The sequence below is a fragment of the Paroedura picta genome, chromosome 3, assembly GCF_049243985.1.
Source record: "Paroedura picta isolate Pp20150507F chromosome 3, Ppicta_v3.0, whole genome shotgun sequence".
NCBI classification, from domain to species: Eukaryota; Metazoa; Chordata; class Lepidosauria; order Squamata; family Gekkonidae; genus Paroedura; species Paroedura picta.
In genome coordinates, this window is record NC_135371.1 from 103795960 (window position 1) to 104923248 (window position 1127289).

Below are 1127289 nucleotides of genomic sequence, written 5' to 3' on the forward strand. Positions count from 1 at the left end.
TTTTAGCAGACTGCATTTATTTGTTTGTTTGTTTGTTTATATACTGCCCTCCCCAGAGGCTGAGGGGGGTTTATATGGAACATATGAACATAAGAACAGTACATGAAACAATCTATAACATGTGAATAACCCTACAATAATAATAATTAATAGTTGTTACCATATAACAATATAACAGTATAAACAATATAAAGAATGCAACAGTGCAACAGTGCAAACAGGTCCAGAGTATACTGGTGGAGGTCTGAGGGAGAGTGGGGGGGGGGGGAGCAGGGGCCCTTCAGTCGCTATTGGTTATGTCTGGTCTCAACCAAATGCCTGGTGGAAGAGCTCCTTTTTGAAGGCCCCGCGGAACTGTTTAAGCTCCATCAGGGCCCTGATCTCCTCCAGGAGCTCGTTCCACCAGGCGTGGGCCAGAACAGAGAATGCTCTGGCCCTGGTCGAGACCAGGCGGACTTCTTTGGGGCCAGGGACCCTTAGCTGGTTGGTAGTGGTGGAGCCTCTTGTGGCGCAGAGTGGTAAGGCAGCAGACATGCAGTCTGAAAGCTCTGCACATGAGGTTGCGAGTTCAGTCCCACCAGCCAGCTCAAGGTTGACTCAGCCTTCCATCCTTCTAAGGTGGGTAAAATGAGTACCCAGCTTGCTGGGGGGTAAACGGCAATAACTGGGGAAGGCACTGGCAAACCACCCCGTATTGAGTCTGCCATGAAAACGCTAGCAGGCATCACCCCAAGGGTCAGACATGACCCGGTGCTTGTACAGAGGATACCTTAGCGGTGGAGCGCAGCGCTCTTTTGGGGGCATAGGCGGGGCATATCCCTCAGGTACACTGGGCCCTGACCGCGTATGGCCTTGAAGGTAATTACCAGAACCTTTCATCTGACCCGGAATTCAACTGGCAACCATTGCAGTTGGTGGAAAATGGGCCGGAAATGGAACTTCCACGGTGTTGCTGTGAGGATCCTGGCCGCTGCATTTTGAACCAGCTGTAGTTTCAAGGCTGGCAGGCCTGCATAGATTGAGTTACAAAAGTCCAGCCTAGTGGTGACCGTCGCATGGATCACTGTGGCTAGGTGTTCGGGGGCCAGGTAGGGCGTTAGTAGCTTGGCTTGGCGGAGATGGTAGAATGCCAGCCATGCTACCTTTGTGATCTGGGCTTCCATTGTGAGGGAAGCGTCCAGAATCATGACTAGATTCCTGGTGGAGTGAGCCGTAGAGAGCTGCACACCATCCAGGGCAGGCAGACGCGCTTTCTCACATGGGCTCTTCCTACCCAGCCACAGGACCTCCGTCTTTGAAGGATTGAGCTTCAGACGACTCTGCTTGAGCCATCTCGTCACTGCTTCCAGGCAGCTGGCTAATGCTTCTGGGGGAGAGTCAGGGCGGCCATCCATCAGGAGGAAAAGCTGGGTGTCAACTGCATATTGATGGCAACTCAGCCCAAACTTCCGTACCAGTCATGCGAGAGGGTGCATGAAGATGTTGAATAGGATAGGAGAGAGGACCGCTCCCTGTGGGACCCCACAAGTAAGTTGTCGGCAGTCTGATGTTCTCTCTCCTATTGCAACCCTCTATTTACGATCCTGGAGGAAGGAGATCAGCCATTGGAGGGCTGTCTCTCGTATTCCGGCATCGATGAGGCGACGAGCTAGAAGCTCATGATCGACTGTGTCGAACGCTGCTGAGAGGTCTAGTAAGATCAGCGGTACCAACCCGCCTCAGTCCAACTGGTGACGGAGGTCGTCCGTCAGGGCGACTAGCGCTGTCTCTGCACCATGGCCAGACCGGAAACCTGACTGGGATGGGACCAGGACCAAAGCTTCTTCCAGGTTTTCCATCAGTTGGTTTGCGACTGACCTTTCTACCATCTTCCCCAGAAACGCTAAATGCAAGATGGGTCGGTAGTTATTAGGCTCTCGCAGATCTAGAGATCTTTTTTTCAGCAGTGGGCATACCACTTTTGAAAGAGAATATTAAATACGCATGCTAGCTAATAGAATGCCATGGCTAAATTGTCTCTGCTATCAACCTAGTGTAATACTGACTTCTGTACAGGTAATTACTGGAAAGCAAAATTACTTCAGGTGGAAGATGAGCTGGGCTTATTTTGTAAGTGGCTGTTTATGCTTTGGCATGGCTTTGGTGCCACACAGTGAGGAAGAAGCAAGTCTTATCTGTGTTGATCCCAACAGGGAGATATTAAACACAGCTTTAAATATCTAGGTCCACCTTTCTCAACCAGGGAAAGCCAGACCTACATATTTATCAGGTGATATGACCATATTGTTGTTGTTAGGTGCAAAGTCATGTCCGACCCATCGCTATCCCATGGACAATGATCCTCCAGGCCTTCCTGTCCTCTACCATTCCCCGGAGTCCCTTTAAGTTTGCACCTACTGCTTCAGTGACTCCATCCAGCCACCTCATTCTCTGTCGCCCCCTTCTTCTTTTGCCCTCAATCGCTCCCAGCATTAGGCTCTTCTCCTGGGAGTCCTTCCTTCTCATGAGGTGGCCATATATGGTCATGTAAAAAAAAAACACCCTCCCAAATTGGCCAATGTTGGGCCTGGAGGGGGTGGGAAGGGGTGGGGCCCCAGGTGGGTATGTACACAGTCATGCTTCCCAATCATATTCTGCTCCATCACACCACTTCTGGGGTTCTTAAAACCTGAAAAATGTTTCAGGGGTTTCTCAACAGTAAGAAAGTTGAGAAAGGCTGATGTAGGTCATTATGAACTAAAGCAAATTACAGGTTGACAATTGTCATTGTTGACAATACTAGTAATTAAGCTAAATTTTGTCTGCTGCTTCACTGCAGGTCAAAACAGACATTAAGTACTTCTGACATACGTTGGCTGTGGGCATTGGTTTCTCTCACACAGACATGCTTGGGATATAATAGCTGTCTGGTGTGCTCATGGGATTTCCCCAATTACCTATCCTACCCTTAAGCTCCTACACATTTCCTGGAAAACTGAGAACTACAAAGTGATGGGCTTCTCCTCACAAGATGCTTCCGCAAAGAAAAAGAAATATGTGGGGGATGTGCACTTGTAGTTTTGGGTATTAACCAGCTCTTATGTGACTCTCATATTCTATACAGAGAGTGTTGTGAGAGAGTTTTTATTGCTGACTTCTTGGTTGAAGATAATGAAGAAGAGCTGGATTTTGTATTGTACTTTTTTACTACCCAAAGGAGTCTCAAAGCACTGACAATCATCTTTCCTTCTTCTCTCCACAACAATCACCCTGTGAGGTAGGTGAGGATAAGGATGAGAAAACTGAAAGAACTGTGACTGCCTAAAGTCACCACCTAGCTGCATGTGGAGGAGTGGGGAATCAAACCTGGTTCTCCAGATTAGAGGCCATCACTCTTAACCACTGTACCAACACTCTTAACCACTATACCAAGCTAGGAGCTGTGTTGACTAAAAGTATCTTAGACGAATCTTGGCCTAGGTACTCTGATTATGCCCTATGTATGGATGTGAAAAGATTCATGTCCACAGGAATATATCTACATGATGTGGAAACACCAATATACTTGTAGGATGAAGGGATTATGTTCATTGCTTACAGTAGAAGGGTAGGCAGACTAATTCCGGGACTCTTAGAAGTTTAATGGCCTAGGTAAAAGTATGGCAGAGCAAGGATATTTGAAGATCCAACACTCACAGGGTCAGATATCCTTATGTGATCACTTATCCATATGAAGTATTAAGAGGAAATATATGGACACATACAGAGGATTCCACAGAGTTATAAACTGAAAATCTCTAGTATATAAACATGATTCTCTGAGGTGTACAATTTGTGGCATGTGATCCTGATGGCTTCTTCTCAAGAACTCCTTGGGACAACAGCAGGTTCTGAAGACCTTCAAGCAATAATTTCTGCAGTACTGAAAAGGAACAAGGAAGACATGGGAGGTGGGAACAGATCCACATTGCTTTCTAGCTGCTTCTATTTTTTTCCAGGTACTAGTGGCCAAGTCAGCAAAGAAATAAGCCAAGCCTTCCCCTTTTCCACCTTTTGTATGTGCATGTCTCTGCCTAATATGTGTCCATGGAGATTAAAGCAGATGGTCTTTACAACTTCCTTTCATCCCACTGTTTATATCTTCTCTTTCAAACTCTAGAGAAGGTTGATGTCAGGGCTTTGTATCTGAGCTGGTATGAATTTATCCATTACAAATGCATTCTATAAGGTCTCAGAGTCTACAATGCAATGTGGTGTTTTTTTGTGGAGGGTGGTGAGATGACTCAGGAAGGGTGGTGAGGCTACGGGGAAAGAAAAATAGGTGGCTAAGTTGGCAATGTTACCTGTTTGTCCATGCACAGAGAGAACTTTGGTCATTTATGGTATTGTATATATGGAAGCTCTACTCATTGTGGTGGGGTGTGTGGACCATCCTTCTGTTACAGATATCAGAGCAGATGCAAGGCATTGGTTACACATCGCGCTATTTTAAGTTGGTCTGGGAAGTATCCCAATTGTAGTTTGCTCTATTTGTGATATTAGATTATATTAGAGGCTGTGGGAAAAAATTTTTCATGTGAAATGCACGGCTTTTCACTTCAAACAGGCAGGAGAAGAAAGAAATGGCTGAAGAAAAGGCACACAATGGCTACAAGGACTCTAATAAGTGTCTAGGGATTCAGCAGGTTGAAATGGCTCAGGGCCTGTCTTGTTGCTTCCATAATGTTCAAAGGAAGCATGTTCAAAGTTAAAGAGAAGTTTGCATATTCTGCTAACAATGTAGTTGGATCAGTCAGTCAGACATTGGCTTTATAAAATTTTGTACCCTAGGAAGCCTGAGTCATGCATTTTATTTTTTTGAGGTAGAAAAACTGCATACATTAGTGACTTTCCTATCTCATTTTAACATGGGGAGTCAATTGGCATAAGAGCCTTTCTCAACCTTTTTTCCATTAAGAAACCCTTGACACATTCTTCAGGATTTCAGAAACCCCAGAAGTGAGATGATCATGCAGGAGATGGTGGGGAAGCACATGCTCACTAAGGGCACCTTCCCTTTCCACCTCCTCCAGGCCCATCATTGGCCATTTTGGGATATATATAAACTCCCACACATTCAGGAAGCCCTTTCTGGGCTGTCAAGAAACCCCAGGGTTTCATGAAACCCTATTTGAGAAAGTCTGGCATAAGAGTTCCTAGATGAAAAACATTTGTATTACCATGCTGGAGAAAACTGCAACACTTAAAAAGTGGACTCTGCATGTGGACTTTCCCTCTGCAGAAATGTACCTCCTCTGGGAGACATTAAAATGATATGGATTGATCTTGTGTAGAGCATTGCAGGGAATTCTGTGTGCAGTTTCTATAGATTCCTCTCCATATATTATGGCTCTCATTTCTGCATGGAAGAATATATATTAAGAGTATGGCTGGCAGTGGTAGCGGTACAGTGGAGTGCCTGGCTGCAATTTACTACCTGTGGGGCCTTCAGTGGTGTATGCAGGAAGGTTATCTGCACCAGGGGCTACATGGCCAATGGAGGCATTCTTATTGCAAATAAAGGCTAATTCTGTGCTGAGGATATTCTCCATTTCAGTCACTTGATTCATGAGGTTTTTTTTAAAATCCTGTTGCCACATCACATCAACCTCCACTCATGTTCAAATCACAAACAATCCCATACCTTCCTCTGAAAACTCTGCTTTATTTTATACCAGAAAAAGCCCAGTTCCCACAGTATGTTATTTTCAGCATTGTCTCTTTCTTATGTTTAGAAAGGAAGCTACGCCTTGTGTTTGGCTGACAGGAAGCACCCCTCCCCTCCCTTCCTCTGCATGTTGAACTATTACACGTACTTGCCGGCAATTGAATGGACCTGGTTATATTTATTTTGATTCAGTTGAACAACAGGGTAGTTCTGTTTCAATACAGCAACAGGGTAATGTACTGTAGAGCAGTGGTCCCCAACCTTTTTATCACCGGGGACCACTCAACGCCTTTTACTGAGGCCCGGTGGGGGGGTTCTCCTCTACTCCTCTACTCTCAACCACTGCCCTAGCGCTCTCTGATCACTATGGTAATGTTTAAACATCCCTTCAAAATAAGATACAGACACGTCACAACAATGAAGTGTGTTGTAAAGGGCTGGGGGGGATGAAGTACAGGGCTAGGAGGGGGCGAAAGAAGGCGTCCTGCGGGGCCCACCTCCAATTAGTCGAAGGGCCACATGTGGTCCGCGGCCCACAGGTTGGGGATCGCTACTGTAGAGCATACTCTGTAGAGCAGTTCAACTAGTGGAGTGGGTGCAGGGATGCTAGCCTCCAGGTGGAGCCTGGGGATTCCCTTGAATTGCAGGTAATTGTTTTACTACAGAGAAAAGTCCTGTTAGAGAAAATAGATGATGTGGTTCCATAAACAGTTTTCAAAAGAACTAATAAAAAAGACTGATTTAGGAAATGGAAGGACCTTATAACCCAGGAGGAAAATAAACAAATAATCAATGCATGTAGGAGAGTGGTAGAAAAGCTAAAGCTCAGTTTGAGCTTAGGCAAGCAAAAAATGCCAAAAATAACAACAAGTCATATTCACAGTAAGAAAAAGAATAGTGACACGGTAGGACCATTGCAGGAGCAAGACAGTGACATTGCAACAGGTGATGAAGAGAGGGCTGAACTGCTCAATTTCTACTTCTCAGTCTTCTCTTCTGTGGGGAATCATGCTGAACATGGCAAAATCATTTCACATGATGAGGGATGGGAGTTGTGGCCTAGAATAATCAATCCATAAACACCTAGTTTCTTCAAATGAAACCAAATCTTCTGGGCCAGATGAATTGCACCCAAGGGTACTAAAAGAACTTGCAGATGTAATTTCTGAGCCTCTGTCCATTATTTTTGACAATTATTGAAGAACAGGTAAAGTTACAGAAGATTGGAGGCAGGCAAATGTTGTCATCATCTTCAAGAAGGGAAAAAGGAAGATCGAGGTAACTACCGACCTGTCAGCTTGATGTCTCTAGCTGGCAAAATTTTGAACAAATCATAAAACAGTTGGTCCTTGAGCAGCTCAACTGGATGGCTGTAATTACTAAGAGTCAGCATAGCTTTCTCAAGAACAAGTCATATCAGACTAACCTTATCTCCTTTTTAAAAGAAAGTTACTACCTTGCTAGATCGGGGAATGCCGTGGACATAGTTTACCTTGATTTCAGTAAAGCTTTTGGTAAGGTTCTACATGATATTCTTATTGGCAAGTAGGTAAAATGCAGTATGGTTCCTATACTGTTAGGTGGATTGAGAACTGGTTGACAGATCACACTCAAAGGGTGCTTGTAAGTGGTTCATCATCTTTTTGGAGAGGAGTGACAAATGAAGTGCCTCAGGGATCTGTCCTGGGCCCTGTGTTGTCCAACATATTTATAAAAGATTTGGATGAAGGAATAGAGGGGGAACTTATTAAATCTGCAGATGACACTAAACTGGGAGGGGTAGCAAACATGCCAAAAGTCAGAATCAGAATACAAGATAATCTTGACAGGCTAGAAAACTGGACTAAAATGAAAAAAATTAAATAAAGTTTAGTGTCCAGATCTCATGTGATGAATAGAACTGCTTTACTCCGCTCTGGTTCGGCCTCACTTGGAGTACTGTGTTCAGTTTTGGGCACCACAGTTGAAGAGGGATGTTGACAAACTGGAGCATGTCCAGAGGAGGGCAACAAAGATGGTTAAATGGTTTGGAGACCAAGTCATATGAGGAAAGGTTGAGGGAGCTTGGTCTATTTAGTCTGGGGAAAAGATGACTGAGAGGTGATATGATACCCATCTTCAAATACTTGAAGGATGTCATATGAAGGATAGAGCAGAGTTGTTCTCTGTTGCCCCAGAGGGTCAGACATCTGAAAGAAGTTCCTGACAGAGTGGTTCCTCAGTGGAACAGGCTTCCACAGGAGTTGATGGGTTCTCTGGTAGTTTTTAAGAAGAGGCTAGATAGTCATCTGACAGAAATGCTGATTTTATGAAGGTAGGCAGGAAAGGATATGGCACTGTTTGTCTTTTTTGGCCCTTCCTTGCATACCAAGGAAGGATGGTAGTTGAATTCCCTCCAGGCCATGCTGGATTCTAGTGATTTTTGGTTCGGTGGATCATTTGAAGATGAAATTGGGGTCACTGTGGATAGGCAGCTAGTTGTGAGTTCCTGCAATTGCAGGGGGTTGGAGGTCCCTTCCAGTTCTATGATTCTAAGGAGAGTTAGACTCTGCGGCTTTGTACCTCACAGAGGTCCCTATTCTCCCCAAGCTCCATCCTCAAATCTCCAGGAATTTTCCAACGTTGTTCTGGCAGCCCTACCTCCCTGCCCCTCACTAGTGACTAGTGGGAACCTGGCAACCTTAGCAGGTGCTCAGAAACTGGAGGGGAAACAGGATGAGAAGAAAAGCAGGAACCATACCCCATCCTCAGGGCTACTGCTGCTGCTACTGGATTGGACAAGGAGGTAAAGAAGGCAACAGCAGACACTGCTGAAGGATAATGTGCTGATGACACTTGAAAGAGAGATGAGAAGCTCAAGTAGATGACTCTCTCCCCCAGGCCAAAGAAGAGTACCAGACAGAAGCTGAGCCTCTTGATGTGCTTCTACTGAATTCCCAGCTAGCAAGGCCTGGTAGAAGCAGTGGAAAAGAAAGGGAAGGCATGACATGACAAGGGGAAGACACTTTCTGATTTCACTGCTCATATGGCGGCAACAGTCTTTTTGCAAGAAACTTCGCAAAAAGTCTGCTCCAAAAGTCATTTTTATTTCTGCACATGGGATCATTTTCACTGCGTGAAACCCATCATGGTATTTTTGATTATGCATGGCAGCCCCTCCTCATAGCATCAACTGTGTTTTTTTCAGTGCAGTATTTAAAACTAGCTTTGCAACAACTTTTCTTTGGTGATGGTACTGAGGACTCCCTTTTTTCATACATAAACAGCATATTTTGGTCTCCACCCTTGTGACAACCCCTTTTCTGCTCAGTCTCTTGTCCACCAATGGGAGCTTGAGGTGCCTGCTGCTCATTGTCAGTGATCATATGAAAAGCAATTTGGTACATCTCCCTGGCAACTGAGCCAACTAATTGCCATGTAAATGAGGAGGATTGCTTCTCCATATGTGTGGCATTTCCTGCTATAGTAAATGCTCTTGAGACTACAAAGCTCTACTCTGATCAATGACCATGGCGGGGGGGGGGGCATTGTTTGACAGTTTATCAAGCTGGCGAAGCAGAAGGGTCTTCCCTGTGCTGCCTTGCATTGGCTCAGCAACTCTCTGAAATGCTGGTTCCATCTTGCGGGAGAATGAGGAAGCAGAGCTGCTTCAGGCTATGGGTGGAGGCTCCCATTTTGGGCTTGCCAGTGATTTTAAAAAACCTTCATGGGGGAGCCTTTTACCCTGCAAGTAGATTCCAGCGATATGGCAATGGGGGCTGTGATCCTCCAAAAGGGGAAGGATGGGCATTTACACCCCTTGGCATATATTTTCAAAAGGTTTAACAAAACTGAACAGAACTGAGCCATTTGGGAGAAGAAAACTGCCACTATTAAGTTAGTGTTAACCACTTGGAGTCACTGATTGGAAGGGTCCCCCACCCTGTTTGAAGTGTGGTCAGATCATAAAAACTTGCAGGACCTGAGACAGCCGTGAAAACTGACGGCTAAACAGATTTGGTGGGCGGAATTCTTTTCCCGTTTCCCATTTGCATTGAAGTACTTGCCAGGGAAAATGAACTTTTTGGTGAACACCTATTTGCACCTTCTGCAGCATGAAAGCAAGGCGGAAGGTAGAATTAGTATTCAGCCCCACCCATATGGGATTGGTGGCTGTGATGCATAGCAAGGAGTCAGCTGCTAACCCCATCCTGGGAGGTTGGCTCACAAAGACTTGGGAGGAAGCTTTCTACAGAAGAAGGAGGGGGTGTTTTGCAAAGGGGGCATCAGCATGTGCCCGTGGCAGCACAAGTGAAAGTACTTGTGTCATGATTCTAAACCTGTGGGACATTTTGGATTTGTGAAAACTTTACACTTGGTGCAGCGGAACTATTGGTGTCCCACCCTACGAACGGATGTAGAAAATTATGTAAAAGGGTGCCCTACTTGCATAACCATCAAGAACCTTGGGGGCAAGCTAAAAGGCCTCCTACAACCTCTGAGCATGCCTGCAGTTCCTTAGCTGGAGATCACTATGTATTTTATCACAGATCTGCCCCCTAGCCAGGGAAAACAGTGGTATGGGTGGTAGTAGATGCGTTCTCTAAACAGGCTCACTTTATTCCGTGCACCATGATACCCAACAGCCCCAAGCTTGGCTTCTTCATTTGTCCAACACGTGTACAAGTTACATGGTTTGCCAGCACATTGTTTATTGGATTGGGATCCACAATTTGTTGCCAAGTTCTGGTGGGAGCTCCTCAAATTGTTGGGGGTAGAACAGGCTTTGACATCAGGGTACCAGCCTGAGTCCAATGGCCAAACAGAACTTGTCAATCAAGTGCTAGAACAGTATCCCTGTTGTTTTACAATTTTTCATCAAACAGACTGGGTATCCCTCCTCCCTCTGGTGGAGTTTGCATATAACAATGGGATTCACTCCACTATGGGGTCTCTCCATTTAAAGTGGTTTATGGTACAGACTTATAAGCTACCCCAAGATGGACTCCATCCCTTGAGAGCCCTCCAGAATTGAAGGCATGGGCTGACCGTATTGCAGAGGCTTGGCCAAGCATAGTTCAAGTGCTGGATGCGGCTAAGGCTGGGAACAGGCAGGTGGACAAAAAATGGAGCCCTGCTCCTGCTTGGAGGGTAGGATATGAGGCATATTTGTCAACAAAGAATCTTCGCTGTCAGCAGCCTTCCCGCAAACTGAGCCCGCATTTATAGGTCCATTCAGAGTGACCAAGGTGATAAATGATGTGAGTTGGATCTTCTTCAGGCTTACAAAAATGTTCATCCTGTATTTCATTCTAGCCTTCTACGAAGGGCGCCCACCCCGGACCAGTGGCACCCTGCCCTTGTGGCTCCTATCCCTGTCTTTGTGGATAAGCAGACACACTATGAAATCCACCGAATCTTGGAGGAAGAGGTACAAAAAACAGTTCTTATATTTCACCCTCCCTAAGTTACTGCCCCCAAATCTCCTGCAATTTCCTAAGTCCAAGTTGACAACTCTGTCATTGTGCTAGTTAGTAGAAGCCCTAACCAAAAAGAAAAAAAAGATATTTTATAACTTTTCATCAAATATTTTTAAGTTGTGATTCCTTATATGAATAGTTCTTGCTGTCCAATCTAAATAATTTTCCATTGTGAGGATAAAACTTGCCTTTATTTTCAGAAATTTCCAACCGTTTCTGGATTTGCCGGGTCCTAGTAGCAATTATTCTGTGTGAGGCTGAACAGGTCCTGTAGGCATGTCTCACATCTGGCAAACAGGAGAACACACTTCACTTCCATTTCTGAAGAGGTTTGTAGAAGACTCCTTCTGAATCATTCTGGTGCTGATGCGGAGCAATCTTCAAACATCATCTTTTATGGGATTTAATGTAAAGTTCTGGATTTGGGGGTGGGGTGGGTGCTTATTCCAAATAAGAAAACTCTCCTCACAGACAGTCAAAGCAGAACTGCCGTGGGTCTGTGGGGAAGGAACAGCAACCTGGGTGCCTGTCTTTTCTGCCTTCATAGAAGGGTTATAGCCAGTTATGCAGTCACTTGTCAGGAATGAGGAGGCCATAGTTTGTTTACAGCTGCGCTCTGTTGTTTGCCCCTGTTGCCTAGTGGAAACAGAAGTATTTTTTGTCCTCTTCCCATCATGTATGAGCCATACACAGTTCAAGCAAGGTCTGGGATATCGGAGCCTTTTGCTTTTCTCATGTCTGTGATGCACTCATTTGCTATAAAAAGACAGAGCTGTGCTTGCTGGCCAAAATGCCAACAGGGTTTGACACATGTTACAAAGGAGCACCTAGTGGAACACATCTACTAGAGGAAGTAACTGTAGGGGAGTTTGGGGGTAGTAGACTGAATCACATGAGGTAATATAGGATTACTACCATGTGGAAGGACAGTGTGTGTGTGTGTGTGTGTGTGGGGGGGGGGTCAGCAAGGAAGTACCACTGCCAGATTAAAGAGTAGCATTTCATTGGTTACTAAGGCCCAAGACAAGTAAGGGCATCATTGTGTGTAGGTGTGGGAACTATGTGCCTAATGCTGTGGGACTAGGAAGTTAAATCCCCTTAGTGAGCAATTGGCGTGTACTACCATTGTTCTATTCATTTCCCTTACCTCTTATATGTGAAAGGTGGGATTGTTTATGTCAGGTCCTAAACAAAAAAAATCTCCACAGTATCCAGTATAAAGGAGGGCGGGAACATGAAGGGCATCTCATTCCTTCCTGTCTGGCCTTCTTACTTAGAGATGGTGATGTTAATATTGCAGGAAGGAACACAGTGTTCCTGAAAGGAGTTAGAGACATTCCACTCATAACTGAATGAAAACCTGGCCCGTTGCCCTCCATTCCTCATCACACAAGCCATTCTCCAGGAAAGTTCCACAGGGAGTTCAGGCTATTATTGAAGCCCCTTTTAGTGGCAGAGCTCCAGATCTATATTTCTTTTCTCATGGGATGGCAAAAACAAACTGCTCTTGTATGAAGCAGTCTGATGATCTCATGTGCTCGCTGTATTTTTCCAGGGAGTTTAGGCGCCAGTAGGGTAGGAATAGTGCGTAAGGACCAAACAAAAAACTTGGCTAGGAGTAAGAATAATGAAAGAACTCTTTTTTTCCCTCTTCCTCCCAGTCTGAGGAAGGCAGAGTAAGGCAACCGCTTAGCTTGTGTTTGATTGTCCATAAATATAACTTGCCTGCAGACTAATATACACCTGTACCCCATTGCATTCCCCATTGAATTTCTCTTAGTGAACGTAATACTTTACAGACTGTGCCACTAAGTTATGTAATACTCTCATGCAAGTCACTTCACCTTTACAATCAAGGACCATACCTGCCCCTATTCAATTCATCCCACTTCACTTTTCAAGATCTTAAAAAGTAGCAGGAATGCCCTTGCGTGTGACTGTTACCTGATCACTCTGACCTGGATGGCCAAGGCTAATCCAGTCCCATTTGATCTTGGAATCTAAGCACGGTTGGCCCTGGTTTATTTTATTTTATTTTATTTTATTTTATTTTATTTTATTTTATTTTATTTTATTTTATTTTATTTTATTTTATTTTATTTTATTTTATTTTATTTTATTTTATTTTATTTTATTTTATTTTATTTTATTTTATTTTATTTTATTTTATATGTTTGTATGGCCATAAACCAGGATATAAATATAAGACTAGGGGTTGGCTCTGGTTAATACTTGGATGGGAGATGACCAAGGAAGTCCAGGGTTGCTATGTGGAGGATGATAATGGCAAACCAACTCTGAACTCACTCTTGCCTTGAAAACTCTACAGGATCACCATAGGTTGGCTGTGACTTTATGCACACACATTATCTGTTCTTTGAAGTGCCCTGATGAGCTACCTGAAGGCTCTTCCTCGTAGAATCAAACTTAGAGCCCTTGTAGAAATTCAACACTTATAGCAGAAACTGAAAGCTCAAATAAAATTACTCATCCTCTGTACTTTAGTAACATCAGCATAAATGTATTTCAGATGTGAGAAAAGTATGTGATTTCACAATCACTGTGAGGGTGGGATAGGAAGAGAGTTGTGTGGCAACTGCCTGCTACTTTCCTTATAAAGAAAGGGGGGGATGAAGAATAGCTTCCCATATATAGTCATTATGAAATAATTTCTCAAAAATCCTGAAGTTGCAACCCCCCATGACCTTTTTGTCTTCACAAAAAAAGAAGAGTTAGAGCCAGGGCCTATTATACATGTACCAGTTTTCACCGCATTCAGTTTGCCAATCCTTTAAAACCATCCTTTAAAAAATGTATTTAAAATGTTCCCATTTATTCACGTGCTCTGATACTGCACTAATTTTTTCGCAGCGATTATGTACTTGAAACCGTTACCACAGTAACTCTCCAAGTGGGAGGGGGAACTTCCTCCATTGTGCTAGATGCTCTTCAGAAGGCCATGGTCAGCTGCAATGTTACCTGACTGCCACTCTGGCCCATGCTGCTGGCAGGGCCTCATGGGAATTGTAGTTCATGGACATGGAGACTTCAACAAGAAAATTTTGTGGTTGTTTTTGAATGCCAAAACAACCACCTTTACCCCCCTGTGGTATACTGTTCCTCATAGACAGTGGGCAGGATAGACCACAGCAGACCATAGGTTCCGATGCAAACTTAAAGCCCCCCACACACACATCTTCCCCCACAAAGTTTTTAAAAAATCATTGGCGAGCCAGTACAAAATGGGAACCTCTACCTATAGCCTGAAGCAGCTCTGCTTCCTCATTCTCCTATAAGAGGGAACTGGCATTTCAGACAGCCAATGAGCTCACACAAGGTGACACAGAGAAGACCCCTCTGCTTCGCCAGCCTGATAAACTGTCAAACAACACCGCCCTGCCGCCCCCACTATGGTCTCTTTTCAGAGATAGATTACCACAGCACATAATTACTTGTGTGTGCTACAGTTCTACAGAGAAGCTACAGTTTTATAGTCCATGGGGTTCCCCACTTCCTTATAGCGAAGGCAGCCTGCCTCCGTTGTCAGAGAATCAGCAGCAGGCACCTTGAGCTCCCACTTGGTGGATGAGGGATTGTGAGCAGAAAAGAGGCTGTCACAGGGGAGGAGCTCAAAAACATGCTAACATTTATGCATGAGTAAAACGGCATCCTTAGGACTGTTGTAAAAGGAAAAATCCTTGTAAAGCTAGTTTAAAATACGGCTCTAAAAAGACACAGTCATAGAATCATAGAATCACAGAGATGGAATGGAAGTCCAGGGTCATCTAGTCCAACCCCCTGCACAATGCCTACCCACAATTTCATGCCCAAATGATCCCCCCCTCACCAAAACATCTACAGAATCCAGTCTGGCCTGGAGGAAATTCACCTACCATCCCACAGTAGTGATCAGCAATTCCCTAGGTATGCAAGGAAGGGCCACAAGAGACAAACACTGGCATATCCACTCACAATCTGCCTAAGTTCATAACATCAGTCACCACTGTGAGGGGGGAGTACCATGCCAAATGGGTTTGCACCTCATCTAGGGTGGGCAAACATGTTTCCTCTCTCGGCCCTTTCCTACCCAGCCACAGGACCTCCATCTTTGAGGGGTTGAGTTTGAGGCAACTCTGCCTGAGCCAAACCTTCATTGATTCCAGGCAACTGGCAAAAGTTTCAAGGGAATCCAGTTGGCCGTCCATTAGGAATGTAGAGTTGGGTGTCATCAGCATATTGGTGATACCCAAGTCCAAACTTGGTCAAGCTGGACAAGAGGGCACATAAAGATGTTGAATAATGCGGGGGACAAACCCATGCCCTATATAATTTAGCAGTTTAAAATTACTCACAGTATGGAAAAATAGAGTTTGGGACTCATATAGGAGGGCTGAGTTCAAATCCTCATTCAGTAATGAATCTGAGTCATCTTGGGACAAGCACTGCTTCACATCAGATCACAGTAAGACTAAACTAGAAGAACCATATATATGTTGATCCTTCCTTAAAGAATGGTAGGATAAAAATATACAGATAAAGATCAGAGGACATGAAAATCATGCATGTGGGTCCATTCTTATAATGCAACTTGCAGGTTTAGGCAACCACAATTTGCCTTAGGGAAGGGAAAGGAAAGAGAGTTAGACCTTTCACTATCTACTTGGTTTCATTATTCAAAATCAAACTCCATATTTTGTTATTGTCTTTATTCTAAGAATGACTGTTGGTCAGGACTGGGTGAGTTAGACTCTCTCAGGTGAGATGAAGCTCCTCATGCTAAATAAAATGTGTGGATTCAGCGAGAATCCAGGGGTAGGAGTTCTAAAGCTTGAACTCTGGTTCTTAGCAAGCCTGCTCTTAAAGTAGTGCTGGATTTAACTGCATGTCAAGATTAAAAACTCCATCCTCATTGTTTGCACTTTCCAGTGTCTGGCTTAGTAGGCAATTCTTAATTAATAGACTGTGGCACACACACAAGCTCATTGGGCCAAACAGGAAGGCTGGAATGCGGCTGCCTAATGTAACCACTTCCAGATTTACACAGTTCACGTCAGTGCCTGAAACAAGAAATGTGTCTTGCTTAGTCACTGCTAAACATAGCAACAGTGTCGGCACAGCAAGGCTTTGTGGGGCAGCAGAAGAACCCTTTTCTCTAAATGTCCCAGGCTCTGTGGTTCGGTAAACATCAGGGCTTTAGGAATGGGAAACTTGCATATGGTGGTGGCATTATAGCACTGACAAAGCGACATAAAGCCGGTGACAACTGTTTCTTGTGGAGGATCAGTGATACATGGCTATTCTATCCCCACTGTTTTGAATGGGTAGAACAAAGCAAGCCTAACAATGTTTGCACCACAGTAAGCACCCAGATCTAGTGTAGATGACGGATGGACAACTTTTGTCTTCTTGGGAAGCCATTTGTGTTTTCATATAGCACATTTTGCTGCACAACCTGACTGCTTCATAGGTTATATAATAAAATTTGGTGCCACCTATCAGTCGAAACTCCTAACCACAGCATATATGTGCAAGAAAGCTAGCTCTTGACATGAAAAATCCAGTAACATAACACTTGTGTATGCAATCTCCCTTCTCTCTCTTTATGTGCACAAGTTTTGAACAAAACTTCTGTGTTAAACTGGGGATTTCTGCATAGTAAACCTCTATTCAAGGAATAGACTATTTTACTCTCTGATTAGTTGTCAACTTAACTTGTATTGACTGAGAACACAGGTCTTAGCACTATCTACTCTCACTTACAAAAGCTCTCCAGAATCTCAGGCAGAAAAAAATAAACTAGAGATGTGATGGGTTAAAACAAGGGCCATTCCGCACAGTGCTAATGTTGCGGAAGTCTAACTGTTGTGTAACGCTATTTTTTTTAACATTATGCACGAGGTCGTACACAATCCGCAACACTCCAGCAAAAAGCGCTTTGATGTAGTGCTTTTCGGGGAATTGTAAAAAGTGGATTCCCCCTTAAAAAACTGCTTCACTTTTGAGAACAACCTGCAACACATCCGGAAAAGTCATGTGCGTTCTCAATATAGCAGTAGAATGACACAGAGAAGACCCCTCTGCTTCATTCAGAGACCTTCCATATTAACAATGGCTCAGTTCAGACGCTGCACAAAGGCATGATGGTTGGCGTGATTGCCTGAATTTAGTCCACTCCATTAGCTATACAGAGAAAACCTATCACAAGACAGGCTCAAAAGAGAAAATAACAGAATACCACTGGTGGTCACATACAGCTCTCAATACATTATCAGGGACTTACTACCTCTACTGGACAATGAAATTCTCTGGGGGACAAAACTTTTCTTGCACACAGAAAGCCCCCCAATCTCAAATAACTCCTCACCCACAATAATACAATGTCTAATTTGAACATGGATACTGGTACCAGAGCTTGCAACAAACCCAGATGTCAACTTTGCCACCATATACATCCGGACAACATAATCAATGGACCAAACAAGATGAATTACACCATCAAAAGCTTATTCACATGTCTATATACATTGTATATGCCATCAAATGAAAACAATGCCCTTCCCTTCTCTACATATGATAAACAGGACAAACTCTACACCAAAAAATGGACACAAACCTGACATCAGGAACCACAAGACTGATAAACTTGTGGGAGAACACTTCAGCCTTCCAAGATATTCAGTAGATGACCTGAAAGTAGCTGTTTTATTACAAAGGAATTTTAAGAACAGGATAGGTAGGGAGATTGCTGAAATTCAAGTTACTGCAACACTCAGAACAATGGAATTCCCAGGACTCAACAGGGACATTAGTTTCTTAACTCCTTTCCACACGCCATAAATATAGTGAAATGCTTACCTGGTGAAGATGCTAGATTTTTGGCGTTTCACATGACGTGACCAACATCCAGTGTCCAAGTACAAACAACTAGCTGTATCCTCCATTTTAAAGTGCTAGCTGGGGAATCGCATAAAGTGGATTCCCCAACCTAAAAAGCATGAGCTACAGGAGAGCAACCAGCAGGCCACACACTAAAGAAATATATAGAGGGGAAGAAACACTATATCAGCCTCCAATGTCCCACCCATGCACCCGCCTCCCTTCTCCCAGGGAAAGGTGTGTTTTATTTTTAAGCAAACTGCCTGGAGCAACAAATAGGTGTACAAGCGTGCAGGCAAAGCAAACATAAAATTTCCTCCTAAGTGGTCGCACAAAGCATGCCTCTCTAAAGTCCCCCCCCCAAAAAAAATCAGGAACAAGATTTTTTTTCCCCAATCTCAAGACTCGTGAGACCATAATGGGTGGCATTCAAAAAGCACTATGCATCTATGATTAGATGCATAGGCGTTTCAACTGAGAAGGGGTGAATAATTGTGGGCCGTTTTAAAAGTTGAGAAACGGGATTGGTTGCCTAGCTTGATTGATAGGCAGAAGAGAGTCATGTGTAAAGTGCATTGCTCTCTTCTACTATTTCAAGCAGGTATGCGGAGTGCAAGGAGCACAAAAAGGTGGCATACGGAAGCGAGACAGGCAGAAGGTGAAGAATGGCTTGAGGTGCGATTATTTTTAGTGCTACGCTATTACGCTGGCATAGCGTTATTTATTTAGATGTGCGGAGATGCCACTATATATGCTAACCTGTACTTTTAACAAGCCCCCAGGAAGGCCTAAAGTCCTCTGTATTTTAATTTATCTCTTACTTGGAATAACTGATTTGAACAACTAGATTGTACTGTAACTTAAGAAAGGTACTGGTTTCTTAACCTCACTAAATATGCTAACCTACATTCTAAACAATCCCTCAGAAAGGCCAAATGTCCTCTGTATTTCAATTTTTCTCTTAATTGGATAGATTCAAATGATTAGTCATGTTGGTCTGAAGTAGCACAATAAAATCAGAATCCAGTAGCACCTTTAAGACCAACAAGGATTTATTCAAGGCGTGAGCTTTCGAGTGCAAGCATCCTTTGTCAGACTATGATCTTCTTACATGACAGAGAATATATAGCAAAAATCAATTCTGTTACATCTGTGTCACAACCAAATACAGCCAATGATAATCCTTTATCAAAACAGCCAATCAATCCCCAAGCAATATATGGGAAGGTGATCGCCTTTGATCTCTAATAGCAGCATTTTGGTTTCTCTTTGTAAAGTACACTGAATTCTAGGGGATTGATTGGCTGTTTTGACAAAGGATTATCATTGGCTGTATTTGGTTGTGACACAGATGTAACAGAATTGATTTTTGCTAAATATTCCCTGTCATGTAAGAAGATCATAGTCTGACGAAGGGTGCTTGCACTCGAAAGCTCACGCCTTGAATAAATCTTTGTTGGTCTTAAAGGTGTCTCTTAATTGGAATAATTGATTGGAAGAAGTATATTGTAATGTTACTAAGACTGGTATAATGCTATTTAGTTTGAAATAGTATATATATGCTTTTTTTCTGATCTGTGAACCAAATGTTTTACATCAAAGAATATGAAACCCCTAGACTAGATGCTTCCATACTTTAGAGGTCAGGCAGGGGGCAAAAGGGCAATATCTCAGCTAACTACTGTCAGCAATTGATTATCTATTAGCCTATTTACATTTTTTATTGTTGCCAAATGTTTCCCGTGCAACTCAATATCAGGTGAATGCAAGCAAATCCTAATTGCTGTCTTTTCCTATGTATCTCTGGAATCCCAGCAATTTCATTATGCTGTATGTTAATTTGTTCTCTCACTCCATCTAAAAGTCTGAACTGATTATATTCATTCCATGATATTGTATCTGTGGAAGTAAGTGTGTGCACGAAAGCTCATCCTTATCCATGGTTCTTCTTTATATTTATGAAACTGGCCCCAGGGTAGAGCCAATCTGGCTGTCTGAGACGGAATAGGGCCAATCAGGGTGCGGCCAGCTGGCCACACCCTGATTGTCCCGGCCCGAACAGCTCCCACTCATGCTGCCCTGCATCTGCGACACAGCGAAATGCCTTCCTAGACCCAGGGGCAGTTTTCCACTGGCGCACCCAGCGGAGAGGAGCCTCTCCACTCCCCCTGTGTCCAGGAAGGCCTTTCGCCATGGCAAGAGGCCTTCCCGGACCCAGGGACAGTGCTGCACCCGGTGGGAAGGGGTCTCTCCGCTGCCCCTGGGTCCAGGAAGGCCTTTCGCCATGGCAAGAGGCCTTCCTGGACCCAGGGACAGCTCTCTGCTGGCGTGCCCAACAGAGAGGGACCTCTCTGCAGCCCTTGGGTCCGAGGCCTTTCGCCGTGGCGAGAGGCCTTCCCAGATCCAGGAGCAGCTCTCCGCCAGCATGCCCAGTGGGGAGGGACTTCTCCACAGCCCCTGAGTCTGGGAAGGCCTTTTGCCAAGGTTAGAAGCCTTCCCGGACCCAGGGGCAGTTCTCTGCTGGCATGGCCAGGGGCCTCTCCGCTGCCCCTGTCCCCAAGGGGCTGCTCTCTGCTGGGGCATCTGTCCCACTCCAGAAGCTGACGATGGGCCCGAGACGCCAGGAGAAAGTAGGCTGCAGGGGGGGCCTTCCCCCTTCTCCCCTTCCCCCTCCCCTTCTCTCTTTTCAAAGCCCATTTTTTAAAGATGGTATTTGAAGCTAGTACCTTAATAAAACTTTGTTGGTCTTAAATGTGCCCCTGCATTCTAAATTTATTCTACTGCTTCAAACAACATGGCTACCCACTTGAATGTATCTCCATTAGCTATAATTAGGAGCTATCAAACCAGGCTGAAACTAAGATCTGAAGTTCATGTATTTACTGCAGTTAGTCTTAATCATGTGATGTCAGAACACAGACATCTTGGCTGAATAGTAGCTTAATCCTGGCTTGATCTTTAGCCATGCCCTTGCATGCAACAGGGAGAGTAATCCTAAAAAGGTCTACTCAGAAGTGGTGTTTGAGAAAATTGTTCTTAGGACTGCAGCCAAGGTTCCTTTTAATTCCCCCCCTACTGAGCAGAGCAGTCCCCATTCTAAGTAGAATATAACTGTTGTAATCCTATAATGGGCATTGCAAGGCCCTGTGTGGTTACAGATGTCTCTTGAGCAAGGTTTCCTGTGTTAGAAGAGGATTTTATGCCCAACTTTTCACTACCGGAAGGAATCTCACAATCACCTTCCCTTTCTCTCCCCACAACAGACGGGGCTGAGAGAGTTCTGAGAGAAACTGCTTTGTGAGAAGAGCTCTAACAGGCCTATGACTAGCCTAAGGTCACCCAGCTGGCTGCCTGTGGAGGATCAGGACATCAAACTTGGCTTGCCAGTTGAGAAGCCGGTGTTCTTAACCACTACACAAAGCTGGCAGCGGCTCAGGTACACAGCTCAGGGACTACTCATCAAGTTTGCAGATGACACCAAATTGGGAGGACTGGCAAATACTTCGGAAGATAGAGACAGAGTTCAACGAGATCTGAACACAATGGAAAAATGGGCAAATGAGAACAAGATGCAATTTAATAAAGATAAGTGTAAAGTTCTGCATCTGGGTCCGAAAAATGAAAAGCATGCCTACTGGATGGGGGATACGCTTCTAGGTAACACTGTGTGTGAACGAGACCTTGGGGTACTTGTGGATTGTAAACTAAACATGAGCAGGCAGTGTGATGCAGCGGTAAAAAAGGCGAATGCCATTTTGGGCTGTATCAACAGAGGCATCACATCAAAATCACAAGATGTCATAGTCCCATTGTATACGGCACTGGTCAGACCACACCAGGAGCACTGTGTGCAGTTCTGGAGGCCTCACTTCAAGAAGGACGTAGATAAAATTGAAAGGGTACAGAGGAAAGCGACGAAGATGATCTGGGGCCAAGGGACCAAGCCCTATGAAGATAGGTTGAGGGACTTGGGAATGTTCAGCCTGGAGAAAAGGAGGTTGAGAGGGGACATGATAGCCCTCTTTAAGTATTTGAAAGGTTGTCACTTGGAGGAGGGCAGGATGCTGTTTCTGCTGGCTGCAGAGGAGAGGACACGCAGTAATGGGTTTAAACTACAAGTACAACGATATAGGCTAGATATCAGGAAATAAATTTTCATAGTAAGAGTAGTTCAGCAGTGGAATAGGCTGCCTAAGGAGGTGGTGAGCTCCCCCTCACTGGCAGTCTTGAAGCAAAGGTTGGATACACACTTTTCTTGGATGCTTTAGGATGCTTAGGGCTAATCCTGCGTTGAGTAGGGGGTTGGACGAGATGGCCTGTATGGCCCCTTCCAACTCTATGATTCTGTGATTCTTAGAGGGAACACTGATTGCAGCCAGAGAAAGGAATTGAAACATTGAAACAAAGCAGGAGCTGAGGGATCTGGAACTGAATCCTGGTTTCACAAACTACCTATAGTTAAAATAAACCATGGATTTGAGTGAAGTTGAAGCTGAGCCAATGCCTTCAGCTTGTTCTAAAAGGCTTGTTGAGACAGCACCAATCTCACCTCCTGTACTGCAGGATCCAGAGCTCTATTAATCATATTTGTACAGTATAGATGGTCAAGAGCATAAGAAGAGCCTGGTTAGCATACTGTTTCACGCAGCAGCAAACCAATGACTCTGGAGGGTCAAATAAACAATGCAAATGAACAGTGCATAACACCCCTCCCTGCTGCCACCTCCCACCACTGATATACGGAAAGTTACTGCCTCTATAGATGGTTCCCTTCAGTTACCATAGGTAGAAGCCCACTGATGTACCTCACTTTGATCACTGATAACAGGCAGTTTGGTCTCTCCTTTTGTTTTTGTAAACTACACTGAATTAGAAGATTGATTGGCTGTTTTGACAAAGGATTATCATTGGCTGTATTTGGTTGTGACACAGTCTACTGATGTAACAGAATTGATTTTTGCTATATATTCCCTGTCATGTAGGAAGATCATAGTCTGATGAAAAGTGCTTGCACTTGAAAGCTCATGCCCTGAATAAATCTTTGTTGGTCTTAAAGGTGTCACTGGACTCTGATTTTATTGTGCTCTCTTTCATCTGTCTGTCTAACCCTCTTTTAAAGCCGTCAGTACTAATGACTGGCACTACCTCTATGGGCAGTGAATTCCACACAGCTTAGTTACTTGTTATGTATTGAAGCGTTTCCTTTTTTCTTTCCTGAACCGATTGCCCAATGATTTCACTGGGTGCTCCCAAGTTCTGATATAATGGCAGAGGGAGAAAAAGCTCCATCTATCTATTCTACTATCTAATTTCATAAACTTGTATCATATCTCTCCTTAGCTGACTTTTTACTAGAATGAAAAGTCAGCCTCTCCAACCTTTCCTCATAGGAAAGGTGTTCCAACTCCAACATTTCCTCAAAACCTGGGGGCACCTTCTTTGGGGGTAAATCATTACAAGCAGTGCTCCTCCCTCCTCCACCAATTATGGAAATAATCCCAGTCCTGTACTTATGCATAGTTTTAAAGCCTCCAGTGTATAATGGTCCATTTGCTGTTACCTTTTGTATCCTGAGTTTCACACAGGAAGCATGGAGTTGAATTAAAGGGGACAGTATCCCATAGCCATTCGAGGCAGAAAGCTGCATGGACACAGGGACATATTCCAGTGGGGGAACTGAAGTTTTATATATTGCCTCATGGAATGTGCATCAGGGTTGGTTAATGAAATTCCTGTCATTTTTTTCAGATGGGTATCTGACATAATTTCTCTTTACAGCTATAATGGATCTATGAACACAGATGTTGCTTTTTACATAAATGGAGCTGTGTCTTGCAAAATGCAGACTGCAGTCTTGTGTGCCTTTGAAGAAAGCTGACTGGCCACTTGCAAGAGCATCAGTACCTCTTTCTGTGAAACAGCTCAGATAGAAGAATTAATAGCTGGGTGATCTATTCTGTGTACTTAACCCTCTCTCTGATGCTTCCAGATTAACAGATTCATCTGAGATTAACAGATTCATCTGGGATCACAAAAGACCAAGAGTTGCATTTAAGGTTTTGCAACATGAGAAAACAAAAAGGGGATTGGGAGTCCCAAATCTGAAATTATACTACCATGTGTCAGCACTCACCTGGGTAGTAAAATGGATCAACAATCCAATACAGAGAGATTTAGAGATCAGAAAAGTTGGTCTTACCCGGGGTCTACATAATTCACTCTGGCCTCAAGGTAAAGGAATACTAACAAAGGATATCCACTTTGTAAGGGGTCCATTGATCAAAATCTGGAGAAGTTACCAAGAAAGAATCAGCCTGGGAACTTAATCACCAGTAGAAGCAAAATTGGCTTGCTGAGATATCAAGACTTGGTAACCTCAAAAGGAGATCTCAAAGACTATAACCCACTAGCAAAGGAAAACAAAAACTTAAGACAGGTTAATGCATAGGCAACTTTTCTCAAGAATGGTAGAAGAAACAGATCAACAAGGCAAACAACTATGAGCTAACACGGATTTTGAAAATCAAATAAAAACAAGCAAGACACATCTTCTAAGCCAAATATATAAATGCCTTTTAAAGATGGACATGGAATATGAACGAGTCAAGAAATGCATGATTAACTTGATGCAGAATTTTGAGCACACAATTCAATATGAAGAGTGGGAACAGTTATGGTCCCAAACCTTAATACAAACCAAATCTCAGCAACTAAAAGAGGTATGGTATAAAGTATTCTACAGATGGTACATCACCCCCCAAAATATAAGGAAAATCTCCTCAAAAACTGATGGCAAATGTTGGAGATGCCAAAAAACTGTAGTATCTTTTTGCCACATGTGGTGGACCTGCGAAATCATACACAATTTCTGCATTCTGAGAGGCAGGACATAATGAAATATAAATTTCCACTGCATACCAAATTCATGCTATTGAGCTTCATGCCCACAACTATGCCAAAAGAGCTTAGAAAATTCTTCTTCTATGCATCAGCGGCGGCAGGATTGAGAGTGGTGCTGTTAAGTATCGCAGCACCCCTGCCTCACATACTGGCAGACTGTACTCCATAACCAGTAGTACACCACAACAGTCTAGGCTTGGGAGCAAGCCAGTCACAGGAACACCCTGAAACACCCTGACAAGAAACACTGATGGGGCAGAATCCATCTTGGAAACCAGGACATGCCTTGGATTGTCCTCTGCTGCAGGTTGGAATTTCAGGTGCCTCTGGACTCTGATTCCTCCCCCCATCCCATAGTTTTGCTGATAGCGTGGTCTTGCCAGAACTGGTATGGCCAGGGGCTCTTGGCCACGTTCTCTGTCTCCTACACTTGGCCTCTCTGCCAGGGGCTAAGCCCATCATCCAGTCAATAGATACCATCACATCTAGGATGGTTCCTTTTATCTAAGGCCATTAACAGCCATCTCTGGCTTGGGCCAGCAGTTGCCCAACACCTGGCTCAGTGGAAATTTCCACTTGCCTAATGCCTGGCTTGCACCATGTAGACCAGCCCCGCAACCAATGCCATTTTAAATAGTGGAATTCATCGTTATACATACCTGCCTTTGTAGTGGAATCCAGTTGCATTTCTGTCATTTCCCACAGGTTTCCAGTCTCAGCAAAAATCGCTAGCCAGGAAGCAATATTGCAGAGCTTTGTCCCGCCCCTGGCCGTCAATCAAACGAGCAGCCAATGGGCAGCCGTTATCATGCTCCCGAAAAGCCCCTTTCCCTTTAAGGAAGGTTTAAAAAAAACACACACACACGTTGCAACAAATCTGCGTTGATTCATTGCAACGGAAAGACCCATCTAGCTAGCAGGTGGTGTTTGAGCTGCCGTTTCATTGTTGCCATGCTCCCCCCGAGTGAACCCCCCCCCCCGGCACGGGCACGATTTTCGGCCGAAAATAGAGTGAAAAATAAAGGGAAAATAAACCAGCAAATGAGGCTGTGTGGTGCTTGGTGACTTAAAACAGCTCTGGGGAGGGAATGCAGCCGGGGAAGCCTCGGTGGGTAAACGAAGGCTCGCCGGTGCATTGATCTCCGCTCACTCCGAGAAAAAAAATGGCGATCGCTTCACTGGAAGATCAGAGGAGAGAGCCAGGGGGAGGGACTTTGCAGAAACCGCAACAATGGTAACGCACAGAACTTTCCTGCTAGTGTTGCAGATTAGTTGCAAGAGTGTAGCGCTTTCTGGAAGGTGAATCCACTTTTGGGGATTTCCCTGAAAGCGCTACAACGAAGCGCTTTTTGTGGATCGGTTTCAGGAGTGTGGCAGATTGTCAACGACTTTGTGCATAACAGCAAATTAGTAGCGATTTCAATTTGCAACCATTGTGCTATTTTGAACGAGTGCGGAATGGCCCCCTATATAAACAACGGCTTTAGCAAGCCCCAGTATGCATTTTGGATATGGGACTCTGCCTATCATCACTACAGGAAAGTTAATTATACTGGACCTTCTTTTTCCACCATATTCTTCTCTATATGACTGCTTGTTAGTGTGTTAGATATATTTATGCTTATTATTTTTTTTCTAATAAAGACTATTCTTATTATTTATACAATTTACCACCGTGTCTGCCTTGAGTTCTTAAGGGTGTAATTGGCCCCGTAAACACTGGCATTTTGGGCCTTAAACACTAAGTTACCCCCCCCCTCGCTGCTCAGCTAGTTCCCCAAGGCTTTATACACATGTTACAGGTCATGTCTAAGCGCAATTCAGGCAACAGATTAAAGATGGAAACAGCCTATTTTGCCTGAAACAGAAGTATGGATGAACAAACTAAAAGTTCTTGTCTCAATGGCGAAATTATCAAGCTTAAACTACAGGGAATCATCCAAAGGTTTTTAGCAGAGATGGGAATGCCTCAAGGTTTGCAAAGGAAAACAATTACATCAGGGAGCTACAGCAGCAGCAGCAGCAGCAGCAGCAGCAGCAGCAGCAGCAGCAGCAGCAGCAGCAGCAGCAGCAGCAGAAGAAGAAGAAGAAGAAGAAGAAGAAGAAGAAGAAGAAGAAGAAGAAGAAGAAGAAGAAGAAGAAGAAGAAGAGAGATCCGGAAACTACAGCTGGTCCAAAATGCAGCAGCCAGGGTCCTCACAGCAACACCGTGGAGGTCCCATATTCGGCCCATTCTCCACCAACTGCAGTGGTTGCCAGTTGAATTCCGGATCAGGCTAAAAAATTACCTTTAAGGTCATATGTAGTCATGGCCCAGTATACCTGAGGGACCGCCTCTCTGCTTATGCCCATTAAAGAGCTTTACGCTCCGCCACTACCAACCGGCTAATGATCCCTAGCCTTAGAGAAGCCCACCTAGTCTCAAACAGGGCCAGAGCTTTCTCTGTCCTGGCTTCCACCTGGTAGAATGGGCTCCTGGAGGAGATCAGGGCCCTGACAGAGCTAAAACAGTTCTGCAGGGCCTGCAAAAGGGAGCTCTTCCACCAGGCATTTGGTTGAGACTGAGCGAAACCAGCAACATCTGCAGGGCCCCTGCTCCCTCTCCCACAGAAATCCATCCATAGGTTCTGCCCTGGACCTGTTTGCACCAGTTTCCCCTGTTAAAGTTATTAATGTTATTAATGTTAATATTATTGTTGTTATAGAAAACTAAGTTCCATGTACTATTTTCTATGTTTTATGTAAACTGCCCTGAGCCTCAGAGGAGGGTGGCATATAAACAAATAAACAAACAATGCTTCCTCTGGCACTTAATCTTTTTCCAGACTAAAAGTTATTTTATAGGTTGGAACTCAAAAGTTGAGCTGAACAATAAAAATAATGTAAAACTTATTATTTATTATAGTGCACAATTAAAAACAGAATAAAAACTTCTTAAAAACTATACCGAACTAACAGCACATAGCTTTTTCTGACGCACATGAGATTACACTCTGAGTGCAGAACTTAATGGTAGCGAAGAGTGGTGACTTTAGGTACATAACAAAGGAATTGGTCTCCAAAAAGGATAACATTTACACATTACAGATCCCACTCAACCATTCAGCTACACATTATAGAGAGTTCTATATAGGTATAGATAGAGTGTATTATCATAATTTTGACCACTGAGGAAGACCTGGAAGGGTCGAAACGCGTTTGGTCCTTGGTTCTATGTGCTGTTAGTTCGGTATAGTTTTTAAGAAGTTTTTATTCTGTTTTTAATTGTGCACTATAATAAATAAGAGCCTCTTGTGGCACAGAGTGGTAAGGCAGCCGTCTGAAAGCTTTGCCCATGAGGCTGGGAGTTCGATCCCAGCAGCCGGCTCAAGGTTGACTCAGCCTTCCATCCTTCCGAGGTCGGTAAAATGAGTACCCAGCTTGCTGGGGGGTAAACGGTCATGACTGGGGAAGGCACTGGCAAACCACCCCGTATTGAGTCTGCCATGAAAACGCTGGAGGGCGTCACCCCAAGGGTCAGACATGACTCGGTGCTTGCACAGGGGATACCTTTACCTTTATAATCAATAATTAATTTTACATTATTTTTATTGTTCAGCTCAACTGTTAAGGTTGGGTTTTGTTCCTTTTTTGGTTTAGCATAAAAGTTATTTTATGTCATCCTAGTATTATTATTATATAATTTCATAGTATGTTTCCAGACATTTTTGTTGACTTCTCTGGATTGTGACAGGTCTATGGCATTGTTAAGGACACACCTCTCTGCAGCACCTTATGTAATTCTAATATGCAATGTAATTTCTAGGACAGGTTAGTTTCAGAGATGTTCGTTATGAGTCCCACCCACTAGCTGTACCTTACAAATCTCCAGAGAATGCCAGGAAACAAATGATCTTAGAAGATACAGGAGGTATCCAATAAGGATGTACACACATTAAAAATAATTTCACATTAATATATTATCATTTCTTTTACAAAACTTTATTATTTTTCCTATTAAAATTGTTTTCAATGTGTAGTTTGTTTTTAATCAGTTCTCCCCAGTCACACTGTATAGTCTGCCAGACTGGCACTGTTTGTCCAACTCAAACGAAACCAGGGCAGGAGATCAGCACAAATTACAAACCTCTCTCATCTCCCCTTCCTCCCCCATTGCCTGGGATACTGCATTTGCCAAGTCTGAGGTGCATCCTTAACTTGGTGCATCCTAAATCTGTAGTCCCAGAGTCGATATAGTGGTTAAGAGCAGCAGTTTCTAATCCGGAGAGCCAGGTTTGATTCTCCACTCCTCCACATGCAGCACTCCACCCCAACCTCAGTCTGCAAATATCTACCATCGTCTCTAGATTACTGCTCATCGCTAGATTATAATGAGCAGCTCTGCAAGCAAAAATGTCTGCTTTGGAGGGTGGACATTGTACCATTTTAAGGCCCTCCTCCAAACCTCCAGGAATATTTCCAACCCAGGGGTAGCCAACCTCCAGGTGGATTCTGGAATGCTTCTGGAATTACCGCTCATTTTCAGATTATAAAGATCAGTTTCCCAAGCAAAAATGGTTATTTTGGAGGCCGGACTCTGAGGCATTGTACGATTTTGAAGTCTCACCTCCGAACCTCCAGGAATATTTCCAACCCAGGGGTAGCCAACCTCCAGGTGGGGCCTGGAGAGCTCCTGGAATTACAGCTCATCTGCAGACTATGAAGATCAGCTCCCCAGGCAGAAAGGGCTGCTTTGGAGGTTTGACAGGGTTGCTGTGGAGAAGAAACATTCCCTTCCTCATCCCATAACAGACTCCCTGCGAAGGAGATGTGGCTGAGAGAGCTCTGAGAGATCTGGGACTGTCCCAAGTTCACCAAGCAGGTCTCAGGTGTCTCTAAGCAGTTTACAGTTGCTTTCCCTTCCCCTCAGAATTCCCACAGCACACAGGGCCTGGCCTTAGAGAGCTCTCCCTTAAATTGGCTGACTCTCCTTTCCCCACATTCCCAGTCACACTCCCCACATTCTCATTGGCTCTGGTCGCTGTCTGTTGCAGGGAGGCAGCGGCCTCTGGGAGTGCACTCACCAGGCACCTGCCTGCTCTGTGAGTGGTCTGAGGCAAAGTGAGCAAAGTCGTTGGACATGATATTTAGGGTTAGGCGACACAGCCTGAATGGGCGGCAAAGCCATAGGGCGGCCGCCCACTCAGGTGGCAGGACGAGGCAGGCAGGAGCATTCATTGGATGTTAAATTATGAAGGCTAAGGCAGGTCCAAGGCAGGAATATTCACTGGCCTTTAAATTGTAAGGCCCAAATAGTCATTGTGAAGTCCAAAGGTCATTAGGTGTTTTTATAATAGTTACAGATGTTGGAAGCTATCACAAGCCAGCAGGCCGGGAGTGGCAGGGTATAAATGAATAAATAAATAAAAATAAAAATTTAACCTCAGTGGAATTAAAGTCTACTACACCAGTGGTCCCCAACCTTTTTATCCCTGGGGACCAGTCAACGCTTGACAATTTTACTGAGGCCCGGGGGAGGGTAGTCTTTTGCCGAAGGACGTCAGTGCCGCCTGAGCCCCTGCTCCACTTGCTTTCCCAACGGCGCCCCTGACTTCCTGCCGGCCACTGAGGGGTACTGCAAGCAGCAGCTGCGCAGTGCCACGCTGAGGGGGAGCCCCAGCCATGGTGGCCACTGGAGAGCACCAAAGGTGAGCCGGCTGCAGAGTTGTAGGACAGCCCTCGAGGAAGCAGCCAGGAAGGAGAACAAGGAGGAGCTGTGGCCCGGTACCGACTGATTCACAGACTGGAACCGGTCCCCGAACCGGGGGTTGGAGACCACTGTACTACACATTGATTTAACTTATGTTGTCATATAACAGATGCAGAACACCATATGATAAGTACCACGCAAAAATCAGAGATTCTGAATATCTTCCATAGGGCACCGAAGCTATAGTGGCATTACGAATTATTTGGAAAGAATGCCCACAATGCAACTGTTTTAACATTTCACCTAGAAAAAACATTTTGTTCTTTACATAGAATAACAGGACTCTGAAGTACGTGCAGCAGGAAGTAGCAATGGTAATAGTATATCAAGTTCCAAAAAGGGACTGGAAATACTATTCAAAGGTACACATATGAGTAGCAGTTAATGGTATGTCTCCATGGAAGGTTCATAGAATTTCAATTTGACAGCTCATCATTAAACAGGAAGTGAGGGGAAATGTATTCCAAATATATATTTAGTCCTACTGTAGTACTGGCTTTATGCTCTGACCACTTTTCCCTAATCCCTGTCCACATGCTGGTAGTGGTGGGAGATTCACGCAGAGTGTGGATATCAAATGCACCAGATGAGAAGCTGGCAGCTATCAATGCTCCTGTATACTCCTCAGGAAGCAAGGCAAAGCATCAGGATGTCTCTTGTTGGCAGGAAGCTGGGAGCCAAGAAAGACATACATAACTACAATGGCCTTGTACTGTTGTGCACTTTAACCTGCCAATGCTGATGACAGGATACTGAGCAAGACTTACCACTGTTCTGACCCACTTTGCTGATCCTTATGTAATTTTTCCTACTTACGTAGTAGACAACATTCCTATGCTTCCTAATTCGACATCCATCATCCACAAGGAAGGCCCTAATTGTGTCACTGTGTTTACTTTGGAATTACTCCCAGTCCTTTGGTTCTAAGTAACAGCCATGTGGTGATCACCTAACTAACTTGTAAAAAGAAAAACTATTGAAGAAGAAGAAGAGTTGATTCTTATATGCTGCTTTTCTCTCCTCGAAGGAGGCTCAAAGTCGCTTAGTCGCCTTCACTTTCCTCTCCCCACAACAAAAAACCTGTGAGGTGGGTGAGGCTGAGAGAGCTCTGATATTGCTGCTCGGTCAGAACAGCTTTATCAGTGTTGTGGTGAGCTCAAAATCACCCAGCTGGCTGCATGTCGGGGAGCGCAGAATTGAACCCGGCATGCCAGATTAGAAGTCCGCACTCTTAACCACTACATTAAACTGAAGTCGCATATCCTCTTTAAATTATTCTAGAGCACTTTTCGTGACAATCCTCAGAAAGACTGTGGGAAACACCTGGAAATTTGGGGAGTGGAATCAGAGGAGGGTGGGATTTGGGGAGTGGAGAGAATTCAATGGGGTATAATGCCATAAACTCTAAATTCAAAAGTGGCCAGGTGGACTGATCTCTATAATCGAGATCAGTTGTAATATTGAGAGATTTATAGCCACCAGCTGGAGGTTGGCAATGGTATTCATATGATTATTTTGCAATTTATTGGATGAAGACTAATAAATAGCTCAGTAAGTCCAGAAAGGGGCTGAGTTAGGATCTGACTGCCAATAAATGGGAGTACTCATTCCAGTAGTCTGCCACTAAGTCTCAAGGAGAGGCATAATCCATAGCCTCAGATGTTTTTTTTCCCAATGCTATGGAATCCACTCCCTCCCCTAGTTGTCCAGACCTCTTCCCCCCAATTTCCAGTGCTAGCAGTCTATTTCTTTATTTTACAGAATGCATAAACTATTTGTCAAAGTTCGTGAACCATCAACAGAACCATTAAACCCAGGAACCCAGTCGGCTAGCCTACGAACCAAATGGGATTCATGAGTTTCATCATGCCCCAAGTAGCTGAGCTATGGAATCTAAATAACTGAGTTGCAGGAGCAGCTCATCTATTTAAATGGACTTTCCTGGGCGGGCAGCCCCATGCTTGGAACCTTTAAACCCCTGCTTTCTGCTCCCTGCAGCTTTTTGTGAAGTTGCTTAACCCCCTGCTTTCTGGCTTCATGAGCCACCACAAAGTGCTTCAAAATTTGTGAACGTTTGAGGCAGTCCTTCAGTTTCCAAACATTGCTTCATGAACTGGCCAAAATTTGTGATGCTCTTTAGTTTGTCAGCTGTTTTGAACCCATCCCTAGCTGTAATTAACTTCTGGTTGCGAATGCACGGACACTGTAGATGCTCAGGGCAAAATAAGCTGTTTCGGTATTCCTTTACTTATTTACTTCATTTATGCTCCTCTTTACTCACCAGGATGAATATGTGCACATCCCATGATACACAGATTCCCTGCACAGAAGTGATGTTTGTGAGGGAAATAATTGTGTATAAGGTAGCTACTGAAAGTCTCATGTGGTAGAATATGAAAGGAGCAATAAAACAAGACATAAAATCTATATAACATGTCTCACTCTGCCATCTTCTGGGCATAGGAAGAAACTGCTGATCAGGTTGCTTATATTAGATCAGGTTGCTGATCAGGTATATTAGTTGCTTATATCAAAATTCTATTTCATATGACTTTTTATGTATTGCCTGATATAATAATTGTGCATTTCCCATTGTATGTGGTCCTTGGCGCAGGAATGAAAACTCAGCATAAAACAAAGGCTTGGAAAATGAGAAGGAAGAATGGTGAGACGATGGTTCGGGGCAGGTACAAAGGGAGATCCGCCCAGCACAAATCATGCAAAACATGCTTGCATGTCATTACGAGAAGGATTATTTGGTGAGAGACTATTCTTATGAAACAGTACAGGCTGTGGCCTCAATGACATCTCTGTCCTCATGAAAATGTAAGAAGTAGATTGTGCGACAAACTGCCAATGTGACATATGGACTCGTCCTCACTTTACATTTAGCAATTGGGTATCAATTGTTGTTGTTGTTGTTATGTGCGAAGTCGTGTCCGACCCATCGCGACCCCATGGACAATGATCCTCCAGGCCTTCCTGTCCTCTACCATTCCCCGGAGTCCATTTAAGTTTGCACCTACTGCTTCAGTGACTCCATCCATCCACCTCATTCTCTGTCGTCCCCTTCTTCTTTTGCCCTCGATCTCTCCCAGCATTAGGCTCTTCTCCAGGGAGTCCTTCCTTCTCATGAGGTGGCCAAAATATTTGAGTTTCATCTTCAGGATCTGGCCTTCTAAAGAGCAGTCAGGGCTGATCTCCTCGAGGACTGACCGGTTTGTTCGCCTTGCAGTCCAAGGGACTCGCAAGAGTCTTCTCCAGCACCAGAGTTCAAAAGCCTCAATTCTTTGACGCTCGGCCTTCCTTATGGTCCAACTTTCACAGCCATACATTGCAACTGGGAAGACCATAGCCTTGACTAAACGCACTTTTGTTGGCAGGGTGATATCTCTGCTTTTTAGGATGCTGTCTAGATTTGCCATAGCTTTCCTCCCCAGGAGCAAGCGTCTTTTAATTTCTTTGCTGCAGTCCCCATCTGCAGTGATCTTGGAGCCCAGGAAAATAAAATCTGTCACTATCTCCATTTCTTCCCCTTCTATTTGCCAGGAATTGAGAGGGCCGGATGCCATGATCTTTGTTTTCTTGATGTTGAGTTTCAAGCCAACTTTTGCACTCTCCTCCTTCACCCGCATCAACAGGCTCTTTAGTTCCTCTTCACTTTCTGCCATTAGAGTGGTATCATCTGCATATCTGAGGTTGTTGATATTTCTCCCTGCAATCTTGATCCCAATTTGTGACTCCTCTAATCCCGCATTTCTCATGATGTGCTCTGCATACAAGTTAAATAGGCAAGGCGACAGTATACAGCCTTGCCGAACTCCTTTCTCAATTTTGAACCAGTCAGTGATTCCATGTTCAGTTCTCACTGTTGCTTCTTGACCTGCATATAAATTTCTCAAGAGACAAATAAGATGCTCTGGTATTCCCATCTCTTTAAGAACTTGCCACAATTTGTTGTGCTCCACACAATCAAAGGCTTTAGCATAGTCAATGAAGCAGAAGTAGACGTTCTTCTGGTACTCCCTAGCTTTCTCCATGATCCAGCGTATGTTGGCAATTTGATCTCTAGTTCCTCTGCCTCTTCGAAATCCTGCCTGTACTTCTGGAAGTTCTCGGTCCACATATTGCTGGAGCCTAGCTTGTAGGATTTTGAGCATAACTTTGCTAGCATGAGAAATTAGTGCAATGGTGCGGTAGTTTGAACATTCTTTGACATTGCCCTTCTTTGGGATTGGAATGTAAACTGACCTTTTCCAATCCTGTGGCCATTGTTGAGTTTTCCAAATTTGCTGGCATATTGAGTGTAGCACTTTTACTGCATCGTCCTTTAAGATTTTGAATAGTTCAACTGGAATGCTGTCACTACCACTAGCTTTATTGTTGCTCAGACTTCCTAAGGCCCATTTGACTTCACATTCCAGGATGTCTGGCTCCAGGTCAGTAACTACCCCATTGTGGTTATCAGGGATGTTAAGCTCGCTCTTGTATAGTTCTTCTGTATAATTTTGCCACCTTTGTTTGATCTCTTCTGCTTCTGTGAGGTCCCTACCATTTTGGTCCCTTATCATACCCATCTTTGCATGAAACGTTCTCTTCATATCTCCAATTTTCTTGAAAAGATCTCTGGTCCTCCCCATTCTATTGTTTTCTTCTATTTGCTTGCACTGTTCATTTAAGAAGGCATTCTTATCTCTTCTAGCTTTTCTCTGGAATTCTGCATTCAATTGGGTGTATCTTTCTCTTTCTCCCTTGCCTTTCACTTCCCTTCTCTCCTTAGCTATTTGTAAAGCTTCCTCAGACAGCCATTTTGATTTCTTGCATTTCTTTTTCTTTGGGATGGTTTTAGTTGCTACCTCTTGTACAATGTTACGAACCTCCGTCCATAGTTCTTCAGGCACTCTGTCTATCAGATCTAATTCCTTAAATCTATTTGTCACCTCCACTGTGTATTCGTCGGGGATATGATTTAGTTCATACCTGAGTGGCCTAGTGCTTTTCCCTACTTTCTTCAATTTAAGCCTAAATTTTGCAACAAGAAGCTCATGATCTGAACCACAATCAGCTCCTGGTCTTGTTTTTATTGACTGGATAGAACTTTTCCATCTTTGGCTGCAGAGCACATAGTCAATCTGATTTCTGTGTTGACCGTCTGGTGATGTCCATGTGTAGAGTCGTCTCTTGGGTTGCTGGAAAAGAGTGTTTGCTATGACCATTGTATTCTCTTGACAAAATTCTACCAGCCTGTGCCCTGCTTCATTTTGTACTCCAAGGCCAAACTTGCCTGTTATCCCGGTTATCTTTTGGCTTCCTACTTTAGCATTCCAATCCCCCATGATGATAAGCACATCAGTTTTGGGCGTTGCTTCTAGAAGGTGTTGTAGGGCTTCATAGAACTGATCAACTTCATCCTCTTCAGCAGCAGTGGTTGGGGCGTAGACCTGGATCACTGTGATGTTGAATGGTTTGCCTTGGATTCGAACTGAGATCATTCTGTCATTTTGGGGATTGTATCCCAAGACTGCTTTTCCTACTCTCTTATTGATTATGAAGGCTACTCCATTTCTTCTGCGAGATTCTTGTCCGCAGTAGTATACCTGATGGTCATCTGAATTAAATTCACCCATTCCTGTCCATTTTAGTTCACTGATTCCTAAAATGTCGATGTTCAGTCTTCTCATTTCTTGTTTAACCACGTCCAGCTTGCCTTGATTCATGGATCTGACGTTCCAGGTTCCTATGGAATAAAAATCTTTACAGCATCGGACTGTCTTTTCGCCACCAGTTACTTCCACAACTGAGCGTCCTTTCGGCTTTGGCCCAGCCGCTTCATTCATTCTGGCGCTACTCGTACTAGCCGTCTGCTCATCCCCAGTAGCATATTGGACACCTTCCGACCTGAGGGGCTCATCTTCCAGCGTGGGTATCAATAACCAAGTTAAAAATGTTATCTTAATCAAATATGAAATACATACACACATAAAATTTGGAATATGTCCCTGTAAAATGCTTAGAGATGGAGGAGGCTAATCTCTTACCTACATCTCAGTATGTTATATTATAGATAGCTTGGTTAGAAGCACATAGAGTTCCCTATGTGAGTGTGACATATAAAGTAGATCAGTTACCCTCTGAGGGCCTATTATCAGTTACCCTCTGAGGGCCAATATTTTTCTTAGAAAGGAAATGAGAATCCCTGAGGCACTGAAGAGATAAAAACCTATATGTGCAGTGTTCATAGATTGTTTGATGAACTGGCTTGGCATGAAATAGGACAGGAAAGACCCCATTAGATAGTTGCTACATTATCTAATATCTTAAAACTGCCTGTGCTCTTGGCAAGGGCTTGTCTCCAAGCCACCAGCAACATGTGGGATGGAGACCAGCCATATATTGGGAAAACCAACAGATATGGTGAACCAGTATACAATCTCAAGAGAAACTATAGTATGAAGCAGCATGCACAAACACCTTACTGTGTGGAATTGCTGCTTCGAGGTACTTCAGGCAGCAGGCACATTGTGAGGAGAAAATTTCCAGGAAGCAAAAATATTTAAATGGCTATTTAGATAAGTTCAGTTAAGATATGGAAAAATGAGTTTTCCAGTTGCAATTAAATAACCAAAATTTCTCCTCTAGGATCAATCAATGTCAAACAACATTTTATTCATTATTTTGATTAGCAGCTTCAGGTAGGGGAATGAAAACATTGATGACGTCTGCAGGTGATACTACACTACAAAGTATTACAAACACAGAGAAGAATCAGGAAATTATGCAGCATGAGTTAAATGACCTTATTAGCTGGAACAATGGAATGAAACACAGCAATATCAAGCCTAACGTCATGCATTTGAAGACAGACAACAAGCATTTTTGTTATTTTCTGGGGGCTCATCATCAGGGAACAAATGAGCAGGAAATACATTGCAGACTACTGGTTGGTTACAATACAGTGAGGTATGAGCGGCCAGTGTGCTGCAGCACACAAAGAAGACACCGTGATTCTAGGCCTTGAGTGTACTAGCTGAGTGACTGAGACTGGGTTCTCTGCTGCAAGTCACTGTTGAGGTCTCCTTCTGTACATTGTGGTCACTTTTGGTCTTCTGTTATCAGGAAGGATGGTTTCAAGGTATAATTGGTACAAAGAACAGCAACTTAAGTAACCCCCAAAACAGAGAACATGAGCAGTCTGTAGGGATTGGGAAATCCATGTAAAGGTTAAATTAATGAGATGGTGGATCATTTTTCTTCCAGTCATTCCCCAGCTGAAGGAAAACCCTTTGTTCTGGCAGCTTTCCTTGGAGCTAATTCTGGTGAATCCTGGATAACAGGGCTAATATGGCATTTAGTATCCTGGCCCAGATGTCCCAGGCAAGCCAGATCTCATTAGATCTGGGTTGCTAAATGCATCATCCCTGGTTAGTACTGGGGTAGGGTACCATCAAGTAAGTTTGTTATACAGAGGCAGGCAATGGCAAACATCTCTGTTTGTTATTTGCCTTGAAAGCCCCATGGGGTCACTGTAAATAAGCTGTGAATTGATGGCACTTTTCACCACCATGACATATTTTACTGAGATCTGTCTGGATGAGACAGGTGACCTTCTATTGCAGGCTTTTTCAACTACAGTTTCATGAAACCCCAGGGTTTCTTCATAGCCCTGAAAGTGTTTCCTGAATGGGTGGAATTTAATTTACACACACAGACACATTTAACTTGTTAAACATTTATCAGGTGATATGACCATATATGGTCATGTTGATCTCCCCTCCCCCAATGGCCAATGATGGGCCTGGAGGGAGTGGGAAGGGAAGGGGCCCCAGGTGGACATTATTATTATTATTATTATTATTATTATTATTATTATTATTATTATTATTATTGGATTTATTACCCGCCACTCCCTTGCGGCTCGTGGCGGGTTACAACAGTATAAAACCCCATAAAATACATTAAAAAACCAATTAACATATCAATAGTTAATAACTACCTGGCAAGAGCGGCTAATCAACTACCCATTCCCCCCCTAGCAAGTGGAGAGGGGATACTGGTGGTACCCGTCTCTAATCCCAATCCTCAGGTCCCGGGGGGGCATAGATGTTAAGCCTGGTCTCAACCGTAAACCTGGCGGAAGAGCTGCGTCTTGCAGGCCCTGCGGAACGATGGAAGGTCCTGCAGGGCCCGCAGCTCTCCCGGGAGCTCATTCCATCAGGCAGGGGCCAGGACCGAGAAGGCCCTGGCCCTGGTCGAGGCCAGGCGTGCTTCCCTAGGGCCGGGGACGACCAATAGATTTTCTCCCGCAGAACGTAAAGCTCTACGGGGGGCATAGGGCGATAAGCGGTTCCTCAGGTATGTGGGTCCCAACTCGCGTAAAGCCTTGAAGGTTAAAACCAAAACCTTGAACCGGATCCGGGCAGCAATTGGGAACCAGTGCAGCTGCCTCAGCACTGGCTGGATATGGGCCCTCCAAGGTGTACCAGTTAGGACCCTAGCAGCTGCATTCTGCACTAGCTGAAGTTTCCGGATCAAGGACAAGGGAAGGCCCGCGTAGAGCGAGTTACAGAAATCTATTCTGGAGGTGACCGTTGCATGGATCACCGTGGCCAGGTGTTCGGGGGACAGGTAGGGCGCTAGTAGTCGGGCCTGGCAAAGTTGGAAGAATTCCTGGCCTGCTACTCTTTTGATCTGTGCCTCCAAAGTTAGGGAGGCATCAATGATCACGCCCAAATTCCTGGCCTGGGACGCGATGGTAAGATGCGCCCCTCCCAGGGTGGGCAAGCGCGCTTCCTGATCCCGCCCCCTACGTCCCAGCCACAGGACCTCCGTCTTGGAGGGGTTGAGTTTCAGACGACTCTGCTCGAACCATTCTGTCACCGCTTCCAAACATCTGGCAAATGGTTCCGGGGGAGAGTCCGGGCGGCCGTCCATGAGGAGATAGAGCTGGGTGTCATCAGCGTACTGGTGGCAACCCAGTCCAAAACTCCGCACCAGCTGGCCAGAGGGCGCATAAAGACGTTGAATAATGTGGGGGAGAGGACCGCGCCCTGTGGGACTCCACATGGAAGTCTGTAGGAGCGCGAGAGCTCATCCCCCACTGCTACCCTCTGGGTCCGGTCCTGGAGAAAGGAGCGTATCCAGTGTAAAGCTGTGCCCCGTATCCCCGTTTCGGCGAGGCGGTGGACCAACAATTCGTGGTCCACGGTGTCAAAAGCGGCCGACAGGTCCAGAAGAACCAGCACTGCCGACCAGCCTCTATCCAGCTGGCGACGGAGATCATCCAGCAGGGCGACCAGCACCGTCTCCACCCCGTAGCCAGGTGGGAAGCCAGACTGATATGGATCGAGTGCCGAAGTTTCTTCCACAGCTATGCTTCTCAACCATATGCACAATCGCACCACTTCTGGAGTTTCTCAATGCAGTAAAAAAGGGGGTTCTCAGGAGTAAAAAAGTCGAGAAAGGCTACTCTATCGGCATACATGTCTCCATCTGAGTACATCACCTAAACTGGGGAAATTGTCAAGAAAGTGGAGCTGCTGTGAATGATAAGAATTCCTTTTCACATCAGAATCTCTCTCAAGAAAACTGTCTGTATCTAGTGGATGCCCCTGGTGTTGGGTACTAGGGACAGACTAAGGATTGCATTGATGGGACAGACTAAGGAACCATCCTGCTGCCTGTATGACTGAACTCATGGAGATAGTCTCAGATGTAGTGTTGGAGAACCCACAGACTTCTGGTTCTGGAGTACTTCAGCGATCACTAATGCCTCTGGCATAGATCATTGGGCAAGAAAGAGGCATCCAAACTCAGACCAGAAATCCAGTAGACAGAGGTTCAGCAAGAGGTAACATGTGTATAGGGAACAGCAGATTCAAAGTCATGATCAGGCTGGAATTCTGGATTCAGTTGAGGGAGACTTCAGCAGATGTATAGGCAAGCTTGGGCAGGAAAGTGGTGGGCATTCATACAAAATCCATGGATGTGAGCCAAAGGAATGATGTATAAACAACGTTTTGGAAATTTTGGAACTTCTGTAGGATGGAATGTCTTTTGACTAGGTTATCCAGTCTTGAAAGATGTAGTGAAATTTAGTTTACAGCTACCATGTTAAAGCATTTATTTTGTTACAAGGAAATTCTTTTTAGTGACTTACAGCATAGAATCATAGAGTTGGAAGGAACCTCCAGGATCATCTACTCCAACCCCCTGCACAATACAGGATCTCATAACTACCTGCCTACCCATGGTGACCCCAATTTCATGCCAAAGTGATCCCTCCACCAAAAATATCCATAATCCAGCCTGGCCTGGAGGAAATTCACCTACCATCCCACAGTGGCATTTATCAATTCCCTGGGTATGCAAGAAAGAGCCACAAGAGACAAACATTGACACATCCCTTCCTGCCTACCCACTCACAATCTTCCTATGTTCATAAAATCAGCATTTCTGTCAGATGACTATCTAGCCTCTGCTTAAAAACTTCCAAAGAAGGAGAACCCACCACTTTCTGAGGAAGCCTGTTCCACAGAGGAACTGTTCTATCCTTTTCACATTTCCTACTGCCAAGACAAGTCTCACCCATCCTATAGTGATGCATTTGATTTTTCATACCTAAATGAAGAACTTTATATTTATCACTATTGAAATTCATTTTAGTCCAGTTTTCCAGCCTGTCAAGATCATCCTGTATCCTGATTCTGTTTTCTGGTGTGTTTGCTACCCCTCCTAGTTTAGTGTCATCTGCAGATTTAATAAGTACCCCCTCTATTCCTTCATCTAAATCATTTATGAATATGTTGAACAACACAGGGCCAAGGACAGATCCCTGAGACACTCCACTCATCACTCCTCTCCAAGAAGATGACGAACCATTTACAAGCACCCTTTGGGTGTGATCTGTCAACCAGTTCTCGATCCACCTAACAGTAAGAGGATCTATACCACATTTTACCAACTTGCCAATAAGAATATCATGCGAAACCTTATCAAAAGCCTTACTGAAATCAAGATAATGGCCACAGCATTCCCCTGATCTAGCAAGGTAGTAACTTTCTTTTTAAAAAGATATAAGGTTAGTCTGACATGACTTGAAGCCATGCTGATTCTTAGCTCTAGCTACTCAAGGATTGACCGATTATTTGTTCTAAAATGTTGCCAGCTATAGATATCAAGCTGACGGGTCAGTAGTTACCTGGATCCTCCTTTTCTTCCTTGAAGATGGGGACAATATTTGACCACCTCCAATCTTCTGGCACTTCACCTGTTCTCCAAGAATTTGTATTTTCAGGTTTGTATTTGTAATTTGTATTTCCAGATTGTATTACATTTGTGCAGCCCACTACAATCTTTCCCTTTGTTTTCTCTCCAAACAATCAGATCCCTCTCAAGAAAGCATGGCCAGAATTGTCATCAAAGTATCAGTGACTATAGCTGTGTAAGCAGTCATATGAAGTTTCATTATTTATTCTTGTCCTTCTCTTGAGAGCAGTTCAAGTAGCTATGAGAGAACACTTTGATTGAGAGGTGCTGTTGTCTTCTACTTGGAATTCCTGGGTTGTGCTGTGGGGGGGGTCTGGCCTTGGATGGTGCAAATACATCATTACCATTAAATACCATGTGTGCCAAGCAGGTGCCTTTAAGATTTGCTGCCTTGTGTTTTTGCAAGGCAGGCTGAGAGAGGATGTAACACATGTTTTGCCTGTTTAAGTGAGCTTGATTTTCCTGTAAAGGCAAATGTTGGCTATTAGCTATTATTCGTTAATTGCAAAACAACACAACTGTTATGGTAATTCTGCATAGTTTTATTTTATCTTTACTTAGTATTTTGAATTAAGTCGCACAGAGCTTATTCTAAAGCAAGTTTTATTTTGAGGAAACCCTTGAACTGGATACACAAGTGCCAGCATAGATAGGACTGGTCAAAGTCAAATCTAAATGATCTTGGGTGTCTCAAGTTTCTCAGCTGCAAAAAGGTAAAGGTAAAGGTAACCCCTATGCAAGCACCGAGTCATGTCTGACCCTCGGGGTGACGCCCTCCAGCGTTTTCATGCCAGACTCAATATAGGGTGGCCATGCCAGTGCCTTCCCCAGTCATTACTGTTTACCCCCCAGCAAGCTGGGTATTCATTTTACCGACCTCGGAAGGATGGAAGGCTGAGTCAACCTTGAGCCGGCTGCTGGGATCGAACTCCCAACCTCATGGACAGACAGCTTCAGACTGCATTTCTGCCGCTTACTATTCTGTGCCACAATAGGCTCTTCTGCAAAAAGGAGACCACATTAAATACCACCAGACCAGAAGAATTTTTAACATTTGTTAGTATTGAACATTACTCTTAAAATGTTCCTTATTTATTTCTAGTTCCAACTACTAACAAGCCTTCTGGGCCCTAATACTGCCAATATGACTGTAATACAACACAAAGTTAGGTTGCATAAATCCCAGTTAAGTCAATGAGATATAAGTATCTTAACTGACCACAGAATTATATCCATTACTAGGGGCAAAGCCCATTGTATCGAGGAATCCAACAGGTGCTAGAGCTTGGGGGTGGGAAGAGTAAGGGGAGTGGTTATCCAGTTTGTAAGGGCATACTCATGGTTACAGATGAGCTTTCAAGAGCCATGTCTTCAGATACGTGAAGGGAAAATTCGACTGAAGACTCTTCTTTGGGGGAGATTACATGGCAGCCCATTCCTCCCCATTCTGCTTTCAATCTCATTTTCCTTCTTGTGTGAATTAGGCCACAGATACAGAAAAGTCCCCCTGCCCTAATCCATATGGGGTAATCTCAGTACAGAGTTGTCCATCCTGCTCCTTCTGTCTCCATTATTTTACTGTTGATAAAATGTCATGTGCCGACATGCTTCTTTCACTGTTGACCCTTAGAAGAAGAGTTTTATTTTTATACCTTGCTTTTTACTACCCAAAGGAGTCTCAAGCAGTTTACAAACATCTTTTCCCTTCCTCTCCCCACAATAACACTCTGTGAGGGATGTGGGGCTGAGAGAGCTCTGAGAAAACTGGGAGTGGCCTACAATCACCCAGCAGGTCTCAAAGTAGTTTAAAATCATCTTCCCTTCCTCTCCCCATAACAGACACCCTGTGAAGGAGGTGTGGTGGAGAGAGCTCTGAGAGTGGGCCACAGTCACCTAGCAGGTTTCAGGTGTCTCAATGCAGTTTAAAATTGCCTTCCCTTCCTCTTCCCATAACAGACACCCTGTTATGGAGGTGGAGATGAGAGAGCTCTGAGAAAACTGAGCGTGGGCTGCAGTCACCCAGAAGGCCTCAGGTATCTCAAAGCAATTTACAATCACCTTCCCTTCCTCTCCCCATAACAGACTCCCTGTGAGGGAGGTGGGGCTGAGAGAGCTCAGAGAAAACTGGGAATGTTCCAAGGTCACCCAGCTGGCTGGCTATGGGGAATCAAACCCGGCTCTTAAGGTTAGAAGCCACTATTTTTTAACTGTGACCCCATAATGGTTCTCAGAGACCAATGCTATAGAATTATGGCACATACGTGCGTGCATGCACACACACACACAAGAAGGAAAGCATGTATAGATTTATCAATAGAGCTTTCTACAAGGCCCACCTTTATTAATAAACTTGGAGGGATTAGTATAGTGTTGTTCAGTTATCTATAGGCCTCTGTAATGCAGACATCTCTTCCCCAAATTACAACTGCTCCACCCTTATCTGCTGGTTTGAAATTAATGTCCTTTCTTTGGCAGAGCTATTTTAATGTCTGATTTTCTAATTTATTTTAATTATGCCAAACTGGTATTTCCTTTTGTTCTATTTTTTCAGTTCTTCTAACACCAATTCCTGGAGTACTAGTCATGTCTTTCATGGATTAAATGAAGATTTAGCTTTCAAATTTAAGACCTTCACATCTATGTCACTAGTCTCCTCCTTACCTTTAGAAAAATCAAATTTTTCTATATAAATTATGGATTTCCACCATTAATTGAAAGGTGTTGCAAGGAGATGTAAGGATGAAAGACAAGGCCTTTCTTAGTACAAAAAGTTCCACTGTTGCCACTTGTATGTTAGAAAGGCTAAATGCCTTGGGTTCTCAAAGCTTCTTTCATGTAGCTTGGTCTGAACTCCTGGTGTCCGTACCTATTGCCTGATCTTAGTTCTCAGTTCTGACCTAAAAAATTATCCTCTCTCCTAAATATGAAACGACTAAGATTATCTTGGGGAGAGTAGGCAGATGTTGATCCTAAATCTTCCCAGACGTATAGAGTGATATCAAGAAACTGATTTCCTAGTATACAGGTTCTGTCTCTGTGATGACCACTCATAACTCTTCCATTTCCATAGCCTTTTAGGTCTCTCTTGAACTTTTTAAAATTTGGTCTGTTTAAGTATCCAAAAATGGTTTATGAATATCATTACCCAGAGACATCATGTGATCACACTGTTCCCTCTCATTCAAATCTGTTCTGACCTCCTTACGTTGTTCCATTTCCTTTTCTGTTTTTGCAATCTCTGTCTCAACTGTTTCTATCAGCAAAACCATTATGTCTATATTTAGGATGGGAACCCACCTTTCTTTTAAAATCTCATTTTGAGAGAACTTCCCTGAAGCTTTTCTTATGTCTACTCCTCTAGGGGTGATTTTGTATTTACAATAATCCCCCAATGCTCCTTTGTTTCCATTTTGATAAGTGGAGTTTAGATACTCCTGTTGGGGTGGGACCCCCTGCATAACAGTACTATGAGGGAGAAAAAACTTTCTCCATCCACTTTTGTCTACGCTATGCATAGTCTTCTATCATGTTCCCCCTTTGCCATGTTCTTTTTCCTACACTGAAAAGTCGCAGACTCTTCAGCATTTCCTCAGAGGAATGGTGCCCCAGCCCCTTAACTGCCTTCATCTGGAATAATGGCAGTATAACAATTCCAACATTTTCATTAAAGCAAGATCAACCTAGGAAGATCAGCTTGGCCCAATCCTATATTTAATAGCCAAGTGAGCCCCCCTGCCTCCAGAAAACACCCCAAAAAGGGGCACACTGGACTTAGCTTTTTTGTTTCTGTAGCCTGGGAATAATAATTTGGAGGTAAACACTACCAAACTGTTATGAGCAATGTTTGCACATGTGCAATTGATCCTTTAAAAATGCCAGAAAACTGAAAGTGGACAAAAGCAGCAAGTGAATTGTCTATTACCCCTTCACCTTTCCTCTTATTACACTGCCTCAGGGCAATTCCGCACAAAGGGCAATGTCGCTAAGTCTGAGCGCTATTGAAAAGCGCTGCAGGCAAAAGCGGCAGGTCGCGGTAATGCACACAGCCATTTCCATCAAAAAAAGGCTCTCCCACTAGCGCTGTTCTTCTAACGCACAAGTTTCTGGTCTCACCGAAATTGCAACAGAGGAGGCGATATTTTTCTGCGCTTCCTCCCGCCCCTGGCCGTCAATCAACCAGAACAGCCAATTAACTGTTGTGTTAGTGTTTACCTTTAAGAACTCTTTTTTAAAAACTCGAAAACACCGGTAGCAATGCATATTCGTTATTTCCATGTATCAGAGAGACCTTTTCCGCTGGCGTAGGAGCTGGCGCTTAATCGTTTGCATGCTCTTAAAGAAAAAAAATCCCCCCCTGCTATTCCTGGCTGAAATTATGGGCAGTGTCGAGGGGTGGGGTGGGGTGGGCTGTATTGTGCTTGGAAACTTTACAGAGACTTGCTTGTGGAGTGATTTCAGCCATTCAAGCAACGCTTATTAATAGCTTTTGCTGGTTTAAGGGGAAAAAATGGTGATCGCGACACCGGAAGCGCAGGTGCGAGAGATTAGGGAGGGACATTCTTTCTATCACTACATTGTGAACGCACATGTCTTTTCCGGATGTGTTGCAGGTTGTTCTCAAGAGACTAGCGTTCTTTTTTTTAAGGGGGAATCCACTTTTGTGGATTCTCTGAAATGTGCTACAACAAAGCGATTTTTGCGGGAGTGTTGCAGATTGTGTACGACGTCATGAATAACGAGAAATATATAGCATTACACAATGGCAACACTTCGGCTACATTAACGCTGTGGGGAATGGACCTCTGGATTGCCTAACCGACCCATCCACAACCACCTCCATGCTGCTATGGTGGGGTGAAGATGGATTTTCTCTCCTTTTGATTTCTTGCCAGTCCCATTCTGTGGTACATAATTGATGATAGTGAGCTCTCACCTCAATCTCTTACCATTGAATCTTGTTTGTTTGTTTTTATTGTTAAGCCTGAGGACAGGATCCTTTTCTTTACTGAAGTAAGCTGCAGCCTACAAATCTGGAGATACTTAAACTCTAGACCTACTTCTCACCAAAGTGGTAAATGTAGCCTCCCATCCTGCAAATTCCTTGCACTATTGGAAGTACAGTCCTATGTGGAGTTACTCTGGCTCTAAGCAAATTCCAGTCAATAGGCTCAAACTGGACAAGTTCTGCATAGGCTTGTATATGTCACGGAGAAAGACCGGCACGCAGTTTTTTTTGTGCGCGCCGGTTCCGTCGAAACAGAATTATACCCTTTCTGAGGTCCTGAGTGATCTCGGGAAATTGTCACTTTGCTTAGGCTTGCGATGTACTTCATGTGGTATAGCCCATTCGAGATACGGGTTATTCCCCTCACGGAACGGGAGAACGAGGCGCCCCCAGGGACGAAGGGAAACCGAGAGAAGGAGCCGAATCCCGTATTCCGCGGAAGGGGTGATCCTGCCACTTCCCCCTCCCCTTCACTGGAGTCGGAGGCGCTACTTTCTCCCGCCTCTAGAGGCCCACTCTTTTTTCGAGGACGAAATTAAGCCGGAAAGGGAGGGTGCGTGGGTGTGCGCGTGCGGGCGGATGAGGTGGGAGAGAGACGCTCCCTCCACCCCCGTGTCAACCCCGCATTCTCCCCCCCCCACCCTTACTTTCCCTGTGTATTTCTCATGTTCTATTGCTGGTAATAAAAGCTTGAAGCAGAAGCGGAGGCAGGCAGGGAGTGAACTTGCGACAAGGGAGCGGTGGCGTTTTAGTTGGAAGAAAAAGGCAAATTTCTATGTGGGGGAAAGGCAAGGCTGGACAGTATAAGAATCTTTATTTTTTTTGCATTCTGCTAAGATGATACCGCTGGCGCTTTCAGGCATTGGCGATGAGCTCGTTTATTTATAACTCCCCTTTTGCGTCTAGCGCTCCCCCACGCCCCCGGAGGCTTTCCGGCAATGGCAGAGCGCGGAAAACGTCTCCCGTCAGTTTCGCAGGTGCTCCTTGCCGCTGTCCATTGGCTGGCCTCTTCGCCCACGTGCCGCATTTGAACTCGCGATCCGGCGGGAGAACTTGCAGCTGCCAAAGGCCAAAGTCTTGCAAGCTGCCCTAGAAACTTTGCAAGCAGGCGATCCTGCGTCTTATTTTCTTCCCCCGTGAGGGTGCAGTCTGCGCTGCACAGCTATGGGCAACACGGAATCTGTCGCGTTGGCCGTACCGATTCGTATTAATTGTAGCAGCGGCAGCTGGGTTGCGGGTGCTCTTCGTATGGGTAAGTGCGGCAGAGATTAGCTGCGGCTTGTTTAAAGTGAATTTGCTCAGTTCCGGAGTAGGTAAACTAATAACAGAAGAACGTGCTGAATTGGGCATGCATAGATAGGGTTACCAGCAGCCAGGTATGGCCTGGAGTCCTTCCGGAATACAGCTGCTCTCCGGACCACACAGGTCACTTCCCCTGACAAAAAATGGATATTTTGAACGATGGAATATATTTTTGGCATATACGCCACTGTGGTCTCTCCCCTCCTCATATTCTGCCCTCTTCTCACAAAGCTCCAGGAATGTCCCAGTCCAGAGTTGCCAATCCTATGTATAGAATACTTTCCTTTCCTCCACATATGTAAGGGGGGGGGGTTACACTGCAGGACTTGCGGCTTCCAGGCAGAAATGAGCAGTGGGCTACCTTTCTCCTTTAGAAATAAAACCCTGCGCGTCAGAATCACAAGAGGAATTGCAGATTTCTCTTAAGGGGGCTGTAAGATGCTGGCTTGGAGGGCCTTACTGATATTACAGAAATAAGAATCCTCTTTTACTTTAAGGATAAGCAAATACAATGTGGCATAAGCTTTCATGAGCCATAATCCACTTTGTCAGATGTATGAAGTGGCCATTGAAATGTGTGTATTCTGAACAGACAGTGAAGAAGAAAATAATATTAATATTACAATTATTAATTATAAGAAAAATGATATAATAGTGGTTTTGTTAAGGGAGCTTAAATGATGGGGCAGACCTCTTGGATGCATGAGACTGGTTATAGACTTTTATGTAAATACAACGATGAGCAATATGATGTGTGAAGATTTGGGCTGTGAAGAGAGGGATGTTGTGCAAGACTTAGTAGGACATATGATAATTCATATCTGGGGCTTCTTTAATTTCTGGCCAACATAGAATGTATGTTGTAATAAACCACTTTGCCTGTTGGTCACTTTGTGTCTCCCATAACCACTGTATAAGCGAAGTATCCTGTGAACAAATCCATACTGTACATCAAATCCATACTAGTAATTTGTGCTCATAGAAGCTGATCTATGTAACCAGATTAGTGTACTGGCAACGTATTATCATTTATGTAAGATATTTATACTCTGTCCATCAACCAAAAGGTTCTTGGGAAAGCATACAAACATAATGAAATCCCGATCACAAAATCAGTAAAACATGTTTTATCAGTTAAACATATGTCAATGTGTAAAGGAAAATGGTATTGTGGTCCAGTAGCATCAAAATAATGAGGGTTACAATGGCTGCCTCATGGATTCAGGAATACAAGCTGGTTAAATTAATGACATTTCATTCCAAGTAAATGTCTTTAAAGTTCAAGTGAGACCATTGTGCTTGGGTACTGTTGCTGAGACTTTAAGGTTCATTGCAGCTGTCTGTTCATTGGTACGAACATTTAATTTTATCTCTGGGTATAAGTTATGGTGTGTCATATTTTCCATGCAGTATTTTTTAGTCTCTTGCTGTATAAAATAACAGCCAAAAAAAGAATGCTTACAAAAGCATAACATTTTGGACCTAAAGGCCATCTTTAGTCAGGCTTGTAGAAGTGTGTGAGATGTTTAAAAAGTTTTGGGTTTTCTAAAAAATAAAAAAGATCCTTTATTCATATTAATTGAAAAATTGAGTGCTGTTTTTTCCAGTTATTACAATATGACAATTATATTAAACCAATATATAAAATATATTTTCTTTTAAATTTAATTTAGATAAATGCCCCTCCGAAGTGTCATCTTGGGGTAGTTTACAACATAATAAATACAACAAAAACATTCACCATAAAAACTAAATCAGTAGCAATTAAAATTATAAGAATAGCTAGGATTTTTTACATTGTCATGTGTTCAAAGTTCTTTGCAAATATTGCATCTTTTTCTTTTAAAGAACAAAAACTAGACAGATGGTTCCTTCTATTTGCAGACTAAAAATACCTGATCTGATCTTATTTTTGTGACTAAAACTTCTAGAACCATGTTGAATAACTATGGTGACAGAGACCAGTAGCACCTTTAAGACCAACAAAGGTTTGGTCTACTTCAGACCAACACAGCTACTCATTTGAATCTATCCTAATGGTGACAGAGGGAAGCCTTGTCTTATACCCTTTGCTATAATCTACCTTTATTCGAGAGACCATCCCATTAACTAAAACTTCTGCTTCTTGTTTGGAGTAGATCCTTTGTACCCATCTTTAAAAAATTACTCCTGCAGTTGATCTGCTGCAAGACACTTTCAAGAAAAACCCAAATATTGTCAAACACTTTCTCAGTATTTAGAAGAAGAGTTTGTTTTTATATGCCTCTTTTCTCTACCCAAAAGAGTCTCAAAGTGGGTTACATTTGCCTTCCCTTTCCTCTCCCCACAACAGACACCCTGTGAGGTAGGTGAGGCTGAGAGAGCTCTGATATTACAGCTCTGTCGGAACAGCTTTATCACTGCTATGGCGAGCCCAAGGTCACCCAGCTGGTTGCATGTGGGGGAGCATGGAATCAAACCCAGCTCACCAGATTAGATGTCCGTTCTCCTAACCACTAGGCTCTCTAGGAAGCAGAAAGCTGCATCTTTTTTTTTTGGTTTTTTTTTTTAAAGTCCATCGCATTCAGCACCAATCTCATATTCTCCTTCATATACCTGTTTCGCATGAAACCAGTGTAAGGATCTTCAGCTGCCCAGAAAAGTTAAGAGTTTACTTGAAGCAAAAAAGACTTGAAGCAAAAGATTTCATTTATTGAGCAGGAAAGTACACTCATAAAAACATTGTCAAAACTGGGTCTCAAGATACAGGTTTTCACATATATTCCCTCTCCTGCCTACCCCTTCCGTGGGAGACCATCACATAGCCATAATACTCAGATAAGTGATTTGGCTCCAAGACATCAGGAGCCATAAATTAGGCATAGGAGACAGGCTGCCCCAATTCCTACAAGGAACAATGGCAGAAACAACTGGATTCTGATGTCCTGCCACCATCTTGAGCAGTCACAGTCATCGGCCAAGCTGCCTGAATGCGTGCAGCCCAAACTTTCAAATATGGAGGGCTGTCAGGGTGGGGAACCCACATAGGAGTGGCTAATAAGTTGCTTTTGTAAACCACTTCAAAGGGGGACATCCCTGGGCTTGAATGAATCTCATTATTATAGGCAAACTCAGCAAGCGGGATTAGATCAACCCAATCACTCTGCTGATAATTGACAAAACACCAAAGGTGTGAATGTGATTCACCCTCTCTGTCCATTAGTTTCCGGGTGGTAGCGTGAACTCAGACCTTGATCAACCCCCAGTGACCTCAGGAGCTCCCTCCAGAACATGGGAATGATCTGGGGGCCATGATCTGTCAGAAATCCATGGGCTATCCCATGCAATCTATATATGTGCTGGACAAACAGGGATGCCAACTTCTGGGCCTTAGGTAGAGAGTCACAGGGCACAAAATGGTCAGCACCCCAAGCTGTCTCCTCACCCTACCCCACCTTGGCTGCAATGCCCCATATGCAAATAAAAACAATTAAACATTAGAAAAACCCTACAAATAGGTTTAATTCCCCGCTCCTCCTCCACATGCAGCCAACTGGGTGACCTTGGGTTCACCACAGCACTGATAAAGCTGTTATGACTGAGCAGTAATATCAGGGCTTTCTCTGCCTCACCTACCTCACAGGTGAGAGGAAAGGGAAGGTGACTGTAAGCCTTTGGGTAGAGAACAGCTGTATATAAGATTCACTAACTCTTTTCTAGCAGTGGCTACATTTCTGTCTTTTTTGCTTTTGAGACTCCTTGTTAATGATTTTTCCCCTCCATCTAGCAGTATTAGATAGTCATCACTAGAGGGCAGCCTGCACACATGACGTTAACTCCTTTATTTAACAGTATGACAAAAATTGAGTCCAATAGCTCCTTTAAAACTAACAGGTTTATTCAAGGCATGAGCTTTCCTGTGTAGGCACACTTCCTCAGATTTTGTCTGAGGAAGTGTGCCTGCACACGAAAGCTCACACCTTTAATAACACTTTGTTGATCTTAAAGGTGCTATTGGACTCAATTTTTGTTGTGCCACTTCAGACCAACACAGCTACCCACCTGAATTTTATTTAATTGTATGAACTGATAATTTATTGAGAGCTAGGTTTGCTTTGCAGATTAGTTTTCAAATCTTTTTGATCCACAAAATGAGTTAAAGGTATCCCCTGTGCAAGCACCGAGTCATGTCTGACCCTTGGGGTGACGCCCTCTAGCGTTTTCATGGCAGACTCAATACGGGGTGGTTTGCCAGTGCCTTCCCCAGTCATTACCGTTTACCCCCCAGCAAGCTGGGTCCTCATTTTACCGACCTCGGAAGGATGGAAGGCTGAGTCAACCTTGAGCCGGCTGCTGGGATTGAACTCCCAGCCTCATGGGCAAAGTTTTCAGACGGCTGCCTTACCACTCTGCGCCACAAGAGGCTCATACAAAATGAGTTACAGTATAGCAAACCGGTCAGTCCTAGAGGAGATCAGCCCTGACTGCTCCTTAGAAGACCAGATCCTGAAGATGAAACTCAAATACTTTGGCCACCTCATGAGAAGGAAGGACTCCCTGGAGAAGAGCCTAATGCTGGGAGTGATCGAGGGCAGAAGAAGAAGGGGACGACAGAGAATGAGGTGGCTGGATGGAGTCACTGAAGCAGTAGGTGCAAACTTAAATGGACTCCGGGGAATGGTAGAGGACAGGAAGGCCTGGAGGATCATTGTCCATGGGGTCGCGATGGGTCGGACACGACTTTGCACCTAACAACAGCAAATATTATTCTTGTGATAATGCATTTCAAATATTTTGAATATTAAGTGTTTGCATGTACAGTGATGTTGCATTGCTGGCCTTCCGAAAATCTTTCTGTCTCACACATTTTTATCCCACCTTTCCCTTTAAGGATGTCATGGTGGCATATATGGTTTACCTTGGGTATGTGAGACTGAAAGAGTGTGACTGGTACAGTAGTGGACTTTCTGGCACAAACAGGGCATTCTAAGTAGAAAGATTTTCTCAGTTTTATAATTGGTGCATGCATTCTGATCGTATGCATATTTAGTCACTTTGAATTAATGTGTTGCTTGGAGTTACAGTGAAATTTATGTCCAAGTATGTATGCATAGGATTGCACCTTTAATCGGTGATCCTGTAGTCCAGGGGTTCCTAAAGTGGTGCCTGTGGGTGCTATTGCACCTCTGGTGCCCACCAAGTGATTTTAGAAAATGGGTTTTTACCCAGCAAAGCTTCTGATTCACTATTGGTGATTTGATTGGCTGTGAAGGTTTTAAATTTTTTTCTTGGCAGCAGCAGGATCTGTGGTGTGCCAGACTGAATTCTGGAGATTTCTGCTAGGGTGGGGTGGGGGGGATCATTTGGGCATGAAATTGGGGTTAGTGTGGGTGGGAAGGTAGTTCCTGCATTGTGCAGGGGGATGGTCTAGATGACCCTGGAAGTCCCTTCGAACTATATGATTCTATCTATAACAGCGTTTTTAAAGCTTTTGACCATGGAGGTACCCCTGAAATATTTTTCAGGATTCAAGATACCATGGAAGTGATGTCAGCTGCCTCTACCACACAATAAAAATATGCAAATTAAAATTAAAAGCAGCTCTCCTGTCTCCTCACCCCACCACACCTTGGCTGCAATGCCCCGTATGCAAATAAAAACAATTAAACATTAGAAAAACCCTACAAATAGGCCCATGTCCTTGCAGTGTTCTCACCTCAGTAATCCTTGGCTGAGCTGAGGCTGGTGTTGGTGGCCAGTGGTGCTGCTGCTGCTGCTGCTGCTGCTGGCTTTGGATGGGGAGGTCAAGCCGAGACTGCTAGCTTTGGGTAGGAAGGTCAAGCCAAGGATGCCAATTCTGTGCACTGTCCCTGTGCACTGCTACTGCTGTGACTGTGTATGGCCCTGTCTGCTGGCTCCGTGTGGCCACCATCTTGAAATCCTCCATGCCATGGTACATCTGAGGCCCTGTTGCAGTACAACTCAATACAAAGGTTGAAAAACATTGGAGAAGAAGAAGAAGAGTTGGTTCTTATATGCCACTTTTCTCCACCCGAAGGAGGCTCAAAGCGGCTTACAGTCGCCTTCCCATTCCTCTCCCCACAACAGACACCCTGTGGGGTGGGTGAGGCTGAGAGAGCCCTGATATCACTGGTCGGTCAGAACAGCTTTATCAGTGCCGTGGCGAGCCCAAGGTCACCCAGCTGGTTGCATGTGGGGGACTGCAGAATCGAACCTGGCATGCCAGATTAGAAGTCCGCACTCTTAACCACTACACCAAAACTGGCTCTTACTGAAGTAAAGGTGTGTCAGTCATTTTGTGGCTGGCTTCATTTTTTTGTGGCACTCATTTTGTTACTTACCCATCATGCCAGTTCAGAATTCAAAATGTTCCTAGTTTTAGCATAATGTAGCTGTGATTATATGCTCAACCAGCAACAAAAATCCACAGCAGTAGTAGCAGACCAGTGGGGCCATAATGTCCTTGCATGGCAGGCTTCTTCCTGCTGTTGAGTTAGGGGTGTCCAAGAAAAATGGGACCTGCTTTTCTGAAGAGGGTCTTCAGAGAATGTTTGGGGTCCTCCAGCACCCAGTCAAGAGCGTGGGTAGTTGCTGTGTGATGACAGAATCAATTTGTACTATTTCCTCTGAAGGCAAAATATGCTGTTTCTAGGGTGCTTATGCCTCTCTTGTGTGCCTAAGTAGCAGGCAGACCTCTGTTTGACTTATAGCATGTGGCAGTGTGGGAGTGCATTAATCCTGCCAGCACGTTGGCTGTTGGAACGTGTTCCCTTCCTCAGTTCAGCGCAGAAGTTCAGGAAGAGGAATGAGTGTTTGTGTCTACTGTCTATGGTGCTGTCTTACTTTGATGGGAGTCAGAGTGTTCTCTTCAGATTCCTGAGTGGAATGTGTAGGAGGCAGTGGAGTCTTTGTGAATCTTTATAACAGTTATTCATCTTTCTAGAACTTGAAATTTGGCTGGAATGAACAGAAAGACAGAGAAAAACTTTCACTGCCTCTTGTGCTGTGTAAACTCAAGGAGTTTACCTCTTGGTCTTTAAGTCATTTCTCTCCGTTACCAGTGAATCCAGTGTCTCACTTGCTTGTCAGTCGATGTAAACACAGCTCATACTGAATATGAAAAGCCTACCTGCATCGGGGAGGTGCTTACAGAATTCAGATGAAAACATCAGTAGGAATTTTATATGATGACAAATAGGATCTGGATGTTTTAATGTTGCTGGTCGGCCTGATCAAGGAAAAGTTGGCCTTGAAAAACTTGGCAGTATGTCTTTGCATAAGGGCCAAATTATGTATGTGGGAAGTCATATTTTTAATGTTATAAAACTAGTTGGGCTTATCCATTCCTGTTAGTTTTTCTGGACAATTGTTTCTACTCTGAGCTGCTGTTGACCCTGGTAAATACATTTTTAGCAATACGGGCATCTTGGCGGTCCCATGGCACAGATGTCATCACAATCTCCAATCCCACACCACCTCCCTCAGCCATGCAGTGTTCTAGCCAGTGTCTACCTTGATCGCGTCCAAGCACCGCACTCATTGTCGTCCCGGTTTCCTATGTCCACTGACCAATCCTAGCATAATTGCTTTCTCCATTGTGTTGGATCGCATGATATGGCCCAAGTAACTGAGCCGGAGTTTCATGATTTTGCCTACCAATGATATATTGCAGGAATGTTTCACCCAAGTGTGAAACATTCCTGCAGTTGAAAGGCTGTGCTGGCTTATCCTGAGACCAGAGAGTTAAATTCAAAATTACACTACATATTACTAACATCACCTTACAGTCACAGGCATACAGGGCTTTAAAAGGAAATTAGACAGATGCATCAGTGGCTATTGCCTGTTGTGACTAAAGGGAATCTCTACATTCAATGGCAGTAGACCTCTGAATATCAGTGCCAGGAGGCAACATCAGGGGAAGGCCTGTGCCTCTGTGTCTTGTTTTTGGCCATCCAGAGGAACTGGCTGGCTACTGAGTGAAACAGAGATCTGGACTAGATAGACCACTGGTATGATCCAGTAGAACTCTTATGTTCATGACAACACTGACTTATTTTGAGAAAATATTTAAATAATTTGGATAATTCTGTGCTGTCTCTTGCTGCCATTAGAAGTGCCAGGTGAGACTCAAGGATGAGGACATTTCAAAGGTAAGATGCCACCACAGAAACTGTCCTGTATCTAGTTGCCACCTGCCCCAGCCCTGCAAGTTGGGAACATGGAGAACAGGGCTTAAGAGACAGATCTTAACTGGCAGAGTACATAGCATTGTCTTCCAGAGTTTTCTCTCTGCCTTTTACTGCCCTTTGGTGTCATTTTTTTTATCAAATCATTGCTGCCCGTCAAATTATCTGTAGCATTGTAAACAGAAGCTCAAGGATCCTCGTGGACAACTTTTTTCTTACCATGCCATTAATTTTTTTTATTCAGGAAGGCAAGACAAGTGGTAAAACACTAATCAAGTATTATCACAAGTCTCAGATCACCAAATTTCAAAAAAAAATGAGAAAAATGTTTTAAAAGCACTGCTTGAGGTTTCATGCTCCTGCTGGTATTGACTTGAAAGGGGGATCAGAGACGAGGTAAATGGCAGTGTCCTCAGTGTCCCCCCCAAAAGATTTTAGTACAGCATGCAAACAAAATAGAGGGGGGTTTGTCATGTGGAATGAAACTGACATGAGATGCAAAGAGAGAGAGAGAGAGAGAGAGAGAGAGACTGGGATGGGAAATCTAAAGTGCTGAAAACATTTCACCCTTTAATGCTTTACTGAACAAAGTTGAGGGGGAGGCACACTGTTTTGTAAGTCTCTGGAAGCCTAAAATTAAAATAGTGGCTGAGCCACATGGACCTTCTGCAAACTGTTGAACTTAAGAATTGCTTGGAATTGATCAGACACTGCTTGGAATAGACAAGGCACTGATCATGACTTAGCTTTGGGACTCGGTAACTAAAAAGGTACGCAGGATTTTGTGCTGTTTTAAAAGAACTATAGTGTTGACATCACATGAGGTAATGTTACCACTTTACTCTGCTCTGGTAAGACCTCACTTGGAGTACTGTGTACTGTTTTGGGCACCACAACTGAAGAAAGATGTAGACAAACTGGTGTCCAGAGGAGGGCTACAAAGATGGTGAGGGGTTTGGAGACAAGTCGTATGAGGAAAAAGTGAGCTTGGTCTGTTTAGCCTGAAGAGAAGACAAATAAGAGGTGATATGATAACTAAGAGGTGATAGGATACTTTGTTCTTGGCTGCTGCATCACATGTTCCAATTGCATCACAATCCACGATTCACATGCTTAGTTGCTTGGTTTAAGAGCTAATGGATACACAATACAGCTGTCATTCTGGTATCTCTCTCAATTTTGAGGACCTGAGAGTACCATTTGAACTATATGGGAAACTATTATCATAGAATCATAGAGTTGGAAGGAACTTCCAGGGTCATCTAGTCCAACCCCCGGTAGAATGCAGGAAATTCACAACTACCTGCTCACCCAGAGTGACCCCAAATCCATGTCTAGATGGTGCTATCCTGCAAAATAACCAGAATCCCTGGTAAGTCTGGTCTGGAGGAAATCTGCCTTCTGACCGGTGGTATGGTGATCAGCATTTCCCTGGTCATGCAAGAAAGGGCCACAAGAGCCAAGCTCAGATGCTATACCTTCTGCCCACCCACTTACAATCTGCTTAAGCTTACAAAATCAGCATTTCTTTCAGATTGCTATCTAGCCTCTGCTTAAAAAAATCTAAAGAAGGAGAAACTACCACGTCCCAAAGAAGCCTGTTATACTGAGGATCCGCACTAACTGTCAGGAACTTCTTCCAGTTGAAAAGCTGAAAATTATTTTGGATTAATTTCATCTCATTGGTTCTGATCCAACCATGCGGGACAACAGAAAACAACTCTGCTCCATCCTCTGTGTGACAGCCCTTGAAGTACTTGAAGATGGCTATCATATCACCTCTTAGACATCTTCTCTCCAAGGTAAACAGACCAAGCTCCCTCAACCTTTCCTCATATGTCTTGGTCTCCAAACCCCTCACCATTTTTGTTGCCCTCCTCTGGACTTGCTCCAGTTTGTCTGCATCCTTCAATTGTGAGGGCCATTTCGCACGGCTTCAAAATAGCACAATGGTTGCTAATTGAAAACGCTACTAATTTGCCTTAACGCACGACGTCGCAGACAATCTGCAACACTCCTGAAACCAATCAGCAAAAAGCGCTTCGTTGTAGCGCTTTCAGGGGAATCCAGAAAAGTGGATTCACCCTCCGGATAGCGATACACTCCTGCAACCAATCTGCAACACTAGCGCTAAAGACCTGTGCGTTACCATTGTTGCGGGTTCTTCAAAGTCCCTCCTCCTGAGCCTGTCCTCCAAACTTCCGGCGAAGCGATCGCCATTTTTTTTTTCTCCGAGCGAGCGGGGATAAACGCACCAGCGAGCCTCTTTCTGTTTAGAGGCTTCCCTGGCTTCAGTCCTTCACCTTTAGTCAGTAAGCACAAACCACATAAAAGCCCGTTTGCTGAAATAAAGTCCCTTTATTTTTTACACATTAATTCAGCCGAAAATCGGGCCCGTGAGAGGGGGGGGGGATTTTTTTTTTATCACTCGAGGCAGCGTGCCAACGATCATACGATCAAACGACAGCTCACATTAGGCAGCTGGATGGGTCTCTCCGTTGCAACGAATCTACCTAGATTCGTTGCTATGGGTCTGTTTTTTTTTTTTTTTTTAAACCTTTCTTAAAGGGAAAGGGGCTGTTTGGGAGCATGCTAACGGCTGCCCATTGGCTGCTTGACGGCCAGGGGCGGGACGAGCTTGGCAATAGCGCTTCCTTTCTAGCGATTTCTGCCGAGACCGGAAGCCTGTGGGAAACGCTAAAAAACGCAACTGATTCCACTACAAAGGCAGGTATGCATAACGACGAATTCCACTATTTTAAATGGCGATTTTTCATTCCGCAAACAATTTGCAACAAAGATCCCCGTGCGAAAAGGCCCTGAGTTCCTGCATTGTGAATAGGTAGATAACCTTGGAGGTCCCCTCCAACACTATGATTCTATGTGGTGCCCAAAACTGAACACAGTACTTTGAGTGAGGCCTTAACTAGAACAGAGTAAATTGGTACCATCACATTGTACGACCTGGACACTATATTTCTTTTTGTTGTTGTTAGGTGCGAAGTCGTGTCCAACCCATTGTGACCCCATGGACAATGATTCTCCAGGTCTTCCTGTCTTCTACTATTCCTCGAAGTCCATTTAAGTTTGCACCAACTGCTTCAGTGACTCCATCCAGCCACCTCATTCTCTGGCATCCCCTTACTTCTCATGAGGTGGACAAAGAATTTCAGTTTCATCTTTAGGATCTGGCTTTCTAAGAAACAGTCAGGGCTGATCTCTAGGACTGACCGGTTTGTTCGCCGAGCAGTCCAATGGACTCGCAAGAGTCTCCTCCAGCACCAGAGTTCAAAAGCCTCAATTCTTTGACGCTCAGCCTTCCTTCGACTCTCCTCCTTCACCCACATCAAAAGGCTCATTAGTTCCTCTTTGCTTTCTGCCATTAGAGTGGTATCATCTGCATATCTGAGGCTGTTGATATTTCTCCCTGTAATCTTGATCCCAATTTGTGACTCATCTAACCCCGCCTTTCTCATGATGTGCTCCACATACAAGTTAAATAGGCAAGGCGACAGTATACAGCCTTGCCAAACTTTCTCAATTTTGAACCAATCAGTGATACCATGCCCGGTTCTCACTGTTGCTTCTTGACCTGCATATACGTTTCTCAAGAGACAGATAAGATGCTCTGGTATTCCCAACTCTTTAAGAACTTGCCACAATTTGTTGTGTTCCACACAAAGGCTTTTGCATAGTCAATGAAATAGAAGTAAATGTTCTTCTGGAACTCCCTAGCTTTTCCCATGATCCAGCGTATGTCAGCAATTTGATCTCTAGTTCCTCTACCTCTTTGAAATCCTGTCTGTACTTCTGGAAGTTCTCGGTCCACATATTGTTGGAGCCTAGCTTGTAGGATTTTGAGCATAACCTTGCTAGCATGAGAAATGAGTGCAATGATGCAGTAGTTTGAACATTCTTTGGCATTGCCCTTTTTTGGGATTGGAATGTAAACCAACCTTTTCCAATCCTGTGCTCAGTGTTGAGTTTTCCAAATTTGCTGGCATACTGAGTGTAGCACTTTTACTGCATTGTCCTTTAAGATTTTGAATAGTTCAACTGGAATCCTGTCACCTCCACTAGCTTTATTGTTGCTCAGACTTCCTAAGGCCCATTTGACTTCACATTCCAGGATGTCTGGCTCCTGGTCAGTGACTACCCCATCGTGGTTATCAGGGATGTTAAGCTCACTCTTGTATAGTTCTTCTGCATACTTTGCCACCTTTTTTAAATCTCTTCTGCTTCTGTTAGGTCCTTACCATTTTGGTCCTTTATCATACCGATCTTTGCATGAAATGTTCTCTTCGTATCTCCAATTTTTAAAGAGATCTCTGGTCCTCCCCATTCTATTGTTTTCTTCTATTTGTTTGCACTGTTCATTTAAGAAGGCATTCTTATCTCTTCTAGCTATTCTCTGAAATACAGCATTCAATTGTGTGTATGTTTCTCCCTTGCCTTTCACTTCCCTTCTCTCCTCGGCTATTTGTAAAGCTTGCTCAGACAGCCATTTTGCTTTCTTGCATTTCTTTTTCTTTGGGATGGTTTTATTTGCTACCTCTTGTACAATGTTGCGAACCTCCATCCATAGTTCTTCAGGCACTCTGTCTTTCAGATCTAATTCCTTCAATCTATTTGTCACCACTACTGTATATTCGTCAGGGATATGATGTAGTTCATACCTGAGTGGCCCAGTGCTTTTCCATACTTTCTTAAATTTAGCCTAAATTTTGCAACGAGAAGCTGATGATCTGAACCACAATCAGTCCCTGGTCTTGTTTTTACTGACTGTATAGAACTTCTCCATCTTTGGCTGCAGAGCACATAGTCAATCTGATTTCTGTGTTGACCGTCTGGTGTTGTCCATGTGTAGAGTCGTCTCTTGGGTTGTTGGAAAAGAGTGTTTGCTATGACTCGCCTGTACCCTGCTTCATTTTGTGCTCGAAGGCCAAACTTGCCTGTTATCCCGGTTATCTTTTGGCTTCCTACTTTAGCATTCCAATCCCCCATGATGATAAGCACATCATTTTTTTGGCGTTGCTTCTAGAAGGTGTTGTAGGGCTTCATAGAACTGGTCAACTTCATCCTCTTCAGCAGCAGTGGTTGGGGCATAGACCTGGATTACTGTGATGTTGAATGGTTTGCCTTGGATTCGAACTGCGATCATTCTGTCATTTCGGGGATTGTATCCCAGGACTGCTTTTCCTACTCTTTTATTAATTATGAAGGCTACTCCATTTCTTCTGAGAGATTGTTGCCCACAGTAGTATACCTGATGGTAATCTGAATTAAATTTACCCATTCCTCTCCATTTCAGTTCACTAATTCCTACAATGTCGATGTTCAGTCTTGTCATCTCTTTTTTGACCACGTTCAGCTTGCCTTGATTCATGGATCTGATGTTCCAGGTTCCTATGGAATAAAAGTCTATACAGCATCGGACTGTCTTTTCACCACCAGTTCCATCCTTTCGGCTGAGCGTCCTTTCGGCTTTGGTCCAGTCACTTCATTCAATCTGGTGCTACTCGTACTAGCCATCTGCTCATCCCCAGTAGCATATTGGACACCTTCTTACCTGAGGGGCTTATCTTCCGGTTTCATATCGTTTTTCCTTTTGAACCTGTCCATAGAATTTTCATGGCAAAGATACTGGAGTGGTTTGTCATTTCCTTCTCCAGTGGATCACCTTTTGTCAGAGTTCTCAGCTATGACCTGTCCGTCTTGGGTGGCCCTGCACGGCATAGCTCATAGTTTCACTGAGCTACGCAAGCCCCTTTGCCACTACAAGGCAGCGATCCTTGAAGGGGATATTTCTTTTAATATAGCCCAAAATTCCATTTGTCTTTTTAGCCACTGAGTCACATTGCTGACTCATGTTCTGTGTATATTCTACAAATTTGATCTAATACTGATCCTTTTTGCACATACTACTGCTAAGACAGGTCTCCCCTATTCTTTATTATTATTATTATTATTATTATTATTATTATTATTATTATTATTATTATTATTATTAGATTTATTTCCCGCCACTCCCAAGCGGCTCGTGGCGGGTAACAGTATCCCAGAATCCCCATTAAAACCCCATTAAAACAATAATAACGTTACCAATATTACCGGCATGGCAACAAGAATATCATATAGAACCTTATCAAAAGCTTTACTGAAATCAAGATAAACTATATCAGCAAGATAGTAACTTTCTCAAAAAAAGAGTTAATGTTTGTCTGACATGACTTGTTCTTGAGAAAGCCGTGCTGACTGTTATTAATCACAGGTGATCAAGGACAGACTATTTGATGACTTGTTCTAAAATTTTGCCAACTATAGATGTCAAGTGAAGAGGGGAAAAGGAGGATTCAGGTAACTAATGGCCCATCAACGACATCTGTAACTGGCAAAATTTTTGAACAAATCATCAAACAGTCGGTCCTTGAGCAGCTGGAACAGAGAGCTGTGATTTCTAAGACTTAGCATGGGTTTTGTAAGAATAAGTCATGTCAGACCAACCGTATCTCCTATTTCGAATAAGTGACTACCTTGCTGGATCAGGGGAATACTGTGGACATAGTTTATCTGGATTTCAGTAAAGCTTTTGATAAGCTTCCACATGGTATTCTTGTTCACAAGTTGGTAAAATGCGGTATGGTGTCTAATTCTGTCAGGTAGATCAATAACTGTTTAACAGAACATACCCAAAGGGTACTTGTTAGTGGTTCAGCATCCTCTTAGAGAAGAGTGACAAGTGGAGTGCCCCATGGATATATCCTGGGGCCTGTGTTGTTCAACATATTTATAATTGATCTGTATGTGGATGAGGGATTAGAGGGAGTACTTATAATATTTGCAGATGATACTAAACTCGGAGGGGTAGCAAACTCAACAGAAGACAGAATCAGAATACAGGATGATCTTGATAGGCTCAAGAAGTGGGCTAAATTGAATAAAATGAAATTCAATAGGTACAAATGTAAAGTTCTGCATTTAGGTAGGAAAAAACATATATACCAATATAGGATGGGGGAGACTAGTTCTGGCAGTATGTGCAAAAAGGATCTAGGAGTCTTAGCAGACAATACATTGAACATGAATCAGCAGTGTGACTCAGTAGCTAAAAAGGGAAATGGTATTTTGAGCTGTATCAAATGGAGTATCATGTCCAGATCACGGGAGGTGATGGTACTGCTTTACTCTGCTTTGTAGTACTTTGTTCAGTTTTGGGCACCACAGTTGAAGAGGGATGTAGACAAACTACAGTGTTTCCAGAGGAGGGCAGCAAAGATGGTGAGGGGTTTGGAGACCAAGACTTATAAGGAAAGGTTGGGGGATCTTGGTCTGTTTAGCTTGGAGAGGAGATGACTGAGAGAGGATCTGATAACCATCATCAAATATTTAAAAGGCTGCCATGTAGAGGATGCAGCAGAGTTGTTCTCTCTTGTCCCGGAGGGATGGACTAGAACCTATGGAATGAAATTAAGTAAAATGATAATCCATCTAAACATCCAGAAGAAGTTCCTGACAGAGCAGTTTCTCAGTGGAACAGGCTTCCTTGAGAGGTGGTGGGTTCTCCTTTGGAAATTTTTAAACAGAGGCTGGATAGGCATCTAATGGAGAGGCTGATTCTGTGAAGATTAAAGGGGGTGACATGTTACAGTTGATGAGTGATAGGGTTGTGAGTGTCCTGCATAGTGCAGGGGGTTGGACTAGATGACCCAGGAGTTCTCTTCCAACTCTATGATTCTATGTTTCTATGATCTATGATTCTATGAATCCGCATTGTACAGCAAAATATGGTGCATTGGTTCTGATCTTAGTAACCACTCATTCAGCAAAAGATGCCTTGAATACTCTTGGGCAAGTGAATCTTAAGCTCCATTCCCCTCACCACCTGTTGCTGTAGGAATAATGTTTCCAAGAGTTTCTAATGTTTCTAATAGCTACCACAACAGAGCAGATCATCCTTTGAGTAGAATGTGTGTTATGCAAATGATGTTTAGAATATCTGCAGTGCTTTGGATATCAGCAGAAGCACTGAGAATATGCCTTTTAACCCTTGAGTTCCATGAAGCATAAATACATCCCTCAGATGAAATACATCCCTCAGATGAAAACCAAACATAGCTGTACATGAAGCCATACAGCAGCCTATCAAGTACATCAGCAGCCCGGGATAAAAAAATTCAAAGCTGTGTAGTATAACTAATAGTCTTTCCTTTCAGATGTTAATTCATGAGTTCAAACCAAGAAGACTAGAACAAATTTGCAGCCATGTAAATCACATATTGAATACACAGAAATGAACACTGGCAGCAATGTTAAACCTGTTAGCATATGGTTGCTCCTGGACTTGATGCTTAAAACTCCTTATTTCTAAGTGAAAAACTAAAATCCCCCCATGGGTTAATGGGCCTTGCAGGTAGGGAATGGGATTTTAAAGAGTGGATAATGGAAATGATACAACACTAGAACCTAGGGTGATTTCCTCTGTGTGGGTTTTGAAACACTTGGAAGTCAATTTTAAAAGGTTAAACCTAATCAAGGGACTTTATATGTAAGAAAAGAGCAATTCTAGGGCCATTTCTGCACATCAGAAAAAATAGCATTATGCCAGCTGAATGGCATAGTGCTAAACATTATCGTGCCTCTAAGCCCCCCCCTCCCCTTTTTGCTGTGTCGCTTTCATCTGCCACCGTTTCACACTTCTCACCCTCTACAAGTGCTGCTGGAAACGGCGGAAGAGAGCAATGTGCTTTACACACGACTCTCTTCCACCTATCAATCAATCCAGGTATCCAATCCCCTTTCTCCATGTTTTAAAGGTCCCACGATGTCCGCTAATTTTTTTAAAATTCATATTTCTCCATTTAAACGCCTATATGCATATAACTTAATTAATCTTGTTTTTTTTTTTTGGGGGGTGGTTTTAGAGAGGCATGCTTTGTGTTACAATTTTGGGGAAGGGGAAATTATTTCTGGCATCGCCTGCATGCTTGTCCGCCTATTTGTTGCTCCAGGATATTAGACCTTTTAAAAAAGATATTCCTGTCCCCGGGAACAAAGGAGAAGGAGGTGGGTGTGAGGGCAGGATGAGGCAGGTGCCTTTAGCTCGTTTCAGCTATCATACCTTCTCTTTGCTGGTTGCTCTCCTGTAGGTCATGCTATAAATAGGTTGGGGAATCCACTTTATGTGATTCCCCGACTAGTGCTTTAAAATGGGAGGATGTAGCTGGCCAGGTACAGCCAGACACTGGATGTTGGTGACGTCATATGGAGTGGCCGGAATATGTCAACTACTTAAGGTAAGCATTTCACTACATTTAAAGAGCCTCTTGTGGCGCAGAGTGGTAAGGCAGCATCTGAAAGCTTTGCCCATGAGGCTGGGAGTTCAATCCCAGCAGCCGGCTCAAGGTTGACTCAGCCTTCCATCCTTCCGAGGTCCGTAAAATGAGTACCCAGCTTGCTGCTGGGGGGTAAACGGTCATGACTGGGGAAGGCACTGGCAAACCACCCCATATTGAGTCTGCCATGAAAACGCTAGAGGGCGTCACCCCAAGGGTCAGACATGACTCGGTGCTTGCACAGGGGATACCTTTACCTTTACCTTTACATTTAAAGGAAATGCCCTAGGTATATGAACAAAGGGCAACAACTATGGGTCACAGTGAGCCCTTATAGATTTGGTTCACAGACATGCAATCAGTGTTCCTACCAACAAACCAGAATGTCATGCACAACAATGTCACTCTGGTGGCTAGAATTACACCAGAAGACTTGTGCACCAATCTTAAGTGTACTTGCAGTAGGAAGTTGTATTTTAGGAATGAGGAATTAGACAACAATCCTGTGTTTGCACAGTTGCACATATTCACACATGTTCGAAGAACTACAGCCTCAAGATATTCACAATCTAAGCAGATTTACTTATTCGACCTCTTACCAGACAACAATAATAACTTGCCAAGCTTCATCAAGCAGAAACCCTTAGTTTGTCCAAACAACAGATCAACACTGGGAGCCACACAGCAGACTCATCAGCCTGGGTTGTGGTGCTCTACAGGCATCCTGCAGTTATTTCTCTTATGCCTCATTCTGTAGTCCTAAAAGCTGGAATGTTACTTGAATATTTGTATATTTTAATCTGAAACCAGGACAGTCTCTGATCTCAAAAGCAGCTGCACAGTTAAGAAAATGAGCTGGGATTGCAAGGAAATCCCAAGAACTGAAATTCTTTTTTTCCCCCTTAAAGGCAGAGAATAACACCCCAGCTTTTCCTTAACAAATCTGCCATCCAGACAGAGGGTACAATTCTACTCATTCTATGGTGCAGGCTTCTTTGCAGTGCATGTTACCAGTTTCCTATATCCTTGTTATACCTTGTGATGTCACTTTTTTATACTACCCTGTATGGTGAATTTGCAGAGAAGGAGGTATATTTTTGAAGGCATTCTTCTTGGGGGGTTGCATTGTTTGTGCCATTTATCAGTCTTCATTTTTTGTCTCCTTAAAATGGCCTCATTCATGACAGAGGTGAATAAACTAAATTGTCTGTGGACCTCAACTTTGTAGCTCCCACACCATAGCTAATAGCTGCTGATTGTGGAGAGCATGTGGATGAGAGAAAATTAAAACCTTTCCACAATGTTTTTTGCTTTTGCAGCCACCTGCATTCTAATCCAAAAAGAAATAGCTTTGGACTGAAATCATAATGGTAACTAGTAATCAAGCCCGCTGTATGAGCAATACAGCGGGTGCTAGGTACTTACAGTCTTGCGGGTCGGCGTTGTGAAGGCGGGGGCTCCCTCCAGCGGCGGGGCCTCCCCCGGGCGGCAGTCTGTCGGCGGTGGCTCTCTCTGTCGGCGGCGGCCGGGCTGGGAGCCCCCAGCAGCCGCGCTCTGCGTGACTGCCGGGGGCTCCCTCGGGCGGCGGCCTGACGCGGTGAGAGGCGCTTTGCGCCTCTTGCTGTGTCAGGCTGCCGGGCAGGGAGCCTCCGGCAGCTGCGCTCCGCGCGGCTGCCGGGGACTCCCTTGCAGGCGGCCTGACGCATTGGAGGCGCAAAGCGCCTCCGACGCATCAGGTCAGCGGCAAAGGAGCAAATGCGAGCCGCGCTGCGCGCGGCTCACAGTTGCTGGGGCTGGGAATCGGATGGACCAATCGGCAAGCGCTGCGCGCCTGCCGATTGGTCCCTCCGATTGTCCGGAGGAAGGGTCCAATCCGGACCCTTCCTCATCCCGGACACATCCCGCCCCAGGACCCCTTACCCTTTTATTTAGTCCGTGACGCCCGCGGCGCCACGGGCGGTGTTAAGATGGGTTGCCCTAGGCTGGACACAGACCAAGTATTATAATTAGCTAAATGATGAACAAATAATTATGGGAGGGGAATAGGACCTAATAGATATTGTAGTACTGTTGCAAAGAGATGTTAGTAATGTAAATCAAGTAGCAAACTAGGAATACTTCTATGTTTTTTAAATCAGCCAGATTCTGGGACAGCCTGTTGCCAATTTTATTTTTTGGAGCCCTTTGGAAAATATACTACAAGATTACAGTTGTGTAGTGAATAAGTGTGGGTTTGATTTTAGCCATATAAAAGTACACTTGCTGCCATTGGCAGCTGACATGCATGGTGCAGAGAGGTGTGCACAACACATATTTATATGACTGAGAGTTAAGTTGCCTCTTCCATCTGCTGCCAGTGCACTGTAGTCGATAGAATGCAGTCGCATGGCTCTTTGCTTGGCTTTTGTATGTGAGCATCTGTGAAGGCTTTCCATTCAGCTGCAGCCTTGTATCACACAAGGGGTGGAGGAGTTTAAGTTCTATTTTATTAAAGCCTTTTGGGCAATTCAGAGAAGACACAGTTACCCTCAGTTGTGATGTCAGCAGCTTTGTTCTGCCATTTGTATTCTGAGTAGCTGTTCTGAAGCTTCTGAATGCCATGGGAGTAACAAGGGCATCTTAGAGAGAGATCAAGATGTGCAGTTGTAGTTTTCTATCTGCAACAGTTGAACACAGAAATCCCAATAACAGCTTAAAGACTAACAAAATTTGTGGCAGCATATGAACTGAGTCACTGCTCACTTCTTCAGATAAAGAAGGCATTTATGTATCTCAGAAAGTGAGCAGTGACTCAGAAAAAACTCATATCCTGCCACACATTGTGTTAGTCTTTAAGGTCCTACTGGACTCTTTCTCTTTTCTAGAGGCGTCTTAGATTATAATATATACCATGAGGATGAGGATTTTCAGAAACACGTGAATTTGAGCTGGGGAGGAAAGTCAGCATTCTGAAGACTAGCATATAAAATAGGATATGATTAGCAGAAGCAGTTCTACAGTACCAAAATGGAAAAGCAGTGGTGGAACAAACAAGCATAACAGAACATGAAAGACTATCCATATCCATTGTGCTAAACAGTAGTAATGATACCATATTTTTATCTTGGCCTGTACAAACAAGCTGTTGCCCTCAAATACATTAGAAAATTATTAGAAGACCTTAGCCTGATAAAGGTTTGGGTCAGATTAATATAAGAAATTAACTCAATTTCAGTGATTTTTGGCTAAATCTGGCCCATTCTGTACAGCGGTGGCTCTCAGGACACAGGCAATGCGTTGTTGCAGAGCTGCATCCTCCGCAGTATTCTGTGTCCCCATGGGAGACACACTTTAGTGGGACACTCAGTGTGCCATTGAAATGAATCTCCAAGGGGACGCAGCCGTGTCAGGAAGGCTCCACAGTGGGGGGTTTATTTGCAGGAAGGTAGAATTGCCTGCGAATGCAATCCCACCTATCTGCATAATAAAAAAAAGCCTTGGTCTGCCCCACGGTGCCATGAAACTGTCCATGGCATTTGTTGCCACCTGCTGTCCTCTGTAGGCCAAGGAGGAGCCAGGAAGACCTGGCGATTCCTGTCCAGGCAGGCCTGCCGTGTCACCCCTGCAGCGCCTTAGCACAGGGCTTCTGGGGCCTGATCTGTGCCAGGCCCAGTAAGGCAGCGGTCTGGAGGCAATGTACCATGTAGGCATGGGGATTAGCCCTGCATCCATACTGATGCTGCCTAGACTTGTTTTCCATTTCGCTACCTAATCTGCTGCTGCAACCCTTCAACCACCCTGCCTCTGGGGCCCCTGCCATTTCGTTTCTAATTCTGTGCCAGTCTTCCTAATTTTTTCAGACCCTAGGCCTGTGTGAGCGTTTTCCCTCAAGAAACTGATCCTTTTTGCCTTTCACAGAAGCTGGACTAGATTGTTAAAAGTTTCACTGTCTAAACTGCTATATGTGTGTGAACATTCCATAACATCACAGCAGCTCAACCAAACCTGTTAAATGACTGAAGAGAGAGAAAAATATAAATGGATTGCTTCAAAGGTCTGTTCACATTTCTCTAGTAGTGTTTACAGCTCCCCTCCCCATTATGCCCGCTGGAGGACATAACCAACAAGTGTCCATTTTCATGTAGGGAGTTGTGATGAAATTGTGTCATGTTCCCTAAACCTTGTTTTAAAAGGCATTTAACTAACCAGGAAAAAAACGGAGTTGTTTTAGTGTCCCTGGTGGTGGTGGTGGTGGTGGTGGTGGTGGTGGGGAGTGCCGTGAGAAGAGAAACCAATTTCCCTCTATCCAATTTTTTTCTGTTTGGTTTTCTTTCTGTGTTTTTATGTCTCTAGTCATGAAGTGATCCAATACTGTTTCAGTGAAGTCCTGAATGGGTAGTGTGAGGAAAGAGGTATAGTTTTTGCAATACAGATATAAAAGGATGGTGGGAATAATGAAATACGACTCAAGACTGCTAGGTGCAGGAGACAAATCTCCAGTCCCTTTCCCTGCTCAGTGTGAAAAAGGGTCATCCTACACTTTGTGTGTGTGTGTGTGTGTGTGTGTGTGTGTTTTGCAATCTAAAGAACAGTAACATTTCATATCCCTCTTTGGAATCTTTTGGAACTTGGGAGTATTCTAAATACTCTTTTGTGCACAACTACATTCAGATGTTAAACATGCCATTTTTGCATTATCTATTTAGGAAGAAGATCACGTCAGTAGTAAATATAGATGTGACATGTTTAACTATGGCCATAGATTTACACAAAAGAGCACTGAGGATGTCCAAAGCTGCAAAGCCTCCCTGCATGCAAGGCTGGGAAATGTTTGTATTTTTTATTTTTTTCAGTGGCAGATGGCCCGTTCTGGCCAGAAGCAAACATAGTATGGGTTTCCTATGGGAAAGTAAGGCCTTGTTCCATTTTTAACCCTTGCTAATTGAGTCCAGGGTGAAATGTGACCCAGGGTTACATAGCTCTAATGCCTTTGCTCTGTGTTAGTTTGGGGAGTGGATGGAGAAAAGTACACTGAGGGAGGGGGAGAGAACAGTGTTTTGATGATTTGGCCTTGTTTAGTGGGAAAGTGAGTTTTATTAAATAACAGTTCTAAGTTGGGAAATTGGGAGACAGGAAATTGAGGTCATCATAACTGACACTAGAGATCCCACACTTTCCGCAGGCATACAAGAGTCTGGAAACTGCATCCATGGGACCCTGCCAGGCATAGATGGCTTCTTTTTTAGACAACTTGTTAAAAAAAAAAGGCAGCTATGAATATTTGCAAACTAGGGGCAAAATCCATTGTACCCAGGAATATACCAGGCACTAGGACTTCCAGAGAGCCTCTTGTGGTGCAGAGTGGTAAGGCAGCAACATGCTCTCTGAAGCTGTCTGCCCATGAGGTTGGGAGTTCGATCTCAGCAGCCGGCTCAAGGTTGACTCAGCCTTCCATCCTTCCGAGGTCGGTAAAATGATTGCTGGGGGGTAAAACGGTCATGACTGGGGAAGGCACTGGCAAACCACCCCATTTGAGTCTGCCATGAAAACACTAGAGGGCATCACCCCAAGGGTCAGACATGACCCGATGCTTACACAGGGGATACCTTTACCTTTAGGACTTTCAGATGGGGGAAAGAAGAAAGGAAGGAAAGGGGTGAATGAAGGGAAGGGGTGAAGTAGAGCGGAAGGAGAGCGGGGAAGGAAGAAAGGAAGGGAAGGGGTGAAGTAGGGCAGAAGGAGAGGGGGGAAGGAAGGCAGACAGACAGGAAAAAGGACAGATGGGGTAAAAGAAAGACAAGAACAAAACCCAGACAGATAGAAAAAGGGAAGGAAGGGAGAGAAAAAGTCAGGGGAAGGGAATGAGGGAGAAAAGAAGGAAGACTCTCATCTTCCCCCTAGATCTTAGGTTGCATGGAGAAGTGCCCCAAGGCTTCCCTGGGCTCCGGGGTCCTTCAGGCAGTCTTTCAGACCCTCCGAACTGGGAAGGAATGTGGAGAGGCTGGAATGGGGCTGCCTGGGCTCGCACACGGCATGTTAATAGCCTCTGGGGCCATAGGTCCTATGTTGCGGGGAGCCTTCCAGGCCCTGCATGATGCCCTCAGACCTGGAGACTCCACGCTGAAGCCTGACAAAGCTGTCCCCAGGGCCAGAGGTCCTAGGCAATGCCCCCAGACCTGGGGATGCCATGTGGAAGCCTGCCCAGGCCATCACCAGGAGCATAGGTCCCATGGGGGGGGGCTCTCTAGGCCCTGCATGATGCCCCCGGACACTGGGACACAATGATGAAGTCTGGTAAGCTGTCCCCAGGGCCATAGGTCCACATAGGGTGGCTTTCCAAGCCCCTGCGATGCCCCGAGACCCAGGGGTGCTGCACTGAAGCCTTGCCAGATCATCCTTGGAGCCATAGGTCTGGAGGGGGGCAACTTTCCAGGCCACATGTGATGCCCCTGGACTCGGGGATGCAGCGCTGAAGCCTGCCTAGGTGAGACCATGTCAGACTCCCTGGTCCCAGACTGCGCCCCAGCCTCTCCCTCCCTCCTAGCACCCACCCTCCCACTAGCTTACCTTTCAGGGTTGGCCAGCAGAGTGGCTGACTCTTCTTCTGGCTAGAAGGAGGAGAAGAGGAAGGCAGCCGGGGATGGGGGACACTTGCTATTGGCTGGCCGTTGAAGAGGGCAGCCAATCAGGTAGCGAGTGAATCGGGCACACGCAAACCAGTTTTTATTATGTGTTATGATGATATGTCCACCGTCCATCCAAGGAGAACATGCCAAAACACGAACACAATACAAGGCTAAAGGAATAGGCAGAAGGAGTGGACAGGAAAGATTTCATTAAAGGAAGTGCAGCTGAAAGTGCCTCCGTCCCAAAAATTGAGCAATTACTATTATTATTATTATTATTATTATTATTATTATTATTATTATTATTATTATTATTATTATTATTATTATCTTTCGATTTATTGCCCGCCACTCCCTTACGGCTCGTGGAGGGTTACAACATTTTAAAAACCCCAATAAAATCCATTAAAATCCCTCAACAACAATTACAATATAACATTATCGGTTAGCAAGCTAACCTGGCAAGATAGGCTAATCAAACTCCCGCTCCTACTACAAGCAGGTGGAGAGGGGATACTGATGGTACTAATCCCCAATCTCAATCCCGGGTCCCGGGTCTCCGGGGGGGCATAGATGTTAGCCTCGGCCTCAACCGTAAACCTGGCGGAAGAGCTCCGTCTTGCAGGCCCTGCGGAATGATGGAAGATCTTGCAATAAAAGGAAGATACCAGTTCATGAGAATGAATCCAGTGTTGCTGGTTTTAAAAAGGTTATGGTTAAAGGAAAAAAAGGTCAGAGTTTCATGCAGAAAGGGTGGCTGTGGATTTCAGAATAAGGAACATTTAAGACGTGGTCAAACAAGAGATGACAAGACTGAACATCGACATTTTAAGAATCAGTGAACTAAAATGGACAGGAATGGGTGAATTTAATTCAGATGACCATCAGGTATACCACTGTGGGCAAGAATCTCTCAGAAGAAATGGAATAGCCTTCATAATCAATAAGAGAGTAGGAAAAGCAGTCTTGGGATACAATCCCCGAAATGACAGAATGATCTCAGTTCGAATCCAAGAAAAACCATTCAACCTCACAGTAATCCAGGTCTATGCCCCAACCACTGCTGCTGAAGAGGATGAAGTTGACCAGTTCTATGAAGCCCTACAACACCTTCTAGAAGCAACGCCAAAAAATGATGTGCTTATCATCATGGGGGATTGGAATGCTAAAGTAGGAAGCCAAAAGATAACCGGGATAACAGGCAAGTTTGGCCTTGGAGTACAAAATGAAGCAGGGCACAGGATGGTAGAATTTTGTCAAGAGAATACAATGGTCATAGCAAACACTCTTTTCCAACAACCCAAGAGACGACTCTACACATGGACATCACCAGACGGTCAACCCAGAAATCAGATTGACTATGTGCTCTGCAGACAAAGATGGAGAAGTTCTATACAGTCAGTAAAAACAAGACCAGGAGCTGATTGTGGTTCAGATCATCAGCTTCTTGTTGCAAAATTTAGCCTCAAACTGAAGAAAGTAGAGAAAAGTACTAGGCCACAGGTATGACCTAAATCATTTCCCTAACGAATATACAGTAGAGGTGACAAATAGATTTAAGGAATTATATCTGATACACAGAGTGCCTGAAGAACTATGGGCAGAGGTTCGCAACACTGTACAAGAGGTACCAACCAAAACCATCCCAAAGAAAAAGAAATGCAAGAAAGCAAAATGGCTTTCTGAGGAAGCTTTACAAATAGCTGAGAAGAGAAGGGAAGTGAAATGCAAGGGAGAAAGAGAAAGATACACCCAACTGAACGTTGAATTCCAGAGAATAGCTAGAAGAGATAAGAATGCCTTCTTAAATGAACAGTGCTAACAAATAGAAGAAAACAATAGAATGGGGAGGACCAGAGATCTCTTCAAGAAAATTGGAGATGTGAAGAGAACGTTTCATGCAAAGATGGGTATGATAAGGGACCAAAATGGTAGGGACCTCACAGAAGCAGAAGAGATTTAAAAAAGGTGGCAGAATTATACAGAAGAACTATACAACAGCAAGCTTAACATCCCTGATAACCATGATGACCTGGAGCCAGACATCCTGGAATGTGAATTCAAATGCGCCTTAGGAAGTCTGAGCAACAATAAAGCTAGTGGTGGTGACAGCATTCCAGTTGAACTATTCAAAATCTTAAAAGATGATGCAGTAAAAGTGGTACACACTCAATATGCCAGGAAATTGGCAAAACTCAACAATGGAAAAAGTCCGTTTACATTCCAATCCCAAAGAAGGGCAATGCCAAAGAATGTTCAAACTACCACACCATTGCACTCATTTCTCATGCTAGGAAAGTTATGCTCAAAATCCTACAAGCTAGGCTCCAGCAATATGTGGACTGAGAACTTCCAGAAGTACAGGCTGGATTTTTAAGAGGCAGAGGAACTAGAGATCAAGTTGCCGACATACGCTGGATCGTGGAGAAAGCTAGGGAGTTCCAGAAAAACATCTACTTCTGCTTCATCGACTATGCTAAAGCCTTTGATTGTGTGGAGCACAACAAATTGTGGCAAGTTCTTAAAGAGATGGGAATACCAGAGCATCTTATTTGTATCTTGAGAAACCTATATGCAGGTCAAGAAACAACAGTGAGACCCGGGCATGGAATCACTGATTGGTTCTAAATTGAGAAAGGAGTTTGGCAAGGCTGTATACTGTCACCTTGCCTATTTAACTTGTATGCGGAATACATCATGAGAAAGGTGGGGTTAGATGAGTCACAAATTGGGATCAAGATCGCAGGAAGAAATATCAACAACCTCAGATATGCAGATGATACCACTCTAATGGCAGAAAGTGAAGAGGAACTAAAGATCCTATTGATGCGGGAGAGGAAGGAGCGTGCAAAAGTTGGCTTGAAATTCAACATCAAGAAAATAAAGATCATGGCATCCGGCCCTCTCAATTCCTGGCAAATAGATGGGGAAGAAATGGAGGTAGTGACAGATTTTATTTTTCTGGGCTTCAAGATCACTGCAGATGGAAACTGCAGCAAAGAAAGACGCTTGCTCCTGGGGAGGAAAGCTATGGCAAATCTAGACAGCATCCTAAAAAGCAGAGACATCACCCTGCCAACAAAAAGCGTCTAGTCAAGTCTATGGTGTTCCCAGTTGCAATGTATGGCTGTGAAAGTTGGACCATAAGGAAGGCAGTCAAAGAATTGAGGCTTTTGAACTCTGGTGCTGGAGAAGACTCCTGCGAGTCCCTTGGACTGCAAGGCAAACAAACTGGGCAGTCATAGAGGAGATTACCCATGACTGCTCCTTAGAAGGCCAGATCCTGAAGATGAAACTCAAATACTTTGGCCACCTCATGAGAAGGAAGGACTCCCTGGAGAAGAGCCTAATGCTGGGAGCGATCGAGGGCAGAAGAAGAAGGGGACGATAGAGAATGAGGTGGCTGGATGGAGTCACTGAGGCAGTAGGTGCAAATGGACTCGGGGGAATGGTAGAGGGCAGGAAGGCCTGGAGGATCATTGTCCATGGGGTCGCGATGGGTCAGACACGACTGCACCTAACAACAACAAGAGAAGCAGTTCTTATAAAATCCATGGATTTTTTTAAGCATAGTCTTAAAGAATGCTAATACCTCTCTTTGGAGATATGTCCTTTGTCTCATGTTGAAACGGGGAAAGTATGATACAGCCTGAGCTTAGCCTGTCCAGTATGGCTCAAGGGTTCTCCCCAGGGTGTATGCAAGTCATTGTTAGTCACTGGTGTCCTTAAGATTCTGCACCAATGGAAATGACTGTGATGGATCCCATCCAAACGAAAGTGCCAGTCAGCTAGGATTGCATCCCATTATTCACTTACTTTTCATGTGAGTGTCCGAAAGCTTTGCTGATGCAGTGCAGTTACGTTTGTTCATAACCTTGGTGGGACAGTTATTTACATAGAGCCAGTTTGGTGTAGTGGTTAGGAGTGTGGACTTCTAATCTGGCATGCCGGGTTCGATTCTGCACTCCCCCACATGCAGCCAGCTGGGTGACCTTGGGCTCACCACAGCACTGATAAAAACTGTTCTGACCGAGCAGTGATATCAGGGTTCTCTCAGCCTCACCCACCCCACTGGGTGTCTGTTGTGGGGAGAGGAAAGGGAAGGTGAATGTAAGCCGCTTTGAGCCTCCTTTGGGTAGGGAAAAACGGCATATAAGAACCAACTCTTCTTCTTCTTCTTCTTCTTCATTTTAGATTTTTATACCACCGTTCCATACGGCTCTGGGTGCTTTTGTTTGTGGATTTGTTTGTGACTTAACTGGTTGGTAGATGCATTTTTTAAAGCTACTAACTTTAAAATGATAAAGGCCAAGGAGAGGTTAAGTGGTGGAAGTGGCTGCCCGCTCAGATGTGAGCTGTCCAGTGACTGAGCTGGGAGGGGGGGGGGGCAGCCAGCCCTCTAACCATAGACTTGTAAAGAAGTTTTTGGTTTCCAAATGGGAGGATGTAGGTTGGTGGAGGGACTGCTATGATGTGAACAGTGAGAACACAATAGAGTCTTCTTCAAATTCTGGTAGCAGACCTGAGCAAGAGAACATTGTCTAAGAGCTTACAGAACAGCTGTCAGGGGGGTCAGAAGTTGAACCAGTAAAAGGCCGCTATTTGTATCCTTATATGACCTTTTCATTGTTAAGCAACCAAGAAAATACACTGAACATAGGTAATGAATCAAGTAGTGCTTTTTGTATGAACCCTATTTTGTTGGAAATCACAGACTGAATTCATTGGTTCTACTTTATAAGTTGGATCCAGACTAAATTTTCCAAGGACCAAGTGGAACTTTCCTGCCTCCTGCAACCATGCTGCTCCTGGAGGATAGGAGAAAAGATATTGGGGGAGGGGGAGCTCTACAGCAGAAAGGAAGAATCGGTGAAAATTGCCAGTTTAAACCATTTCTCCACAGGTACAAATCAAAGTTTGTGAAACTTTCTGCACTACTTTTTGCCTCCCCGGGAGTATATAGAAGTTTAATGCCCTATTTCCCTGTATTTTCCAAACTCACTTTTTCTGTTATTTTTCTCCACCTTCAGATGTAAACTTGCAGTTTTCCAGTGAGGCATTCCTCATTTTATTTCCTGCCAACCTTTTCTTCAGTCAGTGTGACATGTTCACCTGTCCTCCTGCCCTCCCTCAGGTTATTCCCTGAGCATTTTAAAAAAAACACGTTGATTGTATTATCACACCATTTTTTCATTATAATATAGCAATTTTATAATGTTGGGACAAAATAAGCTGAGAGGTTTCATGTAACCTTACTTGTCTATGAAGTTTCCTTCCCTTCCTTTGCTTTTGTGTGTGTGTGTGTGTGTGTGAATGTAGGTTATACACTTGTGTTGTTTCTTTATTCTCTTTCTTCCTATAGCTCCTGGTGTCTTTTTTTAAAATAATAATATGATGTCTTAACATTACTGCATATGCAAAAAAAAAAGGAGGTTCCATATATTAGCGATCCCCAACCTGTGGGCTGCGGACCACATGTGGTCCTTAGACTAATTGGAGGTGGGCCCCGAAGGACGTCTCCCCCCCCCCCCGGCCCTTTACAACACACTTCGGGTGTCATTGTCTCCCATCACTCCCAGATGGGACTATCTCGTTGCAGAGAAACAAGCTCAGGGTTCCCATTGATTTGTCATTGTCATGAGTTAAAACTTCCATGAAAATAAAATGTTCCTTATGTTCATTGTTGTGGCGTGTCTGTATCTTATTTTGAATGGATGTTTAAACATTACCATAGCAATCAGAGAGCGTTAGGGCAGTGCTTGAGAGTAGAGGAGTAAACTACCTCGCCCCCACCGGGCCTCAGTAAAAGGCGTTGAGTGGTCCCCGGTGATAAAAAGGTTGGGGACTACTGCCATACAAGATGACACACATTTAGCGTGCTTCGTAGATATTGAATATCGCCATTTTCTTAATTAATATGCTCACAGAAAGCTCTCCATTCTATCGTTAGACTGCTAAACTTTCTAGCTACCTTGCATTTCCTATTGTATGATGGATTTCTTTAGCAATAAAGGACATCCATTTCTTAAACCAAAAAATGGTGTGAGAATCAGATTCTTGCATATAATATCTATGTGAAACATCTTATGCCTTGGTTCATGGTGCTTCCTAGGGCAAGGACCGACACGGTGGCCAGCCGAGCTCCACATTCCCTCCTGCACCTCTGGGCTCCTTGTGCCCTGCCCAAAAGATGGGTCTGTGGATGTCACACAAGTAGGTGTGTGCAGGGAGAATAATATAAGAATAATATAAGCATATAAGAACCAATTCTTCTTCCTCTTCTTCTTCTTCTTCTTATTCCTCCTCTTCTTCCTCTTCTTCTTCTTCCTCTTCCTCTTCCTCCTCCTCCTCCCCCCGCCCCCGACATTACAACTTCTCTCAAGACAACCGAAATCAATTCCCCTGAAGAAAATGGATTGGGGGGGGGCTCTGTAGCACTGCACCAAGAGTTGTAAAGAGGGGGGGGAGGGGAAGTTGGGGGATGGTGTCACTCTATGCATGTGAATATGTGAAAGTGAGAGACGGGGGGGGGGCAGCTATCTGGTTGAGAGCCATGGCTAGTCTGAATGCCGGGAGTCTAACCTGCGTGTTAGAACCCCAGCTGTGCCAAAACTGCAGTGGACCAGAACAAACAAGGGCTTCAGTGCTTGGAGGCTGGGTTGAGGACCAAGAGTGGTCCCTCATCCATCAGAATTGCCAGGCACGTGCCCTGGCACTCCTCATCTCCTGGCTAGCTCATGGATGGGGCTGGTGGGGGAGAAGGCTGACAATGCCCTCTTGCTCTGGTGTAACACTTTTCCCTCCCCGTTTTGTTTGCCAAGGCCGACTCGCCTCCCTCTGCCATGCCGCCTAGGCAGAAGGGTGGGAGGGGAACAGAGGCGAGCAGCGTACTCTCGCTTTCCTCGCTGGCACAGTCAGGCCCACAGGCTAGCTGTTGACGCCTCCTCTGACAATGGCTGCCTGCTTTAACAGCAGCTCTGCTCTGTCCTCGTCAGCCCAGGAGAGGGAAAGAGGCCAGCACGTGTGCACCGATGCCTCCAACAATACTGACTGGCTGCTCCAGTGGCAGCTCTGCTGTTCCTCATCCTTCTGAGGGAAAGAAGCGTCACCTCGCTTGCCCCCTCCTCCCATACCCCGCAAGCCGCTTCTGCCAGCCAACTCTGAGGCTGTGAGGGTTTTGGCAGGTAGTGGCTTGCAAGGCTGCAGGTGGGAGAGAACAAAGCAAGTCCCCCCCCCAAGTGATACTTAGAGCTCGTGCAAGTCTCCCCCCCAGGAGAGAGAGTGTGCGAGAGCCCCGCCCCTTCCGTCTACATATGTTTTCTGCTCAACTGTCCGTGTCCCACATAAGATGTTTCACATCAACAAGTGTAGACTTTTATTTGAAAAACATCCCCTCCCCCCAAAAAATTCACTAGTGCACAGCCACCTCCTCCTAACAGAAACAACTAGTTGGCATGGCAGGAGCCCACCTTGAAGCCAATGGGTCATGGGAACGAGGCAGGAAGCGGCCAAAACTGGGGAGGGGCAAGCTCCAATGCTGGAGTGACTTAATTAGCTATCTTCCTCATCCTGTGTCGAAAATTATTGGCAGAAATCTGGGATCCTAATAAAGACCAGGGATAAAACGTCTTCCAAGATGGAAGACAAGATCCAGAGTGCAGTCCTTTCCATTCTCCCCTAGAGGACCCTTCCATGGTTTGAGGACTTTAAGACCATTTACGCACTGAGAACTTCACTGTCCCAGCTCCCATGCAGGAGCACACATCGGGGGCAGATGAGGTACGCTGGGCCAAATGCTCCCCTGTGTGGGTGCAGGAAGAGGTGGGGTAACCTGCCACGACTAAAACTCCAGCCTGCAGCATGGCATGAAACCTCCAGTGCATAATCAATCAACAAGACCCTTATGGAACTGGAACTTTGCCAAAGTTGAAATTCAAATGCAAATCTTGGCCTTACATGGTGAGAACAGAAGTGAAGGGGCTGCCAGTCCCCAAACCAATGTCAAGTTGCTGCCAGCACAAGTTTGTTCCAGGATTTTGCCCAATGTAAATTGTACAGATAGTCAGGTTATAGAGATAATTTATCATCTCCCAGAACAGGCCTGATACTGGAGCATTCAAATCTCTTTTTTCTTGCCCTGGAAATAATCAAGCTGCAAAATTTTGTATGAGCCTGCATTCTGTATGAGACTGTCTTCGTAAGTTGCTAACAATTGTCATGAGCCACTGGAAGCAGTCCAGCAGATAGCCATCAAAACCAAGGAAGCTGAGACCTCATCAAGCCTATAGCAAAAGTTAGCTTTATTGAAGGCATTTAGCAGGAACAAGCAGTAGGCACACAAAGAACAAAAGAATTGGCAAAGACAGGGAAACAATGGAGGAATGGTGTTTATAAGAGTTTAGCCCACCCCCCCCCCAAGAATATGCACCAAAGACCTGTTCCCAGAGGAAAGCTAGTTGATCAACCAAAAGTATGAGACAAACTGTCTACCCACGGCTGCAGATGGCCCCAGCCACTCGCAGCTATTCACATCTCAACCCAAGGACAAGATAGTGTTTTGCATTTCACAGGATTTGCCAGAAACAGGCCCAAGGCAACAGTGCCATGCCGACAGAGAGGGGAGGGGTGGATCAGAGGAACCCCCTCCCAACCCGGGAAAACACAGGGAAGATCAGCATACCCCATGACAACAATATTGCAAGGATAAGACTTGGGGTGTAAAGTACAGAAACAGTACAAAGAATGTGACATATGGCAGCACAGATTCCAGAATATTTTAAATTTTCGGTTGTTAGTTGTGTTATTTGGCTAGTGGAAAGTGAAATTTCCAAGTATACATGTTTCAGATTGCACGGTAATGTACCTGATCCCAGATGACCTAACGGTCCAAGTACTTCTCATCTGTGATTTAGTTTCTCATCTGGCATGTCACATCTTCAGTTCTAGGTCAAAGCCGTGCTTTGAATATGAATATGAGGGCTGGTCTATCATAACATTATCCATTCATTGGCTTTCTGCCTGGTTATTTTCTGCTCTCCACTCCAGCTGTAACATCTATTATCCCCTTTCTCCTTACCATGTGGAGATTATTTCCTCATTGTACCTGTTTGGGAAATGGCCCTGTAATGAGGAAATTGCATGGTAACCATCAGAAAATGGTATCATGATAGACAGTACAATCCTTCTAAGTCCCTTGAGGTCAATAGGTTTGCAACTATACTGGGAGGGTATGCATATGTAAAATCCTCATGTGGAAGTGGTAGAAAAATAAATAATTCTTTAATTACACTTTTTCCCATGCCAAACAAAAGCCTGCACGTTTCTGGATGAGATTCATAATGATAGACCAAGAAATGTGCGTGTGTTTGAATACTTAGTGGCATCCTAGAATAGTGATAAACAGGAGGTTCTGAATGAGCCATTCCGTCACCTTTTCCGCTTCTTGGAAATCTGGAAAACAAACATTTGCTGTTAAGCAAAACACTTAAGAAAAGGGGAAATGATTATTTCTTGCCACCAGTCATCTGATAATTAATCTTGCATGCAGGCATTAGTCATTAGCTTTGGTTTCTAGATGCACTGCAAGTCCCTGGAGATGAAATTTGTCCATCTTGTCACAAAAAAACTAGCTGAAACATCTGGGCAGGAAAAACAAGCATAGAGCTTCCCAGAGGTTGAGTGGGAGGCAAGACGGGCAGTTAGACAGGGAGGCAACTTGAAAAATTGTCCCACTAAACTTGTTGGATTTTGTAGCTGAAGCTGGGTAGATCTGTTTATTCACTGTAACATCATCAGGCACCAGAGGGATGGCATAACTCCATTAAATAACTTCAGTATGGGAAAAATTGTGTGTCATTGAGAGTCAATTTATCTCCCTGCAAAAAAGGACTGCAAAAAGCTGCTTTAAAAGGTGGTGTTTTTTTTTTTTGGCAGTCAGGTATCAACTATTGACAAGAGTATTACATCACTGAATTGCACCCATTTTGAATAACAAAATTTGAGTCTGGTGGCACCTTTAAGACCAACAAAGATTTGTTCAAGGGGTGAGTTTTTGAGTGCATGCATTCTTCCTCAGACTAAATGTAACAAGGATCATAAGCATACAGATACTAGAAAATAAGCCCGCTGTAATCGTAATACAGCGGGCGCTAGTGGGGCTGGCGAGGTTGGGGTCGCTGCGGGGTGAGAGAACGTACCGGAGGGTGGGTGGCGGGCATCCTGTGAGGCGACGGCGAGTCGTCGGGCCCCCCCCTTCCCAGCGGCCTACCGTATTTAGTGGGCGTGAGGCAGGAACTGTCGGCGGGTGGCCTATAGTCAGAAGACTGCTGTTGGCTGTAGGCGCTGCTGGGCGAGCTTTGGGCATCAGGTGTGCGGGGTGGGCGGTGGCAGCAGCGCAGCACAGAGGCTATGCTGATGCGGAAGCGTCTTGCGGCGGCGGGTGGAGCCGCGGGGCGCTCCCGGCTGTGGGTCCCGGCGGCGAGCTTCAGGCGTCGGGTGGGCGTGGTGCACAGGGCTCAGCCGGCCGCTCGTGGCAGCTTGGGCCAGCGGGCGAGCTCAGCTGTGTGCGGGCAGGGTGGGTGGCGGCCGCGGCGATGGGAGGGCGTCTGGCGGCACTAGTTTGCACTGCGGGCCGCTCCCGGCTGTGCGGGCCGGTGGCAAGCCATTCCATGTGGATCTGCGGCTGCAGGCGGAGCCGGCACCACGGGTGCTCCAGCTGAGCCCTCGTCGTGTGGCGGGGCGGGTGGTAGCCGCAGCGATAGTAGGGCATCTGGCGGTGGCGGTTCACGCTGCAGCCTGCTCCCGGCTGTGCAGGCCGGCGGCGAGCCATTCTGTGTGGAGACGCAGCCGCAGGTGGAGCCAGCGCCACAGCCGCAGGGGCTGGGCCCGCGTTGTGTGGCGGGCAGGCAGCGACCTGCCCTGGCAGCGGTGAAGCAGGTAATGGTGGCGGGCGGCCGCATTTGAGCAAAGTCGGAGGGGGGCATATTTGCGCCACCCAATTGGTCAGTCCGGCGGCAAGGGACCAATTGCGAGCCGCACTGTGCTCAGCTCGCAATTGGTCCCTTGCAGCTGGACTGACAATCGGAGGGAAGGGGCCTATCGGCACCCTTCCTCATCATGGACAGGGCCTGCCAATGGAGCCCTTACTGCTTTATTTTATGCGCTCCGCGAGGAGCGATTAAAGATAAGACAAAAGTAAACTGTGTCATAATATCCAAATTAAGCCATATGATGCCATATGATAATTCTTTGCTAAAACAGCTAATCAGTCCTTTTGAGTTCAGTTGTAGCTCACAAAAACATTGGAGAAATAAAACTGTCTGTGTTACTAATTAATGGCAGACACTTTCCCAGTTGTGAAAATAAATAATTAAAAGAGACTAGTTGCTTCCCACATCTATCTCTACCGAAGCGTGGAAGCATCACTGCAAGTGACAAGCTGTGTTGGCAAGTTATCTTGTCCTGAGTCCAGAGAATTAAATTTGAAATTATATAACATACTAGATTTAAAGCCCATTTTAACTTAAAATAAAATGGGTGCTAGATGGCTCCTATGTGAATGTGAATAAGCCTTCGATGGTGTAGGTGATATTAATTTCAGTGACTGTGTCGTTGGAGTGTATGTGGCAGTAAAGTTGGCATCTGGGTTTGTTGCAAGCTCCAATACCAGTGTCCATGTTCACATTAGATGTTGCATGGTTGTGAGTGAGGAGTTGTTTGAGACTGTGCAAGAAAAGGGTTGCCTCCCAGAACTTGGGAAAGAGAACTGGCATTTTCCATTAGAGGCTGTAAATTACTGATGAACTGTTTTGAGTTGAGAGCTTTATGGAACCACTAATGGTGTTCTGTTTTGGGCCTGTCTTCCAGTAGGTTTTCTCTGGGTATCCTTCTATCTTTGTCAATCTGTTTCTTGACCAAATTGGGTGGGTACTTTAGTTCCAATAAGGTTTGTTGTAGATCCTTCAGGTGAAAATCTTTGTCTGTGGGATTGATGCAGTTGTAACATAGGGCCTGGCTGTATACAATGGATCATTTGGTATGTTTAGGACAGTAGCTGGAGACATGCAGGTATGTTTGTCGCTCAGTAGGTTTTCAGTATAAGGTGGTCTCTAGGCATCCATTTTTTATTTTTACACTAGTGTCCTGAAAATGTATTTCTTGCATGGATTGTTTCAATGTCAGGTTGTTAGTGGGGTGAAAGTTATTGTATGGGTGGCAAGAAAAACTTCAAGAACAGACTAGAAATAGAGATTGCAGAAATGCAAGTTTTTACAATACTCAAAACAATGGAATTCCCAGAACTCAGCAAGGATATTGGTTTCCATTATCTGGGGAAGTGTGCATGCACACAAAAGCTCACGTCTTGTATAAATTTTTGTTGGTCTTAAAGGTGCCATTGGATTTAACGGTTGTTGTACTACTTCAGACCAACACAGTCATCCACTTGAACCCATTTGAAATGTATATGATAAGCAAGAGGAAGAGGAAATGCTATTCCCTTATGCTTCCAATATCCCATCATTGTCCATCTTGCCCCAAACTGATCTTGCACAGATCACCTTGGTAATGAGTTAGAAGCTCGGGTTGCAAGGTGTCCAGAAGACTTATGGCAACCAATAACAAAAGCATAAGTACAACTTTCTTTATAGCAATAAATCTTTCTCATATTTCTGGTAATGGCAAGGTGGTTAACCTAGACCAGGATTCCTCAACCAGGGTTTCATGGGAAGGGGAGTGGCCCTGGGTGTTTGTGTACACAGCCATATTTTGCATGGCCATTCCACTTTGGGTTTTTTTCAAAGCCTGAAGAATGTTTCAGGGATTTCTCAATGGTAAAAAAAAGCTGAGAAAGGCTGCCCTAGGCCTTTTTAGAAGATGTCCAATAGAATCAACAGTGATCTGATTGTGCAGTGATAGCTCTCGCTAAAACAAAAAACAAAGATGTTTTGCATTTCTATATAGTATATCGTGTGATCTCTTGTTCTGCTGGATATGCTGATGGCTGATAGCATAACTAGATTTTCAAAGTCCAGAATAAATAGACAAAGTAATTCCTAGAGCTGAGATACAAACTTCAAGATCATTTATAGGCTGTCAAATTGGGAATGAATAAAAGAGGGTTTGAAAATGCTATCAATTTATATTTAGAAGTGAAATGTGGTCATATGTGTAGCATGATCTTTCCTGGATTAAAAATATTTTAATTTTTTCATAATTTAAAATAATATACATAACTTGAAGGAAGCTTTAAAAGTAAAACCTATGCAAAGGGACACACTGAAGGAACCCTTCATAGGCTACATTGCCCTGGCTTTTTTCATCTCTGGGACACTGTGTTAGAGTATTTTCAGCATACTTGCAACGTTATTTGCTGCTCGTACAGTCTTTTCCTATATGGCAGAGAGTGTAAAAACAATTATTGATTGTCTAAAGTATACAAAAAATTACCTTAGAGAGTGGTATATTATATTCCTGAAGAAAGCAATTCTTTGAACACTTACTGATATTTAAAATATATTAACAGCAGTCCTTTTGCCCTTCCTTTACTGCACAGGAGTATATAAACCTTTGGTCCATCAAGCACCTAGGACAGAGAACTAGCTGCTTGGGGTGGTAAGACTAAAAAAGACAATTGATATTGCTGATGTTTGGCTACTCTCAAACTGAAAAGAAAGGGAACCTTTCTAAAGCAATATGTTTGTAATATATACAAATCTAGTAACACTTGACCTGGGGAAGACTGAATTATTGCTTTTCTGAATAAGGTTTTCCTGAGTACAGCTGTGATTTTAAAAACTACTGGATTAGACTGCTCTTGATGACTCCAGAAGATGTGCTGTACTAATGGGTGTCTCTGGATAGCAATCTAGTACAAAAAATTACATAATTTTAAAATGACTTTAGGTAGAGTGCAAGGGCAGCTTTCCAGCTGGTCTGCACAGGGACAGGAAACATGCTTCCTTTAACTTTCTGCTTGTTTTGTTTTCAGCCAAGTATCCTTTTTTGCAGGCTCCTTATGTATGTTTCCCCCCTCTGATATCTCCGCTGGTGCAGAACAAACAGCATGCTTCTTTCATTATAAGTGGGTGGGTGAGTCAGAAGAGCTATAATGGCAGCTCTTAAAGATAATCCAAAATGTTCTGATGAAATTGCTCCAGAGAGTTACATGTATTCTATATTCTCTGCATGAAATCAGAAAGAAGGGATGAGGAAGGAATAGCATGTATTAGAGAGACAAGGAGACAGATAGAAAGGCAAACTAATTTAAACATCTCATCATAAGTCTGTTTTTTTCTCCCAGGAACTCAGAACAGCTTACAGCTCTTCAGAATTTTATTGTCACAACAACTCTGTGAGGTAGGTCAGTGATGGGCCCAGGGTCACCAGTAAGCTTCATGGCTGAAAGTGCAATTTGAATCTGGGTTTCCCCAATTGCATTTTAACAGTCTTAACAGCTATTCTGTGCAGGCTGCAATTCTAGGTAATGTCTGACACAACAAAACTCACCATACAACTCTCCCAGATTTATTCTCCCACTTCCCCCCATTTTTTTGCTTTAGTTTATTCTTTTTTGCTTTTACTTATTCTCAACTATTTCTAAGAAAAATTACACAAAAATATTTGTCTTTCAATTTTTCAAAATTATTAAATATATTTGCCTCATTTTGAGTAAAGAAGGGAACTTTGCTTTATTAAATCAAACAGCCAAACAGACAATATGTCACTATATGAGGAGCACTTTGTGTAATAAACCTGTGATGGTTGAACTAGCTGGGCTTAAACCAAGAATGTGGGTTATACTGTTGTTACAGTTGTCTGTAACTGAGATTAACATAGGGATGTGTAGGAGGATCTGCCATTAGTACTGGCTTAGAAGTAGAAAGCATGTCATGTTCAAAGTTGTTACCTGAAACAGACTTGTCACCTGAATTTGTGGTGGTGAATTAGCAATTCTAGGAGACAAAGTTTTGCAAGAGGGGCAACAAATGAGATTCTCCACCTTTGTATACAGGGGAAGTATCTGGTCAGAAATCTCAGGCAGAGACAGTTTTTAGAACTTAATAAAAATGATTTTAGGTTCAGATAGTCTTAACCCCCTGCGCTATGCAGGACACTCATAATCCCATCACTCATCCACTGTAACCTGCCAACCTCTTGAACCTTTACAGAATCAGCCTCTCCGTCAGATAGCTATCCAGCCTCTGTTTAAAAATGTCCAAAGATGGAGAATGCACCACCTTCCAAGGAAACCTGTTCTACTGAGAAACCGCTCTGTCAGGAACTTTTCCTTGATGTTTAGATGTAATTTCTTTTGAATTAATTTCATCCTATTTGTTCTGGTCCGTCCGGGGCAAAAGAGAACGACTCTGCTGCATCCTCTACATCAGTGGACCCTAACCTTTTTATCACCGGGGACCGGTCAACGCTTGACAATTTTACTGAGGCCCGTGGGGGAGGGGTAGTCTTTTGCTGAGGGATGTCGCCGCTGCCTGAGTCTCTGCTCCACTTGCTTTCCTGCTGGCACCCTTGACTTCCTGCCGCCTGCTGGGGGGCGCTGCCAGGAGCAGCTGCGCAGTGCCACGTCGAGGGGGAGCCCCAGCCGTGGCGGCCGCTGGAGAGCACCAAAGGTGAGCTGGCGGCAGAGTGGAAGGGCAGCCCCCAAGGCAACAGCCATGGAAGAGGATGAGGAGCTGCAGCCCTGGACCGGTCTCCGGACCGGGGGTTGGGGACCAGTGCTCTACATGTGAGCCTTTTAAATCCTTGAAGATGGTTATCAGATCCCCTCTCAGTCAAATTTAAGCTGATGCACACACACAGAGGAAACAAAAGTGGTGATAGGGAATTAAGATTTGAATCAGCAAAAGCTATCATTACCATCCAACATGAAGGGGGTCCAGAAGTGGCAGCCTGTCTTGCAAGTTGGATTTTGTACAAGGAAAGTAAAACTTGAGAACAGGGAAGGCTAGTCTCTGTCCCGTTCTTATAACCAAATTTCTATATACAGGCTATGGTTAGGCATGGCAGCCCTATGACAATATCTTGATGAGATTAAATGGGCGATATTAAAGCAATGGAGACTTTGGTAATGGATTTTATTCATTCATTCATTCCCCGCCACTCCCGAAGCCGCCTCGTGGCGGATCACAGAAGCCAGGCTTCGACAGAGAAGTCTTAATTGGTATATTGGGAGACTTCTGGAGTTGATGTAATGCACAGGGAATGTCTCAGGTGTTGGCCACATTTGTATTTTTGGCCAGAATGGACGTCAAGATGGGGCTCAGCCAGGGAGTTCTATGTTCCAGCGATTAAAGATGAGAAAAAGCTGCCAGAAGGATGCATTGAGAAAAGACATTTGAAACAATCTGTCCAGGTGTGGAGGGTTGTTGAGTAATTAGCCACATTGTGCCGGGGCAGGATCTAGAACTAGTATTTTCTGACATCCAAATGCAACAATCTGTCCACAGTACTGTCCTTGAATACTTGGCTTTTGTGTGATCATTTTAATTTCTTTGTGGCCCTAGTTTTTAGGGGCTTGATAAATGTGTTTTACAATAAAAAACTTTGGTGTAGTTCTGAAATAGAGCTCTTATGTTAAAACAGAGCAAATTCTATAAACCTGTATCAACCCACTCCAGAAAAAATCCAACTGAAGTACTCCTCCTTTAAAACAGAAGGATTTTAAAACCTGCTTTTCTGACTGCTAAAATCAAGACTGGTATTGGAATGTACAAGATCTGTAGTATGCACGATTCAAGAGCATATGAGGAATATCCTACAGGGGCATCAAAGGAGATATGTCTTTAGCATAGTTAGAATAGGAGCTTCCTGATATTTTTCAAATAATCACCTCCAGCATCCTGATTTGCTCCTTTGGAGACTTTCTGCTTGTTTGAGCACACTTCCTCTCTTCTTGCCTTGACAACAGACTGAAAGAACAGAACAGTTAGGACTAATTTCTCTCTCTCTTTCTATAGAAAGTTGTTTCTCTTCTAAATAAAACTATTCTTTTAAGCAGCTTGGTGCTGTGCTTTCTCACATATTTAAACTCTGCCAATAACTGGTACCATCCTTTTGAATAATCATTGTTTTCCCTCTTTCCCAGCAACATGTGAAAAAAAATCTGTGGAAACTCAGAGATCATCTTTGCTTGCTAACTTGTTATCTTAGAGTAACACATTTTCATTACTCAAGGGTTTTTTAACCAGGCAAATCTTTTCCTTGGAAGGTAGTTTTTCCCCCTCTTCTGTCTCCTATAATAAAAAGCACACGCACAACAGCCATAGTACGTTCTTAAACAATGATCTGCATCTGCTGAAGAGGGAATATTGGACAGTGTCTTAGCACAGGGAGAGAAGACAGCTCACAAGGCAGTGAGATCGAGGGTTTAGGGGAACTATGAATTCCTTAGTAGTTTTCTTGCTAGCCCATGAAATGGGGCTGATTGATTGGTTTGCTATATATGACATATACATGATGTGTGGTCTGAAGGAGTAACCCTTGGGGCATATGAAAAGACATTTCCTAAGCATTCCTGGTGGTGGATCACTGAATTATATATGGTTTTGAAATGAAGTATATAATCATTTTTTAAAATGTACTTGAGGCTGTAGATCTAGCAAATCCCATGGGGCCAGAGTCTCTCAAGGATTTTTAAATCTCTTTCCTTGAATTTTTTCTTTGCTAAAAAATAAGGTAAGCTTTTATTGCTTTTATTTACAGATGATAATGGATAAGCATAGAAGCCCATGTATACCATTTGTGATTTCAGGTAACTAGAGAAACCAGACTTAAATATTGATAACCTCCACAAGGTATATATTCTGCACACTGATGCTCACTCCATGATGAAACTGTGAACAGCATCCTCCACTAATAGATGCAAGTACTGCCACAATCAGTTTATATGAATGAATTATAACAAATTTATATACTTAGCTTCATTTGTAGTCTCTTTCTTGCTGAGACTCACAGCATACAAAAAACTTATAAAGCTCCACAGGGCAGACCAGTTTGTGGAAAAACTGAGCTTTTAAAGCAACTTTCAATACAACCCCAAGAAGATTTGTCCCCTTCTAATCTTCAGTGTACTTAGAAGGGTGTAACTGTTTACAACTCTGACTTGGATAGCTCAGGCTAGCTGGATTGAGACCTCTTCCACAGTCAAGAAAAATGCCACTCCAGCATTCCTAAAATCCCATGGAATAAATGTTTTACACAAAAATCTGTCTTTTAAGGAGCTGATCCAAATGCACTCCCTGTTTCCCTTCCAGTTTGAGAATATTCAGAAACCGCAATTTCTCCCCCTCTCCTTGGAAGGCAATTCTCAGATATCCAATGAGCAAACTCGGGATTCCTCCTCTAGTCATGCCTCCTGTCATAGATATGTATCAACTCTGCCTACTATTCACCCTTTTTTCTAACTTGCTACCCTGTTACCTCTATTTTTTTTAAAAAAGAGCATTGTAATTCGCATTACAATGTGAATTTGCAATGAAAGTAGAGCATTTCAAGGAATGCTCTAGAAAGTTAACCTATATCATATTATTTTCTGCCTAATCCTTCTCCATTGAGAAGGTTCCTATGTCAGAAGTTGTTTGGAGTTGTAATGCTGTCAGCAACTAGGACTCTACATTTCCTCCCCTTGCTTCCCCCATCTCCCAATCCAGCATCTAAATATACTTTCATGATTTAAACAGTTCTGCAATGCTGCCCAACATTTATTTTATTTATTATATTTATATACCAGCCTCCCTTTTGGTTCAGAGCGGTTTACATTATAACTCTCATATGCACTACAATACAATGAACATCTTTAAACCTCCCGTGGCGCCGCAGGCGCCACGGACTAAATAAAGCAGTAAGGGCAGGTGGGGAGGAGTTAGGGCGGGCTCTGTCCGGGATAAAAACTCGGAGGAGCGAATCAGGAGCCGCGAAGCCCGCCGCTAACTCCACACTGCCCAAACAGCCATCCTTGCCGGATGGCTGCTGGCCAGGATCCTTGCCCCATGGCCCAGGACTTTGGGGAAAAACCTTCCCCTCCGCCCACTGCATGCCCTACCCTGCCTATGGCCTTCCAAACGACACCCCAGCGCTTCCAACCCCCACCCTGAACGTCCGTCCCCACCCGCCACATCCCCAGCCACCAACCGGCACACCCTTCCCACCCCCACTCCCCCACTTGCCGCTCCTCCGTTCGCCACCTTTCTCCGGCTCCCCGCTGCCGCCGACGTCCGCAAACTTCAGCCGCTGCCTCCCCGCTTCCGACGCCCTTCGCTGCCGCGCACACAACACCAATTGCAACGCAGACTCGGAGCGTGCCGCCGAGCCGCTCCGCCATCCACACCATGCCGCCGACAGCCCCGCGGCCCACAACATGGCCGCCCGCCTCAGCTCTGCCCAGACTCCGCTGCCGACAGCCCCGCGGCCCACAACATGGCCGCCCGCCTCAGCTCCGCCCGACGTCCACAAACCTGCCAGATCAGGAGCCGCCGCCGCCCAAAGATACGCCGCTTCCCCTCCATGCAGCCCCGGCCCTCCCAACACCTTCTGCGCTCCGCCGGGGGGACGGGGGGGCAAGCCTCCTGCAGCCCCATGCTGGCCTGTGCTACGCCAGCCAGGCCTACCCTTGCCCAGTGCCAATGCCATCTAGCGCCCATTTTATCTACAGTAAAATGGGCTTTAAATCTAGTTCAATATAAACTTGTATTGACAGTGAAATTTCTATCAACAGTAAAATCAGAGTCCAGTAGCACCTTTAAGACCAACAAAGATTTATTCAAGGCATGTATCAACAGTGTAATGTATGAATAGTATTTAATAACAGCAACAACAAACAGTGTAATATAACAACAGTACTCAACAACAACAGCAGTTTGGTCAGTCTGCACTGGTTTTCTATTAGTGCAGATCATAGGGCTTCTGGTTGGCGATTGGCGGCTTGTTCACTTGTCATAGCCGAACGCCTGGTGGGAGAGCTCCTTTTTGCAGGCCCTGCGGAATTGTTTTAGCCCTGGCAGGGCCCTGATGTCTCTAGGCTACTCATTCTCATCATGACCTATGCTATGAAAGTAAAATTTCATGAACTTATTTGGATAAAAACAGAGGAGTGGAAAACTGTATGTGACAATGAGCTCCAGGGGTAAAAATGTAAGGCTGCTTCCATACAAGGATTTCCCCCTCTCCATGGGTTGTGGGAAACCCCTGCAGTAATTTTTTTTTAAACTGAATATTCTGGGAAGAAGTTTAGAATATTTATGAGACAGTCTGGCCTTTACAGACCCTTTTGTGTCTCCGGGCCTGGGCACACTGGGAATTAACACTGAAATGAAGTGTACATTATGAAAAATGCTATTCATAATTTCGTATTCCTCAAAATCATATCACTAAACTTTATAAATGTGAACTTACGTACAGCCAACTCACTCCCTACCTGATTGGCCCTTCCTTGGGGTATGCTGCCAATAGGGAGAGAGCACTCTACCAAAGAGGACCAATCAGTTCAAATTGCACTCAGCCAATGAGGGCCAATGAGGTCAAATTGCGTGCAGATGGCCAGGAAAAGCCTCTACCCTGGGAATGTGTATTCATAAGTGAGTCATGGCCCCTTGCCATGGGAATGTTTACTCACGAGTAAGTCATGGCCCTCAGCAAAGATAGTTTAGCCCAAATCAGGAGGGCCCTCAGTCCTGTAAGCTTAGCTCCAATCAGGAGGTAGCTCTGAGCCAAGAAAAGCTAATAAACGCTCAGCTCTCCAACTCTCACTTCCTGCCAGTTTCAGAAGATTGCTGGGTGGAAGAGGAGCTGGCCTCAGAACATGCTCTGTTGCCAGTAAGTTGCCCTGGCCTCCTGGCTTCTTTCAATTTGGAGGATATTTGGGGGGGGGGGGTGAAGCGAGCCTCTTGGTGCAGCCTCTGCATGCCTTTTGGAGAGTAGGCTGTGGAAGGCCCAGAAACAGCCCCTTGCCAGCCATCTGAGGCACAGTGCAGCCGGGAAAAGCCTCTGCCCTGAGAACACTTACTCATGAGTGAGAGCCAATCAGTTCAAATCACACTCTGCCAATTAGGGCCAATCAGGTCAAATTGTGTACAGATAGCCAGGAAAAGCTACCCTGGGAATATTTACTCATGAGTTAATCATGGGCCTCAGCCAGGAAAAGCTAATAAAGGATCTGTCTCCAAATACCTGCCAGTGTCAGAAGTTCGCTGGGTGGAAAAGGAGCTGCTCTGCTGCCAATCAGTTGCCCTGGCCTCCTGGCCACTTTAATTTGGAGGACATGGGGGAGGGGGAGGGCGAGGGGGAGGGCGAGGGAGTGAGCTGTCTTCTGATGCAGCCTCTGTGCACCATCTGGAGGGGTTGCTGTGGGAAGCCCAGAAATACCCCCCTGCCAGCCCTCTGGGAGCCAGGACAGCCAGGAAAAGCCTCTGCCCTAGGAATGTATACTCATGAGTAAGTCATGTGAGGTAGGCAATTTATAATATGAAAAGGGAGGAATTCTTTGTGGGTAGCCATCACAGGCAATTGCAGCAGGGAAAATAATGCTGATTTGGGTGGGACTGGGAAGATATAGATTTTTCCTTTCCATTTGGATACCACTTTGGTCTTGCTGCTGTCTTTCCAAGACCATCACAGCAAATCAAATTTGAGACCAATGGCATGGAAGATGGGGAAACTGTAGAGGGGGCACAGAATCACCATGCGGACATGTGGAGTGTGGGGAAGAGTTGGTTTTTATACCCTGCTTTTCATTGCTGGTTGGGGGCGCAAATGCGCATGCGCGTTTGCACCTGCCAGCAACCGTGCCTCCCCCCCACAGAGCGGCGCTCATCAGGCTGTGAACGAATCGGCCGCCAAAGTGGCCAATTAATTCAAGGCCCGGTAAGCTTTTCGCTGCAGGGGCGGGGAGGCCCGGTGCCAAGGCTTTCACGGCTTGGTACTGGGCTGCGGCCTGGGGGTTGATGACCCCCAGCTTAATACACCTCTGGGTAGCATAATACGTATGACCACTGTCTTTAGATATCATGGGAGGCTAAGGAGCTGACACTCTTTAAACCTCTCCAGCAGTTTTACATCCCTGTCGATATAAGCAAGATAAATGGAAGGGAACTTAGTAGTTGCCATAATTCTCCACACCATGTAAGATTTGTGGCCGTAGCTGTAGCTATTCCATACTTTCTACTTCCAAGGATAAAGCATATATCAAAGAGGCTTTGAGAAGAATGATGGGAGAGGGACTGGATGATACATTTCCCTTTTGGATGCATTGTAGACTTTAACTGCTTGGCATGTTGGTTGCAGTTCCAGCATTGAATCCTCTGATTGTGGTCTCTGCAGAAAAGTAATCAATTGAGCTGTACTACAAACTTTAGATAATAGAACAGTCGTAACCAGCATTTCTCAAGTTACCTCAGGCATATTTAAAAATCCAGCTCTGTAAGTGTGCAGCAAACATGGGGTATGCTGCCTGAAGGCAGCATATCCCATTTGTGGTTTCCGTAGGGACGGTGTTGATGGTGATAGACTGAGACAGTAGTAGTGCTAAGTTTGCCAAAGGCCAGATTGATCTGGAGATGGTCCTTCAGATCTGGGAGCAGAAGATGTTAACTGTTTATTATTTCACAATATTGCCACTCTGCAAATAACAGTACGTTTTGTAAGGAGGACTTTGCAATTATTTGCCATTATTATCTTGCAAAGTCAAGCATTTGTGGAAAATCTTCCATGCAGTTTTGACTTCTATATAGATTCTGTATAAATTGGATATGCATTTAATTTTACTGGATTTACAGCAATAACTATGGGCCAATCTACATGTTACGTAACTATAGCCTGCAGTTTTTGAGTGATTGGAAACAGAGCAAGTGGGGACAAGTGCCTGATTCTTTCTCTGCATGTTTTTCTCTTAATGAGACTTCTGGTGTGGGTTTAAAATTTTTGTAACCATTTTGTTTATAATGGTGGCATGTGTTGCATTCCTTACAGAATAGAAAGAGATAGATTATTTGGACAGTACTAAGTTGAAGCCAGTTCTCCAAGTATCTAAAATCTCTATTAAATTGAATAGCAAGTGAAAAATATGTGAGGTCGTTATATTTGCATTACTCTAAGATTGTTTGCATTATTAACAACAATCTTTTGGAGCCATAATCTGTCTGCAGTCATCAGACCTGTTGCCAGTGGGTCTCTTGGTACAGCTGTAATTGAGCCTTTGAATCACATATGGTAGATGAGTCCCATTTCTCTTGCTTGGTAATAAGAAACGGCTCTTGAGCTTGGGTTTTGTTTCCCTAGGGGGATCTCCAATACCTTTCATGAGGAATTCTCTAGGAACATTGCTAGGCTGGGAAGTACACAGATAGAAGGCAATATTCTGGTGGGTTGGAGCTGAGGCAGTTCTACACTGCTGCATATCTGTCTATATGGAGAAAATTGGTGCTAAAATGGAAGGTCATATTGAACTAGTGAGTAGCCCACACGCATGTGCAGAAGTTTGTGAATCAATGTCATTGAGGGATGAAGTTAAGAATGGAAAATGCAACCGTTCTAAAGGTAAGAAGCGACTCAAGATCTCCCTGGAGTATTTCACATTTGATCCCTGCATACGTTTCTATGAGGCTATTCATCCCATCATCATTATAGGAGCCAGAACACCCCAACTTGGCAATAATAAGTAAACTTTATTCAAGTTAATACGTGCTTTACAGTCTTTTAGATGAGGACATGAACCTAGGTGGTCATATTGAAAGTGTATACCTTCTTAAATTACTGGTTGTGGATTCAGTGCCTTTTCCATTATTTGTCTATTACTTTATTTAAAACTGGTATTAAACACTGAGATTTCTTTGCTATGGGAAAAATATCTAGAGGTATTACAGTCTTTTGAAAAAGCATATATTTAAAATGAATGAGAGCTGAAAAGAAACTTTGTGGGTGAGTTTGTCTATATTATACAATATAAATATAAGTTAGGTGCTTATAATGAACTGATAAAAGCTGACATGATTTTTAAAAAATTCGCAGAACCGCTAACGTGTTAGCAGAGAATCTGGATAAAAGTTGATAGCAGTATTTCATTTTGAAATATTTCAACATATTTCTAAATGAAACAAAAATAAAACATTAGTATCTGTCTGTGCACAGGATGGGTTTGTTTGCAGTACTTTTTGTGTGTCCTTGCAAAATAGACTTATAGCTGTTATTATTCATTTTTAAAGGGGAAAGCATGACATGCAAAGTACATATTACCAAAATAGGCATACATCAATAAGTGGGGACATGTTTTTCTTTTGGAGACTACCTTTGGAAAGGAATGTAAGGAGCAGAGCAAGATAGAGGGAAGGGTTTGCTTATCCCTTTGTATACAGCTTTACTTTAAACTTTATTTAAACCCTGCAGGAGGAAAACATGTTTAAGATGGGGAGATCTGGAGTAGAAAAGTGCTAGGGAAAGAGAGGCTACATACCCATTCATACCCAATACTTTTTGCTGCCATTGGCTGGCAACAGCCATGATCTAAACAGTGAGCAGGATGCCAAGGAGTGGTTGAACTTGCCTTTCCATCCACGAGATAAAGCCATAAGAGCTTTGTAGCCCCTTAGAAGTTGTGTGCATTCTCCTCACCAAAATAGGATGAACCTCCTTTTCTATCAATACTAGCTTGTCAGCATTCAAATGTTAGAGTGTTGTCTGCTCCTTATGTGGGTCTGGATGTGGAAATGCTAAACAGATGTTGGCCTGGGTGCTGTTACACAATTGTGTGTAGTCTGCCTGACAGGGGTTTTGATGCAGACAGGACCTCTGAATAATTCAGCCTTAGCAGCAAGCCATTAAAATGTGGCTCAGGGTCTGTTAAGTTGCAGTCCTCTAGTTCTCATAATTTGAGACAGAACACATTTACCTGCTATGACATTAAATGGATATCTTTTGGCACTATTTTGCAGCCTCCTGAAAGGCTGCAGTAAAACAAAAGCCTTTTCAAATCCAGCAATGACAGGCTACATTAATTGTACTGTGTTTCTGATGAAACACAGCTGCCTTCATACTCTCTTAACAGCTGGAATTATGTCCCCAGTATTGGCATGGGGAACCTGGGGCCTTACTAGCCTCACTGCATTTGACTTGGAGGGAATTTGTTCATTGTACGGCAGAGTTATACACAGGAATATTATAATAATATAAAATATGTTACCAGGTTGATATAATGCATATACAGACCAATCAGACAATTCCTCCAAATACTAAAATCTAAATTTTCAATCCACTCAATTGTAGCTGGGGAGAGTTGAAAGAGCCTTGTCCTGTCACCCTGGAAAGTACAATGCTCACATCTCAGTGATATATGGAAAATTGTTTGGCAGTCTGCACCACAATCACATTTGGGTCCTGGTATTTTGCCCCATTTAAATAACAGGTCTGCACAACTCCCAAAGCCTGTTGCTATTTAATTTGCCTCTTGGTGTTTATCAGGTTATAGATACTGGGTGAAACTGATTGTATCAATGTTCATAACTTGGGGTAGTCAAACTGCAGCCTTCAAGATGTTCATGGACTACAATTCCATGGAGGGCCACAATTCCATCTGGAGGGCCGCAGGTTGAATACCTCTGTTCATAACCATTCATTTCCTAGCTCAAAATTTTGGTACTGCAGGATTTGTGCAGATGCTATTTCTGGGTGTTGGGATCTTAGTATAGATAGGCCTGTGTCACCCATGCCTTTGTAGATGAGCAGCTCTCAGTTTTGAGTGAGGGGGAGCAATGTGGCACAACATGGGTTGCCTAGAGGTCAGAGTTCTCATTGTTGTATTGAATTGGTGCTGGAAGGCAGGTGAAGCTGATGTAGCTAAACAGGGAGACAGACTTTAGCGTTTTACCACTAAGCCCAAAACATTATACCTTACTGGCTTTCTAGCTCGACCTTTTGAAACAAATAGAGCTTTCCTGAAAGACCTCTGAATCTGTGCTAAACAGTATTTAATCCACAGTCTGGGCCCTGCGTATCTGAGGAACAGCCTGTTTCATTATGCCCCTCCTCCCCCTCCCCCCGCAGGGCTCTTAACTCTGTTAAACTCAGTTTGAAACTGTTGGTGGTCCCCAGCCCTTGGAAGGTGCGCCTGGCCCCTCCCTAGTGGAATGAGCTCCCGGAAGAGCTGAGGGCCCTGACAGAGCTGTCACAGGCCTGCAAGATGGAACTCTTCCACCAGGCATTTAGTTGAGGCTGAGTTGTGAAAGATCAAGGGTACCTTTTCAGGACTCCCTGAACATCTAGGGCAGGTAGTCCCCTCTTCCTAGGCAGATTGGCATTGGATATGGAGGTATTGGACTGGGGAAGTGGGGAGGGAAATAGGTTTTGTAATACTATCAATGTTTTCTTGGGGTGGAGGTTATTGTGAACCACCACAAGCTGGCTTGGCCCGGGAGTGGCAGTTAATAAATATCTGGAACAGCTTCGCTGTATAAAATAAAAAGCTAAGGCCTAGGTGGGCAGAGAGTGGGCAGGGCCAGTCCAACGATCGGACTTAGAACCAATCAGCCTTGTTCCTCCCTCCAACACACACACACACTTCATTTGACTTCCCACCCCCACCTGCAGGCCAGATGCCTTTGCTCTAGCAAGGGAAGCAAGCAGTCTGGAGGTCTCCTCATAAGCAAGCAACTTCTTTCGAGTGTCACTGTCTCATCTTGCAAAAATAAAATGGAAGGGGTAGGACCCAGTGAAGGACCTAACACAGAGCAAATTATGAGGCACTGGGATACCAATATGGTGAATTAAATATACAGAGTAGACTTCTATGGAGTCTTCAAACTTCCATTGTTCTTTATTCTTTGATATTAAACAAGTCCCAACCCATTTCGCTCTTTAGCTTTTTCAAGGGACATCAATTCTTAAAAAATACAAAAGTACAATTAGTGATTGTTCAAAAATAATTAATTAATGTATACCAACAATATAAATGATGAATGGCATGAATACATATTTAATGTTTTCAAAATCAACTTCAATTTTGTGAAATTATCTCTTAACAGTGAGTCTGAAACAGAAACAAAACAATCCAATGATTATAATAACAAGAATCTCTCACTAGTATATAAATCAGTCATTGCAAAATTACACAAAAACTAAGTCCTATATTGCTATTATCATTTTAACTCTTTGAATCTAAGGTATAGCGGAGACTTACAAGGTCGTTTTAATAAATGCTAAACTACGAGTAGCATTTGTTAAAACAACCTTGTAAGCTCGAAAAAGCTAAAGAGCCAAACACGTTGAATACCAAAGAATAAAGAACAATGGAAGTTTGAAGACTACATAGAAGTCTGTATATTTAATTCTCTGTATTGGTATCCTAGTGTCTCATAACTTGCCCTGCTCTCTATTTCAGCAGTGTAAGTAATAATGATTACATTGCATCTAGAGACTGAAATGGTGTGTTTAAGTGATGGGTACTGAGGGCAGGCTAAATCTCCCCCACGGCATTTCTTTGGATAATCACTATTTGTATTGAAGAATTTTATTGAAATGTCCTTTTGTTACCCTCTAAATCAGCAAAACAAAGTGTAGCAAAATGTGGATAGTAAAGAGTTCTCTTGAACCTGACAAAAACTCCACCCCTGAATTTGTTCTTCCTTAGAGCCAGCTAGGTATAGTGGTTTTATTCAGGAGATATTTTGACGAGTGTTTCCAACATGGGTCCATGAGAGCTTTGTCAATGTATCAGCCTTGATATTCTGGAGAGCTGTTTCAGTGCCTAGAATTTCTGCTGCTAGGCTGGGTTAGGCATTCTTTCACCAGATGAATAATTATCACTTGTAGTAGAGCACCAAAATAATAGCATACATTTACTACCACTCTGTTCTAGTCATAAAAATAGTTTTAATCCTCTCTAAGTTCAGGTTTGATCTTATCTACAAGGTCAAGTGAACAACGAGCCAATGGTTTAGAAAGTATTCGTAAAGAGTATTGTAGTAGAATCTATTAGTATGATGAGCCTGGACTTCTTTCTATGCCTACCCATCTAAAAGCTGCTGCAAAATTATATGGATAAAGAATCCTGTATTTGCCCAGCACTGGGGTTTCTCTGCCAACCAGCATTTCTTCAACTTTGTGGTTGTGGCTTTCTTCCCAAGCTCCCATGGGCAGAAGCTTCACACTCTGCCACTCTCATCTATCATTATTTTCAATACATAATAGAGAGTTGTGCAACTATGCAAAGCCACCCAATACAAACATTGCATCTGAGAACAATAGGTCTGCTTGTTACATGATATTCTTTGGTAGGGGGAGGGGGCTTTCACACAGCAACAACTGCTGCATTTGGGGTTAACTTGGATGTTTCACTACACACACTTTAAAAAACCTTTTATGTTTACTGGCAATATTTGCCCCTAGTGAAAGTAATGTAATGTGACACGTACAAATATATTTCTGGACAGCTCTTCACTGATGTTTTCAGTAGAACAGCTGATTAAAACATTCAGCATAGACCCTCGTAAATTCATAATGCAGACAAAAGCTTTATTTGTATTGATCTCATTTTCCCACTAATTATTTGGCTTTTCAGTTTTGTAAAGATAAATGTGTGATTTTTTTAAAAAGGCAGGTGAATTGCAGAACTTGACCTTTATACCTCTACTCCCAGATGTCCTTGAATGTGACTTTTTGCTCCCAAGTTGCTAGGCAGTCTAGAGCAGTAGTCCCCAACCTTTTTATCACTGGGGACCGGTCAACACTTGACAATTTTACTGAGGCCCGGAGGGGGGGTAGTCTTTTGCTGAGGGACGTCGCTACCATTGCCTGAGGCCCTGCTCCACTTGTTTTCTCACTGGTGCCCCTGACTTCCCGCTGTCCGCCCCAGCCCCAGCCATGGTGGCCACCGGAGAGCACCAAAGGTGAGCCAGTGGCAGAGCGGCAGGGCAGTCCCCGAGGCAGCAACCAGGGATGAGGAGCCCCAGCCCGGTACCTGATCCATGGTCCAGTCCCGGTCGCCGGACCGGGGGTTGGGGACCACTGGTCTAGAGCAGGGGTAGTCAACCTGTGGTCCTCCAGATGTTCATGGACTACAGTTCCCATGAGCCCCTGCCAGCTGGAAACTAGTTGTCAGTTTCTGCGGACTAAATAAAAGAGGGCACCGCGGACTAAATAAAAGAGTAAGCCCTTGGAAGGCAGGATGTGTCCGGGATGAGGAAGGGTGCCGATTGGCCAATTGGTCCCTCCGATTCCCCACCAGAGCAACTGCGAGCCGCACGCAGCGTGGCTCGCAGTTGCTCCTTTGCCGGCGGCCTGACGCCGCGGGAGGTGTCAAGCCACGGGTGCTCCCTGCCCGGCGGTCTGACGCCGCGGGAGGCGCGAAGTGCCTCCCACAGCATCAGCCCGCCAGCAAGGGAGTCTCCCGATCGCCCCCCCCCCAACGACTTCGCCCCTCTGCGGCAAGACGCCACATTTCTCTCCCTTGGTCGGGAGGCGGTCCACGATACCACAGCGGCGGACGCCGCGGTGCCACTGCTCCCAGCAGCCGCCACCGCCAGAAGGACGTCTCGCCGCGTGGCCGCACACGCCGCAGCTGCCCGCGGAGCCACCTTGAGCCGCTGGACCCGCCGGACAACTCCCTCGCCGCCTCACAGGTCAGCCGCAGTCTGGGGGGGGCCAAGGACAAGCCGCCCAATGATCACGGCCCTCTCCATGCCCAGCCTCCCCTCCGGGGACTCGCCCTCCAACGCTCCTGAGCCACCCCACCAACCTCCAGAGCCCTGCTAGCGCCCGCTGTATTTGGGCTGCAGCGGGCTTATTTGCTAGTATATATATATTAGGATAAGGGAAAAACATGCTGATTTCTATTAAAACAACTTTAAAGATACCTTTGCTGAAATAAAGAGTAGCTTTATTCATTGGGGATCGTACAGACTCTTGTCACTCCGCCTTGCACTGAATATGGAAATAATCCCTAAAATCAATTGCTTATTATTCAATAAAATCAGAGTCCAGTAGCACCTTTAAGACCAACAAAGATTTATTCAAGGTGTGAGCTTTCAAGTGCAAGCACTCTTTCTCAGACTATGAATTGGCCATCATTACAGTAGGAATATATATAAAAAAGTTAATCCTGTAACATTAGTAAACTGTGTTTATTCAATGTCCCTAATTATGATCTCTGACAAAATTCTGAAAGACTGACAGAGTGAAATAAATAGATTTTAAAGCTAGAAAAAATCATAACGTGAGACCATTGTCACTTATAGGAGGGCAAGGGCCCATCACAACATGGAACTGGTGAATAGCTGTGTACAATTTTGGTTCGGCTCTATTGAACCTGAACATTTTGGGGGGACTTCTAAAAAATTGCAGCTCTGAATACCAGTATGAGAAGCCGAGTTGGCAGGAACAGTCTTCTTCCTGCCAACACAGATGATCCTCAAATTGTCTCCTGCAGTCCCTTTAAACTTTAAAAGCAAAGCAGTAGAAGTCCATCAAATAGCAGATAAAAATCTGTTCCTATCTCTTTGCTGTTTTCAGGTCTACCTGGTAATTTCTAAATATATCTTGGATTTTTTTCCAGTAAGTTCTGCCCTGGTTTCCCCAAGAAAACCTGGATACATTTTGGATGCCAAAATCCGCCTCAAAAATACCAGTAAGGTATTTTTTCAGGTAGATTTTCAGCTTGGGTAGATTTTTGTCTCAGTAGATCCAAATGCATGTCCCTACTGGTAAATAAATAAAAATTTCAAATAAAATGGGAAAGGGGTGTGGGTTGGACCGTCTGCAGTAAAATTTGGAGGTGCATATTGACATCAAGCTTTAAATTCGTAATCTCAGTGTAAGGAGTATGTTACATCAGTGGTATCTTATGCCAAATAGACTAGCTAAAATTTACAGCAATTTACCAGATAAAAGTTGGTATTCTTAAGCATTGAGAGCAGACTTTCACTACATGTAGTGGATTTCTTTGTGATCAAAAATCTATTGGCAACCTTCTTCAGATATAATGAAAGCTAGTTTTGGATTACATTTTTCTCTGTCAATTCAGGCCTTCTTGTACAGTTATGTACCAAACGTTCCTAAACCCCTGCACTCTCATTACAGCAGCCAGAATTGTGTTTGCAAGACACTGAAAGTGAGAAACAACTCTGTCAATTCAAGAATGGGAAGGATCTGCAGCAACCTGAATCTATTTGGAAATTTGTAATTAAAAAATCGATGTCAGTTTGTTAAGTGAGCTTTGGTTACTAAATCACACAGGCTTTCACCACATGATGGCTTACCTGTGGGGAAATAAAGGCTAGCTTGTGTATTGGCACTTCTGATATTTTAGGGTTTATTGTTCTCCAAATTGCAAAGAGCCTTTCAAAAGGGAGTGTCTGATTCTTGCCTGGAGGCTGAAAACATGCAGTGCTGTATGTTTATACATAAAGCTCATCTTTGCTAGTGAAGTTGAATTAAAACTATAGAGTAAATAGACCTCTCCTGTGAACTGTGGAATTTCTAGCACATAAATGTTGCCAAGTCCAAGCCAGACAAATGAGTAGCACTACATTGTTTTTCATTTTATAGACATGGAATCTTGGATCTTGCTGATAATACAGAACAGCACTCTTGGCAATGGGAATAATGGAGAGGGGGGAGAGAATCAGCTGTATATTCGACAGAGCGTTGGCCATTCTTTCCTTGAGTGTCACTGGTGATGGTCTTTGTTACAAAAAGTATGTCACTTTCTTTTGTTAACAGCTGTAATTCTGCTTTATGTTGAGGGGGGCCTGAGCCTAAATTCTCAAGTCTCTGTTATTTAGGGGCATCCTGAGTTGGCAACTGCTGTTTGTAATATACTTGGCAAATAGACATTACACCAGCCTGTATACTGAGCGTCAGCCCTCCTGTCTTACTGAAGCGAGTTATACTATTTGGTAGTTAACCTTCTTCTATGCCAGTAGTTCTCAACCTGGGGGTCGGGACCGCTTTGGGGGTCAAACGACCCTTTCTCAGGGGTCGCAGCAATGCTAGCAGCTTGGCTGGGGAGGCGCTGCCACTGTTGCTGCTCCTCCTGCAGGCGCCAGCACTCGTCTACCAGCCGCTCCAGCAGTGCCTCCAGTGCAGCGCAGTCTCCCACCAGGCACTCCAGGTGGCAGCGCAGCTCGGTGGGACAAGAGGCAGAACTGAACTGAGAAACTCTGGGGAAAAACCAATTTATATACAATCATGAACAATGGATCATGGTCAGTTGGTCAGTTTTGGTTTAATTTCTGTGAAAGAACACTTACATAATTTGATGGTTGGGGTCACCACAACATGAGGGACTGTATTAAAGGGTCGCAGGATTAGGAAGGTTGAGGACCACTGTTCTATGGCAGTGAACACTATAGACAACATTTACAGTATTCAATTGGTCTCCTTAGGTCCCTCTGAAAACTGCTTCTTAGAAACTGCAAGGCACATTTTTTAAAAAGTTTTCTGCAAAATTATTTACTGTTTCTTCATATCATGAGTGAATTTGGACTTCAGCTAGTTGTATTGTCCAGTAATCTCTCTTTTATGCCGACTTGTCTATCCTCTCAAATTCATTACTATTTTAATACCTCAAATAATCTCAATTTAATTTGAGATTACATTGATTAGATCGGAACGTCTTGAATTAATACATAGGATATCATACTTTGTGTAGGATGTATGTTTATATTCTGCATTTCTAAATTATGCTTCTTCAAAGGCATCCAGCAGCAACTGGGTGATACTCAAAACTTGTGTACTATATGAACTGTTTCTGATGGTTCACTTTAAAACAACAACAGATCTGAATGCAGGAAAACCTCAGTAGTGTCTTCACCTCTTCCCCATGATACCGAGAAACGACTCCCTCCTTAGAGCAACGTTGAAGGTGTCGATGGTGGCATGCACCAGAGTTGCAACAGTACAGATATATTTTACACAGCATTCAGAGTAGACTTGTAGAAAAAAATGGTATAATGTGTCGAACCCATTTGTTACAAGGGCCAGATCAGACAAATTTGCTTCGTCAAACTGGGCCACATGGGCCATAAAATATAAAGCTAGGTACCGGAGAGATAAACTTTATAATGGACACAAACAATTAATCCCCCCCCAATACAAAATGCTTTAAAACAGTGGTCCCCAACCTTTATTAGGCTGGGGACCGGCAGGGCATCGGGCCGCGCCCGCGGGGACCGCGCCCGCGCGGGCCACGCCCGCACTTCCGGCCGCGCCCGCGCATCGAGCCGCGCCCGCGGATCGGGCCGCGCCCGCGGATCGGGCCGCGCCCGCGGATCGGGCCGCGCGGGCGCGGCCTGCACGGGCGCAGCCTGGCCCTGATTCCCTCTCCCCGCCCTCCCGCAGTAAGTAGCTTCCCTGGCCGCAAGCTTGCGGCCTGGGAAGTTTTTTACTGCGAGGGGGGGCGGGGAGAGGGAGCTGCGGCCCGGCGCCATGGCCTTCGCGGCCCGGCGCCGGGCCGCGGCCCGCAGGTTGGGGACCACTGCTTTAAAAAATGGTGTGGTTGCTACCGCTTCCAGTTTGGTATCATCTGCAAATTTAATAAGTACCCCATCTATTCTATTCTTTCATCCAGATTATGTATCAATATATGTTGAACAACGCAGCACCAAGGACAGATCCCTGAGGCACGTCACTCCTCTCCAAGAACATGATGAACCATTTACAAGCACCCTTTGGGTGTGATCTGTTAGCCAGTTCTCGATCCACCGAACAGTAAAAGTATCTAATGCCGCATTTTATCAACTTGTCAATATGAATATAATGTAGAACCTAATCAAAAGCTTTACTGAAATCAAGGTAAACTATGTCCACAGCATTCCCCTGTTCTAGCAAGGTAGTAGCTGTCTCAAAAAAAAAAAAAAGGTTAGTTGACATGACTTGTGCTTGAGAAAGCCATGTTGACGCTTAATTACAGCTATCCGCTGTAGCTGCTCAAGGACCAACTGTTTGATGATTTGTTCTAAAATTTTGCCAGCTATAGATGTCAAGCTGACAGGTTGGTAGTTGCCTGGATCCTCCTCCTTCCCCTTCTTGAAGATGGGGACAACATTTGCATGCCTCCAATCTTCTGGTACTTGTTCTCCAAGAATTGTTAAAAATAATGGACAAAGGCTCAGAAATCACACCTGAAAGTTCTTTTAGTACACTTGGATGCAATTCAGAGGATATGATTTCATTTAAAGAAACTGTCTATGGACTATTCCTACAGTGCTCCTAGGCTACAACTCCCACCTCTCATCATGTGAAATGATTTTGCCACATTGAGTATGATTCCCCTCACGAGCGAAGTCTCAGAAGTAGGACTTGAGCAATTCAGCCCTTTCCTCATCACCTGTTACAATGTCACTTTCTTGTCCCTGCAATGATCCTACCATGTCCCTATTCTTTTCCTTACTTCAAATATAAAGAATATTTTTTATTTGTTTTTACCGTTTTTTGCTAGCCTATGCTCATACAGACCTTTAGTTTTATCTTTTCTAACACTCTCCCTACATGCATTGGTTATTTGTTTTATATTCCTCCTTGGTTATAAGGTCCTCCTTCTATTTCCTAAATAAGTATTTTTATTACTCAATTCTTTTGAAAGCTGTTTATGGAGCCACCCTGGCTTCTTTATGTTCCTTCTCAAGGGAATTGTTTGTGATTTTGCCTTCAGTATTTCACTTTTGAGAAACTCCCAACCTTCTTGGACTTCCAGTTTTTCTGATCTATGCCAAATAATGTTCAGGTCTATTCAATTAAAACTACTTTTGGGAAATTTTCTGAGGATTGTACTTAATGCATCTTCTGTACAGTGATTACTACTCTGTGGGCTGGATTTCCTTCCTCATTTATGACTGATGGAATAATTTGAATTGTATGAGTATGAGGGACTGTGAGTATATACCCATAAAAGCATGTGACCTCCGAAACTAGTTGGCCACCGAAATGTCACCTGGACATAATCTCTATCTCTGATGTACTCCTAGCATTCACATTTTTAAAAATGCTGATTATCTAAATACAGATACCACATATAAACACTGGTCCTTCATCACTGGATAGATTTCAGATTTCTTGCCCACAAATCTATTTGTGTTTCATCTTACTTGCCCTATATCTATGGCAATGCATATTAAGAATATGTATTTTTCCTTCAAATAATGTTTTAAGATGAAGTAGAATGGCAAATGGGACATGCTCTTTAATTAGCTGTTATTCTTTACACAATAAAAACAGTATAGTTTTGATATCGGAAACTTTTCATTCCCATGTTTTCATCATTGTCCACAGATCCTATTGAATAAGATCTGAACCACAATTCATGGAGGATTATGTGTTTTGTGTTTTCTTGGAGTTTGCTGCAGACTGCGTGGAAAAATTAAAATCCCAAGTTTCTGGGGCTTGAGGGAAAAAGTAGCAACAAGGATTTCTTAAAGGGTTTTGTTTTTGTTGTTGTTGGATCAGCCAAAGAACAGACAAAGTCCAGACGGAAAGACATTTCCTGGCTGCAAAGATAACTTGCTACAGAAAAGATTATATGTAGCTGCACTGGTGGGGAAAATATAGTTTTATAAAAACAAAAAATGAGGGTGAAGTTATATCATCCCTCTCTCAGAATTCTGCTTACAGCAAATGTCTGTAACTCTGTGTATATTTTAGTCAAGAATACTTGTCCCTGCCATGATTATGTTGTGTTTGACTAGATATTGGACCCCCTGGGTTATTCTTATGGTGGGTTAATGGTCAGCAATCCCTTTTTTCTGCCCCCATAACTGACAGTGGGCCAGGTTTAATTATGTAGTCTTCGCCGCTTCTGGACATCTTGTGTACTGATTTTGTGTATTTATTGAATAGTTTGGTGTTTTGGGGTTTTTATCTATGTTGTAACCTGCCACGGGCCATTTTGGGAATGGCGGGCTAGAAATCAAAATAATAATAATAATAAATAATAATAATTATTATTATTATTATAATTATATATTATATATTATATATTATATATTATATATTATTATATGAGGAAAGGTGTTAAAAGTTGGTCTTGGTGTTATTTATAGGAGATTTTATATGGTACATGAGAATGAGAAAGTGTGTACAATATGGTATCTCACAACTAAATCTACACAGACTGAATTCTACAGTCCATGTACCACCTGGTACATGGACTGTAGTTTTCAAAAGGGCACATAAACAGCAGTATTTTTAGCAGATCTCACAGGTATATGTAGGATATGATTCCTTAAATATCCAGGACCCAGGACATATAAGCACCGTTTTAACTTTTACATCCCTAGAATCAATGGATTTAGAAAGATATAACTCTACTTAGGATACCACTGTTAGAATTTAAAGGTTAAAACTAGTGAAGATATAAAAGAATTGATGTCTGCTATAGACCACCAGACTAGGCAGAGGGCTTGGATGCGATGCGCCTAGACCAGATTGCAAAGTTCGAAGAGAGACAGGACCTAGTGGCCATGGGAGATTTTAATTACCCACATATCTGTTGGAAGACCAGTTCTGCTAAAAATGAGAAGTTCAATGAATTTTTGACTTGCCTTACTGACAATTTCCCAGAAAGTAGAAGGGTCAACCAGGGGAGTCCCTATTTTAGCCTTGATTCTTACCAATAGGGAAAAACTGGTTGATGAGGCAAACGTTGTGGGCATGCTTGGTAGCAGTGACCATGTTATTTTGGATTTTATGATCTTGGAGAAAAGCTGAATGTAGTCACACATAAAGGTTGGACTTCGAGAGCAAATTTTAACAAACTTAAAGATATGTTGGATAGAATCCTAAAGGAGGTGGAATGCCAAAAAGGTTGGGAGTTTCTCAAAAGTGAAATATTGAAAGCACAATCACAGACAATTCAGTATGAGCTTAAGTTGGAAGAAATACTTTTTTAAAAAGGGAACTTTAGTTAGATTCAAAGTAAGAAAAAGAATAGGGACATGGTAGGAACATTGAAGGACCCATTGTAGGACTCAGCCATGCACAGCTGAGCATGCCGGTCCCAAGCCCAGGTAAATGGGGAGGGTTAAGGAAGGACTTGGCCACCTACCTTGTAAAAAAAAAATTCCAAGAAAGTACAGCTTTCAGATGATGTCAATACGGTGCCCAGTGGTGAGCCATTCAAGCCAGAAAGTACCCAATAAGTAACTGGGGAGAAGCAAGGATCTGTAGCAAGTAGCCCTGGATTTTGTGACATCCCTCGGGCAAATCCAGCAGGAACCCCAGGTGCTGATGCTGCCAATGGTGAAAGAAAAGGTTTGCGCTTTACAAAGATACACCAAATAGCAACTTGGAAGACTGACTCCAAGTTGTACCAACCCAATTAATATGACAGCTGTCCAAGTATACATTATTGAAGTATACAGATGCAGCAGAGGTGAAAATTGAAGACTTCTATGACACCATTCAAGACACTTTCAAACCACGTACCCAGGAAGGATGTAATTTACATAACAGGTGACTTTAATGCAAAAGTTGGCATACAAACAGAGAGAGACATTACTGGTAACATCAGACTTTGGGGAAAGGAATGATGCAGGTGAAAATCAGTTTTGCATCATGACCATTTGGTTCAGACAGCATAAACATTGCCTGTACACTTGGACATTACCAAATGGACAACATTGTAACAAAATTACAATGAGCCTCCGGGGAGGGCGGTATATAAGTATGATAAATAAATAAATAAATAAATAAAATTGACTATATCTTATGCAGCTGACAATGGTCCAGTTCAATCCTTGCTGTCAAAACATATTCAGGTGCTGATTGTAGTTCATATCATGAATTGTTACTGGCTAAAATCAAAACAAAATTCCACAACATCAAAAGAACATTAGCGTTAAGGAAGTTTGATGTACATAAACTTCCGCTCACATATTTAGTGGAGGTGAAAAATCGATTTCAACTATTGGACACAACAGAGAAGATGCCTGATGAACTTTGGCAGGAAATTCATTCAACTGTAGTTAAAACAGCAGTTAAACACATACCATACAAGAAATCAGAAAAAAGATCAATATGGCTCTGACATGAAACTATAAGAATAGCTAAATGTAGAAAAGCAGAAAAACCTGCAGGCAAAAAGGAAGAAGCAAGAAAATTAAATGCAGATTTTCAAAGGGCAGCAAGAATAGACAGTGAAGCTTACTGGAATCAGAAATGCAAGCAGAAGAAGATTACAAAAAGGGACACAGGAGAAATGCTTTCACACAGGTAAAGAGGTTCCAAATGCCATTTGCTGCTTGTATAAGTATTATCAAAGATAAAGAGGAAGGAACTGATTGACCAACAGAACATCAAGAACGGGTGGCAGGAATGTACAGAAGAACTGTATGCATGCAGAACGGACGTTCACCCTCTTCAAAATGAAAAAGAAATAGACATGGACATAAGCCTGACTACCAAATGTAAATTAGTTTGATCTATCATATTTCAAATAAGAAGAAGAGTTCTTATATGCCGCTTTTCTCTCCCACAAGAAGTCTCAAAGTAGATTACAATCACCTTTTGTTTCCTCTTCCCAGAACAGACGCCATGTGAGGTAGGTGAGGATGAGAAAGTCTTGGTATCACTGCTCGGTCAGAACAGCTTTATCACTGCTGTGGGGAGCCCAAGATCACCCAGCTGGCTGCATGTGGAGGAGGAGTGGGGAATCAAACCCTACTCGCCAGATTAGGAGTCGGCTTGCCTAGCCACTACACCAAGCTGACTCTTATGCAGTACACCAGTAGTCACTTATGGCTGTTAAAATTGGATGATGAAAATATCATACAAGAGAAGAATCTATTTATTTGAACGCTGGTGTTGGAGAAGGCTTCTGTGGGTTTCATGGACAGCAAAAGTCACAAACAAGGAAATACTACAGTGCATAAAGTCTGATATATCATTGGTAGGCAAAATCACAAAACTCCGCCCCACTTTGGCTATATCATGTGATCCAACTCAATATAGAAAGCAATTATGCTATGATTAGTCAGTGGAAAAAGGAAACCAGGCCGATAGATGTCGCGGTAGTTCGATGTGATCAGGATGGACACCAGGCAGAACATTGCATGGCTGAGGAAGGTGGTGCGATTGTGATGGTGGCTGTGCCATGGGATCTCCAAGAGTTGGAGTTGACTGAATGGTTGCCAACAACAACAAAAGGACATTGCAGGGACAAGAAATTGACATTGTAACAGGTGATGAAGAAAGGGCTTAACTGCTCAATTCCTACTTCTACTTATTCTTCTCTTGTGAGGGGAATTGCGCTCAGTATGGCAAAATTATTTCTTGTAATGAGGGTTGGGAGTTGTGGCCTAGGAGAAGTGTAGTGGTATCCGATAAATACCTAGTTTCTTTAAAGGAAACCAAATCATCTGGGCCACAAATCATTTGGTTGGCTGTTACTATACATGTATAATAAGAAAAGAATCTGTACACACATCCGTCTGTCCATTTGTGACAGGCAACTCATCAGAAAGCAAAACTAGCAATCTCAAAATTGGCCACCACTAAGGTAGATTAACATGGGGGTTGGATGAGATGACCCAGGAGGTCCCTTCCAAATATATGATTCAGAGGAGGCTAAACATATGAACACAGTTTATTATGCATGTGAAGGATGGTGGTGGAAAGCATCCTTTTGCAAGTTTAATAGATTCTGAATAAATATGAATTCCTTCTTTTGTTCAGGCTGCTATACATTTTAATTTGCCAGCCAGGATAAATAAAGAAGTTGAGACCAAGGCTGAAAAATAAGGGGGTGGGAGAAAGAAAACTTAAAAGTGAGAATAGAGGAATATTAGATCATGAATGGAAGAGAGCAAAATAAAGAGGAGAAAAGTGTGGGAAAGAGTTAGAGAAATTAAGGAAGAGACAACAAAGGGTTTTTTTTAAATTGCTACTACACACTAATAATGCTGTCCTTTGCGAGATCTGGTTGTGCAGATAAAACTATGGAGCTCGGTGGAGCTAAGGGAACATGGAAATATATCTATCTATCTATCTATATATATCTATATATATCTATATATATCTATATCTATATCTATATCTATATCTATCTATATCTATATCTATCTATCTATCTATCTATCTATCTATCTATCTATATTCATTATTATTAGCTCCTCCCTTTGCCTCTGTTTCATTTTTTGTGCGTATGCTTATGATGTGGACCTCAAAAGAACCCAAAGTGTCAAATGCAAATTATTTCCGGACTCACACAGACTTTTTACCTTCTCTGGGCTTGTTCCCAGTTCTCTGTAGCCTTAAAAAAATACAAATTGGAATTGTTTAACTACATTCAATCTATTAAAGACTTATGCAAAAAATATTAATTAGTATATTCTTACATTTATTTATTTATTTAGATTTCTATACCGCCCATTTCTTTGCAGCTCTGGGCAGTTTACACAGAACATTATAACTTACATGAAGCATTACGCAGACTATTACATCAAAACAACTTAAAAAAACATCAAAAGATTACAAAACCACAATTATAATATAATAACAATTAACAGTAACTTTGGGAGAGTCATGGGCAGGCGTCTGGGGGGACCAGCTGGTGTTCTGAGTCGGTCGGCCTCAAGCAAATGCCTGGTGGAAGAGCTCCCTCTTGCAGGCCCTGCGGAACTGTGGAAGTTCAGGCAGGGCTCTGATCTCAGGGAGCTCGTTCATGTAAAGAACCCTGATTTTTTTAAATGAAAAGTGATGAACCATGAGTAAAAATGAAATCATTAATTATTTTTATTTATTTATTCAATTTATAGTCCACCTTCCTCCTTTGACTCAAGATGGATTACATAATAGTACTCTATAAAAGACCCGTTAGTCTCCTGAACCTTTAAAAGCCACAGTCACAAGATGGTAGAGAACAAAAATCCTCCAGCCTCCCCACAATCATCCATGAAGTTTGTTGGATGGAACAATGCTCTACTTTACAGGCCCTGTGGAACTTTGACAGCTCTGTCAGGGCCCTCAACTCTCCCGAGAGTTCAATGTACCAGGTTGACGCCAAGCATATCTCTCTGGGCCCAGGGACCACTAATAGATTAGTACCGACAAGGCAAAGGGCCCATAGTGAGCATAAGCATATAAATGGTCTCTCTGATAGGCAGGACCCAAACTGCGGATGGTTTTGAAGGTCAAAACCTTGAATTTGATCCAGGCCATGACTGATAACCGATGCAGCTGCCTCAGCACATGCTGGATGTGGGTCCTTCAAGATCAAACACTGAGGACCCTAGCAGCTACATTATGCACCAGTTGGAATTTCCAGGTCAAGGACAAGGGAAGGTCAGCGTAGATCAAGTTACAGAAGTCCAGTCTAGAGGTGGATCACTATGGCTGAACAGTCCAGAGGCAGGTAGGGTGCTAATAGCCACGGCTAGCGAAGTTGGTAAAATGCTGTGCACGTTACCCCTGTAACCTGCGCCTCTATAGATAGGCATCCAGAATCACCCCCAAGTTCCTTGTCATGGGCGAGATGTTAAGCTACATCCCTGCAAAGGTGGGGAGATGCATTTCTTATCCTTCCCCTTTTCTGCTCAATCACAGGACCTCTGTCGTGGAGGGGTTGAGTTTCAGGCGGGTCTGCTCTAACCATCCAGATATGGCTTCCAAACATCCGGCAAACATCTGAGGGGGAGCCTCTGGGTGGCCATCCATGAGGAAATGTAGCAGGGTGTCACCTGCATATTGATAACAACCCAGCCCATAGCTCTGGATCAGCTGTCCTAAAGGGCTCATAGCATGGGGGGGAGGGGAGAGTATTGCACCCTATGGCAACTCACAAAGGAGTCTTCTCCCAGCACTTGGAGCTGGGAGAAAGAGGAAGTAGCATCTCAGGAGGTTACTCGGGAGCTGACTGCTAGCTTCATCCTCTGCTGAGTGGGCCTTTGTGTTATAAAAGTCTCTTGCTTGCCAAAGTCAGCAGTACCTGGAGCTGGGATAAGGGGGAAGTGGCATCTAAGGAGCTGACTGCTAGCTCCATCCTCTGCTATAAAAGGCTCTTGCTTGCTAGAGGTGCAGGGCTTTGGCACATACAAAAATCAAAGGACTCTTGTGTTGTGGATCAAGCCAGAAGACTCTGTAAGGACTCTTGGGTGATGGCTCTTCACCAGAGGATCAAGATGAAGGATTCAGTGAAGGGCAAGACTGTTTAAAAAGAATTTGGAATGGATCAAAGTGGTATAACATCTGAAAAAGCTGAGCATGTTTGTCTTCTTACCTCAGGAGCCAGGTAAGTTCAGTTGAGTGTATTAGGGTAAATATAAAAGGAGTAGGAAATGAGAATGGTATTGTGGGGGTCTGCTATAGATCCCCAAGCCAGTCAGAGGACTTGGATGAGATATTCCTTCTTGGAGAAGAGTGACAAGTGGCGTGCCCCAGGGGGGAAACAGTGGTCATGGGTGACTTCAGTCACCTGGATATCCGCTGGAAGACAAACTCTAAAAATACAAACTCCATTGTCTTTCTGAGAGCTTCATATCCGAGAAACTAGAAAGGGGAACATCCTTATGCCCCCCACAGAGGACTTTGCTCTGAAGGTATGAATCTGCTGAAAGTCCTGGGGCCTTGGGAAGCATGCCTGGCCTCGACCAGGGCCAGGGCCTTTTCAGTCCTGGCCCCTACCTTGTGGAATGAGCTCCTGGATGAACTGCAGGCCCTATAGAGATCTCTGAGTTCAACAGGGACTGCAAAACAGAGGTCTTCCGCCAGGTGTTTGGTTGAGGCTGGGTGGGAACCCTGGGGTATTAGATAGGGTTGGGCACTTTGGCACCCAAAGCAGCTGGTCTCTCCTGGCACAGCCAGAGCCATGGTGGGGGAGGGAAGGGTGTTTTTACTGTTTTGTGGGTGATATTGTTGTTACTGTTGTAAACCGCCACGAGCCAGTTTCTGGAAGTGGCAGTATAGAAATAAAATAATAAATAAATAACATCAATAAAAGTGAAGTTCCCCAGGGATCTGTCCTGGGGCCTGTGTTGTTCAACATATTTATAAATTATTTGGATGAGGGATTAGAGGGGGGCACTTATTAAATTACTAAACTGGGAGGGGTAGCAAGCACAACAGAAGACGGAATAAAAATACAGGATGATCTTGAAGAAGTTGGCTAATCTGAATAAAATGAAATTCAATACAGACAAATGTACAAGTTCTGCATTTAGATAGGAAAAACCATATACACCAATATAGGATGGGAGAGACTTGTCTTGGGAGTAGTATGTGCAAAAAGGATCTAGGAGTCTTAGTAGACCATACATTGAACATCAGTCAGCAGTGTGATTGGGTGGCTAAAAAGGCAATTGGGATTTTGGGCTGTATCAAACAGAGTATCGTGTCCAAATCACGGGAGGTGATGGTACCGCTTTACTCTGCTCTGGTTCAGCTTCACTTGGAGTACTGTGCTCAATTTTGAGCACCACAGTTGAAGAGGGATGTAGACAAACTGGAGCATGTCCAGAGGAGGGCAACAAAGATGGCGAGGAGTTTGGAGACCAAGGCTTATGAGGAAAGGTTGAGGGAACTTGGTCTGTTTAGCTTGGAGAGGAGGCCTGATAACCATCTTTAAGTATTTAAAAGGCTGCCATGTGGAGTATGGAGCAGAGTTCTCTCTTGCTTGGAGGGTCAGACCAGAACCAATGGGATGAAGTTAATTCAAAAGAAATTTTGTTTAAGTATCTGGAATAACTTCTTGACAGTTAGAGTGGTTGGTGGGTTCTCCATCTTTGGAAATGTTTAAACAGAGGCTGGATAGCCATCTGACGGAGAGGCTGATTTTGTGAAGATTCAAGGGAGTGGCAGGATACAGTGGATGAGTGATAGGGTTGTGCATGTCCTCCATACTGAAGGGGGTTGGACTAGATGACCCAGGAGGTCCCTTCCAACTCTATGATTCTATTTTTTTCTTAAATTCTGTATGGGCATTCCAGTGTTTCCCCCACTGCCACCCTTTATCTTAGGTTTTGGGAAAAGAAACACAGCCATTGGAGGGCTGCTCCCAGAATCCCAACCCCAGCAAGGTGTTGTGCCAGTAACTTGTGGTTGGCCCTGTCAAATGTGGCCACTAGGTCGAGTAATACGGCCGATCCACCCTGATCCAGCTGATTCTAGATCAGTGCTTCTCCACCTTGAGCTTGGGACCCCATTTGGGGTTACCTGGCCCCTTCCCCGGGCTCGCAAGGTTGCCTGCCACTGTAGCGGCAGGCAGCGCTGTGTGGTGGCGGGCAGAGGTGGCTGCCGGTGGAAGTGGAGGAACCATGGCAATGGCTGCCTCCACGCTGCCTTGATTGTTGTGAGCATGCGTGCACACGCCACCCACGCACATGCGTTTCCAGCGCCCCACTTGCTCCTTCTGTAGCTGCCCAGTGTGCCTGGAGGGTCGCGCCTGCGTCTGCCGAGGAATGCTCTGAAATGCTTCACTCGGCTCTTTTAGAGCTGGCAAGAAAGCGACCCCCCTCCCCCTGCCAGTCCAAAGTTGCCCCTTCCTGCCCAATTCCGTCTGGCAAGCCCCTCGTGCTCTGCAGCAGGGGTGCTGCGGAACCCCCCCTCCCACATGCACACATGGTTAAAGAAGGGAGAAAGGAGAGCAAACCAAGGGAGCAAGGCAGCCTCAAGCCCGGTCCAGAGCGGGACAGCGAGCAACGTGGATGTGGCGGCAGCAGCAGGGCCATTGCCCCACTCCAGTTACCTCCTGTGGGGGGTCACCCTGGCCACAGCTGGGGGGACTGGTGGAAGCACCTCTGCAGTGCTAGCTGGCAGCTCCTCTGGCTGGGTCCCTGCTGAGCTTTGGCACCCAAGTTGGGGTCGTGGCAAAGGAAAGGTTGAGAATCACTGTTCTAGACTGAGAAGTTTTTTGGATCCTACATTCCATGAGGGCATTTTATTTGCATTGTGAAATGGCCTCAAATTTGCCTTCTCCTCTACTTTTATTGCAGATACATTTTCTGGTGTTAGGCATCGAAAAGATGCAACACATTGTAGTACCCTGTTTTGTTTCTTTTTTATGTCAGTTCCGCTCTATCGGTTCTGAGGGAGTTCATCTATCTCTGTGGATTTCATTGGTGGAGTCGAGTTTGTGGCTTTCAGCACTTGGCATAAGCTGATGTCAGCTGGCACACCTCCATGCAGCTCTTATGATCTGATCCAGATGGTGCCTGTGAGCTGCACTAGCTGGCATCAGATGTTCTGACATTAGCTCAGGGCTTGTTGCTTTTGCTTGCTATGCTGCCATTCACAGACTCCTTTGCCACACCCTGCAATAAACAGTTTAAGGGTGGAAGCACTGATTGAATTATCAGGGGTTAGCCTTGCAAACAGTTTTTTTTTCTTTTCTCATACTTTTATGGCTCAGTATAGCACTAAAATATGGATCATGTACTTGGTAAGTATAATAAGACACAAGTCTGGGCTAGTGTAGTTGAACAAAGTATAGTTACAAGATTAGGATAATGAATTACCAGTGGCAAGGAAAAAACCTATGAAGCTGCTGTTTTATCAGATCAGAGGAAATTCTTTGTTGTTTCCCCTCCTGTTGACGGTTGTCAGGTCATTGTGATATCTATGTGCTGATTCTCTCTCTTTCCTTCTCCATATCTGGAAAAATAATTTGTGTTGTACATCTCTGTTTAATGGAGTGCTTTACTGCAAACACAAACAGAACAAGCCTATTTCTTCATAAAACTTAACGAACCTTCCATAACAGTAACCCATTTCAAATTTCCAGGCACAAATATCCACCAGAAACCTAAACTCCACATCTGCAACTGGGGCTACAAGGACAAAGCACCCCACAGAGGTGAACAAAAGGATGACTTTGCTCCAGAGCACCCTTCCTCCCTACCAACAAACATTCCTGAACATGTTCTTCCACCTATCCCCCCCCCCCTTGAAATATAGAAGAACTGTGTATTGGCTAAACTACTTTCATTTTCCTCATGGTTTGTTGCAGTGTCACTGACCCAATGGACACAGGGCAAGAATGCAGTGTGCAGGGAAATTGGCTCTGTTGTCCATGAATACTCCTGGCCAATCCAACTTCCCAGGCTATGGGAAGCGCAACCACCATATACTGAGCCCTATACACTGAGCATTCCATGTACTGGTAGTCCTGGCCATGAATCATTCTTCCTTCAGAAGTAGGATACATGAAGCAGAATCAACATTAAGCTTGTAAAAAACAAACATATCTATCTTGGATAAATGGGGGCTGTGGCTCAGCAATAGAGCATTTGCTTGGCATACAGAAGGTCCAAGGTTCATCCTCCTATTAAAGGGTTTAGCAGTAGGTGATGTTAGAGATATCTGCATAAGACCCCAGAGAGCCAGTCTGAAATATATGATAGTAACTTAGGAGGACCAAGGGCTTGATTCAGTATAAGGTAGATTCATGACTCTTGTATCAGTGACTGTTCTATCTGCACCAAAATGTTGATATAAGTGGAAATACTTTGGGGGCAGGGAGTGGAAGGACTGGTGCATAAGCAATGGAAGAATACCAACACAGCAATACTCTTTCTCAAATGTATACTTGACAAGATCAAATAAGTACCCCAGTCACAACAGCTGTTTGTTGCAACTCTGTTATTAGTTATTACCTGCACACTTCTCTTTTCTCTTGAAAGGCAATAAGGCAGCCACTGAAAAACTCACAGAGGCAAAAGATCCTCACCTTCTGGTAGGTGCACAGTTTGCTTTCACAAGATAATACCTGCCTTTTGGGATACTTGATGGAATTGCTGTTTCTAGCTGAAAAATACTAGAGGTAGATGAAGAAAGAGCCACATCAGTGGATATGAGGTTCATTATGAGGTTTTTATTATAGGCTCTCCTAACACATCCTACCCTGTTCCCAAGAATCCTAGTCATATATCTCTGTACTGAAGACAGAGCCTTCCAAGGAACCTCTGAGCCTCTGTCCATTATTTTTGACAATTCTTGGAGAACAGGTTAAGTATCAGAAGACTGGAGGCATGTAAATGTTGTCCCCATCTTCAAGAAGGGGAAGAAGGAGGATCCAGGTAACTACGAACCTGTCTACTTGACATCTATAGATCATCAAACAGTCGGTCCTTGAGCAGCTAGAGTGGATGGCTGCAATTACTCAAAGTCATCATGGCTTTCTCAAGAACATGTTAGACCGACATTATCTCTTATTTTGAGAAAGTTACTTGCTAGATCAGGGGAATGTTGTGGACATGATTTACCTTGATTTCAGTATAGCTTTTGATAGGGTTCCACATGATATCCTTGTTGACAAGCTGGTGAAATGCAGTATGGATCCTATTACTGTTAAGTGGATTGAGAACTGCTTGACAGATCGCACCAAAAGGGTAAACAGTTCATCTTCTTGGAGAGGAGTGACAAGTGGAGTACCCAAAGGCAACGGTCCGCAAGCTTACGCTCGCTGCGGACCGCTGCGGCGTAGTGGGGGGAGAGGGCAGCCTGGGCGTTTGCGCCTGGCAGTCCGCGCAGACGCGTTTGTGCCGCCGCCATGCCGGCGGCCGCAGCTCCCCCTCCCGGCCCCTCCGGGCCGCGAGCAAATCGGCCGCTAAAGCGGGAGGGGTAGCTAAAGCAGCCGATTAGCTTGTGGCTCGGCAAGCTTCTCTTCCCTCCCTTCCCGAAGCGAGAAGCTTGCCAGGCCGCGAGCTAATCAGCTGTTTTGGAGGCCGATTTGCTCGCGGCCTGGCGAGCATCTCACTTCGGGGGGGGGGGAGGGAAGAAGGAGCTGCGGCCCGGCACCAAGGCCTTCGTGGCCCAGCACCGGGCCGTGGCCTGCGGGTTGGGGACCACTGCCCTAAGGATCTGTTCTGGGGCCTGTGTTGTTCAACATATTTATAAATGATTTGGATGAGGGATTAGAGGGGATACTTATTAAATTTGCTAAACTGGGAGGGGTAGCAAACACAACAGAAGACGGAATCAGAATACAGGATGATCTTGATGGGCTCGAGAAGTGGGCTAAACTGAATAAAATGAAGTTCAATAGGGACAAATTTAGGTAGGAAAAACCAAATACACCAATATAAGATGGGGGAGACTTGTCTTGGCAGTAGCATGTGCGAACAGGATCTAGGAGTCTTAGTAGACCATACATTGAACATGAGTCAGCAGTGTGACTCAGTGGCTAAAAAGTCAAATGGGATTTTGGGCTGTATCAAACCGAGTATCGGGTCCAGATCACGGGAGGTGATGATATCGCTTTACTCTGCTCTGGTTCAGCCTCACTTGGAGTACTGTGTTCAGTTTTGGTCACCCCAATTGAAAGGGATGTTGACAAACTAGAACGTGTCCAGAGGAGGGCAACAAAGATGGTGAGGGGTTTGGAGACCAACATGTATAAAGAAAGGTCGAGGTAGCTTGGTCTGTTTAGCCTAGAGAGGAGATGACTGAGAGGGGATCTGATAACCATCTTTAAGTATTTAAAAGGGTGCCATATAGAGGATGGAGCAGAATTGTTCTCTCTTGCCCCGGAGGGAGAGACCAGAACGAATGGGATGAAATTAATTCAAAAGAAATTCCATCTTAACATCTGGAAGAAGTTCCTGACAGAGCGGTTTTTCAGTGGAACAGGCTTCCTCGGGAGGTGGTGAGTTCACCCTCTAGGTTAGGAGGACAGCTTGGTGGGTGATTTCCCATCTCTCTTTGAGGGAGGCAGGTCAAAGGAAAACTTCCTGTCTCCCTGTTGGGAAATGCCCTTCTCTTGCCAGTCTTCTTCCTGCCTCACATGAGGGAGCATGCAGACTAAGTCTCCTGCTTGGAAGAGAATTTTTCTTTACAACCCCTGTTCCAACATTTTTTTCCTGCTCCCCTGCTAGCCTTCCCTCCTGCTATTCCTTTTTTCTTTCCCGCCCTCCCCTTGGTCGGTTGAGAGAAAGAGCAGAGAGTGACTTTGAAGCAGGGAGCTGAGCACATGGCTGCTTGTTAGCAGTGGCCATTTTGGATTGCTTTCCTTTTTGCTTTTTTCCTTGCATTTATTTTTCCCACTGCTGGGAGATGGCCTCCAGCAGGCGGGAACACGTTTCATCTGGGGACGAGCAACACTCTCAGGAGTCCCAAGAGAGGCCAGTTGATTCCAGAGATGCTACAGCCACTGTGGCACAAGGAACCTTGGCGCAAACGGCCCCCCAGGAGCAAGGACAGCGCTCCATTTCGTACTGGGCCGCTTCGGAACTGCGCCACCCCCCCCAAAGCCGTCTGACTCAGCGGCTAGGAGAATGGGGCCTGATCCTGGCACTTCCTCAGTGCGGAAACGGCGGAGGACCGATCCTGAAGGTCCACAACGTGTGAGACAGAACCAGCCTGAGAAACTGGGTAACGTTGAGTCTATGGCAAAATGTTTTAAATTGCCTACTGAATTCTTTACCTTCAGGCAAAATTCTATGCAGGCAGAGATTGCTAAATTCTGTAAGTAAAGCCTTGCCTCTTCAGCCAGGATCTCCAGGTCCCGTTGCCATTCCTGCTTCCCTGACTCTCGATCCCACATCTAGATGGCCCACTAAGGCAGCACAAAAAAAAAAGGCCCTACTATGCCTCCAATTGTCAGTCTGAATCGTCTGAGGAGGAAATTGAGGCCAGGGAACGGGAAGAAGAATAGAAGGTATTATGGTCCCAAGGGCAGTGGGGAGTTTTTCCTAAGATACAAACCAACTTAAAGAACTTTCCCTTATCAGAATCCTTTGAAAGAAAGATCAGGGCTGAATGGGGAAAGCCTATTGTAACTAAACAGTTTCCTTCCTTTATCTAGTGTACGTATGACATGGCAGCATATGCTGAATCCATGTTACAGATTCCTGCAATAGATGGTCCAGCGGCAATTGCAGACTTCTGAGGATGGCGAGGGATATCTTCAAGATATCATGGACAGAAGGTCAGAGGCTGCGCTGAGAAAGCACAGAAGGCCATGGCAATGGCAATTAGAGCTGCTACCACTGCCTCAGTTGTTGCAAGAGCGTCCATGGCCAGGTGTAAGAAATTGCTCACATTGATTCCTGAATCAGAGGGGCGCCTCCAGGAAGGCACCAACCAGATCCTAAAGGCTTTGGTGTATAATGCAGACGCTTCCTTAGATATAGTGGTCTTTGCATCCCGTGCCATGGCTTCTACTACTGTGGCTAGACGACTGTTATGGCTCAAGGCCTGGTAGGCTGATCCACACTCTAAGACTCAAGTTAGGGTTGACCACACAGGTCATCATGGCACGGTCCTCTTCATTCCTACAACTGGCCAGTCTGATGGGGCTTCTGACATCAAACTCAAAAACCCTTCAGTGGGTTCGAGCTCACGCATGCCCCCTGCAACAGACCTTACGACATTTTCAACAGAATCTCCTGCAAGGTGGATGTTCCAGTAACTCTGAACCGACAGGTCAAGGCCAGCCTTTGTTGGTGGACTGCTCGCAAGAACCTCTTGAGTGGAAGAATTTTTTCTTATTCCAAATTATTTGTAAATATTCACGGATGCCAGCTTAACAGGTTGGGGGGCCACACACAACAACAGCCTCCTGGACAGCAGAGTAATAGAGACAACCCATCAACCTGCTCAAGTTACAAGAAATTTGCTTGGATCTGAAATCTTTCCAGTCAAGCATCATAGGAAGTCACGTGATGATCTGGACAGACAATGTGGCGGCAAAGGTGTAGGTCAACCACCAGGGCGGATTGAAATCCCAACGACTACAGAAGGTGGTCAGACTGCTAATGAGCTGGGTGGAGAAACATGTTGCATCACTAAGAGCAGAACACGTCCAAGGCATCCTAAACACTCAGGCAGATTGGCTCAGCCGACAGTAACTTCAAGAGGCAGAATGGAGCCTCAACAAGTCAGTATTCCAAATGATCATGAAGCAGTTTGGCCACCCCATCATGGACCTGTTCGCATCTCACCTAAACTTGCAGGTGGAGCCCTTCTGTATGAGGATCTTTCATCCCAGAGCTGCATTGACAAACACATTGATGTCCAACTGGCCAACAGGTTTTCGCTATGTCTTCCCGTCGGTTCCTGTCCTTCCCAAATTTCTACAGGGAGTCAAGTTGTTGCAAGCCAAGGTGATCTTGGTGGCTCCTTGGTGGCCCAAGCGCCTCTGGTTCTCCACCATAGTCCAGATGACAGACAGCCCACATCTGACTTTGCCAACCATTCTGGACCTGCAAGTTCAGGGTCCGGTCAGGCACCCTAGACCAGAGTGGTGGAGTTTGACTGCCTGGCTGTTGGAAGGTTGGATTTAAGTAGCAAGGGTTATAGCTCAGCAGTGACCAATACCATTCTGGCCTCTAGGAGAGCTTCCACTACGTGTTTGTATAACTGTACCTGGAAGGCCTTTGTATGATGGGCCACGTAGGAAGGTTATCATCAATCCCAGTGCCCCCAAAATCAAATATATCCTGGAGTTCCTACAGGAGGGCATACATTCAGGTCTCAGGTCTGGGACACTTTGTCGACACTTTGTCGACAGGTAGCAGCCCTGTCTATGGTGTTGGGGCAAGACCGGGGGGGGGGTCACCACTCTTCCATCATCCTCACATGTTACATTTTTCTTAGAGATGCAGCTCTTTCAGAGCCTCCCCCCAGCCATCATTTTCCCACATGGCAGTTGAAGGTTGTGCTTTGAGGCCTTGTCTAAGGTACCATTCAAACCCATTAAGTCCATTCTTCTTTCGAGATTGACTCTCAAAATTGTTTCTTAGCTGCCATCACCTCTGCTAGGAGGGTTTCAGAGCTGGGGGCATTGTCCATTGACAAGGAGGTTTGCATGTTTCACAGTTCCCGGATTGAGCTCAGGACAGAGCCGCTATTCAGACCAAAAGTGGATTCCAGGTTTCTCCTGTCTCAAAAGCTTGATTTGCCTTCATTTCTTCCAAAGACTTGTTCTGAGAACAAACGCAGATGACACAAGCTGGACATGAGAAGAGTTCTTAAAACTTACATCAAAAGGGATTGAGATCCTTAGAAAGACAAAAGGTTTGTTTGTGTCAGCGGCGCCTGCGCAGGCAGGCCTGGCCATGTCTAAGGCTGCTATTACCAAGTCCATCCAATCTTGCATTGTAGAAGCCCATAGAATGGAGGGCAAGATGGTGCCGGAGGACATCACAGCTTATTCCCTCAAAAGTGCAGCTGCCTCTGCTGCTTTTTACAACAGAACTCCGGTGAAACAGGTCTGTAGGGCCGCCACTTGGGCCACCCCTTCCACCTTTGTCAGGCACTATATGATAGATGCCTTGGAGGTTGCAGAGTCGGATTTTGGCCATAAGGTTCTACAGCGGGTAACTGACTCTGGCTACAGGGTTCCTTACCCCTCCCAGTTGGGGACTGCTCTTGTACGTCCCACCAAGCTGTCCTCCTGACCTAGAGGGAGAATGACCATTGGATACTCACTGAGAAGGGTCCTTCTCCTCGTAGGTCAGGAGGATAACTTGTCCCTCCCAGTTTCTTTCTAGCCAGAGCTCTTTTTACCTTGAGGAGGGTCTTCTCCTTGTAGGCGATCAGTTAAAACAGGGTTGTTACCTGTTTGGTTCTTCGCCTCCTGTGGCATTAAAAAAGAAGAAAAAGAAAGAAAAGGGGGTGTTTCATGTTGGAGACGATGACAAGTGTTTCGTATTAAACATTAGATGTGGAAGACTTCCTGTACGGTCTTCTTTTTGCCTTTTGTGTCCTCTCCTTATCTTAACCAAATTTAATTTCCAGATGGACAAGGTTTTTCAGGGAGAGATCTCAGGAAGAATCTGACTAGCAAGAGGAGGGTGTTTCCCAACAGGGAGACAGGAAGTTTTCCTTTGACCTGCCTCCCTCAAAGAGAGATGAGCACCCACCAAGCTGTCTCTGGCTTGGACCCTTCTTGGACCGAGAAGGACCCTTCTCGGTGAGTATCCAATGCTCATTCTCCATCTTTGGAAATTTTTAAACAGAGGCTAGATAGCCATCTGATGGCGAGGCTGATTCTGTGAAGGCAATGGGGTGACAGGTTACAGTAGATTGGGATGGGAGTGTCCTGCATAGTGCAGGGGGTTGGACTAGATGACCCATGAGGTCCCTTCCAACTCTATTATTATATGACTCAATTATTCTATGATTTGGAAAAAGAGACTAGGGGGCACAGGATAGAGGCATAACAATTATGCAAGGAGTGAAAAGATTTTATGAAGAGAAATTCATCCTCTGTCTTGTAGTGCAGCTCCACATTGAGACTGCACATGCTTAATGTTTGTCTACACATAAGACATTGATGAACAGGTAAGCAATTCCGTTTTTTCTTCTTCTTCTCCCAATATACTAGAATTTGAAGGCACCCTGTGAGGCTTATGGGCTGTAAGTTCAGTGAGTAATTAAAATGTTTAATTCCCTGCCAGAGGATATAGCCACAGGATTGTTGTTGTTGTTAGGTGCGAAGTTGTGTCCGACCCATTGTGACTTCACGGACAATGATCCTCCAGGCCCTCCTGTCCTCCACCACTCCCCAGAGTCCATCCAAGTCTGAACCCACTGCTTCAGTCACTCCATCCAGCCACCTCATTCTCTGTCGTCCCCTTCTTCTTTTGCTCTCGATTGCTCCCAGCATTAGGCTCTTCTCCAGGGAGTCCTTCCTTCTCATGAAGTGGCCAAAGTATTTGAGTTTCATCTTCAGGATCTGGTCTTCTAAGGATCAGGCAGGGCTGATCTCCTCTAGGACTGACCGGTTTGTTCGCCTTGCAGTCCAAGGGCCTCGCAAGAGTCTTCTCCAACACCAGAGTTCAAAAGCCTCAATTCTTTGACGCTTGGCCATACATTGCAACTGGGAATACCATAGCCTTGACTAAATGCACTTTTGTTAGCAGGGTGATGTCTCTGCTTTTTAGGATGTTGTCTAGATTTGCCATAGCTTTCCTCCCGAGGAGCAAGCGTCTTTTAATTTCTTTGCTGTAGTCCCCATCTGCAGTGATCTTGGAGACCAGGAAAATTAAATCTGTCACTATCTCCATTTCTTCCCCATCTATTTGCCAGGAATTGAGAGGACTGGATGCCATGATGTTTGTTTTCTTGATGTTGAGTTTCAAGCCAACTTTTGCACTCTCCTCCTTCACCCGTATCAACAGGCTCTTTAGTTCCTCTTCACTTTCTGCCATTAAGGTGGTATCATCTGCATATCTGAGATTATTGATCTTGATCAATCTTGATCCCAATTTGTGACTCCTCTAATCCCGCCATTCTCATGATGTGCTCCGCATACAAGTTAAATAGGCAAGGCGACAGTATACAGCCACAGGATAGAAATCTTTAAAGAGAGGATTTGATAGGTGCATGGAAGGTAGGTCAATCAGGGGCTACAATCCATAGTAACTAAAGAGAACCTCCACGTTCAGAGGCAATCAGCTTCTGAATCCCAGTGCTAGGAGGCAACATTGGGGCCTGGGTGAACCACTGGTCTGATCCAGCAGAGCTCTTTTTATGTTCTAACGTGCTAGAGGAGGTAGCCTGGATGCTACAGTTCCCTAGACTCTTAATTCTGGGATATTTTAATATCCATGCTAAGCTACCACCTTCTAGAAATGGGCTGGACCTAGTGTGAGCCATGGTGATGCTAGGGCTCTTGCTCTTTGTTGTTGGTCCTACCCATCAAGGCCACATCCTGGATCTCATTTTCAGTAGAGGGCAGAACGTGGATCTGGTCTCGGCTAATGCTGTGCCATGGTCAGACAATTATGCCCTGAAGGCCCAGGTAAGGCTGCCCTCCCCTCCTCAGTTGGGCGCCGAGGTAATTTTAGATCGCCCTTATTGGATTCCTGAATGCTTTAGGACCCAGTGCCTCCCGGCACTTCTCTAGATGGTCTGGTCAGCGACCAACATGACATAATGCTGGCTGCCATTGATGAGATTGCTGGAATTGTACAGGCCTTTTCCAGAACTCCCCAATCTGCTTTGTGCCAGTAGTAATCACAATGTAAACAGTAAGGGAAACCAGTCCAGTGTGGGATTTTTTTGTCCTTTTTACAGGCTGCCTTTCAAGGGAATGTATTGTATCACAACAGGTCTTTTACTGAGAGAGATACTGTGGGTCGTGTTTTAAAGACACTGAGTAAACTGGATAACATCTGTTGTCATGGATGCAGATGGCCTTGATTTTAAACGCACTATTTGGCTGGATGAGGCTCCTGCTCTGAAGAATCTGTACTCTTTGAATCTTTCACTCTTTTACAGTTGCCTTGTCAGGGATTATACGATTATTCTGAACTCTTCTCAGAATCATAACATTCCAGAATGTGTCATCCATTTTTGTTGTGGTAGATGCTTTGTTTGCACGACCTGTTTTTAATGTAACCTGCAGCTGATAACTTGTGCAAGAAGTTAAAATTTCATGTTGTCGTCTCTTATACATACACATCCCCTCTTTTCATATGAAAACCAATTTTCATATGAATGACACATCCTGAGACTTGTTTCCAAGTGAAAACTTGCCATTAATGTACATAGACTGCACAACTGCAAGGAAAAATAGAATAATAGAATCATGGAGTTGGAAGGGGCCTCATGGATCATCTAGTCCAACCCCCTGCACTATGCAGGACACTCACATCCTATCACTCATCTAGTCACTTGCCACCCCCTTGAGCCTTCACAGAATCAGTCTCTCCATCAGATGGCTATCTAGTCTCTGCTTAAAAATTTCCAAAAATGGAAAACCCTCCACTGAGAAACCGTTCTGACTGCCAGGAATTGTCATGGGGTATTGAGTATCATGTCATTCAGGGGGCTCAAGAGGCTTTCTATTTGCCTTGTATGTAGATCCCCTGGAAAGGATGTCTTCATTTAGAATCATAGAGTTGGAAGGAACCTCCAGAGTCATCTAGTCCAACCTCCTTCACAATGCAGGAACTCACAGCCACCTCCTCACCCACAGTGACCCCAATGTCATACCCGACTGATCTCTCCACCAAAAAATCTCCAGAATCCAGCCTGGCCTGGAGGAAATTCACCTACCATCCCACAGGCAATTCCCTAGGTATGCAAGGAAGGGCCACAAGAGACAAACACTGACACATCCCTTCCTGCCCACCCACTCACAATCTGCCTAAGTTCATAAAATCAACATTTCTGTGAGATGACTAGTCTCTGCTTTAAAGCTAAAACCTTAAATCTCCATCTCTATGTTGCTTATGATACTATTTCTGCTGTATGCCTTCTTTCTAATTAATTTTGCATTCCCACCTTCCTGGCAACAAATCTTAGAAAGCAGGGCACAAAGAATCATAGAATCATAGAGTGGGAAGGGGCCATACAGGACATCTAGTCCAACCCCCTGCTCAATGCAGGATCAGCCCAAAGCATCCTAAAGCATCCAAGAAAAGTGTATATCCAACCTTTGCTTGAAGACTGCCAGTGATAAAGATAAAGAGAGAGGTGCTATTTTGAATGAGAATATGTCTAAAAAGGCACACAGAGACTGTTAGAGATGCTTGTGGTAGAAGTGAAGTGGTTGTTGAGGAAAAAAAAGTTTGGGGAGAATAGTTAGCACCAATGAGTAACATGGTAATTTATTCACATGCTATGCATTCCAGAGGTGGCTGGAACAGAACCATGGGCTCTTCACCATAACCACCAGTATATATGCCTCTTATTGTTTTCAGAGATGATGCACTGAGGTTCAGCAGATCTTCCACCCTTCCAATACCACAGCATTCTTGTTGAAGCAGAGAGTAATTTCCCCAGACATACTTTCTGCCATGGATAAGAGAGAGCCAACTGAATCAGATTTACTTTTAAGAACAAGAGGCATAGAGACCTCAAGATGGCGCCATAGGGAAAGCTGGACTTCAGTTCAGCTCTTAAGCCATGCCGAGGGTCAGGTGCTTATGCACCTGGCTGACCTGAACAGATACGCAAATCTGTTCACCGGTCGCCCCAGGAACCGGGAACGGTGACCTGAGGGTCCTACAGATCCGTAGGGAGAAGCAAGACCTCCTTGGATTAATAGCGGCTTGAGCTCAAGGTCAAGATGGCGTCTTTGTCGCAAACAACTTTACAAGCTTGAAACGACCAGCCGACCTCACATTCTTCCCAGACCATCATTTACCAGATCGATAGGAGCAGAAGTTGACAGAAGCTGGAACCTACAACAGTAAGAATTGAAAGCTTTCTGGCTTTTCTCTCTCTCCTCTCACAAGCTCTTCCCTCCCCCTCCCTCAACCAATTTACAAGCGAATTCCTTCTTTCCCCGAGTGAGAGACTCCCAGCTAATTACACCCATTAACCAAACAAAGAGAGTGCTTTGAAGATTTATGGGTGAACGTTCAGTGGGAGAATTTGACTTGATACGGAGATCGACAAACTGATAATTTGGGATCGCTCGTGCTCCCGCGAGACCTCACGAGACTTTCTGTTTATAGTTTGTGACTGCCTAGAACTATGGAAGAATTATCAAAGGCACAGCTTTTCCATTTGTTATGCAAAGGAAACTCAGAGATACTGAAAGCAATCAATAAGCTGGAAAAGGAAATTCGTGGGACTAAGGGGGAGTTTTTGGATAGAGCCCAAGATCCGGAGAGACCAGCTGATGACGCAGCTCAGCCAACAGTAAATCAAGTGAAACTTCAGGAGGGAGAGAGTGCCAGAGATGTAAAAACCCAAAGTATTTTTAAAGAACCCGGGAAAACAGATTCATGGAAGGAAAGTACCAAAAACCTGGAAGTCTATTCAGAGCAGGAAATGACTTGGATCAGCAAAATAAAAAGAGTCTATTCAAAAGCGACAGCAACTAGGAAGCTATCAGGAGATATTTCTGTGCGACCAGAGGAAAAGATCCAGATTGACAAAGGTTTCAGAGCCCCCTCAAAGGCGATTACAAGCAAGAATCAAGCAAGAGATTTCTCTGGCCCTGACAGAAGGACAATCAGAAACACTCTACTATGGAAAAAAATACAATTTCATTTTCTGCGACCACCTGAAAGATGAGCTGAACAATGGAGTATTCTCCTGGCTTCTTGTGAGAAAAAAAAAAAAACTCAAAAGCGACAACAACTAGGAAGCTATCAGGAGATATTTCTGTGCGACCAGAGATCCAGATTGACAAAGGACTTAGAGCCCCCTCAAAGGCGACTACAAGCAAGAATCAAGCAAGAGATTTCTCTGGCCCTGACAGAAGGACAATCAGAAACACTCTACTATGGAAAAAAATACAATTTCATTTTCTGCGACCACCTGAAAGATGAGCTGAACAATGGAGTATTCTCCTGGCTTCTTGTGAGAAAAAAAAAAAGCAGTAGCAACCTTTAGGACAGGTCTAATATATGAAGGGAACTGACTTTATATCACTTAAGACAATAATAGAATATATCCTTATAACAGATTATACCTTCCTATGTAACAACAACTACTTTGTTAAGAAAGATGGTAATAACCCCTAGATCAGGATTAATATGCGCTGGGAATTGAATATGTATGTTAATATGTATGCCAAAAGAGGATGACAAACCATATTTTATAGGCATTAACAAGACAACAGAAGTAATTCTTGGGTTAGTGCCAACTTATGAAGGAGACTGACCTAATATCATTTAAGATAATAACAGAATGTACTCCTATAACAGATCTCATATGTATTAATAATCACTTGGCTAAGAAACGTGGTAAAAACTTCTAGACTAGGAATAATATGTGATGAGAACTAAATATCTATGTTAAAAGAGATGGCAAACCATATCAACTGGTCGCTTTCTCAATACAACTTCTCTGTAAATGCTTTATATAATAATAAACAATAAAATTATTATAAAAAAAAAAAAAAAAAAAAAGAACAAGAGGCATAGTACTGATATAGAGCTACAAATATTTTGTGGCTTTTGCCTTAGCAGTTTATAAAAACAAGTACTGAATAAGGTTCCAGATCATTCTACCAACCAATTAGGAAGTCCCCCTCGGAACTCTCCTGGAATTGCAAAATGGGCAGTAAATGACCAATAGAAAGTGATGCTAGTGCTTTGGATAAGATGGCACGGCTGAGACAGTCTTGAGGTAGTCGATCTCAGATAAAATATGCCAAAGCAGCCACCGCAATATATAGATATCACGTATATCCCTAAACAGCACATGATTCTCACAAGTATTATATCAACAAAATTTGCATCCAATGGCACCTTTAAGACCAACAAAGATTTATTTAAGGCATGAGCTTTTGTATGCTTGCACACTTCCTCAGATTTTGTCCGAGGAACTGTGTATGCATGCAAAAGCTCATGCCTTGAATAAATCTTTGTTGGTCTTAAAGGTGCCATTGGACGCAAATTTTGTTGTGCTACCCACTTGAATCTAACTATTATATCACTTATATATACAACTCATCTCCTCAAATTAATCTGTGGAATCTAAGAACAATATCAGATGAGTTAATATACACTAGTCTTCTATCACTGCACCAGTAGGGATACCTGCTGCTCTATATTTCTGCAATTCTGCTAATAAATATTGCACCAGCCATTTGTATAAGATTTCTTAACTGTTCAAAGTGCTTCACATATGCCTGTGTAGTCCTTCCAACAATCCTGGCAGCAAAGTCTGAAGCTGAGCAATAATGGCTTGCCGAAAGTGATCCAGTGTATTTCTTGTCTTAGTTGAGATTTGAGAACCATGCTCTTTGTAGAATCGTAGAGTTGGAAGGGACCTCCCGGGTCAGCTATTCCAACCCCCTGCACAATGCAGGATACTCACAACTACCTGGCTACCCACAGTGACCCCAATTTCATTCCCAAGTGATCCTCCCCCCAACCAAAAATCTCCAGAATCCAGCCTGGCCTGGAAGAAATTCGCTTACCATCCCACAGCGGTTATCAGCAATTTCCTGGGTATGCAAAGAAGGGCCACAAGAGACAAACACTGGCACATTCCTTCCTGCCCACCCACTCCCAATCTGCCTAAGTTCATAAAATCAGCATGTATGTGAGATGACTATCTAGCCTCTGCTTAAAAAATTCCAAAGAACGAGAACTCACCACCTTCTGAGGAAGCTTGTTCCACTGAGAATCCCTCTAACCGTGAAGAAGTTTTCCCATTTGTTTAGCCGAAAATCCTTTTGAATTAATTTCAACCCGTTGGTTCTGGTCTGACCCTCTGGGACAACAGAATACAACTCTCCTCCTTCTTCTGTACGATAGCCCTTCAAGTATTGGAAGATGGTTATCATATCACCTCTTAGTTGCTTTCTCTCCAGGCTATAACATCTCACTGAATCACTATGTTATATTTGCTTTGGATAATCTTTCCCTCTTAATAAAGCAGTAAGGGGGGTTGGGTGGGCCGAGTCCGTGATCAAAACTTATGCATTTGGCCCTTGCCCTCAGACTGTTGGGGGGTGCGAAGCGCCTCCCAATTGGCCTCTCTGCGGGTCAGTCCGCACTTGCCGTTGGTGCAGAGCACAGACTCCCCCAGCCATCGCCCTGAATGCACGGCCTCCCCCGCAGCCCCCCCCATGGCCTGGCTCCCTCAAGGCGCCTCCCCACACGCCAAGAGGACCCCACCTTCTTCCGGGGATTGCTCCGAGATCGCCGCCGCTGCTCCCGCCCTCCTTGCTGCTCCGCCCTCCTTCTACCGCCCTTGCACCCACCGTTGCCGCGGAGCCCTGATGCCCCCAGCCACCGGATCAAATGCACCACCGCCCATGGGCCCACCTCCCGCATGCCTCCCATGGTCCCATTCCCTCTAGCCGCCTCCCTGCCGCCAGCGAAGACCCCACCTTCGTCTGGGGATTGCCCCAGGATTGCCGCCATGCCACTCGCGGCTCCCTCCAGCCACGTCCCCGCCCTCCTCACTGCCCAGACATGCGGCCACGCCTGGCCCCAACTTCACCGCTGCTGCCTGCCGCCGCCAGGACTCCTTAGGTATGCGTCTGAGCCACATTGCCATCTCTGCCCTCCCCAACGGCTTCCCTCTCCCTTCCAGCAGGGAGCCTCTGGCGCCCATGGCCACTTGAGCCCCTTGCCCGCAGCCCCTTCCAACCCCCTGCTAGTGCCCATTGCATTTCAAAGTGCAATGGGTTATATTTCTAGTAAGTAAATAATAGAACTTGTCTGGACCTGTGAGCATCTCTACTGCAGCAGTAATAAACTGCTGAATTAGGGGAGCCTTTTGTTTGTTTGTTTCATTTAGAAACTAAGCACCTGGCAGCCTGGATGTTTCTGTCTCACAGTTTTTGATACTTATTAGATGAACAGCTGATTAGCTGAACATATGCAGCTGATTAGATGAACATCTGGATTATTCTCCTTACAAGCAAGAAAGCCCATGGCAACCAGGAATGCAATGGGCGCTAGGACCCAGGGGACATCGGCAGGCGCAGATCTCTTTCTCTTTCTCTCTCTCTCTCGTTTGCAGTTTGGGGCTTGTTAGCAGTTTGTCTATGTCTGTCTCTCTCTCTGCTTCGCAGCCGGAGCCATAGCAGGTAATCAGGGGTCGTTTGTGGTTTGCAGGCCTCTCTGTGCCTCTGTGTGTTTCTCTCAGGCATCTGAGAGCAAAGTGGCTTGCGTTCAGGGAAGGAGGGCGGGAGCTGTAGGGCCAGGCCAATCAGGGTGCAGCCAGCTTTGATGGCTGCACCCTGATGGACCTATTCCAACTCTGACACCCGGGACCGTTCCACCCCCCAGGCTGTTTCACAAATATTAAAAGGAACAACAACAGATAAGGATGGGGTTTATTCCTTCTAGTTATAACCTTTTGAATCTTATTACCAACTTAAATGAAAGGCACAATGTGTAGAATTTTTGGCAAACTGTCAAAGAAAGGAAGGCTATACCAAGACAAAACTGAAATGTTAACCATTGCATGTAATAAAGTTAATGAAACTGTTTTTCTTGTACTTATATATGATGTCAGTAGGTTTTGCATTACTAAGTGATGCCAGTGATCCTTGCACTTCCAGATGGTATACAGTATTCCAAGTCAGGGTGGACTTGCTAGGTTGGGAAAATATCAGACTGTCACAGTGAAATCTGCTTGAGTGGTGAGAAAATGTGATGTCATTGAAAAAGAATTTCCTTGTTGAGAAAAGATGCTTGAATTCCATCCCACGCAGTAAGTGGTCAGTAGTTGTAGATATTTCCTGCTTGTAAGAGGTGGAGTGGCATGCTGTTACAACGTATAATTTATATATGTGAGAGATACAGTTTGCTGTAATTTAGTAATTTGTTTTGAATTTTATAATACAATACTTAACAGAAGTATTCTGCATAGTCTTCTATGGAAGCTTATAAAGGGATTGTTCTCAGATGGCCATAGGTTAGCACAACACATGAGAGTATGTATTGCTTTTCATCATTTTCTGTGTGTAAACTAAACATATTCCTTTAACGGGGCTCAGTATGCTGTGATGGACCTGAAAAGAGGTCATGTTTGCTCTGTGTTAATGGCCCCAGTTGACCTATCAAATGAAGGTGACCAAAGATGAGAAGCATCGGATAAAGTCAGCCTAAGCCAAAGATATGAAATGGCTAAATGACAGACCAGTACTCCATCCTCCCACCAGAGTAAATGGGATGAGAATGCAAGGAAGGATGGGCTTTCTGGCTGCAGTACTCGCTGTCCTGTCAAAGCCTAAGGAAAGGTATAGCCTGTTCTCTTGGAACAAAAGCTTTTGCTCTGGGACCATTCTTCATGCTTTTTGGCTTGGTCTAGTGAACTATCTGCTTGTTCTTGACAGCTCAGGTGATATGCCTCAAAAGCATTTACCCTTCAATGGTCTGGCCACCCACAAATGACTTTCTTTGTCCCATGAGATGGGTCCTTATCTCTGATACCTCTGATTGTAATGAATCCAAATAACTTATGTAGTTTATACATAGAAATACATCCCATAAGTGCATTGAAAAATAGGGTTTTTTTAAATGCTTACCAACATTTACCGACTTACCAACAGGATGTGAGTGTCCTGCATAGTGCAGGGGGTTGGACTAGATGACCCATGAGGTCCCTTCCAACTCTATAATTCTATGATTTTTGCCCAGTTTATTGTCTCCCTGAACTTTGGAAATAAATACGATTTTATAGGTCCTTCTTCTGTATGCTGATGTTTATACATTTTAAGAAGGTTTTGTGTTTATCTGAGAAAATGGATTTAAAAAAGGCTTATAAACATTGAGGGACCTGTGTCTAAACATCTGACAACAAAATGTCTTCTCTAGCTTGCCTTCTGCAGTGTGCTGTCTATCAATTGCTATTCTAAAATCATTAGCTAGGCACTCTTTACTATATGCCTTTAAATGCTTTGAAATGTCTGCAACGGGAATCAGTAATTAGCCAACAAGTAAGGGGAAATATAACTCAAGGACTACAAAATTATGTTTTTTTTTGGGGGGGTGTCTGTGTTTTAATTATAGCACTGCACATTGCAGGCAAGTCCTTTAGGTTATGACCCAGGATATCAAGGGATTCAGCTAAGTAGAGCACCAAGTACCTGGAATAAGGAAGATCAGATTGCTTGCACAGCTGTCTGTACTCCTGTTTGTTTTAGAACTTGCCATCAAAAGATTATAAGGATGTCTTATCACGAGGACTGTAAACTGAGTTTTCCTTGAGAAGACTGTCTTTGGAACCAAGCTGAACATCTGACATTTCTAGTGCATATGTGCTTTGGAAAAGTGAACACGTTGCACAAACAGAACTATCAAAATTTAGCATGCAGACAGATATTGTAATTATTACCTGCCATCTTGATTTAAGACTGTGGAGGTGTCCTTCAGGTATAGTCAGTACCATTAAAAGACAAAGGAAGATGCGTGCAAGTACAATGTGCTGCTCCAACAATTAGGAACCAAAGAGCAACAGTACCTATGGGTCATTATGTCTGAAGCACAAAATCCCTAAGTTTAATGGATCTGAAGTGGGCTTCAAACCACTTCAAGGGTGCCTTGGTCCGCTCCGGAGCGGCCGTTTAAAGGAAAAAGACAGACACAGATTCAGATTCAAACTTTATTACAGTCGTTCAGACCAAGTTATATGAAGTTAATACATAAAAGACCAAAATAATATGGTCATTTAATATAATATAATTTAAAACAGATCATAAAATAGAACTTAAAATTATGCTACTTTAAAGCATCGGATGTTTATGGCAGCGGCACAAAACTTAGCCAGCTGAGTTGTCACCTGGGGGGACTCATCACTTAGCAGCCTCTGCTCGATCTACATCATGATGGTCTGGCAACTTTTAAAGGAGTGGTTCAATCAAGTTGCTACAAATGTCTATATAAGCAGGGCAGTGGAACAGTATATGCTCTCTTGTATCAATTTCACCACTCCCACAAAAACATTGTCTCAGTGTAAGGGGAATGTTCTTATAGTGACCCTCTAGAAGACGGAGCATCTTGCAAGGGTAAATGCCCTTCTTTGTTTACTAATTACCAGCTGAGATAGATAATTGGCAGAGGCCAGGACATATCTTGTTTTAAAGGTAAAGGCAAATGTATCCCCTGTGCAAGCATCGAGTCATGCCTGACCCTTGGGGTGACGCCCTCTAGCGTTTTCATGGCAGACTCAATGCAGGGTGGTTTGCCAGTGTCTTCCCCAGTCATTACCGTTTACCCCCCAGCAAGCTGGGTACTCATTTTACCGACCTCGGAAGGATGGAAGGCTGAGTCAACCTTGAGCCGGCTGCTGGGATTGAACTCCCAGCCTCATGGGCAGAGCTTTCAGACTGCATGACTGCTGCCTTACCACTCTGCACCACAAGAGGCTCTTCTGCGCTTGTTTTAATGGGGGCCAAAAAAGTTGGAGCTTTACTCAGGTCCAGTTGATGTCAATTGTCTTGTATTTATTTTATTTATTTATTTTATTTATCATACTTATATACCGCCCTCCCCGGAGGCTCAGGGCGGTTTACATAATAACAAGGAACAATACATAAAACGGTCTATAAAAACATGTAAATAACCTTATAATAATAACTAATAATTGTAACCAGATAACAGTGCAACAGCACAATATAACAATATAACAATGCAGCATCCACTGATTAACTAATGATGCAGCTTGATCATGAGCTAATTTGGATAATAAGTGTATGGAGAAACCCAGACTTTGGATTCCTCTGTGAACAGCCTTAGTCCAAGGTGACTGGTAGTTGTCATTCAGGGTTAAAGAAACTATACCCTGTGGGTTATGTATTAATTTTACCCATATTCCTATTGCTGATAGGCAGATTTTGTCTTGGACCATTAACATTCCTGTTTTGAGATGCACCATGGAGTTGGTTACACAGCAACTGTGCCCGAAGGAATTTAGACTGGACCTTTTCAAGCTTGATAGTATCTGATATTGGAGCACCCAAAAATGCACCATAAGTGAGTTGGGCTAGAGATTTAGCAGAGGATAGTTTCAGGGCTGCTGGTATAAAGAATCTGCTCTTTATTCAATGCTGATCTTTGCCCTAGTTCTGATGTATATGAATAATGGATGCTCTTTGCTCCAGAGGCTTGAATATATACACCTAAATATTTAAATTTGGTTACTTGTTCAATTTTGTGCCCATTTAGCATCCATGTTCCAGATTTTGGACATTTGCCAAATGCCATGGCCTTGGTCTTCTGGTAGTTAATTTCAAGGTGTTCTTTTTCGCAATGTTGGGCAAGTTTTTTAAGCATTCGCCTAATCCCTATGGGGGTTCTTGAAAGAAGAACTACATCATTGGCTTAAAGCAGTATAGAAGGTTTTTCCTTTTTGAAAATCTTCTGTGCCTGGCCAAGAAAGTATATAAGGCTAGGGGAGTTTTCTTACCTGCTTCTGTTGCTGGCTGTTGCCTCCTGACCTGTGCTGCTCTGGTAGAGTACACTCTTACAGTCTGACTCCCAGAGAGTGTGCTGGGCCTTGCTGTGTGGCTGCCTGGCTTGCTGCTGCGCTGAACATTGGAGGATCTTCATTGCTGGAAAAGACATTGAACAGTTTGCATGAGGGACTCCCCTTGCTTTCTCACTTTTCATCTTCCACTTTTTAATTACACATTACTTGAAGTTATTTTCAAACCAAACTATAATTTTGGTTTCAGTGGGCAGGATTGGTTTGGGGTGCGTTGGGGTTCAGTGATTCGTTCTCCTTTTTGTTTTTATCAGTTGCACTTTACAGTTGCTTTTTACAGTGTTGCTTTTGCAGTGGGGGCAGCCCACCTTGGGGTGGGTGGCTTGCTGCCCTGTGTTGTTGCTGGTGTTTTGTTCTGGAAAAGCTGAAATGTGAGGGAAAAGCCACTTGATGGAGATAGAGAGGAAGTGTTCCCTTCAATTAGCGGCAGCATGAGCAGAACAGGACAGGCGAGGGCAAGTTGGTTTCTGGCCATGGCCTCCCCAGTGAGTCTGGAAAGGAGGCAGGCTGCCTCCTCTGTTCTCCTCCCTCCCTGCAAATTCCCCACCGCAGTTACAGCATAGTAATGTTTACATTTCACTGACTGAGCATTGGTGGGATGTCCAGGAGGTCGTGGGTCGGGCGGCTCCTGACAGGTAGAGTGAGGGCTGCCGGCTTGGCTATCACCATGCCTTCCTACACATTGAGCCCTTTGATTTGCAGCACATGGCAGACAAGGGGCACCATCATTAGGATGTTAGAGGGCTGGGTAGGCAGTGGGAGTGGGGTCATCAGGGGATTCTTGGTGTCAGATGGTGCCCTAAACATGAAGAAGGTGGTCATGGACATGGGCTTGAGGCACATCTCCTGTGCGGCCTACCTTCTCCACCTGGTGGTTAAGGATGCTCTTGGGATTGGTTCCAAATCTGGAACCACATCATTCGCTGAGCTTTTCAACCTCCAGCTTCTCACCATGAAGTGCCAGAATATCGTGGCTCACTTCAACCACAGATTGATGGATCACATTCAACTGTGTGAGAAGCAGATCCTGATGGGCATGCCAGACCATTGCCTCATCAGAAACTTCAGCATGCTCTGAAACTCCACCTGTGCCATGTTTGTGCGCTTGGTGGAACAGAGCAGAGCCCTCAATGCCCTGGTCCAAGAGACAGGGGTTTTTGAGGTTGGGCGATGGCTCACCAACCAAGAGTGGGAGATCCTTGCCCAGATTGTGGAGGTTCTTGGGCCCTTCAAGACCTTCATGTCTGACATTGGGTCTGTCCTGCCTCATGTTCCATAAGGCCCGTGAGGTAATGGCCCCCCTTGTAGACCCAGGCTTAGGATGCACAGACGTTGTTCCAGCTGTGTGTGCACTAGCATGAAGGCTCCAAAGAGGTTTCGAGGAACGCTTTGGGCTCCTCTGCAAGTCAGGAACATACATGGTTGTGGCCATGTGTGATCTGCGCATCAAGGGCAGGATTGCAGAGAGGGAGAAGAATGGTAGGCGCTGCTCATTCAGAGACTTGTCTCATGGATGTTCCAGGAGGCTGGGTCGGCAGCCAAGGCAGCCATAATCTCCTACCTGGATGGTGGCATCTGCACACTAGACCAGAGAGTGAGAGAGAGTCCCTCCCTGCTTTTTGATTTTTCAGGATTCTGCTGTCTCTGTGCCCGGGGGGTGGTAGGTGGGGGGGTTTTAGTTAGAGCCTCCAAACTTTCAGGGTAGCTCAGGGAGCCTCTCCTCTGATTTCCTCCAAATTTTCAAGAAGATTGGATCAGGGGCTCCCCATCCTCTCTCCATTATGACACAGTTTACTAATTTGCCATAATTTATTCTGCCTTATATTTCTACACTTTTGATGTTTGTTCATTTAGTTTGAGGAAGAGTGCATGCACTCGAAAGCTTACATCTTGAATAAATCTTTGTTGGTCTTAATGCTAATGCTTTGTTGGTACTATTGGACTCAATTTTTGTTGTAGCATTGTAGAATTGGGTTACATTAGTTACACGGGCCAGGGTTAAATGAGTCATTAAACTGTTAAATGAGTCATTAAACTGTATAAGACTATAGAGCTCTATATCATATTGGAAATATCAAAATACTCTTGGAGTTTCTGTCAGACTTACTCTTTAAACCTGGACCTAGAAGGCATGTAGGAAAGATTTTCAGAAGTTGAACATCTAGCATTCCAGGGGGGAAATTCCAAACAGAAACAGAGTGTTCCACCTTCGAGCACTAACCACAGATATTTAAAATAGAATTATAAATTTAAAACAGAATTACATATTAACATTTAACATATTTATAAATGATTTGGATGAAGGATTAGAGGGGGTATTTATTAAATGTGCAGACAATACTAAACTGGGAGGGGTAGCAAACACAGCAGAAGACAGAATCAGAATACAGGATGATCTTGATAGGCTCGAGAAGTGGTCTAAACTGTTGAAGAGGGATGTAGACAAACTGGAGCTGTATCAAATGGAGTATCGTGTCAAGATCACGGGAGGTGATGGTACCGCTTTGCTCTGGTTCGGCCTCACTTCGTGTTCAGTTTTGGGCACCCCAGTTGAAGAGGGATGTAGACAAACTGGAGCTTGTCCAGAGGAGGGCAACAAAGATGGTGAGGGGTTTGGAGACCAAGACATATGAAGAAAGGTTGGGGGAGCTTGGAAAATGCTTTGAGACACGTGAGGCCTGCTGGGTCACTGTGGCCCATTCCCAGTTCTCTCAGATCTCTCACAACCCCACATACCTCACAGGTTGACTATTGTGGAGAGACGAATGGATAAGGTGTTTGTAAACTGCTTTGAGATTCCTTTGGGTAGTAAGCAATAGGGTACAAAAATCCGTTCTTCTAAGGAGCAACCATGAAAGAAGCATGTGGGCACATAACATTTTACCAACAGTGAAAACATTTGAGTCAGAAGGAACAGGGTGGACACCTGTGTACTGTGACTACCCCATGTGTATTAGGGCAGAGGGGCATTTTGGTGAATGTGGCCTACTTCACACAAGAAGTGATGCAGAACTGGGAGGAATTGGTTGCCATGTAATCTTCCCCTAAGAAGAGTCTCCAGTCTGATTTTCCCTTCACATATCTGAGGACATGGCTCTGGGAAGCTCATCTGTAACCACTATGCCAAAATTCCCAAAGGTCAGTCCTCTCCCACACTCAACGAACATTCCACACCACAGGTTCTTGACACCCATATCTCCACACCCATGCCCTCATTTGCCACCATGCCACCACAACCTCCCACAACACACACATTCAACCCCATGCCCTTACAGACTTGACAACTCCTCCCCTTCCTCTTCCCACTGCTAAGCTCTAGCGCCCGTTGTATTCTTGGATACAACGGGCTTTGCCCCTAGTTTACATTATATTATGGCATCACAAAGCTATGTCCATTCTAGATGGCCATCTGTGTTAATATGTAGCAGCAAAATAAAATGATAGGCCATCTCTTGAAAAGTTGAAGCCAATTAATGAGGGACACAACAATATGGAACACATGTCATCGGGAACACAATTTGTGAACTCAAAATGGAGCTGCCATTTCAATGGCAGTGTTATGTTTATGATAGTATGTTGTTCCACCTACAGGTTTATGACAAATATTAAATGATCATAAGCTACTTGTTTGGAGGAAAAATAGGAACTAATAAGATAGGATGTATTCTACCTCCATTCTCAATATTTCCCCTTTTAAATTGCCTGAAACTCCACTAAGCACTTGATTGAATGGATTTTATTTTCTGTTGAAAAAAATCTGATAATTAATGTAGTTTTATCTTTAATTTAAAAATATTTTGTTACTTTAGGAAGGAGTGTGATGCTCAGTCGCAGAAAACGTGCCAACCATTCATGCACTTCGAATGCTTTATAACATGCATCGTACAAACAGATTGAATGAATTACCCTGGCAAGCATCATAGATCAAACAGAAGGTGTCTTATTCCTGGATTCAGAGTCCACAAAATGGCTTTCCAAGTTTAGCACTCTTTTCCTTGCTGCTGATTTCAGGCTGAGCCATAGCCCAAGACTTCTGTCTGAAGACCTTACACTAGCTGCGATCCTTTTAATCGGTGATTCTCAATCTTTAACTAAAGATATCAGGACTGTGCAAAATCTACTACTCCCTTTTATTTCCTTACTTGCCTAGAGGGCTTTGTGGTTACTTTCTGGTTGGCATATGAAAGTGAATTGAACATCTGTGGACCTCACACACTGTTATGTCATAACTGGCAGGCACTCCCTAGGAGAGGCTTCCATGTTCTAAATATAATCGGTGATTCTCAATCTTTAACTAAAGATATCAGGACTGTGCAAAATCTACTACTGTCTTCTCCCTTTTTATTTCCTTACTTGCCTAGAGGGCTTTGTGGTTACTTCTAAATATAATGTTTTAAAAACTTTTATGTATTTTACAGGATCTGGGAGGTATCATAAGTTTAGTATTTTGTCCAGGACTGCAATACAAACCACAGGTTTGTATTGCATACTGCATGAGAATGCCAGGAGCCACTTCTTTAGCCTATGTTTTAGTTGGACCATTTCTGCATTAGGAGACATACCTTGTTTTAGCCTCACTTTGAATTTCCTTTGGATACTGTGAGTTGACTCTAGCCTTTCCACATTTGGTCCACCCTCTACTAAAGAAACCATCGTGGGACACGGCCAGCTAGTGCTTTGTCTCACACCTTGCATTTCTGGGGAAGGTGATTGAATGGGCTGCCGTGGACCAACTTCTAGTATCCCTGGATGAAGTGTTGGTCGTAGATCCATTCCAGTGTGTTTCTGACTTAGCCATGGGATTGAGATGACTTTGGACCCACTGAGACAGCTGGACCGAGGCAGGTCAGTGCTGCTCGTGTTGCTTGATCTCACGGCAGTGTTAGACATGGTAAACCATGAGCTCCTTGCTCACTGTCTCACCGACTTGGGGGTACAAGGGATCACCCTTTAGGGTCACTATTAAGGAGAATCAATCACAACAATACCTCTTTACTCCACTCTGGTAAGACCTCACTTAGAGTACTGTGTTCAGTTTTGGGTACCATAGTTGAAGAGGGATGTAGACAGACTGGAGTGTGTCCAGAGGAGGGCTACAAAGATGGTGAGTAGTTTGGAGACCAAGTCACACGAGGAAAGGTTGAGTATCTGTTTAGCCTAGATAAGACAGAGTACCCAGCTTGCTGGGGGTTAACGGTCATGACTGGGGAAGGCACTGGCAAACCACCCCGTATTGAATCTGCCATGAAAACGCTAGAGGGCGTCACCCCAAGGGTCAGACATGACTCGGTGCTTGCACAGGGGATACCTTTACCTTTACCTTTAGATAAGACAATGAAGAGGTGATATGATAACCAACTTCAAATATTTAAAAGGGTGCCATATAGAGGATGGAGCAGAGTTGTTTCCTGTTGCCCCAGAGGGTTGGACCAGAACCAATGGGTTGAAATTAATTCAAAAGAAATAATCCCCCTGATATTATTTAGCATCTTTATACACCCTCTCACCCAGCTAGTCCAGAGTTATGAGCTTAGGTGTCACTAATATGCTGGTGACATCCAGTTCTATCTTCTGATTGATGATCTGTCAAGCACTTCTCCAAGCTCATTGACCCAGGGACTGTAGGCTGTGGTGGGGTGGCTCAAAACAAGCCATCTGAAACTGAAACGGAACCCTTTGAAAATGGAGGTCCTGTGCCTGGGAAGGAAGGAGCTCAATCAGGAAGTGCGTGCAACTCGTAACTGTGCAGTCAGCCAAGAACCTGGACGTGATCTTGGATGATTCCTTGACTATGGAGGCACAGGTCACAAGAGTAGCACATCTGGTGTTTTTCCATCATCGCCAAGCTAAGGTACTAGAACCCTATTCTGCTAGAGATTCACACAAGCTTGCTAGAGATTCACACAATGGTTACCTCCAGGCTTAAGTACCATATAGGCCTTCCCTTGTCCCTGATCTGGAAATTGCATCTGATCCAGAAAGCAGCTGCCTGGGTTCTCACACCTTTGAGAGCCCATATTAGACCAGTCCTCATGTCACATACACTAATGACCCTGCCATCCTGTTCTACCTCATGGCCAGAATGAGGGGTATGAAACTGCCAACAGATCAGAATTGTATTTAATTGTTCTCGCATTCAGATTTATTTTGTCAAGAGGCTCAAGCAACAATAAATAATTGGCCTCCATATAGTACCCTTTTAAATATTTGATGGTTATCAGATCCCCTCTCAGTCGTCTCCTCTCCAGGCTAAATAGACCAAGCTCCCCCAACCTTTCTTCATAAGTCTTGGTCTCCAAACCCCTCACCATCTTTGTTGCCCACTAGACATGCTCTCAGTCGTTTCCTCTCTAGTCTTGGTCTCCAAACTGCTCACCATCTTTGTTGCCCTCCTCTGGACACGCTCCAGTTTGTCAACATCCCTCTTCAACTGGGGTGCCCAAAACTGAACACAGTACTCCAAGTGAGGCTGAACCAGAGCAGAATGAAGCTCTGAGTAAAAGCCTCCTCACACATCCATATGTGTGTGCATGTGTCTGTGTGTACGCATCTTTTTCTCTTGGCTGGGAGGGGCAGCTCCTCGATTTGCCAGGATTCCACTTCCCCACCACCATGGCAGAAGTTCTCCTCCTCTTCTTGCCCTTTCGCCAGCCTTCCTTCTTGCCAAAGCCATGCAGCAGTTTGCTGGAGCCTGTTGTATTATTTTGTATAACAGGCTTTCCTGCTACTTTGTTATATAGTGTGCACATATGGAAAATTAAAAATCTTAGGTGTCTGAATATCAGACTGTACAACTTACCAGCATTCCTAGTGGATAAATATGCCCTACGAACTACAGGAAACCAGATGCATCTTGTCCTCTACGGCCTTCCTCAGTTTAAATTATCATTATAATAGTAAAATTCTCCCTCCTGGGGAAAGGAGGATTGTACAATACAAGGGAGTTATTGCATCATCTATTTATTTGACCATATAGCTGACTGCAGCTTGACAAGTGTGCTCCTTAAATCTATCTACTGGTTGATCGTTACACATATTCAGAGCTATCAGAAATTCCATACCAGGTTTCTTTATGACTCCTAAGGTTTCCAGATGTTGATGTTAATTAACATCTTAAGAATAATTGGCTGATATACAATTTATTTTTTAGATTGAAGATGTTTGTGTGAGTACAGGCAACATCAACTTATGGTCTGTTACGAATAAAAATTATTTGCCTAACCACACAGCATAGGAAGTAAAATAATTCTTATAAAAGGTTAAACAGTTAAGAAAATTTTAGTATAATTATGTGATTATCAACTATAATAATTTGTTCCCCCTCATTTTAAATTTTAAGGAACAACCCTTAGTTGTGAAAAATATGTAACACTCTCTGAATGTGTGATCTGTATTTTTAATGGATTTTTTACCACTGGGGAAGGCTATAGACCGAGGCTGAAACACATCTTGTTTCATGTGGTTCACGAGGATATATCCATCAACAAGGAATGCTTGTATTGTACTGCCTGGTATGTATACCTCGGATGTTTTCAATTTTACATGTGTGCACACCACATAATAAATATTTTATGTTATTTGTTGTACCTGGACCCTCTTGAAAAACCTGGAATATTCTGGTTTCAGTTTGTTTGCTCACAATCAGACACCTGGTGATTTGTGCTGACTCAGATCAACAAGATCCAAGGGAGTGGAGATGTCAGTGAAATGTGCTTAAGTGCAGTTCTAAGCAGAGGTACACCCCTTTCTGAGCCTGTTGACTTCAACAGATATATCTCCTTTTAGGGTTGCAATGTTAGTATATCCATATCTCCATGATCAAATGAAGGAATGAAGCTATTCCCATATTGCACGAGGATTGGGAGTAACATAAAGGGGGTGAATTGGGGTGAGCTGGTATTTCCTAATCATCTTCAGAGCAACACACAATGGTTTAAAAAATATGTGTGATGCTATGATTTTGAATTTTAACAACTTGGGAAACTTTTAATTTTTCTTGGTTAGTGTGAGATATGTAATCACATTTAGAAAAGTAGATATGACTGGATTTTTTAAAAAATGTGCCAAAATAGAATTGTCAGGCGCAAAAGAATCCATATGGTGGTTATAGCAGTAGCACTTCCAGTGAACTATATTCAGTCAAGGCTGTTGCAGGTTGTCACAATTCTCATTTCTCTCAAGTCTGAAAATAGCTTCTAAATAAAGGATGTGTGTGCGTGTGTGGCCCTGTGTGTGCTTTGCCCTCCTGACTCACTCAACCCCCCCCCCCTAAAATTCAGAGCAGAGGGGCTGCAAGATGACTGAAACTCCAAGAGCTCCTCCCAGAGTCAAAGTGCTTGCTGCTGGAGTCTGCAAGACAAGCAACCAAGGACCTGAATAATTGAAGACCTGACAGGGAGTTGTTTTAACATAAGGCAGTATACATGTTGGATGGAGTGATGCTAGGAATTAGGATAGTTTTCTGGCTAAGCATATTGAACTGTCTATGCTGACTCTACTTTCAAAGGCCAGTTAATAGCCACTGACTTTAGAATAATATGCTGAAGAATAATTCTGAGACCTAGAAGTTTCTGTTTGTATGATTCATAAATTATACAAGATACCCAAATCATTTAAATTGGCTTGACTTAGGGGTGTCCGCTTTGGTCTGCTTCATAAGAAAAACCTCTGAATGAGGGCTACTTTGGAGACAGATTGGTCCGAAGCGGGCAATCTCGATTCTTAACAGATCCAAAGCGGGCTCTCTGAAGTACTTCAGAAGAGGCTGTTTAAAGGGAAAGGCAGACACTTTCCTTGGCTTATATTGCGCTTGGCCTTTCACGCCAATTACACAGGGTTCTCGGGTCCTGGACCAAAGGGGAGGGGGGAGAGCAATGGCTTGTAGGGCTGTGTGATTCAGCCGCTGAAGCAGCCATTCCTACCCATAGCAGCCAGCAATGTGGGGGGGGGGGGAGGTGCGGGCGCCGGTGGACACACACACACACACACAGGCGCACTACATGTGTGTGTCGACCGGTGTGCCCCCCCCCCCCGTGTGGCACAGCGCTGGCTGCTATGGGCGGGAACAGCTGCTTTGGTGGTGCCCAACCTTAAGCTGGGCTCCCTGCAGGAGGCCAGCCAATCATTGCAAAGCATTTTGCTTTTGCAAATGTGTTGCAATGTTTGCTCAGATCCTGCAGCTTGCTTAGCTAGGTTGCTGCAAAGAAAGCAGGTACCTAGGTGTGGGGAGGAGCCTGGAGGGAGGAAGTTAGCCTTTAGGGAGGAATGTTTTGGGGAAAAGGTTTCTTGGCCAATCATAGAAGCATTGCTCCCACTTGGCACCCAAAAGAGCCTAGCAGTTGGTCTTTCTCAGGGTCAACGCTGGCTTTTGGCTTCCCAGAGACAATATGAGGTAGAAAGAGGTTAACACAGAATGGCTGTGACTGCATCCCCCACCTGGAGATGTCTCACTGCAGACAGAGTACTAAAGGGCCCTAGAGATCAAATCTAGGCCCCTCAGTCACCAGGAGCCACCCACTAATTGGAAAACTTCTCCCAAATCGACCTTGAGCCTTAGAGCTCATGTGAAACAGAAGAAGCAACCATCAGTTCTTAGGGGGTGCCCAGGAGTTCACACATGCAACAGTTTAGGAGCCAGGGGTGAAGAAAACAGTGGTTGACTGATGAGCACTTGGTATATTGGTTAAAGGCAAGCCTGTGACTTGTAGAGCCAGATTAGGTTCTCCACCCCAGTGTTCAATGTGTGGACATCTGGGAGGCTTTGCCTAACTCCTGCCAGTGCTATTCTCTCAGAGCAGTTCTGACAGAGCTCTCTCAGGGTGTCTGGCATGAGGAGAGAATGGGAAGACAATTGTAAGCCACTTTAAGACTCCTTTAGGTAATGAAAAGCAGGGTACAAAAACAAACAGCTAATCTGCTGTTGACTGCTGTATTTGTTTTTTTGGGGGGAGGCTGGATGGGAGAGCCTGTGATGGATTAAGCACTTAGGCCACCCTGAGCTCCTCCACTGGAGGACAGTAGGGTTGGTGCACGTGATAATCTTGCTGAGGTCAATGGTATCATTGACTTTAATGGGCTCCGAAATGCTCACCAGATGTCCGAAGTGACTTCCTCCGTAGCTCAAGTGGTCCCAATTTTTTCATTAGCGCATATGCCCACCTTGACTTACATTTTTAAAACTTCTAATAAATTCCTCTTTTATCTGGAATTTTTAAAAAAATGGCAAGCTATATGCATAATATCAATGGAGGACTGGGGAGATGGGTTCTTGCACGAAAGGGAAGAGGTATCCAAACAAGAATTTTCATCCCCTTATTGAATGTTTTCTTTTTCTGTACGATTGTATTAAGGCAGTTCAGTCCACATTCTTAAACTGAAATGTTTAGATTTTTGAAGAATTCCATTAGATCCTATCTACCTAAAAGGCAGGGTGTTTGTATTTTCCATTTGTGGAGTGATTGCAGTCTTGGGAGATTTCTAAATAATCTAGGCATCATCTGCACATTTTATAGGTTTTTGTGTATATGGTCAGGGGAAGCAGATATGCTATTTTACATGCAGTAATTTGCAAGTGAACTTATTGGTGGTCACAACAGATGATGTGTTTGTAGCTTATACTGGTCATAGAAAACGTTTGTCTTAGTATACAAGAAGAAAAACACCATTTTATTCATATCCTAGGGCAAGAGCTCCCTTGATTCCTTTGAGATGCTAATCTTGATTACCACTAATGGCCCCCTTGGAATCACTCAAGGTATCGCTTCCCATAGATGACAACCATTTTCCATTCTTGCATTCTGTCCCATTAGATGCTCCAAGGTAGCGATCCCCAACCTGTGGGCTGCGGACCACATGTGGTCCTTCGACTAATTGGAGGTGGGCCCCAAAGGACGCCTTCCCCCCCCCCTGGCCGTTTACTTCATCCCCCCCGGCCCTTTACAACACACTTCGGGTGTCATTGTCTCTCATCACTCCCAGATGGGACTATCTCATTGCAGAGAAACAAGCTCAGGGTTCCCATTGATTTGTCATTATCGTGAGTTAAGATTTCCATGAAAATAAAATGTTCCTTATGTTCATTGTTGTGGCATGTCTCTTATTTTGAAGGGATGTTTAAACATTACCATAGTGATCAGAGAGCGTTAGGGCAGTGGTTGAGAGTAGAGGAGTAAACTACCCCCCCCCAACGGGCCTCAGTAAAAGGCGTTGAGTGATCCCCGATGAGTGGTCCCCTGCGTTGAGTGGTCCCCGGTGATAAAAAGGTTGGGGACCACTGCTCCAAGGCACTGAGAGAGTCTCAGAAGAGCTGGGTTTGTTCCTCCCTTTTTATTACCCAAAGGAATCTCAAAGCACCTTACAATCATCTAAGCTTCCTCTCCTCACAACAGCCACCCTGTGAGGTAGGTGGGGCTGAGAGAGCTTTGAGAGGAACTGTGACTGGCCCAGGGTCATCCAACTGGCTTTATATGGAAAAGTGGGGAATCAAACCTGGTTCTCCAGATTACAGGCTGCCACTCTTGACCACTACACCAAGCTGACAGAAAAAGAAAGTGGCAGAGGATGTGAGAAGTAAGAGAAGAGTTGGTCCTTATATGCCGCTTTTCTTTACCCAAAGGAGTCTCAAAGCGGCTCACAGTTGCCTTCCCTTTCCTCTCCCCACAGCAGATACCCTGTGAGGGAGGTGAGGCTGAGAGAGCCCTGGTTTCTCTGCTTGGTCAGAACAGCTTTATCAGTGCTGTGACCAGCCCAAGATCACCCAGCTGGCTGCATGTGGGGGAGCGCGGAATCAAACCCGGCTCGCCAGATTAGAAGTCTGCACTCCTAACCACTACACCAAACTGGCTGTACCAGAATAAAGGAAACTGCTGCAGGTATCTTAGTCCTATGCAATAAGCATTTGCTAATTAAATGTAGCAAATGCTTATTGCATAGGACTAAGATACCTGCAGCAGTTTCCTTTAGTACCAATGAAATGATTCAGCCTGACTGTGTGATCCACTTGGCCGAACCCTTGGTTATCATTTTGGACTTGGGCTGTTCCATTTCACTAATCATCATTTCATTGCAAAAAGAAAAGAAAAGAAAAGGCCATAAAAACTCTGCAAGTACATGGTGATTGACAAGGGATAATTTTGTTTGTATTGTAGGCAGAATCTTTCAGGTATATGAATATGCATATACAGACATGCAGTGTAGACACACAGTGTATCTTTGACATTCAAAACCGTAAAAAGAAATAGAGGGGAAGCAGCCCTCCTTTTCTGGACCCATGATGGGCTTGCTGATGTTAAAACATGATGAATTCTAAGAATAATTCTCAGGTTTCTATAGAAACCTTCCCTGTTGCTATGTGTGAATCTGGAGAGGATACGACCGTTTGATACCTGCTGTTCTGGTCCTTTCAGCTGTGGTGTTGTGTATACTCCCGGGAGGGCTTTGACATCAACAGGTCAGACTGCATCTTCTCTTTTAAATAGATTCTGCGTTTACTACCTTTTATTCTATTGTATTGGTCACAAAAAGAATCTGTAAGGCCCATCTCAGTTCTCAGAACAATCATTTCTGTGTTTTTTACCTTAGTGTAATTTGCTTCTCTCTGTTTTAGTGGCTGCTAATTTTGTGGCTGCATTTACTTTGGCTCCATGTTTTTTCTTGCTGGCATGAACATGGAGCGGTTTACAAGAGGAAGAATGGCCATGTCCTAGTTCAAGTGATCTTTTCCACTAAAAAGGGAGCAGCTAGATTTGAGTCTAGTAACACCTTGGAGATGAACAAGATTTTGGGAGTATAAGCTTTCAAGAGTCAAAGTTCCCCTCGTCAGGTATCTGAAGGGAGTTTTAACTCTCAAAAGCTTATATCTCCAAAATCTTATTGGTCCTTCAGGTGCTACTGGACGCAAATCTAGCTGTTCTACTGCGGCCCAATACAGCAACAGGAGGGAGTGGCTGAAGATCATGTAAATTAGGTGTACAGGTTATGCACATAACTATATATATTACATGTTCTGTCTTCCTTCCTGTTGCCTCACTGCAGGTATAGCATTTCTGTTTGGGATGGGTGTACATCAGCCCCTAGAGCAGTGGTCCCCAACCTTTTTATCACCGGGGACCGGTCAACGCTTGACAATTTTACTGAGGCCGGGAGGGGGGTAGTCTTTTGCCGAGGGACGTTACCGCCGCCTGAGCCCCTGCTCCACTTGCTTTCCTGCCAGTGCCCCTGACTTCCCACCGCCCGCTGGGGGGCGCTGCCAGCAGCTGCTGCGCAGTGCCATGCCGAGGGGGAGCCCCAGCCATGGCGGCCGCTGGAGAGCACCAAAGGTGAGCTGGCAACAGAGTAGCAGGGCAGCCCCCGAGGCAACAGCCAGGGAGGAGGACAAGGAGGAGCCATGGTCCGGTACTGACTGATCCACGGACCGGTACTGGTCACCGGACCAGGGGTTGGGGACCACTGCCCTAGAGAATTCAAATTTAAAGGGAAAATCCAAGAGCCAAAATAAACATTCAGAAATTCCCATGAGGTATAATCTCACTTCTGCTTTCTTAGTTTTTTAGCTACCTTTGGTAATCTTTCATAAGTTGTATAGATGTTTTCTGGAAATCAAGTGATGTAATTACAACCAACTTATCTGCGAAGTTTTGACAAAATTATTAGCCATGGCACATGGGTGTGTAGTGCCTGCCTGTATGCCTGCCTGCCTGCCTGCCTGCCTGCCTGCCTGCCTTCTTTCTTTCTTTCTTTCTTTCTTTCTTTCTTTCTTTCTTTCTTTCTTTCTTTCTTTCTTTCTTTCTTTCTTTCTTTCTTTCTTTCTTTCTTTCTTTCTTTCACCTTCCAGAAATAGTAGCACTGCTGTGAGAATTCTTCATGCTGGCTTCTAAATGATATGACTTTATAAAAGGTTATGTTCATGTTGGTGGTAAAACTATTCCTAGGCATTTTCAAGTAGCTTCTATGTATTTTAGATGTAATTTGTTCCAGCTCTTCTGTTGCCTGTATCTAAAGAGAAGGTACTTGCAGGAGCTAGGTCCTACCTTAACTATGAAGACTCATGAATGTGAAACCTATCCAAGTGTGGTTGTGGATGTAATAATAACACATTTTCTGGTCTTAGGATTTATACCTGCTTCTGATATATTCCTGCTGTCATCACGCTGGAAATAAGTAGATATGCCTCTCTTCCATTTTCCAGTGTGGATACATTGCAGTGTCTGAGAAACGGACTGTTCTGACCACCCAGCTCTGGTTGTCCTCCTGGGGCTCTCAACAGTCCCCACTCCCATCCCAACAAGGCAGGGGTGGGTGGAGAAGGCAGGGCAGCAGCTGGCAGAGGTGATGAGGTGGCAGCAGATAGAGGCGACAAGGCAGCTGGAGAGGCGGTTTTGTTAAGCCTTCCATTCAAATGTTGGGAGATCAGGAGAACCAAGACCTTCCCACTCCCTCCCAATGACACCCAGAGGGTACCAGGACCCACCTATTTCAGTGGCAGAGGAATCACTGCCATGAAAGTCCTCCGTGCAAGGAGACATCTCCTGGGATGTAGGAGGTGCTGGTTTGGGGGGAGGATGTTCTGTGAATTTAAAGTAGAGATTGTGGCCAGTAGTCCAGAAAGGTTCTCTGGGCTGCCAGCTGCACAGAGGTGGGGAGGGGAAGGGAAGATGAGGGGAACAGTCTCAAGCGACAACGAGCCTGGAGAAGGAAGTGCCCGGGACGGCCAAGGGCTTCTCCTTAAGACTGTCCCCTTTTAATCCATCAATGCAGTTGCACAAGTCCACAGGGAACCTGTCAAATGGTCCAGCCACCCCAATCCCGACCAGCGGCTCTCAGCTAACCTGAAGCGAGAGGCATAGAGCACCAACAGCCCTGGACTTCCTCCTGCTAGATTGGCACAAGGGTGAACTCGGCCTCTGGGTTCCTCTCCAAGGCTGCTGGGCTCTGAGGCGGCTCACAGAATACGGAAGGCTCCACATACCTGCTGGCTGCATTCATGCCCAGGGACTCCTCCGGCTGCTGCTGACTGGTCTCTTCCATCCAAGGCTTCCTCACCTTGAGTTTGAGGTTGCAAGCTGTGTACTTGGGGTGACTAGGGCCATCCCCCTCACTGTCGATCCCCTGCAGCTCCTTGTAGCAGGGGCAAGTCACTGGGGTGGCTCCAGAGACCTTGTTTTGGTTGACAAGTGAAAGTACTCCTGGTGCAGGCTCTTCATTTTTGTTTGGCACTTGAGCCCCAAACGGGTGTGGCTGAGAGCCCTCATCTGCTGGCCATGCCCTCAAATACCTCCCAGTTACAATGCAGGGTGTTTAGAGCCTCCTGGACCTTCTCATCCACGAAGATGGCCTGGAGGTCTGTCACCTAAGTGTCTCGCCATGTTGGTCCCCTAGTGCCAGTGGTAGAGGACATGGAGGAAGGCTGCAAGGTCGAGGGAAGGGAGGAAGCTTGAGAGCTGGACTACATTTCAACTAGGCAGCTGCTTGCAGAAAATGGCCAGCAAGCTCAGCTTGTAGGCTTTCTGTTCCTGACTTGCTTCGCCCAAGGGGATTCTGAAGTCCTGATTAGGTTGAGAGCCTCACTGGCCAAGCTGATTGAAGCCCAAGAATCATGCGTTGGCTTTCTTTGTCCCCAGCAATGTTTCTGTGGAGCACACGACCACCACCATTCCACGTGCCAGAGCAATGCATATGCGCAGCCATGGCCATCAAGGTTTTTAAAAAGCATTATGTGTTCAAAGCACAGAAGAAATACCCACAGCACTGATGCCTGGCTAATGGAGATAGGTCTCCCACATGAAATTACCTCCCCGCCCCTTCATTGCCTCCCAACAAAATAAAAATGAATAAATGTGTCTCACAGGTTGGTGCCGCCTACTCTCATAATAAACACGAGCCTTTTGACAAGAATATGCCAGTACATTCATTTTATTTACACCAGAATGTATAAATGTGCACTTTGTGTACCAGTGTAATACAATATTTTATTTAAATTGCTGGTTCATAGGTACATGGATGCGCATTTGCGTTGCTCCATGTATGGCACAATTTTTTAAAAATTTCCTCTGATCTGGAAACGGGGAGAGGGAGGTGGGTGTGAGGGCAGTACGACACTTCCCCCCTCCATTCGGGCTTCCTCCTGGATGCTCCCTCATGTGAAATGCAAGAGGGGGTGGCAAATCTTTGATATATTCTACTTTATGCTGTTACAAATAACTGCTCTGTATTTTGATGAAACATGACAAATATTCATATTACCTCAAGTTTAAACTAACCTACAGTGATAATGAGATAAAATTATAACTGTATCTGTGAGATGGCTTTGCTGTCATTTGTAACAAAAGGTTAATGATATCTAATCAGTCTAACATCCAAAATAGCTTGATGATGACCATCTTAGTAGTAACAGCAAACTGCCTGCAAAAATATCTGTAGTCAATAAAATGTTCCTCATCTATCTGGGATGGAGCTGTACAACATAGGTTATGGCAAAATAAATGTTTTGTAAGCTTGTTCTATGGAGGAACAAGACCCTTTCTGGAGGAGGGAAACATTTTAAGTAACAAAATACTACCAGGTGGAATAACTAGAAATAGACCTGAAAGAGTTTTAAGGACTCTTAAGTGGCAGTGTACTACTGGTTTCTAAATGTCAATAAACAAAAGGACTGTTCACCTCTAGCATGTCATACTTATCTGCTGCCCAAAGGCACTTAGCTGGCTACTCTTCAAAGCAGAATGGACCTGTGGCTTTATCTATTAAAGTAGGGGTTGCCAACGTGTGTGGTACAACCCTGGGGGTGGTGGAAGGGTTGAGGGGGGCCATAAGGAATTTGGGGTCAGTAGGCGGGCAGCTATCTGACTCTTCCTGCAGTGGCTGCATTTTCCTCATGAGAGACATTCCAAGGTGACTTGCCATTGCCTGCCTCTGGGGAGTAGCCTCCCTGGACTTCCTTGGTGGTCTCCCTACTTAGCTTCCTGAAGAAAATGACAGCTTCAGAAGGGCTGGATGGGATCATATTCCTGCTGAGCTCCACCACCTCCTCAAACTCTGTCCTTCCTAGGTACGACCTCTGCTCTCCAAAAATTTCTTAACCCAGGGTTGGTAACCCTTCCCTAAAAGTCACCATCTTTTGGAAGCTAGATAAGTTTTCTCCTGCTTGCCATGAGATTTTCCATTGCTTACCCCCCCCTCTCTCCCCAACGAGGACACAAAGTGGCATTTACAAATTACTTTTGCCTCTGCTTAAAACCTTCCAAAGAAGGTGAATCCTCTACCTCCCGAGGAAGCCAGTTCCACTGAGGAACCGCAGTCAGGAACTTCTTCCGGATGTTTAGCCAAAAATTATTTTGAATTATTATCAACCCACTAGTTCTGGTCCAACCCTCTGGGGCAATAGAAAACTACTCTGCTCCATCATCTGTATGATAGCCTGTCAGATATTTTAAGATGGTTATCATATCACCTCTTAGTAGTCTTCTCTCCAGGCTAAACAGATGAAGCTCCCTCAACCTTTCCTCATATGACTTGGTCTCCAAATCCCTCACCATTTTTGGAACCCATGAAAGAGGTTGTGCTCGTGTGTGTGTGTGTGTGTGTGCAAAGCACTAGGGATGTGGCCTAGGAGCCAAGGGGGTGGCAGCTCGAACAACTTTGGGAACCATTGCATTTCTGTGTTTGTGGTTTTCCCACTAAACCCATTGCTCTGGCTCCATCACTTGGTTATATGAGTCTGTTTCCATAGAAATAATGATCACAATCTAATTTTCTTTTCTTTTTTCTTTTTTTGTATTTTTCCAAGACTGTCTTGCCACAGTGTTTATCTCCCATTAATGAAATCTAGGTCTAACTGTGCATGACATCTGAAAACCCAACATGCAAGAAAGCACCAATGTTTACAGTTTACTAGCTGTTGTTTTAGTTCATCAGAATTTATTCTAAGAGGAAAAATATGAGTCATGCATGAAAAACAGGGCAGAAGTTTAAAAATGGGTTCATAGTTAAGGAGGCTCAGCCTCCCACAAAGGCAGATCACCTGCCAGAGATCCAGACATAATGAACTTTTGTATGTTGTTGGGTCATAGTTTAATACAGCTTTGCTATGGAACCATTAGACAGCTTAATATGCTCTTGAACTTTGACTCCAGAAATTCTCCCTTATCCCACACCCCAGCCCTGCCCTGCAACGTCCCTCTGTCTAGCACCCTCCCCACCAACATCTCCAGCCCCCCCCCAAAGTTCCTGCATACCTCCCACCTCCTTTAGCCCACCCATGACATACAATCTAACAAGCCTTCTTCCTGCCTGTCTGCCACAAAGCTCTCCAATCACACACCCTCATGCCCAGCCACACTACCACAACCCACATAACACACCCATGTAGCCACATCTCCATCCAGAATCAACAGCTCCTAATTTTCTTTTACTCCACCCGTACTCTAGTGCCCATTGTATTCCTGGATACAACGGGCTTTGCCCCTAGTCATACATAATTCACTTGATGTGCTGGGGGCAACTTACAACAGGAGGCAATTGATTCAGAGCCCTGAAGGGGATGCAGGACCTTAGGGAATGACTGCAGTGAGGTTTCTCCCTTTACCTCTTTCACTCCAAGGGAAGGACCAAGGCACAGGCTGCCCCTTTTGTGAGTTCCACATGATACTGAGAGCTGACAGTAATCACACAGAATCAAAGCACTTACAGAAAAAGGTTTATAAAAGATTTCTTTAACGCCGCAATACATACAAAAGCAGAATAGCCAAATTAAAACCGTGTGATGGTTCAAAAGGAAATACACACCCTATCTGGTTTAAACCTCTCCATAGAGCTAGGAGGTTTGGCAAAAGAAGTTCTAATCTCTCTATATCTTGCAACTTGTGCACAAATTAAGGGTCCATCCGGCAGAGTCATCGCAGTTGGAATTGAAGCTCAAAATCAGGCTCTCAAAAAACAGAACCCACGTCTCTTTGATTTAGAAGCAACAGGAAATTAAGATGAGCTGAAAGTGGCTGGGTTGTCACTAAGGAAGGATCTTTAACGACACATTACTAAGGGCTGCCATGTTCCTTTGACCCCTGGAGAACCTGCGTAGATGGAAGACAGCACACTGTCCTCACTGTTGCCACAAGAGTTCTAACGGTTGTGTCTTCTGGCAGACGGGATCATGCTGCTGCATTTTTTTCAGAATGGACAGCTGTAGCTTAGATAAGATACTACTTGTTTTGTTATGGTCTATGATGTAGATATGAGGGGCTACTATCAAGAGATGGATCTTTTTAAATAAACATTTTTGGTTTAAAATGGGGGAAGAGGAATAACCAATTGTTTAGCCTAAGAGAGAATAATTCTGAAATATATGCAGGAAGATAACGTTCATCCAAAAGTGAGAATGCAGATTGTAATAATTCTGACTGCTTCAGATAATCTCTGCTCTGTTTTATGTTAGTTCTTTCTTGAAAGACGTTGTTAAATTAAGTACAGTTCAATAGTTTATTCCTGCATTGCTCTCATAAATCTCTTGCTAGTTCTCTGCAATTTGTGATCCATACATTTTCAAAAAATTTATCTTATTAGTGAAGTAAGATGGTGCTGCCAGTCTGTCAACTTTCCCAAATTGGTTACTATTCCACAGTGGGTCTTTAAGAACTAGCCAGAAATTTACAGATTTTTAAGGGGGTCGGGAATAAGAGAAGAAATTGGGGGAGTTTCTGCCTTGACAGGAAGGCCCCCTTATTCTCTGCTGATTTTTATGTTATCAGAACCCATGTGAATCCTGAATAAATCAGCCCCCCCCTCCAGATTCATTTGTCAGTTGGTATGCCTGCACAGAGAGCTGCATGAATGTTTGTTTACTATTCAGTTCTTTAAAAAGTACATAATCTTGGTACATACTGCTACAGCCTTTTTATATATCCTTGTGTAGTTTCTGCCAATGGCAACAGTCCATACACTTGGGATGTAAGATTTGCCTTAGTAACATAGTAAAGATTTTAGTCTTAAAATCCCAAATTTGAAGTGTTAGCTTACATCTGCAGTACACAGACAGAACAACAGAGCAACAAGGTGCCCCTGTCAATAATTGAGATCATGACAAAATGCCTTTGATTTTGTGCTAGCAGGGGCAATGAAAAATATTTCATCAGGTATTCATGTATTATACTAAACTGTGTGTCATGTATTAATGAGGAATCTTTAGATTCTTTAAAATCATATGCTGTTGCTGTTTTTTTTTAAATAAGATACTGTGTTTTCCTGAAAATAAGACACTGTCTTATATTTATTTTTTCTCAAGAAGACACACTATGTCTTATTTTTAAGTATGGTACAACAATCTAGGCTCAGTAGCAGACTGCTTGCTGACGTTTTCCCTTGTCCCCTGGTGTTTGTGTGGGGTGAGAGAGCTCATAGTGGTCAGCACTGCGGCACAGGGGAGGAGTCCTGATGCTAGAGGCGTGCCAGCCGGCGCTCACAGGCAGGTGCACAGCTCTGTGCCTGCGTGCGTGTGCTGGCTGGTGCCCCGGTACTGACGCTGTCCCTTCCCTCTGTGCTGCGGGGCTGGTCACCTGAGTGCTGAAGTGCGGTGGAGCGCACAACCCTGCACATGGTTGCTGGTTGGTGCTGGGAGAGAGAGACCCACAGTGCTGAGTAAAATGGCAGCTACAGCTTTACTTCTTCCCCCTGAGGACATATTTTCAGGGTATCACTTGTATTGCGCAATTGCTTAGAAATCCTGCTATGGCTTAATTTATGGGTTTGTCTTATTTTTCGGGGAAACATGGTAGTATGTAAAAGGTTTCAGATGCTGCTTTAAAGCCCTGACCTGGATGTCCCAGGCTAGCACGATCTTGTCAGATCTTGTGAAACTCAGCAGGGTTGGTCCTGGTTAGTCTATGGATGGGAGGCTACTGAGGAGTACCAGGGGAGTACACAGGGGCAGATAATGGCATACCACCTCTGCTAGTCTCTTGCCTTGAGATCCCTACAGGGTTGCCATAAGTTGGTTGTGACTTGATGGCACTTTCTGCCGCCATGCTTTTGTGAATCCACTGTTGGTACAACTTCTGTGCCTCATTATATGAAGGAACCAGGAATATTTTATGGCTGCTTTAGTTCTGGAAAGTGACTCAAAATTTGTGGATTGTAATTGGAATCTAAGTTCTTTGACATTTTCTTCTAAGTGATGAGCATTTATGTCAATTTCAAACAAAGCCTTTAGGATGTTTAAATAACTAAAGAGGGCTAGCAGGAACCCAAAAGCAACATGAGGAATCAGTCCAGAAAAGGCAGACATGCATCATTCTGTAAGACAGTCACTGTAGCAAACACATTTGCTCAGGAGTTATTGGCAAAAATAGTGGAGGTGGGAGTGGAATAGAGCAAACAGGGTTTGACATATTCATTGTTCTGTCATCTAATAAAAACAGACACTGACAGTTGCACATTAGCGCCAGACAATGAGGATGCTAAATATAGAGGGGAAATGTCAGAGTCATCTTCTGGCTGTGGACTATGTGAACGAGACATTCTTCCCTTTTTCTTTTTCTTTTGTAGAGAGCCAATCCATATTTGAGTTTTTATGAGTTTTAGCTTGAAGCATTTAAAAAACACAGACATGTTCACTTGGTTCATTCTTTGTACTTGAAGTTCATGGCTCAGCTGTGCATCTAGTTACCTGAAACTCTTGTAGGACATCACTTTTTAATTCCTCTGCTGCTCTTTGATGACATAGTAGGATAGAAACTGTGTTGTCCCAAGAGCACCTTTGTTTCTTTCAAAGACATATCATTGTACTCTTTAAGAAAGGTAGTGGTGGAATGGGAGGTTTATATCTATGTGTAGCATTGTAGATGTTCCTCCATGTCTCCTCATGTAACATCATGAGGGCTTTGTAAAGTACTAAACCTGATTCTGTTAACAGACAGGCCTCTCCTCTCATTAAGGGGTAGTTTTTTATAGAAAAACATGAACACGCTTCCTCTAATATTTCAAATATCACAAGCAACACACTGCCTGGCCCAAAATGACACTAAAGTGGATGTCTGGAGATAGCGGTTAGAAATATGGGAAGGAATGGCTGACCCGCTAATGATCTCCTCCCCATCCCAAGGAGATTTATAATTAGGACAGTGGGCATCCCAAGAACCTATTGCCTCACCTTGATTTAACCTAATTAACATCAAGCCTCACTTCCCCTCATCCATTTACTTAATTAAACAATACTTTAAAAAATTATATCCTGCCACTTCTCTGAAGACTCGTAGCGGCTAACAATAAAATATATTCAATTTATTAAAACCCCAGTAAAACCCCCAATAAAACCTTCAGTTAACTCTACAACGAATGGCAGCCAAAAATATCCACTATCTCCTGAGCAGACCACCCAGGGGTAGGGTGCGATGATGGAAATACTCAGCCTGAGGAGCCACATTGACCTTAACACTGGCCTCTACTCAGAACCTGGTGGGTTTTACAGGCCCTGCAGAAGTGTGATAACCTTAAACCTGATCTGGGCCAGAACTCGCAACTAATGAAGCTGCGCCAGCTGAACAGGGGCGGGTTGGCTATCCTCATACTTTTAGATCTTTCGACAGCATTTGACATGGTTGACTACAAGTCGTTGGCCTACCACTTTGCCGGAGCCTGGATTAGAGGGACTGTGCTACAATGTCTGGCCTACTTTCTCCGGAACCAGTCACAGAGGGTTGCTGTTGGGGAGGAGTAATTGGACCCTGTGGGGCTCCCTTGTGGAGTTCCTTGTGGGGTAATTCTCACTCCCTCATTGTTTAACATCTACATGCGCCCTCTAGCCCAGCTGGTCCAGAGTTATGAGCTGGGCTGTCACCAATATGCGGATGACACCCAGCTCTATCTCCAAATGGGCAGACGGCAGGACTCCCCCCCTGGAAACATTTGCCAGATGTTTGGAAGCAGTGGCTAGATGGCTCAGGCAGAGCCGCCTGAACCCCTCCAAGACGGAGGTCCTGCGGCTGGGGAGATGGGAGCGGGATCAGGAATTGCGCCTCCCATGCCTGGATGGGGTGCAGTTGACACCTGCAGCAACCACCAGGAACTTTGGGGTGATCTTTGACACCTCCCTTTCCATGGAAGCACGGGTCACAAAGGTAGCCCGAACGGCATCTTTTCATCTGTGCCAAGCATGGATACTAGGACCCTACCTGTCCTCTGAACATCTGGCCACATTGATCCATGCCATGGTCACTTCCAGATTAGACTACTGTAACTTTCTCTACAGTGTCCTACCCTTAGCTCTGACCTGGAAATTACAGCTGGTACAAAGTGCGGCTGCGAGGAACCTCACTGGTACATCTTGGAGGGCTCATATCTAGTGTTATGTCATCTTCAGTAGTTACCAGTCTGTTTCCGGATCAAGTTTAAGGTATTGGTTTTAACCTTTAAGGCTATAAGCGGCTTGGGCCCTGCGTATCTGCAGGACTGCTTGTCTGCCTATGCCCCCTTCTGTTGGTATGAATCTGCTGGTTGTCCCGGGTCCCAGGGCCAGGGATTTTTCGGCCCTGGCTCCAGCCTGGTGGAATGAACTCCAGGAAGAGCTCAGGGCCCTGTCGCTGTTATCAGCTTCCTGCAGGGCCTGCAAGACAGAGCTCTTCTGCCAGGCATATGGTTGAGGCCGTGTTGAGGTCTTGGAGTTACTAGTGAGATCAGGGCCCTTGCTCCTAATGAAAGACCTCCTGACTGCAAGCTGGACAGGGGGGAGATGGGGAGTTAACTCTAATGTCATGTCTTTTAATGTGTTGGGAATTTTAAGGGTTGGTGTGATTTTATTATTTTATTGTAAATCGCTACATGTGTTTTGAGAGCGGCAGCATATAAGTTAAAGAATAAATAAATAGGCTGAACATGGGTCCTCCACAATGACCTGGTGAGGAGCCTAGCAGCTGTGTTTTGTAGCAGCTGGAGTTTCTGGGTCAAGGATAAGGGTAGGCCTGCGTAGAGAGAGTTAAAGAAGTCCAATCTAGAGGTGACTTTTGCATAGATCACTGTGGCCAAGCAGTCCCAAGATAGATAGGGTGCTAGTATCTTTGCCTGTCGCAGGTGATAAAATGCCATGCAAGCCACCCACATGACCTGGGCTTCCACAGATAAGGAGACATCCAGAATCATACCCAAATTCCTCGCTGAAGCCTAGATGTTAAGCTGAACCCCAGCTAGAAGAAGAAGAAAAAGAAGAAGAGTTGGTTCTCTCAGTATCTTTTAGACAATGCTATGCTCAGAGTAGAACCAGAATTGCCCTTGCACAATGCATCCATCACATGATGTTAGGATGCCAGTGATCTGCAGCAAGGGAGACGCATTATGCAGCATGCATTGGACCCATTTATCTTTAAGTGATAGGTTGGAAGTCTATAATTTTTCTAAGCAACAAAGAATGAAGCAACTTCTCATATTGGAATCTTGTGTGTTGCAAAACAGAGATGGATTTTGAAAGGAAGATATTACTTACTTTTGAAAAAGGAGAGCACAGAATTTCTGTCTGGCTTTGAAGAAGCATATGAGAGAATTCACGATGACTTGTTTAAGGGGCTTTCCTTGCACTTTGGAAATTTCTCTTTTTTGGCGGGGGAGGGGGAAGAAGGTGGGTTTTTTTTTTAGCTTACCTGAAGCATTCAAATTCATATGTGTTCGGAGACCTTGGATGCTAACAGTAACACATTTTTAACACTTAGCTGTATTAATATTCATGCGGAGGCCTCCTGGGCAGAGCCGGTCCGGCCTCTGCTTCTGGTCCCCTGGTTGTATTTTTAAATTCATAAATATGCCAAGTAGAACACATGAATATACTATGTTACAAATTATGCATTTGATGTTATTGTAACAGATGAATAGGCTCCACAAGGGAGGTCTGGGGATCCGAGGGATATAGTTCTAAGACTGAAAGGGGCAGGGATGGGGAGAGTAAACCCTTGTGTGCAGCTTCCAAAATTTAGCCAAGAGTTTTGCCCCTTAAGACCATGACGGAAAAGGTTTGGGGAGAAATCCTTATCATTAAAAACAAAACAGGTGAGTGGCTTTTTTTGCAAGCCTATTCTGCTTCCTATAAAACCCAATAATCTATGAGGTCATTCTTCTATTGAATGAAGAGATGTGTTGGTTCTGTAAATTGCTGTCTCCTATAAAGTTGAAAACAACAAAAAGAGGTGCCATTCACTAGTCTTGCCAGTGTCTCACTTGCCCCTGTGGCAGCCCACTCTCCAGTACAAGAAACACTGCTTAAATCAAAGCATGAAATATCACCATAGTAACTAGGCTGAAGATTGCAGCCAACTATAGCAGGTACCGCTAAATATATCAAATTGCTGCTACCCTCAGCGTGGCTGTTAATAGGCTAGGCTATCGTGTGTTGCTTGAAAAGCGTCTGAGCCTAAGAGATCATCAGTCTCCGGAAAATACCACTTTATATTACAGTCATGGCTTGTTGCAAGCTTTACAGCCTTGTTTTTCTTTAGGCCTCATGTTTAGCACACGAGATGCATTCTAAAACAGGCCTGAGGTTTAAGATTTCGTAACTAGAAAGGAAAAGGTATTCCTTCTAAATTAATAACATTAACCGCAGTTTCCTCAGTAACATGGGAACTGAGGGCAAGATGATCACATAGGCTGGCTCTGGGCTTTTCTGGCCAAAAAAGTGTATCCATATATATACATGAGATCACTTAGATTTTAAGGCCAAGGCAACTCCTTAAACAAGATGTTGGGTTCTTTCCAACTAGGGTAATTACTTTTTCTTTCCAGTTACTTCTTGCTTGATGTGACGAAGACTACTTCTGGGGAGTTCTGAAAGCACTGAGGGAAGGAGGCTGCTTAGATTCCATTTGCCTGGTGGCAATCTCTTTCTTTTGTTCCCTTACTAAGTCAGGGCAGTTGCATTGAACATTTCTGCCAACTCTTCCATCTGAGGTTACAGACCTAAAAAACAACCTAACTGCCTTTACTTGCTCCTACTGACTTGTTCAAACCAATAGGCATAAAATGCACATTTCTGAGTACATAAGAAAGAAAACCTGACCCTTTATATTCATCTTATTCACAGTGAGGCTTTAGATCATGCTTCTTTCCCTTAGCTGGAGTACTGTTGACCTTGAAAGACAGGAATTCTTTGTCACTTTATATTTAAAGCTCCACAGTAAAGCAAGGCTCCCCCCCCCCCCCCGCCACATGTCTTCTTTGTGCTGTTTATTTTTTTTACAGTGTGGATTATTTTGGACAAATTTTACTTTGCCTGAAATTGACATGGTATCATTAATATGAGAGGCAAAAATATGTGTGAGAATAATTTAAAGGCTGGTTCAGTCTTCCTTGATTTCATATATAAGTCATAGATGGCACAAGCAAATAATCAATGCCCATCTAGTAATTAATTACCGGGTTTATCTTTATGCAGGAGGACTGAGGGCAATGGGAGGTAATAGAGTTTTAGGCTTTGACTGAGGAGACCTGGGTTCAGATCCTTACGCTATTTCTATTGAGCCTCTGATAGCAAGAATTTGAAGCCAACTTGGTAGATGAGTGCTGAGTCCAATTAGCCATATGAATTGATTGAACCAGGAACTTTCAGGTTAGCCTAGAAGTTGTGTTCTCAGGAGCAAAAGACTCCAACTATTACCAAGCTGCATCTGGCTGAGGCTTGACAGAGCCCTGGTACTTCGGCAGCAATCTGGCTCAGTGACTGGGACACAGCCTGCCAGCCCGGTGCTTCTTTATTGCTGAGTTGCCTCCTCACAGGCCTGCCATCTTTGTTGCTCTCGCCAGCTATGAGAAACACTCCAGGAACTGGTAGTCTTGGATCTGGCCCTGCAAGGGAGAGGACCACTGCACTGGAGTCTGATATGTTGGCTACGCATTGAGGCACCGATCTTTCAATTGAGCCTGAGGGAGAAGTTGTGCCTCAGTGGTAAGTCATCTGCTTGGTACGTCGAAGGTCCCAGGTTCAATCCTCACCTCCTTGTCAACATTCTATCTATCTATCTATCTATCTATCTATCTATCTATCTATCTATCTATCTATCTATCTATCTATCTATCTATCTATCTATCTATCTATCTATCTATCTATCTATCTATCTATCTATCTATCTATCTATCTATCACATTTGTATACCACTCTTCCCTGAAACTCAGGGCGGTTCACATGGAATATAAAGAGCAATACATTTAACTCAGCTTTTGAGTCAAATAGAATACAACAATGGTAATAATAAATCCATGGATTTCTGGGAGGGAGATTCAGGGGCTCAGTGGGTGCTGCTGGTTCCAGTTGACCTCAACTAAATGCCTGGTGGAAGAGCTCCCTTTTGCAGCCCCTGCAGAACTGTTTTAGTTCATTAGGGCCGTGATCTTCTCCGGGAGCTCATTCCATGTGGGCGGGGGAGCCTGGTTGAGGTAAAGTGGGCTTCATTGATGCCAGGGACCACTAGCCAGTTGGAGGTGGCAGAGCGCAAAGCTCTTTGAGAGGCATAGGCAGAAAGGCCTCAGGTACACTGGGCCCGGACCATGGTATGGCCTTGAAGGTGATTAGCAGAACCTTTAGCCTGACCCGGAATTCGACTGGTAGCCACTGCAGTTGATGGAGGATGAGCCAGATGTGGGATCTCCATGATATTGCTGTGAGGACTGTGGCCTCTGCGTTTTGGACCAGCTGTAGTTTTCCGATCAAATTTAAGAACAGGCTGGCGTAGAGCAAGTTGCAGATAGACCAGTCTAGAGGGAACAAGTAATTGATTGTGACAATGTTGTAGACAATACTGACCTTGATGGACCAAGAGTTTGAGTCATGTGCTCACATGAGCCATGGATTTGGGCATGGAAGAGACTCTGGATATGGAGGGGTCCAGTGATGCCCGGTGTCTCCTGAGCTTTCCGGTCTCCCTCAGAGTGGTCCAGCTGGTCATTATACGAGGAATCTGTTCCCAAGTCTGTCAAGTGTGTGTATGTCATGATAAGCTCACTAGCTGACCTTGGGCCAGTCATTGTCTTTCAGCCTTTAACCTCATCAGATTATTGTGAGATAAACAGGAGGAGACCCTGTATGCACTGCTGTAATCTCCTTGGGGTAAGAATATAAAATATATATGCGATTGAGAAAAGGTAAATAAAGGGTTTGTGTGTCATCTAAGAAGGGAAGAATATGGTTATCGTGAATTCATTATGGTTATCCAGAGCAATAAAATGAAAGATTCTGAGAAGAATTACACTGAGTAGTTTTTCTATGTAGACAACAGGGCTACTGCTAAGTAAAAAAGAGAAATAGCAATGTCCCTTCTTTTAGGGGAAGATATGTAAAGGTATGCAAATATGCAATAGTTGTGCAGAATGAAATGCAATCATTACAGTCAAAAAGGCATATTATTGGTGCTTAAAAAAAAACCAGTATTCACCGGTAAGGCACATTCCTTATCCAGCAAACACATTTTAATATAGGTATATAAGATTTTTTTTTAAATTTAAAACACCAATATAGTGAGCTTTTAGTTAAAAACCATTGTTTTTAAGCTGCTCGATGGTCTGCTTTTATACTGTGGCTGGATTTGCAATGCCATAGTTTAATACTGAATTCTAATTAAGAACGTTTAATGCTCCTTTTTTATGTCTTATTTTGTAAAACACCTTGGAGGTTCCCTGGAGAGATAAATGTTCCCTGGAGAGATAAATGTTTGCTGTATAAACAGATGGTTACCTGACATGATAGATAGGCTCCAGCCTGGTGGGAGAAATAGTTGCCTGACATGACAGGAGTTTGAAGATTTGCCCCACTGAAGCCCAGGATTCCCTGTCTTAATCATAAGGATTAGAAAACTTTTGTTTGGTTAGAAATTAAATCTGAGTTTTTATTTAATATCAGTTTCCCTGTGTGATGTGATGGTAGAATTACAGAACTAGGGCAGCCAGCGTGGCAGACTATAATCTGGAGAACTGGTTTGATTCCCCACTCCTCCACATGCAGCCAGCTCGGGGATGGTGGACTAGTGACAGTTTTCCCCAACTCTGCCCCACCTACTTCGCAGGGTGACTGTTATGAAGAGAGGAAGGGAAATGTATTTGTAAGCCACTTAGGGACTTCTTTGGATAGTGAAAAGCAGAGTATAAAAAAATCAGCTCTTCTGTTTTTCAATACAAATACTTTCTGTGTACATCTACTAAGCTGTAACAATATGCTTAGAATTGCCATAATAGTGATGCACATGGATTTATTTCTAGGTGCAATCTGTACAAATGAACAGCAGCTGTACTGGTCAAATGCAGTAACTAGTCCCCCTCATATCTCCAAGAGATACCCTTTTCCTCTGTTTTGAGATGTGTACTTTATATCAGTGGTCCGCAACCTTTTTCAGGTTGCGGACCGCTGGGGGGAGGGCTATCCGGGCACCGCGCATGTGCGGCAGATCTGTGCATTGCGTTTGCACCATGCGTGGCCGCAAACGCACAAGTGCTGCAATTTCGCGAATGTGCGAAATCGCCACGCATGTGCGTTTGCGGCCGGCATGGCACAAATGCGCACACACAGCAGTTTCTTGCGGCTGCGCATGGCACAAATGCGCATGCACGGACCTGCCGAGCATACTCGTTTGTGCCGGTGGCCACATTTCCCTCCCCCCCCCCCCGCAGAAAGAAGGTTGCCGGGCTGCAAGCTAATCGGCCGCTTTGGCCTGGGAAGTTTCTCACTGCAGCGGGGGGGGGGGGGGAGCCATGGCCCGGTGCCGAGGCCTTAGTGGCCTGGCACCGGGACAGGGCCCGATGGTTGGGGACCACTGCTTTATATAACTCTTTAAGATTACTTAGGATGTTTTAAATTCCAACATTGTATTCTGGGATCCAGCTCTCACAATGAAAGAAAACAGTGAATGAAAGCCCTGACCCTATTAATGATCGAAGGATCTTCTAATGGAAACAGAAGTTGGTATTACGTTGGATTTGACGGCTGTCTCATGAAACTTGCTCTTGGACTTGTATTTACATTACCACTGCTTTCCACTAATGGGAGATATTTTTAAATGCGAGCCGGATTCTAAAGGTCTAGATCTGTTTAATGGTCTCGTCCATTTAAGTTTTGGCTCAGGAACTGAATAGGAACTTGAGGTGGACTATGACCGGAAGAAAATAGACGCAAATTCCTGCCATACTTTTATTGTAGAGCCAAATTATATCTCTTTCCCAATGTTCATATTAAATGCATTTATTGTAACACAGAGAAATACAGTTTGCGCTGTTGGATATGATACATCCCACTCTCAAATCTGCATTCCCTTACTCACTGTACTTTAAGAATTCAGTTCTCAAGTTAATGTACTGTCCTTGGCAAAATCTGGTTTGTCAGGGTGTCATATAGCTAGTGTCTTGGAGTGAAGAGACAATGAGAAGGGGAAAAAATCAAGCCACGTGAAAAGAATAGCTCAGAGCAAGGTCCTCAATCGGAATCCAATGGGACTTGCTTTCTTCATAGCTCCTGCCTACTGCTTCTCCAGCTCAGGCCTTTCAGAAATGAGGCAGTCACTTGGAGCAAAGACAGGGGTTTCTTAAAAAGCTTTCCCTTTGCTTTTTTCCTTTCCTGATCAAAAGTGACCAGATCTCATGCTCCACATCCTAGCAGGGTTACAGTGAGCAAGTTCTACACTAAGAATTTTCTGGGAATGCAGCAGGCAACTCCCAGGAGAAATTGATAGGGCAGAGTCTGGCATGCCAGTGTTACTATATTCTGGTTTAAATTGGAAGTAGCATAACATTTCTCAAAAAACCTGTGGACCATAGAATTCTTTTGCAAATGCTAGATCAAGGATGGCCGAACTGTGGCTCTGCAGATGTGCATGGACATGAGTCCCTGCAAGTCTGGCCACCCCCATGGTAGAATGTTTTTTTTAAATTTACTAGCAGCAAAGCCCGTTCTATATGACAATAAAATAGACACTACCCTCCTGCCCCAAGACAGGCCTTGGTGGACGTTTTGTATGTGGGGGGGACACCTGTGGAGACCTGTGCCCTCTGACCGCCACCCGCAAAATGCCCACCAAGGCCCGTAGAGGCCTCAGCAGGCGCTTAGTGGGGTGGGGTGGAGGGAGGAAGCACTAGCAGAGAGCCGGCCCCTGTTGCCGGCAGCCTCCAAAGGCTAACAGAAGCCCCCAGGGGGCTCAACAGACTTTGGCGGCATGGGCGGGAAGGGCTGGCAGGGGCCTGGCTGCTGGCCACAAAAGGCACGCCAAGCCCCATGGAGGCGGTGGTGGCCTTTTGGGGGGGGAGGCACTGGTGACCAGTGCAGCCCTCCTCCCGCCGCCCCAGTAGCCCCACCAAGGCCTGGCAAGACCTGGTTTTGAGCTGCTCAGGGCAGCAGGAGTGCTGGGGGGCCACCCTCCCCCTCTTGCCACCCCCACTGGCCCACACTCCCAGGGCCGTCGACATCCCTCCTAGCTCCACCTTGCCAGGCTGGTACTTCCTCCAAATGGAAGAAGTTGGAGGAGATGTAACCAGAGGTGGGACGTCCTTCCTTATTGGACATTCAGTCAGGAATGGGACAGCCAACTGGTGGGTAGTGAGACCTAACTCCTCCCACCACCCCTTACCAGCTTTATTTATGGTACAGATTTATTTATTTTTTATATTTATATGCCGCCTTCCCCTGAGGCTCAGGGCAGTTTACATGGAATTGGAGAAAAATAATACAAATAACATGATAAATTGAACAACAGCGATACAGTCATAAGAGAACAACAATATAATAATGGAACAAACATGATGAGAACAGCCATTTAACTGTAACATACTGACTGTCCCGTGGGATGGACATATCGCTGGTGGTTTTCATGGGAGGGTGCTCAGGGACCAATGGGAGGTGATTGAATTCAGGTCAATTTCAACCAAATGCCTGGCGGAAGAGCTGGAAGTGCAAACATCTGAAGCATCTGTGCATGCACAAAAAAACTTATACCTTGAGTAAAACTTGGTCTTAAAGGTGCCACTAGTCTCCAACTTTATTCTTCAGAAATGTGGAGACATGATAAAAACAAACTGATATGAATAGCACTGGTTGTACTGCATGTTCACTGAGTGTGTGATGATTTAAAATATCACTGGCCCAGCACAGATAGGTAAGGTATCCCCTGTGCAAGCACTGAGTCATGTCTGACCCTTGGGGTGACGCCCTCCAGCGTTTTCATGGCAGACTCAATACGGGGTGGTTTGCCAGTGCCTTCCCCAGTCATTACCGTTTACCCCCCAGCAAGCTGGGTACTCATTTTACCGACCTCGGAAGGATGGAAGGCTGAGTCGACCTTGAGCCGGCTGCTGGGATTGAACTCCCAGCCTCATGGGCAGACAGCCTCAGACAGCATTTCACTGCCTTACCACCCTGCGCCACAAGAGGCTCTGCACAGATAGGAAATTGCCCCAATACTAGGTTATAGTATGCACCTTCTCATTATTCTATGTACCTGTTACAGCCGATAAACGCAGACTATAAAAATGTAAGTAAATTAATCTCTCCTTAGTTTAACTCTTGTTAAAGGCTGGGCCCAGAAATTTATACATCTTCAGGTGAATTATGGGGAAACCAATAGAGAGGTCTCAGAAATTTGAAAATGCAGAGCTTTCTTGCAGGTTACATTTTGTACAATGCAGCAGTTGGGGTTCTTGCTATATTAAACAAGAAGCTCATTTTCAAAGTGACTGTTTGGAGTACAGAATATTAAAGATTTTCTCCATGCAGACGGCATTCTGATGTACGTTAACCTTTATTCCTTTCTATATATTGCTGCTTCAGGGTGCCAACTAATAGCCCGGTAGACCTGATAGATGTGCTGTACCATTAAGTGCATGCATAATGAATGGAGACTGTAATCTCCACGGGAATTCCCAGTTTGAATCTCATTGACCAGCTCTGCACCAAAATGCATTCCCCCCCCCCACGGGGAACGGCACTGCAGCGGAACAGTTCCGCTGTGGGAAGTGGTGGTGGTTTCATTTTACTGGAAGGCGGGAATGCATGAGACTGCAGTCCTACCTTCCTGCGTGCAACACTGCAGAGCTGAGTGGGGCATGTGTGGTCCCCACCCCCAGCCATCATAACATCGTAACACAGCTCTTCCTGTGTGCATGGGCCTTCCCCGGCCTAACCTCTAATGGCGGCTACAGCAAAAAAGGAAACACTGAAAAATCAGCATTTCCTTGCTGCGAGCCATCAGAGGCCCTACAGCAGGAGTAGTCAAACTGCGGCCCTCTAGATGTCCATGGACTATAATTCCCATGAGCCCCTGCCAGCATTCGCTGGCAGGGGCTCATGGGAATTGTAGTCCATGGACATCTGGAGGGCTGCAGTTTGACTACCCCTGCCCTACAGCAGGTTGGAGCCTGGATGGGGCTGGGATTGCAGCATCGTCATGCGTAAGCGGGGATTAGCCCCGCTGCCATGCTGCCACCAGCCCGGCCTCCCCCCCCCCTGCAGAATCAGTCTGAGTGTCTCTCTCTTCCTGTGGATTTTCATTGTTGCTTCTGCTGTACTGACACAAATCAAGGAGAGCATTTCAAAAGGAGCATTGCTAGAGAGAGTGAGAAGCTGATCCAGATTTTGTTGCGCCCCTTGCTGACCATCCTGAGTAGAAGCAGCTGGATCCTGATTGCAAAACCTTTCTTACACAGCAGGGAGACAGGGTGAAGCTGAACTTTTGCAACTCTGCCAATTCTAGCCCTTAATAGCCTGATTTATAAATGGAGGCAAAAAACTGTCTTGTGCCACTGAAAGAAACATAGAAACCATTCTATGTGTGTATGTGACCCTACAGTTTTTTCCTTCTGCTCTGGTTGAGCCAGCCAGCAGAGGGTGTCAAAGCCAATTAAGAAATCATGTTTCTAGAGCTGTGGAGAGCTAATTGGTTGTGGAAGAAAACAAATTGGGCAGTGTGTTTTGACAGGTTATCATAAAGACAAGAGAATCCTTCACGAAGAAAACATTTGAGAGGTATATTTCTATATGAGCATATAGTAAAATGGGTTTTATTCTATTGGAAAAGTAATATTTGCTCATGTAAAACTAAAGAGAAAAAATGATACATATTGCTAAAGGGTTCAAGAAAGCAAAGGCTTCCTTAGTCCTCAGACCTTCTTCCTGTCTGGCTGCTTAAACACAGTGTTTTAGTTTAGATGTATAATATCTACATTAAGATCCTTGCTCAGTCACTGAACGACCTTGGGCTAATAGTGATCTCAGCCTAATCTGCCTCATAGGTCAAATGCACATTGTGTGCTGGAAAGTGATCCATATATTTTGCTGATCACTGGATGGTCCTTTCATCTGTGCAGTGGATCTACTTGGAGATTGCATGAAAATGTTAGTTCCTTTGCAGCTATAGCTCTATTCCAGTTTCCTATATTTCTGTTACATATTTTCATATAGTGCACTCAGGGTATAGTAGGCAGCAAGGAAGCTATATTTTAATTCCATTTCCCAACTATCTTACCCTTTGAAGAGGATTAAACCTCTTATTTATCAACAGATCCAATTATGAACAGTCTGTTATAATTTTACTTCTTACAATAATGCTCATTCAATTAATGAAAAGACAAGAAATAAATCTGATGTAGTTCAGGCAGGGTGGTCCATGTAGAGCAATAATTTCCAGTACTTGGCAAAGTGAACTGATACAAAATAAAGGGAAAGACAAGCCTATGACTCTATGTTTCTGTGAGCATATTCGGTGTGACCCTTGGAGAAGTGAAGATTTCTGAAAAGGGATTTGAAATAGACGAAGAAGGAACCAGGCAAATAAAAAAAATACCTAGAATGAACAAGGAACCAAAGCCTGAAAATGAAAGAGGGAAAGAACAAGTTGCCCTACATTGTTAAGACTTCTAAGGAGTTGCCAGTACTGAACACCGACTGTGATGTGTTAAAATAGCAAATTCAGGCATAGGAAGCCAAAGACTCAAGGACAACTGACTCTGTTTCAGCATAGTTTGAAGTATCTAATTTGCCAATGATCTTCCTCCTGCATAAGACAAACAGTTGCCATTTCCTTAAGCACAAGTGGGTCATAAAAAAACACCAAGGATGTAAGTGGAAAGGAATTTTCCAACTCCATTTTGTTTGGCCGCACAGTGGAGGACCAGTCCCAATGCTATGATATGATGGTGTGCACTTCATCTTTCTTTCACTATGACAATGCAAGAACAGGTGTCCCTTTCATCAGTACTCAGTACTGCTTAACAAGTTTTAGTCCAGAGGACATATCTGCCGCATTCCAGGTGCACTCCCAAGCTGTATATATGTGAACTGAAATGGGTAGTTCAGCTGTATGATAAGGCATGTGTCTGGGTCGGGGTGTGGTTCATATTCTTTGTGCAACTTAAGCTATTTTCACCTCCTTGTAAGGAACAATTTCTATCCTTTGGAGCTGAAAAAGATATTGATCAGAAAGAGGACTATTAAGGTTTGGCATACCTGCTTTTACATATTCTGAAGTAAAACAAAGACAAGCGCTCTGCTTGTAGTCCTTCTATCCCATATAAAGTGCAGATTCATCACCACTGTTCCCAGTAGCATGTACTGGTGCTGAGAAGCTGTTCTCCCACAGTACCTCCAGCGGCCGGGAGAAATAGGAGGAGGAGGACCCTGGTCGGAGGATTCACTGCGCGGGCTGCCAGTCCAGTCTGTGCGGTGAGTCCCCAGCTGGGTGAAGCAGCCAATGTTGCGCGGCTCCCCATTGGCTGCTCGGCCCTGGATGGACATCCTGTTTTTATCCCGGACAGAGCCCACCCTAACTTCTCCCCAACAGCCCTTACCCTTTTATTTAATCTGCTCCTCAGGAGCGGTTTAAAGATTCTAGCGGGCCATTTTGTAGGACATTTGGACCCCCATCAGCTACCAAGGTTGGAAGACATGTGATATAGCAATCTTGCTAAAGCTAAGTAGATCTGGAGTATACTTGAATAGGAGATCTGTTGACAGTTCTATATAGACTGTCTTGAGTTCCTTGGTGAGAAGAATCTGGGAAGAATTGAAATTACTATATAAATATTTCTAAGTAAAAACAGCAGTGAGTTTGAGGATTTCAAATGATTTTTATTTCCAGGTAGTTCATAACATTTTGAGCCATGGAGCGAGGATTTGTGAATTGTGTCCAATGTTTTGTCGCCCTGCTTTCTGATAGGAGTCTTCCTCCAGCTTAAGGTGACTTCCTCCAACTTAATTGGCTCTTCTTCCAGCAGACGTTTCAGTGAATTTGAAGGCTTCAAACTTGAGCCAAAAGTGGAACATTAATATCTGTAAACCGCTCTGCGGGAGCGGTAGTAATAAAACACTATGGGCAATGTGAGAGGAGAAAGGGGTGGAGCGAGACCGGGATAAAAACTCGAAGGGGCCAATCAGGAGCCACGAAGGGGCTCCTGATTGGCCCCTCCGAGTGTCAGTACGAGAAGTGAGGGGGCTGGTGAAAGAGCACCGAAGCTGCTGAACCTGGTGGGAGGAAAGGCTTCCAGCCGCCAAAGGGAGGAAAGGCTTCCAGCTGCCAAAGGCTTCCAGCCGCCACAGGTGGGAATAAAGGCTTCCAGCCGCCGAAGCTGGTGAGAGTAAAGGCTTCGTCCCCGGGAAAGGAGCAGGCCCGCCAAGTCGGAGAAAGGCCTGCTCCTTTCCCTGGAACATAGCTGAGGCATCGAGGGAGAGGGGGGTGGGGAGAAAGGCTTCATCCCAGGGACAGGAGCTCCTTTCCCTGGGATGAAGTCGGGGGCTTAGGGGGGGGAAGGCTTCGGCCCTGAGAAAGGAGCAGGCCTGCCGCAGGCTTGCTTCTTTCCCCGGGATAAAGCCAGGGCATCGGGGGGGGGGAGGAAGGGGCCGGGGGGAGGAGGCGCCCAGCCCGAGGAGGGAGGGGGGCCAGGGGGGCCCTCTCGCAATCAGCCTGCTGCCCGCTAGCGCCCGCTGTATTTGGCTACAGCGGGCCTTAAATCTAGTTTTAATTAACAGAATTATAAAGGACGGCATTGGGATAAATAGCTGCCAGTTTCGTAATTAAATTAATTGTAAACTATTGCAGAAAATTAGGTCTGAAATCTCAAATAAAAATGTTGTTGTAGATGTACAACTTTGCTTCTGTCAGTGTCATCAGACACACAGCTTGTAAAAAGATTGCATATTAAAAGCAGTTCAGTTTTGAGAACCACAACTGAAGAAAGATGTAGAGAAACTGGAGTGTGTCTAGAGGAGGGCTACAAAGGTGGTGAGGGGTTTGGAGACCAATTAGTATGAGGGAATGTTGAGAGAGCTAGCTCTTTTTAGCCTAGAGAGAAGAGTACTAAGAAGTGATATGATAACCATCTTCAAATATATGAAGGGCTGTCATATATACAGAAGATGGACAAGACTTGTATTCTGTTGCCCCAGAGGGTCAGACCACAACCAATGGATTGAATTAATTCAAAATAATTTTCAGCTAAACATCCAGAATAAGTTCCTGATAGTTAGAGCAGTCCCTCAGTAGAACCAGCTTCCTCGGGAGGTGGTGAATTCTCCTTCTTTTGAAGTTTTTAAGCAGAGGCTAGATAGTCATGTGACAGAAATTCTGTTTTTATGAACTTAGGTAGATTGTGAGTGGATGGGTAGGAAGGGATGTGCCAGTGTTTGTCTCTTGTGGCCCTTCCTTGCATATTCAGGGAATTGCTAATCACCACTGTGGCCAGGCTGGATTCTGGACAATTTTGGTGGAGGGATCATCTGGGCATGAAATTGGGGCCACTGTGGGTGGGCAGGCAGTTGTGAAGTTCCTGCATCATGCATGAGGTTGGACGAGATAACCCTGGAGGTCCTCTCCAACGTTATGATTCTACTAGTGGCAAAGCCCATGGCATTCAGGAATACAACAGGCACTAGATTGGGGTGTGTGTGGAAAACTTTGTGGAAAGGCTGCAGGGAACTCACTGGCAGGGCAGCTCTCACGTGGCATGTATCTGCAGCCCCTGAGCCTTAGAGGGAAGTGGAAGGAGGAGGGGGTGGTCAGGGGTGGGGAACGGAAGGTAATTGACTGGCCACTGGATAGACAGGCAAGCCGGTTGGAGGAGGAGGCATTCAGGGGAGTGACAGCCACCCTGAATGGGTGTTAAGTGAGTAGCACTTAAGCCATAAGACCAGCTCCTCCTCTAAGCCCTTACCAGAAATATTAAGTGGAACAGATGATTGCTGGTCAGTGGACCATAAATAAACTGAACTGAGCTGATTAGGTCTTACTTAAAAGAACTGTTTTGCTCCATCATTTCATCTATCACAAATATAGCCCTGGCATCCTAAGACTCACAGCTGCTTTATACCCACCCTACCCTGCCTTACCCCTTATGCTAAAATTCCCCAGCTAAGAATGCTTAATTCTCCCCACTGCTTCTGAATTCTTTTGTGAATATTTCTTTCATCTTAGCTTGCAAACTAGTGTCAGCACACAAGGTTTGCCATGCATGGAACAGAGAGCAGTGAGAAGAACCATAAGCAGAAAACTCAGACACTGGTACTTTAATTAGCTAGCGTGGCAGATGCATGACGGATCAGAAATCCAAGAGCATAAGGTATCTTGCAGCCCAGGACACTGATAGCCACAGAATGAGATCATCCGCAATAATGCTTTTCCAGAGTTGAAGGTTAAGAAGTCCTCCACCCAGGTCCCAAAATAGATTTTCTGTTGAAATCCTAACTACTTACCCTGTTTTCAGTATCACACAGTCACTCCTTACCATTAGGTGATGAGGATTAGTGACCTCATTGGACCATTTTATCCAGGCACTCTGGTCCCTGTAGGTGATCTGATGTGACAAAGAAATGTGGAATCTTGCTGTGCAAATAGTACCCCCCCACACACACACACCCCTCTGTGCTAACAGCTTCCCCAATGCAGCGAAGGTGGTCCAACTTATTCTTCAGGCAAAGTACCTTGTTTTACATTAACTGAAGTACAATTAGCATCAAGTAAAAACCTCATAAGAAACGTCAGTCCCAGCTCTTTCAATCCCTCTGAACAGATATGATGAACTTGACTGACAGATGAGGAAGGATGAGTTCTCATGGTTATATACTGCTGACACAGCGATAGGCAGATTGGTTTGTGTGTATAAATCTGTAGCTAGCCTGTGATTTCCTGGAACAAGGAGTGAAAGGCAGAACTTAATTTGCAGCATACTTTCGGTAGATCAAGCAGACCAGATGGTGAGACTTGTGCTTCCTGACCAAATTGATGCTTCCCATACTGTGGAATCACTGGTGACATACATTTTCTAATTATTAATAGACTTGATAGCATTTATATACTTAAAAAGTCTGAGTAGTCAGTTACCTTAGTTAATTCTCTTTAGTTGGGGTTCCAAGGTCATGACAGTGATGGCATAAATGTTTATTTGAGAATCTATGGCATGCCTTTGAAGACAAATCCTTGAAACTAATTTACATGTGGTGGTGAAGACCTCTGACAGCTGAGGGCCATCATTCCCTGACAGGGAGAGCAAGTGTGTACATTCCTTCCCATTTCATGTATAAAAATACTGTGGACAGTTTTCATATCCCCCGCCCCCTTGTGCAGAGAACCAATTTTACACAATGCATCTCCACTAACACAGTAACTAACATATACTTTGTGGGAAGAAGTGCATGTCCTTTCTCAACAGAATGATGACCTTCAGTCATATGAATGTATAAACTGACCTTTTCATTTGAACCTGCATTCTGTACTTGTTGGCATTTGGGAACACAGCATTGTTAATATCTGAATGGCAGTACTTCCAGAGACCTACTGGGCTGGTTTAAAGGATGGTGTGTGCAATTGCAATGAGGCATTTTAAAGTAGAGAAAGGTTATTTGGCTGGTAGCCATTCCGATTAGATTTGTGCTACTACATAATAAGTTCTAGAAGTTCAGAGTTCAGTCTTCATTGTTCTTATAAGTTTATGTACGATTCTTGAGATTTGTTTCTAAATGGAGCCTCTTTTCCTGTATTATTTTTAGTCAGAAGCTATTATATATGTATGCATGTTCAGCAAATCTGCTTGTATTTTATATTGTGTATAAAAAACAGTAGCTGTATGTATATCAAAGGCACTGAGTTGGAAGAAGTGCTAGCTAGACAGGGAGGTATTTTAACTACCAAAGCTCTTCCTTATACTGGGAGGGAACAAGTGGAACAGAAGGACCCACCTCATAATTAGAGGCCTCAAGTAATGTGTGCTCATGTAACAAGGACATTGCTAATTATCACTTGGGTGCTGTTTAAGTGTCATCTCATTTTCTCTTCTGGTGGCAAAAGCAAGTGTATAAACAAGGCCATCAGATGGCAGGAACATTCAGCATGGAGTGGAATGAAATTCAAATACTTGTGTCATGCAAAAATGAAGTAAGAATAGATTTGTCATTAAGCCCAGTTTTGATATTTGAAAAAGTCTATTGAAGACATGCCTCAGGAGCAAAACAGGTGACCATTAATTGAACAATAGCTTTCTATGATGTGGCTCTAAGGTAGACACATTTCAGCTGAACCAGTAACATTGAGGTGAACTTTCTCATGGGTCCCTTGTGTCAGAATCCCCCAGTATTCTGCCATGATAATTGTGATTCATCCATTTATGGTTCTGCCTTGTCAGCCTATGATGTATCCCAGTTCTGGAGCTGCTTGGTACCCCAAAGACAAACATGCTTTTGGTTCCCATAGCCTAGCTCATCCTCCCCATCCTCCCTGTCTCCCACGCCCTGGTAGTTTTAGATTGCACCAAATGTTTAGGCTCCTTTGAAATGCAGGCCATCACCTTCCCAAAGGAAGGGGGGTAATGAGGTGTGCTTGGGTTTATCAGAGGAGTCTTTCCCAAGATTCACCATTCCTGTCTATGCCTTTGTAATGATGTCTACGTCTCTGAATAAAGGAACTTACTTTTAAAGAAGTTTTCCTGTTCATTTCAGTGAGCATTCTTAACCTTATTGTCTCTATATAACAGCTAGGTTGTGTTCATGGCTTTTCTATGGGTAAATTCCACAATGTAGCTTTCATATTTGAAAGGAGGGAAGTACATGGGTAGAGCCAATTGCATGAGCTGATTCAATGGGAAAGATCCACAAGATCAGCTCTTCCCATGTGGTTGCTTGCAAGTATTTAAATATTGCCACCATCTGTGTTGGATGAACATAGAGAAATGCAGCCACCAATGAGGGGCTGAGGCAAGTGAATGATTCAACTATCACCCTATCAAGTGCTAACCAGAATTCTACCATACATCCATTGCAGTTGAACGATAATACAGCCATCTGTATCCACTTTCTTTATATGAATGATTCTTTGCATTCTGCGATGCACCAAAGGTGCAATCAAACAAATTTTTCCTTTTCCCCCAAGCAATTACAATATTTATTGAATGTTCATAAGATAAAGCACCTTTTTTCCTCTGTTGCTCTTGATTTCTTTTTCTTTGCAACTTTGATCTTGGGAAGAGAAGTAGACTATTCTTGGATACCATGCTCATCTTAGAAATCACAAACCTGGCAGCATCTGTGATCCTCCCCTTTTGACCTCTGTTCTATCTGAAATACTTACCACATATCAAAGCAGACAGTGTGTGCTCCAGGGAGTCTGCTGTCTATAAAGGGTACAAGTATCCTGTCTTCACACACTGAATTTCATGCTACTGCATTCTGCGAACCAGCATCTGCTTCTATTACTGCTGGTTTTACTATGAACCCTTGAGCTCAGCACTTGCTGAAGAGAGCATATTTTAAAAGGCAGTATTTGATTAATAACACTAGGCTAGAATAGATTATAGATAACAATAAGATGACTAATATACCAAGAAAAGATAGACTTCTACGTCTTTGGTGACCTTTCTGAACTTTTTTGCTGCTTGAGGCTGTATTTTAAAAAAGGCTAAATAAATTTTAGAAGATCGTGTTTTAAAAATGATATTTGCAATCCAGCACAATGTGCCTAATGTGTTTATTATGTATTATCTTAACAGACCTTCTAATCTTTTAAAGCTATTTTTTAAAGTCAAAGAGCCTTGTATTTTTATGGACAGGAGTGAGCACATGTTTTGCCAATGGATTTTGGTGTATTGAACCAGTCTTGTGAGCACTTTGACAGGTGTGCAGATTGATATGATCCTTTAAAACAATACAGGACATTTTATTTATCACATTTGACATCCTACCTTTTTTCCATCATGGAACTCTAGACAGCATACCTGAGCTTCCCAGGAAGTCTACCATCCAGATGCTGACTAGATCCAAACCAGCAAGGTGCCTAGATCATATGCTCTCCAGCCTGGACATGCAATCTGAATGTGCCAAACTATGTACAAGTGAAGCAGCATGGATGTTATTTTCTGATGGTCTTGGATTGTAAAATAAATGACTTGACTAATATAAACTGTATCCACATGTTTCCAAAAGGAGGTTCCTGAAGAGGTGACAAATACATTTTCTAAATAAATAGGAAAAAGCAAGGATAACATAATGACTGGATGACAAAGGATATTAAAGATATTATACTGTTTTTATTTCATTCTTCTCTAATGGTGTAAACCAGTTTTATTGCATTGCTTAATACCTAACAGTTTAATCTATTTTTATTACATTGTTGACTGTATTTATAACAATTGTGTTTGTATACAATTGATGGTTGTATTTTAACTTTGTAATATTGTTATTGTGCTGTAATTCATCCTGTGTTTCAACAAGAAAGGCAGACAATAAATCAAGTAAATTAATGTGTTTCTAAAATGGGAGGGTTGGAGGAAGGAAACAGCAGTTCAGTTACACTGGAACTAAAACACCTTGCTGCTGAATCACAATGTGTGGTGCCTTCACTTATGCACTTAAGTGAGAGCCATATATTTGAACTGCTTTCAGTGAGGACGTTTTACAAATTGTGGAGAATGCATTGTATTTTGAAGTGTTGCAAAATGGCACGCTTAGTTTTAAATGAGTTTTGGTTAGCAAAAGACAGGCAGAAGGAGAGAAATCAATTGCTCCTAGCAATCACTCACTCTGCCAGTGGCTCTGACAGGTACCCACAAACTTCACTCTCTTTCTGCACCAATAAAGTTGACACAGTCTTCTAAACATATGTTGACCTTCAGAGTGTACAGGCATTAAGGTATAAAACCCCTAGCCACTGATAAGAAGCTTTGTAAATGCATCAAAGCTTTGTAAATGCAAATGGCCCTCAAGCTGCATACAATTAAAAAAACCCAATGGTGATAGAGATTTGGAAGGCTGAAAATGAGACAAGTACCGATTCCACACCAGCAGTGCCAACCCGGGCGGCCACCAGTGCGTTGTGGTGAAGCAGCATGCTCCACTTCTTCCTGTGTCCCCATGGGGACCTATTTCCATGGCACACACCATCCACCCTGGATTACTGTGTCCTCACAATGCAGCTGGGGTGGAAAGGTTCTGCCTCATGGGGGGAGGGAATGTTTCTTTTTATTTGCATGTAAGTGGGATTGCATACAAAGTAAAAAATGCCCCATTCAGCCCCACAGTGCTGTGAAGCATTATGGAGCCGACTGGGGCATTTTTTGTCCCTTCTGGGATGCTATAGGAGGGGCATCCACATGGGTCTGTTGCTGGATAGACCCCATTGTCTTCTGTGGCAGACCAGGTAACACAGAAACATCCATGTTCCCTCTCCATAGGGCAACAGAGAGTCTAATGGGTCTCAGGCCCAGAACAGGGCCAGTGTCAATGTCGTGTGGCTGTCAGGATTAGCCCCGTTACCATATGGGCGCCAGCCTGACCTTTTCCGCCCATGCAGAATCAGAATCTTCTTGGCAATCTCCAAAAGAAGAGTTTTAACCCACAAAGGAGGTGGAAAGAAAGAAGAGATAAAATTACTTGGCATAAACCAGGCTATCTCAACCAGGGTTTCGTGAAACCCAGGGGTTTCTTGACAACCCTGGAAGGGTTTCGCGAATGGGCGGGAGTTTGTTTGTTTGCTTGTTTATTTATTTTTGCATTTTTATTATATTTTTAAAATTTTGTTAAACGTTTATCGGATGATGTATGGTCATGTCGACCCCCCCCCCATAGCCAGTGACGGGTCTGGAGGGGGTGGGAAGGGAACGGGCCCCTGGTAGGTGTGTACACAGCTATGCTTCCCAACCATATTCTGCACAATTGCACCATTTCTGGGGTTTCTCGAAGCCTTAAGAATGTTTCAGGGGTTTCTCAATGATAAAAAGGTTGAGAAAAACTGGCATAGAGGGACAGAGGTCTTTTTTGTCTGATTTCATCTAGAAGAAGAATCTCTTACACGTGGGCTCTGTTTTGATAGCTGCTATTGTCCTGTGAAGCAGACAAAGTGCAGGAAACCCAGTCAAAGACTCCAGGGTAATGGGGAGCTTTTAGACTGCAGTAATTTCTAAGCTAAGGTATGTATGTGGTCAAGGGAAAGAATATTGCTTATTTGTACCCTTTTCATTCCTTGCTCAATCTGTTGCTGTGCAGAGTATCTATGTAGAATTTTTCCTTTTAATAAATTCTATACTATTTTAAATACTGGTAGTTGTCCTCTGTACTACCTAGACATGCACCATTCAAATGTGGTATTCATAACTGGCACCAAGTGAAGGGTGCCTGTTTGCTAGAGAAGCTAATTCCCTAGGAGTGTGCAAGTGTGATAAATTGCCTCTGTGGTAATCATTCTCTGGGTAGTAGAAGATGTGGACATTAGGCAGAGCCTTCAGTTGGCAACACATAAGGGAAGCTAGGAAGGCTGACCCTTGGTGGGCAATTCTGAAATTGACCAGCTGATGCCTTTAAGCTTAAGAAGTGATAACCTCGTGATAACCTCTTTGAGAGTTGGTGGAGCTGGGAGTGATGTGGTGCCAGGCAGAGACGTGGGATGACTATTGGTGCCAAGATGTCACAGAAGGCCAAAATGGATCAGGGTCTTTGAGCCAGCAGACACATTTTGCCAGATAAGTGCTTTGAATGATTAATAATATTGAAAGCTAAAATCAAAACATGAATTAACAGCAAACATTTAACATTTTTGGTAAGGATCATCTTGGCATGCATTATGCTCATTTTTGTTTGGTTATCTCTGGTAGTTTCTGTCTCACAGATCTTATAAGAAATGAATGGTAATGGTGGTTCTAACGAATCACCTGTATCCCCTCCTCAGTTGGCAGCATATTTATTATTATGAGTGGTAAGATGAACATCAAAGATGACTTAGGCTAGAGAGACTGGTTTCCCTTTTTGTTCCTTAAAGGTGGCCTATTAGTCATGACCAGTGTGAGGCCCTTGTTGGAAAATCCATGCAATGACTGTTATACAATGTGATTCCATAGAATGTGCATCAACCTCCGGGCTTGTCCGTTCTGAATTTTTTTGCCAATATGAACACCACAAATGGAGGCTTAAAATGTCTTTTATGAAAGACTTCTGCACACAGGATACATTGTATGCCAAAGATGTTTGACAGGTTTAGTGCACCAGGAAGCCACAGTACAATGAATGCGCAGTAGGCTGGTGAGTCATTCTAGATAGGAGTGCAAGCAAAATGCACTTTAATAGCCATCATCACAGTTGAGAGTATAATTATACTCCTGTGCGGTGCATACATTATCCATCTGTTAAAGGGGAATAAACATATGCTTGCTTGTAAGAAACCTTGGTACAATTGAATTTCTCTCACCAGCAAGATTGTTACAGGTTTACCCTCAAAGCTATATATTTGAGATTATGAGCTATGGACTTATTACAGAGTGAATAAAAGATATACGGGCATCACATAGAATCATAGAGTTGGAAGGAGCCACACAGGCTATGTAGTCCAACCCCCTGCTCAATGCAGGATCAGCCCTAAGCATCCTAAAGCATCCAAGAAAAGTGTGTATCCAACCTTTGCTTGAAGACTGCCAGTGAGGGGGAGCTCACCACCTCCTTAGGTAGCCTATTCCACTGCTGAACTACTCTGACTGTGAAAATTTTTCTCCCTGATATCTAGCCTATATCGTTTTACTTGTAGTTTAAACGCATTACTGCGCGTCCTTTCCTTTGCAGTCCACGGAAACAGCATCCTGCTCTCCTCCAAGTGACAACCTTTCAAATACTTAAAGAGGGCTATCATGTCCCCTCTCAACCTCCTTTTCTCCAGGCTGAACATTCCCAAGTCCCTCAACCTATCTTCATAGGACTTGGTCCCTTGGCTCCAGATCATCTTCGTCGCTCTCCTCTGTACCCTTTCAATTTTATTGACGTCCTTCTTGAAGTGAGGACACTCTAGACACACTGCTGCTATAAATTGAAGAATATATGTCCATCAGTCAGAAATTACATATATATTAACGAATATTTTAGTAATACGTTGCCCAGCTTTGATACAAACTATAAATAACGCAAAGCATTGAGTTGTCTACTCATGCTTGCTAGCTAAGACAGTTTCATTTTTTGTTATGCATACATGCTGGATTGCTCTAGGACAACTGAATCTAAGAGTGGGGGTTATTTGTCTGTGTTTTACACCAGTACTTTAAAACTACTTGCAATACTTGTTCATAGACAAGGGATACTCAAACAGCACGAATCATACCAAATGGGCCAGAGTGAAAGGAATGCCTACTACGTCTCGTTTGTAGTTCTGTACATTTGAAATGTATGGTTGAAGCTCTCTTTGATCTATAGTAGTTTAATTTCAAAAATATGCATGAAACATAAGTGGAGAGTGGTGTGTCACAAGATGATTGTGCAAGCAAGCCGATAGTCTCAAAGATGAAAGTGCTGGCCTGACGTTAGGAACCTTAGAATAATTTTCCTATTTAGACCTTAAATAAATACTAAAACATTGTTAAGTGCAGCAATTTGGATTTTATTCCTGCCTACTCAGTGTAAAAACCTAGAGGAGGACTATTATTAACTGCTCTCAATTAATTCCTCAAGATTGATTCTTTGCCAAAATTGTTTCTGTAGGTGCATGGGGTGCAAATGCATACATATACATGGCCGCACTGCCTTCAACAGTAAGAAAGCCTCTTGAACTATATTAAACCTGGGATTGGTACGCATTCTTAAGAGCCATGGGCCCTTTTATATTGTATTATCCTGCTGCAATGTCCAAGGGCATTTCTCAAAGTTCAAGTGGGGCGGGCTCCTGTTCACGTCCTATTTTGGGGTGAGATTTCACAATATGTGATTAAAGATTGTTGTATGTAACTTATGCATTAAGAAAACAGCCTTGGGTGGTTTTGCCACAGAGGCCATTTCCCTGTTTCCCCCTTATTGTGCTTGGCAATGCAAAGGCATTCACTGTGGCAATGGAGTCTGCCCAGAGATCGTCTTAATGTTTCCCCCTTCTGTTCATCATTTTCCAGATCCAGCTTCACGGCCTTTTTCACTGGGTCGTTTAAATCAGTGGTCCCCAACCTCAGGTCCGGGGACCGGGACTGGTCCGTGGATTACTTGGTGCCGGGCCGCAGCTCCTCCTCGTCCTCCTCCCCGGCTGCTGCCTCAGGGGCTGCCCTGCCAGTCTGCCACCAGCTCACCTTTGGTGCTCTCCAGCATCCGCCATGGCTGGGGCTCCCCCTCAGCGTAGCACTGCACAGCTGCTGCTGGCAGCGCCTTCCAATGGGTGGTGGGAAGTCAGGGGCGCCAGCGGGAAAGCAATCAGAGCAGGGGCTCAGGCAGCGGCGGCCCTCAGCAAAAGAGTACTCCACCCCCTCCAGGCCTCAGTAAAATTGTCAAGCGTTGATCGGTCCCCGGTGATAAAAAGGTTGGGGACCACTGGTTTAAATCATTAGTAGTAGGTATATTGCTACAGTATTTCAGTACACCAAATGCATTCTAAGTACCAATCATTTAAAAAGATAGCACAGCACTGATGGTGGGGGTGGTATCAGATATGACATTAGCCTCACTTCCACATGACGTCCGTGCTGGCTTGGACGTGTCCTGATTCAGGCTGTCTGTTGCCCCATGGCAATGGAGTGTGGATATTTCTGCGTTCCCTTTTTCTGTCCTTGGTGCCAATGGGGTCTACAAAGGGCCAGGCCCATGTGGCAGGGAAGAGCCAGGCCTGGAAGACCACAGGTACTATAGCTCTACCGATCTACTTGGGGCATTATTTTTGTTTTTGTTTAGGAACGCAGCATTGCTATCATGTTCCTAAACAGAAAAAAAGTTCCACCATGTGGTAGAACCTTTCTGCCCTGGCTGCCTCATGGGGAGGCAGAAATTTGGGGCAGAATGTGTGCGCTGACAAAAATGGTCCCCCATGAGGACACACTAAGTGGCGGAACTGACTGCCCCATTGCTAAGATCTGGTGGCAGCCTGCTGTGGCCACCATTATGTGGAATGGGTATACATGTGTAATGTATGGGGTATGGAAATCCATACCTTTCCATCCAAATTTTACCCAAACTAGGTTTTAGTACACTCCTTCAGGAAAAAGTACTAAAGCATGTTTGGCAGAAACATGATGGTGTTGTGCAGTGGTCCCCTACCTTTTTATCACCAGGGACCACTGAACGCCGGAGACCACTCACCGGGGACCACTCAACGCCTTTTACTGAGGCCCGGTGGGGGGGGGAAGTTTACTCCTCTACTCTCAACCACTGCCCTAACGCTCTCTGATCGCTATGGTAATGTTTAAACATCCCTTCAAAATAAGATACAGACATGCCACAACAATGCAGTGTGTTGTAAAGGGCTGGGGGGGGATGAAGTACAGGGCTGGAGGAAGGGGAGAAGGCGTCCTTCGGCGCCCACCTCCAATTAGTCGAAGGACCACGTGGTCCGCAGCCCACAGGTTGGGGATCGCTAGTGTTGTGTACAAGCTGAAATAAAACCTGTGGTGATGGGTCAGAATACAGGACAAGGAGTACCAAATGCTTATAAAAGCCTCATTATGGGTGAGAAGTTGAAATAAAGCAAAACCATGTAGTATTGAGATATGAGTATTCACAAACCCAGGATAGCATTACCACGTCCCCTTAACTATTCCACTAGCCAGAGACGAAGGGACTAAGCTTTTAGCCTTCTACGGCCTAGAATCAGGCCTGGCAAGGTAGGTAGGTAATATACCAGGTGAGTTCCTGAAACAGTTATTCTGGTAGCTGTAGCCACCTGTAGCCAGTATAGCAGGGGTGACCAGACTATGCCTCTCCAGATATTCATGAACTACAATTACTATGACCTCATGGTAATTGTTGTCCATGGAGATCTAGAGAACCACAATTTGGCCACCCTTGCAGTATAGGTTAAAGTACTGGATTCAGATTGAACCCAAGAGCACAAGATATAATGAAAGTGCTTATTAAAAAAATGTGCTGGAATATAAAATATCTGTAACAAATAAAACCCGACTGGGGTGGTGGGAGGACTTGGGACTCATTGCCTACCTGATTGGCCACCTTGAGCAGCGCCACCTGTGGCATCACCAGGCCTTGGCAGGGCTGCCTGGGGAGCCCTGCCAAGGCTCTTCCCCATTAGCACTTCCCCTGCCCCAAGCAGCCCCAATGCAGGCTTGACAGGCCTTGGCAGGCCTGCCTGGATTGTTGTGTTTTTCTGCTAGAATGATAATAAAGTTAAATATCTAACCTAAGCGTATTTGCATGAAGTTCTCTAAATTGAGATCTTTGAGTCCAATAAAGTTTCAAAGTCCAAAATAGGTGCTTTGGCTAGCAAGAATTCCTAGAATGAAGAAATGTGCCAAAGCTAGATCTAATACAAGCAAAGTGCAAAACTAGAATGAAAAATCTTTCATTTATGCTCAATGACTGGGGATCTTAGTAGACCAGACACTAAACATGAGTCAGCAATGTTAGCGATCCCCAACCTGTGGGCTGCAGACCACATGTGGTCCTTCAAGTAATTGGAGGTGGGCTCCGAAGGACGCCTTCTTCCCCCCCCCCCCCCGGCCCTTTACTTCATCCCCCCCGGCCCTTTACAACACACTTCGGGTGTCATTCTCTCCCATCACTCCCAGATGGGACTATCTCGTTGCAGAGAAACAAGCTCAGGGTTCCCATTGATTTGTCATTGTCATGAGTTAAAATTTTCATGAAAATAAAATGTTCCTTATGTTCATTGTTGTGGCGTGTCTGTATCTTATTTTGAAGGGATGTTTAAACATTACCATAGCCATCAGAGAGCATTAGGGGAGTGGTTGAGAGTAAACTACCCCCCCCACACCGGGCCTCAGTAAAAGGCATTGAGTGGTCCACGGGGAGTGGTCCCCGGCGTTCAGTGGTCCCCGGTGATAAAAAGGTTGGGGACCACTGAGCAGTGTGACTCAATAGCTAAAAAAGCAAATGGGATTTTAGGCTGTATTAAAAGAACTATAGTGCCCAGATCACGCGAGGTGATGTTACCACTTGACTCTGCTCTGGTAAGACCTCACTTGGAGTAAACTGTTCAGTTTTGGGTACCACAATTGAAGAAAAACATAGACAAACTGGAGCATGTCCAGAGGAGGCTACGAAGATGGTGAGGTGTTTGGAGACCAAGTTGTATGAGGAAAGGCTGAGGGAGCTTGGTCTTGTTTAGCTTGGAGAGAAGATGACTAAGGGGTGATAACTATCTTGAAATACTTGAAGGGCTGTCATCTAGAAGATTGAATAGAGTTGTTTTCTGTTAACTCAGAGCATCAGACCAGAGCCAATGGGTTGAAATTAATTCCAAAGAATTTTTGAAGAACTTCCTGACAGAGCAATTCCTCAGTGGAACAGGCTTTCTTGAGAGGTGGTGGGTTCTCCTTCTTTGGAAGTTTTAAGCAGAGGCTAGATAGTCATATGAAAGAAATGCTGATTTTATTAACGTTGGCAGATTGTGAGTGGGTGGGCAGGGAGGGATATGCCAGTGTTTGTCTCTTCTGACCCTTCTTGTATACCCAGGGAATTGCTAATTGTCTCTGTGGGATGATAGGTGAATTTCCTTCAGGCAAGGCTGGATTCTGCAGATTTTGGGGTGGGAGAATCACTTGGGCATGAAATTGGGGTCACTGTGGGTAGGCAGATAGTTGTGAGTTCCTGCATTGTGCAGGGAGTCGGACTAGATTACCCTGGAAGTCCCTTCCAACTCTGTGATTCTAGATGACCAATGTATGGCCAATGATGTAACTTGACCAGTCAGGTATGTTGCTACCCAGGTGACCCAATCAGGTGAGTTACCATAATAAGAATATATACTCTGCCACTGCATAGGGCCTATTCAATTTCAATTTCCCAGATGTGTGCTATGAAACAAACTCTGCAAAGCGTCCTCAGTCATGCAACTTTCTGACCTGCCTGGCTGACAATTTCATTGACCAAATGGTAGATGAACCCACAAGAGGTTCAGCCATACTGGACTTAATACTGACCAACAGGCAAGAGTTGGTGGATGAGGTGAAGGAGGTGGGGACCCTAGGGGGAAGTGACCATGTCCTCATAGAATTCCTTTTGAGATGGGGAGCCAAGGAAGCTTGTAGCCAGACGCGGATGTTGGATTTTCGTAGGGCAAACTTTAATAAACTCAGAGACATGATGAGTGTCATACCACGGACAAGAATGCTGGAAGGGAAGGGAGCATGTGAAGGGTGGGCGCTACTCAAACAAGAGCTATTGCATGCTCAATCAATGACTATCCCAGAAAGACGAAAACACTGCAGGAGCTCTAAGAAGCCTATTTGGATGAACAGAGAACTTCAAGAGGAACTAAGAAAGAAAAGGAAAATGTTCAGGAAATGGAGGGAAGGACAGAGCTCTAAAGAAGAGTACCTACAGGTTACTAGGCACTGTAGATCAATCATCAGAAAGGCCAAAGCTGAGAGTGAGCTAAGATTGGCCAGGGAAGCCCATTGTAACAAGAAAAGATTTTTCAGTAATGTGAGGAGCAAACGTAAAGTGAAGGAGGCAATAGGCCCACTGTTGGGTGCGGATGGACAAACTCTAACGGAGGATGCAGAGAAAGCAGAAAGGCTTAGTGCCTATTTTACATCTGTTTTTTCCCACAGGTCAAAGTGTTTAGGCACATCTAGAGATGGCCGTAGCCAAAGGATAGTGTCTGGGTGGCAGGTTAACATGGATAGAGAGGTTGTCGAGAGGCATTTAGCTGCACTGGATGAGTTCAAATCCCCTGGTCCGGATGAAATGCACCCGAGAGTACTCAAAGAACTTTCCAGAGAACTTGCACAGCCCTTGTCCATTATCTTCGGAACCTCTTTAAGGACTGGAGATGTCCCGGAGGACTGGAAGAGAGCAAACGTTATTCCGATCTTCAAAAAAGGGAGGAAGGATGACCCGGGAAACTACAGACCAGTGAGTTTGATCTCTGTTATGGGGAAAATAATGGAGCAGATATTAAAGGGAGCGATCTGCAAACATCTGGAGGACAATTTGGTGATCCAAGGAAGTCAGCATGGATTTGTCTCCAACAGGTCCTGCCAGACCAACCTGGTTTCCTTTTTTGACCAAGTAACAGGTTTGCTGGATCGGGGAAATTTGGTTGATGTCATTTACTTGGATTTTAGTAAAGCTTTTGATAAGGTTCCCCATGATGTTCTGATGGATAAGTTGAAGGACTGCAATCTGGATTTTCAGATAGTTAAGTGGATAGGAAATTGGTTAGAGAACTGCACTCAAAGAGTTGTTGTCAATGGTGTTTCATCAGTCTGGAGAGAGGTGAGTAGCGGGGTACCTCAGGGCTCGGTGCTCGGCCCGGTACTTTTTAACGTATTTATTAATGATTTAGATGAGGGGGTGGAGGGACTACTCATCAAGTTTGCAGATGACACCAAATTGGGAGGACTGGCAAATACTCCGGAAGATAGAGACAGAGTTCAACGAGATCTGAACACAATGGGAAAATGGGAAAATGAGAACAAGATGCAATTTAATAAAGATAAGTGTAAAGTTCTGCATCTGGGTCAGAAAAATGAAAAGCATGCCTACTGGATGGGGGATACGCTTCTAGGTAACACTGTGTGTGAATGAGACCTTGGGGTACTTGTGGATTGTAAGCTAAACATGAGCAGGCAGTGTGATGCAGCGGTAAAAAAGGTGAATGCCATTTTGGGCTGCATCAACAGGGGCATCACATCAAAATCACAAGATGTCATAGTCCCATTGTATACGGCACTGGTCAGACCACACCTGGAGTACTGTGTGCAGTTCTGGAGGCCTCACTTCAAGAAGGACGTAGATAAAATTGAAAGGGTACAGAGGAGAGCGACAAAGATAATCTGGGGCCAAGGGACCAAGCCTTATGAAGATAGGTTGAGGGACTTGGGAATGTTGAGCCTGGAGAAAAGGAGGTTGAGAGGGGACATGATAGCCCTCTTTAAGTATTTGAAAGGTTGTAACTTGGAGGAGGGCAGGATGCTGTTTCTGTTGGCTGCAGAGGAGAGGACACGCAGTAATGGGTTTAAACTTCAAGTACAATGATAGATATCAGGAAAAACATTTTCACAGTCAGAGTAGTTCAGCAGTGGAATAGGTTGCCTAAGGAGTTGGTGAACTCCCCCTCACTGGCAGACTTCAAGCAAAGGTTGGATACACACTTTTCTTAGATGCTTTAGGATGCTTAGGGCTGATCCTGCGTTGAGCAGGGGGTTGGACTAGATGGCCTGTATGTCCCCTTCCAACTTTATGATTCTACTAGGGGCAAAGCCCGTTGTCTCCAAGAATACAACGGGCACTAGAGCTTGGCAGTGGGAAGAGGAAGGGGAGGTGTTGTCCAGTCTGTAAGGGCATGAGGTTGTCATGTGTGTTGTGTGGGAGGTTGTGGTGGCATGGTGGCAAATGTGGAGATATGGGTGTCAAGAACCTGTGGTGTGGAATGTTCGTTGAGTGTGGGAGAGGACCGACCTTTGGGAATTGTTGCATAGAGGTTACAGATGAGCTTTCCAGAGCCATGTCCTCAGATATGAAGGGAAAATCAGACTGGAGACTCTTCTTAGGGAAAGATTACATGGCAACCAATTCCCCCCAGTTCTGCGTCATTTCCCTTCTTGTGTGAATTAGGCCACATTCACCGAAATGCCCCTCTGCCCTAATACACATAGGGTAGTCACAGTACACAGGTGTCCACCCTGTTCCTTCTGTCTCCCATATTTTCACTGTTTGTAAAATGTTATGTGCCCACATGCTTCTTTCATGGTTGCTCCTTAGAAGAACGGATTTTTGTACCCTATTGCTTACTACCCAAAGGAGTCTCAAAGCGGTTTACAAACACCTTTTCCATTTGTCTCTCCACAATAGTCAACCTGTGAGATATGTAGGGTTGTGAGAGATCTAAGAGAACTGGGAATGGGCTGCGGGTGACCCAGCAGGCCTCAGGTGTCTCAAAGCATTTTCCAATCGTCTTCTCCTTCTCTCCCCATAGCAGACTCCCCATGAGGGAGGTGGGGTAGCGAGCCTCACAGGGAAGCTGGCAACCCTAAGAGGAAGACTGTCTGTGCACAGCAGTCTTGACCTTAGTAAGGTTTTTAATACTGTTTTTTTATTTGCCAGGCGAAGGTTATTTGCCAGTTACTATTTCAGTTACGATGTGTCTCCAGACATTTACTTGTTCTCTATTTAGTTTCAGGCTGTAAATATTTATTTAGATCTTCTTGCACTTTCCAGACTCACAGGACTGATGCTGGTCTGCCTGTCTGCGCCCCAGAATACAAACAGTTGCTGATAAGGGCTGGCCATAACCCATAGGCCAGGAGGGACACTCCTGCACCACTCCCTCCCAACTGCAGGCAAAAATGGCTCATTTGAAGGCTGGACTCTGAGGCATTGTACGATTTTGAAGTCCCACCTCCAAACCTCCAGGAATATTTACAACTCAGGGGTAGCCAACCTACAGGTGTGGCCTGGAGAGCTCCTGGAATTACAGCTCACCTGCAGAGTATAAAGATCAGCTCCCCAGGCAGAAAGGGCTACTTTGGACAGGGTTGTGGTAGAGAAGAAACATTTAAGGCTTCCCACACAGGTTGTTGTTGTTCAATTGCAAGACTTGAGGCCTACTGCACAGGGTTGTTGTGCAGATGAAACAGGAGACAAAAGAGCCAGTTTCCTCTGCAGAATAACGCTGTGCAGTGGCCTCAGATCTGCAGAGAGTTGCAAAGAAGAAAGACACATGGCTTGGCTGTATCTAACCCCCGGCCAGAGCAGTATTTTAAGTGAAAAGGGGCTTTTCTGTGGCCTCCCTGTCAGGCAACTGTTTGGCAGAAGGGGAAAGTCCCCCCCCCCTCAAAAGGAAGGTCCTCAGGCTCCCCTGCGTTGCTCTTGGAAAGGCCTCCTTCCCTCAGTCGGGGCCTGTCAGAGGCTCCTTCGCAGGAGGCCTGAAGGGAGGGGGGAGGGGGAGCACTCTGCAGCCTCCGGCCAGCTCAGTGAGGGTTCTGAGGCCATTTGCAGTTGGACATGGCAGTTAGGACAGCCTTGGGGTGAAAAGGACTGGCGCAGCCTGTCCAAGCCTCCGTTCTCATCCCTCTTGGCAGCCCTTCTGACCTCCTCTCCCTGCAGTGGTCAGGAGCAGACTGGCAGCCAGACTGGGCTGGGTGAATAGAATTTTGGTCTGTCCTGGTGAGGGGCCAATAGGAAGGCACTTTGCGCGCCTCCCCATTGGCTGCTTGGCCCTGGATGGACACTCGGAGGGCCCAATCAGGAGCCGCTTCACGGCTCCTGATTGGGCCCTCTGAGTTTTTATCCTGGACAGGGCCCGCCCTAACTCCTCCCCAGGTGGCCTTACTCTTTTATTTAATAGGACCCTGTCCTATTTAAAGATAGGACCCTGTCCTATTTAAAGATGATTCTATGATTCTATTCAAGCAAGCCCCTTCACCCACCTAGCAAGATGGAATGCTAGGCCAAACTCCCTCTTAGATTATTTGTCCTTGAAACTGCTGGGCCTAATCATTGGCCCAGCACCTGTGTCACCTCGTATTTCTCTTCTTTCACTCTCTTCTTTCACAGTGAACATGAATTCGAGTTCTCAGAGAGACATTCCATGATTTCTTTTAGGCACAAGCCTGAACCAATGTTTCTAAACCAAGAGACTACTAGGCAAGCTAGTCTCTAGACAAGAACTCCATGTGTAAGGAATATTAGGCAGACCATGAGCCTTGCATCAATAATTACAACCTGTGGGACAGACAGATGAAATGGTCTTCATTTGGGTAATCAAAGATGAGTTTTATATAGAAGAAAACATTGTGGGAAGTTTATTGTAGGGCTTTTTCCTTATATTATGTATTCCTGTAAGGTGGTTAAGATAAATTCCTCCTGTTAAAGGAGCTCCCTTATTCTTTAGCACTTTGATCTGCATTACTTTTGTGTGCCACTTTCTATTCTTAGAACATTTCCTAAGGAGCAGGAGAAGAGGAAGCAGTTACAATGGAATGGCCAAGCCTTTTTGCAGGAATTGTCACCTCCCTTGATGGCAGCATTATTTTATGCTAGAAATTACTGGCCTTTCTTTTGTTCTTCTGTGCTCTACCAGCTTTCAGAAGCCCCCAGGGGATATTTCCTTTGCACAACTACTCAATTTTCATTTGTCATCAAATTGATCGTATTATACATTGCAATTCAGGACAGTGCCTTGATGGGGGTCATTCAATTTTTCACCTAACTATATAGCTAGAATCCATTAACGAAACAAGGGATATGCCAGTTGTGATGAGTTCATTGAAGTATATTAAATTCTGATAGACTTGTGAATTTTTAGTATCCTGAAAGTTAGCAGAGTACCTAGTATGGCTGATAAGTGCAACGTGCAGAGTCCATGTGGTCAGAAAACAACAAACAAAGAATAGCACATTCACCAAGGTTGTAACTAAATAATATAGTAACTACTAGAAAGAAAGCCCACTGCAGGCTAAATGCAGTGGGTGCTAACAAAGTTATGGGTGTGTGGGTGGGCGGGAGGTGACGGGGCGGAGAGAGGCAGCTATGGCTGGGCCAACTGGGATGAACTATGGAGCAGCCTCCCTTCCCCTCTCTCATCTTCCATGTACCAGGCAGTGGGGTGAGCACGTGGTGGCCTTGGGGCTGGCGGTCCTCAGTGTGGGTGCCACTGCCGCCATGTAGCCTACGCCGCTACCTTACAGCCTCCAATGCCACTGTTCAGCCTCCGGCAGCTCCTCACCACCTCTGTCGCCACCTCGGAGCCTCCGCCTGTGCCAGACAAACTCTGCCAGAGCCTGGCACCCTCCTCTGCTACTAGGCAGGCTCTGCCGCCACCTTGGAGCCCACGGTGCTGCCGCCACGAGTGCGCTTCACAGCTCGGTTTTGGGGGTGGATGCTCCAGGAGCTAGCCCAATCCAGGTGCGGACAGCTTTGCTGGCCCATGGATTGGAAACAGTATCTGGACCCGGACAGGGCCTGGGCACCACTCCACCCATAGTGGCTCGTCTCAATTATATAAGAGCCACTATGTGGTAAAGATTTATTAGTGAACTTAATTCTACACACTTAGAGGTAAATAGAAAATTCCTATTCTAATCTAAATAGCTGGATGGTGAGAGATGCTGGAGGCATCTCTGCATCCATCATGTTGCAGGCTTTTGAAGAATGGAAGAGAAGAGAAAGAGGAAACAGGAAATTACCGTCTAGGAACATGGTAGTGAGATGAAAAGGTGAATAGTCAGTGTTTCTATCTGTCTCACTAACTCTATGGTAAAAAGAATTCCTGTTGAGTCTCAAGTCAAGAGACATCACACAGAGTTACTTCCAATGTTCATCATCAGTATATTATGGATATTTAGGCCCTAACCCAGATGGCCCAGGCTAGCTTTATCTCATCAATTCTCAGAAGCTATAGTGGGTCACCCCAGGTTAGTACTAGAATGGAAGACTACCAATAAAGGTTGCTACACAGGCAGGCAATAGCAAACCACCTCTTTTCATTTCTTGCCTTGAAAACCCTATAAGGACACCATAAATAATCTGTTACTTGTTGGCACTATACACATACACAGGCTGGTTATAGATAAATGTGTAAAGAATGCACAAAGATCTGTCTCAGAGTAGATGAACATTTTACAAATGGATGTCAGTATGAATTAGGGTGTGAATATGATAGAATAGTGTTGGAATTGCAATCAGCAAGTAATTTGGTGGTCAGCCTTGAATGGCTGTTCTTAAGCTGTTTAGGCAGCTGAGCTGTGCTCACTAGTGGCATCTAATAGTCACTCTGGGATAGCAATGGGAAAATCCCAGCACATGCCTGGGAGAGCTGGGCTCCTATCCAGTTCCTGTTTCTCCAGGAAGAGAAAGAGCAGATCTATGTGTGCTTTGATGAATCAAGAAGCAGACTCCATTAAGGCTCTCTGCTTTCTCCATCTGCTGATGTGTGGGCATGTAGTCTGCTTGCAGTCCAGCCTTAGAGGCATGTTATGTTTTTCTTTTGCAACCACTATTTAAGCTTTTGTACTCTGCTTCAGTAAGGAGACTGAAGCAGATGAATATGATACTTCAGTAAGGAGACTGAAGCAGATGAATATGATATATATTTGTAAATAATCCTTCTCAGTAAAGATTCTCTTTTAAATCTCGTAGTGGTGTGTGTCTGGATCTGTGCCTCATCTACAAAGGTAACTAATAACTGCCTACTTTCTAAATGCTCTTATTCTGAAGCTCTATTTCTCTTGAGGGACTCAGGACCAATCTAAGTCCAAAAGTCCTAACAAATAGGCATGTACACTTATATTGCACCCTCTTCGTGTGGTGTAAATCTTTTTCCTATATGGAAACTTTATTTTCTTATGAGAGCCAGCTTGGTGTAGTGGTTAAGAGTGGTGGCTTCTAATTTGGCAAGCCAGGTTTGATTCCACATTCTTCCACGTGCAGCCAGCTGGGTGACCTTGGACTTGTCACAGCCTTGATAGTACTGTTCTCCATCAGTGAGGGAAGTCCTCCAGGAATGGTTAGGTCACGCCTCCAGTTGCTCCAGGCAGAGCTATGCAAATTAGCATGCCTTTACTGGACTGTAGTAGGTTGACCCTCTCCAGTCCAATTAGCCCTGCTAGGTCCAGGAGGACCTTTGTTGCGAAGCTCCATGACTCTGCACAGTGGTGGACTTTTAGGATTTGAAAATGGAAATTCTTCATTGGAGAAGAAGGCCGCCTTCTCTATCTACCTCCAAGATGAAGAAGAATCCAAAGGAGAAGTGCACTGAGGCAGGGTAGGAGTGTGCTTAGACACAGAGCCATACCATCGGACAGAGGTGTCTAATACAGGGCTCTCAGAGATCACAACCTCCTCCCTGCCGGGGCTGAATGCAGCAGTGTAAATGCCCTATTTCCTCACCCCTGTTCTACCAGAGCAGGAAGGGGGGAAATAGCCTGTCTTGTAGAAACTGTGCCTTCTCCACTGTGATGCACTTGGGCAGAACTTGGCACAATCAGAAGATGCCAGAGGAGAGCGAATTGGACCTTGTCTGCAGCAGTATAAATGGCCATTCCCTTACCCCTATTCAACTGGAGCTGGAAAATGGCCCAGCTTGTAGCAATTGTGCCTCCTTCACTGTGAGAGGCACAATGCTCCTGGACAGAACTCGACACAATCAGAAGGCAGCAGAGGAGAGCTAGCTCGCCTTTGTCTCCAGTGGTGCAAATTGGTAATGTACCTGTGTCGAGAGTGCAGAGTGGGTAAGGAAGCACGATGAGTAATCTTATAATTAAAGCACTTGTCCAGGCTAAACAACATGGCGACAACCAGTAATCCTAGTGTGCCAATTTTCCCCTGCCTTATTAGCATCCTCTGTGGTGGACTGGCAGTGGCAACTGGTTGGATCACACAGCCTGCAGCAGACAGGTCTCCAGTCCTAATGACTCCAAGAGCCCTGACTTGGATAGCCAGGGCTAGAATAAATTGCTCAGAGCTGGGAGGCTGAGCAGGGGTGGCCCTGGCTGGTATTACATGGGATACCTCCAAGGAATACAAGGACCATGATGTAGAGACAGGCAATAGCTAACATCTCTAAGCCCTTCTACTTACTTAGCCTTTATGGATTTACAGTTAATAACAGGAAAGGTATCTACTTTCTATTCCCAGTGAAGACTCAGGTTCAGTTTCACCAAGAGAAGAACGAAGTCATAAAGGAGGCGGGGATTTAGCTTCAGGGGAAAGAAACAGGGCTCCTATTTCATAACCCTTGGCTAGAAAGACAGATTTTGTACTGACATCCTACAGCGTCTGATGCTGATAGGGTAGCTTCTTCCTTGCCTGTGCTTCAGTGGTGAGGAAGGAGAGCAATCTGAGATGATATCTGGCACAAGGAAGTCTCTACCAGACTTCAGACAGGACAATTCCTGAGGCTGTTAATGGAGGTCACAGCAAGCCTGAATTTGTAGCCTAATTCTGTTGCTGAATTCATTATGGACAAGGGTAATGAGATCAGCATATTTAATCGATGCAGGATTTTTAAAGACTATCCAAGGTTTCTCGTTTCCCTCGCTGAACAACTTGAGAAGACTGTGAGGCACCCTGACCTAGACAGGCCAGGCTAACCCGATATCATCAAATTGCAAAAGCTAAACAGAGTGGCTAACCATCTTTAAACCTTTAATGCCTTCAAAATCTTACCAGGTTGCTAAAAATTCAGCCATAAATGTATGGCAAAAACAAAGAAATGTGATTCCCATTGACATCTGGGAAACAAAAGTTAAATGAAGACAAGGTTTTGAAAGATCTTATGAGAATATATAGTACTAGAATTAAAGCCCATTGTAGCTGTTAATACAACGGGCGCTAGCTTGAGGGAAAGGTGATCTGTAGTGGAAGCCCCACCGAGGGCTGTGCAAGCTACAGGACGGCTTTAGGAGCCGGGGGGAGGTGGCCACCTGTCCCCTCTCCCTCCCCACCACACCCAAGAGCCCTGCCAAAGTCAGTGGGGCTGCCCTCTCCCACCCTGCCACCCCCAAGAGCCTCGCTGAGAGCTATGGATGCCCCTCTCCCTCCCCACCACCTGCCAGAAGCCCCTCGTCCACCCTCTCCCCAGGTCGGCAAAGGACAGGCGCGGCCTGCCGAAGCCTTAGCAGCCATTTTAACAGAGTACTGTGTCTTGGGTAGTCCGCGCCAGGCCTTTGCGGTCAAGGGGGGAGGGTGGGAACACTTACCTCCTCTGCTGATGGTAGTCAGGGGCAGACTGGCTGTAATCAGGTTGTTGGGGGCGGGTACCAGTGGGGCTGGGCCAACTGGGATGCACTATGGCCACGGAGACCTCTTAAACCTTAGATTCCACATTAAAGTCAATGGCGCCATTGACTTTAATGGCCAAATCATTTCTGAAGGCAAAGCAGCTGCTTCAGATGGGCTTTTAACGGTCTAAAGCAGCTTCATCCAAAGCCAAAGTAGTGTTATCCACCCGAGATTAAGCAGTTCTACATAATAGTTCCTGGAGGACTTTCTCCACTGAAGGAGAATAGAAAACTGACTTACCTGAAGAATGCTTGTCTTCAGTGGGGTGAAGTCCTCCAGCATATTTTCCCGGCACTGTTAAAACTTGTATATTTGCATGTTACGTTGCAGAGTTGTATGAAGGAATAAAAGTTCTAATATTGTTGTGAATTTATCTTAAACAAGGTTTAACAATTACGTGAAGGTTCAAGAGGGTGACAGGTTACAGCCCTTCTAACGCATTATTCTATGACTAGGGGCAAAGCCCGTTGTCTCCAAGAATACAACGGGCGCTAGAGCTTGGCAGTGGGAAGAGGAAGGGGAGGAGTTGTCCAGTCTGTAAGGGCATGGGGTTGAATGTGTGTGTTGTGTGGGAGGTTGTGGTGGCATGGTGGCAAATGAGGGTATGGGTGTGGAGATATGGGTGTCAAGAACCTGTGGTGTGGAAAGTTCGTTGAGTGTGGGAGAGGACTAACCTTTGGGAATTGTGGCATAGTGGTTACAGGTGAGCTTTCCGGAGCCATGTCCTCAGATATGTGAAGGGAAAATCAGACTGGAGACTCTTCTTAGGGGAAGATTACATGGCAACCAATTCCCCCCAGTTCTGCGTCATTTCCCAGAATACAAACAGTTGCTGATAAGGGCTGGCCATAACCCATAGGCCAGGAGGGACACTCCTGCACCACTCCCTCCCAACTGCAGGCAAAAATGGCTCATTTGAAGGCTGGACTCTGAGGCATTGTACGATTTTGAAGTCCCACCTCCAAACCTCCAGGAATATTTCCAACCCAGGGGTAGCCAACCTACAGGTGTGGCCTGGAGAGCTCCTGGAATTACAGCAGAGTATAAAGATCAGCTCCCCAGGCAGAAAGGGCTACTTTGGACAGGGTTGTGGTAGAGAAGAAACATTTAAGGCTTCCCACACAGGTTGTTGTTGAATTGAAAGACTTGAGGCCTACTGCACAGGGTTGTTGTGCAGATGAAACAGGAGACAAAAGAGCCAGCTTCCTCTGCAGAATAACGCTGTGCAGTGGCCTCAAATCTGCAGAGAGTTGCAAAGAAGAAAGACACATGGCTTGGCTGTGTCTAACCCCCGGCCAGAGCAGTATTTTAAATGAGAAGGGGCTTTTCTGTGGCCTCCCTGTCAGCCAACTGTTTGGCAGAAGGGGAAAGTCCCCCCTCCTCAAAAGGAAGCCCCCTAAGGCTCCCCTGCGTTGCTCTTGGAAAGGCCTCCTTCCCTCAGTCAGGGCCTGTCAGAGGCTCCTTCTCAGCAGGCCTGAAGGGAGGGGGGAGGGAGAGCACTCTGCAGCCTCCTGCCAGCTCTGTCAGGGTTCTGAGGCCATTTGCAGTTGGACATGGCAGTTAGGACAGCCTTGGGGCAAAAAGGGCTGGCCCAGCCTCTGTTCTCATCCCCCTTGGCAGGCCTGCTGACCTCCTCTCCCTTTGGTGGTCAGGAGCAGACTGGCAGCCAGACTGGGCTGGGTGAATGGAAGTTTGGTCTGTCCTGGTGAGGGGCAATAGGAAGGCACTTTGCGCGCCTCCCCATTGGCTGCTTGGCCCTGGATGGACACTCGGAGGGCCCAATCAGGAGCCGCGAAGCGGCTCCTGATTGGGCCCTCTGAGTTTTTATCCTGGACAGGGCCCGCCCTAACTCCTCCCCAGGTGGCCTTACTCTTTTATTTAATAGGACCCTGTCCTATTTAAAGATTCTATGATTCTAAGATTTACATCTGACTACGTTTATTGTGGAGCTTTTGGGCTATTGTATGATTGGAGATGGTCAGTCCAGTAAAGGCATACTAAGTTGCATAGCTCTGCCTGGAGCAAGTGGAGGCATGACCCAACCATTCCTGGAGGACTTCACCCCACTGAAAAGAAGGATTCTTCAGAAAAGCCAATTATCTGTTTCTTCAATTCCCAGGTCTAGCCCTTCTCTTCAATAGGCATACAGGAGAGTCTAAAGCACTTGATTGTAGCTCTTCCCTCCCACCTAGTCTACTCCTCTAGGGCAGCTCAGCATGGAGGGTGGGGAGATGATGCAGGGAAATACACAGGAAAGTTCCATGAGAGCCCCCCCCCCCCCTTTCTGCACCATAACCAATACTTCTAAGAGCTTGTGCCAAAACTGATCTTGTTTTTGAACTTAGCATGCTAACAAACTATTTCTGATATTTATTAAAGACTATTAATGCTGAAGCCTTCACCTGACCCATGGGGGTGTTTGGATGTGTTTATGAGGACTTTCAAAGTCTGATGATGGCAGGTGAGAATCTGTTTCTTCAGCTACTCTTTGCCTATAAGTGAGTTGTCCTATTTTGCACATTTCTTCAATGATGCCAAGAACTTGAAACGAAGCAGATGTTATGGCTCAGAAGAGAAATCCTAACAGACTTTTATACAGGTCAAGAAAAGTATAAAGGTGCTGAAAATTGCATTTCACTGGGAGAGGGTGAAGCAGAAGAGATTATACTAATCTAAGAATTCTTTCAGTGACAGACTCACATGCAAATTTAAAAAATAGCATTTAGGTCAGACTTCATTTCTGACCAGACTATTCATAAAATTAATCGGTGATAGATAGTCATTAGAATGGAATATGGCTGAGTAAAGTTTCTTGATGTTATTCAAGGTCCATTTTGCTCATTTAGAGTTAAGAATGTCTGAATTTGCATGTACCAGCTTTGATATTTGCAATGTGTGTGTGGGTGTTCCTTCAAGATCTCTAGCGATCCATATAAATTATCCGCTTGTAGTTACTGGAAGTTCACTTCCAATCTGTCCATACTGTTGACAACCCTTGCCAAATCATTATTCATAGTTTTTAAAAACTTGGAATGCTGTGATGTAAGGAACGCAACAATTGATTTTAGAATATTCCTGAGAGTCTTGCTTGGCCTGTTTGCAAGACAGTACATACTGATGGTCCCCCAAAGGCCATCATCTCTCAAAAGGGGTGGCAGCAGCTATTCTACCAATGGCCTTGAGAGTCAGGCCTTCTGTGTAAACTAAAATTACATGAATAAATCAACTGGAGACTTTTCTTACGACAATTCAGTGGCTGCAAGATGAGAGAATGAATATTTTGTTTTCACCTGCATTAGAGAACAATCGTTAAAGTATACTGAGGAACAGAACTACATGTGCCAGAAGCCTTGAATGGGACAGCAAAGAGGTTTTGTTTTGATACTAGTTTTAGAAGTCAAAGCCCACTAATATGGGATGCTTGCTGGCTAAGGCACTTTCACGCTATACTTAAAATATATGAGTCCATTCAGGTACTAAACATAAAACTGGGAAAGTCACACCTCAGAGGAAGATTACATATAATGAAAAGCTGCCAAATGTCTCCAAAGATAATTCATTGTCATGACAAGATTGGTAAAGTTGATCCTAAATTCTAGAGAAGCTATTATAGTTTTAAAAGCAGAAAATTAACTGTGGCTCAGTTTATACTGCTCTGTGTGTGTGTGGGGGGGGGGAGAATCTTACCATATGGGAAAGATTATTACAAGTGATTTCCCCACTGCTTATCATTAGATCTATCGTGTTTTTGTTCCAAGTATTGTCATGATTGGAACATTGTTTACCATGGTGGGAAGGGTATAGATGCACTATGAGGGAGAGACCTTTAGAAGTTGGCTAGTCTTAAGTACTGCATGAGAATATTTGCAAAGACTTTGGTGTCTGAGCCATATAATTTCTACTTGCTCTTTTCCCATTTGTAAATGAGTTGCTCCAAATAAAGACCTCATTCCACAGCTGCAAGGCTTCATCCCTAAGCGCTGATTCTGAGGATTTGTTGTGGTTTCTTTTAATATTATGTCTTCATTTAACAGCTGAGATAGCAGGTTAGGCCTATGTGCCCTCGGGGAAGATTTTAACACTAGCAGCCATGAAAAACACCTGAGTTTTAGAGGGTTTTTTTTTAATGGCCCTCTGCAAGCTTTTGCCAATGTAGCAGGGATTGTCACCACACAACATTCAGACTTCTCTAAGAGGTCCCTTGCATGAAAGCATTGCTGCCCATTTTTTCTTATCTTGTCTACTGTCTGAATTTGATTGAAAAATTATTTTGACAAATGGGTGTAGGAATAGGCAAAATATAAATCACCTACCACCTCCCCACATTTGCCAGCCTTTTTAGTCTCAGAGGGTTTGCATAGAGCCACTTACCCAAAAGAGAGTAGCCTGCATGACTGCCCTTTGCTTATTTCCTTTGAAAGGCAATGTTTGGTTTTAAATAAAACAAAACATTTATCTCTGATGAAACACCAACAAAGCTAATATGAAATATGGTTTGATGGCAAGGATGAGCCAGTTTTCTGCAAAAAAAATCATGACTCTAAAACCAGTTGTGTATTGAAAAGTCAGCAGAAAAGCCGCTGTAATTCATAACTAAGAGCTGTTTATAAATCCTTTTAGGTCAACTAATATGTATCATCTGTGCTTCCAAATCTCATCCTTATACCATGCTTCTTGAAAGACAACAGAGGTTTTATTAATATGAATAGCAGACAAGGTGGTTAAAACTGTTGATATATCACTTCAGTTTGCAGATGGAGAAATCTCCAGACTGAATACTGTACTATATGCACATTGAAAATTAGGGAGGGAGGGGCTCCATCATAGACTTCTCACTGATGTGTTACTTTTCTCTGTTTAGTTTCAGAAGGTAGCCATGTTGGTCTGCTATAAAAGAGTGAGATATTGGTCTACTGGTACCTTAGAAACCAACAAGATTTTCAGGGTATAATTTTCCAAGTGTCAGAGGTATCTGACAAGGGGAACTTTGCTTCTTGAAAGCTAGACAAAAAGAAATCTTCAGGTGAAAACTGGAGACTTTAAAGCTCTTACAGTCCAATGCTTTAGAGTCCCTTCCATTCATGGCAAGCTTCTAAATGAGCTCTCCCAACAAGATTTACAACATGAAAGCAGTTCTCCGAGGAGGGCAATTAGCACAACAGTTAGTTACTCTTAAAAGACTCAAACTGGAAACAACAATTTTACAGAACCAAACTGGTTCTGACAGTGGAAAGGTTCATACATAGATCCACCATCTTACCTGTTATTTCTGTGTGTAAACCTAGGGTAACTTCCCTCTTGGAAATCCCGCAGTGACCTTTTAAATTTGCTCCAGTTTGCTGAAATCTTTTATGTTTCTTGGACAGTTGCAATAGCAGTCTGAAAGACCCTGGAATTGAGGAGTATCCTAATCTAAGATTTTAGCCAACTCACATTCTACACTGAAGTTAGGTTTGCTGCTTGCCCCTGATACAAAAGTGTGATATTTGAAAGAAAACATGTTTCTTTATACAAACAAATTAATTTCCATTCTGTATTTATAGACATATGTTTCTTTTCAAATGATGTGGGGGTTCATCAGGAGGCACACAGTAAATATGCAGCAAATTGCCTCTTCGATTCTATTATAACTCATAACATTTTCAATTCTCTACTGGTTCATGTTGTATCATTAATATTCAGCATTCACTAACTATTCAACTAATTTTTTCACCTTTGCCCCAAAATTACACTTGGTACAAAATGCAGCTGCTCAGGTCCTTACAAGGACCTCATGGAGGACGCATATTTGACCTGCATAGATTGCAGATAGAGTTCTGGATCAGGTTCAAGGTGTTGGTATTAACCTTCAAAGCCATATGCAGTCCAAGCCCTGCATATCTGGGGGACCACCTCTCCCAATATGTTCCCCAAAGAATATTACAGTCAGCAAATACCAATTTGCTGGTGATCCCTGGCCCCACAGACATCCAGCTGGCTTCAACCAGAGGGAAGGCCTTTTTGGCCTTTGCTCCTGTTTGGTGTAATGGAGATCGGGGCCCTGATGGAGCTATCAAATTCCACAAGGCCCATAAAACAGTGTTCTTACACTGGGCCTACGGTAGAGGCCAGGGTGGTCCAGAAACACATGGCTTTCCGCCTTTCCCCTCTCCTATTCTCACCACCTTAGACTCCTTCCTACCCACTACCACTGAAAAACTGCAAAATCGCCAACAAGATAATGGCAATTGATTAATAGGTAGCACAGCAGAGCATTTTATAAACGTTAGGATTTTCACTGTATTTTAAAATGTTTAATTAACTTATGATTTCAAATGTGCAGTCCATTGTTGTGAACCACCCCAAGTCCACTTGTAGGGAGAAACAGTCTAGAAATTTAATAACAACAACAATATTGTTTCAGGTTTTGTGAAAAAGGACATGTTGCTTTCAAGATGATATTCAACTGATAACTAGTTGGCCCTTTTCTACACCCATATGTAGAAATACATAGCATACCTGCTTCGGAGAGTTGTGGATGGGGGAGGAGAGAATGGAAAAAATGCAACAGGGATCATATTCCTTCCTTCTTTTTACTACTAAGGACTAAAACTGAGCTATTACAGAGCATTTCCCACCAAAACACCCACTGAGCACATTTTTGAAATCTGATTTCTTGGCCTTCAGGGAAAACAGAAGCAAGATCTCACTATGTTTTTCTTGCTTCTTGGAACTGGGCCTTCCTTCATGAAATTAAAAGGGGCAGGAAAGAAGAAAAACAAATCAACAAAGGAAGCAGTATTTGCAGCAGCTTCTGCAACATTCCTATAACATGATGTCTTTCTTTGTTGGCTCTCACTTAGGAGTGGATGATTGTCAGATCAGAGAACTGCATGGTGTAGAAGTTCTGCTGGAGTTAGGTTATCACTGGCTGTTTGCGACAAGAGATTACATCATGCCATACATGTGCCTATAAATCTCTTGCAAAATGTGCTCCTGAGAAGGACATTGCAGATTGGATCCTTTGTCACTTGTCTGAGGATAAGAGGGGCAGCATGTCAGACGCACCCAAGGATGCTGAATGCTGGCTGCTGAACTGCTAGAAGAACAGGCTTGGAAAGATACAGATTTAAGTTTAATTATATCGAGCACCAAAGTGGGTGCAAAGTGCTTGGCAAAGCATGCAACAATGTAATTTCATTCTTCAAATCACCTTACTACCCAAATGACTTCATTCTTAAAATCCTTACTCTCAAGAGGCCACAGTACTGAAGATACATTTGCAAGGATCAACAGAGGAACACGGAGACATCTGGTTCTTTTACATATACAGACTGCTTTGATTTAGAATTTGTGTTTTGAGAACATCAATGTGATATTTTTTAAGTGTTATTGTGATTGCACACGGTTAACCTCATTAAGTCAGTCAAGAAATGTTGATGGGGAAAGAGGAACAACACTTGAAATGCCGATTTGAAATTTGACTTCTAGTGTAGTGCGTTAACTAAAATTAAACTCCAGCTTTGTTAATAGAGCTACTACATTTCTTCCATTCATTGCCTTATAAGGTGCCTGATTAGTATTTGTGAGACATCTGATTAACTGCTGCCTTTTTCTCTCAAAAGGGAGAGTGTCTATCATTATTATTATTTGGTCATCTTGAAATCTGTTTTGTATTTAGCATGGTTTAATCCCAGCTTTCTTAACAGAGGTTCCATGAGTCCCTGGGGTTTCTTGATGGCCCTGGAAGGATTTGCTGATTGGATGGGAGTTAATTAAATTTGTATATATTTTTAAAATTTAAAAAATTATTGGGCGATATGACTTCCTCCCAAAATGGCCAATGATGGGCCTGGAAGGGTGAAACGGGGAGGGGCCCCGGTAACAAAAATCCTTGTTGGCCGAGGCTCATTGCACATGGTAGCAACTAGAGTCCAGAGTGGTAAGTAGTCTCACTAACTCAACTGTGTTGGAGGGGGGAGATGGTAGGGGGCAATGGAGCAGCAGATGCCTACCCCAACTTTCTTCCCAGCCCAGTGGAGTAAGCTACTGGGCTGTTTATGGAGTTGGACGGAGGGGGATAGAGCATGATGTCACATCTGGAGGGAGTGTCTAGGTGATGTCCCTTCTGATGATGTAACTTCTGAGTGTGTGGCAGGGAAGTGTGGCCTGCTGACATCACTTCCAGGGTTTCTCAAAGCCAGAAGAATGTTTCAGGGGTTTCTAAATGGTAAAAAGTTGAGAAAGGCTGTTTTAATCCAATTAAATTTGTAATAAATCATTGATATTCCATTTAAAACTCTACAAACTACATTTTAAAGAGATCGCTGACATACCCCAAAACATCCTTTTCTCTTTCTCTCCTGCAACCTTTTTTTTTTTTTTTTTTGAAGTGGAGGGGAAATATTTGTTGGATATGTAATTTGATAAAGAATTTAGAGAAGCCCAAACTTGTTCTCAATAATATGTGTGATGCAAGCTGCTGCTGCATTTGAAGTTTCTCAATGGAGCAACACAGCTACCTGAAATCTTAAAATGCACCCAGAATCAAAGGTATATGTGTGATTAGAAGTATTATCTGCTGGGCAAATAGAGCAAGACCAAACAACTAATTTCATATTATCAGTAAGCAGCCAGTAGTTGTTACTTACTGAAGTACTGCATGGACCAACTGCTACCACAGAGACACACTGAGTATCTCCCATCCAATCTCCTGCATAGGTCACTCCCTCACTTATATCTGCCAGTTCTGAATATTTAATCCAAGCAGGGAATAAATGCTTCCTATTTGATTTACAATGGAATCCAGCTTGTCTAAGGATCACATTCAGAATTTAGCATGGTGCTTGCTAAATTGGAAGAGGGGAACCAAATGTTAATGGCCTGCATGCAAACCCATCTTTAAACTGCTTAGGGAGTGGTATACATAACTGGTTAAGGGCTAAGTGGGCGGAGAGTGGGCGGGGCCAGTCCAGGTGAGGGCCCTCACCTGCACAGACCAGAGTTCTAGCCAGTCAGGTGAGGGCCCAATCGGAAGGCGCCTCACCATGACAGGCAAGAGCTCTCCCCAGTTGGGACGCACAAAGCCTCAGGCAGGTCACGCCCACTCAGGACTTTGGCCCAATCATTGGGCCAAAGTTCTGACAGGGTCCACTCACCCAGCCCAGCCAGGGGCAATCTGGAGACATCGCTACCAGTCTGCCCCTGACCACCGCAGGGAGAGGAGGTCAGGAAGCCTGCCAAGGGGGATGAGAACAGAGGCTTGGACAGCCCTTTTCGCCCCAAGGCTGCCCTAACTGTCACATCCTACTGTAACTTCCCCCCTTTTTTGTCTCAGAACCCTGACAGAGCTGGCATGAGGCCGGTGCGTGCTCTCCCTTCCCCTCCCTTCAGGCCTGCTGCAAAGGAGCCTCTGACAGCCCCTGACTGAGGGGAGGGAGGCATTTTTGAGCGCAATGCAGGGGAGTCTGAGGGCATGGGTGAGGGCCTTCCTTGGGGGGGGGGAGCTTTCCCCTTCTGCCAAACAGTTAGCTGACAGGGAGGCCACAGAAAAGCCTCTTCTCACTTAAAATACTGCTGTGGCCGGCGATGCTGGTGGAGGGAAAAACAGCCAAGCAACTCTCTGCAGATTTGAGACCTACTACACAGGGTTGTTGTGCAGGTGGGACTGGAAGCTGTTGCAGAGGTTCTTTTGCCTCCTGTTTCATCTGCACAACAACCCTGTACAGTAGGCCTCAACTGTTTCAACTCCACAACAACCTGCGTGGGAGGCCTTAAATGTTTCTTCTCCTCAACCCTGTCCAAACTCCATAGCAGACCTTTCTGCCTGGGGAGCTGAGCTTTATACTTTGCAGATTAGCTGTAATTCCAGGAGCTCTCCAGGTCCCACCTGGAGGTTGGCTACCTTTGGGTTGGAGATATTCCTGGAGATTTGGAGCAGGGCCTTAAAATCGTACAATACCTTAGAGTCTGGCCTCCAAAGTAGCCATTTTTGCCTGCAGAGTTGATCATTATAATCTAGAGATGAGCAGCAATCTAGAGAGGAAGGTAGAGGTTCACAGACTGTGGTTGGGCTGGAGTGGTTGCAGGAGTGTCCTTCCAGGGCTATGGGCTTTGGCCAGCCCTTACCAGCAACTGTTTGAATTTTGGGGTGCAGAGAGAGAGACAGACAAGACAGACAGACAGACCAATATCAGTCCTGGAAAGTTCAGGAAGATCTAAATAAAGAATATTTACAGACTGAAACTGTAAATAGTGAACAAGTTAATGGCTGGAGAGACATGGGAACTGAAGTGACTTTTTTCAAGCTTGGCCTGGTAAATAAAAACTCCTATGAAATCAAAGGCATAAGTAGCCCAGAAGTTCAAGTGTAGTTAGCTTTACTGGAAAGTAGACAGTGAGACTTTGGAAGGAACTAGGTGATCCACCTTTATTACGCAATGACTTGGCCTTGCAGACAACAACAGTAACTGCAGTTGCCAGCAGTAGGTCTGAGGCTTCAGAAGGGCATAGCAGCTAAGCAACCAAGTGGATTCTGGGGCCATGTGCATTCCTTTTGAAGGGATGCATGTGAGGGGAGAGAGCTTTCCCTTCAGCCTAACTGCTTAGAGATGAGCTGTACTTCCAGGGGATTCTCAGACCCCACCTGGAGGCTGGCATCCCTAAACCTCAGGGGGATACAATGCTACACAGTCACCCTTCCAAAGTAGCTATTTTTGCCTGCGGAGCTGGTCTGTATAGTCTGGAGATGAGCAGCAGTTCCAGGCCCCACCTGGAGGATGGCTGTCCCTGGTCTGAACATATTCCTTGAAGTCTGAAAGTGGGGCCTCAAAAGTGTGTAATGCCCCTGTAGCTACCTAGCACCCCCTGACCTATTTCAGGTCAAGAAAACATTGCAGAGAGGAGGTAAGGTTGCCAGATCGGTGTAGATTCATCTTCTGGAATTCCACACTACCTAGGTGTGCACAAACCTGACTAAGGTCAAGACTGCTGTGCACAGAGGGACCTCCTCTTAGGGTTGCCATCTTCCATGTGAGGCCCTCACGGAGAGTCTGCTATGGGGAGAGGAAGGGAAGGTGATTGGAAACTGCTTTGAGACACCTGGTGTCTGCTGGGTGACTGCGGCCCATTCCCAGTTCTCTCAGACCTCTCACAGCCCCACATCTCTCACAGATTGTCTGTTGTGGGGAAACAAAGGGAAAATGTGTTTGTAAACTACTTTGATACTCCTTTGGGTAGTAAACAGCAGGGTACAAAAATCCAGCTCTTCTTCTTCTAAGGAGCAACTGTGAAAGAAGCATTTGGGCACAGAATGCTGGAGACAGAAGAAGCAGGGTGGACACCTGTGTACTGGGACTACCCCATGTGTATTAGGGCAGGGGTACAAGAAGGGAAATTATGTTGAATGCAGAACTGGGAGGAATTAGTTGTCATGTAATCTCCCCCTAAGAAGAGTTTCCAGTCTCATTTTCCCTTCACATATCTGAAGACATGGCTCTGGAAAGCTCATCTGTAACCACTATGCCACAATTCCCAAAGGTCAGTCCTTTCCCATATTCAACGAACATTCCAAACCACAGGTTCCTGACACCCATATCTCCACACCCATGCCCTCATTTGTCTCCATGCCACCACAACCTCCCACACAACACACACATTCAACCCCATGCCTTTACAGACTGGACAACTCCTCCCCTTCCTCTTCCCACCACCAAGTTCTAGTGCCCATTGTATTCCTGGATACAGTGGGCTTTGCCTCTAGTCCTATTATATTGCTTTTACTTTAACAGCATGTTATACCTGGAAGCAGATCTTTTGAAATAAGAGGAAGAATCTCCCGACCTGCTATTTCGTTGTCTCACGCTCTAATTTTGTTCCAAGAACATAACGCAATAACCTGCTTCAACTTGTTGCCTGTATACATGCTACATGACCGCTCTCACTCTATCCTTGCTGGCAGTCAGGAGACAGCTGGTTATTAGTCAGGTCCAGGGGTGATCAATTAGGTATCTCAGTTCCAGCAGATTTTTCTTGAGAGGCAATCCTTGTCATTGAAAGAAGGTGGAAGAAACCCCTTGTGCCAGCACATAGAGCACTTGCTTTTTAATTTCCTCTGACCCTATTTTATGCTCAGTGGGGGTACCTTAAGCAACTAGAATTACTCACCTAGAGCCTGCCTCTTGCGTTTCTCTCCCTGTATGCCCATGTGGCTCCTGAGCGGTTGTAACAGCAGCACATTCATTGCAATCAAAACTGCAAGCAGAACCAAGTTGTAGAGCACGGAGTGGCCAAACTGGCTTTTCAGATGTCCATGGACTACAAATCTCATAAACTGCTGCCAGCATGTGCTGGTACATGCTGCCAGGGTCTTATGGGAATTGTAGTCCATGGACCTCTGGAGAGCCACAGTTTGGTCACCTCTGCTGTGGAGGCTGTAAGTGCTGACAGCAAACTATCAGATGGTAGCTTACAGCTTACAGGTGTGGAACTTTGCATTGGCTAAGGATACATTTTTAAAATTTTTATTTATGTGTTTATGCTATTTATAGTCCGCCTTTCTTGCCGGGACTCAAAGTGGATTACAGTCTAACCAACAGGGGCTGGTTCTGCACTTTTTTTTTTCTGTTGTCAGTCCTACTGAATTCAGATCCATCTGAACTCGGATCTTCCACCTATGTTTTTCCCGAATTGAAACAGACGTTCCATTCTACACATAATTGCCTGGCTGCTCTCTTCTTCCCACTTGATTGGGGAAGCTAAGAAGTGGGAGGGGAGCAGTGGCCGCAAAGCTCCAGCTGGCGTTGAAGGAGCACAAGGCTGGAGAGGGGTTTATTTGCCGTCATTTGTCTCTCCTATGGCCAAAGCAAGGGGGGGGGGGGTGAGCCCAAGGCTTATTTATTTTTCTTTTCCTGAACAAGTGAGGGGGGGAGGGAGGGGGGAGGGTAATCCAAAAGGCAAATCTCGACACATAGAAATGTGGGCTTGGAGCACAGTCACTTTAGAAATGTGGGCAAAAATAAATATTATGAGGGAATAGCAACCGGGAACCAGGCAGTCTCTGAACTAACACCCTGATCAATAAGCAACAGACTACTGCAGTACGTCACTGGAAGAGGGAGAACAAGTTAATCCAGCAAAATGCAGAGATCTACACTTATTACTGAGCCTTTTGGAGCGGCTGAATTTAATGTAGCGAGTTATATCCACTACTGGATATCGCGGGAGAAAGGTAGTGGCACTGTAGATCAATCATAGACATTGCAGAGGGAAAATTTAAAGCCCTAAATATCAGAATGGAAATTAAATAAGGTGTAGATGAGCTTTTTAAAATTTGGGGTCACTGGGGATAAGAAGCCAAGTGAAGATCCAGCAAGGGTGGGGCATCCTATTGGCAATACAATAGAATTAGACCAGAGGTGAAGCAAGGCATTAGCTTGATATGTTTAAATGAATGCCAAAATTACATAGTAGGAACGTACTTACAGCAACGGATAGTATGAACAGTGCACAGTAGGCTTGTGTGATTTGGCCGCTTCGGCGGCCATTCCCTCCGGGCGCAGCCAGAGCAGCGCCACAGGGGGGGAGGGCGGCGTGGGCGGCGGCACAACTGCGGGCACAACCACGCAGGCACAGAGTTCTGCGCCTGCGTGGTTGCACCCGCTGTCAAGCTGCCGCCCGCACTGCCCTCCCCCCTCCGCGGCGCAGCACTGGCTGCGCCCAGAGGGAACGGCCACCAAAACGGCTTGTATACAGTTTTGGGCAGCTCTGTCTGTCTCTCCCTCCATCGCAACAGGTGTGGCCTTATCTGTGTCTCTATAAGCAACTTGGGATAGCTCTCTCTGTATCTCTCTTTGCCTCCCTCGCAGCAAAAGCGATAGGAGGGAATGAGGGCTCATGTTTGGTCTGGCAGGGCTCTGTGTGTCTCTCTCTGTCTCTGGCATTGCTGAGAGGAACATGGCCAGTGACCAGTGAGGGAGGGAGGGAGCTGTAGAGGTAGGGCCAATTAGGGTACAGCCAGCGTTGCTGGCTGCACCCTGATTGGCCCTATTCCAACTTGGACAGCCGGACACGTTCCACCCCCCAGGCTGTTTCACAAATATATAAGGATAGTTCAATACTGTTGCTTTTAGTCCTAAACTAGTTTACAAAAGTCTTCCATCATAACAGCTGGTTTACAATAGATTCTTATGGTCTACTTTCCATTAGAGAAATCTGTGTGCAGTCATCTGGAGTTCGCTATGATAGATTTTGGCTCATTTAGCAAAGTAAACGTGGCTAATTTTTCATTTCTTTATTGGCCCTTGTCCTCTGCCTAGAGCAAGAAATGCTAGAAATGCTAAACATTAGCAAGAAATGCTAAACATAACAAAAAAGGTTTCTTTAGTTATATTTCAAGCAAGAAAAAGAATAGGGACACCATAAGACCACTGCGAAGACAAGAAAGTGAAATTATTACAGATGATGAGGAGAGGGCTTAACTGCTTAACTCCTATTTCTCCTCGGTCTTCTCTTGAGAGAGAAATAGCGATCAATGTGGCAAAAATGTAACACAACATGGGAGACGGGAATGGAGGCCTAGGATCACTGTTGGAACGGTCCACAAAAACCTAGTTTCTTTAAATGAAACAAAGTCTTCTGGGCCAGATGAACTGCATCCAAGGGTACTAAAACAACTTGCAGATGTCATCTCTGAACCTCTGTGCATTATTTTTGACACTTCTTGGAGAACAGGTGAGGTGGCAGACGATTGGAGGTGGGCAAATGTCCCCATCTTCAAGAAAGGGAAAAAGGAGGATCTGGGCAATTATCGACCTGTCAGCTTGACATCTGTAGCTGGCAAAATTTTGGAACAAATAATCAAACACTCGGTCCTTGAGCAGCTGGAACTGAGAGCTGTGATTTTGAAGACTCAGCATGGGTTTTGCAAGGACAAGTCATGTTAGACCAACCTTATCTCTTTTTTTGAGAAAGTGACTACCTTGCTGGATCAGGGAAATACCGTGGACATAGTTTATCTGGATTTCAGTAAAGCTTTTGATAAGGTTCAATATGATATTTTTGTTGATGAGTTGGTAAAATGCGTTATGGATCCTAATTCTGTCACGTGGATCAATAACTGGTTGACAAATCGTACCCAGAGGGTACTTGCTAATGGTTCAGCATCTTCTTCGAAAAAACTGACAAGTGGAGAACCCCAAGGATCTGTCCTGGGGCCTGTGTTGTTCAACATATTTATAAATTATTTGGATGAGGGATTAGAGGGGATACTTATTAAATTTGCAGACGATACTAAACTGGGAGGGATAGCAAACACAACTGAAGACAGCAACAGAATACAGGACGATCTTGATGGCTCGAGAAGTGGGCTAAACTGAATAAAATGAAGTTCAATAGGGACAAATGTAAAGTTCTGCATTTAGGTAGGAAAAACCAAATACACCAATATAAGATGGGGGAGACTTGTCTTTGCAGTAGCATGTGCAAAAAGGATCTAGGAGTCTTAGTAGACCGTACATTGAACATGAGTCAGCAGTGTGACTTGGTGGCTAAAAAGGCAAATGGGATTTTGAGCTGTATCAAATGGAGTATCATGTCCAGATCACGGGAGATGATGGTACCATTTTACCCTGCTCTGGTTTGCTTCACTTGGAAGTACTGTGTTCAGTTTTGGGCACCCGAATTGAAGATGGATGTTGACAAACTGGAACGTGTCCAGAGAAGGGCAACAAAGATGGTGAGGGGTTTGGAGACCAAGACATATGAAGAAAGGTTGGGGGAGCTTGGTCTGTTTATCCTAGAGAGGAGATGACTGAGAGGGTATATGATAACCATCTTCAAGTATTTAAAAGGGTGCCATATGGAGGATGGAGCAGAATTGTTCCCTCTTGATCCAAAGGGACAGACCAGAACCAATAGGATGGAATTAATTCAACAGAAATTCCATCTAAACATCTGGAAGAAGATCCTGACAGAGCGGTTTCTCAGTGGAACAAGCTTCCTCGGGAGGTGGTGGGTTCTCCATCTTTGGAAATTGTTAAACAGGCTAGATAGCCATCTGATGGAGAGGCTGATTCTGTGAAGGCAAAGGGGTGGCAGATTACAGTAGATGAGAGATTGGGATGTGAGTGTCCTGCATAGTGCAGGGGGCTGGGCTACATGACCAATGAGGTCCCTTCCAACTCTATCATTCTATGATTCTATGATCACACACATGATTTTATTATAGATGAACATTTTCTGCTTCTCTTAGAGGTGGAAGAGACCACCTGGGTCATCTTGCCCAATTCCCCATACCATGCAGGACACTCACACCCCTATCACACATCCACCCTAACCTGCCACCCCCTTGAACCTTTACAGAATCAGCCTCTCTTTCATATGGCTATCCAGCCTCTGCTAAAAATGTCCAAAGATGGAGAACCCACCACCTCCCAAGGAAGCCTGTTCCATTGAGAAACCACTCTGTCAGGAACTTCTTCCAGATGTTTAGATAGAAATTCTCTTGAATTAATTTCCTCCCATTGGTTCTGGTCCGTTGCTTAGGGGCAAGAGAGAACAACTCTGCTCTATTTTCTATATGGCAACGTTTTAAATACATGAAGATGTTTATCAGATCCCCTCTCAGTTATCTACTCTCCAGGATAAACATACCAAACGTACATTTCCCAACCTTTCCTCATATGCCTTGGTCTTTAAACCCCTCACCATCTTTGTCACCCTCCTCTGTAGGTGCTCCAGGTCGTCCAGATCCTTCTTCAAATGTGGTGCCTAAAATTGAACACAGTATTCCAAGTGAGGCTGAACCAGAGCAGAGTAAAGCAGTAACATCACCTCCGGTGATCTGGACACGATACTCTGCCAAATCCAATTTGCCTTCTGAGCCACCAAGTCACACTGCTGACTCATGTTCAATGTATGGTCTACTAAGACTCCTAGATCCTTTTTGCATATATTACTGCTAAGACAAGTCTCCCCCATCCTATATTGGTATATATGGTTTTTCCTACCTAAATGCAGAACTTTACATTTGACCCTATTGAATTTCATTTTATTCAGATTAGCCCAGTTCTTGAGCCTATCAAGATCATCCTGTATCCTGATTCTGTCTTCTGTTGTGTTTACTACCTCTCCCAGTTTGTTTGTAAATTTAATAAGTAACCCCTTTATTCCGTTATCCAAATCATTTATAAATATGTTGAATAACAAAGGCCCCAAGATAGATCTGTAGTGCACCCCACTTGTCACTTTTCTCCAAGAGGATGCTGAACAATTAAGCACCCTTTGGGTGCGATCTGTCAACCAGTTATTGATCCACCTGACAGAATCAGGATCCATACCGCATTTTACCAACTTGTCAACAAGAATATCTTGTGGTACCTTATCAAAAGCTTTACTGAAATCCAGATAAACTTTGTCCAGAGGATTCCCCTGATCCAGCAAGGTCGTCAGCATTTTACCAACTTGTCAACAAGAATATCTTGTGGTACCTTATCAAAAGCTTTACTGAAATCCAGATAAACTTTGTCCAGAGGATTCCCCTGATCCAGCAAGGTCGTCAGCATTTTACCAACTTGTCAACAAGAATATCTTGTGGTACCTTATCAAAAGCTTTACTGAAATCCAGATAAACTTTGTCCAAAGGATTCCCCTGATCCAGCAAGGTCGTCAGTTAAAAAAAAAAAAAACAGATGAGATTGGTCTGACATGACTTGTTCTTGTGTAACTTGTGCTGAGTCTTCGCCAGATTTGCATAGTGGTTAGGAGTGCAGACTTTTAATCTGGCATGCCGGGTTCGATTCTGCAGTCCCCCACATGCAGCCAGCTGGGTGACCTTGGGCTCACCACGGCACTGATAAAACTGTTCTGACCGAGCAGTGATATCAGGTCTCTCTCAGCCTCACCTACCTCACAGGATGTCTGTTGTGGGGAAAGGAAAGGGAAGGTGACTGTAATCTGCTTTGAGCCTCCTTCGGGTAGAGAAAAGCAGCATATAAGAACTTATTCTAGAAGAAGAAGTGCATACCAGTCTTCTTTTTCTTCTAGAAATCACAGCTCTCTGTTCCAGCTGCTCAAGGGCCGACTTTTTGATTTGTTCCAAAATTTTGTTATTTACAGATGTCAAGCTGATGGGCCAGTAGTTACCCGGCATTGAGCAGTTCAGCCCTATCTTCATCATATGTTATAATTTCATTTTCTTTTCCTCTTAGTGGTCCTACAGTGTCCCTACTCTTACTTGAAATATAACTAAAGAACCCTTTTTTTGCTGTATTTAGTACTTCTTGCTAGCCTAAGCTGTTATTGAGCGTCAGGTTTTCTAACACACACAGTGCAGTCATTGTTTCAGAGTGCTCTGTTTCCCAATAAGCCAAACTTTTGTGTAAGAAAGTTTCTTTAATCAGGAAAGAAGACATCTGGTTCCATACATTGACCGAACTGCAGGATGGAGTCAGATATATTCAACAGTACATTCCCCTCCCCTTGGGAATGCATTTCAAAGGCAGACGTAACACAGCAGCTATCTACTACAAAGGAAAACCAAAAGGCTAAGTGGAGGGGGCTTGAGATGGGGGGAGGGAAAGAGGGAGGCAGGAAACAGTGATGGGAAATTAGTGGCTATAAACCAAATAACTCAGAATAACCTTGAGGTGCCAGAAGCATGTAGCATCACATGGCAGGCAACAATTAATCATGGCAGAAGACCCAGAGGGAGATTCTGAGACATTGGTTGTTCGTTTATACTCAGCCTTGGTAATAAGGCCTTCCTTCCATTTCCTAAATTACTCTTTTTTAATCCTCAAATAATGTTGTAGTATGAGTTTGGGGGTAAAGAGCCTCTTCAGCTCATTAAAAGTATGTTGACATTCCCCTGTCCATTGTAACTGGGCACCCAGTTTTTTTATCTTTATCCCCCCCTTCCCTTTGGTTTTTAACAAGTCCGTGAGGAGAAGTGCCACTCTGGCAAAGTTATGAAGATTATGTAGCAGTTTGTGAATACTAGAAAACTTTGTATTTGCTTTCGAGTGTGGGGAGGCTCCCAGTTTAACAAATCTTTCACTTTACTGGGGTCCATACTTAATCCTTGGGGTGATATCCGGTACTCCAAAAAGTCCAGGCTCTCTTTATTGAATTCACACTTAGATAATTTGTTGTACAAATGATTCTCCTGTAGCCTCCTCAACAGCTCCCAAACCAGAGTCACATGCTCCTCCAGCATTTCAGAATATAATAAAATGTCATATAAATAAACCAAGACTCCTTTATACAGCAAATCATGGAGGATTACATTGATCAGGTTCATTAGCACGCCAGGCACACCTGATAAACCAAACAGCATCACAAAATATTCAAATTGTCCCACAGGGGTGTTAAAAGCTGTCAGGTGCTCATGTCCCTTCTTCATGTGCACCCGATAATAAGCCTCCCTTAGATCCAATTTCGGGAAAATTCTCCCCATGCCCAAGTGACTCAGTAAGCTCTTTATGAGGGGGAGGGGATAAGCATTAGATGTGGACCCTGGTAATTGGTGCTGAGTCTGCAAGCACAATCTTCAGCTGAGGAATATACTACTGCATGATATCTGTGGAGCTGCAACCTGGTTAAGGGAAAACACATTTATCAAGCACTATGTTGTGGACTTGTCAGCAAGATCTGAAGCTTGGTTCAGCTCTGCTGCATTCTCTGTTTCTGTGAGGTAATCACCCACCTCCTAGATATTTTAGCCCATTAAGGTCCGAATGTGGGACTGCACAAGATGGCTTGTGAAAACAAAGTTAGTTACCTGTAACTGTTGTTCGTCGTTGTCTTGTGGGCAGGCTTTGTTCATACTCTACCACTGAGTGGTTAGGAGTGCAGACTTCTAATCTGGCGAGCTGGGTTCAATTCTGCACTCCCGCACATGCAGGTGACCTTGGGCTCGCCACAGCACTGATAAAACTGTTATGACCAAGCAGTGATATCAGGGCTCTCTCAGCCTCACCCACCTCACAGGGTGTCTGTTGTGGGGAGAGGAAAGGGAAGGTGACTGTAAGCCACTTTGAGACTCCTTCGAATAGAGAAAAGAGGCATATAAGAACCAACTCTTCTTCTTCTGGGTATAACAAGAGATGCCAGGGAGTCAAGCTGAGACCGGGAAATGGTAAAGATCAAAGCTGACTACTTGGTCTGCTTTGCTGTCAGCCTGAGCAGAAATTATAGTTTAGATAAAGAGTATGGGCAATGATTTCACATCCCATTCCTGTGGTTGCACTCTATAGCAGTGGTCCCCAACCTTTTTATCACCGGGGACCAGTCAACGCTTGACAATTTTACTAAGGCCCGGGGGGGGGGGGTAGTCTTTTGCCGAGGGTCGATGTCGCCGCCTGAGCCCCTGCTCCAATTGCTTTCCCGCCAGCGCCCCTGACTTCCCGTCACCCAGTGGGGGGCGCTGCCAGCAGCAGCTGCGCAGTGCCACGCCGAGAAGGAGCCCCAGCCATTGCGGCCGCTGGAGAGCACCAAAGGTGAGCCGGCGGCAGAGTGTCAGGGCAGCCCCCAAGGCAGAAGCCGGGGAGGAGGATGAGGAGGAGCTGCGACCCGATACTGACTGATCCATGAACTGGTACTGGTCTTCGGACTGGGGATTGGGGACAGCTGCTCTATAGGACTGGTATGCACTGTCCTTAGCATTCTCAACAGGACAGGAGAAAAATACCCTGCCCCTTAAAGTCTAAAAGCAGCTGAAGTGTTTCATACATGCTAATATGGTAAATAACAGCCCATTAAGCATCTGTTAAAGGAACAGAACATTTTTCTCCAGGCCTGTTGACCACCCTCGTTGTTCTCCATGACTGATGTGTTGCCAGATTGATGACAGGGAAAAACAACTATAGAAATTATTCTGTAAGATTTACATGTGAAACTGTATTTTTAAGTGTAGGTCTCCCCTGGGGGACATGCAGCATTCAGATCTCATTTGCGATGTTGCCTGGACAACATAAAGCTTAATTGCTCCCCCGCCATGAAGCAGCAGAATCTTGATGGGAAAAATTCTAACATGCATTTTAATATTTGAGGCTTTTGTGGTTGAACAAAACCTGTGGTGCTGAATTCACTTGTCTTTAGGGAAAATTTCTCTCTCTCTCTCTTTCTCTCTCTCTCACACACACACACAGACAGACAGACACTCACTCACTCTGGAAATTAAGTGTTATAAACAGAGGATATCACAGAACATAGAACTGCTCCATGCCCACTAGTCACTGTCTAATAGCCACTCCATATCTTTAATATAGTGCATGTCCATAAATAGCCAAATGAAGTGCAACCCTCCAGTTCACAGTGGGAAAGACTTCATAAAATGACCATTGTTGCTTGTTGTCAATATTCAGTTTTGTAGGTCTAATTCATCAAGTTCATGATTTGCCTATGACCTATCACTTGCCTGAGATATAACAGCTATGAATATAGGATATAAGCTGCAAGCCTCAATTTTACAGCCTCCCTGAAGACATTTATCAAACACTTGGCTAACTACATCCCAAGACTGTGGGCATTTATGTACATCTAAAAAAATAGTGTTACACCAGTGTCGCTAAAAATAATTGCACCTCTGGCCATTCCTCACCTTTTTCCTTTCTCGCTTTCGTCTGCTGCCTTTTCGCACTTCTTACACTCCACATGCCTGTTTGAAATGGCAGAAGAGAGCAACATGCTTGACAACCAATCCCCTTTCTCATCGTTTTAAAGGGCCCGCGATGCCCGCTAATATTTTTTAAATTCAAACCTTCTTTGTTGAAACGCCTATGCATCTAATCATCTAATCATAGATGCATAGTGCTTTTTGAATGCCACCCATTATGGAATCACAAGTCTTGAGACTTAATAAAAATAATCTTGTTCCTGAGTTTGGGTGGAGGGGAATTTAGAGAGGCATGCTTTGTGTGACAACTTTGAGAAAAATTTATTTTTGGCTTTGCCTGAATGCTTGTACACCTATTCATTGCACCAGGCAGTTCACTTAAAAAAACCTCCCATCCCTGTGAGAAGGGAAAGGAAGGCGGATACGAGGGTAGGATATTGGAGGTGGAGATAGCACTTCTTCGCCTCCATACATTTCTTTGGCTGGTGGCCTGCTGCTTGTTCTCCTGAGACTCACACTACATAGGTTGGGGAATTCACTTGATGCAATTCCCCAACTACCGCTTTAAAATGGATGTAATGAGCAGTTTTCTGCTTGGATGCTGGATGTTGGCAACGTCATGTGGAGCATCCCGAATATAATGACTACCTAAGGTAAGCATTACACTATATTTATTGGGTGCAGAATTGCCCTGTGAATTTGGCAGTCTTATTCTTAGCTTTTTGTAATTAGATAGTTCTGGAAGAAATTATCTGTTGAGACAAGGGAAGTTATTGTGAGCCATCTTGTAGTCCTGAAACCATATGGAGCAGTTAGCTGGATTTTCAATGTTACATCTTATGCAGAATGCAGTTTGAATGTAGGACTGCAGTGGTAAAGAGGCTCTGGGCGAGACCAAACTAGCAGACAACAGATGTTTAGATATGTCTTAATTCTTCCAGAGAGTTATTTTAATGGGTGGACTGTGTTAACTAAATGAAAATGAAGAAGACAAAAGGAATACTGAAAACTGTACTCTTTAATTGCAAGACTTTGGAGCCTATGTGTGTGGGAGCCAACTATACTGGTGGTGGGAGACTGCTGGTTATTGAAACAACAGATGAGACACAGCTGAAGTGACTGAGCTGTAACTTGTAGCATGGGTCATGATTAGGACTCTCCTCTTCTGTAGGACTCTTAACTTATGCTACTTGTTAATTAACCATTTCAACATTTTTTAAAAATTCTGGAATGTTCTTCATATTGTTTAATTAAATTGCATTAGAATCTTTGAAACATTGGGCATGAATCTTAGCTTAGACAGGCCTTTTTCAACTTTTTGACCATGGAGGAGCCTCTGAAATAATTTTTCAGACATTTAGTCTTCACTAATTTTCAGTCTTCCAGAGCCCTGGAAGTTATGTCATCTGGCTACACCCGCAGAAGTGACATCAGAAGTGTCATCACCACCTGTGTTAACAGGCAGGGAAGAAGAGGAGGAGGAGTTGATTCTTATATGCCGCTTTTCTCTACCTGAAGGAGTCTCCAAGTGGCTTATAGTCACCTTTCCTTTCCTCTCCCCACAACAGACACCCTGTGAGGTAGGTGAGGCTGAGAGAGCCCTGATATTAGTGCTCGGTCAGAACAGCTTTATCAGTGCTGTGGCAAGCCCAAGGTCACCCAGCTGGTTGCGTGTGGGGGAGTGCGGAACCAAATCCGGCTCACCATGTTAAGAGTCTGCATTCCTAACCACTACACCAAGTTGGCTCTCTCTATACCAAGCTGAGACATGAGGTGTTTTAAGGTGGGAGTAGGCATGCATGCTCCATCCCATTCCAGTCACACAAACCAGAAGAGAGCTCACTTATGCTTGGGTAGGAAAGCAATGGATGTGGGTGGTTTCCCAGCTTGTGGCCAAGTCCTTTAAGACAGGAGGGGAAAAGCTGTGGACGCGTTACAGAATGGACCCCTGGTTGGGAAACTATGGAACCTAGCCATAAGGACAAGAAAATGTTATATTAGGATAACTACCTCCCATGATTTAGGATTGTGATGGCAGCCATGTTCTTGGCTTTAGTTCCAGAACAAATCCTGTTAAGACAAGGGAAGTCACTGGGTGCTATCTTCTAGTCTTGAAACCATTTGGAGCAGTTAACTGGGTTTTCAGTATTACTTATTTTGCAAAATGCAATTTGAGGATGGCAACTCCTGTGCCACACCCATTTGATAAACAAACATGGCCATAATGTAACTCTCCTGCAAGCTTTATAGAGACTCCAGACAGGAAACACCTTCTGTTGTTCTGCAGCCAAGTACAATTCAAGATGCTCTCTAAAGGAGGAAGGTTTTCCGTTGACTGCAAGGAAATTCCCTACTTCCCCTGACCTAAAGAAAAAAAATATTTAAAAAATTGTTTCTTTGAATGACCTACTAAGACCTTGAGCATCCTGTGCTTGTGCTGAGAGTAGGGGAAGGAAAACAATTGCTTAGACTGTGTGAGTGGCATGTTAGTTCTGTTTAGGCTAGATTTCTGTACATCATGTCCTCAGTTCTTGCTCAAACAGCTCCTGAATGTCCATTATGAGAATTGATCGATTTGCTCCACCATGACAGGCATAATTAGTAATGATGTTCACTGCTTTATTGGCTTTGAGGCAATGAGATCACAGGATAAGGGAACACCAATATATATCTGAGCAAGGAAGAATTTGCTCTTTGCTAGTCCTGTGATGCTTAAACCAATGTTTCTTTCAGAGGGTGTCAGTGAATGGGCAGAGGAAGGGCTAAGGACATTCTGTTTGGAAACAGCTATTACCAGCTAGAGAAGGCACAAAAGAAATAGCTTCATTCTTTGAGCATTCCAACTGAGAAGGAGTGTTTCCCATTATATTGTATGGAGTATCATCATTTCAATGTGTGTTTGTTCCTGTGCTTAATTGTGCTCCTCCTGGCATATTTCTCAGATACTATTCTTCTTTTCTATGCTTACTATAAATTAGTTGCCATCTCCCTCCCTGAATGTTTCCAACAGTGGAAACAGAGTACAGTGTAATCATTTACATTTGTATGGCATCTTTCATATCTAATAGCAAGAATAACATCAGAGAGATATGCTTTTCTGCAAATATGGAGAGGTTTCAGGTTCATTCATACAATCAAAACAGAGAAAGGGATGCAACTTAACCAGAGAATTCCAACTTGATGGGACCAAATTAACTGCTGCCTCTCTCTCACGTCTTTCATAAGCAAGAAAAGGACCGAAGGAAGAAGTGATATAAGGTCATAGAAAGGGAGCTTCAAAAGACCCTACTGAGACTTTTGTGAGAAAATCAGATTATAAATAAAACAAATGCGTGACATGGGAATAGATTTTGATCTGCTGTCTTGTGCAGGCCTGCCCTGGATAGGTTTTTTTTTTAAGCCAACACAACGGTCCTCTGCACCCAAACTGTCATGTGCTCCAATGGAGAGTGCCCCCTTGCCCCCAGTTTCTTTTCTGGTGCTGCACAGACAGTTTATTTTAGCAATCAGTCCATGCTTCCTGCTCATTTTTCTCCACGGAAGTCCAGCTCCCATCTAATCAGAACCCCCTTTAAAGAAGGCGAGAAAAAGTAAGCATAAGGAGAAGATCCTCTTCACCCAAGCATCATAGAAATCCATCATCTCCACATAGATCTCATTTGGGAACTGATGTCAGTTTGATCCTTTATCACTCCCCATTGCTGGATTTGTCTTTCCCAGACATGCAGATGTCAGAAAGTGAAGAGGAAAGAGCCAGTCTTTCACATGAGAATACACTATCTATCAGGTTGAAATGGGTGAGACCCACTCCGAAAATGGGGTCATGCCCTCCACAGCGGCATCCATACTATAAGTCTCTAGCCTATTTATGACATGGCCTGATTGTTATTCTCAGAATCTTCATCCCAGGTCCATCAAATTATGGTTGGCCCCAAAGAGAATTTTGGTTGAGAGTGTGTTTCAATGCCACATGATGCTCTCAGCATCTTCTGAGTCTGAACCTGAAGAAGAAAGGGCTGTTGTTTCATACTTTAGTTCAGTGAGTAAAGCAGAAACCTCACCAGACAATAAGGTGGGGGAACTCTGTCCTTTTTCTCCTAATGAGGATCTACGTCTGTAAGTTGAATAGTGCTAAGAATTGCCACGGTGTTGCCATGCCTGACAACTGGCTGAAAGATAGAATCTTGAGCCATCTCTATCCAGATTCTCTGGACATCATGGGCTTTCCTGTCTTAAAAGGTCTATTAGATTTTACACCTCAGGTATGGCAGAAGCCTGCATCCATCCTGGAGGCCTTGCAAAGGGTTGAAACACTCTACAAGATTAAGCATGACTCTTGTGAGTTTCTAGTCTTCCATTCTTCACCTTCCTCCTTCGTCACCATGGAGATGCAGACATGTCAGAGGCAGGGGCATCACTCATCTCCATAAGTCAAGGAGAGCAGATGTCTAGAAGCTATATTTATCAACATTCTTAAATTTTCAAATCTCAAGTTACCGATCATGGGGGGCTATAATTTATTATTGCAGTAGAACTTATCCCAACATCTCAACGAGCTTTTGGATGAGTCCCAGTCATTAATCAAGCTTATCCAGGCAAAAGTCATAAAGCTCTCCAAAAAGGAGATAAATGTAAACATGCCACAAGCTAATTAGCAAGCTTGATGGTGTCAGCCATTATGCTAAGACGACACTCTTAGATACCCTTTGAAGGTTCAAACCTGATCTCACAAGATGCTGATGAGTTCCTCTCTACTGTTTGTCTCTAGTGTTAACAAGAGCAAGCAGAAACTACTAGAGCTTGCTCTGTGTTGGGGGGGGGGGCTCCAATAGAAGAAGAAGAGTTGGTTCTTATATGCTGCTTTTCTCTACCCGAAGCAGGCTCAATCACCTTCCCTCTCCTCTCCCCACAACAGACACCCTGTGACGGAGGTGAGACTGAGAGAGCCCGGTTATTACTGCTCGGTCAGGACAGCTTTATCAGTGCCACGTTGAGCCCAATGTCACCCAGCTGGTTGCATGTGGGGAGCGTGGATTCAAACCTGTCTTGCCAGATTAGAACTCCGCACTCCTAACTACTACACCAAACTGGGTGTGAAGGGGCGTTGGATGGTGGCCCTTGTTGCAGCGTGGTGACCTGCAGCTGCTCTGTCTTGTGGCACCGCTGGCTGAGGGGAGTGGCGACCTGGCAGAGAAGCGTCGCCCTGGGCAGCCAGGCTCATCTGCGTGCTGGCTGTCGGGCAGGTGAGCATGTGGGCAGGGAGGGCGTGAGCTTCAGGAGCCGGCCCAATCAAGGTGCGGCCAGCTGGCTGCACCTTGATTGAGCCAGAATTGAATCCGGACAGTTTTCATAGGGCCAGACATGCTCCACCCACAGGCTCATTTCACAGATATTTCAGGGAACCATGGATAAGGATGCTTTTGTGTTTGTTGTATATATTAATACACTGTATTGTTTTCTCATTCTGTAATCTATCTTGAACCTCAATAAGAAAGGCAGATTTTAAATTAAATAAATATAAGGTACACAATTTGCAAATAATTCTAATAAATAACAACAATAATGGAATATAAATGAGTTAATAACAATTTATAGATGGCTTCCCCGGCCCGAGCGCACACTAACCTTGTGAGTTGCCGGTTTGCCGTCCCGTCCAGTTGTCGTCTGGGCTCAGGACGCTGCTCCAGGCTCCCCCCTCGCCCCAGACAGGGCCCTTGTGGGCATGATGCTGCCAGGCTCGGCCTCCGGCAAAGCTTCCCCCCCAGCCCCCTTCAACCCCTGACTCTATGGCCTCGGTGCGGCACAAGGAGCAGGCCTGCTCCTTGGGCCGCTCCGAAGTTCCCCCCGCCCGCCCTCCCCCCCGAGTCCCCGGCCTCGACGCGACCCAAGGAGTTTTTATCCCAGACTCGCCCCACCCCTTTCTCCTCCCACATAGTCACCCTTTTATTTTTACCGCTCCCGCGGAGCGGCTTACAGATTGACATAATATTTAAAAATGACAAAGCTAAACAGTATTAAGGGTGTAACTGAAGCAAAGCAAACAATTGTGAGAATAAAATCCTTAAATCATGAGAAACAGATTTCTTGAGGGGTACTAAAGACATAGCAATTGACAATTCATTATGGCCACATTTAGCAATTGGAGAAGGTTCCAGTCATTTTCCCCAAAGTGGCCGAGAAACTAGGTTGCTGGCATTATAATCTGATGTTAAATTAGTTTTGCATTGATGCTTCGTCTTGGCTACTGCTGCAAGTTACATCCATCCTCTCATTAAGAAATGCAAGAATGTTGTCTGGTAGCAGTGATTATTAAATTTGCATAGGAACTTATATTTGCATATGATCCTTCCTTCTATTGAACCTGAACTCCAAGGGAATATATAGACTCCATATAAGTCATTTTAAACATCCACAAGATCTCTTTCCTTAAGTGCCAATAAACACAGCTTTAAACATGATCCCAGTCTTTTGAGAAAATACCCTTATCTAGAAGCAAAACACTGTGGCTACTTGAGGCCCAACTAAGATGGTAGGAGTTATGTTTCTATAGCTCCCAGTGGTTTTCAAAATTTAATTTTCAGATATGTGCAGATTTGATTTGGATCAGGGCCACAGAATACAGGGTGAGGGTTGGCTCCTAAGCCTTCTCACCCATGCTGTTACCTGAAATGGTTGGAAGGAGCCACTATTTGCACCTTTGTACTAAATTTACAGGTAGCAAGAGGCTTAAACCCCTCTCCATGTAATCTTCACCCAAGTTAGTTTCCTGCTTTTGACCCCCAAACAAATGATCGTGTCTTGTTCTTTCCGTAAAACACAGATTTCAGGTTTGTGGAACCTCAGTTTACCTCAAGACCATGCAAGGAAGTGGGGGGTGGGGGATACTTAACCTTTCAATTTCACGTTTTGAAACTAAGCATCCTATTTATTTATCACTTGGCCTGTGCTTAATATAGCCACAAGGTCCTAAGATGTTCTCACTTCCAGGCAAGAGACATTTGGTGGTGGTTTGCCATTGCCTGTCCCCATATCATGACTTGGGTATTTTGGAGGTCACCCTTCCAAGCACTAGCCAGGGCTGCCCTTGCTTATCTTCTAGGATCAGGTTTGCAAAGAACACAGTTTTTAATACTGACAGTGAATGAAGGTTGAAGGGCAAAATGCCCTTTCCCTTCTCTGCACCAAGACAAACTGAGGCTGCACGACCCTACAAGGTTTATTTACAACACTGAAGTTACATGTCAGTTACATTGCTTTGGAACTCTGCCTAGCCTGCCCCTCCTGTTCTCCTTTTCTACCTCTTGTTCTTCCGGCTTTTAGATCTTGCAAATGTTATGCCCCATCAGAAAGTGTCCCCCAACCAGTTACTTATTGGCAATACTGTGTCTAAAAATACCACAGGATACTAGGTCATGGAATGCATGCAGAGGTTCTGTTCTAGTGCCGACTTTACAGTGTCCACGGGTATGACCCATGGCTGCAACCATTTCGGATGTTAATTTCGGCTATTTAAATATTCCAAAATGTGGTGGGAACATTTGGTCTTATCTCCCCCCCCTCCAAGTGCTTAAAAAGCCTCCCATAGCATTTGAAAAGCACCAGAGGGGGAGGGAGAAAGGGGATCAACTGATTTCAGTGTGCCGCAGACCTGATCAGAATCAGGTCCTCACAGCATTTTTAAATGGCCCAGATTCATGTTCAAAAAGGTAGTAGAATCCATGGGGCTGAACTTGAAAATGACATCTAGTTTGCCCCTTAAAATCAGTTTTGTTTGTCTGTTCCCATTGTAAAATGTTTGGGAAGCATTGTACTAGACATTTTATTCTTTCCCCCCATCCCTGATTTGTGGCTAGCAGGTTCTCTTGTAACTTTCAGTGATGTGTAGCCTGCAGCCTTTATGTAATACAACGGGCACTAGCTCATGGTTTGGTGTGGGTTTAGTGCCTTACTTGGAAGCTGGCAACCCTAAGAGGAGGTCTCTCTGTGCACAGCAGTCTTGACCGTAGTCAGGTTTATGCATACCTAGGTAGTGTGGAATTCCAGAACATAAACCTCCACCAATCTGGCAACCTTACCTCCTCTCTGCCATGTTTTCTTGGCCAGAAATAGGTCAGGGGGTGCTAGGTGTCTGGTTCAGCGGTTGTGGAAACTTTTGCTGCCCCACTTCTAAACCTCAAGGAATATTTCCAATCCAGGGGTAGCCATCCTCCAGATGCAGCCTGGAGAGCTCCTGGAATTACAGCTCATCTCCAGATTATAAAGATCAGCTTCCCAGGTGAAAATAGCTGCTGTGGACAGGGGTTGTCATGCAGAAGAAACATTTAAGGCCTCCCATGCAGGTTGTTGTAGAGATGAAACACTTGAGGACTACTACACAGAGTTGTTGTGCAAATGAAACAGGAGGCAAAAGAACCTCTGCAAGAGCATCCAGTTGGTCAGAGGGGGTGGTCAGGGGTGAGGGACAGAAGGTGATTGCTGGCCACTGGACAAGCAGGCAAGCTGGTTGGAAGAGGAGGCACTCAGGGGTGGGAAAGCCGCTCGGGGTGGGAGTTAAGCACTGAGTGGCACTTAAGCCATGAGACCAGCTCTTCCTTCTAGACTTTACCAGATATATTAAGTGGAACAGATATATTTTGGGATAGCAATTAATTTACATTTCTATTGACACCTATGGTACAAAGGGGATTCAAAATCACTTCCAGTCTCCTAGTTTGTTATCCTCTTCCCAGTAAGAAGCAAAATGTGGGTTCAAGAAACAGGAAATTATACCATGAGCATCACATGGTGTTGCGAGAGGAGATACACAAGATGATTTTCGGAACCAGAGCCCCAATACAGGATATCTGAGTGATAAGTGTGGGATGGGAAAGGGCTATGGTTTCCTAAAATGGATCCCTCAAAGGGAATGATGGGGAATTATGAATATATTGTGGGGTGAAAGATTTATGCAATCTGAAGAGAAACCAGATTCCTATCCCTGGAAGAAACCCTTCTTAAATAATGATGTCAATTTTGCTTACACGCTATTTAAGGAAAATATTGGGATACATTCAAAACACACACACAAGCAAAAGCATACAAATTCCTAAGAGATGGAATGGAGGAAGTGAAGGAGTTCAAAATATTTACCTGTTCCAGAATGGTTGCAGATAAGAGGGGGGAGGGACTAGCAGCATAACAGTGGAGGGTGGCATCTGGAGCCAATAAGCAGCCCAGGTGGGCTGTACTGAGTACCTAAACGGGGCAGAAAGCTAGGTTTATATGACTAAAATGTAGCATCTAGCCATGGGATTACTAAAGAAAGGTTAAAAGGTTGGTTAGCAAAATGTCACTAGAGGTTTCCCAATCTGTGACAATCGATAATGATTAGACAAATCCTGAGGATGAACTTCCCAAGAAGAGACAATAAATGTTTGTATATGCTGATAGATCCCAGGCATTTGGACAAAAGGGGATGAAAGATTATTAACAGGAAGGAAGGAGTAAGTCCTAATCTTGATGGCCAATTAATGTGGATGTGTTGGGGTCTACCAGGGATGCCTCTGGGAGCCAATCTAGGCCGTCCTTCAAGCCATTAAACAAGCCTTTCTCACCTTCTTACTGTTGGGAAACCCCTGAAACATACTTTGGGCTTCAAGAAACCCCAGAAATTGAGTGACTGTGCAGAATAGGGTTGGAAGCATGGCCTATCACCTTCCCACCCCCTCTAGGCCCATCACTGGCCATTTTGTGTGGGGTGGGTGGATTCACAAGACCATATATGGTCATATCACCTGAGATATATATATATTATAAATTAATTCTCACCCATTCAGGAAACCCTACCAGGGCTGTCAAGAAACCCCTGGGTTTCACGATACCCTGGGTGTAAACTGCACAGAGCTTTTATTCCAATCCCAGGTTGATTCAGTCCCTGCCTTCTACACAGAATGCGATTTCCGTTTTGATTTTGGGTGATTTAAATTTTTCTTCTGCAACAAGCAGGATTGATCCGGAGTGACCCTAACTTTATTGTGCGCTATCTTAGAGTGCTTTTAACTCTCAATATTTTAAGATTCGGATTGAGAAAGCAGGCTGTTTTGAATCTGGCTCTGCTTCGTGGTAGAGAACCCCTGATTGGCCAAAGCTGCTCATGTGACAAGCTTGCCTTAAAAGAGAAGCCTGATTTCTCTCAACTTCTGTCAGTCTTGGATTTTTTTCTCCCTCCTCTGCCTTCTTCGATCCTCTCCCCTCCCCACCTTCAAGAAAAGAAAGAGGCTGTGCTTGACTCCCCCCCCCCCCACCTTCTGAACTACCCTAACCACATGCAGAACACTTTTCTGTTTCAATGGGGGGGGGAAGACCCAAGTTCAAATCGATCTGAATTCAACAGGATTGACAATGGAATAAACAAAGTAAGTGCATACTCTGCCCTGGTTTAGAAATCTTGCATTAAACTGGAGGGTCTGTCACACTGGTATCACTATGAGTGCAAAACTCTCATTCAGCCCTCAGTCAAGGTGCAGCTGCCCCACTTACTCCATCTTCGTAAAAGAGAGGCAGAAGAGTAACTCTGTGTTTAACACAGGAAATCTGAAAGGAATGTAAGAAGCACTGGTTTACTTCTGCTTTACAAGGGAGAGTGAACTGGACAGAAGTATAATTTTTGAAAATAAGCACTGCTCTGGCAAAATAATGGAACTGTACAGTCTCAAGGAAAGATGTAGAGAAATGCACTGCATTTATTGCTTTTGTTTCATAAAGGTACGTTCTGTAATTTGTATTATCAGAAATTGGATTATTCTTTCACACAGTCTACTGACGCAGTACTAACACAATGTCATGCAATTCCTCCCGCCACCCAAATATGTAGATTACCCCTACCCTAACAAACAAGTCGTATATAGCAGTTGACTTCACTATGGATGCAAAACCACATGATTACATCCCTAGGGCCCTTCTGGCAGGGCAAGTAATATATACTTTTGCATCTATGGTAAGATGTATGATTGATGGATGAGAACAACATAAATTCTCTGATGATTTATTCCTCAAGATGAAAAATACTAAGTAGCAATGTGACATTTCCTTGCAAGCCTCATAGAAATAAATGGGACTTGTGTGGGAGCTGCTCATATAATTGTTCCTTTGGAAAGCAAAAGTGAACTGCTGTTTAGAGTATGGAAAACCAGCTGCAGCACAGTCCCCCTGCATTCTACCTTCTCAAGCCTTATAATTAAATGTGCTTCTCTTCCCCAGAAGTGTGAAGAAGATGATGGGAAATTTCTCTTCTGGAAAGCAACCCCCGCCTGTGCTCCCTAATGACCAGTGTTTTCCCATCCCTCTCCTCTACCCCAACTCCACATGCTTCCCTTCCTAAAAGGGAATGTACGTCAGTGCACCCAATCTTGGGTTTGGACAGGTTCAGTCTTTTAACTTACATCAATCAAATTAATGGCATATGTAGTGTCCTAATTAGATATTGCCTCTTTTTGACCAGTTTGCATCAAAGGTGTTCATAGTAGGCATTAGCCCTGTGAGTGTGTTCCTGCTGGTCACACTCAGCCAGATTCTTGGTGGCTTGGAGAACTGAAAAATACAAGCAGGGGACATCTTATTTCTCATTTGCATTAAGCAACAGTTGCATAACTTCTAGCATTATGGAGGCACAGTCACAGAGAAAAATAACCAGATGCTCTCTATAATAGTCTTTAAATGTTCAAAAGTGGCCAGTACTCACTTGGGGGTGAAAGCAAATACCAGGAGCAGTTTGGAAATCCCTCAGTTCCTCCCCCCAATTCCCTAAATTTTCTGGAACTTGGGAAGGCTAAGCCCTTCCCCTTTTTTTCTTTCTGTTCTCTATATGCTGTGCTGTCTGAGCATACTCATCAGGATGGCTTTTCAAGGTTTTTTTTCTGTCTTGGTTCACTTATAAAGTCCAATCTTTCAGCAAAGTCAGGAAACCACCTTGACAAAGCACACTCTTGCCAGAACTCAGAACCTAAGTAGTGTTGGTACTTGAATGGGAGGATACCAATGAAGACTCAACAGAGGAAGGCCATGGAAAACCACCTCTATATCTCACAAGGTTGCTGTAAATTGGTGGAGAATTTACAGTACTTTATGCACACACGTTTTTCAGGATACCAAAGGAAATCCCCAAATAAGTAAAGACCTTGACCTTATCAGTTGGGTGGCCAGGGTTGGCTGCTCTCATTTACCCACACAGGAAACAGTTTGCTAGTAAGATAGTGACACTTATATTGGAATGGCAGAAAAATAGTAGGTATGAAGAGCTGGGGGGGGGGGTGTACCTCACATTTAAAACTACCTGAAGGAGTCTCAAAGTGGCTTACAATCACCTACATTTCCTCTCCCCACAACAGACACTCTGTGAGGTAGGCAAGGCTGAGAGAACTCTGAGAGAACAGTGACTGACCCAAGGTCACCCAGCTGGCTGCATGTGGAACAGGAGTGGGGAATGCTGATTCTGAAAACTTAGGCAGATTGTAAGTGGGTGGGCAGAAGGGATTGTGTCTGAGCTTGGCTGCTGAGAGCCTTTCTTGCATGCCCAGGGAAATGCTGATCACCACTTTGGGGTCAGCAGGTGAATTTTCTTTAGACAAGACTGACAAGGGATTTTTGGAGGGCGAGGGCATCATCTAGAAATGGAATTGGGGTCACTGTGGGTGGGCAGGTAGTTGTGAATGTCTGACATTCTGCAGGGGGTTGGACTAGATGACACTCTATGATTCTATGAATCAAACCTGGTTCTCCAGATTAGAGGTCGGCACTCTTTACTACTCCAAGATGGTGCCTGAATGAGCTTCCTAACCATATGACTATCTCTGATTTCTCCAGAGAAAAAGGAAGCTGTACATGTCGACTATCTAGAGCAGGGGTAGTCAAACTGCGGCCCTCCAGATGTTCATGGACTACAATTCCCAGAAGCCCCTGCCAGCATTTGCTGGCAGGGGCTCCTGGGAATTGTAGTCTATGGACATCTGGAGGGCCGCAGTTTGATTACACCTGATCTAGAGCAATATTTTTGGCAGACTTTCACTTTATATCTTAAAAGTGTGCATGTGACAAGAGGAGCAGATTTTAGGAAGTTTTCAGAATGTATCCTACACAGGAGAATATGAATATGTTATGAGCCAAATGACTCACATTCAATGCGGTATAGTGATGCAAAAATCTCATGTGCAGCAGAGCTGGTAACCTGCAAAGTGGACAGGCAGCTCCAGTCAGTTGTATGATGCCTTGAAGACTGACACTTATCACAGTAGAACATTTCACAAGCCAGAGCCTAGTTTGTCTGATGTATGCTGTGTTCATTTAGTTAACAGATTTATAGCCAGGTTTTACATAGCAGGGAGTAAGCTTTAAACAAAACTATTATTGAGAGCCAGCTTAGTGTAGTGGTTAGGAGTGCAGACCTAATCTGGCGAGCTGTGTTTGATTCCGCACTCCCCCACATGCAACCGGCTGGCTGTTCCGACTGAGCAGTAATATCAGGGCTCTCTCAGCCTCACCCACCTCACAGGGCGTCTGTTGTGGGGAAGGGAAATGGAAGGCGAATATAAGTTGCTTTGAGACTCCTTCAGGTAGAGGAAAGCGGCATATAAGAACCAACTCTTCTTTTTGTGCTGGTATTTTTGCAAAAATCACCTCATTTTTAATTTAGGGAAAATTCTGAAGAAAACTCTCCTTGGGGACTGCTGGAACAGATTTTATAATCTCCTTTTGCATGTTAAATAGAGCGATCCATTTGCTATTCTGTTCAGAGTTTTTGGCAGCCCCTGTCAGAATTGTGGAGTTACCAGCCATCAAGATACATGTTTTTATCCACTGAAGCTCACCCGTCTTTTTCGCAATCTGGGTCTCCTGCATGCAGCCTTATTTTGATTACACCTGCTGTACAGACAAGGTATGGGCCCTAGTATAAATGGCTATCTGTGAAAGGTACCTGAATGAATACTCCTGTGAAAAAGTCCTATATGCAATTGCCCTAAAACATCTTCAGCATGCGTATTAGAAATATATGCAACATTTTAACCAATGCAAATTACTGCTGAATGAAATGGATAATAAAACAGAACTGTAATCATGCTCTGACTCTACAAAGGGCAAGAAAGAGACCTACGATTCCCGTTCTCAACAATCCTACAACAGTACAACCCCACTTTTTAAATCCACACCCATGCATTCATCATTGTGAGTTTACATTCTTCACAAGCTCATAATCAGCAAAAGTGTGCGGGTGCCTAAGGGAGGAAGTACCACAAGGTAGCTATGCTGCCTTAGGCAACCCTTCATTGTGTCTGCAGTATAGAACCTACTCTATAAAGTGGTTGTAAGGCTTACAGTAAGAAAAATCTACAGTGCTCTGAAAGATAAGAGTTTTTATAAATATTAGGAATTTTTAACATTATTATTAGGGAGCAGTAGGTACCAGAGAGCCAGCCAACTTCTCAGGTCGCCTTCACCGATTACTCAGTACCCCATCTAATAACATTCTGACTGCGTTTCTTTGATTATTCTGCTAGAGAAAAGCAAGTTCAGCCGCCCCCTTGAAGAGAAAGGTTTTTGTTACAGGCCGAGCCAGTGGCCATGACCGGCGGGCTGCCCCCCACCACGTTCATTGTGACGCCACGGCCTGCCTGCCTGCCTCCCTCCGGGGCTTGAACCCGCAGCTTCGCCGCTTCCCTCCCTTACGTATGCCGAGCAAGGCTGTTGCCAACTTTCAAACAATGCGTGCGCGGCGGACTCCGCCCCGGGTGGGCGGGGAGGAGGGTTGGACGCCGAGCCCTCGGCCAACCCCCCGAAGGCGGCTCCGGCCGCGGGGACCTCGGGACGCCGCTGCCTGCTTCAGTGCAGGGGAACTCCGAGCGAGGGCAAGAGCGGCCGCCCCCCTCCCCTCCCCTCCTGTCAATGGCCCTTCAGAGCGCCGGGCGGCGGCGGGCTCCGGGAGCGGCGGGCACGCAAACCTTTTGCGCGGCGTGAACAACGGCAAGAGGGATGGGCAACACGGTGCACAAGACCCTGCCAGGTAAGCGGGAGGCGAGGAGAGGCAGCGGCCAGTCCGCGTGCAAGGCTGGCTCCGCAACCAGGCGAAGAGACCCCGGCGCCTCAGGAGCGGGGAGGAGGGGTCGGAAGGATGCCTCGCGGCTTTGCTCGTCTCCTCCGCCTGAGCTCTCTGCTGCTCCCCGTGCGAGGGCTGGAGGGGGCGCTCGTCCCTCCTCCCCGCGCCTTCTCTGTGCAGGGGAGGCGCCCCACCTCGTCGTTGTCCCAGCGCGAGGAGGCTCTCTTGCCTTCATTTAAAATGGCAGGTTTCTAACCCAGCTCGCCCCCTTCTTCGTAGTCGCACGTGCCGTTAGCTGCCCCTCGCTGCTTGGGCTGTCGACTGCCATGGAGGGCGGGATGCCTCTGGCCGCCGTCTCTCGTCCTTGCGCCTGTGCTCGTGGGCAAGCTGTCAAATCCAAATAGCATGGCGAGGTTACTTGAGGGAGGAGAATTTAAATCCGTGCATGTATCTGTTCTATACACACACACACACCTCGTTTTGTGACTTGTTGAAAGGAGGAAGGCTCACTTTCCATTGAAAACGTGTTTCAAATCGCTACAGAATGGACAATTCTGACTGGAAACAGAATGATTTGTGTTAGCGGTATCCTAGTCCTTTCTGACTCACAAATGGACCCCACATTCTCCCCGGGTTTGCTTTACAGTTGTGTATAGAGGTAGTGACTATATGGATGTTGAGCGCTGGTCTGGTTGTGTCTTGGAATCAGGGCAAAGCCCTGTGCCGCCCAACCCGCATGATGCTTATTCAAAAGTAAACCCCATTAGGAGGAGGAGTGGCTATAGTTCAGCGGTGGATCACCTGCTTTTGCATTCATAAGGTCCCAGGTTCAGTCCCCAGGATCTCCAGTTGAAAAGGTTCTGAGACACCGAGCCTTTTCTTGCAACCACAAAGAGTTTTAAGAAATGCTGGAATTAAATGGACTGGGTAGCCTGATCCACTATGAAGCAATTTCCTGTGTTTGTAGAGAAGAATGATTTTTACAACGGTATTCTATGAATATATCCTACGTGAGACAGACTACTGCCTGAGAGATTGCTAATCGTGGCGTGTATTTGAAAGACTCTGATCTTAAGCATGCACACTTGGAAGACATCCATAGGATTTCCTTCCAAATCGATCAGCTTAGAATTTGGTTGTGCAGAGGATGAGGTCACAGGAACAGGGAGGTTGGGGCAGATTCAGGGAGAGAAAGCTTTTGCTTTGTGATGGGCATGCTTGGAGTATTAGGCATGTGTTGAGGAGGACAGATGCTGAAGTGGGTGGCCATTGTTTCATGCCAAGCTGAAGGCAGAGGCAGACAATGTAGAAGCAGGCGGGTTTTCTTGGGAAGAATTGTTTTGTTCATCTTGTTGAGCTGTTTCTGCATAGGAAGAAGAAGAGTTTTATGCCGCTTTTCTCTACCCGAAGGAGTCTCAAAGCGACTTACAGTCGCCTTCCCTTTCCTCTCCCCACAACAGATACCCTATGAGGGAGGTGAGGCTGAGAAAGCCCTGCTTGGTCAGAACAGCTTTATCAGTGCTATGGCGAGCCCAAGGTCACCCAGCTGGGAAAAATATGCTTTTAAAACTTTATGCCCTTTTATGGTACAATCCTTTCTCCCACCCCAGAATTTAAATAAAGACCTTTAGCAGCAGCTGGGGTATATCTTGTTCCCCCTGCTAACACAACAAAAGAATTTGAAATCGAGTTTCCAGATGAAGAGACACTTATGCAATTGAATAGAGAGAACTGTTGGCCTTCCTTGCGAAATGTGTGTGTGTGTGAGAGAAAGAAGCTTTATTTTTCATTTCAGCAACAAACAAAAAATATTCATTAGAAAGCACATCTGAAATTTGTTTGTACAGTCAATGGTTTTGTTTAAAATAAAAGCTGTATTGCCCTAATATAATTGAAAACAAATATTCCCTTCCAGTTTTCTAATTGACTCCCCTTCACCCTCTGCCAGTGTTCAGCAAGAGCAGTTGGCTGATGAAGAATTAACAGTAGTATTGAATTACTGCTTTGAGTCCTTGTGAGAATCTGTTTTCAGCTGTCTTCTTTGTTTTTCCTTTGGAACACTCTTGTGTGTTGTTTGTGGGAGACTGGATAACTTAATGAAGTCGCATGTATGCTTCCAAATTGTGGCTGTCTCATCTGTAATAAGTTTTCATTCTGCACAGAGACAAAACCCAAGCCCTGAACATTTTCTATAACACTACAAAATGTGCCACATTTTGATAGCTGCATCTTAGGAACAAGAGTTTTCAAGCCTTATGTGTTTAATTTGTTTTTTTTAACTGATTGATAAACATACTTTTCTCTTACATAATCTCCAAAATGCATAGAGATGTAGTCTGATTAAAAGTATGAATAAATTATCTATTTCATTGCATTTTGATTAGCAGAAAAGTTCTTACAATGGGTTGAAATTAATTCAAAAGAATTTTCAGCTAACATCCAGAAGAAGTTCCTGACAGAGCGATTCCTCAGAGAAACAGGCTTCCTCCAGAGGTGGTGGGGTCTCCTTCTTTGGAAGTTTTTTCAGGAGAGGCTAGATAGTCATCTGACAAATGCTGATTCTGTGAACATAGGCAGATTATGAGTGGGTGGTCAGGAAGGGATGTTCCAGTTTTTGTCTGTTGTGGCCCTTCCTTTTATATCCAGGGAATTGCTGATTGCCACTGTGGGATGGCTGGTGAATTTCCTCTAGGCCAGGCTGGATTCTGGAGATTTTTGGTGAGGGGAATTATTTGGGCATGAAATTGGGGTCAGTTTTGGTGGACAGGTAATTGTGAGTTCCTGCATAGGGCAGGGGCTTGGACTAGATGACCCTTTAGATTCCTTCCAACTTTATGATTCTATACTGTATTTCATCCATACAATAGCTATGCAGCGAGATTATGTTGTAGACTTGTAAATTGTGTAAAATCTGGGTCAAAGTCTAAAAACTTTCAGTTTGACAACTTTAGCCACAGCCACTCCGCCATCTTGTTTGCAATTTATGTATTAAATTATCTATTCCTGCAATTTAAGGGATTAGAATTGATTAGTTTTCACAGTCCTGTACAAATGGAGATTAATCAAAAGCCCATTCTAGAAATGAACGTGACAGTATTTTCAAATCCACCATCTGGAATCCAGTCCAGTGCAGACTGGGTTAGGCATGTATAAGCCTATTGAAGCTGTAGGAGCTAGAGACTAGATGAGATCAGGCTGAAAATTGTCCTGTTGTATAGTGGAATGATCACTAAATCACAGAGATGTGGGGGACAGGGAAAGTGGATGTGGAGGAGAAACGTTACATCATCTGACATAGAAGGAATTGGAAGGATTTTTAAAATATATACATACATGCACACAAGGCACAAGGATAAACAGGCTATAAAGGCTTTTCCTGTAATTTTGTTAGACTTTAACAAGTTATCTTTAAGGAGTTTAACATCCTTGACTAATTAAGGTCCTGTGTTGTTATCTCACGGTTTCACGCTTTATCTTAAACTTGCATGAAGCTACTTTTTCACTGATTAAAAAACATTGCTTATGCACGTGGGCATTGTTCGGATTCCATTCTGAACTTGACTGCCCAACTGCAACATTCATTCTAAAGAACAGATGATTGTCTTCCTTGCAAATATTGCCCTCTGCTTATTTGGTTCACACTTTTGTTATACAGTCTGTTAACAGGGAACAGGAAATAAGATCAGAACTGTTCTTATTTTGGTGTGAGCAGTACCATATGGTGAACATCCATTTTCCCATTTTGTTATGGGGGATTAGTCATATATATTTTATGAAATACATAATTTTGACCTGTTTGTCTTAAACCGTTTCATACCATTAAATTCTTATTCTGTTCCAAACTGCTGTGTACTGGGTTCATTGTTTACAAATGTAATAATTTCTAGATTAAATGCTGTTATTTTACCATAACTAAGTTAAAGTAAATTTTAATGCAATAATAAGATAGATTTGCATTCAGATGGCACATTCTTTAAAAGAGAGGATTTATCTTGTAATACATGCATATGAAATCTACAAATACATGAAATGTAATAGCAGTACTTATGTCTCACATTCTGTAGATATGCCAGATTGTGTACATATTTTAACACGTCATCCTTCTGATGAAATGGCCATTCCAGTTCATGGCATGTCTTGACATTTGTCCATTACTGTTGCTGGAGAAGTGGAGACTGCACATATTTTGATTCCTGGGTGAATTCCCATCTGAAAATAAAAAGAGTGCTTCGAATGATTTTGTGACTGATACTTTGGGGTTCTTTCTGTCCCTTTCTGTAGAAACCAGAGGAACTCCTTCTCTACATTACAACAGAATGTGCTCTTTCTTGTTTAAACAAAATAGTTTCTCTTTACGTAACGTAGAAACAACAATAATTTTTAGATATAGGACAACCCAAACTAATGTTATCCAAACATTTAAAACAAAATTTTATTATTTTATTAAAGATTACCAGGGATTCATTTTTGTTCATTTTCTTGCCTTTTGGCATTAGAGGTTTGAAGCTGGACAATTCTATGCAAGAAAATCCAGACAGGCTATTCTCATTTACAGCATGGGAGGAAGAAACCCAAATCGTAAATATTTCTGATATATTGTCACTTTTAGTGCGCAATATTGAGAAAAAAAACTCAAAATAGGTAATCCTTTCCCTTTCATATATTCTATATTTATTAAACTTTAGATATTTGGGCACTTACTTGAGCTTACTACTAACTGTTCTGCTCCTAGAAATTTGGAGAATGTTTTAAGGGAGAACCTTGTTTTCAACTTCTGCTTGTCCTGTATGTTGACAGAGGATAAAGGCAGTTGTCATACTAACAGCAGTGGCACAGTACTGTGCAGCAGGGCTAATAAAATGCTATTTCTATATTGGAGGTAGCGAAGAGATGTTTCAATGGAAAGCTCCCTTAAAACACTGGAGTGGTAAAAATGACTCTAATTTAGATGACAATTAGCAAATTCATGAAGCTCTCATCTTTTAGTATTGTTGTGGACACGCTTGTTAAATTGTGTACTAGGGAAGTGCAACACTGAGACTACACTGAGATGAATTACTCAAGGACCGTTGCTCAGCTTTGTCTCCTCCTTTGACCCGGAGGGACCGCCAACGTTCCTGAGCAAGCTGTGTGTGTTGATTTAGTTTTATACAAGATGGTATGCCAGTTTTGCAAAATGTAGTACATATCTAAGAGATTAAAACCCTTCTCCCTGGGGTCCCATTCCATTCCAATGGAAAACACGTGGGGCTATGGTGTTTGTTCTTATTTTAGAGAGCTGGGGAAAACAGAGTGGGAACACCCTATCTATACCCAGACTTAAAGTAGTTTATGATTGGTTTGTTGGGGGAGGGAGTGTCTAAAATAAAATTCTACAGTACTCAAGATTCTTTGGAGGCAGGGTTGTCAACAGTCTTGGAAATAAGTGCCCTTGTCAGTGAATAGAGGCTAAATGTTTGGAAACAGGCACCTGAAATTTTTCTTGGCTTGGAGGTAATTAACATCACTTGATAGTGTCCCATTAATCTTCTATAAAAGAGACTGGACATTTTCTCTCTCTCCAAGCCATTGGGAACCCTGTTTGGAGTTGGAAATACCGTTTGCCATCAAAGTAGAATCAGGCTGATGTATGGCATAGATATGTCATGTGTTCAGGCCCAGCTGTGCCACTGTGCACTGACTTCCAACGCCATTTCGGGAAGACAGGCTGCCAATTTCCTACCTCCTGCAGCTGATGAACTAGGTTTTCAACATTGCAGGGAAGGAGTAAGACTTGTTTAGACACGAAAAGCTGGCTGAGAGGCAAAGTTTATGTTCTTGGGCTGTGTGCATAAAGCCAGTCCATAATTTTGTGACACTTCAGTGGCTTTGGAGGCAATAATACTCATTTAATTCTTGAAGCTAATTTCCCCATATCTAGTTTAGCTGATTGCTTACTTTTAATTCACAGGCTTACTTAGTCTTCATACACAGGTGGAGCTTGTCTGGTTATATGCTCTGTGGCTCCCTTCTAACATTTCTTTCACTTGTCTTCCTTTTTAGATTCACTCTGTATATGTATAATTATTATCTTTTTCATTTACCCCTTTTATACATGCTACTTGAGAGCAAGCACGGTGCAGTAACTAAGAGTAGTGGCCTCCAATTTGGAGAGTCAGGTTTGATTCCCTGGTCCTCCACATGCAGCCAGTTGAGTGACCTTGGCCTGGTTACAGTTCTCTTAGAGCTGTTCTCACAGAGTTCCCATGGTCCCACCTACCTCATAGGGTGTCTGTTATGGGGAGGGGAAGGGTTGGCGAATGTAAGCTGCCAGTTTGCCCCCACTGTCTCTCTTCTCTCCTTTTTAGGAAGTCTTAAAGTTTGCTCTGTATTTCCACATGTGTTTGAAAGGTTTGCGAATTTGTCAGAGACAAGTTGTGAGAGACTTTTTTGAAATAATCCTAAACCAGACTATCTTGAACTGGGGAGCCTTTAATGTACAAACAAAGTACACACTTTTGAGATGAGGCTGGGGAAGAAGAGGTGGCAGTAAAAAATTCTGGACAATGAAAGGCAGGCAGGCAGGCAGCAGCATCTGAGCAGCTGGTCCAAGCACAAATTGAGAAACATACCAGTTGGCTGTCAATGGAGGCTTGGACTTAGTGCTTTGCTCTCTATTGACATGTTCCATGGCATGAATTCCAGCAATGAATATGGCAAGCTAGTGGATGAAAGTACATATTTGCTTTTCTTTGTTTGAAATGAAATATCATAATCTCTTCGAGGAAGGGAGGGGGAGAGACTTAAGTTCAGTTCACTTGTGGTCTTAATGATCAGTGGTTTGGGACTCAGGCATTCTCTTTAAAGTGAAAAGAAGCTATTTACAAATGCATGAAATGTAGCACGTATTTTGTCATATGGAAACCGGACTGTGGTCAACTGCAATGGCTTGACTGTAACTAGGAATAAATCATTTTGTTTATAGTACAGACTGTAGTTTCTAATCTCATGTTTTTAACAGATTAGTATCCAAAGCATATGCTCTGTTATATGTTTGATCTGCAAGAAACTGCAGTCATACTGTATGGATCCTTTCTTTTCCTCTAACTGGCATGGCAGATGTGATTCTGAATAACTTTTTATTAGGTTTTTTCACATACCGGTTGAGAAATATATGTAAATAGAATAGCAAGAACATTTAATCGTATCTGTGACCCTAAGGAATCCAGCTGTTACTATTATTTTGGAGTATTGAGGCTGCATTTATATCTGCATGGCTTGAGTCATGGAGCTGAAGTTCTAGTTCGTCGTAGTTGCCCAGTGCAGTCCCACATGGGAACTGTGCAGGTCAGCCACTGGAAGATTTTTTACTAGCTTAGAGACAGGCTGGGGCGTCTCCTCCAATCAGCATTGAGTATCTGTTCCCTCCTAACGGTCTCTAGCTGGGAGGAGTCAGCCCTCTTGTTCCCTCAGTTCTCTCTTTGCTGCCGCTTGAGAAGACGTCTTTAGACTAGCTTTTCCTAGAGTTTTGCTTTAAGGTTTTGACTTGAACTTAATGTGAAAGAGATGATGATAGTAATGATTCATCAGGAGGTTACATAACACCCCTGTTCATATGGTGAAAATCTTTCTGCAAATCAGTTCTACTCTTTTTCTATTCAAAGTTGGAAATAGGTATTTCTGCCACTTGATAGATTTCATGGATGAAATTAGTTTTGTTTTCACCTTGGTGTTTTGAGTAAGCGAGGCCAGTTGTTCTGTTGCGGAATTTCAAAGAGGAACCTCCATTGTCCAAAGGTCTCCTGTATTTGATTGAGAAATGAAGCTCAGTAACAATCATACGTGGGTGTGATAAGATGTAGAATCAGCATACAACATGTGAACAGACAGGAGTGTGTCCCAGGAAGAAAGAAATATTGAGACATACTAGACTGTGCTACCAGGTCCTTTGTGTCATTATGACCAATTATGCATGATGGCAGCCACATTGGGCTGCTGCCATTCTGATGCGGCATGGTGGGATGCCCCACTGTTCTCCGCATACACACAGGGGAGAGGGTCCCCCAGCGTATACTGTCTGCCCTGCTGTAATGGCTACACGCACACAACGCAGGGCTGAAAGCGCTGGGTGTGCTCCACTGCAGTGGGGGGGCGGGGGCACAGGGCCCCCCCAGCATGTCACTCTCCTACCACAGTGGAGGGGATGCTTCCTTCAGCTCTGCGACTCTGTGGAGCTGACAAGGACGAGAGGCGTCCCTGCAGGGACACCATAGGTTGGGGCCAAAGGCCTGGGTCCTCCGATTATGCATGAGGCCAACCTAACCTAGCCTTTGCTGACACCTGCAGCAGCTCCGGGAACGCGGAAGAATCTGCATTCCCTTACCACGGGCCTTTTGAGGGCCTGGGTCATGCCAGGGCTCGGCGGCGTCCGGGATGGCAATGACATTGGGCATAATCGGGGATTTGCCCCGAAGCTCTGTCGCCACCAGCTCGGGCAGTCCGCCCTGTGCATAATCAGTCTATGAGTATATTCCCCACTTTCCTTTATTTATCCTGAGAATCAGATTCACAGTGGGAGCAGAGCATTCTTGTGCTTTGATAGGAGAGGGAATTGCATCAGGTGCAATTTTTAGAAAAAACTTCTAATAGCACCTGCTGAACTTCATTATTTCACATAAACTTATAAAGGTCCATGAGGCCTATCTCCCATAGTGACTGGCTACCCAGTTATCTTTGTTTCTGTGAAATGAGGTAGAGAGAATTCTGCTTCATACAAGCATGCATATGAAATGACACTTGAAAATAAATTCATTCTTTTCTTGTGGCTTCTCTGAGAACCCTTTGTCATGCTTTGGGGCAAAATCCACCCCATTTGTGATATGTAACAGCAGAGCTTCTTGTCTTTGCCATGATTATGTCAAATTCTTTGAATTCAGGTTTCTGCCACCATAGGGAACTCCTACTCCTCTCCATGTTCTATAATGTAAGATAGCTGTTGTAGGAACAAGTAATGATTAGGTTCAGAAATCAGGTAAAATGTACTCTCTACCTCTCTCCATTCCTCCATTCCTTAGCATTGGTCAATCTCAATCTTTGCACTTTATTTGGATTTTACAAAGAAGGTTATACCTTGTTGACAAGACAAATAACAGCAGACATACATAGATGAATTTGCAATTAATACCATAAGTGCTCTGACAAATAAACTAAACACTCTGTAGCAATTCTCAATTCTCTCAGGCATTGTGTCAACAAAGACTATAAGTGTCTTATAATTAGCGTTGGTTTTGTCATTAGTTTTATTTAATTCATTTGTTCTTTCCTTCTGTTTATTACACTGCTGTGATCTTTATTTTATTTCTGCAAACGCCAACACCTTCTCAATTATCCTTAGCTTCGAGTGTCACAAACTGTGCCTGTTGGCCCTTTACTCAGCAGTTCAATTCCAGTTGCCCACAATGCTTCTGATGAAGGAATCACTTTACCAAAGCCCAAGTCACATTATAGTTATTAATGGGCACTCTTGATTTGCTACGAAAGAATATAGTCATCTTTTTGAAGGTTGTATATGGTAATTTTTGGATATTGTCCATTTTATTAACACTACCTCCCCCAGTCTTTGGGCTGTAGGAATTTGTCTGCGTATTACTTATGAGATCATACATTGTTTTGTTAGACTTTCAGATGATGTCATAGAGTAAAATAAGTGAAATTCTCACAAGGAACGCAAAGGCAGGGCTAGTGGAAATAATGCCACTACAATCTCCAGACAGCAAATTTTCCATTGCCTCTTTTCTTTTTTTCAAAGCAAAGTTGTTTTAATTCTTCTGTCTCTGAGTACCTGTTAAATGTTACAGCTGCTTACCATGCCTGACCAACTCAAGATTAATGAAAAGCTACCCAAGGTTTTAAAAGGTGGGAAGAAGGACACAATGAAGTAATTCTACCCATGTTTATCTCTTTTTTTCTTACATACACATTTAAACATTGTGGCTATGAGGCTGTTTTTTCAAGTGTATGTGATTTATATCTGCTTTGTAAGGGAGGCCCTTAATCATGATTCAACCTACAGGGAACAAATAGAAAGTTCTCCTTGACCTTCTATGATAACTTTAAAGGGCACTTTCACATGTTACAAAATTGGCTCCATAGTAGCACAAAGCGTGGGAGTCTTCGGGCTTGGTGATTTTGTGAGCACAATATTTGACATGAATGAAACCCATTTAAATATTCACCTTTGTTGGCATATGGGACCAAATAAATAGCAAAGGACATAGAATGTGCATCTCATATTGTGTCATGCTACTCTGTCAGACCAGTACACTACAGTTGAGGCCCATGGAACAGTTTTTCATGATACTAAGGGGTATTCTGATCGATTTGTTTGTTCATTTTACCCCTCACAACTCATCAGGCCCTTTCCTTCCTTGCCACAGGAGTCCCAATAAAACGGTTGTCTCAGAGGCCAAGTAAAAGAAGGCAGTCTGAGAGACAGACATTTTATGTGGTTTAAACATATCCGTATTAGTTTTCATAAACTTCTGTGAAGAGATCTGGCCATGTATAAATATCACAGCTGACAAAAATTAACTTTGTACTGAGTGAACATCCTGGTATTTTATGACAGTTAATGCATTATCACAAAACTTCTTGTGGTAATGATAGTCAGGACTGTAATCTATGTCCTTAGAAGAACTTATTTCCCTAGCCATTTGTGCTCAGACATAGATCTTAGGTATTTGTATTCTGACTTCATATGACATAGCCTCAGCAGTGATGGGTGGGAAAAAATTTCCTATGGATTATTTTTAGCAGAAATATTTACATTTCTAAAGATACATTGTTTCATAAAATTAATAAAAATGAATGGATGCCATTGTCAATACAGTATTAGGCAAGACTGGCAGTTTGAGAGTTGTAATTCATGTTTTTCAGGTGACCATCCCTAGGAATTGTGTGAGAGAGTATGTTTGACTGATTTGTAAACCAGGGATGGGTGTGGAAAGCCACAAATTAACAGCCAAATTAGAAACAAGTTATGAATGCACCTATTGACTTGTTAAGTCAAAACACACAAATGTCTCTTTTTATAGTGTGGGGGAAATTATGGTCACCTATCGGAATCTGTTACAGAACTAACAAATTATGAGGTGCTCCATGGGTGAGAATTAAATTCTGTTGAAACAGAGGAGTAAACAACCATGTCCATAGCATATCATGTACAGTTCTTTGTATTTCCCAAAATTACAGTGCAAACAAACTGGCAGTCTTCAAGCAAAGGTTGGATACACACTTTTCTTGGATGCTTTAAGATAGTGGTCCCCAACCTTTTTATCACCGGGGACCACTCAATGCCGGGGACCACTCAACGCCTTTTACTGAGGCCCTGTGGGGGGGGTAGTTTACTCCTCTACTCTCAACCACTGCCCTAGCGCTCTTTGATCGCTATGGTAATGTTTAAACATCCCTTCAAAATAAGATACAGACATGCCACAACAATGAAGTGTGTTGTAAAGGGCTGGGGGGGGGATGAAGTAAAGGGCCGGGGGGGGGAGAAGGCGTCCTTCGGGGCCCACCTCCAATTAGTCGAAGGACCACATGTGGTCCACGGCCCACAGGTTGGGGATCGCTACTTTAGGATGTTTTGGCCTGATCCTGCGTTGACCAGGGGGTTGCACTAGATGGCCTGTATGGCCCCTTCCAACTCTATGATTCTAAGTAAATCCTATTTGAATTCAGTGGAATTTGCTTCCTAGTATGTGTTCAGGGCTTTTGTATATCAACATCTTTTTATGTCTTTGGATTTTCCCACTGAAATTTAATACTGTCTAGATCAGTCTTAGAGCCTCTTGTGGCGCAGGTTGGTAAGGCAGCTGTCTGAAAGCTTTGCCCATGAGGCTGGGAGTTCAATCCCAGCAGCCGGCTCAAGGTTGACTCAGCCTTCCATCCTTCCGAGGTTGGTAAAATGAGTACCCAGCTTGCTGCTGGGGGGTAAACGGTAATGACTGGGGAAGGCACTAGTAAACCACCCCGTATTGAGTCTGCCATGAAAACACTAGAGGGCGTCACCCCAAGGGTCAGACATGACTCGGTGCTTGCACAGGGGATACCTTTACCTTTACCTTAGATCAGTCTTACTCAACTTATTTATACTTGAGAGACCCCTGAAATATTCTTCAGGCTTTGAGAAACCCCAGAAGTGGTGTAATCATGTAGAATATGGTTGGGGAAGCATAGCTGTGTCAATGCCAACCCAGTGTAGGCCCATTGTTGGCTATTTTAGGCGGGAGGGTGGGTCAACATTACCACTTGTTTATATCGCCTGGTAATGTTTTAACAAATTTAAAAAAATATGTTAAATATTAGCTCCCACTCATTTGGGAAACTTTTCCAGGAACATAAAGAAACCCCAGGGTTTAATGTAACCCTGGTTGATAAAGCCTGCTCTGAATGACATACTTACTATACTGTTAGAATTTTTTAAAATTCAAATAAATATAATTTCTACATAAACCATTATATATTTTAATGTAATATTCATACTACAGTATTTGCATGTGTGTTTTACCTAATCCTATCTTCAATTGATTTTGCATTTGTTTTTGTGTCGCTTACCGGGACATAAAATTACTTTAAAAATTTGTTTACCAAAGGATAGCAAAAATAAGCATTCTGAATTGGTTAATTTTCTATTTAGAGCATTATACAATTTTGGGGGGAAATTCCAAATACAATTTTTCTGGAAAAAACTAATCACCAGGGCCCCTCTTTGGGCTTCATGAGATAATTTTACACTAGATGTGCTGTGAGGCACGGGGGAATGATCTGGTTGAAAAGGCTGTGCAGGAATGAGTTATTGCCCCTCAACCAACGTAGCAAAGAAGGTAAATGAGAAAGAACCTCTTTTTTAAGGAAGGATGGGTCTCTCAATATTCAAACACAGAAATGTTTCTTCCCTTATATTATATGTACTAGTTGTCAGTGATCCAGACTGTGTTCAGAAGTCACAACAAACTCCCATTAAACAAAGGTTTATTGCTGCCATGCTCAAGCACAGCTTGTTCACGGTCCTTACACTCCTCCCTCACATGCATAGAGTAATCAAACTGTTTGACCAAGTTTCATAGCAGTCTGGCTTCTGCCTTGGCCATGGGGTGGAGATGGTGCAGGCCCATGAAGAGTGAGTAACAGAAATCTAATCTGGAGGTGACCGTTGCATGGTCACCTCCAGATTATTATAGCTGGGCAGTCTGAGGGCAGGTAGGGTGCTAGTAGCTTCAACTGGCTAAGATGGAAAAATGCTATGCTTGCTACATCTCCAACCTGGACCTCCATTGAAAGGAAGGCATCCAGGATCACCCCCAGGTTTCTGGCCAAGAGAGAAATGCACACCAACCAGAGTGCGTTGTTGAGCTTCCTGTCCAGCTGCCTTTCTACCCAGCCACTGGACCTTTGTCTTGGAGGGCTTGAGTTTCAGACGACTCTGCTCCAACTATCAAGCAACCTCTTCCAAACATCTGGCAAATGTATCCGGGGGGAGTCAGGGTGGCACCCATGAGGAGATAGAGCTGGGTGTCAGCCACATATTGGCAACAACCCAGCCCATAACATCAAACCAGTTGGGCTAGATGGTGCATAAAGATGTTGAATAATGTGGGATCTTATGGATCCGACTTCCAGATTAGATTTCTGTCCAAGTTCCTCAGGGCCTGCAAAACAGAGCTCTTCTGCAGGTCTTTGGTTGAGGCTGGGACTAGGAACAACTGGGGCCCCTCCTCCAACCAACATGATAGCACTCTATGAATCTCCATCCTGGGGCCTCGGGGGAGGAGGTAGTCTTTTGCCGGGGGACATCGTCGCTGCCTGAGCCCCGGCTCCACTTGCTTTCCCACTGGCACCACTGACTTCCCGCCGCCTGCTGGGCGGTGCTGCCAGCAGCAGCTGCACATTGCCACATCGAGGGGGAGCCCCAGCCATGGCAGCCGCTGGAGAGCACCAAAGTTGACCTGGCAGCAGAGTGACAGGGCAGCAGCCGGGGAGGAAGACGAGGAGGAGCCGTGGCCCGGTAATGACTGATCTACGGACCGGTACCGGTCTCTGGACCGGTACAGGTCTCTGGACCGGTGGTAGGAGACCACTGTTTTAGGATATTGGGAGTTGCGACAGTTTTATTGGGGGGGGGTTGGGGGGGCAAGGGTTTTATGTAACCTGCCATGAGTCCATGGAGAGTGGCAGGATATAAATTGAAATAAACAAACAAATAAATAAATAAATAATACTGTGTTGTCTGCACACTGCCACCCGAGCATATTGCCATTTGTTCCCTCGCTCCAAACTTGGATTCCAAACCTCAGATTAGAAGCCCTGCGTCCACAACCCCCAAATGTGGGCACAGAACGCAGCTGGCTTCTACTTACAGCCAGGGGGACCAGTTATTCCTTAGCGCGAGTATTTTAAGCCTTCCATACACTGACTATAAGCTGTACATTTTCTTCTTCAGAGTTTGCTGTTGAAGATACTTTCAGCATTTGGGGGACTGACGTAAGTGAAGTATGTTACTAGAACATTTCTTAGCCTCAGAAGTATATGCTGTTCCTCATTTCTTCCTGCGACTCTTTTGGAGCCTGCCAGGTTCTCCCACATACCATCTGTTCCTTGTATCATCTGTCCCCGTAAATGCTTATCAAAGCTGTTGATCTTTCAGGACACTTGGATTAGATTCTTGTGCAATAAAGATGACTCTGACCCTAACTTTCAGAATGCAGCATCTGAACTTCAGTCCTCACATTATATTTGAAGTGATTAGTCTACAGCAAGGGGTTGGAGGATTTCAGGACATCAAGACATTGTGTTCAAACTCACATAGTCTGCTGTTGATATTCATGCAAGGAGAGGGTATAATTTACATCATACTGTAATATATGCCTGCTTGTACTTAAATTCCTCCCCCACTTTCAAAAAAACTACATATTAATAAAAGGGGGAAACATTTTTTTCCTTTTCCTGCTTGTGTTAATCTAGTATCACAAAGGCTAGAGGCCCCTTTTGTGCTTGACTGACATGGGATCTACTTTTGCATGGCTCCTTCCCATACCACTAAAGTTATATTTGGAAGCCAGCACTATGTGGGCAGGGCTAGTTGCATAGATTTATGTCTATAAATAGTTCTCCTTCCTGTTCAGGCAAGTCTCAGATGGGGGAAATCTGCATAATTGGCCCTACCTATATGTTTCCATCTTCTAAGAGTCACCACAGTATTGTGGTAAGCAGCTACTGTCTCTGCAGCAACACACAGAGGAGCCCAGAGTCCAGCTATCTGGTAGCTTCTTTTCTCACTGGATTTTTTGTTTGTTTTTTAGCAATTTGATCAAATATACAGTTTGCAGAAATGCAGTTGTATAAAAACACTATTTTTAAAGGCAAATTGAACACAAAAAAGTACACGGTAGAAACATTTATGTGCAGGATTCATCTTGAGTCAATGCATTGAAACTCAAAGAGAGGTTGGTTTGGATGTCCCTAACAGCCCACACACTCTTTGGTTCTTTTCACCATTGTTAGTTACACGTTATGATATATTCCTACCTTTCTTTGTAATTAAAACTTACTGTTGGATTCATGACCTTCCTTTTTAACTGAACAGTCAGATATTCTATGTCATTATATAGGCAGCAGAACAAAAGGGAACAAATACTCAAATGATAGGGAACTGGTTTATTATCTTACAAAGCCCCTATGTGCAGGGGAGATTTATAAAAACATAATTTTGAATAAATACACGTAGTAGTGGGACCTCATGATAAAATTATAGTAACTATTTTTTAAAACCCATTTTGTATTTTGACAAGTATGCATCTATTTATGAAATTAATTCTAATATTGTATTTTTAATTTATATTATTTTATCATGGGGTCATTCTGTTATTTGTATTTAATGCAAAATTATGATTTTATAGATAGATTCCCTTGATGAAGCTTGCATGGTGAAGCATGTAGGGGTTATCATGTTAATAGAAACCAGTCATGTATCACCTGACTCCTCCCCCCCCCCACCTCTTCTGCTGGCGCAGTGCTGGGTATTACCCAGATTTTTGGTTTTTTTCATCAATTATACAGGTGTCTGTCTTGTGATTCTGAAAATCCTCTTCCTGTTTCAAATGGCAATTTGGATAAGCAGGTAATAAAGATAGGTATTATATCCGTAGCTGGCTGGATGAACTTCTTCCATTCAAATGAAGAATAGGCAAGATTTATAAAACTGAAGCCGTTGCTCCTGTTAATATGGCTTGGCTTAGACAAGGCTGTCTCCTGAAGACAGTCTGAATTTGTATTTCAGAGTCCCTCTGTAGGAAAGGCTATTGGGAGCTTTAGTGGCATTACCACCTTATCACTTTGTTGGCTCAAATTGTTCTGCTATTAAGCAAAAGAGAATAATTTTTACCACACAACCCTGTGAGCTCAGAGGCTATTCACATATGTATTTTAAATGTTCCATCTTATATTTGTATATGGGAAGCCATTTCTGGGACTTTATCTCTCTTTCACCCCAGTATTGATGTGCTGTACATAAATGGCTTACCGTATGAAAATGAGGTGGCAAGATCTTTGGCTCAGTTTGCCAAGCCATTGGAAGCATGATCAAAATGTCGTTTCCAGCTCTTTTTTCAGACAGCTGTGGTCTGTGGCATTGTAGTTTGTCCAGTTCAGATATAACAGCAAACTATAGTTTTCTGCAAAACAGGGAAAGAGGAAACTAAAGTACCCAAGGGCAGAAGGGAGTGCCCGTGATACTAAACTGTGCGTTTGGTGTGACATCTGAACCAAAGTACTGCATAGTTTTCATCTCAAAAATCTAAATTTGAATTGCTTTTCATTACATTTATATTAGAAGTAACAGGATCATAAGTCTGTCCAGATTTGTGAATTCATCTAAATCTTTAGAAAGCAACCTGCTTAATCCTGGCAGCTCTAATTTTTCATATTCATATATATGATGATGAGTTAGAGAATGCTTTTTCAATTTCTCACTGTTATTTCAGAAGCTGAGTATCTATAGTTTTTTGCTACGATGTTGTGCTTTCCTTGGAGGCCTGTACTCTGCAAATCGTTTTTCGTCAGTGGAAGTTTGCAACTAGAGTAAACTTCAAAACCCTAAACAGAAACCAAAGCTAAGTACAGTATATTATATACTAAAGAAGAGTCCAACATGGAAAAATGATAGCATCTTCTGATCTGTACCAATAGTGGTTTCCTCCCCTCCCCCCATTGATAATATAGAATGATTTTATGAGTCTGTATATTATCAGTGAAAGCTTTTTAAAAAATGGGGTCTGGAAACCACTGTTACAGGTTAGAAGATGCTATCTTTTCCCCAGCAGGACAGTTCCCTAAGCGTGGTAAACATTTGGACAGATGTACTCAGCTATATGTACATCCTTTGCATTCAGATATTTAGAATGCCTTCCTTTTAGTCCTTGATCACTAACCCGAGTTTTCCCCAAATCTCTATGTGATTCAAAATGGTCCATTGCCACTGACCAATGACCTGCAAATGCTTCAATTCTGTTGAGCTTCGTTTGATTTCTGCAGGTGAGTATGGAGAAGATGCTTGTTTACAAAAACAAAAAAACAAACCCTTCACTTTTTTAAGTGAAGAAATTTGTTACTTGCTACACATCTGTTGTGACTCAGGGTCTTTCTGCACACCATAAATTTAGCGTGATACTTACCCTCTGCAGACGCTATATTCTGTGCACTCCACATGACATCACCAACCTCCCATGTCCAGCTAGCAAACTTCATGCTAAATCCTCCATTTTAAAATGCAAGTTGGTGAATCCCAAAAAGTGGAGTCACAAACTTAAAAAGCACTTTCCCCCAGCGGACACCAGCACACTACACGCCAAATAAATGTATGGAGGCAAAGAAGTGCTATTTCTGCCTTCAATGATCCGTCCTCATACCCCTCTCTCTCCCATCTCCCAGGGATGGGATTTTTTTTAATGAACTGCCTGGAGCAATGAATAGGCGTACAAGCATGCAGGAAAAGCCAGAAATATTTTTTTCCAAAGTTGTCACACAAAGCATGCCTCTCTAAAGTCCCCCCCCCAAAAAAAAATCAGTAACGAGATTAATTTTTTAATGATTCAAAACTTGTGATTCCATAAGGGTTGGCATTATTAAAAGCACTGTGCATCTATGATTAGATGGATAGGCGTTTAAACAGAGAGCTATTAATTTTTTAAAAATTTGCGGGCATCGCAAGGAGAAAGGAGATTGGCTGCCTGTCTTGACTGACAGGAGGAAGAGAGTCGTGTATGAATCGCATTGCTCTCTTCCGCCATTTCCAGCAGCACTTATGGAGGGTAAGAAGCATCAAAAGGCGGCAGACTACAGTGAGACAGGAAGAAGGTGAGGAATGGCCAGAGGGGCAATATTTAGTGCTATGCCATTCAGCTGGTGTAATGCTATTTTTTGCGATGTTTGGAAATGCCCTTGTTATTCTTTGCTCATCTGTCTAACGGGCTTCTAAGAAGCATCTTTGCAGATGCGTAGAATAAGGAATGAAATTCTCTGTGGCTTTCATCTTAATTTGAAGAATGTTCAAATTAATTTGAATAATTCTCTGTTCATAATTGGTTTACAGTAATTTAAACATTAACTGTTTAGAGTGGCAATCTCAGTTTCCTTTGTAAAGCTTCTCACATAACAAACTTTTTAATTTATAAAAATAGCAAATCACTTTGCTTATAATTTAATAGCTTGATGTGGAGTTTGAACTGTGAGATGAATAGATGATTAAAAGGAACTAAAATCAGGCAAACGTGTGCAGTTTGCAAGTTGACTGTGTCAATTTTGATTACAAAACATATTTATAAAACATTTTATTGTCTTTGGTTCAGCCAGAAGAGCAAGAAGTCTGCTTACAGTAGAAAAACACTGTATGAAAAGGTATGGGATAAATGCCCTAATCAGGAAGAAAATCTTTGTACAAAGGCAGTGTGTCCTTTCTGTGTCTGAAGTTTAATTTAAACATCTGAAGGAGGCAAACATCACTCACTGTTCATGGGAATTGGAAAGCTATTTAGCCATCATGGGTCTTGTGGCCAATGAAGCTTCTCTCTCTCTTTCTTCATCCACTGCAGTTACTCTCTCTCATACCTTTTCCATATGGGGAATTTGGCCTGGGCAAGCAGTCGTCCAGTTGCAGTGCTAATGACTGCTTCCAGATGACACTGGCCCAGGGCTGGCCCCATTTAGGCCGCCCATTGCCCCGTGTCAAGGGAACGCAGATTCTTTTGCATTCCTTTCCTTGCCATGGGCGCCATTGGGGCCTATATCTGGCCAGGGTCGTTTGGCAGGGAAGATATCAGGCCCAACTCCTACCCACCGTCACCCAACCTAAGGTGTCCCAGAAGAAATAATAAATGCCCCAGGCAGCTCTGTGGTGCTGTGCGGCACTGCGGAGCTGTCTGGGGCATTTTTTTGTTATTTTTAAGAAGGTGGGATTGCATTGTAGCACAATCCTACCTTCTTAAAAATAAAAAGGAATGCCCCCATAGCAAAGCCATGTGGCAGAACCTCACCACTACGGCTGCCTCATCTGGAGGCACAAATCCAGGGCGGAACAGATCCAACAAGGAAAATGCTTTCCCATATGGACTCAGGAAGTGGCAGGGCAACCCGCCCTGGCCGAAACACCCAGTGGGGCGCCACCAGTGTAGAAAAGGACACAGTACTGCCAGCACTACATAAATGCTTGTATTAGGGCATGCTCTTTCTGAGGACTAGTATTAAGGAACCCTCTGTCACTAAATGCTAAAAGAGCAGCTCAGCTTTTTTGTCTCCTTTTGTCTCTGTTGCACTCACTATTGCGGACTAGCACTTTTACTCACTCTAAGGGAGCAGGGATCAACCATTGCCTCTCCTCTGCGCTTTCTGGATATACATTAAGAGAAGAAGTAGTGCTGGGGTTTTGTACTCTAATTTTTACTACTTGAAGGAGTATCAGAGTGGCCTAGATTTGTCTTCCTTTCCTCTCCCCACAACCGACACCCTGTGAGGTAGAGTGAGGCTGAGAGAGCTCTGAGAGGATTGTAACAGACCCAAGGTCAACCAAGTGGCTACATGGAGACGAGGAGTGGGGATTCACACCCTTTTATCCAGATTAGAAACCACTGCTCCTAACCAATGCACCACACTGGCTCTTGAAAGGACTTAGCATAAATTGCAAGGATCAGACAAACCACTTTCAAAATGTAAAGAATTTAATAGAAAGCATATGCATCATAAGTAAATGTGATAAAAGAAAAAGGTGATAAAACCAAAGTCCTCCAATCCTAATGGAAGACTAGGATAGGCTTCTTCAGGTTGCAAGCATATTTAGAAAACATCCACTACCTTGTTCCATTGCTTGGGACTTACCCCCTTGGTAATCTCAAAAATGTATTAAAGGCCAGTGTAACATAAGACTTGCTTAAAGGCACTTACAGTGAAATGGAGACTTGAGTTTAAGAGAGCCTCATGGTTAATGCCTGCTCAAGAAAATAAAATAAAAGGGGCAGTTTTCCATGAAAAGAGGAATGTTGTCTGTGTTTGCATAGGCCATGCTCCTGAGCTAACCTGGTGACATCTAACCTTACTGATGGGGGGACTTCAGAAGAGGGAGTTGTAGCCTGAGCCAGATAGGGCAGGAGTCATTGCCACTCTCCTCCTGTACTCCCCACACAGTGGGACACATTGGGAGGAATGCTGAGCAGCCAAGCAGAATGAAGAGAGGTGAGTGATCAGGATTCTCCCTCTCTGTGACTTTGTGAGCAGACAGGGAGGCAGTGAGAAAGTGAGTGAACAGTGTGGCTCCCACCTCACTCATGATCTCATGGGTGCCAATTTGTATTTTCTAAATTGAACAGTCCTGGACTTTCCAGACTACTCAGGATCTAAGCCCTTGGTCATTTTAATTGTCCCTTTCCTGCTCCACAATCCACCCTGAGTCTGCTGAGAAAGGGCGGAATAAAAACTTAAAATCATAAATATAAATAATAATAAATACAAGATCATATTTGAGGTGGCGCTACTGGACCCGTAATCAGCATTTTATGGCATGGCCACATTGGATCTGTCCAAGGGCATAACAGTACTAGCCATATTGTTCAGTCTTAATTCTAATCCCTGCTATAGAATTTGCCCTTTTCACAGCTGTCACCTGTTGAGTTGACATTTTCAGATATCTGCCATTTTGAGGCATGTTAAAAAAAAAGTATATATTTGTGAGAGATTATACAGACTTTCATTTAAGGAAGGAGTGACTTCATCTGCTGATCTTCACACTAGCACAGCAATCATAGGCTGTTGGTTGATTACCTACCAAGCATTCTGTGTAGCCCCACTTTAATGAATGGAGGTGGAATGTATGCATCCAAACTTTGGAAGCATCATTAAGGATTACCTTCTGCTCATGAGCTTGCATCCGTTTGTATCTTGTATAGTGATCCATCTTCTGGCCATTGGTTGAGTTCTGCCAACATACAGCAAGTGTCTAGGAGGCACAGTATAGGTTGTTGTGCTGTATATTCAGTATTTCTGAACAGGGGGAAACATGCAAAGTGTCTGGTAATATAGGTGCAAAAGTAGCATTCTCTGAGTTGGGAAAATTTCTTTTCCTAGTAAAATAATAAGATTTTTATGTATCATTTTAAATCCTGTTCCCCTTATACTTTCTCCTGTGCTTCTAAACAAGGCAGATGCTTGGCTTCAAATTCCTACCCTGGAGCAATGGTTGGTGGAAGATTTGTTTTTGTGAATGGCTGAAAAGAACTTTTGGTTTGAATACTTTGGTCTATGCCGTTATGACATATTCAACACAAATGCAGAGTATGGGGAAAATCTAGGTTTGTCAATTTCAAGAACTGGCTGCGATTCCCCCCCCCCTCTGAAGACACATTTAAATGTTAAATGTATTTGAGACCTTTTAGGTTCTCTGTGTGCAGGATATTGAGCCTGAAGGGAAAATGTAATAGATGTAAATACATGGAATGCAGTAATTGATGATATTACTCTGTGTTACCTTTTAAAGTCATGTCTGCGGAATTTCTTCTTGCTGTTCATTCTCCTCCCCATCACCAGTGAAACATTTTATTGGACTTGATGCTTTAAAATGATGCAACATGTTCTGTGTTTTGAGGAAATTCAAAATGTACTCTGGGTATTGTACACATACGAGTGTTAGCAGCAGAACCAAGTCAAAGAAAACTTTTTTTTTTACGGTGGAATGCTTGAGGGCAGATATTTGGGTGAAAGAAAGATTTCTTGATACAAGAAAAAGAAGTAATGCAGTATCTTAAATTAACTTCATCCTATGTTTTCATAGTAACTGAGGGGAATTTGAAATGTCTCATGAAGAAACCCTATTCCATGCAGTTCATATAGCATAGTCATAAGTATCCTGTACTGGCAGTTAAGTTTAAGTTCTGTTAATGGGACTTTGATGTATGCTATGATAGAATAGAAGGAAGGACCATGGCTTAATGGTGGAACTCCCTGGTCAATCCTTGACATCTCCTGGCAAATATTCTTGAGTGGCAGATGTCACATCTGAGGCTCTGAAGACCCACCTCTCTTCATAATAGATAGCACTGACCTGTGGCCAGTATGAAACACTTCCATATGCATATGTTGAGTTAGATCATATCAGGAACAAGAAGTTGGAATACAAGTACTGTCAATATTTGAATCATTGATATTGATTTTAAGCCAAACATTTTAGATCAACTTGATTGAGACATGCGTGTTGCTGCTTACTTAAGAATATGGTGTCAATTCTGCAGCCAGCCTACACAATTACAGAATTTGGTACTGGCTGCAAAATCTTGAGATTTTGGCTTTTAAACATAGATGTTTAGACTTATGATTGCAGTGATAGGCTTCAAAACACAAAGGCAATGTAAATCCAACCCCCAGGGAAGGACTATGCAGTTAGTGAAAGTCTTGTGTTTATTCTCCCCCTACCTCGCCCAATGGTATGCAGAATATGATTTGCCTCAAAAAGGATTCAGTGGTGTATGCTAATGCCTTTCATTTATACAGGTTGTACAATTTAGCAGGATTTCAACTATCTTGCTTCAGAATGCTTTGTTGTTGTGGTTAAATATCCTTTATATGCAGACTTAAGCCACCCCTAAATATGGTTTTGCAACCAGAAGCTTATTCCAGAGATCAACAGAAGTTCCTTGCTCATTTTGCTTAGTAGACTCTAAAGGCCTTGTCACATTTTTCTGAACAGCATAAATGCTTGTTAGGAAATTCATGGCTTGTTTTATTAATTCTGTGAGAAGGAACAGCTGAAATCTCATGTCCCAGAGGTAAAACAGCTGTGCACTATTGCCTAACAATCTTCATTTAGAAATTGGCAGTTTCCTCAAGAAACACCTTTCCTTTGGGCACTTATCTTTAGACTCTTGAGTGCACAGATCTATTTCAGAAGCAACCATTTTGATTGATTGAATGATTCTGGCTAAAACAACCAGCTACTATATCTGACAGTCAACCTGGCAAGAAAATCACATTCATTAACTGGAAAGTACCAGTATGTGAAACACAGCCATGCACACCTGAGCATGCCAGTCCCAAGCCAGGTAAATGGGGAAGGTTAATGAAAGACCTAGCAACCTACCTTGTAAAAAGAAATTGCCAAGAAAATCCTGTCGTACAGCTCACAAATGATTTTGATATAGTGCCCAATGATGAGCCCCTCAGGCCTGAAGGTACCCAATAAGTGACTGGGGAAGAGCAAGGACCTGCAGTAAGTAGCCCTGGATTCTCCCTCTGAGGCCAGGAGGACATCCTAGTGGGTGTTTCCCACCTCTCTTTGAGGGAGGCAGGACAATTTCAAACTTCCGTTCTCCTGGTGGGTATGCCCTCCTCTTTCAGTCTACTTCCTGCCTTCAGAGGGAGAGCAGTGATCAGCTTTTTCTCCTGGCCCTAGACATTTCCGCCCTATGATTGACTACCTTTGCTATGCCTTGAATTTTTCTACTTAGCTAATTATTCAAACTCTGTTCCCGGATTGGCTCTTCCTGGAGTGAGGGCAGCTACGGAGTGCATAGGTGTTCCTGCACTTTTCCAGGTGACCATTTTTTTCATCCTCAGGCTAGACACAGCCATCAGAGGCTTCACTGAGGAACTGGCCTAGCCAATCAAATCTATATTGGAGACCTTTTTGTTTTTTGTTCTTTTTTGCCAGTGGCATTGGCCATACAAAATCCTTCCGTCTAGCTGCTGTCGCAACCATGAGACTTGGGTTAATTGGAAGCGGCAGCAGCCGCATGATTCCTCCAGACACAGTGATAGTCGCAGGGACCATTTTTACTTAATTTCTCGCCTTTGTTGATTTGATTGAGTTGGATAGAAGCAGCCGCTGCAGAACTCGTATTACTTGGGCATGGCAGTAGCTGTGAAGCTCCCCTTTTCTAAATATAGCAGCAGCAGTGGCAGGAACTACGTCTCTGCCAGGGACTGAAAGTGGAAGTAGCTGCACCCCCCACTCTTTCCATGGAGGAGGAGCAATGAGGGGAGTGCTTTTCCTCAGATAAGAAGCAGCCGATGGTCCTGAGGGGCCAATAGAGCCCAGGGACATGCCCCTAACAGCAGCAGCTGGTGAAGGAGTGAATGGGGAGCGGCCAAGAAAATGGCAGCAGTCGCAGTCTGTGTCTGCTCCCCCTTCTAAAAAAGAAAAAGAAGCAGCAGCAGCAGGCACAATTCCCTTCCATGCTGGCTGGCTCAGCGGCAACCCGCAAGAAGGGAAGCTCCAGCACAGGTCATTCCAGCTCTGCAAGTGCTGGGAGCATGGAGAGGCTGCAGACATCAGGCAGCCAACCTTCAACTGCGTCCCCAGAGGGTGGCAACGTAGCAGCCGCCCTGGACCATTTTAATTTGTCTCTCAAGTTTCTTCTCTTTATGCAGAATTCAGTGAGGGCTGAGATAGCCAGGTTTTGTTCCCAATCCCCCCCCCCCCCAAACAGGTCTTGATTTCTTGATGTTTTCTTGCTGACTTGTGTTGCTGACAACTTCATTTCCCAGAAAGTGGAAAGGGAAACCAGGGGGTCTACTATTTTAGACTTGATTCTAGCCAACCAACTGGTTGATGAGGTAGAAGTTGTGGGTACACTTTGAACTAGTGACCATGTGATTTTGGACTTCATAATCTTAGCGAAGAGAAAAGCTGTACATAGTCACACATAGAGGCAGGACTTCAGGAAAGCAAATTTTAACAAATTTAAAGTTACGTTGGGTAGAATCCTGTGGTCTGAAAAAGTTAAGGAGATGGAAGTCCAAGAAGGTTTCTCAAAAGTGAAATACTGAAGGCACAATTACAGACAATTCCTTGGAGAAGGAAAACTAGAGAGGAACCTAAAGAAACCAGCTTGGTTCCACAAACAGAAGTCAAACGAACTGAATAATAAAAAAGACTCATTTAGGAAATGGAAGGAGGACCGTATAACCAGGGAGGAATATAAACAAATAACCAATGCTTGTAGGGAGAATGTTAGAAATGCTAAAGTTCAGTATGAACATAGGTTAGCAAGAAATGCTAAAAACAACAAAAAAAAGGTTATTTATTTATATTCAAAGTTAGAAAAAGAAAAGGGACATGGTAGAACCATTGTGGAGACCAGAAACTGACATTGTAACACGTGATGAAGAGAGGGCTGAATTGCTAAATTCCTACTTCTCCTCAGTCTTCTCTTACAAGGGAAATCGTGCTCAACATGGAAAAAATCATTTCATGTGATCATTTCATGTGATGAGGGATGGGAGTTGTGGCCTCATGTGATGAGGGATGGGAGCTGTAAGGGCTTGTGTGTGACGTGGCCTAGGATCACTGCGGTGGTAGTCCATAAACACCTAGTTTCTTTAAATGAAACCACATCTTCTGGGGCAGATGAATAGCATCCAAGGGTACAAAAAAAAACTTGCAGATGTAATTTCTGAGTGTCTATCCATTATTTTTGACAATTCTTGTGGAATAGGTGAAGTGCCAGATGACTAGAGGTAGGGAAATGTTGTCCCTATATTCAAGAAAGGGAAAAATGAGGGATCCGGGTAACTGCTGACCCATCAACTTGATGTCTATAGTTGGAAAGTTTTTAGAGCGAATCATACATTCTGTTTAAGATGTGGCCCTCTTTAGGCACTGGGCACACTAATGCAGCTTCCATGTGCCAAAACATTTGGGACCTCTGTCCTAGAATAATAGAATCCTAGAGTTGGAAGGAAAGTCCAGGATCATTCAGTCCAGCCCCCTGTACAATGCAGGAATTCACAACTACCTGCCTTGCCTACCCACATTGACCCGAATTTCATGCCCGAATGATTCTCTCACACTAAAAATTTCCAGAATCCAGCCTGGTCTGAAGGAAATTCACCTACCATCCCACAGTGGCAATCAACAATTCCTTGGGTATGCAAGGAAGGGCCACAAGAGACAAACACTGCTCACCCACTCACAATCTGTCTAAGTTAATAAAATCAGCATTCCTTCCTGCTGCTTGCCCAGTGGAAGATGTACTAGCCTCTCTGAAAGGCTCTGCTGCTAGTAAGTTTCCCCATCCTCAGTCTCTTTCCACCCTCCATCTCCCCCAGCCAAGGGAGGGAAGCCAGATGCTTCCTGTGTTGGTCTCAGGTTTCAGCTCTCTGCTGGAAGGAAATGCTAATGACCTGCCAGGAAGGTAGAGAGAACCAGTATTTCAAAAACAGAATGCCAAAGGACAAACAGAATGCAATGAATGTCTTAACTCAGTCCTGTGAATCAAGGGTTCACTCAATCAACAGAAATCAGCAAAAGGAACAAGTCCACAACCTAGGCCTCCCAGCTTCAAGTTAATATAGGCTGTCAGCAGCCTCATCACTCTATGATGACTTACAGCTGTCTGCAGTCAGCAGCTGTCCTGCTAATATGGTATGGTGCCTTTTAGACTTCCAGCACATAGCTGGCATTGCTTAATTGGCTCAGGTGAGCCAAGTGGGCTAACAAACCAGGGAGCTGCAGCTGGAGGCTGAGCAGAGAAATGAGGAGCTCCTGCAACAACTTTGGAATCTAAGCCCTGGTTTGTCTGCAACTCCATTCCTGCTGATCAGAGCTTTCTGCCTGTTGGATATCTGACTGGGCTTCTTAAAGGAAGCCCCTTAAATATGCCCTGGTTGACTCTGACTAACTTGGTTACCCATTTTGCTCACAAGAATGGAAACAACAGTATGAATTTCTTGTAAAAACAAAACTCCATCTGCTCCTGGCAGTGGTTTTAACACCAGTTGCTGTTGGAGAAAATGAACTATAAATCAAGGTGGCTAGGAAAGAGCCTTTCAAGAAGAGAAAGAAAGCAATAGGAGTGCTGCATGCTGTATGGAGATTCCTGTGGGAACATTGAAGACAGCAAATGGATTCTTTCTAACCTTTCTGTACATGGGTTATCAATTTGGGAGGACTTTGCTATTATTCTCCTTATCTTCTTTGTTGGGCATGCATTTTAAGTGCCCAATAATGCAATCCTAAGCACAGTTTCCCCCTTCTAAACACTTTCAAGCCAATGGATCAGAAAGACTTTAGTTTGCTTAGGGTTGCTCCATAAATAGATGTACTTAATTTGTTGGCATGTGGCAGCTTTAATCTTGAGTGCAAACAGAAAAGAAGTGGAGGAATTCCACACTGTCCCCATTAACATGCAATCAGCAGAATTGTTGTTAATAATTCATACTTTGTGTCCTGGTTGCTTTACAGGCCTTAGTTTAGCTCTTTGCAACAGTTTGATGAAGTAGATCTCTTTAAGAGATGAGAATTAAAATAGAGAGTGGAGGCACATTCACTCGCAACCCAAAACAAATCCCTGAACCCTTCGAATCAGTACGCTTTCCTGCCACTGCAAATCCTGAAAATTGTACCCTTGTAAGGTCTTAGAGTTTCCTGTTGGAATTTTAAGTTTTATATATGAAGTGAAGAAGAATTAGTTTTTACATGCCACTTTACCAGAAGAAGTCTCAAAGTGGCTTACAATCACCTTCCCTTTCCTCTCCCCACAACAGACACCCTGTGGGGTGGGTGAGGCTGAGAGAGCCCTGATACTACTTCTTGGTCAGAACAGCTCTATCAGTGCTGTGGCAAGCCGAAGGTCACCAAGCTGGTTGCATGTGGAGGAGTGCGGAATCATACCTGGCTTGCCAGATTAGAAACTGCCACTCTTAACCACAACACCAAGCTGGCTCTCCCAAATGTTCTACAGGGATAAGGATGTGCAGAAGAATTCATAGTGTTTGCATAATACCACTGTCATTAATCCCCAAAAATGTTTCTCAGTTATGTGTGTGTGTATATGGATAGGTAGGTAGCCATCAATATAAATGGCATTTTAAAACGTAGCAAGGCAAGAAGCACAAGATGTGTTAAGATGGTTTGATGTCTCCCCCCCCCCCATTTTTGCTGGATTCGCATGGGAGTGGGAGGGGGGCGGGCAGGGGTTGGACCATATGTGAAGACAGGTTTCCTCTACCCCAATGTCTTGATGAGAGTTTGCTTTTCTGAGTAATTGAAGATCCTCAAACAAGGTCAGTTTTGTGATCTAAGAAACTTACAGGGAAGTAGTTCTTCAGGCAACCCTGGTCTTTAAGTCAAGTAGGGCCTTAAAGGTAAGAACAGACTATTTGAAGTATGCTGAGAAACAGATAGCTAGTGTCCTGGCAGTCATATTTTGGACCAACAGAAGTATCTGGACAGTTTTCCAGGCAGTTACCTATCTGAAGTTTGGTATTAGTAATATTAAACGATGTTACTGGTGGTAGTTGATAGAAAGTACAATTAACATCCCTAAGAGTTATATAAATGCTAAATATTGAATGTTGCCATTTTATTGGTGAAAAACTAAGAAGAGTTGGTTCTTATTATGCCGCTTTTCTCTACCTGAAGGAGTCTCAAAGCGGCTTACAATCTCCTTCCCTTTCCTCTCCTCACAATAGACACCCTGTGAGGTCGGTGAGGCTGAGAGAGCCCTGATATTACCGCTTGGTCAAAACAGCTTTATTAGTGCTGTGGTGAGCCCAAGGTTACCCCACTGGCTATATGTGGGGAAGCGCAGAATCAAACCCAACTCGCCAGATTAGAAGTCCGCACTCCAAACCACTACACCAAGCTGGCTCTCCAATACTTAACTGAGTTACACCTTTGAAGTCCATTTATGCTTAGAAGAGTATAACTGTAAGGTTGGGAAATGAAGGCATGTTCAAAAGTGTAACAGGAGCATGATTTAAACCTGTTACTCCCATGTATGCTTCCTGGTCATGCCATATTTCAAACAAAATCATCAGCACCGCTGAACTGCAATCTTAAATTTAGATCTATCTTTTTAAAAAAACACTATTCTTTTGGTACTTATGTAACAATTTTGTAACATGACATAGTGACCATTTGTGTCTCTAGGGGCTGGGATGGATTTCCTGCCTCCTAGGGACAACAAAATTCTTTCCTTGTTCCTGTCTATGCAGAAAACAATGTATTAGTGCATGGAATAGTGTAGAGATGAACATACCTTTTCCATGGTCCACTTAGTTTGAATGATGGAAAAGAATGAAAGGTACTGTCACAATAGTTGTAAGTGGTTGGGAGAGAAGGCCTACTAGAAACCAGAATCTGTCAAGCTACATCAGAGTTCTGTAGTCTTCCTATGTTACTGCCCCATCGAAAATACAAAGCTAGTTTTTATAATATTAAACTGTAGCATAAAACATGACTAACACCATCAATGGTAATGAAACGTGAGCAACCTTGAATTAATAACCTTGGCAAGCTACTGTTCTGAAACAAAAGGAACGCACAAGGGCTTTCTTTAATGCAGCAAAAAAGTGAAGCATCAGCAGTTTGGCCAAGGTCCGTCATTTATTGTGTGTTGTGCTTTAACATATAGTACATTTGGTATGCTATTACAGCATCTGTGCTCAATGTTTCATTTGTTAAAAAAATATTTTGGACATACATTGCTGATATTATGCTTTATCCTTCATGCTGTAATTCCCCCACATAAAAAAGTCTGGATAGAAGAATTATTGGATTTAGCAGTGAAGGGGGAAAGTAGCAAGGTGCGAGAATTATATTCTGTGAAATTTGGACTGAAGATTTAGAGTTTTATGAAATGTGATATAGGATTTTTGTAGCTGCTTGAATACATTTTACCCTCATTTCCCTCTCCATTTTTCATGTTCAGTATTTGATTTGTTATTGTTGTTGTTTAATTTATTGCCTGCCACTCCTGGAACGGCTTGTGGTGGGTTACAAATATGTCCAATAAAAACCCAAATAAAACCCATTAAAAACGGACAATAAACCACAACAAAAGCAGCAACAACATGGCAAAATCACCTCCTCAACCTCCCCTCCCTACCTGAAAGGGGAAAGAAAGAGGCTCAAGATGACACTGACTGCTGCAAGGGAGGCCATGCTGATCTTCCTTACTGTTCCAGGCCTCAGCTGTAGACCTGGCAGAAGAACTCTGTTTTACAGGCCCTGTGGATCGTCGATAGCTGCCGCAGGGCCTGCAGCTCACCCAGGAGCTCATTCCACCAGGTCGGGGCCAAGACCGAAAAGGCCCTGGCCCTGTTAGAGGCCGGGTGTGCTTCCGTGGGGCTGGGAACAACCAATAAATTATTACCCACAGAGTGTAAGGGGTTCTGCTATTTTAGACTTGATTCTCATCAATAGGGAAGGGCTGGTGGATGAGGTGGAAGTAATGGGCACACTTGGTAGGAGTGACCATGTGATTTTGGAATTTTCAATTGTGGGAAAGAGAAAACTTTGACATAGTCAGATGTATAAACTGGACTTCAGGAAGGCCGATTTTAACAGACTTAAAGGTATGTTGCGTAGAGTCCTGTGATCAGAAAGACTTAAAGAGATGGGAGTCCATGAGGGCTGGGAGTTTCTTAAAAGTGAAATACTGAAGGCTCAATCACAAACAATTCCCTTGAGATGAAAAGATGGAAGGAGCCTAAGGAAGCCAAGGTGGCTCCATAAGAAGCTGTCAAATGATTTGAGGAATAAACAAGAGTCCACATAGGTGTGTTCTTTGGAAGTTAGAACTTTTCCACACAATTAATGAAAATGTCCACCACCTGTATTTTAAATTTCCATAAGCGACCCCCAAAGTGTACCTAGTGATACTTGCCATGGCCCCTTCCTGACTGCGTGCAAGTGTGTGGTGTGGTGTGGTGGAAAGTGCTGTCAAGTTGTAGCTGACATAGGGTTTTTTTCCAAACATGCTCCTCTACATAAATGGGCATGGGACATAGGCATGGTGTCTCATTAGGTCTGATGTAACAGGCACTATTCAAAGACCCATGGCATTTGCACAGCCGCTGAAGCAATAGTTTGTGTTAGCAAAGTAAAGAATGGTGTTTTCCAGGAACAAAACATTTCAGTTTGAGTGGTAGAAAAATGAGAGATCTCTGCAACCGAAATGTTGTCTTCTGAGCTAGGTATGAATAACATTATTGAGTGGAAAGACCTTTTAGGCAAGGAAACATCTTATGGTAGATTCACTTCACATAATTCTCTACATCTCATTTTATACATCAGTGTCTGTAAACTGCAGTCACAGCTGCAAGTTGTGGTAGGTTTCAGGCAGCATTACGATGACGATCTGTCGTTTGCCTCATGAGTTTATGAGCAAAGGAATCATTCCTTTAAATGAGACACTTTCTGGGCCTGGTAATTTACTGTAGGTATCTTGTGATAATCAGTAAGGGAAAAAGGAAATGTTGACCATGATATATTTATTTATTGATGTCAGTTTAGAGAGGATTTTAATACTATTTTTCATGGTTGAAATAAAGCTTCCCTTGTTCTGTATTTTTGCTGTCCAAGGCTGGCTGGGGGGAGGTGCATTTAATACCACTTTTAGTTGATCAGTTATTTTTTTTCTTTGCGCAGTTTGGCTTGTGATACTAGTATAGCTAAGGGATGCTCAGTTAACCAGAATACTACAGCCCTGAGGTTATTTTCCAATTCAAGGTAACAGTTCTATTGTGTGCAGCTTATTTAATGATGTCCCTTTGTATAAGCTCTCCTGCTGAAGAGAACATGGTTGTTTTATTTTTAGAGGAACTCCACGACAAGAGTTTAGTGCTTGAGGACATATCATGGGGTACAAGATTAAATGTGTATGGAAAAATATCAAGTCACAAGTGAAATTCAGTTTGCTCAGACAACAGCACCATTTTCAGTTCTCCAAGTAGCTGCAAGAGGAAACAGTGGAAAGAAAATGGGCTGCTTTCTTGTGATACTGGAGTGATGTGGAGGATGCAAGTCCTTAAGTTGTAAAGATCTGATTTCCTATTAAAAATAACTGAGTTGGTATGTCATGGAGACAGAGCAAATATTTTGTCTTATATCTGCTTTTTTTATACTTTCCTTTCCTTCCACCCAGAATACCCTTGATCTTTGGAATGTGCTGTTTTCTGGGATTCTGCCTTATGTCCAGCGTCATCCTAGTTTGGTAAAGCCTGCTTGGTGTAGTGGTTAAGATGATTTTTTTTTAAGTTTATTAGTATCTTCATTAATAATACATTTCTAAGTTAACATTAATCTTGTAGTTTTCCAATTCTACCTGTTTAAACTTCCAATATCACTTTAAACAATTTATTAAAAATTGCACAGTGAGACAGATACATATAAACAAATCTTGAACCTCCTGTTTAAATCTCAACGGAGAGTTCCCAGTCAAAATTAATATATGTTTTACCTATATAACTCCAAAATGATCTCCCTTGACTTTTATACCTTTCTAAATTTCTGTCCTTAAACAATGCTGTGAGTCTTGCCATTTTTGAAAAATCCAATAATTTTATTATCCGATCCTCCAGCGACGGAATCTTCTTTGTTTTCCAGGCTTTTGCTACCACCATTCTGGCCGCTGTTAAGGCACACAATAACAGTACATTCAGGTCTTTAGGTATTTCTTCACTCATCATACCTAATAAAATCTGCTGTTGTTTTTTTTAAGTTAACTTCCAACATTTTGCTTTCTTAATTAATGCTTTCTTTTGAATTAATTAAAATATGCCAATATCTAAACCACTGATCCCTCATAGTCTTTTCTGGTCTTTTAACTATCTCTTTAGGAGAAATCCTAAGTGGGTTATCCCGCTCTAACCTAGCTTTATATCTATTCCTCGTATGAAGGCTCTTCTTACAAAATTATTCTTAAATTCTTTATGTGCCCTCTCTTTATCATGCTACATGTAAGCATGCCATCCAAATCAAAATCTTCAAGGTCTAGTATCATTTAGACCCATTATGCATGGGGGGAATAACGCACATTCGGGGTGGAATGGCGGCGACTAAAATCATCGATAACGCACGGTGCCGGCTGCAACCGGCCGCAGCTTCGGTGCATACCGCCGAAAAAGCCGTGTTAGCGAAATGCGGAAGAAAGCGCAGCTTCTGGGTGACCGGCGTGCAACCAAAAGTGGTGCCGGGATCACCGTGTGCATAATCGGTTACTCTGGGTTTTGCCGCCGTCGCGCCCCGTCGCATGCATAACCGTAGTGCTTCGTGTCTTCCCCCTCCGCGTTTTCCATGTGACCTGAAATCGCTGTTTCGGCGGCTGTGCATAATGGGCCATAATGTCACCCAATCTTTAATCCATACTAATTTAACAGCCTCGTGATATAGATGCAGATTTGGAAGAGATAGCCCACCTCTTTCCTTTAAGTCTGATAAAATTCTAAAACTAATTCGTGGTCTTTTCTCAAACAAAATTCTGGATATCATTCTGCCATTTTAAAAAACAAATTTTCTTAATTATAATCGGGATTTATTGAAATAAATACATAATCCTTGGAAGCACATTCATTTTTATAATTGATATCCTTCCTAACAAATTTTATTCCATAAAATTAAATCTTTCTTAATACCCTCCCATACTATCTCATAATTATTATGAAATAATGTTATATTTTGATTAGTCAACCAAATACCCAAATATTTTACCTTTTTCACATCTCAAACCACATCTCCAGTAAATGTTCTGCTTCTTTATACTTCATATTTTAATCAGTTATTTTGTTTTACTTTTATTCATCTTAAATCCCGCTACCTGGACTCCCGGTGGAACTTGCAATCCAGCTGGATGGCTCTGAATCAATGGAGCTTCTTTGTGTTAGAGAATATAGGTGAAAACTCTTTTATCTGCATATTAGAGTTCTCCAGTCCAAAGGAGAAAGGCCGGGGGATCTCCAGTGCCTGAAAAATGTGAAAGCTGTGAAGGAGAAGCAGTTGCAGTGACTGTAACTCGAGAGCAGTGTCTCATCATGGCAGGAGAAAAAGAACTCCCTGTCAATACGTAAGACCCTGAGGGGACTGAGACTAGAGCGGCCTTTCATTTCCTTAAATTAGGTGATTAAACAATTGAAATGCAAAGTTGCTAAAGAAACTATGTAAGTCCTGTGAGCTAGTCTCTCCTCCTCTCCCCAGGCTGATTGAAACACCCAACTCTGTTTAAGATGCTGAAGGAGAAGCTGAAAGGGGGAAGGGAAAGCTGGTGTATAAAGTCACAGAAGTTACTGAAGATTCTGGTTCTTGTCTTATTAATTTTGGAACGGTGTTACCACTTATTAAAAAGAAATAATGACACCTAGAAAGAAAAAGGAGGTACAATCGCAGTTTGTTGTCTTCACCCTAGAGAAAGTGAATATGCAGAAGATGATGACAAAAATAATACAAATTATTAGCCTGGAAATTGAAAAAACATAAAGCAGATTAACAATATTAAATTAGGGAAAGAATGAATATTTGATCCAAATAATATTAATAGTGGATTTGTTAAATTTTTCTCCAATCGTTATAAACACAAAGAACCCAAAAAAGACTTAATTAGAAACTACATTGAACAACAAAAAATAAGAAGTTTATCTAAAGAACAGAGGAAAATGTTAAATAGTGAAATTGTTTTAGAAGAGTTGGAGATAGCCACTAGTAAGCAGAAATTAAATAAATTGCCAGAACCTAACGGTTTGGTTTTTCAGCCGTTTGTTATAAGATATATAAATAAGAATTGGTAAAACCTCTACTTGAAGTGATGAACCAGGTGCTAAAATCTGTTGAAATGCCAAACTCATGGATGGAGGCAAATATAATGCTCATACTCAAAGAGGATGTAGATCAAGAGGAAATATCAAATTTTAGGCTTCTATCTCTTTAAAATAATGGCTACAAAATGAGTATCCTGGCACAAAGAATGAAAGTGAGTATATTCACAAAGATCAGGTGGGCTTCCTACCAAACAGAAGTGTTAAAGACAATATGAGAGTGGTATTAGATATTATTGAATATTATGAGAAACGATGTGAAAAGAAGGTGGCTTTAACTTTTGTTGATACTGAAAAAGCATTTGACAATATTTCTTGGTACATTATGATGCAAGTTTGTGAAAAAAGGCAGATGGGTGAAATTTTTGAGGAGTATAAGATCAATTTATTTAGATCAAAAAGCAAGATGTCACAAACCCCAGCTGGTAAGTGCAGCCGCGGGATCCTCCTCGATATTCCAAATTCAGAGACTACTGACACTTGGCAATTCACCAGAAAGTTGGTTTTATTGAAGATGGGATGCATAGACAGTCACTAAAGCCAAGGCAATGCGTATACAGGAAAATTGACTGCAACACTGCTCTCAGATCAGACCCAGGTTTTATAGGCACAGGAGTAAACCTCTTCCTCTCCCCCTTAACAGGAGAGCCTGAAGTGACCTTTTCCGGAGAGTTTGAAGTCAGTGGGGTGTGATGCTGTTGGAGCCAGCAAGGCTGCTGCTTTTTACAAGTCAAAGGGGAGCACCGGATCCCACCGCCCAGAGAGGGGAAGGGGAAGGCAGTGATTTGAGCAACAATGTTTCTTCTAGGACCGTTTATGCACCTCTAGGACCGTTTATGCACTGGAGGTTTCATGCCAGGCTGCAGGCTGGAGTTTTAGTTGTGGCAGGTTGCCCCACCTCTTCCTGCACCCACATGGGGGAGCATTTGACCTGGTGCACCTCATCCGCCCTCAATTTGGGCTCCTGCACGGGAGCTGGGGTAGTAAAGTTCCCAGTGCATAAACGGTCTAGTAGAAGCAAGCGGAGGCCGCCCTGAGAAAGGAGAAAACAGGGAAAGAAAAGGGGGGAGGGGCATCTGACACATAAGTAGTAAATAGTGAATTATGAGAGGAATTTAGAATATATAGAGGGATAAGGCAAGGGTGTCCACTCTCACCCCTACTTTTTATAACAGTTCTTGAGGTATTATGGAATAAAATGAGATTTGAACAAGGGATTAAAGGCACTATAATTGGTCAGCATGAATATAAACAGAGTATTTGCTCAAAATGTGGTCTTTTTCTTATAGGATCCTCTTAGCAATATGAATGGGATGTTGGAATTTATCAAGGATTTTGGAACGGTAGCTTCCAATTCCTTTTTTATTATATTAATCTCTTTAACAATAGATCTAGATTTATGTACTTTTTCCTTATGCTGAATTAGTTCTAATAATTCTTTTTGTCTCTTTTCCCTCTTCTTGCTAATAATTGAACTTTGACAAAAAAACCCTTATAAATATATCCTATGCATTGCCTTCCAAAATCACTGCAGATGGGGACTGCAGCAAAGAAATTAAAAGACGCTTGCTCCTAGGGAGGAAAGCTATGGCAAATCTAGACAGCATCCTAAAAAGCAGAGACATCACCCTGCCAACAAAAGTGCGTTTAGTCAAGGCTATGGTCTTCCCAGTTGCAATGTATGGCTGCGAGAGTTGGACCATAAGGAAGGCCGAGCGTCAAAGAATTGAGGCTTTTGAACTCTGGTGCTGGAGAAGACTCTTGCGAGTCCCTTGGACTGCAAGGCGAACAAACCGGTCAGTCCTAGAGGAGATCAACCCTGACTGCTCTTTAGAAGGCCAGATCCTGAAGATGAAACTCAAATACTTTGGCCACCTCATGAGAAGGAAGGACTCCCTGGAGAAGAGCCTAATGCTGGGAGCGATGGAGGGCAAAAGAAGAAGGGGACGACAGAGAATGAGGTGGCTGGATGGAGTCACTGAAGCAGTAGGTGCAAACTTAAATGGACTCGGGGGAATGGTAGAGGACAGGAAGGCCTGGAGGATCATTGTCCATGGGGTCGCGATGGGTCGGACACGACTTCGCACATAACAACAACAACAACAATGCATTGCCTATACTTGTATCATTATTCCAGTTTATTTCCATATATTTAATTTTTTCTTTTCCCCTTTCTATCACCTCCATATTTTTAATAATCTCTCATTCAATTTCCATCTCCTTGTTTTTCTTCTATCGTCTTTATAGACCATTCTTATCGCATTATGATCAGAAAGGAACCTAGGATAAAATTCCATATCAACAACTTTATTCATAATTCTCTTTGTTACCCAAATCATATAAATTCTGGAATTGGAGTTAAATCTATTTGAGTAGTATGTATATTCTCTCTGTCCTGGATTTCACACTCTCTGTATATCCCTCAAACCTAATTGACTCACCATATTGTAAAGATTTTGATCCATCCCTTTTGTCTTTATCATTCACTTGTTGGTACTATATCTAATCCATTATTACTCCATTAAAATCATCCATCAAGATCATATCCTCATTAGATAATTCTAGTAATTTCTTTTCCAGTTTTTTAATAAAAGAAAGCTTTCTTGTCATTCGGTAAATCACCTTAACTCCATCTACCATTATCTCAATTACTAATAAGCAACCTTCTTTCTTATGTATATGTGTCTCCTGTATGTAAATTAAATCAACTTTCTTGATTTTCCAATTGAACCCATTAACATTCCATGAAAAAAAACTAAGTTCCATTTGTAGAAATTAAAAAAAATCAAAAACTTACTAAAATTACTAAACCACCTAGTTAGCTAAATCTGGATCTGAGTCAAGTCTTTTCTTATATTTTTGCCAAATAGCTTGTGTCGATCTGTTCTGTAAATTTATAATTTTTCCCTCTGTAACTGAAGTATATTCCTTCTGGTAACTCCCATCTATATTTTATTCCTTTGTTCTTTAAAGCTGTGGACAAGAAATTATAATCTTTTCCTCAGAAGCCTCGCTGGAATCTCCTTTTAAATTGTTTTGCATACACAGAGTTAACCCAGAATACTATGTCGATCTTCCATATCTTCCACATTCATGTCTAATAATTTGGCCGGTCCATCTATCACAAATCTCCAAATATCAATATCATCCTTATCTGGTAGATCCCTAAATCTTAGGATATGCTCTCTTTGTCTTTATTCCAGCATGGCCATTTGGTCCTCAAGTTTCTCCCATTCTTCTCTTATAGTTTCCACAGTTTGTTCATTATTATCCATTCTCCTTTTAATTTCTTTCAAATCTTCCACCATTTTTTGTTGTTTCTTCCAGTCCTACTTGTTTTTTTGGTTAACTCTTTCATAGTCAAACTCAGTTGGTTAATTGCCTCCATGTTTGTTTGCAATATCTGCTTTATTGTTGTTAACTATTCATTTAGTTCCACATTCATCTTGTCACTTCTGGGAGACTTGGGAGGCTGAGTCTCCTTTACCAGCAAACAAAAATCTTATCAGAGATACCTGGTAATTCTGTTGGTCTTTGCCTTTATTCATTTGTTTATTCAGTCTGCTTAATCTCCAAGTGACCTTGATACATATTCCTTCTAGCCACACTTCTCTATCAATAAGTTTTATTAGGAGAAACCAACACTGTATTCCCTCTTAAAGAGACCATGCATATTTAATTTGTCCAAAGATATTCCAAATCAAGAAACAAAACCAAAAATATTTACCATAAATATTCTTCCATTGCTTTTGGAGTTAGGCCATATTATTATGTCAGTTTTATAAAAAAAACATGTTGCTTGAATGTGCCCCAATTTGATGAAAGCTGTTGTTTCCCCATGTCCAGAACAAATGAATTACCCTTATCAAAGGATATGACAAATCTGCATATAGAGTGAAGATTCAGAGGAAGGAAAACTTTACAAGAACCAGTGGCTCTAAAATTGCCATTTAGGATAGAAATTAGAAGAAGGTTTCCTTGAGCAGTTTTGAAAATAATATAGAATACTGAGAGCAATGAAAAAATGACTTGAATATCTTCTTCCTGTGTAACAGCTGACAGGGGAACATTTATGTCATAATATTGGTATGGTGTGGGAGCCACACGTATCTGGGATTTATGCATCTCAACCAATATGCATGTATTCCAGAAGTACTGATTGGGGGGGGTGTACATACAAACTATATCTGAGTCAGAAAGTATACCTGGAAAATATCTTTTTTGGGAGTATACCAGTATTTTTGGAGTATCACTTTAGCTAAATACAGATCAGAGAATCAGACCAACTACTGGTACAACTGATACCAAATAAAAAGCACATTTTTTCTTGCATACCCCTAATACTAATGGAAGACGTCAAAGTGATGACTCTTCTGTAGCATCTAGAGCAGCAGTGACCAAATTTACTGAACCCAAGAGCCACAAAGGCCAGGCTTCAGATGTTTAAGTGCCGCAACTATTACATGTTTCCTTTTATCATTAAATGCACATTTGGTAACAAACATTTAATGTAAGTATTAAGAAAAACAAATATGGTTGAGATGAAAACAGAGGTGGCAAAGTTGGGGGTGTCTATTAAAAATTGTACAGACAGCTTCAGCATACCCAAATTTCAGTATTTTCTGGGGGTGATATTGGCTACAGTGATGGTACAAGTTGGCAGAAATGGAAGGCTGGGCAAGAATTGTGATGAAGAAATCTAAATTACAGATTTAGCAAATGATTTGAGCTTCATTAAACACTTGGAACATGAATCTAAAATCTTCAAGAAGTAGAACCTTTAACTTTGTTTCCCTCCTCACTACTGAATTAGGGGTTTTATCTTATCAGCTTTGTAATGGTCTGCAGTTAGTCTGTTTTTCTTAATTTCTGCAAGAGCCTGGTGGATGGCTGATTTCCTGCCCATCTTTTGCTGATTGTGCTCTAAGTCAAGAATCAAAAATGTGTGTAATAGGTTGAGTTGCCAAGTTCTTGGGTTGCCAACCTCCAGGTAGTCCCTAGTGCAACACTAACAAGCAAGTGAGCAGGAGTTGCAGGTGGCAGTGGAACCTCACAAAAAAAGCCCCCAAGACTCATCTAAAGGGGGCCATTGACGCTGTGGGGGAGGAACACCAACAGGGACCTGGCTGGTGGGAGAGAACTCCCAGCCCTGGCATTCTGGGGCAGGGTGTATGTTGGCATGGCAACAGGGGGCATGGCTGAGCTAGGCGTCAGTTAAACGGATGGCCTGACATTGCTCGGCCTCTTTTCCCCATCAGGGCACCCAAAGATGCGAAAAATTTTGGGGCGGCCAAGCTTGCGTGCTGGCCTCCCCTAGATTTGGGGGGCCTCTTAAGGGGCTGTGTGGATGCAGAGCCTGGTTGAAGGCTTGCATTTCCGGGAGGCAGGAGAACCCAACAGAGGCTGATGCCCGGAGGGGTCACTCCATGTTGCCTCCCCCCCTTTCTCAGCCTGCCATTATGTCCAGGATTCTGGGCTGGATAGCCAGTGCAACCTGTTGATGGGCTGCCTTGTGGTCAGCTGACCACAAGAGGGCAAATTTCTCTTCCCATGCTTGCCACGCTCAATGTTGTTGAATAAAGGCTGTGGCCAAATATTTTACACCAAATTATGGTTGTCAGTGTCCTCATTAGGCGGTCAATATCCCCCTGCAAGGCAAAAACCATGAGCCCTTGCAGCTGCCCCATGGTTACACCAACCTCTGCTCTGCACTGGATATGACCGCCCCATTCCCAAGGCTGTTCATTTAAAGAAAAGAGAGATTTGAGCAAATTAGAGGCAAATCTCACCATTGGGTGTATGCCTTTAAATGGTACCTAGTAAATTAGTGCATAAACACGTAGGCTGCTCTTTGCTTTGATTAAAAGTTTGATTAAAAGTGAGCAAGCAATTTGTAAAAGCATATATCCGATGATGTAGTTTGCCTTTAATTTGTTCAGATGGGGGGGGGGGGTAGATGCTAGCAAGTGCCAGCTCTCAAAAAAGAGGCCACATGTCCAAGAGGTAGTAGGGCTCAGCCAGATACTTACCTGCAGCCCTCAGGTTAAAAAAAAAAAGCTTCTTCCTTCACCTTCAACAGTCCCAATGACCCACCCAGCACCATCGTTCCAGCTCTTTTTCAATCTGCAACATTTCGTACCAGGGGATCCTCAGCAACAGGGAAGGCGGCAAAGGCGATGAGTCCTTTCCAGAGTAGATACTGGAGAAGTCAGGAGGGCTCTGGCCAGCCAAAGTGAGGCGGCTGCAATGTTTGAGTGAGCTGCTGCTTGCATCTGGCTGCCCTCTTTGCAGGCACACAGGTTCCCAATCTCATTTTATCCTACTCAAACATGGAGGCAGCGAGGAACATGTGCACACTCCCCCCCCTTCTTCCTCAGGGGCTTCAAATAGCTCACAGTGGCAGCAGGGTGGAAGCTGAAAACAAAATGAAAACAAAATTTAAAGCAAGTTAGAACCAAGTACAAAAAAGGAAAGCACATAGCACAGCCACATCAGGGCGCAAGCCAAAAAACCCCAAAAAACAAATTCAAAGGGAGAGGCAAGCTAAGATTGAGGAGGAAGAGAAGGCACAGAGGACAGCAATGATTTTAAAAGGGGGGGAGGGAAGGCACTGGGCACATTCGTGGAGCTCAAAAACTAAAAATGTAAAAGGACAGAACCTGCTCCTTCCCCACCCACTCTCGTGCTGGGTCAGGAGCTGCAAAGCAGGTATTAAACAGCCTCAGCCATCTCACGAGCCACAATTTGGCTGGCCATGAGGCAGGGGTAGTCAAACTGCGGTCCTCCAGATGTCCATGGACTACAATTCCCAGGAGCCCCCTGCCAGCATTGGCTGGCAGGGGGCTCCTGGGAATTGTAGTCCATGGACATCTGAAGGGCCGCAGTTTGACTATCCCTGATCTAGAGGCACTTTCAACATTGGGACTGAACATCCATTTTTCAAGACAGTTGGTTATTATATTGTGATATTTGATTTGCTGCTTCAGTTCTTGTGGCATATTATGGAGAGGAATGTTTTACTTTTTTCCATTTGGGGGGCTGGCAGTTTCTACAGTGTGGTCTAGGAAGTTGGATATAGCAGGTTTATTTAAAAATGGATTTCCTTTGGGAAACTCCAGTGAGTGGCTTTGTTGTTTGCTCAATGCCTAATGAATGATTTATGCCAATAAAGATACTTTGCCTTTTCCTCTTCCTAATGAATGCCACATTACATTAACTATTTGCCCATGCAGTGTAGATGGGAAAGATTAACCTTTTATTTATTCACTTATTTATTTATTTTTATACACATACATACACTGCCCTCCTTGCGGCTCACGTTGGTTTACAGAAAACTTGGAAAACATAATACAGGGAAAAAAACATGGCTCCGTAATAACAGCAGGATAACAACAGTAATATCAGTATCATTTGGTGATAAGGATTTTTTTCTTAATTAAAACTTGAACAGCAACATTAACAGTTACCTAGATCCCATAGGGTGGTCAATCCAGGACTGCTGTTTTGTTTGCTTCAAGGGCACATCTGAGTGAGGGGAGGGGTTCTGGGAGTCAGTAGATGTTGTTGCTTCTGTTGGACCTCAACCAAATGTTTGGTGGAAGAGCTCCATTTTGTATTCCCTGCGTAACAGTCGTAGCTCCAATAGGGCCTGGACCTCTGGAAGCTCGTTCCACCAGATGGGAGCCAGGATGGAGAAGGCTCTAGCCCTGGTTGAGGTCAAGCATGCTTCCTTGGAGCCAGGGATCACCAGCCAGTTGGAGGTGGCAAAGCATAAAGCTGTCTGTGAGGCATATACAGAGAGGCGGTCTCTCAGGTACGCTGGGCCCAGCCTGTATAAGGCCTTAAAGGTGAGTATCAGGACCTTAAACCTGATCCAGGATTCAACTGGCAACCAGTGTAGCTATCTGAGTATGGGCCAGATGTGGGATCTCCACAGTGTTCTTGAAAGGACCCTGGCTGCTACATTCTGGATCAGCTGTAGTTTCTCAGTCAGGGATAAGGGTAGGCCTGTGTAGAGTGAGTTGCAGTAATCCAGTCTGGAGGTGACCATCGCATGAATCACTGTGGCTAGGTGTTCTGGGGCCAAGGAGGGTGCTAGTATTTTGGCTTGGCACAAGTGGGAGAATGCCAGTCATGCTACTCCCATGATCTGTGCCTCCATGGAGAGGGAGGCATTCTGGATCACACCCAAGTTCCTAACAGAGAGGGTCGTTGATAGTTGCAGCTCATCCAGGATGGGCAGTCACATTTCCTCACTTGGACCTTTTCTATCCAGCCACAGGACCCCTCTGTCTTTGAAGGGTTCAGCTTCAGACGATTTTGCTTAAGCCATCCTGTCACTGCTTCCAGACATCTGGATTCTGGGGGTGAATCAGGGCAGCCATCAATCAAGAGGAAAAGCTGGGTGTCATCTGCATATTGATGGTACCCAAGCCCGAAACTCTACACCAGCTGGACAAAGGGGAACATAAGGTAAAGGTATCCCCTGTGCAAGCACTGGGTCATGTCTGACCCTTGGGGTGACACCCTCTAGCGTTTTCATGGCAGACTCAATACGGGGTGGTTTGCCAGTGCCTTCCCCAGTCATTACCGTTTACCCCCCAGCAAGCTGGGTACTCATTTTACTGACCTCGGAAGGATGGAAGGCTGAGTCAACCTTGAGCCGGCTGCTGGGATTGAACTCCCAGCCTCATGGGCAGAGCTTTCAGACTGCATGTCTGCTGCCTTACCACTCTGCGCCACAAGAGGCTCCTAAGGGGTACATAAAGATGTCAAATAAGACTGGAGAGAGTTCCTTGTGGAACTCCACATGTGAGTTCATAGTGGTTTGATTGTCTATCTCCAATTGCTACCTTCTGTCCATGACCTTGGAGGAAGGCGCTCAGCCACTGGAGGGCTGTCTCCCATATCTTGGCATTGGCAAGGTGGTGAGCTAGAAGCTCATGGTAACTATGCCAAACGCTGCTCTGAGGTCTAGTAGCCCAAGCAGTGCTGACCCGCCTCAGTCCAGCTGATGGCGGAGATTGTCAGGACTATGAGTGCTATTTCTACCCCATGGTCAGGCCAGAAGTCTGACTGGGATGGGTCTAGGACTGAAGTTTCATGCAGGAATGCTAATAATTATTCTGCCACAGCCCTTTCCCCAGAAATGCTAGATGCAAGAAGGGTCAATAGTTGGCGGGCTCCCGCAGGTCCAAATGTGCTTTTTTTTCACTATTGGGCATACCACTGTCTCTTTTAACCTCTCCAGGAATTCTCCCATTGAGAAGGAGAGATTGATTATCTTCTGGAGGGTGGGGGGCTATTCTTGCATCAGTTGTTTTAAGTAGCCACGATGGGCAGTCACAGGCTTCCCTCCAGAGTTAGCCAAGGGGCCTCTAGTTCACTTCCTGTGTCCAAGGTTAGAAAGTGGTCACAATGCAGTGTTGAGATTTTGTCCGTGAAGTAGCTCACAAATGCCTCACAGCTAAATTCTGATTCCCTGTTGTTTTGCTGCCCTTTCTTCAGGGCAATGATCGACTTGTTTATTTTGCATTGTTTGGGTTTCTCCTCCTCCAGGTTTCTGTTTCTGTTCAAATTCAATTCTGTTCCAGGTTTCTTTTATGGCTTGATTTATTGGTTTGGGTAGATAATTTTGGCTTTTGGCGGCTTCTGGGGATTTAGGCCATTTTAATTTGGGAGCAATCTGATTGTATGACTGCTCCTAGCTGCCATCTTGCTAATCTAAATTTGGTTCCTGTAATATAGTTCTTAGTTTGCCTGTTTCAGACTTTCAGCAAAGTACGCTCTGGAGGCATTTTAGTTCTGAGTGTTTTGCTCTCGGCTTCTGGCACACTGTATTCTGCGTTAGATGGGTAATATCCAGAGGGTTGAACCATGAATTTCCTACCTTCTGGGCTAGATGGTTAATATCCAGAGGGTTGAACCATGAATTTCATACCTTGGGCTGAGGTATTGGTCCCCTTCAAATGTAAGATTTTATGGTGCCAGATAGTCTTTCACTCTTTGCATGTACTTTTAATGAGAAGAGTATGCTTATAATTTATCTTTTTAATTTCAGCCTTTCCTCCAGTTTGTCTGGATTATTGCCATTATTCTCCAGAGACACTAAACAATTTAAACTGCCCGAGTGTTCAAGAGGCAACCATTGTGTGATTGTAATGTTGATAAGTTTGGCTGGGAACAAAGATACAAAATAGATTTATGCTGGAGAAGATGCATTTCAAGCATCTTGGGGAAACTGTTTTTACCCAAGTATTGTTTACAGTAAGAGTTTTGTGCTAAAATGGAATTTTGAGAAGTGCAGTTAGATACTATAGTTCACAAAGAAAAAATTAGGGCCAGATTCTCCTTCCTGTTTTTCCAGTTAACAAAGGCAACCCACCCCCCCTTGGAATGTACTAAGGATAGCTATTTTTCATTCTGCTTGTTTAGAAAACAAACATGAATTTTAGACATATCAATCATGGTGGGATATCAATCATGGTGGGATTGTTTTTTTCCTAGAACTCTTATGATTGACTGTGAAAAGTTCTGGACCCCATGTCCATACAGCTAGCCTCTTACAAATACTTCTGCACAGGCCAGGCTTTTTCAGCCAGGATTTTGTGAAACCATAGGGTTTCTTGATGGCCTTGGAAGGGTTTCCTGAATGGGTGGGAGATAATTAATTGTTAATATATTTTTAAAATTTGTCAAACGTTTACTGGGTGATATGACCATATATGTTCATGTCAATTTGCCAGTGCTGGGCCTGGAGAAGGTGGGAATGGGAGAGGCCTCAGGTAGGTGTGTACAGAGCTATACTTCTGGAGGAATGAAAAACATGATTACAGAAAAATCTTAAAACTTAAAAAAGTCGGTGTGTGTATAAAAAGAGCTCTTGAAACACCACAACAATATTACCAGTCTGAAAGTTTTGGTTTCTGTCACGAAGAGGCTGGAGGGTCTTTTCCATTTCAGTTTTCTGTCTGTTTCAGAAGTACTATTACATTTTTAAAGCCCTGTTAGATAGTGCGTGAGACCCCCCCCCAAAAAAAAATCATGAGATCTTTTGTTGTTAAACCCCACTCTCAATAGACCTACCACTAACTGTAGCTCCAAATTTTGTATTGATTCTCATCACATTTACATCAGAGCCGCATTAATGGCCCTAACTACACATTACGTTTTCCTCTGGGTCTGTACAATCAGAAGTGTGCTGCCAGTTCCATACTGGGAACTCAATTCCCAAATGTGTGGGTCCTGATTTGGATTGAGACTGCAGTGCATAGGGATGAAAGTGTATGCTTTCCTCCCAGGCCATTTTCCCAGCCTGAGATAGAGAAAGTGGAGTTCTGTTAGCGCCACTGGAATTGTAGATTCTCCCTCAACACAGCAAATAGTGCCCCCAGTGCCATTTCAGTTTGAAAACATGCCTTGGAGGCATTTTAAGCCCTTGTGTGCCATGATACCAAATCGAGTCAGGTACTGTGTATCTGAGAACTTACAACCCCCATCTGACTGCACAGACCCATGGATAAGTTTGGCTCTATGAAGCTTATTATTATTATTATTATTTAATTTTCAGACCGCCCTTCTCCCAATAGGTCTCAGGGCGGTTTACAACATAAATAGTTAAAACACAATAAAATCCCCATAAAAACCCCAATTAAAAGTTACATATAACATATCACATAACATATAGCGGCGGTGGTCACAATTCTGATCTTAGTTCAGCCTGGTGGAGAGAATAATGTTCAGAAGAGGGTGGTACCAATACAATACATCTAACCATGATCTCAGTGTTAGAGATCTCAATATTGGAGGGGATCCTCTGATGGATTAGTGGGAGAGCTGCCCTGGCCTCAACCATATGCCTGGCGGAAGAGCTCCGTCTTGCAGGCCCTGCGGAAAGCTGGTAGATCCTGCAGGGCCCTTAGCTCTTCTGGGAGCTCGTTCCACCAGGTTGGGGCCAGGACTGAAAAGGCCCTGGCCCGGGTCGAGGCCAGGCGAACATCCCGTGGGCCCGGGACAACCAGTAAATTCATACCCGCAGAGCGGGTAAGGTCTGTTGCTTGTTAGCTATCTCCTGTTACATTGCAGGATTTTTTTTTTTGCTTTCCTTTTATCAGTGGCTTAAAATACATCAGAATCCAAGAGATCTAGTCCCATTAATTGCTTAAGACTCCTATCAACCTAAATGGATCGATGCGGTTAGGAGTCACCTAAAAAATAGGTTTCTCACCCAACAACCTCTTGAAGTTAAATTACAAACAAGCCAAAAGCATGGTCTAACAGAGAGTGGCTGACATAGAAAGACAGCAAGACCTAAGTAAGTCGCCCTGTTTTAGAGCCCCACTGGAAAGAAGGCATATTATGTCAATGGACACTTACCTATCGTTTATTGAGCTCTAACCCAATAGAAGGGCTTTAACACAGGGTCGAGAGTCCATAAAACAGGAAGTTTAGGACTAAAGTAAAATTCAAATCTAATGATGAAAAACACAGGCTATACCATGGTATACCTTCTGTAAAACCTTCATAGTCTTTGGGGGGAGCAGGAAATAATGTAAAACCTCTTTAACAAATCCTGATTCAGCAATTTCACACTGGAGTTTCCTTTTGAACTCTTTTGTTGAAAAGTGATTTTAGATCAGAATCAATGTATGCAGAAAGGCTGAAATGTTCTCATTCTGGTTTCTGAATATTATGATTCTGAACATCAGAAATGCAACAGATTTGTAGCCTGTGAAACTGTTCATTTCTGTGGACCCAAGAAAGTGATTAATGAAACCAGTGGGCTATTGAATTCTTGTGTAAATTGTTTTATCACTTTCTTCTCTCCCCGTCCCTTATGGAGGGCATTTACTTGAAGCTAAATTGTCAAAAGAGAAATGGTCAGGTTGAACATTGACCTCCTTGACATCAGAGACTTACATTGGACAGATGATGATTTCTTTCAGTTGGAGGATTTTACCATCTACTATTCAGAACACAACTCCATAAGAAACAACGGCATGCCTTTCATTGTAAGCAAAAGTTTTCTCGAGCAGTGGAAAGTTTTTCGATGATCAATGATCAAATCATGACAATTCGAATTTGTGCCAAGCCAATAAATATCACAGATGTCTAAGTATATGGATGTCAAGATGTTATGCTCCTAACATGATTAATATTAGCTTATTTAGCTTGCTAGCTGTGTTGGAGTCTGTTAGTTTATTTAGCCTGTTTGCCATGTTTTAATACCCCAGTGTTCTGGTCAGCTCTTTGTGCATTTACACCCCCCCCCCAAAATCTTGTCCCTCTCATCATTCCCCCATCCATCTCCATTTCCCTCTGAAATGCAGCCTTGGGATCTTTCTGTCTGGTTGGTGTGACTGTTTGAAGTCTTCCCATGTTACACAAGTTCCCCCCAGGGGAGGGGCACGGGGCAAGGGGTTATATACTTTGTTTCTTTCCCATTGCCTCAGTTTTGCCAAATTATTGTTAAGAATGCTTTCTTGCTCTGAATAAATGAAATCTTCTGCATCAAGTCAAAGGTTTGCTTTTCTGAGTAAATTAAGATCCTCACAACGCTCCGACAACTAATGTAACAGAGGTAGAAATTGAAGACTTCTATACTGCCCATTCAGGACACTTTAAAACAAGTACCCAAGAAGGATGTAATTTACATAATGAGTGACTTTAATGCAAAAGTTGGCATGCAAGCACAAAGAAACGTTACTGGCAACTTCAAACTTGGAGAAAGGACTAAAGCAGTTGATCATCTGGCACAATTCTGTCATGAAAATTGGTTTCTTATGCAGCCAATGATGATCCAGTTCAATCCTTGCTGTCAAAACATATCCAGGTGCTGATTGCCTTGGAGAAAGGAATGATGCAGGTGATCATCTAGCACAACTCTGTCATGAAAATCAGTTTTGCATCATGAGCACTTGATTCAAACAGCATAAACGTTGCCTATACACTTGGACAAGAGCCTCTTGTGGCACAGAGTGGTAAGGCAGCAGATATGCAGTCTGAAAGCTCTGCCCATGAGGCTGGGAGTTTGATCCCAGCAGCCGGCTCAAGGTTGACTCAGCCTTCCATCCTTCCGAGGTCAGTAAAATGAGTACCCAGCTTGCTGGGGGGTAAATGGTAATGACTGGGGAAGGCACTGGCAAACCACCCCGTATTGAGTCTGCCATTAAAACGCTAGAGGGCGTCACCCCAAGGGTCAGACATGACCCAGTGCTTGCACAGAGGATACACTTGGACATCACCAAATGGATGGCACAGGAACCAAATCAACTATATCTTATGCAGCCGCTGATGGTCCAGTTCAGTCCTTGCTGCCAAGAAAATCAAAATAAATAATAATAAATAAAACATATCCAAGCAGTTTAGAGCATGAACTGTTACTGGCTAAAATTGAAACAAACCTCTGCAAAATCAAGAAAGAATCAGGGTTAAGGAAGTTTGATGTCAATAAAATTCTGCTTACGTATGTAGTGGAGGTGAGCAATTATTCTCAAGAACAAGTCATGTCAGACTTATCTCTTTTTTTAGAAAGTTACTACCTTCCTAGATCATGGGAATGCTGTGGAAGTTGTTTACCTTTATTTAAGTACAGCTTTTTTTTTTTTTTTTTTGGCACTGCTTCCCCTTTTTCATAAAAATAGCAATGTAGAATACAGTATGTGTTGTTAATACAGAGAATAATAAGATTTCCAGGTTTAGATTAAGTGCTTAACATTAAACATAAAACAATATAAGCTTTCAGTCTTCTATAGCTTCTCCTTAACCTTGGTTCTGATACATCTACAAAACAATTTATGCTTGACCCATTCTAAGAACCATCCTAACAGATATATTTTCAGATTTAAGTTGAAAGCTTTACATTAAACATTTTCTACAAGTCAGTGTAGGCTTTAGTCCTAGGACAATACACTAATAGAAGAAAGAAAAAATAAGGGGGGAGAACCCCATTTTACATTTTCAGCACTAATGATTATATTACCTATATGCCTACAAAAGAAAAGAGACAAAAAAAACAAGAGAGAAAGAGACACTGCTTCCCCTTTTTCATAAAAATGGAAATATAGAATACAGTATAACATTAAACATAAAACAATATGAGCTTTCGGTCTTCTTAAGGGGGTCTCATCTCGAGGCTTGCTACATCTTGTCGTTCCTGTAAAATTATATTCTGTCCCATTGGCCTTTGGCGTAGAAAGTGCAGTTGTACTCTTTCCCGCAGAGTATGCATCGATAAATCTTGAGGCCGTTGCACCTCCTGGACTCCAGTATCAATACAATTTTTTCCCCAGAGAAATCCTTTAAATCGGTTACTTTCACTGCGGATCCATATTTCTTTTGATTGATTTTTGTACACTGTTGCTTTGAGATGGCTGTATGTCTTTTTAAAAAGGGTGTCCTTATCTGGGCTGCAGAACTCCGGCATCCCATTTTCCGTCTCCAGAATTTCAGATTTCTCTTCTACTGTTGGTTTTCCACCTTGTTTAGAGCTGTCATCAGCCACTGTTATTGATCCATTATTCCTGTTAAAGACGTCTTCCTTGGCATCTTGGATCTCCTTGAAGATATGAATTTCAGATTTCTCTTCTGCTGTTGGTTTTCCACCTTGTTTAAAGCTGTCATCAGTCACTGTTATTAATCCATCATTCCTATTGAAGACTTCTTCCTTGCCATCTTGGATCTCCTTGGAGATATTTTTGATCAATCCATCTAAGAATACTTTGTAATCTTGGGTTTGTATCTCTATTAGATGAGCCAATCTTTTTAACATAGACATGATTTTGACTTTAAAAAAACCCGGCCTCAAACAATTTTACAAGTGGCCAGTAGAGGTCCTCTGTTTTATCCTCTAATGTTCTGGCACAGGCATATGACGTATTGAAGTTAGTTAAGGCAGAGATTCTTGTACTGGCACAGAGTTCTCGTGAGATTTTCCCATTCACAGCTCTTATCTTCTTATCTTCGAAAACAAAAACAATTACAATAAGAGCTTTTGCCAATTAATTTGAGTTGATTTGAGTCCTTCTTCTGCTTAGTTAGGAGAATTAGCCTGCCTCTTAACGAGGTGGCTTCAGGCAGAGCAGAGTAAGAGGAGGGGGGAAACAAAGGGCTTTGATGCAGGAAGAAAGACGAAGAAAAAAAAAACCGAGAGATACTTGCAGTAAATGATGTTTTGGAACTCAGCCGATGTCCTCCCCTCAGTTCAAAGCGTTCATTTGTGGTAAATCATCATGTAGGGTTGAAGCAGATACTTTAAGATTAAAGAAAGAAAAGAAAGTCCGAGGTAGAAAATGGCAGTCGTCCTCTGGACCTGGAACGCTGACAGCCTATAATCCAGGGAGATATACTCCCTAAAGGATTGGAGACGGCCCCAAGAACTTCCTGGGTAGAAAGGTGAGGTGGGGTTTGCGTACCCCTCCTCTTTTCTGCCAATTGCTTGCACAATTGACCCCTGTCAGGCTTCAGAGATAGCAGAGCAGATGCCCTGCCACCCTCTCAGGACGACATCTTTAGCCACCAGATTTAAGTACAGCTTTTGATAAGGTTCCACATGATATTCTTATTGGCAAGTTGGTAAAATGTGGTATGGATCCTATTACTGTTAGCTGGATCAAGAACTGCTTGACAGATCACACCCAAAGGGTGCTTGCAAATGGTTCATCATCTTCTTCTAGAAGAGTGATGAGTGGAGTGCCTCAGGGATGTTAACAGGAACTACAATAGTATGTTATTGTCCTTGAAAGATCTTTTTTTTAACATTTTATCTTTAGTTATAACTAGATTTATACTATAATGATGCAATAGCAATACCTGGAAGCAGGTTGTAGCCAATCGCAAAAGCAAATTTGATAACGGCTTTAATGCTTTCTTCAACAAAAGTCTTTGTTTCTTTCCTTGTGGAGTTTATCATGTCTTTGTTGAAGTTTATGATAAAGCTTCTGTTCTCCTGTGGGGGTAAACATTGCCTTGAATGCTCAGTAATATTTACAGTTGAACATATCTATAACTTGCTGTTCATGAGAGGTAGAACATTGAATATCTCTCCAGCCATTATTTTCCATATCTCTTTGCCCTTATAATAAGATAAATAAATGAAAGAAATATCTAAGGAGTTTAGCTGCTGTTTGAAGTTCTCATATAAAATGAGTACTGTATGTTTGTGGTATTCTCATTGGTGCTTAAAAAATCCTGAAATAGCAGCTGTTTTTCACCTTTTTGTGTCTGCCATAGCTAAATGGTAATATAAAGAGGATTTAATTCCCAGGGTGTTATGCCAGACACAGGACCAGTCTGCACCCAGAAAATATGGTGAAAGGGTTACTTCTTGCAGACACTTTTTTGTTTACATTTTACACAACGACATTGTCGTCGTCAACATCCAGTGTTCCAGCAGCAAACTGGCAGCTACATCCACCATTTTAAAGCGCTAGCTGGGGAATCCACAAAACTCGATTCCCCCAGCCTTGTAGCCCAAGCAGGAGGAGAGCAACCAGCAACCACTAGCGAAATGACTGTGTGTAACCAAAATGACTAGAATTAGGCTGCCTCTACAGAAAGGCCAAGAGAGACAGTTTTATCCCATGAAAAGACTGAGAACCTGTATCTGAGAATTATGTAATCCCTTGCCGAGGATGTTGGGGGATGTGATTGTATGTAAGCAAAAAAGGCCCTTCTTGGAAGCTGAGTAGTGTCAGGAATATGTTAAGATTGAAAATAGGTCTAAAATGATGGATGCAGGTTGATTCAAAAACTTTTAGAAATTTTTACCCCAGAAAAAAACTGGTTTTCTGATGGGATAGTTATTCTGAGTTATTTGGAGTATGGCTCTGTGTTCAACTAGTGTGAATTTTTATTAATATTTTTGACATGAGAAGGGAGTGCTTTTGATAGCGTGGATCCTCATTTGCAGTCCAAAATAGTATTTTCAAGGAAAGTCTAGATAAAGTGGCAACTACACAGCCCTTGTCTCTTTTGGCAACTCTGAAAATGTAGTTCTTGCTGCTTAGCTAACCTTAGTTTTTCCTAAGCTTTACTGAAGTTCATGTGTGTTTGTATATTATTAAAATTAAAGGAAATAATTACTGCATATGTCCTATTGCACTATTCCTGTCATAAGGGGAAGTCATAGATTAAATTTACCAAAACAGCTTCAGAACAGCCAGTTTCCTCTTGTCACATGTAGTGTATTGCTTCAGAATTTTGTAAGAAAGGGTTATTCTTTCAGCCTTCTGTCCATCCCCTCCCCTGGGCAATCTCTTTTTTTAATCTTGTAGTTCGGCACAAAACCAGAAATCAAGTTGGCCATCTTGGATTTTCAGATAATGTATTGTTATTGTGTCAAAACATCAGCATTTGAGAGTCATTATCAAAGCTGTGTTTCCTCTGCCCTGCCAGCATATTTCTCCTGATGTTCCCCACTGGCCAGCTGATTGGCAGTGGGGCCCTGAGGCCTGGCAGGGGAGACTCTCACCTCCTCTGGTGGGGCTGGCACCCCTATTCAAGAAGCAGTATTTCTAAGCAGCAAGAAGCACTTTGGAATAAGAATAGTCACTATTCTAACTTTGTTACTTAATTTGTATAGTGGTCCAGAATCTGTACATCTCAGTGTGTGATGTTGTATAGTAAAAGGAAAAAGCAGATGTGTCACATTCTAAATATGGGTGAATATTGTAGGAGAGAAGTTCCTAATGATAGCTTTTCTTTCTTTCTTGCAGACACCAGTCAACAGGCTCGCTCGGTATCCCACAGGCCTTATTACACACTGCCTAATGGTAGCCATGAGAGGCGGTCTGTCCTCACTATTACTGAGCCTCCACGATTCCACTTCCAGGCCAAGGGAAAAAACATACGTCTGGATGCCCATTCCCGCAAGGCCACCCGGAGAAACAGCTTCTGCAATGGCATCACTTTCACCAACCGCCCCATCCACCTGTATGAGAAAGTGCGGCTCAAGCTGATGTCTGTGCACCATGGGTGGAGTGGAGCATTGCGCTTTGGCTTCACCACTCACGATCCATCTCAGATGAGTGCAGATGATATACCAAAGTACGCTTGCCCAGATCTGGTAACACGGCCCGGCTACTGGGCCAAAGCTTTGCCAGAGAGGTTTGCACTAAGGGATAACATCCTGGCTTTCTGGGTAGATCGCCATGGGAGAGTTTTCTATAGCATTAATGATGAGGAGCCAATACTTTTCCATTGTGGCATCAAAGTCTCCGGGCCCCTCTGGGCACTGATAGACGTCTATGGAATCACCCATGAAGTGCAGATACTTGGTAAGATAAATGTTTAAAGTTACACAGAGAAAAATTAAATGAAATGTTTGGTCCTTGTGATAAAGAATCAAAAATAATCTGCTGTAAGCTTTGCTGTTTGTTCCTGTAATAGGATTTCTTAAATTACTTTGTAATGTAGGGTACCTACGGTTTATACAGCTTGGTTTATACTTCTTAACTGAGCTATGTGCTGCAGTGGTAGACATGTCTGGACACTCCCAGACTCTTGAGCACCCAGCCCTGGACTTACCCCAGTCCAGGCCAACGCCACGAAACCCTACATGGGCAATCTGAGCCCTCTGGGCAGCCCCACCACCAAGCTGCTCACCGCCACACCCACCACTGCTGAGGGAAGCCCGGCAGCGGAGGAGCAGTCCTGAAGAGGGCGGGGCTTTTGAGACCTTCAGGGTGGGCCTGGTTGGAGCTGGAGTGGCTAGAACTGGAGGGGGATAAAGGTGGCAGAGCAGAGCTGTGAGGAATCAGAGGCAAGGAGGAGGAGAGGAGGCTGACAACCAGTGAAGGAGAGCAAGAGCTGAAGAGTGCAGTGGATAAGAAGCAGAGTAGAAATGCCAGAGGAGGCAGAAACGGCAGGAGCCTGAGAAGAGGAGAGCGACTTAGATGACGCCCCTCACTTACCCCAATTTGGAACCCTCCGAAAGGGGAGCTTCCACTCCATGGGTTAGGGCAGGCAATAGGGGAAGCCCTAGATGCCAGGCGTTGTGGGGCCTCCCACATCTCAAAAGTGACTTGAAGAACTTGGGGGCCCATTGGAGCAAAGAGACAGCAGACTGTCAAAAGATTCTTCAATGAATGGAAGTACAGAAGAAGCACAGAATTAGGGTACTTTACACACCATTGCACTTTCTCTATAATGAGGATCCAAGCACCTTTCTCCTGTGTTCCATTTCATCTTCACAACGACTCTGTGAAGTTAGTTAGTCTGAGAATCTGTGACTGACTCAAAATCAGCCTGCGAGCCTCTACAACAGAGTCGCAATTTGAACCTGATCTCTATAACCTAGTCTGAAACTGTAACCACTGCACAACACTGGCTTCTGTGAAGCATCTGCTGTTGAATTCTAAGAAACAGCCAGTCCTAGATTGGTCATACAAGTTTCATGGGAGCAGGCCAAAACAGTCTGGAAAGGACCCCGTTTTCCCCCCACTGCCTTTTGCTGATAGATACGAAAACTTGCTGACAATATTATTGTACTTGCCTAGCAAAGGCTACTGAGGGCATTTGTTTCTTAACTCTCTGGTCTCAGGACAAGATAACTTGCCAGCACAGCTTGTCACTCGCAGGGATGCTTCCACGCTTGGGTGGAGACGGATGGGGCCAGCAAGTAATCTTTTAATTATTTCTTTTCACTACTGGGAAAGCGTCTGCCATTAATTACTAACACAGACCTTTTATTTCCCCAATGTTTTTGTGAACTACAATTGAACTCAAAAGGACTGATTAGCTGTTTTAGCAAAGAATTATCATATGGCATCATATGACTTAATTTGGATATTATGACACAGTTTACTAATTTGCCACAATTTGCATTTGCCTTATATCTCTAAAGTTATGATGGCTGTTCATTTAGTCTGAAGAAGAGTGCAAGTACTCGAAAGCTCATGCCTTGAGGTTCTACTTCTGTTACTTTGTGTTTTTTAAACCCCATTTTTAAATTATTTGTTTAGATTTCAGATTTTTCTGCAATTGGTTGTTTTTTAGGTTGGTAGAAAGATCTGTCTGGCCATGTTGAGAATAAAATAAATTGATGTACTTTGCACCCATTTGCACATATCAATGGGTTTGGCTGTCAAGACCAAAAAAAGTCATTGAGCCGCACTTTTAGGTAAAATGGCTGAAGCAAAGTTATCACACCCTGTTATTACAAGGTGATAAGGGGGCGGGGGGTTGGTGAAAGTTTGATTAAGGTTTCCTGGTGAGTTTATTGCACAGAGGTTGTTACACCATTCTGTATACTGGGTGGTCCAAGCTAGCCTGATCTTGTAATATATCAAAAGCTAAGCAGCATGGGCCCTGGTTAGTATCTGTATGGGAGATCACCAAGGAAATCCAGGGTTGTTGTGTAGAATCTGGCAATGGCAAACTACCCCTCTGTTCATTTTCTGTCGTGAAAACCCTATAGCTCACCATGTCAGCTGCAATTTGGTGCTGCTTCTCACCACCAAGCCTTTTGCTTTCAGTGAGAAGGGTGTAACTCTACTTAGCACAGCAGTGGTTAGCCACTCTACTACCAGCACATTGCAGTAGCACACCTGAAAAGTCTATCACAAATACCATATGTCACAAAGAACCACAAAATGGGTGTATATCTTAAGAAGCCATGTGGCAATCAGATTTGCACCTTCTTTAATGCTTCTGGTTTATTACAGCTCAACCATATCGTTGGTGCATGTTAACAGTCCGTACCCAAGTATGCCAGCACCGGACTTTTAAAAACACAGATGCCTCCAGAGGCAGCATGTTGTGCTACAGTGTATTCTGCTGCATGTATTCCCGCAGTCTAACAGGGTTACTGAACTAGCGTCCCTACTATGAAATAAGCTGTTTATGCTTGTGATGGAGGAGACAAAGCCAGTGAAATTGGGCCTCAGTCCACGCATGCATTGGTTCCACCCATTGCCAGCTGTGTCTGTGTGTGTCCTGGTCCAGAACACTGTGGTGACTCATCCTCCAGATGTGTTCCTTTTCTCCCTCCCAAGCACAGGCTTTAGATCCTCTGTCTCCTAGAAGGGCCACTTAGAACCTCTCACATTACATTCCTGTCCTATCAGGGTTTTTTAGAAAGCACAGCACCTAGATGCAAGAGAAATGCCAACTTCTCTGCTTATCAGAGGACTCCAGTGAGGATAGCAGTGTTTTAATTTTCTTTCCAAGAGCTCAGAAACTTTTCCAAAGCATTGGTAACACACCCCCCCCCCCCCCCACTGGCTTCTTTAAAATCCTGCTTAGACATGGGATTTGCTGCTCTTGGTTTTATCACCTTGTAATAACAGGGTGTGATAACTTTGCTTCAGCCATTTTACCTAAAAGTGCGGCTCAATGACTTTTTTTTGTCTTGACAGCCAAACCCATTTATATGTATTTACAAAGCACATGCTACCTGTGATGAAACTTGCTGCCTCAACTGTTCTCAGAACATGCACCAAACACGTTTCCTTGGGTTACTGTGGGGTTATCTGTGTAAAGCTACCATAAGCACCCTGCTTTTCTTCTTTTGGGGCATTAGATGTATATATCTGCTCTGGTAGTCCAGTGGGCCTGATTATAAAAGGCAACTGAGCTTCAGTCAGAATGTTGTGATGCTCTATAGAAGAATATAGTGAATACATGGGACTTTGTTCAAGTTACTTTGCAGAGGGCATAACTAGTTTAGTTTATTTATTATATGGTCAAAGACTAGCAAGTCATATAATTCGACATCAAAGATTTAGCTTACCATGTTAGAAAAATAAAGCACACTCTGTTTAGTATAAAAGCCATTAAATCATTTGGTAAGTTTAAAATTGTATGATTTTTATTCACTATCAAACGACGGGTTTCCTTTAAAAAAAGATACCTGTGAGATGTTGAGAAAAAAATAAGTTGTTTCCATTTCCTTTCTTTCTTTCTTTTTCATGTGACATTTTTTGTTTTTTGGCTGAAGACTGAGTAGGCAGCATACCATTAGTTGTGACCCTTGAGCAGAGTACCTAGAAAAAAGGAAAGAGTTGCTGAAATTTACCTTGCACTTTGCAGAAGATGCCTGGTTGAGCCCTGGAGTATTAAATGACAATCATGTGTCTTTAAAGATATCCTTGAATTCACATGCTCCACCTCTCTCGTACCTTCCCTTATGTATGACTCGTACCTTCCCTTATGTATGGCTTGGTTTACAACCACCGAGTTTGTTGTGCCATCTAAATTGGATGAAACCACAAACTGTGGTTACATAGGCATACTTGAAGCTGCTTTATACTGAGTCAGACCATTGGTTCCCCCAGCTTAGTACTGTGTAAACTGGAGAACCGAGGACTTTTCTGCGTGCAAAGTAGGTGTTGTGCAACTGAATATTCAGTTACTTGACAAAGCATGATTCCAAGTTATGATTTGACTAGTTTCAAAGCCCCTTTATAAAAAGGGGTTTTGAAAGGGGAGAAGGCGTCAGACCGGCAGGGAGGGAACCCCCAGCAGGCGCGTGAAGCGCGACTGCTGGGGGTTGCCTCGGGCGGCGGTCTGAGGCTGCGCGAGGCGCTTCGCGCCTCCCGCAGCGTCAGACCGGCAAGGAGGGAATCCCCAGCAGCCGCGCTTCGCGCGACTGCTGGGGGTTCCCTCGGGCGGCGGTCTGAGGCTGCGCGAGGCGCTTCGCGCCTCCCGCAGCGTCAGACCGGGAGCAACTGCGAGCCGCGCTGTGCGCGGCTCGCAGTTGCTCAGCCTGGGAATCGGAGGGACCAATCGGCAGGCGCAAAGCGCCTGCCGATTGGTCCCTCCGATTGTCTGTCGTGAGGAAGGGTCCAACCCGGACCCTTCCTCATCACGGACAAAGCCCACCTCTAGGGGGCTTAACGAATTATATAGTCCGTGGCGCCCGTGGCGCCACGGGCTGTTTAAAGATGTTGGTTTGGAATTCCAGTACATAGGTGAAAATCACTTGATTTTGCCCAGCTACCACAGCAAACCCTGGTTTGTGGAGAATGTGGAAATCTTCAGTTTCTGAGCTGTATTCTGGGAGGAAGGGAAAAGAGAGTGTGTGCGCTTGAAGTCTCCCAGGATTCATGCGCTGTTGTTACAGCTGAATGCAGAGAGTGACCTTTTCACATGATCATACCTAAGGTCCTTGGCAACTCCCCAGAGTTTTTCACAAAAGGACCAGAAATTAAGATCTTTTGAACAACCAATCATTGTTCCTCCTGAATTACTGATTTTGGTGGTGTGGGATTTGATTTGTTTTAAAAGGCAAATAACCCTAACCCTAAACCTGTTCAGAAAATAATGGGAACTTATTTGGGCTATCAGATCCTGCATTACTCTTCTGGGCAGCATTGAGGGGCACCATTTCCATGATGCCTGATTTATTAAAACTCTTAGCTCGCTAGTGAGAACAGCAGATGGAAAGAAGGTCATTAGAATATTTTAGTCCTGAAGTACACCAAATATTATTATTAGGCAAATAATGCTTTACTATATAAGTAGAAAAATCAGGCTCCTGCTCTGAAGGAACTGACCCCACACGTTTTTACACATTATTGCCAACCTACACGTAGTGAATTAAGAGTTAGTAACTCTCCCTGCCTATCTTGTGTAGCAGTTCTGTTCATCATCAGATGTCCTGTTTTGGAAGCAACAGTTAAACAAATCCCAGTGATCCATTGTTTAAATATAGAGTCGGTTCCCAGATTTTCTATGCTGGGAAAGTTTATGGGGTTGAACAATGTTGTAAACTGTTATTTTACATTGATTGTCATCGTTCAGAATTTCTTTGGAAAAGGAATCTTGTAAAAAAATTAAAATTTTGATAACCAAATGTCCTGTTCAAGATTTTGAATGCTATATTCCATCTTTCTTGTTAGCAGTACTCCACAAGAATACAGAAGAGAAATTCAGAATGAGTGCCATCTGCTGCTAGTTTTTATGCTCTTGGGCTAGAAAGCTCATCTGATGCTATCAAATGGGACATAGTTCTGGGAGAGTGTTTGTGGCATGCTCACATGGCCTGTCAATAACAAAGAGTCTAGTGTGCTTTGAAACATTTTCCAGAGATCACAACTGCTATTTTAGTATGCTTATTACACAATTTATTATTAATGGTCTATAAAGTGGTTAAATACATTCTCTCTCCAGTTTCTTTTACATGAATTAAATTGGCAGGGATTAAGGGAGGAGGGAGATGGGACATGGGAAGGAATACGTTTTCTCTATAATTGGTAGCTTGCAAAATCAACCCACCCAGATTTAGTGAGGCAGATCAGTGGTCAGAAACAGGTTTCTGTTGGAAGTCCCTTCCTGTGTGCACAGAAGGGGGCTGCAAAGAAAGGGAGTTCCCGTATATAACACTGGAAGTGTGGTTGTGGTTTCTAGATGTTGGCCTCATTTGACAGCAAATTTGCTTTGTGGGGTTTTTCCAACAAGAATGCACAGAAGCTAATGTACTTGCTATATCTGTTTAATGGATTTATTCTTAACTTCTTTGTAATTCTGTACTTCCAGAGAAGTTTCTCTTATGCAACATTACTACTTCTAAAGAAATGGAAAAAGCATAAAAAGACAGTGAAATATTAGAGTTAATATTCAGGTGTGGTGAAGGAGTGGTAAGAAATACCACTTTGCTAGCCTGGACTGACCACTGTTGCCAGCCTGTTTCTAACACTGCTTGTCTTTGTCCTTGCTCACAGACAGCATGTTTGCAGAGACAATGACTTCCACACGCCTCAGCAACGCACGACTCAGCACTTGCCTTCCACAGAGCAGCCATGATTCAGCCAACTTCAACAACAATGAACTAGAGAACAACCAAGTGGTGGCCAAAATCGCCAATCTCAATTTGAGTCGTGTGCCTGGGCTGCCAACAGATAACCACACGATTCCTTGCTGCCCAAGCAGACGGCAACTTGCCCAAGTGGTGCCTGCCTTTCTGGATACTGATTTGCGTTTCCACCCAACTCGGGGGCCTGACGTTAACTTTTCTCAGGACCGGATGTCTGCCTGCACCAATTGGCAAGAGAGCAATAGAACTTTGTTTTTTTCTGACCGACCTTTGCACATTGGTGAGAACCTCTTTGTGGAAGTGGGACACCTGGGGCTGCCATATTATGGAGCCCTTACATTTGGCATCACTTCTTGTGATCCAGGTACATTGCGGACAAATGAGCTCCCAGCAGATCCAGACTTTCTTCTGGATCGCAAAGAGTACTGGGTGGTTTATCGAGGATTCCCTGTCCTCAGCAATGGTGATGTCCTCAACTTTGTAGTTTTGCCAAATGGAGAAGTGCATCATGGAATAAATGGGATAAATCGTGGGATGCTGATGTTCGTGGACACCTCACAGTCTCTCTGGATATTTTTCACAATCCATGGCGTAATCAATCAGCTCAAAATATTAGGTAAGTGCATCTCAGAAATAATTTGAAAAAAGCAAAACAGTTCATGTAAAATACTGGAAACCCTTCAAACACACACATATATCTGCACTAAGTCTCAGCTGAATTATGACGACACCCAAGAGACATTCAAAAGGGGTTTGCCATTCCCTGCCTCTGTGTAAGGACCCTGATATTACTTGGAGTTCTCCCCTCCAAATACTACTAGCCAGAGCTGACCCTGCTTCGCTATCAAGATCTGACTAGATCAGGCCATCCTGGGCTATCCAGGTCAGGGCTCACAGACATCTTGTGAATCATCTAAACCCACACTGGCATGACTGAGTCATGATTTCTTCTTAGTTAGCTGGGGAAAGCCAACTGATTGGCTTGTTTCTCATGCAGTCCCCTTACTCAATTGAGGCCCCCCAAATATTCAGAATAATATGCAACAGGACAAAAAAGAGCAGAGGTGTATTTAGGGCAGGCTTTCTCAACCAGGGTTTCATGAAACATTGGGGTTTCTTGACAGCCCTGGAAAGGTTTCCTGACTTTGTGGGAGTTAATTATTTTTATCTTTTACATTTGTTAAAACATTTATTAGGTGATATTGACCATATATGGTCATGTTGACCTGCCTCGCTGTCCTAAAATGGCCAGTGATGAGCCTGGGAAGAGGTGGGAAGGGCCCCATGTGGACTTGTACATGGCTATGCTTCCCAACCATATTTTGCATGATTGTGCCACTTCTGGGGTCTCTTGGAGCCTGAAGAATGTTTCAGGGGTTTCTCAACAGTAAAAAGGTTGGAAAAGGCTGATTTAGGGGCACAGCCAGGGCACAGACCCTGGGTGCCATGATAGAGGTACAGGAGGGAACCACGAAACCTGCAACCTGTGCTCGCCATTGGCAGAGGCCTTCTACACAGTGGCAGGCTCACCAGTACCCCCTGATGCACCCTGCTCACACCCACCCCTGCAGATGGAGGATGGTAGTGGTCAGCAGCAGCTGCCCAGGCTAGCATAATCCCCCACAGCCTTCCCTCCAGTCTGCCAAGGGAACTCATTGCCTGAGATGACTGGCCCCTCTGCTGCTGCCCTCAAGGAAAGCAGTGGGACGACAGGCAACAGGACAGGCCTGGGGCCAGTGTGAACCACCAGGCCTTCCCTCCAGATTGATGGTGGGACTTGTGGCCCAAGGTCACTGGTCCCTCCACTGCTTCCCACAGGGAAGGCATTGAATGACGGGGCGGGCCTGGGACACAGGTGGCTAAGGAAGGTGTTTCTTATGGGTTCCACCCCACATCCCCATACCCTGCCCCCATGTCACCAATTTCTGCTAAACTGCCCCATGCACAAAATTGGCTAAGTGCACCAATGAAAAATGGACCTGCCTACTTCTGATGAGAGAAAGACAACACAGTAGAACTACTAGTAGGGCTTAGGATATGAAGGAATGTTGATACCAGCGGAACTTCTAGCATTGTTGCAACATGGTTGCAGTCCGTCATGAGACTGTTTAGTTTCACAGAACAGGATTGTGTGTCCATTCAGAAGAGTTTTGCCTTGGGTCCGGCAAAAGAACAGTCCCAGCGCATCCACAATGTGGCAGGGCTGTCCCTGTGGCCAGGCCGTGGGCTCCCCCCCCCCGCCTCCCTTGCAATGCTGGGGCCTTGGCCCAGCCAAAGGGGTAGTCCCGCCATGTCTGCAATGCGGTGAGGCTGTCCCTGTGGCCGGGGTGAGGGCTTCCCCCTGCCTGCCTCCTGCTGGACACCGGGGCCTACCTGGCGTGTCGGTGGGCAGTGGTGGAATGGGGGCCGTGGGCCAAAGGTGGCCCACGTGAGAGGGGGGGCGAATTGGGAGGCACTTTGCACCTCCCAACTGGTCAATCCTGGCCCAAGGGGCCAATCATTGGCCCAAGATAGGAATGGAATGTGTCTGGCTTCAACAGTGTAGGATACTTACCTGTAGCTAGACTGAAAGTAAGCGTCTTTAAATAAGTAACGGCCCAGGCTAGCCTAATCTGGTCAGATCTCAGAAGTTAAACAGGGTCTACACTTGGATCAACCATAATTTGACTGCAACTTAATGGCAAAAAAAGGTAGCAGTATGGACTTGGGAACTCAAAATCCTCTGAAAAAGAATTCTGAAGAGATTAAATGAATTATGTTGTCCCAAAGCAACTTAAACTTCCATACTTAAACCAACTGAACTCGTATTGCTTTTCCAGGCACTGGGCAGTCCAGCCCTGCAACCATCTCCCCCTCAGGATCCCCTGGAGGCTCTCAGTATGACAGCGATTCAGACATGGCTTTCAGCGTGAACAGGTCCTCCTCTGCTTCTGAGTCATCCCTAGGTAAGGCAACCCTTGGCTGACCCATGGCCACTGGAATCTATACAGTAAACTCTGCTGATACATAAACCAGATCTCACAGGCAGAGGTGCTTGCACAGTCTTTCCAGAGCCTCGACATAACTCTTACATGGAAAGAGGAGAGTCTGCGTTTCCTAAGGCTCCTGTGCTCCCTTCGATGCAAATAGGGTATAATCCAGAAAGTTCTACAGGAGAAGATTATAAACCTTTTCAGAAGAGACATCTGAAGCACGGAGCAGTAGGATTGGTTTGATGGTATATCAGTATATATAGAAGAAGAAGAAGAGTTAGTTCTTATATGCCACTTTTCCCTACCCGAAGGAGGCTCAAAGCAGCTTACAGTCGTCTTCCCATTCCTCTCCCCACAACAGACACCCTGTGGGGTGGGTGAGGCTGAGAGAGCCCTGATATAGACAAGGGCAGAAAATGCCTAGGCTGCGGAGACTCCCAGTGGGCGCAAAGAGCTTGCCCTCGCTTGGCCAGCAGCCTGCCCAGCTCGAGCATGCAGCCTGCAGCTGGGGTGCTGTCTCCCCTCTGCCTGCAATGCCGGCCCAGGGGAATGTCCTGCTGTCACCTGGGCTGTGGGGACTCCCGGCGGGTGCAAAGAGCTCTCCCTGGCTTACTCAGCAGGGCACAAGGCCCCCTCCGCCTACCCATGTCCGCCTGCCCCAAGTATGTAGCCTGCAGCCAGGCTGCCACCTCCCCTCTGCCAGCAGTGCCAACAGGATCTGCCAGCCCAGGGGAGCCTCCTGCTGCCACTGGCTGGACAGCTAGGACTCCCAGTGGGCGCAAAGAGCTCTCCCCGACTTGGCCGGCAGGGCACCCGGCCCCCTCTGCACACCCATAATGACTACATAAGATTAAGTATTGTGCTATATTTAAGGTGTGCGGAAATGCCCAAAATGTTAAGCAGTTAATCAGCTAAGACTACACAGCCCTTGTCTCTTTTGTCCCATTACCACCTTTGGTTAAACAAGACCCAAGATTTTGTCACATTATGAAAACCTGTTTACTGGAAGCAAACTGGGGGTCGGTTTGTATGCTGTGGGTCACCAACATATTCCCTATGGCCACCAGGGCCAACACCTGTTTTGGCCCCCGCCAAGTTTTTTTAGACAGTGAATGAGACCAGGGAGGGCTTTTGCCCAGCAAGGCTTCTGATTGGCCATGCATATTTTTTAAATGTTTATTTGGCAGCTGCACAAGGACCTACACTGTGCTGCCAAAGTTTAGCTGTGGCAATAATTTTGTGGCTGGCTCAACCTTTTGCGGCCACCATTTTGTTTCTGTGCCCACTGTGCTGTGTCAGGATCCCAAATGTGCCTGCAGGCTCAAAAAGATTGGGGGCACAGAATCAATGATACAAAGCAGCTTTAATTATTGTCTTTCCCCAGCCTGAAATGGGCAAGCCAAATGACAAGGCAGCCATTCTGACCGAGTCTTCTGTCTTCTCCGTTACTTGCAGTGACTGCTCCAAGTTCTCCCCTGAGCCCTCCAGTGTCGCCTGTGTTCCCACCTCCGGAGACCTCAAGCAGTAAGAACGGGGAATGCACCGTTTGCTTTGACAACGAGGTGGACGTGGTGATCTACACGTGTGGACACATGTGCCTCTGCAACACCTGTGGTCTTAAGCTGAAGAAGCAGCTCAATGCCTGTTGCCCCATCTGCCGACGGGCCATCAAAGATATCATTAAAATCTACCGCCCTTAGCCTTCAGCCCCACCCCTCGGGATGTGAATGGTGAGGGACAGGAAAAAGAATGTTGTTAGCAAATTGCCACACCTTTACTGTCCCTGCTTTCTGGGTTAGTGTGCTGGTCAGTGGTTAACTGAGTGGCTCTTTTGTCTATATTTCATGTTTTCTATCAGTAGGAACAAATCAGGGATAATTAAGTGAACTGGGAAACACTCTAGTCCTTGTAGAGGCAAAGGTACAGCTGCAGAGTGGGAAGAGCTTGAGAAAGATGCTGCTCCAGGGGGTTAAAACGGCATGCTGTACATACCTGTGCTGTGTCGTTCCAACAGGAAAGGAATGGTTCTCATTAAAATACACGGCTGTCCCCCTTCACGAAAGGTATTTAAGAAATCAGTTCTTTAATCAGGTTTTAAATTCAGTGCACCTTCTTGTGTTGTAATCAAGAAGCCTGTTAGGAAATTGAGTAGTTCCCTAGGCAGTTTCAAGTATGGGTTAGGGGAGGTGTTTACACTGAGATTATATTCATCAAATGTTTTCTGTGAAGATCAGGATGCAATATGTCCTCTGCCCCAAAAGTGTAGGGACATTGGATGGGATGCTTGCTCATTTCAAGGCGTTGTTTTTCCATTCTAAGAGGAATAAAGTAGGAATCAGAGTTTAATTTGCTAAACCTTCTAGGCAGTTAACTGAGGCTACAATTTGAAACTGCCTAAGGAAGAGAAGAAGTGAATGCTGTTGCATTGATGTTTCATTTCCTAATGTGGTCCATTCATTCATGGTTAGTACCCCAAGTCTTTTCAGGGGCGATTGAGTTTGTGCAGCCAGAAGCAAGACACTTGATTAGCCAGTGAAATAGAAGCTAGAAAAGGAACACAGAGTGGCGACAGTCTTGTGTAAGAAAAAATATGTAGTAACAGTCCAGTTTTCACAGGGCATGTAGAAGAAATACCTGCTCTGGGGCTCCTTGTTCCTGGCCCCCTCCCTCTCTGTTACAGAAGCACACACACACACAGACTCATTCCCCCTCCCACACCCACCTGGCCTCTCCCCCTTTACCTTGGGCTTCCCTGGCGGTCTCCCTGGTCCCTCCTCCCTCCCTCTCTCTCAGACATACACACAAACACAGACTCCTTTCCCCGCATCCCCCTGGCCTCTCCCCCTTACCTCTCACTTCCCTGGCATCCTTCCTGATCCCTACCGCTGCCTCCTCTCTCAGACACACAAACACACCCAGACACAGACTCCTTCCCCCCCCCTTTCCCTTCCCCCTACTTACCTCTTGTGGCAGGAAGGCTGCCGTGTTCGTGGTCCTCCGCCACCTCAGCTGGCCGCCCCGTGGCAGACTGCTACAGGGCTCCTGCGGCACCACAGCTGGGCTGGCCTGGCCTCCGCAGGTGGCAGCAGCATAGCTGCCATGGGCTCTGCCGCCACCACAGCTGCCCTGGACTCAGTGGGCTCTGCCTCCACAACTAGCATGGCCTGCACTGCCTCCACAGTGGCCTGGCCTTCTTGGCCACAACCACCACCACCACCACCACTGGCTGCCTCCATGCTGGCCGCCTTCCTGGGGCTTCTGGTGAACTCATGGTGGGCAGGACTCATGGACGTAACATCCATAAGGACTTCTGTTTTGCCGAGCACACCAGAATATGTGTTCCGCAACAAAAAGACAAAAATCTCTGACTTCAAAAAACTCAGAGATTCTTCCTCTGTAGGGCACAAGTTGAAACTTCTAGCAGTTATGCTGAACAGCGACTAGGCACATCTTGTGATGGAGAAAATTTGATTCATGCGAAGTAGTCGGCCTCCACAGAGGAGGAACTCTCAAACTTAAATCAGAGTAAACCAGGGTGGGTCTGATTTGTCTTACCAAAACATCTGTGAGCTGTGGCATTTGGAGGTTGACAAGACTGCCAAGAGAAAGCGTGATGGAGGATTCAACTTCCAGAGCCTCCTTATTTGTGCTTTGCTAACAATAGGTGATTAACAGAGGAACCTCTGTTCTTCCCCAAGGGTTTTGTCAGCAAAGTATGTAGCAGCATGGGATCTTTCATTTCTTCCTCTTTGGGAAGTTGTCTTTCACTCAACAGTAGAAGCATCTTGGTGAAATGAAAAGGCCTTGGAATTGTTTGCTATAAAAAAGAAAGGGGGGGGGAGAGTGCAAGCTTTTTTTAGATGCTGAGGTAAAGGAATGTTCGTTATGATGGCAGCCAGATCTGAACTGCTGTACTCTCAGTATGATGTGAAAATATGCGTTGCAACTTAGGGAAGGGATGCTGTGTGGAGGAGGGAAAAATGCTTTCCCCCAGTCAGTCTCTTCTTAATCGGGCGTGCTGTGGCAGAATCATGGCCATGCACAAGACTGTGACTATTCCTTTACTAATCCCTTTCTCCTCAGCAACAGTCTACCAAGAAGAAATTCTAATGACTGAGATTAAAACATGACAGCTGTTCCTACCTTGATAACACTGTTGCATTCCACTGTGAGGCAGATGCTGTCTGAAACTGAAATCCTTGGATTTAATCTGATTTATGGCCTTGGCCTATGATCTACATTACTGAAGCAGCAGCTCAGTTCAGAGGTTCCATCCTAACTTTTCCCACTGGGCACAAGGGGAAAGACTGTGGTTTCCCTTCAGGATAGTCCTGGGAACTTGGCCTTAGCCTGGCTCTAGGCTGCGTGGGTGATTCTCATCAATCTAGCACAGCACATATAATTCGAGCCATTGTGCCTTCTGTATCAGCAAGGCTGCAGGGATCCTTTTTTCCTCTTGTAATGGCATCCTGTATGGGTTTTTATGGTTTATCAACAAGACGAAAATTGATGAAAACGTGGTCAATCAAGGGTAGCCAATGAAGTTTCTGTTGTTCTGCAGGACTTCAAGAATGCTATATCAGTTCAGTAACTCTGTTGAGTGTTTTTTAGGCTTCCTGTGAGCATTTGATTAACATAGAGAAGTTATGCCCAACAAACAATATAGTGTTCTTGTTCACAGGGCAGCATTTGATTTTTTTAAAACTCCAATTCCTGACAAAACAGCTGTGCCAGAATGCTTATACTGTTCATGGGCTGCACCAGAAGTTGTCAGCTGGCAGTATGGTGATTGGTTACAGTTATGCATTCTCTAAGAAAGTAACATTATCAAGGACAAAAGATCCTTTTCCTCCCAAGTTTGAGATGCAGTTAAGATTCTGAGGCAAGAGGAAAAGTCTTTAACTTTTCAGCTTTCAGGTGGTGTCAGATAAAACATTGCTGCAAGATACACACCTGTAATTTCACAATGCTTACGAATACCCTCTGTTATGGAAAAGCAGAGGACAGTGAGAGTTTCCCAGCAAAGTTGGTCAATATAAATACTCAGCTGCCTGTACTGGATGCATCTGCCTTGTAGGAAGGTGGTTTCAGCAGACAGCGAAACATGGCCCCAGTCCAGACAAGCTTCACTTTTAACTTTAGAGCAAGACGGGCAACAGGACTTTTTGAGGGACAATTCTTTTAATAGATAAAGATGCCACTACTGTGTTGTAATAGTATGGAGAGGGGATTGAGCAGGCAGTGCTGTGAAGTAGCCCATCTTCAGAGCTTCCAGCATTACATGGACTGGGGAATCCCCCCTCCACACACACACACACACACACACCCTAGCTTATTTCTTCCTTTAGCTCCACAATAAACTTTTTTCTGCCTGCTGGGTGGCCATGGTCCATGTGCAAGCTGAGGTAATGGTAGAGAGAATCAAGGGGTATGGTGGATTGGATCTGACCACTCTGGGACCATCTTGGTCAGTCAGCTATGGAATCTTTGTTGAAAAGCCAGCCAGACAGAGCACCACAGAGTGAGGACTGTTGCTCAAAAGCTGGCCTGAGTCAATGATTTCAGAAAACCATGCTTTCACAATAACAGTAGCTAGCACTTTATAACAAGTTATAACCAAGGATTTTTACCCAATTATGAAACTTTCTAGGCCAAACCAGCAACAGTGACATAATGGCCATGGAAGCAGCTATGGGTTGGATAGTGTGGAGTTCGGTTCCTTTGCTCAGTGGTGCGCCAAACGGTTTCTAACAGTATAATCAGAGCCCCCTGACATGATTTCCCTAATATTCTAATTCCAGCCTGCATACCTAGCATGCCTGTTAGCCACAAGATAACTATAAATCATAGTAAATTTGAATGGAGTCTCTTTGCAACAGCTGACACTGGTTAATCTCAAAAGAAGTCCATAGCTGGAAAAGTGGTTGGAAAAGTCTGGCAGAAAGAAGTAGACAGGTTTACATTTTTGCTGAGCTGCCCTGGCATGGCAGTTTTATAAATGGTGCATTTTTTCCCTGGGTGTTGATTACTACCTCCATTCTGCTGCTATACCTTTGCTTTCCTTTGGGGTGGAAGTGCCGTGTTTTTCTTTAGAGCTGCCAATGTTGGTCTGTCCTTTCAAAATTTAACTGGGCATACATTCTGTACCTCTAGAACTCAGAACTGTATGTTTGTTTCAGTGGCTGCCATTATGATTGGACTGACTAAAAAACAAAAAAAATTCTAGGCATAAGATGATATAAATGGATCAAAGCAGAGCATACAGTGCATAATTCTTTCTGTTGGAAATTATATTGTAGCAGGAAAGGAGCAGCATCTAGAAGGGGCTCAGAGGGGCTCTCTTTGGCTAGGGTAGGAGTCAATACAGTTTGGGAGAGAAGCATTAGAGGACATGCAGCTCTACTTATTCTAATCTCACAAGGAATTTTCAAACTCTTTGACAATATTTAGGCAGTAGAGGCTACTTAGAAATTTGTTCTTGTTATTGCTTTTCTACAAAAAAAATTCTGTTCAGAAGATCTGTCTGTGCCTTATAAGGGTGTATGTGCACTTTTTATCCTTTTTAATGCGACTTTAAAAAATGGAGGGGGAAAAAGAACCTAACACCAATGGTTGGTAGTTTTATAGAATTGTATGTGTTCACCAAGAATTCTGCTTTTTGATATTGGAGTGAAAGTATGTTTCCATTGAATTTTTGCTGGCACTTGCTTCCCCGTTTACTATTTGTATAAAAGCTTTTTAAAATCCGCAGCTTTCTAAAGCCTTCTTGATATTTTTCTCTAGTTTATGACTGTGATCTGTATGTCACAATCAAAAGAAGACCAAATTTTAATCTCTCTGACATAGGCTGACACAGCAAGATTATTTGGAAAGGGAAGGTTGCACTTCTCTACTTGTTAAATATGCTCTAGCATTTGTGATCTGGATTGTGTTTGTGTATGTGTTTATGTGTGTGTGTTTTTTTTAATTGTCTGTTTTCAATTAATATAAAATTTTACCTGTTTACAAAACAAATAAAATGTTGGCTAGTAAATAATTGCCTAAAGTGGGTAAAGTCACAGGGGTTCTGTGCGGTTAGTCAAAGGTGAAGAAGCAGAGCAGATCACAATTCATAAATTACTCATGACTCTAGAGGGCCCTCTTCTCTCTCTTGGCCAGGAAATCAGCCCTCAGCAGTGCTGTGTACAGTCGGAACCCAACATGTGCAACAAGAGCTGTTTGTCCATGCTAAAGACAACTGAATAGAGTAGTGGTAAAAACAAAGATGGATCATAGTTGCTTCTTCAAATTTGACTTAAACAGAATATAACAACATCCTGCTTCAAGGCAGATCTCTAAATCTTTTCATCATGGATTAAGGCAGGCAAAGTTAAACTCATCTGAACTGAATAGCACCTAGGTCTACTAATTTGCCATGTGAATCTGATTTCTGCTCTGTTCAGAAGAACTGGTGTGCCCCTATCACAGCCCTTGCTTAAGATGATGTGACTTGGTAAGAGAGTCTAAGTGGGATACAATCCTTCTGGAGAGAATTTACTGTTCTCAGCACCCTGGAGTGTTACTAAGAGCATTTCCATACCCTTTAAATATAGTGTAACGCTTACCATTAGTAGTCGTTATATTCCTGCCCCTCCACATGACGTCTCCAACATGCAGCATCTGGGCAGCGTCTGGTCGATTATATCCTCCATTTTAAAGCGCTAGTTGCTGAATCCCAAAAAGTGGATTTACCAACATTTGTAGGGCTACCTAATGGAGAGCAGCTAGCAGCCCACCAGCCCAAGGTATGTTGGCTCAAATGTGCGAAAGGCACCTGCCTCATCCCGCCCTTGCTCCCACCCCCCTATTCCGGGGACGGGAATGTCTTTTTTAAAATGTCTGACATCATGGAGGAAAGAAAAGGTGGACAAGTGTACAGGCAATGGCAGATTTTTTTTTCCTGCAGGGAGGCAGAGTGAAGGGCTGCAAGCCCATGGCAAGAGACAGCCAGCTAGCGAGAAAAGCCCCTAGGCAGGTACCCCTGCCACTCACAGCAAGGGGACTTTGTGGAGTGTATGCATGTGTGTGTGCATGCATGCAGGGAAGGGGAGGCAGCGGCAACGAACCCTTACTGAGTAGCATGTGTGTGCATGTGTCCGTGCAAGGGGGGAGGCTGCAGCAAGAGAAGGGAGTTGTTTTTTTCCCCAAGTGAAATGCCTGGAACAACGACTAGGCATTCAATCATGCAGGCAAAGGCAAAAAAATAACATTTTCCCCAAAGTTGTAGTAGAAAGCATGCCACTCTAAGCTTCCCAATCAGGAATGAGATTTCTTTTTAAAAGAAGCAAGCATTGTGATTCAATAAGCGGTTGCAATAAAGACACACTATTTATGATTAGATGCATAGTTGTTTCAACGTAGAACTACTGATTAAAAAAATACATAGGCATTGCGGGTCCTTCAAAACACGGAGAAAGGGGATTGGTTGCCTGGCATGATTTACAAGTGGAAGAGAGTTTCTGTGTTCCACCATTTCTATCAGCACATGTGGAGGGGGAGAAGTGCAAAATGGCGGCAGAGAAGAATGAAACAGCAAAAAAAGTGAGGAGGGGCTGGGAGGCGTGTTAATATGTAGTTCAGTCCCCCTAATCCTGGTCCCAGCGAGGCGGTCAACCACATCAAATATGGCTGACAGGTCTAAAAGCATGAGAATGGCTGAACTACCCTGATCCAGCTGGTGCTGGATATCATCTATCAAGGCAACCAGCACGATCTCCACCCAGTGGTCAAGACGGAAGCCCGACTGGTATGGGTCAAGGGCCGAAGTTTCCTCCAAGAATGCTAGGAGCTGGCCTGCTGCGGCCCACTCCACCACCTTGCCCAGAAATGCACGATGCGAGACCAAGGGGTAGCTGGCGGGATCCTGCAGTTCCAGTGATTTTTTTCCCATAAAAGGCACACCACTGCCTCCATAAGTGCTTTAGGAAACTCCAGCTGTTAGGGAGAGATTGACAATATCCCTAAGGAGGCCTCCTATCCACTGGTTGCCCAACTTGAGCAACCAGGAAGAACTGGGGCCCAAGGGACAAGTGCTTACCATTACTGACCCTAGCAACATGTCCACTTTGGTTAATGAGAGCCGTCTAAATCCATCAAACATTAACCCCCACACCAGCCATGGAGTTTCCAGTTTGCAGACTGTATGAATTGTGGCAGGTAAGTTGTGGTGGAGCGACAGAACTTTGTCTGCAAAATAGCTTGATTAAGCCGCACAGCTCAAATCCAATCCCCTTATCATTTTGTGCCCTTCCTGGAGGGCAGTAAGAGTCCTGATTACTCTAGTGCTGGGGGAGAGCTTGCAGATGCGATTTCTGCAGCGTAGAAATCTTGTTTCACCGCTTTCACCGCATTCTCATATACGTTCATAAGCATGCAATGAGGTGTCTTTGCCACCTCAGCACGAGACTTCCTCCACACTCACTCTAGCTGTCTCCCTTCTTCCTCTCCCAAAGCTCCTGGGAGCCTGTTTGAGGCAAGGAACCTGTTTGAGGCGAAGGTGGAGAGGGCACCAAGGAGCAATCTTGTTGATGGCGGCCATCAGGCGGGACTTCCAGTCCTCCACCAAGTGTGTCAGCAAGATGCCGGTGGGCATTGGGTCCCACAGAGCAGTGGTCCCCAACCTTTTCATCACTGGGGACCGGTCAACGCTTAACAATTTTACTGAGGCCCCGGGGGGGGGGTAGACTTTTGCTGAGGGATGTCGTTGCTGCCGCCTGAGCCCCTGTTCCACTTACTTTCCCACCGGCGCCCCTGACTTCCCACCACCCGCTGTGGGGCGCTGCCAACAGCAGCTTCACAGTGCCACACCGAGGGGGAGCCCCAGCCATGGGGGCTGCTGGAGAGCACCAAAGGTGAGCTGGCGGCAGAGTGGCAGGGCAGCCCCTGAGGCAGCAGCTGGGGAGGAGGACGAGAAGGAGCCACGGCCCGGTACTGACTGATCTACGGACCGGTCCCGGTCCCCGGACCGGGGGTTGGGGACCACTGCCACAGAGCATTCAGGAATCTCTTGGAGTCCACAAGTCTCCGCAGGCAGACTAAAAAGCGTCCGTCATGCAAACGGGGAGGGGGTGGTATCCTAAGTTGAGCCTTCAGGGCATGATGGTCTGATCATGGAACGATGTTATTTGCCACCAGATCTATCGCTACACCTGTGCCAAAGATCAAATCGAGAGTGTAACCAGCCCGATGGGTGGAACCAGCAACAAATTGAGAGAACCCTAGTGTCTCCATGGCTGACACCAGGCCCAGGCCAAGTCCTGAAGACAGCACATCTGCATGGACGTATTGCCACAGAGTCCACCCCTCAGAGCAGCCATTTTCTCCAAGGAGACAGATCTCTGTTGTCTAGAATTCAGTTGTAACTCTGGGGGATCTCCAGATTTCACCTGGATGTTGGCAAACCTAGGCCTGGCAGCACCCTCTCTGTGCCTTCATACACCTGACTTGTATAGCACCTGGAGGGCTGGTTGCCCTGAGCCTCCCGGGAGGGCGGTATATAAATATAATAAAATAAATAAATAAATAAAATACAGCAGCCACCCTGTGAAAGCCAGTGTGGTGGATCAGCTGGAGCTTCAGAATATGGTCTGATCCCTGTCTTGCTATGGAAGCTGACTAATTTTGAACCAATCATATTCTCTCCTCTGAACCTACTTTTTATTTGTTCTGCAGATAAAATGAAGAGAGTATTGTAGGCTGCTTTGATCCCCATTATGGAGAAAAACTAGTTTGCCTAGATAGAAGCCATGGGGGAAGGGGGTGGATGCAGAAAGCTGGGGACAGAGTGCCAGATGAAGATAGGTTTGCTGTTGGCTAGGAAGGAGAGAGGGCGAGGTCCAAGGTGGGAAATTCCTGCACATATTGGGTGGAGCCTGGAGAAGGGGAGGTCTGAGGAGGGGAGGAACATCAGACCAGTATCAGCCAGACTCCACCCTCCAAATCAGCCATTTTCCCCACAAGAACTACCATTGCCAACCTCCAGGTAACCCAGAATTCCACTTGCTGTTCAGGTAACAGTTCAGTTCACCTGGATAAAATGGCAGCTTGGGAAGGTGGTGTCTATGGAATTATATCCCACTGTGGTTGCTTCCTTCCTCAAAACTCACTGTCCGGAGGTTCCACTCTCAAATTTCCTAACCTGGAGCTGGCAATCCTTTGGGATATCTGGTTTATTGGGATATCTGGGTCAGCAAACGGGCGAGTGGCTGTGGGAATGCTGGAGGTAAAAATAGTGATGGGGTATGAGTCAGAAAGAACTGACATGCATGGAGGAGAGAGAGAGAGTAAGAAAAGGGGAGGCAGAAGGGAGAACGGATGGGAGAGGTAGGGCAAGAAGCAAAGGTGAGGGGAACGGGATAGCCATCCTGCAAGTTTTTTGCAGGTCCCCACTTATAAGATGACTATTACTCAAGGGTTGTGAGTGTCTTCTCAGTGGAACAAAATCTTTCCCCAGTTGAGATTTGTGTAAACTTAAGGCTATGTTGCATTTCTGAGGTGGAAGATATCGGACACCTAAACATCAATCTGCCTTCTACTGAATTGGGCCCCTGCTTCATCTAATTCCCTGTTCTTTGACTGGCAACCACTGTCCAGGGAGTCAGGCACAACAGTGATCAAATCTGGGACCTTGAACAGGATGTGTGCGACTACTTTAGTACCACACACAGCAAGCTATATTTGACTCTCCTGTAGCATCTGTTTTACTTTGTGTTTCCATGCTCTAAACAAAAGGCTGTTTAGGGAATGCTGATATGAACATACTGGGCTAAAGCAAACACTTTGACAGAAAAGTAAAGCAGACCTCTCAAAGACACTGTGTGTGCTGGTATTCTTTGAGGACTCCCTGCTTCCTGCTAGTAACTGAAATTATCACAATGCTGCCCTGTGATTGCTCAGGCCTTCCTTCCCATTCCTGCTAATTCCCATAAAGCTTTAGGAGACCCTTATGTTACAAGTTACCCAGTGAGAGGTTTCATTCTGTTCTCCATGCATAGGAAAGAAGAGGGCAGGGGTAGCAGAGGATATAGAGACCCAAGTATACCAACCATATGCATTAGCAATTTCCTTCCTCACCTGAGTGCCCATAGGTAAACCTGGGTTCTAGAGCTATCTTGTGCACACACCCCACTTACTAGTATCCCGTTCATTGCAGGTAGCTTGATGTATACTTTTTGTAAGCTTGCCAGAAGCTCTCTTGCTGGTTCCGTGTTCCAGGCATTAAATTCCCAATGTCCTCAGTTGTTCCAGTAATAAAACACCAGCCTTTGAACCAGAATTCTCCTCTCCATTGAGCAATTCTAATCTCTACAATTTATATTACTACTCCATGAATTTTCTATAAGGGTTGAAAGGTTTCCACTAATGAGCATATCTTAAAAAAACAAAACCCATTCATTCTTTGTGGTGGACCCTCATAAGGCTGATATCTGTGAATGTTGCACAAAAGAACTGGCTGAGTATACAAAGCAGAGATAGGACCAGTCACCACACTTCAGATCATACCTCTTCTTGCAGAGATAGCAACCAATTTAAACTACCATATGTTGAACAAAGTATTGATAAATGGCTATGCTCTTCTTACTCCATACTTATTGATCCTGCATTCCATCTTCTGTCATTAATCTCAGGTGGATGGACATGGGGATACTTCAGGGGTCTTGCAAGGCACTGGCTAGATTATCACAGCAAGCTTGCTACACTACACTACACATGCAATGAGCTAATTATATGCTAGCCACTGTGTGAGTTTTCCTGCAATCATACCCTGCAAGGCACAACCACAAGGCAACTCCAGATCATACTTTACATCTTAGAGCAGCCTTTCTCAACTTTTTTTATCATTGAGAAACCCCGGAAACATTCTTCAGGCTTAGAGAAACCCTATAAGTGGAGCAAGTGTGCAGAATATGGCTGGGAATCATAGCTGTGTACACGCCCACCTCTGCCAGGCCATTTGCCAATATGGTCATATCATCCAATAATGTTAACAAATTTTAAAAATATATTTAAAAAATAACTCCCACCCATTTAGGAAACCCTTCTAGGGCCATCAAGAAACTCCAGGCTTTCATAAAGCCCTGGTTGAGAAAGTCTATCCTAGAGGAACACAATCAAGTGGTCTCTGTTATACATAATCAAAGGTTTAATCCAAAAGGAACTTAAGAGGCAGCCTGTTCAAGCAGGTCAAGCATCCAGATAGCAAGATAAAAAATTTGCAAATCTATTTTTGACAGTATATGGCTGGATATTCAGAAGCAGGGCATGAAACCAACAGCACTCCTGTACTGATGCTCCCCAGGAACAGTAGAATCATAGAAACATAGAATCATAGAGTTGGAAGGGACCTCATGGGTCATCTAGTCCAACCCACTGAACTATGCAGGACACTCACATCCCCATCGCTCATCTATTGTCACCTGCCACCCCATTTACCTTCACAGAATCTGCCACTCCATGAGATGGCTAACTAGCCTCTGTTTAAAAATTTCCAAAGATGGAGAACCCACCACCTCCTGAGGAAGCCTGTTCCACTGAGAAACCGCTCTAATGTCAGAAACTTCTTCCAGATGTTTAGATGGAATTTCTTTTGAATTAATTTCATCCCATTCATTCTGGCCTGTCCTCTGGGGCAAGAGAGAACAATTCTGCTCCAGCTTCCATATGGCACCCTTTTAAATACTTGAAAATGGTTATCAGATCCCCTCTCCGTCGTCTCCTCTCTAGGCTAAACATACCAAGCTCCCCCAACATTTCTTCATACGTCTTGGTCTCCAAACCCCTCACCATCTTTGTGCCCTCCTCTGGACACACTCCAGTTTGTCAACATCCCTTTTCAACTGGGGTGCCCAAAACTGAACACAGTACACCAAGCGAGGCCGAACCAGAGCAGAGTAAAGCGGTACCATCACCTCCTGTGATCTGGACACCATATTCTGTTTGATACAGACCAAAATCCCATCAGTGATATGATGTCTGTGAACACAGAAGTTCCAGTTAGGACTTAAGGCTAATAGCTATTTATTTGTCACTATTTGCCTAGTCACCTTTTAAAGTCTATACTAATGGTCCATTATCACATCATCTTATAGGATCAGCTGTCTGGCTGCACAGAGGCCTCACAAATGCTCATGAGACAGGCTGCAGCTGGCTCATGGGACAGGCTGCAGTGCCCACCCTGCCCTATCTGGGACTACAACCACTGCCAAAGGGCTAAGGAAGGCAGGGCATGTGGCTGACAGGTCAGCCATGTGCCCACCCCACCCAAACCCCAGCTTAGAATCATAGAATCATAGAATCATAGAGTTGGAAGGGGCCATACAGGCCATCTAGTCCAACCCCCTGCTCAACGCAGGATCAGCCCTAAGCATCCTAAAGCATCCAAGAAAAGTGTGTATCCAACCTTTGCTTGAAGACTTCCAGTGAGGGGGAGCTCACCACCTCCTTAGGCAGCCTATTCCACTGCTGAACTACTCTGACTGTGAAAAACTTTTTCCTGATATCTGGCCTATATCGTTGTACTTGAAGTTTAAACCCATTACTGCGTGTCCTCTCCTCTGCAGCCAACAGAAACAGCATCCTGCCCTCCTCCAAGTGACAACCTTTCAAATACTTAAAGAGGGCTATCATGTCCCCTCTCAACCTCCTTTTCTCCAGGCTGAACATTCCCAAGTCCCTCAACCTATCTTCATAGGGCTTGGTCCCTTGGCCCCAGATCATCCTCGTCGCTCTCCTCTGTACCCTTTCAATTTTATCTACGTCCTTCTTGAAGTGAGGCCTCCAGAACTGCACACAGTACTCCAAGTGTGGTCTGACCAGTGCCGTATACAATGGGACTATGACGTCTTGTGATTTTGATGTGATGCCTCTGTTGATACAGCCCAAAATGGCATTTGCCTTTTTTACCGCTGCATCACACTGCCTGCTCATGTTTAGTTTACAATCCACAAGTACCCCAAGGTCTCGTTCACACACAGTGTTACCTAGAAGCGTATCCCCCATCCAGTAGACATGCTTTTCATTTTTCTGACCCAGATGCAGAACTTTACACTTATCTTTATTAAATTGCATCTTGTTCTCATTTGCCCATTTTTCCATTGTGTTCAGATCTCGTTGAACTCTGTCTCTATCTTCCGGAGTATTTGCCAGTCCTCCCAATTTGGTGTCATCTGCAAACTTGATGCGTAGTCCCTCCACCCCCTCATCTAGATCATTAATAAATATGTTAAAAAGTACCGGGCCAAGCACCGAGCCCTGAGGTACCCCGCTACTCACCTCTCTCCAGTCTGATGAAACACCATTGACAACAACTCTTTGAGTGCGGTTCTCTAACCAATTCCCTATCCACCTGACTATCTGAAAATCCAGATTGCAGTCCTTCAATTTATCCATCAGAACATCATGGGGAACCTTGTCAAAGGCTTTACTAAAATCCAAGTAAATGACATCAACCAAATTTCCCTGATCCAGCAAACCTGTTACTTGGTCAAAAAAGGAAACCAGGTTGGTCTGGCAGGACCTGTTGGAGACAAATCCATGCTGACTTCCTTGAATCACCAAATTGTCCTCCAGATGTTTGCAGATCGCTCCCTTTAATATCTGCTCCATTATCTTCCCCACAACAGAGGTCAGACTCACTGGTCTGTAGTTTACCGGGTCATCCTTCCTCCCTTTTTTGAAGATCGGAATAACATTTGCTCTCTTCCAGTCCTCCGGGACATCTCCAGTCCTTAAAGAGGTTCCGAAGATGATGGACAAGGGCTGTGCAAGTTCCCTGGAAAGTTCTTTGCATTTCATCTGGACCAGGGGATTTGAACTCATCCAGTGCAGCTAAATGCCTCTCGACAACCTCTCTATCCATGTTAACCTGCCACCCAGACACTGTCCTTTGGCTATGGCCATCTCTAGATGTGCCTAAACACTTTGACCTATGGGAAAAAACAGATGTAAAATAGGCACTAAGCCTTTCTGCTTTCTCTGCATCTTCCATTAGAGTTTGTCCATCCGCACCCAACAGTGGGCCTATTGCCTCCTTTACTTTACGTTTGCTCCTCACATAACTGAAAAATCTTTTCTTGTTACAATGGGCTTCCCTGGCCAATCTTAGCTCACTCTCAGCTTTGGCCTTTCTGATGATTGATCTACAGTGCCTAGTAACCTGTAGGTACTCTTCTTTAGAGCTGTTTCCTTCCCTCCATTTCCTGAACATTTTCCTTTTCTTTCTTAGTTCCTCTTCAAGTTCTCTGTTCATCCAAATAGGCTTCTTAGAGCTCCTGCAGTGTTTTCGTCTTTCTGGGATAGTCATTGATTGAGCATGCAATAGCTCTTGTTTGAGTAGCGCCCACCCTTCACATGCTCCCTTCCCTTCCAGCATTCTCGTCCATGGTATGACACTCATCATGTCTCTGAGTTTATTGAAGTTTGCCCTACGAAAATCCAACATCCGCGTCTGGCTACAAGCTTCCTTGGCTCCCCATCTCAAAAGGAATTCTATGAGGACATGGTCACTTCCCCCTAGGGTCCCCACCTCCTTCACCTCATCCACCAACTCTTGCCTGTTGGTCAGTATTAAGTCCAGTATGGCTGAACCTCTTGTGGGTTCATCTTCCATTTGATAAATGAAATTGTCAGCCAGGCAGGTCAGAAAGTTGCATGACTTATTCAGGGACAAACTTATCTCCCTGGATCAGCTTGGCCCCTCCTTCACAGCCCAAGCCAATCCAGGGGGGAAAGATTTTCCCTGGGTCAACTAGCTATCAGGCTGTGGGGGAGTTGGTTTGCATCCCCCCCTCCCCATAGCCCAAGCCAATCCATGTTGTTGGAGTGTCCTCTGTGCAGGTATACATTGAGACTGCATTTGTGCAGGCCAGTCACTGGAGGCTCTCTTCCCGCAAGATCTGATATTTTTAAGATTCCAAGGGGAGCCCCTTCCCTTCAGAGTATATTGGAGGCTGTCTTTCCAGCCAAATGCTCACATGCTTTGCAGGGAACACCCCTTTCCCTCAGTCCTACTAAGCCACCCTGGCTTGAAAGAAAGAGCAAACCATAGACTTACAGGGGGTAGGAGGGAGGAAATGTGTCTCTGCACAGAAGACTCCTTGATGAACAACAATAACATGTAAATTCAACATCAGTCTTCTGCGCAGTCCCACATCGGAAGATTCTAGAGCTCCTTACCTTGGAGGTAGGGTGAGCATCAGTTAAATAGGAAGCGTAGAACAGTTCTACCAACTACCAAATCCCTTTTGTATTCCCATCCACAGGATAAGACTTGATGAAAGAGTCCAAAGATGACCACATAGCCATTCTACTGATGTCCTCCAATGGTGTGCCTCACTGGAATACTGCTAATGCTGATGTGTCGATGTGGAATATTTTCAGACTCACAGGTGACATGGCAGACTAGCTTGCATATAACCCACATTTATTGCCAAGACTATTTACCTCAAAGTGGTCTGTGCTGAGACTGGCTTTCCCTTTGAACTATCAGAATACCACAAAAATAAATGTGAGGATGGCTGGAAACACTTTATTCTGTCTACATAAAACAATAAAGATCTCTTAACATCAACAAATGCAATGTCTTTTCTGCTTCTAAAGTAGGGAAGAGAAAAACACTGAAAGAACAATGTCTTGTACAAGGTGAAAGCTACAAGCCATCCTGGGTAAAAAAATGTAAACTAGGTTTAAAGACTACAAGACCCTTAAGGCTACCAGTTCCCCTGCGGATATTGCTACCAAAACCATGAGTTTCATGAGCCAAGTAGTTTAAAGGGGACTAACATGAGTTGGGAGAGAACTGCTGAGAAGGACCATTACAGTGCTATAGGTGTCAGAGGTGGAAAAAAATTGAACAACTCCTTCAAAAAGTTATTTGTTAGGTGAGAAAAGAGTGTGTTCTCTTGCACCTTCACAAGATAAACAGATATAGCCACTAAATGCACTTTCAGGGATGAGGCTGCCAAGCCAAAATCTTTATGAGTCATTAGATCAGTGGTTCTCAATCTTCCTAATGCCACGACCCTTTAATAGTTCCTCATAAAATTATGCAAGTGTTCTTTCACAGAAATTAAACCGAAACTGACCAATGGTGTGAAGATCTATTGTTCATGATTGTATATAAAATGTTTTTTTCTGGGGGCGCTGCTGGAGTAGCTGGCGGCTGAGCACAGACATCTGCTGGAGGAGCAGCAACAGTGGTGGTGCCCCCCCAGCCAAGCTGCTCACCCTGCCGCGACCCCTGTGAAAGGATTGTTTGACTACCAAAAGGGTCCCGACCCCCAGGTTGAGAACCACTGCATTAGATAAGTCTACAAAGGCAATAGGACAAACTTCTGCAGGAACATCCAATGCCCTGGCCCAACTTGAAGATATCATCTATGCCTTCAAGGGCTGGGAAGACAATTGTATCCTGCTGACTCAGAGTAAAGTTTGCCTAAGATCCTATTCACATCATTTGCTTTGTGTAGAGGAGTGGCAAACACCCCAGAAGATAGAGTTCGATAAGATCTGAACATGCTGGAAAAGTGGGCAAATGAGAACAAGATGTAATTCAATAAGGAGAAGTACAGAGTTATACATCTGGGTCACAAAAATGAGAATAATAGAATCATAGAGTTGGAAGGGACCTCCTGGGTCATCCAGTGCATCCCCCTGCACTATGCAGGACATAGCTCATCCACTGTAATCTGCCATTCCCTTGAACCTCCACAGAATCAGCCTGTCCACCAGATGGCTATCCAGCCTGTTTAAAAATTTCCAAAGATGGAGAACCCACCACCTCCCGAGGAGGCCTGTTCCACTGAGAAACCACTGTCAGAAGCTACTTCTGGGTATTTAGACAGAATTTCTTTTGAATTAATTTGATCCCATTAGTTCTAGTCCGTCCTTCTGGGGCAAGAGAGAACAACTCTGCTCCATCCTCTACATGGTGGCTTTTTAAATACTTGAAGATGGTTATCAGATCCACTCTCAGTCATCTGCTCTCCAGACTAAAAACACCAAGCTCCCCCAAACTTTCCTCATACAAAACCCTCACTGTCTTTGTTGCCCTCCTCTGGTCACGCTCCAGTTTGTCTACATCCCTCTTCACGGTGGTGCGCAAAACTGAACACATTACTCCAAGTGAGGTCAAACCAGAATACAGTAAAGTGGTACCCTCAACTCCTGTGATGTAGACACGATACTCCGTTTGATACAGCCCCAAATCCCATTTGCCTTTTTAGCCACCGAGTCACACTGCTGACTCATGTTCAATGTATGGTCTACTAAGACTCCTAGATCCTTTTCCCACATAGTACTGCCATGACAAGTCTCCCCCATCCTATATTGGTGTAAATGGGTTTTTCCTACCTAAATGCAGAACTTTACATTTATCCCTATTGAATTTAATAGTATTTAGTTTAGCCCACTTCTCGAGCATATCAAGATCATCCTGTATTCTATTCAGTTGTGTTTGCTACCCCTCCCAATTTAGTATCGTCTGCAAATTTAATAAGTGTCCCCTCTAATCCCCCATCCAAATCATTTATAAATACACTGAACAACACAAGACCCAGTATAGATCCTTGGGAAACTCCACTTGTCACTCTTCTCCAAGAGGATGCTGAACCATTAACAAGCACCCTTTGGGCATGATCTGTCAACCAGTTATCGATCTGATAGAATTAGGATCCATACCGCATTTTCCAACCAGTCAACAAGAATATCGTGTGGAACCTTATCAAACACTTTACTGAAATCTAGATAAATTATATCCACAGCATTCTCCTAATCCAGCAAGGTAGTCACTTTCTTGAAAAAACAGAGAAGGTTGGTCTGACATGACTTGTTCCTGTGAAACCCGTGCTGAGTCTTAGAATTCACAAGTCTCTTTCCCAGCTGCTCAAGAACAGACTTGATTTGTTATAAAGTTTTACCAGCTACAGATGTCAAGCTGGTGGGTTGGTATTTTCCTGGATCATCCTTTTTCCCTTTCTTGAAGATGGGGACAACATTCGCCTGCCTCCAATCATCTGGCACCTCACCTGTACTCTAAGAAGTATCTCTGATAGAGGTTCTCTCTGCAAGTTCTTTTAGTACCCTTGGATGCAATTCGCCTGGCCCAGAAGACTTTGTTTCATTTAAAGAAACTGGGTGTTTATGGACTGCCTCTACAGTGATCCTAGGCCACAATTCCCATCCCCCCTGTTGTGATATGGGTTTACCACATTGAGCACTATTTCCCTCACAAGAGAAGACTGAGGAGAACCTATTTGACTGTTATCCTGTTAAACAGTTATTCTCTGTTATTGATATTATTATTACCATTGCTGTATTTGATGCAAAAAAACCCAGTTTGATGTATTGTTCCTTTACATTCCATGTGAACTACCCTGAGCCTCAGGGGAGGGCAGTGGACAAATGTTACAAATAAATAAGCTTGAAAATTATTTATTAGGCTTTTTGTTTATCGTGTTTGCTTTGAAGAATTATTACAGAACTCCTATTAAAAAAGACCCAAATAAGTCCAGCAAAAAATATCAGAAAAAGCAGTGCTACAACTTATTTATGTTTATGTCAGATTTTGAAAGTTAGCAGAAGAAAAGTCTTAAGCTGGCGATGGCGAAATAATTTATTCCAATGTTCAAAACAAATTCCCAATGTTCAAACCAATTTCAAAATGGATTCCCAGGTATAGTCCATTTTCAATATCTTCATCAGTGATGTTCTAACCATTCATATCCATGGTGGGTTGAGCTGTCCGGGGTGTCCGAGTGCCAATACGGGCCACCCTGATTGGGCCGGCCCCTACAGCTCCTGCCCTCCCTGACTAGCCACTCGCCTGCCCAGTGGCCACCCTACATACAAGCCTGGCTGCCGAGCACGATGCTTCTCCGCTGCCCCGCTGTTCCGCTCGAGCACCCTGAGGGCAGCAGGTGACACGCCTCGCCATGCCATTGATCCCCAACTACTGCCCAACATCCAACACCCCTTCACAGCCACCACAAGGGATGATGCCGCCACACACGCACCTCAGGTAGTCACGGCTCCAACCCAAAACAGCTGGACACCATCAGACACCCCTTCAAACATGGCGGCCCTGTCACCTCTCGCATCCACATGCTCATGCTGCTGTTGACACTACGCCCTTCGCCCCACCGCACTGCCCCACCATAAGCTCCACAAGAACATATGCTTCTTAATAAGATGGTTTGTGTATTTGACTTTTCTCCTTATTCACAGAAAATTAAGAATATTATTTCTAGACACTGGCACATGATTTCTCTTTTAAAAGGATGTGAGACAAAACTCATTTTTGCTTGGAAATGGGGGAGGAACATTAAAGAGTTCATTACTCTTTGGAGAAAATCAGCTACCAGCTGGTTGTTTTAAATGTGGAACTTGTCAACCCTGAAAATTTATGGAGGCCAGGAGCTCTACATTACAGGATGGAGTTTGTAATATTATCATAAATAAGTTCATAAATTGCAACACATCTGGAGTAATTTATTTAATTAGGTGTATTTGCCCGAAGATTTACATTGGAATGTCCACATATGCTATCAAGATATGCATATTAGAACATGTGTTCAGGTTAAAGCATGGTGTCATTGAGGCCCCCCTCACCTAACTTTTTCTGGATAAAAATCATTCTTGGAACCAGTTGAAATTCACAGGCATAGAACAGATACAACAACATGGTTTGGTAAAAGTAAACATTCAAAACGATTACTACAAGAGGAGGCTGAATGGATTTTTAAGTTAAAAGCCTTACAACGTAATGGGCTAAACATAACGGATTTAACATGTTTCCTATAAAAGAGAAGTATATTTCTTTAAATGGCTGCTGTATCATAACTGCTCTAAAGAACTGATTGAGTGGATTTAAGTATACATAGTAAGATTTCTTTAATTTCCTTGAATCACTGTTGTAATTACACATTGTGACATTAATATTGGTAGGTAATTATGACTGAGAATTGATATTGAAAGTGTGGTTTATACTTAACATTTAAATAACATTTAATAGGCATTATGGTATATGACATTAATATTGTTTTTGTTGAATTTCATTAGATCCCTACAAATTTGGATATTATGTGACCAATTTGAGACTGAACTACATAAACCAAGACATTATCAGAGACTAAGTAGGTAATATTCGCCATTCAAGTAGAATTAACCTTTAGTGACATTTTATAAAGATTTATACTATGTATGATTTATCTCTGTAGGTTATTTTCTATAATTCCAACTCCCATAAAACTCCCATAAAAATATAATTAGAGAAGACTGAGTTATTAACAATATTGAGGTATTTCCATCTATTTTTGATCCTTATACTGAATCCTTATATTGAATTATATTATATTATATTGAATTAACATATAGCATGGGGATATACTTACATGTTATGTATATTAATATATATTTATATTTAGAACATCACTGATTAAGATATTGAAAACGGACTATGCCTGGGAATCTGTTTTGAAATTGGTTTGAACATTGGGAAATTGTTTTGAACATTGGAATAAATAATTTTGCCATCGCCAGTTTGAGACTTTTTTGTTCTGCTTGATTACAGCTGATGGGTCTTCACCGGTTGTATTAAGACCTTGAAAGTTAAGCAGGGTTGACCCTGGTTAATATTTGCATGCAAGACCACCAACGAATAAAATATTCCCCATGCCCACAATTAAAAGCTAACATCAAGATGGCGATAAAACAAGAAAAAAACCCTTCCTCCATAACTTTGTTGCTCTTGACCTCAAGCCATTAGCATGGCTCGCGATGGTATCTCGAAGGCTGTGATCTTCCTGCCGTCACATCTAACACTTAGCATTTAGCATAGGGCAGGACCCCCAGATTGTCTCTTCTGAATTCTCTTGCTTGAAAACCCTACAGGATTAGTTGCTACTTAATGGGAGGGGGGGAAAAACAGGTAGTTGTATTCAAAGCAGGCAAGTACAACTTTTGTCCACAGCAGTGTTGCCCAGATTTTCAAAGGCCATTGATCCCTTAGCACATAATATACTGAATATGTGATGAGAGGTATTTAATAAAAATTAGAAGTGAACTGTGTAGATATGACATATCTTTGACATGTGGTGCAGTGGTGACAAGTGTCATAGTAGGATCTGAGATACCAGGGTTTGAAACCATCACTTTTATTAGGTGTCCTTGGACCAGTCATGCACAGCAATGGAAGTCGCATTGGATCCCCACTGAGGAGGAAGGTGAGGGTACTAAACAATAATTCTGAAAGATTAGACTTGGGTAGCCAATACCAAACTTTCTGATTCTACCAGATACACGTGAAGATTTTGTTATGTAAAAACTGTTGAGTTTCAGTCCTTTAGTTTAGATATTGCTTACTTACGGTCCACTGAATCGTAACAAATTTAAGGCTTTAATTTGATCCTGGTGGGATCAAATTTGCTGGATTATCTGCAAGAAACATTATCTTGAGAAAATGGCACTACACTTTAGCCATCTAAGCTGAGAACTCTTAGAGAAACAGACACTTCATAGTAATTCTGCTTGAAACCAGTCAAGCCTTTTTTAATTATTTATCTTAAAAAACCCTTTAAATGAGGGAAGTATACATGATTTTTACACAGGCTACATCTATACTCCTCACAAAAAACAAAACCCCAACCCACCCACTGAAATGTAAAGACTGATTACATAATATTAGGCATTACAACAGGATTCTAAAGACTGCAGATGCAAACATAAGGCCATTCGGTAAGCCTTCCTTGAGCCCACAACACCCCAGTCAAAGGACTGTAAATTTGGATTCAGTCATTAAGAGGCTCATCCTTTATTTTTTCAATAAACAACCATCAGGCTACTATATGGTAAAAAAGGAAAATAAATGTGTAACTAATTTTGTGCTGTGGTAATAGACTGTTGTTCAGGTTTTGCCTTTTAACACAGGATAATAAAGGATTAGGAGAGTGTTAGCTCATTAGGTCGTCTGAAAAACCCTAAAGTAGGCTATCTTATTGTCTGTATTTTATGTAATAATAAATGGAGTTCCAGAAATGTCATGGCCATGCTTTAGCAGCCAAGGGAACAAAGACCAGAACACCAAGTCTGTGACATTGCTCTCTCAACTGGGGGAGCTCTTTACAATCTAAAAAATGGGACTGGATGAGTCTTTGGAACTCAGTGCACTATGGGAAAGTGACAGCACCTTGAGTTGGTCATTTCTCTCTATTCAATTGACAGTTATGCTGCTGTAACATACAGATCAAATAGGATGGCAAAAGGGGAAGTGTTGAATGGTTGTTTATGGAATTAACACTGCTGGAAAGCAGATCATTCAATAATTGATCTTATAGTATCAATAAACAGCTGAGGATCAGGGAGGGTAGGAACAGCCATGAGAAGTATAGATCTCAGGCATGAAAACCACCAAAACAGATCCTATCCATTGACAATGTAAGGGACAAGATTAAACCTGAAGTATGAACAAATACCCCAGTACTTGGTAATGGTGGCCAAAACAGCAAGTCTTTAGGGAAAAAATGCAGACACAAAACATCAGGTACAGATTTTTAAAGGCAAAACTGGGAGCTGGAATCCCTATAATGATTGGTTTAAAAATAACATATATTTTAACAATCATATTCATAGATTCCAACCAGGGGAGGCCAGCTAGACAACAAATTACATCTTTGAACTACTGGAGGTAACTGGGATTCCATCTCTTGAATTCTAAGTCTTTTTTTCAAGACCTGCACCTGTTTTAGGACCAACATAAAATCCAGTTATTCTGAGCTCAGTTATAGAACCATTGAGATTTGGCCCTTTTCGTTTTTTTACTTCAAAACATTATCCATTCAACATCATCTAGACTGCAGTCTAGAACTATGGGAAAAAGATGAACACACCTCTCTGGTGCATTTTAAAACTTTTACGCACCAAACACACGGACACGTTTCTATGCCTGATGCCATATGCATGCACGTGAGTTCACATTGTAAACTATAGAAATGTCATGTGAAGGGAGTCTTAGCACAAAGTACCTATTCCCTAATAAATTCAGAACCAATGTTACAGTACCACAGGCATGTACCAAGAGCTATAGCTTGGCCACATATGTTGTCTGACTGGGGGTGGGGGTGGTTATAGAATAGTTTTCACCACTCTGAAAACGAATTTTTTTAAAAAGTGGGACACATCTTCTGGCACACCTCGTCAAATGGAAATGAATATGGACATGATATCCATAGTCCCACCCACAGAGCATGCCAGAAGATGTAGAGGGCCCAGTCAGCCACTGTGTGCCCAGGGGGGCCGAGGCAGTGGCTGCCCTATCCCTGAGGCCTTGGCAGTGGCCACGAAGATCCCAGGGACATAGCCAGCCACTGCATGTGCAGTGGGGGCCGAGCCAGCAGCTGCCCCACCCCCGAGGCCTTGGCATTAGCTATGCTGGCCCCAGGGGCCTAGCCAGCTGCTACACGCCCAGTGGGGGCCGAGGCAGTGGTGGAGGCCCGAGAACAAGGTGAGCAGAAAGAGGAAAGTGGAGGGGGGAAGGGAGTTTGTGTGTGTGTGTGTGTTGCTAGGGAGGGAAGGAGGGAGAAGGGAAGGTTGAGAAACCAACAGGTAAAAGGGGAAACGGGAGGGGAGAAGGGAGTGTCTCTGCGTGTGTGTTTGTAAGGGGGGAGGAACCAAGGAGGAGGTTGAGAAACCAACAGGTAAGTAGGGAAAGGGGGAGATGGAAGGGCATCTCTGCATGTCTCTGTGTTTGTGTATGTGTGTTTGCAAGGGAGGGATGGGGCCCTGACCAAGTAGCCCCAGAGCAGGTATGTGTCCCATGATTCTCAGACTGTCAGATTATTTTTTAGGCCGGCTGCATGTTTCACTAAACACTGCATCAGGTTCCCTCAACTCTGTTTTGTTTCTCTTTCTACCAACACACACACAGAAAATGGGACACATGCATTTTGGAAAAGACTCATACAAGAAAAAGGATATGGAAGAGATAAAATAGATAGATATGGCAACAAAACCTTCCTCCCCGCCAAGAGATCTGGCTGCTACTTCCAGCTTGAAAAGAAGTTATTAGCACCCACTGGAGAGCAACCATCTTGGTGGCTGTCACCTACAGGAAAGGAGGGGATCAGGACTGAACCGTGTAAGGGGCCAACTTGCAGGAGCACTAAAGAATGCAACCGTGCCACCTAAGCTTGAAGGAAAGGCACCACGTTCTGCCAAGCCACCCTCCTGCCACAGTGTCTGGAGTTGTTCAGATCCTTGGAATTAAGCAGTGCAGATAAATGCTCTGTCTACCAAAATGAGGACGCAGTACAGATAAATATAAGCCCACACTGTGACACGGGCAGCAGAGAGAGCCCATTCCCAAAAGGCATCATGTAGTACCAGCTGCCCCACAAAAACCAACAGTTCTGTCAGTGAGATTTTCCAAATAGGGGATAAAAGCAGAGACTTGAGGCTTGAAAGATCTTCTCTCCCTGCGTGGGTAAGCCTTTGCACCTGGTGTTCAATATAGTTTACAATCAATAGGTACAACTGTGTACCTACATAGCATACAACTGAACTGATTATTTCTTCTTATTGCTACAGGGTCCCTTAGCTCTTGCTAATAGTTAACTGAGTGATATGGTACTTGACATTTAACAAGGAAAGTCAGTCAAAGAATGGCCTTTCTATTTCCCTCTTTCCTTCCTTCACTAGTAAGATTAGCTCTAAGCAAGAAGACTACCTGAAAACAGAATCATGAGCACTTAATTATACATTTTGCCGTCTCTGGGTTTTTGGGGTTTTTTTTTTACATCATTTGCTTCAGAGCTGGCAGAGAAATAAAAAAGGACATTCTCATTAACCAGTCTTGTGAGGAACAAGATGTCTTAAGCCCTACAGAAGTGTAGACAGGGGCAAAAGGTATACAGGAAACGGTTTGCCAAAAGCTGATCTATATTAATCAAGTCCTGCTTCTCTCACTGGCCTGACTTGGAAAAGACATATGTTGGAATGCATGGTATCCCAGATACTTTTTTTTTAAAAGCCAACCTTATTAAGGGAAAACCCTATAAATTAATAAGCTAATTAAATATTTTTAGTAATAAATGGGGAATGTTGAACTGCATAAACTGAAGATGAAGGAGGAATGACTATGGCTTTTTAATGAGATAGTTGGAAGGAATCCAGCCTTCCCAACATGGTCCTCCAGTGAGGACTTTGCAAAACCACCAGCCACTGCTGTTCTTCTCTCGAACTTCAAATAATGTCCCTTCTTTAAAGCTGCTGGTTTCTTCATCTCCATCGAAATCTGCCACGGCCACATAGAGGGCTTCTTTGGAGACATCCGAACTGGTGATGGGAACAGACACTTTCTCCTTGGTCTCCCTCTCCATCGGCTTGGGGACCACCTTTTGGCCTAAGCCACTTTTTGCTTTGGCATCATCTTGGCCCACCGCTGGCAGGAAACCTTTGGCTTTTGGTGGGACCAGCATTGGCCTGCCAGGCACTGGGGCTGCTTGGATTTCAGGCACTTCCCTCTGGGGGGCTTTGTGCTCCGGAGAGGGGCCACATGGAGATGCAGAGGATACTTTCTTCGGAGGGGGTGGCCTCCGGGGTGGTACAATGGGCCGCTGAGGTGGTTCCCTGGGAACTGGAAAGCCACTCTTGGGCTCACTCTCGCCTGTCTTTGATGAGGCAACAGGAGCTTTGGGCAAAGGAGTTTCCTTAAAGATCTGGCTGTCTGGTCTGGAGGGAGGCCTAATCTCTGCATTTGGTCTTTCCTGAGGTCTGACAGAAAGTTCTGCTGACAACACACTGCTATTCAAGGCACCTTCCCCTGCCACAGAGTCCTGCTCAGACATTTTCTCTTGCATTTTTGCAGGCCTGAGCTTGCTCCTCAGATTGCAAATGTCTAGTTTATCATCTGCCTGAGCGCCTGGGGGGTCTGTTCGAGGGGCTGCTGCTGGCTTGGGTCTGATCTGAGGCTTTGATTTCAAGAAGGGGTTTGGGGCAACCAGCTCAGGCTTATCCTCCACGGGTTCAATTTTTGGTTTAGTTGGCTTGACTATGGGCCGGAGGTTTGGCTTCTTTATTTCTTTGGGTGACACTTTGTGCCCGCACTCTAAGCCCATTTCATTTTTCAGCTGGAACAATTTCCCTTTCTCTGTTTTGAGTTCTGGTTTCCGGTTGTCCCTGGGAGGCACAGCTTGCTTGGGTGGAATTGCTGGCAAGATGGTACCAGGAGGCTTTGGGGGCGGCCTCTGTTCCAGCCGCTGCCTTTCCATGAACTCCTCTTCTGATTTGATAATTGATTCCTTCCGAGGTGGAAGGCTAGGTTTCTCCTCCGCATCTTGACTGGAGATCTCCTCATAGCCTACAAACAGAGGCGCGTCACTGTTCTCAGACATGGCCACTTTGGGGGCCTCCTTCCCTTTCCACTTCCCTCCAAGGTCTGCACCAGGTGCATCAGGCAAAGGCCTGGATGGCCCTGGGGTGTCGCCATTAAAGGTGTTCTCTGCTGTACTATTGCCAAGGCGGAGCTGTGCAATCTCATTTGGTAGGGGTGCCAAGAAGTTTGGCCTAGATGCATTACTAGTCTTCTTGTATTTATCGATAAATGTAGCTGGTGCCCAGCCTTCTTTCTCCTCAATCTGAATGTACCACCAGCCACTCAGGTTCTTCTCAATCACCTGTAAAGCAAACAAAGCCATAATGTCCTTAGAACTTTTAGCACCAGCTCCTTCTCTCCATCACATACAATCAGGGTAATAATAATGAAGATGACATGCACCACATATCAGATGACTGGTAGTATATACCAGTAGCTTCCAGATTTTCTGATGAAGTTGAATTTAGACCTTGGTTCATATAACATGTCAGACCAAAGCATTGGTTAGCAGTCATAATCTGAGCACAGCAGAAACTGATTGCCTAAAAAGTAACACAGTAATCGACCACTAGAGGTCAGTATTGAGTTGTTTATAAGCATGCTGGCCTGGCAGGATCCCAAGAATCTCTGGGAAGGATCAAGCCTCTAACTTTTAAAATGTGCATGGTTAGATGGGGAGAAGGAAATCTTACACACAAAGAAAAATATGCAGAAAATTATTGCTAGGGTGTAGGGAGAAAAAAGAGATCAGGGCCTACACACCCACAACTAAATCGGCTTCCTTCCATAAATGAAAGAATATGCCTGTATCTTATGTAACAGACTCTTGCCTATACTACAGCTTGGGAGGACAGTCCTGTGCTACTCTAAAAGGGCACATAAAAGGACAAATCACTCTAGATCTGCCACAAGAGGTGTTTCTAGAAATGCCAGGCTCCAGGTGGGACCTGGAATTACAGTTTATCACCAGACTACAGAGATAAGTTCACCTGCAGAAAATGGATGCTAGGAGAGGGTTGACTCTATGGCATTGTACCCCACTGAGGGCCCTATCTCCCCCAGGCCCCACCCTCATATATCCAGAAGTTTCCCAACTTGGATCTAACAATCCTCCCCCTGATCCCCCACCAGCAGCCAGGGTGAACCCAGCAATCCTAGGCGGCCCTTTGGTCCCTGACTGCTTTACTTTGGACCAAAATGTGACCCTCCCTCTTGCTAACCATATCCAAGAGAGCCAGCTCCCATGCTCCCGGCCCACCAAGTGAACCTTGTACTCCCTGTCCTTTTAATCACTTGTCATCCCCATCTTCCCATCTCACCCCGACCTGGACAGATCAGGCTAGCCTCATCTAGTCATATCTTAGAAGCTAAGTGGGGTTGGCCCTGGCTAGTATTTGGATAGGAGACACACTGGGTTGCAGTGCAGAGGCAAAGCACCTCTGCCTGTGTCGTGCCTTGGAAACCTTGCAGGGATCACCGTAAGTCAGTTCTAACTTGATACTCCCCTCCCCAAGGGGGGCCCCCCAAGACTTCTCCAAGTAGTATCAGAAAGACAGAGAATACCTTGTCTCACTGGAGCAAATTCACAATGGAGCCCATCTGCAATGAATATGGACTCAATCGCCATGCAAAAATTAAGTTTATGACAGCAGCTCCTTTAAACAGGTCAAGTGTGTTGTTAGAACTGGTCTTCAGCCCTCTGACACCAAGAAAAGCCTTGCAGAAGAGAGCCTTCTTGGGAGCAAAGAGTCCTCACAAATATTGTGGAAGGTCATACGGCAGAGGTAATGAGATGGGGCAAGATGCAGCCTCACCTCTACTTTCAGTCCTGCTTGAAAGCTGATGCCATCAGGAATAGTGGTCTGGAAGTCAGCAATGGTGTAATACTCCTCTTCTACTTGCGGTGGCACAGGAGGCTTTGGCAGGTGGAGGCCACGTGGCTATGGTGGAAAAATGCAAAACAAATCACATCAATCTATGCCCATCGGAGGAAGAAGAGGAAGAAGAAGAGTTGAGCTTTACTACCCAAGGGAGTCTCAAAGCGACTTACAATTGCCTTTCCCTTCCTCTCCCCTCAAGGCTGAGAGAGCTCTGAGAGAACTGTGAATGGCCCAAGGTCAACCAACTGGTTCCATGTGAAGGAGTGAGGAAATCAAACCCAGTTCTCCAGATTAGAGGCCACCGCTCTTAACCACTACGCCATACTGGATCTCTGGCCCTGCAAGGACTGAGTGAGCACATGAGTTATATAGATTGCATAACTCCCATGCATTCTGTTCTGCTTACACGCTGATAGCAACTAGTTCTGTGTGCTCCAGAGCCCTACAGCACAGCAAGAGGGCTAGTATGTTTCCCTGTCAAGGAACACATGAATGAACCCATGGAGGAGGCTGAGAGGGGATATGACTGCTATCTTTAAGTATATGAAAGGTTGTCACTTGGAGGAGGGCAGGGAGCAGTTTCTCTTGGCAGCAGAGGATAGGACCTGCAGTAAACTACCTGTAGCTGGACTGACTTATCCTGGATGCTTTAGGCTGATCCTGCGTTGAGCAGGAGGCTGGACTAGATTACCTGAACAGCCCTTCCAACTCTATGATTCTATGCTTCTATTCTAGGTACCTGCTTTATACTACATCAGACCCGTGGTCCTTCAAAGCCAGTACTGTCTGTTTAGACAGCAACTCTTCAGGGTTTCAGGCAAAGGTCTCTCACGTCATCGACTGCCTTGACTTTATAAATGGAGATGCTGGGGCCTTTTGTATGCCAAGCAGATGTTCTACTGCTGAGCTGTAGCCCTTCCCCTAAATGAAGCTACCCAATTGTCACATTATTACTTAAGTGTTCAGGCAAATAGGCTTATTCCTTTCCACTGGTCATGGTTACTGCAAGATTTGGGGTGGGGTAATGTGGATAATTGCAGCTGCCTGATACATGCATATGTAGTGAAAGAGACACATGTGGATGTTTTGCATGTGCTGGCCTACAGCATGCTCAGTTGCTTCATTTATAGCCCACCATTATGTTCAGGCTGCAGCATGTGAAAGGTTGAGCTGACTTAGAGAAAAAATGAAGGTGATCCTAGAGTTTTAAGTCTGATTTCTATGTCTCAACCGCAAATGCCAAACCTACTACAAACAAGGGCCATGAATTCATGAGGATTCAAATCCATGAGGATTCAAATACTGGAGCACAAAATGTATATTTACAGGTCTTAACACACCTTTAGAAGCTGCTATTTTCCCCAGCATTAAGAGCAGTGGCCTCTAATATAGAGAACCGGGTTTGATTCCCCTTTCTTCCATGTGCAGCCAGCAGGGTGTCCTTGGGCCAGTCTCAGTTCTCTCAGAGCTCTCTGCCCCACCTACCTCACAGTGTGGCTGTTATGGGAAGAGGACTGTAAGCTGCTTTTGGTAGTGAAAAGTGGGGTACAAAAAAACAATTCTTCATATAATTATTTAAGTACATGAAAGCTAAAACACAGTCTTTTCTCAAGTATTACTTCCATGTATTTTAAAGGAAAAGTTGCAGATGCACATGGCCTTTATGATAACTGATACTTTACTGGTGGATCCCCGCACCGAGGCAAATCTTACTCATTGCCTCCCACTTTCACTAACAGTGGCCTAGTCTTGCATGTGGCTCTTTTAAACCTCATTGAGCCTCAAAAAAGTACCAACATTAATCAAACAACTGCAGCTATACATAAAACTTACTATTGTGAGATCTCGACGAGGAGGTGGTCTCTGCCTCATCTTTGGTGACTCTATCAAGAAAAAACGTTACACCGTGATTTAAAAAAAACCATCACCAATGTGTCGATGTTCCCAGTTCCCTCAAAAGGTGATAGACAAAATAAGCAAAGACACATCACAACTCTCTCCTAACCATTCCTCTTGGACCGCTTATACACTGGGAACTTCACTGCCCCAGCTTCCATGCAAGAACAGAAATCAGGGGCAGATGAGGTGCACTGGGCCAAATGTTCCCCCATGTGGGTGGAGGAAGAGGTGGGGCAACCTGCCATGACTAAACCTCCAGCCTCCAGCCCAGCATGAAACCTCCAGTGCGTAAACGGTCTTAGTGAGTTTAAACCAGCCAGCCCAAATGACTCTTCAAGTCTCTTGAAATATATTGATTCAACGGGTGCCTTTTCTATTTAGAATACGGGGATGGCCAGAATCTTTCCAAGATGCTAGTAGAACCCAGAAAGAAGGCAAAAAAAGAATTCCACCCATGAAAACATGGGAAAGGCAGGGGGGGGGGAAAGGCAGCTAGGTGGCAAAATGATCTCTGTCGCCAGCTCGATCAAGGCAGCTCTGCTGTGTTAGTTCTGTTAGATCTGTCGGCCGCATTTGATGTGGTCGACCATGAACTACTAGCATGCCGCCTTGCCGGGATGGGGATAAGGGGCACAGCATTATGCTAGATACGCTCCTTCCTCCTAAACCGGACCCAGAGGGTGGCGTTGGGGGATGAGCTATCAAGCTCGTTTGGGCTCCCCTATGGAGTACCACAGGGCTTGGTGCTTTCCCCCACACTTTTCAACATCTTCATGCGCCCTCTGGCCCAGCTGGTCAGGAGTTACAGCTTGGGTTGCCATCAGCATGCTGATGACACCCAGCTGTATCTCCTGATGGACGGCCGCCTTGATTCCCCCCCAGATCCATTTGCCAGATGTTTGGAAGCCGTAGCTGGATGGCTCGAGCAGAGTCGTCTAAAACTCAACCCTGCCAAGATGGAGGTCCTGTGGTTTGGGGGGAAGGGAGCAGATCAGGAAGCGTGATTACCCACCTTGGCCGGGACGCAACTGACCATCGCGCCCCAGGCAAGGAATTTGGGGGTGACCTTGGATGCCTTGTTAACACTGGAGGCCTAGGTCAAGAAGGTAGCGGGCCAGGCTTTTTTCCACCTTCGCCAGGCCCAGCTACTAGTGCCCTACCTGTCTCCTGACCACCTAGCCACTGAGATCCATGTGACAGTCACCTCCAGAATAGATTTCTGTAACTCGCTCTACACAGGCCTGCCCCTGTGCCTGATCCGGAAATCACAGCTGGTACAAAATGTGGCTGCTAGGGTCCTCATAGGAACAGCTTGGAGGGCCCATGTCCAGCCTGTGCTGAGGCAGCTGCATTGGCTACCGATTGCTAGCCAGATCAGGTTCAAGGTTTTGGTTTTAACCTTTAAGGCCCTCCGAAGTCTGGGACCCACATATTTGAGGGACCGCCTAGCGCCTTATGCCCCCCGCAGGGCGTTATGCTCGGCGGGGTCTAATTTACTGGTGGTTCCTGGGTCCCGGGAGGTGTGTCTGACCTTGACTAGAGCCAGAGCCTTTTCGGTCCTGGCTGCCTGGTGGAATGAGCCCCTGGAGAAGCTGCGGGCCCTGCAGGATTTGCCATCCTTCCGTAGGGCCTACAAAACTGAGCTCTTCTTCCAGGCTTATGGTTGAGGCCGGCTCCTCCCCTTTTTAGATCAGCCCATTCTCTACATCAGCAGTGACCCCTTGTTTCCCAGATACTTCTGCCACCATCAGGGGGGTGGGTTTGGAGGCTGTATTTAGGTGTTTTTATGTATTAGGGGTTTTATGCGGTTTTTACATGTTGTCACGAGGCTCGTGGCGGGTTGTTGTTGTTGTTGTTGTTATTATTATTATTATTATTATTATTATTATTATTATTATTATTAATTAGATTTATTTCCTGCCACTCCCTGTAGGCTCGTGGCGGGTCACAATAGTCCCATCCCCATTAAAATACCCATTAAAAGACTTTAAAAACAATCCCAACATGGCGGAAGCTCTCATTATTCCCACTCCTGCTATCAGAGCGGCAGGGAGGGTGGGGAGGAGATCTAACTTACTAGGTCCGGGAGGGGGGGAATGCTGGCACTCATTCGCTGACCCCAGCCTCAACCAAAAACCTGGCGGAAGAGCTCTGTCTTGCAGGCCCTGCAGAAAGCTGGTAAATCCTGCAGGGCCCGCAGCTCACCCGGGAGCTCATTCCACCAGGTAGGGGCCAGGACCGAAAAGGCCCTGGCCCTTGTCGAGGCCAGGCGCACTTCTCTAGGGCCAGGAAATTCTCTAGGGCCAGGTTAGAAATCCAATAATAACAATAACAATAACAACAACAACAACAATAATAAAAACATATCACAATAGGGGGTATGGGAATGGTGGCCTAGGATCACTGAGGGGGCAGTCTATAAACACCCAATTTCTTTAAATGAAACATCTGGGTCAGATGAATTGCATCCAAGGGTACTAAGAGAACTTGCACATGTCATCTCTGAACCTCTGTCCATTATTTTTGACACTTCTTGGAGAACAGGAGAGGTGCCAAGTGATTGGAGGCAGGCAAATGTTGTCCCCATCTTCAAGAAAGGGAAAAGGAGGATTCGGGTGACAAGTGGAGTGCCCCAGAGATCTGTCCTGGGGCCTGTGTTGTTCAACATATTTATAAATGATTTGGATGAGGGATTAGAGGGAGTACTTATTAAATTTTCAGACAATACTAAACTGGGAGGGGTAGCAAACACAACAGAAGACGGAATCAGAATACAGGGTGATCTTGATAGGCCCGAGAAGTGGGCTAAACTGAATAAAACGGAATGCAATAGGGACAAATGTAAAGTTCTGCATTTAGGTAGGAAAAATCATATACACCAATATAGGATGGGGGAAATTTATCTTGGCAGTACTATGCGTGAAAAGGATCTAGAAGTCTTAGTAGACCATACGTTGAACATGAGTCAGCAGTGTGACTCAGTGGCTAAAAAGGCAAATGGGATTTTGTGCTGTATCAAACAGAGTACCGTGTCCAGATCACGGCAGGTGATGGTACCACTTTATTCTGTTCTGGTTCGTCCTCACTTGGAGTACTGTGTTCAGTTTTGGGCACCACAGTTGAAGAGGGATGTACACAAACTGGAGCGTGTCCAGAGGAGGGTTGGTGAGGGGTTTGGAGACCAAGAGAAATGAGGAAAGGTTGGGGGAACTTGGTCTGTTTAGCCTGGAGACAACTGAGAGGGGATCTGATAACCTTCTTCCATGTAGAGGATGGAGCAGAGTGGTTCTCTCTTTCCCCAGAGGGACAGACCAGAATGAATGGGATGAAATTAATTCAAAAGAAATTCCGTCTAAACATCCAGAAGACGTTCCTGACAGTTAGAGCAGTTTCTCAGTGGAACAGGCTTCCTCTGGATGGGGTGGGCTCTCCATCTTTTGAAATTTTTAAACAGAGGCTGGATAGCCATCTCATGGAGAGGCTGATTCTATGAAGGTTCAAGGGGGTGGATGTGCGATAGGGATGTAAGTGTCCTGCATAGTGCAGGGGGTTGGACTAGATGATCCAGGAAGTCCCTTCCAACTCTATTATTCTATAGTTCTATGATTCTATTCTACAGTGAGCTGGTTAGGTTTTGCAGAGATGTTGGACAAGTCAAACACACACCCGCACCAGTGAGCTTGAGAAATGCTTCACTCAGGCAAATCCCCAACAGTAGCTGGCAGAGATGCCAATTTTGGGAGGGTTGAGACATTGTATGCTTCTTTACTCAGCAATCCATTAGATGGGGGAGGGCTGTAGGGTTAAAGGCAGGATACACATAAGCGAACCACAGAATTTACTGCCAGCCATCTTCAAGTATTCCAATCTCAGTCTTTCCCAGCTTATAAACTACAGAGCTCTGAACACCCTGAAAACTTGCCTGAATCCTGCCTGGCTAGCTTGACCCACAAACTTCCTAATACAAGCTTTCTCAACCAGAGTTTCAGGAAACCCTGGGTTTTCCTGACGGCCCTGGCAGCTTTTCCCAAATGGGTGGGAGTTAATTAATGTTTATATGTTTCAAAAAATTGTTAAACATTATTGAGTGATATATGGTCATGTTGACTACCCTTTTCTCCCAAAATGGCTAATGTTGGGCCAGGAGGGGGTGGGGAGAGGCCCCTGGTGGGCATGCATACAGCTATGCTTTCCACACATATTCCGCACAATCGCACCACCTCTGTGGTTTCTCAAAGCCTGAAGAATGTTTTAGGGGTTCCTCAATGGTAAAAAAAGTTAAGAAAAGGCTGGTCTAATATTTTAAAGTTCACAGTTTCTAACTTACTTCGCCTGAGTTCCACATTTGGCAATGGGCGACCATCGAACCTTCCATCTCTTTGGTGGTTGTACCCATCCTTGTCTCGACCTGCTGAATTCTGCTGCCGGGAAATCCCATCCAGATCCAGTGCATAAGAGTGGGCAGAAGCTGCAGATCCCAGCTTTGGTGTAAACATGTCCCCGCTCCCTTTTTTGAGGTATGATGCTGGGGCCCAGCCCTCTTGACCCTGATACCTGAAACAATAAGAAGCTGCTGTCAGCCATGTTACCAGACACTAGATATGATGGGCTGAAGATCATTAACGCTTTTCCAATAAGCCTCCGAAGAGCCTTGTTTGCAGCTGCTTTGAAAACAATAAATCTCTTCTGACCTTGCCTGCTGCCACAACAAACACCTGTTATTTGCGGCTATCTGCTGTTGCTGGTTAAATCACTGAACTGTTATAGCCTCATTGCTCTGTGGTCTAAAACAGTTGTCCGCAACCTTTCTAAGGCTGAGGACCGGTGTGGGGGGGAGGGCGATCCGGTGGCTGTGCATGCTGCGCATGTGCGGCTGGTCTGCGCATGCGCATTTGCGCCATGCACAGACGCAAATGCACAGCGCTTCTGTGGGGCTTCCGTGCATGCGCGAAACTGCCGCACATGCGCGTTTGCAGCTGTGCATGGCACAAACACGCATGCGCGGACCTGCTGCACATGCGTGTTTGTGCTGGCAGCCCTGCTTTCCTTTCCCACAAAAAGAAGCTTGCCGGGCCGCAAGCTAATCGGCCGCTTTGGTTTGATAAAGAATGCTTATTGGAAAAGAAGGCATTAATGCATTATTTTAATGTATTATCAAGATTTCTCGATGACCGAACCCACTATCTACGAGTTAAAGCTGACTATCAGTCTCTAGTTATGCAAAAAAATCCTCGTTTCACAACAGAAATTGTGAAACATTAAATAAAGTGCTAATTTTGTCTGATAACCAAATATTTTGAAGAACTGTGACTAAAACTGTAAGCCCCATTCCAGGGTCCAAATGGATGATTCACTTTTGCATGTTGCTTTCATCATCTTTATGTGACTCTCTCCATTACCCTGTTGGCCAAACATTGAACCTCACGAGGACACCTTGAAGGGCCCGTATTCAGCCAGTTCTTCGTCATCTGCATTGGTTACCAGTCTGTTTCCGGGTCAAGTTTAAGGTGTTGGTATTAACCTTTAAAGCCTGCTTACCTGCGGGACCACTTGGTTGCTTATGCCCCCCGCAGGCCTCTTTGCTCTGTGGGTATGAATCTACTGGTTATCCCAGACACCCGGGACGTTTGCCTGGCCTCGACCCCACCTGATGGAATGAGCTCCCAGAAGAACTGAGGACCCTGTCGGAATTACCAGCTTTCTGCAAGGCCTGCAAGACAGAGCTCTTCCGCCAGGCGTATGGTTGAGGCCAGGGCGGAGTCCCGGGTTCCATCTTCATCTTGGACCCCCAAGATCCATCAGCCCAGCTCCCTCTCTCATGGAATTGACGGCGACCTCCAACTGAACAATGGGAGAGGGGTTGGAAGTTTTAGATTGCCATCATTGTTGTTTTTGTAAAATGGGAATTATGGGGTTTTTATGGTGATTTTATTGTTTTAGTGTGAACCACCATGAGACCTTTGGGGGAACGGCAGTATACAAGTCTAAGAATAAAATAAAAAATAAAATAAACCTACTGAGATCTATGAATTGATAAAAACATTAAAACCCCACAAATCACCAGGCCCAGATTGGATTCCTCCTGACTTGCTTATTCACTATGCAGATTGGTGGGCTGTGCCCCTTGCACATTTGTTTACAAAAATCAATAAAATGGGACAAATCCCAGAGTCATGGTTAAAATCTTATCATAACCCCAATATATAAAAGAGGGAAAATTGATCTCCCAACTAACTACCATACCATCAGTTTATTGTCAACCATAGGTAAACTCTTTGCAAAATATCTCGCCTCCAAACTTATAAACTGGACTTCCAACAATTACATCTTAGGGCCAGAACAAATAGGGTTTAGGGAGGGATACACTACCTTAAATCATTGCATTGTATTGGCTTTTTAAAGCCAGAAATATACAAAACCTAAGACGGGCAAATTATTTGCTGCCTTTATTGACCTAAAAGCAGCCTTTGACTCAATCTCCAGAGAGAAACTCTGGATACAATTAGCTAATTGAAACATAAACCAGCGTCTACTATTTCTATTAAAACAGCTCCATCATAGTAACTACTGCCAAGTCGAATATTCTTCAGAGGGAAATCTAACACCAAACATCCAAATAAACATAGGAGTGAAACAAGGTTGTATCCTTGCACCTCAATTAATTAACCTCTTCTTAAATGATGTATCCTCCTATTTAGATCAAGTTAATGGCCATCTGCCCTTAGTTGGGAAAAGACCCACTCCGTTTCTTTTACATATAGATAACAGAGTAATCTTTTCTAGAACTCGAGTAGGCCTAATTCACTATCTATGATTATTGACAGATTACTGTAGAGATAATCAACTAAAAATACACTTTGAAAAAATTATGATCATGGTTTTCTCAAAGACCTGTTACAAGTTTCTTTAGAAAATAAACGGTAATCATATAGAACAGGTAAATCACTATAAGTACTTAGGCATAAATGTTACTTACAACAATGGATGGGCAACCATAAAGAGAAAACTATCAAAACTGGAAAAGGCCAGCTCTCTTTTAGCCACCAAAAAGGTAATAAAAATCTTCCAGCAGCCCTCAAAATCTATAACCTTTAACCGCTCCTGCGGAGCAGATTAAATAAAAGAGTAAGGGCCCTGAGGGTGGTCCCCTGTTCAGGATGAGGAAGGGTGCCAATTGGCCCCTTCCCCTGGACCGACAAGCGGAGGGCCCAATTGGGAGGCGCAAAGTGCCTCCCAATTGGGCCCTCCGCTTATCAGTCCAGCCCCAAACCGCCAATCAATAGCTGCGCACAGCGGGGGGGTGGGGAAGAAACAAGGTTCCCCAGGCCCCAGGGAGGAGGTCAGCTCATGGACAGTATTAACTGCCCCCTGGTGACAGGTGAGCTTCCTGAGCTGCTCAAGGAGGCAGCGGTGTGCCCTCTCCTTAAAAAACCATCGCTGAGCCTGCGGGACTCAGCCAACTACCGACCAGTCTCGCATCTAGAGTTTGTGGGCAAGGTAGTTGAAAGGACTGCAGAGGACCAGCTCCTGGCATTCCTGGAAGAAACTTTGGCACTCAATCCATATCAGTCTGGCTTCTGTCCTGGCCACGGGGTGGAGACAGCGCTGGTTGCCCTGACAGATGATCTCCGGCACCAGTTGGATAGGGGCAGTTCGGCCTTGCTGGTTCTATTAGATCTGTTGGCTGCGTTTGACGTGATTGGTCATGAGCTGCTGGCTTGCTGCCTCACCAGTACGGGGATAAGGGGCACCGCACTCAGCTGGTTATGCTCCTTCCTCCATAACCGGACCCAGAGGGTGGCAGTGGGAGAGGAGTTATCGAGTCTGTATTCTCCCTTGTGGGGTCCCTCAGGGCTCGGTTCCCTCTCCCACGTTATTCAACATCTTTATGCGCCCTCTGGCCCAGCTGGTACAGAGTTTTAGCTTAGGGTGTCATCAGTATGCGGATGACACCCAGTTGTATCTCCTTATGGACGGCCGCCCAGACTCCCCCCAGAACCACTTGCCAGATGTTTGGAAGCCATGGCTGAATGGTTACAGCAGAGTCACCTGAAACTCAACCCTTCCAAGATGGAGGTCCTGTGGCTGGGGAGGAAGGGGGCAACCCAGGAAACGCATCTCCCTACCTTGGCAGGAACGCAACTGACCATCGCGTTCCAGGCCAGGAATCTGGGGTTGATTCCTCCCTAACTATGAAGGCTCAGGTCAAAAAGGTAGCCGGCCAGGCATTTTTCCACCTTCGCCAGGCTCGGCTACTACCGCCTTACCTGTCCCCTGAACACCTAGCCACAGTGATCCATGCGACAGTCACTTCCAGAATAGATTTCTGTAACTCGCTCTACGCGGACCTGCCCTTGAACCTGACCCGGAAATTGCAGCTGGTACAAAATGGAGCAGCTAGGCCCTAGCTGCTAGGGTCTTCACAGGACTACCATGGAGGACCGATATCCAGCAAGTGCTGAGGCAGCTGCATTGGTTGCCGGTTGCGGCCTGGATCCAATTCAAGGTTTTGGTTTTAACCTTTAAGTCCTGGGAGAGCTATGGGCCCTGCGGGAGCTTTCAGCGTTCCACAGAGCCTGCAAGACCTGCTCGTCCGCCAGGTCTATGGTTGAGGCTGGCGCGCTAAGGAAGATCTGCTGACCCCTCCCCCCCAGGATAAAACACTATCAGCGTACGGCAGACTGGGAGTTATCGGCCCTTTTTTTTCCCCTCTAGGGAATAAATAAACTTGAACCGAGAATTTAATGGATCTAGCATCTCTTGGGATAGTTTTGAGAATTTATTGGCTGCCGCATCTTGTGCTTTTACTGTTGTATTGCTGTCTGTGGTTTTAACGGGTATTTTATTGGGGTTTTAAACAGACTCTTGTAACCCACCACGAGCCGTATGGGAGTGGCGGGTAAGAAATCTAATAAATATAAATGTAAATGACCAGGTTTTTTTTACATTCACAATAGAGGCTGTCATTTTCCTGGTCTCCTTTCCAGAAGGCCAAAGGCATCTAGTACCAACTCCGCACAGCATCCTACCACATCCTAAATTTCCAACAACAGCAAACAAAAGGTCTTTAACATGCAGTCTGAAGAGTTTTGGAGAACTTGAAAACTCAACATACTGATTTTAGTATTTTGGCTGGTCCTAAGAAAAGGTCACGATTTATAATGAGAACATTGAATGTATTGATGATTTCATCTTTCTTGGTTCTATGATCACTCAAAGCCGTGGATGCAGCCGTGAAATCAGACGGCAAATAATACTGGGCCAGAACGCAATGTTAGGCATGAACCAAATATGGAAGAGTAAGGATAGCTTTAATACAAAGTGCCGGCTAGTCAAGGCTATTTGTCTTCCCCATAACAAGCTATGGATGCGAAAGCTGGACCGTGAAGAAGGAAGACAGGAGGAGAATAGATGCTTTCGAATTATGGTGTTGGAGATGAATGCTGTGAATACCATGGAGAGCCAAAGTTATCAACAAGATAGTTTTAGAGAGGAGCGAACCAACTATGTCATTAGAAGGGAAGATATGATGGCTAAAGCTCACTTACTTTGGACATATCATGCGATGAGACTCGTTAGAAAAATCATTAATGCTCAGCATGGTCAGTGGCAAAAGGAAATGTGGTTGCCAAAGGATCTGCTGGCTCGACAGGCTCAAAGCCAATACAGGGATGACCATGAACCAACTGAAAGAAGCGGTCATTGACAGAGACAAATGGAGAAAATTTTCCTATAGAATCACCGAGGGTCAGACACGACTGAACGGATAATATCATCATCATCAAGAAAAGGTTTTACATGGATTTTGTTTTTGGATTTTCCTTTGTACTAACACATCTAACCTGAGCCTGCTTTCACAAATCAGGGGAAATACCACATTTACAGATCAGATATAAAAGTGTTCCCTTAACGAGCAAGCAGCAAAAACCTCTTTCACACTCAGACACTGCTCATATGTGCCGCAGGGATTCAAGGTCTATCATGCTTCTCCAATAGAATGTGGGTGGGTGAGTGGAATGGCACAGCTTGCCTCTCATGTTACACATAAATACTTCCACACGTGTACACACAGAAATACTTGAAAGCTTCACTCAGATGCAGCAGCCACAGCCACAAAGAACACCTGCTACAGAGTAGGGACTGATGCCAACTACAAGGCGCTGCCACCTCAGTGGCCATGGGCAAGGATGATGTGATCAGACAACTCCAGCTGTTGTACATTTAAGAGCCTTGGGCTTTTCCATGACACATTTTCTCATTTATATATCTATCAGTGCTCTTTTTTTCTGCTGCAGTGGCTGCCAATGTAGCAGGTTCACTGGAAGGTTAAGGAATCCAAGGGAGGAGGCCTACCTTACTCACTACACAGTTTACTAGGAACAACCCAGTTTCAGATTTTAAAGGAACTTAACTATGAGATACTTAGAGACCTCAGGCAGATTAGCTGCGGTATTACTGGAACAAGACTTGTAAAATCACACATTTCCATAGATGTCACACTCAGCAATCAGTTATGGAAATCTATGGGAACCAACAATCTAAGGCCAAACTTCTCATGATGCATCAGATAACAATCCTTTCCCTACCCCCCTCACAATAGCAGAGTTTTTTCCCCCCACCAAGCTGGTGAGAGCAAAATGGATCACTGAAATGGCAGCCATTATAGCAGAAACAGGAAGAATGAAACGGGCAGTTTAAATGGCCAACAGTCATTTAAATCTCACAGCTGTGGGGTAGACCACCATGCTAAGTTGCTAGGTTTAAATAGCCCAAACCTAACTGACAAAAAGGTCTTGGAAATGTTTTTTTTTTGGGGGGGGGGGATAGACGATGAACTAGTTCATCGTCCATCCCTACTAGCAGTATGCTTTCTGTGAAAAAACAATAATATTGATCTGATAACATAGCACAACTGAAATATGATTCACCTTTGCAGCAGAATGAAATGTATTTTAACAAAGCAAAGAGAATAGACTTCAATCCATTGATGGAAGAAGACTAAAATACTTCAGGGTCTAGTATATCTGGAACTCCAGATACGATGAGCAGACTAAGCACATGGGGGGGGGGGAGAAGCAGGCCATGGATAAATCTTATTTATTTTTATATGTATATTTCTTATATTTATAAAACCTCCCTCCCTTGTGGCTCACTTGTTATGTATCAATTGCAGTGCCATGTAATCTTTTTAGCTGCATGCTAAAATTCTGGTATTAACGTATACAATTTCACATAAAAGAGTCAATCTATCTATAACAATTATTTCTTAACTTGTGATGGAAAAAAAACAGGGGTAGATCAACCCGCAGTCCCGGTCTCAATCTAACACCAAGCCATTTAGGAAATGGTAGGAAGGCCTTATTACAAAGGATGAATATAAACAAATAACCAAAGATTGTAGGGAGAGTATTAGAAAAGCTAAAGCTCAATATGAGCTTAGGCTAGCAAGAAGTACTAAACATAGCAAAAAAGGCTTCTTTAGTTATATTTCAAGTAAGAAAAAGAGTAGGGACTCTGTAGGACCACTGCGAGGGTAAGAAGTTGAAATTATAACTGATGATGAAGAGTGGGCTGAACAGGTTGACTCCTATTTCTCCTCAGTCTTGACAGATTGTACCCTAAGGTTCCTTGTTAATGGTTCAACGTCCTCTTGGAGAAGAGTGACAAATGGAGGGCCCAGGGATCTGCCCTGGGGTCTGTGTTGTTCAACATATTTATAAAGGATTTGGATGAGGGATTAAGAGGGGATACTTATTAAATTTCCAGATTATGCTAAACTGGGAGAGGTAGTAAATACAACAGAAGACAGAATCAGAATACAGGATGATCTTGATAGGCTCGAGAAGTGAGCTAAACTAAATAAAATGAAATTCAATAGGGACAAATGTAAAGTTCTGCATTTAGGTAGGAAAAACCCATTTACGCCAATATAGGATGGGGGAGACTTGTCTTGGCAGTAGTATGTGCAAAAAGGATCTAGGAGTCTTAGTAGGCAACACATTGAACATGAGTCAGCAGTGTGACTTGGTCGCTAAAAGGCAAATGGGATTTTGGGCTGTATCAAAAGGGGTATCATGCCCAGATCACGGGAGGTGATGGTACCGCTTTACAGTGTTCTGGTTCGTCTTCACTTGGAGTACTGTGTTCAGTTTTGGGCACCCCAGTTGAAGAAGGATGTAGACTAACTGGAGCATGTCCAGAGGAGGGCAACAAAGATGGTGAGCAGTTTGGAGAACAAGACGTTTTAGGAATGGTAGACGACTTAGAGGGGATCAGATAACCATCTTCAAGTATTTAAAAGGAAGGAGCAGTGTTATTCTCTCTTGCCCCGGAGGGACGGACCAGAACCAATGGATGAAATTAATCCTAAAGAAGTTCTGTCTAAACGTCAGGAAGAAGTTCCTGACGGAGCAGTTTCTCAGTGGAACAGGCTTCCTTGGGAGGTGGTGGGTTCTCCATCTTTGGAAATTTTTAAACAGAGGCTGGATAGCCACCTGATGGAGAGGCTGATTCTGTGAAGGTTCAAGGAGGTGTCAGGTTACAGTGGATGAATGATATGGTTCTGAGTGTCCTACATAGTGCAGAGGGTTGTACTTGGTGACCCAGGAGGTCCATTCCAACTCTATTATTCCATGTTTCTATGATTCTATGAAAAGGGCCAATATTAGAATAAATTGTCTTTTTTAATGCCAAATAACCCTCTTTGGCCTGATTCTAGTTCACCAATCAAATACATAGCAATCTATGTAACTTGACCAATCAGGTATGTACCTAACTAGGTGAGAGAACTAATCAGATTTATTGCAATTATTAGACCATATATTTTGCAGCTATATGAGGACTAATCAAGAAAACTCCTTCTCTCACCCATGGGTCCTTGTACTAACAAGATACCATGCATAAGCCAAACTTCTTCCTGGATTCTTTGGCCTTAAAACTGCTAGACCTAATAGTCTAACCAGCACCTGTGTCAGCCTCCCATCTTCCTTATCTCACTCTTTAAAGCTGCTTGACCTTGGGTTCTCAGAGAGTGAAGCTTCCATGATTTTGAAGGCCACAACCCAAACCAATGTTTCTGAATGGACAACAGACTGATTGGCAAACCAATCTTCTTGGTAGCCTGCCCTGAGGAGTCTGTAGTCTGAAATTTGATATAAGGAACAGATAGCAATAGGTAGAGACAAGAATAATTATGGGGCAACATGTATGAATTCTTCAATAACATGTTCAGGGTATGTTTCAGCCAACAATGGGACAGTATCAAAGGCTTCAGAGGAAAGGTGAATTCTGAGAACTGATTTGAAGAAAATGTCAAAGCTGTTTGGGAAGGCAGCTTGAGGCAAAAGAGGTATGAGGCAAGAAAGGATGGAATCATTTGAGGATGCAGAAGGCCTTCAGACAGCAGAAGATGCTGAAGTGAATGAGTATAGTCCGCAGGCAAAGATGTACTGGGATAGATGGCATTTACCATATGTTACTAGAGAAGAGGGTAGACACTTTCCCAATTCATCTCCTTCCTACAAATACACAACAGTAGCTTCCCTTCAAAAAGCAGAAGGAAATAAAAGACATTTCTTCAAAATAATTCCTTAATAATATATATCGTACATTGATCAAGCATTATGGCTGTCTGCAAAGTTTAGATAAGAAGCTCACTTGATAGTAACCTGCTTCTCTCCTCAGGAGCTGCTGAGTCTAAATCTGTCAGTACATCCACTCTTCCCCAGCATGAATGTCTCTTAAGGAACAATAGATGCTGAAGGGCTTGTTTTTATTCAAATCTGGACTATGCTTATTCATGCACTAATGGCACATCAACTATAACTAGCTAGATAATTCCATCTCTTTCCACCTTTCAGTTAGCAACATTAAGGAACAAGGGGGATATAATTTCCATCATTGTTATGATTTCTTGAATGTTTTTCCAAAATCCTTAAAAGGACCACGTATGACAGGACCATTATACATGCAAACATGTTCCCCACCAACCTCTTTTTCAGCATTTTCCCCCTGACTCTGTTACAGATATATAGGACCCCATGAGTGACTTTTTCCACAAGTCATGCAAGGAGACATATATCCGTACAATCCTCTTCCTCAAGAAGCCTGTCCTCGGATCTAGTTTTTACCTGACACAGAAACAGTATGAAATGCCACAGAATGCATCCCTCTGCTTCCAAGATACTGTTGGAGAGTAGAGTGTCTTAAGCTGGATTTTTTCTCTCTTCTCACTCTACACCAATACAACTTCCCCCTCCTATGTCTGCTTTGCAAAAACGAAGAGCCCATCAAGCTTTTTTTACAGACAACTGCTTTTTAATATGTAGCTTGCCCCTTATACTTCCAACCAGTCCCTCCTTAGTCTTGATAAAAAAATACCTGATCTTCCACCATCCCTCCAGGTTTTTCTGGATCACTTCCACTACCGTCCCTTTGTCCAGGTTCATCTCATCTGGGTCTCGTGCAGTATAAGGGTAAATGACTATGTATTTCTCCTCTGTTCAAAACAAAAATACCAAAAATTAAGATAAGAGACAAGGAAAGTTATGACCATACAGCAACAGGCTTACTCAAAGGGCAGAGGTATTTTGTAAATCTTTCAAACCTTATTTTCTTCAGCATTCAGACGATTCAGAATTAAGCACTGCATGTCCCAGGATCAGGGAATTCTGGTTCTTCATTGTTTGGACATAGGGCTTACGCATAGGTTCCCTAAGGAGAAAGTGACCATTTTTTTCCCTAACCCAGTGTACATCTAGCATGACTTGGAAGAAGAACCTACACAGTGTTCAGTTATGCTCTTGACCCGCATAGCCAGAGTCTATTAATAAATTATGTTAATTGCACAAAAATTTAAGACCGGACAGCATAATCTTCCTGCCTTTCTTTTCCACTGTACACTGTGAATTGGTCTGGGTCCAGGGTACCTGAGGGACCATTTAACTTTCTATGCCCCTCGCAGAGCATTCTGCTCTGTGAATACTAACAAGTTGGTTATCCCCGGCCCATGTGAAATATGCCTGGCCTTGACCAGGGCCAGGGCCTTTTTGGTCCTGGCTCCTACCTGGTGGAATGAGCTCCTGGAAGGGCCCTGTTGGGAACTACCATGGTTTCACAGGGCCTGCAAGATGGAGCTCGTCTACCAGGTGTTTGGTTGAGGCTAGGGCACAGAAGATCTATTGGGCCCCTCGTCTATACTCTGTGCTCTTTAAACTTCAAGTGTCTGAATATCAAGCCATCATACCCAGAACATCTTGTGGCATGGAATGGGGTTATCTGGTTGGGCTGAATGTGGCCGTGGGGGTGGGTGGGTTGAGTTTTTATTGTATTTGGTGCTTTTATTGTGTTTTCATCTCCTTGTTGAAACCTGCTGCAAGCCAACAGGTCTGAAAGCTGTGGGTAATAAATCAAATAAATAAATCCTACAGTGCTCAAATCAAATACTTTGGCCACCTCATGAGAAGGAAGGAATCCCTGGAGAAGAGCCTAATGCTGGGAGCAATTGAGGGCAAAGAAGAAGGGGACGACAGAGAATGAGGTGGCTGGATGGAGTCACTGAAGCAGTAGGTGCAAGCTTAAATGGACTCCGGGGAATGGTAGAGGACAGGAAGGCCTGGAGGATCATTGTCTATGGGGTTGCGATGGGTTGGACACGACTTCGCAGCTAACAACAACAATAGTGCTCAAGAAGTCTAACTCTACCTTCAAATCCAGGCCAGAGGAGTATCATCACCAGTAAACCCTATACAACCCAAACTGACTGCTCACCCACTACCTGATTGGCCTTCATCCAGGAAGGCCGACCCTGGTAGTTTACACCCAATCAGGAGGCAGCCCTCAGCCAGGAAGGGCTTAATAAGGGATCAGCTCTCCACCTCCAACTTCCAGCCAGTTTCAGAAGTTTGCTGGGTGGAAGAGAAGCCAGCCTCAGAGCATGTTCTGCTGCCAGTAACTTGTCCTAGACTCCTGGTCTCTTTCAACTTGGAGGACATGAGGGAGGGGGAGCTGGAGCAGCCTCTGCACGCCTTTTGGGCGTGAGGGGCTGCAGAAGACCCAGAAATTGTCCTGTGCTGACCCTGTGGGATATGGGGTGCTGAAGAAATGCCTCTGTCTTGGAAATGTTTACTCATGAATAAGTGATGACCCTCATCCAGGAATGGCCCGCTCTGGTAACTTAGCCCCAATCAGGAGGCAGCCCTTAGCAAGGCAGGGCTTTAAAAGGGGTCAGCTCTCCACCTCCAACTTTCTGCTGGTTGCAGAAGTTTGCTGCGTGGAAGAGGAGCCAGCCTCAGTGCTGCGAGTAAGTTGCTCTGGCTTCCTTGCCTCTTTCAACTCAGAGGACATTGGGGGGGGGGGAGGTGGGCAGCCTCTACATGCCTTCTGGAGGTGGGGGGCTGCAGGAGGCCCAGAAACAGCTCCCCCTGCTGGCCCTCTGGGACCCAAGGTGCCTAGGAAAAGCCTCTGCCCTAAAAATGTTTACTCATGAGTAAGTCATGTAAGGTTTGCAATTTGCAATCTGAGAGGGAGGAATGCTTTGAGGGTGGTCATCACAGGCAATTGCAGCAGGGAAAATAATGCCAATGTGGTGGGACTGCGAAGATGTAGACTTCCCCTTTCCAAGGATACCACCTTGGTTTTGCTGCAGTCTTTCCAAGACCATCACAACAAATTTGAGATCAATGGCACAGAAGATGAGGACACTGTGGAGGGGGCACAGAAGTGCCATGGGGACATGTGGCTCTCCAGGAGAGAGTTTCCCAGTAGCAACTTCCCAGTAGCACCTTTCCAGTAGAAAAAGAGTTGTTTTTATACCCTGCTTTTCACTGCCCAAAGGAGTCTGAGTGGCTTATAATCACCTTCCCTTCCTCTGCCCACAATGGACACCCTGTGAGTTAGGTGAGGCTGAGAGAGCTCTGAGAGAAATAGTTCTGTGAGAACAATTTCTAACAGGACTGCGACTAGCCCAAGGTCACCCAGTACATGGAGGAACAGGGAATCAAATCCAGCTCACCACACTAGAAACCGCTGCTCTTAACCACTATACCAATCTGTAGAAATTGCCATTGCCCTAAAGAGATGTAACTAGAGCACAGACAGAAGAAGCTGTTGCAGGAGGGTTTGCTCTTTGGCTGTAATGGAATTCTTTTCCTTTAAATTTGGACTGTTTGACCAATGGCTTCTCAGAGAGACAGTTATTTCCTACTTGGAGAGGTGATTGTGAGGCTAATAAGATTTGCAAATTGAGAAGGGAGGAATGCTTTTGTCTTCTGCCACTCAGCATTTATCTTTTGTTTCCCACCTGAAGCCTGGCATCTTTGCACCTCCATGGGATCCAAGGCCAGAGAGTCCCACCTCCCAAGTAGTCATTTTGTCCAGGGTGACTAATCTCTGCAGCCTGAAAATGACCTGCAATTCCAGCAAATATCCAGGTTCTAACTAGAGATTCACATCCTACAATATCTCTCAGGCGCAGTGCCACAGAGTTCACCCCCTCCCAAGCAGCCCTTTTATCATCTCCCCTCCAAAACAGCAATTTTTCTGGGAGCTGATCTCTATAGTCTGCAGATGACCTCCAACTCCAGGAGATTTCCAGGCCACACCTTGAGGTATGTGACCCTTGGGTTTGGAATGTTCCTTGGGGCTTGGAGGTGGGGCCTCGGGGGGGGGGGGAAGGAGAAGGAGTAAAGGCTGCCCGCCAGCCCCATGGGACCCAGCTTGGCTTCTACGTTCTTTCTGTCAGTCTGTCCGTCCTTTCTCCTCCCTCCCATGATTTATGTTTTTCCATATAGCCAGGCCCCAGGAAATCCACAGTGCAGGTGTGCATCCTAGTGCCCATTCCCCCCCCTGGTGCAACGGGTTTTGCCTCTTGTATTACTCATAAAGCCCAGCACAGACCATCAGACTTCTATTATGGGCAGCCAAGTGCTTGATGGACTACGTTTTCCAATCTCAGGTAAGCAGCAAAAGGATTATGGAGCCTCTGACAGGTCACAGTATATGACTGGTACACTGCATTTGGCTCGAGGGACCACTGTCCAGCCCTCTTCTGAATATTCTATGTTGCTTTTGGACCAGCTGCCAGATTCCAGCACTATGTTTTAGTACAGACATAAGGGCATCTGGCTTACCTCTCCAAGTAATTGCTTGTGTAAGTAGTCTTGCCCACATGAATAGTGTAACTGAGGAGGAAGAGGACTCACAGAAGAAAAAAATCCTGCTTTCCCCACCAGTCTCCCTCCAGAGTTATATTGCTCATACAACCAAACTACACATATGAGCAGTTACATGAGCAGAAGCAAGTGTACTGATTCTGCTTTCCCATTCATTTTCTCATTTTCCTTGTACAGGGCTAAACCATCATAGGCAACCTTTCACTGACAATGTGTGTACTTCCTTCGACACCTCCCACAACCATGCAAACTTCCTCCTGATATCCTCCTGGTACTGGGCTAGTCTGGTGCTGAGTCACTGTATATTCCACATTTGGTTGTCCTTAGAGATGCAAGCACATTGCTAGCAATGCCACAAACATTGTTCTGCAAGGACATCTCTCACAAAAGAGGGGTAAACAAGCATCAGCTGTTTCTAACTGGAAGACCATGTTAACAGAAATGTGACAAAGAAGCAAGGCTATCTCACACAAACACATGTTCCGCCAACATAAAACAGGTGTTACTCTTTGTCTCTTTCCCCATGTTGACCCTACAAGGGTTGTCCAACTGGCTTGAAGAAAACTGTCCTGCTCCTTTAATAGAGGCTTAGTGGGATGTTATCTACCTGGTGAGGCTATTTACACCCATACTATGAAAAGCTTCAGCTGCCAATTTCCACATATTAAGCCACATATTAAAGGGGCAGGACATTTTCTTCAGGACAGGAGGCAATGCCATAACTCATCATGCTAACATCTCAGCTGCCCCCCACCTCCATGAAGGTCACAGAGCCAGTCACACTCTCAGCCAAATCACCTCACAGGGATGCTGGAATAAAATGAGAAGGGGAGAACTTTATAATGCCGCCTTTTGCTCCTTGAAGGAGTCATGAGATAAAAATGGATAAACAGCTTCCATCCAGTGCTAGAAACTGACAGTGGGCAAAAACATTCCGTATAGTTTCCCCATCATACATCTGCACCCCGTCATATTCTTATATTTTTATGCATGTCCAGCTCAGTGTTTGATCTCCATGCTACCTCTAAGCCACCACTTCCCAACTAGAGCTACTGGTATAGTCACTGCCCTTTGTAGCAATGTAACCTGTCAGGGCTACAAACTCTCACCATCACTTCATTATGAAGTGGCTTGATTGTATTTATATGGGTACCATGGGAAGTATGTTTACAAATGCTTTTAAGACGCCAAGCATACTTCCCAACATGCTCCTCATGGCACCTCTGAAATGCTAACCATCACAAGTTATGAGCTGATGCATTCAGACACACATCAAAAGGGGAGCCATCAGCAGAAATGAGCATTTGCATGGTATATTACAACAGGAGGATGCAACAGGAATGACCTGAGTAAGTACAGCAGAAGCACAAAAAGTCTCCCACTACGCCTTGTAGTTCTGTGCTGATTCTTCTTTATATTCTAACTTTAATAGAATGCAAGTTTTAAATCTAGCCAAACAAAACCAATCACTCAGTGAAATTACATACTCAGCAATTTGTTAAAGAGTAGTCATGAGACATTTACTCAGTAAGTCTAAATGGGATGGAGAAGAAGGGTCATTAGTATGAAGTTTGACATTTATAGCCAGTAAAATGCACAGGGGGAAATACACAGAGTGAATCCCAGTGAGTAATTATGTATTATCACATGCAACACATGCAAACACAACACAGTGGACAGCACATGCAGAAACAGACTGATGTCCAAAGCAGAAACCAGGATCAACAGGAGCAGTGTCCTGCACAACCACCTTGACCCCATCCACTGGCATATAAGTCCCCAAGAGTCCGACGGCGGCCCACATGTCTGGGAAGAGACCAGTATCTCCATGGGACTGGGAGGAGCATGTTGGGAAAAGCAGGAAAGGGACAAAACAGGACATGAGGAGGAAACTCTATACATCTTTGAATATCAGTTGCTATATTTGTAAAAGGGTAGATCATTCCACAATGACACGCCTTGCTCTTTCTCAATAGTGCATTGCAAAGTTATGGAAAGTTCTGCTATTTTCTTAAAGCAAAACAGCTGTTATGTTTTTCTCTATATATTCTTTCCATTGAAACACATGTAAAGAGACTAGCGTGTATACGGGGGCCACATAATTATATCACATTATTAAATCTATAGTCGGGGTCCTGATCAGTGTGAAAATGGGAGACTATGAACTCTGTATTTTCCAATGCCAACAATTAAGATTAATCTTACTCAGAAATAACCATCTGGGAGAACTACTGCTAGCTATTCTAGTTTCTTTCACCCTTTCCAAGGTCAACCAATAGGTCATTCACACAAGGGATCAAATAAAAAACCCTGTGTATATATAGTTAACAAGTATGCTATGCTCTTCATATTGAAGGGCCATGAAGCTGATTTCAATAAGATGGAGGATTCCCAAGATACAGAAGGCTAAGGAACAAAACTCAATGACATCATACTCTCTGCTAGCATTCCTCTTGACATCTAGCTAATGATCAGAGGAAACTCAAAAATCTCTTTAAAAACACATCTCTATTTCCAAGTGAGCTTGAAGGATTTCCTCTTTTATATGGTGTTGCAAAATTTAGCTAAAACAGGTCAAAGAACAAATCTGGGAATGATGGAGCTACTTTTGGGATATCTCAAGTTGTTTTCTCACCTTCTTCAGGCTGCATTGAAAATTCATCTTGGACTCCATCCTGAGCTTCAAGGCACGTAGCTGGGACCCAGCCTTGCTCATCCAATGTGCTCACAAACCACCATCCTCAAAATAAGGAACAGATGCTTTAGTCAGCGACCTTCATTTAGTTCTAGCTTTGAACAACCAAACATTGCCAGGGATGCTAGAAAAATTCCCTTAGAACAAATTCCACTCATAGTCATCATAACTGAAGCACTCCCCACCATCTCAGGCTGCCATATCCTAAAGACTTCCTAAGTTTTTCAATGTTTCTTATTAATTACGTTGTTGGAAGATTTCTGCAGTCAAGGTTCTTTCACTGTCTACTTCAGTTACAAGTCTCATACTAAGTAAAACACGACAACAAAAGAGAAGCTTCCAAATATTACAAACTATCCGTAGGGAAGGAACCCCCCTCCTATTAAAAAGACAACACTACAGCATCCTGGGATTGTTGACAGATTGTGGCCTTAAATAGTCAACAAACGTAAGGATTATTTTTTTAATTCAGAAGAAGCTCACTAGTTCCTGTCAGCTACTCTGTGTTTCCTCTAGCCCAGGCTTTCTCAACCAGGGTTTCTTGACAGCTCTGGAAGAGTTTCCCAAATGGGTGGGAGTTAATTAATTAATTGTATTTATTTATTTATTGCATTTGTATACCACCGTCCCCTGAGGCTCAGGGCAGTTTACATAAAAACACAGAAAATAGTACATGGAACTCCTCTTTTCACATACCAATAACATTAACATTAAACAGAGGTAGCAGAATATAACGCTGCAAACTGGTCCAGAGCAAAACGCATGGGTGGTATCTGTGATGGAGGGAGCAGGAGCCCTGTAGATGTTGCTAGTCACCTTGTCTCAACCAAATGCCTGGTGGAAGAAGCTCCCTTTTGCAGGCCCTGCAGAACTGTTTTAGTTCTGTCAGGGCCCTGATCTCTGCCGAGAACTCATTCCACTAGGTGGGGTCCAAGACAGAAAAGGCTCTGGCCCTGGTTGAAGCCAGGAGGGCTTCTTTAGGGCCAGGGATTATTAGCCGGTTGCTGTTGGTGGAGCGTAAAACTCTTTGAGGGGCATAGGCAGAGAGGTGGTCCCTCAAGTACACTGGGCCTTAACAGTTATTACCAGAACATTAAGCCTGATCCGGAATTCAGCTGGCAACCACTGTAGTTGATGGAGAATGAGCCGAATGTGGGTCCTCCATGGTGTTGCTGTGAGGATCCTGGCCGCTGCGTTTTGGACCAGCTGTAACTTCTGGATCAAGGCCAAGGGCATGCCTGCATAGAGCGAGTTCCAAAAGTCCAGTCTAGAGGTGACGGTCGCATGGATCACTGTGGCTAGGTGTTCCGGGCCAGGTAGGGCGCTAGTAGCTTGGCTTGGCAGAGATGGAAGAATGCCAGCTGTGCTACCTTCGTGATCTGGGCTTCCATTGTGATGTCAGCATCCAGGATCACACCCAGGTTCCTGGCAGAGTGAGCCGTTGAGAGCTGTATACTATCCAGGGCAGGCAGACGTGCTTCCTCACATGGGCTCTTTCTACCCAACCACAGGACCTCTGTCTTTGAAGGACTGAGCTTCAAACTGTTTGAGCCATCTCATCACTGCTTCCAGGCAGCTGGCTAATATTTCTGAGGGAGAGTCAAGGCGGACATCCATCAGGAGGAAGAGCTGGGTGTCATCTGCATATTGATGACAACTCAGCCCGAATGGCCAATGATGGGTCTGGAAGGGTGGGAAGGGGAGTGGCCCCAGGTGGGCATGTACACAGCTATGTTTACCAACCATATTCTGCACAATTGCACAACTTCTGGTTTTTTTTCAAAGCTTGAAGAATGTTTCAGGAGTTTCTCAATGGTAAAAAAAGTTGAGAAAGGCTGCTCTAGCACAATGTTCTTCTAGTACAGATAAATAACTTCCCTCATCAGAATAAATGGCAACCATTTACATATATGACCAAATGTCAAGTCATCATCAGTAGACTCTAAACTTCAAGATCCCCTTTTGATGCTTCAAGGAGGACCTGCGCTTTCTCAATATTTTTGGGAACCAATGGGAGTGGCAGATAGGAAAACCAGTCCGTGTTTCTGTAACCCTGTCTTAGAATGGCCTAAGAATAGAGCGTGACAGAAGGTTAAGGGACCGTTATTGGGCTTTCCACATTTGTAAATGACTATCTCTTTTAATCGTCTCTCTCCTGTACTTCCTTTAGCTTGAACAACACACCCAGCCCTGAGGATGAATTACAGACTAAGTATAGTTATACGATCATTCCTCCTTCTCATCCTGTATGTTATTTTATTTTACAAATTTCACTCTGAATTCAAGGAGGAACCCAGTATAATGGAAGGGGGATATTTAATCTTAATGAGTCCATGAAAAATCGGCAACTACAAATTGATTTTCCCATCACCAGAGAGAATTTTCAGGTTTTACTGCTGGTTTTTAACTCAAATTGTTTATTGTGAGACTGATCTTACTGTGATGTTATTGTGACTGTTCTGCATTAAATGTCACGTGAGCAATCTCAGGGTTCCACTGAACACAAGCATTACAAAAAAAATCTGTATTTCTTGGTGGAGGTAAAAGAAACTTGGGGGATGGCAATGCTTTGTGCTCAACACCCCTCTCTCCCCCTCTCTGTCCTCTGAGTTCCATTGAGTCCCATCATTTGCTTACATGATATGCGAAGAAATTACTTGTTTTTTTCTGACCTGAATCTATCAATATAATGGGGTGTCCTATAATATTTTGGGAGGAAGGGAACATTCTTTCCACCACTTTCTCATATATTCCTGCACTTTCTGCAATTGTATGCTTGCGTTTCTCCTGTAAACCACTAAGGGAAAATGATTGGATCTCAGTAAGTAACAAAAGTAAATCAATCTAGATAACTCACATGACATGCAATCTATTCAAGGGGGAACAATGAATGAAGTTTTAAATCCTCTATAAAAATTCAGCACAAAGTGCTTTGGAACAGCTTCACAGCAGTTTCTGAATAGAAAACTTAGCAGATAGCAAATTATTGCAGTCACATCAACAGAAGCAACTAATTCACTTCATTTTGTTGAAATATAAATTGCTTACTAGCCCAATCATGTAGTGGAAGTTTCCTCATTGTTAAATGCAAATCCAAAGCTATTTACAAAACCCATTTCTTATTTTAATCAAACAAGCAAGATGAACATAGTACACATTGTTTTCTCTGAAATAACAAAGTTTAATTGCATTCAAAATATACTTCTCACTTAGATCGGTCAAGCAGCTAAATGAATTATGATAATTGCAGGAATGTGAGTCAATTGCTTACTCATCAAAGCAGCTGGATATGCAACTAAGAGCAGCATTCTCCTTTTATTAAATTAACACAGAGACTCTGGATTGGTAGCCTTAGGCCTAGAAGACCTACTGCCAAGGAAATGGGCCAGAGGCTAGGATAAAAAGAAACTAAGGAACAAATGTACCCTTTACATGGGAGACCAGATCATACATATATATTTAATCTAAAAAACAGATGGAAGAAGACTGCTTCCCTAAAAGAAATCCTCCCCCTGCTCCCGCTTTTAACCATGGTAGGGAAAAAGGTGGGCATCCATTTTGGGCTTCCCCCCCGCCCGAAAACTGCAGCACCAATCCAAACTTTCCACAGCTTCAGGTGGGTAGCCATGTTGGTCTGAAGCAGCACAACAAAGTTGTCCAGTGGCATTTTTATGGCTAACAAAGTTTTAATCAAGGTATAAGCTTTAGTGTGCATGCACACTTTTTATATCCCAAGAAGTATGCATGCACACAAAATCTGATGCCACTGGACTCAGACTTTGTTCTTGTACTCACAGCTGCTTTTGAAAGTTAAAAAGGACATTATGAAAATCTATCATGGATCTCCCACATCACATATAGTTTGACTCTAGCCATCACAAATTTAGTTTGACCCTTATCAGTAGAAGTACTAGTCTGTTCCATGTCCTTCCACTTCACCAACTCTCTTCTCACCCAGAGACCCTTGCTAAAATTCTTTCATTAACAGTTTCATGTAGGCTCATGTTCCATTGGAGGACCCCTTACCAGATTCATTCTTCTCAATTATATCCACCACTTGGCCTGCACACAAGCTGATTTCAGAGCTCTCTTGCTTCTGGTAATCTGCCACCACCACATACTGCTCCAGTACCATGGGATCTGCTGATGCCGAATCTCCACCTTTGCCATGGGAAACAAGAGATAAAATTGATCACCAGGAAACCTGCATCCTACCACTTGCCTGTTCTTATGATCATAGTCACATAGGAAAAACAAGACAGATATAACTGGGAATCCAAAGTCAATGGTAAAAGGAAGATTAGAATGGTGATGAGTAGAAATCTGACAACTGAGATTTGGACAACAAAGTCCTTCTAACTTGATGCTCATATGCTGTCCATGTTTTGAGCTGCTGAAAAAACTCTTAACCAGAGAGAGGACAGCAGACATACTTCCCATCACTAGTCAGTTTAAGTACCAAGGAAAGACTCAAAAATGAGACACATAGCCAGGTGTTAGATGGAATAAGGGTTACCAGCCCCCTTTATTCCACACCCCAGATAAATAAAATTCAAAACAGGCTGATGAACAATGGCATAATATCATTACTGAGAAAGCATGGAAGTGATGACACCTCTCTAGAAATTGGCCAAAATGGCTTTCCCCAGAAGTGACGTCAGTCCTCCTAAAAATTGCCTCAAATTCTATGTCACATCATTGACTCCTCCTCATTTTTCACCGGTCGTCTGACCTGGCCTGACAACCCCTAATGAAATACCTTGAAAGGTATCAAAAAGCTTACTACACAATTTCAATACCACATGACATTCTTCAAGGTGCTTGAGACTGCCACTGCAAGCATGTTTCCTGCCACTCTGTCCCTGTGATTTCTAGTCTGACTTCATGCCTCCGCAGTGTAAAATTCCCTACTGTTACAATCAGCAGCTAATGGGAGCAGAAACTTCTCAATGTGATGGCATCACAAGTGTTTATTTATTTACATTATTACAAAGAAAAGAAGACAAACAGACACTCCATACTGTCTACTTTCCACCGTAAGAGATGGGGGGGGGGGAGGAAAATATATTAGATAATTAACTTAAGGTAGTTATTTGATGGCCTAGTCCTATGAACAGCTGTGCAAATGAAGGGCCTCAAAGCTGTATGAGGCTGGTATATAAATATGAAAAAAATTAAAAGAGTTTGCTTTTTAGCTAACAAGTCATACTGCTGACTCACATTCAGTGTATGGTCTTCTAACACCCCCAGATCATTTTCATACATGAAATAGTTCACACATACTACTGCCAAAACAAGTCTCACCTATTCTATAACAATGCATTTGATTTTTATTAACCTAAATGCAGAACATTACATCTTTCACTATTAAAATTAATTTTATTCATTTTAGTCCAGTTTTCCAGCCTGTCAAGATCATCCTGTATCCTAACTCTGTTTTCTGGTATGTTTGCTACCCCTCCCAGTTTAGTATCATCTGCAAATTTAATAAGCACCCCCACTATTCCTTCATCTAAATCATTCATGAATATGTTGAACAACACAGGGCTTCTCAGTGCAAGGTGGAAGGGAACCCCCCCCCCAGCTTCCCGTTGGGCTGAGAAGCCCACTCACTGTCTGTGTGAGGTGGTGAGTGGACCTCTCGGCCCAAGGTGGAAGGGAACTCCCCCGTCCCCCGCCGCTGGCTTCCCGTTGGCCTGAGGGCTTCTCTGGCCAATGGGAATGGAGCCCCCCCCCCGGCACTTACATGTGTCCTGGGGAGTATCCAGGTGCAAACTGCCGGCAATGCCGGCAGAGAGCCCCTGGCTGGCTGGGTGGGCAGGAGTGGGTGTGGCATGTGCGAGGCAGGGCCCCATTGATTGGGCCCTGCCTTGGACAGGCCACGCCCACTCTCTGCTCACTTAGCCCTTAGCGAGGTATTATAACAACGAGCCCGCTGTTAAAGATCTGTGAACGTGCCCACTCTCAAAGAACTCCAGAAGCTTGATGTGTTTGGAGCATCTTCTGTAGAAGCTGTGCAGTCTTCCTTAGCAAGGTATATTCTTCTATGCTGCTTTCTATCATTTTCCCTAACATGTCAGACAAGGGCTGGAACAGGAGAAATCTTGCCAAATAATTCACATCTTGTCCTAATAGATCATATCACATAGGAAAAGGTGCCTTCACACTTTTGTAGCTAGAAAAAGTCACCAACCAACGGGAACACTTTGAACAGAGCTTGGTGGCAGCTTGACTGCAGCAGTGATTTCCGAATGACTTTCAAAGAATAACCAAAGAGGCTGAGAAATTACATCTGCAAGTTCTTTTAGTACCCTTGGATGCAATTCATCTGTCTCAGAGGACTTGGTTTTATTTAAAGGGACTAGATTTTTATGGGCTACCTCTACAGTGATCCTAGGTCACAACTCTTATCCCTTATCATGTGAAATGATTTTGCCACATTAACCTTCACAAGAGAAGACTGAGAAGTAGGAATTGAGCAGTTCAGCTCTCTCTTCATCATCTGTTACAATGTCACTTTCTCATCCCAGCAATAGTCCTACCATGTCCCTATTCTTTTTCTTACTTTGACTATAACTAAAGAACCCTTTTTTGTTGTTTTTAGCATTTCTTGATAGCCTAAGCCCATGCTAAGCTTTAGCTTTTCTAACACTCTCCCTATATACATTGGTTATTTGTTTATATTCTTCCTTAGTTATAAGGTCCCCTTCTTGATTATGGGGGCAACATTTGCCTGCCTCCAATCTTCTGGCTCTTCACTTTTCTCCAAGAATTGTAAAAAAATAAGCTAAATGTTTATGGACTAACCCTACAGTGATTCTAATTGCTAAGTCCCAATTGGCATGACATCTGAGGAAAACAACTGGATAGACCTTAGATTAAATAGGCAAAAATAGACACATTTAACTTAAAGCAGGATACCAGCAAAGGTTTCTGCAACATTTACCAACTCAAGCCTTTGCAAGATTAAATACACCTGGTTGCCTGTGTAGAAATATTACCTTACAGATTATTTTACAGACCAGGATGGTGCAGAATAAGGCACTGGATTCAGAACTCTTTTTCGTACTATGTAGGAATATTTCCAATTAAGAATATACCGGACAAGTTAATTTCAAGTTAATTTCAGTGGGAAATGTATATTCATTGAAGGGAACACATTCTGCACCAATAATTTAGGGCAGGAATCCCCAACCAGGGATCTGTAGGAGCTCCACAGCTTTCTTCCCCTGCTTTAATGGACTCGGCCACTAACTAGGGAATTTCTCATGGTTTCTGTGCCTCAAAGGGAGCAGAGCCTACACATCTTCTCCCATCTTAAACTGTCTCCCATCCCCCTCAAGTTCTCCTTGAGCCTGTTAACATGGGTAGTGATGTCACTTCCAGTGACATGTCACTTCCGGGGTGTGTAGCAGGAAGGCATGGCCAGCCAGCATCACTTCCAGGGCACTTCAAAGCTAGAAGATTTCAAGGGTCATTCAAGGGTTTTAGGGTCTTGTGTGTCCTAGGGTAATTTCCTGTGTCACTGTACATGGCCCAGTTAGAACTGAGTTTGTATTTCTGGAGGAAGTGTATTCAAGCCTCAAGGATCACAGCCCCCAATGATTCAGCTGTTTGCTGTTCTTCTTTTACATTCCAAAACATCAGCCTGGATGCTATGTCTAGGGTAAATGTAGCTGTGATAAATAATATTAAGGTAAAAGAAACATGCAAGGACTACTTTAAAGATACCTAAAGGGAGAAACAACAGAAAATACACAGCAATTGGGAATTTGGTCAAAATATTTAGAGCCACTAAGGGGCAGCAGAGTTTATCCAGAAAGAGTATCTGACACTCCTATATCAAAAAGAAAGAGCAATTGAAGAAGCTGGGAGGGGGGACAGACTTTATTAAATCACTAGGCCCATCTTGGGTGCATCTGTCTAAAGCTGAACAGCAGATGAAAGCTCTACCTGTTGTTTTATGACTCATTACTCACAGTAATAAAACAACAGGTAGAACTTTCTTCTGCTGTTTCCCTGAATGGTTCCTTGGAAACATCTAAAGCAGTGGTCCCCAACCTTTTTATCACAGAGGACCGGTTGATGGTTGACAATTTTACTAAGGCCCGGGGAGGGGGTAGTCTTTTGCTGAGGGACATCGCTGTTGCTGCCTGAGCCCCTGCTCCACTTGCTTTCCTGCCGGCGCCCCTGAATTCCCACCGCCCGCTGGGGGATGCTGCCATCAGCAGCTGCATCGTGCCACGCTGAGGGGGAGCCTCAGCCATGGTGGCCGCTGGAGAGCACCAAAGGTGAGCTGGCGGCACAGTGGCAGGGCAGCCCCCGAGGCAGCAGCCAGGGAGGAGGTTGAGGGGGAGCCGCGGCCCGGTACTGACTGATCCACTGATCGGTACCGGTCCCCGAACCGGGGGTTGGGGACCACTGATCTAAAGTACCAGTCGGACTTGGAATCGAATTCAACTGAGCTCAATGGGACATACCCCCAAGTATCCATGCATAATACTATAAAGGACAAATCTAGCAGTATAGACCTTGAATTACTTTGCTTTTAAAGTATTTTGAATACATATCCACTCTCTTCTAGAATCATAGAGTTGGAACGGTCATCTAGTCCAACCCTCTGTACTATGCAGGACACTCACAACCCAATAGCTCATCTACTGTAACCTGCCACCCCTTTGCCTTCACTGAATCAGCCTCCCTGTCAGATGGCTATCTAGCCTCTGTTTAAAAATTTCCAAAGATGGAGAACCCACCACCTCCCAAGGAAGCCTGTTCCACTGAGAAACCGTTCTAACTGTCAGGAACTTCTTCCTGATGTTCAGACAGAATTTCTTTTGAATTAATTTCATCCCATTGGTTCTGGTCCACCCCTCCGGGACAAGAGAGAACAACTCTGCTCCATCCTCTATATCAGTGGTCCGCAACCTTCCTAAGGCTGCGGACCAGCAGTGGTGGGGAGAGCGATTGTGTGGCCGCAAACACGCATGTGCAAAACTGCCACGCATGCAGTCACGCATGGCGCAAACGCTCATGTGCAGACATGCCGTGCATGCGCGTTGTGCATGCACGGACCTGCTTCCCTCTCCTCCCTCCCACAAAATGAAGCTTACCGGGCCGCAAGCTAATCGGCCACTTTTGCGGCCGATTTGCTTGCGGCCTGGGAAGTTTCTTACTGCAGGGAGCAGGGGCGGGGAGAGGGAGGACCAACGCTCTATATGACAGCCTTTTAAATAATTGAAGAGGGTTATCAAATCCCCTAACAGTCATCTCCTCTCGAGGTTAAACAGACCAAGCTCCCCAACCTTTCTTCGTACATCTTGTTCTCCAAACCCCTCACCATCTTTGTTGCCCTCCACTTTACACATTCTAGTTTGTCTACATCCCTCTTCAACTGGGGTGCCCAAAACTAAACACAGTACTCCAAGCGAGGCCGAACCAGAGCAAAGTAAAGTGGTACCATCACCTCCTGTGATCTGGACATGATACTCCGTTTAATACCTCCCGAAATCCTATTTGCCTTTTTAGCCACCGAGTCACATTGTTGACTCATGTTCAACGTATGGTCTACTAAGACTCCTAGATTCTTTTTGCACATGCTATTGCCAAGACAAGTCTCCCCCCCATCTTATATCGGTGTATCTGTTTTTTCCTACCTAAATGCAGAACTTTACATTTGTCCCTATTGAACTTCATTTTATTCAGTTTAGCCCACTTCTCGAGCCTATCAAGATCATCCTGTATTCTGATTCTGTCTTTTGTTGTGTTTGCTACCCCCTCCCAGTTTAGTATTGTCTCCAAATTTAATAAGTATCCCCTCAAAACCGTCATCCAAATCATTCATAAATATGTTGAACAACACAGGGCCCAGGACAGATCTCTGGGGCACTCCACTTGTGAAATTTCCTTATGTGAAATTCTGGTTTGGAATAATGAAGATAAATTAACCACACATTGATTTTTGTTTATCCTTAACCATACTCTTGTTGTTAATTTACATATACCTGATGAAGTTATTTCGGTTTGCTTCCACGCAGAAAATCAAGGGAAATTTCTAGTTCTTCCATAGATTTAAGGGAAAATATTTTAAAGCAATTTAAGATTGAAAGTTTATTTAAAATAACTTAAGATTTAAAGTTACAAAAAATGGTTCAGAAAGTTAACAGGTACATTTTGGGTCTACATGCGTAACTTGTTCCAACAGAACAATGTCATGTTACTGAATGAATGTCTTGAAGGTATGCCCAAAAGCTGACTCCCCTTTTATACCCCAGGCTAGGAAGGGTATATCTGCAGTCTGTCTGATAATTTAAATGGTGACTTTTATGATGCAGCTGCCGTTATTACATCCCATGTATGTATTAATTAATTAACTAAGGCCTCAACTAGTTCTAGATCCCCAGAAGTGCCTGTGATAACCTGACAATTAAGCAACATCATCAAACTGGGCAAATAGGTTAAAGGGGACAAAATGAAGCAATGTTGTTGGCCAGTTCAAAATAATCTAGATGCTCTGTGAGGTTCCGAACATAAAAGATGGCAGGATAGACTAATTCAAATGAAGGAAGTTGATAGAGGAGCACCATGAAAATGGCACCTCAGAAAGAGGAGGAAGCTTTGCAGACTAGCCTGGCATGGTACACAACATGAACACTGGAACCAGATTTTGTTTTAATAGCTTTCATTTTAATGAATTCTAAAAGTGTCAAAAACTAAATGTCTGGAATAAGCACTTTTGAAAAAGACACAGGTGATTATTTTTTAGAACAGGTTCATGTGAAGGAATCAAACACACTTTCCCATATTATAATAGGAGAGAAAACATCAGACTGCCGGCAACTTACTTGGGGAATTCCACAAGGAGAGGTACTCTCTCCTATTCTATTCAACATCTTAATGCGCTTTCTCGCACAACTGGTATGGAGGTTTGGGCTGGGTTGTCATCAATATGCCAATGACACCCAGCTCTTCCTCCTGATGGATGGCCGCCCTGACTCCCCCCCCCCCAGAAGCATTAGCCAGCTGCCTGGAAGCAGTGACGAGATGGCTGAAGCAGAGTCGCCTGAAGCTCAATCCTTCAAAGATGGAGGTCCTGTGGCTGGGTAGGAAGGGCCCATGTGAGGAAGCGTGCCTGCCTGTCCTGGATGATGTACAGCTCTCTACGGCTCACTCCCCCAGGAACCTAGGTGTGATTCTGGATGCTTCCCTCACAATGGAAGCCCAGATCACAAAGGTAGCGCGGCTGGCATTTTACCATCTCCGCCAAGCCAAACTACTAGCGCCTTACCTGGCCCCGGAACACCTAGTCACAGTGATCCATGCGACGGTCACCTCTAGACTGGACTTCTGTAACTCGCTCTACGCAGGCCTGCCCTTAGCCTTGACCCGGAAATTAAAGCTGGTCCAAAACGCAGTGGCCAGGATGCTCACAGCAACACCGTGGAGGTCCCACATCCGGCCCATTCTCCATCAACTGCAGTGGCTGCCAGTTGAATTCCAGATCAGACTAAAGGTTCTGGTAATTACCTTCAAGGCCATTTTCGGTCAGGGCCCAGTGTACCTGAGGGACCGCCTCCCTGCCTATTCCCCCAAAAGAGCTCTGTGCTCCACCGCCACCAACCGGCTAATGTCCCTGGCCCTAAAGAAGTCCGCCTGGCCTCAACCACAGCCAGAGCATTCTCTGTCCTGGCCCCCACCTGGTGGAATGAGCTCCCAGAGGAGATCAGGGCCCTGACGCAACTTAAACAGTTCCACAGGGCCTGCAAAAAGGAGCTCTTCCACCAGGCATTTGGTTGAGATCAGGCCTAATCAACAGCGAATGAAGGGCCCCTGCTCCCCCCCCCCCAGAACTCCACCAGAGCGCTCTGGACCTGTTGTGCCATTGCACTGTTGCACTATTGTGCTGTTATATTGTATTGTGAGCTGTTACAACTTTATTTGTTGTATTATTTAATTGTTATAACCACTGTTGTTAATATTATTGTTTGATGACTAATGCACATTGTTTTATGTATGGTTCATAAGTTCAATGTAAACCGCCCTGAGCCTCCGGGGAGGGCGATAGATCAATCAATCAATCAACCAATCAATCAATAAAAGCACTATAAAAAAATCTTCATGATGTTCCTGGTTCACAGTGCAGAGACCTACTTACAGTGAATTAGGGCTTCCTCTACAGTAAAGGAAGAGGGAGCTAAGAAGACAAGACAAATAACACCTGAAAAATAATGCCTGTGCTTTAGAATTGCAGGCCCCAGCTCTTTCTGACTGCTATCCTGACTAAGCCAAAGAGTAGACTCACCCAGCCAACACAAGGTAAAATATAGGAAAAGAGATGAGAACCTTTTCCTGCCCCCAGCTCTCCATATAATTACTCAGAGTGCTCTGGGGCTATTTGTAACTTCAACACGCAGCTCTGGCATCTCCAAAGTACCTATTAAATCAGCAACACAACTCAGTAAACAGCACTAAGCGGAAAGAGTGGGAATTATTTTCAAACACGCCTCCTCTCTGGAAAGTTATCTCTGACTGCCAAGCTGCAATGTTGCATGACACAAAAACAACAGCTATCTCTGGGACATGTGTGAGACTTTTTAAGCACTACTGAATTTTTATGTCTCAATTTAAGTCAACAGGATTCTATGCTGAGAGGAAATCTAAACATTAGTTGATTCAAGCATGTTTGTTCCTTGTTAGATCCCGTGAGTTTGACTGTGTGAATCAGACATCACAGAAGGAATATTCATGTCACCTAAGGCTGATTCAAATCTACTCACAGAAAAGAATTCTGTTTGGAAATCATCAAGAGATTAGACCTCCTGAACTGATTATGCATGTTTGAAACAGTCCTTAAATGACCAAGAAATGTTAACAGATGAAATGAGGATACGCAGCATTCTGCCGAACATCACAGGCAGAGAGGGGGGAACTTTTACTGTATCAGCTGGTTTCCTTCTATCCAAAGTTAGGGTCACTGAACTTATTTGGGTTAACCCAGTAACTGGAAGAAGCACTGAAAGGAGTATGACCTTGAATGGATATCTGGTATTAGTTGAATGAAATTGTTCTGAAATCTCACATCCAAAACTCATTTGTAGCTGTTTATGTAATAAGAAATGGAGCATGGATTTGCATCAACTGAGGGCAGAACATAAGCTACACTCTCTGATTTATTAATTTTGAACATGTGCTCTATCAATTGTCAGGTCTGTGCTGCAAAAAGATACATGTCCTTTTGTTCAGCTTCTGGAGAAACTCTGGGTATTTCCCTCCAGCTTCCAATATAGAAGAGATGTCTATATTCAGACATAACACTTCATGTTCTCCCTTCACTGATGTACAACCTGATTATAATTGGATATTTATTTAGAAAAATTTTTATGCCACTTCTCCATGGAACTAGCCCAAGCTAGCGAATAAAATAAAACATAATCCGTTCCTCTTAAATAAAAGAGTAAGGCCACTGTAGGCCGTACCTGTCTGGGATGGGGGACACCGCTGACTGGCCCCTCACCCAGACTGACAGCCATTCCAGCCAGCCTGCTGATTAGCCCCTCCCCTGACTGGCTGGAGCTCCAGCCCGTTGGGAGGCGCACAGCGCCTCCCGAACTGCCCCCTCATTACCAGTCTTGTGTCTCCACCCGGCCACCAACAGCATGGTGCCCAACGTGCCACGGCAAGCCACACTGCTGCGAGCTCGCTGCTGGCCCCCAGGACGGACCTGCCATGAGGCCTGCCTGCCTCCACGCTGGCACCGCTAGCCCCAAGGTTCCGCGCTGCGGGACCTCACCCAAGGAGGAGGAGCCCGCACCAAGGAGCGCTGCCTGCCACCCAAGGGGAGCCCGGTGTGGGGGACCAGCGCTGCCTCACTCCCCCCGCCCACAAGCTGAGCCACGGATCTGCTTCATCCCTGCCAGCCGCACTGGAGCGCCCAGACGTATGGCTGCCCCACAACACAACAGACCTCTTGGCCCCCTTGGACTATACCAGAGTGCAATGGCTCTAGGGGCCGCCTGGACAGTTGACCTGGCACTCGCCCTGTCCTTAGTCCTGGCTGCCGCAGGAACTCCAGCAGCACCTGTGATAATGGCCCCAGTGGGGCCAGGAGCCCCCACCATACCCGTGTCACTCGAAAGATCAGTACTGCCTGCTATGTCAACCCCGACAGTCCTGGTCATGCTGATGGTCTCCACCTGTTCTCGTTGCACCAGCAGTGCCCGGAGCCCCAATAGCAGCAGCAGCTCCGGCACCCGTCCCCCAGTTTGGACACATCACGGGGTGGGTTTTCCATCCCGTTTTGAAGGCTCCGCCGAAAAACTGGACTATTTCCATTTGCAGGTGGACAGCTTCCTCTTGGACTGGGGTGTGGCTTTCACCTCCTAAGCAGACATTGTGTGCATGTTGGGAAACAACCTAGATGAGTAAGGTAGCAATACTTCTAGTACTCCAAATGTTATTCACATTATTATTTCAGCCCTCTACTTAATTTCTCCACAATCAAAATCACGAGGCCACTACCAGCAAAGGAGCAGGGTTGCAGACCGTTTTGTTGATTCATCCCAATGCTAGACAATTGATATTTTAAAAAAATGAACTGGTATGAATAATTATCTTGTCTTTCTTCTTGCCTCTACTAAGTGCATGGGAGGCAGATAGCAACCCCGCCAAGCAGAGATGCAATAGAAGGACTTCGACTTCCCAAGAACAGCACGTTACCCAAGAGAAAGGAAAAATGGAAGCAAGGCCCAAACAATGAGCATCTCTCACTACCTCTCTTTATTTATTTATTTATTTATTTATTTATTTATTTATTTATTTTCATGTTTATATACCACCGCACTCCATTCAGACTCGCGGCAGTTTACAATAAAACAATAAAAACCAGTCCAATCTCCTAAAACCTCTTAAAAGTATACAGTAAACATTGACATTAACATTAAAGATGGTGATACAGAGTTCTAACCCCCCCCCCCCCCCAAACCTCTACCATTGTCCAACTGGGGCCAAGAACTCTCTTTCATTGGGAGTGAGGGTCTTGATCTAACTGATGTTATCAATGGTAACCCTGGGATCCTATCATAGCCTCAACCATATGACTGGCAGAAGAGCTCCATCTTGTACGCCCTGCAGAATGCTGAAATCTCCTGCAGGACCCATAGATCTTCCAGGAGCTCATTCCACCAGGTTGGGCCAGAACGCCCCAGGTGCCTGGGACAGTCAGCAAATTCATACCCAAAGAGCAAAGTGCCCTACGGAGGGGTGGGGGGTGGGGCATAAAGAGACAGATGATCCCACAGATAAGCAGAGCACAAGCCATCTATAGTCTTAAAGGTTAAAACCAATACCTTGAACTTGAACCGGACACAGACTGGTAGCCAATGAAGATGATGAAGTACCAGCTGAATATGGGCCCTCCAAGATGTTCCACTGAGGACCCTTGCAGCTGCATTTTGTACCAGCTGTAATTTCCAGGTAAAAGCCAAGGGTAATCCTGTGTAGAGCGAGTTACAGAAGTCTAACCTGGAAGTGACCGTTGCATGGATAATTGTGGCCAAGTGTTCGGAGGACAGGTAGGGCGCTAGTAGTTGTGCTTGGCGTAGATGAAAAAACACTGCCTGGGCTACCTTTGTGACCTGAGCCTCCATTGAGAGGGAGGCATCGAAGGTCACATCCAAATTCCTGCAGATGTTAGTTGCACCACATCTAGTCATGGGAGGAATGTTTCCTGATCCTGTTCTTGTCTGCCCAGCCACAGGACCTCCGTCTTGGAGGAGCTGAGTTTCAGGTGGCTCTGCCTGTGACATCCAGCCACTGCTCCCAAACAACTGGCAAATGTTTCTGTGGAAGGGGGGGGGGGGAGTCCAGCTGGCCGGCTGTCAGGAGATACAGCTGGGTGTCATCCACATATTGATTACATCCCAGCCCATAATTCTGGACCAGCTGGGCTAGAGTGCGCATATAGATTTCAAACAATGTGGAGGAGAGAATTTCCCCCTGAAGCACTCCACATGGGAGCCCATGGGGGTCTGATAATGGAAAGAAGCCATTCTCTGGATGAAGGAACAAAATAATGTAGAGAAAGACAATGAGGAGTCACAAGCATATAAAATGCAGAGCTGAACGGTAAGGGGTTGACCAAAGAAAAATGCATCATTTTAGTTCTTCAAACTGATGTAAGGTAACCATGAAGGCAGCTGTGGCAGCTAAATAGAACCTGACTGTCCAGAAGCCACACCACTTCCAAGTACCATCATATTGCTGAAGGTTGCAAATAAAATGTATAGGTTTCATGGCATCCAATAAGATTATTCCTTCCAATTTTATCCCACCATTCCTCTGAGGAAGTCAAAGCAGCTTTCTTGGTTTTCCCTGCCACCATTTTATTCCCTAAACCAGTGGTCCCCAACCTTTTTATTACTGACTGAGGCCCAGTTGGGGGGGGGTAGTTTACTCCTCTACTCTCAACCACTGCCCTAACGCTCTCTGATCGCTGTGGTAATGTTTAAACAACCCTTCAAAATAAGATACAGACACGCCACAACAATGAACATAAGGAACATTTTATTTTCATGGAAATTTTAACTCATGACAATGACAAATCGATGGGAACCCTGAGCTTGTTTCTCTGCAACGAGATAGTCCCATCTGGGAGTGATGGGAGACAATGACACCCAAAGTATGTTGTAAAAGGCCGGGGGAGGGGTGAAGTAAAGGGCCGGGGGGGGGGAGAAGGCATCCTTTGCGGCCCACCTCCAGTTAGTCTACGGACCACATGTAGTCCGCTGCCCACAGGTTGGGGATCGCAACCCTAAACAACTCTGTGAAGAACATTAGGGTGAGTGCAGAGGATGTGCTAAATGACAGGGGAGGGTGGTATAGTGGTAAATGGGGGAAAGAGAATAACGCCTTTGGCTGCCCTGCTAGAAAGGGGAAGGATGGATTATTTTTTTATACTCTAGCATGAATTTCTTAAAATCAGTAGTGTACAACATAAAATGGAAACCAGACAAAAACAGGGGAAGGGAAGGAACACAGTGAAGCCTGCACCAATGCTCAAAACCATATTTTGTTCAGTGATCCTCTTGTGTATATTTCTCTTAGAGAAATGCCAAAGTAAATCAGTGAGCAGTATAACGTAACAATACTCCTTTTGCACTTTATTTCCTAGGGTTTTTTGTACCACCTATACTATGCACTGAGATATTTTCCATGCTTCTGTGCTCTTAGTCTGTAGATGTCAGACTGCTGTTACTCTTACCCATGTGCCTGGCCTCTTATTCACACACAGATACCAAATATTTGGCTGAGCTAGAGGGATTATCTAGGGCTGGGTGGATGGATAATAATTATTCCATATGCATGTCCATGCTCAAATCTCACTTTCACTGGGAGGGTGAAATAGGAGCAATCAGTCTGACTGGAGCCAGTTAGTATTCAGGGGATTGAAAGGTGGGCTTGCATTTCCCTACAAGAGTGTTTAGGCATCCCTGCATGCATCCTCAATACCCCATCTTTTTGGTTGCTCACAGCCTGTAAAGCAGGGAGGGGGAAGCCAAAGGGTTAAGGGACCAGGAAGGCTTAATGGACAGCTGGATGAGGACATTAAGACCCTTCATCACATCCATGTGTGCTGAATAGATGTGCACTAAGAGGGAGGTATTGTCAGCTATCGGAATATTATCTGCTGATGTAGTCGTGTTGTCATTCAAGACCTCAGTTGTTATTAGGTCTATTTCATTAAGTAGCTCATTCCCCTCATTTTCCTCTACTGTTTTTTTTTTTTTTTAACTCCCTCCTGGGAGTCTGGCAAGTCTGCCAAAGCTGCAAAGTGATTCACAATGGGGACTAAAGGATTTACAGTGAGCTACTCCAAAGTAATCGTCAATCTTTAATTGCTTGGAAGAGGGTAGTGGGGAGTTGTCAGTCTCTTTCCTTTTTTTCCTTTTGCAATGCCCCATATTAAACATGTGCAGGGTGTAATCCTAAATATTTCTCCTTTGCCAAAGCAAATACAAGGTCAGGAAACAGGTTTGAAGTTTAAGAATGAAACATTGGTCTTACTTTAAGGTTTCTTCTCTTCAGTGGGGCGAAGTCATTCAGAATGGTTAGGTCATGCTCTGCTCGCTCAGGTAGGGCTATTCAAATTTAAATGAATTGGATGGCCTTATCTGGGTGACCAAGGGCTGGCCTTCCAATTTTTTTAACAAGCTCCTCCATGGACATCCAGCCATCATGATGATCTGGACCATCTGAGTCCCACATCCCAGTAAATCGCCCATATCTGGTCTCTTTGCTGATAACCTGAGGATGCTCCCGTGAACCATGAGTTCTTTCTATGGTGTTGCGTGACAGGATGAACTATCACCTGACCTTCGCCTAGTGTGTGAATGATAATTTCTTTCTGTCGTCATCATCATCTTCTTCTTCTTCTTCTCCTTCTCATCTTTTTTGTGTGTTTCCCATGGGTGGGAAGTGGATTACTTCGTCCCATTGAAGAGAAGAAACCTTCAGGTAAGATCAATGTTTCATTCTACTTCAGTGGGGGAAGTCAACCAGGATGGTAAGCTATGCCCCAGCTACACTCCCCTGGGTGAGAAGAAAGAATCAGGGATACCATCATTTAGTTGAACACTTGTTGTAATACACACTTGTTGTAATACAAGTCTTCCGAAGGCTACCTCCTCCGAGTCCACCTCGTAAATCTTACAGTGTCTGACAAATGTGGAAAAAGAAGACCAAGTTGCAAATCTCTTCCACAGGTGCTCTAGTGGTAAAGGAAGGAAAGGGAAGGCGACTGTAAGCTGCTTTGAGCCTCCTTAGGGTAGAGAAAAGCGGCATATAAGAACCAACTCTTCTTCTTCTAAAGGATGCTGATGTGGCTGCCACCCTAGTGGAATGAGCTGTAACTTCTGTCGGCGGGTGCAGCCCCCATATCTCCTGGCCTTATGTATACATAGTTTCAACCAACACGCAATGGTGGATTTTGACACAGATCTTCCCAAACTTTGAACACCATAGGAGACAGGGTATCCGAGAGTCGAAAAAGTGCTGTCCTTTTTATGTAGGTCCATCCTTTTATGTAGGTCCATCCATCCAAGGACATCCAAGAAGTGCCACACCTTCTCTAACTTGTCCACACAGTTCTTTTCTGGCTGACAGCGTGGCTATTTCTGAAACCCAGTGTGCTGAGGTCACAGCCACAAGGAAGGCTACCTTCCAACTCAGGTACTTGAGGTCTGTTTAGTGGAGAGGCTCAAATGATGGTTGTGTCAGCGCTTTTAGCACAACAGAGTTTCCAAGATGGAAAATTGTGCTGCATAGGTGGGGCTAGTTGGGTCAGGCCCTAAAGAAAATGCTTGATGTACTTGCTAGGTGCAAAACTCCGATGCCGATGGCATGCCAAGGTTGCATTAATTGCTGCCAGCTGTCGTTTTAATGTGTTAGGTTGCAGCCCCTTCTTCCAGGCATTGAAGAACTGGACCACATCTGTGTCCTTAGGCTCCAGTGGGTTTATGCCATGAGCCACAGCCCACCTGCAGAATGCCTGCTTTTAGTTACTGGGCGACGAGACTGTAGCATAACTTCCACACACTCCTCGGAGAAACCCTGTCTTAAGTCGCACCTTTCAGGACAGAGTACACCCCCTTGAAGTGTTGGTCCTTTGGTATCAACTCCACAGCCCCGATGCTCAGTAAATGTTGAATGGCTTGAATCAGGGCTGCTTTCCTGTCTGTGTGCTTCGGAATTGGGGAGGGGACAAATTGGCTGGTTGGAAGGGAGGTAACTTCGATCCTGTATCCCTTGGTTATAATTGACAGGACCCATTTGTTAGAGGTGGCGACTGCCCAAGCTCCCTGGAAGTGCTGCAGCCGTCCTCCAATCTGCGAGTCAGGCAGCTGGCTTCTTAGGTTGAACTCTCCGCTCTTGGTGGAAGGGTTGTTGTTGATGTTGGGTGATTCTGGGTCTGAACTTGGCATGAGCCGAGGATCTGTAGTCTCTGGTTTGCCATGGAGGCCCTTATCAAGAGGAGCAAATGGAATGAAGCCGCTGTCATGAGTCTCCTCATTTTGTGGTGGAGGATGAAGGTGTGTCCTTCTTGTTGTTCTCCACTAAAACTTGCTTGAGGTTGGACTCACTGAAAAACAAGCAGCCCAAGAACTTTTCTGTATCCAGAGTAACTTTGGAGGAAATGTCTTCCTTCCAATGTTTCAGCCACATATTATGACCCTAAATTATGTTGGCAGCTTGTGCCCTGGCACCAAACTGGATCATGTCTTGGCCTGCATCAGCGATGAACTCTTCCACTCTCTTTATTTTGAGGTGCGCTGGTTTCAGTTGGCGACTTGTCTCCCCTGGCGACTTCATCAAATCATCTGCTCAAATGACAATGGTCTGAGCAAAGTTCGAAATCAGAGCCCCTGTGCGGATCACCAGATAAGCAGCTTCATGTAGGCATTTTAATGCTGTCTCATGACACTGGTCTGTGCTGTCCTTGAGAACATTCTCACCATACTTGGATAAGACCCCACCAGAGTGCAATGCCAGCACTGGTACATCAACCAGGGGGGTCTTGAGGTCCTCCATTGTCTTTGTAGGCAGCCGATAAATCTTAGCCAGGGATGCGAGGGAAGAGCCACTGCCAGGTGTAGCCCATTCAGCTCTCATAGTGGCAAGGGAAAGAAGAGATGTTATTCTGCTGCTGCGGGGGGGGGGGTGTCTCTGAAAATCCTCTCATCTAAGTCCTGTCACTGGCTCAGGTTCCTCCATCTGTTCAGTAGGTTCAGGAAGTACCAGGTATCTGATTGTAGTCAGGACCTTAGACCGAATTTGCTGAAAATGCTCCGCATTAAACAATCTAGAGGAGGCTTGCTCTGGTTGGTCCTCTGCCCCAGACAGCTCCTCCTCCTTCTCAGAGTAGAATTCCAGTGAGGTCCCCCCCTAGCTCTGAGAAACAAATCACTGAGGCTTCTTCCATTTCTTCCTCATCAGAATAGTCTTCCTGTTCCTCCCTCCCCTTCTGCCAATGTCGGGACTGGAGGCGGGGGAACAGTGAGTCTTGTGGTTCCCTCAGTACGCCTGGACACATTGGAAGGGGGTAGTGGGAGTCTCCCCCCCCCCCCGCTCTTTTCACTTTTGCTGGCCTTGAGTGCATTTCATGGCCTGGATATTGCCCTCCCCCAACCTGCAAGGTTAAGAGGGGTGCAGGCAGCTGGCAGATGGGCCCTGGAAATAACCCTGTGCCACTGGGCTCTGAGAGTCCACATATAAAGGGGGGGTAGGGTCCTCCCCATCCTTGGTGAAGAAGTCCCGTTTGTCCATGGCTGTCGATGTTAGAGTGGTCATGGGTGCTGCCATTTAAGGGTGAGGAGCAGAGGTGGGCGCCGCCATTGAGGTGGCTATGGGGGCTGCCATATTTGTTGGGGAGCTGAATGGCAGAGAAAATGTGGGCATTGTCATTAAGGTGGCTATGAGGGCTGCCATCTTGGCTGGGGAGCTGAGTGGCACAGAAAGTGCAGGTGCCGCCATTATAAGTCCGCCTGCACCAGCCGCCTTCCTGGAACAACTCCTGGCTTTAGATTTCAAAGGGGACTTGGCCGCAAGGTGCTTTTTCTTATCCTTATCCTTGTGGACTTTGAGGCTCCCCCACCTCCCGTGGGACACTCTGCCGAACTGGGCAAAGTGGCATTGATTTCTGTGGACTCCATCAAGTTCTCACAATCTGGGGGGATCTCACCCGTGGGGCCCGCTGGTCTTACTGCCGATTCTCGGTGATCGGATACTCTGCTGGACCGGAGAGCAGCAGAGGAGTCTACCCCCAATGCCTCGGGAAGTTCACTCAGCAGGGCAGCCGACTGCTTCCCCAGCCTGGAAGCTTCGGGCCGGCCTCCTGCGCAGTCAAGGGAGTCCGTCTGTTTCCGATTCCCCAGTCTGGGAGCCTCAGACTGAGTTTCACAACCTTCTTTCCTTTCCATCTCAGTGCAGAAGAACCTGGCGTGATATATCCCGTGATACATTGCAACCAATTCCACCCTTCACACTGGATGTAGCTTCTGTCCCTGTGGTGAAGTTTTGTTGTATTGTCCATTTTATGAAGTGATTCGAGTTAAATTTTTATTCTCCTTTTTAACTACGTGTGCCAGGTCTTCTGATCAGGCTATTGTTTTTAATGGATAGCCAAAACCCTGTATTGATTGAGAGGGTGATGTTTTTGTCAGCTGCCATTAGGATGCGTACAGTTAAACTTCAAGGTTGAGATTTGTCTACTTTTTTGATTTTTACATCTTAGCATAATGGTTCTATTAATTTTATTGCCATCTTATGACTTTTATATGTTTGTAACGTTTCTGCTAATTCTATTGTTCCTTTATTATGCCAAATAAAGGCTATTGCATACAGTACTAAGAGGAAAAACATGCCTACAGCAATCTCTGCATCATACATGGGCACTTTGCCCAAGCTAAAATAGATGGTGTCCTTGGTTTGTTCCAACTTTATGCACATTTATTTGGCTGTAATTATTAGTGAAATTAGAGGAAATTGCATGTCATGAACATTGATGGTGTATTCTTATTCATTTTAATATTAATGCAGCCAGTACTAAATGTGAATTGAGTCTTAAGGTTAGAATGTAAGAGTCTTGTTTCAGAAACTACCAGGCAACTGGCAGCATCTTTTGAATAATAAAAACAAGATGATGTTTTGCATTCACAAAGCAGCCAATAGTACACTTTCATATATTTTTAACTTAGTCCTTCAGTTGTATGGGAATATTAAAGTTCCCATATTACACTACCTATAAAAACTGAACCCAGAACAGCACTGACCAAAATAAACAAAACCATTTCTATGAGCCTAAATAAACTGTACTTCTCAGTTATGCAATGGGAAGGAGGTAACCCCATTGGAAGACAGAATACAACAGGAAAAATATGGGTCAGTGTATTTTTGCTACAACTTCTAAGAGTATCACTTAATTTGGTACTGTACTTCCCACAGCACAATCTGAAATCACCACAAGGTAGGAATAGTAAAGGAGGATGAAAATATAGCAAGCAAGCCAGTGTTCAAGTTCATGACTACTACTTATATCTGTATATGTCAACCCTTGAACATCGCCATACTGCTATTATCACATGTGTTTGGTGCATTCATGACCGGGAATGTGCTTGGCAGGCTTGATCCATTCTGGCTTTGCAGAAACAAAGTTGAATGATAGGTCTTTACTGAGACTAAACAAACTTCTCAGGTTTATTATGTCTTTGTGCAGGAGGCGCTCAGAATAGTATTGTTTGTTCCAATAAGGAAACTGAACAGAACAGGGAAGACTAGGTGAAGAATGAGATGCGTAACTACCCTGAGGACCGTGTTCCAGTTGTGCGTGTGTTTGGAAATGCCCTGCATTCCAGAATCAAATAGAAAAATTTCAAGATGGAGAAGAAAAATCATACATGTGCTTGCATTCTACAGCATTGCAAGGCCGCCAGATTCCTTTGACAAAAACCTAATGGATGAACTTGCTAGAAATATCTAGTTCTTCCTGCTTTGTTCTGATAATGTTATTATTATTTTATATTTATTAGATTTTTATACCACTCAGCCCAATAATGTAGCTCTCGGTGATGCACTACATAACATATGAATACACTTAAAATTTAAATTTGATTAAGACAAATAAAATATAATTAAAACAGCTAAAATGACAGTGACTTCAGGTTTAAAATCCAGCATTGGCTATTTTTAAACAGCCCCGCAGCGCGGTGCGCCGCGGACTGAATAAAAGAGTAAGGGCTGTGTGGAAGGAGTTAGGGCGGGCCCTGTCCGGGATAAAAACTTGGAGGGGCCAATCAGGAGCCGCGAAGCGGCCTTCTCTCGGCCCCGGGAGCGGCTTTGCCGCGCGAGGCCGCTCCCGGGGCCGAGAGAACGGCGTTTGTGTCTTCGGGGAGGGCGGGGGGGGCGGGAGCCGGCCTTCTCTCGGCCCCGCCAGCTGCCTCGCTGTGGTGAGGCTGCTCCCGGGACCGAGAGAAGACCGGCTCCTAGCGCCCATTTTATTAAATAATAAAATGGGCTTTATTTCTAGTCTCTTATCATATCTCAACTGGCAAAGGTAAGTGGTAACGTAGATTGATGGTAGGTGGTAACATAGGTTGGGTGGGGCCTGATAGTTATGTAATTAAAGTCACACATCGCTTGTGTGTTTGCATCACTTAGCAAGCATGGGTACCCTGTTTTTGTGTGTATGTCCACATGCAGTGTTTAACTGGTTCCATATGTTTACTTCACTAGGATCTTAAAACCTGAAGAACTACTAGTTTTGCCTAATACATACTTACTTTTCTAGGAATCTAGTTCTCTCTTCTTCAGAACCTCAACCCCTCTTTCTCTTTGGTCAATGTATCAAATGCCATTTATCATCCACCTGAAAAGAACCCTTTCTCTGAGTCCTGATTAAAAAGCTTAATTTCATTCTGCTTGCCTTCTGAAACATTAAATAGATAGAACTACAGTATTAACTCATTAGGAGTGAAAAATACATTGTGTGGATAGAGAAATACATTGGAGAACATTATGACTGAAAAGCATCTTTACACCACTCCGCAGATATTTATTTTTTATATTTTTTTAATTTATTTTTTATAATATTTTTATAAATAAAACGCTAAGATCTGTGGGGGAGGGCTCAGTCCGGGATGGAGGGGGGGGCAATGATTGGCCCCTTGCACCCGGACTGACAAGCGGAGGGCCCAATTCGCTGGCGCTTTGCACCAGCCAATTGCGTCCTCCGCTTGTCAGTCCGCCACCCAACCTGCCCACCCCCCAGCCTGCCCTGCCTTCGGCTGACAGCTACCATTTTGCGTCTGGCTGCCGACAAGGCAGCTAGGCGGTCTCCTGACCTACCCTGCCATGCGGTCCTTGGAGGACAAGGGACCTCAGCCCGCCATCCAAGGCCCTTTGCATCCGCCCCCCCAAACTCCTTTCCCCCTGGCCCACACCTCCCAAGGCTCTCACATCCCCACCAACGCTGCTTTCCCCCTCCCACTTCTCCCCAGCGCAATCTCCCAAGCCCCCCATCCCCACTCACCACCGATGCCGTTTTCCCCCTCCCACTTCTCCTCAGCGCGATCTCCCACTCATCACCCCACTCATCACCCACACTGCTTTCTCCCCAGCACGATCTCCCCCATCCCCACTCACTACCAACGCCGCTTTCCCCCTCCCCTTCTTCCCAGCGCTATCTCCCAAGACCCCCCCTCACCACCGACACTGCTTTCTCCCTCCCCGTTCTCCCCAGCATGATCTCCCAAGCCCCCCGCATCCCCACTCACCACTGATGCCTTCCTTCCTTCCTTCCTTCCTTCCTTCCTTCCTTCCTTCCTTCCTTCCTTCCTTCCTTCCTTCCTTCCTTCTCTCTCTGCCTCTTCCTTCCTTTCTTTCTTCCTTTCTTTCTCCCTTCCTTCTGCCCATCCATCCACCCACCCCACTAGCGCCCGCTTTATTTTGCCTACAGCGGGATTAATATCTAGTAATATAAATAAAATTGAGGTTAAAGCAGTCATTCAAGCCAAAAGAGAACATCAGAGGGGCATTTTTTTCTCTCATCCCACTTCCGTAATGTCTCTCTTCCTTATGTAACTCCTGTAGTTGGCTTCCCCTCCACACAGGAATACTTCTGACACCCACCTTCTCCCACACAGCTTCAAGAGCCACTTTCACTAGTCTTTATAGTCTACAGCAGGGGTGGCCAAATTGTGGCTCTCCAGATGTCCATGGACTACAATTTTCACAAGCCCCTGCCAGCATGTGCCTGCTCCAAGTCTGGATGAATGGGAATCTTAGATGCAAACAGACTGCTTCTGATAGAGATCTAGGACCAATGGAGGTATACAGAAGAGCCTAGAACAAAGACTAGAAAATTCAAAGAACCCAACACAGACATTATACAGATGCCAGAAAGATATATAAAAGTGTCTTTTTTGTGTATTCTGTCCTTCAACAGTCTGCATGTTGAAAAGGAAATGAAGTATGGGAGAAGAGCAGCATGCCAGTGATTTTTGAAAGACGTCTTCCCATGTGAAAATGCTACATTGCCTACAGAAGTACATGTTCCCTAAGACTTTGTATTAGTCACTGAGTCTGGACATTTAAATAATTGTATTATACATCAGAAGTGAAGCAGAACTGTGAAGAACAACTGTCTTACCAGATCTCTTCTTTCCAATGGGTTCCCTGAGAAGAAGAAAACAAAACAAATTAGCAAGACTTTGCAACAGAAGACAACATCTAGCTTTGAAGTGATAATGGTAAAGAATAAAGAACCAGGAGTCTAAGCTTTGGGTAGTTTCTGGATTTGTCACTCGTTTACTAAATGATCTTACACACCTGCCTTGCCAAAGGAGGCTTCCAGGTAAGACAACTGAATCCTAAAACTTTTCTGTTGCTTACTTGTAAAGCAGGCAATTGCTCCTCACAACCTTGTGTTTTGCTAGGAATTCTAGATCCCAAATAGGGAGAATAGTTTTCAAAAATACAAGCTGCATTTTAATTACGACAGAAAAACATGTGGCATATATGAAGGCAAAATACAAAACAGAATTATTATTAAAAAACAGCAGGGGGTTATTGCATTGTGCCAACAAGAATGCAGGACCAGTTAAAGCACATATACCCAGTTTCCCCATGTTTCCCTTTAATTCTGGTTTCCAGAAGAGTCAAGCTAAAAACAGAACACCTTCAAAAAGGCAAGCCTAAAAGTTTCAGTCATCCCCCGCTGAAACTTTTAGGCTTGCCTTTTGAAGGCATTGTCTATGATGTCCTATTCAGAAAGAGGGCAGATAAATCTAACATAGAATAAATAACTTTACAATACTTCCTTATCACAAAGAATACAGAGTACTTCATCCTTTGTCTGTGACGGGAATTCTCACTGGAAGGAAGTGTTTGTGGTTCTATCTATCAATCCAAATACATAAGGTACGTAGGTATGCAAAAGGTCTTCTAAAAGAACTGAGTCATCTCCTGCACTTAAACCCTTTTCCTTTTATCCTAACAGTATTCTAAGAAGATAAATTTTGAAAAGTTAAAGTCCAAGTCCCTAAGTCACTATTCCAAGTGGAGATCAACCTTTCATCAAATAAGTATTCATCATTTGACAGACAAATGCATCACTGGCTTGGGCACACATACAAGGGACTTAGTCCAGTATGTCTTAGTTTAATATGAACATACAAAGCTTCCTGATACTGAGACCACTGGTCTAGTGAAGTCAGTACTGTCTGAGGTTTTCCACATCACCTATTACTTGATCATTCAAACTGGAGATGCTGGGGATTGAATTTAGGACCCTCAGTATGTAAAGCATATGTTCTACTACTCCCTCCCCGTTCTCCCCAGCATCCTGAATGCTGCCTGAAGGCACATTCACAAAAACAGCTGAAGTGATAGTTATCATTGAAGCTTTCCTAACAAAACCCATGTCTCTCACCAAAGTGTACTTCATTTGTTTGATTAGATTCCTCTACTTCAGATAGCTGATCAAGTCAGTGTGAGAATCTTCAATTGCTCAGACACGCAAACACTTGACTTGCTGCAAAAGATTTTGTTTATTCAGAGCAAGCAAGTTAACTCAACAATACTTTATCGAAACTGAGGCACGGATAAACAGACATGCCGTATAACCCTTCAACCAGCCTCCCTCCCCTGAGGACCCATGCAAAGCGGAAAGACTTCAAACAGTCACAACAGCCAGACAGGCAGTGCCCAAGGCCACATTCTGGAAGTGACTGCAGATGGATGAGGAAAGGATGGGGGAAAGGTGTGAAAGTGAAAGGAATGCCCAGATCAAAACCAAGGCAATAAAACATAGCCAAACGGTGGTCAGCATACTAACAGATGAAAAAGCTAATATCAATCATAGCAGAAGCATAGCATTCCTGACAGTCAGCACAGCGGACATGTAATCACAATTGTATGCAAAAGATATCAGGCAATAGCAACAATTATTGAATCGTTTTTTGGCAAACATATCAAGTGATGAGACAATTTCATTTTTTAAAGCTCACAGGAATATTCATGCATATCACATTCACATCCATTTCCAGAAGTTACATTCCCTGTTTCTAAAATTACACTTTAATTTCCCACAATTATATCTACCTCCCTCTAGTCTATTTTATACCATTTTTGGGAGGGTCTGTATAGTAGCTCATTTCCAGAATGGCAAAGTCTTGGATCTAGAACTTTAAAGCTTTGGTAAAACAGAGTACCTGCTACTGTCTAGGTGCCTAAGGAAAATTGTGCTAATTCAACATTTTTAAAGGCAGTTTAGATAGTAAGGAGCAACAGTGGGAAAAGGTCAGAAATCGGAAATCAAATCAGCACCATTTCCAAAGAACTTTAAAAATGTGCCTGACTCTTCGCAAACTGCTGGGCAGAGAGAAGGTTAAAGAGCCAGCTCAGGAGCTACTGGTGAGTCTTGTGTTCTTTTTTATAGTGTGTAACAGCAATGTATGAGGGTATATAGATTGCAGGAGAGTGGGGTTTATTGAGTAGGACTTTTCTGTTTGAGTTTTTTGTCTGTTCCTTGCCTGGGATTAGCTGAATTTGCATTAGTTCGCAGTTTTGCCTGGGGCTGACTGCTAGTTCCACCCTCTGCTGGGTGGGACTTTGTGCCATAAAAGGCTCTTGCTTGCCAAAAGGGCAGGAGCTAAAGGGCTCTTGGCTTGTGAATCAAGCCAGAGGACTTTGTAAGTGTTCCAGAGTTTTCAGAAGGGGTCTGGTTCTTCCTGCAATGTATTGAAGCAGCCTAGTTTGCAATGGACCTGAAGCTGTGACATGCACTGCCTGTGGCATGTTTGTATTTTTACCTCAGAGTAACTTTAAATACACATGCACCAAGTGCAAGTTTGTAGTGCTCCTGGAGGAGAAGGTACAGAATCTTGAAGAACGCCTGTCCACACTTTATTCTAAAAAGGAGGGTGAAGAGTTCTTGGAACGGACTCATGGAGTGCTTTCTGGAGGGCAACTGGGTGAGGTGGGAAAGCCTTCTGACAGAGAGGCTGATTCTGTCTACGTTCAAGGGGGTGGCAGGTTACAGTGGATGAGCGATAGGGTTGTGGGTGTCCTGCGTTGAGCAGGGAGTTGGACTAGATGACCCAGGAGGTCCCTTCCAACTCTATGATTCTATGTATGTACAAGGTGTGGGGGGGGGCAGGAGCACCATTGTTGATGGATCACGGGGAAATGTTAACTCGCCCCTTCTGTTTATGATATATACAAATATTTCCTGCCGTATTACTATTAGAGAAATTCTAAGTTGCCAACCATGATGGATGTCAACGAATAGAGACCAAGACTGAAAAACTGGGGAGGGAGAATTAGAAGTGGGGAGAGATGCATGAAGGAAAGTGTAAAATGAGGGAGGAGAAGACTGGGAAAGAGGAAGATAAATCAAGGAAAAGACACACTTTTAAAGATTAATTTTAGTATAACCTGCTAACAGTGATAGACCTCTTTGTTTAAATGTGGCTCTGCCACAACTGCACATAAAACCCACGTGTAGTGCTAACAGCTTGTCTGTGTGCTGCCTGCAGTATATTTTCCCCACCGTTTGTCGTCTGAATGCTGGGAGTTCTTCTGCATGGACAGTGCTTCAGGGGAGGAGAGCTTTATGCACTCTCCTTTCTGTGTGCCCTTTGCTCAAACAAATTTGTTAGATGCGATAGTAACCAAACTGAGTTTAAATAACCAGAGATGCTGCTACTGAATGTCTTTGGGCCCTAAGGTATGAAGGTATAGTGGGTAAGGCTTGGAAACATGGCTGTTGGTAATCAGTGCGAGAATCCAGTTGTTTAAAGGAACAAGAAAAGCTGTTGGGTTTGGATTACTAAATCCATCCTGGTGCTGCTGCAGCAGCATTGTGTTTATAATCTTCCCTCTGCCAGCATGTAGTGGTTAAGAGTTGCAGCTTCTAATCTGGAGAACTGTGTTTGATTCCCCACTCTTACTCCACATGCAGCCAGCTGGATAGCCTTGGGCTAGTCACAGTTTTCTCAGAGCTCTCTCGGCCCCGACATCATCACAGGGTGCCTGTTGCGGGGAGAGGAAGGAAAGGCCATTATAAGCCGCTTTGAGATGCCTTCTGCTAATAATAAATAGCAGGGTACAAAAAACAGCTCTTCCCCTTCTTCATGTCAGTGTGTTTTTAACAGCAAGAAGGAGCTTCAGCAATGAATTTGAGAAGTCAGATGTCCAGGACAAAAAGCCATTGCTGAGTCAAAGGATTCAGCTGCTAACGTTCCTCACCACAGAGCTGTTAGCCTTCATCACACATGTTCTCTTAGGGGTTATTAAAGCAATATGCTGTGCTCTGCTCTAACAAAAGAGAAGCAATAGACAGAAAAGATTAGCCTCCTTGCTAGATTTATGTTAATTCCAGGAACAGGCTCATGGAGACATCCATATATCATAGTCAGCTGTGCTCCAGTAACATTAGAGAGACCAGAGCCATTCCTCCTGAAGGAATATTGCCCACATAATGTATTTTGAGCCTTATCATAGGAAAGAAAGGAGCTAGGAGGATTGCAGGTGTGCTGTGGGGGGGGGGGAGAAGAAAGGGAAGAGGCGGAGCTGCAGTGGGACACATTTAACAGGAACATTTCACCTACTCCTTGGTGCTTTATCTACAGATCTGCAGGATCACTGAACAGGCAGCCTTGGGAGCCATGCATGCAGACTGTGCATTCTGACTGCATAATGTCAGGCCTTGTCTTTGAAACCGACACTCTATATACAGAATTAATTAACTATTTGTTTCCCACATATGTATTAGTTTAGTCTTCCCCAACCCCCGGGCAGCGGACCGGTACCGGGCTGTGGTGCCCTTGGTACCAGGCCGCAGTGGGGGGAGGGAGGCGTGGGCACTGGCATGCCAACAGGCACACCTCTCCCCCCATGGTGCAGCACTCACTACGCCAGGAGCAATCACTCCCGGGCCCTGGTGCAGCAAGCGCCGCACAGTGTGTGTGGGGGAGGGAGGCGTGGGTGCAAACGCATAGGCGCAGAGCTGCTGCGCTTGCACATTTGCACCCACCAGCACACCGGTGCCCGCACCTTCCTCCCCCCCCCCCGGTCCCTGGCCTGAAAAAGGTTGGGGGCCACTGTGTTAATTGACCTTACCACATAAAATGTTCCCTACTCTAGCTATGAAATATTAAATGTTCCCTACTCCAGCTAGGCAGTATCCTTTCTGAGCTGGAGACTCAGGGGCTGTTACACTTAACCCAAGGGTCTTCCTCAGCAAGCACACACAGGATGGATAGGTAATTTCCTCCCAGCTCTATTTATTTTTTGGTTTGCCATTAAAGATCTTTCTTAGGAAATCTTCATTTTTTGTCTCTGTCTTAGAAGAACTGGATGCAGTAGTAGCTTTCCTTATCCATTAGTACTTCACCTGCCTATGCATCACCGATTGATGGGTTGGATAAATTTAAGGAAATATGGCAGAGCAACTATCTCCATGCAGTTTGCAAATGCTCAGAAGCCTTTGGCATAAAGTAGAGTGTGGTTTTATACACACACTATAAAGGCAATAAGAAGTCATACATTTCTTTACCTATTTAGAATCATAGTGTTGGAGGGGGCCATACAGGCCATCTATTCCAACCCCCTGCACAAAGCAAGATCTGCCTAAAGCATCCATGATAAGTACCTATCCAGCCGCTGCTTAAGGACCAGTAGTCTCTCCTACTTCTACTTTCATCTACTTAAAGTGGGCTGGCAGTTAGCTAATTCCCTACTGTCAAAGTGATGGCAGGGCCACTCTAGCATGGCTTTTTCTAAAAGGTCAACCTTATCTAAGTTCCCACTGACTCATTTGCTTGTTTAGGCACCTTCCACATTTTGCCACTTTTTGAGATGTGCTGCAAATTAAAAAATGCCCCCAAGCTTTATGAGAAAATGTCATCCCTGTTGCTTAGCTAAACTAGACAAAAAGCTTCAGGTTATCATTTTTCTTTTAGGATGTCCAAAGTTTTGAAATACTCTTTACATAAAGCCCTTTTGAATTAGTCTGTGACTGTAGGAGAGAGATGCTATAGAGGATGTGGTGGGGAACTAATGCTTTCTCCAGTATAATATGTCATGGATAAGGAAAAGGCTGTATAACAGATTACATGGACAGCCACTCTCAACCAATATCTTTAGTCCACTTCTCTACAGCAACTAACAACATGAAACAGAAACAGAAAGCAACATGAAACAGAAAGCCATGTTCCAACCTTATGTTCCTACGTGCGATTAATACATAACACTCCTCCCCCCTGATTCAACGTAGCCCCATAAATATCCAGGCTAAGCTCGCTACCTACCAGATGGTCTAATAACTACTTCAGGTGGTGATGCAGGGACAGCATCATCATCTCTGCCCCGATTGTCTCTGTGCTACTAGATTCTCCATTGCAGCTGTGCCATCCCACCCCCAAACATTTATATCTCAGTCTGCTGTAAGAGGCTCCTGTTGGCCCACAGGGCTGGGAGCAGTATCCAATATTTCCAGGGTTGGTGCTGTGTGCTTGCACAGTTGATCAATGTGCTTCTGGCAAGGTGAGAATCTTGTAAAAGACAGGACTAGTCACTGCAACAACAGTGGCTGGCATCTACCGGGCCCCGAACCATTGTTCCGCATGAACACATGCTCAGCTGGCTCAAACACCCTCTGAGTTCCGCCCTCCACATCTTGGCCCATGGGGGTTGCATCCATAAAATCAGGGTGCAGACAGTCAATTAATGTAATCGGCTGCTGTGCATCAGAAGTTCTGTGCGACTGCAGCCTGTTGTGATGCAAGGCGTGACATGTTGTGCCAATTAAAAATTTGCAAGTCTTTAGTCCCAGTCCCCATGCATGACACACTATAAAACATCTTTAGCAGTTCTAATTATTCATTCTGCCTGCCCATTAGATAATGGGTGGAATGGGTCCAATGTAGCCTGGTATATTAAACCATTAGCCAGGAATGTCTGGAATGCTGCAGATGTAAATTATGGGCCTTTGTCTGACATGACCACATCTAGCAATCCATATGTCATGAACAAATGACATTCTCTAATCAAAGATATTGGGAAGACTTCTAGCCATTTAGTTAGTATATCTACCACATTAAGAAATGTCTGTCCTTGGAATGGCTCAGCAGAGTCTACATACATTCTGGACCATGGGGCCCTAGCTGCCTCCCAAGGTTGGACAGGTGGCCACAGGGGTACACTACAGTTCAGTTGACATGGCTTGCACCCAGGCCTCCACTTTGGCATCCATATTAGCCTCCAAATGTAATTCCAACGCCTTCATGCATATCATTCCAGGGTGGCCAGTGTGAGGAACTTTTGTTATTCAGAAAAACAAACCCTTGACTTGATGCAAAAGATTTCTTTACTCAGAGCAGGCAAGCAGTCTCAGCAAAACTTTGTCAAAACTGAGGCACGCACAAAGGAGCATAGCATATAATCTCTCATCACCCCCTGTGAGAACCTGTGCAACATGGGAAGACTTCAAACAGTCACAGCAACCAGATAGGGAGATCCTCCCAAGGTTGCATTCTGGACGAGAATGGAGATGGATGGGGGAGAGGTGAGAGGATCAAGATTAAGAAGGGGTGTGAATGCAGGAAGAAGTGACCAAAGCATTGAGGCAATAAAACATAGCTAGGCTAGATAAACTAACCAAGATGGCTAAATAAAGCAATATAAATCATGGCAGGAGCATAGCATCCTGACATCCCGCCACTGCAAAACTAGCCCCCCACTCCAATGGAACCCGGGGAAGGCTAATACTGCCTGCACACTATGTCGAGGGTTTTCACAAATTCGAAATATCCCGTGGCCTACATGTCATGGCATGGTTTCAAAACCTCAGGCCAGGTGGCCACAGAAATATAGAACATCCCTACGAGTTGTGCTGGCAAGTATTTTGTCCTGAGACTTGAGAGTTAAATTCAGAATTACATTATATATTACTAACAGTCACATTATCCCCGATAATATAAATTAAAAAGAGAGGATTGGAAGGAATATGGATATAAGAGTTTAATGAAGTTAACATGCATAGTGAGATTTTTAAAAAGCCCTTGTTGATTACAGGGTATGCCATTGTTTTGAGTGTTGTAATAACTTGCATTTCTGCAATCTCCCTTTCTAATCTGTTCTTGAAATTCCTTTGCAATAAAACAGCTACTTTGAGGTCCCCTGTTGAATGTTTTATTGCTATATTGTAATTTTGAATTTAACTCTCTGGTCACAGGACAAGATAGTTGCCAGCTTGTCACTTGAAGGGATGTTTCCACACTTGGGTGGAGATGGATGGGACCAGCAACAACTGGGAAAATGTTTGCCATTAATCACTAACATGGACAGTTTTATTTCTCCAATGTTTTTGTGAACTACAACTGAACTCAAAAGGACTGATAAGCTGTTTTAGGAAAGAATGATCATATGGCATCATCTGGCTTAATTAGGATATTATGACACAGTTTATTAATTTGCCACAAGTCACTTTTGCCTTGTATCTCCATAGTCATGATGGTTGTTCAATTAGTCTGAGGAAGAGTGCATGCATTCAAAAGCTCACACCTTGAATAAATTTTTGTTGGTCTTAAAGGTACTATTGGACTCTTTTTTGTTTTGCTACTTCAGACCAACACAGCTACCCAGTTCAAACATGGATATGTTTAGCACTATACTAGCACCAAAGAGAGTTATCAAAATGATCACTGTATTTGGCTTTTTAACAAGATAATTTTAACAAGATAATTTCCCCTGCCCATGTATTTGCTACTTTATGAAAGGACATTTTCCTATTATTGTAAGACCTAGCTCCTTTTCAAGGCATTTATCTCCCCTAAGAATTATTACATTCAGCTAAACCCCAGATAGAGCATTGGCTGGCAGTGTATCAGGCCATACGATACTGGAAAAATTCTTCATAATACTGCCTTCAGAGGAGAGTCAAGGACTTTTATTAATTAACATTTTGAATTGTAGCTAATAAATATCCCTCGAACATTCCACCTTAGCCATGAAACACAACGGGGCCATCCTAGAGACATAGCAGTTTATTGCTGGCAGCAATACCGGGATCTATTAAAGAACTCTTAGAACTGCACGTTCCCTCCTTTCCACTTTTCTTTTAATGAAAGGGCAAAGCATGGTCAGAAAAGCTCCTTGCACTAATACCACCTTCAAGTCAAGATGCAGCTTCAGCCCTGTTCTAGCATAGTCATCAAGCACACAGCTCTGTTCTAGCATAGTCATCAAGCACACAACTCTATCTGGTTGCTCAAAATTTAATCAGCTTCAGCAAGATCTGCTATATTAGAATACTAAGACACTATAGTTAATTTTTTTTTAATTCCCAGCAATCTTTTTAAATACTGAAGTCAATATTTACTACTCCCTCTGGCATCAAGTACATAGATCTTCCCATTTGATCCTCAAACATACAGCTGATAACATCATGTATGAGACAGAGATTACACCATTTGGGGGCAGCCACTGAAGCAGACTAATATGCTTTGTGTTCAGCAGTCACAACAGATGTTAAAATCAGCTTAACATAACTAGAAAGATAGTGTTGCATGCAACTGCTGTTGTGAATGGGGCACTCTATCTTTACCAAGTATACATTGCCTAGAGATGTCACAGTTCTCTAACAAGTCATGGCGAATTAGCTCCCCTGTTTGCATTTTATTCTCTGTATTCATTCACAAATATGGATTATACATATTTGTGCCAGTGGTTAGGAGTGCGTTCTAATCTGGCGAACTGGGTTTGAATCTGCGCTCCCCCACATGCAGCCAGCTGGGTGACCTTGGGCTCGCCACAGCACTGAGAAAACTGCTCTTACCGGGCAGGAATATCAGCCTCACCCACCCCACAGGGTGTCTGTTGTGGGGAGAGGAAAGGGAAGGTGACTGTAAGCCGCTTTGAGCCTCCTTCGGGTAGGGAAAAGCGGCATATAAGAACCAACTCTTCTTCTTCTACATGCCAATTGAGATCAGTACTTCAAGGCATCTGACAGAACAGGCTCTAGTCTTGGGGGTTTTGGAAGCCTGAAGAATGTTTCAGGGGTTTCTCAATGGAAAAAGAGTTGAGAAAGACTGGAATAAATAATATAGTGGGCTGGAATAGACAAGCATTTCATCTCTATATGTGTTCTTTGGTAAGCCCCACATATAAACATAACTATAGAGCAGCTGTATTTAAATATTATATTCTACTGATGGTGACTGAGATGGAGTGGGATAGGAGCCACATCACAAAACCTGTCTGTTAGTGTAAGGTTAAGTTTTAAATTTTTTTTTTTAAATAAACTGATCAGGCTCTGAAATAATTCCCCCAAATCCCATCCATCCCTCCTGTAGACTACAGAAGTAAGATTCTATAGGAAGGCCTAACAATAGATGACTCCATCAGCCACTCATTCCATTCAAAAAGCTACGCATGCAGTCTCCTCTTCTCTCTATGCCTTCCATCCCTGAGCTGCTGCATTAAGCTTATGAATTACCAAAGGGCTGTAGGTTAATGGGCAAGCAATATTTTGGGCAGATGAATGGAACACAGGCTGACAGCATGTTATTAGTTAATGGACTGTAGGGCCCTTGCACAATCTAATCAAGTGACTGGCAGTCAGAGAAGCAACTATGACAAGTCAAGAAAATAAGAGGTCAAGGGACATTAGCAATGTTAGGAAAAGGAAAACAGGGGGGGGGAACTCTACATGCATTTAATGAAAACTTCTTGCAGACAGTTTAGATGTTGAAGGGGTCTGTGTTTAGACACAGAGTATAAACAATATAACCAATTCCGTTACAATATAAAAGATTTCTCAATTTCATCTTGCACAATAAATCTTTCCTTGCAAGGCCAACACACTCCAGCCACGTAGAGGCAACAGCCAGGACCGGTGTTTATATTTATGCTCAGAAATTCTACAAGAGGGTGTCTAACCACAAGCAACTCATCATCACAAGACAAGTCTTGCATCACTTTGGGAAGGAGGGATGATGCAGGCGTTCCTCCCTGAAGATACCTTGTTTGTTTGTTTTCCATTCCAACCACGAGGCGGTCATTTATGGGGCTGAATCACCCTAAAGTTTAGCAAAAGGAAAGTTGTCTTTTGCTGTAGGCTGCTTTCTGCAGTATACAATCATGGGCTGTTTAGAACTTTAAAATTATTAGTCTTGCTAGCGACTGTTAAAAGAGGCTATATACAAAAATCAATCAGGAACTCAGTTTAACAAAATAAATTACTTGAAACAGAACTGCCACTGCTTCAATATGTGGCTCCCCGAAAGGGAGGTGTAACTAAGTGATCAAACTTACAAAGGAGAAAAAAATCGCCACTTCACTGCTAGATATAGGGGCTGAGACATAGGTGGGTTGGTGGCAGAAATGAATCCTATTTCTAGTAGGAAAAGATGGAACAGGGATTGCATAGCAGGTGAGGCGAGCCCTCTTTGAACTGTTGCTGGCAGACCAAGAGAACTAACTTAATGTCTTTGTCTGTGTCCAGCTTCTTGTTTAAACAGAATTCTCAGGAACCCCACATCAGATCCATAATCCATACAAGTGCTGTGCTGGAGTGCAAACCACATGTGCTTAAACACTCTACAACAATATTAGATCAGTGCACCATGAGATGCTGGGCACATGCAAAGTCACACATGTCAGTTCATTCATCCAGCAGAATGCCACATTTATATCAGGCCAAGGTTCCTGCTGGGAGTGGCAATGGATTCACAATGGGAAAAGCCCGTTTACGTCGACTGCAGGGATTCTTCTGGAAAGCACAGACATACTTGACCAAAAAAAAAACCTCACAGCATGTTCTAGAACAGAGATACCCCTATCTCTACAGCTGATCCAACAAAGTATTCCACCCCATCTGCTGTTCCTCTTGTTGCCCCTCTGTTGCTGGCTCTAACTGGGGAAATTAATGAAGTACCCTGCCGCTTCTCACCTCTGGGAATTAGCTGTAGGCCATTTGGGTTGTTTCCAAAGGAGTTGCTACAGCAAGTCGTGCAGGACTGCAGTCTGTGTCCCATGATTGCACTGCCTTCTTTGCTGCCATTCCCACTTCTGTTCCCCACGGCTGTGTCTGCAGATTGCTCCCACAGCTCAGCTGCTCCTTTAAAGAGCCAGCATGGTGTAGTGATTAAGAGCAGTGGCCTCTGATCTGGAGAACTGGGTTTAATTCCCCAGTCCTCCTCCACTTGCAGTCAACTGGGTGACCTTGGGCCAGTCTTGGTTCTCTCAGACCTCCCTCAGCCGCACCTAACTCACAGGGTGTCTATTATCGGGAGATGAGGTAGGGGACTGTGAGCCGCTTTGAGACCCCTTCAGGTAGTAAAAAGTAGGGTTTACAAAACCTGCTCTTTCTCCCTAGCTTCAATGCAGCGTTACAGTGCTAACTGGTAAAGAAGTGGGGGTTAAATCCCTTTAAAGGAGGGAGGAGGAATGAGGAGCATAACTCAGCTTTTTTAAATTCAGAGCTTTCCCTATTTCCCCAAGATAACTATAAGGGAATAACCAGATGGTCGGTCCAAGAGCAGTCGCCCTGCAGGTTCTCCTTTCAAAAGAAAAGGAGTCTGTATATTTCTCCAGAGTAAAGGGGAAGGAAATAGAAGTCAGACGTGTTGTGCACAGACTGGGCACAAGGCCATTTGGATCCTCCTACTCACTGCGGGTGGAGGGGGAGGGTGCTGCTGTCAGTGTGTGTGTGTGTGTGTGTGTGTGTGTGACTTCCCTGTGTGGAAGCACTTATCCTCTTTCAGTCAGAGCAGAAGGCAGCCAGAGGGGAGCAAGGTCAACAGGCTGGTACATTCATGTTAGTTCAGTAGCCACAATTAAGTCACAGTCTCCCGTTATGTTTATGTATGCAGAAACAATGCAAGTATAACAGGTCCATCTTCTCCTCCCTGTAGAAGTTACAGTGCCTGGAGTATTCCTACTATGTCACATACTGCAGTCTTAATATTTTCAAGTGCAGCTGGGTAAGCTGCTTCTAGCCAACTTACTCTTTGGGGGGATTTAAGTCTTCTGGTCCTGTTTCAAAGAACCGAAGGACCTCATCACACTGAGAGATGTATGGAGGTAGCTGGATCAGAGCCTGCAAGAGAAAAAACACCACTTGGGAAACGAAAAAGCTGGTGTGCCAATCACACAGTGCAGGCATGTCTGTGCCTAGGCTGTACAAAGGGAGGGCCAAGGACATTTTCAGTTCAATGTGCTGCTCATCACCAAAGATTTGCCACAGTAGCACTGGACTGCTCCCTCCCTCCCTCCCTCTGATTCATGATTATGCCTATCCAATCATCATAGCACACTTTCAGAGATATAAAAAGTCACAGAAAGCACTGGTCTTCCTGCCTATTCTGTTCTTAGCATTAGAAAGTATTTTCATTTTTCACTTGTTGCTTACAGCTTCTCCATCGTCCTTCAGCACTGGACTTCTGCTCTGGGAATTTTGCATTTTTGCAAGCACAGCAGTTTTTGTATTTACTGCATAGAATTTCACAGTGAGACTTCCAGAGACTACTGGTAGGCATTTCCTAAGGGGTTTACTGACAACTGCCCTCTCCCCTGAACTGTAAAAATACAGTAAAACTAAAGACTGTCCATTCTGCTGTTGCATTAATGACCACAATAACTTAGCAAGGATATAGTGCTGTAGAGCAAATCCCTTATTCCCTGTGGTTAAAGGAGGAGGGAGAGCTTGGGAGGGGGTCATTTTATCACAATGACATTACTTGTTGGTGCCATGTTCCACTAGGTGCGGAACTACATTGTGTGGATGCTCCAGCAATTTCACCAGCACTTCCCAACAGCCTTCAGCAAGGACTCTCCGCATTCCCTTCCCCCTTTGGCAGGATACAGTGATGGGGGATGAAATACTCCCTGCAACACCCCATAAGCCATGACTGTTTCACTGGATTTGAGAGGACTTTCTGATTCTATATAAGCTCAGATTCCGGTTTCCTGAACTCTTCTGCTACCTGGAGCTGCACACGTACAAGACAGGTAAAAAAAGCTTCGCTTGCACATCCTGAAATGAAAGTGGAAAGATGTGTGCTTAGACAAGATCAGGCAGCACTGGCCAACCCCACAGAGACATGCTGCATATACTAGCTGGTGACCAGAGTGAGTTCTAGACAATCAGCAGTCCATTTACTATGCAGATGGACTGGGAGGGGGGATAAAAGAAGAAGTAGTTGAGATACAGGAAATGAGGGATGAGGTCTCTCCAAAAAAAAGAGAGATAATGAAGTACCTTGGCACACTTCACTCTCTATTTTCAACCAGTCAGTGTCACCAAATGGTATACGTACAATGGCTTCTTGGTTTGCGTAGAATGACTGCATCAGTTGGATCAAATGCACTGGCATTCCCAATTTTTGCAGGGCTTCCCACAATTTCCCATGATCCACACAATCAAAAGCTTTCTTGTAGTCAATAAAGCAGATTTAGAATTCCTTCTGATATTCCCAAGACTTTTCCAAAATCTAGCACAGGTTTGCCATGTGATCATGAATTTTATTTACATCAAACTTCCATAACCCTGATGTTTTCTTGATGCAGCATAGTTTTGTTTTGCTTTTATCCTGTAACAGTTCATTGTCTGAACTGCGGTCGGCACCAGGATATGTTTTCACAACAAGGATTCAACTGGACCATTGTCGGCTACATAAGATAGTCAATCTATTGGGAGATGGTTTGCATCTCATGACGATGGGGGAAAATGTCTTTGCAAAGAGTCTTGTAGACCTGGTGAGGGGGGCCTTAATCTACGTCTAGTGGGTAAGCAAGACTAGTTTGATGATGAGAACTTCAGATGGGAACAATGCAGATTTAAAGGGAATGACACTGTTAACCTACAGGAAGGTTCAAAACCTAAAAACATGAAGTACTCATATGAAGGATTACGATGTCCTTAAAATAGTGTGGACAGACCTTCAGTGAGAAAGGTGGCAGAAAGGACGGATGCCAGAGTATAGTGCTCCACCCTTCCTCAGAGGATTTTTTGAGGTGATGGGGGTACCTAAGCATGTACCACCTCATTTCCATCGGGGGGGGGGCACAGTACAGGACTGTTTTTTCCTCCTGTGGACTAGACTGGAGTTGTGGAGGACAGGATGGGGAATGGAGACGGAGGAGAATGAGACATAAGGCCCACTGCACAGAAAAGATCCTTGGGCTCGTGCACTGAAGCCTCCCCAGCTAGGAACATTAGAGAAGGTACTGACACAAACAATGAGGTAGTTAGAATCGCAACAGAGGCATGCTGCGTGGAAGATCAATATACAGCTAGATCCCCTTGCATACCCACCCCCTCCACTCCTCTCCTCTGGCTGAGCAGAAGGGCCCCCTTGGAAGCTTCTGCCTTGTATGGGTGAGAGTTAAAACCATTGTCTGTTTACCGGTTTCTGGTATGCTGGTACTGAGTGTGCTGAGTGAGGGGCCACTTCCTGGAATCGGGATTCGATCATAATGGGCCAGGGATGATATCGCAGGGGATGAGGGTTGGACAAAAGAAGAAATGGGAGCGCTGCCACCCCACATGAGGCCTGGTCATGCTCGCTCCTCTTCTAACCTCCATCCCATCCCCAGATGTGTGATGGTGGAGGCTATGGAGGATCTGGCTTTAGTGCTTTGCAATGCAAGGTCAATCAATAATAAAACCTCAGCACTGCAGCACTTCTTTGTGGAGTCAGGGGCAGACCTTGCTTGCTTGACTGAGACCTGGGTGTGGGAGGCGAAACAGTGGCCCTGAAAGAACTAGTCCCACCTGGGTACTTTGTCCTGCATAAATCTCAGATCCATGGTACGGTGGGTGGGGTGGCAATCATGCTGCGGGAGGCTTTCTCTTACAGGGCCCTCCTGGTGTCGGTGATCAATAAGCGAAGTGTGTCGGCATTGGTTGAGATTCAGTTGAAGGCCTGGCAATCTGACTAGTGTACCACCTGCCCTATGTCTCGCCAGATGCCCTGTAGAACCTGCTGGAGATGGTGGCTGCTTGGGTGTTGCAATTTCCCAGGGTGATAGTCCTGGGGGACTTAAACATCCATGCGGATGTGCCGTCATCAGGACTTGAATTGGACCTGGTGTCATCCATGGCGACACTGAGGCTCTCACAGTTTTTTGCTGGGCCCACCCATCAGATCAGACACACCCTTAACTTGATATTTGGTGCAGGGATAGAGGTGGTTCTGGATGCAACATTGGCCATACCATGTTGAGACCACTAAGCCCTGTGGGCTCGGCTCAGGATGTCATTCATTCCCTATTAGGGTGAGGGGAGTATTTTTGCCTGCTCACGGAGACTTTTGGATCCAATTGGTTTCCAGAATCCTTTGTGGGACCTCATGCCTCCTGGTAACTCGTTGACAGTGCTGGTGAAGGATGAGCAGTCCTGCCTAATGGCAGCCATAGATGAGATTGCCTCTGGATGTCCTCTCCACCCACACCTCAAGCGGGATCCTTGGTAAACCAGGGAGCTCCGCGAAAGGAAGAGGGAAGTGAGATGACTAGAGTGAGTATGGCGGAAAACTCATGATGAGGTGGCAAGAACATCTTATCGCATGCTTATGAGATGGCAGTGAAAGTGGCAAAATGAGCAATGAATAAAACAAATAATAAGAATAACAAAAACATAAAGCTTGGACAAAAGAACAAATTTTAACAAACTTAAAAGTTATGTTGAGTAGAATCCTGTGGTCAGAAAAACTTAAGGAGATGGAAGTCCAGGAACTTCGGGAGTTTCTAAAAAGTGAAATACCGAAGGCACAATTGCAGACAATTCCCTTGAGAAGGAAAAATGGGATGAACCTAAAGAGACCAGGGTGGCTCCATAAACAGCTTTCAAAATAACTGAGTAATCAAAAAGATTGATTTAGGAAATGGAAGGAGGACGTATAACTAAGGAGGAATATAAACAAACTAGGGCCAAAGCCTGTTGCTTTCAGGAATACAACAGGCGCTAGACAGGGTTTGTGTGTGTGGAAGAAGTCAGCCTTCTCCCCAGGACCTGGAAAGGCTGTAGGCTGGAAGCCCGCAGGGAGGAAACTCACCAGTGGGGGCAGCTCTCAGCCAACAGGGATCTGTAGCCTCAGAGGGCAGTGGAAGGAGGAGAGGGTGTTCAGGGATGCGGGACGGAAGACGATTGGCTGGATGATGGACAGACAGGCAAGCCGGTTGGAGGAGGAGGCACTCAGGGGCAAAACAGCCACCCTTAGTGGGTGTTAAGCGCTGAGTGGCACTTAACCCATGAGACCAGATCCTCCTCCAAGCCCTTACCAGAAATATTACATGGAACAGATAACCAATGCATGTAGGTAGAGTGTTAGAAAAGCTAAGACTCAGCATCAGCTTAGACTAGCAAGAAATGCCAAAAAACAAAACAAAAAAGGGGACTTTAGTTATAGTCAAAATAATAAACTAATAGGGACATGGAAGGACCATTGCAGAGACAAGAAAGTGACATTGTAACAGGTGATGAAGAGATGGCTAAACTGCTCAATTCCTACTTCTCTGTCTTCTCTTGCGATGGTAAAAGTGGCAAAATCATTTCACAAGGTAGGGGATGGGAATTGAAATGAAAACAAATCCTCTGGGCATCCAAGGGTACTAAAAGAACTTGCACATGTAATTTCTGAGTCTCTGTCCACTATTTTTGACAATTCTTGGAGAACAGGTGAAGTACCCAGAAGATTGAAAGTGGGCAAATGTTTTCCCCATCTTGAAGCAGGGGGAAAAGGAGGATCTGGGTAAATACTAACCAGTCAATGTGACTTTCTCAAGAACAAGTCATGTCAGAATAACCTTATCTTTTTTTTTTTTTAGAAAGTTACTAACATGCTAGATTAGGCCAATACCGTGGACATAGCTTACCTTGATTTCAGTGATGCTTCTGATAAGGTTCCACATTATATTCTTAGTGATAAGTTGGTAAAACACAGTATGGATCCTATTACTGTTAGGTGGATCAAGGTTGACAGATCGCACCCAAAATGTGCTTGTAAATGGTTCATCATCTTTTTGGACAGGAGTGATGAGTGGAGTGCCTTAGTGATCTGTCCTGGGCCCTATGTTGTTCAACATATTTATAAATGATTTGGATGAAGAAATAGAGGAGGAATTTATTAAGTTTGTTGATGACATTAAACTCGGAGGGGTAGCAAACTCACCAAAAGACAGAATCAGAATACAAGATCATCTTGACAGGCTAGAAAACTGGGCTACAAAGAATAAAATTATTTTCAATAGTGATAAATATAAAGTTCTTAATTTAGGTTGTTGTTGTTAGGTGCAAAGTTGTGTCCGACCCATTGCGACTCCATGAACAATGATCCTCCAGGCCTTCCTGTCCTCTACCATTCCCCGGAGTGCATTTAAGTTTGCACCTACTGCTTCAGTTACTCCATCCAGCCATCTCATTCTCTGTCGTCCCTTTCTTTTTTTGCCCTCAATCGCTCCCAGCATTAGGCTCTTCTCCAGGGAGTCCTTCCTTCTCATGAGGTGGCCAAAGTATTTGAGTTTCAACTTCAGGATCTGGCCTTCTAAGGAGCAGTCTGGGCTGATCTTCTCTAGGACTGACCGGTTTGTTCGCCTTGCAGTCCAAGGGACTTGCAAGAGTCTTCTCCAGCACCAGAGTTCAAAAGCCTCAATTCTTTGACGCTCAGCCTTCCTTATAGTCCAACTTTCGCAGCCATACATTGCAACTGGGAATACCATAGCCTTGATTAAACACACTTTTGTTGGCGGGGTGATGTCTCTGCTTTTCAGGATGCTGTCTAGATTTGCCATAGTTTTCCTCCCCAGGAGCAAGCGTCTTTTAATTTCTTTGCTGCAGTCCCCATCTGCAGTGATCTTGGAGCCCAGAAAAATAAAATCTGTCACTATCTCCATTTCTTCCCCATCTATTTGCCAGGAATTGAGAGGGCCGGATGCCATGATCTTTGTTTGCTTGATGTTGAGTTTCAAGCGAACTTTTGCACTCTCCTCCTTCACCCGCGTCAACAGGCTCTTTAGTTCCTCTTCACTTTCTGCCATTAGAGTGGTATCATCTGCATATCTGAGGTTGTTGATATTTCTCCCTGCAATCTTGATCCCAATTTGTGACTCCTCTAATCCCGCCTTTCTCATGATGTGCTCCGCATACAAGTTAAATAGGCAAGGCAACAGTATACAGCGTTGCTGAATTCCTTTCTCAATTTTGAACCAATCAGTGATTCCATGTTCAGTTCTCACTGTTGCTTCTTGACCTGCATATAAGTTTCTCAAGAGACAAATAAGATGCTCTGGTATTCCCATCTCTTTAAGAACTTTCCACAGTTTGTTGTGCTCCACACAATCAAAGGCTTTAGCATAGTCAATGAAGCAGAAGTAGATGTTCTTCTGGAACTCTCTAGCTTTCTCCATGATCCAGCGTATGTTGGCAATTTGATCTCTAGTTCCTCTGCCTCTTAGAAATCCTGCCTGTACGTCTGGAAATTCTCGGTCCACATATTGCTGGAGCCTAGCTTGTAAAATTTTGAGCATAACTTTGCTAGCATGAGAAATGAGTGCAATGGTGTGGTAGTTTGAACATTCTCTGGCATTGCCCTTCTTTGGGATTGGAATGTAAACTGACCTTTTCCAATCCTGTGGCCATTGCTGAGTTTTCCAAATTTGCTGGCATATTGAATGTAGCATTTTTACTGCATCGTCTTTTAAGATTTTGAATAGTTCAACTGGAATGCTGTCACCACCACTAGCTTTATTGTTGCTCAGACTTCCTAAGGCCCATTTGACTTCACATTCCAGGATGTCTGGCTCCAGGTCAGTAACTATCCCATTGTGGTTATCAGGCATGTTAAGCTCGCTCTTGTATAGTTCTTCTGTATACTTTTGCCACCTTTTTTAATCTCTTCTGCTTCTGTGAGGTCCCTACCATTTTGGTCCCTTATCATACCCATATTTGCATGAAACGTTTTCTTTATATCTCCAATTTTCTTGAAAAGATCTCTGGTCCTCCCCATTCTATTGTTTTATTCTGTTTGTTTGCACTTTTTATTTAAGAAGGCATTCTTATCTCTTCTAGCTTTTCTCTGGAATTCTGTATTCATTTGGGTATATCTTTCTCTTTCTCCCTTGCCTTTCACTTCCCTTCTCTCCTTAGCTATTTGTAAAGCTTCCTCAGACAGCTATTTTGATTTCTTGCATTTCTTTTTCTCTTTGGGATGGTTTTAGTTGCTACCTCTTGTACAATGTTGCGAACCTCCGTCCATAGTTCTTCAGGCACCCTGTCTATCAGATCTAATTCCTTAAATCTATTTGTCACCTCTACTGTATATTCGTTGGGGATATGATTTAGTTCATACCTGAGTGGCTTAGTGCTTTTCCCTACTTTCTTCAATTTAAGCCTAAATTTTGAAACAAGAAGCTGATGATCTGAACCACAATCAGCTCCTGGTCTTGTTTTTACTGACTGTATAGAACTTCTCCATCTTTGGCTGCAGAGCACATAGTCAATCTGATTTCTGTGTTGACCGCCTGGTGATGTCCATTTATAGAGTCGTCTCTTGGGTTGTTGGAAAGGAGTGTTTGCTATGACCATTGTATTCTCTTGACAAAATTCTACCAGCCTGTGCCCTGCTTCATTTTGTACTCCAAGGCCAAACTTGCCTGTTATCCCGGTTATCTTTTGGTTTCCTACTTTGGCATTCCAATCCCCCATGATGATAAGCACATCATTTTTTGGCGTTGCTTCTCGAAGGTGTTGTAGGGCTTCATAGAACTGGTCAACTTCATCCTTTTCAGCAGCAGTGGTTGGGGCATAGACCTGGATTACTGTGATGTTGAATGGTTTGCCTTGGATTCAAACTGAGATCATTCTGTCATTTTGGGGATTGTATCCCAAGACTGCTCTTCCTATTCTCTTTTTGATTATGAAGGCTACTCCATTTCTTCTGCGAGATTCTTGTCCACAGTAGTATACCTGATGGTCATCTGAATTAAATTCACCCATTCCTGTCCATTTTAGTTTACTGATTCCTAAAATGTCGATGTTCAGTCTTGTCATCTCTTGTTTAATCACGTCCAGCTTGCCTTGATTCATGGATCTGACGTTCCAATCATATGCATCACTATAGGATGGGTGAGACTTGTCCTGGCAGTAGTATGTGTGAAAAGGATCTGAGAGTCTTAGAAGACATACAGAACCTTATCAAAAGCCTAACTGAAATCAAGGAAAACAATGTCCACAGCTAGATACTCTCTGAAGCTACTTCCTGCAGGGTTGATGGTTATGCTTGAGGGGTTGGGGGAGCAGATATCCTGCAGATGATGATTTTACAGCTATGGGGTTTGGTTTGTTGTGGGCATTGCTTTTATGTGGGGTTTTTTTATGCTATGTTAACTGCCACGAGCCTGCTCAGTCCATGAGTGTTGGTTATTTATTTGTTGGTTTGTTTATTTATTTAGTATACCACCAGGTCAAGAGGGTAGCTTGCCAGGCATTTTTCCATTGTAAGTTGTGTTCCTGCTAGGATGGTAAACACGCTTCCTGGCCTGCCCCCCTACTTCCCAACCACAGGATCCCTGTCTTTGAAGGGTTGAGTTTTAGATGACTCTGCTCAAGCCATTCAGCCATTGCTTCCAAACATCTGGCAAATTGTTCTGGGGGAGAATCCGGGCAGCTGTCCATGAGGAGATAGAGCTGGGTGTCATAAGCAACAGAACTGAGAAGCAAAAAGTCAATTCTTACAAATATTTATGCAAAATAAATTACCAGCTCATTACTCTCACATGCACAACAAGTGCAAACCAGTTCTTGATCTTATGTTCTCTTTGAAATGCCGAGTATGTCTGTGTTAACTGATGAAGGGACCATGTTGCAAGACTTTTTAAAATGGTTGTGCAGCCCAGAAGAATGGAGCATTACTAGTCACATTACAGATTATCCTCTGATCACTGCAGTTAGGTGCCTCCTTCTAAGCTCAGTGATATCAGTGGTGGGAAGTGTTGTCAAACTGCAGCTAACTTATGGTGACCCTCTAGGTGTGTTCAAGGCAAGACATGTTCAGAGGCAGTTTGTCATTTTGCCTGCTTTTGCATCATGACCCAGGACATCCTTGGTGGTTTCTAATCCAAATACTAATCAGGATCGATCCTGCTTAGGTTCCAGGATTTTAGGGGAAAGGGCTAAGCTGGGCCAGCCCTTGACATTAGAGGACTTAATAGGATGCAACTCTGTTTAGGATTGCACTGATAATGACTGTGGATGTCTTCTTAGCTGGTAGATGTTTTTATGTGTGAAGCAAAAGCACAGTTCCAACTCTGAAAGAGACTCAGAGGAGAGTTGACTGCTGAGAAGCTGGCTGAAACACCTTGGGGGTACAACCTCTCTTTCTTTCTTTCTTTGGTCTTTGTGGATGTGATGAGTGGTGGTGGACCTGTTGCCTTATATAGGAATTCCTCTTTGCCTCCACCTATGCTCTGCCTGTATATTTGTAAATAAAGCCATATGTGTTTCCAGTCTTCTCTTTTTCAGAGGGAACCAGAACAGGTAAGCATTAGTTCTTGGAACTTACTCGAAGATCTGGAGCGCGTGTAATCCACCACTAACTTGACTGCTGCAGGTACACTACTAGTGCTTTACAGTCCACACAGGACAAGGCTGCACTGCAATTCTGCTCAGAGACAGAACTATTTAATCAAACCAGACCTGAAAAGAGACAGAACAACATGGGAGATGTTGGACATCAATGTTTAAGCAGTGATGTCATTTGGATTTTCTCCCAAAAAAGCCTCATGTACTAATGAAGTTTCCAAACAAAACTGCTATTGTGGAAGCAAAATATGTTTAAGTGGTTAACGTTTAAGCTTGCACAGCAACATGGCAATCTGCTGTTAACATGATTTTTTAGAAACATGATGCAACTCTCCCAAATTTGTAGGAGCCAAAACAGAGAGACTGCACAGGGGCTTGTGCCTATCTAAAACTAGGGAAGTTTGGATTCTACCCTGGGACCAATAAATTCTCCTCATCTAGCCTACCTCACAGATTTCTTGTGAGAATAAAACTGGATGGAGAACAATTTATGCTGTCTTGAGAGAAGTGATAATAGAACAACATATTCAATTATCCCCAGGACACTCATCACACAACAGTGTTGAAGTTTGAAACTTAGTTTCTCCAGGCTTTTTGTGATTTTAGATCTCTAAAGAAATCTTAGACAGATAAACAATCTTGTGAGGAAGGAAGGGCAGAAGAACAGTAGGACTGAATAGCTCCATTCAAGGAAGGCCTCTAATATGTCATAAGACTGTTCTCTACAAGCTTTGCAATATATCTGTTTCCCTCTGGCCTTCAAGCAGCCCTGAAACAGAGGTTCTAGGACTCTCTTGGGAAATGAAGCTTTCTCTTCTTTCCCGAAAAAGCAAACAAGAAACGACTGTTGTTTATACAGCTTTTTCAGAGGATGTGGTTACAATTAATTCCTGTAACACTCAGCATTTACTATACATCCACAAACCACAGAAATCTCCATCCTTTTCTATTTTTTTAATAGTTGGAGTACAATTTCTACATGTTCTACACAAGAGAGAAACCAGTGGTAGAAAACTGTTCTGTTTGGTAGTACCCATATCATGTCTATGGCTTGCTCATGCAAAGACATTTTTATGCTCTCCTTTCAGAAAATAACACAGTTAAGAAAAACTTGGAAACTTGGAACAATAACAAAGCAGACATCTTCTCATCCTGACATGTGTTCACATGACTAAAATGATTAAGATAGTAATTTCTTTTTTTTTAATCACAAAAACAGATATATGCTCATGTGAAACCGCAATTCTGTCCAACAACAGAGAGCCTCAAAGCTACCTATCCATTTCCACACAAGCGGAACACCTTTGCATCAGCATTCTTACATAATTGAAGTCGGTAAAATTTTCTGCACAACTTTTTGCCTCCCTGGGAGTAGATCTGAATTTAGTCCCTGGTTTCCCTGGGTTTTCCAAATTCAGTTTTCCCAAGATTTCCCCCCCTTCAGATCTGAACTTCAGTGAGGAATTCTCAATTCTGAATTTTGTTTCTTGCCGCCCTTTTGTGTTGTCAGTGTTGTAGGTTCACCCTCACCCACCCCTTCAGGTTGCCCCCTGGACAATCCACTAATCTTTTAAAGCATAATGTTGATTACATTAGGCCACTAATACCACTCCCCCATCATTATATAACAACATTATAAGATTGGAATCAAATGGGCAGAAAGGTTTTGTGTAGCCTTCTCTATGCAATTATCTGTCCATAAAGTTCCTATCCTTTCCTTATTTCTTTGGGTTATGTAGGTTTGATTGTGATTCAGATGATGAAAGAACCCTGCCTACCAGCAAACAACATTTGGAGATTCTGATACTTCAGTTTTGCACTGATGGTTTTACTTGTTTACTCAACAACAATTTAATAGCTTCCTGGGGACTGTATTGTCAAAAGGAAGGATATGATTTCCCTCAAATAAATTAACAAACAAAAAATCAAATAAACAACAAGGAATGTCTCTTAGGCCCATTATGCACAGAGTGGAAGGTCCACATTCGGGGTGGAATGGCGGCGGCTAAAATCACCAATTATGCATGCTGCAGGCGGCAACCGGGCGCAGAGTCAACATATGCCGCCGAAAAAGCTGCGTTAGCGAGATGCAGAAGAAAGTGGAGCTTCCCGGGACCAGGGTGCGGCTCCAGAGTAGCCGCGTGCATAATCGAATACTCTGGGTTTTTGCCGCCGTTGTGTTCCGTCCCGTGCGTAAGCGGTTTGCTTCGCTTCTTCCTCCTCCGCGTTCTCCATGCTGCCGTTTCAGCGGCCATGCATAATAGGCCATTTCAATGCTCAATACAACAACTATGTTCCTTAATGACCAACTCAAAAGTAGTAGAAAAATATTACTTACCTTACAGTACTCATCAATTGGAATAAGGCGCTTGATAGCAACATCACGGATGTGACTTCGACGAAACAGGATTTTACCTATTCAAACAACAAAAAGCACACATTGGTTCTTTGGGCAATACCATCTCAGTGCTATTAAGAATTAAGTGTATTTGTGAAACTAAAATAGCCATTAGTGTTTCTATGTCCCAGACAATTTCCATACCTTCTCCAGTTGTGAACTAGATTTAAAAAAAAATAAGCACCAAACTCAGCATCTTGAGGTACATAACCAGACATGCATACCCCTTCCTCATTTACCCCTTCCTCATTTGCCAGGGGCAAAGCAGGTACATGAAATTTGAAGTTCTTCTTGCAACAGGATTGGCCAGTTGGCTGCATGGGAGAGCAGGGCTTTGGCTCAGTAAACCCCAGTTGCCTCTGCAAAGTAAATTTGCAAGGGATATATCTGATGGCCGGGAGACTAAAACCTTTTGAGTTAAGGAAGCCAGGATGGCTACTACTGCACACCATAAACTTAGGAAACAGATGAATGCCAACAAAAAACAGAATCAAGCTGTAGAGAGAATAATATTGCTTTTACATCCTTGCACTTGTGCCAAGAACTGCTGATGCCACAGATGCCACAGATAAACAATCCTCTTGGAGAATGGTAATATTTAGCCCAGCAGATGTTATTAGCATATAATTATAGGGCACAGATAGACTAGAATAAAAAGATTAAGTGATTACAGAAACCCAATGCCCAAAGAAACAAGTACTGATCCTCCCATACTTTTGCTATCCAAACAGGAAGTTTACCTGGTAATAAAAAGCTGATTATATCAAAATTCCTAATTAGTAGAAGTTCATCATGTCTCCAGGCAGACAGGAATGGTGAGGGAGGTAGGGGACACGTGCCTAGCCAGCCATGTCAGTTGAATCAACCCTGGTGGGGTGACAGATGTCAGATTGCCCTCACATCCAGGCTCTCTCATGCTTCTCCAGGCAGTCAGGAACCATGATTAAACCAAACCACTAAAGCAAAGAATGTATACAAAAGACCTCCTATTGCCACACAGAGAGAAAAAGGAAACAATTCCAGCAGTTTCATAATTTCTCCTCTCTCTTCCCCTAAGGCAAGTACATTCTTCCCTCAACAGGCTGAGATACAGCAAAAAGATCCTGTGTGTTTTACCTTAAATAACAACAAAAGGCTCATTTGGCTCCTGTTAGTTTACAAAGATTAGATATAAAGGAAGTGGTCTAAATCAGTGGTCCCCAACCTTTTTATCACCGGGGACCACTCAACGCCGGGGACCACTCACTGGGGACCACTCAACGCCTTTTACTGAGGCCCGGTGGGGGAGGTAGTTTACTCCTCTACTCTCAACTACTGCCCTAGCACTCTCTGATCGCTATGGTGATGTTTAAACATCCCTTCAAAATAAGATACAGACATGCCACAACAATGAAGTGTGTTGTAAAGGGCTGGAGGGGATGAAGTAAAGGGCTGGGGGGGGGGGGAGAAGGCATCCTTCGGGGCCCACCTCCAATTAGTTGAAGGACCACATGTGGTCCGCAGCCCACAGGATATTCAATAGTACTAGCCCACAGTAGTATAGAAGGCACAAAATTCAGCACAGAGAATAGATTAACTAAATTATCTTTTCCTTAGCCATTGGTGGCCACAATTAGCACAATTTCCCTCTCAAGAAAACACTGAGGAAAAGTAGGAATTGAGCAGATCCGTCCTCTCTTCATCACCTGTTACAATTTCACTTTAGATGGAAAGAATCTATTATTGACAGATATTTATGCACCTAATAACATTAAAGATCAATTTTATGATGTTTTTTGCAAAATTATACATAAGTATTAGATATTAGATGCTGAGTTTATTTTGATCGGAGAATTGAACGCTGTTCCAAACCCATCTTTTGATAAGTCATATAAAAAAACAAGGCACCAAGTTATCAAAAATCACTGGTCCATGTCTGGAGAGAACTAAACCCACAAAAATGGAAGTACAGTTTTTATTTGCAACAACACGCCTCTTATTAAAGGATTGATCAGTGTTGGCTCTCTAATTCATTACTTTTGATAGTGGTAAATATGGACATATAAGAAATTCACAAAAAACAACCCGTTGGAATTAGAATTAAACTATCAAAGAATAGGGTTAAGAAGATGGAGGATGAATGATTACATTCTTGAAGATAACAGAGATTGCAGAAATGTGAAGCAGATTTACAAGAATTTTTCCAAATAGATATTAGCTTTGAGGCATTTGTGAGTAATTTTGCAGACAAAATCTCAACACTCCATTATGACATCCTTCTATCCTTAGACACAGAAGGTGAACTAGATGCACCTTGGCCATCTTTAGAGAGAATACTGAATACTTTCAGATGACTCACACTGACTTAAGTGGACTGGATGCTTGTAACAATGAGACCAACCACATGCCCACTAGAACATTGCCCATCATGGTTATACCAAATATAAGAATAGGGGGGGCCCTCCAGGAGATTATCAACCTCTCCCTTGAAACAGGAGAATTTCCGGAGGGGCTAAAAGAGGTAGTAGTTCCCCCATTGCTGGGGGAAAAAAGCTCTAGACCCCCGAGAGCCCAACAACTACCAGCCTATTTTGCACTTAGCGGTCCTGGCAAAAATGGTTGAAAGAGCAGTTGCAGACCAAATAACAGGATTCCTGGAAGAAGCTTCAGTCCTAGACCCATCCCAGTCAGATTTTGGACCTGGCCATGTGGTAGAAACAGAGCTAGTCACCCTAATGGATGACCTCCGTCGCCAGTTGGATCAAGGCAGGTCGGCACTGCATTCAGTTGAGGTCAACTGAAACTAAACGTCAACTGGGCCTCTGAACCTCCCCTCCCTTGAAGCCATGCGACTAAACTGACCAACCATGGGTCTGTTAGATTGTTTACTCTGTTAGAATGTTATTTTCTCTGTTTATTGTTATATTATTATTACATTTTATTTAATATAGTCACTGTTGGAGGTATTTTTCTTGTTTTTGTTCATGTGAATCACCCTAAGCCTTAGAGTAGGGCGGTATATAAATGTTTAAACTGGAGATGCTGGCAACTGAAACTAGGCCCTTGTGCATACGAAACATATGCTTTGCCACTGAGCCAATTAAATCTGCTCAACAAAAGCTTCAAGTCTCTCAGATCCCTAGCTAAGGAGAGAGGGTTAGGGGACTTACGCCACAGATAGCTGCTAGCAGACATCAGTCACAGCACATTCAGCAGTACCAGCATTGCAAAGCATTGCAAACCGCCCTGAGCCTCCGGGGAGGGCGGTATATAAGTGAAAGAAAGAAAGAAAGAAAGAAAGAAAGAAAGAAAGAAAGAAAGAAAGAAAGAAAGAAAGAAAGAAAGAAAGAAAGAAAGAAAGAAAGAAAGAAAGAAAGAAAGAAAGAAAGAAAGAAAGAAAGAAAGAAAACCAGTCTTTCCCCAAATATAATCAAACGAAGGAAGTCCAGTTTTACATAAGTATTCCTCAAGAAGATTTCTACATATTACTTTGGATATTCTTTTTGCTCCAATGTAAGGGTAAGATAAACTTGCCAATCAGAAGATTTCCCCCCCCCCCAAATGAAATGTTGTCAGATGATACACATTCCAGGCATCAAGCCGTTTCCCTGCTGAACCCCAAGGGGTAAAGCTTCAGGGGAAAGGATTGTGGATATAGCAACCTCGGGAAGAGTCCTTAGCCTGGCTGTTAACCCTCCAGAGCAACTTACTGGCGGCTGAGTGAAACAGAGTTCCACTGGTGTGATCTAGCTGAGCTCTTCTTATGCTTTTACAATATAGTACGGCTTTTAAATCAGGAATTTTGTCCTTATTGCAAGAGTGCTCTATACAGGTAGAGAGAGCTTTGACTGGGATTTTGTAGATTTCAGCATATTTCCTTCCTCATTTTTCTCTATTACTCCTTTGAGAGAAATTTGAATTTTTAAAATCACCTCTCAAATTGCATCCAGATTCTCTACAGCTTTGGCCTTCATGGTTCACTTTTAAATATATATGTGCATAATCCGTTTCCAGAATGAAAATGTAGCTGCCTGGAACTGACAGGTATTCATGATAGCTAGAGCTACAAACGGAGCTTGTGACACAAATGATGGAGCAAGCCCCAATGGCAATATCGAATTAAATGTACCACACTGTCCTGTAAGCAAGGGACAGGTCAGATCAAATGCAAAGAACAGAGACCAAGGGTATTCTCAGCCATCTGGTGGAAAAAATGAAATTCCTTCAGGAAACCCGGGTTCAGTGACAAAAGGTGAAATGGTAATCTCCTACAGAACAAATCAAAAGATGTTCTGAATACAGACAGATTTGAGCAGGGAAGATTAATGCCTCACCAACAAGCCCACTGAGCATTCCATATCCCCAAGAAAGCTAGTGCATTCCACTAGCAAAGGGCCAGCAAACCCCCAATGTCAATTTCACCTTTGCTCCCCAGATGGCAGGGCAGGTCATCACCTCAAGCCACCCAAGCAGTAACTTTGTACACCAGCGAAGTAAAGGCACCAGTGCAATGCTGGAGCCCACACAAGCCATGCCCATTGTCTCTTTCCAGCCAGTGACAAAATGGAAGGCCCACCCCCCCTTCCACCCCCCTCCCCTCCTTGTCGCAAAGCCCTCTCCCCTGCCCCCTCCCGCCCGAGGATCCCGGCTTTGGCGAGGGGAAAGGAACTGGGCTGCCATGTCTCTGATGCGATGGCCCAGCTCCTTTCCCCACTCCAAAGCCTCAACCGGTCAGTCCGCTCACCCTGTTGACCCGCTCACGTCTGGGACAGGCCAAGGGGCCAATCGGGAGCCATGTGCTGTGCGGCTCCCAACTGGCCCCTTGCCCCCAGACTGACACTTGGAGGGGCCAATCAGGACCTCCCGCCATTACCATGGATCTCCAGAGGACAGAGACCAGCTCCCCCTGGTGAGGGCAGCCCACGTCCGTGATCCCCTGCCAAAGCCCCTCCCCCTCCAGGCTCCACGCCCAAACCTTCAGGAGTCCCCCAACCCGTGTGCACACCCACCCGAGAACAGGCCGAGGCCTAGCGGGGGCGCTATGCTAGTTCCTGAAACTTCCCCGGGAGGTGAAGGTTGCCGACTACGAGTGAAGCCTGGCTGTCCAAAGATGGGGCCACTGGGGCTGGCCTGGGTCTTCTGCTCTGCACATTTGGGAAAACAGGCTGGAGCCACATAGGGAAGCCCTGTGACCACATGAGGGCAGCGTCCCCGCCGCACCGCTGTTCCTGCCGGCAGCCAACCAACCTGAGGGCCAGGGAACGAAGGGTGTAGCGGGTGCCATGGGGTACCCGGGGTGTGCTTCAATTGCCGCCTCACCCAGAGCTGGACGGACACCATGACCCACCGCATGCTCTTCTGCAGGACCTGGTTAGCTCAGCCCTGCTGGGCACAGCAGAACAGCTGCTGGCGCTGTGGGAGGCTGCTGGGCCTCCAGACACCGTGGGGGCTCCCACACGGTCTGAAACCCTGGCCCTATGTGGGCAATTTCACCCTCGCCATCCTGCCTCAATTCCTGGGGCGCCACGTGCTGAGAGCCAGCAGCCAGCCGCCTGGGTGGAATGGTGGAACATGGCAGACATGATGGCCGCAGCATGCAGGTGCATCTGTGGGCAGAGCAGTGAGTGGCTGGCCACAAGGGCGGCAGCTGTCAGAGCCAGCCCGGATTGGGCTAGATTTGAGCTCGGATACACGCTCCACCCCCTGGCCAGGATAGATTCAAGTTGTTTGCCTCATTGGTCTGAAGTAGCACAACAAAATTTGAGTCCAATAGAACCTTTAAGGCCAACAATGATATTTTCAAGGTGTGAGCTTTCGATAGCATGGATTTTTATTCAGACGACAGAACAAAGATCATAAGAGTACTGATATATGGAAACAGTAAATAAGTAGCGACTTAGCAAACTGTGTCATAACATCCAAATTATCCAGTACGATAATTCTTTGCTAAAAAAGCTAATCAGTCCTTTGGGTTCAGTTGTAGTTCACAAAAACATTGGAGGAATACAAATGTCAAGGTTAGTAATTAATGGAAGACACTTTCCCAGTTGTGCAAAGAAATAATCTGTACACCACTCGGGGAGCAGTATAAATAATTGGTTAAGGGGGGCGCAGTGTCCGGGATACAGAACCCCAAGGGGCCAATTGGAAGGCGCACAGCGCATGCCTTTCGATACACCCTTGGCCCCGGACTGACAACAGAGGGGCCAATTGGGATGCGTTTCGTGCCATCTGATTGGCCCTTCCAACGACTGCCTCCACTTCCAAACTGTCGGGAGGCTCCCACTCCCCCCCACTGATGAACAAGCGGAGTGGAGCCAGTCTGAGGGGAGGACAGTATATCCGCGGGGGGGGGGGGGGGTGAGGGAGGGCCGGAGAACGCTACCCAGGCCCCGCAGAGAGGGGCGGCAGCTGCGCTCCACGGAGCCTGCGGAGAGGCCTGAATCTGCGGGGTGGGGAGGGAGGGGGCCGGGGAAAGCTCCCCAGCCCCTGCGGATTCGGGCCCCTGCGGATTCGGGTTGTGCTCCGCAGGGCCTGGGGAGCGGGGCAGATCCACAGGGGGGAAAAAAAGGAGGGAGCCGGGGAACGCTTCCCCGCGCCCCCCCCCCCAAGCACTCCTGCGCCCTCCCTGGGCTGTGCTTGGTGCAGGGGGGGGGCCTTCAAAGCCCATCCTTAGGGACAGGCTTGGGATCTAGTTAAAAGATAATAGTTGCTTGCCCCATCCATCTCCACCCATCCATCTCCACAAGTGACTTGTGTATGTGATACAAATTCTTAACAAAAGCACAGAGATTCTACTAAAAAAAATACAAGCTTCAATAAAAATTCTCTTAAAGTTTTACAAATGTAATGGCCACCTACTTTCCTTCTGGTTACTTGACCTCCCCCTTAGTGCTGCAGACAATTTGGAATCTTGCATTAAAGCAATAGTCCAATACTAAACAGAGTTACATCCTTCTCAATCCATCAAAGTCAATGGGCTTTGAAGGCTGTAACTCTGCTTTGGATTGCAGTGAAAACCACATACACAATGACTGAATACCAAGAGTATTTGATTGACATCTGATTGGAGTAGATTAGTGGAACAGTTCTAGTGATTTTTCAACAGAAAGGGTCAAATGACACTTGGCTGCATATGCTTATTTATTTATTTATTTTATTTTATTTATCATACTTATATACCGCCCTCCCCGGAGGCTCAGGGCGGTTTACATCATAACAGAGAACAATACATAAAACAGTCTGTAACATGTATAACTGATAACTAATAATTGTAACCAAATAACAGCACAATATAACGGTATAACAATATAGTACTACAAACAAGTCCAGGGCTTATTGATGGAATTCTGAGGGGGGTGGCTTATTGATTGAATTCTGAGGGGGGGTGGGGGGGAGCAGGGGCCTTTTGGTTGCTGTTGATTACGTCTGGTCTCAGCCAAATGCCTGGTGGAGGAGCTCCTTTTTGCAGGCCCTGCGGAACTGTTTAAGCTCCCTCAGGGCCCTGATCTCCTCTGGGAGCTCGTTCCACCAGGTAGGGGCCAGAACAGAGAATGTTCTGGCCCTGGTCGAGGCCAGACGGAATTCTTTAGGGCCAGGGATCCTTAGCTGGTTGGTGGTAGTAGAGCGCAGAGCTCTTTTGGGGGCATAGGCGTGGAGGCGGTCCCTCAGGTACACTGGGCCCTGACCGCGTATGGCCTTGAAGGTAATAACCAGAACCTTTAGTCTGATCCGGAATTCAACTGATCCGGAATTTATGACATCTGCTTAGACACTTTCCCTACCTATTTAGGAGTGGGGACTTCTAATCTGGTGAGCTGGGTTTGATTCCGCACTCCCCCACTTGCAACCAGCTGGGTGACCTTGGGCTTATCACGGCCATGATAAAGCTGTTCTGACCAAGCAGTAATATTAGAGCTCTCTCAGCCTCACCTACCTCACAGGGTGTCTGTTTTGGCGAGAAGAAAGGGAAGGTGAACGTAAGCCGCTTTGAGACTCCTTTGGGTAGAGAAAAGCAGCATATAAGAACCAACTCTTCTACTGCTGCTGCTCCATATCCTACCAAATCACAATTTCCTGCACTAAGTGCTGGTAGGCTTGGGGAAGATGGGACTGTCAGTCTACTATTGTGTAACTTCCAGAAGAGGCAGGGGATTTTGACAGTTACTATAGTAGCTCACCATTTGGAAAGACTAACCATCTATTTCCATGACCCCTGCTTATTCATAAGCAGCGCTTGGGAGGGAGGGAAATTAGCAATGTAGGGGATTCAAGTAAACTACGGCAACTATTCATCCACTTCTCTCTTTTAAGAGAATAAAAGCGCAAGTCCCAAATATAAGAATATAGTCCCTTGTTATTTAAAGGCATTATCTTGACACACTGTATTATTTCTGTGATTAGTTTATGTGCCACAAAAACTGATAGATGCCAGGTTTATTTTGCTTTTTAAATTTCTTTTAAAGTAAATATTTACTTTAAATGTTTTGGCTTGAGATTCAGGGGGCTGTATAACCCTGTACGATACAGTCTTTCCTCTTTCTCCATGTTTTCAACAGAGCTCTCATCTTTGGAGTTTGGGTCTCTCAACAGCTCTGGGCTAGGAAAGACATTTGATTATTTACTGTCCCAAGTAAGCATTGCATGTTTTACTTTCCCAGGATATCAGACTCTTTAAAGAAAAACAATGGGGGCAGACAGCAAAGCCCACAACTGAAGAAGCAGAGATGTGATGATTCAAGCCATTTGCGTAATTTATGCGACCAATTCTCATGATTCAGAGAGACAACTTCCTGACCCATCCTAAAGAGTCCATTCTTGCCACATGCCAGATGCATCTTGCACAGTTCTAAGGAAAAATATTTGGCCCATATTTCCAAACTAATCACATGAGGCTGACATGGATCTACTGACTACTCTCGAAATTATCTGCAAGAAATGGACATTTTCAATCTCACCAACTTCAGATAGCATTTTAGACAGGCCCCGATCCTGAACTCCCACCCCCAGTATACAATATAAAAGATCCCACACAGGTAGACAAGAAAAGACGCATTTGCCCTTGCCTCTAAGAGTATTTATTTCTTAAATGTATAGTCTACTCTTGTGGCTAAGAGAGACAGGCCCATCTCTAAAGCAAAATTATATTTAAGATGGTGGGGGGGGGGAGAGAGAGAGAGAAAGAGAAGACACACATCTAAACCTCAGCTGCACAGACCCATTTGCTCCAATAGAAAAATACTCTGTGTGTTGAACTGAACATAGCCTTGATTTCTATCAAAAGCCCTCAAATCTGAAACGTGTTAGAGGTTTGTGAAGAATGCTAAAGGCAGCTGGATGGGCAGGATACATGGAAACATTTTTCAGACATCAGAAACCACAATGTATAATATTACCAGGGAGGGCTTCTCAGAAAGCAACATATGTGAAACAGAAAGCAGAAGCCATATCCTGATGCTGGTAAATGAGAGAGCTGCAGAAAAAGCAAACTATCAGATTAGATTGTTTGAAGAAGGTGGAGCACAGACAGTCCCTATTTTTCTGTAACACAGATTAGCAGCTGGGAACCTGCAAACTCAATTTATCTCCTTGAGAGGTGTCATCCAAGCCCCCAGGAAGGAGACATGTCAAGAAGAGGGAAAGTAAGAGGGATTGCACACACCCACCCTCAAAAAAAAGATTCTGTCACCTCTCTCTTTTCCTCCTCCTTGCTTGAATGCCCAAATTAGTCTTAAAGACAAAGAGAGGCACAAAAGCCAACTCTTCCTCCTATGCACTTCTGTCTATTTGCATGCTTTGCCAATAACCACCATCAAATCAAATCTCTTACAAAAGAAACCAGAAAGTAGTTTATAACTGGCAGTTTGAGCATTCTGGTTAAGCAGATATCATAAATTCATCTCCAGGCATTCCTGAATGATGTAGATTATTTAGACCAGCGGTCCGCAACCTTTCGGCTGCCACAGACCGTTGCTCTGGAGTGGGGGGAGAGGGTGGCCCGGGGGCCCGGGGGCCCGTGCACGCGCGGCAGCCCCAGCACAAACGCGCGTGTGCGGACTGCCACGCACGTGCGTTTGCAACGGGCAGGGATGCAAACGCACATGCGCAGCAGTCCACGCATGCGCGTTTGCGCCGCCGCCATGCCAGCAACCGCGGCTTCACCTCCCGGCCCCTCCGGGCCGCCAGCAAATCGGCAGCCAAAGCGGCCGATTAGCTTGCAGCTTGGCAAGCTTCTCTTCCCCCCCCCCCTCCCGAAACAAGAAGCTTGCCGGGCCGCAAGCTAATCGGCCGCTTCGACGGCTGATTTGCTCGCGGCCTGGCGAGCTTCTCGCTTCGGGCGGGGGAGGGAAGAAGAAGCCGCGGCCCGGCACCAAAGCTTTTGCGGCCCGGCACCGGGCTGCGGCCCGCAGGTTGGGGACCACTGATTTAGACCAAGGTTAATCTGGCTTTTGTCCTACAACAGTCTTGGGCAAACTCCTGGTAACACTGATGGATGGATGGATGTGTGACAGATTGTGTTGATTCCCCTGGACTTCTTTTAGCTTTTTTATTCAATTTGAACATGATGCCTATCTAGATTACCTGAGAATCAAGATAACAAAGTGGAAATACACATAGGAGAAAGTATGGAAACAAGAAGGAAACCCTGCATGGCTCAATAAATCTTGCAGGTAACAGAATAATTTGTTTGTTCCAACTAGAGGTCAACATTAAACACAAAGAAAGGTTCTTGACTTTGGAGTATTTAATAATCATCATCTAACAATGAAGAACTATGTAATATCTAGTTTAATTGTTAGACCATCAGCTTTGTAGTAATGACTGCAAGTAACCCAAAAATTTAAGCTAAGATCAAGGTCTTTTAGAAAGAGACTAGACCATCTGGCAAGTAGACTGCAATGTTATGGAAATTATGCCATTCACTCTGAAAAATGTATACCCAAAGAGGGTATTCTTGGACCCAACACTATATCTGATTCATATCTGTAATAATGTTCTCTTGTCCCTTCAGAAGCTTGAAATAGATGGAAAAGAATAGCAAACCTTCCATTCCATTTTTGCTCCATCTTGCTATCTGAACCAGAATCAAACTAATACAATGACAGCATACCAGAAACTAACCACTATTAAATGTCTCTTAATATTGGAATGGTTTGATCTCAGTGATCTGTGCCAGTCCATATCTGTGCTGCCCCATTTTAAATCTTTTAAATGGTTGCTAAGACCAGCCCCACACAGAACATATTATAGTGGCCTAGTATAGCGGTCCCCAACCTTTCTCAGGTCAGGGACCGCCTCCGGAGTGAGGGGAGAGCCGACGGCCCAGGTGCTGCGAAAACGCGCACGTGCAATTGCCGCACATGCGTGTTTTCGCCACTAGGGGCGCTAATGCGCATGCGCGGCAACAGCGCGCATGCGCATTTGCGTCACCGCCATGCCGGCGTGTGCGCCTGCCTCTTCCCTTCCTTCTTGCTGCCGGCGGGGGAAGACAGGCGTGGCTGGCGGCGGCCCGATACCGTGGCCTTTGCAGCCCGCCACCGGGCCGCAGACCGGGGGTTGATGACCCCTGGTCTAGTACATATATAATAAGAGCCTCTTGTGGTGCAGAGTGGTAAGGCAGCAGACATGCAGTCTGAAAGTTCTGCCCATGAGGCTGGGAGTTCAATCCCAGCACCCGGCTCAAGGTTGACTCAGCCTTCCATCCTTCCGAGGTCGGTAAAATGAGTACCCAGCTTGCTGGGGGGTAAACGGTCATGACTGGGGAAGGCACTGGCAAACCACCCCATATTGAGTCTGCCATGAAAACGCTAGAGGGTGTCACCCCAAGGGTCAGACATGACTCAGTGCTTGCACAGGGGATAGCTTTACCTTTACATATATAATAACTAGTTCATCTTTCCACAGGACATGGTCTAATGTTGCAAATCAACCGTGGCTGGTAAATGCTAGCTTTAATTTCCTCTTCTGTCTGCCCCATAACCCTTCACAGCTCAAAAGTTGCTGGGCAAATGGGGAATAGAGAAAGAGATTTGCCCATCATGCATCCATTGCCAAGCTTCTCCCTCTTTTCCCTTTCCCTCATTCTCCATACACTAGTGAAAGCTCTTTATGTGCTCTTATCTGTCCTCTATACTACCCCCCTTATTTTTCAGCTGTGTAAACCAAAGAGAGAGAGAAAGAAAGAGACACCCAATAGCAATGGGAGAGGAAGGAGGGCTGCACAGAGATTTAGAATCATAGAGTTGGAAGGGGCCATACAGGCCATCTCGTCCAACCCCCTGCTCAACGCAGGATCAGCCCTAAGCATCCTAAAGCATCCAAGAAAAGTGTGTATCCAACCTTTGCTTGAAGACTGCCAGTGAGGGGGAGCTCACGACCTCCTTAGGCAGCCTATTCCACTGCTGAACTACTCTGACTGTGAAAAACTTTTTCCTGATATCTAGCCTATATCATTGTACTTGAAGTTTAAACCCATTACTGCGTGTCCTCTCCTCTGCAGCCAACAGAAACAGCATCCTGCCCTCCTCCAAGTTACAACCTTTCAAATACTTAAAGAGGGCTATCATGTCCCCTCTCAACCTCCTTTTCTCCAGGCTGAACATTCCCAAGTCCCTCAACCTATCTTCATAGGGCTTGGTCCCTTGGCCCCAGATCATCTTCGTTGCTCTCCTCTGTACCCTTTCAATTTTATCTACATCCTTCTTGAAGTGAGGCCTCCAGAACTGCACACAGTACTCCAGGTGTGGTCTGACCAGTGCCGTATACAATGGGACTATGACATCTTGTGATTTTGATGTGATGCCCCTGTTGATACAGCCCAAAATGGCATTCGCCTTTTTTACCGCTGCATCACACTGCCTGCTCATGTTTCGTTTACAATCCACAAGTACCCCAAGGTCTCGTTCACACACAGTGTTACCTAGAAGCGTATCCCCCATCCAGTAGGCATGCTTTTCATTTTTTTGACCCAGATGCAGAACTTTACATTTATCTTTATTAAATTGCATCTTGTTCTCATTTGCCCATTTTTCTATTGTGTTCAGATCTCGTTGAACTCTGTCTCTATCTTCCGGAGTATTTGCCAGTCCTCCCAATTTGGTGTCATCTGCAAACTTGATGAGTAGTCCCTCCACCCCCTCATCTAGATCATTAATAAATATGTTAAAAAGTACCGGGCTGAGCACCGAGCCTTGAGGTAGCCCGCTACTTACCTCTCTCCAGTCTGATGAAACACCATTGACAACAACTCTTTGAGTGCGGTTCTCTAACCAATTCCCTATCCACTTAACTATCTGAAAATTCAGATTGCAGTCCTTCAACTTATCCATCAGAACATCATGGGGAACCTTGTCAAAAGCTTTACTAAAATCCAAGTAAACGACATCAACCGAATTTCCCCGATCCAGCAAACCTGTTACTTGGTCAAAAAAGGAAACCAGGTTGGTCTGGCAGGACCTGTTGGAGACAAATCCATGCTGACTTCCTTGGATCATCAAATTGTCCTCCAGATGTTTGCAGATTGCTCCCTTTAATATCTGCTCCATTATCTTCCCCACAACAGAGGTCAGACTCACTGGTCTGTAGTTTTCTGGGTCATCCTTCCTCCCTTTTTTGAAGATCCTTGCACTTTTCCATTTCTTCCTCCTCCCCATTCCCATTCCAAAAAATGTGTGCGGAACCAGATATCAGAGGCTGATCTTGTCAGCAGGCTTCTAGATAAACTTGGTTTCTTTCATCTCCACTGTTGTCCCCCCCCCCAACCCCCAGCATACTGGTAAGATCAGTTGCAGACTAGGGCATCATGACCGTATGGCTAGACTAAGTAAAAGTTCTAAGATATCACTGCTTTCTCTACTGGTGTCTCACTGCATGGGCAGTCCAAAATATTAGGAACCCATTAGGATGGGTATTGAAGCAAAGACAAAACATAAAACTCGGGTAAAAGAGCCTAGGAACAGGAGTGACTGAGCACACTTTGCATAAAGGAAGCAGATAAGCAAGGGCAATTTGGAGAGCTGGGGGCTGCTGGCAAAAGCTGGTTTCCAGGTCTAAATTCTAGACTGTAAGAAGAAAATGATGCTAGCTGATGCTTCTATTGACACCACAGCACTGTGACCAAGCCACTCTAAATACACAGCCTTGGCAAAGAAGCTGTACATGGTCTTCTTGGTGTCAGCTTGGTGTAGTAGTTAAGAGCAGTGGCTTCTAATCTGGATAACTGGGTTTGATCCCTAAATTCCTCCTCCACATGCAGCCAGTCACAGCTCTCTCATAGTTTTCTCAGCCTCATCTACCTCATACAGCGCCCGTTGTGGGGAGAGGAGGGGTAGGCAATTTTAAACCACTTTAAGACTTCTTTGGGTAGTAAAAAGTAGGGGACTAAAACCCAGTTCTTTTTCTTACAGGGGCTTAATATCAGACTGATTTGAACTAGCCAGCCAATTCTTCAGCTGTTGGCTTCAAATTTTGTAAATTGCTTCATTACTAAAATGTCTTTTTTGTGTTAAAAAACAAAACAAATAAACACTGCAAAAAAGAAAGTTTTTTGACAGTTGAATTTCTGGAAGCCAAGGGAAGAGTTTAAACAAGCAGACCAGTCAGGGCAACATTTCTGGAAGTGAACCTTCCTCTGCCTTCCAAAAGCAGGATGAGATGTGTTAGCCAAACTGTAATTCCTGTTTTCCCATCTTTTAGACACCGCCATCTATGCTGTTTGTTCTGCTCTTACCATTTCACTAGGTTCAGACAGCCCCCTTTGGGGGTTCCACAGGATGCTGAAAACCAAAGGAATCACTCTAGAGCCAAGTGTTCATAAAAAGTTAGTTAAGATATATTTCAAGGCTACATTATCAACAAGTAGCAAGTCAGAATAAAACAGTGTGGCAGAGTACAAAGGAGAGCCCCACTTTCCCCTACAGCTGGATAGTCTATACCGAAAAAGTCCTCTCTAGAATTACTTTACCCTTTGTGCATAAATTCAGAGTTCATTCCAGCAGAGCCCTTGCTGTTGGGAAAGGATCTCACAATGAGGCTCTAGAGCAAGGAAACTTCCTCCACAGTTATAGTTAATCAAACAAGTGATGTAACAGAGCTGGGCCAATTAAGATGGAACATATGAGCTAATGAGGGCCAGATGGCCACAATTTCAGTCAGGTGTGAAAAGTCAAAGCAATCTTGATGGTATCCCAAATTCTGCGGGTTATCACTAGGCAGATTGCTTAAAGATATAGTGTCATGATGAGTTGCCACATCTCTTGACCCTTTGTGTGCTTATGCAGATGCCAGATGTTGGCACAAAAAATGCGTACCAAACTTTACTATTTTTTTGCATTTAGGCCAAACTTAGTTTCGTTCTACTGATCCAACAACCAAGGGAAGAACTGAAACCAAAATTACTCTTCCTAAGAGTAACCAAAATAATTAGTAAACCAGAATAGTAGGGGAAAGCCCAACCAGATGTTACAGCAGCTAGGAGTTCAACCACAGCCACCAATCCCATTTTATTGTAAAAAGGCCATTGAAAAATGCCATGAAGGCCCAATACTGATCCTGCCTCCCCACTTCCCAGGCATTTGAACTGCAGAAGCAGCCTGTTTAGCACTTGAGAAGATATGTGTGTGGGGTGGGTGCATGGGTGAGCACCTTGTCCCATCACACTGTGGATCCAATCAGGAGTGTGACTTCACAGCACATTTAAATGTCCATTTCCCCCTCTAAAATACTGTTGGCTCAGCAATGGATCTGACCCACAGCTATTGTAGCATCTAGTTTGGCCTTCAAATAACAAAACCGAAACAATATTAAAAAGACAATTTCAGTTACTGCAATGAACACATCCAGAGAGTGTGTAGCGTTTAGATGCTATGGAGGATTTCCACCGATAGAAATTATTTTTCATCAGTTCTACCGTCCCCATTCCAGACTTCCAACTTCCACTCTGTACTGTTTTCTTGGAATCCCCTTTCTACCACTAAGCAGTGCTGAGGGAATGAGGTGTTTGGGGCTGTATCAGGAGGCACGTTAATTCTGTTCAAGGAATGGAAATCCCTTCCATCCAAGGAAATATTCAGTAGATTCAAGGCTGACATTCCAACCTAGTTTTATGAGGAATGGAGAATATTTAGACTAACAAGAAAAGCATCACTTGCACACGCATGCACGCACACCTACTCAATCCTTCCCTTTTGCCAAACCCCTGCTTTTCCTTTATTCCAGGGCCCGTATTATCTTCTTTTGAATTCAGAGCTTTACATTCAAGTTACCATTTCCCTGAAGTGTCTAAACAATGTGATAGCTGCTCCTGTTAAGGAAGAAGAAAAGCTGGTTTTTTGCACTCTGATTTGTATTATGCCAAGCGGCTTACAATAACCTTCCTTTCCTCTCTCCACAACAGGACACAGTTCCTCATACTTTCTCTGCATGTCTAACAATGCCACCCTTTTTGTATTACCCTCTCCCTGTTGTCTGCTGCTAGAGAGCTTAATGAATTGAGGGAAGACAAATGAGAGAGACAGAATAATAGTAAGATAAGATGTTTTATAGAAAACCTGGACTAAAAACGAGGATAGATTAGCAATATCAGTAACATCTTTAAAATAGTTTCAGGCCATTCAGTGAAAAGCACCCTGTTTTCTTTTGGGTCTAAGCCCATAATAGGTTTTGCTCAGATGGACATAATGCTTCAAGTACAAATTCTGCGTTTCCCCTGTTATTGTTTGACTTAACAGATAAGTTTTCAGAAACTCTGACCCTAGTGAGTGCTGCTGTGAATTCTGATCTATTCTTCAAAGACTGTTATAGAAACATTTGACAGGCACATACAGGCCTCCCAATGGTTTGCATGACTTGATTCAGCTACCACTTTTAAAATTCCCCATCTACATGCTAATTAAACCCTGCCCTTTTTCGGGCCTAGCAAAACTCTTAGTTAAACTTTTTTATTATATGAGAGACAGGATGAATATATGTACCCTTGTGCAAGAATTCTGTTTGTCAGCTCTGCTAATAACTGTGATATTGCTAATTTTGACTTTGCTGGTCTATGACTGTAATAAAAAATATGTATGTATGAATGTTGTTCACCTTACACACCTGGCAGAAAGGGGATGATCCTTTGCTTGGGGTCCTTCTGACCTCCTTCCATTGGAAATTTGTCCAACATTTGCATCTAAAAAAAGAAAGTTTTTTTAAAAGGACAGTCTCTGAAATAAACTCACTGAAATAAACTCAATGCATGCAAAAATTATTACATAAAGCGAGCAATGAGGATAAATGAAAACTTGTGTAGCAAATGCCATCTAATCTTATCTACTAGAGGTTTAAGAGATCAAACATGAGATGAGGGAAAAACCAGCAAGTCTTTTATTATAGCAAACCAGAACCAGTGTTTACTATACGGAAAACAAAGATAGCATCACTCTTATTTGATATCTTGTTCTGGTCATACATAGCAAGGAATAAAAATGTGTTAAATTCAGTCAGTTCCTTCCAGTGTCTGTACAATGGAATCTGGTCTCTAACTTTTTGGGATGAACTCTGCACATCAGGAGAATAGAGGATTTCAAACTAATATCAAATGGTACAATATCATAGTGATTCACCTAAACTGCAGCTGAGGATTAAAAAGGTAAAGGTATCCCCTGTGCAAGCACTGTGTCATGTCTGACCCTTGGGTGACGCCCTCTAGCTTTTTCATGGCAGACTCAATACAGGGTGGTTTGCCAGTGCCTTCCCCAGTCATTACCATTTTAGCCCCCAGCAAGCTGAGGATTAAGTATCTTCAAAAAGGCCAGAAGAAATATGGAAGTAGAGGAAATCACTATAAGTTTGTCAGAGATAAAAGCTACCTTGAGGAAGTTTTATACCAGTAGCCAACTCTGGTTCAATGAAAGAGCTTTAATCTCATTCCAGACTCTGTTATCCCACATTATCTCATATACACTTGGCAGGAGCCAACATAAATGATAAATTCTCAGGTTCTCTGTCCACATACACAATTGCCGAGTTATTATTACTATAGGTATTTTACAAGTAGAAGACAAGGGATTGTTTGTTTGTTTGTTTACTAGGTTCAAAGCCCATTTGTTAGAACGGCCCCCCCTCCCGCCACGGCTGCCCAGCACACCTGGCGGCCCAGCGAGGTGGCGGGTGTGCTGGGCAGGTGCGGGAAAGCCATCCCCGGCCCCCTCCCTGCCGGCGAGCCCGCGGGTGACTAACCAGACGTCCTTCACAGCGAGCCGGCAAGAACAAAGTGGGAGGGCGAGCCAGCAACGCTCCCTGGGGTGGGCGTTGGGAGGCACTTTGCTCCTCCCGAATGGCTAGAACTCTGGCCTGTCCTGGTGAGGGCCCAATCGGAAGGCGCTTCACACCTTCCAATTAGGCCTTCACCCAGACTGACCCTGCCCACTCTCTGCTCCCCAGGCCTTTAACCAAATATGATACCGCTCACCAAGCAGTTAAAGATTTTTAGACTTTTACCCTGCCACTCCCGACAAAGTCGTCTCGCATTGGCTTACAATACATATCAAAAACACAATATATCTATAAAACCCCATTAAAACATTAAAACAGTATCAACAATATAAAATAGTATCAAATATGGGGGTGTAACTTCCTATTACTCCCAACCCAACTCAGCAGTTCCAGCCTGAAGCCAATGCAGTGGCCCTAGATGATAAAAAACCTTGAGGCGCTCTGATCATCAACTCTTAATATTAAGCACTTAGCAGGTGATATTTCATTTCACCTCCCCCATTGCTTCCTCTTTCCATTCCCTGAAAGCCCTTTTCTCCTTCAGGTAAAGAAAAGCTGCATATAAGAACTCCTAATCCTCCTTCTTCCTGGCCACTTGCTTACTTACCTTTATGTGCCCATCTATTTTCACCTTTCCTTCTTTCCCTCTCCCTTACAGCCTCCAGGAAAATTATGGTCCAGTTTGTTCTCCCCTGCATGCTCTTCCCCAAACTATTTCTTCTTTCCCTCCTCCTGGCTTCCTTTTCTCCTTTCCACCCACCAGCTAACCTATTTTTAATCTGCTCCCCATCTTCAGCTATATTTATTATTTAGTCCCTTCAATTATACCTCACCTTTCTTCACAGTAGGGGTCAAAAGCATCTTATATCATTGTCCTACCCTCCATTTTATGCTCACAAGAGCTCTGTGAGGGAACTTAGGCTGAGAATGTATAACTGGCCCAAGGTCACCTAATGAGCTTCCACAGTACAGAGGAGAATCAAGCCTGGGAGTTCCCCATCATGGTCAGGATCAAAACAATGGAAGGCAGCATTTCCCCAGGGGCAACTGCATGTTGTAACAACAGGATACCCAACCAAAATTTAATGAGCTAAAGGTCCTAGGTGAATGGTTGGCCCAGTTGGTAAGGCCTGATGAACTGGTCAACGTGCTTTCAATTGAGTGGTCCACCACATCCTGTCTTGCCTCTTGTCGCTCATGGCTAATAGTAGTGTCAGTCTGGGCTGCTTGACTAGCCTCTCTGCGGAAGGATGTAGTTCCAACCCTCTAAAAGAGGCAGTTGTGAGTAACGTTCCTCACATGAAGAAGATATTGCTGGATCCAAATGACCAAAATAACCACCACTCAGTAGCTACTATTTTATTCTTGGGCAAAGTGTTTAAGTGGGTGGTGGCTACACAGCTTCAGGCAGTTTTGGAGAGACTGATTATCTAGACCCATTTTAATCTGGATTCATTGGGATACAATGGCCTTGTTTGCTCTAAGTGGTGACCTACACTGGGAGACTCCATCCCTGTGATTCTCCTGGATCTCTCAGTGTGGGGGTCTGCTAGCACATTAGGAATGAGCCTGCTGGCACATTAGGAATTTTGACACAGCATGGTGGGCCCAGCAACAAAATGCTTGCCAAAGGCAGTGGAGCCAGCCACAAAATTATTGCCGCACTTAGCTTCAGTAACATAGTGTAGATCCTTGTAGTATGGAGGCACCTGCTGCCAAAGCAACATTTTCAAAAATCTGCACAGCCAATCAAATTTTCCATAGCCAATCAGACACCTGGCAGGGCAAATGTCCTTGCTGCTCCCATCCACTTCCTAAAAACATTTGGGAGCCACCAGAAAAGATCTCTGTCCCAGTGGCTTACACATATACATAAACACATGAAGCTGCCTTATATTGAATCATACCATTGGTACATCAAGGTCGATATTGTCAACTTAGACTGGAAGCGACTCTCCTGGGTCTAGGAGGGAAGGTATTTTACATCACATACTACCAAATCCTTTTAACTGAAAATGACTGGAATTGAACTTGGGACATTCTGTGTGCCAAGGAAATGTTTTACTATTGAGCCAGTTACTCCTCATTGACTATGGTATTTTTCTATGGAGGTTGCCTGTGCTGAGAGTAGGGGGCACATGCTTCAGTGATTCACCTATCATCTGTCCAAGCAATTCCAGAAGATGGTGCTGGGGACTGCATCTTGTCTTCATAGCATTTATGTTATGAGGTTCCACAGGGTTCCATCTTGCCCCCTGTGCTATATCAACAAGAAAGCACTTGGAAAGATCATCTGGGAATTCAGAGTGAGATGCCACCAATACACAGATGATGTCCAGTTCTAATTCTCCTTAGCAATTTAACCAGGTAGGTTTGTGGGAGTCTTGAACAGGTGCCTGGAAAAGGTACTAAGGTGGTAAGGTAAAGGTATCCCCTGTGCAAGCACCGAGTCATGTCTGACCCTTGGGGTGACGCCCTCTAGCGTTTTCATGGCAGACTCAATACGGGGTGGTTTACCAGTACCTTCCCCAGTCATTACCGTTTACCCCCCAGCAGCAAGCTGGGTACTCATTTTACCGACCTCGGAAGGATGGAAGGCTGAGTCAACCTTGAGCTGGCTGCTGGGATCGAACTCCCAACCTCATGGGCAGACAGCTTCAGACAGCATTTCTGCTGCCTTACCACTCTGCACCACAAGAGGCTCTTAATAAAGTGGATGAGGGTCAATAAACTGAAGCTCATTCCTATCAAGACTAGGGAGCTGCTGATCAATAGAAAAGCTGCTCATGGACAAATCCTGGAGGGGTCTGAATGTGTCCTGAAGGAACAAGTCTATTGGGGGGGGGACTCACACATACTCCTGGATCCTGGATTACAAAGACCTTAGTCTCCTCTGTGGCACATAGCACTTTTTATCAGATCTGGCTGGTTCACCATCTTTGTTTGCCCCTTGGAAACTGTGATACAGCCACAGTGATCCATGCTCTGATTAGATCTAAGTTTATATGTTGAATTCCACATAGACTTCTTTTGAGAAAGGTTCAGAAACTTCAGTTGGTCCAAAATGTGGCAGCTAGGTTACTGTCAGGAGTTGGTTAGAGAGAGTGTATCATCCTTTCATTATAAGATCAATTCAAAGTACTGTTTTTTATCTTTAAGGCCCTAAGTATGAAGAAAGGTTGGGGGAGCTTGGTCTGTTTAGCCTAGAGAGGAGACGACTGAGAGGGGATCTGATAACCATCTTCAAGTATTTAAAAGGGTGCCATATAGAGCAGGGGTAGTCAACCTGTGGTCCTTCAGATGTTCATGGACTACAATTCCCATGAACCCGGGAGGAAGCCGGGCCCTCGGGAGGGGGAGGGGGCCCTCCCTCCCCCAGGCACCTGCCTGCTAGCGCCCGCTGTATTGGGTCTACAGCGGGCCTTAAATCTAGTCATAGAATAATAGAGGAAGGAACCTCATGGATCATCCAACCTCCTGCACTGTGCAGGACACTCACATCCCAATCGCTCATCTACTGTAACCTGCCACCCGCTTAAGCCTTCACTGAATCAGCCTCTCTGTCAGATGGCTATCTAGCCTCTGTTTAAAAATTTCCAAAGATGGAGAACCCACCACCTCCCAAGGAAGCCTGCTCCACTGAGAAACCGCTCTAACTGTCAGGAACTTCTTCCAGATATTTAGATGGAATTTCTTTTGAATTAATTTCTTCCCATTGGTTCTGGTCTGCCCCTCTGGGGCAAGAGAACAATTCTGCTCCATCCGCTATATCAGGTGTAGTCAACCTGTGGTCCTCCAGATGTTCATGGACTACAATTCCCATGAGCCCCTGCCAGCGTTTGCTCCGCCCCCTCCCACTGTCTTGCTGGGTCCTACTTCACTCACCCATGGAAAAACCCCCCACAACTCAGAAGCTTGCACCAGTTGTTGTTTAATCAGTCTCCCCAGCAGTACAGCACACTTCTCCACAACTCTAATTCCACCTTGCTTCAACTTCACCCCCATGCCTCCTGCCTCTCCCTTTTATCCCCCTCCTCTGCTCCACCGTTCACTTTTTAAACTAATGAACCCACTTCCTGTTCCCTTTCCTTCCCTCCCTGGGCATTGGCTACTTCTTCTGTCAGTCTCTGGTAAGTATGCCACTTTCCTCCCCCACAGGTTCCAGCCACGGACTGTTAGCTCACTGTCCCTTATTTGGGGCGATATGGGTGGGGTGCTGACCTCTCGGTCCCCCCTCCCTATTCCTCCTTTATGGGCTAGGTGAGGTCCTGCGGCTATCCCCTGTTCACTGCTCTTGGAGCTCCGTGGATACAGGTAAGTTTCTCTACTCAGGCTGCTCTTTGCCTCGTTCCTCCACTCCGTATCCAACCTTCCCTCTCCTCTTACTGCCCCAGTTCCTTTTCCTCTCCCTTCCTCCTGGCCTCCCTTTTCTCTCCCCCAGGTTTGAGTTGAGGTGATCCTGGAAAGGCAAGCATTGGCAACTGCAGCATTGGGCAGGTCTGCGGCCAGCGCAGCTTCACTCCCGGGCCACGAGCGTGTCAGAGCAGGGGAGCTTGGGCCCCTTCTGCGTCCCATGCTCCGTCTTACTGGTGCCTGCATCCCACTGGGTTCAATGGGGGCTGGGACCACATTCCACCCCTGTGAGCCATCCTGAATGCCCTGTACCGGTTGAGTGATGTCCAGGCCGCCTCCTCCCTCGTCCCAGCCCGGACAGAGGCTAGGGGTGAACCCTACACAAATATCAGCATTCCTACACTAATGCCTCACAGCCTTAGGCTGTGGTCTCTCATCTGAAAGGAAGAAAATATTGTACTATCCTCTTTCCCCACAAAAATAGTGGTTTAGTATGCTGTACATATGACCAGTTAGTGACAGGTTAAATTGCATGTTCTTGGCTTGCTTTTTATTAATTTTGTATGTATGAAAGCACTGTAAATTAATGTACATGAAGTACTGGATGAGACATTAGTTTTATGAAGCAATTAATCAGATTCTCGATGGCTCATAACATATACATTAATAGCTTTGTTAAATATAAGTGCAGTCTAGTTTCTTATGGGAGAACAAATTTAGAGTCCGGTGGCACCTTTAAGACCAACGAAGTTTTATTCAAGGTATATGAGCTTTCATGGGCACACACACTTCCTCAGATACAATACAAACTTTGTTGGTCTTAAAGGTGCCACTGGGTCCTAAATTTGTTCTATTGCTTCAGACCAACTTGATTCTAGTTTCTTATGGCTCTTTCTAGGAAAACATTAATAACACACAAGATGTGTCTGATGGATTGTCTAATGTAATTCACCACTTTGTTTGTTTGTTTATTTGATTTTTATGCCGTCCTTCCATATGGCTCAGGGTGGTTTACATACAACATGGGGGGGGGAATACATGGAACTAATTAATATATAACATAAACAAATACAACAACAATAATCTAAATAACACAATTTCAATGATCTTAAACAACAATTTAACAGGAACAGGAACTTAGCTAAGGCCCTTAGAGAGGATAGACTGGTTCAGGCCATGGAGGGGATGTCTAAGGGGGGACCTGTTCTCAGTCTCAGGCAAATGCCTGGTGGAGGAGCTCCCTTTTGCAGGCCCTGCAAAATTTTGGGAGTTTGGACAGGGCCCTGATCTCTTCAGGGAGCTCGTTCCACCAGGTGGGGGCCAGGACAGAAAAAGCTCTGGCCCTTGTTGAGGACACGATGTGCTTGTTTGGGGCCAGGGATCACCAGCTAGTTGGCAGTGGTGGAGCATAATGCTCTTTGGGGAGTACAGGCGGAGAGACAGTGTCTCAGGTACACTGGGCCCAGACTGCATATGGCCTTGTAGATAAGAACCAAAAGCTTAAGCCTGAATCGGAATTCAATTGGGAGCCAGTTGCTAAACTAAATAAATGGTAAGTGCTAAACAAACAAACAAACATACAAACAAACAAACAAACAGTATAAAACGTATTATCTCAAACACATACGCTCTCCTGATTAATTATGAAAGCTTGTATCCTTCCCAGACAGTTCATAACAGAAGACAACTATATTTAGCCAAGAACCAAAAGAGAATAATAAATTGTTTATCAGCAGGTAACAGCAGAGAAATCTAGTCTGATCACATTAATGTCCCACCACGGCAATCTTAACAGAGTTAGCAGCCTTGTAGCAAAGTCCTTTCACTCACTTCCCTGTACAATTAAAGACTTATGCAACCATGTGGCCAAATTAAAACCTTATTGGGTCATTTTTTAATGTATGAAGGATGTGAATAGCATTCTTCCTGCTTGGGAAGGCCATTAAAGTTTGTGGCAGGCGGTGGACAAGAGATGCAGTGTTAATCATCAGTATGGTCGTCATTTGCCTAGGGAAAAAATGTTTAATTAGCATGACTCAGACAGAGAATGTGTCTACATTTTGGGGACAGGACAGTAGACTCTACACACAGTTAGTCCATGATTGCACCACCATTGAAGGTTCCCGTAAGAAAATAAGTCATTCTGCACTAATCATACAGGTAGTGCTTCTTTCTTCAGTGAAATGCCTTTCTTAGAAATGAACCAGGATGGCAAATGTTAACTACAGCAGTGGTCCCCAACCTTTATGAGCCTGGGGACCGGCAGGGCATCGGGCCGCGCCCGCGGGGACCGCGGCCGCACGGTCCACGGCCACGCGGCGGGCTGCGCCCGCGGGGCCACGCCCGCGAGCCACGCCCGCTGATCGGGCCACGCCCGCGAGCCACGCCCGCTGATCGGGCCGTGCCCACGAGCCACGCCCGCGGATCGGACCTCATCCGCGGGCCGCGCCCGTGGATCGGGCCGCACCCGCGGGCGCGGCCCGCACGGGCGCGGCACGGCCCTGATTCCCTCTCCCCGCCCTCTCGCAGTAAGAAGCTTCCCGGGCCGCAAGCTTGCACGGGCGCGGCCCGGCCCTGATTCCCTCTCCCCGCCCTCTTGCAGTAAGAAGCTTCCCGGGCCGCAAGCTTGCACGGGCGCGGCCCGGCCCTGATTCCCTCTCCCCGCCCTCTCGCAGTAAGAAGCTTCCCGGGCCGCAAGCTTGCGGCCTGGGAAGTTTTTTACTGTGGGGGGGGCGGGGAGAGGGAGCCGCGGCCCGGCGCCATGGCCTTTGCGGCCCGGCACCGGGCCGCAGCCCGCAGGTTGGGGACCACTGAACTACAGAATCAACATCATCTTAAATGACAGGAGCCAACTTCTGACTTTTTAAAGTGAAGGTTGTTTGTTTGCTTGTTTGTTTTGGCCTCTCCTTTCATCTTGTTCCTTACAAGTGGAGAAATTTACTTGCACCATTTTGGATCACTGGCTCTCAGGACTTTGAACGGGGGAGGAGAAAGCACTTGAAAGCAAAGTGGATTAGGAATCATTTGCCTACCAGTTCCCTTTGCCAACATTTTCATTCCGGATAGGCTAGGCAATAGCTTTGTGTTCTAAAATCATCGAGGATTTTGATCTCCCAGCTACTCACAGCATTACAAAAGTGAAGGACCTAATTTGGCCTCCTTCTCCTTTCTGCAGTTTTAACTCGGAACACATTCATCAGCATCTAGACTACCAATGGTTCAGAGGCAATAAAACAGACTCCTGTACTGCCAAATATGCATTTTTATTTTATCTTAACACCGCCCGTGGCGCCGCGGGCGCCACGGACTAAATAAAAGGGTAAGGGGTTCTGGGGCGGGATGTGTCCGTGATGAGGAAGGGTCCGGATTGGACCCATCCTCCGGACAGACAATCGGAGGGACCAATTGGCAGGCGCACAGCGCCTGCCGATTGGTGCCTCCGATTCCCAGCCCCAGCAACTGCGAGCCGCGCGCAGCGCGGCTCGCAGTTGCTCCCTTTGCCGCCGGAGGGAAGCCGCACCGGAGGGAAGCAGGGAAGGAGGCATGGCGAGTCTCACCTGAAGGCTGGAGGCGGCCCCTTAGAGCAGTGGTCCCCAACCTGCAGCCCGCGGCCCGGTGCCAGGCCGCGAAGGCCATGGCGCCGGGCCGCAGCTCCCTCTCCCCGCCCCCCCCCCCCCGCAGTAAAAAACTTCCCAGGCCGCAAGCTTGCGGCCCGGGAAGCTACTTACTGCGGGAGGGCGGGGAGAAGGAATCGGGGCCGGCCTGCGCCCGTGCAGGCCACGCCCGCGCGGCCCGATCCACGGGCGTGGTTCGCGGGCGCGGCCTGACCCGCGGGCGTGGCTTCCGGGCGCGGCCCGATCCGCGGGTGCGGCTCGCGGACGCGGCCGGGCGCGGCCCGATCCGCGGGCGCGGCTCGCGGGCGCGGCCGGGCGCGGCTCGATGCGCGGGCGCGGCCCGCGGGCGCGGCCGGGCGCGGCTCGATGCCCTGCCGGTCCCCAAAAAAGCAAAGTGCTTCTGCAAGCCTCCGGGACTTTTGTGGGAGCTCGCCTCCTTCCCTCCAGGGCGGATGGGACGTCTCGAGACTGCTGCGGCCTCCCTGCCCGGTGCCCTGACCCGTCCGGCCCCGCTGCTGATTGCCTCGCTGCCAACGCCCACAGCCAGTTCGGGCGTCGCCAATGGAAAGGTAGGCCACGCCGCCAGACTCGCGGGCCCAGCCCGAGCCGGCCCTGCCTGGCCGCGCCCTGCCAGACTCCCCAGCCTCGCTAGCGCCCGCTGCATTAAGCCTGCAGCGGGCTTATTTACTAGTTTTTATATAATTCTGAATCCTCTTTCATTCCATTTTCAGAGCTGGCAAATTATATCATCAAGGACAATCAAACTATCTGTGACCAAAAGGCTGGAACCTGAAAAAGTTCACCTTGTGTCTGTATAACACAAAACATCTGCAGCAGCTAAAGCCAGCTGAAAGATAGTTTTATATGGGATGGATTTTTAGCTATTCTTCTGCGACAAGCTTATATTTTAAACTGCTGAACTGGGAGATAGAAATGGCTGTTTTTCTCCCAAATTGTGTGATGAGGTAGCTCACTGCTGTGAGATTTACTCTGCTGATTACACTGCTCCCCTAATAGTTCCTGAATTATTAAAACAAATGAGAGTTGTGGGGATCTTCTAAATGCCTCCAAGCTATATTTTTATACTTTTGGATAACACAGATAAATTAGCCCATGAGATGCCTCAAAACTCATAAGATATACTGGGCAGTACAAGAGCAACAGGGCAACACTGTTTTCAGTTATGTGAGGAGTTTTTTCAGTTATGTGAGGAGCAAACGTAAAGTAAAGGAGGCAATAGGCCCACTGTTGGGTGCGGATGGACAAACTCTAACGGAGGATGCAGAGCAAGCAGAAAGGCTCAGCGCCTATTTTACATCTGTTTTTTCCCACAGGTCAAAGGGTTTAGGCACATCTAGAGATGGCAGTAGCCAAGAGATAGTGTCTGGGTGGCAGGTTAACGTGGATAGAGAGGTTGTCGAGAGGCATTTAGCTGCACTGGATGAGTTCAAATCCCCTGGTCCGGATGAAATGGTAGTCCTCTATTTAAAATATCCAGCTGCATTGGATGAGTTCAAATCCCCTGGGCCAGATGAAATGCACCCAAGAGTGGTCAAAGAACTTTCCGGAGAACTTGCACAACCCTTGTCTATCATCTTCAGGACCTCTTTAAGGACTGGAGATGTACCCGAGGACTGGAAGAGAGCAAACGTTATTCCGATCTTCAAAAAAGGGAAGAAAAATGACCCGGGAAACTACAGACCAGTGAGTCTGACCTCTGTTGTGGGGAAGATAATGGAGCAGATATTAAAGGGAATGATCTGCAAACATCTGGAGGACAATTTGGTGATCCAAGCAAGTCAGCATGGATTTGTCTCCAACAGGTCCTGTCAGACCAACCTAGTTTCCTTTTTTGATCAAGTAATAGGTTTGCTGGATCGTGGAAATTTGGTTGATGTCGTTTACTTGGATTTTAGTAAAGCTTTTGATAAGGTTTCCCATGATGTTCTGATGGATAAATTGAAGGACTGCAATCTGGATTTTCAGATAGTTAGGTGGATAGGGAATTGGTTAGAGAACCGCACACAAAGAGTTGTTGTCAATGGTGTTTCATCAGACTGGAGGGAGGTGAGTAGCGGGGTATCTCAGGGCTTGGGGCTCGGTCCGGTACTTTTTAACATATTTATTAATGATCTAGATGAGGGGGTGGAGGGACTAGTCATCAAATTTGCAGATGACACCAAATTGGGAGGACTGGCAAATACTCCGGAAGATAGAGACAGAGTTCAACGAGATCTGAACACAATGGAAAAATGGGCAAATGAGAACAAGATGCAATTTAATAAAGATAAGTGTAAAGTTCTGCATCTGGGTCAGAAAAATGAAAAACATGCCTACTGGATGGGGGATACGCTTCTAGGTAACACTGTGTGTGAACGAGACCTTGGGGTACTTGTGGATTGTAAACGAAACATGAGCAGGCAGTGTGATGCAGCAGTAAAAAAGGCGAATGCCATTTTGGGCTGTATCAACAGGGGCATCACATCAAAACCAAAAGATGTCATAGTCCCATTGTATGCGGCACTGGTCAGACCACACCTGGAGTACTGTGTGCAGTTCTGGAGGCCTCACGTCAAGAAGGACGTAGATAAAATTGAAAGGGTACAGAGGAGAGCGACGAAGATGATCTGGGGCCAAGGGACCAAGCCCTATGAAGATAGGTTGAGGAACTTGGGAATGTTCAGCCTGGAGAAAAGGAGGTTGAGTGGGGACATGATAGCCCTCTTTAAGTATTTGAAAGGTTTTCACTTGGAGGAGGGCAGGATGCTGTTTCTGTTGGCTGCAGAGGAGAGGACACGCAGTAATGGGTTTAAACTTCAAGTACAACGATATAGGCTAGATATCAGGAAAAAGATTTTCACCGTCAGAGTAGTTCAGCAGTGGAATAGGCTGCCTAAGGAGGTGGGGAGCTCCCCCTCACTGGCAGTCTTCAAGCAAAGGTTGGATACACACTTTTCTTGGATGCTTTAGGATGCTTAGGGCTGATCCTGCGTTGAGCAGGGGGTTGGACTAGATGGTTGGACTAGATGGCCTGTATGGCCCCTTCCAACTCTATGATTCTATGATTCTATGATTCTAACACTGTGGTAGATCAGCATCTCAACATTTTATCATTGAGAAAACCCTTAAAAATTCTTCATTTTTCAAGAAACCCCAGAAGTAGTGCAATCGTGCAGAATAGGGTTGGGAAGCATAGCTGCATACATGCCCATTTGAGGCCCCTCCCCTTCCCACCCCCTCCAGGCCCATCACTGGCCACTTTGGGAGGGAAGGTAGGTCAACATGACCATATGCGATAAATGTTTAACAATTTTTTTAAAAAATTAAAAATTAATTAATTCCTACCCATTCATAAAACCCTTCCAGAGCGATCAAGAAACCCCAGAGTTTCTTGTGGCAGACATTCATGTTGCAGACTCCCCTCAATCAACCTCAGAGAACTGCTGTGCGTATACTCGAGTATAAGCTGACCCGAGTATAAACCAAGGCACCTAATTTTACCACAAAAACTGGGCAAACTTATTGACTCAAGTATAAACTGAGGGTGGGAAATGCAGCAGCTACTGTTAAATATACATTAACTGAGGCATCAGTAAGTTAAATGTTTTAAAATATTTATTTCAAACTAGCTCTTTAAGCACAAGACAGCAATATGGTATCAACAATAACTTTAAAAGTGCAAAAACCTTAGCTCAATCAGCAACCAAGCTAAAACACAAGAGTTAAAATCCTTCAAAACTGGATTCCTCATCATCATCTGTATGTCCAAACAGAACTTCAGCTGCAGCTGGCGTGAGGTTATCAGCATAGACTGAGTTTGCAGTCATCACCATCACTGCTGTCGTTCTCATACAAAGTGCTGTCTTCACTGCCATCCATAGCATCAGCAAGCAAGCAAGGGGGGAGTGTCACATACAGAAAAGTCAAGAGAATGAATAGCTGCTGGTGTTTGTATCCCACTTTTCACTAACCAAAGGAGTCTCCGATTGTCAGTCCAGTGCCAAGGGAGCAATCGCGAGCCACGCACAGCGCGGCTTGCGATTGGTCCCTTGGTGCTGGACTGACAAATCGGGAGGCCCAAAGCGCCTCCCACCCCCCACCCCCGCTGCCATTTCCAGCCTGCCCACGGACAAGACAGGTAGGCTGCGGGCCTCGGCAACAGGCGGTGGGGAGGGGAGGGCCGTCAGACGTCGCTCTTTGCCGGCCCCGAAGCCGCCTCCTTGGCTGGCAGCGGCCAGCAAAGAGGCTTCGGGTACAGGAACGAGGCAGGGCCGCCGCATGTCTGACGCGACGGCCCTGCCTCTGTCCCGGCCCCGAAGCCGCCTCCTGAGGGGGGAGGCTGCATCCAGGAGGCTTCGAGGCATGGAAAGAGCCAGGGCCGCCACGTCTCTGATGCGCCAGCCCTGCCTCTTTCCCAGCCTCAAAGCCCACGCCAACGAGCCCTGCATGCTCCGATGAGCGCGCCTGGTCGGGGGGCCCAAAGGCTTCGCGGGGGACAGCTGCCCACGCCGCCCGAAGCCTCCTGCTGCCCCACGAAGGCTTCCCCGGGGACCGGCCCTGCCAGCTACGCCCATGTGCCAACCCTGGACACTCGGCCCGCAGCCCAGCAGGCCCAGGAAGCCTTCGCCCTGCGTAGGCTTCCCTGGGGAGACAGCCCTAGCGCCCATTTTATTTTAGGCTTTAAATCTAGTCAGATACATTGAAGAAACATTTCTGCTTACGTCCAGCATAATACAATTTTGGAACTACTATGTATTTCTTTCACCAGGCTGTCTTGAGAGCTAAGTTCAAAGATAAAAGACAGACCTTCTCCATCATCAGAACACCACAGACACATTAATCAGAGTGATCACCATTTAAGAACTCACAGAGTCAGGCTTAGTAAGCAGAAGAGGAATCACAGGAAATCCTTTGTACAACAAACCAGTTTCCCCTCCAGAGAATAAAAAACAGCAATTCAGGGTAAAAGATGATAAGGAGGGCTACAAGCACAGTTCCCCTTTAACCTTCCCTGTCTGGGACAGACTAAGCTTGCATATTCTCCCCCACTCATAATCTAATGAGTTGCAAAAACAGTCGAGATGCCCACTTTAAAACTATGAAATACTGGACCCCTTCCCTCTTCAACACCATTTGCACAAACCTGCATGTCGGATTAGAAATAGTATTTCTCAGGGCAGATTTTCATCAGCTACTGAGATGCTTTGAAAGGCTCACAATGTTGTAAGAAGCAAAACAGGAGTGGACCAAGGGGAGAGGTATGGGGGCTTTCAGAGAAGAGAAAGAAGAAACAGTGGGGGACAGGATAATGAGATTTTCCTGACTGCATTTTTTTTCTCATGACCAACCTCTGTCTATTCATGATGGGCGTGAATATGGCTTCTTTGCCATGCTCATAAGCCCCCTCCCTCCCCCCTGCATGCAGAGTGAGACTGAAGGTTTCCTCATTCCAAGCCTTCAACCTCACTCCAATCTGCCACTGAATCCTGGTTTGTGGGTCCAGTTTGCTGAGACACATAATTTGAACATAGAGGGAAAATTGGCCTGAAGTGTTCAGTAAGCCTTCAATAATACTGAGTCATGAGGGAAGGAGCATGCAAGGATGGCTCCCAAGACGTGTCCATCTTTGTCATGAACAGACCCTTTTATGATGTCTGGATTTCATCAAAATGCTGTGGAGGGGCAAGTTGCATTCAAATCACACACAGTCAGAATGCCTGGCACTGGGACTCTCAAGAGAACAGGAGTAAAATTAACCAATAACGTGCATCTTTCCTTCCCAGCCATGCAGTTTATCTACATAAATTATAATCAGCAGATCCCTTTATTTAAAAAAATGGGGCACCAAGGAGCAACTAAACATTTCAGCCACAGATTTCATTAAAATGACTCCTTAAGGGCTCTTGATAGAAAAGTGCTTTAAGTATCACACAGAGATAGATGAAAAAGAAGGTAGCCGAGAACAGAAATAGGACCTATATAGGTTGGCAACAGCTTGCAAACTGTAAGGAATTTCTTATGAAGTCACGGGAAACTTTATACATACGGCTTATAAAATACTCTGTATAACCTTTTTAAGCATATGGAAAAAAATGCACAAGGTCCACAGCTGGAAGCAGCAGCAGCAGCAGCAAAAGAGGGGGAAAAAAGAACATAATGGCTGTCCCAGAAATTCACTGGCAACACATTAAAGCCAGCATGACCTTCTTTGCAGTGTTGACCTCAACTCTGACACCTTCCCAATTTAACCTAATAAAAAGAGAAGTAAAACAGCCGGAAGCTGCCACAGTCCCCACTGGGGGTGGTGGTGGTAGTAAATGAACAATCTCAATACAACGATGGGAAGATTGCATATTGCCACATGAACAAGTTATAAGATTGAAAAAATAAATTGGTGATAGCCTGACTCTCACTAGGTATGTGGAACACATACCTGCTCAGGGGCACCTTGGTCCTCTCACAGACACACACATACATACAAACTCCTTCCCTCCTGCCCTCGCCCCCTTACCTCTGGCTTGCCAGGCTTCCTTTCTGGTCCCTACCACTCCCCTTCTCTCAGACACGCATACAGTCACATATACAGAGACACAAACACAAACTCCCCCCCCCATTCCTCCCCCGCCCTCACCTCTTGCTTACCTGACCTCCTCCCTGGTCCCTCCCCCCTTCCTCAGACATCCAGATTCCTTCCACCCTCCCACCTCCCCCCCATCTCACCTTCACGGTGGTGCTGGCTTAGGCAGCCTCCACGCCACACCACACCATGATTGACCAGGCTTCCTCAAGCAGCACGGCAGTCTCCCACCTGGCCTCCATGCCACCCCATGACTGCCCAGGTTCCTTGGGCAGTGCGGTGGTGGCCTTCCTGGGCTCCACACCACCCAGCAACTGTCCAGGCCTTGAGCAGGGGTGGCACTGGCCCGCCCAGACTTTCTTGGGAAGCGTGGTGGTGGCCTGGCCTCCTCCCGCAATGGCCTGTGCTGCCCCAGCTGTGCCACCCCACAGCTGGCCCAGCCTCTTCTGGCGTGTTCCGTGGGACAGGACTACGGATGTCAGGTTGGTAGTCTTATCTCTTTCGGGGGGGCACACTAGAAGATGTGTTTCACATTTTTTTACCATTCTTTGTCCATCTGCAGTCATTTGCTGTTTCGCCGATCAAGTCCAGTTAGCATGATTAGGCACCTGCTGGAACCCAATATTGACTGAAAGATCCCAAACCAACCACAGACTCAAAGCTAACCCTGGATGGTGTGTAGCTCTTAGAAGCTCACCACCAGGAACCTGGGCATGATCCTGGATGTTTCCCTTACAATGGAAACCCAGGTCACAAAGGTAGCATGGCTGGCATTTTACCACTTCTGCCAAACCAAACTACTAGCACCATATTTGGCCTCAGAACACCTAGCCATAGTGATCCATGTGATGGTCACCTCTAGATGGGACTTCTGCAACTCTCTCTATGGAGGCCTGCCCTTAACCTTGATCCGGAAACTACAGCTGGTCCAAAATGCAGCAGCCAGGGTCTTCTGCCAAGCATCTGGTTGAGGTCAACCGGAATCAGCAACATCTGTAGGGCCCCTGAACCTCCCTCCCAGGAATCCATATACCTGACCAGACCCATGGGCCTGTTTAAACCATTATTCTGATTAGACTGTTGCCTTTGGTTACGGTTACTATTGTTACTGTTACTATTATAGCAGTCCATTTATATGTTATGTAGAAACAAAGTTCCATATACTGTTTGCACTTCATATGAACTGCACTGAGCCTCAGGGGAGGGTGGTATACATATACAGAAGGTTGTGCTGCCAGAAAATCTATACTGTTGGGATGGGGCCCATGCAAGTTAATCCCAACAACAAAAGTTGGGGAGCCACGTTGGTCCTTGTGCTCTCAAGTTGCTTGGGAGTTAACATTCTACAAAACTTTTGCAGGTCATGCAAAACTGATGCTTCTTATATTGAATCAGCCCATCTCAGGCTGAGTCTTACTCTTTTCCTGCTGCCTTCAACTTTTTCTAGTGTTATTGTCTTTTTCAGTGACTCTTGTCTTCTCATAATGTGACCAAAGTAGAATAGCCTCAGTTTAACCATTTTAGCTTCTAGGGAGAGTTCAGGCTGGACTTGGTCTAGGGCTGACATATTTGTCTTTGGCAGTCCACGGTACCTGTAAAACTCTCCACCACATTTCAGAGGAATCTTTCTTTTTCGTCAACTGTCTTCATTCTCCTATTCTCACACCCATGCATAGTAATAGTGAATACTGTGACATGAATTAACTTGATCTTGGTTGCCAGCAACACATTCTTACGCTTAAGGATCTTTTGTAGTTCCTCCATGATTGCTATCACCACTTTCAATCAGAGCCAAAGAATAGCTCCTTCATCATCAACCAAAAAGTTGTAGAATTCCCCAGTAGTCATTATTTTTGTTTTCCTGATATTCAGCTGTAATCTTTCTTTGCTACTTTCTCCCTTAACCTTCAGCAGTAGTTGTTTCAAGTCTTCACTGTTTTCTACCAATAATGTGTCGTATCATCAATCTATTGACGATGATCATTTCTGTGAAAGAACACCTGCACAAGCTTGCAGATGAAATTTCATCGTACTTTCCAAATCTACCTGAAACCCCATTTGCACTTGCCTGAAGCCCATTCACAGTCAAAGTGGAAGATGTTCCTGAGACAGCATGAGAGGAGTTCATTGAACTTATTAACAGCAATGCAGCGAGAAAGAAACAATCTCACCTTCGCACTGACATTAGCTTTTTAGGCGTACTGTCGCAAAATGTATTTATTTTATTTATTTATTATATTTATATACCACACTCCCCGGGGACTCAGGGCGGTAGCAATGTAGTTTACTGTTGTTATATTAAGACTGTTACCCAAGCTACACCATGCTTCAAGACTAAATTTCATAGAATCATAGAATCATAGAGTTGGAAGGGGCCATACAGGCCCTCTAGTCCAACCCCCTGCTCAACGCAGGATCAGCCCAAAGCATCCTAAAGCATCCAAGAAAAGTGTGTATCGTCGCTCTCCTCTGTACCCTCTCAATTTTATCTACGTCCTTCTTGAAGTGAGGCCTCCAGAACTTCACACAGTACTCCAGGTGTGGTCTGACCAGTGCCGTATACAATGGGACTATGACATCTTGTGATTTTGATGTGATGCCTCTGTTGATACAGCCCAAAATGGCATTTGCCTTTTTTTACCGCTGCATCACACTGCCTGCTCATGTTTAGTTTACAATCCACAAGTACCCCAAGCTCTTTATGTGCTCTTATCTGTCCTCTATACTACCCCCCTTATTTTTCAGCTGTGTAAACCAAAGAGAGAGAGAAAGAAAGAGACACCCAATAGCAATGGGAGAGGAAGGAGGGCTGCACAGAGATTTAGAATAATAGAATCACAGAATCATAGATTCATAGACTCCACTCATCACTCCTCTCCAAGAAGATGATGAACCATTTACAAGCACCCTTTGGATGCAATTTGTCAACCAGTTCTCGATCTACCTAACAGTAATGGGATCCATATTACATTTTACCAACACAATGAATTTTACATTTTTGGCTTCTCTTCTAGCAGCAGTGCTCCCAGGGCATGGGAATTTTAAAGTATGTTGCAGCAGCTTGAATCCACCAAAATCACCTCACAGATATTGTTTGTACTCAGGAGCACATAGCAATGACACTAAAAATACTTTCCTGCAGAACATAATGATGTGTCTTATTTTAGATCACAGCCAGGGAGCAATCATCTTTCTGGCAATTCCATCCCCAGATAAAATAAACGTCACTACTTGTTTATTTATTTATTTTATTTATTATATTTATATACTGCCCACCCTTGCAGCTCACGGCAGTTTACACAGAATGTACGGATACGTACAATTCAACAATTTCAACTAACACAACAGAACAAAGAGAAGACTTTTTACAAAGTTAAGGGACTCTCGTCTGTCTTTGGAACAGGCTCTGTGGGCAGGCATAACTGCCACAGACTGAACATTTGTTCCAGACTTCATAGGGAGTGCAGGATTTTTAAAACTGCTCAACTAGACATGCCAATAATTCAGCCACTAAACTGTATGCCAGCAGAAGAAAACATTTAGCTTTTAAAGCTAATGGCACTGCATATGCCACAAGAAGAGTTGGGTTTTATAGCCTGCTTTTCCCTACCAGAAGGAGTCTCAAAGCGACTTACAATCGCCCCTTTGTCTCCCCACAACAGATACCTTGTGAGGTGGGTGAGGCTGAGAGAGCCCTGATATTACTGCTCGGTAAGAACAGCTTTATCAGTGCTGTGATGAGTCCAAGGTCACCCAGCTGGCTGTAAAAACTCAGCCCTGTATCTGAAAAGGAATCTTGAAATTTAGTGGGCTGTCATATACCCAGTCAACAAAGCAAAGAAGTTGCCTGCCAGAAATCTAAATTAGGAATGCATCTAAACATATAAACAAAATGGTAAGAGGATGTTGGGAGGAGTTGGGACTCATCGCCTACCCATCCCTGATTGGTCGGCTGGCCCATTCCTTACAAACTGGATCACCCTCCCCTTCCTCTTTCCAAATCACTCTCTTCCTTTCTACCTCCCTCTCTCTTTGCTATTTCCCCCCCTCCCCCCTGCTAGCACCCATTGTATCAGCTACAACGGGCTTTAATTCTAGTTTTCTAATAATTAAATACATGTACATGCAGCATATATAATGAGTTTACAAGGCCAGCATGCTGTTCTAAACTACACAGAATTTGGCTTTGGCTGACCGAAGATTAGAGAGTCAACACAGTTCCAGAGATGGGAAGGGCAGTTTCTGGAGCCAGTTTGATGGAAACAAATCATTTTTTCCTCTCTGTTATGTTTGTTTAGTCCCCCCCACACCACTTTCCTCAATATTACCAGCTCAATGGAATGCATGAATCAGAAGCAATATATATATATATATGCACAGTTCCCACCTTTCCTAAAGATTCTCTCTGTCCAAGGCTGCCTCTCAGTTGCAGGCCATCAGCTGACAGCATGAAGCAAAAAGAAATAATTGATGGATTAAGAAAGCCTTGTTATAAGGCAGAACTGGCTCCAAAGGAGGCATCTGAGATGGCTGCAGTATTTACAGGATCTCACAAGGCAGGTTGTGGGGTACCAAAGCCATGAGGAAGATGCAAAAGGAAATCTACCAAACCAGACACTCTTACCCCCCCCCAGCCCTGTGGAAAGACAGAAAATTGGGGGCTAGTTTCAATATTAAATTTACTTCCTGATGTCACACAGGATGCAAAACATGTTCTTGCTATGCAAATGGTACAAGAGCTTGTTAAAGTGGTTTTATGGTTTGAGAAAAATTGTGATGTAACTACCAGTTTTTCAGCAAGAATGTGAAGTCTAGTATTCCATTTTATCACAGGTCTGCAGGTGCATCCAGAACAAGTGACATTTTGCCCTGCATATTCCTAAAACATTTCACAGTATTCCCTTCATATTTTGCTCCTCTCCCCAGTCAGCAAGTAGAAATTCAGGAACTTTAGTCAACATCCAAGCCAATAAATAGTATTAACAGTCATTGTAATAATAATGTTGCAAGACACCCCCCCCCAAAAAAAAATCAGCTTTCCAGGACAGAGGAAAGAAAGCCTCTGTTGACTCTTTCCCTCTGTTGACTCTCCCCCTAAAAGACTGTCTCATTCCTGGTTTTGCACCCCCTCAGTAGAACACTGTCGCAAGGAGTTTTGTGTGATTCTAGATACAAAACTTTGTTGAATTAATATATGTGTGTGACATGTAACCACTACCCCTTGTACCATGTATCATATTGAACACAGAGGTTTTGTTCCTCGTGTTAGCTGTGAAAACTTTTAAATGCCTAGATCTCTGTTTAATAAGAGACTCTATGGTATCATCTGCAGACTCAGCCCATAATGATTTGGCTGGATTTCTCTCTTGTAGGTTTTCGAATTGATTGTGGTGTGGTGAAACAGAGTTCAGACTTCAAGCTTCTCCTGCAACTTGCGCCTGGGTAAACAAGCATTTATAATAGCAGTGATATAATGTTTAACACATCTGTTTATATATACATACACACACACACACACACACACACACACAGAGTCATGCTATATGCCAAGGATGGCAAAACTGTGGCTTTCCAGATCTCCATGGACTACAATTCCCATGAGCCCCTGCCAGCATGACATCTGGAGAGCCACAGTGGGGCCACCTCTGCAGTATATGCCAATTTTTAGGGGAATGGAAGGGAAGAAAGGACACATTATCTGTGCCCACAGAGTTAAAAGCCTGGTGTAAAATTATCCTATCTTCTAGCACAAAGCTTAAACTGTGGGTCACAACCCCATATGCGGTTGCATAACTAAATGTGCAGGTTGAGAATCCTGGTGACTTCCAGGGGGAGGGGAGGGGAGCAACAGCGGCTACATTAAGAAAAAGCCCTAAGGTGCAATCTCCCCCCCCCTCCCCGCTCTTCGGCCTTTAAGTAAAGGTGCATAGAGAGAAGAGGAAAAGTGTGCCCCACAAACACCTCTTTCTTTATCTTTAAACCATTGCTTTAGGATGCTTAGGGCTAATCCTGCATTGAGCAGGGGGTTGGACTACATGCCCTGTATGGCCCCTTCCAACTCTATGATTCTATGATTCCACGGTATTAAATAAAAGGGTAAGAGTCGCCTGAAACTCAACCCCTCCAAGACAGAGGTCCTGTGGTTGGGCCGTAGGGGAGCAGACCAGGAAGCGCACTTGCCCTCTCTGGCCGGGACACAACTTAAGATCACGTCTCAGACCAGAAACCTGGGGGTGACCATGGATGCCTCACTAACACTTGAGGCACAGGTCAAACAGGTAGCTGGCCAGGCATTTATCCATCTCTGCCAGGCTCGGCTACTAGCGCCCTATCTGTCCTCTGAACACTTGGCCACAGTGATCCATGCAACGGTCACCTCCAGATTAGATTTCTGTAACTCGCTCAACACTGGCCTGCCTTTGGGCTTGATCCGGAAACTGCAACTGGTCCAAAATGCGGCTGCTAGGGTCCTCACGGCTACACCTTGGAGGGCACATATCCATCCAGTGCTGAGGCAGCTGCATTGGCTACCAGTTATCTTCCGGATCAGGTTCAAGGTTTTGGTTTTGACCTTCAAGCCCATCCATGGTCTGGGCCCAGTGTATATGAGGGACCACCTATCGCCATACGTCCCGCGCAGGGCCTTACGCTCTGCGGGGGCTAACCTATTGGTCATTCCCGGTCCCAAGGAAGCTCGCCTGGCCTCAACCAGGGCCAGGGCCTTTTTGGTCCTGGCCCCAACCTGGTGGAAAGAGCTCCCAGAAGAGCTGAGGGCCATGCAGGAATTGTCATCATTCTGCAGGGCCTGCAAGACGGAGCTCTTCCACCAGGCTTTCGGTTGAAGCCGGGCAGCAAGAAGATCTACCCCCCTCAGAAATGTGACGGCTGCGTCTGTCATCTGCCCCCTCCCTTTCCCTTCTTAGTGGGTGTGGAATTGGGTTAGCTATATTGAATCTTGCCGCCATTCTTGTCTTAAATTTTGTATTAATTGTGCTATGTTTTATTGTGCTTTTATTGTTTAGGGGGTTCGTTTTTATGTGTCCCGCCTTGAGCCTCCGGGGGGAGGCGAGATATAAATTTAATAATAATAATAATAATAACAATAATAATAATATGTACAACAAATAATTGTTTTAAAATAAATTTCATTATGATTTATTATCAGTAGATGTTTGATCTGTATACCTATTTTATATACCAACTAGGGGCAAAGCCCGTTTGATCCAAGAATACAACGGGCGCTAGAGCTTGGCAGTGGGAAGAGGAAGGGGAGGAGTTGTCCAGTCTTTAAGGGCATGGGGTTGAATGTGTGTGTTGTGTGGGAGGTTGTGGTGGTGTGGTGGCAAATAAGGGCATGGGTAAAGAGATATGAGTGTCAAGAACCTGTGGTTTGGAATGTTCGTTGAGTGTGTGAGAGGACTGACCTTTGGGAATTGTGGCATAGTGGTTACAGATGAGCTTTTCAGAGTCATGTCTTCAGATATGTGAAGGGAAAATCAGACTGGAGATTCTTCTTGGGGGAAGATTACATGGCAACCAATTCCCCCCAGTTCTGCGTCATTTCCCTTCTTGTGTGAATTAGGCCACAGACACTGAAATGCCCCTCTGCCCTAATACACATGGGGTAGTCACAGTACACAGGTGTCCAACCCGTTACTTCTTCTTCACTTTTTCATTGTTGATAAAATGTTATGTGCCCACATGCTTCTTTCATGGTTGCTCCTTAGAAGAAGAACGGATTTTTGTACCCTGTTGTTTACTACCCAAAGGAGTCTCAAAGCGGTTTACAAACACCTTTTCCATTCGTCTCCCCATAAAAGTCAACCTGTGAGGTATGTGGCGCTGTGAGAAGTCTGAGAGAACTGGGAATGGGCTGCAGTGACCCAGCAGGCCTCAGGTGTCTCAAAGCATTTTCCAATCGTCTTCCCTTTCTCTTCCCATAGCAGATTCCCCATGAGGGAGGTGGGTTAGAGAGCCTCACAGGGAAGCTGGCAACCCTAAAAGGAAGACTCTCTGAGCACAACAGTCTTGACCTTAGTAAGGTTTGTTATACTGTTTTTTTATTTGCCAGGCCAAGGTTGGAAAAAGTCATTGCAGTTCCCATGTGCCTCCAGCCATTTACTTGTTTACTATTTATAGGTATAGGCTGTAAATATTTATTTAGATCTTCCTGCACTTTCCAGACGCACAGGACTGATGCTGGTCTGCCTGTCTGCACCCCAGAATACAAACAGTTGCTGGTACAGGCTGGCCATAGCCCATAGCCCAGGAGGGACACACCTGCACCACTCCCTCCCAACAACAGGCAAAAATGGCTCCTTTAAAGGCTGGACTCTGAGGCATCATATGATTTTGCAGTCCCACCTCCAAACCTTCAGGAATATTTCCAACCCAGGCGCTGTAGCCAACCTCCAGGTGGGCCTGGAGACCTCCTGGAATTACAGCTCACTTGCAAAGTATAAAGATCAGCTCCCCAGACAGAAAGGGCTACTTTGGACAGAGTTGTGGTAGAGAAGAAACATTTAAGGCCTCCCACACAGGTTCTTGTTGAAGTTAAATACTTGAGGCCTACTGCACAGGGTTGCACAGGAGACAAAAGAACAAGTTTCATCTGCAGAATAACGCTGTGCAGTAGGTCTCAAACCTGCAGAGAGTTGCAAAGAAGAAAGACACATGGCTTGACTGTGTCTAATCCCCCGCCAGAGCAGTATTTGTGCCTTCCAATTGGCCCCTCTGCTTGTCAGTCTGGGGCCAAGGGGCCAATTATTGCCCCCCCCATCCCAGACTGAGACCACCCCTTTATTGTTTTATTAAGAAGGAACAGATATACTTAGGGTCACATTAAAAAATTCAGGGTGAGAAGGGATCCTGAGGTTTAAGAAGCCCTGTTCAAGCACATGTGTTTTAATACGGCCTTCTTTCTAATGTATCCCTAGTCCGAAGGGACAGTATAGAAATTGAACCATACCTGCCTGCCCTGCTGATTCTGAGCTTCCCTCACATTACTCACAAGGATGGGAAACAAATATATCCAGGAACCACCTTCTCCTGGCTACATGGACACTGAAATGCCTGGATAAAGAGAGGTAGTGGAGAGCTCTCTTCAGAATGGATAACTGAGAGCTAAGCCTACACTTTCAGTAATGCAAAAGTAAGACCTCCCAGCATCTGATTGACTGCCCTATGGCAGCATACACTCCATTGATACAAAGGACTTCCTGCCAAGAGAACTCCTGCATTTCTGCTAGCATGCCACATTTGTTGTTGTTGTTGTTATGTGCGAAGTCGTGTCCGACCCATCGCGACCCCATGGACAATGATCCTCCAGGCCTTCCTGTCCTCTACCATTCCCCGGAGTCCATTTAAGTTTGCACCTACTGCTTCAGTGACTCCATCCAGCCACCTCATTCTCTGTCGTCCCCTTCTTCTTTTGCCCTCGATCGCTCCCAGCATTAGGCTCTTCTCCAGGGAGTCCTTCCTTCTCATGAGGTGGCCAAAATATTTGAGTTTCATCTTCAGGATCTGGCCTTCTAAAGAGCAGTCAGGGCTGATCTCCTCTAGGACTGACCGGTTTGTTCGCCTTGCAGTCCAAGGGACTCGCAAGAGTCTTCTCCAGCACCAGAGTTCAAAAGCCTCAATTCTTTGACGCTCGGCCTTCCTTATGGTCCAACTTTCGCAGCCATACATTGCAACTGGGAAGACCATAGCCTTGACTAAACGCACTTTTGTTGGCAGGGTGATGTCTCTGCTTTTTAGGATGCTGTCTAGATTTGCCATAGCTTTCCTCCCCAGGAGCAAGCGTCTTTTAATTTCTTTGCTGCAGTCCCCATCTGCAGTGATCTTGGAGCCCAGGAAAATAAAATCTGTCACTATCTCCATTTCTTCCCCTTCTATTTGCCAGGAATTGAGAGGGCCGGATGCCATGATCTTTGTTTTCTTGATGTTGAGTTTCAAGCCAACTTTTGCACTCTCCTCCTTCACCCGCATCAACAGGCTCTTTAGTTCCTCTTCACTTTCTGCCATTAGAGTGGTATCATCTGCATATCTGAGGTTGTTGATATTTCTCCCTGCAATCTTGATCCCAATTTGTGACTCCTCTAATCCCGCATTTCTCATGATGTGCTCTGCATACAAGTTAAATAGGCAAGGCGACAGTATACAGCCTTGCCGAACTCCTTTCTAAATTTTGAACCAGTCAGTGATTCCATGTTCAGTTCTCACTGTTGCTTCTTGACCTGCATATAAATTTCTCAAGAGACAAATAAGATGCTCTGGTATTCCCATCTCTTTAAGAACTTGCCACAATTTGTTGTGCTCCACACAATCAAAGGCTTTAGCATAGTCAATGAAGCAGAAGTAGACGTTCTTCTGGTACTCCCTAGCTTTCTCCATGATCCAGCGTATGTTGGCAATTTGATCTCTAGTTCCTCTGCCTCTTCGAAATCCTGCCTGTACTTCTGGAAGTTCTCGGTCCCCATATTGCTGGAGCCTAGCTTGTAGGATTTTGAGCATAACTTTGCTAGCATGAGAAATTAGTGCAATGGTGCGGTAGTTTGAACATTCTTTGGCATTGCCCTTCTTTGGGATTGGAATGTAAACTGACCTTTTCCAATCCTGTGGCCATTGTTGAGTTTTCCAAATTTGCTGGCATATTGAGTGTAGCACTTTTACTGCATCGTCCTTTAAGATTTTGAATAGTTCAACTGGAATGCTGTCATTACCACTAGCTTTATTGTTGCTCAGACTTCCTAAGGCCGATTTGACTTCACATTCCAGGATGTCTGGCTCCAGGTCAGTAACTACCCCATTGTGGTCATCAGGGATGTTAAGCTCGCTCTTGTATAGTTCTTCTGTATAATTTTGCCACCTTTGTTTAATCTCTTCTGCTTCTGTGAGGTCCCTACCATTTTGGTCCCTTATCATACCCATCTTTGCATGAAACGTTCTCTTCATATCTCCAATTTTATTGAAAAGATCTCTGGTCCTCCCGATTCTATTGTTTTCTTCTATTTGTTTGCACTGTTCATTTAAGAAGGCATTCTTGTCTCTTCTAGCTTTTCTCTGGAATTCTGCATTCAATTGGGTGTATCTTTCTCTTTCTCCCTTGCCTTTCACTTCCCTTCTCTCCTTAGCTATTTGTAAAGCTTCCTCAGACAGCCATTTTGATTTCTTGCATTTCTTTTTCTTTGGGATGGTTTTAGTTGCTACCTCTTGTACAATGTTGCGAACCTCCGTCCATAGTTCTTCAGGCACTCTGTCTATCAGATCTAATTCCTTAAATCTATTTGTCACCTCCACTGTGTATTCGTCGGGGATATGATTTAGTTCATACCTGAGTGGCCTAGTGCTTTTCCCTACTTTCTTCAATTTAAGCCTAAATTTTGCAACAAGAAGCTCATGATCTGAACCACAATCAGCTCCTGGTCTTGTTTTTATTGACTGGATAGAACTTTTCCATCTTTGGCTGCAGAGCACATAGTCAATCTGATTTCTGTGTTGACCGTCTGGTGATGTCCATGTGTAGAGTCGTCTCTTGGGTTGCTGGAAAAGAGTGTTTGCTATGACCATTGTATTCTCTTGACAAAATTCTACCAGCCTGTGCCCTGCTTCATTTTGTACTCCAAGGCCAAACTTGCCTGTTATCCCGGTTATCTTTTGGCTTCCTACTTTAGCATTCCAATCCCCCATGATGATAAGCACATCATTTTTGGGCGTTGCTTCTAGAAGGTGTTGTAGGGCTTCATAGAACTGATCAACTTCATCCTCTTCAGCAGCAGTGGTTGGGGCGTAGACCTGGATCACTGTGATGTTGAATGGTTTGCCTTGGATTCGAACTGAGATCATTCTGTCATTTTGGGGATTGTATCCCAAGACTGCTTTTCCTACTCTCTTATTGATTATGAAGGCTACTCCATTTCTTCTGCGAGATTCTTGTCCACAGTAGTATACCTGATGGTCATCTGAATTAAATTCACCCATTCCTGTCCATTTTAGTTCACTGATTCCTAAAATGTCGATGTTCAGTCTTCTCATTTCTTGTTTAACCACGTCCAGCTTGCCTTGATTCATGGATCTGACGTTCCAGGTTCCTATGGAATAAAAATCTTTACAGCATCGGACTGTCTTTTCGCCACCAGTTACTTCCACAACTGAGCGTCCTTTCGGCTTTGGCCCAGCCGCTTCATTCATTCTGGCGCTACTCGTACTAGCCGTCTGCTCATCCCCAGTAGCATATTGGACACCTTCCGACCTGAGGGGCTCATCTTCCAGCGTCATATCGTTATGCCTATTGGAACTGTCCATAGAGTTTTCATGGCAAAGATACTGGAGTGGTTTGCCATTTCCTTCTCCAGTGGATCACCTTTTGTCAGAGTTCTCAACTATGACCTGTCCGTCTTGGGTGGCCCTGCACGGTATAGCTCATAGCTTCACTGAACTACGCAAGCCCCCTTGCCACAACAAGGCAGCGATCCTTTAAGGGGGAGCATGCCACATACAGGGAGTCTTTAACATGTAAATATATTCAAACTAGCAAGAAAGCCCATTGCAGCCATGAATGCAATGGGTGCTAGAACCCAGGGGACACCAGCAGACGCAAATCTCTCTCTAGCAGCAGGAGCCAGAGGAGGTAATCAGGGTTCCTTGTAGCAGGGAAGCAAGGGTCCTTTGCAGCTTGGGGCTCGTTTTCAGTTTGTCTCTGTGTCTCTCTATCCCTCACAGCAGGAGCCATAGCAGGTAATCAGGGGTCGTTTCTGGTTTGGCATGACTCTCTGTGTCTCTGTGTGTCTCTTTCAGGCGTCTGAGAGTAAAGTGTCTAGCCTCCAGGAAAGGAGGGCAGGAGCTTGAGAGGGAGGGCCAAACAGGGTGTGGCCAACTTTGCTTGCTGCACCCTGATTGCCCTATTCCATCTTGTACAGCCAGGACTCTCCCCACCCCCAGGCTGTTTCACAAATATTAAGAGGAACAATGGATATATATATATATATATCCAGGGACAATATACAGTCCCTCCCACCCCCACAGCTATATATAAAAATGAAAGTTCCTCTCAATCTTAACATTTTGTCACAGCTGCTCTTGAGAATAGAGCAGCCTGAAGTGCTGCTGTTACTTGCAGCATGGTACAGATTTCTTGTTTCTGAAGATTAGACAGTGAATTGCTCTCATTCTGCTCTCCAAATGTCAGCAAAACTGAAAGACGGTAGTATGTTCTAAATGGGCATTAGCTCCCATGTGAGTGAGATGTTTTTTAAGGTTAGACCAAAGTGAGTTCCTGGAGGTCTCTTCCAACTCTAGGAGTCTATGAAGGCCTAAAAACTGTGCCACTGCAAAGAATCCTAGTCCAGCAGTGTGCTGACAACTGGATCTATTAATGTTCTGTTAATAGTGACAAGATAGATCACTTACAATCTTGGAATAAAATTAGTACCATAAAGCCATTGACTTTATTGGGTTTTTATTATGTGTCCATTACCCATGATGTATTTGTTGTCTGACACATTTGCAAATGAAAGAATTTCTCAAATAATTTCCAAAAACTAACAATGTGAAAGCCAGTCATTCCCAAAAGTACAAAAAAAGCAACAGGTATTTAATGTGCTTGTCAAAGCCAGTTCCAAACCTGACTGGCCTAGAGAACTTGGGAGAATGAGCTCTCTGCTAGCTGCCAATGCAGCAAAGCAATTAATAAAAGCAAGGAGCCAGCTTTTAACTTCATTGTAACGTAGTTTTAGGGAGGGAGAATACTGGAAAAAGACTTTCAAAGCACTGCTGCTTTAAACTAACTGAAGTAAACACACAAAATAAAAGGTTGGTTTTTTGCTTGCAATGCAGAAGGCTTTACCAATCTATTACCTTTACTCTACTGGCTTCCAGACTGCCATTACTGGGTCAGATTCTGTTCACTACTGCCTTTGAGGCGTTATGCAATCCTCTTTAACTAAGATTAAGATCAATCACAAAAAGCATATGGAGAGCCAATTAGTAGTTAGGAGTGCAGACTTCTAATCTGGTGAGCCAGGTTTGATTCCGTGCTCCCCCACATGCAACCAGCTGGGTGACCTTGGGCTCAACACAGCAATGATAAAGCTACTTCCTCTGCCCCTGTTTTGTCTGGGGTACAAGTTGCCTCTTCTTTGCCCCCTTCAGAATTGTGACCATGACCCTCTGTGGTTGTCCTGGCGAAAAGGCTGGAGGGTACCTTGTGTACAAAAGGAGCCTGGAGGAAAAGGTCTATTGTCAGTATTGTGCGTCACATTCCTAGGCATCACTCTCTGAATAGGCGATTGCCTTCAAAGGGGTAAGCTGCCACAACTGTTTTGGATTTTACGCCTGCAGACCATGCTTTCAGCCATAGGAATCTCCTTGCTGCAGCTGTGGATGCCATGGCCCTGGAATTAAAGATTATGCTGTCCAATGTTGCATCTGCTGTAATAGAAGCAGTCTTTAAGAGTCTGTTAACTCCTTCCAGGACCCTGTCATCATCAGCAGGTAAGAACTGTATCAATTTTCTTGCCTATACAATAGCTGCCCTGTTCAGGATATACATTATTGTTACTGTTCTTACTGTCATAGCCATTGCTTTATGCATTCTGTTTTCTTATCTATTGGATCTCTATTATTTCCCTCTCCATCCTCAGATACTACACCTGGAGAGTGGATGGCTGCCACAGGAGTATCAACGGAAAAGGCCTGGAGTACTTCTTCACCATATTCATGTAGATTGTACAGGTTTTTTTTAATAAACAAAGGTAACTGTTTGTTAATTAAAGACCTTTCCCACTCTGCTCTCATTTTTCTTCCGAAAAAATGAGGGTAGGGTATAGCTTTGGGGCAGCCTCTGAGGTAGGGAAAAATTACTCTGCTCCCACTGCAGCCCCACTCTTTTTAGTTAGGCATTCTTGTGGCTCGGTTTGTTTTAGATTAACTGCTGCCATGGTTCTGGCTAACATGTACTAGTAGTCATCCTGTTTAAAGAACCTGCCAGATTGGTCTGATACAGAAACATCTTCAGTGATTTCTTTATCTGTCAGAAACTCTGAGTCACTATCAAAAGAGTACGGATGTGCAGGATCCTCATGTACGGATGTGCAGGATCTCCTCTTTTTAGCTGCTCTAGTGGGCCAATTATGGGAGCACTCAGGATCATAGCCTTTGCTGCAGTAATGTCCATAAGAACAGGTTGAATGATGTGGGGAACCTCCCCTGTCAGAAACAGAACCTTCATTTTGGCAGAATGGCACAATTTCTTTTTTCATAGCTATACGAAAAAATAATAGCATTTCATCACTGAAGGGTTTTTTCTTCCCTTGACTCACATGAACATCAACAGGGTTTTCCACGGTGTTTCTGGGAGCCTGAGCAGTCTTAGGCACTGGAGCGTGTCACTGCTCAGGCGACTTATCTCTCATGAACTGCTGCACTCTTTTTATGGCTGCCAGGTTATTTCGGCTGTTTATCTGGAGCCCAGGTAGAAGCTGAGGTGCCCTCGCCAGTAACAAAGGTAGGCTGCTCAGTTAATTTTTTATGGGCTTTTTTCACCTTGGGCAGAGTGACCCCACCTGGGGTGGCGCTCACCAAGCCCACTGCACCCCAAGGGGGCTGAGAGGAAACCTTCCAAGTCCCTGTAGGAGGCCAACTGGCCCAATTGTTCTCCACTGCATTCCGACTGCTCAAGATGGCTTAAAACACACCTTGTTTTGGAGCTTGCGCCTCCTCTGACCTTTGTTCTCCTTTCCTGCCCCTTGCAGCAGTCAGGCAGCACAACGGGAAGAAACAGGGTAGAAATAGGTAAGGAGAGAAACAGGGAGGGAAGGAATCAAAGGCTTTGAACAGAGAAAGGTAGCAGAAAGCACTGGCTACACTGCTCTCCCTTTCTAGGCAGAGGAAAGACTGGGGAACAAGACAGGAAGCAGAAGCTACAAAGAAATGGGCGGTATAGAAATAAAAATAAATAAATACATTTTAATCAAACCCTGCCTCCCTGAGTAGCTGAAGGGGAAGCGCATCCTTACAGATGTCCTCTGATCCAGGGGGAGAACAGGTTTGCTCCACCATCAGGACAGGAAGGCATGCATTTTTAAAATGTTCCCCCACATCTTTACTACCTTCACCCACTTTGGCTAAAATCCTCCCCCCCCAAAAAAAGGCTTTTTATGCTTTTTTGTTTATAGAAGTGCAGAATTGTTGATGGGCAGAGCTGGCTGGGAATCCAAGCAAGGCTGGGAAAAGAACTCCCATCCAGCTGTACTGGGATCACTTCTTGCCACACTTTTCTATGCCTTGATACTGAGTTCTAGTCCCAGACTCTCATGGCCTATCTGCCAGTTCCACCTTCTACAAGCAACATGCTGAGCAGAACTGAAGCTTAATGACCTATTCAACAGTCTATGTAACCCAGTGAGAATTGATTCAACAGGCATGCCGTCCCCCAAAATGGCATTGCAATCTGCAGTTTTGAATATGAGCAACTGGATTACTAACCCTTTTTTCGCTGCAGGTAAACAGAATGAAGTGTTACAATCTAAAGGCTTTTTCCTTCTGGTTCCCCTTTTCAAAACCATGCATCAGTTTAACTTGTAAGTGCATGACAATAGGAACACTTTGGTCTCATAATGCAAGACAGCCATTTGATGTATAAGTACCAGTTCTCATGCCAGTTAAAGTTTCCACAATATCAGCCAAACAGGAATCACCAGCCAAAATACCACTGCCACATTCCAGGCCTCCCCCCTCAAATTTTGATGGCAAAAACACTGCTTCCAAAAGTAGTAACACCTACAAATGTATCGCCTGGCACAGTAGATTATGAGCTAATAGAGGAAAGGTCTGTATGAAAACTATATCTCTCTCTATATATATTTATTTATATATTTAACCTAGGAAAGAGGTTGGAAAGCCCCCAAATTTATGATGACACCTTAATCCTTTTTTTTTTGCTTCTTAAGAGAATGTGTCATTTATTTATTAGATATCTTACCCACTGCTCTTAGATTTCTTACCCACTATTCATCATACAGATAGATCTTAAATCTGACGATTAATATAGTTCTTAAGTGTGGAGGGGCCCTTCAATCTTCTGCTCCCTGGCCTCAATCAAAGACCTGCTGGAAGAGTTCTGTTTTACAGGCCCTGTAGAACTGTGAGAGTTCCTGCACAGCCCTCAGCAATTCCAGGAGCTCATTCCATCAGGTTGAGGCAGAAATGGCCCTGGCCCTGGTTGAGGCCAGGCGAACATCCCGCGGGCAGGGAATACCTAACAAATTTGTACCCACAGAGCGCAAGGTCTGTGGAGAGCATAAGGCAATTGGTGGTTCCTCAGATATGTGGATCCCAGACTGCGAAGAGCCTTGAAAATTAGCGGCAGAACCTTGAACTTGATCTGAGCCGCAACTGGCAACCAATGCAGCTGCCTCAGCACCAGCTGTATATGGCCCTCCAAGAGGTTCCTGTGATGACCTTAGCTGCTGCATTTTGACCCAGCTGCAATTTATGGGTCAAGGAAAATGGAAGGCCAGTGTAGAGTGAGTTACAGAAAACAATCCTGGAAGTGACTGTCACATGACTTACTGTGGCCAGGTGTTCCAGAGACAGGTAGGGCACTAGAAGCTTTGTCTGGCAAAGGTGGAAAAATGCCAGACGCGCTACTCTTGTGACCTGCACTTCCATAGTAAGGGAGGAGAGTCTAGGATCACAACCAGATTCTTCACACAGGGTGAAATGTTAAGTTGCCCCCCAGCCAGGTCGGGCAAACACGCTTTCTGGTCTGTCCCCTTCCTTCACAGCCATCAGACCTCTGTCTTGGAGGAATTGAATTTCAGGTGACTCTGTTTGAGCCATCTAACTACAGCTTCCAAAAAAACTCACAAATGTTCTGGCGTACCATCTATATATTGATTACAAGCCAGCCAAAACCCCCAGACTTGCAGGGCCAGAGGGGGCGTAAAGATGGTTAAAAGCATGGTGGAGAGGACTGCACCCTGAGGAACCCCACATGGGAGTTGAAAGGGGTGTGACCCTCTGTGTCTGGTTCCGTAGGAAAGAGAGCAGCCACTGAAGGGCTGTCCCATGAATCCCAATCCCGGCAAGGCAGATGGCCAAGAGCTCATGGTCGACCACATCAAATGCAGCCAACAGATCTAGTATAATAAAGGAAATAAAATTAACCTCACACAGCAGAAGAGGGGTGGGTGCCAAAATGTTGTTTGGTATATACAGCAAGTATGCCACTAGAGTTATCATCACCTCAATCAGTCTCAAATATAGATCTATTTACAAGCAAATATTAGATAATTAAAATTCAACCAAATCCCTTCCTAGCAATGCTGTTGTGTTCCATCAGTATGAACTCTGCACACACGATTGCCAGTTTCCCTTATTAATAACTGCTACTTCAGAAAGTTCCACAAAAGGTGCGTTCTTCTATCGCATTTACAACACAGATCCAGCTGCTGGAAAACTATCTGCAAATGGAAGGACCTGTCTCCTTCCGTACTCTGCAAGTTATCTTTGAGATCTAGACATGTCTGGCTTTGAAAATCCAGGGTAGAGAGCAGCAGCAGTCTCTTAAGATGGTTGCTCTTCTCAAACACTTAGAAGCCTAAACCTACATTGCCCTGCAGGAGGACAAGGTAACCCAGCAGGTTTTTCCTTTGCAAGCTAGTGGCACTGAACAAGATCTATGTCAGTCAGGGTCTGAAAACCAAAGCGAAACCTAATTTAAAAAAACACCAGGGGTTTAATGTGTCAGTTTCCAAGAAAAGTACAGGGAGATCTCAGTCAAAAGGAAAATATCAGGGGATGTCAGTTGGAAGGAAAATACCAGGGGATCTCAGTCAGAAGGAAAATACCAGGGGATCTCAGTCAGAAGCCTCTTCCAACAGCAATGACCAAACAGCTGTGCCCAGCTTCCAGCATCGGGAACTACTTGGGCCCTGCTAAGGATTTGTGTATACCAGACAGAGGTCATGGTCAAGAGAATTCCCAGGCTGTTTAAACCAGTGTTTTTTCTGTATTCTGCTCCCTCAACAATACAGAGCTGAATCAAGGAGCCAAGTTTGTGTTTTGGCTCATAAAGTTCCCTTGGCTCACCTTCCTTTGGAAAATGTGTTCTCCGTCATGCAAAGACCTAGACAGCTGAAGCAGCAAAGAAGAAACTGTCAGGGCCAATTTCGATTTTAGCCAGCCATTCCTTTTTCCAAGCTGCTTTCAAGCACTCCCTTCATCCACACCGAATTGGACCAGCTGCAGAGGCTTTGTTCATCATGAAAGACATTTGCACTATCCGCTTCAAAATGACCACTGGTCTCATCTGCGAGGGGTCCTCCTCCCCAGAGGTAAAGGAAGACATCTTGGGTGTTATCATCCCTCAGTTCAGTTCCGTTTCTTCCCCTTTCTGCTTCCTCTGTGGGTGTGCCTCTCTGCCCCAGCTCAAGACTTTCAGCACCACGTGAGGTGTCCTGTTTCTTAGTATCCAGTTCATCTGAAACCATGTCTAATTAACACTTAACACCCACATTAAAAAACAGTGCAGGAAAAGGAACATGACTAAATAACACGCTAACAGGCATATGAATAGAATTAGGACAGAATAACAGAAAAGCAACTTCAAGGAAGGGATGAAGATCCCTGAGCAGTGTCCCTATGGGTGGAAAGTAGCTTATAAAGAAATCACCTCTTGCAGGACCACCCTGCCGAAGGTGGCACCTGCAGAGCTGAACAAGTGCACCTTACAGTATTTCATAAAGGTGGAAACTGAGGACCAAGGTGTGGCTTTGCATTTTTCATCAACCGATACTTGGTCGTGTAGGGCTGCTGTCGTAGCTGCACTATGGACCGAGTGTGCGAAGATTTCATCCGGAATCTGAGTGCCAGAAGCTTTGTATGCTTCAATAATGCAGTTTTTAAGGCACTTCCTGGGGCTGATTGCTAGCTCCACCGTCTGCTGGATGGGCCTTTGTGCTATAAGTCTTTGCTCACGAGAGGCACGTGCCAAAGGCCCACATCAACCTACAAAAGCTAAAAGATTTTTGGCTTGTGGATCAAACCGGAAGGTTCTTTGCAGAATGGGCTTCTTCTCACAACGCATCAAAGCAGAGGAGCTGGCGATAGACCTGAGACTGTGACTTGCACTGTCTGTGGCACGTTAGTATTTTGACCTCAGAGGGTCAGAACAGAACCAATGGGTTAAAATTAATTCAAAAGAATTTTTGGCTAAACATCTGAAAGAAATTCCTTACAGTTAGAGCATTTCCTCAGTGGAACAAGCTTTCTCGGGAGGTGGTGGGTTCTTATTCTTCAGAAGTTTTTAAGCAGAAACTAGATAGCCATCTGACAGAAGTGCTGATTATATTAATTTTGGCAGATTGTGATTAGGTGGGCAAGAAGGGATGTGCCAGTATTTGTCTCTTGTGGCCCTTCCTTGCATACTTAAGGAATTGTTGATCGCCAGGTAAATTTCCCCCAGGCCAGGTTGGATTCTAGAGATTTTTGGTGTGTGTGTGTGGGTGATCATTTGTGCATGGAACTGGGATCACTGTGGGTAGGCAGGTAGTTGTGAGTTCCTACATTGTGCAGGCAGCTGGATGACCTTGGAGGTCCTTTCAAACTCTATGATTCTATGAAAGTAGCCCAGGAGGCTGCAAGGCCACCACTGCAGCATCAACAACTGTGACCTGTAGAAACTGCTCAACATATTCAGGTGAATTCTACAACTTTTTTTGCATATGATGGAGACTGCTTATTGGCCATAGGTTACACCCATTCCTGAAGATTCTAAGAGAAGCTTCTTCAGGAGGGAAAAACTAAACTTTCCTTTGGGGCATTTTGACTTATTAGTCCTCCTCCTCCTCCGTTTCGGTGGGGGGGAGGCTTGAAATTGAAAGCAGCTAATGTTTTATCCAGCAAGGAATGGTAGTCCTCTATTTAAAATATCCAGCTGAATTGGATGAGTTCAAATCCCCTGGGCCAGATGAAATGCACCAGAGAGTGCTCAAAGAACTTTCCGGAGAACTTGCACAACCCTTGCCCATCATCTTCGGGACCTCTTTAAGGACTGGAGATGTCCTGGAGGACTGGAAGAGAGCAAACGTTATTCCGATCTTCAAAAAAGGGAGGAAAAATGACCCGGAAAACTACAGAGCAGTGAGTCTGACCTCTGTTGTGGGGAAGTTAATGGAGCAGATATTAAAGGGAATGATCTGCAAACATCTGGAGGACAATTTGGTGATCCAAGGAAGTCAGCATGGATTTGTCTCCAACAGGTCCTGTCAGACCAACCTAGTTTCCTTTTTTGACCAAGTAATAGGTTTGTTGGATCGTGGAAATTTGGTTGATGTCGTTTACTTGGATTTTAGTAAAGCTTTTGATAAGGTTCCCCATGATGTTCTGATGGATAAATTGAAGGACTGCAATCTGGATTTTCAGATAGTTAGGTGGATAGGGAATTGGTTAGAGAACCGCACACAAAGAGTTGTTGTCAATGGTGTTTCATCAGACTGGAGGGAGGTGAGTAGCGGGGTACCTCAGGGCTTGGGGCTCGGTCCGGTACTTTTTAACATATTTATTAATGATCTAGATGAGGGGGTGGAGGGACTACTCATCAAGTTTGCAGATGACACCAAATTGGGAGGACTGGCAAATACTCCGGAAGATAGAGACAGAGTTCAACGAGATCTGAACACAATGGAAAAATGGGCAAATGAGAACAAGATGCAATTTAATAAAGATAAGTGTAAAGTTCTGCATCTGGGTCAGAAAAATGAAAAGCATACCTACTGGATGGGGGATACGCTTCTAGGTAACACTGTATGTGAACGAGACCTTGGGGTACTTGTGGATTGTAAACTAAACATGAGCAGGCAGTGTGATGCAGTGGTAAAAAAGACAAATGCTGCAGAGGAAAGGTCGCGCAGCAATGGGTTTAAACTTCAAGTACAACGATATAGGCTAGATATCAGGAAAAAAAATTTCACAGTCCGAGTAGTTCAGCAGTGGAATAGGCTGCCTAAGGAGGTGGTGAGCTCCCCCTCACTGGCAGTTTTCAAGCAAAGGTTGGATACACACTTTTCTTGGATGCTTTAGGATGCTTAGGGCTAATCCTGCGTTGAGCAGGGGGTTGGACTAGATGGCCTGTATAGCCCCTTCCAACTCTATGATTCTATGATTCTAAAAAAAACACTTAGAAGGTTCTGGTAATTCTATATCTTCCTCTAATTCTTCATCAGTAAGAAACACAGTTTCAGACATTTGGTGTCTCTCGCTCTTGCCTGGGCCATGTGGTCTTTTCCTGGCTGCTTTTGTGGGCCAGGAGTGTCTGGGGTTCGAGTTATCTGAATCACGGTCTCTACAAGGTGAGGGAGAAGGGGAAGAATCCGACCTCCCCTTATGTCTACTTCCCCAGGGCCTGCCATATTTTTGCTGCAATGGATCAGTTATAATCACCTCTAAAAAATCATGAGAAAAAGAGTTTTTCCCATTCAGCCTTACTGTGTTTTGATTCAGTGCGATTTCCAACCTAGCCTGTGATTTCACCAATTCGGAGGCTCCAGCAGATGGGGCTCACTGATGCCGAGAACCAAAATGGCCACTGCCATCTCTAGTCTCATCAGTAAAATAGCACTCTTCCGCTTTTGCCGCAACCTGTGCACTGGTGCACTTGTGATCCTGACCACCATTTCCCACTCCAATCAGACGTGGGATGGCCCCAGAGAGTGCGCCTACCGGCCCAGGAAGCTGTTGGTTCCCTTGTACTGCAGCTGCAGAGACATCATCCTCTGAGAGGAATTCCTCCTCTGTTCTAAGGCATTCCCAGGGTTTCTTGCAAGCTACTGTCCCTTGTTGATATTGGGGAGGTCCAGAGTCTCAGTGGCAAGCCATGGACTCAGTCTCCCAAAAAACTAAGAGACTAAATTAGCTTCCCTAGAAGTGCAATGGGGATAGGAGAGGTTTAGAGGAGAAGGAAGAAGGATAGGGAATAGGAAGAAGGTAAAAAGAATAGAAGCCTGCTAACATAGTGAAAGAGCTGTCCTCCCTTGGCAGAGGCAGGAAAAAACTGAGGGAGAGAGGCACACCCACACAGGAAGCAGGAAGGGGAAGAAAAAATGTGAGCCTGCCTCCCTAAATTGAGGAATGAAAAAACCCAAGATTTCTTCCACCTCTGGAAAAGAATCACAAATTTCCTGATAATCCTATTGAATCTCATTCAGAATTATAAGAGATCATTACAGTAAAGACAAAACAACTTTCTGGAACATCATAATATATTGTTTTTCTATAAGTGCATGATATATTACAGAGTCCCCTTTCCCCAACTTCTCTGTGGCAACCCCATTTATGGGACAAAGACACCAGTTGTGCCTTTGCAGTAGTAGCTGGGAGTCTTATGTCTAATTACACGTATTGAATAGAGCAATTCAGCTCAATACAGGATTTGTATGATACTGCATGGAAACAAACTATTTTCCTCCATAATCAAATGCTCATGATTTACAAACCACATTCAGATACTGAGCATGAAATACTCATAAGCATCATAACATCCAAAATATGCAGAGAATTTTCTAGCAAAGAATTATCATACTGCATATTTTGGACATTATAATGCCATTTATTAATTTGCTACTAATTTATTTTCTACTTATATCTGTACTCATATGATCCTTGTTCCATTGTCTGTGCATTCACATGAAAGCTCACGCCTTGAATAAATCTTGGTTGTTTTAAAGGAGCTATTGATCTCAAATTTCATAAGCAAATAAGTTAAAGTTTAACTTGTCTCCTTACCTCTTCCAATGTATTTAATTTAATAGAAACAGCAAGTTGGATGCAACCTCAAGGGCCATCTAGTCCAACGTCGTACATAATGCAGGAAATTGACAGCTCCCTATACCTAGAGGAAGGGAGAAAATCTCCAGAAAACCTGGAGCAATCTGTCCTGGAGGGAAATTCCTTCCTAACCCCAAAGTGGCAACTGGCATTACCCTAGGCATAAAAAAGACCACAAGAGCCCAACACAGGCTCATCCCCTCCTGCCCTATCTCTCACAATATGCTGAAATTCACAATGAGTAATAAAATCAGCATTTCTGCATATCTATCTTAAATGGATTCCTAAAGCAGTTTACAGTATTACACTCAATTGTTAAGAACAAAGACTAAAATAGCCATAAGGTTACCTATAAAAACCATAAACTTACAAAAGGAAGAAAAACATAATCCAGAAAAAAATTGCTGTTAACATCAATAGCAAATCTTTGTTTAGAAATAAAAATATATTTAAAAGGAAACTTTGGCTTAACCTTATTGCACAATATCTCTCATGTGTCCAAAGAATGTCCTACATTCTATGGTATCTATGATATCCAGCTCCAATGTAACTGGAAACAGAAGATATCAGTCCTCCATTATACCTCAGAAAGAGCAGGATGGGCAAATGTTGCTCTGAGAAGGCTCCTGTAACCATGTGGCACAGGAAAGCAAACAAGCTATGTTGTTGTGCTTTTCTGATATTTAGAGCTTCTGGCTCAGTGATCTGAAGCTGATAATACTTGCAGCATTTGTACACAAGCAAAACACTGACAAAATCAGCCAATTACAAACTCAAAATTTAGACAAGACAATAAATTATAGCACTCCCAGCCAACATCCCAAATTACAAAGGGATTGTAACAACATCCTACCTGCAGGTCAAAGAACTTGCTGTACCGTCGATAAATGACCTCTGTAGTGCCATTGGACCAAATTACTTTGATAATATAAACCTGTGGAGAAAAGGAAGACAATTTTTAGAAATCACAGATAACATTAAATGACACCATACTGATGGCTCCAAGGTCCCAGTAATGAAAGAACTCAATTTCAACAATATCAAATTGGATCCTACTACTCTGCCCAAGTAAGTGGAACTGAGTGTCAGAACTAAAATTTGTTAAGTTTCATATACCAATTATATCAGCCAAAACAGCAAGCCACCATTAGACTTTTTCCATAGAGGCGGAAAAGACTGGGCCGGTGCTCATATGACAGCACGGCTAATCCGCACTTCCACATTATGGCGCTGGCCCATCCACGTACCAACCTGGCGCATGTTAGGCCCTCCGTTACTTAGCAGCAATAGAACATGGATATTTCTGCATTCCCCAATCTGCTGTGGTGGCCAACAGGGCCTATCCAGCTGCAGGCCTATGTGGACGGGGAAGAGCTAGACCTTCTAGGCCCAGCTTTTCCCTCTCCTACGGCATCCCGGAGGTGACAGATAATGACCCACTTGACTCTGCAGGGCTAACTGGGGCTTGTAATAAATTTTTCATGAAGGTGGGATTGTGTTGTCGTGCAATCTCTCCTTTGTGAAAATAAAAAAGCCCCCACAAAACACAGCAGAACCTTCCTGCCCCGGCTGCCTCCACATGCAGGCAGAAATCCAGGGTGGACTAGGTCCATCTGAGGAAATCTTTCCCCGTGAAGACCTGAGAAGCAGTGGGGCTAATTGCCCCATTGCATGGAACCGCCACCACGCAGAAAAGGTCTTAGTGAACCCCTTCAAAGAAGCAGTTTTTGTACTCATAGGTATTTATAAATAACGATGCTTCCTCTATATCACTACATCTACAAAACTGCTGAAACTGGCCATAAGGGAACATCTTTAACTGCTCCTGCGGAGTGGATAAAATAAAGCAGTAAGAGCCCTGAGGGCGGGACCTGTCTGGGATGACGAAAGGTGCCGATTGGCTCCTTCCCCTGGATTGACAACTGGAGGGCCCAATTGCGAGCCGCCGGACTAACGAATGGGGAGGCACAAAGCGCCTCCCAAACCGCCCCCCCCCCAATGTCGGCTGCCTTCAGCCAACCGCCGCCCTTACCAGCCTGCCCGCGGACAAGACAGGTAGGCTGTGGGCCTCGGCCAACAGGCGGTGGGGAGGGGAGGGCCGCCCGACCTCACTCTTTGCCGGTCACAAAGCTACCTCCTCGGCTGACAGCAGCCGGCAAAGGGGCTTCGGGGACAGGAACGAGGCACGACAGCCCTACCTCTTTCCCGGCCCTGAAGCCACCTCCTCGGGGGGGAGGCTGTGCCCAAGAGGCTTCGAGGCACGGGAAGAGCCAGGGCCGCCGTGTCTCTAACACCCCGGCCCTGCCTCTTTCCCGACTCCGAAGCCCGCGCTGATGAGCCCCGCATGTTCCGCCAAGCGTGCCTGGTTGGGGGACCCAAAGGCTTCACGGGGGACGGCCGCCCATGCCGCCCAAAGCCTCCCGCTGCCCCACCTAAGGCCCCGGGAAGCCTTCACCCCGCAAGGCTTCCCCGGGGACCGGCCCTGCTGCCCACGCCCACGCACCAACCCCGGAGCCTCCAGCAGTGGCGTGGCAGGCCCCAGGGAAATGGCCCTAGCGCCCATTTTATTCAAAAATATAATGGGCTTTAAATCTAGTAATATATAAGTAAAAATGTACACAAGACCAATAGTTTTGAAATGTGTACCTCTACTGTTCAAATAATATTTCTGGGTAAAAGAAATCAGAGTTATAAACAACTGACTGATTCCTGGCATATATGTTATTCTATATCAAGATCCCAGAGAATTAGTGCATTTGCTTTCTTCCTCAATATCTAGGAAAACCATGAAGAAAGGTACCTTAAAACCTCAGCCTTCATTTATTTTATTCACATTATTTATAGTTCATCTTTCTCACTGTGATTCAAGGCAGATTACATTGTTAATACAATCAACAGGCTTGTTAATACAATAATTACATTGTTAGTACAATCATTCTGTAAACAATGGAATAAGATTAGGATTGAAGCACAGTTTTCAGACTGCCTTTCTATTCCGTTTTAGTATCTGGTCACTATGGATTTTTTCCTGTAATTTCAGACAGATCCATTTTAGAAACCAGCTGCTAACGGGATTTATTTACTGTAAATACTCAAGTATAAACCGGGTTTTTCAGCACATTTTTAACACTGAAAAAAAAACCCTCAGCTTATACTCGAGTATATATGGTACCCTTTCAGACAAACCCACTTGCGCTGAGTTAGCAAAGCATGGCTGAACTGAAATTAACAAAAACTGCTTTCTTTCATTTTTTACTATTTCCTTGTGCTGGAGAGAAGGTTTGGGGTAATGGTTAGGAGTGCGGACTTCTAATCTGGCGAGCCGGGTTTGATTCCTCGCTCCCCCACATGAAGCCAGCTGAGTGACCTGAGGCTCACCAAGGTTCAGACCGAGCAGTGATATCAGGGCTCTCTCAGCCTCACCTACCTCACAAGATGTCTGTTGTGGGGAGAGGAAAGGGAAGGCGATTGTGAGCTGCTTTGAGACTCCTGGTAGAGAAAAGTGGCATATAAGAACCAACTCTTTCTCTTCGTCTGACTCACTGTGGTATGGAAAATATCTGTAGCACTTCCTGCAATGCCATTTTCCCCCACCCTATTTTGCCATGCAATTTTCTGAGTTTCCTCCCCCCCCCAATGTTCTAAGTTGAGCACAAGAGCAACACCATTGAGATCCACTGACCACTGAGATCAAAGTGAGATAGGCTGTTGTTACTTAGAAACAAGAGGAAAGAAGTAGCTCATTGGGCTGCAGGTGCTCAACATCTTGCCTTTACATATGGCCAATAACTGATACCCTGAGCACTCACAGCCGAATGAGCTACTTCTTTCCCCATGTTTGTAAGTAACAACAGCCAATCTCACTTTGACCTCATTGGTCAACTGATCTCAATGGTACTGTTAATAGTGCTCAGAACATTAAAAAAAACCCTCCAAAGACAAAAAAAAGTGTGGCAAAGAAGGGGAAAAAGTAGCACTGTTTGAAATGGCCATAATGCTTCAGAGACAACTCATTAATAGAAAGACTTTCACTGTGTGAAACTTCCTTCCCAGTAACACTTTACTTGAAATCAGGCAACAATGAATAACATCTGGTTAGAACTAGAATGTGAAAATCCACTAGAAGTCTGGAACCAATCAGAAATCTGAAAAATGGAACTGGAGCAAAGTGTAAGTATCAATACAGCAAAAATTGCATAGTGGGGCCCTATTTACAGTAAACGATGAACAGTAGCATAGCTTACAGTTCTTAATCATTTAGCCAAGTAATTTTGTAAACCCTTTTGCACAGCACAACCCTATTATGTATGGAGAAAAGCCCTCTTGAATAATTCAGTTTTGCATAGTTTGTGGGAAGTCAGGAGAGCTGGAGCTTTCCTGATCTCTTTAGGCAGACAATTCCAACAGAAAGACACATTTGCAGGCTGGCATCTCAGAAGTGTGAAGTTGCTATTGTAAAGCACAGGGGAGAGGTGGCCCCACAGATAACAAATATCAAGACCATGTAAGAGTGATAAACACTGGTACATCAAATTAAACTGTCCCTACAATGTGAGCCATGCCACTGAAGAAAACTGATTTTAAAGTTGTTGTTGTTATTATGTGCAAAGTCGTGTCCGACCCATCGCGACCCCATGGACAATGATCCTCCAGGCCTTCCTGTCCTCTACCATTCCCCAGAGTCCACTTAAGTTTGCACCTACTGCTTCAGTGACTCCATCCAGCCACCTCATTCTCTGTCTTCCCCTTCTTCTTTTGCCCTCGATCGCTCCCAGCATTAGGCTCCAGGGAGTCCTTCCTTCTCATGAGGTGGCCAAAGTATTTCAGTTTCATCTTCAGGATCTGGCCTTCTAAAGAGCAGTCAGGGCTGATCTCCTCTAGGACTGACCGGTTTGTTCGCCTTGCAGTCCAAGGACTCGCAAGAGTCTTCTCCAGCAGATTTTAAAGTACCAGTTACTAAATTGTCACTTTCACGCTAAATCAGCCCTTAGGACCAATATTCCAAAGTTCTTTACATTAATTGTTTCTGTGCCCAGTTTCCAAATTCCAAACTCCGATTCACTATTTTTGCCTCTTTTTCCTAAGCCTATTTGTAAAATTCATCCCCATTCAATGATCCAAGATGTCTGGTGCATGGTGATAAAGAGTAGAGCCTATGTAAATATAAAGTATCTGTTTCTTGGGGAAAAGAGGTCAAGTTCTCCTGAGTTAGCTAGTTTCCCCCCCACGCACAAACTCCACTGGCCTGAGAAAACAAGGAAATATTTAGAGATCATCAGCTGTTAGTCTTAGCTGTCAGTCACGCCACACAATGGCCATATCTCCCCCTAAAGATTTGCTGCCTTTTCTTTCTTGCTCTTTGCTTACTTCTTGGAAACAAGCAAGCTGCATAGAAGAGCTGTGGAATTAGTTTGCCAAGTTAGCCCCAAAAACAAGAAAAGGAGGGGAAATTAACCCTAAAAGTTGGAATCAAGAACCCAAATGTTAAAAAATACAAATACTAGAAGATGTATGCTTGCACATGGAAGTTTTTATCTTGGATAAAGCACTGACTTTAAAGGAGCTACTGGACTCAAACTATGTTCATCTTAATACATGCGTATTTCAGCAGGGCCTATCTGGACCACTGATTGCTAGCATGCTACCTTTAACATATTACCAGGTCAGCATATATAATTGCCTTTACATATGGCTAAGAATACACATTATACCACTATGGGATTTTGTATGGCCAGCATCTAAATTATCCACTGGAAATTTGCACTCAATCTACTGTTGAACACATTGAGGAGCTATGAGAAGAAAATGATTTCATTTGCAAATGGACCAGTGAATGAATGGAATGCTGTTACATATTTCTCATATTATTTTGTCGGACTATGAGGGACAGCCCCTCAAATGGCTGATCTCCTTCTCCGGGGTCGCAGAGAGTTGCAGTAGGAGAGAACATCAAACTGCCGACAGCTTACTTGCGGAGTCTCACAGGGAGTGGTCCTCTCTCCTATTCTATTCAACATCTTCATGTGTCCTCTTGCACAATTGGTATGGAAGTTCGGGCTGGGTTGTCATCAATATGCAGATGACAACCAGCCCTTCCTACTGATGGATGGCTGCCCTGACTCTCCCCCAGAAACATTAGTTAGCTGCCTAGAATCAGTGATGAGATGGCTCAAGCAGAGTTGTCTGAAGCTCAAACCTTCAAAGATGGAGGTCCTGTGGCTGGGTAAGAAAGGTCCATGTCAGGAAGTACGTTTGCACCACCTTTATCTCTCGCTTACCTGACCTCCTCCCTAGTCTCTCCCCTCTACACACACACAGATTACTTCCTCCCTCCCACCTCCCCCCTATCTCACCTTTGCGGTGGTACTGGCTCAGTTGGCCTCTATGTCACACCACAACATGATTGCCCAGGCTTCCTCAGGCAGCACGGTGGATACCCGCCTGTCCTCTATGACACCCCATGACTGCCCAGGCCTCCTTGGGCAGTGTGGCGGTGGCCTTCCTGGGCTCTGCACCACTCAGCAACTGTCCAGGCCTCGAACAGGGGTGGCACTGGCCCGCCCAGCCTCCACGCCACCCGGACTTTTTTGGGCAGCATGGTGGTGACCTGGCCTCCTCCTGCAATGGGCTGCACTGCCCCAGGCATGCCACCACCACACTCTCTCTCTCTGCTGCATAGAGATGCCTTAATTAAACTTACCCTCCCAAGGCAACTAGTGAATCTTTGCTACTGGACCACTACAACGATAGCAAAGAATAATATTTAGACAACCCCAAGTTAGTCATCAAAATTACCACATTTGCAAAGAAGATTTTGATTTTTCTTTTTTGACATTTTTTACTTGAAAAGAGACAGCTCTGAAAATAAGATGATCTCCTTAAAAAATACCACACACAGACAAGTCATAACTGTAAATTATGAGTATGCAAATCTAAAAGGAATCCCTATTTATGGCATATTTGTGAAAAATCTAACCTTGCCTTTGAGCAAATATTGTATGCCCTGTTCTTCCAGGTTGTAAGAAAAATCAATTTTGCATAAATAATTTCCATACATCCGATTGAAGTCCCAGGTATAACTGTACTCGAGCAGAATAAAAATGTGGATGAAAGATACACAGGCTCTTCTAACTCCAGTGGAAGTCTCTCTCCCTCCCTCTATTTCTAGGCAGGCTGCCAGCAGCAATACATTACGGAAATGCTACAGAATGCTTAGCAAGCCAGAACTTCTGAGGGCCAAAGACTTAAATGATGTCATACTGGCTGTTTTGCAGCAACCTCTTCTGGTGAAGCCAAATGCTTCTTGGGAGTCCTCTGAAGGAAATGGAAGACTTTATTAGCCAGAGATAGCCTGCATATTCCTAATCACGCCGTCAAAGACAACTATCAAATTCACATCCTGGAAAAATGTTAAGAAAAGGAAACCATTTTGGAGTGTTCTTCATTGATGACTCAGTCATGCATGCAACCTGAGTGTGCTAAAACTGTGGGTTGGTTCAAACACTCACCATTTTGATTATTCCGTCCAGACAGTGGGAAACCGGGACTGAACATGACTTCCAACATGAATTAAACATTATGTGTAACATGCATCAGCAGAACATCTCAGAAAAAGAGCCCTCTTTGGGATTACCTGACTGGAAAACATGTAAAGGCGCCCTTCTAGCTGGGTGGGGGGGGGGTGTCATTGGAATCACACTAACAAACAAAAACATGGAACTGAATAGTAATACTTAAATTATTTGCTCAGTAAGAATTAGAAATGTGGTGAAAAGCAACATTTTTCTGGGTCCATTGGCAGGGAATAGGGGTTGGGGCTGCCAGATCCAGATTTGAAAACTCCTGGAATTTTAGGCATGGAGCATGAGGAGGATAGAGACCTCAAGAGGATACAATGCCATCCACCCGCCAAAGCAGCTATTTTCTCCAGGGGAACTGATCTATATAGTCTGGAGATGAGCTACAATTCCAGTGGATCTCCCTGGGGACTGGCCTCCTTACTTGCAATGTATATATCTAGTTTTATGTGCAGATACAGAAAGTTTATTGCACCCAGCTTCCTTCTGATTCTTCTCACTTTCACACCTCCCCCCCCCCATCCATCTTCCCTGTCTCCAGAATGCAGCACCATGGCCTTGAGCACCTTGCTATATGCCTGATCAGTTCCTTTTGAAGAACTCCTGCGTTTCTTGAATTCTCATGGGTGGGAGTGGTGCGGAGCAAATGGTTATATGCTGTGCTTGTTCTATTGTACCCCAGTTCTGACAAGGTACTTGTAGGATTCATTTGCATGCTTCAAAATAAATGCAACCTTTTCACCTTTTTTCAAGGGCTCTGTTTTCTGAACAACTGAAGAAACTTGACAGATTGTCAGAACTCACGCAACTTAGACTCATGTTCTTCACTTGATTAACATGCCTGTGGAAGGTGATTCAAGTTCCAGCGTAAACTTTGATACCTGCTCCAACACCAGCCCTGAAGAGTGTATGGCAGAGGCCTCCCTCCAGGACACTGAAATGAGCATGAAGACTCCCTGCAAATCCTCCTGCATTGTCAGCACCATGAGCTGGAAGTGTGGGGGTACCATAGCTGAGGTAGGGAGGTATGTGACTGATTGTCAGCGACTCCAGATGTCCATGGTCTACGTTCGAGATCTCACTGGCTGGATGGAACTGCGAGATCACAGGTGTGCTGGTGGCACTTTTCCGAGACAATAATTTCGCCCAGGCATACACTGAACACCACCCAGATAATTCCACAGAAGTGGGGAGACCACTTCTGTGGCTGCATGGGGCACTGCGGGGACCTTGACTGCCACAACCTCAACAGTAGCTGCGATGGCAATCACCTCACCTCAGAAGGCTCTGGCCAGCCCTGTTCCGGTCCCTAGTGTTCTAGCGGAGACACAGAAATTGCAAACCTATTTCAACTGGTCATCCGGGAAGCTGTCAGCCACTTCTTTACTGAGTGCCCATCCATGAAGAGAGTGAAATCTACCACCAGGAGAAACCCAGCTCTGCCAAGCACCCAGGTCCCTTCTGGGGGTACAAAAACCCTACACAAGTTAAGTGCGCAGCCAGCTAGGGTGCTCTTAACCCTGTTGGTCGAGCACCTGACACCCAGCCCTCAGGTAATTCCGGGGATGAAACCTCCATTATGCCCAAGCTGGCAGGAAACGGGGCTGACCTGCTGTGAAACAGCCCCACCAGCATGCCCCTTCCAAGGGCATAAAATCAGTGGGTTCCATCCCCATCTTCCTACTGCCATTGACATTAACAAGTCCAGAGAAAGGAGTGGGATTGCAAATTCAAGGGGTTGCACTTGAATGCTAGTAAATCCTGAGGGGTAGGGGTAGGGCTGGAGGAGCTCCAGAACCCCATCTTTTTTGCCCAGATGGACAGGAGTTTTTCGAAAGGGAGGGCTAGCTACACACCGCACCCCCCTCCAGTTGGATACTGAGGACCACAGCAAGACCTACAACCTGTAGTGGCCCAGGGACTACCTTTCCCTTTGTCCAGGGCCTGGACTGGCGATGACACCACAACCCTGACATATGCTGGAGGGCACAAGTTATGACTTTCAAATACCCAGTGTGCTGGGGGCATCAGCACTAAGCCCCACAATCATACTTGGGTGGAGGGAGGCCATCAGCCACACTCATGGCTAGGGTTGAGGAAGCCAGGCTCAGTGCAGTGGAGTTGGATTCTCTGCCAGGGAAGATAGAAACATGGGGGGGGGGGGTTTGAAGAGAAGGAATGCAACAAGCTCCCCCCTCACTGTAAACTGCAGAAGTTTGTTGACAAAAATATTGCTAGGAATTTTATTCAGCTTACTTATTCAAGTATGGCTGCCCTGGTACTGTCTGCCAAAAAGAAAAACCTGAGTCTGGAATGACTATCGGGGTCGCAACATCATCTCTCCCTGCAGAGTGTACCCACTGTCACTCATTAAAGATCTCCTGGGCAGTTGGGCTCGAGAAAAATATTCACCAAATTGAACCTGAGGGATGAGTATTATAGAGTTAAATTGAAAGACATGCAGATGTAATATCTCAGCCTCTGTTCATTATTTTTCACAATTCTTGGAGAATAGGGGAAGTGCCAGAAGATTGGAGGCAGGCAAATGTTATTCCCATCTTGAAGAAGAGGAAAAAGGAGGATATGGATAACATCCAGCTCATCACCTTGATATCTATATCTGGCAAAATTTTAGAACAAATCATCCAACAGTTGGTCCTTGAGCAGCTAGAGCAGATGGCTATAATTACTAAGAGTCAGCACAGCTTTCTCAAGAATAAGTTATGTCAGACCAACCTTATCCCTTTTTTGAGAAAGTTACTACCTTGCTAGATCAGAAGAATGCTGTGGATATAGTTTACGTGGATTTCAGTAAGGCTTTTGATAAGATTCCACATCAAATAATTATTTAGTGTAGTAAAATGTGATATGGATCCTATTACTGTTAGATGGATCAAGGATGGGCTGACAGATCGCACCCAAAGGTAACTTGTAAATGTTTCATCATCTTCTTGGAGAGGAATGATGACTGGAGTGCCGCAGGGACCTGTCCTGGGCCGTGTATTAGTCAACATATTTATAAACTAGTTTCAAAGCCCCTTTATAAAAAGGGGTTTTGAAAGGCACGTGAGTCTGGCAGGGAGGGAAGCCCCAGCAGCCGCGCTTCGCGAGACTGCTGGCGGTTCCCTCGGGCGGCGGTCTGACGCTGCGAGAGGCGCAAAGCGCCTCCTGGGCCGTGTATTAGTCAACATATTTATAAACTAGTTTCAAAGCCCCTTTATAAAAAGGGGTTTTGAAAGGCACGTGAGTCCGGCAGGGAGGGAAGCCCCAGCAGCCGCGCTTCGCGCGACTGCTGGGGGTTCCCTCGGGCGGCGGTCTGACGCTTTTTTTATTTTGGTTTTATTTTGATGATGTTTTAATTTATTTGCAAACCTGCAAATATGTATGCCTGATGCGGGAGGTCCACAAGCAGCTGAAGGACAATCACCTCTATGCTAAGCTGTTTAAGTGTTAGTTTTACAAAGAGCACCTGGACTTTTGGGGTTACTGAGTATCACCACAGGGGTTAAGCATAGATCCCGCCAAAGTGTGTGACATTCTGGGTTGAGCCCCTCCCTTGCACCCGGGGGCAGTTGCAAAGTTTTCTTGGCTTTGCAAACTTTTACTGCGACTTTTTAGCGAACACTGCCCAGATATTCCTCCCCTCACAGACTTGTTGAAAATGAAAGGAGGAGGTATGGGTTCTATTGCACCCCAGTTCCAACAAGTAACTTGCTGGGTTCACTTGCTTGCTTCAAAATACATGCAACCTTTTGCATCAAGTCAAGGGCTGTGTTTTCTGAGCAACTGATGAAACTTGACAGGTATACCAAACAATGGCACAATCCAAAGAACAGAACAGTATAAGCAGTTCTGGACTTAAGTTTCTTGAACAGCAGCCCAAATGCTGCATGGCAAGAGATAAGCTGTGGAAGGGGAGAAAAGAGGAAAATAATTTCTCTGGGCACATGCTAGTCTTTGGATATGCATAAAGTAGCTTTTTGGATTTCTGCCATCACCAGTTATTATATAAATTGTTTTAACTTCATTTATGACTGCTATAATAATAATAATTCATTTCGTATAACTTCAGGAAATTGAGGAAAGCTTTTAGCCTCATTCCCCCTCCATATCCCTATAGCTAGAGCAATGAGACAGACCAATAAAAAGGGACCAATTACTAACATTATTTATTTAGTGACAGGCTAAGGGAGATGGAAATGTATTATGCCCTGAGAACAGACCTGTTGGCTTGGTCACTCCTGATTCAGATTTTAGTCACAGATGAAAAATATACATTATCAGAGAACACACACATAGCAGTCTGATTAAGAGTACTAATTTCCAAATATGAGTGACCACACACAACCCTCCCCCACCTGAATATTGCTGGATCAGATACCTGCTTTTGAGGAAAATGCATTAAGGGTCTCCCATAACATCTGAAAATATAGCATTTTTAATTTTTAAAAGTAATATCTGTCTTCTAAGCTATATAAATTGTAATAGTAGCTGGGGGGAAAATGGAAAATTATTTTGAGAGGCTGGCTTGCCAGAATTTGAAAGGGAAACCTCTCCACCAGGTCCAGGCCTCTGCCATGCAGGGCTCAAGACCAGTCCCACAGGCGGCAGAGGGACTGGGATGAAGTGGCACTAAGGAGAAGGGCCAAGTTCTTTGCACATACCACCAGGGTAGAAGAGTGTGCTGAGGAAAAGTCCTTGCAGGAGCTTGGCCATATCAGCACCACAGCTGGGCTCAATTTCATCCCTGCCTACTTAAGTTGCTGTGTTGAAAGTCTTGCTGGATCAACTAGTTTGCAAGGCCACAATCCTTATTTGTAAGCACCAGTGCAGGACTCTGGCTATTCCAGACCTTGCTCAGTGACCCTCTGAAAGGTAAGTCCTGCCTCTTGGGAAGACTAGTTGAAACCTGAGGTCAGAACAGATCCATTTCTCAATTTGTACCTGTACTGAGAGTATGTGTGTAGACATATTCTTTTTAACAGAAGTGAGGAAGTGCAGTAAGCTTGTTTGGGTGATGTCCCTTCTAGTGACATGTGACTTCTGAAGGTATGGCAGGAAGATTTGGTCCACTGACATCACTTCCGGGGTTTCTTGAAGCCTGAAGAATGTTTCAAAGATTTCTTAACAATAAAAAGATTTAGAAGGGCTGCTGTAAACAGTGTACCTCACACTTCTCATTTTCAGTATGCTTGCATCCATATATCCATAAGATAAAGGTTGGTTTGCAACTAACCATTCATCTGGTACTAGTAGGAACTGTGTTTAGGCAATGATTCCATAGTTTACATATTCTATTGTCCTGACCCTGAGAAAACCTTTGCACTGCCTGAAATGGCTACCATCATCATATATATCACTACCATAGTCATGCCTAAACAATCTTCTCACCCAGGTCTCTAGTAAGGGACTGAGCAATAGCCACTTTCATCTGCAGGGCTCTGCTTTTTTTTAAAGAGTGTAAATGAGTAATGTATTACTATTATGTCACTTTAAGTAAAGAGATTTTTTTTTGCCTTGTTTTGTTCTCCAGGTTTGAAGCCCTGCCCTGTGCATGTGAGAGACAACTACTCCTTCCTACAAGATGGGTTTTGAAGTTATATTTTGCAAGCTTTCTACAATTGAGTTTGGTGAAGTTCTCCACAGCTACCCCTTAAGATTAAATGAATTTGCATATATCATAAAAATTATGGGAGGGGTTTTCTCCTAAAAGAGCCTCTTGTGGCGCAGAGTGGTAAGGCAGCCATCTGCAAGCTTTGCCCATGAGGCTGGGAGTTCAATCCCAGCAGCCGGCTCAAGGTTGACTCAGCCTTCCATCCTTCCGAGGTCGGTAAAATGAGTACCCAGCTTGCTGGGGGGTAAACAGTCATGACTGGGGAAGGCACTGGCAAACCACCCCGTATTGAGTCTGCCATGAAAACGCTAGAGGGCATCACCCCAAGGGTCAGACATGACCCGGTGCTTGCACAGGGGATACCTTTACCTTTCTCCTAAAGTATTTTTTTTTAATTTACAATTATTTTTAAAACATACTGAAGTCAGTGCTTGCTGCTGCAATTATGTTATGCTATTTTGAAGGGGGGTGTATACAGAGAGTTTAACGTAGCTCTTAGAGAATCTTCAATTAAAAAACACAACAATGAAGCAGCATGAACATCTAACCAAATATTTTGTCTAATCAGAGACTATGCTTGACATGTCAAGATTTAATCCAAGGCCCAACTAGAAGGAGACTGTTCCCACAGAGGCCTTCGTGTATGAGTTTATCTATATAATAATCCAATTCCCTCCCTATCTTCCTTGCCCCCTTCAGAAGTGGTAATAAGCACATACTGAGGGTAAATATGACTGGAAAGAAGAAACCTGCCAAAAATGACAAGCTTCCAGAGAAATGCAAATGTTATCTCTCCAACTGTAACTGTGGTGTCAGGTAAACAAAAACTCTGCAATTCAGACAACTTAGCAAGGGAGAGAGGGAAAAACAGCTGGTAAAATCCCTCGTCATACACTTTTTCCACTTCTGAAACCAAAGGATTTTTCCTTCCCCCAAGGTAGCCATCCATAATAATAAGCCAATACAACTAGCTCGTGAACCAACCTCCCTGTTCATACGGGTTCGTGGTCTGGTTTGGCCACAAATGGAATTGCAAAAATGAAGTTTGTGCCCATTCCTACATGCTACCTTGATAGAGGTTCTAGAATGCCTCCAAGGTGATGTCTGCTATGACATCTATCTACTAAAAGTAAAGTTGTTTTCTTGAGATTGTTTTTAACTTGTAGGCAGATTTCCTCAGTTAATTTCCATATAACCAGTTCTCCTTTAATGGTATGACAGCCCCAATTTTACACCCTTTGTAACAAATATTTATTACACTGTACCACAAAAGATCTCCCTTCAAGGATCGCTGCCTTGCCGTGGCAAGGGGGCTTGCATAGCTCAGTGAAGCTATGAGCTATGCCGTGCAGGGCCACCCAAGACGGACAGGTCATAGCTGAGAGCTCTGACAAAAGGTGATCCACTGGAGAAGGAAATGGCAAACCACTCCAGTATCTTTGCCATGAAAACCCAATGGGCAAGTTCAAAAGGCAAAACGATATGAGGCCGGAAGATGCGCCCTTCAGGCCGGAAGGTGTCCAATATGCTACTGGGAATGAGCAGACGGCTAGTACGAGTAGCGCCAGAATGAATGAAGCGGCTGGGCCAAAGCCGAAAGGACGCTCAGTTGTGGAAGTAACTGGTGGCGAAAAGACAGTCCGATGCTGTAAAGATTTTTATTCCATAGGAACCTGGAACTTCAGATCCATGAATCAAGGTAAGCTAGACGTGGTCAAACAAGAGATGACAAGACTGAACATCGACATTTTAGGAATCAGTGAACTAAAATGGACAGGAATGGGTGAATTTAATTCAGATGACCATCAGGTATACTACTGCGGACAAGAATCTCGCAGAAGAAATGGAGTAGCCTTCGTAATCAATAAGAGAGTAGGAAAAGCAGTCTTGGGATACAATCCCCAAAATGACAGAATGATCTCAGTTCGAATCCAAGGCAAACCATTCAACATCACAGTAATCCAGGTCTATGCCCCAACCACTGCTGCTGAAGAGGATGAAGTCGACCAGTTCTATGAAGCCCTACAACACCTTCTAGAAGCAACGCCAAAAAATGATGTGCTTATCATCATGGGGGATTGGAATGCTAAAGTAGGAAGCCAAAAGATAACCGGGATAACAGGCAAGTTTGGGCTTGGAGTACAAAATGAAGCAGGGCACAGGTTGGTACAATTTTGTCAAGAGAATACAATGGTCATAGCAAACACTCTTTTCCAACAACCCAAGAGACGACTCTACACATGGACATCACCAGACGGTCAACACAGAAATCAGATTGACTATGTGCTCTGAAGCCAAAGATGGAGAAGTTATATACCAGGGATAGTCAAACTGCAGCCCTCCAGATGTCCATGGACTACAATTCCCATGAGCCCCTGCCAGCATTTGCTGGCAGGGGCTCATGGGAATTGTAGTCCATGGACATCTGGAGGGCCGCAGTTTGACTACCCCTGTTCTATACAGTCAGTAAAAACAAGACCAGGAGCTGATTGTGGTTCAGATCATCAGCTTCTTGTTACAAAATTTAGGCTTAAATTGAAGAAAGTAGGGAAAAGCACTAGGCCAATCAGGTATGAACTAAATCATATCCCCAACGAATATACAGTAGAGGTGACAAATAGATTTAAGGAATTAGATCTGATAGACAGAGTGCCTGAAGAACTATGGACGGAGGTTCGCAACATTGTACAAGAGGTAGCAACTAAATCCCAAAGAAAAAGAAATGCAAGAAATCAAAATGTCTGTCTGAGGAAGCTTTACAAATAGCTAAGGAGAGAAGGAAAGTGAAAGGCAAGGGAGAAAGAGAAAGATACACTCAACTGAATGCAGAATTCCAGAGAAAAGCTAGAAGAGATAAGAATGCCTTCTTAAATAAAAAGTGCAAACAAATAGAAGAAAACAATAGAATGGGGAGGAACAGAGATCTTTTCAAGAAAATTGGAGATATGAAGAGAACGTTTCACGCAATGGGTATGATAAGGGACCAAAACGGTAGGGACCTCACAGAAGCAGAAGAGATTTTAAAAAGGTGGCAAAATTATACAGAAGAACTATACAAGAGCGAGCTTAACATCCCTGATAACCACAATGAGGTAGTTCCTGACCTGGAGCCAGACATCCTGGAATGTGAAGTCAAATGGGCCTTAGGAAGTCTGATCAACAATAAAGCTAGTGGTGGTGACACCATTCCAGTTGAACTTTTCTAAATCTTAAAAGACGATGCAGTAAAAGTGCTACACTCAATATGCCAGCAAATTTGGAAAACTCAGCAATGGCCACAGGATTGGAAAAGGTCAGTTTACATTCCAATCCCAAAGAAGGGCAATGCCAAAGAAAGTTCAAACTACTGCACCATTGCACTCATTTCTCATGCTAGCAGTTATGCTCAAAATTTTACAAGCTAGGCTCCAGCAATATGTGGACCAAGAATTTCCAGAAGTGCAGGCAGGATTTCAAAGAGGCAGAGGCACTAGAGATCAAATTGCCAACATACGCTGGATCATGGAGAAAGCTAGGGAGTTCCAGAAGAACATCTACTTCTGCTTCATTGACTACGCTAAAGCCTTTGATTGTGTGGAGCACAACAAATTGTGGCAAGTTCTTAAAGAGATGGGAATACCAGAGCATCTTATTTGTCTCTTGAGAAACGTATATGCAGGTCAAGAAGCAACAGTGAGAACTGAACATGGAATCACTGATTGGTTCAAAATTGAGAAAGGAGTTGGGCAAGGCTGTATACTGTCGCCTTGCCTATTTAACTTGAATGTGGAGTCACAAATTGGGATCAAGATTGCAGGGAGAAATATCAACAACCTAAGATATGCAGATGATAACACTCTAATGGCAGAAAGTGAAGAGAAACTAAAGAGCCTGTTGACGCGGGTGAAGGAGGAGAGTGCAAAAGTTGGCTTGAAACTCAACATCAAGAAAACAAAGAACATGGCATCCGGCCCTCTCAATTCCTGGCAAATAGATGGGGAAGAAATGGAGATAGTGACAGATTTTATTTTCCTGGGCTCTAAGATCACTGCAGATGGAGACTGCAGCAAAGAAATTAAAAGACGCTTGCTCCTGGGGAGGAAAGCTATGACAAATCTAGACAGCATCCGAAAAAGCAGAGACATCACCCTGCCAACAGAAGTGCGTCTAGTCAAGGCTATGGTCTTCCCAGTTGCAATGTATGGCTGTGAAAGTTGGACCATAAGGAAGGCCGAGCATCAACGAATTGAGGCTTTTGAACTCTCGTGCTGGAGGAGACTCCTGCCAGTCCCTTGGACTGCAAGGCAAACAAACTGGTCAGTCCTAGAGATCAGCCCGGACTGCTCCTTAGAAGGCCAGATCCTGAAGATGAAACTCAAATATTTTGGCCACCTCACGAGAAGGAAGGACTCTCTGGAGAAGAGCCTAATGCTGGGAGCGATTGAGGGCAAAAGAAGAAGGGGGCGACAGAGAATGAGGTGGCTGGATGGAGTCACTGAAACAGTCGGTGCGAACTTAACTGGACTCCGGGGAATGGTAGAGGACAGGAAGGCCTGGAGGATCATTGTCCATGGGGTCGCGATGGGTCAGACACGACTTCACATCCAACAACAACAACAACAAAAGATACAATATTGCTTTAATCATACAGAACAACAAATCCAAAATTACAAAACATTTCAAAATTTCAGAAAAAGTGGTGGTAAATGAAGAGTGTGAGAAAACCTGGAACAAGCACTGGACTACTGAGTTGGCAGTACTTTCTATAGTGCAAGAAGAACAAAAAAGTTAGGACTATGTGAATTTAAGCAACCAGGAAAGAAACCAAAATTAGGGCTGGGTGCTCCTTTACAAAGAGATTTTAATCTCCTAGCATGCAAGTTAATACAAGAGCACGCTTCTTTGTTGATAAGGCACATAAAAGTGAACAGTAAAAGAATTCTGCAAACATCTAGGCTAGAAATGATAAAGAAAGCTCTTGCATGAATTAAAAAAACAGTGTTTCATGATGGGTAATAAGCACATGTTCCATTCTCTATCCTATTGAAAGTCAAGGAGACTTCAAATTCCTAACTTATTGAACATGTCTACCAGTTGCAGAAGAGTAAGAATTAGCTTCTGTGTCTCTTTTTGTTTCAAGCATTAAAGACTGGGAATAATGAGATGCACAGGCAAAAAAAAACAAAAAAAACATGAACCAAAGGGGCCCTTGGCTCTTAACCTGTGGCTTGCAACCTATGACCCTGAGTGAGTCAGCTCAGATGGATCTTGAAGCAGCCATGGCATTTCACATATTGGCCTCTATCCACAAAAAGAAAACTTAGCAGACATATGAAAGGAAGTTCAATCGTGTATGATCCCTAATTATAGAAACAAATTGTTGGTGCATATGTACGTATATTCTCTGGGTGGAAAGGGTAACTATCTTCCAATTCATGTAAAAGCATACTTAAAACACACAGCAGCCTCACTGAACTCTTTCAGATCCAAAGGCTAATTCTTCACAAAGGGCTTCACAAATATCTCCTTCAAACCAACAGATCTTACATCCTTTCTTTAGGAAGCATTCTACTACCTCATGCACCCACCATCAAGTCCACCACACCTGGGTTAATAAACCAGGATGGGCAAGGGTTGACTATGGATGAAGGCCTCAAACAGCTTGTCTCTTTCACTGGGCCTCAATAACTTCATTTTTTCCAAGTAACTTCAGTTAAGAGTGGGTTCAACAACATCCTGAGATTAAACTTGTAAACCAATGAAGTTTTGAATTTGTGATGGAAATAACTGACTTTGCCTACAAGATGTCTTGCCACAGCGATCATGCAAGTTGTGGGATGGCCCCAGCTGGCTTCAGGGTCAGCACCTCACCCTGCAACAATCATGCGATTTGCGGGAAGACCCCAGCCGGCTTCAAGGGAAGTTCCCTGACCTGCAATGATCAGGGACTTCAGGGATGACACCCCTTACTGCAGCAACCTTGACCTACCTTTCTTGACCTCCTCCCTGGTCCCTCCTCTCTTTCTCCAATGCACCTGGGACCAGGACACCTAAAAAACTGCATACTCCTGTACAAAGTCTTTGGCCAAAGTCTGCCTCCTTCTTCCATCAAAGGTGATGCCAGCAGTAACAAAAGCACCGTTTCAGTTGTGGCACCTCTATTAAGAATGATCTTTCTCTCATCAAGAACAGGAATAAGAGTTTTAAAAATGGTGTGAGAATCAAATTCTCGCATATAATATATATGTGAAGCATCTTATGCCTTGGTTCACATGGCACTTCCTGGGCAAGGACGGGCATGGTGGCCAGCTGAGCACCACATTCCCTCCTGCACCTCTGGGCTCCTTGTGCCCTGCCCAAAAGGTGGGCCTGTGGATGCAACACAAGTGTGTGTGTACAGGGAGAAGAATAATATGCAAGTTGACTGGAAAACCCCTGGAGAAAATGGATGCAGGGTGGAGGGACGTCTATGGCATGTAGCTCTGGTTGCCAGCCTCCAGGGGGGACTTGGGGATTCCTTGGAATTACAGCTCCTCTTCAGTCCACTAAAATCAATTCCCCTGGAAAAACAGGATGCTGGGGGGGGGGGGGGGCGACAACTCTGTGGCATGTAGCTACAGTTGCCAGCCTCCAGGGGGAGTTGGGGATCCCCTGGAATTCAAGTTCCTCTCCAGACTACTTAAAATCAGTTCCCCTGGAGAAAGTGGATGGGGGGGGGGGGCACTGTGGCATGTAGCTACAGTTGCCAGCCTCCAGATGGGACCGGAAGAAAATGGATTTGGGGGTGGGGGGGCTCTATAGCATTGCACCTAGGGTTGCAAAGAAAGGAGAAAGGGAGACGTTGGGGGAAGGTGTCACTCTGTGTGTCTGAATAAGTGAAAGTGAGAGAGAGCAGGGGTGGGAACCCCAGCTGTAACAATGCTATGGCGGACCAGAGCAAACAAGGGTTTCAGTGCTTGGAGGCTGGGTTGAGAACCAAGAGTGGTCCATCGTCCATCAGAATTGCCACGCATGTGCCCCAGCACTCCTCATCTCCTGGCTAGCTACTTGTTATAGCTGAATGAATATAAAACTTGATAAAGTAACAGAACTTTCTACGCATTTTGCAGATATGAAGTCTTCCAAGAAGCCACATCAGGGTCTGACAGCAGATCAGAAATAGGGTTTCCCTGTGCTTCAAAGAACAATGTGGACATGTAAATCACCCTGAGCCTCCGGGAACGGCAGTATATAAATAAATAAATAAATAAATTCCCAGATAGCTATTACCGCTGTGCTACAATCTGGACTGGAAAAGATCACTGCAACCAAGCACTTTTACAAATGACTGTTTACTAGGATTATTGTAGTCTCATGAACAGTTCATCAGCCTGCCTTCAGTTATACAGCCAATGGCCACAAGTCTTTAGCACAAATATGGAAGTCAACCATCTATAAGACCAGGATATATGTTAATACCCATTATGAAGTAAATGCAAAAATTTTATTCAGAGAGGAAAGCATCATGGCTCCACTATATTTGGCTATAGCAAAGCAAGAAAAAGCAACCACAAAGATCTTCTTTCATTTCCACTTTCATTTGAGAAGCACAAGTTGCTAAGTCCAGCCATCTTTGTGTCAGAATTTACCCTATGAATAACCCCTCAATGGATTTGTTTCTCATGAAGTCACTCTTTAAGCACTTATTTCTTCAGTCTAAACAGCCAATTCTTTAAGCCTTTTCTCCTCTGGCATTCCAGTCATGCAGCAAATACATACAGCGAATCTGTGGAAGGTCTCCAAGTCTTCCGTCATCCTTCAGAAGATAAGAAGCCAATATTCCATGACATCTTAAAGCCCAATCAATGGCAGCCACTCCGAGGCAGTGTGCACACACACCTCACTGACATCCCAGAAATGTAACATGACTCATTTCAAAATACATTTGCTCACTTCCAAACTGCAGTCTGTAGGGATGTGAGAATCATCTTCTGATCAGAATGCTTAAATTCATATTTAGATTTGAGTTCAGTCGCAGCTTAGAAATGAATAAGATTTTCATGGTATACGTTTTTGAGACAAAGAGAGGTTTGACCCTGAAAATCTTGTTGGTCTCCAGGTTGCAAATCCAGTTGTTCTAGTACAGATAAACAAAGCTACACTTGGAAACTATCTTTAAATTCATATTTAAATTTAAATTCACTGTCTCTGAGAATGGCACTTGCTTGTTAGAAACATGTAAGAAAATGCACGTCTGCTGCATGTCTCTCCTAGTGTGTACTGAGATGAAAGTTTAGCATGGCTTCTGACAAATGTATGCACAAATTAACTACATACTCAGCAAACCAATCCTAAATCAACTGATAGTAGTCAAGGTAATGAGCATGTTTCTCGTCACCAATAAGAGAAGACAAGTCCCATCAGAAGACACAACAGAACAAGTGCAATTTTAAAGCATCTTTTCCCCAAAGAAATTCCAACTAGCTGCATGAGGGAGGATTTAGTCACTTGCACTAGATGCTAGGCACAACCAAGAGCACTTACGTATTTTAATATGGTATGCCATAGGAGTATTTGGGGCAACTGGCCATGGCAAAAAATATTGTTTTCTGGCTCAAGCAAAACAGGACAGAGATACAGAGGACCAGATCAGCAAAGACAATCAGGTTGAGTCTGCACTTTGCTTTTATCCTCTCCCAGCTTGAATAAACTCTCCCCTCCGCACTGTATTTGATTTCCATTTTGATTTGGAGGGCTTTACATTTTTCCTCTGCAAAATTCATGATTGATCCGCGGTGACCCCACTTTTCTCCTGTGATATCCAGGAACAGATATAAGTCGCTATATCTGAACTGGCTCTGAAAGCCACCAGTATTAAGTGCCAGATTAACTTCCTGCCCCGTGCCTCCAATGCTGACAAAGCAAATCATTCTGTCCCTGATTGGTCAGAGCGTCAGTTCAAACACTGCCTGGTTCCCGGTTGCAAGACTTCCCTTGCAAGAGTTATTTTTGTCCTCATTTTGGGCTCTGTTTTGAAATGACTGCGTTCCAGAAGCCCACACTTCACTCAGCAGAGATGTGCCTCTTGGATTTATCATTCTCTATGAGGCTACTGCTCCCCCCCCCCCCCATTCAGGAAAAGAAACAAGCAGCCTCACGCTGCTCTTGGCTCCTCCCATGGCGTGCTCTGGCTGTAGACCAGGGGTAGTCCAACTGTGGCCCTCCAGACGTCCATGGACTAAAATTCTCATGAGCCCCTGCCAGCGAACACTACCAGGGGCTCATGGGAATTGTAGTCCACGGACATCTGGAGGGCCGCAGTTTGGCTACCCCTGCTGTAGACTCTCCGAGCCAACAGACCTCTCCACCGCTCCCCACCCCATTCTGAGCTTCCCCAATCTGTTTCAATTCAGGGGGACAGGAAGGAGGAAGACCAGGGTTCAAATCGATCTGAATTCAGCAGGATTGAAAATGGAAAAAACAAAGTAAGTGCAGAACCAGCCTCAGACTACCAACATTCACACTTGTTCAGATCACACTGGCCTTGGAGCCTGAAGAAAGAGAACCCGTTTTCTGCTCACTGGAGCAAAGCTGGAATAAGCGTCCAAAGGACGCTTGCACAATACTCCACAATACTGTTTACTTTGTACACGGAACAAGTAATTCGTCATTCTGAATACAATTCCATTCAGGTCCTGGGCTAGATCTATCGTTGATCTGGAGAGCCCTGCTTGAACAAAGTATGGCAGCCTCAAACAACAGGTACTGAAATTTCAACTGCTACACTGATCCAGTAGGACCATGAAGAAAGGAATGGTGAGAAATGTGGTTGGTCTCCAGAATGAATTTAAAGCCTCATTCCTTAGAAAGCTCTCGCATTAAGCTTCTGAGTAATACTCAGCTGAGCAGAAGAAAAGCCTGCTCCCAGATAAATCACAGGTGTTCAGTCTGAAAAGTGTTAACTACCACTTAGCTCCTAAAAACCAGGTAATGCAGGCTCACCTTCAAAAGGCTACTGAAGCACATTTCCTTCAAGGAGGGGGGAAGAGTCGAAATGTTAAGAATAAACTTTTCTTGTAGTTCTGTTGCATTTTCTACTATAGCCTATGTGCAGATAAATTAGCGCATTATTATAACATCGATCGATGAAGACGACCATTTTAGACCTCACTAAATGAGAAGCAAGACAGACTAAACGTTTAATCCTCACCTGGCCTTAAAGAATCGGAGGTTTTGCACAACTGCCTCCCAGATGAGAAGATAACTTGCCAAAGAAAGAAATTGAGGGCAAGTTTTGATTCAGTGAAAAAATAAAGCCCACAGATACAACCTACATTTTATAAGCTAATTTCAGATCAAACTTGGCTCATTTTTTATTTGTTTGTTATGTGCGAAGTCGTGTCCGACCCATCGCGACCCCATGGACAATGATCCTCCAGGCCTTCCTGTCCTCTACCATTCCCCGGAGTCCATTTAAGTTTGCACCTACTGCTTCAGTGACTCCATCCATCCACCTCATTCTCTGTCGTCCCCTTCTTCTTTTGCCCTCGATCTCTCCCAGCATTAGGCTCTTCTCCAGGGAGTCCTTCCTTCTCATGAGGTGGCCAAAATATTTGAGTTTCATCTTCAGGATCTGGCCTTCTAAAGAGCAGTCAGGGCTGATCTCCTCTAGGACTGACTGGTTTGTTCGCCTTGCAGTCCAAGGGACTCGCAAGAGTCTTCTCCAGCACCAGAGTTCAAAAGCCTCAATTCTTTGACGCTCGGCCTTCCTTATGGTCCAACTTTCGCAGCCATACATTGCAACTGGGAAGACCATAGCCTTGACTAAACGCACTTTTGTTGGCAGGGTGATGTCTCTGCTTTTTAGGATGCTGTCTAGATTTGCCATAGCTTTCCTCCCCAGGAGCAAGCGTCTTTTAATTTCTTTGCTGCAGTCCCCATCTGCAGTGATCTTGGAGCCCAGGAAAATAAAATCTGTCACTATCTCCATTTCTTCCCCTTCTATTTGCCAGGAATTGAGAGGGCCGGATGCCATGATCTTTGTTTTCTTGATGTTGAGTTTCAAGCCAACTTTGGCACTCTCCTCCTTCACATCAACAGGCTCTTTAGTTCGCATCAACAGGCTCTTTAGTTCCTCTTCACTTTCTGCCATTAGAGTGGTATCATCTGCATATCTGAGGTTGTTGATATTTCTCCCTGCAATCTTGATCCCAATTTGTGACTCCTCTAATCCCGCATTTCTCATGATGTGCTCTGCATACAAGTTAAATAGGCAAGGCGACAGTATACAGCCTTGCCGAACTCCTTTCTCAATTTTGAACCAGTCAGTGATTCCATGTTCAGTTCTCACTGTTGCTTCTTGACCTGCATATAAATTTCTCAAGAGACAAATAAGATGCTCTGGTATTCCCATCTCTTTAAGAACTTGCCACAATTTGTTGTGCTCCACACAATCAAAGGCTTTAGCATAGTCAATGAAGCAGAAGTAGACGTTCTTCTGGTACTCCCTAGCTTTCTCCATGATCCAGCGTATGTTGGCAATTTGATCTCTAGTTCCTCTGCCTCTTCGAAATCCTGCCTGTACTTCTGGAAGTTCTCGGTCCACATATTGCTGGATCCTAGCTTGTAGGATTTTGAGCATAACTTTGCTAGCATGAGAAATTAGTGCGATGGTGCGGTAGTTTGAACATTCTTTGGCATTGCCCTTCTTTGGGATTGGAATGTAAACTGACCTTTTCCAATCCTGTGGCCATTGTTGAGTTTTCCAAATTTGCTGGCATATTGAGTGTAGCACTTTTACTGCATCGTCCTTTAAGATTTTGAATAGTTCAACTGGAATGCTGTCACTACCACTAGCTTTATTGTTGCTCAGACTTCCTAAGGCCCATTTGACTTCACATTCCAGGATGTCTGGCTCCAGGTCAGTAACTACCCCATTGTGGTCATCAGGGATGTTAAGCTCGCTCTTGTATAGTTCTTCTGTATAATTTTGCCACCTTCGTTTGATCTCTTCTGCTTCTGTGAGGTCCCTACCATTTTGGTCCCTTATCATACCCATCTTTGCATGAAACGTTCTCTTCATATCTCCAATTTTCTTGAAAAGATCTCTGGTCCTCCCCATTCTATTGTTTTCTTCTATTTGTTTGCACTGTTCATTTAAGAAGGCATTCTTATCTCTTCTAGCTTTTCTCTGGAATTCTGCATTCAATTGGGTGTATCTTTCTCTTTCTCCCTTGCCTTTCACTTCCCTTCTCTCCTTAGCTATTTGTAAAGCTTCCTCAGACAGCCATTTTGATTTCTTGCATTTCTTTTTCTTTGGGATGGTTTTAGTTGCTACCTCTTGTACAATGTTGCGAACCTCCGTCCATAGTTCTTCAGGCACTCTGTCTATCAGATCTAATTCCTTAAATCTATTTGTCACCTCCACTGTGTATTCGTCAGGGATATGATTTAGTTCATACCTGAGTGGCCTAGTGCTTTTCCCTACTTTCTTCAATTTAAGCCTAAATTTTGCAACAAGAAGCTCATGATCTGAACCACAATCAGCTCCTGGTCTTGTTTTTATTGACTGGATAGAACTTTTCCATCTTTGGCTGCAGAGCACATAGTCAATCTGATTTCTGTGTTGACCGTCTGGTGATGTCCATGTGTAGAGTCGTCTCTTGGGTTGCTGGAAAAGAGTGTTTGCTATGACCATTGTATTCTCTTGACAAAATTCTACCAGCCTGTGCCCTGCTTCATTTTGTACTCCAAGGCCAAACTTGCCTGTTATCCCGGTTATCTTTTGGCTTCCTACTTTAGCATTCCAATCCCCCATGATGATAAGCACATCATTTTTGGGCGTTGCTTCTAGAAGGTGTTGTAGGGCTTCATAGAACTGATCAACTTCATCCTCTTCAGCAGCAGTGGTTGGGGCGTAGACCTGGATCACTGTGATGTTGAATGGTTTGCCTTGGATTCGAACTGAGATCATTCTGTCATTTTGGGGATTGTATCCCAAGACTGCTTTTCCTACTCTCTTATTGATTATGAATGCTACTCCATTTCTTCTGCGAGATTCTTGTCCACAGTAGTATACCTGATGGTCATCTGAATTAAATTCACCCATTCCTGTCCATTTTAGTTCACTGATTCCTAAAATGTCGATGTTCAGTCTTCTCATTTCTTGTTTAACCACGTCCAGCTTGCCTTGATTCATGGATCTGACGTTCCAGGTTCCTATGGAATAAAAATCTTTACAGCATCGAACTGTCTTTTCGCCACCAGTTACTTCCACAACTGAGCGTCCTTTCGGCTTTGGCCCAGCCGCTTCATTCATTCTGGCGCTACTCGTACTAGCCGTCTGCTCTTCCCCAGTAGCATATTGGACACCTTCCGACCTGAGGGGCTCATCTTCCGGCGTCATATCGTTATGCCTATTGGAACTGTCCATAGAGTTTTCATGGCAAAGATACTGGAGTGGTTTGCCATTGCCTTCTCCAGTGGATCACCTTTTGTCAGAGCTCTCAGCTATGACCTGTCCGTCTTGGGTGGCCCTGCACGGCATAGCTCATAGCTTCACTGAACTACGCAAGCCCCCTTGCCACAACAAGGCAGCGATCCTTGAAGGGGGAACTTGGCTCATAGCACAGTACTTTTCCAGGCTCATGCAACTACCTAGAGAATAGAAAAAGCTGATTTGTGCTCACAGTAATTTATTAGACTTAACAGCCGTATTTGTGATTCAAGTAGGTAACTGAGTCGGTCTGAAGCAGCAGAACAAATTTATAGTCCAATGGCACCTTTAAGACCAACTAAGTTTTATTCAAGGTATATGAGCTTTCATGAGCACGCACACTTCCTCAGATATAGTGTCAGAGAACATAAAAGAGATACAATAGTCTTCTGAGAATATGGTAGGGAACAAAATCCCAAGAAAAACAAAGGACCCAGGGATACACCCCTTCAAAGATTAGAGAAGCATGGTTTATCTTATTCTGACATAAAAATACAGAGTAAAAAGGAACATGATGACATGAAAAAGGACAGAGAGATTCCCAACTCAGACAGAAAAATAAAAGAGATGCAACAAGGATCTTGCACATAGGATTAGATTGAGAGACATCGTAAACTACATGAACTCATCTGCAAATGCTGCTGGAACTGAATAACAGAAATGATTAAAAGCCTGTTCTCTTCTCCAGAGCTAAAGCATCTTTCAAAATTACTCAAATAAGAGGAAATATTATCTGTGGCAGATTCCCCCCCCCCCAAATTATAATTATACTAGGAAGAAAGTTGCAAGGTGCCAACAGGAAAGACTAGTTTTGAGCCTCTGTCCACAGCAGAATTATGACATCACCAACCATGTCACAGCTTCCCCATAGGGGATAATTATTTGTAGGAAGGCAGGAAAATGTTTGCATACACAATACAACACAGCCTATCTCCATATCCCATGGTTGCAATCAAGTGAACAAAATATGCCATGCAGGCAATTGGGGTGTCAGGGACCTGACTCTGAGGGAAACCAGGGACCCATCCTGACTGCCCACATACCAAAGCAGCAGCACATGTAGCATCTGTAAAGTCCAGTCTGCTGCACAATAAGGACTTTCAATAGCCCACTGCCTGAGGAGCAGCTGGGATGTAGCCTTGGGCCAGTAGGGAGGAAACAAAGAGATGGGTCCCAGCTGGGAAGTGGGCAACAGCCTCCCACAGGCATTCCCATGGGAGATTGGGGGGGGGGGGTATCTCCAAAGGGATAGGCCCCAGGATGAGCCATGCTCTTCATAAAGCAGAGGGAAATGGGAGGCTGACAGGAGCAGGGAGAAAGGAGGAGCCAGGGTGATAGAAGCCACTTTCCCTCCCAGTCTGAAGTTGGTGGGTGGGTGGGTTGGTACACAAGTGTTTCTGGCTGGCGAGGATATGCTAGATTTCAGTAAGTTTCCTATTCACAGATATGGTCAGCAGACAACTACACACAATGAGGCGGGGGAATATGAGGGCTGTGTATGTGAAGTATGAGGGCTGAAAGGGTTTCCAAAGACACTTGTAACTTGTCTTGGAATAAAACACACAGAGAATGAACTGCAGGAAGGAGATGAGATGCCTGTCATCAGCCCCGCTGCAAATCACCCTCTCCATCAGATTTTGTTGTCCCCCCCTCCCCATTCTAAAGACTGGAAACATGAAGCACGTGGGACTGGGAGGGATAACCATCTTGGGGGAAAGTATTTGCAGGGAGTGTTGAGGGATATGGGGAGAACTTACACGTACTGATTCTGATCTGTAGATGTCACCAATTCCCATATTGTCAGAATTCCCCAGTATTCTGCCATGATGATTGTGATTGATCCTTTTATAGTCCTGCCTTGTCAGCCTGTGATGCATCCCAGTTTTGGAGCTGCTTGGTACCCCAAGGACAAACATGCTTTCGGTTCCGTAGCCTAGCCTATCCTCCCCAGCCTCCCTCTCGCCCAGGCCTTTGTAGTTTAGATTGTACCAAATGTTTGGGCTCCTTTGAAATGCAGGCCATCATTTTCTCAACACAATGCCAGATACAGCCACAGAATCCACCACCGAAACCAAATCCTCTACTTTGGCTACCCCGCAGAAAGGCACCGCGGACGGCACGAAGGGAGAGTCTAGCCAGGAGGACACCTGGGTGTGGCAGAGCCGCCTGGCGAGCTCAGCTTCCAGAAAGTCGGGGATAGCGAGGGTCCTGTTCATGCCAATGAGCACTCTTACACACATGTGCATTACTTCCACACATGTGAACTGGGGAAAATGTATAAAACGTGTAGTTCCAATCCAACTGTTCATTTGAAGTTTACACTTCTATCATCCCATGCCACAGCTAATGGCAGCAAGCTATCTGTCTGGAAACGAATGGAAGCCAAATTCTGGATTTTTGGTCTGATCTGGCAGGGCTGTTCTTTTGCAGATTGGTTCACAGAAAGCTCTACTGTGTAGGTTGCACATGAGGAATGTGCAAATGGTTCAAAGGCTCATAAATCTCATCCCAGCACTCACAGAACTCAGGCCTACATGAACAAGGGTTGATAAAGAACATGCCACACCCACCCAACCCCACTGTGAAAAAAGAGAAGACAGATTACAGAAGTAGGGCAACTTCTTTAGAAATTATCTGCATAGGCCTCAGATGCCATACTTGGTTTTGCACACAGTCAGGGATCATGCCTATGCATTCACCACACAAAACAACTTGGATTGCATTCGATTTGGCCTTTAAGACATCATGAAGGGAGTCAAAGGCAAACAGTCCTAAGAACTAGGACTACATTACTACATGTAATGTTCAGAGACTGCCCAGCCCTATAGTTTGTTAGAGAACAGGATTATCTCATTTCAAACACAGCAGGTCGTAACAATTTGCCAATTAAACCTTAGACTGTGAACTCAGTCTGAATAACCAAACCAATTCATGTCCAAGGGAAAAACCTTGTGGGCAGTGGCAGATACAATTTTACCCAAATTACTCATTCTTTCCCACACGTTAGAACTCTTTGTATGTGGTCTGCATTGGTGCCCTTGACTGTAATAATGGCACTGGATATCTTACATACACTATTTTATTTTCTGCTTATTACTATGCATCACACAGAACTGGGATATGTCAAACAGTCTCTCTATCAGGAATCATAAGTAGATTCTTCAGAAGGAAGTGATGCTTTGCCAGGAAAAAAAATCCCCATATGAATGTTTAAAATCAGGAACGTGTGCAGCATACCATATACAAAAAAAAGGAGGCCTGCCAGTCTCCATAAAGAAATGTCAGAAGGATTTTATGATATAGGTCCAATAACCAGCAGTAATCCAACTGCAACAAGAAGCAGCCCCTCCGCCTAAATAGACAACCCTAACTAATGTGTTTGACCCCATTCATTCTTTCCTCCATTCGGGTCCCTCCCACCCTCTATCATTCCTCCACCTCCCCCCCCCTCCGCTGTCAAAATTTAAACTGAAAATTCCATGGGAGCAGGGATCGTTTTCCTTTTTTGTTTAACTAAAGGACAAGGAATATGAATGATACTGTTCAATAGAACCATCATGGCTGAACTCTGACAGCTATCAGTCTCAAAAGGAAAAAATGCAATCCTGGCCATGAGGATTCTGTAATTAGACAGAAAAGTTTGCATGAGTCTATATCAACAAGCAGCTAGCCCATATTACCTTATCTTGTGTTTAATGCATAGTTAGTGGACTAGGTGCAGGCAGATGTTGGGTTAAACAATTTGTATTCTCTGTTCTACCATTCACTCCTTGTTCTCCTCCACATCCTAAATGCCTCCTACTCAATTCCCTTTTAAAGATACTCTCCAAAACAGGCCACTTCCCATGTTTCTGAACCATCCTTCCAAAGAGGTTACCCCTCGGGCTCCTGCTCTTTCTGCACATTACACATTGCCCTGGATTCTATAATGGGATGAGTTGCCAGCCAACAATTTCAGAGAATGATTTCATTCCCACAATCTGGAGACCATAATTTTTACTCTGTTCATTCTACTAATCTTGGGATTTATCCACACAGTATGCAAGTTCTGAGAAGTGGGAGAAGTGATCTTGCAAGAAGGGGCATTTGCAATTCAACAGATGTGCTCTGCTTTCATTGGCATGGCACACTGCAACATCCAGCCCACCAGTCGCAGCCCCTGGGCACAGGCTTCAGGCAGAATCAGACAGTTTTGACACACTGCAGCCAGGTTCACACACCCCTATCATACCTGCAGAGCAGGCAAAAGATCGGGGGATTGTGGCAGCTTCTTGCCTTGGGCATATTAAAATCTACACAAATGTCACCCGCATCACACTAAGGTGGCTAACCAGGCAAGCATATTCCCTTTTCTAAAGAGAAAGAAAGAAAGAAAGAAAGAAAGAAAGAAAGAAAGAAAGAAAGAAAGAAAGAAAGAAAGAAAGAAAGAAAGAAAGTCTGCTGAGTGTTTTGCTAGGGAGACATATCTGGCAGAAAAGCCACTACTTTCCTTTCTAAAAGCAGAACGGAGGAGCAGATTTTCTGCCAAGAAAGCGGCTGTTCTCCAGATCCACTCCAGCGGTTTCATTTTAAACCAACTTTTAAAACAAATACGAGGGAGATGTAATGTAACCCTTGCAGTCCCGCCACGGAACTCTCCGGGGCACTCATCCTGCCGCTGTCCAAGAGCCTGGGCAACGCGCACAGTCCCTCCTTTGTTAAACCAGCACTGGGGCAAGAACTTCCCGCCTGCCCGAGCGCTTGGGAAGTCACCCGACCCCGCACAAGCCGCATATTCCCATCACCAACATTCGTGCATGGTGGATCCAGCGGGAAAGGGAGGAGACCACACAGGAGGAGGAAGGGGGGCGGGAAGGGGGAGATCCCTTCGTCTCTTGGCCAGGTAGCTGCAGCCAGTTTTCTCTCCCCAGAGGTCGACGTCTGTGGGCAGAACCCGACGACGGCAACTCCAGCAAAGGCTCGCCCCCATGCGCAGGAGGAGGAACGGCGAGGGATTTTTCACAGGCTTCTCGGTGCTCTCAATCCCGCCCGCCCCGGTTTCTCTCTCTCTCACACACACACACAGAGGCACGCACTCACGTAGTGTTTGTTGGGAATGCGCCTCTTCTGCACGTCCAGCACCTTCACCTCCAAGATACTCTTCCGGGGCATAGTTTTGGTCCTCTGCAACCCGCACCCCAGAAAGAAAAGGCGCGCCGAGTGCGGGTGGGAATGTATCAATCTCCGCGTGGGAGGGGAGCGCAGAAGACCTCTTCCCTCCCTTCGGCCAGGCTTCGAACGCAGCCCGAGCTCCTGGCACAAGCGGGGAAACTTAAGAGCCGCGAGGTCGCGCTGCTGGGAAAGAATAGCCCGCTCCACGGCTCTCTTGGCGCCCGCTTCCTCTTCCTCCCCCCCTTCCCTCGTTCCCTGTCCAGAGTTTGCAGATGCTGGACTCCTCCCAGCCCATCCCTGCCAAAGCAGCCTATCCCACTGCAGCAGAGGCCGGGTGGTTAGGTGCTCAGCTCCAGCCCAGCTCTCCGGGTTCTTAAAGGGCCACGACCACCGCTTGGCTAACGGCGCTTGGGAGACATTTCCAAAAAATCGCAAGCCTCAAATGAGCCAGTTCCGTCGGCTCGCCCTCCCTGCGCAGCTCGGCATTCGGAGGGGAAAAGGCACGACTTGGCAGCTACGGGTGGAAGCCAAAGGCGCCCCGTAAATCCACACGTCCCTGCCTGCTGTGCTGGGCCGAGCCGCTCAAGCGGCGCGCCAAACAAATAAATCCCGCACGGCTCCTTTCTGCACGGAGCTGGGGCTGAGCAGACGAGGCAGGGCGCCCGGGGGAACGGAGCCTTCGAGGAGCTCGACGGGGTCGGGAGAGGAGGCTTCCTTACAGCTTCCCAGAGGATTTTAACCTCCTTTCCCAGGGAGGGCTGGAGTCGAGCGGCAAGCGAGGTCGCAACCAGAAGCTGCTTTGGGTCATCGGAAGAGGAAAGGGCTTCATTCGTCGCCCATTTAAAACTGCAAAGCGGGTGGGAACTGGAACCTTCGGCGTCTGCCGGCATGAGGCGATGGCTGCATTGGTTTCCGCGAGGGGAGGGGCGTTCCTCGGGCTGTCGTCGCAGAAATGAATACTCCCTTAGGGTTTGTTTAAGAGAGGACAGGGTAAAAGCCGGAATGGGGATTAACAAAAAAGAGTACCACAAGAAATAGCAGGATGCATTGCAGACACCGTAAAACAGTATTTTAAAAATGAAAAAGTGAAAACTAACCTTTTGTTAACCTGTTTTGGGCCCACATGCTTCCGGAATTTCCTCACCTTCTGGCATTTCCACCACATATGATAACAACCTACTTTTTCATGACATCTCCAACATTTACCATCATGCTGCTTAGACATTCTGCTTATCACTTTTGGTGTTATATATCACCTGTAAAACATTTATACCAATTTCTCTTAACAATTGACATTTTGTAAGTTTTATATTTCCCCCATTCATCAAAATAAACATTGATTTAAGTTCTGCATCCACTTCACCATACAATCTGTTCAGTTTCAGTTTCATCTCTTAAAAGAAGCTTATATTTGCCCTTGCATTATGGGGGTTTGACTTGGTAAAGAATAGGTTCAAATTCTGTAATTTCACCAACGGGGACTGTCATGTGCTTTATCTTGGCCATAAACTTTGCCTATATTTGTAAATATTCAAATCAGGAAATATTCTTCCCTTCTGTTTTAAGTGCATCCCGAGTTTTTATATGCCTCGTAGACCGATTATGCACGGTAGCAGCTATGCTGGGCTGCCGCCGTTCCAGTGCACCGGGGTAAAAAGCCCCGCCATCCCCCGAGTATGCATGGGGGTGGGGCATCCCAGGCGCATGCTGGCCCCAGCGGCGCACACAAAAGGCAGGGCTGGGAGCGCAGATAAGCTGCAGCAGGGGCCCCCAAAGCAAGATGGTGGGGAGCAGCATGCTGCTTTCCCACCATTGCGGAGGTGGGGGGATTGCCTCTGTCGGCTCCGCGGAGCCATGGAGCCGGCAGGGGCAAGAGACATCCCTGCAGGGACACTGTAGGTTGGGGGAAGAGCCGAGCCAAAAACTCGGCTCCTCCGATTGTGCATGGGGCTCAGTTGGCCTGGCCCTCGCCTGTGCCCTCAGGAGTCCCAGGACTCTGGAAGAACCTGCGTTCCATTAATGGGTAATGGAATTCTTAAATTATTTTTTTGGAGTCTATATGCCTCTCATTTCCCTGGTTTGTCTGCATTTTCAAAGTTCTTTTGTTTTAAAAAGTATTTTTTCCCATTTCTTCAGTTTCTAATTAGTCCTTTTTAAGCCTTAAAGCATTTCTATCTGTCCAAACTTGCTTCTTTTGGAATATTTGGTGTTTATCTTCGAGTTTCTGAAGTTGATTAGCAATCTCTTTTCGTTTCTTCTTTTTTATTTCTGATAGCGGAGTTATATCAAACTAGAAATTAAGCCCACTGTAAAAAGAATACAGCGGGCGCTAGCGGGCAGTGGGTGGGTGTGGAAGGGCCCCCCCCTGGGTGGGACGGAGGAGGGAAGGTAGACAGCCAGGAAGGCATAGAGAAAGGGAGAGGGAGAGAAAGTGAAAGAGAGAGAGAAGGGGAGAAAGGAGAGTAAGCAAGGGGAGAAAGAATGGGAGAAAGAAAGGCAGAATAGAAATGGATGGACGGGAGGGAGGGAGAAAGGAGATTGAGGGGTGAGTGGATGGATAGAAGGAAGGAAGTTAGAAAGAAAGCCAAAAAGACCGAAAGAAAGCAAGCGAGAGCAAGAGCAAGAGCCAGAGGGAGGCAGAAAGGAGAGAGAGTAATGAAGGAAGGAAGCGAGGAAGGAGGGAAGGATGGAAGGAAGAAAGGAAGGTGGGTGCCATGAAAGAGGACAGGGCGGGGAGGAAGCAGGGGGGAAGGGACCACGGTGCAGGTGTGGGGTGGGGGGAGCTGGGAGGGCTTCTCCCCGGGCTGCAGCTGTTCCCCGTCGCCCGGGCAGTGCGGTCGCCAGCTCTTTGAGCAGGCAGTCGGGCTGCCCAGGCGGCGGGGAACAGCTTTCTCCTCCCCTCCCGCCCCCGGGCTTCAGCCGTTCCCAGCCATCTGGGCAGCGCGGTTGCCGGCTCAAAACAGCTTCGCACCTCCCAACTCATCAGGTCTGGGGCCAGTGGCCAATCGCCAGCCACCTCCAACACATTATTTCATCCAGAATCTCGAATGGCCCCATGTTTCTTGTTGGGGTGGCAACTTCATGTGTTTATTGGAAATGAACACCATATCCCCAGCTTTGAATGCTAGACCCAGGGACCACTTATGATCCACCAATTTTTTGGTAAGTTTGCTTAGCCTTCTTCAGCACATCCACACCCTCTCCCGCCAGTTCCATACATTAGCAGCCCATTCATCCAACCCAGGAGGACCATTCCAGGGGAAGCCAGTAGGGGCTCCAAGGCAGGGAACAGGTGGGGGTGTATCCTTAGATAACCTCAAAGGGGGACTGACCAGTAGTCTCGCAGGGAGCATTATTGTAAACGTATTCCTCCAGGGGCAACGCTGGGTCCCAGTCATCCTGCTGATAGTAAATGAAGCAACAGAGGCACTGTTCGAGAATTTGGTTGACGCGTTCAGTTTGACCATTAGTTGCAGGGTGATAGGCAGAACTTGTCAGAATCCTGGGTATTTTGCCACGTGGTTCTAATTGATTTCTGTGATAGTTGGAGCTGCCTATTTTGCCTGATCTGTGATGTTTGCCAGTGCTGGTTCCCTTCATACCTCAAGGCCGCATTCCCTAGTTTGCGCTTTATGGCCTCTGCTTTCCACAACAATGCTGTGCTGAGATGCTACAGTCCTTGTGACGTAGTTTGCCCTCCTACACCTGGTACCCCGATTAGAGGAATGTTTGGTCTCCTTTGAAACCTGAGTCATCACCTTCCCATGGGAGGGAGGGAAGGGGATGTTCCTGTATTTTATATGTGTGAATCCCTGCATGTATCTTCAGTTCTGCCTACGTGCTTGTTAGATGCTTTTGCTTGAGAATAAAGAAACTTTCCAAAAAATAAGTTTTCTTGTTTACAAGTCTGGAATTCTGACAGTTAGACAGAACTCACGTTCCATGTGGATTGCACTGTCGGTCTCAACATGAAGCCAGAGGCAACTGCAGCAACTACCGGAACTACGGCCTCGACCTCTGCCACCCAGAGAGAGACTCCCAATGGAGGGAGCAATGGCCAAAGCCGCTGAGGAGTGCCGTGGTTGGTCGGCTGGCACCTCCACATGGATGTCAGGGATGGCGAGAGTGCTCAGTACCTCCTCTTGGAGTGAAAGCATGAGCTCGAGGCATGTGACTGAGCAAAGAGGGCAGCGTCCCTTGACATGGTATGACGAGGAGCCAGTGGGCTGGCCATAAGGGGGGTCCCAAGAACAACTGGATGTAGATACTGGGGCTGCCCGGGAAGTGATGGAAACCCCTGGCCAGCTCCACTGGATGACTGACTGGCTGTCGGCCATCATGTCTGGGGAAGACAACAGGGCTAGGAAAATTGCCCATTAACTCCTTGCAGAGATGGGGAAGCCAGTCCCAGAGGAAGAGAAGCATGACACTCAAACAGGCTGTCCCCAAGAGGAAGGAGCAGTGGAGGTGTCTGCAGCCCATGACTGAGACCCGAGGGGCCAAGTAACAGGTACTTGCCAAGTTGCCACGGGAGGCGGGCACAGGACCACTTGCCGTCCAGAGCGAGAAGGGGTAGTGCCATTTAATCCGTATCCCGAACCCCATTGGAGGGTGTGCAGATTCCAAATGAAATTTGATGGTTCTCCCAACAAGCTGGCACACTTCCTGATCCAGCTGCACAGATACATGATGGATTATAATTACTTTTTCCCAGATGGGGCCGAACAGTTCTGGTTTGTCAGAAATTTCCTGGAAGGAGTAGCCACTGAATGGTACATGGGCCTGTTCGATTACGATGCCCCCCAACTGTTGGACTATGATTTGTTCCTGCAAGCCTTCTGTGACTGCTTCGAAGATCCATTGGCGGGGGACGTAGCTAGAGAGGAACTTCATAGCCTCTGCCAGGGCTCCAAGATGGTGTCCCAGTATGCAGGAGACCCGTCGGGTTCATGCCTTCCAGAATGGTCTCCAGAGAGACCTGTTGTAACAGTGCCTGGGACAGACACACATGGCTACCTTGATGGGATGGATTCGGCTGGCGGAAGAAATTGAAGAAAGAATGAGAGTCCTGGAACTCGTGGATGCCAGAGATGTGAGAGAAAGAGCGGCCAAGTGTGCCAGCACCCAACACAATATCAGCACCCCAAAGGCAGCATCCTACAATGCAGCAGAGAGGGCTCATTGCCATGAAAAGGGTCTCTGCTTGGGCTGTGGAGGCCAGGTGTACTTTCTGGCTGAGTGTCCAACAAAGAAGCCAGCCCCAGCTGAAGTGGCAACTCTGAAGCACCGGTTTCAGGGGCCGGGAGAAAGTCAACAAAGAAAGCCGTGCGCGCCCTCCTCACTCCCCTGCTGGAGCCACTGGAAGTATCCTCCAACGAAGACTCGGAGGAGTCCGGACCCTGTAAGCCAGTGGGAAGCAGGGCCAACCTGTTGTGAGGCAGCCACACCACCAGGTCCATGGTAGGGGCGATCACTTGGTAAGCCCCATTCCCCTTTTACTGATCCCAGTGACTCTCTCAGACCCGCAGACTGCGATAGGGTTAGGGGGAAAGGGTTTCTGGACTGTGGGTGCACTAGGACTTTGTTGATGGAAATATCCCATTGCAGAGCACATATGAGAAGATGGAGAATGATTATATTTTGGAAGATCCAAAAAAATTGCAGAAATGTGAGACAGATTTCCAAGAATTTTTCCAAATTAATACAACACCTGATGTTTCATTACCTACCCTTTGGGATGCAAGTAAAACTTTTATGAGAGGTAATCCTCTATGTTTGAACACGGCTATCGGGAGGGGGAGAACTATTACAGTGGCTACAGAGATCAAAATGCTGAAGATCCATAGAGATAGTATTGAAACAGAAGAGATGAGGGGAAGAACTTGATTATTTAAAACAGAAAAATTTTGTATGGGCAGATAAGCCAGGAAGGTGGTTGGCTTATAAATTGTAGGAAAACTTTCAAAAATAAGCCATTTATAAACTTAAATATGATGGGAAAGATTTTGTTACTTATTGGAAAATCAGAACTGTTTTGCTAAATTTTTCCAAAACATTTATCAAGCTGATGAAAAGCGATTGTTAGAGGGTTCTTCCTTCTTTAAGAATATTCTTATAATCAGGTTTTCAGAAGAACATTGCAAAATTTTGAATCACCGGGTCTCAACCCAGGAAATAAATGATGCTATTGCAGCTCTCAAGGTGCAAAAGACACCAGGACCAGATGGGCTCTCTTTGGTATAAGAAATTAAGCCGCTGTAGAAGAAATACACCGGGCGCTAGAGAATGGGGAGGCAGACTGTAGGAAAGGAAGGAAGAAGAGGAAAGGAGGTATGGGAGGGAGAAAGAAGGGCAAGGGGTGGTTGAAAGGATGGGTAGAAGGGAGAAAGAAAGGAAGTAAAGGAGAAAGACAGGAAGCAAGGGAGAGGGAGAGACAGAGAGACAGGAAGGAGATGGAGAAATAGAGGAAGTCAGGAAGGAAGAAAGGAAGGCAGGCAGAGAGGTAGGTGACAGGGGAGGGAACAGGGTGTGTGTGAAGGGTGGGGGGAATCACGAGGGGGGGCGAATCCAGAGGAGGAGGGGGGAGGGGAGACGGGGGGTAGAGAGGAGTGTGTGCGTTGGTTTGTGGGGTGGGTGAAGGGGTGGGAGAGCACGGTGGGTGAGTGGCAGTGTGTGTGTGTGTGTGCGTTTCTGTGGGCGTGGGGAAGTGGCGGCCCGATTGGGGGGCGGCCAGGGGGGTTGTGTGTGTGTGTGTGCGGGAAAGTGGCGGTGGTGCAATAGCCATTGGGAAGGGACCCCAAGTGGGAAAGGAGCAGGGACACGGCGTGTGTGAGGGGAAGCCAGCGGGAGTACTCACCGTCGGGGAAGGCTGCTTTTCCTTGTGTGTGGTGAGTTCCTGCCGGCAAGGCAAGGCTGGGCCAAGCAGCCAATGGGGAGCTGCTTGGCTCTGGAGTGACACTCAGAGGGGCCAATCAGGAGCCGCTTCGCTCTGAGTTTTTATCCCGGACAGAACCCACCCTTTCTCCTCCCCCTTAGGGCTTACTCTTTTATTTATTCTGCTCCACAGGAGCGGTTAAAGATGGTGAAGCTTACAGCAATAGTCATCAAAGAACTAATTGAAGAATTTGAGGAGCAATGGCACTATTACTTGGATTAGCTTGCCGAATGAAGAGCTAAGAAGATAACAGGGACTGAGGGAGGACAAGGGAGGGGGTTATAATGTATTTAGATGCTATTTTTTCTTCTTTATGTATACTTCTATTTCTTAAAATAAAAAGATCGGAATAAAAAATAAATTAATATGATAGTCCCATGACGTATTCCAAACACTAATTTCCTTGGAGGCATGTATGAGGCTACTTGCATCAGCCTATTGGCTGAAATTCATTTTCAGACTGGTGAATCTAGCCTCCCCTTGTTTTTTTGACAATAGCCACCTCTCAATGTGGCTAAGAGCAGTTAAGAAGAAACTCCAGCAGCATGACCTCTCCCTTATAGTTTTGCTGTATTTTGGCTATCAAAAAGCAAAGAAACAAACAGCAGTTCTGGGACCATCTCTACAAAAAGGTAGGGCACAGATATAGAAATATCCAGTTATTCTGCAGCATCCCAAATGTTTTCAACCAACAGGTTATCTTAGGACCCTTGAGATCTCTAAGCACTGAAGACTCTGTCCTGGCATGCTTTAATGCTCTATCTTCAGCCTTTCAGAAAGACAGATGATACCATCATCATGTCCTATGATCTCTTAATGGCTTTGACTATACCTTGTGGGGAAAGGAGTCTCTGTTCAACATTTTCTACTGCACTGACCATTCTGTAACAACATTTATTTATTACTAGGCTTTGAAGGGGCTGGGGCACCTCCCGGCTGCCCCCCTACCTGTCAACTCCCCAGCCTGGGGCTTTGGCTCTACCTCTTTGGAGAGGGTTACTTCTCCCCTTGGGGGCTTTTGGAGAAGAACGAAGAGCTTTGAAAAAAAGAAATCAACACCCCCAGTACCATTTAATGCTAGCCCCATCTCTGGAAATGGGGGGGGGAGCAAGAGGCGGGGATCAGGAAGATCACAAAAATTAAAGAGGCAACATGATTAAGGAGTCTAAGTGAATTCCTTAATCATATACCCCCTGCATTTAAACACCACACCAATCACCCCCTTCCCAAATAGATTCCCAAGAAAAGGGGGCCTAAAGCAGAGCAGAGATCAGTACCTCTAGAAGAGTAAATATTGGTGAAACATAATCAGTTCCCCCACCCCAATTCCTACTCCCTCCACACTCCCTTTTGCCTCCTCCCTAAGGCAGGATTCAAGCAAGAAACGATCTGCACATCCAGGCACCCTCCTGCCAATGCTGTCCTCTCCCATCTTAGTTTGGAAGAAAGGGGTAGGGGGGGCCGTGAGAGCTGACAGCCCCAGACTGGAGCTCCCCATTTCCTTGTTTCTCTGCCTCTTCCCTCTTCCTCACCCCCATCTCTTTCGCTAACCCAGGCTCTCCCCATCTCTCGCCTTCCCGGGCCAGCCCCAAGGCCCCCCCTCCACCACCCTTCCCTGTCTGCCCTCAGCACCCTCCTGGGTCGAGGGGAAAAGGGGGTGCAGCGGCCGAGCCATGTGGCGACAATGGGGCGCACCTTCCCCATACCTCTCCCTTTGTGTCTGGCTGCTCCTCCTCGGTGCAGCGGGGCCAGTGGTGAGGTGAGGGTTGTCAGCCTGCGTAGGCCAGCTCAGGCAGCTGGGCCCGACGTTGGCAGCTCTCGACTGCAGCAAGCTGTAGCCAACGGTCCCAAGTGGATGGGTCGGGAAGCGCAAAGTGGAGGCAGTTGGTCTCAAAGTGGAGGCAGTCGGTCGATGGGCCATTTGGAAGGCGCTTTGCACTTTCCAATTGGCCCCCCTGTCATCATTCCGGGGCCAAGGGGCCAATGACCCCTGTTTCGTATCCCAGACTCGGCCCACCCCCTTTGTTGTTGTTAGAGCCAGTTTGGTGTAGTGGTTAGGAGTGCGGACTTGTAATCTGGCATGCCAGGTTCGATTCTGCGCTCTCCCACATGCAACCAGCTGGGTGACCTTGGGCTCGCCACGGCACTGATAAAACTGTTCTGACCGGGCAGTGATATCAGGGCTCTCTCAGCCTCACCCACCCCACAGGGTGTCTGTTGTGGGGGGAGGAATGGGAAGGCGACTGTAAGCCGCTTTGAGCCTCCTTCGGGTAGGGAAAAGCGGCATATAAGAACCAACTCTTCTTCTTCTTCTTCTTCTTCTTAGGTGCGAAGTAGTATCTGACCCATCGTGACCCCATGGACAATGATCCTCCAGGCCTTCCTGTCCTCTACCATTCCCTGGAGTCCATTTAAGTTTGCTCCTACTGCTTCAGTGACTCCATCCAGCCACCTCATTCTCTGTCGTCCCCTTCTTCTTTTGCCCTCGATCGCTCCCAGCATTAGGCTCTTCTCCAGGGAGTCCTTCCTTCTCATGAGGTGGCCAAAGTATTTGAGTTTCATCTTCAGGATCTGGCCTTCTAAGGAGCAGTCAGGACTGATCTCCTCTAGGACTGACCGGTTTGTTCACCTTGCAGTCCAAGGGACTCGCAAGAGTCTTCTCCAGCACCAGAGTTCAAAAGCCTCAATTCTTTGACGCTTGGCCTTCCTTATGGTCCAACTTTCACAGCCATACATTGCAACTGGGAATACCGTAGCCTTGACTAAACACACTTTTGTTGGCAGGGTGATGTCTCTGCTGTTAAGGATGCTGTCTAGATTTGCCATAGCTTTCCTCCCCAGGAGCAAGCGTCTTTTAATTTCTTTGCCGCAGTCCCCATCTGCAGTGATCTTGGAGCCCAGGAAAATAAAATCTGTCAGTACCTCCATTTCTTCCCCATCTATTTGCCAGGAACTGAGAAGGCCAGATGCCATGATCTTCGTTTTCTTGAAAAGCCAACTTTTGCACTCTCCTCCTTCACCCGCGTCAACAGGCTCTTTAGATCCTCTTCACTTTCTGCCATTAGAGTGGTATCATCTGCATATCTGAGGTTGTTGATATTTCTCCCTGCAATCTTGATCCCAATTTGTGACTCCTCTAACCCCGCCTTTCTGATGATGTGCTCTGCATACAAGTTAAATAGGCAAGGCGACAGTATACAGCCTTGCCGAACTCCTTTCTCAAACACCTCCCTTAACCTTAGCTAATTTTTTATGCCGCTCCCTGAACGGTTTACAGATATTTATTATATTTATATACTGCCCTCCACGGAGGTTTGTTAATAATATATTAGTACTGTACATCGGTATATTTCTCCAATTCTGTCAACTACACTAGGAAGATCTGAACAACTTTATGTCTCTTTACTCCTTGCAAACGCCTCTCAGATGCCTCCTTGCAGACCCACAATGTTGCCGGAATTTGCCTATGAACATATAGGATCTGCAAATGGCTGATCGCATCCCAGTAACTCATTATCTGTTGGAGACGGGTTTTACTTTTTTTGTTCCCTGTGATGGACCTATATAGCTAGGAACCCAAAGGGAATTATATAGAACCTAGGATTCCCTAATGAGAGGGGGCGCTCCTGAAGGAGAAGGGGGAGTGGCCTTGGAGGGTTCTAAGGGAGAGAATTCCTGGGGCATTAACTCACAGAGTGGGAATTGGAAGGCAGATATTTGTTATTGGCAAGAGGTTTGAGGTGGAGATTTGGTGGAAGAGAGAAGATATAGGAGATTCTCTGGGCCAAACAAGGTTGCATGTCTCAGAAAGACAGGGGAACTGTGGCAGCCTCAGTACATGCAGGCAATACAGGCTACTCATGGGCTTAAGGAGAGCCCAAGTCTCTGATAGAATGGACAGTTGAAGCTGAACACTCATATTTGGTTTTAAGTAACACAAGCCTACAGTGTGAATATATATCTTATATGAAGTAACAGCATGTAAAAGAGCTGTGAGCGGATTTCCAGACCTTTATGTTGAATAAGCCTTTTATTAACAAGCTAAAGTGGGGAGTCACAAAAGTTCCTTTCTTCCCTAGCGTCCAGTGACTGGAGTGAGAATCTCGCACATTGAAAAACGTATCTTTATTAAATAGGGAAAATGTCACATCCTCCTTAATGTGTGTTCATTGTTTTATGCTTGCTGCAGTGCATGTTATTATATGCTGATTCTTCAGAGCTGTTCTTGTTTCAAAATACAGTTTCAAATCAAATCAATACTTGGACCTTCAACATACCTCACCAAAGACTCCTGAGTAAATTTAGCAGTCATGAGATAAGAGGATAGGTTCTCTTAGGGATTAAAAGGTAGTTAAAGTACAGGCAGCAAAGTGAGAATCACCTAATAGCTTTCACAGTGGAGGGAAGTAAGCAGTGCAGTCCCACAAGGATCAGTCTTTGGGCTGTAGTATTTAATTCATAAATGATATGGAAATAGGGATGACCATGTTTGCAGATGACACAAAATTATTCAGGATGGTAAAAACCAAGGCTGACTGTGAAGAGCTCTACCACGATCTCCACAAACTGGGTAAGTGCCATATGGCAAATGAAATTCAATGTAAGATGTGATGTACATTTTGACAAAAAACAAAATCTCAATTTCAAGTATAGGCTAATAAGGTCTGAACTTGCTGAGGGTGAAAGGAAGAAGATTTTAGGGTAAATGGATGTGCAGCAGAAGTAAATAAGGCAAACTCTATGTTTTAGTTTATTAGGAAAGGGATTGAGCATAAAATGGCTGATATTGTAATGCCATGGTATAGATATATGGTGAAGCCACATTTAGGAGACTATGGAGACTAGAGTTCTGGTCACTGGATCTCAAAAAGGATGCAGAGGTGGAAAAAAGTACAGAGAAGGGCAACCATGATGATGAATGTGGTAGAGTGAGTTGACAAAAGATTTTTCTCCGTCTCGCAAAATACTAGAACTTGAGGGCATCCAATGAAGCTGATGGGCAGTAGATTCAGATGTGGAATTTGCTGCCAGAGAATATGTTGATAACTACAGGAATAAGCAGCTTTACAATAGATTCCTGGAGGATAAATCTATCAGTGGTTACTAGCCACGGTGACTATGGAAGAACCTCCAGATTCAGAGGCACTAATCCTCTGAATCCCAGAGGCAGGAGGCAACAACAAGGGAAGACTTCAGCCTCTATACCCTGTTGTTGGACCTCCAGAGGAATTTGGTTGGCCTCTGTGCAAGATAGAACACTGGACTGGTCTGATCCAGCAGGGCTCTTAAGTTCTAATGTATTCCTCAGAGGATTAACTATGAGCCTGTTCATTATCCTGCTGTTGCCTTTACTAAATTATTAAATCTAACATTTCTGCTTATCTTAGTGATTTGAAATCATTCCATTTTATATGTAATTTGAATTTGGCACCAGTTTAAGTTTTACTTTATTAGCTTTTTTCTACTTAGTCAACAGTTTCCTTCTGTTGCTTCAGACTTCTTATAGAAGCTAGAGAGGCTGTTACAATCAGAAGCAAATTTCAGCATTCTGAAAGCTTTAGGCCTATAAACCACAGTTCTTCTGAAGAATATGTATTAGCTTATGGGGAAAAAAATCGGAACCTAAATCACCCTCTTTTCATACACAGATATACCACTTGGTGACCAACGTGCAGCCATTGGCACTTCCATTTATTCTTGTATTCACTGAGATTAATCAGCAGCTTATAAAAATAAACTCCCCTGGCCTATCTCTGTGCTCCATCACAAAGCCACTCTAGGGCATCACTGAAAAGAAAGGCAGGAAGCCAAGGGAAAGAGTCCATCATCCCACAATGATGAAAGACACCAAGGGCTCATAGTATCTCATGTGTCTGCTGTATTTAAGTTTATAATCATTGCTAGCAACAAAGCCTGTTGTATCTAACAATACATCGGGGGCTAGACCCCCTCACCCCCACCCCAAGCAGGCCAACCAAGGTCTCCCCACCAGCCACTCCCAAAAGGCCCACTGAGGTGTCTGCAGGCCTCGGCTGGACTTTTTGGGGTGGGGGGAGGACTGGGGGGCAGTCCGCTCCCCCCCACCCCCAAAAGGCTGGCCAAGGCGTGTGGAGGCCTTAGCAGGCCTTTTCAGGGGAAGTGCTAGGGGGCAGTCCATTTCCCCCCACCATCTCAGAAGGCCTGCTGAGCCCTCCACAGGCCTCGGCGGGCCTTTTCAGGGTGGGGGGGGGGGATATGCTAGGGGCATATGCCCGGGGCAGCGCAGGGAGGAACAGAGAATCCCTCCGATTGCCTGTCCTGAGGAAGGGTCCAATCCGGACCCTTCCTCATCACGGACACATCCCACCCTAGAACTCCTTAACCATTTATTTAGTCCGTGGCGCCCGTGGTGGCACGGGCGGTTTAAAGATATTGTGGATATCAACTTTGAAGAGCATCAGATGGCTAGATTATTTGTAGTATCTGTATAACATGTAAACCCTACTGTTTCTTTTCAATTTTATAGCCGGCTACTGGAAGTTTCTCTCTCTGTTCTCAGATTTCGAGGAACAACTTGATACCAGTTAAACTAAGTACCACTTTCTTGTTATTCTCATGAGAACACACTTCCAGAGAACTCTGGCAATTGAAATGAAATGCAATGACTTCTGATCCTTATGGCTCAGCTTAGAAAATATTAATTATAAAATCACTTAGGAATATAGAAGAAATTTTGGCATTAGAAGTAAAGTACATAGCCCCTCCCGCCAAAATAAGCTGCCATTTCATTGATGCTGTTTACACACCTGTGCAATTTTTGTTCACTTTTTCTATGCCATTCAAATGTTGGCCCTGAAGACTACGTGGATATAACATGTATGCCACCAGAATTCTGAAGGTTTCTCACTGTAGTCCTGTAGTCTTCTGCTGAAATAAAAAGCCATAGTTTTCACATCGACTTTCCTACAACTCAGACCATAACATTTGAAGGGGGTGTTTGTGGGTTTTTTTTTAATGTACATACATTGTGTGTGTGAGTCTATATATAAATGTACCACCCCCATCTTCACAAAATACTGCTTCTGAGGGCTGGGGAACTCTGAGGAACCACATGAGAGGACTCTACAATGGGAATGGGGACTTGGTAGCGACTACCATTTTATTGTGTTTCTAACCCATAGATTCATTAAAGAGTATGCTGTGATTACAGTTACAGCCACATCCTCTACCTCCTCAAAAGTAAGTCCCAGGTTTGCAGCCTAAGTATATTCAGTAATTCCCTGAGTTTATGAAGAAACCTCAGTTTGTTTTATTTGCCCCCTACAGAGAGAGACATCAAATCACAAAGCACAAGCACATAATGTGAATATCTGAGGATGAAGAACACAAAGCCCATTTAATTTTGAAAACAATGAGTCAAAGTATAATCTCTGTCTAGAAAATGCCTTTGTACAAAGAGTAATCTTAAGATCCTTTACAGCTGAATTTCTCAGGGACCCAAGCAGCCCTTTATTCCCAGTCAAGATGCAGTCAACTTACAGCAACCCCATAGGGATTTTAAGGCAAGAGACATTCAGAGGTAGTTTACCGTTGCCTGCCTCTGCATAGTGCCCGTCACATTCTTTGGTCGTGTCCAAATATTGACCAGGGCTGATCCTACCTAGCATCCAAGATCTGATAAAACTGGGCTAATCTGCTCTGGGCTGGTTTTGTTTGAAAGCTGAATAATGTTCTCTTCATAGCAAGAAGCCTTACACCACAGCAACTTAAAGTTGACTCAGCCACCTTTTATTCTACCAATCCAAACAATTGTTATGCAATGAACCTGATGTTAAATTGTGACAACTGAGGTCAGAGGTTAGCAAAAAAAAAAAAAAAGAAGAAGGGGGGCAGCAACAGTATTAAAAGTACTATTCTAACCACTTTTCATCTCACCACCCTCATATGTCATAGTACATCAAATTATACTATTTGAATTGTCAGAGGTTTTCTGGAGATTGATAAATAACTGCTTGTTTATTGATTTGTTGGGACTGCAAAAGGCCACATATGGTTCTTATGTATAGTTCTTAATTTTATTACTGTGGATAAAATGTTAGTCACAAGAAATGGGAATAATGCATGGGGGAAAAGTTATCAGATGAGCTATTTTTTCTCTTAAGATTTCCTTCATACATTCCCTCCATTCTGAGAGTAAGAAAAATTAGTGAGAAACTGGGAAAAATTATCTGGAAATACAGTAAAACTAATTTTTCAAACAATCCAAACACATCACAACACCAAGTAAATTCAGGATGTACCAACTAAAGATGAGGGGCTAAAATCCAGGTGTGGTAATTTAAAAATCCAGTACCCTCTTTGGCAGACTTGATTCAGGCATTTACCTGATTTTCTCTCTCTCTCTCTCTCTCTCTCACACACACACACACACACACACAAGTATCTGAAAGATTATTGTTTCTTGACACAGCTCTTATGGTTAGCACCAAGGTAAAGATAATATTGCTTAGATCTCAAACTACGTATTTGCTTTCTTATGTCTTCTTGAGTAATTATTTGCTTGAGCACCAACCTGTGACAGCGCTGAGGGGCTCAGGATCACAGACACACAGAAGCCCATCCATCCCTCAGAAATGCAGTGATCTCACTGTGATGTCATAATCTAAGCTTTTGGCAACGATGGGATAATGTCATAGTACAGCATCAACATAAGAAATCCATCAGAAGGTAACTGGGTTGGTTTGTAGAAAGACAGGTACTACTGCTATTATAAAATGAACAGGTCAGGAATGCTATGTCTCTTTTGGTCAAAATCTCACCCTCATGCAAGGAGCTCAAGCCAACTAGTACTGAAGAATGTCTTAAAATGAAACCTGTGCTCACCATTAGCATGTTGCCATCTAGTGGAGATGCTTGAAAAGTGCTTTTCACAAACTCAGCCGTTAAGTTCTTAGAAGTGGTTTCACTGTGTATAAATACAGCACAAAGAAGCCGGGAGATGGATTTAGTTTGGAATGATGACATAGAAGGAAAGGGGAAAGGCCCACTTGTGGTACACTGCTCTCAATGAATCCCCTTCCCCCAAACTGCTTTTAACTTTAGAACAATGCCAGTGATCTGATCACAGGATCTTTCACCAACACATCTAGTTTGCCCAAAGAAAGGGCATTTTCAGTGCTGAAGGGAATTGGCCCCTCCAAACAATTGGACCTCAATATTTTTTAAAGCATAGCATTGCACCATGGGACAGGATGTTCAAGGTTGGTAACTAGAATAATAGAATAATAGAATAATAGACTTGGAAGGAACCTCCTTGGACTCCCATCTCTTTACATCTTTCTGACCACGGGACTCTACCCAACATACCTTTAAGTCTGTTAAAATGTGCTTTACTGAAGTCCATTCTATACATTTGACTACTGTAAGCCGTGACTTCTTCGGGTAGTAAAGGTTTTCTCTTTCCCACAATTGTAAATTCCAAAATAACATGGTCCCTACTACCAAGTGTGCCCTCTAATTCCTCATCTACAGTTCTTCCCTATTGATGAGAATGAGTCTAAAATAGCAGACTCTGTGGTTGCCCTCTCTGCTTTCTGGAAAATGAAGGTGTTGACAAGCCAAGTCAAGACTATATTGGAGTTTGCATTTTTAGCAGAGTTGGTCTTCCAAAAGATATCCAGGTAATTGAAATTACCCATGACCAACATGTCCCTCCGCTTTGAGAATTATGTAATCTTGTTTAGGAGTATCTCATCCAAGTCATCTTGACTGGCTTGGTGGTCTATAGCAGACCCCCACAATAATACCATTCTCCTTTCCTACTCCTTTTATATTTACCCAAATACACTAAACTGAATTTTTGTGCTCAGGTACCTGTATTTCCTCATAAGTATACAGATTCTTAACATATATTGCTATCCCTCCTCCTTCTTTACTTGTCAGTCCCATTTAAATAGATTGTACCCCTCAATTCTAACATTCCAATTGTATTATCCCACCAAGTTTCTGTGATTCCTATTAGGTCATAGTCCCCTTCCTCTCTCAGGACTACTAGTTCCTCCTGCTTGTTTCCCATATTCTGTGCATTAGTGTAGAGACATCGCAATCCATCCTTTGTGAGCCCCGTGGTTTTGGTTTTTGAATTTCCTTGTTAGTAGTTTGCTGCTTATGTGCAGTTCCCTGTAAATTAGCAGTTGTCATGAACCCCAGTCCATGACCTGAGTTTCACCCGTGTTCCACGGGAGTCTCCCGGGCTGTTGCCATAAAACCATAAATCACCTGTTGGTCCCTGTCCTCCCTTTGCATACAACAGCGTCTGCTGTTAGAACATGTTATCTCATCCTGCTCTCAATGACCTTGCTAGAGTCTGTGAAGTCTCAACACTTGTAGCATTTCCAGATCAAAGCAGGGACCAGATGGCCTTGCTGAGAACCAGTGTACTTTCTGGCCTTTGCACTCCTCATCCCCCCCTCCCCTATTTGATCTCCTGTATAAATACCCATTGGGGGGCTATTGATCCTTTGTCTATGCTAAGAAGTTTGTTCACTGAACTCTGGCTGTAGATACCTTTGTATTAGTCTTTTGAATAAAGCTTCCTTTTGGATTTCACTAACCCTATGGTCTCGAGGACTGGCTTTGTAAGGACTTGACTCGAATGTCTTCTGCCTGGTTCCTGACAGCAGTCTTCTCATCTTCAGATCTTGCCATCACACTAGGTTCTGAATTTGCTTCTTGATCCCTGCCCCCCCTCCGACTTTAGTTTAAAGCCGTCTTCACCAGGCGTGCAAGCCTTCTCCCAAAAATATTTTTTATTTCCCTTCTGAGGTGCAAGCCATCTCCTGATAGTAGCCCCCCCCCCATTGACATCAGGTCCTTTACCTTTCCCCCCAGATCCACAAAGTCTTTTTTAATACGTTCCATGCTGTACCAGGCAATATAATTTATTCCGACATGGATGAGAAGGAAGGGGTAATGATCTGTGAGCTTGATGAACCTGTCCATCCGTTCTGTGACATCACTGATGCATGCACCAGTTAAGCAGCAGACCTCTCGAGACAACAAGTATGGTCTATATACTTTGGCCTCTGTGTCTCTCAGCAGGGAATCCCCAATTACCAGTACCCATTTAGGCCTGACCCTAAGAAGACAACATGGATATTTCTGTGTTCCCTTCCCTGCCCCCCCCCCGGGCACCACCGGCGGCCATACCGGGCCAGCCACGTGGGGATGGAGAAGATGTCACGGCAGGCACAAGAAATGCTTCACCCACACTGTGGTCTTTCCTATAATCAATGCCATTTCTCCAGCTAAGCTGAGGGTATCTAAAACATTTTCAACTTCAGCTGAACACCTACCATACTGCTTGTGCTAAATCAAACCTAATATCACAAAAAGACGATACATTTGGTATGGAATGGAATGGACATGCAGCTCTCCCTCTTGACCAAGCAGTGTCACTCTTTAGCTATTCTTAGTAGTACAGCAGCATAGAATTAAGAACAGCTACAAGGGAACACAGTAAGCTTCAAGAATTAAGTTTATTATCAACATATTTCAACAAAGAAGTTCTCAAATTAAACACTGCATTCTATTTAGTTGAGGGAAAGTTTTACTTGAAAAAAGAGAAAGCAACACATTCTTATAATAAAAAGGGAGAAGTTTCCTTGCAAACACTGTGTGAGGTAAATATTGCACTTGTGCAAGGTTACAGCACCTCTTGATAGCAGCTGAGAGCAGGTAAGATATACAAATGCATTGCTGTAATGACACTCTGGTTTGATTTCTTGGCCAAGAAATCCATCCTTCATGATGTCTAAAGAAGTGAAACAGCATGCATGTCTAGACATGTAGGGACACATAACACACTTGAGATTTATGATCAGTTCTCTATAATGTAAAGTAAGAATGGGAACTGTCAGAAAATATAAACTTTCAATTCTTCTTTCTGCATTGAAATTAGAGAATACAATTTGCATGTGCCAGTCTCTTTCTCTTAGTCACCCTGTTCTATATTTTATACACAAATCAGTACAGCAAGATATTAAAGTGCTTTTAGAGTCCAGAGTGTGAACCATTACAGTTTACATTTGCTAGACTAACATCTTCAGACTTCAGAGTTCACTAAACAGACATTCCTGTTACAGAGAATTCTGATTCTGAAACTGAATATATTCTTTCTCGACTGCATGTTGCAATAAGAAGCCCATCAGCAACCTTGCGTTTGCTAGACCTCCATTTCAACAAATAGACACACTTTCCTACTCTTGCACAGTGATCCAAAAGAAAACCCTGAACTTCGTGGCCATCTGAATGCATAAGTGTTTGGCAACAGCACAAAGGTCTATGCAGACCTTCTGCTTGCATGTATATCTCAAAGTACTGAATCGAGCATTACAACATGTGGATGGCTACCCAACTGGAGGAGCGTGTGAGATGACCATGCAGAGCAGTGAGATGTCTATTTAAAGAGAAAGGCCAAAGCGCCTTGTAATATCTGAAATATTTTTTAAAAGACAAGAAAAACATAGTGTCTCTTCCGGAAAGAAAACACCATTTAGAAGGACCATGGAACTCTAAGGCTCTTCAGTGTTTCAAGCATATAGTAGTCTACTGTATTACATGTGGATTTACTTACATGAACCCTTTAAGATTTCCTACTAACTAGAGAAAGGCACAGCAACCAAAGCTGCCATGAAGCAGTTTTCAGATGGGTGCTATTATCTATCAAAAACATATCTTCCAATCACAGCAGACAGGAGAATAAAACAACCATGTTCCAGTACTCTCTGTACAGAGGGAGTTACACAAGGAGGTGCAAAACAAGGTGCCTTTGGCCCTAGGACAGCTGCAATTACAATGCATTGGAGATGTGGGTATTTTTGCTATTTAAATTCTCAGATGAGCAAACAATAGCTCTTGCCATAACCTGAGCACAGACTTTCTCTTAGACCAATATCACTGGAGAAGGAAGAGAAAGCTACCACACACAAAAAAAGAATTCATTATGCGATATATATTCTCTCCCTTTTGCAATAAAGGGAAGAGAAGGTAATCAATATCGCAGAAAGGATTTGCACTCCCCTTTTTACAGTCTAATATCAAACCCACAGCAAAATAAACTGGCCTTGGCTATTTAGTACAATAAGCAGCCGATGGAAGCTATTAATTAACTGACTTAAGTTTTTCATCGCTTAAGAGTTTAAGCCATACAGATCACTACCAGGCTTAGCCATTTATAAGTAGTTGTTTGTGGCAGGTGTGCTAATATGTATACTGTCAAATCGGACAAAGATTTCCATAGTCCTCATGTTCATGCAGTGCCTGCACCGGTGTTAATTCCCTCTGAGTAGGACTAAGACTCTCTCATTGCCCTTATTTAACAGGAAAGGGTCCTGAGCTTTGGATGCTCTCAGTTGAAGCATTTTCACTTCCATGCTTCAGGCCCTGGTACTATTATCCCACATTTAAGAAAGGGCAGAAATGGGGTCACAAGGAGAAATGCTGAGTTGCTTCAAACAAGCTGATGAAACTCTAAGAAGAGAGACCTAAATGGAAAAAAAGTCTTTTGCTCAGTTAGAGATAGAGGTCACAGTTAAAACAAACAAACAAAAGGCATTGTCTTTTGTAAGGCTGTCAGTGGAATCCCCTGTGCCCTGAGGTAGCTGAGTCCCACCAATAGACAAAGCTCACGTTGATACATGAAACCACTGACCTGTCACACTGGGCCTTAACACAACCCACAAGGGAGCTGGTCAGGAAAAGCAACACTCAAGTTTAACCACTATGGTCATGGCATTTAGCAGGCACTGAACGTCTCTTCAGTTTCTATCTTCTGCCGCTTCAGTAGACACTAAAAGAACAACCTGGCAACCAGTTCACTGCCAAGCAGTGGTTTTACAGCAAACACTGTGAACTTTGCACATGGCATTATTAACTTCCCCAAATGAAGCTCATCTGCAGCTCTCCTAAGTGTAACTAGTCAGCACTGGCCGGTGCCACTTCAGCTTGGGTCCATCACCTCCAGTGGAGCCAGACGAGAGGGGCAACCTGCTGGCCACATTTGTTGTCTCACAAGCAGCTGGACAGAAGACACAGATCTGAAAACTCTGTGGGTGCAGAAGGGAAGGGTGCCCTAGTGTCCTTTGTCAGCTTTCTCCCAGTTGGGAACAGCCGAACTGCTGGCAAACCTTGCCTATTAAGTCAAGGGTTATGAAGACTCTGCAGAGCTGAATGGGATAAATTTGGCCGGTTTGTTTGGTGAGGCTGGAGTCTGACCATTGGCCTCTTCACTGAGTCTGAAGAATATCTCCTGCTCACGCTTCTTCTGATTCAGTTCATCTTCCAATGCCTGAAGGGAGGAGAGTCAGGTTAACAGCAGGTATTCAGTGGCAACAATCTGGCTTCTTTCAGACACAATGACCACTCTAACAGCTTGCATGCCAGATTTTTTATTCAAACTGAACCTCAACTGAGAAGAGAAAAATTGCACTACCCCAAAAGGAATGTCCCACCATAAATTTATATAGAATCATAGAGTTGAATGGGGCAATACAGGCCATGTAGTCCAACCCCCTACTCAATGCAGGACCAGCCTAAAGAATCCCTGATAAGTTCTGTCCAGCCTCTGATTAAAGACCACCAGTGAGGGGGAACTCACCAACTCCCTGCGCAGCCTATTTCACTGTTGATAACTAGTCAGTACCATTCTACATGTAGTTGAAAGCCATAATTGTGGGTCCTCTCCTCTGCTGCCAATGGTAACCGCTCCCTGCCTTCTTCCAAGCGACAAGCTTTCAGATACTTAAAGAGGGCAATCATGTCCCCTCTCAACCTCCTCCACTTGCAAAACACAGATATGTCTTTTCCTAACATATCCTCCCACCACCAAAATTTACAATTTGTAAAAACATATGGCTTAACAACATGATCAGAAATTCAAAAGTAAACTCTGAAATTCTGCCAAATTTAAAAATCTGTGTCAAGTTTTCATTTAAAATTGTTACCTTCTTGCGCGGTCTCAATTTATCTCGCCACTCCTTCAAGTTCAGGTTGTGGTTTTCATCCAAGGCCTTCAATTTCTGGGTTTCATGTTCAACCAAAAGGTGACACTTCTCATTCTATATAGATTTAACACCACAAGAAATGTGTTAAGTTTTCGCAGGGCATACAGGAGCAATAGCAAACATACCAGCTGAATTGGTTTGTTAATCCATACGAACTTCCAGCAGGAGGCGAGAACCTCTCATATACAGTGAAGGCCCTTCTCATTCTAGATACTTTATTTCCCACAAAGCCTGTGAATGTGGTGATTATCTATTATGCCATGAAGGCAAGGGAAACCAGAACTGAAATCCCTACTCAGTCATAAAACTAATTAGGAAGCTTTGATCAATATTATGACCCCCCAGTCAAGCCAAGAAATTCAACAGAGGCCCCCACTTTATGTACTCCCACTTTCAAAAGTGAGATAGATGAGAAGGCAAGAAACAAGGCCTCCTCTGATATGACACCTCAATTTGTAGAACTCCCTCCTTCATTTGTTCGCCTTACATCTACTATATTGAGCTTTATGTGCCAAGTGAAGATGTGTTTCCAAGCTTATTAACATATTTGCATGTGACTTTCCCCCCAAACTGGGCCCTCAAAACAGTGACCAAGTGCAAACACATTAAAATCAGCTTTTAAAAACAGTGCACATACATAAAACCAACAATTTGAAAAGAGGATCAGGCAATCACTGAGTGTGACAGGGAAATCCCCCTGGGGAGGGCATTCCATAATTCTAGTGCCATGATCAAGAAGACCTTTTCTTAGGTGACTGCCAATCTACTTGCAGATGGCAGGGGACCCTGAAGGTGATTGTAACGACTGGGTAAATTCATATGGGAGCCCTATACAGGTGCCAGGCTGCATAGGGCTTTAAAGGTCAGTATTAGCACCTTATTGTGTGGAGCACAACAAATTGTGGCAAGTTCTTAAAGAGATGGGAATACCAGAGCATCTTATTTGTCTCTTGAGAAATTTATATGCAGGTCAAGAAGCAACAGTGAGAACTGAACATGGAATCACTGATTGGTTCAAAATTGAGAAAGGAGTTCGGCAAGGCTGTATACTGTCGCCTTGCCTATTTAACTTGTATGCGGAGCACATCATGAGAAAGGCGGGATTAGAGGAGTCACAAATTGGGATTAAGATTGCAGGGAGAAATATCAACAACCTCAGATATGCAGATGATACCACTCTAATGGCAGAAAGTGAAGAGGAACTAAAGAGCCTGTTGATGCGGGTGAAGGAGGAGAGTGCAAAAGTTGGCTTGAAACTCAACATCAAGAAAACAAAGATCATGGCAGCCGGCCCTCTCAATTCCTGGCAAATAGATGGGGAAGAAATGGAGATAGTGACAGATTTTATTTTCCTCGGCTCCAAGATCACTGCAGATGGGGACTGCAGCAAAGAAATTAAAAGACGCTTGCTCCTAGGGAGGAAAGCTATGGCAAATCTAGACAGCATCCTAAAAAGCAGAGACATCACCCTACCAACAAAAGTGCGTTTAGTCAAGGCTATGGTATTCCCAGTTGCAATGTATGGCTGCGAAAGTTGGACCATAAGGAAGGCCGAGCGTCAAAGAATTGAGGCTTTTGAACTCTGGTGCTGGAGAAGACTCTTGCGAGTCCCTTGGACTGCAAGGCGAACAAACCGGTCAGTCCTAGAGGAGATCAACCCTGACTGCTCTTTAGAAGGCCAGATCCTGAAGATGAAACTCAAATACTTTGGCCACCTCATGAGAAGGAAGGACTCCCTGGAGAAGAGCCTAATGCTGGGAGTGATCGAGGGCAAAAGAAGAAGGGGACGACAGAGAATTAGGTGGATGGATGGAGTCACTGAAGCAGTAGGTGCAAACTTAAAAGGACTCCAGGGAATGGTAGAGGACAGGAAGGCCTGGAGGATCATTGTCCATGGGGTCGCGATGGGTCGGACACGACTTCGCACATAACAACAACAACAATTAGCACCTTGAACTGGGTCTCTGAGCAGATTGGGAGCCATGTGAAAAGTAGGCTATGACAAGCTCCTCCAACTTGAGCTATCCTATTCATTGTATTTTGATCGATAGTTTACCTTCACAGAAATTACATGGAATAATGCATACATCCTTGTTGCTTTATTGTTGTCATACCACATAGAAAGGGTTGGGTGCTTCCAATGATGTGCTGGGCCTTTGATTGGCCCTTGCTGGGTGACATGCCTCCAACAGAGTGAGGGCGAATTAAAGGCTGTTTCCCACCCCTGTCTTCTTTCAATGCCTTTTCCCGGGAGGAGGAAGAGACGGCACCAGGTAAGCTGGGGAGTAGGGTTGAGTGTGGTGGCGTCCGAATCGGCCTGAAACAGCCAATTTGGACGCTGCCGCACACAACCCTAATGGGGAGCTGTGGGCAGCCATCCAAGCACCCTCTGCCCCACTCTACACTGCTTGTGCTGCTCTCCCCAGCATCCTGGCTGCTGGGAGAGCTGCCCCCCAGGCCGCCCACCCCCTTTAAAAAAGGACTTTACTACTAGTTGCCTTACATGTATTGCACTAGGCTACAAGGTGGCATACAGTTTTTTAAATGCATAAATAATATGCATTGCAGGATGATGGTGAGACTAAAACAGGATACAACCTTGAGTCCTTCAGAACAAGACTAGGATACAAATGTCATAATACGGCAATACAAAAGTGCCTATTTTCCCGTTTTGTCCAGAGACATCATGACCCAATTTTTAACTGCAAGATAAACTATTACTGTACAGGCCCATTTAGTGCATGAGACTTTCCTCTCCCAGATTATCTCTAAAACTGACCCACAGGATGAGGTTACCTGTAACTGCTGGAGTTCATTTATGTTGCTCTCACACTGGGCAATCATGTCCTTCATCTGCATCTCGTGTTTCTGCTGCTGCTGCAACCGCTCAGCTCTCTGCCTCTTTTCCTCCTGCTGAGCAAACTGTAACATCAAGGGAGTACATGTTATCATCCAGAGCCATGTTCAGAGGGGCTTAAAAACACTTCTGTGCTGAAAATCTGCTTCTGCCCTAGGAGACAGGGTTCCCTAAAAGCTGCGTTGCTTGCTGATATCTGTTTGTATGAATGATGGCCCATCAAGAGTGGATTTTAGCAGAGGCTGTGTTAGCTGCCCTGTGGGAGGCAGAGCAACAGGAGACCAGAGCTATAACCTTCCCACCCTTTAACAAAACACAGAAGTTGTTTCCTAGCCCTCCCTACTGTATGATCACATTGGTGGTAAGGAACCTACTTCAGTTTTGCAACTGAAGCTTAAATGTCAAACAGCAGAAGAAGTTTTATATGTACCTATCCAGGTCTAGGGGCTTCTGTCAGTGCAGGCTGTTGAGAAGGTTTAGAGCGCATTTTTATAGCCTTACAGTCATTGAGCTTCTCCCTTCCAGAGATTCTAATCAATGTTCAGCCAACCCCACAATCAAATCCCATATTCCTCTCTCAGGAAACTCTACTTGTTTTATCTTTTCTCTTTGTTCCGAGGCACTTGCACTCGAGTTGATATGGAGACTCTTCTTATACATGGCCATACGGGTCTTCCCTTCACTTCTCTGAATTTTGGGGAGGCGGCTTCTCTCTTGCTGTTGCCGGATCCTCAGCTGCTCAATCATGCGCTGGTTATACCGTTGCATTTGCTCACGCTCCTGGATTGGCAAGAACAAAGGATGAGGGGAAAGGGGGAGACAAGTTATACAAGACAGATTAGACTGAAAGAGACCTCTGGGACTCATGGATTCTTGAAGCATATCAATTCAAAAGACCACAACAGGAAAAACTAGTTTTGACTTGTTAAATTAAAGAGCTCTGCATACAGCACTTACATTCCTGCAGCACTAACACATCTGATATTTTCCGTAAGGAACTGAATATGCACCTTGCCCTGAAAATGTGCTATGCACTCCGATCTCGGAAGCTAAGCGGGGTCAATCCCGGTCAGTATGTAGATGGGAGATCACCAAGGAACAGCGGGGCTGCTACACAGAGACAGGCAATACAAACTACCTCTGAACATCTCTTGTCTTCAAAAGCCCTGCAGGGTTTGTCATAAGTCTGATGCAACTTGATGGCAGCAAAGGGGGGGGGGATCCAAACAGACAGTGCCAAAACAAGCTTATAATCCTTAACAGTTAAGATGCAAAGATTCATGTGATTACATATCTCATTCCAAGATGTATGGCTTACAATTACAAATGCACATTTCTGATTTAACAAAATCTGTCTTGACTCTGAGAACCTTTCCAAAATGCTGTTGCTGAAGTAATTTTTTTTCTTGGCTTCTCAGTTTTAACAATGTAATTTGTGCAAAAAAGTTGAAGAATGGATAGGGTCCTCTCCAGAAGCTTGACTTTAATATCAAACTCTTCTTCCCCTTCTCTTTCATCCTCCTTACTGAATCTGGTAGGTTAATAATACGGGGTATGCCTCACAAGAGGCATACCAAAACAGCCAAGCATCATCCTTCCTTACAGGACTTCTGACTAAAGTCTTGCATAAGTGATACAGTAGAAGTAGAAGAGTTGATTCTTATATGCTGTTACCAAAAGGCGTCTCAAAGTGGCTTACATTCGCCTTCCCATTCCTCTCCCCACAACAGACACCCTGTGAGGTGGATGAGGCTGAGAGAGTCCTGATATTACTGCTTGGTCAGAACAGCTTTATCAGTGCCGTGGTGAGCCCAAGGTCACCCAGCTGGCTGCATGTGGAGGAGTGCAGAATCGAACCCGGCTCGCCAGATTAGAAGTCTGTGCTCCTAACCACTATGCCAAGCTGGCTCTTGAACCCAGAGGAAAAATGTTACTATGTCTGCCTGCACAAGAATTAATGCAATGATTTCTAACTTGGGTTCCTAGGAACTACACCTGCAGTTTCAAGTACTGATAGGTAGTTGAAAATAATGTTGTTGATAGTCATATTTACACATGTTCTCTTACGTTAGGCACTTCACATGCTTGCACTGGTAATGGGTTCACAGCCTAGAATGACCAGTATTTTCTAGTGAATTTGCACCTGCAGCTGGTGGAATTTGGTTATCACACAGGCTACTTTTGGTGCATGCTTGGAATGTACTGGATTGTTGAGATTCGTGAGAATTGTAGTTTCAAGCCCTTTTGAGAGGCCATACAAAATCTAGTTCCAGTCACTCCCAGCTGGAAATCATGCTGGGAATGATTGAGCAGTCTTTTAGAGGGAAACGTAGGTCTCAGCTATAGTTTACCATGTATTTAAAGAGTCCTCCCTTGTGTCTGGTGACTTTAGTTCCATTCAGAAAAAATTTGTGGCTAGTGGAAGGAGGCCCCTGAGGAACTCTCACAAATACCCACTGGACATTTTCAAAAAGATATTTACAAAATCGTGGGCACTTGGATCAAGTATAGGGATGACCATGCACCACTAGGCTCAAGTCTTCAACCCCAAATCAGAATACAGGATGATCTTGAGGGACTTGAGAACTGGGTTAAGCTAAATAAAATGAAATTCAATAGGGACAAATGTAAAGTTCTGCATTTAGGTAGGAAAAACCATTTACATCAATATTGATGGGGGAGACTTGTCTTGGCAGTAGCAAGGGCTCATGGGAATTGTAGTCCATGGACATCTGGAGGACCACAGGTTGACTACCCCTGATATAGAGGATGGAGCAGAGTTGTTCTCTCTTGCCCCGGAGGGATGGACCAGAACCAATGGGATGAAATTAATGCAAAAGAAATTCCATCTAGACATTTGGAAGCAGTTCCTGACAGAGCGGTTGCTCAGTGGGACAGGCTTCCTCGGAACGTGGTGGGTTTTCCCTCTTTTTTTAGATTTTTAGACTCTGGATAGCCATCTGACAGAGAGGCTGATTCTGTGAAGGTTCAAGGGGGTGGCAGGTGACAGTGGATGAGCGACAGGGTTGTGAGAGTCCTGCATAGTGCAGGAGGTTGGACTAGATGACCCAGGAGGCACCTTCCAACTCTATGATTCTATGATACATGTAGTATTCAGCTAAGCAGTGTAGGTATGCTAAGGTCCATTTCTAATGGCTTGGTGATATGAAGCTTTATAAGAAGGAAAACTTCAGCTTAGCTACCTTCTCATGTTTTCGGAGCAGCTCATGTCTTTGGAGGAAATACTGATCTTTTAGCTGCTGTTTAGTAAGCTGATGTTTTTCCTGTAGCTGGTGCTCTTCTAGATCCCAGACTATGGCTTCCCGATCTGAGAGAGAGACAAAATAAAGACACACTGTCACTTCATAAGGGGGGAAAAGTTCCAGTTCATGGGGTTCTTTCATTCAGAAAAAAAGAGGCTACCGCTCATGTATTTTGTATTAAAAAAGAAACACAAGAGACCCTATAGAAGAACCAAATACCACAGGAAAGATGAGAAAACCAATAATCTGTTATTTAAGTCATATATTGATTTCATTCCCTAAAATGGGTCTTGCCAGTAATGTCATGGACATTTTGTCTTCTAAGATTTCTTTTTAAATAAGGGCTTGAACAAACATTGAAAGAGAGAAAAAATGTGGGAAGTGGAAAGACAGACAGAACAAGAGAAGGGTTCACATACAACAGGGATGCCAAACTATGACCCATTATGCATATGGCGGCCGATACTTCAGGTGGCCTCTGTGCCATTACGCCCCGCCATTCCCCATGTATGCATGGGGGCAGGACTCCCCGGTGTATGGCAACGCCCCGGGGCAGCATGCGCAAACTCGCTGTACACTGGGGCCGGGAAGCCTGGGATGCTTCCCGGTCATGGCAGTGGCCATGGGTGAGTGGGTATGGGCTGGGCCCCCACCGCACGTGACGGCGGGGACAGGGGTATGTTGGGGCCAGGCGGGCCAAAAGGCCCGGTGCTGTCGATTATGCAAGCGCTGGACCGCCCCAGCCGGCGCCCATAGTATCCTGGGGATCGCGGAAGTTTCCGCGTTTCCATAACGCGGGTCTTCCGTGGCCCTGAGCCGGGCCGTGCATAATCGGGGATTTACCCCGATGCCCTGCCTCCACCACCGCGGGCATTCTGGCCCGTGCATAATGAGTCAATGGCTCTCCAGATTTCCATGGATTACAAGTACCATGAGCCCCTGCCAGCATGGACATCTGGAGAGCCATAGTTTGGCCACCTTTAACAGACACTGTGAAAAGTGCAGCTGGTTAAGTCTAGAGAGGGGTGAGACCATGTCCTGACACCCCCATCCCTGCTCATGTTGGATTCCAAGCTTGACCAAAACAAGCTTTTTGACAATATATAATCAAGAATCTGGGCCTACCCTTATGTTTGCTAGCAATAACATTAATGAACCATGTGTCAATTACTTTCTTTCCTTATGTATAGTGTTGTAGGTTGTAGCTATGTCAGTACTGACATGGAGGGAACTAACTATTTCAAAGGAAATCCTGGTTCTTTCACATTTTCTCTATCCACCTCCTTCCAAATCTATCTGGAAATGGAGAAAATCTGTCACCTCTCATAAGCTGCTGCTTCTTGCTGAGACATTCACGCTCCTTATCACAGATCTCTTTTCGATTCTGGGCTGTAATATTATTCATGGCCTGTTCCAGATCTTCAGACTGTTTGGCCAGAAACTCTTGCTCCTAGAAAGGGAGAGTAATAAAGTGAAAGCTCTTGATGGCATACCTCACACTGTCTCCCTCCCTCTGATATCTTTTCACACTAAGAATTGTCACATGGGCCAATTTTTTCAGAATTTACCAGGATTTGCTTCTTTTGTGTAAAGTCCTCCATCTTCACCTTGATGGTTCCCTTGCGCTGTTGCCGTGGGAGCTTTTCTACATCATTCTTGACCTTAAAAAAAATCCAAAAATGGAAAAAGAAGGTTCTACTTAAACTAAAAGCAAAGCAAGAGGATAACACTAAGTGTACAATTTATAGTGCCTTAGAAACAAGGGAGGGGGAAAAAGTCACAAAAATATTTTACATTAGTATTAAAAAATCAGTCATGAAATACTGCAATGACAATAGTGCATGCTAATTGGCCACTTTATTCTAAGTTATATACTGCTCCTGGGAAATACCAACTGAGTAGTCCATGTAAAGTTCTGCATTTAGGTAGGAAAAACCAAACACACCAATATAGGATGGGGGAGACTTGTCTTGGCAGTAGCATGTGCGAAAAGGATCTAGGAGTCTTAGTAGACCATACATTGAACATGAGTCAGCAGTGTGACTCGGTGGCTGAAAAGGTAAATGGGATTTTGGGCTGTAGCAAACGGAGTATCGTGTCCAGTTCATGGGAGGTGATGGTACCACTTTACTCTGCTCTGGTTCAGCCTCACTTGGAGTACTGTGTTCAGTTTTGGGCATCCCAGTTGAAGAGGGATGTAGACAAACTGGAGCATGTCCAGAGGAGGACAACAAAGATGATAAGGGGTTAGGAGACCAAGACATTTGAGGAAAGGTTGGGGGAGCTTGGTCTGTTTAGCCTGGAGAGGAGACGACAGAGAGGGGATCTGATAACCATCTTCAAGTATTGAAAAGGCTGCCTTGTAGAGGATTGAATAGAGTTGTTCTCTCTTGCCCCAGAGGGAAGGACCAGAGCCAATGGGATGAAATTAATTCAAAAGAAATTCTGTCTAAACATCTGGAAGAAGTTCCTGACAGTTAGAGAGGTTTCTCAGTGGAACAGGCTTCCTCGGGAGGTTGTGGGTTTTCCATCTTTGGAGATTTTTAAACAGAGGCTAGATAGCCATCTGACAGAGAGGCTGTTTCTGTGAAGGTTCAAGGGGGTGGCAGGTTACACTGTCAGCGATAGGGTTATGAGTGTCCTGCATAGTGCAGGGGGTTGGACTAGATGACTCAGGAGATACCTTCCATTATTCTATTATTCTAGACCAGTGGTCCCCAACCTTTTTATCACCGGGGACCACTCAACGCCGGGGACCACTCAACGCCCGGTGGGGGGGGGGGTAGTTTACTCCTCTACTCTCAACCACTGCCCTAACGCTCTCTGATCACTATGGTAATGTTTAAACATCCGTTCAAAATAAGAAACAGACATGCCACAACAATGAAGTGTGTTGTAAAGGGCTGGGGGGGATGAAGTAAAGGGCCGGGGGGGAGGAGAAGGCGTCCTTCGGGACCCACCTCCAATTAGTCGAAGGACCACATGTGGTCCGCAGCCCACAGGTTGGGGATCGCTATTCTAGACTGCAAGATATTGCTATTGAGATACTGGAGGTCTGAAACTGCAGTACTGTTAGTTTATACCCTTATTCAGACTCTTTCCATTCCTTTTATTCTCCTGTCCAAGTTTTATACCGTTCTGTTCCACAGTGGGACAGGCTTCCTCGGGAGGTGGTGAGTTCTCCTTTGGATGTTTTTAATCTGACAGAAATGGTGATTTTATGCATTTAGGCACATTGTGAGTGGGTGAGTTCCACTAGATGGTTGGACTAGATGACCTTGGAGATGTCTTCCAACTCTATGATTCCATGATTCCTTTCCTTAGCCCCATAGGTGTCCCATTGCCTTTCCTCTTAGTCTTTTCTCTTCCTGCTCAGACTTTTCTATCCCAGATCTGAGTTTTTTGTCCTTAACCTCCCTGTGGTGTCAGCCTGGTAACAGCAGCAACCAACCTAGAATTTCATTGTGCAAGAATGTGACCCCATCATTCTTCTTTACCTCCTTCTTTTTTTGCTTCAGCTGCTCTTGAAATTTAGCATACTCTCGCTCCTGCTCAGCCCGAATACGTTTTCCTTCTTCACGCCGACGCATAGAGTGATCTTGTTCCATCTTTTCAATTTGCTGCTTCTGTTGCCGTTCTAGATTTTCAAGCTCAGTGTCATAGAATTTCTTCTTTGTCTATGTAAAAAAAAAGGCCTTCAGATTACTTACAGTTACCAGCAAAAGCACATAGGTAGAAGTTTAACAGTACAGTTGATGGGGCTAAACTGATTCAGTGTTTGAGTGGAGGAACACCCAATATTGGGACACTTGTCCTGAGTCCTACCACTGAACTAGCTCTTTCCTTTTGGCTACTGCAGTGCATATGTATCCATTGACACCTCCTCCAAAATTATTTTGCCCCCAAGGAACCTTATGTTACAGAAAAGACTTAAAAGCAAAAATGACTTTCAAACACACTGCAATTTTAATGAGCATTATAGGACCAATTAAAAGTTACTGATGAGCACTGTGTGGGCTGTATCTTTAATAGTGCCACAGGGATACTAGCATAATGAATTCTACTGTTCAGATGAAGAGGAGGAAGAAGAAGAAGACAAAGAGCTGTTTTTTTATAGACCACTTTTCACGAAGGAATCCAAAAGGTACTTATAAACACCTTTCCCTTCATCTCCCTGCAACAGACCCACTGTGGGGTAAGTGGGGCTGAGAGAGTTCTAAGAGAACTGTGATTAGCACAAGGTCATTTGGCTGGCTGTATGTGGAGGAGTGGGGAATCAAACCTGGTTCTCCAGATTACAGTCCACTGCTCTATAAGCACTGCACCATGATGGCTCTAAAGGAAAGCTACAATCAAAACAACAGAACCACAGTAGCTCTGCACACCTGAGCATGCCAGTCCCAAAGCCTGGGTAAATGGGGAGTGTTAAAGACCTGGCAACCTACTTGGTAAAAAGTTTTTGCCAGGAAAACCCTATGGTACAGCTCTCAATTGATTTTGATATGGTACCCAATGATGGGCCCCTCAGGCCAGAAGGTACCCAACAAATGACTGGGGAAGAGCAAGGACCTGCAGCAAATAGCCCTGGATTTTATGATGTGCCTGGGGCAATCCCAATTGCTGATGCTGCCAGTGGTGAAAGCAAAGTTCTGCACTTTATGAAGATGCACCAAATAGCAACTTGGAATGTTAGAGGACAGACTCAAGGAAAATTGGAAATTGTCAAAAGAGAAATGGTCTGGTTGAACATTGACCTCCTGGCATCAGGGAATTACATTGGACAGATGATGGATCCTTTCAAATGGAGGATTTTACCACCTACTATTCAGGACACAACTACATAAGAAGGAGTTTGCTTTCATTGCAAACAAAATATTTTCTTGAGCAGTGAAAAGTTTTTTAACGATTAATGATCGAATCATGACAATTCGAATTTCTGCCAAGCCAATAAATATCACAGCTGCCCAAGTATACACTCTGACAACTGATGCAACAGAGGCAGAAATTGAAGACTTCTATACCTCCATTCAAGACATTTTAAAACAAGTACCCAAGAAGTACCCAAGAATTTACATAATGGCTAATTTTAATGCAGACGTTGACACACAAGCAGAGAGAGACATTACTGGCAACTTTGGCCTTGGAGAAAGGAATGATACACATGATCATCTGGCACAATTCTGTCATGAAAACTGGTTTCACATCATAAACACTTGTATGCTGCCCTGTCAGGCTGCACCTCCTCGGCCAGGCTGTTGTGCCAAGGCAGAAAACAAGAGTCGGAGACCAAGTCCAGAGTCCAATATGGGAGGTCAAGAGCCAGAGAGGTGGTTCACGCAGCAACTGGGGTAGGGGGTGGAGTCAAGCTGAGCTGGGGTCAAAAGCCAGAGAAATAGTCAAAGCCAAACTATGGCCAGAAGCTGGGAATATAGTCAGAAGCCAAGTTGTAGGTCTAAAGCCTGCACTGTAGCTAGGAACAAAAACCAAGGGGCTGGAGCTGGGTGAGTAGGCAAGAGTCAGGCTGAAGTCAGGAACCAGGAGTTGGTCAGGCAGAGCTTAGGCGTAGCGAACCAGAATAAGAAGTTGTTTGAGAAGACAGGCAGGGAATGCATGCGTTGCACCAACAAAGGACCTTGAGGCAAGGTTCTCCTGAAATACACAGAGCAGGATGGAGCAGCCCTCAGCCAGAGGGCTTGCAGCTAGACCTAACCCTTGGAAAAGAAAGGAGGTGCAGCTGGGCCCCATCTACCCTGACAGCAAGCTGACAGACCTGCCAATCTTCTGACAGCTGTCAAGGTAGATTTATGTTGTAAACCGCCCTGAGACCTATTGGGAGAAGGGCGGTCTAGAAATTAAATAATAATACTAATACTAATACTAATACTAATACTAATACTAATACTAATACTAATACTAATACTAATACTAATACTAATACTAATACTAATACTAATACTAATAATAATAATAATAATAATAATAATAATCTCCTTTGTTGATGCTGCCATTCAGGGCTTGCCAGGGTCTTGGCAAGACCCTGTTGCTGCTCCTGTAGCAAGTCTTCAGAGCTGGTGGGCATCTTGTCCAGAGGTTTCACATAGTAGGGCTGGGGCTCAGCCTGGCTGGTACCAGACTACTCATCCTCTGGGTGATCAGGCAGTTCTTGATCTGGGATAACTGGGACTCCTGGTGCCTCCAGGACATCCTCTGTCTCCAGAGCACCCCTTGGTTCTGGAATGGAGGATGCGGGCATGACACGACCCCCCCACCCCCCCCAGGGCCCTCCTGAAGGGTCAGGTATGGTTTCTTGGGGTATTGCCGATGGAAGTCAGCTACCAGGTCCAGCACATGGAGGCCTGTACTGGGCTGCTAAGAACAATCCTCTGTTCCCCCACCCAGTCCACCAGCTACTGCAGATAACCCCGGTGGTGTTGCAATCCAGAATGCACCACATGAAGCATTGGGTATAGTACTTGCAGGTGGCCTAGAGGGTTTGGTCTGGGTCGAAGAATGCTGAGAGTTGTTGTTCACAAACTTGACCAGGGCAGCAGGTTGACCCAGATGTCCTGCTGATAGGACATGTAACATCTCAAGTATTGGCAGTTTTGAATGTGGCTGACTGCTAGCTCCACCCTCTGCTGGGTGGGCCTTTATGCCATAAAAGGCTCTTGCTTGCCAGAGGCACGCACCAAAGGGCAGGAGCTAAAGGGCTCTTGGCCTACCCACAGACTAGGAACCACTGCAAGTTTATCTTTCTCACATACATTCATTTCCTGTTCAAAGCGCTTTAGCATCTGCTCCAGCTGCATCTGATGCTTGGTGTTCAGCTGCATCTGGTTCCGATGCTCCTCCTTCTGCAGCAGCCGCAGTTCCCGTAGCTCCTGGCGCCTGTGGAGTTAAAGCAAAGTTTGCATCGGTCTCTGAGGGGAGGAAAGTAGATAATGAAGGAGCTTTACCTGTAGTGTCTTGGCTATGCAATGGTCCGCCACAGAGATTCATCTGAAGCCTCCTCTCTTGTATTCTAGGTGGCAGGTGAAAACATGCTCATCTGCCCAGGCTTTATGGCAACAGGGCAGTATCCGTGGGCAGCCCTTGCCCATAATGTTTGAATGCTGAGTCTGTTTTCTTAGATTTTTAGAAACTTTGTGCTGAATTTGCTATTTGTATTTTATGCTGCTATTTCATCCTGCCACAGTGTTCATAGTATTCTGTATTGTTCCCTGTGCATTACAGTATTTTATCAATTTTGTTTTACTTCAAATGTATTGATACAGAAGTGACAAACAATTTATCTCAACAAATAAATTCAGGAATTCAATAATTGCTACCCTGATTCTCCCTGGGCAAGCAATATTTGAGAACAATTCATATTAATGAATCCATGGTAATTATTTAAGTGTAGTGAAGCCCCTTCATGCTCTATGTTCCAGAACATTATTTATAGGTAAATGCACAACCCCTTGAGTCACAACCACCCTTCACCTCATTTTGTTTCTTATAGGCAGGATACTGGGAGGAAATAATTTCCCTCGCCTTTGGCCTGCCCATGGTTCCATGGCCTTGAATTATTCACCTTCAGTACACAGATATTTTGAATAAATAAATACTACCCATCCTCAACTGCATTCAGATATAGCTCACAGACAAAAGCTCAACGGCCTCAGTAAAGCACTATAAGCTATACATTTTTAAAAATTAAGATTTAGAAGACTGGTGTCCTTTGTAAAGTTTTATTAGGTTATAAGATGTCCTGGTTAAAAAGTGCCATTTTGAAGGGCATGTTTATGTATTAATAATAAAAGGAATACCTGTCATCACTAAACATTTGTTCATCTAACCCAGCATCAAAAACATACACTTTGAGGGTAATGTGCCTATCATACTTAAGAGCTATGGCTGTCCCACCATACAGATCAAAGAATTTGCACTGGAGCCACTCAGTGCTAAAGGCACATATAAATACAAAAGTTAAGATGATGCTACATCCCACTTCCCAAAATTAAAACCTGGATGCCCCAATGCTGCATGGTGCAGGGAGCCAGAAAAGCTGTAGAAAAATGTAGAGAGGAGGGGAAAACCAAGACTAGTAATTGGAGAGAAGGCCATGAGCTAGAACAAATGGGGGGTGGGAGACATAAAAAGGATTACTTTTCTCCAAAAAGGCCTTGGAACCCCACTACTTGCTAATACCCTAATTTAACAGGACAAGATTTTCCCAGATTCTGATTTCCTCTATGTCTGACTAGGTTTCTTCTTTGCTTTTATGACCTCTAGCAGGTAGAGATTTAAGGCTGATAACATAATTCTCACTTTCCTGACAGGGAATGCCACTTATTAAGTTCTTCTTATGCTATTGTTTCAGAGACTGGAGTAGGGAAGCTGGAAACTTGAAAAGCACCCAGAAGAGCACCCCAAGAATATCACCATGTCCACTGCCCTTATAGAGGCCCTATTTGGTTACCTTAGTTCCAGAACGATACTCGTTCTACTCAGGTGTAGAACAATGTGACTATTTCGACTCTGAGCATGAGTTGCTTTGAGGTGTTAAGTAACAGCGTATGTACACTAGTACTTGTGTTCTGTCACACTAGGACCTAGAAGATTTAAATCCCCACTCTGCCATGAGGCTTTCTGAGTGGCCTTGGGCCAGTCACTTTCTCTCAGTCTCACCTGCCTCACAGGGCTGCTGTAAGGATAAAATGGAGATGAGGATAATTATGAACACTGCCCTGAGCTCTTGAGAGTAAAGGTGGGGTGAAAGGTATTAAACACTTGTGATTTTTTAAAGGAAATGCATATCTATGATTGGACTGTACTATTTTACCCACTTCCTGTGGTGAATATTAGAAAAACAACTGGTAAACTTGACTATACAGAAAGTATGGATCAGCTGCAGGTTAAGTTAGGTTTATGGAGATTTTCCTCCAGTTTTAGCCCAGTGAGTGCACCATGACACCTTCACTGACTAAAGGATTCTAGAGAAGCACCAAATGCTCTGTTCTTAGGATTTTAATGACTGGTTAATTTTGCAAGTCATAATAGCTGGAACAGCTTCTTTCATTACCTCTGAAGGATTGCATATGCATAACGTTTATAAAACTGGGGAAGGGGGGTGTCATAAAGCTTTAAGATACCTTGGCACACTAAATACTAATGAAAAACTCATTCCAGATTTTTTTAAAAAAATTAATAGCTATGTAAGGAAATATACAAAAGATTTAAAAAGCACCTGGGAGGGTTTCTTGCTCTCTGGCAGTTTGCAATAAGATAAAGATAAAAATTGTGAGATCAGCAGAAATTAATGACAACATGTAGAACAAAGGCCAATGATTTATAACTTCTACACTATTCCCGACCACCCATCTGAATTCAATATTCAAGTACAATTTTTAACTACCCATAACCAATAGCAAGTATATTCCCCATTACTGCCACTCAAGTTTCCAAAAAGTACTACTGCCTGCCATGGTAAGGACTGATACACTAGTGGCCATCTTGAGGTTAAACTAGATATCATGGAAAGGGAGGAATAGTATTTCCATTCAGATGTATGCCCATCCAATTATATCTGAAGTACATATGAAATAGTTGTGAGTGTCCTGCATAGTGCAGGAGGTTGGACTAGATGACCCGGGAGGACCCATCCAACTCTATGATTCTATGATAGAGTGAGGTACGATAAAGGGAGATGTGAGAAAAACCCTGCTTTCTCTCCCTCACTGCATTTTTAAAGATTTTTCTTCCCACCTGAACCCTAAAATTATCCAACTAGAAAGAAAAGCAGTGAAAGCACCAGAGAGCCACAAGATAAGGTAACTGAGAGGGCAAGGTTTCCCTCTCCTTGCTTATGCATTCTTTTTGTGCCACAGGAAAAGGACAAGACATGATTAGGTGGACCTGTATATAAACCTATATATTCCATATTCATATTAAGTATTGCTCTTCACCCTACAGATCATTGGGTAGGCATTTGGAGAATGAAAAGCTAAATCTAGCTTTTCTGGTCTTCTAAGGCACAGTTACAGTTGCTGAAAAGAGCTTGATATCCCCACAAAACATCAAACACTAGGGATGGGCAATTCAACTTGGATATTCGAGCCAAATCACAGGTCTCAGCAGTTTAAATCCGCCAAATCAGGGACAGCAGAATCAATTTGGGTTTGATTGGGCTAATTTGTGATTTTGGTTGACTGAGAAAAGCCTTGCTAAGCATCTGATTCTCAGGTTCAGCTGCTTGGCAGGGTCTTGGGAAGCTTCCCCCACAGACATCTCTGAAACTGCAGGGAGCCCTCTCTCTGCAGTCTCAGAAGGGTCTAGGGAGAGAAAGACTCCACCAAGCAACTGTTCCTGAGCAGACAGCTCTAAAGATCAGGATCCTCATAATCAGCTGCTTGGCATGGTTTTTCTCCCCTCCAGACCTTCAGAGAATTTGAAGGACCAAAAGCTTGGTGGGGAGCTGGCTGAAGGCTGAGATTGGGGTGGGGATGTGAAGCTGACTCGTCAGCCCTGTTCCTGGCCTCCCTGAACCTGCTGATGCTAGCCCAGCAGACCCCAAGCCTGTCTCCTGCCCTCCCTGATCAGGCTGGGTTGTGCAGAAAGGGCTGGTTGGAGGAATTTAAAGGGCCCCAGGTCCTTTAAGCACTTCCTGTCACCAAGCAGCTGATTCCCAGAGAGGCTTCTCACCACAGCAGGATCTGCTAAATTGGTTTGAGTCTCCTTGAATTGGCCAAACTCAAATCAAATTCAAATTCTAATTTATTTATGGTCATTTAGACCAAAATTTTAGAAGCACTACTATACAATAGCAGTTTGTAAAAGGGAAGGTAATACATTAAAAGGTTAAAAATGCATCAACAATAAAACTTAAAACTTCTCCACCATAAAAGCCAACATTTAGAAGCATTAACTGCCGTTGACTATTTTACAAGGATAAAATGAGCCATAAAAGCAATAAAACTAATAAAGCTGTTAAAATATAAAACAAAAGACAAGATTAAGAGATGTACGATATATCTACTAACCAAAAAACATAAGAAGTACTGTGGACCTATTATGGCTATATGTGAGTGACCCAGTCTTTCCTAATTCTTAAAGCTAGCCACGCAGATTTTGCTACTTTGCTAGTTAACAAATTATCTGTATCTGATAGCAATATTTGCAGGCGATGCTTTCTCAGGTTGTGAGGGCATTCTATAAGCATTGGTACTAAAGCACCTGTGCGAATATGATTATACAACTCAAATCAATACGCTGAATCAGGGATTCAGTTGATTCTTACTGAATCAGGAAAATACAAATCTGGAAAGTACAGAATTTTTTGCCAGTGCACTTCTCAACAGCCATGCTCCCCAGGAGGAGGAGGAATTTCGCCATACAGAAGTTATGAGTTGTTGGTTGTTGTTTTTTTTTTCACACAGTATTCATGTTGGCACTGTCATATTTTTTCTTTTCTTTGTCTAATAAAAAAAATATCCTAAATAAAATAAAATAATAATAGCCCAACAAAGCATGCAGAGCTGGTTACACTCTGCCTGCTTCCAATTAATGACATGGCCACGATCGAAATTACATTTTTTCCAATGATTATTTTGTTTTCCATTGCCTTTTTTAGAATTTCAGCCACAAGCATTTCTGAAATTGTTGATTTCAGCCAAAGTGTGTGTGCATCTGGGGGGGCGGGAAGAATCATTGTGGGTTCCCCTAAGCACTGTACTCTGTACAGTTCACTGTACAGTTCACCTTAAACTTGCTAATCATCCAGTAATATCAAGGAGAAGCCAAAATATCTAGATACTCAGACTTCAGAGAAGGTTATCCAATAAAAGTTTCTATTTTACCCATTTTAGAATCCTATACTCTGAGAATACCTAAGGTGGGCATCTTTAAACAATTTTGATTTGAAAGGTGTCCCTGACAACTCCACATACCCCTCACAAATGTAAGCAAGGCTACATCTTCTCTAATCCACACCCATAAGTAAGTGTTGCATCAGCACTAGGTTGATAAATGATGTCAATAATTTCAGGGGCATTAATTCTTTCAGAGCTTAGTTTTAAGAATGGTACAGGAGACAGGTTTTTATACCAGATGATCCCTAGTATATTGTACAATTTGTACCTTGAATATTTAGATACACTGTTTTCCATGCCAAGAGGACATGGAGCACATTAACAAAGCCAATTAATTTGACAGAATTCCTACTATTAAGCAGCAGTATCAGAAATATAGTTAGAATAAAACGGTAGCATCCTTACCATTTGTATAAAAAGATGATCAAGAACCAATGTATTCATTATACCAATACATGTCTGTCTAATCTACTGGCTAATCTACTTAGTTTCCCCAAACTAAGATTGGCTATAGCTCTTAGTGAAGCGTATTAGTGCAAAACATTTTCAAAATCTGATTGGTCTCATTCTTTAAATTTTCACCAAAAACCATGTCTGAAGAATAATTTTTCTTGAGAAAGCCACATATTTCCAGATAAAAGTAGATTTTCAGCTTGCCTGAGGAATCTCATCTCCTCATCTTTCTTTTCATCTTCACTGATGATTTTTGATGTGGTGACGCTCACTTCTACTCCATCCACCACAAATCTCCTGGTCCGTTTCAGTGTCATCTTTTGTGTTTTTGCATCCTATATTATATTCAGTAAAAGAAACACGAATAAGGAATTTTAAAAAGTTTTTCTAGTGGGAAAGGAAATTCTCTTCTAGGTAAACTCAAATTCTGAAATAAAAATACAAACTGGGCTATTTAGATACTGTATCTTGTATGGCAAAGCTGTAGTTGCAATGTCTGTCTTTTAATTTAGGGATGGATAAGAATATGTAGAGTACAGGGGAAGAGTAAATATATTGCCTGGTGAAATGATACAGGCTGTGGCTAACAGCTGTCTGAGGTTAGCCAGTACTCTGAAACCTTAGTATTCAGTTATAATAGTTTCAAGCTTCCCTTATTATTAAAAACACTCATATACTTACTTTCCTCCATAAGGCATGACTTCAGAAAATAAAGTTGCACTTGCTTGTAACTATTGTTCAAGAATCTTCTGTGCATGCACACATGGTAAGTGCACATGCATGAGCAGGTCTGCTATTGGAGAGGTTTTTACAGCTAAACGCCTCCAATGGAGCGCTGCATGCTAGAGTCAGAACCTTGTTCCTGCCCGTGGACCATGTGTTCTTGCGCAACAGTACCCCTGGCATTAATGAAGCACAGCATAAAGCTGGGGAATAGGGAGTGTATATGAGCCTGTACAGAAGATACTCAATGAACAATAGTTACAAGTAAATGCAACTTTGTTTTCATCACTGATCTTCTGTGCAGGATGGAAGGCTGAGTCAACCTTGAGCCGGCTGCTGGGATTGAACTCCCAGCCTCATGGGCAAAGCTTTCAGATGGCTGCCTTACCACTCTGCGCCACAAGAGGCTCAAGAGGCCTTGTGACATAGCCATCTGCTTATTTTTCTTTATTAAGGACAGTGTCATCAGTTCTTATTGAGAAGAACACTGAAACCTCAAAAGGTAAGCCCTCTATCTTGTGATTAGTTTCTACAGCCAAAGCAGTTTATCCTAATCATGCATGGCATCTAAGTATGACAGAACATCATGGCATGCACCATAGAGTTCGAGGACCGTCAACCTGCATTAATCTGTTGTTTGGAGAATTTGATTGCCACAGTAAGGAGTCATTCAGGAGATCCAGAAATGGTAATAATCTCTCCCACAAGAATAGCTGGTAACCTGCCATGATGGTCTCATAACTGGAAATACTGAAACCCAACACAGCAAAAGAATATAATTTCTTTAGGCTGTAATTCCCTGGTCATCAAAGAAGATTGTGGAGGAAGGGTTGTTAAGTAGCTAAAGGGATCTTTCTTAATTCTGTAACAATGTTCTACTCTTCTAGACATGGATTGGATACGTGTAGGTTTTTGCTACGGTTCTTGTGTAAGGTCTTCTAGTCCCTCTTACTCTGGGAATGCAATAATGCCTAGTGACTCTGAATCAAAGTGATTTAATATCTTATCCTTTGACGTATTTGGACAGAACCTCTTCTATCTTCAGTTACTGAGCTATATGGATTATCTGTTCCCCACACGTATGGAGGCCTTCCATAGGAGAGGATGGAACCATTACAACTCAGAAGCCAACACCATCCCAGTGAACTGGGGAAACAATTCCTCAGAACTCTGACGATTGGAGACTCCACAAACACAATCTTCTCCTTCAGTGGCAAAAGAGGAAACGAGAGTGGGAAGCATATGCTCCCTCAGTGGGAACAAGTTTCTGGCTTTAGCACCCAGTGCCCCCTGGAAGCTTTTAGCTGCAACAACCTCTTTGATGGCAGGCCTGCTCATGTGCAGTCCTCATGTGTGACTGCACAGAAGACTGATGATGAAATACCAGAGACTGTTATATAATGGGAAACGAAAACTGCAGACTTAATATGAAATGCATTATTCAACTTTCATATGAAACCACCTTAACAATAAATCAAAATCTGGTTGAAATGTGTCAGTCTTGCTTCTCTCTGACACTCTCTCCTTTTCTCCCTCACTGCTGCCTCCTTTCCTTCCTGTGGCTGACAAAACTGACTTTTCCCACCTAGAACAGAATGCTGTGGAAGGGAAGGTGGCAGTAAAGAGTTGGAGAGAGAGACAAGGCTGACACGTTTTAGAGAATATTAGACGATGCACTCATTGGCCAATTCTTTTGTGATGGTGGTTTTGAAATGCTGTGAACACACTGTGTGGTTTCCTTATACAACACACTTGCTTTCTCCTTGGAACAAAGAGCTATAAAGACCGCTTGTTCAAGTGTTAAATATTAATTTAAGTACCTCATTGGTCAGTATGTTGAACAAGGCCTTTGAACCAGAAGCATGTGCCAAACACGTTAACAGTAGTCATTAAAAGTGAACAGTTCCCCATTTAGGTATCAGTAACTTCATCTCCTCCAAGGTTTTAAAAAGGGGATTCATAAGGGTGTGAGCTATAGAGGATTTACTAAAAGCAGAATGAATCTTGAAGCTTTGTTTTCTTTGATAAATTCCAATATTTGATCCCAAATTCTTACCTTTAGGGAGAGTGACCCACTGCCTCTGTTCAGGGACAAGTCGGTGGACAAGGAAATGCTGAGATCCATGCTATCTGAAGCAGAGGTGCTACCAGAATCAGAGTCCCTCTTTGAGCTGCCGTTTTCAAGCTGAGAGGACAAGTTCAAACCCCCATTGGCAAGTTTTTCTTCAGTAGGTGTTTCAAGGAGACTGTTTTCTGGCCAGTTTCCATTGTCTGAATCTCCTTTGCTTGTTGGTTCACTGTCTTTCTTTAGGTGGTCAAGGACCCTGTTCTCTGTTGGCTTTTCCTTCTCTTCAGGGAGAGTCAACTGAGAGCAGATGTCTGACTTTTCTTGGCTGACAGGCAGAGCTCTGTAATTCTCCACCCCAGGAAAGTCTGAACTGCTGTTTTTTCCTTTCTCATCACCAACTCCTTCAATTGAAATCTTTTCACCCTGCCCATTAATGGTTTTCGTGACTGGCTCCAAAGGTAACTCAGGTCCACTGGCTACAAATGATGATGAATGCTTTTTTGGAGACTTCTCTCCTTCAAAAATTAATTGGCTTGCAACAGAGGAGTCCCTCTGGTTACCATGAGGCTGTGTGAAGAGGAAGAAAAAAAAAGTATGTGAAGTTTGATCCTTTTTTTGTTAGTGGTAGAGCAATGAACATGGGCTTGGATTTAGCCACAATTTCCACTGATGGCTGGGACTTTCTTGTGTCTTCCATCCCACCACCCAAATGCTCCACGAAGTACTGTTCATGGGGGACAAGGGACCCTAAAGGTCAACATGTGGTGAAACAAGGGGTCTGCAAACGAAGGGGGAAGAACTGGCAAAATCCCCTTCTTTGCATGGAAATCTACTGCTGGATATAGCCTATGAAAACAAAATAGAACATGCAGCATGAACATGAAAAAAAATCTATTACAAACTAACATAATCAAATTACACTTTTCAGTAGAGAATTCATGCTATATGCTGTGACCAAGCATTAGGCAGGTCATTTATCATGCAAGGGTCTCTGAAGAGTTTGTTTCCCCAACGGATTTTCTGCCAATATTCTAAACCACTACATGAATATTTTCATCCTGCCCTCCATCTGGTGGAAAAGAGGAGAGAAATGCATTGTAGGTGCTACAATGCAGACACATAGGGGCTTACAATTTCAACCCTAGTATACATCATGGAGTTTTCCACTCATAGCTTTGATCACATCATATAACATGGTGGTCTGGTCAGTAAAAGACTTCAGTTTTCTTTTTATAAGAAAACAGCATACTTAGAGCTAGTAAAGGCAAGCCACCTGCAGAGCCCTGGTTTAGATCACTGGGACCTAAAGCAAAGAGCTTCCAAGAGGCCATGTTCTGGCTTCTTTTTAAACTGTCAACCTCTATCATGATGTCATTGGCTCACATTTTTACGTTCCACTCCACACCAAATCCCCCTCACTCAGCTTTTTAAGCCTTCAGCTTTTTTAAGTTTAGTACTAGTTTCCCCCTTATGCCCTGCAGTTAGTACTATGTGTACACTTTTTATAAAGTAACTAACCACATTCTTCACCCAGGTGACTAACATTCTAAGATTTGGGAGCAAAGGAGCTGTGCAATCCTTGAGCTTGGATGACTAAGTCTGGGGAAGCTTTCTAATCTGACTGTAATCTGACTATCCCAGAAATACGAAAACACTGCAGGAGCTCTAAGAAGCCTATTTGGATGAACAGAGAACTTCAAGAGGAACTAAGAAAGAAAAGGAAAATGTTCAGGAAATGGAGGGAAGGACAGAGCTCTAAAGAAGAGTACCTACAGGTTACTAGGCACTGTAGATCAATCATCAGAAAGGCCAAAGCTGAGAGTGAGCTAAGATTGGCCAGGGAAGCCCACTGTAACAAGAAAAGAATTTTCAGTTATGTGAGGAGCAAACGTAAAGTAAAGGAGGCAATAGGCCCGCTGTTGGGTGCGGATGGACAAACTCTAACGAAAGATGCAGAGAAAGCAGAAAGGCTTAGTGCCTATTTTACATCTGTTTTTTCCCACAGGTCAAAGTGTTTAGGCACATCTAGAGATGGCTGTAGCCAAAGGATAGTCTCTGGGTGGCAGGTTAACATGGATAGAGAGGTTGTTGAGAGGCATTTAGCTGCACTGGATGAGTTCAAATCCCCTGGTCCAGATGAAATGCACCCGAGAGTACTCAAAGAACTTTCCAGAGAACTTGCACAGCCCTTGTCCATCATTTTCGGAACCTCTTTAAGGACTGGAGATGTCCCGGAGGACTGGAAAAGAGCAAACGTTATTCCGATCTTCAAAAAAGGGAGGAAGGATGACCCGGGAAACTACAGACCAGTGAGTCGGACCAGTGAGTGGGGAAGATAATGGAGCAGATATTAAAGGGAGCGATCTGCAAACATCTGGAGGACAATTTGGTGATCCAAGGAAGTCAGCATGGATTTGTCTCCAACAGGTCCTGCCAGACCAACCTAGTTTCCTTTTTTGACCAAGTAACAGGTTTGCTGGATCGGGGAAATTTGGTTGATGTCATTTACTTGGATTTTAGTAAAGCTTTTGACAAGGTTCCCCATGATGTTCTGATGGATAAGTTGAAGGACTGCAATCTAGATTTTCAGATCGTTAGGTGGATAGGGAATTGGTTAGAGAACCGCACTCAAAGAGTTGTTGTCAATGGTGGAGAGAGGTGAGTAGCGGGGTACCTCAGGGTTCGGTGCTCGGCCCGGTACTTTTTAACATATTTATTAATGATCTAGATGAGGGGGTGGAGGGACTACTCATCAAGTTTGCAGATGACACCAAATTGGGAGGACTGGCAAATACTCCGGAAGATAGAGACAGAGTTCAACGAGATCTGAACACAATGGAAAAATGGGCAAATGAGAACAAGATGCAATTTAATAAAGATAAGTGTAAAGTTCTGCATCTGGGTCAGAAAAATGAAAAGCATGCCTACTGGATGGGGGATACGCTTCTAGGTAGCACTGTGTGTGAACGAGACCTTGGGGTACTTGTGGATTGTAAACTAAACATGAGCAGGCAGTGTGATGCAGCGGTAAAAAAGGCAAATGCCATTTTGGGCTGTATCAACAGAGGCATCACATCAAAATCACAAGATGTCATAGTCCCATTGTATACGGCACTGGTCAGACCACACTTGGAGTACTGTGTGCAGTTCTGGAGGCCTCACTTCAAGAAGGACGGAGATAAAATTGAAAGGGTACAGAGGAGAGCGACGAAGATGATCTGGGGCCAAGGGACCAAGCCCTATGAAGATAGGTTGAGGGACTTGGGAATGTTCAGCCTGGAGAAAAGGAGGTTGAGAGGGGACATGATAGCCCTCTTTAAGTATTTGAAAGGTTGTCACTTGGAGGAGGGCAGGATGCTGTTTCTGCTGGCTGCAGAGGAAAGGACACGCAGTAATGGGTTTAAACTTCAAGTACAACGATATAGGCTAGATATCAGGAAAAAGTTTTTCACAGTCAGAGTAGTTCAGCAGTGGAATAGGCTGCCTAGGGAGGTGGTGAGCTCCCCCTCACTGGCAGTCTTCAAGCAAAGGTTGGATACACACTTTTCTTGGATGCTTTAGGATGCTTAGGGCTAATCCTGCGTTGAGCAGGGGGTTGGACTAGATGGCCTGTATGGCCCCTTCCAACTCTATGATTCTATGATTCTATTCTATTCAAGTTTGGACACATCCCTTTTATGTACTCCATCCACTCTCCATTCTGTATGACTGTCCTAGTCCTTTACACAGCCTTGCCTACAATCACATAGGCTGGATGGATTCTATTTATATACAACACCCTTTTACTTTCTATATCAAAGTCTTTGCAGAGGAGTCTTTTGCAAAGAAGAACGTCCACCCATTCAGAACAAAGGCAGGAAGCACTAACGTCATTCTGAATAGGATTTAGCTGTTTTGCCATGAAATCCAATTGGTTATGCAGCATAGTGATGTCATTCAGTGGCATACCTAGACTATTGGGCACCTGAGTTGGATAATTTTTTAAGACTCCCCTCTATTTATTTAATTTTTTGCCATCAAGTCACAGCTGACTTATGGCAACCCCATAGGGTTTTCAAGGCAAGAGATATGGAGATAGTTTGCCATTGCTTCCCTCCATGTTGGCCATGCTTAACATGGCCTCAAGTCTTTTAACTACACAACAACCTGCATGGGAGGCCTCAGATGTTTCTTCTCCACAACAACCCTGTCCAAACTCCATAGCAGCCCTTTCTGCCTAGGGAGCTGATCTTTATAGTCTGCAGATGAGCTGTAATTCCAGGAGCTCTCCAGGCCCCCCCTGGAGGTTAGCTACCTCTGGGTTGGAAATATTCCTGGAGATGGGACTTCAAAATCGTACAATGTCTCAGAGTCCGGCAAGAGTAGCCATTCTTGCCTGCAGAGCTGATTGTTATAATCTAGAGATGAGCAGCAATCTAGAGACGATGGTAGAGGCTTTGGCCAGCATTTACCAGCAACTGTTTGTATTTTGGGGTGCAGACAGACAAGCCAGTATCAGTCCTGTGAGTCTGGAAAGTGCAGGAAGATCTAAATAAAGAATATTTACAGCTTGAAACTGTAAATAGTAAACAAGTAAATGGCCGGAGAGACATGGGAACTGAAGTGGCCCAGAATTTCAACTGGAGTTAGCTTTACAGGAAAGTAGACAGTGAGACCTTGGGGGAAACTAGGTGATCCACTTTTATTAGGCAATGACTTGGCCTTGCAGACAACAGGGACTGCAGTTGCCAGCTGTAGGCCTCAGGCTTCAGAAGGGCAGAAAACAGTACTTGCCAGGAATGTCCTATGAACTCAAAGGCATAAGTGGCCCAGAATTTCAAGTGGAGTTAGCATTACAGGGAAGTATGCAGTGAAACCTTTGGGGAAACTCGGTGATCCACTTTTATTAGACAATGACTTGGCCTTGTGGACAACAACAGGGATTGCAGTTGCCAGCAGTAGGCCTCAGGCTTCAGAAGGGCAGACATCACCAAACAAGCAACCAAGGGTATTCTGGGGCCACGTGTATTCCTTTTGAAGGGATGCATGTGAGGGGAAAGAGCTTTCCCTTCATCCTAATTTCCTGGAGATGAGCTATACTTTCCAGGGGATTCTCAGACCCCACATAGAGGCTGGCATCCCTAAACCTCAGGGGGATACAATGTACACAGTCAGCCCTACAAAGCAGCCATTTTTGCCTGGGGAGCCGATCATTATACTCTGGAGATGAGTAGCAATTCCAGGAGATCTCCAGGCCCCACCTGGAGGTTGGCTGTCCTTGGTCTGAACATATTGAAGTCTGGAAGTGGGGCCTCAAAAGTGTGTAATGCTCCTGCAGCCACCTAGCACCCCCTGGCCTATTTCAGGTCAAGAAAACATTGCAGAGAGGAGGTAAGGTTGTCAGATTAGTGTAGGTTCATGTTCTGGAATTCCACACTACCTAGGTGTGCATAAACCCGACTAAGATCAAGACTGTTGTGCACAGAGAGGGTTGCCATCTTCCAAGTGAGGCTTTCTACCCCACCTCCCTCACGGGGAGTCTGCTATGGGGAGAGGAAGGGAAGGCGATTGGAAACTGCTTTGAGACACCTGAGCCCTTCTGGGTGACTGTGGGCCATTCCCAGTTCTCTCAGACGTCTCACAGACCCACAGCACTTACAGGTTGTCTACTGTGGGGAGACAAAGGGAAAAGGTGTTTGCAAACCGCTTTGAGACTCCTTTGGGTAGTAAACAAAAATCCAGCTCTTCTTCTTCTAAAAAGCAACTGTGAAAGAAGCATGTGGGCACATAACATTTTATCAACAGTAAAAAAATGGAGACAGAAGGAGCAGGCGTATACCTGTGTACTGTGACTACCCCGTGTGGATTAGGGCAGGGGGACATTTCTGTGTCTGTGACCTAATTCACACAAGAAGGGAAATGACGCAGAACTGGGAGGAATTGGTTGCCTGTAATCTCCCCCTAAGAAGAGTCTCCAGTCTGATTTTCCCTTCACATATCTGAAGACATGGTTCTGGAAAGCTCATCTGTAACCACTATGCCACACTTCCCAAAGGTCAGTCCTCTCCCACACTCAACGAACATTCCACACCACAGGTTCTTGACACCCAAATCTCCACACCCATGGCCTCATTTGCCACTACGCCACCACAACCTCCCACACAACACACACATTCAACCCCATGCCCTTACAGACTGGACAACTCCTCCCCTTCCTCTTCCTACTGCCAAGCGCTAGAGCCTGTTGTATTCCTGGATACAACAGGCTTTGCCCCTAGTAGTGGATAAAAATCTTTCTCGCTCTTGGAATCATTCTGGCCACATTGAAAAGCCCTGCTTTGTATAGCATTTACTCAGGAGGTTCTTGAACAGTAGGAAAGGGAGGGCTGGCTTTCTGCCCACTGCATTGTTTCCCAGTGCCCTTAGCTGCTGTGTACAACAGACTCTTTCTACTTAAGAACAGCAAAGTGACCCCCCCCCTCCCCCAGTGTGTGCCTGGATCAAAATCAGTGATAATTTTTCCTTCAATCTAGCTATATTTGTGAGAGCATTTTTAATAAACTGCTCTTGGTGCTTCTTTGTATATGGGCCTGGGTATGGTTCTCTTTTCTCTTTTTAAATAACAATGTTCTTAATCCACCAAGATAAAAAGATGAAGACTTACAGATGCAGATTCCAATGAGTCATCCTCTTCTCCTTCCTCTCTATTGTCTTCTATTTCCTCCATGACTTCAGCCTTCACTTCTGCAAAAAGCTCCCGTAGGGCTCTGTTACTAGTGACTTTGCTGATAAAAGGATGCTGAAAAATCAAGAATATTCCACAAATGAGGATAATTATTCCTAACACTAAAGCCAGGATGGGTCAAAGTGAACTTTGGTTATTCTGTAATAAAATCAGAGTCCAGTAGCACCTTTAAGACCAACAAAGATTTATTCAAGGTGTGAGCTTTCGAGTGCAAGCACTCTTTGTGAGACTAAGAACTAAGCAAAAGTTAATCCTGTTACATGTGCTTGCACTCGAAAGCTCATGCCCTGAATAAATCTTTGTTGGTCTTAAAGGTGCTACTGGACTCTGATTTTATTGTGCTACTTCAGACCAACACGGCTACTCATTTGAATCTTTGGTTATTCTGATAACCTTCTCAGTTGCCTTTTATCCCCATTCATTAATCTAGTATTTTTTTGTTACTAATATGAAGCAGGAGCCATAGTGTGGCAATTTCTGTCCCCAGGAAATGCATCTTTTACATCACAAGGGGCCAGTTCCCCAGATAACAGTACAAGGATCAGAACATCCAGATGGATTACCATATTCTTGGTAATCATTTCACAATTCTGGGGGCACGTGTATGCCTGTACAAAGCTAGAGACTTATACAAGAAACACATAGAAGAAATGCATCAGCCATATGGAATATCTATTTTTACAACATTGGCAAACTATATTCTTTAACAAGAAAAAAGAAAAAAACCTACAGGAGAGATACCTCGATTAAAATCTGTCTGCACTGCTAGAAAATGACAGCTTTTTTTTACTTTAGGCAGATATATGGAGGTAAGTGGATGAGAGTAATGGGTATAATCTGAACAGAGAAGGTTACTGGTGGTGGAAAGTGCGATCAAGACACAGCTGATTTATGCCGACCCCTGTGGGATTTTCAGGGCAAGAGACATTCAGAGGTGGCTTTGCTATTGCTTGCTTCCATGTCATGACCCTTCTAGTCCTTGGAAGTCTCCCAATCAAATACTAGCCAGGGCCAACCGTGCTTAGCTTCCAATCTCTGGCCAGACTTGGCTAGCCTGGACTATCGAGGTCAGGACAGCATAACTGGTACTTTCAATGAATTTCTATTCACTTACATGAGTAGGACTGCTTTTGACAGTTCCGTCCTAGGAGACAGGCCTAGTCAAATTAGTGTACCTTCTACGGGGTGGCAGGGTGGGGACAACTCATCCAGTTAGAAGCCATGACTAAGCAGAGAAATGCACCTAATCTATATAACCGACAAATCCACAAATACATTTATTTGGCTGCAATTGTACAAGCAGTTGCATATGTATCCCAGTACCCTCACCAAAGATTATGAGTCTGAGGGATGAGGGCTGTCGGTCCCTTTTGAGTTTCTGCCCTTACCTCCAACAATTGTGCTGCACTTGGCCGTGTCTCAGGGTTCTTATCAAGGGCTGTCTTCAGGAAGCCATTGAATTCTAGAGACCTTTAAAAAAATTTAAAACCACAAGGTGATTAGTTCATCAGCAAGAAACACTGAAGGTGGGAGAAAAGGATATATCCACCATATAGCTTACATCAATTATATACCAGGCATTATCACACATTATAGTCAGTGATAAGAGGACACAAAAATATAGTTAGACTGATTATAGATTTAGCATTTCCTTTGAGCCTAATAACAGCTGAGCAGAAGCAAAGCTGCATGTTACTGTATTCCCAATTCAGGCCAAAGCCCTCAAAAGTCAGCAAGCTCACATGACGGCAATTGTAAGCTTGAGCCAATCCAAAGCCCCCTGTCAGGCGAGTGACTGTAATGCTGGCCTGCACTTTTTAAATGAATGCAGCTTTCCATGTAAGGGCAGACCTAAATCCTGACAGGCAATTCCTATGCAATCACGGGGAGGGGGGGGGGGAGTGAATTCCATAAGCACATTTACCCACTGATAATAATGGCTAGTAAGTTTTACAATCCAGTCATGCACACCTGAGACTAAGGAGAAGTAGGAATTGAGCAGTTCAGCTTTCTCTTCATCACCTGTTACAATGTCACTTTCTGGTCTCTGCAATGGTCTTACTATGTCCCTATTCTTATTCTTACTTTGAATATAATTAAAGAACCCTTTTTTGTTGTTTTAAGCATTTCTTGCTAACCTAAACTCATACTGAGCTTTGGCTTTTCTAACACTCTCCCTACTAACATTAGTTATTTGTTTATTTCTCCTTGATTATAAGATCCTCCTTCCATTTCCTAAATGGATGGTTTTTTATTACAACTAACAGAAAAGCCTGTTGTATGAAAAATACAACAGGTGCTAACCCCCCCCCCCCATACACACACCTGGGCAGGCCTGCCAAGGCCACAATGGGGCTATTTGGAGTAGGGGCAAGTCCTGCCAGGGGATTCCTCCCCCTCATGACAGGATGCTGGACTAGATGGACTACACGTCAGGACTCTTTTTTTGTTTTTGTTTTTAGCTATGAAAGGCTATGAACTCAGCATGTCATACCATTTACTCTGGGGCTCTAGAGAAAGAGACATAGACTGCTTGCCCTGATGCTTGCATGTTTTCCATGCGTGTGTACAAGTGATATACACAAAACTTATTTCTCACCACTTTGAGGGATAGCCAAGAGTAGGAGGGTCAGACTTGGCTATTTTCAGGAGGACTCTCATGGGATTGAGCTCATGATGAGGAGGTTCTATCTGTGCCATTTCTATCAGTGTTATGCCCAAAGACCAGATATCCGCCTTGTAGTCATATGGGGTATCTTTCATAGTCTCACACATCACCACCTCAGGAGCCATCCTAGAAGAAAGCAAAAGACAATGAGTTCTACTTGGAAGAGATTTCCTACTGATCACCGGTTTGCAGCAGCAGCCTTACTCTCTCCTCTCCATATTCAATTTGTCTTAGCTCTAGAGATGACCACAAAGTGCAGAAATGTGACTCTGCAGATAGGTTTTGAATGAGGCTTGCAGGAAAACATTGATTAATAACCCTGAGAATAATCTCATCAGTACCAAACACTTTCAGGTTCCATTGTTTTCAGCAGAAGAGATGAGTGCATGCTTTACTCTCTCAAATTCAAAAGAAGATGGGAAATGGTTACTTTTAGTTAGACCCTCATTTCACTTCCCCCTACATCTGTTCATTTTCAACTGGCCATAACCACAGAAAAATCAGCTGGTCAGTGACCTCTGGCCTAGATGCTACTATAGTCCAAAAAAAAAAAAAAGCTCACTAATCACATCTTTGAGCCTCTTGCGGCGCAGAGTGGAAAGGCAGCAGACATGCAGTCTGAAAGCTCTGCCCATGAGGCTGGGAGTTCAATCCCAGCACCCGGCTCAAGGTTGACTCAGCCTTCCATCCTTCCGAGGTCGGTAAAATGAGTACCCAGCTTGCTGTGGGGTAAAACTGTAATGACTGGGGAAGGCACTGGCAAACCACCCCGTATTGAGTCTGCCATGAAAACGCTAGAGGGCGTCACCCCAAGGGTCAGACATGACCCAGTGCTTGCACAGGGGCTACCTTTACCTTTAATCACATCTTCTTAGTGGAATGGCTGATTTAGAGACTACATTCCTGTTGCTTTCATATGTTTGAAGTTGCTTCAAATGGACATTCCACCAAATAGTTTAGGAGAGAGGGCAAGAATGACCCAAATTTCATCAACATCATAGAAGATAAAAGACATTTAGTCATTTTCTTGCTTCTAATGGGGAAGTGGGTAACTGTGAGAGAATTTTATTACAAGAGACTAAAGATGACATTTATGAGATTTTCAGAACTTTGATACAAGGTCATTTAAAATAATTATGAAAAAGCAGCATTAGTGTTTAAAAATTGCAACTTTGTATTTAAATACACACAAGTAGACCCCAGCACGGTATAGAGATGGTATTAAGCTATCAAGCCATGACACACATATGTGCAGAACACTTGTACTATATGATGTCAGCTGTCTTGCAGACATGAATTCTGATTCCTGCACACAGAAACAACAATCACTTTATCCAGTCAACATGCACTCACCAGTATGGTGTGCCGATGAAAGAATCCCGTCTTTGCAAAGTCTTCATATTTTTGGCAGATACTCCAAAGTCCGCTGAAAAGAATGTAGTCATGCTAAATGCTCTCAAATTTGAACAGTATTTGCACTTCAAGGAGTACAAAATGAAACAAACTACCCCTCCCACCCCATTTCAAGACACTCCCACAAGACAAACATAATGATCCAAGAGACCAATGCCTGGACCAATGTTCAGAAACACTGCAATAGTTGTAGAAAGCATATCTTCCATACTTTGTCATCAGGAGATTGCCAAGCGCATTCCAATTCACACTGCAAATTCTATGCTACAGCAATACATTCTCTGTCAACTGAAGAAAGTTCCATCTTACATCACAGAAACAAGTAAATACTATAAGACCATTTCCGCACTGGAGGCTTTGCTCCAGGCTGCAGGCTGGAGTTTGAGTAAGTCAAGAAGAATCATCGATTCCTCACAAAGTCAAATCAAAAAAGGAAATCTGTCAGCTGGCTAATAAAAGTAGTCCAAAGTCCAAAATATTCTTTGTGTTGTTTTATTTCTAAAAGCATAGATTATTCTGATCAACAATTATTTGAAGTATTTGAATATTTTGTACAGCTGAAAGATTTCCTTTTTTTGATTAGATTGGAGTTTGAGAAAGAGCAGGTTGTCTCACCTCTTCCTGCTCACACATGGGGGAGCATTTGGCCCAGTGCACTTGTCTGCCTCGGATTTGTGCTCCTGCATGGGAATGAAGGCAGCAAAGTTCCCAGTGCAGAAACGGTCTAAGATAGGCTATTCTCCCTTGAGGCAAGAAAGGAGGTCAGTTCTTGATCCTATCAAGTTACAAAACCCACATTTCTATTTTACTGTGCTCCTGTCATACCAAAATAATTTTTTTTCTTTTGAAAACCCCGCCAGAATAAGAGGGACATTGAGTGAAACCTTTCCACTTTCCATTGGGCTAAAGTAGCTCTTTGGTGTATAATAGGACTAAATTGTATAGCACAATCCTCAGCACAATCCTAACACATCATAAATTGTTGTTTTTTGCTGCTGTTTGCAGTTCTATTTAATGTTAGGGTTATTCTACTTCTCTCCAGAATTTTCCACTGGAAACTGTTATTTCAGAGCAGCAGATTTCAACTCCTCCCCCCACCCGTCAACTACATTCTCTCTGCATCCCATAGGAAAAAAACATGCCAAATCAAATGAATGGCATGCTGTGGTTGTCATATAAACTCATATAGATATTTACAATAAAAAAACTTGAATTTATCAGCGTTGCTTTTCCTTTTTTTACCTCTCCACTTCTATTTCTTCTTAACTTCTTTTATCTTTCTATATTTTGTATAAATAAGTTTATACAAAATGTAGAAAGATAAAAGAAGTTAAGAAGAAGTAGAAACTAGGGATTTCTATAATGTTCCCCTTTTGGCTCCTATGCAGCACTTCTTAGTTCTGAACAGCCTTAATTCTGGCTGGTCACAGAGCTAGAATATATGGAACTGATTGCTGAAAAGTCATTGTGGTAGATCTAATGAGAACCAATTTGGTGTAATGGTTAAGAATAACAACTTCTAATCTGGCAAGCCGGGTTTGATTCTCCACATGCAGCCATCTGAGTGACATTGGGCTCGTCACAGCCCTGATAGTGCTGTTCTCAGAGATCAGTAATATCAGGGCCCTCTCAGCTCCACCTACCTCGCAGGGTGCTTGTTGTGGGGAGAGGAAGGGAAGGCCATTGTAAGCTGCTTTGAGACTCCTCCTGGTAGAGAAAAGTGAAATATAAAAACCAACTGTTCTTATTCTTCTATTGGAGGATTTCTGCAGATGGAAAGGGAGGCAATTTTTGCATTGAGAAGAAGGAACTGATAAATCCCTGATACCCCACTCATGCAGTTCCTGGAGGTCCCATTCCCCCAGAAATAGAATTTAGTGCTGAAATGGGAATAGAAAGACCAAGAAATCCTGCTCCACTGATGGAAATCTGGTGGATCCAACTCAATTGCAAAGCATCTGCAAATGAAGTATTTGGTAGACTACAGAACTTTGTTCCCATTCTTTAAGTGTCACATCTAGTTTCTTATTAAGATTGCTGTGGCAGATATTCAGGTATGCTTCTTCCTGTCCACAGGAAATTTATTCCATATATGAAGTCAACCTCCACAATTAACCAACATAGCCTGCTCTTATAAATCAGGAACTTTGAAAGGTGTTAAGCAAACAGTGAACAATTCCAAAGCAGGAATTCTAAAAACTTACCAATTGGGGTAAAAAGTAAAAGTGATATTGTTAAAAACAACCAACTACGTAGCCTCCCTCTTTGAAATGTATGGTGGAAAACAGAATAAGAGGATTTTGGGGCAGAAGGGAGACTGTACACGTTTCTATACCATTTTGACATCAGGTAGCTGGAGGGAAAATATTGTGGTTGCTATGCTCTTATTCAAGTAACTTGTGGTAACAACCCCCACAGTTCATAAAATGACACAATCGCAATTGACTCTGAATGGTTGCTTCCAGCTATCCAAAACTGACAGAGAGATTATACTTCTGATAGTTAAGACTCTACTGTGTTCATTTTTCAGCAGCATGACTGAGTATACTCTTATACACTCTTTTTAATGCAACACATTCATTTAATTTTGATTGCAGTTATTTGTAACCATTTCTTTACAAAAAATATAAGCATTACCATCTTTACCAGATTTCAAAGAAATTTGTGCCCACCCACTATACTTATGACCTTGCTGTTTACAGTTTCTGTGCTAGTTATCCCTGCAGTGGTTAAATAAATCATTGCAAACCTCAGACACATGAATTAAAAGCAGGCTGTGGATAAACCATGGCTTCTCAAGAAAAGTAATTATGCTCTAGCCCTCCAAGCAATAGGAAAGGCACATTCCGAAGGACAGGAGAATTTTGCTCCCATTAATAAGCTGCTCTGATGAGTTCCTGTAGTCAAAAGGGACAAATGCACTACTTTCTGTGATATTATAAGAAAACATGTTTCCAGTCAACTGATGGACAACTGACATCTTTTTCAGTATTGTGACAAGAGCCACAGCCTAGAACAACCAAGGAATGCAAGTTCAACGACCTGCTCAGCCATGAAGCTTGGGCAAGTCATTATCTCTCTACTCATCAAGCCTTGTAGACTGTTGCAAGGCTACAATTTGGGATGCCAGCTGCTCAGGGGAAAATTGGAAGGTGGGGATACAGTTCTAAAAAATATTATTATACAGCCACCATACAGGCACAGTTTTCACATACACAGAAAAAAATCCTTACTGTCTGCATGGTCACAAAACAACTCTGAAATTATGAGGGATGTTGCATCCACTATTTTCAGAGCAACTTGGCTTGCTGTACCGAAGGACATGGAAGAATTATTTTTTTCAGCACACAGCCAAACACTTGTACAAGAACACACGATCTCTCACAAGAACACACGATCTCTCACCAAGTTTGATATCACCATCCTGGGTCAGCAATACATTGCCTGCCTTTAAATCCCGATGGATAATCTTCTTGCTGTGAAGATAGTTCAAGCCTTCTAGCATCTGACGGCAGATCACTTGGATCTCGGGTTCGGTCAAGCCTCGATCTAGCTCTATAAAACAATTAGAGCAACAGGCAATTGGAAAGGATCCTAAACATAGCCTCATCCAAGTGACATAGTAGGCCTCTCTCCTAAACTCAAATAATCAACTGCATACTGGATGGTTTCAATTTAAGATAGGGGTAATCTTAATCCTTATTACTTTGATTTAAAAATTTTGCTTAGCCCAACTCTATTTTTTGCTTGAGCCATTTTATGACATAAAACCAGTCAGTAACAGACCCCAAGGGAAAAGAAGCTTCCATTCTTCCCAAAATACTTTAATGAACTGAAAAAGCTTAAATGAAAAAGAATTGTGATCTTCATTCCAAACATACCATCTGCTTGTATGACTGAAGAATATTTATAATTAATTCAAAGTGACCAGGTGGAATTCATTTACCTAGAGGGGATATCAATCTTTCCCAGATTAACCATGTATTTGTGTCTTACTCTCTTTTGGGAGCCAGTCTAGTCATTCAAACCTGTGGTTTCTATGCCGCCTGTAGTTTCTATGCCTTCTTGCACAGGGGGAACCTCACCATTACTATCTTGAGCACAGGTGCCAAACAATTCGGACTTTGAAATACAGTTTGGATTGCCCCCACTTCTTCTAAAGCAAATTTTTATTCTTGATGAGCTTCTCTACCTCTGTGCATACCTTGCAATGAAACAGAAAGGAACTGGGCCATTTGAAAGAAGGAGGCTGAATTCTTCTCCTGGTTTTCGTTCACACTCAAGCACTTCCTAGGCAAACAGAACTTTCTGGCCGATGCCTTGTCCTGCCTCCCACAACACAAAAGTAAGGTGGATCCAGTAGTGGACTCAGTATTTTCACCCACCCATCTGGAGCTCATAGCCATGATGCACAGACAGGCTACAAAAGCAGGGTCTGCCCCAACTGGGGATTCCTTCCACCGGTTGGCTTCAGAGAGACTTGGGGGGAAAGGAGTTTCCCATACTCCACCTGAGTTTGGAGGTACGGGATAGACTCTTCTGCAAAGTAATAAGCTTTACATTCCCGTGGCCACATGGCCTTAGATTTTGAGACTGTGCCATGACACACAGGCTGCGGGGCATTTGTGGCCCACCCTGTACAAAGATGTTGAGGGTTGGACTAGATGACCCATCAGGTCCCTTCCAACTATATTATTCTATGATTCTATGATTCTATGTACACGGCTGCCCGGTTTGCATCACATATAAGCAGGTGGGGGAAAAGCTGCCAGGACTTCTGCAGCCATTACAGACCCTGGCAACCAGCTGGAGACATTTCTATGGATTTCCAAACCTATCCCAAAATGTTGCTTTTCTGAATAACTGAAGATTCTCACAATTACAACATATTGGGGGGAGGGGTTCCCACTAAAGGGATTTGCCTCCCACAAACTCTTGAAGAAGAGTAATAAACCAGTCTTCAGTGGACAAAGGAAGAGTTGGCTCTTATATGCCGCTTTTCTCTCCCCGAAGGAGTCTCAAAGTGGCTTACAATTGCCTTCCCTTTCCTCTCCCCACAACAGACACCCTGTGAGTTGGGTGAGGCTGAGAGAGCCCTGATATTCCTGCTTGGTCAGAGCAGTTTTCTCAGTGCTGTGGTGAGCCCAAAGTCACCCAGCTGGTTGCATGTGATGGAGCGCAGATTCAAACCTGGCTCGCCAGATTAGAACGCGCTTCTAACCACTACAACAAGGGAAGGAGGTGTCCACCATCGGAGCATGTGCTACATTCAATGGGAATCCCATGCATGCACCAGCTCTAAAAAGAGTTATGTACCCCCTCTTTGGAGTGTTTTTGCTAGCAAGGAAATATCCATAGCCAGCCTGTGCAGGCACAGTACCAATGTAGGGCTCCACCGGAAGACAAAAGATGAAACAGGAGACCTTCTGCCTGATCAAACCAGAGACTAAAATCCTGAGAAACTGAAAGCCCCTTTTCTCCTTTTTCAGGAAGACCAGCAAATCTAAGCAACCCCTGTCAGGGCCACTGTTCAGTTACTTAGTCATAGCAAATCTAAGCATTCCATCCTTACAATGCAACCTTTGTACAGGTTTGTTCATACAAAACCAAGAGCTATTATAAAATGTCCTCCCTATACTACAATTTATTCTTGGAGACACAGCCCAACTTTTATTTAGTTGCCTGCTATTTTGCATAAGGTAAGGTAGGTATACCTGCAAAAAGAGCCTCTTGTGGCGCAGGGTGGTAAGGCAGCCAACATGCTGTCTGAAGCTCTGACCATGAGGCTGGGAGTTCGATCCCAGCAGCCGGCTCAAGGTTGACTCAGCCTTCCATCCTCCCGAGATCGGTAAAATGAGTTCCCAGATTGCTGGGGGATAAAATGGTAATGACTGGGGAAGGCACTGGCAAATCACCCTGTATTGAGTCTGTCAAGAAAACGCTAGAGGGCGTCACCCCAAGGGTCAGACATGACTCGGTGCTTGCACAGGGGATACCTTTACCTTATTTTGCATAAAGTAAAGCATCAGCGAATATCCATCCTGATGGCAGATGTCTTCCCTCTGTATCAACTTGATCTCTCATGGATATATGGTAACCCTTCATGTGTGAGTGTGCCGTGAGCCATTTATCTTTCCACGGGCCCATATTATCAATTTGTTCTAAGGATGGCCAGTCCATCCTCCACTAGCAGCTGGGTATTCACTGTTTACCCTCCTTTTAAGTGGCACAATTTGACAGATTTCCAAAACGCACATTTTTTATTTATTTGCAGGAGAACTTGTAAAATTCCTATTCCAAAGAGCCTTTTTGTCAACTGATGTGGCTAATTGGTGGCTGGGAGATGAATGTTGAGGGCAAAACTTTCTCTTGTGAATTTTTTATTATGGTGGTTTTAATGTTATTTTTGTTTAATGTTTTATGTTGCATGCCACCTTGAGCAATTTAGAAAGGCAGGAGTGGCTGACTGATGATGTGATCTGATTTGTCAACCAAAAGACCCCTAAAAGGTTCATTATGATGAAACTGAAGGCACTTACCAAGCATAATTGCATCCACTGCTCCACCTGGGCAAAATTCAATCATGATCTACAAAAGGGAAAAGGGTTAAATGTTTACATGGGCAGGTAGAAGTAATATTTCTTAATAGAGCTCACTGATAACCACCAGCCCCCAAACATGAACAAGACTGTAATATCAAGTTGTGCAATTATAGTTATGAAAAAGGTGACTAATTTCTTCCCAGTGTTTGAGATTTTATATACAGATAGAAATAATCGAAGTACTAAAAGGTAAAGGTATCCCCTGTGCAAGCACCGAGTCATGTCTGACCCTTGGGGTGACACTCTCTAGCGTTTTCTTGGCAGACTCAATACAGGGTGGTTTGCCAGTGCCTTCCCCAGTCATTACCGTTTACCCCCCAGCAAGCTGGGTACTCATTTTACCGACCTCGGAAGGATGGAAGGCTGAGTCAACCTTGAGCCGGCTGCTGGGATTGAACTCCCAGCCTCATGGGCAAAGCTTTCAGACAGCTGCCTTACCACTCTGCGCCACAAGAGGCTCATAATCGAAGTACTACTATGCATTTTATAGGGCTCTGAGAAATCAGAACACTTACTATACATCCTTTTAACAGCAGGATGTGAGGGTGACCTGGCTGTGACATCTGTCACCAGTCTGTCACCCCTTCCTAAGCTGCATGCTTGGTGGAAGAGGATGACCACTGCAGAAAGAAGGAGTATACCTTCCTTTGGTCAAGCATATTATCTTTCAGCAGATGCTACAACTATCTTGCAGGGTCAGCATGAATATTATTCCCATTCTGCAGGGCTGAGAAACAGCCATATGCCTCAGGTCAACTAAGAGGCAAGGTCCAAACCTGTCTGATTTACAGCTCCTCCTCTTTTCTACTATGTTACCCTAACAGGCATTTGTCTGCCTTAAAAATAAGTCCTCCTTGCAACATGCCTCCCAAGAACTCTCAAAGAGTAATTGCAAGGAAGTCGAAAGCTTCAGTGCACAGGAAACCTCCTTGCAGTTCATCACTGCAATCCTGCACAAATGCAAAATCAAAACCAGCCCATCCACTCTTCATACCTGGTGGCTCATCTGGAGCAGCCTAAAGGGTTATGCTCCCAACACTTTTGTTTATAAGATTTGATTGCAGCTTAAGTTTACGGCTGCTCCAGATACTTGAACTTGCCAACAGGATGAGATTGTTGTCATAGCTGAGAGGTGACACTGACAGAACAGCATGAAAGCATCATAAAACTAATTTCTTTTCTGCTTTGTGTTAATTTGATCTTCACTGCTAAATAGCTAGTAGTTCTCTTCAGATTCTGTCCTTCAAAGTGGATTACATCCAGCTTAAGAAGATAAAACCAAAATCAGATTTTTTTTTTGCTGCACGTCTCTCCCCCACAAAATAGGAAACATTCATCCAAAGTCCATATGTTACCTTCCCAATTTGGCTTATCACATCACAGATGAAAATACAACACTAGCTTCTTCTTTTTTCATGTTCTATTGGCTTTGTACATGCACACACATACAGACACATGCACAAACACACATACAAGGGAAATCGCTCCAGTGGCGTTCCTTACCAATCAGGTTTGGGGAGATTCACCAGTGGCCACACACACCAATAAGCAGCACCCTTTAAAAGCTGTTTCTGATCTTGCTCAGACATTAGTGACCTTTTTGCAATAAAGTTACAAGCACCAGTAGCTGCTAAGTTACTTCATTTTAGGTAATGCTTGTCCTGTACAATGTCAATCCCTGGTAGTTCCTCCACTGCACCCCTCCCTTCCTGTTTATGCTTTGCATCGCCTGTGAAAGGCAAGAGGTATCACTGTGTTCCCCTTTTAAATAGTAAACAACACTTGTAGAGGCTAGGAGTAGAAAGGAGTAGAAAGCCATCTGGGGAGACAACCCAGTATGGCTGGCACCAGAATTCACACTTCTGTGCTGAAACGTTTTTCCTTGAGAACCCCTTTTCTCACCGAGACGCTAGGGGCAGGGGCCCAGAGCTATAGATACCCCTGTAGGTCCTTTGTTTAAATTGTCCTCATCAATTTACTTGCTGAGATGAACTTCTATTGATGCCTGTTCCTGTATGTTCCTTCTAATAAACCAACTTTGATCAAGTGCCTGATACTCTGGGACTTTGCTTTGTTGGGTCAGAAAGTAAATTTCTGGGTGAGCATTCTGTGGGTATTGGCAATACTTTGTTGTAATAAATATTTTTGTTATGGCAATAGTTTCCACTTCCCACATATTGCTGTCCCAATGTCTATAGCATGTTCCAATACAAGCCAGCTTGTTGCTAGAACTAGCATCTTTCCACAACAACAACAGGATGTCCGTGTGTTGGTTTCAGAGGACTTACAGTACAAGCCAATAGAGCATTATCAGTGTTCTCATGATCACTCACTTTACAGCTGTCTATGTACTGGAACCTTAAAACCACAAAAACAGAATTCAATTTACCACAAGTTACTTGCTATAGCATAGCTACTTAAGCACCTACAAGAAAGCCTGCTGTTCTTATGTAATATTTCCCAGGTGAGTCATCAGGGTGCACTTTTTATTACAATTGCCCCAGGTTTTATTCCTATACATGCCACAATCCTACTTTTGAAATCAAAGTATGCAAGAAATGCCTTTTCAACAGCATTTTCCTCTAAATCCAGGAATGCCCCTGGATGATATGCCCCTGGTCTGTTTATATGAGGAATATGTGATTTCCTGAGGAAAAACGGGACTTAAAGCAGAAGAAACTTGGGGTCTTGAAAAGGTCATAGATGAGTGGGGCAATGTCATCTTTGCAGTCCTGTTTGATTTTCTGAAAATCCATACCTCATATCACTTCTGCCATCTAAATCAACATCCATGCAAATGACTAAGCATTTTCTTAGACCCCAAAGCTTCTTCAGCATATTCCACTGAGAACGTTCGCCATCCATCTGCAAAGCTTGCCTATACCATCCTTGGTGTTTCACCCAGCTATCCTTCAGCTCTCAACTCAAAACAGTTCAACATATCATCAGTAACTTACAAGCTCTAGTAGACAATGACCTCCTTCCCTGGACTCTAGCCTCTTTGCTCGCAGACGCCTCAGTGCCTGGAGCCAGCAGCAGGTAAGGGGAGAGGCCCTGGGCAAAGGGTCGTGGTGGAGGGCTGCTAACGAGGGCCTCCCAGCCTGCCAGGCTGGGCCTGCTGACTGCCTGCTAAGGAGCTCTGTTCTGGTCCTGCTAACGAGCTGCCCAGCCCCTGCCCGCCCCACTTGATCTGGCTGCGAGCTGTGGCCCAAAGCCACCTTAAGCTGCCTGGCCGGGGGCTGGGGAGAGGACCCTTTCAAGGCCCATTCTTAGGAACAAGCTTTGAAGCTAATATCTATCTATCTATCTATCTATCTATCTATCTATCTATCTATCTATCTATCTATCTATCTATCTATCTATCTATCTATCTATCTATCTATCTATCTATCTATCTATCTATCTATCTATCTAATGAAAACTGTGGTAGCAATGACTTACTTCTTAAAGGAGGAGGTGATTGGCCCTGAGCGGGGGATATTGCACCAATAGGAAAATGGCAGTCCAAGGGATCTGCTCAGCAACCACTGATGAAATCAGACTGCCTTTTCCAGTTGGGACCAAATGTTGCTCTTATTCTGGATTGTGCAAACCCCCCCCCCCCTTCACGTCTGCTGTGAATATGATGGGACAGCCCTTAATACTGAGTGCAGGAAGCTACAGGCTGTTCTCACCCTTTCCAACAAGGCCAGGACAAGAGTGGGACCAATGGAGGAGACCGAGGCTGGTGTTGGGCCGAAGTGTCATCATCAGCGCTTGGATGGCCATAGCAGCTTAGACCAACAGCCTAGCCCTGCATGCCTGGATGTGAGCACAACCTCTGGCATTCCCAGCTGAGACCTGCTTTAACAACCTGGTTGAGTATGAGAGCTTCCAATGTGGGTCATGCTGAGGGCTGCCTGGAAAGGCTGTCATAAACTGGCTGCCCAAAGTGTTCCAGTGCAATTGGCAGCACTCTTCCTATGTATAGTGACAGCCCCTTTGGTATTAATAATAACAATAATAAAATCCCCTGAAACTTTAAAAGCTCCATGGGTGCTCTCGATCCCGTCTCTCTTATTTAGCCTCCTTTACTGCATAGGGTTGTTGTGAGGATAGGAGAAGGAGAGATCACATACTCCACCATGTGCTCCTTGAAGGGAGGGAGGGAAGGATAATAATTTTAATGAGAAGAATGGTTATTGTTTACTTTTGCCAAACATTAAAAGGTACTTCAAAGTGAGAGATTGAACAATGGTTTCCCCATTAATCATCTTATTTTCTCAGATCCAATCCCCAAACAGCTTTCTAGAGCCTGTTGCATTTTTTTCACACAAGAGCATTATTGCTAGTCTTTTAATCTTGCATATGATATGAAATGCCAACAATGCCCGTCAGTTCTCTACATAGGGCAAACAGGCCAAACCCTATGCCAAAGGAAAAGTGAACACCAATCTGACATAACCTTTGAAGTCCTAAATAGTCCGGGACCAGTGTATCTACAGGAACATCACTTCCACTATGCCCCTCAAAACTTGCTCAGGATCCTGGGCTAAAGAAAGTAAGATTGGCCTCAACAAGGACCAGGGCCATTTTGGCCTTGGCCCCATCCTGGTGGAATGCTCTGCCAAAAGAGAGCAAGGACCTGTGGGACCTTAACCAGTTCTGCAGGGCTTTTAAGACAGAGCTGTTCCACCAGCCCTGTGGTTGAGGCCTAAATAGACCATCAAGAATTCCTCCCTAGTTCAAATAAGTTGGAGGTTATTGTAGTTTATAAAATGTTTTATTGATTGTATGCTAATCTTACTATGCAGTGGATTGTTTTTAATCTATGTTGTTACCCTTCTTTGGGCTACAATAATAAAGTTTATTATTTCATCACAAGGTCCACACTGTTTTAGAGAAAATCTTGGTTCAAAAATTTCCTTTAAAACCCGAATGTATGTTATTATTTCACCGCAGTGCCTTCCAGCTCAAACCAGAACTTTCTTTTTCTACGTGACCATGGCAGCAAGATTGGTAGTGGCCAGGAAATGGAAGTTGCAAGATCTACCTTCAATAGATGACTGGTTAGACCAATTGGCAGACCTAGCAGAATTAACATTGATTGTTAATGGTAAAACAGAAGCTGCTTTCCAAGAACAATGGGGTCCATGCTTGAGCTATCTAGCAAAATGAATCATAAAGGGCCATTATAGGGGGGGGGATTATAAGTTGTATTATCAGTATTCACAATTAGGGCTTACTGTACTTTATATTTTTATTTTGTGAAATATGATGGGCCTTATTAATGTTCTCGTATTTTTCTATCTTGTGTAAAATGAAAATAAAAATTTGTTATAAAAAAAACAAGACACTGCAAGAGAACACCTCAACATCCCAATGGAGGACCTTCAAGCAGCTGTTTTTTTGTAAAAGAATTTCAGAAGCAGATTAGAAGTTCCTGACTGAGTGGTTTCTTAGTGGGAGATTGCTGAGTTACAAATTAGTACAACACTCAGGAAAAAGGAACCCTCAGGCCTTAATAGAGATATCATTTTTTTCTCTCACCATGCACACTAATATTGTTGTTTTCACATCTGTTTGTAAACTATTTTATTACGCATCTGCTGCTATACACAGGTCTTACCAATTGCCTGAATCCAATTTAGCTCTAATTGGCAACTTCCTCCTCACCCGCTATCTATATGTAATTGTTAGTGCATTTTGTTTCAATGTAACTGAAGAAGTGTGCATGCGCAGGAAAGCTTATACCCAGAATAAAACTTTGTTGGCCTTAAAGATGCCACAAGACTCAAACTTTGTTCTAGGATGCATTTGCAATTAAGAAATGAAGAATTAAAAGATACATTTGCAATTAAGACGTGCCAAGGAATGAATAAGAGAGGAGAATGGCTGTTTTAAGTTTCTATTTCTAAAAGAGGTCATCACAGTCTGGCAAAGTTTAGTATGCCTAGATGTATTTGTTTCATTTTAAAGAAACTAGGGGTTTATGGAATGCCCTCAGTGATCCTAGGCCACCATTCCCATCCCCCATTGTGATACGTTTTTGCCACATTGAGCACTATTTCCATCAGAAGAGAAGACTGAGTAGAAATAGGAGTTAAGCAGTTCAGCCCTCTCTTCATCATGATCTCTTATAATTGCACTTTCTTGTCCTCGCAGTGGTCCCAAAGAGTCCCTACTCTTTTTCTTACTTGAAACAGAAATAAAGATGATTTTTTGCTATGTTTAGCACTTCTTGCTAGCCTAAGCTTATATTGAGCTGTAGCTCTTCTAATACTTTCCCTACATCGTTGGTTATTTGTTAATACTCATCGTTGGTGATAAGGCCTTCCTTCCATTTCCTAAATGACCCTTTTTTATTCCTCAAATCATTTGACAGCTGCTTATGGAGCCACCTTGCCTTCCTTAGGCTCCTTCCATCTTTTCTTCTTATCTTTGTATGATCTTTTGTATGACATTTGGAGTTATAATTAGTTATCCAAGAATGTGTACATTTATCCAGAGGGACAGCTAGCTATTACTAGGAGATGATTTTTAAAAACCTATAAGTAGAGGAAGCTGAACCGAGAGATTTTTTAAGGAACGGCTCCTCTCATGTGACTTGCTTATATTTTGATAAAGTATTTTTATGGACACATATTGGTTCTTATATGCAGCTTTTCTCTACCCGCAGGAGTCTCAAAACAGCTTACATTCGCCTTCCCTTTCCTCTCCTCTGAGAGGCAGGTGAGGCTGAGGGAGCCCTGATATCACTGCTCAGTCAGAACAGCTTTATCAGTGCTGTGGCGAGCCCAAGGCCACCCAGCTGGCTGCATGTGGGGGAGCGCAGAATCAAACCCGGCTCGCCAGATTAGAAGTCCACTACATCAAACTGGCTCCTTTGTTCTCCTTTAGCTATGTAATTGTTCTCCTTTAGCTATGTATTAGTATGGATGGTATAATTTTCTTTTCACTTAGTCAGTGTTAAAAATGCAGATAGAGAAAATAGAAGCAAAAAATCTCCAATAATTATACTTGCATATTATAACTAAAATGAACTAGAAATGTCTTTGTCTGATATAGGAAATATTTGGGAAAGCAAACTAGACATTAAGAGTTTCTTAAGCCCATACCTGTATCTGAATCAGGCTTGACCAGAGCCAATCAAAACCAACAGCTGATGATATACTAAATGAAAATTGTAACCTGAAATACCCAGGCAGAGTTAGAATAATTGACTATGAGCTAGCATGTTCTTTGTATTCTCCCTAAAATTAATATTAACTTATTTTGAGCTAAGCAGACTACCAGAGCAAGACAAATCAAGCTCTTTGCATTAACGAGTATCGAGATAACATCAGAATAGTAACAGAGCTACTGTGGTATGCTGGTTTGGTCTAGGTCTGAGAGAGCTAGATTGAATTTCCCACTTATACATGAAGCTCACTGGTAGTGCTATCCTATCCAGTTTAAATCCACTGAAGCCAATGATCCTAGAATGGAGGAACTCTGCATAGGAATTCACTGTGGGTCATATTGGGCTTGTTATTCTCTAATGCGATGATGAAACATACACCATCAGCCTAAGTTCCTTCGATAGAAATGTAAGAGATAGATTACGTAAAGCATGTTTTATCAGAAAGGAAGGGCCTCTCAAACTGGGCAAAAAGAATAAAAGGACTTATCGTAGCTGAATACGGGAGTGATCAAACATATAATTCTGAAGCCTATGGTATATTTCCATCATAGGAAAATGCATTGCCTACCCCCCCCCCCCAAAAAAAATCCCAACACCACCAGGAAACACTTATTTTAAAACAACGCCGGGCTGCATCTTGTGTTAAACTGCAACCATTATCATGCTGTTATTCTACAAAAATGAGCTGTGCATATCAGAATGAGCAAAGTAGACAAAGAAGACACAAAGAATGGTACAGGACAATCCAATTATAGTTCCAGAATGATGGTCAAAATTTATGTGGATGGCCATGGGGAGGATTGGTTTCTTAACAGTTTTAGTATTGTGTTTTATTATTTTATTTTTATGTATATGTTTTACTATAGAGAACCACCCCGAACCCATATGGGCTTGAGACAGCATAGAAATTTAATAATAACAACACAATAAGAGTGCTGATTTAGTTATACTCAAAGTCACATGATATTAGGAGATACTACACTAGTTACATCAACACAATAGGTTTTTAAATATTTGGTGATGGTATTGTACAATTATTTTTTGTGTTCTGTGTCTGACATCAAGCTAGTTTTATAGGAGTAGCATTTGAAAGTTGTACTAAACCTCTAGACACACGATAAGTGTGTACATTTTACTGTGTTGTGGGCACCTCCTGGACACACATCCTCTCCCTTCAGTTCTTAAATTCCTTTAATGTTTTTAGGTATCTGAAAGGATGGCTGTTTATTCATGTATGTGCTCCCACAGCCCTTTAAAAAGAAAGATCTGCAAAAATTCCCAGTGAGGCATATGATCTAGTCTATTTAATCATCTTTAAACCCTGCCCCGCGGCACAGCGCACCGCGCCGCGGAATAAATAAAAGAGTAAGGGCTCTGTGGGAGGAGTTAGGGCGGGACCTGTCCAGGATAAAAACTCGGAGAGGGCCAATCAGGAGCCGCAAAGCGGCTCCTGATTGGCCCTCTCCAAGAACCACTCAGGGGCCAAGTGGCCAATTGGGAGGCGCGCGTAGCCTTGCCCGCCCACCGCCGCCTTTGTCCCGGCTTCTGCTGGCCCCAGGCGCTCCTTCGCCCGGGGATGGCAGAGGCCTTTCCCGCCCACCGCCGCCGTTCTCCCGGCTTCTGCCGGCCCCGGGCACTCCTTCGCGGCAGCAAAGGAGCGCCCGGGGCCGGCAGAGGCCTTTCCCGCCCACTGCCGTCATTGTCCCTTTCTCCCGTTCTCCCATCGCCGCCGTTCTCCTGCACAGCCCCGCCACCCTCTTCGCGCGCCCTGCTAGCGCCCGCTGCATTTTGCCTGCAGCGGGCTTATTTACTAGTTTGGCTTATAAATAGGAGACATGGCTAAAATGAGAACAATGGAGCAACCAGGGTTTTCCTGCTTTCACATGAACAATCATCAAAACATCCATATGCTAGAACCAGAACATTCTTCTGTAGCTCTCTAAATAAATAAACTGTGGATGCAGTCTAAAGCCATAATCCCAAACATTATGCAACCAACCCAGAAATATATTTCTTGGTGCCCACTTCATTGCAGAACAACTTCTTCAAAGCAAAGAGCCAACTGTGGCTTTCCTTCACAAACTGGAGCAAGAAGCATGCCAGAAGTCCCCATGAAAGTCTTTGTGTTCACAGGAAGCATCAACTCAGAAACAGCTGTCTCCATTATAGGATGAGGTTTGGCTCCTCCTAACATTTTATGGAACCTCCCAATGTTTTGTGATTAGATGGAGCCCCCATGTCAGCTGTCTGATAATGAGCCCCCACTCCCCCTTGATAGCCATTCAGCTGGGTAGCATCCACTGCCTATACTCAGAATTCCAAAAGTGCCCTCAGGTTCAACAAGGCTTTCTCAATCTCACCTCCCACTGATCAGATTTTGGTTAGAATATGTTTAGCCCTCTTCACTATACAAGAAACTCAACCAAGCAATCAGAAAAGCCCTCCACAACTCAGCAATCAATATGACACTTTCGAAATGATATTTTAAGACACCCAGACAATTTGTTTGAATTAGCATTTTGTTGAAATAGCTTTGTAGCAACTTCTCACTAGAGAGATATAATCCCTTCAAACCTTTTTACTCATATCACCAAAGGGGATTTAAGCACAGCAATTTAACTGCTGAGAAAGCAATGATTAGTGCTTCAAACCTGGCACCACCCTTCCTGTGCTAAGAATTCATGACCTTTGGTCCCTCCTCTTTCAAATTGGCAACTCATTCAACTATTAATCCTACAGGGCCACACACTGAACAGCAGGGTGTTTGTAACTGTGTATGTGTCATTGAAAGTGTGTATATCAGTGCAATCATAAACTAAGTTAACATCCTTCTAAATCCACTGAAAATCAATGGGCTTACATGACGATTATGTTAGGGCAGGAAAGGTATGGGTCTGAGAGATTGTATACTGTTGCATGTGTTCCTCTGCTTCCCTGAAACCATCCCAGAAATTACAGCAAGGTCCTTTGCGACCCTACTGGCCACACCTATTCAGCCGGGTTGTTGTGCCAAGGAAGACATGTGCAAGCCAGAAACCAGAGTCCATTCCGGGGGGGTCCGGAGCCAGATAGTTCACCCAGTAGGTGGGGCGGGGAGCGAGCTGGGGTCAGGAGCTGAGCTGGGGTCAGGAGCCACAGAAACAGTCAAAGCCAAATCAAGGCCAGAAGCCGGGCACATAGTCAGAAGCCAAGCCATAGGTCTAGAACTGGGAGCGTAGTCAGGAATCAGGCCGAAGTCAGGAAACAGGAGACAGTCAGACAGAGCTTTTCGATAGTGAACCAGAACAAGTAGTAGTCTGGGAAGACAGGCAGGGAACACACAGGATGTACCCAAAAAGGACCTTGCCTCAGGGCCCTTCTGAAATACAGTTAAGCTGGGTGGGGCAGTCCACAGACAGAGGGCTTGCAGCTGCTCCCAGTCCTCATTGTAAAAAGGAAGGCCAGCTGAACCCCATCTAACCTTACAGTGAGCGGATAGGCATGCCAATCTCCTGTCAGCTGTCAGGGTTGATCTCCTCCTCCTCTGCTGATGTGTAGGTCTTGCTGGGGTCTTTGCCTGGGACTAGTAGTGCAGTGCTGTTCCTCTGGCAAGTCTTCAGGGCTGGCATATGCAGGCACATCAGGTTGGGTGCCAGTCTGGCTGGAACCAGGTTGTTCATCCTCTGGGGCACTGGGCTAGTCCCAATCTTCAACCTGATCTTCACTGGCCAGACCTCCAGGGGATGCTTGGAGAGTGCTGGATCCGGGCAGAGGATCAGGATCAGCTGCAATCTCTAGAGTGCCCTCTGGAGGCTCAGCCAGAGGTGCAGCAGGGGGCATTGACACTATCCCCCCTTTCCACAGGGTCAGTTCCTGGCTATGCAGGGTACCGCTGATGGAAGTCAAGAACCAAGTCTGGAGCGTGGACATCCACCGTCGGTTCCCAGGTATGGTCTTCAGAACCATACCTCTCCCAGTCAACAAAGTCCTGGAGGGTACTGTCATGAACTGAGGCTGATCATGCTCTATCAGAAGAGCCCCTCTTAAACAAAACTGCTCCTGAGACATGTGGTGCGAAGAAGCTAGTCTTTATTGAAAGATCACATTGGATGATGCGAAAAACCACAGCATAGTAGGTGCAGGGGAACATTGACTGAGACGGGGACAGGCTACCCCCGTAGGGGTTTTTATAAGGCGGGCAGTTCAGGTATAGAGGCGGGTTCACATAGGAAAGGGCTATAGATCTAAAAAGGCGAATAGATGGAGACATCCAGTCTGTTCTTATGGTTGTAAATCTGCAGCACCCAAGGACAAGCGGGGTGATAAGAGAAATTTCTCAGAGTTCTCACAGCGGTGAAGGGAGATCTTCCCTGAACCATAAAGTTTGGCCAAAAGGCCTGGGAAGGATCAAAAGGGAGACACTACAAGGGGGGTACAGAGCTCAGCAAGCTTCTAACTCAACTCTCCTGGCTGAAATTGGAGGATGGATATGACAGGTACCTCATAATAGTTAGGAGTCCAGAATTCACCAAACCAAAAGCTCGTCCTCTCCATCGATGGTTACTGGATCAGGTGGAGCTGGAACTGGGTGGTGGGGATCATCTGGTGCCACCAGCTGGAACAAGGACTGATGGAATACCGGGTAAATCTAAAGCAATCACGGCAGCCGGAGCTGGTACACTATAGAGTTTATCTGTTGCACCACTTTGAAGTACCAGCCATCCAATTTCTTTGAGAACCAAGCTAACTTGAGGTGCTTGGTGGAGAGGTACACTCTGCTGCCTACTAAGCTAGGAGCCCCTTCCAGGCGATGTGCATCGGCATGGGTCTTGTACTGGTTCTAGGCCTCCTGGAGGGTTTCCCAAAGAACCTGGTACAGGGCCTGCAACTATTCCAGGGCCTCTTTCTGCATGATGGATAAGCTGATGAAAACTCACTAAATACATCGTTGTTTTTCTGATTTCTGCACAGAAGAGTGAATTTACTTCGCAAGACTGATTTTGCTAAGCATGGTGAACTGTCTCTTCGGTGCTTTAAGCATCTTTTAAGCGTTGTTTCTGAAAGCTGCTTTTCACCGAATCATTTCTTTCCTGCCTGCCTGAGATGCTCTATTAGTCATGCAGAGAAGCTCCTTAGTTATGCAGATTAGTGACTGCATTAGAGAACAAAGGGGAGTTGGCAAAACTACAGGGGGCAAGGCTATGAACTGTTTCATGCAAAGAGCATTGCAACGTAGTTTTTCAATGCAGAACAATGATTGTAATATAATAAAGCGGTCTAAACTGGTTGTTTTTTAAACTGTTTTATTTGGCTCTGCGCAGAATACCTCCTGATCAGCAGCTGTGGTGGGCGCCATTGGCCAGATCACAATCTGGGTTTATTAGGCAAGGCTGGTGGTGGAGTTGAGCTGGGCGGGGGGTTCCCACCCCTGTTCCTAGGATGGACTCCAGAAGGGTCAGCCGCCACTACTCCAGGCAGCCGTTGATATGAAAAGAGCTGCATCAACTCTGTGAGCACATAGGGCTGGTCTACTCGAGCTAGCTCGTCTAGGACTTCATCTGCCAGGCTGGCAATGTACTGATCAATGAGGGTGAACTCGTTCCAGTGGAGGTCCTGTGCTAAGATTTGGAATGCAGCATTATAGTCCTGCACAGACTGACTCCCTTGCTTGAGCTGCTGGATACAGCATGCAGCGTGGGCGACTTTCTGGGCATTGCCAATGGCAGCATTCATCCAAGCCCTGAACCGTGCAAAGGCGCCAAAACCCGGAACTCCAGCCAGAATAGGGGGGTAGCCCAGCAGGTGGCAGGACCATTTAGCAGGCTGATCAAAAAACAGACCTTGGCCCAGTCATTTGGAAAGTCATATACACAAGTGCTGATAAACAATTTAACTTGGACAAAGAAGTTAAAAAGGTAAAGGTAAAGGTATCCCCTGTGCAAGCACCGAGTCATGTCTGACCCTTGGGGTGACGCCCTCTAGCGTTTTCATGGCAGACTCAATACGGGGTGGTTTGCCAGTGCCTTCCCCAGTCATTACCGTTTACCCCCCAGCAAGCTGGGTACTCATTTTACCGACCTCGGAAGGATGGAAGGCTGAGTCAACCTTGAGCTGGCTGTTAGGGAAGTCCTTAATGCGACTGTCAAACTTCTCTGGCACTTTAAGAGGGCACATGGAAGGCAACTCTGGTGCCAGCAGTGGCTTGTTGCTGCAAGGCAATCACACTGGCCTGTATTACCAGCATCTGGTTTAGAGCCCGAAAGTCCGCCAGCATCGCCTCCATAGTGAGTGCAAATTGTGCTATCCTACCAGGCCGCACCTACTCGGCCAGGTTGTTGTGCTGAGGCAGGGGTGTACAAGCCAGAAATCAGCCTAGTCCAGTGGTCGGGCCAGAGAGAGTTCACCCAGTAGGTGGGGCAGGGAATGAGGTCCCATTCCAGGGCACCTCAGATACCAGATATTGGGGGAAGACCTTACTCTGCTTGAGACCTAGAAGTGTCTGTAATAGAGTAAAAAGACTGCACCAGATGGGCCAGTAGTCTAAGCACTGATAGCTCCATGATCCCCATGAATGCTCCCAAGTGAGGCTTGCTTAAAGGTCTTAGTGAGAATCAAAGCTTCTTTTGCTAACCACAGACTGGCTTCATGTGGCTCCATTCTCATCTGTATAGGTGCCAACAACCATGAAAAACAACCATTAAAAATAGCAACAACCATGAAAAATAAAAGCTGTTTTGTAGATTGTACCGACCCCCTCCTAAGTTCTCAGGTGACTCCATAAGTCATGGAAGATTTCTGGTTACTTTACAGAACAATACAGAACAATCTTCTTTTGGGGGGGGGAAATCCCAAATGTCAAAGCTTGAATGGCAAAAATGTATGCAGTAGGTGGAATTTAAATAACTAGCTCTCTGTAAAACAGATTTCTTCCAGTTAGCCATTATTCTCTTACAATACAAGGACACTATTCACCAGGGAGCTAAGACATAACTTATTTTTTCTGAGCAAAAATAGCCTACAAGGAAAAATATGTGAGAAAGCAACCAATCAACCCCATCAGCAAGTTACAGGAAAAGGAGGAAAAAGGAAAGAAACCATGTTTTAAAAAAGACTATTTGAGTGTTACAGATAAGATTCATAGAACTTCTATACCACTTTCGATGTCTTAGGCTGGATGTATTTTAGCATTAGGTAACATGCATACTCGATTAAATGATTCCAGATATATTTACAGTTGAACAAGCAAAGAAAGCTGTGTAAAACATTTTCAAAAAGACCTCAAGCCAATACAGTCGGGTTCCATGGCATTTCTCCCAGGAAAGAGAAGCTCCAAGTCCAGGAACTGATGCACTTGTTTAGTAAGCTTTCCTTGAAGTATTATTTAGTGTGAGTAAAATGATACAAAAGTGGTTTGAATTGTCTATGGCCTTCATGGTCAGACTCAACCGGCTATTGTGGCTTTTCTGGGCTGTGTAGCCATGGTCTGGTAGTTTTAGATCTTGACATTTCACCAGTAACTATGGCCAGTATCTTCAGAGGTAGGATATGGCAAGATGAGACTCTCTCTGTGCCAAAGTATGGAATGCGTGAACAATTGCTGAGCATTTTATTTACATGGCAGGGGGGAGGGCTGTCATTTGGATTCTCTTGCATAAGATAGAGTGGTCATCAGTGTGGTTGGCCTGTGGAGATTTGAAGGTCCTGTTTGTTGTGAGAAGAGCCAGAATGGTCCTCGTGTCTCTGCAGTACAATTGAAAGGTTAACATAGTAGGCGTGCTTTCTTGTTCTGGAGTGTTTTCAATCTCTGGGTCTATCAGAACGTTTTCTTCTCACAGAGGCATTTAGTAAATTGTTGAAGGCTTTCATGGCTGGAGTCAAATGGTTGTTGTGGGTTTTCCAGGCTGTGTTGCCATGTCCTACCTCAGAAGATGCCAACCACAGTTACTGGCAAAATGTCAGGAACTAAAACTACCAGACCCTGGCCACACAGCCCGGAAAACCCACAGCAACCATATCTGCTCGTACACGGTAAAGGTAAAGGTATCCCCTGTACAAGCACCGGGTCATGTCTGACCCTTGGGGTGACGCCCTCTAGCATTTTCGTGGCAGACTCAATACGGGGTGGTTTGCCAGTGCCTTCCCCAGTCATTACCGTTTACCCCCCAGCAAGCTGGGTACTCATTTTACCGACCTCAGAAGGATGGAAGGCTGAGTCAACCTTGAGCCGGCTGCTGGGATTGAACTCCCAACCTCACGGGCAAAGCTTTCAGACAACATTTCTGCTGCCTCACCACTCTGCGCCACAAGAGGCTCATTCGTACACGGTACACAGCAATAACTACAGCTTGAGTCCCAGTTTGTGTTTGTGTACCAGTATGGCTATTATTTCATTAAGAATGCATTTCCATTAGATGGGAGTAACTGGTTAGTGCTCATTATTGTCAAAGGAGCATGGCACATGCACAGCCACACAAGCAAGGATCCTTCTGTTAACATAGCACTTGCTATTGTCACTCTAACATGCCACAGTAACTTAGAAACTACTCAACCACTGAAATATTCTTTTGGAAACTCTGCTCTGTGTGATCTCATCTTGCAAGATGTCATTCAGGAGTTTGGCTACTCAGCTTAAAATAATCAGACTTTTCCTGCCATGGCATCTCAGCTGTGGAATTCCCTCCCAACATCTGTTTCCCAGGTCCTGGATGGTAGAGTTGGCTGTTTCAAGTGCTGATGCTCTAGCCCTTCTTTGCTGTAGCTGTACTTATTGCTGCAGTGCTGTTTCAGAGGATTGACTTTCTCAGGATATTTTTGCATCATCATCATCATCATCATCATAATTGTCATCATTATCATCATTATTGAAGAGCTGGAACTTTTTACTACCCGAAGAAGTCACGGCTTACAATGTTTTTTATAATATGCTGCCTACCTTGTATTTTATCTTTTATAGTTTATTTAATCATTTTAAGATCTGTTTGGTTATGTAACCCCATGGCCTATTTTATTATTTTGTTGAAATTTTAAACCCTATTTGTATATGTCCTATACATATTTTATGCCAATAAAAGGTGACTGACTGACTGACTGGTAGGCTGAAATACTTCAAAACCAGCCTGATATAGCAAACAGAATGACCATTGGTACTCACCATGAAGGGTACTTCTCCCTGGGTTCTAGGACTCCATCCGTTCTCACCACTATTGCTAGGGAGGCAGGACTAAAGAACTACTTCCTCTTCCTGACTCCCTGGACGACAGAATGCTGGCAAATTAATTTCCTGCATCCTATGAAATTTAGTTTGCACTTTCAGTCAAAAGATAGGATCTGTTTGCAAAACGACCTTGTCTTTGTGAAAGACACAAAGATCCTTATGCATCGATAGGGCTCCTAACACTCAGAAATTTGTCTTGCAGACATTACTGCCACCCCAAAAAAAAAAAAAAAAACTTAGCCATACAAATCTTAAGAAAATATACTTAATGGGCTCAAAGGGATGTTTTAATAGTGCTGACATCACCACACTCAAACTCTCTGGAAACCAATGGACTGTTGGAGGAGATAACTGTAGCTCCCTTCAAGAATGTGATGGTGCCTGGCTAATGGAACATCTTCGACACTTGGAATCACAGTTCCTAAAGCTGCACCCTTGTCTACGCAAGGTGGATGGTTTTATACCATTGTCCAACCCCTCTTGCAGAAAATCCAATATGACCTGCACCCTGGGTTTTAGTGGGTCCTGTTTCTTTCACGTGCACCATCTGACAAATTCCTTCCAGAGATAATTATATATTTCAACCGTGGAAGATGTTCTAGAGGCCAAAATAGTGTTAGTCACCTTCTCACTAAGGCCATGCTTTAAGACAGCTGATGGTTCAGTCTCCATGTGGTCAGCTGTAGCCAATCGGGATCATAATGCCAGCTCAGGCCCTGTGTCAATAGATCCAGAATTACAGGCAAAGTCAAGTGTTTTCCCACTGCTAACCTGAGAATTGCCACGAACCATGGTCTGTGTGGCCAATAAGGAGCCACCAAAATGACCTATGTTCCTTGTTGATGCACCTTCCTGAGCACCTTGGGAAGTAATGGAAAGGGAGGATATGTGTATAGTAGACCCTCCAGCCACAGTGCCCTCAGAGCATCTGTCTGCTCCGCTATGGGAGGGTAGAATCTGGTGAAGAAACATGGCAGATGAGCATTCTAACTGGCAAAGAGATCCACTAGAGCAGGGGTAGTCAACCTGTGGTCCTCCAAATGTCCATGGAATACAATTCCCATGAGCCCCTGCCAACATTTGCAAATGCTGGCAGGGGCTCATGGGAATTGTAGTCCATGAACATCTGGAGGACCACAGGTTGATTACCCCTGCACTAGAGGATTGCTGAAATGCTCCAAAATTGTCTTGGTAAAGGTAAAGATATCCCCTGTGCAAGCACCGAGTCATGTCTGACCCTTGGGGTGATGCAAACCAAGGATCAGTCACAAACCAACTGATGGAATATCTGGAAGAAGCTTTGGTCCTAGACCCATGCCAGTCAGGTTTCTGGCCTGGCCATGGGGTAGAGACAGCGCTAGTTGCCCTGATGGACAACCTCCGTCGCCAGTTGGACCGAGGCGGGTCGGCACTGCTGATATTACTAGACCTCTCAGCAGCATTCGACACAGTTGATCATGAGCTTCTAGCTCGCCGTCTCATCAATGCCGGAATACAAGCGACAACCCTTCAATGGCTGATTTCCTTCCTCCGGGATCGTGGACAGAGGGTTGCAATAGGTGAGAGAACATCAGACCGCCGACAACTTACTTGTGGGGTCCCACAGGGAGCAGTCCTCTCTCCTATCCTATTCAACATCTTCATGTGCCCTCTCGCACAACTGGTACGGAAGTTTGGGTTGGGTTGCCATCAATATGCAGATGACACCCAGCTCTTCCTCCTGATGGATGACACCCAGCTCTTCCTTCTGACTCTCCCCCAAATTGAGGTCCTGTGGCTGGGTAGGAAGGGCCCATGTGAGGAAGCGCATCTGCCTGCCCTAGATGATGTGCAGCTCTCTACGGCTCACTCTGCCAGGAATCTAGGTGTGATTCTGGATGCTTCCCTCACAATGGAAGCCCAGATCACAAAGGTAGCGAGGCTGGCATTCTACCATCTCCAACAAGCCAAGCTACTAGCGCCCTATCTGGCCCCGGAACACCTAGCCACAGTGATCCATGCAATGGTCACCTCTAGACTGGACTTTTGTAACTCGTTGTATGCAGGCCTGTCCTTAGCCTTGACCCGGAAACTACAGATGGTTCAAAATCATAGAATCATAGAATTGGAAGGACCCATACAGGCCATCTAGTCCAACCCCCTGCTCGACGCAGCGGCCAAGATACAGCAGCCAGGATCCTTACAGCAACACTGTGGAGGTCCCACATCCGGCCCATTCTCCACCAACTGCAATGGTTGCCAGTTGAATTCTGGATCAGACTAAAGGTTCTGGTAATTACCTTCAAGGCCATATGCGGTCAGGGCCCAGTGTACCTGAGGGACCGCCTCCCCGCCTATGCCCCCAAAAGAGCTCTGTGCTCCACTGCTACCAACCGGCTAATGGTCTCTGGCCCTAAAGAAGTCCGCCTGGCCTCAACTAGGGCCAGAGCATTCTCTGTTCTGGCCCCCACCTGGTGGAATGAGCTCCCAGAGGAGATCAGGGCCCTGAAGGAGCTTAAACAGTTCCGCAGAGCCTGCAAAAAGGAGCTCTTCCACCAGGCATTTGGTTGAGAAAAGACATAACCAACAGCGACTGAAGGGCCCCTGCTCCCCCTCCTCCCTCTCAGGACACCAGAATACTCTGGACCTGTTTGCACTGCTGCATTTTTTATATTGTTTATACTATTATATTGTTATATGGTTACAACTATTAGTTATTAATATTATTGTACAGTTATTCATATGTTATAGACTAGCGATCCCCAACCTGTGGGCCGCGGACCACATGTGGTTCTTCGACTAATTGGAGGTGGGCCCCGAAGGACGCCTCCCCCCCCCAGCCCTTTACAACACACTTCGGGTGTCATTGTCTCCCATCACTCCCAGATGGGACTATCTCGTTGCAGAGAAACAAGCTCAGGGTTCCCATTGATTTGTCATTGTGATAAGTTAAAATTTCCATGAAAATAAAATGTTTCTTATGTTCATTATTGTGGCATGTCTGTATCTTATTTTGAAGGGATGTTTAAACATTACCATAGCGATCAGAGAGTGTTAGGGCAGTGGTTGAGAGTAGAGGAGTAAACTACCCCCCCTACCGGGCCTCAGTAAAAGGCGTTGAGTGGTCCCCGGGGACTGGTCCCCAGTGATAAAAAGGTTGGGGACCACTGTTATAGATTGTTTCATGTACTGTTCTTATGTTCCGTGTAAACCACCCTGAGCCTCCGGGGAGGGCAGTATATAAATATAATAAATAAATAAAATACATGCCCTCTAGCAGACTTGGCAGACTCAATATCGGGTGGTTTGCCATTCCCTTCCCCAGTCATTACTGTTTTACCCACCAACAAGCTGGGTACTCATGGTCAGAGCTTCAGACAGCATGCTGGCTGCTTTACCACCCTGCACCACAAGAGGCTACTAAAATTGTCTTGAAAACACCTAAATTTAATGACCATTCTGCTTCTGAAATTTCCTGGTGACTAAGCCTGATCATTAACTGAGCCTCTTGTGGCGCAGGGTGGTAAGGCAGCAGAAATGCTGTTTGAAGCTGTCTGCCCATGAGGCTGGGAGTTCAATCCCAGCATCCGGCTCAAGGTTGACTCAGCCTTCCATCCTTCCGAGGTCGGTGAAATGAGTACCCAGCTTGCTGGGGGGGTAAACAGTAATGACTGGGGAAGGCACTGGCAAACCACCCCATATTGAGTCTGCCATGAAAACACTAGAGGGCATCACCCCAAGGGTCAGGCATGACCCGGTGCTTGCACAGGGGATATCTTTACCTTTACCTTTAAGCCTGATCATTAGGACACCCTTTATATGTTCTGCCCTCATGGAGAGAAGAGTCCTGTCTGCCCAAAGTAAAATCAAAGTTGCCTCCTTGTGAAGTAAGGAAGACCAAGTCCCCCCCCCCCCCTTGTTTGTTTAGATAAGCCTTGTTTGTGACATAACTTGCTTTGGAAATGCACCAAAGCTAGTCAAATTGCTCTGACTTCTAGCAAATGTATTGGAAGTATCCTCTCCTGTGCAGACCATTTTACTTGAGTATGCCAACTCAAGTAAACTTGGGTTGCCCCCCAACCCAAGAAGCTGGCATCCCTGAACAGGACTGACGCCTGTTCCACGAAGAAAAAACATCCCTGTTTCAGATTCACAATTTTTAGCCACCATAACAGTGGCGTGATCCTGACCATGAGATTTGATTTTGCTGCAATCCTTTCCTGATAGGGTCTGAGAAGAGATTTTAAGGGATGAAGAGGGAATCCTCCCCATTGCAAGGCTTCTGTGTTTGCTATTAACCCCATGAGCTGCGCTAGAGTCATGATTCTGGTAAGGTTGTTGTTCAGTACCGCCCCCTCTAACTCCTTAGTTTTCTTTATCTTTTTGTCTGGTAACATTAACTTGCCCTGTTTTGTATCTGGCAAAACCCCCAGATGTTCCAAACATTGAGTGGGAGTGATGGAAGTCTTTTCTAGATTCACCAGCAAGCTGAAATTCTCTAATGTGGTGATCGTTTTTCTTGTGTGTAGTACTAAGCTTGGGTGCTTTGGCATCCAAAGCGGCTGTTTATGCTTGAAGCATCCAGCGCTGGGGGGGGGGGAGGTGCAGGCACCGGTGGGCGCACACACGCAGGTGCCCAACCCTAGTATTGACTTCTGTATTGAGGATACCCAGATCAAGACGTTGTCGAAAAACGGATGAATCAACACCCTGACTGAGACAACTAGGATCACCATCAGTTTGGTGAATTCTTGAGGAGCTGTGGTAAGGCCAAATGGTAGGACCTGAACCTGGAAATGGAAATTCCTCACACAGAAACAATGGTACTTTCTGTGCCCTGGAAAGAGGGGAACATGCAGGTATGCCTCCCTGAGATTTAACGAAGTGATGAATACCTCTGGGTTGAGAGCTTCTGCTATTGACCTTAGCATTTCCATGTGAAACCACTTCAGTCACATGAACTGGTTCACAAACTTAAATCTAATATGGGGCACCGGTCCCCATTTGGCTTTGGAACAATAAAACAGAATCTAATACATCCCTTTTTTCTGTTCCGTGGATGGGACAGGCTCTATTGCTTTTATGCCTAAAAGATGGTGAATGGCCTGCAAGAGAGCCTTTCTTTTTTGAGGGTTTGTACTCGGAGGTGATACCAAAAAATGACTGGGATGGAGAGAATAAAACTCTATTTTGTAACCTGTTCGCACTACCTTTCTTGTCTGTTTGAACCTTGCCTGTTGAACCTCGAGTATCTTCCTCTCCGAAATGCGTACCAATTATATCCCCAGGAACCACTCCTGTTGTCATGGTATTTTGGCAGAGTGTTTTGAGATCTGAAAGAGAAGCCTTGAAACTTTGTCAGAACCTTGCCTGACAAACTTCGGCATCCTTTGCTTGTTGTCTCTGGTCTCAATCAAAATTCTATTCCGGGCTTCCCCAAACAACTTATCTCCCTGAAAGGGATAAGATATTACTATGGTGTTGGAATGGTTATCTGCTAACCAGGCCAGTCTAGCAGCTACCACTGCAAATCCCCTGGCTGCGGAAATTACAGTGTCCAGGGTGGTGTCTGCCAAAAAAACAAGCTGCTTTGAGTAATCAGGAGACACCTTCAGTAGATTTCTTGACTGGTAGCAGTCTAATCCAACTTCCTAGTCCAAACTATGGAAGCCCTATCAGTAATGGAAGCTGTGGTAGATGCCCTAATGGCCACTGAAACAGCTTCATGTGCTGTTTCAAGAGAAAAATCCGCCTTCTTATCCATATGGTTTCTTATATGACCCTCACCATCCTGTGAAACCAAATCCTGTGACTGTAAGGCAGCGACAGGAGCATCAATCAATGAGGTTAGGAGAAACTCTTCAGCATAATCTGAGAGCTTGTACGTTTTTCTAATGAAGGCTAGAAATAAGCTTCTGCCATTCAGCTTTTATCTTTTTCTCAAAAAATTCTGGCATGGGAAAAACCTTTTGCACTATGTCTACATGGGGGGAAATTCTTCTTTTCTCTTCACTCTAGGTTTTGAATTTTTATCAGGGGGAGCCTCAGCAGCCTCTGGTTGTATGAGGCTTAATGCAGCTAAGCACTACTGTAAAAAGTCTTGAAAATCCCCCTGCTTACAAAAACCTCTGAGTTTGCTCAGGAACCTGCATTTCCTCCACAACTCCTTTCTCATCAGTTAGAAATTCCCCTTCTTCTGGATCGCTCACAGAGGATCCTGAAGACATAGGTATATTATAACATCTCTTTCTAGCTGCTGTAGTTGGAACTGGACGAGTTGCCTGCTCGTAATGAACTGAAGAAGGTGGAGACTAATAGGTAACAAGAGGATACATCATCAATGGAGGCAAAGGCATAGATGGCGCATTTAAAGCAGACCTCTGTTTGGTTTGACCATGAGGCCATTTCACTTCTCAACATGAATCTCATAAAATTAAACATTTCAGCGGACATGCCAGCTGGTAATCCTTCACTCACATTTGTAGAAATGCCACCTCCAGTCTGCGGGTGCCCCAGTGAGACAAAATTGGTTTGTTCACCCTGCATCATATTTATCGTGCTGCCACTTTTGTTGCCAGCCACTGCGGGGACACTTTCCGCAGCGCGCGAATCAGTGCAGACAAAATGGCCACCTGCCATGAGGAGAATGTTCCCTGCAGAGCTAGCCACACTGCAAACAAAATGGCTGCCAGAGATTAACCAGTGCTGTGGATCACTACCGCCAGACTTTGCCACCTTTTCCCTGCACCTTTTCTTTGCAGTTTTGCCAGTAGCCTTTTCGGGCTTTTCAGGCTGCTCCAGAGCTGCCGCGGTCGGAAAGGTTCCAAATTGAGCACAATCCACTGGGCCCGTTGCTCCATGAGCCATTACTTGCATAGACAGGAAGTATGCCTCCGATAAATAATCATTGTTAATCAAGCCGGATGCCATAAGGGCATTGTGAGGCTGATTTAACAACTAAACAAACAATCCAAGAATAGTATTAAACTATCTTTTAAAAAATAACAATAGCAACTTGGACTATAACTATAAACCACTAATAAGAACCGGAAGTAACCCCCCTCCCCCGCCCAAGAAGAAGGGGAGGAGACAGAGGGAAATGGAGAATTAGGAATTAGAGATAAATACAACAACTGCGAAAGTTGGACCATACGGAAGGCTGAGCATCAAAGAATAGAGGCTTTTGAACTCTGGTGCTGGAGAAGACTCTTGCGAATCCCTTGGACTGCAAGGCGAACAAACCGGTCAGTCCTAGAGGAAATCAGCCCTAGAGGAAATCAGCCCTGACTGATCCTTAGAAGGCCAGACCCTGAAGATGAAACTCAAATACTTTGGCCACCTCATGAGAAGGAAGAACTCCCTGGAGAAGAGCCTAATGCTGGGAGTGATCGAGGGCAGAAGAAGAAGGGGACGACAGAGAATGAGGTGGCTGGATGGAGTAACTGAAGCAGTAGGTGCAAACCTAAATGGACTCTGGGGAATGGTAGAGCACAGGAAGGCCTGGAGGATCATTGTCCGTGGGGTCGCGATGGGTCGGACAAAACTTCGCACCTAACAACAACAATAACAACTCTAAGCTAGCTATTGAAAAATGGTGAAGAGCAAATGCTCACACAAATGCATACCCTGCAAAGCAGGAGAAAAACTGGAGCAGATGGGCGGTTCCTCCAAGGAGTCAGGAAGAAGAAGTAGTTTTTTAGTTCTGCCTCCCTAGCAAAAGCTGTGAGAACCACCCATCAAGGATGGAATCCTAGAATTAGGATAGAATTCTATAATCCTTACATCTGTTTTCAAAGGCTTGATATAGTATGCCTGTTTTGAAAACTGAAATATCAAAATGAAAGTGGTTTCAGATCCCAGTTTGACCACTATATCCATTTTCTCCCAAGTTGTTAGGTACATCCATAACAACAGGACCAAAACCCTAGAAAGTTCCTCTTCTAATTGTTTCACACAAGGCACTCTTATCCTCCTGCCAAAAATCAGGCCAGGTTATCTGAAATTCCTGCAATTCCCTTGTATTCATTACATTTTTAATCTTACTCTTCCTGCAAGTGTAGAATGTTTGGTTTTCCTCTCCTCTACTGTATTCTCATCAAAACTCAATGAGGTAGGCTTAAAAGAGAAACAACAACTGGCCAAGACAATCTTCATAGTTAAGTAGGAATTTGAGTCTGGTTCACCCAGGTTCTAACCTAACACTCTTACCACCCTTCCAGTTTTGTCTATCTTTGGTCATGACCAACAGTCTACAGCAGTCATTTTTCAACCTTCTGACTATGGAGGAGCCCCTGAAATACTTTTCAGGCTTTGGGGATGTGGTCACACCTTGCTTAGCTGAGGCCAACTCTGCAGATCTCAAATAAGTGCATGCCCATGAGAGTGGGCAGAACAAGATTACAAAACACAAGGTTAGATACACCGACCTCCCTACTAGGTAGATCTGCCACCACCACTGAATGGTTCCCAAGGCTGCCAAGACCAGTCTTGAGGCCTGTCAGAGAATTAACAGCAGGCTTGACTCAGTCCGGAACCAAGAAACCACAGTACAGAATATTGGTAGAGTAACACATGGCAAGGCACAGGTTAGCTTGGTCAAGAACTAGACAAAAGGTTAAAAAAACTATATTGTATTTATTAAGGTGCACATGGATAATTTGTCATATTGAGCAGTGAAAAATAAGAATATTGTAAAATATATCTTGCTAACACAACACACTCACTGAAGCACAAATCATGGCAAAGTTCTGAGGCAGAGTTTCAAAAGTCCATAGTCACAGAATGGTCAAACCACATGCAGGTTGCAGCTACGACAAAGGTTGAGCAGGTATGACAAAGGTCTGACAAAATGGTGTTACAAATTAAGATTTTTAATGGTTTTTCCCCATGTGGAGCTGTAAATGCAGGAACTAATCAAAAGTATTTGCCAATTTATTAATAAGCCAATAGAATTACTGATGCCAATGCAGAAGACACAAGAAGGGCCAATCTTCGGCCAGGAGACTGAATGCTGACTTCATCCAGCCAAAAACCCATTTCTCAAAACAAGTTAATTGGGAACATTTGCAACTTGTCACTTTATTGGAGTAGTTCTGAGAGTGTTAGCTTCTTGAAGGTCACAGGTGGAGATAATTGGCCAGTATAAACTTGTACCAAGAAACAAAGATCTTCTTTTGGGGTCTACTAGAAAATTCACAACCAAAATTTGACAGAAACACAAATTGAAACTATTATTTCACTATAGGTGAGCCCTGAGAAAGCCAACCCTAAGTCAAGGGAAGCAGCCGGTTCCTTGCTTTCTTGGCATTGCCAGGAATACCTTGTGGCTTAGTCCATTAAAGCAGAATATAAGGGAAAAGCTGGAGAGCCCATAGATAGCTCTCATGGACCCCCAGGGCTCTAAGGAGAGTTGGTTTGGAATCCCTGGTCTACAGACTATGATTTGATTTAGACTGGGATTAGACTAGGATTTGATAAACCTGATCATAAACAAATGTACTCAGAAGTCAATATTATCAGTCTGGATGGCAGACTTCTGAATGGCAGAAACCTGTACAGGGCCCAGATGGGCCAGATGTCCCTGTGTCCATATAGAGCCAAGAGGCACAAGGACAGAGACAACAGCTTCAACACTGTTAACCAAGGATGCACAGTTATTTTATATCTTTACGAAGTTCCCTGTTAACCAAGCAATCTATCCCATTATGATACCAGGCTAACACATACCAATCTACATGGCCTGAGTGTACAACGAAGTCACGAACATACCTGCTATAAAAATATTCTGAGTTAACTGATGTGGATCAACAAATACATATCTGAGAACTTAAAACCCATACTAAGCAGCGATCACATAAGTAATTCAGCCAAAACAACACAATAAATGAATCCCTGGAAGAGAGAACCCAGGAAACACAGGTCAGTAGAAAACCATTATTTTGGAAGCTAAATTCCATTCTTAAGTTCCATTCCATTCCTAAGTATGATCATAAATGGATTCTAGAATTCCATGGAAAAATACTTTGTGTGTGTGGGATATACTGATTGGCAATTTGACAGGAGGATGACAGGAGCAAATATTGTGTGGCCTACTCTGAAATTTCAACAGATGCAAGCAAATTTTAATACAGGGATGGCTGAACATGCATTAACCACTCTTGCATGGCCATACAAGCAAGATCTCTCTCACTTGGTTGAAGGCTTTCAGAACAAAACACAAATATCAGAAAAATGCTAATCAAAAAGGAATGCAAAATCCTGCATCAGGAAAACTGTTATTAAGTTCCAAATCAGGATTTTAATATGGAAAGAGCATAACAGCAGGTTGCTGAGCAGAAAATGTATCTTTTACAAGAAGGAAGGTAAAGAGATTTCTGAGTCTGGAACAAAGACAGAAAAAGCTGGTTATTAAAACAAACTCCAGTGTCTCCTATCACAAATAAAAAATGGTGTCCTTTATCTAGTGCAAAACAAATATGGACTCAACAAGCAAATGTCACTGTAGCCTCATGAGCAACGCTAATACGTCCAGGGAAGCAGCTTTTCCCCACAGGGCTTCAAAGCAAACACCACAAACTTGCTTGGAGTCAATATCTGTTCACCTACAGGCAATGCCTTGCTCTCAAGCTGTCCTCTGATATTTTTGTAGGGCTGTTGGGACTCTAAAGGGTTATGTATTGCACTGGAGTCACCTTACCCACAGTTTGCTGTCATAATAAAAGGCTCCTAGCAGCTTTACGATGTAAGGGTGGTCACAAGTTGCCAAGATATCTATCTCTACCATGTAGTCCTCCAGTTCATCTTCACTTTTGGTTTCAATGACTTTGGCAGCAGCTAAGGCGCCCGTCTCTCTGTTTTTGGCCTGCAACATAAAAACAAAGGGAACACTATAATCAAGGATCACCATGGGCAAAAGAATAACTCAGTATACTAAACACAGTAGTTTCATAGTTTCATATGATTTCCTTACAGACAAAAGTATAACATTATTATTAGGGGTGATTATGGTGCCGAAAAGTAGAGGAGTAAATGCCACTGTGATGTCCTAAATGCCCTAGCTAATGGCAAATGGCCAATAGTGTATAAAGATACTACCTGGGATAAAGTTAAGAGTTAAAATATTTTTTACCCCTCCCCAACTCAGATGCACAATGCAGAAGGAAATGAACAATGCACCCATCCTCATTGTGGAAGATATTCGCCATCAGCAGGTGTGCAGATAAGGACTGGCTGGCAAAGGTTGTCTGAACCTACCTGTGCTGAAAGGTACTCTCTCCACTGTCAAGTGATACCACCTTGATCCTTTCAGCATGAGGAGTGTGGTGAGAAGACCTTGCTCTCTTTGTACACACACTAGTTAAAGGTAAAGGTAAAGGTATCCCCTGTGCAAGCACCGAGTCATGTCTGACCCTTGGGGTGACGCCCTCTAGCGTTTTCTTGGCAGACTCAATACGGGGTGGTTTGCCAGTGCCTTCCCCAGTCATTACCGTTTACCCCCCAGCAAGCTGGGTACTCATTTTACCGACCTCGGAAGGATGGAAGGCTGAGTCAACCTTGAGCCGGCTGCTGGGATTGAACTCCCAGCCTTATGGGCAAAGCTGTCAGACGGCTGCCTTACCACTCTGCGCCACAAGAGGCTCATACACACACTAGTTACACATCCAAAAAGGCAGCAAGGATGGTGAGTCTGCAGGGTTTTGTGACCCAGCAAGCAGGTTCCCTGACTCACAGGCTGAATACCAGGACAACAGACTCCAAATAATTCCCAGATGCTCTATATTCTGCAGCGTTCTCATTTAGGACATAGATTTGTTTCTCCCTCAGAGGCATACTAAAGTATTTTCCAAGCACGGCCTCTTATAGTACACTCAGCAGGTTACAAACCAGGAAAAAAATAAAAACAGCAGGAAAAATGCTAAGGGCCCAGAGGGTACCGTTCCCGTCTATGTTGTTTCTTTCTACAGGACTGTTTAGAAACACTGTGTGGAGAGTTTATAAAGAGATCCATTTCCAGCATAAACACTCAAGGTGCATTTGACTCCATCGTATGTTATTAGTGGACACACAGCTGCCGTTTTTATCCACAGCCCAGTACAGCCTGGTGGAAACCATTTGGAGATGTACAACATCATCATTATTTGGACTTATATCCCACCACTTTCCAGAGACTTGCAGCAGCTTACAAAATAAAACCCCCATAAAACCCCCACATGAAACCCATTATATTCCAAAGCGGCCTAAAATCCCTCCCTCACACAGACCTCCCAACCAGTCCTCGGACCACTGGGCCACAGTGATCCATGCAACGGTAACTTCCAGATTAGACTTCTGTAACTCTCTCTACGCAAGCCTGACCTTGTCTTTGACCTAGAAACTGCAGGTGGTACAGAATATGGTCAGCAGGGTCTTTACTAGGACACCCTGGAGGCTCAAATTCAGCTGGTGTTGAGACAACTACACTGGTTACCAGTCTGCTTCCGGATCAAGTTCAAGGTTTTGGTCTTAACCTTTAAGGCCAGGGACTTTTTGGCACTGGCCCCAATCTCGTGGAATGAACTCCTGGAAGAACTAAGGGCCCTGATGGAACTATCTAGGTTCTGCAGGGCCTGCAAGATGGAGCTTTTCTAACAGGCGTTTGACCGGAGTTACAAATAGGGGGCCCTACCCTATGCGCTCTTATATTGCATGCGGGAGACCATGGCCCAGTTGTATATCACCAGGACCATGCTGTTGGTCCCTGTTGGGATTAGCTGAGTTGTTGTGGGAGTTTATTGTTGATATAGACCACCATCTTTAACTGTATTAAATTGTATTTGTAAATGTTTTAATATTTTAATGGGCATTATGGGTTATCTTGTTTTTATGGTTTTGTGCTGTAAGCCTCCTCGAGGTGACATTGTCATGAGAGGCAGGATACAAATTTAAGAATAAATAAATAAAAATAGAGTTGGGTGTAGAAATAATACAACTGAGCCTGAGGAGGGGCCATGATATCCCTAGCAGTAGCACTGACCTTGACCTGATGGATGAGCTCTGTTTTACAGGCCCTGTGGAAATGTCAACTCTCCTGGGAGCTCATTCCATCAGGTTGGGGTCAGGACCAAAAAGGCCCTAGCCCTGGTCGAGGCCAGGTGTGCTTCCTTAAGGCTAGGGACCTGCAAATGATTTGTACCCGCAGAGTGAAGTGTTCTGCGGGGGGCATAAGCAGGCAAGCAGTCCCTTAGATAGGCAGGGCCCAAACCACAATTGGTCTTAAAGGTCAAACCCAGGACCTTGATCCAGGCCAAGATTGGCAGCCAATGCAGCTGCCTCAGCACCGGCTGGATATGAGGCCTCCTAGGTGCCGCATTTTGTACCAGCTGGAGTTTCTGGGTCAAGGACAAGGGCAGGCCAGTGTTGAACGAGTTACAGAAGTCCAATCTAGAAGTGAGTGTGCTTGCACCACCCAAGTCCTTTTGAAGACATACAGAGACAAATCTATACCTTCTCCCACCTCACCCGTAATGTTCTTTTTTTGTCAGAATTTAATTTGCACCAGCAGTACAGAATATATTTGTGAGTAGTTTAGCCTCTTGAATGAGAACAGAAAGTTGGAGCATTGATCTACCAGCTGATCTCTGCTTAGTTATATCTGAAGTCTCTTGCTGGAATCCTTTCTATGGAGGCACAGAGCTGCATGCTCGGAAAGGTTTCAGATCAAGCTTCTCTCTCTCTCTCTCTCTCTCTCTCCTTAGCATACCCATTTGTCTGCTTATTGATTTATTATTAGATTTATAGACTGCCCCTCTCTGGGCTCTGGGCAGTTTAAAAAATTCATAATCAAAATTTAAAACATCCTATAATTAAAACTCCCAAACCCCACCCCACCCCAACCATTTTCCCTGTTGCCTATAGATTGGGCATTGACTGGGAACAAATGTCTAGCCAAGAAGAAAAGGGGGATGGATCTGGAGAGGAGAGATGGGAAGCCCACATGATGTTATGCTGTCCTGGCCTCAACCATAGGCCTGGTGAAAGAGTGCTGTCTTACAGGCCTTTACTATATTTTATCATGGTGTTTACTACAGGAAGCATTCCTTACCAAGCATCTCATGCATGAAACTGAAGGATGCCGCCCTCCTCAGCCTGAAAATTCAGGAGGAAAGTAGGCAGTATTGCTTCTGTTCAGGCATCATGCAGTGAGATACCACACAGTACCTGAGTGTTTTATTACTGGCTTTGGTTAAGACTGTGACAAGTGAACCAGCTTTCCAAAGGTTATCCCAACACAAAGACACTGCTACATCCTTACAGTGTAAAGACAGTACCACCCCAAACCCATGTCTATACATAGATCATACTTGGTGTTACCCTGTTGCAACATACCACTGAAAAAAGGGACATCATTTGTAGAGAGCCAACTTGGTGTAATGGTTAGGAGTGTGGACTTCTAATTTGGCAAGCTGGGTTTGATTCCCCACACCTCCCCCACATGCAGCCAGTTGAGGGACCTTGGGCTCCTCACAGCACTGATAAAACTGTTTTGACTGAGCAGTGATATCAGGGCTCTCTCAGCCTCACCTACCTCACAGGGTGTCTGTTGTGGGGAGAGGAAAGGGAAGGCGAATGTAAGCCGCTTTGAGACTCCTTTGGGTAGAGAAAGCACCATATAAGAACCAACTCTTCTTCTTCTTCTAGAGAAGCAACAATTGGGTTAAAGGCTATATACAGGGTTAATAGCTTTGGGCTGAGAAATATAATGCCATAGAGTTCATCACTGCTCTGTCATCAGGAGATCAACTGTACAAGCAGGAGCTCTCCAAGTGCTTTCTGGAGGTTGGCAACCCTAGCTATATAATCTTACCCACTTACCTGCTAGGCTTTGCCTTAAAGCTCCCTCCAACTTCACTATCTCAATAGTGCCAGACTGAGAGGCTGTGAACTTCATAGCAGACACATTCAATAATTGAACTTACTATGTTTAAATGTGACAATCAGACCTAAGCTGACCAGCAAGTCTGTTCACCACCAGACAACTCAAGCACATTTGCATCAGGCATGTATTAAAATGCTGCCAATCCAAACAGCTTGATAACAATTAAAGTTGATAACTACTACTTAGATGAAAGAACACTGAACTGTAAGATTATTTTTAAACAGTCTTCACTCATGGCTTATTATTATTATTAATTTGGATTTATATGACCGCCACTCTCAGCGAACTGGCTTTCAGCAGTTTACAAGCATGTAAAATACAGATCCAATCCATAACAATAAAACAACAATATCAATGGTATATTTTTGTAACTGATTTAACTGTTCAGTTGAAGAACTGCCTGTCAAGGGGAGCAGTAGAGTGGTTGGCCAATAGGACTCAATAGGCTGTGTGAGAATATTCATGCACAAAAAGCCACCTTTAATATTAAGAAGGAAAATGATAACACAACCGGCCAAACAGCTATAAATGGGTCAACGGGTATACAAAAATTCCACTACAAAATTGGCGGCGAGTAGAATGGGAGCTAAAATAGTGTTTGGGAATCTCTACTTAAGGATTTTTAAAGTATTTAGAAATGCAACAGCAATTTTTAAACCATTATCCATTAAGAGAATAAAGGGTTAGAAATAACTTTCATAAATGATTACTTTATAAATATACTTTGGCTATTCCAAACTTGGGAAGAGCATTCAGCCTGTATTATGAGACCTTGTTGTTTCCTTGAGTGGAACAAAAGAGGAAGACTGATCACAAGAAATTCACAGAAAAATCAACAAGGAAGTTTTGCCTTACAACAATATCTATTCCTTCCAGGTTATTAGAGTCCCAAATGCAATTCCAATTCTATCAAGTTTCCCCAAAGACCTGAATTACTTGTTTTTCCTACCAAACACCAGCCAAGGCTTTGAGAGAGGCTAAAACCAGTGCTGCTTTACACAATGAGCAAAAGGGGCAGTTGCCCAGGACCCATAGCCAGGCAGCACTTCCCCCCCCCCACATGGGTTGGGGGGGGTCAGCTATGCAAGCAGCCTAAGGTAGAAGGCAGACAGCAAGCACTGTTAGTCAGTGGGATGCAGAAGGCAAGATGGCCTTCAAAGGTATTGCACTTGCCTTCTTTCTACTTCTCCCTGGCAGCTCTATTGCTGTTTACTTGCTGCAGGGCTGAGAAGCTAGCTAAGGCTGAGTCAGAAAGCAGAAGCCATGTCAGATGGTAGAGCCAGGACAATGAGTGCTGCTGGTGGACTGAGGCTGTTGACAGTACATTAGTCCCATAGCTGGTATTGGAAGCACCATCTTCCCCAAGGGAAGTGCCATCTTCCTCAGTCCCTTTGAATTGAAGAGAACTTAAACCTGAGACAAACCAGTAACAGAGGGAGGGATGGAATGCATAGACACATTGCCTCATCAGAAAAGCGTCCAAGACTTGACTCACAAGGACAGGCATACAGCAGCCTTTCTCAACTTGTTTACCATTGAGAAACCCCTTAAACATTCTTCAGATTTCAAGAAACTCAGAAGTGGCACGAGTGTGCAGATTATGGCTGGGAAGCTTAGCTGTGTACATGCCCACCCGGGACCTCTCCCCTTCCCACCCCCTCCAAGCCCATCATTGGCCATATCTCCTGGTAAATGTTTAACACATTTTAAATATATATATAAAAATAATTAACTCCCACCTATTCAAGAAACCCTTCCAGGGCCATCAAGAAATGCCAGGGTTTCATGAGAAAGTGTGGCATAGAGGAGGCACTGTACTTTCTACTCCGGAAGTTAAATCTTGCAATGTTTATTTCACTTACATCTGCCTTTATCCCCAGGAAGGGGGGGGGTAGACCTAAAGTGGCTTGCATTGTTCTCCTCTCCTCCATTTTTTCCTCACAGCTTGTGAGGTGGGTTAGGCTGAGCGTGTATGACTGGAGCAGGTATTTGAACCTGGGTCTCCTAGATCCTAATCCAATACTCTGATCACTACACCACATTAGCTCTTATATCTTAAATAATTTTGGACAGTTAAGTCCAATGGTTGGCCTCCATGGGGAAACCCAAACTCATATTTCTGTTCAGTTATCAGGCTGACTATTTTGTCTCCATGCTCATTTTAGCCATATAAGTCTTGATCATATATTATCAGGGGCTGGCAGCCATAGCCTTGTGAAACATTTACTAAGAATGACCAACTCCAGGTGTATAGATAATCAAATAATTTTACATAAAAATGTTTATTGTTGTTTAATTTTTTCCTCTTAGGTCAAGCCAAAACAGACTCTGGACTTGAATATCCCGCTTTCAAATCCATAATTCTTCCTTAGTGGCTTGCGCCTCAGAAATATTATAATATCTCTTGGCCTTTGGCTCTCTAGGTAAACAGAGGATCCCCTTGTAAATTCTAATGGAACCCTCGGAACTGGATCACTCAGAACTGTGGAAAACAGCATCTAAGCACCGGACCACGCTGCAGTCAGTGGAGCTATTTTAGGCTTCTGTGTTGTCATAACTCTGTAACATTTATCAAGATGTTAAAGTGAATCAATAGCTCAAGGCAGGAAAGCCCTTTCTCCCCAGAACACTGACTGTGGTTCCAGTTGCTTTTGCTTCAAAAAGGCTACGTGTAGGACCAATAACTTATACCAGGGCAGATCAGAAACTTAACCAACATGCACAAGTGCCCTGTTCAAAATGTGCCATGCTGAAGGTACATGAAAAGCAGACCAACTTGAAACTGTTACGAATCCCCCATCAGTGAATAAGGCAAGCATTTAAAATAGCATACCTCAACAGCATTGATATTTGAGTTTTTTAATTACAAGGCAGTGAATGTAAGCAGTGTGCAGTAAGCCACTTATGAGGGTGAGATATTTTACCACAAGTTAGCTTTGGGAAATGCAGTTGCTACCATGTACCACTCCCTACACACTGCTGCTAAACTCTGGACAATTAAGAGAGTTTCATTTTTTAGGGCCTGAGAACCCTCCATAGTGAGTCCTGCCTTTCTTTCCGTGGTTTGCGCAGCCTGTTTTTTAAGATGGAAGGTGCTAGAAAAAGCTTCCCCTTTTTGATTAAATGTGTAGAAGGTCATTCACAGCCACTCAGTCCCTTCAGCTTTAGACAAGATTAGCAACCGAGGCTGAAAGTGTCTGCCAAGCTGAGCCCTGAGAAAAACAATCCCAATTCATTTCCAGTGATGTTCTTCCAGAACCTGAGAGTCCAAGGGTAAGAAAGAATTAAGGGGTAAAACTCATTGTGATCTTGTTTTAAAGGATCTTGTTTTAAAGGAGCAAGTCCTATCCCCAATGTATAAATACATATGTGTGTTTATGAATGTGTGTGTGCATGTTCACCCTCTGCAGCAGGGTTTTTGCTTGGAAAACCCCAAACCCACACCATTTCCCAAACTGTGTCTCTCCAGATGTTCATGGACTACAATTCCCATGAGCCCCTGCTAGCACATGCTGGCAAGGGCTCATGGAAATGGTAATCCATGGACATCTGAAGACCCCCGCCCCAGCTATACAAGCAAGCTACTCAGATCCCAGACTCTAACAGTAGCAAACTGCCCCTTGCTTAAAGCTCTGATGCTGCTAGGATCATGTCAAGACTTCAGTCAACTGCATGGAATCAAGTACAAGTTTTGGCATTCACGCCTTCCCTTTCCATGTTAATTAGAAGAGCTTGGTATCAGTTAAGAGAGCACAAAGATAACAAATTCCATAAGCTTGCATCACTAATGAGAGACAACTCTCTTTCCAAGGGAGAAAGTTTCCTGTCCAAATGTTTTTCCCCTTCCAAATTTGCTGTAGTAGAGAGATGAGAAGGTACTGCACACTACTGGAGGAAGTTACACCACCACACTTCCCCAGAAGACTGCATGAAGCCAGGCAGCCTTCCGAGCCAGCAACCAGAGCAGCTTTCCTGTTTTCATTATAGAGGAAGTAAGACAATGACCTGTGAAAATCTATGCTTAGAACACCCCTGCTACCTGGGGTGGTGTGTGTGTGTGTATGTGTGTGTGTGACTGGTAAATTGCTGATGTGACCTCCGGACCAAGCACCTCTACAAACCCACTTAGGGCCTCAGAACACAGTCCATCAAGGAAGGAAGTCAATGAACTTAAGGGTGCAATGCTGAACTCATAAACAGATCATGTAACGCCAGCCTCTAGATGGGGAAGGATCACTGTCAGATTCATGATGGCATTCATAGGAAGAGCTGGCTTTTGTACCCCGCTTTTCATTACCCAGAGGAGTCCCAAAGTGACTTACAATCGTCTATCCTTCCTCTTCCCATAACAGACACCCTGTGACGTAGGGCAGGCTAAGAGAGCTCTGAGAGAACTGTGACTGGCCAAGGGTCACCCAGCTGACTGCATGTGAAAGAATGGGAGATCAAACCCAGTTCTCCAGATTAGAGGTGGTCACTCTTTACCACTACACCACGCTTGCTCTCAATAAAAAGATGGGAATGTCCAATAGCTTGAAAATATTGGTATGTTTCAAGAGAGGGAAGGATTTCTGCCCCTGGAATATGACTTTGTCTCCCTAGCCCTGCTACGGCCTGGAATACTTCCTGGAAACAGCTGAAAAGGGGCGGCTAGAAAGCTGCACTCTATGGGCCAAAACTCTTCCACCCATGGAAACAACTCTTCAGTGGATCCAAGCCATTACTTCCTATCACACCAGCCTTCAAAAGAAAGGAAAATTTAGGATAGTCACAAAAGGGAAAGATAGGAGAATTACAAACTAGTGAATCTCAAGAGACATTTTTAGAGAGCAGCTCCCCTTGAAAGGTGAGGGTGGATAGGTGGAGACACGGAACTGGAGGCCTCTCCTTGGCTAGGAAATAACTATTTCTGACACTGCATGGGCTCTTGTTATTTAATGCCCTCTGGGACCATGTCAATTGATGCTGCTCCTCACTGCAAATGCTTTATTAATAATTATTTTATGGACAATAATTTTTATTAGCCATCTGGGTTTGGACAAAAACTGATGACTTATTTGCACTATTTAAATTGTATTAGTGAAATACCCTAACAATAAAAAAAGAAAGGCTGTGATGACAGGAGAGGCATTTTGGATTTTAAAATCACTCCATTTTAAAAAGAAGGGATGAACCTGACAAACAATTTTAAAAAGAAAAAGGTCTTCCTGCACTGTTAAAAATAAAAGTGGTTTGTTCAGAAATCTCTTCTCTGGTTCATGCTTTATTGTGAGTAACCCACCAGGAAAAATGCCAAAACTCAGACACTGAAGATCTAAGCAGCTCCTTTTCTCATCTCGCTCCCCCCCACACACACACCCTGACAGAACAAACCACCATGAAAGGTTTAGCACCATTTCTCGAGAAGATCAGTTTTTCCACTGAAAGCTCAAAGACTTAAAATCATATTGGGAACGCAGCAGGTGAGTGCCCAGGTGCCAAAAATACAAACTACCTCAAGCCAGTTGGATAATAAATCACCACAGTTCCATTTCAAGAAAACACTAGAGCAGGTCAACATATGGCCAGCCTTCATATCATCAAAGAGTACATACATCTGAGCTGTTCTAAAAAAACAAAACAAACAAAAACCAGAATGGAGCCAATGAATTATGATTGCAAAAGCAAGGATCCCATCATTTCTACATTCTGGGTCGCAACCCACAGAGCAAAGAAGTGGGAAATGACTGCAGGAGCTTTGCCTATCTGTTATGCGACAGTCACATGCCCCAATTCACAGACATGAGGCAGTGGTTAGAGTGTTGGACTAGGACTACAAGGAACTGGGTTCAAACCTCATTCAGTTGTGGTGCTCACTGGGTGACTTTGGTGCCAACATTCTCTCTCAATCTTGTAGGGTTGCTGAGAGGACCATAGGGGGGAGGGGGAGGGGGAGAGAGAGAGAGAGAGAGAGAGAGAGAGAGAGAGAGAGAGAGAGAGAGAGAGAGAGGACCCTGTATGCTAGCTTGTGTTCCATAGAAGAGGAGGTGAAACTAATGCACTGTTGATGTGCAACAGCACTGTACCTAATCTACATGTAATAAGTGGGAAATAAACACTGTTACTCTCCCTGTTCACCCCTTTCAGAATGTTCAGGGCAAATGGCTGCTGCAGTACCGGAGGCAGAGATAACACAGTCTTTAAAGTAAAGGCAAAAGCCTGGTATGGATGAGCCCTCCCCCAAGTGCATTTACTCACCACACAGGGAAAGAGAGCAGGCAGGCATGAATCACCTGCCTGGTCACCTGCGGAATGCAAACGTGGAGGACGTGGGTACATTCACAGACCCTACTGTTCACCCTGTGAACAGCAGAATCTGAAGGGGATAGGGTATGTGTGACCCTTTCCTCTGAGTGAGAACAATTTGCAGATGACCAGATAATTGCTTGCAGCCAGGCACAGCAGGCATTATGCTTGTGCCTGCTCTCTCTCCCCACCTTGGTGAGTAAGTAAGTAGGGTGGTTGGTCTGGACACAACTAAACCCAGGAGAATTTGTAGGGCACTGGATATTGGGGCACAATAAGCAGTCACAGCACTTGTTTTAAAAGGAAGGTACAGAGGAGGAGGAGGAGAGGAGGAGGAGGAGAAGGAGAAGAAGGAAGAAGAAAAAGAACAAGAACCAGCCTCCTGCTAAGTAATACAACTGGGTGGTATATTCTTTTGTATGAGTTAGCTATCAGAAAGCTTTTTGGGAAGTGATCCACACTCAGCATATAAAAACATAAATGAAACTCAGAGTCAAACCCAAGACCCCAAGTTGCATTATTCACCATGTTTCACATCCTGGGTAATCGTATTGGCCACACTTTCACAACTACATTCCACACAACACTTGTCCATAGCTGCATTACTTGGGGAAGAATCAGACGTTCTCTGGTTTGTCCTGAATGCTTTCAAAATGAGACATCCTTGCCACAGAGGCACTATACCCTTAGGGCAGGTATATTGATCTTACACAACAATTAAGTGCAGTAAATGCATGAAAAGTGGGTGGGAAGGTGTCAAACAACTATAATAACCGTGTTGTGGCTAAGCAGTTTTGGTTTGCAGACAAACAACCTTCTGAATTCTGGGTCTCAACATCATAAAGCACAGCTCATCCTTCTAGGGGGATAGACTCTCTCAGCAGCAACAGGAAGGGAAGAACTAAGAAAATATGGCAAGAATTTTATGCTAACAAAAGGGAAATGACCAGCTGATTCCTCACCCATTGAATCCTAGAAGAAATCCAAGCAGTGCATCAGAATGTAAGCATGAGGAAGAAAGCATTCAGGGTTTAGTTTAGGAGAGGATCAGTAGCTGACATGCCACTGTGAAGCATAGTAAGTAAACAAAGCAGTAGAGCAGCCACATGAGATTGGATGCTGGTGGCAGAGGCAAATGCCATATCAGCATGCAGGGAAGGAATAGAAACTGGCCACTGGGGTTGGAAGAAGAAAGTAACACTGTAATCAAGCCACACCCCCTTCTGAATTGCCCAAGATGAAAAACTTGCCTGGATTCCAGTAATACAAGAAGCATTCTGAAGAATGCAGAAGTGCCAAGGCTCTTTGTACAAGGCCCCAGGAAAAGGTCAAACAGATTCCCCACCCACTCAGAACCTGAATCAGCCCATGATCTATTGTGGAGTCCATAGCCATTCAAAAGATTCTAAATGCAATATCATACTGTTACTAAATAGTGATCGTTTCAGATAAATTATTGCAGGGCTTGCTGGCAATAGTGCCTGAGGCCTGTGAGGCCCCACCTATGATGCACATAAGCAAAGAGAGAGCAGAGTGCAGCTTCCAGAATAAACTGTTCCAGCCTCTGCCTTTGGGACTGGCACATGGTTACCAGTCTGTGGGCTCCTGGGGCAATGCTGCAGCCAACACCAGCACCTCCTGCCAGAATAGGTGCAACTAAATCAATTACTGGTAGTTTATGGTGGGGAAAAGTAATTTGAGAAATTAATTAACAGTGGTTATAAATGAATGCTATCAAAAATCTTGATTAGGGTTTTAAAAATGGCTGTCACAAGTTGGAACAAGGAGAAAATTAGGGAAGTGTTTGGCTTGCTTTTTCTGCTTCCTTTCAGCTGCAAGGGAGACCCAGATGCCAAGGCAGGAAGAAGTAAGGCATTGCATTTGACTTCCTGTCTTGGCATCCTTCTCTTTCTAGCACACCCCTTGTTCCTTTACAGCCACCTGATAAAAAGAAGACATCAGGCACCATATGCTTTACTGACAATCCTAGGTTGGAGGAGGGCTTGGATTATTTTTGCTGTACTTGTACAGCTGATCAGGCAACATAGCTGTTTCTCAAGCACTCCCTTCTTCCCCCTGCCACAGAGCTGACCAAGGTGTATCATGTGCCCTATCTCGCCCCCCCCAAAACAAAAGCTTTGTTTACAGGATCCTGGATACTTCTCCTATGAGAAGTGGAGATCTATATGAAAAGCCCCTCCCATTTTTTGTGATGGCAGCTAGTCACCAAGTTAGAAAATTGGTGTGATTCCCATGACAACAGGCAAGGGACATCTTACTAGAATTTCCACTTGAAACTTTTCTGCTCAACTAGCCAGTCTTTTCATATCATAGAATTGGAAGGTACCTCCAAGGTTGTCTAGTCCAACCCCCTGCACTATGCAGGATCTCACAACTACCTGCCAACCTACAATGACCCCAATCTCATGCCCAAGTGGAGGTGGGCAAATGTTGTCCCCATCTTCAAGAAGGGGGAAAAGGAGGGTTCAGATAACTACAGACCCATCAGCTTGACATCTATAGCTGGCAAAATTTTAGAAGAAATTACCCAGTCGGTCCTTGGGCAGCTAGATCTGATGGCTGTAATTACTAAGACTCATAACAGCTTTCTCAAGAACAAGCCATGTCAGACTAACATCTCTTTTTTTTTGAGAAAGTTACTACATTGCTAGATCCGGGAAATGCTGTGGACATAGTTTACCTGGATTTCAGTAAGGCTTTTAGTTTAGTTAGTTTTATTATGGTCATAGACCAGCACAAGATGGTAAATGCAATATGGATCCTATTATTTTTAGGTGGCTCGATAACCTGTTGACAGATCGCACCTAAAGGGTGCTTTGTAAATGGTTCATCGTCTTCTTGGAGAGGAGTGACAAGTGGAGTGCCTCAGAGATCTGTCCTGTGCCTTGCGTTGTTCAACATATTTATAAATGATTTAGATGAAAGAATAGAGGAGGTACATATTAAATTTGCAGATGACACTAAACTGGAAGGGGTAGCAAACGCACCAGAAGACAGAATCAGAATACAATATGATCTTGACAGGCTAGAAAACTGGACTAAAATGAATTCCAATAGTGATAAATGTAAAGTTCTTCAGTTAGGGAAGAAAATCATATGCATCATTATAGGATGGGTGAGACATGTCTTGGCAGTAGCACATGTGAAAAGGATCTGGGTGTCTTAGTAGACCATACACTGAACATGAGTCAGCAGTGTAACTCGGTAGCTAAAAAGGCTGTTGTTACTGCTTTACTCCTCTCTGGTAAAACCTCATTTGGAGTACTGTGTTCTGTTTTGGGCACCACAACAGAAGAAAGATGTAGAGAAACTGAAGTGTGTCCAGAGGAAGACTACGAAAATGGTGAGGGGTTTGGAGACCAAGTTGAATGGGGAATGGTTGAGGGGGCTTGGTCTGTTTAGCCTGAAGAAAGGAGGTCTAAGAGGTGATATGATGACCATCTTCAAATACTTGAAGGACTGTCATATAGAACAGTGGTCCCCAACCTGCAGGCCGTGGCCCGGTGCCGGGCCGCGGCTCCCTTTCCCCGCCCCCCCCCCGCAGTAAAAAACTTCCCAGGCCGCAAGCTTGAGGCCCGGGAAGCTTCTTACTGCGGGAGGGCGGGGAAAGGGAATCAGGGCCAGGCCGTGCATCAGGCCGCGCATTGGGCCGCGCATGGCGCATTTGCGCATGCACAATGCGCTGGCGCGGCCCAATGCGCTGGCGCGGCCCAATGCGCGGGCATGGCCTGCGCGGGCGTGGCCTGATGCCCTGCCGGTCCCCAGCCTCAGAAAAGTTGGGGACCACTGATATAGAAGATGGACCAGAGTTGTTTTCTGTTGCCCCAGAACCAATGGGTTGAAATTAATTCAGAAAAAAATTCTGCCAAACATCAGGAAGGAGTTCCTGACAGAGTGGTTCCTCAGTGGAACAGGCTTCCTTGGGAGGTGGTGAATTCTCCTTCTTTGGAAGTTTTAAATCAAAGGCTAGATAGTAATCTGACAGAAATACTGATTTTATTGACTTAGGAAGACTGTGAGTGGGTGGGCAGGAAGGGATGTGCCAGTGTTTGTTGCTTGTGGCCCTTCCTTGCATACCCAGGAAATTGGTGATTGCCTCTGTGGGATGGTAAGTTAATTTCCTCCAGGCCAGGCTGGATTCTAGAGATTTTTGGTGTGTGTGGGGGGATCACTTGGGCATGAAACTGGGGTCATTGTGAGTAGGCAGGTAGTTGTGAGTTCCTGCATTGTGAAGGGGGTTGAACTAGATGAGTCTGGAGGTCTCTTCCAACTCTATGATTCATGAGAACTTGGAAGCTAAGCAGGGTCAGCCCTAGTTAATATTTGGATGGGAGTCATGTAGCCCCACAATATATAACATGGTTCTTCAGAAAAGCAAATCAAAGTCCCAGGAGCCACTAGGCTCTACTCCTTATTCCTTGTTTTCCCTCTCTGGCTCTCAGTGCGCGCACACACACAGAAATATACACAGCAGTCTGTTCCCAGGCAGTAGAAACTATCCTTCACAACGCTACCCCCTTTCTACATGTTATGGCTCTTGCAAGTAGTTATTTTGGACACTACGTGTAAAAATATAGATTTTGCTTTGTTCTAGCTGCCCTTTGAAGATAAAAGCCCTCCTGCTGTGGGAATGGCTTGTGGGGGGGGGGAGGTGCACTGGTGGGAGAGGGGAGTTGTCTATATGTATCCTAAGACTGGTCAAACCAGAATTCTTAGGAGATCTTTTATGATACTCCAGATGTACCCTCTTGGACCTAATAAACAACTCTGAATTCTTTTCTATGAAGAATGAAGAATGTTTCAGTTGTCTTGTCTCCTTAGATCATAACAGGGAGATCACCAGGGAAGTCCAGGGTTGCAACATGGAGAGAGGCAAGGGCAAACCACCACTGAATGCCTCTTGCCTTGAAAACCCCACAGGCTTACCATAAGCCAGCTGTGATTTGAAGCAAACCCTCCCCCCAAACAACACCCCCTCTACCTTACTGATACTGAGTACTGATACCTTTAAGGTAAAGGTATCCCCTGTGCAAGCACCGAGTCATGTCTGACCCTTGGGGTGACACCCTCCAGCGTTTTCATGGCAGACTCAATACTGGGTGGCCTTGCCATTCCCTTCCCCAGTCATGACCGTTTACCCCCCAGCAAGCTGGGTACTCATTTTACTGACCTTGGAAGGATGGAAGGCTGAGTCAACCTTGAGCCGGCTGCTGGGATCGAACTCCCAACCTCATGGACTTCAGACAGCATTTCTGCCGCTTACCACTCTGCGCCACAAGAGGCTCAATACTGATACCTTTATTGTTTAGTAAACGAGGGAAGGAATAAAACAGGACCCTACAGTCTCTTTTGTCTGTCAGTCACTCAAACACCTAACTATAGCAGGTTTAATTCTGGATAAATAGAACAGAATATTTCCTCATTTTTCCTTACACATGTGCAAGTAAAAATTCATTTAAAAATAAGTAAGCTTAAAATGGAAGCTTAAAAATAACTTGGAGTCCATATTACCTCCAAACTAACTCACAGGTAATATTACTCCCAACTGACCACATAGAAATAATGTGGAATTCCCATACTTTCCCACACAACCACATAGATTTTTTTAAAAATTGAAGTTTCAAAAAATATTCTGAGAATAAACTTTCATGTCATGTGCGTTCAAATGGAAAGAATCAATCTTTACGTGCAACATACTTATGTTATAATACATTGAGTAATTGCTCATTCAGATTATCTCAGAACTCTGGGGTGGTTAATTGTTTTCTAATTAATTCATTGCAAGCTGCCTAAATCAATAAAATTCTACGCAGAAGCTAAGGTTAATATTGACATTACAGCCAGATCACAGACTAAAATTAGTTATCTTTCTGACTCTCCCACAATAGCCAAGTTAAACAGTTACAGGCATATGGCTGTGAGGAAAGGGAAGGCGATTGTAAGCTGCTTTGAGACTCTTTTGGCTAGAGAAAAGCGGCATATAAGAAGAAACACCACCACCTCCTGCTCCTCCTCCTCATTATTATCTGATACACGTCACAGCAGAACAACTTTGGACCAGCAACTTCAGAGTTACACTTGAAATGTCATAACTCATTACATCTATATGAGGTAGCCATGGCTGGTCACAGCTTCCCAGCACAGCACAAATACAGCACATACACGTATGGCATGCAATAGTGTACTCCACAATGCCCCCGAAAGATCACTGCAATCAAGTGCCCAAAATCTGCTCAGGGTCTAACCATTTCCTTTGCAATGTTCAGCCCAGAATGACTCAAAGACATGAAAACTAGTAGGGTTTTTTTTTTTTTGTTGAAAAAATGTCAGTACTCATCTATAAGGCTGCACAGATTTCTACCAGTTCTCCTCTTGAGACTTGGGAGAGGCCTCATAAGAGGTTCTGGTAACTCTGTACCAATGAGTACCGCCAGAAAAAGAAGATCTGGCATTAACAATCATGTTCATCAGGATCTCACACTAAATAGGAGGGGGGAATCATGAGAGAGTATTGGAAGTTAAAGCCAGACCCACAAATACTTGCTAGATATTTCTTAGCAACTAACTGTAGGAGATTTTCTAGAGAGGAAATGCATTGCTAAACAGACTGTTTGAATAACTGGTATGAGTCAGCACAAGAGAATGGAACTTAGATAGCCAAACTACAGCATTTTTTATTTTGTTTACTCTTTGTATAATGTGCCAGAAATGTGTCAGATTACATGGGACCATGCAGTAGGATAAGCTATTCTACATCTTCCCTCTATCAGAAAATTTTAATTACTGCTGGTGTCTTCTGATAGCTAACTGCTAATGACCCACAGAGGGTCTTTAAATTGGAGAGCATCAGGCTGAGGAGGAGGTTATGATCCCTTATGGATGGGAACCCTTCCTTGGATAATGGACCATTATCCTATTGTATTGAAGACACCCCCCCCCCCCTGGGGTTGGGGAGATAGGCTTTTGGTAGTTGGCGGTTTAATTATTTGGAAAGTAGAGACTGAGATCTGTGACAGATGTTTTGACCAAATGGTGATCTGCCTGCCTGCCTGGTGCAAAGGTTGTAGACATCACATGTTGTCTAGTAAGGTTGACAGGTAGTGCTGCAGATGAGTCAATGTGTATTGTGCATGTTGGCACCAATGATATTGGGACACCACATTGGACTAAACTGAAGGTTTCTTCTCTTCAGTGGAATGAAGTCAGCCAAGGTGGTTAGGTCATGCCTCTACTTGCTCAGATAGGGCATTCTTATGCAGATTTTCCAGAGCTGATTCCTGAGTGACCAGAGCCTGATCAGACAGTTTAGTTTGCCCTACTGCTTAGGTAGGTGACTGTGAGCCCTATTCTTCAGCCCTTTCTTGGAAAGCACACAAAAAATAAATAAATAAAAAGAATCCTTCTCCATGAAGAAGAGAAGACAAAGAAGGACAGAGGCAAGGCAGTAGAAGATCATCACCTGCTTCTTTGGCTTTTTACCTTCTCTTTCTGACCACATTGGGCATGGCAGAAGAAGGGAAGACAGTAGCAGTGGGCAAGCTCTCCGGCTGCTGGAACACCACCCAACCCTTTGAAGAAGGGGAAGAAGCAGACCACTGCTGAAACTCTGGGCATGTCCTTCTCCAGACTGTGCAGAACATTCCCCACCCACAAAGCTGGCCAGAAGGAGAAGCACGCTCAGAGGGCTGGCAGTGATCAAGTTGCTTCCAAGGGTGCAGGCTCCCACTGGAAGATGTCATTCTAAACCCCAACAAGAAGTACAAGAATGGAGGAGACCTTAGCTCTGCCAGCGGTACAGTGCACTCCAGAGCCCTGGAGCGTCCGACTCACACCGGTGAGTCCTGCTGCTAGGCCCCCAACCTCAGCTCCTAGGGACATGGGACACTACCATACATGTAGTGGGAGAGGTAGCCCAGAGCCCCAGGATCCAATTTCCCAGTTAGACCAGAGCCCAGGCCACCATTCCAAGATGGCAGCTGCTATGTGCAGCAGCCTGGGCTGCCATTCCAAGATGGCATCCTCCAGGTATGCAGCAGATATGGTGCAGCACCATCACCCCTCTCCCTTGGGGCAGCAGTAAGCAGATCCCAAGGCTGATCAGATTCACCCAGGGCCCATCTGTCTAGGAACAAGAGGGGGGAAACCGGGATCCCACTGAGGTGTACTTGGTCCAGCCAGAGTGAACTGATAGAAGAAAAGGACGAGGAGCAATTGTTCCTTGACTTCCTGCACTGGTGGAAATTCAAGGCTAAGAGGCTCAGGGCCAATTCCTTCCCCCCTCCACACACTCCAGAGAGGAAGAACAGGACTGGGATGCCATCTCCCCCCACCCACAGAGGATCAGGAAAAGATGACAGAATAAGCCTACTCTGATGGCTACAAATTGGAGGCCTCAGAGGTGGGTGAGGCTAAACAGAGGAAGATCAGGGAAGGGTCCCTAGTTCGAGATTGTCCATCCAGACGTGTAGGACTAGGCTGTGTTGTTCATTAGGGGAGCTCTCATTGACTTCCACACTCTCAGACAAGGAAGAGGGAGAATTGTCTGGAGAGGAGGCCAGAGTGCCGATGGATGCTTCCACTCATCTTTTCCAAGCTGACAACCTTCAGCATCTTCTACCAAAGCTCATCTCCACTCTCAAGTACAACATAGAGGTGTGAGAGAAGCCTAGGTCATGGGCTTCTGAAAACCTAGATACTAGAGGCTTCACAAAACCTGTTCCCATCCAGATAGTGAACCCCTTCCCTGACAGTTTTGGCAATGTCATCAAGGTGGAATGGGCCCTTTCAGTGGGAGGCACTACTCGTTAAGTCTGTCACAAGAAAGCTATCCATGTTAATGGATGAGGCCATGGAAGACCTGAAATTTCCATTTGTCGATGAGGCAGGAAAGTGTCAGCATCCACTATAGCATGCAGGGTCAGGTGGTGCACCACAAAGGCTTACACAGTCCCAGGTAAGATTCTGCCAGGTGGCATCACAGCACATTCTACTTGATTGGCAGTATCATCAGCAACCTTCTCCACCAGAGCACCAATGACTGAGATTTGTCAGCTGTGACCTGTTCATCTTTCTTCACCTTTGTGAGACACTACAGCATAGATCAGACGAAGCAGCTTTTGGCCGCCACGTCTTGGAACATGCAGCACAGATCTGAATGAAGATGGTTGGGGGTCCTAGAGGCCAGAACCTCCAAATGATCAGAATTGCTACCAGATCCACATGCTGGGCTGGCAGAAAGGGTTTAGATTTGAGCTACAACATCTGGTTGTTTTGATGTACAACTTATATTCTGGACAAGCGGCTAATGTTAGGACAGAATTTAGAGAAACAGAATGGTTTCTAATTTCCAAATGTGTCAGGCAAAGATGTAATTTTTTCCTTACCTATTCCATCTATATGTGCTATAAGGAAAATTGGATTCAATTTAGACGGTGGATAGAAAATCAGTGGAAGGAACATTAATCATTTGATGCATGCAGATAGCGCCAAATTACTGGTAGAAAAACAGTGAAGACTTGAAATGACTACTGGTAAAGGTTAAAGAAGAACATCTAAAAGCAGGATTATACCTGAATATCAAGAAGTCAAAAGTAATGACTACTGAGGAATTACACAACTATAACATTGACAAAAATTTTTTTCTAGGCCTTGGCTAAATCATCAATCAATAGGGAGATGGCAATTAGAATTAGAAGGAATCTGAAATTCATGGACGAAGTATGCATTATTTTCTAAAGAGGGCCTTATAAAACAATGGTGAATCTAAAATAAGTATTGCATTGCTGAGAACAAAAATCTATCTCCTTAATTTTCACTTTTAAAAAACCCAGAAAAGTATCTCCCCCCACCATGGTTTCAACATTTCCAGAAATTTTGCATGTCTACTCAGCAGTACAGAATTTCACAGAGCTTACCAGAGGTGTACTTCCAGCAGTAACCAGACCCTATCAGCCTTAGGTCTGAAGTGACCGATCTATTTTACTACCACTGTGCAACTTTATCTGCAGTTCCAAAAGTAGCTCATGTTCTAAAACAGCAGGGAGATCATTTTGTCAGCATGAGTACCTTACAGACCACAGCGGCAAAGGTGATGGATGGCTCTTTTACTAGCTTAAAGTAAACTCATAGTGGGGTACTTGTCAAACATTTAAGTCCTTCATGGAATCAGGAACAATGCAATCATAGTTCAATGTCTTCCTTTCCAGAACAGTAAGAGGAAAATACTAGTTATCTTTTAACTGTGTGATCACACTATTTATCTAGAATTTACGAGTGGGTGTGAGAGTAAAAAGGGAGAGGAAAGGAGGAGAGTTTACATCATACTGAATTTAAGGTGGGGATGAGCCACACAGTTGGGAGAAGTTTGCAAGAATGGAAGAAACTAACAAAAAGGAAAAGACTTTTCCTATGTACAAATTGTAACTTATTCCAAACAACTGGATGGGATTACCTGCAGTAAGACAAAGACTGAAGGTTGGTCACTTTAAAAACAACAGTGGCAGCAGCAATATTAACAATTACTAGGAATGTAAAGCAGAACCAAGTTATTACAAAACAAAAAGCAATTTTTAAAATTCTTTATCAGTTCAAAAGAAGAGTTGGAGAACGATGCTTGAGGACATGACAGAACCACCCATGCAGTTTACAGACTGCTTGAAATGGTTCTCTACATGTAGCCATGACTACCTTAGATTGGTACCTAGATGCTAAGTGGCTGAAGAAGAACATGAACCTTCAACCTCAACCAGACATAGGTGATATTAGTTGATAAGACTGATACAGGGGACAGCTACCTACTATGGATGAGTAATTCTTATTCAATAGGTACTTAAACCACCATTATTCCAAGAAGCTCATGGTTCCCCCTTCCTCCATTTTATTCTCCATTATTATATAGGTTCCACTGAGAATGACTGGTACATGATCACATGGACCGTTTACACACTGGAGGTTTCATGCCAGGCTGCAGGCAGGAGTTTTAGTTGTGGCAGGTTGCCCCACCTCTTCCTGCACCCACACGGGGGAGCATTTGGCCCAGTGCTCCTCATCTGCCCCTGATTTGTGCTCCTGCATGGGAGCTGGGGCAGTGAAGTTCCCAGTGCGTAGACGGTCCTTGTGAATTTCAGGGTGAATGGGAATGTGAACTAGGGCCTCCATAAGCCTACTCAAACCATATTGGTAAGCCTACTCAAACCATCACACCATATTGGATCTAAGATTGTTCTGAAAGACCCTACTGAGAATTTGGGAGTATTATTATTATTATTATTATTATTATTATTATATTTATACCCCGCCTCCCCCCGAAGGCTCGAGGCGGCTTACATAACCCCGTCCCCTAAAACCATAAAATGACAATAAAAAACGATAATTTACAGTAATGGCAACAGCAATGGCGTAATCTACTCATTTGCTCTCCGCATCCTCAACTACGGAGGGGGGTGACGCTCTCTACCGCCAGTTTGTGAGGGGGGGCTGATCTTCTTTCCGCCCGGCCTCAGTTATAAGCCTGGCGGAAGAGCTCCGTCTTACAGGCCCTGTGGAATGCTGGTAATTCCCGCAGGGCCCTCAGCTCTTCCCGGAGCTCATTCCACCAGGTTGGGGCCAGGACCGAAAAGGCCCTGGCCCTAGTCGAGGCCAGGCGGGCTTCCTTGGGGCCGGGAACGACTGGTAGGTTAGCCCCCGCAGAGCGTAAAGCCCTGCGGGGGATATAGGGCAAAAGGCGGTCCCTCATATATGCTGGGCCTAGACCACGGATGGCCTTGAAGGTCAAAACCAAAACCTTGAACCTGATCCGGAAGGCGACCGGTAACCAGTGCAGCTGCCTCAGAACTGGCTGGATGTGAGCCCTCCATGGTGTAGCTGTGAGGACTCTAGCAGTCGCATTTTGGATGAGTTGCAGTTTCTGGATCAAGCCCAGAGGCAGGCCAGTGTAGAGCGAGTTACAGAAATCTAGTCTAGAGGTGACCGTCGCATGGATCACTGTGGCCAGGTGTTCGGAGGACAGATAGGGCGCTAGTAGCCGAGCCTGGCGAAGATGGAAAAATGCCCGGCTAGCATTATTAGATCTATCCCTTTGGCTAGGAAAGTTTCTTGTAGGCAAAGATGTCCCCCCTTCTATATTTTTAATACAAAAATCAGCTCAATATTCAGCTAAAGCTTTTGCTCAAGATGCTGATCCTCACTCTTATAGATAGCATGTGTGATGACAGCTCCCATCACATCATCCAGTCATTCCAGCAGGTGAGAACTACTGCTGCCATGAGCCTTCACTGTGAGTCCTCCTATGCCACGGAAATTGCTTCTTGAAGTGGTTAAGAATAAACTCACCCTTGTAACCTTGAATCTATGTAAAACAGAAGTTTTTTGGAGGCCAGGGGAAGGGGAAATTACTGCTTTAGCTGGTGCAGTACTATTTTATCAACTGTCTTTTATTGTTCCATTGTTTTAAAACTGACTGAAAGAAAGATGATAAACACCTTAAATAAATCAAACACACAAAGGTATCCAGAAGACACATAAATTAGTTCTTACTTTAATCCTAGAGACAGACATGGGAAGTGAAGAAAGAAGAGCCCTTAATGGAACATAATGGCTAGAGCGTTAGATTATGATCTAGGCAACATAAGGTCAAGTTTCGAGTGAGTTATGGAAGATCCCTGCTTAACCTCAGGCCAATCATTCTCTATCAAACATCACCTTTCTCGGAGATCATAGAATCATAGAGTTGGTGTTTCTATGAGATGTGAGGATAAAATGGGGTAAATGGAGAATGATGTTATAAAGTCACTTTCAGTCTCCAATGTGAAGAAAAGTGACATATTAATATCCACCTAAACAAGTTCTATTGAGTATGGAGAGGTATAGACCTTCTGATAGAAACTCAAAACAAAACAACTGGTGCGATAACTGGTGAGACTGACCCATGATACCAAAGTCAATACCACAGTGTTGAAGAGGATGGACTAGTCAACAGTACAGAAAGCTAATGATAAATCCAGGAGAATGATGGGGAAAGAACATTCCGTTTTTATCTTGAGAGGAAAAAGAAAGGAAACGTATCTATCCTGAATTCAAGACACTTCCATTATATTCCCTTTACGTATGCTTCCAACTGAAACTCTATGAGCCTTAAAGATTGTGAAGGCCAAAACAATGAATGCCTCAACTAGACAAAAAAATGGAAATGAAGATCAGGAATAAGGACCAAGAGAGTGACATGAACATACATTAATTCACTTACACATTGGCCTTTAAATCAATGTTTTACGCACTAGTTTAGCATTTTCCCTTCACAAATGTTTACTGAACTTGCAACATAAATGTCATCCTGTGTTTACTTTCAAATGCAGGAAGCTACACAAACCGTCTGAAAGTTGGAGTAGATAACTGACAAGCTTGGATTTATTTCCCAGGACTAGACATCTGACTGACAGCCGTTTGCACTCGTCTCTGAGCCAATTCAACCACAGGGAGCCAATAGAAATGGTCACAACATCCCTTCCATGGTTGCCTTGTTCACAGCAGCACATTTCAGCCTCTGCACTGATGTACCTTCACTGGTCAAATCCAACAGCCTTGCATGCATATCTCCATAGTCATATATGATATGCTCTGGCTGCTATAAGATACATGTATCCATGGTATAGGTCAGGGTTTCTCAACTGGGGTTTTATGAAATCCTGGGGTTTCATGGGTTTCATAATGTCAGGAGATTTTAAAGTATTTTTTACTGATTAAAAAAAAAATCTTCTGTTAGTTGACCAGATATAGTTATTCTAACGCCCCCCCCCTCACAAAATGGCCAGTGACTGGCCTGAAGAGGGTAGAAGGGGAAGTGCCTTGGACATACACATCCTTGCTGGCTGAGGCTTGTTACACATAGAACAACTGGACCCTAGAAATGCCTTTTAAACTTGCTGTTAAGGGGGAGCAAGATAGGGCCTTTGCCACTGAGGCTTTCTGGCGGCTTTCTGGCAGGGGGCAAGATAGGGCCTTTGCCGCTGTGGTGGCAGCACTTTTGGCAGCTTTCTAGGGGGTGGGGGTGAGATAGGGCTGAAATAGGGCCTTTGTTGCTAGGGCAGCTTTCTGGGAGAGGGGGCAAGATAGGGCCTTTGCCTCTACGGCAGCAGCCCTTTTGGCAGCTGTCCAAGAGATGGGGGCAAGGGGCCTTTGCCTCTGAGGCAGCAGCCCTGTCAGCGGCTTTGGGGGGTGGGGGGCGGGGACAAAGGGAATGAGAGTCCCTGTTAAGAGTGCCTGCGCATGTTTGGTTTTTTTATCTGGAGTGATCGGTGGAAGAGAATGGGGGAGAGGAGTTGGAGTTTGCGTTTAACTGGGGCAGTTCACGAGAGGGCCTGTGCACAGGAGAGGAGGATTTTAAGTATGTTTGTATGTGTTTAACTGGGGCAGTTTGCGAGGGGGATTGTGCAGGGAGAGGTTTTTGTGTGTGTATGTTTAATTGGGCGGATGAGAGGGGTTGTGTATGGGAGAGGTTTTTGATTGTGTTTGTGTTTAACTGGGGCGGTTCTCTGGTGAGGAAGGCTGGATAGGGTGTGTGTGTGTGTGTCTTTCCATCTGGAATCCCCCTCCCCCCCATTCTAAATGGCATTGTATCCCACCGAGGTCCCTGTTCTTCCCCAAGCTCCAACCCCAAAATCTCAGGAGTTTCCCAGCCTGGATCTAGCAGTGCTATCCCCACCCCCTGCCTTGTTGCTAATTTTTGCCTGACCTGTGACAAAGGAGTGGAGGGAAGGGTTGCCAGATCCAAGTTGTGAAACTCCTGGGGATTTGGGGATGGCACTTGGGGAATATAGTAGTGCACAATGCCAGAGTGTCTACCCTCCATAGCAGCCATTTTCTCCAGGGAAACTGATCTCTGTAGTCGGGAGATGAGCTGTAGTTCCAGGAAATCCCCAGGTCCCACCTGGAAGCTGGCATTCCTAGACAAGAACTACTACATCTTGCTTCAGTGCAAAGGCTATGCACAAGGCTATGCCTGCACAAGGGCTCCTTTCTCCCAGGTCTCCCCTTGCCTTTTCAAACCTAGGAAAATATATTCTCAGGCCTTGCTAGGACAGCCAACCTCCTGGTGGAGATTGCAAATAATCACACAGATCATTTCTCCTGAGAACTGCTGCTTTGCATGGTGGGCTTTGTAACTGCTGAGATGAATGCTTCCTTGTTTTGTTCGGGCAAGGTTTGCTGTTTAGCATACGGTGCACACAGAAATGAAACTAACTTCTTCACAATGTGACTTTCGAGGGCAGGGCAGGGCAGGGCAGGGAGATATGGCCTGATGACATCATATCCGGGGTTTCTTGAAGCCTGAAGAATGTTGAGAAGCCCTGGTATAGGTTAAGAGATGGAAGGGATCTTGAAGGTCATCTAGTCCAATTCTGGCCTATGCAACAACAACCTCAACAGATGGCCATCAATCCTCTGCTCAAATATCTACTTCCTCATTAGTTTAATTCCTGCCTTCTGGAGCAAGAGACAAAAAGTCTACTCCATCTTTTATGTAAAAGACCTTTCAGATATTTGAAGATAGACTGTGTTTATTTTACAGCACCTGCAGTCTGCCTTTCTCAAGAAGACTCAAGGCAGATGTCTTCCCTTAATTTTGTCCTCGTCTTCAACATATCCTCTACCAGGCATTTGCTTGAGGCCGATCGACTCAAACATCTACATCCACCCCCCCCCAGACTGAAAAAGCAAACGTACCCAGGGATTGTCAATTTTATTGTTCAATTAAAATACTGTCTTAGTTGGAATGTTATGTTATCTGTTATATCGGTATATGTTCTATGTAACTGTTCTATGATGTTTTATGTAAAGCACCCAGAGCCGTATGGGAAGGGCAGCATAAAAATATAACCAAACAAACAAATAAATGAATGTCAGGTTCTTTAAGCCTTTCTTCATAGGCTTGAATTCCAGACCCCTCACCATTCTGGTCTCCCTCCTCTGGACATATTATTTGTGACGATCCTTTTTTAAAGGTTACCTAGTGAGCTTCATGACAGAGTAGGGATTTGAACCCAGGTCCTAGTCTGACAATAACCACTACAGGACACTGTAAATCCTTTCCTTTGTTGTTCCAGGTATTTGTAAAATGTCATGAAGAAACACAGTATTCAGCCACAGTGTATTCTTTCTCCATTAGTCTCCAAAACAAGCAACTAAAAATGAGTATCCATTATATATTATACTTGTTAGGAATTTTAGAATTACTGCCACCCCACTGTTAGGCTTAAATGGATGGTTTTATGTTTATTCAAGGCAGAAGATAAAGACAATGGGCATTTTTATTATAATACATGCAAATTGCTATTTGCTGTTGAAGTCAGTGAACGGCTACAATTTGGGTGGAAATATCACTTGAACAGGGCCGTCACCAGGAAGTTGCTTCATTTCATTGTTCACAGAAAAGAAAAACACAAACCCAGTAGCACTACAGACCACAATTCTCAGAGCATATCTTGTCCCCATCCTGCCTCACTGAAGTTATCAGGGGCATGAGTGTTTTCAGCTGCAACCTCTGGAGCACAGTGATAGCATTTCACAAGAGGCACTGCTATGGTACAACAGTTTCAGGTTATTACAGCAAGGGAGGAGAACATTTTAAGGGACAAATTCATGATCACAACATTGCAAGGGGTGTGTGTTTACCCAAACTTCTACAGCAGCACATCAGGACCTTCATTTAAATCTCCCAGATCCTTTGTGTTAAAAGTGCATTCAGCTTTTGCAGATTAACATGTACTTGAGGATGCAATTTGTTTAACTGATTACAGTGCTTGGAAATCACAAAAATCTTGGTTCCAGCATTTGGTACATTATTTGGTCCACTAAAGATATTATTAACTTGCTTGGCACTTCACCTCCGTAATAACCCTAAATTCATCCCTTCTCTGTCAGCACCTGGCAGCCATGTTCACCTTCTCAGTGCTGCAAGGCATCCATTTGTTGCTGGAGGAAAAACGAGAGAGAAGAAGAAGAAGAAGAGGCTCACAGCTCCCTTGCTACAGACAGGAGGAAAAACCTTTCAATGACCACCAATATGGAGCTGCTGGCCAAAACACCATTCCTGGATCAAAGCCCACCCACTCCCACTCAGCAACTCACCCTGTGTTCTGACTTCATGCTTGTGGGCCTTTCCCCAGTCCCCACTGGCAGCCAATGAGGTGGAATGGAAGCAGGGTAACAATGTCGGTAACGAAGTTGCGAAAAGGAACCAAGTTGAATTTTCTGGATGTGCAGGAAGGAACTGGATGTGTGGGCTGCTACTTCTAGCAATATTTACACTACTGCAAGTCCACAGGCCAACAGCTGAGGGCCATTAGCCAGACCATGGTTACTCATGTCATCATGTCCACAGTGAGAAGGATGTAACCATAGCCCCAAGTTTTATGGAACTCACACTAATGTACTAAAAAGAATGCCAAAGATCACTTTCAGACTAGATTCCAGCCAGCTGTTTACATTAAAGATTGCCTTTGTGATCAAAGAAACTGAAAAAGGTTGATATATGTAAGCCACATTGTCCAGACTTCAGTACACTACAAGCTTCAAAGAACCTCTGATTAGAATGGATTATCCATTCAAAGCAACTAAGTTAAGATGTGCCTAACTAAGGGGCCTGGCCCTGTGTGCAAACCTTGTAATTGTTTGAAATGCATTTTGGAGAGGATCAGCATTGTTTGTTAGATACTGAAAGACAATAAACTATTAAATTCCTTTCCACTAAGTGCCGCACCTGTGACACACTATGCCACTCATTCCAATCAAATGTATCTGTTCAAGCTGAAAAACCAATACTTCCTTTGACTCTCATGCATATCCGCCAGGGAACCAGAAAGTCTGTTATTAAACTCTTAGTTGTTCCTCAGCAAAAACAGCTTTTCACATGCACAACATATTCTGGAGACAGACCTCTATTGTAAAGAGGAGTTAAAAGAAGGATCAGGTTGATACAACTCTTAAGAGTTACTTCTGCTACCCTATTCCAACCAAACCAGTATTATTCAGCTAAGAAAGTGAGACACCCATTAAAATATTTCTACACTGCAATGGCATTCAACAATGAAACCATTTCACCACATGCTCCCCACACCCTTCCCTCTGCCCTTTTAAAAACAAGCATTTCTTTTGTACCCAATTTTCAGAAGTTGTTCCCAGACTGCGAGATGTGGTTTTAGATCACATTTCTCCTTGACACACACTAGCATGGGGAAGGTGACAGAGAAGGATGGGGCTAAAGATACTTATTCTGTCCAGACAAGTAAAATAATTCTGCTGTTTTTAAGTGGGGGGGGAGGGGAATATTGCTGTTCAGAAATTCTGTAAGGAGCCCAGGCTTTAAAAGGGTTACATTTAAGGCCTATTACCTGACTAGGTGTGTCTTCAGAATGTTATTCTCCTGCATTTGAGACAGGTGTATAGGATGGATGTCCCGGATCCTACTTGGGGCAGTTAAAATAAGAAATGCAATAATAGCAAAGACATCTGCTAGACATCATGAAACTAATCTAAAGCTCTCGTATTAATTGGCCCCTTGGCTTAGAGACTCTGTCCAGTTTCAGTCAAGGATGGACTCAGTTACCACTCTCCCAGTATTAAGTGTTCCCTCCAGCCTCTACTAAATTATCTGGGGGGAGGGCCCAATGATGCTGGTGTCTACGGGTCTGCCCTATACTTTTCAGAATGGATCAGGCCTTCCCCGACAAATGGTATTGCTAGGCATGAAAGATTGTCTTTACACATGACAATTTCAATACCTTCAGCACTGCCTCACAAAATTTCCGCACCCTTTCATTTCAGCAATCCTAAATTCAATTTGCAAGTACCACTCCTAATGAGGAGGCAGGACTCTCTCCTAATCTTTATCACCTTCTTAGTCATGGGGCAGGAGGAAACAGGGAACAGAAAGGTAAGGTAACATTTTATTTGCAGTGTAGTTTAGAAAGCTGGGTAGTTAACCGCACATGTACATAATGATTCTTTTTTTTTTTTTGGGGGGGGGGGGTTGTCTTTGCCATAGTAGCAGCAGCAGGAAACCTAGAAGTAAAAGAGCATATCAGGATAACAGTCAAGAGACTTCTTATTGTATCTGTGGGAAATCTTTGGGAAATTTTTGGTTTTTCAAACAAGCCAGCAAGCTGAGAAAAGCCCCTGGAAACAGTTATTTACCATAGAGCCAGGAGATCCTAAGATGGTCTGGCTAACAGGCAAGAGATGTTTGGAGGTGGTTTGCTGTTGCTTGCCCCTGCGTCACTACCCTGGTGTTCCTCAAAGGTCACCCTTCCAAGTGCTAGCCATTGTCAACTCTGCTTAGCTTCTGAAATGTGAGGGGCATAAAGTGCTTTCTAAAAATGTCTCCTAGTGCTTTGCAGCCCACATCTATGCATGTTCACTCAGAAGCCACTGTATTCTTTGGAGATTATGACCAACAAGATGACTTAAGAAATATAAATTTTGAAAGTGTTAGAGCAAAATCAAGGTGAGCATTTGTCCCATAAAGCAGAGGGGGAGATTGAGACTAGGGAATCCATCATTTGTTTAAACCATGGCTAAACTTTAAAACAAACAAAAAAACAAACAAACCAGGCCTTTCTGAACCTACAAAGTACCAAAGAGATTACTTCTAACTGAGAATACTTCTAACATGTGCAAAAAGGATGTAGGAGACTTAGTAGACCATACATTGAACATGAGTCAACATTGTGAAGCAGTGGGTAAAAAGGCAAATGGGGTTTGGGACTGTATCAAAGAGAGTATCATGTCCAGATCATGGGTTATGATGCTACCGCTTTACTCTGCTCTGGTTCGGCCTCACTTGGAGTACTGTGTTCAGTTTTGGGCACCCCAGTTGAAGAGGGATGTAGACAAACTGGAGCGTGTCCAGAGGAGGGCAACAAAGATGATGAGGGGGTTGGAGACCAAGACGTATGAAGAAAGGTTGGGGGAGCTTGGTCTGTTTAGCTTGGAGAGGAGACAACTAAGGGGGGATTTGATAACCATCTTCAAGTATTTAAAAGTGTGCTATGTAGAGGATGGAGCAGAGTTGTTCTCTCTTGCCCCGGAGGGACGAACCAGAACCAATGGGATGAAATTAATTCAAAAGAAATTATGTCTAAACATCAGGAAGAAGTTCCTGACAGTTAGAGCAGTTTCTCAGTGGAAGAGGCTTCCTCGAGAGGTGGTGGGTTCTCCATCTTTGGAAATTTTTAAACAGAGTTTGGACAGCCATCTGACGGAGAGGCTGATTCTGTGAAGGCTTAAGGGGGTGGCAGGTTACAGTGGATGAGCAATAGGGCTGTGAGTGTCCTGCATAGTGCAGGGAGTTGGACTAGATGACCCATGAGGTCTCTTCCAACTCTATTTTTCTATGATTCTATGAATGTTGGTTTCAGCTTACTGTTGGTAATAGAGCAAAGATGTTTGGTTCAAGATATCTGTTTATCAAACAGGATGCTTGAGTCCCCCTAACACAATATGCACACTCTACAATAATGTTGTTTATACATACTGTAAAAAAACTTTCAGAATTCAAACCTGTCTCCATTGCATGTTTTACATAACTTTTCCAGTCAATTATTTGAGAATATTGAATGAATGAGAGTTTAACCTAAGCCTGCGAATTTGGAGGCTTCAGGTTGTAGATTCCCAATTTATAATCTGCTGTAATCATCATTGAGAAGGCAGAGAAGGTTCAATCTACTGGTCATGAAGCAAAACAAATATAAGCAGCCTCAGAAACCATTATGCCACAGCACAGCACCAAGGATACCACCAATACACCGTGGGGGCTAAAGACCTCCAAGCCTGTCACGTCTCTCCCTTAGCGCTCCCATTCAATGACCCAAGATAAAAACAAAGAAGTCCTCAGCCATAACAGGAGTGGTATAACGGCATAATTGAGCCACGGAAGCTCAATGGCAATTCTAAATGCCATATAAGGTTATTTAATTCTACTCACACATGGCAGAACACTGCAATTTTAAAGCTCATTTAGAAAGACACTTGACAGGAAATGTCTCTAATGCAATCTATGGCTTCAGCTCTGAATATGAAAGTGGGCTCACTCATCCTGTTAATTTTTTTGTTTGTTTTAGAGGAAACTGGCTGAAGAAGCTATCACTGAAATCAAACCACACAGAAGGTTCAAATAGTCACAAGTGTCATTAACTCTCACAAGGGCCTTTTCTTTAGAGTTTTTCTTGACCCCAACCACTTCAGCATTACTACAGCTGATTCTGCACTTACTTTGTTTATTCCGTTGTGGATCCTGCTGAATTCAGATCGATTTGAACCAGGATCTTCCTCTATCCCCCCCCCCCCCCACTGAAACAGAAAAGTGTCCTGCATGTGATAAGGAAAGCTCAGAACGGGGGGGGGGGCAAGCGCAGCAGGAGCCTCTTTCTTTCTTTTCTTGAAGGGGGTGGGGGAGAGGATTGGAGACAGCGGAGGAGGGGGAATAAATCCAAGAGGAAAATCTCTGCTGAAGGAAGTTAGGGCTTCCCCTTTAATGGAAGCCTTGCAACCTGGGAACAAGGAAGCCTTTGAACTGATGTCCTGGCCAATCAGGGCTATTCTACACTGTTGGAGGCTTGAGGCAGCAAGTTAGTTCTGGACAAGCAGAAAGCTTCACCTTTATTCATGATGATTTTTCAAATATCATGGAGTGGTTATATCCACTCCAGGATATTGTAGGGGAAAGGTAGGGTCACGCCTCTCAATAGGCAATTCCCAATTACCAGCACATGTCTCCTAGTCCTAATACATTAGGGAGCAGAAGAGCTAGTTCTCTCATTTGCAGGGGCCTGTGAAACATCTTCTGAACTTTGGCGGAGTTGGGGAAAAACTCCTTGTTCCTGTGGTCCAGAGTCACTATCTACAGGGCAGATCCTGGAAACAATGTCTGAGAATCAGAGAGGTAGATCATCTTATTTTTCGACACCTTTGGATAATCACTCTTTTGGATTTTCTGGACTGGACAGATGAGTGACTGCAAGTGGATCCAATCTGCCTTTGACTATTGTCAGTACATCATCCAAAATAAGCCAGAGTAGATGGGCCTTCATTGGTCTTTGGACCTCCACAGCTACCAATCTTACCACCCTCCAGAACATGAATCCTCAAGATGGTGCCTTTAGGCACCATGGAATCTGCCAACATCCCGTGGAAAGAGCCACCATGATTCAGTTTCAACGTGACAGCACATTCTTATTCACATTACACATTAGCAAAACTTCATCAATGCAACAGTTGTAGACTTATTGACTTACTCAACTTCCTGACTTATTCAACCCCACTGGGTGAAAAAACTATAATGTGCCTTATATTAAAATTTTCCTCAGGTGAACCAGAACTGAACCTGTTGATTCATCTCTGCCAATTCAGTCATTAAATTTAACTGACCAGGCTGGAGCAGCTTTAGCTGCAGTTAAACTGGAACCAAACCAACTCATTTAATGGGTTGATTTCCAACAACACCACCATGAAGGAAGACATACACAGGAATGAGGCAGTCACGGAAATGGAACCTTTTGATCAAATATGAGAGAGTGGTGGGTTGTTTTTTTTGGTCTCTGTTTGAACAACAGAACTTTTACTCAAAGAAAAATCATGTTTAAAAGTTCAGAAACAGAGGATGAAAATCAAAACAGAAGAACTTTATGTAGACTGTGATAAGGGGTTGGTAATGAGAAATATTACTGAGAAATTCCATAGTCTGCTATAGCAAAATAAAGAATCCTTTGGCACCTTAAAATACAAACAACTCTATTGTAACATGAGCTTTCACGGTCAGAACCTATTTCCTCAGGTACATAGAATTCCTGGAAAAATAAGATAGCCCTGGCATCATAATCAAAGATAAATAAAAGCAAGAAAGGCTAGCAAAAATATGGCTACTATGACCCAGGATGGGTAATCATAGCATGGTGCATAGGTATTCTTAAGTTGCCTCCCATAGGACATGTCTAGCTGTCTCAGATTTTGAGATGCAGACCTCCCCACTTGCCCTTCCTGAAGCAATCCACAGAGCTCCTTCCAATATTGCTCTCACTCGTCCATAGATATTGTGAGGGGGCATGGCTCACTGGCAGAACATCTACTTGGAACGCAAATGGCCCAAAAGGTTCAATCCCTATCATCTCCAGTTACAAAATCTGGCAGAAGGTCTCTGCCTGAGACCCTGAAGACCTGCTACCAGCCTGAGCAGATAATACCTACAGTGAGGGACCAATTGTCTGATTCAGTACAAGGCAGCATCATGGATAAAAGTGAGAATCTGCAGTGGGAGAGGAAAACTGATGGAAGTCACCGCCCACACCTCCAAATACTTGTGCCATGGTTTGTGTGTTACTGTGCTACAGCAGATACTAGTAGTGAGACTGAGTTGTCCACACAGGATAATAGGACTAGCAAATGGCTGGATATGAGATTATTGTTTGCATAAAGCTACAATGTGTAGGTGCAACCTTAGAAGCAAATTCCATTCAATGAGACATGATTTCAAGTCTATATGCTTAGGGTTGGGCCAGTGTGTCACACTCAGAGAGGCATGTTGCTCCTCCTCACGTAGAAAGGAGGTTGTATAGTTCAGTATTCACTCCTTCCACTTTTTAACATTCTCTTTTTATGGCTAAGTGATTATGAAGAAATTTTTATAGAACAGGAACAAACTGGCTCTGCCAAAGTGCATATAAAAGAGCTCACTCAACTTACAGGGAGAGGATAAAATTTTTGACCCTCTCAACAAACGTTCCCAACAGTGTTATGGTAATGGAACCCCTCCCAAATAATTCCCAGTTCATTGCAACATCCCATCAGCCGTGCAACAGCAGTCACTATTATTATTATTAGATTTATTGCCCACAGCTATCAGCAAAACCATCTTGTACCAAGTTAAAGGTAAAGGTAAAGGTATCCCCTGTGCAAGCACCAGGTCATGTCTGACCCTTGGGGTGACGCCCTCTAGCGTTTTCATGGCAGACTCAATACGGGGTGGTTTGCCAGTGCCTTCCCCAGTCATTACCGTTTACCCCCCAGCAAGCTGGGTACTCATTTCACCGACCTCGGAAGGATGGAAGGCTGAGTCAACCTTGAGCCGGCTGCTGGGATCGAACTCCCAGCCTCATGGGCAGACAGCTTCAGACAGCATGTCGCTGCCTTACCACTCTGCGCCACAAGAGGCTCTTGTACCAAGTTACACAATAGTAAAATCCCACATAAAATACATAAAAATATAATTAATCCCATAAAAAATATGTATCCCGATGGCAAAACAAACCCTATCCTCCCAGTCCCCCCCCCCAGTTCAGATAGCTCCCACCCTTTTGCCTCATGGGAATAATCTATGGGTGATGACAGTTCACTACTAGATGATGATCTAATGTGGAGGGACCCATCTGATCTTCCATGCCCTGACCTCAACCAAAGACCTGGCAGGAGAGCTTCATCTTGCAGGCCCTGCAGAACACAGAGAGCTCCTGCAGGGCCCTCAGATCTCTATGTTTATTTATTTGATTTCTTATATACCACCTTCCCTTTGAGGCTCAGAGCGGTTTTCATGGAACATAGGAAGCAGTACAGTACATTATAAATCAGAATAACATCAAATTTTATTTATTTAATTTTTATACCGCCCTTCCATACCGCTCTGGGCAATTAACATATAGCATTATGGGGTATCTACATAAAACATTGCAACAAATATAACAAGTATTACAATCATAACATGTCGACCAGAACAATATTTAAACAGGAACATTGACACAACTTTGGGTTGGTCAGATTCTTTGGTCATGAGAGGGGATGTCTGGGGAGGTAGTGGGGCTTTTTGGTCTGTTCGGTCTCAAACAAATGCCTGGTGGAGGAGCTCCCTTTTACAGGCCCTGCAAAATTGTGAGAGTTCAGGCAGGGCCCTCATCTCTTCAAGGAACTCGTTTCACCAGGTGGGGGCCAAGACTGAAAAGGCCCTGGCCCTTATTGTGGTCCGACATGCTTCTTCAGGGCCAGGGATCTGCAGACAGTTGGAGGTGGGAGAGTGTAAGGTTCTTTGGGGGATATATAGACAGAGGCGATCTCTCAGATACACTGGGCACAGACCGCATATGGCCTTAAAGGTGATTACCAAAACCTTAAGATTAATCCAGAATTCAACTGGGAGCCAGCTGAGTTGTTGGAGTATAGACTGGATGTGCGATCTCCATGGTGTATTAGTGAGAATCCTGGCCACGGCATTCTGCACCAGCTGTAGTTTCCAGATCAAGGATAAGGGCAAGCCTGCATAGAGTGAGTTACAGAAGTCCAGTCTAGAGGTGACCACTGCATGGATCACCGTGGCTTGGTGTTCTGGAGCCAAGTAGGGCACTAGTAGCTTGGCTTGGCGGTGAAATGCCAGCCTCGCTACCTTTGTAACCTGGGCTTCCATTGTCAGAGAACCATCCAGGATTACACCCAGGGTCCTGGTGGACTGAACCGTTATGAGCTGCAGTCCATCCAGGGTGGGCAGGTGCGCTTCCTCCCATGAACAACAGTAGTAACAGTGGCTGTACAATAATTCATAATTAATATAACACAGCTAGCATAGCAATGTTATATTAACTATAACCCCAAAAGTTGGTCAGTTCAGGATTTAGTTCAGGAATTATCCAATATGCCATTATCCAATATGCCAATGCAACAAGTATAGTGGCATGTAAATAAAGCTTTAAATTTGATACAGCTTGACCACCTTTCTTCTCATCCTGTAGGACTTTAAAACCAATCCTGGGTCTTTTGTAGTTCCAGATAAACTTGTTTAATTCTGATTGCCATTTATATAGCATCTTTTCTTTTCTCTATTACCTTTTCTTAATAAAGGTAATACTTGAAATAGAAAGTTAAGCTTGGGTAGAATGTTCATTTTGACTGTGGCAATATGCGCAGACCAAGAAAGTTTCAGCCTGTCCCATCTTGTCAGATCCTGTTGAATCTTGCCTTCTTCCTCTTCTTAGGTGGCTGTCCTTCCACATTGGGGCCAGGGGAGCTGCCGCCTCATGGTGTGGTTCTACCCTTCTTCACAGCCCTGGACAGCTTCTCTGCCTATCCTTTCTTCCGGGAGATGTTTCAGTTGTGTCCGGAAGCCTTTGGAGGAGCCACTATCACTCCCACGATGGAGGAGCTGAGGACCAGAGCCCCAGAACACTCCTTGGGGACTTCTATTGCCACCATAACCCTTTGGCTCCACTCCAGTCCCACTGGGGGGCTGGGGTTCCTTTCCGGAAAGGCTTTGGAATGTTCTCGCAGCTTCCATCGATGCTATAGCCAAAAGGTATTTAAACCAATTGTAGGAAAAAGGGATCTCTCCTAGACTGGTATGTTAGGCCATAGGAAGGAAATAGAGCTCCCCTAGACTAAGAGCACGGCTCTGCTCCTCCTCCTACCTAGGGCAATCCAAAACTGGGGGGTCACTCAATGGCTACTCAAGAAGAGACTTAGTAAATTTGCATTTGAATTTTCCTTTGCATTTGAATTGCCACACTTGAGCAAGCAGAGGCCTGATCTAACCACCTTTGGATGACTTCGGCCCAGCGGAAGGAGAACTGAAGCCTTTGTGGCGCTTATCTATAGCAACAGCCAAAACACCATATTGATTCTTCTGGGCCTCGGGAAATCTGCCTGGCCTTGACCAGGTCCAGGGTCTTTTCGGCCATGGCCCCAACCTGGCAGAATTAGCTCCTGGGAGAGCTAAGGCCCCTGATAGAGCTGTCAAGGTTCCACAGAGCCTGCAAGATGGAGCTCTTCTGCCAGGCGGTTGATTGAGGCCAGGGAAAGGGTGCCTGGAGTTTCAATCAGGGATCCCGCCCTATGGTTGGTTGCTACAGAAGATCTCACCACATGAGAACTATGGTAGGCAACTGTGGCTGGAGAGGCGGAGCTAAGGGGTTCTTTTGTGTTGTTTCCACCATCTTGCTTGTTGCTGTCATTTTAGTATTAGGTTGTTTGACTGTGGCTGGGGCTGTTTGGTGTAGAGGTTAGGGGCTGTTTGGTGTAGAGGTTAGGGGTGCAGACTTCTAATCTGGCATGCCGGGTTCAATTCTGCACTCCCCCCCCCCTCATGCAGCCAGCTGGGTGACCTTGGGCTCGCCATGGCCCTGATAAAACTATTCAGACCGAGCAGGAATATCAGGGCTCTCTCAGCCTCACCCACCTCACAGGTGTCTGTTGTGGGGAGAGGACAGGGAAGGTGACTGTAAGCCAATTTGAGCCTCCTTCGGGTAGAGAAAAGCGGCATATAAGAACCAACTCTTCTTCTTCTTCTTCTTCTTCTTCTATTGTTGACATTGATTGTTTTTATTGTGAGCTGCCTCAGGCCAGCAGATGCTTTGAGAGGCAGGGTATAAATATATAATAAATAAATACCTCATTTCCCCCTCTTGTACACAATCAAGCAGTTCCTAAATATACAAGTCATTTCAGCAGTGCCAGCTTCCACTGTGCACTGCTCTCACTGAAGTCAAGTATTCGAGTCAGTTTCTTCTCGCACGCCAATTTACAGTTTGGCAACAAGCCATTAACTCTCCTTTCCTGAACCCTAACAAAAACTTAGGATTTTGAAAACAGTGTTTCCTGGAAGTCTTTCCCCAATCAAACAGGATCCTCCCCCACACAAGAAAACTTTATCACCTCTCATTAGTTTCTAATCAGTTACTAGTGAGATCTGAAGAGCTCACTCAGGTTTCTCCAAAGGATTTATTTAAGAATTGATGATCCTCAAGCTGCAGAGGGGTGGTGTCTTTCTGGGGCACAAAGAAATTTGCATGCCCTAAAGAGAAAATGGATTTATCAACATCTTTCAAAAAATTAATAAATACATGTGCCCATTAGCAAGAACTGAATCCGATTAATTGATCTGGTTTACTTATTTTACTTATTAAAACATTTATTGGCTGCTTTTCTGCCTTACAGGAACTCAAGGCAGCTTGCTATGCAAATAATATAGTAAAGCACATAAAAGCCACGATAAAAATAAATAATGTAAAACTGCAGGTAGGCAGAACTAACCAAATACTGTTTTCAGCAGTCTTCTCAAGACTGAGATGATGGGGTCAGGTGCCTGTACCTTGAGGATATCTTAATCATTAGCGCCTTTAATATTCTGAAAAGGCACTAAGGGCAGAGTGCTGTCTGGGACACGTCTGGTGTCCAGACACTGCTTTGGCAGCACAGGCCGATCCGGGCGCATCCAGCAAACCTGGGTGCACTCAGATTGGGCCAGTCCATGGATCGCCTGCCCCTAGGAACTGCTGCATTGCCCTGCAGAGCCCACTGGTCCATCACTTGCCCCGCCACCTTCGTTGGCCACGATAAGGGCTGGCAAAGGGAGGACACTCCACACCTCCCAAGGCCTGCTTCCCCACATGCCCACCACCTCCCACCCACCCCCCTGCTAGTATCTGCTGCATTCCCAGATGCAGTGGGCTTTTTTACTAGTTGTTCCATAACAAAGGAACTGCCACTGAAAAGGCCCTTTCTAGTATACCCACCAGAGGAGCTTCTTTGGCCAGTGGGACAGTCAAGATGTCCTCTCCCTTTGATCTTAGTTCCTGGGAAGGAATGCATGGGAGAAGACGTCCTTCAAATAACCCAGCCCCAAGCAATGTAGGGCTTTAAAGGTAAAAAATAATACCTTACAATGGGCTCAGGAACAGACTGGAAGCTGGTGTAATTGCTGTCGGATGGGGTCACACAATCCAGGTAAACTGCCCTGACTAACAGTTAAATTGTTGCATTCTGCACCAGCTGCATCCCCAGAACACTCTTCAAGAGTGGCCCCAGGTAGAGCACCTTGCATTAATACAGTCTAGATGTAACTATTAACACAGGGACCATTGTGGCTAGATCAGATTGAGCCAGGAATGGGTACAGCTGGTGCATCAGCTGAAGGCAGATTAAAGCAGCCACCTGATTATCTAAGACAACCACTGTGTTGAGCAGCTCTCAAAGGGACTGTAACACCATCCAAAACAGGGGAGATCTTAAGGCCCTGGTCTGCCTTTCTATTAACAAAGAGCAGTTGTGAAGGTCCTTATGGGACAGACCACTGTAAAAGACTGCACTGCAATCTTAAGAAAAAGAAATGAGGAACTTTTATATACATGCACAATTCCACAAACACAGAATCACCCAACACTCCTCCCAAGGAACATATGACCTAAATGGGATACAAAGGACTGGCAACAGGCTTGGCACCAAAGAAAGAAATCTCACAAAAAATATACTCTATTCTTTATCTGGATCTCTTTTTCTATCACAGGTGTCACCTTTCATTCTCTTTAGAAACAGGATAGGACCCCTTTCGACTCCACCCTCTTCCCATGACTTTTCAGTCATTTCCAGTAATTTGGGGGAGGAAAGCAGGATATCATTGGTTTGTCAATCAGTAAATAAACTTTTAGAGCCTCTTGTGGCGCAGAGTGGTAAGGCAGCCATCTGAAAGCTTTGCCCATAAGGCTGGGAGTTCAATCCCAGCAGCCGGCTCAAGGTTGACTCAGCCTTCCATCCTTCCGAGGTCGGTAAAATGAGTACCCAGCTTGCTGGGGGGTAAACGGTAATGACTGGGGAAGGCACTGGCAAACCACCCCGTATTGAGTCTGCCATGAAAACGCTAGAGGGCGTCACCCCAAGGGTCAGACATGACTCGGTGCTTGCACAGGGGATACCTTTACCTTTAAATAAACTTTCAGAACCAATGTGCTTGAAGCCATAGAGCAAATCTGTAACAGTTCATACAAAAGAGAATGCATAGGTCTACCACTGCACATTATACACATCCCCATATCCATCTGTCTAAAAGAACACAATGACTGTGAAATCCAGGTTTTTTTTTCAGGGACAGATTTCTATTCCCTTCAGACATGGCCTCCTAAGAGTGTGCTATATCAAGGTCCCAGGAGACTCCATCCCAACTACAAGTCCATTGCCAGGTCATGGCCTCTTTATGTCCTTTCAGGAAACAAAACAGAATAGTCATTTATTCAGGAAGAAGACAGGGTGGAATTGTGTGCTGGGAAGTCGGTACTGGCCCAGGGGAATTAAGCTTGGCCTGAGTATGCATAGAAATTCAACATTTACAAAGGTGCCAATCCACCCTCACATAAATTAATGCTCAGGACACAAGGATTTTTAAATAAACCCCTTCTTAGTATAAGATGTTCCTGGAATAGGTTCCCTGCCTGACTCCCTCCAGGGCCAATGGGTAAGGCTGTTCCCATTTCAGGAAGCCACACAAAGACATGTTTGGGGGTACCCCCCCACACACAACAACAACGGGGGATGTGACTCTCACCTCTGCCGAAGAAAAACCAGGGTTATTCTTACGTTTGCGAATGACCAGGCAAGAGGACAGCCCTCCTTAAGGACCCCTTCAGAAGTACGGGCGGCTCCCGCCCTCCTCCTGCCACTTGGCAGCCGCGTCTCCTCACAGCTACGCGGCTTGTCTCCCCAGGCATGGCACCCGAACCGTGACCGTGACCGCGTCCGTCCCCCCCCCCCCCGGCCCACCTTGTATACTTTGCCGAAGGCTCCATCGCCCAGTTCCCCGACGATCTCCCACACTTCATTGGGATCCAGGTCCCGGCGAACGTGCTCGTATTCCTTGGATTTCCGCTTCTCAAAGGTAGAAAGGCGCAAGATGCGTCGGAAATTGGCAAAGGCCATGGCACTGCCCTAGGCGAGGCGCTTGGCACTCTCCGACCACACACCGGACAAGCGAGACAAGCCGGGCCCGACGGGTCCTCTCTGGGGAGGGGGACGCCACAGGCAGGAGCCGCCCGGCCGAGGGAAATGCAGAAGAGCCCACTTAGTCCGGTCAAGTCCTCCAGAAAAGAGCAGCGGCAGGGCTGAAGAAGAAGACGACTCTTCGGAAAGCGAAACGATCGGCGGGCCGGGCCAGCGACTGGCTCTGACGGAGAAGGGCTCCTCCCGGCCAGAGCGCGCCTGCCCGGCTTTCTCGCTCACCGGCGTTGTACTTTGCCCGGGAAAACCTCGCCGCGGCTACTCAGCCCGCGCACATGGCCCCTGCAACGCCGCTTCACCTGCTACGACTCTGGCTCAACCCGCTGCCGGCCCCCGCCCGAAGGCCCCGAGCGCCGCTCGCCTTGGCCCGCCCCCTCCTTACTGGACCCTCCCGGGCTCCTCGGGCTCCGCCCCAGTCCCAGCCCCAGCCCCAGCCCCAGCCCCAGCGCCGCGTCCCGCTGAGTCCGTTCCTGCCGGCAGGTCGGGCCCGAGAAGCCCCCGAAGCGAGCCCCGGCGCTTCTCTAAGCAGCCGCCCCCACCCCGTCCAGCCCCGCATCGCTCCTAAGGGGGCAAGGGAAGTGCAGTTTCCGTTTCCGAGTTCTTTTTTTCACGGCAATATTTTGGGGTCGGAAAGAAGACAGTCAGGAAGGGACCCAGCCCACTCTTCACCCTGAGGGAGCCCGATTGATTGGTTGCATTTTTAGCCCGCCACTCTCCGTAGACTCGAGGCGGGTCACAGCACATATAAAAACCCATTGACCCCCAGACCTCATAAAATAAGCAAAAAACCAAACCAAGGCATAACCCCTCCAGCAGCCACCACCTGCGTGCGTGAGTTCACTCTATGTTAGCGGGCAGCCGGAGCCCCGTAGATCTTAATCTGAACCAAAGACCTGGCAGAAGAGTAGGGGGATGCACTGTACACAAAATAAAGGTGGGTCTTTATATTTTTCTAATAGTAATGTATTTGGCAGGATGATTTCTGCTTGGGAAGAGAAGAGGTCAGTGGCCGCTGAGGAAAGTGTTAGGTCGAGGTGTGCTGATGATCCAATTTAAAACAAGTTCTTAATTTTGACTTGCAACAAAAGCTCCAGAGTTACAAAACGGAGAACACCCTATCCTGAAGTCTACTTCATTGACTATCGTCAAACCTTAGGAAAAGTTCCCTGTTAAACTCCACTAACTAACCAGGCTGTGAATGCCTAGTTTCATGCCTAAACATAGTTGTGGACTGCTAGCATATGGCCTAATATGATTTTAGCTGGCCTTAAATTAAAACGGGAGTTTGCCAATTGAGAGTCACTCCAGCTAATAAGAGTAGGGACCAGTAAATAAGAGAATTGCTAGAGCAACTCACTAGCATAGGTTATGTGGTAGTAAAGGTGGGATGGGGTGAGTACTAAGATGATCAGTTGGGCAGCTGGTGACTGTAATCTACTCTTTTTTTTTGTAGTCTTGCTTTTTTTCTCTTGCTCTTAGAGCTTTGTACTCCCTATTTAGCCGTGATGCTTTTGTTAACACTGCTCAATTTTCTCTGTTGTCACAGTGCAGTATTGCTACGTTTGCAGGTTGGCTTGCATGTTTTGCTAGGAGCCCTAATCCTGATTTGGGCCTAATGTATGGCAGCCCTTTTGTTGCCTGTGGCTGAGCTATTCCAGTATCTCAGTAGAAATTGCAAACTTACAATTAAGCAACTGGCTATACTAGAGTAGCGTAGAAACTTTCAGAATCTGTTTCCCAGACCTGTAAGCAGTTTTCTGCTGAGTGAAGCAGCATTGTATATATACCATAGGTAGAAAATGACCTTGAAGAACATCTTAATTGCATCAAACTTTCTGGGAGCATTTGCCAAAGGGCCAGGCTCAGTGGGGGGAAGAGGGAGGAGGAGGGCTGGAGCCTAGACTGGGCTGTCTCCTGCATGCCGCTCTGAGGGGAAAGACATTCTGGCTTTGGAAGTGAGTGGAGGAGCGAAAGGAAAAACAGGTGCTGGTGTCTCTGCCACATGTCTGAACAAATGTGAAGCCAGGAGGCAGAGTGAGTAGGGGATAGCAACCTCCCACCCCTTTCTCAGCCCATGAGGGAACAGAGGTAGTGGGAGGAGCAAAAGTACCCTCTGGAGGTTTGGGATACATCTTCTCTCGTAGGCCTTCCCTTCAGTCTGCCTCTTTCTGTGGGAAACTCAGGAGGGATGAAAGCTGGTGGTGCATGGATCTAGGAGAGCCAAGTTCAGACCCACTTCCTCCTGAGCCAGGACTCTGTCAGCGGCCCCCAACTTTTTTCAGGCCAGGGACCGATCCGCAAGGTGAGGGAGAGGGAGGCCCGGGCGCCGGCGCAAAGCTGATCACTCCTGGCTCAGCGTGCGCCGCACTGTGAGGGGGGAGAGGGAGGTGTAAGCACAGCGGCCGCAGGCGCATAGACGCACCTGCATGTTTGCACCTACCGGTGCCCGTGCCTCCCTTCCCCCCGCAGTGTGGCGCTCGCGATTGACTGATGAAGCGCTGCAGGGGGGAAGAGGGAGGCACCTCCTTCCCTCTGTTGCAGCCTGGTACCGAGTGTTTCATGGCCCGGTACCGGTCCACAGCCCGGGGGTTAGGGACCCCTGATCTAGATCAATCAGGGCTGGCAAATCCACCTGACCCACCTCACAGGGTTGTTTTTGTTGGGATTGGTGTAGTGGAGGGGGGAGTCCAGTATGTCTCGTTGAGACCCTCAGAGGAAGGCTGGGGGGGAAGAAAGAGCTCAGCTGCTGAGACTGGGTGTACAGTGGTAGGGTACTGTAAAGCTACCTTGTTTACTTGCAAGGAAGATGACTTATCTCCTAGAAGCACTATGTATACAAAAAGTAACTAATTTGTATGAAAATGTAAGATACCTCCCTTTATGGTATCCTCTGGGACAAAAACTAATTCATATGATTAAATACATGTATTTGATATTGTGATACAGATAAAGTATATATACAGGGGGGAAAAGGTTAAGATTTTTTTTCTTTCTAAGTAGAGTTGGAAGTCTTTTAAATCACATATTTATTTTTCTTTTCTTTTTTTCCTGTTACTATTTTTCTCTCTTCTTATATGTATTTGTTGTTCTATAATTTGTATGTAACTTTTTCTGTATTAATAAGATATTTTTTTGAAAAATTATTGGGGCTTTTGTGAGTTGCCCAGTAAATCCAGATTCCACTGCTTTTGATTGTATTTTAAGTAAAAAATAATATTGTTACTTGGGTTTGCCTGTGCCCTTTATAAAATTTATATTTATGGACTTAGTATTATATTTGTTTGTTTGTTTGTTTATATACCACCCTCCCCTGAGGCTCAGGGCGGTTTACATAAAACGTAGAAAATGATACATGAAACTTAGTTTTTCATAACAACAACAATTATATTAAAACTATAACAGAGATAACAGACTATAACAATGAGAACAGGTCCAGAGCAGAATGCTCTAGGAGGTAGGGAGCAGGGGCCCTGTAGATGTTGCTGGTTGCTCAGTCTCAACCAAATGCCTGGTGGAAGAACTCCCTTTTACAGGCCCTGTGGAACTGCTTTAGCTCCAACAGGGCCCTGATCTCCTCTGGGAGCTCATTCCACCAGATGGGGGCCAGGACAGAGAAGGCCAGACGGGCTTCTTTAGGGCCAGGGATCATTAGCCGATTGGTGGTGGCGGAGCATAAAGCTCTTTGAAGGGCAAAGGTAGGTAAGTGGTCCCTCAGGTACACTGGGCCCTGCTTGCGTATGGCCTAAAAGGTAATTACCAGAACCTTTAGCCTGATCTGGAATTCAAATGGTGACTGTTGCATAGATTACTGTGGCTAGGTGCTCCAGAGCCAGGTAGGGCAAAAGCCTAGCCCGGCAGATAGAGTCTTTTATGTCAGATCTGGTCTTTAAACAAATTAGTTTAACACTTCTTATAGTTTGCAAATGTGATGGCATCAAATAGGGACATCTAGAGGATAAAATTGGAATTGCAGAATTTCTTACAGAACTAATCTTCACAAATTTTTCTATGGTAAAGAGGTTTTTTGGGAGGACATATATCCCTGACTCTTTCCTGCTTTGAGTATTTGATATAGAACATTTCATTTGACTTGCATCAAATAAAGCTAATTTCATTTTTAAAATCTAATTCTCTCTCCTGGTTTGAAATTCTATACTTCAAAGTGAATTTCATAATTATAAGAGACTAGGGGCAAAGCCTGTTGTGTCCAAGAATACAACGGGCGCTAGAGCTTGACAGTGGGAAGAGGAAGGGGAGGAGTTGTCCAGTCTGTAAGGGCATGGGGTTGAATATGTGTGTTGTGTGGGAGGTTGTGGTGGCGTGGTGGCAAATGAGGGCATGGGTGTGGAGATATGGGTGTCAAGAACCTGTGGTTTGGAGTGTTCGTTGAGTGTGGGAGAAGACTGACCTTTGGGAATTGTGGCATAGTGGTTACAGATGAGCTTTCCAGAGTCATGTATTCAGATATGTGAAGGGAAAATCAGACTGGAGACTCTTCTTAGGGGAAGATTACATGGCAACCAATTCCCCCCAGTTCTGTGTCATTTCCCTTCTTGTGGGAATTAGGCCACAGACACCAAAATGCCCCTCTGCCCTAATACACATGGGGTAGTTCTCACCCCCCTTGGCAGCCCTACTGACCTCCTCTCCCTTTGGTGGTCAGGAGCAGACTGGCAGCCATTTCTCCAGATTGCCCCTGGCTGGATGGAATTTTGGTCTGTCCTGGTGAGGGGCCAATCCGCTTGTCAGTCCAGGGCCATGGGACCAATTGTTGCCCTTCCTCATCACGGACTGAGCCCACCCCAACACCCCTTACTGTTTTATTAAGAGGGAAAAGATGGTGTCTGCAATTAGAAGATTCACAACAGAATTCTGAAAATAAATCCTCTTAACGTTTAAAAACTGTGGACACTCTGAAGTGTCCAATATGGTTGTGTGCGTACACACCCCGCAAGGCAACATTTAAAACAAAATCTACATCACTATAAGCCATTTCATTTCATGACCCATAAAAACACCAATCAAAAGGGGATGGTCACTCAATTAATAGATTGTTGAAGTGAGCCTCAACTTGTGGGATGTCAAAACTAATCCCTAACCATTTCAGGCACAGGAAGAGAGGGAAAGTATTTCACAACAGCAGGAGGGCAGCACTGAAGCACTGCTACTTATGGCCACTATATTTGGAGAAATACAAAACGTGGCCTGAGGCATGATACCTGAATAGAGGCTTGGGGAGCAGGTGATGCTTCATCATATTGAACTAAGCCTGGAATCAAACTGGCAATCAGTGAGATCTCCTAAGGACTGGGGCCCGGATGTTACCTATAGTTTACACCTGATAGCAGATTCCCTGTTGCATTCTTCCAAGTCAGCCCCATGTGGCATGCAGTTAACTTGCTAGAGATGGCAAGAGCAGAGATCACCCTGATGGTCGAATCCTGCTTCTCACTCTGATGGTCGGATCCTGCCTCTCACTTAACAATGCCACATACTCTGGATGAGCTCTGGTCATCCAACTGGATATCTGGATCTAACAGCATCGTCTAGCTGGAAACTGCTCCTGTGAGAGGACTACAGTGTAACCTGGAAAAAGCTATATCTCAGATCCATGTTCAGCATCTTCGCCATCCAACAGTACATCAGTCTTAAACTGTTTTTTTTATTGGCTCTCATATTCTATTACTGTCTCCAGGTGCACATTAACAGCCTCCCTTCCTTCTCCTGCAAAGGAGACACAGTTGCATATAATCTGTATACTGGGGTTTATATTGGGTCCCATCTACAATAAATAGTTTGTTGTTGTTATGTGCGAAGTCGTGTCCGACCCATCGCGACCCCATGGACAATGATCCTCCAGGCCTTCCTGTCCTCTACCATTCCCCGGAGTCCATTTAAGTTTGCACCTACTGCTTCAGTGACTCCATCCATCCACCTCATTCTCTGTCGTCCCCTTCTTCTTTTGCCCTCGATCTCTCCCAGCATTAGGCTCTTCTCCAGGGAGTCCTTCCTTCTCATGAGGTGGCCAAAATATTTGAGTTTCATCTTCAGGATCTGGCCTTCTAAGGAGCAGTCAGGGCTGATCTCCTCTAGGACTGACTGGTTTGTTCGCCTTGCAGTCCAAGGGACTCGCAAGAGTCTTCTCCAGCACCAGAGTTCAAAAGCCTCAATTCTTTGACGCTCGGCCTTCCTTATGGTCCAACTTTCGCAGCCATACATTGCAACTGGGAAGACCATAGCCTTGACTAAACACACTTTTGTTGGCAGGGTGATGTCTCTGCTTTTTAGGATGCTGTCTAGATTTGCCATAGCTTTCCTCCCCAGGAGCAAGCGTCTTTTAATTTCTTTGCTGCAGTCCCCATCTGCAGTGATCTTGGAGCCCAGGAAAATAAAATCTGTCACTATCTCCATTTCTTCCCCTTCTATTTGCCAGGAATTGAGAGGGCCGGATGCCATGATCTTTGTTTTCTTGATGTTGAGTTTCAAGCCAACTTTGGCACTCTCCTCCTTCACCCGCATCAACAGGCTCTTTAGTTCCTCTTCACTTTCTGCCATTAGAGTGGTATCATCTGCATATCTGAGGTTGTTGATATTTCTCCCTGCAATCTTGATCCCAATTTGTGACTCCTCTAATCCCGCATTTCTCATGATGTGCTCTGCATACAAGTTAAATAGGCAAGGCGACAGTATACAGCCTTGCCGAACTCCTTTCTCAATTTTGAACCAGTCAGTGATTCCATGTTCAGTTCTCACTGTTGCTTCTTGACCTGCATATAAATTTCTCAAGAGACAAATAAGATGTTCTGGTATTCCCATCTCTTTAAGAACTTGCCACAATTTGTTGTGCTCCACACAATCAAAGGCTTTAGCATAGTCAATGAAGCAGAAGTAGACGTTCTTCTGGTACTCCCTAGCTTTCTCCATGATCCAGCGTATGTTGGCAATTTGATCTCTAGTTCCTCTGCCTCTTCGAAATCCTGCCTGTACTTCTGGAAGTTCTCGGTCCACATATTGCTGGAGCCTAGCTTGTAGGATTTTGAGCATAACTTTGCTAGCATGAGAAATTAGTGCGATGGTGCGGTAGTTTGAACATTCTTTGGCATTGCCCTTCTTTGGGATTGGAATGTAAACTGACCTTTTCCAATCCTGTGGCCATTGTTGAGTTTTCCAAATTTGCTGGCATATTGAGTGGAGCACTTTTACTGCATCGTCCTTTAAGATTTTGAATAGTTCAACTGGAATGCTGTCACTACCACTAGATTTATTGTTGCACATACTTCCTAAGGCCCATTTGACTTCACATTCCAGGATGTCTGGCTCCAGGTCAGTAACTACCCCATTGTGGTCATCAGGGATGTTAAGCTCGCTCTTGTATAGTTCTTCTGTATAATTTTGCCACCTTTGTTTGATCTCTTCTGCTTCTGTGAGGTCCCTACCATTTTGGTCCCTTATCATACCCATCTTTGCATGAAACGTTCTCTTCATATCTCCAATTTTCTTGAAAAGATCTCTGGTCCTCCCCATTCTATTGTTTTCTTCTATTTGTTTGCACTGTTCATTTAAGAAGGCATTCTTATCTCTTCTAGCTTTTCTCTGGAATTCTGCATTCAATTGGGTGTATCTTTCTCTTTCTCCCTTGCCTTTCACTTCCCTTCTCTCCTTAGCTATTTGTAAAGCTTCCTCAGACAGCCATTTTGATTTTTTGCATTTCTTTTTCTTTGGGATGGTTTTAGTTGCTACCTCTTGTACAATGTTGCGAACCTCCGTCCATAGTTCTTCAGGCACTCTGTCTATCAGATCTAATTCCTTAAATCTATTTGTCACCTTCACTGTGTATTCGTCAGGGATATGATTTAGTTCATACCTGAGTGGCCTAGTGCTTTTCCCTACTTTCTTCAATTTAAGCCTAAATTTTGCAACAAGAAGCTCATGATCTGAACCACAATCAGCTCCTGGTCTTGTTTTTATTGACTGGATAGAACTTTTCCATCTTTGGCTGCAGAGCACATAGTCAATCTGATTTCTGTGTTGACCGTCTGGTGATGTCCATGTGTAGAGTCGTCTCTTGGGTTGCTGGAAAAGGGTGTTTGCTATGACCATTGTATTCTCTTGACAAAATTCTACCAGCCTGTGCCCTGCTTCATTTTGTACTCCAAGGCCAAACTTGCCTGTTATCCCGGTTATCTTTTGGCTTCCTACTTTAGCATTCCAATCCCCCATGATGATAAGCACATCATTTTTGGGCGTTGCTTCTAGAAGGTGTTGTAGGGCTTCATAGAACTGATCAACTTCATCCTCTTCAGCAGCAGTGGTTGGGGCGTAGACCTGGATCACTGTGATGTTGAATGGTTTGCCTTGGATTCGAACTGAGATCATTCTGTCATTTTGGGGATTGTATCCCAAGACTGCTTTTCCTACTCTCTTATTGATTATGAATGCTACTCCATTTCTTCTGCGAGATTCTTGTCCACAGTAGTATACCTGATGGTCATCTGAATTAAATTCACCCATTCCTGTCCATTTTAGTTCACTGATTCCTAAAATGTCGATGTTCAGTCTTCTCATTTCTTGTTTAACCACGTCCAGCTTGCCTTGATTCATGGATCTGACGTTCCAGGTTCCTATGGAATAAAAATCTTTACAGCATCGGACTGTCTTTTCGCCACCAGTTACTTCCACAACTGAGCGTCCTTTCGGCTTTGGCCCAGCCGCTTCATTCATTCTGGCGCTACTCGTACTAGCCGTCTGCTCATCCCCAGTAGCATATTGGACACCTTCCGACCTGAGGGGCTCATCTTCCAGCGTCATATCGTTATGCCTATTGGAACTGTCCATAGAGTTTTCATGGCAAAGATACTGGAGTGGTTTGCCATTGCCTTCTCCAGTGGATCACCTTTTGTCAGAGCTCTCAGCTATGACCTGTCCGTCTTGGGTGGCCCTGCACGGCATAGCTCATAGCTTCACTGAACTACGCAAGCCCCCTTGCCACAACAAGGCAGCGATCCTTGAAGGGGGACAATAAATAGTTATATCTACAGAAATAAAGGGAATGTAAGTTTTGACTGCATTGCTCTGAACAGGACTTCTAGGTAGGTTGTTCTTGCAAATAGCTGTTTCCAAAAGATAGATAATATCAGAGGAAATGACTTCTGAATTTGAGGCATCTCCTTTGTTGAATAGAAAAATAACCTATTGTAACTTTTCTGATCATGAAGGATGAGCTATACTGTTAAGGCTAATCCCCTCTTGTGGTTTGTTGGGTTGTTTTGATATTTTTGTTCAGATTCTGAATGCTGAAAGCAGCTTTTTGTGCGTGGCCAATTCAGGGATGTACAATCAATTGAAAATTAGCAGTTCAATACTTAAACCTATAGATTTCAATGAGATGGTATCACAAATAAACTGGGGTGAAATGTGGCAACAGAATGTTCGGTAGTAATCAGTTCAGGTGAGTAGCTGTATTGGTTTGAAGCAGCAAAACAAAGTTTGAGTCCATTGGCACCTTTAAGGCCAATTAATTTTTATACAAGGCATAAGCTTGGGTGATTAGAACTGCCTTAATCAGTAGTGGAATAGGCTGCCTAAGGAGGTGGTGAGCTCCTCCTCACTGGCAGTCTTCAAGCAAAGGTTGGATACACACTTTTCTTGGATGCTTAGGATGCTTTGGGCTGATCCTGCGTTGAGCAGGGGGTTGGACTAGATGGCCTGCATGGCCCCTTCCAACTCTATGATTCTGTGATTCTGTGAATCCAATTTCAGCTGTAGTCACCCAGTTACTTATTATTATTATTATTATTATTATTATTAGATTTATTTCCTGCCTCTCCCGATAGGCTCAAGGCGGGTCACAACAACTTGAAACTTATGCATCTTGAATCTAACCCCACCTTTCTATATGTAATAGTTGAAGAAATTCTGTTTCACTGTAGCTGAAGAAGTGTGCTTAATTGGTATTAAAGGTGTGACTGGACTTAAAAGTTTATATTTTCCTTCCTTCCTTCCTTCCTTCCTTCCTTCCTTCCTTCCTTCCTTCATGGACAAAATATAAGATTTGCACACGTTTGGTGAAAGTCCACCCAGTTCCTCGTGTCGTAATGTTCTAATTCCAGAATGGAATTCTGTGACTATGATGCACATATCACCTTGACTAACTTCAAAGATCCACAAGTAAACACAGTTCATTATTGGCAAGATGAAACTGAAGCCGAAATGCTTTCTGCATTTTTTGTGCTTGGATAAAATATACTGCTTATTATCAGTCAGAAATGCCAGAGCACTGACATACTACTTTCACCTACTAGACGTTCATAGAAAGAATGCTTTGAATGGTAAGTGTGGTAGGCCATAGAGACATTCAAGATACTCACCCCCCTTCCCCAAATTGCAGAATCTCCTTGAGTCAGGGAGTTGCTACTGTCTGCCAGTACAGTAAGAAGGGGAGTTTTTAAGTACAATTGATTAGAATCTAAGAGATGGGAATCAATCACACCTGTGGTTTTAAAATGTCTCCAGCTAGGAAATCCAGGTATCACAGCAATTCAACAGGTTTTCACAGTAGATTAAGAGCTCAAATGAATTGGACTAAAGACCCATCTAGACCAATATTCTCTTTCCAGTTGTGGTGAAGCACCATTGAGTTTTGGCATTGCTGAAGAAACCATCCCGGGATCTGTGGGAGCCCACCAACTACTGCCCTGTCTTACGTTTAGTGTTTGTAGGAAAGATGGTGGAAAAAGCTGCTGCAGTCTGACAGCAGCATTCCTCCAAGAAGCTTCAGTCCTAGATCCAGCCCAATCAGGCATCATCGAGTTGGAAGGGATCTCAAGGGTCATCTAATCCAACCCCTTGCCAGTTTGGTGTGGTTAGGAGTGCGGACTTCTAATCTGGTGAGCCAGATTTGATTCTGCACTACCCCACATGCAGTCAGCTGGGTTACCTTGGGCTTGCCATGGCACTGATAAAACTGTTCTGACCGAGCAGTGATATCAGGGCTCTCTCAGCCTCACCCACCTCACAGGGTGTCGTCGTCGTCTTCCTCCTCTTCTTCCTCTTCTTCCTCTTCTTCTATCATGATGTTTTGTGGGCTTTGGTGAAATTTTCAGATTAAATGATGTCCTCAAGTTTTGTTGCTGGTTACAAGAACTATTAGCTGTAGGGTCACTTTCAGAGCCAGGATTGTCTAAAAACTCTTGGGCTCTATGAGAGAAAGCAAAACAAAAACAAAAACACCCCAAAACAACGCCATGATGTTCCAAGGGAATGTTCAAGGAAAGCAAATCCTGAACTGTTCATTTAAACAATCCCAATATGGAAAAGCAGATTTTAATATTATTGTGTCAGAATCTCATGATTGCTGCCATGGATTAATCTGTTCTTTAGTTGTATTGTAGCCATCTTGGTCTCTGTCTGTTTGCTAACCCTGAACTGTCTGCCCATGTATTCTTTTCAGTAACAAGCTGGTATTATCATTGTAAGTAGTAACACTGGATGCTCCAAGGTCAATGCTCTATATGTTATCATTGTCGGCACCTGGCTGCACCTGGCCAGGGAAGGCTTATTGTGTCTGTTAGTGTGTGAACAGCTTTGGCGGGGTAAGAACTGCGTTTTGAATTTGGAATTCAGATTCGGCTTTGAATGTCCTGGATAGAACTGCTTTCGAATAAAGGCTTGCTTTTTAAAGAAGCCGTTGTTTCAAGTCTGTCTTCCTGACATATTGCTGCATTTGCTTCCACAGTACTGGAGGAAATGGGGTGAGAAATTTTCTGCTGTGGCCCATTTTATACATATGTCTATGTATTTGATAAGTAATGTCAGCGAAGCAGCCTGGAGAGGAATTATGTCTTCAAGAGAAAATGTGTCTTCAATAATTTTTATACCATAGGCTTTGACTTTAGTCCTTGTATTTTTCTCTGCATGCATTACTGGAGTATACTTAGGACAGCTCTTATGAGTCACTTTGCACTTTGTGAACTAGTATTTTGGACTCACTGCTCCTAACTCCCTGTTATTTCACAGATCTACAATTTTACTTTTTTCTCCACTATGCGACTGACCTGAGCAAAGATGAGATCATGTTGGTGTTTGACTTGCTAGACTGGGATGGCAAAGGAGAGGTCGGCTTTGATGAGTTCTACATGCTGGTGTGCATTGTAATGTCCCATGAGGCAAGTTAAGATGGCTGGTGGGTGGCATGCTTGCAGTAGCCAAGAAAGCAAGCCATTATTTTCTAAACCAGTTTCAGGTGAGGGGGTAGAAGAAGCAGACTTATTCAAAGGTAGAAGAAGCTGGCTTCATTAGCAGTAAATACAAGTAACCACCATTAACACTGAAAGTGTCAAAAAAAAGTAAACTCAGTCCATTGGGTCTTCTTTGTCTGCATGATACAAACATGTTGAAAACTAATAGCACCAGAAGCTATACTGATAGTTCAGTATTTCTCCATCCGTTTTGTGCCTTTTTATTACAGTAGGTTTCTGTTGCAAAGCATCTTCTTTTATCAATATCTATAGCTTTGTCCTCTTCAAAGCAGAATCCGGGGTGGGGGTTGGGGGACAAGTGGGATTCAAAAAAGCAGGAAAGAAATGTAAACAAAATTCCCAATATGGCAACCAGGCCTATAGCAAGCTATGAAACCACCCTAAAATGGTGGGAGGGCTCCCTGAACATACGATAGAGACTGATGTGTGGGAAAATTACTGTGTGCAGAAAACCTCCCCAACAACCAAATAACTCCCTCCTAGCAATGGAAAAAAAAATTAACAACCAATTACTTAAGTAGAAACAACCACAGAATAACCCTATCATCTAATTAATCAATTAATCAATCAATTGCTAATCCTTAACAGGCCCGCGGACTAAATAATTCGCTAAGGCCTGGGGGGGGGAGGAGTTAGGGCGGGCTTTGTCCGTGATGAGGAAGGGGCCCAATTGGCCCCTTCCTCCGGACTGACAATTGCAGGGCCAATCGGCAGGCGCTTTGCGCCTGCCGATTGGCCTCTGCGATTGCCGCGATGCGTCAGAGCCGCCCGCACCACCACTAGCACCCGCTGTATCCAAGGTACAGCCGGATATATTACTAGTAAATCATAATTGACCGATTGTCTCTAATTAATTAACCTAAATTAAATAATCCTTAATTAATTTAAAACAGCCCAACTTTTCCATATTGATTCTATAGCCTACATAGTTTTCCTTTCCTCCATTTTATCATCACTGCCACTCTGTAAGACAGATTCAAGTGGGTATCCATGTTGGTCTGAAGTAGCACAACAAAACAAAATCAGAGTCCAGTGGCACCTTTAAGGCCAACAAAGATTTATTCAAGGCACTCGAGTGCTTGCACTCGAAAGCTCATGCCTTGAATAAATCTTTGTTGGTCTTAAAGGTGCCACTGGACTCTGTAGGATAGGTTAGGTTGAGAGTACATTACTAGCCCAAGCTCACCCAGCAAGCTCTCAAGACAGAGGGAAGATTTGCACCTGGGTCTCCTGGATCCTAGTTTAACATTCTAACCACTACACCAGCATGAATTGTGTGGAATATTGACACACACATATATACTTTTCTCTTTTGGGACCAGAACCACCTTGAAAAACAGTTCATGTATCGTCATTCTCATCTTGTGTTTGAACTGCTTGACATTGATGGAGGACACACAGTTGCGCTAGCTGAATTCAAAGCCACTCGCTTCCTATTCAACATTAAAGAAGAAGACCTGTCTCGCATATTCAAGGACTTTGATATCACTGGAGATGAGGTAAAGAGGAAGGGAGAGAGGGACCAACAAACGCAGGACTGCATGGGCTTTCTTGCTGATGCTGACTTGATTTTGTGTATCTATCTGCAACTTTCTGTGCCTTTGTTCTGCTTACATAAATTATTATTATTATTATTATTATTATTATTATTATTATTATTATTATTAGATTTATAGCCCGCCACTCCCTTGCGGCTCGTGGCGGGTAATGTAGTGGGGGTGATTTTTGCCAGTTTTGTACTTGAACTGTAGCCTCACTGATTCTGATGGTCCTCTCACCCTTAGGAGTAGCTTTTCAGGGAACGTTGAGCTGGAAGGGGGAGATATCAATTCCATAAGCTCCACAGCTTCATGATTCGTAGGGTCCTACCCAATGTTTCTGTTTTCAGCAAGGCAATCAGAGACTGTTAATTACGGAAGGTGATACAGAAAATCCAAAGGTTTCAGCTTCTTCATTTTCTAAGGATTGCAATGTGCAATTAGTGTACAAATGGCTCAGTACCTTATTTTTCTGTAGGTCCTTGTGACTATTCTGTACTACATCTTCAAGAAATACAGAGGGTCGGCCTGCCCCCCTTGACAATTAGACAGCAGAAAGGGAACTTGGGATGTGGGAGTCAGGGTTCTCCTTTAGATTTGCTTATATCGGCCATTGATATTTCCCTAAAATACTATTGTATTTTTTCTTCATTTTTAGCAGTTGAACTACAAGGAATTCAGGATGTTCACTATCTTCTGCATTGACAGACAACAGAGGAAGCAGAAGGAGAAACTTAAGCAGCAAGAGCTGGCTAATAAACTAGCAACTGACATGAAGAACACCAATGTATAATTACATACAGAAAAAAATATTCCCCCTTATAGCCAAAAAATTAAAATTTAAAAGAAACTTAACACTGTGAAGGAAAGGATAGCTTTGTGCTTTATGGCATCAGGGCAAAATGACACACATATCAAAGGATGACTGATAAAATATATCAGACACTGCAACCCTCCACCCCTCACTTAAAAATGGTCACAGGGCTTATTGAGGTCTGGTCTGGACACAGTCCCTGTCAGAATCATCAGAGACCTCTTGATGATACTTCATTCAGATGAAAGACTCATGCAGTCGAAGAAGATATATGTCATACTCAAACAAGTAGAAGTCAAGAATCAGATTTGACAAACTCTCCTTACTCTACAAACTGGAAGAAAAATGTTCCTAATTTAATGTAGCCAGTTATATTCATACAAACTGAAAATATAAAGGATTATTTTTCACATCTTTAAACCGCTCCTGTGGAGCGGATTAAATAATCGGCTAAGGGCACCTAAGGAGGGCCCTGTCCGTGATGAGGAAGGGTGCCGATAGGCCCCTTCCTCATGACTGACAATCGGAGGGCCCAATCGGCAGGCGCTGTGCACCTGCCGATTAGCCCCTCCGATTGTCAGTCCGGCGGCAAGGGACCAATCGCGTCCCTTGCTGCCGGACTGACCAGTTGGGAGGAAGCGCCTCCCAAAAAGCCCCCTCGCACGTCCACCGAGTTTGGACGACCTCCCCCATTTCTTCCCTAGCCACCAAGATGGCCACCCGTCCCCCCCAGCCGACAGCCCGTTCCACCGCGGAGATGCGCCGCCAGCAGCCGGCGAGCACACGGCCTGGCTCACTCCCCCCACGATCGCCGCCACAGCCACCGGAGGACCGCTGCCGCCCACTCTGTCCCGGCTCGCCCTCACGCCTTCGGCACCACCGCCAGCTGCCCGCTGCCATCTTCTCTGTCGCCGTCTACAGCTGCGCCGGTCTGCGCCATGGACGAGTCGCCGCGGCAACTGACCCCAACAAGCAACGTGCCCCAGAGCCCGCGAAAAGGATGCCCGCCAGCCGTGCCGCCACCAACGGGCAGCCGCCCACCAACCTCTCTCCCAGCGCCCGCTGCAAACCGCCCGCGGACGTCTCCTCCCTCACCCCGACAACCACAGGTAGGCGCCGCCACGCACACACCGCTAGACACGAAGACGGCCCGCCTCGCACACGCGCCGGTGGCGCGGGGGGAGGGCTCCCTAAGGCTCCTACCAGCCCCGGGAACGGTCTGCCGCCCGCTAGCGCCCGCTGCATTTCAAGAGCAGTGGGCTTGATTACTAGTTCTAAAATATTATCCACAGACCAAACACCTCCTGTGAGGTCATTCAGGGTGCACTGCATGTGGAATGCGGAGGCCTGCATGGACTAAATAACATGGTTTGAAAGCAATTACAGTCACCTCACTTTGTAGGTCTCCCAGTTCTATCAGTTTCTTGCACTTTGCACATAAAGGCCCATGAGAATTTGCTGCACCTACTTTGGCACCCATCATTTTACTTTAACCTGGGTGCCTGTCACTTTGAAGCTTTCCCAGCTTAGCAGTTTTCCACATGGGTTTTCCCCACCCATTGTGTCTTCATCCCCCAATTTTGGCACACATTTAGTTTTCATTCCCCTTGTTTCTCGCCCAGTTGGAAAACACTTCTACCCCAGTTCTTTTCTGGAAACTGATTTTGAGCTAGCTTTATTGTCATGTGTAATGTTTTTCTACTTTTTGATGATAGGACTGTTATCATTGGCAAACTATCTCCTTTTCTCCCCTCACCCTGAAGGCAAAAACAATGGCCCTAAAATATCACTAAAATGTGGTGTTACAATAATAGTTGAAGCATGTTCTCTGAATTCCTAGATTTCATAAAAAATGTAAACTCTAGTCTCTTCCCTCATTAATATACACCTTTTTCCTTATATCTCCACAAAGATGCTATAGACTTTTTTTTTAAGCTGGAAGTATCTGCTTAACTATCATTATAACACTGTATTGATACTTTAGGGTGTTTTTTAAAAATGACGGTACTGGGATGTTCCAGTTACAACAACACCTTCCCTTGAAAATCTTCATTATTTAAGGCACATGTGGAAAAAAGTAAACTGACTTCTCAACTGTGAAAATGCAGAGGGAGGGCATTAATGTGGAAGAGCCATGCCTATACCAATGCCAATGCTTGTATTTTGACTGCCAAGAGAATTAGAAGACAAGGGTGTGGAAAAGCCCTTATGCCTCATACTTTCCAAGAATAGTAATTTGAAGACCCAAATGTGAAAAGTTCTTTCCCCAACATGCCATGGATGTGGAAAGTACTGTTAGGTTAACACTCATGACTTCTGTGCACTATGCATGAAGAAATCAGACAGGGCCGTTCCGCACCAGGATCTATATGGCAAATTGGTTGCGAGATGAAAAAATGCCATTTTAAATTGTGGAATTCGTCGTTATGCACACCTGGCTTTGTAGTGGAATGCAGTTGCGTTTCTATCGTTTCCCACAGGTTTCCGGTCTTGGCAAAAATCGCTAGCCAGGAAGCGATATTACCGAGCTCGTCCTGCCCCTGGCCATCAAGCAGCCGATTGGCGGCCGTTATCATGATCCCAAAAAGCCCCTTTCCCTTTAAGGAAGTTAAAAAAAAAACACACGTTGCAACGAATCTGCGTAGATTTGTTGCAACGGAGAGACCCACCTAGGTAGCAGGTGGTGTTTGAGCTGCCGTTTCATCGTTGCCACGCTCCCCCCGAGTGAAAAAAAAATTACCCCTCCCGGCACGGGCGCGATTTTCATCCGAAAATACAGTGAAAAATAAAGGGAAAATAAATCAGCAAACGGGGCTGTGAGTTGTTTTGTGCTTGGTGACTTAAAACAGCTCTGCAGCCAGGGAAGCCTCGCTGGGTAAACGAAGGCTCGCCAGTGCATTGATCTCCGCTCGCTCGGAGAAAAACAAATGGTGATCGCTTTGCTGGAAGATCAGAGGAGAGAGCTAGGGGGAGGGACTTTGCAGAAACCGCAACAATGGTAACGCACAGAACTTTCCCGCTAGTGTTGCAGATTGGTTGCAAGAGTGTACCGCTTTTTGGGATTTCCCTGAAAGCGCTACAACGAAGCGCTTTTTGCGGATCGGTTTCAGGAATGTTGCAGATTGTCAACGACGTTGTACATAACAGCAAAACTGTAGCGATTTCAATTTGTAACCATTGCGCTATTTTGGACGAGTGTGGAATGGCGCACACTATCCCAGTGGAAGTCCTAGAGAAATGGCAAGAAAGAGACATGCAGAACAGCAGATCGATCTATGGCCCAAGTGGATTTTTGCAGTCACCCATTTGGAACACTGCAAAGGCCCCCTTATTGCCCTTTGAAGGAATCTTGGCTTGGAACCAGAGGAGCATTTTTAAAACATTCTTTATATGGCCCTGGTGTCCATACACTTAGCTCAGCATTTATATTTTAAGAAGATTCCTTTTGTGAAAGAACATAAATTGATTTGACTATCACATGCAGAACAGAAAGAATAAAATGTCTTTTGTTTTCAACATGCCTCCTTGAAATCTCTATGGGACCAACAGCAGCAGTTGTCTACTTTCTTTTTCACAAAAAGAATCTTAAAATATAAATGCTGAGTGAGCCATACCATAGAAACAGCTATAGCTGGATTCTCTGTTGCGCCCAACTCATGGCAGAGGTTAGCCAGGAAATTACTGGAAGAGAATGAGAGCAGTCAGAGTCACACAAAGTAAAAATACTGCTGGTTGTGTTTTTGGGGGGCTCTGTGGCCGTGATCTGGTAGATTTAGTCCCTGACATGTTGCCTGGCATCCTCACAGGCAAGACACAGCAAGATGGGAATCTCTGTGTTAAAGTGTGGATGAATGGAAACTGTGAACAGTTGCTGGGCATTTCACACACTCAACTCTACCCTTTCTCAACTTTTTTTTTCTGTTGAGAAACCCCTGAAACATTCTTCAGTCTTTGAGAAACCCCAGAAGTAGTGCAATTGTTCAGAATATGTTTAGGAAGCATAGCTGTGTACATGCCCATCTGGGGGCCCTCCCCTTCTAGGCCAAAGAACCATTTTGGAAAGGGTGGGTGGGTCGACATGACCATATATGGTCAATATCACCCAATAAGAGTTTAACAGAATTTAAAATGAATTAACTCCCATCCATTTGGGAAACCCTTCCAGGGCCATCATGAAACCCCAGAGTTTCATGAACCCCTGTTTGAGAAAGCCTGCTCTTTGGCACAAAGAGATTCCCATCTTGCTGTGTCCTATCTCTGAAGATGCCATCCAGTTATTGGCAAAATGTCAGGGACTAAAGAAACCAAGTGAGGGGTGGTATAAAAGTCAAACAAAACCAACAGCAACCAGTTGACCCTGGCCATGAAAGCCTTTGATCAATTTACTGCTACTTTGCCTGGTTGAGGCATTTGCTACTTAAAAAGTATTACATTCAAATTTGGTCCAACACTAGGCATATTTTAGTATACTAAAACATGAATCCAGAAAAAAATAATTTTAATTTTGCAGTTTTGTGTAGATACCTTGGACTCAAAAGCAGGGCTAATTCCATTCTTTTAAACTCCAAATTAAGACTTTCTAGGAGAAAATTTACTGCACAAAATCTAATTTTCAAGACACAGCAAGCCAAAGACACCAAGGCACAGATTCATCTTGATGTATGCTGCCCTTCTCACGTAACTGCAAGGATTTAGAATCTGAATATAAAAAGGAATTACCTCTGCCTCTACATCAAAAGTCTCCATTTTGATTTGAATTGTTAATTGAAGGTTGACATCAGTCTAACTGTTGTAGAGCTGATTATTTTGGTGAATTTGCTGCATCAGAAATTTGTCCATCTATCATATTAAGTCTAATGCTGCTGGTCTATGACCTTCAACTTACACATTCTTTGAGAAAAGAAGCAATAATTTAAGTGTTCTGCTGGTGCTCCGTAAATTATGATTTGACAAATACATGGTACAGATTGACATTGTGTATCTGATAAAACTACAATATCTGAAATGCACACACTGAGCACCTTTTTCAAACCTGGTACATCTGGCTGTTTCTGTATAGGTTATTTGCCACCATCTGAACATCACTGGGAAGTAGGATTTCCCTCCCCACTTTCCCCCAGCATCATGGTACATTCATGCTCTTTCCAGGGGTTTGTTGGCTTTACATCTATCTTTCCCAAACCCGCTTTGCTACAAAATTTGAGAAAAACTGCAGCAAAGTCTCAGTGACTTTCCATGTGAACGGGAAAGTTTAGATTTTCCTGATCCTACCCACGTCAGCTATTTTCGAAAGCAAATTCCCCTTCCCACCACCAGCAGTTTTTTTTTAAAGACTACTGAATGTTGTCACATCTTTAGAATGTTTAATAAGTTTCTTGAATTCTCAGTTTTCAGTTTTAAAAGCCTAAATCCCCATTTGTTGTAGCAGTTCAAGGAGAAAGACATATCTCTTCATAAGAGGCTGGAGAATTGAAAAAGTCCTGGTGTGGGCTGGAATGGCCATTGCTGGGATACTAGAGCACAGAAATCTGCCATGTGGAAGACCTGTTGCCACTGCACTGTATTGGCAGCTAAAAAAACAATAGGAAAATTGTGCACTTATTTAAATCATTTATACCCTACCTTTCTCCCCAATGGGGACCCAAAGCTGCTTTTCAAGTTCTCATTTTACCCTCACAACAACTCTTTGAAGGATGTATTTCTGGCCCAAGTATGATTGGCCCAAGGTCACCCAGTGAGCTTTGATGGTATGAGTGGGGTTTCAAACCCTGGGACTCCCAGATATTAGTTCAACACTATTAACTGCTACAGCACACTGGCTTTCTATCTCTGTGTGGAAAACATTAGTGCTATGTACACTATGTTCAACAATGACTTCAGTACCAGGATGATCTTGACTCGAGAACTGGTCTAAACTGAATAAAATGGAATTCAATAGGGACAAATGTAAAGTTGTCCTACATTTCCTACATTTAGGTAGGAAAAGTCATCAACACCAATATAGGATGGGGGATACTTGTCTTGGCAGTAGTAAGTGCAAAAAGGATCTAGGAGTCTTAGTGGACCATACATTGAACATGAGTCCGCAGTGTGACTCAGTGGCTAAAAAGGCAAATGGGATTTTGGGCTGTATCAAATGGAGTATCGAGTCCAGATCACAGGAGGTGATGGTACCGCTTTACTCTGCTCTGGTTCAGCCTCACTTGGAGTACTGTGTTCAGTTTTGGGCCCTCCAGTTGAAGAGGGATATAGACAAACTGGAGCGTGTCCAGAGGAGGGCGACAAAGATGTGAAGAATTTTGAGACCAAGATGTATGAGGAAAGGTTGGGGAAGCTTGGTCTGTTTAGCCTGGAGAGGAGACAACTGAGAGGGGTTCTGATACCTCTTCAAGTATTTAAAAGGGTGCAATGTAGAGGATGGAGCAGCGTTGTTCTCTCTTGCCCCAGAGGGATGGACCAGAACCAATGGGATGAAATTAATTCAAAAGAAATTCCGTCTAAATGTCCGGAAGATGTTCCTGAGAGTTTGAGCGGTTTCTCAGTGGAACAGGCTTCCTTGGGTGATGGTGGGTTCTCCATCTTTGGAAATTTTAAAACAGAAGCTGGATAGCCATCTGATGGAGAGGCTGATTCTGGGGGGTGGCCGGTTAGTGGATGTATGATAGGGTTGCGAGTGTCCTGCATAGACTAGATGACCTAGGAGGTACCTTCAAACTCTATATTTTATATTTCAATCATCAGAAAGGCCAAAGCTGAGAGTGAGCTAAGATTGGCCAGGGAAGCCCATTGTAACAAGAAAAGATTTTTCAGTTACGTGAGGAGCAAACGTAAAGTAAAGGAGGCAATAGGCCCGCTGTTGGGTGCGGATGGACAAACTCTAACGAAAGATGCAGAGAAAGCAGAAAGGCTTAGTGCCTATTTTACATCTGTTTTTTCCCACAGGTCAAAGTGTTTAGGCACATCTAGAGATGGCTGTAGCCAAAGGATAGTGTCTGGGTGGCAGGTTAACATGGATAGAGAGGTGGTCGAGAGGCATTTAGCTGCACTGGATGAGTTCAAATCCCCTGGTCCGGATGAAATGCACCCGAGAGTACTCAAAGAACTTTCCAGAGAACTTGCACAGCCCTTGTCCATCATCTTCGGAACCTCTTTAAGGACTGGAGATGTCCCGGAGGACTGGAAAAGAGCAAACGTTATTCCGATCTTCAAAAAAGGGAGGAAGGATGACCCGGGAAACTACAGACCAGTGAGTCTGACCTCTGTTGTGGGGAAGATAATGGAGCAGATATTAAAGGGAGCGATCTGCAAACATCTGGAGGACAATTTGGTGATCCAAGGAAGTCAGCATGGATTTGTCTCCAACAGGTCCTGCCAGACCAACCTAGTTTCCTTTTTTGACCAAGTAACAGGTTTGCTGGATCGGGGAAATTCGGTTGATGTCATTTACTTGGATTTTAGTAAAGCTTTTGACAAGGTTCCCCATGATGTTCTGATGGATAAGTTGAAGGACTGCAATCTGGATTTTCAGATCGTTAGGTGGATAGGGAATTGGTTAGAGAACCGCACTCAAAGAGTTGTTGTCAATGGTGTTTCATCAGACTGGAGAGAGGTGAGTAGCGGGGTACCTCAGGGTTCGGTGCTCGGCCCGGTACTTTTTAACATATTTATGAATGATCTAGATGAGGGGGTGGAGGGACTACTCATCAAGTTTGCAGATGACACCAAATTGGGAGGACTGGCAAATACTCCGGAAGATAGAGACAGAGTTCAACGAGATCTGAACACAATGGAAAAATGGGCAAATGAGAACAAGATGCTATTTAATAAAGATAAGTGTAAAGTTCTGCATCTGGGTCAGAAAAATGAAAAGCATGCCTACTGGATGGGGGATACGCTTCTAGGTAGCACTGTGTGTGAACGAGACCTTGGGGTACTTGTGGATTGTAAACTAAACATGAGCAGGCAGTGTGATGCAGCGGTAAAAAAGGCAAATGCCATTTTGGGCTGTATCAACAGAGCCATCACATCAAAATCACAAGATGTCATAGTCCCATTGTATACGGCACTGGTCAGACCACACCTGGAGTACTGTGTGCAGTTCTAGAGGCCTCACTTCAAGAAGGACATCGATAAAATTGAAAGGGTACAGAGGAGAGCGACGAAGATGATCTGGGGCCAAGGGACCAAGCCCTATGAAGATAGGTTGAGGGACTTGGGAATGTTCAGCCTGGAGAAAAGGAGGTTGAGAGGGGACATGATAGCCCTCTTTAAGTATTTGAAAGGTTGTCACTTGGAGGAGGGCAGGATGCTGTTTCTGCTGGCTGCAGAGGAAAGGACACGCAGTAATGTGTTTAAACTTCAAGTACAACGATATAGGCTAGATATCAGGAAAAAGTTTTTCTCAGTCAGAGTAGTTCAGCAGTGGAATAGGCTGCCTAAGGAGGTGGTGAGCTCCCCCTCACTGGCAGTCTTCAAGCAAAGGTTGGATACACACTTTTCTTGGATGCTTTAGGATGCTTAGGGCTAATCCTGCGTTGAGCAGGGGGTTGGACTAGATGGCCTGTATGGCCCCTTCCAACTCTATGATTCTATGATTCTATGATTCTATGATTCTATGATTCTAACAATATTAATAAGGGCAACATATACCCATGAAAACCATAGCCCTAAGTAATCTTATTACCTCCTGGTTTATTCTACAGGGGCTTAAATGGTGTCAAAGTCAAAGCACCTTTATTGGCATAACTATAACAAGCACTTGTGTTAAAAGACAAGGTATTTCAAACCCCAGTTCATTTGAGAGTTTTGATCTGATAAGAGAAACTGCACTATTGTTGAGGGATCATGAATCTTGTCATCTCTTGTTTAACCACGTCTAGCTTGCCTTGATTCATGGATCTGATGTTCCAGTTTCCTATGGAATAAAAGTCTTTACAGCATTGGACTGTCTTTTCACCTCCAGTTCCCTCCACTTTGGCCCAGTCGCTTCATTCATTCTGGTGCTACTCGTACTAGCCATCTGCTCATCCCCAGTAGCATATTGGACATCTTCTGACCTGAGGGGCTCTTCTGGCGTCATATCGTTTTGCCTTTTTGGACTGTCCATAGAGTTTATATGGCAAAGATACTTGAGTGGTTTGCCATTTCCTTCTCCAGTGGATCACCTTTTGTTAGAGCTCTCTGATATGTCTTGGGTGGCTCTGCACGACATAGCTCATAGCTATGCAAGCCCCTTTGCCATGACAAGGCAGCAATCCTTGAAGGGGCTTCAAACACTGTAAGTTATAATTCAAATTTCCATCAACTGCAAAACATTTTTAGGTACTATCCCCCACCTCCTGTAATTGGCATATTGCAGCCCTCCAGCCACAGCCACCATCTATGCCAGCTGTCCCCAACCCCCAGTCCGGGGACCTTTACCAGTCCGTGGATCAGGTGGTACTGGGCCGCGGCTCCTCCTCCTCCTCCCTGGCTGCTGCCTCTGGGGCTGCCCTGCTACTCTTCTGCCAGTTCACCTTTGGTGCTCTCCGACGGGAAAGCAAGCGGAACAGGAGCTCAGGTGGTAGCGGCGTCCCTCAGCAAAAGATCCCCCCCCCGGGCCTCAGTAGAATTGTCAAGCATTGACCCGTCACCGGTGATAAAAAGGTTGGGGACCAGTGTTCTAAGCCCATTCTCTTTTCCAACCACTTGTAGAGATCTTCTCGTGTGAGCTGGGGTTTTTTCTGGTGTTTTCTCTTCAACCTCGGTTGGTCCTCTTCAGTCCACAGTTATTCTGTCTTCAGGTCTGGTCCTATTATTAAAGTGTCCTGCCATTATGTAATTAAGACCAGTTCCAGTCATGTGGTCTTTCAAGTGGGCCCACAGTGTTCTTTTGTCCCTATCATTAATTGGGGTGTATACTGTGTACAAGTGAAATCTGGCTTTTCCTCTCTTTATCCTCCTGCTTTTGAAATCCAGATCTACAATAAGCAAGCATCCGGGTATCACCTCGATGGTCTTCACCACCTCCCAATGTTCACTTTGATGAAGAAGCACCAGTACTACTCTTCTGCTTGGGTAGAACGACCAAAAAGATGGTCTGCATTGCCAGGCCTTCTGAGCAGCCACTCTACCTCTCTGATCTCTCAAGTGAATCTCCTGAAGAAAGCTCATGTCCTGCAGCAGCCTGGCCAGGGTCTGCAGAATCTCTTTTCTCCATTCTCTTCCTCCTAAGCTGGTGACATTCAGCGTAGCAATTTTCAATTGGTACAAAAGATCCAGTTCTTTCTTCTCTGAATTTTCCTGTTCCTGGGTTTTGCAGTTCCATTGTTTTTCCTCTTTTAAACTTTCCTAGTTCTCGTCTGATGTTTGGATCTGGTGCCATCCTTTCCTGTGGAAGAGTGTCTTCTCAGTGCTACCATTACTAAGAATATTTTGCAAAGGTTTTTATTTTGCTGAGTTGAGAGTACCAACTGATTGAAATAACATTGTCAAGACCACATACTGACCCCATGGACTCCAGTCATCATTCAAGTGCTGCAATTAAACTCGAAGCAGGAAGATTTCAAATTCTTACATTACTAGATGACCTTGTGTCTATCAGTCTCTTGTAGCTTAACCTATCTTAGAAGGTTGTTATGAAAGAAAGAAAAAAATGAGAAAACTCCAGTCATTAATTCCTTGAAGGAAGGGTGAAATAGAAATGTGAGGACTGAAGGATATACAAGAAAAGCATTTAACTTCCAAAGAAAAAAAATACCAAGTTTTTATGTTATGTTTTAAGGCAAGGCATTTCCAGTACCAATGTTATTTTTTTAAAGCATTTAACTCCCAAAGAAGTTTGTTATTCACCTCTTCACCTCTTTTTTGTTTAATACATGAAGATCTGTAACAGCACATTTCTGGCTCTTAGAAAATTGTGATGCTTCATTTATAAAAAAACCTGACTTCATTTAACCTAGGTAAGTAGGTTAAGTAGGTAAAAGAACCTACTTGTGCTTTCTTATCGATTTTTAAAATGTATGCACATACTACTGCAATGTCAGCATTAACAGAGCTACAGTATAAATATACAGTGCCGCTTGGAGATTGTTAACCCAAATGCTCACTGCTTTTCCAGACAGGATAAGAAATCATCCTTGGACTGAAGCAGCCTGTAAAAAAAAAATTTCACACACAACATGTGTGTACAGCTAGAAGATGCTTGAATTTTATTAAAATTACAAGGGAGGGGGGGAAAATGACACATCACTGTAATTCCCCTCACCCATATTCCCTTTTTCCCTACTGTACTAGTACCCTTCTGTACTAGTACCAGATTACTAACCTTCCCATTCTATGTTACATGAACGCTTGATACATTGGACACAACAAACATTGTACAAAAAAAAAGATTTATCAGAAAAGAGAAGATATTTATTCAAGAAATACAAATTGATGGTACCAGCCATCTTTGGAAGCCACTACCATGAGGCAAACAGGGCACTAAACCCAGGTCCTTTGCTCATAAACACATTAGAGGAGTGTCTTTACACAGCTCCAGCTGCCTAGTGCACAATATTGTAGACATTGCTCAAAAGGCTATCTCCAGTTTCTAGACATTCCCAGGACATGGAGAAGAGAGGCACTGGTAAAGTCCTTGACTCAAGACCATATTGTTACTTCAGTTAAAGCCCCAGTGAATTACAGTTTTCATTTTTATTTTAAAAAATCCTTTTGTCCCATCTTTGCCTAGATTCAATTGCTAGAAAAGGGAGTTAAGTAACCAGTTGCGTTCTTTATATTACCCATGATGATAATCATGCTTACATTTTTATTTGACAATATGGTTTGGTTCCATTTATCATTTGCACAGTATCAAGAAATATCCCAACACATGGCCATGGTCAATGGATTGCCCTACAGGATCAGAAGTGGAATTCAAATCTCCCAAGGGAATAGTTTACCTTTAAACTATTTGTGCTTATAAACTTGCTGAGACACACTGCAATACTCACCTTCTTAGAAAGAAATACATCTCTGGAATTACCGGGTCTCCTGATAAATGGAACCAAAATTTATCAGCAAGTAAAGTGAAATGGCAGAGACAGCAAAGGAATTGCTTAGCTAAATTAAGAATACTTACTGGATACAGAACAACTTAAAAAACAACTGACCGTCAAAGCTATTAACCAAATGAACCAGTGAAGTTGACAGTGTTGTTTTACTGGCATTGTAATAAAGCAATGTCCTGAAAAAATAGATTTCAAATGCTCCCAGAGATAGTAGTTCTTAATACCATTCACATTGTTAGGTACGTCCCATTTTTTACGCATGGGAAAAGAGGGCTGCAAGTGAGATAAACCTCAAGATGGAATATTATTGTTAAATATTTAACAGAACTTTAGCAACTATTTCAAAAAAGATCCATGAACTCTTAAACTAGCATATCCTTGGCAGGTACAGATTTAAAACTAACAAAGGATATGATCTCTGCTAGAGAGCTAACTAGTTTCAGAGGTATATACATAGCTAACAGTTAAACAACAGGATAGAGGGCAATTAAGAGACAAATATGTCAATGTTTACAATGCTAAAATGGTTTCTTAAAACAGCACAAAACTGCACTAACCTAATAGGTATGGTTTAAAATTATGTTTCCCCTATTGAGCAATGGGCTTAATATGCAGGGCCAGTGTCCTCATTTTGTTAGTTACATTTATTGTTTTATTACGTCAAACATTGTCCTCCAACTGAATTCATTGCTTTGTCACACAAATCTGAGTCTTGGTGGATTTGTGCATGTGTTTGTGTAAACAAACTATGAAACTAAGATATTTTTTAAAAGCAGGAGATCTTTGCCCACCAATACGCTTCAAAGCCCAGTGTATCACACTGGGATTTCAGATGACATCATTTTCCAATTACATTTTTATGAATTTGGGACAACATAATAACCAAAGTATAAATTTCCTTACTCATCCTAAAGTGATTGGTAGCAGGGTGGACTGTGTGTAGAAATATGCACTGGACTCAAGCTCATAGCATTTCTTTTTCAAAACAGGATGGAGCATTTTGTTTTTTATGAACAATACAGCATTACCATCACTGCTGTCCTTTTGCCTTTCAAGCTATTCCAGGGCAAGCAGATTACAGAGAGTCTATTATTTCTGGGTCAAGTGCTAGTGACACCTCTGCAATACTAGGCATGAAAACCAAATCTCTTTGCTAACAGGCCTGCCACTACCATGAGCTTTGAGAAATAATTCAGTACCATGCGGCTGACAGTTGATAAGGAGCGGTACACAAATCTGCTGTAAATGAAAATGTAGATGTAATGACAATGACCATCCTTGTCTAGGATCTGGGCCCACAGGCTGATAGATTTAAGATATTGTACTATGGGCAGAACACTTTAAGCTATCAGGTATAAGCAGTAATCAAGCAGTTCTCCATTACTAAATAGGATGATCTGGTAGTGAGACGAGATCCAGTCTAAGGACAGATGATCAATTGGAGAGGCACTTCAGTGCTTGCTTGAATTGCGCTTTCCTTAAAATAATTAATTAAATTGCCACGGTTGACCAATGAAACCAACAGCTTAACTTTGTTATTTTAAATGCCAGTTCAGTGCAGTGAAGGGAATACGTGCCTTACATCACATCATTAGTCAAATTTATCCCTTAAAACCAGGAGCAGGGAAGAACAAACTCCAGCAATGGCTCCTATTTTGTTCTGATATGTGCAGTACATGATTCCTGAGGGATTACTGCTGTTCAGAAACAGTGAACTTGATAGGGTGAAGGACAATAATCCTTGAGTGCAAAAGGAAGATATCGGTTTACCTCTCACATAGACCTATGAAGAAGTTTAAAAAATGGTCCTTCATTACTGCCCAAATATTTTCTGTTATTTCCACTAGAGCAGGGGTTGTCAACCTGTGGCCCTCCAGATGTTCGTGGACTACAATTCCCATGAGGCCCTGCCAGCATTTGTTGGCAGGGGCTCATGGGAATTGTAGTCCATGAACATCTGGAGGACCACAGGTTGACTACCCCTGCGCTAGAGGAACAGTCAATGTTTCTTTTCAAAAGTATTCCACACTAATTGAAAGGATGGAAGTCTGGCTCCTTTTTTTTCTTTTCAGGATGGCTATTTGCATATAATCACCTTCAAAACTGCTATCTAAAATCATTTTTATTTCTACACCCTGATTTGCACATATTTATGAAAGAAAATAATGTGGATAATTGATGAAAAGGATAGTAGGATTTTTTAAAGAGTCATACTCTATCCTGTAGGGTTTCTACTGCATTCATGAAAAAGGGTTGGAGTGGGATAGAGAGATGTTTAAATATCCGTTAACTGCCCTCTGAGAACTCTGAGCTTCCTGCAGAGCATTTTATAGCCAGTGACTTTTGCAGTTGTTTACCAAATCATTACAATGCTACATGGAAAACTGTACCATCAAGCAATATGATTTAGAAACAGTTAGAAAATTCTTGGAAAACACATTCGAAAAAGGACAGCAGAAATTACATGAGCCAATTTATAGATTGGTTCACTCTAACTGTTATAAGAATTTTGTCCCTTTTCATAATTGTCTTTAAAAAAAGAATGGCTATGCACTTTATTTTGTGATGCATGTTTCTGGTATGTAAAGGCCAGGGCTTACATACAATATAGCAACACTGGTGTTTAGAAAGGTCAAGGAACTAAATTAGACATCAACTGCACATCTGAAAACCCAGGGGATGTACTAAGCTTTTAAAGTTTGTGTGCACCAATCCAGGTTGCTTAAAATTCAACAGGTGGGATGAGCTAGGAAAGATTCAGAGTTAGACTTTGCTTATATATTCCAATTTTATAGCAACAATTTTAACACTACATTTTTAGTGATAGATGCAGGATCTACACTGTTTTGTGTTCATTAATGAAGTGTTTTCTTTTAAAGGTAGTGAAAGTGATTATGGGACCAGGAAAATTGATGAACGTGGTTAATGCCTAGAACACAGATCCTCTTTTGTTCCACTACTACCAGGCCTCATTACCAGCATCTGCACATCATATATATATACACTGAGAGGACCAGGCAAGAATTGACTGTGCCCAAAAGAGTGTTGTGTCTGTGATAACACAATGATACATTCATGTCTGCATGGCATGTAGTTCCAAATAAGAACTCAGATCCACTAAACCCCAGAGGGAAAAGACTACCATGTCTCCCTTTAAAAACTTGTAGCCTTTTCTACACTGAAATTCCTATGATCTTGGATGTTTCAGTTCATTGGTTTAGTAGTTCCTATTTGTCACAGCAAAATAACTCAAGTAAGGCTAAGTTAGTATGTAGGACACTTAAGTAGTGTAGCTCTTTTCAACACAAAGAGAAAATGTCCACCCTAGATTGCACTGTCAGTGGACCAAGGTCCAGGCTTTTCAAGTCAACATAATAAGATAAAAATGAAAAAGAGCACCACATGCAAACAAACAAGTAGGCACGGTGCTTAGTAAGAAAAAGTAGTTAGTGAAAGATACCTGAAAACTTAACAGCACTTCTAACATGAGTTATGTCCATATCAAAACAAAACAGAACAAATGACATAACAGGAGTTCTGAGAAGCCACAAAAGAACTAGATCAACTTTTTAAAAAGGGGCAATCTGCTTTAAGGTTGAATCGTTCAGTGTTAACAATCCAAATTTAACTGCATAACTATCTACTAAAGACCTTTACCAATTTCCCCCAAAGTGCTTTCACATTTTAAAGGGAGAATACTGAATGATATTGCTACAGTCACTGTCTGATAGTAATAAATGAAAGGCAGGACATTCTGAAATCCACTAACTAGAAAAAGAGACCTATTTGTTCTGACACATAGGTGGTCTATACATGTTAGAGACATGCATGTGAAAAAGCATAACTGAAACAATGGCAGCACAACACACATTTCTCAAAATGTATTCCAAGACCTAGTGGTATAACAAAGTTTGAGTGATTAGACTGATCTAATCTTTACCTGCTAACAAGTCATCCTTCTTTCCATTTCTCTAGAAAAGCCGGACATATATAGAACGATTCAAAAAGATTATACCTTTCACTCTGAATTATAGGTAGCAAATATGAAGCTTAGTGGGAAGAACTATATCAAAAAGATGCAGATCAGAAAGCTGCACACCTCATTTTGTGTATGAGTTAAAGATCCTGTGCTTTTCTCTTTTGTTTTCACAGCTATTGCTATGAATCAAGGAAATATACAATGCCTGTTTGGAGTAAAAGCATTAGTGACTAGCATACTAAGTAAAGGATGCTGTGTGTGTATGTGTTTTTTTTAATGTGGAACATCTTCTGGCATACCACCCAGGATGGAAATGGATACGGATATGATGTCTGTAGTCCTGCCCCAGGGAGCACGCCAGAAGAGGCCAGGGCAGCTGTGGCAGCCACTGTGGCAATGCAGGAGAAGGCTGGGCCAGCGTTGTGGCAGCAGCACAGGAGGGCAGGCCAGCGCGCCACCAAAGGAAGGCATGCCAACTGCGATGGTGGTGCAAGAAGATTGCTGGGGTGGCTGCGTTGGTGGCACAGGAGGAGGCTGGGACAGATGCATTGGTGGTGCAGGAGGCGGCTGGGGCAGCTGTGGGGGCAGCACAGGAGACCGGGGCAGCTGAGGCGGTGGTGCAGGAGTAGGGAAAGCAAGCACTGTCACCATCGGAGGAGGCTGGGCCAATGCTGCTACAAGAGGTAAGGAGGGGGGAGAGGGAGGGGGTCTGGGTGTGTTTCTGCAAGAAAGGGAGTGGGAGGGACCAGGGAGGACGTTGGAGAAGCAGGAGGGAAGGGGGAGAGGCCAGGGGATGTGGGGGTGGAAAGAGTTTGTGTTGGTGTACGTGAGAGACAGGGAGGGGGAGGGACCAGGGAGGAGGTCGGGGAAGCAAGAGGGAAGGGGAGAGGCCAGGGGGGAGTGGAGGGAATGAGTCTGTCTCTGCATGTGTGTGAGTCTGAGAGGGAAGGGCCCTAGAGCAGATATGTATTCCACATACCCTGTCAGATTGTCACTAACTGTTTTTTGCTGGTCCTCCCCCAATAAATAGCTTTCCAACTAGACCCAGCAATGTAGAATAATCTGGTACACCCATTTTCTGGAGCCAGTAAATAATAGAAGTTTCCTTGTAGCCACTAATGTTTCATGAGCCATTCTGTAAAATATATGCATGTACTAAATTATTGCCTGATTTTTTCAAACTGCTGCATTTGCCATGTACTAAACAAATGTCTATTTGTTGCTAAGCTGGAATGTACCAAACCTGGTATAAAAGTTGGCAGTAGGGATCAAACATGCCATTATCAGAATATATTTAAAAGGTCTCTCTCAGGACCAAGGTCCTTAATCACCCTCTTTAAGTAGTAGCCTCATTGAGCAACTAAGTGAAACTAGAAGAGAAACAATTTTCTTTACACATATTACAGCACATTAGGTCTAGCAAAACAGCTTCACTGATCGACTGAACTAAGCATTGCTGATTTCATGAAATACTTCAGTTTGATCTAATCCTTAAAAAAGTGTTTTCTATCTTCATGGATCAATACTTCACTTACTGTTCAAAGCACTGTTTGCTACTCTATCATGTTTATACTGCAAGCTCCCTCATGAACACAGATTTTCCCATTAACTTTGTTAGGCGTTTCTTACTGTGGTGTTGAATATTAAAAACCGGGCAAACTCTCTGGGGCAGTTTCTAGATTCTGTGTGTATGTATGAATATGTGTCTGTCCCCTAAACCTCCATCACAGATGGAATTTTTGCTGATCATTGCTTGGAACTAACCCATTAACAGGATAGAAGGGTGGTGGTGATAAAAGGATTGAAAATAGTTCTCACATGATAAAAAGAGCGAGAGGAAGAAAGAAGAGACAAACAGGCAAAGTCAGTTTTCCACTGGGTTTAAGGGCTGGCTCACAATGACTTGCACCACATAGTCCCTTGGTATTTTGAGCTCCTCCAGTTTCATTTTGTCTGCCAATGGCCTGCCTGAAAAGAACCACCGCTGACTGCTGGGCTCCACACCTTCTACCATGTGCAGTCTTCTTTTCATGTGATACACAGTGTCCATACTGCGGACTACAAGTTTGAGGTCTTTGCCTGTGGAAAGGCGTAAGCGAAGCTGGCATTCATGGCCAGAGTTGGGTGGTGGATCAGGAATATCCAGAGTCTCTAGGTCACCCTTCTCTTCAATCATGTTGATAGGTGGGGCCAGGCAGTAGACAGGAAGCTGGTATCGGTTTCCCAGTTCATCATAGCACTCTGTAAGAGCACCTTTAGGAGAAAAGAAACCAGGGTAAGTGACACGGTTTGATTCAAATTTATATTTCTTGTTGAATCTTTAATCTCGTAAGGCTTACCCTAGGGCTCCAGTACACCCTAACCACTAGCTCCCACTCATCAGCCTCCACCTCCAAAACTTTAGATTTTATTATTATGGCTTAAAATCAGTTTTGGGAATGAATAGACAAAAAAAAGATGGCCTCAACACTGATAAGTTATGAGTAACAATAGCAGAAAAGCCCATTGTATAAAAAATGCAATGGGCTCTAGCATCCAACCCCCCGCCCCCTCAGCAGCCCCACCAAGACCTTGCCAGGCTGGTCAGGGTGGGGATGTGCTCAGATGGATTCTCCCGACCTCCCCCACCACCTGCTTGGGCAGACCTGCTGAGACCTCATCAGGCTGGTTGGGGCAAGGGTGAGCTTGGGCAACCACTTTCTGCTCCCCCCCTGAAAGCCCTGCTGGGGCCTTGCCAGGCCCCTGCAGGGGCAAGTTTGAACAGGTGCTCCTTAACTCCCTCTCCAACCAACCAGGCAGGTTTCAAAAGGCCTTCAACAGTCAATACATGTAAATACCCTAGGAATTCAAAAGCTAGGAGATGAACAAGGAGAAAGCTTCTACCATCTGCCTTTTTCAGAACTCATGTAAGGCCCCTGGGGTATGTGACCAGGTCTCCCCCTCCCTCCTAGCCCCCTCTTTTTTGCACAGTATTAGACTATGCTAGGGGCTTATGCCATACCATTCTGATTACCAGCCATTTTCAACCATCCACACCAAGTTCGGTGCTCCAAAGCATGGGACAGGATTCCCCCCCCCCCCAGTCAGCTGGATATTGCCATCTTTTTGTGGGTGCAATGTGTTTTTAAGGGTTTTTACCATATGTTTTATTGGTTACTATGGGACTCTTTCTTTTTTGTAAACCGCCGCAAGCCAGTTCTCTGGGAGCGTGTGGTATAGAAGTTTAAACATAAATAAATAAAACACAGACCAAGGTGATTCTATGTCAGGTAACACCATAAGAAAAAACATCTAGCATCTAGAAATCAGTACATTATCTGATGCTTCCCTATGCTAAATGGTAGGGCATATGAATCTTATCTAAGTGGGAAAGGGACTTAACTCTCCCCTAAGGTTCCACACTGTTTGCTGACATGGTCTTCTTCAGTTCTTGCCCTTCTACTTTAGAACTGATACCCAGAGGAGATGAGGAAAACCCACACTGTTCCAGAGAAGCTGCAAAATAGAACTATTTAGTGGGGTGTTTGGGGATAGTTGATTAGTGGCCTTGGGCCAAGAAAATGTTTAGGGGAGATTCTGAAATATTTATCAGGGGCACTTTGTGCGGGCTTTATTTGATGTTTTTTGTTTGAATGTTTTCAGTGCTCTGTTGATTTAGTCATTTCATATATTGTCTTTCTCAAAACTACAATCAATTTTTAAAATTCTTGCCTCTAGATGGGGCACATTCACTTGAAGGATAAACCAGCCTCTTGTATTTTGTGCAAGTGTGTGTACAGCCAATATGTATTGTGTACACACACACTTCTAGAAACACTGCTTTCAGGAGCTTGTCGCACACCACCCTAACAGTTTATCATTAGAAATTATGGATTTAAAAATTTTGGTAGCTTGTTTATGCAGATAGCATAACTGGTCAAACACTTGTGGATCAGTAAAAGCAAAAAGCAAATTGGGTTCAACAAGCTGAGTTTGGGTATACTCTTTATATTTAAGTATGGAACCTTCCTTCATCTCGGTAAGCTTCCAGATGGAGGAAGAGCCTCTTCCTTTGGAGGAAGGCTCCACATTTAGGTGAGCAGAGTAATAGAATCCAAATCATTATTATTTTATTTTTCTTGCTTCACTAAGTGCATCACAGGCAATGTGGCTTGCTTTGATATTAGCAATCATGGAATGGAATCAGACTTCAGCAGGCAGCATGGAGAGCTGGATTCCTATATGCAAAATTATCTTTAGTACCACTACAATGCTGTCCTAAAGGAACAGATGACTGTCTATTTACTGTGTTGTAATGGAATATGAGAGCAAGGAGAGCATGTGGTTGTGGGTACCTAAAGGAAACATCCACATTCAGAGGCACTAATGCTCGGAATATTGATGCATAACATTACGGGAAGGCTGGGCCTCCAAAGTGGTTGGCCACTGTAAGATAGGGGGCTGGACTAGATGTACCACTGGTCTGATCTAGCAGAGTTCTTACATTCTTAAAGGTGCACACTAGATTCATAAGAGGCTTGCTTTTATGTAGACATGAATGAAGTGGTTTCCCTTGGGGGCATCTTGCCAACTTATTTGGTATTAGCATTCTTATGTGTTAGTATTGTTTTTGTTAAGATGTGTTTATTTTTGGGATGGAAGCATTAAGAATAACCCATTAGTCCAGCCTTCTCAAGTTCTTTTTCAGTGGCCTATCTCTTGTTGGAGGAATGGACAGATTATCCATAAAATAGTAGATGCTGGATTTAGCAGAGAGAGATAGAGTGAGCAAGAAATGAACGCATTCTCCAATTTAAAAAAAAAAGAAAAAAAGAAACAAGTACCTTTTCCCTCATGTACAACAAGAATCATTACAGATACAGATCAGAGGTTATTGGTCCAAGCTTAAAGAATTTTTGTTTAAAAAAATGGTGTAATGGTTACATACAAACTAGAAACTAAGTCTACATTGTTTGTTCATAAAACAGAGCTGTTTATTAATTATATTAACAGTACAATCACAGATGTATCTCCAAGATACGCTGGCAGAGCACCTTGTGGGCAGTGTGCTGCAGCCAGGCATCAGTGTAGTAACACTTCAGAGCAACACTCGTGCACCAGCAAAGAAAGGGGGGGGCAGGGACTCAGCAGGCATTAGTTAGCTCCCCAAGCTTCTCCAGTCTGGGCATGCCCCCCTCCCCATAACAGGCAGAAAGATGCAAGGGAAAAAAATACAGCATAGGCTGTGGGATAGACCAAACACCCCTTCACAGGTCCCACCAAAAGCCCAAGCAGAACACAAGATGCCAATTACAGCTGCAACCAAGCATTATATTCCCAGTGGCAGCCCCATCCCCTGTCCTGCAATCAATCAAGCCCCCCTCCCCACACACACTCACACCCTGTAAACCCCAGCCAGGAACCGGGATCAGTAGCGTGGATGCACAGCATGAGATTTTGTCTCAGAGGTCTCTGCCATGCACACCTGAATGCACAGCACTGACAGTGGGAGAGGACACTTAGCACCACCGAAGGAGCACTTAGAACTTACACCCAAGGAGGAGATAAAAGTCCAAGCTATGCATCTAATGTCTTTCATTTCAAAGTGCTAACAGTACTCCACATCTAGGGGCTCAGCCCAAAGGAATGACCATGCAGAAATAGATGAACAGGGATGAGAGTCCTCATCTGCCTCCCTGTTCATCCTGAGTGCCACCCAAAAATACTGGCTCCCAGACCCAAGGCTAATGGTATATACTAGTGTATGCATTCAGCTAAATCTGAGATGAAAAAAAATTGAAAAATACATTGGTATTTTCTGGTTATGCCTTCATCTGGATATAGAATCATAGAATTGGAAGGGACCTCCTGAGTCATCTAGTCCAACCTCCTGCACTGTGCAGGACACTCACAAACTATCACCCATCCACCGTAACCTACCACTCCCTTGAACCTTCACAGAATCAGCCTCGTTGTCAGATGGCTATCCAGCCTCTATTTAAAAATTTCCAAAGATGGCAAACCCACCATTTCCCGAGGAAGCCTGTTCCACTGAGAAACCGCTCTGTCAGGAACATCTTCTGGATGTTTAGATGGGTTTTCTTTTGAATTAATTTCAACCCATTGATTCTAGTTTGCCCCTCCAGGGCAAGAGAGAACACTGCTGAAAAAAACAGCTCTAGATCCGCGAGAGCCTAATAACTACCGACCCGTCTCACATTTAGCGTTTCTGGGGAAGATGGTAGAAAGGGCAGTTGCAAACCAACTAACCAACCTGGAAGAAGTTTCGGTCCTAGACCCATCCCAGTCAGGTTTCCGGCCTGGCCATGGTGTAGAGACAGCGCTAGTCGCCCTGACGGACGACCTCCGTCGCCAGTTGGACCGAGGCAGGTTGGCACTGCTGATATTACTAGACCTCTCAGCAGTGTTTAACAGAGTCGATCATGAGCTTCTAGCTCATCAATGCCGGAATACGAGGGACAGCCCTTCAATGGCTGATCTCCTTCCTCCGGGATTGTGGACAGAGGGTTGCAATAAGAGAGAGAACATCAGACTGCCAACAACTTACTTGCAGAGCCCCACAGGGAGCGGTCCTCTCTCTTATCCTAGTCAACATCTTCATGCGCCCTCTCGCACAACTAGTACAGAAGTTTGGGCTGGGTTGTCATCAATATGCAGATGACACCCAGCTCTTCCTCCTGATGGATGGCTGCCCTGACTCTCGCCCAGAAGCATTAGCCAGCTGCCTGGAAACAGTGATGAGATGGCTGAAGTAGAGTCATCTGAAGCTCAATCCTTCAAAGATGGAGGTCCTGTGGCTGGGTAGGAAGGGCCCATGTGAGGAAGCGCGTCTGCCTGCAGCTCTCTACGGCTCACTCCGCGAGAAATCTAGGCATGATTCTGGATGCTTCCCTCACAATGGAAGCCCAGATCACAAAGGTAGTGCAGCTGGCATTCTACCATCTCCGCCAAGCCAAGCTACTAGCACCCTACCTGGCCCCGGAACACCTAGCCACAGTGATCCATGCGACAGTCACCTCTAAACTGGACTTCTGTAACTCACTCTAGGCAGGCTTGCCCTTAGCCTTGACCTGGAAACTACAGCTAGTCCAAAATGCTGCGGCCAGGATCCTCACAGCAACACCGTGGAGGTCCCACATCCGGCCCATTCTCCACCAACTGCAGTGGTTGCCAGTTGAATTCCGGATCAGACTAAAGGTTCTGGTAATTACCTTCAAGCTCCCCCAACCTTTCTTCCTAAGTCTTAGTCTCCAAACCCCTCATCATCTTTGTTGCCATTTTCTGGATACGCTCCAGTGTGTCCTCACCCCTCTAAAATTGTGGTGTCAAAACTGAACACAGTACTACAAGTGAGGTTGAACCAGAGCAGAGTTCTTGTTCTCGTGATCTGGACTCGATATTCCATTTGATACAGCCCAAAATCCCATTTGCCTTTTTAGACACCGAGTCACACTGCTGACTCATGTTCAATGTATGGTCAAGTAAGACTCCTAGATTCTTTTTGCACATATTACTGCCAAGACAAGTCTCCTCCATCCTATATTGATGTATATGGTTTTTCGTACCTAAATTCAGATAGATTTCTGACTGCCAGATAGTAGAAGTTAAAAGGGGTTTAAAGGATTACAATCCCTTTAAATGCCTTCTGGGTGAACACAGAGCTTGGAGGTGTTTAAAGGGATTGTGAGCTCTTTAAACACTTTCACTCATGGGCCATGGCTTGAAGGCATCTAAACAGGAAAAATGCCAAATATTAGTCTGAGAAAGGTGCAAAACAGAAGAGGTGACAAAGCCAGGCTGTCCTGGAAAACGCTGTTGGTGGGATTTATTGTCTCTTCAGAAAGACAAAAGAGGTTTCATGCCGGGCTGCAAGCTGGAGTTTTAGTGGTGGCAGGTTGCCCCACTTCTTCCTGCACCCACACAGGGGAGCATTTGGCCCGGTGTGCCTCATCCATCCACAATTTGTGCTCCATGCATAGGAGCTGGGGCAGTGAAGTTCCCAGTGCATAAATGGTCAAACAGAGCATGTAAGAAATATTGCAAAAGAAAATTCTAAGAGGACATGGAACCTTGAGAGGGGCTTGGGTCTACATGGGAGATTCTTGGTATTCAAGCATGCAGAGCCAAGTCTCTGCCACTAGTTAAAAACCGATATCATGGTATAATAACTCCACTTCTATCCCCGAAATCCTCTCCTAGTAGAACTATACATTTTAACTTCTACATCTGGTAAGGTAGAAAAAAATCAATGCTAGGACAGGGAAAGAGCTGCATGTCTACCTTCTCTCTTTTGTGATTGCGATCACAATTGTTTGAAATCGAGAAGGGACAAATTTAGCTCCATTAGTTATAACAAATTGCCCATGTACCATGACCTAGATATCAGGAACTCAGAAAACAGAAACAGCAGCACTTAGAAACACTTCCTTACAAGCACTAGTGCTTTCTGCAGTGTATTTTACAATACTACGGCATGTAAAATAAAGATACTATGTTTCTTTAATGTGATATGTATTTTATAGGATTTACTTTTGGGAAAGACATCTCTTAATGGATGTGCATGTAAGATTCCCTCAGGAAACCCCTGAAGACCAGCTTCAGAGGGTAGCCATGTTGTCTGCAGTAGAACAAGGTAGATTTGAGTTGAGTTGCTCTTCAATTTGTCTCTTGAGAAACCTTTATGCAGGTCAAGAAGCAACAGTGGGAACTTGGCATGGAATCACTGATTGGTTCAAAATTGAGAAAGGAGTTCAGCAAGGCTGTATACTGTCACCTTGCCTATTTAACTTGTATGCGAAGCACATCATGAGAAAGGCGGGGTTAGATGAGTCACAAATTGGGATCAAGATTTCAGGGAGAAATATCAACAACCTCAGATATGCAAATGATACCACTCTAATGGCAGAAAGCAAAGAGAAACTAAAGAGCCTGTTGATGCGGATGAAGGAGGAGAGTGCAAAAGTTGGCTTGAAACTCAATATCAAGAAAACGAAGATCATGGCATCCGGCCCTCTCAATTCCTAGAACATAGATGGGGAAGAAATGGAGATAGTGACAGATTTTGTTTTCCTGGGCTCCTAATGCTGGGAGCGACTGAGGGCAAAAGTAGAAGGGGACGACAGAAAATGAGGTGGCTGGATGGAATCACTGAAGCAGTTGGTGTGTGACTCCGGAGAATGGTAGACGACAGGAAGGCCTGAAGTATCATTGTCCATGGGGTTGTGATGGGTCGGACATGACTTTGCAACTAACAACAGCAACAGCAGCAGCAACAGTAACAGCTCTTCAGAAATACAAGAGTTTCACAGGTTATAAGCCAGGCTTTCTCATCCAGGGTTTCATGAAACCCTGGAGTTTCTGGACAGCCCTGGAAGGGTTTCCCAAATGGGTGGAATTAATTTTTATATATTTTTAAAATTTGTTAAGATTTATCGGATATATCGGTATGATTACGTCGACCTGACCTGCCCTCCCAAAATGGCCAATGATGGGCCTGGAGGGGGTGGGAAGGGGGGGGGTCCTGATTGGGCATGTACACAGCTATGCTTCCCAACCATATTCTGCACGATTGTGCCATTCCGGGTTTTTTTTTGAAGCCTGAAGAATATTTCAGGGGGTTTCTCAACATTTAAAAAATTGAGAATGGCTGGTATAAGCTTTTGAGAGTTAAAGCTCTCTTCATCAGACACGGTAGAACAGAAGCGAAGAACAGTCATTCTAAAAAAGATTGATATGTATTTTCAGTTTTTAAAAAACAAAGTGAAACTGAATTCAAGGAAATGTAGATCACTTATCTAGTTAAGCTCTGGTAGTTCTTCTCAAAAGATTTGGTTACATTTCACAGTTTTCATTGGTAGACAATTCTTATTATTTTACCTCTGAATAAATACAGCATTTGTCCTTTGTACTCTGCTTGCATCACGAACAGGCACAGAATGCTAGCAAACGTCAACAGCATCTAACAATATAGTTCTTCCTGAAGCACTTCTTTGGGCAACAGCAGAAATTCTGCAGAGATTTTAAGACAGTGATGATTACACTGAGGAACACCTATTCTAACAAAGGCTCAGCACTGCAATTAAAGGCTGCATAGCTGGCATCCTAAACCCTGTCAAAACCATGCCCTTCGCCTACCAGCATAAAATTATGCTGATAATAAAAATCCTGTCATAACCTCTTGTGGCGCAGAGTGGTAAGGCAGCTGTCTGACAGCTTTGCCCATGAGGCTGGGAGTTCAATCCCAGCAGCCGGCTCAAGGTTGACTCAGCCTTCCATCCTTCCGAGGTCGGTAAAATGAGTACCCAGCTTGCTGGGGGGTAAACGGTCATGACTGGGGAAGGCACTGGCAAACCACCCCGTATTGAGTCTGCCAAGAAAACGCTAGAGGGCGTCACCCCAAGGGTCAGACATGACTCGGTGCTTGCACAGGGGATACCTTTACCTTTACCTTTAACATTAAACTTTCCAACCGAATTAAGTGGGAATGGAACTCCCTCTATACCTTCAAAGCCATGGTGCAGTTTAGAATAGTAAATCTGCAATCAATCACAATTCTCCTAAGTATCATGCAAATCCAAGCCAGGGCACCCATAACTCAAATGATAAGGGCAGATGGTACAAGGATAGATCTCTCTAGCCTCATACTGTGCACATTTAGATTGTATACAAGGAGCAGTGGTGTCAGGAATCTCAGAGTAATGGTAACCTGTACAAATGTTCCTTTTTTGTACAAAATGGCCAAGGATGCTAATTTTGTTACTGCAGGTTGCTAATGCTGTGCTGCTCACACCTTGACAAAGTTGTCCAACTCAGGTCCCAAACGATTAACTGGATCCTTTGCTTACCTAACTGGGGATGCAAGAACAATGTACCTTATGCAAATAAGCAAGGGATGCCTCAAACTGCCTGAAACCTAAACTGCTACAATGTGTATCCACTGCAGATTGGCTCAAAGATAATTCCTTTCACAACAGTTTCAGCAATTATCCACAAATGGTGGCATGGTGTAAGTATGCACAGCGCGGAAAGAGGCTACCCTTCTTTGGAGAAAAGCTGGCAAAACACCACCATGAAATCAATGTGCTGTCATGCAAATGTCTCACATGGAAGCAGGGAAAACAAAGAGCACAAACACGTTTTGGGGTGACTTCCAACCTCCCCAGCTCTTGCTTCTGCTGGTCAAATACTTGGGATCCCTCTGACTTTGCAAGATAATAGTTCAGTCGAACAGCCCAAACTGAGAGACTTCCAATATCCGCTGGGGATTGGTTTAATGACAGCCCTTCCTTCCCTCACCAGGTGATCTCCTATCTGGGTGTAGGAATAGAAGAGCACATAGCTGATACCATTCTCTCAAATCCATAGCTTGCATCATGCAGACTTGTGAAACTCACAGGGCTTTTTTGTTGCTGCATCTTGTCTCTCTTTTGGCTCTTTTCAGACAATTCTATTGGAATAAAAAGGCCAGGATGAACCCCATCCATTGCATAGCACAATGCTAACATCCTGCTAAATGGACAGCATGAGCAGTATAGTGTGGCTCTAGCTGCTGTTACATGCTTGTCAACATATGTGTTCTCACTAAACTTGTGTTTAGTGTAAACTTGTATAAATACTGTTTGACCACTACACTTGATCTTAGACAAGAGACTGAGAAACGATGAAGCTGCCTGTCTGTTACTGAAGCACTCAGAGGCACAGAAAGCTTTAAACCCCTTCAACCCGTCTTGTGTTCAAAACTTCATAATGCTGTTAAATAAATGTTTTAATTGTTTCACAGCTGTTTCTAAGTTTTATGGGGTTTACCTAATGGACCTATGCCCATCCTTTGCTTTACTCATCTCAGCTCTGTTCAATATGTGACTTACAATCAGAGACAGTCGAGGTTTGCTCCAATGTTTGCACAGTCATACTCTAGCAAAAGGGAGGGGCAGGATAGGCTAGGGTCACAACCCTTATTATTATTATTGATATTTGATTTGATAGTATTTGATGCTGTGTTATGCAAAGAAGAGACAGAAAACAAATGTTATTGGGATGAACAGTAGCAATGATAGAAATTAGCCACATGAATGCCATGAAAGGATGGCTAGATGGGAAGGTATTAAGGAAATCTACTTCAGACCAACATGGCTACCGTGCATGCACGTTTTTGCCGCGCATGCACGTTTTTGTCAGGCGGGGGCGCAAACACACGTGCACAGCAGCACTGCGCACGTGCAGAACTGCTGCATGTGCGCGTTTGCGCCCCCCTTGGATGCAAACACGCATGCGCAGCAGTCCGCATGTGTGTGTTTGCGCCGCCGGCACGCCGGCGGCCATGGCTCTCTCTCCCCGCCCCTCCAGGCTGCAAGCAAATCAGCCGCCAAAGTGGCCGATTAGCTTGCGGCCCGGCAAGCTTCTCTTCCCCCCCTCCCGAAGCAAGAAGCTTGCCGGGCCGCAAGCTAATCGGCCACTTCGGCGGCCGATTTGTTTGCGGCTTGGCAAGCTTCTCGCTGCTGGGGGGGGTGGGAAGAGGGAGCCGCTGCCCGGTGCCGAGGCCATCGCGGCCTGGCACCGGGCCGTGGCCCGGGGGTTGGGTACCACTGGCCTAGATTACAATTTACCTTGTTTCGCCTGATTTGCCATGGCTAGGAATATATATTTCTTTCTTTCTTTCTTTTTTCCTTTTTCATCTTATCTCCCAGTTTCTTGAAACTACAGAAGACCTTGTGAAGATTGCAGGATCCTTTTTAACAAGACTTGGCAAGTAGATCTTACACCCTTTTTAAAGTGGATCTATTATTAAATTTCCTCTGACTTTGAATATCTAAAAATATCTAAAAATGCTTAAATGTGTTAAGTGCTTCACAGTAACTGCTGACTTATTTTGTTTCCACCTTCTGTTTTATTTTGTTTCTATTTTTCAGTCTCTGTCCCTATTAAGCTATTAGAATATACTAAGAAGTTTGGATGTTTTAATCTTAAACAAGTTTTGGATTGTCTTTAATAAGAGATATCTGAGTTTAGCAGCACCTTTAAGATCAAACAGTTGTTTTGTACTTATTTGGAGTATAAACAGACATCTTGAGTTTAAATAAATCTGCATACAGCCACAACGTAAAAATTAATGTCAGTAAAACTTCAACAATTTTCAAAATCTCCTAAAAAGAAGAGCCTGACTGATCTATTTTCCAGGTGGAGAACGAAAAATGATATGGCCACTTCTAAAAGAACTACTAAGAAAAAAGAAAAAGGCGAGGAGGTTGAAGAAGTCTTGGACACTGCTCAAATGCTACGTATTACTGAGAAGCGTACTGGTTGAAATGATCATGGTCAGCGCATATGGCCACTGTCATAATTAATATCTTGCCCAAGCTTAATTTTTTGTTTCAAGTCTTACGACTACAAATCAAAGATACCACCATACAAAAATGTTTAAGTGAAGTAAACAAATGTATTTGGGATAACAAGAGGCCAATCTTAGTATGAAAAAAAAAAGGGCAAGGAGTACGAAACTTAAAACTTTATTCACACGCTGCTGCATTAATGGCCTTATCAGAACATCTATACTTTTCAACATCTATATGCGCCCTCTAGCCCAGCTGGTCCGGGGCTATGGGCTGGGTTGCCACCAATATGCGGATGACACCCAGCTCTACTTCCTAATGGACGGCCGGCCGGACTCCACCCCGGATACATTTGCCAGCTGTTTGGAAGCGGTAGCTGGATGGCTCAGGCAGAGTCGCCTGAAACTCAACCCCTCCAAGACGGAGGTCCTGTGGCTGGGCAGAAGAGGGCCGGACCAGGAAGCGCGCCTCCCATGCCTGAACGGGGTGCAATTAACACCTGCACCAGTTGCCAGGAATTTGGGAGTGACATTTGATGCCTCCCTCTCTATGGAGGCTCAGGTCACCAATGTAGCTCGGACAGCATTTTTCCATCTTCGCCAAGCCCGGCTACTAGCGCCCTACCTGTCCTCGGAACACCTGGCCACAGTGATCCATGCAACGGTCACTTCCAGATTAGACTTCTGTAACTCGCTCTACGCGGGCCTTCCCTTGTCTTTGACTCGGAAGTTACAGCTGGTCCAAAATGCGGCTGCCAGGGTCCTCACTAGAACACCTTTGAGGGCCCACATTCAGCCGGTGCTTCGTCATCTGCACTGGTTACCAGTCTGTTTCCGAATCAGATTCACGGTATTGGTATTGACCTTTAAGGCTATACGCGGCCTGGGTCCCGTCTACCTGCGGGACCGCTTGGTTGCTTATGCCCCCCGCAGGGCACTCCGCTCTGCGGGTATGAATTTACTGGTTGTCCCGGGCCCACGGGATGTGCGCCTGGCCTCGACCCGGGCCAGGACCTTTTCAGTCCTGGCCCCAACCTGGTGGAACGAGCTCCCAGAAGAGCTAAGGGCCCTGCAGGATCTACCAGCTTTCCGCAGGGCCTGTAAGACGGAGCTCTTCCGCCAGGCATATGGTTGAGGCCAGGGCAGCTCTCCCACTAATCCATCAGAGGATCCCCTCCAATATTGAGATCTCTAACACCGAGATCATGGTTAGATCTATTGTATTGGTGCCACCCTCTTCTGAACATTATTCTCTCCACCAGGCTGAACTAAGATCAGAATTGTGACCACCGCCGCTATATGTTATGTGATATGTTATATGTAACTTTTAATTGGGGTTTTTATGGGGATTTTATTGTGTTTTAACTATTTATGTTATAAACCGCCCTGAGACCTATTGGGAGAAGGGCGGTCTAGAAATTAAATAATAATAATAATAATAATAATAATAAAAGAATAGATTCAAGATCCTTCCGCTAGGGATCTAATATTTGAAAAAGCAGGCTGGCAAGGCGGCTTGCACAGTATTCTTTGGCCACTGCCTGGACCAAAGAGAAAACTTAATTTGAACTTCTGGGCAACAAATTTGGTGTATATGTGGAATAAATATAAATCAAGACTTTCTGGCATATCATCATTATTGAAATCCCCAACTGAGGCATATTTTTCCAAACCACACCAGAAAAGAATTGGCTGTATAAAATATAAAGACCTCTTCAAATGTACTGGGATGTTGAAAAGTTTATTAGTTCTGAATAAAGAAGGAATTAACATACAATAATTGGATATAATCAACTAGTATCAAGGTTTAAGCTAGAATTCCTGAAACAGCCAGATCCTATAGCAGTGCACCCAGAATTTGAAAACATAATATTTCAGAGTAAACCACACCTGAAATGTCAATTATAAATGCTTTTGTTGAAATTTGATACAGAAACCGAGCAGGTAAAAAAATGTATGATTAAATGTATGCAAAACTTACAATGTAACATCTCAATGGAAGAATGGGAAAGATTATGGTTAAAGTTACCTAAGCTTACAAAATGTCAACCATTAAGAAAAAGCTGGTATAAAAAGTTTTATTGTTGGTACATTACTCCAAAGGTTATTAGTATAATTACGAATAATTATAATGATGTTTGTTGGAAATGCAATGATAAAACTAATTCCTTCTTTCATATCCGGTGGAGGTGTAGTATAATCAGTAGATTCTGAGCAAAACTTCATTCTGTATCAGAGTCTATGTTTAGTCTATGAAACCTGAATATATGTTGTTAAATGTCTGTCTAGAGAATTTACCATGTCAAGCAAAGGTCCTTTTCTTCTATGCCACAACTTTGATGAGAATGATTTGGGAAAAGAATGGAAAGCTCCAACATCACCATTATTATTGGCCTGGTTTGATAAATGTGCAGAGCTTTCAAGAATGGCCAAACTAACTAGTCAAGTCAACAGGAGAACAACACAAGAATTTAAAGTACAATGGCACTGTTATACTGACTTTCTTGATAAACAGAAGTAAATAATGGGATCAGGGGATTAAAAAAAAACCTGAATGGGAGTTCACTATGTTCATTAAGCTCACAAATAAAATATTTTTACAAAGACTAGACTACTGCCACCTATTCTATGTAATTCTTTCCTTGAAACCAACTTGGAAATGTCAGTTGGTACAAAATGACACAGCACAGTTATTATCAGGAGCTGCTTATTACACACATTCTACAGTCATTCCATTGGCTACCCATAAATTATTGGGACTAATTCATGATACATACAAAGCCCTTCATGGCTCTGGATTCTCATATCTGCAAGCTTGCATCACCACCTATGTCCCACAGCAACAACCACTCATCTGAGTAGGACCCTTCTGATAGTGCCACTATGCAGATAGGCAAGATCAACAACTGCCTGTATATATGCATTCTCTAGTGGCCTCAAACCTCTGGAACAGTCTACCTGAAGAAGTCAGGAAGGTTCTTATGCTCCTGGCATTTGCAAACTCTGTAAAACAGAACTGTTCAGGAGGCATTTTTAAAAGAGAATGAACTGACCAGGGAAAATGCATTCTGTTTTAACTGATAAAATACCACATTCTACATTGTTCAATGTCTCAAGTTTAATACTTTGATCAAGCAGCTGTGTTCCAAATTCTGGAAATTCTAGTTCTAATATACTGTTTACTAGATTAATCATTCTATTGATTGCTGAGATTTAGATTATGTAATTTGCCTTCAGTCTCAAATGGACTAAAAATAACAAAAAAAGTGCTCAAAACGTATTTGAAAGCTAGTGAAATTCTTTTAACTGTTGTTTGTTGTCAGCCATTCAGTGATGTCCGACTCTTGGCAACCCCATGGCACAGCTGTTGCGATGATCCCTGATCCTGCACTACCTCCTTCAGCTATGCAATGTTCTGGCCAGTGTCCATTTTGATCATGTCCAACCACTGCACCTTTTGTCGACCTAGTTTTCTTTCTCCACTGACCAATCCTAGCATAATTATTTTCTCCATTGAGTTGGATCACATGATAAGGCCAGAATAAGTGAGCTGGAGTTTCGTGATTTTTCCTACCAGTGATATATCAGACTATGCGCTGTAGTATTTCTTTATTTGTGACTTTTCCTGTCCATGAAACCTGCAGAAGCCTTCTCCAACAACAAAGTTCAAATGAATCGATTCTTCTCTTGACCAATTTTATGATCATCCTACTTTCACAGCCATAAATAGCTACTGGAAATGTTATAGATCCTACCAATTTGGTAGTCAGGCATATGTCCTTGTTTTTCCATGTTTGGTACAAGCTCGTCATAGTTGAGTGACCCAGAACAATTCGACATTTTCTTTTCGCCACTCACATCAATTTGTGATCCAAGAAAAATGAATTCTTAAATGTATGTATTTATTTATTTAGATTTTTATACTGCCCTTCCCTATGGCTCTGGGCGGTTTACATAAAACTACTGTATTAAAGTCACCCATTATGTTAATTATCTCCTTCTGGGGTACTTGTTTTATAGAGTCTTGAATGGCGGTATAAAAGTCTTCGATATCAACCTCTGTAGCATCAGTTGTTAGAGTGTATACTTGGATAGCTGAGATATTTATTGGCTTGGCACAAATTCAAATTGTCATGATTCAATCACTGAAAACTTTCCACTGCTCGAGAAAATGTTTTGCTTGCAACTGAAGCCATGCCATTCCTTTTGATGGAATTGTGTCCTGAATAGATGGCAAAATCTCAACTAAAAGAAACCATGATCTGTCCTATGTAATTCCCTGATGTCAAGGAGGTAAATGTTCAACCTGGTCATTTCTCTTCTGACAATTTCCTATTTTCCTTTAGTCCTCGAACACAGTGGTCCCCAACCTTTTTTTGGCTGGGGACCAGCAGGGCAACTGCCCCGCCCGCGCAGCGCGCATGCGTGGCCAGGCTGCGCAGCGCACATGCGCAGCGCAGCCCTGATTCCCTCTCCCCCCCCTCCCGCAGTAAGAAGCTTCCCGGGTCGCAAGCTTGCGGCCTGGGAAGTTTTTTACTGCGGGGGGGGGGAGGGAACCGTGGCCCGGCGCCCTGGCCTTCACGGCCCGGCACTGGGCCGCGGACCGCAGGTTGGGGACCACTGCTCTAACATTCGAAATACGTTTGAGTGCTTCGGTGCCTGAAGCGTCCAGTCACTCCCAACGCAGCCAGTCCAGGCACCATGGGGGGGAGGGGAGGAAAGGCGCGGGTGTCAGTGTGCCGGTGCTCCGATGCCTGCCAGTGCTCCGATGCCTGCGACTTCCCTCCCTCCCGCAGAGCGGTGCTGGCTTTGTCGGGAGCAACCGGCAGCTTTGGGCGCCAAAGCGCCCAGCCCTAATTCCAAATTCCTGTTTGGTGCCTTTTTATAAAGTGCAGACCTTTGCTTTCATAGTTGGCAACATCAATACCTTAGGTTCCTGCTGGATGTGCCCCAGGCTCATCATAAAATCCAGAAATATTTGCTCCAGTTCCTTGCTCTTCCCCAGTCATTTGCTGGTTACCTTCTGGCCTGAGGGCTTGCCATTGGGCATCATATTAAAATCATTTGAGAGCTGTTTTTTTGTTTGTTATGTGCGAAGTCGTGTCCGACCCATCGCGACCCCATGGACAATGATCCTCCAGGCCTTCCTGTCCTCTACCATTCCCCGGAGTCCATTTAAGTTTGCACCTACTGCTTCAGTGACTCCATCCAGCCACCTCATTCTCTGTCGTCCCCTTCTTCTTTTGCCCTCGATCGCTCCCAGCATTAGGCTCTTCTCCAGGGAGTCCTTCCTTCTCATGAGGTGGCCAAAATATTTGAGTTTCATCTTCAGGATCTGGCCTTCTAAAGAGCAGTCAGGGCTGATCTCCTCTAGGACTGACCAGTTTGTTCGCCTTGCAGTCCAAGGGACTCGCAAGAGTCTTCTCCAGCACCAGAGTTCAAAAGCCTCAATTCTTTGACGCTCGGCCTTCCTTATGGTCCAACTTTCGCACCCATACATTGCAACTGGGAAGACCATAGCCTTGACTAAACGCACTTTTGTTGGCAGGGTGATGTCTCTGCTTTTTAGGATGCTGTCTAGATTTGCCATAGCTTTCCTCCCCAGGAGCAAGCGTCTTTTAATTTCTTTGCTGCAGTCCCCATCTGCAGTGATCTTGGAGCCCAGGAAAATAAAATCTGTCACTATCTCCATTTCTTCCCCTTCTATTTGCCAGGAATTGAGAGGGCCGGATGCCATGATCTTTGTTTTCTTGATGTTGAGTTTCAAGCCAACTTTTGCACTCTCCTCCTTCACCCGCATCAACAGGCTCTTTAGTTCCTCTTCACTTTCTGCCATTAGAGTGGTATCATCTGCATATCTGAGGTTGTTGATATTTCTCCCTGCAATCTTGATCCCAATTTGTGACTCCTCTAATCCCGCATTTCTCATGATGTGCTCTGCATACAAGTTAAATAGGCAAGGCGACAGTATACAGCCTTGCCGAACTCCTTTCTCAATTTTGAACCAGTCAGTGATCCCATGTTCAGTTCTCACTGTTGCTTCTTGACCTGCATATAAATTTCTCAAGAGACAAATAAGATGCTCTGGTATTCCCATCTCTTTAAGAACTTGCCACAATTTGTTGTGCTCCACACAATCAAAGGCTTTAGCATAGTCAATGAAGCAGAAGTAGACGTTCTTCTGGTACTCCCTAGCTTTCTCCATGATCCAGCGTATGTTGGCAATTTGATCTCTAGTTCCTCTGCCTCTTCGAAATCCTGCCTGTACTTCTGGAAGTTCTCGGTCCATATATTGCTGGAGCCTAGCTTGTAGGATTTTGAGCATAACTTTGCTAGCATGAGAAATTAATGCAATGGTGCGGTAGTTTGAACATTCTTTGGCATTGCCCTTCTTTGGAATTGGAATGTAAACTGACCTTTTCCAATCCTGTGGCCATTGTTGAGTTTTCCAAATTTGCTGGCATATTGAGTGTAGCACTTTTACTGCATCGTCCTTTAAGATTTTGAATAGTTCAACTGGAATGCTGTCACCACCACTAGCTTTATTATTGCTCAGACTTCCTAGAGCCCTTTTGACTTCACATTCCAGGATGTCTGGCTCCAGGTCAGTAACTACCCCACTGTGGTCATCAGGGATGTTAAGCTCGCTCTTGTATAGTTGTTCTGTATAATTTTGCCACCTTTGCTTAATGTCTTCTGCTTCTGTGAGGTCCCTACCATTTTGGTCCCTTATCATACCCAACTTTGCATGAAACGTTCTCTTCATATCTCCAATTTTCTTGAAAAGATCTCTGGTCCTCCCCATTCTATTGTTTTCTTCTATTTGTTTGCACTGTTCATTTAAGAAGGCATTCTTATCTCTTCTAGCTTTTCTCTGGAATTCTGCATTCAGTTGGGTGTATCTTTCTCTTTCTCCCTTGCCTTTCACTTCCCTTCTCTCCTTAGCTATTTGTAAAGCTTCCTCAGACAGCCATTTTGATTTCTTGCATTTCTTTTTCTTTGGGATAGTTTTAGTTGCTACCTCTTGTACAATGTTGCGAACCTCCGTCCATAGTTCTTCAGGCATTCTGTCTATCAGATCTAATTCCTTAAATCTATTTGTCACCTCTACTGTGTATTCGTCGGGGATATGATTTAGTTCATACCTGAGTGGCCTATTGCTTTTCCCTATTTTCTTTAATTTAAGCCTAAATTTTGCAACAAGAAGCTCATGATCTGAATCACAATCAGCTCCTGGTCTTGTTTTTATTGACTGGATAGAACTTTTCCATCTTTGGCTGCAGAGCACATAGTCAATCTGATTTCTGTGTTGACCGTCTGGTGATGTCCATGTGTAGAGTCGTCTCTTGGGTTGTTGGAAAAGAGTGTTTGCTATGACCATTGTATTCTCTTGACAAAATTCTACCAGCCTGTGCCCTGCTTCATTTTGTACTCCAAGGCCAAACTTGCCTGTTATCCCGGTTATCTTTTGGCTTCCTACTTTAGCATTCCAATCCCCCATGATGATAAGCACATCATTTTTTGGCGTTGCTTCTAGAAGGTGTTGTAGGGCTTCATAGAACTGATCAACTTCATCCTCTTCAGCAGCAGTGGTTGGGGCATAGACCTGGATCACTGTGATGTTGAATGGTTTGCCTTGGATTCGAACTGAGATCATTCTGTCATTTTGGGGATTGTATCCCAAGACTGCTTTTCCTACTCTCTTATTGATTATGAAGGCTACTCCATTTCTTCTGCGAGATTCTTGTCCACAGTAGTATACCTGATGGTCATCTGAATTAAATTCACCCATTCCTATCCACTTTAGTTCACTGATTCCTAAAATGTCGATGTTCAGTCTTGTCATTTCTTGTTTGACCACGTCCAGCTTACCTTGATTCATGGATCTGACGTTCCAGGTTCCTATGGAATAAAAATCTTTACAGCATCGGACTGTCTTTTCGCCACCAGTTACTTCCACAACTGAGCGTCCTTTCGGCTTTGGCCCAGTCGCTTCATTCATTCTGGCGCTACTCGTACTAGCCGTCTGCTCATCCCCAGTAGCATATTGGACACCTTCCGACCTGAGGGGCTCATCTTCCGGCGTCATATCGTTATGCCTATTGGAACTGTCCATAGAGTTTTCATGGCAAAGATACTGGAGTGGTTTGCCATTTCCTTCTCCAGTGGATCACCTTTTGTCAGAGCTCTCAGCTATGACCTGTCCGTCTTGGGTGGCCCTGCACGGTATAGCTCATAGCTTCACTGAACTACGCAAGCCCCCTTGCCACAACAAGGCAGCGATCCTTGAAGGGGGTTGAGAGCTGTACCACAGGATTTTCCTGGCAAAAACTTTTTAACAGGGAGGTTACCAGGGCTTTCTTTAACACTCCCCATTTATCTGGGCTTGGGACCGGCATCAGGTGTGCATGGATGGGTTCTTTTAATCGCAGAAAGAGGTTATCTGATCAGCATGTGTCATGCAGATGCATTGTGCACTAACTGATGTTTCCAGTCTTCCATGACAGCCCCATGTAAAAAACATTGTGGTAATCTAATCTGGACATTATCAGAGCATAGATAATGGTAGTCAGATCTTGTTTTCCAGAAAGGGGCATAGTTGGGTGAACCAACTCAAGTTATTTGAATGTGCTATATGCTACACGAGACTGGAGTGTCTCAAACAGCATTCACGTTTCAGAGGGAGTGCAATCTAGTCCAGGATAGGCTGACAAAATAGATAACTCACGACTGAACTATTGTAGTGCCTCAGTGTTGTCTGGATCATGCTTCAGTTTATTTCCTACATCCATCCCACTGCTGTCTCTATCAGAATTCCAGACTTGTAAACAAGAAATCTTTTTTGAGAAAAGATTATTTCAGGATTAAGCATCTAACGCCATATAGACAGAACTAAAAGATACAGGCAAAGCTTTACAATATAAAAGCTCCAGCAAGGCCCGCTGCTCATCCGGTATAAACCTATGTATTTCAGTTCTTGTCTCCAGCAGTATCATATCCACTAGACTAACTGAAGAAGTTGTAATGGAGTTGTAATGGAACACTAATCTCTAAAAAAGATCTATACAAAGGTATTATCTTTATTTTGCTTTCCTTGCTTGGGGAACTACTAGCCAAACTACTAGCGCCCTACCTGGAACCAGAGCACCTAGCCACAGTGATCCATGCGATGGTCACCTCTAGACTGGACTTCTGCAACTCGCTCTACGCAGGCCTTCCCTTATCCTTGATCCAGAAACTATAACTGGTGCAGAACGCCGTGGCCAGGATTCTCACTAAGACATCATGGAGATCTCATATCCGGCCGGTACTCCAAGAACTCGGTTGGCTCCCAGTTGAATTCCGGATTAAGCTTAAGGCTTTGGTAATCACCTTTAAGGCCATACACGGCCTGGGCCCAGTGTATCTGAGAAACTGCCTCCCTGCCTATACCCCAGAAGAGCTTTACGCTTCACCACCTCCGCCACCCTGGTGAGGGTTAGGTTTTTCAACCCTCACCAGCATGCTTATCTATCAGTTCTCCAGTGTGTTGAGCCTCCACCACGATCCGGAATCGAGCCTTCGACTGCCCAGTAAGGCACACCCATCCCATAAGGTTTGTGGGGCGTGCCTCCCCCATATGTGCCACAGAAGGTTGGGGTGCAAAGCATCACAAAATACCTAAATCTTGGTGGCCTTGTTCTAGTCGTAGACCTTAGCTGCCAGGTGGTGGAACTCTGTTGCATATGGGGAGACTGTCCTGGTTCCTTGTTGCAGGCTATGCAGTTGCTTCTGGACAGTGTCTGCCTGAAGAGGGTCTATAAATTGCCTTTGCAGTGGTCACATGAACTGGTAGAAGTTCCAGAGCTCTGGGGTGTCTAGGTCATAGAGACCTACATAGCAGTCCATGGCCTCCTTCTTGAGAAAGGAACCAACATAGCACACTTGGTTGATCCCATCAGGAAAGAAGAACCCACATTCATCCATGTAAGCTGCACCAGGAAAAACAACAGTTTCTTTGGAGGACCTGTTGAAAACGATGTGCAACTTCCATGCTTCGCTGAAGCCTCCAGGAGTGGGATTTGGCATCACAGCTCCAGTGATATTTCCGAATTGAGGAGCCACAGTGAGGGCAGCTGGTGTTGTGGTAGACCCCTAGGAGGTCTTGACCGCCTCACCATCAGTTGTCGATGCCTCCCGGCTAATAACTTGCTGGGCGAATGCGTTCGCCTTCCCCTCATCTTCCAGGAACAACGATGCAATCGTCCCTATGAATTCATCAAGCTGAGCCTTGAGCTGCATCACAGAAATCTTCTGTCATACCATGGTCTCCAGGTCTGGCTGGCTGTTCTGCACCAGTCCAGCCCAATCTGCATAATCCTGATCATAGGTTGTAGACGCCCTGGCCACTCATCATTCGGTCATGTAGCATCCTGATTCTTCTCCAGCACTGCCCACCCCCGCTTCTAGCTCAGTGTGCCCACCATGAATGTGCTCATGTAGTGGGTAGTTCTAACTCTCTGGTTGCAGCTCCACCCAATGATCCCCAATTAGGTAAAGGGGGGCCATTTGATGGATAGCTACCCTCCATGTGCACAAAGTGGATGGGTCTCTAACTCTCTGGGTGAGGAGAGCTGTCTCGCTCTCCTTCCTCGCAGAGTTTGGGGTCTGAATCACCATTCGTAGACATGTTGGTCAAACGGGGGACACAGATCTGGATAGTGTGTTTCGACTATCTGTAAGGAACTTCGATTGCTCAGAAAAGCAAACCTTTGATGCAAAAGATTTCATTTATTCAGAGCAAGCAAACATATCCAACAATACTTTGTGAAAACTGAGGCAGAGGCAAAGCATATAACTTCTTGTGCCACCCCCAGGAGAAGTCTTCAAACAGTTACAATAACCGGACAGGCCCAAGGTTGCAGTCCGGAGAGGAATGAAGATGGATGGGGAAGAGGTGTGAGGAGGAAAGTGAAAGTGGAGGGGGGGGGGAAGGTGTGAATGCAAGAAGAACTGACCAAAGTAATAAAACATGGCCAACAGGATAAATAAACTAACAGACTACAAAACTACAATTAATCATGGCAGAAGCAGGCCATTCTGACAGCAACATTCCGTCCTTGATGGACATACTTACCATGAGGTAACATTATGTTTGCACCATCAATGATTGCTTGTGCCAGTTCATGATCATTATTCTCAAATGCATGTGCTGCAGCCTTTAGAGCATCCCAGATTTCCTTGCGGCCTTCAAAAGCTGGTGCTGTGTCCCAAAATTCATCTCTCTTGCTGCGCAGCTGTCCGTCTGTCATTGGATAATCACTTTTCCATTTTGGTTTTTCCTTTTTCAGGGGCTGATTACGACCTAGTGCAACTGTAGACAAAACAAAACACCAAACCTAAATGAAGCAAACTTACTCTGGTTTAGAGTTGGCTCTGTTTGCTAATTTTTCCCTACAACATGTGCTTATTTTATACATTAATTCCAAAAGACTCTGTAGCATAGGATAGTTCTGTGTTTCCCATAGAATAATTGCACAGGAGATACTAGCCTAGCCTAGACATTAATACTAGTCTGCTTGCCTACACATACCTATGTTAGTCACTCGCATCTGAATCCTCCCTCACTGCATTGTCAGAGCTGACCACAGCGAGCACACTGAAGTTATTTATTTATTTATTTATTATATTTATATATCGCCCTCCCCGGAGGCTCACCATTGTTCACCATTAAATATCAGTTTTCTTTTTTGTTTTTTAAAAAGTATTTAGTATTTTGTCCTGTCCTCCCTCCTTTCCATTCATTCATCTTGCTGTATGATTTCAGCCCTTTAAATATTTAAAGCTAGTATCTTAGGGTGAACATAAAACTCTCAACGACAAGTGCATTTCCAACATGACCCCTCTACAGCAGATATCATATTATATATAAACAAGAGTAAAAAATTTATTTTAATTAAAGCCATATTAATATTACAAAGAAATAAGTTGTTGACACATTGTGTTCACAGATTAGCTATCAGAAGTTGCAGCTTCTCCCAAAGGTCCAATTAATTTGGTTCCAGCCCAATCTCCGCAGGCCCTTATGAGATTTCTAAGTGAAACTAGCCATAGCTGGCTCAATGAGATTTAAGGGAAGAGCTAAAAGCGATATGAGAAATAAAGAAAAACATTCCTCTCATTTTTAGAAGCAGATAACTTATGGTAAATGTATATATATATATATATATATATATGTATGTATGTATGTATGTATGTATGTATGTATATGTATATGTATATGTATATGTATATGTATATGTATATGTATATGTATATGTATATGTATATGTATGTTCTGAGTCTAACAAATCAGGTTTTATGGAAAATGGAACTTTGAGGGCAATGCACATACATACAATTGTATGCGAACTTGAGGTCTGATCCTATGGCAGAATTCATATTAGGTGTTGGTGGAACATATTTCCTGACAGTTTTCCTTTCCCTTAGGAGTCTGTTGCTTGTCCCCAAAACCTCTGAGCATTTGAGGGGGGTGGGGTGTCACCCAATTTCTCTTCCTTGACATAGCTACTCATACAACAATGTATTTTATGAGCATCCCCAGCCCTTAGGGAGGAACAGAAGGATGAGAAAAGATCCTTAGGATCTAACTCACTGCTATTTTTATGCTGGTGTGCAAGAAAAAAAAAGGAGTATGCACACAACTGACACATACAAGGAAGTACATACTATATGTGACTGACATTATATTTTTGAAAGCAACACGTTAAGTTTGCAATTGGATGGTAGCTATAGCTGGCAAAGTGGCCATATATCATTTTACTCTGCCTACTAGTTTTATTTGGAGCTCTCCGACAACTATAACACCATTACACTTCCATTTTCAGAAGCAGGAAACAACATCAGAGATAACAGTCCAAAGCAAACAGGAGAGTAGACACAGAATAGACACAGAATACTTTTGTTGACAAGGAAGAGCAGTGTGCAAATTAGGCACCAGTGCTGAAGTTGAAATTTTTGTAAGTAAGGAGTTCTTCTTTGTCTCAAATTCTAGCCATTACATCAGTGGAGTCCATAATTGCTTCACAATTGCTTTACAATGTTATTCTATGAATGTGTCAAGTATTACACACAAGAGTTCCCTAAATGGAGATGGGGAATTTTACCCACCCATCACATATACCCCACATTAACTTATCAAAATTATTCTCATAGTCTTGTCTCCTGCAATATTTAAACTCCTGAAACTGATTGAACAGTTCTTGCTTTCCCACATAAGGGTTATTATTATTATTATTATTATTATTATTATTATTATTATTATTATTATTATTATTTCTGCAAATGTTAAACCTCTTAGTCACTATATCTCTTCATGCTGCTGTGTCTTTCCTTTAGAAATAAAAAGTCCCAGGGGCACAAATGTATTTCCCTCTGCTTTTTCTGGCACTTACAGCATTGTGCATTGGACAGGCACCTAAGACTGGCTAGCACACTGAAAGAGTTACTGTTAGATGGCTTGGCAAGTGTTAAAAAAGAAGACGGAGAAAACAATGTTTTCTGCATTGTAAGGCTTAATCACGACAACACCAGACAGATCTAAATAGCTTTATTTAATATTCTTCTCTAACAATAATTTTAAAAAAGATAAATTGGAGCCGAAATGAAAACCCAAGCATATTCACTCAGAAGTAAAGCCCATGGAGGCCCATGTATAGAATAATCTTTTCCCTCTTAATAAAACATCTTTTCCCTCTTAATAAAACAGTAAGGGGTGTTTGGGTGGGCTCAGTCCGTGATGAGGAAGGGCAACAATTGGTCCCATGGCCCTGGACTGACAAGCGGAGGGGCCAATCAGAAGGCGCAAAGCAGGTTTTAACTGTGAGATGCCTTCAGCAGGTCTCTGGAGAGGGGTCAACTTTACACTCAATCTTGCCCAGTTGCTTCTTTGTTAGAGCCTGTTTCAGATATCCTCCATGCATGTTTCATGATCTTCAGTATAGTGTTTTGGAGGTCAAAGTGGATCCCTCAACCTTTTTTTCACCAGCAGAAAAAGTGGCTGAATCTAATCTAGTATTTATATATAATAAATGTTAGAGTACCAACATATAGCAAACTTTTTTCAAGGACATGCATTTTAAAAGTGCTGCTACAAACACGTTTAAAATCTATGTAAATGTCTTATGGTAAACATCATAAGCATGTGATGCTATTCATTTTTCCACGCACTGCACAAAGTACCATCAGCTAAGATAGTAATTTCAAACTACAGCAAAATAAATAGAGGATGCTTTAGGGCAATGAAGAGAGATTCAAGTGGGTAGCCATGTTTAACACAACAAAATTAGAGTCCAATAGCACCTTTAAGACCAACAAAAGTTTATTTAAGGTGTGAGCTTTCAAATGCATGCACTCTTTCTCAGACTAATGAACAACCATCATAATAGTGGAAATATAAGGCAAAAGCTAATTATGGTAAATTAGTAAACTATGTCACAACATCCAAATTTAGCCATATGATGCCATATGATAATTCTTTGCTAAAACAGTCAATCAGTCTGTTTAAGTTCAGTTGTAGTTCACAAAATCATTGGAGAAATAAAACTGTCTATGTTAGTAATTAATGGCTGTCACTTTACCAGTTGTTGCTAGCCCCATCCATCTCCACCCAAGTGTGAAAACATCCCTGCAAGTGACAAGCTATGCTGGCAACTATCTTGTCCTGAGACCAGAGTTAAATTCAAAATTACATTACATATTACTAACATCAAATTACAGTCACATTGTCCCAAATAAAATAGAAGACACGATTGTAAGGAATGTGGATATAAGAGCTGAACAAGGTCAGCATGCATAGTGAGATAAAAAATCTATGTCTTTGTTGAGTCCAGGGTATCCCATTGTTTTGAGTGTTGTATTAACTTGCATTTCTGCAATCTCCCTTTCTAGTCTGTTCTTGAAGCTCCTTTGAATAAAACAACTACTTTGAGTGTCCTGGAAGGTTGAAGTGTTCCCCTACAGATTTTTCAGTGGTTTTTGATGTTAGACTTGTGTCTATTAATTCCTTGGCAGAGGTTTGACCTGTTTGTCCTATGTAGAGAACAGAGGGGTATTGTTGGCTTATACAATGTTAGAAGATGAGCAAGTGAATATGCCTTTGATGCTGTAGGTGACGTTGTTAGGTCCAGTAAGGTCAAGTGAAGTCAAAGAACAGATTAACAAAGGCAGAAGGCTACCAAGAGAAAACCTATTGACAGACCCAAAAGAGAAAAAAAACAGAACACTACTAGTGGTTATATATAGCTCTCAACTCAATTCAAGACAGTACAACACATGATCAGTGACTTACAACCTCTACAGGATAATGACACTTCTTTTTCCCAAGTACTGGGCTAAAAACCTTTTCTTGCACACAGACAGCCCCCCAATCTCAAACAACACCTTGTCCACAACAAAGCAGCATCTAATGTGAACATGGACCTTTGTACTAGAGCTTGTAACAAAGCGAGATGCCAACTTTGCTGCCACATACTCTCTATTGACACAGTAACTGGACCTAACAACACCATCTACAGCTGTGGTCCCCAACCTTTTTATCACCGGGGACCACTCAACGCCGGGGACCACTCAACGCCTTTTACTGAGGCCCGGTGGGGGGGGGGTAGTTTGCTCCTCTACTCTCAACCACTGCCCTAACGCTCTCTGATTGCTATGGTAATGTTTAAACATCCCTTCAAAATAAGATACAGACACACCACAACAATGAAGTGTGTTGTAAAGGGCTGGGGGGGATGAAGTAAAGGGCCGGGGTGGGGGGAGAAGGCGTCCTTCGGGGCCCACCTCCAATTAGTTGAAGGACCACATGTGGTCTGCAGCCCACAGGTTGGGGATCGCTAATCTACACCATCAAAGGCTTATTCACTTGCTCATCTTCTAACATTGTATATGCCATAGAATCACAGAATCATAGAGTTGGAAGGTACCTCATGGGTCATCTAGTCCAACTCCCTGCTCTATGCAGGACACAACCCGATCGCTCATCCACTGTAACCTGGCATCCCCTTAAGCCTTCACAAAATCAGCGTCAGATGGCTATCTTGTCTCTATTAAAAAATTTCCAAAGCTGGAGAACCTACCACCTCCTGAGGAAGCCTGTTCCACTGAGAAACCGCTCTAACTGTCAGGAACTTCTTCCTGATGTTTAGACCAGAGGTAGTCAAACTGCGGCCCTCCAGATGTCCATGGACATCTGGAGGGCCGCAGTTTGACTACCCCTGGTTTAGACGGAATTTCTTTTCCGTCTAATGATGGATGAATTAATTTCATCCCGTTGGTTCTGATCCATCCCTCTAGGGCAAGAGAGAACAACTCTGCTCCATCATCTACATGGCACTCTTTTAAATACTTGAAGATGGTTATCAGATCCCCTCTCAGCCATCTCCTTTCCAGGCTAAACAGAACAAGCTCCCCCAACCTTTCTTCATACGTCTTGGTCTCCAATCCCCTCACCATCTTTGTTGCCCTCCTCTGGACACGCTCCAGTTTGTCTACATCCCTCTTCAACTGGGGTGCCAAAAACTGAACACAGTATTCCAAGTGAGGCCACAGCCTTCTCTGTCCTGACCCCCACCTGGTAGAATGAACTCCCAGAGAAGATCAGGGCCCTGACAGAGGTAAAACAGTTCCGCAAAAGGGAGTTCTTCCACCAGGCATTTGGTTGAGACTGAGCGACCAGCAACATCTACAGGGCCCCTGCTCCCTCCAAAAAAATCCACTCATATCTTCTGCTCTGGACCGCATTGTTATAGTCTGTTACCTCTGTTACAGTTTTAACATTAATATTATTGTTGTTATGAAAAACTAAGTTTCATGTACTGTTTTCTACATTTTATGTAAATCGCCTTGAGCCTCAGGAAAAGGTGGTATATAAATATAAAAATCAATCAATAAATACACAAATAAATAAATAAATAAATACATAAATAACTGCTTAACTGTTCAGTAAATTATTAATGAGCTCAAAGCAACAGCAGTAGTCTGTTTTAAAGTCATTTATCAGAACTCACACGATGTTTAGTAATCTGGAGGTTATGATTTAAAATCTGACAAATTATCCAAACATTGTACGAGTATTTTGTATTGTCAAGCTCTTCTTCAAAGACACTTGTGAACATACCTGATGAAGTGCGCATGCACACAAAAGCTTATAACTTTGTTGATCTTAAAATCACCACTGGACTCAAACTTTTTTGTGTTGCTTCAGACCAGCAGGGCTACTCACTTGAATCTAACATAACTGTTTGTGCAACTGATGTAGCACCGTCAATGACTGGTTGTTATTGTAGGTGTATAGCTTACCTGAAAAAAGTGTCAATGTCTTCACCATTCACTGTATCATTCATCACCAACATCAGGTTGCAAAAAAGCCCTCAGTGATCACCTGCTGAAGTCATTGCATATTATCATTACTGCAGTGAATAAAAATGGAGCCCACTCTCTCAATAATGTACTATTCCAGTAACCCTGTGTTGAAAATGAAGATTTTTCAGTCTTTGCTGCTTCTTACTTAAGTTTGTTGACTATCAAAAGACAACTGTTTGAGAGACATATGACCATTTTTATTCACTTACAGTGTTGTTTTGAAGACATGTTTTGCTCAGCAATGAACTCAAGGAAATCAGGCATAGCATTGTTATATATCAAAGCTATTTGCAAAGTTCTGTAAAATACAGTTAATCCTATTAATGCAAATGTATGTGGACAATTTACGCCATTGAACTTTGTGCAAAAAAGGGCTTGAGAACTGCACAATTGCAGCCAATCACAATGTATATCTGAACTCTCTAAATGCACCAATGAACTTAGGACCAATCAGGTTTTTTGGTGGGCAATCCAATCCAAAGGATATATAAATTCATATTGTGCCTGCATTTCTTGTTCTTCGTTGTTTGGAATTGATGTTGAAATGAGTAAGAGCTGAATTTCTTAGAGCTGAATCTAAGAAATTCGTGGTCTGTGTTTACTAAACTGGCAGATAATTTGGATATGCTTCATAAAGATAAGGCTGAGTGATTTGAGGAACTTCTTTCAATAGAAATTCCAGATTAGGTTATAAATTGATTTTCAAACACTAAGGACACTGGGGTAGTGATCTTAACCCAAAATTTAAGAAATTGTACCAAGAATTGTTACAGAAGGAAATGCCTGATCATTGTGCTGCACTATAGACAGCAGTTAAGAAGCTTTTTGTTCCATTTTTGACATCTTATTTGGTGGAATATGGTCATCCAACTTCTCTCCAAGCAAAGAAATCTACTCCAGATTACTAAACAACGCCATTTGACATTCCTGCTAAAACTCCAAATTAATTCTATTTACCTTGGAAAATATAATAATTAGTCTGTTTACATCCTTATCCATTGTTGTTCCTCTGTATATTTATGAAACAGCCTAGGGGGTAGGACGTGTCCGGCTGTCCAAGTTAGAAAGAGTAGCTGAAAGTATCCCAGAATACATGCTATTAAATAATGTTCCTGGAATTCCACCCCCCCAAAAAAAACCAACCAAGTGTCTTAAACTTGATCACTGTCACACATTTAATATTTGCACGGTACTGGAAAGCAGAAGCTCCAGAAATTAGCATGTGGTTTGCTAAAATAAAGGAGGTTTACTTAATGATAAAACTCACACCATTTCAAAGAAATGAGAGTGTTGATGAGATTTAGTTCAAGTGGCATAGTATAATTAATAGTATTCAGCTGAATTTGAAGTATGCTAGAAAACACTTTTTTTTGCTAAGGTTGTATATTTAGTCATATATTGTATACTTTTATGTTAAAGTTTTAAAAATTGAGTATATAAAAGGAATAATCTATAAAACTAAAAAAAATGCCCTTCATAATCAACAGGTTCAGTAACTGAGGATGCAGGAAATTTAATACCATGCTCAATACGATTATGTTGCAGATGAAAAACACATGGTGACAACAGTCTGTCAAAATGCATTCCACTTTTGATTTATACACCTGTGCAACATTGCTATAAGAAATAAAATAAATAAATAAAATAAATAATAAATAATAAATAAATTAAATAAAAACTAAGGAGTTAAGATTACATTAAGTCTGGTATTGAAAGCAAAAGAAGTTAAAGGAGTTAAGATTACATTAAGTCTGGTATTTAATGTAATGATAACAATCTGTTGCCCAGCAGGCTGCTCTGTGAAAATTTGGAGTTTATACAGAGTGTTTAAAGATGCATCAAAATTAAAGGAAGTCTTGGTTAAATATAAGGGTTCTTGTATTCAAGCTGTAATGTATTTGTTAGCTATCAGTCATCAAGTCATAAAAAGATAACATTATATTGTTTGATTCATTAAAATGTATCTTATTTATACTATGATTGATAAATATCTAGGAATGATTATGCACGGGATGGGATGCCCGTGATGGTGGCGACAGGGCTTTGGGAAAATCCCCGATTATGCTCAATGATGCCACTATGTCCTCGGAAGACCCGCGTTAAAGAAACACGGATTCTTCTGCAGGCCTGGGAGCGCTGTGGGCTAGCCCTGTGCATAATCAGAGTGGTTTTAGGATTATCAGGGTCCATAGCAACAGAGCCAGTTTAAGGATTCATGGGGCCCTTGCTGAGTACAATTGTGGCAGGAGCAGCCAGACTGGAGGTAGTAGGGCCCCCACAGTGAAAAAAGTGTAATTCCAAGTATCCTTAAATAGAGAAGCCACAGCCCAGATCCATGGGGGGAAGCATCATGCAGGGGCCCCTTGAAGTGTGGGGCCCGTAGCACGTGTTGCATGGATAAACCAGCTTTTCGTATTGTTATACTGTAATATAAGAAATGAAGATGAAGATAAAATGGAAGATACTTCTTTACTCTTTAATAGATCAATATTGAAGCTGTATTTTAAGGTGTTAGAATGTATTAAAAGGAAATATGGTGGGTCTACCTGCTGGATTACTAGCTGATAACTGCAGTTCTTTCAAAGCGAATTCAACTCCATTCAGAACATGTGACATCATAAATCCCAAGTCAGACCATCTACTCATCAGTAGCTCTTTCATCTTGTTGGGAATAAACTTCAGTGAATTAAGTCTCCATTCTCTCCAAAACTGCCTCCAGGCACTGGTTCAGGGTTTCTATAGCCTTCTTGAGATTGTCTAGAAGTACAACAGAGCTTATAGTCTGCATTCTAGTCACAATCTAGCTCAAATCTCCAGATGACCTCAAACCAGGAGTTTCATGTAGATAATCCCAATGGCCATGGGGCTAAACATTACACCTAGCATCATCTTCTGAAATCTACCCTCTAGGTAGACTGAAACCACCACAAAAATAGTGGCTCCCAGTCACAGCCTAGAAGGATACTCTGATCAATAGCACCCAGCTCTAAATTTCATTATCTAAACTTCCAAGTTCATTCATCCTGGTTCTGAAGCAGCACTTTGAAAACATGGTTACATGGCACAGGCAAATCCAGACAAGAATAATATCTTACCCATATAAAAACAGCTATATTGGTTGCCAGCCAGTTCCCCCTCCCCCCACCATTCCAAGCTCAATTCAAGGTGCTGATTCTGGCGAAAAACCTTTTTTGTTCATCTACCTAATGGGATCCTTTGCACAGAACAAAAGCTGCAGGAACTGAATGTACAAATGTACAAAACTGTTCTAACTGAACAAATGTTCAAAACCTCATAGCTATTTTACAACTGCAAACAGACAGTAGTATTACATGCTTGTGAATATCTAAAGCATTCCAGCAGGAATCTCCATACACCACCCAACACCAGATCCAATACTTCATTCCATTCATCTCACTGTGACATTTATTGGTGGGGATTAGGTCTCACATTAGCCAATTAACTAAATGTCATTAATAGCCTGCTTCAGCTATTTGAGCTCATCAGTTAATTAGAAGACTGGCACAAGCCTGAAGAGGGTTTTTCAGCTGGCAGACTCACTAGCTTACAGTCTATCTATATTTTACAGCAGCCCAAAGCAGATACACAGTTAACGAAACACCCATGTGAAAAACATGTATATTACCAAGAGTATATGCATTGTAAATATTTTGCTGTATTTAAAAAACAACCAATTTTGAATAATTATGCCCAATGTTCAGTTCACTTTTAAAAAATTCAAGGTCAAGCACAACCTACTATTCTAATTTCTGCAACAGCCATTCTCTTGTAATTTCTGAACACCTCTTTGTCACTGTGAGACCAACACAGCGGAAGGGGGAAGCTCAAAAGTAAATTTCCGGAGGCATATGAAAAGAAGACCTGACTTATGGACAGAAAGTTGGGTCAGTTCTGAGGACAACTTTTTCTTTATGAAAAACACATAAATCCTTACAGTTAACACCCCCCAATTTGGAAATCCATCTAGCTGATGTGATAGCTACAAGAAATAATAATTTCATCCTCAGGTAATGGAGGATAACCTGCTTATTGGGTTTGAATGGAGGCTAAGAATGCTGACAATACTACCCTAAAGGGAATCTATGTACTGGAGGAGGATCCTTGGCTGATGCCCCTCTTAGAAACCTCACTATAAGTGAGTGCCTTGATAGTGGGCACCCACTTATAGTATTGAACAGATGGGACAATAGTAACCAGAGCTGCTACTTGTCACTTCAAGGTTGTGAGAGACTTCAATTCTAAATAAGCAAACTCTTTGAGTTAAAGTTTTTGTATTACTATTACAAGCATCTACGTTAACGGCTTAATCAGAACTGGGCCACAAAGCATAGGGTAGGGAATATAGGGGCATGAGGGGGCACCCCCTACCCAGGGAACGCAAAGCAGACACAGTTCAAAAGAAGTTATAATATGGAGATAACAGTCCAGGCATCAAGGGATGGGAAGATGTGGGGAGGAAAATAGAGGTAAATAAGGAAGAGGAAGTGAGGAATGTATGGGGAGGTTGATATGCATAAAATACAACAGCAGGAAATCAACCTCGACATATCAAATGAAAGCTTCTGGGTTACATCAGGGCATATGAGTCAGGTTAGATGGACACACTAAATCACAGCAGAAATATAACATGGCAGAAATACATGGGGGTTTCTAACAAAGGTCTCCAACTTAAGATAAGAATCCGTTCAATGGGGTGCTACAAATTCGATTTTGTTTCCTGTTGGGACTATGTTGGTAGCCCATGGATCCATCAGATGATCGGTCCAAACCTTGCTGTAAAGGGCGAAGCATCCCCATCCAGTGCATACAAGGAATCCTGCTCTATTGGGCTTTCCTTCCCCCTACTTTTATATTTACTCACACTCAACTCAACTTTCATGTTCAGGTACCTGTACTGCTTCACAAGTATAAAGATTAACATATATTGCCACACCTCCCCCCTTCTTTACTTGTCTGTCCCTTTTGAATAGATTGTACCCCTCTAGTATTCCAATTGTGAGTATTATCCCACAAAGTTTCTATGATTCCTATTAGGTCATAGTCTCCTTCCTCTATTAGTTCCTCCTGTTTGTTTCCCATATTGTGTATTAGTGTAGAGACATCATAATCCATCCTTTGTGTGCCCCATAGTTTTGTTTTTTGAACTTCCCTCCCGATTTGCCATTCTCTGTAGATTTGCAATCTACTCATCTTCAGTTCTTGCCACCACACTGGGTTCTGAATTTATGTCTCACTCCCCCTTTGGATTTAGATTAAAGCCATCTTCACCAGGTGTGCAACGGTTCTCCCAAAAATACTTTCCGTCCCTTGTGAGGTGCACACCATCAACTGATAGTAGCCCCTCATATTGACATCATAGACCATGGTCCAGAAATTCAAACCTTTCCCGACGACACCAGTGATGTAGCCACTCATTTACTTGCATGATTTTTCTATCTCTTCCTAAGCCATGGCCACTTACAGGAATAACTGATGAAAACACAACCTTTGCTCCCAGATCCTTTACCCTTATCCTCAGATCCACAAAGTCTTTCTTAATACGTTCCATGCTGTGCTGGACAGTATTTTTTCCTACATGGATGAGAAGGAAGGGGTAATGAATGATCTGTGTGCTTGATGAGCCTGTCCAGCAGTTCTGTGACATCCTTGATGCATGCACCATGTAGATCTACATACTTCAGCCTCTACGCCTCTCAGCAGGGAATCCCCAGTTACCAGTACCCATTTCTTTGTACTCTTGGGAACAGACCTAGAACTCTCAACTGCGGGGGCCTGTGAAATGTTTCTTGGGCTTCATGGGGGTTGTGGGGGAGAAAACCTAGAACTCTCATCTGTGGGGGCCGGAGACTTGTTTCCTGGTCTTCATGGGGGTTTGGGGAATTGCTCATGTTCCAGCATTCCTGAATCAATATCTTCAGTCAGATGCTGGAACCGATTGTGTAAGGTGCTTCTGTGTGTGTTTTGATAGCATTCCCTCCTCCTGCACTTGCTCTCTCAAGAGTGCTTCATGTGCTTCTGTCCAAGAACTCTTCACCCTCCTTTATATTTTGCAGTGTATTCAAGAGTTCCTCTAATCCCCATGCCTTTTCCTCCAGTAGAGCCACAAATTTACACTTCCTGCATGTGTAAAATCTGTCACCATGAGGTAAGACAAACATACTGTAGATGGTACATGTCACTACTTCAGATTTTTCAGATGTCATGCCACTTTGATCCTTTCCGAATGCTTCTCAAACAGTCCTGAACTTCACTAAATCCTTTGGCTTGAAGAGCCAACAGCCAATAGTCCTTTAGCTCTTTTCCTTTGGCTCCTTACAGTCTTCTGGCTTGATCCAGAACCCAAGAGTGCTTTATTTTTGAAGTTTTGCCATGCCTCTGGCAAGCAAGAGCCTTTTACAGCACAAAGGTCCTCTCAGCAGGTCCTCTCAGCAGAGGGCGGAGCTAGCAGTCAACAACTGAGTCAGCTCCTGAGGTGCCACTTCCTCCTTCTCCCAGCTCCAAGAACTGGCATGCATAACAGAGACATTTCCTTTTTAAACACTTCATGTGTTAATAAATTTATAAATTCCCCTGGGGTAACTGTGTTAATTTAACCCTTCTGATAGCTGCAATGCTGTATCGGAGTTCTGCATAGAATGCTTTCATTACTATGTACAGGCTGACCAACCAGAATTGCTTGCAGCATAGCTTCGACTGCATGGAATGGGATGCAATAAATCTCAAAAACAATTCTGATAACATACTCAAAGGTCCTGGCAAAGGAGGGTCTTTTATACAGAATAAGCTGGGAGGCCAAAATATAGCACTTTTAAGACCATATTTTCCAGGCTACTATCCTCACACCTTAATGAAGTATGTATCTCAGATATTTCTCAAACTACTAATACAAAAATACCCCATGTATATAAATACTGGATCAATCTGCATGGAAACACCAAGATGTTTCAACCAGAAAACCTCCTGGTTTACAGAAAGCCAGGCAACCATGGAGTCCTCATTTTCAGTTCCAGCATTATCACAGTAGCCAGGCCTCCATCTCAGACGCTGTTAACATCAGAACTTTTGCTTATTACTAAGACTACACTAGTACAACTCTCATAATATTTTCCTCTTTTTTGTTGTTTATTTTTTTCCATTCTGTATATCTTTTCCTTTAATTCAAGGAACTTTGATTCAGGAACAGCCTTCATACACTGAATGGTGAAGGCATGAAATCCCTCTCTACATCTCAAATGTTAAACCCTAGGACTGGCCCTTGGAATGTCAGCTACTCATCACACTACTATCCCCGGTCTTAGGTGGGTGTTTTGGCACCCACTATATAACTTTTGCAATATATGTAGCCATATTTAATCTGAAACTTCATTTTCCCCTTACTTAATATCCTTCTCCTTTTATGCCATTCCTCATTTCCCACACTCCAGCTTCCCCCTTTGAGTATATTGCTTTGAAAGTATATGGAAGTATAAAGACCTTGGGAGTTATCCTGTAACGTTTTCACAGTTTTTTTTGAGGGGGTGGGGGGCAAATTCACTGTCCCCTCAAAAGTTTGTTGGGCTCGCTACAGCACTGATAAAGCTATTCTGACCTGTTAGCTATTATAACAGTAATATCAGGGTTCTCTCAGCCTCACCTACCTCACCGGGTGTCTGTTGTGGTGTGAGGGAAGGGAAGGCAATTGTAGGCCACTTTGAGACCCCTTCTTCTTCGTGATGGAACCGATTTACTCTGCTCTGGTTAGACCTTACTGTGTTTAGTTTTGGACACCACAATTGAAGAAACATGAAGACAAACTGGAGTGAGTCCAAAGGAGGGCAATGAAAATGGTGAGTGGTTTGGAGACCAAGACAAATGAGGAAAGGTTGAGGGAGGTTGGTATGTTTAGCTTGGAGAGAGGACCACTAAGAGGGGATATGATAACCATCTTCAACTACTTGAAGGGCTGTCATAAGAGAATGGAGCAGAGTTGTTTTCTGTTGCCCCAGAGGGTCAGACCAGAATGAATGGGATTAAATTAATTGAAAAGAATTTTTGGCCTAATGTCCGGAAGAAGTCCCTGACAGTTAGAGCCGTTTCTCAGTGGAACAGGCTTCCTCGAAAGTTGGTGGGCTCTCATTCTTTGGAAGTTTTTAAGGAAAGGCTAGATAGCCATTGGACAGAAATGCTGATTCTGTGAATTTACGCAGATTGTAATTGGGTGGGCAGAAGGGATTATGTCTGAGTTTGGCTCTTGCGGCCCTTTCTTGTATGCCCAGGGAAATACTAATCATCACTTTGGGGTCAGAAAGCGAATTTCCTCCAGACCAGACTGACCAGGGATTTTTTTTTGGGGGGGGGGGATCATCTGGAAATGGAATTGGGTCACTGTGGGTGGGCAGGTAGTTGTGAATTTTCTTGATTCTGCAAGGGTTTGGACTAGATGAACCTGAAAATAAGTTCCAATTCTAGGCCTTACCATACCTGTTTCTTCCTGCACCTTGTAAAGGTCATTCTCATTCCTTCATATAATAAATATCTTTTAAAAGTCAAGCATGACACAGAAAAGGCTCAATCACATGGCTGTTCTTCAGGGGCATAAACAGATCTCTCAGGAAATTGACCTTAATGTTATAGCTAATGAGTTCATTCAAAGAACATCAATTAGAACCAATACACTCAATATCATTTAAGTACAGGGTTTTTTAAAATTGTAACATCTTGACAAGCGGGTTGTACTTACAGAAGACAATCTGTATAGGGGAACTGGTATGGATAGGTAAGATATGGCAAGAGGGGATGCTTCTGGGAGAAGGGCTAATAGGGGATTACGAGAATATTTGATTTTGTGATTTTAAAAATCTAAAGAAATAATTTATGTTGCTAATTAAAGGTTAATGTTATATTTCAGCTATCTGAAGATCATTTCTTGGTGCCAAATGAGTTTTATAAGTTGAATTTAGTAAGTATAAATTAACTATGCACTGGAATGCAGTCATCTTCCATATACTGATTTATGTGATTTTAATAATAATTTGTTCTAAATGTCTATGTCCTTAAGGTGGACTTTTTGAGCAGTGTGCTAAGAAAGCAAGGTATATCAAATCCTAGGTGGCATAACTGTGGGTTTTATTTGGAATCATGACTATGGGCACTATTTTCAATTGCCTCAAAATATGCTTGCACCCACAGGATATGAGTTTAAAGTGAGGTGATCGCTACTAGTACTCCGAACTCTGTCCATTTTCCTTCCCTAAATCCCTCATGGCCCACCTCCACAGGCCCCCTCCCTGTGATGTCATTTGCTCCTCCCTATGATGCCACTGGGCCTCTGGCCCGGGGCCAGCCCCTCCCCCCAGAAATTGAAAAGGAGAGGAGGAGAAATATATCTGTTGGGGTGACAAGGGTGCCGAGTGTGGTGTTGCAGGGGTAGCATGCAAAAGGCCAAGATAGAACAGGAGACTTGAGCCACTTTAAAACTTAATGAGATTTTGTTCCATTCTTTTTATTTTCTAGCCATCTATATTTTGCTTTTCTCCCCAAATGGGGACCAAAGTAATTTACAAAGATTGTTCTCCCTATGTTTTTATTCTAATAACTGTGGAGGGTACATTAGTCTGAGAGAGTGAATGGCCCAAAGTTACCTAGCAACTTCCATGTCCAAGTGGAGCATATGAACCTGAGTATAGCTTGATGTAGTGGTTAGGAGTGCAGACTTCTAATCCGGTGATTCCGCACTCCCCCACATGTAGCCAGCTGGATCACCTTGGGCTCACCACAGCACTGATAAAGCTGTTCTGACACAGCAGAAATATCAGGACTCTCTCAGCCTCACCCACCTCACAGGGTGTCTGTTGTGGGAAGAGGAAAGGGAAGGCAACTGTAAGCTGCTTTGAGACTCCTGGTAGAGAAAAGTGGCATATAAGAACCAACTCTTCTTCTTTTCTTCTATTCCAGTTGTTTAGTCCCCGTACCTCAGCACCATGGTCTGTGTGTCTCTGTGGAACATCAGGTCTCTAAGTGGGACTGAAGTATAAGGAAAGGAATGATCAGTGGGAGCAGAACTGAAATTTGGAGGAGAGTGGATTGGTGTGGATGAGTCACATATCGGTGGTGGGAGAAAAGGGATGATTTAGAAATTCTGGTCATTGATGAGTGGCTGGTGAATTCATGTAGGATTCATGATTTTTGCGCTGGAGTGATCAAGTGTTGTAAGTGGTGGCTCTAGTATTATATGTGTATGTTTTGGTGAAGACCTCTGTAAATGGGAAAGAAACCGTGCTTCACATACAAAAATGCTTCCAGGGTTACAGAGAAAAATAATGCTAATCTAGTGTAGCGACTAGGTGTATTTTCAGAGAGGGAAGAGGACCCTTGGGATTATTTGTGTTGGGGGGGGGGGATTGACAGAAAAAGTTTCTCTGATAGGAAGGCGTGCTCAAGATGTATTACACATTACACAGTTGACAAAATAAGACATTTGCATTGCTCACCTACCAATCATAGAATCACAGAATCATAGAATAATAGAGTTGGAAGGGACCTCATGGGTCATCTAGTCCAACCCCCTGCATGATGCAGGACACTCACAAACCTATCGCTCATCTACTGTAACCTGCCACCCCATTAAGAATCAGCCTCTCTGTCAGATGGCTATCCAGCCTCTGTTTAAAAATTTCCAAAGATGGAGAACCCACCACCTCCCAAGAAAGCCTGTTCCACTGAGAAACCACTGTCAGGAATTTCTTCCGGATATTGAGACAGAATTTCTTTTGAATTAATTTCATCCCATGGTTCTGGTCCGTCCCTCCGGGGCAAGATAGAACAACTCTGCTCCATCCTCTATACGGCAGCCTTTTAAATACTTGGAAGATGTTTATCAAATCCCCTCTCAGTCGTCTCCTCTCCAGTCTAAACAGACCAAGCTCCTCCAAAATTTCTTCATACGTCTTGGTCTCCAAACCCCTCACCATCTTTGTTGCCCTCCTTTGGACATGCTCCAGTTTGTCTACACCCCTCTTCAACTGGGGTGCCCTAAACTGAACACAGTACTCCAAGTGAGACCAAACCAGAGCAAAGTGGTACCATCACCTCCTGTTTGATACAGCCCAAAATCCCATTCGCCTTTTTAGCCACTGAGTCACACTGTTGACTCATGTTCAATGTATGGTCTACTAAGACTCCTAAATCCTTTTCCCACATGCTATTGCCAAGACAAGTCTCCCCCATCCTATATTGGTGTATGTGGTTTTTCCTACCTAAATGCAGAACTATACATTTGTCACTATTGAACATTTTATTCAGTTTAGCCCACTCCTTGAGCCTACCAAGATCATTCTGTATTCTGATTCTGTCTTCAATTGTATTTGCTACCCCTCCTAGTTTAGTATCGTCTGCAAATTTAATAAGTATTCCCTCTAAATCCTCATCCAAATCATTTATAAATATGTTGAACAACACAGGCCCCAGGACAGATCCCTGGGGCACTCCACTTGTCACTCTTTTCTAAGAGGATGCTGAACCATTAACAAGTACCCTCTGGGTATGATATGTCAACCAGTTATCGATCCACCTGACAGAATAAGGATCCATGCGGCATTTTACCAACGTGGAATGTTATCAAATGCTTTACTGAATGCCACAAATCGCAAGTAGGTAGGAGAGCAGTGTGATACAGTACTGAAGGATAAGATTTCAGAATTTTTTACCAGTTTTGGGATCTGAGTTATTCCAATTTAAAGCTTAGATATACTACTACTCTGGGGAAATTAACAAGACAATGTCAATTAAGGGTTGTGGCACAGAAAAAATCTTACAGTAAGGGCAAGTAGAGATGCATAGTTGGCTACTGCATAGCTCTCTTTACCTAAAGATGTAACAATTGAGCATGTTGGCCATCCAGAAACACTCTTCAAGAGAATAAAAAGATTACCTATTTCTTCACCACTAAATTTTAGCACCTGCCAAAAAAAACCCCAAACAAACAAAAAACAGGGAAGTGATCAGACCAAGGAAATTTCAAAGTACAGCCACTATTTGGTTTTGCTGTTGATATTTCAAAGTAATTTAGATGTGTTAGAAACTCATTTAATGTATTTATATCCACACTTTCTACTATGTTTTGTACTTCTAGGCATGCAGTTCCTGATCAGCGCATATATATGATGATTTACAGGGTTATGGAAATTAAGATTAAGTAGAGGAGATTACTTATAGCATTATCATATTTAATCCCATTCTGCTTCAAGTTAGTTCCATTTAAAATCTGGTGATTACTGTAACATAGGGGGGGGGGGGAGATCAAACCTTTAAGAAGTACAGTGGAACACTTTTATTTTTAATTTCTATCAGCCTGTATAGAATTGCTCAGAAGCTTCATCACAGAAAGAAGTGCTACAGGGTGCTACAGAACAGAGACAATGAAGGCCAATGATTCCTCTACTATAACTGCCCTACTAACAATGCACTGTTATTCTGTTAGGATATTGGGCTCTTCTGAGATAACTGATCTTGTGAAGTAGGGATGAATATAGGAAGGAGTTCCTATGAAAAGACTTAAATCCAAGAGTCTTTAAAATTTAAAGTTTAAAAACTTTTCCAAAGAATTTGTTGGCACTCAATTCCACAATGTTTTCTAATTAAAAAGGTACAATTATTCATCATCATCATTAACATTTATTGGCATATATAATGGTTACAAAAATGTATAGTAAGACAAATCAGGGTGCAATCCATCGCATCTTAAGTTTCCAGAGTCTAATGGACATTTGCAAAAATTTAGCCACCCTATGAATTATATCACTAGCACAAATTACATCATGTATAGGGCAGTACAGGAAGATATGCTGTATAGTTTCTATACGGCCTTGTTTCCATGAGCATTATCTGCATGTATATGGAATTTTCTGGAATCTCCCAGTCATCACAGCTGAGGGTAGAATATTAAGCCTAGCAAGCATGAAAACCCTGCGCTGCTGCAGGTTGGTCAAATGATAAAAATGAGCTAACTTATCAGGAAGTTGTGGAATTCCTAAAAAGACTAGAGAACATGCCTTAGCATTAAAAACTTTAAGTGTTGCCGGTACAAGATGGGTACCTTTAGTATAGAAAAATCGGGCAACAGCCAGGGCCCTATTCTTTGCAGTATTTATTACATGGTTCCAATGTACAGTCCAGCACACATTGTAATGAAAATGTACCCCCAAATATTAGAAGTGGCTAACTTGTTCAATGTTATTCTCTTGAATTTTCCAATTATAAGGATTCCATGATTTTGCAAAAGCTAACACTTTTGGACTTCCCATAATTCACTGTAAGGCTATTCGTTTCATAATATGCTAAGCAATGATTAAGAAGGTGGTTCAGGCTAACTCGTGAACAAGACATAATAACAGCATCATCGGCATAAAACTGAGATGTGCAAAGGGCCACATTTTGGACATTGGCCATCTATATTAAGTAATGATGGAGCAAGATCATTCAGAAAAAGGTTGAATAGAAAGGGAGAAATCTTGTTGGTTGCAATTATTAGTGTTAAGTTCCCCTGGAGAGAGAGCCTTAACCAAGGGGGACATACCTGACTCTCCATTGCTGCTGCCTCACTGACCTGCTGGCTGCTGGCTGCTGGCTGCTGTGGTAGAGTGAGATTCTTCAAACTCCCAGAGTGTGCTGGTTGGCTGCTACTGTGCTGGACCATGAAGGATCTCCACTGCTGGAGAAGACTTCAACCAGTTTACCAGAGGGAACTCTCCTTTTTCCTCTTTTCTTCTCACCATGGGTTTCTGTGGATGCGTGGGGTGGGGCTGATTGAGATTGTTTTTTTCTTCTTTTTTCCATTTGGATGGGGGGGGGGGTTCTGCCTGTTTTGGGGTTCTATTGTAGGTTTTCTGGGCCGCTGCTGTTTTTATCTTGACTGTTTAACAACTTTATCTGTTTTATTATTGTGTGGATGTTTGTAGTTGGGGGCCTTTTGGTTTCATGGTTGTATGGTTTATAGTTACACTAGCTAGAAAGCCCATTGCAGAGGGGAATGCAATGGGCGCTTGAGGGTGGCAGGAACCTGCGCAGTACCTGGAACGGCTGGGCACTTCTGGAAGGTGGGTGCCTCGAGGCATGGGCTTGGTTCTCATGGTGGCAGCTGGCTTAACAGCACAGGAGCTCGGGCACTCAAAGCTCTAGCCTCCTGTCATGCGGCTGCAGCCAGGCCGTGCAAAGGGCCAGCCAGGACTCCGCAGGTCTGATTGCCTTGGCGCCCCAGTTGTGTCTGGGTGCGACACTTGCGGAGTGCTGTGCAGCCACCTTGTGATTGGCCCGCGGAGTGCGTCCAGCAGGAAACTGAGGCTGGACACAGGAAAGAGAAGCCGGATACGCTTCGCCCAGGAGGCTTCTTCAGAAATATTAGAGCCACTAAGCAGTAAGGATGGTTTATGGTTGTTTTCTATTATGGTTTTATGCTGTTAAAAATCTGTTTTATTGTTTTGTGGGTGTTTGCTGGGGGAGGAATTTTAGTTTGGGGGGGGCATTGCTGCTTGCTGTTAAAAATCTGTTTTGTTGTTGTGGTTGGTTGGTTGCTGCTGGTGGAGGCTTTGGGGGTTTTTAGGGGGTACTGCTGCTGCTGACTGTTAATCTATTAGTAGGGACAGGGCCTGGCCTGCTGTTTTTTTTTTTCTGAACTCAGTTGTATAGGTTTGTGTTAGGTGTTCCTGCCTGCATTTGGGTCACCTGAGTGTGGTGGTTTTAAGCATGTGGATGAAGACAGAATTCCCCCCCCCAACCTAAATTAGTTTTTCCCATCTAAATAAGATTTAAGTAGAGAAACCATTTCAAGAAATAATTTAAAGTCCTACTAATACCATAGGATAGGGTTTCAGTTCCTTCCATAATTAGACAGCTTAGGATATTATAAGAGTCTAGTAATCAAGCCCGCTGCAACTAATACAGCGGGCACTAGGTTAGGGAGCCCCCGGCAGTCGCGCGGAGCGCGGCTGGCAGGGCTCCCTTGGCTGCTGGCCTGACGCGTCAAGCCGCCAGCAAGGGAGCAAGTTAAGGCAAGATAAGGCAAGTTGCACTTCTACATAACATTATAGTTAAACAGTTAAAAACCAGGATGCACATATTCTCCATTGAAGGACAGCCAGCTTCTCTGTTTTAGGACTCAGATCACTAATTTACTGGATTCATGGGGGAAGAAGGGGTGTTGCCTACATCTTGCTGCAGGCATCCCACTCCCAAGTAGATTGTAGTCAAATGGTTTCCTAGTCATTTTTTAGAGACGTAACTTAATTTTATATAAAGATTGATTGATTCCAGCTCCAGGTTAGCTAGGGAAATTTAAACAAAGCCAAGTTTCAGAGATAGGTATCTCTAGTTGTTTAAACACCACCCAGCATAAGAAAAAGAGGATCAAAATCATAGTTTTATGGGGGGGAAAGGGGGGAGAAATCAGCTTGGTTTAGAGCAGGGAGAAAAAGCTTAGCTGGGAGGAGGTGTCATAACACATTTTCTGTGACATCCTTGATTCTTGTGCCAGGTAGACTGCATACCTCCCAAGATAACAAGTCCAGTTGATACACTCTTCTACTCCTCTCAATAGAGAATCCCCAATTACAAGCACACATCTCCTAGTCCTAATACTCTAGGAAGCAGAAGAACTAGTCCTCTCATCTGCAGGGACAAAGCAGAGGATAAAGTTTGATATTCAGTATCTTCAAATCTCCTCTCTATGTATTTGTAGATGTTATTCTCATCACGGCCCATTAATGAATGAAGATCAATACCTAGAAGAAGAAGTTTGTTAGTTTACAGGACCATTATGGGAATCACTTAGGAGAGAAGCCAGTAACCTACATGGTTGAGCCTTGAAGTAGATACGAAGCCTATATTTATAACTTAACAGCCAGGATTTTGTTTCAAGTCATTGTCCTTGTTCAAGAGTTATGGTATCACTAGGGACCAACCCCTTGTACTTGTAAATACAACAGGCACTAGGTGTGCTTTTGGGGCCGGGGGACAGGCTTCCTCCCCCCTCCCCCCAGGCCCAGAAACGCACCCGCGGCCTCCTTGGAGGCTGGACTATGAGGCATTGTACAATTTTGAAGTCCCACCTCCAAAACCCGAGGAATATTTCCAACACAGGGGTAGCCAACCTCCAGGTGGGGCCCGGAGAGCTCTTGGAATTACAGCTCACCTGCAGTGTATAAAGATCAGCTCCCCAGGCAGAAAGGGCTATTTTGGACAGGGTTGTGGTAGAGAAGAAACATTTAAGGCCTCCCACACAGTTTGTTGTTGAATTGAAAGACTCAAGGCCTACTGCACAGGGTTGTTGTGCAGATGAAACAGGAGACAAAAGAGCCTCTGCAACAGCATCCAGTTTCATCTGCAGAATAACGATGTGCAGTGGCCTCAAATCTGTAGAGAGATGCAAAGAAGAAATACACATGGCTTGGCTGTGTCTAACCCCCGGCCAGAGCAGTATTTTCAGTGAGAAGGGGCTTTTCTGTGGCCTTCTTGTCAGCCGTTTGGCAGAAGGAGAAATTCCCCCTCCCTCAAAAGGAATGCCGACTCCCATGCCCTGAGGCTCCCCTGCATTGTTCTCGGAAAGGCCTTAGTCAGGGGCTGTTAAAGGCTCCTTTGCAGCAGGCCTGATGGGAGGGGGAGCACTCACCAGCCTCCTGCCAGCTCTGTCAAGGTTCTGAGGAAATCTACAGCTGGACATGACAGGACAGCCTTGGGGCGAAAAGGGCTGGCACATCCTGTCTAAGCCTCTGTTCTCATCCCCCTTGGCAGTGAAGTCTCCAGATTGCCCCTGGCTGGGCTGGACTGGATGGAACTCTGGTTTGTCCTGCTGAGGGCCCAATCGGAAGGCGCTTTGCTTGTCAGTCCGGGGCCAAGGGGCCAATCGTTGGCCATTGTTTCCTATCCTGGACTCAGCCCACCCCCCCTTAGCCTTACAATTTTATTTATACCACTCCCTGAGCGATTTACAGATTTGCCACATTCCCGGGATGTGTTCCTGAGATCACTTGAAAGAGTGATCTAAGAAAAAAGGCATGAAGCGTTTCTAAATCTTGGTTCGATCCAAATAGGTATTGCATAAAGGAGCTATGGAATCATTTTGGCACTGTAAATTTTCAGTGTGGCATTAAGATTATGGTCACCTTTTTGCAAGTAGAATTTTTTAAAGAGGGCCTTTCATAGAGCTTCTAAATTTATTTTTATGGGTTATCCATTTATTATTGAAATTGAGGGTAATACCTAAGTATTTAAATTGGTAGACTTGTTCAGTGTTTTTTCCACCAATTTTCCAAAGGTATTTGTAACAGATTTTTGTCTTGTCAAAGTTAATTTTTAGTTGGTTTGACAAACAGTACTCTATGAATTTCTTAAAATAGCGCTTAAGGCCAATTCTGGTTCTAAAGAGTGACACGGCATCGTCTGCACATAAGAGTAAGGGGGTGGAGCTTGCCCCTAGCATAGGCAGGTGCCCGTTTACCTTCTTGAAGTAGGCTGGGAAATCCGTAAATATGAGTTGAATAACTGTGGCACCAAAATACAGCCCTGCTTGACTCTGACCTTTATTGGGATTTTATTAGTTAAGTTGCTGTGGGATTAATATTTTATTTGGCAAAAATTATTTAAGAGGTATAAAAGGCATGCAGTGATATTTAGCTTAGCAAACTTACTCCATAGGAGCAATCTAGGGATGGAATCAAATGCCATCTTCAAATCGATGAACACTACAAATAATTTGCCTCTTGAGAAATTAATATATTTGTCACAAAGGAATGATCTAATGTTGATCAGCCTTTCTTAAAACCAATTTGCTCAGGCCCAATTATGTTATTAGTATACTAGTAGTAAAGCCCATTGTGAGCTGTAATACAATGGCCACTAGATCATGGTTTGGTGTGGGTTTTATGCATCACTTGGAAGCTGGAAATGTGGAATTCCAGAACATGAACCTATATTTGGCAACCTTACCTCCTCTCTGCAATGTTTTCGTGACCTGAAATAGGCCAGGGGCATTATTTTTATTTATTTATAATTTAATTTATATCTCTTGACTAAGTCGTCTCAAGGTGGCTTACACTGGGAAAAACATACCCCATAAAATTCCATGAAAACATTGTGGCTGTGGAGGTATTATACCCTCTTGCGGCCCCACTTTCACAGAATATTTCCAATCCAGGAACAGCCAACCTCCAGGTGGGGCTTGGAGATCTCCTGGAATTACTACTCATCTCCAGACAATAAAGATCAGCTCCCCAGGCAGAAATGGCTGCTTTGGAGGGTGGACTCTAAGACATGATACCCTTGTGAAGACCCACTTCCATACCTCACTTTTACTGGGTTTAGCTCATATAGCCTGTTGCTTGGCTGGTGATGTCTGCCCTTCTGAAGCCTGGAGCCTACTGCTGGCAACTGAAATTTTTGTTGTATGCAAAGCAAAATTGTTGCCTAATAAAAATGGAAAACCCCAAAGTCTGTCTACTTCCCATAAACCCTTTGTATGTGAACTCCTAAGCTAACTTCACTTGAAATTCTGTGCCACTTATGCCTTTTATTTCATAGGACCTTCATGGTTTTATAGACTGTTCCATGTATTGTTCTTATGTTATTACGTAAACCGCCCTGAACCCCCAGGGAGAGCGGTATATAAATATAATAAATAAATAAATAAATAAATAAATAAATAAATGGTAATTTTTTATTTATCATGCCAAGCTTGAGCAAAGTCACTTCAGCCCCTATGTCTCTCCAGCCAGTTGCTTGTTCACTCGTTACAGGATCTAAATATTCCTTATTTAGATCTTCCTCCACTTTCCAGACTTGCCGGACCCTGGCTGGTCTGTCTGTCTGCACCCAAAAATAAAAACTGTTGCTGGTAAGGGCTGGGCAGAGCCCACAGCCCAAGTGGGACACACCTGCGCCACTCCACCCCAACCTCAGCTTGCAAGCTCTACCATCATCTTTACTATCCAGTCAGTCTGTCTTTGCCAAAAAATACAAACTGTTGCTGATAAGGGATGCCTCTACCATTGTCTCTACTATCGCTGCTCATCTCTAGACTATTATGATCAGCTCTGTAGACAAAAAATCCTCCTCTGCTGGACAGGACTCTGAGGTATTGTACCATTCTGAAGCCCCATCTTCAAACCTCAAGGAATATGTCCAATCCAGGGGCAGCCAATCTCCAGGTGGGGCTTGGAGATCTCCTGGAATTACGGCTCATCTCCAGACTATAAAGATCAGCTCTCCAGGCAGAAATGGCTGCTCTGGAGTGTGGACAGGGTTGTTGTGCAAAAGAAACATTTGAGGCCTTCCACACAGATTGTTGTGGAGATGAAACAATAGGGCTACTACATACGATTGTTGTGCAGATGAAACAGGAGGCAAAATAACCCCCACAACAATATCCAGTTTCATCTGCACAACAACCTTGTGCAGTAGGCCTCAAATGTTCAGCAAGTAGTTGAGAAGAGACACACATGGCTTAGCTGTGTCTTCCCTCTAGCAGTGAGGCCAGCCACAGCAGAATTTTGAGATGGGGCTTTTCTATGGCCTCCATGTCAGCCAACGGTTAGGCAGAAGGGGAAAGCATGCCCATTCCCACAGACACCCCTGCAATGCTGTTGGAAACACGTCCCTCCCCTCAGTAAGGCGCTGTTAAAGGAATCCTGAGCAAGAGCAGCAATTGCTGCTGAGTAGGGGAGATTCCATCAATAGGAATCTTCGGAACCTTCAGCATTTTGTCAGGGTGTACGGTCACCATTTTATGTATATAGATACTCATTTGGATAGTTTAGGTAGAAGATGTTTTGCATATAGTTTTCCAATTAGAGAGAGTAGACTAATGGGACGGTAGTTCCCAAGCCGATCAACTTCCTCCTTTTTATATATCGGGATAATAAGGGAGTTTAACCAAGTTTATGGAATGGAGACAGATCTATCTTTGCAAGGATGGGAGCCCACCAGTTGGCATTATAGACAAAATTCTGGTGGAATACCACACGGGCCAGCCAATTTATGAGATTCTACTGGAGACCAGTGAGGTAAAGAAAGTAAATCCATGGAAGAGGGATAATTATCACATGGTACTTTTCCCAGATGTAAGCAAGAACTGAAGCAATCATTGAGAAAGTATTACCTAGAAACTTAGCTATAGTTTTCCAGAAAAGGCGGCTGTCCGCAAACTTTAATATATTGTGCAGGGTCTTCCAACATTTTTGGAAAAAGGAATCTTATTTTGCCTTAACTAAATTTTGATACTCATTTCTGAAAATAAAGAACTGGTCAAATTTTGTCTCTAGCCCCAAGGTTATGGCTATTTTCAAGAGTGCTATCATTTCCTTTTTTCCTTAAACAAACTTTATCGAACCATGAAGCCATAGACTTAAGATGGCTGAGACAGGGCTTTCCTGAATTGGGAAAATAGGTTCTACAATCACTTCATAAATTTGAATTGGTAGGTCAAAAACATCTAGTTTGCAAATTAGCTCTCTAAGTACACTATTTGATGAGTTATTTAAGAACTCTCAATCTGTTAGGATACCTTCGGAGACCAGGTGATTTCCCTCCCCCCACAAGTTGTAGTCATGGGGGGTGGAGGGTACAACCGATTGAGAAACTGAAAAAAGCTTCAGCCACAAGGAGGTCAACAGGGGCATATGGTTGCTATCAACTCTAAGACCAACTTCTAGGATGAGAATGTTATTTTCAAATTCTTTAGATGAGCACACATAATCGATGACACTATATTCCCTAACCGAATAGTGGGTGTAACTGTTCGACTTGGGAAACCTAGAGAGGCCATTTAGAATTCTTAAGTAAAATTTAGCACAAATATCTAGAAAAAGTTTGGAGGCCTTATTAGTTTGAATCTATGAAACTACTGTTAATGTCTGATAAGCCGTTTAAATTTAAAGAAGCAGGTCTATGACAAATACAAGCATTAAAGGTTACCCAGTATCATAAAGTTAGTGGAGGGATAATCATTTCTTAAAGAAAAAAATTCAATAGTTCTTCCCACTTCAGCAGTTCTTCTGGGCTAGTTGACAAAGGTAGAATGTAGACATTAACCAAGATTAAACTAGGGTCAAACTTCAGCAGAATGGTTTCAGGTATAGATGAGCAGGACCCAAGAAAAGATACACAGCTAAGGCTGCTCATTTTTACTAAGATTGCTAATCCAGCCTTATTTCTTCCCCGAATGGCTTTTCAGATGGGAGATAAAAGCAGAAGTAATCAGGCAGGGATTGCTTAGCTATTGACCAAGTTTTGGAGAAATTAGCTAAATTCAATGTCACCTATTTTATAATGCCAGCCCGCAACATTCCAAGAGATTATGTTCAAGGTTGCGTTAACAAGTCCTGGGCTTAGAGTACATGATCTATCCTGGCATCAGGCAGATAAAGATTCTAAATGAGGGGAACTTGGATCAGCTGAGAGACCGTTGGTAGCAAAACTAATGAGGTTTTTCTCGGCGATATTGCTAGGTGGACAAGATGAAGAAACCTCCTCGTTGCAGGACAAAGGCAGTGTATCCACAGGAGAAGATAAAAAGTCAGAGGATTCAATTTGCAGAATTTCCTGTTCAATGGAAGAGCTGTGGTTTTTAGAGTTGACAAAGGGATTTTGCAGCGTCAATTCACTAAAAGTTCCAAGAGGATAAACACTTTAGGCAAAAGATCCTTAACCTGAAGACATTACATATCAGTTGAAGGTGCCCTGATCCCTTGCCTCCATCGCCAAGGTATGCTACCCATACCTTTTGAGGTACTGATGGAATGTATATTGTGAATTACTTGGGAGTCTAGTTCAAGAATCTCACACAAGGTTCCTGCTTGAGATGAAAATACTTTTGTTTTTTTGTTGCAGGGAGCCTGTGGAGAAATAGATCTGATCAGCAGCTCCTCTTTCTGAGATACTTCCTTAGTCAGATATGTGGCGGCTACACCAGCTGTGGTTTTATCCACAGAAGAGCACAATGAGGATTCAAGGGAGGGCATAGAGTTGTATGAATCAAGTTTGCAGATGACACCAAATTGGGAGGACTAGCAAATACTCCAGAAGATAGAGACAGAGTTCAACGAGATCTGAACACAATGGAAAAATAGGCAAATGAGAACAAGATGCAATTTAATAAAGATAAGTGTAAAGTTCTGCATCTGGGTCAGAAAAATGAAAAGCATGCCTACTGGATGGGGGATACGCTTCTAGGTAACACTGTGTGTGAACGAGACCGTGGGGTACTTGTGGATTGTAAGCTAAACATGAGCAGGCAGTGTGATGCAGCGGTAAATGCCATTTTGGGCTGTATCAACAGGGCCATCACATCAAAATCTTCTACATTTTACAAAGTACTCAGGTCATGACTGAGTCCACCACAGGGACTTTCAATCAGATCTGTATTGCGAGTTCCATACTCAGAACTCAATTCCCAAGAACAGAGAACAATTCAGATTGAGGTGTGCATGGAGAGGTAAGAGAGGATGTACAAAACTTCCCACTATGCCATTTTCCTGTTTTGAAGCAGTGGGATGCTACTTGCTATATTGGGGAAAGTTACATGTATTCCATCAGTACACATGGTACCCCCAACAACACAGTTCTGGTTCCCCAAGCTATTTCATGCCAGAAGGCATAAGCACACCTCTTTGTCTGTTACAGCTGATCTGAATCAGGCCTCCATGCATCTGGAAATTTAGCTCCTAAGTGGGGACATAGCTGATTGAATGTTTTTTGGTGGACATGGGCATGACCCAAGGACTTTGTAACAAGGGGCTATTTCCCAGCTTGGAGAAAGAGATACAAGAGAAACTGACCTTCTTAATATAGCCCCATAGAACTAAATCACACTAAACTGGCTCAAGAGAAAAGCTAGAGGTTTTTGCAAAAGGAAAACTGAATCTTTCCTTGCTCATTCATCTTATACCATCAAAAAGTCATACAGTCAAGAGAGGAATGCATGCCATTTCTTGGAGGACTTGGCCTCCTCCACCTCTCCATACAAAACGGTTCACCAATAACTCTAGATGACAATTATGATAGTGCACTCTTACAGTACATCACACCTGCAATGTGAATGTCTACAATTATTTCTGCACAAACTGAACTCACCTAGCTGATTCACCACGACAATATGGTATCATGACAGCATGAACTATACGGGAAAAAGCAGAGTTCAGTGTCATTGTGCTTTGTTACCAAAACAAAATCTGTTCCAGCTTCGTTCCCTGTCAACAGCAAGACTATTTCCTTCTGGATAGCTTCCATCTTGTGAGCTTCACTTCCAAATTTGTTACTTTAAAAAATCTTATTAAGGACAGAACTGTAGTTGAAATGGAAGGCTAGAGTGCTTACTGAAGAGCAGATCCACTCATAGACAGAAGTTATTATAGCTTGCCAATCATGCCTCAAGCTCTCCCTGTTAGCAGATCCATCTGAAGGAAAGCACCTTAGATAGCTGCTTGCATCAAGTAGCAGGCTGAAGCCATCCCTGCCAGCAAACGTAAACACAAATAAGAACCCCAGTCTCCCAACTTTATACAAAAGAAAAGTAATTCCACTGCTGCACTTTGGACTGGAAATGAGTAAAGAGCAGTGGGAACCTTTAGTCAAAATAAGATATTTGACCTTCCTTGTTGCCGAAATAATTATGAGGCTGAAGATGTGTTGTGGACAGTGCCTAAATTTGTCAGGTTTATGAGGCAAATTAACTCTTTGCCCAAAGCCTCTTGATCCCAGTGCAATATGACAGGCATGAAGAATCAGATACAGGACTGCACCAGGCTCTACTTAATCTCCCAGAAAAAGGTATATACCTTAACAATGGTTTTGGTTCATTCTGAGTATAGTAGACAAGCAAAAATACTGCTAGACATTCTTGTTTCTGATTTATTTTTGCATTAGATAAAGTTGCTCAGGACTGAACATTAATTCATAGATTACTACTAGATCTTGGCTATGGTTGGGGACTCAGGTCTCCCCTGTATTAGTGTCTTCTATCAGCTCCAGCTGGTTCACCAGCTACAGCCATACCTTGAAAAATGTGATCTGGCTACAACAATCCACACTCTGGTCATTTCCAAGTTAAATTACTGTTAATACACTCTGTATGGGATTGCCTTTGAACATTGTTCAGAAACCTCAATTGGTCCAAAATTCAGTAGCCAGGCTACTGTCAGGGGTTAGTTACAGGGATTTTACCACCCCTGAACTGGAAGATTTGCATTGGCTACCCATCTGTTTCTGGGCGCAATTCAAAGTACTGGTTCTTATTTTCAGGGTTCTATGTGAATTGGGGCCAGGGTACCTAAAGGACTGTCACAGCTCATACTATTGGGCCTGCCAAAAAAAGATCTGCTTCTCAAGCTCGCTCTCCTTGGGCCCCCATCTTCAGAGGTGTGGTGGGTGGCACAAGGGCACTTTCTGTGGTGGCATCTCACCTTTGGAATGCCCTCCACTTTGTGGCACACCTGGTACCTACTTTACTTTCTTTCAAGCAGGCTGAAACACATCTTTTTATCTAGGCTTTTCATTAGGTGCTTATCCTATCAGGTTTTTAGTGGCCAGCTTTGTTCCACAGATAGCATTTCTAACGCTTATCTTTAATGGTTTGCGTATTTTACCTGTTGCTGCCTCATGCAAGTCTCTGAACACGCAGCACAGAGCTACCCTACATAAATAAAAATAACTTATTACAAAGCAACCTTCCCAAGAATCTCATGGTGGTCAAAGTGCTCTTGAAATTGGAATATAACTTCCAGTGTTTCAGCTATATAGTGATGCTTGCTGCCTAGGCCCTACCACAGAATTGAATGACGTCTTGGGAGGCATCTACCGCAAACACCATCACTTTTTTGATCTTTGAGAAGGCTTGTCTTGCCAAGATTGATTGGAGCTCCACACCTCGCAGAAGGTCATCTGTTCAAATCACAATGGCTTTGACAAAATTAGACAGAGCCACAGATGTGCATATAGCCATGGAAGTCGCCTTGAGTGTCTTCTTGAGTGCACTCTGATTTTTCTTGTCCATTGCATCCCTCAGTGCATTTTCAACATCCCTCCGTAGGACTGCAGAGCGACAGAGAGTGCTTCAGTCAGCGGGACCTTAAGATCTTCCATGGCCATGTCAGTTAAGGTACAGAGCTTCTTGGCCATAGAGGTCAAGGAACTCCCAGCACTGGGAAGGGCCCATTCAGCCTTAAAGAACCATAGAATAATAGAGTTGGAAGGGACCTCTTGGGTCATCTAGTCCAACCCCCTGCACTACGCAGGACACTCACAACCCTATCGCTCATCCACTGTAACCTGCAACCTCATCAAATTGGTCAGGAAAGGGGTGTAGCACTTGTACTGGTATGGGTTTCTTAAATCTCCTAGTATCAAGATTGGCACACACTGCAGATCTCAGCTTTTCTTGAACCTCCATTTTATAGTTTGGTAGAAATGACTTTTGGAAGAATGCGGTGCAGATTCTTAGCTTGAAAGAGTCTAGTGGAGGATTCTCTAGCTACTGCCTCCTTGCCTCTTCCCTTTCCGAAAGGAGATCTGCTTGTGAAATAATGGATGACTACATTCTCTCCAAGAAGGGAGGGTGGTGCCTGGGCCCAGGCAACCTATAAGCCCCGGCTGTGAATGCTCAGTATAGATCCTCCCTCGCTGCCATGTCTGGATTGGGCTTTCTTCCCCTCTGAGGCTTCTGAGCTGCAACACCCGAATTCTACCTCTGGATTGGGTGCCCAGTGCCTGCTGAGGTGGGCAAAGTGATCCCAAGCTCCAAGTATTCCCGGGTGGGGCAAGGCCCTGAATTCCCTCCAGTGGAGGAACTCTCTAAAGATCTCCTCTTTGGCCTCCTCTTCATAATCCCAGGGCCCATGTTCCCATGGGTAGGCATCTGAGCCTCCCCCCCCCAAGTGTTGAAGGGCCTAGAAGCCACCCTGCAGTCATGCCATGGGTCCCAGTCCCCACAGCCCTGATCCCAGGGCTCCCTTCCGGGGGGGGGGGGGTAAGCCTTCCGGGTGCCATCTTGCCAAGCTACATGGCTGGCACCATCTTGGGATTCCAATCCCCGCTGGGCCCATCTGCATAGGGATCTCCCTAGTCCCAGAGCTCTACTGCTTCCCCCTGCAAGCTAATGGGGGATGGGCTGTGTGGCGAGTCCTGGGCGAGGGGGACTCACCGCTATGGTCAGCCAACCCCTTGAGTCTCCCACAGCCAACCCCTTGAGTCTCCCACAGCCAACCCCTTAAGTCTCCCACAGTGATCCCTGCAGGTCCCCGCATCGCAGCTCAGCATGTCATTCCCTGTGTTGGATTCTGACTGCCATTAGCAACAATGCTGCCATCTGTACCCTTCTTTGCAGGCTTGTCCTGAGTGGCAGGGCCAAAGGTACGGCCACCTTGCAGTGCCACTCTACTCCTCTTCTTGGCCCCACTGACAGAGAATATACATTCGACTTGTGCTTCAGCAGCTGCAAAAGATATTGGTGCTTACCCATAAGGCCATCCACAGTCCAGGTCCTGCCTATCCAAAAGATTGCATCCCTATCTATACCCTCTCCCCAGACAACACTTTGTTATATGAGCACTAACCAGTTGGTAGTACCTGGCTCCAAAGAGGTACGTTTGGCCTCAACCAGGGCCAGGGCATTTTCCGTCCTGGCCCCTACCTGGTAAAATGAGCTCCTGGAACACAGAGCATCTAGTCTTGATGGAGGCAGCACAGTTCCACAGGGCTCGTAAAATGGAGCACTTCTAGCAGGCTTTCAGTTGGAGCCAAAGCTAAATAACATCTACCTATTCCATGGCCCCACCCCTCTACCTACTAGTTAACAACATTGAGTGAAAGAAGCCCCAAATTACAGCGAGACTCTTGCCTGCTCTGAGTGATGAACTATTACTGATTTTAATCTCTTTGTGCCAATGATTTTTAAAATTAATTTTTGTTTTGTTTTAACTTACTGCATTAAACTTTTATGTTGTACACTGGCCTGAGTTAGACTGCTGGGTAAGGCAGTATTGAAATCAAATCAATAAATAAAATAAACATGTGCCCATGAATTCCAAGATGTGGTTCTTTCTTTGGCTCAACAGTTCTCTACCAGGCCTGTTTAGCTGCTGTTGCCTAGCACCCTGATTTGCTTTCAGTGGTAACAGTGTAAAATATATTAAGCTGAAGTTCTTAAAGCCAGGAAGGGGTGGGGGAAACAGCCCCAAGGGAAACAAAGTGGATTTTTACATCTCCCTAAGTCACCAACACTGAGAAGTGACATCCTGTTTCAGAGCAGGTGGCTGGACTAGCTCCGTTGAACCACTTTCAACCTCCAAATCTGATCTGAAATGACTCCATTAGCACACACCATTAAGCCAGCTGAAACAAAGAGATTCATCTGCATTGTTATCATATGCCTCACGGGGTGGTGGGGGGGGGGGGAGAGGCTGCAAGATCCATTTACAAAACACTTCAAGACATAACATTGTATGTCAGAAGAGTACATAAAAATTAGACACAGCTGGAATGACATGGCATTCAGCTTTAGCGTTTCCATATATTGTCACATTTTAGTACTCTGTATTTGTTCCTTCAAAAATGCATTTGTGATTCTACTGCTAGAACAGCTGTCTACCCTGAAGGTTTTTCATTCAGAGACAGATTTGCTTCCAAATAGTATACCTGAGTTGACTGTATTACACATCAAATACATCTGAAGAGCTATGAAGTCCACTCTGCGCTTCTATTATGATCATCTATAAACAAGTGTCACCAGAATACTCAGTGAAGAACCTCTTGTACGCAACCACTTTAAATAATACAGTGTACTAATAAAAAGTGGTAGAATTAAGTTTGATTTTAAGTTTGCCATTCAACAGCACACTAGAAATGGTAACAGAATTAGATTTGTCTTAAAAGAAATTACACTACAGAACTCCTCAAGAAGCAGCTAAGCAAGGCTGGCCCTAGATAACATTTAGATGGGAGACCTCCAAGAAATACCAGGGTCATGATGTGATTATTATTTATTTAATGTATGTCCCACCCTCTCAGCACGCTTTCTCGTGGTAGGTTACAGATAAAAACCCAGAAAAAAACAATAAAGCATACAATCAGTACCCTATTAATATAATAGTTAACCCCCTATAACGGCAATAGTCCAATCCCATAATCCTTAGCTGTAAACTGGTGTCAAGGAGATCCCCAAGTGCCGACTCAGTACACACAGCAATGGTCTGCTGGCGGAGACTCTACTGGTCTCTAGATCTCCTATTTCCTCATTCCTCACACTACCCATTCTGCCAGGGGGGCTATCAGGTCTTCTGGGTCTGGCTTCAATTGTAGACCTTGTATTAGAACTCCATCTTGCAGGCCCTGCAGAACACCAAAAGTTCTTCCACCAGATGGGGGCCAGAACCCAAAAGGTCTCTTACCCTGGTCGAGACCAACCAAACCTCCATGGGGCCAGAAATCACCAACTAGTTACTATCCACAGAGTGTAAAGCCCTGCGGAGGCATAGGGCAATAGGCAGTCCCTCAAGTATGTGGGTGAAGGCAGGCAACGGCAAACCACCTCCAAACATCTTTTCCCTTGAAAACTCTACTGGTTCTCCATAAATCAGCTCTGACTTGATGGTAGCAAAAAAAAAAAAAAAAATCTCAATAAGATGAATCCTGAAGCAGCATACTCCTTGGTTTACATCAGACATCTAGTGTTTATGTTTAATGTTCTCACGCTGCTCTTGATAAATGTATGTACATTATGTGGACAGAATAAATTGCATATGAATTAACAGCCACCTTAGCCCGGCAAGAAAGCCTTCCTTCCAAAACTGGGAAATCTTGCTGGTCCTGAGTAAGACCAACGAAATTTTATTCAAGCGATGAGATATCTGAGGAAGTGTGAGTGCCCATGAAAGCTCATATCTGTTCCCTCTTAAAAAAACAGTAAGGGGTGTTGGGGTGGGCTCAATCCGGGATAGGGGGGGGCAAAAACTGACCCCAGACTGACAAGTAGAGGGGCCAATCGGAAGGCGCAAAGCGCCTTCCAATTGGCCCCTCACCATGACAGACCAAAATTCCATTCAGTCATCCCAGCCAGTGGCTATCAGGCTGCCAGTCTGCTCCTGACCACCGCGGGGAGAGGAGGTCAGAAGGGCTGCCAAGGGGGATGAGAACAGAGGCTGCGCCAGCCCTTTTCGCCCCAAGGCTGTCTTATCATGTCCAACTGTAAATTGCCTCAGAACCCTGACAGAGCTGGCAGGAGGCTGCTGAGTGCTCCCCCCCCCCACCTTCAGGCCTGCTGCGAAGGAGCCTCTGACAGGCCCTGACTGAGGGGAGGGAGGCCTTTTCCTTCAGAGAGCAACGCAGGGGAGCCTGAGGGCATTCCTTTTGAGGGTGGGGAACTTTCCCCTTCTGCCAAGCAGTTGGCTGACAGGGAAGCCACAGAAAAGCCCCTTCTCACTTAAAATACTGCTCTGGCCTGGGGTTAGACACAGCCAAGCCATGTATCTTTCTTCTTTGCAACTCTCTGCAGATTTGAGGCCACTGCACAGCATTATTCTGCAGAAGAAACTGGCTCTTTTGTCTCCCGTTTCATCTGCACAACAACCCTGTGCAGTAGACCTCAAGTCTTTCAATTCAACAACAAATGGTGTGGGAAGCCTTAAATATTTCTTCTCTACCACAACCCTATCCAAAGTAGCCCTTTCTGCCTTGGGAGCTGATCTTTATACTCTGCAGTGTATAAAGGAGCTCTCCAGGCCCCACCTGGAGGTTGGCTACCCCTGGGTTGGAAATATTCCTCGAGGTTTAGAGGTGGGACTTCAAAATCGTACAATTCCTCAGGGTCTAGCCTTCAAATGAGCCCTTTTTGCCTGCAGTTGGGAGGGAGGGAGTGATGCAGTGGTGTCCCTCCTGGGCCAGCCACCTTACCAGCAACTGTTTGTATTCTGGGGCACAGACCAGCATCAGTCCTGTGAGTCTGGAAAAATTCAGGAAGATCTAAAAAAATATTTACAGCCTGAAACTGTAAATAGTGAACAAGTAAATGGCTGGAGACACATCGGAACTGCAATGACTTTTTCCAACCTTGGCCTGGCAAATAAAAAAACAGTACAAAAAAATCCTACCAAGGTCAAGACTGCTGTGCACAGACAGTCTTCCTCTTAGGGTTGCCAGCTTCCCTGTGAGGCTCTCTACCCCACCTCCCTCATGGGGAGTCTGCTATGAGGAGAGAAAGGGAAGACAATTGGAAAATGCTTTGAGACACCTGAGGCCTGCTGGGTCACTGCGGCCCATTCCCAGTTCTCTCAGACCTCTCACAGCCCCAGATCCCTCACAGGTTGACTATTGTGGGGAGACAAATGGAAAAGGTGTTTGTAAACCGCTTGGAGACTCCTTTGGGTAGTAAACAACAGGGTACAAAAATCTATTCTTCTTCTAAGGAGCAACCATGAAAGAAGCATGTGGGCACATAACATTTTATCAACAGTGAAAAAATGGAGAAGAAGAAACAGGATGGACACCTGTGTATTGTGACTACCCCATGTGTATTAGGGCAGAGGGGCATTTCGGTGTCTGTGGCCTAATTCACACAAGAAGGGAAATGACGCAGAACTGGGAGGAATTGGTTGCCATGTAATCTTCCCCTACAAAGAGTCTCCAGTCTGATTTTCCCTTCACATATCTGAAGACATGGCTCTGAAATGCCACAATTCCCAAAGGTCAGTCCTCTCCCACACTCAACGAACATTCCAAACCACAGGTTATTGACACCCATATCTCCACACTCATGCCCTCATTTGCCACCACGCCACCACAACTTCCCACACAACACACACATTCAACCCCATGCCCTTACAGACTGGACAATTCCCCCCCCCCTCCTCTTCCCACTGCCAAGCTCTAGTGTCTGTTGTATTCTTGGATACAACGGGCTTTGCCCCTAGTACCTATAATAAATCTTAAAGCTGTCACTGGACTGTTTTATGCCTTCTTCAAAATGAAAGTAGTGTGTGAAGCTTCCTGACCTCATCAGGAAGTTTATTCCACTGGATGGAAGCTACAACACAAGATTTCTCAGATTTGGGCTGTGAGACATTTAGTCAGAGTGAGACATTTAGGCCCCTAAGCCTGCTCCAGAGGCATGCCTTAAGTTAGCCAGCAAAAAACTGAGCACAGCCTACAGGGTCAATACAAGACACTGAACCCTGTAGAAGTTTAGGGTGCCAAACAAAACCACACCCTATCACCCCCCACCCACACACAGCGATACATAATCCCTGGTTAGGGCCTGTATTATACACATTTAGAGTACATAGCCTTTGGCTCTTGGGGTGGGAAATTCACTGGAAAAACCTCTTAGCACAAACAAGGAGACTGCAAAAGTTGCATTTTATTAACACTTTTCTGTTCAGAACACTTATAGGCATCTCATCTCCGCACAGAGAAACCAAAAGGGGCACTCCACCCTTACAACAGAGGGTGCAAGAACAGTGCATTCCACAAAGGTATTTAAGGATGGTGGACTTTTGCAACCATACCTATTCTTTATATCCAATAATCTTTAACCCTACAAGTGTGCATGTATGCTGGGGGGGGGGGGGGGCTGGCAGATGTACATGGTTTCACTGCAACTCCCTGCAAAAATGGATAAACGTAGACTCAGTGGTTATGCTGTGTCCCCTAAGAGGAGCTCATCATATGGGGACATCCTCCAAGGTGGACAGGGGAACTTCAGATCCTGCCTGAACACCATGTGAAGAACCTTAGCAATTCCTTGCTCTTTGCCACCAGTAAGACTCCATTAGCACACACCATTAAGCCACTCTGCCTACTGTCCTTGAGGCTCTTTAATCTATACAGACAGACAGGGGCCAGGGAGGACATGATTTCTAGTACAATACAAGCCACCTGTTAAGCCTGTAGAATTACCAACTGCATAGACCTTGCTGCCATGCTGTGAAACTGGCAACTTTCATCCCAGCCAAAGTCTTGTACCATCACAAAATGCTCTGGCTGCTCTTCAGCCAGCACAATCACCCCTCTTGTTAACACACAGTAATTGAAGCAGCTGTACCCGTTGCATAAGAGCCTTATGAGAATGAGGGAACTGGCAACCCTATTCACATAACTTAGTTCTAGGTCATCCTGGCCCTTGCTGCTAAACAGATATGTTTGTTTTTTTCTATAGCTGTTATCTGTGTGACTGAAGTTTGACAGATAAGGCTCAACTGCCACACCTTGCCCATTCCTATCCTTATCTATCTTCAGCATGCTGGTCATGTTGGGGGGCCCTGGGGGGTGTATAACTATTCCCTTGCAAGGGGAAATGGTTTCCCAGGGACACACTCCCCCATATCAATGCCAGCATCGATAAGAACATAAGATAAAATAGAATGTAAGGATAATTGGGGCAAATACTGGCACATGGTGGCAATGAATTGATGGTGAGGAGAGGCTGAAGGATGTGTGGGGCAAGCAGTCACTGTGAGAAGTCTCTCCCTGTGAAGATTTGGTGAGTGCTGTCTCAGTAGTTAGGCCTTGGCCCCCACGTTCTGTTTGGGTTGCCTATAAAAACAGGAGATTCATGCTTAGTCTAGATAACACATTGAAGAAAACTGGCCTCATAATTCTGACAAAATAATTTCCTAATCATAGAGTTGGAAGGGACCCCCAGGGTCATCTAGTCCAACCCCCTGCACAGTGCAGGAACTCACAACTACCTGCCAATCCACATTTTAGCCAAGTTTTCTAGCCTGTCAAGATCATTCTGAATCCTGATTCTGTCTTCTGGTGTGTTTGCTACCCCTCCCAGTTTAGTTTAATCTGCAGATTTAAAAAGAACCCCCTCTTTTCCTTCATCCAATTCATTTATAAATATGTTGAACAATACAGGGCCCAGGGCAGATCCCTGAGGGACTCCAACATTTAATGCCCCACTTAAGGTTTTGCTGCAACCCAATAATATCAACAGCAACTCAGCCCCAGGCACTGCCACACAGATCTGAAAGACAGCTGAATTTCTCAAATTGTAAGCAGCTTCAAATATTTATATGCAGCTTACTTATTTAGACTGATCAATAATACCCGAACTTGGTCAGTTTCCTTTTGGTTCTTACAGCCTGGTGTTCCAATCAAAGAAATTGTTGTTAGGTGCGAAGTCATGTCCGACCCATTGCGACCCCATGGACAATGATCCTCCAGGCCTTCCTGTCCTCTACCATTCCCCGGAGTCCATTTAAGTTTGCACCGATTGCTTCAGTGACTCCATCCAGCCACCTCATTCTCTGTCGTCCCCTTCTTCTTTTGCCCTCAATCGCTCCCAGCATTAGGCTCTTCTCCAGGGAGTCCTTCCTTCTCATGAGGTGGCCAAAGTATTTGAGTTTCATCTTCAGGATCTGGCCTTCTAAGGAGCAGTCCGGGCTGATCTCCTCTAGGACTGACCGGTTTGTTTGCCTTGCAGTCCAAGGGACTCGCAAGAGTCTTCTCCAGCACCAGAGTTCAAAAGCCTCAATTCTTTGACGCTCGGCCTTCCTTATGGTCCAGCTTTCGCAGCCATACATTGCAACTGGGAATACCATAGCCTTGACTAAATACACTTTTGTTGGGAGGGTGATGTCTCTGCTTTTTAGGATGCTGTCTAGATTTGCCGTAGCTTTCCTCCCCAGGAGCAAGTGTCTTTTAATTTCTTTGCTGCAGTCCCCATCTGCAGTGATCTTGGAGCCCAGGAAAATAAAATCTGTCACTATCTCCAATTCTTCCCCATCTATTTGCCAGGAATTGAGAGGGCCGGATGCCATGATCATTGTTTTCTTGATGTTGAGTTTCAAGCCAACTTTTGCACTCTCCTCCTTCACCCGCGTCAACAGGCTCTTTAGTTCCTTTTCACTTTCTGCCATTAGAGTGGTATCATCTGCATATCTGAGGTTGTTGATATTTCTCCCTGCAATCTTGATCCCAATTTGTGACTCCTGTAATCCCGCCTTTCTCATGATGTGCTCCGCATACAAGTTAAATAGGCAAGGTGACAGTATACAGCCTTGCCGAACTCCTTTCTCAATTTTGAACCAATCAGTGATTCCATGTTCAGTTCTCACTGTTGCTTCTTGACCTGCATATAAGTTTCTCAAGATACAAATAAGATGCTCTGGTATTTCCATCTCTTTAAGAACTTGCCACAATTTGTTGTGCTACACACAATCAAGGGCTTTAGCATAGTCAATGAAGCAGAAGTAGATGTCCTTCTGGAACTCTCTAGCTTTCTCCACGATCCAGTGCATGTTGGCAATTTGATCTCTAGTTTCTCTGCCTCTTCGAAATCCTGCCTGTACTTCTGGAAGTTCTCGGACCACATATTGCTGGAGCCTAGCTTATAGGATTTTGAGCATAACTTTGCTAGCATGAGAAATGAGTGCAATGGTGCGGTAGTTTGAACATTCTTTGGCATTGCCCTTCTTTGGGATTGGAATGTAAACTGACCTTTTCCAATCCTGTGGCTATTGTTGAGTTTTCCAAATTTGCTGGCATATTGAGTGTAGCACTTTTACTGCATCATCTTTTAAGATTTTGAATAGTTCTACTGGAATGCTGTCACCACCACTAGTTTTATTGTTGCTCAGACATCTTAAGGCCCATTTGACTTCACATTCCAGGATGTCTGGCTCCAGGTCAGTAAGTACCCTATTGCGGTTATCAGGTATGTTAAGCTCGCTCTTTTATAGTTCTTCTGTATAATTTTGCCACCTTTTTAAAACCTCTTCTGCTTCTGTGAGGTCCCTACCATTTTGGTCCCTTATCATACCCATCTTTGCATGAAACGTTCTCTTCATATCTCCAATTTTCTTGAAAAGATCTCTGGTCCTCCCCATTCTATTGTTTTCTTCTATTTGTTTTCACTGTTCATTTAAGAAGGCATTCTTATCTCTTCTAGCTTTTCTCTGGAATTCTGCATTCAGTTGGGTGTATCTTTCGCTTTCTCCCTTGCCTTTCACTTTCCTTCTCTCCTTAGCTATTTGTAAAGCTTCCTCAGATAGCCATTTTGATTTCTTGCATTTTTTTTCTTTGGGATGGTTTTAGTTGCTACCTCTTGTACAATGTTGCGAACCTCCGTCCATAGTTCTTCAGGCACTCTGTCTATCAGATCTAATTCCATAAATCTATTTGTCACCTCTACTGTATATTCATCGGGAATATGATTTAGTTCATACCTGAGTGGCTTAGTGCTTTTCCTTACTTTCTTCAATTTAAGCCTAAATTTCGCAACAAGAAGCTGATGATCTGAACCACAATCAGCTCCTGGTCTTGTTTTTACTGACTGTATAGAACTTCTCCAACTTTGGCTGCAAAGCACATAGTCAATCTGATTTCTGTGTTGACCGTCCGGTGATGTCCATGTGTAGAGTTGTCTCTTGGGTTGTTGGAAAAGAGTGTTTGCTATGACCATTTTATTCTCCTGACAAAATTCTACCAGCCTGTGCCCTGCTTCATTTTGTACTCCAAGGCCAAATTTGCCTGTTATCCCACTTATCTTTTGGCTTCCTACTTTAGCATTCCAATCCCCCATGATGATAAGCACATCATTTTTTGGCGTTGCTTCTAGACGGTGTTGTAGGGCTTCGTAGAACTGGTCAACTTCATCCTCTTCAGCAGCAGTGGTTGCGGCATAGACCTGAATTACTGTGATGTTGAATGGTTTGCCTTGGATTCGAACTAAGATCATTCTGTCATTTTGGGGATTGTATCCCAAGACTGCTTTTCCTACTTTCTTATTGATTACGAAGGCTACTCCATTTCTTCTGTGAGTTTTTTGCCCGCAGTAGTATACCTGATGGTCATCTGAATTAAATTCACCCCTTCCTGTCCATTTTAGATCTGACGTTCCAGGTTCCTATGGAATAAAAATCTTTACAGCATCGGACTGTCTTTTCGCCACCAGTTACTTCCACAACTGAGCGTCCTTTCGGCTTTGGCCCAGTCGCTTCATTCATTCGGCGCTACTCGTACTAGCCGTCTGCTCATCCCCAGTAGCATATTGGACACCTTCCGACCTGAGGGGCTCATCTTCCGGTGTCATATCATTTTGCCTTTTGAACTTGTCCATTGGGTTTTCATGGCAAAGATACTGGAGTGGTTTGCCATTTCCTTCTCCAGTGGATCACCTTTTGTCAGAGCTCTCTGTTATGACCTGTCCGTCTTGGGTAGCCCTAAACGGTATAGCTCATAGCTTCACTGAGCTACGCAAGCCCCCTTGCCATGGCAAGGCAGCGATCCTTGAAGGGGATGAGCAAGGCAGCGATCCTTCAAAGTAATATTCACTACTAATAAACTGGAAATGAACTGACCTATATTATTTGCAGACTTTTAAAACATTATTTCTCAAGGAACTTTTCCCAAGCTATTCATCCACACAGTCTCAATGGGTATTGTTTTACTTTTTAAGTACCCCCACCTTTCTTTAAAATACACACAAAAATTATTGAAAAATATACTTTTGCCTTGGTGATCACTTTTAACCTCTTTGCTAGAACTGGACAACCCTCAAGCAACTGACTCATTTTGGCTACCTCTGTAAAGCTGTAGCACTTCTCCACTAAGAGCCTCAATGCTATAGGAATTTGTATCTCATGTACTGCTATTCTTTTTAACATAAGGGGAGTACAGTTTCTGTAAGAGAAACTGGGTCACTGCTTTTAAACATTCAGTTCACAAAGAGAACAACAAGTTGTGAAAGATCTTTTATTACGACTATAAACCTCTAAAACTCCTTGTCTTCATTGTATCTACTTAAAAATGGAATGGGAAATTTCACTGCTTTCAGAACTGGAAATCTCCCACTAGACATTAAAAGACTGTTTATTTCTTTTGTTCCAAGCAAAAAGTGAGTACACACAGTAATTGCTGGAATTACTGGAAGCATAGCTGGAGTCTGCAGACTACAGGGAAATAAGAACATTTAAATGAGCAAGAGGGTAACAATAGGAGAGAGAACATCACACTGCCGACAACTTACTTGGGGAGTCCCACAGGGAGCAGTCCTCTCTCCTATTTTATTCAACATCTTCATGCGCCCTCTTGCCCAACTGGTAACAGAGGTTCAGGCTGGACGGTCATCAATATGCAGATGACACCCAGCTCTTCCTCCTGACTCTTCCCCAGAAACATCAGCCAGCTTCCTGGATGCAGTGACGAGGTGGCTCAAGCAGTTGTCTGTCCCGTGGCTGGGTAGGAAGAGTCCATGTGAGGAAGCGCGTCTGCCCATCCTGGACGGTGTACAGCTCTCAGCGACTCACTCCACCAGGAATCCTGGCATGATCCTGGATGCTTCCCTCTGCAACTCGCTCTACGCAGAACTGCCTTTAACCTTAATCCGGAAACTAAAGGTAAAGGTAAAGGTATCCCCTGTGCAAGCACCGAGTCATGTCTGACCCTTGGGGTGACGCCCTCTAGCGTTTTCATGGCAGACTCAATACGGGGTGGTTTGCCAGTGCCTTCTCCAGTCATTACCGTTTACCCCCCAGCAAGCTGGGTACTCATTTTACCGACCTCGGAAGGATGGAAGGCTGAGTCAACCTTGAGCCGGCTGCTGGGATTGAACTCCCAACCTCATGGGCAAAGCTTTCAGGCGGCTGCCTTACCACTCTGCGCCACAAGAGGCTCAATCCGGAAACTACAACTGGTCCAAAATGCAGTGGCCACAGTCCTCACAGTAATATCTTGGAGGTCCCACATATGGCCCATCCTCCATCAACTACAGTGACTACCAGTCAAACTCCAGATCAGGCTAAAGGTTCTGGAAATTGCCTTTAATTAACGGTCAGGACCCAGTGTACTTGAGGGACCACCTCTCTGTCTATGCCCCTCAAAAGTGTTCTACGCGCCACCACTGCCAACCAACTGGTGATCCCTGGCCCTAAAGAAGCCCACCAGGCACCCACCTGAGCTCCCAAAGGAGATCAGGGCCCTGACAGAATTATTATTATTATTATTATCTTTCGATTTATTGCCCGCCACTCCCTTACGGCTCGTGGCGGGTTACAACATTTTATAACCCCCAATAAAATCCATTAAAAACCCTCAGCAACAATTACAATATAACATTATCGGTTAGCAAGCTAATCTGGCAAGATAGGCTAATCAACCTCCCCCTCCTACTACAAGCAGGTGGAGAGGGGATACTGATGGTACTAATCCCCAATCTCAATCCCAGGTCCCGGGTCCCCGGGGGTGGCATAGATGTTAGCCTCGTCCTCAACCGTAAACCTGGCGGAAGAGCTCCGTCTTGCAGGCCCTGCGGAATGATGGAAGATCTCGCAGGGCCCGCAGCTCTCCCGGGAGCTCATTCCACCAGGTAGGGGCCAGGACCGAAAAGGCCCTGGCCCTGGTCGAGGCCAGGCGTGCTTCCCTGGGGCCGGGAACGACCAGCAGATTTTCTCCCGCAGAACGTAAGGCTCTGCGGGGGACATAGGGCGATAGGCGGTCCCTCAGGTATGTGGGTCCCAACTCGCGTAAAGCCTTGAAGGTTAAAACCAAAACCTTGAACCGGATCCGGGCAGCAATTGGGTTTTAAAATTGGGAATTGGGAATTAAAACAATTCCGCAAGGTCTGCAAAAGCTCTTCCACCTGGCATTTGGTTGAGGCCGACTAGAATTAGTAACAGCTACAGGGCCCCCGAATCCTCCTTCCCAGGAATCCATACAACTGTTCTGAACCTTGGACCTATTCAATCCATTATAGACTTACCCTCTGTTGTTAATGATAATGCTATTATTTTTGCAGTCCATTTATATGTCATGCAGAAACAAAGTTCCATGTATCTTTTATATACTCTGTAAACCGCCATGAGCCTCAGGGGAGGACAGTATTGAAATATAATAACAAATAAAATAAATACATGAATGCATACAGAGAACAGCGCAGAAGAAACAACCAAAAGCCATCCTATTGGGCAATCAGCAATACCCCCCAAATTAAAGTAACAATAGTGTGTAACATTACTGTGGAATGGTTCTTTTATAATCAACTAGAATTAAAGCCCATTGTAGCTGATACAACGGGCGCTAGCATGGGGGGAGGGGGGAAAGAGAGAGGTAGAAAGAAAGTGAGTAAGAAAGAAAGAGGATAAAGATAATTAAAAAAAGACAGAAAAGAGAGGGGAAAGAGTGATAGCAAGAAATATAGGTAGAAGGAAAGAAAGTAAGAAAGAGATCGAGATAGAAAGAAGATCAGATAGGGGAAGAAAGAGAAAAAGACAGAGAGATAAAGAAAGAAAAAGAATCCGTGGGGATTTGCAGACAACTGAGTTGGGAGGGGAGAGCCAAGAGACCAGGCGCTAGCTGTCTAGGCACCCTGTTTGCTGCCAGCCCTGCATCAGGCATCCCAGTGTGAACGGTTTCCACACTGACCCACACAGCTGCAGTATTTCCTGAAATCCAGGGAGGGAACACTTGGTGCCAGTCACATCACACCCTGCTCCACAAGCTGGGTCGGCAACACTGCAGCGCCTGGGAACCCTATCTGCTGCCAGCCCGAAGGCAACTGTCCAGAGAGCACCTTGGGATGCCATACAACGCCAATACCACCCCGCATCAAAAACACACAAACTCCGAGCCACGAGGCTTCTCTTGGAGCACCAACCTTACCTACGCTCCACAGAGCAAGCCCCACCAAGCGTGCTCTCTCCAGACCTCACGAGGGAGGCACAGCCCAAGAGCAAGCTACCTGCCGAAGCAGCCCCCCAATGTCCCCCTCTTGTTGGCTGGCACCAAGGCAAGCAGGTAGCCCCACGGACCCTACAAAGCTTGCTCTTTCCCTCGCTCTCACCACTCTCCCAGACCTGGTGGCTCCACGCAGGCCAGCCTCTGCCACTCCCCTAAGGCTGGTGGTGCTCCCTCACTCACCCGAGTCTCCGAGCAGCCCCGTCAAATGCTGAGAGCATCTTGATGGGACAGGTGAGCCTCCGCTCCTCTTCGCGGCCAGACAGTGCCCCATCCATGCCTTGCTCACCTTCCAAAGGAATCCCAAATGGTAAGACAGGAGGAGGGAGCACGAGGGAGACATTGAGCGCCTGGCAGGCTGGGCAGGGGCAGCGAGACAGATGCGGGTCCCACCTGGGAAGGCGAGGTAAATGACTCAGTCGCCTCAGCAGGTCACTCACTCACCACCCCTGCGCGCCCTTTGGGCCAACGCCCGGGCAGGAAGCCTGGAGGGAACGCCAGGCATCCTTGACAGCAGGCACCAGAAGCAGCGCCTGGCATGTGAAGCTCTCTTCTCCACAGCCATGCATTCACCTCCCGATGTCAGGGCACTCATCTTAAGCACAACGTAGTATAGATCGAGGGTTCCTGGGGTAGATGGTAATTAATATACTTAGATTTTCTTTTGTTAAGGTAACAATGTAAACGCCTGTGCCATCTGAAAGTAAATCCCCCCCCCCGCAATCTCTGGGGGCCACAAAGCCCTCTGCGAGGCTGCATAGAGCACTTTCCGGGCTAGGGGGCTTCCCGGCCCAACCAGCTCTCTCCCCACTCTCACCAGCCCTCCAGCAGGCTCTCTGTGCGTTGGCCTGGAGCACCATGGCAGCGAGTTCGCCAGAGCGTTCCTAGCCGGGGCTACTGGCGCGGGCAGTGGTGGGCCCAGAGTTCCAACAGGTACTCCGCTCGGGAGGTGGCTCAGCACTTTTACATATATAGCCAATGGTTATAGATAATGCACAGTTGCTGCTCTGAGACACATTTGTATAAAAGATGAACAAGTTTAATTGCAAAGAAAAATGCCCTAGAAATAGTGTTTAGGCAGTTTACAGTTCCAACATATTTTGCTACTTCACCTACCATAAGGAAATATAGTCAAACAGCTACAATAAGGAAAAGTGAGTCCTGGATTGTCTACTCTTTGCCACTTGGTCTACTGTATACACGCACATATACTCAATTAAAAACCTTCCTACATAATTTAATTGACACTCAAGCCTACAGGTCCATTTCCTCCACAACCTCTTAGATCAAGGTTTTCCAACAATGGTACTGTGGTACCATATGGTATCACAAAGGTTCCACAGTGGTACCATGGCATGGCGGTTTTCAAAACAGCAGCTGGGGAGAACCCTCTCCCTATGCTGGCTGTTTCTGGCTCTGAGCAAAGAGGAAAGAAAAAGGGGTTTTAATTTAAAACAAATTTAATCAGCCCTTTCTCTTTCCTTATTTTGACAGGTTGACCTGCCCCCTCCTAACGTGGCCAATGGTGGGCCTGGAGGGAGTGGGAAGGAGACCTCAGCCATTTAAACAGGCTGAGGTTTCTCACACTACCCAGGAGTATGGCAGGGAAGCATGGCCAGCTGACATTACTTCCTGTAACCTGAAAAATATTTCAGTGGTACATCCAAAGTCAAAAGGATGAAAAAGGCTGCCTTAGCAGCAGGAAGTTTTACTGTTAAACCTTCATCACTTCAGGTTAAAACTATGCTCTTTACAATTCAAATTCGGAAATTCACCTATAAAGTAAAGCTCTGATTCCCTTGGACTCTGCTTGCTGAAGGGCAAATTTATGACATTTTTGAGTGCCTCCAAAAACATTTAATGTATTTCCAAACCCCCACCCCCAATACATATCCAGGAATGTAACATTTATTTATTTCATTTATACCTCGCCTTTTTTCCTTGCGGGGAAGAAAGCAGCTGATATGATTCTCATATGTTTTATCTTCACAGCATAGGTAATGTGTTTAAAATTGCCATATTTATTTTGACTAGTGGTTAGTAAACAAAATGTTAAAGGCAATTCTTGTAAATGTTATGTCCCAATATCAACAAACGGAAATGTTTGAATATAGTAGGGTAAAATAATAAACCAGGTCTGGTTTAAATAGGTTGTTCACATAACAGATTTGTTTGGAAATTAATACACCAAACAAACATTGCACAGTATATATGTTTGTCCACCTTACATGTAAAATCTTAATGCATTACTTGATACTAAGTTAAGGCCATAACAAAATAAAACTGTAAGCTAAACTAGAGCATTGGCTTATGATTTGACTGTCTGTCCAGAACAAAATCAGTGTATACAAGATATTTGTTCAGCACTACCAATCATACTGGGCTCCAATTATGAGTTGGAAGGGCACAGTAGCATAACATAACAACAGCTTTACTTTTCAGTCCCTTTCCTCTCCCTTTCTCTGCTGCCTGTTCTTGGATAGCCTCTCATTTTCTGAAAATAAAGATAGATAACACTGTCATTATTTTTTCTCAGCCTTCTGTTTCTAATTTGACTACATGGTTGTTTGCTCCTCCTCACAATCTCATTGCCTTCATGATATTTTTGACTTCACTTTTCTCCCCAAATTAGCCCTGTTGCCAAGAGCATTTTGCTGCTGAAAGTAAGTATACTATATAAATAACTACTGTGCACCCAGTTAGACCACAGTAATACTATCTGTAGAATTTCCAGGTAAGATTAGAACTGGCATTCCTCTGGTCAATTGTGGATTGGAGAGATCACCAGTTGTAATTTTTTTGTGTGTTGCCAGAGTACTTGCAGGTAATGAGACATGCCAAGTTGTTCACTTTGCAAAAGTTGCATGCTTTAGACCGGGGGTCATCAACCCCTGGTCTGCAGCCCGGAAGGCCACGGTACCGGGCTGCCGGCAGCCGCGTCTGCCTCCCCCCCCCACACACAGTGAGAAGGGAAGAGGCAGGTGCGGCTGCCGGCACACCAGCGACGCGAACGCGCACGGCTGCCACGCATGCGCGTTTTCGCCCCTGGTGGCAAAAATGCGCATGCGTGGCAACTGCACGTTTGTGCGCAGCTGCCGTGCATGTGCGCGGCACCCGGGCCATCGGCTCTCCCCTCACCCCTGGAGGCAGTCCCTGACCTCAGAAAAGGTCCCCAACCTTTTGGCATATGGGGGCCGCATTAGTGTGCCCAGTGCCTACAGAGGGCCACATCTTAAACCAAAAAGTGACAAAATTATTAACCTACTTATTTAGATTTAATAAAGTAAACATTCAAAGGTAAATGAAGAAATGTTAAGTTTAATGCAATCCTTTTTGGAACAATATTTTACTGTGGAATCCTTTTATTTAACTATACATGCTTACCTAGTCAGTGTGATTTTTGTGGCTGTTTTCTGTTAGCAAGGCATTGATGTCCAAATCAAGGTTTGTGACAGGCACTCTTAAAATGTCATGTAAATGTTCATTTGTAAGCCTTGACCTACACTTCGATTTCACAAGTTTAATCTTGGAAAAGGTTTGTTCACAGATCTATGTGGTGCCAAAGACTGTGAATATACCTGCATCAAATTTCTTTAGGTTGATAAATAGATCAGGTAGACCAGAATAGAAATCTAGCAGACTATTTTCTTTGTAAATGTCTCTGAGATGATCACTGGCTTGCAAATCAATTAGCTCCATCTGAAAATCGTTAAAGGGATAGGATGAACAGTAGTAGATGGTGCCCCTTGAGGCAAGAAGGACAGTATGGGTCTGAGGGAAAATGCCCTGAGTGTGGTAGTAGCAGACAAGCAGGTTGGAGGGACGCAAAGATTGTTGAGGGCTGCATGCAGCCTGAGGGCCTCAGGTTGGGGACCCCTGATCTAGGGCATTAGATAACTTACTGGAAAAGGCTCAGATTTTTCCAGAACACCCACCACTTAGCTAAGGATAGTTCAGGAGACCTGATGATGACTATGCTTAAAAATTCTGTACTATGAATAGAGGCTAGGCATATATCAGAATGAGCAGCAGCAAAGCAGCTACAGCCAAAAAGTTTAATCTGCAATCAAACTTAGATATCAGCTCTCTAGTCTGCACAAATAAAGTCCTAGTGAATTCTGAAGAACAAAAAACAAGCATATATAAATCCTAAAGGAAGTAAATCCAAAATAATAGCAATCCATTTGTTAACTAAATGCCAAATGGGAAAAGTAAAACCAATAAAAAAAATTAGGACACTGTCCACTTCAGCAGATATGTTTAGGCAATGCTGGAATAAACCAACTTGTTTACTACAACTTTAGAAAAAGGACTATGAGAAATGGATTCAAATTATGGGAATGAAAGTTCCACTGAAATATTAAAACATATTCTGATGGTGAAGGCTTTTCGTAGATGGAAAATGCTGCCTCAGGGGATGTTGGGAGTTCCCTTCATTGGATTTTTTAGGAGGAGATTGGATAAATACTTGTCAGGAGTGTGTGATTTTTAAGTCCCCAAGAAGGCAGGGGGAGGGGTACTGCACTGGATGGCCCTTTGTGATCTCTCCCAGTTGTGTGTGATTCTGAACCTAAAGCACAGCAACACAGGAGTGCATACCATATGGTAAAGCTTACTAAGAAAACAAGTTAAGAATCCCAGTGGCTGGCACTTTAGCACTCAACCTGTACACTGAGTGGATAGACGGACAAGGTAACAGTTCATACAAATAATAGTCACTGATGTAGTTTTGTTTGGAAAGGAGCCAAATTTATGCCTGCGTGAACATCAGGTTCAACATTTAGCCTGCTTGCAAACAAAAAGAACTAAACAATCAGCACGCCACATGACTGAAGCTAGAAGAAACTGTCCCTTGCAGACATGGTGAGACAAAATGATGGTAGACAACTTTTAATACCCTTGCCAACAAAAGGCCATTCAGCAGATGAATATCAATTCTGTTCTTCTTTTCCTTCTCCTGGACAAATTACCTCATTCTTTCTGTAAGAAATCCAGTAGTATTCATCTCCATAATGGAAAAATGCTAAGAGATGAGAAAAAGAAATTGTCCTGACAGTCTGACTCTCAGAGGGTATGTGGGATACATACCTGCTCTGGAGCGACTTTCTCAGGGCCCCCTCCCTCCCTCCCTAACAAATACACACAGACACACATGAGTGTACGCGAGCATGCGCGAGTATGTACACATGTGCACACGTGCAAGTACGTGTGAACGCACATACTCACCTCCTTCCCTTCCCCTCTAACACATCCTGGCATATGTGACCCACCTCAACACCAAAGTAACTGTGTATGTTGACATTTTTATGACATATGCACTCCCACATATCTGTAACCGCTCGGGGAGCGGTATACATAATTGGTTAAGGGCTAAGTGGGTGGAGAGTGGGCGGGACCCTCACCAGGACAGACCAGAGTTTCAGCCAGGGACTGTTGTGAGGCAGTTGCCTCACGCCCATCTACAGCCCATCTGTGAGTACAGGCAGAAGGCTGCGTTGTGCCTCTTCGAGGCCGAAGGTGTGCTTTTGGGCCCGGGGGAAGGCCTCCTTCCCCCCCTCCCCCCTGGCCGCGGCGCAACCTTCCCCCCGGGCCCAAAAGCACACCCGGGGCCTCTTTGAGGCCATGGGTGTGCTTTGGGGCCCGGGGAGAAGGGCTCCTTCCCCCCTCACTCCCCTGGCCGCAGCACAACCTTCCCCCCAGGCCCAAAAGCACACCTGCGGCCTCAAAGAGTATTTTGTGTCATTGATGGAAAAGAGAAAGGGATTATTTTAGGAACTGCACTGATCAGCGGTGATTTAACGAACACTAATAACTTCTCATTACCTCTGGGCTGCATACAACTGTTTCTAGTTTGAGAACTTCTAAAATGTTTTTCTAATCCTTAAGATCTGGTTTTAGCAACTGAGAGGAGCCTGTAACTTGAAACACTGCAAATTAGCACAGTATGTGAAATTAAAGACAGTAGTGACCCAGTGGGCTGTCATGCCTAGCCTCAGTAGCACTCGTGCACTGGTGTTCTGGGCTGTCCAGTTGAAATTTCAAGCTTCCGTTAGCTTCCCTTGAAAGACTTTTATCAGATTCCTCCTTTAGCACAGTCATATATCTTATAAAGGTTCCAGTTCTTGGAAGAGAAAAATTAGCTCAATAGTAATTACTTAGAATTTATGCATAAGACAGTGAGTTAAATATTCTAAAATAAGTTGTTACACACACAGCTGTAAGAGGATGCATGTCGTCAGAAATCAGGCTTGAGAAGCAAATAATTAAAATTAAATAATTGCAGTTCTGATTTCAGTGAAATACGTTTAAGTGTATTAATCCTCGAAGCCCAAGTTTGCACTCTAGTATGTGATTTCCACAGATGGTCATCCTAGAAAATCCAGCTCATGAGTCAGAATAAGCTATTCGCCATGAAATATACATACACTGTGTACAGAGATAGGTACAGGACAGTAATAGGTAAGCTTGGGATAAGAAACTGACACCATGCCACTGAAATGGTTCCATTTTTACACTCACTGAGTATAATGAAATGGCATTGAGTATAACAATAACAATACACTATAAATTACACTCCCTGCTTAAGATCTAACTGTCTTGGCTGATTCTTATCCTGCCCTAAAGCTCCTAGATCACAAAGATAAACTAAAACCATGGAAATACATAGTTCAGTGTGTTTCTTCTATGACCTTGCCCGCCTCATAATACTGTTCGTGTGCAGTAGTTTCTTAACAATGGGTGACATTACATGGGCATGATATACCATCTAGGCCCAATTAATGGCTTCAACTGTACGTCAGCCTTCAATGAATTTTATTTAAGCCCAGTTAATTTTACATCATATACCATTGTCCTTGGTTCTGATAATCAAATTAAGTTGGTCCCTTCAAATTTTACAAGTTCAGGTGGCTGTGGGAACCAAAATCCATTTCCCTGTAATGAAAGTTCTATCACTACATGCAATGCAATTTTGATAATTCAGAAATGTATCCTACAAAGATACCATCCCTGTATAAAATAGCTTTATGAACCATAACGCCCTGGCATATGAAACTGAACCTAACGATAGAACCGATTCTTCAAGATGCTGAAAACAAGATGCTGAAAACATATATAAGAGAAATACTTCAAAAACGGTTATTTCAAGCACCATATAACTGATGAAGAATGCAAATAAGATTTTGCCACATTGTTTGCCCTTTTAGAAAAATATGTACTTAAAGGACATATCATATTTCTGATCATTAAGAAAAATGCATCACAAGTGAAAAACACTAAGAAAAGTAAATAGCAGGCAAGTGATTGTTACAGACAGAAGACAAACATGTCACCTAAAAGAACACAACCCTTTGTCACTGCTTGGATCACCATATAAAAAGTTGAAGAACGGGCAAAACATCAATCTAACCAGTCTACCACCACTGAAATTACACTGCTGAAGGATGAGGGATACTTCCAGTATGAGTTTCATCCCCTAACACAACAGTGTACCTATACTAAGTGTGTCTTGCAATGCTATCATAGTTTGGGGGGAAGCTATATTTACAAGAAAGCTTGTTTCTCACGACTTACAGATCTGCTGCTTCCTCGAGTTATGCAAAGCCAAAGGAGGGGGAATAGGACGGGAGAAAAAGAATTCTCATTTCGTCCCCCAATATTGAGAGTGGGTCATGCCTAGCTGGTGAAGACCCTGATGAACTGGGGGAATGGAGGGCGCAGTGGGGAGAAAAACAGGAGTACCCTCCAGCTCTTGGTCTCTGCCCCAACCTACACTAACACCCCCCTCCCCCCATGTCACAAGGCGGCCGCCTGGCGACCATTTTACTTATGGAAAGTTGAAAGAGGGACCTCCAGGCAGGCAGGCGGGAGGGAGGCGCTCTCTCTGGGGAGGGGTGGGGACGGGAGAGCCTAGTCTGCGAGGAAGAGGAATGATGGCGAAAGAGGAGGAGGAGGAGGACGGCGGGCCCCTCCCGCCTCCCCTCCTCGCCGTCAAGGAGCCGCGGTGCCTCGCCCCCTTTCCCCGCCCCACTCCCTTCCCGCCGCCTCCCCTCACCTCCGGTGCCGTCCGAGTTCTCGTTGAGGCTGCCCGAGGAGTCGTGATGAGACCCCACACACCCGCCCATGGGGCCCGGCCGGCCCGGAGACCCCCTTCCTCTTCCTCCCCCTCCTCCTCCTCTTCCCCTTCCCCTTCCCCCTGCCCACCCGAGCGCCTCTGTCGTCGTCGCAGCCGCTACCAGTCGGGCAGGCGCGCTGGCTCCGGAGCCGCCGCCCCCTCCTCGCTGCGCTCGCCTCAGCGCCCGCCTCCCGCGTTCCAGCGCCCGCCCCGCCACACAGCGCCTGGAGCCGCGGCAGCCTCCCGCCAGGCAAAGGGCGCCCGCCGCCCGGGCCGCAGCCGGAGCGCCGGGGGCGGCGAGCCGCTCGCTCGTGGGGAGCAGGACCTCACCTTTCTCTCCCAGCAGGAGGAAAGGCCGAGGAGACGCACGCAGGAGGGCAGTCTTTCCTCTTCCGCGGCGGGGGGAGAGAAAGGCACTCCTCCTCCGAATGCATGTCCACTGAGCAGGCGGGGATCTGCCTTGACTCCTTCCTGCCGTGCTCAGGCCAGATAGCTAAGGTCACTAGATTGTCCCACTTTTGGAGGGAGGGACATCTGGGGGCACCTGGCAAATTGTTCTTATGATGGAATTTAAAAAGATATATATATATATATATATATATATATATATATATATATATATATATATATATATATATATATATATATATATATATATATATATATATATATATATATATATATATATATATATATATATATATATATATATATATATATATTACAATACTATTTTTGCGTTCTATGTGTTCTATGAAAATGTTTGTTGCTCCATATAGACCAAATTTTTAATCAAGCCCCCCCCCCCCCCTTCAATGGTGTCCCGCTTTACCAATGTAAAAATCTGGTCACCTAACAGCTCACTGTAGGAGTGTAGCTTCCTCACCAAATGCAGATGCGGCCCCTTTTCTTGGGCATAGAGGCAAATTCAAAAGAAGGCGACAAGAGTCGCCACCCTTTGAAGACCTCCCCACTTTGGAAAAAAATATTTTGCAGTCTCTACAGTCATCATCATATCTGTAAGAGTGAAAGCACCTAAAAGACGTCTCCCAAGACCTTCCAACCCGATGAGTAAAGTATCTTTACCATCCCCATCTCTCCTGGCATCACAAAGAGGAATTCATTTCAGTCAAGCTTGCACCCAAGCAATTTAAAAATATTATGGCTCATATATTTCATATGATATGCCTTATTTAAGGTTCCCCTGCCGCATCTGGTAAATCTTCTGAACAAGAGAGGTTTTTAAAACACTTTGGAGAGTGCTTTATTCTGAAAACAAAGTAGTCCATGCCAACCAATCTTTACAAATCTAAGGCAAGAATGGAAGACTTCTAAAATCAAGAAGAAAAGCATCTAGGCAAGACTAGAGGGATGGGGAAGGCCTAGTCAAAGAATATGAACTTGGAGCTCATGAGACTCATTTGCAGGCCATTCAGTCACTGGAATAGAAGGGGGAAGCAGGGCTATCTAGCCATATTTTTCAGGCTTTGGGAAGCCTCAGAACACCACCCTCAGGTCAATGGAAGTGACCAGGTCTCTGCTTTCACGGCAATGCCAGGAATAGCTTGTCGCCAAGTTCATTAAGGCAGGCTACAGGGAAAAGGCTGGGGCGCTCTTAGGGAGTCCTGGTTGGGAATCCCTGATCAATATGTTACAGGGATACCTCTACACTGAGTGCACTGCAATGCAGCTTGTTGCACTGAGTTCATTGCCATGGGCTTGGTTCAGGTGTCACGTGAAACCACAGTTGAATTTGGTTAATGTGCTCATCCAAACACAAGCTACTCTGTTAACTATGGTTTGTTAGGTTCCAAAGGGTAGACATGTTATTGAGCTGTAGCCTAAATAACAAAAGTCATATATAGACTAACTAGGATCGAAGCCTGTTGTATTCAGGAATACAACGGATGCTAGATTGGGGGGTGGGGCAATTCTGCTGATGGCTTCCCCCTCCTCCCAGGACCTGGAAAGGCTTCAGGCAGCTGTTAGGGAACTCACCAGCAGGGGCAGCTCTCACACAGCAGGGATCTGCAGCCTCAGAGGGAAGTGGAAGGAGGAGGGGGATGGTCGGGTGGAGGACGGAACAAAGACAAGCCAACAACACTTGCAAAAGCAAACCAGAAACTGAATGAGATGAATCCAGGTTTTACAAGCTGACTATACTTAAAATAAATTATGGTTTTGTGCTATGCCTGAACAGAGCCAGGATCTCGATGATATGATAGTCTGTCAGAACTCATGACAATAAAGTGCCACCATGTGGAAGCCATTTAAGTTTACTCCCTGTGACTGCTGTCAGCATGTGGCATGACATCTATATGCCATGAACTGAACTAACTGAAGGAATGGCAGGGTTGCCAATCCCTAGGTATCAACTGGAGATCTCATGGGATTGCAACTGATCTCCATGCAACAGAAATCAGTTCCCCTGGAGAAAATGGCTGTTTTGGAATGTGAACCCTATGGTATTGTAGAATCATAGAGTTGGACGGGGACATAGAGGCCATCTAGTCCAACCCCTTGCTCCATGCAGGATCAGCCCTAAGCATCCAGGATAAGTATCTGTTCAGCCACTGCTTGAAGACTTCCAGTGAGGGGAGCTCACCACCTCAATAGATAACTGATTCCACTGTGAAATCCCCCCTCCCATATCTAACCAATATCATTCTACACATAGTTTAAACCTGTTGATACGGTTCCTATCTCTGCTGCCAAAAGGAACCTTTCTCTGCCGTCCTCTAAATGACAGCCTTTCAAATATTTAAAGACAGCAATCATGTCCCCTCTCAACTTTCTGTTATCTAGGCTCAGCCTTTCCTCATAGGGCTTGGCCCCTAGGCCCCAAATCATCCTCATCACTCTCCTCTGAACCCTCTCAATTTTGCCCGCATCCATTTTGAAGTGAGCCCTCCAGAACTGCCCACAGTACTTCAGGTGGGGTCTGACCACTAAGGTATACAGTGGGACTATGACATCTTGTGATTTTGTTACAGCCCAAGACTGCATATGCTTTCTTTACTGCCGTATCTCACGGTCTGCTCATATTCAGTTTACAGTCCACAAGTACCCCAAGATCTAGTTCACACACACTGCTATCCAGAAGTATCCCAAGATCTAGTTCTCACGCACTGCCCATCCAGTATGCATGCTTCTCAATTTTGTTATGCAGATGTAGAACTCTGCACTTATTCTTATTGAATTGTATCTTGTTCTCAGTTGCCCACTTTTCCAGTGTGTTCAGATCTCATTGAACTCTATCTTCTGGGGTGTTCACTATTCTTCCCAATTTGGTGTCCTCCACAGATTTAATTAGGATCCCTCTACCCCCTTGTCCAGATCATTGATAAAAATGTTGGAAAGTACTGGACCCAGTACCAAGCCCTGCAGCACCCCACTGCTCACCTCTTTTCCATTCTGATGAAATTCCATTGACAACCATTCTTTGGGTGCTGTTTCTAGCTAGTACTCTTATCAAACTAACAATCCAAAAATCCAGTCTACAGTCCTCCAGTTTACCCATCATAGCCTGTTGTAGACCCTCCACCAAACCCTAGCTTCCTCAGGTTCCACTCCAAAATTCACCAGGTATTTCCTAAGCAAGAGCTGGAAACCCTAATGAATGGACTTTAACAGCTGCCATAGCATAGTAGATGTAGAGTTGAGCTAGGACCCACAACAACTAGATTCAAATCCCATCACTGCAATGGAAGCTTGCTAGCTGACCTTGGCCTTGTCACAATTTCTTAGCCTTACCCACCTCAGAAGATTGCTTATCTACCTCAGAAGATTGCTGGGACAGGGTGAAGGGGAAAACTCATTTATAAACCACTTTGAATTCTAATCAGACAGAAAATCGGGATATAAATTTTTAAAAATAAGATTGTTCTCCATGCCAATGTAATTTCTAGCTCTGAAAGCTTATGGTGATGCAGTAGAGAGTGCTTCAAGTCTATATGATGAATGGCGTGGAGTATCTACCTTTTCCTTCATGCATGACTTTCAAGGAGGCCAGCAGTCTATCAATACAACAAAAATAGCAAAATAAAAACTACAACATACTAATAATCAGAGACCAGGTATTAAACAAAGCCAGAAAATAATTTAAAACCAGCCAGCAACACAGACAAGTCCAGCTGCTGTATGCTAAAACCTGGCATTTGAAGGAGAGAGGTAATAATTTTCATGTGGTGTCTACTATGCATGTATTAATCTTCAGTGATTCCCCACCACCACCAAATCTGGACTTTAATGGATTTTGAATACTGACTTCTGGAAATTAGATTTGATGTCTTCCCTTGGAAAGGTTCCTAAACATGGTCATATGCTGGGATAGCAACCTCCAAATCTACATTTAATGTGTTTACACATTAAGACCGTTTATGCACTGGAAACTTCACTGCCCCAGCTCCTGTGCAGGATCACTAATCGGGGACAGATGAGGTGCACCAGGCCAAATGCTCCCCCATGTGGGTGCAGGAAAAGGTGGGGCAACCTGCCACAAACTCCAGCCTGCAGAACGGCATGAAATCTCCAGTGCATAAACGGTCTAAGAGATAACCAGACTGAAGTGAATTTAAAAAGTATAAGCAGTGTCTGACAGAGCAGAGGCTCTTGATTTGTTACCCCTTCATCCTTGAACAATGAACAGTAGGAAAGATGTTTCAGGTGAAAATCATAGTGAATGATCAGAGAGAAGTAACTAATGATGCTGAACCACCTGAGAATTATTTTACTGGGTAGACAGGATATCATCACCACTCAGCACAGAATAATAACCTTGAATGACAGCCTCTGATGCTTTTGTGCAAGAAAGCCCTAAGCAATGCATAAACCACTGTATGCTAAGCTATTGTTTCAGTGGCAGATTATCTTCAAATCTGAAAAAAAAATCCTGAATGTTCATGCAACCACACAATTGAAATTGTAGCAACTGTGTTTATATAATGAGTCATCCCATTGTCAGAGTAATTACTTCCCTGATATTCTGTGTGAGGTCCTGTGGAGACTTGTTCTGAAATTATTTTGTATTCGCAAAGGAAATATTTATCAAATTCATGCCACTAGAGCAAAGGACATGGATAAATTAAAGTATGCTCACTTTCTGAAACTAAACATTGCAATAATCTCTGGGATCATTAATTTAGGGAGGAAAAGCCTTTATAACTTTACACTGAACACAGGAAAGCATGATCCAAACAGTTAGGTGTGTCCATGTTCAGTAAAAGGCCATGTGCAACTATGTGATCATTGTATAAATATCCCCTTAGAAATCCACCAAACATGGTGTGTGCCTTCTCTGCAACACATTCCATATGATCCATAAAAAACTCTTTATCCTATATTTTATTTCTGGTGTTTGTTCTACAATCTCAACAGGTAGTCTTTTTCACCATCTGTACCTATATGTATACATGCTTTGCTGTTTCCCCAGGTTATTTCATTCTCAAGCCAACAAAAATCTTCATGCCTAATAAATATATTTGTTTTTTAATGCTCAAGAGGTTGCTTTTGCAGAACAAACTAATGCAGCTAATGTTCTGGTATTAGCAAAGTATCCCATTCCCAACTAAAATTTAACACTTCCCTTAGCTACTAATGTTTTAATATTTAGTTATTGTAATTGTATTGAATGTTTGATTTTTGTTACCTACCCTAAGCCTTCCAGGTTAGGGTGAGCTCTAAGATTAAAGGGTGAGCTCTAAAGTATTGTTAGAATAATAGAATCATAAAATCATAGAGTTGGAAGGGACCTCCAGGGTCATTTAGTCCAATCTACTGCACAGTGCAGGAATTCACAACTACCTATCCACCCACAGTGACCCTGATTTCATGTTCAGGTGCTCCTCCCCACCAAAAACCTCCAGAATCCAGCCTGGCATGAAGGAAATTCACCTACCATCCCACAGTGGTGATTAGCAATTCCTTGTATATGCAAGGAAGGGCCACAACAGAAGCAGCACATCCCTTCCTGCCCAACCATTCACAATCTGCCTAAATTCATAAAATCAGCATTTCTGTCAGATGACTATCTAGCCTTTGCTTAAAAACTTCCAAAGGAGGAGAACTCACCACCTCCCGAGGAAGCCTATTCCACGGAGGAACTGCTCTGATTGTCAGGAACTTCTTTCGGATGTTTAGCCGAACAGTCTTTCAAATTAATATCAACCCATTGGTTCTGGTCCAACCTTCTGGGGCAACAGAAAACAACTCTGCTTCATCTTATTTGACAGCCTTTCAAGTATTTGGTTATCATATCACCTCTTAGTTGTCTTCTCTGCAAGCTAAACAGACAAAGCTCCCTCAACCTTTCCTCATATGTCTTGGACTCCAAACCCCTTAATCATCTTTGTAGCCCTCCTCTGGACACTCTTCAGTTTCTCTACATCCTTCTTCAGTTGTGGACACAGTACTCCATGTGAGGTCTTACCAGAGCAGAGTTAATATACCTCATGTGATCTGGACACTATAATTCTTTTAATACAGCTCCAAATCCTTTTTGCCTTTTTAGCTACTGCTGACTCATGTTCAGTGTCTGGCCCCAGATCATTTTTACACATACTACTGCCAAGACAAATCTCACCCAAGTCTTATTTAATAATAATAATAATAATAATAATAATAATAATAATAATAATAATAATAATAATAATAATAATTTATTACTACTACTATTAATTGTAATTGCCAATTATAGCTGTTGGGAATTGTCACTCTGCTTATCTTGTATACTTTTGAGTTTTGCATAGAAATGCTACAAACTAAATCTCTTACATTTCATGTCATTCTTATAAATCTTTATTTTTAAGATGCCACAATTCTCTATTTTGTTTTTCCTTAGGAGTGGCATTCTCATTTCCCCTCTCCCCCACTATTTCTTCTTTTTTCTTCCTAAAAGCCCACATAGCTTCTCCCCCTTCTTCTGCTTCCTCTCTACTTTCCACCTACCAGCCAGTCCACTCTTATCTATCCTCCTGTCTTTAGCTTTATTTCCTTCTCACCTCCCTGCGATCTCTTCCTAGGAAAACTATGGCGGAGTTGTATATTGCTAGTTGCTGGATTAGGCCCAGTTGTACAGTGGGCAGCCTGCAAGGACTTGCAGGGGGCAACCCATTTCCCAAAAACCATCCGCCTCTGGCAATGGCAACTCTGCTTCAAGTGCTTCTAAAACATGGCCGGACCAACCTGGCAGTCATAACGACAATCCAGCAGTGGATGACTCCTCCAGGTCCCTTGAACAGGATGTAGGGACAACACCAAGCACTGCTGCCACTTCTGACAACTCTCTGGACTGCCGGACTAAGGTACACGTGAGTCAAGGGGATAAAAATCCCCTTGAAGAACTCTTCTGCCCCCAGAAGAGTTAATGCTGAAATGTTATCCTTTTTCCGTAAAGCCATAAGAGAGGAGATTGTTTCCTTCTGCCAGTCTGAAAGTCCTAGATTTGAAAGGGGGAAGTCCCCACATCCTTCCACCAGTGCATATGGACTGGACTATGATGTGGGTTATGGTAAACAAAGGTTCCATAGCTGGCCCACCAAGGCATCCAGAAAAAGGGGATCTTGTGCATCTGTTCATTATGATGCTTCTTACAGTGAGCAGGCTAATAAAGATGATTCGGAATTTCTTTTTGATGAAGAAATCACAGAAGAGGTTTCTGTCCCAGATCAGCCTGGGAGATTTTTTAAACAAGAAGACTCTCATTACATGCTGGCCAGAGCCACATCTGCTGTTAATTTAAAACAAGCTGAGGAACCTGATCCCTAAGACCACCCAGCAGAAAAGAGCAGGGCAGCTCTGGGGGCAGAAGAGTTCTTCCCACCAATTGAGACATCCCCAAAACTTTCCCCCCTCCCCCTCTTCTTTGAAAAGAAAATGAGGGCAGAATGGAAAACTACAATGATTAATAAACAATTCCCTTTGTTTATTAAAAAGCTTTATAGCCTCCATGAATATGGGGAAAAAGTTGTCCAGGTTTCTTCTGTTGATGATCCTGTGGCAGCCATAGATTCCCCGGACGCAGTCTCAGAAGATGGAGAAGGTAACAGCAGAGACCTGATAGATGAGAAGGCCGAGACAGCACTACGCGGGGCCATAATGGTAAAAGCTGTCTCTATTACTTCCATTCTAAACAGGGCAGCCATCGTATGGGCCAGAAAGCCAACGCAACTCATTCCACCAGAAAGCACCAGAGTGCTAGAAGGGGTAAATAGACTGCTTAAGACAGCAACCTTCATCGCTGACACCACATTAGACAGCATAATTTTCAATTCAAGGGCCATGGCTTCAACAGCAGCGGCCAGGAAGCTCCTGTGGTTAACAGTAGGGACTGCAGACGCGAAGTCCAAGTCCATCGTGGCAGCATAACCGTTTGAAGGAGACGGCCTCTTTGGGGAAGCCCTGGAGCACATACTGATTGAGACCAAAGATAAAAAAAGGTGATGCCCAGATACATAAGATGTAATACAGATAACAGAAACTTTACTTCTGGCTCCTTTCACTCCCGAGGTACCCTGCCATGCTTTCGCCAGGAATACCAGAGAGAGTCCTGGTCTCAGTTTTGAAGGGGACAGGAAAGAGGTAATTTCCACAATAGACAAAATAGGGGATCATACAATAGAGGTGATAAGTCAGAGACAAGAACAGCCAGCCTAGAACATAACTACAAACTGGCCATGGGGGGTCACCTGTCACCGTTCAAAAAGAAATGGAGAAGCCCTCAAATAGACAACTGGGCAGTAGAACAAGGCTTCAAAATAGAATTTCATTGCCTCTCCCCAAACTGGTTCGTAAAATCCAACTTACCCCTAAAACCAGACAAAAGACTGATTATGGTCCAAGCTGTAAAATATCTTGTCATTATTCAAGCAATAGAAGAGGTACCAGACATAGAATGCTTTGAAGGAGTATACTCTTTCTTCTTCACCATGCCAAAACCAAATGGAGACTGGAGAACAATCCTTGACCTGAAAGTCACAAACAGGTTCATCAAATTAAAAAGATTCAGAACGGAGATTCCTCTTCCATTGCAGAATCACTGAGACATGCGGAGTTTCTAACGTCCTTAGACCTTACCGAGGCATATCTGCACATGCCAATCTATCCTCCACATCGCCGGTTTCTGTGGTTCTGCATAGGAAACGAACATTCTCAGTATTGGGCTCTCCCGTTCAGATTAGCGACAGCACCAGAGTGTTCTCAAAGCTCCTAACAAGCATTAGTGTGATTCTCAGAAACTCAGGAATCCACCTGCATCCTTATCTCAACGACGTCCTCGTGAAGTCAAGTTCGATGGAGAGTGCAGTCAAGAATACAGCCCAGGTACTCTCCATCCTGCAGGAATTTGGATTTCTGGTGAACAGATGAAAAGAGTGTTCTTATTCCGGCCGAGGAAATAACACCTGGGAGTGATAATAAATACTCTGCAGGAAAAATTCTTCCCGAGAAGATCATAAAGACCCAAAAGACCATCAGGGATCTAATGAAGAGAAGATACATGTCGCTGATTGTTGTGGCAAGTGTCCAAGGTCTCCTGGTAGCCAACTCAGAAGCACTACAGTGGGGAAAGTGGCACACAAGAGAAATTCAGAAGTTTCTTTGACTGTTTCAATCTGCAGTCACAGCAGGACAGGACAGGTCAGTCAAGCTCACTACAACTGAAACAGAGTCTCACCTGGTGGTCCAAGAGGTTGAACTTGACCCAGGGAAGATTCTTCTCAACGTCACAATACACACAGATCTTCACGGACACCAGTCTAACCAGCTGGTGCAGTGAACAGACAGGATATGGCATAAGGTACATGGACAAGGGAAGAATCCTCTCTCCCAATCAACATACTAGAATCCTCTCTTCCAATCAACATACTGCTCTAATGCACTTCCAAAAGAGCATTGTCAACAAACGCATATTGGTGAGAACAGACAATATTGCAGCACGGGCATATCTCAACAAACAGGGAGGATCCTAGTTCAAGGCCCTATTGAAGGTGATGACCAGAATCTTGGGCTGGTCAGAGAAGAACCTACTTTCTTTACAGCAGAACACATAAAGGTAACTCTCAATGTGCAAGTAGATTGTCTCAGCCGTAAAACCATACAAGAAGGAGAGAGAGGAGGCTGCTAGTAGGTTGGCTTGGCAGAGATGGCAAAATGTCAGCCATGCTTGTGTCTCCATTGTGGGGGAAGCATCCAGGATCACGCCTGGGTTCCTGGTGGAGTGAACCATTGAGAGCTGCACACCATCCAGGGTGGGCAGATGCGCTTCCTTGCATGGTCCCTTCCTACCCAGCCACAGGACCTTCATCTTTGAACGGTTGAGCTTCAGATGACTCTGCTTGAGCCAACTTGTCACTGATTCCAGGCAGCTGGCTAATGCTTCTGAGGGAGTCAGGGCGGTCATCCATCAGGAAGAAGAGCTGGGTGTCATCTGCATATTGATAACAACTCAGCCCAACCTTCGCTACCAGTTGGGCAAGAGGGCGTATAAAGATGTTGAATAAAATAGGAGAGAGGACTGCTCCCTGTGGGACTTCACAAACAAAATGTCAACAGTTTGAGTCTTCCATTAAAGGCTCAAACAGCCTTGGAAAGGTCCTAGCTCCTCTCCCTTCCTTTCACTAACAGTAACCAAAGTTTGAAATCTAGCAGTACTGCTGTAGTTGCCTAGCAATGTCCACTGAGAGCATTCCCTTCGTGGAACTACAGGTGCTGCTTCTATTAGTTTGGGTTTTCGCTCCTCTCCAATTGAATTCTTTTTGATATCAGATTTGTATGTAAACCTGGAGTATTTTTTTAGATGTCTAGAAAGATCTGTATTGTTCATTCGTGGCTCGAGTCTCTAAACTTACGTAGTCACAGATTTGGCCATGCTGAGAATTACCCAAAATAATATTTTGGAACTACAGGTGCTGCTTCTATTAGTTTGGGTTTTCGCTCCCCTCCAATTGAATTCTTTTTGATATCAGATTTGTATGTAAACCTGGAGTATTTTTTTAGATGTCTAGAAAGATCTGTATTGTTCATTCGTGGCTCTAGTCTCTAAACTTATGTAGTGACAGATTTGGCCATGCTGAGAATTACCCAAAATAATATTTTTGTAAACTACAACTGAATTCCAGGGGATTGATTGGCTGTTTTGTCAAAGAATTATCATTGGCTGTATTTGGTTCTGTGACACAGTCTACTAGTGTAACAGAATTAATTCTTGCTATATATTCCCTGTCATGATGGTAGTTCATATTCTGATGAAGAGTGTTTGCGCTCAAAAGCTCACGCCCTGAATAAATCTTTGTTGGTCTTAAAGGTGCTACTGGACTCTGATATTAGTGTGCTACTTCAGACTAACATAGCTACCCATTTGAATATATGATGATGTTTGTGGCTGATACTGAGTCAGTAATTGATCCATCTGATGCTATAGTATGTACTTTGACTAGCAGTGGCTTTCCATGATCTTTGGCAGAGGTCCATCACAGCCTTTTAAACTTTTAACTGGATGTGATATGACAGGAACTTAATGTTATGTAAATATCTTTCCCAACAATATTTTTCGTGGATAGCACCTGCTGGAGCTGTTCTTTAAAGCAGTCTTCCCCAACCCCTGGGCTGCGGGCTGGTACCAGGCCGTGGAGCCCTTGGCTGATGCGGCCAATTGCTCCCAGGCCCTAGCGCAGCTGCGGTGAGGGGATGAGGTGCGGGCACCGGCGGGTGCAAATGCGCAGGCGCAGAGCTCCTGCACCTGCACCTGCACGTTTGTGCGTGCCAGCGCACCAGCGCCCGCACCTCCCTCCCCCCCTGGTCCCCTGGCCTCCCTCTCCCTCCCCCGGTCCGAAAAAGGCTGGGGACCACTGCTTTAAAGGAAGGCTCTGCCCTCATAGTATTTTCTTCAAAAAAATTGCCACTGCCAAACTATTTTTACTAATGCAGAAGATTTACTGAGAAACAGCATGAGTTAAACAGTCTGTCCCCCAATTTGCTTTTTCTTCCTTTGAAATTGCATTTCCAGCAGTGTCTTTTCTATTTTAAAATATTGCAGGGAAATGTATCTATTTATTTAGTTTGTATACTGCTCTTCCCCATGAGTGGGCACAGAGTGGTTCACAGCATAAAAACCAACATCAATAAAACAAAACCATAAGCAATACTAATATTTACCCCCCATCCCACCCACCCCCAACCATCTCTATCCACCATCAGGTTGTTCATTTATTGATGGGTCCTCTTGGAGTAATTATAATCAATTATTATTTATGATGATTATATTGATTTGTGCACTGACCCCCTCGGACTGGTTGTCTTGGGGTATTGAACAACATAAGTAAATATACAATAACAATAAAACAAGAAAAGTTGCATTATCAATAAAATGATAAAATAATATCTACAAGCATTACAACAGTAGCCAACCCTGCTTAGCAGGCAAGATCTGACCTATGGAGAAGACACCAGATATTGGTACCTTTTCCTTCCCCACCAGGGCTGAAAGTTTTGATCAGGGAAACTGCAGAAGAAAGGGGTAACATAATTTCTCCAGTGTCTTATCAAGTCCCAACTGATTTTCGAAGCTTGGGGACTCCAAGCAGTTCAACTCAACAACAACCTGTGCGGGAGCCCTTACATGTTTCTTCTCCGCAACAACCCTGTCCAAACTCCAAAGCAGCCCTGCCTGGGCAGCTGATTTTTATACTCTGCAGATGAGCTGTAATTCCAGGAGCTCTCCAGGTCCCACCTGGAGGTTGGCAACCCCTGGGTTGGAAATATTCCAGGAGGTTTGGAGGTGGGACTTCAAAATTATACAATGCCTCAGTGTCCGGCCTCCAAAGTAGCCATTTTTTGCCTGCAGAGCTGATCATTATAATCTAGAGATGAGCAGCGATCTAGAGATGATGGTAGAGGCTCGCAGACTGCAGTTGGGGGGGGGGGGAGTGGTGCGGGTTTGTCCCTCCTGGGTCTATGACCAGCAACTGTTTATATTCTGGGGTGCAGACAGACAGACCAGCATCAGTCCTGTGAGTCTGGAAAGTGCAGGAAGATCTAAATAAAGAATATTTACAGCCTGAAACTGTAAATAGTAAACAAGTAAATGGCTGCAGAGACATGGGAACTGAAATGAATTTTCAAGCTTGGCCTGATAATTAAAAAACAGTATTCGCCAGGAAGTTCCTGTGAACTCAAAGGCTTAAGTGGCCCAGAATTTCAAGTGAAGTTAGCTTTGCAGGAAAGTAGATTGTGAGACTTTGGGGGAAACTAGGTGATCCACTTTTATTAGGCAATGACTTGGCTTTGTGGACAACAACAGGGACTGCAGTTGCCAGCAGTAGACCTCAGGCTTCAGAAGGGCAGACATCACCAGCCAAGCAACAGACTGTGCTAGCCAAGGGGTGTCAGGGACCACGCACATTCCTTTTGAAGGGATGCATATGAGGGGAGTGAGCTTTCCCATCAGCCTAACTGCCTGGAGATGAGCTGTACTTCCAGGGGATTCTCAGACCCCGTCTGGAGGCTGGCATCCCTAAACCACAGGATACAATGCTACACAGTCACCCCTCCAAAGCAGCCATTTTTTGCCTGGGGAGCTGATCTTTGTAGTCTGGAGATGAGCAGCAATTCCAGGAGATCTCCAGTCCCCACCTGGAGGTTGGCTGTCCCTGGTCTGAACATATTCCTGTAAGTCTTCAAGGGGGCCTCAGAAGTGTGTAATGCCCCTGCAGCCACCTAGCACCTCCTGACCTATTTCAGGTCAAGAAAACATTGCAGAGGAGGTAAGGTTGCCAGATTGCTGTAGGTTCATGTTCTGGAATTCCACACTACCTAGTTGTGCATAAATCTGACTAAGGTAAAGACTGCTGTGCACAGAGAGACCTCCCCTTAGGGTTGCCATCTTCCAAGTGAGGCTCTCTACCCCACCTCCCTCACGGGGAGTCTGCTATGGGGAGAGGAAGAGAAGGTGATTGTAAATTGCTTTGAGAAACCTGAATCCTGCTGTGGACCATTCCCAGTTCTCTCAGAGCTCTCACAGCCCCACATCCCTCACAGGTTAGTGTGGGAGCATCTTCAGGATTTCACTGGAAGCATACAGAGCTATACAAAGAATACTAGGAAGGGCTGGAAGCAGCATATATAAGCACAGATGGTGGATGAATACCCTGAGATTTTATTGCTCAGTCTATTTCTGAAAGCATTGTACAGAGTTAGGAAATAATGTGCAATGAAAAGGTTGCAATTTTCAAATATTTAGGATAATGGGCAGACATAAGTTTTGAAAGAATACTGGCAGTTGAAAAAGAAGTGAGTCATTAATGGATGCAAATCAAAACAGGTGTACCAGTGATTAATTCTTCACTGAAATAAACAACACATCGATGATTACAAAACACATGTTTTTAATAAGGCCAACAGTATATTAGAAAAGACATAATGAGCCAAGCTGAATACATTCATATCAGGGAGATATCTAGACAAATATTGCTGAATATTTTTGTAATGCATGGAATACATAACAGTAGGGAGCAGAAAGAGCAGTAATTTTATTTGTCCTTCACAAATGGAATTTCTCACTGAAGAGCTATGCAAATAATAGCATATTGTTGATGATTCATGTTGTTGGAGCTCTCTGCATTCAGCTATTCTGGCATCTACTCCATATGTAAAGAAGCTAGCACTGGGCACAAGATCTGGCATATTAAATTACCTATAAAGGCTGGCCAAGGAAGCCAGTGCCCTTCAACCTGTGATTCCCTGCACTGCAAGCATGTGACATCATAGTCACTTCTCATGAAGAGGGGTTGGCAGAGTTGTGACTTCACTTGCATCAAGAGCCCAGACCATGGGCAGCGGACAAAGAGAGCTGGCTACAGGAAACACAAGCTAAACAGCAGAAGGAAGCAGCCACCATCAAAGCCAAGAAGGAATCATCTTTACCAAGTAATCTTATCATGGGACACTGCTGTCTCTCTCAGCATGTGTGCAAAGGGAAGTCCTGGCAGTAGCCATGCACTCTCTACACATGAGCAATAGCAGTACGCCCTTCCAAAAATCAACTGAAAGAGGTTGCAGCTTGAGAAGGCTCACAACTCCAGCAGGTAACACTTAGTGACCCACTTGAAGATCTTAAACCCATTACTTAGGCTAGGGAAAGAGAGAGTAGGGTAGTTTTTTCTAAAGATCTGGGCTATGCGTAGCTCACTGCCACCCTCCAACATTAGCCAAAACAGAATAACCAATATAAACAGCAGTATGCGACTATTCTTATAATGTACATAATGGATGTCTATTATAAATTCTATTTTTTTGGTACAGGATGTTAGACATCTTATTTAGCAACATTGAGTTATAATTATATAGAACTGGTGTATTTTACTTAATGCTTATAAGTGCATTTTTGGAATTTTCTTGCATGTCCACTTATTTGTTATATAACCTATCTTTTCCTGACTGTGCCATTCAGGTGTTTCTCTACTTATCCCCTACCCAAAGCTGCTTGGAACAGGAATTATCTTTTCCACATAATATATTTCTGGTAAGGGCTTGTAGGAGGAGCGTGTCTCATGCCTTAAGTGCCACTCAGCGTTTAACACCCACTCAGGGTGGCTGTCCCATCCCTGAGTGCCTCCTCCCTCAACCAGCTTGCCTGTCTGTCCAGTGGCCAGCCAATCGTCTTCCATCCCCCACCCCTGACCACCCCCTCTTCCTTCCACATCCCTCCAGGGCTCAGAGGCTGCAGATCCCTACTGTGTGAGAGCTGCCCCTGCCAGTGAGTTTCCTAACAGGTCCTGCAGCCTTTCCAGGTCCTGGGGGGAAGGAGAGGCCATCCGCAGAGTTCTTTCACACACACCGGAATCTAATGCCCATTGTATTCCTGAATCCAACGGGCTTGGCCCCTAGTTTGGTTATAAATGTAAGGTTTGCAACTGTACCATCTCCTTTACCAAAAACATTCAAAGTAATAGCAAGAAGTTGTATTGCATTCAGTTTATCTATTATATATAAACTACCCTGAGCCTAAAGGGAGGGCAGTACAGAAATATGATTGATTGATTTATTAATTAACTAGCAAGAAAGCCCATTGCAACCAGGAATGCAATGGGCGCTAGGACCCAGGGGACACCAGGAGGTGCTTTTTTTTTCTGCTGCGTGGAGCTGTGAAAGGCTCCTACAGGGTTTTTTTTTTTCTGCTGCGTGGAGCTGGGAAAGGCTCCTACAGGGTTTTGTTTTCTGCTGCTTGGATCTGCGAAAGGCTCCTACAGGGTTTTTTTTTCTGCTGCTTGGAGCTGTGAAAGGCTCCTGCAGGGTTTTTTTTTTCTGCTAGCTCTCGTGGGCGTGCCGGCTTGGAGCTCCTACAGGGGTTTTTTTTCCTGCTGCTTGGAGCTGGGAAAGGCTCCTTCAGGGTTTTGTTTTCTGCTGCTTGGATCTGCGAAAGGCTCCTACAGGGTTTTTTTTTCTGCTGCTTGGAGCTGTGAAAGGCTCCTACAGGGTTTTTTTTTCTGCTGCTTGGAGCTGTGAAAGGCTCCTGCAGGGTTTTTTTTTTCTGCTAGCTCTCGTGGGCGTGCCGGCTTGGAGCTCCTACAGGGGTTTTTTTTCCTGCTGCTTGGAGCTGGGAAAGGCTCCTTCAGGGTTTTGTTTTCTGCTGCTTGGATCTGCGAAAGGCTCCTACAGGGTTTTTTTTTCTGCTGCTTGGAGCTGTGAAAGGCTCCTACAGGGTTAATTTTTTTCTGCTGCCTCTCGTCGGCGCGGCGGCTTGGAGCTCCTACAGGGGTTTTTTTTTCTGCTGCCTCTCGTCGCGCTAGCGGCGAAAGGCTCCTCCGGGGGTGTTTCTTTTTTTTCTGCAGCTTCTCGGCGGCTGGAGTCTTGTGTTGTGTTTGCGGCGGGGGCTTCCTTGGGGCCAGCCTGACGCGGTGAGAGACGCTTCGCGCCTCTCACCACGTCAGGCCGGGAGCAACTGCGAGCCGCGCTGAGCGCGGCTCGCAGTTGCTGGGGCTGGGAATCGGAGGGACCAATCGGCAGGCGCTTCGCGCCTGCCGTTTGGTCCCTCCGGTTGTCTGTCATGAGGAAGGGTCCAATCCGGACCCTTCCTCATCCCGGACACATCCCGCCCCAGAACCCCTTACTGTTTTATTTAGTCCGTGGCGCCCGCGGCGCCACGGGCGGTGTACAGATAGTCAGTATTTTGTCTTTCCTCCCTCCCTCCTTAAATAATTTGTATCCATCAGTCAGATGAGTCATCTAAATATGATAAGTAAGAAACATTACATGTTTTCACGTTTAGTAATATATTTATACTAGTAAAAAAGCCCATTGTATCAAGAAGACAATGGGCGCTAGCAGGCGGGGACCAGAGCGAGGGACAGGCTATCTGAAAGAGGAGGCGGGCGGCGGCTCCTCGACGTCTCGTGGTTTTTGCCGGGGAGTCCCAGGCGTGGTGCGCTGGGCTGCGGCGGCTCCTCTGCGCTTTTTTGTTCTTCTGCGGCTTTCCCGGCGGCTCCATTGTGTTCTGGGGCCATGAGGGCAGGGAGCCCCGAGCAGCCGCGCTGTGCGTGGCTGCCGGGGCTCCCAGGGCGGGGGCTTGAAGCGGCGAAAGGCTGCTCCGGGGTTTTTTTTTTTCTTTTTCTGGGGCTTCTCGGCGGCGCGCCGGCTTGAAGCTGCGAAAGGCTGCTCCGGGGTTTTTCTCTCGCCGCTTCAGGCCGCCAGGCAGGGAGCCCCCGGCAGTCGCACAGGCTCACAGTTGCTGGGGCTGAGGCTCGCTGCGCGCGGCTCGCAGTTGCTGGGGCTGGGAATCAGAGGGACCAATCGGCAGGCGCTTTGCGCCTGCCGATTGGTCCCTCCGGTTGTCTGTCATGAGGAAGGGTCCAATCCGGACCCTTCCTCATCCCGGACACATCCCGCCCCAGAACCCCTTACTGTTTTATTTAGTCCGTGGCGCCCGTGGCGCCACGGGCGGTGTACAGATGATAAATGCTACACATAGAAAGATGGCTGCAATGCTATGCATGCTTATTTTGGAGTAATTCATTGAAAACATTGGGCCTGACTTCTGAATGAGGAAAGAGGCCCTGGGTCTGTAAAATTTGATTTAATAACAGGTTAAAAGCTTACATCATGAATTCCCAGCTTTGCTGGCTTACTACACTGCTGCTGTTGCATATCAGGGAACTGTAAGTGTATAGAACAGGGATTCCAACCAGGGGGTCCTCAGGAGCTCTGGAAGGGGTCCATGGCCTTTTCCCTCCTGACTTAACGGACTCAGCCACAAGCTAGGGAACCAGCTCCTTCCATTGCTCCTCATCCCGAACGTGAGTGAATTCTCTTGTGGTTTATGCACCTACCTGTTAATGCAGATGGTGATGTCACTTCCCAGGATGTGACCAACTGACCACTTCCAGGGCTCCTTGAAGCCTGAAAAATTATTTCAGGGGCTCCACAATGGTCAAAAGGTTGAAAAAGTCTGGTGTAGAAGCTAACACAGCTTCTGTTACTGTGTGTTTTTGTTCTTATGGCTACATCTCTTCCTTTCATGCATTGGGGTTATTGTGGGTAGGCAGGTAGTTGAGAGTGCCTGTATTGTGCAGGGGGTTGGATAAGATGACCCTGGAGGTCCCTTCCAACTCTATGATTCTGTGTTTCTATGATTCTTAGATTTAGAGGGACCAGATGCACAGCAGGGCAGTGTTTCTGTGGGAAAGAAAAAGACGTTTCTGCAGGTACGGCTTATCATATAGAAAAGAATCAGGTGGCAGCTGCTGACATGCTATCTTCCACAAATGGAAAGATCAATGAGTTTTTTTCATGGCTTTCCACATGGCCATCCTACCTAGAACTGTTCTGGATGAAGAGCAAAGGCCTGAATGGGACTGCTCCACAACTGAGAAAGAGACTGAACATTCCATATATTGATATGTCATTAACAGTAGCAGCTTGGGTTTTTTTTAAAGAAAATATCTCTGAACTTAGCAAAGAAAACATTGATTGTATTAACAACAGGAGATCTAGTAATTGAACCATCTAGCATAAATTTAATGAAAGAGTGATCACCAATGAGCATTATTCCTTCTTGTACAGAAACAGGATCTTCCATGGAAGGGTTATTGTTTCGTTATTGTTATCGCTTTTCAGAGGGGATTGTTTAGTGTAGAATACCCAGCCAGGGCAGTGCTTCTGTAGGACGGTTTCCTTTGGAAGAGAGGACAGTAAACCCTATGTGACTTTTTGTTACATCTGCAGCATTTAGAAGTATATAAGTACAGGTGGAGAGGCACTCCTACAGGGTAGTAGATTTGCTACCTGATGTCAGATCCCAAGAGAGGGAGGAAGGACCTAAGGTACTTCAGCCAGTTCAAAGCTTTCTCTCTCTGTTCCAGGCGGTGGTGGCGACGTCCCTCAGCAAAAGACTACCCCCCCCCCCCGGGCCTCAGTAAAATTGTCAAGCGTTGAGTGGTCCCCGGTGATAAAAAGGTTGGGGGCCACTGCTTTAGGGGATAAAAGTATAGTATAAATGATTTAAAACAAATTGTACACCACAGTACAAAAGTACGAAAGGTTTTAGAACAAGGGAAGTCTTTGAATGCTGGCACTCTCAAAATGAGCCTTTGCTTCCCCCTTGTGGAGAGCTTGCCATAATTCATGAGAGAAAATCTTTTGGTTTAAATGTAACTTGTTTTTACAATCTCCAATTTTGGTATGTTTGTTTCCTTAATTGTGTCCCCTTGGAATTTAACCAAATCAGATGGTAACTGTATGAATAGACTGTAACTCCTGTATGGTCCTTGAATCTGTTAAATGTCTTCATTATTTGGTGGTCTTAAACTGTACCCAAACTTTGCTTTACACTGTTTATCAAGCATTTTAATTAGCTGGTCTAAGGCACAATAGTATTATAAGAATTATAAGAATTATAAGGCACAATAGTATTATAAGAATCTGTTTTAAAAGTAAAGAGAGCGTCTTGTGGCGCAGGGTGGTAAGGCAACTGACATGCTGTCTGAAGCTCTGACCATGAGGCTGGGTAAAACGGTAATGACTGGGGAAGGCACTGGCAAACCACTCTGTATTGAGTCTGCCAAGAAAACGCTGGAGGGCATCACCCCAAGGGTCAGACATGACTCGGTGCTTGCACAGGGGATAACTTTACCTTTACCTTTAAAAGTAAAAATTGGGAATTCATAGAACTGGTACATCATGGCAATAGATAATCACAACATTATAATGCTATAGTAATATAAGAAATCATCATTTTGTTTAAAGTCTGAAAGAAGGCCAAAGCCCTCAAGGGGGTGGGGGGGCAGGGGTGCCAGCCTAGGAAGGCCAAGGCAAAGAAAGTTGTGTGAAAGTTATATTCACAGCAGCTATGAGAGCTACACAGAGAATTGTCCTCATGTCTTGTCTTGGTATTGGTTTCTGGGATGAATGAAACATTCAGCATCGTCCTACAAATTTGGGCTGTTAGCATTTTTTGTGGGTGGAAGATGGAGCAGTTTGAAAGAAGTAAGGCAGTCTTGATTCCCCTCTGCAACATTGCTGCCAGAATACTTGGAAGGACTGTAAGTGATTGACTTGACCTAGCAAGGGATGCCCATGCTGTCATCTCCAAGTCTCACCTTCTTTTAAGCTTACACTTTTGGGAGCATCTTTGAACTGCACCCTTGCTGCCAGAAGCTAACTATTTCCCAGGCTAAGTTACTGGGAGTTGCACCCCATGAAGCTGCTGAGCAATAGATTCAGGACAGACAAAATGAACTACTTTTTAACTCAATGAGAAATTAAATTGTGGAATTCACTACCACTGGATGCAGTGCTGGCCACAGGCATATATAGTTTTAAAAGAAGGTTGGACAGATTCATAGAGGAAGGCCCATCCATGGCTCCTGGCCATGGTGACTAAAGGGAACCTCCATTTGCAGGGGCAATAGTCTTCTGAATACCAGTTCTAAGAGGCAACATCAGTGGAAGGCCTTGGCCTCAATACCCTCTTTGTTGGCCATCCATAGTAACTAGTGGGTTCCTGTGCTAAATGGGTTGCTGGATTAGATGTGGCTCTGCAAGGTTCTTTTTATATTCAATCTGGTTTCCATTACAGGTCTATGCAGGCAGCCCACATATCTATGACTCTCCTGCCTCAAAAGTGGTGACATCCTGAAGGTAAAGGCTTGTGGCACAGCCCACTGGCTTCATGTATAAATCGCTTATTTGAGGTTCTTAAATTGTCTTCCCTCCTTACCTGCTCCTACCCTCTATGTTCTATGTTTACTAGTTTCTGTGCTTCCAGGTTCCCAGTACAGAGTGCCCTGCTACTGTCTACTATACCTTCCTTTTCTACTATCTTTCCCACAGCACCAGAACACTCCAGTATGGGCCATGTATTTGCACTGGAGTCCTGATCCTACAGAAATTCTCCAGGACTTTAATCCATAAAAACACACAAAATGGGGGGGGGGGGACAAAGAGAAATTTTAACCCAGAACAACCAGATAAACATTCAAAATTGGGCATAGAAAACCATCAGCTTTAGTTGCACAAGTACTTTCCCCTAGTGCAACCCCTCCTTTGGTGAAATTATGCTTATACACCTGGGATTGCCACATATTTACAAGCATCTTTCCTGTGACCAGGTACAGTTGTAATAACATTAAATATATTTTTACAATTTGATTAAAGATTCTTTGATTTAACATAAGTTTTTTCAACCGTGATACTGTGGTACCATATGGTACTGCAAAGGGCCCTCATTGGTATCGTAGGGTGAAGGTTTTCAAAATGGTGGCTGGGGACAGTCCACCCACCTGTGCCTGCTATGTCCAAGTGAAGAGGAGAGGAAAAGACTTTAAAAAAAAAACAAATTTGCCCATATTTCGGCAGGTTGACTCATCCCCTCAGAAAGTGTCTAATGATGGGCTTGGAAGGGTGAGAAGGAGAGAGGCTCCAGCCATTTAAATCTTTGTCACGCAATGTTTCTCTCACTTCTAGAGAGGCAATGTTTCTCTCACTTCTAGAGAGGTGTAGCCGGGAGGCAAGGCCAGCTGACTTAACTTCCTAGTAACTCAAAGCCTGAAAACGTTTACAGCAGTACCTCCATGGTCAAAATGTTGGAAAAGGCTGATTTAATATAACCAGCTTTTAAAGAATTGACATTTCTAAATACAAGCGTTTTCATCATTTTTTAAACCTCTTTGGTTACCCGAAGACTTTAATCTGACATGAGTTCTTTAAAGTCTGGGTTCTTGAGAGTATAACGACAGTTTTGACAGTTCCCAAAACCTTTATGCTGTTAGTGTCATAGCAACTTTACCCCTGTACTTGGACCATATTCAATTGAGCCAGCACCTTAAAAAGACATTGAGTTCATACATATATGAGCATTCCAAGGCTGAAATCCAAGTCTACTGTCACTAAGTCACTTAAGGTTTACAACTTAGTTTTAATGCCTCTATACTTGTGGGGAGACAAATAGAGAGTAGCGACAGTTTCTTCTTTAATTACTCTCAAGTTCCACAATTGGGAATGCATCTGTCCATTAATCTATCTTAATGTTTTTATTTCCTTTCCTATGTTTCCCCCGCCCCCCCTAGAGTTGAACCCAAACGAATGATGATCCGATATACTTAGCTTGTTATTTCTGTAAGACCCTTGGATCTAGTGAGAAACTTAATTATGCTTAAACTAGGGGCAAAGCCCGTTGTCTCCAAGAATACAACGGGCGCTAGAGCTTGGCAGTGGGAAGAAGAAGGGGAGGAGTTGTCCAGTCTGTAAGGGCATGGGGTTGAATGTGTGTGTTGTGTGGGAGGTTGTGGTGGCATGGTGGCAAATGAGGGCATGGGTGTGGAGATATGGGTGTCAAGAACCTGTGGTGTGGAATCTTCGTTGAGTGTGGGAGAGGACTGACCTTTGGGAATTGTGGCATAGTGGTTACAGATGAGCTTTCCAGAGCCATGTCCTCACATATGTGAAGGGAAAATCAGACTGGAGACTCTTCTTAGAGGAAGATTACATGGCAACCAATTCCTCCCAGTTCTGCGTCATATCCCTTCTTGTGTGAATTAGGCCACATTCACCGAAATGCCCCTCTGCCCTAATACACATGGGGTAGTCACAGTACACAGGTGTCCACCTTGTTCCTTCTGTCTCCCATATTTTAACTGTTGGTAAAATGTTATGTGCCCACATGCTTCTTTCATGGTTGCTCCTTAGAAGAATGGATTTTTGTACCCTATTGCTTACTACCCAAAGGAGTCTCAGTGCGGTTTACAAACACCTTTTCCATTTGTCTCTCCACAATAGTCAAGCTGTGAGGTATGTAGGGTTGTGAGAGATCTGAGAGAACTGGGAATGGGCCGCAGTGACCCAGCAGGCCTCAGGTGTCTCAAAGCATTTTCCAATTGTCTTCCCTTTATCTCCCCATAGCAGACTCCACATGAGGGAGGTAGGGTAGAGAGCCTCACAGGGAAGCTGGCAACCCTAAGAGGAAGACTCTCTGTGCACAGCAGTCTTGACCTGAGTAAGGTTTTTTATACTGTTTTTTTTATTTGCCAGGCCAAGGTTATTTGCCAGGCCAATAAGTCATTTCAGTTACTATATGTCTCCAGACATTTACTTGTTCTCTATTTACAGTTTCAGGCTGTAAATATTTATTTAGATCTTCCTGCACTTTCCAGACTCACAGGACTGATGCTGGTCTGCCTGTCTGCGCCCCAGAATACAAACAGTTGCTGGTAAGGGCTGGCCATAACCCATAGGCCAGAAGGGACACTCCTGCACCACTCCCTACCAACTGCAGGCAAAAATGGCTCATTTGAAGGCTGGAATCTGAGGCATTGTATGATTTTAAAGTCCCACCTCCAAACCTTCCAACCCAGGGGTAGCCAACCTACAGGTGTGGCCTGGAGAGCTCCTGGAATTACAGCTCACCTGCAGAGTATAAAGATCAACTCCCCAGGCAGAAAGGGCTACTTTGGACAGGGTTGTGGTAGAGGAGAAACATTTAAGGCTTCCCAGACAGGTTGTTGTTGAATTGAAAGACTTGAGGCCTATTGCACAGGGTTGTTGTGCAGATGAAACAGAAGACAAAAGAGCCAGTTTCCTCTGCAGAATAACGCTGTGCAGTGGCCTTAAATCTGCAGAGAGTTGCAAAGAAGAAAGACACATGGCTTGGCTGTGTCTAACCTCCGGGCAGAGCAGTATTTTAAGTGAGAAGGGGCTTTTCTGTGGCCTCCCTGTCAGGCAACTGTTTGGCAGAAGGGGAAAGTTCCCCACCCTCAGAATGAAGGCCCTCAGGCTCCCCTGCGTTGCTCTTGGAAAGGCCTCCCTCCTCTCAGTCAGGGGCTGTTAGAGGCTCCTTTGCAGCAGGCCTGAAGGGGGGGAGGGGGAGCACTCTGCAGCCTCTTGCCAGCTCTGTCAGGGTTCTGAGGCAATTTACAGTTGGACATGATAGGACAGCCTTGGGGCAAAAAGGGCTGGCGCAGCCTGTCCAAGCCTCTGTTCTCATCCCTTTGGCAGCCCTTCTGACCTCCTCTCCCTACAGTGGTCAGGAGCGAAGCTCCTGATTGGGCCCTCTGAGTTTTTATCCTGGACAGGGCCCACCCTAACTCCTCCCCAGGTGGCCTTACCCTTTTATTTAACCGCAGGAGCGGTTAAAGATATGCTGTGTCCTAATCCATAATTACTTATGGATTTACTTACATCTACTAACTATATGTGTGGTCTTGTAACTCCTGTTTCAACATCTGACAAAGTGTGCTGGGTACACCAAAGCTTATACTTTGAATAAAACTTAATAGGTTTTAAAATTGCCCTTAGACTCAAGCTTTGTTCTACTCAGTTTTAATAATGCAAAATGATGAACTCTGTACTGCAGTGGTCCCCAACCTTTTTATCACCGGGGACCACTCAACGCTTGACAATTTTACTGAGGCCCGGTGGAGGGGGGGGTAGTTTACTCCTCTACTCTCAACCACTGCCCTAACGCTCTCTGATTGCTATGGTAATGTTTAAACATCCCTTCAAAATAAGTTACAGACATGCTACAACAATGAACATAAGGAACATTTTATTTTCATGGAAATTTTAACTCACGACAATGACAAATCAATGGGCTTGTTTCTCTGCAACAAGATAGTCCCATCTGGGAGTGATGGGAGACAATGACACCCGAAGTGTGTTGTAAAGGGCCGGGGGGGGGGGGGGAAGGCATCCTTCGGGGCCCACCTCCAATTAGTTGATGGACCACATGTCGTCCGCAGCCCACAGGTTGGGGATCGCTACTGTACTGAATACCCCAGTGCAGAACTTCTCTGCTGGTTCTGACCAGCATTTCAGTATCTCACTGACCTTGTGAATATGAATGCTCTGTATCCATTGTGTCAGGATTACAGACTTGTAAATAAAACACCACTGTGAGAAGATGGCAGTTTATTCAAGCAGAACTCCATGGACGCACAGACTATTTTGAGCCACACAGAACAAACACCAGCTCTTATTCCAGCAGTTTCCCACCTCCCCCAAAACCATTAAGTTTTATATAGCAAGCAGTCATGATGATACTAATGCAGGTGCAAGGCCGAGAGGCCCAGCCGAAAGAGATAACTGAGCAGCTAGAAGTGACCTTAGAGCTAACAAAGCAGGCACAAAGCAGGCAGAGGAAAAAGAATACATTTCAAAATGGTTACAAGCAGGTTCAGAGAACATTTTAAAATCATGCCAGAAACTGGGGGGATTCTGACACATTGGTGTGAGGATCTTCAGTTACCCAGGAAAGCAAACCCTTGACTTTAAGCAAATGATTTCTTTTAATGAGTAAGCAAGTACACTCAGCCAGGCATTGTCAAAACTGAGGCAAATAGCATGGGAATATAACATATAACTCTGGATCCCGCAGCCTCCCCATGGGATCCCTGGGAAAGCAGGAAGCAGGAAGACTTCAGTCTCAACAGGCAGATAGGGAGATCCCAAGCTTGCATTCCAGAGGGAAATGGAGATGGATGGGAAGAGGCGGGAGATACAAGGGGGTGGGGTAAGAATGAAGGCAGGAGCATCAGGGTAATAAATGAACAGCAGAGCCATAAAACATGGCCAACAGGTCAGATCAACTACATAGCTAGCAACCTAAATAAGCAATCAAAAATCATGGCAGAAAGTACAGGGTTCTGACAAATTGTAAACAATTCCAGTCGAGTAGCCATGATTGGCTGTTTGAGCAAAAAAAAAAATTTTTTTTTTACATCTAAAAGAATCCCATAGTCCCTGAATATTATATATTTCCTGAAGCATAAGCTTTTGTTGACAAGAACCAGGATAGGTAATTGGTATTAGTATAGGACAGGCCCCAAAGAGAAAAATGAAATAAGCCTATCTGTCATCTGTACCTCCCAGTGAAAGGCTCTCCAGTATGTCAACAATGATATATGACCCCTCCTGGATAATGATGCTTCTCTAACACAGGCAATTGGCCCTTCTTGAGTTACAGACAGCCCTATAACTGTCTAGCAACATCGACAGCAACACCAAACAGGGATCTCACCCTGCAATAAGTCCAGGCAACACTATTATTGGGCAATAAGAGGGAGGAAAAGAAAGAATTAGAGGAACATATAGTTTAAAGAACAAAGAATGAAGATTTCTTTAGCATGAAAGCACAACTAGTTGCATCACAGGTAGCTTTTATTCAAGGTATAAGCTGTCATGTGCATTCACACAAAAGCTTATCTGTTCCACTATATATTTCTGGTAAGGCCTTGGAGGAGGAGTGTGTCTCATGGCTTACGTGCCACTCAGTGCTTAACATCCATTCAGGGTGCCTGTCCCTGAGTGCTTCCTCCTCCAACCAGTTTGCCTGTCTGTCTAGCGGCCTTCCATCCCCCACCCCTGACCACCCCTCCTCCTTTCACTTCCCTCTGAGGCTTGGAGGCTGCAGATCCCTGTTGCATGAGAGCTGCCCCTGCTGGTGAGTTCCCTAACAGCTGCCTGAAGCCTTTCCAGGTCCTGGGGCGAGGGAGAGGCCATCTGCAGAGTTCTTCCACTCCACCCCCCTAATCCAGTGTCCATTGTATTCCTGAATGCAATGGGTGTGGCCCTTGGTACCTTGAATAAAACTTTGTTGGTCTTAAAAGTGTTACTGGACTCAAATTTTGGTCTGCTGCTTCAAACCAACACAGTTACCGCCCTGAATCTATCTTCATAATGGTTTTGTTTTGCTTTTAACTCTGTGCCTTTTAATAATTGGAGGCAGTGGCAGGAGAAAGAGGAGCAGCAACTTTGAGAAAGCATTCTTATATGCAAGACAGCAGTGTAATCATCCAAATGGACACAATCCTATTTGTCCAAATGAAGGAATAGTTCACTGATCCCAACATGAGCTGACCCAGCAGGCCATTGAGTCTAACTCGGAAGCACACAGAGGAATGGGCTTTCAGTTTCAGTGTCTTTTATACCAGTTTGCTTGTCACCCCGTTTAGCTGCAGAATTGTTACTTTTGCTGATGGGGGCTGTTCCCACAGGGGGATTCCCTCCTCATGGACAAGGAAAAGTCCCTGCAGTAAAGGGCAGCCTCCAGCTGTCATGTCCAATGTGGTCGTGATGACTTCCCTGCCTCTCTTCCCCACCCCCTTTATTCTGAAGAAAATGTGAAATATTTTCTTCAAACAAAGGGGGAAACTGTGGGGTGGCTACAAGCCAATTGCCCATGGATGTTCTTCTGTATTCACCGAGGGAGAGTAAGCTCTGCATTCTCCCATGTTCAGCCCCTTAAATAGTTTGTGTGTATGTGCGTGTAGAAAATAAAGAAACAAGGCAAAGAGCAAGGGGGGGGGAGGCTCCTATACAAAGCTCAGGAACACCAGGGAGAAGAAGAGTTTGGGCAGCAGTAAAGATAACAAAACCAAGGAATGGGACATGTATCCTCAACAGCTTCCACAACATTCACTGCCATGGCATGGGTACATTTTCATGTCCCTGTCTTGAAGAAGCCCTAGAGAAACCATCAAAGAAAGTGCTCATTTCAGTGTGTGTTGATCAATCTCTGTTACTTTGACAGGCTGGTGTGTATCACTTATCCATATATATCACCACCCTTTGCTAGATCAATGACATTAGCGGCACTTGATTAATTCACTTCAGTTGGTCAAATGCATAGCTGAGTAGACTCATCATTTATTATCAAGCTTAGTCTACCATCAAGATTTCTTGCTGAATTTGTCAGTTTTGTTTTAATTTATGATGACAACAGGAAGCATAACCATTTATCCATAACTACTGTTTGACTGATGGAATTTATATCATCTGGAGGGGTATGAATGGGTCTATCACAAGAATTATAGATAGAAGTAAGGTAAAGGTATCCCGTGTGCAAGCACTGAGTCATGTCTGACCCTTGGGGTGACGCCCTCCAGCATTTTCATGGCAGACTCAATACGGGGTGGTTTACCAGTGCCTTCCCCAGTCATTAACGTTTACCCCCCAGCAAGCTGAGTACTCATTTTACCGACCTCGGAAGGATGGAAGGCTGAGTCAACCATGAGCCAGCTGCTGGGATTGAATTCCCAACCTTATGGACATCGCTTCGGGCAGCATTTCTGCTGCTTACCACTCTGCGCCACAAGAAGTAGATTGTGTAAAAAGAATGGCTGCTAGTTTGATCCTGACTACCGTGCAGGATCTGGGGAATGCTGTGGATATAGTTTATCTGGATTTCAGTAAAGCTTTTGATAAGGTTATACATTATATTCTTGTTGACAAGCTGGTAAAATACAGCATGGATCCTCATTCTGTCAGGTGGATCAATAACTGATTGACAGATCGTACTCAATGGGTCCCCCTTCAAGGATCGCTGCCTTGTTGTGGCAAGGGGGCTTGCGTAGTTCAGTGAAGCTATGAGCTATGCCGTGCAGGGCCACCCAAGACGGACAGGTCATAGCTGAGAGCTCTGACAAAAGGTGATCCACTGGAGAAGGCAATGGCAAACCACTCCAGTATCTTTGCCATGAAAACTCTATGGACAGTTCCAATAGGCATAACGATATGACGCTGGAAGATGAGCCCCTCAGGTCGGAAGGTGTCCAATATGCTACTGGGGATGAGCAGACGGCTAGTACGAGTAGCGCCAGAATGAATGAAGCGGCTGGGCCAAAGCCGAAAGGACGCTCAGTTGTGGAAGTAACTGGTGGCGAAAAGACAGTCCGATGCTGTAAAGATTTTTATTCCATAGGAACCTGGAACGTCAGATCCATGAATCAAGGCAAGCTGGACGTGGTTAAACAAGAAATGAGAAGACTGAACATCGACATTTTAGGAATCAGTGAACTAAAATGGACAGGAATGGGTGAATTTAATTCAGATGACCATCAGGTATACTACTGTGGACAAGAATCTCGCAGAAGAAATGGAGTAGCATTCATAATCAATAAGAGAGTAGGAAAAGCAGTCTTGGGATACAATCCCCAAAATGACAGAATGATCTCAGTTCGAATCCAAGGCAAACCATTCAACATCACAGTGATCCAGGTCTACGCCCCAACCACTGCTGCTGAAGAGGATGAAGTTGATCAGTTCTATGAAGCCCTACAACACCTTCTAGAAGCAACGCCCAAAAATGATGTGCTTATCGTCATGGGGGATTGGAATGGTAAAGTAGGAAGCCAAAAGATAACCGGGATAACAGGCAAGTTTGGCCTTGGAGTACAAAATGAAGCAGGGCACAGGCTGGTAGAATTTTGTCAAGAGAATACAATGGTCATAGCAAACACTCTTTTCCAGCAACCCAAGAGACGACTCTACACATGGACATCACCAGACGGTCAACACAGAAATCAGATTGACTATGTGCTCTGCAGCCAAAGATGGAAAAGTTCTATCCAGTCAATAAAAACAAGACCAGGAGCTGATTGTGGTTCAGATCATGAGCTTCTTGTTGCAAAATTTAGGCTTAAATTGAAGAAAGTAGGGAAAAGCACTAGGCCACTCAGGTATGAACTAAATCATATCCCTGACGAATACACAGTGGAGGTGACAAATAGATTTAAGGAATTAGATCTGATAGACAGAGTGCCTGAAGAACTATGGACGGAGGTTCGCAACATTGTACAAGAGGTAGCAACTAAAACCATCCCAAAGAAAAAGAAATGCAAGAAATCAAAATGGCTGTCTGAGGAAGCTTTACAAATAGCTAAGGAGAGAAGGGAAGTGAAAGGCAAGGGAGAAAGAGAAAGATACACCCAATTGAATGCAGAATTCCAGAGAAAAGCTAGAAGAGATAAGAATGCCTTCTTAAATGAACAGTGCAAACAAATAGAAGAAAACAATAGAATGGGGAGGACCAGAGATCTTTTCAAGAAAATTGGAGATATGAAGAGAACGTTTCATGCAAAGATGGGTATGATAAGGGACCAAAATGGTAGGGACCTCACAGAAGCAGAAGAGATCAAACAAAGGTGGCAAAATTATACAGAAGAACTATACAAGAGCGAGCTTAACATCCCTGATGACCACAATGGGGTAGTTACTGACCTGGAGCCAGACATCCTGGAATGTGAAGTCAAATGGGCCTTAGGAAGTCTGAGCAACAATAAAGCTAGTGGTAGTGACAGGATTCCAGTTGAACTATTCAAAATCTTAAAGGACGATGCAGTAAAAGTGCTACACTCAATATGCCAGCAAATTTGGAAAACTCAGCAATGGCCACAGGATTGGAAAAGGTCAGTTTACATTCCAATCCCAAAGAAGGGCAATGCCAAAGAATGTTCAAACTACCGCACCATCGCACTAATTTCTCATGCTAGCAAAGTTATGCTCAAAATCCTACAAGCTAGGCTCCAGCAATATGTGGACCGAGAACTTCCAGAAGTACAGGCAGGATTTCGAAGAGGCAGAGGAACTAGAGATCAAATTGCCAACATACGTTGGATCATGGAGAAAGCTAGGGAGTACCAGAAGAACGTCTACTTCTGCTTCATTGACTATGCTAAAGCCTTTGATTGTGTGGAGCACAACAAATTGTGGCAAGTTCTTAAAGAGATGGGAATACCAGAGCATCTTATTTGTCTCTTGAGAAATTTATATGCAGGTCAAGAAGCAACAGTGAGAACTGAACATGGAATCACTGACTGGTTCAAAATTCAGAAAGGAGTTCGGCAAGGCTGTATACTGTCGCCTTGCCTATTTAACTTGTATGCAGAGCACATCATGAGAAATGCGGGATTAGAGGAGTCACAAATTGGGATCAAGATTGCAGGAAGAAATATCAACAACCTCAGATATGCAGATGATACCACTCTAATGGCAGAAAGTGAAGAGGAACTAAAGAGCCTGTTGATGCGGGTGAAGGAGGAGAGTGCCAAAGTTGGCTTGAAACTCAACATCAAGAAAACAAAGATCATGGCATCCGGCCCTCTCAATTCCTGGCAAATAGAAGGGGAAGAAATGGAGATAGTGACAGATTTTATTTTCCTGGGCTCCAAGATCACTGCAGATGGGGACTGCAGCAAAGAAATTAAAAGACGCTTTCTCCTGGGGAGGAAAGCTATGGCAAATCTAGACAGCATCCTAAAAAGCAGAGACATCACCCTGCCAACAAAAGTGCGTTTAGTCAAGGCTATGGTCTTCCCAGTTGCAATGTATGGCTGCGAAAGTTGGACCATAAGGAAGGCCGAGCGTCAAAGAATTGAGGCTTTTGAACTCTGGTGCTGGAGAAGACTCTTGCGAGTCCCTTGGACTGCAAGGCGAACAAACCAGTCAGTCCTAGAGGAGATCAGCCCTGACTGCTCTTTAGAAGGCCAGATCCTGAAGATGAAACTCAAATATTTTGGCCACCTCATGAGAAGGAAGGACTCCCTGGAGAAGAGCCTAATGCTGGGAGAGATCGAGGGCAAAAGAAGAAGGGGACGACAGAGAATGAGGTGGATGGATGGAGTCACTGAAGCAGTAGGTGCAAACTTAAATGGACTCCGGGGAATGGTAGAGGACAGGAAGGCCTGGAGGATCATTGTCCATGGGATCGCGATGGGTCGGACACGACTTCGCACATAACAACAACAACAACAACTCAATGGGTACTTGTTAATGGTTCAGCATCCTCTTGGAGAAGAGTGACCAGTGGAGCTCTCCAGGGATCTGTCCTGGGGCCTATGTTGTTCAACATATTTATAAATGATTTGGATGAGGGATTAGAGGGGATACTTATTAAATTTGCAGATGATACTAAACTGGGAGGGGTAGCAAACACAACAGAAGACAGAATCAGAATGCAGGATGATCTTGATAGGTTCGAGAAGAGAGCTAAACTGAATAAAATGAAGTTCAATACGGACAAATGTAAAGTTCTGCATTTAGGTAGGAAAAACCAAACACACCAATATAGGATGTGGAAGACTTGTCTTGGCAGTAGCATGTGTGAAAAGGATGTAGGAGTCTTAGTTGACCATACATTGAACATGAGTCAGCAGTGTGACACAGTGACTAAAAAGGCAAATGGTAGCATTATTCGTTAAATAGACTGACTGCCCATGAGAAACACAAGAGACTACTAAAAGACTTCATGAACAGTAAAGGACTGCATATTTCTTCAAATTCCTAGGAATGTTTTGACTTGAGATCCTTCTTTAGTAAACAGTCATTATTGTACAAACAGAAATTATCCTTGGGATCATTTTATACTTTGTAGCAAATTACACTCTCTCCCTACAGACTAAGCTAGAGCTAAAGATGTCGGCTCAATCTAAATCACACCTTAGTGGATGGGAGCCCTTTACTTCTGTGACTGTTCCCATTTTGCTAAGGTAGCCTGTGAAACCTATACCTGTGGGATTTAGGGTATCATCCTAAACAGAAACTGCTTTAAAATGGGATGAGATAGATTCATGGAGGATAGGTCTATCTATTAGAATATGCAAGATCTGTAGTGTCCATGATTCAGAAGCATGCAAAGAATACCCTGCAGAGGATATCAGAGGAGTTTTGTATTTAGAATAGTTAGATCAGAAACTTCCTGATATTTTTTTCAAATTATCTTTCAGTGTCCTGATTTGCTCAATAGGAGATTTCCTGCTCTTTTAGCATACTTCCTCCCAACTTGTTTCCACAACAAACTGATTGAATGCAGAAGACAGACTACTAGAACTTCTCTACAAAGCTGTTTCTATTCATAATTAAACTTTTAGTTTTTAAGCAGGCTATGCTTCATTCTCTTTGTATACTGAAATTCTGCAAATATCAATTACTTACTACAGTAAGGAGCCTCTTATGGCACAGAGTGGTAAGGCAGCCGTCTGAAAGCTTTGCCCATGAGGCTGGGAGTTCAATCCCAGCAGCCGGCTCAAGGTTGACTCAGCCTTCCATCCTTCCGAGGTCGGTAAAATGAGTACCCAGCTTGCTGGGGGGTAAACGGTAATGACTGGGGAAGGCACTGGCAAACCACCCCATATTGAGTCTGCCATGAAAACGCTGGAGGGCGTCACCCCAAGGGTCAGACATGACTCGGTGCTTGCACAGGGGATACCTTTACCTTTACCTTTTACTACAGTAAAGGGAATTTCCACATTCAGAGGCAGTAAACTTCTGAATACCAGTGTCAGGAGGCAGCAGGTGAAGTCCTTGGCCTCTATGCCCCATTGTTGGTCCTCTAGAATAACTGGTTGGCCACTCAGTGGGCTCTTTACACAGTTACACTCTTCTAAGCTTATTGACTTCAACACGGAAAGATGTAACAGTTTAGCAAGGTCCTGTTAACCATTTTGTATGAAGCAATTACAGTAATGTCATGCCTAGAATACATCAAAATTTGGCAATCATGTGAATTCCAACAACAGAAATAAATCACCCAAGGCCACAGATTTCCCCTTCTTTTCCCATAGGATTGCTAACTCCAGGATGGGAAATTTCGTCCATCTCTTACAGTCAGCCATAGCCTTGTCAAGTGATTCCAGCACCCCTGCCCAGGACTTGCACACCTTTGTTCCCCATTCCCCCACACCAGGGGGAACACTACTTTCATCTGCTGGTGGGGGATTCAGTGCAGGAAAGGGTCAAGGAGCATAGCCATATACAATTTCAAAGGGGGAGAGTCCAGTGCTTTGACAGGCAGCATTACTGTACATATACTCTGCCAGGGGGAGCATTGCTGTCCAGTCATCATGATGGTAGGTAATAAAACAGCAGAGGTATTGTTCCAAAATCTGATCAACTCTTTCAGTTTGACCATTTGTAGCTGGATGGTAGGTGGAGCTAAGAGCCTGCTCCACCCCTGCCAACTTGAGTCAAGTCCCCCAAAACCTGGTGGTAAACTGAGTCCCACAGTTACTGACTATTTTGTCCAGGAGGGAATGAAGATGCAGGATGTGCTTTATGAACAGCTCTACCGACCATTGGCCATCGGGAAAGAGGCACATGCCATGAAATGGAGAATAGGTCTATGACCACCCAAATTATGGTCTTCCCATTGCTAGGGGATCCATGATGAAATCCATTGAAATGGCTCCCTGTGTCTTTGGGGCCTCTCCAGTGGTTTTCCTTTACACTCCATGGAGTCATGTTTGGATTTTGTCTGAGATAGGGTCTCTTCCACACATCACAATCCTCGAGCTGTGACAGCCCCCTAGTCCTGCATAAAGCAAGAAATAAAAGTTTGTCCTTGGCATGGAACTTCAGCCCTGCCACTACCCCAGTCCGCAGACCAAATCCTGGGAACTGTGGGTCCATGGGCGGTGCTTCAGATATTAGCCTGGCATCAGCTGAGTGGCAGGTGCATAGATGGTGGTGCAATCCCAATCCCATAGCCTAAGCCAGAAAATCATGGAGCTGAGGAGGGTGCCTGTTGATAGAGCAGAGGGGGTGCCGGTACCAAGGATGCATACATTGGGGGCAGCAGCACGTAAAACCAGGGACCCACCTTGCACCAAAGGAGGCTGTGTCAGTTGCTGTTTGTGTGTGGGGACCATTCCCCATCAGCATGTGTGTCTTGGAATCTACCCAGAAGGATCAGGTTGGGATCCCCCACTGCTCCCCTCTCTTCCTGGGTATACGTGTGCACCAAACAAGTGAAGACCAGGGTCAGCACCAATGATAGGCTGGGTGTGGTGCTCCCACGCTGTCCATCAAAAGGGGGCAGCTGCAAGTGAGAAGCAGTTCTCTTCGTGGTAGCTGCCCCTTGGGGCTCAACCATCTTGATCCTAGGAACTGAGCGCAGTGCTTGACCAGTCAGTGTCACCAGGAGTCACAGAAAGTAATCTGGCAGGCTAACTGAACCTCTGTTGGAGGAGACCCCCCCACCTCATGAGCCATTCTGGGGTCGCTCCACGCCAGCAAATCCCACCCTCGTTCTCCAAGAGTTTGCCTTCTGGCACTGCCTTTTGTGACAGTTTCCTTGCGGTAGACTGTCTAGGCTGGGCCCAGAACAGGCCCATTTCTATGGTAGCCACCCGGCCCAAGTTGCCCAAGGCCAGTTGAGCATCACCGCAGCGGTGGCTCATGGAGAGTTTGCTTCTTGCCAATCTGGATGTAAATTTGGACTTTGGTGCCAGTAGCCCAATGTCCTATCTGGAGCGCAAGAGCCTCATGGGTCAACATCATCTAGCTCCATTCCTTTGGTGCCTTCTACATGGGGTCCAAGTCTACAGGAAGAAACAGATTCCCCAGAGGGAGGTCAAGCTGAAGTCCAGTGGTGCTCAGCTGCCTCTGGTCAGAGAGCCATGCCATGGTTGTAATTCTGGGTGAACCACTGGTGCGATCCCACCATTCAATGGGGAAAGGGGCTGCCTCCTCTGCGGCCAGCAACCCCAGACACCCCTTGCACTCCAGTGCCAACTCCTGGTGCTGGTCCTCTGCCCACTTGGAGATCTGGCCCTCACTGGCAGAAGTAGAAGAATCCCCCAAGCCTCTTTCTACCGTCTCCATCATGGTAAGGAAGCGAGCAGAGATATGGGGGTTAACAGGGAGAAGAAGGGTCTTTGCCAAACTGTCCGTATCCTAGGAAAGCAGCTCAGCTGGTGGTCCCCAATCCCTACAAAGCTGGGACCATACCAAGCAGTGAGGATTACCAATGGGCAAGCATCTTCTTCATGAAACACACAGAGCAGGGTTATTGGCAAAGACAAGAGAGAAAGGAAGGAATGGAGTTTTATCCACTCAGACCCATGGCCCCAAACTATATGTGGGAAAGTTGGCTCTCATGGAAGTGACCGTTATATCAGCAGAGGTGCAAAACTAGGAGACTGGCAGTCTCCCAGATTCCTTCCCAGCTGCAACTTCCCAGAGAGTTGGGATGTTTTACAATTCTTCAAAGGCTATAACATATAACATAACACAGACCAAAGTAGAGCTTCAAACAGAGCCAGGTCACACTAGAGGAACAAAGCAAACTAAAAACTGGTAAAATTGGCATGGCACATGAAAGAGAGAGAGAGGGAGGGGGGAGGGACCAGGAAGAACATCAGGGAGGGGGGAGGGACCAGGAAGAACATCAGGGAAGTGAGTGGTAAGGGGGAAAGGCAAGGGAGGAGTGGGGGGAACAAATTATTTTGTATGTGTGTGTGCGTGTGTGTATGCAGCACCAGCCCCCCTTACGATGATATGTTCCTCATAAGGCATGAGAATCCTTGTTGGAAGATTTTTTTATAATATTATAATTTCAGCTGGTTTGCAAATGGTGTCTGACAAGGAGAGTCCAGGATTTCCAACTATTTCAACAAATGGATGAACATCCATACCATCAGCAAAATTAATATATTTCTGGACAATGAAAAGATGAATGAAAAACGGTTTTAAGGACATCAGTGTGTAAAATGGCATTAAGGGAACAAGACAGTTGTGTGTATGTGTGTGTGTGTTATTTTTTAGCAGATGTTTTTGCACTACAAAAAGCTCTGTTCCATTTAAAGGGCTAAAACAATGTTCAAATGCTACATGTCAATAAGGGCCCATATCCAGCCCGTGCTGAGACATCTGCAGTGGTTACCAGTTTGCTTCTGGATTAAGTTCAAGGTTTTGACCTTAAAGGCCATATGTGGCTTGAGTCCTACCTATCTGAGGGACTGCTTATCTCTTTATGGCTCCCGCAGGGCTCTTCACTCTGCAGGTACGAATCTGCTGGTTGTCCTGGGCCCCCAGGACATTTTGGCTGGCCTCAACCAGAGACAAGGCCTTTTTGGCCCTGGCCCCAACCAGGTGGAATGAGCTACTGGAAGAGCTAAGGGCCCTGATGGAGCTGTCAAGGTTATGTAGGGCCTGTAAGACAGAGCTCTTCCGCCAGGCATTTGGTTAAGGCTGAGAAGGTGTCCCAGGAGTTACAAACTGGAGGTCTCGCCTATTGCTAAGCAGTATTGCTGGTGAGGCAGATCTTGGCCTGAGTGACATTGGTGGGTGGATGCAGCTGGAAATGTGAAATGTTTGACTGGAATGGGGAAGGGTGTTTTATCTGCCATCTGTGGGATTGTTAACTTCTTGTGATTGTTGAGGTTTTTAATTTGAAAATGATTGTATTGAATTGTATTGTTATATTTTATTCTGCCTCAAGTCAACTTTGTTGGGAGGGGCGGGATAGAAATTAAATTGTAAATAAATAAAATAAATAAGGAGTGACACCAGAGATGGTGCTGATTGTCTAATTGGCTTAGAACTGAGAGGTGTGTGATTTTCACCTCTGACATCTGACAGCTAAAGGGCACTCAAATTGCCATATAGGGGAAAATGTCTTCCCAGCATCTAGATCAGCCTTTCTCAACTTTCTTACCATTTAGAAACCCCTGAAATATTCTTCAGGCATCAAGAAACCCCAGAAGTGCAGAATATGGTTGGAAAGCTTAGCTGTGTCCACTCTAACTTGGGGGCCCTCCCCTTCCTACTCCCTCCAGGCCCATAATTGTCCATTTTGGGAGAGGGGAGTTAAGTCAACATGACCTTATGTGGTCATAACTGTCAGAATGTTGTGCTTGTGCCATTTGTTTCTGACTTTGGACATCTGTTGCCCCTGATGGTCAGTCATGTACCTCTCCACCTTGGCTGTAGCACCCCCCCCCCCACTTCCAGCTCGGGTTGCTGACAAAGTAGGAGGTGGTGTAGTAAGCCTTCATGCATGTTCTGGTGTCTCGAGGAGAGGTATCCACTGTGCCTTCCTCTAGGGTGCCATTGGGGCAAGTATCAGGGTTGGAGTTAGAGCTTGAGTCACTTTCCACAGGTATGTTGGCCAAGTGAGGGACATGAGTCCAGAAGATAGGAGTTTTGACAATCTATGATCAAGACCTCACTGACTAGACAGAGCCAGTGGGCTGCAACCAGCCAGGAATGGATTGAGAGTGAAAACTGGCCATACAATGGGAGATAGTGGTAATGTGAGTTGAATTTAGAGCCCATCTGAATGAGATTACTGGCACACTGGTGGCACTCTTCCGAAATGATAAAGATTTAACCTGGGCATTTGCTATGGAACACCTGGCCAGCTCTATAAACTTTGCCCTGGTCGCTCTCCCCCTAAAAACAAAAGGGGGGAGGCAGCAAAGAATCTTGGGGCCTAACTACAACGGACCACTGAATACTCAGGCACTTTTGAAGAGTTGAAGTGTTTGCTTATTACAGAACTCATCCTCCGTCATGCAAACCCAGCTGAGCCATTTGTGGTCTAAGCAAATTCAAGTGATGTTGATATGTGGGTTATCCTCTTGCAATGGGAGGAGGATGAACCCTGTGCCTACCCTTGTGCCTAGCTGTCACAGAAATTCAGTGAAACTGAACGAAACAAGGCAATTTGGGGAAAGGAGGTGGCTGCTATAAAAATGGCACTAACAATCTGATGGCATTAGCTGGAGGGGAGTCTCAGTCCGTTCGAGGTATGGACAGACCGTGAAAACCTGCAGGCTCTCCACCAACCAAGAAAGCAATCCCTTAAACAGATCTGCTGGTCAGAGTTTTTCTCCTGATTCATGTTTACACTTAAACACACTCAGGAAGCAGAACTTTTGGGCAGATGTCTTGTCCCATCTCCCTCAACACAAAAGCCAGTGGAGCCGGTGATAGACTCAGTGTTTTTGCCTGTCCTTTTGGGACTGGTAACTGTGTCTTGCAATCAAGCCGTGAGAGGGGGGTGGCCCCCGCTCCCCTTCCATCCATCTGTGGGTTACAAAAGGGAAAACAATTAGGCGTTCCAGGTGTTGCAAGGGGACTTAGAGCAGCAGGAGGGGTTGTTTTTTAAGGGAACTAAACTCTATATTGTTATGAAGTCAACAAGATATTTGGAGGCATCTTTAGGAGGCATTGGGGGAAGTTCCAGTACCTAGTTGACTGGGATGGAATTTCCTGTGAGAGACTGGGAATGGGTTAATGCATCCCATGTGCAGGCATCCAAGTTGGTTCAGGATTTTAATTCTGCATATCTCCTGAAGCCCTGGGCCTTGGTGGGGGAAAGATAATTATGGGGTGGTAGGATGTCAGAATGCTGTGCTTCTGATATTTGTTCTGATTCAGTTTGATGTGTAGTTCTAATTTGTTGTGTAATTCCAGAGTGTTTATTAAACCTATCTTCCTTTACACCTGTCTTTCCTGTCGGTGGAATGTAACGCCATGACCTTGAGCATCCTGCTATCTGCTTGGTTTGTTTTTTTTGAAGCTCTCCTGGCTTTTCTGGGTTCTCATGGGAGGGGGTGTAAGGGAAGTGGTTATATGCTGTGCTTGCTCTATTTTATCCTAGTTCCTACAAGGTACTTTTTGGGCTTTCTTGATTTAGAATAAACACATCTTTTGCAACAAGTCAGAGGCTGTGTTTTCTGGGCAACTGAAGAAACCTGACAATACCACCTGATAAATGCTTAACAAATTTTAAAAATATATAATACATTAATTTACTTCCACCAGTTTGGGAAACCCTACCAGGGCCATCAAGAAACCCTGGGTTTTTACAAAACTCTGGCTGAGAAAGCCTGATCTAGATTAATTCTTTGCATTTGTCAATGCTGCTGCAATGCATAGTATATACAGTATCTCTGGAAGGGGAGCAAAGGCATAGAAAAGTAAAGAAAATATTAAGCTGCTGTTTCCTAGATGAGGCTGATACACTGCCCAACTGCTGCCAAAAGGGTATCTATCTATCTATCTATCTATCTATCTATCTATCTATCTATCTATCTATCTATCTATCTATCTATCTATCTATCTATCTATCTATCTATCTATCTATCTATCTATCTATCTATCTATCTATCTATCTATCTATCTATCTATCTATCTATCTATCTATCCATCCATCCATCCATCCATCCATCCATCCATCCATCCATCCATCCATCCATCCATCCATCCATCCATCCATCCATCCATCCATCCATCCATCCATCCATCCATCCATCCATCCATCCATCCATCCATCTATCCATCTATCCATCCATCCATCCATCCATCCATCCATCCATCCATCCATCCATCCATCCATCCATCATTGTATTCATTGACCGACACTCCCGGCCCAGCTGGCTCATGGCGGTTTACAATAAAAACATTAAAACCCAATAAATGTAACCAATATTGGTGGCAAAAAACAATCCACAAAAAGCAGTCTACAAACACCCCCATTCCTTCAACCCTGCCACAGCAGTCATCATGACCCTGGTGGGTATTTACAGGCAATGTCCAGCCTAGCAGCATATAGAGGGAGAAACCCAATCTTTCAAATGCCTGGTGAGGCCGTCTTACAGGCCCTGCGAAATGCTGATAGCTCTATCACGGCCCTCAGCTCTTCTGGGAGGTCATTCCACAAGGCTGGGGCCAGGACTGAGAAGGCCCTGGCCCTGGTTGAGGCTAGGCATGCCTCCAGGGGGCTGGGGGCAACCAGCAGATTCATACCCATAAGGTGATAAGCAGTCCCTCAGATAAGAGGGCATAGGCCACAGATGGCCTTAAAGGTCAAAGCCAAAACCTTTAACCTGATCCAGAAGCCAATTGGTAGCCAATGCAGCTGCTTGAGCATAGGCTGGACATGGGCCCTCCAAGATGACCTAGTGAGGACCCTAGCAGCCATATTTTGTACCAATTACAATTTCTGGGTCAGAGACAAGGGAAGGCCTGTGTAGAGTTAGTTACAGAAGCCTAGTCTAGAAGTGACTGTTTTATGGATCACTGTGGCCAAGTGTTCTGAGGACAGGTAGGGTGCTAGTAGTCTAGCTTGGCACAGGTGGGAAAACACCATTTGTGCTACCTTCATGATCTGATTCCTTGTGATTCCCTCTCTCTTTCACTTCTTCCCCTCTTGGTTCCTTCATGCTCTAGTGTAATATATTGCAAGGTTGCTTCTAAAGCTCTTGGTAGACTCACAATGCTCATGCAGCACTATCAATATCTTCTGTGTATTTTTCAGGAACAAAAACAGACAAAGCATTAAAGAGGCTTCTCAAGAAGCACATAGCAGTCAGATTTGTTGCTTCCTTCCTCTGTTCATTTGGATGGAACATTTTTATTTAGATAGGGAAATGAATGCTCAGATCCCATCCTGACAGCAAATGACTTCAGTGCTGAAACTGAGAACTTAATCACATTAGGTGTGAAAAGCAAAATCCAATGAGGAATTATAGGTTTTATTAGTCACCCAGTGCTGGTTTGAACCCCAAAAGCTTTGGGCTTACTGAACAATAATGAACCCTTACTTGTGTTCAAACCAAAGAACAAGATTAAATCAGGATAACCAGTTTTCAGAGGACTGACTGATCCATAGACTTTTCTGTTTAATTGCTGGAGAATATGGGGAATTTTCATCACATCCTCATTTCAAGGAAACTGAGTGTACCAAGTACCTTAAAAACTGGTAAAAGTTGACTGTTTGCCAAAGCTAATAGGCAGTTCATCTGGCTACATCCTGTGAGTAAACAGGGACTGTGATCAAATAAACAAAACTGATGGGGATAAATGATTCTACTGACCCTAACCAAACTGCAACACTGCTGGAAAGGCAGAAAGATGAATTCCAGTCAAAGAATTATTTTCTTTCCTGTGGACTAGCTGAGCATTATGGATCAAAGGGGGACTGAGCAGAGTGCATGTCACGTCATGTCCAGATCTCCTTTTAGGTCCTAAAAGAGAGTGTCACAGCAGGCAGAAAGGATAACAACTCCAGTTCCAAAACAGACTAGGAAAGAAAAGTATTGAACACGGTATGCTGGGATATTGTACACTGAGCAAGAAAGAACAGCTTTCCCATGTTCCAGATTACCACTAGCTAGTAAAGGACATGTAGTGCTAGAATGTGAGAAGTTGCCAGAACAAGCTTCTTACTTGAGTCTGATGATCAGTGTGAACTTCAGTGATGCGCACCTGGGAAAAAAGGAAATAAATGTTATCTTCACATGTATAACATACATCTAATTGTAAATATTGAAAGAAATTGGCTGGAAAAATTCTAAGCCAGATTGCAAAAGTTGGCTACTATCTACCTTGGCTGTGACTGCCTTTCTGTTGTGTCTAGGTTCTCAGCATTGTGCCAGTCTGGGCTTGATGACTGGGAGAAGACTTCTTCTTGTGGTCTTGGAATTCCATCTCTCTTCAGGTTTCTGGTCTATGAGAGCCCCAATGTCAAGAGCTTAAAGTGGAATGATGCCTGTGGGCCAGGGATTCTGTTGCCTTGGAATCGCACTACCTCAAATCATGGAGGTGGTCTTGGCTGTGGCCTCCCAGGTAATGGTTTTAGGGGACTCCAATATCCTTGCTAAAGGTCATTCTCAGGGACAGCTCAAGATTTCATGGATGCCTTATGCTGTGGTTGTGTCTCAGAATATCTTCAACCCTATCTGCATAGTGGGATAGTCACATAATATGGCAAGTGTTCCTGTCTAAATTCTGGTTTGCCTCTGGAATACAAAACTAACTGGGCTAATCAGTGCCATTATTATTACCTGCCCTCTCACTCTAGCTAGCCCCATTGACTCCTTGTTATATCAGGGATCAGGAGAGATAATGGCTAAAATGCAGGTGGAAAAATGTCTCAGAATTAATGAAAATGAATACCAATTAAAGTTCACTTTAGCACTTCAGCTGTAAATGCACTGCATTTGAACAGAGCTGTTGAGCAGACTTGTTTGCTTCTTGTAGTCCATAGGGAATTCAGGAGGTAAGACCTTTGTGGACCTATTGTGACCTGTTTGCCTGGCACTCCATAAGTAAAAGCATGCATATATTTATTTTTATTTATTATTGTATTTTTACTCAGATCCTAACTCTTCGATTTCAGTATAAACACAGGAATTCCCAAACCCATTTGGACAAATTCTGTCCAAAATTTATCCTGGTGTTGTGGAACATCACAATATGAATTTGTGCACCTGTGTTGCATCTATATATAGAATACTGTGTAGAGTCTCATCAAGAACATGACAAACTCAAAGAAGGTACTGAAAAGAGAAAATAAATCATTTGGGGACAAGCCATGGTGCATCTTTATTATGAAGGCTTAAATTGCAACTCTTTAGCATAGGAAAAAAGATTAGAAAGTGATCATGCTGCATAGTTTATATAACTACGAATGGTCTGCAGCACGGTCTGCAGCACATAATGCTAGAAAGAATTCAGAGGTATTCAATGACATTGATTGGCAGCAGTTCCAGCACAACCAAAAGAAAGCAAACTTTTTAAAGGGGGGGCATCTAATCACATATAACTTCCCTTGCTTAATTTGAGCGTGAAGCTTGATTGTGTTTTTATTCTGTTATTTCTATTCATTCTTATATCTAAAAATAAAGACTTGATCAAAAAAAGAAACGTAAAGTTCATGAGGTAATGTTTCCTTGGATGATATGGTAGGCCCAGCCTATCAATATGGGAGCAGGAAACTCAACTTGGAGCTTGCTGGGCTTTCTGCCACTGCCCTTTCTGTGGAGTGGGAGAGAGTTCTGCAGGGTTAAAGGGCTGGTTTGAGTCCTATCAAATGAACTGGATAACTCAAAGTCAGTGGTGAGGTTTCTCTTGCAGGGTCTGGTAGTATGGCTTCTGGTACTACTGCTACACATTCAGCATACTCCTCTGTGTGCAAAACTCACTTGTATCGTTAACAGAAAACTGATGGTTTGAGAAAAAAAAATCTAACAACATAAACAACAAACAAGACAATCACTATGCTGCCCTAGCTGGCCACACCCAGTGGCCGCTGTGGCAGAGGAGCCGGGGCTGCACAGCCTAGCTGGAACAAGGTCAAGTTCAGTCCGTTTCACCAGGAGTTAAATTAACACAGTGCAAGGGCAATACAGAGAGTAGTCAAAACAGAGCCAAGGTCAGAGTCCAGATATCAAGTATTTAAACAAAGCCAGTCCAATTTACCAAGTGCGTTGTCAGAACTGGTGCCGGGGGTCAGGGGAGCCAAGGGAAGCCAGTAATCGTCAGTCCGATGTCCAAGAAGAGTAGTCAATCCAATGCCAGGGGTCTCAGGAGCCGAAGGGAGTCAGAACGAAATGCAGGAATTCAGAACCGGTTTGGAGGGTGTTCGTATAAAATTGCACCCACGCAGCAGTCTGTTGCTGTTTGTCTTAAATGCAGCCCAGCTAATTCACTGCACCTGGGGGATGACTCACTTCATCCTCCCCCAAAGTGCTTCCAGCTGGGCCCCATCTCCATTGACAGCTCGCCTGCAGCCTCTAGCTCCTTCGGCGTTCTGCCAACCCCACCCGATGGCATCGCCTGAGCCATTGGGGCGATTTTTCGGAGTCCGATGCAGACTGTTGTTGCTGTGTCAGTGACCTCTCCTGAGCAGGTCCCGGCTGACTGGAGCAGCCCTCCTCAGCGTCCTCCTCAGACTCCCCTGATTGTTCAGCCCAATCTGAGTCAGCTGCTGGGTCCTGTTGCTCTGGCAACTTGGGAGGAGGCAGCGGGGATGTGACAATCACCTACCGAGACTCATGTGGAAACAGAATAGACAAACCAATATACTCCAACTACTCAAAGAATGGACACCTTACTCACAACACACATACCAGCTATAATGGAGGGAGAGATAACAACGGGAGGGCCAAGGAGGCCAGGTATCCCATTACTGAGGGGAAGAAGCAGAGATAGAATTGGGAGGAGGTGGGACAAGTGAAGGGACTTGAGATACAGACATGCTCGGATACCTTCTAACCTCCATCCCATCCCTCAGGACACTAGGGTGGAGACAAAGGTGAACAAGCCACTTCTTACACTGATCCTGGGCAACACCAAGTCAATAAATAATAAGACTTACACACTGCAAAACTATTTTGCCAATAACAGCATGGACGTAGCATGTGTGATAGAGACCTGGATCAGGAAGGGTGAGTCAGTTGCCCTTAAAGAACTAGCCCTTGCTAGGTTCTCTCTCCTCCATCAGTCTTGGACTGCGGGGAGGGGAGGAGAGTTGGCAATCCTAATCTGAGGATTTTTCCTTCAGAGCTCTTCCTGCACAGAGGTGGAATAAGGACAATAGAGGACCTGATTGGCCAGGAAATTGGTGAATTTGGCACATGCAAGCACAGAGAAAGGATTAGAAATTTTGTTTTTGTTTCAGGTTGACTGGAATAGGGAGAGACTAGACTAGCTAGGATGGACTTAGCAGAGGGAGTCAGAATACTTCAACTGACCAAGCAAAAGTTGCACAAAGAATGCAAGGAGTGGAACATAGCCTTTGAGAACAGGACTGAGGATGAGATGCGGGCACACCTGATAAACTGTGATCAAGCAGGAGGGCAGCTGCAGCCCAGTGCCCAAGCCTGCAGAATGAAATCCACCTTCAAGAACTAGAACTTGGGAAGCTACATATACAGACAGAGAAGGAGAGACCATATAACAACTTCAGAACCTGATGATGCGAAAAGGCTGCAGGAGGAGAAGAGGAAGATGTGGGAGGAGAAGCGAAAGATGCAAGAGGACCAGATAGAGCATCCCAAGATGTTGAACCTGCAGATGGAGCAAAGCAGCAAAATAAAACCCGACTGTTCCGGTGGCAGGGAAGACATTGACAGACGGCACAGAAATGGGGGTCGGAGGTCTGTATTCAATCACAATGGTAATGTGCAGCCAAACCCTAGATGGGAGTGGGGGGAGGCGGGAGTCTCTGCAGTTTCCTCACATGCCAAACTGCCACAGAACCTAGGCCATAAACCCTGTGATCGCCAACACTCCTGGAGCTGCAGCCACTCACAAAGGGTCACCCATACCCCATGCAGCCAAAGGTCACATCCCCAATCTGACAGATGCACATCAATAATGATGGCCACTTCATTCCTCGATGACCAGACCAGGAAATGCTGATGTATTTCCAGAGTCCAGGATTCTTGTCCCAACCTGACCTGGCAGTGTATCGACCAACCACAAGCAATTAATGAAACTTCATAGGAACTGAAAAAACATAGTGTTAGTGATTGAAACCAGGTTGCACATAAATTTTATAGTCCGATGATCGCCATTCGCCTAAGTTCATGATCTTGACTGCCAGATTGATACCCCATTAATTTTTTCTATAACCTCCAACCAGACAGCTGAGTGAGCCTTAATACCCTTGGTGATTCTAATATGATGATGTGGGGCCCTGATTCCAACAGTGAATCTGGCAAGGCGAGCACAAAATGCCCTGCCAGAGGAAACCTCTTTGCAAGCAAAGTTAAGATGTCCCAGCAGAGTTTGTAACTCCTTTAATGTGAACTTTGTTTTGTTGGCCATGAATCCCAAAAGACTATATAATGTGTGCAACCTGTCTGCTGGCAAGTGGGAGGTACCTAAATTAGAATCCTGCTGAATTCCCACATAAGTCAGCTGGGAAGAGGAGCCCTCTGTATTATCTTGTGCCAAAGAGACACCTAATTCTGAAGTTAAGTCCTGGAATGTAGCCAAATGTTCAGCACATGCTGGAGATTCTGCAGAGTCTGTAAAGAAGAAGTCATAAAGATAATGCGTGACTTGCTGAAAATTACCTTTATGTTTAAGTGCTCAAGGATTCAAAGGCTGCACAAGCTACTGAGCAGCCCATAGGCATGGCCTTGTCGACATACCAATTGCCCTCAAATTTGAACCTTAGCAGGTTGAAATCTTCAGGATGTACCAAAATCAGGTGAAATGCCAACTGAATGTTGCATTTTGCCATAAGTGCGCCGTGTTCGCATGACTGAACTATGTCCACTGCATGACTGAACATAACTCAGGCGCACTAGCATCATTAACTGACGATCCTTTAGTGTAAGAAGGATGGTGTATAAGACACTTTTTTGGGGACCACTCCCAACAGGAAGACCCTTACTCTAGTGGGGAAATATTGAAGGAGCCAGCTACACGGCCAGCCTTACACTCTTTTTTATTTTCTCCCAAATGATGTCTGGCATTTCCCTGGCTGACTTGACATTAGGGCAGTCAGTGGCTACGTGCCAGCCAGAGAATGGGATATGGAAACCTTCTTTGAAACTAGAAGCTAGGTAGGAAGCAATGGCTTTATTGGGGTAATGAGTCAACCCAAGCTAATAAAGCACCGAACTTAATTGGTGTTAGTACAAAACTGAGGTAGCAAATTTATCCCTATTTTGTGGTGGACATTGAACCACCTGTTCCTAACCAACCTTCCTTTTTGGAGGAGGGTCGGGATCCCAAAATGGAGGTTGATAACTATTGCCTTTTCTACAGGATGATTTTGCAAGTGTACCACTGCATGACTCGCAAGCATGTTCGAAACAACAGTCTGTGTTTGCAGCCTCTTCTATTGAAATCCCAGCAATAAAGCACACTGGTTTTCTTGTTGGAAGTGACCTCAGCTTCTTTTTTGTACTTGATGCCAGGGTCCACCTTCATAAGCCAAGTGGCCTGATGTAAAACATCCCATCTTGCCAAAGCATTATGAGAGGCCAGTTCACAGAAACTCTTATCATACTTGAGTGCAGCCTCATCCCTGGCATACTCCCTGGAATCCAGTACATGTGTAAGATATTGGCTACGGTGCCAACACATTTCTGGATAAGCTGCTAAAACTGGAGAGATGTACTCTGCTTATCCCCTCAACCAGTTGTGAAATATCAATTCATAAGAAACCTTATCCTTTTACATCTTCTTAGGGTGCTCTTTGGTGTTACCTCATCAGTCTGGACCAATGAGAACATGTCCACATAATAACCTTCTAGGACACTTTCTCAAAGGTTGTGAGATGAATGGATGCCTGGAAGATCATCTGCAACAGTGTAGTGACTGGGTGGGTCGATTATCCATCCAGTGACCTCTCCCTCTTCCACTTTTTGCCTCCCAATGCTTTTTGTTTAGTCATGGGGGAAGGCCAGGAATGGAAGCTCCCTCAATGCAGTACGGCCTGCCCCTTTGAATGTCCCCTTCATCTTCATCAGTAGAAGACTCACCAGAAGAGTGAGTACAAAGAGTGGGTAGCATGACCTCCTCTAATGTCATGTCTGCTGGCACATCTTACGCTGTGTGTCTTTGCTGGAGCCTTCTTCATGGAGATCCTCATCCAAAGTGCGTCTACCAGATGTGCTCTCGCCAACAGTATCCTGGAATGCACCACAAGCCATAATGGAACCTATAAGCTGTGCAAAAGGGTGTAACCATGCCAAAATATGGCTGAATCTCTCAGACACTTGCTCTATACCAACAGCCCTGTTACTCACCACCACCTGCTGTCTGCTGCATTTATACGGCTAGGGGCACCTGCATTCCTCGCCCAACCTGAAAAAGAACCTGTTCTGTGAGAAGCATTGTTAGATTGTGAGCGAATCCTATTACTTGATGAGGAAGCAGTGCCTTGAGGTGCATTCCCCATTGAAGCCTCCGCCAATGGATATGTAGATTGCATCACGCACCAGGAAGTATTATGCCTGTGACTTACCTGACCCAGTTCTTGGTAACTCCAATGCTGCCGGGTTCCGATTAACAGGTGGCCTTGGAATTGGGGGTGGGGAGGCTGTACAGGAGGATTGCTGCCCCCTGGTGTTGTGATTTGAATGTGTGCAGCTCATTGGCGGACTGTCAACAGCTATTGGCACAGATATATTCATGCTGGTGTACATGGGCAAAATAGAAGCTGAAGTGCCATGCCTATTAGCAAGCCTGGGCTTCTCCACATGTCGCACCCTCTCCCGCCCATGCAAAGGGCATGAGGCTCTAGCCGCTGCATCTCTGCATGTGCTTGGGCCTGATGTGTATCTTATTCTGCTGCTCCATCTGTTGTGAGCCATTCACCTGCTTAATTAATTAATACAAATAGTGGCAATTAATGATCAACCATGGCACAAAGTTGTCTCAGATGATGATGATGATGATGATGATGATGATGATGATGATTCCCTCCACTTTTTAAATACCGAAGGCAGCCTGGAATTGAACTTGAGATTTGTGTCAAGGCAAAGCGGGGGTCCCTCCTATCAGCTGCTGTCCCTCCTATTTAAGCTGTATGGCCCACATTGCATGCGCGAACAGACAGAGAGGGTGATTAACAACATGTCCTAATCTGCGATACCCTGCTCAGTCTCCCTTTTCTCCCCCACTAGGACATCTGCAAAAAATGTAAAAAAAAAATTTTAATTGAAAATTAAATTTAAAAAATTTAAATTTAAAATAATAATAATATTTTTATGTATATATACTTAGCTATATAAAATTAACCCATAATTGATAGCCGCCTGCAGAGACTTCCTGGTGGCAATCAGCCGATTTGCGCTATTTGGTGCCGTGACTCACCCAAAGGCTCCCAGGTTGCCATGGCAGAGGCACGAGCCTGCTTAACGGAGGCGCGACGTGGTGTGTGTCTTGCTGGCGAGCCTTGGTAACGTCACATGGCGATTGGTGGAAGAAGAGGAAATCAGGGAGGATGTTTGTGATCCTCCAAGTCACTGCACTGATGCTGATGCTCCTCCGGGTATACATTTGTCCTGCAACTACCTGAAAGGGCACTAGAAGGTTTGATATGTTTGCATTAGTTATAACACTGGGGTGCGCTAATAAAAGCAAGAAAGGGACTATTTCTTGTGAGCGTACCTTTCATAATTGGGTGAGGGGTTATTCTGAATACATGACATTAATTACAGCAGCCTACCCTGAGAGGGGTTGGCCTCTTAGCCGGCATCTTTCGCATGCCCTAGAAGTCAGGGAATATGTGGGGGATGAAGCTGCTTTAGCCCATGATCAGAGGTTTCATGAGTTTGCTTCACATAATTCCATGACCAGGTGGGACATAATCCATCAGGCTACATGGCTGGTAAAAGTGGGTCCTGGGAATAGACAGCAACAAGAAGCTGCTAAAAAAAGCCCCAAATAACAAAAAAAATCCACAGAAAGGTATGATCTAGTAAGCATCACAGAAACTTGGTGGAATGATTCTCATGACTGGAATGTAATAGTGGATGGATATGAACTGTTCAGAAAAAACAGAATAGATCGAAGAGGTGGAGGAGTGGCACTGTATGTGAGGAAAGGTCTTACCTGTCAGGAAATTCTAGTGAAGGAGAGTATATCTACAGTGGAAAGCATCTGGGTGAAAATAAGTGAGGGGAAAATAGTGTGGTGGTTGGTGTCTGCTACTGACCTCCTGACCAACGAGAGGATGTGGATGCTGCACTTTGTGAGCAGTTTGAGAAAATATCCAAGCGTCAGGACCTTGTCATCATGGGTGACTTCAGTTTCCCAGATGTGTGCTGGGAAACAAACTTTGCAAAGCGTCCTCAGTCATGCAACTTTCTGATCTGCCTGGCTACAATTTCATTTATCAAATGGTAGATGAACCCACAAAAGGTTCAGCCATACTGGACTTAATATTGACCAACGGGCAAGAGTTGGTGGATGAGGTGAAGGAGATGGGGAGGCAAGGAAGCTTATAGCCAGATGCGGATGTTGGATTTTCATAGGACAAACTTTAATAAACTCAGAGACATGATGAGTGTCATACCATGGATGAGAATTCTGGAAGGGAAAGGAGCATGTGAAGGGTGGGCGCTACTCAAACAAGAGCTATTGCATGCTTAATCAGTGACTATCCCAGTGACAAAAACACTGCAGGAGCTCTAAGAAGCCTATTTGGATGAACAGAGAACTTCAAGAGGAACTAAGAAAGAAAAGGGAAATGTTCAGGAAATCGAGGGAAGGACAGAGCTCTAAAGAAAAGTACCTACAGGTTACTAGGCACTGTAGATCAATCATCAGAAAGGCCAAAGCTGAGAGTGAGCTAAGATTGGCCAGGGAAGCCCACTGTAACAAGAAAAGATTTCTCAGTTCTGTGAGGAGCAAATGTAAAGTAAAGGAGGAAATAGGCCCACTGTTGGGTGCGGATGGACAAACTCTAACAGTGGATACAGAGAAAGCAGAAAGGCTCGGCGCCTATTTTACATCTGTTTTTTCCCACAGTTCAAAGGGTTTAGGCACATCTAGAGATGGCAGTAGCCAAGAGATAGTGTCTGGGTGGCAGGTTGACATGGACAGAGAGGTTGTCAAGAGGCATTTAGCTGCACTGGATGAGTTCAAATCCACTGGGCTGGATGAAATGCACCCGAGAGTACTCAAAGAACTTTCCGGAGAACTTGCACAGCCCTTGTCCATCATCTTCGGGACCTCTTTAAGGACTGGAGATGTCTCGGAGTACTGGAAGAGAGCAAATGTTATTCTGATCTTCAAAACAGGGAGGAAGGATGACCCGGGAAACTACAGACCAGTGAGTCTGACCTCTGTTGTGGGGAAGATAATGGAGCAGATATTAAAGGGAGCGATCTGCAAACATCTGGAGGACAATTTGGTGTTCCAAGGAAGTCAGCATGGATTTGTCTCCAACAGGTCCTGTCAGACCAACCTGGTTTCCTTTTTTGAGCAAGTGACAGGTTTGCTGGATCATGGAAATTTGATTGATGTCATTTACTTGGATTTTAGTAAAGCTTTTGATAAGGTTCCCCATTATGTTCTGATGGATAAATTGGAGGACTGCAATCTGGATTTTCAGATAGTTAGGTGGATAGGGAATTGGTTAGAGAACCACACTCAAAGAGTTGTTGTCAATGGTATTTCATCAGACTGGAGGGAGGTGAGTAGCGGGGTACCTCAGGGCTCGGTGCTCAGTCCGGTACTTTTTAACATATTTATTAATATTTATGAGGGGGTGGAGGGACTACTCATCAAGTTTGCAGATGACACCAAATTGGGAGGACTGGCAAATACTCCAGAAGATAGAGACAGAGTTCAACAAGATATGAACACAATGGAAAAATGGGCAAATGAGAACAAGATGCAATTTAATAAAGATAAGTGTAAAGTTCTGCATCTGGGTCAGAAAAGTGAAAAACATACCTACTGGATTGGGGATATGCTTCTAGGTAACACTGTGTGTGAACGAGACCTTGGGGTACTTGTGGATTGTAAACTAAACATGAGCAGGCAGTGTGATGCGGCAGTAAAAAAGGCAAATGCCATTTTGGGCTGTATCAACAGGGGCATCACATCAAAATCACAAGATGTCATAGTCCCATTGTATACGGCACTGGTCAGACCACACCTGGAGTACTGTGTGCAGTTCTGGAGTGCTCACTTCAAGAAGGACATAGATAAAATTGAAAGGGTACAGAGGAGAGCGATGGGGATGATCTGAGGCCAAGGGACCAAGCCCTATGAAGATAGGTTTAGGGACTTGGGAATGTTCAGCCTGGAGAAAAGGAGGTTAAGAGGGGACATGATAGCACTCTTTAAGTATTTGAAAGGTTGTCATTTGGAGGAGGGCAGGATGCTGTTCCCATTGGCTGCAGAGGAAAGGACACGCAGTAATGGGTTTATACTACAAGTACAACGATATAGGCTAGATATCAGGAAAAAATTTTCACAGTCAGAATAGTTCAGCAGTGGAATAGGCTACCTAAGGAGGTGGTGAGCTCCCCCTCACTGGCAGTCTTCAAGCAAAGGTTGAATACACACTTTTCTTGGATGCTTTAGGATGCTTTGGGCTGATCCTGCATTAAGGAGGGGGTTGGACCAGATGTCCTGCATGGCCCCTTCCATCTCTAAGGGGCTTTTTGCACGCCTTCAAAATCGCACAATGGTTGCCAATTGGAAACGCTATTGATTTGCCTTAATGCACGACGTCGTAGACAATCTGCCACACACCTGAAACCAATCTGCAAAAAGCGCTTCCTTGTAGCGCTTTCAGGGGAATCCCAAAAAGTGGATTCACCCTCCGGAAAGCGCTACACTCTTGCAACCAATCTGCAACACTAGCGAAAAAGACCTGTGCGTTAACATTGTTGCGGTTTCTTCAAAGTCCCTCCTCCTGAGCCTGTCCTCCAAACTTCCGGCGAAGCGATCGCCATTTTTTTTTTCTCCGAGCGAGCGGGGATAAACGCACCAGCGAGCCTCTTTCAGTTTAGAGGCTTCCCCGGCTTCAGTCCCTCCCCTTCAGTCACTAAGCACACACATTTAACACAGTCATTCAGCCGAAAATCGGGCCCGTGAGAGGGGGGGAGGGGGGATTTTTTTTTTCCACTCGGAAGCAGCGTGGCCATGATCAAATGACAGCTCAAACAGAGGCTTCCCCGGCTTCAGTCCCTAACCTTCAGTCACTAAGCACACACATTTAACACAGTCATTCAGCCGAAAATCGGGCCCGTGAGAGGGGGGGGAGGGGGGATTTTTTTTTTCACTCGGAGGCAGCGTGGCCACGATCAAACGACAGCTCAAACACCCCAGGCAGCTGGATGGGTCTCTCCGTTGCAACGAATCTACACAGATTCGTTACAATGGGTGTGTTTTTTTTAAAAAAAACCTTTCTTAAAGGGAAAGGGGCTGTTTGGGAGCATGCTAACGGCTGCCCATTGGCTGCTTGACGGCCAGGGGCGGGATGAGCTCGGCAATAGCGCTTCCTTTCTAGCGATTTCTGCTGAGACCGGAAGCCTCTGGGAAACGCTATAAAACGCAACTGGATACCACTACAAAGGCAGGTATGCATAACGACGAATTCCACTATTTTAAATGGCGATTTTTCATTCAGTGACCAATTTGCAACAAAGATCCCGGTGCGTAAAGCCCCTAAGATTTTATGATTCTAAGTGCAAGCACTCTTCCTCAGACTAAGAACTCCCTACATGATAGTGGGAATATATAGCAAAAATTAATTCTGCTAAATTAGTAAACTGTGTCACACATCCAAATACAGCCATATGATAATTTTTTGCCAAAACAGCCAATAAATCCCCTGGAATTTAGTTATAATTCACAAAAACATAGGAGAAATAAAACTATGTCAGTGATGAAAGGCTCCCACCCCACCATTTGCTGTTTGCCCCATCTGTCACCATAAGAGTATGAAACATTCTTGTAAGGGAATTGCTGGCAGTTATCTCATTCCAAGACTAGGGAGTTAAACTATTCCATTACATTACCATTACCTTACAGTCACATTATCACAAATATATATATTGTGAGGAATATGGATACACAAGTTAAACAAGGTTAGTATGAATAGTGAGATAAAAAAAACTATGTCCTTGTTGAGTCCAGGGTATGTCATAGTGTTGTAATATCTTGCATTTCTGCAATCTCCCTTTCTAGCCTGTTCTTGAAGTTCATTTGTAATAAAACAGCTACTTTCAGATCCCTTATTGAATGTCCTGGAATGCTGAAGTGTTCCCCTACAGGTTTTTCAATGTTGTGGTTTTTGATGTCAGACTTGTGTCCATTAATTCTTTGCTGCAGGATTTGACCTTTTTGCCCTATGTAGAGAACAGAGGGGCATTGTTGGCACTTGATGGCATATACAATGTTTGTAGATGAGCAATTGTATAAGCCTTTGATGATATAGGTGATGTTGTTAGGTCTAATGTGAATATGGACACTGGTACTAGAGCTTGCAACAAACCCAGATGCCAACTTTGCTGCCATATACACTCCAATGCCACAATTACTGGGTCGGGAGGGGAGTTGATGAAGAGGCAGCTAGGATCTAGGGTTGCCAAACTCCAAGTGGGGTTGGTGTTACAATTGATCTCCAGACTGATTTTACTCAGGATAAGTGTCATCCAGAGGCCTGTGAATGATATTAATTGACCACATTATATTCCTATTGTTATGATGGTCAGTTCTTAGTCTGACGAAGAGCGCATGCACTCAAAAGCTCATGCCTGGAATAAAGCTTTGTTGGTCTTAAAGATGCTACTGGACTCTGATTTTATTATTCATTAACCACAGAATAAGATGAAGAGATCTATGATCTCCAGATGCACTGTGGCAGTAATAGTCTAAATATGGAGCTTTGGTGAAGTGGTCCCTGAACTCAGAACATCCAGTCTGCCTGACATAGAAGCATCTATGGCCTGCAGGTTTAAGTTGGCTTAGATATGGTGGGAGGTTCAAAGAAGGGAGAATCCTCACTTCAAAAGTAGAGTATGTACACCTAGCATTCTGGCCCAGCCAAACTCAATAATCCTTTCCCTAACCTACCTTACAACTTCAGAACAGCCTACAGTCTGTAGCTGCAGCAGGAGAAAAATTAAGAAACTCTGATTATCCACAATTTCTCCCATTTTCCTAGTGGGGCAGATAGTAATTCCCTGAGATAATTTCAGGTCAGAAAAACTGCATGCTTAAGTCCACACTTCTCACACACTGTGTCCAGATCTAAACTGTGCAAACCTGGGAATTAAGTTTTAGCATAGAACTCCCAACACAGATCTGATGGAAAGTCTTCATGGTGAAAACTTTCTAATGTGTGAATTGGCTTTCAGTGCATTAAAGAGGGGGGAAAAGTGAGAGAGGAAATAAGATGCTTTATAGCCTTTTAACAATAGGAAACAGCCATAGAGCTAAAAATAGTGCAACTGCTTTAGTATAGTCTCCCCCTGCACATTGTGTTTCCTCTCTTAGTGCACTTCTTTGTCCACCTTTCGCATGCAATCCATGGCCATGTTTTCCATTGCAAACAAGAAGAGGACTGCTTTGAGACTGACAAAGGGCAGGGGTTTAAATAAATGTCAGGCTGCAGTGCTTGTTGGTCCTTGACTTCTTACCCTGCTGCAAAGCTGCAAACTGTCCCAACTTGGTAAGTAAAGCTAGTTAGAAAGCCTCTGATAACATCAAAAACAAAACAAACAAACAAACAAACAAAAACAATAAGCAAATGAAAGAAGTCTATTCAGCTGATTCTCCAACCCTTATTCTTGCCCTCTTGATTCCCTTGGCAATTGGCGCTGGTTCTTTGCACTGCAAAAGACACGGGTACAAAAGTCACAGTATATATTCATACACCGAAAAAATCCCAAAACTGTATATTTACAGATCTAACCTTCATTGAAGGCGCACATGCTTTCCCAAAAAGTATGGTTTTTACTTTTTTTCATAAACGGACACAATCATTCCAGCTCTGTTCAAATATTTCTAGTCAAACAATGCTGTCTCTTTAAAACATGCATGGTGATTTCGCTGTATTTCCTAGCTTTTATATTCTACATTGAATCTTCAACTATTAAAAAATGAAGCGCGTGATCCATCCACAACTGTACTTTCAAGGTGCAGTCCTGAGCCCACTAAATCTTTTAAATGCCTTATGATATAAGTAAGCTTCAGGTTGATTTCAATAGTAGAGTGTTAAACACATGCTTTAACTCATCGATGTGCTTAAGTCTCCTTTTAAAACTGAGGGGATAGTGGTGCTTTGTCAAGGTTGTACTTTTTGTCTGCAGTATTCTGGTCTTCTGTGTGTCATTCTCTCAGGTCTACATAGATTGTCACATTCATTTCCTCATTTCCTCAATTACTTTATTTGGACGTGTAACCTCAAAATATGTAGCAGCCAATTCTTGCTCAAGTTTTATGCTTCTGTCGACTTTTTACTATGTAAGACATCATTCCACTGTAAGCATGCTGAACACCGTATAAGGCCAGTTGCTCAGCTCTTCCAGAAAGCTTGTTAGGTGTGACTTGAATGAACTGCAAGGCCCAACATCTAGATTGCCAGTGTTTGGTAAGCCCACCAGGAATTGAATTGATTCGGAACAAAACACACATGACAGACATGATGGATCTCTAGATGGTCTGTAAAAGTCAAATTGTACGAGCAGGTATCTTCAATGTGGGATGCATTCTGGAAGGAAGGGAGAAAGGCTGAATCCTTTCCATGAATTCCTTCATTCCTGCAGCCCTTTCCAGGCCCTGGAAAGGATTGGAATATGCAAAATCTTCTGTGTGCATAATTGAGCACAATATAAAAGGTTTCCTGCAGGGGGTATCAGAGGAGATGTATATTTAACATAGATAGGATATTGGAACTTCCTGATGACTTTTGATTTATCTCCTCCCACTTGTTTAAGCGAACTTCCCCGCTTGTTTACAGAACACTTGTTGAACAGAAGAGTGACCACAGACAACAGTTAGAATAGTTCTCTCTCCCCCCCCCCAATTGTTTCTCTTCTGAATAAGAACTATTTTATTCTTGAAGTAACCTGATGCTTTGCACTCTCTGCATATTGAAACTCTTACTAAATGAAAGACCATTTCCAGGGCTGCAGGACACACACCCATGGGGGAGGAGTGGAAGTGAGGAGGGCCAAAGTAATAAAATCATTCCTCCCTCTTCTGCATGTTCAGCTCCAGTGAAGGGAGGGAAGGGAACAATGATCCTTGACTGTTCTTCAGCAGCCTCGGGGATGATCTTTCCAGGGATTAGAAAGGGCTGGCAATGAAGGAAGAAAGGGAAACTGCTTTCTTGCACAGATGGTCTTATAAAAGCTGCTGAGTTGGTGGCTGAGATAAGATTATAACAGATCGTAGATGCTTGCAGAATAACAGCAACATTTATTAGAACAGAGCAATTTGCTTAACTTACACTGACTAAGTGGCAACACTCCCCCAATATATAGGCTCAAAAGGTGCAAAGATTTCCTGCACTCAGGAACTGTGTGCACTCTTCTTAAAGGTATAGTACATTATTTATCAGTACATTACAACTGGAACCTTCCGGATCACATGGTTCTGTCTCTTCACTGCTACTGATTTGATTCATGAATGTACTGGGGGTTATGCAGCATGTGTTTTTCACGGAGTTAATGGTGCATGTTTGTCATTCAGCAAAACCACATGATGTTGACTTTGGGGGATACTGCTGTGCCTTTAAAGTGTGGTGTGGGAAGCAGTCCAAGAGCCTATATAAAGCCTAACATCAAATAAAGTTTCATAAGTCCCCTGCCACACTGTTCCTGTGGTAGCAAAACCTGAGAGACATGGGCTGAACTAGAACAGGGTGTAATCGGAACAAACAGTTGAATCTTTAGATAGCTACTTTAGCTGGCAAAGTCCTAGAACGTAACTAAACATCTTTGTAAACTTCAGCTGTTTCCTCCTTGTCACTGATAATGCTACCCCCAAATGTGGTGTTAGTCACATGCTGTTTTACTGTTCAGTGGGAGATGGTAATATAAATACACTCTTTGGGTTTTTTTGTTTGGCTCATTACATATGTGTGTTTGATTTGCACTGTAGCTCAACACTGGAGGTAGGAGGATCTTATTCCTATAGTACAGTGTATATCAAGAGTGTCCTGTAGATAGGAAATGAGCTAGAAGAATAGCACAGTACAGTGGGATGACTCCAAGATCCTGTTGATATGAATTTTAATGATGTGTGAACAAAATAAATCTAAGCTTCCTTCTACCTTGTATGATTTCTCTGTGTTCCCATAAAAATATAACGCTAATCGTCTCCGTGTGATTGCCATATGGGGAGGTATCAAGTGGAGAAACCTCAGTGTGAAAGGGCCTGTCTACAGTAAAGGTCATGACAACCAGCACTCCTCCTTCATTGGAACAGAAGTTTCCCTAGATAGCATAATCACATGCATGATTGCTGTTACCCTGGCAAGAGACCTCATAATTGTAGGCAGTCTCCAAGGTGACACTGCCACATGCCTGGAATGTATCTGGCACTGTGCAGAATGGTGTACCTAGAGACCAGACTGACAGCTGCTTGATATGGAAAGTCACTGGATTCACTTCTTGGTCAAGGAGTTGAGGCTGGACTCCATCTTGTCTGAGATTGCCAGAACAGGATGGAAATTTCCTTTCTCTAGGCCAGTCCAACAAACTTAAGCCTAAATGGGCAGTTATGAGAGCACAATGGGATAACACCCCCCCCACACCAAAGACCATCAGACTGTTCCCCCAGAGATAACCAGACTTTGTTTTGTTCATTTTTGTTCACAGCGGCATTCCCCTTGCTCTTAATGATCCTTACTGTATTTCTCTGACTTCTAATCAGTTAACCTATCTGAGTAGATAAGGGTGAGAGCTAATCCCATCAGCTTCCAACCAGCCTAGGTAGCTGATACCTAGGTTACCTAGACTGCGAGTCATACTCCAGTCAGACCACTTCAATTACATCACACTTCAATTAACCTATCAGTACACCTAGAGGCCCTGACCAATCATCAATCAATTACATCACATCATACTTCTCAGTGGGCAGCCACTGGGCTGGCCCAGGAATTTCAAATATTATATCAACCCTTGTATACCCACAAAAGTGTGTGTGTGTGTTGATCCCTCCACACTCAGCATCGCTTTCCACGCTGATGTCGTCAACTTCTCTGCTTTTTTTGGACCCAAGATAGGTGCAGCATTTTCCTATTTAGCTAACATTCCCCCCTGTAGAACTTAGTATGCATATGTTTTTCTCTATAAAGAACCCCATTGACAATTAGCAGAAAAGATCTTGCATTATCCAACCTTTTGCTATATTCATAATTCTACACAATTCCTTTTGAGGCATCCAATTCAGGTAACAGATACCAGCCAACTTGCTAGGACGTTCCCACAGGATGGTGCCATGCAAGAATTAGAGAGCCCAGACAGGAGGCAATCCTACAGATCCTCTACCAGAGCCATGTATCATATTAAAGGTCAAAAGCAGAAACAAACTGGGATCCTGCACAACTGAAGTAGCCCTAGCTTCTATGGGTATGCTGGTGCATCCTAGCAAAGTACATTTTGTACCAACTGAAATGTCCAAAGTGTCTTCAAAGACAACCTCAAAGAGCACATGATAGATTCAAGTGGGTGGGAAGCGTGTGTGCACACAAAAGCTCATACCTTGAATAAAAAACGGTGCCAGAGCACATGTCAGTAACTTTATCTGGCTGTTAACAAGGCAGGTATGACTATGACCAACTACAGCTTTTGAAGCAGTCTTAGCTGGAAAGAGGCACTCTGAGCAATTTTTGACATCTGTTTTTTTGACACCTGTTTGTCCAAGGCAATATGGAATCCAGAAGCGCCCCTCCCCCATGTAACTTCATCCAGAACAGGTGATACAAAATGGCTTTATTCCCCACTCAGAATGGTTGGTTTCACTGTGTGAACATATACATTTAGAAGGAAGCTAGTGAGTCATCTTGTTCAGTATTCTGTACAATATTCTGCAATACAACATGGGGGACATCCATGACAACCCCAACTTATTACGAAAAGATTTTGCAAAAATGAGAAGTACGTGTACAGTAAAGTCCAGGAGGACATTTTTATAAAGTGGAATGAAACTATTCAGGAGGGCACCTTTATCGTGGAAGATAATTGTAATGTCTTGCAGTGATTATTGTCTGTATCATCTTGCTCTTCGTCATTCCACTCTGTTCATTGTTTATAGTATACCTTGCCTCAGACAGTTTGTTGTTCATATTATTTTCTAGCTCTGTAATCTTAGTTCTATTGCATTGTTCATTGATCATTTTATGGAGTCTGATCGTATCATTTCATATTCCATAATACATGCTGAGTCTCATAGAGAAGCGAAAAGTATAAACAAAGTAAATAAATATTGTCATTGAAGGACTCAGAGTAGCTTATCTGAACCACTTCACATGCTATAGTATCCCTGTGTTCATTGCAAAATGTTTGAATCACACATGTGTTTGTAGGTTTCTGACTCCCAGACCCAGAGAGGAAGAGGCTTCATCCTTCCTGCCACAGTGTTTTTGCCCCCGCCCCCGGGAGTTGTGATGTGCTTTACTTTAAAAAAAATGGCCTTGATTACATAATGGGTTTTTGTATTTTCAGTGACCCATCAGTCTGTGGTCTATCATTTCCAGTATGTCTATCATAATGTCTACTTTGGTCTCAATAAGATGCTTGACGGTGACTATACAAGTATTTGGGGATGTATAACCTAAAACATAAGAAGAGCCTTGCTGAATCATGTCCATCTAGTCCAGCATCCTCTCTCACACAGTGACCGAATTCCAACAACAGGGCATAGATGCTGAGGCCTTCCCCTGATGCCTCCTGGCTCTGGGATTCAGAGGCTTAATGCCTCTGTGGAGGCCCCCCTCAGTCATCATGGCTAAAAGATTATTTGAGTTCTTCATAGTCAACCTTGTTTTTTACCATCCTGAATAATTCTGGCCTCTACACTAAGCAGTCCTAGTTCCAGATCAATGATCAATAAAACAAATAATACCGGTCCCAGTACTGACCCTTGTGGGACCCCATTGCTTACTTTCCTTCACTGTGAGAACTGTCGATTGCTTCCTACTCTTTGTTTTGCATCATTTAACCAGTTTTTAATTTGCAGGAAAACCTGTCTTCTTATGCCATGACTAAATTTACTCATGAGTCTTTGGTGAGGAACTTCATCAAAAGCCTTTTGAAATTCAGACATGTAATGTCTATCATAAGGTCATCATTATTTCTGGGGTGTATTTCTTTTTCTTTATTTTAGTGGTTATTTATTTACTGATCATTTTTATATACCACCACTCCCAACATAGTTGGCTTGTGGCGGTTTACAGTCTGTGAAAAGCATAAAACATCAGTGACACTAAAAACATCTTAAAAATACAATAAATCCTACTAATGCCATAGTTACAAAAGTTCCAAAAATTTCAGAAGTATCAAGATGACAAAAATAATCAATTCACTCCCTGCAGTGGCTCAATGCCCTGGCATCAATTCTCCATGGCATCGCTAACGGATAGATGTAACCCAGGGGGAGATTGTACAATAAATCTGTACAAGTCTAAGTTCTCAGTCCGGAGACCCAGGGGGAATGTGGTGACCTGATCTCATAACCCTGGGCCATGCATCCAGCCTTAATCAAACACCTGGTGGAAGAGCTCCATTTTACAGGCCCCGCAGAACCCCAAGAAATCCATCAGGGTCCGCAGCTCTTCTGGGAGCTCATTCCACCAGATAGGGGGGAAAGCCCTGGCTATGGTAGAAGCCAGGCATGCCTCCTGGGGATTCAGGGCAACCAGCAGATTCATACCTGCGAAGTGAAGTGACCTGTGGGGGGCATAAGCATGTAAGTGTTCCCGTAGGTAGGTAGGACCCAGGCCACATATAACCTTAAAGGTCAAAACCAATACCTTGAACTTGATCTGAAAACAAACTGGCAACCAGTGCAGCTATCTCAGCAATGACTGGACATGGGTCCTCCATGATGACCTTGTGAGGGCCCATGCAGCTGCATTTTGTACCATTTGCAGTTTCTGGGTTAAAGACAAGTGTAGACCCATGTAGAGTGAATTACAGAAGTCTGGAAGTGACATTGCATGGATCACTGTGGCCAGGTGTTCAGGGGACAGGTAAGGTGCTAGAAGCCGTGCCTGCCACAGATGAAAAAATGTAGTCTGAGCTACCTTGGTGACCTGCGCCTCTGTAGATAGGAAGGTATCAAAAACCGCCCCCAAATTCCTGGCCAGGGGTGCAGATTCCACCCCATCCAGGCAGGGAAGGTGACATATTGGTGACATCCCAGCCCATAACTCCAGACTAACTGGGCCAGAGGGAACATATAGATGTTAAAAGGAGTAGGGGAGAGTATCACTCCTTGAGGTTCCCCACATAGGAGTACAAAGAGGTCTTCCCGCACTGCAACCCTCAGTGACCTGTTTTTAAGAAAGGAGGTCAGCCACTTCAAGGCTGTCCCCCCAATCCCTGTGTCAATGAGGCAGCGGGTCAAAAGCTCATGGTCGACCATATCAAATGTGGCCAACAGGTGTAATAATACGAGAATAGCCGAGAATAGCCCCAACCCAGCTGGCGCCGGAGGTCATCCATCAGAGCGACCAGCATGGTCTCTTCCCCATGGCCAGGTTGGAGGCCAGACGGGCTGAAGTTTCTCCCAAAAATGCCAGGAGCTGGTCTGCAGACGCCCTTTCAACCACCTTACCCAGGAATGCAAGATGCCATACTGGGTAGAAGCTGGCAGGGTCCCCAGATACAGATATGTTTCTTTTCAGCGGAGGATGGATTACTGTCACTTTAAGCCTCTGTGGAAACTTCCCTGATGGAAGGGAGAGGTTGACAATCTCCCTCAGTGGGTCACCTATCTACCGGTCACCCAACTCGAGCAACGACAGACAGGGATCAAGGGGGCAAGTGGCCAAAGGCATAAAATACAGGGGCACTTTCCTTATGAAAAGGGGATGCTGGACATTTATGGTACTTTTTAGAATAAATTGTTTATTTACAAATGTGCAAGTCAAGCCAATGGGAAGGAAGCACACAATCCTAGTTTCCAGGACACATAAGTTCTGATAATCTTTGAAGCTTTTCCCTGCCAGAGAGAACGAGAGTGAGAGATACAGCCAGAGTGAGAATATGAGACAGAGAGCAAACTCTTATCCATAGCGTTCTTACCCATATTTTGCAGCTTTTTAAAAATGCAGACCTCTTAAAGTTCAAATGCCAAAACATGTTTATTTCAGCCTTTTTTGTATAAATCACTCAGATGTTTTACTTCACAGGCACACTGAGAATTGATATATTTGGGCTTCAGGGGAGCTTTTTCCATGTACCCTGCAGATGTACAGAAATACACTTTGTCCAGATGTAATTGAGATACTGGTTTCTAGTGAGTTATCAGAATAACCAAAATTTTGCCTCTGCATGGAAAACTATTTCTATATCTATCTATATGCTAGATATAGATTTCCTTATCTTTTATCTTAAAGTTCCTGTGAAGAATCACGCTCTGGTTTATGTCTGCATATTATATAAACATACCTTTAAAAGAATAAGAAAAAGTGCTTTTAGAATTTAGAAAATGATTTATTTTTACTGTTAATGCATCCACTCTACCTTACTTAACATTTTAATCATGAATTTGTTCTACTGTAGAATACTTTGAAAACACTTGTAATATTCTTTAAAAGTAAGGCATTTGCTAATGAAATGTCTGCTATGAAGCCACCATGATCTATACTTCAATCTCAGAGCCACACTAAATGTGGTTTGACCCATGGACACAAATGACCATTTTAGAGATGTACTTGGCAATTTAAAAAAGCTGTGAGGGCCTCATTCTAACTGGAACCATAGTACAGCAAGAAGAAGAAGAGTTGGTTCTTATATGCTGCTTTTCTCTATCCAAAGGAGGCTCAAAGCAGCTTACAGTCGCCTTCCCATTCCTCTCCCCACAACAGACACCCTGTGGGGTGGGCGAGGCTGAGAGAGCCCTGATATTCCTGCTCGGTCAGAACAGTTTTATCAGTGCCATGGGGAGCCCAAGGCCACCTAGCTGGCTGCATGTGGGAGAGTGCAGAATCGAATCCAACATGCCAGATTAGAAGTCTGCACTCCTAACCACTACACCAAACTGGCTCTCCATGTGATCCTGTTCTAAGAATTCCCTCCTCATTTTTATTTTATTTACCAAGAGTCTATTGTAATAACACTATCATTAGTCTTGGATCACTGAATTAAAAAAATAAAATGGGGGTGGAGAAAGGTTAAAAGAGTTGTGTGAGGTTTAGTTCCCTGTTGATATTGACTTGAAAGGGGGTTCAGAGAGGAGGCAAATGACAGTGTTTCCAGTGCAGGGAAAACAAATCAGTGCTGAATGCAACAAAATAAACTGTGTGTGTGTGTGTGGGGGGGGGGGTCATCAACATTGAATGAAATTAACATGAGCAGTAAAGAAAAGGAGATACTGGAAAGGAAAGGTGAAAGCTTTGAACTTTTTTTTTTGCTTTAATGCTTTAGTGAACAAAGTTTAGCGGGTACCATTTTGGCAGTCACCAGAGGCCTAACATTAAAATGGCAACTGAACAAAATTGACTTTTTGCAAATTGCCAAACTTAATAATCACGTGGGATAAATCCATTTGGAAGTTAGAGTGCAATCAACACAGACCGGCTATAAAAACCTGCCAAGATCATGAACAGTGTACAGTATTAAATTAGAAAATCATTGAATCATAGAGTTGGAAGGGACCTCCATAGACATATAGCCCAACTCCCTGCACAATGCAGAAACTAACAACTACCTGCCCACCCACAGTGACCCCAATTTCATGCCAGAGCGATCCCCCAACCCAAAACCTCCAAAATCCAGCCTATCCTTCACTGACTATCACACAGTGGCGATTAGCAATTCTCTGGGTATGCAAGAGACAAACACTGGCACAGTCCTTCCTGCCCACCCACTCAAAATCTGCCTAAGTTAATAAAATCAGCATTTCTGTCAGATCACTATCTAGTCTCTGTTTTAAAACTTCCAAAGAAGAAGAACCCAACACCTCCTGAGGAAGCCTGTTGCACTGAGGAACAACTCTATGACCATTTATGCACTGGGAACTTCACTGCCCCAGCTCCCGTGCAGGAGCACAAATCGGGGGCGGATGAGGTACAGAGGGTCAAATGTGAGTGCAGGAAGAGGTGGGGCAGCCTGCCACGACTAAAACTTCAGCCTGCAGCCTGGCATGAAACCTCCAGTGCATAAATGGTCTATCAGTCAGGAACTTTTTCTGGATGTTTAGCCAAAAATTCTTTTCAACCCATTGGTTCTGGTCCTACCTGTTGGGGCAACAGAAAACAACTCTGCTCCATCTTCTATATGACAGCAAGTATTTGAAGATGGTTATCATATCACCTCTCAGGTCATCTTCTCTCCAGGCTAAGCAGACCAAGCTCCCCCAACCTTTCCTCACACAACTTGGTCTACAAACCCCTCACCATCTTCATAGCCCTCTTCTGGGCATGCTCCAATTTCTCTACATCTTCAGTTGTGGTGCCAAATACTGAACACAGGACTCCAAGTGAGGTCTTATCAAAGTGTTAACATCACCCCATGAGATCTGGATGGTATGCTTCTTTTAATACAGCCCCAAATCCCATTTGCCTTTTTAGCTGCGGAGCCACACTAATGCCTCCAGATCCTTTTCACACAGACTACTGCTAAGACAAGTCTCACCCTGAATGCAGAACTTTACATTTGTCACTTGTGAAATTCATTTTAGCCCAATTTTCTAGGCTGTCAAGATATATTCTGATTCTGTCTTCTGGTGTGTAGGCTACCCCTCCCTGTTTTAATAAGCACCCCCTCTAGTCTTTCATCCAAATCATTTATAAATATGTTGAATAACACAGGACCCAAAAGTTGAATAACACAAGACCCTGAGGCACACCACTTGTCACTCTCCAAGAAGATGACAAACCATTTACAAGCATTCTTTGGGTGTGATCTGTCAACCAGTTCTCGATCCACCTAAATAACAGGATCAGTACTGCATTTTACCAACTTGTCAATAAGAATATTAACCTGAACCTTATCAAAATTCTTACTGAAATCAAGGTAAAGTATATCCACAGCATTCCTCTAAAACTACCTAGTAACTTTAACAAAAAAAGAGATAAGGTTAGTCTGACATGACTTATTCTTGAAAAACTGACAAAAACACAACCAGCACTCTGAAGTTCTTCGTTTGGGGAAACCCCCCCCAAGGCCACATAGTCTCATTTCACATGCTGCACACTGCACTGGGCAGTATCATTTGTTCCCACATCAATTAGTAGGAAGGGATATCTGTCCTTGGGCTTTAGAAGTCATTCCCCCCTTTCCTTTACATCTTTGATTCTCACGTCAGGTAGATGACATACCTCTTGAGACATGTCCGGTCAATTTCAATATTGGGCTCCCCACCCGTCCTTGTGGTCCTTTCTGTTCCGTTTCTTTCACCTAATTAATGCTAAAATGCATGAAAAAAACCTCAACTAGTTAGAAGCTACTGTGTAGCTGTGATAGAGCAACTACATTTTTTAAAACATTTGGACACCACCCTCCACATGTCACAAGTGACATTCCACCCTGATTTAGAAAAGTGTATTTTAAAAATTGTAGCTGCAGAATAAAGACACCAGAGGAAAAGGAATAAGGTGGGCATAGAATCTGAAGTCAAGATTAAAGGCTTCCTGCCCTGATAATTTTCAGTAAGATGTGTGCGCAAAATAGGCCTATGTCTATGAAATCATTGATTGTGCTCTTCCTTAGCAGACTTTGTGAGAGCTTCCTTTGAAGTAATGTACTTGTTACCTCCACTAGGAAATATTATGTAAGAGGGACTTTACAAGAGCTATCTCTGAAATATGGCAGTTCAAATATGTAAACTACAGATACTAATTTGAAGGCTGTCTCTGAAATAAAATACAAATGATGTTGGAGATCTCTGTTTAAGTTTTCCAAAACACACTGTTGCAGGATGCAATCATTGTGCTTGTGTGAGTGTGGAGGAGAGGCAGGGTGTTGATGGACAGCTACCGCAAGTCAGTAGGAATGGTAGCTATAGCTACTGAAAATGTTTGAGTTGGCAGTGCTGGGAGTTTTCATCTCCCTCTAAGGTTGGTAGAAAGTAGCTTGCTGGTCTGTTTTAAGCACTGGTAAGGGGTAAAAATTGAAGTACCAATTGTTGTACCTCTAATTTCCCCTCAGCTGGGACTTTCCGCTCTCAATTTGTGCTTCCACACAAGAGCCCAGACAGTGAAGTTTCCAGTGCGGAAATGGTCTCTGTGTAACTGTTACAGCTATTTCCTTTAAAAAAGGACAACCAGAAAACAACAACAGTAGTGGCTAATTTTAACACAGCCCACGGTGCCACGGGCGCCGCGGACTAAATAAAGCCGTAAGGGCTTAGGGGGAGGAGTTAGGGCGGGCTCTGTCCGGGATGAGGAAGGGTGCTGATTGGCCCCTTCCTCTGGACAGACCATCGGCGGGGCCAATTGGCCTTGCCGATTCCCGCCCTGCCAAAAAGGGACCAACTGCGAGTAGCGCGGCTCACAGTTGCTCCCTTGCCGGCGGCCTGACGCGGTGAGAGGCGCTTCGTGCCTCTTGCCGTGTCAGGCCGCCGGCTGGGGAGCCCCCGGCAGCCGCGCTGTGCACGACTGCCGGAGGCTCCCTTGCCTAGCGCCCGCTGTATTTTGATTACAGCGGGCGTGATTACTAGTCTACATATAAGTTCATATATCCAAATATCTAAAAATGTCTATAAACAATTGCTGTCAATATGACATTTGTTCAAAAGCTGAGAGTTCTAATGTCCTTGAACCACTGATTTTCCAGAAGTTGGACTTTCCAGAGTTATATGAGTCTTGAAGGGCACACTGTCCATTTTCATAAGGCATTTATTAGCCTCAAAAAGATTGTCAGATAGTTTAAAAGTACCTAAGGATCCTCAGAAATCCTCCATGGCAAAACAGAACTCCAGCACTATCTCACCAATGGTGGACAGTCCCAAGCCGAACTACTGTGAGACAAGTCTGTAATGTATCAGGCTGGCAAGTTACCAGAAGGCTGCAGTCACCGTCTTCTCCACTGGGATGTGCTGGCGCATGCATGATGGCTGCCATTCTATCCTCCTCCGGTAACAATTTCCATGAAGGTTCCTCAGGACATTCTGAAGTTGAGGATCTATCCAGGTGTCCAGGATGAAAATATTCCACCAGTCAGTGGTTCTCCTGTACACCCACATCTGCCTGGGGGACCAGACCTTGGAGAGGGCAAACCACCTTTGCATTGCTTCCCTGTGAGCCCTTCTTGAGTGACCCAAGGTCTGGCTCCACTGGCCACAGCCAGGGACTGCTCCATGATGCTGAGCCTTCCTCCATATCCTGAGCATCCTTTCTTGGAATACAGCTGTATCTGCCCAGATTTGAGAGAGGGTAGTACTTAATCGACAGACTAGCAGTGAGAACACAGCCAGCAATATGTTCAAGAGATTGTCCATTTTTTAATTTGCTCCCAAAATGACCCCTTGGAGTGCTACCTTGCTCCTTTATGCACATTCAGTCCATGAAAAGGCAACTGGAAAAGGCACAATGACTTGCAAGTGGGGAGGGCTGGTGAATTGTGATATACTATCACGTATTTGCATTCAGGATCCATGCCGCTATTTTGCCTGATGTGGGGAAATTCCCATTGTATTCATACCCATGGCAAACTGGGCAAAACAGGGCGATTTATAATCCAGGACTTATCCAGGCCATATTGTAGACAGCCAAGAATGGGCCTCCCATTGGCACAGCAACAATGTCGCGGGTAGATGACGCAGCAGTAGAGGGCAGTTGCATCCAGATCAGTAGTCTCAAGGATTCTCGCGATACAGCAGGATTATCAAGCAGAAGATCTTTACCAAATAAACAAAGTAAATAATCTCTGCCCAATCTGTTCTAAAAACTTGTTCAATAATAGATGGTATTATTGGATAAAGAATAGAGCATGGAAGCCCCTCCACAGGATGGATGGCTTCACTACCACATGGAAAAGACAGCGGAATGGGAAGGTGGGGGGAGAGACAAGATCAAGATGAAGCTTCAAGGAAGTTCAGCAAACAAGCAGCAGAGGAAATATAATCTAGAAATAGTCCCATTAGGAGGTCCTGGGTCGACAGAAAGTCTGTTCATGAAAAAAATACACAAAGAAATCAAATATGGTGGTGACTGGTCTTTGGCCTGTAGCTCGGGCGGCTGATGATCCGGAAACAGGGTTGCCTGGGTTGGTGGGAGGAAGGGAAATGGATAGCCATCTCCCTACCCCTAGCTACTCCAGCTGCTGCCTCACCAGGCCTCGTCAGGGCTGTTGGGTCGGAGGAGAGGGAGCTCATCAGTGCTCGCCCGTAACCCAAGCAGCCCTGCTACAGCCTCTCAAGGCCATGCCGGCCTGCTTGGGTGGGGGGAGGGTGGTAAGGCAGCAGGAAGCCCCTGCCAGCACTTGCCCCTGCCCTGAGCAGCCTTGCCGTGGCCTTGCCAGACCTCGGCTGGGCAGCCTGGGTCCGGGGGGAAGGCTTGTGTCCATTGTATCTTTCATATAATGGGCTTTTCTGCTAATAAATTCGTTACACTTTCACCCACTACATTCATTTGTGGTAGTGGAAAGTTGTTCAACTGACTTATGATTGTTCAACTAACTTATAGTGACCCTGTGAGGTTTTCAAGGCAAGAGACGTTCAAAAATAGTTTGCCATTGCCTGTGATGATCCTAATGTTTCTTGTAGGGACCCGATCCAAATACTTTCCAGGGCCAACCCTGCTTAACTTCTGAGATCTGATATGGGCCATCCTTGGCTCCGTATCAATTACCAGGCTCCATTGAAAGTATTGGCTGTCACATGCCCTTTGAGGCCTTGGACCCTCCTTTCTGTGAGACCACCTCTCACCCTATACTCCATCACAGCAGCTTTGCTTATCCAAGCAGGGTCTTCTGCAAGTGCCAACCTGCAAATGGCATAATCAGCAACTGTCCACTCCCCTGCCTTCTCTGACATTCCACCTTTTAGAGCGGTCTGCTTGAGGAGGTCAGGAAGGCTCCAATGCTTTTGCCATTCCATAAGCGATGCAAAACTGAATTATTCAAGAGGGCTTTTCTATACAGGCTTCACACTTGGATAAATTACTCGAGACTTTGATCTATAATAGTATTTATTCATGTAATTTGAATACCACCCTGAGACAGTGCAGTGAGGGGTGGTATATTTTGCATGAATAAATAAAAAATAAATAGTACCATGCATAGTTTGCTGTATTCTGGATCCTATTGTGCAACTTTGTGTCATTTAATGTGTCATGTTAACATCTTGTTTACTGCATGGACTCCCCCTATGTAATCTGCCTTGAGTGAGAAAGGTGGACTATAAATAATTTATATAAATAAAACAAATAAAATACTCTCCCTTTGTAGGCATCAGACAAGAACTGGAAATCTCTGGCTTTTCTGACCTAGAAATTGGCATTAATACCCAATATAATAGCTTTCATAGGGTTTTAATTCTGCGGGAGATATGTACAAAGCAACGCAATGACATGACAACAGAAATGAAGCTTACACTATAACTTATAACTTGCCTACTGTCTTTTTACATTCCACCTCAGCCCTCAGTTTAACTACACAGGAATCCAGTTCTTCCATAAAAGGTCCTGATGGAAAATAATTATAAAAATGGAGGGAGTCTCTCTTGATTTATTTGGTTTTCTTTCCAAATGGATGCATTCCCTCTTAGGCTACTGCATTGACTTTCTGAAGTTCTCTTTAATTAGGTTGAGTCCTTTAACTAGGATGATGTCCAGACCTTCCTCTAGGCTAGAGGTTACATCACAGGTTAACTTAATCTCATAACACAATGGGTGAAAATTAAAAGGGGAACAAAAACTCAACCTGAGAAAACAGGTCAGAAACCTGAAGATCGAGCAACAAAATAGATTAAAATCTAAATACAAGCATTTATTATAAAGTGCACACTGAGAAGATTAAAAACAACATCAAAACCAAAGAATCAGTCCGTGCAATGTTGCACGTACAGTCTCAATCATTCCACATGGTATGACCATAGCATTTCAACCCTCATTTCTTCATCAGTAGTCAAACAAAATGCACAATATTACAATAAGACCTTGTTGGTGGCATCTATCTGTAACTGCTTAGGGAGTGGTATACATAATTGCTTAAGGGCTAAGTGGGCAGAGAGTGGGCAGGACCCTTACAGGACAGACCAGAGTTCCAGCCAGTCAGGAGGTGCAAAGTGCCTCTGCCCCCCCCCCCGCCCCCTCCCAAACACACAGGTATGCTTGGCAGGCCCTGAAGATCTCCCTGAATTACAAGAGCTCCAGTCAGGTCCATTCCCTTGGGGGAAATGGCTGCTTTGGGTGGTGGATTCTCCGACCCCATCCCCTTGCTGAAGTCTGTCCCCAAATCGCCTTCAACCCATGTCCCAGATCTCCAGGAGTTGGCACCTACAGCCCTGGTAATGTAGTGGTGATGGGGTAATGCTTACCCTCGCTCCATGCCTCCATTTCTTAGCAGGAGCCATTCCTCTTCTGTGCCCTTCTCCCTGCCATCTAAGTGCCAAGCATGTCTTTACTTGGCTGCCCCATTGTCCAGGCAAAAAGGAGGCTTCCAGCAAAAGGTTCCGCTGAGCCCACTGAGGGTTAGCAGGAACTGGTGTTGAGGGTTAGCAGGAACTGCCAAGAGGGAAGTGGTATGAAGAGCCCCGGGGAGAGGCGAGGAAGCGGCTTCAGCTGTGGCCGGTAGTGCTGGCATGCCCAGCCCAGAGCAGTCCTCCGGGTCCCGCCCAGGCCACTTTCCCCGTTGCCCAGCAATGCCGCCCTCCCCGTCATGGCAGATGGGCCTGGCTCCACCCCTTGGCTGGCTGGCTCTCATAGCTAATTCAGGAGGCTGCACGGGGAAGGTAGTGGCAGCAGTGGCGTCCATCTTGCCTGTGCTGCGGCTAGCGATGAGCAGCTCAAAGCCCAGGATGTCAGTGCCAGGAGCCTCGGGGCCACTGAGCTGGCTGTGTGGGTGGAGCAGCTCCGGGGATGCCACTATGGCACCGCCGCCACCACTGCCACAAACTTTCCTGCCCCGGACGGAGGCAGTGCTGCTGGCGCTGGAAGTTATCTGGCCCAACCATGTCCTGGGGCTCAGCCGCATTGCAGAGAGTGAGTAGCAGCTGCCAGGAATGGGTCCCTCCTCTTCAGGGGAGGCCATGTTCACCCCGCCTCAAGGCCAAGGCAAGGGGCTCACGACTCTCCTTCATGCCCGTAGTCACTGCGCTCCGAAGGGTCCCCCGCTGTGAGGACTTGGGTGCTTTCCTCTCTATGCACACAGGATGAGAGCCTCAGTCCTACCCATGCCCGTTTTTTTCTCCTCCCATCTGCCGCCGCCCAGACCCATGATCCTGAGGGGCTCCTGTCCCTTTTCTGCTTGGCATAATGCACCCAACTCTGGACCCACGCGTTCAGTTTCCCACGAGCACCCCTCCCCTCAAAGCCTTTCTCTTTTTGTTTGGATAAGCAGAAAGGGCCACAGCCAGCCCCGAGAACTTATTTGACCACAATAAGTTCAGCTGTAGCTTCCCAGCTTCAGCTTCTGTTTCTAATTGCTGAGCATCCTTTTGAGACCCAAGCAAACTCCTATATAAGCATGGTGAACTTGGAGTACTTCTCTTTTGAGGCTGTTTAATTCCTAGGTATCTCCCAGATAAAGAGTTGCCTTATGCAGCAAACCACCCCCCCCCCTAACTTTTTAGGACTGAAGTGTGGTCTGTGCATTTTGTTTTTGCTGAAAATAAGTGTTTTTACTTAAATGAAGTAGTTTGACTTTAGTCTCTGGATTTTGGAATCTGGGCTCTGGATTTCTGAATCTGGACATCCCAGCATATTAAAATTCCTTTTCCGTAGTTTGCAAACTGGCTATAAACCAAAATTAAGAATCCCACTTTCCACATTCCCAAAAAAACCTGCATTCAGACCTGGCAAGCAAAAGCACACAGACCCAAAAGCACACCTAGCCCCAAAAGCACACCTTACAAGTACAACGGGCTTTAAATCTAGTCCATACAAAAATTGTGATCCACACTTCTGACAACATGCTGAGGGTTCCAAGGATTCCGATTGATGGTATCTCCCCTCCCTCAAGGCCAACTGTTGGGGGCATTTCCCACGGCTTAAAAATAGCACAATGGTAGCTGATTGAAAACGCTACTAATTTGCCATAACGCACGACGTCGTAAACAATCTGCAACAATCCTGAAACCGAACCGCCAAAAGCGCTTCGTTGTAGCGCTTCTAGGGGAATCCAGAAAACTGGATTCACCCTCCGGATAGCGATACACTCCTGCAACCAATCTGCAACACTAGCGCAAAAGACCTGTGCGTTACCATTGTTGCGGGTTCTTCAAAGTCCCTCCTCCCGAGCCTGTCCTCCAAACTTCCGGCGAACTGTTCGCCATTTTTTTTTTCTCCGAGCGAGCGGGGATCTACGAGGCAACGGGACAGCGACTGGCTTTCAAGCACGATCACTTTCGGAAATTCTGCCCGGACACCACAAGAGTTTTTCACAAGCACAGTGGCACACACCGTCACGTTCCCAAAATTTGCCCAAAGCTTAAAACCCCGTCTACCATCGGCCAGTCCTAGCGGAGTCAACGTACAGGGAGCATTTTAAAAAATTTTCCTCTGAGCGTGCCAACGAACGTTCGCCGCTCGCAGTCTCCTGCTTAGCTTACAGGGGTTCAATAGACATGATTCGTGGTGATATCATGAGGGGCGGCTTATGTGTAGTGGGTCTTTGTGTGGTTCCCGGTGCGTGCTTGTGCTTGGGTGCGGACAACCCCTTCCATTGGCGGCTAGACCTCCGGCAAGCGGAGTCGCCGTCCCCCGTTCATTTTAAAAAACATTCCTCTGAGCGTGCCAACGAACGTACGCCAGTAACATGTCATGTTTGGTTGATTTATGCTGTGGCTGGTGAATATTATTGGGGAACTGCCGAGTACTGCCGCACTTGCTCTCGGTTGAACACCGGCATGCGTTTGTGTAATGGCGGACATTTTCCTAAAATGGCTCCCGCTGCATGTTCAAACTGCTCTTCTCGCGTGTAAACGAATACGCGCATGCGTTAAGTCAAACAACAAGGGCGCCAATCTGGCCATTAGGAGCAGATCCTGTTCCCGCGCGAGGAGTTTTGAACGTGACATGTGACCTGATGTGGCCAATGTGCGTGTCCCCTGCTGCCCTCCACCAATCAGGAGCCGGCTAGTCCCTTTGTCTTTGTGTGCGGGAAGGTATATGATCCGTTGCACCCTGCACCTCCCACCACCATTTTGCTCAGCTACTAGCGAAAGCAACATGGAATCGTCTTCTCAAGCCTCGTCCGTCCCTGCAACCGGCCGTGGCCCTACTTGGAGGGACGCGGAGATCAGGGACCTGATCGGGATTTTCTCGGAGGAGAAAATCCAGGACGCGTTCCAGTCCTCCCACAGGAATAGGGAGGTTTTTGAACAAGTGGCTATTAAGATGCGCGCCCTGGGCCACAACAGGACCGGCCTTGAATGCCGGTCGAAGACCAAGACAATGAGGGCAGAGTACATGCGTGCCGTGAACCATAATAAGGGTTCCGGCAACGAAAAGGTTACCTGCCCCTACTTCGAGGAGCAGCGCCAGCTGTACGGGGACGGGGAAGGATCCGGCAGGCCGAAGCGCGTCGGCCGGAGCCTTAAGGTGGTTCGGAAGCCGGCTGCCCCGGTCGAGGAACCACCCGCTGAGGAGGATCCCGGCGAGGGAACCTCGTCCAGCTTTCGCCCTCCACCCCCCGTCCAGCAACGAGCCGCGGAATCGGTAACGCTGGACCTGATCGCCATCGCTCCTGGGGAGCAAGAGGAGGCTCCTGAGCAAACGCCCCTTGCCTCCGGTAAGTGATTTTCTTTTTATTTTATATTTCCTTTTGAGCAAATGTGTGTTCTGACGTTTGGGCATCGTTTTCTCGTGTGTTCGTTGCAACGCATAAGATGGTAGGCTGTGGAGTGCTTGCTGTGGTTACTATTTGAAACGGTTTTAATTTTATAATTTTATAATTTAATTTTTAAAAGATTTTAAAAGAAGGTAGGCTGTGGAGTGCTTGCTGTGGTTACTATTTGAAACGGTTTTAATGTTATAATTTAATTTTAATTTTTAAAAGATTTAATAAGATGGTTGGCTGTGGAGTGCTTGATGTGGTTAGTATTTTAAACGGTCATGTTTAACCCACAGCCCCAAAATATTTGCTGCATGCCTCGCCCATAGGCCTTCTGCAGTACTTTGGCTCACTACTTTGGGAGCTTGCTTTGTGGTTCATGGTGTATGCTTGCTCATTTTTCACTATTTTCTGCTCTTGTCCACAGAGACACAGTTGCCAGGGACGGGGCCCCTAGAGTCTCCAGCAGCACCTGACGTGGATAGTGATTCGGGGGCATCAACTAACATTGGTAAGTATTAGTAAAAATAGGGGGGGGGCTGTTTTAACTGCTTTGTGCTTTTCTGTTTGTGCAGGGCAGCAGCACTGCTAAGAGAAAGAAGAGAGTCCCTCTGCGTTGCTGGTGTAGGCTTTGAAGCTGGCTTTGCCACCCTTTGGTCCTAGATCTTTTTTTTTCCCTTTTTTTGCAGATTTCATACCCGGAACACAGGAGGAGGAACAGCCTGGGGTGCTTGGACCTCCTGCCCGGCGCAGGCGGATACAGATTCAAGATGGTGAGCGTGCATGACCTGTTCCTTTCGAGCCATAGCTGCAGGACAATGTCGCTAGGCACTAACCATGTGCTCCCTTTTAATTGTTGAGAGTCCTGCTGTGAAAGTAGGCAAAAGTAAAAGCACAACATGGGCAAACAAACAATAGCCATGTGCTCACCGGGGATTGTTTAAATTCTTGGCAGGAAAACACGGGGACAAAAAAGGACACCATGTCCACCATGGTGTGTTTTGACTTTTTTGATGTTACTAACAGTTTTGTTTCTCATTTTTTGCCAACAGAGGTTCTTTCAGATGAGGAGGAGGAACCACCCCTGCCTCCAGGCAGCCCACCACCTAGAGGTGCGCTCCCAGCAGAGGAGAGGCTTACGAGGGAACGCGGCAGGCTGAGGCGCGTCTCAGTCTTGACAAGCGTGGGAGAGAGGCTCCTTGAGCACTGCTATGAGGAGTCACGGCGTGCCGCGGCCGCTGACCAAGCCATGCTCACACTCATTGCCCAGGAGGGGAGAAAATTGAGGGCAGTCCTTAGAGAGACAAACCAAATCCTACGCGAAGGCGTGGAGGAGGTGCGACTGATAAGGAGACTCATGGAGAGGGCAGTAGCGGTCATGGAAAGGGCCTACCCTCCACAAATCGCCCCCCCACCACCACCCACACCAACACCACCACTTCCAGCACCCACCCCACCAACTCCCTCTCAGAATGCCTCCACCCAAACAAGAAGGAGGACTATTCTCGGAAAGAGAAAAATTAAACCAGCAGACAAGTACTCCCCCTCCTAGTTTTGCCCACTTTTTCTATTTCATGTTATCTGTGTTTTGTTGTTTGTTGAATAAAGTTTATATTTTTGACTCTGTCTCTGTGTACCCTACTGTAGAATCTGCAAGGCTGAAAGCGGCCTCTCTAGTGATTGTGTATATTGTGGTACTGCTGTGTGGGTTGGAGGTTGGAGGGGTGTTAGTTCAAGGAGTTTTAGGAGTGTGGTGTGGGGTTAAATATGTGCGAGTTTAAGAAGTCACACTGGAGTCTTGTTATAAAATTTGCAATAACATTTTATTTTAAACAACATTTTAACAGGGGAAAAACATTAGGGAATGAAACTTGGAGCCCCACCAGCACCACCACCCCCCACCCCCCTGGAAAACCTATTTTTTTTAACAAAGGTATACATTTAACAGGGGAAAAACATTAGGGAATGAAACTTGGAGCCCCCCCCCCAACCCCTACCCCAAAACACAAACAGGAAACAAAACTCAGTTCCCACCGCTCCCCTCCCCAGCCCCTTCCATCGCCCTAACTCTCCTGCACAGCCGTCCCACGGTCCCCCTAACTTTGCGCCGGAAGAGCTCTTCGTCCTCCTTCTTCTTAACTGTGGGGAGGGAGAAAAAGTACACATTAGTACCACACATATTTTCAAATTTCTTTAGTTTACATGCATACACTTTTAAGTGGCCTTAGCCACAGTGTGAGATGAGTTGGGCAGTGGGGAACATAACCTACGTTCTTCCGCCTCCCTCTGTTGCCTGTGCTGCTCAATCTCCCCTTTCAGCTCTGCCACTTGAGCCTCCAGGGAAGTAACTCTGGCCTCCATGGCACGCAGCCTTGCCTCCACAGTTTCAGCTATAGAAATCAAACAAAGAATTTAATAACACTTCAAATGGGAGCATCACAGCAGGCTCCCATATGGCTCCATGGGGGTACACACACATGGGTCTCCCGCACAGGCATAAAACTCTCACCTGCAGCCTGTCCCGAGGTGGAAGGTCCCTCTTCCTCCCCCTCCTCACGCTCAGGTGCTGTTGCCAGCTTGGATGGTGATTGTGTGGCTGGGCAAAGAAAAAGACAAATCATAATTAAAAGCACACAAAACAGAGATGAAACACAGCAGGTAGACACACCACAGTTAGAGTCTAAGCGCATAACCAAAGTGGTTCTACAGTACTGGCTGGCTAAGTCTGAGGGGGTTGACAGCATCTAAATACTTTCTCGAATTTCATTGGGGACAGTAGGGGAAAGAGGCAGCTAGTCATTCCATGCATGTTTAAGGGCAAAACACAACGAGGGCAGCACTCACCCATATGCCTCCTCATGTCCAGGGGGGGCTTCCCAGCCTTCTCCCATATTTTAACCATCTGGTCGTGGAAGACCGTCCTCCCACTTGGCTGCGGGATCCCCCCCCACTGTTCCAGACTGTTTAGGAAGTCCAGCTTAAGGCGCTTGAATTTTGTCCGGACCTGCTCCCAGGTCCGGACGTAGCCCCTCTCCCTCAGCTTTGAAGCCAACACCAGGTAGGCACCCTTGGTGTGGCAATGGGTGCTGGCCATTAGGCGGCCAACACTTTTTGATTGTAGCACAAGCTCCAGAAGTGCCTCAGCCTCGGCGCGCTGCCAGAAGGAGCCCTTCCGTGGCTTCGGCATCTTCGGAATGACGGTTAGGGAACGAACGTGCGTTGCTCCGATCGACCACCCCGTTTTTTAAATGTATCAAAGCTGCCCACCAATAAAATTATTCCTTGGAACATGAGTGGATTGATCCTCCGGTTTGACAGGGGTCGCCAATACTTCCTGGCTACCCGCCTCCCCGAACTTTCCCCATTCAGCGCTTCCGTATTGTGTTTGTCAATTTCAGTGGGGAGTTAGCATTTAGGGCTGTCAAAGTGCTTTTGGACCAGAGAATCCCCGTTTTTTTGCTGGCAAAGTACACAAACCGCACAAGACAAGGTTAAACAAAGAACACAAAACTTTATTCAACAACAGAGTAGGAAAAACAATTAAACACGCCTCCTGTTTCTGTAGATGTGGGTGGCTATGGCGTCCCGAACCTTGCACCCCTCAGCATATATCCTTTTTCTCCTTGCTTCAGGGATGTCCTGTGTATCCTGAAGGACTACAGGTTCAGGTTCGTCCTCAGGGAAGGGGATGTTATGTCCCTTGTCCTCGCATATGTTGTGCAAAATCACACATGCGATTATCAGCGGAGTCACATTGTCAATATGTACATGGAGTCGTGACATTAAACAACGGAACCGTGACTTCAAACGTCCAAAGGCACGCTCCACTACATTCCTTGCCCGGGAGTGACTGAGGTTGTAGTGGCTCTGCACGTCCGTCCTTGGCCGCTTGTAGGGAGTCATGAGCCAGCGTCGTAATGGGTAGGCTCCGTCCCCGAGCACCAACGGCGGCACACGCACGCCCTCAATGGTGGCGGTGGGGTTTCCTGGAACAAAGACCCCTTCGTCCATGGCTTTCCTGAGGTTGGATTCCCTGAAAACAAGGGCATCATGCCTCCTGCCACTCCACCCCACCTCGGCATCGATAAACCGGCCGGAGAAGTCCACTGTTCCTTGCAGGAGAACAGAGCAAAAGTCCTTCCTGTTCCCGTACTCTTTTATGCTTCCCCCGGGGGCACGGATAGGGATGTGGCTTCCATCGACGGCCGCAAAACAATGCGGGAATCCAAGCCTGGCAAACCCGTCCATACTCTGGAATAAGGGAAAGAAAAGAATATAAGCCATGGCATGTCAGCGTGGGGTGTATCGCGTCTTCGTTGCTGACCTGTCAAACAAGAAAAAAAATTTAAAGGGCAAAGGGGATAGAATGACACTCACCGCTCCAAGCCGGTCTCCGAGGCACACGACTTTGCTGAACAATTCCGCCTCCATGGCGAGGCAGAACTCCTTAAGGATATCGCCAACCGTAGTGACTCCGAGTCCGAATTGCTGGGCTACTGTCCGGAAGTACTGAGGGGTGGCCAAGTACCACAATGCGGCAGCCACCCTTTTTTCAACTGGAACGGGGCGCCGCATGCCAGTGACTTGCCTCTCCATGCGTCCACGTAGAGCCTCCACGAGTTCAAAAAATGTCCCCCTCGACATCCTGAAGTTGGCAATCCAGTGGTCATCATCCCAGCGAGTCCACACAAAATTCTCCCACCAGTCAGAGGATCGTTCGTCCACCCAGAACTGTCTGGGGAACCGGACCTCTGCCAGAGCTTGCCAGCGTTTCTTGGCCGCCATGGTTACCCTTACAGAACGTCTTCTGCTGCTGGTCAGCGTTCCGGCCACCCGTTCTCGGTACTCCGCGATAGCAGACGTCCGACGCGACAAGGCGATATTCATGCGCTGGACCACCGCGAGCATGTAAGCCAGCAATTGAAAAATAAGCCTCTCCATTGCAACGTTGACCTGTGCTGCGGGCAGTAGGCTACGCAAACAAAAGAGTGAGGCCGACCGCGTGTCTGCCCAGGTGCATATAAGCAGGTAACCTGTGGGCGTGTACTGTGGGCGGGGATTAACCAATCAAACATGTCAATGCATCTGGTTCCTAGAAAACAATAGAAAACACGTTCCAAGGGCGCCAATGATTGGACGATAACGCGTTGCTACGGGGTTTCCTGGGTTTTTTAAAAAAAAAGGGAACCCCGACAAGTTCGGCTTCAGGGTCGAGGTCAAAGGTGTGCCTGCAGTTTGATTGACGGGCACGGGAGGCCAGAAGCGCTAAAAAGGGACCTCCTTTGTAGCGATAAGACGGAGAACCGGAAGCCTGTGGGTTACGAAAGTGGCGAGAAGTGAAAGTGCCAAATTCCGCAAAAACCGCAGCTGTGCGTTACGGGCACGGCTAGTTACATTTCGCTACTTGAAATAGCGCTTTCACAAACGGCAACCAAATAGCAACTTTGAGCTCTGTGCGAAATGGCCCTTGTTCTTGCTCAGGAGCCTCGAACAGCCCCTAACTGAGGCAAGGTACGTGTTTCTGAGAGCAACGCAGGGGAGTCTTGTGGGCATCCATGTACTTTCCTTTTGAGTGGGGAAAGCTTTCCCCTTCTGCCAGAAGAGTGACATATGAGAACCAATTCTTCTTCTTCTGCCTAACAGTTGGCTGACAGACAGCCCACAGAAAAGCCTCTTCTCAGAATACTGCTGTGGCCAGCGTCTCTGCTGGATAAAAGACACAGCCAAGCCACGTGTATTTCTTCTCCATGACTCCCTGTAGATTTAAGGCCTACCACATAGGATTGTTGTACAGATGAAACTGGATTGCAGAGAAGAGTTAAGGTTGCCAGATTGGTGTAGGTTTATGTTCTGGAATTCTACACTACCAAGATGTGCATAAACCTGACTAGGGTCAAGACTGTTGTGCACAGAGAGACCCCCTGTTAGGGTTGTCAGCTTCCAAGTAAGGCACTAAACCCAAACCAAACTAGAGGTGGGCACGAACCCGGAAAATTGAAGTTTGTTGGATCTGTGGGGGGTCGCAGGTCAGACATCACAAATTCCAAACTCCAAACTTGTGTTTGTGAACCTTTGGGTTCGATTGAGTTTGTTAACTTAGCTGTTTCCTGCGGCGTTATACATGTGAAATTCACTGTGGAACCCCCTGACTGTATTGGCTCATTGTGGACATGGTTTCTGGGTCTTGTCCAGTGTCCACCCTTTGGCCCTGGGAGGTGGTCATCCACCCACCTGTGTTCCCATGTCATTGTTTGGGAGTGGAGAATGGTTTGTTAAGGACTTAACTGACTTCTTCGTAAGGCACTTTGGGTTAGGTGATATATTGAAGTCAGGCACCACAGCAAGTGTAGGGTGGGTGGAAAACTTTACAATGACATCCTTTCCAACGACCAAAGATAAGCCTTGGTGACCTATCACATGCAAGCATGTGATTCAGGGGATGTTAAATTTGTTTTTTTTTGGAGGTGGAAAATGAAACTTCTAGCTCTTTTCATCTTGGGTTGTCAATAACTGCAACACACTACTGGGCCAATAGTGCAGGACGGTGAGGAGTAGGATGATGAAGTTGTCAATTGAAACTGCTCTGTTAGTGGTGGTTGCTGCATTTTTTCTGGCATGATCACAGAGGCCAAAATGCCGAACACCCTAAACCAGGGGTCCCCAACCTGAGGCCCATGGGCTGCATGCAGTCCCTGACCTCTTTATGTGTGGCCCTCCAACTTGCTTGTCTGCTGCTATCACCCTCAGGGCATTTCCCCTCAGACCCATACTGTTCTTCCTGCCTCAAGCGGCACCATCTACTGCTGTTTACCCTGGTTCACCCTTTAACATTTTTCAGATGGAGCTAATTGATTTGCAAGCCAGTGATCATCTCAGAGACATTTACAAAAAAAATAGTCTGTTAGATTTCTATTCTGGTCTACCTGATCTATTTATCATCCTAAAGAAATTTGCTGCAGGCATGTTCATAGTCTTTGGCACCACATAGATACGCGAACAAAGATTTTCCAAGACGAAAATTGTGAAATCGAAGTGTAGGTCAAACAAGGCTTACAGATGAACATTTATATGACATTTTAAGATTGTCTGTCACAAACCTTGACTTGGACATCAATGCCTTGGCTAACAGAAAACAGCCACAACAATCACACTGACTGGGTAAGCATGTGTAGCTTAATAAAAAGATTCCACAGCAAAATATTGTCTCAAAATTGATTGCATTAAACATTTCTTCATTCACCTTTGAATGTTTACTTTTGATCTAAATAAGTAGATTAATTATTTTGTTACATTTTGGTTTAAGATGTGGCCCTCTTTAGGCATTGGGCACACTAATGCAGCTCCCATGTGCCAAAAGGTTGGGACCCCTGCCCTAAACTATTCCTGTTCCATACAGGAAACGTAGACAAAAATGCCCCTAGCAGGGGGACAAAAGATGGGGAATGGGTTGTGCGGCTGAAGGCAAGATGTGTACTGGAATGCTTGCTATCCTTGGAAATTGATTGATCGGCATGTAGGATAAAATTAAAGGCTTTGGCTATTGTTAGAACAACTTATATGGGCCTCATGTCTGATTATGTAATGTTTTATACAAATGTGTTTACGCTAATTGACAGCTTTGTGGCTACCTTGTCCTTTTAGGTGTTGTGCTCATATTCTAGTACATAGGTTTCGCGTACTTCTTTCGAAGAAGACTAGGGGCAAAATTCATTTGCGGATTGGAGACAGAGAGACAGTCATTGCAATGGACTTTGTATCTGGAACTTGGTTTTTTTTACTATGGTTATTTGGGTGCCATTCCATGGCAAAACCCAACTTATTTATGAAGTCTGAGGAGTCAGTTTTGTTACAATTATTTGTGAAATGTGGTTTGGGGAATGTTTCACAACTCTACAAACTATGTGGCATCACTGCTCCTAATATATTCTCCCAACACAGTGTTTTGTTCTGTTTTTGTGCAACTGTGTACTTTCGTTGTTCTTTTTCCTTTTGCACAAGGAAATGTAGATAAGGAATTATGGAATGTAGATAAGGAAGAAACCTTCATTAGGTAACACCCACCAGGGTCTTTTGCCTGTGGTCACCCTGCACAAGTGCAATGTCCTAATGTTACTGCTGCCACCTTAGCCACCTGGAAGGGTGATGGAGCCTCAACACAGACTTACCTTTCCTACTTTGGGGCCCAGGCAAACAACTGTCTGGCCCAGTCCTGGCTCTGTGGCAAAGCAGAACTCCAGAACTATTTCTCCTACTGTTGACACACCAACCCTGAACTGGTGAGAGATGCGGCAGTATGGGTTCCCATTGGCCAGGTACCACAAGGCCACAGTGATCCTCTTATTGACTGGGATTGGGCATGCATGTTGGTGGCCTGTTTCTCCAGCCTTCCTCGAATCAAGGACACAAGCTCTTGAAATGTGTTGCATGCCATCTGGAAATTCTGCAGGCAATGGTCATCACTCAAAACTGAGATGACATAGTTTTCCCATCAGTCTGTGCTCCGCTGATTTGTCCAGACTGTCCTTAGGAAGCAGATCACAGTCAGGAGAAACTACAGGCACCCTGCTGCATACCTTCATCCCAGATACGTCCTGAGCCCTGGAAGCATGCCTGTGGCCTGCTATTACCTGCACGCGTCTTCTCCGTAACAGGGAACTAACAAACTTGGAGCAGCCTTCAATCACACTCCTAACAATCATACCAATCAGGTGGATGACCATAGCCAACTGTGTCACGATGGCCCTTAACACCCTCTGCTAGACCATTCTGCTCCCAAGTCACAAGCTGCAAATCACTATCCTGCACTCCCCTCATTCCACTGTTATGTTTGGCATCTATATACTGTATTTCAGGTGACTACACATTATTTTGCTTATTCCTACAGCAGCCCTGTAACACGACCATTGACTGTAACCTGCCATGAGCCAGCCACGGGAAATAAATCCAATTTTAAAAAAATATAATCTCCAGAAATGCTGGGGGAAAAGTTGCACTTTGCCAGTTTCCAGGGTAAATCCTAGTGCCTCACGGTTGCTGGTATTCTTGCAAAGAATGTTCTGCCAGGTATTTCTCATGTTCTTTATTAAGAGTGCGTATCCAGATCAGCAAACATACCTACGGTGAAAACATCCTCCTGAATACCTCCTCTTATTTGTAAAGCCACTATGAGTTTCTGGCTGCTAAGGGATTTGATTCAGGGACACTCTGGCTCTCAGCTTGCAGAATGAGATATTTCCAAGATATTTTCTTTTTAACCAAAGGAAGATTTTTGGGAGAAGGGGAAATGCAAGAACACTTCTTCTTTTTCCTTCTGTTTTCCCGTAGGAAATCACTTCCTGTGGATGGCAGAGCAGGAGGAAAGCAGCTGAAGGTAAATAAACTTTCTCAGAACTCTTCTACTGCCTTGCAAACATACAATGGAGAAAGTTTCTAACCTGCCACCGATGCTGCTTACCAGAAGGCAGACTACAGATAAGGGGGATGGATCAACACTGATATTTTTCTCTAGTCACACCATATGCCAACGACATGCTTACAGCAGTTATCTCTCCGCCGCACTACACTCACATGATACAAGCACCTGCAGCTCAAGCTGCTGACATTGCATGTGCAGCTGACTGCCTGTTCAGTTTTTTAAAAAAAAATGTGTATGCTAACAGTGGAAGAGTGGCTGAAAAGTGCTTTAACATATGTGTATGCATTCTAAGAGACTGAGTTGTTATTCGATTTTTACTAGAAGACAAACTTCCCATTGTAACAGAGAAGGTGGCTGAATTTCTGGCCAGTTCTGCAAGATAAAATTTGTACCTGCATGGAATAACTTGTCTCTTATATTCCTTTAGGATGGTGCCTGTATAATAATTTTCCCTCTAGTTTATTTTATTAGCAACTAACTTTCAATTCTTATTTTAAATGTCCTGTAAATTTTTCATTAATTTTAATTCCTATTCAAGCCAGGAAGGCTTGCAGATTGTGCTTTGGTGTTGGTGGTGGTGCATTCTGGATAGCTGTCACCTTGTACTTGGTCAGGTGGACTTCAGAGGTGTTGATCAGGAACCTGAGGAACTCCACTGAAGGAACACAGATTACATTTTTCTAGCTTCACCTTCAGCCTGGCTGTGTTGAGACTGCAAGACCTCTTGCAGGTGTTTAGAGAGCTCCTTCCTGCAAGCAAAACATCGTCAAAAAAGGGATTCACCCCTGGAATCCACTTGAGGAGATCTTCCACAAGATTCTGGAAGATTTCCAGTGCAACGCTGACACCAAAGTCAAGGCTCTTGACCTTGAATGCCCCCTGGTGGGTGACGATCATTTGGGCCTCATCTGCCAGTTGTGGGGAAGCTTGGGCTAGGTTGAGTTTGACAAATACCTTACCCCCGACTAGAGGTGCCAAAAGGTGGCTGATAACAGGCACCAGATAAGAGTGCTCTTGCAGTGCCTTGTTAAGCATGTATTTGTAGTCCGTGTAGATGCAGATGTCCCCACTTGGCTTGATGGGGGTAACAACTAGGGTTTGCCAACATGCATTAGGCACTGGCTTTAGGATGTTCCGTGCCAAAAGCTTGTCTAGTTCTGCATCAATGTGTGGCTTTAACATGAAGAGAATTCTCCTGGCCTTGAGGTGGATGGGCGCCACCTGGGGTTAAGGGCCAGGGAGAAAGGCAGATTGGTGTAGTGGCTGAGCAAGCTGTCAAACTGCAGAGAACTTGCTGTAGAAATCCTCTAATGATGGGCATATGGGCCTGGAGGCTATGGGTTCATGGAAAGAATGCCAGGCTACTGGACAAACAAACAACTCTTTATTGGTGATCTCACCAGGGGATATATGATGTAGTAGGTGACAACAAGAACAAAGAATCCACCCCCCCCCAGAAAACCCCAACATATATACATATGGCAGCCAAGGGATCTCCCACAACTGCACATGATTGGCTAGATCAAACTGATTGGATCCAGCAGATGGGATCTTTTTGCAGTGCATTGGATGGCTTTGTGTCTGCCTCAATCCTGCCTCGGACCTCAAGCTCGACCCTTGGTCTATCCACGTATACAACAGGGAGGATGTAACAATAGAAATAGTCTTGTTAACATTTTTTAAAAAACAAACAAACCTAAAATAAAGGACTAGATTTTATGAGATTTATAACAATCTTACAGGGAAAGATGAGATGGGGAGGTCTATGAAATTTACATCCTTTAGACAATGGTAGTATTAAAATGCGTCTTGCATTTTGTTGAAGTCATTAGAGGCTTTAAAATACTGTTTTCTTATCAAATGTTCACATTAATTTACAATCATGAAGAAGTCAGCGCAGAAGTGTAAGAATAAAGCACAATTTAAAAAAGCAAAATTCATTACCAATTATTATCACTTCTGCAGTAGGGCTGGTATTTCTGTGGTTCCCTCACTCCTAGCAATATGTTCATTCAATTAGCATTGGGAGGGGGAGCTCAGCAGTACAGCATCTGCTTTCTGTGTGGAAGATTCCAGGCTCAGTTCTTGGCATTTTCAGTTAAAATTGTCAAGTACAGGCTATCTGAAGACCTCTAAGATCCTTAAAAATAACTGTTAAGAGTCCAATTTGGAAGGGGGGAGGATGCTCTTAACTGGTTTACAGGTTGCAGAACTAAAGTGTTTCTGTCAATAGTTCTGTCATAATTTGTTGGTTACCTCTGAGATTAGTGTATTCTTAGTTCCCACCTAGAATCATAAATCTCATTAAAAAATACATATTGACACAAGGTTATTCTTAACAATCCATATGCCCAAATCTTTTAGCTATAATTAGAGTTTGCTTCTATTTCTTCTGTTGGCCTCTGCTTACTTGGTCACCATAGATAGAAGGTAGCTGTCTTGGCCTGAAGCAATAGAGCCAGAGTCAAATGGATGTTGTGGGTTTTTGAGGCTGTGTGACCATGGTCTGGGAGTTTTAACCCTTAATATTTCATCAGTAACTGTGGCTGGCATCTCCAGTGGTAAGACACAACAAGATGGGGATTCTCCATGCCAAAGAGTGGAGTGTGTGAACCGTTGCTGGGCATTTTATGGACTACAGAGGAAAAAATTACTGGACCTGAAATGGAAGCCATTCAATTTGCCGAAGTTTGCTGCACTGTTGTCCGAATTTAGAATCCTGATGGTCAAAGCATTTATTTAGTGGCCACCGGGGAGGGGTGTTCTTCTGTTTTTTCAAGGGACAATGGCTTCTTATGCAAAGTATCACTTTCATGTTATTCAGGAAAGATCAGCTTCATTTTGGAAATATGCTCTGGCATTCATTTAACTCGATAAACATTTGCTTAAAGATATGTTAGCTTTAGCTAGAGCAGAAATAATGCCAAGAAAGATGTTTCCTGGGGACAGAAATGTATATAGAGATGCATGAAATGTTACCCTCTATGCTATCAGGTCAGAGTTGTATCTGTATCCAGTTTGTCTCATTAATTTTAATTATGTATACCTCATCAAACTACTGTTGCCTTTTGACCTTTCCCACAACCACCTTCTCCGGAAGACCAATTTGGCTGCTTTTGACTGTAATTTCACCACCAATGAATCAATTACCCTTTTGTTAACAGCTTTCAACTCATTTGCATTTTATATCTTTTTTCCACCAAAGGTTTCAATTAAACTGATTTTTGCTTGTGCAGGTTTATTATATAGGGTGTTAAAAATTATGATCAAGGTTAGGCTAACATTGCCTGGAAGAATTCCAGTGTTACACTGAAGTCAGTACACAGTACTTAATACCACTCCATAAAGATATAGCCATATTAGGATGCTTCCCAATGTTGTTTTTTTCTGAAGACAGGTGCCTTTGGGGGCCTACTGGCATGCTATGAACATTCTTGTATAATGTATGCACATCATTTAGTCATCTACTTGGGTACTCCTCATGACTGTTGTCTTAACTCACTCATCAAGCAAACCTATAGGATGAAATAATGATTTTGAATTACTTTGTGCTTTGCTTCTGGGTTTCTGGCTACAGTTACTATTAAGTTAGTATCATAGAATCATGGAATCATGGAAGGGACCTCCTGGGTGATCTAGTCCAACCCGCTGCACTATGCAGGATACTCAAAAACCTATCGCTCATCCACTGCAACCTGCCACCCCAATGAACCTTCACAGAATCAGCCACTCTGTCAGATGGCTATCCAGATTCCAGGGGCATCTTTAAGACTAACAAAGTTTTATTCAAGGCATGAGTTTCGTATGCAGGCACCCTCTCTCAGATAAAATTGATTTGGAGACATCAGTATAGGGATAGGGGCCACTTTGGGTCCCCTTGGGGAGAAGCAAAGAAAACCCATGATTTTGGGGAGGCAACACAGATGGACCGAGAGCAGAGCTTCTCAATGCATAGGGAACGGGCTGGGGTACGTATCCAGCAGGAGCCACTCTCTGGCTGCCTCCTCGGGCCGTCCGGCCTCGCTCACCACACAGCTGGGGCCAGACCCAAAGCAGCACAGTGGGTGTGTCAGTTGCTAGGGTGAGTGCGCTTGGCGAGGCAAGCACGTGGAGGTGCAGCCATGCAGAGCAAGCTGTGGGATGAGGAGGGCGAGCTGTGGGAGCTGAAGTGCTGCCGGCATGCCTATGTGGGGTGGGGCTGATCACTGGAGGAGGATAATGAGCACCTGGCATGGGAGCTAGTGGCGCGGGCAGGAGCGGCAGCCATGGCGGAGGAGGTGGTGGATGAGTTGTGGCTGAGCTGAGCCTGCGGGGAGGTAGCGGTGAAGCAGGATGCACTGCGCAGTGAGTGGGTGCGCCTGGAGAGGCTGGGCGCAAAGCTGCAAGAGCTGTGCCATTGCCGCCTGGAGCCTGAGGCCACCAATCTGCGCCGCCACCTGGATTGCCTGGCGGGTAACTGCGCCATACTGGAGGCACTGCTAAAGTGGCTGGCGGCCGAGTGCACATACCTCCAGGAGGAGCGGCAACAGTGGTGGCACCCACTCAGCCAAGCTGCTTACCCTGCTGCAACCCCTCTGAAAGGGTCGTTCGACCCCCAAAAGGGTCCCCACCCCCAGGTTGAGAACCACTGGTCTAGGCAAAGCTACATCACATTCACGCTGTGCTGCAATTAGCAGATGCATGTATTCTATGCTGTGTTTAGAAGCAGCATCTTTCTTATTGAAGTACATCTTCTCCCATATAGCTTCTATTTCATTTGATTTACAAGTCACTACAATTCAAACAAGATTACATATTCTATAATATATTCAGTCAGACAAATAGACAATAATTAAACAAATATATCATTAATAATCAGTAAAATAAGCAAAGTATAAAAATATAAAATATTTTAAAATTTATCTTACATTTCTATACCGTCCATAATTGCTAAACAATTAACTTTATTCAGATAATATATTCTTCTCACTAGATTTCTTGGGATTCGTGAGTGACAGAAGAATGTCATCAGCATACAAGCTTGATGTCATGGGCATGCCTGCCCACACCTCTTTGGATGAGGGAGAGACAGAAGAAGCTGGCTCGAGGCCAACAAAACATGGAGAAACCATCAGATGCAAATGGGGAGTCTCAGCCTGCAGTCATGTCATGCCCTACAGTCCTGCAGCCTGGGACTGGAAGCACAGGCCCTGCAGCCACTAGCCTCACCCCAAGAATCACCAGAGCCTTTAGAATGCTGAAGAAGGTGGGCTTGGAGGGAGGTTAAGAGTGGTGCTGTAGTGAACAGAGGTCAACTCAGCACAGGGCAACCAGCTGCTAGGGTCCTCACTGGAACATCTTGGAGGGCCCATATCCATCTGGAGATGAGGCAGTTGCATTGGTTGCCAATTGAGTCCTGGAAAAAGTTCAAGGTTTTGGTATTAACCTTTAAAGGCCATCTGTGGTCTGGGCCCCACATATCTGAGGGATCGCCTGTCTCCTTATGCTCCCTGCAGGGCCTTGCGCTCTGCAGGTGTGAACCTGCTGGTGGTCCCCATCCCACAAGAGCTATGCACCCACTAACGTCACATCTGGTGCACACAGGAACTGGGCAACCTATCATTTTGCATGATTTCTCTGTAGGATATGGTGGAAAGAACTGCAGGACCATTAGATCCATTAGCATCTTAAGATCAATTATACACTTATAATTGTATAATTATACACTACACTGCAAACACTTAAGATCAATTATACTTAGAAAATTATCTTTAACAGTACAATCCTATGCAGAAGTACTTGAGTGTAAACTCGTCAAAATCAATGGGCAGAAGAGAGCACTAAGGAATATAATTAGACTTTCTGATTCAATTAATCTAATAATGATCAACAAAATGTAATAAATTTAATTTAATAAAATTAAATTATTGGTTGACTGAATAAAATAAATTAAAATGTACAGAATTAAATAGAAGCCAGAGAGATAACTGATGTACGCATAAGCAACAATGTCATTTTGTTCCCTGTTTCTATTTCAGCCATTTCTTGCATGAAACTCCACCTCACTATTCCAGCTTCACAGATTTAAAAAATCAGCTTCAGGGTCCAGCAGACGGAGCCACTGAAGGAGAACGGCAAACTGCTGCCAATGCCTAAATTAAATGGTATATAAAAACAGTTTATAACAGTAGAAGAGTACAGGATACAGTTTCTGAAAAGACAATTCTATTTTAAGCATAATTACAACTCCTTTCACAGAGTGGTATGTAATTAATCTGTTAATTGTGCCAGATGAATGCTGAACACAGCTCTGCTGCTGGATGCACAAGCTGTAGCTATATCTAAGAGTACTTTCCAGTTATCGCTGTCCTATATTCTGTGAAGAACAAGGACCTGGCAACCACACCAGATATTCGTCCTTTGGAGCATAGATGGGGCATTCTGCATGGGGTGACCTTGAGACAAAAATTGCCTGCATCTAATTCAGAAACAATTGCACCAGCTGGCTCTTGTGTTAGGATCCAATCCCAGTTTCTGGATATTGGGCTTTTCAAAGTGCGGTTTGAAGGCAGTGATTTTCATTCTGTGGGTCTCATGACTGTCTTGGGTTCTGAGACCAGGAAGAGGAACAGGGTGAGCTGAGATGAGTGGCCCAGTGCCCAGTTTAGATTTACCTCTGCATAATATGTAAAATGACCATGAAATGCTGGCAAGAGCTGGTTTATCTATGTAGCACTTGTAGCAGGTCCCATGCTTCCACGAGCCTCACATGGGGCAAAGCCATAACCTCACTCCTCCCCCCTTTTTCCTTTGACCTTTTATTTATATTTATTTATATTTATATTTATATACTGCGGCTCTCAAAAGTCTCGTGGTGGTTTAGAGATTCATAGAAACAATAAAATCCCATAAAAACCCATTAAAACACAATATCACGATGGCGGATAATAACCCGCTCCCCTCCCAGCCACAACCGTCCAGCAAGGTCTATTACTCTCTAGTTGGGAGCGAGTGACTTGGTTAGTTTCAGCTAGAGATCCACAGCTGACAGTGCCGGGAGTCGCCCTCGTCAAGGCCAGGTGTATGTCCTGGGGGCTCAGGACCACCAGTAAATTCATACCCGCAGAGTGAAGAGCCCTGCGGGAGGGGGGGGCATAAGCAGATAAGTGATCCTGCAAATAAGCTGGACTAAGGCCGCTTATGGAATTAAGATGTTAGGATTTGTCTGGCACCTCTTAACCTCTAATCCAGTCTGCCAGGGGAAATAGCTTCTTCTACCTCCATAGCTAGACCCATTGATACATGACAACTGAGAGCACATGGAGAGAGCTACTGGGGAGAGTTGCTGCTGACCAGGTGAGGCTATTGTGCTGCCTGGGTGAGGCGATTGCTGGGTAATTGTTGGGAGGATTAAAAAGGGCTGCTCCTCGCCAGAGGCACGAGCCGAAGGGAGAGAGGGCGAGAGACTAAGGGCTCTTGGCCTGTGGCTCTTAGCCTGGGGTTCTTGGCCGAGCAATTAGAATCAGTAGATTATATCAGTAGATTATATTACCCTAGTACTTGCACTGCCTAGACATTACAATGGAACTCCAGGACACTCATCCCATCATCTGCAGTGAGTGTGACATGATTGCCTTCCTCCCAGAAGACAAGATGGACTAAAGCTGCCCCAAGTGTAAGCTGGTAAGACTTTTAGAGGAAAAGATTAGGGGATTAGAAAACAGAATTATTACTCTGACCCAAAGTAAGGAAGGGGAGGAGTTCATAGACCAGAGCCCTGCAACTCGGAATAAAGAGAATACAATTAGTCCTGAAGAGGATAAGGAGATTGACCACAATAGGGAGCCTCTGCAGACAGTTCGGAAAAAGACTCAACGGCGAAGAGCGAGACAGTTCTCGGGGCCTTTGGAGCTCCAGAATAGATTTCAGGCCCTTGCAGAGGAGGTGCAAGGGTCAACAAGGGAAGAGGTCCCAAAACGAAGTCCAAGACAAAGGGAAGAGGCCACGGGGACAGAAGGAAATGGAGTTGAGAAGAAAAAAAAAAGGAGAGTACTGGTAATTGGAGACTCCCTGCTAAGAGGAATGGATCGCCATGTGGCTGGGCCCGACCCCCTAACCCGAGAGGTGTGTTGCTTGCCAGGGGCGAAAATTAAAGATGTTTCAGAACGGCTGCCCAAACTCCTCAAATCTACGGATCGCTACCCATTTGTGATGGTCCATGTGGGAACGAATGACATGTCCCTGAATACCATTGCTCCTATTAAAAAAGACTATCAAGATCTGGGGAGGAAGCTCAAGCAAATGGGGGCACAAGTGGTATTCTCTTCAATCTTGCCTGTCAAGGGAAGAGGAATGTGTTGGGAGAGGAAGATAATGGAGGTGAATCACTGGCTGCGTAGTTGGTGCCGGCAGGAGAGATTTGGTTTCTGGGACCATGGGATAGGCTTTCTTGAGGAAGGCCTACTAGCACCTGATGGACTGCACTTATCGAAACTGGGGAAGAATGTGTTTGGCAGGAACCTGGGGAGATTCATCAGGAGAGCTTTAAACTAAAGCCACTAGGGGAAGGAGACGATCAACATAGGGAGTTTATGGAAGGAAAACGATCGGAGGCAGCCCAACCGGCAAGGCCAGCTCATAGGGAACCAAAAGTAAAAGGATTCAGATGTCTTTATACTAACGCCCGAAGCATGGGCAATAAAAAGGAAGAGCTGGAACTTCTCATGCTGATGGAAAGGTATGATCTAGTAGGCATCACAGAAACTTGGTGGAATGATTCTCATGACTGGAATGTAATGGTGGATGGATATGAACTGTTCAGAAAAAACAGAATAATCGAAGAGGTGGAGGAGTGGCACTGTATGTGAGGAAAGGGCTTACCTGTCAGGAAATTCTAGTGAAGGAGAGCATATCGGCAGTGGAAAGCATCTGGGTGAAAATAAGCGAGGGGAAAACAAACAGTGTGGTGGTTGGTGTCTGCTACCGACCGCCTGACCAACGAGAGGATGTGGATGCTGCACTTTGTGAGCAGCTTGAGAAAATATCCAAGCGGCAGGACCTTGTCATCATGGGTGACTTCAATTTCCCAGATGTGTGCTGGGAAACAAACTCTGCGAAGCGTCCTCAGTCATGCAACTTTCTGACCTGCCTGGCTGACAATTTCATTTATCAAATGGTAGATGAACCCACAAGAGGTTCAGCCATACTGGACTTAATATTGACCAACAGGCAAGAGTTGGTGGATGAGGTGAAGGAGGTGGGGACCCTAGGGGGAAGTGACCATGTCCTCATATAATTCCTTTTGAGATGGGGAGCCAAGGAAGCTTGTAGCCAGACGCGGATGTTGGATTTTCGTAGGGCAAACTTTAATAAACTCAGAGACATGATGAGTGTCATACCATGGACGAGAATGCTGGAAGGGAAGGGAGCATGTGAAGGGTGGGCGCTACTCAAACAAGAGCTATTGCATGCTCAATCAATGACTATCCTAGAAAGACGAAAACACTGCAGGAGCTCTAAGAAGCCTATTTGGATGAACAGAGAACTTCAAGAGGAACTAAGAAAGAAAAGGAAAATGTTCAGGAAATGGAGGGAAGGACAGAGCTCTAAAGAAGAGTACCTACAGGTTACTAGGCACTGTAGATCAATCATCAGAAAGGCCAAAGCTGGGAGTGAGCTAAGATTGGCCAGGGAAGCCCATTGTAACAAGAAAAGATTTTTCAGTTATGTGAGGAGCAAACGTAAAGTAAAGGAGGCAATAGGCCCACTGTTGGGTGCGGATGGACAAACTCTAACGGAAGATGCAGAGAAAGCAGAAAGGCTTAGTGCCTATTTCACATCTGTTTTTTCCCACAGGTCAAAGTGTTTAGGCACATCTAGAGATGGCCGTAGCCAAAGGACAGTGTCTGGGTGGCAGGTTAACATGGATAGAGAGGTTGTCGAGAGGCATTTAGCTGCACTGGATGAGTTCAAATCCCCTGGGCCGGATGAAATGCACCCGAGAGTACTCAAAGAACTTTCCAGAGAACTTGCTCAGCCCTTGTCCATCATCTTCGGAACCTCTTTAAGGACTGGAGATGTCCCGGAGGACTGGAAGAGAGCAAATGTTATTCCGATCTTCAAGAAAGGGAGGAAGGATGACCCGGGAAACTACAGACCAGTGAGTCTGACCTCTGTTGTGGGGAAGATAATGGAGCAGATATTAAAGGGAGCAATCTGCAAACATCTGGAGGACAATTTGGTGATCCAAGGAAGTCAGCATGGATTTGTCTCCAACAGGTCCTGCCAGACCAACCTGGTTTCCTTTTTTGACCAAGTAACAGGTTTGCTGGATCGGGGAAATTCGGTTGTTGTAATTTACTTGGATTTTAGTAAAGCTTTTGACAAAGTTCCCCATGATGTTCTGATGGATAAGTTGAAGGACTGCAATCTGGATTTTCAGATAGTCAGGTGGATAGGGAATTGGTTAGAGAACCGCACTCAAAGAGTTGTTGTCGATGGTGTTTCATCAGACTGGAGAGAGGTGAGTAGTGGGGTATCTCAGGGCTCGGTGCTTGGCCCGGTACTTTTTAACATATTTATTAATGATCTAGATGAGGGGGTGGAGGGACTACTCATCAAGTTTGCAGATGACACCAAATTGGGAGGACTGGCAAATACTCCGGAAGATAGAGACAGAGTTCAACAAGATCTGAACACAATGGAAAAATGGGCAAATGAGAACAAGATGCAATTTAATAAAGATAAGTGTAAAGTTCTGCATCTGGGTCAAAAAAATGAAAAGCATGCCTACTGGATGGGGGATACGCTTCTAGGTAACACTGTGTGAACGAGACCTTGAGGTACTTGTGGATTGTAAACTAAGCATGAGCAGGCAGTGTGATGCAGCGGTAAAAAAGGCAAATGCCATTTTGGGCTGTATCAACAGAGGCATCACATAAAAATCACAAGATGTCATAGTCCCATTGTATACGGCACTGGTCAGACCACACTTGGAGTACTGTGTGCAGTTCTGGAGGCCTCACTTCAAGAAGGACGTAGATAAAATTGAAAGGGTACAGAGGAGAGCGACGAAGATGATCTGGGGCCAAGGGACCAAGCCCTATGAAGATAGGTTGAGGGACTTGGGAATGTTCAGCCTGGAGAAAAGGAGGTTGAGAGGGGACATGATAGCCCTCTTTAAGTATTTGAAAGGTTGTCACTTGGAGGAGGGCAGGATGCTGTTTCTGTTGGCTGCAGAGGAGAGGACACGCAGTAATGGGTTTAAACTTCAAGTACAACGATATAGGCTAGATATCAGGAAAAAGAATTTCACAGAGTAGTTCAGCAGTGGAATAGGCTGCCTAAGGAGCCGGGGAGCTCCCCCTCACTGGCAGTCTTCAAGCAAAGGTTGGATACATACTTTTCTTGGATGCTTTCGGATGCTTAGGGCTAATCCTGCGTTGAGCAGGGGGTTGGACTAGATGGCCTGTATGGCCCCTTCCAACTCTATGATTCTGTGATGGTTCCTTTTGTGTAGCCCCATTAATGCCCATCTCTGGACCTGGCTAGGCCATTTTCCAACTTCTCACGCATGGAAAATTCCATTATACGCCCACCATGCCCCTATCACGCCTCCATCAGAAGCTCAGCATGATCCCCTCTCCCCCAAACCTATAAAAACTCTGGCTTTGCCAAATCAAAGTGTGCATATAAGTTGGATCCATTCAGAACACCATTCACACTGCTGGCTGGTCGTGTCACTCTCTGCCTCTATCCTTATCTGGTAAATATGCTGATTGCAATCCTTTTCCCCTCTTTATTTTCCAATCCACTTAACTGCTAGTGTGCCAGATATGTTTGTCTATTTCTTTTTATTATTTTCCTTCTAATAAAGATTGTTCATTATTTTACTACAACTATTTGTCTGCCTTGAGTTCTAAAGGGTGTAATCACCTAGTAAACGCTGGCAAACAATCTATTCACTATGTTACCAAATCTCTCACAAAGCAATTCCCCACACATGTATGCGTTTCTGGTAACAATTTCTGTCTGGGTTGGCACCCATCTGGCTAGGGGACTAATCCCTGCTTCCAGATGACGTCAGCACCAGCCCAAGCCTTGCCTGGTGCTGCCTGGATTCAAGCCCTCCATCACTCCGTGGAAAGGAAATGCAGATTCATCTATGTACCCTTCTGTGACATGGGCTCCATTGAGGACTATGTCTGGCCAGGCCCATAAAGCAGGGAAAAGTTGGGCCATCCAGGCCAGACTCCTCCCCCCACCCTGGGCTGACTACAATGTCCTGAAAGGGACACAAAAGCCCCTAGGCGGCTTGATGGCACTGTGCAGTGCCACTGAGTTGCTGGGGCAGTTTTTTTGTTTAGGAACATGATATTGCGTCCACATTTCTAAACAGGAAAAAAAAAACAGCCCCCATCACCTCCCTGTGTGACAGAATCTTTCTGCCCTGTCTGCCTCGTCTGAAGGCATAAATTCAGCATGGACCGGGACTAACAGGGAAAATGTTCCCCCTTCTGGACCTGGAAAGAGCTGGGGCAATTGGCTCCAGCTCAAACACCCAGCAGAAGTCCAAATGCTGGCAGGGGCTCGTGGGACTTATAGTCCATAGACATCTGGAGGACCACAGGTTGACTACCCCTGCTACAGGGGATCTGCTGGTGCGAGACAGATACCAGAGTGACATCCCTTTCCACTGGGGGGGGGGGGGCTTCTCACCAGTTTGGCTGCTCTCACCACAGTTGTGGTCTGCTAGGGTCCTGTGAATCCTTAAACTGGCTCTGATGCTGCCTTATGCTGTATTTACATATTTATAAAAACCATATGTTCTGTGTATAGACATGCGGGTGATCCTACAGAGGACCGAGCACTTGGTCCGCAATAGGATTTTGTAGACCTGGACTCTAACTGCTGCAGCCATCGCAACAGCCAATCAGTTTAGATTAATCAAGGAGTCTGGGCCAATTCTAGTGTCATGTGGTTCTGTAACCCACAATGTTCATAAGTATATACAACATTCATAAATATTCACTATGATTTTTTAAAAGGTTGGTCAATGTTAATAGACATAAGATCCTGTGTTTTAATTTGGAGAAGAAGAAAGCAGTGTAGGGTTACTTTGCAAGTAGGTTCCAAGAAGTACAGTAAGTTATATGTCAATATCCTTCAAAAGTTTGAGAGCCACTGCTTGAATAGCCCGGGTTCAAAATACTTCAGATGTCTCTACAAAAGCTTCCACCACAATAAAACTTAGGATGCATCAGGGTTCTTTAGTGTACTTGCTTTGACACACTCACAGACAAAGGAAAAATTCATCTCCTTATATGAGCTTGTTTGCCATTCAAGATCTGGAGGAGAGAAATTGCTACAGCCCTGACCTTAGTAAATAAATTACTGGTCCTCAGGATGGAGATGAGTGGAGTTTCATCATGCCACTCCAAACCCTACCTTTCCACAGCACTAACAGATTATGAAGAATGTTCTTTGCCACTCAGAACAAAGCCTGTACTTTGGGCTTACTGGCTGTTTGCTCTTTCTCAAGGAAAAGGTACCTGTGGACATTGGGGCTCATGGCCTCTCTCATGTTCTTATGGTTAGCTAGCAGCCTAGCTGGTGAATATTCCCAGCCAGGAGTGGGGCTGGCTTCAGCAAGACTACATTGCAGGGAGGCGAAGAGGAAGAAGCTGTGGCTGGGCTCGAAGGTTCAAGCGGAAGAAGGATGCCTTACTCTGCCAGAGAGGTCTGGACCCTCACTCAAGCTTCAGCCACAACTAATCTACCTTAGGCACCTTTTCCCTGAAGACAAACAAACAGCCAGCAAATCCAGAATGTAGGTATTTTTCTGTTCATGAATTTTCATTTTGGAGTATGTTAAATAGCATACCTTGTCTGAGCAAAGCAAAGAAGCATCCGTTTCAGCTTTCATAAAGCCCACCATGCAAAACAGCAATTCTTCTCATGGGAAATGATCTGTGTGATTTGGTGGTGTCATTGAGAGACCCTCCAGCACTACCAAGAGATTAGCACTCTTAGTAAGACCTGAGAATATAGTTTCCCAGGGTCAGAAATGGCTGCCAGAGCAAAGGGAAACCTGGGAAGAAAAGAATCCTTGCCCAGGCTGTGCACAGTCTTGCACTAGATCCAGTTGTAATAGTTCTTGGCTTGGGATGCCCTTCAGGTGGGATCTGGAGATCCTCTGGACTTATAGCTCATCTCCAGATGACAGAGATCATTTCCCCTAGAGAAAACAGAGAGGGGACACTGTGGCTCATGGTGGGACCTGGGGATCCCTTGGCACTACAAGAAGTTTCACAACTTGGATCTGGCAACTCTTCCCTCTACTCCCTCCACATCTCCACCAGAAGCCAGGGTAAAATTAGCAACCATGTGTGGGGAGGGGAAGGTAGCACAGCCAGATCCAGGCTGGAAAACTTCTGAGATTTGGGGATGGAAGAACGGGGACCACAGTGGGTTACAATGCCATTTCATCCTTCAAAATCCTCACCTCCCACACTCCCCACATGCTCCAGAGCCATCCAAGGGCCTGTCCAGCCTCACTCACACACCCCTCGCCAACTGCCCTGTTAAACATACCTATACCTGCTCTTGCAGGTTGCCCAGTCAAACGTACACACTGACTTGCTTTTGCACAGACTAGCTCTTGAACAAACTTGCTCTTGCCAGCCTCCCAGTCAAATGCACATGCAACCCCCCCTCGCATGGCTGAAACAGCCCCGCAGCCTAGGCCCACCCCCCTCTAAGGCCAGAAAAGGGTTGGAGAAGGCAACTGCATTACCCAGCCTCCCTCACCCACCTCTAAGGCCTGAAACAGGCCTGGAGAAGATGGCTGCCTTGCCTCCCTATCTCTAAAGTGCAAAGTGGGCCGAAGAAGGAGCTGCATCGCCCACCAATGCCCTCACCCCACCTTTAAGCCCCAAACACATCTGGGGAAGGTAGCTGTTGCTTCATCCCCCCTCTGAACGCCCACCCAGCCACCCACCGTGGAGTTAAGATTAAGAATATAAAACTAATTATGTCTCTGTCTGGAGTTTAATCATTACTCGTGCAATGTGCCTCAGCTGGCAAGGATGTTTCTGGGCAGGGTCCCTTCCCTTCCCTTCCCTCCCCTCCCCACCCCCTCCAGGCCCCTCATTGGCCATTTGGAGAGGGGTGGTGGCTTGAAATGACCATATATGGTCTTCTCACATGATACATGTTTAACTTTTTAAAAAATCTAATAAATAATTCTATCCCTCCCAATCAGGGAAACCCTTCCAGGACAATCAGGAAACTCCAAGATTTCCTGAAATCCCCATTGAGAAAGGCTGCTTTAGAGCAATGTTTTTCAAGTTTTGAAAGCATCCATTAAGGCAAGAGGGGGGAAATCCTTTCAGATCTATTGGGGACCCCTGGTTGGGAATCACTGCTGTAGAATTTAGCATCATGCTTTTGTCCAAATGCCAGAAGGTCCACGTGTTGCGGGAGATGTGATGATGTCACTTCCAGTGTACATTGAAAATGATGTTGACACATTGGCAGAAACAAAAGCCTAGGCCTCAGTTTGTGATGGTAAGTCCCCCTGCTGGCTGGCTGGCTGGCTGGTGATGGGGGAAGGGCTTCAAAGCAGGAAATCCTTTGCTTCCAGTACAGGTCTCAGAACCTTGTTTCTAGTAAAGTTTTCTAACTTTTAGATTTTTCTAAAAACATGGGCCTTTTTCAAGTTTGTAGAAAGATCTGTCTTGTCTGTCCATGACCCTAGCCTCCAGGTTAAGAATACACAGATGGGGCCACACTGAGAAGTAAATGTAATTAATTATTTAATTTAGGTCTACGTTATTTCTGCAAGCCAATTCCTGATCATAATAGACCTCATAAAGCATTCATATCGGTGACAAAAAAGTTAACTGAAAGTGTAATTTTGAATATTGCTATTTTGATTTGTTCAAATATATTAGTTACATTTCTTACCAAGTATTTGAGAGCACTACTGTGGTGCTATCCTGTGAAGAACCATGCTACATCAACACAGAGTTCCTGTTATATATCTTAGATCTGCTGACCGTACAGTGCTTGGTAAGAAGGGCATGAATGACAGGGGAGAAGGTATTGAATACGGAGTAGAAAGAAATGCCCCTGCATTGTCTGTTTTAGGGGGGAGAGTACTCACAGTAGTGCACTAGAAGATAGGAAGAATCTCTCAATTTCCTATTTTTCTAGCCACTGGCAAGACAGGAAGTGAGTTTGTCTAAGCAATCAAGGGGACACTTCTTGTTCTTTGCTGCTATGCTGCAGCTTGTAGCACAGCAAGATTATAAGGTGTCTGGCCCAGCTCCCTACAAAACTGGGCACTTTTCTTTCTCTTCTTCCTAATAGCTGATAGGGGTATATTCATTTGTGCCTACTAAACCAGGGCTTCTTCTGCATGATGGAAAAGCTGATGAAAACTCACTAAATATATCATTGTTTTTCTGATCTCTGCACAGAAGAGCACGGCTGCCAATTGGTCCCTCCGATTGTCTGTCCTGAGGAAGGGTCCAATCCCGACCCTTCCTCATCACGGACACATCCCGGGCGGTTTAAAGATAGCTACTTTAGGCTGATCCTGCATTAAACAGGGTTTGATTCGATGACCTGCATAGGCCCTTCCAATTCTATGATTCTAGCTATAGACAGAATTCAGCTTGTTATGTAAAATAGTGCCACAGAATTCTCTGCACCATTCAGTGCTCCAGCATTTTAGTGGGAGATGAACTGGAATGAGTCATCTCCCACAAGCATTATCAGTGTGCACACTTTGTTATCTGGGTACATTTGGCCGGTTTTGCATTCAGGGAGATAATCTTTCACTTTGTGCATGTCTCCTGGAATCCCTGCTTTTTGAGACACAGATACTTACCATGATCTCCTCTCCATGATTATCTTCAGCTGTAGTAGAAATAAAGCAGTACATTAGATGAACCATCATCCTGGAGAAGGGCAAAAAGGAAGAATATTCTGGGCTGCTGGCATTCAGATGCAACTGATGACTTACCCCAATAAGCAGAGGTCTGAGCAAAAACCACTCCAGTGGTGCTGAAGGATACCATACATAGATTATGAAAGTTATTCTTTGGTTCTTGGCCTTCAAAGTGGCAATAGTTGATGACACCAGAAGGAGTCTCACATTGAGGACTCACTCAGCCATCATTTCGCAATGGCTCCTGTTTATTCAGTTTGGGATAGCTACCTGGACCAATTCCAGTTTCCACATTTGAGCTGTCCTCCCCTCATTTTCTAGGATGTAACTCATGTTATATTTTTGGCACTGGGGTCAGAAGGAGGCAACCTGCAATTGGGTTTTCATGGCATCTGCTACTTTGAGTTTTTGAGCATGCCCCTTTCTTCATCACAGTTCTCCTTCCCCTCTCCCATCCTCCCCCTCCTCCTCTTCCATATGCCCTGTGTCTCTCCCCACCAATAGCGCCCCTTCATTGCAGGTTCCTATTGCCCGCCCCTCTACCCAAGTGTTGTTGTTTAAAAAGCATTATGACGATGTAGTGTTATAACAAGCAAGGACCTTTTTGGTCCCTGGAGGACTGAAAACAAGAAAATCCTAACTTTGTTTTTTTTCCTTCAAAAGCAAGTACAACAAAACAATAACTATTTAATACCTAAGAAAGGACACATACAGTATAGCAGACAATTATACATTAAATGCAACATGCCAGAGTCCTGAATGCTGTGATTCATGGCTTCTGAAAAGAATACAAGTGGCCCCACCCAGCACTGAAGAAAGGGAGAAAATAGTACTAGTTGAGATTGTTGTTACCACAGCAACCAGCCATAAATGATGCTGAACTCTTACCAACTTCTTTTGTTTGAAGGTGAGACAAAGCCAAAATCAGCTTGACAAGGAACCATTTTTTGGGAAAACATCTTTGGCAGGCAGGGCCGATGTTGTCTTTATTACTTTAAGCCAGAACAGTAATTATGCCCTGTCATTGGGGCTCATGGATTCCATAGCAGCCAGCACATAACAGAAACCTGAGGACGTATCAACTTTCAAGTGTGCATGAGTCCATTTCAAGTACCAGATAACTAGGAAATACAGGAAATGTCCCTTCTAGAACAAGACAGTCCAAATCTACTCTTGTTTACTAGGCTGTGACTCAATCACACTCAATCTGATATTACCTTATCTGAAGAACTTTTCTTTGTATGGGGTCACAAGACCTGGCCGCAGAACAATAGTTCTATTTATGGATGTTGCAAAACTCAGGAGTGCATGACATGAAGATTAATTGCAGTTTTTGGACTTACAAACTGAATATGTGCAAAAAAAGTTCAGAACCCAATGGTTAAGCTGCAAAAATAATTGTAATTTTCTTTCAAATATTTTTTATATTAAGGGCACTAATTCAACGTATTAAAACATAGCTATCATAATTTTAAAATATCACATTTCTAACTGCACATGGAATACACCAACATAGAATGGATCAAATGTGTTTCAACCCCGAGGGGTCTTCCTCAGTGGTCAAATTATTGTGAGGAATGCACTCATGTAAAAAATCAAAATTGATTGAAAGGACTGTAAAAAATACTGACTAGAGACCTCAAAATTTTGGCCAACTAGTACCATAAATGTCAGCTCATCCGAATTATAGAAAAAGCAGATTACTCCTGTTTCTATCTCAGTAACAATCTTGCCAACCATAAACTGAATGTCTACCTTACTGGCATCCAACTTACACACAACCATATATCTCAGTATATTGGCATTACTCTGGACAGGGCCTTGAGCTATAAACATCATCGTACAGTGGAAATATATACACAAAGCAACATTCACCAAAGCATCAACCAAAACACAACAGATGCACAAACTTGGGGCCAAACTGCAGACCAGATATCAACATTACTGGAGGAAACGTCAGCTCTTGACACATTTCAGTCCAGTTTCTGACCTGGCCATGGGGTAGAGACAGCACTTGATGGATGACCTCCGCCACCAGCTGGACCAAGGTGGGTCAGCACTAGGGTTGGGCACTGTGCCTGTGTGTGTACTGACCGGAGCATCAACGCCTGCGCCTCCCCTCCCCCCTGCACCGTGGGCACAGTCGGCTGCTTCGGATGCCAAAGCGCCCAATCCTAGTCCGCACTGCTTGTACTATTAGATCAATTATACTTATATTTACTATTAGAATTGTTACTGATATGTTGCTGTGACTGTTATTAATGTATGACGTTTTACATATCCCAGGACATTCCCATGTAAACCACCTTGGGCTGTATGGGAGGCTGATATAAAAATCTAAGGAAATAAATAAATAAACAAACTGAATAAGACATGGGGAGATCATTGAGATGGATCTTACATCCCATAATGTTTAATTTTATTTAGAAGTAGCTGATGGGGGAGACAGAGAGAGAGAGAGAGAGAGAGAGAGAGAGAGGTATTAGTTCTGGTAGGGAAGATAGAATGGCAGAACTAATTTTTAAAATGGCAATTATAAATGAAGGGTCAAACTATATGAGATAGGCTCATATAGTTTGACCCTTCATTTATAATTGCCATGAAATTGCGTACTCGGTATATGGATCAAAAAAAAAAAATTCTCTCTGATCCAACCTTATAAACTGGTAACTTAAAGTATGTTTTAAATACTGACTATGATGTCAGATTTTTAAGATTTTTATAGTATTGGCAGTTTTCCTGCTTTTTGTATTGTCTTAGTTTTAACTGCATGTATTTGGGTTTTGGTCTGAATGACCGTGAATAAAATATTGATTGATATGAGATAGGCTCTTCTACATTTACATGACATGCCAGTTACCTCTTTCTAAAGATGGGATGTCTATATTTATACCTTTCCGTCTCCCACACTTTATCCTGCTCCACTCTTGTGCTTAAAACGCTTTTCTCCCAGCTTGGCTAACTCCCAATGTTGGAGGTGGGATACCAGAAATATTCTTCAAGCCCAGAACTGCATCAGAAAAAGCACAGTAGGGGACAAGGTTCAGTTCCCGTTGCCTGTGTCCTCTCTGTCACCAGCTACTCCTCAGCTGACTCTTTTGCAGCATCCTTTTTGCTCCAGGCCTCATAGACAACCTTCTCGTTGAGGTGGCAGAAGTTCACCTTGCTTCATCTGTTTATTCATACACATTCATAATGAGAAAGCAAAACATTTTTAGGGCACTTGGCAACATAATCAAACCCCTTTCACATTAAAGAATTTTTGTGGCATACAATTTTGGATGTTTTTTCTCTCTAATCCCAATTAATTCCTTTGTTAGGACTTTTAACTACATTTAGCTTGGAGGGGAAAATTAGAATGAAACTGCATGTCTTCTGACCCTAATCTTCTTCTGTAGGGTATAATGTTCCTTGCCCATTGAGTCCCCCCTTTTCTAATGTCTACTTTAGCTTTTTTCTACAGAACTGTAGAAACCAGTGACATCTGTAGGTAGCTCGATTTTGTAGCACTAAACAGAGCCACCAGATTTGCGCTTATATTCTGCCCAACACAGCCAAAAGCAAAACTAATTTAAAACTTTATTTATTTAAAACTTTATTTATACATCACCCCTCCCAGCATGTCGGCTTGGGGCTGTTTCCAACATTTTAATTCCATAAAAAAAGGTAAAGGTATCCCCTGTGCAAGCACCGAGTCATGTCTGACCCTTGGGGTGATGCCCTCCAGCGTTTTCATGGCAGACTCAATACAGGGTGGTTTGCCATTCCCTTCCCCAGTCATTATCATTTACCCCCCAGCAAGCTGGGTACTCATTTTACCGACCTCGGAAGGATGGAAGGCTGAGTCAACCTTGAGCCGGCTGCTGGGATTGAACTCCCAGCCTCATGGGCAAAGCTTTCAGACGGCTTGCATTACCACTCTGCACCACAAGAGGCTCTTTTTAATTCCATAGAACATACATAATAAAAATACAAATTATGTTAAAACCTTAAAATTAAAATCTTAAAACAATCATTCCAGCTGATCAACCAATAGGTTCATTCAGGAGCGTTTATGTCTCAGTTTCAGGGAGCATATCCATGTTAGAGGGAATCCAGTTGTTGTTAATCATAGTCATCATGATTAAAAGCAGGACATAAAATTTCATGGCCCCAACAAAATGCCTGGTGGAAAAGCTCCATCTTACAGCCCCTGCAGAACTGACCCAGTTCAGCCAGAGTCCTTAGCTCTTCTGGAAGCTCATTTCACCAGGTCAGTATCAGGGCTGAAAAGATCTTGTTTGAGGCCAAACTTCTTTTGGGCCAGGGATCACCATTTTTTTAGTTGGGTGATAGTTGAGTGATCTTAACGAACTCTGAGGGGTATACTCTGCCAAGAGGTCCCTCAGGTATACCAGCCCTGACTCTATATGGTCTTGAAGGCTAACACCAGTACCTTAAAGCAGATTTGGAATTCAACTGGGAGCCAGTGCAGCTGCCTTGGGACAGGCCGGGTGAGTGAGGAGTCATGCTGCTGCATTCTGGATCAATCGCAGTTTCCGAATCAGTGTCAAGGGAAGGCCTCTGAAGAGCACGTCGTCGTCGTCATCATCATCATCATCATCATCATCATCATCATCATCATCATCATCATCATTATTTAGATTTGTATCCCCTGGCACTCCCGGAACCAGCTCGTGGCAGGTTATAACAGTCCATTAAAAACCCCCAATAAAACCTCATTAAAATTAAAAGCAGGACATAAAATTACAACATATGAGTAAGGAACATGGCAGTATAAATCAACTATCCATCCCCCCATCCAATAGAGTGGTGAGAGGGAGCCATAATCCGACACCAATAGGTGACCCTGGCGTACTGCAGCCTTTAACTCCAAGTGGGTGGGCACCAGATCTTCCTCTCACTGCGGCCTCAACCATAAACCTGGCAGAAGAGCTCTATCTTGCAGGCCCTGAGGAATGCAGAAAGCTCCCACAAAGCCTGCAGCTTTCCTGGGAGCTCATTCCACCAGGTGGGGGCCAGGACTGTAAAGACCCTGGCCCTGGATGAGGCCAGGCAAGCTTCTCTAGGACTGGGAACAACCAACAAGTTAGTACCTGCATAGTGCAAGGCCCTGCAGGGGGCATAGGACAACAGATGGTCCCTCAGATATGTGGATCCCAGACCGCAAAGGGTCCTAAAGGTCAAAACCAAAACCTTCAACCGATCCGGGCTGCAACTGGCAACCAATGCAGCTGCCTCAGCACAGGCTGGATGTGGGCCCTCTAAGATGATTCCATGAGGACCCTAGCAGCTGCATTTTGTACTAGCTGTAGTCTCTGGATCAAAGATGAGGGCAGGCCCATGTAGAGCGAGTTACAGAAATCTATTCTGGAAATGACCTTCGCATGGATCACCATAGCCAAGTGTTCAGAGGACAGGTAGGGTGCTAGTAGCCAAGCCTGGCAAAGGTAGTAAAATGCCTGGCAGGCTATCCTCTTGACCTGTGCCTCCAGAGTTAGTGAGGCATCTATAGTCACTCCCAGATTCCTGGCCTGGGGTGTGGTCATAAGTTGCATCCCAGCCAGGATGTGTAAGCGCACTGCCTTTCCTGCCCTCCTACATCCCAGCCACAGGACCTCTGTCTTTGGGGGGGGGCTGAGTTTCAGATTACTCTGCTCAAGCCATTCAGCCACTGCTTCCAAACATCTGGCTAAGGGTCCCGGAGGGGGGGGGAAGTCCAGGTGGCCGTCCATGAGGAGATAGAGCTGCATATTGATGACAGCCCAGCCCAAAACTCCACACCAGCTGGGCCAAAGGGTGCATAAAGATGTTGAAGAGCATTGAGAAGATCACCACACCCTGAGGAACTCCACGGGGAAGTTGATAGGAATACAATAACTCATCCCCCACAGCCACCCTCTGGGTTTGGTTATGGAGAAAGGAGCATAACCAGCTAAGAGCTGGGCTCTGTACCCTGTCCCAGCAAGGCAGTGGGCCAGCAGTTCATGGTCGACCACATCAAAGGCGGCTGTCAAACGTACAGGAAACTCACAACAAACTTCTTAATAAAGAGTTTTATTGATTAGTACTATACGCCAGAGACTGAGAAGTCAAATCTGACCAGAGGCCAGATTTGCCCCAGCTTATCAATACATTTCTCCCGCCCAAAACTTGACAGTTCCCAAGGGAGGGGGGCAGGAGAGAAAAGACATATGTGTAACATAAACAGGATTTCATTCTCACAACCTTGGAGAGGTGACAACAATCCCGTGAGCCCACAACAAGATAAGGTTAACATAACATCACTACTCATTTTTATAGCTAGGAAAACTACAAGGCCTGGAGCAAGCAGGCGCCAGGTCCAATAAAGTAATATAACTGACATGGAGGAACTCAGGCTAATTTATGACAGAGATTCTACAATCCTGACATCCCTCCACACTAAAATTAACTTCCCTCCCCCATCTAGCCGGCATCTACAGGACGGGGGCAGTCCGGGAAAGCACGATGGAAAGCCCGGAGAAGGCGGGGCGCCTTCACGTTTACAGCCTCAACCCACTCTTTGTCTCCTGAAGGGAAATCCTTCCAATCAACCAAATATTGGAGACGACCCTTGTGCACACGAGAGTCCAGAATCTGGTTGACCTCATAGTGGGTGTCTTTATCGATGTAAATCGGCACTGGTGTAGCTGGAGGGGGGTGCCACTCGTCCGGGGCAGGGGCTCTCCGCAGCAGGCTGGAATGAAAAACCGGATGCACATTCCTATAAGTTTTCGGCAAAGCAAGTTCCACAGTTACAGCATTAATCAGTTTCACAACCTTAAAGGGCCCCACATATTTGGGACTGAGTTTCTTTGATTTTTGTTGGCAACGTAAGTTCTTGGTGGATAAATAGGCCAATTCTCCCACTTTCCATACGGGCTCAGGTGCCCTTTTTTTGTCTGCCTGGGTTTTATAAGCTTGTTTCGCGTCTTCGAGGCAAGCAACTATCGTTGGCCACCCTGCATTAATTGTCTCGGCCCATTTATTGACATCAGGAGCTTCTGGAGAATTCAGCTCCCAGGTGGGAGCAGCCACTAAATCAGTCCCGTATACCACCTTAAAGGGGGACACCCCCGTGGAAGAATGGGCCCCATTATTGTAGGCAAACTCGGCTAGAGGCAACAGGGCAACCCAGTCATCCTGCTGGTGGTTGATAAAACAGCGCAAGTATTGTTCCAGGATTTGATTCACCCTTTCAGTCTGGCCATTAGACTCCGGGTGATAGCCCGATGTGAGGGCTTGCTCCACCCCCAACAGTCTCAAGAGCTCCCGCCAGAACTTGGCAACGAACTGGGGGCCCCGATCCGTCAGCAGGCGCCCCGGGATCCCGTGCAGCCGTAGTATGTGGGTCACGAACAATGAAGCCAATTTGGCCGCAGAAGGCAAGCCAGCACAAGGGATGAAATGGGCTTGTTTGGAAAAAGCGTCCACCACCACCCAAATGACAGTTTTCCCCTGGCTGGGAGGCAGGTCCGTGATAAAGTCCATTGTGACATCAGTCCACGGACGGGATGGGGTGGGCTGGGGCTGCAACAATCCCTTTTTCTTTCCACCAGCTGGTTTAGAGACGATGCAAGTGGGGCACCCTTGCACATATTTTTCCACATCCTTGCGCAGAGTTGGCCACCAGTAATGTCTCCGGGTCAGGTGCAAGGTTTTCACAAACCCAAAATGTCCAGCGGTTTTTGCATCGTGACAAAGTTTTAAAACGTCCCCGCGCGCCGCTGCGGGGACAAAAAGCCGCTCGCCTTTAAAAAACAACCCCCCTTTCTCAGTCAGGTCTGGGCGGAGGGAGTGGAATTCAGAGTCCTGTAACACCTCCTTTTGGACCCAGCCCCCCGGGATGGACGTCCCAGGCTTTGCTTGGCTGCGCGTCACCGCGGCCATCCCCAGTTGGGCGGGGGTAAAGACTGTATCCACCAATGGGTCACGCTTGCTGTTGTACTGGGGCAGGCGCGACAGGGCATCCGCCAAAAAGTTCATTTTGCCCGGCAGATGCTTGAGGGAGAAGTTGAACCGAGAGAAAAACTCCGCCCACCGCATCTGTTTCGCTGAGAGCGAGCGGGGCTGCTTGAGCGCCTGGAGGTTTTTGTGGTCCGTCCATACGACAAAGGGAACTGCGGACCCTTCCAACCAATGCCTCCAGGTGGATAAGGCCAATTTCACTGCAGCCGCCTCTTTCTCCCAAATCGCCCAGTTTCTTTCAGCCCCGGAGAACTTTTTTGACAAATAGGCCAGTGGGTGTAACTTCCCATCCCCCCCCTCCTGTAGGATAACGGCCCCCATTGCTACATCCGAAGAATCTACTTGCACGGTGAATTGCTTGGTGGGGTCGGCATGGGCCAGCACCGGCTCAGAGGTAAACAGTAGTTTCAACCTCTCAAAAGCGTCCTGACACTGGGGGGTCCACTGGAGCGGCGCACCGGGGCGGCTCGCTGCCTTCCCCCCCTGTTTCGTCTTTAACAAGTCAGTGAGAGGCAATGCCACCTTGGCGAAACTGGGAATGAACGTTCTGTAAAAATTTGCAAATCCTAGGAAACTTTGCAACTGCCTCCTTGTGCGAGGGGGATCCCAAGACAACAAATCCCGCACTTTGCCCGGATCCATTTCAATCCCTGCTTGGGAAACCCGGAAGCCCAAAAATTCCACCGCATCTCGGTGGAACTCACATTTGGAAAGTTTGGCAAACAATTGGTGCTTCCGCAGGCGGCGGAGTACTTCGCGGACCAAATCTGCATGACTCTCAACATTTTCAGAATACACCAAAATATCATCAATGTACACCAACACCCCCTGATACAATAAATCATGCATAATTTCATTGATCATATTCATGAACACGCCCGGAGCGCCGGCGAGGCCGAACGGCATTACGGTGTACTCAAATTGCCCCAAGGGGGTGTTAAAAGCAGTCAGATATTCATGACCCTTTTTTATCCGGACCCGGTAGTAAGCCTCCCTCAAGTCCAGTTTCGTGAAAATCCGCGCCCTCCCCAAGTGACCAAGTAAATCTTTTATCAAAGGCAGCGGGTAGGCATTACAAGTAGAAACAGCATTCAGACCCCGGTAGTCCGTGCAAAGGCGCAAGGACCCGTCTTTCTTTTTCACGAAAAGAACCGGGGCCGCCAGGGGTGACGTAGCGGGTCTGATGAACCCCCTGGCAAGATTTTTGTCCAAGAACTCCCTGAGTTCAGCCATCTCCCTCGGGCTCATCGAATAGAGTTTGGCTTTCGGGAGCGACTCTCCTTTCTTTAATTCAATGGCACAGTCAGTCTTTCGGTGAGGGGGGAGCTGGTTGCACTCAGCTTCTGCGAACACATCAGCAAAGTCCCGGTACTCCGGAGGGAGAGTCCCTTCCCCCACGGACCCCAACGCTGCCACTACCCCCTTGTCCAGGGGGGGCTGAGGCCGCGCGTGTTGCTTGCAACCCGGGGAGGTGAATTCCACGGTCCCCTCTTTCCACTTTACCGTGGGATCATGCTCCCTCAACCAATCCAGCCCCAACACACATGGGAATGCAGAGTGGGGCGCTACCAGTGGTTGGATCTGCTCCCAGTGTTTCTTAACGTCCAAGTCCATGGCTTAACGTCCAAGTCCATGGCGTCTTCACCGTGGCTTCCCCCCCTGGAGCGCACTTCCCATCTAGTTGGGTGATCGGCAGGGGTTCCCCCAAAGGTACCTTGCCCACCCCCAGAGTCTCGGCCAGTGCTGGGCTTACTAAGGATTGGGTGCACCCTGAATCCACAATGCACCGGACCCCCACCTTCTTCCCGGATTTGGGATTGGAGAGAGTGGCAGGTAGTAGTATCAAGGGGGAATCACTCACCACGCGTTTGCCCCTATTGGCGGCCTGCTGGCGGGGCGCCTTTACAGCAGACCGTCTTCGTTTCCCGACTGCTCCTCAACTTGATCCTCGCCATCCGGACCGCTGCCCTCCTCCGAGTCTTCCACTGTTGATGCTGCGCCCACCGGCACCAGCAGAGACTTGGCAGTTTTCTTCGGGGCGGTTTTCTTGGCGGGCTGGGCTTTCGCCGGGGGGCTGCCAGTGGCTTTTGTCCCGGTCACCGTCTTTGAGGGGCATTGAGCGAGGAAGTGACCGGCTTGGCCACATCCCAGGCACAGCCCTTTCTCCATGCGCCGGGTGCGCTCCGTCGGCTCCAACTTTGCTTTCGGCTTGACTTTCGCGGGGGTAGAGGTTTTCGCTCCGGCTTTCCCCGCCAGACCCTGGAACACTGCAGCCCTCTCCAGCCGATTCTCCATCTCTCCGGCCAGTTGGATCCACCCGTCGACCGTGAGCGGGTCGTCTAACAGCAGGCATTTGCTGGACAAGTCGGGCGAGAGACCCCCCACGAACGCTAGCACGCGTTGGGGCTCGGTCCAGTCCGGCACCGAGGAGGCAAGCTCTTTGAATTCTCTGGCGTACTCGACCACCGACAATTTCCCTTGCTTCAGGGCTTTGAGCTTTTTCTCCGCGGTCTCCCTCTCAAATGGTTCCACATACATCTGGCGCATGGAACGCAGGAAATGGTTATAATTGCGGATGGCTCGTGGGTTGTAACGGTACAAGTCCAGGAACCACTTTGCTGCCTTGCCCTCCAGGGCTTCTCCCACAAACCGGACGCGCTCGGCGTCATCGTGAAAAGTGAACCCCATGTCCATCATGTAGGCTTGGAGATGCACCAGGAACGTGGGAAAGGCTGCGGGGTCCCCCGAAAACTTAGCTTTGAATTTGTAGGTGTTCCGCATTTCCACTCCCCGGAGGTGAGGAGGTAGGCGTCCCGGACCCCAATCCGCCTGGGCCGGGATTCTCGCCCCGCGGCCGAGGCCTCGACCCACTCCTGCCGCCGCCCTCGCTTCCGCTGCAGCCCTTGCCGCTTCCGCAGCTCGCGCGGCCGCCGCCGCCGCCTCTCGTGCCGCCGTTGCCGCCGCCGCTTCGGCTCCCGCAACGTTCGCTGCCGCCGCCGCCGCTCCGTCCGCTGCTCCCGCGCCGTCCGCCGCTCCGGCTCCTTCCGCCGCTCCGCCGCCCCCGGCGCCTTCGCGATCCTCGTCTTCGTCCTCCCTCTGCGCCCTTGCCAGGGCCGCCGCCTCGGCCTCCGCAGCTGCTTGCATCGCGGCCGTCTCGCGTTCCCGCAGGGTGAGCAGACCTCCCGATCTCCGACCACTGGGTTCGCGGGCCCCTCCGCCGTGCACCTCCCGCAGCAGGCGTTGTGTGCGGCGTTGCTCCTCCGGATCCAACCGACCCGAGAGGTCCTGCAGCCAGTTGGTCACCCTGTCCAGCTTGTACTGCAGGTCCTGTGTCTCACCGGCGGGCTCCAGCCCATAGGTAGGCATTCCAAGATGATCCGGCCACTGCTCGTCCCCAGTTGGTCGGTCATACTTCGATAAACGCCTGCGTTCGGTGACGTGCCTTTCCAAAAAATCCTCGGGCCCAGGAGTTGCTCCTGTCACGGCCCTGAGCATGCCCGAGCTGTACGGTCCCACACCGGCACCGTCGCCCTGGGAGAGGTCCCAATCCAGGCCCTCTCCTTGCTCTGTGAAAGTATTTCCTTCGCCCTGCATGATGGCAGGTGAAAGGAGTTGTGAGATTTGACTTAATGTCAAACGTACAGGAAACTCACAACAAACTTCTTAATAAAGAGTTTTATTGATTAGTACTATACGCCAGAGACTGAGAAGTCAAATCTGACCAGAGGCCAGATTTGCCCCAGCTTATCAATACATTTCTCCCGCCCAAAACTTGACAGTTCCCAAGGGAGGGGGGCAGGAGAGAAAAGACATATGTGTAACATAAACAGGATTTCATTCTCACAACCTTGGAGAGGTGACAACAATCCCGTGAGCCCACAACAAGATAAGGTTAACATAACATCACTACTCATTTTTATAGCTAGGAAAACTACAAGGCCTGGAGCAAGCAGGCGCCAGGTCCAATAAAGTAATATAACTGACATGGAGGAACTCAGGCTAATTTATGACAGAGATTCTACAATCCTGACAGCGGCTGACAGATCAAACAGAACAAACACGGCTGACCGACCTTGATCCAGCTGGTGATATCCAGGGCATTTCTACACCCTTTATATCAGGGGTAGTCAACCTGTGGTCCTCCAGATGTCCATGGACTACAATTCCCAAACGCTGGCAGTGGCTTGTGGGAATTGTAGTCCATGGACATCTGAAGGACCACAGGTTGACTACCCCTGATTTAAATGTAGTTAAATGCTTAAGTAGTTGTTATATCCCAGCCCCTCCATATGATGGCGCCAACATCCAGTGTCTGGGCAGTAACCAGCCGGCTACATCCTCCATTTTAAAGCGTTAGTTGGGGAATCGCATCAAGTGGATTCCCCAACCTATTTAGCACTATCTACCAGAGAGCAACCAGCAGACAAACAGCAGAGGGAAGTTATAGAGGCTCAAATGTGCTAAAGGCGCCTGCCTCATCCTTCCCTCACACCCACCTCCCTCTCTCTTGTTCCCAGGGATGGGAATTTCTTTTTTAAAAGGTCTAACATCCTGGAGCAATGAATAGGTGGACAAGCATTCAGGCAATGGCAGAAATAATTCCCCCCCCCCAAAGTTGTAACACAAAGTATGCTTCTAAAGTCCCTCCCCCCAAAAAAATTCAGGAACGAGATTAATTTTTAAAAGTATCAAGATTTGTGTTTCCATAAGGTGTGGCATTCCAAAAGCACTGTGCATCTATGGTGAGATGCATAGGTGTTTAAACTGAGAACTATGTGCCATTTATTTTTAGGTTTTGTTCCCCCCCCTTTCCCCCCTCTACCTTCCCCTTCCCCTCCCCTTCCTTCTTTACCTTTTCTCCATTGAGGGGAGGCGGCGAGGTCCATGTGCAGGAAGGCAGGCAGCGGTGTGTGATGTCTCCGGCAGGGTATGGCCCGGCTCTGCTCTCCCCAGCCTCTGTTCAGTGCAGCCTTTCTGCTCCCGCTGACACTTGCAGACACCAGCCCAACTGAGCGACCTGAGCCAGTCAATCGCTTCCTGGGCCAGGGAACATGTGGGAAGAGTCCTCCCTGTCTCCTGGGCACCAGGAAGCTGAATCTTGTGCAGGCTGACTCAGTGAACTCTGCTGGGGCGAGAGGGCTCCAAATGCCGTCTCTGGCATGCATACCATAGGTTCATCGCCACTGGACTATGTTATGTGTCTCCTCCTGATAATTTAATCTAGATGAACTGTTATGCTTCAGTGAAATGAAATGGTCCATGCTGGCAGTAGGGGCTAGTTGTCCATTTCAAACCTATGCATGAAGAACTCCAATACTGCTGGCAGAAAAGGCCATTTCTCTATTCCAAGTTGCAGTTGAATACTCCAAAGCTTTTAATTCTGTAGGGTCACTTGTTCACCTTTTGCAAACATCCAGCTGCAAACTTAGTACCCAAAAAAACCCACCTGTGAGCTGACAGGGATGATTATTGGTAGAACATACACTTTGCATCTCATTAATTGATCTCAGATAGGAGGTTGTGGAAAGCCACTGCCAGTTAGAGCAGACATTTCAGAGCTCAATGGACGAATGATCTCACTTCATATAAGGCATCTTTGTATATGTAGGGATCAGAAAAATGGTGGGTAAAGGAAAGGGTTAAGAGCCCTGATCCCTGATCCCCATTTTCAGAAACAGTGTTGGAACTCTCTTCCATATTTCCATGTAACATACGGTTAGCTCTTTAGATGACATGCCTAGTCTATGACATACTGATGTCTGTAGGGATGGCTAGCATCTTTATCTAAAGCACGCTTACAAAAAATGTCCCATTCAGCACAGACACTTTTAGTTCTGAGTAAGAAAGCCAGCTTGGTGTAATGGTTAGGAGTGTGGACTTCTAATTTGGTGAGCTGGGTTTGATTCATGTAACCAGCTGGGTGACCTTGGGCTCACCACAGCACTGATCAAGCTGTTCCAAACAGTAATATCAGGGCTCTCTCAGCCTCACCCACCTCAAAGAGTGCTTGTTGTGGGGAGAGGAAAGGGAAGGCGAATGTAAGCCACTCTGAGACTCCTTCAGGGAGAGAAAAGCAGCATGTAAGAACCAACTCTTCTTCTTCTAAGCCCATCCAGGCAGTGAAGCACCCCATCCAGGCAGTGAAGACACGCTTCTTAGAGTGAGTTGGTACAGGAAGTGTTTTAGGGACCTGACTTTGGTATGACCACTTGTATATCCTGGGTTTGGGAGAGGTTAGCAGATTTCATGGACCAAATATCTGCCCCACTCTCACCCTTGTATGAAGCCATGCACTGCTGTCACCAACTGAGAATCTACAAGTTTGGCTGCCTGTACAGATCCAAGTGGAACAGAGACTGGTGCTCACAAGCAGTGCAGTTTGGCCAGTGGATATAGCAAAACAAACAGAGCACTGATTCAAACAACTAAAACTTGACCTTTGGAAGGACAAGTGTTGCACAGGTAATCCCCCTCCCCCAAATCAAACACAAAAGCAGAAGAACAACATATTAACAGTGGAAATATATAACCCAGCTCCCCTGTGGAGACTTCTTGCTCCTATATTCAAGATCTATATTAGAGACCTGAGGATAAGTAATTTGTGCAAGATGCTTCTGGATTGGCTTGGGACAAGTTTTCCTCCACACTGCCATTCAGTTTCTACCTCCAAGATTTAGCTTCACGAAGGCTCCTTCAGCCTCCTCCAGGGGCTCCTCACTGCAGTCTGTCACTACTACTGTCATTTCCTCAGATTTCCCATTTGTAAGGAAAGCCCCTCTAGCTCCTTGAAGGCTCCAACCAATCCGAGACCAAAAGGTTTCCCCACGGTAATAAAACTTTTTATACCCTGCTGAGGGGAGGGGATATTCTGAGCCTCTTTTTTTGCACTTTCATATAGACAGCTATTTTCAGACAAATCTGCACTTCATATACATGGTTATTTAAAAAAGAACATTTCATTCAGTTGCTCTACAGAACTCAACTACACAAGAACAGCAAATAATGCACATACAGCAACATATCCAATACGACAACTTATCTTGACAATGTACTCCCTTGACGCCCCTAATGTTCCATGAATTTGAATTCCCAGTAGCACTTTCCCAGCAGTACCTTCTCAGTAGAAGAATAATTGGTTTTTATACCCTGCTTTTCACTGTCCAAAGGAGTCTCAGAGTGGTTTACAATAGCCTTTGCTTCCTTTTCCCACAAGCCAAAATTCTGAAGGTTCTGAAGCCTCCTATTGGTGGAACCTCCCACACTCAGGGCCAATTGCTGCTCTTGCTCAGGATTCCGCACCCCCTTCCCCATCCCTTAAGGCCTGCTGTGAAGGGACCCTCTAACAGCCCGATTGAGGGGAGGGAAGCGTTTCCTTCCAAGAGCAACACAAGGGAGTCTGAGGGCATGGGTGTGCTTTCCTTTTAAGGGGGGAAAGCTTTCCCCCCCTGCCTAACCATTGGCTGACAGGGAGGCCACAGAAAGCCCCTTCTCACTTAAGATACTGCTGTGGCTGGCCTTGCAGCTGGAGGGAAGACACAACCAAGCCATACATGTCTTCCCTACTCTCTGTAGATTTGAGGCCTACCACACAGGGTTGTTGTGCAGATGAAACTGGATAATGTTGTGGAGATTCTTTTACCTCCTGTTTCATCTGCACAACAACCCTGTGCAGTAGGCCTCAAGTGTTTCATCTCCACAACAAGCTGTGTGGGAGGTCTCAAATGTTTCTTTTGCACAACAACCCTGTCCACCCTCCAAAGTCTGGAGAGCTGATCTTTATAGTGTGGAGATGGGCTGTAATTCCAGGAGATCTCCAGGACCCACCTAGAGGTTGGCTGTCCCTGGGTTGGAAATGTTCCTTGAGGTTTGGAGGTGAGGCCTCAAAATGGTACAATGCCTCAGAGACCATCCTCCAAAGCAGCAATTTTTGCCTGCAGAGCTGATCTTTATAGTCTAGAGCAGGGGTAGTCAACCTGTGGTCCTCCAGATGTTCATGGACTACAATTCCCATGAGTCCCCTGCCAGCATTTGCTCTAGAGATGAGCAGTGATGGTAGAGACAGTGGTAGATGTTTGCAGGCTGAGGTTGGGGTGGAGTGGTGTGGGTGTGTCCCACCTGGGCTATGGGCTCTAGCCAGCCCTTATCAGCAAGTTTGTATTTTTTTTGGGTGCAAACAGATAGACAGATCAGCAACGGTCCTTCAAGTCAGGAAAGTGTAGGAAGGTCTAAATAAGGAATATTTAGACCCTTTAACTGTAAATGGTGAACAAGCAACTGACTGGAGAGACATAGGGGCTGAAGTGACTTTGCTTAAGCCTGGCCTGATAAATTTGTCATGATGATCCTATGAAATCAAAGGCACAAGTAGCCCAGAATTTCAATTGGAGTTAGCTTGGGAGTTTGCATACAAAGGGCTTACAGGAAAGTAGACAGTGAGACTTAGGGGGGAACTAAGGGGCTTTTTGCACGCCTTCAAAATAGCACAATGGTTGCCAATTGAAAACGCTACTGATTTGCTGTTATGCACAACATCGTCGACAATCTGCCACACACCTGAAACCAATCTGCAAAAAGCGCTTCCTTGTAGCGCTTTCAGGGAAATCCCCAAAAGTGGATTCACCCTCCGGAAAGCGATACACTCCTGCAACCAATCTGCAACACTAGCAAAAAAGACCTGTGCGTTAACATTGTTGCGGTTTCTACAAAGTCCCTCCCCCTGGCTCTCTTCTCTGATCTTCCGGCGAAGCGATCGCCATTTTTTTTTTCTCCGAGCGAGCGGGGATAAACGCACCAGCGAGCCTCTTTCAGTTTAGAGGCTTCCCCGGCTTCAGTCCCTCCCCTTCAGTCACTAAGCACAAAGAACAGAGAAGCCAGTTTGCTGATGTATTTTCCCTTTATTTTTTACACATTCATTCAGCCGAAAATCGGGCCCATGAGAGGGGGGGGGGATTTTTTTTTTCACTCGGAGGGAGCGTGGCAACGATCAAACGACAGCTCAAACACACCAGACAGCTGGATGGGTCTCTCCGTTGCAACGAATTAACACAGATTCGTTGCAATGGATCTGTTTTTTTTTTTAAAAAACCTTTCTTAAAGGGAAAGGGGCTGTTTGGGAGCATGCTAACGGCTGCCCATTGGCTGCTTGACGGCCAGGGGCGGGACGAGCTCGGCAATAGCGCTTCCTTTCTAGCGATTTCTGCCGAGACCGGAAGCCTGTGGGAAACGCTACAAAACGCAACTGGATTCCACTACAAAGGCAGGTATGCATAACGACGAATTCCACTATTTTAAATGGCGATTTTTCATTCAGTGACCAATTTGCTACAAAGATCCCGGTGCGTAAAGCCCCCAAGTCTTACAGTTTCATTAGGCAACAATTTGGCTTTGCTGACAACAACAGGAACTGCAGTTCCCAGCAGTAAGCCCCAAGCTTCAGAAGGGCAGACATCGCCAGCCAAGCAACAGACTGTTCCAGCTAAGCCCAGTGAAAACAAGATTTGGAAGTGGTGCTTCAAAAGGGCACAATGCCTCAGCATCCACCCTTCAAAGCAACCATTTCTGTCTGGGGAACTGATTTTTATAGTCTGAAGATGAGCAGTAATTCCAGGAGATTGGCTGTTGCTGGGTTGGAATTAGTCCTTGAGGTTTGGAAGTGGGGCCTCAAAAGGGCATAATGCCTCTGCAGCCACCCAACCAGCCACTTAGCACCCCCTGGCCTATTTCAGGTCAAGAAAACATGGCAGAGATGAGGTAAGGTTGCCAGATTGGTGGAGGTTCATGTTCTGGAATTCCACACTACCTAGGTGTGCATAAACCTGACTAGGGTCAAGACTGCTGTGCACAGAGAGACCTCCTCTTAGGGTTGCCACCTTCCAAGTGAGGCCCCCAACCCACATCAAACCATGATCTAGCACCCGTTCCATTACAGCATGTAACAGGCTTTACTACTAGTGCCAGCATAATTTGGAGTCCATTTATACAGGCACTTTTTTGCAGCACCATGGGGATTGTAGCTGCCTCCCTATGCACCTCCACGTCTGCAAGGTCCCTGTTCCTTACTTTGAAATAAAATAATGTGTCTTATTATTCTTTTAAAAGCAGGAAGCTTTCTCACCCTAATAAAACAATCCAGTTCCAGCGCTAGCATGGATGTTGCAAGATAAATGTTGCAATTAATGTCCTGAAGTATGTTTGAACTAAAGCCTCACTACAGAAATATTACAATGTATACCTCTTACTGGTTTTCAAGTTAAGCCAAGTAACTTGATCTTGAACCTTAATATACTGTAGTGAATTGCAGCCGCCATTATGGATCAAGCTGCTTATTGTTGACACAGGAGGATGCCAGGGATGGAAGGAGGTCTCACAGGATGACATTGCCGTGCACACCCATTTCCCATGTTTCGGGCCCCCCCTGCAGCTTGCATGCCGGATTCCCCATTTATTTATTTGAATGTTTATTTATAATTAAATTAATATACTGCCATGCCCAGCAAGCTGGCTTTCAGCAGTTCACAATGTAATATTCCATAAAAATACAATAATACATTATTGTAACCCCCCCCCCTTCAAAAACCACAAACTCTATGGTGGTAACAACAATAATTCATTCCACAATGTTTCCAGTCCTATATCCAGTATAGGTTCCTGTCTAGATTGGGGATGGTATAATGGGGGTGCATTACCAACATCCCGGGTCCAGTCTAATACCGGACTCAGGAGCCCGGGGGGAGGGGGGGAGACCCGATGGATCACAGTGGCTGAGGACAGGTGGGGTGCTAGTGGCCACGCTTGACAAAGATGGAAAAAAGGTGTCCAGGCTACTAACATGACCTGGGCCTCCACAGATAGTGAGGTATGCAGGATCACCCCCAAATTCCTGACGAGGGGTGCAGGTGTCAGTTGCACCCCATCCAGGCAGTGAAGACACGCTTCCTGATCCTGCTCTCTTCTTCCCAGCCACAGGACCTCCATTTTGGAGGGGTTGAGTTTTAGGAGGCTCTGCCTGATCCATCCAGCCACTGCTCCCAAACAACTGGCAAATGTTTCAGGGGGAATATCCATCCATCAGGAGCTGGGTGTCATACGCATACTGATGATATCCCGGCCCATCAGACCAACTGTGCAAGAGGGTGCATATAGATATTAAAAAGTGTCAGGGAGAATATCACTCCCTGTGGCACCCTGCACAGTAATGCAAAGGGATCAGATAATCTCTCCTCCACTGCAACCCTCTGCGACCTGTTCTCAAGAAAGTAGATCAGCCACTTAAGGGCTGTTCCCCCTATCCCTGTGTCAGCGAGGTGGCAAACCAACAACTCATGATCGACCACATCAAATGTGGCTGATACATCTAATAATATGAGAATGACTGATCCGCCTTGATCTAGTTGACATTGGAGATTGTCCATCAAGGCAACCAGCACAGTCTCCACCCCATGGCCAGGACAAAGCCAGACTGATATGGATCCAGGTCTGGAGTTTCCTCCAAAAATGACAGGAGTTGGTCTGCAGTGGCCCTCTCAAGTACCTTACCCAGGAACGCAAGATGTGATACCGGGCGGTAGCTGATGGGGGCCTCCAGATGGCAAGCCTGGGGTCCTGGTACAGACTGCTGCCTGTAGGACCCTCCTTTTGGCCATCACTTCCCAGGTGTTCTGCAAGCAATGGTCCAATGGCTCACATGTGCAAGTTTCCATGTAATTCTGGGCATTGCTGCTGGTGTTGGGGCTTCTTTGTGGTCTGCTGGCTGCAAGGAGGCAGAATCCTTCCTAGGCTGTGCCTGCACTCATTTGCATTTCAATATTATGGCCAATTTTCCATCAGAAAAGGTATCTATTTTGTGTGGAGTTCCTTTATTCCACCACAGCACATGTCCCCTTGCAATGCAATTACATTTTGAGTCTTGTTTGAAAAACAACAAGATCCCCAATTTTTGAGAGTTGAAGCTCTGTTTGTCTCTATCTGATGAAAAAAGCTCTTGAAAATATATACCCTGGAAATCTTGGTCCTGCCATTCTACTGTCGACCAACTCTGCTGCCCACTTCAAACTATACTGAACTGAGTTATCACAAATATTTCTTTCCCATATTCCTTTCCTCCCTTTCGTCTTTGTGAACTGAGCTTTTCAGAGAAGTTCTCATATTTCAGTAAATGGTTGAAAACAGCAAGAAAACACAGTGACTGTCCAAAACCCAAAACAGGGGGGAATGGTGCAAAAGTAAACAGCATGTTCACAAGTGAGATCTTCTCTCTAAAGATTGCTCAGTCCCCCTTCCCAGTCTCCCCAAGGCCCAAGAAGATAAGCAATACAGTTACATCTTTAACATTTATAGTGCCGTCCTAAACAGAATTACAGCCTTCTAAATCCATTGAAATTAATGGGTTTAGAAAGGCATTACTCTGTTGAGCACTGTGATATTGAAACCATGAATCTCTTTTACTGGCATGTATAAAAATATCCTGCTTGTTGTTAATTTTCCATTTTCTAGTGATGAATTATCACCAGACAGAGGTTCAGCTAGTTGTCTGGGGCCATGGAAACTGGTAAGATATGTGTTATGATGGGGAAAAAAGAGTTGGGAAAGAACTGAAATATAAGAACTTCAGGTCGGCATGGCATAGTGGTTAACTTTAACCTGGAAAGCTGGGTTTGATTCCCTACTCCTCCACACGATCTGGGGGACCTTGGGCTAGTCACAGTTCTCTTAGAGCTCTCTTAGCCACACCTACCTCACAGGGAATCTGTTGTGGGGAGAGGAAGGGGAGGTTATTGTAAGCCACTTTAGACTCCTTTGAAAAGTAAAACGTGAAGTACAAAAATCAGCTCTTCTCTCCCTCCTCACAGCATTGTCACTTGAATCAATACAGAGCACCTGTCAAACTGGGCTTCACAGCTGAATTTTGATCTGCTGTTTGAATAGACTCCTGTTCCAGTCTTTCAACTAACCCTATAACTATGCTTGATTTTTTAAAAGTGCCAAAATTGCTTCTTCAAGTGTAATTCTTGTTTCTCAGAAGCAATTCATTTACTTACAATACTTTACAACGTGGATTCAAAGTCCATCAAAGGCTACTCTATAACGCAAGACCATAGAACCCGATTCTAGGCTGTAAGAAGCTCTTCTTGAGAAATCCTCTCTTAGCACTGAGCTCCTGATATTACTGTGACACATGCTGAGTCTTCACACATTGACAGAACTCATCCAGATTGAATCCCCAGGAGTGGAAAGGAATCGAACCCTGAAGAGCACTGGGCTGTGGAAATCTGTTCATCACAACATTGAGGCACTGGAGCCTATTGGCAGATAAGGGATTAATCCATGGTCACAGACACTGAGAAACAGAGAGAATGAATGGCTGGAACTAAAGGTTGTTTGGAGGTTTTTATCTGATACTGTGATATGCATCCTACTTCCCTGCTAAGTGAGAAGTTCTGTGGGCAGCACTTACTTGGGCTGGTTTACTTTGGAGGAAAGAACACTGGAGACTTCTAGCATTTTTGTATGCTTGGTTTACAAATGTCTAAGAAGAACACAGCTAGAGACACTCCAGTAATGTAGCAGATCTTCTACCCTACATCAAATTCTCAGGGAAATAGAGCCTGCAAACACACATATCCATGCATCAGAAATGCCTGTCTCCTCTGGAATTTAAGCTATGCACTCTTTCCCCAGAGACATACACCTGCACAGGTGGAATTAGCAAGGAGGAGCTGTCCCCAGGCATTGTGATGCACTGAGGAGACCAGGACCAGTGCTACCCACTTCACCCAGTAAGGGGGGGCACAGGCACAGCAGGGCCTGACTTTACCCTGTGCCAGCCTGTTGAGGCCAGCAAGGAACAGCATGGATACACAGCAGTGCCCAGCTTGGCCAGGAGGAAGAGAGCTGAGGACTGGTGTGGCCCAGCCAACCAGCATTGGCCTGGTGGTGCATAGAGACACCCAGTAAGCAGTAGAATGGGCAACAACTGGCATTGCTCTGCCAGTCTGAGCATGGCATGGCCCGGGAGGAGGTGCAGGGCAGACTGGCTTCTTTCCATTTAGGCTTGCTGTGCAGGTCTTTACGGGTGCACCGCCGAAAAGTGGCAGGGCTCTTTCCCAGGGCCATTTTGGCCTCCCGGTATGCCCCTTCTGGGGACAGATCCACAGTGACCAGAGTCTCTTGTAGCTCCAAGACGCACTCCGTGTACCCGACTCCGTGTTCCGTCTCCCGGAAGGGGGCGGGTTGCGCGTTGGGATCCTAGCAACGGGATGGATCGCCGGGGCTTCAGACGAGTTGACCAGTCTGAAGGTCCCCGAACAGGCGCCCTGGGCCCAACTACTACCTCGGGTGCGAAAGCGGCGTCGAGTCCGGCCTTTGGAGGGCGGGGCGTCAGGCGGAGAGCCGCCAGGGGCCAACGAGGCGTGGCGCTGGCAGGAGAGGTCGCCAAGCGTGTCTCCCGACTCCGCTTCTTCCCTTTGCCACGCCCGCGACTCAGGTTGGACGGCGGCTCCCAGCACCTGAAGACTAAGCTGGGAAGGGAGCCCACTTGGCCGTCTCTCGCAAAAGAAAGCCTTCACACCCCGCAACCACAGGGCGGGGCGGGGCGGGGCGGGGCGGGGCGCGCCTCTTGTGCCTTTCTGCCGCCCGGGCTGCCTACGGCAGAGTCCGCGGCCACATCAGAACGGACTACCTGAGCCGGGCTGGAGTAGTGCAGAAGAGCTGCAGAGCAGGCAGCCTGCCGTGGAAACTTTGGGGCCCTCGGAATCGGGAAGCGACTCGGGACCGGACTAGGGCAGCGGCGCAGAGGTCGGGCGAGGCGAGCGACACTAGCTGAGGAGCACCGCGAGTGCGCTCTTCGGTTCGTCGCTCTCTCCCTCGTGTGTGCGTGCGTGTGTATGTGTGCCCCCCTTGGCAGCGGATTGGCTGCCAGGGACCTGACGTCACAATAGGGAGTTTCTATATGCCCCCCTAAACATAACGGGATCCGGACAAGTTTCTGGGCTGGCGAGACGAGTCGTGGTGCGCGCGGGAGGTGCCCGAAAAGACGGCGCCTTGGCCGAGGGGACGACCGCGGGGGAGACCTCCTTGCTCAGGCGGACGGCGAATGCATGAGGCGCGCGATCCGACGCCTGCCGACCTCCGCGTGTGCTCGCCTCGCCGGGCTCTCTGGCCGCCCGGGTTAAGCTGGCCAACGGGGCGAGAATTTCCCTCGGGCTGCAGAGGAGTCGCGACTTTTTCAGCCGCCCCGAGCGATGGGCACGGTGAGCTCCGCCGGTTCCGCCGGCTGCGGGCCTCCGGCCGTGAGCGAGAACGCCAGCGGCGGCAGCCAGAGCGCGGGCAACCTGACGCAGCCGGCGGAGAGCTGGGTGGTGGGGATGGGCATCGTCATGTCTCTGATCGTGCTGGCGATCGTCTTTGGCAACGTGCTGGTCATCACGGCCATCGCCAGGTTTCAGAGGCTGCAGACGGTCACCAACTATTTCATCACCTCCCTGGCTTGCGCCGACCTCCTGATGGGCCTGGCGGTGGTCCCCTTCGGAGCCAGCCACATCATGCTCAACACGTGGAAGTTCGGGAACTTCTGGTGCGAGTTTTGGACTTCCATTGACGTGCTGTGCGTCACGGCCAGCATCGAGACGCTCTGTGTCATCGCGGTGGACAGGTACTTTGCTATCACCTCCCCTTTCAAATATCAAAGCCTTTTGACCAAGAACAAAGCCCGGCTGGTCATCCTGCTGGTCTGGATCGTTTCTATACTGACCTCCTTCTTGCCTATCCAGATGCATTGGTACCGGGCCACAGACAAGGAAGCCTGCCAGTGCTACCAGGATGCCACCTGCTGTGACTTCTTCACCAACCGAGAGTATGCCATCACTTCCTCCATCATTTCCTTCTACATCCCCTTGGTGGTCATGATTTTTGTCTATGCCCGGGTTTTCCAAGTGGCCCAGAAGCAGCTCAAAAAGATCGACAAATGTGAAGGGCGGTTCCATCAGCACAACAGTGCCCTGCGGGAGCAGAACGGTGGGCGGGCGAGTCACAGGCGAGCGTCCAAGTTCTGTCTAAAGGAACACAAAGCGCTGAAGACGCTGGGCATCATCATGGGCACCTTTACCTTGTGCTGGCTCCCTTTCTTCATCGTCAACATTGTCTTTGTCATCTGTCCGAAAAGCATCCCCAAATTTGTGTACATATTTTTGAACTGGGTGGGCTACGTCAACTCGGCCTTCAACCCCTTGATCTACTGCCGCAGCCCGGACTTCAGATATGCTTTCCAGGAGATTCTCTGCTCCCAGAGGTCTGCTCTCAAAATGTATGTCAATGGATATTCAAACAGCAATGGGAAAGCGGACTTCTTGGGGGATCACAATGGCTATCATATGCGAGAAGAGAAGACTAATGAACTGCTGAGTGAAGAAGAAGGCCCCCCTACTGGGGAAGAGTTTTTACATTGTAAAGGTACTGTCTTGCATGGTAGCACTGAATCCCAGGGGTCTGAATGTAGCACACCTGGTTCTTCCTAAGCAGGGCTTTCATGACCCCCACATGCCATTTAAACAGGGAAACGAATGTCATGGTTTCTGCTCAAACAAAACTGGGCAAAAGTTGTACTGGTAGATGGGAGGTGGCCCATGCTGGTTCATCCGTAGGCTATGCAGAGTATTTCAGGAAAGATTATTTGGATTTGTCTGTATCCATGTTAGAGTTTTTTCTTCAGCTGAGAGTCAAGACACTGTAGGGGGTCAGGCCACAAAGGACTTTATTATTGTGATATAATGTTTCCATATCCATCTACCTCACTGAAATAGAGCTAATGCCAAACTGAGCTGCTATGATAAATATGACATCCCTACCCCAAGGAGCAATTGGATGGTATTGATAACTTGCCCTTCTATTAGGAAATGATAACATTGATGATTTTATTTAAAGACTTGTTATACTGTGTTTTTTGTACTATAAAGTCAATTGTTTACATTTTTTTAAATTCTTGGTTATAGTGACTGGATTTCTTGAACACGTTTGTCATGATGAATGACTATTCCAGGCTCTTTTCCTGGAGAAGAGTCTATTCTATAGGAGCCAGTGGAAATATAGTCTCCCAAATCTTTATGAATACAGAGCATGATTGATAATACCACCAGAAGCATACCTTTCAAGTCTCCTTCATATTCCATCTATATTTATCTTCCACCCACACAACTCTGATGTTATCTCATTTTCATTTGCCAGCTTCTGTGGTTGTGAAATGGAGATTGTACCTAGCATTGATTCAGAATCCACCCTCCTCCCCATTAATTGGATTCTTCTCCACCTTTGTAGTTTGTATGTGCCCTGCACTTGGGCTCATGCGAGCCCCAACAGATGCCAAAATGTGCTTAGAAATGCCAGGGGACTCGTCTGATTGTAAAATGGTTAAACAGAACTTTTAACTGAAACTGTCCTCGCCCAGAGGCAGACAGCAAGATAAGGAATTTTACCTTATCTATGCTACCATTAAAAAAAGAACATATTTTCAAGTGCAAAGCCCTAAGTCCACAAATGGGTTTGTTTGTCCCTTTCTTATGTCTAGTCCAGTAATGACAGGAAAGTAAATGTCTTTAGTGCTCATAGCAGAGCTCTCCTTATTTTGGATCAAAAGTAGCCTGCCAGAAGTTCCCATTTAAGGTCCCCTTGCTAACAACTTAGGTTTATGGAGTGATTTTACAAGCGTTAAGCTATTTAAACAATCATCAACACAGTAAACATTGTGTCTCTCTAAAGGGCTCTTCTTTTTGCTAGCCCACGAGGACCCTTCAGTGATGAATTCTACAATAAAAATTGATCCTTTTCATTATACAATTTTGATCACATAATTCACTCTCAGATCCAGTCCTTGTCATTCTGTGCAGGTGGTTAGACTAAATTAAGGGCTTGTGAGACTATTAGCGTATTCTGTTTGCCATACACATTTCCTTTCCCTTCTTTTCTCCCTATCCCCCAATCCTACCAGACTTTCTGAGCAGACAGCCTTTGTTTTCTCCTTATGTTCAGGAGGGGTGCTATGTCCATACCACATTCTGTAATGCTATTTGATGCTGTGAAAAAATATTCAGGGTCAATGCTTTTGGAGACATTTTCTCTAAAAGGCTGTGATGATAAGCTTGTGGCCAATCTTGGTTAACACTAGGACTCAGATTTTCACATTAGGATGCACAAGTTGCTTCCTCTGTATTTTGAAAAATAACCAGTAGAATTTACCAAACCATTATGATTCTATGGAAATAGAATAAGTATTAAAGCATTATTTTCATCCTCAGCATTGGAGAGAAAACTTTACTACAGGAACTTGAACAGTTTCTGGAGATGCATCTTTGAGTTCAGTCTTGTGGTGTGGGCATGGTGCATAGTGTCCACATGCACTTTGATTGAGCCAGCAAACGAAATGCCAGTATGTCATGTGAGTGTGTCCACTTCCTGTTGTAGCTTGTGGGATGGCTGTATGCCAAGCACAAACCAATGCTAGTAAAGGAGGTTTTTGTGACAATACTTTCTCATCTGGCAAATAAATAAATAAATAAAATTGCACCTGAAAAGAGGAGGAGACAGGGCAGGTTAGGGGAAAGAGTGTTTTCCTAAATTAGAAAGGTAGGTTGTAATGCAGGTAGAGATATTTCACAATATTATATTTTAAGAAGTATCAGAAGCACTTAAAAGCAAGCTTTAGCAAACCTCTAGAAGGCAATGAATTCTTTACTAAATGTTTTGGCATGGATTGGAAAACCTCTGTCATATTTTGGGTTGCTGACAAAAGAACAGGAGGATTGTAGTAGAAAATGACTGATTTTTGCATAAGTGTGACAAGAAATGTTTCTAGCTGGGTGCCAGAGGTTACTTCACCTACCGGTAGTCTGCTGGAGAGGAAGATTGCATGAGATCTGCAAAACAAATGCTGAGTTGGCCTGTTTCCATGGCCTATTTGTTGTTTCTCTGTAGTTTGGTGTGATTTTGTTTTATAGACCACCCAACACTGTCGTGTTTCATTTCTCTCTCGGGTTTTGCGTCTGTTTGCTGCTAGAACTTGTCAAATGGGAAGCTGATCTTCGGATGTGAGTCAACAGGTGCATGAAAGAGGAGGGTAGGAGGCATGAAGTGGGTGGAAGCCAGGCACAGCCTCCTCTCCCCCTGGGCAGCAAAGGGTAATTAAACTAAAATCTCAGAGTCTTCTGTTCAAAAATGATTTTGCAAATGACACCGCTTTCTCATTGGCAATTTGTGTGTTGCTTCATCCTTAACATTGCTGTGTTTGCAAAGCATAATGGAGAAGGGGATGTGAAAGTGGCCAGCAGAAGCAGATAAGAGAAAATAATGCTTTCCGCATCCTGTGTGATGACTGACACACAGGTTTATACCACATATGCTGGTGGCCATCCCTGTTTGCCTAGAGGATGGGATGTGGATTTTGTTATTATTTCTCCACTTGGTAATGGACTGCACGACAGAAAGCTTTCCTGACCTTTCTGGACTAGAGTTATATTAAGCTTCCCACAGCAGAGATCTCCTCCCCTCCATATATACATTATGTGTACAGAAAATACAGAAGGAGGAAATGGAGAGAAGCAATCCTTTTGAAGTCAACACAGCTTGGTGTAGTGGCAGCCTCTAATCTAGGTGTAAGGTGCACGGAGCTTTTATTCCAAACCCAAATTGATTCAGTCCCTGCCCTCTACACAGAATGTGATTTCCGTTTGGATTTGGGGCGATTTAAATTTTCTTTCTGCAGCAAGAAGGACTGATCCAGAGTGACCCTACCTTTATTGTGCGATATCTTAAAAGTGCTTTTAATGCTCAATATCTCAAGATTCGGATTACCTCCACGGTAGAGACACCTTGATTAGCCAAAGGTAGCTATGTGACAAGCTTGCCTTAAAGGAGAAGCCCCTGATTTCTCTCAACTTCTGTCGGTCTTGGATTTTTTCTCCCTCCTCTGCCTTCTTCGATCCTGTCCCCCCCTTCAAAAAAAGAAAGAGGCTTGGCTTCCCCCCCCTTCTGAACTACCCTAACCACGTGCAGAAGACTTTCCTGTTTCAATGGGGAGGGGGAAGAGGAAGACCCGAGTTCAAAGCGATCTGAATTCAACAGGATTGACAATGGAATAAACAAAGTACGTGCAGACTTACTTACCCTAGATAATCAGGTTTGATTCTCTTCTCCACAAGCAGCCAGCTGAGTGACCTTGGGCTAGTCAGTTTTGACAGAGCCCTCTCAGCCCCATCTACCTCACAGGGTGTCTTTTGAGGGGAGAGGAAGGGAAGACAATTGTCAGCTACTTTGAGACTTCTTCAGGTTGTGAAAAGAGGGGTATAAGTACCTCTTCTTTGATGGCTCCCTGATGTTTGTTGGCTTCTTCTGACATAGAAGCTCTGTTAAGCTCTGCTTAATGTTAACAGCAAAGCACTGAGGTGAGGCTCCCAAATAAGCTGTGACAAATGTAACTGTTAATTCCAAAAAAATCTACCAACATCCACATAAGGGATGAGAATCCTTGTCACCCTTACCTATCCTCTTCCCCCTTACCTATTGCATCCCCAACCCCGTCCCTGGTCCCTCCCCCTTCTCAGAAACACACATACCCAGACTCCTTCCCCCTCCCTTCCCCCTACCTCTAATGGCAGGAGGGCTGCTGGGTTTGGTGGTCCTCTGCCACCTCAGCTGGGCGTCTCGTGGCTGTCTGCTGCAGGGCTCCTTTGGGGCTCCCACAGAACCACGGCTGTCCTGACCTCCATGGGCATTGCCTCTGTGGCTGGGCTGGCCTGTGTCACCATGGTTTCCCTAGCCTCTCTAGGCATTGTCTCTGGGGATGGGCCAGCCTGCACTGCCACAGCTGGTCCAGCCTCTGTGGGTGTATCCTCCATGGCTGGCCCAGTGTGTGCTGCTGCAGCTGCCCCAGCACTGCCTGGCTGGGCTGGACTCCTCGGCGTCTGGCACCACTGCTGGCCACCTCTTGTCTTCTGGCATGCTGGGGGGGGGCTGGACTTACAGATAACATGTCTGTGAGTACTTCTGTTTCACCGAGCACACTAGAAGATGTGTTCCACATCAATAATGGCTGAAAACTGCACTGGTTGAACTGGTTTTTTGATGGGCTTCCTCACCAGCCAATATCTGTATCACGTTTATAACATGTAAAGGTAAAGGTAAAGGTATCCCCTGTGCATGCACCAAGTCATGTCTGACCCTTGGGGTGATGCCCTCCAGCGTTTTCATGGCAGACTCAATACGGGGTGGTTTGCCATTCCCTTCCCCAGTCATTACCATTTTACCCCCCCAGCAAGCTGGGTACTCATTTTACTGACCTCGGAAGGATGGAAGGCTGAGTCAACCTTGAGCTGGCTGCTGGGATCGAACTCCTAGCCTCATGGGCAGAGCTTCAGAGTGCTTTACCACCCTGCGCCACAAGGGGCTCATTCTTATAACATGTAGGAGATGTCAAATGTATACAAAATTCAAAAGTAAAAAAATCATACAAATTACATTTTGATATTTCAGTCAAGATTTAAAAAGTATAAATTATATAAGGAGAAACTGACTCAAAAGTAATGAAACACTATCCTAGAGTAAGTTCTGTATTTTGAAATCTCTTCTGGGAGACCTAGTCTACTAGCAGAACATCATTTTAGTCTACCCAATGGCATTTTTCAATCAAATCACTCCCCTTCACAACTGCTGGTTGGATTGACTCCATGGGATTTCAAATTTAAATCTGTTTCTACCCATTTCTATTCCATATCTACAGAGAACTTTTAAAGCCAAAAATTGCACCTAAAAAACTATTCAGGGACTTAGAGAAAGTGTTCTGTTATAATAACTTCAGGAGGGCTCCAGGAAAGCCACTGGAGCAAAGTTGCCATGATAATTAAACTGTGAAGTCCCACAAATATGCCTCTATAATCTGCTTTCTCTGAGGGCCTATGACCTTTAGACACTGGGAGAAAATACAGGATAAAAGTGAGAGGGGAGAGAAGAGTCTTCCTTCTCTGCTCCACAAAAGTTTGAGAGCTCAGACAGATCTTTAATCAAATCTTGAAAAGTGTAGCAGCATTGTGCCTTAAACAGAACACAGCCACAGGAGTCTGCTCATTCTAAGGGGAGATTGGTGCTTGAGTTATGTCAGGGGATTATGGGTAGGGAAGCTTTCCCCTTTACCTGGAATTATTCTTTGAGCAGCAACAAGACAGGAACTCGTTGTACTGCTCTGGCCTAGCTATGTAGCTTTGCTTTGCTTTGCTTTTTTATTGTTGGAGACCTTCCATTAACACAAAATGCTCAATTTAGTAATAGTTGAGCTTGGGAAGCATTAATGTCCAGATATTTTTTGCTTGAAAGACTTAGTAACCAATAATGGACACATGCTGATTTAGAACATTTTGATCAGTTCTTTATAAGAACTTTCTCGGAATAATATCTAGAAGGGGGAAAAACATTGGAGGAGAAAATAATGTTCCTTTCTCTGTTTCTTTTTAAAAGAGTTATTTAGAAATTTAGATTTTCATCAGGTCTACCCATCCTTTCCTCAGTAGAGGGGGACAAAGCACTTTACATTGTTATATTAATTATTTTATTTTGTCTGTCATCTGAAGCACTTTTATATCAAACCAAGGCTGCTAAAGCATTTTAAAAGCAGTTGTAAAAATAACAATAACTGGGCATTGGCTGTCTTTGGAAGATGGGGAAAAATATTAATATATCACCAGTTCTTAAAGCAAGCACTACAGAAGACCACTGGAGCAATAGCAAGTGTATGAACTGCACAGTGATTGTTGAAATGTATTTCCTAATGAAGTTCACATGTTTTTCTGTTTTGTATGCATTAAAACACTGATTTATTTTCTGTGGTTTACTGCTACAATTCTTGTGTGGATCAGTGCTTACCCATTCATGGTGTCCCTTGATTGATGCATTTTCATTGTACATATACTTGGTGGGTATGGTTGCCAACTTTGGGCTGGAAAACACTGGAGATTTGGGGGATTGAGCATGGGGAGGCAGGGTTTGTGGAGGAGAGGGACCTCAGCAGGGTATAATTCAATAGAGCCCATCTTCCAAAGCCACCATTTTCTCCAGGGGAATTTATCTCTGGAGATTAGTTGTAATCCTGGGAGTTTTCCAGACTCTACCTGGAGGATGGCAGTCCTGCAGCTCTTTGAAAATCAGAGACAGATTTTTGCTGCCTGCTTTTTTTCTCTTGGCTGAAGTGGTACCAGATCTACTGAGTCTGTGGAAGATGCTATTTTGCAGAAGAGGTGAGATTTAGTTCTTTCCCAGGGCTGCACCACTTAAGATTTGAACACAACCAACCACAAATTTGCAGTTATCTAGTCATTTCCCACAACATGATGCACCTCCATAACCCCTTCAACTTTTTTCTTTCCCCTGCTCAAGCCAAATTATTATGGTAATGAAAAGCCCTTCCCTTCCTGAAGTTAGATGCAAGAGGAAGGACATGTTGCTACAGGCTTTGGAGGGGAAACTGCCTAACAACTCTCCTTTCTGTTTGGAAACTGTTGTCTAGTACATTTTAAGGGATAGTCTCTATTATTGTCTTACTGTAAAGGCAAGCATGTGAAAAAACAATAATGAATTGACCTTTAAAGCTACTTGTCTGTTCATTGTAAAACAGGTGAGATGTAACCCTAATCCTAAAATAAGTTCTACAGAATTCAGTCAAAATTCAAGTGGGTAGCCGTGTTGGTCTGAAGTAGCAAAACAAAAATTGAGTCCAATAGCACCTTTAAGACCAACAAAGATTTATACAAGGCATGCATGCACTCAAAAGCTCATGCCTTGAATAAATCTTTATTGATCTTAAAAGTGCTATTGGACTCAATTTTAGAATTCAATCAAGTAAGTGCACATAAGACTATGATACTGAAAGAAAGATAGATTAATAATGGTTAAGGTGTGGCCAGATGAATCCATATTTTGATTTATAAATAAGCCTTATCTAATATTGAGGGCCACGTGAAAGGGGAGTAGTGATGCCAGCCTCTGGGCAGGACTTGGTGAGAAAGTGGCTGCTTTGAAGGGTGGACTGTATGGCGTTATACCCCACTAAAGTGTTGTGAATGAGGAAGAGTAATGGTAATACGACAATCTAATTGCATAAAGTGGATCAATGAGAGCTGTCAATTTAGAAGAGGAACTAAAGAAGGAGAGGGGTAAACCAGAAGTAAAACATCTCAGGCTTTTGTCTTACAAATCAGAGCAAATTCCACCTAATACCATTTATTAGGAGCAATCAAATGACACATAACAATGTGTGAGCTTTCAAGATAAATTCTTCCTTAGGCTGGATGTTACAAAAAAATAAATATTTTATAATAGAAAGGATTCATTAGGCAGTGATATCAGGTCAAGCCTGCAAAGTAGGATGAACCCCATTATGTAACCTTTGGTTAGTCATAAAGTAAGATATTACGAGGCTTGTGGTCTGGGTGGTTTCAGATTTTTCCTTTTCGACCAGCATGATTGCTGACAGCTTTTCTCTTACAGCCTTCTTGCAATGGAGTTAATTTGGGTCCAAGGCTCAGATTTAGATGCAGCTGAAAATCCACAGATATTTCAGCACTTGATAAGTGAGCAACCCTTCCCTATTCACACTCTGCAGGCTATGTTTAGGGTTCCTTCTTGTTTCCAGGCCCCCAATCCTTGTGCTCCAAGAGAAGGCAGGCCCTCTTTGTATGGATATCGATGGCTCCTTCTTGCTCATAAGCATCTGTAGTCTACAGAAAAGCATGAAGTTTGGCCCTACCTAAGGGAAATATGTACAATAATGACGCACAGTTGGGGGAGGAGTTACTAGGTCTACAAAAACATTTTCTTTTCAGATAAACATTAACAGGCTGTCCTAGCATAATGAAACCAGACACAGGGTAAGATTTGGGGACTTTGGAAACTCAGGAGCTATTTGTTAATGAAGCTGTCATAAATCCACCAGGCACAGCTGACTTGGAAGAAGCGGAAGGCTCTGGGGAAGGAGAACAGGCAGGCAAAGGAGGCTACAGCTCACAGCCTGTTGCTGGGGGTTACTGCTACTCTGCCAAGAGACAATTCAGAAGCTGACAGTTGTAGCCCAGTAGTGCAAGCTCAGGGTTTAGAACCAGACACCAGCCCACCAGACACCTCACCTCCCTTGCCTCCACAACCAATGGAACTATAAATGATGGGGAGAAGGAAAGACAGGCTGTGGAAGCAACACATCAAATTATTGCTGACCTCGCTGCCACTGATTCTTCCTGCCTTTCATGACTCTTGACTCCTTGGACAGGGTTTGGACTTAGACCTCTGAATCTGCCCTGAACCTGCACTTATTACTGTCTTGATGCTTGACCCAGAACCTGGAATTTGACCCCTCTACACCTGAATCTGCCTTTGTCATGCTGAGTTCATATTGCTGTATGCCTCATGCCCAGCATGTTCCAGGTCCGAAGCTGTTTCACCGAGTACAAGGATTTAGGTACAGGGCACTGCTGTGCAGTATAGCCTATTAACTTAGTCCTTCCATGCTGGAAGACAGTGCAATCGTATGCAGCATCACTAGGTAAATTTTCTCCAGGACAGGTTGGATTGTGGAGATTTTTATGTGTGCAGGGATCACTTGTGCATGAAATTGGGTTCACTGTGGGTGGGCAGGTAGTTGTGAGTTCCTGCATTGTGCAGGGGGTTGGACTAGATCACCCTGGAGGTCCCTTCCAACTCTATGATTCTATGAACAGTCCAGTTTAAGGTCATAGATTTCAATTAGTTTGGATCAGAGTAATTGAATAGGATTGCACTGTAGTTTTAATTTGGAATGACGTAAGTGCCAGCCTTTATTAATTTCAGTGCAAGTACAACATGTGACTTGGATTACACTGGTATATCTGTCATCTAGAATTAACATATTCAGTTTCTAGGGGTGTTCAAGGGGGAAAATGAATTCATTTTTTCTGGATTCAGTATTTCCTGATATTCCCAGTATGTTTTTGGATTTGGTAGTATTCAGGAATTCTGAATTTGTTTTTTTTTGGGGGGGGAGGGGTTCATTATACCATATCTATCTTCAGGTATATTCAATCATCGGGGGGAGGGGGGAATCATGGTAAAGGCACCAAATTTGCAGTGCGAGTGCTGGAGCAGTACAAGCCCAACAGAACTAACCAATGTCACACCAGAAAATTTTGGAGGGGTTTAAAAAAAAAAAAAAAGCGAAGGCAGTAGATGCCCCGAAGAACACTCAACACTGGAGGGTGGGAAAACCCAGAAAAACTTTACAAACCATTTCCACAGGGAAACCCTCAGAAAGTGAGAGGGAGGGGTTGTGTCCTCCTCTCTCTGCAGGATCAGTACACACCAACCATCACTGCCTCAGTGGAGGAGCCTTAGCCTGGTTGTTTGCAGCTGCCCTTTCCCACCTCCTAACCCTGCAAATAATGTTTCACAGAAAATTAGTTTCAGTATGTATAGTTCTCCTGTGGGTTCTTCTGGTTTCTGTTTGCACTCAGGCCTCACTATCCTACTCTACATTTCTGCTTCAATCAGATACCAGTGTATGGTACCTGATAAGGCAGATAACGCAAGCTAGTTATCAGAGGCAGGATGCCAAAGTTTAATAAGCAGAGTCGGTAAAGAACAGGAGTTGTCTAAGTAGGCCAAGGTCAGTTTTCTGAAAAGCAAGACTGATACAGCAGCAGCAGGTCAGGAAACACATATCTCATAGCCTTCTAACTGATTGCTCAGCTGCAGCTAGCTGGTGGCTTATAGGCACAGAATCCAGCTGTTCATCAGGAGTCAGAGCTGTCTCCAGGCTATTCGACAACACCATCCTCTCCCCTGGACCTCAACCAATAGAGCTGGAACCAGTTCAATGGAACTGGCACACAAAGTCAAGAGTGAAGAGGTTCTCAGTGGGTTCCCAAGTGCAATGTTAGTCCATAGCCATTCCAGTCCATCTAGTACAGCAGCTGACCTGTAACAGAAGTCTAGTACAGAAGCTGTAACTGGTAGGCCACAGGATTTATTTGTGCAGAGATCAGATACGGGCTGATAAACTAGGGTTCAAGTCTCCAGGAGGACCACTGACTGGAAGTGTTGATAACTACACCTCATCCACAATCTGGAGGATCTCTCCTGGCTGGTGTCTCCAATCTGTGTCTTCCTTGTAAACATGCTTGGCTTGGTATAGTTGGTCCTTTTGGACCTTATGTAGAGCCTGCAGTTCATTCACAAAGTTGTTGGTAGTGGGTACAGTGGATGACTGGTGGGAAGAAATAGGGATGATATCCATAACTGGCCGTGAACTGTGTCTGGTGTATTAAGGTGTGCATTTTATTGTTGTATGCAAACTCAGCCAGAGGGAGCAGGGTAGCCCATTTAATCTGCTAGTAGTTAACATAGCACCTTAGGTAACATCTCCAGTGTGGCATTGGTGTACTCCATCTGCACATCAGATTGGGGGGTGATGAGTGGATGACAGGTGTATTTGGATACCCAAAATGCATGTGGGGTGTGCCAGAAACATGAGGTAAACGACCCCTTGATTGGAGAACAGGTGCTCAGGTAAACCATGAAGTTGAAAGATATGGTGTAAATACAGCTGGAGGCTTTCACAGGCATTTGGGAGCCCCAAGCAAGGGATGAAGTGGGCGATCTTAGCAAGGAAATAAGCCATTATCTGGATGCTTGTATATCCTGTGGAGTCAGAAAATCTATGATAAGTCCATGCACATGGCCTTTCAGGGACTGGTAGGTGTGGGAAATGGAAGCAGCAGGTCTACAGGCCTGCTAGGCAGATCCTTGGCCCATTTACAGTTATTTCAGGAGGCCACATACTGAGGAACATCAGTCTTTATATGAGGTCACCAGAACTCCAAGTGAACAGGTGGAAAGTTTTGTACTGTTCAAGGTATTCAGGTGGTTTGATGCTATGAGCTAGTTGAGGACTCCCGCCCGTAGAAGCCCTGGTGGCACATAGACTCAGTCCTGGTATATCTGCAGCCCTGTCTGTACTTTGTATCCCATGGGTGCTTTCTTAGCAGGATCCCAAAGGCAGTGGTGCATCTTTATGGTAAAGGGATCGTGCAACTGCTATTCCTAAATGTGCTCCTGGAGGGTTGTGGGAAGCATGGCAGAAAACACTTCAGGTAGTAGGACTATGGTCATGGGCTACCCTTCAACGACTGGAAAAGTGAACTGTAATGTTAAACTAGGGAAAAACAGGGACAACTGAATCTGCCTCTGGCTCAACCAGCAGGCAATTTGCAGATGCTCAAAGTTGTCTGTATGAACTTTCACCAAGTATCATGCACCTTCCAGGTGGTGCTGTCAGGCCTCAAAAGCTACCTTAATAGCCAGTAGTTCCTCCTCCCATATGGTGCTGTTGAAATCGAATAAATAAAAATAAGGTATTTTGGGGTTTTTGTTTGTTTGTTTGTTTCAGATTCCCCCCCAACAGTTTTACTTTGGACTATTTTGTTGGGTTTTTTCTTCTCCATGGAAACTTAAGGGGCTGCCACCAAGGATGGCTTAGTGAATGGAAGGATACATCATGATAGTTTGAGTACGTCAGCCTTTCTCAACTGTTTTACCATTAGAAACTATTGAAATATTCTTCAGGTCTTGAGAAACCCCAGAAGTGGTGCGATCATGGAGAATATGGTTGGGAAGCATAGCTGTGTACATGCCCACCTAGGGTCCCACCCCCTCCAGGCCCATCATTGGTTATTTTGGAAGGGGGGGGAATGGATCAACATGACCACATATGGTCATATCACCCAATAAATGTTTAACACATTAAAATATATGTAAAACATTAACTCCCATCTATTTGGGAAACCTTTCCAGGGCTGCCAAGAAACCCCAGGGGCTAAGTCTATAGCCTGAATTGAGCATCACATGCCAGCTTCAACTCAGGTTGCACTACAGCTACTTGGAAGTAAATCCCATTGAATAAACTAGAAACTTCAGAGGAAACTTGCATGGGAGCAAGCTGCCCACAAGACTAAAGTATGTAAGATATTCTTCTAAACCTGAAACCAATCTCAGAGGAAACTATGTGGATGTGCTCAGCATGCCAGGAAGGCTATTGATATTTTAGATTTCCCTGTGGCTGGGAACATGAACCCTTTCATTTTGTCATGTGATAAATCTACTGTCATGATGACCTGAGCTACAGAAAATTTGGAAAGAGTACAGTAAAGGGAGCAAAGGAGACAGTTTCTGCAATTAATTATATTGGTGTTGAGACTAAGTTTTGCCTGGAGAGTCTTACGTGCACATATCTATCTGCACATGCAGATGGTTAATGCAGCATGAGTTGGTTTTGAAAAAGTAATAGACACTATTAGCTTGTGAGAGGCACCTTGAGAGTCATTCCTACTGCAATATGCCTTCATAAACCCTACATATAACAGATTTAATTTTGTTCAGTCCTTTGGAAGTTTGTGAATTTGCAACAGGTGCAGTTGGGAAATTTTGGTGCCCTGTTGTATGCCAAGAATGTATAGCCCTGATTTATAATCTACAAAAGCTACTTTTCCTTTTTAAGTATGCCGTGCTATGAGATTCTATTCATGAGCTCTTCTTTCAAGCCTCCTGTAATCATTATGGCCAGGAAAGCACTATTGAGCTATATGTGGATAGTTAAACAGAGTAAACAGACTGGTGGCCAAAATGCGCATGCGCATTTGTGAGCAACTACGGCAGCCGGGCCGCTGGCTCTCCCCCACCCCCAGAGGCGGTCCCCGACAAGATGAAGGTTGGGGACCACTGGCCTAGAGATAGGGATGCCAGTTCCCAGGTGGGATCTGAGGGTCTCCAGCTCATCTTCAGGCAAAAGAGATCGGTTCTCTTGGAGAAAATGGTTGCTTTGGAGGGTAGACACCATGGTATTATACTCCACTGAGGTCCCTCACCACCCCAAATCCCACCCACTCCTGGGCCTGGCTCCACCATGAAAGTCTACAGGTATTTATTGTAAACCGCCATGAGTCTATGGTAAGTGGCAGCATATAAATTCAAATATAAATTCAAATTTAAATAAATAAACCCAGAAACGGTAACCCTACCTGAGGTTAGTTATAATTCTAGGAGTTATCAAGCCACCTCCTGGAGCTTGGCAACTCTATCTTCTGAACATGCAATCTGTACCTTGTAAAAAAAAAAACAGATAATGTATTTAGAATCTATACACATCAGGCAGAAGGTTTGATCAGTTAATTGATATTGGGAAATGGGAAATGTGGACTTGTTTGCACTTTTCATGGATATATTCTGTCCAGTTTTATTACCTGCACATGGCCTTTTGGGCAGCAGCTGTACACAGTCTATGATGGACTGTTTGGCTGTTGATCTGTCATTGTTGACTACGTTGTTTGAGCCTATAACTTTGTGAGAAGATTTCACAAGAAGTCAGCCTTTTTTTTTTACTGTTGATAAAGAAGGTTTCTCAACATTGTGTACAGTTAACAGCTTCCCGCCCGAGTCATGTTTTACTGAAGCTCATGAAAGTTAGCCCAACAGGAGCAGCCTGCCCTCCACTCTTTCATTCAAGGCTGACAGAGGATACTGAGCAGTGACGTTACAACTCTGTGCCCTCATGAGAGTCTCTGGAACCATTCCAGGAGCCAGGGGGAAGATTAGAAGTCTATCAGCTGACATGCCAGCAACAGGCAAGTTGGAAACGTCAGCACATTAGATGCTTTAGATCAACTTACAGGAGGAGTCTTCTTTATGCAAGAAGCCTAGGGTCTCCAAGTAAACTAATGTTACTAAGTTAGGGATGCCAGCCTTCAGATGGGACCGTGGGATCCCCCAGAATTACAGCTCATCTTCAGGCAACAGAGATCAGTTCCCCTGGAGAAAACAGCTGCTTAGAAGATGGACTGTGTGGCGTTAGACCCCATTGAAGTCCCTCTCCTCCCCAAACCCCTCCCTCTGCAGGCTCTATGGCTCAAGCCTCCAGGTTTTTCCTGACCCACAGCTGGCAACCCTATACCAAGCTGAAATTCAGTCCTTGACTTCGGCTGTTTTGTCATTGCCACACATACAGAATTCTCTCTACCAACTCTCTAGGTCAGGGGTGGGCAATTGTTTTGGCTCAGGGGCCACTTTGCGGGAGTGGAGGTTAATGGAGCGCCGCACTTTTTAAAATGATTGCATTCATTAGTTAACTTTGCATTTCAGAAAAGGTATAAATTGTATCATACAAATCAATAAATATAAATTAAATAAAATATCCAATTTATTTATCGTGCTAATTTCATATCATCTATAGCTGCAAGCACATTTAATTTTCAGTTTAATGAGACAAATGTACCTGATCACACTTTTCTACAATTTTATTTTAAATCAGGAGTGAGATTGCTTGTTGAGATTCTTATCACAGCCTGCAAGTTCATGTCTGTCAAAGAGCATCTATATTTACTCTTGTTGATCTTCATACAAGAAAAAACTTTGCTCACAAATATATGTGGACCCAAAAATAGAGAACATTTTCCCCGGAAATTTCTTCATACATGGAAGTTTTTCAGCCGACAAATATCTGTAAAAGTCAACTATTGTCACAGCATTAAACATTTCTTTCACAGTGTGATCTGGCTGCATGTCAATAAGTTAAAGCTCTAGCTCTTCAGGTGCTGTATCAATATCAGCAGTGATGGGATAAGAGAGCAAATAGAATTTAGGCTCAATTATCTAGAAGTCCTGAAATCTTCTTGTGACCTCGTCCTCCAAACTCTGCAGATGATCCCTAATCTTAGCAGAAGCACTTTCAGGCACTTTCTGTTTTCCTAATAAAGGGAAATGACAAAAATTGCCTTCACCTGCTTGCCTTGCAAACTGACCTAGTGTTGCTTTGAATGGTTTTACATGCTTCCACATTTCATGGGCAAGAAACCCCTTTCCCTACAATGTCACATTCACTTCATTCAGTTTCTCAAATACATAGTTGCAAACAGGATCTCATATCTCCACTCCTCACTTCCCATTTTTGTAACAAAATCATGAGATATCTCTTTCGTGTCCAGAAATAAAGAGGATTTCATTCTGCAGTGCCCAGACTCTTTGTATTACTTTGCCCAGGCTCAACCACCTCACACTGTTGTGGTAAATTACATCTTCATACTCTCCCTCCACATCCTCAAGCAAAGGTTTGACTTTGTTCTGTCTGCAAGAACAAGAAATTTTCCCTCTCCTGCATTCTGTGCCTTGCTTTGCGCAAGAGACACTGCCTGCTCTCCCTTCAGCACACCCTTTTGGAAACATGCTCCAATCTTCTGTGTAAGTAAAGCCAGTGAGATTCATAGTAGTTAAGGTTGGGTTTTTAAAAAAACCAACCACCTCTGGAATCTTTTGATCTGATGCCTCGCTTTTAGGAACATCCTTAAAGGCTTGGGTGCCTTTCTTGTTTCAATGTAAACCACAAAGGGGGGGGGGGAAGCAAAGGGGCGCAATGGAGGTCACGTAGGAGAACAAAGACTGTGGAGAGCCGACTTTCCTCCTTGACACAAGTTTGCAAGCCATGATCTTGACCTTGTCTTAACTTTTTGAAGCCCAAGATCCCAGAAACAGCTGGATAAGGCTATGCACACTCTCGCTGAGGCCCATAAGTAAGTGGGGGCAAACATGTGGTGGCAAGATCACATCAAACGTTTTAAACAATATGCTTCCTGCATTGTCTGCAGTCATGTAAAGAAGGTGGCTTTTCAAAACAAAACCCCTCATTTCGCTAGAAATGTTGGAATGAGAAACGGGTTCTTTTAGCAGCGCTTAAGGGTTGCACAAATTAATTGCCAGGCATCCAGTGCGGGACTCGCAGAGGCAGAAGCAACATTTCCAACTCTGGAAGCTAGATTTCTCCATGCTGCTCCCTAGTTGTCCCCATCCCCCGCTGATGTGCACACACCATTCTTGAGCCATGCTTTTAAAAGCACACTCTCCTCTAATTCATGCCTTTCCTGAACCATCCTCAGACAGATGCCGCGGGGCTGGGGGAGGCAGCTGCCATCTGGCTGGCCAGCCTTGCAGGAGAGGACTGAATGGATGTGGCTATGGCTATGGCTATGGGTGAGGAGAGAGGAGAGGGCAGGCAAGATGTGATGGAGGTGCCTGGGAAAGGGAGCTCCCACAGCCCTATCAGGGCCTGATTGACTTCAGCAGTGTGCAAAGGCAGCTCGCTCCTTTGGGGGCAGGTGTCAGCATGGTTGTTGTGCATCCCTTTCAAATTGTTGCAAGAAGGGGAGGGGGGGGGATCGAACACTTCTGAGCCAATCCACATCTTCCCCCTTGCTTACAATTCCCACCCCTGCACAGTTGACAAACGGAGAGGCTAAGGTATCGCAGTACATTGCAGTGCATCTTTTTTCTTTGCAACCAAGCTGTGAGCAAGGTCAACAGGCTCAGTTCAAGGCAGATTTTTCTGACTGTCTTGGCGGGCCACAAAGAACTCCATAGTAGGCTGCATGTGGCCAGTGGGCTGCAGTTTGCCCACCCCTGCTCTAGGTCTTGATTCAAGCATACAATCACCTTTGCAAAGTAAAAATCACGTTCACTGAAGTCTGCAAGCAACTGAATGCTCTAGGAAGTTGCTTGCTACTGCAAAAGCTTAGGCCAGGGGTGGGCAAACAGTGGTTCTCCCGGGGCTCATGGTAATTGTAGTCCATGAACATCTGGAGAGCCACAGTTTGGTCATGTCTGGCCAAACAGGCCACGCCTGCGGACCACATGAGCACTAAAATGGTAATTCTTGCTGTTCTCTGGCTCCAGGATTCTTTGTGGAAAAATAAACCTTGTAGGAATGTTGGGATGAGTAGATTAAAAAAACTACTTAAAATAGGAGATGTGAAAGCCTGAGCAGCTGGGCAGGGAGAAGGAGAAAGTGCCCGCTCAGGAGCTACTGGTGAGTGTTGCTTTCTATCTTACAGTGTGTGAAGGTATATAGGTTGTAGGAGAGTGGGTTTTTGTTGTCTGTTCTTGACAGGGAGCTGGGGGACTACAGCTAACAGCATTAGCTGATTAGCATTAGTTGGCAGTTATGCCTGAGCCTGACTGCTAGCTCCATCCTCTGCTGGGTGGGCCTTTGTGTTATAAAGGTGTTTGCCAACCTACAAAAACTAAAGACCTCTTGGCTTGTGGATCAAGCTGAACGGCTCTGTAAGTGTTCCAAAGTTTGCAGAAGGGGTCTGCTTCTTGCCACAATGGATTGAAGCAGTGTAGCTGGTGATGGACCTGAGGCTGTGACATGCACTGTCTGTGGCATGTTTGTATTTTTACCTCAGAGTACCTTTAAATAAACATGCACCAGATGCAAGTTAGTAGCACTCCTGAAGGAGAAGGTACAGAAGCTAGAAGAACACTTTTTGACATTTTATTCTAAAAAGCAGAGTGAAGAGTTCTTAGAAAGATCTCATCGACCACTTCTTGGAGGGCAATTGGGAGTGGGGGGAAAGATGTCTCACCAATTAGATGAGAACCCAGTACAAGAGGACAGCAGATGGAAGAACATTACCCGGAGTTGTTGAAAGGTAAGGAGATATTCTGCCCCTTTGACACTCAGAAATCATTTCCAGGATCTGCCTGCTAGAGACTCTGGACCACAGGAACAAGGGCTATTTCCCCAACTCCCCCAAAGTTCAGAAGATATTTCATTGGCCCCTGTGGATGAGAAGACTGCCTCTTCTGCTCCCCAATGTGTTAGGACTAGAAGACACATGCTGGTAATTGAGGATTCCCAATTAAGAGAAGTAGAAGCCAAAATATGTCGACCAAACTTGTTGTCTCGAGAGATATGCTGTCTACCTGGTGCGAGAATCAAGGATGCCATAGGAAGGGTGGAAAGACTTGTAAAGCTCAAGGACAGATATCCCTTCCTGCTCATTCATGTGGGAACAAATGATACTTCCCACTGTGGTGTGGAGCATATGAAACGAGACTACGTGGCCGTGGGGGGGGGGGTGAAGGACTTGGGAGCATAGGTTGTATTTTCATCAGTTCTTCTTATTAATGGCAGAGGCTCAGGAAAGGAAAGAAAAATAATGCAGATAAATGACTGGCTACGTCATTGGGGATTTTTTAGGGGTTTGGACGATAGATCACGCTACTGTGATGAGATTCTTCTATCAGAAGATGGTTTGCACCTCATGAAGGTGGGGAAAATGTCTTTGTGAAGAGTCTTGTAAAGAGATTTGGTGAGGAGGGCTTTAAACTAAGTCCAATGTGGGAGCAAAATATACATTCGAAGCCCAGTTTGATGAAGGTAACTGTAGATGGGAACACTGCAGATTTAAAGGGAACAGCACATATGCAGGAAACTATTAACTTACAGGAAAGTTCAAAAACTAAAAGCCTGGGGTACTCATATGAAGGATTACGATGTCTCTGCACTAATGCGCAGAGTATGGGAAACAAACAGGAAAAACTAGAAGTCCTAATAAAGAAAGGGGACTATGACCTAATAGGCATTACAGAAACCTGGTGGGATAATTCTCACAACTGGAATAGTGGGATTGAAGGCTACAACTTATTTAAATGGGACAGACAAATAAAGAAGGGGGCCAGTGTAGCACTATATGTTAAGAATATATAAACTTGTGTATAAATATGTGTCTGAGCATGAGAGTTCAACTGAGCATCTTTGGGTAAAAACAAAAGGAGTTGGAAATAATAGTGGTATTATGGTGGGTGTCTGTTATAGTCTGCCAGGCCAGGCAGAGGACTTGGATGAGTTGCTCCTAGACCAGATTACAAAATTCTCCAAGAGACAGGACCTAGTCCTCATGGGAGATTTAAATTATCCAGATATCTGTTGGAAGACCAGCTCTACTAAAAATGAAAAGTCCAATAAATTATTTGACTTGTCTTGCTGGTAACTTCAATTCCCAGAAATTGAAAGGGGCAACCAAGGGGTCTGCTATTTTAGACCTGATTCTTACCAATAGGGAAGAGGTAAAAGTTGTGGGTGCCAATGGTAGTAGTGACCATGTGATTTTGGACTTTATGATCTTGGACAAGATAAAAGCTGTACATAGTCACACATACAGGCTGGACTTCAGGAGAGCAAATTTTAACAAACTTAAAGTTACATTGGGTAGAATTCTGTGGTCAGAAAAACTTAAGGAACTGGAAGTTCAAGAAGGCTGGATATGTCTCACAAGTGAAATACTGAAGGCACAATCACAGAAAATTCCCTTGAGAAGAAAAATGGGAGGAACCTAAAGAAACCAGGATGGCTCCATAAACAGCTTTCAAAAGAATTGAATAATAAAAAGACTAATTTAGGAAATGGAAGGAGGACCTCATAAACAAGGAGGAATATAAACAAATAGCCGTTGCTTGTAGGGAAAGAGTTAGAAAAGCTAAAGCTCAGTATGATCTTAGGCTAGCAATAAATGCTAAAAACAACAAAGAAGGCTTCTTTAATTATATTCCAAGTAAGAAAAATGATAGGGACATGGTAGGACCATTGCGGGGACCAGAAAGTGACATTGTAACAGGTGATGAAAGTGATGTGGTGATGTGGCGCAGAGTGTAACAGGTGATGTGGCGCAGAGTGGTAAGGCAGCAGACATGCAGTCTGAAAGCTCTGCCCATAATGCTGGGAGTTCAGTCCCAGCAGCCAGCTCAAGGTTGACTCATCCTTCCATCCTTCCAAGGTTGGTAAAATGAGTACCCAGTAATGACTGGGGAAGGCACTGGCAAACCACCCTGTATTGAGTGCCATGAAAACGCTGGAGGGCATCACCCCAAGGGTCAGACATGACATGGTGCTTGCACAGGGGATACCTTTACCTTTAACAGGTGATGAAGAGAGGGCAGAATTGCTCAATTCCTACTTCTCAGTCTTCTCTTGTGAGGGGAATCATGCTCAACATGGTAAAATCAATTCATGTGATGAGGGATGGGAGTTGTGGCCTAGGATCACTGCAGGGTTAGTAAATAAACACCTAGTTTCTTTAAATGAAACCACATCTTCTGGGCCTGATGAATTGCATGCAAGGGTACTAAAAGAACTTGCAGATGTAATTTCTGGGCCTCTGTCCATTATTTTTGACCATTGTTGGATAAAAGGTGAAGTGCTAGAAGATTGGAGATCGGCAAATGTTGTCCCTATCTTCAAGAAGGGGAAAAAGGAGGATCCAGGTAACTACCAACCCATCAGCTTAACATCTATAGCTGGCAAAATTTTAGAACAAAGCATCAAAAAGTCAGTCCTTGAGTGGATGGCTGTAATTACTAAGAATCAGCATGGCTTTCTCAAGAACAGATGTTAGGCTAACCTTTTTGTTTGAGAAAGTTGCTACCTTGCTAGATAATGGAAATGCTGTACACATTGTTTACCTTGATTTCAGTAAGGCTTTTGATAAGGTTCCATATGATACTCTTATTGGCAAGTTGGTAAAATTCAGTATGGATCTTATTACTGTTAGGTGGATCGAGAACTGGTTGACAGATCGCACTCAAAGGGTTCAACATCTTCTGGGAGAGGAGTGATGGGTGGAGTGCCTCATGGATCTGTCCTGGGCCTTGTGTTGTTCAACATATTCATAAATGATTTGGATAAAGGAATAGAGGGCATACTTATTACATTTGCAGATGATACTAAACTAGGAGGAGTAGCAAACGCACCGAAAGACAGGCTGAAAAACTGGGCTAAAATGAATAAAATGAATTGTAATAGTAAAAAATGAAAAGTTCTGCATTTAGGTAGAAAAATAAAATGCATCACTATAGGATGGGTGAGACTTGTCTTGGCATTAGTACATGTGGGGTTGGACTAGATGGCCCTGGAGGTCCCTTCTGACCCTATGATTCTGTGTTTCTGTAGGAACATCTCCTTCTGTGCATCAAGAGGGGATTTTAGGAATCATCAGTTTTAGGCTACTTCAAAAGATACATTTGATGAAGGAACTCACTAAAAAGTTATTTAAATGTAATGTATTATTCTAGTGCAAAACTGTTTTTTTAAGAGATCACATGCAAAAAAACCCCAAAAATCCAAAAGGGAAGGGTCATTTTACAATCAAAATTATAGGTATGTCCAAGAAAAAAAAAGTCTTGATTAATAACTTTTTAAAAGAGAGGTCTTTTTACATTCAGGGTCAACTTCCTTTCAAGTAAACAGATCACTCCAGATCTATTGTACAGATCTATTTCATATCACATATTCTATAGATTATAATTCAAATGTTCAGTCTCATCGAAATGCCAAGAAATCTAATTACAAAGACTTTAATGGAATCTATGAGAGCTCAGAGAACATGGAGGGCAGAATTCCAGGTAATTCTGAGACGGTTACGAATGATATCCACACTCTCCTTCCTCCCACTCCGATGCAAATTGTTAGGGTATTGTGTATAGGGATGGGTCCCCCCCGGTCATACCTTCTTCTTTCTTTTGATCTGATTATTGATTGTAATTTTTATTGGGGTTTTTAATTGGGGTTTTACGGGTTTTTATCTTAATCTATGTAACCTGCCACGAGCAGTCAGGGAGTGGCAGGTAATAAATCTAATAATAATATTAATAATAAAAGATGAAACAGGCACAGTGGTCAACTGAATGCATCGATATTAGGATATCAGCTCAAAGGGATGCTTGTTGGTTTGTTTTAAAATCCTGTTCTTGTTAAATACTTTGTCTAGATATTTAGTTATTTGGGTTGTCTAAAGCAGGGGTAGTCAACCTGTGGTCCTCCAGATGTCAATGGACTACAATTCCCATGATCCCCTGCCAGCATTTGCCGGCAGGGTCTCATGGGAATTGTAGTCCATGAACATCTGGGGGACCACAGGTTGACTACCCCTGGTCTAAAGGATGTGGTTTTGCTATTGCATGAAAAAACATGTTGAGCTAGAATTTGGGAATGGGATGATAACAGTAGCTTCAGGCTCATCGGTCATTATAACAACTTGCTGTCAAGAAAGCTTTCTTCACTATGCTTCTCCTTCCTTTCCCCTTCTTTTTCATTTCTTCTGTCACACATTCTAGTCATATTGTGTCCATTATCTTTTGTGTGTCTCTCTTTGTGTGTTTATCCATTCCTTGTGAGATCAGATCATGGGACAGCTTGTTCATTTCCCGTATCAAACTCACCCAATTCCCCCCCGCCCATGTATACTGTACCTTTGCTAGGTTGCCAAGCTGCCCTTTGTTATCTCTAAACATTAATTATGCAGCTTTCAAATATATGAACAAAGTGTTCTAAGGAAAATGCCATGTGCCAACCCATCTTCCATTCAAAAACTTACTGAATGAATGTGAAATATACTACACTTCTGGGAGCGTCTTTCTCATAGGCCATTGTCAAACTGCCAGCTTGGTGTAGTGGTCAAGTTCGTTTCTATTTCTTTTTCATTTTGAAGAGAGAAAACTTCCATTCTGCATGCGTACAGTTCTTCTGTGTATTCCCACCACCTGTTCTTGATGCTCTGTTGGTCTGTCTGGTCCCTTGTTTATTTTTGATAATACTATTGCGAGCAGCATATGACATTCAGAACCTCCTTACTTGTGCAAAAGCATTTCTCATTTGTTCCTTTTTGTAATCTTCTGATTGCTTGCATTTCTGATTCTAGTAAGCTTCACTGTCTTTTCTTGCTGTCCTAAAAAAATCTGCATTTATTTTTCTTGCTTCCTCCATTTTGCCTGCAGCTTTTGCTGCTTTTCTACATTCAGCTATTCTTATAGTTTCATCTGAGCGCCATTTTGATCTTTTTTCTGGCTTCTTGTGTGGTATGTGTTTAACTACTGTTTCAACAACAGTTGATTCAGTTTCCTGCCACAGTTTATCAGGCATCTTCTCTGTTGCATCCAGTAGTTAAAATCAATTTTTCACCTCCACTGCATATATGAGTGGAATGTTATTTACATTGAACTTCCTTAGCCCTGATGTTCTCTTGAAGTTGTGGAATTTTAGTTTGATTTTAGCCAGTAACAGTTCGTGATTTGAATTGCAGTCAACACCTGGATATGTTTTGACAGCAAGGATTGACCTGGACCATCAACTGCTGCATAAAGATATAAGCAATTTGTTTTCATGTTGTCCATTTGGTGATGTCCAAGTGGATAGACAATGTTTATGCTATTTGAAGCAAGTATTCATGATGCAAAACTATGTTGTTCCCTCTTATTGACCCATTGTGCACGGCAACAGCTACTCCATTCTCTCTGTTGCAGTAATCTTTGAATATTAACTCTACGATGTATTTCAACTGTTATTTGTTCAGTTCCAAAAAATGACAGTTCTTCTGCTGTGTGATTCTTTTCAAGAAAGTGGCTGACCATTGGGGCGTTGGTTACACAGTTTCTGATTTGGGACTGGTGCGGCTGGATTTGAACTTAAGGGGGTGGGAACTGTTACCAATATACAATTATCACAAGGACATCTAATACACAGTATTTTTTAACCATAATTAATAAAACAATTAACTTTAAAAGTATAACCATTCAGAGGATTTATAAATTCTTGAATGGGAGATATATATTTACACACCGCGTATGACCCTCAATGAAGGTAAGGACTTCAAAGGTTCCCGTTAGTAAATACTTTTTTTAACTATCATCTCACCAATATTGTGGTTACGTCTCCAAGCTATTAACAAACCATTCTTACAGTTCTGCAAGTCTTCAACCAAGTGCCAATGCTTAAACAAAATTTTCCTAATGTTATTAACATGGGTAGAATATTCAAAAGAGCAAACTAGCTAAGTGGGGTATAGCAACAAGTCACGTATAGCAACAAGTCACGTCCGCAGCCTCCGCACTATTACATGCTCTTTTAACTCTAGATCCTGGATATCCTCTGTTCAGAAGTGCATTCTGCAAGCCATCACATGCCTCCTTACAAGTAGTTTTGCATTAATTCTCTTGTGCCGGAGAAATTGCCCATAAGGGAGGTTGTTCTTAAGATGTGGGGAATGGAAGCTATCATAATGCAACAAAGTATTTCTATCCATTGGCTTTTTGTAAGAGGAGACCAATTCTTACAAATAATTTTGTATAATTACATACTAATTTATAATTATTTATTGTTTAAGGACTTGCCACTGATGAAAAGTCTTGTTTGAAAACAGAATTTATCTGGGCACCATTTTGGCTGAGCATTATATATAATAAATACAGATACTGAATAAGGGCATTGCAAGTTTTGAACAATATTTCTTTATTGTGAATGCCGTTAGGATAGGTTCATCTTCTCTTTTGCTGTTTCAGGAGTGTGGCATAGCATGCTGCAATGAAACACCGGATGGACATTTTTTATAAGTCTCAAGAAGAGAAAGTTCCACAGTGAAGTCGTTAATGAGATGGGAGATGAAAAAGGGTCCCACAAACCAAGGCCCCAATTTGTAGGAGGGGTGCAGGCAACAGAGGTACTTGGTTGTGTCAGAACTCCCCTTGGTTTTCCTGCCATGAATGATGTAGTGTTGTAGTTTCACAACGAGCCTGTCCTTGCAGTTGTCAGGACAACTGGCTTTGTAGTAGATTTTATCATGGTATCAGATGCCCCAACATTCCTCCTCCCTCCTCCCCCTCCTTCCTGTGCCATCCTCCTGCTTCTCACCCTGGGTCCTTATCAATGTTATGGCTGTAAACTGCGTGGCATTTGGTGAGGGTTCCGGGGGGGGGGGGCTGTGAGAGACTTATATATGTTTTGTCCTGTAGCTTGAAACCTTCGTTCTAACTATGCCTATGATGAGTACACTTGCTTTGTCTAATAAAACTAAGAGAGCCAATTTGGTGTAGTGGTTAGGAGTGCAGACTTCTAATCTGGCGAGTCAGGTTCAATTCTGTGCTTCCCCACATGCAGCCAGCTGGGTGACCTTGGGCTCGCCATGGCACTGATAGAACTATTCTGACCGAGTAGTCATATCAGGGCTCTCTCAGCCTCACCCACCTCACAGGGGGTCTGTTGTGGGGAGAGGAAAGGGAAGGAGACTGTAAACTGCTTTGAGCCTCCTTTTGGTAGAGAAAAGCAGCATATAAGAACCAACTCCTCCTCCTCCTCCTCCTTCTATTAAACTTTTCCTGAAGAAAAAGCCCAGCTGGACTTCTCACAGGTGGATGGGTATGTTCCCCCACTTTCCACAGGGGCTCCAGGGGCTCCAGGAGACATTTTTTATCTGCACTCAATTTGTAGTCAGCCTTGGCTGCATCAAGGGTTGCAACTAGGGTTGTGTGTGGCGTTGTCTGAATCAGCCATTCCAGGTTGACGCAGCCAGCACTGTGCCACAGGGAGGGGGGGGGAGGGGAGGCGCAGGTACGGGCACCGGTGTGTGACTCAATGTACACATGGAGGTGTGGAGCTCTGCGCCTGCGTGTGGGCGCCGAGTTAGACACTGATGCCTGTGCGGCGCGGTGCTGGCTGCGTTGGCCTGGAACAGCCAATTTGGACACTGCTGCACACAACCCTAGTTGCAACAATAGTTGGCCAGGCGTCATGGGTATGGAGAACCCATGTCTTCAGGTCCGGTGGGCTATTGGGACCAGGGGGCCAAGTAGGTGCTGCCAGCACTTTTGTGCCATTGACTACATCCTGGTGCTAGCATGAACCGCTTCATTATGTGCAAATTCAGCAAGGAGGATGATTGTTCCAATTGTCCTATTGATAATTAATGAAACATTGGATATATTGTTCAAGGACCTGTTTAACCCTTTCAGTCTGGCCATTAGTCTCTGGGTGGTAACCAGAACTCAGCGCCTGTTTGACACCGAACAACTTCAGGAGCATCCACCAGAACTTGGCAACAACTGAGCCCCTGGGTCAGAGACTACCTTATAGGGCAAGCTGTGTAGACGATAAACATGCTGGACAAAGGTGCCAAATTTGGGGGCACGGGGAGGGAAAAGCAGGGCACAAAATGGGCTTGCTTAGAGAACAAATCAACTAGCACACATCATTTTGTTGCAGCTGCATGGAAGATCTGTGGTAAAGTCCATGGTCCTGCGGCTTCTTCCCCTCCTATTTAGATGTGATGCACACTGAGAAGCCCTATATGAAATTTTCCATGTCTTTGTGCAAGGAATGCCACCAATAATGTCTGCGCACGAAATGGAGAGTTTTCATGAAGCCAAAGTGCTCCTCGGCCCGTAAGTCATGGCACGGTCTCAAAACTCTGGGCCAGGTAGTTGTGGGAATGTAGAGCCTGTTACCCTTGCAAAAGAGCCCATCCTGCATTGCCCTCCTCACCAGTTTTTGGAGTCCAAGTCACCTTCCATAGAAATGTTGGTCAAAAGGGGGGCATGGGTCCAGGATAGTGAGTTTTGACTATCTGTGAGGATCTTCAGTTACTTAGATACGCAAATCCTTGATTTGATGCAAAAGGTTTCATTTATTCAGGGCAAGCAAGGTAAGGTAACTCGACAATACCTTATTGAAACCAAAGCATAAGCATAGTACATAATAATATATAACCAAAGCATTGCATATAACCCTTCAAACCATATCCCTCCCCATGAGAACCCGTACAATGTGGAAAGACATCAGACAGTGACAACCCCCAGATAGAGGCAGAACCAAGGTTGCATTCCGGAGGGGAATAGAGAAGGATAGGGGAGAGGTGTGAATGCAAGAGGAACTGACTAAGGCGATAAAACATGGTCAAAAGGCTTATTAAACTAACATCACAAAGCTACTATGGCAGGAGCATAGCATTCTAACAGCTGCATGCCATTCATTTCCCCTGGTTCTTCTGGCTATAAAGATGCATTGCTTTAAAGAGCAATGGCTGTTTAGAGATGGGGGTGTGCACCAAAATTTACTCACATAATTTCCAATTCACTATTGTTTCTTTGTCTCCTTTGCTGCATGGGAATATCAGCAGACTTTTCTAGTTTTGTCAGGTGGGCAAGGAGAAAGAACGATTAATTACAATGAAGGCATCCATTTCTTCAGGGGAGTGCCATAACGGTATATAGGGTTCAAAGTTATATTTATACCTCTTCCAAGTTGTTATTAGGTCAAATTCTTTCTGTATTTTATTCTTATCATGCCAAATGTATTGGTGCCAACTAAAAATTTGTTACATCCTTCTAATTCTAACAATCTAACACAAGTCTTTTATCCATGCCAATGATGCTGCCTCATGGTAAATCCAGACTTCCTTAGAATGGGTTCAATGGCTGCAGGTGTGTAGCTGCAGAAATCCCTCCTCTCAGTATTGCTTTTGTCAGACGCCCAAGCACAATGCGTATATCCCTTTTTTGTGCCAGGCTTTCCTTGCTGCTGACATTTTGGGAGTTAAAAAAACAACAGGAAGAGGCTTTGGCCTCCACACTCTGATTATTGCTCTTCTGAAGGCATCTGGATGTTCACTGTGTGAAACAGGATGCTGGACTAGATGGACTGATACAGCAGGGTTGATGGCACATTCTTAGGCCATCACAGAGTTGGTTGTTCACTGCTATTCTGCTAAGGAAAAAAGTAAACTAAAATACATTAGTTTCATTAGCAACTGATTTCGCAGGATTATTTCTGCATTCTTGAAAGTGCAATTCACTGATGGTTGTTGACATGTGCCTGTAAATGCTGGCCAACTCATCCTGCATGCAGAGTCAGCATCTGAAAACATCTGGCTAAAAATGAAATAAGACTCTCTTGATAATGGAGTGATGGTGACAAACACACTATGAGTAGCTGAACTCATTGCATGTGCATGGACACGCGTGGTGAAAGCAAAACACCTGAGCATAATAGGCCTATATCTGTCCATCCATCTTGCTATCATATCCAAACAATAATCTGAAGGGTTTTTTGGAACCAGGGATACATCATTAACCAGAAACTTGACTTACATTGCATCCATGAACAACTTTTTAGGATAACACAACTGTATGTATGTATGCACGCATGCACGCAGATAGGTATGTATGTAATTAAGTACATACATACCTATGTATTTACATGCATACTACACCTGGATCCAGTGCAAGGACTGTGCATAGCCTGCACAAGTATTGCTTTCTTCCCAGGTTTCTCCTTGCCTTGGCAGCCATTTCCGACTCTAGGAATATATATTAGGTCTTGCTAGGATTGCCAGCCTCCTGGTGGTGCCTGAAGATCTCCCAAAGTTATAGGTGATCTCCAGATGACACAGATCATTTCTCCTGAGGAGAATTGCTCCTTTGCATGGTCAACTTTACGACGCTGAGATGAACAATTCCTTGTTTTGCTCAGGCAAAATATTGCACTCACAAAACTGAAATTAACTTCTTATTTAACACGCATTTTATTTTATTAGTGATGTCATGCTCACTGTGATTTCTAGGGACATGGCAGGGGGCATGGCCATCTGTCATCACTTCTGTTGTTATTTACTTTCTTACTTATTATATATATACTAGTTTCAAAGCTCATTTACAAAAATGGGCTTTGAAAAGAGGGAAGGGTGAAGGGGAAGGGACAGAGGAGGCCGGCCCTTGGGAGCTTACCTGATGCGACGGCGAGGTCTGGGTCCGTCCGGGTCGGCAGTAGCACGTAGGCTTCGGCGGTGGCAGGGTCGAGCTGTTGGGTGGCGGCGCAGACTCCTGCGGGCTTGTGGCGGGCCCAGGGACAGGCTCGGTGCGTCGATGACACGTCCCCTTAGCGCTTTATTTCTACCGCTCCACAGGAGCAGTTTGCAGATACCACCCTCCACTTGTGACTCAGTGCGGTTTACATGGAACATAGAAGAATATATGTGTAAAATATCTCAGTAAATAATATAACAGCAGTAATAGTGTTATCAATAACAGTCTAATAACTAACGGTAACAATATTAAAATGCTAACTGTGATCCCATAAGTTGGTCAGTTCAGGATTGCCCTATGATGTGCTTGATGGGCTTGTCTGTCTGGGGAGTCTGGGGACCAAATGCCTGGTGGAAGAGCTCCATTTTGTATCCCTCCAGAACTGTGTTAGCTACAGCAGGGACCTGATCTATTCTGGGGGCCATTCCGCACCGGGATCTAGGTTGCAAATTGGTTGCGGAACGAAAAATCGCCATTTTAAATAGTGGAATTCGTCATTATGCATACCTGCCTTTGTAGTGGAATCCAGTTGCGTTTCTATCGTTTCCCACAGGTTTCCGGTCTCGGCAAAAATCGCTAGTCAGGAAGCGATATTGCCGAGCTGTGTCCTGCCCCTGGCCGTCAAGCAGCCAATGGGCAGCCGTTATCATGCTCCCAAACAGCCCCTTTCCTTTTAAGGAAGGTTTAAAAAAACACACACACACACGTTGCAACGAATCTGTGTTGATTCATTGCAATGGAGAGACCCATCCAGCTAGCAGGTGGTGTTTGAGCTGCCGTTTCATCGTTGCCACGCTCCCCCCGAGTGAAAAAAAATACCCCCCCCTCACGGGCGCGATTTTCAGCCGAAAACAGTGTGAAAAATAAAGGGAAAATAAACCAGCAAACGGGCCTCTGTGTTGCTTGTGCTTGGTGACTTTAAACAAAGGGACTGCAGCTGGGGAAGCCTCAATGGGTAAACGAAGGCTTGCCGGTGCGTTGATCTCTGCTCGCTCGGAGAAAAAAAAATGGCGATCGCTTTGCCGGAAGATCAGAGGAGAGAGCCAGGGGGAGGGACTTTGCAGAAACCACAACAATGGTAATGCACAGAACTTTTCCACTAGTGTTGCAGATTGGTTGCAGGAGTGTAGTGCTTTCTGGAAGGTGAATCCACTTTTTGGGATTTCCCTGAAAGCGCTACAACGAAGCGCTTTTTGCGGATCGGTTTCAGGAGTGTTGCAGATTGTCAACGATGTTGTGCATAATGGCAAAACTGTAGCGATTTCAATTTGTAACCATTGTGCTATTTTGGACGAGTGCGGAACGGTCCTGGAAGCTCATTCCACCAGGTAGGGACAAGGACAGAGAAAGATCTGACCCTGGTTGAGGTCAGACATACTTCCTTGGGGCCAGGGATCACCAGCCAGTTGGAGGTGGCAGAGTGTAGAGCTCTTTGGGAGGTATAGACAGTGCGGCAGTCCCTCAGGTGCACTGGATTGTCAGGAACCAAGCAGTTGAACCCCAGCAAACCCACATCTAAGACATCACTATCGGGTTTCAGGTCAAAGCTTTAAGCAAAAGTCTTTATTGGAGAGGTCAGCATTCAGAGTCCACACTTTGCATATGATCACAGACAGAATCTTTGACAGAGACACAGGGGAACAGGGTGGCTAACCTTTATACCTGGGCCATGGGAAAAGGGCAATAAAATGCTTGGGGGAGAACTGGGCATTCACACAGGAAAACAGGATCACAAAAGCCTTTGATAGGGGGAAGGATCCGAAGGTGCTTCTTACATCTGTTATTTAGCCTAGCCAAGAGGAGAGGCGTGGAAACCGGATGAGCTGAGAGGGGATGGTGCTCCTGGGCTTGAGTGAGATGCCAGAGCAGGGCAGGAGTTCTGGGATGACTGGGAAATTAGTGACCTATGAAGAGTATTAGTGAGGTAGGAACCAGGGGTTCATGACATGGGCTCAGACTAAATATTGCTTTAAAGGTGATTACCAAGCCCTTGAGTCTGATCCAAAATTCAACTGGTAGCCAATGCAGTTGTTGGAGAGCTGACTGGATGTGGGACCTTCACGGTGTTCCTGTGAGGACCCTGATCACTATATTCTGGACCCGCTGTAGTTTCTGGATGAAGGTAGGCCTATGTAGAGCGAGCTGCAAAAATCTAGTCCATGGCTAGGTGTTATGGAATCAAGTAGGGAACTAGTAGTTTGGCTTGGTGTAGGTGGTAAATGACAGCTGTGCTACGCTTGTGATCTGTGCTTCCATAGAGAGGGAGGCATCCAGAATCACACCCAGATTCCTGGTGGAGCAAGCCATTGATGGCTGTGCTTTGTCAAGTTTGGGCAATCACACATCCTGGCTTGGACCCTTCCTACCCAGCAATAGGACCTCCATCTTTGAAGGGTTGAGCTTCAGATGAATCTGCTTGAGCCATTTTGTCACTGTTTCCAGACTGGCTAAAGATTCTCTGTGTGAATCCGGGCAGCCATCAGGAGAAAGAGCTGGGTGTCACCCGCATATTGATGGCATCCCAGCCGGAACCTCCGCACCAGTTGGACAAAAGGGTGCATAAAGATGCTAAATAAGATTGGAGAGAGAGACGCTCCCTGTGGAAGTTTACATGTGAGATGGCAGTGGCTTGATTGCCTCTCTTGAAGCCTGAAGAATATTTCAGGGGTTACTCCGTCAAAAAGTTGAGAAAGGCTGATAAATTAGATAGCAGAAATATGTTTACTGCCTTCTAGCGCTGGCTTTTCAAAGACTGTCAGATATCTCAAAAATTGTATATTTCCAGAGAATATTGAAAAATCAGTATTTTATAACCATTTTCAACTGGAATTAACTTGTAAAAAAATACCTGTGTTGACATTAATTAAGCTGCCATAATATCCTAACCTCAACGTTTCCCAAACAGTGAAGTTTCCTGTTTCAAAACGCAGTCTAAAATCAGATGATCTTACTAGGGAAACAACAAGGGAAATAGGTGTTGACGATTTAGTGTTATAAATAGGGCATATTGTAGCCATGTTAATAGTTTTTTTTCTCTAGGATAGCTATTCTTCATTTCCTGCTTCTTCATGCAAAAAACATGTTGCATCATCCTAGGATTGCCAGATCTCCCACTGTGTAGCAGGGGAATCTCCTGCTGGCACAATTTGCTGCTTGCCACTTCTCAGAGCAGTGGTGGGAGGGGAGAACATTAAAATGCTGGAGTCATGTGTAGTGACATCCCGTAGCTCTAAGAATTGCCAGAAATTTTATGCCTTGATCATAGAATTGTCACCAAATCTTAGAGGAAGGTTATATCACTTCCCTTTTTCCTGGAAGTGACTCTACGCCACGAAATACATATAAAAGAATCTTGGAACTACACAGAATATGAAGCTGTGCTTTTTGTGCATTTTCAAAACAGCGATGTTTCTATCAAGGAAACTCTCTCTAAAGGTGCCTCTGCACTACCTAGAACTATGAATTGCTGCCACAAGCAGAATAATATACAGACTGTTCTCTCCATGCCCCTCCAAGCCAGCAGCCATTGTGCTAGCATACTCTTAAGTGTCAGCTGTGGTCAGATCTCACTTGCAATAGACAGGGTGATGACAAACTGCACAAAACCATGCTAAGGTGTCGTGGGATGGGGAGTAAAAGGGGGAGGGGAACAACTCCACTATTCTTAATAACCAACAGCAAGCTGCATAATCAAGGTCAGGAACTCGGTTTACAAGCTGACGCTTGGTGGCTGCAGGTTTGAGAGCAGCAACAGATATTTAGGGAAGTGAAACCAATTCTCAGCAGAGCACGGCTCGTTTACTTTGGCTTGGAAAGTTAAAAAAGAGGCAGAAGGAGCAATGCCAATCAAGAAAAAACTCAGGCTTAAAAAAAAAACCTGTCAGCATCATGAACATCCAACCTTGTTAAAGTTTTAGTGACTACTAGCATAGGCCTCTTGAGGATATGCAGGAAGACTCTCCCTCTCCAGCAAGGGAATGTGTTTATCTTTATTTTATTTTTATTTTATTACATTTTTATACCACCCTCCCTTGCGGCACAGGGCGGTTTACAGTGAATTCATAGAACAATAGAGAATGCATTGTTATGAACTTGTAACATTTCTAACATTTCCCCCATATAACTTCAGCTGTAAAGCCCACTTTAAAAGTGGACAAGAAGGACCCCCTGCTGTTGCCAACAAAAGACTCTGCACTGGCTGTCTACCCACCTCCCCCTTGGGCAAGAAGCATTGCTGGCACAGCTGTGGGGACATCACCAGATCTTGGCAGGCTAGGAGCTGGCTGGGAGCTGCCCCCGGCCCACAATAACTGTGCCAGGCTGGGAGGCAGCGGCATCCCTGCTGCTGCACGAGAACTGCTCCTTGGCCAATAGGAAGGTGGGTGGCTGAGTGGCAGAGAGACTTCTGGTGGCCACAGCCCTCCATGGAACTGGGAGGTCATGTGGAAGGCCCCCTCCCATGCGGAAGCTCAGACCATGTGAGGCTGGGAGGTGGCAGCGTCCAGCCTGTTGCACCATGGGAAGGCAGGAGACAGATGGCAGGAAGACTTCAGGCAGCCCTGCGAAAGCCCCACCCTGAGTGGCAGCTCAGATCTCCTGAGGTGGGGAGGCAGCAGTGTCCCTGCTGCCATTCTTCAATCCATGGGGAGGCAGGTGTTCAGGCAGTGAGGAGGCTTGTGGTGGGGTGTGAGGTTTTCAGGGCCTTTCAACCCCCCTGAACCTAGATGGGCCCACCAAAGCCTTATGCAGGATGAGGCTGGCAGGTCAGGCCAGGGGATAGGCATTTGAGGAGCTTCCTGGTATGTGTGGGGGGTCGGGCCAGCGAATGGCTTTGGCAGGGCCTTCCTGGCCCCCCAAGTTGGCAGGCCATGCTAGCCTCTAAAGGTGGCTGCGGGCCCTGTCCAGTTGGTAAGTGACTCCCCCCCCCCAGGATCTTGGGCAGATGGGCAGCCTTAGAGGGCACACTGGTCTCCCTGGGGCTTGTCTGCAGGCTGGCCAGCCTCTCCCCCCATTCATTTTGCTTGGCCAGCGTACCTGATGACTGCTCTTCCTGTGGGTAGAAGATGGAGGCAGAGACAGCAGGGGTAAGACATCCCCTACCTGATTGGTCCTCCAGGATGAGTGATGCTCTGGAGGGCTGAGGAGGAGAAGGAGGTCATTGGGGGTGAGGCATACCCTACCTGATTGGCCCTATAGGGTGATTGATGCCCTGGAAGGCAAATGAAGTATGCTGTGAGTCATCTGGGCATAGTCATTTTTTGTCCTTTTTTGCCATTTATACCTGAGCATGCCGGTCCCAAGTAAAGGACCTGGAAATTTACTTTGTAAAAAAAAAAAAATTGCCAACAAAATCATCTGGTGCAGCTCTTAAATGATAGAATAATAGAATGACAGAATGATAGAGTTGTAAGGTACCACCTGGGTCATCTAGTCCAGTGGTCCCCAACCCCCGGACCGTGGCCCGGTGCCGGGCCGCAAAGGCCTTGGCGCCAGGCCGCGGCTCCCTCTTCCCACCACCCCCCACAGCGAGAAGGTTGCCAGGCTGCGGGCAAATCGGCCACCGAAGCTCGGGGCCCGGCAAGTTTCTTGCTTCGGGGGGGGGGGCAGCTTGCCGAGCCACAAGCTAATCGGCCACTTCAGCGGCCGATTTGCTGGTGGTCTGGAGGGGCAGGGAGAGGGAAACGCGGCCGCCAGCATGCCGGCGGCGCAAACACGCACACGTGGACTGCCGCGCATGCACGTTTGTGTTCGACGGGGGCGCAAATGCACACGCGCAGCAGTTTTGCACGTGCGCGCATGCACAACGCTGCTACGTGTGCATGTTTATGCCCCCGCACGTTTGGGCTGGGGCTGCCGTGCATGCGCGGGGCCCCTGGCCGCCCTCTCCCCCCACTCAGAAAGAGCGGTCTGCGGCATCCGGAAGGTTGCGGATTGCTGATCTAGTCCAACCCCCTGCATTATGCAGGACACTGTCACTCATCCACTGTAACCTGCCACCTCCTTGAACCTTCACAGAATCAGCGTCTCTGTCAGATGGCTATCCAGCCTCTGTTTAAAAATCTCCAGATATGGAGTACCCACCACCTCCTGTTCCACTGAGAAACCGCTCTAACTGTCAGGAACTTCTTCTGGATGTTTAGGTGGAATTTCATTTGAATTAATTTCATCCCATTGGATCTGGTCTGTCCCTCTGGGGCAAAAGAGAACAACCAGATTGAGAACCACTGCTCTATATGGCAGCCTTTTCAATACTTGAAGATGGTTATCAGATCCCCTCTCAGTTGGCTCCTCTCCAGGCTAAAGAGACCAAGCTCCCTAAAGCTCTCCTCATACGTCTTGGCCTCCAAACCCCTCATCATCCTTGTTCCCCTCCTCTGTCTACATCCCTCCTCAACTGTAGTGCCCAAAACTGAATACAGTACTCCAAGTGAGGCTGAACCAGAGCAGAGTAAAGCGATACCATCACCTCCCGTGATTTGGACACGATACTCGGTTTGATACAGCCCAAAATCTCATTTGCCCTTTCAGCCACCAAATCACACTGCTGACTCATGTTCAATGTCTGGTCTCCTAAGACTTCTAGATCCTTTTCACACATACTACTGCCAAGACAAGTCTCCCCCATCCTATATTGCTGTCTATGTTTTTTTCTACCTAAATGCAGAACTTTACATTTGTCCCTATTGAATTTCATTTTATTCGGTTTAGCCCACTTCTTGAGCCTATCAAGATCATCCTGTATTCTGATTTGGTCTTCTGCTGTGTTTGCTACCTCTGCCAGTTTAGTATCATCTGCAAATTTAATAAGTATCCCCTCTAATCCCTCATCCAAATCATTTATAAACTAGATATAAAGCCTATTTCACATTTAAATGAAATGGGCTCCAGATGGAATCTCGCAACCCCCCCCCAACCCCCAAAGGCTCCTGCGTGGGTGGGGACCGCATGGTGTGGGTCAGCGAGGTGGGCCGTGCCGTCCGTGGGGCCGCATCAGCCTTTATCCTCCTCCCCCCTCTGGACAGGATAAGGCTTCTGCGGGGCCGGGGTTGGAAATTTGAAAGTCAGCCTACCTTGTGTCTCCCCGCGCGGCTCCTGAGCGGGCGGGAGCTGCGGGGACAGTGGATGGCGGCGTCTCCGAATCGGATGGCGATGTGCTGCACTGCAGCGGCGGGCGAGGCGCGCCGCTGGGGGCATAGCAGCTCGGCAGGGGTGTGTTTGCTGGGGCCAGCTGAGGGAAGCGAAGGCCAGGGACAGGCGGGGAAGCGGGGAAGCAGCGAGCGGTAAGCCATGGCATGTGGGTTGGTGTGGGAAGGGTGCGGTCGGCGGCAGGTGCGGATGGGGGATTGTGGCTGGGGTGGGAAGGGCTTGCGGTGGGGCAGGCGGCGATGGAGGGTCGGGGTCGGTTCGGGGCGATGTCCGTCGGTGTCCGCTGGGCGGAGGGAAGGGCTTTACTGCAATCTATGTGCACAGCATTCCCCTGATCCAGCAAGCAGGCACTTTTTCAAAAAATGATATAAGGTTGGTTTGACATGACTTGTTCTTGCAAAAGCTGTGCTGAGTCTTAGAAATCACAGCTCTTTGTTCCAACTGCTCAAGGACCAACTGTATGATGATTTGTTATAAAATTTTGCCAGCTACAGATGTCAAGCTTACAGGTCAGTTCTTATCCGGGTCCTCCTTTTTTCTCTTTCTTGAAGATGGGGACAACATTCGCCTGCCTCCAGTCATCTGGCACCTCACCTGTTCTCCAAGAAGTTTCAAAAATAATGGACAGAGGTTCAGAGATGACATCTGCAAGTTCTTTGAATACCCTTGGATACAATTCATCTGGCCCAGAATACTTTGTTTCATTTAAAGAAACTAGATGTTTATGGACTGCCCCCACAGTGATCCTAGGCCACCATTCCCATCCCCCCTGTTGTGATAAATCAAATCAAATCATTTATTTACGGTCATTTAGACCAAAATTTTAGAAGCACTACTATACAATAGCAGTTTGTAAAAGGGAAAGTAATACATTAAAAGGTTAAAAATGCATCAACAATAAAACTTAAAACTTCTACACCATAAAAGCCAACATTTAGAAGCATTAACTGCCGTTGACTATTTTATAAGGATAAAATGAGCCATAAAAGCAATAAAACTAATAAAGCTGTTAAAATATAAAACAAAAGACAAGATTAAGAGACGTGTGATATATCTACTAACCAAAAAACATAAGAAGTTCTGTGGACCTATTATGGCTATACATGAGTGACCCAGTCTTTCCTAATTCTTAAAGCTAGCCACGCAGATTTTGCTACTTTGCTAGTTAACAAATTATCTAGCAATATTTGCAGGTGATGCTTTCTCAGGTCATGAGGGCATTGGTACTAATACACCTGTGCGAATATGATTATACAGCTTGCATTCAAATAAGATGTGTTCTGTGTTCTCTACTTGACCCTCATTGCAGATACAGAGTCAATCCTTGAGAGGGAGTCCATCAAATTTCCCACTCAAGTAAGCAGAGGGTAGGGCATTGTGACGAAGGAGGGTAAAGGATCTCTTGTGCTCAGGATTTACCACTTTTCTTAGATATTGCATCTGGGTGTTCCTGTTTAGGAGATCTTTCCTAAAGAGTGGGTCCTGAATATTGTTGAGATCATGTTGCCTCTCTACTTCTATCACTCTTGTCTTAACAAGATCTATAGCCTTGTCATAACCCATAGACAAAAACAATTGATATGAGAGACCATAGTAGCACAACTTTTTAGTGAGTGCAATTTGCCAAGGTGCAATGCTAGCAAGCCACGCTAGGAAGCGATTTGCACTGGAATCCCTGCAGATGTGGAGCCTCACCGTCCAAGGGGGGAATAAGCTGCTGCACTGCAGCCCTGCCTTCCAAAGACCATTTAGGCACTGGAGGTTTCATGCTGGGTTGCAGGCTGGAATTTTAGCCGTTGCAGGTTGCCCCACCTCTTCCTGCACCCACACGGATGAGCATTTGGCCCGGTGCACCTCATGCGCCCCCGATTTGTACTCCTGCATGAGAGCAGGAGTGAAGCATGAGTGAAGTTCCCGGTGCATAAAGGGACAAAGCTGCTGAATTTCACTGGTGCAAAGCCTGCTTTCCGAGGGGGACTATCTGCCAGCTGAATCACTATCCGTTCAGTGTCCAGACCTCTGGGGATGGGACCATCAGACCAACTGAACGCACTGGCTGAGGGCAGACTGAGTCAAGCGGGGAACAACATGGCCACTCTGGGCCTGGCAGTAGTTGTTCAAAACAGTGATCTCACAGAGGTGAAACTTGGCAACAGTGGGCTTTGTTTTGCCAATAAGTTGTGTGCTTAGGCCATGCTTTCTGGCCTAAACATTACTGAACTATAAGGAAGCACTGTCCTTACACATCAGTATGACCCAGTATGCTCTGAGAATGTTTACTATATCCAAGAGTGAAAGGAACTCCAGACCACTATTAATTAAGGCTATTAATGTTTGCCTTCCTTGAGGTCTTTTAGCCATTTTTTCCTTAGAACAGCTAGTCCTTTACGGCTTTTCTGGGGATCTTTCCACAGTGTTTTCAATCATGGCAAACCATGAAAACAAATATCTTTCCTTGTATTTATCCAACAACTTGGCTCTATAGAGCCACAAAGATGAAAGCATGGTATGGTGATGTAGTAGTTTTTGAGAGAGGCTGGGGGGGGGGGGCGCCGGCACCCATACCTCCCTTTCCCCTTGCCACTGCCTAGGCCCCACTGCCTAGGCCCTCATGGCCCGGTACCGGACCATGGCCCAGTGGTTGGGGAGCACCGTGCTAAAGCATCCACATTTTTGCTTAACATTCTGCTTGCCGGGTGTGAGAAGAGAGCAGATGGGTCCAGATGAGTTTGTTTTCTATGATTTTGCTAGTTTCTCATACATGTCATAAAACATCAGTTCCAATAGTCAACCTCCATCAGAACTGCTTGCTACAGCCATTGGTTAATTTTTTTTTTAATTGGCACTATGAAACCATAGCACTATTTCTACCATTAAGGCACATTCTTGGTTTCATGGCATAATGCCACAAATTGGCTCAAACTGAAAAAATAATTTTAAAAAGCAGTACAGAGTAGAGGTTTTTCCTGGGCTTGGTAGCAACTCTGGATTAAATGTCTAATGCTAGCAAAATGGAAGGAAAGTCGTGTTTCCAAACATTTGTCTGTGTTCATTTGATATTGTGTTCATAGAAATGATGATTCTACTTGCTCCCTTTCACCTCTTCCTCTCATCTTTCCACCTCTGCTGATTTGCTGGACTGTTGCTGCTGTTCCTGACACTGGCCAGGGAAGTGAATGCCAGCCAGCCAACTAACAGGTAAGTGGGAGGATCTCCCCCTCCCGACACTGTAGTGTGAGGCAGATGGCCATAGGACTGCTGGAATATGTAAGATCTGTAGCATGCATGACTGAAAAAATATGAAGAATGCCCTACAGGGATGATCAGAGGAGATGTGTATTTTGTATAGAGATTAGGAACTTTCTGGATTTTTTTTTCAAATACTGTTTCCAGTGTCCTGACTGGCTTGTTGGAGACTTGCTGCTCCTTTGAGCAAACTTCCTCCCTGCTTCCCTGCAGGACACAATGAGCAACAAAGAATAACAGAGAGTTAGTCAGGACTCTTTCTCTCTCCTCTCTTCCTGTTTCTTTTCTAAATAAAACTATTTGATTCTTTAAGCTGCTTGGAGCATTACTCATGTGCATATTTAAACCCAACAAGGACTACAGTCCCCCAGTGCTCCCAAGCTGTCACCCTGGGCATATTGCAAACAGTGTTGGAGATGCTTGGAGAGGCAGGGGGAGGCGTGATTCTCCCACAAGCAGCAGACAGGGGAGGAGGAAGGCTGCAGCCCAGGCCACAAAGGACTGGCTGAATGAATGGCAGTTATTAATATGTTGCTTTGCCCATTATGTTGGCTGCATCAATGGAGCCAACGGACCTTTCGCAGATCATTTTTATTTTTTTTAACCGGCCTCAGCTACTCCTGGTGCAAGGAGTAATCACCTGCACTCTTAGGCCCATTCTGCATAGCAGCGGCCATGCTGGGTTGCTGCTGGTGCATTGCTGCAGAGCTATATGTTCCGCAGCATTCTGTGTCCTCACAGGTGACACAATGTATCCCCCCGGGAAACACAGTGGCAGCAGAACAGTTCCACGGAATGGAATGCAACCCCACCTTCCTGCAAAATAAAGCAAAATGCCCTGGTCTGCTCTGTGCCGCGAAGCTGACTGGGGCATATTTTGCCCCCTCAGGGCCACTGTAGAGTAGGGAGGAGCTGGGCCTGGCTGTCCAAATGGGCCTGCTGCATGACAGCACCAGTTGACCCCCACAGTGGCTAAGGGAACATGGATTCTCCTGCATTCCCTTAGCCAGGGGCAACTGAGGGCATGATCCATGGCAAGTCCCGCTTCCGTATGATCACCTCTCTGCCTTTTTCACCTCTGCAGGATCAGCCATAGATAGGTTTACTCAGAATCCTTAGATAGGTTTGCTTATGTCTACTTAATAGGCCGTATTCCCAGGAACGTGTTATTTTGATGGCCCTGTTAGTTGCTATCAATGCAATCCTCAGCAGAGTGGCACACTTCTAAACCCACTGACTCACAACGGCGTAGCTTTGTAGGGATTGTACTATAAATCAATCCAGAGAGCTGAAGTCAGCATATTATTTCTGGAAAATAAATGTTCAGGACTCACGCTTCCATTGTATCAAACAGAGCAGTAAAGAATGGGCATATAAAAATCCAAATAAATAAAATTATCTTTACTGAACAAACTGAATAGTCATTTAACCTAGCTTGCCATTCCTTGTTTGTATTTCTTTTAGTCCTATGAATTTAATTTTGTTAAAGAGAGAGGAGCACTCATATATCTTTAACCGCTCCTGCGGAGCGGATTAAATAATCGGTTAAAGGCACCTAAGGAGGGCCCTGTCCATGATGAGGAAGGGTGCCGATAGGCCTGCCGATTGGGCCCTCCGATTGTCAGTCCGGCGGCAAGGGACCGCGGCAGCACGGCTTGCGATTGGTCCCTTGCTGCCGGACTGATGAATCCGCTTTGCGCCTCCCGATCCGCCCCCCCTCAGCTGTGCTCGCCTCAGCCTCGCCGCCGCCATTCCTTGGCCCGCCGATCAACATCCAGCTTCCCGCCGCCCTCCGCATGCCGCCCACCCAGCACCCGCGCCCATCAACCTGCCAGCCACCACCCCGCACCTCTCCACGCCTCCAAGCGCCCGGCTGTGCCCGCTGCTGCCACAGCTACATGCGGCCGCCTCCGCACGCCCGCTGCGCCGCAATCACAATACCTGTGAGCCCCAATACGGCACCTGCAGCCCATGGCTGCCGCTGCCGCTGGCCCGCTCCGCTCCCAGCGCCGCGCCTTGTCATCGCAGGCCATGCGGCACCATGTCTCCGACCACCTCCGCCGGTCCCTCCTCCCGGACACAGTCGCCACGCCGCCACGCCGGGCCCCTGGCCTGCCCACGCCACTCACCGCCAACGACGAGGCCCGGCACCACGCCCAGACACCCACCCAACTGTGAGTCTGGCACCGGACAACTGGGGGGGGGGGAAGACACACAGCCTGCAGCGCCCATGCCCAGCCACCCAGCCGCGCCGAACCCCACGTTCCTGATGCTAGCGCCTACTGTATTTACACGACAGCGGGTGTAATCCCTAGTCTCTCTATAAATAACAAGACACTATAACCCTGCATATCTAATACATTCTTATTTTACCAGAACATATACTCAACAGCTAGACTGTTGTGCTATTTTACATAAACTCTACTTAGGGCAATCTTACAAGCAGAAATGACCCAAATGTTCTACAGAAAAATTTCAACATGAAAAGGACCAACATAGGGGCTCAAAAGGCTCTCAGACGAACCTACAAAGCTTACCTTTTGACATTTGTGTTTGTATCTGCTTTCACAGCAGTGTATCTGCTGTTGTTTCAGCCTAATCTTTTTCTATATTGGTTTTCATCCCAGTAACATCCTAATATCAGATCAGGATATATGATGCTGTCCCTAAACGCCAATGTGGGTAGTTTAGAGGGACAGTAAACCTTATGCAGGATGCATTGTCCTCACAGCAAAGTGCCTTCATTTGCTCACCATGACATCATCACGTAGCCAAATGTGATAGGCTGTGAGATGTCATAGTCACAAGGTCAAAAGTGATTTGACCACAGAACTGGTGATGCAATTGCAGCCAGTCTGACCTGGAAGAAGGCATACAATGGAGCTGCCACCGGCACTCCAAATTATACAACCTAAATGTTCATAAGTGTGTACTCACATATACACATTTTCTCTTCAGTGCACTCTGTTTTGACACAGTTCTACTTTCATACCCTGGCAAATGTATTATACGTTCAGGATACTGTTCTTTGATGCTTGGGTTTGCATTTTATTGTTCCCCATCCCTGATCACTTGTATTATAGTGTATCTTTGTCTATCCTGTCCTTGTGATGTTTCTTTGATTACCTTCCAATAAGCTCAATTTCTAGTGACCTCATGATCTGTTCAGTGTACTGTGTGATCACTGAGCCTTTAGCTTCTGTTGCTGTCCATAGATTTGCACTGAAGGGAGCAGACAGGCAATGGACTTTCCTGCTTTTGTTTTGCTACACTAAGACCTACTTTCCTTATCATGGATTCCTTGCCATTGTTCTCCATCTGCATAGTATTTAGTACCCCTTAATTTCAAAACAGTAACATTTGATATCTGAAGAGGGAACATGACAAAAATGAGGAAACCAGGTAGGATGCATTGCTGGGCTAGGAAAGGTACTGCCAAATGTAAAGGATGTCTGTGTGGCTAATACCTAGAGTGAAAGACAAAATACTTCTTTTGTTGTGAGCTATCTGGGAGTGGCGGGGTAGAAATCTAATGATGATAGATAGATGATAGATAGATAGATAGATAGATAGATAGATAGATAGATAGATAGATAGATAGATAGATAGATAGATAGATAGATAGATAGATAGATATAAAATGAAATAAAAATGGGAAAGGTCTGCCCCAATGAGGTAAACAAAAGAAAGCACGGGTTCCAGCAAAAAATTGCAGGTTAATAAGTTACGGAATCAAAAAGAGAATTTGAGGAGCAGATTGTTAAAAGCATTGACCAACAATAATCATTTCTTTAAACCAGAGAACCAGTTGGGCCTTTGTATGACAAAATGGACTCCAGGGAATGGTAGAGGACAGGAAGGCCTGGAGGATCATTGTCCATGGGGTCGCGATGGGTTAGACACGACTTTGCACCTAACAACAACAATGACAAAATAAAGGATTGCTAAAGAAAGATGGTGAGATGTCATAGAAGGTAAATGAAAATTTGCATTTATGTTCAGTGGTGTAAATATGGGGCAGGTACACAGACCAGAGCAACTATCTTCAAGAAGTTAGTCGGAAGAACTGAGTCAAATTTGATGTGGTTGACCATGAGTAATTAGCACACTGCCTCGTTGGGATGGGGATCAGGGGGACAGCCTTACAGTGGCTAGTCTCCTTTCTCCAGAACCAGACACAGAGGGTTGCAATGGGGGAAGAGTTATCATGTCCCTATGTGCTCCCATGTGGGGTACTGCAGGGGCAATACTCTCCCCCACACTTTTTAAAATCTATATGCACCCACTGACACAGCTGGGTTTTGAAGAAGAAGAGTTGGTTCTTAAATGCCACTTTTCTCTACCCGAAGGAGTCACAAAGCAGCTTACAGTCACCTTCCATTTTTTCTCCCTACAACAAACACTCTGTGAGGTGGGTGAAGCTCAGAGAGCCCAGATATCACTGCTCGGTCAGAACAGCTTTATCAGCACTATGGCGAGCCCCAGGTCACCCAGCTGGCTGCATGTGGGGGAGTGCAGAATCAAACCCAGCTCGCAAAATTAGGAGTCCGCAGTCCTAACCACTACACCAAGTATGTGGATGATACTCAGCTCTACCACCTGATTGATGGCCAGCTGGACTCCCCACCCCTGCAAACATTTGGCAGTTGTTTGGAAGCAGTTGCTGGATGGCTCAGGCAGAATCACCTGGAGCTCAACCCCTCTAAGACGGAGGTCCCGTGGCTGAGTAAAAGGGAGCAGGATCAGGAAGCATGACTTCCCTTCCTGGATGGGGTGCAGCTTACGGCTGTAGCTATTGCCAGGAATTTGACTGTGATCTTTGATGCCTCCCTATCTATGGAGGCTCAGATCATGAAAGTAGCCCAATTGGCATTTTATCATCTGCGCCAGGCAAGGCTACTAGCACCCTACTTGTCCCCAGAACATTTGGCCGCAGTGATCCATGCAATGGTCTCTTCAAGGCTAGACTTCTGTAATTCACTTTATGCGGGCCTAATCTCTGATCTGGAAATCACAACTGGCGCAAAATGTGGCTGTTAGGTTCCTCATGAGGTCATCTTGGATGACCCACATCCAGCCTGTGCTGAGGCTGCTGCATTGGTTGCCAGTTAGCTTCCTGGTCAGGTTTAAAATTCTGGTTCTTACCTTCAAGGCCATCCGCGGCCTAGGCCCTGCATATCTGAGGAACCACCAGTTTCCTTATGCCCCACGCAGGGCTCTTTGCTCTACAAGTTTGAATAGTCCCTGGGAGGTACGCCTGGTCTCAACTAGAGCTAGGGCCTTTTCAGTTCTGGCGAGCACCTGGAAGAGCTAAGGGCCCTGATGGAGCTATCACAGTTCTGCAGGGCCTGTAAGATGGAGCTCTTCTGCCAGGCATTTGGTTTAGACCAGGCTAGGAAGATCAGATCTCTCCCGGTATGGGCCCCATAGACAGGACATCGGCAGAAGATCCCCTCCCCTGAGGTGTGGTGGCGGCTGTTTTATAGGGTATGGATGTGTGGGAGAGGGGAGATTTATAGTTGGTGTCTTGCTGCCAGGATTATCATTATTTTAGTGTAGTATTGTAGTAATGTGTATTTTATGTGGATTTAAATATTTATTTTAAACCGCCATCAGCTGGCATGGCCTGGGAGTACTGGTTAATAAATATAACTACAAACAAAATTAAGATTATGAGAAATTACATTCTAGATTTACAGGGAAAATTACAAACCAGTAACTCTCCAAATAACCAGTCCCAGATGGTCCTGGCTAGCCTGGTCTTATCAGATCTTGGAGGAAGAGTTGGCCGTGGTTGGTATTTGAATGGTAGAATCATAGAATCATAGAATCATAGAGTTGGAAGGGGCCATACAGGCCATCTAGTCCAACCCCCTGCTCAACGCAGGATCAGCCCAAAGCATCCTAAAGCATCCAAGAAAAGTGTGTATCCAACCTTTGCTTGAAGACTGCCAGTGAGGGGGAGTTCACCACCTCCTTAGGCAGCCTATTCCACTGCTGAACTACTCTGACTGTGAAAATTTCTTTCCTGATATCTAGCCTATATCGTTGTACTTGAAGTTTAAACCCATTACTGCGTGTCCTCTCCTCTGCAGCCAACAGAAACAGCATCCTGCCCTCCTCCACGTGACAACCTTTCAAATACTTAAAGAGGGCTACCATGTCCCCTCTCAACCTCCTTTTCTCCAGGCTGAACATTCCCAAGTCCCTCAACCTATCTTCATAGGGCTTGGTCCCTTGGCCCCAGATCATCCACTCCGCTCTCCTCTGTACCCTTTCAATTTTATCTACGTCCTTCTTGAAGTGAGGCCTCCAGAACTGCACACAGTACTCCAGGTGTGGTCTGACCAGTGCCGTATACAATGGGACTATGACATCTTGTGATTTTGATATGATGCCCCTGTTGATACAGCCCAAAATGGCATTCTCCTTTTTTACCGCTGCATCACACTGCCTGCTCATGTTTAGTTTACAATCCACAAGTACCCCAAGGTCTCGTTCACACACAGTGTTACCTAGAAGTGTATCCCCCATCCAGTAGGCATGCTTTTCATTTTTCTGACCCAGATGCAGAACTTTACACTTATCTTTATTAAATTGCATCTTGTTCTCATTTGCCCATTTTCCCATTGTGTTCAGATCTCGTTGAACTCTGTCTCTATCTTCTGGAGTATTTGCCAGTCCTCCCAATTTGGTGTCATCTGCAAACTTGATGAATAGTCCCTCCACCCCTCATCTAGATCATTAATAAATATGTTAAAAAGTACCGGACCGAGCACCGAGGTACCCAGCTACTCACCTCCCTCCAGTCAGATGAAACACAATTGACAACAAGGACCACCAAGGAATTGTGCTACACAGAGTCAGGCAATGGCAAACCACCTCTGCCTGTCTCATGCCTTTAAAACCCTATGACATAAGTCATTTGTAACTTGATTGCACTTTATACACACAAGTCTCTGGGTCCTGATGACATGTACCCAAGGATTATTACAGAATTCAAATGTGAGATTGCTGGTCTACTAACCAGTATATATAATAATAGGGGGGGGGACTGGTACCAGTTAGGACCTACAAAGGTTGAATGTCTGCATTGTTGTTAAAATTATGTTATTTTTATTGTGCACAGTTTTTAAAAAACACTATGGTAACGTAACCATCCACCCCGCAAATGGTGGGACCTCCCTGGGTTCCCACCAAATGCCCCACGTCCCGGGAAGTTGCCAGATTGCCCCGTGGTGTCTGGGTGTGACGAGGAAGGCCCGCTGTCGGCTAAGCCCCCTGGTAAAAGGCATGGTGGTGGTGGCGGAGCACTGTGCGGCTGCACCTGTGCACTTGGGGCGGTCCCCACGGCGAGAGCTTGGCTGCGCCAAGACGAGGTGGAGTAGGCACGTCCCTCCCCCTTCTCTTCCCTGGCAGTGTGGCGGTTGGTGGCTTGCGCAGGAGTCGGCCTCGCACTCTCCTTCCCCCGCCTAAGGAGCCCACCTTGGCCACAGGGAGAAAGGGAAGGAGGGCAGGCTGGGTGCGAAACCTGCGCATGGGCTGGGAGGACATGCTGAACGCAGAGCCTCCCACCACCCAGCACAGCCGCCAAGGACAAGGTAGGAGGGAGGCAGGCTGCCGCGGCTGCACCACGGCCGCGCCACCGCATTTGTGCCGCCGCCGCATGCACTGCTGCCGCACCACCACTGCCGCTGCTGCACCACCACTGCCGCCGCCTCGTCCCATCTTATGGTTCCAGAATTGTGGTCACTTTACACTATGGGAAAAACATACTATTGAGTTTAAAGGGCTATTATACAGAGATGTGATGTCAATCATGAATTACATACATTTCACAAGAAACATGATAAATCCCAAGAGGAATTCAAGCCATTAGGGAAAGTAGTATCTAAATGGAAGATTAAAAAGCATTCATATTGTTGCAAATGTTGCTGAGTACCACTACTAAAATTTTGACTGGCAGAAATGGTCTCAATGCTGAAAAACATGACCTCCTCCAGTGAATATGTTCAGTCCAATGAGTAACGAGTGGGCCATCCAGGACCCGGTTCCAGATTCAGGACATGTGTTCCATAATTCTTACTTTAAGAGGTCTGCTAGACATGCCAACATATCCTCATCCACATGCGTACTTAATCATGAAAATGACATTTTTAATGGAACAAGAGATCTTAATCTGATCTTAATTGAAAATTAGTTGGAATGTGTATATTCAGAAGTTTCCAACATGAACTTACAAACAGCACACTTGCAGCATTTATGATTGCCTCATGGCAAAGAAGATCTTAATGTTGGTGACGCAGAAGGAGTAATTCATGAATATTGCATCCCCGGTGCCAAGCTAGGAGAGATTTGGACCGGCAACCTGGAATGTGTGAGATTATGTGTCAGTGACGATAGACAATATTTTTAATTCATGGGAGAAGTTAGAAAATTCAAAAGAATGAGTAAAGCGGTCACTAGAGGCACATTCTCTGTATTCTAACAAAGCCTGATCCAAGCTATCGGCCCGTGCCTTAGCCGCAGCAATATAACAACTGGGGTAGCCACGCTGATGTAAATCATAGCTTAAAGCTGGACATGCATGTTCATAATTCTCTCCAACAGCATTGTTCTGTCTCAAACATAAAAACTGACCTGTGGGAAGGTTGACCTTTAAATGCCACAAATGAAAAGAACTAAAATGTAGTAAAACATTATGGTCTGTAGTTTTGTGATATGAAGAAAAAATTAAATGTCTGTCATGGGTAATGTGTACCATCGTGTCCAAAAATGAAATCTTTTCAGTATGAGAGTGGATAGAAAATTTGATGGTTGGGTGTTGAGAATATATCTAAATCTCAAATGCTACAATGCAATCAGGACTGAAGAAAACAATAACAAAATATCATTGGAACTTGTTAATTTGTTAAAAATTTAATATATTGGTAAAATGGATTAACATCATTATTATAATGCTAAGTTTGTTCCATAAATAACAAATAAATTTGCAACAACAGAGGCAATTGCTGGACCCAATGCCAAGCCTCTAATTTGTAAATAAGGTCCCTATCATACAAAAAACAGTTATTCTCTAAAACAATATCCTTTGGCTAAGACATCATCTGCTCTGGTGTGGAGGGCACCCCCCGGAGTGCAGGCCAACCCCTGGCCATGCCTTGTGGTCCTGTAGCATTGCCCTCACCAGGACAGGGCTGAGGCAGATCCCCAAAGCTGCAGCCAACATAGGAACCCTCCACGAACCCTTCAGGAGGGAGACAATACACAGCAGCCAGTCAGCAGCCCGAGTAGAGGGATGGCATCACTACTAGCCCTCCGTCCCACCAAACGGAAGGACATTACAAGATACACAGGCACACAGGTGGCTCTTGGTGTGAGACTTGGGAGCCTGCACAACATGTGACCTCTAGCAGCAGCACTGCCCAACTGGGAACAACTGTGGCCCCTGTGGCCAGCATGCCCTTGGAAGCCTCCTCCCCATTCCAAGGGGCCAGAACAGTCTGGCCAACATGGAGTCTCTCCTCCTGGGGGCACCAGAGTAGCACCCATTCTGGACACCTCCAGTGCTGCCTCCCATGAGAGCACACCCTAGGACAGCCTGGGAGCTTGAAGGGCAATGAGACAGCTGTGTCCACAAGCAGCCACCCTCAATGTCATAGAGTAGCACTCTCCTGCCACATCCACTAATCCAGCAGGGGCTGCCATTAGAAACAGGCATCATGGGGGGCATGCTATCCATTCCACAATGCCCCACGGGGTGTCGTGGCCAATTCCCACATGCTCCCCGCCCACAGCCGACTTGTCGAGAGGGGTGGGGTATATGTTTAATAAATAATTATAAATAATAATAACAGCAACCCAGAAGGGCCACCTCGGCCCCAGCCACCTACCTGCCCCCCGGTGGACAATCCATGTTGGTTGCCCAGCTTCTTCTCATGTGATATGGAGGATGCCATTGTGGGGAGATGCAGTCACTGGGCTGCCATCCAATGCCACCTGCAAAGCCCACAGGGAGTCCTCCGCCAGCCAGCTGAACTTCTACCAGCTGGAGTACCCCTCCAGCTCTCAGCTGTTGGATGCCCCATGGAAGATATCCCAGCAATGAATGAGGTTGGAGGTAAACAGGCACCTGGAATAGCCTGTGGAGCAGGAGGATCTGCGTTGCCGCGAACTGCCAATGAGAGTCCTCCTGCTTACGCCTCCATAAGAGCTGCATGGTCTGAAAATGGCAGTTGCCATCCAACAAGAGCCCCTCACAATGTTCTGTGCTTTACATTTCTTGCTTTGCAACTGGACCAAACCATTCCATTCCCCAGGCCCCCAGTTACTGCCCAGCAATGTTTGTGGGGGAGGCAACCCACACAGCCAACCTCTGAGGGACCAAGGACTTCCCAGCCAGGCATCATGTCTAGTACCCATGGCCATACCCACTTCCACTTTCAGAGGCCAATGGTTCCATCCATACCATCCTGCGGGCCCTGGGCATTTGGGTCCCCTGAGTGGCCGCAAGGGACCACAAAGGAGTAGATGCCAGAACAGCCAATACACCTCATAGATAGCTTGGGGAAAAGGGGGTGCTATATCCTGGGTGTCGACGCTACAGGGCTTGCGGGTCGCAGTGAAGCTCATCGCGGGGTAAGTGTTGGCGCGCGGTCTGTTGGAGCGGCGGGGAGAAGGTTGGGCGGGCGGCCGAAGTGATGGACGCTCCCCCTCCCCTGCGGGCTCCCCAGTCCCTGAGGAAGGTCCATAGGCGGGCAGGACTCACTGCGCAGGGAGCGCAGAGGCGAGGACAGTGAACTCTGGAGACAGCCGACTCGCCGGAGCGCTCCTCTGAGGATGGGACAAGTAGCCAGTGCCACTCGGAGGGGCGAATCAGGAGCCACTTTGTGGCTCCTGATTCGCCCTCCGAGTTTTTATTATGGACAGGACCCGCCCTCACTCCTCCCCATTAGCCCTTACTGCTTTATTTATACCGCTCCGCAGGATCGGTTTAAGATACAGGGTGTGTGAGGAACTGACCACTAGAGTCCACTGTCCCTTGGAGGAGGACAGAGCAAAAGTGCTTCCAGTTCCTATATTCATGGACCCATCCCATGTACGAAGGTGTCTCCACACAAGTCCCTGTGAATGTGGGGAGGTCAAGAAGATACCAGCAGATGAAATCTCATCTCTTCCTCCTCTCCCAACAGCATGCATTTGCTCATATTCTGTTTCTGGTAAATAGAGATTTACTTCCTCATATAGCTTTACCAACAAATCTGGCAGAGGAAAAATGTCCTTTAACTTTAACAGAGGGACATTATTTACTAGGTTGCTGTCATTTACTTCCAAGCCATAAAAAGCTTCAACAGGCTATTTTGACATATCTTTATGGGGTTTTGCCACTTTAATTTACAAAGCAGATATCTTAGTAAAGCATTGTTTCTTCTTCGGTTTTGGGGGAGAGCCTAATAAAAAAAGGCTAGTTAATACCGTTTCTTAAGCCGACCCCTATTGCAGTACTTGTCATCTGTTTCCCACAATTCCCAAGCCTTGCCTACTGTTTGTTTTAGTTTTATGTGTCCCATTACAATTAAGAGCTGCTCCCTAAATGGGTGCAGAGTCATTCTTGCAGTGGGCGTAAACCAGATAGTTGCTGTCTGACAGCATTATAGTCACTAGTTTGAGGTGGAAAGAAAATACCTTTCATCTCTTTATACCTGTCAGGCATTCTTCTGACTGTACCATTGACAGATAGCAACATGCCTGACTTGTTTCTGAGGTAATCAACCTGTTGATAGAGAGTGACTATGAATAATATGGGGGAAAGGAGATCCAGCAATAGCATTATTTACTTCTCCCTTGAGGAGAATTTCAAAAATATGCTAAGATTTACCGAGAATCTACAACAAATTTCTTTTGTATCTCTCTCACTGTAGTTGTAATATGATCTTGTTATGCCAATTTATGATGGAAATAGCAGCTTCCAAGTGTCTCATCATGGTGGTTATTTGGAATGCGTTATGCTGAATAACTAATATTGCTATAATTTTAATTTCTCCTGTTGAGAAGCATCATCTAAGAGTTATGTTTAAAACATCTCCCGCTAGAGTGCTGCTTTGGGAACAATTACAGGGCAAAGATCCCTGATAACCACAAGGGGGTATTCACTGACCTGGAGCCAGACATCCTGGAATGTGAAGTCAAATGGGCCTTAGGAAGTCTGAGAAACAATAAAGCTAGTGGAGGTGACAGCATTCCAGTTGAACTATTCAAAATCTTAAAAGATGATACAGTAAAAGTGCTACACTCAATATGCCAGCAACTTTGGAAAACTCAGCAATGGCCACAGGATTGGAAAAGGTCAGTTTACATTCGAATCCCAAAGAAGGGCAATGCCAAAGAATGTTCAAACTACCGCACCATTGCACTCATTTCTCATGCTAGCAAAGTTATTCTCAAAATCCTACAAGCTAGGCTCCAGCCGAGAACTTCCAGAAGTACAGGCAGGATTTCGAAGAGGCAGAGGAACTAGAGATCAAATTGCCAACATACGTTGTATCATGGAGAAAGCTAGGCAGTTCCAGAAGAACAGTTACTTCTGCTTTATTGACTATGCTAGAGCCTTTGATTGTGTGGAGCACAACAAATTGTGGCAAGTTCTTAAAGAGATGGGAATACCAGAGCATCTTATCTGTCTCTTCAGAAACCTATATGCAGGTCAAGAAGCAAAAGTGAGAACCTGGTGTGGAATCACTGATTGGTTCAAAACTGAGAAAGGAGTTTGACAAGGCTGTATACTGTCGCCTTGCCTATTTAACTTGTATGTGGAGCAAATCATGAGAAAGGCGGGGTTAGATGAGTGACAAATTGGGATCAAGATTGCAGGAAGAAATATCAACAACCTCTGATATGCAGATGGAAGAAAGTCACCTCTATTCTAGCCACTTTCCCTTTATATGCCCGTTGATTCCTTCATCTTTAAAATAATTATAATAATTAGCTACCTCAATCTCTGTAACAGTGAAATAGTAGTTTGAACTGCCTCCTGCTGACCAGCTTTCACTCTAGGCAAATATCAAAATTTTTCTCTAACCCCTTTCAGCTGAAACATGAAGTTATTCTGTATAAACCCGTTAAGACAAGTCCTGTGAAATCTTTTTGTTAATGCACCAGGGACTTCAGCCCAGCAGGCATTTCCTTTAATGGAACGAAGATGTTCTTCCAGAGGGTAAGACTTCTAGATTAATTCCCATGCTCTGTTTTATGTTAAAGCTGGCCCATGATAGGTTTGTTACCTCCCAATCCAAATGTTAGGTAACTAACTGCCTAAGGTAAGAAGTGATGAATTCACACATGGAATAGCAGCAGTTATCATGCAGTAAGTGATTCTCTGCTAAATTACTTGAGCAGAGTGGGTTTTTTTTTTCTTTTTTTAACCAAAGGTGATTGTTTTGGTGAAATGTTTGGTAGTACTTTTTCTAATGTTTTACTTATATTATTTGCAAAGCAGTTTCTATTTATCCAGAATTTTCTTTCTTTCTCCACGCCCATCTTTCTTGTGTTTTTTTCCAGTTAAGCAATAGCATAATCTTTTTCTAAAAGCCAGGCCTCAAGGAAAGGACTGTTATATAAGGAGCTGTGGAGAAGATGCTCTGCATGTTTAGGAGTGGTTTAGAATCGTAGAATCATAGAGTTGGAAGGGGCTATACAGGCCATCTAGTCCAACCGCCTGCTCAACTCAGGATCAGCCCAAAGCATCCTAAAGCAATGTTTGAATGTTGGAAAGCATTTCCCACTCCTTAGAAAAAATATATAATGAGTTGTGATCCTCTTGCATGTGCCCTTGCCCTTATCATTAGTATAATTTGCTCTGTAATTCCTCATTAAATAAAGTGTAGTAATTTATGCGAGGATTGCCCCACGTAGACACTAACAAGACTTGTGATTGTAAAATCAGACTGCTTTACTAGGTAGCATTGAAGTGGCAACAAACACTCTCTTTGCTTAAACTGAGGAGGGGTCCCCAGTTCAGGTCCTATACTGCTTCTGGAGTCCTAAATCTGTGCCCCCCATAATACAGTGCTTCGCCTTAAGTAGCAAATGGTTGGCATAGTAGCAGTGGAGAGGTGATCACTTCCTGGGAAATAAAGAAGACAATAGACATACTTTTTATGGCTCTCCTTAGCTGCTTGTAACACTTTCACCAACTGTGCGCATGAGTCCTTAACCTTGCTTGCCCATGCTTGAAAGAATGGTGGGCTATGACCTGGGGGAATCCCATGAAGGTGCCAATTGGGTATTCACTCCAGTCACTACCACAAACAGTGGCATCCCTGTGCTAGTGTGTGTCAAATTATTACAGATGAATTGTTATACGTGAATTGTTATATGCCAATCATCCTGCTGGAAGGTGGTATAGCACTGCAGGGTCTCCTGCCACTGAGCTCCCCATGACCAGCAGGCGAGTCTGGCTGAGGGTCACCATCACTAGCCCCAACTTCTTTGGGGGAAGAGACCATGTCTACCACTGGGTCCAGGCAGCTCTTGAGTTGTGGGAGACAGAACATGGCATCTGTTAGAACATTTCATTTCCTGGGCAGATATTTGAGTGCGAAATTGAACTGGGAGAAAAACTCTGGGCCATTTCGCACGGCTTCAAAATAGCACAATGGTTGCTAATTGGAAACGCTACTAATTTGCCATAACCCACGACGTCGTAGACAATCTGCAACAATCCTGAAACCGACCCGCAAAAAGCGCTTCGTTGTAGCGCTTTCAGGGGAATCCAGAAAAGTGGATTCACCCTCCGGATAGCGATACACTCCTGCAACCAATCTGCAACAGTAGCGCTAAAGACCTGTGCATTACCATTGTTGCTGGTTCTTCAAAGTCCCTCCTCCTGAGCCTGTCCTCCAAACTTCCGGCGAAGCGATCGCCGTTTTTTTTTCTCCGAGCGAGCGGGGATAAACGCACCAGCGAGCCTCTTTCTGTTTAGAGGCTTCCCTGGCTTCAGTCCTTCACCTTTAGTCACTAAGCACAAACCACATAAAAGCCCGTTTGCTGAAATAAAGTCCCTTTATTTTTTACACATAAATTCAGCCGAAAATCGGGCCCGTGAGAGGGGGGGGGGATTATTTTTTTATCACTCGAGGCAGCGTGCCAACGATCATACAATCAAACGACAGCTCACATTAGGCAGCTGGATGGGTCTCTCCGTTGCAACGAATCTACCTAGATTCGTTGCTATGGGTCTGTTTTTTTTTTTTTAAAACCTTTCTTAAAGGGAAAGGGGCTGTTTGGGAGCATGCTAACGGCTGCCCATTGGCTGCTTGACGGCCAGGGGCGGGACGAGCTTGGCAATAGCGCTTCCTTTCTAGCGATTTCTGCCGAGACCGGAAGCCTGTGGGAAACGCTAAAAAACGCAACTGATTCCACTACAAAGGCAGGTATGCATAACGACGAATTCCACTATTTTAAATGGCGATTTTTCATTCCGCAAACAATTTGCAACAAAGATCCCCGTGCGAAAAGGCCCTCTGTGTGCCTAAGCTGTTCGGCACTGAGTCTTCATAGCTGTTTTAGGGCTTGTAAGTTTTTGTGGTCAGTCCCCACCACAAAAGTAATGGGCCCTTCCTCAAGCAAGTGCCACCAAGCCAATAGGGCCACTTTAATGGCCACAGCTTCCTTCTCCCAAATTGCCAATTTGTGTGAGAGGTATGCTATGGGGTGGAGGCTTCCATCCTCCTTCTGCTGCAACAATATAGCCCCTGTAGCCACATCGCTCAAGTCTACTTGTATCACAAACTACTTCTCAGGGTTGGCATGCTGCAACACAGGTTTGGAAGTAAAAAAGATATTTTAGTTTCTCAAATTCTCTTTGGCATTCCTTAGAATCTTCTTTAACACGGCTGACCTTCCACCGAAAACCTGACAGAATAACGGACTTTGAGTATTGTATCCCTAGTATATTTCCTAATGAAAAAGATCAAAACTTGATAAACTTTTTTCGTATGCCACCTTTGAGTTAACCCTAAAAGTCTGATCAATTTCAATATCCATCACATATGTTTCCAAGTTTAGAAATTCTACCAAGACTTTCACCAATTTCTCTCTTATGTTCTCTCCTACTTCTTTTAAAACCCTTATTCTTAAAATGGTTTCCTTTTGATTGAATTCCAGCACTGTTGCCAAATCCAATATGTTTGCTTATATCTTTTTCAGTTCTGTCCCATCTTTCTTCATTTTTTCACCTCTCCCCGATTTGTTTTACTTTTGTTGATATTTTCCCCCATCTTGTCTTCCAGTTTTTTCAGGCAGGAAATGTCTTTTCTCATGTCTTTAATCTCTCTCTATCAAACCATTAATCAACCTTTTCTAACTTCTGGTCAATGGTTTTAAAGTTCTCTGTTGTTTCCTTTTGGAAGAAGACGAGTAGATTAATTATATGGTTCACTTTTGGCTCATTCTCTAGTAATTTTGCTTCTAAAATATGGTTTTTCCTTTGGGATGGGGTAAGTATCTTTCTCACCCATTATCATATATTCTGATCTTCTTAGTTCGCCCTCCTTTGCCCAGTTTTTTTTTGTCACAACTGCACATTTCCCAGGTGAGCATCTCCTTTAAATCCCAATAGCGCTGATAATCTTTATCCTTTAAAATCCTTTCCTTTAAATGTTCCTGTTCAAAATATAGCCTTTAAATCCAAAAACAATACCTAATTGTAAGCCTTCAGACAGAGACCAAAAACTCTCACCCAATGAAGGCATTCCTCTTTATACCAGTCTCAAAATAGAAAAAACAAATTCTTAATCTTCAATTAACAGCATTCCTCACAAACTCAGACAACTTTTAGTTACTCCCAGAGCTCCCAGTAGAGGAATATTTAAGCTGTCATGAAATACTGGAGGGTTCTGCAGTAAATCTTGTCTGTTGTTCTTTGTAAAGAGGTCGGGTCAGCAAACGTAATCTCAGGAGAGACCAGCTAACCTCCCTTTCAGCATTGCTCAGCTTGATTGTATAAACAGCTTCTTCTACCCTTCCCATTACACAAAAACAGGAAATTTTCTTTGTGCTGTCTTCGAGAAACCTTTAGTTACACTGTAAAATCCCAGGGAGGTTGTTTAACACCGTAAAAACTGTGTTGAAAGGTTGAGAGGCACAGAAGCCAGAGTTTCTCTAGCTAGTTTGCCATCTTCCCAACTGGAATATTGGGTATTTCTAGCCATTTTGGTTGTTCAGCAGAAACAATTGTATTTCTTTTCATTAATAAGATTGTTTGAGAAAAAGAAAGGGAGACTCATTTTTTCATGGCTAATTAGTACATGCTTACACAGTAATTGTGCTGTGGTATCCTTGTAATACTGAAGCAGAACATTGGTTCATCAAAATCAGTGGTGTCTACTCTAGTGTCTACTCAGACTGGCAGTGGCTCTCCAGGTCTCAGGCTGAGGACTTTCACATCATCTATGACTAGATCCTTGTTGGAAATGCCAGTGATTGAGACGGGGGCCTTTTGCATGTTGAGTAGATGTCCTACCACCAAACCATGACCTCAGAACAGCTGCAGCTAGTAAATAGCAGAAACACACTGAAACTCCACTTTGATGCAGGAAGGGAATATTATGAGCAGATCTCACTTTTCCAGGGGTTCACAAGAAAAAAAATTGAAAAGTCTTTCCAAAATGTATTACATTTTCTGGAAAAAATGGTGAATGGAAATCTACAAATCTGTATCAGATCAATAGCTCCAGGTGACATATAATCCTCAGAAAAGGATTATAACATCTTTATGCGCCCTCTGGCCCAGCTGGTCCGGTGCTATGGTCTGGGATGTCACCACTATGTGGATGACACCCAGCTCTATTTCCTGATGTACAGCCACCCAGACTTTCCCCCAGAAACATTTGGCAGATGTTTGGAAGCTGTAGCTGGGTGGTTGGAGCAGCATTGCCTGAAACTCAACCCCTCTGACAGATGTCCTGTTGCTGGGCAGGAAGGCAGCAGATCAGGAAGCGCATCTACCCACCTTGGCAGGGGTGCATCTTAACATCACACCCTTCACCAGGAATCTGGGGGTGATTCTGGATGCCTCCCTTTATATGGCGGCCCATATCAAAGGAATACAATGTACAACACTCTTCCACCTGTGCCAAGTGAAGCTACTAGCGCTCTACCTGTCATCAGATTGCTTGGCCACAGTCATCGATGTAATGGCCATCTCTAGACTAGACTTCTGTAACTTGCTCTATGCTGGCCTACCTTTGTCCTTGACTCATAACTTGCAACTGGTGCAAAATGCAACTGTGAGGGTCCTCACTGGAACATCTTGGAGGACCCATAACCGGTCTGTGCTGAGGCAGCTGCATTGGTTGCCAGTTGTGGCCCAGATCAGATTCAAGGTTCTGGTGCCTTTAAGGCATTCACGGTCTGGGCTCCTCATATCTGCGGGATTACCTACCTCCTTATGCCCCCGGAGCTGGGATTGACACCGTGAGGGGAGGGTTACAGGGGTATATTGTTTTTAGGGGATTTTTATGTTGGTTTTATTGTTGTGACCTGCCATGAGCCACTGTGTTGGAATGGTGGTATACAAAATGAAACATAAATAAATAATAAATAATAAATAAATGAAACTACGACGCCATCTGTAAATAGAGCAGTGCCAAAGGTTTGCCTGAACCAGGTATCATGGGGTTTTGAAATATTTCCTCATAAAAATTTTAATGAAAGACTATGTTAATATTTTTATGATCCTGTCATTGCCATTTGTTTCCTTTGTGTTCCTGTGCTGTGTGCACCTTTTTCCCCCTGGTTATGACTTCTTTCTCCTCTTTCTCCAAGCTGTTAGGAATATGTGATGACATCCCAGAAAGAAGGCCAAATCTATTGTGCCATGTCTTTTAAACAGAGGAACACTGACCCTATAGGAAGGAATGGCAGCATTTTTTAATGCTGACAAAAATGTTTTGTGGAAACAATGTACCTTTTTGGTTTAGCTCTGTTATGAAATGTTTTGTGGGTTTTTTTTTCTAAAAATGCTTGAGGGATGAGATGGTGTCATCACAGCCAAAAAAGAAGCCTAAATCTGGGTGTCTCACTGCCCCACCCAGGAGATCCAGGCCATTACTTGTCTTGTACTTATATTTTAAATCTCATAGACTCTCTTGCGTCAGGCTGATTTTCAATTTTCTATAACGCAAGAGATATCAATTTTTTTTTATCAGGTCAGTAGCTTGACGTTGTAGTGGCAGAATAATGGATGAGGTAAAGTTTGGCATTTCTTCTTCTTCTTCTTCTTCTTCTTCTTCTTCTTCTTCTTATTATTATTATTATTATTATTATTATTATTATTATTATTCCTGTATTCTGCCCCTCTCCATGAATGGACTTGGTAAGGCTCACAACAATAAGATAAAACTATCAATAAACAAAACCGCATAAAATAATACAATTAACAATATACTGTCAGCGATTGTGACATGTTCTCCCCCCTCCCATCTTCCATCTGCAGAGTGGGTAACATGTGCCAGCAGATGAAAGAGAAGAGGAAAACAGTGAGGAAATGACAACTATTACGGAGCTATATCAAAAGTTTCAAAGTTAGCAATATTTTAGGGTTCAGATTCAAGATTCTGAAAAACATTAATGTTTTTTATGGACTTTAACATTCTAAGAAAGCAATATATATAATATACCTAATCAGCAAAGAGTATCTTTATGTGAGTTTGGATGCCAGACCATATAGCATCCAGCTGCTGCAAAGACTGTAATTAAAAGAAGTGTTTTTCACTTTCTCAATCCACTCTTGGGGTGTAGGGCAGGTCTTCAATTTCAAATCTCTAGTGATTTGGGATAATCATAGACAAGAAGATTACCTGCAGTTTACACGGAAATGGTTAAACATGACAAAATCAGAGTCCAGTAGCACCTGTAAGACCAACAAAGATTTTTTCATGCACTCGAAAGCTCATGCCTTGAATAAATCTTTGTTGGTCTTAAAGGTGCTATTGGACTCTGATTTTGTTGCGCTGCTTCAGATCAACATGGCTACCTACTTGAATCTATGGTTAAACATGGTTTAAAAATTAATCCTGATGAGGGCTTTTTAAAAACCTCTAATTTCTAAAACTTTATGCTTAATTTCAAGTCAGGGGTAGGGGGAGTATGGGGCAGCAAATGTAAACACAGGGCCCATACAAGCATGATAAGCATTTTTGGTCATTCCCTTTTTTACTCTTATTAATTACAGCAATGTTACCAGCACAGGCCCAGCACTCACCTCCCCTCTTTTTTAGAGCAATGGAATATGTGTTTCTTATGAAACACATTCTCACAGACTTGTCAGTTCAGTTTGAGTTACGATGTTTCAAAGGAGTTCCACAGGACAGAACAGCATCATGCATATTTGACACCCATCAGTAGGTCTGTAATTGGTCTTCATCTTTTTGGTTATCCCATTTCACACTGTCTCACTGTTTTTTATGACTTGGGATGTTATTATGGCCCCCTACTGGGTGTTTCATGCCTAGCAGTGATCACCAGCAGTATCACTGTCACTGTTGGCTGAAGGTGCCTTTTTAAGGTTAATGGCTCAGAACAGATGGTTGATACTTTCTCAGAGGGTGCTAACTGTTCATAGATAGTCCCCTGATAGCACTGCTAAGTCCCTGGAGGAACTTGGAGACTTCTCCCATGTCAAGGGGGAAGATGGATGTCTATAGGTACGTGCACGCTCCCAAAGCTCTCATGGCTGGCTCAAATAAAGTTAATCAATTTAAATATTTCTCAATTAAAGATCTTTGGTAACTTCAGAGAAAATAGCTGGACTTCTAAAATAATGGGGGGGGGAAAGAATAATTGCATGTGATTATTTGTGGTCAAGGAAGATTCAGTTTGCAGTAGTATCCAAAGCAAAGTATATTTGGGAACTGACAACCTCTCTTGCTGCAAAATCGAGACCTGTGTTTGTATCAAACCAAAGTGCCAAGCTGGATTTGAACTTCATTGGCCCTCACAAATTTATCACAAATGAAAAGCATAAAAAGACAGACAAAATAAAATCCTTATGAGCAGAGGACTTTCCCTCTTGTCAGCAAGCAAAACTCATGATCTAAAGCAGGGTGGTGGAAGGATCCAGAGGAGTGGTAAGGAATTTTGGAACAGTAGGATGGTGGTGAAGAATATGGGGGTAGTAGGGGGCAGCAGTCTGACTCTTCCTGCTGTAGCTGCGTTTTCCTAGTGAGGGACATTCCAAGGTGGCTTTCCATGGCCTGCCTCTGGGGAGTAGCAACCCTGGACTTCCTTGGTGGTCTCCTAACCAAGGTCAACCCCGCTTAGCTTCCTGAAGAAAATGACAATTTCAAATGGTAGGCTGGATGGAATTTCTGCTGTTCCTTCCCTTCTGGCCTTTCCAGGCTGGAGCCAGATTTCCAGGAATTTTTTAACCCAGGGTTGGCAACCTTTCCCGAAAAGGCTCCATCTTTGGGAGGCTGGAAAAGCCTTCTCCTGCTTGCTCTTGGCCCTGGGATTATTTGCCTCTCTCTGACTATTTACGCACTGGAGGTTTCATGCTGGGCTGCAGGCTAGAGTTTAAGTCGTGGCAGGTTGCCCCACCTCTTCCTGCACCCACACAGGGGAACATTTGGCCTGGTGCACCTCAGCCACCCCCAGTTTGCGCTCCTGCACCGCAGCTGGGGCAGTGAAGTTCCCAGTGCGTAAACGCTCTTTTACAAATGACTTTTACAAAGATTGTATAGATTTTTTCCTAAGTAAAATAAGGCCACTGTACAACAACCAAAAATACAATGTCTTTTGGATTTGCAGTTGACCTAACACCAGGAAAGTGGTGTATTGGGGAGGGGAGCACTAGGGATATGGCCTGGGAACAAAGGGGGTAGCAGCCTGAAAAAGTTTGGGAACCACTAATCTAAAGTAAGATTATTTGCAATTGTGGAAGAAAGGCAATTATACTCAAGCATGTTTTGGCTTAGCTGTATTTTCTGTGAGTGCAGATTGGTGGGTGCTTATTTGTATAGAGGTGGCTTTCCTCTGGCATGCAGAAAAAACAAAGTAAATTAATGAAAAAGTCAAAGGCAGCTACTTCAGCTCAGTCACCCATCAGTACCTGCCATGCAGAAGTCTGATAAGAAAGGCATTTTTAGAAGAGGGCCATAGGTCATGGTTTGATGGACTGCACATTTTAGATTTGTTGTTTCATTACTAGATTATCATATTTTGGAGGAGGAGGAGAAGGAAGGGGAAGAGGAGGAGGAAGGGGAAGTGAAAGAGGAAGAGGAAGGAGAAACTTCCCGACTAATTCAAACAAGTGATCTCTATTACAAATTTCATTTTAAATACCCCTGTTATTTAAGCTGTGATATCTGCTACTAACTAGGTATATTCTTAAGAGAATATTTTCAAGAATTTTTTAAAAAGAGGATGGACACCCAAAGGAGGACATATCCTCTAAAAAGTGAACATCAGGTTCTCTTAGCAGCTGAGTGGCATTGCAGCTCCCTTTCAGGGGAAAAAAAATAACATCTAAGACAAGTAGGAGCCTAGAGCACCATGAAGCAAGTGCAGTCTCACAAACTTTCCTACCTAAGTCAACTGAAATGGATGCTCTAAGGCAGGGGTAGTCAACCTGTGGTCCTCCAGATGTTCATGGACTACAATTCCCATGAGCCCCTGCCAACAAATGCCCCTGCCAGCCTCACCTATCTCACTGGGTGTCTGTTGTGGGGAGATGAAGGGAAGGCAATTGGAAGCTGCTTTGAGACTCCTTCAGGTAGTGAATAAAAACCAACTCTTCTTGCCAGTTCTCTCCTGCAAGTGTTTCAAGGGCAACAGAGAGCCTCTCTCCTAAAGTATTTAAGTTCTCTATTGGTTTACCAATAAGACCATCTGAATTTCTTAGTCCAAGTCCAACCTCTGTTTTCACAGAAATGCTCTGACTATTGGTTATATTTATTTACTTATTCCACCAATGACATTTGTGCCTCAGGCCTCAAGAAATACGTGAGAGATTTACTGTGTGCCATCCTACTGACTGTGACTGCCTTCTCTAGTTTGCAGTTTGAATATTATAGGATTTTGTTACTGCCAGTACCAGAAGCATCAGGTTGTTCTTGTCTTCAGAGCCTTATACCCCATCACATTGCACAGAATATCCAATAATTAGATCATCTCCTTTAACAATCAAGTATAACACCACACAAACCCCACTTCATAGTGCTGGATCTTATGATTTTAAAGAAGATACATGATGAATAGGAGCATTTCAGGATGTCAGTTGTGCTTTGACTGGTAGCCTGGCACGTCAGTGTTGCATGCAACTAAATGCACTTCATTCCATAAAATTTAAGGTGCCAAAATACACGTAAGTGGCTGCAGAACTGTAGCCCTTGAGTTCATGCTCTTTCATACTTGGGCTTTGTGTAGCACCAGCTCCCCTGTTTGTACTTATTCTTAGTTGGAAACAGGATGGAATCTCACTTTGTTCTTGTCGGAAATTCAGAACCTTTTAAGATTCCATTTCCAGCACATTTATAGGAAACTGTTTCCTTTGAATCCATTGTGAAAATTAGAGTTTGCCATTTCCTTTTCAGTCTTATCATTAAATAACCCTTTTCATCGTGGCTGACCTCAATATTGATGATGATAACCATCAAGCACATGACAAAATGGATTTTACATTTTGTACAATGTGGGCAAATCCCTCTGTGCGTATGTGAAAACAGTGTAGGCCTGTATGGTCTTGTCACATCTATTAATGGCTGTTCATAACAATTGCAGGCACAGTGATAGAGCAATAAGCATGCACTAATGTGAAAGAACTCACATCATCTTATAAATCAGATGGCTGGATTATATCTCTCCACCATTTTACGCACAATCCTTTATGTTAAGGTGAGAGTATGTGACTGGCCCAAGGTCACCCAGCAAGCTTCCATGGCAGAGTGGGGCTTGGAATCTCAGTCTCCTAGATCTTAGTCTGACACTCTGGCTGCTATGCCAGGCTGGGGACCACTCTCCTGAAAGGCTGGTGCTTTCATGACACAGTTTTCCTGGGGCTTTGATGGAGCACATGTACTGCAAATTAGGACAAGCTCAAGAGAGGGGGAGTGCTAACTGTGCTCTCAATAACTACACTGTTGTTCAGCTGAGCAGTATCTGGCATAATTGTCCCCTTTTGTCAGCAACAGAAGAAGGTATGTGCATTATAGATTCAAATTGTATGAAATCTGTTGCAGTGGAGAAAGAAAATACCAGAGCCAATACTTGTTTCCACCGCATTTGGGGGAGGAATAGATGCCCAAACCAGATCCTATTCTCTGCTACCAAAATCTGCTGTGGATCTGGCTGTGGCCCCCAATAACTTCTGCACTTGTCCACATGTTACAAACCAGCTGGAATGCACTAGCAAAAGGCAGCAAAATATAGAAAAAGGGATTGAATTTTCCTCCCTGCATAAGGCTCCACTCTTAGCACACTTTGAGAGAGCGCAGTAAATGCTTTACCTGGAGGCATACCTTCAAAGAGGTGCTGGAACAGTTAGAGAGGCTTGAGAAATAAAGTTTACTTGCTGTACAAATATGCTCATTGATTTAGCATCCTTGCCAAATCAGGGCCCACAAGCTTAAGAAGGTCCTTACTGTCCTTACTGTCCTTACTGTTACTACAAAATGTTAAACACATAGAGACGAAGAAGGAGAGACTGACTGAGAACAAAGCCCATTCCTTCTTTTACGGTTCCAAGAGGAAATTGGGCATTCCCATCAGAAACAAAAGGCTTCTGATGACTCATCCACTTCAGCACCTGTTCTGTGGATACCGGGTGTCCCTGCTGAGCACATAAACAGGACCTTGCATTTTGCAACAACCAGCCCTAGAAGGTAGGCCGGCTCTAAATAACTTGCTGATTTTATTCCAACAAAATCACCAGCTGGGTGATCCTCTGATGAGATGAAGAGAGGATGAAAATGTTTGGATCCAGTTCTTTCACAATCCTCCATGTCTCTAGAACAGCCTTCCTCAACCTTTTTAACATTGAAAAACCCGTGAAACATTCTTCAAGTTTTGAGAAACCCCAGGGGGGATGTCAGCAGGCCACACTTCCCTGCCACACCCCTGGAAGTGACATGTCACCAGATGTGACATCACTCAAACACTCTCACTGAATGTGATATCTGGCTCTGTTGTTACCCCCCCCCCCCAAACACCAGAAACAGCCAGCAGCCTACTCTGCTGGTCCTGGAACAGGGCTGGGGCAGGCATCCACCACTCTGTCTCCCCCTGCCACCACCACCCCAACACAGTTAAGCTAAAATGAGAGTACTTACCTCGCTGGACTCTAGTCATTATCATGTACTATGAACCTCAGCTAGCAAAGATTAGTATGGCTGAGGCCCCTCCCCTTTCCACATCCTCCAGGCCCATCATTGGCCATTTTGGGAAGGGGGCAGGTCAGCATAACTATATATGGTCATAGCACATAACAAAATTTTGATTTTTTTAAAATTATAAAACAATTAACTTCCACTAGATTGAAAAAAACTGGGGACATTGAGAAACCCCAGGGTTTAACAAAACCCCTGTTGAAAAAGCCTGCTCCAGAGCATGGATGTATACGTCTGCTCAGCCAATTAAATGGGCTGCTTGGATTAAAGAACCAAGATATCCAGTAGCACACCATTCTGCTGCATTTCCTATGTTTAACCCATGTTTCCCATGTTTTTCCATGCATTTCCCATGTTTAACTAGGTTTCAATGTCGCCATACACTGAAGTGACATCTGGGGATGCAGCCATAAGGCAAGAGGATGTAGAGAAGGAAGGTTTTTGTGCACAAAAAATTCTGGGAAACTTGGCTCAATGCATCTGCTCTAAAAGTAGAAGGTACCCCGTTCAATTCCTGACATTTCTAGGTAGGGAATCTTGGATAGCAGGTGTTGGGAAAGGCCTTTTTGCCCAAGAACCTGGAGAGTTAGCAGTGATTAGATGATGCCAGTGGGGCCAATGGACTGTGAGATTATAAATCAGTTATATATATTTGTTATGAGGAGTTTAAGTGACGTCAGATCAAGCCGACTGCAATAAGAAGTAGGAATTGGCTAAAATGGACCAGTTTGTTTTCAGTGGAGCAACAGGGTATGAATCTTTTAAATCAAAAAATAAGTTGGGAAAGTGCAGCAATCTTACTAGGAACTGAAGAATTTGTCATTTATAAAAACACAGAGAAGAAACTTTATTGGTTATGTGCTTTCATTCCAAAGCACAGTATAACACATCCTCTATGCACTCCCAGGTCACTGAGATCCCATGAAAGTTTCTTTTATCCAAATATCTCAAGTCCATTAACTTCACAAAGATTTTGAAAGTGCTTTAAACATCTGGATTTAAGCTAAAACACTTTCCCCACCCTCCCCACATAGTTGCCATTGCTAAGAGCAAACATACATGTGAGAGACACAGCAGACAGATCCTTCCAGAACAGCGATTTAAATTGTAATAAGTCTAGCTAGACACACTCCATAGATGTTTTGGGTAAAGTGCTGCCAATAGCTTCAGAGTTCTTTTAAGAATAGTCTGTAGGTGTGCTAATGGTAAAGTGTTTAATTCATTTAGAAAATTCCCTGGGTATAAATGCAGGTTTCTGGTTATTTGATAGTGATGGATGCGCTACAGAATTCCTGGATAAATCTGAGTTATTTACATTGGAGATGGGCAAAAAGCCAAATTCACTAAGGACAAATGGCTTAATCTGATCTATTAAGTGAATGTCAGATTTGTATAGTTTATGTGGTTTCAGGTTTTCTAAGAATCAGATCAGATTCTGCAACATTTTAGGAAGTTTCTGTAATGGGGGTTATACTGACATATTAATGGTCTGGCAAACATAACAATAGTTACATGGGTCTGTTCAATTTCCAGGTAGGGCCTTGATTAAATGTATGAGAAACAAGGCTATGCCCCCCATGCTCTGTTTGGAGATCTTCTGTGGGCATCTGGTTGGTCACTGTGGGAAACAGAACACTGGACTCCCAGTGCAATCCTGTGCAGAGTAACTGCCTAGGATTGCACTCTATAGGGTTGAGGAATATCTGGAGAATTTGGGGATAGAACTGGGAGTGGGTGGGATTTGGGGTGGGGAATGAACTCAGTGGTATAGTGCTATGGAGCCCACCCTCCAAAGCAGTCATTTTCTCCAGGGGAACTTAACTCTTTGGTCTGCTGATGAGCTATAATTCTAGGGGATCCCCAGGTCCCACCTGGGAACTGGCACCCTAGCACTGTAAATGGACCATTAGTGTGATCCAGCATGACTGCTGTTTATTCTTAAGGAAGGATAGTTTTATGAATGAGTATATGAACACTCTATGAAAGTAAAGTGCAACAAGGAATTAATTATAAATGCCCTTATGTAAGTATTATTTCCCCCCTTTTATTTGTTATATAAGAACCAAGGATGTTAATAGTTCATATATTTAATACAACAACAACAAGCCTTTAATAGCATACAAAAATATAATATAAGAAGGGAAAGTGCAAAAGGATCCACTGCTAGAGAAAACAAAGGCAAAGATCATGCTTTAGAGTAAGACATAATACATTCACAATTTCTCATAGCAAGATATAAAAACTTTGCAACTGGTTCGATTATATAGAATCATAGAATCATAGAGTTGGAAGCGGCCAAACAGGCCATCTAGTCCAACCCCCTGCTCAACGCAGGATCAGCCCTAAGCATCCTAAAGCATCCAAGAAAAGTGTGTATCCAACCTTTGCTTGAAAACTGCCAGTGAGGGGGAGCTCACCACTTCCTTAGGCAGCCTATTCCACTGCTGAACTACTCTGACTGTGAAAATTTCTTTCCTGATATCTAGCCTATATCGTTGTACTTGTACTTTAAACCCATTACTGCGTGTCCTTTCCTCTGCAGCCAATGGGAACAGCATCCTGCCCTCCTCCAAATGACAACCTTTCAAATACTTAAAGAGGGCTATCTTGTCCCCTCTCAACCTCCTTTTCTCCAGGCTGAACATTCCCAAGTCCCTCAACCTATCTTCATAGGGCTTGGTCCCTTGGCCTCAGATCATCCTCGTTGCTCTCCTCTGTACCCTTTCAATTTTATCTACGTCCTTCTTGAAGTGAGGCCTCCAGAACTGCACACAGTATTCCAGGTGTGGTCTGACCAGTACCGTATACAATGGGACTATGACATCTTGTGATTTTGATGTGATGCCCCTGTTGATACAGCCCAAAATGACATTTGCCTTTTTTACCGCTGCATCACACTGCCTGCTCATGTTTAGTTTACAATTCACAAGTACCCCAAGGTCTTGTTCACACACAGTGTTACATAGAAGCGTATCCCCCATCTAGTAGGTATGCTTTTCATTTTTCTGACCCAGATGCAGAACTTTACACTTATCTTTATTAAATTGCATCTTGTTCTCATTTGCCCATTTTTCCAATGTGTTCAGATCTCGTTGAACTCTGTCTCTATCTTCTGGAGTATTTGCCAGTCCTCCCAATTTGGTGTCATCTGCAAACTTGATGAGTAGTCCCTCCACCCCCTCATCTAGATCATTAATAAATATGTTAAAAAGCACCGGACCGAGCACCAAGCCCTGAGGTACCCCGCTACTCACTTCCCTCCAGTCTGATGAAACACCATTGACAACGACTCTTTGAGTGCGGTTCTCTAACCAATTCCCTATCCACCTAACTATCTGAAAATCCAGATTGCAGTCCTTCAAATGCTTTACTAAAATCCAAGTAAACGACATCAAACGAATTTCCCCGATACAGCAAACCTGTTACTCGTTCAAAAAAGGAAACCAGGTTGGTCTGACAGGACCTGTTGGAGACAAATCCATGCTGACTTCCTTGGATCACCAAATTGTTCTCCAGATGTTTGCAGATCGCTCCCTTTAATATCTGCTCCATTATCTTCCCCACAACAGAGGTCAGACTCACTGGTCTGTAGTTTCCCGGGTCATCCTTCCTCCATTTTTTGAAGATCAAAATAACGTTTGCTCTCTTCCAGTCCTACAGGACAGGGGTAGTCAACCTGTGGTCCTCCAGATGTGCATGGACTACAATCCCCATGAGCCCCTGCCTGCCTCCCGCCCCTCCGTCTGGGCACCCCTGCCTGCCTGCCCCTCCCCATGGCCTTGGAGCCCCCTCCCCCCAAAACCACCCTCCCCCGCACGCCCCCCTCCCCTACGAGGGCCTGCGGCGCATAATTTTTAGTTGATTCCTGTGCAGGACAGGGAGCACCGGTGGCCGTCCTCTTGGATCAACCTTGTTGTGTTAATCAGCCGGCCAGGCCAGGCAGCTGACTCGAGCATGAGTGGGGTGGAGCCAAGTGCAGGCGGGGGGGGGACTCCCCATAAGCCCGAAAGTGGCTGGGAGCAGTTAGCGTACATGTCCCGGCACATCCCATAAGACTACCAGGCAGCCACTCGGATGCGAAGCCCTCGTCTCCGGCCTTGCCAAGGGCCCCGGACTCATCTTGGGGGACCCCAAAGCAGCATTAAATCCACTACCTCCAGCTATCAATCTGGGCACCACCAGCCACCTGTTTGGCTGGAAGCGAGTTCCACTGGATTCAAGAGGAATTATGCCACGGTGGGATTTACTTCCAAGTAACACGCGGGGGCTGTAAACATAGGATGCATGGCTGCCCCACGGTCCCAATCCCCTCCACGGTGGCTTGGAAGAAAAGTCCGGTGGAGCCTACTCAGAAGTAACTGAAGAGGAGACTATACAGGGAAGTGATTTCCTATTCCAAGTTTTCCCACACCCCCGCCCCCCAAAAAGAAGTCTTTCTGTGCCAGCCTTTTGGGGCCAAAAGCTCCTCCCCCCAGGAATGTTTCCTGCTCCTCTTCTTAGCAGCCCCCTATGGGATGACCAGGGGGAAAGGAGAAGAGAGCCCGAGCAATGCCAAAGTCTCAGCAGCTGGGAGCAATTGTGCGGCCCCGCAGGGATATCGAACCCACCAGCAGGATCACGCAGGAAGAGGGGACTCGAGGTGGCTCCACGGCAGCCCCGGTCCCTCTGCCTCTCATCCCCCAGTCGGGAGGGGAGTCTCCGGACCTTGGCAACGTTGAAGAAGGAGGGGGACGCATGAGAAACCTCAAGACGAATTGGACTTGTAGCCAGGAGGCTTCGCTTGAGAAGCCCTCGCCCAGCAGGCAGACACAGGAAACCAACCGGCTACTGGCTGGGGAAGGCGAGCAGAGGGCCCAACATGCATGAGATGCAGCCAACAGCCGCCCTCCCCCACAAGTGGCCTGGTTCCGGATTCGGGCCCTTTAAAGCGGCCTGATTCAAGAGGCAAGTTTGCTGAGAAAGGGGCTCCTGGGGCAGCGCTGAATCTATCTCCCAAGAAAGGCGTTTAAAATGGCAGTTTCCAAGAACCCAGCAAACAATGTAGCAGCCACCCGCCCCTCCCCATAGCCCTGGCCTGTGCAGACATGTGGGCGGTGGGACTGCTTGGAAAGGCCCCCCTCCCCACCCTGGCTTTCTGTGCTGGGCACCCCCCTCTCCTCCAGCCTCGGGCCCCCTGAGTCTACCTGGCCCCCTCCCCCCCAAGTCCCCGGCTTTAGCAGCGGGCTCCGAGCTCGGCACTGAAGCCTCCCCTGGCTGCCCCCAAACCCCCCACGAGGGCCTGCGGCAAATACATGTTTAGTTGATTCCTGCGCAGGACAAGGAGCACCGGCGGCCGTCCTCTTGGCTCGGTAGCAGGGTCCGTAGCCGGCGAACAGTCGCCATTGTGGGGGGAGGAGTGGATGGGTGGTTCAGGATGTGCTTCATGCCTCCCGTAAGCTTTGAAATGCAGCCTCCCGATTGGCTGTCTTGCTGTCAGGGTGGGGCCAAGGGGCCTTTGACCCTGGACTGATGGCCCCGATTGGCAGCTTGGCTGTCAGCGCTGCACAGCTCCCAATTGGCCCCTTCGAGTTTTTATCCCGGACTCACCCCGCCCCTTTCTCCTCCCACTTACCCCTTATTGTATTATTTTTACTGCTCCCACAGAGCGGTTTACAGATTTTTACAGAGCGGTTACTAGAATAAAATATAATAGTCCTCATATTAAAAGTAATATGTCTGCCCACCAAGTAGATTGTCTGATCTGACTAGGGTTGCCAGGCTCTCCCTGGCCACCAGGGGAGAAATGGGGTGGGGGCAAGGTTTCCAGATCCAGTTTGGGAAACTCCTGAAGACTTAGAGATGGAGCCTGGGGAGGACAGGAACCTCCGTGAGACACAGTGCTATAAAGTGAGTAGCGGGGTACCTCAGGGTTCGGTGCTCGGCCCGGTACTTTTTAACATATTTATTAATGATCTAGATGAGGGGGTGGAGGAACTACTCATCAAGTTTGCAGATGACACCAAATTGGGAGGACTGGCAAATACTCCAGAAGATAGAGACAGAGTTCAACGAGATCTGAACACAATGGAAAAATGGGCAAATGAGAACAAGATGCAATTTAATAAAGATAAGTGTAAAGTTCTGCATCTGGGTCAGAAAAATGAAAAGCATGCCTACTGGATGGGGGATACGCTTCTAGGTAGCACTGTGTGTGAACGAGACCTTGGGGTACTTGTGGATTGTAAACTAAACATGAGCAGGCAGTGTGATGCAGCGGTAAAAAAGGCAAATGCCATTTTGGGCTGTATCAACAGAGGCATCACATCAAAATCACAAGATGTCATAGTCCCATTGTATACGGCACTGGTCAGACCACACCTGGAGTACTGTGTGCAGTCTGGAGGCCTCACTTCAAGAAGGACATCGATAAAATTGAAAGGGTACAGAGGAGAGCGACGAAGATGATCTGGGGCCAAGGGACCAAGCCCTATGAAGATAGGTTGAGGGACTTGGGAATGTTCAGCCTGGAGAAAAGGAGGTTGAGAGGGGACATGATAGCCCTCTTTAAGTATTTGAAAGGTTGTCACTTGGAGGAGGGCAGGATGCTGTTTCTGCTGGCTGAAGAGGAGAGGACACGCAGTAATAGGTTTAAACTTCAAGTACAACGATATAGGCTAGATATCAGGAAAAAGTTTTTCACAGTCAGAGTAGTTCAGCAGTGGAATAGGCTGCCTAAGGAGGTGGTGAGCTCCCCCTCACTGGCAGTCTTCAAGCAAAGGTTGGATACACACTTTTCTTGGATGCTTTAGGATGCTTAGGGCTGATCCTGCGTTGAGCAGGGGGTTGGACTAGATGGCCTGTATGGCCCCTTCCAACTCTATGATTCTATGATTCTATGATTCTAAAGTCTACCTGCCAAAGCATCCATTCTCTCCAAGGGAACTGATCTCTGTAGTCTGAAGATGAGCTGTAATTCTGGAAGATCCCCAGGTGCCACCTGGAGGCTGGCATCCCTAGATGTTCCTGTAAAGAAGGAGCATGTGCTGCATGGCCCCCCGGGCTCCTCATTAGTTTTTGCTCTGCTTCCTCATTCTATTTTCCCTGCAGAATTTGGTGACTCATTAAAGAGTGAGAAGCTTCTGTGCAACAGTTCCAGACATGTTTCATGCTGGCCATTGTTTTTCCTTGACCTTCCTGGTCCGTTTATTTGGTGTCAATTGCATCCGTCATCAATTACATCTGTTGTTTTGGAGCTAAAGCAGGATCCCAAGGTCAGCCTAGTTTACAAGGTCAACTCCTTTTTTAATTTATCAAAGGGCATATGGGTTCCATTGCACTAATCCTGGGTTTAATTTTTTTTTTAATGACAGCATCGGAACTGCGGTGCTTAGATGAGGAATCTTCAATAAGTTTGCTTTGTAGCCAAGGACTAATTTCAAAGAATGAAGGATTATCTCCATTGCTGGTTTAAATTCCTAGACAAGAAACCCAGAAGACAATCTATACACTGAGAGACTTGCATTTGTGCTTGCAATAGAAACATAGGTCTAAATTCTACCCACTATTCCTCTGGGATGCAGCCTTTGCTTGATGACCTATGCCTTCCATTTCCAGGGTGACCTCCAAGTTGCAAGCATTGCTCCTGGCAAGTTGTAGCTGGGCTGGCATATATGACAAGGGCTGGTTTAAACTGTTTCACTGACTCAAGCACGGCATACTCATTGTTTCCTCTAACGTGGTCTATCATCTGTGCATGGAAAAACATAGGGAACAGTGATTAAACATATATGTGCTGTGCACCACAAGAAAATCCTTTTGTACCACAGCCATGGGAAGTGTATGCACTGGCCCTGCATGTGGTTTGGCATTCAGCAATTATCAGATGCAAAGGGGCTGAGAAAAGTGTGTTGAGAAAGAAGAGGTATTCCCAAAGGACTAGAGACTGTGATGCAGCATGGAGTCGGTGGGAGGAGTTCATCAGATGTGTAATTTAGGCAAAGCAGTCAGCAACAATGTCCGTATCTTTCAGCAGCTCTCTTATTCACAGTCCTTGCAGCAAAGGAATCATTTCATTCAGACCTGTGAATGCAAGTGTGAAAATCTGAAGGTATTATGGAAAACATACGAAGACTTATTCAAAGTCAGGAAAGAATGGTAATTGAAAGGAAGCTCAATATGGCAGGAATATTAGTGTGAAAATGCTTTCAGACTGGGTTACTGGGGCAAAGCCAGTTGTACCCAGGTCCTAGCACACATGCCTGCACTGTGATTTTCATAGAATCATAGAATCATAGAATTATAGAATCATAGAGTTGGAAGGGGCCATACAGGCCATCTAGTCCAACCCCCTGCTCAACGCAGGATCAGCCCAAAGCATCCTAAAGCATCCAAGAGAAGTGTGCATCCAACCTTTGCTTGAAAACTGCCAGTGAGGGGGAGCTCACCACCTCCTTAGGCAGCCTATTCCACTGCTGAACTGTGAACCTATTCCACTCTGACTGAACCTATTCCACTCTGACTGTGAAATTTCCCCCCCTGATATCTAGCCTATATCATTGTACTTGTAGTTTAAACCCATTTTCCTGGGTGCTGACCCTCCTCCTCCTGCTCCTCACTTGCCTTGACATCCAGCATGGTGGAAATGATTAAACAGTAGCAGGCTTTAATCCTAAGAGCCCCGTTTGATCCCCCACTCCTCGTCCATGTGCAGCAGTTGGGTTGCCATCCTCCAGGTGGGAACTTGGAGACCTTCAGGAATAACAGCTGATCTTCAGGCACTGGTTCTTCTGGATAAAATATCTGGGGAGGAGGGAGGGTGAGAGAGGGAGAGCAGAGGCTGTATTGGGTCCCATGGGGCTGGTAGGTTGCCTTGACTCATCCCATGCCCACTTTTGGATTTTTTGAGGCCCCACCTCCAAAGTTCAAGGAACATTCCTAACCCAGGGGTCACCAAACTCCAAGTGTTGCCTGGAGATTTCCTGGAATTGGAGTTCCTCTGCAGACTATAGAGATCAGCTTCCCAGGGGAAAATGGCTGTTTTGGAGGGGGAATTTTGCTATGACAGCTCAACTTCGGGCAACAGAGATCAGTCCCACTGGAGAAAAGGATTGCTTGGGAAGAGGGGTCACTATGGCCGTGTGCCCCACAGATGTACAGGGATGCCAGGCTCCAGTGGGGACCTGGGGGGGGGTCCCCCAGAATGACAACTCCTCTCCAGACTGCAGAGATCAGTTTCCCTGGAGAAAGGGGAGGATTGGGAGGGGAGATCTCTGTGACCTTGTGCTCCACAGCGGTGCAGGGATGCCAGCCTCCAGGGGGACCTGGGCATCCCCCAGAAGGACAGCTCTTCATCAGAGTGCAGAGATCAATTCCCCTGGGGAAAAGGGCTGCTTGGGAGGGGGGACTCTTTGAGCTTGTGCACCACTGAGGTCCAATATAATGCTAGATTTTGGGATTCAGATTCTGGAGTCTCAAAGCACTTGGTTACAGGGTCCAAGGCACATTAGTGCCATTGTGATATCAGCTTAACTAAGTCAGTGGCTGTCATGGGTTCTGTACTGGGTCACTGTGACATCAGAGCAGGTCATGCAACAGCATCAATATTACCAGGCAACCTGAGGCACAGGGCAGGAAGGCAAAAGTGAAGAGGGTGAAGAGGACCACAAGACTGTCAGGAGAGAGGTTTGGTGGTATTTGTGGCTTTTTATAATGCTGTTTTTTTTTCCAAAATGTAACACAGTTTGTATGATAGCCAAAACCTCCACCACAGAGCATTCGAAGATTAATTTGTATCAGATCAGTGATCAGTCACCTTATGATAATCCACTAATTCATTTATTTGCCAAAATCCAATTCATTTATTTATTTTCCATGTTCATGTTGGGTGAATTCTTCATTCTCCACAAGAAACATTGAGAAACTGGCTACATATCTCGACTGGCCTACAGATGTCTCTAGAGTATCCTGGAGAATTGGAAAGAAGGTACAAGCCCCTGCAAATGTACATGTATAGAAAGTTATCCTGACCCTAGGATACATGCCATTGAACAAATGATGTCAGAGTTGTTTTAGGTTTTAAAGACTGCACATGTACCTCCTGGCAGTTGTCAGTACCTCATAAACATGTCATCCAAAAGAAACCCAGGAGTATGATCATGAGGAAGCAACATTTCCCAGAAATAGTTTCAACTGTTAAACTTGCTGGTGGGAATTGTAGCTCTTTTAAATTCCACGAACAATTGCCTTACATCTGGAGAAAGATTTCCATCACATAGAGCCAAGTATCCACAGAGGTTTCCTCGTTAAGAGTCAGGATCCATTTTCATCTGAAAGACTTGGAAATAATTTACTGCAACTATTAAAATGTTCACATGCCAATAAGGAAGACCCCTGTAACCTTGTCTTGCAACCCTAGACCTCTCGCATCATCTCCCTGCATTATCCTTACTCTTTGTGTCATGTCCCAAATTGACATAAACCTTTGACCTGTTTTTATGTATACCCCTCTGCCCAAATATTGGTTTTAGTAATGTTGAGTGTTTTTAAAGAACGCCCTGAAAATAGTAATTTATATATATACACACACACACACACACACACTTGAGTGTTTCCTCCTATGAAGTAGCTAGTGTGTTTTGAATGCTGTGTGTTCCCCTCTGTTTTTCCTCTGAGGTATGTCCGAAGTCTGGAAAGGCTGGTGAAGTCAGCAGTATGATGCATCTCAGATAGAATCCATTATTAATTTTGCACTCATAGAGAAAACTTTAATGGGATGGCTCAGATCTCCATGTTTTATTCACGGTCACAGACCAAAATAATACAAAAATAAATAACAGATAAAACACAGTAGCAAAAATAACCACCAGGTATATGGACTAAGTTTGGTTAACAGTTCAAAAGGCACACCAAACAAAGCTGATAACCTGAGTATGAAGGTTAATAGTGAACAGTCAATGTTAACCAATCACAGAGTGACTAGCACTGCCACTGCCCATCAACACGCAGCGGCCATTACTGGGCAGAAGAGCCTGGGCAGAAAAACAAAGGAAGCACATGGGGCTGCTGGAGCAGGCGTGCAACATGGAGCTGAGCACTTAGCATGCACCCACCAGGGGGTGGGGCGGAGGCAGCTCGGCCGGGATTTAAAGAGACCGGTTCAGCCCAGTGGGTTTTTTTTTGTCTTTTCCCTCGGCTTCACACTGTTTTCCTGCTGTTTTGTTTGCTTGCCACTGTTATCCCTCGCTGCTGGATCACGGACTTCGGACCTCTCTCTGGCTGAGTATTCAGATTCCGGGTTGTGTGTGTGTGTCCTGTAGGATCGGGGCTGTTCTCCTCTTTGTAGGTGCTCTGAGCTCCTTGTTGCCATTTGGCATAGCTGCTGTGGCCCTTGCACACTCGGCCCTCGTGCTCTTCTGGTGTATGGGTATGGAGGGTATGGCTGTGGCTGCTATGGACCCCGAAGCATCGTCAGAGGCCAAAACCCCACCTGTAGGCACAAAAGAGGGGCCTCAAGAAACATCAGACAAGCAGAGGGTGAAGAAGCACTCAAAGAAGTTGCATTCTAGGCATTCATCGGGGGAGTTGTTTGGTGAGTCTCCTCCAATGATGAGGATGGCATGGGTGCCTGGGATTCGGGGTTCTGGTTGCAGGGTGCTTTTCTCCCTGGGGTTCCTAACTGGCTGTTGCAGTGCAGGAGGGAGGCTAGGGAGAATCGGCAAAAGGATGCTGGTGAGGTGGGTGAGCCCGACCCACCCATGGGTCATGATAACATTGATCAGCCTCCTGGGATATCTTGAAAGCTTCATGGCAAGACACTGAGTGGGTACTTTGTGGATTTATTCAAGTTTATTAGACCTATAGAGAGGGCTGCTAGAACCAGCGTGAAGGGCAAGAAGAAGGATCCTAGGGAATATGACGGGGAGAGGTCTTTGCTTGCATGGATGCATGGGTTTGCTGGGTACCTTGCCTTGTGACATCGGTGTTCCCTGAGAGGGCTTGGCATTTCACCAATCATTTGTCCAATATTTTGGATGCCAGGGTCCTCAGAGGGGAGGCCGCCGCTCTGAGCTATGACAAATCCTTCGGAAAGCAGGCATCTAGCAACCCCCTGGCCAGATGATCCAGAATTTGGATGTCTGGCCATTGGCCTTTGGCCCTCAGCAGAAGGTGGGCAGTGGCAGCAAGGGACCTGACCATTTGTGCTTTGGGGTCTGCTGGGAATTTAACCAGGACAGCTGCGATAGAAAAAAAAGTAAATATGTGCACAGGTGTGAAGTTTGTGGGGGTCAGCATTCTAAGGCAGAGTGCAATGGCTGCCCTTTCGTAAGGGCCAGCCCAGTCCCAAGATCAGGGGCAGGTCTGGCTCAGCTGGTGGAGCTGAGGAACCTGGGGACAGAAAGCCCACCATGTCCCATTGATTTTTTCCCAAGTTTGTTGGCATCCTCCCCTATCCAATTACGATCTTTGCTGCCATTGCTTTCCTCTTGCCCCCCACAGGATCTTAGATTGGGTTTTTCACAGGGGTTTAGGACCCCATTCATAGTGCTGCGGGGCACTACCACATGCCTGAATCTCAAGTTCGCCAGGGATTTACCAGCGGTGGTGGCAAAAAAGGTGGGGAAGGAGGTGGTGGCTGGGTTCATATTGGGTCCTTATCCTTCACCTCCTGTGCCTAACTTGAGGGCATCTTCTTTCTAAGATTCAGTACAGGTTTTGCAAGAACAAGTCATGTCAGACCAACCTTATCACTTTTTTTGAGAAAGTGACTACCTTGATGGATCAGGGGAATGCTGTGGTCATCATTTATTTGGATTTCAGTAAAGCTTTTGATTAGGTTCCACATGATATTCTGATTGAAAAGTTGGTAAAAAAGTTGGCCCCAGCAGTTTGACCACTTTGATTAAAATATATGAACACGCCTAATGCAACCTTGTCTTATCAGTGCTACTATTGTCCTCTCTGACTTACAGTGGTTTTCTGGGGTCTGAGGCAGAGAAATGCTTTCTCAACACCTGCTAATTGAGATCCTGTAATTCATCTTCAGGCCTTCTGCATGCAAAACAGGGGTTCTACCTGTTGGATGGATATGCTGAAACATACTTCTTAGAGATCCCTAGGTTATTCCCCAGCTAACAGTTCTAAGATTAATTGGGGGGGGGGAGAGAAGGGGTATTAAATCAGTTTGTCTGGGTGTTGATATACCTTAATGTTCTATGCTCAGGCCTTTTCACAGAATAGCTCTTCACAAAACAATATCTGGTGGGGTAGTGTAAAAAAAGAAGCACAAATGGAACATCATCTCTGTAATCTAGTTGTATATAAATTCTTCAGCTCCAGCAGTCTTACAAAAATAAACCATTTTGAAGCTGGGAAAGATGAAAGTGAGTGCTAGATGTTGAGTATTTAAAAAAGAGACAATCAGAGTTGGAAAATGTTCCAAGCTATCCTGACCTGAGTTTTCTCTCACTTGTCCTCATTCTCTGTGAATGCTCTGATAAGAATTTGCTGGAGAAGAACATGCTGGGAGACAATGCTGAAAACTCTGCTTAAAGGAAATGGTAAAAATTGTTAGCACAGGAAATCCTCAGCCTTAATATCACTTTGCAGAAACAAGTAAAATTGGGTTGGGCTGTAGCAAATATACTACCTTTGTTGACTGCTTCACAAGCGTTGCCTAGCCTCACATCAGTTTTCTATCAAAAAAGACCATTGTGTACAAAAATGCAATGGGCTGTAGGCAGAGGACACAGCGGGCTGTTTGTACTGGGAGGCGGTATCCACAGGGTCTTCTCTCTGCCCCCCTTAACCTGGGTGGGTGCCAAGACCCGCAGAAGCTATGTTGGGGCTGCTCAGCCTAGGAGAAGGCATCCATGGGGCCTTCTCTGTCCCCCCCCCCAGACCTGGGCAGGTGCCACTGAAGCTTGAAGAGTCTGTGGCTGTTCAGGCTGGGAGGAGGCTTCTGTGGGGCCTTCTGTTTCCTTCTCCAGACCTGGGTGGACTTCACCAAGGCACTGGTTTCCTAGCCTCCCTCCTAGCTACCCCATGAGGCTGGCTTACCTGAAGGAAGGAGGAAGGAGGAGGGAAAGGTGGTTGGAGGGGCAGGATGTCCCACATCTAATTAGTCCTCCAGGAGGTGAGTGGTGTCCCTGAATGCCAGTCATGATATTCTTGTTGACAAGTTGGTAAAATGAGTATGGATCCGAATTCTATCAGGTGGATCAATAACTGGTTGACAGATTGTACCCAAAGGGTACTTGTTAATGGTTCAGCATCCTCTTGGAGTTCCTCAGGGAACTGTCCTGGGGCCTGTGTTGCTCAACATATTTATAAATGATTTGGACGAGGGTTTAGAGGGGATACTTATTAAATTTGCAGGCGATACTAAACTGGGAGGGGGTAGCAAACACAACTGAAGACAGAATCAGAATACAGGATGATCTTGATAGGCTCGAGAAGTGGGCTAAACTGAATAAAATGAAGTTCAATAGGGATAAGTGTAAAGTTCTGCTTTTAGGTAGGAAAAACCAAACACACCAGTATAGGATGCGGGAGACTTGTCTTGGCAGTAGCATGTGCGAAAAGGATCTAGGAATCTTAGTAGACCATACATTGAACATGAGTCAGCAGTGTGACTCGGTGGCTAAAAAGGCAAATGGGATTTTCGGCTGCATCAAATGGAGTATCGTGTCCAGATCACAGGACGTGATGGTATTGCTTTATTCTGCTCTGGTTCGGCCTCACTTGGAGTACTGTGTTTTGGGCACCCCAGTTGAAGAGAGATGTAGACAAACTGGAGCATGTCCAGAGAAGGGAAACAAAGATGGTGAGGGGTTTGGAAACCAAGATGTATGAAGAAGGCTTGGGGGAGCTTGGTCTGTTTAGCCTGGAGAGGAGACGACTAAGAAGGGATTTGATAACCATCTTCAAATATTTAAAAGGCTGCCATATAGAGGATGGAGCAGAGTTGTTCCCTCTTGCCCCAGAGGGACGGACCAGAACCAATGGGATGAAATTAATTCAAAAGAATTCTGTCTAAACATCAGGAAGAAGTTCCTGACAGTTAGAGCGGTTTCTTAGTGGAACAGGCTTCCTCGGGAGGTAGTGGGTTCTCCATCTTTGGAAATTCTTAAACAGAGGCTGGACAGCCATTTTATGGAGCGGCGGATTCTGTGAAAGCTTAAGGGGGTAGCAGGTTACAGTAGATGATCCATTGTGATGAGAGTGTCCTGCATAGTGCAGGGAGTTGGACTAGATAACCCATGAGGTCACTTCCAACTCTATTATTCTACTAGGGGCAAAGCCCGTTGTCTCCAAGAATACAACAGGCGCTAGAGCTTGGCAGTGGGAAGAGGAAGGGGAGGAGTTGTCCAGTCTGTAAGGGCATGGGTTTGAATGTTGAGGCCTACTGCACAGGGTTGTTGTGCAGATGAAACAGACAAAAGAGCCAGTTTCCTCTGCAGATTAATGCTGTGCAGTGGCCACAAACCTGCAGAGAGTTGCAAAGAAGAAAGACACATGGCTTGGCTGTGTCTAACCCCTGGCCAGAGCAGTATTTTATGTGAAAAGGGGCTTTTCTTTGGCCTCCCTGTCAGCCAACTGTTTGGCAGAAGGGGAAAGTCCCCCCCCTCAAAAGGAAGGCCCTCAGGCTCCCCCTGCTCTTGGAAACACCTCCCTCCCCTCAGTCAGGGTCTATCAGAAGCTCCTTCGCAGCAGGCCAGAAGGGGGGAGGGAGCACACTCTGCAGCCTCCTGCCAGCTCTGTCAGGGTTCTGAGGCAATTTACAGGACAGTTAGGACAGCCTTGAGGTGAAAAGGGCTGGCGCAGCCTCTGTTCTCATCCCCCTTGGCAGCCCTACTGACCTCCTCTCCTTTCGGTTGTCAGGAGCAGACTGGCAGCCAGACTGGGCTGGGTGAATGGAATTTTGGTCTGTCCTGGTGAGGGGCCAATAGGAAGGTGCTTTGCGTGCTTCCCCATTGGCTGCTTGGCCCTGGATGGACACATGGAGGACCCAATCAGGAGCCGCTTCGCGGCTCCTGATTGGGCCCTCTGAGTTTTTATCCTGGACAGAGCCCGCCCTAACTCCTCCCCAGGTGTCCTTACCGTTTTATTTAACCGCAGGAGCAGTTAAAGATGATTCTATTATTCAATTAGGGAGGCAGAGGCGGTCAGAGCAGAGTGTCCCCTGCCTGATTGGTCCTCCAGGGGATGATTGATATTCCTGAGGGCCAATCAGGTAGCACGTGCATCAGACACACACATACTAAAATTTATTATGTGGAATGATGATTGATCCAAGTAGCGTTTGGTTTACACAAAGCAAAACATCCCCAGTTATGTTGTCTCCTTGGCCTGGAAACTGCTCCAGCAACAGCAGAATGTCCTACTTGTAGAATACGGGCTGCTGCATTTTTAGAACAGTAATTTAATACCAAGAGTTTTCATTAACTAGAGGGATTATCATCATCAATAGATGACTGCAGAAATTTAGAATACTAGACATTCATTTAAGAAATAGTAATGATGATAGTTTATGAATTATCAACCATATGAAATGGTTTTTAAATATTTTAGGGATATAATTTATCTAAATGGAATAGGAATTGAAGTCCTATGTTATTCTGAGAACTGAAGGCATTTAGCTAGGAATGCATGAAGTGATGTATTTCCCATTCAGAAATAATTCTGACCTACTGGGGTTCTTTTTCAGGATGTCCTCTGGACATCTGTTTTGTAAATATGAATTCTGAATAATTATCAGGGCCAGCTCTGTAACAAGGTCAATAGGAGAAGAGTGCCAGAGGAATTGCAGAGTCCCATCTTGTTCCACCCATTTAGGGTTGCTAACTCCAGGTCTGGAAATATCTGGAGATATGAAGGTGGAGCCTGGGAAGGTGGGCTTTAGGGAAAGGGGAGAACTTGCTAGGAAATGTGGCAGCTGACCTTTGGTTCTTGATCACTCACCCAGCCTTCTTTAAAAACAATGTAGCAAAGAGCACACATCTTAAGGTTAAGGTATCCCCTGTGCAAGCACCAAGTCATGTCTGACCCTTGGGGTGACGCCCTCCAGCGTTTTTATGGCAGACTCAATACGGGGTGGCATTGCCAGTGACTTCCCCAGTCATTACCATTTACCCCCCAGCAAGCTGGGTACTCATTTTACCAACCTTGGAAGGATGGAAGGCTGAGTCACCCTTGACCCGTCTTCTGGGATTGAACTCCCAACCTCATGGACATCGTTTCAGACAGCATTTCTGCTGCTTACCACTCTGCGCTACAAGAGGCTCTTATAGGGCAACAATTAGCAGGTGGCACATTAGACTGAGGAGGGATTGTTCCCCATCCCTCATCAGGACCAGTGCACCAACATAGGCACTAAAGAACCTAAGGAAGCCACAGAGACCCATTATGCACGGGGGTTTTAGCGCACATTCGGGGTGGAATGGCGGCGACTAAAATCACGGATAACGCACGGAGCCGGCTGCAACCGGCTGCAGCTTCGGTGCATGCCGCCAAAAAAGCCGCGTCAGTGAAACGCGGAAGAAAGCGCAGCTTCCGGGTGAGCGGGGCGCAACCAGAAGCGGCGCCCGGATCGGCGCGTGCATAATCGGTTACTCTGGGTTTTGCCGCCGTCGCGCCCCGCCCCGTGTATAACCGGTATGCGTCGCGTCTTCCCCCTCCGCGTTTTCCATGTGACCCGAAATCGCCGTTTCGGCGGCCGTGCATAATGGGCCTAAGTGGGCATTTTCCAGAAACTTTTTAGAACCATGAAAAATTCTGCAAGTCTCTCCAGAATGGATCCCAGACTCAATTATTATTGATTCACTAGAGGCAGAAATTCATGAATTTGTTGGTAAAATATCCTATCAACTTTAGATTTCCCTAACACAGTTTAAGATAACACATGCCTATTACTCTCAAATAACGGTTTTGTAGTTAGTTTTTTAAAATTGTCACCATTCAAAAAATGAAAAATGTGTTTTGTTCGTAATGTCATGGCTATGTACTATATGATAGCTATTTACTGATCAAAAGCCTCAATTCTTAGGATAATATAGATCGTCTGAATTAATCAGACATTTTTGAGGAACAGTGTCATGCACAGGTAAGAGTGATAAGAGATCTGGGTTCAGATTCTCACATAATACCTTTTCTTTCCCCATTTGCAGCTTGGAAGGTTTCCTGTTTTAAAGCCTGGCTGGGAGAAAGTATACTTCAGGCATTTGAGTAAGATTGGGGCTGATGGGAGACCAGCTCCAGTGACCCATGCACAGTTTTGGTTTAAAACTAGACCCTCACTTTCCACATGAAAAGGGAGGGGGTTATTTCCACTAATAATGGGAGGAGGCAATTTCTATTGGAGGAATTAGTGTTTCTAAGCTACATTGACAAGTGGTGAGAGACTTCTCTCACATAAACTTTCTCTCATTGGAATCCCCCAACTCTACAACTATTTCCTGTCTGCCAGCAAGCAAAGTGTTTCCCTTTGCCCCCTCCAGGGCAGGCAAGCTATCAGACATGCACATGGACAGACCAGAACGAATGGGATGAAATTAATTCAAAAGAAATTCCATCTAAACATCTGGAAGAAGTACCTGACAGAGCAGTTTTTCAGTGGAACAGGCTTCCTCTAGAGGTGGTGGGTTCTCCATCTTTGGAAATTTTTAAGCAGAGGCTTGATAGCTATCTGATGGAGAGGCTGATATGGTGAAGGTTCAAGAGGGTGGCAGGTTATAGTAGATGAGCGATAGGGATGTGAGTGTCCTGCATAGTGCAGGGGGTTGGACTAGATGACCCATGAGGTCCCTTCCAACTCTATTATTCTATGATTCTATAAATTAGCAACTACCAGTGCCAACACCACACCCATCACCAGACTCCTGGTTTGAAGAAAAATCCAATCCTCATATGTAAAATAATTATTTTCCAACCCAATGTCAAGTAAATCTCAAAGAAAATGAGTAGGTAGGTAGATGCAAGATTGTACTCTAAGGCTCTGTTCAGCTACTTTACATGCTTCCTCGTGAGGTATATTAGTCTAGAGTGCATTAATGTCCATGGTCATTAAGCAGGTACCCTAACTGTCCTAATAGAATTAATAAAATGTGTGGCATCTCGCATTGTCGAATTCAAAATAGGATTTTTTTTCAAGTTCACTCTTTTTGTTCTCCAAATAAAAAAAGCCATTACAATTCAGTAATAATTTTTGTAAGCAGAAATCAAGAAATTTATATAAGGCTTCTCGTATGGAGCCACATTGACTTATTATGCATGGCAGCAGCCACACTGGGCTGCTGCTGGGCCTTAAGCCAGGGTGGCATGCCCCTCCGCTTCCCCCAGCATAGGGAGTCCCACAACGTAAGTGGACTGCCCTGTCATAGCACATGAGGACGCGCTATCCTGGGGCTGAAAGAGCCTGCTGCGCTGTGTGTCGGGAGGGGGGAGAAGAGGGCCCCTACTGCACAATGGTAGGGGGGGCAGCATGCTGCTCTCCCACCAAGGTGAGGGGGAATGCCCCATCCAACTCCATGGTTCCACGGAGCTGACGGGTGTGTGGTGTCCCTGCAGGACACTGATTATGTATGAGGCTGGCACTAGAGGGTCATGGATGGTGTCCGCGGTATTGCGGGGAATGCAGGAGTTCCCACCTTCACATACCGCAGGCCTTCCATGGTGCTGCGTCGGGCCAGGGCTGGGATAGCGGCAGCATCATGCACAGTTGCGGCTGCCCTGCTGCTGCCACCCTGGATTACCCGCCTCGTGCATAATCGTTCATTGTGCCACAATGGGTCTACCTAGAATTGGCCTAGTTTGTGAATTTTAGGTGGAAGAAGAAGAAGAAGAAGAAGACGGTTCTTATATAAGAGTTGGTTCTTATATAATTTTAGGTAATATATACATATGCGAGAATTCATAGTGTTTTCTTTCTAAAAATTCTGCCTCAGTTTTGGAAATAAAATTAAGTGCCACTCCTTCATGGATAACAACCCTGATGATTTTTGATATCTGAGCTACACTTATAATCAATTTCCTTATAATGGTCTTGATTGTCTCCAGATTTTAGCATCATAATCAGTTTTGTTCTGGCCTCTACTTCCTCTCAGTTCTACAACCAGTTCATTTCAGCCAGCAAGCAAAGTGTTTCCCTTTGCCCTCTCGAGGGAGAGGATAATGCAAATTGTAGCCTTTGTAAATCTCTTCTCGCCCCATTTGTTTATCCTTGCAGTGGATACAAGCAAAGAATTTCTTAATCTGCCCAGTCTAGCACGTGCACATCCTTGGTCATATAATCAGAAAAGTTATATAGGATCTGTGTTTATCTAGAATCTGAAAGCTCTCCCCAAGCCAGAGGGGCAGTGGAATACTTGGCAGAGCAAACCTAGAACACAAAATGCCAAGCAGGACAATGTTGTTCTGTGGGATCCCTTTCAGTTGACAGTATCTCCATTGCATGAATACCTGCTGGTGCTGAGTCACTGCCTGCCATGGCTGCCCTGGCCTGATTTCCTGGAGGAAACTGGAGAACAAGATGCCACACTAAGTCATCTCAGCCTTTTGCCTACTGCTGTATGTCAGAAATAATTTTGCTCAGATGAGCAGCCCCCTCCACCCAGTGTTCAGATTTTCATTGGAAAATCCCCAGCTTCTTTCTGAACATCCATGTCAAATACTCCTCAGGTGCTTGGCTAACTGTTTGCACTGTGCCTAAGAGGACATGGTAGTAAGCGGCCTTCAAAATGCTACAGAAACTGTGGTTTGTTCTATCTTTGCCAAGATCCCTAAAGAACGTTGAGCTGCAATATCATCAATTATGATTTTGATGCCCATAACTAAGTGCTCCTGGCCTCAGTCATAGTAGATAGAAAATATCTACTATTTTATTCAAAAGGCTTTGGAATGAAAGTCAGTAAACAACTAGCTTGATTTTAGAAACTTTGTGCAGAGTGGCTACGGCAGTCCACATTAATACATGAAGATTAGAAGATTACAAGATATTTCCAATAAATATGAACCATCTACAGTTATAATTAACAAAAAGGTAGATAAAAGAAGGTGGCATGATGAGACGAGGATTTATTAGTCTGAATATAAGAACAGATTCCACTATGAAAAGACTAAGAAAGTAATAAAGTGAAGAAAGATAGGAATTGTATTACATTCCTGAAGATTCTGTCATGCTTATTACTTGGGTGGATTAAAATAGAGAAGTATTTAAACTGCACAAAATTCAATGTATGGAGACAGTGCTTAGCTGCATGGAAATTCAAAGATTGCCTGAATTATTTCAGTGAATTTGACCAGTATGAGTCCTCAAAGGCATAGATCTTATAGCAAACTAAGTACAGCTCTCCCATTGACCCCCAAATATAATAATAAAAAATAATAAAAAAACAGCTGTTGCCTTTAAAACTCCCCAGTCAGGCCTGTTTAATCTCATCTAGTCAGGTGACTTTGCTTTCTCAGTACAAGTAACATGCCATTCAGCAAAATTTTCTGATCCTTAGAAGCAGGAAGAACAAATGGAAATACTAGTTCCAAAATATTGTTTTGTGTTGAGCATTTGATGATAAGTTTGTAACCAGAGTGGGACAAGAGAGAACTTTGGTTCTTATTACTTTTCATTGTCCCCCCAACAAACAAACAACAAAACAAACTCAAACCAGATTAGAATGCTGTACACCAGCATAGTGTTTTGTATTAAATCAATTTCTGCTTTGCACACCTACCCCTTCTCCTAACCCATCCAAAAGTCTGTCCAAGCCATTTTTCAAAATGAAGCCAGGCCAGGCCATTCTGTAGAACAATGGCTACCTACATGCAGGAAGTCAAACCAATTTAGCACACATCTTCTAAAACCTTTCTAACACCTTCGGAGTAGAGATGCCCAATTCAGATATGGACCTATCTGGGATTCACTAAATCATACCATTATATGGAACATTCTGGATCTTTCTGAATCAAAATGTTATAATTCCAGATTATAGTTCTGTATATCCAGAATCCTCTAGAAATGCTGCATTGGCTGCATTGGAAATTAAACGGAAAGGAAATTTCTCAGCCAGGCAACAAGGGCAGGGAGTGCAAGGAGTTGAAGTGTCCCTTCCTCTAACTCAGTGGTTCTCAACCTGGGGGTCGGGACCCCTTTAGGGTTCGAACTACCCTTTCACAGGGGTCATGGCAAGGTGACAAGCTTGGCTGGGAGGGTGCTATTACTGTTGCCAGTCCTCCTGAAGGCGCTCGCCAATTTATAACCAATTTGTATACAATCATGAACAATGGATCACGCCATTGGTCAGTTTCAGCTTAATTTCTGTGAAAGAACCCTTGCATAATTTGATGGCTGGGAGTCACAACATGAGGAACTGTATTAAAGGGTCGCGGCATTAGGAAGGTTTAGAACCACTGCTCTAACTGCTATTGCCATGGTTTTGCCAAGGGAAAGGGACTGGGCTGAGATCAAAGCCTATGATTGTCTGTCTTATGGAAACTTGAAGTTGGCACAGACCATTGAATTCACTTTCACGCTGGTTCTGGTTCTGGTTCTGGTTCTGGTAGGCACCACATCGCCTTCTTCATTGACCTGTTTTACAGATGCAGCTATACATACTTAATAATCAGAGGTTATGTGTTAAAATTTGACTGACCAAACGTTTCTTATTTGTGAAGTTTAGTTTCTTTTTGCAAGCGCAACCTGGATGTTGTCTTTCTGGAGGCTGATGCTAGAGAAGAAAGACTTTTCTGATCCACCAAGACAATAGTCACATTCTCATGTTGCAGCCTGCTTTGGAAATAATGACATCATTTGTAATTGGTTCTGCCCAAATCAGAGTGGTAACTATAGGTAAGTGACATCCTAAAAACTATAACTGTGCCACTTCACCTGACCAACTGTATTTCTCTCTCTCCTCCACAGAGATTCCCAGATGTCCTGGAATGGTTGAAAGTTGAATAGGCAAAGCATTCCTCCTCACCAGCTGCAACTCAAAGAACCTTGGGAAGAGACAAGCTGAAGTTCAGCTCTACTTCTGTCCGTATGAGGAACTTCTGCACTTTCTCCCCAATATTCCTTTATGGAGAAGTAACAGAAAGGGCCGCTAGAAGCCAAGAGAACAGATGGTAAAATCTGGGGAAGTGCAGTAAATAAACAGTTTTGAGGACCCAACTATAGAAACAGAATCTGTTCTGTGAAACAATTATGTATGAGATAGGACTGGTGAAGACTACATACATGGTGCAATAATAGAAGGCTTTGTCCCCAGTGGCAATGTGACAGTTTACACATTTTTCACACATTCTCTCTATAGCAAATAGCCTCAAGGATTTGAATATATTTAAGAACCCCTTTTTTCATCACTCACCTGTGGAAGGGACACCAAACATTTGACTTCCAGGTGGATCCAGCAGAGTGCTGGGATTGTGACTGGATCTGTAGCCACCTCCAAACCAAATGTGAGGAAAATCTCAGAATAAACAGAGAAGCACCATCACAGCTGTTATAACATCATGCTTTCTTTGTTAACTTTTGTGGCTGAATGCTTTTTACTGACTCACTTCCCTGCCCAGCCAACATCTCAAGAGTCATGTGATACTACACAGCTGGAGAAAATTATCACTCTGGTAGAATTTCAGAATTTTTACTCAGTGTATTCAGACACAGCTCTTAATGATATGGCTCCCATGCAGTCTAAGAAAGGACCAGAAAACCCCAAGATTGTAAGGAAGCTGCAGTAATTTTTTTCATTTCTGTTTACTTCTTAACATCCAGGTGCTCATCATTTTACATTTTTTGGAAGCTAAACTTTCATGCATCCATCACAGAATAAGTGAATCCTTCCTTTGATTACTTGCCTCCCTCTGTGTAGCTGCCAGATCATGCCTTAAGTTAGCTTGGCTGCAAGGAAGAAGTTGGACCATTCTAAACCTTGAGAGGAAAGGGAAAGAAGTTCTGTGGAGTGTTTGAAAGAGACAGATGGATGTTTGGAAGGGAGAATTCTGCAAGGAGAAAAGGCAAATTAGGTGATAGTAGCTTCAGGAGGAAGGAAAACCTTAATGGTTATGATGTTAAACCCAAACTTCCTGAGCATTAGGAACTATTAAAAAAGGCAGACAAAAGGTTACTGGTATGATTATTCTGGTAAGGACTTGCTGGGAGCTGTCCACAAATCGTGTTCAGATTTCTATGAATGGTGTATACGTCCCCTGAAAGGAGTGTGATGTTGCAAAGAATCAAAAGGTCTTTCAGGCTTCACCTGTGTGGCTAAAGAGGAGTGATCCAGGCTAAAAAACAAGGGAACGATATTAGTCAGAAGAGCAGCTGGTGTCTTTGCCACTTTTGAATGACAAATGATTGTACTGCTATTTCCTTTTGGTGACTGCATAAGCATGTGACTTTCACTCATCAATCAGTTTTTAGAGACTGGGCCCTGAAGAATCCAGGCTGGGAATGTTTGATATGAAATCAAGACTCACTGGGCTTCCACCTGTGCAGCTGTAGAATTGTGACACATATTTATTTATTTATTGTACGATGTGATAAAAAGAGATTGCAGTTTTGAAAAATCTATTCTCGTAATTTAAAAGTGAAGAGAGGAGCAAGATTGTGCTGGCTGGTCCTGCCCCTGGTCTTCTATGCACACAGACAAATGTCTGCAGAGAACCCTGCGTGCATCCAAGAGATTTTGTACACATGGCCAGAATCCTGCTTTTTGTGGCATTCCCAATCAGATGTATAACTACCTCTGTGCATGTTCGGCTTTCTACAGGCATTCATCTATCCATAGGGATGTGGGAGGTGAGGCCAGCAGGGGCAATCCTATTTCCCTTTATGGAGGTTGAATTGTAAGTTTGTACAACTAAACAGGGTTTTTCCTTGCCCTAGCTTTTTCCTTTCTAAGGAGGAAGGCTGTGACAAATTTTACAGTGCAACGAGGCACTGGCTCCACCCAAATAAAATGGAAATTATTGCATTACTGCTTTAAAAATATCCGAAGGATCATTTATTTAAGGGGGTTGCAGTCTGTAATTTCCTTTTAACTGTTTCAGTCCAGAAAAAGGGACCATAGAAGTACTTCTGTATATACTTCATCAGCATTCCCTTTCTGATGCTGCTTATGCCACATGCAGTATGAAAAACAAATCTGATTTAATACAGAGCAGTCTGTTGCATGCCTTCATTGTGTACAATATGCAGGCCTAGAGCCTCAGTGGATATAAACCAGCCTAAGTTGACTGAAGTCTTTATGTTTATCTATGCATATTTTTCAAGCTGAGGTTCTCCGCTATGACTTGCTGTCATGAGCTATAAGTCAGCTGGAAGCCAGCTGTGGAGGCACAAACTGCAATTAAACGGTATTCATCAATCCCTAGCACTTAGCCACCATCTATTAGAATTTGTTCCACAGAAACAGTTTCCCAGCAGGACAGGTCTGATTATTCCTACTACAGAGTTTGAATGATCTTATGAATGTGTAGTAATTGTCAATCAAATCAAGCAGTTATACGAGTAACTGATAACTTATGGGTTGATAAAGGTTAAATGTTATCTTGAACTTTATAAGTAACAGGGGTTCCTTTATTTTTGTACCAACTTCACATAGCACAACTTACATATGTAGCCGTGTTTTGATCTCCTTATTTCTAAACTTCAGGATGGGATCTGCAGTGATTTTCTTGGAATAGAGTTGCCAAGTGGCACAGTCAGCGTCGCACTGCCCCGAGGGAGGGGGTGGGGCACGGAGCACCAGCGGATGCACACACACAGGCTCCATGCCTGCATGTGTGCGCCCACCAGTGCTCTGACACCCGTGCCTCCCCACCCGCGGCTCAGTGCTGGCTGCACCAGGAGAGACCAGCCACTTCAGGCACCGAAGCACCCAACCCTAGTTGCCAGCCCCCAGATGGGAGCTGGGACTCTCCCAGAATTGCACCTCATCTCCAGATCAGTTCCCCTGAATAACATGAATGCTTTGGAGGGTGGACTGTACTGCACCGTGCCTCACTGACGTCCCTATCCATTCTGGGCAATAATCTCAGCCTGGCTGTGCAGTTTTTCATAGTGGAGGGGCGATGCGGCACGGTAAAACAACAGACCCTGTTTCTATATCAGTCAAGAAAATACATTTAGAGTGAGACAAAGCAATAAGAAAAAAAGATCAAATAAAAAAGATAAAAGGAACAATGGAAGCTGAACACAAGGGTGGGAGTGAATTGGCTTGGTGAAAGGGGGAAGGAGAACAGGAGAACAGAGCTCAAATGTGTTTGCTCAGCTCATCTGCGTAGGCCACGTGAACAACTGATGCAAGAGAAGGAGGAAGTAAAGGGAGGACTGGAATACCTGGCACCCTTTGAGTGCCAAGTGATCAAGGTTTCCATTCAAAATATTTCTGCAATCAGAAGATTGATAAGGCAAAGGCAGAAAGTGATGGCTCCCAGAGTGTTCGCTGCAAAATAAAGCTGTGTTTTCTCTACTGGAAGAAAATTCATTTTGAGAGATATTAATTCCAATCTTCTGGTTCCCAACAAACTGTATGTCCCCCAAATTATTTGTTAGGTCTGCCAATTATTCTCTTAGATGTGGCAATAGCAGACACCATTGGCCAATCTTCTTCCTAATCCATCTTTAGCAATACCAATAATCATATTTATGATGTACTCATGTGGGAAATGCAAAACACATACAAGCTACACCCATGAAATTGGTAAGAAATTTGTATACTATGATGTCTGAAATTTGCAAAATGGAATGTGTGAAAAATGCATGCATTAAATCACAATATTGTTACCAGCACAATGAAACAACAAAATAGATAAACAGCCTTGTTTTAAACCAAGAGATAATATAGCAGTATCAGCAGCTATTACACCTGTATCAATAGCAGATCTGTCCATTAGTCAGCATTGTTCCCCAACCATCCCTCCTCTACATTAGCCATACACAGAAGGAACCAATCAAAACCTGGGACAGCCAAATTACTCTATGAAACGTCTCTCCTTGGGTTGCTCAAAAAGCACATCCAGTTAGCCAAACAGACACTGCAACTCTCTTTCCAGAGCAGTACTAAGAACCACATGCAAGGCTCTCTGCAGATGAGGACAAATGTATTTGCCCTCTCTCAGAGAATTTCCCCTATTTTCTTTTTGGCTAAAGCAGCCCCTTGTTCCCTTTTATTTCTTGTTTTTCTCTAGCTGTTCCATTCAGCCATTTGAACACATATTGCTAGATGTTGATCCAGACTAGGGAATAAAGTCCTTTTTGTCCAGGTTTAGGAATGGCATACAGGAGATGGTAGTTCAAAAATAACAAACTTTTATTAACATTGAGGGGAAATCATCAAGTTGTAATCAGATGTAGGATTTATGAGGTTAAATACAACATGAGTGAGGTAAATTTGTATACCAGTAAATGCTAGATAATTTGTCACAAACAAGTACCTGTTTCTGTTATTCAGAAAAGTTTTTGAAGCTTGAGGAGGGAAATTTCTTTGCAGTCTCTGCCTAAATGCACTATTAGCTTCTTTGTCACATAGAAACAAGTGGGGAAGACAGGAACATTCAAACAAGTTCAGATGTCTTTTCTTATCCACAGACCCCTTTTCTAGGAGCTATGGGAATCCTTCTTGATCCTCTCACAACTTTAGCTGTCCATCCCAGTCAACTGTCAGTTCATCTTCATAGCTTCTGTGCATTCCCACATGGGTATTGCGAAGTCGCAGGCCTGCCATGGAGAAAAAACTTGCAAGCTAAACTTCTAGAAAAACTCCCAAGTTTGCCAGCCCCTCCCACCTAAAGTCACATGCTAGGACTCTTCCCTCAGTCTCTTCTTTGCCGTTGAGGAAAAAGGACACTCTTGTGAGCACTGTGAGTACTTTCTCACAAGTTATTGATCTTTTGAATTGATTATCAGATTTGGGAGTTCGCACGGTCAGAGAGAGCACCTCCCACACCCAAATGGTCTCAGCACATGATGGTTGCTTTACTTCATGATCTATCACCATCATTGCCGACCCACTCTCTGCCTTGCATTCAAGATTATGACTCATTGATATTCGAGCCTGACGACAAAGTTGTTGGGCCTCATCAGCCAGTACGACAGTGATATCGCTACTCTTCTGCATTGTCATCAATATCAGATACCCAATCTTGGAAGAAATGGGGCAGGGATGTTGACTCACATCAACTCACCCCTTGATGTCAACTCACCAACAGCGGCCCCCCTTTCTGTCTACAGATCGATCAAGGTCAGCAACTCAGATGATGTCAAGAGACTGCTCAGCGGCGAGAGACCACTTGGTGGTGAGAGGCCACTTGGCATCAATAGACCACTAAGAGTCGAGAGACTGCTCAGTGTCAAGAGACCAATTGGCATCTATGGCCACGTCGGGGTTGAGAGCTTGTTTGAAACAGGGCCTCCCATCAGGGTTGAGATCCCATTCAAGATCAAGAAAGACCACATTAATGAGAGAACTCCCTCGATATTAGCATGACAGCGAGTCCCAGGACTATACTGATAAAGACTATCTGTCCGAAGAAGATGAGTCTGTCCCATTGATATCTCCTCAGGATAATGTGGGGGCATTGAGGGGTCATTCTCCGTCTGTGGATATTAAAAATTATATGTTGATCAACTGATCAGAATGGCTAATGCCTTGAAATTGAAATATAGGGTCAATCTTGAAAAGTCAGAGGACCCTTTGATGGAAGAAGTGTATACCCCTAATGTAGGGCCAGTAGTTTTGCCCTTTATTTGATCAATCAGCAAGATTGCCTGAAAAACTGGCAATAGCCAGCCTCTGTCCCAGCTGCAGTCAACATATACAATTCTCTTTACAGGGTGCAGGAGGAGGGTTGTGTCTACCTCTACAAACATCCCAAGCTAATCTGTGTTTCTTTGTTGAACTTTCCAGCAAGGGGTAAGTCGGACAAGCTCTCTCTGCCTTTGGATAAGGGTGGAAGGCACATGGACACATTGGGAAGAAAGATCTACTCTTCCTCAGCCATGGGGCTCTGTGTAACAAATTTGCAAATAGTGATGAATAGATACCAAATGTCCCTTTGTGATAAATTGCTACCATTCATTGATTTACTGCCTGATGATCAAAAATCCTTTGTCCAGGCCCTTCATAAAGAGGGGAAGGATTTGGCACGCCAATAGGTGACCACTGCTTGCCACAATGCTGACTGCCACAGCAAGGCTTTGGCAGTTGTATTGCACCTGTACTCCTGGCTCTGCTCTTCCACATTACCCCAAGATGTAAGAGCTTGCCTTGATGACTTCCCCTTTAAGGGAACAGAGTTGCTCAGTACTCACTGACCAGACTCTGGAAAAGATGTGCAACTACTGACTTCAAGCCAAGTCCCTGCTGATTGGAAATTCTGGGTCACAACACCTCTGCCCTATGCAGTGGAATAGGTCCTCTTATAGACAGGGCTTTAGGCCCTTTTGACCCTAGGATAGGCAACACACTTATATCACCACAAATAAGACTCCCAATTGGGTTTTGGACCACAGATGGGGAGGAGGCTGTAATAGGCCTCCTTGTCAATCACAGCAAGACACCAAACACCCCACAGCAGGTCTCTCGTGGACTGAAACTTTCTCCTGGGGGGGGGCAGCTCTCAAAAAAAAAATTTTTTTTTAATACACTTCTTCAGTGCTATTCAGTAATGCCACAACACAGATGCATTATTTAATAAAAACCAACACTGCTGCATTGCTATGGAGAAATACTAAAATGATACAGTATTTCCCCCCTCCCTTTTTTGAGATTCATATTTTTGGGGACATTTTTCTGTCTGGATTTCTGAGGTACTGAACATGGTCTCTGTAGCCCCAAAATACATTTTGTATTAATTATTGTCTTTAAAATGGTGCTCAGCCCCCTGTATGATCAGGAGAAGGCTGCTGAATCAGCCCCCCCCCCTTGCCCAGCTTATTCCCCACCTCCAGACAACAGAAACGGGGCTGTGTTTTGCCTGCCTGATCCCAAAAAGACCATGGTTACTTTAAAGAAGATTTTATTTTACCTTTGACATTGTAGCTTTGCCGACTGTGCCGTTAAAAAAAATTACTCAGAGCAGGAAATGGAGAGGAGAGGGCGGGTGCAAGGACGGGACAAAGTTGTGTTTCCCCCTTCATACGGGCTTATCCCTGGTTGCTCACTAGTTGCCCACCAATGGGATGCATGATTTAGGGATGTAAATCCAAGGCATTTCCACACCCGTTAAAAGCAGTGTCATTTTGGCTGAAAGAAGTTGCTGTATTCCGGCTACTCTGTATGATTTTGCCAACATCCAGCATCTGAGCAGTACCTACCTCGCTAAATCCTCCATTTTAAAGTGTGACTTAGAGAATCACAAAAAGTGGATTCATCCTCCTAAATCACGCGATCTACTGGCTGACAACAAGCAGGCAACCAGCAGAAGAAATGTATGGAGGCTCAGCTGTGCTATAGTCAAGCCCTGCAATGTCCCACTCTCATGCCTGCCTCCCTCTCCCTTCTTCCTGGGAATGGGAAGAAGTCACTTTTTGAAAATGATGATGTGCATGGAGCAACGAATACGCGTATACTCCCGTAGAGGAGGCTAGCGACCCATGGAGCAAATATTATTCAGTGATGCATCAGAAAGATTGCTTCTCAATGTTGTTTTGTTTTACAAATCCACAATGGTTTCAAAAGAGACATGTTTTACTGGTGTCCCAGGCAACAAATAATTTTTTTTTGGTCCAAGCTGTTACTGTCTCTCCATTCATGTCATGTTACACCTGCTGGTTTCACAGTTCATTGTCACGTTTATCTTGCCACTGAACTGTTTTGTGATGGCTCAAATGCAGTTTTGAAAATATAGTCACAAAGTGTCTAAACGCATGTTCATTTACATGCATTCAAAATAAATAGCAACGGCCACGTGCTTCAGAGACAAAGGGAACATTGCCAGAAAGAATTCAAGTGGACTCGTGACCTCATCTGGCCAAAGGATGTGGGCAGCCATACTCCCAATCCAATAAGGAGTAGAGAATTCTCCTAGGTGGGAACTTGAAACCAAAGCTGCTTCCTTGGCTGTCCATCTTCTTCCTTTTGCACCCAGAATGAGATGGAGTCCACCTCACAGCAGACATCACAGGCATAGAGCTTCCAGCCTAGTGGAAGGAGACCTACACAGTGGGACTCAGAGGTCAGAGACCTTCTGGCAATCTTTGCTGAAGAGGAGGTCCAAAATGCCTTAAATTCACCCCAACGAATCCGGGAAGTTTTCGAGGAGGTGGCTATGAGGATGAGGGCTCTTGGCCACAACAGGACTGGGCTGGAGTGCCGGTCCAAGACCAAGATGATGTGGGCAGAATACTTCCACTGCTTTAACCACAACTGGCAATTCGCTGTGTCTCCGGTAACCTGCCCCTACTTTGAGATTCAAAGGGGCATTTACAAGGAGGGTGATGGCAATGGGAGGCCCAAAAGTGTTACTCATAGCCTTAAACTGAACAAAAGAAAACAGGTGACAGAGGTGAGCAGCCAGCAGCGCCCAGAAGATCCTGACGAGGGACCATCCCATGGAAGGGCTTGCCTGTGGATCCATGAAGAGAGGTGGGGACAGGACTGATATGGTCACCCTTAACCTTGTGGCAATCCAGCCAATGGAGGAAGCCAGCCTCCACTGCCCAACTCCCCTAGCCTCAGATATGCAGGGAAAGCTGTGGTTGCGGGCTAGGGTGCCTGAACCTCTGACAGGTAGCAGGCATTTATATGATTATTTGTCTACCCAGGCATGCATGTGCCTTGGTCACACTCCCTTTCTCCCATCTAACAAGATGTCCTATGTTAATTAAAAAAACGACAACATTTGTCTCTGGTAATCCCTTCCTCAGTGTGTCCCTGCTGCAGCTTTCCTGGGCTGCTAGAGGTCCGTTTCCCCCGTCTTTTTACAGAAACACAACTCCTAGAGCCTTCAACCCAGGCTGCTGAAGAGGTCTCTACCCAGTGAGAGGAAGACCAGGGCAGTGACTTTTCTGCCACTGTGATCGGTGTGTACTCTTTCAGTCTTGTCCTGGGTATTTGGGAAGGATGCCGATGGTTTGCCAGTGAGAAGGAGATGACCCTACAGGGAGGAGGATTGTCTCTCATGTTGGCAGCATGCAAACATCCTCTTCTTTCTTTCTGGTGGCTCAATGCAAACATCCTCTGCTTTCTATCTGGTTTTATGCAATTGAAGATTAATAAACACTTTGCTCCACAGACTACATTCCACTGACTCCCTCCATGCCTGCTGCTGTGGTTCCACGCCAGATTCTCACCCCAGGACTCCGGGATACACCTGGAGGTAATCTTTAGCAGTGATCTCGAGTGATTGCAAGCTGTTTTAACCCAACAGGAATATTCAACAGGCAATGGGTGGGGAGGCAGAGCATTGCGTGTGTCCCCTTCCTTCCAACTGAGGGACCAATCTCTTCTCTGGGGAGAGGGTGAGGAATGTGCAGTGAGTGCTGCCAAGCCTTTTATGCAAGAAGGCTGCATTGTGGACATTTTATTGAAACCCCCCCCCCCAATATATGACTCTTTTTTTCAGGTGAGATGTCTGGAGAAGAGGAGGAGGAGGAGGGGGGGGACCTGCTGCTTAGGTGCCTGCTGAGGTCCCAAGAGATGGCCGCTTTGCAGAGGAGCACTTACAGCGGGAGCAGAAGAGACAGAAATAGGTCTCCATGCTCACAAACCTTGGGCAGAGCCTACTCCAGCGGGGAGAAGATGACATGCAGCAGCGAGCCAATCACACAGTTTTTTAAAAAATAAAAGGTTTATTTTTCTACAGCAGTGCTTGTGGTGTTCATAATTTCTCTAGATGGACTGTGGCCCAGCATTAAAGCATGGGGAATCTGTCCCCGTGATGCCTTTGATTTTGCATTGCTTTTGTTGTTTTATGGGGTTGCAAAGGTGGGGTGGGGTTTAAAATTTTTAATGAATATAGATGAAAGAAAAGTCAACTTTGAAATATTTTAAAATGTATTAAACCGTTTTTAAATACAATGAAAAACTCCCTCTTACCCTCGCCAAGCCCTCCCTCCTATCCCCATCAATAATAACAAAAAAACAACTAGACCACATTTAAATGTTTGTAACCCCCCAAGAGCCTCTTGTGGCGCAGAGTGGTAAGGCAGCCGTCTGAAAGCTTTGCCCATGAGGTTGGGAGTTCAATCCCAGCAGCCGGCTCAAGGTTGACTCAGCCTTCCATCCTTCCGAGGTCGGTAAAATGAGTACCCAGCTTGCAGGGGGGTAAACGGTAATGACTGGGGAAGGCACTGGCAAACCACCCCGTATTGAGTCTGCCATGAAAACGCTAGAGGGCGTCACCCCAAGGGTCAGACATGACTCGGTGCTTGCACAGGGGATACCTTTACCTTTACCTTTAACCCCCCTACTCTTAACCCACAATCACTTTATAATCCAAAAAGCTATTTACATCCCCTCTCCCTCCCCACTCCACATGAGCCCCCATCCTCTTCCCCAGCTCCTTTACTTCGTGGTCCAGACACCTGATTACCCCCCTCCCTGCTCTCCTTCTCCAGCGCTCTATTGCGTCCTGGCATTCTCCAAAGGAGTACACTGTGGAAACACAGGTAAATTATTGGGACAGTGTTAATACTGCTGGTCATAATGTTAAGAGGGCAAGCTGTGGTCAGAAACATCACACGTTGGTGACACTTACTAGCTGTCAGGCACCTCTCCTCCAAGGATGCGATGGCAGCGTGGAGGTCGTCAGGGCAGGTGACGTGGGTTGTGTTGAAATAATATTTGAGAGGGAGGAAGTCAGAAGACCAGTAAACCAAGATGTTTTTATGGCTCATGCCATGTTGTCCCATGTGCCCATTGAGTATCATCATGAGATGGTGGAGTTAGAGGTAGAGGGCCCCTCCTCCTCCTTGTCTGCACCCTCGAACGTAGCACCCTATGGGGAATCCTGGCTCTCTCCCTGGGTGAAGGGGGATCGATGGTGGTGTTATTTGACCACCAATTCTTCCTGGTGCCAGAGTAGCTGAAGAGGCGGCGAGAAGAAAGAGGGGAAAGATAAGTGAGAGTCTTGTTTTGTGTTGCCATCAATAAAGTATATTTTGTCTCAATATCTGGATGTGTTGTTGGGTTACATGGGAGGATGGAGCAGAGTTGTTCTCTCTTGCCCCGGAAGGACAGAAAAGAACCAATGGGATTAAATTAATGCAAAAGAAATTCCATCTAAACATCCAGAAAAAGTTCCTGACAGAGCGGTTTCTCAGTGGAACAGGCTTCCTCGGGAGGTTGTGGGTTCTCCATCTTTGGAAATTTTTAAACAGAGGCTGGTAGCAGGTTACAGTGGATGAGCGATAGGGTTGTGATTGTCCTGTGTAGTGGAGGTTGGACTAGATGACTCAGGAGGTCCCTCCCAACTCTGTTATTCAATGAAGAATGGCCCTTTATTGTTTAATTAGGAAGGAGTACAATAAGAGACATTAAGCAATAGAGATCCTACTCACTTAACAAATACAAGTGAACTAAAGAAAGTCTGACCAGTTTTGGGGGAGCCACTCCCTTCCCTGGACAGTCTGATGGTTCTGGCTGGGAGGGGCAATGGTCCTATTGTACTCCCCATAACATTCAAACCATTTCAGAAAATATTGAGATCCTAGTCCATGAAATGAATCCAATGAGTTTCCATATCAAGCAGCTGTCAGTCTGGTTCCTGTGCACCAGACGTTCAGAGGTGCCTTCTCGAAGACTTCCTTCTGTTATGAGAGTTCTTGCTAGCGTAACAGTGACCCCATTGATTTGTTGAGGCAACAGTCATTCAGAGATGGTTTGTCATTTCAATGTCCTCCAATACGTTATGAAGGCTCTGCAGCTCTGCACTTTGTTGGATTACAAAGAACAGGGGAATGACCATTCCCAGTTTCTACCAAAAAGGATTCTTGCTCCTTATGTGGAACGCATGTACATAAGGGTGGAAGAGACACAGATTCCTTCCCCCCATTCCTCCTTCCTTACCTCACAGGTTGTGTATCTGCTCTTCCGGCAGCGTTTCTCCTCTTTCAGGCTGGAGAGCGGGATGAGCCTGGGAAGATGGCCACTGCATCAGCAGTTATTATATATTATAATAATTGGTTATTATAGCCCATCATTGCAGGCCCAGTTTTATGTCTTTTTGCCTACAGAGGTAAGGTGGGTGGTACCTAAAGAGACAAAGTCTTGATGTTGACATCTCATTTGTGAAACACCATTTCCCTATTCCTCTGCCCTGATATCAAGTTTGATTTTTCCCCTGCACTATTTATTAATTTATTTACTAGCAGAAAAGCCCATTGTACGAAAAGTATGAATATCGAAATGGGCAGGCCTGAGCAGCTGGGGCTGCTCAGAACTGGTGAGGTCATGGCCATAGCTGCTTGGGGTAGGGGGAGTGCTGGTGGGGTGCGCTCCTTACCACCCTCCCTCCCCCCTGACCCAGGCAGCCAGGCCAAGGCCTGGTGAGGCTGCAGCTGGGGCTGCTTGGGCCATGGGTAAGCACTGTGGCTCCCTTCCTCCCACCCTGGCAGCCATGCTGAGGCCTGGCGAGGCCACAGATGGTGCTGCTCAGCGTGGGAGAAGCACTGATAGGGGCTGCCTCCCTCCCCCCACCCTGGCCTGCAGTCCTGGGCCCTCCCCCTCCCTCCCAGCTTCCACTTGCTGCCTGGCTGGCACTTCTTCCACATTGGAGGGGGACATGACCAGGGCCAGAACATTCATTGGACAGACAGCCAATCAGGTAGATGACTTCCCAACTCCTCCCACCGCCTCAATTGGGCTTTATTTATCTCTCTATTTATTTATTTATTATTTATTATTCAACTCATCAATGGTGGCTGATAAATGGGACTGCCAGTTTTCTACCAGGGCCACCAATGAGTTGCCTAGTGGCATTGGATCCCACAGACAAAAGCTTTTACAATTTTTCTTGGCACTTTCATCATAGTTTTATACAGCCTGACATATTTGCTGCCTGACATATCTTTTAATGTTTTGAGTTTATGCTAGGTTTTTAACCGAGGGCCTGTTTTTAATCCATTAATTGTTATGCTGGGATTTTTTTTTCTTTTACAGCTTTTATTACCATTTCTTATTTGAAAACCCTTTCCAGCAATTATTGTTAGAGAATACAGTATACAGATATTTCTCAATAAATCACATATTCAGAGGTCACTGTGAGATTGCTCAGTATTATAGGATGAGACTGGGAGGTGATGGAGAAAGCTGTGAACAAATGGCATATTCCAAAATATAAGGAAATGAGCAGCGTAAACATATTGACCTTCTTTTCACGAACAATGGCCATCTGCTAAGAATTACTGAGAGGAGTTTCCAAAACAGGTGTCATCAGCTGTCCAGAGGAAAAAGCTATCCACTGATACTAGTGCAAATCCTAAGCATGAATTCGATGCTCAGAACATAAGGGAAAAGTTAATTCTTTCTACTTCATTAATTATCTATTGCTATTTCAAGTTAGTGTTTGTGATATAAAAGACCCATCTAAAGGTGGGGGGGAGGGAGGGGGGAGGGTCTCTTGATGCTGCTTTTGGCATTTCAAAGCCTACACGTAGCTAGAGATTTCTTGGTTTGTCAGTCTAAAGATTGCAGGTTGCTATAGCTGTGAAAGTTGAGCAACAAGGATGACCTGGCCACTTTGCCCTCTGCCATGTGACAAATGTCAAGAGGAATGACTTTTCCATTACCTCCTTCTATAAAACATCACATGCAGCCCACACAGTCCAGGAAACAATTTCTCAGGGCACGATTTCAAGATAGATCAGACTCATAAAAACTGTTGCGAACTAGTTCCACATTTCTCCAGCTGCTGTCTCACAGTGTTCCATTCCAAATGTTTGGACAGCCTACCTTTTCCTCCCTGGGTTGCTTCAATTCCAGGGCATATGATCAAGCATCCTGAGGATCTCCTTTTGAGATCATAGTAAGTTCCAGCAAGTCACAACTGAGTTTTGGTAACTTCATAGTGTTTTCAAGGCATGAGATGGTCAGAGGTGGTTCACCTCTGCATCACAACCCTGGCCTTCTTTGATGGCCTCCCATCCAAATACCTCTCAGGGCCAACCATGCTTAGCTTCTCAGATCTGGCTGCAATGGTAATAGCATTGGGACCAAGGGAATTGGGATGCATGTCAGGTGTCATTTAAGAAACAGAACTTTCAGTTTTTGTATTAGCTTATCACTCATCAAACGAGTCTTGATGGTGCAAAGTTTCTGCAAAGCACTTTTTGGAAAGCTTGAAGAAATTAGACTTCTTCCTGTACCACACAACTGACCTTATAAACAATAATTGGCCATAAAGAACTCATTAAAGAATCACACCAGCATTTTATCTTACAAAATAAATTTAACTTTATACAAAATGTTTCCCCAGTTATTGGGATTGCTTGCTGTAATTTCAGAAGTGGACTGAATGGAGGGAGGGAGGCGTTAAGGGAGGTTGAAAGGGAGGATGTACATTTTTTTTCTTTTTTGCTGTAATTTAAAATAAATATTTGTTAATTTACCTGTTAACCTTTCCAGTCTCATTTATTAAAAATTAAGAATAGTCTCTCACTCACAATGATTACCACAATCTATAACATCTCTCTGGTTGTGTGTCCTCCCCCCCTTTTTAAATTGCACCATGAAATCCCATCCCCGCAACTGCCATCTCCAATAGAAATGATGCCCACATCAATCATTGTTGAATCGGAAAAAAAATGGTGTGTGCTTTGAAAAGCAAACTGCTGTCTTGGAGTTTATATGTTCCTGGGCTTTATTATTATTTTTCTTTTTACCAGGCGTTTGGTCTGGGTTGCCTGGCCAGTTCCAGGAGCACGGGAGTGGAGACTGGTGGAGCAGGGGGGGGGGGGTCTGTGGTTGTGTTGGGGTCTGCTGGGCATGGTTTTCCCATTCCCTGGTCTCCATGATAGTCAGGTCCCCTAGACTGAACAGTCTCTCTAAGGATGGCCTTGTTCTCCCACATGCTTTCATTGTACTCCTTGTGTGCCAGCCTTGACTCTTCCCTAAAAGTTTTCAGTTCCCTATTTGACAGAGCTTCCATGCTGTCCATTCTCTCCCTCTCCAAATGAAACATTGAATTTACCATGGCCCTGCACTGCCGCATATTCTCCTCTCCCTGGTCAAGTAGGTTCTGTCCTAGATTGGTGAACAGTGAAACACATTTCTGCCTCCTGCTCTCATGCATAAGTCATTCCTCTGTTGAAAGTCCACCCCAGGGGACCTCTACTGGCCTTTGTACTGCAGGTTCTTGCTCTTCCTCCTCCTCTTCCTCTCCAGACCTCTCATCTGCAAACAAAAAACAGACTCATTTCTCCGTTGGGAGGGGGGGTCTTGTGCAAACTGACAACACAGCTGACTTCTGGCAGCTTCAACTTGGCACCAGTCACTGACCATTCATTGGCCTCTACCCTGTGTAGAGACTGTACTCCAAATGTGAAGAAAGGACACACAGGCAAAGATCATCCCTTTTTTGGAAATTAACACCTTTCTATGGAAGAAAATCAGCTTCCAAACCCTCTAGCTTACTGTCAATGCTTTACTCTAGGTGTCTCCTGTGGGATGCAGTCTGTTGAGAACAGTAATTTTTCCAGAGCTTAAAAGGCATCATAAAAGAAGGAAGGGTGTCAAAGCGTGCCACCTTTAGAAAAAAGTAATCTCCTTGTTAGCCATAAATTTACGGCTGTAAATTTATTCTTGTCCTGACAAGAGAAACATCCCTGTAGAACTCACAGGCAAACAAACAGCACTCTTCTCAAATAACTGAGACTCGCATGAAAGAGCACCCACCAGTCTCCCTGGAAGAGGAGTAATTGCCCTGGTTTACCTCTTGTTGTGGAGAGATAGCAACTCTTGCGGGGGGGGGGGGGGTCTGTAAGTACAAAAACAGCACAAACCTCTAGCATCCCAGACCAGTATCCTGTGCTGCCTTGAAGAGTCACACAGGAAGGGATTAAAATGGGCCAGCTGTGTGAAAAGCACCTCAAGACATGTTGAAGCTGTGAGAACACAGCGGCCTGTACTGCTCTTGCCAGCTCTTGTGGGAAGTGTTCAGGGCATTTTGGACATTCTCCTCTGCAAATATTGTGAGGAGGTCACTTTTACCTATACTTTGTTTTCAAGAAAAACTGAAATAAGAATAAAAGGCAACATCTACAACATTTTATTCTGTTAATTTTATTTTCTCACAGCTGTCTGCTGATATAGTGTTCTTTTAGTGAGATAAATTTATTCCCTGGCAGCAAGTGGCATGCTCTATAGCAACCCAGAAAGTTCACAGAATTACAGAATCATAGAGTTGGAAGGGGCCATACAGGCCATCTAGTCCAACCCCCTGCTCAACGCAGGATCAGCCCTAAGCATCCTAAAGCATCCAAGAAAAGTGTGTATCCAACCTTTGCTTGAAGACTGCCAGTGAGGGGGAGCTCACCACCTCCTTAGGCAGCCTATTCCACTGCTGAACTACTCTGACTGAGAAAAACACTTGAAGTTTAAACCCATTACTGCGTGTCCTCTCCTCTGCAGCCAACAGAAACAGCATCCTGCCCTCCTCCAAGTGACAACCTTTCAAATACTTAAATAGGGCTACCATGTCCCCTCTCAACCTCCTTTTCTCCAGGCTGAACATTCCCAAGTCCCTCAACCTATCTTCATAGGGCTTGGTCCCTTGGCCCCAGATCATCCTCGTCGCTCTCCTCTGTACCCTTTCAATTTTATCTACGTCCTTCTTGAAGTGAGGCCTCCAGAACTACACACAGTACTCCAGGTGTGGTCTGACCAGTGCCGTATACAATGGGACTATGACATCTTGTGATTTTGATGTGATGCCCCTGTTGATACAGCCCACAATGGCATTTGCCTTTTTTACCGCTGCATCACACTGCCTGCTCATGTTTAGTTTACAATCCACAAATACCCCGAGGTCTCGTTCACACACAGTGTTACCTAGAAGTGTATCCCCCATCCAGTAGGCATACTTTTCATTTTTCTGACCCAGATGCAGAACTTTACACTTATCTTTATTAAATTGCATCTTGTTCTCATTTGCCCATTTTTCCATTGTGTTCAGATCTCGTTGAACTCTGTCTCTATCTTCTGGAATATTTGCCAGTCCTCCCAATTTGGTGTCATCTGCAAACTTGATGAGTAGTCCCTCCACTCCCTCATCTAGATCATTAATAAATATGTTAAAAAGTACCAGACTGAGCACCGAGCCCTGAGGTACCCCGCTACTCACCTCCCTCCAGTCTGATGAAACACCATTGACAACAACTCTTTGAGTGCAGTTCTCTAACCAATTCCCTATCCACCTAGCTATCTGAAAATCCAGATTGCAGTCCTTCAATTTATCCATCAGAACATCATGGGGAACCTTATCAAAAGCTTTACTAAAATCCAAGTAAACGACATCAAACGAATTTTCACGATCCAGCAAACCTGTTACTCGTTCAAAAAAGGAAACCAGGTTGGTCTGACAGGACCTGTTGGAGACAAATCCATGCTGACTTCTTTGGATCACCAAATTGTCCTCCAGATGTTTGCAGATTGCTCCCTTTAATATCTGCTCCATTATCTTCCCCACAACAGAGGTCAGACTCACTGGTCTGTAGTTTCCCGGGTCATCCTTCCTCCCTTTTTTGAAGTTCAGAATAACGTTTGCTCTCTTCCAGTCCTCCGGGACATCTCCAGTCCTTAAAGAGGTCCCGAAGATGATGGATAAGGGTTCTGCAAGTTCTCTGGAAAGTTCTTTGAGCACTCTCAGGTGCATTTCATCCGGCCCAGTGGATTTGAACTCATCCAGTGCAGCTAAATGCCTCTCGACAACCTCTGTCCATGTCAACCTGCCACCCAGACACTATCTCTTGGCTACTGCCATCTCTAGACGTGCCTAAACCCTTCAACCTGTGGGAAAAAACAGATGTAAAGTAGGCGCTGAGCCTTTCTGCTTTCTCTGCATCCTCCGTTAGTTTGTCCATCTGCACCCAACAGTGGGCCTATTGCCTCCTTTACGTTTGCTCCTCACATAACTGAAAAATCTTTTCTTGTTACAGTGGACTTCCCTGGCCAATCTTAGCTCACTCTCAGCTTTGGCCTTTCTGATGACTGATCTACAATACCTAGTAACCTGTAGGTACTCTTCTTTAGAGCTCTGTCCTTCCCTCCATTTCCTGAACATTTCCCTTTTCTTTCTTAGTTCCTCTTGAAGTTCTCTGTTCATCCCAATAGGCTTCTTAGAGCTCCTGCAGTGTTTTCATCCTTCTGGGATAATCATTGATTGAGCATGCAATAGCTCTTGTTTGAGTAGTGTCCACCCTTCACATGCTCCCTTCCCTTCCAGCATTCTCGTCCATGGTATGATACTCATCATGTCTCTGAGTTTATTAAAGTTTGCCCTACGAAAATCCAACATCTGCGTCTGGCTACAAGCTTCCTTGTCCCCCCAATCTCAAAAGGAATTCTATGAGGACATGGTCACTTCCCCCTAGGGTCCCCACCTCCTTCACCTCATCCACCAACTCTTGCCTGTTGGTTAGTATTAAGTCCAGTATGGCTGAACCCCTTGTGGGTTCATCTACCATTTGATAAATGAAATTGTCAGCCAGGCAGGTCAGAAACTTGCATCACTGAGGACGCTTTGCAGAGTTTGTTTCCCAGCACACATCTGGGAAATTGAAGTCACCCATGATGACAAGGTCCTGCCGCTTGGATATTTTCTCAAGCTGCTCACAAAGTGCAGCATCCACATCCTCTCGTTGATGAGGCGGTCGGTAGCAGACACCAACCACCACACTGTTTGTTTTTCCCTCGCTTATTTTCACCCAGATGCTTTCCACTGTAGATATGCTCTCCTTCACTAGAATTTCCTGGCAGGTAAGCCCTTTCCTCACATACAGTGTCACTCCTCCACCTCTTTGATCTGTTCTGTTTTTTCTGAACAGTTCATATCCATCCACTATTACATTCTAGTCATGAGAATCATTCCATCAAGTTTCTGTTTAATTTATAAAATTTACAATGCAATCCTAAACAGAAATACACTCTCCGAAACTCATTTACTTAGGACTGCACTATTAATTTGAAATGTATTTAACTTCCACACCAGATTAGTATATATTTGGTTCTGGAAAGGGAACAGTGGAGAAAAACAGCACTGCTGAGATGGAAGACTGGATTTCCCTCTCATTTACAGTAGTTTTCTTCTCAGCTAAAAAACTAGAGACTTAAACTAGAGCCCAGTCATTCCCTCTCCTTAGGGAATCCTGAGAACCAGGTTTGATTCCCCACTCCTCCACATGCAGCCAGCTGGGTGACTGTGGGCCATCACAGTTTTCTCAGAGCTCTCTCACTCTCACCTATCTCACAGGGATGTTGTGGAGAAAGGAAAGGTATGCAAGTGCAAGTCACTTTGGGACTTCTTTGTGTGGGGAAATGCGGGATACAAAAAACACTCTGCATCCAAAGATGGGAATGCTGTATGAGAATAATAGGAACTAATTATTAATGGAGAATAAAATTGAGATGAAACTCATGAGAGCATTCAGCAGCAGCTGGGCAAGCATTGATTGTTACTGCCCCATTGAGTCTCGGCAACAGCTGAAGCTATAGACATTAGATGGTTTCTGCTGTTCGCTCCCATTAGCAATGTTGAGATCTAACAAAGGAGGACAATATGGTAAGAATTATAAAGTTCCATTTCACTTTTGTGCATATTGGCGAGGCAAATACTTTTGAGCTTGTTTGAACCTACTATTTTGTCAGCAAAAAAGGGGTGGGGATATAATTATGAAGTGAAATGCAACAACAAGTAATCAACAGTTTGATATGCAAAAGAGTTCTTTGAGTGCAAAGAAGTCTATTCATACCAAGATCCCCCCACTCAAGAGAATTCTTTGTCAGTAGAAAAACCATAGAAAGCTCTTTGAATGGATTGCTTCCATTCTAAATGATTTGACTAGCCTATGAGATTGGTATTTTCTGGAAAGAGATGGGATGAATGGGTCCATTTAATTTTTGAAAATTGTCATATAGGAAACACCTTTCTGTATCCCTCTTTTTAAAAACAACTAACAAGGAAGGAAGGAAGGAAGGAAGGAAGGAGGGTGGATGTTCTGCAACCCATTTACGTTTTATTTAAAATATTCATCTGGGAAATTAATGTTTGGGTTACAACTAAGTATTCCATTAACATAGATCTAGTGATCCATCGCAATGTGTTATAAAAGTATGAAACTCTTTCCCAGCCAAGCAATGCAGTGGGAATTGTAAAATGTGTAGCATGTTAATATCAGGACAGGGTATAAGTTTTGCCAGGGATCAGACTTCATTTATCTGGGCCAGTAAGAACTTTTTAAAAAATATAATTGTATTTATTTCATGGAAAGGATGGGGGGGGGGTGAAGGGTTTGATGTACAGTATACAGTGCAGGAAAAGAAGGAGAGGGAAATAGTTTTCAAATACAGTCTCATCTTAACATTATCTACTAGTTGGCTAATTATAATGATCCTGTGTTTTTATGGATAATTATTAAAAACTAGAAACAAAATATTGGAGGGATTAGATCCAGATCAGATTTTGCAACACAATCAGGGTCCCATGTCCCTTGCACTGCTGATTGCGACCTATCCTGTTCCATGGGATTTCTGCTTTCTGGTAAAGAAATTTCCCCACAGTGTCTGTAGGATGGAAAGTAGACAGTGTAGAGAGTGGGATACAGGACATACTGAAGTGCTCCTTAGATGTCCTTGTTGGTATCCCACTACACAACTGAGGAAGGAAGAAGGGAAATGGAAGATGGTGTGTGTGGAAGATCAAGTTAAATTTGCTGGGAAGGAGAGGTGGAGGAAGGAAAAGGTGAGAGGCTATACAGACTTTAAGCTCAGGGAAAAAGGAAATAGTAGGGATACAAGATGACTCTCACATCACTGATTCTAACATCAATTTCTGTTTTTAAGACTGTTATAGAGCTGGATTTTAAACTGCTTGTATGTGTGATATGGACAATGTTTACGAACTGTTGGCTAAATTTGACATATTTATTTATATATTTACTCTGGTCTGTCCTGGTGAGGGCCCAATTGCTTTGTGCCTTCCGATTGGCCCCTCACCCAACTGGCTGGAATTCTTGTCAGTCCGGGCAAGGGGCCAATCTGCGCTTTCCGCTATCCTGGATTGGCCCCACCCCTTTCTCCTCCCACTTAGGCCTTAACCAATTATTTATACCGCTTCCAGTGGTTTACAGATATATCCCAGCCTGGTGGAATGAGTTGAGACTGAAGCCCTGGCAGAACTGTTAAAGTTCAGGACTTGCAAAATGGCACTCTTCCACCAGGCCTATGACTGAGGCCTTGGTGGCCATGATCAGAGAGGTAATTTATTGTTTTTATCTATTGTTTTACTGTTTCTATTTTATGTTGTAAATGGCCTCAAGCCTATCTAAGGGTGGGGTGGCAAAGAATTTAATAAATAACTGAATAATTTTAAAAATATTTACTCTCAACTTTTCCTTTTGGTTCATAGCAAGGTGCTTTTGCCTCATAGCAAGGCTGCATCTCCAGCTGCACCAGTCTTTGCTTGAATATTATAAACGTATACAACCTAGCCTTCATACAACCTACCGAAACAAAATGTTATGAATGAACAGGGAGTCAGCAGAATCACTTTTATGGCCATGCTTTTAAAACTAGTCAGTTTCACAAAGGAGATTTTATGATCCTGTTATACCTATTCCTTTTGTGCTTTAAGAACAGGGGCAAAACACAGCAGCTGACGAGATTTGGAGATAAGCTAAAACCCAATTGTGGGCAATTTTATGTTCAGAAGATTAAATATATTAATAAAATAGTCCCATTTGGGCAGCATTGTTTGCATGTGCTGTCACTTCATCAGTTTAACAAGGCTCTTTAACGAAAGCTGTGTAAGGCCATTATACATGAGCCTATCAAGACCCATTTAAACTAACATAATTCACATTTGCACATCTAACCATGAAAGGATGAAGCTGGGGTTTTTATTGCAGTTGATTCCTAAAAGCAAGGTGAAGCAACATCTATTTTCAGGGATTGTGAAAAGATTTTAGACTTCAAGCCTCGGAGAACCACTGGAAAATATTTAGAAAGATTACAAAGTAAATCATGAGGTGTTAAATAGTTACTGTTTTGGAAAACAAAATTTGAGCAGTTGCTCTTTTGTCACCTTGCAAAACTTAGCAGCAACCTTAAAGCCCCGTTAAACTCTCAGACCAAAGTAGGAGTCTGCACAATTCAAAGTAAATGCTGTACTGATGAATGCCTAACAGTTACTCTCTTGAGTTTGATATTGAGGCTGAACAAAGTTATGTGCAGTTCTATGACAGCTTTCCACAAAAACATGAAAGAAATGGCTGCCATTACAATATGAAATTATGGTTCCTTATAATGCTGTGTTCTGTTACAACCATGTTAGGCATTTTATGACTCACTAGAAGTAAAGCAGAATGTAACAGGTGCTAGCTCATGGTTTGGTGTGGGTTTAGTGCCTTATTTGGAAGCTGGCAACCCTAAGTGGAGGTCTCTGTGTGCAAAATAGTCTTGACTCTAGTCAGGTTTATGCACACCTAGGTAGTGTGGAATTCCAGAACATGAACCTGCACCAACCTGGCAACCTTACCTCCTCTCTGCCATGTTCTCTTGATCTGAAATAGGTTGGGGGTGCCATGTGGTTGGTTAAATGGCTGTGGATGCATTATACACTTTTGAGGCCTCACTTCCAAACCTCAAGGAATATTTCCAGACTAGGAACATCCAGGTGGGGCCTGGAGAGCTCCTGGAATTGCTGCTCATCTCTAGACTATAAAGATCAGTTGCCCAGGCAGAAATGTCTGCTTTGGAAGGGTGCCTCTGTAACATTGTACCCTTCTGAAGTACAGCTCATCTCCAGGCAGTTAGGCTGAAGGGAAAGCTCCCCCCCCCACACACACACACACACTTGCGCCCCTTCGAAAGGAATACACCTGGCCACAGACACCCCTTGGCTAGCACAGTCCATTGCCTGGCTGCCCTTCTGAAACCTGAGGCCTACTGTTGGTAATTGTAGTACCTGTTGTTGTCCACAAGGCCAAGCAATTGCCAAATAAAAGTGGATCATCTGATTTTTATTTACTCATTTTATTTACAAATACAAATTTTACTCACACCTGATTTTATTTACAAATACTGATTTTTATTTACCAGGCCAAGCTTGAGAAAAGACTCTTCACTTCCTAAGTCTCTCCAGCCAGTTACTTGTTCACCATTTACAATTTCAGGCTGTAAATATTCTTTATTTAGATCTTGCTGCACTGTCCAGACTCATAGGACCCATGCTGGTCTGTCTGTCTGTCTGCACCCCAAAATACAAACAGTTGCTGGTAAAGGCTAGCCAAAGTTCATAGCCCAGGCAGAATACACCTGCACCACTCCACCCTAGGTTTAGCCTGCAAGCCCCTACTATTGTCTATAGCTGCTCATCTCTAGGTTATAATGATGAGCAGCTCTGCAGGCAAAAATGGCTACTTTGAAGGGTGGACTCCATTGCACCATTTCAAGGCCCTCCTCCAAACCTCCAGGGCAGGGGGGGGGGGCAGAATCCTGAGCAAGAGCAGTGATCGACCCTGAGGGGAGGGGAGATCCCACCAATCAGAGCCTTTGGAAACTTCAGCATGCTGTCAGAAATATGAATCACTCTTTATGTATAGAGATGTTTTAGATGAGTTACACCATAACAGTTATAGTGAGATGTGAGGCTACTGAAATCCTGATTTCCTTGGTAAGGATATAACTTTCAATCAGAAGAACAGACAGGAGATTTTGTTGATCCTCAGTTATGAGTCTTCTGAAATCCTCCTCAGCTGAATTTCTTACTGGATTTTAGAGGTCTTACTGGATTTTTGAGGAAAATGAGGTGCAAATATTTTCTTTTTTGTTTTCATTTCAGAAATTTCATTTGTTTATTATTTCCACCCATTTTCATTACTATATTTATTCTTCCTCTTTATTTTCTATGGAAAACACATTTCTGGATGTAACTTCTTTTCTGTTGGAATGTATTTTTAAGGACTGTATCCATCACCCAGGATCTCTCAGCCAAATTTCACATCTGCTGGAAAAGAGGTCTCTGCTTTATGAACAATTAATTTGTTTTATGAATAATCTGCTTTATGAGCAATTTCAGGTTGTAACTATTTGCAATTTTTATGAAATTTACACCTCTGAGACATCTCATAATGTACATTCTCAGCCATATTTGGGACAGGCTTATCCATTGAGGGGTGCCATTACATTTGGCTCTGCAGAGTTCTTCAACAGGCTACAATTAAACTTACCACATTAAGAGAAATGAAGGGTAAATTATAGAGTCCATTACAATTCTGACATGGCACAGTGGATTCCCCCCAAGCATCCCCCCCCAAGCAAGTGCCATTACATAGTGGGCAGAAATAGGAGTTTGGTCATCTGAAAAAGGCAACTAGGTATCCAAGATCCATCCTTGAGTCTCCACCCAGTCGCATTCTACTCTTCTGGCTCACCTGCCCGCAGTACTGTTCTAATTTTCATATCTCCTTAAAATCAGGCCCATTCCACACAAGTTAAATGTAGCAGGAGTGTGGCAAATTGTAAACTCTACTAATTTGCAGTTATGCACAACGTCGCACACAATCTGCCACATTCCTGAAACAGACTCGCGAAAAGCGCTTCGTTGTAGTGCTTCCAGGGAAATCCCAAAAAGTGGATTCACCCTCTGGAAAGCGCTACACTCTTGCAAACAATCTGCAACAGTTTCAAAAAAGTTCTGTGCATTACCATTGTTGTGGTTTCAGCAAAGTCCCTCCCCCTGGCTCTCTCCTCTGAACTTCCGGTGAAGTGATCGCCATTTTTTTTTCTCGGAGTGAGCGGAGAGCAACAAGCCGGCGATCCTTCATTCACCCAGTGAGGCTTCTCCAGCTGCAGTCCCTCCACAGAGCTGCTTTAAAGCTCCCCTCAAGTCACCAAACACAACAGAGCCCCGTTTGCAAGTTCCCTTTATTTTCGGCCGAAAATCGCGCCTGTGCACGGGGGGGGGGGGAGGTTTCACTCGGGGGAGCGTGGCAACGATGAAATGGTAGCTCACAGGCCAGCTGCCAGCTAGATAGGTCTCTACGTTAGGAGAAAGCAAGGAATCAAGGAATCAAGGCATATTCGTTGCGTGTGTTTTTCTTTTTTGAAAAAAACTGTTCTTAAAGGGAAAGGGGCTTTTCCGGAACCTGGTAACAACCGCCCATTGGTTGCTCGTTTGATTGACGGCCAGGGGCGGGACAAAGCACGGAAAAAATCGCTTCCTTTCTAGCGATTTTTGGCGAGACCAGAAACCTGTGGGAAACGATTGAAAAGCAACTGGATTCCACTACAAAGACAGGTATGTGTTACGCCAAATTCCACTATTTTAAATTCTGTTTTTTCTTTCTGTAAGCAATTTGCCACATTGATCCTTGTGCGGAATGGGCCTCAGAGTCCAGTGGCACCTTTAAAACCATCAATGATTTATTCTGGGCGTGAGCTTTCAAGTACAAGCACTCTTCGTCAGACCAACACCGGCTACCCATTTGAATCTATCTCATATCTCCTGATATCCCAAGTCTGGCTACAACAGGTCTGGTTGTCTTTGCACACTCGTGGGGAATATCAGTATTTTATTAAAATTTTATTTAATATCAGTATTTAATTTTTAAAAGTTCCCAAACATACTCTCTGCACTATAACAGACCGAGAAAAGAATACAAAGGAAACATGTAGCCAAACAGTCCGCTGTCCATCAACCTTATACATACCCTGGCTGGTCTTGTTTTAAGTCAGGCTCTTTAATGTAGATGTTATAGCTTCTTGGAAGTTTCCCATCATTTTGGAGTCTTTGTTCAGGCATCCAGCCCTTTGTCTGTTCCATGTGGCCATGGCTGGTATCAAGATGTTCAGTTATGAGAGTTCCTTCCTCCAGGTGGAATGAGACAAATTGGACCTGTAAAATGGATTCCTTTCCCTTTGTATTGCTTCTGTTGTCCTACTGCTTTGTGGGACAAAGAATCTTTTCCTGAAATTTCCAGGAAGCCTCTAGTTTCTGTGTCAGCTTCTAAGTGTGAGTTGGCCATTTCATTATATTCCATTATTTCACTTTCTTACATCCCTCTCTGCTCCTGCAGCCTTTCCGACTCCTGGAAAGATCATTCCTGGTTGCACAGGGCCTATGTGTAGGAATGACCATGCATGTCAGGGAGCTGTAGTAAAGAGGAATCAGTAGATGAAATAGTCCCATTACTCAGTAGATCTGCACTTGCAGCTGATGGAGGAGGAATAATTTCATCCTTCTCAATCCAAGGTCCTAACTCAGCTCTTTTTGGACACCTGCTGTAAATAACGGTCTGAAGATCAGAAGCTGTGTTGGGTACTGATTGTTGGGTACAGGCAAATACTTCATTTTATTTTTATTGACTACACACAAACATCCCTAAAATGGTCTGGTTCTGATCTCATCTGATCACAGGACTCGCAAAACAGAGATGTTCTGCCAGGCTAATAGTTGAGGCCTGAAGAGACCAACCACATCAAGCTAAAACCTCTATTGAGGGCTTGGTATGACTCCCCCCCAATGCCCCATAGACAAAATATAACAAACAATTTTAATATTTAATCCTGTTTTGATAATTTTTACTTTAATAATTTATTAATGTTAATAATTTAAATTCTATTATTTATTTTTGTAATTTATATGTATTTTATGTTAGCGGTCCCCAACCTTCTTGTGCTCAGGGACCGCCTCCGGGGGTGGGGGAGAGCCAGCGGCCCGGCTGCCACAGCTGCGCATAAACATGCATGCGTAATTGCTGCGCATGTGCGTTTTTGCCACCAGGTGGTGCTAACACGCATGCACAGAGTTGCTGCACATGCGTGTTTTCGCCAGCAGGGGCGCAAACGCGCAGGCGCGGCAGATCCGCGTGTGCGCATTTGCGTTGCTGGCGTGCCGGCGCGGCAGCCGGCGTGGCAGCCGGCCTGCTTCTTTCCCTCCCTCTTGCTGCAGTGGGGGGAGGCAGGCGCGGCCGCTGGCGGCTCGGTATGATGGCCTTTGCGGCCCGGTACCGGGGGTTGGGAACCCCTGTTTTATGTTATTGTAATCTGCCCAAAGTTTCTGAAAATTCCAAAATAAATAAATGTGTTTGTGCATGTGTATTGAATAATTTCAAATAATAACCTTACCTATGTAAGATTATTCCCAGGCAGGGAGTAGTGCTCTCTGAATTTACACATCTATAAAACTCTTTTTTCATTATTAACTAGGGGCAAAGCCCGTTGTATCCAAGAATACAATGGGCGCAAGAGCTTGGTGGTGGGAAGAGGAAGGGGAGGAGTTGTCCAGTCTGTAAGGGCATGAGGTTGAATGTGTGTGTTGTGTGGGAGGTTGTGGTGACGTGGTGGCAAATGAGGGCATGGGTGTGGAGATATGGGTGTCAAGAACCTGTGGTTTGGAATGTTTGTTGAGTGTGGGAGAGAACTGACCTTTGGGAATTGTGGCATAGTGGTTACAGATGAGCTTTCCAGAGCCATGTCTTCAGATATGTGAAGGGAAAATCAGACTGGAGACTCTTCTTAGGGTAAGATTACATGGCAACCAATTCCCCCCCCCCCCCAGTTCTGCGTCATTTCCCTTCTTGTGTGAATTAGGCCACAGACACCGAAATGGCCCTCTGCCCTAATAAACATGGGGTAGTCACAGTACACAGGTGTCCACCCTGATGCTGGTCTGCCTGTCTGCGGCCCAGAATACAAACACTTGCAGGTAAGGGCTGGCTATAGCCCATAGCCCAGGAGGGACACCCCTGCACCACTCCCTCCCAACTGCAGGCAAAAATGGCTCCTTTGAAGGCTGGACTATGAGGCATTGTACAATTTTGAAGTCCCACCTCCAAACCTCTAGGAATATTTCCAACCCAGGGGTAGCCAACCTCCAGGTGGAGCCTGGAGAGCTTCTGGAATTACAACTCACCTGCAGAGTACAAAGATCAGCTCCCCAGGCAGAAAGGGCTATGGACAAGGTTGTGGTAGAGAAGAAACATGTAAAACATGAGGTCTACTGCACAGGGTTGTTGTGCAGATGAAACGGGAGACAAAAGAGCCAGTTTCTTCTGCAGAATAATGCTGTGCAGTGGCCTCAAATCTGCAGAGAGTTGCAAAGAAGAAAGACACATGGCTTGGCTGTGTCTAACCCCAGGCCAGAGCAGTATTTTAAGTGAGAAGGGGCTTTTCTGTGGCTTCCCTGTCAGCCAACTGCTTGGCAGAAGGGGAAAGTTCCCCACCCTCAAAAGGAATGCCCTCAGGCTCCCCTGCATTGCTCTCTGAAGGAAAAGGCCTCCCTCCCCTCAGTCAGGGCCTGTCAGAGGCTCCTTCGCAGCAGGCCTGAAGGGGGGGGGGAGCACTCAGCAGCCTCCTGCCAGCTCTGTCAGGGTTCTGAGGCAATTTACAGTTGGACATGATAGGACAGCCTTGGGGCGAAAAGGGCTGGCGCAGCCTCTGTTCTCATCCCCCTTGGCAGCCCTTCTGACCTCCTCTCCCTGCGGTGGTCAGGAGCAGACTGGCAGCCATGTCTCCTGATAGCCACTGGCTGGGCTGACTGAATGGAATTTTGATCTGTCGTGGTGAGGGGCCAATTGGAAGGCGCTTTGCGCCTTCCAATTGGCCCCTCTGCTTGTCAGTCTGGGGCCAAGGGGCCAATTGTTGGCCCCCTCCCCATCCCGGAATGAACCCACCCCAACACCCCTTACTGTTTTATTAAGAGGGAGCAGGTTGTATGAATGTTATTGCACAAGTAAACTAAAACACACCCACAAATTTCGTGCCAGTTTTAGCCGCTTTGCTCTACTGTCCATAAGCCACAGCTGAAATGGTCTGATCTCAGCTCAAATGCTCATTCTCCTCATGTGCAGCTGTGAAGCATTGTGATTGTCAAAAGGCAGCATTACCTTAGCCTTATTCTGCAAAATATCAGAAATATATTTCATCAGTTGCCACAAGTGAAGCTACTACAGATCCTTCTTTCCAGAAGCTACAGATCTTTCTCTTTTTCTGGTAATTTTTTACCAGAGGCAACTACAAATTTTGCTTTTTCTGGTAACCTACCCCCTTAAATTTGCTACACTTTACAATTTTCTTCAATATAATAGGGTCTAGCGTGTTTTACTGATTAAACCTCAGGCATGAATTTTCCCAGTCTTCTTTTGTTTCTTTCTTTTGTTTCTTTCTAAACATGTAGCCAGTTTAGGACTCACTTGGTAAAATGAGCACAATGAGGCACACTTTTATTTTGTAAAGCCTTTTATTTTTAAATTAAAACCATTGATTACCGAAGGGAGACCAACACAGTAATCAAAAGAAAATGTCTCTGGGCTACTGAGCAAAGGGTAAATAAAAGGAATGATAAGTATAATCCTCCTTTAGTTCTAACCATATGATGTTTATGTCCTTAAGGGAGAAATTAAACCATTTAAAATTTGTTGCCAACTTTTATAGTCATGGTTCTTTTTCTCAGTCAGTACCTCCTCTGCCATAGAATCTCTGAAGATGCTGTACCAAAATTCTGGTTAACAAAAGATTTCTTTTTTCAGGCACAATCAGACCACCACCCCTTGCCTGGCAGAAACATTTCCTCCCCTGGCTTTATCAGCTATATAGCTGTCTGTCTGTATTTATTTGTTATTATTTATTTATATACCACCCTCCCTGAGGGCTCAGGGCAGTTTACATGAAATGGGAACAATAGAATCCTAGAATCATAGACTCATAGAGTTGGAAGGGGCCATACAGGCCATCTAGTCCAACCCCCTGCTCAACGCAGGATCAGCCCTAAGCATCCTAAAGCATCCAAGAAAAGTGTGTATCCAACCTTTGCTTGAAGACTGCCAGTGAGGGGGAGTTTACCACCTCCTTAGGCAGCCTATTCCACTGCTGAACTACTCTGACTGTGAAATTATTTTTCCTGATATCTAGCCTATATCGTTGTACTTTTAGTTTAAACCCATTACTGCGTGTCCTCTCCTCTGCAGCCAATGGAAGCAGCATCCTGCCCTCCTCCAAGTGACAACCTTTCAAATACATAAAGAGAGCTATCATGTCCCCTCTCAACCTCCTTTTCTCCATGCTGATAACTCAGTTTATAGTGATTTAGGAAAGTCTTTTTCGGTAGAGCAGTGGTCCGCAACCTTTTTGGGGTTGCGGACCGGTGGGGGAGAGGGGGATCCTGGCACTGCCCATGCGCAGCAGCCCCTGCACAAATGTGCATGCGTGGCAGGTCCACGCATGCATGTTTGCGCCCGGTGAGGCTGCAAGCACGCATGCGCGGCAGTTTCACACACGTGCGCATGCGCAGACATGCCACACATGCGTGTTTGCACTCCTGGTGTTGCCGTAAATGTGCATGTGCAGCTGTTTTGCGCATGCATGTTTACACCTGCCACGGGGGGGGGCGGGAAGAGGGAGCTGTGGCCCAGTGCTGAGGCCTTTGCGGCCCGGCAGCGGAGTGCGGCCTGGTGGTTGGGGACCACTGGGGTAGAGCAAGGCACTGGCAAACCACCTCTGCTTCTCACTTGCTTTGAAAGCTTCTGGGATCACCGTACGTCCGTTGAGATTTCACATCCATACCTGGGGAAGGTAGTATTACTTTCTTTCGAGCACCTAAGGAACATGATGAATAAGGCCTTCTTGTTGAAGAAGAAGAAGAAGAAGAAGAAGAAGAAAAAGAAAAAGAAAAAGAAAAAGAAAAAGAAAAAGAAAAAGAAAAAGAAAAAGAAAAAGAAAAAGAAAAAGAAAAAGAAAAAGAAAAAGAAAAAGAAGAAGAAGAAGAAGAAGAAGAAGAAGAAGAAGAAGAAGAAGAAGAAGAAGAAGAAGAAGAAGAAGAAGAAGAAGAAGAAGTTGGTTCTTATATGCCACTTTTCTCTATCTGAAGGAGTCCCAAAGCAGCTTACAATCGCCTTCCCTTTCCTCTCCCCACAACAGATACCCTGGAGGCTGAGAGAGCCCTGAGATCACTGCTCAGTCAGAACAACTTTATCAGTGCTGTGGTGAGCCCAAGGTCACCCAGCTGGCTGCATGTGGGGGAGCACAGAATCAAACCCGGATCACCAGATTAGAAGTCTGGACTCCTAACCACTACACCAGACTGGCACCAGACCAGAGATAAACAACAACAACAACAGGGTAAAAGGATCAGACTTTGAAGAATTTGGAGATGTCTCAGATCCATAGCATTGATCTGAGCATAGACTGCTTCAGGAAGGGACTGGATAATTATATGGAGTGGAAGTCCATCAGTGGCTATTAATCACACTGTATAGATGAAACACCACGTCTGGGCTACTGTTGCTCTATATTCTTGGTGCTTAGGGGGAGCAACAGTTGAGTCCAACAACCATGTTGTGCAAAGCCTGTTTGCTTGCTTAGTAGTCTTTTAATATGGTGTTTGTTCTGTTTGAAGTTATTTTGGCTCATCTAGGGAAAGAAATAGGAAACGAATTAATTATTTTCATTGCCTTCTCATCATTAACATATCAATGACAGTGCTTTCCTGCCTAGGCATGTCCCCCCAATTGGAGACAAGTGAAAAACCTATTTTTACAGCCCTTCTCCTACATGGGATGGTTATTTCATTCTAGCTACTGACCATTAGCAGAATAAAAATTAAACATTTTTTCCCTAAAGCTATCCATGTGGGAATGTGTCAGTTCACCACACCTAGTGCAAAAGCATGGCTCTGAAATGGTGTTTTAGTGCCTCCCGATTGGCCCCTCCGCTGGTCAGTCCAACCCCAAGCTGCCAATCAGCAGCTGCGTGCAGCACGGCTGCTGATTGGCTGCTTGCCTGGCCAACAACCAATTGGGAGGAGCAAAGCGCCTCCCACCCCACCCCACTCCCCACCAGAGCTTTCCTTCGCTCCACGGCGGCCATTACTTTGCTGGCCGCCGAGAGCGAAAGTAGGCTCCCTGGCCTCCGCCCCTTAAAACGCTCCCCAAGCCCCGGGAAAGGCACGGATCACCTTCCCCGGGGCTTGGAGCGCGTTTTAAAACAGCACTGCTGCCTTAAAACTCCTGCCAAGCCCCGGGGAAGGCGATCTGTGCCTTTCCCGGGGCTTGGAAGGCATTTTAAAACAGCACTGCCGCCTTAAAACGCTTCCCAGGCCCCGGGGCCTGGAGAGCGTTTTCCTACATGGGGGGAGGGGAAGCAAACCCTCCCCTAGGGCCCGCTGTATTTTTTGGACAGCGGGCTCTACTGCTAGTTGAAGACTAAATATCATTTTTATCATGCATGATCCATCTAGGTTCAACCAAACTATTTAAAAACTAGTCATTCTATAAGATGGGCCTCTAAATAGAGATGTATGGAGGTTTTCTGTATCATTCTGGTAGCTATGGTGCTGATAAATTGTCTTGTCAGTCTTGATGAGTCATAAGGCTGATTTTTCCCTGTTTTTTAAAAAATTAGTCATAGGTAGAGGAGGTTTGAGTCAGAGCAGAAAATGTGTTCATTGATTCATATGTCTCCTGCATCTGCAGACTGTCTTGTGTAGTATGGCAGGATGCAGAGGGCAAGCCTCTTGATGTAAACCGACATTAAGCCACTTCATCACATGAAAGCATAGAGCAAGGAAATGTGAAAACACGTATGAACAGATTACTTCAACATCTAAAGGAGTTGGCTCAGCTGTTGACTCATAATGTGGCTTTTCTGTTGGAATATGGCTTTGCTACTTGCAAATGAATACAGGCACAATATTGTCTGTGACCTACAAAGGTGAGTCACAAATGGTCTTGGACTTCCACCTGCACTTATTCATGCTGCCTAAATATTTTTTTTGTTCACTTTGAAAATTAATTTCATATCACATTTTTAAAATGGTTAAAATATACATGTTTGAAATAAAGGTCATTCATTCATTCATTCATGCCGCTATAAGGGGTGGATCCCCCCCCTCAGGACGTTAGAGCTCATTAGGTTGAGATCGCAATATAAGAGTCAGCTGAAAAGTAAGAAAACTTACGCTAAATATCTGTGAAATGAATTAAATCTTTAAAGCACCCGCTCCAGAGGAGCGGGAGGAATAAAGGAGTAAGGGCAAGTGGGGTGGAGTTAGGGCGGGCTCTGTCCGGGATAAAAACTCGGAGGGCCCAATCAGGAGCCGCAAAGTGAATGCTGGCTGTACGGTGAGTGCAGAGAATGCTGGCTGCACGGTGAGTCCTCCAGCCGCCTTCACCTCCCACTAGGGAAAGGAGCAGGGACGGCGCGTCAAAGACGCGCCTTCCCTGCTCCTTTCCTGCCCTGGGTCCCTTCCTCATGACCCTTCTGCTGGCCCCAGCCACTCCCTTGCAACTGCGAGGGAGCGCCTGGCACCAGCAGAAGCCTCCGCCGCCTGCCGCATCCTCTCTCCAGCTTCTGCCGGGCCCAGCCGCTCCCTCGCAGCAGCGAGGGAGTGCCTGGGCCCGGCAGAAGCCTCCGCCGCCCGCCGCTTTCTCTCTCTGGCTTCTGCCGGGTCCAGGTGCTCCCTCACGACTGCGAGAAGCCAGAGCCGCCACCGCCTGCCGCGCCCGCCCCACACGATCACTTGGACTCCGTCCCCCCTTGCCTCCAGGTAAGCCGCACCGAGGGGGGGGGCTGAACAAACCGCTAGCGTCCGCTGTATTTAGAGTACAGCGGGCTTTTTTCTAGTCTGACAATAAAGGAAAAAATAGGTCTCAGTTCTGGAACCGTGTCTGCAAAACAGTTCTGGAACTGACTTGCAAAATCTCTCCAAGAGATTGAAGCCCAAATACCTGGAAACTGGTTTACACACTTTTTGAAAACTTTTGGAGCTTGGCCACCTTTTCCACCATCCACAGAATCAAGTACCCAGGCTATCTCCACTGAACTTCCAAATTTACCAGCTTGGCCCCCAGTCACATAGGCTGAAGTTAGAGCCCTTATTATATCCTTAGCTTCTAACAAATCACCTGGAGAAGATTTGATTCCACCTGATTTATTCAAAGCCTTTCCTAACTGGTGGGCCTGTCTTAGCCTGGGTCTTTACTCAGATAAATGAATTGGGCATTTTCCCCTATGGTTGGAAGATGAGCATAATGGTTCCTATCCACAAAAAAAGATAACTGATCCACAAACTAGTTTACTAAATATCACTTCTAAACTTTATTGAAAATTTCTCCTACATAAGCTACTGGGCTGCTGATAACCGTCTCTTAACTCCACATGAAGCAGGTTTTAGGACATTCTACCACTGACCACAGTCAAACCTTTCATTACTTAGCTCAGTGGTCCCCAACCTTTTTATCACGGGGGACCGGTCAATGCTTGACAATTTTACTGAAGCCCGGGGGGGGGAGTCTTTTGCCGAGGGACATTGCTGCTGTTGCCTGAGCCTCTGCTCTGCTTGCTTTCCCGCTGGCGCCCCTGACTTCCTGCCACCCACTGGGGGGCTCTGCCAGCAGTAGCTGCTCAGTGCCATGCTGAGGGGGAGCTCCAGCCATGGCAACCGCTGGAGAGCACCAAAGGTGAGCCACGGCAGAGTGGCAGGGCAGCCCCAAGGCAGCAGCCAGGGAGGAGAATGAGGAGGAGCTGCGGCCCAGTACTGACTGATCCATGGACCGGTACCAGTCCCCAGATTGGGGGTTGGGGACTACTGACTTAGCTTATTTCAGCATAGAAGGCCCCACGGCTTTCATTGATTTAGCCACAGCTTTTGACTTCATCAACAGACATAGACTGTCAAAATTAAGGAAAACTAATATCAACAAATGCCTACTGTTTCTGTTGTGTGAACTACACTCAGTCACCTACATGAAAATTAGGGTGGGCCCTTCAGGCTCTCTAACTAATGAAAGGGTTAAAGCAGAGGTGTGTACTGGCCCCTCTGCTTTTCAATATTTATTTCAATGATATAGTACAAAGACTGTGAGGCCCAGAATTTGTACACTCCTCTGTTGGTCAGCAAAAGATTTCCATTCTGCTTTATGCAGATGACATGGCCCTAGACTTCCTAACAAGAGTTGATCTGAAAAAGCTACTTAACAACTTGGGTACTTATTGTAAGGAAGAGTCCTTCTCCATCAACTACACAAAAACAAAAGTTATAGTTTTTAGGAAAAGAACTAAAAAATTCCTTTGGAATATACATAATACTTTAGTGCAAGCTAAACCACAACTGCAAGGCCAGATATATAAGTTCTTATTAAGATATGAGACTGAATCTGAACAGGTTAAAACTTGTATGATTAAATGGATGCAGAATATTGGAACTAACGTTACAATGGAAACATGGGAACATATATGGATTAAAGTGCTTAAATTAACGAATAGTCAGATATCAAGAGAAAATTGGTACAAGATGCTCTATAGCATCTAAGATGTCAAAGAAGTATAATAATATGTGTTGGAAATGTCATTATAAGGTGCGCTTCTTCTTTCACATGTGATGGCGATGTGGGAATGTAAACAGGTTTTGGGTAAAGGTACATGCTGTTTTAGAAGAGATGCTTAATATCAAGTTTCCTCTGAAAGCTGAATGTGCTGTTAAGTTTATGTCCAGAATTACTCCCTTCTCATTCTAGAATTCTCTTTTTTCATGCCACGATGGTGGCAAAACTAATCTTGGCTAAGAACTGGAAATCACAGGAGATGCCAACTATTGATTTATGGTTGGACAAACTTGTTGAATTAGCGAAAATGGGGAAAGAAAAGGAAAAGCCAGAAAGCTTTCAATTCTTACTGTTGTAGACTTCAGCTCCTGTCAGTCTATTAAAGATGATCTGGGAAGAATGTAGGGTCAGCTGGTCGTTTCAGGCTTAGAAAGTTATTTACGACAAGGGCGCCATCATGACCTTAAGCACATGCCGTGGTTGATCTGGAGAGCTTCGTCTCCCTCCCTCTCCACGGATCTGTAGGACCCTCAGGATGCCGTTCCCGGTTCCTGGGGCGACTGGCGAGCAGATTTGCGTATCTGCTCAGGTCTGCCAGGTGCGGTTGCTCCTGACCCTCAGCATGGCTTAAGAGCCGGACAGAAGCCCAGCTGTTACGGCGCCATCTTCAGTCATTCCGTCCCGCCGGCTTATCTTTGGTGCTCTCCAGCGGCTGCCATGGCTGGGCCCCCCCACTCGGCATGGTACTGCGCAGCTGCTGCTGGCAGCGCCCCCGCAGTGGACAGCGGGAAGTCAGGGGCGCCAGTAGGAAAGCAAGTGGAGCAGGGGCTCAGGCAGCGGTGGCGATGTCCCTTGGCAAAAGACTACCCCCCCGGGCCTCAGTAAAATTGTCAAGTGTTGACCGGTCCCCAGTGATAAAAAGGTTGGGGACCACTGGCTAGAGTATAAATAGGGCAGGTAACTTTAAGTCATCAGATGGGTGCAGGATTATCTGTCCAGGGAAAGTAGAAGATTTTTTGAAGGCTTTTTAAGAAGGTGCTTAAGATTTCTGAGGAGTACAGGAGCTTGGAGAAGCAGGGACTTTCTGAACAGTTTTGGAAGAGTCTATTTGGAAGAGTCTATTAGTTCAAGCTGGATATTGTGCAGACTATTGTTACACTAATCATGTTATTATTATTCTGACTTTCACCTCTTTTTCTTCTGTGACTGGGGAACTTATGAGTAGCTCTTCAGTTATCTTTATTCAGCCGCTATGGTAATTTGCAAATAATTGATAGTAACCTGATTAATATATTATGCTAATTTCTCCTATGTCTATATAATTAACAGTGGTTAATATTAAAAAGCTGGCTCATGTCATCTTCCCAGTAATGGTCCAATTAACTAATTACCTTGCTGCTTTTTTTGCTAGATTTATAAATCCAGCCTTTATTAATTTCCAAAAGAATATCTCAAATACATAACATAAACAACATTCAGCATTTTACAGAATAATCATGCTTAACAAGATAAAGGTGAAAATGAAACTGTGTCTGTTCCAGCTGCAACTCAAAGTATTCCTTGGTTATTAACTATGATCGAAGCAAATATGATCCAAATCTTTGTGCAAATTGCATGTTCCAGTTCCAGTGCTGTCATTTTTTAGTAATCCAGATGCTGTTTTTTATGCTCTTCTACAATCATCTTGCATTGCACATGTGCAGCACAATCCTACTTTTCTATATTTTTGCAATATATAGTATACTGAATTGTCCATTTTACTAATTTGGGACACAGATTGACGTATCAGAGTTTAGATATTTTTCAGTTTTTGGGTTTTATTGTTCTACAACCTAATGATAAATTCATGCATTACTTGAGTTCTTCAGTCACAAAAATAGGCTACCCATATGACCAATGCCGTCTGAAAATTGCAGAATGTTTGTTAAAATCTGTAAACTCCTCAGATCACATGACATTATAGTAAGCTACATCCATGAGTTAAGAATAACATTAAAGGTTATTTAGTATATGTCAAGAATATTTATTTCTTCATAGATGAATATCCTGTTGTTGGTTGCCTATCCCAGAAGACCTATGAAGACAGGAACAGAGTACACATGAAAGGACTGAATGCATTACAACTGATCCCAATCATTTTCTACATTATTCCCTAAACCCCTTTCCTGTTCAGAATCTGGCATTGTGGGGCTCTTTATAAATATGCTCCCTAAGGGAAAGGGTAGAACATACAGACGCTCTTCCCATTCTGTCTCACCTATAAGCGTTTCCCCTTCTATTCTTTATTTTTTCATCTTGAATACTCTGGAAAAAATTCATATGCTTCCTGTTGCAGTGAGAAATTATTAGTCTTATGCAATCTTGGTAACATGAGATGTAGCTGTGGTTTTGTCACTCTCAAAGGTGGATATCACTAAATTTTATTCACTTATTTATATTATATTTATTGGATTTTTATACTGCCTTTCTCACAAGTCCACTGTATGATGAGCCAAGGAAGAAGTTTATTTAAGTTTATTTTACTTTAAGTTTATTTTAATTCTGAATGCACCCACAATGTCTGAGCAGGACAAATTGATCTTTTAAATTGTTTTACACTGATCCAGGTATTTATCCAACAGTATTTTATCTGTTACAATCTTTTAATATGAATTACATGTACATTTAAACATTATTTCATTATAAAGTCTAATACAATAAAACCTATCTAGCCACGTACTGCCTTTCTCCCATAATGGGCTCAAATGGTTGAATTGTTGAATAAAATGATTTTTCTCTGAAAATGCTCTATTTAGAACATCCAAATGTTATTTGATTTTTGCTTTCTATCAAGGGTTGCCAGGTCATCACAAATTTTTAGACTCATAGATTGAATGGAGGGGGGATCTGATGATATCCTGGGTGTGGATTGGTAGTATCACAGTGAATAACAATACTAATACTTCCACACACCACTAGGTGATTATACCACATATGTCATACCACCAATGAGAGCTACATTGTAACCACTATAGTTGCTAGCCATTCCCTCCACTACCTCAGTATAGCAACAGTAGTATCAATAGATGTTGAAAAACGACATTAGCAGAGTGACCCCAAAGACTCAGGAGCCTTATTGGAAGATGAGTCCTTCCTAACAACCCCAATCCCTACCTCAGTCTGGGAATTTTAGTTGGGGGCATTAGAAAAATAGTAAATATTTTTAACTTTTGTATATTGCTTTATTGTTGTTACCTACCCTGAGCGATATGGAAGAGCAGGATAGAAATAAAAATGTATTGTTATATTAATATACATTTTATTAATGATGTGCTGACTGACTTACATTCTGTACCACATTCCAGAAGGCTGGATCCAGATACTGGATCCAGTATCTGAGTCACTGTGCACAGCTGAGCCTTGCATAAACAGTAATATGTTCTTACACAACAAGAATGTAAATCCCCTTTTGGGTCTATATGTAACTGCTTATGTACTGCTAGAACTAGGGTTGTAACTAGGGTTGTTTCATTTTTAAATTTTTAATTAACAGTTTGGTTGCAGATTTCCTTGGTGCTTTACACAATGGCATGGTGACAGCTGTCTAAACATCAGGAAAATGTGAATGGTTTTGGAATGTTGGAATGTTGTTGAAGGCTTACCATAAGTGCCAACTTAACTTTTCAAGGCATGAAATGCCTGTATCTAACAATACATAAAACAGCATTTCTAGGCGGGAAATGGAATGATGGAAAATGGACTGTTCTGATTCACATTGGTTCTGTGGTGTGGTTATTGAAAAAATGCTTTGTCATGATAGTGAGAGTGGATCAAATAGAGGGGCTGTGACAGTGGTAGGACATCCACTTGGCATGCAGAAGGTCCCAAGTTCAATTGCCAACATCTCCAGTTAAAAGGTTTGGGTACTAGGTGATGTGGAGAGCAGTCTTAATAGACAATGCTGATGTTTATGGACCAAGGATCTGATTCAGTATAAGGCAACTTCCTTATGTTACGTCAAAAGGTGAATTCCCACACCAATTGTCATGATATCCAGATAGAGGTGTGCTGAAAGAACTAATGATTCAGGTGGTGTGCTGCCCTGCCAGGTCACGCCCATTTATGCCCTCAGGTGGGAAGCTAAGACCAAGTCTCAGACCAGTTTCAAAGTACAGAGCCAAGTTGGGGGCTAACCTGATGAAGCAGTCCAGGTAGAGGGATGTGTTTAGGGCGAGTCTGTAAGCAGTCTGAGGTCATAGCCGAGGGATGGATGGAGTGGGAACAAGGCGGGTACAATGCAAGGCGGGTACAATGAACAGAGATTAACATGTCTGAAGCAAAGCCAAACTCCAAGGCTGAGCCAGTCAGGAACTGAGGAGCAATCTGATAGACATTTTCCTGAAACAGTGGAAACAGATGTCCAAGCAGCCAGACAGAGAATTCAGCTTGCCCAGGTCTTCTGGCTGAAACCATATTGCTTGCAGCTGGGTCAGACCTCGTCAGAGGAAAGGCCTTCACCTGCATGCCATCTACCTTGACAGTGAGCTGCCAGCCTTGCATTTTACTGGTGAACTATCAATATAGCTCAGCTGTGCTGCCTTTGACACTCCAGCAAGTCATCTGGGCTGGACACACAGGCCCTGGATTGTCTGGCATGAAGTGTGGAGTGTGCCCCTGAAACCAGGGCTATCAGACCCTGATCCTCAGCCAAATGTTCCTGAACTCACTTAGCACCTAACTCTGATGGCCCCAAACAATGGTGAGCTGGGTTCAAGGTCGGCGTTGAATTCTGCCTCAGGTGCCAGAGTGCCTCCTGGCAGCATCTCAGTGGGTACGGGCATGACAGGTGGCCAGCATGGCTGTCATTTGTATATATTATTACTGAGGCATGAAGACCCTACTAAAAGACGTATACCAAATCTATGTTTGGTGTAGTGGTTAGGAGTGCGGACTTCTAATCTGGCATGCCGAGTTTGATTCTGTGCTCCCCTACATGCAACCAGCTGGGTGACCTTGGGCTCGCCACAGCACTGATAAAATTGTTCTGACTGGGCAGTGATATCAGGGATCTCTCAGCCTCACCCACCCCACAGGGTGTTTGTTGTGGGAAGAGGAAAGGGAAGGTGATTGTAAGCTGCTTTGAGCCTCCTTCGGGTAGGGAAAAGCAGCATGTAAGAACCAACTCTTCTTCTTCTTCAAATTTGCGATTTCATCTAAATACCTGATTACACTTCCTAGGTCATTCTCTTAGAAACAAGGAAGGTGGATGCATCACTATCAAATTAATTGAAAAGTATTACAAAAGGTCAACATGTTAGGAAAATGGATGATTTATGTTTACAGGATTATCTTATTTAATAAGATGGCTTGTGATCTGGATGTCCTTTCTGAATCTAATATTGTACTGTTAAAAACAATATTAACAGCTTTAGACAAATTATCCCATGGTGTATATTGATTTTTTTGTCTCTAGTCACAGGTTATGGGGAAAGGAGTCTAAACTGAAGCTTTCAAAAATTTGAGTACATTAACCATATCCACCATAATTTAACTGTTAAAAAATCATTGTCATTGTATCTGTATCATAAATACTTTTTAGTCCTAATAAGCTGGGGAGATTATGTGCAATGGCAAGGCAATTTCAGCTGCTTTCACCAATCACTTTGGCCCAAATTGTACAACTGACTGGGTATGCTGATATTCATGTTGGGTTAATAGCCCCAAGATGTTAATCTAGTATGATGACTAAATGGAGCAATTGATCTCAGTTGATTGGCTACTGTAATCAAAATACATTGGATTGCTCCTTGCATGATCCAGCTTGTTCCACTCACAACTTCAGGCTTGGGGGAGGGGAGAAGGATGAAGAAATATTGACATATCCTACCACTCGACAGAACACAATTTGAAACCTTCACCCTAAGGAGGCTTCCTTCAGTTTAGCTCTTCTTAAAACAGAACCACCACATAAATTGGAGAAAGGCTGGAGGAAGTTCATCTAGATATTTTGTCCCCACCCCCCACCTCCCGCCCATCAAGTCACAGCTGACTTATGGCAACCCCATAGGGTTTTAGATGTTCAGAAGTGGTTTGCCATTGCCTGCCTTTGTGTAGTGCCCCTGGGATTCCTTGGTGGTCTCACATCTGATGAAATTGGGCTAGTTTGGGCTATCCAGGTCAGACCAATTCATCATGTATTGACATATTTATGATAAAATATTTTAAAGATGGTCAGACTTCTCTTAAAAGCAAGATTCCCACCTTTTGACTAATATGTAGGGATGGGCACAAACCAGGATAATGCATTTCAGTTTGTGATTCATGGAGTGCCTGGTTAGTGAATCACCAATGTCATGAACTTTTAGCACCAAACGTAGTTGGCTTATGGCGGTTCAAAATCAATAAAACCATAGCAGACATCAATACACTAAAACATCTTAAAACATACAATAAAACCCCACAGTACCATAGTGTCATGAACCGTGGCTGGTCCGCTCGATCAGAAGTGACTCCCTCGAATAGAACTGCTCCAGACACATGTGGTGCTAAGAGGCTAGTCTTTATTGAAAGGTTCCATAAGATGATGTGAGGTCAAGCATGGTAGGCACAGGGATTATTGACAGAGACACAGAACAAACGGAGAACATCCTTATATAGAGGGTGAGGTAGAAAAAACCAGAAAGGGCAGGAAAGCGGGTTCACACGGGAGGTAACCTTTGATCTAGGGGGTGCAAAAACCAGACTGGCTTCTCTCCGGCCAGCCAGATGTTGTTTAAGCTCTGTGAGCAAGGTCGTTTCTAAGGCAACCAGATAAGAGCATGGCTCTGTGGAAAGGCTTTGAAGCAGTAATCCAGGGAGCCTCAGAGGGGAGGGAGGGAGAAGGATGCAAGTGGCTCCTGTGGAGGCTCAGAAAATGGGGGTTCATGACACATAGGTACAAAAATCCAAAAGCCAGAAAAAATTGAAGATGGCAGAATAATGGATCACTCCCCCCAGTGATTCAATATCCTGGAACCAATACACTATGGTGTCACCAATGGATAGATATAAGCCAGGGGAAGATCATACGATGGAACTGGATATACCCAAATTCAGCCCAGAAGAGTAGAATCCAGGGGGAAGGGGGTGACCAGATCTCATAAACATGGGACCCTGCACCCAACCTCAACCAAATGCCCATCAACCAATGTAATTGTCTCAGCAATGGCTGGACATGGGTTCTCCCTGATGACCTGGTGAGGACCTGCACAGTTGCATTTTATACCAGTTGCAGTTTCCAGCTCAAAGACAAGGGTAGGCCCATGTAGAAAGAGTTACAGAAGTCTAATCTGGGGTTTGTGATGCAGTAGAATGGGTCTCTGTCATGCTAAAGATATGAAACTCATAGGGGGAAACTCAATCTGTCTCTCTTCTACCTGCCCTCTAAGTTTGGTGAGAATTGGCATTACAGGGTCCAAGTTACAGCCCCCCACCCCAAAGAGGCTCCAGGAAACTGCTTTGTGGGGAAATGACAAGTGCAAGTTCAGTAGGTTCAGGAGCGTTATACATAATTTCTGATTCATACTTCCAACAACATACTGAATATTTGAAAGGACCGAGCGGGCTAGAACCTTCAACTTATTTGTGTGGGTGGGGGGTGGGGGGTGGGGAGGCTGGCAGCGAAAGGAAACTGCAGCCTTAACCTTATATATGTCTATGATGCGAGTGAGAGATCAGCAGCCTTTGAGGCCTCCTGTCCCAGGAAGTCAGGCACTCATCCCCCCCCCCCCCCCCAAGCTGATGCTTTGCCTCGGAAGCTGTCTTGATATTTAAAGGGCCCATGACTGTTGGATTTCCCTATTCTCAAGGAGTACATCTCTTTGGTTCTTTTCCCGTGCTTTTGAAGAACAGCTTCCTTAAAAGCATGTGCACTGGCTTACTATGGGGGAGAGCCTCTTGGTTAATGCCCTCTATTTTTCACGTGTTCTTGTCTTGACTTCTCAGGTAAAGAGGGCTTCTAGGGGCAACAGGGCTGGTCTGCCCCAGCACACAGCTTGCATGGTACTTTCTCTTCTTCACTCTCTGCAAAATGCCCCCATCAACTCCTGCCTGGCTGCCTGTGTTCCCCCTTCCTTTCCAGATGCCTCCCTGACAATTAATTCCTCCCCCCTTCTCCTTGTCTTTAAAAGGATCAATTCTTACAGCTCCTGTAAAATGACTCCTTCACTCCATCTGTGTCTGTCTGCAAGTCCCAGCTCCCCTCTTCCCTGCCTGCATCCATGTGTGTGTTGCTCGAGAAAGTGCAAGGCTCTCCTCCCTGCCTTCCTGTGTGTGTGTGTCTGTCTCTCTGTGTGTGTCCAAGCAGGACAAATTAGGAGTCCAGTGGCACCTTTAAGACCAGCAAAGTTTTATTCCAGGTATGAGCTTCCTGTTTGTGTATGTGTCTCTCCTTCCCTCTCAGCCTCTGTGTGTGTGTATGCAAGCAGAACAATTTGGAGTCCAGTTGCACCTTTAAGACCAGCAAAGTTTTATTTTATGTATGAGTTTCTGTCTGCAGACACACTTCTTCAGATACTGTGTCCAAGCAACTGCCATTGCTGCCTCTGCTTCCCTCTCTGCCTTTCTCCGTGTCTGTCTCTGAGCAAGCGCCAGGAAACAAGAAACTCACTTCCCTCCCTTCCAAGCCAAACTTTGTCTTGGAAGGTGGGGAGAGGTCTTTTTAGGGGACGATTGATGCTGGCACTCTATGAGTAGAGCTGTTTAGGTTTTTCCTGCACTTTCAATGTGCGGGCCCTTTAGAAACATGCACATTGTCCATTGCTATGGAGGGGGAGCCCCTGGGTTAATGCACTCCACTTGTTCTGTGCTCCTGACTCATCCGGTAAAGAGGGCTTCTAGATTTGCCCCCAGGGAGGGCAGAACTGTCACCCACCCCTGCTGGGTTCTCTGTTCCCCACCAGTCTTGGACTGTAGGGCAAGGAGGAGGGGTGACAATCCTGACCCGAGAGGCTTTCTCCTTTGGGGCCTTTTCTGTGTTGTCAATACCAGGGGCCATTCCGCACCAGGATCTATGTAGCAAATTGGTTGCGGAACGAAAAAATGCCATTTTAAATAGTGGAATTCGTCGTTATGCATACCTGCCTTTGTAGTGGAATCCAGTTGCGTTTCTATCGTTTCCCACAGGTTTCCGGTCTCGGCAAAAATCGCTAGCCAGGAAGCGATGTTGCCGAGCTTTGTCCCGCCCCTGGCTGTCAATCAAACGAGCAGCCAATGGGCGGCCGTTATCATGCTCCCAAAAAGCCCCTTTCCCTTTAAGGAAGGTTTTAAAAAAACACACACGTTGCAGCGAATGAGTTCCTAGGTATAAAACCTCGTTTTCGTATTTTACTTCTTCAGTAAACTGTAACAAAATCAAAGTATATCATGTCTTCACGCAGACCTTATATAACATGAAAATATAAATTTTATGTAACTAAAATAATTTTCTACCTTATTTCCGAATTGTTTTTTTTTTCCAGGGATACAAAGTCTTCAACCCACTACCTAATTCTAGAAACAAATATATACATTTTATATCAAAAAAATCTTACAGCAAAAAGGGAATTATTAAAGAACATTTGTTAAATATATATAGCTTATATTTTATATACCTTATACTTTATATTTTAAGCCATATAATTTGGGTCTATTAGTATCAAAGGTCCATAAAGGTGACTATCTTATAAATGACCCAAAAGCCTCTAGGTGTCCACTACATTTATAAAACAGTAGATCAACTCATTGCAGATCACGTTCATTAGGTACACTATTTAATCAGTTACACCGGAAACACATACCATTTCACATTTTTTTACAGACATGCTGGGCCAGCTCCTTTGCCGGCCGCGAAGCCCTCTCCCCAGCCCCCTCCCACACTAGGCTCCTGGCTTTGGCCCCTTGGCCCCAGACTGACGCTCGGAGGGGCCGATTCCCGGACTCACCCTGCCCCTTTCTCCACCCCCTTACTCTTTTATTTTTACCGCTCCCGCAGGAGCGGTTTGCAGATTTGGTTGAGTGCCTGTCTTCTATTTGCTGAGCAATTAGCTCACATTCTTCGGTTTCTCTTATATAACATGAATGCATGCACTTGTTGACAAATTGTGGGCTAAGAAACAGCCAGGTAAATTGATGCTTTAATATGTTCTGCCTTCAGCACTGAAAGGGCAGTTATTTGTTAATCCAATCATCTGTACCAGTGATATTCTCCATAATTTCCCCTATGAGAGCTAAAAGCAATAATTGTAATTAAATGCTGGTAAGTGATTGGCAGCTAGAAAAGAGAGATGTGTTTCAAAGGGCACAGTGAGCAGCTTTTTAAATTATCATTTTATGAGTATGACAAATGCTGTATTCATACTTTTGAATATGACTTTAAGTGGATAATGGTGCTCCTGTCCTTACAAGATTCTTCCCAGCTTCCACCTTGTGGACTCTAAATAGGTTGGGACACATGACAAAGGAAGTTGCCCAGCATTCTCAAGTGGACTTCTCTGGCACCAACAAATTGATGTGTACTACAATTCTGTCCTCATCAAAATAGCCATATAATCTGTACATGCTACTATGTTAACAAGAAAATGGTGATATAAAGATGTATGAAATTCAGGATTCTTTGGCTGTTCTTGGGAATTTTGGTTACTGGTAATCTGGATAAATATAAAAAAATTGAATGCTATTTTAAAGTAAAAAGCAATCGTTTGCAATTGTGTGGACAAGACAAATCAAGGGATAAATAATTACTATCTTTAACAATGCTTTGCTGTTAAAATAACAGCCTAAGGGGTGGGTGGGTGGAAATGGTAATGGCCTGTCCGAGGCAGGGCCCAATTGGGATGTGTGAAACGGGATTGGGGTGGCCAGCCCTCTTGACATCTCCCCTGTGGATGTGTGCAGCTACGTTGCTGCATTGAAAAGGGACATTCTGTAGAACAGTGGTCCCCAACCTTTTTATCACCGGGGACCACTCAACGCCTTTTACTGAGGCCCGGTAGGGGGGGTAGTTTACTCCTCTACTCTCAACCACTGCCCTAACACTCTCTGATAGCTCTGGTAATGTTTAAACATCCCTTCAAAATAAGATACAGACACGCCACAACAATGAACACAAGGAACATTTTATTTTCATGGAGATTTTAACTCATGACAATGACAAATCAATGGGAACCCTGAGCTTGTTTCTCTGCAACGAGATAGTCCCATCTGGGAGTGATGGGAGACAATGACACCCAAAGTGTGTTGTAAAGGACTGGGGCGGATGAAGTAAAGGGCCAGGGGGGGGAGGCGTCCTTCAGGGCCCACCTCCAATTAGTCGAAGGACCACATGTGGTCCGTAGCCCACAGGTTGGGGATCGCTACTGTAGAAGAAGCCCCTGTCCAGTTGAGGCTCCTCAATCTCTAGATGTGTGGTTGGTCACCCAAGGCTGTCCACCTCATGTTTCCCACCCCTCCCCTAACTCCGTGTGTCCAGTTGGCAAGCTAGGGAAGTGATCTGACCTGCTGGTCACAATCTCTGCTTTCTATTCACAGCACATCCTCCCCTGGAGCCAACCCCACTTGATTCTCAAGAGATGTCTCCACATAGGGGGGACTCGCAGAAAAGTGACTCCTCAGCCCCCAAGATAGGTTGGTACTGGTGCCCACTGTTTTTTCTTGGGGGGGGGAGATGTTGGTTCACCTGGTCTTCTTCTAATGCATTGCAGGAGGTTCACAATGAAGAAGAAGAGTTGGTTATTATAAGCCGCTTTTCTCTACCTGCAGGAGTCTCAAAGCGGCTTACAATCTCCTTCCCTTTCCTCTCCCCACAACAGACACCCTGTGAGGGAGGTGAGGCTGAGAGAGCCCTGATATTACTGCTCAGTCAGAACAGCTTTATCAGCCCTGTGGTGAGCCCAAGGTCACCCATCTGGTTGCATGTGGGGGAGCATGGAATCAAACCTGACTCGCCAGATTAGAAGTCCGCACTCCTAACCATTACACCAGGTAGTATAATGTCAGTGTTATGTGTATTTATTCAGTGCTTTGAACACACAAGGCATGTTTTTTTTTACTTAAATGACTGTAGCTACATGGATGCATTGCTTCGGTACACTGAAATGGTGGCAGCCATTTGGTCCATGGAGGAGAGAACACGGAAAAGACTGTTGAGCCAAAAGGAACCAAGTGCCCCAACCCTGGCGGTCTTCCCCGGAAATGCCCAATGAGGCACAGAAGCACAACCACATTGCTGCGTGGATTCCCCCCAAAGGGGAAATTTACAAGCATGCTAGAATTCCAGCCAATCTACCTTTCCAATCTCTTCATCCAGGCCAAACACCTTGCTGTACAACTCTGCCTCCATGGTGAAGCAGACCTTGAGGACGATTTCTCCAATGGTCCAAACTGCTCGGAGACCAGTCTATACAAGATGCTGTTTGCCAGGTACCAGAGAGCCCTGACCACCCTCTTCTGCACCAGGATGGGTCAGCACATGTTGGTGGCCTGTGGCTGTGGCTTCCTTCGGACTGCTGAGACTATGTCCTTGAAGTTCTTCCACCAGTCAGTGCTTCTCTCATCCACCCATATCTGTTTGAAAAAGTACAGCGTTGTGTGCATAAACCACTGATGCCTGGTGGCTTGCCTTGCCTTTAGGGAGGTCTAGATGTACTGGCACTGCAGTACTGGCATGCCTGAACCTCAGTGGGCTCCAAGGCCCAAGAGTTCCCCATATCGACCACTCCTTCTTGCCTAGGGAACTGATCTGTGTGGTGTGCAAATGAACTCCAGTTCGAGGAGATCTCCAATTTGAGGACATGGGAAGGGAAAAGGGAGGTGAGGAATATTAGGGCATCTGGTGTGCTCAGAGAACTACAAAAGGAATTCATCCTTGGGTATCAGCTAGGTCTCAAATTACTAAATCATGATGGAAATACATGCGGGTTTCTGGCATTCTGCTCCTCCAAGGTCCCTCCCATACCAACCTCCCACCACTGAGACAGGCAAAGCGTATTTCTGTGAATGAGCCACATGGAATTCTTGTACCAGCTTTGGGGCTCTGATATGGTTGGCTCCCACCCACTATTTGTCCCCTATAGGGAATTCTTTCCATTCTACAAGGTACTGCAACTTCCTGCAATGCCACCAAGAATCCCAAATTTGTTGTATTTCATAGTGGGTGTGTTCATCCACAAAAACTGGGATGGATGCCTTTGAGGCAGGGGGCTACAGGTCTGTGTCAGGAGCTCACCACAACATGCTGAAATGAAAAACAGGATGTACATTTTTGGCAAGTCTAGCTCTATGGCCACTTCATTTACAATGCTAGAGATATGAAAGGGGCCCACAAACTTAAGGTTGTTGACAACAAAGGTGTTTGGTGGAGAGATAACTGATCTGTCACTTTCTACTGGGGTGTAGGATTGCAATGTTTGTCAGCTCCAAGGAGCTGATAACAGAAGAAAGAACCTACCCTAGGCTATAATTAACATTTAAACAATTTAAGAATAAATACAAATAGAAATGTCTTATCTCTCCTTTTAATCATCATAAAACAACCAAAACAGCCTCCAGATTTAAATGCCATGAACTTCCTGAATCATGTTCTTGGTCCCTGATATTCCAAAGGAAGGAAAGACATCTAACTCAAGTGCAAGAGGAAGAACCTTCCATGATATTAATTCATCTCTCAACTGAGGATTCCTGACAAAAATCATGTGCTTCTCAGTTGTTACCAACTGTTTCCCCAATGCCATGTTTGTTGAGTTTTCATTGTAAGCCAACACATTGCACAGGGCTTAGCATTGCCAACTATGCACTGGGAAACCAGAGGCTTAGAGGCGGAACCTGGGGAAGGCAAGGTTTTGGGTTGGGAGGGATCTCAGTGGAATATAATGTCATAAAGTACAGCCTTCCAAAACAACTATTTTATCTTGGGGAACTGACCGGCCCAAGATCCCCCTTCCCTCCCTTTAAATAAAAGACCACTTAACTTACAGCCACATACCAGCAGAGCTTCACCCAGTTTGCCAGGCATGAGGACTCCCAGAATGTTGTTCCTCTTGATTTCCCATGTTGGTGACTACATATGCAGATAGGGGTTCCAGCTCTTGGTTGAGAAATACCTGGAGATTTGGGGAGAGCAAAGCCTGGGGAGGGTGGGGTTTAGGGATATAACTTCAATGGGATATAATGCCATAGACTCCACCTTCCAAGGTGGCCATTTTCACCAGAGTAATTGATCTCTGTAATTTGAAAATCAGCTGTAATCCTGGGAGATCTCCACCTACTACCAGGAGACTGGCAAACTTACATGTAGATAGTGTCTTTTTCCCCTCTTCGGTTTTAGTCTCTGATTTTTTTTAATAATTTCACAGTTCAGTAGGATATTCTTGCTTTTGTTTTTAAAATCTGTTTGCTCCTGCCAGTATTTTCAGTTGCCTTTAAAAGAAGAAGAAGAGTTGGTTCTTATATGCCACTTTTCTCTACCCAAAGGAGTTACAAAGAGGCTTACAATCGCCTTCTCTTTCCTTTCCCCACAACAAGCACCCTGTAAGGTAGGGGAGAGATGATGGTTATTTTGTATTTGGAAGATAGGATAAAATACTTAAAACAGATAAATACATTTCAGATAATGTACCCAACTGCTCACATAAGAGTTTAAGAGAGATTATTCCTGAACTTTACTCTTTTAGGCCCATTATGCACGGCTGCCGAAACGGCGATTTCGGGTCACATGGAAAACGCGGAGGGGGAAGACGCGACGCATACCGGTTATGTACGGGGCGGGGCGCGATGGCGGCAAAACCCAGAGTAACCGATTATGCACGCGGTGATCCGGGCGCCGCTTCTGGTTGCGCCCCGGTCACCCGGAAGCTGCGCTTTCTTCCGCTTTTCACTGACGCGGCTTTTTCGGCGGCATGCACCGAAGCTGCGCCGGCTCTGTGCGTTATCGGTGATTTTAGTCGCCGCCATTCCACCCCGAATGTGCGCTAAAACCCCCGTGCATAATGGGTCTTAATGGTTAAAAAGAATTCTTTCCAGTTCAGATTTGAATATGCAACAGTTTGAAGCACATTATTGATTCAATATTCATTTTCATCTCATGCCTTTTAGCTCAACGAGAGAAAGCAAACATTGTCTCTTACTTGATGGCGGATTCTATTATGCCCCTCCCTTTGAAATATACGACTAAATCAAAAAACAGTATGAAGGAAGATTACTCTCGGCAGGGAAATTTACAACCAAGGAGTGCCTGTGGGCACATAATGTCTTGGAAATAGACATTTATTATTATGGAAACTCTCAGAATATGAGATCATCATGTAAAGCTTTGTGGTGGTGTCAGAAGACCCTGGTTTTATTTCAGCTTTGCAGAATTAGCACTGCATAAATTGGAGATAGATGAACAGCAAACTTCACTCCAGGCTTTTCTTACCCACTTATATGAGAGAATATAGCTGCTTGGCAGCCAAGAGGAATCAGAATATTGAGCCACTGAGGAAGAAAAACAAATCTATACTTGATGGGTGATAAGAAATGAATTAAGCTCTGTTTTCTCCTGTACACAGGCTTATGATTACATCACCTGAAGTTCAAGTGGATTCTTCAGATGTTGGAAAGAATTGTCAAAAAAGGAAATACTCCATGATTCTGTTGTTGCAACATTTCTGGGTCCACAGAACCAGCTTGGTTAAGAGCACTGGCTTCTCATCTGGCAAGCCAGCTGGGTGAACTTGAGCTCACCACAGCACTGATAAAGCTGTTCTGACTGAGCAGTAATATCAGGGCTCTCTCAGACTCACTTGTTGGAGACAAGTTACATTTCCCCTCAAAATTACAACGCCATTAGCAATTGCTAAACTATTGAAACCATAAACCATTTTGCGCAAGGAATTTTTAACGTCACAGCCTCCTAATGTTGCCCTTTCTACCTTCTTCCCCAGAAACACTAGGTGCGAGATGGGTTGGTAGTTATCGGGCTTTCATGTGTCTAAAGATTTTTTTCAGTAGTGGGCGTACCACTGCCTCTTTCAGTCCCTCTGGGAATTCTCCCATTGTGAGAGATAGGTTGATTATTTCCTGGAGTGGGCCCTTTATCCTTATATCAGATGCTTTTAGGAGCCAAGATGGGTAGGAGTATAGCGGGCACGTGGTTGGTCTCGCTGTTGTTAGCATCCTGTCCACTTCAGTCAGTGTGAATCGTCTGAAGTTAATCAGTGTTTTCTCCAAAGATGGCCAAGGGGCCTCTAGTTCACTTTATGTGTCTAAGGTTGGAGGAGGTCACAGTTGAGTGTTCAGATTTTGTCTACAAAATGACTCACAAATACCTCACCACTGACATCCAATTGGCTACTGTTTTTGTTACCCTTCTACCAGAGCAGTGAAATATCGAACTATCCTGAACCAGTGAGCCAGGCATGAGTCTGCAGATGTGTGGTAGCAGAGTAAAAATTACATTTTACTGACTTCACTACCATCTCATAGGCCTTCATCTGCATTCTATAAGATGTTCTTGTGGCTTCATCATGAGTCTTCCTCCAAACCCGCTCTAGCTATCTCAGTTCCCATTTCTTAATGTGAAGCTCCTTTGTGTACCAGGGGGCTTGTTTGTGGCAAGGGCAGAGAGGGCACTGGATGGCTATCTCGTCAATGGCAGTCAGCATTCTGTGGTTCCAGTCACTGACCAGACCATTGAGAGAAGTGCTGGGAGGCATTGGTTCCTACAGAGCATTCAGGAATCCAATTAGATATATAAGTCTCCCCGAGTGAGCTAAAATTTGCTTGGCACCCAACTGAGGAGGGAGTGGTAGCCTTAGCCGAGCCTTCAGGGCATTGTGGTCTGACCATGGCACAGATGTTGCTATGACCAGATCCACATTCAGACCCATGCCAAAAATGAGATCCAGGGTGTGGCCTGCTTGATGGCTGGGGCCAACAACAAGTTGTGAGAGCCCTATTTTCATCATGCTTATTTTTTTCATCATGCTTGACTCCAGGTCCTGCCCAGTTCTATAGGACAGCAGCTCAGCATGGACATTAAAGTTCCCCAGAACTAATAGTCTGGGGAACCATAGCATCCAGGCCACTATTGCCTTCAGTAGGGCTGTAGGGCATCTAGATGTGCATTGGGCGCACAATACACCAAACAGATGCCCACACTCTCGATTCATCCACATTCGAGGCCAACACATTCAATGCTTGTTATAGCCTCCTTCCCTCCTTCCCGCCCCACAGTTCGAGACTGGTGGAGGACAGAGAACCCAAAAGGGCTAGTTCTTTAAGGGCAACTGTTTTGCCCTCCCTGGTCCAGGTCTCTGTCAAGCATGTCAGGTCCACTCTTTGTTCTGCAAAATAGTCCTGCAGGGTAGAGGTTTTGTTGTTTATTGACCTGCCATTACACAGCACCAGTGTCAGAGGCAGGTTGATGACCTTTGCCTCCACCCTAGTGTTGCAAGGGATAGGGCGGGGTTTGAAAGGGGCCTGGGTGCGATTGAGTTTCAGGCCCCTTGAGTTTCAGGCCCCATCTCCACTGTTTGCTGTCTCTTAATCTTCCTCTTATTATTGAGATACCTGACCCTTTTAGTTCCCCTGATTTTGTTTCTCCCTCGGTTCCTTTAAGAGTAGATGAGCTATTAATATTTGATGGTTCGTTTATTGGCTGTTGTATTTCCCAGTGGAAATCTGTTGGTTTAGTTAGTCTTAGTTACTTTGGTTTTGGCTAGGTTAGTTCTTGACTCTGGTTCTGTACTTGGTGTAGTGGTTAGGCGTGTGGACTTCTAATCCAGTGAGTCGGGTTTGATTCTGTGCTCCCTCACATGCAACCAGCTGAGTGACCTTGGGCTCACCACAGCATTGATAAAATTGTTCTGACTGAGCAGTAATATCAGGGCTCTCTCTCAGCCTCACTTACCCCACAGGCTGTCTGTTGTGAGGAGAGGAAAGGGAAGGCGACTATAAGCTGCTTTGAGACTTCTTTGAGTAGAGAAAAGCGGCATAAAGAACCAACTCTTCTTCTTCTTCTTCTTCTTCTTCTTCTTCTTCTTCTTCTTCTCCTTCTTCTCCTTCTTCTTCTTCTTCTTCAGGGATTAGTTCTGACTAGTGTGCAGTGTGTGGAGTCGGATGTGTCTAGTGGGATGCATTTTTATGGAAGATTAGCCCTGATTAATTGTGACCTTAGAGGGTGGTCCAGTTCCAGCTGTTCATTGTGTGAGATGTTTGTTTGCATCTGGAGGTGTAGCTCCAATCACTAGCTATGGCAACTCAGGGTTGTTCAGTCCAGATGTGTATGGTATGTGTGTAGTCTGTGTTAATTCATGTTGAGGTTTGTGGATTGGGAAGGTTTGTGGATTGGGTAGGATTGGGAGCGATCAGTTGGGTGGATTGAGCAGAGTGGAAGGTGGTTAAGTTGATAGGAGATTGAGAGAAGGACAGTTTGAGAGAAGGGCAAATCAATTTGGGTTAGGGGTAGGTGATTGGATAGCTTGGGGTTTGGGATGGGTCAGTCAGTTGGACATGATAGTTATTTGGGGGTGGGTAATTGGACAGTGGTTTCTTTTCCTTTCCTTTCCTCCCCTCCCTTTCCCCCTCTCTAGGTTGTTGAGCTTGATTTTTTCCCCTTTCCTCCCTACCCTCCTTTTCCCTCTTTCCCATTATTGAACAAGATTTTCTTTTTCCTCCCCCATCCCCCCTTATTATTGGATGTTTCCCCCCCTTTCCTCCCCCTTCCCCCCTCCCTCTCCCTTGTTATTGGTCAGATTTTTGTTTTTCTTCTTCCTCTCCTCTCTTTTTCCTGTCGTTATTCAAGGATTCTCCCCCTTTTTTCCCATTTGTTGCAATTCTCACCTAATTTTCCCAATTGGAGAGTTCCCACTTCTTTTTAATGAGCCCACTTAAGTTGTGGCCTGGTGGCCTTGGCCTGAGTTCTTTCGCAACTTTCCTCCCCTCCTTCCTGTGCCAAGAAGTTTTGGCCGATGCCTCCCCTCCACCCAGCCTCAAAGAATCCCCCTGCTCAGCCCTTTCTTCCCCACAGTAAATTGCTTTTAGTTTCCTTTCCTTCTGTCTCTGGGGTGGGTGGTGGTGGTGAAATTCTAGGTTTGGGGCAGTGTAGCTCCTGGTGACCCTGTGCAGCCCTGATGGTCTGGGGCAGGGCGTTGGTGGCACAGCTTCCAGTGGCTCAGTGCAGCAGCATGGTTGCTCTGTGGCTCCTGGTGGTCCAGTGGAGCCCCGATGACCTGGGGGGAGGAAGTGACAGCATGGCTCCCAGGGGCCTAGTGGAGCCCCGATGGTCTGGGGGGAGGCAGTGGAGGTGTGGCTCCTGGCCGAGTCTCAGTGGTGTAGTTCCCAGTAGTGTTCCTTTTTGTTTGTCCTCAGGTTTTGGTTTTTTCTTTTCTTCCTATTTTTACTGTCCTTTTTAGGTGGTTTCCTTATGATTTCATCTTCCGTTCTCCTTCCATTTGTTGATTATTGGTTTCTGTTTTCTGTATCTTTCCTTGTCCATTTGTGATGTTAGTTTTAGTTTGGTTTCTTGGATCATCTAATTATTGTTTTGATTTTTGAGTCTTTGCCAGATTTTTGGCTGGATTGGGTGGGTTATTTCTTTGGTGGCTTTGGGGTTTTTCTTTGGTGGCTTTGGGAGCAGTCTGATTATGCGACTGTCCTGGCCACCAGATTGCATGAATTTGACTTTTGTGGGCCCTAGGCACTTCCCCCTTTTTTCTGATATCAGGGGAAAAGTCTTTTTGTTACCCTAGAATTTCCCCCCCCCCCTAGTTTTAAAAGAAATCAAAACATTTTCATGGGCCCCTAAAACTATATTGAGCCCTAAGTACTGTGCCTACGATGCCTAATGGATAAATTGGAGATGGAAAGGTTAGTATTTTAAAAAATGATAGTTGGATATTTCTGGCCCTGAAATCTGAAGGAGAAGCCTTTCATAAGGGTATTTCTTCATGCTTTGCCTGTATGCCTAGGAAAGTATTGTTCCTAATTCCTCTACAGCAGCTGGGGTTTTGATAGCTAGTGCTGGCATTTCTCTATTCTAATGTTAGTTTGTGGAAAGGAAAAAAAGGGAATACATAGATTTCCATAGATAATCAAGGTGGCTTATATTATTATCCGCTCCCCCATTTTGTCCTTACAACAACACTCTGAGGTATGTTAGGCTGAGAGTTTGTGATTGGCCCAAGGTTATCCAGCAAGCTTCCTTGGCAGAGGAAGTCTTTAAACCTGGGTCTCCCAAATCCTAGATTACTACATCGCACTGGCATTTAATAGCAATGGTAATACAGCTGTTAAAGTGAATCATCTCTCCAGTTTCATCATGTATATGTTAGTCCCACATCATTGGTATATCATGACATTACCACTGTCATTAGAGACAATGAGATTTCTCAAACCAAGCCCACTTAGCTGTTTACCCTTCATTGAGGACCTCCCACTTGTCAATCACACTTTTGCTCATTTCTGAATTCCTCATTGTTTCTCACAGCAAACATCCAGCAAGCTGATGAGTTAAAATAAATGCTTTGACAATTATTCATCTACCACCACCCACTTCTGTTTGTTGTTTTTTGTGTGCTGTCAGTGTGTTAAACAGACCTTGTCAAAATGACACTGTGATTTTTAACGTCTTTCCTGACCATACTTGAATGGGTTTTTCCTTTATGTTTGAAAAAAAAAAAACTGACTGAAGTAAAAAAAAAAAGCTTTGTAAATCTAAACAGCTTTTTTTTCTTCAACAACATTGCATATAAGCTTTAACATTCTGTATAAATGTATAAGCCCCAAAACGGGTTAGCTTGAGCATGTACTCCCTGCTACAGTAACCTCTTGAATACAAACAACGCAATGGAACAAGAAGTCGCAGGCATTTTCCTTTAGGTGGCATTGTAAAGGTCTCTCCACTTGAACACATCACAATAACGCATTGTGGTAGAAAATTATAGCCTTCCTAAGACTCAGAAACATTTAAGAGTTCTATGATTCTTTCCTCCTTGTTTTTTTAAAATCCTAAGCATTCTGGGTCAACTGCATGAAAAGAGCTAGTTCTGAGAAAGTAGTTCTATGAACCAAGCTCTGGGAGGTCAATGGACTTGAGATTTTTCTTGAGCAGTAGCTTTACTCTTCGACCAGCACCACATAGCAAAGCAGCAGCATTTATTTGTTAAGCTAGGCAACCATGGAAATTTGGCACCTGTTCTGACCAGGTTGGAGCCTGCAAGGTTATAAGTAAAGTCTAGGTTCCCAACCATGAAGTGTTGCAAAAGGTCATACCACCATTTTGAATTGATCTCAAGAATGAATCAAAAGCCAATGCAGCAGCTGCAAGATTAAATAAACAAGGTCTCAGTGTTTTCAGCCAGACAAGATGTGTACAGATGTGTTCTGCATTCCCCAAACCTTCTAGCTGCCTTATAGCTGCCCCCAACTCCTAATAATTCTTCATATTTAGGTAAAACACCTCAGCATCTTCAGTGATGACTCCCAGTGTCCTACCAGATTTTAAAACAAAACACAGAAATGATTGGAGAATTTCATCTATAATTCTTATAAGATGTTCCAGCAGGGATTTTTTAAAAATAGTTATAAACATATTTGGGACTTATTTGTTGTTGTTTTTTTTGCAGATTCAACAGTTGATGTATATGGACAAAGGGTATCAAAATGCGCCTTTTCTCTGCCCAGTATCTATACATGCTATTCTGTCTAGCATGGCCTATAAATAGTGTGGAATTGCTGCCATGACATTTCTGTATCATGGAAAGTGAATTTTGTTTTTGTGTTGGGCTTGGATTCTTAGATTAACCCCACTCAGATTTTTTTAAAAAATATAACTGAAGAGGCATTGAGTGTACCATGTTGTAGAAATTTATCAAGGCATTTCTGCACATCATTAAAAATAGCATTATGCCAAATGAATGGAGTAGCACTAAATATTATCATGCCTTCTGGTCACGCTGCACCTTTTTGCTGTCTCGCTCTTGCCTGTTGCCTTTTCGCTCTTTTCACCTTCCACAACTGCAGCTGGAAATGACAGAAGAGAGCAACGCACTCTATATACAAATCTCTTCCACCTGTCAATCATTCCTGGCAACCAATCTCCTTTCTTCATGTTTTAAAGGCCTGTGATGCCCACTAATTTTTTTAAATTAAAACTTCTTCGTTTAAGCACCTATGTGTCTTTTTGAATACCACCCCTTGTGGAATCACAAGTCTTGAAACTTTTAAAAATAAATCTCATTCCTGATTTTTTTTGGGGGGGGGGACTTTAGAGAGGCAAACTTTGTCTTACAACTTTGGGAAAAATTATTTCTGGCATCGCCTGGACGCTTGTTCTCCCTCCCTCTCTCTCTTTATGTTATCCTGACAACTGCCTGCAGATGTAAGTTTGGCACAGAGAGAGAGAGGCTCAGAATCACCCTGTCAGCTTCCGTCCTGAAGTTCCAATGTTCAGCTAGGTCATGCTGTGCTCCCATGGACATTTTCCCCCATCCCACTCCTATATATTATGAAATACAGAGGCTGGCTCCACTATCCCTACCCTGTGTTCTTTCACACATGAATTGCAGTTCTCCTCAATTCCCACATTCATGGTGCAGATCCTGACAGTGTCACATATGGAGAATAGGCTTCAGAAGTTCCCCAGAACCATTTTTCCAAAATGAAGTGGCTTCAAGGAGGTACTATTTGGCCTTTTGAAAAAAACCATATCTATATCGTGGATTGGCCCAACAGTCCAAAAAGCAATGACAATGAGACGTAGGGAAGGGGCATGGAATCATAGAAACATAGTGTTGGCCTTGCAGGGTAATCTAGACCAACCACCAGCACAATGCAGGCATTGACAACAACCTGCTCACCTACTCACAATCTGCCTGTTCATAAAATCAGCATTTCTGTCATTTGACTATCCAGCCTCTGTTTAAAAAATTCCAAAGGAGAATCCGCCACCTCTAGAGGAAGCCTGTTCCACTGAGGAACCGCTCTGACTGTAAGAAGCTTTTTCCAGATGTTTAAAGGAAATTCTTTTGAATTAATTTCAACCCATTAGTTCTGGTCCGACCCCCTGGGGCAACAGAAAACAACTCTGCTTAGAACAATCCCTTAGGTTGGTTACATGTGACCATGCTGGTCAGAGAGGCATATTAAAGATTTCCATTCTGAGAACAAAAAATGCTATCTAACAGTACAATTCTATACAGGTTTATTCACCAACCTACTGATGTCTAAGTATATCAGGCTGACTCAACGGAGAGTAGTTTTAGGACTGCTGTGTGAGTGTATTTCTAGGAGAGTTGGATTACATATATGGCAATATGCAGCCATTTCCAGTGTTGCATTGAAAGCCTGGAGTGTGTAATGATGACTGCCCAGTTTTAAAAGTAAAGCTGCTAACTGGGAGCTTCCCACCCCTTTCACAGCTCTACTAGTATGGGACTGAAACTTATAATTAGAATCAGTGGGGTTTGTGCCAGTCTCCACACTGGCACCACACGTCTGTCACAGTTTCCTGGGCAACAATATAGATCAGCCAAACCAGAAGGGTCGAAAAGAAACAAGACATTGTCAAGACATAAAGGGTCTCTGAGACTATCTCCAAATAAGCTGATAGTGAATCTAGTGCATTTACTCAAGTCACTAGTAACAATGGGAAATAACTGTGTATGGACTGAGCATTGACTGCATAGGGGCGGGGGTGGTTTGAAGCTGAGGGGTTGCTGCCTGCAGTTTTACCGTTACCTGGGAAGTTAATTATGTTCATTTTGCCTTAAAGTAAATTAAATTACCTACCAAATGTTTTTCTACATCCAGTCCCACACTTCCCCAACCACATCTAGCCCCAGAAGCTGCTCTCTTAATGGCTGTTGAGGAGGGGTAAGAAAGGCCTAAAGTGGAAGCAAGACTTTCTTTGAACTCCATCCTAAGAACAGACATTTCTGTACCCACTGCACTGTTGGTTTTGCATATGTAGACTGGTTGCATAATACTATTGGGCCTAGGGTTGCCAGCTCTGGGTTAGGAAATCCTTGGAGATGGAGGGGTGGAGCCTGAAAAGGATAGGTTTTGGGGAGAGGAGGGATGTCAATGGGGTATAACACCATAGAGTCCATTTTCTCCAGCTGAACTGAAATCTATCACCTAGAGATCATGTAATAGAAGGAGATCTCCAAGCACCTCCTGGAAGTTGGCAACCTTACTCATCCTTTGTGGCTCAATGAAGGGTGGTGGCAAGATGGCAGAAGGGGCGGAGCCAAGAGGGGCAGACCCCCAGATGCCACATCCTAGTCATTTCAGATTAATGGCTGAGGGGCACTTTTGCTCAGGTGTCACCACCTGGCTGTTGAAATATAGAGTGGAGGTTAGGAAGCAATTTTCTTGACAAGTGTCCTGGGTCCGTTTGTCTCCTCGTCTCAGGGATAAGGCATGTTTAAGTTTCTTAAACCTGTAGAGGTGGCTGCCAGGACCAGCATTAGGGGTAAGAAAAAAAGGGGATTCCAGCTTTGATAGGAACAAATTGTTCTCTGGATGGTTTTGAGGCTGTACAGAGTACATATGTTTATTGTCTACAGTGTTCCCTGAGAGATCTTGGCATATGATCTGCCACCTGTCTAACGTATTGGATGGCTAGACGCTGCTCGGGGATGCTGCTGCTTCTGCGCACAACAGCATGTTTCATTAAAAAAATGCTTCTAATAATGTTTTGACCAGATGGGACAGGTGTAACTCTGACGTGTGGATGCGGACAATGGGGTCTCATTTGGGGGGGGGGTTAATGGCCTTTCTCCTGGCATTAAGAGGGGTCTAAAATGGGCATGTTGGGACTTCAACCAGGATGGCTGTTGCAGGAGGAAATGTGATTTAACCATGTTTGTGAGAGCTGCGAGGGCTAGCATGCTAAGCCGAACAGCTCATGACAGCCCTTCTGCAAGGATCGGCCAGCCTCCAAGAAAAATGGCAGGTAAGGTTCCTTGGGAGGAAAAATCCACTACCACCCAATAACATACTGCTTTCTTCCATGGCTCCTACTCCCATTTGTTTATCAGCATTACTTCGTCTCCTTGCCTTATGTCCCAACAACCCTGCAACCAACTATTTTCGGCTAGGCTCTTTGGAGGGCTTTCGCATTCCCTTCACAGGGGAGTGGGTGGCCACCTCATGTAATAATTTGCAATCTTCACTGGCTATGCCAGAGGAGTTGCAGGACAAATTGGATAGGGAAGTTGCAGCCAGAAGAATCATGGGCCCTTTCTGTGGGTCACCGCTTTCTGACTTGCATGTGTCCCCCTTGAGGATTGTCCCCCCCCAAAATCACCTGAGGAGTTTCTCCTTATCCACCACCTTTGCCCAAAGAGCAGTTCCATAAATTACTTTATAGATACTGAACTTAGTTGCCTTCTCTCGAGGCTAAACAGACCAAGCTCCCTCAACATTTCCTGATATGACTTCATCTCCAAGCCCCTCACCATCTTCGTAGCCCTCCTGTGGACCCGCTCCAGTTTGTCTACATCTTTCTTCAGTTGTAGTGGCCAAAACTGAACACAAGTACTCCAAGGGAGGTCTTACCAGAGCAGAGTAAAGCACTAACATTATTTCACGAGATCTGGACATGTGATCTTCTAATACAGACAAAGATCCTGTTTGCCTTTTCAACTATTGAGTCACACTGCTGATTCATGTTCACTGTCTGCTCTACCAGATCCTTTCCCCACCTACTACTGCCAAGACACGTCTTGCCCATCTTATAGTGATGCATATGATTTTTCCTCCCTAAAAGAAGAACTTTACATTTATCACTATTGAAATTCATTTTAAAATTTCAATAGTGATAAATAGTCTTTTGGTGTGTTTGTTACCCCTCCCAGTTTAGTGTCATCTGCAAATTTAATAAGTACCTCCTCTATTCCTTCATCCAAATCATCTTTCCCTCTTTAATAAAGCGCTAAGAGGGGTTGGGGTGGGCCGAGTCTGTGATCAAAACTCACAGATTCAACCCTTGCCCCCCTACTGACAAGCGAGGTGGCCAATTGGGAGGCATGAAGCGTGTGCCAGTCCGCCCCTCGCCGTCCTATCACGCGGCGCAAAGCACACCGCCCAAAACCCCCTTGCACTTGACGTCGGCGCAGACGTCAGTGCATGGGGACCCTGTGGAGACACCGATAGCGGTGGAGCATGCTGCTCTGCTGCAAGAAACCAGGGATGGCCCTGTGGGCTGCTGCCCCACATAGTCGGTCTCTATGAAACTTACTTCTTGCTTAGATGGAATTAACAAAAATCCCTTGAGACAAATGACAGAGTGCTGCCAATGCCTTTGTTTCTTTCAGCCTCTTATGTGCTTCCTCAAAGTGCAGGTGGGGGAGGCAATCAGGAGTCTTTCCACTGGGGACAGAAAGTAAAAACTAAATGTAAGTTGAATTTGTCCCTGGTTCTGTGCTATGCTTATCCTACCCTATATAATCCAAACAAGACAAGTAGCTTCAAAGCTGACAGTTACCATTGACAGGAAGAAACCCCATAAAGCATTTTGTCCAACTAAGAAGTGCCCATTAAGGCTTCTGAGACAGGAGAATAATGAAGTGAGACAATAAAAACTTACCTATGTAACTCTACCCACACTAGTTGCTCCCCTCACGGTACAGCTCACCTTGATTATTCATCCCTAGGCATGCAAATAGCACAAGAGACTGACATGTGCTTTGCTATGTGAAATTCTTGAATTTTGCAGCCCCCTTAGGCTCTCCCCAAGCCTCTTCTGGAACTACTGGGAGAATTAAGACAAACATGGATGGAATGCAGGCTGCTGTAAATCTACGGATTCAAATTATGAAGCGCTGTTTTAACTGTTAATTTTGCTTAAATGTTATACATTTTATTGTTCAGTGATGGTTATATTGTTCACCATGTCAAGACAGCAATTGCTGAGAAGGGCGATATAAATTCAAATAAATACAATGTAGCGACAGTGCAAAGTTCATTTTTCTGATGAAATGAAATGAAACTACAAGTGATGAAAGATGTAGACAAATTGGAGCATGTCCAGAGGAGGGCTACGAAGATGGGGTTTGGAGATGAAGTCATATCAGGAAACATTGAGGGAGCTTGGTCTGTTTAGCCTGGAGAGAAGGCAACTAAGATGTGATAGGTTGCACTATTATTGAAGGGCTGTCATTGACCGTTTATGCACTGGGTACTTCACTGCCCCAGCTCCCATGCAGGAGCACAAATCGGGGGCGAATAAGGTGCACAAGGCCAAATCCTCCCCAATGTGGGTACAGGAAGAGGTGGAGCAACCTGCCACGACTAAAACTCCAGCCTGCAGTCTGGCATGAAACCTCCAGTGCGTAGACGGTCATAGAGAAGATGGAGCAGAGTTGTTTTCTGTTGCCCCAGTGGGGTAGACCAGGACCAATGGGTTGAAATAAATTCAAAATTTTCAGCTAAATATCTGGAAGAAGTTCTTCACAATTAGGGTAGTTTGATAACAATAATCATTTTGACATTATTTTGATATGTTTTCACTAGAGCTCTGTATAGTGGATACCATAGAAACATTTGGAGATTGAACCACATACATATTGCCATAGGATTAAGTAGGTACAATTAATGATTTAATATATGTTTATTACATAATTGTATAAACCTTTATTAACATTGTATCATTTATGATTAATTTTTAAGGGTCATATTCTTCTGATATATGATAATAATTCATTCAAAGAGGACTTATTATTAAAGGTTAAACATATTTTAATTTTAATTTGCTATTACTATTTACTTACACCTAGCATGGGGACATTTGTTTACATAATATATATTCTGCATTTAGAGTATCTTACATCACTGACGAAGATACTGAAAATAAAAATATAGCTAGGAGTTCATTTTGATGTTTTGGAAGTCTGAGGAATTGTTTATAGTGGAATAAACTGTTATTTGCCATCACCAGCTTGAAAATCATTTCATTTGCTTGTGTTACGGCTGACAGGACTTCACCTGTTGGATTTTATGACCTTAGGCATACTAGGAGTGGGCAGGAAGGGATGTGCCAGTGTTTGCCTCTTGTGGCTCTTCCTTGCCTACCCAGGGAATTGCTAATCATCACTGTGGGATGGTAGGTTAATCTCCTCCAGGCCATGCTGGATTCTGGAGATTTTTGGTGGGGGGATCATTTGGGCATGAAACTGGGGTCACTGTGGATGGGCTGGTAGTTGTGAGTTCCTGCATTGTGCAGAAGGTGGGACTAGCTGACCCTCAAGGTACCTTCCAACTCTATGATTCTATGAATGAAAGAAAGAAAGAAAGAAAGAAAGAAAGAAAGAAAGAAAGAAAGAAAGAAAGAAAGAAAGAAAGAAAGAAAGAAAGAAAGAAAGAAAGAAAGAAAGAAAGAAGAGCAACTATACCTTATCACAATTACACATTCTTCTTCTTTTCTTGATGTTATATTATTTCTAAAACTTCCCTCAGAACTAGTTCACAAACAATGCTATGTCTCTGACTTTATATCTGGACCTCCATCAATATGTTACTGTGGAATTGTGAATGGCATAGGGCTCTTCAAATAACTTGTACCTTATGCATACACAATCTTTGTGATTTACGAATATAACAGGGAGTTCCATAATATAAGCATCTGTAAATACAAGGTTACAAAGTATTTAGGAAAAATTCCAAGATTCTAACTGAAACAATTGTAGTTCCTCCATGTGACTTTGCAGAATGTAGTCTTTTAACTTAGGTATTATGTAATAGATTGATTATCCTTCAAACCCTTTGTGATTGTAACATACTTGATTTCCCACAGGGTTCCTGTTTTCCATGCTCTAGAATTCTACATGATGCCTACATGATGGTGAGTCAGGTTGAGGCTTCCTGTTTATGAGCTAAGAAAACCATCTGCTTCCCACTCTTACCCCACCTTCCCATTGAATGAATTTAATGGCCATAATAGTTTTTCCAGGCAGCAAGGTAAAGAAGTCAGTTTTTCCATTTGTGGATGGAATGAGATGAGAGCAATTAGCCAGAATGCAGCGTAAGAGAAAGTACTTGATTTGGATCTTCCGATCTGGACATAATTTCTTCCCTTGCTGTCTCATTTGCTATAAAGAGATCCACTTTTGATTTCCAAGATTGGTCCATTTCATGTTTGCTCTGATCCAGCAAGCAAGTTAGTGAGAGACAATTTGAAACCATGGAATAGAAGTGGGGGGGGGGGGGATAGAGCAGGGAAATGGAATGTGGAAACATACCCAATCACCTTAGAAGTAGCATTTTTTCTTTCCAAAGGGCCATCTGATTAAGGTGACACACATTAGAACTGTAATGTGTAGTTTTGCCCAATAGCAAAAGCATTTATGAGAGTGATGCTTGAGTTTCCGAATATTTATAATACAACTAGGAATTCCAGAAACTACACAGTGAACACATTTTTTTTAAAAAATTGCTTCATATGTAGCTTACTTTTATTGCTGAGACTCAAGGAAGACTAAAAACACACAACAATACAATTGGGCAGCATAAGACAACCAATGAACAAGGCAATAGGACTGAGAACTGGAATTACAAAATTAGAAGAACCAACCCCCCACACAAACACACATACTTTAGCACATGACATATCATAAACAACGAGGAAAATGGATTACAAATGCACAATTGGCCACATTACTCTACCTAGCATCAAGGATAGTTGAGTCAGGCATCTAAGCAGCACTGGAGGAGGGGAACTATGCTTCTCATAAGGCTATAGAAAATCACACATGTATAAAATCACACATGTATAAAATTAGTAGGCATCACAGAAACTTGGTGGAATGATTCTCATGACTGGAATGTAATGGTGGATGGATATGAACTGTTCAGAAAAAACAGAATAGATCGAAGAGGTGGAGGAGTGGCACTATATGTGAGGAAAGGGCTTACCTGTCAGGAAATTCTAGTGAAGGAGAGCATATCTACAGTGGAAAGCATCTGGGTGAAAATAAGCGAGGGGAAAACAAACAGTGTGGTGGTTGGTGTCTGCTACCGACCGCCTGACCAACGAGAGGATGTGGATGCTGCACTTTGTGAGCAGCCTGAGAAAATATCCAAGCGGCAGGACCTTGTCATCATGGGTGACTTCAATTTCCCAGATGTGTGCTGGGAAACAAACTCTGCGAATCGTCCTCAGTCATGCAACTTTCTGACCTGCCTGGCTGACAATTTCATTTATCAAATGGTAGATGAACCCACAAGAGGTTCAGTAATACTGGACTTAATACTGACCAACAGGCAAGAGTTGATGGATGAGGTGAAGGAGGTGGGGACCCTAGGGGGAAGTGACCATGTCCTCATAGAATTCCTTTTGAGATGGGGAGCCAAGGAAGCTTGTAGCCAGGCGCGGATGTTGGATTTTCGTAGGGCAAACTTTAATAAACTCAGAGACATGATGAGTGTCATACCATGGACGAGAATGCTGGAAGGGAGGGGAGCATGTGAAGGGTGGGCGCTACTCAAACAAGAGCTATTGCATGCTCAATCAATGACTATCCCAGAAAGACGAAAACACTGCAGGAGCTCTAAGAAGCCTATATGGATGAACAGAGAACTTCAAGAGGAACTAAGAAAGAAAAGGAAAATGTTCAGGAAATGGAGGGAAGGACAGAGCTCTAAAGAAGAGTACCTACAGGTTACTAGGCACTGTAGATCAATCATCAGAAAGGCCAAAGCTGAGAGTGAGCTAAGATTGTCCAGGGAAGCCCATTGTAACAAGAAAAGATTTTTCAGTTATGTGAGGAGCAAACGTAAAGTAAAGGAGGCAATAGGCCCACTGTTGGGTGTGGATGGACAAACTCTAACAGAAGATGCAGAGAAAGCAGAAAGGCTTAGTGCCTATTTTACATCTGTTTTTTCCCACAGGTCAAAGGGTTTAGGCATATCTAGAGATGGATAGTATCTGGGTGGTAGGTTAACATGGATAGAGAGGTTGTCGAGAGGCATTTAGCTGCACTGGATGAGTTCAAATCCCCTGGGCCGGATGAAATGCACCCAAGAGTGCTCAAAGAACTTTCCAGAGAACTTGCACAGCCCTTGTCCATCATTTTCGGGACCTCTTTAAGGACTGGAGATGTCCCGGAGGACTGGAAGAGAGCAAACGTTATTCTGATCTTCAAAAAAGGGAGGAAGGATGACCCGAGACACTACAGACCAGTGAGTCTGACATCTGTTGTGGGGAAGATAATGGAGCAGATATTAAAGGGAGTGATCTGCAAACATCTGGAGGACAATTCGGTGATCCAAGGAAGTCAGCATGGATTTGTCTCCAACAGGTCCTGCCAGACCAACCTGGTTTCCTTTTTTGACCAAGTAACAGGTTTGCTGGATCGTGGAAATTCGGTTGATGTCATTTACTTGGATTTTAGTAAAGCTTTTGACAAGGTTCCCCATGATGTTCTGATGGATAAGTTGAAGGACTGCAATCTGGATTTTCAGATAGTTAAGTGGATAGGGAATTGGTTAGAGAACCGCACTCAAAGAGTTGTTGTCAATGGTGTTTCATCAGACTGGAGAGAGGTGAGTAGCGGTGTACCTCAGGGCTCGGTGCTCGGCCCGGTACTTTTTAACATATTTATTAATGATCTAGATGGGGGGGTGGAGGGACTACTCATCAAATTTGCAGATGACACCAAATTGGGAGGAGTGGCAAATACTCCGGATGATAGAGACAGAATTCAACGAGATCTGAACACAATGGAAAAATGGGCAAATGAGAACAAGATGCAATTTAATAAAGATAAGTGTAAAGTTCTGCATCTGGGTCAGAAAAATGAAAAGCATGCCTACTGGATGGGGGATACACTTCTAGGTAACACTGTGTGTGAACGAGACCTTGGGGTACTTGTGGATTGTAAACTAAACATGAGCAGGCAATGTGATGCAGCGGTAAAAAAGGTGAATGCCATTTTGGGCTGTATCAACAGGGGCATCACATCAAAATCACAAGATGTCATAGTCCCATTGTATACGGCACTGGTCAGACCACACCTGGAGTACTGTGTGCAGTTCTGGAGGCCTCACTTCAAGAAGAACATAGATAAAATTGAAAGGGTACAGAGGAGAGCGACAAGGATGATCTGGGGCCAAGGGACCAAGCCCTGTGAAGATAGGTTGAGGGACTTGGGAATGTTCAGCCTGGAGAAAAGGAGGTTGAGAGGGGACATGATAGCCCTATTTAAGTATTTGAAAGGTTGTCACTTGGAGGAGGGCAGGATGTTGTTTCCGTTGGCTGCAGCGGAAAGGACACACAGTAATGGGTTTAAACTTCAACGATATAGGCTAGATAGCAGGAAAAATTTTTTCACAGTCAGAGTAGTTCAGCAGTGGAATAGGCTGCCTAAGGAGGTGGTGAACTCCTCCTCACTGGCAGTCTTCAAGCAAAGGTTGGATACACACTTTTCTTGGATGCTTTAGGATGCTTAGGGCTGATCCTGCGTTGAGCAGGTGGTTGGACTAGATGGCCTGTATGGTCCCTTCCAACTCTATGATAAAATAATAATAATATTGATAATATAGACTTAATGCCAAAATGTAAGATTTCCTATTTTAAAACAAATTATTTTATAATTTGCTGACACTTGTAATCATTGATTGACTGACTGATTGGTTCACTATTTATTGATTGATTGCGAACAGGACAGAATGCAGAAGCAACAAGTCTGTGTGGGAAGGGAAATAAAAATCCCAGACTAATTGCTCCCAACTGGCTACCTGTTCACAGCTGGTGAACAGGCTACCTGTCCAAATGGTCAATCCCTAGATACGACCTTCAGCTGAGCAAAATGACTTACAATTATCAGCTAGAGAGTTAGCAGCATGCTGTATATTTGTGAGAACAGTGCCAAAAGGAAGCATCTATATTTATGGCCATTGATTTTCATATGTTCACACTGGACCCTGAGATTCCCATATATCAGGAGTTTGAGCGTGTGACTTTTAAAATCTTTGGATTTCTCTACAAACTGAAAAGTAGCCATATTAGAAAACTAGATCATCATTCATGTCCTGTTTCTACTCTAAGAACCAAGCGATACATTCATGTTCAAGAGTTAGTTTCTGCACAACCACAAAACATTTTCAAAGGTATTATTTTAATTATTATTTTATAATTATTCAGCTTTTAAAATGACAATAAACCGGATTATTCACAAATCATCTCCAGATTAGCACCTATAATCCCAGAGAGCATCTGTAAACTGTTGGAAGTGGTATAAATAATTGGTTAGGGCCTAAGTAGGAGGAGAAAGGGGCAGGGCCAGTCCAGGATAGCGGAAGGCGCTGATTGGCCCCTTGCCCGGACTGACAAGAATTCCAGCCAGTCGGGTGAGGGACCAATCTGAAGGTGCAAAGAGCCTTCTGATTGCGCCCTCACCAGGACAGACCAAATTTGCATCCAGTTGGGAGGCGTGAAGTGCCTTCCGACCCACCCACCCAGCCAGGGGCAATCTGGAGAGATCGCTGCCAGTCTGTTCCTGACCGCCGCAGGGAGAGGAGGTCAGTAGGGCTGCCAAGGGGGATGAGAACAGAGGATTGGACAGGCTGTGCCAGCCCTTTTCACCCCAAGGCTGTCTTGTCATGTCCAATTGCAAATTGCCTCAGAACCCTGACAGAGCTGGCAGGAGGCTGCAGAGTGCTATCTCTCTCCCCTCCCTTCAGGCCTTCTGGGAAGGAGCTTTTAACAGCCCCTGACTGAGGGGAGGGAGGCATTTCCGAGAGCAATGCAGGGAAGCCTCAGGGCATGGGGTTGGGCATTCCTTTTTGGGGGGGATTTCTCCTTCTGCCAAATGGCTGACAGAGAGGCCACAGAAAAGCCCCTTCTCACTTAAAATACTGCTCTGGTTAGGGGTTAGACACAGCCAAGCCATGTGTATTTCTTCTTTGCAACTCTCTGCAAATTTGAGGCCACTGCACAGCGTTATTCTGCAGATGAAACTGGATGCTGTTGTGGAGCTTCTTTTGTCTCCTGCACAACAACCCTCTGCAGTAGGCCTCAAGTCTTTCAGTTCAACAACAACCTGTGTGGGAGACCTTACATGTTTCTTCTCTACCACAACCCTGTCCAAAGTAGCCCTTTCTGCCTGGGGGACTGATCTTTATACTATGAAGATGAGCTGTAATTCCAGGAGCTTTCCAGGCCCCACCTGGAGTTTGCCTATGCCTGGGTTGGAAATATTCCTGGAGTTTTGGAGGTGGGACTTCAAAATTGTACAATGCCTCAGAGTCCAGCCTTTGAGGAGGCCGCGGGTGCGCTCCTGGGCCTAGGAGTTTGTGTGTAGAAGCCTTCCCCCTGGCCCCAAAAGCACACCTAGCACCTGTTGTATTTACAAGTACAATGAGCTTGGTCCCTAGTCATTCTATAAAACAGCAATGAACAACACACATTAAAATGCTATCTTTAGTGCAAGATAATCAATCAGATATTTTTCAGCCATATGCTAAAGGGAAATATAAAGCCCTGCTAAATGGGCAGAAAATTGTTTTTTTTATAAAAATAATTATCATTAAATTTAATCTGAAGAAAATCCACCAGTGCCATATACGCATAGATGAAATCTATCGGTGCACACAGTCCACCCTGGAGTTGCGCATGCACACACACAACCCTAGGGCTAGAAGAGCTCATTATGCCTTGTGGGGGCCGCACGACAGGATGGTGTGGTAGCTTCTCCACCCCCACAGACAGGCACGCACACACACAGAGCGACCCACCCATCGGGCTTTGCGCGGCTCCCCATTGGCTGCTTGGCTCTGGAGTGGCACTCAGAGGGCCCAATCAGGAGCCGCTTCGCAGCTCCTGATTGGGCCCTCCGAATTTTTATCCCAGACAGAGCCTGCCCTTTCTCCTCCCCCTTAGGGATTACTGTTTATTTATTCCGCTCCGCAGGAGCGGTTAAAGATAGGGAGGAGAGAAAACACATTCCATGGTGAGGATACCTCAAGTAATGATTGATCATTCAAAAGCCTTCCTCATGTCTACAGAATCCTGGGGCAAAATATAAAAAGGTAAAGGTATCCCCTGTGCAAGCACCGAGTCATGTCTGACCCTTGGGGTGACGCCCTCTAGCGTTTTCTTGGCAGACTCAATACGGGGTGGTTTGCCAGTGCCTTCCCCAGTCATTACCGTTTACCCCCCAGCAAGCTGGGTACTCATTTTACCAACCTCGGAAGGATGGAAGGCTGAGTCAACCTTGAGCCGGCTGCTGGGATTGAACTCCCAGCCTTATGGGCAAAGCTGTCAGACGGCTGCCTTACCACTCTGCGCCACAAGAGGCTCATTGGGGCAAAATATAGCTCAGTATAATTATCTATAGTTTTCGTAGAAGGTAGCAATCCTGTTATACTTCTAAATTATTTAGCAGGACTTGAGGGGAATCACAATAATTTGCATCCCTAGATCCTAGCTCACCACAGACATATTTTATTTGCTTGCTTGGTTTGATTTTCGTTTTCTACACCGCCACTGAAAACATTGTTTAATTTTTAAAATATATATTTTACTTGGCTCTGAGATATTTCCTATTAGAGTTGCTTTCTTCTTATTGTAAAGGCTAACAGCAAACAAATATTTCTACTTATAACTCAATGGATTTTGTGCTAGGGCAGAATAAAAGGCAAAGGTCTTATGAAATGAGACTAAATGAAAATTAAAATGAGCAAAATCCCAATGGAACAAACATAAGGCAAATGAATGTATCACTAACAGGATTTTTATTCTAACATTCCTCCAAAGAGCTCAAGTCAACAAATATCATGCGGTTCTCTTCTCTCCCTTGTAGCTTTTCCACAACAGACCTTTGAGTTAGGTCAGACTAAGATAATAAAATGACGGGCTCATTGTCAACCAGTATGTTCCCTGATTGTATAATTTAAACCTAAGCCTCCCCAGGGAATATGTGCACCTGAGGGGGAAATGATATTTTTAAGATTCAGATTTCAGAAACATGTTCCATACTAGTTAATTCTCTCAGTTGGATACACTTGGCAATTGATCCCATGCTCTCATCAGTAAGATGTTGAGTCTCTTTGTCTTCTGTTTCATCTTGGGACCTCCCTTCTTCTCTCTCTTACTTTGGGCCTGGAGCTGTAGCAAGTTCAACTTTTTAAAATTTAACCTATTAACCTGTTCACTTATTCTGCCCTAGGGTTGCCAGTCTCCTGGTGGGAAGCTGGGGATTTCCCTCATAATTACAGCTGATCTCCATACTACATAGTTAGTTTATTTATTTTAAGCATTTATTCTACTTCTCAGAAAAAAATGACTAGTTTGGAAAGTGGACTATATACCCTACTCTCTCCCCTCCCTAAAGCCACCCTCCTGGGCTTTACCCTCAAATCTCTAGGCATTTCCAAACCAGGCAAATATATTCTGCCCCCCTGGACTACTTTAGCAACGGAAGCTCACTGCTACAGTAGGCTGTACTGCACTCTGAGCACCAAGTAATCTGTCCTTAAACCCTCAGGAACCTGTGCTTTTGACTTTTATGTCAAAAGAAGATACAACTGCTGGTTGTTTCCCTCCCAAACTTGCAGGGTCCAAGACCCATTTATAAAAAATACCCCTGCTTGGCTGTATTTGCCTATTATTGTTTTATACCAATAAAGGTTTTTTATGATGATGATGATGATGATGATGATGATTAACAACATTTGGCTTCAATTGTTTTGAAGCCCAGATCAGCCTAATAATTTTTTAAACGCTTTGCTTCATTTGATTTTTTTAAACAATCACGTAACTAATTTTGAGGGAAGCATAACAAAGGACAACTCATTGAGCGCACTGAATCAAAAAGCTAAACCACTGTGTACAGTTCATTGTTACTAAAACCTACTCAAGATCTTGCTTTCATATCCCTGACTACCAACCTGCTTCAAGAAGATGCTTAGATTCTGGCTTTAGGGAGCCTCTAGAGATCAATTGTATCTGACTTGATTTGTCCACACAGCATAATCAAGTTTAAAATTCCTCTGTCAGGGCTCTCTCCACACCATCAGTTCCAGGAATTGAATGTGTAGGCCTCGGGTGTGACACAACTGAGAGCGTGGCCATCTGGCTGGTGTACTGAGCGCCCAATGTACCTCCAGATGCCCTGCCATCCTGCTAGAATTCCTTAGAATTTTTGGGAGACATTAACATCCATGCTGAGCTGCCATCTAGGGCTGGGTGCTTCGGCATCCAAAGTAGCCATTCACACCCAAAGCAACCAGTGCCACACTACAGGGGGGGGAGGCATGGGTACTGGCGCGTCTGCATGCTTCAGGTGCAAATGGCCACTTCAGACATTGAAGCACCCAACCCTACTAGAAATGGTCTAGACATAGTGTCAGCCATGGCGATGCTAGAGCTCTCGCAGTTTGTTGGTCCTGCCCATCAAGCATGCCACAACCTGGATCTCATATTCGGTGCATGGTTGAATGTGGATCTGGTCTCAGCTAAGGCTGTGCCATGGTCAGACCACTAGGCCCTGAAGGCTTCGCTGGGGCTGCCACCTCCTCCTCAGTTGGGCATCAAGCAGATTTCAGCTCACCCATGGAGTCTTATGAATCCAATAGGATTCCTGAATGCTCTGAGAGACCCAATGCTTCCCGGCACTTCTCTAAATGGCCTAGTCAGTGACTAGCATGACAGAATGCTGGCTGCTATTGATGAGATAGCCCCCCAACGTCCTCTCCGCCCCCATCACAAGTAAGCTGCTTGGTATACTGAGGAACTCCACGAGAAGAAATGGATACTTAGATGACTAGAGCAAGATTGGAGGAATACTTGCGGCGAAGCTTTGAAAACCTCTTATAGAATGCAGTTAAGAACCTATGAGATGGCGGTGAAGTTGGTAAAGTGCAAATTTTACTCAGCTGAAATAGCATCTGCTAACTCACACCCAGCACAATTATCTATGACTAGAATCATAGAATCATAAAATCATAGAATCATAGAGTTGGAAGGGGCCATACAGGCCATCTAGTCCAACCCCCTGCTCAACGCAGGATCAGCCCTAAGCATCCTAAAGGATCCAAGAAAAGTGTGTATCCAACCTTTGCTTGAAGACTGCCAGTGAGGGGGAGCTCATCACCTCCTTAGGCAGCCTATTCCACTGCTGAACTATTCTGACTGTGAAAAATGTTTTCCTGATATCTAGCCTATATCGTTGTACTTGAAGTTTAAACCCATTACTGCGTGTCCTCTCCTCTGCAGCCAGTGGAAACAGCATCCTGCCCTCCTCCAAGTGACAACCTTTCAAATACTTAAAGAGGGCTATCATGTCCCCTCTCAACCTCCTTTTCTCCAGGCTGAACATTCCCAAGTCCCTCAACCTATCTTCATAGGGCTTGGTCCCTTGGCCCCAGATCATCTTCGTCGCTCTCCTCTGTACCCTTTCAATTTTATCTACGTCCTTCTTGAAGTGAGGCCTCCAGAACTGCACACAGTACTCCAGGTGTGGTCTGACCAGTGCCGTATACAATGGGACTATGACATCTTGTGATTTTGATGTGATGCCTTTGTTGATACAGCCCAAAATGGCATTTGCCTTTTTTACCGCTGCATCACACTGCCTGCTCATGTTTAGTTTACAATCCACAAGTACCCCAAGGTCTCGTTCACACACAGTGTTACCTAGAAGCGTATCCCCCATCCAGTAGGCATGCTTTTCATTTTTCTGACCCAGATGCAGAACTTTACACTTATCTTTATTAAATTGCATCTTGTTCTCATTTTCCCATTTTCCCATTGTGTTCAGATCTCGTTGAACTCTGTATCTTCCAGAGTATTTGCCAGTCCTCCCAATTTGGTGTCATCTGCAAACTTGATGAGTAGTCCCTCCACCCCCTCATCTAGATCATTAATAAATATGTTAAAAAGTACCGGGCCGAGCACCGAGCCCTGAGGTACACCGCTACTCACCTCTCTCCAGTCTGATGAAACACCATTGACAACAACTCTTTGAGTGCGGTTCTCTAACCAATTCCCTATCCACTTAACTATCTGAAAATCCAGATTGCAGTCCTTCAACTTATCCATCAGAACATCATGGGGAACCTTGTCAAAAGCTTTACTAAAATCCAAGTAAATGACATCAACCAAATTTCCACGATCCAGCAAACCTGTTACTTGGTCAAAAAAGGAAACCAGGTTGGTCTGGCAGGACCTGTTGGAGACAAATCCATGCTGACTTCCTTGGATCACCGAATTGTCCTCCAGATGTTTGCAGATCACTCCCTTTAATATCTGCTCCATTATCTTCCCCACAACAGAGGTCAGACTCACTGGTCTGTAGTTTCTCGGGTCATCCTTCCTCCCTTTTTTGAAGATCAGAATAACGTTTGCTCTCTTCCAGTCCTCCGGGACATCTCCAGTCCTTAAAGAGGTCCCGAAAATGATGGACAAGGGCTGTGCAAGTTCTCTGGAAAGTTCTTTGAGCACTCTTGGGTGCATTTCATCCGGCCCAGGGGATTTGAACTCATCCAGTGCAGCTAAATGCCTCTCGACAACCTCTCTATCCATGTTAACCTGCCACCCAGATACTATCCATCTCTAGATATGCCTAAACCCTTTGACCTGTGGGAAAAAACAGATGTAAAATAGGCACTAAGCCTTTCTGCTTTCTCTGCATCTTCTGTTAGAGTTTGTCCATCCGCACCCAACAGTGGGCCTATTGCCTCCTTTACTTTACGTTTGCTCCTCACATAACTGAAAAATCTTTTCTTGTTACAATGGGCTTCCCTGGCCAATCTTAGCTCACTCTCAGCTTTGGCCTTTTGACTAGATTGAAAGCCCATTTTAAAGAACAATAAAATGGGCGCTAGAAGGGGTGGAGGAATGGCGCGGCGATCCCAAAAGGCTTCTGGCGGCATGGGGCATGTTGGTGGTGCAGCAGGCCTCAGGGAGTCTACTGCAGCGGTACTGACCTGGGCCAGGGCAGCGGGGGCCATGTGCAAGGTGGCTGGGTGGGCACGGCGGTGTTTTGGAAGCTTGGAGGGTGTTGTCCGTGGTGTGTGTTGTTGTCAACGTGCGGCTTACAGCAGAGCAGGAGGTCGGGGTGTCGACGGCGACGTGCGATCCGCGGGCGGCAGCGTAGAAGGGCGTCGGCGCTGGGGGAGCAGCGTGCGGCAGCGGCAAGGTGCGGCGAATGGCGGCGGCGGCAGGCGAGCTCCGCGAGGCTCCAGGAGGTAGCGACCACGTGGGGGGAAGGGCGGTGACGGTGGAGGAGCAGCGGCCGGCAGCGGCAACGGGCGGGAAGCGGCGGTGGTGAGGGAAATCTGAGGTCGGCAGCGGCAAGTGGCGGCGGTGAAGGGCGGTGACGGCCGTTTCTGGGAGGGTCGTTGGGGGGGGGGAAAGGAACAGGGATAGCACAGTGTCGCAGGTCCTTTCCGGGGAAGTTGGGACGTAGTGCGGCTGGAAAGGAGCAGGGCCGCCGTGTCTTCGACGCCTCCCCATTGCCTCCTTGGTCCAGGATTGACACTTGGAGGGGCGAATCAGGAGCCGCTTCGTGGCTCCTAATTCGCCCCTCCGAGTTTTTATCCCGGACAGAGCCCGCCCTAACTCCTCCCAACTTGCCCTTAAAGATAAAGGTAAAGGTATCCCCTGTGCAAGCACCGAGTCATGTCTGACCCTTGGGGTGACGCCCTCTAACGTTTTCATGGCAGACTCAATACGGGGTGGTTTGCCAGTGCCTTCCCCAGTCATTACCGTTTACCCCCCAGCAAGCTGGGTACTCATTTTACCGACCTCGGAAGGATGGAAGGCTGAGTCAACCTTGAGCCGGCTGCTGGGATTGAACTCCCAACCTCATGGGCAAAGCTTTCAGGCGGCTGCCTTACCACTCTGCGCCACACTCTTTTATTTAATAACCGGAGCAGTTTACAGATAATTCGATTTCTTACTGCCCTAGAGGAAGGTCACCAAAATAATAACCAGTTGAACATTAGCTGTGAGGCATTTGTGAGTCATTTTGCAGCCAAAATCTCAACACTATGCCACGACCTCCCCCCAACCTTATACACAGAAAGCGAACTAGAGACCATTTGGCCACCTTTGGAGAGTACATTAAGTAACTTCAGAGGACAGGGTGACTGAAGTGGACAAGATCCTAAAAGCAGCAAAGCCAACCATATGCCCCTTAGATCTATCATGGCTACTAAAAACATCTGATATGATAGTAGCCCCCCTCTGAGAAATAATAAACCTTTCCCTCACAACAGGAAAATTCCCAGAGGGGCTAAAAAAGGCAGTGGTTTGCCTGCTACTCAAAAAAGCATTTCTGGACGCGTGAGAGCCTATCAACTATTGTGTCATCTTGCACCTAGCTTTTCTGGGGAAGAAGCTTGAGAGGGCTGTTGTGGTCCAACTATCAGCATTATTGGAAGAAGCTTCAGTCTTAGACCCATCCCAGTCCGGTTTCCGGCCTGGCCATGGGGTAGAGACAGCACTAATTGCCCTGATGGATGACCTCAGTCGCCAGTTAGATCAGGGTGGGTCGGTGCTGCTCATACTATTTGACTTCACAGGAGTGTTTGACATAGTCGACCATTAGCTTTTAGCTCACCTCTTCGCCAAGGCCAGGATTAGAGGGACTGCCCTTCAATAGCTAATCTCCTTTCTCCTGGATTGTGGACAGAGGGTAGCAACAGGAGATAGCTCCTCAAGCCATCACCAGGTTTAATGTGGAATCCCTCAGGGAACAGTTCTCTCTCAAACCTAATTCAATATCTTTATGCGTCCTCTTGCTCAACTGGTGTGGAGGTTCAGGATGAGTTGTCACCAATATGCTGATGACACCCAGCTCTTCCTCCTGATCAACAACCACTCTGATTCTCCCCCAGAAGCATTAGCCAGCTGCCTAGAAGCAGTGATGAGATGGCTCAAGCAGAGTTGTCTGAAACTCAACTCTTCAAAGATGGAGGTCCTATGACTGGGCAGTGAGGGTCCAAGTGAGGAAGTGTGCCTACACAACCTGGACAGAGTACATCTATCAGTGGCTCACTCCACCAGGAACCTGGGTGTGGTTTTAGATGTCTCCCTGTCTACGGAGGCTCAGGTCACCCAATTAGCATGGCTGGCATTCTAGCACCTTTGCCAAGCTAAACTACTAGCTCCCTACTTGGCCCTAGAACACCTAGCCACAGTGATCCACATGATGGTCACCGCTAGACTAGACTTCTGTAACTCGCTCTATGCAGGCCTGCCCTTAACCTTGATCTGGAAACTGCATCTGGCCCAGAATGCTTCAACAACTGTACTGGCTGTCCCTCAGAGAAGATACAGGCTGGCTTCCCTAAGCTCTGTAGGCAGGAGCCAATGCCTCAGGAGGGCAAAGCTGAAGAGCCCTATGAACCCCTGGCATCTCACTCATGTCAGGAATGGTGCCTGAGGGGCCAGAGACTGCAAAGAAGTGGCAGCCTTGTGGGAAGACAGGGGCAGGAGTTTTAATATGATTGGGCAGCCAGTGGGTGGACGGCCAATGATGGACCTAATTGTCCCATAACCTTTAACACCAAACTCCTCCCATGAACCCTTACCTCCTTTATTTAGATGCTCTATTCCAAAACAAGTTCAAGAATGTGTCTATCTCCTATCTATTGCCAGATTATGCTTCCCGCTGTCCTCCTTTCCCCCTCACTGCCCTCTTCCATCTTGCTGCCATTTTGTAATCACAGTTGGCATTTTATGGCACTTTGGATTCATGAGAACTGTGTTAGCACAATGGCCCAGGCATAGGGAGAAAGAGTTCCAGTTTCCCTGTGCCAGTAAATTGCAAACTCTTTATGACCAAACACTGTGACTTTTAAAGAGAAAACTTACTTACAGAAGGTTGTTTAGATTTTGCAAGCAGCTATTTATTAATCTGTATGATTTAATCTGTATGATTTATATCCCCTCTTTCTATTTAAAAGCACTTCAAGTGGCTCATAGTTTTAAAAAGTCACAGGTAACTGCGCTATAAAATAAACCATAAAAATCACAAACAATGCAAAACCAAAAAAAAAACAACAACAGTAATTTGAAAAAACACCAGGTCTCAGACCACCCTACCAAATCCTTAAAAGATCAGGAGAAATAATCAATATGAAGAGTTTAAAAAAATCAAGATGTTAAAAAATCACTTGCATAAATCATTGACTTGTGGGAAATAATTTAGCTCTCCTAAAGGTGATCCAAAAAAGAAGGCTACCAATGAAGAGGAAACAGCAACCAATATGCATTTGTTGCATTAATAATTTAGAGATAACAATAATACTAACATACCCTTATTGATTAATCGAACTGTAAAAAACACTGACACGAGACTCTCCTTCCTTCCTTCCTTCCTTCCTTCCTTCCTTCCTTCCTTCCTTCCTTCCTTCCTTCCTTCCTTCCTTCCTTTTTCAGCCCACCACTCTCCAGAGACAGCTCTTTTTTCAACATAACAATGTTAAAGCTGCTGTTCATTTGCATCTTCCCACTGCCTGTAGTCTGCACTTCACAGAGTATAAGTAATTATTTGAAACAATTCCCCTAATGATAGCAGCAGAAATGTTCATAGTAAGTTGCTGTCAAACCTCTGGCCGTCATAGAGAGGTAGATATTGTTAACGTGATGATGTTCAGAGGAAAAAATATTTTTAGCTCACTCTGGAACAGGTGGTGGAAACTCTTGAACATACAATATGATTGTGGATAGAATACAATGCATAGGTCCTGTTGAGTTGTATTGCCATTAGCAGCACCCAGGAGGGGCCTCTTGCCTCTCATTTCCCTGTTCCCAGTCCAGAAAATTACCATATGTGGTTACATTGCTTGCATGTTTGGAAACTGAATATGATCCTGTTTACACAGCGGGGATGACAGATTATCACAAGGTTTTCTTCCTGAGATCATAAGCACTGAGGGTGTTTCAGTCAACCCAGGTTAAATCAGATAGCCTGTATTTCTCCATGGCCTGAGTCCCTGTGGGTGCAACCACACAGAAGAAACAGAGTCTGGGCTGCCACAAAGCAGCTGACAGTCACAGCTCCCTGGTAGCAAATCAGATGAATGCAAAAGTTAAAAGAATGCACAATGAAAATCACCACTAGGAAGGGAGACCTATCAGCACTGCCAGGTTTCAGCTCTGGTCCTGGAGTTTGGGGGCTCATTCTCAGAGCAGTGTGAGGTGGTAGTTATAGTCCTAGATAAGAATCTGGGAAGCCCAAATTCAAATCCCCATTCTGCCATGAAAGTTCATTGAGTGATACTGAGCCAGTCACCCTCTTTCAGCCTAACCTATATCACAGTGCTGTTGTGATGATAGAATGGGAAAGGAGAGAGTGCTGTAAACCAGTGGTCCCCACTTTTTTTATCACCGGGGACTGGTCAATGTTTGACAATTTTACTGAGGCCTGGAGGGGGGGGGTAGTCTTTTGCCAAGGGATGTCGCTGCCAACGCCTGGGGCCCTCCTCCACTTGCTTTCCCACCAGCGCTCCTGACTTCCTGCCACCCGCTGCGGGGGTGCTGCTAGCAGCAGCTGCGCAGTGCCACGCCGAGGGGGAGCCCCAGCCATGGCAGCCGCTGGAGACCACCAAAGGAGACTCAGCAGCAGAATGGCAGGGCAGCCCCCGAGGCAGCAGCCGGGGAGGAGGACAAGGAGAAGCTGCGGCCCGGTACCGACTGATCCACGGATCGGTACTGGTCATTGGACCGGGGGTTGGGGACCACTGCTGTAAACTACACTGGGACTTCAGTGGGGAGAGTAAATGAAGTAAATAAATAAATAACTCTGATCACTGCTATTCGGTGTGATATCATCAGGGTCTTTCCCACTAGTCTCAGGATTTGAGATACTAGGGTGGGAGCCAGCAATCCAGTTCACACTTTAGGCATCAATTAAGATTACCGCTTGTAATGAATACAGCTCATAGTTTAATGTAGCTCATTATTCTATAGCTCATAGATTAATATAGCTCATCACTTATACATGTGAAATCTGAAGATGAGGCATACGTCTCCAAACAATGTGACTGGATGACGCTTTACATTTATATGCAACACAACTCAATTACCACAAAGTGTAAATTTACCTTTTCTCGAGAAGACACTAGATAATATTGCTTTGTCAGATAAACAGCCCTCATCTGTCCAAGGATTGTTGACTCTCAGCTTGCTGACTTTGGGTTGTTCTGGGCTGTTCCAGAGCCCCCCTTCCATGAACACAAGGTCACAGCTGAACTACAACAGCTGAAGCAGCAGGGATGTTCACTGGCCCAGTACATTAGTGACCTCCGCATCCTGTTCAGAAGGGTAAGGGGACTCAACGAGGACTCACGGATCCAATACTTCTGGAGAGGTCTGGACCCACCCTTTATTGAGGGGGTGCTGGCCAATGACAACCCAGCCACTCTCCAAGTGTGGTTCATGGCAGTGGGGTGCACTGAAGGCTGGTTCTGGCTGCTGAAGTTCTGGTACAAACAACAGAGGGGTTCCCATCCTCCCGGGCTGGGAGTGCAGAGAGCAGCCGGCAAGCTCCCAGATCAGCCCACAGTGAGAGGGATCACCATAGATCCCAAGGACTATGTCTGGAATGTGAGGGGGGAGGGGGGAGGGAGAGGGCGACTAAGCCAGGTAGCCACCTGAAGGCATGCCAGGTAGCTTTTGAGGAACTAAAGAGACTATTCAACAAGGAGCCAGTGCTGGCCTATCCGGACTCATCCCACCAATTTATTTACTAGTAGTAAAACCCAGTGCATGCTGTAATGCAACAGCGCTAGCTCATGGTTTGGTGTAAGGTTTAGTGCCTCACTTGGAAGCTGGCATACCCCTAATCACCTAATCGCCTGGGTGGAATGAATATCAATAACCTGTACCTTCAATGAGAAGCTTTTTACATCTTTAACTTTAACAGCCTACATCCCAATGGGTTAAACACCACCTGTGACCTTTCCTGTCATTTAGGGGATTAACTGGTAATCCGTAATTAGGGAAAGGAATAACACCTGTCAACAGAGATGTTAAATGATTGATTGTAATGGAGGAACAAATGGATTTCCATAGCCTAAGAGCAGAAAGGAAACCTCCTTGAAATGGGACCATTTATATGGTAAGAAATATTGTGTAACTTTTAGGTTTTAAAATGCTTGACATATCTTAAGTTTTGTAAGTTAATTGGTAATGTATGTATTTGAAAAGGCTTACTCTTAGCTTATGTATTTTTCTGTAGAAATACTTGAGGATACTGAAACACAACAAGCTCAAAAGTAGCTGAAAGTTATATATTTTTAAATTTACATTTGTTAATGTAATTTATTTTTTAATTTACATTTGTTAATGTAATGTTAATTTATTTTAATAATTATCTTGTAGATCATACCACTGAAGAAGACTGAAATTCTGAAAATACAAATTTGAAAAACATTTTTGTATAGCCAGAACCCGTTTTGGTTCAAGATTAGTGTTTATAATTTCTACAGTTAAGATATTAAGAGAATATCTAAGAAGGATCAGGTTAAAATAAAAACAAGAAAATATTGAGAAAGCCAGTGGGCAGCCCTCTTTTCAACTCCAGGCAAAAATGGCTGCTTTGGAGGGGAGACCCTGTAGCATTGTATCCCACTGAGGCTTAGGAATGCCAGCCTCCAGGTGGAATCTGAGGATCCCCCAGAAGTAGAGCTCATCTCCAGGCAATTAGGCTGAGGGGAAAGCTCTCTTCCCTCACACATGCCCCTTCAAAAGGAATTCACATGGCCACAGATACCTCTCAGCTACCACAGTCTGTTGTTTGGTTTGTGATGTCTGCCTTCTGAAGCCTGAGACCTACTGCTGGCAATTGCAGTGTCTGTTATTGTCTGCAAGGCCAAGTCATTGGCTAATAAAAGTGGATCATCTAGTCCCCCCCCCCAAAAAAAAAAGTCTCACTGTCTACCTTCCTGCAGAGCTAATTCCACTTGAAATTCTGGGCCACTTATGCCTTTGATTTTGTAGCACCTCCTGGCAAATACTGATTTTTATTTACCAGGACAGGCTTGAACAAAGTCATTTCAGTTCCACTTGTTCACTATTTACAGTTACAGGCTCTAAATATTACTTATTTATATCTCCCTGCACTTTCCTTGCTGGTCTGTCTGCTGTTTGCACCCAAAAAATACAAACTGTGGCTGATAAAGGCTGGCCAGTGTCCATAGCCCTGGCAGGGCACATTTGCACCTCTCCATCCTAACTTCAGCCTCTACTATCGCTGCTCATCTCTATATTATAATGATCAGCTCTGCAGGCAATAATGGCTACTTTGGAGGGTGGACTTTATCGGTAGTTTATCGGTAGATTATAAAGAACAGCACCTCAGGCAAAACTGGCTGCTTTGGAGGGTGGACTGAGGCATTTACCACTTTGAAGCTCCATCTCCAAACCTCAAGGAATATTTCTAACTCAGCGGTAGCCAACCTCCAGGTGGGGCCTGGAGATCTCCTGGAATGACAGCTCACCGGGCTGTTGTGCAAAAGAAACATTTAAGGCCTCCCACACAGATTGTTGTGGAGATGAAACAGGAGGTAAAAGAACCCATGCAACAGCATCCAGTTTTGTCCACACAACAACTCTGTGTGGTAGGCCTCAAATCTTCAGAAAGAAGCAGAGAAAAAATATGCATAGCTTGGCTGTGTCTTCTCTCCAGCAGTGAGTCTGGCCACAGCAGCATTATAAGTGAGAAGGGACTTTTCTGTGGACTCCCTGAGGTACACTGAGCCCAGACCATGTATGGCCTTGAAGGTAATTACCAAGACTTTAAGTCTAATCCGGGATTCAATCAATAGCCAGTGCAGCTGGTGGAGTAAGGCTGAATGTGAGCCCTCCAAGGCGTTTCCATGAGGACTTGCCTGCTGCATTCTGTACCAGTTGGAGCTTCTGGATCAGGGATAAGGGTAGGCCTATGTAGGGAGAAAGAGTCTCTTGTGGCTCAGAGTGGTAAGGCAGCGACATGCTGTCTGAATCTCTGACCATGAAGTTGGGAGTTTGATCCCAGCAGCCAGCTCAAGGTTGACTCAGGCTTCCATCCTTCCGAGGTCGGTAAAATGAGTACCCAGCTTGCTGGGGAGTAAACGGTAATGACTGCGGAAGGCACTGGAAAACCACCCCGTATTGAGTCTGCCATGAAAACGCTAGACGGCATCACCCCAAGGGTCAGACATGACTCGGTGCTTGCACAGGGGATACCTTTACCTTTATGTAGAGAGAGTTACAGATGTCCAATCTAGAGGTGATCATTGCATGGATCACCGTAGCTTGGTGTTCTGGGGCCAGGTAGGGCACTAATAGTTCGGCACAGGTGGAAAAATGTCACCCTTGCAACTCTTGTGACCTGTTCTGTACAGAGGGAGGGCAATTTTACTTCCTCACTGGGATCTTTCCTACTCAATCACAGGACCTCCATCTTTGAAGTATTGAATTTCATTTCATTGGCATATTGAAGACATCTCAGTCTGAAGCTCTGTATCAGCTGGATACGAGGGTGCATAATAATATTGAATAGAATTGGGGAGAGAATCACTCCCTGTGGCATTCTACATAGGAATTGGCAGTGATGTGATTGGTTCTTTCCAATTGCTACCCTCTGTCCATGACCCCAGAGTAAAGAGATCAGCCACTTGAAGGTTGTGGTAGAGTGCCAAAATTTTATCCATGAAATAGTTTGCAAATACCTCACAACTGATTTCCAAATGGCTGTTGTTTTGGTGCACTTCTTCCAGGGTGGTGAGTGACCAAACTATCCTAAACAATTGCGCTGGATGTGATTTTCGACTGAAGATGGCACCGTAACAGCTGGGCTTCTGTCCGGCTCTTAAGCCATGCTGAGAGTCAGGAGCAACTGCACCTGGCAGACCTGAGCAGATACGCAAATCTGCTTGCCAGTCGCCCCAGGAACCGGGAACGGCATCCTGAGGGTCCTACAGATCCGTGGAGAGGGAGGGAGACTAAGTTCTCCGGATCACCGTGGCATGTGCTTAAGGTCATGATGGCGCCCTTGTCGTAAATAACTTTCTAAGCCTGAAACAACCAGCTGACCCTACATTCTTCCCAGATCATCTTTTTCCAGACTGACAGGAGCCGAAGTCTACAACAGTAAGGATTGAAAGTTTTCTGGCTTTTCCTTTTCTTTCCCCACAAGCTCTCCCCCCCCCAACCAATTTACAAGTAAATTCTTTCTTTTGTCGAGTGAGAGGCTCCCAGCTAATTATACCCACTAACCAAACAAAGAGAGAGCTCAAGAAAAGAGAGACTTTAAAGTTTTGCTGGAGAGAGTTCAGTGGGGGAAGCTGACTTGATACGAAGATCGACAAACTGATAATTTTGGATCGCTCGTGCTCCCTTGAGACCTCACGAGACTTTCTGTTTATAGTATGTGACTGCCTAGAACTATGGGAAAATTAACTAAGGCACAGCTTTTCCATTTGTTATGCGAAGGGAACTCAAAGATATTGAAAGCAGTCAATAAGGTGGAAAAGGAAATCCGAAAGACTAAGAAAGAGCTTTTAGACAGAATCGACGGTCTGGAAAAAATAGCTGATGAAAACACAACTCAGCCAACGATACTTCAAACAAGAATTCAATGTCTGGAAGTTAATCAACAGGAGGGGGAGAGAGCTAGGGATGTAAAAATCCAAAGCACCTTGGAAGAACTTGGGAAAACAGATTTAAGGAAGGAAAGCACCGAAAACCTGGAAGTCTATTTAGAGCAGGAAGTGATTTGGATCAACAAAACAAAAAGAGTCTATTCAAAGGCGATAGCACGCAGGAAGCTATCAAGAGATATCTCTGTGCGACCAGAGGAAGAGATCCAGATTGATAAAGTATACAGAGCCTACTTAAAGGCGACTGCAAGCAAGAATCAAGCAAGAGACTTCTTTGGCCCTGACAGAAGGACAATCAGAAATACTCTACTATGGAAAAAAACACAATTTCATTTTCTGCGACCACCTGAAGGATGCGATGAACAGTGGAGCATTCTCCTGGTTTCCTGTGGGGAAGACAGGAGCAGTAACTTTTAGGACAGGACCAATATATGAAGGGAACTGACTTTATATCATCTAAGACAATAATAGAATATATTCTTATAATAGATTATACTCTCATATGTATCAACAATTACTCTGCTAAGAAAGATGGTAATAACTTCTAGATCAGGATCAATATGTGATGGGAACTGAATATGTATGCCAATATGTATGCTAAAAGAGGATGACAAACTATACTTCATATAGGTGGGAGGAGATTCAATAATAGGGGGGCAACGACATACGTAGGTCCAAGAAGGCCCCGGCCGTGGAATTTCCACGGACGGTGGCCTGGTCGATATGGACGTTGCCCTTCAAATCTTCGTCCCATCCCCAGGTTCATGGGGGAGAGGGCTAGGGTGGAACCGGTGTTGATCCTATGCAATGCCAGGTCAATAAACAAGTCCTCAACCCTGCGGGATTACTTCGTAAGGCATGAGGCTGACCTGGCTTGCGTGACGGAAAGCTGGGTGCACGAAGGCGAGACCGTCGCCTTGAAAGATCTGGCACCGCCTGGGTTTTCCGTCCTGCATCAACCCCGGCTCCATGGGAGGGCAGGGGGGGTGGCAATTCTGGTCAGAGAGACCTTCTCCTTCAGGGCTCTCCCTGTGCCAACGATTCCGGGGATTGAGTGTGTCGGTCTTGAGTGGGAATCGGTCGAGAACGTGGCGATCTGGTTGGTGTACCGATCACCCACTGCTCCGCCCGATTCCCTGCCAGGCCTGCTGGAGGCGGTGGCTGACTGGACGTTGCAGTACCCAAAACTTTTAGTTTTGGGGGACTTCAACGTTCATGCGGATGCGCCGTCTTCAGGACTTGGCCTGGATCTAGTGTCAGCCATGGAGACACTAGGGTTCTCGCAGATTGTTGCTGGTCCCACCCATCAAGCTGGTCACACCCTCGATTTGATCTTTGGTGCAGGTGTAGCGGTAGATCTGGTGGCGAATAACATCGTTCCATGGTCAGACCACCATGCCCTGAAGGCTCGACTGAGGATACCACCCCCTCTCCGTTTGGGTGACGGACGTATTCTAGTCCGCCCGCGGAGACTCATGGAATCTGAGAGATTCCTGAATGCCCTGCGGGACCCGATGCCCTCCGGCACCTCGTTGACGGCCTTGGTGGAGGACTGGCAGTCCCGCCTTACGGCCGCCATTGACGAGATTGCTCCTAGGCGCCCTCTCCGCCTTCGCCTCAAACAGGCTCCATGGTATTCCCAGGAGCTTCGGGAGAGGAAGAAGGAAGTGAGACGGCTTGAGCGAGTGTGGAGGAAGACTCGTGATGAAGCTACAAGGACATCTCATCGCACGCTTATGAAGGCGTATGAGAATGCGGTGAAAGCGGCGAAACGAGACTTCTACGCCGCAGAAATCGCGTCCGCAAGCTCTCGCCCAGCACAATTATTTAAGGTAATTAGATCACTTACCGCCCTGGAAGAAGGGCGACAAACGATAAGGGAATTGGAATTGAGCTGTGTGGCATTATCGAGCTATTTTGCGGACAAAGTCCTGTCGCTCCGCCGTGACCTACCTGCCACGATTGATACAGTTAGTGAACTGGAAGCTCCGTGGCCGTCAAGGGGGTTAGTGTTTGATGGCTTCAGGCGGCTCTCTGTAACCGAAGTGGACAAGTTACTGGGTTCAGTGAGGGCGACCACTTGCCCCTTGGATCCCTGTCCGTCCTGGTTGCTAAAATCGGGCGACCAGCGGATAGGAGGCCCCTTGAGGGAGATTGTCAACCTCTCCTTAACATCTGGAGAGTTTCCCAAGGGGCTTAAGGAAGCTGTGGTACGCCCCTTACTGAAAAAGCCATCATTGGACCCGCGGAACCCCACCAGTTACCGCCCAGTTTCGCATTTGGCGTTTCTGGGTAAGGTGATAGAGCAGGCCACAGCGGACCAACTCCTAGGTTTCTTGGATGAAACTTCGGCCCTCGACCCATACCAGTCTGGCTTCCGCCCTGGCCACGGGGTGGAGACCGTGCTGGTCGCCCTCATGGATGATATCCGGCGCCAGCTGGATCGGGGCGGCTCCGCCATTCTCGTGCTTCTAGACCTGTCGGCCGCATTTGATGTGGTCGACCACAAGTTATTGGTACACCGCCTCGCCGGAGCTGGAATAAGGGGGACTGCACTTCAATGGCTGGTCTCCTTCCTCCAGAACCGGACGCAGAGGGTTGCAATGGGGGAGAGTTTGTCGAGCCCTTGTGAGCTCCCTTGTGGGGTTCCGCAGGGGGCGATACTCTCTCCCACACTTTTTAACATCTATATGCGCCCTCTAGCCCAGCTGGTCCGGGGCTATGGGCTGGGTTGCCACCAATATGCGGATGACACCCAGCTCTACTTCCTAATGGACGGCCGGCCGGACTCCACCCCGGATACATTTGCCAGCTGTTTGGAAGCGGTAGCTGGATGGCTCAGGCAGAGTCGCCTGAAACTCAACCCCTCCAAGACGGAGGTCCTGTGGCTGGGCAGAAGAGGGCAGGACCAGGAAGCGCGCCTCCCATGCCTGAACGGGGTGCAATTAACACCTGCACCAGTTGCCAGGAATTTGTGAGTGACATTTGATGCCTCCCTCTCTATGGAGGCTCAGGTCACCAATGTAGCTCGGACAGCATTTTTCCATCTTCGCCAAGCCCGGCTACTAGCGCCCTACCTGTCCTCGGAACACCTGGCCACAGTGATCCATGCAACGGTCACTTCCAGATTAGACTTCTGTAACTCGCTCTACGCGGGCCTTCCCTTGTCTTTGACTCGGAAGTTACAGCTGGTCCAAAATGCGGCTGCCAGGGTCCTCACTAGAACACCTTTGAGGGCCCACATTCAGCCGGTGCTTCGTCATCTGCACTGGTTACCAGTCTGTTTCCGAATCAGATTCAAGGTATTGGTATTGACCTTTAAGGCTATACGCGGCCTGGGTCCCGTCTACCTGCGGGACCGCTTGGTTGCTTATGTCCCCCGCAGGGCACTCCGCTCTGCGGGTATGAATTTACTGGTTGTCCCGGGCCCACGGGATGTGCGCCTGGCCTCGACCCGGGCCAGGGCCTTTTCAGTCCTGGCCCCAACCTGGTGGAACGAGCTCCCAGAAGAGCTAAGGGCCCTGCAGGATCTACCAGCTTTCCGCAGGGCCTGTAAGACGGAGCTCTTCCGCCAGGCATATGGTTGAGGCCAGGGCAGCTCTCCCACTAATCCATCAGAGGATCCCCTCCAATATTGAGATCTCTAACACCGAGATCATGGTTAGATCTATTGTATTGGTGCCACCCTCTTCTGAACATTATTCTCTCCACCAGGCTGAACTAAGATCAGAATTGTGACCACCGCCGCTATATGTTATGTGATATGTTATATGTAACTTTTAATTGGGGTTTTTATGGGGATTTTATTGTGTTTTAACTATTTATGTTGTAAACCGCCCTGAGACCTATTGGGAGAAGGGCGGTCTAGAAATTAAATAATAATAATAATAATAATAATAATAATAATAATATATTAACAAGACAGCAGCAGTAACTCTTAGGTCAGGGCCAATTTATGAAGGGGACTGACCTTATATCACTTAAGATAATAATAGAATATATTCTTATAACAGATCATACTCTCATATGTATTAACAATCATTTTGCTAAGAAAAATGGTAAAAACTTCTAGGATTAATATGTGATGGGAACTGAATATGTATGTTAAAAGAGGATGGCAAACCATATCAGCTGGTCGCTTTTTTCTCTTTACTTTTCTGTAAATGCTTCATATAATAATAAATAATAAAATTATTTTAAAAAATTGCGCTGGGTGCGAATTCACAGATGGTATACAATGGTATTTGTTGGTTGAATTATACAAAAAAGTTACACAATCTCAAGTGGAATAACAGTTGTTTTATAGACACTTTGATCATATCAGGCTTATTTTCATTTACTGTTCATACCCTATTGAATAGCTATGTATCCCAGCAGGAGAAATCTATGCATATAAACATATATGGCGTAGTGAGTGTTAGAAAGGTCAATAGTTAATGGGTTTCATTTCCCACCCAAAAGTTATGGTTTTGTTTCACTATGAGTGGGCTAGTTTGGGCAGGAACTAAGCCAATATAATGGTCCCTTTCTGTTCTGCTCTTGTTGGTTGTTCTGAGTATTGGAGTTAATAAACACTTGTGTTCGACATATCGGCTACCGTGACTATATTTTGCATATGGGTTCTGAATTATTGTGCTGGTTGCTAAGCTAATTTGCTGTCTGTTTCTTGTGCTTCACACTGCATTTTCTCAAGTATATAAGGTGGCTGTAAATATTATTAAAATAATGCATGTAATCTGAACCTTTGAAGAAACCATGTAAAGGCAAGCATTATTAAAATCTTCTTCCTACAGATGCCCATCAGTCCCTCCTGAATGCTGGAAGAGTTTCAAGAGTACAAGAGATGCCCTGATGTTTCCTGGGCCAGTGACAGAGGCCAGTTGTTGTGATTCAAAGTTATAGTAAAGAGCAGAATACCTTAAGAATATATTTTCCTGACCTGTAGGAATCCTTTTTTGTAATGTGGCTGAGAAAATCCAAAATTATGTACTGGCTTTTTTTGTAGCTTAGAAGCACTTTGTAGGGCACAGAGTGGTGGGATAAAGGGGTGCGACGAAAACAAAGGTGCAAACAGTCACTATTTTACAAAAAAAAACATTATTGAAAAGGGGAAGGGAGCAAAGCTTGATAGGAGGCTGCCTCTGTTGGACTCAGTGTGGAAAGCATATTGTGAATTCAACCTGGCAAATGGGGGGGGGGGGGAGCCCAAATGCAGAAAGGCTAGAGTTGGCTTGTATGGTAAAGCCTTAATAAAGTTTATTTGTAAAATCTCTTGTGTCTTTTTAAATTAAACCTATAAAGCCAAAATGGGTCCTGGATGAACAGTATCCCAGCCATTTCTGCACAAGGAAAATGTTCCTGGACAGCCTTGGCATGTTGGTGGTATATAGAGCCCTCCCCACATGACATTGCCAACATACTGATACTATCTAGTAGCTGGGTTGCAATTTGGCAATTTTAATATTATGATTTCAGGAATCCAGGAAACTGGATTTACCACCCTAAATTGCACGAACCACTAGTGAGCAACCAGGGGAAAGACTGTATAGAGGGGGAGATTCATGATAGTCTCTGAAGCTTTGTTCTACCCTCACACCCACCCTCCCCTCTCTATTTTCTGCTCCAAGTAATTTTTTTTTAATGGCACGGTCTGTGTTGCAGCATGACTACACACCTACATTATCCAAGGTGAAATAAAATCTTCCTTAAAATGTTCATGATCTTCTTGGGATCAGGCAAAACACAGCCCTGCTTCGGTTTTCTGGTGGTGGGAAATGAGCTGGGAAAGTGGAGGTGGATGATCAAGGAGCTTTCTCCAGATCATTCAGCCATGTGTGCGCTTTTTTTAAAGCCTAGCTGTACCCGCAAAGCCTCCAGGTATTTCGTAACCCAGAACTGGCAATCCTAGGCCTGGAACTCTCCAAAATTACCACAGATCTTCAGACTACAGAGATAATTCTAATGTTATTGTGATGATAATGTTATTACTGTTATCACTTGTTACTATATGTTTTCTGTATCTTTTCCTGTTTCCTGTAAACTGCCCTGAGCCCTCGGGGAGGGCTGTATTTGAATGAATGAATGAATGAATGAATGAATGAATGAATGAATGAATGAATGAATGAATGAATGAATGAATGAATTCCTTGGAGATAATGGTAGACTTTGGATTGTGGATTCTATTATTCATTGCTCAGGTCTTTCCTCCCCCCATACGCCACTCTCTCCCAAATCTACCCCTCCCCAATCTCCAGGAATTTTCCACTCTGACATTAGCAACCTTATTCATTTCTGAAGTAAGGTAGTAAACCTCATCACCTCCTAACTAATAATGCTCATTTTTACTGCGAACTTCCTTGATACTTGACCAGCTTTTTCCTGCCAAAAAAACCCACATGTATTTGAGTTCACTTTTCAGCCATTCCCCTCCTCCCTTAGCTCTGTAAAACTGATTGCTCATGCTTGATGTGAGCTTAATGCAAACATTTCTAATTTTAATATAACTGCAATTTCATAGTCATTAGCTTTAAAGTGATAAGCTGTTTCAATGATTAATGGCACTGGGCTAACTGCACCCAGGTGGTATGAAATTCTTCAGAAGCGCTCTGATTATTAAAATATAAAAGAGGAAGGGATTAGGTACATTTTGCCTGATAAGCGCAATTGCAGAGCACCCTGGCTCTAAGTAAAAGCCTACAGTGCTTAAGCAACCTCACGTGATAAGCAAGTAGAAATTGCTCAAGTGTTCTGCACTCTTTCAATTTTCATTGCTTAGCTGCAAGCAGAGAATACCAAGGAAGAAGAAGATCTATATGTCTAGCTACAGGAACAATATGGGTAGACAAAGGGAAGAAAGAATTGGATGCATGTCTCTGTATTTCCTGGATGTGAACATTGTTTCCAGTAAGGCAGAGGTAGTCAACCTGTGGTCCTCCAGATGTCCATGGACTACAATTCCCATGAGCCCCTACAAGCCTTGGCTGGCAGGGGCTCATGGGAATTGTAGTCCATGAATATCTGGAGGACCACAGGTTGACTGCCCCTGCAGTAAGGCATAACAGGTAATGCTTGCAGCCCATAAGTTGCTGTTCTACTTGCACAAGGCAGTTGTTGAACTAGTAGCACACTGCTTAATATGTATGGCTCATACTTCGTTCTTTAACCTTGGGAACAGCAAAAGGTAAATGTTGGCACTAGATTGCAAAAAAATCACTGCTGTTAGTATCACCAACCTCCTCTGAGAGATAACTTTGCTTACCTGAGTAAGGCCTTCTGAAGGTGGCATCATACAAAGGGGTAAAATTTAAAGCTGTGATGACTTCCACTTAGTGAAACAGCCTGCTTGGTGACATCTGGAGAAGTCCATGTTTCTACCATTCTGCAGAATGTGTAAAACAGAATTTTTCAGGAGGGCATTTTTTAAATAAAAGGGAGTAGGGCAGTAGTTTCTTTATCTGTGAAAAACTGTAGACATCCCCCCCCCCTATATTTCTCTAATTACTGCATTGCTTGTTGTGTGTATTATACTGATTTATTTCACTGGTTCCCAGTCCAGTTTTATTGTACCATTCATTTTGTTATTATACTGATGTTTATCACACTGTTATAATTCTGTGATTCACCTTGGTCTCAATGAGAAAGAGAGACAATAAATGATGTAATTAAATTTAGGTGTTCAGACCTCTTATTTGTGGTTAAGGAAAACAAACCTTGGCAAAAGTGTTGCCAAAATCCTGTGACACGTGTCTTAAGCCGTGGGGAACTAGCAGAGCGAGAGGGAAGTAATATAGTATTAAAGGATCGAATGCCGGTGTTTGCAAGGTAATTAAACTCAAGAACTCAAGGCAGATAACATTGGTAAATTGTAAAAATAGTAAGTCTTTATTAGAAAGAAAATAATAAAAGCATAAATACATCTAACACACCTATCAAGCAGTTGCATAGAGAAGAATCGGGGTGGGAAAAAGAAGGTTCAATATATTTCCGTTCCAGTATAGTAGAGAGTCAGAGATCAGTGATACAAACCAGCGTGATAGGAGGTTCCAATGGCTCCTGAGTTGGAAAGCACTCAGAGAGGCTATGTACAGCCATGGTTCATATAGGTTTTGGGGGAGGGGGCTATGTGATGTGGCCTAGGTGAGCACATGTAGGAATTTCCATAGGTCAGGATGTTGGGCAATGCACTGGCCAGGTCCAGAGATGGCCATAGATGGGCTTAGACAAAGGTGTTAATGGGTCTAAGAAAGGGGAGCCATCATGTCTCAATAGATCTAGCTGCAGGGTTTGGGAAAGAGATTTCCCATGGCAGAGGGGCCAAGTAGTAGTCATATGAAAGACAAAGTAGTTTGTCTAGGAGCCCCTGAGCAAACAAGTTTTAACCAGTCCACTAAATCAGCAATATAATGGGGTAGGGGGTTAGGAGGAAAGCAGTCTTAAGTCAGAAGGTACCTTTGTCAGGCAGACACTGCCTTTCTGAACCTGTGGCCAAGAACAAGCTCTTTAAGATGTAGTCTGACCTGGCTTGGCAGACTTTAACAGTGTCTTGGCTTTGGCTTAAGCCTAGACTATTGAGGGGTGCCACTGGTTGTAGAAGACAGTATGCCAGTCGGTGAGGCAGGGGTCCTGCCATGAGTAACAAAAGGCAGTGCATTTACACAAATTCTCTTGTAAAGTCAGCAGACTGTGTTTTACATTTTCCCCTCTGAATTTTTAAAAGATAGTAATAAAAATAAATTTTAAAGAAAGCATTCCTCTGTCCAGACTCACAGAATTCTTATTTACTAATGACAGTCCAACATCACACAACTATGGGATTGCAAGGATTTGACTCCCTTTGACTTCAATAGAACAGAGTTGCTCTGCTTAGGATTGCACAATAAATAACTAACAATGTCTTGTTCCTTTTAGTGGTGAGTAAAATGTGGAATTCACTGTCAGAGGATATAGTGATGGTCACAGGCATAGGCAGTTTTAAAAGGGTGTTAGATAGATTCATAGAGAATAGGTATATCACTGGTTACTGGCCATAGTTAGGGGGATCTATATGTTCAGAGGCAGTCAGCCTCCGTATTTCATTGCCAGAAGGCAACATCAAGACCGTTTATGCACTGGGAACTTCACTGCCACAGTTCCCGTGCAGGAGCACAGATCAGGGGCGGATGAGGTACACCAGGCCAAATGCTCCCCCATGTAGGTACAGGAAGAGGTGGGGCAACCCGCCACAACTAAAACTCCAGCCTGCAGCACAGCATGAAACCTCCAGTGCATAAACGGTCCAAGAGAAGATCTGAGCCCCTATGCCTTCCAGAGGAATCGTTTGGCCACTGTGTGAGACAGGATGCTGGACTGGATGGACCACTGGTCTGATCCAGTTGGGCTCTTCTTGGGTCTTTATGTTTCTAACCCAAACATTGATACCTATTTATGCTCTATGGGAGAGCTTGGCTCTGGTAAGCCTAATACCAGGTTTCTCATAATCCATTATACTTTTATCTGATATTCTGCAGTTTCTGCTGTGGCCAATACACTACGTGATAAAACTCACACAACTTGGTTCATCTGGAAACTGGCACCTGAGCTACAGAGTGTGTGGCTTGTGTGCACTGAAAGCCTGGGAGTGATCAAAGCATCAAATATTGTCTGATCCTTTAACCCTCCACTGAGCCTTTCTAGTTATGTAAATGAGACAACTCCAGAGTATGTGGCTAGAGTTTTGTCATCGGTACTTTGGTGAATGTTTCATTGATTAACTGCTTGATTAATTAGGTCCAAACAAACACAGACAAGATTTCCCATTGTTTTTTAAGCTGATTAAGTTGATGCTTGCTTTTATATCTTGCTAATTTATATTTATCTGCTTCTTGAATTGAATCAAGGTATCTTACTGAGCAAATCCAGAATCTAAATGCCAGGTCATTCTTAGATGCAAACCTTCTGTATAATGAGCAAAGAACAAAGGGGCTTCTTACAATTGATACAGATTGATGTCTTTGTGATCTTATAAAACTAAAGAGCTTTAGGACTGGGCTGAATATAGTTCTGCATTTATTATACACTACTTAGAAGATTAAACAAATTGATTCTGTTTAAACTTGTGGTTTACGTTTTCTTAGTGTCTATTGCCAAACAATCCAACATGATTTACATGAATGTTGCCAAATTTTTTATTATTAATTTTTATTATTTATTTATTATTAAATTTGAATCCTGCCACTCCTGGTAAACTGGCTCGTGGCAGGTAACAGTTGATAATACTTCATAATAATAAAATCCCATTAAAATACCAATAAAACATTCTAAAACATTACTTAAGAACATGTGGCAGAAAAATCTCCGCCACCCCATACTGGTACATCTGCTCCTGGGGTAGCAAGGGGATATGTCAACAAAGACACATTCTAGGGGAGAAGCCCATTTGATCTTCCAGCACTGGCCTCAACCATAAACCCAGCAGAAGAGCTCCATCTTACAGGCCCTGTGGAAATCTGACTATTCCTGCAGGGCCCACAGCTCTTCTGGGACCTCATTCCACCACGTAGGGGCCAGGGCCAAAAAAGCCCTGTCCCTGGTCAAGGCCAGGCGAGCTTCCCTGCAGCCGGGAACAACCAACAAGTTGGTACCCACAGAGCGCAAGGCCCTGCAAGCAGTATAGAGCAAAAGGTGGTCCTTCAGATATGTGGGTCCCAGATCATAAAGGGCCTTGAACTGGATCCGGGCTGCAATTGGCAGCCAATGCAACTGCCTCAGCACAGGCTGGAATAAACCCTCCAAGTTGTTCCTGTGAGGACCCTAGCAGACACATTTTGTGCCAATTGCAATTTTCAGGTCAGAGACAAGGGCAAGCCCACATAGAGTGAATTACAGAAATCTAGTCTGGAGCATCATCATAACTAGATGCTAGGAGAGATAGGGTGCTAGTAGCCTCACTTGGCAAAGGTGGAAAAATGCCTGGCTGGCTACTTTCCTGACCTGTGCCTCCATAGTTAGCAAGGCATCCGGACTGGTATGGGCCCTGATGATAATTCATTATATGCTAAGTATGGGATCTGTCCACCTATTGTTGGAAACACAGAATTACCATTTGTTAGTTTAAAGATTGTAAACACAATTATGCTGGATTATGTAAATACAATTATGCTGGACTAGATTTTTACATTTTAAATAGGGCAGTATCAGGTGACCACCCTGGGGAATATACTTATTGGTCTGGTAATAGGATGAGTACCGTTGATTATATAGTAACATCAAAGAAGTTTTTCCAGTACATAGACTCATTTGAAGTCTCTTCATATTATAAAAGTGATCCTTTACCAATAATCCTAAAATGTAGTTTTCACTGTATTAATAAATACATAGTACCAACTTCTGAGGTTATAATCCATAAAAGGCCTGCCTGGAATGTTAAACTGAATTCTTGTTTGGTAAAAACATATAAAAGGAGTGATATGCAAAACAAACTTAAGACATATTTGTCTGCCGAGACCCCAGATTTGTGTTATGAAGGTTATGAATTGTTGCTTAAAGAAATTCAAGACATCCTGGAGAATGCAACTAATTATCAAAATAGAATAATAAAATATAGGACTAGTCATTCTAAATCATGGTTTGATGCTGACTGTAGGGTTGCGAAGCATGCTCTTCGGGAACAATATGCCACCTACAGAAGTAACCCAAACATGCAAGCATTGTTAGACTTGAAAGAAAAAGCAACAATATAAACTAATCATTCTTAATAAAAAGGAGGAGGATATGTTTATGGCTTGGGATCAGCTTAGGCAAGGGACTCTTCTTAAGGATGACTCTCAGTTTTGGAGGTTGGTTTCTGGATGTACAAAAAGATTTTACTCCTATTCAACTATCAGTCCAGTAATATGAGAGAAACATTTTAACCTCCTCTATTCATGTATAAACATTAAAGATTCAGTTTTGGGCAGTGAGGACAACATAACCAAAGTGCCAATTTGGTCACCTGTCAATCCCTCAGAGGTAAAAAAAATCTAATTAGAACCCTAAGATCGGGGAAAGCCCTAAACCCAGATTTAGTATCATCAGATTTAATTAAGAACAATACTGATTGGTGGGTTCCAGTACTGACAAAGTTATTCACTAACGTGCATAAAACTAGTCAGATTCCAAAAGGCTGGGAAACAGCTATTGTTGCCCCTATATATAAAAAGGGCAACAAAGATGGCACAGCCAGTTATAGACCTATAAGTTTATTAAGCATGATAAGTATATGCAAAACTTCTGCAGTGGAAATTAAGGGATTGGTTAGATCAAAATAATTACCTAGCTGAAGAACAAAGAGGGTTCAGAGAAGGAAGATCCACCATAGATCAATGTTTAATTCTGGACCATGTAATAGAAAAATATTCCTCCAATTTCACCACGTCTGCTGCTTTTGTCAACTCTAAATCAGCATTCAATTCAGTGTCAACAAAATTGTGGGAGAAATTAAAGGATGCCAACATAGACAAATTACTTATCTTCTTGATTCTTCTTGCCCAAAATCAAAATGGAAATCGCATTCAATGTAGATGGCAGGAACTGAATCGAGCTGGGATTGGAATAAAAGCTCTGTGCAATTTCAGCCCTATTCCAACACTCACAACCCTATCGCTCATCCACTGTAACCTGCCACCCCCTTGAACCTTCACTGAAACACCCTCTCCCTCAGATGGTTATCCCACCTCTGTTAAAAAATTTCCAAAGATGGAGAACCCACCACCTCTCAAAGAAGACTGTCCCACTGAGAAACCGCTTTAACTGTCAGGAACTTGTTCCAGATGTCTAGATGGAATTTATTTTGCATTAATTTCATCCTATTGGTTCTGGTCCATCCTTCTGGGGCAAGAGAGAACAACTCTGCTCCATCCTCTACATAGAAGCCTTTTAAATACTTGAAGATGGTTATCAGATCCCGTTTCAGCTGTTTCTTCTCTAGGCTAAACAGACCAAGCTCTCCCAACCTTTCCTCATACAACTTGATCTCCAAACCCCTCACCTACTTTGTTGCCCTCCTCTGGACACGCTCCAGTTTGTCTACATCCCTCGTCAACTGTGGTGCCCAAAACTGAACCCAATACTCCAAGTGAGGCCGAACCAGAGCAGAGCAAAGTGGTGCCATCACCTTCCATGATCCGAATACAGCCCAAAATCCTATTTGCCTTTTTACCTACCAAGTCACACTGCTGACTCATGTTCGATGTATAGTCCACTAAGACTCCTAGATCCTTTTCACACATACTACTGCCAAGACAAGTCTACCCCATCCTATATTGGTGTATATGGGTTTTTTTGTCTCTACTGAATTTCATTTACTCAGTTTAGCCCACTTCTTGAGGCTATCAAGATCATCCTGATTCTGATTCTGTCTTCTGTTATGTTTACTACCCCTCCCAGTTTAGTATCATCTAATTTAATAAGTACCCCCTCTAATCCCTCATACAAATAATTTATAAATATGTTGAACAACACAGGTCCCAGGACAGATTCCTGGGGAACTCGACTTGTCTCTCTTCTCCAAGAGGATGCTGAACCATTAACAAGTACCCTTTGGGTATGATCTGTCAACCAGTTATCGATACACCTGACAGATCCAACGGGTCTACCCTATTTAATGTTCTTTGACTTGTTTATTGCTCCATGGGTACAGGCCATCAACAGGAAATTAGGATTGTATGGTCTATCCCAACAATTTCTGCTCTCTTTGGGTTTTGACTGTTTTGTATTTTGTACTAGTTGCTGACCAAAATAAATGTATAAATGTATCTGAGCCAGACTGGTATGGATAAAGAGACAAAATTTCTTCAAAGAATGGCAGGAGCTGGTCCGCAGTGGCCCTTTCAACTATCTTACCCAGAAACACCAAATGCAAAACCGGGCAGTAGCTGGTCGTTTCTCTCATCCCTTCAAAATAAGATACAGAGACGCCATAACAATGAACATACGGAACATTTTATTTTCATGGAAATTTTAACTTATGACAATGACAAATCAATGGGAACCCTTAGCTTGTTTCTCTGCAACGAGATAGTCCCATCTGGGAGTGATGGGAGACAATGACACCCAAAGTGTGTTGTAAAGGGCCGGGGGGAGAAGGCGTCCTTTTCGGCCCACCTCCAATTAGTCGACGGACCACGTGTGGTCCGCAGCCCACAGGTTGGGGATCACTACCTTAGTAGACAAGGAGAGATTGACAATATCCCTCCTTTGAGGAGCCAAGACGGACAGGGATCAAGGGATCATGGTGTTGCCCTGACTGACCCTAGCAGCTTGTCCACTTCAGATAATGAGAGCCGATTTTTGTCATCCATTGCTCTTGTCTCTTTAGCAATTCTTTGCTTTGCATATATGAGCTCAGTTTAGATATAATCTGAAAACCTGGCTAAATTGATTAATATGAATATGAATGCAGATCCATCTGATCATGTCTGAATTTGGTTTCTCAACCTTAAATAATCTAAACTGTAATATTATGTTAAAGATTTCTAATAGCCAATATTGGAAAGCATCTTTCTCAAGACCCTAGTGAGCAACCAGCTGATAGGAGACCATACTGATAAAGAAGGATCAATGGTTGCAGCCATTTGTATACTTTATACATTGCTTGAAGGGCAAAGAAGAAGAGTTGGTTCTTATATGCTGCTTTTCTCTACCAGAAGGAGTCTTAAAGCAGTTTACAATCACTTTCCCTTTCCTCTTCCCATTACAGACACCCTGTAAAGGTAGGTGAGGCCGAGAGAGCCCTGATATTACTGCTCAGTCAGAACAGCTTTATCAGTGCTGTGGCGAGCCCAAGGTCACTCAACTGGCTGCACGTGGAGGAGTAGGGAATCAAACCCTGCTCACCAGATTAGAAGTCTGTGCTCCTAGCCACTACACCAAGCTCCTAACCACTACACCAAGGTTGGATACTGGTTTATCTGAAGCCTGGATAAATGCAATTTGTAAAATTGTATGACTTCGTAGCTGACTGCTGAGATTGGCAGCATCATGCTAAACATATCTTACCACATAAACCTAATTTCTCAGCAGTGAAGACCTGAAAGGTCAAATCTTAATCACCAGTTCACACAAGATATACTATGACATCATTTACTAAAAAGTGCAAAGCCCCCAGGAAATGTATAAACACACATCGGACTAACACATTTGCTTTAAGCTTTTCCTTCCAGTTTTTCCTGTTTTCTTTAAACTTTAAAAAGGTACTGTCCCCTTAGCTAATATTTTTATTTGAACAGCTTCCAGACAAAGTGATTGCCTTATTCACTGTGTCTGAACACAATGAACCTGAGAAGCACAAAGGCATTTTCGTGGTAGCAAAAGGCCATCTCTATGGTTATTTCTATAAAAAGCTTGCCATGATGTGTCACATCTTTGTATCTGAGGATATCGTGTTTACTTTGCAAATGTGAGCTGCAGTTACAAAACTGAGTTTTGCCACTGTGGTGAACATAAGAACAGTCTTGAAAGATCAGACCCATGGTACATCTAATCTAGCTTCCTGTTTCCTGTAATGGCTGACCAGATGCCAGATAACCCAGAAAACCCACAGCAACAGATCAAAGGCTGCTGCCCACATCAGTGGGCATTCAGTGACACAGGACCTAATTGCACATTAATTGCACATTACTAAGTCCTTGTGTTTACCACCGATCCTATCAACAAATGTGCTCTGAGGGATTCGGTGCTTTTAATTCCCAAATGTGTGCAGCGTTCCCTGATTCAGTTTTGGATCATAGGTGATGGGGGGCCTTTTCTCCTGTACCATTTTGCTGATCTGAAACAATCCCAGTGAGCCACTAATTGCCCAGCTGAAAAAACCTACGTGCAGCAGATCAGTATATGTAACTTTTCCCTAGTGAAGCAAGGGGGGGGGGGAGGCCATTAAGTTAGCCATCACTTTTGGGGAATAACTGTGAGTGACCTTAATCTTCTCTAGGAATCTCTGTAGAACATTTCCAGGAATTCCTAGAGAGGATTAATGTCGCTTTCTGGTTTTCCCAGAAGTGATATCACTCCATTGCTGATGGCCACCCTGCCAGATACCTGATCCCTTGATCTCCCACTGGTTGCCAGGCCATGCAACAGTATGTAGCTGCATGCAAATATGGGAGGATGATTCTGTTTTGTCTGGTTTAAATTAAACTGGAGGAGTTTGGAATTTGCCCATCACTAGTCAGCAGGTCTTGGACATTCCAGTTTATTGAAGATCCTGATTCCTTTCAGTTTGCTTGCCTTATCTGGATTCAGTCAACAAATATAGTACCAATAAATAGCATGATATAGGCCACCTGGGCTGCCCTAATGTTTGATGCTGGCTGCTAGGCTGGGCTTAGTTTGCAGTGCAGAACCCACAAGTGTACAGTCAATAAATAGCTCCAGTAGAATTATCTGTAAACCGCCCGTGGCGCCGCGGGCGCCACGGACTAAATAAAGCAGTAAGGGGTCCTGGGGCGGGATGAGTCCGGGATGAGGAAGGGTCCAGATTGGACCCTTCCTCATGACAGACAATCGGAGGGACCAATCGGCAGGCGCGAAGCGCCTGCCGATTGGTCCCTCCGATTCCCAGCCCCAGGAACTGCGAGCCGCGCGAAGCGCGGCTCGCAGTTGCTCCCGGCCTGACGCGGCGAGAGGCGCGAAGCGCCTCTTGCCGCGTCAGGCCACCGCCTGAGGGAGCCCCCGGCAGTCGCGCGGAGCGCGGCTGCCGGGGGCTCCCTGTCCGGCGGCCTGACGCGGCGAGAGGCGCGAAGCGCCTCCCGCCGCGTCAGGCCGCCGCCTGGGGGAACCCACCGATGCCTTTAGGAAAAAAAAAGACCTGCCGCTCGGCCCGCGGCCTGGGGGAATCCCGGACTCAAAGAAAAAAAAAAACCGCGAGAACCGCCGCTCGGCCCGCCGCAGGGGGACTCCCAGACTCAAAAAAAAAAAAAAACCGGGGAGAGAACCGCCGCTCGGCCCGCCGCAGGGGGACTCCCGGACACCGAGAAAAACAAAAACAGAGACGCGCCGCTCCGACCGCCGCCTGGGGGAACTCCCGGACTCAAAGAGAAAAAAAACCGCGAGAACCGCCGCTCGGCCCGCCGCTGGGGGACTCCCAGACTACAAAAAAAAACCAAAAACCGGGGAGAGAACCGCCGCGAAAAAGACACCCTGCCCGCCGCAAAGGAGCCTCCGGAGCGCCCTCTCAAAGGTAAGCCATCCCCGCCTTTCCCACCCCCACCCCGCCCGTCCCTTTCCCCGGCCGAAACACACTCGCTCCGCCCGTCCTTACCTTCCTCCTGCCCCTCCAACGCCCTTTTCTGCCTTCCCGATAGCGCTGTGGCTAGGCCGCGCGTCCTTCACGGCCGCCGCCACAGCACTAGACTGAACCAGGCATGCGCGGACTCCGGCGCATGCCTGGTTCCCTTCCCCAACACAGCCCTGCCCCACCCCTCTAACACGCACGCGCGCCATCCCGCTACCGCGCCGCCCTCCCCGTCGCCTCGCTGCCCACCACCCCTCAGCCTCGCTACTGCCTCCCCCAGGCCCGCCATGGACACCGGACCACACCCGACGACGAGACTTGCCCGCCTGCAATCGCGACTAGCCCGCCTGCCGCGCCGGCCTCAGCACCCTGGGTCCCTGCAAGGTCAGACGCTGCCGCCTTTCGCCTACCCTTCCTTACCAGGCCCGCCCAGACCACTCCCGCCAGGGTGCCTCTCATTGATCGGGATGGGTGGCTTCCTGTGCCCGCCTGTCTCCCTTGCCCATACGCCCCTTTCAAAGCCCATTTTTACAAATGGGCTTTTTTTACTAGTTGAAAATAATTGAAAATAGCAGCCTGCTAACTCCTGCTTCTCTCTGCTTTATTTTTTCAGGAAAAAATATGGCTTCAAGAAGCCCCAGAAGTAGCAAAATCAAACAGAATATAGTTGGTAAGCATAGTTATGTACATTCCCACCCGGGGCCCACCGCCTTCCCACCCCCTCCAGGCCCATCACTGGCCATTTTGGGAGGGGATCAACATGACCATATATGGCAATTTCATCTGATAAATGTTTAACAAATGTTAAAAAATATTTTAAAAATTAATTCACGCCCACCAATTCAGGAAACCCTTCTAGGTCCATCAAGGAACACCAGGTTTCACAAAACCCTAGTTGAGAAAGCATGGTATAATGGTTAAGAATGTTGGTTTCTAATCTGGAGAGACAGGTTTGATTCCCCACTCCTTCACATGCAGCCAGCTGGGAGACCTTTGGCTAGTCACAGTCCTGTTAGAGCTCTTCTCACAGAGCAGTTTCTCTCAAAGCTCACAGGGTGTCTGTTGTGGAGAGAGGAAGAAAAGGTGATTGTAAGCTGCTTTGAGACTCCTTGGGGTAGTGAAAAGCAGGGTATAAAAACCAACTCTTTTTATCCTCTTCTGTATTAACATTGCTCCCATGTGGGTCAATAATCCAATAAATTATCCAAATTAAACCTGCTCCTTGTCTATATAAATTGATATTTGGTAACTCTAATTACTCGTTATTGATCAATTTCCACACATACCAATACAAACATTACATCATATTCAGTATTTGCCTTCTTTGTTTACTCCATAAGATTTTTTAAATTCCAGAAATCTATAGACTATTCCTGTGAAATGTTTCCCAGGCATTCTTCTTGCCCTCCTGTTTTAACAGTTATTTTGTCCATAATCATAACAAATCTGAACCTTAAAAATTGTTTCAAATACCAAAGTATTTGAAACAGTACTTAAGTTAATGATTTATTATTATTATTACTATTATTATTATTATTATTTAAACATAACCTGCTGCTTTCCAAGGACTCACGGTGGCTTACAAACATAAAACCACCATAAAAATCTCTGTATAAAACCTGCTATATCAAGGGGCCCCCTACAGACCACAAAGGTTGGTGGACAAAAATTTGCTATACCCCAAGCAGCCCCTCCCTACAGGTGGGGCTGTAAATGTAACACAGCTAACCCAGAAAGGGGGCTATTGGTGTTCCTAGCACTGGCAATGGTCTCAACAAAAGACCTGGTGGGAGAGCTTCATTTTGCAGGACCTATGGAATGGTGACAGCCCTGTCAGGAACCTCAGCTCTCCCAGGAGCTCATTCCACCAGTTGGGGCCAGAACCAAAAAGGCCCTGGCCATGGTCAAGGGCAGGTGTGCTTCCTTAGTGCCATGGATGCTGTGATGACACAGAGTCCTCTGCAGTCAACAACTGTCTTACTAACATGGTGTGGTGCCTATTAGACTGAAGAGTTCTCCCTATCAGGACCTGGGCTCATAACACTGCCCATGGCCTTGAAGCTGGCCATTGGAGTGTTCATTGCTTTTCCCCACCTTCCCTCTCCTCAGAGGGGCTGGGGGGGATCCAGCAGTCTTCCCCACCCAGCCTGGCCCTTGGGAGATGTGGGGGAGGTGGGAAGCAGGCAGCCCCTCCACAGCCTTGCCTGTCCAGCGTGTCCTTTGGGAGATGTAGTGGGTAAGAAGGAGGCAGCCTCCTTACAAACTTCCCTGCTTGACCTGGCCTTTGGAAGATGTGGAGTAGCAGGAAGGAGGCAGCTCACACACTCCCTACCCAGCCTGGCCCAGACTCTGGGTAATGTGGGGTGAGTGGGAAAGAGGAATCCCATCCCTTATGGTCTTCTCTGAGCAGCTTGGCCTTTGGGAGATGTGGAAAAAGTGGCAGGAAGGTGATGAGAAGGTGGGGACAGTGGTGAACTGTCTAGACATTGTTGTATGGAGGTGGGGGTAGGAGGGCCAGTGCCCCTTCAAAGTAGCTGTTTTTTTCCAGGAGAACTGATGCCTTCCCTCCCTCCTCCTTCCCCCCCCCCTTTCATTGTTGCATTTTCCATTAAAAATTCAGATTAACTTTAACTCATTGTGGGGAGAGTTCCAAATTATCCGCAATGCCAGAGAATTCTTTGAAAATACCATTTTAATAGCTGCAGCATTAAAAGGGGTGGTCATGTCTAAAATCCAGCATCCACCCAGAGATACACTAGGTACAGATTTTTATACAGTCTGAATAACAAAGGACAAATTATGTCATTATCTAATTAACCACTAAAGAAAGTTAGATAAATATTTATCCAATCAACAGGGGCTGGTTTATCTTTATCTGAGGGGTGTCTTTCTCCCTCCTTTAGGCGAGCTGCCAGGATACCATTCGTTAACTTAGTCTGTACAAAGTTCACCCTCCATTTCTAATGGCAAGAGGGAAAACCCTGGAGGTATCTCCATCACTTTCTCTGTTTCTTTCTCTGTCAGTTTCTCTTTTATCCTGTCTTTCTCTTTCATCTTCATGAAGGTTTCCAGGCCCCCATCTGGAAGTTGGCAGTCTAGCTGTCTGCATTTGGAGGCTCTTGAGATTAGAGTCTGCTACTCTTTAACCACTTCACAACACTGGATCTCAAGAATGGGCGGGCAGCTGGGTGGAGGAGGGCCAGAACCCAGGAAGTTCACAGTGCAGATGTATGTGCTAGCTCCTGTTGTGTTCCTGGGCGGAACAGGCTTTGCCTCTAGTCTTCATTATATTGTATGGCAATTTTCTGCTCACTTTCTGCCTATATGTACAGACTGATAACTTCTGCATCAATGCATCTGAAGAAGTGTGCCTTCTCATGAAAGCTTATATCTTGAATTAGAGGCAAAGCCTACAATGGAAAATGTGCTACTTATGATTATACTATGCGAGCCTTCCCTTGTCTCTGACCCAGAATATGCATATTGCAAAATGCAGCTGCTAGGGTCTTCACAAAGTCATCTTGGAGGGCCCATGTCCAGCCTATGCTGGGGTAGCTGCACTGGTTACCAGTTGGCTTCTGGATCAGATTCAAGATTTTGTTTCTGACCTTTAAGGCCATCGGTGGCCAGGGTCCCACTTATCTGAGGGACTGCTTGTCTCCTTATGCACCCCACAGGACTCTTTGCTCTGTGGATATAAATTTGCTAGTTGTTTCCAGCCCCTGGGAGGCATGCCTGGCCTCAAACAGGGCCAGGGCCTTTTCAGTCCTGGCTGCAACCTGGTGGAATGAGCTCCCGGAATAGCTGAGGGCCCTGACAGATCTATTAGTGTTTCTCAGGGCTGGTAAGACAGAGCTCTTCTGCCAGCCATTTGGTTGAGGCTGGGATAGAAAGATCGGGTCCCTCCCTCTATAGGCCCCTTGGCTGGACATCATTGGTAAATACTCTCTGGGGTGATGGTGATAGTCAAGCGGATAAATTAGATCCCTTTGCCATCCCAAAAATCACACCGAGAGAAGAACCTTTTATATTTTTACTGCAGCAGAAATACGGACACAGGGGCATATCCCAAATTTCCCAAATCTGTGTACAGAACAAAGGATTGCATTAGACTTTATAATATTCCATTGAAGGCAGGGAAAGATGATGTCCTTTGGGTCAAACCAATAACCTGGGGTCTTCACCCCTTGCACATCCCACAGGACCAGCCCATTGCCTCATGCTAAGTCACTGGGAAAAGGTTACTAAAGTTCTCTTGTCAATATAAACTATTGCATCCGGCCTTGAGAATAGAACGTATCAGATACAGTCAAGAACAAGTTTCTGGGCCTTCTGTTACAAAACAGTCTGGTACACTAAGCTTCTCTTTACAGAACAATAATTAAGAAAGTATTATTTCATGCCCTTCTCCATCAATTGTGACTGCTGCGGTACGGTATGAGGGTATGGGATTGGGGAGTTTTGTAGATTGTTTTATCACTGCCAATATTGGTTATATGAGGTAATCAATAAATACAATTATAAAGAAACTAGTGATGGGCTTTGAAAGGGTCACACTCGGGGCGGCAGTGAGGCCTTTGCAGGCTTTTAGGAATCACTCCCTCTCCCCCCCACCCCCCCTCAGCCGGATGGGTTCCCAAAGGCCTGGAAAGCACACCCGGGCCCTCTGCAAGGCCTTTGCAGGCCTTTGGGAAGTGCTCCCTCTCCCCCCACATACTCCCTCGGGCGGAGGGCTTCACAAAGGCCTTGCAAGGACACCTGGGACCTGTGCGAGTCCTTTGCAGGCCTTTGGGAAGCGCCCCCTCTCCCCACAACCAGGCCTCCCCACACCTGGGGCCCTGCAAGTGGAGCGGAGGAGTGACTGACTGGTTGGCCCTATTCCAACTCTGACAGGGAGGGCGGGAGCTGTAGGGACAAGGCCAATCAGGGTGCAGTTGGCTGCACCCTGATTGGCCCTGGAGAGGCCGGACAGTCCACCCCCCAAGGCTGTTTCACAATTATTAAGAGGCACCAAATGGATAAGATAAATACTGATATGTAGGGGTTGCCATTTTGTCAAAATAAAAGTGGGGGTATTTTTCCAAATTTGCAATATGCAAATCAACAATCTCAAGAGTTCAGATTTCTGACTGCATGTACCAAAGCTTAAAAATGCATGTTCTACCCTGTTCACATAAAATGATGACTGCACATATCAAGAGTATTTAGCATAGCATGTATCAAGGAAGACTGCATATAGTATGATTTCCCCATTTATCCCCCTTCAAGGATCGCTGCCTTGTTGTGGCAAGGGGGCTTGCGTAGTTCAGTGAAGCTATGAGCTATACCGTGCAGGGCCACCCAAGACGGACAGGTCATAGCTGAGAGCTCTGACAAAAGGTGATCCACTGGAGAAGGAAATGGCAAACCACTCCAGTATCTTTGCCATGAAAACTCTATGGACAGTTCCAATAGGCATAACGATATGACGCTGGAAGATGAGCCCCTCAGGTCGGAAGGAATCAATAGCCAATATGCTACTGGGGATGAGCAGACGGCTAGTACAAGTAGTGCCAGAATGAATGAAGCAACTGGGCCAAAGCCGAAAGAACACTCAGTTGTGGAAGTAACTGGTGGCGAAAAGACAGTCCGATGCTGTAAAGATTTTTATTCCATAGGAACCTGGAACGTCAGATCCATGAATCAAGGCAAGCTGGACGTGGTCAAACAAGAAATGACAAGACTGAACATCGACATTTTAGGAATCAGTGAACTAAAATGGACAGGAATGGGTGAATTTAATTCAGATGACCATCAGGTATACTACTGTGGACAAGAATCTCGCAGAAGAAATGGAGTGGCCTTCATAATCAATAAGAGAGTAGGAAAAGCAGTCTTGGGATACAATCCCCAAAATGACAGAATAATCTCAGTTCGAATCCAAGGCAAACCATTCAACATCACAGTGATCCAGGTCTATGCCCCAACCACTGCTGCTGAAGAGGATGAAGTTGATCAGTTCTATGAAGCCCTACAACACCTTCTAGAAGCAACGCCAAAAAATGATGTGCTTATCATCATGGGGGATTGGAATGCTAAAGTAGGAAGCCAAAAGATAACCGGGATAACAGGCAAGTTTGGCCTTGGAGTATAAAATGAAGAAGGGCACAGGCTGGTAAAATTTTGTCAAGAGAATACAATGGTCATAGCAAACACTCTTTTCCAACAACCCAAGAGACGACTCTACACATGGACATCACCAGACGGTCAACACAGAAATCAGATTGACTATGTGCTCTGCAGCCAAAGATGGAAAAGTTCTATCCAGTCAATAAAAACAAGACCAGGAGCTGATTGTGGTTCAGATCATGAGCTTCTTGTTGCAAAATTTAGGCTTAAATTGAAGAAAGTAGGGAAAAGCACTAGGCCACTCAGGTATGAACTAAATCATATCCCTGAAGAATACACAGTAGAGGTGACAAATAGATTTAAGGAATTAGATCTGATAGATAGAGTGCCTGAAGAACTATGGACGGAGGTTCGCAATATTGTACAAGAGGTAGCAACTAAAGCCATCCCAAAGAAAAAGAAATGCAAGAAATCAAAATGGCTGTCTGAGGAAGCTTTACAAATAGCTAAGGAGAGAAGGGAAGTGAAAGGCAAGGGAGAAAGAGAAAGATACACCCAATTGAATGCAGAATTCCAGAGAAAAGCTAGAAGAGATAAGAATGCCTTCTTAAATGAACAGTGCAAACAAATAGAAGAAAACAATAGAATGGGGAGGACCAGAGATCTTTTCAAGAAAATTGGAGATATGAAGAGAACGTTTCATGCAAAGTTGGGTATGATAAGGGACCAAAATGGTAGGGACCTCACAGAAGCAAAAGAGATTAAACAAAGGTGGCAAAATTATACAGAACAACTATACAAGAGCGAGCTTAACATCCCTGATGACCACAATGGGGTAGTTACTGATCTGGAGCCAGACATCCTGGAATGTGAAGTCAAATGGGCCTTAGGAAGTCTGAGCAACAATAAAGCTAGTGGTGGTGACAGCATTCCAGTTGAACTATTCAAAATCTTAAAGGACGATGCAGTAAAAGTGCTACACTCAATATGCCAGCAAATTTGGAAAACTCAACAATGGCCACATGATTGAAAAAGGTCAGTTTACATTCCAATCCCAAAGAAGGGCAATGCCAAAGAATGTTCAAACTACCGCACCATTGCACTAATTTCTCATGCTAGCAAAGTTATGCTCAAAATCCTACAAGCTAGGCTCCAGCAATATGTGGACCGAGAACTTCCAGAAGTACAGGCAGGATTTCGAAGAGGCAGAGGAACTAGAGATCAAATTGCCAATATACGCTGGATCATGGAGAAAGCTAGGGAGTACCAGAAGAACGTATACTTCTGCTTCATCGACTATGCTAAAGCCTTTGATTGTGTGGAGCACAACAAATTGTGGCAAGTTCTTAAAGAGATGGGAATACCAGAGCATCTTATTTGTCTCTTGAGAAATTTATATGCAGGTCAAGAAGCAACAGTGAGAACTGAACATGGAATCACTGACTGGTTCAAAATTGAGAAAGGAGTTCGGCAAGGCTGTATCCTGTTGCCTTGCCTATTTAACTTGTATGCGGAACACATCATGAGAAATGCGGGATTAGAGGAGTCACAAATTGGGATCAAGATTGCAGGGAGAAATATCAACAATCTCAGATATGCAGATGATACCACTCTAATGGCAGAAAGTGAAGAGGAACTAAAGAGCCTGTTGATGCGGGTGAAGGAGGAGAGTGCAAAAGTTGGCTTGAGACTCAACATCAAGAAAACAAAGATCATGGCATCCGGCCCTCTCAATTCCTGGCAAATAGATGGGGAAGAAATGGAGATAGTGACAGATTTTATTTTCCTGGGCTCCAAGATCACTGCAGATGGGGACTGCAGCAAAGAAATTAAAAGACCCTTGCTCCTGGGGAGGAAAGCTATGGCAAATCTAGACAGCATCCTAAAAAGCAGAGACATCACCTTGCCAACAAAAGTGCGTTTAGTCAAGGCTATGGTATTCCCAGTTGCAATGTATGGCTGCGAAAGTTGGACCATAAGGAAGGCCGAGCGTCAAAGAATTGAGGCTTTTGAACTCTGGTGCTGGAGAAGACTCTTGCGAGTCCCTTGGACTGCAAGGCGAACAAACCGGTCAGTCCTAGAGGAGATCAGCCCTGACTGCTCTTTAGAAGGCCAGATCCTGAAGATGAAACTCAAATACTTTGGCCACCTCATGAGAAGGAAGGACTCCCTGGAGAAGAGCCTAATGCTGGGAGCGATCGCGGGCAAAAGAAGAAGGGGACGACAGAGAATGAGGTGGCTGGATGGAGTCACTGAAGCAGTAGGTGCAAGCTTAAATGGACTCCGGGGAATGGTAGAGGACAGGAAGGCCTGGAGGATCATTGTCCATGGGGTCGCGATGGGTTGGACACGACTTCGCACATAACAACAACAACAACTCCATTTTTCTTGTTGGATTGCCAACATCATAAGAACCAGAAAGAGCTTACAATATCTTAACATTGCCTTTCTGTCCTGTAAAAAACAAAACAGACTGTCTCACCTTTATTATCCCTAGGACCACAATGCGGTGAAGCTCTTCTTCCATTGTCAGTACATCATCATCATCATCATCATCATCATCATCATCATCATCCTTAATTTGCTGTTTAATAAAACAGAATAAGAAATGAAGGATGAAGGAATAAATTCAGTACAATCTGAGTTAAAGGTTATATTTATCTACTATTCCCCCAAGTATCCCAGAGAACACCACTGTGCCTTCATCATCTAATCCAGAACACAAAATATAAACAGACCAGCTGTAATCTTGTTTGCTTGGTGTGGCAGTTTATTAACAAAAAGCTGTTAGTTCAGTGTTGCTGTTTATTAACAAAAATCAGACCCGCATCCTTTGAAGCTGGCCCAGGGTAAATTGTGTCTTCAAGTCATTGGAAAGATAATGAAGGCTATCCCTTCACTGTAAGTGGGATGAAGAAAGTTTACTCAGGAATAAGCTGCGTTATTGGCAAAGCAGCCACTAGTATTAGGGAAACAGCCAAGAAAGAGCAAACGTTAAGCAAGATAAACTTTAGCTATTCTTGGATTGTTTCATTTTGTGAATTCTTGAAATTATCAAAACACAGCGGCCATGGGAATTCCTACAGCCATGGTGTATTAGAAGATAGCCATATATTGGGCAGACTAATAATGCCTATGGGGAAGAAGATTAGTTCATGGGCCAAGAGCTGAAAATTAACATAGCGGTAACATGAAAAGTAACAAAACTTCTTTATTGTTTTTTAAAAGGTTTATGTCGGCGTATTCTGTTTGGATGTGATATGATAACCCCTTGTGATTAGTATTTTAAGATTTTAAGGATATCATCATTTAAACAACAATTGGTTCCTTGGTTGACAAGTTATAGCTTACATTAGAAAATATTTTGTAGTTCTTTTAAGCAGCTTTGGAAAGGGCAATTTGGGGTAGGGGAGGACTCCTTTCCCAAGTCAGTACATTTATGCTACAGTTCCTATTCCTAAACTTCCTACAGCCTTTCATCCATGTGCAGTCCCAAACAACACATCCTGAATACTCAGTGCAGGAAGAAGAAAGGGTCCCCGTGTGTTACTTGTCTTCTGTCAGTGAGTGAAGACTATTTTTGCATCACCCCAAGCAACCCTTCTTCCTGCCCTATGTTTTAACTCCTATATTTAATTTTCTTGTACATGCTTTGGTTTTGTTTTAATGATGAGTTTTTCTTTGATTTAAATCATATTGATTTCAGTCATATCTTATTATAGATGTTTTTAATCTGTCAGATATTTCAGTGGCCCTAATGAAGGCAGAAGGGTGGGGTATAAATTTTGTAATTAAATAAATTTAATTACAAAAAATAATTAATTGTAATTAAGTTCTATAAAAGGGTTTCAACTAGGGATGTGCCTCAGGCAAAAAACTTCTGAAGCACAGCTACTTCGGAGACAGATTGCCCCAAGGTGGACCGAGGCACCAAATCCCATTTTCAAATAAATCCGAAGTGGCCACTCTGAAGTGTGCTTCAGGGTGTCTCTTGCCCCCTTGGAGAGCTTCGGGGCACTCCAAGGCACTTCAGAAGTGGACATTTAACATTTAAAGGAAAGGGAGACCGGCACCCATCGAGTGTGTACAAACTGCCCCTGGTTCCAACCTGCGACACGCAGAAGGAGGATGGGGTGGGGACACCCCTCCCTCCCCCGAGAGAGGAGGAGGATGACTACAATGCACCTGCCCACCCCTCTACTTCCTCACCCCCCCCCCCGCATGGCTCACCCAGCAGATGGGCTCCAGAATGTGCCTTGATGATTCACCCGACGGAGGTCCTGCGCCTGTGGAAGCATGCAAGCCCTGTCCATTCCCACCCCCAACAGCCAGGCTGTTGCTGCCCCTGATACCACCCCCTCTCCTTGCCTCGGCTCTGGCAGCGCCTCCATTGCCCTCTCGCAGCACTCTGCAGGTACAGCTGAGGCCTCCCACCATGGGCAGCTTGCTTTTTGTGGCTCTCCCTTGTGGCAACATGACCTTTCCACTGGTGGCAGTCAGTGGCAGGTGCTGCCATATGGCCACTCACAGCCCTGCCAGGAGAGCACCAATGCCAGCTCCACGGCTTCTCCTGGAGCTGCAGGTGGGAATCCAGCTAGGGCAGCACTGCCTTGAAGATCTCCGAGACTTCAGAGTTCTTTGAGGCAGAGTTCTTCCAGACATGTTTTTTATATTGTTTGATTGATTTGCCTTACTAAATATATATTTTTCTTATTGCAAATAGGGCATAATATAATCTGGTTAACAATAGATTTCTCTTTTCCTAATAGAATTTAGCCATCACACAATATGAGGAAGTTCATGAGGAAGTTCAGTTGGTATGTAGTTCGTGCATTGAGTATATGGTAGATCATCCAGCACAAACTTTACATGAACTTTCAAACAGTTCACGTAGGTTCATGGAAGTTTGTAAATGGCTACATTTTCAGACAGCCTGTCTCTATTCAAATAAAATGTTTACCAAAGTTCAGAGCAACAGGGGGAACATATTTCTTCAACCTTGGTAATTCTCTTATCAGTTTCAAATCAGTGTTGTCAGATGCAAAATGGTTTTTCTCCACTTCCCTGCATTTTTATGTTTCTTTATGTTTCAACTTTATGTTTCATGTATGCATTTTTCTGGCTTGCTGCATTTCTCTATACCTCCTTCTCATTTTCTTCCACAGAGCTTGCAAAAGAAAAATTCGCTCCTTACTTGAATTTGTTGTAACTCTGTGATTTGAAAGAAGTCATTGAAAACATTAGGTTCTGCTAAGCATTCTGCACATTGTGCTGTGCTGGGCTTGTAAAATTCTGCCCCAGCTTGATTTCTTGTGACATTGTGGGGCTTTCTGCATTCGTCCAAAATAGCACAATGGTTACTAATTGAAATCACTACAGTTTTGCTGTTATGCACAACGTCATTGACAATCTGCAACACTCCTGAAACCGATCCGCAAAAAGCGCTTCGTTGTAGCGCTTTCAGGGAAATCCCAAAAAGTGGATTCACCCTCCGGAAAGCGCTACACTCCTGCAACCAATCTGCAACACCAGCGGGAAAGTTCTGTGCGTTACCATTGTTGCAGTTTCTGCAAAGTCCCTCCCCCTGGCTCTCTCCTCTGATCTTCCGGCGAAGCGATCGCCATTTTTTCTTCTCCGAGCGAGCGGAGATCAATGCACCGGCAAGCCTTCATTTACCCTGTGAGGCTTCCCCGGCTGCAGTCCCTCTGTTTAAAGTCACCAAGCACAAGCCCGTTTACTGGTTTATTTTCACTTTATTTTCACTTTATTTTCACACTGTTTTCGGCCGAAAATCACGCCCATGAGGGGGGGGGGTTCACTTGGGGGGAGCGTGGCAATGATGAAACGACAGCTCAAACATCGCCTGCCAGCTGGATGGGTCTCTCCATTGCAACGAATCAATGCATATTTGTTGCAATGGGTGTGTGTGTGTGTTTTTTTTAAACCTTCCTTAAAGGGAAAGGGGCTGTTTGGGAGCATGCTAACGGCCGCCCACTGGCTGCTTGACGGCCAGGGGCGGGACACAGCTCAGCAATAGCGCTTCCTTTCTAGCGATTTTTGCCGAGACCGGAACCCTGTGGGAAACGATAGAAATGCAACTGGATTCCACTACAAAGGCAGGTATGCATAACGACGAATTCCACTATTTAAAATGGCGATTTTTCGTTCAGCAAACAATTTGCTACATGGATCCCGGTGCGGAATGGCCCTGTGTTTTGAAATCAGTCCTTTTAAGTTTGCAGTGCCACAGTGGCAGTGGGTTTTGCTTGGGCATACTGAACAGGTTGTGCTTGCCTTGAAAAAATATCCTCCTTTCAGTTTATATGACAGGGAATCTCTGGTTTGACATTAATCCTCTTCTATTTGCATTGCTACAGTGGCATTACATTTTTCTGAGCATTCTATACACTGAACTGGTTGTACTGGGCTTGCAACTCCCCCCCCCCCTAGCTTGGATAGTAGCTCAGTATTTCACTTCAGTCCTGTTGAGCTGTGTCATAATGGCACTGAGTTCTGCTAGGCACTTGTACATTACATGGTCCTGCTTGGCTTGCAACCTCCCTTACTTGGGGTGCAATACTGTTCTAGATAGCAGTCCTGTTGAGCTGGCGTTGCCACAATACAATGGATTATGTTGGGAACTCTTTGTTTGTCCTGGTACATCTGGGATTGCAAAAATGCCATCCCACTACTTTCAGTTTCTAATGCTCAGATTTTTTGTGTTGGCCTTAGTCCTATTGGGGTTTCAGTACAACATTGGCACTCATTCTGCTGGGCACATTGCTATGGTTCTGTTCAGCTAGCAAAAATGTTGCTGCCAACATTCAGTTTCTACTGTACAGATTCTGTAGTTTGAGTTTAGTTCTTTTTGGTTTGGACTGCCACCATGGCACTTGATCTGCTAAGCACATTGCATTGATTCTGCTGGAGTTGCAAAAATGCTCTTCACCAGTTTCTACTGCAGAGATTCTCCAGGACTTTGATTATGTTATGCTGGACTTCCATTGCCTTTGCTTTTTTTCCCTTGCCTTTTTTGCTTCTCCTCTCCTTAAGAAAAGACTCTCTGTGCAATGTCTCCTGACTTGAGAGTAACAATAACAAGAACCCTACCACAGAGATAAAAGCACTGACTTCTCACCTTCTGATCTCACTGACATGTCCCTAGAGGATAATTTATTTTTTCCTCTTTCTCTTATCTTCCATTCTTCAAGCCTGCAACATGATGGATGCAGAGATGCCTGCAGCATCTCTCACCATCCATCTATTTAGATTAGAATAGGAATCTTCTCTTTACCTCTAAGTGTGTAAAATTAAGTCCAGCAATAAATAGTTAGCCAGCTTGGTGTAGTGGTTAGTAGTGCGGATTTCTCATCTGGTGAGCCAGGTTTGATTCCGTGCTTCCCTACATGCAACCAGCTGGGTGACCTTGGGCTCACCACAGCACTGAGAAAGCTGTTCTGACTAAGCAGAGATATCAGGGCTCTCTCAGCCTCACCCACCTCACAGGGTGTCTGTTGTGGGGAGAAGAAAGGGAAGGCAACTGTAAGCCGCTTTGAGACTCCTTTGGGTAGAGAAAAGCAGCATATAAGAACCAACTCTTCTTCTTCTTCTTCTTCTTCTTCTTCTTCTTCTTCTTCTTCTTCTTCTTCTTCTTCTTCTTCTTCTTCTAGTTAAGTACAGTCTTGGAGAACATGCTTTTCTTTGTTTGATGTTTTCTGACCACATGCACACATCACACTGCGCTTATCAGCCATACTAGGGCCTCTGCTAACTTTCAGAATATTATCTTTCAGAATAATTTCCAGAATTTAATATCCTTCAGGCATAACTCTGTCCTGTAAATCTAATGCTAACCAAACTTGAAGGGCATGCAGAAGTGTCATTCACAAACTCCCTATATGTTTGTTGTCTTTATTATACTGGAGGGGAGTCAGTCTATCATAGCATAAACTTCACTGGTTCATTGACCCAATTTATCACAGTGTGGGATAATAACGTTCAGAAATAAGGTAAAGGTAAAGGTATCCCCTGTGCAAGCACCGAGTCATGTCTGACCCTTGGGGTGACGCCCTCTAGCGTTTTCATGGCAGACTCAATATGGGGTGGTTTGCCAGTGCCTTCCCCAGTCATTACCGTTTACCCCCCAGCAAGCTGGGTACTCATTTTACCGACCTCGGAAGGATGGAAGGCTGAGTCAACCTTGAGCCGGCTGCTGGGATTGAACTCCCAGACTCATGGGCAAAGCTTTCAGACGGCTGCCTTACCACTCTGCACCACAAGAGGCTCTTAACGTTCAGAAATAAATGATGGCAAAAACAAAGATGAAGATAACTTCATCCTATCTGAAACATTAATATCCCTTGGCCAAAAGTCAAATTTAAATGTATACAGTGTTTGTTCTGTTCAGGTTGCACTGCCAAAATATTAAAAGAAGGTTTGCCCAAAGCAATAAAATACCATCAGAGCAAACAGGAATGAAAGGCAGAGCTGAAGGCTTATCATTTCTGCTACTGTACTACAATACTACCGCTGACAGGTTGTCATTGGAGACATCATATCCATCCCATCTTGAAACACTGCACTGGCTGTTGATTTAATTCTGTATCAAAATCAAGATGCTTGTGATTACCTTTATAGCCCTAACAGTCTGGGAAATTTATACATGGCAGACTTCCTCTTCTGTCCCTAGAATTTGCATTCTTCAACATGCAACCTGTTTTGGTGCCTGGCCCCAAGAATTTTTGACTTGTATCTATCAGGACAAGGGCCTTCTATGGGGTGGCCCTGTCCTAGTCCTAGTACAGAGAGTATGTGAGTCCTATGGGACTTTATCTAAGCTTTAAAGGGCCTGCAAAGCAGAAGACTACTATTTAGCCTTTCATTAGTCAGTTCTATTTATGTGGGCTGTTTTTATGTTTTAAATTGATGTCTATTAATATTTCATTTGTTGTTAGCCACCTCGAGATTGCTTGGCAATGAGAGGCAACATATCCTTAACACTATTTCGCTCCCTTATATATTTGGGAAACAGCCTCCTGGGAAGAGACTGTCCTGTCCAGGTCCACCCTGATTGGCCTTCCGCCTCCAGCTCCCACCCACCATCCCTCCTTGTTTGCTAGAAGCCTTGTGGCTGTGGCCTCCAATGTCACCCACGAGGAGAGAGGCAGTGACAGGGCTTTGCGGCCCTCAGGTCTGCTCCTGCTGGGAGGGAGCCGGCGGGGGGGGGGGGGGTGTTGGAGCCTGTCTGCGAGCCGCAAAGCCCTGTTGCCATCGCCGGGGGGGGGGGAGGAGCTTCCCACTCCCTTTAGACCAGAAAGCGCTCTCGCAATGGTGAGAGGACTTGCTGGGCCAAAGGGAGCCTCCTGCGGCAGTGCCGCCAGCGGGGAGGGGCTTTCCACAGGGAGCTGCTGCCACCCTCTCATGCCCTCCTGCCTGCCGCCCCTTTCAAAGCCCATTTTTAAAATGGGCTTTGATACTAGTAAATGTAATAATAATAATAATAATAATAATAATAAATGTATTGGCTATAAAAACTGTGTGGGAGCTAATGTGTAGTAGATGTTTATGGTGGATTGCATCTAGTAAATCTAGGCCCTGCTCAGCAATAGAATTCAATGGCTGGTCTTGGCCAAGTCATAAGAACATGGACATAAGAGATATCTTGATGGATCACATAATTAGTCAGCCTACACACAACAGTTCATTGTTACGGTTTCCCTCTTCTGCTGCTTCTTACTGTCCCATTTTATTTCATTATTTTCCCAGTAATCTCAGCCTATCAGGAATCACAAATGTGATATGATGACAGCCACAGTATTCAGCAAGATCTGGGTGGCTTAGGTTTGAATCCTGACAGTGCCATGATAGCTTGCTGATTGACCTTGGCAGATATTATGAACTGCTTTGGCTCCTCAGTAGAGAGAAAGGTAGGATATAATTGAAGTAAATGAAACAAATGATACCTGGCTATTTTTAATTAATTAATTAATTATTCAATTTGTATACTGCTGCTCCCAGCAAGCTGGCTCGCAGTGGTTTACAATAACTCTGTAAAAAACATAAATTAAAAACATCTTACAATACTTAATTAATATCAAAAATACAGCTAATACAAAAAATAGCAAAAAATACAACTAAGATAGTGGTAATACAATAAAACTCCTTTCCCCAATGACTTGTAGCTATGGTTTCTAAGGTTTCTATGGTACAACTAGTAGTCTTAATGGAAAACTGGGGATAGATTACCATCATCTGGGACTGGTCTAATACCAGGCCCAGGAACCAGGGGGAGGTGGGACCCAATCTAACACACTGGGGGCTTCCGCCCAGGCTCAGCCAAATATCAGGCTGATGAGCTTCATTTTGCAGGCCCTGCAGAACCCTGAAGGCTCTATCAGGGCCCGCAGCAATTCAGGAAGATTATTCCACTAGGTAAGGGCCAGGACTGTAAAAGCCCTGGCCCTGGTGGAGTTCAAGCATACCTCCCGGGGGCCCCAGGACAATCAGCAGATTCATAAGGAGGTAAGCAGTCCCGCAAGTATGTAGGGCCCAGGCTGTGTATAGCCTTAAAGGTCAAATCCAATATCTTGAACTTGATCCGGAAGGAAACTGGCAGCCAATGCAGCTGTCTCAGCAAAGGCTGGGCAAGATGATTTAGTGAGGACCCATGCAGTTGCATACCCTATCAGTTACATTTTCTGGGTCAAAGACAAGGGTAGGCCCGCATACAGCGAGTTGCAGAAGTCTAATTTGGAAGTGACTGTTGCATGAATCACAGGGTTGACAGTCAGGTGTTCCAATGACAGGTAGGCCACTAGTAGCTGTGCCTGGCTCAGATGGAAAAATGCCATTTGGGCTCCCTTAGTAACCTGAGCTTCCATGGTTAGTGAGGCATCAAAGATTACTCCCAAATTCCTGGCTAGAGGCACAGATGTCAGTTGCACCCCATCCAGGCAGGGAAGATGCGCTTATTGATCCTGCCCCCTTCAGCCTACCCACAGGACCTCCATTTGGAAGGAGTTGAGTTTCAGGCAACCCTGATCCATCCAATCACTGCTTCCAAACAGCTGGCAAATGACTCACCATCCATCCATCCATCCATCAGGAGATAGAGCTGAGTGTCATACATATACTGTACAAGAGGGAGAGTATAGATGTTAAAGGGGAGAGCACTGTTCCCTGTGGCACCCCGCATGGTAGTGCAAAGGAGTCAGATAAACTCCCCTACTGCAACCCTCTGTGACCTGTTCTTAAGATAGGAGGTCAGCCACTTTAGAGCTGTTCCCCCAAGCCCTGTGTCAGCTAGACAGCGGACCAAAAGCTCATGATCGACCACATCAAATGCGGTTGATAGATCTAAAAATAGTATGGCCGATCCACCTCGATCCAGTGGGCGCCAGAGATCATCTATCAAGGTGACCAGCATGGTCTCCACCCCATGGCCAGGATGGAAGCCAGACTGGTATGAATCCAGGGCTGAAGTTTCCTCCAAAAATGCTAGGAACTAATCCACAGCGGCCCTCTCGACCCAGGAACGCTAAATGCAATACCGAGCAGCAGCTGACGGGATCCCGCAGATCAAGAGATGGTTTCTTCATAAGGGGGTGAACCACCACTGCCTTGAGCCTCTGAGGGAACTCTCCAGATGAAATGGAGAGGTTGTCAATCTCCCTATATGTTGGTTCCACTGAAGCCAAATTAATCCCATTTAGTTTGAAGTTAATATTTTCTTCACTGGAATATATCACTAGTCCCAACCAGTTATTTAATATCACTTTAAGATGCAAACACTTTCCCCACAATTTCACAAACCCCTCTGGAAAATAGGCAAAGGGGAGAGGCATTTTAGACTAGAAAAGATTCTGATGAAACAGCTTCCTTTTCTCCTTAGTTCTATAAATAATATGAAACAATGCATCTTATGACCTGATCCTTATCTGTCACATCTGCTTGTCATTGAATATGCTGGCTATGCTGCCTTTCCCCAGTGATAAAATCAGTCCAGTGGCACCTTGAAGACTAACAAAGATTTATTTAGTCTGAGGAAGAGTGCTTGCACTCGAAAGCTCACGCCTTGAATAAATCTTTGTTGGTCTTAAAGGTGCCACTGGACTCTGATTTTGTTGTGATACTTCAGACCAACACGGCTACCCACTTGAATCTTTCCCCAATGATGTTTAATATATATCAGTGGCATGACCCTAAGTCAGCAAACATGGGTCAGCTTCTAGCACAGCACTGCAATGGTTTAAAATGCTGTACTCCCCTTGGTGTGCCAAACACTAATCTCGTAGACTTTAGCCAGCTGCTTACAAATAACTGCCTCGGACTATGTGTCAGTTCACCATCTGGAACTGTGTGCATTGGAAACCTGTAGTGTAAACCAGCCACTAGGGTTAATCAGCCACATCCAATTCATCTGGGAGCGGGTTGGGAGTTGCCCCCAGATGTGCAGTTTGTCAGTTTTTATGCCCTAGTGCAGGGGTAGTCAACCTGTGGTCCTGCATTTGCTGGCAGGGGCTCATGGGAATTGTAGTCCATGAACATCTGGAGTCCCACAGGTTGACTAACCCTGCCCTAGTGCATCTCCTAGAACAGAACCTCATGTGGTGGTTATGTTCAGGACCACATTTTTCCTGATAAAGTTAATTGCCAGCTGTAACTTTTCCCAGAAAAGGGTTATCTCCATTTGGGAACTTCAATAAGTTCAAATGTGGCAGGTCACATATTATTGAGAGGGAGCCATTGGGGACATGTGGCAAGAGATCTGTACTGGCTCCTAATTAGTTTCTTAGCCTAATTCAAAATTATAATTGTTAAGAAGAAGAAGAAGAAGAAGAAGAAGAAGAAGAAGAAGAAGAAGAAGAAGAAGAAGAAGAAGAAGAAGAAGAAGAAGAAGAGTTGGTTCCTATATGCCGCTTTTCCCTACCCGAAGGAGGCTCAAAGCGTCTTACAGTCACCTTCCCATTCCTCTCCCCACAACAGACACCCTGTGAGGTGGGTGAGGCTGAGAGAGCCCTGATATCACTGCTCGGTCAGAACAGCTTTATCAGTGCCGTGGTGAGCCCAAGGTCACCCAGCTGGCTGCATGTGGGGGAGTGCAGAATCGATCCTGGCATGCCAGATTAGAATTCCACACTCCTAACCACTACACCAAACTGGCTCTCACCAACAAGTCTTTTCTTACCACTCCTCTACATGCAGCCAGCTGGATGAACTTGGGCTACTCACAGTTCTCTCATAGCTCTCTCAGCACCACCTAACTCGCATGGTATCTACTTTGGAGAGAGGAAGGGTAGTTGGCTGTAAGATTATTTGAGACACCTTTGGGTAGTAAAAAGTGAGGTACAAAAAACCAGCTTCCCTTCTTGCAGGTTCACATTCAATAGAAAGATAGCTTTTGTTGTTGTTAGGTGCAAAGTCGTGTCCGACCCATCGCGACCCCATGGACAATGATCTCCAGGCCTTCCTGTCCTTTACCATTACCCGGAGTCCCTTTAAGTTTGCTCCTACTGCTTCAGTGACTCCATCCAGCCACCTCATTCTCTGTCATCCCCTTCTTCTTTTGCCCTCGATCACTCCCAGCATTAGGCTCTTCTCCAGGGAGTCCTTCCTTTTCATGAGGTGGCCAAAGTATTTGAGTTTCATCTTCAGGATCTGGCCTTCTAAAGAGCAGTCAGGGCTGATCTCCTCTAGGACTGACCAGTTTGTTCACCTTGCAGTCCAAGGGACTCGCAAGAGTCTTCTCCAGCACCAGAGTTCAAAAGCCTCAATTCTTTGACGCTCGGCCTTCCTTATGGTCCAACTTTCACAGCCATACATTGCAACTGGGAATACCACTTTTGTTGGCAGGGTGATGTCTCTGCTTTTTAGATAGCTAGGTAGCAACTATTCTTGCTCCAGTAACTCACACCATCCTACTACAAAACTGTATTGTTTTATAGCTGAATTTGAATTTTTAGTTGTAGTTGAATTAACAGCACCAGCACACTCTTCATTTGAGAGAAGGTGTTTAGGCTGGAGACCCAGCAATTGGGAGTGTCTCTTGAGATTGCTGAACTCTGTTTCTTATTGGCTCCAGAAAATCTCACAAAAGATGTTAATCATAGAATCATAGAGTTGGAAGGAGCCATACAGGCCATCTAGTCCAACCCCCTGCTCACCGCAGGATCAGCCCAAAGCATCCTAAAGCATCCAAGAAAAGTGTGTATCCAACCTTTGCTTGAAGACTGCCAGCGAGGGGGAGCTCACTACCTCCTTAGGCAGCCTATTCCACTGCTGAACTACTCTGACTGTGAAAAATGTTTTCCTGATATCTAACCTATATCGTTGTACTTGTAGTTTAAACCCATTACTGCGTGTCCTCTCCTCTGCAGCCAACGGGAACAGCATTCTGCCCTCCTCCAGATGACAACCTTTCAAATACTTAAAGAGGGCTATCATGTCCCCTCTCAACCTCCTTTTCTCCAGGCTGAACATTCCCAAGTTCCTCAACCTGTCTTCATAGGGCTTGGTCCCTTGGCCCCAGATCATCCTCGTCGCTCTCCTCTGTACCCTTTCAATTTTATCTACGTCCTATGTTGACAAGAGAGATATAATGAAATAAATATCCTCAGGCAGGTTCTATAGTTTATACTCATTTTTTCCCTCATGGTAATGGGATTCGCAGTCTAGGCTTCAACCAATCCCATTTGGACCTCAATGCCCCTCCCAGCCACAATGGGGTCTTGTTCATGACAATATAGTACCAAGGATTCACTTACATTATTCCTTATGCAGTGACCTGACAGCAGTGTGCATATAGATGTGATGCTATATGAGAGCAATGCTGCAGTATGATATAAAGGTAAAGGTAAAGGTATCCCCTGTACAAGCACCGAGTCATGTCTGACCCTTGGGGTGACGCCCTCTAGTGTTTTCATGGCAGACTCAATATGGGGTGGTTTGCCAGTGCCTTCACCAGTCATTACCGTTTACCCCCCAGCAAACTGGGTACTCATTTTACTGACCTCGGAAGGATGGAAGGCTGAGTCAACCTTTAGCCGGCTGCTAGGATCCAACTCCCAACCTCATGGACAGACAGCTTCAGACAGCATTTCTGCCGCTTACCATTCTGTGCCACAAGAGGCTCTATGATATGTAGAACTGGAAAATGTCCATGTTGGGAAATTCATGGTGATTTTGTGGTGGAACTTGAGAGGGCAGATTTTAGATACCACTCTCCAGGTGAATGAATAATTAAATAAATAAAAGAAATAGTTTATTCCTGTACCACCCTTTTCTAATAGGCTCAGAGTAATTAACAAGTTTAAAACAATTGGAAAATAAAACATTTTAATATCAAAAATATTAGGGTCAGACTGTTTTTTAGAATAGAAACTGGCAGCCTTTTAACTTGTCTAAAAAGTGACCCTCTTAAATTTCAATGGTTCCAGGCTATTGAACAAAAATTAGCCTCCATTGGCATCGATCTGAACTCCCTACTACCTCTGGAAGAAAAATGTATCTTCCGGATTATTAAACAGAGAATATTAGACCATGAGCAGCAGGAACTCATACCTACCCAGCCTCGAGTCTGCTCAGCAGTATTCTTTGGCATCATTATGCAGAGAAATATTATGCCTACATATTTGCATCTCCTTGATGTCCCACCCCTGAGAAGAGCTTTTCTCCTGGCACGAATGAATGCTTTCCCCTCAAAGGTCTTAGAGGGAAGATTCCACCATATCCCATACCATGCAAGACTCCTTCCGTGTGGTTCTGGCTGCCCTGACTCTGTCTCACACATTTTGTTAGATTGCCCCTTATATGAGCAGTGTCGGGATGACAGCTTTGTTACCTTGCTGGGAAACAAGCCTTCTGTAAGTAAATCTATGACCTTGCAATTTCTGCTCTCTGACAAAGACCCAGAGATAACCATTTTAGTTGCCAGAGTTTTAACTAAGATGCTTTTATAATATGCTGCCTACCTTGTATTTTATCTTTTATAGTTTATTTAATCATTTTAAGATCTGTTTGGTTATGTAACCCCATTTTACTATTTTGTTGAAATTTTAAACCCTATTTTTATATGTCTTATACATTTTATGCCAATAAAAGGTTACTGACTGACTGACTGACAATATCAATAATAATAAAAATTAGTCCCTGTGGGGGTTGAACAGAGTTTAGAGGGGTTTTCTAATTATAGATGGATTTTCAGCAGGGAGTTCCAATATGTTGTTTCTCTGGCCTCAACCTGGCATGACAGCTCTGTTTTACAGACCCTCTGGAATTGTTTAAGATCCCAGAAGGCCCTGATCTCTTCAGGTAGTATGTTCCATCAAGCTGGGGCCAGGGCTAGGGTCAAAAAAGCCTCATACACACACAAAAAACCTGAAGATCAGTTCTAATTCTGGGAGATGTCCTGGTCCCACCTGGAGGTTAGTAAATGCTGCTGGCCCTTGGTGAAACAAATGGCCCTTTGTGAAACAAACGTTGTTGTCAGTGGATGAACAAGACCTTGCAGGTTTTGTACCATCTCCTGGCACCATATTAGGCAACCATTTTTTATTGCAATGACCCCAACATGCCAGGTTCTGCTCGTCATAAGCACAATGAACACAGACTTCACAGGCAGAGAGTCATGATGAATATTCAGTTTATAGTTTGCCTCCCAATGTGGGGCTATCTGAACCTTTCATTCTGAACATTTTTTGAAGCACAGATGTTTCACATCAGAATTGTAAGCATCTGAGTAACAATAGCATAAGAATGTACATAAATAAATTGCATCTGTTGAAAAGGCAACCTCCCCGCCAGCTCCCAAACACATGTAACAACAAGACATTGCACAAGGGAGTATTAGATAGATCTGACCTTTGTTTGAGCCCATCACATCAGGAGACCTTTAGTGCTCTACAGTTGTTAGTGCATTGAGGTAAATTAGGTTGGCATTAATGGAAAAACCTGTCTATAAAGTTGTGCTAGTCTAATCAGGGGAGATTTAATTAGCAGATTCTGTTCTGGCAAATGGCCATAGCACTCATCACATTTGATGCACATACATGTGCTTGCATGAGCTGAATAAGGAAGGAGTAACAAGTTCAAAAACTGAATTAAGCCAAGATCCTTGAGGGAAAGTCTGACACTTTTAGACAGCACAGACGGACACAAGTCAGATTTTTAAAAATGTCATCAACAACTGGTATTCAAAGCATTTTTCAAGAGATTCTACAGAGCCTAAAGAGGAGGGAGAGCATGAGCCTCAGAATTTCTCCAGATTCCAGCAGCTTGATAATTCTAGTATATGCATTTTTTGCTAACCATGTGTCTCACTGTCAAAGTTTGCAGGTCAGTCAGCAAGCTCTACTAGCTTTCTGAATTTTTTTTTTAAACTTTGTTAAATAACAACTGGTTATTTATGAACCTTTTTAAAAATTTTATTCTATGCCCAATTAGTCAAATTGTTGCCTTTTTCACACATTCTAAATGATTTTCTTTATTCACTATAAAACTTGGCCTCTCACCAGGAAGGATTTAGAGGCTTCACCTGCTAGCCAACTGGAAGGCTTATTCACAGTTCATTATTGTGCAAATAAATAGTTTTGGCTGTATGCAGAATAAGTTATGTTGGGTAGTCGTAACCCCTGATATGTAATATTGACTCTGTTAGGTTATCAGTATTAAACATGGTTCATGATATATTTGTAAGGAGATGTAACATGGACCTAAGGCCAGGTCCTATTCATATGAGAAGAAATCTCAGAAGAGGAAAGCTATATGAATGTAATCAATTACATAATGCAGTTTGTTAGCCTACAATACTTTAGAGACTTCCCTTCCTATCCTGCTGGAAGGCTTATTCACAATGCATCATACTGCAAATGAATAACTTTTGCTGTATGCAGAAGAAGCTCTGTTGGGTAGTGTTGATCCCCATTTTTCCCTGTCTTGGTAGTGGTAATATTATGGTGGGACTTGTTCGCAAACAAGAGTGTTTTGTCCTGGTGCGATAACCAGTCAGTGGTATGCATTGTGAACAAACAGACATCCCACTCTGAAAGAATCATGAGATTAGTTTGCCATTTAGTTCTCACCTGTCTCCAGTTTAACATTCATTTTGCAGTAAAACATATAGTGGAAGTTTGTAACAAAGTGGTGGACGTGGTATTTCGATTCCAGGTCGAGAGATTTCGAGTTCTGGTGCCAGAGGCTTCCAGAGACCCAAAGGCCTTCCCGGAAGAGCTATAGAACCTTGGCATCAGTTAATCCTGCAAGGGGTGATGGGATCCATAGCTGCCTCTACACAATGGACATATGAGAGGGTGGTTATTTCCTTTTGCAGATTTGCCTATTCTATTGGCCATCTTCCACCCAAGCCTGTGGATGAGCCCATCATTTTGCATTATTTGGCCCACTTACACTCTTCAGGCTTATCTCCAAAATCTATGAGTGTATATCTTTCTGGACTATCGTTTTATAGTAAGGCTGCTGGCCAATGGGACCCTGGTACTTCCTTCTTAGCTGAGAGGGTGGTAGAAGGTTGGAAGAGAGTGGCCCCTAGCATCCAGGATTCCAGAAGGCCAATAACACTGGCAATTTTAAATGACCTGCTAGCCCAATTACAGGAAGTGTGTTTTTCTTCGTATGAGGTAACGCTAATGAGGGCTGCCTTTATGTTGGCCTATTCTGAAGCCTTTCGCAGCAGTGCGATGTTATCAGCCTCATGATCCCCTGTGGATACGGTGGCTTTAACTATAGAAGATGTGAAATTGTCAGAACTTGAATTGAGAATTCATTTATGTAGGTCAAAATCAGATTTAAAAGGTATGGGTTCATTTATCATTCTGACTCCATTTTCATTGCTTTCACTTTGCCCAGCTCAGAGCATGTCAGAAATGATTAAACTTATGGCCTGACATACCAAGCATTTTACTGATTCATGCCAATGACACCTGCCTGTCACGTTACCAATTTACAGCCATTTTACAGATTTGTTTATCGCGATTAGGCTTGGAACCATCACACTACAGCACTCATTCTTTTCAAATCGGTGCAGCTACACAGGCTTATAATGCTGGAGCATCACCTGATCAGATTATGGTTCGTGGGCACTGGAGGTCATCTTCCTACAAAAGCTTTGTGCACCCCAAATATAATCACTAACATGTTTAGTTTTCAGTTTTGTTTACAAGGGTTCATCTGACACTTATTGTTTGACACAGCATCATTTATTAGACCGGTTATTATGCTGCCAATTTGGGTTGGAAGAAGGATCTGGATCTCTGTCAGCATGTTAACATCGCCTTGTCTGGTCATTGTGGATTGAAGTGACCGTCTTTACTCAACGTCGTGGCAAAAGAAGTCTTCACCTCCAGACCTCCATCTGCAATTATTATACAATTTGGGGGAAATGACCTAACAGGCACCAAAGGACTGCAGTTTCTTTGTATGATTTATGACGATTTACCAATTTTGCATTTTTGACTTCCAAGGGCTCAAAGTATTTGGTCTGAGTTTTTGGAATGCTGACTAAGGGGAGAGGCCCTGTCCATCCTTGTAAAGTTGACTTGGCCAGGCAAAAAGGCAGTTACAAAAATAGTTTGTGGTTGGGGGGGTGCAATAGTGATATGCCATCCTGACATTTCTCACCAATTAGTCATTATATTGGGATGAGGGTGTACATTTACCTGACTGGGGATGTGATCTCTGGTGTGTGATGCTATAAGTGGCTACAGCTTTAGGAGTGTTGGCAGGATCAAGGCTTTGATGGCCTTATTCTCTGGTGGTTTGACATGGGAGGATCCTTTTGGGGAGACCAATCTGCAAATCAGTCTCCCTTGTTATTGGGGTCTCCATAAGAGATGGCATGTATGAGAGCAGGGCACCTAACCGGCTGGGTAGGCAATCTCGCATTGCTAGGTGGTTTGGGGAGACAGACAGAGGCTAATGCCATTTTCCCAGGGTGGGGTTTCATATGGTAAGGGGAATCAAGCTCCAGGCTGCCTAGGCTTGACCCCAGGGCGCCATCTGGGACCAGGTTCATTAACGTCTGCTGAATGTATTAGCTGGATTCCTCCCAATTCTGCACCAATGCTCCACTGAGAGTTGCAAGAATGCTGTGGCCTATCTTATTCCAAAGCTTGCATCTTCCTTCAGCGGGGGGGGGGGGGAAACCTTTCCTCCTGCTAGGCAATTGTGCAATCAGACCTGCAAAGCTCACCTTGATTTTAGCAATGCAGCAGGGAGCAAGCTTTCTGTTTGGCCCCTTTTAAAGGCATCAATGACACCCATGCCAGCTAGGCATGTCTCGTGCCTCCAATTACATGAGAGAGAGCGCTTTTTCTGCCAGCATGCACCTCCATGTCAGCAACCTGGAGCCAGACGGTAAGTTGCAGCTCCGCTTAATATAGCATGCTAAAGACTCCCTTAGGTGTAAACCAAGGCTGTGTACAGAAATGTAAATAAATTTCACAAGAGTGCTTAACCTCTAATTTTATTGCTTAAGTGGGCCTTATTTAAGTTAGCAAGACCAAGCCTGCAATTTTTTGTTACATGCTGATGAAGGAATCATTGTATTTAAAAACAGGACAAACTGTACTACATTCCAAAAGAGTTTCTTTTGCCTTAAATGTGTATCTCACATGTTAAACAGTCCTTGCAACTAATGCAATTTCAGAATTCCAGACACAGCTTCTCTATTTATTATCATTACTTAGTATTAATTATGTATTTCTATCTTCTTGTGAATGGTCTTCTTGTATTACTAATGGGACTATATCTCCAATTATATTCAAACTTGCTGAAATACCATGCTAACTTATTTTTGGTACTATCAGGTCAATAGTACATACATTCCATATGGTTCTATGTCAGAAGAAATTTATTCTTAAATGTACTGTGTATCTACTACAAAAAGTGAAACAACAATGATGGTGTACAGTGGAAGAAATTAAGCTTCACAAAAGCAGAAAAAACAAACTATGTGTTAGTTAAGACAAAACGTTTATATTAGGCACAGGCATACCACTTTATATGTTGAGTTGTAAAACATTTAAGGAGAAATTACATCTGATATAGAACCATATGGAATGTACGTACATAAGGAATGAGCTGTCATCAGGCAACATCCTAAACGTGTGTTTTTCAGAATTTGAGGGATCTTTTAGTTAGTTAGCAGACATTGACCTCATTGTACCAAAAATGTGTTTTATGACACTTAGGTGGTTCATCAGATTGTGTAGAAAAAAAAGGATTTGTCTGATGATGAGACAAAAATGTTCACGCAAAGTCACAAATATCACAGTAATGATGCCCCCTCATGGGGCCTGGCTGGTCTTGGACAGGTGGGTTACAGCTTGTGCATACCCATGCCAAATGGCCGTAGAACCCCCTGCCGGTTGCCCTCCTCCCCTTTTTCAGCTACGGATCCCAAAGTCATTGATGCATTACTAGAACTGTGCAAAGCAGTTGGGACTTGCTTTCTTCAAATACTCTGCCCACTGCCTGCCTTGGGGGATTTTCATAGAATCATAGAATCATAGAGTTGGAAGTGGCCATACAGGCCATCTAGTCCAACCCCCTGCTCAACGCAGGATCAGCCCTAAGCATCCTAAAGCATCCAAGAGAAGTGTGCATCCAGCCTTTGCTTGAAGACTGCCAGTGAGGGGGAATTCACCACCTCCTTAGTCAGCCTATTCCACTGTTGAACTAATCTGACCGTGAAAATTCTTTTCCTGATATCTAGATTATATCGTTGTACTTGAAGTTTAAACCCATTACTGCGTGTCCTCTCCTCTGCAGCCAACAGAAACAGCATTCTGCCCTCCTCCAAGTGACAACCTTTCAAATATTTAAAGAGGGCTATCATGTCCCCTCTCAACCTCCTTTTCTCCAGGCTGAACATTCCCAAGTCCCTCAACCTATCTTCATAGGGCTTGGTCCCTTAGCCCCAGATCATCCTCGTCGCTCTCCTCTGTACCCTTTCAATTTTATCTACGTCCTTCTTGAAGTGAGGCCTCCAGAACTGCACACAGTACTCCAGGTGTGGTCTGACCAGTGCCGTATACAATGGGACTATGACATCTTGTGATTTTGATGTGATGCCCCTGTTGATACAGCCCAAAATGGCATTCGCCTTTTTTACCGCTGCATCACACTGCCTGCTTATGTTTAGTTTACAATCCACAAGTACTCCAAGGTCTCGTTCACACACAGTGTTACCTAGAAGTGTATCCCCCATCCAGTAGGCATGCTTTTCATTTTTCTGACCCAGATGCAGAACTTTACACTTATCTTTATTAAATTGCATCATGTTCTCATTTGCCCATTTTTCCATTGTGTTCAGATCTCGTTGAACTCTGTCTCTATCATCTGGAGTATTTGCCAGTCCTCCCAATTTGGTGTCATCTGCAAACTTGATGACTAGTCCCTCCACCCCCTCAACTAGATCATTACTAAATATGTTAAAAAGTACCGGGCCGAGCACCGTGCCCTGAGGTACCCCTCTACTCACCTCTCTCCAGTCTGATAAACACCATTGACAACAACTCTTTGAGTGCGGTTCTCTAACCAATGCCCTATCCACCTGACTATCTGAAAATCCAGATTGCAGTCCTTCAACTTATCCATCAGAACATCATGGGGAACCTTGTCAAAAGCTTTACTAAAATCCAAGTAAATGACATCAACCGAATTTCCACGATCCAGCAAACCTGTTACTTGGTCAAAAAAGGAAACCAGGTTGGTCTGGCAAGACCTGTTGGAAACAAATCCATGCTGACTTCCTTGGATCACCAAATTGTTCTCCAGATGTTTGCAGATCGCTCCCTTTAAAATCTGTTCCATTATCTTCCCCACAACAGAGGTCAGACTCACTGGTCTGTAGTTTCCCGGGTCATCCTTCCTCCCTTTTTTGAAGATCGGAATAACGTTTGCTCTCTTCCAGTCCTCCGGGACATCTCCAGTCCTTAAAGAGGTCCCGAAGATTATGGACAAGGGCTGTGCAAGTTCTCTGGAATGTTCTTTGAGCACTCTCAGGTGCATTTCATCCGGCCCAGGGGATTTGAACTCATCCAGTGCAGCTAAATGCCTCTCGACAACCTCTCTATCCATGTTAACTTGCCACCCAGACACTATCCTTTGGCTACTGCCATCTCTAGATGTGCCTAAACACTTTGACCTATGGGAAAAAACAGATGTAAAATAGGCACTAAGCCTTTCTGCTTTCTCTGCATCTTCCGTTAGAGTTTGTCCATCCGCACCCAACAGTGGGCCTATTGCCTCCTTTACTTTACGTTTGCTCCTCACGTAACTGAAAAATCTTTTCTTGTTACAATGGGCTTCCCTGGCCAATCTTAGCTCACTCTCAGCTTTGGCCTTTCTGATGATTGATCTACAGTGCCTAGTAACCTGTAGGTACTCTTCTTTAGAGCTCTGTCCTTCCCTCCATTTCCCTCCATTTCCCTTTTCTTTCTTAGTTCCTCTTGAAGTTCTCTGTTCATCTAAATAGGCTTCTTAGAGCTCCTGCAGTGTTTTCTTCTTTCTGGGATAGTCATTGATTGAGCATGCAATAGCTCTTGTTTGAGTAGCGCCCACCCTTCACATCTCCCTTCCCTTCCAGCATTCACGTCCGTGGTATGACACTCATCATGTCTCTGAGTTTATTAAAGTTTGCCCTACGAAAATCCAACATCCGCGTCTGGCTACAAGCTTCCTTGGCTCCCCATCTCAAAAGGAATTCTATGAGGACATGGTCACTTCCCCCTAGGGTCCCCACCTCCTTCACCTCATCCACCAACTCTTGCCTGTTGGTCAGTATTAAGTCCAATATGGCTGAACCTTTTGTGGGTTCATCTACCATTTGATAAATGAAATTGTCAGCCAGGCAGGTCAGAAAGTTGCATGACTGCGGACGCTTTGCAGAGTTTGTTTCCCAGCACACATCTGGGAAATTGAAGTCACCCATGATGACAAGGTCCTGCCGCTTGGATATTTTCTCAAGCTGCTCACAAAGTGCAGCATCCACATCCTCTTGTTGGTCAGGCGGTCGGTAGCAGACACCAACCACCACACTGTTTGTTTTCTCCTCGCTTTCCACTGTAGATATGCTCTCCTTCACTAGAATTTTCTGACTTGGTAAGCCCTTTCCTCACATACAGTGCCACTCCTCCACCTCTTCGATCTATTCTGTTTTTTCTGAACAGTTCATATCCATCCACAATTACATTCCAGTCATGAGAATCATTCCACCAAGTTTCTGTGATGCCTACTAGATCATATCTTTCCAGCAGCATGAGAAGTTCCAGCTCTTCCTTCTTATTGCCCATGCTTCGGGCATTCCCTGTTCTCTGGCACTCTTCCCTGTTCTCTGGCACCACTGGGCTTGAAGCCCTGCTGCGTGGTCTCATAGTCCTCCCCTGCCACACCAGCCCTTGAGCCCCCCCAAACTGGAGGCCGAGCTGGGAGGTGGAGAAGCTGTCAGTCTCCTGGCCTTTCTGCCAGTACTGCATCCCACACTTGACAATTCAACATCCCCCCTGGAGGGCCCTGCACCAGTGCCACACCAGCCTCACCTCCTCAACAAGGTGGATGAAGCAGGACTACCTCCTGGGACTGCGGAGGCCCATCATGCCCAGGTGTGCTTTGCGCTAGCCCTGGCTGAACTCCAACCCCCTTCACTGCTCTCCCCTGCTCCATCATCAGTCACAGCCCACCTTGCAGTGGTTTTGCTACTCAGGGCCCTGCACCGCCGCATACGTGGGGCTATCCTAAACCACAGTAATGAGGAGGGGGGATATAGCCCACGAGCATCCTGCTGGCCACTGTGATTAAGGAAGTGGTGGAGGGGGGTTGGCCCACAAGCATCCTCCTGACCAGCTCAGCCTACCTGCTTCCCATCTGTTTTTTGTTTTTTTTTAAGACTATCACTCCAGCTTCTAAAGTGCCAGCACAGGGAACGAACCTCCTGGCCTGTCCCGCACCTCATGCTGAAGCAGTGGCAGTGAGCTGACTGAGCTCACTTGCCACTGGAGGGGGAAGAGGCCAGTATGACGCAGCCCGTGTCTTAAATAAGGCATCCCAGGAATGTGTCCTCTTCTGGGACATTTGCATGCACACCGAAGACCCCATCTCTAACCCACAGTAAACACACAATGAGGCGTCTGTTTGGCAGCCGATTCGCAAACAGTGGTGGTAGGGGGGTAAGTCCCCCAGCCACTATTAGGTATGTGGTAGATTTAAGGAGAAATTATTATAGAACCATATGGAATGTAAGTATGTAAGGAATGAGCCATCATCAGGCAACATTTCTAAGCTAATATATATCCTAAACGTGTGTGTTTTTCAGAAGTTGAGGGATCTTTTAATTAGCAGACATTAACATAGTTAGCATTGTATTTCAGCAAGTTTGAATATAATTGGAGCATAGTCCCATTAGTAATACAAGAAGATTATCCACAAATAGATAGAAATACATCATTAATACTAAGTAATAATAAATAGAGAAGCTCTGTCTGGAATTTCAAAATAGCAGTAGTTGCGATATTACTTTGGTTGTTTAACATGTGATACCTTGTTGAAGGCATAATAAACTCTTTTGGTATATAGTAAAGCTCGTCCTGATTTCAAATCCAACCAAGGTTTATACTAAGAGATTCGTTCATCCAAATTCCAGACACAGCTTCTCTTTTGTTATTATTACTTAGTATTAATGCTGAATTTCTATCTTCTTGTGGATGGTTTTATTGTAAGCTAACTTATTTTTGGTACTATCATGTCAATGTCTGCTAACTAACTAAAAGATACCTCATATTCTGAAATACACACATGTTTAGGATGTATATAAGGAAGTACGTACATTCCATATGGTTCAATATCAGAAATAATTTCTCCTTAAATGTTTCACAACTCTACATATAAAGAGGCAAGGCTGTACCTAATATAAACTATTTTTTATTGACCAACACCGTGTTTGTGGTGGAAGCAGACTCTCCAGAACCTGACCCACTCTCCTTTTTAGAGAAGGGTCAGGATCCATGAAAGAAATGTTGGTAGCCACCTTATTTTTTACAGGTTGACTCTCCATGAGAGCCACCACAAGACTCGCAAACATGTTCAAAGCAGCATTACTTGTTCTTACAACCTTTTCTGTTGAAGTCCCACAAACATAAAAACTGGATTTTGTGTTATTCTAAGCTTTTTTTTTAGCAGCTTCTTGATGCTGTCTGTTCCCAGGACCCACTTTTAGCAACCATGTGGCCTGATGGATTATGCCCCACCTGGTCATGAAATTATGTGAAGCAAACTCATGAAACCTCTGATCGTAGGCTAAAGCAGCTTCAACCCCACATATTCCCTGGCTTCTAGGACATGCAAAAGATGCCAGCTAAGAGGCCAACCCCTCTCAGGGTAGGCTGCTGTAATTAATGTCATTTATTCAGAATAACCCCTTAATCAATTATGAAAGGTACGCTCACAAGAAATAGTCCCTTTCTTGCTTTTATTAGCGCACCCCAGTGTTATAACTAATGCAAACATGTCAAACCTTCTAGTGCCCTTTCAGGTATTTTGCAGGACAAATGTATCCCCGGAGGAGCATCAGCATCAGTGCAGTGACTTGGAGGATCACAAACACCCTCCCTGATTTCCTCTTCTTCCACCAATCGCCTGGCCTCCATGTGACGCTACCAAGGCTCGCCAGCAAGACGCACACCACGTCACGCCTCCGTTAAGCAGACTTGTGCCTCTGCCATGGCAACCTGGGAGCCTTTGGGTGAGTCACGGCACCAAATAGCGCAAATTGGCTGATTGCCACCAGGAAGTCTCTGCAGGCGGCTATCAATTATGGGTTAATTTTATATAGCGAAGTATATATACTTAAAAATATTATTATTATTTTAAATTGGCATTTAATTTTTTTGCAGATGTCCTAGTGGAGACTGAGCAGGGCATCGCAGGTTAGGACATGTTGTTAATCACCCTCTCTGTCTGTTCGCGCATGCAATGTGGGCTGTACAGCTTAAAAAGGAGGGACAGCAGCTGATAGGAGGGACCCCCGCTTTGCCTTGACACAAATCTCAAGTTCAATTCCAGGCTGCCTTCGGTATTAAAAAGGTGGAGGGAATAATAATAATAATAATAATAATAATAATAATAATAATAATAATAATAATAATAATAAACTGAGACAACTTCGTGTCATGGTTGCTCGTTAATTGCCGCTATTCGTATCAATTGAGTGGGCTAATGGCTCCCAAGAGAAGGAGCAGTGGCATAAGAGGGCAGGGATCCAGGCCTTGCAGGCAGACCCACATGCAGAGCTGCAGTGGCTAGAGCCTCGCCCCTTCTGCAAGGGTGGGGGAGGGTGAGACATGTGGAGATGCCTAAAATGTTAGTTTTGTTCGCAAGTTTGGGGGGCGTGAATGTCTAATTTCAGTAATCATTTGATTAATGCATCTATCTAGATATTTAACAGGAAAGGAGCCAGAATACAACCCTGTTTTATCCCTTTCTGAGTTGGAATTGAGTTGGATAAATATCTGATTAGTATGTGTTTGATGTTTATTGTATAGGGGGGGAAATAATGTTCCTAAGTTTCAGCTGTAATTTTATTTGCCATATAACTGGTTGCAAAATCTGAGCAGGTGGATGTTAATTTCCAAAAGCCTGCACAGTCCTTGTTCTTAACAGAATAATAGATGTCCAATTCTCATGAACTGCTGCTTTCTTTTTATTCCTTAGGAGTGATTTGTAGGATCTCTTTCTCTCCATGGCTTTAAATTTAACAAGCTGAGATGAGTGAAAGAAGATCTTTCTTAGCAAAATGAGGCACTGGAAGTAATATATCAATATACATTCCATGAGAAACATGAGAATACACTCTGGCACAGAGAGGGCTTCTACAAGATGTATATATGCATATAAAAAGATCTTTAATAGGAGCATTCTTTGGATTTTTATAAAGTTTATATATTAATTTTTTTTGTAGGGTGACATTCTGAAGAATAAAGGTAAAGATATCCCCTGTGCAAACATCGAGTCATGTCTGACCCTTGGGGGTCATTTTACCGACTTGGAAGGATGGAAGGCTGAGTCAACCTTGAGCCGGGTGCCGGGATCAAACTCCCAGCCTCATGGTCAGAGCTTCAGACTGCATGTCGGCTGCCTTACCACCCTGTGTCACAAGAGGCTCTTATTCTGAAGAATAAATATTTTAATTGGAGGGATCCAATTCCCACCCACTTTTCTTCATAACTGCAGGTGGATCTTTACTTTGTGATTTGTATTGGTGATGGTGGTAGTCCTCCCCTCGGGTGCTGCTGATGGGGTGATGGCTCTGTCTCCTAAATTTAAGATTGGGGGGGGAGGGAATGTAACCCTTTCAAATGCAAACAAACCCCTTTATAAGCAGATAGTTGATTTTATAAAAGCATCCATTCAGGCAGCAACTTGCAAATTTAAAGAAATAACCACTAGATGGGGTGGGGCAGAGGACACAAACAAAGACCCAACTGAAGCAAGGCAGAGAAGAAAGACCCCAAGTGATCCAGCACAGAGAAGATAGGGTGGGACTGGCAATGCCAAGAGAGAGCAGCCATGGCCGCTTCTTAATTGAAGAGGAATATCACCTGTACTGCAGGGAACATTTGGACTCTACAACGGTGGAGGTGGGAGAGAATGAATTCTGTTATCCCTCTGCCCCCCCCAACAACTTTAAACTTTTGTAGATTAGGCAAAAATAAGAAGATAATGAATACACTTTTGTGTGTGTAAGTTGACATAAAAGGAGGAAAAATATGCTCCAAATTGTGCATCAACATAGCAGTGTTTTGACCTCAGGAATTCTTCAAAAAAGGAGGGGGAACAGAGATGTCTCAGGAGAAATGGGAAAGGGTATGTGTGTCCAGGAAAAGGGATAATTTATGGGTAGGACTTCAGCCAGTTCGGGGAGGGCAGTATAGAGATTTAATAAATAATAAATGCAAAAAACAGGGCAAAAACCAGTCTCTCTGTGTGTGATTGAAACTTTGATGAAAAGGTGGTCTGAGAGAATACAGAGAAAAGCTTACTTGAAGTCAGTACAGCAGGAACAGGCAAGCAGCAAAGTGCACTAGGACAGGGAAAAGCTGAAGTTGCTAAGCCAAATTGGAGTAATAAATCCATGCAGAAATGCCTTTTAACTTTAAAAGCTGTGAACTGCTGTGAGACCATTGAGAGAGTGGTGGTATACAAATCAATCAATCAATCAATCAATTAATCCTTATCCATGGGTTCCATATTTCGGAAACTGCCTTCAGGGCTGGGTTCCATATTTCGGAAACTGCCTTCAGGGCTGGGAGGTGGGCAAGGGGGTAGGAGGCCTCTGGTAGCCAACTTCGCGCCCTCCCCCTTTATGCTGCTAGCGCCTGCTGCATTTTAGACTGCAGCAGGATTGGAAGCTAGTAAATAAATATACCCACAAGTAGCTGAGTTGATGACAGACAGATGTAGATCCTCTATCACTATGGAAAGATGAGTGAACAACTGTTGCCTGAGGAAGCAGGGACTTGTGATTGATAGGCTGGTAAATTTAGGATAACACACTTTGCTGTCACATTACTTGACCCCTTAACCTGAATCGCACATACCACCTGCACTGTGCTCCATCTGCTTCCTTAGGGAAAGTGAAATTTCAACCTGCCTTTCTAAATATCTTGTTCTTTTGTGACGGGGGTAACAAAGTTATGTAGCTCTGCATGCTACAGAAACTGCATGACTGGCACAATCTCTGGCTTTCAAGTGAAATGGACTCTTTTGTGGAAACAAGCAGTGATGTGTAAGGACTAATGCCTAGACAAACAGAATGGAAACAATCAAGATGGAACATGATACCAGTAATGCGTCACCAGGCAAGATTGATTAATGAACAAATAGAATACTAAAGCACATCAAAAGAGCCTGAAAGGGAATGTCACTTTCTTGCTTCTGTCTGTGACTGAAATTTTGCAATAAACATTTTATGTTTCCAGAGGGGGGCCCCCATAAAAAACACCCCCCACGGAAACATCACTGAGCTGAGATTATGCTGGAAATATGTGGACTGATTTGGCTGCTAGTTACAGAATTTGTTTTAAATGTATTTTTAAATGGTTTTATAATGTATACTAGAGACAAACCCCATTGTAGTCAGGAATACAATGGGAGCTAGCACATAACCTGCACTGTAACCTTCCTGGGTTCTGGAACTCCTCCCCCCTGCTTCCTGTTTAATCTTGAGATCGAGTGTGGTGAAAGTGTTACCACCTAGAGCTGTAAAGAATGGATGGTATATAAATCCAAAGAAAGAAAGAAAGAAAGAAAGAAAGAAAGAAAGAAAGAAAGAAAGAAAGAAAGAAAGAAAGAAAGAAAGAAAGAAAGAAAGAAAGAAAGAAAGAAAGAAAGAAAGAAAGAAAGAAAGAAAGAAAGAAAGAAAGAAAGAAAGAAAGAAAGAAAGAAAGAGTTGTTGTTAGGTGCGAAGTCATGTCTGACCCATCGCAACCCCATGGACAATGATCCTCCAGGCCTTCCTGTCCTTTACCATTCCACGGACTCTATTTAAGTTTGCACTGACTGCTTCAGTGACTCCATCCAGCCACCTCATTCTCTGCCGTCCCCTTCTTCTTTTGCCCTCGATCGCTCCCAGCATTAAGCTCATCTCCAGGGAGTCCTTCCTTCTCATGAGGTGGCCAAAGTATCTGAGTTTCACCTTCAGGATCTGGCCTTCTAAGGAGCAGTCCGGGCTGGTCTCCTCTAAGACTGACCGGTTTGTTCACCTTGCAATCCAAGGGACTCGCAAGAGTCTTCTCCAGCACCAGAGTTCAAAAGCCTCAATTCTTTGACGCTTGGCCTTCCTTATGGTCCAACTTTCGCAGCCATACATTGCAACTGGGAATAACATAGCCTTGATTAGACACACTTTTGTTGGCAGGGTGATGTCTCTGCTTTTTAGGATGCTGTCTAGATTTGCCATAGCCTTCCTCCCCAGGAGCAAGCGTCTTTTAATTTCTTTGTTGCAGTCCCCATCTGCAGTGATCTTGGAGCCCAGGAAAATAAAATCTGTCACTATCTCTAATGCTTCCCCATCTATTTGCCAGGAATTGAGAGGGCCGGATGCCATGATCTTCCTTTTCTTGATGTTGAGTTTCAACCCAACTTTTGCACTCTCCTCCTTCACCCGCATCAACAGGCTCTTTAGTTCCTCTTCACTTTCTGCCATTAGAGTTGTATCATCTGCATATCTGAGGTTGTTGATATTTCTCCCTGCAATCTTGATCCCAATTTGTGACTCCTCTAATCCCGCCTTTCTCATGATGTGCTCCGCATACAAGTTAAATAGGCACTGCGACAATATACAGCCTTGCCAAACTCTTTTCTCAATTTTGAACCAATCAGTGATTCCATGTTCAGTTCTCACTGTTGCTTCTTGACCTGCATATAAGTTTCTCAAGAGACAAATAAGATGCTCTGGTATTCCCATCTCTTTAAGAACTTGCCACAATTTGTTGTGCTCCACACAATCAAAGGCTTTAGCATAGTCAATGAAGCAGAAGTAGATGTTCTTCTGGAACTCCCTAGCTTTCTCCATGATCCAGCGTATGTTGGCAATTTGATCTCTAGTTCCTCTGCCTCTTCGAAATCCTGCCTGTATTTCTGGAAGTTCTCGGTCCACATATTGCTGGAGCCTAGCTTATAGGATTTTGAGCATAACTTTGCTAGCATGAGAAATGAGTGCAATGGTGCGGTAGTTTGAACATTCTTTGGCATTGCCCTTCTTTGGGATTGGAATGTAAACTGACCTTTTCCAATCCTGTGGCCATTGTTGAGTTTTCCAAATTTGCTGGCATATTGAGTGTAGCACTTCTACTGCATTTTAAAATTTTGAATAGTTGAATAGTTCAACTGGAATACTGTCCAGAATACTGTCACCACCACTAGCTTTATTGTTGCTCAGACTTCCTAAGGCCCATTTGACTTCACATTCCAGGATGTCTGGCTCGAGGTCAGTAACTACCCCATTGTGGTTATCAGGGATGTTAAGCTCACTCTTGTATAGTTCTTCTGTATAATTTTGCCACCTTTAAAAAAATCTCTTCTGCTTCTATGAGGTCCCTACCATTTTGGTCCCTTATCATACCCATCTTTGCATGAAACGTTCTCTTCATATCTCCAATTTTCTTGAAAAGATCTCTGGTCCTCCCCATTCTATTATTTTCTTCTATTTGTTTGCGCTGTTCATTTAAGAAGGCATTCTTATCTCTTCTAGCTTTTCTCTGGAATTCTGCATTCAGTTGGGTGTATCTTTCTCTTTCTCCCTTGCTTTTCACCTTCCTTCTCTCCTTAGCTATTTGTAAAGCTTCCTCAGATAGCCATTTTGATTTCTTGCATTTCTTTTTCTTTGGGATGGTTTTAGTTGCTACCTCTTGTACAATGTTGCGAACCTCCTTCCATAGTTCTTCAGGCACTCTGTCTATCAGATCTAATTCCTTAAATCTATTTGTCACCTCTACTGTATATTCGTCAGGGATATGATTTAGTTCATACCTGAGTGGCCTAGTGCTTTTCCCTACTTTCTTCAATTTAAGCCTAAATTTTGCAACAAGAAGCTGATGATCTGAACCACAATCAGCTCCTGGTCTTGTTTTTAGTGACTGTATAGAACTTCTCCATCTTTGGGTGCAGAGCACATAGTCAATCTGATTTCTGTGTTGACTGTGTGGTGATGTCCATGTGTAGAGTCATCTCTTGGGTTGTTGGAAAAGAGTGTTTGCTATGACCATTGTATTCTCTTGACAAAATTCTACCAGCCTGTGCCTTGCTTCATTTTGTACTCCAAGGCCAAACTTGCCTGTTATTCCGGTTATCTTTTGGCTTCCTACTTTAGCATTCCAATCCCCCATGATGATAAGCACATCATTTTTTGGCGTTGCTTCTAGAAGGTGTTCTAGGGCTTCATAGAACTGGCTAACTTCATTCTCTTCTGCAGCAGTGGTTGGGGCATAGACCTGGATTACTGTGATGTTGAATGGTTTGCCTTGGATTCGAATTGAGATCATTCTGTCATTTCGGGGATTGTATCCCAAGACTGCTTTTCCTACTCTCTTATTGATTATGAAGGCCACTCCATTTCTTCTGCGAGATACTTGTCCACAGTAGTATACCTGATGGTCATCTGAATTAAATTCACCCATTCCTGTCCATTTGAGTTCACTGATTCCTAAAATGTCGATGTTCAGTCTGTTCATCTCTTGTTTAACCACGTCCAGCTTGCCTTGATTCATGGATCTGATTTTCCAGGTTCCTATGGAATAAAAATCTTTACAGCATCGGACTGTCTTTTCACCTCCAGTTACTTCCACAACTGAGCATCCTTTCGGCTTTGGCCCAGACGCTTCATTCATTCTGGCGCTACTAGTATTAGCCGTCTGCTCATTCCCAGTAGCATATTGGACACCTTCCGGCCTGAGGGGCTCATCTTCCGGCCTCATATCGTTTTGCCTTTCGAACTTGTCCATTGGGTTTTCATGGCAACGATACTGGAGTGGTTTGCCATTTCCTTCTCCAGTGGATCACCTTTTGTCAGAGCTCTCAGTTATGACCTGTCCGTCTTGGGTAGCCCTACACGGCATAGCTCATAGCTTCACTGAGCTATGCAAGCCCCCTTGCCACAGCAAGGCAACGATCCTTGAAGGGGGAATAAATGCTTAACAAATTTTAAAAATATGTTAAAATTAACTGCCCAGCCATTCAGGAAACCTTCCAGGGCTGTCAAGAAACCCAAGGGTTTCACAAAACCCTGGTTGAAAAAGTCTGCCTTATGGTCTTCCTCGAGCAGCCTGGTCTTGGGGCAATGTTGGGGTGGATGGGGAAAAGGCAGTGCCCCCATGGCCTTCCCTACCCAGCCTGGCCATTGGGAGATGTGGAGGAAGGGGCAGGAAAGAGGCAGCCCCCCAGCAGCCTTCCCTGCCTGGCCCAGCCTTTGGAAAATATGGGAGGAGGGCAGGAAGATGGCAGCCCATCTATTTACAGCCTGCCTGGCCTGGCCTTTGGAAGATGTGGGGTTTGATGGGAGGATGGGGATAGTGGTGACTTGTGTAGACACTGTTGTATGAGGATGGGGGTAGGAGGGCTAAGGCCCCTCTAAAGCAGCTGTTTTCTTCAGGAGAACTGATGTCTTCCCTCCCTCCTCCCTTCCCTTCCCCCCTCTTACTCTCTTTCTTTCTCTGTCTCTTTCTCTCTCTTTTATCCTGTCTTTCTACTTTTCATCTTCCAGAAGGTTTCCAGTCCCCCACATGGAAAATGGCAACCCAGATGGCTGCATATGGAGGAGGAGTCAGGAATCAAACTCACCTCTTGAGATTAGAGTCTGCTACTCTTTATTTTGCACTCATTTCTCATGCTAGCAAGGTTATGCTCAAAATTTTACAAGCTAGGCTCCAGCAATATGTGGACCGAGAACTTTCAGAAGTACAGACAGGATTTCGAAGAGGCAGAGAAACTAGAGATCAAATTGCCAACATACGCTGGATCATGGAGAAAGCTAGGGAGTTCCAGAAGAACATCTACTTCTGCTTCATTGGCTATGCTAAAGCCTTTGATTGTGTAGAGCACAACAAATTGTGGCAAGTTCTTAAAGAGATGGGAATACCAGAGCATCTTATTTGTCTCTTGAGAAACTTATATGCAGGTCAAGAAGCAACAGTGAGAACCGGGTGTGGAATCACTGATTGGTTCAAAATTGAGAAAGGAGTTCGGCAAAGCTATATACTGTCACCTTGCCTATTTAACTTGTATGCGGAGCACATCATGAGTAAGGCGGGATTAGAGGAGTCACAAATTGGGATCAAGATTGCAGGGAGAAATATCAACAACCTCAGATATGCAGATGATACCACTCTAATGGCAGAAAGTGAAGAGGAACTAAAGAGCCTGTTGATGCGGGTGAAGGAGGAGAGTGCAAAAGTTGGGTTGAAACTCAACATCAAGAAAAGGAAGATCATGGCATCCGGCCCTCTCAATTCCTGGCAAATAGATGGGGAAGCATTGGAGATAGTGACAGATTTTATTTTCCTGGGCTCCAAGATCACTGCAGATGGGGACTGCAACAAAGAAATTAAAAGACGCTTGCTCCTGGGGAGGAAGGCTATGGCAAATCTAGACAGCATCCTAAAAAGCAGAGACATCACCCTGCCAACAAAAGTGTGTCTAATCAAGGCTATGTTATTCCCAGTTGCAATGTATGGCTGCAAAAGTTGGACCATAAGGAAGGCCAAGCGTCAAAGAATTGAGGCTTTTGAACTCTGGTGCTGGAGAAGACTCTTGCGAGTCCCTTGGATTGCAAGGTGAACAAACCGGTCAGTCCTAGAGGAGATCAGCCCAGATTGCTCCTTAGAAGGCCCGATCCTGAAGATGAAACTCAGATACTTTGGCCACCTCATAAGAAGGAAGGACTCCCTGGAGAAGAGCCTAACGCTGGGAGCGATTGAGGGCAAAAGAAGAATGAGATGACAGAGAATGAGCTGGCTGGCTGGAGTCACTGAAGGAGAAGGTGCAAATTTAAATGGACTCCGGGTAATGGTAGAGGACAGGAAGGCCTGGAGGATCATTGTCCATGGGGTCGCGATGGGTCGGACACGACTTTGCACCTAACAACAACAACAAAGCATTTATCAGGTGATATGACATTATATGGTCATGTCAACTCACCCACCCCTTCCCAAATGGCCAATGATGAGACTGGAGGGGGTGGGAAGAGGAGAGACAGCCTATATTAACTTGAGGCTGGGTGGCCTGAGTTGTGGGACTGGTCTTTATGCTGATGCCATTGGACTGCGTGAACAAACCCTTGACTCACTGGACTGTGTTAAGACTTGCATTCTGTCTGTTCCTTGACATTCTATTTTTGAAATACTGATTCTTTCTGCCTTCCTGGCAGCTCATCTGTGCTTTCTTCCAGCAGAGAGCTGAAACCAGAGACCAACACAGGAGGCAAAGGAAGCAACTGGCTCCCCTCCATTATCTGGGGGAGAGGGAGAGATGAGCTGAATGTGTCTCAAGCTGTTGCTATCATGTTGAATCTGTGACTGGGAAAAAGATGAAGTCTGGCCCACCAGGGTCTTGTCAGACTTTAACACTGTCTGGCTTGGCACAAGCATAGACTATTAAGGAATGCCACTGGTTGTCAAAGACAGCATGCCAGTCTAGATGGCAGAGTTCTACCATCCATGGTTATGGCAGAGAACAGAACTTAGATCAAAAATGTAGAGTGAGAAGAGGGGCCATCTTCTGCCACTATAAAAACTGAATTCTACAAAAACTGTTGCCAATCAAAAGCAAAAAGATCTGTGGAGGGATGTGGGGAAAAGGGATAGCTGGAGGTCGTTGGTTCTCTTTCCTCATACTACTCAATAGAAGAAACATTCTAATTTGAGCAACGCCTAACACACAAAACTACCAAGAAGTGGGCAATGAACCACTGAATAACTGGGTTTGAGATTCTCCACCAAATAAAATGAGAGGCACCATGAGCTAAGACTGCTAAGCAATAATATCTAGCAGTCAAAACTATGTAGCACAGACTATTGAATGAGCAGAAGCAAAGGCAATCATTTCCTAACCTGGATAAGACATTTTTTTAATATCCTCCCCCATACCAGTGCATTGCTTAGTAGCACCCGCTTCTTAGTATTGCCTAAACTAAAGCAGAATGCTGCATTCTTAAGCGGGAAAGAAACTGTAGCTTGTTGATTTGCCTCTTGACACACCAGGTCAAGGCTAACAGTGCAAGAATCAAAAGAATTTGAAAGATAAGGAGGAGCACAATAGGGTGCATCATAAGATTGGAAGCTTCAGCAGCATTACGGGACCAACCCAAAAAGCTTTCCCACCTCATATTATTTTCTGCAGACAGGCTTGCGATTTTGTCCCCATTGTGATTCACAGTGAGGATCACATTTTCTTCCACAGCTTTTACATTTGCAAGAGTGTCCTGAAGATCAGGATGGTGCAAAAGACTTCGGATCAGTTCTAGTCCTAATCCAAGAAAGCCAGGAGGGACAGATTCAAAGCACTGTGGGACAACTACCAGTTCCTGTTTGGTCCAGAGGGGAATTGTGTAAGAGAAATCAAACCACTGATGCAAGTGAGCCAGCAAAAACAACAGTTGATCAAAGGGAAGCACTTGAAATTCAGAGTGATTGTAGGGCATTGTAGGGCATTAGGTGCAAATGCAAACACAACCCTTGCCTACATAGAGAACAGCTTGATTCCTGGGCTATGTCATACAAACATGAGCCCTGGTGACCCTTGAGAGGGGCAAGACACGGATGATTCCTTTCAAAAGCCTGGCTGCCACAAACAAAACCTACAGAGTCCCTTTTCTGACAACCTTCAACTTTAGGTCGCTGCAGCTCAATGATTCCTGTCTCTAGAGTAGAGAATGTCTTTGGATAAAGTCTGAAGTTCAAGGGGGATGACAGGGTGAATGGAAGGATATCTGTGGAGGACCTGGCAACAATAAAGAGTCTTGGCAACTGGGGTTCAGCTTTTGCATTCAGTAGTTTCCACCATGCACTCAGAGCTACTTCCTGGGGTGTGAGAACTAGGTCACTTCAAGAGGGATGTGACCCTTGGCAGAATATTGGATAACATTTCCAGGTCCTGGAGGAAGGGGGAGGCCATCCACATAGTTCTTCCACCCCCACCGCCATCTAGCATCCGTTGTATTCCTGAATGCAATTGGCTTGACCCCCTAGTCATAAAAATAAGGATGCTAGTCTCTTTTGCAGCTACTCTCTATTGCAGCATTGTTGAGCATAGGTACATTTTCGTAACCCTGAGCTTTGAGAAACTGTGTTCAGCACTTGCCACTGGCACTGGAAGTGTGAGAAGGACCCTTAGTACAACAGAAACCATCACACTATCCAGGAGTTTTTGTCCCAGTATGAAGTACTCCTTGTGGTGCCACTGACTTTGGAAGTCTTCAAACAATTGCTGGAAGTTCAAAGCACAGATCTTCAGCATCAATAGCTTTATTTCTACTGTGCATCAATGATTTCTTCAAATACTTCCAGGCCTTTATATTTTCAGTAGATTTTTTGTTGATATTGTATATATGATACAGGAAGCCAAACAGGGAATTATGTTGTTACAGCTGTTGTTACAGCTGTTGGAATCTCTCTTCAACAGACTGTATGGCCATATCTTCCCAAGGTCACGCATATTGCTGTTACTCAAAGAGCAACATCTACAAATTACTAACAATTTTTCCACCTTAATAATTACTCCAAGTAGTTCATTATTGTTTATTTAAAATGTTAGGGTGAAGTTTTGAGCTGCTTGAATGTCCATGCAGTAGAGGTTGTTATTCTAAATCCCTATGTTGGTCTTAAAGGTGCCACTGGACTCTAAATTTGTTCTGCTGCTTCAGACCAACATGGATACCCACTTGAATGTGTGCTACAAAGTCTTCATGCTATTCCCCACATTAGCTGTTTATGGGGTGCCAACTAACCTCTAATGGCTCGTCTTCTCTGGGGGATTTCCATCCAGGGTTTCTGTGATTGTTCATTATAGTGGAAGGCTCCTAATGTCATTTCCAGTTGGCTGGTCTCCACACAGCTTGCATTCATGAACTGTAAGTTTACTTGCCTAATTAATTACCATTAGCATTCACTGAAGACATTTCTTCCTGTAAAAATTTTAGAAGGCAAGCCAGGCCATTTCTGTTCAATCTCTCAACTTGTGACAAGATCTCCCAGGAGAAAAAGCTACCCTCGCTTCTGAATGAAAAGTTATTCAATTCAAGATGAAGTTTTGCCTCAGTCCAAGGCTCCTTATTCTAGGTACCTTGTATTAAAGAGCAGGGTCTTCTGTCCTTGACATTATTTACCTCAGCTGACCTCAGTGCTGCTCCTTTTGCTACAAGCATTCTGGTTATGCACAGAAATAGAGAAATCTCCACCTAAAAACACAGCACCTAAGCTATTCAACAAAAGCCTGCTGTTGAGGTTTGTGTATTCAGCATGTTCTGATTAGCTGGGTACGGACTGTGCTGTTGGCATGAGGGAGTGTTCCCTGCACCTCCCACTTGGAGATGTGGCTGTGCCCTCTTTTATTTAATAGGAAGCTGGGAGCTCTGAAGTACTCTTGAAGAAAGAAAAGGTATTTCTCTTAAGGCTGAGAAAAATAATCTCATATTTCTGTAGCAGGGTCCAAACCATGCCCACTGACTCCGCCCCTTTCCACCATGATGTCCAAGGACGTAATTGAAGCTTGCAAGTGTATACATGCTTCACCATTCTTTATTGACTCTCCAACAGTGATACAATGCACGTTCTCGCTTCTCCAACATCCACCTCTGTTTTGCACTCTTCCCTCTTGTTCTCTCCACCCCATTCCCTTCTTCCCTTGTGCCTTTTGTCTCCCTTCATCACTCCTCCCCTCCTTCTTAACCCTCTGTTCCATTTTCCCTCCCTTCCGTTCTGTCCTGTAGGGCTTGGCTATTTCCCTTCCCATGGCTCTCTCTCCCAGCTGTCATTTTCCTTACTTTTCCCACACAGCCTCTTCAAAGCTTCTTGCAGCAACGCTGTCTGCTGGCCCCATTCCAGCCATGGGGGGGGGGGGGAGAGGCGGGGATTTGCTCTTTCCATCCCCCTCTACTGCCACTCCAGGACTTGTTCCATCTCTCGTCCCTGCTTGCTGGTCTTCCTCTTTTTCCCTCCCAGGTAAGTATTCTTCACTCTCTTTCTTTTCTGTCCTGTGTTTGTTCCCTTTTCCTCCCACATTTAATGCCCTGCTACCTTTCTCCATCCTCTATATCAGTGGTCCTCAACATTCCTAATGCTGCGACCCTTTAATACAGTTCCTCATGTTGTGGTGACCCCCAACAATAAAATTATGCAAGTGTTCTTTCACAGAAATTAAACTAAAACTGGCCAATGGCATGAAGATCCATTGTTCATGATTGTATATAAACTGGGTTTTTTCTGGGGTTTCTTGGATCAAGTTCTGCCTCTTGTCCCACCGTGCTAATCTTGCTCTTTTCCGCTGCTCCAGACAGACGAACGCTCTATCTTGATCTACCCTGCAAGGCTGCTGTGTGGATTGCAGCCCCCGCCCAAGCTGCTTGCCCTGTCATGACCCTGTTTGACGCCCAAAGGGGTCGCGACCCCCAGATTGAGAACCACTGCTCTATATGGCAGCCTTTTAAATACTTGAAGATGGTTATCAAATCCCCTAACAGTCGTCTCCTCTCCAGGCTAAACAGACCAAGCTCCCCCAACCTTTCCTCATATGTCTTGGTCTTCAAACCCCTCACCATCTTTGTTGCCCTTCTCTGGACACGCTCCAGTTTGTCTACATCCCTCTTCAACTGGGGTGCCCAAAACTGAACACAGTACTCCAAGTGAGGCCGAATATTAGTGTAAATGGTTTTACACTAATTTACATCCTATATCAGTGTAAATGTTTTTTCCTACATGAATGCAGAACTTATTTAATTTCATTTTATTCAGGTTAGCCCTCTTCTCGATCCCTGGGGCACTCAACTTGTTACTCTTCTCCAAGAGGATGATGAACCATTAGCAAGCACCCTTTGGGTACAATCTGTCAACCAGTTATCAATCCACCTGACAGAATTAGGATCCATACTGCATTTTACCTACTTGTCAACAAGAATATCATGTGGAACCTTATCAAAAGCTTTACTGAAATCCAGATAAACTATGTCCACAGCATTCCCGTGATCCAGCAAGGTAGTCATTTTCTCGAAGAAAAAAAAAAGATAACGTTGGTCTGACATGACTTGTTCTTGCGAAACCCACGCTGAGTCTCAGAAATCACAGCTCAAGGAACAACTGTTTGATGATTTGCTCCAAATTTTTTCCAGCTACAGATGTCAAGTTGATGGGTCGGTAGTTACCAGATCATCCTTTGCAGGATTTGTTCATCATATGATACTCAGTTTAGAACAATTTAGAACACTAATAAGTGTAGTACAATGGTTCCAGCATAGTCGCATGAAGTTTAACCCCTCTAAGACAGAGGTCCTTTGGATACAGCCAAAACAGGAAACACAACTCTCTAGACTGAACAGAGTGTTACTCAATAAAGCAAAATTAGTCAGGAACCTGGGACTGTGTGCTGCCCTGCCAGGCCACTCCTCATCAGCTGGGTTATTGTGCCAAGTCAGATATGTAAGCCAGAAACCAGAGTCCAATTTATGAGGCCGGGAGCCATATGAGACAGTTCACACAAAATTCAGGGTGGGGAGCAGAGTCAAACCATGCTAGGGTTGAGAGCCAGAGAAAGTCAGAAACCAAACCATGGTCTGAAGCCACTGACATAGTCAAAAGCTGAGGTCTGAAACCAGAAGCATAGTCAGAAGCCATAGCAAAGGGTCTGGAACCAGGAGTGTAATCATCAAGAGTCAGGCCAAGGTCAGAAAACTGGGAGTCTTTCAGAGCTTCGCCACAGTGAACTGAAACATGGTGTCATCTGGAGAGATGGGCAGATAAACACACATATTGCACCCATGGAGGACCTTGCTTCAAGGTCTTCCTGAAATACACAGAGCAGGATAGATCAGCCCTCAGCCAGAGGCTTGCAGGAATCTTGGTCTGGGGCCATCTGTGCTGCTCCTCCAGCGAGTCCTCAGGGCTAGTGGGAGTCTTGTCCTGGCGTATTACATAATAGGGCTGGGTCTCAGCCTGCTGGTACCAAGCTGCATATCCTCCACAGTTGGGTCTCCCAGTATCTTCAGGATATCCTCAGCCTCTGGAGTGCCCCTTGGTATCAGAACTGGGGATGGAGGACCCCCTGGGGCCAGAACTGGGACCAGAGCATCCTCTGGCACTGGAGCCAGGGACGTGAGCATGACAGTATTCCCCCCCAAGGGTCCCCCAGAGGGTCAGGTCCTGGCTTTTCAGGGTACTGCTGGTGGAATTCTGTTATGAGTTCTTGCTCATAGATGTTGGTGGCTGGTTCCCATGGATGGTCGTCTGGCCCGTATCTTTCCCAGGAGTTGAGGATCTGTCAGACAAGAATTTTGTCCTCGTTGCCCACATGGACCAGTACTGGAGGATCAGGATGGGTCTGATGATATCCACAGGCTGGAGAAGAGACTGGTGAAAGACCAGGTGCACCTTGAGGGACCAAGTCACCTGCTGGTGGTAGGCTACAGGGTTGATCAGTTGCAGTACATCAAATGGTTCCCTGTACTTTGCATCTAGGTTATTTGAGTGTTGTGGATTCCAGAGTTGTCTGGTTGAGAGTCAGACTTTGCTGCCCACAGGGAACAGTGGACCCTCGACCTGGTGCACATCAGCCTTAGCCTTATACCGGCACTGGGCATCCCGGAGGATCTCCCATAGCACTTGTTGGCCTTGGAGGTCTTCTATATAATCCACCACTGTTGGCACTGATGGAACCACCAGAGGGTCTATCAGATACCAGGGGTAGTACCGATAGGTGGCATAAAAGGGCATGGTCCGGGTCGAGATACAAGGTGTTATTCGGGGTGAATTCTGCCAGGGAAAGCAGGTCCACTCAGTTGCCTGTTAGGATATTTAACATTTCAGTTATTAGTTTATGAGCGCATGGACCTGCTCAGTATGGCCATCTGTCTAGGCTGTAGACAGATCGAGTCAGGTACCCAAGGCAGCATGGAGGCTGCACCAGAAAAAGGAGGTGAATTGGACCCCTTGATCACTGAGAATGTGAGTCAGAAGTACATGGAAGCAGAACACATGTGTCAGGAAGAGACAGGCAGTTCATTTGGTGCAGGGCAGCCCTCAAAAAAGGATCAAGTGGACCAATTTGGTAAATGGTCCATGATGACCAGGATGCTGGTGAACCCCAGAGATGGGGGTAGATCAGTAATATAGTCAAGGAATATAATCTGGCAGGAACGGGCAAGGGTTAGAATCATAGAATAATACAGTTGGAAAGAACCTTATGGGTCATCTAGTCCAACCCCCTGCACTATGCAGGACTCTCACATCTCTATCGGTCATCTATTGTAACCTGTCACCTCCTTGAGCCTTCACAGAATCAGCCTCTCCATCAGATGGCTATTTGTTTAAAAATTTCCAAAGATGGAGAACCCACCACCTCCCAAGAAAGCCTGTTCCACTGAGAAACCACTCTGTCAGGAACTTCTTCCTGATGTTTAGACGGAATTTCTTTTGAATTAATTTCATCCCATTTATTCTGGTCGGTCCCCCTGGGGCAAGAGAGAACAACTCTACTCCATTCTCTATATGGCAACCTTTTAAATACTTGAAGATGGTAATAAAATCCCCTCTCAGTCGTCTCCTCTCTAGGCTAAACAGACCAAGCTCCCCCAACATTTCTTCTTGGTCTCCAAACCCCCCACAATCTTTGTTGCCCTCCTCTGGACACGCTCCAGTTTGTCTACATCCCTCTTCAACCGGGGTGCCCAAAACTGAACACAGTACTCCAAGTGAGGCCGAACTAGAGCAAAGTAAAGCGGTACCATCACCTCCCATGATCTGGACATGATATTTTGATACAGCCCCAAATCCCATTTGCCATTTTAGCCACCGAGTCATACTGTTGACTCATGTTCAATGTATGGTCTACTAATACTCCTAGACCCTTTTTGCACATGCTACTGCCAAGACAAGTCTCCCCCATCTTATATTGGTGTATTTATTTTTTCCTACCTAAATGCAGAACTTTACATTTGTCCCTATTGAACTTCATTTTATTCAGTTTAGCCCACTTCTCGAGCTTATCAAGATCATCCTGTATTCTGATTCTGTCTTCTGTTGTGTTTGCTACCCCTCCCAGTTTAGTATCATCTTCAGACATCCTACAGATTTGCCAGGCATATTCTTTGCCTGGTGTCAGATAGGGTAGGCAGCCATGTAGCAAGCTATGCCCACCTTGACACAAGGCCACCAATACTGCCTAGTCACCAAACCAATCTTGAACTGACCAAAGTGCCTTGTGCTTGGTTGTAATGGGACACGTGTAGGATTTGTTCCTGGAGTGCTATTGTGGGCTGACCTGCTGACCATGGCACAAAATCCCATCACAAAGGTGGAAGTCTGATGGATTATCCGGTGGAAACTGGTGCACCTGTTACTGTGTCTAAGGATCTTGTTGCTGCTGTTCCTTCGCCTGACACAAGAAAGATGGAATATCTGGCACAGCAGTAAACACAGATGGTGGCAGGAGCAGCTCAAGGTTTGGGGTTGGGATCCGCGTCCTTGGTGTATTAAGGTTGATGGGATAAGGCATCCACATTACAATTCTGGGACTCTAGAATGCCCCATGGTACAGTTGAACCAGAAGAAAAGTGCCCACTGGATCTGGTATTGATTTAATCATCAGGCCAACTGTAGATATTCTAGGTGCCGGAGATCCATGTGAACCTAGACCAGATGATGGGCCCTCTCCAAGTGATGGCATCACACTTTGATGGCCAGGCATTGGAATGAGTAGAAAGCACTGGGCTGTGGTAGACCTGAGTGGGAACTGGGTTGCAACAAGATGGCACTGATCACTGTGTTGGTGGTGTCAGTATCTACCAGGAAAGGCTGATTTGGATCTGGATGGGCCAGACAGGAATTAGTGGTGAATCATCATTTGAGGTCCTGAAAGTGATTACCAGAACCTTAAGCCTGATCTGGAATTTGACTGGAAGCCAGTGCAGTTGTTACAGTATGGGCCAAATGTGGGACCTCCATGGTGTTTCTGTGATGATCCTGGCTGCAGCGTTCAGGACCAGTTGGAGTTTCTGGATCAAGGTTAAGGGCAGGCCTGTGTAGAACGAGTTACAGAAGTCTAGAGATGACTGTCACATAGATCACTGTGGCTAGGTGTTCTGGGCCCAGTAGGGAACTAGTAGTTTGGTTTTGTGAAGGTGGTAGAATGCCAGCTGTGTTACTTGGGTGGCCTGAGCCTCCATAGATAGGGAGGCATCTAAAATCACACCCACATGCCACTCTTGTTCATGGCTCTTTTACCTACTGTGATGGCTAGGACTGAGAAGAATTCTGTTGAATAGTTATGTTGCTGCAATTAGACTGAAAAGTGCCTTTGTGGAGGTAATTCAGATGAGCACTTCAGCTAACAGAACTATGATTGGTCCATTGTATTATATTTTATCATATAGGACTTCCAACCAAACCAAAGCCATTTGCTGTGTCTAAGTGGAATATCTCTCTCAGATGCACTTTAGAGTTGAGGATCCCGCAAAGAATTCGATACAGAATTCTAAAGTGTTAATTAGTGACAGACCCCAGCTTGGATTTGTCCTTCATAGTCAAGAGTCTCTGCTTTCTATATCCACTTGCGGGGAAAATAACAGTGCAGAGATGTTTTGATTGCACATGAACAGACCATAGGAACCCAAAGTTTATGATTGCTCACTTATGAACAGAGCCATTTTCTCCTTTCCTGTGCAGCAGCTATAATCAACAAAGAATGGCAGGACTTACAGAGCCTGTGCTGTTTCTCTGTCCAGCAGGGATGGGATCCTTGCCTGCAACAAATTGCTGACCACAGTGAGCAGGCAGCTGAACAGTGATCAGGGGGCATTCTGCTCCCAAGGAGCAAATTCCTTCCATGCTGGCACCGTACTTTGAGAGTTGTGCCCATGCTTCTGCTTTGAATGTCTTCCAAACCCTCTGTCATCCCTATGCAGGACAGAATGTGATCAGTGGAAAAGATGAGAAAATGAGTCAAGTATTGCCTTACTTCACAGCCTCTTAATATCTGGGTAAGTCTATATATAATTACATCTTGTAATAACAGAATTCTTTTCCTAAAACATTTTCCCTTGACTTTGACACCACATATACTAGCTCAGTGATTCTCCGCTTTCCTAATGCCATGACCCTTTAATACAGTTCCTCATGTTGAGGTGACCCACAACCATAAAATTATGCAAGGGTTCCTTCACAGAAATTAAACTGAAACTGACCAATGGCGTGAAGATCCATTGTTCATGATTGTATATAAATTGGTTTTCCCCCCTGGGGTTTCTCAGTTCAGTTCTGCCTCTTGTCCCACCATGCCAGTCTCGCTCTTTTCCACTGCTCCAGACAGACAAATACTCTATCTCGATCTACTGCGCAAAGCTGCTTGCCCTGAAGCGACCCCTGTGAAAAGGTCATTTGACCCCCAAATGGGTCCCAACCCCCAGGTTTAGAACCACTATACTAGCTGATTCAACATCCATTTATGCTCTTACAATTAATAGCAAACCACTGTTCAGAGACCAGTCCTAAGATCTCCCTTTCAAGCAGAAGCACTGTTGTCCTACCACTTATAGTCAGCATGTCCTACCACTTATAGTCAAACAGACTCAAATACCTCTCATTGGTATTTGTCAGGTTATGCCCATTGGGTGGAACTGATTACAACCATTCATTCCCTATCAAAATCAATCATGGTATGGAGCAGTGATAGCTTACAGGTCTCTTGAGACACTTGTATGCAATGGGTTCCTCCATTGGAGGCTCCATACCACCAAAAGCCTGGCATCCTCATGTTTGTCTCATAATCACATTAAATGCCATGTTTGGGATAGGCCCATTTGTGCAGGTTCCTTGGTGCCTGGACTAGAGCCTTGAGTGTAATATACCACTGTGGTGCTGAAACCTTGAGGAAGCTTCAGTGAGATACATTTGTTACAGCTGCTCAGCTGCACTCTTATTGCAAGGTAAAAGTTTCATCTTAAAATGCTGTAAATGCTGTAAATTAAATGGCTTTCCTTGGGTAACCGCAAGGGCTTTACATCAACAAGTTGCAAACTACTAATAGTGTGTGGTAATAAATAGGCCATTAAAAGGGTCATCCAGTAAGGGGTGTTGGGGTAAGCTGTGTCTGTGATCAAAACTCCCGGATTGGCCCCTTGGCCCCGGACTGACAGCGCCTTCTGATTGGGCCCTCACCGGGGCCTATTCTGCACACAATAGATAATGCACTTTCAATGCACTTTAGAAATAGATTTTCCTGTTCTGCACAGGAAAATCCAGCTGGCAAAGCACATTGAAAGTGCATTATCCAATGTGCGTGGAATGGGCCCAGGATAGGCCAGAGTTCCAGGGCAATCTGGAGACAAGGCTGCTAGTCTGCTCCTGACCACCACAGGGAGAGGAGGTCAGGAGGGCTGCCAAGGGGGATGAGAACAGAGGCTGCGGCAGCCCTTTTCGTCCCAAGCTGCCCTAAGTGTCATGTCCAACTGTAAATTGCCTCAGAACCCTGACAGTGCTGGCAGGAGGCTGCAGAGTGCGCTCTTTCCCCCTCCCTTCAGGCCTGCTGCGAAGGAGCCTCTGAGAGACCCTGACTGAGGGGAAGGAGGCCTTTCCAAGACCCATTATACATGGGGGTTTTAACGCGCATTCTGGGTGGAATGGCGGCGACTAAAATCACCGATAACGCACGGTGCCGGAGCCAACTGACCAGGGACGGCGAAACAGTCACCCTTAAAGAGCTAACCCCAGCTGGGTTCTCCGTCCACCATCAGTCATGGACTGTGGGGCGGGGAGGGGGTGTGGCAATCCTGATCCGTGACAACATCTCCTTCAGGGCTCTCTCTGCGCCGAAAATTCCAGGAATTGAATGTGTTGGCCTCGGGTGGGGTACAACCGAGAGCGTGGCCATCTGGGTGGTATATCGCGCGCCCAATGCACCTCCAGATGCCCTGCCAGCCCTGCTAGAGGCGGCGGCCGCCTGGACATTACCAGTCTCCTAGTCTGTTAATCCTGGGGGACTTTAATGTCCATGCGGAATTGCCACCCTCTGGCAATGGGCTGGACCTGGTGTCGGCCATGGCGACACTAGGGCTCTCGCAATTTGTTGTTGGCCCTACCCACCAGGCATGTCACACCCTGGATCTGATTTTTGGTGCAGGGCTGAGCGTGGATCCGGTTACAATTACTGCTGTGCTATGGTCGGACCACTATACCCTGAAGACCCGGCTTAGGCTGCCACCTCCCCCTCACTTGGGCGTCGAGCAAATTTCAGCTCGCCCACGGAGACGTATGGATCCGATTGGATTCCTGAATGCTCTGCGGGACCCAATGCCTCCCGGCACTTCTCTAGATGGACTGGTCAGTGACTGGCATGACAGATTGCTGGCCGCCATTGATGAGATAGCCCCCAGACGTCCTCTCCGTCCCCGTCTCAAGCGGGCTCCATGGTACACTGAGGAGCTCCGCGAGAAGAAACGGGAACTGAGATGACTAGAGCGAGTTTGGAGGAAGACCCGCGATGAAGAATCGAGAGCATCTTATAGAATGCAGTTAAGAGCCTATGAGATGGCGGTGAAGTCAGTGAAATGCAACTTTTACTCGACTAGCATCGCATCTGCGCACTCACGCCCAGCACAACTATTTAGGGTAGTCCGATCTCTCACCGCCCTTGATGAAGGGCGCCAAAACAATAGCCAATTGGACATTAGCTGTGAGGCATTTGCGAGTCACTTCGCAGACAAAATCTCGACTCTTCGCCATGACCTCCCTCCAACTTTGGACACAGAAAGTGAACTGGAGGCTCCTTGGCCGTCTTTGGAGAGAACAATGAGTTACTTCAGACGACTCTCATTAGATGAAGTGGACAGGATGCTAGCAACAACAAGGCCAACCACTTGCCCTCTAGATCCATGTCCATCGTGGCTCCTAAAAACAACAGACCTAAGAATAGGAGCTCCCCTCCGGGATATAATCAACCTCTCCCTTTCAACAGGAGAATTCCCGGAGGGATTAAAAGAGGCAGTGGTACGCCCGTTGCTCAAAAAACCATCCTTGGCTCTGCAGGAGCCTGACAACTACCGCCCCGTCTCGCATCTGGCGTTTCTGGGGAAGTTGGTTGAAAGGGCTGCTGCAGGCCAAATATCAGCATTCCTGGAAGAAACTTCAGCCCTTGATCCATTTCAGTCGGGCTTCCGGCCTGGCCATGGGGTGGAGACAGTGCTAGTCGCCCTGACGGATGACCTCCACCGCCAACTGGACTGAGGCGGGTCAGCGCTGCTGATACTATTAGACCTGTCGGCAGTGTTTGACACAGTCGACCATGAGCTCCTAGCTCACCGCCTTGGCGACGCTGGGATACGGGGGACAGCCCTAAAATGGCTGATCTCCTTCCTCCAGGGTCGCAGACAGAGGGTAGCAATAGGAGAGAGAGTTTCTAGCCATCACCAGCTCACATGTGGAGTCCCACAAGGAGCAGTGCTCTCTCCTATCCTGTTTAATATCTTCATGCGCCCTCTTGCTCAGCTGGCGCGGAGGTTTGGGCTGGGTTGCCACCAATACGCAGATGACACCCAGCTCTTCCTCCTGATGGATGACTGCCCTAACTCCCCCCCCAGAATCTTTAGCCAGATGCCTGGAAGCAGTGACAAAATGGATCAAGCAGAGTCGTCTGAAGCTCAACCCTGCAAAGACGGAGGTCCTGTGTTTGGGTAGGAAGGGACCATGGGAGGAAGCGCGCCTGCCCATCCTGGATGGTGTGCAGCTCCTAGCGACTCACTCCGCCAGGAACCTGGGCGTGATCCTGGATGCTTCCCTTACAATGGAAGCCCAGGTCACGAAGGTAGCACGGCTGGCATTCTACCACCTCCGCCAAGCCAAACTACTAGCGCCCTACCTGGAACCAGAGCACCTAGCCACAGTGATCCATGCGATGGTCACCTCCAGACTGGACTTCTGCAACTCGCTCTATGCAGGCCTACCCTTATCCTTGATCTGGAAACTACAACTGGTGCAGAATGCCGCGGCCAGGATTCTCACTAAGACATCATGGAGATCACATATCCAGCTGGTACTTCAAGAACATGGTTGGCTCCCAGTTGAATTCCGGATTAAGCTTAAGGTTTTGGTAATCACCTTTAAGGCCATACGCGGTCTGGGCCCAGTGTATCTGAGAGACCGCCTCCCTGCTTATACCCCCAGAAGAGCTCTACGCTCCGCCACCTCCAACTGGCTACGGATCCCTGGCCCTAAAGAGGCACGTCTGGCCTCAACAAGGGCCAGAGCCTTCTCGGTCCTGGCCCCCACCTGGTGGAATGAGCTCCCCGAAGAGATCAGGGCCCTGCCGGAACTTCCACAATTCCGCAGGGCCTGCAAAAAGGAGCTCTTCCACCAGGCATTTGGTGGGGCCGACTGAGCCACAACACCTACAGGTGCCCCCCAGACTGAGGGACCGAACCTACTGAGGGATTGTTAAGTTATTGTTGAAGTGCCGTTCTAACTGTTTCAGTTTATATGTTGTTGTTATTGTTATATTGTTATATTGTTATTTTGATATTGATTTTGATAGTGTTCTATGTGAATGTTGACAAATGTTTTATGTAAACCGCCCAGAGCCGTAAGGAAGGGCGGTATAAAAAAATATAAATATAAATAAATAAATAAATAAATAAAATATTCGACGGACGCCACCGAAAAAGTCACATTAGAGGAACGCAGGAGAAACCGCAGCTTCCGTGGCGACCAGGGCCCATTCAGACGTGGTGGCGAAGGCACCACATGCACAATTGGGGAGTTCGGGGTCGAGCGCCAGAGCCAGAATTGAAGCGGCTGCTTGAACGCCGCGGCAGGCAGGAGGGCACCAAAGGGGACGGGGAGCCCATAGGGGAGGATGACCAGGGGAGCACCGCAGGTAGCGGGCCAAGCCGCACAGTACCGGCGGGGAACAGAGGTCAGCATGGCCCCATCCAGGGACGGCAGAGGGGCCCAGTCTCCAAGCCCCCACCCGCCCTGCCACCCAGTACCCAACCACAAAAGACAATGGAGGCGAGGGGCGTAAGAAAATCTACTAACTTTATAGAGAATAAATAAGAAAAGAAACAATACAGAGGAAAAACAGCAACAGGCCAAAACAGGGGAAACAGGGAATATGAACGGGCAAGAACCGGGGAAGGGAAGGAAAGGAAAGGACCCGGGAACTATACAAGAGGAAGGGCGAATGGGAAACAGACGAAGGGGAAGGCAAACAAACAGGGAAACGTCCCCCCCACACACACTGTCTCGTGGCAGGGCGGCGGCAGCAGGCTGTGGTGCGCTCACATGGTGGAGGAGGACCGGCCGGCAGCCGTCGGGTCCGTCGAGGCATCCCCTGCAAGGGTGGAAGACAGGGATCCTATGAGAGCGATGACTGTACCAGAGGGCCCTAGAGGGCCATGACGGCAAGCCGCCGGAGCACGGCCGACCCAGTGGCCCGGGTCTGCACATACGGCCGTTGCCACCATACACACCCTCCTGCTGTCATAACATCCATGTGGGTGCACCGGCCTCCGCCCACATGAGGTCCAGGACATTGGCGTGTGGTGGAGGCGGCCCTGGAGTTTCGGCTGCTATGGCTTGCAGAGCCACAAAGAATGCGGCCCAGAGCCTCTCAAATTTCTCCCAGCACTGGCGGGGTGTCCGGGAGTATCCGGTGGCCTCCAAGTATTCGGAGGCCGCCCGGAACACGTCATAGCAATTGACCAGCTGCTGGCTGGTCATGAGACGGCATGAGTGGCCCATGGCAAGGGAGTGGAGCAAGAAGAGCTCCACTGCCCGGCATTGCCAGCGAGCCCCATCATGCTGCTCTCTCCAGGTGTGCAGCATGGTCAAAAGTGACCAGCCGCACCCAGTTCCCACCCCTTCCTACCACGCCCCCGTCACATCCGGCTCAGAGTTTTGCGACGGGTCCCGGGACGGCTCCCGACGTTCCCAGGGAAGCCGGCATCCCCCGGACACGGCGACAGTGTCCAGGAACGCATATACGCACTCACGTTGCCCCTGCTGCTCGGCCACCACGCGGAGACACCATTACTGGCTAGTAGCCCAGTGGGAGCGACGTGAAGCGGCTAGAGTGAGCAGGCAGACTATGGTAGCGCGCCATCCGAGGACCCCCGCCCCAGCGCCTGAGGGTCCCCCTGCCCAGGTGGACGACTACCCGACGCCCAGCTCATCGGCATCGGCAAGCACCCCCAACGTCCAGGAGGCCCTGAACGTGTCTCACAGGAACCGGGAGGTCTTTGAGCGCATCTCTAGGGACCTCCAGGCACGAGGCTTCGTCCGCAGCACCTTGGAATGCCGGACTAAGACCAATGCGCTTCGGCAGGAGTACTTTCGTGTCCGCGAGCACAATGACCGCATGGGAGCCGAGCCAGCCACATGCCCACACTACCAGAGGCTGGCCGAAATCCTGGGGACATGGGGCAGTGGGCGGCCACGATGGGTGGTGCGGAGCCTCAGTGTGCAGCGTGTTCCCCGGCAGGCTGCGGTAGTGGAGGCTGTGCCCCTAGTATATGAATAAATCATTTCAGCAATGATTTATTGAGACATTTTTAACACAACTAGTATGTTGCTTATGTTTCAAACCTAAAATCCACTAAGCTGAGACAGAAGGATAATATATGAGAACCCCCTGAAACATTATTCAGGCTTTGAGAAACCCCAACTGGAATCATCTACAATTCCGAGCTTGGTGTGGTGGTTAAAATCAGTGACTTCTAATCTGGTGAATTGGGTTGGTTCCACATGCAGCCAGGTAGGTGATCTTAAGCTAGTCACAGTCCTAACAGTGCTGTTCTGACAAAGCATTTCTGTCAGAGCTCTCTCAGCCCCACCTACCTCACAGGTGGTCTGTTGTGGGGAGATGAAGGGAAGACAATTGTAAGCCACTTTGGGAGTCCTTGGGGTAGTGGAAAGCAGGGTATAAAAACCAACTCTGCTTTTTCTAAACAAAATGTTTACTCAGAATTTGTCGTTTCAGACTGTGCAGAGTGATGGACAACAAATCGAAGGAAGGAAGGAAGGAAGGAAGGAAGGAAGGAAGGAAGGAAGGAAGGAAGGAAGGAAGGAAGGAAGGAAGGAAGGAAGGAAGGAAGGAAGGAAGAAGAAGAGTTGGTTCTTATATGCCGCTTTTCCCTATCTGAAGGAGGCTCAAAGCGGCTTACAGTCGCCTTCCCATTCCTCTCCCCACAACAGACACCCTGTGAGGTGGGTGAGAGAACGCTGATATCACTGCTCGGTCAGAACAGTTTTATCGGTGCTGTGGCAAGCCAAGGTCACCCAGCTGGTTGCATGTGGGGGAGCGCAGAATCGAACCCGGCATGCCAGATTAGAAGTCCGCACTCCTAACCACTACACCAAACTGGAAGGAAGGACTATGCAACATCTGGAGAGTGTTTTCTGTATTAACTCTTTCTCTCTACAACCAGGAATCAAGTAATGCATGCCACTTGTGCCAGGAGGTTCACTGCTAGGTCAAGTATTTGTATACCACCATTCCACAAGGAGCATAAGTTGACATACCTGAAGCTCCTTTCTAGGTTATTTATGATCTAAGTATTGGGAAGATCTACACATGCTCAACTGTAAAGCTGTAAAGAATGGGCGGTATGAAAATCCAAATAAATAAATAAATAAACTTCAGAAAGAAACTTCAGAGAAAGTCTTACCACAGGCAGAGTAAAAGGTAAATCTGTGGTAGGCCATAACAAATAATGCATAGCCACAATTTGTAATAATAAAAGCCTTATCAGAAAAAGAACCTGACCACCTCATGCCCACCAAGGATATGTCTTTTTCTTGTTCCAGCCTCAGTTTGGGCAGGATCAGCTGCCTAGCAAGTTGAATGAATGACAGAGAGATAAGCCCAGGCAAGAGGGAGGTGATAAAATAAAAAGCACTACCATCTATGAAAGCCTGAAGGGAGAACATTGACAACCAATTGTTTTCTGTTAATCTGAATGTAAGGGGCAGAGCTGATGACATGCTCAGTTAGCAAGGAAAGAATATTCATAAAAAGACTAGAAGGGGCAATCGTGTGTGTGTGTGTGCTTAAAGCACTTTTTATTTAACAATTTTATTTATTTCATGGAAAGGGTGGGGAGTGAAGGGGTTGATGGGAGAGGAGGGGGAGAAAGTCAGTTTTTCAAATACAATCTCATCTTAACATTCAGTCTACTAGTTAGTTAATTACAGTGATTATGTGTTTTGTAGATAATTATGTCTCTTGATAATCCAGAAAGCATTTCCTGTGGTACTGAAATTTCTCTGGAAGTTCTTTGTATACCATGCTTGCCAGTCTTGTCATCAATAAAAAAAGTATTGCATTAGTTGCTTTAGTAAATTCATTGGGAGGAAACACAACATATGTTTTGCATACATAGGAAGCATATACTTCATAATTTCCTGCATGAGCCTGATTTCTTCTGGCTTAACATCACAGTGTGTGATTTTATGCATTTCAGCCATTTTTTGCTTAACATCTGTAAGTAGGAAGATCTTTGTTTTGGCTCTGTTAATTTTATAGTGGGAGACCTGACCAAACTCTTCCAGCTGGTTCATCACTCTTGGTACAGAGTCTACAGGGTTATCTAATGTTAATAATAGGTTGTCTGTGTAGCTTCTAATCTTATATACCTGTTTTTCAACTTTGATTCATGATATTTTTTCATCTGCCCTTATTTTATTAGCCAGTGTTTCCAATACTATATTTAATAAATATGGGGAACAGTCTTTTGACTAAACTTTCCCATACCTTTGAGCTAAAGGCCAATATATATATATATATATATATATATATATATATATATATAGTTAAAATTTGAGTGAGGAATAATACATCATAAACTTAGTGAAGGACTAGATCCTCAGCACAGACTAAGTTGGAAACAATCACTGATGCAAATGCCATTTTGAAAAAGGTACAAATTTGGAGGCCGTTTTGGTTGTTTTGTGACTATTAAAAAAGAGATATTTCTATTTTTATTCATTGCTAAATTATTTAATTGTTAATTATAGCCTAAGGTAGGTCCTTTCTTCTTCCCTGTTGGATATCTGGAAGGAATTTCCAGCAGTCTTTGATCAATTGCTGGGGCACTACACTGGCCCACTGGTCTCCCTCACCCTCAACCTGCAAATTGCTCCAGTTTGGCTCAAAACCTGGCAAGTGCCCTTCACAAACAAACTGAAGATTGATGTGGAACCGGACAAGCTCATCCAACAGGATTCCCAACACCCTCTGTGAAACATATATTGTCACTCTGCTCAAGGCAAATGGTGACATTAGGTTCTGTGCGGATTATAAATGCACAGTAAATAAGGCACTCCAGCATCACTCGTACATGGTGCCAGTAATCACTCACCTGCTGGCCTTCCTTGCAGGGGGAAGGTCTTTGCAAAGCTCAACCTTGCACAGGTCTACCAGCAGCAATTATCATGAACCGTGGCACATTCAAGGTCAGCCGAGTTAAAGCCAACTACCAGTCTCTAGTTATACAAAAAAAAAAAAAATCCCAGTTTCAAAAGAGAAATTGGGAAACATTAAATAAAGTGCTAAATTTGTCTGGCAACCGTATGTTTTGGAGAACTGTGACTAATGCCCTAAGAAACAATTCCAGTAAAACTGTAAGCCCCATTACAGCTTCCAAATGGTTGGATCACTTTTTTATGTTGTTTTCATCATCATCTTCTTCTGACTCTCAACTCTCAACTGGACAATCCTCTCCTTTTTCCTATTGGCCAAATGTCGAACCTGCTGAGGTCTCTGAATTGATAAAAACTTTAAAACCCCACAAGTCACCTGACCCAGATGGGATTCCTCCTGACTTGCTTATCAACTATGCTGATTGGTGGGCTGTGCTCCTTGCACATTTGTTTACAAAAATCAACGAAACAGGACAAATCATGGTTAAATTCTGTCATAACCTCAATAAAAAAAAAATGGAAAACAGATCTCCCAACTACAATCCCGTCAGTTTATTGTCAACCACAGGTAAGCTCTTTGCAAAATAACTTACCTCCAAATGTATAAACTGGACTTCCAGCAGCTACATCTTAGGGCCAGAGCAAATAGATCATTGCACTGTTTGAGCTTTTTAAAGCCAGAAATATACAAATCCTAAGAGGGGCAAATTATTTGTTGCCTTTATTGACCTAAAAGCAGCCTTTGATTCAGTCTTCAGAGAGAAACTCTGGATAAAATTAGCTAATGTAAATATAGACCAGCATCTATTATTTCTATTAAAACAGCTCAATTGTAACAAATACTACCAAGTCAAATATTCTGCTGAGGGCAATTTAACACTAAAACTCCAAATAAACATAGGAATTAAACAAGGTTGTATCCTTGCTCCTCAATTATTTAACCTCTTCTTAAATGATTTACCCTTCTATTTTGATAATGGCCATTCCCCCTTAATCGGAAAGACTCGCTACAGTTCTTTTATACATGTATGACACAGTAGTATTATGTAGAACTCAAGTAGGCCTAATTTGCTATCTTCAGTCATTTACAGATTACTGTAAGGACAATCAACAACAAATAAATTTTGAAAAAACAAAGATCATGGTTTTTGTTATGACCCATTACTAGTTTCTCTGGAAAATAAATAGTAATCATATAGAACAGGTAAATCACTACAAGTACTTAGGCATAAATTTTACTTACAACAACAGATGGGCAAACAATGGAGAGAAAACGATCTAAACTGCAAAAGACCAGTTATCTCTTTTAGCCAGGTTTTACCACCAAAAAGGTAACAAAAACCTTCCAGCAGCCCTCAAAATCTATAATGCTAGAATAATTCCTCAGATTCTTTATGGCATTCCAATACGGTTGAAAGCATTTAACAATAAATTAGAAAACCTTCCTTTTTCAGAAAACTATTAGGAGTCCCAAACAGGTTTTGTTCCCCCCCTTTCCCTTCCCACCCTTCCTTCTTTACCATTGCTCTATTGAGGGGACACGGCAAGGCTGGGTGAGTGTGCAGGTGGGCAGCAGTGTTTGGCTCCAGTTGGGTCTGGCTAGTTCTGCTCTCTCTGTGCTCCATTAGTTACAGCATTCCTGCTCCCGCTGATGCTTGCAGGTGCCAACCCAGTTGAGCAACCCAAGCCAGATAATCACTTCCCAGGCCAGGGAACATATGGGAAGAGTCCACCCAGTCCTCTGGGCACTGGGAAGCCAGACCTCGTGCAGGCTGACTCAGCAAACTCTGTGCTGGGGTGATGGCATGCATGCCCACAGAGAGGGCCCTGAGTGCTACCTCTGGCACACATGCCATAGGATCACCACCATTGCTCTATACTGTTAAGACAGGGCAATGGATTAAGGCATAAAGCTTATGCCACTTTAGTGGCAATATGATGTTTCTTTATTCCTGTAAATAGTTTTTGAAGTGTCACTGTTTTTCATGGCAATGGTTTAGGCACCACAGTACAAAATGATAACACTGTAAGCGGGATGTTAATGTAACAATAAATCTCTGTATTCCTCAGGTATCTGTGAACAAACATCCCTATATCAGGGTGAGAAGAAGAAGAGGAGATAAATACCCTATTAGGCCTGCATGGCTTTCACTGGTATTAATATTTTCTTAAAGAATTTATGTTTCTTTGATCTGTAGAGAAAATGCAGCTTCATCATGCTTCCTGGATTTCCCCCCTGTTTTTATAGATTTCTTGTTTCAGAAATGTGTTCTATGTATTTGACTTTGATCATTACCTGAAGAGGACAAGAATGGAAAGCAGTGCATCAAAGAAGACTGGAAACTAATGGACTAGAGGGAGGGGGAAATGTTGGGCATAATCAGAAACAAGCAAAACACAACCCAGACAGCAGCACCAAATGGATTTTTAAATGGTCTGGACTAAAGAGACCAAAGAGCTGCCTTCTGATGGGATGTTCCTGATCTGTTTTGAATTGCTCTGAAATGTATACCTGAGATGCACAAAAAAGCTTGAACTCCAGTATTCTCTAAGGAAGAAAAGCAATACAAGCAGCATTTGGAGATCAGAGCGTTTGTCCCAGGACCAAAGATAACTCCGAGTAAGCCAGTATGTTTCTCATTCACAACCAACAGTTGAAAAGCAGATCACAAATGGAGGGAACTTTTAGAATACCAAGATAGGTGAGGTGGCTGAGCTGCAACTGTATCAGTGCATGCAACGGTATGCACTGTATTTCTGTATTTCTCTACATAAGTAAGTAATCTGCTTAATACAACCAAAAGAATTGACAGGAAGTTTAAGCTCTCCCATTTTATGTAACATGGGCGCTCTCCAATTTGCCTTCTACAAAGAACACAACCTAGATTCCATAGAACTAGATTTCTGTGGGCCTAGGCTTCAGGTTTTTAAACCCTTATTGGGAAGATGTGACCTATCAAAACCATGGCTAACACTAGAGGTGTCAATAGGCTTTGGGAGGGGGGGGAATCCTGTCCCTTTAATTGGGGGTTAATGGGATACCAGGTGATGGGATCCATGCCATGAAAAGCTTCAGCTGCCCATTTCCATCCAGTAAGTGTCTATTCAAGGGAGAGGACATTTTTCCACAGGCCTTTTCCCCCAGAATGCAGTCGCTGTTCCCATTTGCACAAGCACATTAGACATGCCCATATTTAGATAAGTCAGATGCACACAAGAGAGGCAAATGTTGTCAGAAATATGGCCTCCTAAAAATAATAAAAATAAAAACTCTGAAGGTCTAGTGAACTTGTCCCACCTGGTTTTTCAGTGTTTCATCAGTTGCAAATCTCAGGATGGCGGGGTGGTGGCGGCAATAATGCTTCAGGAGGCTTACTACTATAGGGCACTCCTACAGGGCTGGTGTACTGCCCACCACTAGCAGTTGCCATGTTGGGCCTGGTTAAGGCAAAAGCTCCCTGTGTGTTGCAATATCCAAAACTGATTATTTTGGGGGACTTCAACATCCATTCAGATGAACCTGACTCAGGACATGGCCCAGACCTGATGTCAGCCTTGGTGACACTAGGGCTCTCACAGGTTGTAACTGGCACCACCCACCAAGTAGGCCACACCCCCATTTTATCTTTTCTGTGGGAATGGACCTGGTAGCAATTAATGCTGTGCTGTGGTCAGACCACTATGTTCTGAAGGCCCAACTCAGGGTCCCATCTCCCCCCTTGATATACAGCTTGGTGTACAGAGACCAGACGTGGCTGAGCATTGCCTCCCTCCAGCCATCTACAGACCATCGAGAGAACGGGCAAAGCTCACTGAGTGTAGCTGAAGAAACACGGCATCACCCCGGACCATACCATCCTGATCACCCATAGCCAGCCACCCACAATCCAGCCATCACTGCACTGTTCCTCCAAGCAGCTCGCATCAGACCCCACTGCTCACAACCAATCTGGATGTCTGGACTCTGGTGCTTGGACACCAGCGTACCCAGGCCCCACGGGGCCCAGCATTGCTGCCACAAATCAAAGAAGAGGTGCATGGAACAATGGGGAAAAGTGGGGGGAAGTGCTGGGGAGGGCCTGTCACACCAGAGGAGAATTTGGGCAGGGGCAGGGCCTTGGGAACCAGCACTAAAAATCTGTTTCCTGGAAGCAAGATAACAAGTTGTCCATATCATTACAACTTCCTGGAACGTGCTTAGCTGTGAACTGCCTTAGAGTGGACTTTTTGCTATTAATCATGGCTGTCAAGAGATCCTGCAGAGTGGAGAGCTTATCAGCCTATTGTGTGGAACTCCTTGCCCTCTGAAACCCAAACTGGCTTAATGGGGATCCAATGGGCGTAAGCCTCTGTCAGTCTTCCGAAACTACCTGGCAATGCAAGCCTACCTAGCCAGATGGGTTGGCATTCCGTTTGCATATGTGCCAATCTCTTAAGGATACTCCGAAAGAAAAAAGGGGGGGACTGATGAACAGACCTGTTTCCCCCAAAAGGATTCTCCCCATGCCAACCCACCAACCTCCTAAAGCTGCAGCCATTCCACGAGAGCAGCCTGCAGACTGTGTAACCATAGGTCACAGTCCCTATCAGATAGATGTACTCCATCTTTATGATAAAGCACAAGTTGGTGGGAGGTATCAGGCTGATGAATAACTGGAGGCTTTGTTGACCCTGTGTCTGGATAAGTCAACCTTGGCAGGATCGAGAGCATCCCTCCAAACCCTTTGCTCCAGAAACTCAGACCACATGATCTGAGTCCCTGGAAGGCAAAAATCTAAAACGGACAGATTGTCATAAATCATATGGACAAGTGTTAGCCCCTTTGTGCTACCCAAATCTTTTCCCCCCAAGTGAATAATGAGAATAGATGGAGACCCCGATCAGAAGACTTCCTCTATGATGACAGTCAATAAGGACGGCCATTTCATGCCACCATGTCCCGACCAGGAGATATTAAGGTGCTGCCTGAGGCCCAGGTCTCACCGCATATTGACCAGCCCAATACACGATGTTGTGCCCCACAATTAGAACCAAAGGTACCTTTTCAAACCAAACTGATATGTTAGTTTTGTAGGCAGCTGATCTCTACTGCCCTACTGCCATGATCTGCTCTGGAGAAGCACCACAGTGAAAAGCCTGAGTAGCGGCCCCATTATGAAATGAATAGGTACTATAATGTTCAGCCTCGATACCAAGTCTTGTTAAGCCCATATGGAGAATTAGTAATCAAGCCCGCTGTAAGCTAAATACAGCGGGCACTAGACCAGGGAGCCCCTGGCAGTCGCGCGGAGCATGGCTGCTGGGGACTCCCTTTGTCGGGGGCCTGACGCGGCAAGAGGTGCTTCGCGCCTCTCGCTGCGTCAGGCCGTCGGGCAGGGAGCCCCCGCTTCGCGCCCGCCGATTGGCCCGGCCAATGGTCTGTCCGGAGGAAGGGGCCAATCAGGCCCCTTCCTCATCACGGACAAACCCCTTCCACCAAGGGCTTAACGAATTATTTAGTCCGCGGCGCCCGCGGCGCCGCGGGCGTGTTAAGGATGGCAGTGAACTGATAGTGTGAAAGACAGGAACCATTTTCATGAATGAATAAGGGGCCAGGTATGTTAGGATGTAAAGCTAAGAAAGCATCCAAACTGTGAAATGCACAAGGCAAGTGAACAGGTGATGGAGACATGTTCGAAAATAGGTTAGTATAGTATTTCAGCAAGTATTAATATAATTGGAGGCATAGTCCCATTTGTAATACAAGAAGGCTATCCACAAAAAGATAGAAATACATCATTAATACTGCAATAATAACAAATAGAGAAGCTGTGTCTGGAATTTGGAAATAGCAGTAGTTGTGATATTACTTTGGCTGTTTAAGAAACTCTTTTGGAATGTAGTAAAGCTTGTCCTGGTTTCAAATACAACCAAGGTTTACACTAAGAGATTCGGTCATCCAAATTCCAGACACAGCTTCTCTTTTGTTATTATTACTTAGTATTAATGCTGAATTCCTATCTTCTTATAGATGGTCTTATTGTAAGCTAACTTTCTTTTGGTACTGTCAGGTCAATGTCTGCTAACACTAAAAGATCCCTCAGATTCTGAAACACACACTTTTAATACAAGCCTAGCAATGTTGACTAATGATGGCTCAGTCCTTAAGTACATACATTCCATATGGTTCTATATCAGAAGTAATTTCTCCTTCAATACGCCACCTACCTAATACAGAAAGCGAAACATCAACTGGGAATTGGGGAGTTTGAGGAATGGTTGTCAAAAAGCATTTGTATCCGGAACTCCACTTTTTGGCTCTTATTTACCTGCGTGCCATTTCTTCTCTCCATTTTCAATATCCAAACATTTTGTCAGAAGAACTCTGAGGAATCCGTTGTTTTGTTACTAGTACTTCTGCATTCTCTGTCTTTGTAAAACTTTTAATTGTAGAGCAAAGAGGATTTGGAGGGATGTTTGAGATGAGGCAGCTATCCCACTATCATTTCAGCCATTTAACAGTCATCAGTTCTACTTATATCACCAAGTCTTGCTCATATTCTTCACTTTTAAGGGTCCATGACGGAATTTGGGGGAAGAGGACAGGTCTAAATTGGCAAACAAGGGATACTGTCATGCCCCTGTCACTAGAGGCTGCATCTGTGCCTACGCCAGAACCTTTGCTGCCAGACACCTCGGAGCACGAAGATGAGGAGGAGCTGGGGCAAAGCAGCAGGATGCTGCTGAATGAGAAAAGCCCTAGTAGGGACACACAGCCAGGTCCCAGCCAAGTAGGTAAGTGTAAAGTTCTGCATCTGGGTCAGAAAAATGAAAAGCATGCCTACTGGATGGGGGATACGCTTCTAGGTAACACTGTGTGTGAACGAGACCTTGGGGTACTTGTGGGTTGTAAACTAAACATGAGCAGGCAGTGTGATGCAGCGGTAAAAAAGGCAAATGCCATTTTGGGCTGTATCAACAGGGGCATCACATCAAAATCACAAGATGTCATAGTCCCATTGTATACGGCACTGGTCAGACCACACTTGGAGTACTGTGTGCAGTTCTGGAGGCCTCACTTCAAGAAGGACGTCGATAAAATTGAAAGGGTACAGAGGAGAGCGATGAGGATGATCTGGGGCCAAGGGACCAAGCCCTATGAAGATAGGTTGAGGGACTTGGGAATGTTCAGCCTGGAGAAAAGGAGGTTGAGAGGGGACAAGATAGCCCTCTTTAAGTATTTGAAAGGTTGTCACTTGGAGGAGGGCAGGATGCTGTTCCCATTGGCTGCAGAGGAAAGGACATGCAGTAATGGGTTTAAACTACAAGTGCAACGATATAGGCTAGATATCAGGGAAAAGAATTTTCACAGTCAGAGTAGTTCAGCAGTGGAAAGGCTGCCTAAGGAGGTGGTGAGCTCCCCCTCACTGGCAGTCTTCAAGCAAAGGTTGGATATAGGGTTGTGCGCAGAGGCCCCGATTCGGACTGTTTTGGATCCGAATCGGCCCGATTCAGACTGATTCGGACCGGTCCGAATCGATTCGGGGGCCAATGCAAGTCAATGGAGGCCATTGACTTGCATTGAAAGGCTCCCGAATCGATTCGGAGCTGTCCAAGCCGATTCGGGACCAATGCAAGTCAATGGAGGCCATTGACTTGCATTGGAGCCTCCCGAATCGTTTCGGACGTTTCGGGGCCAATGCAAGTCAATGTCTCCATTGACTTGCATTGGAAAGCCTTCCCCCGCCTTTCCCGGGAGCTGGGAGGGAGGGGGTGCAGGTTGCACCCCTGAAACTTCTTGGGGATCTCAGGGAGGGTCTTCCCTGAGTCCCCTGAAAGTTTCAAGAAGATTGGACGAAGGGGTCCAATGCTAGGGTGCCCCTATCCGCTCCATTGGTTACAATGGAGTGTCAGGTTCTTTAGGCTGAACATATTTCTCCATAGACTTCTATGGGGAATGTTCCTTGGGAGCCCCAGCAGGTCTGAAATCATTTTTTCTCACGCTTTTGGGAGCCCATAGGGTGGGACCCCTTGGTCCAATCTTCATGAAACTTGCAGGGGAGCTCTGGGGTGGTCTTCCCTCCGTCCCCTGCAAGTTTCAGGAAGATTACACCAGGGGGTCCCATCCTGGGGGCTCCCAAGGAACATTCCCCATAGAAGTCTATGGAGAAACATGTTCAGCCTAAAGAATCTGACACTCCATTGTAACCAATGGAGCGGATAGGGGCACCCTCTTTGGGAGCCCCTAGCATTGGACCCCTTGGTCCAATCTTCTTGAAACTTTCAGGAGACTCAGAGACTTGCACCCCCTCCTTCCCAGCCCCTGGTGAAGGCAGGGAAGGCTTTCCAATGCAAGTCAATGGAGACATTGACTTGCATTGGCTCCAAAAAGAGGCCAGGAAGGGACTCTCTCTCCCAGGTGCAGGGGAACCTGTGGCTGGCAGCCTAAGCAGCCTCCAGGTGAGAACTGCAGAACCAATAAGGTCCACTGAGTTCTCACCTGGGTTCCCCTGCAGAGGAGAGGGGGGCCCTGCACTGGCCTGTGGGGGGGGGGATATCCCTGCACCACTAGGAACACTAGTGGCTCAGGGATGTCAACCTCCAAGGGAGACCTGGAGATCCCCCCAGAAACCCCCAGTGAAGTTGTAAAGCTTCACGGTGCCTACGCACTAACCCAGGAGAGCCTCAGAAAGCAAATGGAGGAGCTCAGAGGCGAATCTGGATGCTCCATCCATGCTATGGACTCATCACTGGCTCTCCCATCCAGCCTCCCCCCTCTAACAAATACAAAGCAAGAGGAAGACTTGGGGGCTTTTCGCACGCCTTCAAAATCGCACTATGGTTGCCAATTGAAAACGCTATTGATTTGCCGTTATGCACAACGTCGTTGACAATCTGCCACATACCTGAAACCGATCCGCAAAAAGCGCTTCCTTGTAGCGCTTTCAGGGAAATCCCCAAAAGGGGATTCACCCTCCGGAAAGCGATACACTCCTGCAACCAATCTGCAACACTAGCGAAAAAGACCTGTGCGTTAACATTGTTGCGGTTTCTACGAAGTCCCTCCCCCTGGCTCTCTCCTCTGATCTTCCGGCGAAGCGATCGCCATTTTTTTTTTCTCCGAGCGAGCGGGGATAAACGCACCAGCGAGCCTCTTTCTGTTTAGAGGCTTCCCCGGCTTCAGTCCCTCCCCAGAGTCACTAAGCACAAACAACACTTTGGACACAAACAACAGAGAAGCCCGTTTGCTGATGTATTTTCCCTTTATTTTTTACACTTTTTTCGGCCGAAAATCGGGCCCGTGAGGGGGGGGGATTTTTTTTTTTCACTCGGAGGGAGCGTGGCAACGATCAAACGACAGCTCAAACACACCGGGCAGCTGGATGGGTCTCTCCGTTGCAACGAATCAACACAGATTCGTTGCAATGGGTGTGTTTTTTTTTTTAAGGGAAAGGGGCTGTTTGGGAGCATGCTAACGGCTGCCCATTGGCTGCTTGACGGCCAGGGGCGGGATGAGCTTGGCAATAGCGCTTCCTTTCTAGCGATTTTTGCCGAGACCGGAAGCCTGTGGGAAACGCTACAAAACGCAACTGGATTCCACTACAAAGGCAGGTATGCATAACGACGAATTCCACTATTTTAAATGGCGATTTTTCATTCAGCAACCAATTTGCTACAAAGATCCCGGTGCGGAAAGCCCCTTGCTTTTCACAACCCAAAGGTGTATCAAAGCAGCTTCCAGTCACCTTTCCCTTCCTATGCTTGGGCCACCGCCCTCAAACACCACAAATCCAACTGCTCTACTCAGGCCACATCCTGAGAGAGCCCTGACAGAGCTGTTCTGGGAGAACAGCCCTGGCAGCAGCAAAAAGACAAATCGGCGCGTGCACAACAACAAACTCCTCCTGGGCACCCACTGAGAAATGCTGACTTACTTCTTAGGTTTAACATGAGCTCTAAGGCTCACTTTGGGACTGGGAAAAGTGTTCCAAATGGGTGGCATGACTGAGGGACCCAGATTTAATCTCTGGCCCTCTGGTGATTGCAGAATTTCTGTGTGTGGGGTGGGGGGGGGGGCAATTTAGATTGGCCAGGGCACTGGTCCTGTCTGAATTTTTACCTTGGGTGAGCGTTTTTCATCCCCGCCACCCAGAACAGACTCAGAGAGGATGCAGTCACAGCAATTCTGTTCTCACCTCAGTCCTCCCCCAAGAATAGTTCTGGATGGCCAAGAGCCGGCAAGTTGACCTTGAGGAAGACCAATTGCTGGACTCTTTCGGGCGCCAGGCGGGAGCGATACTCGCAGACGGAGCTGCTCGCATGAGAAAATGCCCGCTCGCTCTGGATGCTCATTGGCGGGCACGAAAGGTAGACACGGGCCAGGCGGGAGAGGGCCGGCCAGACTGCCTCTATCCTGGCCCAGTATCTCAAGGGACAGGCGTTCTCAGACTCCTGGGGCTCACTGAGGTAAGCCCTCACCATCCCAGACACACTGTCCTTCCTCGGGCACCCGCTGCCCTCAAGAGAAGGAGTGGGCTGGAGGAACCCCAGCAAGAAGTTGCCCTGCTCAGCCTTCTCACTGGGGTGGCCCGCAGTGGCTGATGTGCCAGCAGAAGCTGGGGGGGGAGCAGCGGACATGCTGGCTCCTTCTTCCCCTGCCTGGCCTGACACCTCAGCCTCCTTGGACGTCCACCAGGCAAGCCTCTGAATGAGCAGGTCGCGCCATTCAGGAAGGCTCCTCTCCCTCTCTACTATGCTGCCCTTGATGCGCGGATCACACATGGTGACGAGCCTGTATGTCACAGACTTGCAGAGGGGTTCAAAGTGGCTCTCAAGCCCTCTCAGAAGCCTCCTCGCAAGCGCGCACGGCTGGAACAGTGTCTGCATGTCCTCGAGCCGGGTCCAGGAAGGGGGCCAGCACCACACGGGCCTTGTGGACCATGGGCCCGACCAGACCCAAACTCGCCATGTCAGACGAGAGCATCTCCGTGGAAGCCTTGAAGGGCCCAAGCACTTCCACGGTCTGAGAAATGATCTCCCACTCTCGGTGGATGAGCCACTCCCCATCGAGGGCACCATCCTTGTCTCCTGGACAAGGGCGTCTAAGGCTCTCCTCTGCTCCACCAAGCGCTCAAGCATGGCGCGGGTAGAGTTCTGGCGCGTGCTGACGTCTCTGATAAGGCAGTGCTGCGGCACGCCCATCAGGACCTGTTTTCTCTCCAGCCTCGAGACGTCTTACGAGCTGTGAGAGAAATGCGCCACGATCTTCCGGCACTTCTCGATGAAATGCCGGAAGTCAATGGCTTCGGCGGATGAACCGGTTCCCTTGGAGTCGATCCCAAGGGCATCCTTAACCACGAGGTGGAGAAGGTGGGCCGCACAGGAAATGTGCTTCAGGCCCATGCCCTTGACCGCCTTGGTCATGTTGAGGGCACCAACTGTCACCAAGAAGCCCTTGGTGACCCCCGTCCCACTGCCTACCCACCCATCTACCATTCTATGAATGGTGCCCTCGATGTTGTCTGCCGTGTGCCGCACATCGAAGGGCTCGATGTGCAGCAAGGCATGGCGATAGCCTGCCCAGCAGCCCTCACCCTGCCTAACAGGCTCAACCCCACCCAGCACCTCCCGTACGTCCCACCAATGCGCAGTCAGCGAGATGTACGCATCCTGCGCATGACATGACGTCCATATGTCCGACGTGATGTGTACGGTCGCTGAAGCTCGGGACATCTCTACCTCCACACGGTACCTGGCTGCCCTATAAAGAGAGGGCAACACTGTCCTGCTAATCGTGGTACGACTAGGAGGCGTGTACCAGGTGGATATGTGACGGCATAGTCGGTGGAAGTACATGTCGTCGGCCAGACGAAAGGGGTACCCACCCACGGCCATGAGCGCAGCTAGGTCATGGTTCGCGGCCCTACACCCTGCCTCAAACACCCCTTTTGGCATGCCACTGCCAGCCCGGGCAAGCATCTCCACCATGGTCGCTTGCCTCCCTCTAACTCTACCCGCCCCCTGAGAAGAACTCTTAGGGAGAGCTCTCGAGGTGGAGGTCCCAGGTAGTCTCTCCAGCCCCGTGCTGTTAGGTTGTGCCTGTGCAGGCACCCCACTGCCAGCCTGTCTCTCCCCCTGAAGCAGGACAGCCTGGTGGTGCCTCTTCAGGTGGTTCATGAGGCCGCTAGTCGTGTAGTGGCGCTCCTGCCTTCCACGACTAACCCTCTGCCTACAGAGCTGGCACTCTGCTAGGTGGGTTCCCTCCACTGTCTGGAAGTAATTCCAGACTTTGGAGCCTTTGGACGACGCAGGCTGGCTTGCAGCCTGCGAAGTCCTCTGAGCTGCCTCCTGTGAGGAGCTTGGGCCGGACACACCGTGTCCTGAGGTGAGGACAGAAGGAGGTGAGAGAGGGGGAAGGGGTCGAGATGGAGGGGCAGGGGGGTGCCACCTCCATCTCTCCCTCTTGCACCACCTCTACCATCTGCTCCTGTTCCCCCCCCCCAAGTGAAGCCTGCTGGATCCTGGAGGAGAAAGGGGAGTAGACTGGCGGGCCAGTCCCTCACTCATCACTCATCTCCTCCAGGGCTCTCTGCACCCCCGAGGTGATGCCTGGGGACATGAAGGACAAGCCACTCCTGTCCCCAAGGCTCACCCCGAGGGAGAGATCAGGCAACTCCTCCTGACGCCCCCATGCCTCGCTAGCAAAAGGAGCAACACGAAGTGCCAGCAGAAGTGCCAGCAAAGACCCCTGCCTGCCGCACCTTAGAAGGGGGCGCCCCAGCAGCCACCTCAATAAAGAGACCCTTTCGGACACTCTTTATTGCACCACTCCGGCCAGAGGTCGGAGTGGTGGAAGGTCGACCCAAGACAGGCCTCTTCTCAGGTGGGGGGAAGGACGCTTCCTTCCCCCTCTCACTCCCCTCCACCCCTCTAGTTTTCTGTTGGGCCTTTCCCCCAGGGCCCCTAGCCTGATCTTCCTTCTTGCCACACATATCTGTGTTCCCTTGGACAAACTGTTTCTAATCTAAGAGAAAGGGAAATTTGAGGCCCTACCACTAACTGCCCTAACACCTGTTTCCAAGGAAACCTTGAAACTTATAAAACCCTCCCACCAGCTACCTGTTTAGTTTTTTTAGACCCTAAGCTGACCTAACTTCTATGGAGTTTTCCTGTTCTCTCTCTCTCTTTTTTCTGTTAAACTAAAGGAACCTGTCTAGTCCTACCTGGCAAAGTTTAACTGGCCCTACCTAACCTATAGCAGGGAAAAATTAGAAAAAAAACCTTTTTAGACTTTTAAAGTGTTTTAAACTACCTTAGTGTTACTAGCTAGAAGGAAGGCTGGAGCAGATTTGTGCACCAAGCCCCCACCTGATCTGCTAAGAAGAACCCCTAAACCTGTTGGCCTCTAAATCAATTCCTGTCTCTACCAGGAAAGCTGGCCTTCAATAAGGCATAGCCCCTGCTGGTTTAAATTTTTTTAACTATTAAGAAAATACTATTTTAACCTAAAACCCAAATCACTGTTCTCTTATAAAAATCCTATCTGGCTACTTAGGAAAGAAACTATCTATTCTAAAAAATTATTCGCACTTTATAATTTCTCCTAACATTATGGATTTTACTGCCTATTTAAAGGGTCACTAATTGGGCACCCCAAGAAGAACGCAGCAATTCCCCCCAGGAAGGAAACAAACAATCTTTAAAACACCAACCAGCTGCCAGCCACCCAGGGCACTCTCCCAGACCATTTATGCACTGGAGGTTTCATGCTGGGCTGTAGGCTGGAGTTTTAGTCGTGGCTAGTTGCCCCACCTCTTCCTGCACCCACACGGGGGAGCATTTGGCCCAGTGCACCTCATCTGCCCCTGATTTGTGCTCCTGCATGGGAGCTGGGGCAGTGAAGTTCCCAGTGCATAATTGGTCCCAAAGCTGGCAACCGAGCAAAAGTGGCCCTGCAAGGCCCAAACTGCCAAATCAAACCAAGCCTAGCCTAGGCCAACCAAGCAGCTTCTGCAAACAAACAACCAGCAGCCACCCAGGGCACTCCCCCAAAGGTGGCTACCAAGAAAAACTTGCCCCGCAGGGCCCTAACCAAACAAGCTAACTCTACCTAGGCTAACCAAAGAAACAGCCTCAACAAACAAGCAGCAGCCACCCAGGGCACTCCCCCAAAGGTGGTTGGCAAAAACTGGCCCTGCAAGGCCCTAAGCTAAACCAACCTAAGAACAAACACAACCACCCCTAAACTGAAACTAGCCCCCCACCAAAAAACACCTGCTCTACAAAAACACTATCAAACAACCAGCTGCCACCCAGGGCACGAAGCCCAAAGGTGGCAACTGAGGAAACCTGCTAAAAAGAAAACAAAACAATCAAATAACCCCCCAAAAAACAACCAGAAACAGAACAACTTCAAACCCCCACCCCCAAAATACTTTAAAATAAACACACTAAAAAGCAAATACAATTCCCCAACCCCCCGCCCCCAGGCCCCCACCCCCAGAAACCCAAAGGCACATTAAACTTTAGAAAAGAGGAGGGAGAGAAAGGAAGAAGAGGGTGCGGGAAAAGAGAAAAATAGAAAAGCAGAAGAAAAAAACCCCTAAAACAAACTATTGATGTCTTCTCCAGCGCAGTCCACAGGCCAGGTCAAGAGAGGTCCACCAGGAGTCCAGAAGGCAGGCAGGCAGGCAGGCAGGCCGCTCTACCAAGCAGGAGCTTAGGAGCAGCACAGCCAGCCAGCCAGCCAGAGCTCAAAGTGAGCTCCAGCAAGCAGCCCCTTGCTTTAAGTAGCCTCCTCCTGGGCAGGCTACAAAGCAAGGGGATTTAAAAAATAAAAACCCTTCTGTGAGTGGCCAGAATTCCTGAGCTGAAAAGCTACAGGCATTCTGGTTGGCCACCCACTCCCCCCTCCCCCCGCCGCCATTTTAGGTGGCAAAAAATAAAGTAAAAACAAAAACAAAAACAGACAGACAGACAGAGAGGCTTCAGGCAACGGCTGCCTGAAGCCTCTGACTCAGGGACGAATCGATTCAGCCCGAATCGATTCGGCAGTCCGAATCGCCGAATCTTGGCGATTCGGACCGCTAGGGGGAGCCAGAGGTCCGATTCGGACCGTTTCTGGCTCGGAAACGCCCGAATCGACCCCGATTCGGGCGCTTCGGGCGCTTCGGGCGTTTCCGAACCCGAATCGCCCATCCCTAGTTGGATACACACTTTTCCTGGATGCTTTAGGATGCTTAGGGCTGATCCTGCGTTGAGCAGGGGGTTGGACTAGATGGCCTGTTAATTCCTTGCTAATGGGATTGCTAATAGTATTTTATGTTACAATCTTTTAATATGAACTATATGTAAATTTAAAAATTATTTCATTTTGAAATCCTTTGATTAATACAATAAAATATATCTAGCCATCGACTGCCTTTCTCCCATAATGGGCTCAAAAGGTTGAATAGTTGAATAGTTGAATGAAATGTCTTTTTTCTGCAAATGCTCTATTATACCACATGGTATCTCTGAATGTGTGACACAGTTATTGGAAGCAAGTATGCACTGAAGTCTTAGAAGGCATCAAATGTGCAAGCAGGCAGACAGCCCTGGGATTCATCCTGCTGCCCTTCAACAGCTGGGAGTTTAGCCCCCAAACTCTAGTCTCAGGGCCAGAGTCTGAGACCTAGCAACTCTGCTGGAAGATAATAGATCTGTCCAACCCTCCCCCCCCCCCCCAAAGCCCAAGGGGGATAAGAGGCAAACAGAAGGAAATGACTAATAAGGGAAATAATGACACACAAGAAAAAAGAAAACTAAGAGAGAATGGGTTGCTGTGCTGTACCAGTGTTTGTAGCACTTACAGCTGCTTCACACAGGATCCTGGATCCTTCTCTAGTGAGTGATGGGAGGATCGCATTGAAAAGCCCCTTTATTTATAAAAAGACAGCCAATCACTCGGTTTGCTTTCACAACCCCCATCTATTTTCTTGAAGTGCATGTTGACTGCCTGAGGAAAGAGCTGTGGATATTATAGCACCAATGGGAACTATGTTGTAACCAGTATACTTGCTAGCCATTCCCTCCGCTACTTCAGTATAGCAACAGTAGTATCACTAGATGTTGAAAGATGAAATTAGCAGAGTGACCCTAAATGCTGGTACTCAAAGCTTTATTGAAAGATGGGCTCCTTTCCCAAGAACCTCAATCCCCACCACAATCTGGGAATTTTTGGCGTTACAATGAATTTTATGCCAATAAATGTTTTCTGAATCTTACAATGTGTGAGGGTATATAGGTTGCAGGAGAATTGAGGTTGTTTGAGTGATATTTTTTGTGTGTGTTCCTTGCCAGTGTGGCAGGGAACTGCCGTTGATTTGCATTATTTGGCAATTTTGCCTGGGGTTGACTGCTAGCTCCACCCTCTGCTGGGTTGGCCATTGTACTATAAAATGTTCTTGCTCGCCAGAGGCATGGGCCTTCAGCATGTGCTGAAGGACGAGAGCTAAGAGCTTTTGGCTTGTGGATCAAGCTGGGGGACACTGTAAGTGTTCCAGTCTGGTTCTTCCTCCAATGGATTGAAGCAGCATACCTGGCAATAAACCTGAGGCTGTTACATGCACTGTTTGTGGCATGTTTGTATTTTTACCTCAGGGTAACTTTAAATACACATGCACCAAGTGCAAGTTACTAGGGCTTATGGAGAAGAAGGTACAGAAGCGAGAAGGACTGCTCTTTGTGGGACTCTGTGGGAGCTGGTGACGGCTAGATACATTAAAGTTCCCCAGAATTAATAGTATAGGGAACTGTTATGTCCAGGTGGCCACTGCCTCTCGCAGAGCATCTGGAAGTACATTGGGCATGCGGTACACCAGCCAGATGGCCATGCTCTCAGTTGTGCCCCACCTGAGGCCAACATATTCCATTCCTGGGATTGTCAGTGCAGAGATGCTATTACAGATCAGGATTACCACTCCCCCTCCCCGCCCCATGGAGTGACTGATGGTGGACGGAGAACCCGGCAGGGGCTAGCTCTTTAAGGGCGACTGTTTCGCCATCCCTGGACCAGGTTTCTGTAACACATGCCAGGTCTACCCCCTGTTCTGCAAAATACGCTTGCAGAGTGGAGGCTTTGTTGTTGATGGACCTGGTGTTGCACAGCATCAGTATCGGAGGTGTTACCTGAACTGCATGTACACGTGTCCTAGAACATGTGTATTTGCACTGTGGGAAGATTAGCCAAATTATTGTGAGAGGGGGGTAACTAGCATTCTAGGATCATTGCCTATATATACACAAGGGTAATTACACCCATAATTCAAGGCAGACACAAGGCAGACACAAATGTAAATGATAAAACAGTAAATGTAAGCTTTATTGAAATAAAAATAACAAAAAAGCACAAAAACAGCTAACACACCTACGAACAGTCATATAGAGAAAGGGGTAAAGGGTGGAAGAGAAGGCTTGGTATATTTACCTGTCCGAAGAATGGAGAGTCAGAAGAAGTGACACAAACCAGCATGGGAGGTTCCAATGGATCCCAAGTTGGAAAGCACTCGGGGTGGCTGTGTGAAGCCATGATTTATATGGGGTTTTGTGGAGGGGGCTATGTGACAAGACTCAGGTGATCACATAATGGGATTTTCCATGGTTCAGGATGTTGGATTGCCCTGGCCAAGTCCAGAAATGGCCAGAGATGGTCTTAAACAAGGGTGTTAATATGTCTGAGGAAGAGAGCCATCATGTCTCAATGGGTCTAGCTGTAGCGTTTGGGGAAGAGATTTCCCCTGGCAGAGGGGTCAAGTATGGATATGTGGCAAGACAAAGAGGTTTGCCTAGGAGTCCCTGGGCAAAGAGGATGGAACCAGTCCACTTGCATACAGGAGCTGTGACTGTTTGGTTGTTTGGGAGATTATTAGTGGGTTAGTGATTAGGGAAAAGGCTTGTGATAGTTTGGGGTGATCAATCTGGAAGTTAATATTTATTCCATCTTTACCTCCCCCCTCCCTGCATTCCCCTCATGGGAGTATTGCTTCCCACGTAATTTTCCTGCTTAACCCTCCCCCCCTCTTCCCTCCTTCTCCCTTCCCCCCACTTCTCCTTTGCACGTTTCCCACCCAATGTTTCCCACTTGATTTTTTCCCGCTCAACTACCCGCACCTTAGTTTCACTGCCTACCCTTTTCTTCCCCCCCCCCTCTGCTTGCTATGTTCTCGCCAATTTCCTCTTGAAACATTAGTTTCAAGTTTATTAGGAACATACTTGTTAGGAAAGAGAAGAAACAGAGATAGGTTCCAGACTACATCTCTACCTGAGAGAGGTAAGGCGATGTTATTTATTTTTCATATGGCTTGTGTAGCCAGGATATCCTAGGATTGCCTGGCAGCCAGGGAAGGGATGTTCAGAGATCGTTAGCCATTGCCTGTCTCCGTATCATGACCCTAGTGTTCCTTTGAGATCACCCCTCTAAATAGTAGCCACAGTTGGCCCTGCTTGTCAGGAACTGCTAGTACAGCAGTAACCTGCCATGACGTCATAGGTTTTTTTTGGGGGGGGGGTCTTCATTGCTGTAACCTGGGAAGGATGCATTATTTTTGCTTATCTGTGTTGTGTCACTTTTTGCTCTGCCTTTGATCTGCTGTATAAACTAATTTCTAGAGTTCTGTTGACAGGATGGTACCTGGAGACTACATATTTTATCATGTTAAAGTTTTTATTAGAACAACATACAAAATCCAATTGTGGCCAACACTCCTAATTGGACAGTCAATGTTCAAGAAACTAACCACAGTTCAAGAAACTGACCACTGCAACTCCAATCAGGTGGAGAAGATGAGACTATAAACAGTTTCAAATATTTGTAAACTGTATTGGGGAAATAAACTATGAATATAATCAAAGGGCTGTGTCCCTATGTACCAGCACCAGGAGGACTGTGGATATTTTCTGGTGTGTCCCATAGGGATTAATAGCCACTTAGGTTAGAGGGCTACAGTGGGGAGGAGGAGGCACAATTGCTCCCTCCTCCCACTTCCATCAGCTGAGTGGGCAAGGGAAGGGAATGTGGCACAAATCTGTGTTCTTCCACTAGCAAGAGGTAGGGCCCAGCAGGGATACCTCTTATAATTGTTCCATAGATATTCTGTGAGTTATCTGGATGGAAGATCCCCTTGGAAACACACTGTTATATATGGCAGGACCCCTGCCTCTCAGGCGGGCACACTGTTCTTTCCATAACAAGTAGTCTCAATAAAAGGTAAAGGTAAAGGTATCTCCTGTGCAAGCACCGAGTCATGTCTGACCCTTGGGGTGACGCCCTCCAGCGTTTTCATGGCAGACTCAATACGGGGTGGTTTGCCAGTGCCTTCCCCAGTCATTACCGTTTACCCCCCAGCAAGCTGGGTACACATTTTACCGACCTCGGAAGGATGGAAGGCTGAGTCAACCTTGAGCCGGCTGCTGGGATTGAACTCCCAGTCTCATGGGCAGAGCTTTCAGACTGCATGTC

The 1127289-nt window shown here is 44.7% G+C and overlaps 9 protein-coding genes and 2 long non-coding RNA genes across 20 annotated transcripts; 6 read left to right on the forward strand and 5 right to left on the reverse strand.

Moving 5' to 3' along the window:
- Positions 1–48010: 48010 nt before the first annotated feature.
- NEURL1B (neuralized E3 ubiquitin protein ligase 1B) lies at positions 48011–306915 on the forward strand. 3 transcript variants are annotated; one of them, XM_077327048.1, is made up of 6 exons: positions 48011–48192; positions 289727–290287; positions 296675–297382; positions 299586–299711; positions 301194–301468; positions 306897–306915. In XM_077327048.1, exons 1-5 carry the CDS (start codon positions 48105–48107, stop codon positions 301436–301438), a joined length of 1728 nt encoding a protein of 575 aa, XP_077183163.1. In that variant the 5' UTR covers positions 48011–48104; the 3' UTR covers positions 301439–301468; positions 306897–306915. The 3 variants fall into 3 exon arrangements, with proteins under 3 accessions (XP_077183163.1, XP_077183162.1, XP_077183164.1); XM_077327047.1 differs by lacking the exon at positions 306897–306915 and having other exon boundaries at positions 48012–48192; positions 301194–306768; XM_077327049.1 differs by lacking the exons at positions 48011–48192; positions 306897–306915 and adding an exon at positions 235559–235877 and having other exon boundaries at positions 301194–306768.
- A 16372-nt stretch (positions 306916–323287) lies between these two features.
- SH3PXD2B (SH3 and PX domains 2B) lies at positions 323288–506046 on the reverse strand. Of its 3 annotated transcripts, XM_077327052.1 has the most exons (14): positions 505923–506046; positions 493301–493459; positions 461262–461342; positions 420881–420956; positions 403751–403827; positions 391841–391932; positions 378979–379004; positions 356808–356942; positions 352722–352826; positions 346296–346413; positions 336244–336470; positions 331851–331900; positions 329952–330077; positions 323288–328438 (listed from the first exon to the last, which is right to left on the reverse strand). In XM_077327052.1, exons 4-14 carry the CDS (start codon positions 420954–420956, stop codon positions 326900–326902), a joined length of 2571 nt encoding a protein of 856 aa, XP_077183167.1. In that variant the 5' UTR covers positions 461262–461342; positions 493301–493459; positions 505923–506046; the 3' UTR covers positions 323288–326899. The 3 variants fall into 3 exon arrangements, with proteins under 3 accessions (XP_077183167.1, XP_077183165.1, XP_077183168.1); XM_077327050.1 differs by lacking the exons at positions 493301–493459; positions 505923–506046 and adding an exon at positions 492132–492486; XM_077327053.1 differs by lacking the exons at positions 420881–420956; positions 461262–461342; positions 493301–493459; positions 505923–506046 and adding an exon at positions 418752–418864.
- A 4588-nt stretch (positions 506047–510634) lies between these two features.
- STK10 (serine/threonine kinase 10) lies at positions 510635–621490 on the reverse strand. 2 transcript variants are annotated; one of them, XM_077327054.1, is made up of 19 exons: positions 620905–621490; positions 579829–579993; positions 552736–552784; positions 549602–549751; positions 546137–546209; positions 544715–544909; positions 543504–543585; positions 542035–542169; positions 535380–535958; positions 532805–532935; positions 527063–527186; positions 523796–523975; positions 521867–521959; positions 521619–521748; positions 520239–520363; positions 517627–517815; positions 516975–517100; positions 514119–514232; positions 510635–513463 (listed from the first exon to the last, which is right to left on the reverse strand). In XM_077327054.1, the coding sequence occupies exons 1-19, from the start codon at positions 621058–621060 to the stop codon at positions 513323–513325; spliced, it is 2937 nt and encodes a 978-aa protein (XP_077183169.1). In that variant the 5' UTR covers positions 621061–621490; the 3' UTR covers positions 510635–513322. The 2 variants fall into 2 exon arrangements, with proteins under 2 accessions (XP_077183169.1, XP_077183170.1); XM_077327055.1 differs by lacking the exon at positions 620905–621490 and adding an exon at positions 607477–607716.
- An 87-nt stretch (positions 621491–621577) lies between these two features.
- EFCAB9 (EF-hand calcium binding domain 9) lies at positions 621578–635788 on the forward strand. 2 transcript variants are annotated; one of them, XM_077327057.1, is made up of 4 exons: positions 621578–622072; positions 633154–633302; positions 634718–634894; positions 635592–635788. In XM_077327057.1, the coding sequence occupies exons 1-4, from the start codon at positions 622051–622053 to the stop codon at positions 635724–635726; spliced, it is 483 nt and encodes a 160-aa protein (XP_077183172.1). In that variant the 5' UTR covers positions 621578–622050; the 3' UTR covers positions 635727–635788. The 2 variants fall into 2 exon arrangements, with proteins under 2 accessions (XP_077183172.1, XP_077183171.1); XM_077327056.1 differs by lacking the exon at positions 621578–622072 and adding an exon at positions 631273–631466.
- A 136-nt stretch (positions 635789–635924) lies between these two features.
- On the forward strand, positions 635925–639416 carry LOC143832522 (uncharacterized). The gene is made up of 2 exons (XM_077327058.1): positions 635925–636856; positions 638228–639416. Exons 1-2 carry the CDS (start codon positions 636460–636462, stop codon positions 638323–638325), a joined length of 495 nt encoding a protein of 164 aa, XP_077183173.1. The 5' UTR covers positions 635925–636459; the 3' UTR covers positions 638326–639416.
- A 7703-nt stretch (positions 639417–647119) lies between these two features.
- UBTD2 (ubiquitin domain containing 2) lies at positions 647120–730714 on the reverse strand. 4 transcript variants are annotated; one of them, XM_077327063.1, is made up of 3 exons: positions 730637–730714; positions 676202–676438; positions 647120–654011 (listed from the first exon to the last, which is right to left on the reverse strand). In XM_077327063.1, the coding sequence occupies exons 2-3, from the start codon at positions 676374–676376 to the stop codon at positions 653623–653625; spliced, it is 564 nt and encodes a 187-aa protein (XP_077183178.1). In that variant the 5' UTR covers positions 676377–676438; positions 730637–730714; the 3' UTR covers positions 647120–653622. The 4 variants fall into 4 exon arrangements, with proteins under 4 accessions (XP_077183178.1, XP_077183176.1, XP_077183174.1 ...); XM_077327061.1 differs by lacking the exon at positions 730637–730714 and adding an exon at positions 730396–730575; XM_077327059.1 differs by lacking the exon at positions 730637–730714 and adding an exon at positions 730247–730380.
- A 14404-nt stretch (positions 730715–745118) lies between these two features.
- LOC143831278 (uncharacterized) lies at positions 745119–777967 on the forward strand. The gene is made up of 5 exons (XR_013228785.1): positions 745119–745383; positions 751371–751432; positions 772707–772915; positions 775752–776229; positions 777854–777967. It is a non-coding gene; the product is annotated as an uncharacterized LOC143831278 (long non-coding RNA).
- A 25908-nt stretch (positions 777968–803875) lies between these two features.
- On the forward strand, positions 803876–807289 carry LOC143832524 (uncharacterized). The gene is made up of 4 exons (XM_077327064.1): positions 803876–805626; positions 806096–806179; positions 806358–806441; positions 806721–807289. The coding sequence occupies exons 1-4, from the start codon at positions 805005–805007 to the stop codon at positions 807218–807220; spliced, it is 1290 nt and encodes a 429-aa protein (XP_077183179.1). The 5' UTR covers positions 803876–805004; the 3' UTR covers positions 807221–807289.
- Positions 807290–807656: 367 nt separating this feature from the next.
- On the reverse strand, positions 807657–809212 carry LOC143832525 (uncharacterized). Its single transcript, XR_013229292.1, has 3 exons — positions 808178–809212; positions 807939–808058; positions 807657–807807 (listed from the first exon to the last, which is right to left on the reverse strand). It is a non-coding gene; the product is annotated as an uncharacterized LOC143832525 (long non-coding RNA).
- Positions 809213–809716: 504 nt separating this feature from the next.
- Positions 809717–811048, reverse strand: LOC143831194 (uncharacterized). The gene is made up of 3 exons (XM_077324260.1): positions 810046–811048; positions 809776–809919; positions 809717–809725 (listed from the first exon to the last, which is right to left on the reverse strand). The coding sequence occupies exons 1-3, from the start codon at positions 810607–810609 to the stop codon at positions 809717–809719; spliced, it is 717 nt and encodes a 238-aa protein (XP_077180375.1). The 5' UTR covers positions 810610–811048.
- Positions 811049–854599: 43551 nt separating this feature from the next.
- Positions 854600–945811, forward strand: ADRB2 (adrenoceptor beta 2). Its single transcript, XM_077327065.1, has 2 exons — positions 854600–856451; positions 944166–945811. The coding sequence occupies exons 1-2, from the start codon at positions 855245–855247 to the stop codon at positions 944198–944200; spliced, it is 1242 nt and encodes a 413-aa protein (XP_077183180.1). The 5' UTR covers positions 854600–855244; the 3' UTR covers positions 944201–945811.
- Positions 945812–1127289: the final 181478 nt, after the last annotated feature.

Bases quoted from the DNA above. Each gene is read 5' to 3' on its own strand.
- NEURL1B (XM_077327048.1), top strand. From the start codon at position 48,105: ATGGGCAACACGGAATCTGTCGCGTTGGCCGTACCGATTCGTATTAAT. The intron at 290,288-296,674 runs GTAAGATAAATG...CCTTGCTCACAG, and splicing joins CCATGAAGTGCAGATACTTG to ACAGCATGTTTGCAGAGACA. The intron at 299,712-301,193 runs GTAAGGCAACCC...CGTTACTTGCAG, and splicing joins TGCTTCTGAGTCATCCCTAG to TGACTGCTCCAAGTTCTCCC.
- SH3PXD2B (XM_077327050.1), bottom strand. From the start codon at position 492,203: ATGCCCCGGAAGAGTATCTTGGAGGTGAAGGTGCTGGACGTGCAGAAG. The intron at 391,933-403,750 runs GTAAGTAATATT...TTTCTCTTGCAG, and splicing joins CAATTGATGAGTACTGTAAG to GCTCTGATCCAGCTACCTCC. The intron at 330,078-331,850 runs GTAAGTTTTATG...TTTCCACCATAG, and splicing joins CTCGTCGAGATCTCACAATA to CCACGTGGCCTCCACCTGCC.
- STK10 (XM_077327054.1), bottom strand. From the start codon at position 621,060: ATGGCCTTTGCCAATTTCCGACGCATCTTGCGCCTTTCTACCTTTGAG. The intron at 579,994-620,904 runs GTGGGCCGGGGG...TTTATGTTGCAG, and splicing joins CCTTCGGCAAAGTATACAAG to GCCAAAAACAGAGAGACGGG. The intron at 542,170-543,503 runs GTAAGGGCAGAA...TTGATTTTTCAG, and splicing joins GTGCAGCACAATTGTTGGAG to CATCCTTTTATCAGCAAAGT.
- EFCAB9 (XM_077327056.1), top strand. From the start codon at position 631,331: ATGAAACTGAAGCCGAAATGCTTTCTGCATTTTTTGTGCTTGGATAAA. The intron at 631,467-633,153 runs GTAAGTGTGGTA...GTTATTTCACAG, and splicing joins TAGAAAGAATGCTTTGAATG to ATCTACAATTTTACTTTTTT. The intron at 633,303-634,717 runs GCAAGTTAAGAT...TTTTGGGACCAG, and splicing joins GCATTGTAATGTCCCATGAG to AACCACCTTGAAAAACAGTT.
- LOC143832522 (XM_077327058.1), top strand. From the start codon at position 636,460: ATGGCCACCCGTCCCCCCCAGCCGACAGCCCGTTCCACCGCGGAGATG. The intron at 636,857-638,227 runs GTAGGCGCCGCC...CGTTTCCCACAG, and splicing joins CCTCACCCCGACAACCACAG to GTTTCCGGTCTTGGCAAAAA.
- UBTD2 (XM_077327059.1), bottom strand. From the start codon at position 730,316: ATGGGCGGGTGTGTGGGGTCTCATCACGACTCCTCGGGCAGCCTCAAC. The intron at 676,439-730,246 runs GTGAGGGGAGGC...TTTTGTCTACAG, and splicing joins GAACTCGGACGGCACCGGAG to TTGCACTAGGTCGTAATCAG. The intron at 654,012-676,201 runs GTAAGTATGTCC...TTTCTCCTAAAG, and splicing joins AAACATAATGTTACCTCATG to GTGCTCTTACAGAGTGCTAT.
- LOC143832524 (XM_077327064.1), top strand. From the start codon at position 805,005: ATGATCCGTTGCACCCTGCACCTCCCACCACCATTTTGCTCAGCTACT. The intron at 805,627-806,095 runs GTAAGTGATTTT...TCTTGTCCACAG, and splicing joins GCAAACGCCCCTTGCCTCCG to AGACACAGTTGCCAGGGACG. The intron at 806,180-806,357 runs GTAAGTATTAGT...CTTTTTTTGCAG, and splicing joins GGGGGCATCAACTAACATTG to ATTTCATACCCGGAACACAG.
- LOC143831194 (XM_077324260.1), bottom strand. From the start codon at position 810,609: ATGGAGAGGCTTATTTTTCAATTGCTGGCTTACATGCTCGCGGTGGTC. The intron at 809,920-810,045 runs GTGAGTGTCATT...CCCTTATTCCAG, and splicing joins TCGGAGACCGGCTTGGAGCG to AGTATGGACGGGTTTGCCAG.
- ADRB2 (XM_077327065.1), top strand. From the start codon at position 855,245: ATGGGCACGGTGAGCTCCGCCGGTTCCGCCGGCTGCGGGCCTCCGGCC. The intron at 856,452-944,165 runs GTACTGTCTTGC...TCTCCTCCACAG, and splicing joins AGAGTTTTTACATTGTAAAG to AGATTCCCAGATGTCCTGGA.